Here is a 1,153,433-nt window from a genome sequence, read left to right as displayed (position 1 = left end):
TGTGCCGGGGAGAGCTGCGGGCTCTCGGTGAGATGCCAAGCCAGCGCTGGGCATGGTGGAGGCAGCTGACCCAGGCCAGATGTGCCGGTTTTATCGCCCTGTAGACAGACCCTCTGGGCCACCAGCCTTGCCAGACCCAAGTGTTCAGAAGCCATGAGTCAGGCCCCCCAAAATCATGAGATTTAAAAACAAAAAACAAAACAAAATTCCAAGCCAAAGAAAATATTTGGTGCCATCCCGTCCAGCACCTCCTATCGCAGGCAACCCTTTCATTTGCCTCCTGGTTTCCGAGCCTTCAGGGTGCACCCTGGTCACGTTTGTGTCTGCAACCAGGAAGGCTAGAAATGGTCACCTTTTGCCAAGGTTCTCCCGAGAGCTGCAGGAGCTGGGCTTTAGGAGAAAACACCATCCGTGGGGAACCTCGGCAACACTGCGCTGACCGTACAAGCACAAAGGAAAGGGCTTTATCCCGGCGGGGGGCCCTCCTGGGCACCCTCAGAACCCTCTGGCCACAGGCTGCCCAGCACCTAGCAGGAGGGGCTCAGCCCCTGGAGGGACAGAGACTCCCTAAATGAATTTGACCAGCAGCAGTTCCAGCAGCATGGATGGAGCCCACAACTGGTGCAGCCCGGTTAACCGGATTTCTGAGCATACGCAAAGAGGAGGAATCCCAGGAAAGCGTGCCCTCCTTCCTGCAACAAGACGACAGGATGGTGCAGAGGGGAAGGATCACAGCACCAGCCGCAGGGCCAGCTGGCCAGCTAGGTGGTCTAGATTAGTGTGCTGAACCAGGGCTAGATCTGAGACAGCCCATGCCGCACAGCCCCAGGTAATGGCAATGGTTTACACCGTGATCAACAGCGTCCCAGCTGGCTGGTCAAGGAACAGCCATTCTCTATCAAGAAGCCAGGGCCAATCCTCTTGGGCTGTAAGCATGATGCTAATGTGGAGACACCAACAGCCCTGGGTTTGTGGGAGGGGGGGGGAGGAACTGGCTTTGAAAGTCCTATAGGTGGAAATTAAGGCTGACACACAGAGCTAATTAGATCCCGTCTCTGTGGCAAGTCATTTCCACTAAGCACATCATGCGCTGGGCTCTGAGGAGTCTAAATATCTGCAAAGCGTGGGCTGGCTCCAGAGTGGGACTGGATTGACCAGGGATGTTCAGATCTTTACAGTTATCAGAACGGCCCAAATTTCTTTCATGCACAAACACTGAGCAAATAGAAGATCATTTAAAATAGATTACGGAGTGCGTCGTGGGGATTGCCTGGCATGTTTGCATTTCACCTGACACGCAAATCCCTTCATTAGCTGGGCCAACCCGGCAAATTTACTTTTTAGGACACAATTCAGGAAAGCATTTCAGGCTGGCACTTATGCACGTGCTTCAGTGCTGCCCAAATTGGGGTGGATTTAAGCATGCGCTCTTCAGAATCAGGGCCACAAATGAAGGTTATTTACTACAGTTCGAGAGGACTCTGAACATTCACACTTTCGGGGTAATGCGCTGTCTGGCAGTGCTTCGTGGTAGAAGCTTCTCCAAGCAGTCTGCTAGCAAGCATGGTTTCCCCCTCGCCGACCTTGACAGTTTGGAGAGAGGGGCTAGACAAGTGGGCTGGACACCACATCCTCCATCACCTCAGTTCCTTCCAACTGCTGCGCCAATTGAATCTGGAGTTTTTTCCTCAATTGATATGATCTTTGATAGCTTAGAGTTGTTCCAAGTATTTAGTTTAGTCGACGGTAATTTTAAGCATGGCAATACATGTAGATAGTTTGTAGCGTCGGGTCCATGTAATGGCGGAACTGAAGAAAAAGAAGCCGGGTTTAAGAGGATCACATTAGGTGCCCTAAATGCCAGGGAGTACATTCCAAATGGCCAGTGACTTCTTTCAGAGACTAGCTCTCCCTTCACTTGCCAGGAGTCTTGCAAACAGAACAATGAATAACTGATTTTTTGGTGACGAGTTTCAGAGGGGTAGCCGTGTTAGTCTGTTTCAGAAAATCAGCGAGGAGTCTTGTGGCACCTTAAAGGTCAACAAATGTATCAAATGCATTTGTCTAATCCATTTGTTAGTCTTTAAGGTGCCACAAGACTCCTCATTGATTTTTTGGTTCATTGGCATTTTTAAATGTGGGGCGGGGGGAGAGAAGAGAGATCATTTTAGTCCAGGCTGAAAATGAAGAGTTTTGAGATGTTCCCCACATACAGTCAGCCGGGTGGTGGTTAGTTACACACATCAGACAGTGTTGGTTCTATTCGCTTGTCATGCGGCTGACAGCCCGCAACTAACAAACCAGTGGGAAATGCCGGTCATACAATTCCACAAGCAGACAGAAATCCATCTCTGGTGAAAGGTTTGAGCTGAAAATTCTCTTTTCACACACACTTACATGTGTGAGGTTCAAGAGCGCAAACAATCCCGGAGAGTGACCACAAAAGGGTCACGGACATGGTAGAACTGAAACCGGCTTTTGAACAGGATTGAATAGTCACAGATGCTACTTTCCACCACTAGCCACTGGGAGCCTAAACACAAAGCTGGGTCAACTCCCTCCTTGTTTCACTTGTATTATGGTAGTACCTAGCGCAGGGGTGGGCAAACTTTTTGGCCCGAGGGCCATATCAGGGTTCCAAAACTGTATGGAGGGCCAGGTAGGGAAGGCTGTGCCTTCCCAAACAGCCTGGCCCCCGCCCCCTATCCACTTCCTCCCACTTCCTGCCCCCGACTGCCCCACTCAGAAGCCCCGACCCATCGAACCCCCTGGCTCCTTATTCCGGACCGCCCCCTCCTGGGACCACCCACCGCTAACCACCTCCTGGAACCCCTGCCTCCTATCCAACCCCCCCTGTGCCCTGACTGCCCTGCCCCCTATCCACACCCCCACACCTCTGACAGGCCCCTGGGACTCCCCTGCCTATCCAACCCCCCCCTTTCCCTGACCACCCTCCCCCGAACCTCCACCCCCATCACTCCCTGTCCCCTGACTGCTCCCCAGGAGCCCCTGCTGCTTATCCAACGCCCCCGCTCCCCTCCCCCTTACCATGCCACTCAGAGCAGCAGGACTGGCAGCTATGCCTCCTGGCCAGAGCCAGCTCCGCCAGACTTCGCAGCCCCGCCACCCAGAGCGAGCTGCAGGGGAGGGGCTGGGTGCTACCCTCCCCCGCTGGGAGCTCAAGGGTTGGGCAGAATGGTCCCACGGGCCGTTTTTGAGTTTGCCCACCTCTGACCTAGCGGCCCCTTGCTGGGCTGACTGCCGTATGAACGCACAGTAAGAGCTGTTCCCAGCCCCCAAGAGCTTACAGCATAAAGAGAAGAGAGCAAGAGGGGAGGGGAAACTGAGGCACAGAGAGGGGCAGTGACTTGCTCGAGGTCACTCTGAAGCTCAGTGGTAGAGCTGGAAACATAACCAAAGTCTGCTGAAACATGGTCCAGTGCCCTAACCACTAGCCCAAACTGCCTCCCATTAGTTACTGGATAAGTTTTCTATAACAGTCACCCTGACTAATGTTTAAACACTGAGGGATCTCCTGATCCCCCTCGGTCAGCCATCTGTCTGCACCTGTACAAAGAGAATGCAAAGTGGATCAAATGGGGCACGAGCCTCAGCACTGCGGCATTCACACCCTGCACACGACTGCAAAGCTGTTTGCACCGAACGCGCCTTGTGAGGCAGCTTTCGAGAACGAACGCACGTGGGTCACTAATGTCACTGGGACGTGTACGTGACGACGCTGTACATGAAGTTATGTTCAAGTGTTAAAAGGTGATTAACCAGGCAAGTCGGGGGCAGTTGACAACAGATTTTCTCCAAAGAAGAGAGAGGCCAAGACCTCAGACCAAGTGTGGCCAAACCCACCAGGCTATTCATTTGTACTGGAGGTTGCAGGCAGAAGTCATTTGCATTGTAAAAAAATCACCAGCAGAGGGGAAGATAACATGGAGTCTACACCAGCCAGCTGGCCTCCACACCCAGTGGGGGAAAGGCATTGCAGAAGAACATTTCAGAGGTTCATTGGACAATAAAGCGATGGGGAGCAAACCCTGAAGTTATCCTTCACCTGAGGAGACAAGGGAAACCAGCACTGTGGACTCAAGGTGGGGGGGGGGGGGGGCACATGTGGTCTGAACATTAGCCAGCTATTGCTAAGAAGGGAAGATTGGTGAGGAAACTGCCTTGTACCAAGGCTGTAGCTTGTTAGGTCAGGTCTGAGTCATTAGAAAGCACATTTCTACTTGTGTTTGTTTGTAGCTATTTCTATCTTTATTCCTTCCACCTGGAACACTTACCCTATAGCCTTTAGTTAATAAACTTGTATGTTTACATGAACCCAACTCAGTGCTGCGATTGAAGGGAAGGGGATGTGTTTACCCCAGTTAAGCTAATCAGCTGTAATGTGCTGACTCTTTAAAAGAGCAACAAATTTAATCTCTTCTACAACTGTCCAGCGCTAGGGGCTATGCATTGCAGAGAAACATCTCTGGGGAGCGTGGGGGCTGGAGTTCATGGATTGTTACTTGCCAGGTGAGGTTTGGGCTGGTAGAGGCTTGAGGAATTGGCAGGGGAGGAAGACAAGGTGGTGAGGTAAGGAGCTGACTCACCAGCAAAGCTCAGGTTTGCAGAGGCAGAGACAACACTGGGGCTCCCAGCTCTGAGCATCCCCAGCAGAGTGTTACAAGGCAGACAACCCCTCCTCAAGCACACACCTGCAGCACAACAAATAACCCTGCCTCAGTTTCCCCTCATTTGCCCACAAGAAAAGAGCACGGCCGCTCTCAGAACTTGTCTGCATAATGAGTTTGCAGCGCTGGGGTGCGAATCGAGCCCACTCTAGTCTGCCCTGGACTCACTGTCCACATGGAAACAGCCGACTCATTAATGCACTTGGCTCCAGGCCTGTTTCAGAGAGGACTACAGTGTACAGCAGATTCAGATCCCAGCAGGCTTCAAGTTAGTCATTCATGTAGACAAGCCCAAAACATCCAGTCAAAGTCCCCCTGCTGGGCAGAAGTTATTCACATGAAACAATCCACAGAACCCTCGTGATAAAAACCATTCTCCCCAAAATGGTACCCGGCAGCTTTCCATCCCCTCTCCCGGAGCACATTTCCAGCTCCCCCAACCAAGGGCCCATCTGCAGACTAGCCCCCATCTTTTTACCCTTTTCCAGGACTCCTCCTGAGCGCTCCCAATCTCACCCACCCCATTTCTCCAGGAGCCCCAAGTCAGGTCTCCCACAAGAGGGCTCCAGGCAGTGCCCCATTCACCCAGCGCTGGGACTCCAACTTCTGCACCTGGAATCCCCACTCCAGCAGCAAGCCTCTTATATGGGGCTCAGCTGCTTCCCACAACCAGGCTGGTTCCTTCCCTTCTTCCTTGAGGCCTCCGCACAAGCTCAACTCACCCAGCTCTAGCCAGTCCTCACCAACAGCTCTCTGGTCCCACTCTCCTCTGGATCCCAACAGGGCAGCTCACACCTACCCATCTGTGTCTCTCAGGCAGCTCTCACTTGCCCCCTTTCCTGACTATCAATGACCTCCCCCCTTGAGAGGGCCCAGGTGTTCTCTCTTATCCCTATTGCGAGGCAGTGACGAGCGGCAGGTGCACTGGGCCCTGCTCCCCCTTAAAGGGGCCAGTCCCTCTGGCCCAGGCTGTCCTTTGTAGTGACCACTGCAAGGGGCAAGGCAGTGGGGATCAGACCCAGGGAGTCCTGAAACGAACAAAGCCTGTCCCCATAGCCGTCTCTAATGCAGAGCAGAGTCCCGCAGACAGTGCACCATGGGCCGCCCTGCTCAGATACATGTGCTCAGGCTCCAGGCCAGGTGCTGAAAAGTGTCCCAGGCTGGGGGCAGATCTGCACGGAGCTGGAGGTGTGATTTCCAGCCAGGGAGTCCCATCCACCCTGGCTAGCACTCATGGAGCTTGTGTGGTGAACGGAGAGAGCAGCCCTTGCGGGGGGGTGGCATGAGGGGCTAGCCACTGCGAGTACCCGAGATGCTGGGTACGTACTCAGGGCAGCCACCACGGCTACACGGCCACTTCTAGTCAGCTGGCACAGGGACGCCTCCTGGAGCTGGAAATTCCACCGCCGGCCCCAAGGGTAGCTGTACCCCGTGTGTGTGTGTGTGTGTGTGTGTGCGCTGTCGGTGGGTGTTCCCGTCTCCGTGGGTGTGTCCTGTAACACACTGTTTCAGACTCTCTGTATGCATCTCCTTCAAAGGTGGATTTTCCAATCTGTGTATGCATGTGTGCGTGTCCCGTAGGTGGGTGTTTCAGCCTGTCTGTGTGTGTGTGGTGTGTGTGTGTGTGTGCTTCTCCCCACAGGTGGTGTTTCAATCGGTACGTGTGTGCGTGCCCTAGGTGGGTGTTTCAGGCTGTGTGTGTGTGTGTGTGTCCGTGTCCCGTAGGTGGGTGTTTCAGGCTCTGTGTGTGTGTGTGTGTGTGTGTGCCGTAGGTGGGTGTTTCAGGCTCTGTGTGTGTGTGTGTGTGTGCCGTAGGTGGGTGTTTCAGCCTGTGTGTGTGTGTGTGTGTGCTTCTCCCCACAGGTGGTGTTTCAATCGGTACGTGTGTGTGTGCCCTAGGTGGGTGTTTCAGGCTGTGTGTGTGTGTGTGCGCGCGCCGTAGGTGGGTGTTTCAGGCTGTGTGTGTATGTGTGTGTGTGTGTGTGTGCCCTAGGTGGGTGTTTCAGGCTGTCTCTGTGTGTGTGTGTGTGTGTGTGTGTGCCGTAGGTGGGTGTTTCAGGCTGTGTGTGTGTGTGTGTGTGTGTGCCGTAGGTGGGTGTTTCAGGCTGTGTGTGTGTGTGTGTGTGTGTGTGTGTGCCGTAGGTGGGTGTTTCAGGCTGTGTGTGTGTGTGTGTGTGCCGTAGGTGGGTGTTTCAGGCTGTCTGTGTGTGTGTGTGTGTGTGTGTGTGCCATAGGTGGGTGTTTCAGGCTGTCTGTGTGTGTGTTTAAAACACCACCTGTGGGGAGAATCAGTGTGTGTGTAGGTGGGTGTTTCAGGCCGTGCGGGTGGGTGTTTCAGCCTCGCTGCCCCGTCAGTGTGTGTTTGCCTGGGACGGCCAGACCCCCCCCCGCCCCCCCAGTGCAAGCCACCCTGCGCTGGGGGAATGGGCGGCCGCAGTGACTCGTGGAGATGGAGACGGTTACCATGGAGAGCGGCAGCCTATGGCAACGAGCTGGGGAGAGGAGAGGCAGCCGCCCAATGGGAGAAGAGCAAATAACGAAACAAAGCTGGGCAGCAGGTTGGTGGGAACTGGCATGTTCTCTCCTGGCACAGTGAGAGCTAAACCAGCAGAGCCCCCTCCCCCAGAGCCTGCTCCTGACAGACAGGCGAGAGATGCTGGACTGTACCCGGTCCACGGCTTCTGTGCCACACATGGGGGGGCACCCAGAGCTTCACCACCATAACAGGGAATTCAGAGTCTCCTGCTCCCCAGGCACCACCATCCAGTGGAGAATCTCCATTTGCTCAGGAGCAAAAGGCCTGTGGAACTCACTGCCACAGGATGTTACTGAGGAAAAAAATGGCGTAGGATCCACTAGCTATAGAAACAGTAAGATCTGCCTTTACAGTAGCTAGGATGAAAAATGGCAAGGAATGCTCTTTGTGCAATGGGACGTACGCCAACTACTCAGTGTGGCCTATTGGGGACCGCACTGAACTGGGGCTCAGGAGACCTGGCTTCTATCCCCAGCTCTGGCCTGCTGCATGGCCTTTGGGCAAGTTTCCGGGCCTCAGTTTCCCCATATGTTAAATGCAGATAATGATACTGACCTCCCTTGTAAAGCACTTTGAGGTCTCCTGATGAAAAGTGCTACGGATGAGCTAGGTGCTCCATGTGTTACTCACTGCCTGAGGCTAGGAAGATGAATGAACGAATGACCTGTTAGTGACCATTCCCTCAGATGGCGTTTTCTGGCCACTGTCCGAGACCAGGTGCCAGCCTAGAGGGCCCTGTGGTCCGATCCAGTGCAGGGCCTATGACAGGCCGTTATTCCTCTAGCTGAAGTGAGAGAGGCGGGAGGTGAAGAGGTTAGACCCTGCTAACGTCCCCCGGGGAGGCTATTACGCTGGCCAAGTGACCCCTAAATAGCGATCGTCTCTGGGAGTGACAACACAGCATAGTCCTGTTCCCGCTCTGCCTGTGCTCACTGCGCCTTTGTGTTCCCCGCCAGCCCTTCACGTTGGCCTCCCCTCGTGCCACAAAGCTGGACTTCCATAGGCGCTCAGCACCCACCGTGCACCCACCAGGCTGGGCCCTTTGGACATTTCCAACCCCTGTCTCCCTCTGCCCCTCCAGTCTGTACCCCCTTTTCCCTCTCCTCTGTGCCCCATCATGCCTTTGCTAGCCCGGGGCTCCCCACTCTAATCCGTATCTGCCATCATGGCCCCCACTCCAGCTCACCCATTCGCACCCCGTTCCCCTTCCTCTCTGCCTGCTGCTCCCTCCCTCTCCCCTTTCTGCCCCCGGGGGGGGGAGGGGCCTCAAAAGCGCATCTCCCGCACCAACAGAAGTTGGCCCAATAAAAGATATTCCCTCACCCATCTTCTCCGCCCAGGATTCAGTACTCACGTGGACTCCATGGGTAAGGCGAATGGGCCGCGGGAGGGGATCTCACCAAGCTTCGAACCCTGTCACAACACAGGCCAGGCGGCCAGCCACAAGGCCAGAATTACACACACAAACCTGCCCATTTGGGGCTGGGAAGGGCTCCATCCTCCAGGCAGCTCCAGGGCTTTAAGACGCAGCAGTAGCCGCAGGGTTTGTTCCCACCCGGCAATGTTCTCTGGTAGCTCACGTCAAAAAGCGCGGCTGCATTCATGCTCGTGACACCCGCCTCAGCCCTCGCATTGCACCGACCTGCGCTCTTCTGGGCCACAATGGAGCCAAGGAATGAGTGTGTGTGTGGGGGGGGGGTAAGTGAGTGAGTGAGTGGGGGCGTCTGAAGGAATGTATAATAGTGAACAAATGTGTGCAAATGAATAGTAGTGAATGAAGGTAAGTGTGTGAATGTGGGTAATGGGTGAGTGTGAATCAGCCTAAAAGTGGTGGGGGGTGTGTGCACGAATGAGCGTGAGTGAATAAGAATGGGAGTGTGTAACAGCCAATGAGTGTGAGTGAATGAGTGAGTTAATGAGTGTGTCATGGGGCACGGGTGTGAAAGGCTTACTATGGAACAGTGAACATGTGTGTAAAGGAGTGGGAATGAGCAAATGTGTGTGAGTGAATGACTATGTGACACAGCACGCGTGAGAGTCTGTGCGTTAATAAAAGCCTATGTGTGAAGGACTGTGTATGGACGCGTGTGCGCGTGAACGATTGTGCAGCATCGCTGCGAGTGTAGAAGCCGCACGATCAGCTGAGTAATCACCAGCTGGGGCTGGACCTAGAGACCGTTGGGCAAGGACGGGGGTGTCTCCTGGCACCTCAGAACAGCCCTGAGAAGACTCTGCAGGGACTCGCGGGCAAAGGGACAGTCCCCAGGAAATCTTCTTGGGCGGCAGGCTAGCAGGGACCGATTTCAGGCTGGTTTTAGAGCCGGCAGGGAGGGAGTTTCTGAGGTAGGCCCGCCACCTGTTTAGCAGGGGGTGTGTGCGACTGTGTAGGGTGACCAGACAGCAAGGGTGAAAAATCAGGACGGGGGTGGGGGGTAATAAGCACCTATATAAGACAAAGCCCCCCCAAAATCGGGACTGTCCCTATACAGTCGGGACATCTGGTCACCCTAGACTGTGGCTCTTTGCTGGAAGGGAACAGCTGGGTAGGATGGAGGAAGCAGCCCCGGGCCAGAGAAGAAACAGCTGAAAGCTGGCGAGAAGGGCAGATGTTGTCTTTGAATGCTTCAGGACTGCACTGCGGCTGGTGAGCGGCAGGTTGAGGCGTACAATTAGCTGGCTGGCTGCTAAGCAACGTGGGCTGCAAATTGGCATCTGGCTGAGCGCCATGCTTGTGGCTGGCAGACAACCAAGGCAATAGTCCCTGAGCCCCGTGCTACTGGGAGAGAAGAAACCTCAAGAAAGAACCAAAGTCAAGTCACTGTGCGAGAGAGAGTGGGCAGCGCGTACGTCTCTCATCTGGGACGATCTGCAGCAAATCTGAGAATGAAATAGCTACCGGGCTTGTGCTTTGAAATGTGAGGGCTTGACTGTCCCATGTCGGGGGAGCACTGCTCTTGGAGGGGAGGGGGGAGGACGCCGCTGTGGGGTAGGTGAGCTCTGTTCACTCCATCCCTTTGGAGCAGTTTTCCATCGGCAAATGCCGTTTCATCAGAATCAAAACGTTTTGCAGGAACATGTCAAACCCAACAAAGTTTTTGAGAGGGAAAAGTCAAAACGATTTGTTTCAAATTTCTCATTTTGATGAGATAAAAACCTTTTGACTTTCTCATTTTGACTTCGAATTATTTGTATCAAAATGTAATATGATATTACACGTAGCTATATATTTTACAATAATATTACTAATACCCAGCTCCTATCTAGCACTTTCCATCAGTAGATTTCACAGTGCTTTATGAAGGAGGTGGGTATAATTATCCCCATTTTATAGATGGGGAAACTGAGGCACAGAACAACACAACAGCAGAGCTGGACCCAGAATCCACGTCCCCTGAGTCCCAGCCCCATGCCCTCTCCATATTACATTATATTGTTTGGATATTATTGAAATGAAATATTTTTGAGGGTTCCAAATGGAAAGTTTGTGGAATTTCGGTTCTGCAAGAAAGTCTGACATTTTGTTCGGATTCGGAATGAAAACACATTTCAAAATGTCCTATGGAAAGCCCATTCTCTACCCAGGGGCTGTATTGCCCAGTGCATTCTCTGCATGCTCTGCCCATAGGCCCAGCCTTGTCATGCCAGGGAGCACCCCAAGGCCAACCATATCCTCAGGTCCATCCACTGTGCACAGGGATCTGCTTTTCTAACAGAAATTCCCTCCCCTCCCACCTCTCCCACTGAGGGCTGAAGCATGAGGGATTGCTGGCCACAGGGTGTACCACACTGCTGCATCCTGTAATTGCTCCTGCTCACTCGGCATTTTCCTGGCTGCCTGAGACAGAGGGTAAAAGGGGACGCGGTGGCTGCCTCTGAGAGGCTGGGCAGGTATTTCCCTGCAGTGCTGAGCAAGATGGGGGAAGGTCACTAGTGTCACGAATTGGGCTAGGCTCAGCTTAGTGCCTGCTTGTTGCTAGGTAGGAACCCGCCGCCTCTCATGCTTGTCTCATTGTTTCCTTGTGCTCTCCCGTTTGTCTCAGATTGGCAACTCTTTGGGGCAGAGGCTGTCTCTTGGTTCTGTGTTTAGACAGCCCCTAGCACCAGGGGGCCCTAGGCCAGGTCTGGAGCTGCCAGGCTCTGCTGCCGTACAACTAAATAACAATACTAATTAATGCCACTTACTCCTGGGTCCTGGCCAACCTGTTCTGCAGGGCTCAGAGCACCTCGGGCTCATGCCTGGGTCATAGACTTCAGGCTCAGCTGTGGCATTGGGGTTCCTACTGCTGAATGGGGCACCAGGCAGCGGGATGAGGGGGGGGAGCCCTCCCTGGTGCCCACAGGCCTGTTTCTGTGGTCCCAGCCAGCAGATCGTATTCAGAGGCCCCCAGCCTGGGTCTGTCATGGCACATGACTCCTCGGGACATCACGAAGCATTCAAGCCCCACAGAAACAGGGAAACTGGGAAGTCTCTGAAGCTCGGGACGCGCTTCCTTAGCTAGGGGAAGTATGTAACCCGCACACCTCCTGGGTGTGGTGTTCTCTCCCATCTAGTGGCACCCAGACCACTTAGAGAGAGAGAGAGATAAAATGAGTCAGTTCATGCAGTAGAGGCTCATGCACTGAGCTCCAGCGGTCCCAGGCTCAATCCCACCTGCCGACGACCGGGGTCTGTCGGCGTTACACCAGCTCTCACGATTTCACCATGTGGCTTGCGAGAGTTGGTTAGTTTCCTAAGCCCCAGCTCCTGGAGTCCTGTGATTATGTGGGAATCTCAGCTTTCATTAAAAAACGGTCTCCTGGTTGCAGAGAAAGGCTCGTGAATGTGAAGTCTAAAGGCAGGGAAAACCCAGAAGGCCAATAAAAGAACCCCATAGTTATTATTATTATTATTTATTATTTACAATCTCATGATTCTTAAGTAGATCTCTTGATCTGGGGGGCCTGAGCCATGATTTCTGAACACCCGGGCTTGGCCGCAGTTCATCAACACTGGTCACTGATTCAGATCCTTGCGGCGTGCTAGTGAGTTGCGACAGGCGCTGGTCTTTGTTCACCTACGCAGAAGTGCTGCCATAGTGCAACCACGAGCGCAAATTAGCAAGCAGCAGCTCTAGCAAATGCTCCAGGCAGCTAGGAACCCTCCGCGCGCGCCCCATCAGCCTGTGTTAACACCCAAGGAAGATGACAAGGCTTGTGCTATTGTTATAATTACTGAAAATTGCCACTGTGGGAGTTTCTTATTCAGCCATAAATCCCATTGAAATATTTAGACAGCTTAACTACAAACAGCTTCGCAGCTGGTGTAAATCCATCGCAGCCAACGGAAAGACCTGATTTTTATACCAGCTGAGGATCTGGCCCAGTTTTTTGGTTGGGTTTGTTTGGTTTTTGCTGTACACCTTCTGAAGAGATGGTGACAACTTCCACTGGCCAATGCAGCTACCCAGATGGCAGTAAGGGCAGTATTTGACCCAGGAATATCAAATCAATCAGAGCTGGGATTAGAACTCAGGAGCTCCTAGTCCCCAGGCCTGTGCTCAGTCCACTGTGTGAGAACACCTCCCTCTTAGGTGGCACTTTCCAGCACTAGATCTCAAAGCGCTTTCCGAAGGAGAGGTCAGTCTCATTATTCCTATTGTACAGATGGGGAAACTGAGGCACAGGGAAGGTGAAATGATTTTCCCAAGGTCACCCAGCAGGTCAGTGGCAGAGCTGGGAATAGACTCTAGGTCTTCCGAATCCCAGTCCACTGCTCCACCCACCAGGCCACACTGCCTCCCGTGGGGATTAATATGCTGGCCATCAGGTAACCAGACCTCATTCTTAAAGCTGTTGGGCATGATAGCCTCCTTCCATTCAGGCTAAAAGAGCGACCAAATAAATGCCCCCTTTGTTCAGTGAAAGCTGGAAAAAACACTGCCCAAGGACTAGCCCCCATGCAAGCCTGGGCATTTGCTGCATCGTGTGGTACAAGATATTTCCTGGGGGGTCTAATAACAAACACAGGCCAGGGAGAGATTTGATTGCAGCTGTGTGTGAGAGAGACAGAGAAGCAACAGAAACACCGCAGTGGCAGAGAAAGCAGCAAGGAAGCTCCAGAGGCAGCACAGAAACACGGGAGCCACGGCACTGAAAAAAAAGTCTAGAGAGCGAGCTTTTGGGCAGAGAGCTGGCTGAAAGAGGGTTGGAACCATGAGCAACAACACTGCCTCCTGCTTGACTCCTCCTGCGTTCAGAGAAACGGGACTTTGGCCATTCTTTGTAAACAAACAGGACTGCACCAAAGACACCTGATTCTATCATCAAGTTCTCCTCTCAGTGGAAGCAACCCACACGACCCTGAAAATTGGCTAACTGTTAGGGCCAAAAGGTGTGTATAAAATCCCCAGTGAGCTTTTCTGTTGCAACAACTGAGTCCCAGCTGGATCAAACCAAACCCACCAGGAACTAGTGAGAAGTTCCAACCTCTCTGTGTCTGTATTTCTAAGATGATATCCCCATACTACCTACCACAAGGATGCAGAAGGCACCACTTGTTATCCTATTAGGGCCTGATCCAAAATCCATTGAAGACAAGTCAGTGGAAAGACTGCCTTTATCTCTATGGCCTTTGACTCAGCCCCAGAACAGCCACAGTCCCTGCTTGAGATGGGCCTGAAATCAACCCCCTTCCCCATCCGAACCCCATGGAACTGTGCGTCTGTTTGGCTCTGGGCCTGGATCGACACCTTGCAGCTTGTTCCAGGAGTATTCCATCGCTGTATATAGGGAAGTAAGGCACCAGGAGATGGTATTCAAGAATATGCTGCATATTTCTGGGGTTCTGTCAGATCGATAAGGTTAGTGAGCTGCCGGAGTAAATCTACACAGCAAATTCCCCCCCATGGCAGCCAGTCTCTGTGCCCCGACATGCAGTCTTGGGCTCATGCTGCCACGCTAAACGTAGCCATGTGGACGTTCCGGGACAGGGTCTAAAACACAGCTGCCCACCCTGGGTGTCAGACCTGTGCTGGTCGGATTTTTGTGTGTAGGGGGGGAATTCTCTACCCTGGCCAGCTAAATGGCTACTGTCTCTCCTGGGACGGGGCTCTCCCTGCTTTCTGAGGCTTGGACACCTGACTCCAGGAGAGGGCCACAGCTGAGAATCCCGAGTGCAGGCAGGCGCCTCCCCCTGGTCTGTCAGTCAGGCACCAAAGGCCATGATCAGTGGGAGTTAGGTGCCTAAACCCCTTTGTGAATCTGGGCCTTCAGCCCTGCCCCGTTCCTCTGTGTTTCACTCCTTCCGGCACAGGCCTGCCTCCCAGGGGGATAAATACACTCGAGATGGTGAGACGCCCCAATACCCCAGGAATGGAGGCCAGACAAAGTAGGGAACAGAAATGGACAAAGGGCCGAGGCCCATCATTGGTCCCTGCCCTGGACTCTTTGCATTCACGCTGCCCTTAAATCAACGTTCAGTCCATGGCGTGAGTGTCCCCACGCCCACCCAGCATACACACCCTGCTGCCACCTGAATGCAAGGCAGCCTCTTGCCTACCAGCATAGCAGCTGCTTCTCTGCAACCTGGAGCAGCCAGGGCCCCTCTCTCCCCTATGCAGGAAGGAGATTAATGAGGTCTAGGCACGCTGTTTGCTGACAGCCCCTTCTGCTGGGAGAGCTTTCGAATCCCTCAGGGGAAACATGCCAGCGTTTGCCTGTCTCCTGCCTCGAGCCTCTTTGCTTTATGGTTCTTTTAGGTCCCTGGATTCTCCCTTGTTCCTTTGCTGCCTACTACTTCTCTAGGCTCATTAACCAGCTCTTAGCAAGTCCTCGGCTGCTTCCACCCGCAGTCAGGGATGCAGAAGTCCAGACCCAGATTGCTAAAGGCAGCTTGCAGGGACTGAGCCCCAGTTCCTCCAGGCTTGCTGCTCCAGTTGCTTTATTATCTCTTCTTGGGCACTGGCGAAAGCTCCCCTCTCAAGCCAGGCTTCGGGCAGTAACCCAGTGTCCTACGCTGGGGCTCCATGCGCCAGGTCTGCTCGTTTGAGAGCGCTACCCCATCTGGGTGGGGTTCGCCCCAGCCTGACAAGCCCCGCGGGTGCAGAAGCTGGGGGTTGATCGTGACACCGGAGGGCTCAAAGGCAGCAAATATCTCCAGCTCCAGGGCATCCCCTTGCAGATTGGTGGATGCAGAGCTAGTGAAATGGGTCCCATTTCAGCAGCGTTACTCTCACCTCCGCTAGAGCTGGGCAGAATTTGGGGCTGAATTGTTTATTCGCAGAACAACGTGGTTTGGAGTCGACCAAACTTAGCTGCGAATTCAGTTTGGACAAAAGTAGGGGACATCTTTTTGGAAAAGTCAAAATGTTTCCACTTTTCATTCTGGAACATTTCATTTGGGGGTTTCAGTAGATTTGTTTAAAATAGACAAACTGTAGGTAAAAAACACCCCCAAACAAAATGATTCATTTGACCAGAAATGACTTTTTTTCATTTCAGTGAGGAAAAAACTGAAAAACTCCATTTCGGCTCAGCCCAAAACAAAACGTCTGGGGGAGTTGTCAGCTTGGCCACTGACCCGAGAAATCAGTTCCTCCCTCAACTCCCCTCTTTGCTCTCTGTCTTGTGCCCAAAGCCCAGAGACACCCTTCCTCTAGGGCTGCAGGCTGGGGAAAAAAACCCTGCAACAAGGGTCTGTCTCTGCCACCTTGTCCAGTGAGACTGCCCAACCAGTCAAGAGCCCTGAGTTTATTTCAGGCCTTTTCAACTTCCCAACAGTTGCGCATGACAACAGGTCAACCCACCACGAGGACACTGTGAACTGATGCAATGACCCAGGACAACTGCTAACGGGGCTTTCTGATTGCTACGAAGCTGTGGTCTTACTTCTCATTCCCGTTCCATTGCCAAGACAGCGATTAAATCTGAGCAGCATTGCTGTAGGAAGCTCTGAAGGCGAGTGAGAGAGATGGTTATGTATGGGGATAGATAGTGAGCTTGGTCAGGAGTCTGTAAAGGGGTGCACACATCTGATTCCACTTTGCTTTCCATTGCCAGCAGAACCCTTCGTGGAGCCGGAACAGGGAGTGAAGCTAGGAATTGGCATGGGTGGAGGCTGACAGGGTTGAATTATTGAGACACAAGCAGGGAATGGACTTAAAAACATCAGCAAACCTCCATGTCAGTAACCGGCTAGGCATCTATATCTCCCCCTGCTCGCTTCATTTGCAGCTTGGATCCCAGCCTTTGTCTGGTTTTTGTGTTCACTACAGAGCAGGGAGTGCATCGGGAATCCCCTGGTGCACCACCGTCTAAGTAATGACCAACAATCCCAATGAACAATAACTTCACTGAAACCGCTCGCTGGCTCCAGGCGGCTGGCTCAGAGAACTGGCACGGGAAGGCAGAGCTCTTTATCTCTGCTTTCCCCAGCTTGAATTCCACCCAGCTTAACAGCTGCTGAGGGCGGGGGTATTACAAGCACCTAAGGGACTTAGGCACCCAACTTCCCTGACAGCTGGTTCCATCGGATGCCACTTTGGTGGTCCATGTCCAGGCCTAGCAGACGGCTCTTGGACAAGCCCCGGCTGGAGTGTTTGTTGACAGTCTCAAGAGGACCAGGTGGGCCAGGGACACCACCTGTGTCCCTGGTGGACAGAGGTCTCCATTCCCACTGCACTCTGACACAGTGTGACAAAACTTGCATCACTTCTGCTATTCTGCATCAGCAGAATTCTCCTGCCCTCATCCCCTGGCACCCGACTCCATAATCACCACAAGGACGACGGCTGGTTTCTGGGTCCTGTCTGGTGGGGTGCAGCCAGCAGTGGATGATAACAAGGCAAGCTCTAGGTGTGCTCTCTCCTAGCTGAGACAGACTCTCCAAAATCTCCTGCTGTTGAGCGGGGCAAAGAACATGGGTCAGTCATTCGCATGCGCACAGTTGGAGGTTGTTTTGGCTTTTTTCTGAATTTGAACTTTCGTCGACACTTTCTGAATTTTGGGCCGTTCGCCACGCACCAGTGAAAACCGCTGACAGCAATGTCGTCCCCCGGGTCTCCTCTTCGTCCAGCCAAAATGCTGACAACTCTGTCATTGAACGTTTGGAATTAAACCCTGTTGATGTTCTAATCTCCGGCAGTGGGGTGGAGGAGAATCCATTGGTATGAAATCAGGTCCTAGAGATCACAGTGATGGGCAGAGAGAGAATTTTACAAAGCAAGAAAGAACAAATGAAGAAACATTGGGAATCCCAGGCAGGCTGGCATCTGCTGTTTAGAGAAGATGGATGTCCTTGTAACAGCTACTCAGAAGGTCTTTGTCAAGTCCCCAGGCTTCCTAGGGACCTGGGGCAAGTCACAGGCTCTCTGCACCAGAGTTTCTCCTCTGTAAAATGGGGCTAAGAACCATTCCTTTGTAAGCTCTTTGGGTAGGGACTGTCGCTAGGTGTGTGTGGAGCACCTAGAACGGTGGGGCCTGGATCTCAGCTGGGGCCTCTAGGTGCTACATAGCCTATTGGAGGTAATTACATGGCCCCTGTCACCCTAGCACCCTAGTGCCTCACATTCCCCAGTATCTTTATCCTGGGAGGCAGGGTGGGGCCGGTATCCCCATTTCACAGGTGCAGAACTGAGGTCCAGGTCAGTACTTTGCCCCAGGTCATGCAGGAAGCCTGTGGGCAGAGCAGGGACTTGACCCCAGGTCTCCCAAGCCCCAGAAGGATCACTGTAGGGCTCTCAGTCCTCTCCCTACAATACCCCAGCTAATCAGAGCAGAGCATTGCATCTCTTCATCGACAGAATGGCCTCTCTGTCTGGCTTTCCACCGAGATTTGCTTCTCAGAGCTGACCCGCTCCCCAAAGGCCCTAGGCTCCGGGGCGTGTTCCCTCTGTCCCCAGTCTCCTTCCCCACAGCTTGCTGCCCTTGCAGCTGCCAACCCACTTGCTGTGCCTGCATCCGGGCGCTGGGCGACTCTCCCCAGAGGAAAGCCTGAGCGGGAGCGGGGTCACGCAGGGGTGGTTTCAGCCTGCTTCCCCGCTGAGCAGAGATGCTCCCAGGGACCAGAAGGCAGGGCAGGCGAGGCTGGTACAGGTGTCAGCTCCTTACGGATGCTCCTGTCTCTCTCTGCCCCTTCCTCCTGCCTCCGTTCCCTGGCTGTCACGCTGATCTGTGCTCTACAACCGGGCAAACCCACCCGCTGCCCTCCATCCCTTTCGCAGACTGCACTGCAGTGCCTGGCCTGGCAGCTCCGGCAGTAATTACGGCCCAAGGGAGGCGGATAGAATAAATGAATCCAGCCCCTTGGCAATGCAGTTACCCTGCTTATCCCTTCCCTGTGCTAATCAGTGAGCTCCAGGCGGGCAGGGACCTACCCCAGCCCAGGAGACACAGAGCTCATTGCAGGACCAGACTTTCCCGGCCATCAGTGCACATTAAGGGGGAAGAGGGGAAGGGCTTTGTTCCCCAGAATCCTCTCGGAAAGGGAGTCATGGTCAATGAGACAGGGCCGTGTGAGGTCGCCACTGTGCAAAGTGCTACCCGTCTAACAGCTGTTCGGGACAGCCGGGAATCAGAGCTTGGGTCTGATTGTTCTGACCATTAATATGAGCCCTGGATAATCACCCGTGCAGGGCCGGTGCGCGGCAGAGAAATGAACTGCCCAGGCCCTCTGCCCCACCTGACCGGCGATGCTGCCTCAGGCCGCCTGATGGGGAAACCCAGGGAGGGTGGCCGGGGGAGCAGCGGACAAGGATCGCAAAGGCGTGACTGCGAGGTTCATTCGGTGGCTCTGCACACGTCTCGGGGCGGGGCGCGTTTGGATCAGCTGGGCTCGGAAAAGAACGGAGGTCAGGCCAGAGCTCAGCACGGCCCGTGAAAAGCTGGCCCTACAGAAATGCCTACCATGGAGAGAGAATAGCATGTAAACTAGGCACAGAGCTAGATCCGAGAGAGGGGTAGCAGTGGAGACAGATATTTTCAAACCTTCCCCTGGGGATCCCCCCCACCTCCAGCGCCGCCCCCCCTCCCCCCGAGGCTCTTTCTCTCCCAGCCTGTAAAGTACTCCAAGCTTCTCCAGCTCTTTGAGAGTCACACACGCACCCCACCTCCCCCTCCCTGGCAGCCTGCCTGGCCCAGCTGGTCTCCTTGGCAGTCCCCCTATGGCTACTGGGCTGTTTTGTTCCCATTCACACTGGGCAGCCGGCTCCCATCACGCCGGAGGGAATTAGCGCCAGGGCCCAGGGGTAGCCTCAGATCCACTCCTTCCACTGGCCGTGTACATTTACTTCCCTCTCCTCTCCAAGCCAGCCCTCAGGGACCCTTTTTCTTTCCAAGCACTAAACACGGCCTCCTCTCTCTCCCCCTGCATTGCAGTACCCGTCTGGATCATGCTGTGCTGAACAAAGCCTCAGCGCGAAAGCCTGCTTGGCAAAATGGAGACGCTCTCGAGTCCCTTCCTCGTTTCGGAAGATCAGGGCCGCGTCAGGCTGTTGGCCAGGAGGGCTGAACCCTGCAGCTCTGCCCGCAGCTGCCAGATCCCCACGGAACAACCCCTCCACCCCCCAGGGTCAGATCCCCACTGACCGCACCCCCACCTGCGGCAGGGTCCCCGCAGAACCTGCCCCTGCTGCTGCAGGGACCCCACAGAAGGTAGCTGCTGCAAAGGGGTGCAGGAATGGGGTTTCATTGCTTAGCAGGGCTTCTTGGACCTCTCTCCCAGCTGGGGGTGCTGCATCCAACCTCTCTCATGGCTGGGGGAGATTCCTGGATCCGAGATCACTGCTGGGGGTGGGGGTTATGCCCCAGTGGGTTCAAAGTGAGCCAAAGAGCTGTGGGAAACGGGGGCCCCCAGGGTCAGTGGTACCAGGAGCACAAAAAGGGTGGTTGACCCACCTCACCCTGAGCAGCTCCTGGGCCTGAGGAGAGAGACTGGGAATTTCGGGGTGACCTAAGGAGGGACCATGAGGTTTGCACTGTCCCCCGTTCTTACAGGGGGCTGGGGAAGAGTGTGTGACCCCAGCGGAGGCTCTGGGCCCATGAGTGCCCAGTTCTAGACGGGCGTCTTGGTGCGGGGATTCCTCACCTCCATATGTTCTGCTTTTTCCCCAGGGCACAGCGATGTGATTGGATTCAATTAATTGGCAGAGGGATTGTTCAGACAGCTGCAGCTAACCTCCCCTCAGGCACTGGCAGCAGGCGCTGCAGTCTTGCTGACTAAAAGTGTCATAACACCAGTGGATAACAGCCTAGTACTGCTGCCAGTTCAGGGAGCTGCCCTGTAGCTCAAGCGGTAGAGGCCAGAGCTTAAGGGTCAGGGTTATATCCTTGGTGATGACCTGGAGTGAAGGGGGTTTTACAAAGCAGCCGCCCAGATGGAGAGTGGGGTTGAACTCCGGTAGGCCTCAGACCCTGCAGTACTGCCCGAGGGAGGTTGTACCACACTGCATTCCCCTTCCAGTGGTGGGCCAACCTAGGATAAGAACCTACTACTGCTACTGGTGATTTTAGTCAAGTGGTAGAGGTCAAGGACCCAGGTTCTCTCCAACCTAGAGCAGGGGTCGTTACAGGAAGCCCTGCGGACAGGGGGTTCAATGTTCTTGGCATGTTCTACCACGACAGGTGCTTTGTGCCTCGAGGTGCCCTGAGCACCCAACAGCAGCCAGGTGGGTCAGTCAGACAAACAAGGGGCCTGGTTCTCAGGTTCTCCATCCCTGTGCTTGGGGCAGGGGTGGAGACTTTAAGGTGGCTTTATACTCAGCCCCGGTGTAAGATAGAGCAGCCTCAAGGCTATTCCCGCTGTGGGTCCTGAGAAGCATAGTGCAGTGCCAACCATACCAGCAATCTGCCTGCTGCTCCAGGGCGTGGGAGCAAGGCTGGTGCTGAGCCCTCATGCCAGGCAGGGAGGACCCTGTGCAGGGGGTATGCTCAGAGCAGCCGTTTCCACCCACTTCATGCCAAGAGCGCACACAAGGTATGTCTATGCTGCACTGTCAACCCGGGTCCGTGGGACCTGGGCTTGCAGACTCATTTCCAAGCCTGCATTGGTGCGTCCACACTTCACTGTGAACCCGAGTTTGCAAATCACCCAGCTCGGGGCAACCCTAAACCCCTGACTACCAGACACAGGGAGTAGAATCGGGGTGGATAATCCATAACTGTCCTGTTCTGTGCACCCCCTGGGAAGTTCTGGAACGGCCCACTGCCGGACACAGGACCCTGGGCACAACGGACCATGGTCTGACCCAGTACGGCAGCTCTTATGGACCCGGATCTCAGAGCCGTGCTAAGGCATCCGTACTGCACTACGCAGACTTTCTCACTCAGATCTGTGGCTTGAGCTGCGTCCACACTACACACTAACCTGGCTTGGACCCGAGTCACAGCAGGACTTGGGCTCGGCCTCACCCCTCTGGGTGGGTCCTAGGCCCTGGGTACTTGCTGACCCGAGTCAGACTGATTTGTGTGTGGACGGCAGGGGGACTTGGGCTCAAACCTCAGTCTGAGCCGGACTTTACCATGCAGTGTAGATCTACTCAAAGGGGGCCCGAGTGTAACAAACCCAGACCTGGTGTCTACTAACTATCAGACAGGGGAGATCAGCAACGCTGGCCTGTCTCCCAATCTATCGGCATCGTATAATAACGCTGGGAACAGCATAGCTGCTGGCTGGGCAGGGCAGACCAGAGGGCAAAGGGGCAGCTCCGTGGGCTCTGTCCTGCAATATGACCCAGCCCCGACCTGGGGGAAGGCACCTAGGGCCTGTTCCCATTGAAGTCAATAGCAAAACTCCTCTGACGATCAAGGCTTCCAGTTGCCTTGGCTCGCACAAGCATGTCACACATGCTGCGATGTGCTTCAGATCAGGGCACAGGTCCTGGGCAGCCCCCAGGTGAGAACAGGTCCGAAACCCAGACGCACAGGGCGGTGCTGCAAACCGCAGCGAGTCACCCGCCGAGCGACGGGCCGGATTTCCAAAGCAGCTCAGGCGGGGAGGCTCCAGAGGAGCCTTGGGGACCCAGATCCCATCTGAAAACCAAGCCGATAGTGCCTGGCGCCGCAGTAGCCGGGCGCTGTCTGTGGGGGTGGGGCGGGACTGCCCCAGAGGCAGGGGAATACCCCCTGCCCTCCCCGATGGCCCCTTTCACCGGTGGGAGCGCCCTCCCTTAGAGATCTCTGCTGCAGGTATCGCTGGGGGATGTTGAAGCAACAGGGGGGGAATCCTGGCCCCGTCCAAGTCAAGGGGAGTTTGTCCATTGACTTCAAAGGAATCAGGATTTCACCCCCTGGTGCTGGGCACAAGCAGCTCTGCCCCGCTGCAGCGCACTGCAGTGGGACCTGTCCCCCAGGCACTGACCCACCCCCAGCTGGGGCAGCGAGCCGGGCTGGAAACCCCACTGACCTCAGGAAGGGTTTGCGTGTGGCCAGGATGGGGACCAGGGAAGAGCACTGCAAGCCCAAAAGTAGTATTCCTTCCCCTCCCCAAAAGACAGGTGATAAAGGCGTCAGTCTAACTAAGGGGCAGATTTCCCCAAGGGAAAATGGCCCAGCAGCTCCCAGGGTGACACTGACAGGCACGTTTGCCAAAAGCGCTCAGCGCCCAACATGCTCTTTTGAACATCTGGCCCCTAACTATGAGCCTGCATGGGCCAGCCCTGCTGGGAATTCTGCTGTCCACCTGTCTTAGCCCCCCCATCCCTGCGGTACCTGAGCAGCCCAGAATCTCCAGCCCAGCCCCGGGAGGTAGAGAAATGCTGCTATCCTCCCTTGGCAGATGGGGAACCGAAACGCGCAGCGGCTAAGTGACCGGCCTACGGCCTCACAGACAGTCAGTGGCAGAGCATACGTTTGACCCTAGGCTTCACGAGTCTGGGCCACCCTTCCTAGCTGCTCTAACTTGTCTCAGACCAGCCCCCTCTGCAATGTGCATCTCTCTGCTTGGAGGTAGCATCCGTCTGGTTGTTGCTCACAGCAGGCTGGCAAGATCCCCCGGCCTGGCTATTAGCCCGGTGAAATGGGATGCCTTTGTTCCAGCTCGGCTCTCTGCAGAACATCCGGCCCCTTGGGCATCAAGCAAAGTGGTTACGGACGCTAAGTAACTGCAGCACTGAGCAGACGAAGTCACAACGTTCAGACACATTAACCCTGAGGGCGCCCCCTGTTGAAAGAGGCGGGGAGAATTGGGGCAACGTATGTCTCCAGCGCCTTGTTTCAGCCCCTTCTACCAGAGCAGAGAGCAAATTCAGCAGCTGAAGTGGGTCCACAATGAGGCACGCGTCATTCCCCAAGGATGGGCCAGCAAAGAGAAGAAGCAGGCGGCATCTGTGGGGAGGCAATGCACGGAGGGTCAGTTCGGAAGCTCAGTCTGGGGCGGGTTCAGCCGAGTTATGCACCAGAGGCTCAGCTGATGGAGCTGCCCTCACAGTCATATTCACGGCAGACATGGCTTGAGCCTCCCCTTGGCAGTTGGAGCAGTATTGACACCTACCTGGTGGGGAAACTGAGGCACGGAGCGGTTACATGACTTGGCCTCGGCCCCGGAAGGATTCAGTGCCCAAGATGGAGTTAGCCCTCAGGAACGCCTGGCTCCCAGGGCGGTGCGCAGACTCCCATTAGCCTGCGTCTCTCCCGCTAGATCACGCCGCTCAGATACGCACCGCACAGAGCAGAGCGGGTACGAGGCGCGAGTCAGGGAGGGCACTGGGACAAGAAAATGGCCATCGGGGGTGGTCCTGGCGTGGAGCGGGAAGGAGAAGCCATCGGCATAGGGCTGAGAGGGAAATGGAAGTAGGAGCAACTGAATGAAATCCAGAGGTTAGATGCAGAGGGGGTTATGGCTTTAGTTTGGGTCACTGCAGTCTGTGACTGGGGGTGGGACCCACACGCGGTGGCGATGGGAAATGGTATAACAGCAGCAGGGGGCTCCTGCGATCTCTGGGGCAAAGATGTGCCTGTGTCACCCTTTCCCCCACTTCCTGGCCCCCTTTCTCTGCGAGTGCCTCCCCCGTTCCCACAGGTCAGCAAAGACCAATCTTAGTTTTGGTGTTCTACACTTCCCCCGCCCCGCCCATCTGAGGAGCCCCACTCGCTTTGCAATCATTATTAGTTAACTAACCCTTATGACACCCACGCGACATGGGTCTTGCAGGTGGTGAAACTGAGGCACAGAGGCTAACATTTTCAAAGGGGACTTTAGGCACCTCAATACCTTTACAAACCTGGCCATTAGGCACTCGTAAGCCAAGGAGATTTAGTCACCTACACTGCTTAGGCTCAGCTCTTCTTGGAATTTAATTCAAGGCAGGTTAGGGGCCTAAATGTTTTTGATGCACTGGACCACAGACGCTTTTGAAAACATCTGGATTAGCTATGCCACATGCAGACAAGGCCTAAGGGACTGGCCCAGGGACATACAGGAAGCCAGTGACTAGAGCACCAGGGTGCCATTTGGGATGGTGATAGATGGATGCCATGGCTGCTGGAGTCACCATCCCATTTAATAAAGGCCACCCAGCTGCCATCAGCTGGGCACAGACAGGTACGAGGCCGGGCCCTGAAGTCCTTACTCAGGCATGATTCCCATTGGGACCCATGGGACCAAGTAGAAACTAAGTGAGGAATTCAGGGTTTGGCCTAGCAGCCCTTCCCCACTCTGTGCCTCAGTGTTCCCATCTGTACAATGGGGATAGTGATACTGACCTTTGTAAACCACATAGAAATCTACTGTTGAAATGACTGGGGTAACTTTGTACCCCAAGCCCTTTGGGTGCCAGTGGCATGCCTGGTGTACTGCATCTTGGAGGCAAGCAGCATAGTGTTGGGGGAAGGGGTAGCTCAGTGGTTTGAGCACTGGCCTGCTAAACCCAGGGTTGTGAGTTCAATCCTTGAGGGGGCCATTTAGGGATGTGGGGCAAAAATTGGGGATTGGTCCTGCTTTGATCAGGGGGTTGGACTAGATGACCTCCTGAGGGTCCCTTCCACCCCTGATAGTCTATGATTCTATGAGGTGCTGCAGCAGTTAGGCCTTGTAGGAGCCAGCCCTGGTGGGTCCCAGTTCCCTGCCCGGCGGTTCCCCCATAAGTCCTACACGGACCTGGCCATCACAACCTGCTCCGCACGCGGCTCGAGCCATAATTCCTGGGGCTTCTCTCTGGCTCCCTGAAGCCATGAGGCTCAGTCCCAAACTGAGCCCAGACCTTTCTCCTTACGTCTAGGGGCAAACCTTCGCAGCCACCGGCCAGGCAGCTGTAGGGGCCCCAGAGCTAACAGGAGAGGCCACCTGGGGCGGTACGGAGGAATCCCCCCTCTCCATCCCCACGGAGCTCCTCCAAACAGGGTGGGGAAGGCCCGCGGGGCTTTGCCTAGGCGAGGTAGCCACTCCTCACCCTGGAGACAGCACGGAGCCCCCAGCTCTGGATTTCTACAGCCACCTCAACAGATCTCCAGCAGCCCCGGTGCTGGGCCCATCCTCGCCCATTCCTCCAGCTCCCTGTTGTCCGAAGCCTTTCATATTTCGACATGCAGAGACAGGTGACGAACTCTCCCACCCCGCCCCGCCCTGGCATTCCTCATTCTCTTTCTGAAGGGTTTCCCCTGTCGGAGGCACTTCCTACCCCTGCTTTGTGACCTCAGAGGCGGGATCGGCATCTCTCTCCCAGGGATGAGCCTTTCCTTCTCCCCCCTCCCCCTCCGCAAATCAATTTGCTCTGCCAAGACTTCCGACGAAGGGGCTGATTAATGTCAGCTCTGATTGGGTAGGGGGGCTATGGCCCGCTCTCTGCTCGGAAACGGGCTCGGTCTGTGCTCGCCTGCGATGGGGATGGACGGCGAAGTGCAAATACTCATAGGAGACGATGCTTTGTGTCTGCACAGAGACACAAGCTCGGGGTGACACAGCAGATGCCCTTTTCGTTTCGTGCTTAAGGATAATAAATGGAATGAGATGACTCAGGGATGGGACCATACGCATCCGGGGCAGGGGGAGGAATAGATCCAGAAAGGTGTGAGCTGGGAGATTTGTATAATGTAGGTATTGATTGGGAAAAACGAGCCTAAAGAAAGGGCGGGATGCTCGTCCATCGCTGAAGGCCCCGGTGCATTAGACACTATGCAGATGTCAGAGCCGGGCAGGGCAGAGGTGGGTTGTTCCCCACTAAACTGCTTGTTTCCTGGGTGCTGAAGACCAGCCAGGACCTGACCCACGTGTAGAACGGGGATGCCCAGGAGCTGCTGTTCGCAATCTCATGCCATGAGGCTGCATGAAGGAAGCACTCGGATGCCTGGTCAACTGAACAGAGGCAAAGAGACCTATTGATGATCAAGCCGTCTCAGAAAGAGACTTGCCTGTAGCAAAGCGGTGGGGGGCTTATGCTGTAAGAGCAAGGCCCAGCACTGACCCTGCTGTTGCTGACGGTTCCAAATGACCATAGTACGCAGCCTCCCGGCCATCAGGAAGTCCCATGGAGCCAAGCGGCGGGGCTCAGAGACTGGGGGATGTTCTGGCCTGCGTTCCCCTGGGCAGGAATTCCCCACTGTGCCGGCAATCTGCAGTGGGAAGGAAGGGAACGCTGGGCATCTGGCTGGTGAATCTTGTCCACATGCTCAGGGTTCAGCTGATCACCATATTTGGGGTCGGGAAGGAATTTTCCTCCAGGGCAGATTGGAAGAGGCCCTGGGGGTTTTTCGCCTTCCTCCGTAGCATGGGGCACGGGTCCCTTGCTGGAGGATTCTCTGCGCCTTGAAGTCTTTAAACCACAATTTGAGGACTTCAATAGCTCAGACATAGGTGAGAGGTTTATTGCAGGAGTGGGTGGGTGAGATTCGGTGGCCTGCGTTGTGCAGGAGGTCAGACTAGATGATCATAATGGTCCCTTCTGACCTTAATATCTATGAGTCTAAATCCAAAGATACCCATAGAAACGGTCTCCAGGCTAAACTGAAACCAGAGAAAAGGGCATCGCACCTCCAAAGCAGTTACTACAGGGGTGAGTGCCCTGCAAAGGAGGAAACGTCTGGCCCAAAGCATTCGGGGATGGCAGACGCAGGGAAGGCAAAGAATGAACTAGGCTGAGGGGGGTGTCCTAGCGGCTCTCTGACTGGTTACAGGGCAGCAGATTAGAGCATAGGCGGGAATGAATTTTGTGCCGTTTATTTACCCACCACCCTGGGGATGGCGGCACAGAAACGCTACCGAGTGTTTGCTTGTAAGCGCTCCTGAGATTGGAAGTTCTGGGGGGCAAGGACCATCTTTTTGTTCCGAGCACCGTACAGCGCCTGGCACAACGGGTCCTGGCCCCTGGCTGGGGCATCTACAATCGCTGCCAACATGCAGGCTAATCTGTCACTGCTCAGCTCGAGTGGCCGGGGGGGCGGGAATTGCCCCACTCCCCACCCATCCCCCGGCCACCCCCCTCTATCCCACTCGCTGGAAAGGCTGGAGGCTGAGGAGTCACATAAAGGGCTTTACGCTGGGGACGAATCGATATTGGGCGAGTCACCGGGACTTCACGTTACCCCTAATTGCCGGGATGAGTGGATGCCGTTACGGGGATGCCGGGAACGGGATAGCAGAAGTTCAGCTGGAGCTCGGTTTCATCACAGATCAGCCACCTCAGCACCGGCAGGTACTTGGGGGCTCCCCGTGCTAGGCAAGGGGAAGTGGAAGACCCCGATACAGTGCAGGGCTGCTGAGGGCCAGAGCCACCTTGGGCAATCCCACAATGCTTTGCCAGGCCCTTTAGTTCCCCGGCAGCGCTCTGCTGCAGGACACCTTGGTTGGGCTTGCAGGGGAACAGATGCTGGGCCCCACGGCCCCTGGGCACCCCAGTTGATTTGCGCTACTCCAGATGCGTAATGCAGCCCTGAGCCCGGCGTAACGGGTGGCTGCAGGAATCCTCTTGCCTAGCAGCTCCAATGCCACCCCCCCTTCCCAGTGCTGGCACAGGGGCGCCCCAGGGACGTGGGGGCATGGCCAAGGCATCCTCACCCCCTGCCGATTCCCAGCTATTGTTCTAGACAGATCCCCTGCAGCGCTGCCTGTCCCAGCCCCGCCCTGCTTGGCTTCTCCCCGCAGCCCTGCCATGGGGATTGCGAGGGAGACCCCCAAGTCTCCTTACTGCTGCCTTCCGCAGCGCCTGCACTGGGGAATCGTCACCTGGGTGGATGGGAGGCTTTTAGGCTCCCTTAACGTGGCTCTGGCCCTTTAACCCAGCACCAAGGGGTCAAAGCAGGAGGCAGGCAGTTCCCCACATTCCCATTATCAGGGCTCTCCCCGCTGACAGCACACGCCGTCTAGTCAGTTACATCAGTGCACCCAGCCATGCAACCTGCTTCGATTGCTGCCAATGAAAATAAGGGCACCAGGGGAGATGGAACACAACTAAGGAGAGGACGACGTCGTATCCATACCGTGGGCGGGTCTCGTTTCCCGTCGTTGGCGCCACCGGCTGCTTCGTTAGCTAACGGCACTAAGTAGGGGAAAGGAAGGAGACGGGTTGGGAAGGTAACAGTTTCTTACAGTCACTTCGTCTCTCTGGCCTTCGCTCACCATCTGGGACCAGGAGATACTGATCCTTCCTTTTTCCTACCTGCCGTCTTGTCTGTTTAGACTCTTTGGACCAGGAACTGTCCCTTGCTATATGTATGTACAGCACCTAGTGCACTGGGGGCCTGATCTCAGCCAGGGCTTCCATGTCCTACAATCAGCACCAGCTGCGCTGAACGGTACAAGCGCCGTGCGCAGATCAGGCCACTGTACGCACGAGGAGAGTGCTCAGATGCGTCAAGGTGCCACCCACCGAAAACAAAAAAGCAAAGCCTCGTGCACCACGGGAATAAGGGGACGAACGCACAGCCCGAGGAACAGCAAGTCAACCCACCCTGAGACAATAACGCTGATGAGGAACATAATACCGTCCCCTTCTCTCAGGCAGGTTTTGTACGGCTGTAACCTGCTCAGGGTGTGATGTCCAATGGATATACCAAAGCAGTCCCTAGTGTGGGCACCGTTACACTGGTATAAAAGGTGTAGCTTATTCCCCTTTCCATCCTTGGAATCGCTATCCCACTATAAGTACCCACATCACTACCCAGCCCAGTTACCAGTAGAGACAAGGCCTGAGACACAGAGACTGGAACCGCCCCGGTCCTTGAAGGGGTAAGTGGCTACCGATGACTGCAGGGATTTGCCAGGTGGCCGGGGAGGGTGGCTGTAAGGTTTATTTTACAGGCTCCCCACTTAGGGCGACCCCCTTGGTTGGGGGGAAATAAGCACAGGCCGGGTGACAGACAAGGGCCAATGCTTTGTTTTAAGGGAAACGCCAATTCCCTTTGCAGACGGTGGATTTCCCCCCCATGCATACGACCTTATTGTAGGCGTCAGTTTCACGCTTAAAATGGTACCTCTCGGTCTGAATACATCGCCCCGCGCGGGACAGGTGCCCACCCTAAGGGAGAAGAGCGATGGAATAAGGAGCTGCTGGGCATCCCGTCCCCACGCCAGACGGCTGGGGAGCGTGAGCCCCGGTTTAATTTCCAGCCCCTCTCCGAGAGCATCGCCTTCCTGCAATGTTGGATGCCACAGCAGAGCGGCTATGGGAAAAGGGGTCGTTTCGTTTGGGCTGGGAATCCCGCCTGAGCGAGGCCAAGGCGGCCAAACCGGCACGCCGCGTCTGGAGGGGCTGCCGGGGGCGGCGGGACGCCAGGCCCCCTGCCCAGCGAACGGCCTGGAACTGAGCTCTCCAGGCTGGGGCCCCACAGACCCAAGCCGCAGCACGGGGAGGGTGAGTCAGCCAGCAGCGCTGGGGAGGCCATGCGGGGAGGCCAGCTGGGCTCCCGCAGCGGAGCTGAAGAAGGTGAAGGGACTTGAAGAAAATGACCCTTGGGGGAAGTGGCCCCTCTGAGACAATATCCCCAAAGTTTGCTGATTCTGAATCAGTAGAAAGGTCAGGCTGCAAGGGTCCTTGAGAGGTCATCGAGTCCAGCCCCCTGCTCCGAGGCAGGACCACGTCCTTCACGTCCCGAGGGGCCGCTAAGTTACTGGCCACATGCCTTTTCGGGAGCACGCCCGTAACGTGTCCGCCCTTAAGGTGCAAAGCCCTCCCCATGCCTGCCTCATGCAGCCCTGGGCTTTACTTTTTCAGACTTTTTCTGGCATCCTCACTCCTATCGCACAGCCCCTTACTCTGTAGGTCGCTGCACTGCCCTAGTCACCATGGGGCCAGAGGAGCTGGGGACTTCCACCCCTAATAGTCTATAAAGAGACCTCAGGAGGTCATCTAGTCCAATCCCCTGCTCAAAGCAGGACCTACACCAACTAAATCACTTTCCTTTCCTGATGGCGGGTATTTTGTATGGTGCTTTACTCTCAAAGGTGCCCAGGGGCCCAACGCGGTGATAAGGAACTGGACAGAATAGTCAGCGCGCGGAAGAGTGGCAAACTCAGCCCCTTCGAGGAGAGGCGAAGGCGAATGCCACAGGCACTTCCAGTACCTGGGTTTGTTTCTGACCCAAGCACCGTTATCGAGCAGTTTGGAAACACGCTTTGGCCACCATAGCTGACGTGTCTGTTGTCTGAAGGGAATCGAGAAACAGGCTGCACCGTCAGCCATCGGTCCCCTGGTTTTGGCAGCGCCTGGAGTCTCCAGCCCCACGGTGCTGGGCGTGGGGCTCAGGCTACAACGAAGCGCCCAGCAGGGGCAGGTCAGCGCTCTAGCTTTGACTGAATCCGCGCGCTAAGAACAGCAGGGTAGCTAGCACACGGCACACGCCACGCTGCCCACTTGGGGGACTCTTGAGCCGCTGCCCAGGAGGGGCAGCTAGGATTGCACGCAGGCGGGTTGCCCTGCTCACTGCAGCTCCGTTCCTCTTTTTAGCCTGCTAGCTTGATCGAAAGTAGCGCGGGTGTATCGACCGGAGCCGGAAATGACACCGCCGGCTGTGGCATGGACACAACTGTTACGAGAGAGTCCCTGCCCCAAGGAGCTTACAGCTGAAATAGAAAAGACAGAGGGCAGGCGGGGACATAGGGAATTGCCCTAGGTCACAGGGAGAGCCAGGACTTGAACCCAGGACTCCTGGTTCCCACCACTTGGGCCCTAGCCAGTGGCGCATACTAGGATATCTACATTTTGAATGGTGTCCCTATGGGGAACCAGCCCCGGGACTCACTCCAGAGCCAATGCAAGTTTCATGGTTAAAGCACAACACACTCCCCAGTGACACAAGTCAAGGGGTCTCAGAACCACCATCATCCCGCACCACTACTGCCCCAAGGGCTCCACCCCAGCACCCCCTTCATTTGGGACAGGCCCAGTTATTTGCTCCCTGGTAAAATGGGGATACTGATGCAGACTTCCTCTGTAAAGTGCTTTGAGATCTACTGCTGAACGAGCCTAGGGGCTTTTGTTGTTATTGTGAATTTGGAGAGGAAGGGGGCTGTGCAAAGCCACGGATGAGATTAGCACATACAGGATCGGGGGCAGGAACGGTCATTGCTCTAGTGTGTGTGTCCCCAGTGCGAAACAGATCAAAGAAAAGACAGGGGATAAGAAAGAATCATATCATAGAATACCAGGGTTGGAAGGGACCTCAGGAGGTCATCTAGTCCAACCCCCTGCTCAAAGCAGGACCAATCCCCAATTTTTGCCCCAGATCCCTAAATGGCCCCCTCAAGGATTAAACTCATAACCCTGGGTTTAGCAGGCCAATGCTCAAACCACTGAGCTATCCCCTGCCCCAAGAGATAATGAGAACCAAGCAGAGAGACACAGATTCACAGCACGAGAGAGACACACACAGAGAGAGAATTGGGAGGACAGATCCAGAGAGCAAGACATGAAGAGAACTGCAGAGACAGAGACAGACACACACACACAGGCAGGAAAAGGGAGAGAGACCAGAGATCAGAGCCATTGCAGTGGATTCAGTGTGAGGCAGGGAGCCGCATGCAGGATCCATTTAGATCCAGGGGTCTGTATGCGGCCCCCAAGCAAGGTAAAGCAATCGGCGGTCCGGCGTAGGACGAGTGGGACGCAGATGAAAGCGCAAAGTGATGGTGTCTCCCCACCCCCCAAAGGCGAGGTAGATTTTTGAAGGGGACCATGGGCAGAGAGAACCCACGCAGACCGCAGCAGGGCCTGGCACAGATCTGGAGCCCCGCAGCCAACTCGCTGCCCCTGGTTCCCTGCTGGTCTGCGCCCGGCCCGCTCCTTTCCAGCCGTGCCCGGCGGGTGTGCGACGGGAGCCGTTCGCACACGCTCTGCAGAGGCCTACACGATGCCAGCAGAGAACCAGCCCTCTCGGCCAGCTCAGCCTTCCCCACTTCCCCCACCGTCTGCTCCCCTGCCCGGCTGCAGGGTGGGGAGCCCGCTGCACTGCGGGGGATTGCTCTGAAGATGGCAGCATTGCTGAGCGGACACCGGGCTGTCACAGGCACATGGGCAGCGGCTCCAAAGGGGAGGGGAGGCTGCTGCTGGGCGTTTCTAGGAGCCTGGCGGCTGTAAAAAGCTCCCGCCAGCTTGAATTGTGGCCGGGAGCCTGTGACCGCAGCTAGGGCTAGTCCAGAGAGAGCTGTGGTCCAGCCACAGCCCTTAGGCCACTTGCCCAGCTTCCCCCTTGCCTGAGGTTTCTCGCTGTGTGGTCAGGCTGTAACCCGCCCCCGCCTTGCAGGCAAGTTCTTACCCCCAGAAGAGATTCTGCAAGCAAGGGAGGATCATCCGTTACCCTGCCACAGCGCCAGAAACCCAAGGCTTGCCAAGGCGGAGTCGTACCATCGTCCCCCTTTTAAAGAAGGGGAAACCGAGGCACAGAGTCACTCGGCGAGTCCAAAGCCAGAAAGGACCACTGTGATCCTCTAGTCTGAGCACAGACCAGAGCACTGCCCCAAGATCATGCCTAGAGCAGAGATTTTACCAAACCAGCCCATCTCGATTTAAAACCGTCAGTGATGGAGAATCCACCTCAACCCTCGGTAGGTTGTTCCACTGGTTAATCACTCTCACCATTAACTGCACTTTATTTCCAGTCTGAATTTGTCTAGTTTCAAATTCCAGCCATTGGATTGTGTTAGACTTTTCTCTGCTAGACTGAAGAGCCCATTATTCAATATTTGTTCCCCACGTACATACTTGCAGACTAATCAAGTCAGCCCTTAACTGTCTCTTTGGTAAGCTAAACAGACTGATTAAAGGATTAGAAAACCTGCCTTTCAGGGAGAGACTCCAGGAGCTCATTCGTGTGGCTCTTCTCTGACCCCTCGGCAATTCAACATCCCTCATGAATTGTGGGCCCCAGATCCAGACACAGGAGTCCAGCAGCGGTCACCCCAGTGCCAAGTAGAGAGGTGAACTACCCTCTCTGCTCCTTCTCCACATTCCCCGTTGATGCATCCAAGGATGGCATTAGCTCTTTTGGCCACAGCGTCCCACCGGGAGCTCCTGCTCAGCTGATTATCCCCCATGGCCCCCATATCTTGTTCAGAGTTGCTGTTTCCCAGGATAGCGCCCCCCATCCTTTGGCCAACACCCTTTCTTCCTAGCGGTCGACATTTAGCCCTATTGCTTGTGTACAGCTTAGCAAAGGGAGCTGGCATCAGTGACCTGCCCGCTTCCATATTGATCAAAACGGGGATCTGGGTTGGCCAACGTCACCCCCGGGAAGTCAGTGGCAAGGCTAGGAATGCTGGCTATTGGATGCCACAGCCCCCCCCCCCCCTCGCTCTAACCACTAGACCACATTACCTTCCAGAGCGCTAAGGGAGGCCTCACCCCTCTCCTGCTCTCCCTACTTGTCCACACTGACTCCACTGAAGCCAGAGCCAGGTTTGCTCCTCTCGCATCTGCACGGTGCTGGGGCGTGATAGCCAGAAGCAAACAACAAAGTTTCCTGGGTGTGGAGCCTGACCAGCTCTCGGCGTAAAGGACCCCGAGCGAAGAGCTAGAGCTGCCCTTCCTGAGAGACACGGGCAAAGGTGGGAGCAATGGAGCCCCTGGTGTCTCACTGAGCTAACCTGGCCCTTTTCTCATCTCCTCTCGTCTTACTCCCCTCCTTTGCACCACCCATGTTCTCAGCAGCTGGAGGGACTGACAGGGCAGACACAGGACCCCCTGGTGTTGATCAGGACAGGCATAACTCTGATCCCCCACCCGTGGTCTGCCGGGGTGGGGGCACCATGCAGCTGCTGGCAGGGGCCCTACACTGCTCTTGCACTGGGGGAATCCTCCCTCTGTCTTTCATGGCCCCATATGCTGCCCGGGCAGCATGCGCGGGCCAGGAAGGGCTCCGCAGTACGCCACGGGCTCTCCCTTGTGTGCACTGATTGTCTGCGGCCGGCAGAGCCCTGGAGTCGCTCTCTCCAGCAGATGGCCATGGTGCCAGGCCATCCCTGCTGGAACAAACGGCATTACTGCCGGGGGCAGCAGCTCCGAGCTGGGCCGAGGAAGGGAAATAAAGGGGTAAGCGGTCAGTCTGGGGCGGGCGAGGGCTCCCTGGGGCCTGGCTTTATGACCCACCACCTGGGGGATTCCCTGGGGAAAGGACTGGGGAAACAGCAAGAGGGTGCCCACTTCGGGCAACAGTGGGGAAGCACCTGCCAAACCACAAGGGCTGCCCCTAAGCGGGAACATGGATTGATCTCATCTTACCTCCCCGGCACAGGCCGGGGCTGGGCTTCCCCCCACCTGGATTCCTGTTGCAAGCTAGTGCCTAGCTCCGCAGCAGGTGCTTACTGACACTGGGCTTGGGAAGTGCGCGTTCCCCACCGCCATCAAGCCCTTCCCTACCAGGGCAGGGGAGATCACACTTCTCTGAGCTCCAAGCCTTCCCCCTTGCTCCCGCCTCTCTCTGAACTGCTTCCAGCTGAGTCACTCGGCCAATTAGTTCATCACTTAGGACTCAAGCCAGTACCTCCTCAATGCTTCCAAAGTGCCCAGAGTGGTGAGTGGGCTCTGTCCCGCTCCCTCAGTCCGTACAGACAGAGCGTGACTGGCCCATGAGGCCCCTGGTAAGGGCCAAGCCCGGGCGAGATCCTGCGAAGATGGGAGACGCGGTGAAGATGAGGCAGTAGCAGGAGCTGTGCTAGGGTGGACAGGGGGCCAGGCTGCCACGCAGTGGGCTAGCGTGCCTCCAAAGTGGCTTTAAGTGGGCAACCGGAGCGGGCCTGGGTGGTCACCCCTGGCAAAGAGAGCTGCGAGCAGGTTGTGCAGCATAACACAATGTGTCATATGGGGGGGGAGGGCAGTCTTAGCATGGACTGGCCACGAAAGCTGAGGGGCAAAATCTAATCTAGATTGTCCAGCCCCATATGCTCCACTACGTCTCTTAGTCTATAAGGTGCCACAGGACTCTCTGCCGTTTTACAGCCCCATATGTGGCTGTCTAGGATCTGATCCAAAGCCCATGGGAGCTCACTGGGCTTTGGCCAGGCCGACAGCTAGCCAGTTATCCCTAATCAGTAGCCACCTCCTTCCTTTGGCCTCTCTCCGGCTGGACCTGGCCGCTCCGTCAGCAGAGTCACGGTCAGTCAGCGACCGCACTCAGCCCTGCGGCGGTTTAGCGCCGGTGTGCCCCAGCCTGCGGCACGCTCCACGGTGCAGCCCCACGGCTGGGATCACTGTCGAGCCTGGAGCCAGGCCCATTTCCACCAGCTGGCCGACGATTCGCGCCGCAGGCCCAAGGGGACGAGCGTCTCCGGCTGGGCGAAGGCTCTGGGCACGGAAAGCAAGCCGCTCTCGGTTAACACCCCTCGACACAGCTGGCCAGAGTGCAGCAAATGCGTGGGAGGGCTGGGTGCAGGAGGGGAGGAAGGCAAATAGCACCGAGGTGACTCAACCCTTCTGCAGCTTGCATGTAGCAGCAAGTCCTGCTTTGTGCGCCTCTAGGAGCACTGGGAGCGGGGAATTCCCCGCCCTCCCTGCAAACTCAGGCCTCAGCTCCTCCCTTGCCCACCACCAGCGGTCCAGAAACCTGGCCCCCAGCCCGACCTAATGGCCACATCTGGGGAAAGCCTCCTGAGAGGAGCACACCCTGTTTGGAAGCTGGACCCTGCCAAGCCCTCGGGTAGCCCTTGCCCCTGGGTCATCTGCTGGGGGAAACAGGGTGCGGGGCTGGTTTTCAGAAGGGCTCAGCAAAAAGGTTTGGGCCCACGTTGGGTGCTGAGCTCTGTTGAACCCCAGCGGTGGCCCCATGTGATCACGGGTGGGTTCCTTGGGGCTCCCAAGCCCCCTGCAGACCCTATTCAGCTGGAAGAGCAAGGCAGGGGTACAGCAGGAACCTGCTTTTCCACACACGGCTTTTCATGAGGGCGGGGGGGGGGGGGGAGATTGAAGGCGCTGCTAGGCGCGCACAGTTCTGGGATGTTTAAAGACATTCTGGGAAGGAGGCGAGAAGCAGAGAATGCAGGGGCTGGAAGAGGAGTCCGACTCAGAGCATTTCAGCAAGACGGGAGGAATTCCTGCTGGTTGAGCTCAGTCGTTGATTCCACAGTCAAGGAAAACCTTGAAATGGTCCGTTCAGCTCTTGGTGCGATTGGAATGGGGATTTGCTACAAAAGCAGCCGTCTGAAGAAGCTGGGATCCTGCTAGGACAGCTGCTTTCAAAGAGCTTCCAGACTTAGGGCCAATGCAGAGACCAATCAAAAGCAAAGAAATTCAGAGTTAAACCTGACCTGGACTAGAGGTTGAAGGAATCTCATACAGGCACCTGTGCTTAGCTAGGGCCCCTGCTTCTCAGTATTTGTTTTATGAGGACGAGGGCTCTTTATGGTGCTGATAAGGGCCAAGGTTATCTTGAACTGAGCAAAGAAGCTGCATGACTGATTAACTAGCTCATCTTAAGTGATCACTCTCCTTACAGTGTGCATGATAAACACCCATTTTTTCATGTTCTGTGTGTATATAAATCTCCCCACTGTATTTACCACTGAACGTATCCGATGAAGTGGGCTGTAGCTCATGAAAGCTTATGCTCAAATAAATTGGTTAGTCTCTAAGGTGCCACAAGTCCTCCTTTTCTTTTTGCGAATACAGACTAACACGGCTGCTACTTTGAAACCTAGATTAGATAGAGACTCACCAGCCTTTGACACAGGCTTGGGAAGTCAAGATCACAATTTCGTTATTTCTCTCCCCTAAACAATGGGGAAAAATCAGTTTCTATCAGTTCTAACTCTTCAACCAAATACGAAGACAGCCAGATCTGACAGGGTGCTACTCCTCATGGATTCTTACATGCGTCATGCTAATCTTCAAGTCTTCATCCTCATACTCAAACAAAGGAGCATCAAATAGCTAAAATGGTCAGGAACAGAGACCATTTTTGAGCTATTTAAGCTAAGCAAAGTCTGCTTATAGGAATAATAGACTCTTATTTAGTGGGTCATTTCAAAATGGGTGTTGACATGAATGATGGATAAAGATGTGCTAAGAATGATCATGTATTTGTATCACAGTAGCATGCAGGATCCCCTGGAGTCATGGACCAGGACCCAGTTGTGCTAAGTGTGGTACAAACTGAGAACAAGACGACAATCCCTGCCCCCTGGAATTATTTTGGGGAAGTTCTGTGGTCTGTGTTATAGACTAGATGATCACAACAGTTGCTTTTGGCCAGGGAATCGACTCATTTAAAGTATATTTGATAACCAGTAAGACTTGAAACGAAAGCCAAATGTTATTTAACAAATGCTGAGCTCCCCTGCTTGGCAGTCAGTCGAAGAGCAAACATGACTATTTGTCATGTCCCAGTGGGAAACTGACACTCAGAGCTGACCAGTGTTGATGTCACACGGAGCGGCACCTTGTTCGGTTTGTCTCGCTTCCCGTTCTGGTGGCTGGGGGGGGGGGGACGACGGGGACGGGACGAATACTCAGCAGATCTCCGGATCGAGCACTTGCACAGAGGAAGTACCCAAGAATGTCGACACCGCAAACATGTGGCGTTCCGGGGTTGCGGGTAGTTTATTTCGCAAGCCCCCATTCTCCAAGGCTTTGGCTGTTGAAGCCGAGCACCAGCCACCCAGCTTGCACCATCCAGCTGCAATGGCCCAGCACAACGGACTGAGGGGCAGGGCTATGGGAGCGGTCTGAGGTTGAACCGTTCCTTAGCTTTAGCTGGGGGTGGCTCTCGTTGGGTTACAGCCGGTTCTCGGCCCCGATTCAGCAAAGCACTGCAGCACGCGCTTCGGTCCCATTAACTTCAGCGGAAGGGAAGCGTGCGTGTAAATGCTTTGCTGAGTCAGGGCCCAAGTCAGTGCAGGATGGAGCCCTCAAGCGCCCGGTTGTCTCTCCAGGGATTGACTAGCATACCTCGCAGGCTGGTCACATCTTCCCTCCTGACCCTGACCCCATCTAGGGTGACCAGACAGCAAGTGTGAGAAATCAGGACGGGGAGGGGTGGGTAATAGGAGCCTATATAAGAAAAAGACCCCAAAATTGGGACTCTCCCTAAAAAAATCGGGGCATCTGGTCACCCTAACCCAGACATGGGCAAACTACAGCCCGTGGGACAGTCCTGCCTGGCCCTTGAGCTCCTGGCCAGGGAGGCTAGCCCCCCTCCCCCGCAGCCTCAGCTCACCACACCGCCAGCGCTCTGGGCAGGCCATGTGGCTGCAAGCTCCTGTTCCTCTGAGCGGCATGATAAGGGGGTGGGGAGCGCGGGGTTGGATAAGAAGCAGGGGGTTCTAGGGGGCAGTCAGGGGGGTTGGATAGGGGGTGGGGTCTAGGGTGGTGGTGGTGGTTCGGGGCAGGGGGCCCCAGGAAGGGGTGGTTAGGGGACAAGGAGCAGGGGGGGTTGGACGGGTGGGAGGGAGCCTTAGCTGGGGGGAATCACCAGAGCTCCACGGAAGTCACCAGCCAAGGATCTGGCCCTGGAGCGTTTGCGTGCACAAGTAGGTGAAAAGGGAAAGTAACCCACATTTCAGGCAGAAACCATCATCTGGCCCTATCTGCTTTTCTTCTTTTGGGGCAGGGGAACCCCATAAACAAATGCACAAGGCAGCACCAGCTTCTTGTATAGACATCAAGGGACCTCATTTCATGGGCTAGGCGGTTATCCAGAAACCGTTAAAAGGTGCCAGCAGCTCGAGAAAGATTTAGGCACTTAGATATTTGCGCAGGTTCAACCCAACAGAGCTCTGCAGACAGGGAGCCCCGACTGCATCTCCCGGTCACCTCCCGCGTAGCTGCTGGGTGGAGGTCAGGTGGTTCTGCAGAGCCCGTATTTGTTGTATGGCCGGTACCCTCTTCGGCACGGAGCTCAGTGGCAGGGCGAAGGAGGCAACCCAGGCATGCATGGTAGGCGGTTCAAGGGAAGGAGGGTTTTTAGATACCACACACGCACCGTCACAGCCAGCAACTGGAAAAGTGGAAAAATCTGGGGCTGGGAGCTAAGAACGAGGTTGCTGTTGAATGCATGTCGCTATTTATTTACACAATGTGTTTTCGCACTAGAACGGTTCTTGCTCCACCCCCACTCCTCTGGGACCTCTATATTCGTGGAAGTCACGGTGAGTAAACCTGGAAAGGAAGGGCAGCCGCTTTCCCTCTGCCCCAGGAGCCTGTGTAACAAGGCTTTTAATGCATGTGGGGGGCGGGGGAGAGAGAGGAGATGGGGGGACGAGACAACTGCAGAGCAAGATCATTAAGGCTACAAGGTTCTTTCTTTCCCCTCTGAGCTCAGGCCCAAGAGCACAGGCCATCTGGCTTTTGACCTAAGCCAGGAGTTGAAGGTAGAATTTTAAGGGGAAAAAATACGACTATTAACCCACAGCATGACCCGACAACTGAGCATGGATGCTTGGAGGAACAAAGTGTTAATAACTACACATAAAAACACATCAAGTCAAAGAGGAGGAAATCTATACAACAGGGCTAAGGATTCCCCCACCCCCCGTTTAAATAAGGGTGAGCCCTCCATCTTCTTTTTGAACTTAGATCAGGACACATGCTTACTTTTCTTAGAAGCGGGAGGGGCTTCCCAGCTGCTTGTGCTGTGACAAGCAAGTGGGAGGCAGCATTTGCCTGAAGATAAAGCAGGCTACCACCTCTGGAGGAAGCAGCAGCTGCTACCTGTGAAGCAGGGTGTTGGGAAGTTAGGGTAGAAAGAACAGCTGTGCACTCATGACACTTGGGCAGGGGGAGAAGTGAACAGAAAGCTAGCTAATCCAGATCAGCTGGCCTTACTGAGTGCCAGGTAGGGCCCCTCCTCCACACTCTTATTTCCTTCCTGCTCTTGTCAAAAGGAATGAGGCTCTGTCCTTATCACGGAGGTAGGACAGACCCCTACCCCCCATCAGGAGAGCAGCACAGAGACCAGGGCTAAAACACATTCCAGGCACCCACAAGTCTGTTGCTTTCTGCTCCCAACCCTGTATCTGAGTGGGGATTGGAGGGACGGCTACCAGATGTGCTTGGTAGTGCTGGCACTTCTCCTACCATCCACCCCCCAAGGCAGATTAGGAGCTGCTGACAGAGCAGCCATCTTGGTTTAAAGAGCCTCCCACTTGCTTCCTGGAAAGGAGTCTGGAGTGAGTCTTACTAGCTGTACTACATCACCCCCCTCCCACCAGTGAGACCAAGATTGGAATTGCTCTCACACACACACCCTTTTACATAGGGTGTGATTTCAAGAATAGCAGCCACAATCTTAAAACCCATCTGCACAGAGAGACTTTAACCAAAGCATTGTTCCATCAGAGGGCAGAATCCTCCTTGCACACAGAATCCACCTTACGAGAGCGACTCTCCTGGCATTAAATGAAGTATGGAAAGGTGAACGGCAAGAGCAAACTCCTGTTGACATTGATCAGGGTGCCTACACAGCACAAAGGATGCACAAAACGCTGGTGGTTGGCTTTGGACAGTCCCTGACAAAGAGGGAGAGTAACCAATCTACAGAAGACTCAAGCTCCCGCTCCGGTTCCATTTTGGAAGGATCACTAGCTACAGTGGGACTTCATGGTAGCCACAGTGGCTAACAAAACCTATGCCAGCACAGCCCTCTGGTGTAGATGCAGGATATGCTGACAAGAGTTTTTCTGCCCCCATTGTACCACCACCTCCCAAAACGAGGTTAACTATGCCAGATGCCCTCTGCGGTGGCTTAGTGGCATCTACACTGGAGGCTTTTCCAGCATAGCTATGTCACCTGGGTTGTTTGAATTTTTCCACACTCCTAGCCCACACAGCTATCCTGGCAAAACATGGACCAGACCTGGACACCTGAAACACCCACAACCTTCCCCAATCTCCCTACCGCCACCAATTCTTGGATTAGGACCAGCATTTGCAGATTGCCAGCATGGCTAAACTCCTCGCACACTAGTAGTGGGTTTCAAACCCAATTCTTGAAGCAATTCCTTCTCCCTTGAATAACCCTACACCCGCAATCCTGGTCTTGTGGGGGGTCCACCTCTGTGAAGCAAGGGGCCGGTGCTTAAGTCACCATGGAAACAGATGGCTCTATACAAAAGTGTTCAAACAGCTGACCAGTACTCGGGCAGTCAGCTAAGACTCTGAAAACAGGCTAGCTCGTGGCACTTTGGCTCTGGACTACATCTAGGTGACATGGCACTTTTCTACACTGAAGTTGTCAAATTGAATGAACATTGATAGGATAGGGGAAGCCTGTTTAGAAACCCAAATTCCAAGGCACTTGCTCTTCCAAATGTATTCTGCCAAGCTCAGCTAGTACATGGAGTTGTATATTCTAGAGCTGCCTTTTTAAAAAAAAATATTCCCTTGCTTGCCGTTTGAGGCTACTGTTTACTTCCAGACCTTAAAATAGTAGTCAAATGAACACTGGCCATACTGCCAACTAATTTGTGATGCTCAGATGAAATCGGCTGAAAGTAGAATTTGTTAGTCCAAAAGGCGTCCTGAGAAACTATTGATCTGATAGAAACAAGCCATTACAACAGCAAACGTTCTACTATTTGTGGACATCTACATCTTAATATCCTCCTACTTCCACACAGCAAGTGGTCACTACAGAAGTGCTGGTTACCACAGCTGTATCCAAGACACTTATCTTCAATATACCAATGTTTTCATCTCATGGTAGTTTGAATTGTCTTATTCCAGCTGAACGTGTCTTTACCGTCCATAGAAAAGCAAAAATCAAACCGAACCCTCAACTTGATCTCTGGCCATCAGATCTTATACCAAAACTGTCCCTGTTTTCAGACACCCGGTATCTTTCTGAAACCAGGGTTTCATGGGGACTGGTGTACCTGGCTCTGAACTGCAGTGAAAAAAAAGATTTGCATGGGTCTCGGGTCTTAGACATCTTCAGTCACGTTGCTGTATTCTCCAGAGGATACAGTTAGGTATCTTCTAAACAGACACTGCAGATCCCTAGGTAACGTTTGATGGAAAGTATAATTTGGCCAGACTGCTTCTTTGTGAGGTTTCAGCCCACCTTCACATCAAGACTCACATTAATGTTCCCTGTTCTATTTATATGAACTGCTCACATTTGCCCAGAAATTTCAAGGTGGCTATAAGCACTTTCTGTACTTGAAAGTCTGTGTAAGGCTCTCAGACTGTCAGATGCAACGTTCAGCTTTATTTAAGAGCCCATCACGTCAGAGCAGCTTCTAAACCATTTGCTTTGCTGATACTAAAGATGAGTATCTTTGGCTACTCCACATCTCTAGTGATCTGCTTTAAGTGACGTGTCTGAACTACTCAACTAATCCCTTGTTGCACAATGTACCCAATCTTTCTTCCACGCCCCAGAACAGGTGCATTAGAAACTGGTACCTGTCAGACGATTAAATGGCCAAGGTGAGAGTAAATACCAAGTTCCCCAGTAGACACAAGGAGGGTGAGGAAATAGTTTAATTGGACCAACTTTGTTATACAGAGCTGTGTAAGCTTGCAAGCTTACCTCTTTCACCAACAGAAGCTGGTCCAATAAAAGATTCTTTCACCCACTTTCTCCTCTAATATCCTGGGACCAAGACAGCTACAACACTGCAAACAAGTTCCCCAGTACACAGTTTAAAAAAAAATCAACTGGACAGTGAAGTTCTCATCCCAGCGGAGCCAAAGAACAAAAGAAATTCAAACACATAATGCAATACAATTAACTAGCACTTTCATCAGATCTGTAAGTTTATTTGCTCAATGTACGACGGCTACATAATGACTCACATTCATGATATTCCATCACTGAGGAAAACTGCTAAGAATGGTCCGTGAGTGAAATAATTCCTTACAGAAACACGGAGTTGGAAAAATAATCACTGATTAGACCTTAAAAATAGTTCACTGCATAACATGACAAAAAGCACAAACAAAGGCTCATTCAAAGAACATAGTAATTGTTCTCCTACACTGTAATAGTTATAATTTCACCATGACATACACCAGACATTAAGATTAAGCTAACACTGGTGTTTCTTTTGCTTTTCCTTTTTTTAAAACAAAATCATATATAATTGCATGTCACTATAGCAACATCCAGAACAGATCAGTTTCTTACGATACTATTTGGTAGAGCAAACTTTACCCCCAAAAGAAAAAAAAAATTAAAAAAATTAAAAAAAAAATTTTAAGACTAGTTTGTCATAGGAATACATAACATCTACAGTATAAGTTAATAAATGTCAAGCTACTGTATAGAAATACGACACTAGCATGCACAATATTGTATCAATAGAGTAATGGAGCAGTAATCATTTCACTGGAGAGACAGTATCATAGGCAAGTGCATTTCTTAAAAAAATGAAAGAAACCATTCAAGCTGCTTAAAAATCAAGTCCCCGTCCCCATCCCCGCTCCATTTTTTAGCCCTCTTGTGCGATCTTTCCTGCATACATTTTCTAAAGCAGCAAGAGCAAAAGCGGAAATAAAAAATAGGTTTTGTAATTCCAGTAAATCACTTTCAAATTATACAGGCAGGGACAACACTGCTCACTGGACATGAAGTGAAATTAAGTTAAGAAGCCTAAATAAATCTTCCAGTCCATGGCATTTACTGCAGGTTTCTGTCAGTTACCTAAGCTGCAAGCCTCTTCCTATTGATCTTTCCAGTAGGGATCATTAATCAGGCTATTTTAAGTTTACAGAGGTGGGCTTCATTTGAAGTCACTTTGTGTAAACGTTGTGATGTTGCATATAGTACATTCATTTAAAACATATGTGCACACGGTCATTTCTAGTGAGCATATCTTTGCATGATTTCCATTGTAAATTCCATTAAAAAAAGCTTTGACAATATAATTGCAAAGTCACTCTTGGTTATGAATTTTAGTTACATTTTGGTCATTCCTCTTAACCTACTTTCTTAAAGATGACTTCTTATCTTTGCTGTCAAATCACGGAAAAAAGCTCTTTAAGTCCAATAAAGCCAGACTCTGTATCCAACCGTACAATAAAACTGATTGTACTGTATATGCAACACCAAGATGCTCTGTTTACAGACTGACTACCGAACAGGACAATGAAAGCCTGTTTTAATAGGACATTCATGAGTGCAGTTTCCTTCTACTGCGTAGTTTTAGTTAAAAATCTACGAAGTTCAGCAATCTGCAAAATCAGAAGGAAATGGCAGTGAACTTCCAACAATCGTGTTAAAAAAAAATCTTTACGCAGATGGGGGTAAATATTACCTGGTAAGCTTTATTTTTTCCCAGCCAAATCAAACAGACCTGGAAAACAGGTATTTTAAAAGAGAACTAATTTACAGGGCTCCCGAGAGTTGATAGAAATGTTTATGATTGTAGCTCTTCCTTTGTGGATTTCTCTACCAAATGAACTTCTAAACTCCTGAGGTTTCACTCATCATACCACAAGCTTCCCCAGGAGAATGAACACCAAGCTGCCATGAAGACAAAACAAGGAGTCTGGGCGCTACAGAGATCTGCTGACAAACCTCATGGTACAGTGGGAGAAAGTCAGGGAAAAGTGAAATGGCAGTGTAATCCCTGAGGAAGGAGCTGTGGCACCTTAAATCAGGATGGTCTTTGAAATAACAGTACATGACATACAGACCTGAATTCTTTTTATCTAGTGGCGTTTTAGTTTAACATTTCCCCCCTTTCTAATTAAGTTCTTAATCCTTTTGCTGTGGACTCAGTTTAAACAGCCGCTTGCCAAGCATCTGTTAATTTGTTGATCAAAAACTAGAGCAGCTTTGATGTTCCTCAGGCAGTCTTCTGGCCTTGGGAGACAAAGGATAGCCAAGCCAGTCCACAGGGGACTGGATAAGGATGGCAAGCCAAGAGAGTTAGCAAAAGAAAATGTACAATGGCTTGATGTCACATATGGCTGTCATGTAGAAATACTGTAAATCGTAATTTAGTGTTAATACTGTAAGCTACCCTAATAAACACCTTAACGAAAAGTTAAATGGCCTAAATCCTGGGGCTTTCAAAGCCCTGAATTGTGAGTCTTCTCAGTCTGGGATTGTAAGCTATGCCATGTCCCCCTGGAGATGCACTGCGACATGGTCAACCTACGGCACTTGAACGGAGACACATGCACATAAGCCTTACTGGAACCACAGAACTTCATTTTTTAACGTGAGGGCCATTTCATACAAGTTATTTCATCTTAAAACCCTTTTATTTCTAGCAATAAAGTTAAATTAAAGACAGCTCCACTTGTATTAATAATCTACAGAACAGTCCATATGCCAGTGTGAGGCTGCCATTCCATACCCAGCACAGGCAGCCTGACTTTCCACTAGTGGTGTTTTGGCAAAAACGTCAAAGAGGCAATCAAAGACAGGTCGTGGGGGCCTCCCTGGGAAGGTTACCCTTCCCCTCCCCTCCCCCACCCCGACCCCCCCCACTTGTGGGAAAAAAATAAAGACTGCAGTAGTAGCATCAGCGTGCGGCTGCCAGTCCATTTGGGGGTCTAATTGTTGCCTTCTCCACCATCGTCATCTTGCTGATCGCTTGTCCAGAGCGTTAGGTTGTCACGGAGGAGCTGCATGATGAGCGTGGAGTCTTTGTAGGAGTCCTCGTTGAGGGTGTCCAGCTCAGCAATGGCATCATCAAAAGCCGTCTTGGCCAGGTGGCACGCCTGCTCGGGCGCATTCTGGATCTCATAGTAGAAAACTGAGTAGTTAAGTGCCAGACCAAGCCTAATGGGATGAGTTGGTTGCATGTGCTCCTTGCTGATCTCATGAGCTTCGCTATAGGCTTTCTCCGAAGACTCCACCACCGTTGCCCTCTTCTCTCCTGTGGCCACCTCAGCCAGGTAACGATAATAGTCCCCTTTCATCTTCAGGTAAAAGACCTTACTCTCATACTGTGTCTCGCTGCAGTTCTTGATCAGATAGTTGTCTAGCAGGCTCAGCACATCTTGGCATACAGCTTCCAACTCCTTCTCTATTTTCTCCCGGTAGGCCCGTACCATTTCTATCTTCTTTTCATTGCCATCAGCAGAGGTCTTCTGCTCAATGCTACTAATTACTCGCCAGGAAGAGCGCCGTGCCCCCACTACATTCTTATAGGCTACAGACAACAGGTTCCTTTCTTCATTGGACAGTGGCTCGTTCAGCTCTGTGACCTGCATTGAGAAGGGAGAGAGAGAAAAAAGGATTGGATTAAATTACACTGTATTTAATCCCATCTCTACCTCATACGTTCTGCTGTTCTCGCCTGCTACCTCTAGAAGAGTGGCCTGAACAAGGTGCTAGTTGATAAGTTTCCAGTTCATTTTACTTCGGATATCAGAAGTTACATCCCACAGATGGAGCAGGGTTTGAAGAGGGGCAGAGGGGAAGGATTGCAAATTCTGCAAGCTTTCAAACACAGCCGGGAAGCAATTTGTTATGTACCATCAACATAGATACTAGGTTAAAGCTATGCAGCTTTACCCAAAACTTATCTATGTCAAAATTTCATCACTTTTCTAGCATTTTTCCAGTTAGGAAAAGATGGTACTTAAGTTATGCCTTGATAGACACCAACTGGGTGGATGTCAGGCCTCAATAAGAAGCAGAAGAGGTGAAAGTAAGAGCTACAGCAAAACGTGAAGAGATGCTCGTACTCCTAGGACAGTGAGTAAACTAGCTGAATAAGATGAATTAAAGCTATAAAACGAGATAATGAATGTTGATTTTTTCAGTTTTCTGAGAGGCTGGGTGTCTGCTTTTGAGATGTCCAGAGACTTCGGCAAACTGAGTTTAGACAGATTTCTTCAAAACATCCATTACATCTTTGATCTCTGTGACGAGTCAAAATGGTATCACATGGTAGCAGTATGCTATCTTTTTCCTACACAGGAGATAGTCTTCACTGGTTGTAAGGAGAGTTTAGGTGTACAAACCTCCCGACATCATGATACATACACCACTAAAAGATTAATTGCCACAGCAATGGGATGGCTTCGGGGAATAGTAAGGAAACGTGGAACTACTCTGCTATCAGACTGCCCGTTTACATCCAGCCAAGATTATAATCTTCAATCATTACCAAATCAATCTTATGGCTGTTAAGTGTCATATCTGAGCCTGACACCTCATTCCAGTTCCCAACGGAACAGTGCCTACATTATCAAAGCTACCACACTGTCACTAGTTACCACCCTCGAGGGTTTCAGCAGCGAGGGAAGTGCTTGAATGTTACAGAAACTCCCTCTTACTTACAGGCAACACGTCCAGGCTAACACAAGGATGTTCAGCAGAACAGTCAGCACAGGCAACTGCAACACGAACAGTCTCCATGGCTGCAGGCATAGCACCTTTCACAAGTAACATTTACTAAGCTAGCAAATGTAACTGCGTTGGGTAGTCGTGGCAGTTAGGCTGATCCCTGTAGCAGCTCTCAGCACGGTACGCCAATAAGCATCCACCTTTCAATCTATGTAGCTACTTGAAGCAGTTGCTGGCAGACGTGGAGAATGAACATGATTTACACCACTAATTCAAGATTACGTGTGCCCAGACAACCCCATTTGGTCACGGGAGATATGATCTGTTTCAGCAAACAAAATAGCATTCATTCTTACTGAATCAATATGCAGGGGAAAGCTGTGTAAAATGCTGTAATCATAAAAAATCCTGTTAGTAAACCCAAACCACCTTCCTCCTGCTGCCCCCCAAACTAAGCATTTCATATAGAAATTCAAAGCATCCAAATAATGTCTGCTTTCAACAACACTTCAGAAAGTCAGACTGAGGCCACCTTCACACCCAAAGTTTCGTTTCATAGAGACGATAAACACCTTAAGGTATACAGCGATTGTACTAACTCTGGCCTTTCTAGCCACGTAAGCCACAAAAATAACTTGAAAATGAGGATCACTGTAGCACTAGCCCAACCCCAGACTAGGACCCCCTTGTGCTAGACACCGTACTAACAAGACAATCCCTGCCCCAAACCTCTTTCAATCTAAGTGATTCCCAATTAGCCAAAATTAGTACACTAAGGGCAATCATTTCTATTCTGCATTAAGATTCACTTCTACTATAAGCTCAGAGCTCTGCATTTGTATATGTCCCTATCTTCAAGCCTTTTACAATCAGGTAGTGTAGTTATAGCACTTAATATCCCCACACTAACTTTTGCCTTTTGCTTGTACCTGACACATGCATGAAGGCAAGTTCATACTGTTCTGCAATGTATCTCCGATACCCCATTCATACTGTTCACATATACTAACTTAGCCTCTGCAGAAGTCTTGCATTTGGAGTTCTAAAGCCCAGTCCTTGATCCAAATAAAATACCGTAGAGTAGGTTAGAAAGGAACAAGAATGGCATCTTTGTAGAGCAGAGTTAAGATTTTTTGGATGCATTTCCCTACTCGCAGGCACTTGTTTCTCCGTTAGTTTGTAACTTTTCTGATTTTCTAGTTTGTATTTTATAACTAACGTGCTGTTACGTGGTTTATACACTTTAAATGACAGACGTACTCTCAGCCTTACCACTGCCTATTGTTTTAAGGGTCACACTGCTAGTGTGTTACAATAACTTGTTAGAACAGAAAGTACTCCCAGGACATAAAAAAAAAGATTTCTAGTAGGAAGTACTTACCTGCCTGCAGCATTAATGTTCACTTACAATTGTGAAATACTGTATTTATCTTTATTACAGAATTCCGTGTGATGTGATGTGATCTTACAGGACATTTAATCAGTCACAGAATGTTTAAAACATGAATACTAGAACTGCACCATTGCACTGTCAGCAGAGTGCTCAGAGAAATTCCCAAATGAACTCCATACGCAAGTTGTGACAGGCATTTGAAAGGAAGGTTTGTAACTTGCCAAGTGGAATTAACTGAAGTTGTCAGTATAGGTTGTCAGCATGTATTTACTATAACTAAATCTATAATTCCTGAACTCTGTCGCATTCACTTGTCACGCTTTATCACAAAATAAACTTGTACTACTGATAACTGGGGTTTTTTTTTTTTTTTAAATATGAAAAGTGAAACTGGCAATTCTCAAGCTACTAGGAAATTTCCATCTTTTATGATTTCTAGCAGACATTTATTTATTTTGTAGGCAGATGTAGCAAATTTATTATTATACTGGCTTTCCTTGAGCCTGTGCTAATAGGATACTAGTCAAGATGAATTTCAATAGAACTCAAGGTCTGAACAATAAAGTTTGCAAAGCACACAAAAACTGGGGGAATAGTAAATAATTAAGAGGACAGGTCACTGATTCAGAGCAATCCGGATCATTTAGTAAACTGGATGCCAGCAAACAGTGTGTTTTAATATGGCTAAATGTAAACATCTAGAAACAAAAGAATGTAGATCACACTTACAGAATGGGGGATGCTATCCTGGGAAGCAACGACTGAAAAATATATGGTGGTCCTAGTGGATAATCAGCTGAACATGAGCTCCCAAAATGACACTGTGGCCAAAAGAGCTAATGTGATCTTGGGAAGCATGAACACCAAAATCCCAAGTAGGAGTAGAGGGGTTATTTTACTTCTGTATTTGGCACTAGTGTGACTGCTGCTGAAATTCTGGGTCCAGTTCTGGTGCCCACGATTCAAGAAGGATGTTCAAGAAAGGTTCAGAGAACGATTAAAGGATTAGAATATATGCCCTATAGGGACAGGCTCAAAGCATTCAACATATTGAGTTTCACAAAAAAAAAAAAAACACACATGGTCAAGGATTGATTCAAGTATCATAATGGCAAACAAATATTTAATAGAGAGCTCTTCAATCTAGCAGAGAAAGGTAAAAAATGATCCAATAGCTGGAAATTGAAGCTAGATAAATTCAGACGGGGAAATAAGTGCAATTTCTTAACAGTGAGAGTAATTAACCAGTGGAACAATTTACCCAGGGTTGGAGTGGACTGCATTCTTCATCACTGACAATTTTTAAATCAAGGATTGAATATTTTTTTTCTTCAAGATCTGCTCTAGGAATTATTTTGGGGAAGCTCTTGGCCTGTGTTCTAGAGGTCAGACTAGCTGATCACCATGGTCTCTTCTGGCCTTGGAATCTACGAATAAGATTCAAGACACTTAACTTAGGGCTGGACAGAAAAGACATGTCTGGTGTTTCACTCCTTGTAATTTAAAATCTCACTAGACCAGGGTGAGAGCTGGCTAGTAACAAATCGCACAGATCATGTTCCAAATTCTTTTCCAAGAGATTTTTCTTTTGTTTCATGAATCAGAGTTCAGACAGTCTTAACTCCCTCACATAAACAACTGAAACCATGAAATCCTGAGTGTACATCTACATGACAGTGTGGCATAGCTGTGGATACGCCGCTGTAGTGTAGATGTTTCCTACACCGACAGAAGGGGATTTTCCATCCATGTAGGTAATCCACTTTTCCAAGAGGCAGTGACTAAGTTGGTAGAAGAATCCTTCTGTTGACCTGGCCACGTGTACACCAGAGGTTAGGTTGACCAAGCTAGGGTGCTCAGGGTACAAAATTCACAGTCTTGAGCAACGTAGCTTGGTCAGCCTATGTTTTAGGTGTAGACCAGGTCTGAGAATAGGAGGCAATGACTATCTGGGGAAGTTTAGAATAGCAGGATAATATCTATACATCACAGATGTGAAAACAATAGCTCCCCCATTTTCTAATGAAAGGGCCGACAGCTGAAAGTTTGTGCCATAGCCTTATGATCCAAAGGACGTGAATTTGAGTTGGCCCATTTTAAAAATACAGTGTTAATTAACCAGGACTATATTAGCACTGGCTTATAGGCATTTGGATAGTATTCACATCTCAGTGTCAAGGTTCCAGGCAAATCAATGCTTTCATGGTATGTGCAGATCTAACAAATGTGTGTCTAAATTTTGCACAGTTAAAAATTCTTTTGGACTCCAACAGAAGTTAATCACTAGAAGCTTAACTGAGCTTCCACTGAAGTTCAAGAACCTTGTAACAACTTTAGCTTCACTGACAGTTTTAGAAAGCTTTCAAGCACAGGACTCATTTCTCTTTCTCTTCTGCATTTTTACTGTTACGCAACAAGCCCGGCCCCCTTTGCTGTTCCTGTATATGGCATTTTCAGAGTGAGTAAGGAATGAGACCAGGGATCAGGGCTTTAGGGTCAGGTAACAAATGCCACTGGTACCTAAGCTTATTCACAACACCCCCTCGATGGAAGGTGCAATATTTTGCTTCATTTAAATTTAAATTTCTAGCTCTGTATTTACTTGATGTGTTACCACAGGTATAAACCTACAGTAAACAGCAAATATCAAACCCTACACATGGCAGATCAGACAGCACAGGTGCCAGCACAGGTGATCTGGAAGGGAAAAATCTACTCTTTTGCCCAAGGGGAGTTATTGAGATCAGTCATTCTATATATAAAAAAAGGAGAAAAATCCATAAGTGGTAGTGTAGATACGGCTTTAAGTTTCTGATTTTTTATGAAGTCATTTTACCCTGAAAACCAAGTACTACATTTCTACAGGCTTGTCTACACAGATTTTCACCATAATAACTTGTTGGATTGTAATTCCATAACAAAAGGGTTGTTTAAGTGTAAGTGTAGACACCAATTTTAGTTTAAGGATGTCCTTTATCAGTTAAACCTGAGTCTTTACCAACTTCAGCTACATCAAAATAAGGTGTTCTTAAACTACAATTAGAATGTCCACACAGATCTACACCAAAACAAAAGGTGCAAATAGCACCAAAATAACTACATCAATTTCAACTCTGTATAGGCCAGCCCTGTGACTGGGAGCTAGTGAAACGAAATAGGAGTCTCATGAGCAAAAGCTGAGAAATCCAGAGGCAATTTGTAGTCAGGCTGCTGAAAATGTTTCGTTTTGTTAATGCCTATTGAAGTCAAGTCACCAATATTGCAGATAAATGCGGTCTATTGTGGGATAAAGAGGTTAAAATCTTTAACAAATGCTCCAAGACGAGCTCATGAAAAGCCAAGACCAAATAAATTATATTTATGTTTTGGGCTCTCTTTATGTTCCATGAAGGAGCATGAGAAGACAAGCCCTATTTTTAGAGTCCATCGCAGGCCACCTTTAAGAATTTCTTGATACCAGCATCAGGCACAGTAATTTATAAAAAGAAAAGGAGTACTTGTGGCACCTTAGAGACTAACCAATTTATTTGAGCATGAGCTTTCGTGAGCTACAGCTCACTTCATCAGATGCATACCGTGGAAACTGCAGCAGACTTTATATACACACAGAGAATATGAAACAATACCTCCTCCCACCCCACTGTCCTGCTGGTAACAGCTTATCTAAAGGACAGTGGGGTGGGAGGAGGTATTGTTTCATATTCTCTGTGTATATATAAAGTCTGCTGCAGTTTCCACGGTATGCATCCGATGAAGTGAGCTGTAGCTCACGAAAGCTCATGCTCAAATAAATTGGTTAGTCTCTAAGGTGCCACAAGTACTCCTTTTCTTTTTGCGAATACAGACTAACACGGCTGTTACTCTGAAACCAGTAATTTATAAGTGACAATTGCTAGTAGCACTGAAACAATTTCTGCTCCCAAGATGCAAAGAGCCAACTTCTAAACACATTTCTTACCATAACAAAATTTGTTTGTACAAGATGGAAGCATTCTAGACCAGGGTAGTTTTAGAGTTGGAGGGCTAAAATTTGTTTGATAGAAGAATTTGAATTGTTAAGTGTGCACACAACTCTTGTATGCAGTGTTGTTGTACCTGTGCTTGGTCACAGGATACTAGAGACACAAGGTGTAGGGGAGGTAATATCTTTTACTGGACATACAACTCTTGACAAGCACAAGTCTAAAACACTAAGGGCTTGTCTACACAGGCACTTTACAGCGCTGCAACTGTCTTGCTCAGGGGTGTGAAAAAACACCCCCCTGAGCGCTGCACGTTTCAGCGCTGTAACCTGCCAGTGTAGACAGCGCACCAGCGCCGGGAGCCGGAGTCCCAGAGCTACCAGCTACTCCCCTCCTGGAGATGGGTTTTTTAGAGTGCTGGGAGAGCTCTCTCCCGCGACTACACAAGCTCGAGTGCTGGGAGGCCTCTGGCAGACTTCAGGGGCCTCAAGTGTCACATTACCCAGAAGTTACCTACTACAGGACAGGCCCAACAAAGAAAATAACAGAATGCCACTAGCCGTCACCTCTCCAACACATCATCAAGGATCTACAACCTATCCTGAAGGACGACCCATCACTCTCACAGATCTTGGGAGACAGGCCAGTTCTTGCTTACAGACAGCCCCCCAACCTGAAGCAAAATACTCACCAGCAACCACACACCACACAACAAAAACACTAACCCAGGAACCTAACCTTGCAACAAAGCCCATTGACAACTGTGTCCACATATCTATTCAGGGGACACCATCATAGGGCCTCATCACATCAGCCACACTATCAGAGGCTTGTTCACCTGCACATCTACCAATGTGATATATGCCATCATGTGCCAGCAATGCCCTTCTACCATATATATCGGCCAAACCAGACAGTCTGTACATAAAAGAATGAACGGTCACAAATCAGACGTCAAGAATTATAACATTCAGAAACCAGTCGGAGAACACTCCAATCTCTGGTCACTCAATTACAGACCTAAAAGAGGCAATTCTTCAACAAAAAAACTTCAAAAACAGACTCCAACGAGAGACTGCTGAATTGGAATTAATTTGCAAACTGGACACCATTAACTTAGGCTAGAATAAAGACTGGGAGTGGATGTGTCATTACACAAAGTAAAACTATTTCCCCATGTTTATTTTTCCCCCCTACAATTCCTCACACATTGTCAACTGCTGGAAATGGCCTGCCTTGATTATCACTACAAAAGAGTTTTTCTCTCTCCTGCTGGTAATAGCTCACCTTACCTGATCACTCTCTTTAGTGTGTATGGTAACATCCACTGTTTCATGTTCTCGGTGTATATAAAATCTCCCCATTGTATTTTCCACTGCATGCATCCGATGAAGTGAGCTGTAGCCTCACAAAAGCTTATGCTCCAATAAATTTGTTAGTCTCTAAGGTGCCACAAGTACTCCTTTTCTTTTTACATTACAGTTACCAGCTCAGATGTGAGGTGAAGCTCCTAACAGAGAGGCAGAGACAACCTCACCTTGCAGTCCTATGAGGTCAGCTTTCTGGTTCTCCAAAAGATTAAGTCCTCCCAGAAGCCATCATATAAAGTATCAAGTAAACTACTTCTAAACCTTGTCCCAGTTTGACACGGGGCTAATCACAAACATGAAGTCATACGTAATTTTATTAGACTTTGTTGGCTCTGATCTCCCTTAACATTCACTGAATATCCTTCCCCTGGTCAGAGGGCTGCTGATATAAATCTTCTGGAGTGTTTGTAGTCTTAGGACTTGAGATTGCCACCTGCTCAAGCCCCATGCCAAGTTCTCTTTAAAAATGTTTCTTCCCTGTTGCTGTATGGGACCTCTACAAAAACAAGGGAAACTGACCACATAGAGCACTAGCAAATGCCCCAAAATAAACTAAAAACGCTGAAAGAACAGAATCTAGTCTTGGGATGTTTATACTTTATGCATTTTTTTAGCCTTCTCGCTACAGGTAACTATCTTGTTGCCAAAAAACTTTTGTTAGTTCATGTAATCAGATGTGGAAAGCTATTTGACTTGAAACATGACAAGTCGGACATCACAATACGAACAAACTGGAAGAATAGGTAGTCTTTGCACATATATATTTTAAATCCATATACTGAACAGATTTGTATTTTACCCTCCATCCCTTTCACAATCTTGTACCATGGAGTCTAAAAAAACTTCCTTCAATAAGAACCTGCCAAGGTATTTAAACCTGCTCAATTTTTCACATGATCTAGATTTTTGGTTCATAGATTCATAGAATATCAGGGTTGGAAGGGACCTCAGGAGGTCATTTAGTCCAACACCCTGCTCAAAGCAGGGCCAACGCCAACTAAATCATCCCAGCCAGGGCTTTGTCAAGCCGGGCCTTAAAAACCTCTAAGGATGGAGATTCCACCGCCTCCCTAGGTAACCCATTCCAGTGCTTCACCACCCTCCTAGTGAAACAGTGTTTCCTAATATCCAACCTAGACCTCCCCCACTGCAACTTGAGACCACTGCTCCTTGTTCTGTCAGCTGCCATCACTTTGAACAGCTGAGCTCCATCCTCTTTGGAATCCTCCTTCAGGTAGTTGAAGGCTGCTATCAAATCCCCCCTCACTCTTCTCTTCTGCAGATTAAATAACCTCAAGTTCCCTCAGCCTCTCCTCATAAATCATGTGTCCCAGCCCCCTAATCATTTTCCTTGCCCTCTGCTGGACTCTCTCCAATTTGTCCACATCCTTTCTGAAGTGTGGGGCCCAAAACTGGGCACAGTACTCCAGATGTGGCCTCACCAGTGCTAAAGAGGGGAATAATCACTTCCCTCAATCTGCTGGCAATGCTCCTACTAATGCAGCCCAATATGCCATTAGCCTTCTTGGCAACAAGGGCACACTGCTGACTCCTATCCAGCTTCTCGTGCACTGTGATCCCCAGGTCCTTTTCTGCAGAACTGCCACTTAGCCGGTCGGTCCCCAGCCTGTAGCAGTGCATGGGTTTCTTCCGTCCTAAGTGCAGGACTCTGCCCTTGTCCTTGCTGAACCTCAGATTTCTTTTGGCCCAATCCTCCAATTTGTCTAGGTCACTCTGGACCCTATCTCTACCCTCCAGCGTATCTACCTCTCCTCCCAGCTTTGTGTCATTCGTGAACTTGCTGAAGGTGCAATCCATCCCATCATCCAAATCATTAATGAAGATGCTGAACAAAACCGGCTCCAGGACCAATGCCTGGGGCACGCCGCTTGATACCGGCTGTCAACTAGCCATCGAGCTGTTGATCACTACCTGCTAAGCCGGACAATCTAGCCGGCTTTCTATTCACCTTATAGTCCATTCATCCAATCCACACTTTAACTTGCTAGCAAGAATACAGTGGGAGACCATAACAAAAGCTTTGCTAAAGTCAAGGTATATCACGTCCACCGCTTTCCCCATATCCTACAGAGCCAGTTATCTCATCATAGAAGGCAATCAGGTTGGTCAGGCATGACTTACCCTTGGGTGAATCCATGTTGGCTGTTCCTGATCACCTTCGTCTCCTCCAAGTGCTTCTACCATCTTCAAATGATTGTCCACCTAACAGTAAATATTGCTGATGGCTAACATGAGTAAAGTTGTCCTAAAGAGCTTTCATCCTAAAAAAAAGCTAAGTGGATCTATTTGTACCTTGTTTTGTAGTCTTAAAAGTTATGAGGAAGTTTTCCCTACCTCCCTGTCCATTAGTTTTCCCCAGAAGTTCTTCTACCTTAGTACAACTGGGTTTTAGTTCCTTCCTGCCATCTGATGGAGACAGAACTAAATCTAATCATATCATTCCCAGTATCACTCAAGTCTCCACTAGCTGTCTACAGAAGGTGGATTATCTGTACACTTGTCTGCTAGCTGGAAAGGAAGAGAAGGGCTCAGTTATTCATTCTCAGATATGGCTACCATGAAGCACATGCCTGCGTCGCATTTCTACCCTTTATGCAACAGCAGCTCTAGAGCATTTAGGGCATGTCTTCACTGACAACGTTAAAGCACTGCTGCGGCAACGCTTTAATGTGGCTTGTGTAGTCGCGGTGCAGCGCTGGGAGAGAGCTCTCCAAACCCTCTTAAAAAAAAAAACACCTTCACGAGGCGAGTAGCTACCAGGGCTGGGAACACAGCTCCCAGCACTGACGCAATGTCTATACTGACAATTTACAGAGCTGAAACTTGCAGTGCTTGGGGGCGGGGGGGTGAGTTTCATATCCCTGAGCAAGAAATAGACAAGCCCTTAGTCTCATTACAAGCTAACCAGCGCTTAGTTTGTGATAGGGCTGAGCCGCAGCACCTCAAGGCTTGCTGCATCAGTTATGAATGTAAAAAAGTTGCTTGAAAGCACCTCTTTCATGCCAAATTAGGCACTGAAGCTAACTCATCCTTCCACCTGAACCTAGGTACAGTAGGGAACTATCCTGCAGTAGCAGGAAATAGACCAGATGATCTAAAGCTTTTTTTATCATTAGTTTCTATGAACGTGTAGTGAAGTCTAATGCTGATGGGAAAGAGACCACCACATTATGATTTCACTGCACTATCACCAAGAAGCAGAGCTTAAAAAAGTGTTCTCATTTAAAAGGAAACCAGTATTCTTCTCAATTCTGAGAAGTGGGTTTTAGAGAGGTTCTCTTCCTTTTTTGTCCTAGTTATAAAGGATTCCCTTTAATTGAACTCGAGTCCAAGTCCAGAGACAGACTTTAATGTCCTCAGGTTTGTGGTACCTCACAGCATAGGGATCTACTGAGTTGCAAGAAGAAACACTGGGGTTTGATTAGAACAATTTCTTCCTCATCATAAAAGTGGGTGGGACCACCACTGACTAACGTCCTGAAACATAGCAAAGTAAGATACAAAGCAAGATCATGATCACTGTATTTTTTGGAGTAATTGCTGAAAAATGTGCTTTTAAATGTAATACCAAAAAGAAATCTGGCCTCTTGTCCTAATTCTCCGTCATTTTTAAGTGGTCAAGCCAGATACAAGCAGGACACAACAGATTTAAGAACATGGAAGTTAGCCAATTTTGAAGTTAATTGTAAGAGTTTTCTTGCTCCAGGGCAGAATGATTTAAATCACTGATTTTAATCATGATTTAAATCAGCAAGCAGGAAAACTTGATTTAAATAATCAATTTTAACCAAGTTTTGCATTTGCACTTGTTATTTTCCTAAAAGAAGTGGATTCTCATTGGTTGATGGACACTAAAACCACAAGTTGCACTAAATATAGCTTCTATCCTAAATTCAGTGCTTTTTGCTAACCTGTATACACTGTAACATATTTAAGCAATTATATAGTTTGACTATTTTATTATGTTAGAAAATGGTTAATGCATTTCCTAATTAGTAGATTTACTTGTGATCTGGATGAAATTTGAAGAGTATTAATAGAAACTGTCAATTGTTTTTGTGCATTTTTAGTTAAACACAAATGTGCTGGATATATACAGAAGATTATGAACACGTCTGGCGTTTAACACTAACTGATTTATTAAACAAAGGAAGTACTGTCTGTAGTTAATTTAACTGATGTTTGTAGTCACCATGTCTTTCAAGATTTTAGAACAAGTATCTCTTTATTCTCATATTTGGTCTTTTTTTATTATTCATAAATTGGAAGATGAAAACAAGCTTTCCTGCATTTTCAACCACCAATTGATTTCTTACCTTTGAATTAAATTATTGACTTGAATTAGTTAAATAAACTGAAATGAAGAAAATATTCTCTGAATCTTCAGAAGCTACTGCTGTCAAAAGCTGGTTAGCACTTCAACAAACTCCGGTTCCAGGTGCTTAGCCAGTGACTTCCACCAGTTCAGTGGTCTGATTTTTTTTTTTTTTTTTTTTAAATAAAGTTTGGCAAACATCTACTGCTTGATTTTTCTGAATTTAAGTTACATGCTTTTAATATATTGTGATAACCTATGCTAAAGCCTAAAGTTACTACTGTACATCTTTTAAAAAAAATATTAAGTTTTTAATCCACCCTGTCTAGCATTAAGATATTAGCACTTTCCCTGTCTACCCTCATGCCCAATTCTAACATTTGGGAAATGGTCCTTAAAAGGTTAATGAACAGTAGCACTCTCCTCTGGAGCTTGAAAAGTTTAGACATCTAAGGCCATGTCTACACTACATGGACTATAGCAGCATAGTTACAGCACAGCTACACTGGCATAATCCTGTAGTGTGGACAAAGCCTACAGAGACAAAAGGGGTTTTCTGTTGCTGTAGAAACACTGGCTCCCCAGGCAATAGCTAGGTCAGTGGAAGCATGGAGGTGTCCCTAAACCTGTGACTGGGTGTCCCTAAACCTGTGACTGCTAGAAGCTGGGATTGGCCAACAGGTGATGAATCACTCAATCAACTGCCCCGTCCTATTCACTCCCTCTGAAGCATCTGGCACCAGCCACTGTCTGAAGACAGAATACTGATCTAGATGGACCATTGATCTGGCCCACATGGCTGTTCTTCTGCATTCTCTCATTGACCTAGCTATGTTTGCACTGGGGGTTAGGTCGACATAGCTAAGGTGCTCAGGGATGTGGATTTTTTACACCACAGCTATGCTGACCTAAGTTTTCAGTGTAGACCAGGCCTAAGCTGGAGGCAAGTATGACAGTTTATCGCAGTAGAGTGCAAGGACAGCAACCTGGTGATAAGCTCAACGCAGGAATCCTGATCATCCACCTTCCTCTTCCCATTTCAGAACTTTACTTCTGGCTCGTAGGTGCCAGGTAAATTTGAAGCTGCTTTGGTTTACTGGGACTATTTCCATCTTCATTTCCCTCCAGCCCACTCTGCTCATCTCCCTTTCTCCATTCCTGGCATTTGACACTTTCTGCTTTGTTACTGTGCTATCTATAACATCCCCAGCTTTGCCACAGCAGGATGGAACAAGGGCAACTCCTGTAAGTTTGCCTCAGTTGTTCCTGCTTGGAAAAATCACTGCTATTCCTGCAATTGACAAGTGACTGCTGCAGAATGAAATGGGAGAAATCTCCCCCATGCACATAGCAGCTCCCTGCAGCTACACATTAATCTCTTAACCATGTTCCATTCTTACGTCCAGGCCTTGTCAAGCAGCCTCTCCACTGGCTAATCAAGGCAGGGCTTTGAAGATTAGCTTAAAATGTAAGTTAAGCTATATAATTGTTTCAATAAAAACTGAGTCAGATGTTTGTTCAACATATGAACTATGAGTAGCTTTACAAGCATGAACAACAAAAGTTTGAAAATATTTTACTAGGTTAACTAATAGGTTCTTTAAAAAGCTAGTTTCTTAGGGGGAAGAGCACATTCCCATCTCCTATGGGATAGGAGTTTGTCTCAGGTTCTGAGTACTAGATGTACTTTATTCTACTATGACTACTACAGGGAAATGTGCAAACTACATGCTGAAAAGGAAGATGTACTGCAGCTCTTGGATTTCTGTTTTGCAACCACAGGACATTATCAAGACAAAACAGACTACAATTTCAAGTTTGAAACACGTTAGCAATCGTCTGACTTAATAAACTTCCAATCATACCTGTATTTAAGTTTAGACTAGATCCTGAAGATCCAGAAGAGATGAGTCTTGTGTTGCCATTGTTTTAATGCTTTAGACCAAGCATTAAATCTAATTCTTAACACTAAAGACAGTAGTACAGAGGAAATCAAGGTGAAATAACTCTGCTTAAGTGCAGTTGTGCTTTATCAATATGTAAAAATATCTATAACTGACAAATTTTAGTAGACTGAATATGGCACTAGAGCAGTGATTTTTAAATTTTTTCTACCGCATACCCCCATCTGAGATAGGGTCAAAATATACCTATGATTAGATTGCCAAGTCTTACTAAATAAAATGCGTTGTCCGCCATTACAGGATTTTTCTTCCATACTCCCTGCCGAGAGCTCGGGTACCCCAGTTTGAAAACCACTGTACAAGAGCAATTCTTGCTCCCACAACAGCTCTGCCACTGATTTACTGCCTGCCATGGGCAAGTCACTTAGCTTTTTAATCTTAGCTGAACACCTATGAGGTGTTCTACCTCACAGGAGAACATAAGTATTTGTTCAGCACTTTAAAACACAGCAGAATATACATACTGCACTTAACACATTTGACAATTCCTACTCATTAGCAACTAGATTCTTGTCCTCTGCTCTATTAAACATGACAAGTCCATGCACCGTCATCATGACTTGCAAAGATGCCGGACAGCAGAGACCAGCAACACTTCTAGGGCATCAACTGTATCTGGTATTACCTGAAAGGGAGTGCTAGTCTGGTTCCTCCCACCTTTCAAGAAAGGGGATTCATGGTTTAAGGCATTCAGATTAACAGTTTTAGAGGCGGGTAAGTTTTTGGCTTAGATTAGGACAGGATCCCTTTTAAATCCAGCCTTTACTGATCTCAGTGTTTCATTATCGTAATTCTTGCTCTTACACACACACCCTGACTAGTCTGGCATAAAGTAGTTGCAGAAACCCGCTCCACACTCAAGTAGGCACAAATTGTAACTATGAGCCCTTTCATAATTTGCACTTTGAGCACCTTAGAAAGAAACAATGTATGCCTCGCCTGCCACCTACTTCATATCGTGCTCCTGCACAGTAGTGTTTTTGGGGCTGTGCCTGCAGCAGCTTGCAATCACGTAGGATTGAATGTGGATTTTACTCAAACCCTGCTGCAGTCATCCTCAGAACCCCCACTCCTGATTCTTCACTGCCTTACACCTACGATACTCATTTACATCTGTGCAGAGTGGTTGTAAAATGCTATTGTGACGCATGACCAGAAAGGGTTAAGCATCCTTCAGGATGAAGGACTCAAATTCAACCCTTAAAAACACAGGAAGATAATGTTTGTGTTTTTGTGTATTTACATATATATTGGTAAAGGTCAATAATATAATCAAACAGTCCCTGTATCCTGTTAATTCAGAGATCAAGTGAACTGTAAACACAGGAAACCACTGTATTCATCTCTCTGAAGTGTATAGCAAATCATCCACAAATGGTGGAAAAACAGGCAATTGTATTAATCTGTGTGAATAATCACCAGGTGATGCTTAGGAAATGAGGGCCTATTGTTCACTGAGGGACTCCAACCTGTCAAAGGCGGCCTGAATTGTATAAAAGATGTTTGGGTCCCAATCCTTTTTATCTCAGATCTGCTTAAGCTTCATCAGGGGAAGTCTAAGTTGCAAGATTGAGATCCCAGTTAAACTGGAACATCCTGAATAAGATATTGGACACTGGACTATGACCTATGGACTAAATTCTAAAAACTCTTTGCAACTACAAAGCTCCCCATCTAGGCTATGAACCTGAACCTCAAGAATTGAGCCCATGTCTGTCTGTATAGTGATCTTTTAGCCATACTCTTTTCTTTTAATAAATTTTAGTTTAGTTAAGAATTGGCTGTAAGCGTGTATTTGAGTAAGATCTGGAATATTCATTAACCTGGGAGGTGATGTGTCTGATCCTTTGGGATTGGTAGAACCTTTTCTTTTATAAAATGAAAAGGATTTTCAGTAATCTTCATCATTCTTGACTTGGGTATCTGGGTGAAGGCCTGAGGTTGGGTTTCCTTAAGGGAACTGTGTTGGCAACCAGTGAAGCAATAAAGAAGCTCTTTTGTGGTGGCTTGGTAAATTTAAGTATTGGAATATCCACAGGCTTTGGGGATTGTCTGCCCCATTCTTTGCAGTTCACCCTAATTGAGTGACCTCAGCTGGCTCCCCTAGGACCCTGGTCACAACTATCAAATCAGAATGGTTCAAACTTGCTTAGCACAGGTGCAAACAGATTACACATTATGCTCGCTGTTTTAGGGTACGTCTACAGTACGAAATTTTGAAATTATTCTAGTCGAATTTTCAGAAGCACTTTTATTCATTCAGTCGTGTCCCCACTAAAGCGCGTGAATTCGGTGGAGTGCTTCCACAGTACAGAGGCTAGCATCAAATGTCAGAGCAGTGCACTGTGGGTAGCTATCCCACAGTTCCCACCGCCCACTGGAATTCTGGGTTAAGCACCCAGTGCATGATGGGGCTAAAACATTCTCACGAGTGTTTCTGGATGTGTGTCGTCAGTCGCTCCTCCCGCCGTGAAAGCTATGGCAGACAATCGTTTCGCACCTTTTTGGCGTGCGGACGTCCCGCTGCTTTCAGCAGACGGTGCAGTACAGTGCACCGCTTCTCTTCTTGTACTATGAATCCACCTTGCATTTCCTCTAGTCTTATCTACTCTCTCTCTTTTCCTCATCGACTGCTTCCGTTGCGAACTCTGCTCGGCCATCACAAACCGATCAGCACAGCTTCTGCTACCAACTCTGCTCTCCCGCTCTTGCCCCACTACTGAGCTTCTCCATGTTGTCTGTTCTGGGCTCCCGCCTCTGTGAAAGCTACAGAAGACAACCATTTTCCACCTTTTTTCGGCTACTGTGAACTGAACAGCACCTCTTCCGCTGCCACTCTGCTTTCCTACCTTTCGTGCCCTTTTTCCAGGATTACCCGTGCAGGTGCCATAGCGTGGCAAGCATGGAGCCCGCTCAGATCTCCATTGCGGTTTTGACCATTGTAAATACCTCGCGCGTTATCCAGCAGTATATGCAGTACCTGCACAACCAGGCGAGGAAGGGACGACAGCGCAATTACAATAGTGATGAGGACAGGGACACAGATGTTCCTTGAAGCACTGCATGTGGCAATTGGGAGATCATGGTGGCGTTGGGCCAGGTTCATGCCGTGGAATGTTGATTCTGGGCCTGGGAAACAAGCACAGACTGGTGGGACCACATAGCGTTGCAGATATGGGATGATTCCCAGTGGCTGCGAAAATTTCGTATGTGTAGGGCTACTTTCATGGAACTTTGAGACTTGCTGTCCCCTGCCCTGAAGCGCAAAAAGACACCAAAATGAGAGCAGCCCTCACAGTTGAGAAGTGAGTGGCCATAGCCCTGTGGAAGCTTGTAACGCCCGACAGCTACTGGTCAGTCTGGAATCAGTTTGGAGTGGGCAAATCTACAGTGGGGGCTGCTGTGCTGCAAGTAGCCAATGCAATCACTGAGCTGCTGCCAACCAGGATAGCGACTCCGGGAAATGTGCAGACCACTGGGGATGGCTTTAACGCGCTGGGGTTCCCTAACTGCGGCGGAGCAATAGACAGAACGCATATCCCTATCTTGGCCCCGGAACACCAGGGCAGCCAGTACGTAAACTGCAAGGGGTACTTTTCCATGGTGCTGCAAGCACTGGTGGATCACAAGGGACGTTTCACCGACAAACATGGGATGGCCAGGAAAGGTGCATGACGCTCTCATCTTCAGGAACTCTGGTCTGTTTGAACAGCTGCAGGAAAGGACTTACTTCCCAGACCAGAAAATTACTGTTGGGGATGTTGAAATGCCTATAGTTAACCTTGGGGACCCAGCCTACTCCTTAATGCCGTGGTTCATGAAGCCGTACACAGGCACCCTGGACAGTAGTAAGGAGCAGTTCAACTATAAGCTGAGCAAGTGCAGAATGGTGGTAGAATGTGCTTTTGAACGTTTGAAAGCACGCTGGCGCAGTTTACTGACTTGGTTAGATCTCAGCACAACGAATATTCTAACTGTAATTGCTGCCTCTTTTGTGCTCCACAATATCTGTGAAAGTAAGGGGGAGACATTTATGGTGGGGTGGGAGGTTGAGGCAACTTGCCTGGCAGCCAGTTTCACACAGCCAGACAACAGGGCTATTAGAAGAGTGCAGCAGGGTGCACTGTGCATCAGAGAAGCTCTGAAAGCCAGTTTGATGACTGGCCAGGGTATGGTGTGATATATATATATATATATATATATATATAAAAAGGAAATAAAGTCACATTTGTTAAAAAACATTCTTTATTATTCGTTTCACAACACATTGAGAGAAATCAGAAGGTAGACTGGGGAAGGGGGGGGTGCTGGGGAAGGGAAGGACAAGTCCAGAAACCAAACCAAAATTTCGGATATGCCAGCTTTCTGCTGCTTGTGCAATCCTCTGGGGGTTGAGTGTGTGGGTCCTCAGTCTCCCCCCCAACCCCATGTTCTTGGGCGTCTGGGTAAGGAGGCTATGGAACTTGGGGAGGAAGGAGGGCAGTTATACAGGGGCTGCAGCGGCAGTCTGTGGTCTTGCTGCCTTTCCCGCATTAGATCCACCATACAGCAGAGTATATTAGTTTGCTCCCCCATGAGCTTGACCATAGCATCCTGCCTGCTCTCATCATGTGCGTCCCTCCTCTCTTTGTGTTCATTTAACGCTTCACGGGACTCCACAATTGTTTGCCTCCATGCATTCAGCTGGGCCCTATCAGTGAGGGAGGACTGCATGAACTAGGCGAACATGTCGTCCCGAGTTCATTTTTTTCACCTTCTAATATGGACCAGCCTGTGGGACGGAGTAGATAGGGGCCATGTTGAAACACTTGCACCTGCGGGAGGAGAAAAAGTGGGTAGTATTTTAAAAGATACATTTGGGAGAACAAAGGGGACACTTTCTCAGTGAAACATGCAATTCATAGTACACAGCACATGTTTCTTCTGTACAAGGTTGCATTTTGCTTCTTATACTGAAGTGCCTGCCACTTTGGTGTGAGTAAGCCATCACACGCAGCCAGGCAACAGAATTCAGCTTGCAGGCAGCCATGGCAAGCCCTAGGGGCCCGCGGGGTTCTGCTTCTTCCGCATTCATTTCAATGCTTTCAAACTGCCAGGCCCCCTTTCCCATAGCAAGCAATGCCTGGTGGGTTTGCCATATAAAAGGAGGGCCTGCAGGTTCTCTGGGATGATCACTTCACACAACACCACCATCCCCCACACACCTCCCCCCCATGTGGCTCTGAGCTGGGATGAGCCCTTTAAACTAAACGCGAACAGCCCAGCACGGCTGGGGTTCCCCGCACGCCTCCAATCAGGGTCTCACTCACCAGAAGTGCCTTCAGCAGGGTCATGGTCCGGGAGCCCACATTGGGAGTGGGGGGGAAGCTATTGAGTCCAGCATTAAGAATTAGTTCCTGGCTGGGGGGGAAACGGATTCCCCACTTGCCACCTGTGCACTGTCCTCTTCATCCTCCAATAACTCATCCTCCTCGCTCCGTGCAACTCCCCCCTTGCAGGTGTCCATGGACAGTGGTGGCGTCACCCCCCATAATTGCATGCAGCTCACGGTAGAAGAGGCATATACGGGCCTGTGACCCAGAGTGCCCGTTTGCCTCCCTGGCTTTTTGGAGCATTTGCCTGAGCTCCTTGATTTTTGTACAACACTGCTCTGTGTCCCTGGAGTAGCCTCCTTCCATCATGGCTCTGGAAACTTTAGCATACATATTTGCATTTCTTTTTTTGGAACGTAGTTCTGCCATAACAGATTCATCTCCCCCAACATTAAATGAGATCCAGTACTTCCCATTTGGACCATGCTGGAGCTAGTCTGGGAATCCAGGACTGTGGGGTCTCTTGTTATGGTGGACTCTGCATGGTCGCCTGTGATGGTGGACTATGCTGATGGTGACCAAACAGGAAATGAAATTGAGAAGTTCCTGGGGCTTTTACTGCCTACCTGGCTAGTGCATCAGAGTTGAGAGTGTTGTCCAGAGCGGTCACAAGGGAGCACTCTGGGATAGATCCGGAGGCCAATAACATCAAATTGTGTCCACAGTACCTGTAACCCGGAACTGCGATCTCGATTTTAGCACTACTCCACTTGCTGAGGTGGAGTACAGAAATCAGATTAAAGAGCCCTTTAAATCGAAAAATCGGTTTGGTCATGTGGACGGAATCAGTTTTATTTTAAATTAACTCGGCTAATTCCAAAATAACTGTGTACTGTAGACCAGGCCTTAGAAATGCTTAAGTGGAATTCATTTACTCTTGAAGTCAATCCTCTGATATCTGATCTACGCCCACTACTTGGCACAGGATTGTAGAGATCCCAAGGTTTACACTCTTCCAATGGCCATTTTATCAGCACCAACGTATGGAGAGTCTTGCATAACCATTCTTCCGGATATCATGCCAGTGTTCATTTAGCTCTGCATTTTTTCCTGCAGGTTAGCCTTATTTTACACGAAGAGAGGAATAGATGAACCCTTGCTTCTGAGTGGAATCTCTCTCATGTTTCTGTACTGCTTAAAAGAGTGGGCCTGGACAACTGAGGATCCCCTTTGGTCCCTTGTTCAAATCAAGTTACCTGTGACCAAGTTCATCAATTCAGCACCAATGACACTAAGTTCTCAGTATATAATGCTACAGTCCTCCTTAAGTTACATACATGAAGAGCTCTGTGCAGCTCAAAAGCTTGTATTGGACCAACTTCTGTTGGTGAAAGACAAGGTATTACCTCACCCACCTTGTCTCTCTGTAATACAGTACATCTAAGGCAACAGACTTTGGTTAAACACTGAGCTAGCATGCACTTAAGAATCCAGATCCACAACACCAGGACCATGCATGCCACATTTTGTCACCTTCGGTATCATGGGTTGCTTGTGTGCATTTTATTTTTTTGCAGCGAAAGATGTAGTTTGAAACTTGGAGAAAGTTCACCCTGTGCACTTAGTTTAGTGAGGTAGTTAATTTAACCTGCATAGCATCCAACATTTTCTGGTTGTTACACTAAGTTTGTCTGTTTAAATTGGTCATAAAAAGGAACTTCATTTAGAGATAAGCAAAAAGAGTGTTACAGTACTTTAGATTGACATTTTATTGTAATAGGCAAATAAGAATTGAGTTTTATCTTGTAGACTTGTGCTGCAGATGTGTAGATACTTTCAAACTCTAATATTACAGTGGCATAAATGCTGTGAACAGATGTTGCCAGAATTTACTTGGTCTGCATTTTTAGTTTTAACTATTCGTTCTGGAGTTGATCCTTCTGGCTTAAACAAAAAGCCAAGTTAGCTAAACCTTCACTGATGTAGCCACTTGACTGCATCCTCAAATTTTTTTTTTTTTAACTCCAAAAAGGTCTTTCCTCAAAGATTTGATGCTCTCTGCTAGTCACCAACACGACAGAGCCCTTGAAAAACGAGATGAAAACATGGCTCTACTAAAGTCAATTGCAAAACTCTGTCTTCCACAGGGTGAAATCCTGGCTCCACCAAAGTCAATAGGAGTTTTGCCATTTGCCATTAGTTTTAGTGGAGCCAGGGTTTCACCCTATGGATCAGATTCCAGCTGACACAGACAAAGCAACGACTTCAGCAGCTTGTATTACTTTACTTCAACTTAGAATCTGGCCCTGAATTTTCAGCCGCGGCTGACATTTAAGCGTTAGCCCATTCTAGTGGTACAGTCTACTTAAAGTAGTTTCCATGCCCATGTCAAACATGCAGCACTATTGTAGCTGTCCCAAAATTACCCATCAACTACAGACAGTTCAAGAAAGCACTTCCAGATACTCCAGAACCACTACTGTCCAAATGGTGAAGCATCTGCCAGTGAGACCGATCCCTAACCTAGTAGTCTAGAGGCTTGCTATCGCCTACTAAAAGCCAAATCAAAGAAATACCTCCATGCGAAATGGCTGGGTGGCAGGTGCTTTGGTGAAATTCAGCCACTATACACAACTGGAGAGGATGCAAACAGGAATACCATGAAGGCAAGATAAATTAATGTGGGGCTACAGGCAAGTGGAGACTTTTTGTACTATTAAAGTTCTGCATTCAAAATAAATAGCTGAAAACATTTGAGGGAGGAGAGAACATAACACAGGTTTATGTTTTTTGGGGTTTCTTAACTGGTTTATTTTTAGCAATTTCAAGTTTTATGTAGATGTTCAAAAAATGAGGGTTTGAGACTGAGTTCAAACAGCACTGCATTAAAGCATACTAGGGAACCATTAGTGTGCAGGAGTTGGTCTATGCAGACCAATACATACACGTGTTAGCGTGCTTTAGACATCACATCCCAGTCCACATTACTGCGCCATGTAGACAAGCCCCTTAAACATTTCTGGTGTTTATTCGATAAATACCAATTTCATTTTTTATATCATGGCGTTCTATTGGTTAAAACTAAAATCAGAAGTCCTAAACATAACCCACGAGGCACCCACATTAAAGCAATTATACGTACTTCATGTCTCCTTAACACGACTTTTTCTTGTAGCCAGGCACTGTAGCTGCCATTCTTAAGTGACCCAGAATGAAAAATTGTACAACCACTACACTATTGATAAATACTTTGGTTTAATACTTGAAATATCTCTACGTAGTGAGAGGACATGGAAACAAACTTGCTTTTGGTAAACAACTAGCTGAGCACATTTACGGATCCAGACTAAGTGTAGTATAACACCTGGAAATTTAACCCCATCCCTGCTGCGCTGTCTCTGCCTCCTCACTCTGGCAATTTTCTTCTGTATCTCTGCAGCTGCCTCTGCCATCAGCTGTTCCACAGAGGAGTTTCTCTTTAGCCACGCTGCCAACACCATGCCTTCAGCTGCATGAGGTCACTGTCCTATTCCCAGCCTTGCATCACTTGTGACAGCAGGTTGTAGCTTTACCCAATAGAGAGTTGAGAGAATTAATTGCACATACAAGCTGTGCGTTCTCAGTGTTCAGAAGTCAAGAGTTGGGCTCTCTGGTTAATGAGACCTTGTGAGTTTCAATTCATATGAGATAGTTTTAATATACAGTGAACTAAGCCTCAGAAGGATTAACAGCTGAATAGCTGAAAGTTAGCAGGGATTTTTTTTTTAAATGACAGTCATTTTATTCATTTTTTCTGACTCCTTCAGATTAGTCTCAGGATTGGATGCTTTGCTGTTCGCACGAAACATCCTAGTATGTACTGGCAACTGTATCAAAAATATCTATTGATCCTCACTCAGAAAAAGAGCTCAGGGAATCTTAGAAGTACCCCATTAAGCTTCCATATTTGTAGTCATCAGGGCATAGGCCCTAACACTACAGCTACTAAAAGGCAACGCTTCCACCTACACTAGGGCAACTCCACTATACTATCCAGTAAAAGGCAGTGGTACTTAAGCGTTATGGGAGGTTGCAAAGACAAGTGAAACATCAAGAAAAGAACTGCACAGTCCACATTTTTAAAAGCCTGAAGGAGCCACAGAACGTTGAAAAACCAACTTACTTTCTGCCTCAACTCTACCCCAACGCAGACTTCCCATTCAAGCACTTCAGTGATGACATCAGATCAGTACAAGTACATGCAATGACTCGTTATGCAGCTGTTGGGCAATAACCCTGAAGACACTCAGTGAAATCCCTACTTGTGTATAGTTATCCAGTTTCCCCCAAAAGAAACCTTTTTACCTTTAAGGCTTTTTACTAACGTCAACCAGCAGTTTAGAGACTGCCACACTAAGACCACTCTTGTTGCTTCTAAACAATAACTCAGTATAAATGTGTAAGAAGTCATTTGATACAATTAATTTTGCATACCATTGGGTACACTTACCATCCAGGAAGGGAATACAGAAACAACGAGGGAGGTGAATGCTAATTAGTTTTGGACTGGAAAGAAGTTAAGAGACTGAATTTCTTCAGCAAGAATAAGCCAGTGTGTTGTGGGGAAGGCACTCCTTGATAAACAGTTCCTTGCATATTCACTTTTCAGCTGGTTTGTGTCCCAAATGCAAATTTATGAAATTCATCCATCCCATGCTCTGGGCATTCATTCACTGTTCCGAGCATGGAGAGGGGGTCATGCATATGCTCTTCCCCATGCTTTATAACACAGCATTCAATATTAACAGCAGCGAAGTGGAAGCGGCATGTGTGCACAGACAGGAAGGAGGTGGAGTGGACCAGAGATTCTGTAGTAGTGTTCTTCAGGCCACCCAACTCTCCCTTAAACAAGGACTGAAAATTTTATTTAAGCAAGACTTAAAAAATCCCATTTAAGGGGTCCTCTCAGAACCCTGGCTCATCCAAACAAGCCAATGTTTTTAAAAAAGTAAATGGATAGTATTCCTTTTGGATACTGAGTAGCCACCGTGGACAGTTCTTGGAGACAAAGGTGACCAGCTTCCAACTCTTTCAAGACAAAAGAGGGAAAAGGATGTCCATTTAAACATTAAAACTGAATGCTAAGATTCTGGCAAAAGAGAATGGCCAAAGCCTGGTGACCACAGAACAGATGACCTAAAGGTCCACACCAATCACCATGTTAAGATTAAGAAAAGGAGTACTTGTGGCACCTTAGAGACTAACCAATTTATTTGAGCATGAGCTACAGCTCACGAAAGCTCATGCTCAAATAAATTGGTTAGTCTCTAAGGTGCCACAAGTACTCCTTTTCTTTTTGCGAATACAGACTAACACGGCTGTTCCTCTGAAACATGTTAAGATTGACTCTGGAAAGATGTGACAGCCACAATCAGGTTTGAAACACCCTGAAACCATAACAAGAGCAGAGGTAAAGCAGAAATGCCATTCTTAATTTCAATTGTCTTTAAGCATCACATCAAGTTATGCATTACACACAGGAGTTTGTCCCCTCCAATATTAACAAGTCTTACAATGGGTTCCTTCCTTTTTTGGAAAGATGGCCACCAGCTGAAAGCAATGTACCCTCAGTTACAGAGCCCCTGGCTGCCAGAGATGCAAGAAACCTTGGCTCGCCAGAATCAAGCAAGAGATTAATCACTTAGTCAACAACCTCACATGGGTTTAAAGGGGTTTTGTTTGGAATCTCTAACACTTTTATGTTAGGTTTCCAATCCACTGTCTGGTATGAAAGCTTTCACAAGCTTCTCGCCTTCTTGGGGGGGAGAAGAGGGAGTCAGAGAGAGAGAGAGAGAGAATGAATCTAAGTGGCAAAGGAAATACCATTTCATATGGACTGGAATGAAATACTTGGAACAACATTAAGTTCCAAAGAACAGGCGACCTCAAGTTCATGTGAGCCAGCAAAGTATGGTATAATTGCTGAACCCTTGTTACTTTCTGAAAGCATCATGGGTACACTAACTACTCAAAATGTCAAACCAAGAAACTCAAGCACGCTCATGCTAACACCACAATACTTTTTTTTTTTTTAAAATAGTGTTCGCTTAATAACCATGGAAATTTAGTATGTCAGCTGCTCTTCCATGACAAGTCACCGGGACCAGATGGCATTCATCCAGAAGTTCTGAAAGAACTCAAATGTGAAATTGCAGAACTATTAACTATGGTTTGTAACCTGTCCTTTAAATCAGCTACTGTACCCAATGACTGGAAGATAACTAATGTAATGCCAATATTTAAGAAGGGCTCTAGAGGTGATCCGGGCAATTACAGACCGGTATGTCTGACGTCATTAGATAAATTAGTTGAGCATTAGGGCAAATTAGTTGAGATAATAGTAAAGAATAAAATTGTCAGACACATAGAAGAACAAATTGTTGCACAAAAGTCAACACGGTTTCTGAAAAGGGAGATCGTGTCTTACTAATCTATTAGAGTTCTTTGAGGGGGGTCAAACAAACATGTGGACAAGGTGGATCCAGTGGACACAGTGTACTTAGATTTCCAGAAAGCCTTTGACAAGGTCCCTCACCAAAGGCTCTAACGTAAATTAAGTTGTCATGGGATAAGAGGGAAGATCCTTTCATGGATTGAGAACTGGTTAAAAGACAGGGAACAAAGGGCAGGAATAAATGGTAAATTTTCAGAATGGAGAGTGGTGTTCCCCAAGGGTCAAATCCTATTCAACTTATTCATAAATGATCTGGAGAAAGGGGTAAACAGTGAGGTGGCAAAGTTTGCAGATGATACTAAACTGCTCAAGATAGTTAAGACCAAAGCAGACTGTGAAGAACTTCAAAAAGATCTCACAAAACTAAGTGATTGGGCAACAAAATGGCAAATGAAATTGAATGTGGATAAATGTAAAGTAATGCACATTGGAAAAAATAACCCCAACTACACATACAACATGATGGGGGCTAATTTAGCTACAACTAATCAGGAGAAAGATCTTGGAGTCATCGTGGATAGTTCTCTGAAGACATCCACGCAGTGTGCAGCGGCAGTCAAAAAAGCAAACGGGATGTTAGGAATCATTAAAAAAGGGATAGAGAGTAAGACCGAGAATATCTTATTGCCTTTATATAAATCCATGGCACGCCCACATCTTGAATACTGCGTACAGATGTGGTCCCCTCATCTCAAAAAAAGATATACTGGCATTAGAAAAGGTTCAGAAAAGGGCAACTAAAATGACTAGGGGTTTGGAATGGGTCCCATATGAGGAGAGATTAAAAAGGCTAGGACTTTTCAGTTTGGAAAAGAGGAGACTAAGGGGGGATAGGATAGAGGTCTATAAAATCATGAGTGATGTGGAGAAAGTGAATAAGGAAAAGTTATTTACTTGTTCCCATAATATAAGAACTAGGGTCCACCAAATGAAATTAATGGGCAGCAGGTTTAAAACAAATAAAAGGAAGTTGTTCTTCATTCAGCGCACAGTCAACCTGTGGAACTCCTTGCCTGAGGAGGTTGTGAAGGCTAGGACTAGAACAGGGTTTAAAAGAGAACTGGATACATTCATGGAGGTTAAGTCTATTAATGACTATTAGGCAGGATGGGTAAGGAATGGTGTCCCAACCTCTGTTTGTCAGAGGGTGGAGATGGATGGCAGGAGAGAGATCACTAGATCATTACCTGTTAGGTTCACTCCCTCTGGGGCACCTGGCATTGGCCGCTGTCGGTAGACAGGATACGGGGCTGGATGGACCTTTAGTCTGACCCAAGTATGGCCGTTCTTATGACCCATTCAGAGGTGAACTATATCTAAGGCTGGTTATTATGGCACATGGGAAAAAGTCTGACTAGTATTACCATACTAATCAGTTTTTAGTGACAGAGGAAGAATCATGGCACATTTTAATTAGTATGAAGCTGCTTGTAAAAAGAACTGAACATGCTTAAAGTAGTATAAATTAAGAACCCTTATACTCCACTGCACCGGCTACAGCGAGCCTAATTTGTCAATATTCACAGAGGCTTGCTCAGCTGGCCTTCTTCTGAAGGGATCTGCATATAGAAGAGGGTAGCTTTCTTTGTTATGAACTCATGACCACGACCAATAGCCTTACTTAGGATGACATGACAGCCCATGGAACCTCGTTCCACCTGCTGAAGCCCAACAGTTGTACATGTGCCTTTAACTGTTAATCCCGGACACTTACTAAAGCTAAAGACTAGAAATCAAGAGCACCCCCACATGACAGGAAGCTAACAGTGACTAACAGATACTTCCTCTTATTCTTTTCTTTTTGAAAATCTGAGTACTTTACACTTGAGAATATTACCTGTTCTACCCAAACCCCAAGTAAACTCAACAAGGAATGCTGCCTGATTTATGTAAACAGAGAATCATTAAGATACCAAGTTTAAAAACTAATTGACAGTTTTAGTCGTTTCCCCATAGTCTTTATGGAAGTATATTCCTTGAAGGCAGAACAAAAGATCCATGGCAGTGATGAGGTGTCTCACTATATCAGACCTTGATTTAAGAACCACAAAAGAAAATCAGAATACTTAGCTTTTGGCTACCAATATCCACTGGGTTTATGATCAAACTGCAGAAAGTTCTAGTTTGTTTGAAATTTTGCACTGCATTTTCTCAGATACTGGTTTAAATTCATTGCCGCCAACTCCCTCCTGCGCCTGTTCACTCTCTAAAGTCATTTTATTGCCTTGAGAGAATTCGTTTGTGCTTTATGAAGCACATCAAGTCCTTGGATAAATATCAGGTCTTGAAAACCTTTTGTCCATAGCAAGTAACAGACCTCCAGCTCATGAGTTGGAGAGCAGCAGCAGCTTGAAGCAAACATGATCTTGGTCAGTTTCACTGCTTCCCAACCAAACAGCCCTAAAGTTGAGCCACCTAATTAATTTCACTCCACTGCTCCTTGTCACTTCAAGAAAAAGATCTCAGCAAGAGGAGTCTCTCCACTTCTCTATCCAGTGCACCAAATAGCAGAAGAATGGATTTTTTACTGATGCTGAGGAAATACATTGTGAGAATTACAAATGACTAAACAGAAGACTCCCTCAATATTGCTATTTTTTGTTCAAAAATGCTGTTAGACTGCATTAACAGCAGTGGTGAAACTGACCAGGATTGAACCATTTTCACTCTTCCACATCTAGGAAAGCTTTGAGTGGCAGTAGAGAGAAGGGATCTGAAGACATCCAAAAATGCATGGGTAGGGAGGAAGAGACATGAAAGTCCAGGTAAAGGAGTATTCTGAAGAGAAGCAAAGCAGAAAGACAAAGAAGGCTGTAAGATTCCCCCTAGTGTGACCTAGTATGAAAAATGCAAATGTTTGTTTATTATTGTCATTGTATGCAACGTCTAGTGGGGAGATATGATTAAATGTTAAATTCTGGGACCCAATGTGCCAGACAAGAATGAACATTTGAGTGGGTTTCCCAGGACATACTTGGGAGGAGGTAAATGCAAGTTCCCACCTTCAGACCCAACCTTTTGAAGCTATGCTTGAGGAGAAATCCATTGTGTACGGATTACATGTTCCCAGGGATCCAAGATTGAAGGCCCAAACTGTATAAAGGAAGGACTCTGATTCACGATGGGTTTCTGTTCTGAGCAAAAGGTGTTATGAACTTGTAACAAGAGGAAAATCCTCTATGTGGGGTTGAAGGATTGACTCCTACCAGAGTCCTTGTGGGACAATCTCTGGTAAGATTAGCATGCATGTAGGTTCTTTATTGTTTTACTATGTTTTCTCTGTAATGCTTTCACCTTAAGAATAAACATGCTTGCTTAGAAAGAGCTGTGTGGTACCTTATAGCTATGGGCAATTATGCTGTTTATAGCCTCTGAGGTGAAAGCAAAGCCGATCTGCTTACATGGTCTGACTTGCTCGGGTACTTGCAGTGCAGGAAGGCAACTGTGCAGCATGAAAAACCCTCAGCCAGCTGCAAGAGACGTGTCTTCGCCAAAGAGGCAACAACTTTGGAAGACAGAAGCCTAAGAGAAAGATTCCTAGTCCCAGCAGCTGAGCCCAAGATAAACTGGATGCTTTCCCTTATCCTGCCTGACACCACCTAGGCCCTACCACAAGCAGGGTCTACAAACATGCTAGCAACATGAGGAGCAGCTTTCCTGCGCTTAGAGTGGTGTACAGTAGGTCCCTCAGCAGGGTTCTGGACGTTAACCTGAATGCCTCCCCCTTCAATTTTGATAACTTCTCTTGTAGGCATCATCCACAGTGCCTGTTTTGTGGCTAGTGAAACCAGGTTGGCCAAAAGCCAAGGGGCAAAATGGAGTCCTCAGTTTAAGCCAGATAAGACAAACCAACAGCAGCAAAGGTGTCAAATAATGCATGTTTCAAGATAGCATGAAGACTCAATAGGATGTGCTTTAGTGGTCCATTGGCAGGGAGTTTTCAGTTTAACGGTCTGTGTGGAAGTACGGTGTTAAGGTTGCATAAGGAATTCTGTGATCAATTTAGATTGCTGTTTCTATAGCTGTTTGTAGGACTGAGTGTTTGATAGTACATTTTTCCTTGATTTGCATTTAGCAACCTCTGTTATAACTTCACTGTTCTGGAATATGCACCAATGTGCCACCAGTATGCCAGTCAAAACTACGGCAAGGACAAAAAGGGTCTGATGGGTAGGGAAGGGAGAGCAGCATCCAGCTGACCTGTGACAGGCTCTAAGGAGAATGAGCCAACTCAGATCCACCTATGGATAGTTAATTGCCTAAACAGCTGGGCAGCGAATCATAGAACATCACAGTTGGAAGGGACCTCAGGAGGTCATCTAGTCCAACCCCCTGCTCAAAGCAGGACTGATCCCCAATTTTTGCCCCACATCCCTAAATGGCCCCCTCAAGGATTGAACTCACAAACCTGGGTTTAGTAGGCCAGTGCTCAAACCACTGAGCTATCCCCTTATGAGAACTCAGTCTAGCCCCAGAGCAGAGAGGTTCCTCCTCAGGGGAGCTAGTCAGGAAACTACTCGCCACAGTGTCTCCCTGGAGAACAGAGCAACAGGTCCAGAAAGAAGGTGCTCCCAAGACAAGGGACCAAAGCAGTCCAGGAGAATGAAGTGGGTGTGGAACCCCGAGGAGCTACTAGGGAGTTGCTCAGCAAAACACACTGGTAGGGGAAGACTGGCATGTGGCTGAATGCCTAGCAGAAACCCAAGCTCCAGGCAGGGAATCCACCCTAAGAGTGATCAAGGTTGGTGCACTGTCATTGGAGTAACTGAGTAAAGCTTTTGGTTGTTGTGTTGTCATTTTCCATTAAGTAAGATGACCTTCTAAAGAGAGCACTTTAATACTGGAAAGCCTGCTTGGACTTGTTTATACCCAGATGAAAGAAAACAGAGGCAGGGTTCACCTGCGGCCTGCACCTGACTGCGGGGGGTACATTGGGGTGCCCTCCACATCTTTACAGGGTCCATACACCAAGAAGTGATTTTATATGCATGTCATGGTGAAGCTTGTTGCAGTGATCTGCAAGAGTCTCCAGTTCTTGTAAACCAGCCATCCTTAACTGGCAGGGTGATTTGATGCAGCAAGTCCCAAGAGTAATGCTACGCTCACCTTGACAGAGCCTCCTCACTCTTGCACCCAGTCACCACCAACAGCGCCTGACTACCTGCGGAGTCTCCTTTATCTAAGGCAACATTGTCTACATCTAGCCCTGCCTTGCTATGCTGCAATGTTATTCAGGTTCAAAATCTATGAACTCTATCATAACCACTTATTGTTTTATAATATTACTGTTAGCTGAGCTACTTGTACTGAAGTGCTGCTGAGTATGGCAGCCAGGTACAGTCTTCAAAGTCAAACCCAGTGTGTTTCTTCCGTCTTGCAAATAAATCTGTAGGTTTTCCCAAGATGTACATATTAAATAACTAAAGTCAGGGGAGTTCTGCTGGGAGGTAAGCAAGTGTAGAAGACTCCAGGCTTTGGCTGCTGAAGACGATGGCCAGTTTAAGATCTTGTATTTTTATGTAGAGAGATTTCCTGCCCCCATTTTATTTATGCAGTGGTGTGTGGTTACCTATTCTGTGAAATAAGCTGTTAGTACACCTGGAAAAGGATTTGAACATGGGCAAAAATCAAAGTGTCAACTAGCCACACAGTACGCAGCTTTGAACAAAGTACTTAAGGCAGACAAGCAACAGAGTAGCTATGTTTGCTGAGGCAAACATCTTGGTAGACCCTAGGACTCCAATGCTAAAAGTCTGTCTCTACCTGAGCTATGAGTCAGGCTTTCAAGCAGACTTGTAACACAACCACATCATCTGTGGACTGGGCACAGAGAAGATCACTACTAACCCATGGGTTGTATTTACCTATTTTAATGTTATAAAAATATAGACTAACCCTCAAGAACCCAATGCCCTGCTACAGACTAGGGACCGAATGGCTAGGCAGCAGTTCTGCGGAAAAGGACCTAGGGGTTACAGTGGACGAGAAGCTGGATATGAGTCAACAGCGTGCCCTTGTTGCCAAGAAGGCCAATGGCATTTTGGGATGTATACATAGGGGCATTGCCAGCAGATCGAGGGACGTGATCGTTCCCCTCTGTTCAACATTGGTGAGGCCTCACCTGGAGTACTGTGTCCAGTTTTGGGCCCCACACTACAAGAAGGATGTGGAAAAATTGGAAAACTTCCAGCGGAGGGCAACAAAAATGATTAGGGGACTGGAATACATGACTTATGAGGAGAGGCTGAGGGAACTGGGATCGTTTAGTCTGCAGAAGAGAAGAATGAGGGGGGATTTGACAGCTGCTTTCAACTACCTGAAAGGGGGTTCCAAAGAGGATGGATCTAGACTGTTCTCAGTGCTAGCTGATGAGAGAACAAGGAGTAGTGGTCTCAAGTTGCAGTGGGGAAGGTTTAGGTTGGATATTAGGAAACACTGTTTCACTAGGAGGGTGGTGAAGCACTGGAATGGGTTACCTAGGGAGGCGGTGGAATCTCCATCCTTAGAGGTTTTTAAGGCCCGGCTTGACAAAGCCCTGGCTGGGATGATTTAGTTGGCGCTGGCCCTGCTTTGAGCAGGGTGTTGGACTAAATGACCTCCTGAGGTCCCTTCCAACCCTGATATTCTATGATTCAATGACAGTAGGATGGTCTGTGGCTCTATTGGGCTACCTTGCTTCTTTTTGTAGGTCTTTGCTACATACCTGCTTTTTTCCATATTACAACTTATTCCAACTGTCTGAGCAAAACCAAGTACCACCTACATGAGTGTTATTGCCTACAACTTGAGGGAATTACATGATAACAAATTAGCAGATCCTGTCTAGATATAGAATTTTTTTTTCATGTCAGTCTACCATCAGTATTACGAATGTAAGTGCACAAAAAACAGGAAGTGAAAGAGGCTATAATTACGGCATATCTTTCCACACGCAGATTCCACCAACATGTCTCTCAATTCCTGCAGCTGCATAAAATAGGTCGCCAAACATTCAGAAAGTGATTTTTCTTCATTTTTAGCTAGTTCAGTAAAATTATGCTCCACGTAGTTCAGGCTGCAGCCCAATTTGCCATAGCATCCAATACTGGAGTTCCATAAAGACTTAGGTAGCTCTGCCATAGCATTTAGGGTCAGTGTACCAGGACCCCTTTTGTGGCTGCACTGAAATCATGCAAGGCAACAGCAGGAAAAGATGGGACCAGAAATTCAAACAGTTCCTATTTCGCCTCATGTTTTATCTTCTAAAGCCACTTCCCCTCTGAATTCCCTACTTCTCATTGTGCTCCCCTCCAAGGTGTGGCTAAAATCACCTCCTGCATTCTTTCACTTCCCTTGAGTTTGGTGAAGCCAAAAAGATTTAAAAATTAGTCACCCTCACAGTCCAGGTTCTGCACAGCTCCATTCCAGAGTACATATTGGCTCTAGGTTTCTCCTTCCCCATGCCTACCAATTTACTCCTGCCTAGTCATTCCACACTTAGTATGTTTTTTCCATTTTGACCCTTAAGACTGGAACAGCCTCTATGATATTAGTCAACTACTCTTCCATATCCCTTTCTAGTATTTTTGTTCTTCCGTGAGGCCTTCCGATAAGCCAAACACTTGTTGCACAATTAAAATTTGAGCTCTTCAGGACCAATGAGAAACTTGGAAATTATTCACTCAAGCAGAGTACAGCAGGTACATAGGTACAAACCTCTCCCCAAGAACAATTTGTACTTCATGTTTACTGATGTCCTACCCACACACTGTGGTCTACTAGTGTTATGTTCTTGATCCAGCAGCAATTGTAAGCTCCAAGCAGCAGTAATCTCTAGTATTTATCTACTTGTATAATGCTGCATGTACAGTTATAGTACTATAGATTACTACTAGACTATCACACTATAGCCTAGTATTCTATTATGTAATACAGACATTTAGATACCTGGAATCAAGTAACCAGGGAGTCATCAGCGAACAAGAGACATTTGCTGAAAACTTTTAAAGCCATCCCTAAATCCATTCTTTTTATCAACTGTGTGTGTGTGGTTTTAGACACAGCTTAATGATTTCCTGTAACAATAATATTTTGGACACCTGCTTTAAGAGAAACATTCATATAGGGTTTATTAGTTTCCCCAAACTTTCCATCCCCTGAAAAGTCTATTGCTGGATTCATTAATTTAGTAAGTGAAGACAAATAAATTTCTCTTAATGTAACAAATATGAAGGTGATTCAGTATTAAAATGGCATAACTGAATTTCCTGGGAGATTAAAAATGTTATCGGAGACAAGAAGTGACTGAAGCTAGACAGAACCAGGGAGATAGTTTGGACTGCTCTTATTACATGCTGCATAAATGCAGTCCCTATAAAAATTTTGCTCACAGAACCCTGAAGAATACAAAGACCACAGTCCTGAAGCCTTAAAATGCTTCCAAACACTGTCCTTCAAAAGTGAGTTTCTTACAGATAGTCAGTGTTCACTGAAAGACACTCCCATCTGGCAGGACAGGTGGAATGATCAGGCTGAAAACTGTAGTATAGATGTACCCACCGAAAAGCAGACAATTCCCCAAGCATCACATGACTTGGATGGTTGGAAGGACTCCACCTCAGAAAAGCCTGCAAAGGCGTCACCACTCCATTACACCTAATGGGTATTGATCGATCCATCATGGCATAAGCAGCTATACAAGAGTAAGCTTTAAGGTAAGTTAGGTTAGCCTCCTAGAGGCCCAATTCAGACAAAAAAAGCTCATTCCACTTAAGGCACTGACAGGGTTCCTAAGTGCCCATACTGATGATCTGTTCCAAGTCTTAGTAGCCTACTCAGGGAGAACAACCAACCTTCTCTAGCTGGCTTTTTAGAAATCAAGCTATAAATTGACATTATGACAGACTGAATAGTTAGAAGAATACAGAGACTACTCCAAAGAGAGACCGATCAAGAGCCTTATAAGAATATAGTTTTATCCTGATCCTCCATGGCAAATGCAACACAGTATACTCCATTTTACTGGGACATCTCAATAAGCCTAATGAGCTCAAAGACTAAATAGTATTACTAACCTGCTTAAACAGAATCACTAATAAGTTCTGTTTGCATATGCCCTAAGTGCATCAATGGGTTAAATGGTTTTAGCAAGTTAAAAATCCTGCTTTTAATAAAGATGGTTCCTACTAGAAAGTCAAGTGTTGAAACACTGAATAATAAGATGACTGCATTTTCATTCAGTACATTTTTTCTATTTTAAGTCTTTTCAGAAGGCTTCAAGAGTACAGAAGAACTCTACTGTATCAAACTGATTCTGAACCCCTTAATAGAATGACTGCATTTAAGAACTCCCAAAAGGATGTGTTGGGCTCATTTAATTAGGTAACTGGAAGCTGCATCACATACAGTCATTAAGTTACTGATGACCATTCAAAAACTGAATTGTCATTTTAAAAAGGCAATTATACTTCAAGTATCTGTTGTTCACTCTTAGCTATTGCTCTCTACTTAAAGAGTTTCCGCTAACAGAAGAGCCACTGCAAATATTTAACGTCTTATCATAAAACTGCTTTGTACAACAGGAAGCAAATATGAAATTTTGATGTAATAAAGCTCGTTATTTGCCTGTCAGGAAGTGATAGGCACCAACTGTGGAAGGACAACTGAAAAAGACTTAATAGTAGTTTTCTGCAGGCAATATCAATCCAGTTGGATCACTGTACTATTACATTTCAGCATTACCTTGAATATATGCAATTTGCATCCTCTTTGCTACCACCTGGGTGCATTGCAGCTTCTTTCACTGAGAAACATCAATGTGTTGCTACGGAAATGAGCGTGAGGTCACAAGCCTCCTGCACAACTGGAGTTGGGGGATGGGATGGGACAAATACCAGGCAAAACTAAATGTGACATCCACTGATGGAATTGAGCTCAAATTTAAGCAGTACTCTACAAGTATTGTAAGAACAAAGCTCCTCTTTTTGTTTGAGGAAGTAAGAGGCTTTAGCACAAACAGTCCCTAGTGTGAATCAGTTTCTAATGGCTGAACTGCATCAACTGGAGATGCAGCATTATTCCAGATTGCTGTTTCAGTGATGGTCAATAAAAGATTCACCCTCTCCTTGATTAAATGAGAATTTTTCTTTTAAATCTAGAACTGGTGTACGTGTGCTAGCCAAGTTTTTGCAGGAATGGAAATATTGCAATAAGGCTACTCCTTGTTATGTCCTCAGCCATATTACACTCTGCTTTGAAATAGTAATAGATACATTACCCATATAAAATAAGGTTTAATACTTGCACTCATAGCAAGCAGCTGCCCTGAACTGATAACTGAAGCCATCAGTACAGAGACAGAACTGTATACAATTCATATTGCAGTAGAGAGGATCATCAGATATTAGAATCCCTGAGTACTGTCAAGCTATTATCTTATTCTGATTTTTCTATATTTCATTTGATATATCTCCTCCTTTCCCATTCTCAGTCAGGTTTTGACAACTCTGTCTATTTGAAAAATTGAAGACTATTGACAAAATGGTGCAATATAGGCACAGAGAGCTGCATCCTAGACAGACTGCGACATTCCAAGATCAGCATTCACTTTTCTTCAGCAAGGGAGGACACCCCAGCTTCTCTTAAAGGCTCAGACCTGACTAACAAGGCAAATATAAAGAACAGTTTTCCCCTTTAAAGCAACCCCTCCCTCCCTCCACCCAGTCTAGCCTCTCTGCAATATGACAAATGCAGAATCTTCTGGAATGACTTGATACTACCTCCCACGATTGCTTTGTTTGCAAGATCAGATCAGAGTGATTTCTTACTTATCGATTTCCAAATGATGTCTGCATTTATTAATAAGGGACATTAAGTATCACAAATCAGATCAGTCTGATAAACGCAGTCTCTTTATTTTAAGAGTGTAAAACGAAAATAAGGCTAAATCCATAAATCTTGAAACAAATGTAATAAAAATAAACTTAAACTCAGATCATTGAAGAGACAGGTATACGCTCTTCCCAAATACAGGACAGAAGACATGAAAAAGGGATGCATTAGAGAAACTGAGAGATGTTTAACAGCTACAGGGAAAGCCATGCATAAAAGTCCCTCAGTGTGATTATTTATAAATTACACACACAATCGTGAATTCCCCTGAGCAGCACCGCGACCTCTAAGAAAGCAATTTAAATGGAGCAGTGAGATCGGGTGCTAGAGACAACGTACACGTCAATCTCTAAGATGAGGTTTTTATAGGTAGGATCCAAAGATCTCAGGTTCCAGAAGAAGGCTCCCTGAGACCTGCCAGGAGAAGCAGGGTAAGGGAGGTGGCAGAGGATGGAGGTGGATGTGTGTAGTGGGGGGGGGGGGGGGCGCAGACGAGCTGAGTTAATGGGAAAAGCTGGCAGGGAGCGGCACCGCCCAGACACAAGGCAGGGCGAGAAAGGGGGAAAAGCGACCCGCGCCGGCACAGCCCCCGGGCTCCTCGGACCCCGCTGGGGAAGCCACAGCCCTCCGACCCGCCCTCCGCACCCCCACGGGACGGAATAGCTTCGCCATCAGCCACCCCCCCAGGAGCAAGGCGTGGAGGTCTCCCTCTCCGAGGCATGCCCCCCGCTGCCCCACGACACCCCCAGCCCCGCAGACCAAACCCCGAAAACAGGGAGGGAGGGAGGGCGGGCGGGCAAGCGACCCCCCCCGGCCCGGGAAGGGGTAAAAGGGGTAAAAGCCCCGCCCAGAAAGGGGGGTGGGGGGTAGAAGGGAAGAGCAAAGGGGGGCACAAGCCTGGCAGGCCACTTGTGGGGGGGAGAACCCCGTTAGCGGGGGACCCCCCCCCAAAGCACGACCCACGCTCAGCCCTCGGGGCAGCCCCCGGCCCGGGGGCGCCCCGCCCGGGGAGGGGGGGGACCGCAGCCCCAGGGGGAAGGCGGGGGCGGCCCCGCACCCAGGGGTGCGCGCCCCGCGGGGGGAGGGGAGGCAGGACTCACGTTCTTCATGGCGGCCGCCATGTCATCGTAGCGCTCGGCTTGCTCGGCCAGCCGGGCTTTCTGCACCAGCTGCTCGCGGTCCACCATCTTCCCGGGCGGGGGCTGGGCTCGCGGGCGGCGCGGCGCGGCGGGAGAGGCGGCGGCGGGGCAGCTCCGGCTGAGGCGGCTCCGGCTCCGGCTCCGGCTCCGGCGGCGGCGGCTGCACACCCGGCTGCTGTGCGCGCGCCGCCCGCGACCAGGACAACCCCGCTGCGGCCACGCCCCCTGCACGCGCGCCTCGCTCCGGCGCCGCCCCCCACCCCCGCCCCGGTCTCTCCCGCGCTGGGCATTGTGGGGGTTGTAGTTCTCTCCCCGCCCCCGCCTTCGCGGGCCTCAGCCTGAGCCTGCAGCGCAAGACGCCATTTCCCAGCGCACCCCGCTCAGGGGCGCATTGGAGGAGTGGGAGGCCCCCCCGCCCCCAAACGCTCACAGCCTCTCGCTCTCTTTCTCCTCACAGTGGCACCCCCAGGCTGTGGGGCTCGGCGGCGGGGCCCGAGCGCTGACTCACCGGCTGCAGCCGCTCCCCCCACAGCCCGGGGCTCAGGGACCCCAGCAGCCCCCACGCGGGGTAACCCGCCACCGCCTCCAGGGAGATGGGCCCGGCTTAGGGTTGCCAACTTTCCGACCGGACACAACCGAACACCCTTGCCCCGCCCCTTCTCCGAGGCCCCGCCCCCCTCGCTCTCCCCCACCCTCACGCGCTGGCCGGCCATGAGAGTTGGGCGCCTGGCTGATGTGGGACCTCTCCCGGTCCTAACGTGTGGGTGCTTCCTGCCAGGAGACTGTCCCGTAATCACGCTTACATCTGGCGTGGCGGGATTGTCAAAGAAGCCCATGGGAGCCAGCCGCTAAACCCCACTGAAAATCAATGGTTGTTGAGCACCTAAGTCCCTTCGGCACCTTTGAAAATCCCCAGTTGTCTGTAGGCCTCAAAAAGCACCATTGCCCCCCGCTGTAGAGCAAGGGAAGATGAGGCGCAAAGAGTTGCGTGCGTTGCAGGTTTTGGGTGCCCATCTTGAAACGTGTAGGGCCTCGTTTTCAGAGGGGTGCAGCGCACGCAGCTCCTGTTAACTTCATCGCTCAGCACCTCCGCAAATCAGGCCGGGGGCGTTTCCAATTGGGCAGCCAAAACCAGAGGCCTCTCAAATGAGTGGACACTTTCAAAAGTTCAGGCCTACGTGACTTGTCCGCTGTCACTCAGTTGACAAAGCCAAGTTTGAAACCCGTCTCCTCACTTCCATGCCACACCATATTGGGATATTATAACTATGGCTACGGACCATCCAACGTTGCCATTACAGGGAAGAAATGCTGACTAGTTGTTCTGCCAGGAGGGTTGGAGTTTATACCTGGCTCTACCACTGTCTTCCTGGGTGACCTTGAGCAAGTCACTTAACATTTCTGTGACTCCCAGAGTTGCCATCTCTGATGATTTTGTCATGAGTCTCGCCATATGTGGTGTTCTTCTTTATGCCCCAAATCCTACAGAAAAGTGGGAATTTCAGCCGGCATTCAAAAAAAAGAGTTTCTATCTCTCATGGTTGCAGAGAAAAGCTTGAAAAAATGATCAGAGTATCTCCTAAAGGCCCCAAAACAGAATGCAAACAAAAGGAACCCCAATCTCACAATTTTTAAGGTGATCTCATGATTCTGGGGGCCGGTCTTGTGGGCCTCTGGGCCTGGCAATACTTGATTTGCTATAGTAAAGGAGGATTGGGAGGCTCAATTAATGCCCGTGAAGTGCTTTGAGATCCTTGGATGAAAAGTAAACTGTTACAGAAGTGTAAAGTATCATTGTAATTTGGCAATTTGTCCCACAGTGCTAAAAAGCAACATCATGATGTTTGTATTACCATATGATGACATGATGTTGCTGAGTCAACTTGTTGCTGGCAATCCTAACTGGGCTTCCCTCAGACTGATCAGCAAGCTACAATGGCTGCAGAATATAGCACCTTGCACGCTCCTCAGGGACTCGGTTGCATCTGCCTCCCATGAATTACATGATTACTGCTATTCCAAAAGCCACAAGTCAAAGTCTTCATACTTGCATATAAAGCCCTTCATAGACTAGGCCCTCTCAGTATTTGAGTGATCATGTCTTACTCTATATCCCTGCCAGGAAGGGCTGGTCAGTTGGCCAGGTCTGCTCATAGACCCTAATCCAGAGCCAGGGTTTCACCCCATTTATAGTTCTATATAAACATATACTGCTAGGTATTCATAAATGGACAAGAGGGGGAAATTACTGCCCCGTGTTGTATATGAATGATTATTATTAGTATTATTTATTTGTATTACAGTAAGACCTAGGAGCCCTAGTCATAGACTGGGACCCCATTGTGCTAGATGCTGTACAAACAGAGATGCGCTATAACAAGCCCCTTCGTTTTCAGTTTAAACCCATTTTTACCAAAAAATATCCTGGGCTTTACAAATAGTATTATTCGCTTTTTTCCGATGTTCACCCTACTTTTGTATCATTCAAATATCTAAAAAACAACTTGTTTTATTAGGAAAATACAATACATTGCGTGAGATATATGTAGTACGATAATACATTAGCTGGTGTGTGTATGCAAAGCAGCCTGTTGAAGGAAGGCTAGGTATTAGTCTAAAAGATACACACAATAAACAAACAGGTGCACACACAAGCTCTGAAGTGCGTGCGCATCTGAACGTAGTGATGACTCGCATGCACATCACGTACACATTTCAAGCTGTTAGCAGATAATGGTTTAAAGATCTCAACGACTAAAATGGGAAGAAAATGAAAATCTGTACCAGAATACATTCAAAAGTATCTGAAAGCTTTGAAAAAGCAAAAACAGGAGAAAATGATGGAGCTGAGTGGATGCGCCGCAGATGATGTGGCCCAATTATTAAATGTCAATATTTATAGGTTAATAGATCTGAGTCTACAACAGAAAACTGTTTATTCAAGCGAAAAGTTTTATTTGGAGATTAGCGATACATTGTTTTCTTAAATTCTGAGGTAGCATTGTGTTTTGAGTTCTCTGTTAATTCTGCAGCAAACCACATTGAATTCCATTCACCAAAGCATTAATCTACTGAATCAATTTTCCTCTGTCCTTCTGTCCACCAAAATAAACCCCGATATTTACCAAGACAAATTATTAAGAGTTTTTTGTCCTGATTTTCACCTGATTTTGTTGGTGTGGTAATAAACGCCGATACATTCTCAGGAAAAATAAATTAAAAACCAACACCAAAGGGCCCTCAGTGTGACGGAAGATGGGGCAGGGCTCCTCTTCCCTTGCTACACACCTGTGCAGGGTGTTTTCTTACTGATGTCTTGAGCACTTAGACCAGCATGTTCACAAATGGCTACTGAGTTTGGGTGTCAATGAAAATGTTGGCCTTAAGCACTGAGGGATGGATTCAAAGCCCACTGAAGTCCATGGAGAGACTCCATTAGGCTTCAGAGTAACAGTCGTGTTAGTCTGTATTCGCAAAAAGAAAAGGAGTACTTGTGGCACCCTAGAGACTAACCAATTTATTTGAGCATAAGCTTTCGTGAGCTACAGCTCACTTCATCGGATGCACCTTAGGCTTCAGTGGGCTTTGGATTAGGCCCTAGAAGAGGTCAGTCTAGCTAATGTACCAACTGACACTGCAGCCCCTGCCCCCAAAGCTATTAAAAGCTATTAAAATAATTCAAAAGCATCCAAATGCACGGCTTCGTTAATTCCTGCAGCCTGGGAGACGAGGTCGTCTCTTCCAAGCCCACCCTGAGCTGTAGGCTGCTGACACCCACAGTCCTGGGCTATTGTTTACATTTACAATGTCCTTTAGCTACAGAATAGCAATTGATTAGTCTTTTACAAAGCCTTGTGTATTCTTTCCTATAATAAGGTTTTAGAGCAGTGGTTTTCAACCTTTTTCATTTGTGGACCCCCCAAAAAAAATTTCAGTTGGCAGTGAATGGGACTACATGCAGAAGTAGAGTCATGCGTAAATGTTGGAGGATTGAGGCCATAGGTAGATTTGAGTTTTATTATTTATTATAATAATAATAATAAGCAGAGATGTCTACATATATTAACATAAAGATAAATCCCAGCCGTCTATGTCTGCAGTCAGTTTCCCAGCGACACTGTGGGTAGAAATGGGGCTGGAGGAAGGATTTGAAAGCGGACAGGACAGCAGCTTCATGAACAGGCATAAATTGCTCTAGCTCCACCAATTTACGCTACCTGTGGATCTGTCCCATCTTGTGCAAACATCGACTTATTCAGGCCATAGCATGAAAGTGATAAACAAACCACGTTGCAGAGAAATTAAGTCCTCATAGAAAATATTTCAGCTCAGATTGTACTATTTATATTGTAAACCCTTCAGGGCAGGGAACTTGTTTGAATATGTCTCTAGCACACTCTATAATTAATCCTGATAACACCATTGGTAGGTGGATACAGAAATAGCCTTCATCTTATTTTACAGATAGGGAAACTGAGGCAGAGAAGTTAAGTGGTTCTATGAAGGCTACATTGAAAATGGCCAGAGGTGGGATTAGAACTCAGGACTGCCTGGTGACCAGCTCACAAGACCAGACAACTTCCCAGCAATTTGTTCATAAAGGTTTTAACTTGGAGGAAGCTCTGGAAGCTGGTCAATGAACATTCATCTCCAGATTCCACCCCATGACACAGATACAACCCCAATGCCTTGAGGCTGCATGAAGAATAGTTGAGAACAGAGAATGGCCAGTGAAGTCAAGGCTGATGGTTGTTCTGAATGAATGCCTTGGTACAGAAAGTTACAAATAACCAGAAGACTTGCAAGATTCCAATGTATATTCAGTAGATCCCCCCGAAAGGCCTAATAACCCTGATTCTGCCCACACTATTAAAATAACTCAAAAGCATCCAAATGCACGGCTTCGTTAATTCCTGCGGCCTGGGAGACGAGGTCGTCTCTTCACATTTTCTCCCCTCTCATGTTGCTTGTGGTAAATGGCTTGTGACATATTACGGGAATATTCTCAACCTGCTTTGACATGGAGGCTTGTTTTGATTGGCTGCTTAATATTCTGATAGGTTATCCGGAGATAATCACCCCTTAACTTCAGCAGCGACAAGAGATTCATGCTGATGCTTTGATTCCCCTAGTACCCTGCAATTCCTTCATGCTGGGCAAAAAAAACCCAACAATCCTGCTCCAGGCACTGTATGGCTGTTACTCCCTCACTCTGTGTGTATGTGGGCGTGTGTTTGTGTGTGTGAGCGAGAGAGTTGTTGGGGATGGCACTTTGGAACAATCTCCTGCACAACCAGCAGAGGATCTTCAGTTCTTCTGTGGCAACAGCCTCACGGGAAGCCCTGCAAAAGGTGCGTATGTGCCTCTATCTCTAAATTTGCTGGTACCTCAATGTTACGTCTGTTGCCACAAGGCCTGGCCACCCGACTTGGGGACCAGGACCCCACTCTGCTCCAGTTTGCTAAAACCACAGAACCAACAGAAGCATTCTGCCCCAAACAGTTTACAAGCTAATGCCCTGAGCAGAGCTAACGCCTTCTGTTTTGCCCACTGCCGCAACGCAGTCTCTCATTGAAGCATCTCGGTGGCAGTTCTTGGGCCTGAGAAATAGGAACATTCAGGAATGCAGGAGCGTAAGGGGACCACTGTTTACTGGCCATTGACCCAGACTTTTGCAGCTAGAGTTCAAAGGTGGCTTCAGGATTCTGCATCCCAACAGGCGGAAAGTTGGAAGCCTGAGAAACGGTCCATTAACAGAAAAGATGGGAGGCGAGTGAAGGACTCCAGAGCCCCTGCGGGTCTGAGGTGGTGTCGCTCTCCCTTTTCGTAGGGGGCAGAGTGTCCGGAATGGCTTCTGGAGACCCCAGCAGTAACTTCTCCCTAGTCGTAGATTCCGAAGCCAGAAGGGACCACTGTGACCATCTTGTCTGGCCTCCTGTATAACAGCCCAGAGAACTGCCCCCAAAATTCCTTTAGGGCAGATCCTTTAGGAAAATGTGTACCCACTGATGAGCTGTTTCATGTACACCCTACTCCTTTCTGAAGGTGGGTTAGCACATCTGGCCTCTGTGTGCCAAATTCCACCAGGAATTCCAAGGGACTGTGCCATCCCCGGCTCTTCAGGCTGGATGTTGAGGGAGAGCTGGCTATAGCTTCCCCCTTGTTGGCCCCCCCATCACCCACTTGCTGAAGATGGTAAAGCCAGCGACAATGCAGCACCACGCGCGATGTGAGTTGAGGGAAGGTAATCAGCAAGGGAGTGAAAAATGGCAAGCTGATTCTAATCTCAGATGGGCAGCCCCATGGACGTGCAAAGAATCACGTGGTTTATATGGTAATGACCAGCACTGCCCTATAATACAAAGTCAGTGGCAGAATCAGAGAGGATCCAGATAACTTCATAGGGTCAGACACACGCAGAGAGTAAAATTCACTCCTGTGAAGGAGGCCCCTTACACACCTGTAGCCCTTTGATTAATGAGGGTTGCAAAATGCACAAGTTACTAATAACAGATTCTTTACTCAGGCAGCTCCATAAGAAATATAATAGGAATTGAGACTGGTGAGACACCCAGTGAGACATGGAGACTTTGTTTAGTGCAAACAACTATAAGTGAATAAAGTATAAATGAATAAGATAAATGCAACAGAACGATCCCATGTATTGTTAGTTCTCCCAAACCTTGTGGAGACCATTAGAAGTGAAGAAGAAGAGGAAGTGGAGAACATCTTAAGCGGGATGTGACAGGCCAGGCTTCTGCCATTAAGTCATTTCAATGTGCCCACCAGAGGTTGGACTTGCACGTTATTTTATACCCCGTCCTATACACCTGCACGTGTCCGGTGGCCATATGTAGATTAAGTCTCAACCCCCTGCCCATGTATGGTAGTCCAGGGGCCCATGATTAGGGTTCCGAGTGCTTACACAAGCGATTTGCATCAATGCATTTATAACATGCTAAAGCAGTTAACCTCATGGTTACATCTACCAAAACTCCATTAGAAATATGTTGGTTTTGTTCTTTTTGTGGTTGACTTTTGCAGGGGGGAGGGATCGCTCTGTGGTTTGAGCATTGGCCTGCTAAACCCAGGGTTGTGAGTTCAATCCTTGAGGGCGCCATTTAGGGATCTGGGGCAAAAATGGGGGATTGGTCTTGCTTTGAGCAATCCCAATTGGACTAGACGATTTCTTGAGGTCCCTTCCACCCCTGATATTCTGTGATTTATCACAAGATATTTATTGCTAAATCCTGTGACCCTAGCACTCTTAAGCTCACTGCTTCCTCCTGGGCCCTGCTAGGCCTCCAGCATATTGCAAAGCCTACTGTTACATTTTATTCTTCCCTACTTGTATCACAGCTTTAATATCAACATCTTTAAGCACCCTAGCTTCCCTCTCAAATATAATTTAACACAAGCATAAACCTTCCAAGATCAGGTCAAGGTCAACAGGGCTGTCTCTGCAGCCTTGTCTTTCGGGACGGTTGCCCTGGACACAGTAAGAAAAGTACAGGAATTGTGTTTTCAGGGTTGTTCCAAGGTGCTCCTGTTCCACTTCTCCTGCCTTCTTGCCAACCCACCTGGTGACCCATCAGGTTCCCTACCTGTCCCCATTCCAATTTCAAAGGACTTTCCCTATGTCCATCTTAAATGTCAGCAGCCTTCCGTTCTCTGGCATTTCCCAGAATCCTTTGCACCACTTACCAGGCATCTCATGATGGGGTGCTGTAGGAGGTCACTACTGGACTCACTAGCGCTAAACGTCTGTGGGCTGCAAACATTACAAGAGAGTTTGATAACTGGGCTCCTTGGGCAACCATGCTGGGTACTCCAGGAACAGGCCTTTAACACAACCGTCTCTGCAAATGCCCAGATACATTAGCAAGCCGATGGTATTTAGTTATCAAAAACTCTTATCTCCTCACACCAGCTCCAGGGGGTCGGCAGTACGGGTTTCCCAAGAGGCTGAAACACTAATTAATTTGCTCGGAGCATCATCTCATTAGCAGATTTTGGAACATTAAGTCCCATGTTGAGGACAGATTTCCTATCTAATCTATCTGCCAGTGTCTGATCTATCTGCTTAGCTATCTCCAGGATCTATTTACTGTATCTAATCCATCTGCATGCGCTTCCTATCTTTCTAGGTATTTATACCCTGCTCATGATTGTGGGTTTTGATCTCCTCATGGGGGAACTTTTCCAGGCAGTGCATCCTCAAAAGACATTTTATGGACACATTTACAAAAAATTCACCAGGAATGATAAATCTGAAAAACCCGGAATGCCATAGAACGGAGTAACATAAACGGTACAATACTGGGGTTATGACCGTTGTGAGACTTCCCAACAGGACAAGCTGTGTGTTGCAACCTCTTTAATCCTCCTGGTCCGTTCCAAAGCAATGTGACAGTGCTTAGCTATCTCCAGGATCTATTTACTGTATCTAATCCACCTGCATGCGCTTCCTATCTTTCTAGGTATTTATACCCTGCTCATGATTGTGGTGCAGCCAGGGAATGTTGCATCCCGGCACCACAACGTTGTGAGGAGACATTGCAAACACAATGGCATTTTTTGCAGCTTCCCCCAAAGTGATTTTGGGATTGTTGCTTGAGGGAAGTGGGCACGACCCCAGCCAGACAGGACAATCCTGGAAATACTCCAGTCTTGTGCTGCAGAGTGGAAACGGATCACCGGCATGAGGAGGAACTTGCCGTCTCGCCACATGGACAGCATGCAAACTGGCATGTTATGTGAGGGTGCCAATCTGCTTGCGATGTGCATTGATCATTGCAGGGAGGCAGGATACCAGATTCGACAGACAGGTGATTCGAGCCGGGCTGGAAAAACTTGAATTGGTGTGGACATTAGGCTTCTTAATGACACCACGCCCTTGTATCGTGATTGATCCACAATAGCAGGGGGCCTCTTGGCTTCGGATAACAGCAGCCCTCACCGTGAGCTGTTACAGTGGCGGTCTGTGACATGGGACGCTGAAACATTTTACTCTGATCCAAGCTTCACACAGGAGCCAGAACAGAAATGATACTCTGCATGTACACCGTGCCGTTCCTCCAAGGCCTTCCAAAGCTGGGTGGGTATTATCCCTACTTTACAAGTGAGGGAAACCGAGGCACAGAGACGTGACGTGATTTTTCCAAGGAGTCAGTGGCACAGCTGAGATTCCTGATTCACAGTCCCCGGCCGTTGCCGTTAGCCAGCTTTATCTCCCACCCTTATTCCTGTTGTTGCCTCCATCCATACACAAGGCACATGCCAGGCTGGGGTGATACCCCGCTAATTGACTTCGTAGAGCTCATGCTCTGAACTCCCCCAAGCTCAACAGTAATACAGCTGCTGCTACCGCAGCACAGAACTGCACGGCGGTGGGAGAGCTGAGGGCAAGTGAGAAAAGGCATCATCTGCTTGGCTTGCAGCACCTACAGAGCACAGGGCAATAGCATTGAGCTGGCTCCATTTCAAAGGCGACAAAGGGGATGGAGAAAATGGGCACCTCGCTCTCTTCCCATCCTGCTCTGGGCTTGCTCCAAAGCCCACTGAAGGCAAAAGAAAGAGTCCCCTTGGTTTCAGGCTCTTCTGGTGACCTGACCCCCCAAAGTGATCTGTTTCTTTCAGATGACTGGGGCAGGTGGGTGAAGGGATAGCTCAGTGGTTTGAGCATTGGCCTGCTAAACCCAGGGTTGTGAGTTCAATCCTTGAGAGGGCCATTTAGGGCTCTGGGGCAAAAATTGGGGATTGGTCCTGCTTTGAGCAGGGGGTTGGATTAGATGACCTCCTGAGGTCCCCTTCCAACCCTGATATTCTATGATTCCTAATGAAATGCAGAGACTCGCCCCCTTGAGGTCGCAGGTCGATGATGAGTGCAAATCGTTGCACCAAAAGGCGGCTTATGAGAAGTGTGTCGGGTGGGATCTGGGTTCACCTCCTTGCACTCAGCGATTTGCATCATGACCATCGGCCTTTATGATGGACGAGCACTGTCTCAACGGAGAGGACTGAACTTGCATGGGGACAGGTCTGCTCTCCCAGCTCTAGCTTTGGCCTCTCTCTTTGGAAAAGGGGAAGGCCTGGGGCTGTGAAAGGGGAGGAGGTGGGGTCGTGTAGATAAACTGACCCCTTCCATTTCGGCTGCTTCTGAGATTCAACCCCCCCACTCCCGGTTTGGTTTGGGTCCGTCTCAGTAAAGATTCCGGGCTCGATGCTTCACTCTGTTACTCCAGGTAGGCACTGGTGTAACTTCACAGAAATCAGGCCCGAAACAGGAGTCACAGGCCATTGCTGTGCATGGTGGATGCACTGAATGCAGAAAGGAAAAAGGCTCCAGAAAGCATCCCTCAAAGTAGGGGCTGCTGTCCTCACCGGAGACAAGAGCTGATTGAGAGGGCAGGGGAAGATGAAAACACCAGACAACAGTTGTCAGGGATTGCATTGGAACAGCCCACTTGTTTGTAGATTAATCGTGCTTTGCCCTGGTATGGGGCCTTTCATCTGAGGATTTCAAAGCACTTCACAAGCATAAATGAATGCAGGCTCCCTGCCTGCCCCCTGAGGTATTTATCATTATCGCCATTTTATAGAGAGGGCAAGTGCTTGCTCCAAAGTCACACAGCAGGAGGCAGAACGCTGCAGTCCTCATTCCCAGGCCCATCTTCTGACCACTAGCCTCTTCCCTCCCACCGGGAATCTGCCTCACTCCCACAGTTTGACCCAGTCAGATTGACCAGATTGTTGGCTCGAGTGTTCTAATCTGCAGCTGGATCGAGTTAATGACAGTGGTTTTCTGCTGAATGCTAACGTTAGAGTCGCTCCGCTGGGGTATACAGGCCTTGCGTGGCTGAAAAATAGCACGTGCCCCCTTTCACTGTTGGAGCAACCAACTCGAAAGAAAGAAAAAGAAAGAAAGAAAATAGGATTTTTTTAGTTCCATCCCTCTTCTGCAGCTGTTTCTGGTTCAGATTGCTCATTAGAGGGGAGCACTTTGAAGTGAGTCACAGGGGGGGGGAAGGGGGCGTACAGTGCAGAGATAGGGACAGCAGAGTTCAGCAGCTGACACACAGGCAGAGAAGGGGGATGGGGCAAGGCAGAGCTCAAAGACACTAATGCTGTCATGACTGCTTTGCATCCTTTGATTTGGGTCTGTGCCGGCAGGAGCAGGCGGGGGCTGGGGGGGAAGGATTCTTTTGTGCTGAATCTATCGTTGTGACTCGGCGGCTCTTCCATTCCTGGGAGGGGAAGGGGGACAAAGCCTGCATTGAAGGAGATGTAAGAGGTGTAGCCCCTTTTCTTCATGTGTGCTTGGAATCAAAAGGAATTATGCAAAACTCTCAAGGGGAGAGTAGGCCCCCTAAGCATCTGAGAGCAACCCACTAAAGCAAGAGACATTCGCACTGAAAGGTGAAATGGGGTAATTAGCTGTCATGTCTTGGAAAGCCTAATACTGTATTTACTAACAAAGACCCCACTGCTGCAATCAGATCCACATGAGCAGACCCCTGCGCCCATCCAGAGCCCTGTTGGGATTCTGATCAGGGCCTGCCAATGGAGATCTGACTGCAGGCTCGGGGCCTGAAAAAGGAATGCAGCTATCAAGAGGAAGCCCTGCCCGAGGGATATTACATGCTGGGAAAGGAGGTGTCAGAAATACCCATATATGTTACTAACTGCAGCTCTGAAGCACTGACTCATCCCATTCTGGGGTGGTTTTGTACTGCTTTGTATTGAAACTTCTAGGCATCTTGGGTGAAATTCACCTCTGTCTGTTCCACTCAGGAGGCAGGAATTGGCTTTAAGCCACCTTTGTGCTCACTGCATGCTGGCGCTGTTGGGACCGCCTGTCCTAGACACTGGGAAGCAGAAAGCAGCTGTTGTATATTCACCTCCTCTCTTGTCCACAACACTACGGGCTAGCAGCAAGGCTGGTGTGGAAGCCTGGTGCAAGATCTACCTGGGGTGGGTTTGCCCCCGGTGCAAGGAGTATCCTCAGGAAGCTGCTTTCACCTCCTTGAAAATCCCTGTAGGCCACAAGTGTGGGGTTAAGGGACTGTCTGTAAGTGAGGATCCGCCCCTCTTGGTTCTGAACTTCCCCAGGCGGATCCCTACATGCAAACCAACAGACAAGCCTGCGCCTTCCCCAGCGAGAGTTTGCAGCTTCCGCAGTTGGGGGAAATAATCATCTTTTGGCTTTTAAACAGGGCATATTTGCTCTGTAAGTCACCTCAAGAGACTAAATATAGACCCTCCTCTGACGGCATGTTACAGAGACACTTCTCCGCACACGACAGTGCTGCAGCCGTCTGGGATTTCATGGTTGTCTAGTGCAAAGAGGTCTGAGATGAAAATGCTCCGGCCATTCCCATCCCAAAGCCAAATATGGGCCCAACACCCCAGATGGCCACCTGGAATGGATGAGCCTTTCAGAGCCTGGTCAACAGAAACACCGCAGAATTAGAGCTTTAAACTCAGGTCTGAGTTCTCAGATAAACCCAGGCCCCTCTATGCCCACTACTCCGTGGAGGCAGAGGGCCAGCTGGCAATCAGGGAGCCCTGGCTCCTGATACGAACCTACCCCGGCTCCACCAGGCACGGTGCTGAGGAATTACCTCATTCACCAGAGCTAGGCCCAGCCCCACTTCCCTCCTGGCTGTATGATGGGGATAATGTCGATGTACCTGCCTCTTGGTGGGTGCCAAGGGTAAGATAGTGCATATCTGTACAGTGCGTGGAGCCACAGTGGCTGATTCAAAACATATCGAAAGCCATGCAGAGATGCCCCGTGACTTCCTGGGCTTTGTATCAGGCCTCAGAGGGCTATAGCCTGCTACGACACCGCCATGTTTGCCGGCCCTCCATATTCTGGGCTGCGGCCTGTCAAAAAATAGGGCACTCAGGGGCTGTTCTCCTTCACAGCAGCCTCCTGAGGGCTGCCTATGTTAAGTTATGTCTGTGCCAGGAAAATTCTGCCCCCGCCAGCTACCAAGCTTTTAGCTGTGGCCAACAGCATCCTGTCTCCCTTTGAATTGGTTTCAGCCTCCTCCTTTGTGTTCTGAACTGGGCACTGCTAAACAGCTGCCACGTCCCACCCCAGAGGTGGCTGCATTACAGTGGCGTGGGAAGTGACCTCTGCGTACAATCTGCAGAACATCTTCAGATCCTTTTGGGATGGAGAGCACTGCCTAACTGTAAGGTATTTTGAATCACAGTAATTAACGAGTTAATGACAAAAAGGAAACAAGGAGAGAAGGGTTGTGGGAGGGATCATGCACTGGGTCCGTGGAGCTCATTTCTAAGTCCCACAGAGACATTTCAACAGCTGCTCACTGAAACCTTTGCCCAGCTCTTCTCCGCTGAACTCTACCTGGGGAGGTAAAGTCTTGTGGACACGGGAACATTTTGTTGGTATAACCTAAGGTAATTATACAGATATATTCCCTCATTCCCTCTTACTCTGCTGTAAGAGTGTCCTCACAATGAGTTATACCTGTATTACTGTAAAACTTGCCCTTGTAGACAAGGCCTAAATCTGGGGGAAAGATAAAAACACAAATTGAACCTTGGCACCCAGTTCTCTACCGATTTGCACGTTGGGTCTTGGGTAGTCACCACAACTGTGCACTGTCAGTGTGAAACGCTGCCATTCTGACCGGGCAGCACCTCACGCTCCCTTTGCACCGAGATAAGTGGTGACATGAGGATAGGAGCAGGATCTTAGGGCCAAAGTCTCAGCTGACATAATGCCATTGACTGCAGTCGAGTGACCCCAGGAGAGAATTTGGCCCAAACTCCCAACTTCCATAACTTTCCCCCTGGGGCAAGGCTGAGAGAGAGAACGAGCCACATATGACATACGTTAGTCATGTTCATAGAATCCTAGAATATCAGGGTTGGAAGGGACCTCAGGAGGTCATCTCGTCCAGCCCCCTGCTCAAAATGTTGCTTGACTGGAAGGGCTGCAGAGACGAGGGTGCCCAGGGAGGCATCGGAACCTGAATAAAAGAGCTGACAATTGGTGCCTGCATCCATCCGAGACCAGGAATAGCCTGCATGTCCTCTTTCAAGTTGACTTCCAATTGCCTGAATGTTAGGCAGACAGCGCTGCGGTTTCAGTCTTTAGGAAGAACCAGGTCTCTGCCAATCCCACCCATCTGGAAATCCTCCCTAGATAGGGGGCTAAAGAGCACAGCAGGGAAAGCACTAGAAAAGAGAGGCGAAAGGACAGTCTTGCAGCAACCTCTGGGGGCTCGAAGAGGGATCTCCCACCTCTTAACATCTAGACTTCCATGACTACTGGCATGGGCCAGTGCATAGAGGACTGGGAGACCGGGGTGTTATCCCCAGCCCGGCTGTATGAGCCTGGACAAGTCACTGCCCCTCTGTCTCCCATCCCACGCTGTCTCTAGGCTGCAAGCGCTTTAGAGATGTGTGTTTGTGGAGCACCCCCTTAAATAGGGCCCTGATCTTGGTTGTACCTCTAGGTTCTATTGTCAACCAACCAACCCTGACGTCGCTGAGCTACACACGCCTCGGTGACTCCCACTCTCTTATGGGCCCCACTGGAGTACACTCATGCCCCTACCTTGGGGCTCAGCTTCCCACCCCCTGACCCCAACACACAACACACAGTGGGGGTGGGGCTGGCCTAGGGCTCCCTTACACTGGGCCATTCCCAGCCCTGGTAAGGTCCCTTCTGGCTCCAGGGCGTGGAATGGGAAATCAGCTCCCTTGGCCAAGGAGGGAGGTGCCTGGGATCCCTTTGCTTTCTTGCTCTTGTTCTGTTAGCAGGCTGGGGTGTGGGGGATACCCCAACAGGTTCCCCAGTCACCCAGCATCGCGAGCAGCAATCCTGGTTGGTCTAGCCCCAACTGGACACAGCATGGCAGCTCAGCAGGGCAGTGGCGAGGTCACTGTGGTTCGCTCTCTCCTTCCCTCGCCCCTCTCTTTTCCAGCCTCGAGCTGCCGCAGCCTGGGAGCACTCTGATTCTTTGAGGATGAGCAGTGGAAGACCCAAGTTGAGACCTCTGAGAATTCATTACACCCCAGATACCTGGCTACATCCATACACCTACTTCCTCCTCCCCCTTCCTCAATGCCTGGGGCTCTAGTGTATTGGAGCTGGGCACATGTAGGTCAAGTTCCCCCCGGGCAGCCCCAGGAGCACCATACGCTGTATGAATCAGAGCTCAGCCTGCCCCGTGCGGCTGGCTTTCCAGCCAACCCTGCAGCCCCATCTCTAATTAAAACGTTGAACACCTTGTAAATTACATAGCAACATGCGTTGGCAGATGACTTGGCAGTAACAAAGGGGGAGAAAAGCAATAAAGAGGAGGGAGAGAAATACATTTTTTTAACGTTCCCCCGCAGCGACCTCTGGGGAAGGTGGGGAGGAATCTAGACCCAGGGCGGTCTTTATACTATGGGGATGATCATTCTGGGAAACGTTCTGCCATCTGTTCTTCTAGATAATTATACCACGCCCATCAAGGAGCATCTGAATGGCTGAGTGCTCAGCTAGGCCAGGGAGGAGAGTGGTATACTGAGAGAGACATGGATACGTATGAGGAGAGGTAGATAACAGAGAGAGCCTTAAAAATCGATGTTATTCCATGCCTAGTTACATAGCTTGGAAGACAGACACAACCCCGTTTTGTATTTACCATAGCTCCTTTCCTCTGATCCCCTCAGAGCATCTTGTGGATAATTCACTCAACTCCCCAGTTCCCCCATGCTATAGGGAAATATCCCTACAGAGAGACAGAGACTGTCCCAGGCCATGCAGTGAGTCAGCGGCAGAGCCATGTCACCCTTACAGTGGCGGAGTTACAGAAAAGAGACTAGATTTCAGGGGACAGCTGGAGTAGAACCCAGGAGTCCTGGCTGCCAGTTCCTTGGAGCTGGACTTCTACTGTCTGCTGACCCCCAAGCAGCACTCAGCCAATAACTAGCCAGTGTATAATGACATAGCAATTGCCTGGCCCATAACTCCGTTCTGTAATTGTGCACATCAGCTGCTAGGTTACCACAGGGGCTGGGGATCGGCTGTTTAACAAGAAGCGGAGGGCAACGTGATTCAGAGACAAGGAACAAATCACTGCGCTTCACTCACACCCAGAATGGGGCCAGGCGTCCCGGGAGGCAAACGTGTGCCCCCCTTCCCCGTCCCCATGTGCTGAGGCGATACAGACTGCTCTGGGAAATGCCACAGGGAGAAGCCACGGGATCTGGAGTGCAGCTTCCGATAGTAAGGGCTATCCCCAGCTGGCCTGCAGTCGGCACTGGGGGGTCTGGCCCAGTCAGCCTTAGGAGAGGCAGAGGACTTTAGAGATGGAGCTGGGAGAAGGATAGTTAGGTCATCAGAAGGCCCCTCTGTTCCTCCTGGCAGGACCCTGGCCTCAGCCCAGCCATGCAGTCAGGCACAGGCTGCTGGCAGGCTTTCCCTTTAAGGGATGAGACTGTGAAGAAACTCCGACCCCCCTAACTGCGGGGGCTGGTCCCCGTCACAATCAGCCGCCTGCAGCCTACACCACGCCCCTCCGGGAGGCAAAGCCAAGAGAGATGAGGCAGCCGCTGCTGTGACTAGACAGAGCAGGGTGGCTGAGGCCCTGATCCGCCTTGAAGTGAAATGCCCCCCTCAGCTTCCCCCACGTCTGCATCCCTTGCACGGAGCCCCCTGGACTGGAAAGCCAGCTCCCTCCCAGCAATATCCCCAACATCACACGCTCAGCATCCTCCATACAGGGCGTAGGCTGATCGCCTCGGGCTGCCAGTCCCTAGGGCATGGCAAACACCTGTCTGAGATGCTGGGCTGGGCTGCTGGCTGGGGGGCATTTCCTCCAAACACAGGCCTTCCCTTGTGCCTCGATACTAAGGAGACGGGCGCTTTACAAAAGCAATTAGATAGGTAGATAGACAGATAGATGCTGGGTGTGTATGAGGATAGATAGATAGATAGATAGATAGATAGATAGATAGATAGATAGATAGATGCTGGGTGTGTCTGGGGATAGATAGATAGATAGATAGATAGATAGATAGATAGATAGATAGATAGATAGATAGATAATGCTGGGTGTGTCTGGGGATAGATAGATAGATAGATAGATAGATAGATAGATAGATAGATAGATAGATAGATAGATGCTGGGTGTGTATGGGGATAGATAGATAGATAGATAGATAGATAGATAGATAGATAGATAGATAGATAGATGCTGGGTGTGTCTGGGGATAGATAGATAGATAGATAGATAGATAGATAGATAGATAGATAGATAGATAGATGCTGGGTGTGTCTGGGGATAGATAGACAGATAGATGCTGGGTGTGTCTGGGGATAGATAGATAGACAGATAGATGCTGGGTGTGTCTGGGGATAGATAGATAGATAGATGCTGGGTGTGTCTGGGGATAGATAGACAGATAGATGCTGGGTGTGTCTGGGGATGGATAGATAGATAGATAGATAGATAGATAGATAGATAGATAGATAGATAGATAGATAGATAGATGCTGGGTGTGTCTGGGGATAGATAGACAGATAGATGCTGGGTGTGTCTGGGGATAGATAGACAGATAGATGCTGGGTGTGTCTGGGGATAGATAGATAGACAGATAGATGCTGGGTGTGTCTGGGGATAGATAGATAGACAGATAGATGCTGGGTGTGTCTGGGGATAGATAGACAGATAGATGCTGGGTGTGTCTGGGGATAGATAGATAGACAGATAGATGCTGGGTGTGTCTGGGGATAGATAGACAGATAGATGCTGAGTGTGTCTGGGGATAGATAGACAGATAGATGCTGGGTGTGTCTGGGGATAGATAGACAGATAGATGCTGGGTGTGTCTGGGGATAGATAGACAGATAGATTAGATCACTGTTACAGTCAGAGCAGTGCAAAGCAATGGAGCAGCCGCCCCGTTAACAATCCCAGGCAAGCCGTCCCCAGCACAAGCCCCAGCTCCGCATGTCCCCCCTGCAGCACGTGACTTCTCGAGGGCTCTGGAAAGCGCGCTCCCGGTGGCCCCCCACGCCGAGGGAGCTTTAATAATTAAGCAGGCGAGCCAGGGCCCAGACGTCAGCTCTTATTTAAGGAGCTGATCTAAATACCGCATAGGCAGCACTTCAAGCATGTCTAAAAAAAGGCTCCGGACGCCTTGCTCCCTCCAGAAGCAGCCTCCTGCGCTCTGCGAGGCTGGCAGGCGGTGCAGCACCAGCCAGGGCCATGACAAGGCAATTGGCGTCAGCCAGTGGGCCGGGGTGGGAGCAGGGCTGGGCGCGGGCTGGCTGGGGAGGACGTTCCCATGGGAGGTACCGGGGAGTGCAGAGGATGCTGCACCCTCTTCACCCTCCTGCACCCCAGCCAATCCCGTCCCCATCCTCTCATCCACCGTGGCCCAGGGAGGGTGGGAGGTGGACAGTGGCATTTGGAGAGGAAAGCCCCAGGGGGTACACAAAGGCATTACCTCTCCTCTGCTCCACCTGCAATCTCGCATCCTGCCCTTCCTCTATGGGGGTCAGGCCCCCAAGCCATCCTCACCCTGACGCCCAGGCCAGGGTGTGAAAAGGACCAATGCCCTCTGCTGGCAAAGCTCCCTCCCGCCATTCTCCCCAAAGACCCGGCACCAGCACGAGCGGGCATGCAGCAGAAGCTCCCGCCGCGAGCAAGGCCACCCTCCGCTGGGCGGAGACAGGGCTACTGCGCACCCGCTGGGAGCCCTGAGCCTGCAAGAGCCGCTGCTTCGAAGCAACACTGGGGACCAGGGCAGAGCGGACGCTCTGAGTAGGGCCCAGTTTCAGCGTGAGGCAGCATAAGCCCAGCAGCACCCGGAATTCACAAGGGGGCGGCCAGCTCCTCTTTCCCAGACGCAGCCCCGTGAAGTAGTCCTGTTACCAGGGGATAATCCTCTGGTCAAGTACAAGCCAACGGATCCATCCTCCAGCAGGGTGCTACCAGCCCCTCCAATCCCTCCGGCCACTGAAACATCGCTTCCTCCTCCCACACGAGCACAGTTGCTTACACTTAAATAAATCACCCTCTGGGGGCTCTGTGGGAAGCGTCTGGCCTTCTCTCCGTAGCCCCCAGACATCCCCATTAACATCTTTCTTCTCCTCCCACCAGTGGATGCCACGTTACACCACTAAAGTCACAAGACATTATGCTGCTTATCTGATGGATTCTCTGCTCTCCCCATGTCACCAGGCCAACCTTCCCAAAGCCTCAGTCACTAACCCAGTCCCACAAAGCCCCTGGCTCAGTCACTAGACCAGTCCCACAAAGCCCCTGACTCAGTCACTACCCAGTCCCACAAGGCCCCTGGCTCAGTCACTAACCCAGTCCCACAAGGCCCCTGGCTCAGTCACTAGACCAGTCCCACAAGGCCCCTGGCTCAGTCACTAGACCAGTCCCACAAAGCCCCTGGCTCAGTCACTAGACCAGTCCCACAAAGCCCCTGGCTCAGTCACTAACCCAGTCCCATAAGGCCCCTGGCTCAGTCACTAGACCAGTCCCACAAAGCCCCTGGCTCAGTCACTAACCCAGTCCCACAAAGCCCCTGGCTCAGTCACTGGACCAGTCCCACAAGGCCCCTGGCTCAGTCACTAGACCAGTCCCACAAGGCCCCTGGCTCAGTCACTAGACCAGTCCCACAAAGCCCCTGGCTCAGTCACTAACCCAGTCCCACAAGGCCCCTGGCTCAGTCACTAGACCAGTCCCACAAAGCCCCTGGCTCAGTCACTAACCCAGTCCCATAAGGCCCCTGGCTCAGTCACTAGACCAGTCCCACAAAGCCCCTGGCTCAGTCACTAACCCAGTCCCACAAAGCCCCTGGCTCAGTCACTGGACCAGTCCCACAAAGCCCCTGGCTCAGTCACTAGACCAGTCCCACAAAGCCCCTGGCTCAGTCACTAGACCAGTCCCACAAAGCCCCTGGCTCAGTCACTAGACCAGTCCCACAAAGCCCCTGGCTCAGTCACTAACCCAGTCCCATAAGGCCCCTGGCTCAGTCACTAGACCAGTCCCACAAAGCCCCTGGCTCAGTCACTAACCCAGTCCCACAAGGCCCCTGGCTCAGTCACTAGACCAGTCCCACAAAGCCCCTGACTCAGTCACTAACCCAGTCCCACAAAGCCCCTGGCTCAGTCACTAACCCAGTCCCACAAGACCCCTGGCTCAGTCACTAGACCAGTCCCACAAGGCCCCAGACTCGGCCTCAGGGTAAGCTTTGTTGCCTCCCTTTGCTAATATTTCCCAATCAGCCAGAACTCATTTTAACTAAATCCTTTTTTAAAATTCACATAACCATTTCCCTAACAGGACCTGTGTTCTGCATGCCTCGGTGAGGCCCCACTCGCTCCCCTCTTCTGGGGACTCAAGGCCCCTCCAGCCAGCCGGCGTTACAGCCTCAAAGCCCCGAGGTGTCTTTATACAGTCAGGGTTGGTCTCAGCACTGTGATGACGGATCTTGTCTCCGGAACAGCCTGCAGCCTTCTAGCCTTATCAGAAACATGAGCGTCGCATGTAACCCCCGTGGATCCAACCCCGGGGCACCACAGCACTTGGCTGCTTGTGCCTAGCCGCGTTCATTAGCACAGAAGGAGATGGGGTGTGGAGGGGGGGGAAGCAGAGAGATTTTTCAGCCAGGCTCAGTGTAGAGTTCTGCACAGCTAGTCGCTGGATTCAATCAAAAGCACTTGGTAAGTTATTATTTACAGCCCTGTCCACATCATAACTATCAGCCACGTCCACTGGCTAAATCAACACTAAATCAACATGGAACACGCCGAATAGCCGGTGAATCTTCCTCATGCCCCATGCTGGCGGCCCCATCTGGCACATGCGCTGCGTCCTGGACGTGGTCAGACCTGGGCCAGATCCTCAGCCGGTGTAAATCAGTGTCGCTCCAGTAAAGGCAACAGAGCTATGCCCATGGCCTCTGGGCGTTTTGTTACATGGCATGGTGCCCCTCCTCATGCCACTGTAACTGGAGATCAGCTCCTCCCTCCTGCCACAACGCTGCCTGGTTAGATATCCCATAGTGCACTTGCTCAGGCAAGGGTCGGTGCCTCGCCCCAAGGGAGCTTTATTTCCTCTGTGTAACGAATACCAGGGGGCTTACCTGGCTGGGGGACCCGGAAACTGCAGGCAGGTTTAAAATGTTAGGATCCTTATTTCCTAGGCATAACATAGACACCGCTGTCTGGACAACCATGACCTCCCCGGTGCCCCTTCTTCAGAGAAGCCTGGTCGGACCAGGAGATCACAGCCCTGCTGGCTGGCTGGAGTCAAGAGAACAGGCAGATCCATTTGAACCTTAACATATAAAATGCCAGGCGTGTCCATGGCTGTCTGATCACTGTGCTGACAGCAGGATGCCGCAAACGCCTTGTGACTGATGGGGTCACAGTAGATCTCCAGCAGCTGATGGACAGTGCGTCCATATTCCCTGGAGCTGGGCGAGGTTCTCGTGGACACACTGGGAAGTCCAGCCTTGGTGGAGGGTCTCCGTGATCCCTTGAGCAGCCCCGCAGCACAGTGGCCCAGTTTCCCCGGGGCCGTGAGCTCATGAGCATGCCCTGAGAAGTCACAGCTGGCAGCTACGGACACCAGCGCTAGCCTGTGAAACTGCCCCTAGTGCTGCGGGGCTGACTTTGAAATCCTTGCCTGCTTGGCTCCAGGCAGGGCATGGCCCAGTGAGACCTGAGGGCTCAAGGGGAATTTAAGTTGTGCCAGGGCCGTGTGCTAGCTGTCTGCATCCCTAACGAATTACTCCCATCGTGGAGATTCTTCCACCCACAGAAAGCCAGCCTGCAGGGCATGTTGATGATGGCACCACCATTCTAGATGGAATGGGGTACAAAGCAACAGGGCGTCAAACCTGCCACTGCAGGGAAATCTCAGGAGTGTGTTGCAAGTCCTATTCATCCAGTGCAACGCAAAACCTCTCAGGCTGCAGTGAGATTTCCAGCCTGCTGTGTAAGGGGTTAAGCAAGACTCACCCAGGTCTGCAATGCAAACCCACAGGCTGCAATGAAATGCCAGGGCTGCTTTGCAAGTCATACTAAGTTAGGACTGCAATGCAACCCCGGCACTGCAGTGCAAACCGAGACCGCAGAGCCGTTCCAGGGCTACCCCTGTAAATCATACAAACCTGAGCCCATCGGAGCAAACCTGCCATATGGGAACTGCAGGGAAATGGCTGAACTATAAAGGAATCAAAGGAGAGCTGTCTTCCATTAGAGTCTCCTCTGCTTTTCAGCTTGAGCACAGCCCAGAGGGAAAGTAATAGCTCTTCCAAATATGGTATTCAACTCACATAATTGCCCAGATTCTTCCTCGCCTAACTTCACTGGCTGCAGAGCTGAATTTGCCCCACTAGTTGCCACAAGCAGTTGCCAGCCTGCCCCCCTACTACAGGAATGCAATGCAAAGCCAAGACTGCAGTTCTAGTGGTCCCGTTCCTAAGGGACCAGTCCCTTCAGATCATCTCCTGCCAGGGCTCACAGCTCAATGAGAATCAAGAGAGCGTGGAGCCCAGCAGGAGGAGCACAGCACTTTGCAGGATTGCGGCCCAAAGGCGCAGGCCCGGGTGACTGCACTGCAGAAGGTACTTGAGAATGCTTCACTGCGGCTCCCTGAAAGCAGCTGCCTTAGTTCCCCACGCTGACCCTGGAAATAAGATCAGTGTCAAAACAGAGGTTCAGGCCAGAGTTTCTCCTCGCTCTCAGGCTCTGAGCCACTTGCCTACAGTGGTGGATTAGAACCAGATTAAGCAGATCAACCAGAGTCTTAACCCCACGTCGCAGAGGGATTTCTGGTTACCTGGGTACGGAGGAAACAGGCAGCCAGGTATCTAGGAAAAGAGGCGTGTTTCCCAGTGTACATTCCTGGCAGTGCCCGCTTCCCCACAATGGGGATGCTACATTTTTGGTCAACCCAGGTCACATTTAGCCACTGGATTCCACTGGGGCCTTTGTGAAACTGATCAGAAGTTCGGGAATGAGATACTCCAACAGGCAATGAGGGCAGCTTCTTAGTCCTCTGTCAACCCTGAGTGGGAGCCAGGTTCTCCTTTCACTCTGGCCCCTGGAGCCATTTAGCGATAGGGATTATGGAGTTAGACCAAAGCGTGTTCCACATTATACCAAAATGTCGGTACAAACGAACTGGAATCTGGACTTTAGTTCCTGTGTTGTTTGCTTCTGCTCCTGGAAAGAAAGAAAGAAAGAAAGAAAGAAAGAAAGAAAGAAAGAAAGAAAGAAAGAAAGAAAGAAAGAAAAAGAAATTTGCAATATTTTGGCACAGGTGTTGCATTTTTTGGGAGGTGTGGCACTTTTACAGCTGACTAATAAGTCCTCGAGCAATAACACTTTGTACCAGAGAAAGAACCTTCGTCAACCGTTGTTCCTCGGTGACTATCAAGTCCCATATTAGCAGACGTAATAGAGACTGCCTCTGGCCCATCAGAGGGCACGGGGTGGGGTCCACAACTCAAATCCCACATCCAGATCCATATATTCCAATGTTCAGGGGTGTTTGAGTCCCGGCTCAGGCCCAACTTTAACTTAAACCTTCAGGTGATGTGCCCTATATACATTTGGTGCCCAAATATAATGATGAGGGGGTAGGTAGGCAGACAGGTAGGCGGGCAGATAGATAGATAGATAGATAGACACTGCTTCTCATGATGTGTTATAAATAAATCCCTTAGTCTCCCTTTCCCACTCCTATATGAGTTGCTGATGCCCTGCAACAAAACCCATTAGCAAGGATCTTGTCTGAAGAGCCTCTGAGCCCTGTCCAGCCTTTGATTCTTTGCACACCTCTCCCTGCCCCGTCCTGATTGAGATAATTCATTGCCAACCTTTGCCTTGGGTCTCTGCAGAAGTGATCATTCATGCACGACTGGCACAACGCCAGATGAGTGTAAGCGACACGGACCATCCGGAGAGTTGGAGACACAGCCTCCTGAGCTCTTCCTCCAAGACGTTACCCCGCAGGGACTTGGAACAGGAGCTGGGAGGATACCGTGACCACTATAGCCTGCATCTGAGCTCCACAGCCATCCTCAACTGTGATCTTTGCCAACTTGGTTAAACCCAGGTGTGGACAGGGAAAGGGCTCTTCTGAGATTCATTTGGCATTGGAAAAGGAGATGGGAATGGTAAATTTTTCATGAAACAGACTGTCCTGAAGATGAAAAGTGCTGGACTGGCGGCTCCACGGCCTTGTCTGCACACAAAAGTTGCACCAGCTTAGGAACCGATTTAGTTAAATCCATGCAGTTTCCTAGTATGTGTGGACATGGAGAAAGCCCCACAGTCACAAAGAACTTCCTCCTCCTGGACTGACAGACTGCCATCTTGCAGCCCTGGAGTGTGAAGTCCTCTTCTCCATCTGTCCAGCACTGTCTATCCTGGGCCACTGTCCCTTCCCACAGGAGACTGATGTGTCCTTTTAGCCTTCCTGCAACCGACCTTACGTCTGGAGACCGCAGATCTCCAGTCTTCATGCCCTGATGTCTCTGCTGAGGCTGCCGACTAAGGGAGAGAGTTGTCCTGCTGGCTGCCGTATTTGGTGGCTCTTCTACAAACGTCTCACCGGACATGGCACCCTCAGGGTGGCCAGGTGTCTAGTTTTTGACCAGAAAGTCCGGTCGAAAAGGGGACCTGACAGGATCCAGTCAGATCTACTGACCGGACATCCAACCTCTAGTTTCTGCAGCAGGGGGAAGCACTGGGTCATCAACCTGCTAGTCCCTACTCAGACAGGGCTGCCTCCTACTGGCATTGAGTGGCTGCAACTCTCAGTCCCCGGCTCTGCAGGCGAGTCTCTCCCAACCCAGGCGGGGGGGGGGGAGGGGGCAGAGAGGAGCAAATGGGGGCAGGGCCTCAGGGGAAGAGGCGAGACAGGGGTGGGGACTTGGGGGAAGGGACAGGGCGGGGGAGGTTCTGGCACTCCCGTTGGAGTATCCAGTTTTTAAATACGACAAAGTTGGCCACCCTAGGCACTCACGAGGCTGCTGTCAGCGTCCGGAGCGTGAGCTGAGAAACCACGCCCAGCAAAATATTGCCATGGTGGAGTCAATCCATAAGCCCCAGGGAGGACGAGGTGGTGCCCCCCAGCTCCCCCCTGTCCACCACCTCACATGCTAAGGCCTACGAATAGCTTGCAGGGTGATGTTCCTCAGGGGCGCTCGACTCCTTCGCCCTCCATCACAGAAGGAAGCCCTGGGAAACCTGGGGCCTGATCTGCAGCCCACTGAAGTCAATGGGAGTCTTCCCGATACCGTCCCAGATCTGTGGGCATCTGGCCCCGCATCCCCGGGTAGCAGGGCTGCAGATTGTAGCAGCAGGGCAAAGACATGAGGGGTGGCTCCTGGCGGCAGGGAAAGGTCAGCAGGGCCCCGAACGCTGCAGCCTTTCCAACCCAGGACACGCAAAACTGGCTTTTCAATCCCTCAGCCACATAAAAGGCAGTGGGGGGTGGGGTGGGGTGTTTGGCTGCAGATTTTGGCTCCAGGCCCTGCTAGGAAGACAGGTCAGCTACAAACTCCAGACCTAGTTTGAGAGTGCAACCCCCTCCTCCAAAGTTAAGGGGCTCTTGCGCCCCGAGTTTAGTTTGGGGCCCACGGAGGAACCAGGGGTGACCTCAAATGATAAAGAGGCGGTTGTTTATAGGATGCTGTGTGCTGAATACATGGCAAGGGGGGGGTACGGAGGTAGCAGGGGAGATGGAAGCACGCCAGCCCCGTCAGCTCCCCCCGCCCCTGCTGGGCACATCACCAGCTCCTTACTGAACACTGCCTGGCGGAAGCCACCAGCTCACTTAAAGCTGCCCCGTGAGTGGATTGATTTCTAATGGCTCCATTTCATCTTGGCTCAGAGTCATTCCTTGTCTTTATAGCCCTGCATTACTCTGCCTGGCTGGCGCTGGCAGGAGACCCCCCCGGGTCCCCCCACCCCTTCAGCTGCTGCAGGGGAGGCGGAGGACCCCCTCTGCAGACTGCAACACCTCTCCCCTCATCCCCTCCAATCAGCCAGCTCTGCAGATGGACCTAGCAAGAAGGAGCCAGTGAGCAGAAAGCACCGGGGCTGCAAGGAATAATCAGCAATCTCATTAGTTTTCATTAGGGGCAGTCAGCATGGTGCGGCTCAGCCAGTCCGGCTGCTGGAGTCTTGCTGGAATATGGCTCTGCAGAGTGACTCAGCAGCAGATGCAGCCTGGAGCCACTGATCTGTTCCTGGAGGGTTGGGACAGCCTCCCTGCCTTCTCCAAGGGCAGGGCACCCCCTATTCCCGCTGCTGCGTGTCATGGGAGACCTACTCCCAGCCACGCCGGAAAGTCTCCTTCCAGAAGGGATCTGCATTCTAGCTCGGCTGCTGGTCAGAAGGAATCCCAGTGCACTCAGTAAAAACACACCAGGCAATGAGCACGTGTGCACACATAGGTTCTGCTTGCCAGGCAGTCATATTAAAAAGCTGGCCTAGTGGTTACAGCAGTGGATTGGGAGTAAGGGCATCTGGGGTCTAGCCCCAGCTCTGCCACTAATGCACTGCGTGAACTGGGGTAAGTCTCTGTGCCTCCGTCTCCCGCGGTGTAAAACTGCCTCTTGCGGAAGATTCCTTTCGCGCGAAGGAAGATGTTCTCTATTTCGATGGTAAGCTCGTCGGGTCAGGGGCTGTCTTTTACTGTGTGTCTATGCCTCGTCTAGCACCATGGGGCCCTGATCTCAGCTGGTGCTACTGCAATGCAAATAATTACGAGTAACACGCTCCTCAGGGAGACCAGAACCATGAGCCACTGTGTTATCTCTGCTTAGCAAGGGAGAGCTTTACTGGAGCTTATCATAGAATCATAGACTATCAGGGTTGGAAGGGGCCTCAGGAGGTCATCTAGTCCAACCCCCTGCTCAAAGCAGGACCAATCCCCAAGTTTTGCCCCAGATCCCCAAATGGCCCCCTAAAGGATTGAACTCACAACCCTGGGTTTAGCAAGCCAATGCTCAAACCACTGAGCTATCCCTCCCCCCTGTATGATAGCCCCCTGTCACACCAGTCTGTCTGCCTCACCAGCAAACTCCTCCAGGTTCTGCTGGTCTAAACCTGGCCTTGCAGGTAACAGCCAGGTCCGGCGTTCCCCTTTTATGGGGACTTTATGTTTATTCTTTCTTGTTATTACTCCCCCAAAGTCATTTTCATCTGCACATGGCCACTCTGCATGCAAGGAGGAGCGTAACATTACTAATGATGGATACCGGAGTTTGGGTTTTGCAACTCTCAGTTTTACCCAGGCCAGCCCAGTGCAGGGAGGGGGGAGACGCATACTTTCAGTTTTGTCCTATGTCCCTTTATCGCTGCGGCCGCTCTTGGATTTCAGCAGGTGGGTCTTGTTTTCCTGCGCAGTGTGGATGAACCAGTCTGGGTAATTTGAGTGGTGCTGCAGAGACCAGGCTCCTTCGGGGTCGATTCAAGCAGTTGATGGTCCAGTTCACAAGTCAGCACACCGAGCCTGAGGCAAGCGCCTGTATATAGCCCCTGCGCCATATCGGTGTCGTGTCCCCCGGTTGGTGTGAGCACCTCTGACGCATGCTGCATGCCTGCCCTGAGGCAAGATGGACTCTAGTCCGGCTGCTGCTCGTCACTGAGACTCAAAATAAGCAAACGCCAGCCCCAGATCACAGCAAATGGCCCATGTGGTGCCCTCAAGCTGCAGGATCAGCCCTGGTCTCTGACCGCTCGGCAGCCCCAAAATCCAGCTCTGCCTGGGGGAAACCCCTGCTCCAGGAAGTAGATTGTTAGGATCAGCTCAGGGGTCCCACACATGGCTCTGGAGGGGTCAGAGGAGGAAACAAACAATTGCGTGTCCAATTCTCTTGGGGGGAGAAGGGAAAACTCTGCCCTCCCTTACACCACTGATTCCCTGCTGTCTCCCAGGGTCTTTCACTGGGGTAACAGAGGGCAGACATGGGTTTAAGTGGGGGCAGGATTTGGCCCTGCAGTTGGAAAGCACATACTTCTGGGGATGACCCGTGAGCTAGAGTAGCATAGGGCTTGTCCTCTCCTAGCTGGATCGACTCGGCAGTGGAAACAGTAAGACCGTGTGTTTGGCACCGTCCCCGAGAGTCGAGAGCCGATCTGACTCCCAATGTGCACTGGGGCCTGATGCTCAGCCCCTTCGTTCTTGCACTTGGGGCAGGAGGAAGGGGAAGCAAAGGCAGCTTTTACACATCTTTGCGCTTCCCATATTCTGGAGCAGCCAGGACCCAGTGTAAATTTGAGCAGCCTCAGGGCTGTGGTAATTCGTGCCCCAATCCCTATGCCCTATATGGGCCCTGACAAGCAGTGCACTCTGCCCCCTCCCTGCCCCTGACGTGGTCCCGACACTCCGGGCTGGGAGCTCCAGCTCTGCACCAGTCTGGGGGGGCAGCTGGGACTTGCAAGGCCCCTTTTGTCACCAGAGTGACCTGAGGCCCAGGCCCCGGGAGTGGATCTGCTAAGTGAGGAGGTGCCATTGTACGTGGCCACTTTTGACTAGGCTTCTCTGGCTCTGACCATGGGCAGCCTGGGCCAGCAGCCAGCGCAAGACAGGAGGGGCAGATGCTTTGTGTGGGACCATGGCCTGCCTGGGATGATTTCCTCTCCTGCCCCGACCTCTCTGCCCACCTCCCTTTCGGAAAGCGACGCTCCCCCCAGCGTCCGGCCCTGTGGCTCTAGTGGGGTGTGAGAGGAACCGGTCGCAGCCATTAAAGGACCAGCGCCTTGCTCTGCTCCTTGGGCACCGACAGCAGCTGCGGCTCTGACCCACCAGGAAGTCAGGGGGTTTTAAGGACCTCCACCACCCGGAGAGCAGGGAGGCAGGCCGGAGGCTCGCCGAGGGGGCCCTGAGGCAGAAGCAGGGAGGTGCTGCTCCACTCGCCTGGCCCCCAGGAACAAAAGTGGCATGTAGTGGACACACACAAACCCCGGCTCCCTCCATGGGGCTGCCCTGTGTGGGGCCAGAAGGAGAGTGGGACAGATCCCCTAAGCAGGAGACGCCACGCCCCAGCAACCCCACCCCACTGCACGTCCCCATCAGAAACAACAAAGGATGAAACCAAACTGGGCCCAGGAAAGCCCTGGCCCTGTGGGGGTGAGGGCCCCTTCCCCTGAGGGTGAGGGGAGAGGGAAGTGCCCCTCCCCTGCCCCAGCAAGGGGCCGGGGTCCTAGTGCGAGGCTGTTTGCCTGACCGTAGTTTCAGGGATGGGGTGAACTGGCACCTAGCACTTCCTGGGAGCAGGCTTTGGCCCCCTGGGCCACTGGCCTGGGGTCTGTGCCCTGCACTGACATGCATCCCAGCAGCCCCCTGCAGCCCCTAGCCAGGTCCCTGCCCATGGTGCGAGGCATTGTACACACACGCTCAGAGGCAGTCCCTGCCCCAAAGAGCTTACAGTCTAAAGAGCCCAGGCAGACAACGGCCAGGAGAGGAAGTGACTTCTGCATTGACACTCCCAGGTTAGCAGCCGAGCCAGCTACCGAGCCCCAGTCCCCTCCAACCCAGCCCAGCGCCGTGGCTTTCTACCACTCAGCTCTCAGGGGCCAAGTCTCCAGGACACAATGGCCCCACTCAATAGGGCCAGGAGCCTGACTGAGCCCCCCGGACCAAATCCATCCAAGGTGCAGCAGCACAGGAAAGAAGGGGTGTCTCTGGCCCTTCCGGGGCAGACCCTACCCCCGTGCTCGCTCCGAGCAGCCCAGGGCAGCAGCAGCATGGGCCCTTTAAATCGGTCAGCTGGGGCTGGCCTGGCTTTAAATTGCTCTTCAAAGTTCACCTGCCCAGGGGAGATTTTGCTCATTAAAGAGGTTTCCCGGCTTCCTTTGCAGGGGACTCGGGGCTAGGCAGGCTGCGCTGCACGCAGGAGCCTTCTGCCTAGCCCCAGCGTGGGCCGGCTCCCACCCTTCTCTGCTAACGCCCCCTCCAGCAGCCTATCTGGAGAACGGCCTGGCCCATTCCCTGCTCTGCTGAGTCTGCTAACAAGGGGCCTCACTGGGTGACTCTGATTTTTAAGTGGACCCCTGGGAGCTGGGCGGCGCTCACCTGCCTGTGTCAGGCAGCACAACAAACAGCTGTCCCATGGAGCGGTATTCAGCCAGCAAGAGCTCTGCTTGATCCCCTTCCAGCTCGCCCCGGGCATCACCACCAGAGCTTCCCAGGGCCCTGCCCGGACTCTCTGGCTGGGAAGCTCAGCCCTTAAAGGCACAGTGCCCCCTACCACTACATGGTGCCAGCTTTCAGTCATGGCTGGCCCAGGCTGGATCTGGACTGGTGACCGGGAAGTGACAGGCCCGCTGCTCCTTGATTTCGAAGCTGGAATGAGAACGTTTGGGCTGTGCTCTGGCTCAGACAGAGGTCTGGGGCCCCAGCTAGTGCCACTGGAATCAATGGCACTGCACTGATTGACACTAGCTGAGGATCTGTCCCAGGGGGGTTTCCATTTGAGGGGGTAACTTTGCTGGTATTCACACATTTGTGTCTCCTAGGAGAACCTCAGGGGTGTCTCCTTTCCTCCCTGTCTCCTGTCTCCCACCATCCCAGGCCTTGCCACAGCAACCACCTTCCCAGCCACCAAGGGCTAGAACTCCAGAGCTCATGGGGTCTCCTCAGTCAGCCAAGGCGAGCGCTGGGGCATGATCCCAGGGACTGGGCTAGCTATGCTCTGGTGCCTTGGCCCTAGGAATGGGGTGACATCATTACTCAGTGCAAACCCCTGGCAGAGGGGGGAGTCCCCTTTACCTTCCCCTGGGGCAGCAGCCAGGATCCCATGCCACTGCTGTCAAGTCCCACCATGCAGGAGACGGGGAAAGGCATGACACCCGGTCCTCTTCCTGCCTGGTATGCTGATCTAAAGGCTGATGAGATCCAAGGGCTCATCTTGCAGCTCCCCGGCCCCTGCCCCACTCCGCAGCATTTTGGTGTTGGCCTTGCAGGTGCTCAGCACCCTGGGGATGAGTGTGGCATGAAAACCTAGACCCAGGAGATGGTGCCCCAGCCTCTCCATTCCCAGAATGACTCCACGAGCTCCCAGCTCCCTCCTTAAGCAGAACAACATCTTCCAGCCAGCAGGGCAAGTGTGGGTGTGGATCGCCTTCCCAAGCTGCCACGGGGCTGCTCCTGGTTCATCCGGCACAGGAGCAGGTGCCCTGCCGCAGGGGGTATCCGTGTTGCACACACTCCCCCATCCTCCTCCAAGGAGAGAGGCGGAAACTCCAGCATGGCAGCTGGCCGCCATCTGCCTCCCCTCAGGGGAGTCCCCGCTCAACACTCAACTTCCCGAGGCGGGTGCCACCCTCATCTTTATTTAGACCAGAGCCAAGCCCGACTGAAAACCCGGATCCAAACACCCCCGGATTCTGGAGCCTCCGCCGGCCGGATCCAGAAGTACAGCCACCGTTTTGCCACTTGAGCCGATCTCTCATGATGGGCCCACAATAGCTGCCGTCAGCGTTACCTCGAGTTCTCTGTGCTGAGTGAACCCCCCTTGAGCCTCTAGCTCGAGTGCGGTGCAGAATAATACCAGAGCAGCACTGAGCCATGATGTTAGCCGTGGGCTCACTTGAGCTGTAGCCTAAAACTCATTGTGGACCAATCAATGCAAGATCAAAGCACCCTCACACTTGAATGACGGGGTTTTGTGTGTGGGCAGGACCTGAGTTAGGGCCAACACTCACGTTAACTCTGCAATGAGGACAAGGTTAAAGTCACAATGCGGATTCTGTTTAAAGCTGGTCGAAACAGAACCAGGGGCTGGCTTGGCCTTTACAAACCCTTCAGAGTGGGACTTAGCCAGGACTAAGGACAGTTCAAATGCGGGGCCCATTTTAATGGAACTAGAGCTGAATAGGAAATTGTTTTCCCATCCCACAAGAAGTTTTGCAATTTCTGAAATTTGTTCCTGTCCCAAATCAGGGCGAAAAGTCGAAATCTCGAAAATTTTTGTGGGCCGAAAATCGGAAACACATTCAGCGTGGGTCAGTTGAAACATTTGCGTGTCAATAATTTTGAAACATTTCCTTTTGATTTTGACCCTTATAATTTTTCCTATTTGCATTTGTTTTTTTACTGTAAGTTAACTTGAATTGCAAAACGAAACCTGGAATGTTTTGTTTCAACATCTTGGCCACGTCGAAACTCTCGTTCCAAATTTTTTTGAAATGCAAAATTCATCCAGACTAACCCCTTCCCGCTAACGGTGTTAGTCAGGACAAATCAGTATTTTCCAGTGGAAAAAAACATTTTGCCACAAAAATTCCCAGCCAGAAACCCCTAATCTGAACCCCTAACGTTTATCTGGGCGGGGCAGTGGACTGATTTTGTCCTAGAAGATACTAACCAAGAAAAACAGCCTTGAGATGACTCCATCAGAGCGCACCACGGAGGTGAAACAGAATCACTTCTACGTGAAGGCACCTCGCCAGCTGGCGAACCCCTCCCCGCCCCCCTCCGGAACTCCCATAGACACAGGTTCAGGACCCTGTGAGGAACGTGGACTGAGATGAAACACACATCACTTGTGGTGCTGTGAGTTAATGGCGTTCATGCCCCCTGTAAATAAAAATGACTGCAGTGCAGGCTGACAAGTTGGCTGCAATAAGGATTACACTATTGCTCGGAGACCCACAGGGGACTCGCCCCAGTCACAGGGGAGAAAAGAAGGATAGATGGAAAACGTTGCCAATGTGGGATATTTACCCGTCTCAGCTGGAGTCCTCGGAACCTCGAGGACAAGGGGAGGCACAAATCTTTGTGCCGCAAGGGTTATTGGCTTCCGGCAAAACCCTGCCAAAGCGATGGGGCGAAACTACAGAGCGCGTCAAACCCGCCCAGGCTTTGCTCCTTGCGTTGTTCACTGCCTTGCCAGTTCAGTCATTGCTTTGGTGACGGCACGGTTCCTGAAATAGCTCCTCGTCACTTAACTAGGGCTATGGAATGGAGAGCCAGAGAGGAAGGATGGTTTTATGTTTAAAAACCTGGGGCCAGGAGTGCAGGTCCCAGCTCCGCCACAGACTCTCAGCGTGACCTTGGGCATGTCACTTGGGGGCTGATTTTCAAAAGAGCTCAGCCTGCGGGGATTGAAAATTCCAGCCCTGCTCTCTCATAGTTCCCTGTCTGTCAAAGGGGGATCATAACCCTGCTCCTCTGCCGGGGCCCAGTGAGACCCTATAGGCTCGTTATTCTCATGAGAAGGCCTGCTGGATCTGGGCGATCTCAGTCATCTCCGGCTCAGGCATGGGGAGAAATGGCATTGGCAGAGCAGTTGGAGAAACCCAGGCTGCTGGCGCTGCCCATAATGATGATGGCTGGAGCTCGCTGGGGCTGCGCTTCCCTCTGGTGCCCTCTCTAGGGCGACCAGGAGGAAAGTCTTGATCGCAGTACCGATGTGGGCAGCCATGGTGGGCCCGATCCTGAGCGCCATCAGGCACCAGCAGCTCCCACTAACACCAGTGGGTGCCCAGCACCTCTGAAAAATCAGCCCTTGTATTTACAAAAAGAAAAGGAGTACTTGTGGCACCTTAGAGACTAACCAATTTATTTGAGCATGAGCTTTCGTGAGCTACAGCTCACTTCATCGGATGCATACCGTGGAAACTGCAGCAGACTTTATATATACACAGAGAATATGAAACAATACCTCCTCCCACCCCACTGTCCTGCTGGTAATAGCTTATCTAAAGTGATCATCAGGTGGGCCATTTCCAGCACAAATCCAGGTTTTCTCACCCTCCACCCCCCCACACAAATTCACTCTCCTGCTGGTGCTAGCCCATCCAAAGTGACAACTCTTTACATAATCAAGTCGGGCTATTTCCTGCACAAATCCAGGTTTTCTCACATCCCCCCCACCCCCATACACACACAAACTCACTCTCCTGCTGGTAATAGCTCATCCAAACTGCTATTTGGTATTGGTATTTGCTATTTGGTAATGAGCTATTACCAGCAGGAGAGTGAGTTTGTGTGTGTATGGGGGTGGGGGGGATGTGAGAAAACCTGGATTTGTGCAGGAAATAGCCCGACTTGATTATGTAAAGAGTTGTCACTTTGGATGGGCTAGCACCAGCAGGAGAGTGAATTTGTGTGGGGGGGTGGAGGGTGAGAAAACCTGGATTTGTGCTGGAAATGGCCCACCTGATGATCACTTTAGATAAGCTATTACCAGCAGGACAGTGGGGTGGGAGGAGGTATTGTTTCATATTCTCTGTGTATATATAAAGTCTGCTGCAGTTTCCACGGTATGCATCCGATGAAGTGAGCTGTAGCTCACGAAAGCTCATGCTCAAATAAATTGGTTAGTCTCTAAGGTGCCACAAGTCCTCCTTTTCTTTTTGCGAATACAGACTAACACGGCTGTTACTCTGAAACCCTTGTATTTAGGTGCCCAACTTTAGACTGCCAAGCGGGGGGAGGGGGAGGCTTTAGCTGGCGGCCCCCAGCACTGCTCACCTCAGGTGGGTGAGAATTGTTATGAGATGGGGAAACTGAGGCAGAGAAAAGGGAAGGAGCCAGAGGCAGCTCTAGGATGGGAACCCAGGTCGGCTGCTCTACGCACAGATAACGCTGCCTCTTGTAAGCAGCTGGACTTGCAGGGAACATCAAGATGTGTAAGAAGTGCTCGGTGCACCCTCTGTCACATCTGGAGTGAAAGGGTCCAAACATTGCAACATGTGACCTCATCGTCCCCAGGCAGAAGAGCGGGCAGGTCCATATCCAAACAGGGAAACTGAGGCACAGAAGGGTTTGATGACTTGGGCCCAGGAACAGGCAAATGCACAGGAACAGGGCGGTTGCTTCCAGCTGTACAACTGCTTGTGCATTGAGTGACTCATCCCAGCTCCAGCGCTGGGCTGCTCAGGTTACAGGCAGCGCGTCTGATGGCCTTAAAGGGGCACATCATCATGACACTGCCGGCTAGGCTGCTCCCTTCCCCCAGCCTCAGACCTACTCGGAGCTGGGTCAGAACCGCAACAAAAGAGCCAGCCCCTGCACTTTGGAGCCTGATAATAAATCAATACGTCATAAGACACGGATCAGAGCTGGGCAACTGTGGGTCATGTCTGCAATGGGGCAGGCTGCCCCCCCTATCCCCAAAATATACCCACACTCCCCCCACATTGGGGGACTGAACCCCCTTACAAGACACCAGCCCTCTGTGTGGGAGGATGCCTGTTTAAGGGCCTGGGCCCTAGCCCGTTTGAAGTCAGTAGAAAGACTCCCATGGATTGCAGTGGGCTTTGGATCGGGCCTTTAAGGCAGACCCCACTTGGAGCAGTCCTCTGTACCTTGATACCCCTGGCAGCTGCCAAGCCAGTCCCCACCCAACCAGGCACCCACGGCCTGGGCTTATCTTTTCCCTCCCGCTTTGGGTTGGTTGACGCAGCGCGCCGTGGCGAGCTCTACCCTGACCCACGACTGGAAGCAAAGGCCATTCTCAGCCCAGGCCAGGTCCTGCCAACAGGGCTCTCTCAGGGTGCTGGCCGGGCGCCCGGGCTGGCTGGGGCTGGGGGCACGTCTGAGACACGGCTCAGCAGATCCGCAGTCCCTGCAAAGCAGGGGCAATGGCTCAGCAGTGCTCGCCAGCGGCCTCTGCGCTAGGCGGCACTGCCCGTTTGGCACAAAGCTGGGGCCGATTGTCTCTTTTACCGAAGCCGGATTAAGGTTGGAGGAGCAAAGATCCTGAACCGCTCCCCACACGGTCCCATTCTGAGCACAGGGACTGCTCCCTGCTAGTCGTGAGGGCCTCAGTCACCCCCCAAAGGACACCCCACCCCCATTAGGCTGCACTGGTCTCAGTGGGGGGCGCACCCGCACACACACACCTGCTTGCATGCTGGGTTACCCCGAGGCACATGTGATTCCTGCTCTGGGCCACTCAGAGCTGGCATTAGGAACGGGAGGGGGGATTTCCCAGTCCCTCGGGCTCTCCTCTTCCATCCCAGTCTCCCCATGGCTAGGCACTGCTCCCCGGGACTTCGGCAGCCGCAGAGCCCATAGCTGCAGACTAATTTAAGGGCAAGGCCTGCCGGTTTGAGGCAGGGAGCCGTGGATCCAGGACTCCCCAGCGCCCGCTGTAAGCTAGTGTAATGAAACAAGGACCCTGCCTTTCAGCTGTGGATACAGCACAGAGCCTGCCCTGAGGGCCAGCTGGATCCAGAGCTCCGGCCTTCCCTAGTTGGGGGGAGCCGAGCCCTGGCACCAGAATTCCGACAGCTCTTCTACTCCTGACCTCCAGGACAAGCGGTGGGACGGACCCAGAACCCCAACTCCTACTCCCAGCTGGGATCCAGAACCTGGGTTTATGGGCTTGATTCTAGGTCAGAGCCAAAGCCAGAAGCGGCCAGGTTTTCTGGACGCCGTTCGGAAGCAGCCTGGCATGGTGGGAATCTCTTGAGAATGATGGATCGCACAAGGCTCTCACCCCTTGAATCTGCAATCACCTGAGAACAGCTGGGAACACAGGAATCATCAGACCTGGGGCCAGAGTCCTGTCTCTGACGATGGCAGCACCAGATGCCCTGAGGAAGGTGTAAGAACCCCCCAGTAGCAGATGCAGGGCAATCTGCCCCCCACATTAGGTCTAAGGCCTGGTCTATAATAGTCAGAGATTGGTTCAGCCCTGGGAAAAGCAGGTTTAAGACCCCTTCCAGAATTTCTGTTTTCATTAATTACAATCACTCAGGACACTCTTGTCCAGGTTGGGAGGTTTCACCTCTTGTGAATCTTGCTCGAACCTCAAGCCGCTGCTGATCTAAATTGAATCCAGATCCTGGGCCTGTCTCTGTCACACAGCAGCCCCTGGGTGCCTCCATGTTGGGAAACCCACCCACTGAGTGTCCCAAATGTGCCCCTTGGACGCCACAGATCTGGGACCCCTTCAAGCTAGCACTGGGCTTGAACCAAACTGGCCACGCTCAGCCGCTGCCCATGGGAAGATTTGCTTCCAGAGCTGAACGTTGCAGGTCAGGCTCCTCTGATCCAAGGAGAGAGGGATGGGCGAGGCCGGAGCTGGACACCGCCCAGACTTACCCACGTTTGGCCAGGATCAAAAATCACCTTGATTTTTCCCCACCTCTCCTGGAAAATGCTCTCTGTCCCCTTTAAGCAAGGCTTGCCAGTCTGGCCCACTGGCCGGGCGCTACCCTGGCACTCAGGGAACTTGTGGGCTCGTCCCAGCTCTGCCCCTGACACATGAACTAGGGTGAGCGACTTGCATTTTCCGTGCCCCCGTTTCCCGCTCCGAGGGGAGGCTGATGCTGCCGCGGTGCCGGGGCGATGTGTTCTCTAAGGGCCAGGGGCCAGATTTTTTAAAGGTGTCTAATCCGGCCCCACGTCTTATTATCCCAGAATTCAGTGAAATCAAATTCAAGCCCCGCCCCTTTCCCTTGCTGTCTTGGGTTCTTTCAGCCTGGCTTAATAATTGCCTTCCCTGTTAATAGCCCCTCACCCGGGCACAGACTCATCCCTTATTCCTCAGAGGCCATAAATCCAAACCCAAGCTTGCCTGGGCTTTATGAAATATTTATTCTCTCCATCCTGCGCCACCGTCTCCCGTTCAGAGGGGACAAAGGGAACCGCTCGATGCTATTGATCTGTGTAGAATTGCAGTGGCTCTGGGCAAGAGCTGGGGAAAGCAAAGGGAAAAAAAAAAGCTTACAGTGGCCAATACAAAAGGGCCCATCTGGCGCGCGCTTGTTCCCTGGGCATTTGATTAGATGCAGCCGTCGCCCACAGACGGGGCGACTTCCTTCGTCCGTGCACAGGCCATGAGATCGGGAGCCTTAGCTGTGCTCTTCCGGTCGCTTGGCACATGGGAAATAAGCAGCCAGGAGCTCAAAGCTGCCTGCCTCGACCCTGTAGCGTGGTGGCCGCCTCCAGAATCCCCCTGTCGTTCCCCACTCCGGAGCCGGGTCCACTCTCGCCCTTGCCTGGAGCCGTGGCTAGAAAGAGCATCTAGCTAGTGTGGAAGGGCCAGCCAGATCCAAAGGTGGGAAACACTGGGACTCAGGCTTTTGGCCCGAGTTCTTCTCTAACATTGCCACATTAGGGCCCAGTATGGTCTTACTAGGAAGCCATCCCTGGCTCTGGAGGGTAATCTGGAGCCAAAGGAAACTCAGTTTCTCCAGCCTAGGTTCTGCAGAAGGACATCCGCCCGGATGCATTGTGCTTTGCAGGGCAGCTGCAGTGCACTGGGCCCAGAAGCCAGAGACCAAGGTCAGACAGAGGGAGGGGACTGGGTCTCCCCACCTTCAAGCTAAAGGGAGTGAGTTGTATCTGACAGGTGCAGAATACGACCCCAGAAAGGCACAAGACACCCCCCTACGGGCCTGAGATGGGAGGGGACAGGTGCTCTGATGCTACCCTTGGACCTGATTCACTAGAGCATGGTGGGACACCGTATGCAGTGTGACACATGGCACCTATGCACAGTGGGGTAAGATACTCCCAGGGATTTAGGCACCATAAATGCAGAGAGACCCTCAGGGGGGACTTTAATACTGCCTGAGCAGGTTAGGCACCAATGCCCCGTTGGAATCCAGGGGGCCAGGTACCTTCAAAACTCCTACCAGGCCTCTCTTTAGGCTCCTAAATCCCTTTGACAATTCTGGCTCTATGTGACTGGAGATCTGGGGGCGTTTGAAACCCGCCTGGTGCGAGGCAGTGGAGAGCCAGACCCTGGCGTTTGCTCTGCTGCCCTCTCTCCAGCAGGACACAGAGGGCTAGAATATCCATAGAACGGTAGGACTGGGAGGGTCCGCAAGAGGTCACGTGCACTGAGGCAGGATTAATAGATAAATAATCGCTAGCTCTTCTATAAGTGCTTTTCATCAGCAGATCTCCTAGAGCTTTACAAGGAGGTCATTGTTTTTATCCCATCGTACAGCTGGGGAAACTGAGGCACAGTGAGGGTCAGTGACTTGCCCAGAGTCACTGGCAGAGCCACGAACAGAACCCGCGGTTCCTGAGTCCCAGTCCAGTGCCCTAACCACTAGGCCACACCACAATCATAGCTGTCCCGATGCAAATGGATCCCTGCTCAGCTCAGATAGTCCCGTGGGGGGTGGGGAAAGCAGCCCAGGATGGCCCAGTGGTTAGGGCACTAGCTTAGGACTAGAGAGATGAAAGGTCAGTTCCCTGCTCGGTCACAGACTCCTGGTGTGACCCTGGGCAAGTCACTTGTCTCTCCGTACCTCGGTTCCCCATCTGTGCAGTGGGGATTGCAGCCCTGCCTTGCTGGGAGTGCACAGGGAGGGGGGTGATGTAAGTGTCCCAGAGACAAGCCAAAGCCTACCCCGGGGGTTTGCTTAGGGACCCCTGCAGGTCCCCCATCCTGAGCGAAGTAAAGCCCTGGGAGGAGACCCTGGATCCTGGCTCACAGAGCCCAGGTCCTTTGCCCACTCTGGCTCCTCCTTCCTTGCTGACGGAGCAGAGCCTGCTGCAGGCAGCCAGTGCTCCGCTGCTTCCACCCGTTCCTCTCCTCCCGGCTCTCAGGAATCCCTCTCCTCCTGCAAGGCTGCTGCAGGGAGGCTGGCAGTGCCAGGCTCCGAGCCCTAGCTCTCTTTCTCAAGTCACTCACTCTCCAAGGGGGCGTGATGTGCCTTTGGTAATGGGGGGTGTACCATATCCCCCAAGGACTAATGGGCAGTTACCCGGGGAGCCCAGGGTAAGGACATTATACCACATCCGCGGGCTCCATCTTCCATGACAAATCAACCCCTGCCACGGGCATCCTGCAGGCCCCAGGGCTGCTCCCCTGATCTCTCCGGCAGGTTGCGGTGGCGCTGGGAGTATCCTCAGCTCCCATCCCTTTCCTTCCTCTCTTTTCCCAGCAAGCCATCTCTGCCACCACTGCGGCATCCATCTGCCCTTCCAGGTAGGACAGGATGGCTGGTGGGGATGGGATGGTCCCGGAGCAGCAGTCCAAGGCTGGCAGGTTACCCAGCCAATCAGTAGCCAGCCAAAGAATGGGTCTGGACGTTTTACCCACACGAGGGGGGACCCTGGGGTAAATGGGAGGGAGGGAGTCTAGTGGCTAGAGCCGGGAGGCAGGATTTTGGGGGTCTACGTCTAACTCAGCCCCATTTCTCAGGTGGAGAAACTGAGGCACCGAAGCTCTTTGATCACGCTGCAAGTCAGGGGCAAACAAACCCCTCCCAGGGGTGTTGCGAGGGGGCCATTCATTGTAAAGCGCTGTGAGCTCCTCAAAGGAACCGGGCTCTTGAAATGGCAAGCGTGAGCCTCGCAACAGATGCTGGAGCAGCAAATCAGGAGCCACACCGAGCAGGCCTTCATCAAGCCCCCCCTCCTTTGCCAGAGGCATTAGCCGGCAGCTAACGGCTGGGATCCGTCTGGTGACAGCACCTCGCCACTCAGGCGGTGACAGATCTAAACGAGGGAGCATCTCACCATTTCCAGCTTGCTTGGCTGATGGTGGAGAATGTCTGGGATGGCTTGCTTGCTGGCATGTGATGCTAACCGAAGCACTCAGAGAGGCAGAGAGAAGCCAGTGAGAAACCCTGGTTTTATCCTGGGTTCAACAGGCCAGAGGTCCTGGCACACCATGCACGACACAACATAGGGGCCAGATGCTTGGTTGGTGTAACTCAAAGTTACTCTCCTGACCTCAGTGGAGTTGCACTGATATACATCAGCTGAGGATCTAGCTCTAAAAATATAAAAAATCCAACAGCTATGGTTTGATCATGTCTTCCAGGCAACTAGAGCACAGAAAACCTCAGCCCATACTTCTGATATGCGACACCGGTGTAAATCAGGAGCAGCTTCCTTGACTTCAATGAAATTACTTTGAATTTGCACCCTCTGGGGCAGCCTGTAACCACAGTGACTGTTCAGAATCCATTTGCCACTGAGGGACTGACTGCAACCAGCTGAGCTGTGATTCACAGAGCAATGAGTACGCTGGTTCTCAGCACACTTCAAAAGGGCTTTTATTTATTCACCCAAAAAATGTATAAGAAAAGTGGAAAACCCAGAACATGCACACTCAGTTATTAACAAAGGAATTATACCGAGAATTGAGAGGCCCGGGATTGCCCGCGTCGTAATTAAGCAAGCTCCTCCCTTTCCGTCTGCCAAATAATAGTATTTCTCTGGCCTCCCAGCTGGGGAAATGACAAAGGGTTAATGACAAACTTCGAGGATCCCAGCAGGGTTCCAGGATTCTTCGCCAGGATCCAAGAATGCAAACAGAGCTTCCTTGCGAAATACCCAAGACCGAATGGGGCTACACGGGCGTCTTGGCTGACAGGTGGAGCCACCCAAGTGGGTCCAAGAAACGCACCAGTTCAGCTCCACGTTTCTTTTCACCAATCCCCAGGAGCCAATTCAGCAGTCAGGTCTGTGCTGGGCACAGAGAGTCCCACTGACTTCCAGGGGGCTCTATGCAGCAAACCCGAATGGATCGGATTCTGGAGCGGGGCCTAGATTTCTAATGCACATGGGCCTGCAAATGGATCATCCAGGGGCAGTTTCACAAACCCCCTTTTGATAAGCAGGTCAGGAGCTTTGCCCATGGATCAGTTCTGGGCCATTGCAGGGTGGTGGGTCATTCTGATGGGAACACGTGGCCACAGGGACCTGGACTGAGACCTGCTGCCAAACATATCTCCCGTAGATCCACCAGCCACCATCCAATTCCAACAGGATGCGGGGCAAGATTTTCAGAGGCTCCTATGGGACTTACAAGGCTAAGTCCGTTTTCAAAAATGACTTAGGAACTTAGCTCCATTGGCTTTTCATGGGATTTCGGGCCAGATTTTAAGATGCAGAAGCATTTAGCAGGATTTTTGGCGGGAGGCATATCTCAGTGGTTTGAGCATTGGCCTGCTAAACCCGGGATTGTGAGTTCAATCCTTGAGGGGGCCATTTAGGGATCTGGGGCAAAAATGGGGGATTGGTCCTGCTCTGAGAAGGGGGTTGGACTAGATGACCTCCTGAGGTCCTTTCCACCCCTGAGATTCTATGATTTTCTAAAACACCTGCCCGCCTAATTGTCATTGAGAACTACATATTTAAGTGCCTAAACACCCTAGGGCCCAGATCCTCAACCGTGTTTAGGCTCCTAAATCCACCTAAACCAATGGGAATTAGGCACCTAAATACATCTGAGGATCTGGTTCTACGTCACTTCTGAGAAGGGGACACAGGCACATTGAAAACGTGACCCTTGGTCACTATCACCGTGGGCTGGATGAGAGCTGGCCACCTGGACATAGCTAATATCTGAGCTCCAGCGACTCTGCAGAATAGCCTGATCCAGCTCCCCGTGACTCTCCACAGAGTCTAGCAATGCTAGATTGGCACCAAAGTTCTCTGCCTTCTCCATGGGCTCTGCCGTTTCTCCCAGAGAGACTCTGCGAGGCAGCGGTGTTCCTTCTTGCTTTTCTTCCGTTCTGGGGTTTTTCTTGGGACAAAAACTTCCCCTGCCAGAGAGTTTGCAAAGATGCCCATGAGTGGCTGGAGCTCTGCTCTGTGCATCGTGGATAATGTTCAAGTAGGCATTTGCCAGTGCCCCCTAGAGAAATCTCCACGGAGGGTGGGGAAGGGCCTGGCAGCGAGAATAGGGCTTCCATGCCCATTACAGACGTGCTATATACAGCGATGTACAGGCCACGTGGGGGTTCATCTCCCACAGACATCGGTGCCGTGGGCGCACCAGCAAGCCGGCCCGCACCACGCCACGTGCCGCTGGCATCTGGAATTCCCCGCAGTTTGGGCCAGCGTCAGTCTGAAAGAGAAACAGCCAACGTCAGCTGGCAGCCAGGGCTTTTCATCCGGCTGATCGGCCAAAGGACAACTCAGGGCAGATCCTGGGGCCTGACTCCTCTTAACCAAACCGCTTTCCCCTGGCGCCTCACTCCAGTAAGCTGAGCCAGCTTTAGCGACAGGCCGGGGGCACCACGACCAGGTGGCTCTTTTCGCTTTAGGCTCGATGTAGAGCTGCTGGCCTTTGAACAGCTCCCGGGGGGGCACTCCTGCTCCGCTACCAGGAGAGTCGGGCTCGTTCTCGTTGGGACGGGTGTCTGGGCTCCGGGGTTGCCCTCACCTCCTACGACGGGCCACTGTCCTTTAATCAGCAAAGGCCCGGTCTGCCCTGACTATAGACACGTTACTGCCCTGGGCTTCGGTGGGGCACGGTAGGGGAAGCAGAGAGGCACGCAAGGGGATCGACCCGCCCCCCCCCCCCCCCCGGACTCACCCGGGCGTCTCTGGGCGGCCGTGGGCACAGAGCCGGTCATAGCAGCCCGCAGAGGGCACCAGCGTCTTCCGAGTGGTCACAGTTATGCACGTTCCAGCGGATGTGGGAGCAGTGCAGCAGGGAGGGCTCGTCACCTTTGCACTTGAGGTTGTCGAGGAAGATGTAGCCGGTGCCTGGGCCGTAGCGCGCCTCCCCCCAGGCAGCCCGGGCGCCCCCGCAGCCCAGCTGCCGGCACACCACCGCGACGTCCCTGAGGTCCCAGGCGTCGTCGCACACGGTCCCCCACTGGGACAGGTAGAGCATCTCCAGGCGGCCCTCGCAGCGGTGGCTGCCGTTCACCAGGCGCAGGGATCCTGCGGGGGGATGGGACCGCACAGGGTGAGGGGAGCCGGGGCAGCCGGAGGCCCTGCCCATCAGAACCCTGCACCCCACCCCTCAACCAGCTGCCCTCCGCCTTCCTCCTGGGGACGCTCAGCAGCCCTCCGATCCCGGCAGGACGGACGCACGACTGCTCCTTAATGGGGCGAATAGGAATGAATTGTTTTCCTTGATTCCCCTGGGAAGACGGGGAGTGAATCCACCCATCCAAGCCACCGGCACTGGGCACTCAAAGCAGCTTCCAGCCTAGAACCTGCGAGCAGTTGGTGGTCCCCCACTGCGCCCCGGGACGCAGGCAGCTGCTGCCCCAGTACAGGCAGGTGCTCAGAGGAGAGAGCCAATGAGGGAGCCAACACAGGGTCCCGCGAATCCAGACTCCCCCTCCTGTGGCTCACTTTGCCCTGGGAGCGAGGGGCCAGCGGTGGAAGCAGCACGAGTGCCTCCGTATTAGCAGTTCAGTGGAGACGAGAGAGCACGGGGTCCAGAACAGGGGAGCAGGCCGCAGGACCCCAGAGCAGCATGGGCCAAAGCATCTGACTGAGAAGCAAGAAAGCCTGCGTTCTCTTCCCGGCTCGGCCTGGCTGCATGGCCCATGCCACGTTACCCAGTGTCACTCAGCTTAACCCCATCTATCTCACTGGGATAGACAGAGGCTACAGTAAAGGTGCTTTGAGATCCACCGATGACAGATGCCGTGGGAGGGAGTCAACCGTACACTGCCTGCTACCCCTGTGCTGCGGTATCACTTCTGATCAACGTTTCAGCCAACGCCACGGGCGGTGTCATAGACTCAAACTCGTAGGACTGGAAGGGACCTTGAGAGGTCTTCTAGTCCAATCCCCACCTGGACCAGGCATTATCTAGACCAACCCTCATCTGCCTTCATTTCTGGCTTCTCTGTCAAACCCGAGGGGGTTTCTCTGGGAGGAGACCTATGGCTGCCTGAAGATGGTTTGGGGGGGCGCTGCTGGCCCCATGGGGTACCTACCGTCCTTGGGACGAGTTGTGGCTGAGGTCGTGGTGGCAAAAGCATCTTCTCTGAAATGGTCTTCAGACTCGTCCACACCTGCTCCAGCGAAGGATGGATGAAAAGAACAATGATCAGCCATCTCTGGTCTCCAGCTCAGGGGTGGATGTCATGGAGCATGAGTGGCTGGGCTGGAGCTAGGTAGACCCAGACAGCTAGGCGGGGAGAGGAGACGCACTGCAGATTGCTGACGTGTGGTGCGTTTAGGAAGCAGAGGAAGGGCAAACGTCCCCTGAAAGCAGGCACTGAAATTCACAGGGGAGGCTGAAGGCCTTATCTATCGGTTACGTGTAACAATAGCATCCCATTCCCCAGTGGGTGTCACTCCGCAAACAGGGACCGGCTTCAAACCCAGGGACTGGGCCAAAACTAGCACCTCAGACCTGAACCCTCTGAAGTTCTGGGAGCTTGGATTCGAATCCCTGCATCTGAACCTGGCTCTAAGGTTTCAGTTCTGGGGGAATCCAGAAGCAGGAGGGGCCTTTCTGGTCGTGTCTGAAATTCCCCCAGGGTCTCATGGGATTCCCACCAAGAGCATCTGATTCCAATTCCAGTTTCAACCTGAACTAAACCCCAAGCCCCAGACTAAATACGATATGATCCCTGTGTGGCCCATCTCCCGCTCGAGCGGCTGGAATCCAGGTTCCCAGTTCAGACGGCCCACCCAGGGAGGCTGCAGGAACTCGGATGGCACTCCCTGGGACCCATTAATTCCGCCCCGAGGCATGCTGAGGCCGGCAGCTCGTGGCATGACCTAGGCCCAGCTTCCCTCCCCAGGGGCGGTCCCAGATCTGGCTAGCTTTGGAGGGAGGTGCACAGGATGGAGCTTGCAGCCACGTGTGCCGCTTGGGGCGGGGCAGGCGTGCCGCGTGGAGCACGCACGCGTGTCTCACCTCTGCAGATGACGCCGGCGTCCTCATGGTGCCCACAGTTGTGCTGCCCCCAGCCCAGATGGAAGCAATTCGCCAGGTCGGCCTCCCGGCCGGCGCAATCCACATTATCCAGAAGGATCCGCCCCGTGCCGTAACCAAAATACCCCAGGACGGTGGCCGCAACTGCCACCCCGCAGCCCATCTGCCGGCAGACCACCTGGGCGTTGGTGAAATCCCAGTCGTCGTCACACACCGTGCCCCAGGCGCCGCGGTACAGAACCTCCACCCGGCCCTGGCAGCTGCTGTTCCCATTCGCCAGCCTGATGCTGGCACCTGTTGGCCAGACCCGGAGAGCAAAGGTGACGTGGAAGGCCAGAAAGTTGAGAGATGCTGGTTGATGCTGGCGGTGGGGATGGATGCAGTCAGGTGCCCCGTGCAGCCCGGGGCTCTTCAAAGTGCTCTGCGGCAGCTGCCCTCATCTTTGATACGAGGTGGGGCCCAGGGAGACGACAGGTCCCCGCACACCGTGCTCCCGTTTAGGCTCAAGATAGAGCATGCCATTGCTGGGACTCGTAGTTTCTACCGGCTACTGGCCCAACATGCTCCCTGTGGTTGGGCAGGGGCTGAGTTAATACCGCAGGGCTTTCATTCCAGCCTTGGCAGCCCAGTGCAGGCGTGCCGTGTGGCTGCCTTGGCTTTGTGGGGAATCTCTGAACGCACCCTGGGCTGCCCGGAGCCAACGCCCGCCTGCGGGGAACGCGCACACTTACTTCTCTTGCCCACGGCCAGAAGGGCCGCTGTGATCACTTCAGTCTCCGGCGAGGGCTGATCTCTGGCATCCGTGACTGCAAGGACAAGCAGCGGCATTAGGAGGGTGGGAGTTCAGGGGAAATCCTGCTCCCGGGCTGTTCTCCGTTGACGGGGCACAAGGGCAGCACCCTCGCCCATGGTAGCAGCATGCACCATGGAACCTCATGCCCAAAGGATACAGGATCTGATGGACTCCTAGGCACAAGGGTGAAATTCACCGCTGGACTGATGGCCAGCATGAGAAGCAGGCCCCTTTCGACCCGATGGGGGGCAGTTCTTTTTGCAAGGCATCACCCTATGCGTTGAAGCAGGACCTTGGTGAATTTCACCCACAAGCGCCTCATTCCCTGGCATCACAACCACCTCGGGATGCCCCTGTAGCAACAAAATCAGAGCACAGTGCCCCCGGGGAGAGCAACATCATGGCATGTTGTGCAGCAAGCACCCGACTAGCAGGCTTTCAGGGATCTGGAGACGTTTGTTTGCAGCTCCTGTGATCCTGATGCTGGGCCCCAGGAAGGATCCCACCCAGTGCTGTGGATCGAGTGAAGCCCAGCATGACCTGAGCAATACTCCAGACTGGGCTGAATTCTTGGCAGCCCAGCCGTGTCTCTAGGTCACCCAGCGTCTCTACTGATGACTCCAAAGGAGAAGGGGAGGAGAAAGCCCTGGACAGGGGATCTGAGCCCTGCTTCCCCAGTACGGGTGTCTGGACCAGGAAGGATAGCGAGCTGGTTCGGATCCCAGCTGTGTCCTCCCCAGGACAATGTTATGGGGTAGCTGCTCTGATCAATGCACTAGCCTTGGACCTGTAGGTCTCCTCACGCATCATCCATCCAGAGAGCCTCCAGATGCGGGAACGGGCAGCGTTGGCCTTACCTGTGGCACTGTCGGTGAATGACTCTCCGTAGTCCCGGCCAGCCGAGGTGGTGAATGGTGCCACCGTTGAAATCCGCAGCCCTGCGGAGACACAGGTAGGGGCAGAGGCCACATGACCAGCGGCCGTAGCTTTGTTTGCACTGAGTCATTTCAAGAGGATGGGCAGCCAGAAGGGAGCCCATCCAGAGAACGGAGACATGCGTCCATCGTTCTACACTCCTCCAGCCGCTCTCAGCAGCTCCTAGGTCAGACACTGGCCGGTGCCTTGGGAACATGTGTTCGGAGCGTAGTGTCCTGCTAAATGCACCTAGGTAACCCACGGGTTGGGATCAGTGTGTGTTCTACAAGGGATTGGAAGGATTTAATTTTTTATCGGTAAACGTCAGCAAACCTGCATTTCCCCGGACATGCCCACACACTGCTGCACAAATATTTCCATCAATAATAATCAAAGCGTACAGACTGGGAACGTACAGGTTGAACTTCTCTAATCCGGCACTCCCTGGTCCGGCAACATCCGTGGTCCGGCATAGGCGCCGACTCTGTGGGTGCTCTGGGGCTGGAGCATCCCGGGGTGGGGAATGAGTGGGTGCGGAGCATCCACTGGTGCCAAGCTCCCCCCTCTGCCCCCCTCCCCCCGCGCCTCTCGGCACTGGCGGCCCCGCGTTTACCGACTCCGACTCCTCCCTCCCAGCGCTTCCAGAGTGACGCAAACAGCTGATTCGCCCGTTCAAGCTCTGGGAGGGAGGGGGAGGACCTGGGGCCGGCGGCTGGGACCGGGGGCCGGCATCGGAGCCCCCAGGCGGGGTGCCACACTGAGGGCAAAGCCTGGGGGTGCTGCAGCACTCCCTGCATCTCTACTTCCCACGCCTATGGAGGCCCGCTGACACTCTGCACTGACCTCCCGTGGTTCGGCAAATTCTCTGGTTCGGCACCGGTCCGGTCCCGAGGGTGCCGGACCAGAGAGATTCAACCTGTACAAAAAATGCCAGTTCAGGACTTACTAGAGTTTGATTTAAGGCTATTTCCTTTGTATATTTTGACCTGTGATATTGACAATTTGTGTTCGAAGGGTTACAAAGCTTTTAACCTTTGGAATCTCCACCTCTTCTGTCATTAAACAATCATCCGGCCCCCCCTATTGGCCGACCCCAGCAATTTCCCACAACCGTGAGCATTCAGATGGATCCAAATTTTTAAAAAAATGCTTAAAAGCCATCGTTTGGGGCAAATTTCCATAAATACAAATGTAAAAATAAACATCAATATTATGAGTCAATATTGTAAAAGAAAAAGTTGAATTCTGTCAGGCCCCGTTATCCAGATCCCCAGTTGGGGAGGGGGGGGCTCCAGGCTGGGGGAAGGGGGTTGAGGTGCGGGGGAAGGGGAGGAGGGCTCCAGCTGAGAGTGCAGGCTTTGGGCTGGGGCCAAGGGGATCAGAATGTGGGAGAGGGCTCAGAGCTGGGGCAGAGGATTAGGGTGCGGAAGGGGGTTTGGGGTGCGGGCTCCGGGCAGCGCTTAGTTCAGGCAGCTCCCGGGAAGCTATCAGCATGTCTCTCCAGCTCCTAGGTGGAGGGGCGGCCAGGTGGCTCCACGCGCTGCCTCAGACCGCAGATGCCACCCCCGCAGCTCCCATTGGCTGTGGTTCCCGGTCAATGGAAGCTGCGGAGCCAGCGCTCGGGGTGGGGGCAGCACGCAGAGTCCCCGTGGCCGCCCCACTGGTTAGGAGCTGCAGAGACATGGTGGCAGCTTCCCGCTGGTGCTGCAGCCAACTGGTCTTTTTGCGACCCAGCCAGCGGTGCTGACCGGAGCCGCCAGGGTCCCTTTTTGACTGGATGTTCCGGTCAAAAACCAGATGCCTGGCATCTCTAATATTGTAGCACCTGACCGAGCTTGGCAGTGATGGTGGCTAGGCCCAGGTACAGTGCATCGCTCACACCACAGCACTCCAGTCCATTCTGCCTAGCCGTGTCGCCCCACCCAGCGGGCCAGGACCAAGACCCCCTCTCTTGCCTTGCCGCCAATCTGACTATCACTAGCATCTCCCCTAGAGGTTTGGTTCTCCCAGCTGGGCCTCACCCACTCTGTGGACCCACTGCCCCCATTCAGAACAGCCCCCACCCCTGTACAAGCCGTCCCACCAAGGCTCTCCGGGCCAGCATTTCCATCTCCCCGGCTTCCAGGACAATGGCTAGATAGGCAAGAAAGGAACAGCCTGAGAAAATTGCTCATTTTGCGCGCATCAGCCTCTTTGTTAGTTAATCGCTGGGAAGCGAAAGTGACGGCACTTAGAGCTCCAGTCATTAGCTGCGATAATGAGGGAATTCAAGGGGATTATTAACATTATAAATGGTAATCAACAGAGATACATAATTGAAAGAGGGGAAGAGAAAGGGAGACCGGGGATGGCTGAGTGCCCAGCCGCTGACAGCCAATCACTCCACTTCCTGACCAAGGCAGCTTGCTTTCCACCAGAGCCAGGAAATCGCAGGCAACCAGAGTCATTTCCCTTGCAAATTGCTGCTCAGACTAGTCCCAGCCTCTCTCCATTGTGTTTTATCCATCTCCTGGGTTTCAGCCTAGCAGGTAATGAGGAAGGATGGTCCAGTGGCTAGTCCCCTAGGCCTTGTGAGCCCTACTTTCAAGTCCCTGCTCTGCCACAGACTCCCTGTGTGACCTTGGGCAAGTCACTTAGCCTCTCTGTGCCTTAGTTTCCCATCTGTGTAATGGGGATAACAGCCCTGCACTGCCTCTCCAGGGTGCTCTGGGGTATATTAGACATTATATGGCCACCGGATCCTGTGGCATTGGGGGCCATTTAAGTAACTTAGGGCACGTCTACACTACAAAATTAAGTCACCTAACTTACGTTGCCATACAGCCACCACAGTAATTACATCGTTTGTGCATCTACACTTTCCTCCTTGTGTTGGTCGTGCGCAGCCTCACCAGGAGCGCTTGCACCAACTGCATCAACCTTGTCTCTACACCACTCAGGGAGGTGGAGTTATTAAGTTGGGGTAGCGGGCGAGTTACAGCAGCAGGAGTGAAATTTTAGTGTAGACACCGACATAGATCTGCCTTGTGTGGACCTAACTCTGTAGTGTAGATCTGGGCTTAGCTAAATAGGGGACACCTTGGGGAGACCCACAAGGAGCTCTTCCAGGCGTGCCCGTCCCAACGGTGCATTTAGGGCATGCTCACTGTGGAGAGCCATCTGCGTTTCATTCCCTTTGAGGAGGGTCAAAATAATGTTGGGCCTGGGTGATTTGGGTTCCCTGGGGTGGTTTGGGGTTCAAACCCATCTGCAGAGCTTTGTGGCTTGAGCCTTCTCTGTCCAACTGTCAAGAGATTTGCCCCCCTTTTCCCTGCATACATTCAGCTCTCCATTTTCGGCAAGGCTGAGCAGGTTTGCAGCCACTCAGCTTTCCTCCTGGTTGGACCCTCCTGCCCTGCAACCCCCTGCGCCCTTCTCTGCATTTGTCCCCGACCCTTGGTCACCAGAACCGCCCATGGGAGCCCTAAGCAGCCTCACTGGCCAGCTGTCATTGCCTTCAGTGGCAGAGCTCTGGTTGGTTTCGGGACTGAGCCATTAGACTCAGCACAGGGGGGCATTATCAGCACCCTGGCTCCGGGTCATGTTATGGCAACATCTCATTTCCTTTCCGGTGGCTGCTACACACCAGTACTCCTGGGGGAATTCTGCGCCAAAAAATAAAATATTCTGTGCACAATATTTTAAAATTCTGCATATTTTATTTGTCAAAATAATGCAGTATAATCACTCTGGTTTCAATTCTTGCAGTAATTTATTTAAACTACAGTACAATGGATGGAGAAAGGGAGTGGGGAGCATTGGAGGAAATCCTCAAGCCCCCTTGCCTAATAATAACATAGCTCGGTTTGACAGTTTATTTCTAGTTATTAGTCAACAAATATATGCAGCCATATGCTCAGGGTTACATCATAGAATCATAGAATCATAGAATATAAGGGTTGGAAGGGACCCCAGAAGGTCATCTAGTCCAACCCCCTTCTCGAAGCAGGACCAATTCCCAGTTAAATCATCCCAGCCAGGGCTTTGTCAAGCCTGACCTTAAAAACCTCTAAGGAAGGAGATTCTACCACCTCCCTAGGTAACGCATTCCAGTGTTTCACCACCCTCTTAGTGAAAAAGTTTTTCCTAATATCCAATCTAAACCTCCCCCACTGCAGCTTGAGACCATTACTCCTCGTTCTGTCATCTGCTACCATTGAGAACAGTCTAGAGCCATCCTCTTTGGAACCCCCTTTCAGGTAGTTGAAAGCAGCTATCAAATCCCCCCTCATTCTTCTCTTCTGCAGGCTAAACAATCCCATCTCCCTCAGCCTCTCCTCATAACTCATGTGTTCCAGACCCCTAATCATTTTTGTTGCCCTTCGCTGGACTCTCTCCAATTTATCCACATCCTTCTTGAAGTGTGGGGCCCAAAACTGGACACAGTACTCCAGATGAGGCCTCACCAATGTCGAATAGAGGGGAACAATCACGTCCCTCGATCTGCTCGCTATGCCCCTACTTATACATCCCAAAATGCCATTGGCCTTCTTGGCAACAAGGGCACACTGCTGACTCATATCCAGCTTCTCGTCCACTGTCACCCCTAGGTCCTTTTCCGCAGAACTGCTGCCTAGCCATTCGGTCCCTAGTCTGTAGCTGTGCATTGGGTTCTTCCGTCCTAAGTGCAGGACCCTGCACTTATCCTTATCATATGCAACTGAAGAGCAAGTGAGGGCTGGGAAATCAAACTCACAATTTATACTGGCTACTGACCATCTCCAGAAAGGTCAGTAGCAGACAGTTAATGGAGCACATTGTGATAGGAAATTTTTTCAGTCCAAAAATGTAGACCAGTTCTAATCACTAAAGCACCATAAGCATTTATAAGGCCACACTGTCCTTTACACCCCTCTGGCAATGTAAAGGAGCCTTAAAACTTTTATAACTGTTTTACACTCCTGGGAGAATTCACAAAGACAATGGGAACAGTTCACTAAGCAGGCAGGCTGCTACATTCTGCTCTGCCTGAGGGGACAGAGCCTGCCCCATGCCTACCTCCTCAGAAACACCCTGAAGTCTTGCCCCTCCACGTCAAGCATGCTGCAACAACAAGTGAGAGTGTCTCTCACTCACACAACTGCCGAGCCCCCCTCTCCCTTCGGTGGTGATTTATGTCTCTACCAGCTGCTCCAGGCACCCGAACCAACCTGATTGCGCTGCCGGGGAGGAGTGTGTGACCGCTCTTGCGGCTTCCCTTTGCTTCTCTGTCAGGAGTCATTTTTCTGCATGGAAGCAAAGAAATCTGCAGGGACATGAATTCTGTGCACGCGCAGTGATGCAGAATTCCTCCAGGAGTAACACCAGACTCCAACTTCTCTGGCGTTATGATCCCGACTCCCTATCCCCCATTAGTCACTTGTAGTTCTGTTCCATTCAGCCTAATAATCCTTCCGCTGCCAGGACTATCCTCCCCAGGGCTAGCCCTGCACCCTTCCCATTCATCTCCATTTGCCACCTCTCTGCCCAGCTCCAAAGGCTATTCGACTTCCTGCAGTCCCGGGCTTGCCACAAAACTGCTCCTCCCCCTGGATTGGCATCATCGGATTTAGATCCCATGTCTCTGCGTTTAGTGCAGATATGGGCACCTGCGGACAGCCCCTTCCCCCAGGAGCCTCCAGTCTACAAGGGAGAAAGGGGCGTGACGGGAACATTGAGTTTGAAGACGTCGGCATGGATTCACTGCTGGGTTCTGGGGCTTTGAAATGTTTCTCTGATCAAGATTGGACAGAGCAAGCGAGGCTGTGGGTCCGAGCGGAAAGAGAGCTGCAGAGAGACTACGACTAATAACAGAGGGCCCCCCTGGCACAATGCCGCATCACTGAACATGGACTGCCCGTAGCGCTCACAACAGAGCTGTGCATGGTGCGAGCCGGCAGCAGAGGGATTGGGCACGCTACTTCAGCAACCTCTCATCCTAGGGGCAGGGCTGAAGTCAACGCAGAGGTTGGAGCTCCCTCAGGACAGACCATAGGGGGCTGCTGGCAGGGTGATCGAGGGGGGCCCTGGGCTCGGGCTGCCACTGCCTGGATGCGTTAGCTTTCTGCACACACTGCAAAATGGTTCCAAACCAGCATCCGGGGACCAGCATCCCTGATCTATGGGGACGTTTGGATCTGGATCAATGTTCAACCCATCTCATCCGCACCCTCTCCTTTTTGCACCTGCAAATGGGACCGGCGCAGCTGGTGCTGTGGAAAGAGAACTCTGTGTGCGCAATGTGGAGAAGGGGGCAGCTTTTGTTTTCACGCCAGTAGCGGCTTGCACAGACACCATTGGGGGTGCCGATGCACGTGCCCGTGCGAATGGAAGCCACGGTTAAAATACACGTCCCGGCAAAATTTTGCTCCAATGCGTCATGATGGTAGGAAGCAGAGTAGGATTGTTTAGCACAGCCCTGAGCAGCAGCAGTGACTGGGGATGTAACCCATGGCGTGGTGTGTGCTACTCACTCCTCTCCATATCCGATTTACTGCAGCCCTGTCGGCTTCCCCCCATGGGCCTGGATCTACCTGTAGAGACTCAGGCATTCTGCTCTGGAGGGCTGGACTCGATGCTGGCCAAGGAGGCAGCCATCGCATTGGTCAAGGCTTACCCAGGGCTCGCACTGCCATGGCTCAGACGCTTGTGTTGAGCTGCCTCTGGATGGGGGAGGACGGTAATCCTCCAATCAGCCTGGCCCCCTCTGCACCCAATCCACACGGGCCGCGGCTTGCGCCTCGGTTCCATCCCTGGCGGGTCAGCCAAGATGGCGGCCGTTTCCACGAGGCTTTGCTCCCTTACCTGTGCAGATGACCCCCGCGTCCTCGTGGTGCCCGCAGTTGTGGATCCCCCAGCCCAGGCTGTAGCAGGCCGCGAGGCGGGGCTCGCTGCCCTCGCAGTTCACGTTGTCCAGCAGGATGTGCCCCGTGCCGTAGCCGAAGTAGGCATTGCTCTTGTGCGCCACTGCGCGGCCGCAGCCCGCCTGCCTGCACACCACGCTGGCGTCGCTCATGCCCCAGTCGTCGTCGCACACCGTGCCCCAGGTCCCTCGGTAGAATATCTCCACCCGGCCCCGGCAGGGGTCGGCGCCGCTCACCAGCCGGATGCTGCCGTCGCCTGCACAAGGGCAGCCGGGGTTAGCGTCAGGGCTCTCCCCGGGGCGGGCAGAGCACCGAGCGGGATCCCGCGGGAGTGACGGGAGCAGGCCGTGCAGGGATGGGGAGCAGCAAGCCAGACGTGAGTTTGCACGTGACGGGAGCAGGCCGTGCAGGGATGGGGAGCAGCAAGCCAGACATGAGTTTGCACGTGACGTGAGCAGGCCGTGCAGGGATGGGGAGCAGCAAGCCAGACGTGAGTTTGCACGTGACGGGAGCAGGCCGTGCAGGGGTGGGGAGCAGCAAGCCAGACGTGAGTTTGCACGTGGCAGCAAAAGCAGCCCATGGAGTTGGGACGTCCCGTCCCCAAACTGGGAGACCTGCTCTGTACAGCCACTGCTCTGAGCTGCACTGCTGCAATGCAGGGACCTCAATAACCCACTGGGGTCATCCTTGGCCTTGGTCTCACCCGTCTCTTCTGCTCTCCGGGGGGGAGCTGGCCCAAGCCTGGGGGTGAGGTATGGGGAGAGTCTGCATGCACTGCTTGCGTGGCCTGGCCTGGCCTCTGGCGGAAAGACGCCAGCCAATAAGGGCTTCGAAGGGTGAGTAGGAGGCAGGGAGGGAATCTGATGAGTGAGAAGCCAATCTCCGACGTGCTTACTCTTCCCGTTGGGCAGCGTGGCTGCGGTGGTTCTGGTCGCTGGTCCTTTGCTTGCCTGGGTTGGGGAGAGCTCTGAAAAGAGAGCCAGAGGCAGGCTGGGCGTCAGTGTGGCTTTACTAATTTTCCTTTCCCACGCGCCCTGTAATAAATACACCCGCTGGATACGCAGCCCCAGCATCCAGAGCCCAGGGGAGGGCAGCGATGGTCACCCACACAGACGCACCGGCTAGAAAACTGGCAAATATCAGGAGACTCACGATCAACCTGCAAGAGCCGGCAACGCTGAGCAAAGAACCCGAATTCTAATCCTGGCTCTGACCCAGATCACTCTTGAGGGAGTCACCTCACCTCTCTGCCTCGCATTGCCCCGAGGGAAACTGAGGACAATGACACTCAATCCTGCTGCTGGGGATTGGTCCCTGTTTGCAAAGCGATGCAGAGGAGCTAAGTGCTGTTCAGACCCGTGTGGGATGCTGAGTGCTAGAGGGAAGGGTCAGTTTTTCCTTGCAGGCCAGGCTAGCTGGAGGGCTGGTTACTCGTTATTAGCAGACTCACATCTGTGTCTCTGAGCTCAGTCTGGGCACGAGGGAGGAGCCTCGGACAGGGCAACGTCACCCCATCACTGCATTCACCAGCCAGCAGGGTAACATATTGCTCTGGGTCAAAAGCCGGCCCTGCCCACTGGGACCCCCCTCCCAGCGCACCCCGGGAATTCTTTCACACGGCGCCAGGCCTCTGCCTCCCTCTCATCAGCATCCCGGCTATGAACAGCGACGGACAAACCTCCAACGGCCTGAGCAGAGCAGTTCAGCCTGGAGACTCAGCAGCAGGATCAAACTGCCAGAACCTCCTCCAGAGATCTCCTCCCCAAAAGCCGGCCTGAGCTCGCCTCCCCGACCAGCTCCTCCCACTCCCCTTCACAGCTGCATCCTGAGACTCATCACCCCTTCCCCTCCAGGTCAGCCCCCTTTCTCCAGTCAAGGCTGGACACCTTCCCTAATCAATCAGTCCCTGGCTCCTTCCTGTTGATCCCCAGCCTCTTAGGAGTGGATTAGCCACAAATCCACTGTCTTTCTGCTAGGCCTAGGCCGGCATCTGTCTGCAAATCTGGCCCAGCTCCAGGCATCTGCCCCCATCACCCTGACTAGGTCTGAGAGGGGAGCCCCTGGTCTGTGAGTGATTGGGAATAAAAAACCAGGCCCCGCAGAGAAAAACTAGACCTTCATAGAATCATAGAATCATAGAATCTCAGGGTTGGAAGGGACCCCTGAAGGTCATCTAGTCCAACCCCCTGCTCGAAGCAGGACCAATTCCCAGTTAAATCATCCCAGCCAGGGCTTTGTCAAGCCTGACCTTAAAAACCTCTAAGGAAGGAGATTCTACCACCTCCCTAGGTAACGCATTCCAGTGTTTCACCACCCTCTTAGTGAAAAAGTTTTTCCTAATATCCAATCTAAACCTCCCCCACTGCAACTTGAGACCATTACTCCTCGTTCTGTCATCTGCTACCATTGAGAACAGTCTAGAGCCATCCTCTCTGGAACCCCCTTTCAGGTAGTTGAAAGCAGCTATCAAATGCCCCCTCATTCTTCTCTTCTGCAGGCTAAACAATCCCAGCTCCCTCAGCCTCTCCTCATAACTCATGTGTTCTAGACCCCTAATCATTTTTGTTGCCCTTCGCTGGACTCTCTCCAATTTATCCACATCCTTCTTGTAGTGTGGGGCCCAAAACTGGACACAGTACTCCAGATGAGGCCTCACCAATGTCGAATAGAGGGGGACGATCACGTCCCTCGATCTGCTCGCTATGCCCCTACTTCTACATCCCAAAATGCCATTGGCCTTCTTGGCAGCAAGGGCACACTGCTGACTCATATCCAGCTTCTCGTCCACTGTCACCCCTAGGTCCTTTTCCGCAGAACTGCTGCCTAGCCATTTGGTCCCTAGTCTGTAGCGGTGCATTGGATTCTTCCATCCTAAGTGCAGGACCCTGCACTTATCCTTATTGAACCTCATCAGATTTCTTTTGGCCCAATCCTCCAATTTGTCTAGGTCCTTCTGTATCCTATCCCTCCCCTCCAGCGTATCTACCACTCCTCCCAGTTTAGTATCATCCGCAAATTTGCTGAGAGTGCAATCCACACCATCCTCCAGATCATTTATGAAGATATTGAACAAAACCGGCCCCAGGACCGACCCCTGGGGCACTCCACTTGATATCGGCTGCCAACTAGACATGGAGCCATTGATCACTACCCGTTGAGCCCGACAATCTAGCCAGCTTTCTACCCACCTTATAGTGCATTCATCCAGCCCATACTTCCTTAACTTGCTGACAAGAATACTGTGGGAGACCGTGTCAAAAGCTTTGCTAAAGTCAAGAAACAATACATCCACTGCTTTCCCTTCATCCACAGAACCAGTAATCTCATCATAAAAGGCGATTAGATTAGTCAGGCATGACCTTCCCTTGGTGAATCCATGCTGGCTGTTCCTGATCACTTTCCTCTCATGCAAGTGCATCAGGATTGATTCTTTGAGGACCTTACTGGGTCTGTGATCCTTTCAGTCAGAGCTAGCTTGTGTAGATCTACACGCACTGTCCCGACTGCAGTGTATCATAGGATCAGAGAATATCAGGGTTGGAAGGGACCTCAGGAGGTCATCTAGTCCAACCCCCTGCTCAAAGCAGGACCGATCCCCAACTAAATCATCCCAGCCAGGGCTTTGTCAAGCCTGACCTTAAAAACCTCAAAGGAAGGAGATTCCACCCCCTCCCTAGGTAACCTATTCCAGTGCTTCACCACCCTCCTAGTGAAAAAGTGTTTCCTAATATCCAACCTAAACCTTCCCCACTGCAACTTGAGACCATTGCTCCTTGTTCTGTCCTCTGCTACCACCGAGAACAGCGCAGACAGTGCGGAGCTAGCTTTGATCTAGCTCGAGCCACTAACGCTCGCCGCGAAGCTGCTCCTGCACAGACGGACAAGGCTGCCCGAGACCCAGGGTGCGTCCTCGAAGGGGCGGCTGACACTGCTATGGTTCCTGGAGCCAGCTAGATCCAAACTAGTGCAGGTACATCTGCACGCTCCACAGTTGCCTCTGGCTGCAGTACAGACCTACCCTAAGGGGGGGGATCACAGAGATGGCAGATGGGAATGGGGAGCCATGGGCCAGGACAGAGTGAGAGCAAAGGGTAGGGCAGAAAGGGAAAGCCAGGCCCTGGTGCTGCTCAGTTCCGGTCCCTAGCTCAGGTGGTTGGTGGATGCGGGTGCAAGCAGCTGGCCCATCCCTAGTGATGGGCCCAGACTCTGAGCCCCAGCAGCCCAGCCCTGCAGCACCGTCTCCTCCGAGAGCCCAGCGCCGGGCACGGGGGCCCTGGTGAGGAAGCCACGGTGACCTCCGACCGGAAGTCCCATTAGTCCATCACAAGAGGGACATGAGACAAGGGGGCTGCTGGGCCCTGCCTGGTGGGTCTGGAATCTCCTTCCTTAGAGGTTTTTAAGGCCCGGCTTGACAAAGCCCTGGCTGGGATGATTTAGTTGGGGACTGGTCCTGCTTTGAGCAGAGGGTGGGACTCAGTGACCTCCTGAGGTCTCTTCCAGTCCGGATCTTCTGCGGTGAGGCATCAGTCGCGTAACCCCATCGCTGCCCCTGCCCCCGCCATAGGATGGAACCAATCCTTTTTACCGTTACACGTGACAGCCACATCCTCATAGTGGTAACAGTTGTGGATTCCCCAGCCGCGGCTCCCACACTCGCTCAGGGCCACCTCCCCGCCTTGGCAGTCCACGTTGTCCAGGAAGATGGGCCCCCTCCCGTGGCCAAAGGTCAGGGTGGCTGGCATGGCGAGGGCATGGCCGCAGCCCAGCTGGTGGCACACCACGTTGGCGTCCACTAGGTCCCAGTCGTCGTCACACACCGTGCCCCACGAGCCGTTGTAGAGGATCTCCACGCGCCCCTGGCACTGGTTGCGCCCATTGACCAGCCGCACCTCTGCGAGGAGGAAGGTCACAGTGAGATGAGTAACCAGGCAACGGGCTAGCCCTAATTAGGTAATGAATGCACCACGACCCTCACCAGGGGTCATCAGCAGGGTTTGAACCTATGACCTTCTGCACCAAATCCCAGACTGCTACCACTTAAGCAAAAGGAGTAGCTCCATTAGTTGATACCAGTAGTAGGCTGCTGTCTTGCTGGCATTTGCTTTGATTCTGGTGAGTGGGTTTCTATTTGTTTGTGGGAAGCAAAGGGTCAGGAATACATCTCTGCACCAGACACATTCACTCGGCCATCTTGAAAGCTCTTGCTGGGTTAGGGAATCGTCCAATGAAAGAAGAGAAATGGTATCATGTGACGTGGGTGACCCGTCACCTGGAGCAGGTAACAAATTGCTAATACTCACAGCAAACCAATCCATGGATAATTCCTAGACTGAAATCAGCCACACATAAATGATCTCTCAAATAATTAGAAATAGAACACGCGTCTGTATAAATGCCTTGCCGAATCAGTCGGTCACTCACTAGAGCTATGGACACCCACTTCTATGGCACTGCCCATCAGAGATGGCACAGAAGAAGGCCAGGGAGCTGCAAAATTCCCCTATTGCTTCCAGTAATAAGTAGAGCCGGTCAGGAAAAAGTTATTTTGCCTCCACAAAAAGTTTCGTCCAAATTTTCCTTTTAAACCCATTTGGTTTTTTCAAAGCAAAAACTCAAAATCTCATCACCATTCCCCCGCCCTGCCGCCAATATATTCCCCATTTTTCGGGTCCAAAACTCTTCGTCCAAGAGCAGTTCTAATAAGATCTCACCTGGGAATGACAATGGAGCAGAATCAGAGGCGTTGCCTGAAATGGAGAAGGAAAAGGATCAAGCATCGTTGGTGTGCCAGGAGAACACAGATAGGAAAGGCTTACTGGATAAGGGATATCAGAACAGACCCATATCATCTTACCAAGCAGCATGAGTGCTAAGAGGGATGACTTAGTACATTAAGCATCAGGTATAACACACATCCCAGTCCCAGCAGGGCCTTTCACACTTCTCAGTTTATAGGGTGTTCCCTTCCATGCACAGTAATGGGGGTGCAAATGAGTTACTGAGGACAGAATTTGCCCCTCGGGATCTTTGTTACCGCTGTTGAGGTCTGTGGTTTGTCACAGATTAAAGGGGAAACAGTTCTGGAGTCCTTGTTAGCTTACTGGCCACAGTTCACTCATCACACTCAAGTCCACATGACTTCTCAGAGGCTTCTACCTAAGGGGAGTTTTGTTTTGTTGTTCCATGCAGCTCTCTTTGCACTAGCAAATTCGACTGCATTCGCAGAACCGTCTTTGCTGTGGTGGCATCTGGACCCTGGAGGTCCGTGGAACGAGGAAGCAGTTGGGGGAACTGAGCAAGCAACTAGCAGTTGGTGAAATTGTCAGGGCCAAGGGGTTATCCCAGCCACTGGAGCTTGCTTGGTTATTCAGAGCAGGATGAAATTCACCCCCACGCAGAGACCCGGCACAAAACCCTGTGCATCACTCAAGCCCTAAAAATAGCGGGTCCGAAGGACTGATGCAAAGGCATTGAGCTAGGCCTGTGCGTGTAGGGGTGAATTTCTCCCCCCAGCGAGGCCGGTCACAGACTGCTGCAATACTGAACTCCATGATCTGTGCTTTGACCGCTCCTGCCTGAGACAACTGAGAGGAGTTAAGTCTCCAAACATCTGAGCACATGAAGTTTCCGCTTACCTGTCTCTTCCCTTTTCCACACAGATCTGAGGTCTGGGAGAGGGGAAAGGAGAGAGCAGGAGAGAGAAAAAAGTTGGTTTAAAAAGAAAAACTCCCACAAAAAGACAGATCTTTGTTATCTTCACTATTTTAGCAATGGGGAAACTGAGGCACAGAGCAAGGGCTGTGAGTTGCCCACTGTCATGCTGCGAGTCAGCGTCTCAGAGATAGAACACAGCTCTCCTGATTCCTAGCCATGTGCTTTAACCACTAGGATACAACGCCGTCCAGGGGTGCTGGGAGTCAGTTTCCTAATGTTGGTGTAGGGAGATCCTTAGACAAAAGGCGATGGAGAAGTGCCAAGGACTATCATTAGCAGGTTAAATGAAACAAAACTGTTCTTCTGGCTCACACTCGAGAGTTACCAGCTTTCAGACAGAAAGACCCTTTTATAGCTGGGTATAATATTGTCATGCTTTTTTCCCCAACATGGTCACACTACTAACAGCCTGTTTTATAAAAATGAAGGGGGACAGCAGTGGGGCCGAGTGGCCAAAGGCCTGAGACACAGGAGACCTGGGTTCTATTCCCGCCTCTCGCCTGCTGGGTGACCTTGGCCAAGTCACTGTGCCTCAGTTTCCCATTTCTACAAGGGAGATGATGATCCTGAACTCCTTGGTAAAGAGCTTTAAGATCTACTGATGAAAAGTGCTGTAAAGAGCTAAGTATTATTATTTACTTGGTACCATTTTTAAAAAACACAACAAAGTCAACAGTCTTTACAAGCTCTCTGTCTGTCTATATGCACAGAGCACTTCGCCCACAGCTGAGAGGCAGCTACCTCTGGGGCAGAAGGTGGCAGCCTCTAAACCACAACAGAACAGGAGAGAAGTTATCCCCTGGAAACCACTGAGGAGTTGGGAGGAATCCCTGGAATTTGGCACTTGGGTTAACGCGCTGACTCGGGTGGAAAGTGGCAGTGGCTCCTTGGTGAGCACAAGCATCAGCTTCTCATCTCATCTGAAAGAGAGACCCTCTATCACCACCACCGGGGTATCAGTCCAGCCCCGACGCGGAAGGGGACATGTAGTCAACGAGAAAGGATTTTGGTGGGGCCAGGCGTTCATTCAATAGGAGGGGTGCTTCCTACTGATTCACCAGCATCACTTCCCCACAGCATCTTGACTTTACTGAAGATGGCTTAGATCTTTGGGGGATCCAAAGAGTGGAAAATGCTCGGTAAGGACAAATGTGCTGTAATATTGGCATGGGAGGGAAGTTTGGTTTCATTATTTGGTACATTGTGATTGATATGAGAGCAAATCTGTAACTGGCACTCAGAGACTACAGTGATGAGCGTGATAGAAGAACCTGTATAAAGTAGAAAAGAACTGTGATATTTTCTGTTCCTGAATGTGCACAAAAAAGTGACTAGAAAGGGGTACATATCTAAATGTGATTAAGACTTGGTGAAAAGTCCATGACGCTTTCACACAGCTCTAAAATGTGGGTTAGCTTGCTGAGGTGGGAGGAACCACAATGGAATTATGAACAGAGCACAGAAACCATGCAAACCATGGCTGGGATGATTTCGTTGGGGATTGGTCCTGCTCTGAGCAGGGGGTTGGAATAGATGACCTCCTGAGGTCCCTTCCAACCCTGATAGCCCAAGGAATCATAGACTATCTCCTCTCCTGGTACATACAGAACCTGAGTATACCTACCGTAGAGCAGCTCCTGAACTCGCATCCACTCCTGGTGTGCCATAATCCATCCCTCTGCCTGGCCACAGTCAGGTCATGGATACTGCGCTCAAAATTGCCGTATAGACCTCCCTGCTCAGGCTGGAGCTGGGGATCTGGGACCCAACCCCCCCGGGTATCATATCCCGAGCTCCAGTCTGAATAGGAACAACTACACAGCTGTTTCTAGCACCATAGCGTGAGCTGTGCGAGCCCAAGTCTGTAGACCCGGGCTCCGAGACTGGCTGCTGCGGGTATGTTTTTGCTGCAGCAGCTCCATGAAATTTATCATCGGTCTTTTTTTCCCCAGGGAAAAAAATAAATAAATAAAAATGCAGATTCAGTGACTCCAAAACGTTTGGCAAATTCGCCTTGGTTTGGCTGAGTTGCTCAGCTCAGGGAAAACAAACCAAAAAAGACTCCCTCTTCCGACATTTTTGAAGAACCACATTGTGATTCAAAAGCACTTTTTCCTGCCCTCTTTCCTTCAATTTTATTAAAAAATGCAAAAAAAAAAAAAAAGCTGAACATTAAAACAATTCAGTGTAATTTGACCGCAAACTATTCACACACACACACACACACTTTTCAGCTTGCTGAAAATTTCAAAAAAGTTTATTGTCAAGCCCCCCTGAGATCATTTTTCTCCAGACGGGCCAGCGAATCACAAAATCAGTTATTCACCCAGCTCCTGTCCTAACACCTGCTAGCGGCGCGCGCTGGGTCGCAGAAGAGCCCCCACCCCCCCGCTGGCACGGGGGAGCTGTTGTGGCTCGCCTTTACCAGCAGAACAGGAGCTCCAGACGGTTTGATCAACGCTGGGAAGAACAGCTGTGTGCCCAGCTACTGAGGAGGGGAGCATGTACTCTGCTTCCTCCTAGCTCCACCTCGGAGCGACCGACTGAAAAAGTGCCAATCAAGGCTCGTCCGAGCTATCCCCATCTGAATGGGTGAGGAGTGGAAGCTAACCTGGCCGTCCAGCTGCAGTGACAGACGGAGGCAATGATCGCTTATGCGGCACGTGCAGTTATACACACAGCTCTAGAAGGGTGGCTGAGAAAGGCCTGAGTAACGATAGAGCAGATGCCCTAGGGCGCTCAGGCTGTGTCACGGCTGGGCCAGTGCGGGCTTTACCATGCACAGGCATCCAGCCTGACAGCGGTAACAATGCCGCTCGAATGTGAAGCCGCCGGAGCGATGAATGCAGCAGGCCTTCCTAGCTGGGGAACGCTGAACTTTCCTCCACCCCCAGGGGGCTTGATTCCCCATGGCCCTCCTATACCCGGTGTCCTCACTCACGCCAGCGTGAACGGTCACCGTGCTGAGCCGCTAGCTCTCTACAGCCCCTTTGTGCTGGCATCAATGACCACACGAGGTGCAGGACAAAGGGAATCGGGCCCATGATCAGTACCGGGCAACAGCCCAGTGCAGCCACCCAGGGGATGCCGGTCCCCTTAAGAAGGAACGCTCAAGAGCAGGACTGGCCACAGGTTACCAACACATGGCCAGATTCTGCCGTGTCCAGGCATTTACACCAGCAAAGTGATGTAAAATGCTCCCACTGATCTAGCTGCACGTTACGTTGCACTGGTGCAAATGACTGCACAAGGACTCGGGCTACAGTGTCTCCTGAAAAAGGAACCAAACAGAGTATCTGGCAGAGGGGGCTGGTCACATTGGAGATCTGCTCTCCTATCTGCCGCAGCTCCTCAGCAGAGACCGTCTGGCTGAGTGCCGGAGAGGAGAAGATGCACATTTAAAAAAAAAACCAAAAAACCATTTACACTAGGTGTAGCTGGAGACAGAGGGGAGAAGCGAGTGGGGAAATCACAGGCAAGAATCCCATTCCAGTAACTGATCCTTTCTGGGAAACTGGAACCAAAGTGCCTCCCTTCTCAGCTTGTGTTATCCCCATAGGCCGTGTAGTTGGATCCCTGTGGATCAGAAAGAGCAGGTGCTGCAGAAGGGAGGGGCAGCTCATTGGTTTTCCTAATTAAACAGAAGGCTTTTCATAGCTTTTCGGTGATTTAGTGGGGTTGGTCCTGCTTTGAGCAGGGGGTTGGACTAGATGACCTTCTGGGGTCCCTTCCAAGCCTGTGATCCTATGAACCAGGCAGCACGAGCTGGCAAACAACACATGGGAAGTGCATTTGCTTGGAACGCCTGTCCCATCTTCCGGCTCCACACGCAGGACTAGCTCCTCAGCTGGTGCCAGTCGGGGCTGTTCTCTCGAAGGCAGGGCAGCAATGACAAATGACACGAGCTCAGAAGCGGGCTCACCGCTTGCCAGGCTTGTGCCGCGTCACCAGTTACTGCCATCCCAGTCTGAGTCATGCAAAACCTGGCACTTCCCTTAAAGCCCCAACTCCTGGCAAAGGGGTCGCACTACGTCCGGGCAGGTCGGCACTTAAAATGCTGCACGGGAGCAGCTGTGCCCGTGTAGCCCTTCAGTGAAGACGCTCCTACACCGACGGGAGAGCGCTCTCCCGCCGACGCAGTTAATCCACCTCCCCGAGAGGCGGTAGCGAGGCCAGTGGGAGAAGCGCCCCCATCGACTTAGCGCTGTCCACACGGGAGGTTACGGTCGGTACAATGACGTCACTCGGGGGGGGGGGGGGGGGTTCACACCCCTGAGCGACGCAGGTCTGTAGTGTAGACCTGGCCTAAGTGTCTGAGCCCCAGTTCTAAGCCATCTTCGACAGCCCTAGCAAGTGTGAAAAATCGGGACGGGGTGGGGGACAATAGGCCCCTATATAAAACAAAGCCTCAAATATCGGGACCGTTCCTTTAAAATGGAGACATCTGGTCACCCTAATCTAACCAGGGATAGCCGGCCACACAGAAAGGCAGGAAAACTCCCTCAGACCTCAGCCAGCTGGACGTTAGCAAGGGCTCCCCAGGAGACCCCGCTCCTGGCTGCCAGGGGTTTTAACCCCCCCAACCAGTCTCTCCTCAGCCACGTCTCCGTGCGCTTAGCCAGACGGGCACCCGATTCTCCTGGGCCTCACGCCTGTGCCCAATGCGGGTGAGAAAGCGACCGCTCAGCATGGTGGTGCAACGCCCCCACAAGAGGCCAGGGGTGGGGCAGGCCAGGGGCATGGAGCTCTCTACACCCGGTCGCTGGACACCTCGCCCCCAGGGAGCACAGATCCCCGAGATATACAGTGCAATGGTGACACCCAGTGGCTCGGACAGTCAGAGGCTGCGATGCCAGGCCTGGTCTTCCTTCTGCTTTGCACCTTGGGGAGCCTTTTGCACCCCCAAAAGGCAGGCTGGGCCCAATTCTGAACCGCACCAGGGCCTCTCTGGCCGCAGGAAGGGGCTGGACCGCATGAGGCTCCTCCCGGCTGGGAACTCCCCCAGCCTAGGGGGTGCGCCATGTGCCAGGAGGATGGCGTGGGTGGCCCTACACCGTCCCCTCCCAGACACCTGCAGAGGAGAGAGGGCGTGGCTGGAGCGGTCTCTGCTCTGGCTATGAGAAGCGGGTAAGGCTGGCACCTCCCCATTGGGCTGCATCTGCCCTTAGTGGCTCCACAGCCAGGGGGGCAGGGGGCCCTCCCTGGGTTCCCCACTCCATGGAGCTACTCAAACCCCAGCCTGTTACTTGGGATGGACACTGGGTCCCCAGAACCAGCTCTGAGCGGATACGCCAAGGGAGGCGGCTTCCCACTGGCCTCCCTGCCGTCCCCAGCACAGGCTGCTGAGTGCAAACCAAAGAGAGGGACCCAAACTGGGACACGGGATCGGATCGCCCACAACCTTTGGGGCCGCTCGGCTCCAGGTCCAGACTTGAGTGTCATGGCTTGGCCCTCTCTCTTTAAAGTGTCTGGCCCAGAACCCCCACCCTAAGCGTGCCCTGAACTCGGGGGACAGCCTGACGCAGCACAGAGTTCTTGGGCCCCTCAGCGCTTGCCAGAGACCACCGCCCGCGGCCTCTCCCTTGCAAGTGCCCTACAGGTGAGTGGCACGGAATGGCGCTGCGTACTTCTCTCACAAAATCTGAGCACTGAATTGTTTCGCACGGGCCACAATCCATTTACAGGTTTCAGAGTAGCTGCCGTGTTAGTCTGTATTCGCAAAAAGAAAAGGAGGACTTGTGGCCCCTTAGAGACTATCAAATTTATTTGAGCATAAGCTTCTGTGAGCTACAGCTCACTTCATCGGATGCATTCACTGGAAAATACAGTGGGGAGATTTATATACACAGAGAACATGAAACAATGGGTGTTACCATACACACTGTAACGAGAATGATCAGGTGAGGTGAGCTATTACCAGCAGGAGAGCGGGGGGGCGGGGAGAGAGAGGGGGAACCTTTTGTAGTGATAATCAAGGTGGGCCATTTCCAGCTGTTGACAAGAACGTCTGAGGACCAGTGGGGGGTGGAGGGGAATAAACAAGGGGAAATAGTTTTACTTTGTGCAATGACCCATCCACTCCCAGTCTCTATTCAAGCCTAAGTTAATTGTATCCAGTTTGCAAATTAATTCCAGTTCAGCAGTCTCTCGTTGGAGTCTGTTTTTGAAGTTTTTTTGTTGAAGAATTGCAACTTTTAGGTCTGTAATCGAGTGACCAAAGAGCTTGAAGTGTTCTCCGACTGGTTTTTGAATGTTATAATTCTTGACATCTGATTTGTGTCCATTTATTCTTTTACGTAGAGACTGTCCAGTTTGGCCAATGTACGTGGTAGAGGGGCATTGCTGGCACATGATGGCATATATCACATTGGTAGATGTGCAGGTGAACGAGCCTCTGATAGTGTGGCTGATGTGATTAGGCCCTATGACGGTGTCCCCTGAATAGATATGTGGACACAGTTGGCAACGGGCTTTGTTGCAAGGATAGGTTCCTAGGTTAGTGGTTCTGTTGTGTGGTATGTAGTTGCTGGTGAGTATTTGCTTCAGGTTGGGGGGCTGTCTGTAGGCAAGGACTGGCCTGTCTCCCAAGATCTGTGAGAGTGATGGGTTGTCCTTCAGGATAGGTTGTAGATCCTTGATGATGCGTTGGAGAGGTTTTTGTTGGGGGCTGAAGGTGGTGGCTAGTGCCGTTCTGTTATTTTCTTTGTTGGGCCTGCCCTGTAGTAGGTGACTTCTGGGTACTCTTCTGGCTCTGTCAATCTGTTTCTTCACTTCAGGTCACCGTGTCTATTTCCCGGCATTCTTGAATTGGTCCAAAAACCTTTATTTCCAGCAGAAAGCTCACCATTGATCAGCTCGGATGAATGGGCGCGTCTAATGCCAACTCCAGAGAAACCCCAGACCTGAAAGTTAGATCCCCACCCCCCTGCCCCATCTTTCAGGATAACAATTCCCAATAAATAAAACCTGCCTTTGAGTGAAAGAATCCAAAGACTGAAAGCGAAGGTTAAGGGGGCGACGATCACAATCTCTACGTACCTAGATGGGGAACAAATAGTTGGTAACGGACTCTTCAGTCGAGCAGACAATGGAAGTTGAACCTGGACAAATTCAGACTGGAAAGGAGGCTTACCTGTGTAACAGCGGGTGTAACTAAGCATTGGAACACTCTACTAACGGTTTCCATCACTGGCAATTTTTAAACCCAGATTGGCTTGTTCCCTAATGATTTCACAGCAGTTCTCTGGCCTGGGTTATACAGGAGGGCAGCAGATGATCACAGAAGTCCCTTCTGGCCTGAGAATCTATGCAAATCCCTGTCTTAGTCACAGAACATGAACGCGTGATCAGGGTCTCTCTTCTACGTCGTCCCTTTGCCTTCTTTTCTCTACCTTATCCCTCCTCCCGCCTCTAACCCGCCTGATCCTGCTCTTTCGAGGCCGGCCCTTCTCCCATAAGCAGAGCAGAGCCAGAGCTGTCAGTTCAGTGTAAGCATGATGTCCTGTAACTCATGCACCAGATGCCGTGGCCATGAAGAGAATAATTTAAAGGTGACTCTCATGGCATGAAACAAACTGGGCCACTGCCCTTTTGGGCATCTTGAGGATGACAAATATGGCTTCAGAGGGTTCTAAGTCAGCCACAAAAAATTCAGCTTTTATCCACCTTGGAGGACTCTATAGGCCACAGGAGAGCCTGTGAACAGACAGGATCATTGTAAGTATTATTTATTACTCAGCACCTAGAGGCCTAAACGAAAGTGAGGCCCTATTGTGCTAGGCGCTGTACATACCCATAGTAAGAGATACTCCCTGCCCCAGAGTTTACAATCTAACTAGACAAGGCAGGCTAAAGGTATAGAGAGATTCATTGATTGAGCTCAGGGACGGGGGCAGGGGGTTAGTTTTCCAGGGCTCTGCACCCACAGCTGGGGCCAGTTTCAAAAGAGCTCAGCTCCCCACTTGGGCACCGAAATAAAGGCCAGGTTTTCAGAGGGGCTCAGCTCTGAGCAGCTTACAGTGGGAAATGTAGGGGCCAGGTTGTCCAAAGACCTCAGCATCCAATCCATGGAGCCCTTCTGAAAATCTGCTCCTTGGTGACTTGCTCCAGGTCACGCAGAGAGTCCGGGGCAGAGCCAGGAACTGAACCCAGATCACCTGAGTCCCAGGCTACCGAATGAATCCCAAGGCCCTTCTCCCACCATGCCCAGCAAACGTCTCCCAAAAGGCAGCGAGGACACAGATACCTGCCCCCCAGTGCAGTGCGCCGGGCAGACACAAGCATCGCCACATGTGTGAACGGAAGCAGCAAAGCGTGGGCACTCCCCACCAAAACAATTCTTCCAGCCGCACTAAGATGACAAATCTTAAACCAGTGCAACTTGTGCATGTAGGCAAACCCTAAGAGACAGCGTTAAGAGTCAAGAAGCTGGATCCAGGCCTTGCCACCAGCTGGAACAAAGGCCACGGACAGAAATCGGGAGCACACCAAGCTAGAAGTGGTTTACTTGAAGGAGTTGCCAGGTTCACACTACTTCCACCCACGTGCCCAGAAGGGACAGGCGAGTTCTCCCACAATACACTGGGAAAGGATTCACAGGGCAGCTCGGTGTACTGCAATTCTGGGAACAACGGGATGGGCGGTAATGATTCAGCAACTCCAGCCTGATCGCTCAGTATCACTGATCTCCCCCATGCTGGGCTGACTCAAGAGAACTGACTCAACTTTAGATCACTTGAGTAAACCCCACAGTGAGGGAAAGCATTTTGAGTCAGATTGTTTAAAACTGTTTTGCATTTCTTTTTGCTGACACCTATTTAACTCCAAAGCCTAAAACACACTTGATACAAAGGACATCTTTAGTAAAGTTTCATATCCCTGCCCCTTTCATTAAGGTGCAAGAACTTGCAACATTCATCTGAGATGCCCAATCGACTTTCAGCAAAACCAGAAGACCCCCCAGACTTGACATTTCTGGTATTTCTATGTTTAAAAGAAAACAGGAAAAAATGGTATTTTGGAAAGCCAATCTTCCAGATAGAGAAACCTGAAAAATTTTCAGTGGAACATTTTCCCTAAGAAAATGTCCTTTTGTCAGAATCTAAATGTTTTGCAGACAAGTACCAATTGACAACATTTTTGCCAGAAATATTTCAAACCGACTCACAATCAGAATGGAGTTTTTTGTTTCAACGTTCTCATTTGGTTTCATTTCAACTTTGCCGCTTTATTTAGCCATTTACATGAGATGACAAAATATTAATGTGAATAATATATATTTGACGTTATGTTTCAAAATGAATTATTTTGACATTCTCAAAACAGAATGAAAAGGAGGACTTATGGCACCTTAGAGACTCACAAATTAGTCTCTAAGGTGCCACAAGTCCTCCTTTTCTTTTTGCGAATACAGACGAACACGGCCGCTACTCTGAAACCTGTCAAAACAAAATGATTCAATAAGGTTGTTTTGATGCTTCCAAACTGACATTTTTTTAGTATTTCTGTTCCCACAATACTTCTAAATTTTGACTTTTTCTCCCAATTTGGGATGAAAGCAAATGTTAAAATGTTTTCATTTCCTGTGGGATGGAAATTCCATTTTCCAACGAGTTCTACTTCCAGGTTTCCTTTATCCATCTTAGCAAAGCGAAAAAGGGAACAGAACCAGTGGAAATAAAATCCATCAAATAACCTAGCACCAGATTCCCATCTCAGTTACACCAGGGCAGGCAACGAGGCCCTGGTGCAATACGCCTACATAGACACTCATTTCCAGATGCTGCTTCTGCAATAGTGTACCTTGGAGAACAAATCGCCCTTTGTTATCCACTTAGCCAAGTCTCATTCACAAAAAGAAATGAATGAAACACTAGAGGGCAGCGCGTGCTCTTCCTGGTTTAAGGTTACAAAGTTCCTGTCTCAAATTCTCCCTGGGGAAATCTGTGATTTATTCCAAATTCCATGCAATTTATTGGGGAGGGAGGAGGATTGCGGGAAAGATAGTTACCAGTGTAGTATAAGCACATCAGTGAGAAGTGGATTGCCCGCCGTCAGCCAAGCTTTCCCCATGGAAGGGCTGAGAGGTGCCAGCCTGCAGCTCCTCACTCCAGACCAGAGCAAGCATGCTTCCAAGCATGCATCAAAGCAGAGCACTCATTTTCAAAGGCTCTCCCCGTAGGCCAACAAGGACGACACGCTCACTCGCTGATGTTCAGTCTGCATTAGCCTTGCCAGGGCCACCAGTGTGTCGGCTTCCATTCCAGACCCCAACCCAGTTGCTGAAAAGCTTTAGACTCGAGCCAGTTCCGAGTGAGGTGGAGGCATGAAAGCTGGGAGTTTTCAAAGAACCTACGGGAGTGAAGTGCTGAAATCTAACAGAAATGCAGTGACAGCGGGGTGCCTCAAAGATCTGCTCGGGGAATTATTTGGGGAAAGTTCTGTGCTACACAGGAAGTCAGACTAGACAGTCACAGTGGTCCTTTCTGGCCATTGAATTGATAACTAGAGTAACGAGAATTCCCAGTCAGTGGGAAGTTCCAAAAAAACTGTGTTCTGAATGGGAACAAAATGCTGACATTTCGAAAATTTCCCGCAGAACAAACATTCCCCCAAAAGATCCAGAGCCACCGAAAAGCTTTGTTACACGAATGTTGAAATCTTTTGTTTCCAGTGTCAACGCATTTTGGTTTGACTTTTATAGGATATTAAAATGTTAATGATAGATTATATTTAATATCCTATAAAAGTCAAAACAAAGTATTACCGTATGGAAAGGTCCCTGAAATCAGCATGCTCCGATGCAATGTGTCCATTTCAGTGAAATCGCCTTTGTAGACAGACGACTCTTCCATCAAAACTTTGCAACCAGCTCTGGTGCCAAACTCCTAACCTGCTGTGACAATCCCGGGGCTACCTGGGAAGTTAGACTGGTACAGGAGACTAGTATAGCTCTCTGGGTGGACACTCCTGTTCCCAAAGAAGAATGGCTTTTCCCAGTTTAGCTTAAACCTCTTCCAAATTGGGATAAGCTAAACAAAACAAAACAAAACAAAAAAGGCACTCACATCAAAATAAGAACATCCGTATAGGGAATACCACTGCTAAATCAATATAAATTCACAGTATAGCTTTCCTGTGTAGACAAGGCCTTAGTGTTTAGACTGTGCCCAACATTGTGGTATCTGAGCTGGGTTCAGGTGGCACATTTCAGATCTGAATTTTATCTCCTCCCTGCAGAGGCTGGGGCTGTAGGCTGCTGGCCTCTCCCCCTAGCCCAGAAAGTCTTATCAATCCCTTCCTTCAGAGCACGGTCTATTCTTCAAACACAACAGTTCAACGTTAGGCTATGTATAAATCTGGTTGTTCCCCCAATTCAGGTCTTCTGCTAAGGCCTTTCCGCTTGTATCTGTGTTCATGTCCCAGTCTCCTCCCTGCAGCTTCTCTTTATAGCTGAGCCACTGGGTGGCTTTTATAATCACTGGATCAAACTCAGCTGGGAAGCAGCTGATCAGTCACAGGTGAGGCTGGACCCAACTCCCCTTAAAGGGCCAGACACCATGTGACAGGAAGTGTTTGGAACTTAGTTCTGGCCCAGCTGTAACCAAAACCTCTCTTCATCAGTGGTAAAATTCACCCCCTTTACAGAGGAGCCAGCAGATATAAGGCCTAGGCCCCACTTAGGTCCCACTTGAACCCTTACAAGGTGCCTACAGCTACTGTAGCCCTCTGCCTGGGGCTGAATTTTTATTTTACCCCCTGTGAGTTTTTTATGTTTTTTGGGGGGGGGGTGGGATTCAAACCCCCTAACTCCATGGGGGGAGAATCCCATGTGAACTCAAGCCACAGAAAGTCTCCATGTGCCACAGTGAATGGAAACAGGCACATTTCATGCAGCTCTGGTTAATGCGCCCTGTGAGGCTGGCAAGCAAATACTAAAAAGCGGAGAAATGAAGAAGAAATACAGGGAGCCCCATGGTTCCTGCTGTATTCACTGCAATGCTGGGGGGCCCAATCTCAGCCCTGCTGGAGCTGGTGGGGAAGCTCCAGTTGACTTTAGTGGCATGAGCTCAAACCCTTTCAGACCTTGTCTACACAGGGGCATTTTCCCGCCACCAGACTAACTCCAGTGCAGCTCACCGGGTGCTAGCAACAATGTAAACCAGGGGATGGTGTTTTTCTCGCCCTGCCCGTGAGCTCCTCCACCACATGAGCTTCAGGAGAACCCCATTATCGGCTGGATGGGGATGAGAGGTGTGTTATAAAGAGAGGTAAGTCTCATTAGCCTCACTTTGCAATTGGAGAGACTGAGGCCTGGTCACGCACCAAGTCAATGGCAAAGCCGTGAATAGGATCCACGTGTCCTGACTCCCTGTTCAGTGCCCTTCTCCTCTGTGGGTCAGCCAATACACACACACACACACACACACACTACAGGGTAATGACTGGGGTTTACACAGGAGCAATATCCCCTGGAACAAACGAGCATCCGGCTCGGCAGAGAATCATCTCACTCAGAGATGATGCAATCTAGGTAACTTTCCCTCTGGGGCTGAGCCAGGATTGTTCCCTGTAATGTGTATGTAGGGCTTGCCTGGAGCAAGGGTGCTAAGTGCAGATCTGCTTGAGGGCTTTGGGTGTCCTGATTTGGGGCCTCTCCCGTCTGGCCAATTTCCCAAGCTTCACCCCCATTTCTTTACAAGAGCAGCACCCACCCTGCCGATCTCCCTCCACAGAGGTTTCAGTGGCGTGTCCCCGCAGGTTCCAGTCATCGGGGCTTTGCCCCTCCTATTGCTGTTGACTTTCAGGCTTGTAGGGCCCCTACATCTCGGTGATGGCAAAGGCAAGTTTTGATCGTCTCCATTACGAGGCCAGCAAGTGCTGCGGCAAGACGGCTGAGTCAGTCAGCATGGTACTGAGTACCTAGCGAAGAAACTGACCGGCTTCAGGTGACTCTTTCACCAAAACACACCGACTAGCCGGGCACTAAAGAAGGCTGCCATGAACATCAGCCAGTTCTGCTGGCAGGCTTCAAACAACTCAGGTTTCATTGTTAGGATTCTTCAGGGCATTGTTTCCTACCCAAACCGATACTCCCTCAGAGAATTCAAACCTCAGGGCCCAGTCCTGCATTCCTTGGGAATTTGGCCAAGCAAGGACCACAGCAGCTGGTACCAAGTTCATGCACAAGAGAACCTGCTTCCCCATCTCCCCAAGAGCGCCAGCTGAGAGCAGTGAGTTTCAATAAACAGCTGACCCTGAGATTTCACCCTCTGCACATCTTTCAAGGCTCTCTGCCCTGTTTAAAAAGAGCCCTTAGCATTAGAAGCCAAAGACTGATTGGTGTCCATGGTGATAATTGGGCCTACAAATGTACCCTCATTGTGAGCTCCCCAGTACAGAGTGTGTGAAAGTTCATAAGCTGTCCCCAGACCCTATAACAACGAATGCTGACGGGAGAAGGTGCAAAAGCGAGACGGACTGAGTTAGCCGAAAGCAAAGAGCCTCCTTCCATAACTCAAGGACCATGTTAATATCATGCCTGGTAAGCAAGGGAAGTGAGGGACCAGAAGTGAATGGACCAAAATTGGTGAACCAAACAAGGAAGTGACTCCACCCACCCCCTTTGTGGGTCCTCAGAAAGAGCCTTTGGGGCAACAGGCTGGCTACCACCATGCTGGCTGACCAAAGGACGAGAGACGGGGAAGGAGGGAGCGTCACCATCTTGGCTGCCACCCCCACCGTCTCCTGGGACCCCAGGATCCAGCATGACGCCACTGTGCCCTTGTCGCCCTGATCCTGAGAGATGTCCTGACCAGACCGGGCCAGAGAGACTCCGGTAACGTCGCCGCCTCCATGGGCTCTGGCTACATCCTGACCACAGCCTGGGACGTGAGACTTTGTCTCCTCCCACCCCTAGACTGGCACTGGGCCTATACCGTCTCCTAGTCCACACTCACAAAGCAGGTGGATGAGCACTTGGAACCCACGCCCCTCCTGCGTGTGGTGTTCTGTCCCACGTAGTGGCACCAAGACCACTTAGAGAGAGATGCATGTGTTTGCTCTGTAGCCTTAGCTTAGGGGCACATGAGAGGCTCAAGCATTTAGCTCCACAGGTCCCAGGTTCGATCCCACCCACCGACGACCGGAGTCTGTCAGTGTTACACGCTGTTCACAGGACTTGTGCGGAAGAGAAGCTTAGGCCTGTATGGGTTCACTAGGGGAAAGGGTGTTCTCTACTCCTGGTGCCTAACACGAGGAAAACCCTAGTGAAACCAAGGCAGGGTGTAGTTTTCACTTGTGTTAGTGTAACCCACACACCGTCTGGGTGTGGAGGTGTGTGGGTTACATTAGTAGGTCGAGATAAAGATGGTGGGAGAGTCTAGCGTTCACCTTGGCCTGCTAATCCATGTTAAAACTACAGCTGCCTTGTCTTCACTGGGATTTTACCTCACGTCAGTTACCACGGGATAGCAAACACCTTTCTCCCTAGCGAAGGCAAGGCCTGTGTGTTTGCCCAGGGCCCCCATCCTGAAGAGGGCCCCTGTCAAAGGGATAACAATGGTACTAACTGAGCCAGGACACCAGGCAATTCCACTGATATTCAGGAGAGTGCCGCCGGAGAGGAGTCAGACTGGGCTCTTGTGGGGCCCCACCGAGCTGCACCTTCCCTCCAGGGGCTGGAAGGAGCTTAGGTGTGCAGGGCTGGAGGGCAATCAGCACTTTGTCCCTCTATTGTCCTCCCCGCCCCCAGCCTCCCCCACATCAGCTGGCGGTTTCCAAGCTGCCTAAGGGATTTAGATGCTCAGTCCCCATTGACATTAATGGCAATTGAGCATCCAACCCTGCTAGGCATCTGGAAAGTCCCTTTTCTTCTCTCTTTTCACTGGCCCCGTCCAATCACCCCCATTCCTCACCGCCCTCCACCTCTGCTGGGAGGAAGGCAGCCTCTGTTCCCTCAGCCAGCCCAGTCATGATCGCGCCCCACGGGGCATGGAAGTCACAGGCACTGTGTGTGGGGGTGGGGAGCCAAGCACTGGCTAGGGGAGCCCTCACATTTCACAGAGTCATAGGTTCCGAGCCCAGAAGCAACCAGTGTGGCCATCTAGTCTGATCATCCCGTGTAGAACTTCCCTGGAACCATTCCTGTTTACCCTTTGAAAAACATCCCATTCTGATTTAAAAATGGGAACCCACACAACCCTTGGTAAGTGGTTAGAGCATTGGCCTGCTAAACCCAGGGTTGTGAGTTCAATCCTTGAGTGGGCCATTTAGGGATCTGGGGCAAAAATTGGGGCTCGGTCCTGCTTTGAGCAGGGGGTTGGACTAGATGACCTCCTGAGGTCCCTTCCAACCCTGATAGTCTGTGAGTCTATGATTCTAAGTTGGTCCAATGGTTAATCATGCTCTCAGTTAGATATGTCCACCTTATTTTCAGTCTGAATTTGTCAAGCGTCAACTACCAGTATTAAAGCAAGGAACCCTTCCCTGGTCAGTGCTCGTTGTGAGTGTCAGGGAAGAGGCTGGCACAGCAGCTTGGAATGGCCAAAGAAGAATTGCAAAGAGGCTGGCAGGAGATGGAGGTGGTAGAAAATCGCCATGCTCAAAACCCTGGCACATCTGCATATAACAAGGTTAGGAGCTGTTTGATCAGCAATAGCCCTTCCTATGGTTACCACCACGGCTGGTCAGAACGTGTTCAGAAAAAGGGGGTTTCGATAGCAAAGGCCATTTTTGCCTAAAATCAAAAGGGTTAGAAACATTTGTCAATGTCAACGCGCTTTTATTTTGAAAAAGCCTAAATGCAACATTTTAAGAACATCGAACTGTCCCCGTTTTGGAATGGACTATTTCGCCTTTTCATTTCCAAATGACCTTTCAAACACAAAATGAATTGTTTTGCCTATAAAAGTGAAAAGCAAAAAAAAGTTCAAAAGGGTTGAAATCGGTACGAGCCGTTTTGATTTTCCCAAACCAAAATGGCTTCGATTGGCCCCAAATGAAGAGTTTTCGGGAATTTCATTTTGCAGGAAATGCAGAAAAGGTTTCTTTTTGTTCCATTTCAGAATGGAAGAAAATTACAGAAATTACAGAATTTCCCATGACAAGAAAAAGCCAATTCCCTGCTAGCTCTGATTAGTAGCTGACTCGGGCCACTGCATTTGCCATCCCAAATATCATTCATGAGACTGGGGCTTGGTTTGGAAAATGTCCTGGACCGGCAGCATCCTTCATGTGCCTGCAGTTATTTGCAGACACAGTTAACGTCACGTGGACCGGCCTGACTGTGCCCAGAGATCAAGGAAACCTGTTGTCTGAGTGACACCGATTAAGCCTTGAAATAATGGCAGGGGATCTGCGCCCACAATTTGCGGGTGTCAAAAGGAAGACATCTGCGAAACTCACCCCTGCTCCGACGCCAGCACAAAGTGCTATTTAAGGCCCTCTGGGCTTCACTGTGACTTATGCGATGCACAGACCTATGTGTTGCCAACCTTCCAGGATTGTCCTGGCGTCTCCAGGAATTAAAGATTAATCTCTAATGAAAGATTATGGCATGTGATGAAACCTCCAGGAATACATCCAGCCAAAATTGGCAACCCTACCTTCAGCTGACTCTCTGCCCAGGGATAAATACCAAGGCTTTACAGAGCACTTTTCATCAGGAAATCTTAAAGCTTTTTACAAGGGAGAGCAGGATCATTATCCCCATTTTATGGAAGGGGAAACTGATGCACAGAGCAGGCTAGTGAGTAACTTACTCAGGGTCACCCAGCAGGCCAGTGGCAAAGCTGGGACTAGAACCCAGTCTCCAGAGTCCCTCTTCAGCACTCTTCCCATTAGGCAATGCTTCCTGCCAACTCTGGCCTGTGGCAATTGTGTTCAGAAGCTGGAGTGACTCTCACGTGCATGGTTTGGAACCAGCCTTCATTTTTGCTGCTCCCAAGGAGCTCCGCACACCCATGCGGGGGACCGACCAATCAGCCGGCGCACCTGTACCGGACACAGCGCTGGTGGCTAGAGGTTCCCCATGTGGAGGGAGAGATTTACCTCGATCCAGCTGATCCTGGAAGTGCCCTGTCCTGGGATCAGCTCCCTAACTGTGGAAAAAGTTCTCACCCTGGCTGCACCCCGTGCAACGAAAGAGCTCACCGCTCGGGCCGAGGAAGAGGAGCAGTGCTGCTGGAAGCAGGAAGGCAGGGAATACCCAGAGGCCCGGCCTCCACACTCTGTGCTCGGTAGCTGGGCGGGGACCAATTCTCATTGCTGCTTTGCACTTGTCAGCTGGATGGTCGTCCGGTTGCCTCTCACGGAAGCAGATGCGAAGCCACACCTGGAAAGTTCAGAGACAAGCATTCGTGATTATTCATTGTTACTATTTCTGTCGTGCCTGGGAGCCGCCGTCATGGTCCAGGACCTGTTGTGCAAGGCCAGGAAACGGACCAATAAAATAATAATAATCTTACATTTATACAGAACTTTATATCCTGCAGGACACAAAACCTACATACAGGAATCATTTTGCCTAGCTCTGAAATGCAGTCACCTCTGGGGTGGAACCCGGCAGCTGTTGAACAGCAAAGAAGAACAGCTTAGGAGAGGAAGTGAGGAATACTGTACCCAGGTGACACTGCAGGGGGAATCTGAGCAGGCCGAACGTAACAGCCTCCAGTGAAGTTTCCCTCACTCCCTTGCTGTGGCCGAGATGCGCCAATGAAATTTTTTATGACCATATGTGGGTGGGACCTTACATCTCACCGGAAAGACAGCGGCCCACCCCGTGCTGGGACGTTGGTTCTGTTATCACCAACCTTTCTCCTGCAGCCCCTTGCGTTTCTCTTGGGAATCTCCCATCCAAGTACTGAGCAGCCTGGACGCTGCTGGGCTCCTGGCATAGGACTAGCATACCCAAGGCGGAATGGCGACTGCATGAGATGTAGCCAAATGTCAGCTAGTGCGTCCTACAGCATGGACGGCCCAGACTGTCCCCCAGCGATCTGTGCACGGAGGGATCTCCTCCCCCATGTAGATCTAGTTGAATGTGGGCTCAGCTATCTGGGCAGCGCATTCCCCGGGTCTCTGTGTGATCCAGTGACCGGGCTGGGGAGTGGGTGGGATATGCCCCAGGGTGGCTATAGGAAGTTCTGGGTGAACCACATCAGGGGGATCCACCTTGACTCTCCTGGCCCCATGGAAATTAGTCAAAAAAGGTAATCCAGCCCCAGGTTCCCCACCCCACCCCCCGTATGGAGCATCCACAGCCTGGAGCCAGCTATCCCAGCAACAGGACTCCAGAGGAGCACCTTGCGAGGTGCTCCTGTGCTGGTGGCCCAGGCCTCTCCAATTCCCAGGCCTGGGGTTGGGCCCTACAGCCTTTTCTATGGGGAGCATCAGGACAGCATGCTTGGGGTATGTGTAGGGGGGGTCCTTTCAGAGATCTCTTCACCCCAGCCCTCTTCCATGGGTTCTTCCACAGGGCAGGCTGACCTGGGCCAGCATCGGTCATTTTTTTGTGCACACTCCACTCAATAAAATAACTGGCCAGGGAATCCTCAGATACTTACAGGTATCCAGGGGTCCTGCCTCAGCACAGGGCCGGACTAGCTGACCTCTCATGGTCCCTTCCAGCCCTGCATTTCTATGCGTCCCTGACATTCCACCTCCTTGGCCCTTCTACCTTCTAGGCCCAGCTTGGCTCTCGCTCCCACCAGCATATGGGCCTGACCCAGACCCCACTGAAGTCAATGGGAGTCTTTCCATTGACTCCAGTGGACTATGGGTCAGGCCTTAAGGCAGTAACTGACTGACGTCAATACAGTTGTGCTTGCATGAGAGAATCAAAGCCCACAGCATTCAGCCTCTGGGAGGGCACTCAACAGTGGATTGTACAGGCAAATTCCCTAGGTCTGTGGGCTGTGTGCTGGGGAGGTCATTGAATTATGGGAATATGGGACTGGAAGGGACCTTCAGGGGATCATCCAGTCCACACCCCCCCCCCCCCACTTCCCAATTCTGAGGACATCATCCCTGACGGGTGTTTGTCGAACCTGTCCTTAGAAACCTCCTAGGATGGGGATTCCCCCATCCTCCTTGGAAGCCTTTGCCAGAGCGTAACTACCCTGAGAGTGATTAAGTTCTTCCTAATATCTACCTTCAATCTCCCTTGGTACAGATTAAGCCCATTGCATCTTGTCCTCCCTTCAGTGGACATGGAGAACAATTGATCGCCGTCCTCTTCAGAACAGCAAGTAACGTGTGTGAAGACCGTCATAAGCATCCCCCTCAGTCTCCTTTTCTCAAGACTAAAAATGCTTCGTTCTGTCAGTCTTTCCTCATTGGCCAGGTTTATTAACCCTTCCCTTATGTTTATTGCTCTCCTCTGAATTCTCTTCAATTTGTCCACATCTGGCTTAAAGTGCGGCACCCAAAACTGGACACGATTCTCTCGCCGAGCTCTCATCCAGCACCAGGCAGGGCGGGACAATTACCTCCTGTGTCTTACCTACAAAACTCCTGTTCATACCCCCCCAGAATCATTCCCTCTTTCACCACTGCTTCACATTGCTGGCGCCTATTCATTTGTGGGATTCGCTAGCACCCCCAGACCCTTTCCAGCAGGATTACCGCCTAGCCAGTTAGTCCCCGTTCTGAGTTTGAGTTTTCCTTCCTCGGTGTAGCACTTTGCACTTGTCTTTGCTGAATTTCAGCCTGTTGATGTCCAATTCGCCAATTTGTCAAGGCCGTTTTAATACTGCCTTCCAAAGTGCTTGCAACCCCTCCCAGCTCAGCCTTGTCCGCGAACGTTCTGAGGGCTGAGAGGTGGCGGGGGTGGGGAGGTTGAGCTATCCCCTCCCACACCAATCTGTGGCCTCTACTGCAGTGCCTGTTGTTATGGGGGTCTTTCCCCCACCTTCCCCTCTTAGGGTGCGGCTACAGTGCAGTCGGAGGTGCGATTGCAACACAGGTAGGCCTACCCAGACTAGCACAGCTCAAAACAGCAGTGTAGATGCAGTGGTGTGGTTTCAACAACGCGAGTATCTAGCCAGGGTCCCGGGTGGGCTCATACAGCCCACGTGAAGCCCAGGCCACCACCCCAGGTCCATTGCATCCACTCCAGGAGCTTTCACAGCTGCGGAGATCGGGTCAGATTTGCCACTTAGTGAAGCTAGAGCAGGGGAAATCTGCAGCCACCCCCTCAGAAACGTGGACATGAAGTGCAGCTGGATAAAGGGGACTCTGACCGAGAACACCCTGTTTTGCAAAGAACTCCCCCTTTACCGTCAGGCTCTTGACGTGGAAAGGAACATACAGATATAGATGCCCAAGCTGGACCAACATCTAAGGAGCTTTCAGTAACAATGTCAAAAGCCGAGGCATGCTCATAAGTTTGAATCTCCTGAGTTTGCCCGTGTTGCAGGACAGTGCCCGCTTTGTACCCTGCAGGCAGAGTTTGGTGGGTATATAAGCCCTGCCTCTACATTTTCAGAGGGCATCAGTGGACGAATTCACTGGGCCCTGCATGGAAAGTCTTGGATTGGGTACCTGCTCCCCTTGAGAGCAGACATTAACACATTCCCCCATCTACAGCCATTTGGGCCCTCTGACCTCCTCTCGCACAGGCTCCCAGATGCCATGCACCGTGTAACCTGCCACACCTCAGCACACGGCTACAATATGCAGCTTTCCCCTGCCAGTGGCGGCCCATGGAGATAACCCGGAAAGGTGAGGACACAGCCTGAACTCTGACGCGTTTGGCTGGGAGACGTCTGAACTCCCCCCGCAAGACCAACATGCTTGTCTCCTTGTCAAACACAACTGCAGTGGCGACTGGCATTCGGCTTGAGGACCATCTTCACACAAGCTGCCTCCCCAGAGAGACTCACAGCTCCCACTTTATTCTCCTGGCCCAAAGATTTGGAAGGGGCTCCCTGAGGCCCGGCCTCCCTCCCCATGATGGGCTCTAATCTACACCATGCTTACAGTGTACTGATCTTATCTTGCTTTATGAGGCACAAGGCCCAATTCACTGACTTTCAGTGGAGTGCCATCCATCTAAGGCACTTATGTTGCCGCATCACTGTAATACCTGAGCACCATCTTTAATGTATTTCTCCACACACCATCCCCGCACGGCAGGGCACTGTTATTATCCCCATTGCACACCTGGGGAGAAGAGGCTCAAAGAGGCTAAGTGACTTACCCAAGGTCACACCAGGAGTCTGTGTCATAGCAAGGACTTGAACCTGGGTCTCCCAACGCCCAGACTAGTCCCCTACCCACCATTTTATTACATCGAAGCCATCAGCAAAGATCATGGCTGCTGGGGCCACATGCCTTTAGATGTCAAAGACCATCCTATTTGGGCCATCAAAGACCACTTCTCGGAAGGGGACAAGCCCCCATGAAAAGTGTGAGGTAACAATGGGGAAAAGTGAGCCCACCTGGATACAGTATCAATCAACCTGACTCTTCACTCACAACTCACGCTCAAACCTTCCTTCCCATTTCCATGCTTCCTGGCTTGGAGGGGCCGGAAGAGCAGCCCAGAAATACCGCAAGACAGGCCTATCCAGTGAGGGCTTGTGACCCAGCCAGAAGTGACCAGCCCCAAACATCTCCCCAGGAAACCAAACTGGGTGAAATCACGAACCCGATGGAGTGAAGAGGGGTTCAGAAAAGCTTCAAATGAGCAACCGAGCTTCCAACCCGACTTTGCTCCTTACAAGTTAAAGATCGATTCAGAAACACCCACCCAAACCTGAATTCCATTCGCTGCCTTGGAAAGACGCCCCGACGTGATACAACCAAAGCCTGGTTTATGTGGGTCATAGGCGACCTCCCAGACAGGCGCTGCGTTTGCACTGTAGAACTAAAGACCCTGGAGACCTACAGACAACAGAGCGAGCGCTTTAGACCGAGCGGCACGACGGAGCAAGCGCCGTCATGCGGATCTATAGAAAACGGAGCGAGCGCTGTAACGTACGGGGTGTGCCGCCGTGGAGAATTCCCGACGTCCTGCGCTCTCCTTGCTCGTATGCTGCTCGCCGAGCTCGCAGCGGGGACCCGCCAGCAGACAAACGGCTCCGTTATGAAGGGATGAAAAATAATCTTGTCCCCACTGGTGTGTTTTTCAATACTCCATTCATCCCTAATGTGCCAAGGCTCCATTCCGAATAATGGCGCCTTTTGTCCTGCCCGGCCCGCCCCGCCCTCAAGCCTAGACTGGCTGAAAGAGGGCAGATGAGGCTCTCCTGGGCCAGCGGCACATACCTGTTCCCTACCAAGGGAGGACGTGTGGCCAGGCTGAAAGGAAACCATCCCAGCCTTCCCTCAACAAGCACAGCTCCCAGTGCCATCTGCCCTTCCCCGTCTGCTTTAATGCAGTCAGACGGGGGAGGTGGAGCAGTCTTTCCTAATCGCCTTCGCTACGAATGATCATCATCGGTGACTTTTGTGAAAGAGCCGGAGAGCGATGGACAGCCCCTGGCAGGGGCACCAGCCGGTTTTAACTATTAAAATGCCACCCTCCGCTTACCAGACTGCAGTGGCAACACCCAGCCTGTACTGTGTTGCTTGTGTGTGTCAAGTGCCCGGCAGCAATTCACTTAATGGATCCCGGCTCCCAATCCTCCTCCGGCACCAGCCTCTTCAGCTCTCAGCCCCCGATTCAGGATTACAACCACTTTTCTTTAAACCCCAGGGGAAACCCCTTCATGAATCCCCATTGATCGAAAATTAGCTTTAATCCAGTACTGGTTATCACAACCCTGCAACAAGCACCCTTTCCATCCAGGAGGCTTTCTGAGCCCAATGTGTTATAGAACCATCTTTAAAAAACTGGCATGTATTCTACACCCAGAGTTGATATATTGCTCACAACCTATGCCCTCACCGAAATACTGGACAGGGCATCTGGAGTAACCTACATGCAAAGCAACATTGATATCGCACAGGGCATAGAAAGTCCCTACACTGTCGTTCCACAAATTCATAAATCTGATATCAAACAAATGGTGCTTTAAAACAGCTCATTTAAAAATCCTGCCTTCGGCGTGAATTGGAAATGCATTGGATAGAGAAATGAGCCTGTCTTTCATTGTTCTAGGGTTGGATCCATCTCTCTTCGTAGCCATGTCTCCTCTCTAAACTATTTAAACACGCTCATTAAAAAGTAAACTCTTTCCAGCTCCATTTCCCTGCCCAAGTGCTATGGATGGGTAATGATCACACTGATAAACATAAAAAGGGAGTGCCATAAAAATCACGTACCTGCTTGGTATTTTCTTTCCAGTGCAGTGATGGTTCTATAAAATCCCACAAATAAATCTCTTCTTTTGAAATAAAGAAAAGAGCTGGCTAGTTAACGAAAGGAATAAAAATAAATAAATACAGAAGTCACTCCCTGCCTCCCCCCCCCCCCGGCACCAGGAAACCAGGAGGAAAGGAAGGAAACTTTGGGGAGAATTTTTTTTTGCAAATGAAAGGGGAAAAAAGTAGGAAGAGGGAAAAAATGTTTCACCCGGCAACCAACGAGCTCCAATCTGTCGTCGCGTTCACCTTTCGGGAATGGAAGTTGCTGCTGTTGGATGTGAAGTTGACTTAAAGCGCTATGGTGTGGAAACAGCCCTGCATTTACAGGATCACGTCCTGGGGTGGGTTTTCTCAAGAGGGAAAGAAGAAGAAAGAGAGAAAGAGGGGGAAAGGGACATGTTTAAAGAGACATGGTGGGGTGGGGAATGACTCGGGTTTCAGGCAGGCAGGCAAGAGATACCCTCTTATGTTGGGTTCTAGCTCTGCTGATGAAAAGTGGAGGCTGATTTAGCATCTTGGAGGAGGGGAGACCACATACTGAAGGCATTTCTATTTGTATTTTTTCTTCTCCTACAAAATGCCTCCACTGGTAGTCTGCGCTAACCGTTCTGCTAGCTACATGCACGTCGGCCAGATCCCTCGGGATGGCCAGCGGCTGTGATGCACCAGCAGGGAAGGGGTCGCAGAGTCTGATGACCCCTTGGTTAGTGGGCACAGCATATGCAGGATTGCCAGCTGACAGCCTTGCACTCCTCGGAGTCCAGCCCATTTACACCGGGTAAAAGGGACAGAGCAGGCGTGAAGGAGCCCTAAACTCCTGCGTTCCAGCTGGGGGAGGATTCTCCTGGTGCAGGAACTGTGGAAGACAGGTTGTCCTCCAAGGAGCCCCTTGTAAGCTCTGCCACAATGGTTGTGCCAGGGGTGAGGATGGGGGCTACAGAGGCATGAGGAGGATATGGCTACACTGCACAGCCCGGAGGAGATTCTGGGCAGCACTGCGGCCCATACAGCAGCCTAGGGAGGCTGCTGCCTTCTGAGCTGTCTAAGGCCTGGTCTACACTAAAGAGTTTACACTAAAGAGTTAGGTTCATGCATATTTAAAACCTGCACGCCTGAGCAATGCAGTTAAGCCGACCTCGCCCCTGGCGTAGACGGTGCTAGACTTCTTCCATCGGCCTATTTACCGCCTCTCGGGGAGTTGGATTACCTATGCCAATGGCAGAACTGCTCTTGTCTCTGTAGGGAGCGGCTACGCTGAACACTGCATCGCTGTCGCGTTTCCAGTGTAGACAAGCCTGAAGTTACACGGGGGGGCCCTACAGCCTCCTGAACAGCCCAGCATCAGGAGGGCACAATGGTGACTTGACACCAATGGTGATTCTCCTCTTCTGCCCATAGTTCTGCGCTACGCTTCATCCCCCCTGGCTACTAAGCAGGGGGCAGTCGAATTCCTTGGGTGACTGGTTTTCATTTGGCTGCACCAAGTCAGGCATATTCGGCGTGTGCATTGAAGTGTTACACCCTTTCCCCATCCACCTCCATTCCACTGCACGCTACACTTCCGCTTTTTCTCCTTAAATAATAATCGAGGGCCAACTTGCGGAATTAGGAGAATGGGCAGGAGTCTAAACCTGTTTCACTCAAGCGCAAAGGGGCCAGAAAAAGGTGCAAGTGGAGTGTATAGGAACTGGGTAGTATCCCTTTAAGTGGCGCGTGAGTCCTCTCGTGGCGCTCACTGTGTTCTGTTGAGGAAGCCACCCCAGCAGCAGGGCTCTATGTAGCTAGGCCTTGTATGTTTGTTGAAAGTTCGGAAACATGGTTATTTGGAACCCTGCTGTGGTTTCCTCATGTTCTGAATGGTGTCTAAAGAGCAAAGACACAACAGGGAGGAATCCATGATTTCACCCTTACCCCGTTGGCTGGGGTTCTTGCTATGTCCCTCTCTCGTTGCCCTTCAGTGTGCACCTTACAATAGCTTAGACTTCCCTGAACTCAGGCACACCCATGTACGCACATGTCACTTACATGTCACCCTCTGCGGCTGAAGTATTGTTCCCCACTGAGCATCTTCCAAACCGGTAGATAACAGTGAGTGGAATCACTTCCCCTTGACATGCAGCCCATCCAAGCCTCCTGGCTTTAAACCGCTTTTGGAAACCAGTCTGGTTGAAAAATTTCTGCCTAAACTGGTTTTGGACAGAAAATTGGGATTTCGGTTAAATGGTTTTGTGTGTGTGTGCGTATGAAAAGTGTCTGCCTTCCATGGAAAAATTAGATTTTTAATTTAGAAAAAAAAATGCCTGAAAACCAAAATATTTCCTTTTGGAAATGGTGCCACTGTGCCCAGGGGAGTTGTAGTTCAGAGTGCCTCATGCTGCCATTCTCCTCTATGGGGTGGGATACCCAGCCAGACTACATCTCCCATGATGCACCCACCCAGTGACTCACATGATGCATCACTCATGCTCTCCCAGAGGGGACACCGTGGTGCATCATGGGTGATGTAGTCTAACCAGGGAGCCCAGCCTATACAGGAAAATGGCAGTATGAGGCACTGTGACAGAATTGCCAAATCAAAGTGTTTCAGTTTTCAGCTGAAATTTGCTAGTATTCAAATTTAAAAAAAAAAAAAAATCCATAAATCCCCTGCATTTTCCAACCAGTTCTACTGAAAACCCATTTATTTCCCAGAGCATTTGCCGGTGGAGTCATGTTTGGGCCGCTTCTTTAACGGGGCCAGTGTGCTTATTTTTCATTTTCTATATAATCTTTGAATTCCTACAGCACTTCCTGAGCACCTTGCTGGGGTGGGAGATGGGGCACGGGCCAGAGAAAATGCTTTACAAATAACACTGTTGTGATTGTGTTACAGATAATGGGTCATGTCCAGTCCTGCCCACGTATCTGTGCAATGTGCAAGGATCACGTATGGATGATGCCAACACACGAAACGTGTGTCCTGCATGGAAGGTGTCCTCAGCCAAGCATGCTCCTGCCACCAACGCTCCAATGACTGATCCCTACGCGCCTTGTACTTTTGTCAGCGTGAGCTGGTACAGAAGAACGACTCCCATTGACTGCACTGAGAGATGCGCTGCTTTACACCAGGGCTGAATTTGGTCTAGTCTTGTCAAGAAGCCAAAGGGCCAAATCCTGAGCAGTGAGGAAGGTGGGATTGGATGTTCTGAGAAAGATGCAGAATATCTGAAGTACCTGCTCTGTGCACACTCTGAAATACGGATCCTTAGAGGACAGGAGAGGACCAAGATCTGGGGGATGTTATGAACCCAAACTGACCAGTATCTAACTAGCAAATCTTGAATACAGACTGTGAACACAGGGTCTGCTCCTAGTCCCATTGCAGTCTATGGGGATTTTGCCACTGTCTTCAATGACACAGGAGCCATCCCCTTAGAGTTCTCTCTTTAAACTCCTTTGTTTTGTTTTCAAGCCAGGATCCGAATACAAGTGTCACTAATCGCACTGTTAACCATCTGTTATGACTTTAATCTCTGGACTCAGTAATTAGCAATTAGGCATTTAACGTCTCCTTTCCAGTAACGTCGGAGTTTTAATTAGGCAGCTCGCACATGCAAGAGCATTGCATTTAAAGTCTAGTTTGCCTCAGCTTTGCTACACTTCTGGCCATCCTGGCCTTTTGCTGGGGGCGTCAGGACTATAAATAGTCTACATCAAAACTGGATCAAGATCTAAATCCCAAGTTTGAACACCCCACACCCAATCTCCTTAAGTCCAGAATTCAGGGATCAGACCAGCAGCCTGAAGAAGCCCTGGGCACTACACTATTGATCATATAAACTCTCAGGGGGAATTTCATGATGAATCAAGACTGTACCACTTCTAATCGCTTTACTTCCATGGTGTTGGTGCCACCTTGCTTGGCAGTGCCAGGCCCTGCACCAAAGCGGGTCTGGGGACCAGAGAACACCCCCACCCCGATCCTTGCACTGTCAGGGGAGCATGATCAGCAGCCACGTCAGCAACACTATGGATGCCAGGTGGGACAAATGTATTCTGTTTGCTGAACTAGAGAAAGACCCTCACTTGCTAGAACCTGCTGTCTAGGGAATCACCAGGACTCTGCTAATATTCAGGGAGCTCACACAGCAAGAGAAGTCTCCGGCCTGGCCAGGATTCTGCCGACTGATCAAGTCCGTTCTCAAATCCAGCACAGCAGACAAGGGAATGGAGCACCTCGCTGTTCCCTCTGGAAGCTCCAGCAGACCACTCCCCTAGTGGTGTGAGCAGGACCCAGGGCTGCTGTCTTGAGGGGTCTTCTACAGGGGCAGTCACCACAATGAGGGGAGAGGAGCAGGAGAGAGCATGCTCTGGAACTGCTGCAAAGCTACCAGGACATATCATGGTGCTTTATAGCTAGGGGACAGTGCAATGTAAAGAGCCAGGCCGGTTTTTGCTGAGGCGGGAGGATACAGGGCAGAGGCATGGTTCAGGTCTTTAGCTAGTGAGGCAGGTGGCCACACCAAAAGCCACCCGCACTGCTGGCAAGGATCACGGGGAACAAACACCTACAGGTCCCCGTGGAGTTACAAGCTCAGGAACCAGTCAGAACCACTAAGACTGGGGAGGGGGACACTTTCACTTACCCAGATGGACCGGGCACTGGCTGCTGGCGTTCCCACTGCAGCAGGCCGGATCTGCTGCCCAGGCGACACTAATCCCAGAGGGTGTCCCGGGGACTTAGGATCTGAATCTGGGTTGTGGTTCTTTGCCACTGGTTAGCACAGTGGATGGTCCATCGCCATATGGAGTAAAGGACTGCCACGTTCTTTGAGCTCCTTTTTCGCTTGGGATCATTTTCCAGTCCCTTTAACCCCATCTTTTCGTTTCTGTCCCTTTCGCTTTTCCTGCCTGGAAAGAGAAGGCCCACTTCTCCTTTCACCTGCATTCATGTGAGAGCAGGATCAGGGCCAGAGCTAGTTATTCTGCCTCTGGACAGCGACACTCCACCCAGACAGCCAAACTCAGTCCTTCTTAAGTCCCCTTTGGCAGCTGCTGCGGATTCCCTAGTGTAGGACAATCCTCAGCTGGCACAGGGCATGTTCTAGGAGTGGTCAGGACAAGGGTGTAGCACGATACACTGTGGCAATCCTGGCTAGCCGAATAGCTCCTTAGGAACCATTATCTCCTGGTGCAAGTTAGAGCAGCCCCAAGACTGCTCTAATTTGTGCCAGGAACTGATGTGTCTCCCAGCAGCTCCAAGATGGAGGAGAAGGGAGCAGAAAGGCAGTGGGGAGCCATCAATGCCCGTCCCCCATTCACATTTACCAAGCACTGCACAGGTGCAGCTGAGGGGGCTTTTATTTGATTTTTGTGAATGGATTGATCCATTTCCATTTTTTACATGTTTTCAGAAACTTGTGTGCTCTCGTAAATGCTGAAGGAAGGACAAGGGCAGAGGAGAGAAAGGCTGGAGCAGCAGCTGACATGCCCATGAAATGCTGCTGGCAGACAGCTGCACTAAGAAGCATCTCAGTCAGAGGTGCCCATCCCCGTCCTAAACAAAATCACCTTTGTTTGTCCCTGGTAATCTGCTTCCTGCTGCAGAAGCCACCCTGGCCAGGGGAGAAAGAGCAGCCCAAGGACGCCTTGTTGAAAAGGGGCTGCCTGGAGGGGACTCCGGGGAGTGCCAAGCGAGCTGTGCTACCTACCCACATGGCTGCCAGCCTCTGATCTCGGGTGGGAGCGTAGAAACCGCACACCACGGGCTGGAAGGGGGCAGGGAGCAGCCCGGGTCCCTTCCCACCTGCCAGGCTGGGGATCATTCAAAGAGGCACCAGGACCCCCCAGGGGAGGCTCCTCGACACAGGGGGCATTCTGGGGACCCTCCGGCAGCCCTTCGATTCGGCAGGGCGGGGACAGCCCCACAGGTGCTGCCGCAGCGGAGTGCGAGTTCGAGCCGCCCCTAAAGCGGCTCCAGCCTGCGCCGGCAGCCGAGCCAGCCCCTGGCAGGGCCAGCCTAGGGGAGGGGTGCAGCCTCCCATCTCGGACACCTCAGCACAGACCTGCATTCATCCGTATCTATCTCGGTACCTCCACGGCCCCCCATCGCTGAGCACCGACAGAAGGTCTGTCGTTTAAAAGCCCCATTTCAGCGGAGATCAGGGCGGGTGAAGATCCAAGCTGCTGCCCCTTGCCCATCTCTGCCCTAGCAGCCGGGCAGGATTCCAAGTTAACTCCCGAGGGCACTAGGGGGATGGAGCTACTGCCATACCAACTGGTGCAGGGGGATGCCCAGGGGGAGTGCCCAGGCCCCACTGCTTTTGCCCCTGTGCAGCCTGCCATGACGGCAGGACTAGCTGCAGCTCTGGCCTCTCTCTGTTCTCTGAGAGCACCGCATCAGGTATCATCATGCCTTTACTTCTCCATTCTCAGACTGGGCTACGGCACCCTGGGGACTGACTGTTCTGACCCAGCAGGTCCAGTCTGGGTTTGGCCGCTGCTGGTTTTCCGTTCGGGACGAACAGGAGCAGACAGCCTTCTGGAAACCGGAGTGTCGTTGGTTTTAACCCTCGGAACAAAGCATTTAGAGGAAAAGAATTTTAAAACAACAGTCTGCTGATTCTACACACCTCTGTCTTACCGAGAAGCTTCCCATCCCCTGCTGGCAACCCTCACGTTCAGACACCCCAGCAGGTCCTGTGTGTCAAGACCTGACCAACTCCCCCTCCGAGAGAGCGTGTTCCTTTCCAAACTGCTCCAGCCTTTTGATCGAGTGGGTCCCAGGCCTTGGCTCTGCCCATTAAAACCAGTTCTGCAAGCTGGATGGAACCCAGAGACAGACTCTTCACAGCATCTACTGCAGGCGTTGTCTCTCTCTTCCCAACCTGGAGGGGGAGCCGCAAAGTGGCTTGCCACAGGCTGGCTGGCCCTTGAAGGGGACCTGGGCTGAGCCTCACCTGTGATGGATCAGTTACCTCCCAGCTGAGGCTGCTCGGCTAGGGATAGGGGATTATCAAAGCCAGAGGGGGTCAGGTGGGGAGAGAGCTCTGGTAGGTCGGGGGAAGGCCTGAAAGGTGGAACTTGTGTTACCAGTTTTACATGCAAGAAATAAAGCTGAAGCCCTAATAGCCTGAACTAGACTCTGGGGTGGGGTCACTCCTTCCCCAGCTGGGCAGACAGGCCTGCAGGACTTATCTTGAGCCACTCTGTGTCCTTCATGCTTGTTTTCCTTACAGGCCTCTATTCAACTGGGATTAATATTACTGCCATGCCTAGACCCCTCTATTCAAACAGAAAATATCCCCAATACCAGGTCAGCCTCCAGCATGAATTATTACAGAGCTGATGTCAGGTACTTCACACCCCCTTAGTGTCATGGCTGGGGCACAAAGGGAGGCTGATGAGCCTGGGGTGAACCTTCCCTCTGAATTCCCCGCCCCCGGTGGTCAACACCGCTCTCATTTCAGTTCCTGGGGAAAACACTGGCAGTGGGTCTCTTAGCTCAGGCAAAAAGAAAAGGAGGACTTGTGGCACCTTAGAGACTAACAAATTTATTTGAGCATAAGCTTTTGTGAGCTACAGCTCACTTCATCGGATGCATTCAGTGGAAAATACAGTGGGGAGATTGATATACACAGAGAACATGAAACAATGGGTGTTACCATACACACTGTAACGAGAATGGATTTTTTACCTTCAGTCCTTTTGGTATGATGTCCATCTGTTTGCATTTGGAAAGGAAGATGATGTCTGTCTGTATCTGTACGAGTTTTTTCATGAAGTTGATAGATTTCCACTCCATACGGCTAAATTCAGTGCCTTGCATAATGACAGGTTTCAGAGTAGCAGCGTGTTAGTCTGTATCTGCAAAAAGAAAAGGGGGACTTGTAGCACCTTAGAGACTAACCAATTTATTTGAGCATAAGCTTTCGTGAGCTACAGCTCACTTCATCCATTCTCGTTAGAGTGTGTATGGTAACACCCATTGTTTCATGTTCTCTGTGTATTTAAATCTCCCCACTGTATTTTCCACTGAATGCATCCGATGAAGTGAGCTGTAGCTCACGAAAGCTGATGCTCAAATAAATGTGTTAGTCTCTAAGGTGCCACAAGTCCTCCTTTTCTTTTAGCTCAGGCAGTTTAAGATCCAGTTCAATCCCGGAAGCCACCGACCCACCAAGGCACATGGGTTAAGAAGTTACAGCCCGTACGTTCCCACCTGCAGCATGTGCTAGGCAGTGATGTGGGCGGCTGCTTTCCAAGGTGTACCGACCAAGCTGTCTCTTGGAAGTCAACGCATAGCTGGCACTGCTCTGTTCCCCTTCCACCCCCACGTGGATCCCGCCCAAGTGAAGCATGAGGGCTGCAAACTCAGCTCCCCTGAAGCAAAACCAGGAAAAGGCCCTGTATTCCATTTGGTCTAACGATAACACCCTGTCCTGCCCTCGCCCACCCCTAGAATCTGCCCTGCTCTGCTAACTACTTTTGTGGGGGGTTGTTTTTTAGCAGCGGGGCAGAGCTCTGTATACTAGGTGGCACCAGTTTTCAGGGGGAATCCGAAAGCGCTCCAGCAGGAGTTAGTTTAGGAAGAGGTTGAACCTGAGCTCCACTCCGAGTTGTTCCCAGCCCTGGCTCCAAATGAGACTGCCAGGCTGCCTGCTCCTGGGACATTAAAGCAACAAGCAAAGCATGCATGGGGCAAGCTCAGCAACATCTGCCTTTAGCCGACCATGGAGCAGCAAACGAACAACAAATGAAAACAACAGGGGTGAGGAAACAACCTAGGGAAAAGCAGTTGTGAACTAGAGTGTCACTCCAGAACCACCAGCCAGCCCAGGAGAGCTAGAGCACAAGAGGAAATTTACCCCAGTTGAGGATCTGCCCTAAAATGCTTAGCTCTAAGATCTTTCCACCCATACATCTCCAAGAACTGTACAAAGGTGGGGAAACTGAGGCACAGAAGACCTGGGTTCTATTCTTAGCTCGGCCATTGGCTTGATATGTGACTTTGGCCCAGCCACTTATGCCACAGTAGTCAAATTATGGGATACTTATTTGGAATATCTGTGTTTTTAGGCACCCAACATGACACCCTGGGTAGCTTCTTAGTGGCACCGAGCCCCTGCAACTCCCACTGACTTCAGCTGGAGTTGTTGGGGCAGGGGGAGGGCTCAGCATCTCTGAAAATCAGGCCCTGGGTGTCTCACGTTCAGCACCCGCAATCCAGGGCCATTTCTGAAATATTTATCCTCGGTGACTCAGCCATCGATTTAACAGCAGAGCCAGGAAGAGAAGCCAAGAGGGCTGCAGGCTGGCATCTTGCCCACCACAGCACAACAGCCACTTCCTAGGGACAGAGATGTAGCCTTTCTCCAGTAGCAAAAGCATCAGCTGGTTCCGGGGGGGCCAGAAGACAAGACCACATCTTAGCAAAGCCATGATCCATCTACTCCACTGTTCTGTCTCTGAGTAGCACCAGATGCGTCAGGGGAAGTACAAATCTAATGACCTGCCTGCAGGGGAAGTTTCTTCCTAACTCCTATCACTTCGGACTTGTTTGCATGGGAAGTTATGCCCAAATCAGGTAGGGTGTGAATTTAAAGTCCTTTTGCTATCCCGGTCAATATCCTTATACAGACAGGCCCTGTGTGATTCGTTTCCTCCCTGAAGTATCAACCTAACCCCCATCACTTAGCAGAGCTTGAAGCATGAGGGTTTATATACCTTAGTACAGGTCCTTGGTTCAAAAACACGTGGGAGGTGGTCATCATGGAGAAGTTAACTCAGCCCCTATGGTCCTGCTGCAAGAAAAGAACCAAGGCGAGGACAAATCTTGAGCTAGCCGGTTCCTGTCTACTGACTGTGCTAACAACAGACTCTCCCACGCTGGGTGTTCTCAGTCTGTGCTTTGGCAGGGTGATTTGGATAGCTGGGTATGTGCGTATGGGGTATCGGGAAGCGTCCACCCACGGAGCAGCGTGGGAGGGAATGCGGAGTTGTGCTGGCCCTAGGAATGTGACATGCAACAAGGGAGTCTCTGCAGCCCACATCCTCGAAGGTGTTTAGGCACCTGACGCCCGTGAAATCAATGGGAGTGAGGTGCGGATCTGGGCCCCTGTATCCGGCATGGCTCTGTGCCAATGCTGCCAGAGATTGGGCCCCATCGTGCTGGGTGCTGTACGTACACATAGTGCTAGACAGTCCCTGCTCCCAAAGAGTTCCCCATCTAAACATCCAAAGGCAATCCCAAACCAGCATTCATCTCTCTCAGCTACCTCTTAGCAGACTGGAAGGCTGGCCTTGTGGTTAAAGCCCTCAACTCAGACTCAGCAGCTCTGTGTGCAGCCCCCAGCGTTGCTGCAAACCTCCCATATGGCCTGGGACAAATCACTTACCCTCTTTGGCCTGGATTGTCAAAGGCATTTAGGCTCCCAACCCCCAGCGATTTCACTGCCTCAGTTTCCCAGCTGTAAAACAAGGATGAAAATCCTGTCTTGTCAATGTAGAGGCTCAGCTCTTCAAGGCAGAGGCTGTCTCTTATTGTGTTTGTACAGCACCCAGCACAATGGAGACTCGATCTCGTCTGGGGCCTCTCTGTGCTTCTCTAATACAAAGGTGTTGTTAGACTCTTGTGCTTCAATACAGCATTGCTGGCTATTTTACCTTGACACTTTATGCCCAGGAGTCAATGAAGATGTCTCATGTAAACACCACTGAGCTCTCTGATAGGGCTCTGGTAGCAAGATCACGTCTCCGCAGCACACAGAAAGGAGCCCTGTTTGTACAAAAGCAGATCTCACCCTACTTGCACACCCGTTCTGCTGACGACCAAATGCAGAACTTGTTTTCTGGATACGCAACATAACTTCTTCATCTGTTAAAGGGCGGTTCAGGAAGACCCTTTCTAAGGTTTGTAAATGTGGCCCTTGTGTGTAGAGCCATATCTTTACAGCTGTTTGGGTTGACAATCTGAACACTTGGGCTCTGGTTAGTGCAACCTGTCTTTGGAATGCAAATTGTCCGGCCAAAGTTCAGAGGGAGATGCAAAGTGAGACATCACATTCTTATCTGCAAGGCGTGCCGTCAGCAGGCAGCAAGTTGAGGATTATCACCAATGAGCTTCCAGGATCTTTGTGGATGCACACAAACGTAATAGACTGGAGTTTGTCCAAGGAGAACCTTATCTTTACGACCAGGGTGGATCACAAATTGCTTCATCAGACAGCTTTGAAGAACAGTCTGATGATTTAGCAACAACCACATGTATGATGTCGGAGTCATCTGGTACCATTCCATCCATCCATGTCTTCACCGAGTGGTCAGATAGTGTTCCCTGGGCATCTCCAGAGCCTCCAGAAACAGGGCCCAGATTCTCACCTCAGTTACACTGTGCGAACTCATGGCAACTATTCAAGCTGATTGAACCTGGCCCAAGGACAGTTGATCATAACCAAGTCTTTGGTCGGGTCTCCTGTTTTGTTCCTTGGGCTGTTCTGGAAATTGTGGAACCATAGATATATCCCAGGGTAGGTCCTCAGCTGGCGTGAATTGTCATAGCTCCGGTGGTTCCAATGAGGCTCCTCTAACAGTCCTGCTGCATCGTGATAGAAAACCGCATTAACCCTGGGAGGTCACAGTGGATGATATTGTCTCCTATCAGATAGAGAACTCTCACCAATATTTGACATGCTGTCTACAGTTTTAAAAAGATACCTCTTTAATACCAGTCACGTTTTGAGCCCTTTCCCTTAAGCCCGTCCCTTGTAATGGTGTCTACTTCTAGTGGTCCTGTTTCTTGGTCCCAGATCGTAGAATCATAGAATATCAGGGTTGGAAGGGACCTCAGGGGGTCATCTAGTCCAACCCCCTGCTCAAAGCAAGACCTATCCCCAACTAAATCATCCCAGCCAGGGCTTTGTCAAGCCTGAGCTTAAAAACCTCAAAGGAAGGAGATTCCACCACCTCCCTAGGTAACCCATTCCAGTGTTTCACCACCCTCCTAGTGAAATAGTGTTTCCTAATTTCCAACCTAAACCTCCCCCACTTCAACTTGAGACCATTGCTCCTTGTTCTGTCATCTGCCACCACTGAGAACAGCCGAGCTCCATCCTCTTTGGAACCCCCTTTCAGGTAGTTGAAAGCAGCTATCAAATCCCCCCTCGTTCTTCTCTTCTGCAGCCTAAACAATCCCAGTTCCCTCAGCCTCTCCTCATAAGTCATGTGTTCCAGTCCCCTAATCATTTTTGTTGCCCTCCGCTGGACGCTTTCCAATTTTTCCACATCCTTCTTGTAGTGTGGAGCCCAAAACTGGACACAGTACTCCAGATGAGGCCTCACCAATGTCGAATAGAGGGGAACGATCACGTCCCTCGATCTGCTGGCAATGCCCCTACTTATACAGCCCAAAATGCTGTTAGCCTTCTTGGCAACAACGGCACACTGTTGACTCCTATCCAGCTTCTCATCCACTGTAACCCCTAGGTCCTTTTCTGCAGAACTGCTGCCTAGCCATTCGGTCCCTAGTCTGTAGTGGTACATGGGATTCTTCTGTCCTAAGTGCAGGACTCCACTTGTCCTTGTTGAACCTCATCAGATTTCTTTTGGCCCAATCCTCTAATTTGTCTAGGGCCCTCTGTATCCTACCTCTACCCTCCAGCGTATCTACCTCTCCTCTGAGTTTAGTTTCATCTGCAAACTTGCTGAGGGTGCAATCCACATCATCCTCCAGATCATTAATGAAGATATTGAACAAGACCGGCCCCAGGACCGACCCTTGGGGCACTCCGCTTGATACCGGCTGCCAACTAGACAGGGAGCCATTGATCACTACCCATTGAGCCCGACAATCTAGCCAGCTTTCTATCCACCTTATAGTCCATTCATCCAGCCCATACTTCTTTAACTTGCTGGCAAAAATACTGTGGGAGACCGTGTCAAAACCTTTGCTAAAGTGAAGGAATAACACGTCCACTGCTTTCCCCTCATCCACAGAGCCAGTTATCTCGTCATAGAAGGCAATTAGGTTAGTCAGGCATAACTTGCCCTTGGTGAATCCATGCTGACTGTTCCTGATCACTTTCCTCTCCTCTAAATGCTTCAGAATTGATTCCTTGAGGACCTGCTCCATGATTTTTCCAGGGACTGAGGTGAGGCTGACTGGCCTGTAGTTCCCAGGATCCTCTTTCTTCCCTTTTTCAAAGATGGGCACTACATTAGCCTTTTTCCAGTCGTCCGGGACTTCCCCCGATCGCCATGAGTTTTCAAGGATAGTGGCCAATGGCTCTGCAATCACATCCGCCAACTCCTTTAGCACTCTCCGATGCAGCGCATCTGGCCCCATGGACTTCTGCTCATCTAGCTTTTCTAAATAGTCCCAAACCACTTCTTTCTCCACAGAGGGCTGGTCACCTCCTCCCCATGCTGTGCTGCCCAGTGCAGCAGTCTGGGAGCTGACCTTGTTCATGAAGACAGAGGCAAAAAAAGCATTGAGTACATTAGCTTTTTCCACATCCTCTGTCACTAGGTTGCCTCCCTCATTCATTAAGGGGCCCACACTTTCCTTGACTTTCTTCTTGTTGCTAACATACCTGAAGAAACCCTTCTTGTTATTCTTAACAGCTCTTGCTAGCTGCACCTCCAGGTGTGATTTGGCCTTCCTGATTTCACCCCTGCATGCCCGAGCAATATTTTTATACTCCTCCCTGGTCATTTGTCCAATCTTCCACTTCTTGTAAGCTTCTTTTTTGTGTTTAAGATCAGCAAGGATTTCACTGTTAAGCCAAGCTGGTCACCTGCCATATTTACTATTCTTTCTACACATCGGGATGGTTTGTTCCTGTAACCTCAATAAGGATTCTTTAAAATACAGCCAGCTCTCCTGGACTCTTTCCCCCGTCATGTTATTCTCCCAGGGGATCCTGCCCATCAGTTCCCTGAGGGAGTCAAAGTCTGCTTTTCAGGGTCCGTATTCTGCTGCTCTCCTTTCTTCCTTGTGTCAGGATCCTGAATTCGACCCTCTCATGGTCACTGCCTCCCAGGTTCCCATCCACTTTTGCTTCCCTGCTAATTCTTCCCGGTTTGTGAGCAGCAGATATTGCAGGGATATGAAGTTAGTCCGGTAGATCTCAACAGACATTCATTCCATTGGGCCCTGTACTCAAATTGTATTTGATGGTGTGGCTTTGCTAACAACTTGAGTAAGTAGAAGGTCGGTTGAGGACATTGACTGTTGTTCCACATCACCAAGTGGCTACAGTAATACATTTAGGACCAGCAGCCAGCAAAACGTTCATACGACTGACACGATGGATGAAGACGTTGTCTTTACGAAATCCACTTTGACATGAAGAGGAGCACTCCTCCTTGAAGGACCAAAACCAGCTTTGAGTGCATCACACAACTTCTTTGTTGGTCTGACTCAGGCCTGGTCTACGCTAGGAAATTAGGTTGGCAAACTCCATCGCTGAGGGGTGTGAAAAATCCATAGCCCAGAGTGACGCAGTTAAACTGACTTAACCCCTGGTGTAGCCTGCACCGACGGTAGAGTCTTCACCAAACCTCGACAGAGGTACTGCTGTAGCATGTTAAGTGTAGACAAGCCCTCAAGGTCTTCTAATAGCCCAGCCAATGTACCTTTAGTCTGATCTTTCACAGCCCTGCACCCAGATCTGCTAATATCGCTCCATCTGTAACATCACCCAGGTCTTTTTAGTCCAGAACCCCCCTCACCTAGCTCTGGCAATGCACCTCAATGCTGACCCTCTTCTTCCAGTCACACCCAACTATCCTCAACACACAGCTCAGCCAGTGCACCTCAGGTTTGACTGAGAGCCTCCTTATTGTTCCAGCTCTGCCCGATGCAGCCTCTTGAAGCCTGCACAATAATACTGTAGTATGAATCTGAACCTGTACCCTGTGCGGTGTTTATACAGCCCCCCCCCCCACGCTACCCATACCTGGAATACTGTGTGCAGTTCTGGTCACCCCATCTCCAGAAAGATGTATTAGAATTGGAAAAGATACAGAGAAGGGCAACAAAAATGATTAGGGGGATGGAACGGCTTCTGTATGAGGAGAGATTAATAAGACCGGAACAGTTCAGCTTAGAAAAGAGACTACTAAGGGGGGAGATAATGGTCTATAAAATCATGAATGGTGTGGAGAAAGTTAATAGGGAAGCGTGATTTATTCCTTTACATAACATTAGAACCACAGGTCACCCACTGAAATTAATAAGCAGGAGGTTTAGAAAAAACATAAGGAAGTATTTCTTCACACAACGCACAGTCAACCTGTGGAACTCATTGCCAGGGGATGTTGTGAAGGCCAAAAGTAAAACTGGGTTCAAAAAAAGAATTAGTTAATTTCATGGACAGGTCCATCAGTGGCTATTAGCCTAGATGGTCAGATGTAACCCCATGCTCTGGCTAAGCCTCTGACTGCCAGAAGCTGGGACTGGATGACAGGGGATGGATGTCCTGTTCTGTTCATTCCCTCTGTAGCATCTGGCACTGGCCAACGTCAGAGACAGGACACTGAGCTAGATGGACCATTGATCGGACCCAGTATGGCCGTTCTTATGTTCTTTATCTCGCAAACTTTTCCAAATGTTTTGTAAACTTGCAGACACATGTGCACGCTTGGTGAATCTGTAAAACATTTAAAACCTCCTCCCCTGTTCCTGAGATCAGAATCTCACCCTCACTAATTCCAAAGAAAAGAGAAACCAAAGCAGTTCAAAAACATAGAAGAAAGCTGGAGCTATAAATCAATTGCTAAGCAACAGCACTGGTATCTCTCCGGTCACATGCAAGAAGAAGATTTCAGCAAAAGGCATCATAATAAAAACTACCAAAGACTCAGAAGGGGGAAAGAGCAAAGTCATGTTGTCCACTGCTCCCCCTACCCGTGCAGGACTGTTCCCTGCAAAATACTTTGTTTAGTCTTTTATAGCTGACCCTGAATTTTGCAGGGGAGAAAACTAACACACTCCACCCCCTATGCTTTTCCAATTTTTCCTTTCGAGACACAAATCTTTTTCTCTCTTTGCAGCTGTTGTTTTTAAGGCAGAGAACATAAAGGTTCTTTAATCTTCCAGGTGATTCTCTTGCTTTGTGCTGCTTCCATAATCCTGCCTTTATCACCCACAGGCAAAAATGTAACGATTCATGTTCATCAGATATGGGTGTTGGAGCTGCCTCTGGTTCTCATTCAGTCCTATTAAGCCTGTTTGATGTCAGGGAGCTAAGGAGCTAAGCAGTGCAGAAAATTTAACAGAGATTTCAGATTAATCTGCATAAGTAAATCTTCTGTAAAACACCAAGTTACTGATGACTGATTACAATTTTTTTTAAACTAGATTTTCTGTGCTGGAAGCCCCAGATCATAAAATACCCATCTTTAATCCCATTCTCCAGCCTCGCTAGCTGTCTCTGTAACCGGTTGTTTTTGTCAGGCCTTGATAATACAATAGAATCTGATAACATTTTGTATAGCAGCTTTTATCCAACCTCTCTCTGAAAATGCAGTAGGACAGATGTTATTTCCCTCTCCTTGTGCCAGTAAGAGATGAAGAGAAGAGAAGAGACTCAAAGAAGATTTGAAACAAGATGGTTAGAGCAGCTGGGAGGCTACGAGTCTTGCAATATTTGTGGTGTTTCTTAAAGCCCCAGCACCCAGAGTCACGTGATTATGTGAGACTCTCAGCTGTCATTTCAATCAAAAGTGAGTGGCTAGGCTTTCTGGGTGCAGAGAAAAGCTTGAAAGTGGGACCAGCGTGTGACCTGAAGGCAAAAAAAAAGTCTCATGGTTTTTAAGCCAAATTTATGATTTGGGGGCAGGGGCGGGGGGTTGGTTCATGGCTTTGGAGCAGCTGGGGTCAGTGACACTGTGCACCTGCCTGTCCCAAGCACAGGAAGGGGTGGCTGAGAACTGGGTCCTGCTTTCATAAGGCAGCAGCTGGGACGGAGTGGCCACGTGCACTCGCCTGAGAGGGGCTTTGAACCGCCTCCCACCTGGGCTGGGATGGGTCTCTCAGCAAACTCCCCGTACACGTGGGTTCCAAGGAGGATCAGGCCAATGAATTGGGGGGGGACATTTGCTGGGGGGGGGGTTTCAAAGGCCCAGAAAGTGCCTGTTGGGCTGGGGGAGCCCCAGTGAGGCCCCAAAGAAACGAGAGGGGGAGGTTGGGCGTGGCACATTAAGTCCCCAAAGCTGTGGCAGTAGGAGAAGTTGGGGGACCCCCCCCAAAAGACCCCAAAACTGGAAGAGAGATGGGCTGGGGGAGCCCCAATAAAATCCCCAAAACTGGGGGAGGCTGGGGGAGCCCCCAAAACTGGGGGGTGGGCTGGAGTGGGGGAGCCCCCCCAAAAGCCCCCAAAGCGGTGGCGGGGCGGGACGGGACGGGACTGGAGGAGTCCCCCTCCTCCCCCGAGCCCCGGGCGGGTGGCTGCTGCTGAGGCTGGGGCAGGGCGAGCTAGAGGCGGGGGGTGGGGGAAGGCCGATGGCCGCTCCGTACTACAAGTCCCAGGGTGCCCCGCGCGGGGGGCGCATGCGCGTTGGGCGCTCTGTCTCGGCTGCGAGGGAAGGCGCTGCCCCCAGCAGCTCTCGCTGCCTCCTGCCCAGCGCTGGCCGGAGCGGAGCGGCGCCCGGAGTGACGGTGAGGGGCGCCCCGGGCCTCTGAACGGCGCGGGTCGCGGGAGATGCCTGGGGGCAGAAGGGGGGTACCTGGGGGTCTGACCTCTGGGGGGGGAGTCTGGCCCCTGGAGGGGGGGCCAGGCAAGAGGGCGGGGGGGGAGTCTGGCCCCTGGAGGGGGAGGGGGGGCCAGGCAAGAGGGCGGGGGGGGGAGTCTGGCCCCTGGAGGGGGAGGGGGGGCCAGGCAAGAGGGCGGGGGGGGGAGTCTGGCCCCTGGAGGGGGAGGGGGGGCCAGGCAAGAGGGCGGGGGGGGGAGTCTGGCCCCTGGAGGGGGAGGGGGGGCCAGGCAAGAGGGCGGGGGGGGGAGTCTGGCCCCTGGAGGGGGAGGGGGGGCCAGGCAAGAGGGCGGGGGGGGGAGTCTGGCCCCTGGAGGGGGAGGGGGGCCAGGCAAGAGGGCGGGGGGGGGAGTCTGGCCCCTGGAGGGGGAGGGGGGGCCAGGCAAGAGGGCGGGGGGGGGAGTCTGGCCCCTGGAGGGGGAGGGGGGGCCAGGCAAGAGGGCGGGGGGGGGAGTCTGGCCCCTGGAGGGGGAGGGGGGGCCAGGCAAGAGGGCGGGGGGGGAGTCTGGCCCCTGGAGGGGGAGGGGGGGCCAGGCAAGAGGGCGGGGGGGGGAGTCTGGCCCCCGGAGGGGGGGGGAGGCCAGGCAGGAGGGTGGTGGGAGAGTCTGGCCCCCGGAGGGGGGGGAGGCCAGGCAGGAGGGTGGGGTGGGGGGGGAGAGTCTGGCCCCCGGAGGCCAGGGTGGGGGGGGGAGTCTGGCCCCTGGAGGGGGAGAAACCAGGCAGGAGGGTGGGGGGGGAGTCTGGCCCCTGGAGGGGGGGGAGGCCAGGCAGGAGGGTGGGGGGGGGAGTCTGGCCCCTGGAGGGGGGGGAGGCCAGGCAGGAGGGTGGGGGGGGGGAGTCTGGCCCCTGGAGGGGGGGGAGGCCAGGCAGGAGGGCTGGGGGGGCGTGATGGTGGGGTCCAGTCACTGTGAGAATCAGAGGGCAGTGTTGTGGGATGGGGGTCTAACTCTGAGGTCTGATCACTGTGGGGTATCTCTGGGAGGGCAGGGAGGTGATGGGTGGAGTAACTTGAGGTTCCCTTGGTGATTTGGGTGGAGGTAACTGATCCCTTCATTTCTTCCTTTCTCTAGGGAGAAGTGTGTCTCTGCGAGTCAGGGGATTTGTCTGTGCCTGGTGCTGGAACTTCTCCTCAGGTTTGGGCACGTCTCATTACTCTGGGTGGGCACTTAAAGCCTCTGTGTGTTCTGGAGATTTTACTCCCACTTTACTATTCAGTCCTCTCTCTTCCCCCGCCCCATCACCCCATCCGCTTGGATCTGACAGGCCTTCTCCAGCTCCAGGGACATAAAGCCCTTGTGCCCAGCCTACTCTATTACCCCTCTCTATCCCCCTCCCTAGAGGGCTGTGGGTGTCTACCACCTTCAGCCTCCTCCAGCGTGCACACCCAGCTTTGCAAACAATCTGTCAGTTTGTTCCCCCTTGCCAAGCATGCACCTCCCATTCAACATCACTCCTTTCATTTTCGATATCGACTGTCTCCACTCAAATACGACCCTGGTCTCTTGCAGGTGCTAATGGCAGACACCCCCTAAAATGCAAGGGGAGACTTAGTCCACTCAGTTCATTCCCAGATAACTATATGCTGAGAATTTAAAGTGGCACCAATTAAAGCTAGTTACTTTTAAAAGAATGAGTAAAACAGTTTCAGATCTCACACCTGCCTAAGTCCTCCTGCCAAAGTGCGTGGGTTTAAAATCACATGTTCTTATTTTTTAAAATGTTTCTCCCTCCTTCCCCCATTGCTGTGTGCAAAACCTCCACACACAACAGGGGAAACTGACTAGAGTGGCAACCGTGAAACTGACTATGCGCAAGGTGCTGTCAGTGTCGAAGCTGTAAAAACAGAGAGATGCTTTGTCCTGATTATAGCTGCACCCGTGCAAACCCCATGGATGGGCAAAGCTGTACAATGTGAGCTCGTACAGTGTATCATTGCTTGGAGCTGGGGTAAGCTGCACTGATGAATGGAGCTAAGGCTTGCGTCTCTTTCATCCTTCTACTATAGTAACATTTGGCCAGTCCATGCCCAGAAATTCCACTGGCTGAACTAAATCAGTGCATCTCCATTGCACGCTAACTCACAATCAGCTCCTCCTAAGCTGATGTCCATGTTGCGAGGCGGATATGAGTTTAGCTTGCAAAGGGTTTGTGCCGACTTAACTAAATCTGTTTAGAAACCCGTTTGGTTCAATCAGAGCAATTTGTGGTAGCCCAGCCTTTATTTGTTCCTTGGGAAAGCACTTTCAGACAGATGCCAGTTTTTAAAGTGATGGTGACCCTTTAAGATAGCAATTTATTTTCATTCTCAAAAGTTATGAAATGTCTAGGACCTAAAGATTTTTTTAAATCTTGCATCTTTTAAAGCAATTTGCTTTGATATTTGGAAGGAAGTTCTGTGGGAGCTGCCTTTTACAGAAATGAGATTAATTTTGACTTGGGGTTAACTTTTCAAGTGCTAAAGGCCCATTTTCACTTAGTTTCAATGAGATCTAGGGCACGTAGGGTACATCTACCCAGCAAGCAGGATCCTGCTGCAGCTCTGAAGACCCCACTCCCTAAGCTTCAGATACCGAACATCTACACACTATTTTTAGTGCTGTAGCGTGAGCCCAAGTCTGTAGACCCAGGCTCTGAGTCTCACTGCCGTGGGATCCTGCTTGCTGTGTAGACATGCCCTAAATGCCCAGGTGACTTTTGAAAATGTTACCCTTGTCTTAACTGTAGGACTTTTCTTCCTCAGGGTCTGATCCTGCAAATGCTACCAGTATTCCCATGGGGACACCGTGCCTGGTACTGTTTACTGGATGAGGCCCTTGGTCCTGCTCCTGCATTTGGACCCACAAGGGTCCAGTTGTAGGTTCTGGACTTTAGACTGTCAGTTGTTCCTGGCAGGCAATATCTGTGGTATTATGTGGCTGCCCATTGCTATAGTATCTGAGGATTGTGAGCCTCACAACACCCTGTGCTATTCCTGTGTTACCGCTGAGAAACAGAAGCAGAGGGTGACTTTCCCAGAGTCATACATGAAGTCTGTGGTAGAGAAGGGAATTGAACCCACATTTCCAGATTCCTAGGGTGGCGTCCTAACCACCAGACCACTCTTCCTCCCTAACTGGGCCTTTTATATGGATCGACCATATAAATAGTCATTTCTGAGTTTGATTCTTTAAAAGGACACTGACCACTTCTTCATAATATTTCTAGTCAGAATTCCTGACCCATGTTACGAAGAGCACTTGGTTTACTAAAATTGAACTAGTGTTGAAAATCTAATTTTCTTTTTGCTGTTCTTGCTGATTGTTTATAGTGATTCTCTTAGCCTGGGCAAATAAATATTTGCTGAGATAATATAAGCCAAAAAGTGGAAACTTCCGTTTTGCTTTCAGGCTCTCAGTGGAAAACCCCACCCCCAAGAGAATGTGTGCTTAAAAGCAACTGTTTCTCGTTTTGCATTTGAACAGCACCCTAAAATATCTGTGTAAAACCCTTTTCCACTGGAGTGAAAAGAAATGAATGGATGCATGTCTGTTGGGTTTGGTATAAACGTGTTTATACAGAATCTGAAGTGCTGGCCAGCTTTGAGTTGACATTGTTTCTTTAGTGCAAACCTTCCTGATGAAGGGTCTGATCCTGGGAGGTGCTGAGTGCTTTCAGCTCCCCTTGGCTTCGGTAGTAGTGGAGAGAATTTAGAATTTTGCAGGCTGATCTCTGGACTGGTATGATCTGAGGGGAGCGCTCTGTATTAAGTACGTCTCCACTATGAGCTAGGGGCGTGATTCCCCTGCTCATGTACGCACACTGAAACCCATGAGTGTGTACTCAGCTTTGGCTCCGCTGCTGCTCTCTGTGCTTACGTGGCTAGTAATACTCGTGATAGTTCTTACTGAACAGTGCAAGTATGAGTGTGACAGGTTCCCCCCAGGGTGCCACCTGGAACTGGGGTACCATTGAGCCCTCTGACTCACCAGCCTGGGCTCCCTCTCACACTGTGCTACTGTGAGAAGCTGCAGACCCGCTCCCAGTCCTACACTTCCACCAGCAAACACATAGATCGGGACACACCCAGCTGCAGTTACACACAGGCTGACCATGAACCAACAATGGAGAAGCTACAGCCAAAATAACCACCAGCTTCCCAACTTAGGACCCCAGAGCTGTACCATCCTGCCCTGGTCAAAACCCTGACCAGTATGAATTTATTATCCAGTTCGCCTCCCCCTCAATGTGGAGAGGAAATGCCCCTGCCCCTTGAGCTAAGATTCCCAAGCACTTTATTCAAATTCACTGGTTTAGATGAAAACATAAAATAAGTTTATTAATTACAAAAAAATAGATTTTCCGTGATTATAAGTGTTAGCAAACAGATCCTAGCAGATTACCTAGTCAATAAAAAAACCGCAAACTAAGCCTAAAATACCAGAAAGGTAGGATATGAATTAACAAATTCTCACCCTGGCTGACGATACCAGCAGGCTTGCAGATTGTCAAGCCACAAGCTGCACTTGCTTTGCATCTTGGGATTCCCACCCCTGTTCCAAGTCCTTTTCTTTAGGAGATTCTCTTAGGTCTTCAGTTGTGGGGGAGTGAAGAACAACCAATGAGGTCGCTCCCTGCCTTATGTAGCTTTAGCATATGGCAGGAACCCGATGTCCCAAACTCGGTTTGTGGAAAAACACCTTGATTATCATACACATTGTGAAGAGAGTGGTCACTTTGGATGGGCTATTACCAGCAGGAGAGTGAGTTTGTGGGGCGGAGGGTGAGAAAACCTGGATTTGTGCTGGAAATGGCCCAACTTGATGATCACTTTAGATAAGCTATTACCAGCAGGACAGTGGGGTGGGAGGAGGTATTGTTTCATGGTCTCTGTGTGTATATAAGGTCTACTGCAGTTTCCACAGTATGCATCCGATGAAGTGAGCTGTAGCTCACGAAAGCTCATGCTCAAATAAATTGGTTAGTCTCTAAGGTGCCACAAGTCCCCCTTTTCTTTTTGGAAAAACACTGGTATCCAAGATGGAGTTCCGTGTCATGTGACCTGATCACATGCCTTTGCATACTTTGCTGAGTTATAGCAGCCATTTCTTAGGCCTTGTCTACACTGGCGAAAAAACACCCCCCCCGAGCGCTGCACGTTTCAGCGCTGTAACATGCCAGTGTAGACCGTGCACCAGCGCCGGGAGCTGCGTTCCCAGCCCTGGTAGCTACGCCCCTCGTGGAGGTGGGGGGGTTTTTAGAGTGCTGGGAGAGCTGTCTTCCAGCGCTGTGCCGTGACTACCCAAGCCACAGGGCAGCGCTTTAACGTGGCCAGTGGAGACATTCCCTTACAGGCTCACCAGGTTGGGGAGAAGCTGCTCCTAAGGCTTATTGTTTTTCCTAATGGCCCATTACCCTGAATAGGCTCTTCACAGCCCCCTATCTAGACTGGAAGCACTTTGCCCAGTGGGTGTCACCCAGGTGTGACTACATGTGAAATACAGATACATAGTCAATATTCATAACTTCAGATACCAAAATGATAATGCATACAAATAACATAATCATATTCAACAAAATCGTAACCTTTCCAATGACACCTCATACAAAATGCATCATAATTATGCCATAATCATACAATTATATCACTATGAAGAGTATGGGGTGCAGTGTCCCAATGGGCACATGAATAAGGGACGCAAACCCCAGCTCGCAATGTGTGTAGCCTTAGTGTCTCTTGATCTTGGTTGAGGCCTCTGCTGTAAATACTAACGATTCATTCTGATAGTGAAAAGGCTCTGGAGCCGGAAAGTTAGTCCGATGACCTTGAATCAGGTTGCCATCTTAATTTTTTAATGGTTGTGAAAGCACTAGGATTGCACAGGGTGGCGAACAAGCGTACAGTTCAGCTCTCTCTTATATCAGGCTGTCTGATTTCCTTCTCTACGTTCACACTGCATTTGCTCGTAGTACTTTTTCTAGTATCCAGGTGGGTTTGCATTTCTACCTCGAAAACGCCCTTTGATATTTTGTCAGCCTGAGATCAGCTCTGTAAAGGAACCTTGTGGGGAGCGAATTATCGATGGACGATTGTAAATGCCCAGTGGTATTTATGCAAGTGGATATGAGCAATGCATATTCATCTCTTCTGATGCATCCACACTTGTGGCATGCCGTGTCTCGTTAAAGCCCCCTTGTGTCTCCCTGAGCTTCGGACTGGCGTGTGCCGTGGTGGAAGATAGTGTTATCTGATGTGATTTTAAAGGACACGGTGGCTCACCTGCCAGTGGGAGTTGAGCTTCAAACTCCTCTTGGAGCATGTTAGAATCCAGCTGCCAGAGCAAAGAGGGCAGCCACCTATTTTGATTCCTCCATTGTAATGGGTACTGGAGCCTGTTACCTGGCATAGTTCCACTCCTGGTTCTATTTGTCTGTTGTGCTAGGCACTGGACAGAAACAATAAGGAACTTATAGTCTAAACAGACAAAGGGTGGGATGGGAAACAGAGGCACAGTGCGGTAATGAGTTGGTCAAGCTCACACTGGAGGTCAGTGTCAGAGCTGGGAACAGAACCCAGGTCTCCTGATTCCTAGGCCAGACCTATGGTCATTACTCTCCCATGAATCCCAGGTCAAGTTTGGGGTACAGGCCATACCATTTCCCTGAACCCCAGAGTCGGGGTTGGATACTCTTCTGCAAGATATACTGTAGCCCACAGAGAAGTTAAGGGTTTGATGCAAAAATCACTGGGTGGGGGTCCCTGGCCTGTGTTATGCAGGAGGTCAAACCTGGTGATCAGAATTCTGGCCTTAAACTCTATGAATAAAACTGATATGATCCTAGTAAATTTCACCTGGCTGCTCCAGGTGGGATCAGGCTGGGCCGGATTTGGCCTACAGTGCCCAGGAACAGCGCAGGTACCTGAGATTTCTCTACAGCTGTGAGACTCGTGTTTCTTTCCAAGTATCTCCAGCGACACCCACAGAGAGACCGGAACAATGGATGATGGTCATAGTAGTGCCTCTGTTGCTCCTGTAAATTCACAGGGAAATGAAACTAAAATTTCATTTGATTCGCTGTGGGGCTTGGCAAGCACCATGCAGTGCAGCGGGGCTGTTAGTTTGATCTTCCCTTTGGGGTTTCCGAATTGCACGGGGTATGGGCTGCCTGCAATCCTGTAACAAACGCGCCCTCCTGATGCTGAGTCGTCACCCAGTTGGAGACCCCTGGCTTAGTGTAGCCTGCACGCCTAGGAATCTTTTAATTCAAATATAATCCATTCACCGTGATGATATGTAGTCGCTTGTTTGCGGACCTCGCGTTTCCTAAGTGTGGTGTCAATGATCCTTGCAAATCTTTTCTGGGCATTGTCCTGTTCGAATAGCATGCTGAAAAGCCCTGTGCTTGAAAAGAATCCCACTCTGTCAGCCCTAGAAAACTGCCTACATCCACAGCACAGATCTAAGGCTCCCTGGCCTTTTCTTTTCCGCTTGTGAGGCAGGCTACATTGTCGTTGAGTTTTATTAGCACCGATGAGTTCAATCCAGAAATTTTAAAGCGACATTGTCAGCTGGATTGTAGAGCCAAAGTTCAGATTTTTATGTATTTAAAAAGGCTTTTACACAACTGAATAGTTGTTGGGGTTTCCCCCCCCCTCCAACTTCTGTTTTAAATTTCAGTGGAAACAGACTTTTGGCTTGAACGTTGCCTGGTAGTGCCGTGAACCCAGCTCTGCTGCTCTCTGCTAGGGCTTGAGAAGCAGGAAGTGACTGTGAAGGAGAAAGAAACAAAAACTTTCCAAACTACTTTTGTTGTCAGAGTCCTCAGTCCTGCAGTCAAATCCAGGTGGGTGGATCCTTACATGAGGCTCTGCCCCAGGGGCAGAGATCCACCCGTGCAGGTCTGATTGCTGGATGGGAGCCCAAGTTAATAATCAAGTAGCATAAATGGTGAAAAATAAACTAGAAACTTACAATCTAAAGTGCTGTTAACAACAGGGGAGAAGATATTTTTTAAAACTAAAAGCAAAGTTATTCTGCTGTGAGATTTAGCACTGACATGTAGCTACTACATCTGGGCCTGCAGATCTCTGAAGAGCTGGACCACTGTATTTAGTAGCTGACACAGTAGACACGTGGGGTCATGGGAGATCTGGGGTAGATATGCTGGTACAGGACCACAGCCATATTCTTCACTGTTCCTAGACTCTACAGGTAAGTGATGCAAATGCAGTGGATGTTAGATATGAGAGATCAGCAACCAGACTGAGAAGTTTGTAAAGTCCTTATCACAATGTACCTCAAACTGTTTCCATCTTACACGCAATAACGGTAGATATGCAAGGGGTGAGGATCGCAGTTCAGGGTGTCAAGTATCAGGGGGTAGCTGTGTTTGTCTGTATCCACACACAAAACGAGGAGTCCAGTGGCACCTTAAAGATTAACAGATTTATTTGGGCATAAGCTTTCGTGGGTAAAAAACCACACTTCTTCAGATGCATGGAGTGAAAATTACAGATGCAGGCATTATATAATGACATGTGAAGAGAAGGGAGTTACCTCACAAGTGGAGAGCCAGTGTTGACAGGGCCAATTCATGCGAGTTTTTTGTTCAGGGTTTGGGTGACCTTAACTTTGGATTTCCAGGCTTTTAAAATGTGTGTGTCACTGTTTGGCGTGGGAGGGGAGTGATGGATTGAGATGAGGTTGGATGTTTTATTTAATGAAAACAAAAATCAAACATCATTTTTCTCTTAGGTATCACCTACCCCGATACTCTTCAATAACGAATAGAAACATACAGCCTTAACTTCAAGTTGCCAAAGTGCTTTGCCCAAGACATGGAACTTGCGTTTGTTGTTTCACAATCCTTGCAAACAGCTGTAGTCTAGAATTCCATTTAGATGCATAAACTGGGAAGCCCTCGCCCCTTTAGAGTGTCAGTTTTCTGATCCAGGAAATAGTATCAGTTACCTACTGGGCAGTGAATTTTCATTTACACGGAACTCACTTGCAGCCAATCAGGATGTCCTGGTTTGCATATTTAGTGCTGATTGGCAGCTGCAGCTCCTTGAGTTAGCTAAGCATTGTTGACCCCCAAGGAGGTAGACAGTAGACCGTTTGTTATGTGACTCTTTTCAGCCAATCATGACCCAGGATTTCGTTGGCCAGTAGGTAAGGAGGATGTCTACCCCCATCTGGGTTTTGAGGCTGTAGTGCTTTGGGGGAAAGCTACCACGTAAGGAGAAAGCATTAATAGATGTATATCTGCTGTGATCTTTTTTTTTTTTCCTTCTGCTGCTGCTATATTTTAACAGGAGCACAAGCCAATTGTGTGACCCCTCCAAAACAGAGCGCGCCTCCCCCTGATGGCCTGCTTTGCTGATAGTTATCCAGGCCACTGTATATATTTGGAAAGGCCAGGAGCCCTTTATGTACAGCTGTCCCTTTCCCAGTGGGGCGCAGAGTACCCCCTGCTTGCAAACATTGGCACCAGATGGGATAGAAAACTCCACAGCAGAGCTCTGAACTGAGATGATCCAAGCTGAGCTCAGCAATGCTGAGCAGCAGTGTGTGAAATCCAACGTAAAAATAACGCACGAGGCAGGTGTTGAGATTTTGCACCTGGGGTTTGTTGAAGTGACTTGTAATTCCAAGCTGTAAAATAACCACTCCTGGGGAATTGTGAGGGTGCTAAGTGACAGCAGCAAATGTCTCGAATTTTTTTTTTTTTTTTTTTTTTTGTTAATCAAATGATCTGTGGGGGGTCTCGTTTGCTACTGGTGGCTTGTAAGCCTGGGGGCGTTGGGTAGAACTGCACAGGATGACTCATTCGCTATAGTTTTCTTTAAAATGCATCGCTCTCCTCTTGAGAACGCAGCCATCTGGGTGTCTCTGCTTTATTCCATATGGATGAGTTGGAAATAACCAACCACAGGAGCCGCCCCCGAGGGGTGGGTGCTGCGCCCACAGGAGCCTGGCTGCCCTAGATGCCAAAGGGCCCCGTACACCAGTGGAGGCTCCGTTGCTACCTGCATCTCCCCAGGCTCGTGCTTCTGATTGTGATGGACAAAACCTTCCAGCCGACTGATGGCTGCTCTGTTGGTTAAGTTGTGCCCTGCTCTTGAGCTCTCCAGGGCCCATGGCATTTTAGAAGGCTGTTAGCAGACCGTGTGATACACAGATTAACCCTTTGACTGCGGCATTGGGGGAAGGGTAGCGATTGGTTTTTGGTTGTGTGCGTACAGATCCTGGCTAATCGGGGCCTGATCCCAGATCAGGGCCTCTAGATCTATTGCAATACCCATAATGAATAACACTGGAAATCCTGGGTTCCTGTAATGCCCCATGTTGGCCTACTTGTCAGTGCTGACATCATGTGCTTGGGGGTCTAACACTGAGAGTCTTTGCCCCCAAAAGCTTACGCTGTCCGTTTGATTGTAACCCCCCCAACGTTGGCAGCAGGATTCAGGCCTGGGTAGGACCCCAATCTACATTTAACCCGCTGGGTTTGACATTGATTCGCTTCTGAGTTGCATGCTTGAAGTGTTCAGCGAGTTCACCTCCCAATTGTCTTTCATGGAGAAATGCATATGCTTCCTCCCCCCGGGTTTGTAGACTTTGCTGCCTACCTGCTGGATTGCCTGCTGTCAGCTCAGGGTTGTCATTCTTAATTAACTCTGTATGTCTTGTGTCTCTCTCTCTTTGCAGGCCTGACGTACGCCCTTGAAGGGGATGGTTTGAAGGTCGGTGGACATCGTGCTCTGGCTCGGCTCACTTTCAGACCTTGGAAAATGGCAGCCGCGCTGGGTGCCGGAAGCGGTTCTGCTGGGCCACCTGGGCTCCCCAATTCCGTGCCAGGGCATGTGGCCCTGCCCGCAGTGGCAGTATGGGAATGGCAGGACGAGTTCGGCAGGTGGAGGCCATACAGAGGGAGCGTATGCAGCTTTATTGAACAGGCTCTCCAGGCCCCTGCACAGAAGGGGAGACGATCAGGACCGGGGCTGGCCAGCAGCAGTATCCCGCTGGGGCAGGCAGACGCCATGCTCGCCCCTTATGTCATCGACATACCAAGCCTGGTGCAGTTCCGACAGGACACAGGTAAGAAACCTCTTTCCTGGCTAATTTTACATGTGCTTAAATGCTTTGCAAGATTGCGGCCTGAGAACCGTATGCCTTCTTCCACCCCCCCGCACATCCCTTCAGGGAAGTTGCATAAAAAGGCCTTTTTGTGATTAAAACACTCCTGTTTGATTCCCTGGTCCCACTCCTCCCCGGCTGCAGCACCAGCTGCTCTGGCTTGGCCTGGTGCCCTGTGAACGCTGCTGAGCTAATGCCTGCAATCCCCACAGAATGACGTAGGGCAGTGCTAGAACACTGCCCCTTCAGATTGACTTTCCTTTCCCACTTTTTTTTCCCCTTTGTTCCAGGGAGGAGGGAGGTTGGCTTTTGAGGGTAAAGTACAGGATTAGTTGCCGGGAAATCTGGGTTCTGTTCCCGCCTTTGCTCCTGACTCACTGCACAACCCAAGGAGGTCTCTCAGGCCAACAGTTTAGTGTCCATTACATCTGGATGATCACCTTTAGTGCCTAGGGGCTGACTTTCTTTTCCCCTGGAAGTAGTGAGCACCTATAACTTCGATCGGGTTTTTGTGTGCTCATCACCTCTGGAAAATCAGGCCTGGGTGTGTCAAAGTGGACACCCAACATTAGTCCCTGCTTCTGAAAGCACAAGCCTATCCGTGCCTCAGTTTACCCATCTGTAAAAATGGAGCTAAGTCCTGCCTCCCGAGAAGTGGCAAGGCTTGGTTCACTCTGAGGGCCTTAGAGAAGGGCAGAAATGTTCAGGTTTCTTGAATATAGTAAATCAGTTGGGTTCGCAGAGCGTGAGGGGCGATAAGATGAATCCTAAATGACAGGCCTATAAGCAAGGATGGACATGTTCCCCGCTCATATTCCTACTTTCTTGCTCTAATGTTAGGGTAAGTAGCACACAGCTGGGCTGGGCACCGCTCTGGAAAGTACCTGGAGCTTTGAAACCTGGCTAGGAAGGTGACCCAAGTGAGAGACTTCATCAGCAAGATGTATGTGTTTGGGAGTGTCTGTCATTGGCACAGCCCCAGTAGCTCTGAATATTCTTTAGGCACCCAGCAGCCTTGTTTGGTTGGGGCTCATAATGCTCTGAAACTGCTGTGGAGATCACCAAGCAGGCACCAGGACTGCCTCTTTCCATAATGCTAAGTGACCAAGCTGTGCATAGAACCCAGGAGTCCTAACTCTCAGGCCTTGCTCTCCCCAGTAGCCAATGGTCCCCTCTCTCTAGGCCCCCATTTATTTTCAGAAAGGGTCCCTTTTCTGACACGGCTACAGCAGCATGATTGAATCAGTAACAGTGATGGGCTTTGTCCCAGCTACGTGATGAGTTAAAATGGTCTCAGCACTCAGCAGTGGATCTGGTTCTTAGTGTAGGTGGAATCTTGTGAGCAGCTGGGGTGTAGGACCACCTAGGGAGCACCATTCTCTCCTAATGGCCAAACTGTGAATGGATTATCCTCCCACAGGAGAGGGGCAATCTCTCTGAAAGCAACTACCGATGCTCTATATTATCTTGCTTCTCTCTAGTCCCTTTCACTGGAAAAGATTCCACAGCGCTTCACAGATTGCATTCATGCAGGGACTGCTGAAATGCAGCCAGCTCTGGGGTGGAGGGAGGTGGAATGAACGTTTTGGCAAAGGACCCTGGGGGTCAAACCGCTGCTCTTATGAAACTATAACAGAATCTTTAATGTCGGGGCTGCTGACTCAGGTTTGAGGATCTTGTCTGAAAGTCCCCTCCCCGTGAATGCATGGGGCTCAGTAAATGGATCTTGAAGGGAGGATGGGCCGAGATGGCCTGGCTGGGATTTGGATCTGTGGCTGCAGGGACCGCAGATTCGTTGCTCACCCCATGAAGCTACCTGTTCAGTTTGCATTTCAGTATGATCCTTTAAAACGCTCTTGTTCCCACTATCTTCCCCCCCCCCCAGCTTCTGGTGGGGCAGTTATGTTCAAAGCTCCCCGGCTTTGAGCAAGGCTCCCCGCCTTTAGACATGAACGTTGTGTAAATGATCAGCCAGCTGACCTTTGTAATGTGCTAGAGGTAAAATAAACTCCGCAGGAAACGTTCCTATGAAAATCGTTAAACAGAACGAAAAAGAGCCCATTGCATTCTCCCCGCTGCTATTCAACAGACAAGCAGGCTCTTCAAAGGAAGCTGGGAAGAATAACAGGAAGCCAGTGTTAACAGGTCTAACATCCCCATAGAAAGGGAGCGACAGCTGCAAAGGCGGCTCTCAAGCGCTGGATTAGGAACGAATCTCAGCTGCTGGTCTGCGCAGTGTAGCCAGAAGTAAATATCAGGCAGCTTCAGGAACTGTCCTAAAGCTACCCTGTCTGTGTGGCCAAGATAAGAACAGCCAATGCCCTGCCCCCGGGTATCCCAGAGCAGTACCACCTCACACTGTGTGTTGAGTCCCAAAAGCCACCTCTTCCCACAGCTGGGGGCTGGCGGGTGCTGCGGTTCCATGCGCTGAAAGCCCTTGTGCTGCATTTATCCTGCAGTCTGCTAGGATGTAGGATGTCACTGCTGGCTTTGAACGCTAGCCCCCAGCTGAGCATCGGTCTCCCACCTTCGTTTTCCCACAGCGCCCATGGTACAGACTCTCTGGGGGGCTGCGTTAGCTCCCGGGGTGAGGTTTGCTCTGCCTCTCAAGGCTGCGATCTCATCCCCATTGCTCCCCCCAACAAATTCCTTCTCCTATGTGTCTTGCTGTGCATCCGGGGGTGCTGTAAGAGAACATCCCCCTCCTTCACTTCGTTTTCACCTCTGAAGCAGTGATCTGTAACTTCCTAAGCCCCCAGGGCCACAGAATCAATTTCCGTAATACGCTAGAGGACCACAAAACAGCTGTCATGTGAGATACTGAGGTCCTATTACTTGGAGATAGTGCTTTAAAGTAATCATGAAACTCTTTTTTTCATATGGACACATGTAATGGAGTATGTGAGGGGCAGTGTTGTCCAGTGGTCGAGTGAGGACTCCTGGATTCTTTTCCTGTCTAGTCCTGTCATTGACTCGCCTTGGGCAAGTCACTTTGACACCATGCCTTAGTTTCCCCATCATAACGTGGGTACCTCACAGGGTCATGAGGCTTAAGGTTTGCAGAGCATCTGGGCATCCATGGATGACAGGTTCTTGTAAGTCAGGGAGGTCCCCACCCCGCTCTCCCTGCAGCACTCGCAATAGATTATGCTCCATAATCACTTCCTTTATTTTTAACTTATGTAATGAAACCCTGAGGCAGGACTGCACTTACAAACCTAAGCCTTCACTTGAGCCATCTGTTCCTTGGGATGTTCCCTGACCCGCCTGTCCCTTCCTTCTGGCTCTTTTACCTTGAAGGAATTCTCAACCTATTATGCGTTGGAGTTGGCGTTAATGACACCCTCCTTATCTGGTTGCCAGAGTGAGTCACTAGAATAGCTCTGCACCTCTGCAAAGGGTCTTGAAGTCAGACACCTGCAAGTCAGATCCCTACAGCCCAACACTGGTCCCAAAGCGAGCAAAATATGATTAGCCAAACGCATTATACCGGAATCCGAACCAAACCTACAGACACCCAGGAGCAATGTAGAAAGAGGCTGACTTTAGGGGAGTTCCCATGAGACTAAAATGTTCAAATTCATCTAAGTGACTTGGGAAAACGGGACTGAGGAGCCTAAGTGACATAGGCACTTAGGAGGCATTGAAAGTCATTGGGACCGAGGCTCCGACGTGCCTGAGTCACTTAGGCTTGTGAGCCACTTCGGTGCTTTTGAACGTTTTCCCCTGGTGCTTCTCCCTGTACAAGCTCTGTGGCTGCTGAAAAGCCTTCCTCTGTGAATGTGAAGGTTTGCTCATGCCTCCCTGTTCCCCCCCTTACGCGTGCGTCCCCAAAGACACTAGCACCATGGAGGAGCAGCGCTCTGAGGGCCCCTGGGCTGGTTCAGCCACTGCTGGGGGAAGCCTTTTTTGCTGACTTTTAATTTCCCCTTTTATTGGTTGGTTTCTATCCTCCTTGAGCAGGTTTTAATAAAAATAACCAGGGGAAATGTGCTTCTCAGGTCACTTTGCGGCTGGGAAGCAGAGCCTTTGATATGTGAGCAGGCTTTAGCTCCCACTGGTCTAGAATAACCCTTGAACCAGCAACTCCACTGTGGTTTTGTTCCCCTTCCCTCTGGTATGAACAGCTGCTCTCTAGACTTCCCAAACTGCTTTCCCAGGTTTGCCTCTGCCTTTCCTTCAGACTGTTGCACACACGTGTGTATGTGTGGGTGCGGTACCTGGCAAAGTGGCCATTTCAAAGCATCTTCTAGGATTGTTCAATCTCTGAAAGACCCACATCTACTAAGCCACCAGACCTGGGTGGTTGGCCCTTTGGTGGTCACTTCAAAAACGTTCCACTGTCCCTTTTGCTTGTGATTTCCTACAGTGCCCTAAGGAAGTGGATGCCAGATTCCCATGGGAAGTCAAAGGGAGTTGAGTTCTTGACTCCCATAAGCACTTTCAGAAATCTTGCCCCAGGGTGCCACTTCTCCATAGTTACAGCGTTGCTATGTTTTTTGTGGCTTTGACTGATGTCCAGTGTCTGTTTCTCTTGAACCAGGAACCATGCGATCCGTCCGCAGACACCTCTTCGCTCAAGACTCTGCGGCCGGGCAGGGCATCGTGTGGGAGTGGCAGAATGACGAAGGTGGGTGGTCTCCATACGAGATGAAGATCTGTGTGTTCCTGGAGCAAGCCTTCACGCATGGCCTTCAGCATGTAGACCTGAGCTCCTTGGGCTACAACTATGACATTGATTTTGTATCGCTGGTCCAGGCCAACAAGACCTCCAGGTTCCGACGAGGTATTCAGAGGCGCATGGACACCCCGTATCCAGTGACCCCGGCCTCGGGGCCCCTTCACATGGCAGTGGCTTGTTCTTGTCAACAGTGCTTGTTGAATAGTGGAACTGGCCCTGTCACCACGCGCTATCGGCACTCCATGATAAACCTCCCCAGTTCATCGGCTGTGCCGCAGGTTTCCAGTCGGACAGCTGCACTAAGCTCTTCTGGGCTTGGCTTTGTGCCCTATAACAAACCGACCTTGTCTGGAGCCAGGTCAACGCCGAGACTCAATACACAGAGTGCATGGGCGCTGCCTCAGTCCGTGGGAGCCGGAGGCCCAAGCCCAGGACTGTCAGCGTCTAATGGAGTCAGGTACAGAAACTGATTGTGTTTAGGGCCTTTGAGAGAGCATAGTCTAACCTGCTAGAGTTTGCCATGTAGCGGGCATTTGAATCCAGACCCATATAGCCATGGTTGGATGTGATAAAGAAAAGAAAAAATTGGAGTTTGTGCCCTGTCTGGCAGCTTTGTGATGGATAAAGATGGCCTGGAACGAGGCTACTGCATTCTCCTTCCCTCTTGTTTTTTCACATCAGAAATCCAGGCCAGATCTTCTCTAGAAGTCTCTATGGGCCCTTGGAGAACTTGGTAGGATTCTGATGTGGCACGTTCCAGGAAGGGAGAGGTGGTGAATGGAAGGGACAGGGTTTTATTCAGGCAGTTTAAAACTGAGTTAACACGAAAGCCCCCTGAAAACAGCCAGCTGTAAAAGAGTCGTGTTCAGAACCCCGTCCCTTCACCGAAGGGCCGAGAGTGCTCATGACACGCGTCTGAGACCGCCAGTAAGTCATCCAGGAAAGTCCCTCCTTGATAGCTCTAAGTGTAGTTTTTATGAACCAAAAGTCCTTCCCGGACTTTTTAATCAGCACAAAGAATTTAAAAAAAAAAAAAAAAAATGAGAAAAGGATAAATCCAATGATATTTTTCTTGTGCTGCTCACCTTTGAAGGCACTGAGCCAGATTCATCTCTGGTGTATCTGAGGTCCGGGGAGTGATGCTGCTGACGAATTTGACCCATTATATTCGACAGAGCTTCCAGCTTCATAAGGTTAAATGCTGAGGTCTGCCTGGATAATCAGAGACGCAGTTTGTTCTCCATGTGCTCTGATGCCTGAGTAAGGCTAAGATTTTGTCGCGGAGGTCACGGAATCCATGACTTCGAGACCTCGGTGACATTTTCCACTTCAGCCCTGGGCAGCATGGCTGGAGGTGTCAGCTGGCAGGGGCCCCGCAGCTCCCAGCCGCTGCGGGTAGTGGGGAGACCCTGCAGCTCCGAATGAATGCAGGCAGCAGGGAGCGCCCTTTCTGCAGCTCCCAGCCACCACCGGTGGTGGGATGGGGGCTTGCAACAGGGGGGCCCTCTGCTGCTCCTAGCTGTCTGGGGCGGCAGGGGAGACCCCGCAGCTGGCAGCGGCATCAGGGGGGACCCAGAAACCCCAGCGGTCATGGGTACTTGGCCCTCCTCACTTCCCTTTTCATAGAATCGTAGAATATCAGGGTTGGAAGGGACCTCAAGAGGTCATCTAGTCCAACCCCCTGCTCAAAGCAGGACCAATCCCCAACTAAATCATCCCAGCCACGGCTTTGTCAAGCCTGACCTTAAAAACCTCTAAGGGTGGAGATTCCACCACCTCCCTAGGTAACGCATTCCAGTGTTTCACCACCCTCCTTGTGAAAAAGTTTTTCCTAATATCCAACCTAGACCTCCCCCACAGCAACTTGAGACCATTGCTCCTTGTTCTGTCATCAGCTACCACTGAGAACAGCCTAGATCCATCCTCTTTGGATCCACCTTTCAGGTAATTGAAAGCAGCTATCGAATCCCCGCTTATTCTTCTCTTCCACAGACTAAACAATCCCAGTTCCCTCAGCCTCTTCTCATAAATCCTGTATTCCAGTCCCCTAATCTTTTTTGTTGCCCTCTCCTGGACTCTTTTTCCAATTTTTCCACATCCTTCTTGTAGTGTGGGGCCCAAAACTGGACGCAGTACTCCAGATGAGGCCTCACCAATGTCGAATAGAGGGGAACAATCCTGGCAATGCCCCTACTTATACAGCCCAAAATGCCATTGGTCTTCTTGGCAACAAGGGCACGCTGTTGACTCCTATCCAGCTTCTCGTCCACTGTAACCCCTAGGTCCTTTTCTGCAGAACTGCTGCCGAGCCGCTCGGTCCCTAGTCTGTAGCGGTGCATGGGATTCTTCCGTCCTAAGGGCAGAGTCATAGTTATTTCTAATAAAAGTCAGGAACAGGTCACGTGGATTTTTGGTCATTGCCGGTGACCTCTCTGTGACTTTTACTAAAAAATAATCATGACAGAATCTTAGCCTTTGCCATGAGCAGCGTCTGTCTGACGTGGTAGGACTGGAAGCACAGCAAAAACGTCACTTTTTGAAAAAACGATCGGAGGCTCGCCTCGTGAAGGCTGGCTGCTTGGGGCTTCTGTTTTCTCCCCTTTCCACTGAGGTCACTCACTGGTGGGGGCTTATGGACAGCTCCCGAATGTTTTCAAGGGAGTAGCCTAGGTGGAACAGAAGTGTTACGCTTGGTTCCGTGTCCTTTCAAAGGATTTGGCCTCACTGGATTCTGCTTGGCCCCTGCAGTCCTCCCCATTGTACAGAGTTCTGTTCATGCGACAGCCACCACTCACTTGGCTGTTCCCTTGCACAGGTGAGACAGGTTTCCATCTTGTGGTGAAAGTGGGCTCTTAACTATGTCTCCTGAACGGGGCTACAGCCTGGCAAAGGGAACCGTGTGGGGGACATGTTTGGTTCCTGCCTACGCTACAAGATGCGTGTTTCAATGAGTGTTGCGGCTATGCTGGAGACGGGGCGACTGTGTTGTAACGGGGTGCAGAGGTGGGTGCAGGAGTTCTTATCGATCATTTCACATTGTTCTGCCTTTAACAGCTGCCCCATTTCTGTGTCATGGTGTCACATTTCTGGGAGCGGCTCAGCTGCTGTGTTCATACCCGTTTCCCAGGAAAGCAAGGAAGCTGAGCGTGCTCTCTCTGCTGTTTATCTGTTAAGGGAGGGACGAGACTCCAGTGTGTACCTGACCTGATAAATGTCTGTAAACTGCCAAGTGCGCACCTCTCAGCCCTGTTCTCTGCTTGCTTCCTCTCTGGGTTGTAGTGTGACACGGACCTTTTGTGCCACATGCCATGTTTGCTCCCTCCCAGCAGCAGAAGTGTCAGCCAGACTCACTTTCACAAGTGGAACAAGCGGATGTCCTCCTTTCTTCAAAACCGTTCCGGCCTGCATAGGGGTCTTTCCCTTTACAAATAGTCACAAGGGTAGCAGCAGTAAGAGGTGGATTGTTAGTTGGAATGCACCTTTCATTCAAAGCGCTCAAAGTGTTTTGCAAACAGAGAAGAGCTGAGACCGCAAATCCCTCCCGTCCTGGAGGTAGATATACATTCCAGTTTACAAATTGGGGAAACTGAGGCACAGGTGGGCCTTCCCCAGGGTCACACAGCGAGTCAGTCACAAGAGTCAGGAATACACTCTAGGGGTTTATCGACACTTTAAAATAATAATAATAATAATAATAAAAGCCTGCAGTAGCGAGATTCAGCTCGGAGCCGGAGTTGTCTATTGGGCTAAAAATAGCAGGTTGGAGTTGGAGCCCAGGCTCTGAAACCCAGTGAGCAGGGTGGGTCTCCGAGCCCAGGCTCCAGTCCAAGCTTGAATATCTACAATGATATTCTTAGCTCTGCAAGCCCTAGTCAGTGGATCCAGGCTCTGAGACTGTACCACCAGGTGTGTGTGTTGTTTTGGGGCTGGGGTGGTTGTTTGGTTTTTTTTGCAGTGTAGACAAACCCTGAGACTCACTGGCTGGGGTGTGTTTTTGCAGTGTACAGGTACTCCAGATCTCCTGACTATTGTTGCACTTGTATGTAGCTTGTGTGGTGCCTTTGTGCTTCATGATACTTCAGCTCCTCCACCCATCAACAAATAATGTCTCCCGTCCTCTCAAGCTACAGAACAAATAAGGAAGCATTGAAAGTGGGAATGATTCCCTAATTCTCTACACAAAGCTATTCCTGATGGACAATCAAATTGAGTTGAAAGGAAAACTCCAGTGTAATGTGATCACTGCATCAAACTGCAGAGCTCAGTTGATCAATAAATAATGTTTCTTTAAAGTCTCCAAGGTGTAATTAACACTCCTAAAAAGGAGTACTTGTGGCACCTTAGAGACTAACAAGTTTATTTGAGCATAAGCTTTCGTGAGCTACAGCTCACTTCATCGGATGCATCCGATGAAGTGAACTGTAGCTCACGAAAGCTTATGCTCAAATAAATTTGTTAGTCTCTAAGGTGCCACAAGTCCCCCTTTTCTTTTTGCCGGTACAGACTAACCCGGCTGCTACTCTGAAACTTAACACTCCTAGAGGAAGCTGCTGTCTCAGCAACCTTGTGGTGCAAAATCAGATTGAGAGAATTCATGTCCCATTGGAAAGCATTAGGAAGTCAGGGGGCTCATTTCCAGCTGAATCTTGGAAGTGTTCTCGTTTCTCTGTGCTTTCTAAAGAGCTGAATTTTCTCAGTCCTACTATGCATCATTTGGCTGGGCCTCAGGCGGGGAAGCACGGTATGGTATCACGTGCACTCCCCCAGTAGTGGAGAGGATGGCTGGATAGCAATCCCAAAATAATGGCAGGCAGCGATTTCTGAAAACTGTTTCGGAAATTAAACTGTTATCTGTCCAGCTGTTTTGGGCATTGTCCAGAAACCTCTGCAGGTTTGCCATTTACAAATTGTCATTTATCTATATGTAAAAAATAGAATTGTTGGTTATACAAAAGACCATGGTTTGTACGCTTTGCTGCAAGGACTGCCTCAGTTCATAGGCGAGTTTGTTACCGTTGCATTCCATCTCTCCGCACTGCTTGCTTTCTGCGCAATAAAACTGAAGAAACCTGCTTGGCCTGCCTGATTAGTCGGTTTCAGATACTTGAAAGGTGCAGTCTGCACGGTCTGACGATCACAATGCCAGGACCCAGGCAATGACTCCAAAGGGTTCTCTTTGGCTCTCTGGCTGCTTTCTTCCTCTCTCCGCAACTCCCCTGCCCCCAGGAAAATGCAAAGAACTCCTTTGGAACTGGGTTGGAAGTCAAGAGACTTTGGGTCTTTTCCCAGTTCTGCCATTGAGTTTCTGTGTGGCCTTGGGAAGTCACCTCACCACACTGTGCCTCGGTTTCCTCATTTTCCAGATGAGGATAATGTTGACCTTCCTCTGTAAAATGCTTGAAGATATATAAATGAAAAGCACTAAATATTGTTGGCTCTTAGATCTGTGCTTTAAAAAGGAAATTACCAAAACTAGGACTAATGGAAATGTTTTTGTGACTATTTTTTGTCTGATTTCCAGTGACGACAATTCCCTGTTGTGGATTTTAACCTCACCTAGCAGCGTTTACAAAGCTGGTTGTGGACAGGACACGTGATTTATCTATGGGCCTGATCCTGCAAAGTATTACTCATGTAGCTGTTACCCATGTGAGTGGCCTCATGGAAAGAAAGTGGGAGAACTTCATGTCCAGTGAAAGTTTGCCGGAGCCCATGTGTTTGTAAAGTGCTGCATACATTTACAGAGCTATGTGTGTTTCACTGTAATAACCCAGACACTGGAACATCGTGTGTGTGCAGGAGAATCTGACCATGAACCTGCTAGTTCACTGTACTAGTTTAATTGTCCAGGTTGATCCAGTGTAAAAATATAAACAACATGAAGGTTGAGTAATCTATAGGACTTTTAAAGTGCTTTGTATTGTTAATACAAGAGGATGGTAGTAAGAGGGATTTGAATGTTTTTTCAAATTATTTTGAGCCTCGGTGTCCTGATTTTAAAAAGAAACATTTACTCTGATTTCTAATATTGCAGTATTATATTTTACATTCAGATGAGACATTTACAGATGAAGCCCTGTCTGAACATTAAATATCTCTAGCATTTTGCATAAGAGGAAAAGATTCTTCCTGTCCCAAATTCCCCTTTTGTTTCCAAACTACTCCACAGTGCTCTAGGCTATTGGCCTAGCTGGCTGCTGGCTTTCCTCCCCAGAGGTGGCTACATTTCAGTGGTGCATTTATATTTATATGTAGTTTGCGAAGTGCATGCTGATCCTTGGGGAAGGAGGCTTTAGCAATGAACAGATAGGCACTGCAGACATCACCTGAAGACAGACCTTCCCTAAGACTAAGTTAGGTACTAGGTGGTGTGAGCTCTTTGTGGGGTAAGGGCTGCCGTGAAATCAAGCAGGGGGAATAACTGATTCCAGATCATCCTCAATTCTGCAACCTCTGTGGATTTGTGCAAGCAGAAGACAGGCATTCCTCTGGAAGAATACAACCCCTCTCATGTGTCTCCTGGGCTACTGTTTCCTATACTAAACACACAGCCAGTTTGGAAACACTGGTTCACAAACAGAACCAAACTGTTCTGTCATCTCAGGTGTATTAAGGGATGCTCAGATTAGCTAGCTCCTAACTGATATGCTTTGTCACTGATGCTGGACTGGATTGATTCTTAATCCACACCGAGCAGCATAGTACCAGAGTGCCCTAAGAGCCATTGCATTTCCTTCTCTTTCCCATGTGGACTAAGATTTTGGGCAGTTTTCAGTTGGGCCCTGGTTAGGATTTGGACTGTGAGTCCCACATTCCTGGAGGGCCAAAGGGCTGTGAGCTGTTAGTGTATTGAAGGTGGCTTTGGAGATGGGTGCCCATCGGTGAAGTAATGAAACTTGCTGACTTTACTTGCAGACAGTGTGGTGCCCACTACATTCACAATAATCTGTGGCCCATTAAGCCTTTCAGAGGCTGCAGAGGGGTTAGTTGATCAGGCATCTGCTGGGAACAATGCAACACCACAGGGAATGTGGCTTATTCTCTCAGGGTGATTGGAGGGGTGTGGGAGAGACTAGACACACCTGCAAAATATGAGGCAGGAGTGGTCCTACCTGCAGACTATGAAATCTGCCTTTGTGGTTTGACCCTCCTGCCTGCTTGCTCAATTTCTGATCACTGTCTGGCTGTTAAAGATTCAATGCATCGAGCAGGAGAGAGCCACTTGACATTGCTGTGCGGAGATCGTCAGACTCACTTTCTGTGGGACTGGAACTTGGTGTGGAGGGTGAGAGTTTTGTTGGCTGCCTTCACCTTGTGAGCTTCTGGCTGTGGAGGTTTCTGCCTTAGCTGTGGAGTGGGTTTGTTTGTTTTTGGGCGGAGGGGGTGGGGGAACAGTATCTAATATTAGCCTGTATCCTAGCCGTACCCTTGTCATTTGTTTCCTGTGCACTCCATGTGAAATTCACTTGAAAAGCTATTCCTTTATTTGATGCTGGCAGATGTCTGTCAGTAGAGCTGGGGGAGACTTTAGGGAGGGTCCAGAGACTGTGCTCTTACACTCCTCCCCCCATCAGTGCAACATTGGAGGAGCAAGCTGAAACCCTGTGAATCAGGAAAGGATGGGCAGTGCAAATCTTTGTGTCAGATGTTGATTCTGGATGCCTTGTGGCCTCCTCCTGACTCTGGATTTTAAATCTCTGGGAGTTTTCTTGTATTCTCTCTTCCCCTCCCGCTTCTGACCCTACACACACGAATTCAAAAGGAAGAGGGACAGTGAGGGTAATTTTGGCCTTAAGTAGCAGCAACTATAGAAGGCAGGCTGTTAAAGGGACAATTTCACCCCTAGCAGACAGCCCTGGATGACTTCTCCCTTTCTTTCCACATGATGGACTTGAGTCGGAAGTCCAGTTAATTATTCCTGTCCGGGGTTCTTTTCTCCGGCTTGTGAAATTCCATTTTCCAACAGAAAATATTCTAATACCCATGCATTAGAGGAAACCTGAGCAGCCGACTCTCACAATGTGTTTCATTTTACTTCTAGCTGTGACATTCCTGGGTTACTTTATACACTAGATTCCCCCCCTCTCCCCTTTTCCCTCCTCAGCTAGGGTTTGTTTCTACAAAACGTTTCTTCTTTTCTTCCCTCACAGTCCATATGCCTCTCCTCCTTTGTCGTTTGTACATTTCAGGGAAATGTTAGTGTTTGTGGCTGATTCAGTGTCAGTGAAAATGAGACTAATTACCCTGGCAAGAGCTGGGTGTCTGTGTGAGCTTCCAACACAGAGGTCTGCTGATGCATCTCCGTTGTGACGTACCCTTGCCAGTTTTGTAGTCCGCGCTCAGAGGCCCGACCATTCTGATGACAGTTCTGAGTCTGGGTTTTGTGACCCTGACCTGTGTGTGCAAGGGGCAGTGAAAAGTTTGAGGTCTCCAGAGCAACCACCCAATGAACAGCTTTGCCCTCCTTTCCTCTCTGGGTATTTCCTGTCCAAAGACTTGTCTACACGGGGAGGGGAGCCCTCGGCAAAGTTAATGCGAGCGAACGAAAGTGTGAATTTAAAGTGGATGAGTTAAATCACATTAAACCCCTGTGTGGATGCTCATATTCAGAATTAAAGTGGCGTAGTTCAGTGTAGCTTTAATTGAATGTAACTGAATTGAGGAATAGGCAGAGCTGCAACCATGTGTCACCCCTGGAGGATATCTAGGTCTGAAACACAATTATAATGTGAATTTCTCTCTACACTGGCAAGAACATGCCATGTTATAATATGGTTTGAATATGAGGTCTGCACTTTTGCAGGAGCAGTTGGCATCGAGCAATGAAATGCATTAATTTTACATTTATCCTAGGCAGTGCAGGTGGGGTTCAACAAAGTTTTTCAAAGGTAGATTAAATTCCTGATTCCCTTGAGTCTTTGATAGATCAAGGTAATTACAGAGAGGAGCAGGAAACAGTGTGGCCCAATAGGTAGGGCACTGGATTGGAACTCAAGAGACGGGGGGGGGGGGGTGTGTTTCCATTCTTGGCCCTGCCACTACCCTGCTGGGTTGCCTTTGGGAGTCATTTCACTTCTCTGTGCCTTATTTTCCCATCTGTAACATGGGGGTGGGGATGCCGACCTTCTTTTGCAAAGCACTTTGAACCTCTGCAGCTGAAACATCGCTCTGTAAGAATGGTGTATTTTATTATTCCCACTGCCAGCTGGATGTGTAGCAGAGAGAAACTACAATACAGTCAGTGCCTTCCAACTGCTGGTGCCGTGAGCCTGTTGTGAGCTTAGGTGCTTTCTGAAGATAACACCAGGAATGGGAAAGGGTGTATTTCAAAGTGATGGGAGCCGCAGCGTAATAATGCTCTTTGCATCACTCTGGTTAATTACAGAGAAGAATAAATCGCTGAAGTTTGGTAAGAAGTGTCCTTGGCGTAATAAAAGACGATCTAACACTGCTGCAGGAAGCTGCTCGACAATGTAATAATTATAAAGTGGAACAAAGTAATCCCTGGTGTAACTCCATTAATGTGGCTGAAATTAAACCAAGGGTAGCTCTGGCCCCAAATGTTGAGTTCAGCAGCATGTGGTAGCAGGAGGCTTTCATAGCTGTAAGCTAGTTTCTGTGTTTAAAATCAAAGGGGGGTGAGTTTACAGTGGTTTGACATACACAGTATTTGCAGATTATGGGTGTGGTGCTGAATAGTGACTTTACTGGAAGTGGGTAGATGCTCGATCCTGACAAATGCTGAACGCTATGTGAGAAGCAGCAGGGCCTAGTGGCTAGGGCAAGACGGAGGGAATCAGTAGGGCTGGGTTCTATTCCTGCTCTGCAACTTTCTCTCTTTCCCCTCCCACCGATTCACCTGTCTTGTCTGTAGACAAGGAGGTAAATTCTTTAGGGCAGGGACTTTCTCACTGTATGTGTATAGCACAGTGGAGCCCTGATCTCAGCTGAGATACAAAGAGTAACAAACCACTTTCTGTTGTTTCCCATTTTGTTTAAAAAAAAACAAACAAAAAACCTAAAGAAATCTAGCTAAGTGTGATGTTAATTCTGTGAAGTGGGAGTCCTGAATTTTCATCATACCCAGCCATGTGGCCTCACATGAGCAGGTGACTTTATTCCTGCTGTTGCTCAGGATTAACTGCTCACAGTCCATGGGTGCAGCTGGGAGGTTTGATTCACTCAAGCTAGCCTGCCAAGAGCAGCTAGTCTTGGACTAGCCACCTGTGCTCAGACCCAGGGGGCTGGGCAGGCCTTGCCTTGGGCAGAGATCCATGCCCCTGTTTTCAGGGCACTAGCTTGAGCGCAGCTAGTGTGAGTCTGTCTACTCGGGCCTATGTCATGTCCCCATTATAGCCAAGCTAAATTATTGCAGTGAATCCTTCCTGTTTTGTGCCACAGTAAAAACAGTTCTGCAGCTGACCTCCTGAGGTCCCTTCCAATCCTGAGATTCGATGATCATAGCTGTTCAGGCTTCTGCTTGACGGGCCTCCACCATCACTCTACAAGCAGCTGTTTGTTCAGGCAGGTGGTGCAAAATGATCATGCATCTGCCAAACATAAGAGAACTATTGTACTTGAAAGGCCTTGGAGGTGTTTGACTTTGGGGTTTTAATCCAAGCTTTAAGCTTTACCGTTCCCCAGCCTGGCACTGTTTTGGTTAGAAACATGTGGGTCAAATCCCAGTGGAGCGTAGACATGGCCTACGCCAACAGGAGGGGTTCTCCCATCGGCGTCGGTAATCTACCCCCTGAGAGGTGGATAGCTTTAGCACTGTCCATATGGGGATTTAGGTCAGTTTAATTATCCTTCAGAGGGGTATTGCTACGTACTGCTTCCCTAATGCTCTTTAGGGAAGTGTCTGTGTCCTGAGCATTAGCAAGGGGCTGCCTCAGCGAGGGGAGTGGGCCCACATTTCCCCCCTCCCTGGGAACGTGCCCTGCTTCACAAAGGTGCGGTGAGGATAGCTGCGTTAAAGGCAGGGAGGGGCTCCACTTCTGTGGTGACGGGGGCTGCAGTACTTTGACTGGATAGAGGGTGATACAAACCCCGAGCATTAGGCGTGTTAGTGGGAGTTGCCCAACTTTTGCATGTAGTCTTTTGCCCAGAGTCATTTCCACTCGGGTGTCATGGAAGTAAAATCCACTCTGTCCTAAACAGGCAATTGCAGACCTTTCCATTAAGAAATGGATGTTAAAGACAGTCTGATTTCTTCCCCAGTGTTTCTGTCCCTGCAAGGAAGGAGGTACAGCCGTGTTGTCATGTCTGTGTTTTTCTCTTTGAGCAGGTGTGTGTGTGTGGCAGATGCTTTACTTGGTCAGAACTACTTAGTTTAGGTCAAACCAAGTCAGCTCTTCTTGTGCCAAGGTAGACAGAGGGGCTGTAAAATAAGGGCTCTTAAAACAAAGATGCTGCTGAAATAACATTGAGTAATCTCATGCCAAGGCCTCTCTTTCTCGTGCAGCTTCAGACAAGCGTCTGGAAAGTCTGGTGAGCCATATCGGTGTGCGGGCATCTGTCGGAGACATGGACCGAGGGAAATACTGCTCCGTGGGCTTGACTGTGTCAGCAGATGAGAGGAGTTTTTGAGGGGTGTTTCCTGCCCAAAAAAATGACTTCTGCTGTAGCTCCATTTATGGGAGCAATGGCTGCTACCAGCAGGATCTGTTCCCAGCAGATCCATCCCGCTCCCCTTTGCCCCACTCCTTAACATCTTGTGTAGCCAAATGACAAAAGGCTCCCAATTCATTTCACTGCACCCCGTCAGCTTGGTCAGCTGGCTTGCCCTGTGGTTCTCAGATCTAGGGTCAATCTTTGGTGAGTGGCTCACTGGCACCTTTTTTGCATACACAAAGCTTTATACCCAGGACTGTGGCTTTGAATATACCCGCAAAACCATGTGGTGAGGAGTCTACCCCGCAACAGGACCCATCACTTCCCTCCATTTCACCAGGCTTGGGTCTGTGACCCTAAGAGAGAAAATACATACTAGGCACAGGAGATGCGTTCTTCCCGCTGTGAAATCCCAAGGTCACTTGTCGTTTCACGAGGGCCCTGACTCCTGCAGTGGTTGAGCAGTATGAGAAACATCCGTGCCTACTCTTGCAAAGCATGGTTTGTCTAGGCTCCCGGCTTGTCGTTGTGGGCGTCCAGCACACGATTTGAGCACAGATTACCCAATGTGCCACCCTTCTGTATACCGTAGCAGTGACAGAAAACCTCGATATATTTGTTCCAGTTGAGGGATTTTGCTTCTGCTTTGCAGGGGGTAGTGGTGCTTTCACCAGTTTAGCTACTCGGTGGATACCTGGTATCTGCATTACTTGATCTCTCCTTAGCTGGCAAAAAGGGGACATGCAGTTCACCCCCAGTGCCCACGAATGCAGGGCAGTAAAAACACCCGAGCCCTGCTACTCTTGAGCTTCCAGTGTTGTTCCCACCACTGAAGTTGCACTTACGAGGAATTACACACGAGGCACCTCTGCTGCTCTCTCTCATCTGCAGAGGCCTCTCTGGAGCTTTTTAGTACTCTTGCAGACGGGGAGGAGAGCTATGCCGTTCTTGTGTCATTCCCTGAAGACGCACCTTGTAAGAGAGCCTCACTTATCCACCCACCTTCCCTGCAGAGCCAAGGAGTTGGTTGTATTCTTTAATGTTTTCTGCCGTTCACAAGAAGGACAAAAAGGGAAGTGATAGCACTAGAGTCTGCAACTCTCCACTCAGCACGAGGGACGAACTGGGCTAGCGTGTGTGTGTGTGTGTGTGTGTGTAATGATATGGAGACGCAGTGAAGCGGGAGATAACTCCAGCCAGAATAGCGAAGCTGGGGGGATTTCCAGCCGTCATGTGCTGGGATCACGGACCCAAAGCTTAGAACTTGAGAGAACAGATCTTCTGGGTGGGACGTCACTCTGTCCTGTGCGGTGTTCGGGAGGAAGGAGGTGAGCCGTTTTGGTTCAGGGTTGTCAGCTCGGTGACATTGGCAGAGCGATCCTCAAATTCGCCCTTGTTCATTGAGCCTTGAAAACGTTTGTATTCCGTGTTTGGAGCATGAGACGCTTCTTCGCTGTGGCTCTTCTCCTGAGAGACGACCAGGGAGGCGGGTTGTGGTGGGGGGGTGGGGGAAGAGATTGGGCAAGAGAGGAAAGGGAGGAAAAAAAAACACCAAGACGACGTACTGCTGGGAAGAGGCCAAATCAGAAGAGAAACGTCGTGAAGAATGAAATGGATTTTAGGGTCTAATCCAAGCCCTTTGCAATCCCTGGGGGCCTTTCCAGGGACTTCGGTGGGCTTTGGATCACGCCCTTAGAGAGAGCAGTGAAGTGATGTGTCATTTGAAAAGATTGAGAAATTCTGGACAGCTTAGTGTGAGCGGGGAAAACCCAGTCACTGAAATAACCGGATGGGGAAACACCACGAGGCAGTATTCTGTAGGGCCAGAAGAAAACATTATAATCCTTTCCTCTGACCACCCCCAAAACTCAGGCTATAGCACCTTCACCAGCGGATTCCTGCATCGAGCCCCTGCCCCCGCGTCTCCAGGCGTGTGCGGGAGGAGGAAAAATGGGGGGAGAAAACAGGAAAGTGGGTCTTGAAAGTGATTTTAATAGAGAACCTGCTTTGTGCAGTATTTGGAATCTGATTTTTAATGGCAATCGATCCGATTTCTTTTGGCCTAGAAACAGAAGCTTCTCTTGGTATGTGGGGAGAGGGGGGATCGGTCCGTCCGTCCCAGAGCCCCTAGACCTCTTTAATGATCTGAGCCCAAGGAGCCTGTGGCCTTTGTGTTTTGTAAATGTGGTGCTGCTGCTTCTTTTGCCCTAATATCCTGTGCAAAATTGCCCCTCCCCTCCATTGTGCTGTGTGCTTGTCTGTTGCTTTCTTCCCTCCACCCCAGAGATGGCTGCGTTTCAGTAGTTTGTGATTCCCTGTCGGGCTCTCTTGAGGTGACAGGCACTGTGTAAACACTATTATTGCTCTCTTACATTGCGTGAACCGGGGTTGACTGACTCTCTCATTGAGGCAGAGCATGGCCGCCTGTCCTCCTTGGTTAATACTCCGACCTAGACTGAAGTGGTCTCACAACCCCAGTACCTGAAACATCAGAGCTGGATGTTCCCTTTACATTTATATGGGCCTTGTCTACATGGGATGCTTCCACACAGCAAGCCAGGGTATGAATCTACTGGGTTATAGCGGGGACTACATGGCCAGCTAGCGTGCTGTAGGTTCACACCCTGGTTTGCTGTCCGTGTAGACAAGCCCTTGGTCTCCTTTCCCCACTCCATGTAACCCGAACCCTCTCGCTGTGACCTCTTGTCTCTGTGTGTTTTCAATCTGCTGCCCTCGCTCTCCTTACTAATCCTCGTCGTCAGCAGAACACTCTTCTGTGGCCCATGCCCAGGTATTCCAAATTCACCTTAGTATGAAATTCCATCTTCTTGCCACTGGACGGACACACACACGGACACACACACACTCTCTCTCTCTCTCTCTCTAAATTCCTAAAGGAACTAGGCTGGGATTTCCAAATGGGGTGACAGACTCAAGGGAAATTGGACATCTAACATCTTTAGGTCCTTGGACCTCCCATTGCTTTCCCATTCCCATAACCCAGTGCAGTCCAGTGGATAGGGCCCTTGAGCTAGATTCACACCAGACTTCTGCTGTGACTTTCACCTCCCTGTGCTTCATTTTTCCCCATCTGTAAAATGGTGCTCACCTCCATTGTAAAGTGCTTTGAGATCTGCTGCTGAAAGTCACTATATAAGAGGAGGTTGTATTATTATTATGCAGTGAGATTGCTTTTCTTTTCACTAGCATCGAGAACCATTGCAGCAAGTCACCGGGAGGGTCTAATGCCTTTCTGCCTTTGCTGTATCTCCAGTTGTACTGTGGTACGTACTAGAGAGAAACCTGAATTCTGCAGTGATTGACTTTGTTAGGTACAATGGGAAAATATACCTAACACAAGCACAGTACTCTCCGTGGCCGCTGGACAGAACACCACGTGCTGCTGAATTGCCCCATCTTGTCTGTCATCCATGCAGTGATGTTAAACTTTTTGTTTAGTTGTGTTGTTTTTTTTTCTCCCCAGTGTCCAAAATCTGCCGGTTGAGATGCCCAAGCCCAGCAAAGTGAACCAAGCTTTGGCAGGTAATGACTCCTCCTCAATTATTTGTTTTCTCCCTAGGTTTTTTTCCTTTCCTTTGTAACTTGCTTCCTTACTTAGCCTCTAATAAGAATCTAGAGGGCCCTGTCATGCAGCCAGGGCCTGGCACAGAATAGAGAATAAAGCTAGTGTGTTTGAAAATGTTTAGAAAGTGCACACACCAGCAGCTGGTTGGCTTTTCTCAACCACGTTGCAATAAGTACCTACTTGGCTTTGTATTGCTGTCCTTGCTTTGGTAATAGGGTGGGAACAGTCCCACCCTTGTCTTTCTACAATGCCACAGTGTGTAGACTTGTTACCTATAAGGGCAAAGGCTGACAGAGAGAGGGAGTCAAGCATCTGGAACTTGGTTAGCAATTCTGTAGATGAAGCATGAGTTCTCCTGTAACTGCGGGAGTAAGTAGGAGGAGCTTATGTTTGTCGCTGAAGTCTGCAGCTCTGACTCTGAATACTCCCAGGGAGCAGATCTGTTAGGGAAGGAGGAATCCATTTTTACATAGTTGCTTTTCAGAGTAGAATTGCTCCCTGCGACTCTAAATGGCGTTGTCTGGATAATGATCCCACACCCGTGTGGTTTGCAGTGTAAGCACCGCTAGTCTGCGTCCCAGAGGGTGGAACGCTTGCTGGTATGTTTGCCCCCTCTTAATTCAGCTAGTGCACAGCAACTGGAATTCTAGTTTGGGAGCATCTTCTGAAACTGGAGGTTCTGCTGATCACACGATGTCTTCTGCTTACTAATGCAATCCATGCACTTTAACAATAGCACTGCCCTGGGACAGAACTGCCACGAGGCCCATATGGTGGTGTCCGATGACGCCCTCGCATGGCAGGACATCTTTGAGTACATAACAGCACACCCCCCACTCCCATCCTTTGTATTCTGTCTGCTTGGACTGTAAGCTCTTTGAGTGGTTGAGCTTGAGGCGAATGCTCCACAACCTGGGCGTGTCTGTCCTCCAGCGCTGGGGCCGTGTTTGTCGTCATCTCCATGTCTCATACAGCTAGATAGCACCTCGTGCTCTGTTGGTGCTGTCCAGTTAGTCGTAGCGATTAAGTATTGGAAATCATCTAAATGTTCAGCCAAGCATCCGATCCCTCCATCGGCTAGAAATTCTCAAACCTACTTAATGGACATGAGACACTGGGCCGGACTCAGACCTGGTGTAAATGGCTGACCTCAGTTGAGTTTCACCTTTTATACGTGCTCTGAATTTGGTTCGTTACTATATGCAGTGACATGTCAAATGGACCCATTCTCTAGACACTGTTACAAAGGAGAGTATTTCTAGAAAACCGCTGGGTTAACCATATAGAGCCAGATTTAACAAAGCACGTGCTGCAAGGTATTGCTGGATCGGAGCTATGTTAATAACCAGCTGCTGGTATGTTCCGTATACGGGTCATCTGTTCTCAGTTTGGAAGAGGCAATTGGACTTGATGCTTTAATAGAGAAGAACTCCAGGAGGTAACTGGTACCAGCATTTTATCACCACCTTTGTTTAAAAAGCCACTTTTGCAATCAATTCTTCTATTCTTGTTGGAGGCAGGGGGTACAGGAATGAGAATTTTAAAACTTTCAAAATCTCTTTAACTTAAAAATGAGGCCAAGGTCTGTGAGATCACATGTACAGCAGCTGACAAGACACACACTGCACTACAGGAGTCCAGAAATGCTCCGACTAGGGCATGATCAGTGGGCAAATGCTAGCTTCTAAAAGGCAAACACTCTTCTTGTTTAGACCTGAATCTTTACAGGGCCTGGCTTTGACTGGAGCGGAGGGTGGTAATCTTTAACGGAAGCACCATGCTGCCTTTTGTTCAGTGTGGCAGCCTTTAAAAGGTCTGAGAAGGCTACAGCAGTACACAGTTTTTCTTTTTCAGCAGAAAATCCTTATTCGAACGTGACTGCAAAAGAAGTCACAGGGGAAAGGTGTGGGTAGCTTAACTAGTGTGTGTAAGGAAAGGAAGTGCCTGGGAACATCTATGAAGAGCAGCAGGCAGTGGAGTTCTGGGGACAAGAATACTGAATTTCATCACGGCTTTACTTGACGCGGCCTTTAATTGGTGACCTCTCCTTCCCATCTTATTGGGCTACTGTGTCTTTGGTAACTTTAGGATCTCTCTTTGGAAACTGGAAAAGCCTCCGTTGATCTTGATTCCCCAACTTTTCATGCTTCAGATGACTTAATAAGGCAAAGATCCCCTCCTTGGACACATTCTGAGCTCCGCTGCACGGTTCTCAAACTAGTTTGTTCTGTGGATCGGCTGTGCAGGTCGCTGGAGAACCATAGAGCCAGGGGAGAACCTCACAGGGGCAGTTCAGTGATGGTCTGTACTACCAATCTTAATAGTCTGCTTATCATTGGCTGTGCAGAGAGTGGCCCTTCTGGGGTGAAAAAGGCAGGCCCAAAACTAAGCCTAGCCAGGTGCTGTAGGGTAATAAATCTATTGCTATGCTGGATTATCTCTCATTTGGTCCATTCATTAGGAAACTAGTTATATTCTGGGACGAATGGACTGATGTCTCAGGAGCTTTGGGTAGCAGTCAGATATGCTCCTCCACGTGTTTGAAACGGGCCTTGTAACTAAAAGAAACACCATACTAAAAGTACACTTTGGGGTTCTTTGTATTTACCTTCTGGTTTTTGATACGTTAAGGGGTACATGGCCCCTGGTTTCCAGCTTTAAATCTCCATAACCATGAAGGTCAGGAATTATCTTTTTTTAAAATGCAAGCTGAGATTCTCATGTATTCACATGATTCCAGGGGCTGAGGCTTTGGGGAAAAAAAAACCCTCAATATCACAAGACCCGCGATGAACATTGTGAGAGTTGGCAATACTGCGTAGGATCTCCATTGCTATTCAAAGCAAAGTTCTGGCCCCGTGCAAGTCTTGACTCTAAAGTACATTTGAACAAAAACTGGCAGCTGGACAAAGTGACATGTTAGAGCTTGCTCACATATCCAGCCTGTGTACACACAACCTGCTACCCCTGTCCCATCCTCAATCCTTGCAAAGCACACAACAGTAAGAATTTCTTTGAATGGGAGACCACTTAGATCCTTGATTGCTGTGATCATTGCCATGGCAAGACTAACCTGGTTTACAACACATGTGTAGTTTGTATGCACAAACAGCATGCTAAAATCTGCACTGAGCTGCAGGTAGATTTTCAAATTCCAACACAGATTCAGTAACAGCAGCCAAATTCTCGGCGGGAGTCAGTGGAGTTACATCAGTAGAGAATTTGTCTCTCCTGCAGTGTGGAAGGTGTCAACAAGCCCTAATGTTGCCTGGCTAACCCACTGAGTAGCTCTGAAAACACAGACCCGTAGTGTTCCTAGATAAAAGCTTAGTCCTCATTTGTTGTTCTCTTACCGTAGCAAATCTGCATTCCTTAAAGAGCTATTGCCGGCCACTAGCCAACTTTAAGGAAAACGTAGCTTAAATCATGACATCCTCGTGTGCTGTTTCTTCTGTTTCATCCCCATGGAGATCATCGTGGAAATAGAAAGAGTCAGAACGATCTTTGAGCCTTGTAATATATGCCCTGGTTCTAAGGTGCTGAGCACATGCCTATAAATACTTGTCATTAGTGGATACAAAAGTAATTGGCTCCTTCATCTTGTGAAACTGATGCCAAGAGCCCTCGTGATGAGACAGCGTTAACGGTGTCACTGGGTTGGTCTGTGTTACAATCAGAGGGCTGCTCAGGTAGGCGAACTTGCATGCGCTTTAATCTGCCCAGCACAGCTAAAAATATCCAGGAGCCCACCGCGACATGGACTTGAGCATGAGCTAGGAATGTGGTTACGTACCCTGGGTTCCAGGTGAGCTGGTACAGCCTGGGCTGCTGCTATTTTTAACTGTGCAAGCTAAATTTAAGCTAGCGTGGGTATGTCTACCCAACCTGCAGTCACCCCTCCGATGGCAGTGTGGACGTACCCAGTGATTTCTGGGTGCTGAAGAGGAGTCAAGCATGATAAGCCACAGTTTCAACAGCAAAGCTGGCTTATGTGCGTAACGAAGCATCACAAGTGATTTTTGCCATCAGGCTTCCCAAGGGTTGATTGCTGAGTACTGAGATTTCCTGTGTTACGTTAGACGCTTAAGGGAAAAACAGCTGTTGGCTATGCAAATGATTCAAATGTAAGGGAGCCCAGCCAGTGATGCACCAAGTGACTAGGCTCTTGCTCAGTGATTCCTTGGTTTCAGGAAGGATGTGCTTTGTTACTGTTGCACGCTTCGTTTTGTGCTGCGTTTGATTCCCCTGCCATGTGTTGTCCCCAAAGACAACAGAAAGTAGAGGAAGGGGACAGCCCAGTAGTTCACCTCGTCCATCTTCCTGCCTTCTTGCTAGATGCTCAGAGGAAGAATCTCTCGTGATGGCATGTGAGCATTGCTGTCTGTGGTTTCACCTCCTGACGTGCTGGGTGGGTATAAAGTTCATGTAATACGTTTCTATTTTATTTATGATGATTCATCACCTCCAATACGCGTTGTTAGTATATTGCCCCAGATGCACACTGGGATCAATATTGCTCTGGTAAAGCTTAGCTAATGAAACTGATATATTCTATGGCCTGTGTTCTACAGGAGGTCAGACTAGAGTATCATAATGGTCCCTTGTGGCCGTAAAAATCTGTTAACTCAGTTTTTCAGATGCACAGTTCTGCAGCTCCTGTGCTTTCTAATGGCATAGGCACAATATTTCAGTGACATCCTCTAGAGCAGTTAAGCTTAGATCATTAATTAACTTTTCAGTTAGATATCAGTTGTATACATTTGAAGATCATCCTGTGTAGCACTTTGACCAGGTTCAAAGTTCCTTACACACTTTAGCTGATTGATTAACATAATCAAATTGTCCAGTAAAGATGACAGTTAAGAGGAGCTTTACCGTTTCTCCTTCTGTGGCAAGCTGAAGAATAGTGTTTACATCCCTGCCTGATCAGAAACTTGTAGGCTGATTTAGTATTTATTAGAAGCAATTTTGCCTAGGGGCTAGAACACAGGACTGGGGCTCAAAAGACCTGGATTCTAGTCCTGGCTCTGCCACTGGCCTGCAGGGTAGCCATGGACAAGTCACTTCCCCACTCCTTGCCTCAGTTTCCCCATCTGTAAAATGGGGATAATGATACTGATCTCCTTTATGAAGTGCTTTGAGATCTACAGATGAAAAGCTCTGTATTGAGAGCTAGGTATAATTACCATAGCACCTAGGACCCTAGTTATGGATCAGGATCCCATTGCGCTAGGCACTGTACAAACACAGAACAAAGAGGTTGTAAGCTCTTTGGGGGAGTGACTATCTAAATATGACTAGAGGCAAATGGATTCAGACCAGCAGGGATGTACAGGAAAACAATGAGATGCTCTTGGTGACAGGCAGTGGACTCAGCACTCCAGCGGTTGTCAAGTGTAGGCTTCATGGCAAAGGGGAGTTTTGAGGAGGGATTTGAAGTAGGCTAATGAGGTAGCTTTGCAGATGTTTACAGGGAGCTCCTCCCAAGAGCCAGGGGCAGCATGGGAGACAGCATGAAGGTGCTTGTTTGGAGATGTAATCAGTAGATCCCTGGGTACTACAGAGAACAAAATATCTTGTCTCCTTCTGAATACGAAAGTGTATTATTCCAAGGGCTAATATTCCAGCATGGATTTATGAATCTTCCTGCCTTAGTGCCATTTTGACAGTCTAGACAGGCACAAAACACTTTAGTTTTTGCAGCCAAAATTCTTAATAAATGTGGTAAAGCAAATTGTCACTCTTGAATGGTGGTCTGACTCCAGACTCGGCTGGTCTAAACCCACCAATGCTAGGGATGAATTTATTCGCCCTTCAGCCAAAGAAAAGAATGGAACCTAAGTGCAGCCGGTCAATAATAGCATGATTACAATGGCTGAGGTTAAGAAGGCTGGAATAAAAATGATCCACATGTTCTCCATTAATGAAAAGAAGGCCGTGTTCCATTGCTGTGGAAATCTTAGGATATTGCAAAAGGATGTAAGGTCTAGTCCTGCTTAGTGCATCCTGGAAATTGATGAGTACCCTCAGCTTGCCCTGGAAATCGAGGGTGCACAGCAGTCTTGCAGGAACCAGGGTTTTAGTCCAGGATTAAAAAGAAATTTAGATTCTGACTGGCATTTTTCATTGGTACACTTATGGGCCTGATTCTTAGCTTTGTGTAAACTGACATAGCTCTGACTTTGGCAGAGCTACCTTGATTTCTAACAGCTGAGAACCTAGCTCCGGTATCATTACCAGGACAATAGGTTAGTAGCTCAATGTTTTCACCCACTAAAAATCAAGACTCTCTCTTTACCAACACCGCACAGCTGCTGGGGGCTCTCTGCTGCTGCTTAAGGTGTGTGTGTCGTGGTGTGACAGTCCACCCCGGTGGACGCTGTTTGGAGATCAGGAGAACTGGCCTCTAGCACTGAGCGTGGCAGAGGCGGTTGGCTGATGAGGAGGCAGGTAGCTTCCGTTTTCACGTGTCTCTTGATAGTAAGAGTGACGTGAAAGGAAACCCAGATATTGACATTCGTCAGAGATTGAATTCAAAAATAATGTTTCATGTCTGTTGGAGTGTAGCTTATCCATGTACTGTGTGTCTAGATCTCTTTGACAGAACTTCATTAATCTCCTAAAATCCTCTCCCTCCTCTCTCATCTATCCTTTTTTCCTCTTTTATTTTTCTCTCATTTCCCTCTTTCAATCTTCCATTTAAAAGGGGTTTCCTTATTTCTTACATCAACTCTGTTTTAGTCTGACATGCAGTTCTAAAATGCCCATCACCATAATACTTGCCTGTCAGTAACAATTTGTGATAGCTTTTGCAATGCTGTAGAAAGGATACAAATATCAGGCCCAGTTCTTCACTGCCTTGCATCTCTGGTAGTCACTTGTTAGAGAGGAAGGATGGTTTTGTTGTTAAGATGATGGACTGTGGCTTGCGAGATCTCTGTTTAATTCCCAGCTCTGCCATAGGTGTTGCAGGTGACCTTGGGCAAGTCACTTAATCTCTGTGCCCACTTCCCCATCTGTAAAATGAGGTTAATAATCTTTTCTGTCTCCCACCTTCCATGCGCTTTGGATCAGACCCTAAGGTTGTCGGGTCTTAGAGTCAGGGGCTGTCTGTAGCTGTATAAAGAAGGAGCTGTAGGAGTTACTGTAACGTGTTGTAAAGTAATGTGTTGTACAGAATGCAGTCAGCGCTGAGTGGAGAATGCTTATTGGATAGCATTTCGCCCTGACTTTGCACAGGGGCGTTTGGCTATGTAAAATCCATAGATGCTCTTAGTGAGTTATATATTTTAGACCGAGCTGATAGTGTCCCCTATATTTAAGGTTTCTTGAGACGTCCCCTGATAATACCCTGTTTTCAGTTTTTTCTAGTTTGTGTGCGTGTACATGGTATTTTATTGTACTAATTAAAGAATGATTTCATTTTGTGCATCTTTTATGCTGCCTTTCCCTCCCCAGCCAAACAAGGGTTTGAAAAACAAAATACTTAAAATATCAGCTAACAGAGTTGTGAGCTATTGGTTACTAACACTCCCCATGTAGGGGGAACCCTAAGAACAGGGAAATATACACATCGCTACATCTTGTGTACTTCCTTGGTGGGTAATTCTTGCTAAATGTTGACCACTGTCGAGCTGCATTTAAAAGGGATTTTCTAAATATCCTGGTGTCTCTCAGGGTAGAATACTTCTCTGTTGGGGAATGAGGCAGACAGGAGGTTCCTTGAATATGTAAGCATTAGGGCAGTTTTATTACATTAGATTGTGTTACAATCCTGTAATGTAATGTAACTGGCCTGTATTTCAATAGTGAATGTTGCAGTATTAGATCAATCGAGTCAACCCCGAAGTTCTGTCTGCCAATTTTCCCTTTAGGGAACAGGTGTCCTTTTAAGAGGAATAATTAACGTTAAGAAACCGAATTCAACAAATTTGTTGTGGGACTGTGCTGTCCTGTGGCTTTGATTAGCAAAGCACCGAAGAGATCCGGCTGAAGTCAATGGGGCTGCCGTAATGCTTGAAGCTAAGCATGTGCTTAGGTGTTTTAATGAATCTGGGTCAATGTGCAAACATGTCCCAGGCTGTATGATGCCTAGAACATGACACTGAGCCCAATTCTGCTGTTACACTGGTGTGAATCCAGTGTAACTCCATTGAAACCAGTTGAGCCACTTCCAAATTTACACCAGCATAGGGCCCTCAGTCTCAGCCCCAAGGAGTTTACAATCTAAGGAACAGATCTGGAAAGCAATGAGCCTCTTAATGTGGAGTCAAGAGTACTCACCACCTTGCAGAGCTGAGCCTTAAATAGAGACACTTACCGTCTAAATAGCAGAATCCTAAGTCTATGCTAATTCATAGACTCCAAGTCCGAGGTGAAGACGGGGCTTCTGTTAAAGCAGCGGCTTCAGGTAGCATTTATCAGATTCATGAACATATTCTTCCGCTTTAATTTACCATCCAAGCTGTTCCTCCTCTGGATTCTCCAGTTTCTTTCCTTGCACTGAAATCAAACTGAATCACCTTTCCCATTTATTTGCTTTACAAATATTTTATGTTCTTTGAATCAAGGGGTTTTTTATTTTCTTTGAAAAATTTATTCCTTTTTTTTTCTTTAAATAAATTTATTTCCCCCTTGTTTCCTTCCTGCATGTTGATCTCGTGTCCCCTGTAGGCATGACGGCTATGCTGATGTCAGCCACTGGACTTCCCGTGCGTCTGACCTGTGCGCCGCAACCTGCCAGCACCCGTAGAGCCACTAAAAAACACAGCTCAGTTAAGGAAGGGAGGAAAGTGTCCAAGAAAGGTAGATGGTGCTCAAACTCTCTGGTATTTGCTTCAATCTCCTTCTCTTTATCTCTGCACTCACTCTTCATTTCCCCCCCCCTTGGCCTGCCTTTCTAAATTGACGTGATTGGTGCACTCATTCCATAAAGAGGAGCAGGGCTCTTTCCCTTGCTCTAAATGCTCCTTGCCACAGCGGAAAATAAGATTGTAAAAATAGACCATGCCTCTAACTAACCCAGTCCCTTTCAACCAGTAATTAGCATATTGAATAACCCAGCAGCCAGACACTTAGTTCAGACTTTTCCCACTGGGATCCTCTATCCCTGGCAGCTCGGGCTTGCCGGGCACTCTGAAAGTCAATTATTGTCATCTATTATTTGTATTACAGTAGCAGCAAGGAGAGTCATGGCCCAGGACCCAGTGTGCTGGGGGTCCCTTACTGACCAGGGAGCTAGTGAGTTCCAGAGTTGTGGGGCCGTGGTGGAATACATCATTCAGCTGCTCTCCAGTGGGTCTTCTGCTTGGGTGGCCCTGCCGGTCATCCCTGAGCACAGGGAAAGAGGTGTCTGTCAGACAAGTCAGTCCCTGGCCATTTAGGGCTTTGCAGGATGAAATGTGTTAAACCCACTTCCTACAGCTCAGCATTGGGTTGAACCGGTGGAACGGGGCCTGTTGCATGTTGGTTTCCGGTATCTCTACCCAGAATGACAGCAATAGCCCCTTCTGGGTCCCTGTTGCAAGGCTTAGTCATCTCCACAGTGGTTTCTCCACTTCCTGCTCTTCCCTGGGTCCAAGCCATGCAGCCTCAGCTTTGCGGAGCCCCTTGTTTCACAAGCCACAGGCCGGGTTGGGAGAGCCGGGCCTGCGTGTTTGTGTGCGCCAGCCCAGCCCCATACTCTACCATGGGGAAAGGCCAACGGCAGAGCTAAGGTGGAAATCTGGGTTAGTGCATCCTGGCACTATTGTGCTGACTCTGCTCGCCAGCCCAGCCACAGAGCCACTGGGATAGTTTCCCTTCCCAGCCCAAGCTAAGCCGCTTGCCCTGGGTGAAGCTGCTGGGCCCAGCTTTCTGCCCGAAGAGGGCACTTGGCGCAGACCTACGCTACCAAACAGAACGGGTTGGGTACCCAAAGCTGCAGCCCGAGCTGCCCAGCCTCAAGCTAGCAGGAAGTGTCGTGGGGATGGGCCACTTCTGCCCGGCCATGCCTCCCAGCAGAGTGCCCCCCCCCCCATTCTGCACTTTGGGCTGTTTGCAAATGAGGGTGAGGGGCTGAGAGAGGCAACCCAGAAGGTTTAAGCAGCATAGACTCCTAGAAATGTCAGACTGGAGGGGACCTGGTAGGTCATCTAGGCCAGCCCCCTGTGCTGAGGCAGGACCAAGTACACCTAGACCTTCCCTGACAGGTGTTTGTCCAACCATGTGCCACTGGTGACCCCCTCCTACCTGGAAACCCAAATGGGGTCCCTGAAGGGGAAGAGGGAGAAGGTTTTATGAATAGGTTTGGGGGGCGGGGAAAGATACTGGAGATCTTGGCAGGCAATGGAGGGAAGGAGGAAGTGGGTTGCAGGGGGTGGGGAGAGAAAGGTGAAGATCAGGGGACCCTAGAGGGAGGACTAGAGAGGCAGATGGAATGAGCATACACCACCATAGGAGGAGAGCAGTTCTGGGGGAGTAATAAAAGGAGGGGGAACAGAAGAGAAGGGAAAAGGGGGAGAGAGACCAGGCTGCGAAGCAGAAGAGGCGAGGAAGGAAAGGATGGTGAGCAAGAAGTTGGGGACACCAGACTTCGGCAAGCGCAGGAGGAACAAGAGAGAAGGTGAGGTGGAGAAGAGACAGTGTGTGGAAATGGAAAGCAGTGCCAAAGGGCCAAGCTGGGTGAAGAGCTCGCTAAGCGGCACCAGCTGACCTGGCGGTACGGGTATTGAGCTCCTGGCATTAATTATTACAGAACGTGTGAGATTGAAACGGGTGCCTGGCACTTCTCACCCACGTAGAGAAAGGGGTGCCTGTACCAATGTGATCTAATGGGGGGGGGGGGGGGGAGATGCCCTCAAAGTGACTGAGAACCAGATCCTCACAGGTATTTAGGCACCGAATTGATTTCAGTGGGGGGCGAAGTTCCTGTGTGGATCTGGGCCCACAAGCTTATATCGGGCTCCCTGGCTACCAGGTTTACTCTGAATTATTCTGCTGCAGTTCGAGCTGCATTAAAGGCCCAGGAGGGGCAAGTCACAGCAGGGGTGGATGGGCACTTCCCAGAAGAATGCAGCCAGAGGAATTGAATGGGGAGTGAGGGTGTTTGGCCTGCTGGGAGCCAGGGAGCAGCGCGAAGGACCAGGGCAGAGCACCGGGCGGCGCTGGAACAGGCCGAGCACAATGGACGGGTGTGGCGGGTGTAACGGGAGACTAGGTCTAGACTCCCAATGGGTGTAAATGGTCATAGCCCCACTGACTTCAATGGAGCTGTTCTCCTTTACCCTAACTGAGGATCTGCCCTTAGACAGATCCTCCTAGCTCAGCCCAAGTGTAAGTTCTGTGGGGCAGCGACTGTAGGTTTGTACAGCGCCTAGCACAACGGGAGCCTCTAAGCACCATCGCACTATTGTGAAGCAGGAACTCGGTGGACGTTGCGCTGCAGGACAGGAGGGTTGGTAATGGGGCCAGGACAGTGGGCTGGAGCCAGCACTGTGCTGGACTCGGAAAGGGCCCAGGAGTTTCAAGGTGATGGGGAATGAGCCAGGAAGCCAACTGAGGAAGGGGGAAGAGGGTGTCAGTCCCCGGGAGAATGGAGGGGTCAGTGTCCATGATGGGTGTCATGTCACCCTCCTGCCTAATCCATTAGCCCTTCTCCTTCAGTCTGATCCAGCTGGAGCATTGTGTGTGTTGCCCTGTCACCCCCCAGAAGCCACCTTTGATAGGGCGTTTAGCTCTCCCCTGGCTGAGATCTCTTTTGTACTGATGTTTCCCAAGCTGCCAGCCTCACGTGCAGCTTAGAGCTGTTAGCTTCCCTGAGCCCAAATATGGAGCAGTGCTTCCCGCAGCCCTGCCTTGGGCCCAAATGTGAGAGTCACTGAATGAGTTTAGCATTTCCAGCCGGCAGGGGAATAGCTGGGGGCTTTCTGACATTGCATGGAGCTGGCCCTAGACTACACACGCTCAGCTGAATCCTCCTGTCCCAGTCTGCCTGCTGGGACTTGCCAATTGCCTGCCAGCCGGGCTGTGGGAACTCACGTCACTGCCCGCCGGGTAACTCACGTGGACCGACCCTCCTCAGGGTACCAGTACCATCTATCTGCTGAAGGAAATGCACGCTTTTCTTCCAGCCTCTTGTTGAAGCAAAGAGAGTGAGGGGTGGTACCACATCCCTTCTGACAATTGGGCATGGCCTGAGGGGAGCTGAGCAGCTGGCACCGAAAGGATCCAGCCCATTGGTTTTTTTCATTGTTATTTGAGCAGCTCGTGCATGGACATACTTCCCTAGCCAGGCCTTCTCCAGCACAGATGTCCCATATTAATACACAATGGTTGGGTGTCTCCCCCCTAGAAGAGGAGAATGACTTATTCCATCAACCGTTTTGTCTGCTCATTGAGGTTCGTTTGCTTTATGTGTTGTAGGCCCAACCCTGCGAGGTTCTGAGCATTCAGCTCCCTGGGAGTAAAGGGTGCTCAGCACCTCCAAGGATCAGGCTCTCTAAAGTCTTATGTCCCTGCTAGTATTAAAGGTGTCTGTCCCTGCTGGAGATCCTTAGCCATTACTGCCAGGAAAATAAACAAGGGCTACCTGAAGGGTGTTTTTCATTTTAATTATTCTTTTGCCCAGTCGTTCTTTGTAGACCTGGTAGCTGTAAAGATCAGACATGGCAGTTTTATCCCTTTGGTCCTGTTGTGCTCCATAAGTTGTTGTATCGCAAACACACACATTCTTATGTCCCAGCGAGATTTGTAAACCGATGCATCCTTGCTTGAAAGCATCACTGAACCGTGTAAATATTTCTGCTCTCGCTGTTCAGGCCCCTAGAGGCGTGGCAGGGGGATGCTTCCTGCACCTAACCGGCAGTCCCGTCTAGCGTCCTCGAACCCGGGAGGCTGAACGGTGTCAGTTTCTCCGATGGCCGGTTTTAAGTCCCACATCAGCCACCCCAAATGCCTGGGGTGTTGCAGTTTGTTCCCATAGCAGCACGACAGGATTTCACAGCTGATTGCATGGAGCGTTTTAATGAAGAGAGCCTGTCTGTGTACCAGCAGTTCCAAGCTACCTGCTGCTTAAAAGAAAGAGCTAAAGAAACCCAAACCGGATTATGCTGTTCTTCTGCAAATGCCTGGCCTGTATTGACTGAGGAAGATAATTAGTAGATGCCCTGTTGTTCTCTCAGTTCTGTCGGTGATTTTCTGGTATCGATGAATCATACAGCTAGTGCATTTCAAGTTGCCTCTGCGTTTCTACCTTACATAAAATAGGAAACACACCATTTTCACCTTGGCATAAAGCTACTGCACTAATTCTGCAAGAGAATTACAATCCAACAATGCAAGGGGGAAAGTAATACAGCGCGTACCTCTAGATTAGATCCACCCCAACCCTTCTTGTTCCCGGCTGTCTTGGAACCAACCAGCTCGGTTGGCTCAATGGAGAAAACCGGAGCAGTAGCCCAACTAGGGTAAATGAAAGGGAATGCTCGTCCTTCCCTGGGGGGAGAGACCAGAGGATGCAGCCAAGGTGACGGTCAAGTACAGCACGACCAAAACGTCTCGTATCACCAGGCTCTCTAGCTAGTCCTCAGCCATAGCTTCCCTGCTTGTCCCCCTTCCGCTGAGGTGGTTTTTTGGGGGGGGCAGGAGCAGGGTGGGGTTGCACTATTTCTGTGCCTCGTGTTCCCAGGTGCTAGCCTTGTTTCCATGGGGGCTTGGCTAATCTGACGCCATCGTCGTGGTCCAGCAACTCACCCACGCTAGCCCTCAGGCGGACGTAAGCGTTTGCATGTTGTCCTTCCTGTTGTTCTGTGGAGGGCAGAAAGCTGCAGAACGTGGCAGTGGTGAACTAAAGGAAAGCGTACCTCCGTCTGAACTTGATGCATTTCACACTCACGCCACAGGAAAGAGCTGAATGGGGGTGGGGGGTGGGGTCAAAACTCCTCCTTAAAGAGACAGACCACCCTGTTACAGTGGGGATGGGTTGCTCCACCAGGTGCTGTTCCCCAAGAGTCCAATGCCTCATTGGTCTTGTAGACTGGGGGTTCTCAAACTGGGGCTTGGGACCCCTCAGGGGGTCGCAAGGTTATTACATGGGGGGTCGCGAGCTGTCAGCCTCCACCCCAAACCCCGCTTTGCCTCCAGCATTTATGATGGTATTAAATATATTTAAAAGTGTTTTAATATATAAGGGGGGTCGCACTCAGAGGCTTGCTATGTGAAAGGGGTCACCAGTACAAAAGTCTGAGAACTGCTGTTCTAACCTCTCCCGATTGCCTCAAGGGAGGTCCTTCCTCTGAGGTCACTAGAGACACAGGATTAGCAAGAGGAAAATAAAATAAAAACTCCACTCAAGGAATCATCCATGCCGACTGCCCGAAAGCCTGGGCAACACTTCAAGAAACTTCAGGATCCCTCTAGGCACAGCTGGGTTATTCGGAGGAGGGCGAGTCTACACTAGAAACACGACGTCAGCACAGCCGTAGTGCTGCTCAGTATAATAAATCCATGGGGTGGGTGTCGGCAGGAGAAGCTCTTCTGCCCCTATAGCACTGTCCACACCTGTACTTAGGTCGGTGTAAGTGACATCATGCAGGGAGGTGGCTTATTCACACCCGAGTGATGCCAGTTATGCCGCCATGAGTGTGGGCAAGCCCTTAGTGTAAAGCTTTGATCTCTGGCTTCAAAAACAGGAGAAAGCTGTGCAAAAATATTTGGGGCGGGAGGGGGGGATCGCTTTCCCTAACTTTAATTAGAAAGAACGTCTCCGTGTTTGGCATGTGTTGTGTGTGAAACAATAGCTGCTGCAAACCATATGGCTCCTTTTAATCGCCAGAAGGAGGTGTGTTCTTGCTGTAAGCCTCCAAAACACAGCTGCTCAATGTTATCTGTGGAAAGACCTCCTCTTAATAAACCTCCTGCTATCTCCAGAAAATGGGCAGTGCTAGGAAAATAACGTATCCTCATGCCTGTAAAGGAAGGAGCAGTGAACCTTTCTTCCCTTCCCAAATGATCAATAAAGCAACAATGACCGGGGGGTGACAGACAACGTTATTCGAGTATGCTGTAATATTTTTCAACCCAGTGTTGACTCCAAAGAGCTATGGAAGAGTGTTTAATGTTAGATGAACCAGGGCGGGGGTAGATTTCAAGAAGATTTGGACAGAGGCCCCCGAAGCAAATATCCTTAAGGTCCAGATCGGGGTAGTACAAGGTGGTGCATCTCTTGAATCAGATGTGGTTGTTCTCAGCTTGTGTCTTGACCTCTTGGTAGGTATCATAACTACTTAGGTCTCTGCTTTTAGCTCTCTTTCCAAATTCCCAAATGCTCAGCACCCACTGTTGGGGCCAAATTTTCAAAAGAGCTGAGCAGCTGGCATGCATGAGGCACATTACTATCTCTTGGAGAATCTGGTCACCTACAGTGGTGCCTATATGGGTCCAGAGATCTTTGAAAAACTGTCTCCAACTGCCCTGAAACCATTGCTCTAGCTTTGCAGGCAGCTTCTTAGGGCTTGACAGGGTTCTTGTAGCTTCTCGTGGGAATTACTGGCATAATACTAATGGATGGGGATATTGGGCCAAAATCTGGTGCCTCTTTGGTAGAAAAATAGCCAGTCGTCTAGTGAATGAATCCATCCTGCTCAAAGCAGGAGACCGAACCTATGGGGGGCCCCTTACTCTCAAACACTCCCCTGTTGGCACCTTCCCTTTGGTGCTGTGGCTTGGCGCAGTATGTCAGTTCCAGAGGGGATTGCATAGGGTGACCCAAGCCGCTCCACCCCATGGACACTAGGTTACATCCTGTCAAATTATGACGCCTTTTTACCTACCAATTCCTGCAGGGCCCTCTGCTGTGGATATAGGTCTGTGCAGCGTTGAGGCCAGCAAAATCCTTGCTTTCCTCCATCGGTGTAGTGCTTAGCAGAGATGCAAAGCAAAAAGCCAGCGGGAGGCTACGAATTCAGCTGGTGTCATTTGTAGCAACAGGTGTCAGAGGGTCAGCAGCATGGGAATGTGTGATCATTTTATACCCCAGGTTCAGAGGAGTCACCGTAGGAACTAGCCTCTAGTTTGTGAGATGGCAGAACCATCAGTATTCTGAGGCGGGTGTCCCAGCCGCTGTAACCAGCAAGACACATCCTAGCTTTCGAAGTCTCTGCATGACCCCATTGTCCTAGCCCCGCTCTGTGGCATTCCTGTCTTCATTTTAACAGAGAGCTTGGATTCTTCTGGGCAGAGAATCTCTCCTTATTTGCTCTGTAAAACCCCACGCTCCTGTGTGGTGCTCCATAAATCCTTCGGGAGAACCCAGGGTTTATGCACCTGGGCAGCGGAAGGTTTGAGCAAGGAGCGTCCTCAGTATTTCTGCACATGGGTGAATCTCGCAAACAGCTTTTGTTCGTTTTGTGCTGTAGAAATGGTGTTATGGTGGCTCCTAAGCAGAACTCGCTGCTGGCGTGACTCCAGCCATCTGTTTCCCTCTGCCCTTTTGCCGACTCCTCCGTGTCGGCCTCCTTTCCCTCTCCAGCTCCCAGCCCAGAGGACAAGAAGAATCTTAAAAAGGAACAGCCCAGAAGGAACCACTCCAGGGTGAGGTATCTGGTGCCTGACCCCCCAGTCAGAGCTCAAGGTCCCAGCCACGGGCCTGAGGCTGGGGTTGACGTGCTATCAGACTGGGCCACCTTGGAAGAAGTGGGTGGTGTTGAGCATCGCCTGCAGCCATGCATGTAGCTAATCTGCTGCTCAGGGCTCAGACCGTGCTCTCCGGCCATAGATCTCAAAGCGCTTCACAAGCCTGCGGGCCGGTTGTCTGCCTCCAGGCTGGTCCGGACCCTGCAGAGCAGGCTTATTTCCCTGCAAGAAAAACTGGAGCCTCTGTCTTTGCAGCAACCGCCGGAGAGATTGACAGCCCTGCGCGGCTGGTCCCACCTGCTAGCCATGCATGAAACCAAGTCCCCTCCTCACCAACTCCAGCCCTCTGCATTCCACAGCTGTTAGGCTAAAGTGGCAGTTGCCTTCTAGGAACATCCTCCCACCCACCACCCCCTACCCCCTGGGGATCTTCTGGCAGGGTAAGTGCTGGGCAGGGCGAGCTGGGACCCCCCTCTTCACGCTGTGACTGGCAGAGGGGACTGACTGCACACGCCCTCGCGAGCGCTGCCTCTGCTCCGGGTCTCCCCCTTCTGGCGCCAGAGGGAGTCGGCCTGTTCCGGATGCAGGTGCTGCCCCTGCGAATGGAGGAGTGGGGGATTGCTTGGAAACACGCCTCGACCCACGCAGGGTCACTCAACCTTCCCACTCCCGCCGGCTGGTACCAAGCAGCTGGAACACCCCCAGCATCTCCCCGGGGCAGAAGCTGAGATTTTCCGGCTCCTTGAGGGCCCACAGGCCTCCCTTTGGCGCCGAGAGTCTAGACTCCATCATGTCCCTGGGGTTAGACCCGTCCAGATGTGCAGGGGGATGTTTTTGACAGCCTGGCTGGGCAGAGTGCCTTCCCCTTCCCATAAATCCTGCCTTAGCCCTGGCGAGGCATCGATTTGGCTGGGGGAGGAACCCAAGTCTACAGCCATCAAATAAGCTGCTGGGTAAGATTTTCACAGCGCTCCTGGTGCCTGGAGCCCAGTACCCCCGATCGCTATCGCCTCTGGCTGCACTGGACGAGCGCATGGCTATGAAGGTTCAGAGGGCAGCAGGATCACAGGCAAGGCTGCAGTCTCGCTCTCACATTTGATGGGAACTAGAAAGTAAAGGGGAGTCTCAGCTTCCATAGAGGAGAGTATGCCCTCTCTAGGACGGAAGGAACACAAGCCGCTGGATCTAATCTCAGCCGGTTGGAAAGAGAGACCTGAAGATGCACACTCTGCTTTACCAGTCCGTTGGGTGTGCGGTAGATCCTCTCTCGGACCCCTTCTGAATGCTCAGGGCTCACACTTGCTGTGCATGCCACCCCACCTACGGTTAAAGGGCTGGAGCTCAGGCCCACCGGAAGAGCCAAGCAAAGGCATGGCCCTTCCCTAAAGAACTGAGCTATAGTGGAGAAGACTGAGAAACATCAGGGCCTCATCCTTGCCTACATCTCTTCCCCTCTGTCTCATCTCTCTTTCCATGCTCTGTCCCAGGAAACGGCCAGAAGGATAAACCTCACAGTCCACCAACACTTGGGGTCAGGACCGTCCTGCACAAGAATATCCAGACCCTGGGGTTCAGAATAGTAATCCTTCATACTGAGAGAGCCTTTCAGCCCGGAGAGCCCAAAGGTCCGCGGGAAGGGGGAAGAGTTAGGGACTCGTAGAGAATGAGCTAGGAACTTGCCCAGAGTCCCACCGATGAGGCTGTGTTGGAGCTGGGAATAGGCTCCAGGTCTCCAGAGCCCAGGTCTGTACCCTAAGGATAACTTTTGTTGGCTTCATTTGAAGGATGTGTATTCGCCCCTCTCCACCTAGCCAAGTTTTTGGCAGCTGGTCACTTGTATCCCCCACCTTTGGGTTGGTGTCTTTAGGAGCTTCATGAAGATCCTGATTGCCCAACTAAATGAGGAAGGAACACATCTTTCTTCTACCCACCCAACCCTCCCTGAGCCAGTCCAGCCCCTGGCTCCCCTCAGCAAGGCTGAATACAAGAGTGGCATTATCCATTAAGACAAGGACAGTGTTTCAATTCTCTCACACACTCCTTTCCCCTCTCAGAGTAGCCCTGGTCTGCTCCCTAGGACACACTCCTCCCTATAATCTCCCATGGCTCCTCCCCAATCAGGGATGGCCTCTCCCACAGGTGAATCTTCTTCCTCTTAATAGCTCCCTCAAAGGGTGGTGCAAACAGCTTCCTTTCTGAAATTGGGTCTAGCTTTGCTCTATCGGGGGCAGAGCCTTCTTTCAAAAGGGCTCCTTACCACAGGCAGGCTTCTGGTGAGGAGCCTCTGAGCTATTTGTAGTGTCTGTTTTACAGGCTCCTGATGCAGTCTCAGGTATGGACCTGCCTACAGGGGGGATCTTGGTATCAGCGTGTGCTGCTGTGTGTTTCTGGTTTCTCTGGGCCCAGCTGATAGGTGTTAGTCCCTGGAGCTGCTTTTGTCAGTTGGGACCTTTGAGGGTTCTGTGGGGTGTCTCAGCCTTCTAGGAGCGTGAGCTTTAGCCCGGCCACCTTAGCTTCCCTATCTGGTCATTGTGTCTTGGCTTGTGGAGACAGACCGTTATACCCACAGCTGGAGGGGGGATTCCTGGGGTTCCCCAGTTCTTGTGGCTGTGCAAAACCCCTACTTCCTGTCCTGGGACTGTCTGTGTTCCCCTGGAGAGGGAAGCAAAGTTTGTCAAGGTCTAATATGGGGATGAGCCCAGAAACTGCCCAGCTAGATTGCATCTGTCCTGGCCGAGCAGAGACGCTAAGCATCTTCGCCAGACCCTTTAAGCCATTATCTGAGTGCAGCCCTTGGGAACAGCATCCTGCCACCTCCTACTGTTCAGAAAGTAATGGCAAACTAAGGCAGGGCCCCTGCCATCTGCTCAGTCCCAGGCTGGCCCTGGCCATCATGGTTTTCTGGGCCCGAGCCTACCTGTCAGGTCAGTCAGGAACCTCCCCCGTCCCCCTGAGCATTCCACTTCAGGGAATCTGATGACTAGGAGCGTGAGGATGGGATTTCTTGGCACAGGCCCGAGTCCTGGTCCCCAATCCCTTCTTGTGTCTCACAGTGTGCAGTAGGGTTTCCTTAAGAGCTTATTCCTTGATGCCCAAAGTTATGGGCTTGCTGCAGTTATCACTGGGCGAGGTTCTCCATTCTGTGCTCTTCAGGAGGTCAGACTAGAGGGTCATCATGGCCCCTTCTGGCCTTTAAAATCTAGGAATCTCTCTTCCAGATATTCGCTAGAAACTCTTTGTTGCTAACATAACTCTGCTGCAGTTGAGGTGTGGGGGGGTCACTTGTCTTGATGTGGCTGGTTTTCCTGCAGCTACAGGCCTTGGGCTGTATCTTTGTCCCTTTGATATTCGTGGGAGTTTAGCCATTGACTACAATGCAAGTCAGAATTAGCCCTCAGAAAGTAGCCTTTCAATAGTTTTTTCTTAATCCAGGAAGGCAGGTGCAATGGAATCATTACCCGGTGATCTTTCTTACCAGACAAGGTAGCTTTTCATCTCCCCTCTGACTGTCCAGCAGGGTTATTCATTCACGCTTTCTTATTAAGCAGTATGTAGCCTTGAATCTGGCCATGTCTTCTGGGCAAAAGCTGGCTGTCGAGTGCCCCTGGAATTCTGTGTGACCCAAAACCAGTTCTTCAAGAACTGAAAAGACCAATTCGTCTGATATCCGGAGCGAAGGGCAGCAGAGGTCCCAACTGACAAACCTGAGGCAGCAGAACTCTTGCCCACTTGATCAAGGAATACTTCGCATAAAAGTGGATGGTCCTTTCTATCTGCTTCCTAAAACTGCTTTCTAGTCTGAAAAGTGACTGCATGAATGGTACCCATCCGACCCAATCCCTGTGTAATCACAACTGCTCTCTTCAGTGACCAAAATAAGTTGTAACTCCTATGTTTTCCTGTTAGCATTTTTGGGCTGTTGGAGAGAGTGCTGGAACCTAGTCTGGCCTGTTCATCGGTGGTAGAGTTGTTTATTGAGCTGCCTTTAGAGATCCAGCTCTTGGCCACACCTTAGCCTAAGAGCCTGCATCCCGCTCCATAGCGGTGGGGTTAACAGGGGGTGGAATTGGAAGAAGACAGGGTCACCCAGGTGGAACAGCCCAAATGAGCTTTCACTCTTGGGGGCCCTGCAGGAGGCGCACAGGGCGTGTTTGCGGTGCTTAGGGAAATGCCTTTTGGAGTGGTAAACTGAGGAAACCTGACCTGAGAGCCAGCGAATGTAGATTTCCCTCCCAGAGTCCTCTTCCAGAGCAGTTTTGCCCTTCCAGGGACACTGAGAGCAGGGCGTCCTCCTGGGTGGAGAAGCCTGGAGCGTCAGCCACTGAAACTCCTCCTTGTGGTAGGCCCTGAGTTCCTCACTGCAAGCTGCCTTTGCCCCAGCCTGTGGGCCCCGCTAGCTTTGTTGGCCGGGATGGAGGAAGAGGAGAAGGGGCAAGGAAGAATTACTTACTGGTAATAGCATTTGTCATGGCACTCCTCTTCCCCCACCCTACGCCGCCCCCCCTCCCCGGCCCCTCTCTCGTCCGTAGGTCTGTTGGGCTTTACAGTAGGGCTGAGTGGGGAGGGAGTGGTCGAGGGCTCTAGACCAGCCGAGTGATTAGTCCTCTCTTTTGCCCTCTGCTAGGTGGAGTCATAACATCGATTGTGCAAATGTTTCCCTTTGCAGGCTGGTGGAAGAGCCTGATCGCGTCTATGATGGACACAGTTACTGGTAAGGAGCTTTGGCGCCCTGCCGTCGGGTTGCATGGCACCTGGTGACAGTGCGAGAGGCACCGGCCCATTTCCCCTGGCTTGTGTGACCCGTCACAGGTTCTTGGCTCCCAGCTGTGTGGCGGGGGCTTCCTGAGCACCTCCGTCCCACAAGGAGCCAATCCCAGCCTAACCCGTTGAGGAGGCAAGTGAGCTGCTTAATGGAGCCCCCTTGTCCTTTATGACCCCCTGAGTGATGCATCGCAGGGTCAAATGGTCTTCTAGAGCAGTTGAACCCCTGAGCTGCCCACTCCCATTGCATTTCAGTGGGGACTGGGCATGGATGCCCCGAGGCCCCTCTGCCAAACCCAGCCCCAGCATTCTGCTGCCATTCAGCAGGCAGCTCACGGGGTGGTCTGCAAAATGCCACCTGAGCTTTGGGGCATGTTTGGGGTGGAGGGGGAGGTTCATCCCATCTCCTGGGGTCAAAGGGAGGAGTTCATTCTCTTCCTACACATGGGCTGGATCAGGGACCCTTCCCCCTCCGACTTGGGATTCTTCCTCCTTCTCCCCATGTTTCAGGGCAGGGGTGGGGGAGCCTCCAGGGGGCTTTTCACCTGTGGGAAAGAGTGTGGTGAAATGCTGGTCGGGAGCGCCTGGCCCCACAGCCCATGCTGGGGATGGCAAGAAGCTGGTCTTTGATCGCTGTTTGATGCCCTACCTGATACGGGCTAGAAGTCTCCATTCAGAGCCTCGTGGACCAGTGCCCACCATTGTGGTACATGTTCTCTGCCGTGTAGGTGAGCTCAGTGGAGAGTGCTGTACCTTCCCAACCCCAGGGGTGGTCCTAGACCAGAGTCCGGGTATGTTGGTGGGTGGGAAGGGAGGGATACCCTGGGGTACCAGCAGGGAGGAAATCCATTCCTGTGCTGAAGGGCAAGCCCTGGGACTGCAGTGGGGCATAAGTGCTTGGGGAGAACTCAGATGAATATAAGGATTTCAGGCCCTGATCCTCAAAGGTACCTAGGCACAACTTGCATGGAATCAGTGGGATGCCTCAATACCTTTGTGGACCTGGGCCTCTGCCCAGTTAATAATTCTGGAGACTTACATTCATTTTATTAAGAAACCAGCTTATTTTTAGAAACCCCAGTGACTTGCATTCTATGGGAGGTACCAGCCAGGATCAGCCGTGAGACGTTCCCAAGAAAGGCCCTTTCCGAGGAAGGGTTTGCTTTCCTGCTAGGAATGCAATATCCAGTAATGACGCTTATTGCACTCTTGTGCTCCTTCGTGGCATAAGGAGAACACCCTGACGACTGCTGGATCTGACCATAGTTGTGTCTTCACTTAAGATTTTTCCCTGGCTCTCTGATGTGAGAGCACTAGTGCGTATAGATAACGGTTTTCAGACTAATTATGTCCTATCTATATAGTATGTATCCATGTGCTGCTTTTTTTTTTTTTTTAATGATGTCGGCTACCTGACCCTCTTCCACCATTGCGGTGTGTATGGTCCTTGAGCCTGGTTCTGAGACCCAGTGCAGCAAAATACTGGTATTTGAAAGGAGCCAATGGTCACCTGCAGTATGTGAGGAGGGGGCACAGCCCAGCAAAGTATCAGAAGACTAGAGAGGATCCTGAGGTCTGCTTCAGATTGACGGAGCATTTGCAGCTCCCGCTGACGTCCGATGGAGCGGTGGCTGTTCGCCCCGTGCAGCGGGAGCTTTTACAACCCGATTCTTTATCTACTTGGCTTTTACTGGGTGACGTTTTCTGGCCTGTGTGTTGCAGGAAATCTGACTCTGTGAGCACTAGTCCCTTTTTGGGGGCCTTAAAATCGACACATTTCCTGCACCCCGTCGCATCTGAGCACCAGAGTAGTGTTAACCATTCAGAATGGCCCCTGCTGGACTAACTTGCTCCAACTCTAACCTGTAACCTTTTTCCTCGGCAGGCTGGCCTGCCACTGCTTTGCTTTCCTCCCTCCTTTGCCTCCTCTCGCTCACGTTGTACCTCCTGGAATCTTTATTTCCCTATGGGCTTTTTTTTTTTTCTTCCCTCCCTTTCTTCAGTGACCCCAAGCGAGCCCGAGCAGGTGGTGAGGAAATACTTGGAAGAGCTGAGAGGAGCCCCTGCTGACGAGGTGAGTGTGAGGAATCAAAGGAGTCTCTGACAACAGCGTTTTCCCCCAAAGAGGGGAAGAATGGAAGGAACGAAAGCAGTTGTGGGCTGGATAAGAGGCCTGCCTTACTTCATACTAGGCAAGGCTCATGTGAAACCTATGCAGCTCTTTAGACTGTTAGCCAGATCCTCCACAGGTCTCTTCACTGACACAATGCTCACCAGCTGGCCCTACACAGATGACTTCCCAGTGGACCCCGTTAATGGTCTTGTCAACACTAGGTGAAAAGGCCTTGTATCTGCAAGGCCTCTCATGCATTGTTAGGTACAGTGTGAGAGCTCCAGGGTCCCTGTTCCTACCAAGATAGCTACCCTGGGACACCACTGCTCTCTACCTTTCTGTTGTGTGTGTCAACTGAAACGTCTCCAGACTCCAATGCAGCCAGAGTTTGAAGCAGCCCTAACTTCCCTGTATGTTAGGAAGCACCCAAACGAATGGGAGGCAGTGGTGGATGCTGACTTGGGATCTAAGAGTGGTAGAAGTGCCCCCAAAAGGCTGGGACCTTTATTTAGAGGGTCCCGTGTGCAGACTCGAATGCTTGGAGGAGACAGCTGCAATGTGACCTCTCAGCAGAATATTTGCATCTCAAATGCACGTTGCCCGCAGAGATCTCACGGGGAAAACTGCCTTGCTCAGCAGCTAACAAAATGAACTGCAGTGCCCCTGAGTCCTCTTTGGCTCCAGGAGCTCTGAGGAGGGATACATACTGCTACTTGAGATAGGAAGTTATACAAAGCTGCCGCCTTATTTAGCCTAATACTCAAGTGCAAAGAGGTTTGGCCTCTTTTAATCTATAAAAGAGTGGGCTGCTCATGGACAGAGACCAGACTAGCAAACCCCGCTCCCAGAATGGGCTGGCTCAGCTTCCCAGGTCTCTCTCATCCCGTAGCTACGAAAACCTTCTCGTCCCACCACCTCCACCTTTCACCAAAAACTCCAGGGTATAAACTTCCTGTGCAAGCCCCTCTTGGGCTGCGCACTCATTGGTCGCTGGCCTCTATCCCAAAGGTTAGGATTTCAGGTTAGGATTATGTGTAGGACTTTGGGATCCTTCAGGATGGGAGGTGTTGTAAAAATACTTTTTTAAAAAAAATTTGATTATAGATTGATTATAGGCCTCTAGAGATCACACTGATAGACAAGTCAAATAAAGTAGAAGAATCAGTGTTTTCCCAATAGGTAAAAGCTGCGGGAGGGAGGGGGGCAGAAACTTCCTCAGACTTCAAAGGGGTTTTTTAATGCCACTGTAGACTAATTTCTAAATAGTCTCTCTGGCAAGCTGATGCATCATCAACAAGACTAATGTTCGCTGCAGCCCGATGCTGGCGGTAAATGGCGTCTCTTCTTGCTCTGTTTCAAGGACTGTATGATCTGTATGGAAAAGCTGGCATCGCCTTCTGGCTACAGCGATGCCTGTGAGGGCAAGACAATCAAGCCGGAAGCGGTGGGGCAACTGACCAAATGCCAGCACGCTTTCCACCTGCTCTGTGTGCTGGCCATGTACGCCAATGGAAACCAGGTACTGCACCACCCCGGGCCAGTTACCTACAAGACCTAGCACAGTGGGGTCCCGATCCATGAGTAGGGCCCAGGATGGCAGTACGGATACTAGTGCTAGTGTCCTCACTACTGTTGTGAAATCCCTCTGATGGTGACCCTTCTCACCCACAGGATGGCAGCCTGCAGTGCCCCTCCTGTAAAACCATCTATGGCGAAAAGACTGGCACTCAGCCAAAAGGGAAGATGGAGGTTTCGACTTTCACTCAATCCCTTCCCGGCCACCAGGACTGCGGGACAATACAGATCGTGTACTCCATTAGCAGGGGGATTCAGGTACGTAGGCAGCTGTAAGCCCCTTGGGGCAGCGACTGTCTCAGGTTCTGTCTGTACAGCACCCAGCCCAAGGAGGCCCTGCTCCATGGCTGAGATACCTAGGTTCTGTCGTCGTGCGCCTAATAAATACAATGAACTAAAGCTCGTCTCTGCCGTGGTGGAGCATTGAATCTGAGGCGTGTGGAACCCGCGTCACAATTCTTGTAAGCACCAGCCATGGTAACGCACCGGTGTGTCCCTCTTCCCTCATGCAGTTGGTAATGGCCAAAGGGATCGGACTGGGCACCAAAGGATTAGACGGCTTCAGAGCCTTACGGACCCCAAGGAGGGAGGAGGAGAGAGATTGAAGCTAGAGGAGCAAATGGGGATAGACTGGACATGAGTAAGCTTAGGGTGGAAATTGGGAGGTTTCGAACCATCGGAGGAGTGAGGTTCTGGAACCGCCTCCCCGTAGGATTAGTGGAAGCAAGAAACGGAACTAATTAAGCTTGATCTTGATAAGTTTCTGCCTGGGATTATGTGATGGGGTTGCCTGTGATGGCAGGGGACTAGCCTCTGACCCAGGAGGTCCCTTCTACTCCTATGTCCTTAATTCCTCTTACGCTGACCCAATTCTTTGGGTTTATCTAATGGAAGATCCCATGGGATCTGGGTGCCCTACGTTTTTGTTTTTTTTTTTTCCAAAGAGCTTGTTAACACACTTGTAAATCCATCATCTATCTACGAATGACCTCTGTGCTCTCTGCTGTGTGAGCATTCGAGTCATAGCCCTGCAGTTAAGAATGCACTGACAAAATGGCTGCCGAGGCTGATTTCATCACTCGGACTCCATAATGGTCTGTTGAGAGACTATGCCTTGTGGTGGCGGCTGAGCCTGGGTGACATGTGGCACTTGTGTAGCCATGAACCATTTTTCCCTGTCTTGCGTCCTGCCCAAAGCAGCAGTGTTGGGCTTTTTTTTACCTTGAAAAGGGAGACGCACCAGGGATTCCCTGAAGTCCACCGCAGACTTCCCCATTGCTGCTAATGTAACATGGAAGGTGCCCAGATGTTACGTTGACAATAGGAAAAACTCTCAATGGAAGGATGTTGAGAAGAGATTAACCCTTCTCTCACAGATGGGGAAACTGAGGCATGGCTTGCCCAAGGTCACATAACTGAGCAATTAACGAAGCTTGGGCTGGACCCAGGTCTCCCAGGTGGTCAGCCCTGCTTACAGTCGTAGCAGGCCCCAGGCTGCCTCTCTATTTTGGACTTAATTCCCCCCCCCCCCCCCCCCAAAATGGATCTCCAGGCAAAGCCTTTTCCTCCCCCAGCTGCCTTTCACCTTATTTAGCCATTAATGTCTGTGCAAAATAGCCTTTCTGGCCACCTTGCACTGGGGTGACTGCTCTGCCAAGGGTCATGCTGGGGAGAATTGATCCCTCTGTGTTCTGCACAGACTTCAAGTGGCTCAGTTTGTAAACCAGACCTGGCCGAGCTGCAATGCTTGGATGCAGATCCTTAGGGCTCGTCTACAGAGGTCCCTAATGCAGACTACAGGGGCGTGATCTCTAGAGCATGTTAGCTGGTCCTTGCAGATGCTGCTGGTGTGCACTAAAAGCTATGTTAGATCACATTCGGGAACTTTTTGGCGCACGTCAGCGGGGTCTGCATGGACTAATGCCAACACATTAGCATGCATTAGAAATCACACTCCCGGGATCCTACAGCATGTAGCCAAGCCCCTATTTCTCCCAAAGCAGCGGTGTGTTGAGATCAAATTGGCCCAAGTATCCTGGTATGTCAGGGAGACTCCCGTTTCCAACCCAAATAACTCCAGCCCTGATTTCATAATTCTATCTCCTGCATGGAAACTGCCATCCCCAGAGTCCACCCCTCTCTCGCTGTGAGCCCGATGTGTGGCTGGTGCCCAGATTCCGGGGAATGTAGTTGGCCTCGGCTCTGCCAGCGGGAGTGCTGGAGCGGTGCGGCTGGCCGGTCGGCGGCCAAGGGCAGGGTGGGCGGGGGGATAGGGTAGATTTGAAGTGCAGGGCCAAGATGGCAGGGTAGCATAAGGCAGAGGCAGGTGGAGATGGAGGACAGGCACTGGTCAGTATGTCAAGGAGGGGTTCCTGCCCCATTCTCCTCCAAGCCTAGGAAGAGGGTGGATGTGGGGGAACAGCCCCATTCATCCCAGAACTCAGAGCAGCAAGGGAGATTTGGGGGATGGGGAGGGGGTTATACCCCATTTTCCCCAAGTCTGGGGGGGGTGCAACAGGAGGGGGATCGAGGAGGGAGTAATGTTGTGTGTCTCCCCACCCTCCCCCCGGACTTGGGGCAGCCGGGAGAGGGCAGGTCTACACAGTTCTGTTCTCCTGCTGTTGGAAGAATCAGTCAGTGCCGTCAGCCTGTGAAAGGAGCCCTCGTCGGTACAGAGTTGATGGACTGCCTTTATCTGTTGCAGGGGCCGGAGCACCCCAATCCAGGGATGCCATACACAGCCAGAGGCTTTCCCCGGTACTGTTACCTTCCTGATAACGAGAAGGGCAGAAAGGTAATGAAAGTCCTGATCCAAGTGGTGACTTCACCAGTAACCGGCACTTGGCCTGAGTCTGGCCTTTTTCCAGTGGGGCTGAATGGACTTACTTCAAGTCTTACAAGAGCCCCGCACTCACTCCCAGTCTGGGCAGTAACTGAATTAATGCGGTGGTTCTTAGGTTCGCAAACCACAAGTGACTTGCGATCTTGGTCCGTGGCTGGTGCCTCCTCTGCCTGGAGCACGTGCACCTCCTGCCTGATTGTAGGAGGCGTGAAGTGTTTTCTGCAAGGGGCTGAGTGCTTGGACTTCCACTGAGTTAAGCGGGTGCTGGCACTCAGTACCTGGCAGGGTGGGTCCCTTTGGTAACTGCAAGGACAGTTGGGTAAAGGGAGCAGTTTGATAAGGGAGGCCGTGGAATCTCCACGTCTCCTTGATTAATACCCTGTTTTTGGAGGAGGGGAAATGCACGGGAAGCCATCAGTGCTAGCTTGTACCCATACCGGAGATGGACTAGGAGCATCCCTTCCAACCCAAATGGCCAGGGTTCCCTCCTGGGACTGCAGGGCTCCAGTGAGTTAGATTTTAACCGGCTATTTCTCTGGAGAAATCTGCCCCATGGAGTTCATCCAGACACTGTCTCCTCTGCGGGTAACCGTTAAGGATTGACGTGTGTCTAGAAATGGACGGGGTATTGCATAGATCCAGAGGGAGCAGGGCTTGCATCTTCTGCCCCTCTGGGAGGGAAGGAAGTCGGCCTGCTGGTGCTGCAGGTCATTCATAGTGAGACTTACCCACCTTACAGAGTGCTTTGAGATCCTCAGACGAAAGGGATTAAGTGTCATCTCTATTCCCCCCCCATCCCTCCCCCCGCATTGTACAGCCAGGAAACTCTGGACCAGAGAGGGGAAGTGATCTGCGCCAGCTAGGTCAGGAATAGAGCCCAGGGCTCCTGACTCTCAGCCTGGTACCCTGACCACTAGACCATGCTGCCTTCACTCCTTGGGCAGCGCTCTCACCATGTGGCCATAGAACATGGGAAAGGAGGGAACTGCGGGGAGGGGGAGCCGCCCCTGGACTTGAGTCCAACCAGGAATGGCGATGGAGCGGGAGGACAGAGTGAACCAGCCTGGAACAGAGCTCGCTCAACCCACTCCCAGCTGGACGGGTCGCACAGAGCCCCAAGCTGCCCAAGACGCTTTGCTCTCTAATGGAGCTGTCGCCTTTGCCATCTCTAGGTCCTGGATCTATTGAGGGTGGCCTGGAAGAGACGCCTAATCTTCACCGTGGGCACTTCCAGCACAACCGGTGAGAGCAACACGGTGGTGTGGAACGAGATTCACCACAAGACGGAGATGGACACCAATCTCAGCGGCCACGGCTACCCCGACCCCAACTACCTGGACAATGTGCTGGCAGAGCTGGCAGCTCAGGGTGTCACCGAGGCCTGCTTGAGACAGTGACTTGCGTCACGTCTGTGCAACGCACGGCAAATGCCTACTCAAGCCTCTGGAGGGCGGCTAGTGCACTTATTCCTGTTGCCTTAAGGTCCTGTCTCTAATCACTTGTCATGTTCTGAGCAATAACACTGTATTTGGGAGTCACGTGGTCTGTACAGTCTGGTTTCTGGAGAGCAGGTTATTTTTGTATAAGCCAAGGGTCCTGATCTTGGTGTCTCAGGCATGACACCGGAGCACTCCTTCAGCCAGGGCATGCTTAGAATGTGCTCCCAAGGTGGCTGATCAACTCGCTTCTCTGTGTACTTTTGCAGCACTCGGGCGGTCCCAGCCCTGCTCCTGTGCTGCGTAAAGGGACGTCTTGCTGGCTCTGGATCAGCAACGAATGGCCAGAAATGTCCGTACTCCTCTGGCTAACACCCCGAAGCTCTGCTCAGCTGAGTGCATCCTCCCCCTTACCCCCGTCCCCGGGTAGCTGATTTAATACATATGCCTTTGTGCTGTGCTCCTAATAAATGCTGCGTTGCTCTGGAGAGTTGTCATTCGCCTTGAAGGAATCTCTTGTGTCTGATGCTTTCGTTTTTTGGTCTGATACCTGGTCCTTCGCTGGAGTTTGGCTAATGCTTTAGAGAGCCAGGCCTCGTGTTCTTCTGCTAAAGATGGTGGTGGCTGCCCGTCCTGCCGCAACAGGGCTTTTCCCATCAGCTGCGAGCCAGTGTGCTATGGATACAGCAGAAGCAATCCCTGCAAGGGGGAAGGACAGGTCCTGGAGTCCGTGGACGGGCTCAAGGGTCCCTCCTAATCAATGGAACTTCCCTTTCATGGTGCTGTTGCCTAATGAGGAGCGGCGAGGTTGTCTGCTGCATGATGCAGGCTGTCCCTTTCCTGGTCGAGGCTTTGCAAATAGTGCCCCAGGCCTCGAGGAAGGAGAGGGGCCTGTCATTCCCCGGCAGCAGAGTCTAGGAGCAGAGGTCAATTTCCCCCCCCCCCCCCCCCCCCCGGCTCTGTGTACAGATCTGTGCTGCCCCACAGCATTACAGAGCTGTCCAACGGGAGCGGAGAACCAGCAGCAGCAGTCCCCAGGTGAGACAAGGTAGCACGTGACCACCAGAAAACCTCTCCCCAACTGCAGCTTCTGGCTGAACAAAGCCAGAGGCCGTCCCCCCCACCCTGCACGAAGAACATAGCAGGCTCTAAAATGGGGTAGGAAGGGAGGTATGAGGCTAAACGCAGCTGGAGCCTTCGGGGAGTGATGCAGTGCCCTGAACACTAGCTTGAAGTGACTTGGCCCATCACACTAGGTGAATCACTCAACAGTGATCAAAAGAAGGGAAGTGGAGGCGCCTAGTGGGGATTACTAAGGCATACTTGGCTGTAGTTAGCCCTACCAGCGTCCTCCCTTTCATTCCTCCCCGGCCCTGTTGCTGGAGTTGAAGTGTTAATTGAGGAGTAAGTGTCTTCCCTTCCAGGCAGGAGTGAGTTAGCAAGGCTAAGCTCTGGTCTACGCAACAGATCGACGCAAGGCAGCTTACATTAACCTAACTCTGTCTACACTAAAATGTCACTCGCCCCCTTAATAACTCCACCTCCCCGAGAGGCGTAGAGACCAGGTCGACGCAGGGTCCGTGTGGACACCGCCTTGCTTCCGTTGACTGTTGCTAGCTTTCAGAAGCCATCCCACATAGACAGTTCCATCGGTGCAAGGACGCGCACGGCCAACACGAGGGGCGAAGTGTGGATGCCCACCAGTGCTGTAATTACTGCGGTGGCTGTATGCCAATGTAAGTTAGGTCGACTTAATTCGGTCGTGTAGACATGCCGTATGTCTACACTTCAACTGCTACCCGATGCTGTACTTAACCCCCCCTCCCCCAGAAGCAGTGACTGGAAGAATTCTGTCTCCACTGGGGGTTAGTTTGGCAGAGGGGCAGCTCCCATGGTGTGGATTTTTCACACACAGCTAGGCCGCTGTAAGTTTTCAGTGTAGACCAGCCCTTAGGCCCAAAGCACGAATTGTGTCTCATGTAACCCAGGGGCTCAGGGTCTTGTCGAGAACGAAAGGCCACATCTGTGCAGCTGGTGGCCATCAACCCTGTCTCTGCAGTTCCCTAAGCACTATGGGAATCATTTGTCTGAGGTTAGCACCTGTAGGGGTGCCCAGGTCTTAAGTGTAGCAGGCTCCTAGAGGAACCATTCGGACAAGCACAGGAAAATGCAGCCGTTCGAATTGTTTCTTCAACCCCAAAAATCCCCGAATGCCCTGAAGAGAGCTGGAGCGCTTCCTCGCTCTTCATCATCCAAGCAAGCTAGTGTCCTAACATGGACGCTCCTTCCCTCTCGGCCCTTAGCCCTGCCGCAGCGGAGAAGACTCCAGTTACGATGAAGCCTCCTCTGGGACGTTCACCCAAGAAGAGTAATAAAGCTGCAGCAAATTAAGCCTGCTCTGGGACCAGCCCCTGGTGTTTCCTTTTCCTTGAAACTGTGTGGGCACTGGCGATGTTCTTACACAGTGTGGGCCTTCAGAATGGCTCCCAGCCTAGCAGGCTGCCTGGCATTGCTCTCTCTGGTGCTGTGAGAAGTAGATCTGAGATTGGGCATTAAATCAAGTGTAAACAAGTCTGATTTCTCACTTGTAGGGGGCTGGGCTGGTGCTTGTCCAAGCCGCTGAGTCATGAATCCATTGGAGACATCGATCCAATACTTCATGCGCCTGGAAGAAGCAGTGGGAGGCTCAGTAATATACACACTGGGTGGCTTTTGGGGAGCTGGGTTGAGTTCAGACCATGCCTGTTACTGACCTAAAGTTACTGCCTCATATCTGGGTGGGATCCTGTGCACGGCCTCATCCACGCCCAAAAGTTGCACCAATTTGACTAAATTGGTTTAGAAACCAATGTGACTAAATCCAGGCCACCCCCCAGTGCGGATGGCCTGGCCCAGATATTCAAAGATATTTAGGTGCCTCATTCCCATTGCCATCAATGGGGTTAGGTGTCTGTCTACCTCTGGGCCATTGGTCTTAGCTCAGTTTGAATTTCAGCAGAGACCAGTTTGGAGGAATGTGGCGAAAGAACACCAGGGAGAGAGAAGCAGCAAACCAGCAATGGACTGGTGGCTAAAGGTAAACCAGTGCCAGGCACCAGGGTGGCCCATTTTGGTATAAACACGCCGGGGGAGTTTTAAAAGGTCAGTGCAAGGGAACAAGGAACTAACCAAGCAGCAAGTTCACCAAAGGTTGCGTGTGTTATTCCAACCTCTTGTCCCGTAGCGGCATCGGGATGCAGCCAAGCGAGGGCTGGCGTACATCCTCTGAGCGCAGCAGGCCCTGTGCAGCTCCCGGCAATTGTTTGAAGACATGGTGCGGGAGTGGAGGGGGCGGGGGACAATAAACTCTTTGCTCTGTGTTTGTACAGGACCTAGCACCGTGGGGGTCCTGCTGCACGACTGGGCCTCCTCACTGCTACCGCAATGCAACTGCCGTCTCCTCCCAGAGGATGGCTCCTAGACCCCATGAGAGTTGGGGATAGGCCCGGGGCAGCTCAGCTCAGAGGTGATCCAGCTCTTAACCTGTTTCCCCCTGGCTTGGCTAGTACCCGACACCTGCAGACATGGCTGTGCTTACCCTGCAGCGTGTGAGTGATCCCTGACAGGAGAGGGGGTGAGATGGACCACCGGTCTGAGCCAGGTACGGGATGACTCCGGAGCTCAGCTGAGCACGTGCGTAAGTGATTGCGCACATCCTGCCTCGGTACTGGGTGAGAGAACCCCCGTTAACCCTTAGAGCCCTGCCCGGTCCTGGGGTGTCTTGCACCATCACCACTGTATTATGAGGGTGCTGCTGGGGGGAAGGGAAAGGATTTGTGGGGGGAAGAGGGAATGATCGCTGGAGGCAGCCCTGTTCCTCCTTCCTGGCTCCCTGCCCTGATCTGGGGATCAGCGTGGGACGGGCATAGCAGAGATGAAACCAGCCTTATTCCCAAGCACACGCCACGCTCCGTGCTGGAGAGATCGCTGGCGGCAGAGATGGGGGCCAGGGGGTGACTTGGTGGTGGGGCTCCTGAAGGTGCTCACAGGGGTAACGGGGCAGCTGCTAGGGGCCGCGTCAAGGGAGGAGAGGGACAGGCGTCCGTTCTGCTCCTGTTCCACCACAGAGCTCGGACAAGTCTGCTGAGATGGGCTAAGGCCAGGGTAGAATCTTTCTCAAGGGTCTGAAGTCCCGAGCTGGAAGAGGGAGGAGGAACAGAACAGCAGGGGCCTGTCCCGATCCACCGAGGACAGTGACGCTATGTGGCATTTCTCCCCTGTAGATCTCAAAGAGCCGACAGAGGAGGGCACTAATGTCCTCTCCACTTTACGGCTGGGGAAACTGAGGCATGAAGCAACTTGCCCACAGCCGCAGAGCAGGACTGTGGCCACAGGGGAATAGCACCCAGCACGCTAAAGAACGGAAACTGAGGCAGAGTTCGTCCAGCCGCAGCAGCTCCGTGCAAGATGACGATCCCCGTAGATGATGCTTTCTTGACACACCGGGTTGTGAGACCAGCTGGGTAAATAATTACCGTGGGGACGGCATCTTGCCCTTCCAAGCGTGCTCAGGGGATATTGTGCATGAATGAGACCGTATTTAGCGTGTGTGGAACAGCCTGGGGGCTTTCCCCCACCCGCTCAGCGTGGGGCTGGGCTCCACGGGACATGGTGCAGCCAGACGCTAGATGACCAGCACTTGGCTGCAGGGTGTGGAGGTCAAACCACCGAGGGCTGCATGCCCGGCCCAGCTGGCCCAAGCCCTGTCTAGAATGGCGGAGGGTGGGAGGAGCCCATGTGAAAGGCTCAGGGGCTGTTTAACCCCGAGCTGAGCACTGACGCTGCAGCAGTCTTTGCCCAAAGGGCTGAACACGCACGAACGGAGCTGCTCCGGCGGGAGGAAGGGTGGGTTTGCGGTTAAAGCCCAGTACCGGGCAATCAGCAGCCGTGGCTGCTCTCCCCAGCCCTGCCCCGCCCCGGATTTGCTGGGAGGTCTTTGGGCAAATCGCTGCTTATCCTGGGGCTTCAGTTTCCCCTGTCTGTAAAACGGGGATCCTGCCCTGCCGCCGAGTGGAGATGAGGACGGCCAGGCACTGGTGTAATGCCGGGTCTGAGCTGGGGAGCCCAACACGGGGGAGATTAACTCCGACAGCATAGGTCTGAGCAGGAGGGCGGCAAAGCAGAGGAACCCCTCCAATGCTGCAGTACCTGTCTGAGCTGGAAAGCAGACGCATGGCCAGAGGGAGAAGGGAGAAGCTCTTGTAATGCGGCAGGACAGGCCTGACCGAAACCCCCCCCCATTGTCTTTTGTCTGGCCCTAGCAGAGTCCCTCTTTCTCACACCCACCCCCTGCATTTCTTTCACCCTGGGCTTCCTCCTTCGCAAATCCCTCGCGTGGTCTTTGAACGGCACAAGTGGGGTTTAGTGTCAGGAGCGGTTCGGCAGGTCGCACCTGCGGCTCTCGCTGGGAATGGGGCTAGAGCCCTAGAGGCCTTATGATGCGGGTTACAATGGAGCGGAACCGGCGGAGGGGAGATTTTGTTTCTTTAACGCCGGCGGTGACTCATGTTTGTTTGTTATTTGTGTATCAGCAGCACTTAAGGCCCCAGCCCCGTTGGGCCACGTGCTGTACAGACCCAGAACAGAAGACAGTCTCTGACCTGAGGCGCATACAGTCTAAAAGACCAGCCAGAGCCCTGCTGGCCGCAGTGTTCTGAAGTGGAGGGATCTGAGCCTTGGGCAGTGAGGGGCGAATTTATAACCGCACGTGCAGTATTTTCAAATACAATGCGATCTCCTCCTACAGCCACGGCAGCCTTTCCGAGCACTGAGCACCCAGATCCCACCCGAGGGTGCAAGCGGCGGCTTGAATTCAATAAGAACTGACCCCAAACCTTCCCTGCAAAGCCAGGGGAGACAGATGAAAGCAGGGAATGATGTAAGTCACTAGCAGGGTGCATTAACAGGCCTGGATGGGGGCCCAGGAGTGGAGTAGCTCCACGGGCAGGGAAAGGGGGGTTGGAAGCCTGTACAGCTTGCAGGTGGACTAAGCCGGTGCTGTGAGCCCTTTGGCGTGAGCCTGGGACTAGCTGGATGGGCTGTGCGGTAAAGAATGCAGAGAATCCAGGTTCTCTCCAATTGTCTATAGTGCGTAGGCCAGGGACGATGGTTTGTTTGTTATTAGCTGGGGCCTGACCCTGTAAATAAGTCAGCGAAGCCTCTGAACTGCGCTCACTGGTTCCAGGGACTCCTTCAACCAGTGACTCATGGTGGCACACAGATGTATCACCTGGCAAATGCGGGCCACCCCCTAATGCCAGCAAGCCCACCAGCAGAACTCCCCCGGCCTTGACTGGGAGGACCTCTTGGCATCAGGACACTGTGCTGCTGAGTCCCACCGAGGTCCGCAGGGCTCCACGCCAGAGCATCCTTCTGCCGTGCTGTAATGACGTGGTCACTCAGTGCAGCCGTTCGGCAGGCCCTAGCTGTGCCCCCAACCAGGCTGTGTACAAACCACAGGTCTTTGTTGTTTCCTATGGGTAACGTTGGGAAGAATCAGATCTAACAAACATCTCTTGTGATCACCTTGCTGCGTAGCTCTGCCTGGCTGCCCCCGCCCTGTTAGTGCTCGGAGGGACGGAGGGGATCTTGGCTGTTGGCGGTTACGGTTGTGACTGTGAATGCGAGAGCCCAGCATGTACAAAGAATGATAGAAGATCAGGGCTGAAAGAGACCTCAGGAGGTCATCTGGTCCAACCCCCTGCTCAAAGCAGGACCAACCCCAACTAAATCATCCCAGCCAGGGCTTTGTCAATCCAGGCCTTAAACAGGTCTAAGGAAGGAGATTCCACCACCTCCCTAGGGAACCCATTCCAGTGCTTCACCACCCTCCTAGTGAAATAGTGTTTCCTAATATCCAACCTAGACCTCCCCCACTGCAACTCGAGACCATTGCTCCTTGTTCTGTCATCTGCTACCACCATCCTCTTTGGAACCCCCCTTCAGGTAGATGAGGGCTGCTATCAAACGTTTCTAGGTGGACGCCAGCCCGTGGTCTGAGACTGGAGCTAACCCAGCAGCCATTACTATAGCGAGCGGACGGGACCCAGCGTTCTGTTATGAAAACAGCTGTTCATAGACAGCCAGTGTAGGAGCTGTAGCCCGAGAGCTGGCCTCATACACACTGCATGGGTCTGTGAGCCTATGTGCTCCTCCTGGGCCTACGGTAACAGGAATCCCAGTTACCCCTAGCTCCCAAATGGAGATAAGGGGCCAGATGATCACTTGGTGTAAATCAGCAAATTGAAGCTATGCTGATTTTCACTTTCCTCCTGCATGGAGTCCCACGGCTTGTTTGTGATAATCGCATCAAGCTCTTAGCTAGCACTTTTCATCAATAGAGCTCAAAGCACCTTCCAAAGGCGGGCAGTAGCATTAGCCCCATTTTACAGAGGAAGTCAACAGGGGGCAGAGCCCATTGCAAATTGGGTCCCGTAACGAGGAACAGCAAAGAACGTGGTCCGGTTTGTATGCTGGAGGCAAATCTAATGGGAAGAAAGGTGAATTTGGGGGGCAAAAAATGGAAACCCACCTGAGATCTTAAAGTTGCTTATGGGAATTAAGGACTGCGTGGTTTAGCTTGTTGAGATTACGTTTCAATGGAAATAGAGAAGTGTCAAGATATCTGGCTTTGCTGTCTGGAAACCTGCCGTCTATACTGAGTGCATTCGTGTCTTGCTGTCCTTATTGCAGGTGCAATGTGTGGCTGTACAATGCATCTGTCCGGGTTATGCACACAAGGGGCAAGGCTTGGGTTCAAGCCACTGTAGTTATTGAATGAATAGTGCCAGGACGGGGCCTTATAAAGAGAGGATCAGATACTGGTTCATTTGGCCCCATAAATCTCTCTCTGTGACAAAAATGCTCCCCAAAAAACCCACCCCAAATATTTGGGATTAAACAAGTGGCCCCAATTTATACATCTAGGGGGAAACCCTGGCCCCACTGAAGTCAGTGGCAAAATTCCAAAAGATCTCTGTGGGGCAGGATTTCAGCCAGAGTGTCCGATTCTCCTTAGGTAACATTTTTATGTCATTGGAAAAACACACACACACACACGCGCGATTTACTGTCCCATCACTGAAAATGCAGTCCGGCCCAGAGAGCTTCCTTTGCCTGGTGATTTGTACAATCCTCTCTCCTAATTACCCTTGAAACAGATCCACCTGTCTCTAGGTAATAACCTCGATGCCGGAACTGGGGACAGGGGCCCTCTCACTTTGCAGGAAGACAGCGTTCTGGAGGAGTTATTTCTGCGCTCTCTGGAATGGCAGGAATGCCATGTGAAAGCTGTGGGGGAGGCGTGTTTCCAGCCCCACAGGCCCAGAAGGAGAGGGAGAAGATAGGAATTAGCATGTTGCCGAGGCATGCACAATACAGCTCTGTAGCTCATAAGGCAGCACAGTTCAGTGAGTAAAGGCACCACCTAGGCAGCAGGAAGCTCTGCTACTTGCTCACTGTGCGACCTTGGGCAAGTCACGGGGGCCGAAGTTTTCAAAAGTGACCTTGAAACGTAGCTGCCTCCAATTTTGGGTCCCAGTGTGGGACACATAAAGGGCCTGGCTTGCAGAGGTGCCCACTCAAAGCCACAAGGCTCAAATACTGAGCCACTCAGAATCAGAGCCCACTTTGGGAATGTCAGCTGTGTAGGGCACTGTGCCTCAGTTTCCCCATCTATAAAATGGGCATAATGCTGTTGCTCCATCTGTGTAAAACACTGTGAAATGCCTGACTGAAGAGCTCTCTCCATCCACTAATCACCCCTGTTCTGTTTATAATCAGAGGCCTGGGGCGTAACGCTCGGAGCCGGAGTTGAACCGGCCCCTGTGCGGGTCTGGGTCAATCCTCGCTAGAGATTAACCCAAATCGAACAGGCTGAAGCTGGAGTGGGTTCAGGACAGGTGGCCTGGCAGCCCAGATTTTGGACTGGGACTCGAGATGCGCGTTCAAGGTCGAGCTCTGCCGCACATGGGCGCTGACGTTCACGGCCCCGCAATGGGCCAGGGGTTCAAAGAGCCCCACTCCCCTGCAGGCACCTAACAAGGGGGCAGATGTCGGAAAGATCTCAGCAGCCGATGGGCTGAAAATCTGGCCCAGGGGTGGGTGCTGAGCCCCTCTGACCATGCTGGGCCTTCACCTCCCTGTGTCTCCATCAGTAATGCCCTCCTACCGCCGAGGGTCATTTAAAGGGACGGGTGCTATGAAAACACAGCTGAACCCCCCTCAACATCAGGGCTCTTAAGACCAGAAGGGGCCATTGTGATACTCCTGCAGCGCAAAGGCCAGGGAACCTCATCTAGGCATCCTTGCCTGGAGCTCAGCCTCTTGCCTTCCCTGTGCATGGGGTTCGGATCCAGGCCCCTGGAGAGTAACAATGGCACCCTGGGAGTCAGGCTCCCAGCTGAGGGCCAGGTGGAGCAAGGCAACGCACACGGGGTCCAAGGAAACCCGGCCCCGGGGACGTTCATTCCACTCTTGCAAGCCTGACTGGGGAACGGCCGCTTGTCTTGGGCTCTCTCTACCCCGGCCACTTTCATGACCAGCCTTTGGGGCCCTGGAGCTTTGCTGAAGAACCAGCCTGACTTGTTTGCTATCTGGGAGCTGGGGGGGCGGAGGGCACAGCAGAGACCCTGGGGGCAGGGACATATCTTAACTGGGGGGGGGAGAGGGGAGATCTTTCCTCTCTGCCGTCCTCTTCACACTAGTGCACAGGACAGAGAGCGAGGCACTGGGGCCCTCGCTGCCCTGCTCCAGGTCAGGCCAAGACACAGACAGAGAACCCATGCCGTCCACTGCTGCAATGGGGCTGCTGCTGCTGCTGACTGGGATCAGCGCGGGCAGGGTCCTAGGTGAATCTTTTGACTATTACAGGGGATAGTGGTCTGGTGGTACTGCCTGCTGGGGAGGGGCAGAGCTATGGGGTGGGTGGGCAGAGAAGGGGAAGCGATGGGGTGGGTGGGTGGGGAGGGATGCTATGAAGTGAATGGGCAGAGAAGGGGAAGCTATGGGGTGGAAGGGTGGGGAGGGACGCTATGGGATGGTTGGGAAGGGAGAGGGAAGCTATGGGATGGATGGGCAGAGACGGGAGCGCGATGGGTGGATGAAGGGAGAGGGGTGGATGAAGGGAGAGGGAAGCTATGGGGTGGAAGGGTGGGGAGGGACGCTATGGGGTGGAGAGAGGAAGGGAGAAGCTGTGGGGTTGAAGGGTCTTGTCCCCTAAATACTTAGCAGAGAGAGAGAATCTGGGGGGACCTTTTCTTCCCCAGAAGGTCTTTGCCAGGGGGATCCAACCCCCCCCCCCCCCACCGCCCCGCATATATTGGGAGCTGTTAAACCCCTGCTCAGACTGGTGTTGGGAAGCAGTTTGGGGAGGCCCTTGGGAGGCCCCCTTGACCTCCAGGGCGTTTGGAGTGATCAGATATGGGGCGAGTTCATTAGCTCCCGTTTGGGGCAGTTACCCGCTGGGGAAGGCAGCCCCGGCTTCAGGATGGAGCTGGGCTGGCTTCCACCAGGGCTTTCCCTTGGCGAGAGGGAGCGGGGGCCTTGTCCCAGACTCGGTCCCTCAGCATAGCCTGGGCAGGAGGTGGGTCTCTGTTGCTTGGATGGGGATACAGAGCCTTGCACCTCAGGCATGTGGCTTCTGAGCCAGCCCATTGTGGGAACGACTGACAGCGACTGCCTCGGGCGGGCGGCGATTTGGTGCCATGCTGGCTTGCCCTTTGTGCTCAGCCTCAGCAGAGAGGCCACGGGGCACATGATCCCAGAAGCTGGTGCTGCCCACCTCGTGCCAGAGCAGGTGAGCTCCGTGGGGCAGGGACAGTCCACGAGCGGGGCTCCCCGGTGCTACCACACCAACCGCACCCCCAGGGGATCTGGGGAGCAGGCTGCCAGCCCAGCGTGGAGGTCCTAGGCCCGGAGGCCGCAGCGTGCTGAGCTCATCAGCAGGGACGGCGCTCCCGGCGAGGGTTTGTGTTTGCCCAGCAGGGCACAGTGACCCGCTGGTGGTGGTAATTGTGTTGCTGCATCATGACGTGGCTGGATTTGATCTCGCACCATGTCGGGGCGACACGGCCCCCCGGGGCAGGCAGGCTGCTGCATCGGTACGGACATCACACGACGTCACCAGCTGCCGTGCCCACGGCCACGGGGACTCCTGTGCCTTGCAGGGTGGCCAGCCGGCCGCCGGGACCCACCCTGTCCGTTCAGCTCAGCAGCACACCCGGCGGGCCCCCCAGTTCTCCCCAACACGGGCTGCTCTAATTTCATGTGGGTGGGGGGGAACTTTGCTCAGCTACACTAGTGTGAATCTGGCTTGACTCCGGATTCCCACGGGTCTAACGGACTGAGTTTAGCTGGTCTGCAGGAAGCTATTTCCAGTGGGGGGCATCCATCACCTTGGATGCTGAGGGCCAGATCCTCAGCTGGTGTAAATCAGGGTCGCTCCATGGAAGTCAATGGAGCAATGCCCGTTTACCCCTGTAGCCCAATGACGCCAACTGAGGATCAGGCCCCAAATGCCAGTAGGGTCCATTTCAGTGAATCCGGCTTGTGATCAGAGGCCCGGGTTTGTGCCCAGAAGCACGAAGTCTTAGATCCCTCAGCATTAAGTAGGATAACGCTGGATCTTCTTGTGATCCGGAGCCACGTCCAATCCCTTTGTGAGTCGTGCTAAGGGACACGCTAGGGTACTGGTTGTGCACGACTGAGCCTTTCTCATCTCGGTCACGGATTCGGGTCCGCTCCAGGTCAGCAGAGAACTCAGCTGCTAAGATCCAGCGGCCCGCTGGTGACTTGTGTGAAATGGGCACAACGACTGGAACCATTAGCGAGTGCCCTGGTGGGTGGTCTCTGTTTGGAGACCCCAGGCCAACTTTGGTTCTGTTACACCGCTTCAAAGCGTTGGCGTATTTGGGTGGTTGTGTCCCAGGCATGGATCAAGGCCCCCACGGTGCTAGGAGCTGTACATACTTGCAACCAAGTGTTGGCCCCTGCCACAAAGAGGTGCCAGTCGGAGTGGGAGAGGAGAGACCAGGGGGTGCAGCAAACCAGGGGAACCCAGTGGAACCGAGCCCATCCTGGTCAGCAGGGTAAGCAGCTGTCACAGCTCACCGGCTGCCTATGCACTCATTTGAGCGGTGTTACTCCAGATTTATGCTCAGAATCCGGCTCAGAATGGTGGAATCTCCATCCTTAGAGGTTTTTAAGGGCCGGCTTGACAAAGCCCTGGCTGGGATGATTTAGTTGGGGATTGGTCCTGCTTTGAGCAGGGGGTTTGACTAGATGACCTCCTGAGGTCCCTTCCAACCCTGATCTTCTATGATTCTATGAATGCTCACTCTATGACCACAGCTGCCGTGGGCCCATCAGCCCGGTGACAATGCTGGGGAACACCTACATTCAGAGGGAAATGAGAAGCATTGGGTTCCCCACCCCTCTCTCTGCTGGGCCCCGTGTCCGCCTCACTTTGTGTGTTCCCCTTTATGTTTCTCCAGAGACTGTCCCCTACACGCCCCAGATCACTGCCAAGTCGCTGGAAGGGAAGCTCACCGCTACCACCTTCACACTGGACCAGCCCATCTGCATCTTCGATCAGTACGTGAACGGCACCGATGACATCTGGCTCGTCGTTGCCTTCACTAACGGTACGTGTGGCTCCAGACCCCGCCAGGCACCTTTCCCTGCGCCTACAACAGCCTTTGCCAGCCCCAATATGGCACTGTCTGAGGAGGAAGTTCACAGCCGCCTCTATTCCCCTTCTGGCTTTTCCTTCCTCCCTCGCTTGAGAGATTGTAGGGCTGTGTGCCCTCTCTAAGGGGCACCAATTTGCAGCTACCCTGGGTTACCCCCTGCCCTAGTAAAGGCAACGGGGTCAGAGTACAGCACTAGGAGGCCTGTGGTTTAGTCCTGGCTCTGCAACTGTCTCACTCTGTGGCCTTGAGCTAGTCACGGAGGCTCAAATTTTCAAAAGCAACCTCTGAACTTGGCTGCCTCAATTCCTTGAGGCCTGAGCTAGCGAGAAGCTAAATAAGATCCTCTGTCCAGGCCAGATTCAGGCAGGGTGGAAAGCGGCCATCCAAATGAGCTGCACTATGCCCAGCCAAGCAGGAGAGGAGCCCGAGGACACCAAAATGTAAATGAGTTCAGAGAAATACGTGTTTGCATGACATTTTAGGCTGGGCTCTAGAGATTCCTAGGAATGTGGGGTTTGCCACACCGGATCAGGCCGCCCCCTGGTCCTTCAGGTTTGGCATCTTGCCTCCAGCTGCGGCTTCAGGAGAACACCTGCTCCCTCGTACACCTAGCCAATTGCACAATGCTGTGAATGGAGCAAAAATACCCCTGCAGCCCTCACCTTATGCCCTGGAGCGTGACTTTGGATTGCTCATATCTGAGCGTGGGGTTCGCTTTACCCAGCCCTTTGAAAAAATCCTGCCGCAGATCAAGAAGCTAACGACCTGCCATGGTTCCTAGGGGAGCAAGAATCCTCTGGATTCCTAACCCAGCCAGCCTGGCAGTGATCTCACGTTCATTACCCACTGCCCCATTTCCATGGAGGGCATAGCTGTGCTGGCTCTGTGGAAAAACCGCTCGCCCTGTGCCAATGCAGCCCCCAGTGTAGACACAGCTAGGCTGACGGAAGAGTGCTCTGCAATGTAGACAGTCTTGCGGCCCCCGCTCCATTCCCCAGCACTGGGAAATCATGAACATCCTGTGCATTTCAGCCCAGCAGCGTGTCTCGCTGCCACCGATTCGCAGCTTTCGCCCATGCACCATGCCCGCGGCGACGCACCGCTCTCTGTCCCGGCGTGGCAGCACCCTCGCTGGGACCCGCAGGCTTTGGGCACAAGGTTGTCGCAGCCCACGGCCTGGCGATGCGCCATCCACGGGCCACTCTCGCGATTTTGCTTCCTCGTGTGCACAGGGCAGAATCATTGCCTCACAGCAGGAGAGTGCCCACCCGTGGGCCATCCCTCCTGCTTATGTTCACACGGGGACACGTACACTTAGGCCCTGCGGCACTGTGGCACGACAGCCAGTAATGCAGCAGCTGGGCTGAACACGGCCCCCCGCCCCCCACCCACCGAGGAGGAGGGTCAAATGTAGGGAAGGACTTCCCTGCAGAGTTAACTCAGGTGATCAGCCCCTGGAGCCGAGCTCCTGGGCTAGCCTCACCCAGGTGTCAACAGCCCTGCCGCAAAGTAACTTCAGGGGGCCCGTCCCATGGTTCGTAGCGCTGCAGTGAGCTGAGCGGTGAATTGGGGAGAGCAGGTCTGTCCTCCTGGGCACACGGGGTGAATCGGGGGAAGGCAGCACAGTGATCAGCACTGGCATGGTTCAGCCGGTGTCCCCGCTGGAAAATGGACAGGTGGCTAGCCTGAGGGAAAGCCTCCCTTGGGTCTGAGCCTGTCCCCCCTACTGGGTCAGTTAGTCGGGTTGAAAACGCCACTCAGTTCGGGTGAGAGGGTTTGGTATGTGGACAGGAAGAGGGCTGGGGGCAGCCCAGGAGTACAAGCCAGAGTTAGCTCTGCAGTGAAGCCAGATCCCTGGTCAGGTCACAAGCCCTAACATTGCTCTAGCTAATGGAGATCCTATGTTGGCCCAAGGAGTAGCAGCTTGTGCTTTCAGGGCAGATCAACCCAAGCTCCATCCTTACTCACAGTCACAGGGGGAGGCTGAGTTTGCTCAAGCAATGACCTTAGCAGTCAGGGGTCTGCCCTGGAACAATCCCCATTCCGAACCTGTGCCTTTCTATACTTACGGGGTTTGGGGTGCAGGTTTTTCCAATGTATTTAGGGGCTTTTCTAGGCTCCCTGTCTCCACAGCATCTGTGCCACTCAGCACCAATGGATTTTGCTTCCCAGCACATCTGTGACATAAGGAAAGATTTACAGGTGGGGAAACTGAGGCACTGTGGGATTAAATGACTTGCCCAGGGTCAGCCTTGGAGTCAGTGGCAGAGCTAGGAATGGACCGACCATCTCCCAAGTCAAGTACCTTGACCACCAGCCCAGTCTTCCCGCCTAATCCGGGAACGCCCTCTTCTCTTTCATCCACAGCCACATCCCATTTCAAAAATCCAACCTCCAAGATCCAAATCCCTCCCTACCAGAAGCTATCGACTGCTCTCCATTACATGACGCTGAAGAATTCCATTGCCTTCTACCCGTGTGCTGAAAACAGGGCCGCTAGCGTGCTCCGGGTTGGCAGTGACACCTCCTGCAAAGATGACCGCAGCCTGGAGTACTGCAACGGACCCCTGCCTCATCCTGGGCCTTACAGGTACGACAGTCTGAGCCCAGGCATCCCTGCAGGTCGGGGCCTGACTGCCCTCTCCCTCACACAGCGGAAATCAGGAGTAACTCCCAGGCAGACAGCGGACTCACGCGGATGGCGGCAGGAGGAGGCTCAGCCCCGTATAGTTAGAGATTAGAGGTTTATTATCACCTGTATTTGCAGTAGCCCCTAGGAACCACTGTCCTGAACCAGGGCCCCACTGTGCAAGGCGCTGTACAGACACAGCATAGACAGATGGTCCCTGTCCCAAAGAGATTCCTGATAACAAATTTAACCTCTTTAATATTAACTCCCCCTGTCCCTCCATTCCCACCCTCTCTGGCTTTCTGTCTCCTCGGATCCATGCAGCACCCGTTGCAACCTTCGAAGCTTGCTCTTTCCCAGTCTAGAACTCACTCGCGCACAGAATCCAGCACATGCATTTGCTAAGGAGGCTCCCGGTTCTTTTTAACCCACTCTCTGCAGCTGGGTTGGCTGCGGTGCAAGGAAGTTTAAGGAGCCTGCTAGATCCTGGCTCCCGGATCACAGGGCTGAGTCTTCCACCTCTTTCCACTCCAGTCCCTCAGTTGCCTTTTGTAATTAACTGGCTCTTTAACGATGAGTGCCCCAATGTGTTCATTTCTGCCGTTCTCGCAGTCCTGATGCAAGAGTCACCTGCTCTTCTTCACCTGCCGCTCAGAAAACCAGTATTCCTTCTCTCTTCTCACTGTTCTTCCACTCTCTCTCTTTCTCCCCTTATTTCTGAAGCGTTACTCCCCAGCCCCTGTCTTAAGACACCAGCTAACTCCTGAGCACGGCGGGCAGAGCGGTTTGCAGATATCTAATCCCACATGGTGCCGGGAAAAGGGGCACCACCAGGGAAGCAACCAGAGAAGACCCCTGTGCTGGCTACCTGAGCGGAGAATTGGGTTAGATTCTGCCTTTAGTTTACATCCTTCCGGCCCGTTGATTTTAGCAGGGTTGTGCAGGTGTGTCTCAGGGCAGGATCTCACCCAGGAAATTTGCTGGCACCAGGGGGCTTTGCGTTTTGGAGGTTTCTACATACACAGAAAGATACAGAACAAACCTCTACGTCAGAACTGAAGTTCCTCGGGCTGTCTGAGGACAGGTTACTTGCAGTATAACGTTCAGCCACTAGATGTCTCCCTGTGCTCCATACACTTGCAGGCAGGGCGTGGTGCCTGGTAAACAAGGGTAACCAGGCTGGAATTTGAGCTGCGTGGCAACCTGTTTGTGTCTCTAGTCAGTAGCTGTTTTCTTTAACAAATACCTCCTGCTTAAGGAGGACTTTGATTCCATAGACCGTGACTAAGGTTAAGATTTTGTCACTGTTATTTTTAGTAAATGTCATGGCCAGTCACAGGCAATAAACAAAAATTCACTGGAGCCAAAAGGCAGGGAAGAGAGGGCTGGGGGCAGGGGGGTGGAAATGACAGCTGGACCCTGGGGGTAGGGGGCTAAGAGCCCGAGCCCCTCCCCAGGGGGCAGGGGGACTGACAGCCCCAGCTCCACCCCTACTGCTGACAGCTGAAGTCATGGAGGTCCAGTAAAGTCACAGAATCTGTGACCTCCGTAACTAAATCGTATCCTTAACCACAACAGTCCGAGTGTCTCTCTTAGCATACACTGCTCCTGCCGACGACTGTCGTACCTAGGTCCTGATATACCAAAGGCTGATAATACTGAACATCTGACATCTGCTTTGGGGGTCTTTAATCTAGCGGAGAAACTAAGAATAAGATCCACTGTCTGGGGGCTGAGACTCAACAAATTCAGGAATAAGGCATAAGTTTTTAATAGTGAAGCTAATTAGCCACTGGACCAACCGACTTTGAGACCCAGGGTAGTCTCCACCTCCTGAAGTCTCTAAGGCCAGAGCGGATGGCTTTCTAACAAGGACGCTATGGGACAAGTGGGAATTATGGGCTCAACCCAGGCATGAGTGGGGGAGGTTCTGCAGGAGGTCCGGCTACATGATCAGAATGGGCCCTTCCAGCCTTGAATAACTAGGGCTTGGGGTAAAGGTGATGGCAAGGAGAAAGAGCCAGATCCTCTACTGGTGTAATTCACCATAGTGCCATTGGATTCAGTAGAGCTGCAGCGAGATGTACCAGCAGAGGGTCCAAGAGATTGGTGTCTTGGGCCAGCTATCTGGAAACAGCCTGTGGACAGACAAACCCAGTATTTGTCAATGACAAGCTGGGTCAGTTTTGCTCTCCAAGCATGATAGGTCTCGGTGGCTTTGTCGTTTGCAGCTGCATCCCTGATGCTCCAACGTGGGCTGGGCTGGAGCCCTGCCAAATTTCCCTGACCTTCTCTCTCCTTTTGTCGCCCCCTCTTTCAGAGTGAAATTCCTCATCCTGGATACCAATGGGTCCAAGGCAGAGACAAGATGGTCCCAACAAATTATGCTGAAGCAAGGTAACCCTGGAAGAACAGGGAAGGGGCTTCTTGCATTGTAAGCATCTTGGGGGAGGGTTCTTGTCTCCTTTAAGCCCACTCTCAAGGCAACAAATAGGGACTTGGGTTCCTGACTCACCCTCTGCACGCTTCTTAGGGCTTGTTAGACAGGATGGTACATACCAGCCAGAGCTGGCAGTTCCCAGGGTGTCTCCTTGCAGGCCCCCTGTCCCTCCCTGCTCAGAGATACTCCTGAGTTGTCGTTAATTGGGCCCACCTGGTCTAGTTGCCAGGGTGAGTCAGTAGAACAGCGTTGCACCTCCCTCCCTGCTGGATCCCTTCAGTCCCCACCACCATCCCCGGCACCTCCCAGCCCGTCCCCTCCGGCTCCCTGCCCGCAGTGAAAGCTTCCCCGGCCGTGTGCCCCAGGTCGCAAGGCGCGCTCCATCGACACCTGGCCTGGGAGGCGCAGCGGTACCATGGTCGTCATCACTTCCATCCTCTCCAGCTTCATCGGCATCCTGGTGATCTTGTTCCTCTGCACGGTCGCCTACGAGTGGTGAGTGCCGAAGCCTGGAGGGAAGCGCAGCCCGGTGCAGCCTTGAAGCAGAGACTGGCTCGACCTGGAGGGGGCAGGGGCGGGAATCTGTGAGCCCAGGCTGGTGGGAACGCTCTGGATCTGCTTTCTTTGGGGAATGGCGAGTGAGCTGCCCTCCCCACCTGGCACTCACGAAGCACCGACCCTCTCTGCTCAGCACCCTGGGATCAGAGGGCAGCAGCTCGGGTGGGGCCCGCAGCACTGGGCCCCCCCCCACAGGGCGCCCCCCCAGCAGCCACTGGCGCTGCAGGAGGATTGGGTGCTGTGTCCGCGGAGCTGCCTGCGTGGTCCGTGGTGCTCACCAGCTGCCTGTTTGTGGCTTGTTTACAGCTTTAAGCTTTGGCGTCGAGAGGAGCCCGCGGTCCCGGAGGAGCCACGCGTCGGGTCCTTCAGAGAGAGGCAGTATGATACCCACCACATCCCCCCGTCGCAGGCTCCAGCCCAGCCCCACAGCGACGTGCCCCGGCCTCACTCGCCGGCCGCCTCCCCATAGGAGCCCAGAGCTTCCCGCAGGCCATCGTCCTGGGCTCAGCAGTCAGCCCACGGGCACCCCCAGAAGCCTCGCATCCCATTTATACACTCCGTGCCCTCCCCATCACGCACCCTGCTGCACGGTGTCCCCTGTAAACCCCGGACCCCAGCGTCCCCATCACGCACCCTGCTGCCCAGCATCCCCTATATACCCTCGATCCCAGCATCCCCTATGCTCCCCAACTCCCAGCATCCCCATCACGCACCCTGCTGCCCGGCGTCCCCTATATACCCTCGATCCCAGCATCCCCTATGCTCCCCAACCCCCAGTGTCCCCATCACACACGCTGCTGCCTGGTGTCCCCTATATACCCTGGGCCCCAGTGTCCCCTTTGCTCCCCAACCCCCAGCATCCCCATCACGCCCCATGCCCCAGCATCCCCATCACACGTCCTGCTGCCCAGCGTTCCCTCCGCGCCCCAAACCCCAGCATCCCTGTCAGACGCCCCAGGCCCCAGCCTCCCACACGCTCACCCTGGTGCTCTAGGATCACCAGCTCTGGGAGAGGAGAGGCTCCATGCTCCCCATCTGGGGTATCCAGCCTGGCCTGACCGGCCGTGCTGCTTCCCACTTCCCTGGGACTGACTTTACAGGACACAGAGCAACAGCTGGGGAAGAAGGGGAGTAAACAAGCCACGTCCTCTGCTCCTGCCAGTCAAAGGGTCCTGTCTGTTAACTCCAATAGGCAGGTGCATGGGGCTGGGCACTGGTGACACTCAGGGCATCTCGGTCGTTTGTTTCTCGCAGGCTTTATTCACCTCCTGGAACTGTTTATGAAGCCAGAAACAAAGACTTTGAGAAACAAAGACTATCCCCCCCCGGCTAATGGGTCCCGTGCTTTGATCCCGTTTCTTTACCCCCAGTGTAGGGAATAGGACCCGTCTGTCCTATCAGCAGGAATGTGATGGAGGTGTTCCCGGCCCGCCGGCACTGCAGATGTGGCTCCAGGTTCACGTGGGTGCAGGGCCGGGCCCCGAGCCACGCTCCTCCTGAGCGCTGGGGACGTTTGGGCCCGGATCTAGAGCAGGGATCCTGTCAAAGAGAAGCAAATTCCAGCCAGGGGTGTAGCCGGCTGATTGGCACCTGAACACACAATGACCCCTCGGCACCCCGCCCTCCCCACCGCCTGCCGTTGACGCAGGAGCCTTGGGGCTAGAATGACAGCCCTGCCCTGGCCGGGCCCACGGGAGCATTGGCGCACCTGTGCTGGGAGGCCGGAGCCCAGGGGTCTGTGCACAACGCCTGCTGACCGCAGCGTGGCTCAGGGCTCTGGAGTGGCCGGGAGGGAGGCGCCTCATCTCTGACGGGGGGGCCCCTTTCTGACGTCTGCAGCCCTGCAACAGAGCCAGCCCCGGGCCCCCTCGGCCAAGCAAGTGCTGAGGAAAGAGGTCAAGCCAACCCCCACCTGGCCTTCCCAGATCTCTGCCTGGAGTCTGAGAGTCCAGCCCCGCAGGGCCCCGGCCAGGCCCCAGGGGGGGAGCAGGGACTCCACCCAACACCCATGGAAGCCACTGGGCTTGGAGCAGGCCCCCAGCTCAGCCGGCTGCCGGATGGAGTGGCCCCTCCAGGCGATGGAGCAGCCCAGCAGCGGTGCGGCGTTAGGTGCTTTCCCCTATAGCCCCTAGAACTTGTTTCAAGGACCAGGGCCCAATCCCTCTCCCTTCCCCTCCCCCATTGGAAGCCATCCTCAGGGACCAGCCGGCCGGCCGGTGTGAGAGGTTCAGCTTCTGTGGTTCTTGTATATACTGCTGGGGGCAGGTGGGTTTCTCTTTTCAACTCATCGGTGCCCGGCCAAGTAAACTGCAGTTTGCATTTTTGAACCGCTGCCTCGCTGTCCTCCTTTGCGCCCTCGGCAGCGGTTGCAGTCCGGGGACTCCCAGCCCTTGGGCCACAGGAGGGAGCTGTACGACAGAACAGCTGACGGGACGCCACAGGCCCACAGAGGGTCCACGCAGCTCGCGTCCCAGCCTTGCCGGGCTTTGCTCACCAGCCCCACCATAGCCCCTCGGGCATGCCAGGCAGCACACCCTGCCATCTTGTGGCTGACCCATGTAACTGCAAGTAAACGTATCACGATGCCTTGTCATGCTGTTGCATTTATGTGGCGCCTTTCATGCAAAGGGACGGTGCAGCGGGCGTTTACTGGGGCCCAGCGTGCCCAGGTACACCAGGACCGTGCCTGCTGCCCCTCAGCCACTGCCAGGCATGAAGTCCTGGCCCCGATCTGCAAGGAAGGGGGTATTGTCGTGGACAGGAATGGGGCAGTGTGCCTTTTCGAGTGTCTGCTGGGGTGGAAGCCACCGGCCCCTAACACAGCAGCAGTGGGGGCGGGTGTCCCGAGGCCTTGTACGTTTGTAGCTAGTACCTAGTTAGTAACGCACTGATCTGGGGACGTCCGGGCCCATGGGGTTTCCTCAAAATCGTATACGTTCGAGGGAAATCGGTGTGGCCTAGCAGCTCGAGCACAGGTCTGGGCCTCAGCAGAGCTGGGATCTCCTCCCTTGGGCAAATCACTTTATCTTGGTCCCCCCCTCGGTACAACCGGGGTAACAGTGCTGCCCTCCCTCACAAAGTGCTTTCAGATCTGCTGCTGGCCAGAGCTGGATGGCATTAGTAGTAGTGTGGCAAGAGCAGATGAGGGGTTTGTGGGGCTCTGGGCCAGAGTGAGGGCCCCACCCCTTCCACATGCAGTCCCCGCCTCCCCGCCCAGCGCTCCTGCTGGAGAGCGGGGTCAGGGCGTGGGGGCTTCCCCCGCTCCCCAGCGGGTGGATGGAGCGGGACAAGCCCCTATGCCCCAAACCCACTCCCCGGCAGGAGCGCTGGGTGGGTCGGGGTGCCCCGATTGCCTGGGCTAATCCGCCACTGGGCAAGAGCAATAACACATCAAGCGTCTCATCCACAGGAACTCAGTGTTATTCAATGGCCTTTTCCCCGCAGGGCAGAGGGCATGGAACAGCTGCATGGCCCTTACAGCAATGCCTTCACCTCTGCTTTCCTCTTGGGCGATGTCCCTGAGCTTCTGAGCCTCTTGACTCTGCTGGTCAGGCCCTGGCACAAACACCTCCCCGTCCATTAAAACCATTAATGCTGGGGAGGGGCAGGAAGGCATGGGGCAGGGAAGGGGAGATGAGATGGGAGTGGAGGGGAAGGAAGGGAGTGTGAAAGGGGAGGGCAGAGGGGGAGACCAGCTCTGATGTTGTGAGGGCCAGACGGGGTTGGAGACGAGCGCTGCTGCAGATTAGAGAGTGGAAGGAATTGTAATCATGCCAGGTGTGCCCCAGAGAGCAGCAGGAGGGTGGGGAGCGGGCGGCAGGGGGAGCGGCAGCTCAGCAGGATTCTGTGCAGCACGTCCGGGGCGGGGGAGGAGCTCTTGGAAAAGAACAATCCTGCCGGCTGCCGCCTGGGGCAGCCCATGGGGCGGTCGGGGAGTGGCATGCGGCACGAGCACGGGGCAGAGTGGGAGGCAGCAGTGGGCAGAGCATGGGGACTGGAGGGCAGGAGACAGGGAGTCATGGCTCCCTCTGGCCCTTCCCCTCTGTTTTCCCATCAGTAAACCAGGTCAGTGACCCCGGCCTCATGCGAGCAGTAACTTCTGTTTTCTTCCTGAGCTGCGGAAACCAGGGAGGGGGCTGCCCGTCCTGTGAGCAGAGGCTCCCTGGGGCTGGGGAGTCGCTCCCTGGGCCTGGGGTGTGATCATGTCACGAGTGGGGCTTACCCAGGCTCGGAGAAATTCTTCAGCTTCTTACACACACAGCCATGCACAGACACACACACACACAATGCATGGACACACTCAAACCCGTACATACATCAAACCCATGCACATACATACATTCGCATCTGGCCTGTAGCCCTAAACAGCAATCCTCTAATAAACCCAGCTATCCTGGGCCAGCAGCCCCCATATTGACCCTACGCCCCCTCTCTCCCTCCCTCCCCGAGTGTATATCTCTAGTTGCTTTCTGCTCTTCCGACCGTTAGTCGGTGACCAGTTACTCAGCTCCGAGAACTAAGCAACCAGGTGCACCATGCCACTAGCCACAGGGGTAGGCCAGAGCAGAATTCAATCTGCATTTCTTTATCATGTCAGCAGACAAGCTCAATGTTTATTTTCAAGCATTTTTTTCAACATTGATCGATTCAAATTTTCCCAGTTGCAGGAAATTAGGGGACAGGGATCAGGCAACGGGAAGCGTGGTCCAGACAATAATTATTTAATGGCTGTAGCCGCTGAGATGCTAAAGCTTTTATAACCCTTAAAACACAAAAAGAAAAGGAGTACTTGTGGCACCTTAGAGACTAACAAATTTGTTTGAGCATAAGCTTTCGGGGGCTACAGCTCACTTCATCGGCTGCATCGGTCCGCATCACTTGTGGAAAGAGACAACGTCAACGGCCTTAACCCGAGCTCCAATAAGGTCTCCAGCAGCGGGTGTCTTACTGGGCCTGGCTGTACGTTTCCATTAGTAGCACCGGAAACCTTTTCTCCTCCGTTTGCGTGTGCGCCTGTGGCAAAATCGATGTTGACCAATACAAACCTGATCCTTCCCAGGGCTGGATAACTGCTCCAGTCCTGTGAGCCCAGGGGGAGGTGCTGCTTCCCCCCATCCCTAGCCTGGAGTGTAGCAGAGATGGGAGCAGCCACAGGGCTCCCCTCCCAGGGGTGCGAGAGCAGGGTCCGGTGCTGTTACATGCCGGCGCCTAAGTAGCCCTGCCCCACCATGGTATGACAGCAGATGAGTCAGGCCCTGTTGGAGCGGCCCAGCCCACCGCGGACAGGTGCACTCATGGTCAGGTGTGTCCCTCACCGCTCCAGCACTGTGTGGGTTCGCCAGGGGCTGGGAAGGGAGACGCCTGTCAGCTTTGCTCACGCGCTCAGTGACCCGAGCAGGGGAATGCACAGGGAAGGAGGCAACGACCACACCCACCTTGTCTCATTGTGTTCAGTGCTAATGCCTTTTACTGGATCAGCTTCTGCGGGTGAGAGGGACCAGCTGTGGTGCTTACACTGAGCTCTTCTTCACGGCCACCCTGAGCTAAAGGCAGGGGCTGCTCGTATGAGCTGGGATGGTCACAGGCTCAGATCCCCTGTGGCTGAAGCACCGAGCGGGACCCCCAACACGCACTCAGCAGTGGGTCACGCAAGCACTGGGAGCGCGGGTGGAGCGTGTGACAAAGTGGGAATGTTTTCTTTGAATACTGTGTGGGTGCCTCAGTTTCCCTTGTGCCTTTCTTAAGTATCTAGGGGCTGGAATAAGGGGGCGTGATTGTTGCAGAGCAGAGGGCCAATGTGATGCTGTCTGCACAGAGAATGGCCGACACCCTGTCTCCTGGCAACTGATGGCCTGGGCCCCTCCCCTGCAAGGTGCGAGCTGAAGGTGTTGGAGAACAAAGAGATCAGGTGGCCCCCGGCCCGGGAAAGGGACAAAGGCTGGAGAAGGAGCCAGGGGGTGTGGCTGGGGGGAGACTGCTGGAGGGGGTCAATTTGAAGCTGGCTAGGGAAATGGAAGGAGGTCCAGATGGGGATCTGGGCTCCCTACCCTCCCCTCCGCCCCCCAAGATGGACCTGACTGAGGGGTCCTGTTTCCTATATCTACAAGCTCTGTTTTGGACTGTGTTCCTGTCATCTAATACACCTTCTGTTTTACTGGCTGGCTGAAAGTCAAAGGTGAATTGCAGGAAGTGAAGGGGTACAGGGCCCTGACTCCCCCACACTCCGTGACAGAGCGTGAGGGGTCTTATTTCATCACAGTGATAACTGCTGGTTAATACCGGCGTTCCTGTGGCTGAAAGCTGGTCCCAGGCTCGGGGACCTCCCCCATGTTTTCTGTACAGTCAGCGTATCGCTTCGGTTACGTGAACAGCGAGGGGATGCTGACCGGGACCGCTGTGCCCTAGAAACCGTGCTGGGAATCTGACGAAAACAGGCTTTGGTACCAGATTCCCAGCTCGGCCAACGAGACCCTAGGAACTTCCTTCCTCCTGGTTAGCCGGAGGCACCTGGAGGAAAACGGTTCCTTACGCGTGACCCGACGGGTCTGAAGCTTTGGGTGCAGATCTGGCCCGGCTCGTCTCTCACCCGGCCAGATCGTAAGCTCCAGTCCCTGCCACTTAGGAAAGGAGCACCCTAGCCATTAGCCGCCATCCTCGCCAGCCACAGGCTGGGCTGATCAGGCTTGTCAGTTACAGTCTTCTCCTCCCACAGGTGTCTGGCACCCAGGGTTTGTTTTCACACACACACATACCCCGCCTGCTGCAGAGGGGTGGGCCTGGCACAGATCCAGGCTGTTTTCTTCTGAATCCCTCCGCCACGGGCAGGGAGTTTTCTGACTCCGCTCCTGGTGAGGTCAATTACAAAGGACTGGACTGCAGGGGCTTATCACTGGGCCACCAGTTTGGCCCTCCGCTATAGGGTGACCAGCCCCTTTAAGAGGTAATGGGTCCAGCCCCACCTGCCCCTCACTCAGCGCTCCTCCCCAGGTGGGGCACATCATCACAGCGAGGGCCTGTGGCTAAATCACGCTCAGGCCGAGTGATGTAAAAGAAGCCTGCAGCAAGCCAGAGGGAGAGAGGGTGAGCAGACAGGGGGCTGCCTGGAGGGGAAGGAGAGAATTCAAAGGGGGACCAGCTCAGAGACGCTGATAAAGGGCTGCAGCCTGCCTCTGAGAACGAGGACCACACCCAGAGAGGCACATAGGCCCAGAGGGAGGGCTTCGGGACCCCGACCCGAGAAGGGAGACCATGCCGAGAGAGGCATACAGGCTGGAAGGGAGGGTTGTGGGACCCCTGACCACATCCAGAGAGGCACACAGTCCCAGAGGGAGGGCTGCGGGACCCCTGAATTCAGGGGGAGTTCAAGGGGCTAAAGACGAATTGATCTATTTAGCGACTGAGGAATTCACAGGGGGAATCTCAGGTTAAAGCCGTCTGGCCTGGGAGTGGCTTCTTACAAGAACCAGACCAGGGGGAGCAGAGGGCAGCAGCTGTGCACAAGGGGCGTCCGGAGGGAGCGTTGCCTGTCACAACTTCCAAGTGCCTTCAAGGCAGTGGGAACTGGGGGACTCAGCACCTTATCCTCAGGACGTACCGTATGTCCGTAGGAACAGGAGCCCTCTGCACTGAGAGCATTCTGCCTGGGCCCTGCTGGGCAGCTGGGAGACTCCAGCACCTCTCTGAGCCTTAGGTGGAGACATCTCCAAAGGTCTTCCAGCGTCCTGCCTCCGACAGTCACCAGCAGCAGCTGCTTCAGAGGGATACGCAAGAAACCCTGCAACTACAGGGCAACCTGCCACCATCATGCAAACGGTAGCCCCTCAATTCTGCTCGGCATTCAATATAATAAGAGCAGAGGAATTAAGAGGTGCAGACATAGCGGGATCGAATCTGCTCTCACTTGCCCAGTTCTATGCCGGTGCAGTGGATTTACCCAGGGTAAGGAGGATCCGAATCGGGTTCTGTGCGCAGCTGCTCGCCAGCCTGGTTGACCCAGCGATGTCGCTCAGAGGGTGAAAAACCCACACCCGAGCGCTGGAGTTAAGCCGACCTAACCCCTGGTGTAGACAGGGCTAGGTTGATGGAAGAATTCTTCCATTGACCTAGCTACTGCCCCTCGGGAAGAGGGAGTACCTACACCAAGGGCAGGCAGTGTTTACACTGAAGTGCCTCAGTTATACCAGATTAAATCTGGAGTAACTGCACTGAGGGGAGAGAAGTTACTTCACATATGTGCCCGTGTCACAGAGATCAGAATCTGGCCATATGTGTTTGCAGCTGAGGCTTGATCTGGGCTGCAGCACTGATGAGCTGGGGGGTGTGGGCTCTTGCACCATGGTCGGGGGAGATTGTTTGGAAGGGCAGAGAGGAGGCTGGTGCTAATAACTGGTAAGAAGGGAGAGAGACATGCTGGGGCAAGCCATCTTGAGTACTCCCTGGGTTTGCCTGTGCATGTGGCTATGACACTGGCCTGGTGTTAAAGGGCGAGCCAGGCTCCGATCTCTGTATGCTGTGTTAGATCGGTGCCCCCAGGCAGCTGGCCCAGGGAGGGCGATACAGGACAGATCTCTCCAGCGATGCCCAGCTCAGCACCCGTCCCTGGTGCTGCCAAGCCCAGTGCGCACTCATGCACAGCAAACGCTCCCCAGGAAACTGGCCCGACCTGTTTGCTGTCAGCTCTCGGAGGAGAAGAGAAGAATGCAGGTGTCCAGGAGAGAGGAGGGTACAGGCGGGACCCACAGGGGCCGGGACACAGAGACCATTCAGCCAGTGATCCTCTCGGCATTACCGCGCCGCCAAGAGCCCCGCTCCACCACCTGCCGCCAGGATGTCCCTCCTGCTGGCACTACTCCTGCTGGCCACCACCACCTGCACCGCGAGAGGCCAAGGTGAGTCTTGGGGATGCTGCCTGGTGCCGCAGTCTGGCGAGGAGGGCGACGCAGGGGAGCTCTGGGGGGACTGAATACTGGGGCTGGGGGCAATGGAGCTGGGAACGCCTCAGAACCGGCGTTGGAGCTATTTGCAGAATATGGTGCTAGTGTGAACACAATCAAGACCACAGAGCGTCAGGCACCCACGGGTGCTTCAATACACATCCGTGTGAGGCTCAAAGTTCTGCCGTATCGGAAGCAAATAGCCCCCTGGCTGGGGAGGTGGGATGGGGGTTTCTGCGGGGGAGAGCAGGTCTAGGGTGACCAGATGTCCCAATTTTATAGGGACGGTCCTGATATTCGGGGCTTTGTCTTACATAGTTGCCTATTAACCCCACCCCATCCCGATTTTGTCTGGTCAACCTTCAGTGCGTTCTCCCTGCTCATTAATGATAAGGTCATGACCCCCAGCACTGGTCACGGCCAAAACTCTGTGATTAACCCTCCCCACATGCCCAGAGGTGGCTGGTTCTATCCCCATTTTACTGATGGGGAATCTGACGCCAAGAGGGAAAGGGACTCGCCCAAGGTCACACAGCTTGATCTAGCTCCCTCTCTGGGTGTGTGCATGGCCCCCGCCCTGCAGTACGTGTGCCCCTCCTGAGCTCAGGCGTCCTGCCTCCCAGGCCCCCAGCATCAGCAGTGAGGTGCTAGGTGCTGTACAAACACCAGACAAAAAGATGGTCCCAGCCCCAGAGTTTACAATCTAAGTAACTGAGCTTGATAGTCTTTTCCCTTGCATCAGCGGAATGCCACCAGCTTCATTGCAGTTACTGCTGAGGGGGCATATATATATAAAATTGTACTGTCCCAAGCTCCACCCACAAGCCAAGCTCCACCTACTAACAGTGCCAAATGAGACCCCCCCCTCCCAGTAGGATGCTCGTGTTTTCATTAGGCTTCAGAGTGAACAGCCCCTTGGAATTAATAGAGACAGTCTGCATCTCTCTCAGAGCCACTGTTTCAGGCTGATGGCAAACTCAGGCCTGGGCAACCCAAGTTGCACCAATTCCACTCAAGTGGTTTCTAAATTGCCTTGTTTCCAAATGAAGCTATATCAATAGTCACTCTTCATCCCGTTTAAGAGGAATGGCAGTGTTTTAATTCACCTGATTTAGAAACCCCTCTAGCTGCAGTTTGTGTGTGTGTAGCCCAGGCCTTGGGCAGACATCAGTGCATCACTGTATGTCTGGGTCACAACTGGAAGGTTTTATTTGAAACTGGAGGGCCTGGAGACTTCGTTTGCTTTTTTTTTTTTAAGGAAAATTTTAGATGGCAGAGCACATATTGCAGCCACCATGGGAAAGTCATAATTACACCTTCCCCTCATCTGGCACTTTGCATCCCTAGATCCCAAAGCGCTTTACAGAGGAGTTCAGTGTCCTCAGCCCCATTTTGCAGATGGGGAAAGTGAGGCACAGAGGGTGGAAGTGACTTGCCCAAGGTCACCCAGCAGGTCAGAGCTGGGAATAGAACCCAGCTGTCCTCCGTTCCAGCGCTCTGCTCACTAGGTGATGCTCTCTCCCACTCGCTGTCATCCGCTTGCCTTCCCAATTCAGCAGCAGCAGCCCGAGTTTCAGAGACATAGATTCATAGATTCATAGATATTTAGGCCAGAAGGGACCATTATGATCATCTAGTCTGACCTCCTGCACAATGCAGGCCACAGAATTTCACCCACCACTCCTAAAAAAGACCTCACACCTATATCTGTGCTATTGAAGTCCTCAAATTGTAGTTTGAAGACCTCAAGGAGCAGAGAATCCTCCAGCAAGTGACCCGTGCCCCATGCAACATCTCGAGGTTTGCTCCTGCGTTTCTGCAGCTGCATTTCTGCCCCCACAGTGACCGGCCAGCTCAGAGCAGAAGGTAAGTGGCTGTCTACCAGCCTGCCTGACTCATGGTCTCTCTCCTTGGCTTTCTGCAGTCCTCACCATTGACTATGAGCCTGCAATCACTCTCCTGGCGCTGGAAGGGAACATCACTTCTTCCACCTTCGTCCTGGAGCAGCCCCGCTGTGTCTTCAACCAGACTGTTAGCGACACTGATGAGATCTGGTTGGTGGTTTCCCTCAGTCGCGGTAGGTGTCATTCCCGCACACGGGCTGCGCTTGGCTCAGCAGAAGGGCTCTGTGATTGCAGGGGCTACTGACGTGGCCCCAGGGCTTTGTATTGAGTGTACACTGCGTATCAGGCCGTTGCAGAGCCCCCACTCCACAGCTCGGCCGAGGCGCTGGGAAACCTGCTTGCCCTGGAGCCCTGACTGGCTGGCGATGGGCAGAGAGGCGAAACGGGCCTCTCCACCCTGCCCCGCACAGCCCTTGTTGGCTAGAGATCCTGCCTGTGCTCCTGCAGCCAGCTCCCCTCTGCTTGGAGACTGGGGATGTCCCTGGAGAAGGGACCGCGCAGGCTGCAGGGGAAGGCATGTGCTGGCCTGCAGGGATGCAGAAGGCCCAGACAGAGCCAGGTGGGTGGGGCACAGGCCCACAGAGCTGCCTGTGGCGTGTTCCCTGTGACCCTGCGCTGCATGGAAAAATCAGCCCCTCCCTAAGGGCAAACAGTGCCTTGATCCAGGGGTGAGGCACCAAGGTGGCTGGAGGCGCAGTCAAGACTCTGGCAGGAAGGAGGGCTCCTTTTTGGCCTCTGACTGCTCTCAGCGACGACACTAAGGTTCTGCCCAGGCTGGGGCAGATCTGTGCGTTGGAGCCATTCCCTGCCAGAGCCAGTAGCTTCAGAACAGGCACTTAATTGTGCAATAGCATCAAGCTGGGAGAACAGGTGCTTTCTCTCCATGTGTCACCCTCGTTAGAGTCCCTACTGGTGCCAATTTTTGCCCCAGCCTTACTGGGCTCTCTGCCTCAATAATTTCCTGTGGCAATGAGTTCCACAGATAAATTATGTTGTGTAAAAAAGAAAATGTCCTTTCCATGCAATAAGTGTGCCAGTCTCAGGGCTGGATGGCTCAGGGGGTTAGACTGAGGCTTTTGCCTTATACCCACTGGGCCAAGTCCAGCCAAGGTGGGAAGTGGCTGAAAGTCCTTGCCACCTGGCTAGATGTAGAGTGGCCTATAGGGTGGGATGGCCCATGAATCTGGGCCAGGCTGGGAACAGGGGCTCCTCTCCTGCTGCCACTCCTCCAACCCTTTGGAGCCCAGTTTGATCTGTATTGTTTCCGTAACTCTGGAGAGAGTCCATTGGTGCCAGAAGAAGTCTTCTCTAGCTTATGCAGGTGTCACTCCTCCCACTGTTGTAAATCAGGACTAAAACGTTTCACTTGCTTTTCACCGTTGTCCCTGCAGCGATATCCAGTTTCACCAGACCCACCTCCCTGCAAAGCCTCCCTGCCTTCCAGCAGTTCCCAGAGAATCCCAATTACATGACCATGGGCACCTCCTCCTTAAACTACCCATGTGAAAAGAGCTCGGGCCAGATCACGGTGCTGCGCGTCGGGAACGAAACCGGGTGTGTTTTGGACACATCAAGACCAGATTGCAATGGCCCCCTGCCTGGCCCAGGGCCCTACAGGTGAGCAGCAATGGCTGGGCTGTCGTGTTCATGTGCTAATCCCCGGGCAGCACAAGAGATCTAGGTACGCTTCATCCTGCCTCAGAACCAGGGGTGGCCTGGATGTGACCCCTTGCGGTCCCTTCCAGCCCCACAATTGACCCATCCCCAGTCCACAAGGCTTGTTACCCTGTCAGTGTGGGGTGACGCGGTAGATGTGGTATATCTTGACTTTAGTAAGGCTTTTGATACTGTCTCGCATGATCTTCTCGTAAACTAGGGAAATGCAACCTAGATAGAGCTACTGTAAGGTGGGTGCAAAACAGGTTGGAAAACTGTTCCCAGAGAGTAGTTATCAGTGGTTCACAGTCATGCTGGAAGGGCATAATGAGTGGGGTCCTGCAGGGATCAGTTCTGGGTCTGTTCAATATCTTCATCAGTGATTTAGGTAATGGCATAGAGAGTACACTTATAAAGTTTGTGGACAATACCAAGCTGGGAGGGGTTGCAAGTGCTTTGGAGGATAGGATTAAAATTCAAAATGAGCAGGACAAACTGGAGAAATGGTCTGAAGTAAATAGGATGAAATTCAATAAGGACAAATGCAAAGTAGTCCACTTAGGCAGGAACAATTAGTTGCACACATGCAAAATGGGAAATGACTGCCAAGGAAGGAGTACTGGGGAAAGGGATCTGGGGATCATAGTGGATCACAAGCTAAATATGAGTCAACAGTGTAACACTGTTGCAAAAAAGTGAACATCATTCTGGGATGTGTTGTGAGCAAGACACCAGAAGTAATTCGTCTGCTCTGCTCCATGCTGATTAGGCCTCAACTGGAGTGTTGTGTCCAGTTTTGGGGGGGCCACTTTTCAGGAAAGATGGGGACAAATTGGAGAGAGTCCAGAGAAAAGCAACAAAAATGATGAAAGTTCTAGAAAACATGACCTATGAGGGAAGATTGGAAAAAAACTGGGTTTGTTTAGTCTGGAGAAGAGAAGACTGAGAGGGGACATGATAGAGGAGGGAGAAAAATTGTTCTTCTTAACCTCTGAGGATAGGACAAGAAGCAATGGGCTTACATTGCTGCAAGGGTGGATTAGGTTGGACATTAGGAAAAACTTCCTAACTCTCTCAGGGTGGTGAAGCACTGGAATAACTTGCCTAGGAAGGTTGTGGAATCTCCACCGTTGGAGATTTACAAGAGCAGGTTAGACAAACACCTGTCAGGGATGGTCTAGATAATACTTAGTCCTGCCTTGAGTGCAGGGGACTGGACTTAAACGACCTCTTGAGGTCCCTTCCAGTCCTATGACTCCTGTACTGGAGTGAAATCTCGTAGAACCTCCCCCTCTGCACAGAGCCAGCCCAGAGCCCATCTGTCACTTCGGTGCTATTTGGAGGGCATCCGTGGTGCTTAGACCTCCCAAATTTCATGTCTGCCACTGTGTGCTCCTGTTTGTTTACCTTTTAGGCCCATTGTGTTCCCAAGGCATTCCTTGATCTACCTCTCCTCGTTGCCCACAGGGATGGCTGATCCTCATGGGGTACAGGGGCAGATCTGGAGCTGGTGCAAACTGGGGTAACCCTAGTGACTCCGAGAGAGCGATGCCAGTTTGTGCCAGCTAAGAATCAGGCCTGTTGAGCTCAGTCCCCCGCCCCCATCTCTTGATTTTTGCATGCTTGGGATTGGCACTGCTGGGAACAGAACCTGCCACAGGCTCACCCCTTCCCTCTCCTCAGCTGCTTCCTGTGCCCCCTTGTTACCTTGAGCCCCCAGCCTGTGCATTTCCATGTCCTCTTCCCTTTTCTCTCTTCCCAGAGTGAAGTTCCTTGCAATGAGTCCTGCAACTGGCCCCAAGGCCGAGACAAAATGGTCAGCCCCGATCACGCTGAAAACAGGTAACTGACCGTACAGCCAGGGTTCTGAGTGCCCCAGGCCTGCAGTGAAAGGAGAGGGTCGCGCCGCATGTGGCCGAGACGGTGAAGCATTAGCAGGCCCCGGTGGGAGGCGTGTTTGGCCCCGGCAATCGGCCATGCCAGAGAGGTTTTGTGGGAAGCGGGTGGAGTGGGACGGACACACGAGACGAGGAGGGGCGTCTGGAGGGAGGGAAGAATGGTGCCTTGGAACTTGGGAGAGCTGGGTTCCGTTCCTAGCTCTGCCACAGGCTCCATGTGTGACCGCGGGCAAGTCACTCAGCCTCTCCGAGCCCCAGTCCCCACCTGAACTCTGGGGATAATCGTCCTGCCCTGCCGCACAGGGGTGTGGTGAGTATCAGGGGCTGAGACGCAGCTGTGAGCGGGGCCGCAGAAGAGTCTAAATGGCTAGAATGGGACATGTCTGCGTTCATCTCTATGGCCCTGGCTCAGTGACTTATAATGCCCCTCTTGTATAGGGCTTTTCCCCAGCAGATCTCAAAGCCCTGCACAAAGGAAGCTAGTGTCATTCTCCGTATTCTACAGATGGGGAAACTGAGGCACAGGGAGGTGAAATGACTTGCCTAAGGTCACCCAACAGGTCAGTGACAGAGCTGGGACGAGAACTCTCCTGAGTCTGTCCTGTGCTTTAGCCACTAGGCCACCCTGCCTCCTTCTTAACTTTAAGCACGACTGGTCCCATGACACCCACTCCATTAGGGGAGTTATTCATGCGCTTGGAGTTAAGCGCATCAGGGTCTCCCCCTCCTGCCCAGGGGGGTCCCTGCCACTGACTGTTTCCCCTCCCCCCCACTCTCTTTTCCAGGGAAGGACCCTGCCCCCATTGACACCTGGCCCAGAAGGCACAGCGCTGGTATGATTGTCATCACCACCATCCTCTCCATCCTCCTGGCCATCCTGCTGGCCTGCTTTATCACCGCGCTGGTCTATGGATGGTGAGCTCCACATCCGGGGGGGAGGATGGGCAGGGCCTGGGTGCTGATCAGAACCGTGAGAGGCCTCCCTTCCCCTCTCTGTCACACCCAATCCTTCCCCTAGCCCCCTCCAGCCCTATGCTCTCATAGCAGGAGAAGGTCACCAGCTGGGACCCTCCCTGTCGTAGATGCTGGAACTAGGGGTGCTGCCCCCCCTCCCCGGGTTTGAAGCAGTAATAACAACCCAAGTGCATGGTTTCCGCCTTCAGCACCCACACTGCAAACCTTGTCCCAGCACACCCGCTCCCTGTGCGGGTAGGGGAGCAGCTGAACCAACGGAGGAGGGTACCTGAACAGGTGAGCTTCTGCAGAATGAGCTCGGCCAGGGACAGGTTTGACTTTCCAGCCCTTTTCTAAGCAGGTGCTTCTCTGGACTCGGCCCATCAGGCATCTGCCGGGCAACGCCTTGTGTCTTGGGCTCTTAGGTTCTCTCTCTACTGTAATCACAGGGTGCGATTGCAGTTTGAGCTCCCGTACCTGAGCCTGCTTGGATACCGCTGCCACGGCCTCGGCACGGGCTAGTCCTGCCAGGAATTATCCAGGGCTCCCGTCAGGTTCGCACACCCTGCGCTGAACCTTGGGCTGCTGAGGCATTGCCTCTCCAGGACCTGAGCTAACTCCGTTAAAGCTGGCTGGGGTGAATCACCCCCTGGGACTGCAGGCTAGATGCACCCCGGGCCGGGGAGATGAGTCTGCCGTGGTTAGCACAGCCAGTGTGGATCTGATTTCAGCACGCCTGGCTCTGGACCCACAGCTCATTAATTCCTCTCCTGCCCCAGAATAGTGCAGGCTGCGGTGGCCTGGGAGAGGTACCATGTCTTGGCTCGGATGTTAAAACCAGGTGTTCTCATGAAGATTCAAACCTGGACTGAATTCACTGTAAGGGGAGAAGCCGCATGCAGCCTGTGAAGGTCGTCCCATGTGCTGTGCTTATTCACCTGTGCGGAGATACCCCATACCTCCCCCTGATTTACCCTGAGCCCCAGTCCTTGGGGTCAGCAAAGGAGCCCAGCCCAGTGAGGGGGAACTGGAGATAAGTGGAAGGGTGGGCGGGGGAGAGAAACTGACTTGTACCGGAGTCGCAGCAGTGGGCAGAGATCTCACTGTATCTGACCCACTGGCTTAGGTTCGCCCTGCCCCACTCCCTAGAGCACCCTTTGTGGAGCCCCTCGCTCTGCCCTGATCCACTGTCCACCCTTCTTTCAGCAGTTTGGACCTTTCCGAGCGCGCGGAGATAATGGGCAAGCAGGACTCGGTGACAGTGAAGCGATACAACACCCACCATATCTACGACCAGCCTGCTTCCAAGAACTGAGGCCCTCCAGCGAGACAGCCACCCCCTGCCGCAACCCTGTTCCATCAGCCGGGAGCTCCTCGGCTTCCTCCCCGGCAAAGCCTGTGTGCGCTGTGAACAGCGCCGGGAGAGGACGGGACCCAGGGCAGTGAGCTCCAAATACTCCAGTCCCAAGCTGCAGATTCGGAACCAGGTCCTCCTCCTAGTTCTGAGCCTCCGATCACCCCTGACCTCCCCGGGGTTGGGGGGGATTTGACGTTGGCGTCCGTCGCTTGGGCGCTCCTGAGGGGGTTGGTTTGTCCCTGCGATGTGGTGATGTTTCCAGGGTCCGGGCTATCCCCTCTGCTCCGAGTGGGTCAGGGTGATGGTGATTCCTCCTGGACTGCAGTACTGCAGAGCCAGGCCCGGTGGGACCCTTCCTGGCTGGAGGATGCTGGGTCTGAGGATTCCCGCCCCCCCCCCCCCCCCAACACACACACACACACACACACCTCACTCTAACGTACCCAGCCTGACGGCTCCATGCACAGACAGGAGCAGTCACCATCCCTCCAACCTTGACCCACTGGACATGGACCCCCTTCAGATCCCTAAACCCCACCCCTTCCCGAGCTGGAGAGGTCACTGCTGAGTGTCCGGCCGCTCTCCCAAGACTTAGCCCTGTGTCGAGAACCCAGTAGCCTGGGACCAGGATTATTTCTAAGCGTGGGTCTCTGGCTGCAGAGGGCTCATCCTCGGGATAGAGCGCCACTCCTAATCCCCAGCCGGCCACATTCCCTGGCTGCCCCGATGTCTGCTGGGGGCCACGTCCGTGCCACTAATTTTGGTGCACCATTTCCCATCAGAGACCGCTAGCCCGCCTGGCCTGGGTATGGTCCTGTGTGATCAGACAGAAACTCAACCCAGACAATAAGGATCCCCTTGCAGAGCTGTAGGCAGATCCCACTCCAGCCAGGCATGGAAATCCAGACCGGGAGATAACACAGGCTCCCACAGGTGAGGTGCATTAACTCCCCCAATTAAGTTGTTAGCAATAAAGTGGGGAGGCTTCCCCTGGTTGCTGAGCCTCTGGGAATAACGGAGAAGCTGGACTGGATTCCCATGTGCTGTGGGAATGGATTCTGCCTGCAGTTTGTAGGATCCTCAGCAAGCTACCTTAACCCCCACTTTAAAAGGATTTGGGGATGGGGGTGGTTCAAAGGAACCTCAGGAAGTTAGCTGCCCTGCACCTACCTTGGAATTCCACTGCGTCTCGGGCCCCTCACTCCTCTCTGTGCTTTCGGAAATCCCAGCCAGTGTTCCCAGGGAGGCAGAGGCCAGGCCCGTGCAGCAGGGACATTCACCATTTTCTTTTTCAAATGAACAATTAAAACGGATTGTCACGAAGACAAGTTTCACTGTGAGTCGTTGCTCATTGAATGCAATCAGCCTCAGAGCCAGCTCAGCCCACTCCTGCTACCCCCCCCCCCCCCCCCCGCTTTCTGCTCAGCACAGAGCTGGACGGATGGAGTACGCAATAGACAATGCCCTGCCTCAAAGAACCGGGGTGTGTGTGTGTGTGGGGATTTTGAAGGCACGTTTGAGAGTTAGCTGTCCTCCTCTGGCTGCTGAACTGTCCTGGGAGCCTTAGAACATCTGCCCCGAGATGTCACCCGGACTAATACAGGACATGGCACAGCCGATCCGCTGCAAAAAGGTTCGGGGGTAGGCAGGGGAGGAGAGCTGCGCGGGACCAGTGCTGAACAATTTCGTTTGAACCAACCCCACCGAGCTGATCTCCTCCTCTGTGACGGGGCGGTATCGTTACCCCAATTCTACAGGGAGCGCGAGCCAGCCGGCACACGCGTAACCCGTGCGAATTCAGCACGGCTCTTTGTCCCCCTGTAGTGGCTAGACTGCACGTAACAATTCATGCCCCTGCCTTAGCGCAGCAGAGGCTCCTGTTCTAGATCTCCTGGGTTCAAGCCCCACTGACGCCCTGCCTAGGGGTGTCGTTACAAGGGCTGACCCATACGGGGATGGGAACTGTGGTGGAGCTTGAGACAAGCGTCCCTGGCTACAAGGAAAGCATCGTGAGTGCAGGGGTAGGGTTCCAGGTGACGCTTGTCTGTGCACGGAGTGGCAGCTTTTCTGATGTACGGTTTTAGCATCGTGTTGGGGGTTTCATCCTGCAGGGGAAGGTCACAAGTTCGGCGTCTGATTCATGGTGAAAACAATCCGTTCCTCTGAGGCAGAAAAGCTGCACCGAATGTGACTCCTCCGGAAGTTGTTTCACGGGGTACCTATAAATAGCAGAGCTGGCCAAAGAGATTCAGGGGGAAAATCTTCATCAGAAAACTGGGTTTAATCAAAAAATGAATCACGCTTTAATTTTTTTTCCAATATTTCAAACCAAAATCGTATTTTTTACCACCCCAATGTTTTCCTACTCGTGTTTCTTTTTTTCTCCCACTTCCCTGCAGTTTCCCAGCTGGCAAAATTTGTGAGAGAGTAACACGGCAGGAGATAACCTACGGTCTGGTACACAGAAAAAATTTGGAAGGGCTTTTCTCACGTTTTCTCACACATTCTTACTCTTTCCCAAATTTTGCCAGTTGGAAAACAATACAAAGTTGTGGAAAGTGGCTTTATTCCATTTCCTCACACCTTTTCCCCTCCTTTCTCTAGTAGATAAAATGTGCCCACGGAACCTTAACCCAGCCCCCTTGTGCATATGCAGTCTGATCCAGCTGTTCATTGCATATTCATAGGCTATTTTTCCCCCCACGAGGCACATTCCTGGCCCCAGGCTGACCCCCCTGCCAAATTTCAAGCCCCTGGAAGGTTCTAGAGCTTCTCACTGAAATTGTTTCAAGACTTTTCCACCAGGGGAGAACAACGTTCTTGGAAATGGCGGAACGGTTTTTGCTGAATCTTTCCGACACCAGGCGAAAGTTTGGCAAAGTTATAAGCCACTGAAAACAGGGTTTTATAAGGGCCACGGCAGGCGACTTTAACAAGAGGGGTCATTACCAGCTCTGCCTAGACGTCTTCGCTTGTCTAATGATGCCTGTTTTTATTAGGGTGCCCAGTGGCATTCATCAGCTTCCTGAGGAAGGCGGGTGGATGCACTTCTGTGCTGAGCTTTCCTGCTCGGAGTGGTTCATGGCCCAGCAGGCTGAGCTTCCCCGGTGCAAACACGCCCTTTCTCCTTTCCAGGCTTCTGACGAAGTTGGCCGCTAGATGGGGGAGTTATGCAGGTTTTGGTGCCTGATAGTGACTGATATTGGCCACTTTGCTTCACAGTAACCCTATAGCTCTGGGTCTGTCTGCAGAGAACTCCCCCCACCCCCCCACCCCCATGCAACTTATCGTAATCAATAAATGCACAAGCCGAACAGATCCCCATGAGCATGAAGAGCAAGGGGTTAAAATCTACAGGCCCTGTGGTTACAGGCCCCAGGCTAGCTGTGGGCCCTGCAGAGCTTTCTTGGTCCCCTTGGAGGGAAGGCTGTGTGGACAGAAGGGTGTGAAGAGGTTTTTTTAGTCCCAAAGTCCAGAGCCGTAGGGCACAATGCACAAATCAAAGGCTGCCGATGCCCAGATGCCATGGTGATGGGCAGCTGTAACTGCCAAGCCAATTCTCCACCAGCATCCCAGTATCTCTTCTCCACCAGAGGGCATCTCTGTCACCCATTCACTGAACGGCACAAGGGACTTCAGGTGGATTTGCTCTCCCATCCTTTCCCTGATGTTTCCCATCTGCACTCTATGGTGTAGCCAGCGCTCCCGCAGCACGGACCCACCTTGCCCTCAGGTTCCGCTGCAGGCCGATTGGGGTGGGGAGTGGGGTTAACCTCCCAGATGCGTCTGCTGGTTCTGCCACGTGCTGCCAGGGAGAGTCAGCTAAAGCCAGGCTCTGTGGCCAGTGAGCGGAGCTGAGAAGGGAGCTTGGCTCGCTGGGCTCCCAGGCCAGTGCCCTGTCCGCTAGACCACACTGCCTCTGTATGCAACTGTTTATTAACATCACTTGTACTGCGGTAGTGCCTGGCAGCCCCAGGCATGGGTGAGGGCCCCCTGGCGCTAGGTGCTGTACAAACACAGCGCAAAGAGACAGCCCCTCTTCCAATGGCCCAGGCCCGTGTCTATCATTTATAGTAGGGGACTGACGCCCATGTCATCTGGCGTGTTGCCGGGCTGTGATTGGGCTTCAGCAGGTGGAGAGGTGGGTCCTTTGCTGATCATTTGAACCAATCGGTGGCAGCAGGTGTGGAAAAGGAGGCGGGACGTTCCCAGGTGTAAGGTAGCGGACGGGGGGGGGGGCTGGTAAAGAGAAGGGGCTCTAGGCAATGAGGCAGGCGCTACTGGGAAGAGCCGAGCAACGTTTCCGCCCCAGACTGAAGAGGGAGGTGATTAGCTCCTGCCCCACCCCCACACGCAGAGACCAGCCATGCCCCGTGAGCCAAAGCCCCTCGTTTTCAAGCAATGTATTTCATTCTTTACCAATGAGTACGGTAATTGAACAGCACTGCAGACCACGCCAGGGAGCCTATAAGAGCCAGCCAGGATTTGTCATCAGGGCAAAACTGATCAGCCGGGTTGGAGGGGTGGGTCGAGGAGGGTCCCCTGCAGGTGTGTTATAAGCTGCTGCTGGAGATGGGGTGCTAGAAATGGGAGGCCTGCGGCCTGAGCTGGTGTGGGAGGTGAACCAGGTAGGGGAATTCATGGTTTGGGCCAGCGTGGCTGCAGGTAGAGCGCCTGGGGCAGCAGGTACCCCAGTGTGGTGGGGGGTTCTGGCGCGGCGGGGGACCCAGGCTCTACGTGGGTCACTGTTCTGATCGGCGTTCTGGAACGTGCCTTGCTGCGAGGACTCTGCCTCCCTGCTGCAGGGGCCGGTCCGTCCCCTCCCACGCTGGGATGGGAGACCGAGCAGCTTAGCGGAGCGGGCTCCTCATTCGGCGCGGACACTGGCAGCATCTGCGCGAGGGGTGAGTCCCGGCGGGCGGCAATCAGCACTCGCTCCCAGGCGGCAGGCCCTCAGATTGGCGCTATTCAGTCTTCTCAGAGGTGGGGCCCGTGCGGGGGCTGGCCGGAGGGGGGGGCGGAGGGTGGTCTCCGGAGGAGCCCGTAGGCCGCTCCAGCCCTGGAAACAGCTGCGAGGCGATAAATCTCCAATGGTTCGCTAGGGGCTTTGAAACAAACGCATCAAGGCTGGAGGGGCCAGGAACCCAAAGCTGCCGAGTGCAACCTGCAGAGAGGCCCATGCTGATACCTCTGCTCTGCTGATGCCGGGCCTATAACGCAGGGGAATGAGGGAAAACAAAGAGATCGAACCCAGCCAAATCCCAGCCGTGAGCATTTCGTGGCACTCAGAACCTGGTCACAGTCCGGCCACATGGAGAAGGCTCTGCCCAGCAGTCCCATGGGACTGAAAAGCTGGGGCCATATCGGGGTATAACCCCGCTGTATCTGCAAGGGTCTCCCTAGCACAGCAGAGGGTAGATGGATTCTGCAGGGCCCAGCTGTGGCGACATGGCACCAGTGCGATGACAAATGGGGCTACCCCGCATCCCCCATCCCTGCAGTGCAACATCTGCTGAGTGTGGGGGGGCATGCTAGCCAGCCGCAGCCCCAGGTCCTAAACACAGGTGACTTGCAAAGACTTTGCCCCAACCCCGGTCTGGATCCCTCTCCAGCTGTCCCCATCTGTTTGGCCAGTCACTCTTGGCTGACCAGGTTTAGAAACGGCACCGGTCCCAGCCGGACTCCTTTGAGGTGGCGAAGAGGCCGTTCCAAGTGCTGCCCTCGTTGGACGTGCATCTCCCTAATACACACACCCTGGGACCTTTTAGGGCACCGTGGATGGGGTCCTGGGTGTGGGAGCTTTGCAATTGCTCTGTGGCTCGCGGGGTAGAAGGCGGCTTGGAAGCTAGATGGAAATCGCTCATTTCAGCAGCAGCGTGGGCCGTACAATCTACCAGCACACCAGCCATAGATCACGCCGAAGCATGGAGGGCCGGGGGGAGAGATAGAGCCATGTCAAAGCAGCAGGAGCAGTATCCAAGCAGCAAAGGCTACGGCCTCTGAGGTCGTAAAAGGGGAGTGGGGAATGTCAGAGCAGACACGGGGCATTCAGCCGGCCCAGTAAATCACAGCCTTTTTTCACTCTGCCAGAGTATGCTGCCTTTAAAATGCCCTGGTTACCTCCGTGAGTGATCAGCCCCTGGACCGACTGTTGTCCTCCGGCTTAGAGAGGCATCATTGTCAGAGTGAAGGAGACAACCTGGCTAAGCAGAAAGGGGACGTGGGGAAACCCAGCCAGCTGGGGAACCGGGGAGGACAGCTCATCACCCCGCTTTAAGCCACCCACCTCTCCGAAGTGGCTGGCTGGAGCTCTGGCCAAGTCCATGGTAAGTCAATGCTTTACTGGGGTCATGGGGACGCTCGCTCAGTGGCAGGTGGGCACGCTGCACCGGAAGCTGCTCTCTGTGCACGCTGCAGGGAAACAAGTATGGACAACGGCAGGCTAGATCCTGAACCCTGGGTAGCTTTTCCCCCTGCCGGGAAGGGAGAATGGAGGCCTGTGGAAGGAGGAGTAAGCAAACAGAATGGAGGCTGCACCTTAAGGGAAACTCCTTCAGGTGGAATCTGGGGGCCAGGATTTCACCCCTGTGTTAATGGTGCTGTCCGGGTCCGTTGTGGATAGCTGGGTGAGGAGATGCTAGTGAACATGTCAGTGCCAATGGCCAGGAGCACGGCATTACGGCTACAGATTAGCCTCTGCTCTGGTCTCCAGAAGGGAGAGCTGGAACCTGCTGCTGGAGCTGAGAAAGGGGCATTGCCTTGCAGGTCGAGTAAGGGGCTGGAAGCCCTGGTGCTCAGTCGCCTTGAACAAGTCAATTAACCCTCTCTGTTCCTCAGTTTCCTCAATGGGGCCAATAATGCCTGGCTCGCTGGGGGTGGGGGTGGAGGTCTTTCATGCCAGTAAGGAGCTTAGCTAGATGTGCCAAGCTGTATTATTGTAAGGCCAGTGGGGGGGGGAGAGCTTCCTTGCCTCTCCTTTCCACGGTCCATCTGACAAGGGGCCAAGCGCTCCCTGATCAGCGGGGGACATCTCCTCGGCACCCTGCAGGACCGAGCCTTCCAGGCTGGAGAGCAGGAGGACAGTAAAGCAGGAGCCACATGGCAGATTTCCTTATTCCCCTTTGCCGTAGGGTCAAGTGCCAAGCGCTCGGCCCCCCACAGCTAGGACCGGATTTCCCCCCAGAGCCCAATGCCTGATGCTCTCTTGGGAATCTGGCCCATGAAGTAAATGGGCCATTCCCAGGCCAGCTCTCCCAGCCAAAGCTATAAGTGGGGTAAATCAGGGTGTTACAATGGAAACTAGTTACCCCCTGCACTACTTCCTCTCCATAATGCCCCTCTGAACTCTCCGCGTCCATTGGATGGGGCAAAAAGCAGCTGGGAATGTCACAAAAACCACGTTCCACTGCTCCCGGCCTCTGCTCCAACGCGTGGACGTGTGTTTCATTAACACAGCAGCCCCTCTGTCCCTGGGTTTTTTTCTCCTACTCTCCCCTGCAACTTGAGCTGCTTGAAAATGGAAAATAATTCTCTCTCTAGACATTTAATTGGTACTCCCCCAAACCTCAGAGGTCCTGCTGGGGAGCTCCGGTCACATTGGGTTGGTTCCGGCACTTTGGAACAATCAGAGTGCAGGATGTCCCCTGAAAATCCATCCGAGGGGGCAGGGCTTTGAGCACAGCCGGGGCTGCGGAGGGTGTATGCAGTGCGTGTGTAACCCACGGGGGAAGAGCTACCGGTCCCCACTGTGCCGATCCACAGAGGACATGAGTTGTTAAAGCCTCACCCAGCTGTAACTCCTCCTGTAAGCGCACCTGCTTTGGAGGGCCCTGGGTCAGACCCTAGTCGTACCTGCTAAGACGGTGAAACCCAGTGAGTGAAGCACAAGCTACGTACCTCGCTCACACAGCCTCAGTCTAGGAACTTGGTATCCAGCTGGTCTCGCAATCCCCACTAATAACACTGGCCCGGATCTCAGCGGGCGTTAACTGGCGCCGTCCCAGGGAAGTCAGCAGAGCTGTGCTGATACAGACCAAAGAGGGACATGGCCCCGTCTTTCTTGTTATAAATTCAAGGGTGAATTTCAGGCAGGTGCTGTAAGTAGAACAGGGGCGGGGAGATTGATCACCATGCTCCCCCTTCTAGGCACAGACGGATGCCTGTGTCTGTGTGCAGGCCGCAGAGATAAGCTCTCCTGGCCCCCGGGGGGGTGGTGCGGAGATAGGGCATGAGTGATGGGGCCCCTCCGAGGAGCTGAAGCATCGCACAAAGGGAGCGAGGAAGGATGGCACAAAAGCTGCAGGACTTGATTTGCCGGCCTGTCTGGGCACCATAGTGTGTACACAGCCGGTTAGGAGAGGACAATAGATGAAAGGAAACCACCAAAGGCTGCAGAGAGACAAAAGGGCAGGAGGCTGGAACTGGCTAACAGCAAGGGAGGAGGAGGGGAGTGACTGCTGGAGGAAGCATTGTCTAGTGGTTAAAGCCCAGGGCTGGGCTGCAGGAGGTCTGGGTTCTAGTTCAGCAGACGTGCTGTGAAACCTTGGATTGTTAGCGGGTGCCTAGAAACCCCGCCCTAAGGAGCGAGGTGGCTTACCCACGCTGGGCTGGGCGATTGGAAGGCTCTGTTGACTTGAACGGAGCCATGCCCATTTACCCCAGCTGAGGATCTCTGGCCAGCTAAGTGACTTGCCCTGGGTCATGCAGAAAGTCTGTGGCAGAGCAGGGACTGCCCCCCGGTCTCTCCAGTTGCAGGCTAGCACCCTGCACCAGCCTTCCCCGAGCCTGACACCCGCCTACGGGGGCGGGAACCCTACTCACGCTTCCATCTGTCTTTCTAACTTAGCAGGGAACTAACAGAAGAGCCTGAGGACCAACCCCAGAGACCGCGCCTTGAGCAACACTCGACTCCCCCTCCATCCGCCTGCCACAGCCAGAGCGCCCCGAGCCAGCTAGGCCACCCCTCGTCATATGGCCAGCGCTGACCGCGGCACCCACAGGCAGCTGCTTCCTTGTGTCTCTGCTTGGCAATGATCCGAATCAAAGGGGGTCCCGGACTGGTCGCCAGGCTCCTGCGGGAGGCTCAGAGAGCTCTGGCTTACTTCTTAGTGATGTACACTCTCCTGCTGGGCGGGCTGCTGGGCGCTGGGTTGATAGTACAATACCTGGCACTGCGGTGAGCGCAGACGCCGCCCCAGGCCCGCCCTGGGTCCCAGGAGACCTGGGCCCTCGTCCTGGCTCTGCCGGTGACCGTGGACAAGTCACGTCCTTGCTCGGTGCCTCGGTGTCCCCACCTGTACCAAGGAGACAATGCTGCTGGCCTCCGGTGCGAAGTGCTTCGAGATCTACTGAGGAAAAGCACTGGAGCAGAGCTAGCTCTTGTGAGGATACAGGGAAGGATCAAAGCCATCTCACAAGCCCCGTGGATTTTAAAAGCATGGGTAATCCACACCTACGCAGCATGGTCCCCTTTTGTGGGGCCGCGGCCACCCGCAGAGAGGCTGAGGAACGCGCTGCAGCCTTCGCGAACGGCAGTGCCTCTTTTAGCTCAGGCTCATGCTTTAAGATCCCAAGGTTCCAGGTTCAATCCCACTCCCCCCAGCGGCATGGTGTAACACATTCAGCTACCCGTGTGCCGAAAGGGTGCTCCCCTGCCGGGGGAAGTGGGGGCGCCCTGTGAAGATGCATAATGGACCCTCAGCAGTGGGTTACACACCCAGCACAGTGGGGCCCCGATCTTAGCTGGAATGTCTGTGTGTGCAATAGGCTAATAATAATCCTGTTGACCATGGAAGTCGGTTGGTTGTATTTGCCAAAGCTGTGTCAGCATATAGAACGTTATGTGTGATTAGCTCCTGTCCTGCAAAGCCAGAGGGGGGTGGAGGGGGGCAAAAAGTGGGAGACACAGTGGAGCATACAGACCTATAAAAATCGAGGGCGGAACTACCCCCGGGCCTCCTAGCAAATGATGCCCCTGAGGGCAGTTGCCCCACCTTGTATCCAGGCTGTGCGTGACGCTGCTTTCCGTTTAATGCTGGCATTTCCGGGGACCCAGGGCGGGGTGTGGAGAGGGAGAGATACAGCCTGTCGGACAAAGGTTACGATGTGATCACTTCTCTCCTCCATCCCTCGCCATGCGTCCGCCCCTCACCCCCACTCGTGGCCCTTCCTTGTTTCAGCGGGTGGAAGAAAACACTCCTTTGAAAGCTGTTCCTAAGCGGCGGGGGACATGGGGGGGACTAGCCCTTGCTCCCTGCTAATTGCAGTGCTGGCTCCGGGCACGTTATGAAAACGCACAGTCGTTAGGCTGGTTCCCGCCATGCCCGCAGGGGCGGGGCGGGTAATGCTCTCTCACTGTGAGATGGCCTAGGTTCAAAAGCCGCCCCCTCTTGTTCCTTCCCGCTGCCTTTCTACAGCTGTTTCCGCCTCCCTTTTTGCAACACGCGTTCTCGGCTCTCAGCATGGCCCCGTCACAAAAGAATGAAGCCCACTGCTCCTGCGGGTTGCTCCCCTTCCCATGCGGGCTGGGAGGGGCAGCCCTGGAAAACGCAGGCCTCTTTATCCAAAGAGCTGGTGCAGGCCAGCTGCAACCCCCATCCTGCCCCGTGACATGGGACCGCCCCGAGCGGAGGGAGCTTTCTCCGCCAGCCTCTCTAGTGAGGCCACCATGCATGGGCTCCAGGCGTAGCAGTTGCTTTGATCCCCCGAAGTCCTGAGCCCACGTGGGATGCTCCGCAGAGCATGTAAAGTTGGGCTCAAGGGTGAATGGAAGCCCTCCCTTCCTGAGCGAGAGGAGGGCAGGCATGGCCAAGGCGGCGCTGCACCATCCCCAGCGTGCCTCTGTGCCACGCACGCCAGCCCCTGGGCAGCAGCGAGAGCTGGGTCTGTGGCACCCTCCCCCCCCCGGCCGGCTCACGCCCTTCTCCCTCGGGCTGATACGTGCAACATCCTGGACCTGCAGAGCGCAGGATCGAACCCATACCCCCACAGGCTGCCCGCTCTTGGCTGGGGATCTCGGCCCCTCCCGTTTGGTTACGATAGATTTGTATGATGGTGGCACAGAAACAACCCGGCCAGGCTCTGCACGGACACAGAGTGACAGTCCCTGCCCTGGAGAGCTGATGGTCTAAGTAGGCAACGGGAGAGTCTTGGTCACGAGTCTGCCCAGTCTGCCTTCATCCCAGTTATCTAGAGGGGAAAGGTTCTCTCTGAGCCTGATCCAAAGCCCGCTGAAGTGGAGGGAAAGACACCCCTTGGCTCCAATGAGCATTGGATCAGACCCCATCCCATCCTCTGAGCCATCTGCTCCCTCTCACCTGCTTTTCTAAACTGTGGGACCGGACAGCAAAAACAACTGCAAAAATAGCCCCGTGGTCCTGCATGTCTCCATTCGCCCCATCGCTCCCGCACCCTATCCCGTTGCTAATACGGTCTGCGCTGCGGAACCATTGCTGCCAAACGGAGAATGGGGCAGTCTCTGCTGAGTGCAGAGGCAGCATTGCCTAGTGGCTAGGGCAGTAGATGGCAACTAAAGAGACCTGTATTCCTGACTCTGCCACTGACCTGCTCGGTGACCTTGGTCAAGTCATTCCCCCTCTCTGTGGCCCTGTTTTGCTTCCCACCTGCTGGCTGTCTTGTCTATTTGGATTAGAAGTGCTTCAGGACAGGGAAAGTCTCTTGCTATGTGCCTGGGCCTTGCCAAGTACCATGGGGCCCTGATCGTGGTCAGGACTTCTAAGTGCTAAAAAGAGCTAATAAAAATACCGTACCGGCGGCAGCCTCAGCCAGACGGGCTGGCTGCAGGACCTGTCTGCTATGAGGCAGGAGGGACACAGCTTGATGGTCAGGGCGGGAGAGTCAGCATGGCGCAATGGCTCGCGCGCTCCCCGGGATCTGCCTCCATGGGCTCCCCCTGAGTCCCTCAATGGGTGCGGTACACGCCAAGCCCTGCCTCAGAGACAGGTGCCGGACTCCAGGCTGCAGGGAGGCATCTGTCTCCGCTAGCAAGCCACAAAGGGGACCCAGCCACATGGCTTAGATGTCTGTGGGAAGGAACCAGGCCTCTGCCTCACCCCACACCAAGTGGCAGGAGTAGGCGCCTGCCTTATAAGCTTTAGCCCAGTGGTAAGCACACTCGCCGGGGAAACTCGGCTCTGATTCCCCCCTGCCTGCCAGAAGGGGGACGATGGGTTTGAAGGGGGGGATCTGCCAACCCTCTGGCAAGTGCTCTAACTACTGGGCTATGGGGTATCCTGTTGGAGGGGGGGGCTCCCCTAGTTTCTCTGTTGAAGCAGTTCCACTGTAGCTAAATAACAAACCAGGGACTTTAGCCAGGGCCTCCCCCACCAGTGTCTGAGCCCCACAGCGACAGTCACTCTCTCTGACCCAATGACTGCAAGTATTTAGCCGCTGGGCCAGTCGGAGAGCAGCAGGGGTCCTGTGGATCACAACGGAGCCAAAACTGGGCACCTAAACCTGAATCCGGGGTGCTAAATCCGGGGCTTAGGTGCCTAATTGCCTGTGTGGATCTGGGCCTTTCCCACAATGGGCCTCTGTTTCCTCTCCCCCACCCCGGTCTAGAAACTCCTCAGGGCAAGGACTAGGATAACGGGCACTGGGCTCAGCCAGGGCCTCTGGGTGTTGCCCTGATGCACAGAAAAGGTTAAAATGAGGCACCCTGGGCAGGTCTGGCAGTTAATAAAAGCATCCTGCAGCCTGGTGCCCCCCCCCCCATGACACGACACAGCCGCAGCTGGAAGGGTGATGGGGGTAATTGCATTGGTCTCAGTGGACGGTGATTTATACCAGCTGAGGATCGAGCCCAGGTTGCATTGCAGCCTGATTAGCAGCCTCCGGGCAGGGCTCCCCAGCGTTCCCCCTCTTGCTCTCAGCCTGCCTCGGACTCCTTTGCAGCCAGCGAGCCCACATAACATGGGAGAAGGAGCCGCACACGCTGACGTCCGAACAAACCGACCTTTCCCACAGCTTGATCAGAGCTCACTCCACTCGCGCCTCTCCCACCTCTGGCCTGCTGCATGCCACTGCTGGGGCTCTGAAATGCACAGCCCACCACAGCAGGAGAGGAGCGACCGCGACTTCCAACTCCACGGGACGACAACTGGATCAGTCCTCCACAGGTAAGCAATCAGTCGAGGAACTGTGTTGCACGGGGACGGTTGTGCACTGGGCTCGTGCGGGAAACACGTTCTGTGCAATGAGCTGCAGGTGCCCATTAAACCGGCCAAGCCACTCACCAGAGAAGGTAGCCAGGCCCAGGAGCGAATGACCCTTGGCGCCAGAATAACCCGTATAAATAGCACTACGGCATTCTCCAGTCACGGCCCAGCCACCGTTCACAATAGCGGTTCTGACACACCGACACAGGTCACGCCCCATGCTGCTGTCAATGCCGGAGATGACCGGAGCGGGTAGGAGCCCCACGGGGCGAGGTGCTGCACAAACCTAGGAAGGGACCGTCCGTGCCCCTAAAAAGACAAGCCAGACACAGGAAGGATCATTCTCCCCATTTTGCAGACAGGGGATCTGAGGCCAAGAGCGGTTATGGGCCAGATTTTCAAAGCGCCTAGAGATGCAGATAGGATTTTCCAAAAGCAGACGGCACCTAAGTATGTTTGAAAGCCTGGCCCGGAGGACTGTGCCCATTCAGACAGGAATGCTGAGGCAAAGATAGGCCTCAAAGCCAGGCCCTTGAGCCACAGGCTACTGTCTCTACCACACAGCCACCCATCCGTTCCTAGTGTGGCTCTAGATCTTCTCCTTCAGAGAGGGTATTCTCACATCCCCTGCAGGAGGGCTGAGGCCCTTTGCAGGAAAACGTGAGCACTGTCTCAGGTGCTAGGGCTCTGCGGCTGCCCCCTAATTAGCTGTACAAATGCTACACTCCAACTCCCGACTCGAGGTAAGTGTTTTGCCTGGCGCCCGCCCCAGCTTCCCTAGTCTAGATAGAATTGGGTGACCAGACGTCCCGATAAAATCAGGACTGTCCCGATTTTTCGGTCTTTGTCCCACGTACCGACCGATGCACGGTTGGGGCACCATTTGTCCCGATATTGCGGCTTTGGCCGCTCCGGTGGGGTTTTTTTGGGTTTTTTTTTTTTTTGCTTCCCCCAGGTGTCCCGATTATTTTCTCTGTTTAATCTGGTCACGCTAAGATAGAACCCAGCGTCCATGGGGCCTTCCTTGAACCGGCTGCCTTCCGCTGGCTGCGTGCAATCCCAGCCCAGGGTTTTAGCCCCAGGTGCTGATGCACGTTGGGCTGGCAGCCTTATCCCCGGCTCAGCTGGCATCCGAGTGAGGCACCATCTCATGGAGAGGCAGCCGTGTGCTCTGCAAATCAGAGGCAGTTTCAGTTTAGTGCCTGGGGAAGCGAAGCTCAATCTGTCCTGAAATCCTGTGCGGGATGAGTCACAAGGCTGGGAACCCACTGCAGGGAGCTTTCCTGAGCCGACTTACTGAGATGCTCCTTCTGGCTAGAGGAGATGGGGCTTCGCACAGACAGGGCCCTGGACTCTTCACAAGAAGCCCACCGGCTGGGAGAGCAGCTCTGGTGGGGAAGGTGTCCTGGGGGGAGGCGCACAATTTAATGGTACACATGGCAGCCTGGATGCTCCCCAAAGGGGTGGCGTTCCCCAAGCCAGGGGCTTTCTTCCAGAAAGGTCACCGCTCAGAGAAGGAAATGGCAGGAACAAAGGGAACCATTAGTCTCCTCTCCAGCTGCTAATGAGCTGTCGTCCCAGCCCTGACGGAATTAATGGTCTCTGTTATCTCCGCTCTGCAGCCTGGCGCCTGCTTTGTGATGCCAACCTGCAGAGAGAGAGAGAAAGATCAGAAAGGAAACAATGCCCATGTCTTGTACAACAGGCTGTTCCCCACCTCCCCTGCATGATCGCTACCTGAAACTGTCTGCAAAGCTTTAGCAGCTGCCCTGTGGAGCTAATCCAGGTGGGCGGGGGAAGAGGAGTTCTGCCATTAGGTTTAGAGAGTTTGGAAGCCAGGTGCAATTCTAATCAATTTGGGATATAATACAGGCCCAGAGGAGGTGTCAGCAGAGTATTTCTGTTCTGCGCAGCTTGGGGACAGGACAAGCCTGCCGGGAATGGGCAGTTTTGCCCCACCACAACCATGCCCACACGTCCATGCTGCTTACCAGGCTTTGGATCCAGAGAGCTACTTGTCCAGAGCAGGTAGCCCTGCCTGTGACCTTGTCTCCAGTGATGCAGGATTGGGAGTACAGGAATGGAGGTTGTTCGTAACTCTGAAATGTTCATATCTCTGAACGAAACGTTCTGGTTGTTCTTTCAAACGGTCACAAACGAACCTTGACTTCACACAGCTTTGAAATTTTACTATGCAGAAGAAAAGTGGTGCTTTCCCTTTATTTATTTATGTTTAGTAGTCTAGGTTTAGCACAATACTGTACTGTTCTGTCTTTCATTTTGGGCGTGGGTGTGTCTGCTGCTGTCAGATTGCTTTCGGTTCCAAATGAGGTGGGCGGATGATGGGTCAGTTCATAACTCTGGTCTTCGTACCTCTGAGGCTCGACAGTAGCTAGTATTGGGTGGAAGAGCGCCAAGGAAAGCCCAGGGTGCCACCAGGAACTTCAGAATTCTGGTGGATTTTTCTGAAATTGCTGTGTAAGGGAATTCGCTGGGGTCTGTGGGCTCCACCCTCATCCCTCCCAGAGCAGAGACAATGGAGAGTCGTTAACCGGCGCGGAGAACATCCTCATGTTGCCGCATTCCATCAGGCTGCCATTACTATTAAAGGCCACAGAGCTGTGGGGTGGGGAGCCACCCGGAGCCACGGCCAGACCACTTAGAAGCAGCAGGTTGCAGGGCTGCTGAGGTTTGGCCCAGCTTCCCCTCCAACAGGATGGGAGGCCAGGCCAATCTGAGTGACTGGCCAGGGGGTCGCAGCTCTGCTCAGGTTCCCCTTAAATGGGGCTCCAAAGCCCCTGGTTATTTATTCTTTGCATTACCATGAGCCCAGATCCTCAAAGTATTTAGGCACCTCCTATTGAGAGCAATGGGAGTCGTGCACTTAAATACCTCTGAGGATCTGGGGCCTAGTCCCGGACCAGCACACTGTATCACAGCATCCTGGCTCAGTGTTCTGTCCTGCCACCCTTGCATTACGTCTATTGTATGTTGCAGTGTTCCATTACGTTGCCATTGCATCGCACCAAGCGCTGGGTGAGTAACAGGGGTTTTGGTTCACTGGCTAGTCCAAGAAATTTTTAAAAATATATCATTTTGGGTCGACCCGAAACAAATAGGTTTTTGAGATTTCCGACAAACTAAGAAGTCGAAAAATGTTTTGAATGGAGCGTTTCTTAAACTTCTTACAGTGTTAAAAACCAAAATTGAATGCAAGTTTGACTCATGGAGGGGTTTTGAATCCTGCTGGTGAAAGAGAAGCTTTCAAGCTCCACAGAAGGCACGTGGGACATGCGCAGGTCTACACTTAAACCGCTGCAGCTTCACCGCTCTAGTGCTGCCATGTAGACACTACCATGCTGATGGGAGGGGGCGTCTCCTGTTGGCGTAGGAGGCCATCCCCCTGCCCGAGAGGCAGTAGCTAGGACGAAGTCTTCTGTTGACCTAGCCCAGTCTACAACAGGGTTAGTTCAGGATAGCTACGGTCTCTCAGGGTGTGGCTTTTTCACTCCCCTGAGAGACTTAGCTCAGCCAACGTAAGCCCTGGTCTACGCTTCAGATTTACTTTGGTATAACTACATCCCATACCAGCAGGAGAGTGAGTTTGTGTGTGTGGTTTTTGGAAAAGGGGGGGGGGAGTGAGAAAACCTGGATTTGTGCTGGAAATGGCCCACCTTGATTATCATACACATTGTAAGGAGAGTGATCACTTTAGATAAGCTATTACCAACAGGAGAGTGGGTTTGTGGGGACGGGGGGGGCAGAAAACCTGGATTTGTGCTGGAAATGTCCCAACTTGATTATCATACACATTGTAAGGAGAGTGATCACTTTAGATAAGCTATTACCAGCAGGAGAGTGGGGTGGGAGGAGGTATTGTTTCATGGTCTCTGTGTATATAATGTCTTCTGCAGTTTCCACAGTATGCATCCGATGAAGTGAGCTGTAGCTCATGAAAGCTTATGCTCAAATAAATTGGTTAGTCCCTAAGGTGCCACAAGTCCTCCTTTTCTTTTTACATCCCATTAACTGCTCTCTCCGGTCAGTTTACAGCGGCCTCATTAAAGCGACACAGCAGCACAGCGGCACCGGTGCAGCCGTGCTGATGCAGCGTCTACAGCGTGGACCTGTCCCCAGTTCTCCGTGTAGACCAGCCCTTGGCGTGTCAGAGCTAAATACAAGGTGGACGAGATTGTTTCATATCAGTAGTTAACGCACGGAAGAGGCCATTCAAGATGAAGTGGTCTGTTAGCACCCGTGCAATCTCAGGACAAAACCAGGGGTTAGTGGGTTACAGAGTGTTGTAATAACCCATAAATCCAGTGCCTTTAGACCGTGATTTTTTAGTGTCTAGCAGAGTTAGGAATCTAAGTTCCCAGGCTCGTCTTTGCGGACTGTTTTGGTGTTGACAAATCACCATTTTTTGCTGGAAAAATTTGATTTGGCCAAAACGTTTCTCCCAGCTCCAACTGTATCCTGATATCCTCCTGCTGTGGTGTTATACCATGTGCAGTGAAGGAAAATATTTTCCCCCTGCTGTTAGGGGGCTTATTCCTTCACCCTCTCACTTCCCTGGTCCTTCTCACATGAACAGAGAGCAACAATACCCGAGTCCAAAGGTGCAAACAATTCCATGTTTATTGGGGTGACCTTCCAGCAAGCTTAAATCCAAGTTCCTTTTTCCTTATTTTCGAATCCCAACTTACTTCCTGTTTGCCCCTAATTTATATAGTAATATTTTTAGCTATACCTTAACCAGTCATTTTATTGAAATTTACCTAACCTATCCTAACATATTGTAACGTGATTCGCTAACCAATTATATCCCACCCACCTTAATTAGTTTACACACAGCAAAATTAATTATACAGCAGACAGGAACAATCACAGAACCAGACAGAGACCATGCCAATAAACAATAACAAAGCGGGAACTATAATGACAAAACAATACAGAAGTGAGGATTTTACAACAACATCTATAAAGACATAAGGGTTTCCCAGTCTATTGATAAGTGAGTTCTTACCAAACAGAAAACGATCAAACTAAATTTCCGTTTACATCTTTTAGGCTCTTCCCTTTCTCTGGAGGTGATAGCTCAGATCACCTTTCTAACGGCCCCTTATTTCTTACGGCCGTATTTCAGTATGACTGGTTCGGAATGTGAGGATGTGATCGTATGTTTTCCAGGTTCCGGCTGCCCCTGCTGCTTAGCCAGAGGCCTTAGCCTAAGAACAGGGCCTCAGACTGTCACAGGGAGAGAAGGACCTTACACCAGCAGACAGTGATTTTGATTCTTTCTTTTACACCTCTATAACTAGCTAAGTGATAAGAATACACCTAAATTCTTAGAGTATAGGCCTTTACAGACAGGCCTGAATATCTATATCCTAACACCTGCGTTGACTCGTCCCACGGGGCAGAGCACGAAAACTAGCAAGTCTGCCCTGCACCGAAATGGTGCTGGGGACCAGCTACAAAGGGGTTACGTTCTCCTGGTCTTCGTGAACAGACGGGCACAAAGGGACATGACTCAGACTGCCTGACATTTCATTTTTAAAGACCTAGAGTAGAGAGCAATTTTTTTTCCCCTAGTACAAAATAACCCTGTTCTAATAACAACTATTAAACCACATCCTGCATTGAAGGCTATATTCTCCCCTCCTGTGCACGTTAAGATGGTGACATTAAGCAGCAGAGAAGCAGCATTGTCTAGCGGTTAGAACCCAGCGTGGTGTGTCAGGATTCAGCAGTTTCCAACCCTACCCACAATCACAGAGCAAGGCAAGTCACTCAACTGCAGTGCCCTCCGGGGAGGTTTCAGCAATCAATGAAAGTGCCTGGAGCTTAGAGCGAAGACCCAAGAGAGATGCTAGGTTTTCTCAGGAGAGCTGCTAGGGGCCCTGCAGGAGCCATGCGAAATATTTTCCGTGAAACCAAACCCAGATCCTCCTCGTTCCAGGTACGGTCGCGAACTCTGAGGGCAGCTGAAATTCATTGAAAGGCTCGCAAGCCTGAGTTGATTTATATAGGGTTACCGTATTTGAACATTCAAAAAAAGAGGGGGGGGGGCAGTGGATTTGTTCACGCCCCTCGCCCCCAACGCCACCCCTTCCCCGCCCCCATTCCAAACCCTTCCCCAAAGTCCCCACCCCAACTCCACCCCCTCCCTGTCCCATTGGACCCCTTCCCCAAATCCCCGCCCCAGCCCAGCCTCCTCCCCTGAGTGCGTCGCATTCCCCCTCCTCCCCCTCCCTCCCACCCGGGCGAAACAGCTGTTTCACGGCACAAGTGCTGGGAGCTAGGGGGAAAAAGCAGGCATTCTCTCGAGTGATCGGCATTCACTTTCTTTCTCAAATGATCACCATTCACTCTCTTTCTTGAATGATCAACTCTTCTTTGGGGAAAAATAATGGGAAAATCCCAGATGTTTTTAGATATTTAAAAATTCCTCCCAGACGGCGATTTACAAACCAAAAAGCTGGACATGTCTGGGAAAATATGGATGTATGGTAACCCTAGATTTACGGCTCTCCATCAAAACCATGTGGAATCAACTGAGTGCAATTTGGTTAGAAAACTGAACCCTTATAGCTGGAGCGGTAGAGCCTTATGCTGGTGGTTTGGAAGTGCTGGGGCTCCATCCTCACCCTATGCAGAGCTGGTGATGGATATGTGGTTGCCCCCTTAATTTGCAGGTGCTAGCCTGGTAATGGTACAATTAACAGGCCCTGTCCTAAGGAGCTTTCCACGTGAAGGCCTATGCTTGTGAGCTGGTACTGGTTTGAGAAGCAGGAGGGATGGCTGTGTTAATGGCTGTGGAGTGCAGGGGCAGCGGTGAGAGCTGGGTTTTAACTTGCAGCGGAAGTGGGATCTCTAAGGAAAGGGTGGGGTGAGCAGGTGGGTGGGGAGGTGAATTAGGCTTTGTCTTTACTGAAGTTTCAAGCACCATGCTTGACAGTAGCTATCAGGGTCCCCTGGGGCTGGGAGCTGTACAGACAAAGATATAGAGACAGCCCTTGCCCTGGAGAGCTTATAGTCTAAAGATGAGACAATAGGTGGATACAACGGACTGTGAGTTGGGGGAAACCATGAGGGAACCATGCAGACAGTGCTGATCAGCATGGGAAACAACCGTCCCTGCTCACCTGCCCCTTCAGCACTGTCAGGCAGATGTGGATTCACAGCTGGATAAACTAGGCCAGGACAGGTGACAGTTGTCTACGCTAGGGGTTTGCATCAGTGCAGGTGCCCCTGGGGCTGAAATCCCAATGCAGATGAGGCCTTAGGCTTGTCTACATGGGGGGAGTTATTCTGGAATAGCTAATCCTGACGGACGCCACGTCTGGATGCTCTGAATCTAGAATCAGAGCGCCTTATTCCAAATTAGCTTATCCCCTTGGACTGAGGTAGTTTGGAATAAAGATCTCATTCCTCGGAACAGCCACACATGGAATTAATCAGGAAGAGTCAATCTGCCTCAAATTCGTACCCTAATGCACAGCCATGCCCTGCGATCTGCAAGAGAGGAATGCCTTGCTCACGGCCAACCCTTCCTGTGCCAGCAAAGGGGATCAAGGAGTCTGCTCATGGGATAGCCTTTTTCCCCATGGTGGACCATCGTTCGCTGGTGGGAAATGGACCCAGGCTCCCCCCAAGGGCTACAGAACAGCCAGAAGGTTTATGAAGCAAAGAAACTGGTGCAAACGGTGGTGAAGGGCTTGTAAAGTCCAGGTCAGCCCAGAGTGATCGTTAAGGGCCCTCCTGAGTACGCTGGCTGCTGGGCACACTGCGGCCCCTGCCCCGCTGGCAGGGCTGTCCTCCAGCCGGATCCCCAGCTGGCGGGCAGCGTTCTGGCCCCGTGAGGTCATTGCATTGTTTGTTTCAGTGGCAGCTGCCCATGCAAACAGGCTGCTGTCGCTCGGGTGTTTGTTATGACATGGGTTTGAGGGGAAGCCACCTCTTCAGTGACAGCATTGGCAGTGCTGGGAATAAAGCAGCGGGGGCTTTGGGAGGTGGGTGGGGGTGGGGGAGGGGGAGGGGAGGCGCTTCCCCTTCGCTCCCCCTCCTGTTTGCAGGTCTCCCAACTCCCAGCCCAGTGCTCCATCCACTAGACCATGCTGCCACCCAATACGGCTCCGACATGCGAGGCGTTTGGATGCACTCCCCAAAAGCAGCATTTCCTCCCCAGTGTTCGACTTTCCTGGGACACTGGCTGTATTTCCTCCTCCAGCCCCAGGAAGCGCTGATCTCCCAACTCCGCTCTTACCTCCCCGCAGGGAGTGTCACCGTGCGAAGGGCGACGGCTGACCACCATCCAGGTGCACGACGACTCTTAGCCGTAAGGAGCCAAATCACCTTCGGTGCTTGTTTGATCCAGGGGCCCTGTCTGATCTGTGGGGCCTGAGTGTTGTTCAGCAGAGGGAACAGGATTGAAATGTCCCATCTGTGTCTCCCCCCCACACCTCCCCCGACCCCAGGTGAAACCCTCTTCAGATCTCCCCCTTAGATGGACCTTTCCTGCCCATGTCACCAGGCTCCGAGACTGAGCAGCCTTCTGGCTAACGGTCCCCTGTTTATAGTCGCTCATCTTCACTTGCCGAGAGTGGGGCTAAAAATAGACAGCAACGCTGCTGAAAATAAACCGGAATGAGCAGCTCTCTCCTGGGGCTGCTGCCTCCCCGCCTGGCTCCGATGCATTTCAGCACCGTCCCTCGCGCGGTGGGGGGACTCCATTGTTACGCGCGGCTACGAGCCATTCACTACACCTGCCGCAGCTTACGGAGGGCAGGTCGCGCAGGCCAAGCCGGCCCGTTCAGGGGGCTGGGGCTCTGCTGCACCCTGTGCCTGGCTCAGCCCACCTCCCCAGGTGAAGGGCCATATGTCCTGCTGGGGTCACATTGGAGAAAGTTGCTGAAGTCCTTCCTGGGTGGGGCATGTGATTCTGATTTCCCTTTTAAAGGTCAGAAGTCTGGCTGCAGGGCTCTGGGACACTCCGCTCTCTTCCTCACGGAGACTTATTCTTTCTTGGTTGCCTTAATCTGAAATAACTTCCCGCCTGGCCCAGGAGGGCAAGTTGAATGGAAGTTGTATATGGAAGACGAGATGCAAGCTGGGGAAAGCGCCCCAGGATTTTTTTCTTTCCCTTGAGCTTTTTGCCTGAGGTGGCCCTGGACCCGTCTGAGTTCTGGGGGGAGTTCTGACTGGGGCGCTGGTTCTGGAAAACGATCGCTGTGGAAGGGGCAAGCCCTGGGAACACTGAAGCCACGTTCTCCTACACGCCGATCTCGTCCAACCCTGCATCTCAGATGGCTCACTGTAGCAGGCGTCATTGAAATGCTAGACACTGAACTGCACCCCATCAGCTGCGTGGAGGGGCCCAGCTGTAACGAGCTGCCCCTCTGCCAAGTAGTAGCAGATCTGGGGGCTCTGCAAGTTGAGGACGGGAATCAGCGATTTGCTTTATTTACATTTCCATACAGCAGCCCTGGCCCAGAGAGTCTCACAAATGGCACCGAGGCAATCCCCTTTCATAGCTCTCAGCTCAACCATCCCTGGCTGGTTCCCAGGGAGCAGGCCTGCCCTCTCTAGGGAGGGAACTTTTAAAACCAGGACTGGCTGTTTTTTCTAAGAGACCTGCTCTCGGAATTATTTGGGGGAAGGCCAACGGCCTGTGTTCTCCGGGAGGTCAGACCAGATGATCACAATGGGCCCTTCTGGCTTGAAAACCTATGAAAAATACAGGCAGGCAGCAAAGTTTTCTGCTGTTTGCAACAGCTTCCCACACCAAGATCCGCATCACAAAACTAATACAAGCATATCATCAAAGACTGAGCATTGCTCACATGTGGCCATCCGTTGACTCCTGCCATAACAACGCTTTGCACCATCCCTCCATAAATTGCAAAGTGTAGGTCAGGGTTATTCCAGTGGAAACGGAGGCACTGAGAAATGACGTGTCCTGCCCGAAGAGGGAGAGTTAGTCAGCTGCAGAACCAGGTTTAAAACCCCGATTTCCTGCTTGCCAGTTTTGTTCTCACCCCCCTGCCTTGCTCTGCCTTGGCATGTCTAAATGCACACACAACATGAACAGCACACGTTGAAATTGGCCAGATTAGCCCGGTCCTTCAGTGCCCATACGCCTGTAGATCCTGCTGCAGGCCGTCACTTTGACTCTGGATCCCAAACATTCACTTAAAAGAAGCTGCTCAAATGAATAAAACCAGTGAACAGGAGACTGTGATTTAAAAATAATACGCCCCCAGCCCCCCCACAATAAACCTGTTTGTTTGCTGGTACCCTTCCCAATGCAGAAGGCTTCACTCTGCGGCTAGCGCAGCCTGGCAGAGCCCATCAGGTGATTTCTTTCTCACCTTCATGTGTGTAATCCCTAGGATGAAGGGGGTGGGGGGGGAATCTGGGGGCTGATCCTATCAAGGGGAATTAAAGAAAAGTGGCTCGTGTCGAACGCACGTTCTAGCAGATTGGGGAACGTGCTTCACTGCAATACCAATTCTCCAATAGCCCGATGTCCTGTAATTTGATGGTGAACTTCTCTGCGCCGAACGTAAAGGGTTAAACAGGGCCAGGCTATCTGCTTCCTTCCCAGGCATGGAAGAAGCCTCGTCTTAGAAGCGCCATGCAATGACCAGGCATAACTGCAGTTTCTCCAAGCTCTTGCAGGGGTGCATAGCAGCTCCCAGGAAGAAGGGGCCAGGGAGGAGGTGGGGCATGGCCTGGCCATTTCCCCTCTCTCCCCGCTGGCAGGGTGCAGAGCGTGTGTCCTGAGGCATGGTGCAATGAGTGTGGGTCGCCCACGCCCACTCACTGGGGTGCGCTGTCTCTCTTGAGTGTGGTTGGGCCCCAGAGGTTGATTAACTTTGGCTCTGAGTTGGCCATTCTAGCTCAAGGAGTCAAGGCTCTGTGTGTTCAGACCCAAGGGCCCATGTTCAATCCCCACTACCAGCAACCCCCACAGGGTCATGCTATGACCTGGGGTCGGCACCACCATGTTGCGATGGACACTTGACAAAATGACTGTACTTAGTGATGGACATTGGACGGGGGGGGGGGCAGTTATGTCATTCAGTCATTCAATTTTTTGAAAAATTACCACAGACCTCAACATTTTTACCATGGGCACTTGTGTCCGTGTACGGACACATTGCTGACCCCTGGCTGTGACACACACTCCCTTTGGGTGCCTGAAAGCTCCCGAAAGAGATGTGACTCCTTGAAGGACACTCCTCCCCAGAGTTACTGCAGAGGTGGGACAGCTCCCCACTAGGGAGCTCAAGTGTGGCCTAGTGGCTAAGAGTCACACCTGAGCCCACACTGTAACTGTGTATATATACACACGCTAGCCACTAAAGTCAGGGACCAGATTAGCAGAGACAGGACTCTATCAAAAGATTCACTCTGTTTGCCATGCACAAGGAGCCAGGCCTGCAACTTCAGTCTTAGAAAAGGGAAAAACAATCACAACAAAAACCAACCAAATCTACATCTACATCTGCATCTCCATAAGACAGTGAGAGCACAGTGTGTGAGATTCTTTGCCTGACAGCCATGTTGAGTTCACTCACAGCGCCATCCCCACAGCAGACAGGCAAGGAAACCCCTTACAGGCGACAGCATCATAGCACGTCCTTTTACACTCACACAGCCAGGTGGTCGAACACAGTTATACTGGAGTCTTGGCCATGCTTTCAAGTGCTCACTCAGCTGGTGAAGGCCCTGGAGTGGGATTCGGGAGACGTGGTTTCCTGACTCCGCCACAGGCTTACCATGGGACCCTGGGCAAGTCACTGGTCTAGGAGGTCCCCTGCAGTCCTATGTTCCCTTTCCATGACTCGGAAATGACAGGGGGGCTGTGAGGAAAATAGTCATGTCTGGGAGGTGCGCAGATACTGTGGGGATGGGGCCACAGAAATGATAGATTAAGGGAATGGGCTGCTAACTGTATCTTAGAGCACTGGTAGGTTTTGCTGTGTCATGTGGTTATAGCTGATTGTTACATAGATGTGGAGCCTCTTGTGAACACTGGTAAAAATAACATTTGGGCAGTGTCGAATGCATGGATGGCTGTGGCTGGATCCTCAACAGACACAAAAGGGACACCTCTATACCTCTAATGATATAGCCCATCTGGAATATTGTTCCCCTTTTGACCCGAGCAGCTAGTCAAAAATGTGGGGGTCCAGTAGGTTGTTCCAGTTAGGAGGAGAAATTCGTGATAGTCAGTTAGTTCTTTGTAAATAAACAAACTGCATCAAAAGAATGTACAAAGTCCCGTGTCTCTGAGCCCAGAAAGACTCAAATAACAGATAACAAATAAGCGGAGATTTTCCACTTGTCCCAGCTCCTGGAGTCATGTGATTCTAAGAAACACATGATATGATAAAATAAAATCATGATAAAATTGTGAGCATTGGCAATGCTCTGACAGAGCAACCACGTAATGGATTCAGTGTGTGCGTCAGAAGGCCTAAACTCTATCTGTCTCATGTTTCTCTCTAACCTACTTCCTCTGAGACACCTGCCCGGTCCAACAGATGGCGCTAGACCACACTACCATTGGCACTTCTCACAGAGGCCTTTTTGCACCTGCTTTCCATATCCTGTTGTTCCATATGGTCTCCACTCAGCAACGCGCCATGAACAGCGGCACCTTGTTTCACTTCTCAAAGAGGAACAAGCCTGAAGACATGGACCTCTCTGTCCTTGTGGTGCCGGGTGTATCTATCTTCATGCAACACTAGCAAATTAAATACCAGATGGTGTCAAGCAGGAGGCTTGAATTTTGGCAGAGGAAAACAGCCAGGCCTCCTGTTCTCTGGCTGCTGCCATTTTGTCTGCTCAGATTGCAGTACTCTATGAAAGCTAGGCTGCGACTCAAAATTTTGTGGCACGTTATTAGTCCTGGGGCTGCGGTGTACTGGAATATATGAATGCCCCCAAGTAGCTCAGGCTGTTGTAAGGCTTCCACAGGATCTAGCAGGAGCTGTCTTCTCTTTGCCCAGGGCTCTTGCTGACTTTCCCTTGTTATTGTTTATGCGTAATGACTATCATCATTATTCCTATTATCTGGGTAATTTGTCTAACACCCCCTTACGTAACGTACAAAGTGAAGCTAATCTGCATTCAGAACAGATCCACTAGAATACGTTTCTCAGAAACCATTGGCCTCGGCGTCTAGCAATCGGCGAGGAATAGATTCATCGTTTGAATTACAGTAGCGCTAAGAGGCCACAGCTGCGCTAAGGGCTGTACGTACACATAGCATTGCACTATCCATCATAGAGAGAGGCCCTGTCTTGAAGAGTTTACAGTCTAAATAGACAAAGGGCTAGAGGGGGGAAAGCGTAGACACATTGAGGGGAAGTGACTGCCCAAAGTCGCACAGCAGGACAATGACAGAATCAGGACTAGAACTCAGGTTTCCAAGCTAGCATCCTAGCCACTGGCCAACACCACCTCTCCAGAGCACATGCCTAGTCCAGCTAACCCTATAGCATATCTCTGGTACTGGATGCTTCATAGGAAGGTGATCTACCCTAGTGCACCAAGATATTTGGGAATACTCCAGTAGGTACTATATAAAGCAAAGCATTTTCTTGCAAGGATCTTGCAATGGATTAGTATTCAACTAATCGATTGCAATGGATTAGTATTCGACTCTTGTGATAGATGTACACACCGGTTCAATGATTTCTCCAAGCTCACTGAGCAGTCAGTGGCCAACTGAGGATTAGAACCCAGGAGTCCTGAGACGGAATGCAGAATTGGTGCGTGTGGCTGGGTGACTGAAGAATAAAGCAATTTTCCAGTAGATGAAGGCAGGGGGGGAAAGAAATAATACCAACTCATCTTATCGCCTTGGCTTCCAAGGTAAGGAGGAGGTCACATTAAAACAAGCCAACCCATCAGCGATAGCAAAATCTGAGAAGGGACGAAGGGAACAAACCGCTGTGGTCCTTACTACTGTCCCCGTATAGTGCTGCCAATGCATGCCATTCATTCACCGCAGCCCAATGCCATTTACTGGGCATGTTCCGAGAGACAGACCAGCTTGTGACGGATCCCCTGCGCGAGGTCACCCACACCAAACAGTGCAGGGGTCGTGCCAGAAATTAGATCTTGTTCCCCAGGGGAAGAAGAGTACTAAATAAATGAACCAAAGATAATCTCGCCGGCAACACATGGCCTTTTTCTCGTTCGAAACGGTGCTTCCTTTCTGAGCCATCTTCTGTCAGTTCATTCAGTGAAGTACATGTTTCACTTGGAAAGCGGCTTAGGGGAGCTCAAGTGGGTTGAGCACCCAGTCACATGGCTTGAAATAGAAATCGCTTGTTTGGTGTGGGCCCCGCTGTGGCAGGTGATGTTCCTTCCCCAAAGGGCCAGAAGGGCTCCCGGTCACAGGCAAAGCATCAGGTGTTTTTAGAGCAGAAAGCTGAGTGTGCCTGGAGGAATCAACCTTCTGGTTCGGTGCTGCTTCGTGACCAGGGAGTATCGCATACTGGCAGAAGACGTCCAACTGAGTCAGCAAACTAGGAAGGGCCAAGTCATCATGACACTGAGATCAGGAGCAAAGCCAAATTTACTACAGATCCAGGTAAAATGGCCTTCAACGCCTAATAAACAGATAGGGCCACACACGAGGGGTTCAGGCCCCATACGCTAGGGAGGAGTGTGTTTCATTGAAGGCAATGTTACGTTTAGGAAGTGGTTGTTATGTTTCCCAGAGAATGGAGGCTGGATGTGCCTTCAGGAGGCCCCAGGTGAGGTGGAGATGCCTCTCAAAGCACTGTGATGACTTTGAATATCTTCTCCAGGCTGTTCTAGGCCAGCAAGTGGGAGGTTTGCCCCATGGCATGTGGGATAAGGCAAAGGAGAAAGGGTTCCAATCGGCTTCTTTGTGCATTCAGAATCCCCCGATGACGGATCAGGCAACTGGCTAGCTGTGCTGGTCAAATCATGATTGAGAAACTTTCCCGCGAATAGCCATTGAGATCTTATGGTCATGAGGTCAGTACAGATACCTAGATGCGTCATATCAACAGTGACTAGCGAAATCTCCTGGCTGACGCATGGGATGAGCTAGGCTTTACCCAAGCCAGCTTTTCGTGGGCAAAGCAAACCTTCGAGTGAGGACAGCAGAACTGCGGGTGGAGTTGTTTAAAGAAACTGATGGATTCGCTTTGTACCCAGTGAAAAAGCGCTGGGCTAGCAGGGAAACCCTCGCAAGTGTAAATGGCGGTCTCCAAGAGCCAGACCACTAGGAGAATGGGAGCCCAGTGCCACAGCAAGCACCGAGCCCTTGATCTTTGCTTTGTGGATTTTATGAACAAATCATTGAGATTTTAGTGCATTTTCTCCCATTTGTGGTTGGTGCGAGTGAGGGGCATTATGACTACAAATGCATATTTTAAAAAAATAAAAATTTCCCCGCTGGAACTAAATGCTGTTCTGCAAACACGGTGACGCCTTTCCCCATGATGGCTAAACCCAGGAGCCCTGGCTCTAGAAACAGGAAGCTATTGCTTCACCTGAAATGCCAGCTCCATTAGCTCAGAGGCAGTAGAAGACTCGTAAACTTCTGTAGGGGGCCTAGCCACTAGGGGGAGACAAAGTGGCACCCTGCATCCCCCCTCCACGTTAAGAGTCTCCGCTTTTCCCATATGGAAATCTGTCATCGGTCTCTGCAGAAAAGAATAAAGAAACAAAGGCCAGATTCCCAGCTGGAGTAAAGAGGCAGAGCGCCAGTTAAGTCAATGGCATGCTGCGGATTGACACCAGCTGACCAGCTGATCCTGTCTGTCTTATGGGTTCTGCTAAAGTGAAGCAGCACAGAGGGTGGGTCCACAAATCCAGGCCCCCAGATCCAAAGGGTGCCCCCAGAGTCCAACATCATCCTGTGTCATGAAGAAGGATGGCCCTGTGATGGGGAGTGCTCCCCACCCTGGCAAGAGCTGAATTGGGCCAGGTGGGCCCAATCAATTAATTAGACTGCAAACAGGGGGAGCTTTAGGCTGGAGGCAGCTAATTAGAGAGACACTCACCTTTGCGGGACAGGCGGGGCTTCTACAAAAGACAGGAAATTGGAAGCAGAGGGGGCAAGCAGAGAACCAAGTTGCCTAAAGACAGGTTTCAGAGTAACAGCCGTGTTAGTCTGTATTTGCAAAAAGAAAAGGAGGACTTGTGGCACCTTAGAGACTAACCAATTTATTTGAGCATAAGCTTTCGTGAGCTACAGCTCACTTCATCGGATGCATACTGTGGAAACTGCAGAAGACATTATATACACAGAGACCATGAAACAATACCTCCTCCCACCCCACTCTCCTGCTGGTAATAGCTTATCTAAAGTGATCATCAAGTTGGGCCATTTCCAGCACAAATCCAGGTTTTCTCACCCTCCGCCCCCCCCCCACACAAACTCACTCTCCTGCTGGTAACAGCCCATCCAAAACGACCACTCTCCCCACAATAAGAAAAGGAGTACTTGTGGCGCCTTAGAGACTAACCAATTTATTTGAGCATGAGCTTTCGAAAGCTTATGCTCAAATAAATTGGTTAGTCTCTAAGGTGCCACAAGTCCTCCTTTTCTTTTTGTGAATACAAACTAACACGGCTGTTACTCTGAAATCTCCCCACAATGTGCACGATAATCAAGGTGGGCCATTTCCAGCACAAATCCAGGTCTTTTCACCCCCCACCCCCCACCCCACACACACACACAAACTCACTCTCCTGCTGGTAATAGCTCATCCAAACTGACCACTCTCCTTACAATGTGTATGATAATCAAGGTGGGCCATTTCCAGCATAAATCTAAGTTTAACCAGAACGTCTGGGGGGGGGGGAGGAAAAAACAAGGGGAAATAAGCTACCTTGTATAATGACTTAGCCACTCCCAGTCTCTATTTAAGCCTAAATTAATAGTATCCAATTTGCAAATGAATTCCAATTCAGCAGTTTCTCGCTGGAATCTGGATTTGAAGTTTTTTTGTTTTAAGATAGCGACCTTCATGTCTGTAATTGCGTGACCAGAGAGATTGAAGTGTTCTCCGACTGGTTTATGAATGTTATAATTCTTGACATCTGATTTGTGTCCATTTATTCTTTTACATAGAGACTGTCCAGTTTGACCAATGTACATGGCAGAGGGGCATTGCTGGCACATGATGGCATATATCACATTGGTGGAAGTGCAGGTGAACGAGCCTCTGATAGTGTGGCTGATGTTATTAGGCCCTGTGATGGTGTCCTCTGAATAGATATGTGGGCACAGTTGGCAACGGGCTTTGTTGCAAGGATAGGTTCCTGGGTTAGTGGTTCTGTTGTGTGGTATGTGGTTGTTGGTGAGTATTTGCTTCAGGTTGCGGGGCTGTCTGTAGGCAAGGACTGACCTGTCTCCCAAGATTTGTGAGAGTGTTGGGTCATCCTTCAGGATAGGTTGTAGATCCTTAATAATGCGTTGGAGGGGTTTTAGTTGGGGGCTGAAGGTGACGGCTAGTGGCGTTCTGTTATTTTCTTTGTTAGGCCTGTCCTGTAGTAGGTGACTTCTGGGAACTCTTCTGGCTCTATCAATCTGTTTCTTCACTTCCGCAGGTGGGTATTGTAGTTGTAAGAATGCTTGATAGAGATCTTGTAGGTGTTTGTCTCTGTCTGAGGGGTTGGAGCAAATGCGGTTGTATCGCAGAGCTTGGGTGTAGACGATGGATCGTGTGGTGTGGTCAGGGTGAAAGCTGGAGGCATGTAGGTAGGAATAGCGGTCAGTAGGTTTCCGGTATAGGGTGGTGTTTATGTGACCATTGTTTATTAGCACTGTAGTGTCCAGGAAGTGGATCTCTTGTGTGGACTGGACCAGGCTGAGGTTGATGGTGGGATGGAAATTGTTGAAATCATGGTGGAATTCCTCAAGGGCTTCTTTTCCATGGGTCCAGATGATGAAGATGTCATCAATATTGTGCAAGTAGAGTAGGGGCATTAGGGGACAAGAGCTGAGGAAGCATTGTTCTAAATCAGCCATAAAAATGTTGGCATACTGTGGGGCCATGCGGGTACCCATAGCAGTGCCACTGATTTGAAGGTATACATTGTCCCCAAACGTGAAATAGTTATGAGTGAGGACAAAGTCACAAATTTCAGCCACCAGGTTAGTCGTGACATTATCGGGGATAGTGTTCTTGACGGCTTGTAGTCCATCTTTGTGTGGAATGTTGGTGTAGAGGGCTTCTACATCCATAGTGGCCAGGAGGGTGTTATCAGGAAGATCACCGATGGATTGTAGTTTCCTCAGGAAGTCAGTGGTGTCTCGAAGGTATCTGGGAGTGCTGGTAGCGTAGGGCCTGAGGAGGGAGTCTACATGAGGGGTGAGAAAACCTGGATTTGTGCTGGAAATGGCCCACCTTGATTATCATACACATTGTAAAGAGAGTGGTCACTTTGGATGGGCTATTACCAGCAGGAGAGTGAGTTTGTGTGTGGGGGGGGGGGGGGGCGGAGGGTGAGAAAACCTGGATTTGTGCTGGAAATGGCCCAACTTGATTATCATACACATTGTAAGGAGAGTGATCACTTTAGATAAGCTAAAAGAAAAGGAGTACTTGTGGCACCTTAGAGACTAACCAATTTATTTGAGCATGAGCTTTCGTGAGCCACAGCTCACTTCATCAGATGTTTACCGTGGAAACTGCAGCAGACTTTATATACACACAGAAATCATGAAACAATACCTCCTCCCACCCCACTGTCCTGCTGGTAATAGCTTATCTAAAGTGATCAACAGGTGGGCCATTTCCAGCACAAATCCAGGTTTTCTCACCCTCCACCCCCCCACACAAATTCACTCTCCTGCTGGTGCTAGCCCATCCAAAGTGACAACTCTTTACATAATCAAGTCGGGCTATTTCCTGCATAGATCAAGGTTTTCTCACATCCCCCCCACCCCCATACACACACAAACTCACTCTCCTGCTGGTAATAGCTCATCTAAACTGACCACTCTCCAGGTTTAAATCCAAGTTAAACCAGAACATCTGGGAGGGGGGGGGTAGGAAAAAACAAGAGGAAACAGGCTACCTTGCATAATGACTTAGCCACTCCCAGTCTCTATTTAAGCCTAAATTAATAGTATCCAATTTGCAAATGAATTCCAATTCAGCAGTTTCTCGCTGGAGTCTGGATTTGAAGTTTTTTTGTTTTAAGATAGCGACCTTCATGTCTGTGATTGCGTGACCAGAGAGATTGAAGTGTTCTCCGACTGGTTTATGAATGTTATAATTCTTGACATCTGATTTGTGTCCATTTATTCTTTTACGTAGAGACTGTCCAGTTTGACCAATGTACATGGCAGAGGGGCATTGCTGGCACATGATGGCATATATCACATTGGTGGATGTGCAGGTGAATGAGCCTCTGATAGTGTGGCTGATGTTATTAGGCCCTGTGATGGTGTCCCCTGAATAGATATGTGGGCACAATTGGCAACGGGCTTTGTTGCAAGGATAAGTTCCTGGGTTAGTGGTTCTGTTGTGTGGTATGTGGTTGTTGGTGAGTATTTGCTTCAGGTTGCGGGGCTGTCTGTAGGCAAGGACTGGCCTGTCTCCCAAGACTTGTGAGAGTGTTGGGTCATCCTTTAGGATAGGTTGTAGATCCTTAATAATGCGTTGGAGGGGTTTTAGTTGGGGGCTGAAGGTGACCGCTAGTGGCGTTCTGTTATTTTCTTTGTTAGGCCTGTCCTGTAGTAGGTAACTTCTGGGAACTCTTCTGGCTCTATCAATCTGTTTCTTTACTTCTGCAGGTGGGTATTGTAGTTGTAAGAAAGCTTGACAGAGATCTTGTAGGTGTTTGTCTCTGTCTGAGGGGTTGGAGCAAATGCGGTTGTATCGCAGAGCTTGGCTGTAGACGATGGATCGTTAGATAAGCTATTACCAGCAGGAGAGTGGGGTGGGAGGAGGTATTGTTTCATGGTCTCTGTATATATAATGTCTTCTGCAGTTTCCACAGTATGCATCTGATGAAGTGAGCTGTAGCTCACGAAAGCTTATGCTCAAATAAATTGGTTAGTCTCTAAGGTGCCACAAGTACTCCTCTTCAAGTTGCCTAAAGTTATTCCCTGGGAGGAGGAAGCGAGGAGTGGCACTGTGAGGGGAAGGCCGGGAGGTATGGAAGCAGCTCAGGGAAAGGCAGCAAGGTGCAAGGACCCTGTGTAGAGGATCTCTGAGCTAGCACCTGGAGTAGCGGGTGGGCCCGGGCTGCCCTGCCAGCCCCAGCAGGAGTGGCACTGTGAGGCAGTGAAGCGGGAGACTGCTGGAGAGCAGGAACCTTGTTGCACTCCCCCCGGGAAGGGGAAGCCTGATAGTGACCTGGCCGGAGGGCTGAGTCACGAAGAAGACAGCTGGGGCTCCTGAGAGCAAGAGAGGGGCTGCAGAGGAGAAACTGGGGTGTAACCGCTGAAAGGGGCGTCGGCCTGGACCGAGCTAATCCCCAGAACAGCCAGGAGGTGGCATCATCCAGCAGTGAGTAGAACAAACCCATCCCAGGTCCCCAAACCAAGATCTGGGATCCCCATGCTCCAAAACACTAAGCCTGTTCAGATCCAGGAGCCACACTGGACATGGATGCAGCTTCACCTGTGCAGTTTCAGGCCGTCCCTGGTGGGGGTAGAAATGCGTCGGCAAGAGGCATCATCCTCCCGGACTCGCCAGCACCCCGTCAGCAGCCAGAGTCTGAGAGCGAATGGGGGCCGCGGCACAGTGGGCGAGGGAGATGGGGGGCTGCTCGCCCCCAGCCTCCCAAGGTCATGAAACACCCCGGCAGCTGCTCTTCTGCCGCTGGCCGTTGCTCTCTGCAGTGCACGCTTTACATTCGGGGGGGCTGCACTGGAAGGAGGCTGCCATTCAAACCTGCCTTTAGAAGCAGCAGTCTGGGGAGGGGGGCTCGGCTTCATGACAGCTCAGAAAGCTGCTCTCAATAGAGGGCTCCTGCCGGGGCTGTTAATTCAGGGCTGCTGTATCCTGCAATTACATGAAGAACAGCTTCCCTTCTTTCTTTTGAAGCCAGTCACATGAAATTGCCGCAGGAATCAGGCTGCTGCCAACTTAATGGCTCTTGAGGCAGGGCTGGGTCGTGGGTGCACTTTGCCGGCTTGGTTTGTACAGAGACCATGCAGCTGACGACACCGGCTATTATGTGTAATGGATTCCATGGGGCGAGGGCCCCCCCGGGGGCGAGGAGAATGGAGTGGGGGAGGCAGGAGCCCATTGGGGAGCCGTGTTAAATGGCTTACCGATCATAGGCAAGGTCTTGGCGCTCGGTTCCCTGCTCTACAAGCTAGCCTTGCAGTGTGGCTTGCATGGCCCAGCCAATGCACGCAATAGGATTCCTCCTTCCCATCCCGTCCTTTCTTTGCTCTTCGTTAGTTAACTGGGAACTAGGCGCAGGAGGGACCAGTGGCCGGCCATGAGCATGCATTGTGACCCTTGGCTGGCGCCTGGGCCGGGTTATCCAACCCGCTTCCCTTTGTGTTTTTCCTTGTTGGGGTTTTTCTTCCAAATGGTCCAACGGGGGAGAGTTCCTTCTCGCAGGGCACCTGCCAGGGCTCGGGGCTCCCCCAGGCAGGTGTCTTTGAAATGTCCCCACGTCTCTGGGGGTCTGGAAGCTCTCCGTGCCCAGGCCCTGTTCACGCTCCCCGTGAATTCACTGGGGGCGGGACTGGACCTATAGGCAGCCAGGAGAGGGCGGCACTGAGACCAGCCTTAAGGGCTTGGTTCTGATGATGGAAAGCAGGAGTAATGCCATTGATGCTAACCCCCACCTCCCACCGCGCAGCCCTCTCTCCTGAGCTCAGTGTGCTTTCAACCCAGGCTAGCATGGCTGCGGGGCTGGTTTAAACCCTGGGTTCCTCTGGTAACCCGCCCACTTTGCAGTGAGGATGCTGGCTAAACCACACCAGTCCCGAGAGTCCTCCAGAGGGACCGATGAGTTCTCCCACAACTCACTGGGAAAGAATCTCAGCCCCCCAGAGTCCTGTCGACAGCTGGAGAGCGCAGCAGTCGCTGGGGTCGGGCTTTGCACACCCTGGGGAGGCTAACCCGGTGCCCGTCAGCAGAGTTAACTCTGCGGTGAAGAGAGACCTTTTAACAAGCTCAGGTGACTCCTGACAACGATCTCCGCGTCAAGCCGGTGACATATGTAAACAGCTGATGCCTTTGCAGCGCCGTGGCTTCTAGCGAAGGCTGGCATGTGCCTTTTCGGCGCGCTCTCTTCATGATGCGTTTCGGACTGTTAAGTCACGGTGCATATGCTTGCCTGCCCTCATCAGCTCAACAAAATCTGGCTCGCGCCTGTGCTCTGTATTTACTGGGAAGTCTTCCAAATTCACATAATGATCCCAATTAAAACTCCTCTTCTTTTTTTTTCAGTCACAGAAATACGGTCTGGCACGCTGGGCTAAGTCTGTGTATCCTATCGTCTGTCTATGTCGGCTCCATTCTCTGTGTTATCGGAGCTGTGCGTCAGTGAGGTTGCAGGGATGTAACTGACAGATTAATTCAGCCCCATAAATGCAGCCACCCAGGCAGGATCTGGCTGGGTGTTTAACCTGGGGTTAGTGAAAAGGGGCTGGGGCAGTTTATCCTCGTCTTTCCTTGCACCCCTGGCCAGCAACTGGTGGTGGTTCTAGGGCAGACTAGGCCACATTGATTTATCATCATTTATTCCCTGTAGGACCGGGACATCCAGACGCCTCCTCTGAGATCACAGCACAGATTTCCTTCCCTCTCTCTGCATTTTCTCCCTCTTGTTGCTTTACCAGCCACCAGCTCAGCTCAGCTTGTTGCGTGCATTGGCTGCAGCCCGTGGTAACAGGAGAGATGCTGCACTGGAAAGTGGCATAAACCTTGTGCTTGGAGGCAGCATGACCTCCCCGGGTTTAACCTTGGGCAGGAACAAGGCGTGCTCTGTGACCTGATTAGAAGGCTCAGCATGCAGCTGTGCAAGGGAGAGGTGTTTGGTAAACAGGTCTGGCTGATGACTTCCGTTCCTGAGAAGGTGGGGAGCCCAGCGCCCTTCGTCTGTGATTCTGACCATTGTACGGAGGTCGGGTTAAACCGGCAATAAAATCAAGCATGGAAAAATCTACTGGGGGTCATTTCCAGAGGCTTCTACTGCGTCTTCCCTCCAGCTGAGATTTTCAAAGCCCTCAGAGTGATATGGGGCCCCCATCTCCACCAAATGTAATGGCAACCAAGCCTCCAAATCAGTTAGAAAAAATGGAGACAGATTTCATCCTCCCAGCCCAGTTGGACTCCTGGCACAAAGAACCCACTTGGGTTTCCAGGCAGAGGGCATGCTGGCTGCCAGGCAGGTTCTCAGCCAGCCTCTGAGCTGCCCTATCATATCAGCCAGCCAATGAGCCAGCTCCATTAGGAGGGCATAGGCCAAGTACCTGCAACAGGCTCCAGGATTGGCTGGCCGTGACGCGGGGTAGTTCATAAAAGAGCTAGGACAGGTAGAAGAGGGGCTTGTCTTGTTCCCTTCTTCACTGCAGACTCAAGGCTTTTCATTTCATGCTATCCTCCCACTCTCATCTAGTACGTTTCATCCATAAATCTCAAAATGCTTTACCACTGAGGGGGAGTCTTATCATCCCACTTGTAAGATGGGGAAACTGAGGCACAGAGAGGGAGCCATGGCGTGCCCAAGGTCATGCCGCAAGCCAGTAGGAAGAAGAGAACACAGGTCTTCTAAGGCTTAGTCTAATGTTCACTGCTCTAGACCACAGTCCCCCAAGGTACCCGCTTGCTACAGTAGCTCAGGCCAGGGAACCATCTTGGCTCTTAGCCTGTCTCGGACAGTGGCCAGCACCAGATGCAGAAACTCTGCAGTTGGCAGCAATGAAATAACCTGCCCCTGGGGAAAGTTTCATCCTGACCTCCTTTAGTTAGAGGTTGCCTTGTCCTTTGACTCTCTGTGGTGTAAATCAGGAGTGACTCCATGTCAGGCAGTCAGATTCTTTGCTGTCCTGCACCTTGTACAATCATTTACACCAACGCAACGTGACTTCAGACTTGATCTGATCTGGCAGCATTTTACACCCGTGTTGCATGGGTGTGCATGACCACACATAGTGCAGGGCTCTGGCAAATAAGGGGGTTTGTTGACAATCCCCCATCCCAAGCCTGTGCAGGTTGGACCCTGCTTTGGCTGTGGTGAGATCAAATCTCAAGACGTTATCGCTGCAGGAAAAACATGTAGCTTTATACAGCATTGGCACTTTTCAAAGAGCCGGGGAGGGGAGCACTGAAATGGAGTCGGGTTACATTTGTTTTCTCTCTTAGGTCTTGTCTACATGGGGAAATTAACTGGTATAATCATACTGCCGTAGCTAGAGCAGCGTAACTCCCTGCGTGGATGCCTTTATTCCGGAATAGGAGTGCCTGTTTCCAATTCAGCACATACTGCTGCCAAAGCTACATACCCAGAGTTAGATTAGTAATGTTTGGAAAAAATTCCAGGAGTTTTGGAAGGGATCTAAACCCTCATGTTTCAGGCCGTGCACTAACTAATGGAGGTCAGGAAGAAACTTGCCCCGGAGGGGCAGGTTACCCAATAACTGCCTGCTGCAGGGTTTCTTGCAGCTGGTACTGGTCACTGTCAGTGATAGGATATTAGTCTAGATGAACCGCTGCATCTATCCTGTTATAGGTACCTACATGGCCCCCAGTACCGTGGTATCTGAGCTCCTCATAATCTTTACTGTATTTATCCTCACAACTGCCCTTTAGAGTAGGGAAGGGCTGCTCCTGGCATTTCTCAGATGGGGAGCTGAGGTACAGAAATACTTAGCCCCTGACCCTCACAGTGACTAAGTGACTTGACCAAGGTCATAGAAGAAGTCTGTGGTTGTGGGGAATTGGACCCTGGTCTCCGGCTAGTGCTTCAAACGCCAAAGCGTCTTTCCTCTCCAGCCCCAGTCCCATGGAGCTGAGGGGCCGAACTCGTGCCGTAGGGGATGGACCTTTCCTATGGCATGGGTGAGACCTACAGCAAGTTCTGGGATGGGGCTCGGGGTTAAACCAGCTCTGCTGGCCCCCTCCGGCCAGCGGGCAGGATCCTTGCCAGCTGCCGGTTTGTTGCGGCTGGGGGGGCCTACAATTCCCCTTTGCCATGTCAGCTGCCAAATGGAAAGGAGTGAAATGAAAACAAAGTAAACACAGAGCAGGACGGCGGTGACAGTCTTGGCAGTGTGGCCCTCTCTGAGCCGTAGGAAAAATACACCACAATGAGCTGTTCTCACCAATGCAAACATCCTCGACGGGGGGGGGACGACGGCTTTTCCCTCCTGACCTTTCTCGCTTCCTTATTTCACAAAAGCTCTCTTGTTATGCCACCGATTTACCCTGTGGATTATATTGCCGCCTTACCACACACAGACTGGATAACCAGCGCATTCTCCATTCGCGAGTCGCTCTGTCTGAGCCTCTAACCCAGAGCAGCCTCTGACCCCAGCCTGGCCCTGCCATTCCTGCCCAGGTCTTTATCCTTCTGCCTTTCACTAGCTCCTCCGCTGGTGTAAATCGGCATTGCTCCAGTGGTTCCCCTGGTTCTGTGGGGGAAAAGGCAATGGTGGGAGAGTGATGCTGAGGATCTGGTCCCAGGTGCTTTGTCCTTCCTTGAATCCAGTTCTTGGGTCAGAGCCAAATCCTGCATCAAACCATCCTTCTCCCGCATTTTTATGTTTTGCTCACTTGGGCATTTGTTTCCAGCCGTTGCTCTAAGATAGACCTTGGCCATTTCTTCTGGCCTCCATGCGGCGTCTTGCATCACCAGCTAGCATTCATGGAATAGCAGGGTTGGAAGGCACCTCAGGAGGTCATCTAGTCTGACCCCCTGCTCAAAGCAGGACCAAGCCCCAATGTTTGCCCCAGATTCCTAAATGGCCCCCTCAGGGATTGAACTCACAACCCTGGGTTTAGCAGGCCAGTGCTCCAACCACTGAGCTACCCCTCCCCCCGTTCAAAGAGGGGTGCAGGTAGCAGTGGCTTTACTCTGTTTTTTTGAATGTGAATTTAGTTCTGGTGAAAGCTGGTGAATTGACACCCCTAATTTGGGGTGTCCCAGTTTGAGGTACCCTGATTACTCAGGGGTGCTGAGCACCCACAGCTCCCCCCGGCATCTGTTGTGGGTGCTCCACACCTCTGAACATCAGGTCCTGCATGCCTGGGGCACCCATGATTAGAAGCCACTTAGGAAAATGTGAGCCTTAGCCGCTCCGTGCCTCAGTTTCCCCCTCTGTAAAATGAGGCTGGGGAAAACTGGGCCAAGGGCAGATATGGGGCAGCTTAATTCATTAGTGTTTCTGAAGCACTTTGAGGGAGCAGGGGGCTAGGTGGGGATGCTACAGAAATGCAAAGCATGATTGGTTAAAGTGGAGGTTTCAGATTAGGGCTGCTAATGATGGTAGTTTCTAGCTCAGGTTTCCTTGTGATGCAATATCACTAGGGAGAGGATGGAAGAGAAGGGGTGTTTCCTTTGGTAAATATTTACCACCCAAGCTCTCACCCTTTCGAGAAATAGTGGCTCCAAACAGCTCGCAAAACCCCTCTATAAAAAGCAAGTTAATCATTTTCATGAATTGCTTAGGCGGATTAACCCCGAACAGCTGGAAATGTCACACCAAAGGTGGGCGTGTGGTTACAGGGCCAGACCCCCTGCTGCCGTAAATAGCTCTGTTGGCCTCAATGGAGCTATGCTGATTTACACCAGTGGAGAACTTGGCCCATTGTGTAATCAGCAGAGTGAAGGATTCAGGTCAAACCATTTCCCCTTGAAAAAAAGCAGAGGTCTCATTCCCATGGGGGTTGGGTTCCCCAACACGCCTCTGAAATACATTATCATCCTCTCCAGAGGCTGGATTAGATCGAGAATAAAGGCAGCAGGCGCCTAATCCTGCCATCACTCACGTTGGTGTAAATCGGGAGTAACCCCCTTTGAAGTCAGTGGATTAACGTGATGTCAAACAGCAGCCAGCGAGAAGGGATTCGGGCCCAAGCGCTCCAATGCCTTTTGTCTCATTGCTGATAGCTTGCACTTTACTGCGTGTTCTTTGCAGCCATAATTAGGGGCTCTGGGAACAGATGGTGAAGGCTTAGTTAAAAGTATTATGTCCATAAACATAACCCTGCTTTGTGATTGCTCACTGCCCACGGCAGTTTGGTGAGTGTACAAAGGCCTGCGATTTTTATATCGCTTACCCCATAACACCTAGCTCACTTCACCGCTGGCGCTCAAAGCACTTGACAAATGAGGGCGACAGCCATCTGCCCTGTTTTACAGAGGAGGGAAACTGAGGCACGAAGAGAGCGAAGGTCACCCTGTAGGCTGGGAAGACACTGATGCTCTGCGCTGAAAAAGCAGGGAGGTTGGGTTTGGATAGTGAGGCCGGAGCACTAGATGGCTCAGAGGGCTGCCTTTAAGGCCAGAGGCTCAGCTGGTGTAAACAGACTTCATTGACTTCCATGCTGAGGAGCTGGCACAAGGTCTGGGTTCGTGAGCTGAACCCCAGCCAGGTTGGGAACAGCCGTCCGTTATTTCCCGCTGATCGGGGCTTGGTAGGGGTTGTGGTCCCTTCCTTAGCAGACAGGTCTCCAGGTCACAGAGCCACAGTTGTGGCGGGAAAACTCAGCAGACAGGCTGGAGATTCAATCAGGTCCCAGGGACTGGACAGGGGTCGGTTCCACGGGACGGAAGCGGGGTGGTGGAGCCCTGTTTTGCTGCTCTCCCAGCTACGTCTGTCCTGTGGAGTGAGGGTCTCAGTCTCTAGGGACTGGCAGCACTGACTTACGCCCATAATACAATGGGCAGGGCTTGTTGGCCTTTCTCTGCTCCTGGAACCGTTCTTCTCAGAACTGCATGGGCAACGGGAGAAGCTACCCCCTTCTTGAGCCCAATAACCGGCCTATGGGCCAGTGGCTCCCAGGCCCGGAAACCAGTTCTTTCCGAAGCGCCAAGCAGCGCTCCCGGCTTTCGGTGTGCTCCCCTGCTGTGGTTCTAGCTGAGCCGTGAGTGGCGTTCCCTGCCACCCACCACGCTCATCGGGAACTCAGAGCAGGTTCCCCCGTTAAATCCCTGTGATTAAGCGGCGGCGTTGGAAGAGCTGAACATGCCGCCTTGTTTTGACTCACCATGTATTTTAGGCTACAACATCTATGGTGTGCGTGGCTTCTTGAGTGCGGTGTCTCACTCTTCACTTCCTGGCACTGTCTCTCTGGATGATTAACGCTGTTGTAGATCATCACACACACACACACCCACACCCTATTTTTATTTATTTTCATTCCCAGATTCCCCCTTCCTTCGCTTCTCTATGCCTTGCCCCTAGTGAGTATCAGGGCCCCTCATGTGTCTACTCATTGAGCCGAATCATGCCCCCATTTACACCAGTGTAATCACACTCCCTTCAGTGCTGTTGCTTGGGTGTAAAACGAAGGGCCGAGTTACGGGGTGTGGCTGTGTGATCATTGCCCCTTACCTGCCTCTCCGAGACAGAAGACTGTAACACTGATTATAAAAGTCACATGAATCTGTGCTGGCTTCACTGATCGTTACAAGAGTTTCCCTTCCTGGTTTTGAGGGCAATAACCCTAAAATATTGCCTGAGGGATGTGAGCAATTGCAAAAAAAGAAGGTGTATGTTCAGCATGGTCTTTTGCAAGGCTGGTGACTTTTCTGGCCCTTGACCAGTGTTTTACACAGCTGTTGCCTCGGGTGAAATGATCAGTACATCTTCGTTATGTTTTATTTCTGTATTACATTAGCACCTGGGGGTCCCCCACAGACCTAGGGGCCCATGTATGTTAGGTGCTGTACGTACAATTAGTAAGAGACAGTCCCTGCCCTGAAGGGCTGACAAATTAATCAGAGAAAGGGACTATTCTCCTGTTTTAAACAGAGGCAACGAGGCAGGGAGAGACTGACCAGATGGATCATGAGATCATCTAGTCTGAGGTTATGTCACGGGCCGCCCCAGTGCAAAGTCACACAGTGAGTCTGTGGCAGAAGTGGGAACAAAACCAAGATCTCCAGGGTTCCCAGGCCAGCGACTTATCGATCAGATCAGTCTTCCTCTTGCATCTCACTTCTCTAGGGCTGAAAAGAGAAGTGTGGGTGTGCAGCATCGGCTGTCTCGCTGCTCGAAAGGGTCTGAGCACGTGCAATGACCTCATTGCATGATTTTGGGGACCTAGTGTTGACCTGCAATTTTTTTTTTTCCAGGCAACAGTGCAAAGGTGTCTTAGGTCATGTGATGCTGTCTGGCACCACTGGAATCTCGTCTCCTCCTCCCTCCCCGGTAACTGGATCGCCGGCTAGCGACTCCCAGTAATGATACAGGTGCTGAGAGAGAGGCCTAACCAAGCTTCCTCTGTTACTTCCCACACCCCTGCTGCAGCTCTGAGCGGGGCCAGTGAGCTTGTTTTATGCTCCCCCTGCAGGGAAGTCAGCGCAGGCAGGCAGAGCCGGGCACAGCAGCGGCCAGCCAGCCTCCTGCCACAACAGCCGCTGGTACGAGAAAGCTGGTCATGCTGCCTCTAATGTACAGGCTGCAGCCCTGGCCATGCCCTTCTGCCCAAGACATGCCCCCTGTATCGGAGTTTTGGGGGACAGCACAGAGCTGACTGGGGAGGCCTCCTGCAAAAGGGGTTTTCCATGGGGTGGGACTTGATGAAGGCTTTGATGCTCCACAGCATCTAAGTTACAGGACAAGCTTGGCTAGCTCAGTTGGTACAGCCTCAGCCTTTTAATCTGAGGGTCCAGGGTTCGAGTCCCTAGTCAGGCAAACGTTAGCTTGGAGAGGTGTGAACCGCCTTAACCCTTTTACCGCTGATCCTTTCAGCAATGACATCCCAGCTGTGGGGGGAACTGGAAGCAATGCATGGCCAACTCCCCCTGTTCCAACCTGAGCGCTGCTGGTTGAACGTGCTCCAAGCACGTTTTATTGTTTTATTGTTTTATTGCTTGCCAGGGGCCTGGTCCTGCATTCTTTGAGATTCCCAGGAACTTGCAGTTGGAGTGCCAGCAGCACCAGGAATGCAGGATCAGGGTCAGTGTTTGCAATGGGGATCAGACTGCGGAGAAGACTCCCCGTCTGTGCATACCAGAGACTGTTTGTTTTATTTTCCCCCCTCTCTTTTGGATCTTGGCCACTCGCTCTCTGCAGGGACTGGCTGGCGTCTCACACTGGGCATGGGAACCTGGCTTCACTGGGAGATTTGTGTGCTATGAAAAATGACGTTTACCCAGAGCAGCAGCTTAAAACCTCCTCTCCCTCTCTACTCCCGATTTGCAAGAGTAGCTCCACTGGTCAGCAGGCATGAACCTCCTTGCTCGTGGGGGTGCAAACCAAAGATAACTCCTCTGAGCTCAGTGGGCCCAACTCTCCTCTCTTACACCAGCGTAGCCCAGTTGACTGCCATGAAGCTAATCCCGATTTACAGCAGTGCAAGGGTGCTCAGAATCGCGTCCAGCGTCTGTACTGTTTACCAGTGGCAGAGACCTCCAACCAGAGAGCACCAGGGGCAGGTTAACTATTACGTGACCAGTGAGCAGCTGCTCTTTCTCCTGTTGTGTTCCTTTGAAGTGAGCTGGGATTGCTGGGAAGGGCATTACTGGGGAAGGGGACTGAAGTGGATCCCAAGCTCTGGTGTGGAGCTCAGTGAGTGTTTCTCTCACCGCCTTCCATATTGCTAGAAAATCCCTTTCCTAATGACCAGCTGGTTAATGATGGCCCTGGTTAATGTCAGCTTTGGACAGGATTATGCTAATAAAGAGGGGGGTTTAACGTTAGACAGAGGCTTGTTTAGTTTGGTTTATACGAGCTTTGACATGTCTGTTGCTCTGTCTAGCATCAATAAATATATGTATTCCCCATTGGCCCTGCAATCACAACACTCAACTCTGCAGCCCCCTGTGGATGTCAGGGCCTTGTTTCCAGGCCTCTTTCCTCTTCCTGCTGCTCTCTCTAACTAACCTTCCCTTTCAGAACTGGTGCTTCCTTACTCAGGATCTGTTGCTGGTTCTGGTCACATCGCTAGTAAGTCCCATTGATCTCCACAAACACTAATCTAACCCTGTATTTCAAGATCTAGTATCCTGATACGTGTCAGCTGCATGTTTCGGTCATTCAGTGTGTTGTTAGGTTTCAGAGTTAACAGTCCATCTCCATGATGAATGGGTGCAGTTCATGCTTCTCAGAGCTGTTGATCCTGAAGTAATCCTATAGGTCAATATGGCTTGTGTCCTCTGTACCTTCTCCATAGAGGATGTGGGGCTTTCACAGGGCCTGATTTGAGACCCTGGCTCTTTAGCCCTACTAGCTCTGCAGGTCCCCAGTCCAATCACCAGTGTCGCCAAGCTGCTGGCCGTCACATAAGCGCTCTGCAGACTCAGGCAGACAGTCCCTGCACTGGTTGCATTCAGGGCCAACCTTTTCAGGGGTTTCTTCCCGCCCCTAAAGGCTAGAGATGTATTATGATGAAAGCTGAGATTCCGGAGCACGATTCTGCAGCAGGCCCTGAGACTGGCCTAACCTCCCTTGCTCTGTCACTTCCCCTACCCCCGCAGCTCTGAGCAGGGGCACTGCCCGGCTAAGCTCAGCTCCACTGGCCCTTGGCTTGTCAATAACAACCAGTAGATCAGAAGAGTAATTGGCCTTTTCACAGGGGCCCTCCATTAGCGAGGAGGGGATGGAATCCCCCACTGCACCGAGTGTTTGCTGTCTCTAGACCTAGGCCCTCATTCAAGCAAGGCACTTAAGAACATGCCTAACTTCAGACATGTGAATGCGTTGCTTTGGCGCTCACCTTCAGCCAGGCTCTTTGGTCAGTGGAGGGATGTGGTCACCGTTCCATGGGCCACGTTCTCCCCCCTCCGCCCCATCCCCTCTGCACTGCAGAACGGAGGGAGCTGCTGCGGAGCACAGAGCTTGGCACGAAGGGGGGTGTCGTGTAAGAGCTGGACCCAGCATAAGCAGTCCCTGTCCAAGTGGGAGGACGACGGGAGATCACCAGGATCCCCTGCTCCCCACTGACCTGCCTGCCTCCTTGCAGATGCCATGGCTTGCAGATGCTTTCTTTTCTTTCTCCCCAAAGCAGGGCCTATCCATGCCATGAAGCTCCTCCTGCCCCACCACACTGCTGCAGGACAGAACCCCTTAGAAGCCTACAAGTGACACCCCTAAGAGTTGCAGCAGCATGGCCTGGTGGCTTGGGTACGTAGCTAAAAAGCAGGAGACCTTGGTTCTATTCCCAGCTCAGCTGTGTGACCTTGTGTCAGTCACGTCTCTCTGTGCCTTAGTTTTCTATCCGTTAAATAGAATATAGTGCTTCCTTGGCAGATTTAAAAGCCCATTAATGTCTTCAACCCCAGAACTCCCCTGTGAGGCAGGGTAACTCCATTATCTGCATTGTACAGGCTGGCTACAGAGATACTAAGTGACTTGCCAAGGGTCATGCAGGAAGCTGGTAGCAGAGCAGGGTACTAAACCCAGATCTTCTGCATACTAGGTTAATGTCCTAACCATGGGACTGCGCTTCCCCTGCTTTGTCAAGCACTTTGAGAGCTATGGAAGAAAAGTGCTACAGGCTTATTTGTAGTGAAGAGCCTAGGTCCCCAGGTAAGCAAGGCACCTAATGACATGCCTAACTTCAAGCGTGTGAATACTCCCATTGACTCGTGCTGAGAGTTAGGAGCACTTGTTAAATTGGGCCCCTAGTTTAGCAAAGAAACCTGGTGGCTCTTGGAGGCATTAGTGGGGGGCATGTGTATGTCTCACCCTGGTGTAAATCAGGAGGAACTCCACTGAAGTCCATAGTTATAGTGATCAGAGGTCAGAATTTAGGGCCCCTCCAAATTCATCAGGCAAAGGCATCTGTTCCAGTCTCCTGAAACTGGATCCCGGCTCAGCCTTCCTTTGCAGAGGCTGATCTGTTAATAAAATGCCATACGGCTTAGTCTGGAGAGGAAGTCAACTCTCTCCTAATCCTGGATCCCGCTCGTGGGTGTTACATCTGGGCAACTTGGATTTCTGAATTAAAAAACTAACAATAAAGCTTGTAAGGCCAACATCAGCCGTGCCATAAACAGCAGAGTAAGTTACATATCGAGTATAACCTGGTCAGAGTGCTAAAGTAATGAGCTGGCGTGGCTTTGTGCAAATTGAGTGTGACAGGCAGGAGAATCAATCTGCAGGAGGATGTAAGGTAAAGCAAACTCCCTTCACCCTCCCACCCCCACATGTGCTCCCACACCCATTTACAACAGCAGAACTCCATTGACTTCAGTGGAATTTTTACAGGCTGCATGTGACATCGGACTCAAACCCTGAATTCCTGCCTGTTTTTCTTTTTTCCAAGAATGAAGATGAAGGGAAACAAATGGGAGGGAATAATGGGAAGAGAGAGAGAAAACAGTGTGGGTAGCTGGAATAGAGCAGTGTGTGTGGGAGAGATAATACTTTGCATTTCAGCTGCTGCTCTCATCCACACATCTCAAGGTAGTTTTCCCTTTCTTTAAACGAGAAGCCCAAGACCCAGAAAAATTGAGTTACCCAAGTTCCTGCAGCTGGGTAGCCAGGAATAGAATGCCGGAGTCCTGATGCTCTGTTCTGATCACTAGACCACACGGCCTTTCAATTAGCTAATGCTCCACTGACTGGCACAAGGTAGGAAAAGGGCCTGAAATGAGACAGAAAATAAATAGCGCAGGGACATTAGGTGTTAATACCCTGCGATTCTACAATGTCCAAGAATTTCATAGCTCTTTATAAACCTTGATGTGTCCCACTTTTTTTTTATAAAGGATTAATAAATTGCTAGATGGTTTAATAAATGGTGAATTGGTTGTTATAAAGGCCAATAGGTTGCTTATATCACCATCTAGAACACCTTCTGCTAATGGGCTAATAACCATCTCTAGCCTTTGTTGCCCATGTCTGTAACATGCTTAGAACATCTGGTCACATCTCAGTATAAAACAGGATCCATCAATGAATTAAGCCACATGAGGAATTTGTTTCCTGAACCTATACAGCATCAGGCTACAGTTTGCTCTCCCTTTTCCTCAATGAAAATCTGAAGTAACTCCTTTGAAGTAAGTCCATGTTTACAATAGTGTAGCTAAGAGCAGAGTTTGGCCTATATTCATAGACTTTAAGGTCAGAAGGCACCATCACCATCTAGTCTGATCTCCTGCACGTTGCAAGCCGCAGAACCTCACCCAATCACTCCTATAATAGACCCCTAACCTCTGGCTGAGCTACTGACTCCTCAAATCATGGTTCAAAGACTTCAGGTTACAGAGAATCCACATATATTTACACTAGTTGTGTAATTCAGTCTCTGAGGTAAATAATTTACCGTACTTTGATTTTGAGGTAACGCCCAGTGTGGGGGAGAGGGCTCCGAAATGAGGGACATCCCGTTTACTGTTGAACAGAGCACAGGTAGGGTAGGAGATTGGTCAAGAAGAAAACGGACTTCCCAATTCTGCAGCCTGTATTCGCTTGGGTAACCCATATCAGTCCTAGTGTCTCCATTGATGTAAATGGGCTAAATCATTACTCAGGCAAAACTTTCCTTGGAGAATTGTGTGAGCGGCTCAGGGTTTGGCCCAAATGTTTTACTCATCTGGATAAGGATTACTCCTGGGAGTAAAGTTTGCAGGTTCAGGTGTCTGGTTTATCGCTTGCCTGATTCTGTTCCCTCTTATATCAGCTGCTGCTGGCTTGCACGAGACACAGTCCCAGAGACTAGGACTGAGTGCACCAAGAAGCACACAGTCCAGTTTGTTTCTGGAGCACGGTGGTGTTTGCTCCAAGCACTCAAAGTTAGGGCTGGCTGCGGGGGTGCACTGAAAGGAAGGATCCCACACAAGGTTCAGCAGATTTCCATGTATGGAAAGGTGTGTTTATTTTATCTTGGTCAGTTGCTTCTGGTCAATTGTATCCAGAGTTATTTAGGGTCCCTTAAGTTGTGTATGAGACTGATGGGATGAGTAGGGGACTCATGGTGGAGGGTTATTTTTTGGGATGTGGATGGGAAGTTAGAAATGATTCTTTCTATTGTAGTTAATTAGTGGCTAGATCTTCAGAAGATCTAAAAGAGGCTTTAAACCAGCTGAGGACCTGGCCCTCTATGTCAATTGTGATAGATTATTGAAATAGAGACCCCCAACTCCCCTTTCCACTGAGGGAGATCCAAATCTGACTTGCCCCAGCGTAACTCTTTGGACTGCCCTGGAGCAGCACGTGAGTCCCTTCATTGTAAGTGAAAAGAGCGTTAGGCTCTTAGCCTTAATATAATCTTGTTTTAACCAATGGTATTTTTTTTCTTTGAGTTGAGGAGCATTGATAACTTTGCTGGTCAGTATTAAAAGTTTTGTTCGTGTATTTTTCTTTTCTCGTGTGATCAGTAGGTTTTATTGGGATTCATCGGGTGATACACAAAACTTTTGTTAATTACAGGCTTAGATTGTAAATTCCCTGGGCCAGGGATCATCTCTTTGCTCTGGGTTTTGTACAGCACCTCGCACAATGGGGTGCTGGTCTATGACTGGACTTCTTGTTGCTACTGCTGCAATACAGATAACAATGGAATGGGATCTCTGTATGTTTCTCTAACGTTAGTGTCTGGTTCTCTGCATTCAGTAAGTCTTCAGCCCACTTGACTGTATTTAACCCATCTTCTCCCTGTGTTTTCATGCTCATTTGTATTCTAGTTTGCAGGCAACACCCGATTTAACTCAGTGCAGGGCTTGGAAACCTTGGGTACTCATCTGCTTAACAATGTTGCTAATAAATCAGGGTCTGAGCTCCCTCGCCGTGTATTATTCGGTGAGTGTGTCTACTGGTTTAGGTCTCTGCCCCATGTTTACAGTCCAATGTTTGAAGGTGCCAGAGGGCGGACCCTCAGCCTTGAGCCTCCTACTGTTTCCACTGTACTAGGGTGACCAGACAGCAAGTGTGAAAAATCTGGACAAGGGGTGTGGTGTAATAGGAGCCTATATAGGAGAAAGACCCCAAAATCGGGACATCTGGTCACCCTACACTGCACACCCATGTAAATGGGGAGTAACTCCACGGAAGACAATGGAGTTACCCCGGTGTGAAATTGGAGGAGGATTGGTTTCAGAGTAGCTGCCGTGTTAGTCTGTATCCGCAAAAAGAAAAGGCGTACTTGTGGCACCTTAGAGACTAACCAATTTATTAGAGCATGAGCTTTCGTGAGCTACAGCTCACTTCATGGGACGCATGAAGGAGGATTGGGAGTGCGGGCTGCCTGGGGGAGCCAGATTGTGCCCTTGCAAAAGCATCACATGGAGAAGCAGCAGCTGTGGCTGATTCACCGACATGACTATCACCGGAGTCGCTCTTAGCCCAGGGGCGCGTTAACCAGCTCAGACAATCGGGTGTCACACTCCGCCGCCTCGCTTTAGAGCAACGCCCCAGAGGGGGTGCATTACCGAGCGCACACCGAGCAAGCAGGCGGGTCACTCTCTCGCCAACAGCCAATCCCCGCTGGAGCTGCCCGCCTGACCACGCCCCCTCCCTCCCTCCCTTTTCTGATAGGCCAGCGAGCTGCCGGTGACGCAGCTCCCCACACATGGGTGAATGGAAGCGTGAGCCGCCCAGCTGGGCTGGTCTCCTCTCCCAGTCCCCAGCGTCCTGCGGCCGGGCCAGGCTCGGGAGCCCGAGCGGGACCTGCCATGGCCAAGAGGAGCTCGCTGTTCATACGGATCGTGGAAGGGAAGAACCTGCCAGCTAAGGACATGTAAGTAACAGTGCTTCTCCCCCCAGCCCCGCGTGTGTGAGAGAGAGATTCTCCCCCCAGCCCCGCGCGTGTGTGTGTGTGTGTGATTCTCCCCCCAGCCCGGTGTGTGTGTGTGGGGGGGGGGTGCACAGGCATCGTGGGGGTGATTTGCAGGGGGGCTGGCACAACTCGTAGAAGGGGGCTGCTGAGAACTATTGAGCCAACCTGTAAACCCTGGATATGATGGAAACCACTTCAAGCCAGGGAGTGCAGCACCCCCCCACACACTCTAGTTCCAGCGCCCATGGGGGGGTTGTGTTGGTTCTAGTTTGCAGATTAGTGGTGGCCCATGAAACGCAGGGAGGATAGAGATCGTTGTGAGGCAAGGAAAAAAGATCTCCCTGCCCCACAGGACTGGCATGTTCAACCCCAAACAGCAAGCATGTCCAAAGTATTATCCCTTCCCTCCCCCACTGCCAATTATCCACATGACTGTCACCCCCAGCCACCCCCCCACCCCGTGCAGGCCTGTCCATAGAGTGATTGCTCCTGCCCCATGCCCAGGGTTATTGTTACTCCGATACAACCCCTATTGTAGGCAGGCTTTGAGGGATCTCCTCCGCACCCCTCACTCCCAGTGTAGTTCTTGCATGTGAACCCTCACGCCCCTCCCCAGTGGGGGGGATGTTCTCTCAACACAACCCCCCACGCCTTACAGGGTTAGTCTCCCAACACACCTACTCATGCTTTCTTCCCAAGTGAGGTCTAGGGTTATTCCCGAACACACGCACCCTCTCCCGATGTAGGCATGCTTGAGGAGTTATTTCCCAATATATGCCATGTGCCTTTCCGATGCATGCATGGTTTTTTAGGATTATCAGCCAATACACATGTACTTCTCAGAGTATGCCGGTTCTAGCTCTGGAAAGTTGGTACAATGCAGTGTCCCAGCACCTGCCTGTTCTTCACGTTGCTTCTCTTTTACAGACACTGGACTGTAACCAAAAGAGGTTGATTTATTTATTTGCTTCCTGATTTATTCTTTCTTTCCATCCTGTGTGGCCTTTTCTTGGGGAAGAGAAGTGGCTACATGTTGCTTTTTTCTGGGCAGGAGGAAGCAGCTACATGAGTGATGGAAAAGGGTTAGTAAATGAAATAGACAAGATTTTGCTGCTTACCATATGGAGGCATTTGTAACCAGGTTCCCAGTGTAAATCCTGAATTGCTCGGCTCAGCTAGGACAGCCATCTCCGGAGGCTGTCAGTGTTAAGGAATCAGACTTCGGGTTGGTGGGGCTGAAGGGCTGCCAAAAAAAAAATAAAAAAATCCTAACAATCGTCATGGAAAAAGAATAGACATAAATAAGGAAAGAAATGTGACTTTTGAGTGTTTTACAGGCCTGATTCTGAAATGAGGTTTACGTCAGTGCAATAATGCCACACTCCTGATTTGCCTGAGTGTGAATGAGAGGAGAATTAGACATTACAGAAAACTGAGGGTGAAATAACATTTTTAAAAATGCGTTGCCCATAGACTGCATTTGCAGGGAACAGGGCCTGGACAAGCTCTGATTTCACCAGCATGGCTGTGTGATCTAGTGGGTAGGGCATTTGCTGGAGAAACAAGAGACCTGGGTTCCATTCCCAGCTCTATCATGGGACTGTTGGGTGACCCTGCACAAGTTACTTCCCCTCTGTAAAATGAGGTTAATTATCTTTATCTGCCTATGTTAAAGTGCCTTGAGATCTGGGGCTGAAAAACCCTGGATTAGGGATTGTTGTTCTTCTGTCTTTAATTTGGCCAGCCAAACACTGCTCAGGTTTATACTCCACAGAGCTGTCCACGCAGCCCCTAAAGTGGGTGGTGAGGCTGCACAGGGGAGGTGGAGGAGCCTGGATAGCCTAGTGATGGGGCCATGTCAGTACCTTGGGTGTAAGCGAGAGCTAATCCAGGAGGAACCCTGCTGAAGTCAATGGACCTTACTTACCCCTGGGTGAGATCAGAATCTGGCCCAACCTGCTTTAACTTGGAGGGAGGCAAAAGATGCGTCATGGGATGGGTGGCCAGACTGATCCGAGTCTGTCTCGCTCCAGTGCGTCCTGCAGCAGCGCGTTCTCCTTGCGACTCCAGTGCCCTGGGCTCCAAAGCCCAGGATCCCAACCCTTCACCTTGGATCGGATCATGGTTCCCGATGCTTTCGGTGACATTACTGGGTTTCGGGTTTTGTGTTTTGGTTTTTTTTAATTGCTCTTCTGATTAAATCCATTGACTCCATACATCAGATCCTCAGCCGGCGTAAACCATCATAGGGTCACGGAGCGATGCTGCTTTATACCTGCCCAGGATCTTGCCCATTATAGTTGTGGATGTCTGTGAGTGGTGCCCCTGCTCTGATGTAAATCTGGAGTAACTCCATTTGTTCCAGCTGAGTTACTCTGGATTTACAGCAGGATTTGGCTCTGATCCTTGCTCCCAGCTTTCACTCGATGGGCCATATCTTCAGCTGGCCTAAATCAGCACAGACGCTGCTGACAAGTCCTGGGGACGGTTCTTACTTGTGCCTGCTGAAGATCTGGCCCCACACCTGTAACAGACCTGTAAACAGACCTGAAGCCCCAGCTGCATGTACAAACCTGCAGCTCCAGGGTGACTGATCTGCGAGGTTGCTGATCGCCACAGCTGAGCCTGCGGTGTCCAATTCGGCCCACGGGGCGCCCTGACATTTTAGGCAGCCTATTCATTAATATATTAATGGGTTTGCCTTCTCAGATACCTGGAATGAAATTCACTCCCCAGGCAGCAGGGAGAGAGCCGTGCCTTGGCTTGTCTCCAGCTCCGGGTTGGCTTCTCTGGCCCTCTTTGTGTTTGTCTTCGGTCTGTGTTAGTCAGGGCTTTGAGGAGCCACTGATGGGGCCATGAATCCCAAGGGTTCAAGGCCCTGGACTGCTCTTTGGGGAGTCTGAGCTAGTGACGTCCTGTATCCGTGGAAATAGACGGGAAAGAAGCTCTGAACTTGCCACTTCTCCTGGATTTGCCTTTCGGTGGCCCTGGGGTTGTTCTGCCCAGCCTGTAATCACTTCTGAGGTGGTAAAAAGTCTTAGGGCCTGATTTTTCCTTTCCTTTTTACCAGCTTTACTCCAGTGTAACTCCACCAAATTCAGTGGATTTACTGCAGATTGACACCAGCGTAAACACGAGGTGATTCAGGCCCTGTAGGGATAAATCCTGCTCTGGGTGACACTGTTGTAAATCCAGGATAACTCTGTTTCAATAAATGGATCATTCTGTATTTACGCCAGAGTAGCCAAGGGCAGAATTTGGCCTACAACATGTAGCTCGGGATGGATCCAATGCAGGGGTAGCTTATGGAAACTCAGCCATAAGTGCACCTGATTCGCCTCTGGCACTGCCATACCACCAGAGACGTGAGCTATTTACCCTGTATGAAGCGGGTGTGAGATATGAATCAGACCCAGTCAGTGCATGGATCCAGCTTCTGCAAGAATCTGAACAAACCCAAGTACCTCCTGTTCAAGAGATGCTTAAATGTGGCCCCAAATTTTAGCCTCATCTTTAACAATGGGAAAAAGTCCTGTTCAAGTACAAATCTGCCCTGGCAGTGTTTGCAGCCTAGACTTGGCTGCATTGAGAACTTGAAACTGACTAAACCAGAGGGAAACAGACTTCTTTGATTTCTCCCCTCTACCCCCGCCATGGTCTGAGCCAAGGGGGAGAGTGGTGTTTTTGTTTTTTTGTTTTTTGTTTGTTTTTTTTGCTCAGAGAGCCATGAACAGTATCAAGTGAGCTGGGTTTTGGACACTCCCTTTCAATAATCTAAAGTCATGTTAGGAACATGGGGATAGAAATGGGTTTCTGTATGTGTAATATGTTTATAGGGAAATCACCACCACATGCTGTCCTGTGTACCAGGCATGTCATCAGTGCAACATCAGCTCAGTTTACATCCAGGTTTCCAAACACCGCCCCTATCTTTGGGTGCTTCGCTTGAATCTCCTTCTGTGGGCCCTGTTAAAAATCCACAACTCCTGTTGACTTCGCTGTTTGGCGTGTATCTGGCAACTGAAATAAGGTTTTTTCCAAGGAGGGCTGGGTCCAGGGCCTGGTGGCGGGTGGACCATTCTGGGAAGAGTGACTCCACTTGCCAGCTGGCAAGGGCTGGGCTCCCGGCTGGCTGCCTTACAGGGATTGGGTTTCTTACCTTCAGCAGTTTCTGGGTGCTTACCAGAAAGGCACCTCTCAAGAAGCTATTTCTAGACTGCCTGTAATAACATGCTGCGTCCGTGCGAATGGTTCCTCCCACCCCTGGGGAAATGTTAAGCGTCCTTCTCCCAAGCAGTCAAGCTGCCGATTGTTTATTGTTTAATTGTGGGTGATTCAGTGGCATTTGATAGTGGGGGACTCCTAGCAACCAGAAATAGCGCGGACAGGTGTTGTGTGAGCTTCACCCCCCCCCCCTTCAGTTCAGTTCTATTGTGAGCTGCAACGCCCCCCTTTGTTAACCTAATGCTGGGCCCCTCCCCACAATGCACCTCAGTCTTGACTTGCAGCATGTCTCTTCCAGTTCAGTACAGGTTCCCTACTATCATCAGCTGGGATGTGGACTGTCACTCCTTCTGGTTGGAGTAGGAGCCAAAGTCAGGAATCCAGTAACCAAAGCCAAGGGGTTGGGGACTCGGGGCCAGAGTCAGGAATGCAGTAACCAGGGCCAAAGGATCAGAGCTGGACTCGGGAACCAAAGCCAGGGGTTAGAGATGGAGTCAGGAAGCCAGTAGGCAAGCAGGACTGGCAGGAAAGGAGCAAGGCAGGATGGGGGCTGGAGCAAAGCAAGGAGAAGGGTAGGCACAGCAGAGATCTGCTGCGGGCAGAGATCTGGTGAATAGCCAGAGCTCAGTTAGAGCTGTTGTACTTAACAGCAGGCTTGCTGGCTTCCTCGGCCAGTCAGGCAGAGTGGTCATCAGACTCCACTGCGCTCACAGGCGGCCCGGTGATCGGCCAAGTGCAGCTGCAAGGCCTCATGCCTGACACCCTACACGGCTCTGCCAGTGAACCACGGTCCTGGCTGGCCGCATCTCCTGCTTTCCTAGGCTGTATCATGCCTGGGGTATCTCCTCTGCAGCCAGTGGAACTGCACCAGGGACTGATCTGTTGGGTTTGCGTTGCGGACGAACGGGGACCACGTTGAGCCACCGTACGTATTTTGCTTCTGACCAGCTCCTTGGTTTGGAACCTTTGGCAAGGAACGGCCATTGCACTAATCCAGCGCGCTAACTCCGGTAGGCTGGTGGCTGTGACCCTGACCCCTACCACTCCCCGTTCTGGGGACCTCGATGGAAGGTCGTGCACAGAGCATTCAGCGGCACAGCAAAAGCGTCCAAAATGGAACAGGCTCGTGCCAGCTGGGCAGTTTAAATGGTTCCTAGCTAGCCCTGGTACGGCCACAGATTTACATGGAGGTCAGAGCAGCAGGGCGTGGGGAGAGGGATGTGACTAATTCTTAGGTGTCTCCAAGCAGCTCATTCCTAGGGGATTAGGGGCCCCCTGGAAGCTTCACCTGGAGCAGTAGTTGAATTCCTGCGGCCGTTTTGTTGATTGTGATATTTCCACCACTCTGCCTTCCTGCTGTACCTGCTCCTTGTTCCTGGTGGAGGATGGGACATGAAAGCAGGCTGCAAGTCACTTCACCTTTATAGACCGTGCTTGTACATCTGATCCAGAGAGGTGGAATATCCCTGCTGAATCCCAAGGAGATGGCCTCTGCAGGAGGGGTCATGGGTTATTTCTATGGACAGATGTCCTAGCAGGTTCATCCTGATGCCTTCAGGTACAGTCTTGCCTAAAGTTTTTACCCTCCTGCTTAGCTAGCACAAATATAAACACCAATATTAGAGTCTCATCTGAACAAAGGCCGTTTCTGTCTGCTGGAGTTACCCAAGCTACTGGAATACAGTCATAGCCCTTGGAGCTCGCTGCACCTTCCGGCTGAAGGTCTCGGAGTGCTTTACAAACATGAATGCGCTAAGTCTCACCATCTCCTGAGGAGGCAGATATCCCCACCCTCGTAGAGATGGGGAAACTGAGGCACAGAGTTCAGGAATGAATTGCACAAGGCTATGGAGCAAGTAGCAGAGCTGAGAAAGGAACCCAGGTCTTCTGTCTCGGGTGTACTTGCCGCTAGACAATGCGGCCTCTTACCTTTCCTGCTGAGGACCCATGACTCTTAAATGATCTCACCCTCCACGGACACCAGAGACCATCTGTGTATGTCTTTCAGCAGGTGACTCAAGACACCTTGGCTGGGCTCTCCAAAAGAAGAGTTAGGTGCCCAACTCCCTTAGGCCCCATTGAAAATCCCAGAGATTAGATTAGTTTTTAGACTGCTGTTGTCAGTGTGCAGTTGCGCTGTGGGGTGAGAGGCAGTGCAGGGTATGTGCATGTGGGTGGATCTTGTGGCTATTTCTGTTTCTGTCTCTATCCCAGCTTAAATATCGGTCTGTTAGACAAGGCTTGCAAAACGGCGGGGGAGATGGTTGTCTAGAAAGTGGAAAAACCCGTTTTACTTGCCTATCTTCATGGAGAAGGTGGGCAAGCAGATTCTGTGTCTTGGCTAGTACATTTTAATGATGATTTTGCCAAGTTGGATTAGTTTCTGTCCGTCTTCATGTGCAAGGAACTGTGTGAGAGCTCTTACTTACTACTTTTTGATTTATTTAACTTTCACTTTTTTTCTTTTGTGTGTGGATTTTTTCGATCAAAAGTCTAGATCTTGTCCCCACCCCCATCTTTCCGGAAGGCACTGGCTATGTGTATGTACGCTAGGGGGAACGGTGTCTCTTTGCTACATGTTAATTGACACATTATAAAATCTCAGTGTAGACAGGGCAAGTTGTAGTTTTAACTTAGGTTAACAGGCTGAAACAAACCCTGTTAACATGACAACTTGCGCTCTCTCCACTAGGATTTGGTAAGTACTGGCTAAGGCATTCAAAAGACTTCTTTTTCCTTGTGTAGACATGCTCCTAGTGAAGACATGGGAGTCCCTGGGGGTACACTGTAACAGGCCGGTCTGCTTCTTTCCAGGCCAGGATGCCTGGGACCAGTCAGTCCTGTTCACTTAACCCTGTCCCGCTACCCCTATGCAAGATGTGGGCCTTGGAAGGAGGAGGAAGTGAGGAAGGAGTTTCTGGGGTAAGGCTGCCAGAATTCTCTGGGGGATGGTGGACATGCAGGCTAGAGCAGCTGAGGAGAAAAGCTGAGGGGGGGAAGTCTCCTGTGATTAGCCCTGAGGAGCGAGGGCCCAGCGGTTGAGGGCTAGCTGGGGAGGACAGAAGTGAGGCTTCTCAGCAAGGAGGCAAGAAGCTGAGAGCTAGGAACTGGCTGAGGACTCTGGCCTGCCCAAGGCCCTTGAGAGGAGGGTAGACCTGACCCCATGGCTGGGTAGACTGGAGCCCAGACTCTGGCTGTCAGTCAGTGGGACAGCAGGCTGCAGTCCTCCTGCTGGCTCCTCCACAGCTTTCTAGTGAGGTTCTGGCTGCATTTCCCGCCACATCGCCTCAGATTTGCACATGCTACCCATGGCCCCCACAAAGTCGCAAAACCTCCCCATCAACTTCCTCCTCACACTGGCCAAGAGAGCAGTCCACAAGAACAGCAGGAGGAGGAAGTTGGATGGGAGGCTTGCTCTGTGGCTATGGAATCTGCTTCCGGTTCCTCATATCAGGCAGAGTCTGGCTGGGCAGGCGGTGTCCACTGGCTCCTTGGACTCCTTTGAGGAACTGTGCGGGCTGTGTGGGGTTCTCTGCTCGGTGAGCCCCTCTGGATCCCTTGACCCACACTCCTGTTTTCTTGTGATTTATTTTTTATTTGGTCCCACGGCCATAACCATTGGCCAACTGGGCTTTGTGGTTCCTCCCCATGGGTTGAAGAGGATGGGTCTAGGCCCACCCATCCAAGGACCCACAGTAAGTAGACTGGGACAGGCCTTTGCTGCTGGGAGCCACCTGTAAGCGAGGGGGCTGAAGGCTGAGCCCTATGGGGCTGGAGACTCTTGTCTGGATATTGCTTGAGGACTTGGACTAAGGGACGCTGTATCCCAAGACTGTCCGGCCAAGCCACTTTAAAGCATTCAAGTTGCCTCTATGGCCAAAGTAGGCCGAAGCTCATCATGGGATAACTGAGGAGGAAACGCCGTGATGCCAGGTCTCACCAGGCGGGGGCACCCCGGGATGGTGGGTTTTGTAACGTGTCTCCCCTGCAAGCAAAAGGAGTCCAGGAAGGCCTATCCATGTTTGCTAAAACAGGGAAGACCAGATTTGACATTGCCAAGGTAAAACACACCTAGAAAGCCCCCTTTAGGCCTTCTACATCCATCACAAAGAGAAGGCAGAGCTTCAGTTTCATGTCCCTTGGCAGGTCCTAACTCCTGCCTCTGCTCTCTTTAACCTTGCTTTTAGTTCTGTTTTCTTGGTAAGTCTGGGGCCTATGGGGCCTTATAAAGAAAACATGACACTATTATTCTTCAGGACTGCTCCTTTGTCCTGTTAAGCAGCCATCCTCCTGGCAGTCAGGAAAACACCAGCATCCTTCGAGTTAATGGTGGGAAAACCATCAATGCAAAAGCAGCCTCTGCCACTTTTTTAGTGGTGCTTTGATTTCCAGCCTCAGCCAGAAGTCCTGGGTCATTTAGCTTTGGCAATGATTAACAAACCTCCCAGAACGGGAAGTTTCCAGCACCGCAAGCTATGCACACCACTCAACCTTGGCATTTCATTATAAAACTGTCAGCCTCCCCTGAGGATCTATGGCTTCCCATAAACAATGGGACATTGAAGCCTGCTGGAAAGAATCATAGCACCTCTTGTGCTACCTTGTTCTGCTGCAGCCTTTTTAAAGGATTGCTTTACTCCGTTCAGATGAAATGCCTGTTGAACCAGGATCTTTCTAACGTGCTTATATGGCCCCTACACCGACGGAAGGGTTTTTCCCATTGCTGTAGGTAAACCGTCTCTCCTAGCAGTGGTAGCTAAGGGTTAACGTGACATAGTACCCTGTAGTTCATGCCAGCAGTGTCCATGCAGGGCAGTTAGAGTGCACCTCTTTGGTGCTCTCTGCAATTCATACCTCCGAACTTCACGCTGTGACACAGTGTAGACAGAGCCTGGGTCAAGAGGAGACTTTTCCGTCAACTTAATCACATCTACACTGGGGGTTAGGTTGGAATTTTTCACACCCTAAGCACCGTAGCGTAAGGCCATGACTTGCCTAAGGTTACACAGGGAGTTGAACCCAGGTCTCTGGCTAGCACCATAACCACTGACCCATCCTTCCTCTCCTCCATTCTCTGGAGCAGTGAACCGAATGGTTCTGTCGGATTCATTAGTTGTTGGTGCTGGCCGAGAAATATTGGAAAAGTTGGAAAATGCCATTGGGCTGAAATCAGAATGAGCATGTTGATCTTGACACAACTTTCAATGGAAAAAATTTCAAAATGGTGTGCCAATGAAATGGAGGCTTTGATTTCCATGTTCTTGTTTCGGCTTTGATATTAATATATTATTTTAATATTTTAATTATATTTATTACAATTGTTTCACAGCTGTGAAACAAAACGTTTGATAAGGTTCTTTCTGAAGATTTTCTACTTGGAATTTGTTTTTGTGCCCCCCCCAAAAAGGACTTTTTATACCAATTCAAGACAGGAGTGGTAGAAACGCCCTAAAGGGAAGCGGGAGGGTCTGAGGGTGCCCAAACCATGGCCCCACCCTTGCGGTGCCCCGAGGCCCCACCCTCACACCACCCCTTTCCCCAAAACCCTGCCTTTGCACTGCTGCTTTCCCCTGGGGCCCTGTCCCCTGCTCACCCCTCTCCCCCTGTTGCTTGCCCTTACAGCTGGTAAAAAGTGGAAAGACCATAGTCCTCCTGTTCTGGTGCCCCTGATTCAAGATGAAAACACAATTTGAAAGGTTGGAATTTCCTGTGGGGATGGAAATCCCATTTTCTGGCCACCTCTACTAATTGCGCTGGATGTATCGGAGATTGTCTGAGTTGGTTCATTACTTTTAGGGAAGAAGCAGGTGCCTATTGCATAGGCAGTGTAGTGTTTTGGGAGCAGGGTGTGGTGGTTAAAGCTTTGATCTGGGCATTGGCAGCTTCATGCTGTGAATTTGGCTTCGAGCAGCTCATCTGATCTGTGAAACGGGGTTAATATCACCTGCGTCGTAAGAGTGGGGGAGGAGCATTGTGAGGCTTCATTGGTACAGCTGTCACATGACAGTCATGTCTAATGTTAAGCAAGGAAACAGCCCACATCTCTGCGAACGATGTGAAGTGGTCAGCTCATTCTAAACCACTGTGCAGTCAAGTGATTGCATGTCCCCAGTGCTGCGTTTGTACCCGTGCATCCTAGGACTTCCAGAGCACCAGCTACAGAATGGAGGTAGGTGAGCTTGGCCACCTACAACACCTCTGGCTTCTCAGTGGTGGGGGGAAACATTGTAGATGGTGCCAGTCCTGACCTAAAGACTTTGCGTCAGGCATTGCAACTAGAATTTACCTACCAGCCCTTGTGAAGATACTGGGCTGTAGCGAGTGGATGTCAAGGCACTGCCCAGGCCTTGCAAAGCCTAGAGTGAGATGGTTGCAGAAGGTGGTTCTGTAGGTAACGTGACCCGGTCATGCTCTGTCGTGGGATGGAAGGTAGGGCAGGCTGATCAGCTCAGTGTGCTGCGATTGGTGGGAATGGTCTAAAACGTTTATAAAGGGAGTAGGTGCCGGGCGATGGCCGTTTACAAGGAAATCATTCCATCCAGGCCTCAGTTTGCAGTCCTCCAAACCCTGGGAGGTTCGTCATGTCCCTGGGCTCCTGAGATGGGACTGAGTCCATCTAAGCTGCCTGTAGTGTGTTTGGGTTTTTTTCCATGCTTGAGTAGAGCAGCTAGGCTAGAAATGCTGAAGACAGGAGGCAGCGTTTGATCTGTGGGTTAGCTCCCGGGACTGAGAGTCAGCAGTCCTGGGTTCTAGCCTGGGCTCTGCCACTGGCGGTAGGCAGGCAGCTTAATTTTATTATTTGTACTGCAGTAGCACCAGGATCCCATTGTGCGAGGCGTTGCACTAACACAAGTCGCTTAACCACGCCATCTCAGACCTTAGTGTTTGGGGCCTATCACACTTCTAAAACCCTGTGAAATGGGGGTGATACTGACCTCTCTCCCAGCTGGGTTATGAGGCCTGGATGAGGTATGTAAAGCACTTGGAGATCCTTGGATGGAGAAGGTACCATAGAAATGCAGCATATACCTACTGTGAGGTGGATTTAGAAACCTTTTGGGAGGTTTGTTTTAACCATGATCACTTGAGCTTCAGTCCCCCAGAGGAATTGTCAATGGTGCAGGATCAAACTGGACACCATCAGATTAGGCCTGAATAAAGACTGGGACTGGTTGGGTCATTACGGAACCTAATTTCCCCCTACTGAGACTCTCACCTTCTTGTCAACTGTCTCATGGGCCATTCTCATTACCACTTCAAAAGCTTTATTTTCCTCCCTTGGTATCCTGCTGTCAATTGAGTTGTCTCACTAGACTGACCTCACACTTTTCATGTATTCATACTTGCTCCTTTATTTTCCACTCCATGCATCTGATGAAGTGGGTTCTAGCCTACAAAAGTGTGGCACCTTGAGGCTAACATTTATTTGGGCATACAAGGACTGCTCGTGGTTTTTGTTGATCTAGGAACAGACACTTAAGTGATATAAATTGGTACAGCCCCATTGGCCTCCATAAAGCTACGATGGTTTACACCAGCTAGGAGCTGGTCCTTACTTTACGAACTCCAGGTTAGATATTAACGATCCACAGACTAGTTTGCCCACATCTGATATTCCCTGTGTGTATTCCCTACGTACTTCATAGTTTGTCTAAGGCAGGAAATGCTGTCAGCAGCAGCATATATTTAACAGAATTTGAGCCACTGATTTCATTTTGTATAAAAACATCTTCTGTATTTTCCACAGTATGCATCCGATGAAGTGAGCTGTAGCTCATGAAAGCTTATGCTCAAATAAATTGGTGAGTCTCTAAGGTGCCACAAGTACTCCTTTTCTTTTTGCGAATACAGACTAACACGGCTGTTACTCTGAAACCTGATTTCATTTTAAAACCTGTCCTGACTGCAGTTCTAGCTCATTGAAATGCTGGGAGAAACGCGTTCTTAGCAACCTGAAATTACTTCCAGCAAAACACACACATTTAAATGATCAGCTCCCCATAAAATGAAATTGTTAATGTGTTGTCAAATAATAACATAGAATGTAAGTGAGGCAGGAGCAGAGAAAATGGAGCAGGTAACAGGACAAAAAGAAGTGCTCTTTGAAATAAATAAGGTCAGTTATTTATCTGTGAGGCCAGCTTTGGGAAGAATATGGGCATTGCCAGACTGGTCCATCTAGTCCAGTAACCTGTCTCTGACATTGGCCAGCACCAGATGCTTCAGAGGAAGGTGTAAGGAAGAGGTCCACAGTAGCAGATGTGGGAAAATCCATCCCCATGATAGGTCTTGTCTTGGTCTAATAGAGATCTTCAGAATTATTGTTTTTACTTATGCATAATATATTCTCCATACTAATAGTCAATCCCTTTCTGAATCTTGTGACAGTCTAGGCCTCAATGATTTCATGTGGCAGTGAGTTCCACAGTTTAATCATTTCATTATCACTTTTTTGGGTTTCCTACCTTTAGATTTCATTGGGTGCTCCCATGTTATGAGGCTGAGAGAACAGAAATTCCTGATCTGTTTTTCTCTAGCCCATTCCTGTTGGAGAAGAGAGGAAAAGAAACAGTTCAGTTAAGTCTTTTGTCCTCTCTACCCCTTTCCTCTGAAGATCCCAAAGCACTTTACAAACATTAAGGGGTCAGTTTTCAAACCTGGGTGTCCAAATTTATGCATCTAAACCCATATTTTGCCACCTAGATACTAGTTTGGGGCCCATGAGTGGTTTCTAAAGTGGCACGTAGGTACCCAAGCCACAGGTGCCTCTGTACCGATTTAGGTGCTGCGACTTCAGGCAAGGCATTGACAATTGAGCCTTGCTGACTTCAGCCCCCCGCCCCCCTGTGAGATGGGCATGAAGCACCGAACATGCTAAACAGACGGGGAAAGGAAACCACAGTAAGACTAAAGGCATGTCTTCCCATCGCTGCTCTAGGACCAGCCCAGCTCAGTGGCACGGGCGCGAGTGATGGCGTAGATAGCTCTCTCCCTTTAGCCCCATCATACAGGACTCAAAATGGCTGCCAGAACCGGCAAGCTGTCTGCCTTTGGGCTTCCACCATGGCTACTGCCAGACCAGTCCCGCTGAACTGATGTGAGTTCCTGTAGCGCTCTGACTACTAGTCTCCCCCCGGCCCCACCACACACATTCCTCCTCCTCTTCCCCACCCCCAAATGGCAGCTCTTGCTATTCTGGGGAGTAGGTTTGTGGCAGACAGCACCTGAGAGCAGAAAACTGAAGCCAACATAAAAGCAGAGGCCCCAGCGCTGCCTGCGGTTTTGCAGCCATGCAACGAATGTTTGTTTTAGCCTATCAGCCGCTTAACGCTCCTTGGCAGAATTAACCTTTCCGCTGGCCGGGGGCATTGTTGCTCCGGCTGCAAATCATTAAGACAGTTCTGCAGAATGCTGTGTTTGGGTCCCGCCGTCCCCTTTCCTTCCTTTGATTGGAAAGCTTCATCGAAACAGCGAATGTGCCGAAGAGGCTGCATTTGCTACTGGCCTGCTTTACACCTGCTCCAGGCCGCAAGCCGGCATAGCAGTGCTGCGTAGCAGTGGGAGGGGATTTCCTCGGCCACTGTGTCTCCTCGCCCCATCTCCCCTCAAAGCAGGACCTGACTCTGACCTCTAGCCTCCCTTTGGGTGTCCATGTCCAGCACACACGGACACATGGTTCTTTCCACCTGGTTTCTCCCTGCCCAGACCCCGTGATAGGCCTGATCCAAAGCCCATTGAAGTTGATGAGCTTTGGGTCAGGCCCACAGCATATGCCTCTTCTATCCGGTGACCATCACCGTGGTATCTGGGCACCTGCGCTGGTTTCCCCCAAACTCTTCCCCTCCTTGGCTATGCTACACCCTTATGGGAATCTCTTCCACATGGCAGTGATGGTGGGAGCGGTGTGGCACCAGCCTCTTTGCCACCTTGTCTAGATCTGCTCCCCTCTCCAGTTGGTCAGCGGAGAGGCAGCCTGCAGGAGAGTCTAGTGTGGTGGGGGGGGGGCAGGGGGGAAATGTAGCTGTCTGGTGGAGGCCAGAAGGAGGTGCTATTGTGCTTGCAACACAAGGGTGCCCTTTGAGAAGCTGGGGAGTAGCGGGGCCCTAGCGTACTCCACACCCACTCGACGGGGACCACAGATGCTGTGCAGGAGGATTGCACGTCCCCGGAGCTCACAGAGTAGGATCAATTCCGGATGAAATATAGCAGCCTGGAATAGCTGCTCCACCTCTCCTGGGTCCTCAGGGCCTTGCCTGAGTGGTGGCTCCCTTTGTTTTAACAGCAAGTAACATTGGAGATCCTCTTCTCCCTGGAGAGCTGCCAGGGCAGACCCCCCTCGCCAGAGCTGCTGAAAGGAGAAGTAAAGGTCTCTGTCGCTAGCAGGAAGCACTGCTTTTCGCAGGCTGCAGGAGCTTGGCGTAGCCGTGGTCTGGTTAGCGTTGCCTTCCCTGGGGTGCCGCGAAGAGCTGTTGGCCCTGGTTACCCTGAAACTAGAATCTGCATCCGCACCTCTTTAAAGAGCCCTGTTTTGAACACCGTCCCCTGGCAGCACCAACTCCCTTTGCAATTCCAGGCCGGACGGAGTCTGAGTTGTGCTGAGAAACCTAGAGGACTGTCTTGAGATCACCAAGGCTGAACTGAATTCTACTTAACCCAGAGCTGGGAGGAATCCAGCGTTAGCCCATGGATCTGCAGCGCGTCGCCAAAGACCCCGTTTGGCAGGGTTTGCATAAGGCCATCTGAGGGCTTTGCCACAGAGCAGGCTGGATGCAGAATCTGCCTGGAATTCCCCACATGGTTCGAGGCCAGCAGGGAAGTCTTCCAGAATAACTTCTGGATATGCTTGTGCAATGAAACCCCACCAGCCCTGGGCCAAATACAGCTTGGATGAGATCCCCAGCTCCATTGATCAGAGGGGCCCATGCAGCTGTCAAATGGGAGTGACTTTCATTCAGTCCTGATCTGGGCCATCTGTGAGCCAGCTGCCAAGGCATGAAAGGTCTCCTCTCCTCTTCTGCTTCCTCTGAGCTAGGCAGCCTTTGTTTGTGGGCTGGTATGTTCATGTCATGTCCTTTTTCCTAATGAAGATCATCTAGTCCTAAGCAAATTGTTTTGACCTGGAGATCTGCAGCACAGTTGTGCTAAGAATCTGCCTGAAATCTCTGCCCTCGAAGCCACAGAGCTAGAGAAGCACTATTAGAGCTTGGCGGGCTATTTTCCCCGCCTCCGTGCTGATATGTTGAGTGGGAATTCTGGCCATGATGCAAACCTTGGAGGGCACTGACCAGTGGATCCTAACCTTGCTGGTTTTCTGGCAGCTGCTCTCGCTGGTCAGTGCTCTCCTTTTTCCCTTTGTGTTCTGTGCCTTAAAGATCTTGAGTCCGCATGCCAGAAGGATCTAATCTATTGCTTGACCTAGAAGTTGCTGTCAGGCCAGCACCACCTAACTCCAGAAGTTTGGGTTGTCAGGTCCGCACCAGAGTGCTTCCCTGGCTGGGAATTAATCCCCCAAACCATTGGGTGGCCCACTGGGACTTCGGGACATAAGGCGGTCCCTCCTCTAGGACATGCACAAAGCCCATCCCTAGGGAGCTAGGGGAGTTTCTGTGGCCGTTAGGAATGTGTTGAGAGTAGCTGGATGGGCTACATCCCCATGCTACAGGACCCATATAGCAGTCTGATAGCGCTGGTTATGATGGGGGGTAGTGCTGGGCCTCCTGGAGTTCTCAGGACACCAATGTTGGAACAAGATAAAGTCAAGGAAATATCCTAAATCTTAACCTCCCCATGCAGTTTGCCCAGTGGGGGAAGGACCCGGTGGGTGGCATTCTCTGAGCCCCCCAGAACTTGGCGGACCGGGGCTAGGTCCAACTGGGCTGGAGTTGGCTCTGTCTCCTTTTTGCTGCCTTGTTGCTTGCTGCAGGAAGCAGCTGCATCTCTGGCAGCCCTGAGTCACTCTGGCCATCCGGTTGCAAACAGCCAGTGCCTGATGGGGGAAGTTGGACACACTCAGCTCCAATGATAGAGAGGGGGGTTTTCCTCCCCTGTTTTGGAAAAAAGAGAACTTCTTGGCAGCCAAAAGGACTGAGAGATTCCCAGCCAGGCACCTCTCTGTTTACAAGGAAGCCAGTGTCTGAGATTTATTTCCTTAGCGCTTGGAGCCTGACCATCCCCCAGCCTGGATCCGTTCTTATTTATGTTCAGTCCAGATGCTGTCAGGTAACAGTTCTTGCATAGATGTCTAAGGCCACAATGTCCCTTTGGACCAGGTAGTCTGACCTACACAGGCCAGAGTTTTTCACCTAGTACCTTGTGTTTGACTAAAGCCTCCAGAATGGCACCAGCCTTGATTTGGAGAATCCACTGCTTACTTCCCTGGGCTTACAGGACTCTTTGGCTCGTTTTATTCCCTAGTGAGATTAGGGTGCCAACAATTGGTGCCTAGCTGACATGCCTGCTCCATTTGGGTCTCCGAGAAATAGCCTGTCTGACCTGCTCCTATTAGTTTGTTTGTTTGCATCGCAGTAGGACCTAGATCCCCCTGCTAAAATCAGGTCTAGAAGAGCTGTTCTGGAGCTGGGAAGGGTGGGAACAGCAGGGAAGGCAGTAAATGGATTTTACCTCCCGCTGTCCCAAAAAAGAGCTGATCCTTGCTGTGCGATTGTATCGGCCCAGTACTGCCAACTGTGTGCATTCAAAAACCATGAGTCAGGCCTCGAAAAAGTCACAAGATTGGCTTAAAAACCATGAGATTAAAAAACCCCACAGAAACCAATAAACGGTCTCATCCCCTGACACAACATGCCTCTGGAAGCCTGCTGCTAGTGCTCTAAGGGTACGTCTACACTGCAAAATCTACCACCCAGCAGTGAATCTCAGAGCTCGGGTCTACAGGCTAACACTTCGGTGCTAAAGACAGGCAGGTAGACGATCCCGCATGGGCTGGAGCTTGGGCTCTGAGACATTCCCCCTCCCTTACCCCTGCCAGGGTTCAGAACCCAAACTCCAGCCCGAGGGGAAACGTCTACACTGACCTTTTAAAAGAAGCCGTAGCATGAGTCCAAGTCTGTAGACCTGGACTCTGAGACGTGCTGCCACGGTGTTATTTTGCAGGACAGCAGTACCCTTAGACAAGTGAACCGTGACTTGCATAGGAGGGAAAGGCCATTGGGACTGAAGAATGAAAGTTGGGTGCCTTCTTTCCCTTGTAGCGACTCTGGTTAGAAATTCCCTGGTCTGTGCTAACAAGGACACTTTGTGTTTGTTTTGCAGCACGGGCAGCAGTGACCCTTACTGCATCGTGAAAATCGACAATGAGGCTATCATCAGGTAACTGACCCATCCGCTTGGGCACTCTAGTGCTCGTTTGTGTGGTCTTGCGCTCTCTCAGTTGGTGTAAATCGGCTTAGCTCTTCTGACTTCAATGAAGCTAGGCCAATTTAAACCGCTAAGGATCTGGGGTCCTGGTTTGGCTTTTTTTGTTGTATTTTTTCCCTTGAAGTGCTCCCTGGAGCAAACTTTTATTTCTTCTGTATCTCTAGCATGTGTGTTCCATGTGATCATCTTGTATATTCCGAAACTTGAAAAACCAGCGCGAGACTAATCCCGAGCTCCGGGCAGCTTGGCGCAGTTTAGAACATTTGCCATATATAAAAAAAGTTTGCTGTGGTTTGAGGATGTTAGGAGCCAGAGATCAGAGAGACGTTTCCTTTCCATGCGAAATGCCCGTCGGGGATGTTATGAATTTTTCCTCCTTCTGATTAGAGATTAATGTCATGTTGATTTTGGAACAGCTGGTAGAACTGTCGACTGCCCCGCCCCCACCCTTTTTAAAAGTTGTAAATTTAATTTGATTTTTCAACCCATCCCCTCCCCAAGCTGGCTCTGTAAACAAGAAGAAGCTATCAGAAAAGCTATTTCCCGTCTCCTGTTTTGTCTCCTATCCTCTTCAGCAATGGCTGCTTTTTTATTCTCCTGTGCTCGGAGCAGAGTGGACATGAACGTGAGGTTTTGTTTCCCAGCATCTCAGGATCAGTGCGGGAAGCCGGCACGAAAGGCTGAAATGTGCTTTTCAAGTGTGGTCGCTAACTGGCATGATAGAATGCTAGTGTAGACTGGACAGGTTTAATGCATGCTAGCTGGTTGAACTTAACTCTGTCTTGGCTCCCCACTGGGATCAGACCAGCTAACCCGTATTAGAGCTACAGCTTACCCTGTCTGTACGAGGAGTTTAGTATGTGTTAGCTATCACGTTTTTAAAAGGCACTTTTACTAGTGTAGACAGGAGGACTCAGGAGGCTGCTGTTAATAGGCAAGCACAAATCCTTTTGCTATGAGGTCGCTGATCTGAATCCCCAGCCCCAGGTTAGTAGTGTCTGAAAGCTGTTGGCATCGGAGCGTGGTTTAGGACAGGAAGTGAGACAGAAGGTCATCTCCTGGTGGGTCTCAAATCCTTTTGCTATGAGGTCGCTGATCTGAATCTGCAGCCCTCTCCTAGTGGTTCTCAAATTTTTCCATACTGTGATTGCAATGGAGAAGCTTCAGGATCCTCCCCCCACACTTCCTGCCCGCAAGCTCATCTAACGATAAAGAAAGAGAGGCTCGGCATACGCTACTAAAACCTGATTTTGATCCCCAGGTTGAGAGCCCTTAGTGTATCCAAATGAAAGTTCAGGGGGAACGGAGGGAGAATGGAGTCTAGCTAGGACACACTACTATGGAGAAGTGCCCTGGGTCCCTGAGGCTATGTCTACACTGCAGTATAAGCCCAGGGTTCGAACACAGGCTCAAGTCTAACCCCCTTCCATCTACACACAAATCGTACTAACCCAGGACTCAGACCCAGGATCCCTCGGGGGTGGAGGGGCTGAACCTGAATCAAGCCAGGACCCAGATTTCAAGCCCTGTTGTTTTGCAGTGTAGATGCAGCCTCACTGGACTCATGCTCTGGGAGTTCACCAAAAGTATCCCATGGGCCAACTTTCTTTGTCCTCTGGACAGTCAAGTTTTCCCACACTGCACCATGAACAGAGAGCTGGATTGGCCACCTTTTGGGGAGGGCACTAGGAAGTCTGGGAGATGGGTGGCTGGACTCAGGCCTGCATAATGCAGTGTAGATACTGGAGTGCCAGGTTGGGACCCAGGTTCGACAGTTCCAAACCTGAGGTTACAACTGAGTGTAGACACTCAAACCTCAGGTTAACAAACTTCGGGTCTGCTAACTCGAGTTCTGCTAACCCTGGGCTGACACTGCAGGGTAGACAGACCCTCAATGACCATGAATGGTCAGGAGAGCTTGGTAGAACACCTCACCTGGGGTTTGGTTGCATGGGGAAGCTAATATCTTGCCGTCCCTATACGAGCACTTAGGCACGACTGCAATGTCTACGGCAGAAGACCTCCGGTAGGTGTATAGATGAGATATGTATCAATGAGGAGCGGATGGCTGTTTGGGACAAAGGTACCCACTCTCCTGGTAATGACTTGTGGTTAAAGGGACCCTCTTCCCTCCAGGACAGCCACGGTCTGGAAGACGCTATCCCCATTCTGGGGGGAGGAATACGAGGTCCATCTGCCACCCACCTTCCACTGCATCGCCTTCTATGTGATGGATGAAGATGCACTCAGGTATGGTGTAGACATCTCTCCAGCTCTTCTCCTCACTCCCACCAGTGCAGCTCCTCTGGCTTCAGAGGAGTTTGTCCAGGGTGAGATTTTAGCCTTGGGCTATATCCGTGGCAGATCTCTGACACTAGTATTGTTGTTTATTTGTAGGATGGTAGCAGCAGGAGGCCTCCACTGTGCTAGACCCTGTACTTACCACCCCTGCCCTAAATAGCTTACACTCCAAACAGACAAGGCCAAAGAAGTGCTATTACCCCTTCATTAACAGATGGGAAACTGAGGCACAGAGTGATCAAGTGACTTGCCCAAGGTCACACAGGGACTCAGTGACCGATCAGGTCATTGAACCTCCCAAGGTATTTGCAGTGCCTTAGCCACAAGACCATCTTCAACTGCAAGGGACTAGGGAAGAGAAATGACGGATCTGTGTTTGACTTGGTGGGTTCTGCTGACCCACTGACCCCCTCTGCAAAGGATGGGTGGAAAAGATGCAAATAAAATTGAAGCCAGGAGAGGCTGACTCCAGAACAAGGGCTGCTCTTGAAGGGGAAACTCCCCTGAGTCATTTGCAAACTCAGCTGGCATGGGCAGCCACAGCAGGGAAGCGCATGAGTGCCCAGAGGAGATGCAGGCTGGGCTCGCTGCAGTAGTGCCTGGATCTGTGAGAGATGGGCAGTCCTGAATGGCAAAGCATGTAAAACAGGGCAGTTCCACAGCAGTGATATCTGGGCTGGGCTAAGAACTACCAGCTGCCTCGGGGCCAGATCCTCATCTCGTTGACCTCGGTGGAGGGAACGTGCATCAGGGCTGTCCCACAAATTGAGGGGCTTCTTGTGAACCCCCTGCTTTCAGCTGCCTAGGAATGAAAACATCCCTACTCTAGCAGGGTCAGTAGGAATTTGAGGCCTTCCCTGTCTTTGGCTAAGGAGCGTAGGAAGCACCTTGTTCCCGAGAGGGGCATGGAATGCGTCTGGCTCTTGGCCTGCCGGCTGTGAAGGAGGTGAGGGGTTTTCCCTCAGCCGGGGAGCTGCCCGATGCCTTCTGCTGGCAACGCAGATGGAGACCCAGCCATGTGGGAAGGTCTCTGCCTCCCCTGGGGATCAGTCAGCTGAACTGCTCACTTAGCTGCCTGCAGAGCATTTCAAATAATCCTGGTCAGCTGGAGAGGGGCTGAACAACCGCCTAGCCTGGAGGGGCTGGAACAATGTGATGGGGTCACTGCAGGGTTCTCTCTCCCTGAATGTCAGGAGGACAGAGGGCCAAACCCCCCTGCAAGCTGCACACAGGTAATTGAGGGCACAGATGCTGGTCCAGCGTCAGATGACAAGGGCTGGCTGTTCGGTGTGGCAATGGGAGCACTGGTTAACACATGGGAGAGGAAACTCCAGATGAGCAGTTACCCCACGGTCATGGAAGAGGAAATCCGTTGTCAGCTTGATGCACAAGAGTGAGCAAGCAAGTGGGAATGGAAGAGGACAAGCCATTCAAACCTAGAGGGTGCAGATTTGGACTGTCAGCCCAGTGGGGCCTGCCTTTGTGTGTGAACACCCATGGAATTTGCTAAATGTATGTAACTCTTTTTGTGGGAATTTTTATTTCTCACAACAAATGATTCAGGGCAAGAATGGCACCTCGCACCTGCCCACAACCCTATGATAACAAACCAGCTGGCCTGATCTACTTACTCCGCAATACCAGAGCAATGTGCAAAGTCCACCATTCCCATGCAATCCTCCCATAATAAAATGGGGTGGCCTGGCCTTGTCAGCGCCCTGCAATACCAAACCAACGCGTGAGCCCCAGCACTCCTGAGCAACCCTACGGTAACACAACGGTGTATGCAGTGCCAGCAGCCACACAATAGCAAACCCAGCTTGTGCAGCACTCTCGCTCCCCGGTGACCCTACAATAACACATGTGTTGTGCACGCAGCAAAGGGGAAGAATAATTTCAACAGGCATGTTTCCAATTAGTGGCCTCTCTCAAGCAGCTTGTTGGAAGCCTCTGGCAGGATTGAGGGAGGTGGAGGGCTCCAGTGGATAGAACGCTGGACTGGGTCTCTGCTCTGTCACTGGGTGCGCTTGGGCAAGTCTTGTCCCCTCTCAGTGCCTCAGTTTCCCCATCCCCGCAGCAGCGCTGATGCCATCTTGCCAGCCTCTAGTCACTGCTGTGGTGCAGTGCTGGTGTGTGCACCATTGGGGTTTTGGGGAGCGGTGGAGCCCCAGCACACAGAGCATCGCAAGCAGATATGGGTCAGGAAGCTTAGTCAAGCTAACCTGGCAAGGAATGCTCCTCCGCCCACGCGAGGAGCCGGGAAGCAGCAAGAAGCAGGGCTTTGTAAACAGGAGGGCGGGGGGGGGCGGGAAGCAGCACTTGCCCAGGTGACAGGCTGGGCTGATTGCCCAGCAGCGTCTCTCTGAAACTGATCCCAAGAGGCTAAGGGGGGCTCCCAGGGAGCTGCAGAGTTCCCAGATCTCTCTGGAGCGGGCTCTTTAAGGGGGAAATGGCATTGCGCATTAATGAGCCAAGGAGGCTGCACCCTGAGCAGGCTGGTAAGGGAGGCAGCCTGGCCTGGCGGAGCACAGTGATGGGACTCGGGAAACCCAGGTTCTGTTCCCAGCTCTGCTGTTGGGTGACCTTGGCCAAGTCACGTCCCTTCTCTGTGCCTCAGTTTCCCCACCTGCGCAATGGTGATAATGCTACTGACCTGCTCTGTAAAGCTCTGAGAACTGCTGATGGAAAGTGCTTTTGGGAACTAGGTTGGCTGGGATGACCAGGGCTTGGGTTTGAGGCCAAAGCAGGGGTATAGCCCCAATTCAGGACTGCGTGTAAGTACATGTTTGTGTCCAAGTGAAGTCACTGGGACTTAATCACCGGCTTAGCTACTGCCCTAACTAGGACTGTGGGTTGGGGTGGGTTATGTCAAAATCTTGTCCGTGTCTGAACCAGAAAGCGAGTTAGCAAGTTAGAACCATGGGGTCAGGCTCCAACCTGGGGATTTGAATCGGATGTCTGCAGGGGTTTGGCATGTCGAGATTTTACATTGGCTCGGCCCCTACACTGCGAGGTGCTTTGTTTTGTTTCCCCAGCCGTGATGATGTTATCGGGAAAGTCTGTGTCACACGGGACGTGCTGACTGAGCATCCGAAGGGTAAGGCCGATTCTCACTCCAGCTGAGTCGGTTTCTATGTATAGCTGTGCATGCCGCCAGACACGAATCAGCACGGTCCCTTTCCCCGGGGGCACCGAGCTGACGCTGGGAAGCGGCTTAGAGAGCTGCTTCAGGGGAGTTGCACCAGTGGAAACGAAAGCAAGGCTTGACCCCACAGCTGATAGCAGTCATGAGCCAGCCAGAATTTCTCTTGCGGCTTCTCCCCTGCTGTTTACGCAGCCCCGTCAAAAGCGACCACCTTGCCTGGTTGCATCTAAGAATGTAGAATTGAACCCTCAAGCACTAGTGCCCTGCTACTGCACCGGGCACTGTGCAGACCCCCCCCGTGCATGATGCCTCGGAAAACTTGGGTGTGGCAAATGCAATGGCATTTGATTTGGAGTTTGGGCTGTCACTCGTTCCAGTCCCCCTGTGAATCCGTGCAGTCCGTGTCCTAGCGTAGTCTCCAAGCCATGTGCTGCCATGTTCGGTGACTAATGAACGCTGCATGCAAACCCTCCGTCTGCAAGACGCTGCCCCAGATCGGTGCAGCCTGGGTCCCAATGCGCCATCTCCCTGCAACACACTAGCATTGTGTTTTGTTGGTGAGTGTAATCTCTGTCCCCTGCTGTGCCTTTGCTGGGACTCTGAGAGGACGCGCTAAGGCAGAGGTGGGCAAACTACGGGCCACATCCGGCCCGCGGGACTGTCCTGCCGGGCCCCTGGGCTCCCGGCCCCATCCCTGCTGTCCCCCCTTCCCCCTCAGCCTCAGATACTGCCACAGCTCTGGTCCTCCACTCCTGCCAGGCAGTGTGGCTGGCTCTGGCCGGGGGCGGGGCTGCGAGCTCCTACTGGGCATGGTAAGAGGGTGGGTGGGGTTGGGCAAGGGGATCCCAGGGGGCAGTCAGGGGAGGTTCTGGGGGGGGCAGTCAGGGGACTGGGAACAGAGGGGGTTGGATGGGGGGGTTCCCAGGGGGCAGGGGTGTGGATAGGGAGCAGGGGTGGGGGGCTTGGATGGGTCTGGGGTTCTGAGGGGGGCAGTCAGGGGGCAGGAAGTGGGAGGGGCGGATAGGGGGTGGGGGCCAGGCTGTTTGGGGAGGCAGAGTCTACCCTGCCCTCCATATGGTTTTGCAGCCCCGATGTGGCCCTCGGGCCAAAGTTTGCCCACCCCTGCGCTAAGGGCTAGTTTGCAGCACAGGAGCATAGCTGCTCATTCCAGCAGGCTCCCATCGCTCCCTCTGTGCAGAGAGCGCCCCCCGTTCTGAGCTCTGCCGAGCTGCAAGTTGCCACGGCCCCGGGGTGGTGGGCCAGCCCTCCCTGCAAACTGGAGCCATCCCGTACTCCTGGCGATTCGGCCCGTGTTCTAGCTAGTGGCTGGATCGAAGGGGTGAACTAGCTGCAAACTAGTTAAGAGGGAGCAGAGAGCGAGTTCCGATAAGCCCCCCTGTATTGCAAATCCTTCTTGCCAGGAGGAAACAATCTCCCACCTATATCAGGGATGAGTCATGCAGGTCTCTGGCTGCCTCAGTCCCCCCATCCTTGAGTAGGCAGCTCACGTCCTCTGCTTACTCTTGCCCAGCTGAGCCAGCCGCTAGACAAGGGCAGCGAATGCTGCGTGGGTGGAGGAGGCGGGGAGGGGGAACTCTGCGCTGGCCTCCCTCCTGCATGTGTCTGTCTGGGCAGCTGGGTCCAGCCCAGAGGAGGCTGCAAAAGGGAAGGAAGCTGCCCTATGGGGGGGTCTGTCCACATTTGTGGGGACTTGGGAACTCTCTGGCTCTTTTGGACGCCAGAGAGGCTAAAGATCCAGGTAAAGGGTCCTGCACCACCCCACTGCCCCTAGCAGTGAGAGGCTTTGGGTGGTTCAGGGGATTGGTAACGGGGTACCGTGCCTTTCCCCGCTAGGCTGCCAGCTTGGGCCTGGTCTGAGACCAGAGGTGACTGAATGTCATTACCCTTTGATACCTCGCCTGCAAACTGAGGTGCTAGCCTGGTTCTTCTGGGACAGGGTCTGCGTGGCACATGCCACCAGCCACTGCTCACGGTAACGGGCACCTGTGTCGGCAGTGGGAAAGCTGGGGTCTGAGCAGGCTTGCAGACCCAGATCTCCTCTCCTTCCAGGTTAGGCGCCAGGCTCGTTGGTGGGAAGGGCTCTGCAGAGAGATGACTTTGGGCTCTAAGCCTGGTACCTTTTGCCAGCATTAAATTCAATGTCAGTCTGTGTCTTGGGGGAGTAGTGTGAGCCGACTGTGTGACACTGTGATGGGTCCGTGGTTTGGGCACTAGCCTAGTGAGGCCTTGTGAGACTCAAGGTCAAGTTCGTGCTCTGCTACAGACTTTGAGTGACCCTGGGCAAGTCACTTAGCTCTTAGCCTCAGTTCCCCAGTTGTACCATGGGGATGACAGCCCCACCAGCCCTGCCTCCCAGGGGTGTTGGGAGGAGAAATGCATTAAAACTTGTGAAGCGCTTTGAGATCTCCTGATGGAAAGCCCTACATAAGAGCAAGGTATTATTATTATTTATTATTATTAATTTCCTGTGTGGAAAACGGGCCTGACCAGACAAACCCGTGGCAGGGAGGCACACACAGCCTTCTCTACCAGCTGTTCTCTCTGTCTAGGCTACAGTGGCTGGCTGAACCTGGCCGAAATCGATCCCGACGAGGAGGTGCAGGGGGAAATCCACCTCCAGATCGAGATCCTGGGCAGCGACGTGGCAAGGAAGCTGCGCTGCAGGGTGTTTGAAGCCAGGTAAGGGGGTGGAGCAAGGCAGAGACAGGCCTGCAGGGAGGAAGCTGCTAATGCCCCTTTGCTCTCCAGGAAGAGTCCAAAGAAGAGCAATGAAACTGATCAGGGTCCTGGAAAGGAGGAGGGGTTTAAAACCTCAGGGCAGTGCAATGTACCGGTAAGGCTCTAAAGGGGCGGGGGCTGTCACAGAGGGGTGTGTGTGTGGTAATAAGCAATATATACCAGGTCGCTGGGACTCTTTCTTTTACCCTTGCTCATAAAATGAGAAGAAAGGGACGTCCAGTGATGTTACGAGGAAGGCAGTGTGATCTAGTGGCTGGAACACTGGCCTGGGTTCTAGTCCCACCTTTGCCACTGGCCTGCTGGATGAGCTTGAGCAAGTCACTTCTCCTCCCTATGCCTCAGTTTCCCCATCTGTAAAGTGGAGCTAAGTATACTGACCTCCTTTGTAAAGCGCCTTGAGCTCTGCTGATGAACAGTGCTATATAGGAGCTAAGTATTATTGCTACCTGGGGTATAATTAGCCTGTGGAACTCATTACCACAGGATGTCACTGAGACCAAGAGCTTAACAGGATTTGGAAAAGGATCAGACGTTTATCTGGATATTGAGAAAATTAAATTAAAAAGGATCAGACTCCTCCTGCTTCAGGCCATAGATCAACCACTAGGTGCCTGGGGCTGGGAAGAAACGTCCCCCTGGGGCCGGATTATTCCATTCTGGGGTCTCTTGTCCCTGCCTCTGCAACGACTGCTGCGGGCCCCAGTTGGGGACAAGACGCTGGGCAAGATGGACCCTGTGTCTGCTGCATCCTGGCCGTCCTTGTGTGCACAGCACCCGCAGCGCACGGTCTGATGCAACTGGCAGAACAGCAGGAGCTAGACTGAAAAGGCGTTTGGCCTGCCTGCCTCTAATGAGGGGTTAATCTTCCCTGTGGCTCCGGCTGGACGCCCAGCTGAGCTCCCTCCACCACAGGGCTCCCTGTTAAATGAGTCCCAAGACCCCAGCTGCTACAAACGTGACAGGCTGTGTGAGAATCTGGTGCAGGTGGGGGCTACCGGTGGGCAACTGCTGACCCCAAGGATGGGCCTCTCCTTCCTCCGTTCAGCCTCTGCGTAACCATTTCCTCCCCTGGGGCCTGCGCCTCGAGAGCCCCTGGGCTGCGCTCCTGGAGACCGCTTCATGTCTGGCCCCGGCTCTGCCGTGGGGCTGTGAGGACTGGGGCCTGCAGGCAGTGCCAGGCTGGCGCGGGGGCCTTCCTGCTGCAGCGTGGGCAAGACTGTGCCAGCTGCTGCCGGGTATTTGCTCCAGGTACCAGCCTCCCCAGGCATTAGCCATCTGCCTCCCGAGTCGGGGCTCTGTGACCCACGAAGGCTGCGCAGATGGGAAGCCAGCGTTTTGTTTGGGCAGAGCGCCCTTGAGGCGGCTCTCTCTCGTCCGCCCCCTCAGAGCAGCCAAGCGGCCCAGCCTGCGCTCTCAGCCAGGCGCAGCGGGGAGGAGAAGCCCCTGGGGAGCTGCAGGGAATCCGCTTCCCCAAGCCCGCAAGCTGCCTGGAGTTCCCTTCCCTGTGACTCACCAGGATTCCCCCTCCCTCTCCTGACCTTTCCGCTGGCTCTGGGGGGAGTACCCTGCACTCCCGCAATGACCAGCAGTCCATCTAATGGCCAGGAGGCTTGTTCCAAGGGCTACGTGGGGAGGGAACAGCAGGGCACCTACAGGAGAGATTCGGACACAATTCCCTCCTGGGGTTTGCTGGGCCCCATGGAGCGAATATTCACTGTCTTCAGCCCTGCTCTGAGCCAGACTGCCTGTGGGCAGGGATCCTTGCAACTGAGCAGCCCACAACGGGAGGCGTGTGTTGTCCAAGTGACATTGCAGGGGGAGTTTAGGGAGGAATCTGGTCAGGATCCTGGGGTTTCTCTTCCCAGGGGATTCTAATGAGCACGCGTGCTCAGGGCCTCTCTCCTCTGAAAGGCAGCACGTCCTATGTGAGACGTGACCCCCGGGCCATTGGTTCAGTATGCAGTGATTCATATACTCCGTCACCAAGCGCAAATCCCTGCAGCAGCCTGGAGTGTACCCACCCAGGTACTCAGCAGCATTCTGTAGCTGTGGGGTATTATTCCTCTATTAACGAACAATAAGGAATTAATATTCATACCGTGGTAGTACCCAGAGGCCCTGATATCAACCGCAGCCCCTAGGTGTGGGTCTAGTCCCTCTTTGGTGGGGCAGGAGGAGAGAAGGCAGCCCCTTTCTTTGGTCTGTTGGCATCTCCAATCACTGAACTGCATCATCAAGGAGTCTGCTGGGTCTGTTGGTTGCCCCGTTACTGTTTTACGCTTCATTATTTTCCATGTCTGCTTAACAGGCCACCCCACCCACCCCCGGGCACTTCCCCCAGCAGCAGGGAGCTGGGAGGAGGGAAGTGACGAGTGCAAATTCTAGGGGTGAGTGCCAGAACCTGCGACTCCCTGTGAAACAAACGAGCCCCTTGTGTGACTCGCTCTGGGAAACGCCTCATTGGCCAACCCTGCATGTGGCTTTGACGCTTCAGATTTTCCCTTTGCACACGTAAGCCTGGCAGCAGAGGGTGGCTTTTCCTGGCTAGCAGTCAGCGACACTCCATGCATGCTGATGGAGCCTGTCGCCTGGCTCCAACCCGCCCTGTGTATTCTGGAAAGGGAGCACTTGAAACACGTTAGGCTCTTTAATTCCCTAATTAAAGAGGATGAGTCTGGTTTGGGTGTCTGGCTATTTTTAGCTTCAGTCCCTCACAATGTAAACTGGCGTCACTCTGCTCCTTCTGGGGAGCTCTGCTGAGGGTGTTGATTTGCGCTAGCTGAGGACCCAGCCCGTATGAGTCAGAGAGAGGACTGCGTGGGAATGCGTCTTCCCCACTAGTCTCTTTGTACCTGCCAGTTCTCTAAGGCAAATAATACGGCATCCTTACTAAAATGCCCTGGAGCCCTGTGCACATCAACCCCAGTTAAAAGCATCATCCCACAGGGATCTCTGCCATTTGAATTCTGAACAGCGGGATCGGCTGAGCTCTGTCTTGTTAATAAAGGATAGTGTAGGTGATCAGAAGTGCTTTGACGCAACCATGGATGTGTTTAGATCCCAGGGAACAACTTGGAGCGTAGGAGGCAGAGTGGACTCGGCTGTAATGAAATGAATATGAAGGGGGTGTCGTGGGGGGGGGTCGGACGCGTGCACACACGATGTGCTCTGCCATTGAGACTTTGCTTTCGTTCTTTCTTGGCCTGTCATTCTTTATTTTAAGCCATCCAGACTAAAAATACACCGTTGCTCTTGGCCTACGGAAGGCCATAAGCATTTTATTCCCAGTTCATCAATACCCCGTGAACAACGTGAACTTTGCCATAGAAAACCTATGTCAGTGGAAGTAATCTCTTGGGCGAGTTTAAAGCAGGCGGGAATTCTCTTGCTAAAGAGAGAGGGTAATAAACTGGGCTGGTTGGTTGTTTTTTCAAAACCATGAGGGTTCAATTGAACTGCTCTGAAAAGATATGGGGGATGCCACCTGTGGAAATAACTTGTGTGTCTAGCTACAGCGAGACTTAGTTGGAGCGGTGCTTGAATTTTTACTTGGTAAGAAATGACTGGTGGAGGGGCTGGTTGGGGGGGGGTGGGGGAGAATAAGGGCACTTTAGGGAATGGGGCCGGCATGTGTCTCTTCATCGGTTATAAGGCCAGAAGGGATACTAGTAGAAATATTTCATCAGACAATTCTACTGCAGATTTTGCTGGAATCTGATCAATTTCATGCCTTCTTCCAACACATCTGTGTAAGCAGCTGGGTTGCATCTGCAGAGACAAAGCACACATGCAGTCAGCAAAGGGTTTGCCTCTTGGGAGGGTGTCTCTAACCAGAGATCAGACCAAGTTACCGTAAGCAACAAAAGAGTGAGAACGCTGCCTCATGCCTGGAGTTGGGCACGTTCCTGAAAATAGCGTGTATTCATTATATCAATCGGTAGTGTGTGCTTATCTGAAATGTATCCCACCTGGTCACGCTACGTTGAAAAGGCTAGAGCAGAAGTAGAGGGGGCTCGGAGACTGGCAACAAGAATGATTAAAGGCCTGGAAAAGAGGGGGGAGACAGGACTGCTTACCTGAGAGAGGCGACATGCTGAAATAATGAATGGTAGAGAGAAGGTAGATCAGGGCCCTTCTGTTCACTCTGTCTTGTAAGTACAGGGAATGTCGCTGACAGACACACACGAAGAAATAAGTGTTTACCCACCATGCAATTGGCCCATTGAACTCATTGCCACAAGATGTCACTGAGGCCAAGAGCTTAGAAGGATCGCGAAAAGAATTGGCCATATATATGAATAATGAGAAGGTCCAGGGTTACAATAGCGAGGATGGGGAAAAGGTGGGAAGGAATGTAAACTCTCGTTCTTCCAGTGAGCCTCTGACTCATGGGTGTTAGAAAGATGATTCCTCTGAAGCAGCTGATGCTGGCCACTACCAGAGATGGGCTATTGGACCAGTGTAGCAATTTCCATGACCCTGAGAGGGCAGCTTGACCTTCCCAAAAGAGTTCTCTCCCATCTTCCCCCAAGTTCCGCTGTTGTTGGCTTTTCCCTGAGCGCTCATACAAAGAGTGGGGGACGCTGAGCTGGAGTTAGCCCTTGTTTACCAAGAAACAGCTGGCACCCCAGGACATCACACCGCTGGCTGCTTTCAGTGGCCAGTCTGGATCACCCAGTGCTCTCAAACCTGCACCTGTCAATGGCCCTACCCCCCACCCAAGGGATACTGGGACAGTGTTTCTTGCTCATGCCACAGCCCTGTGTGACATGTACAGGAGCTCTGTGGAAGCAGCTGGTACCCCATGAGGTATCAAGTTATTGCCCTTATCTCCTAGCCCTGACTGGGCCACATGGCAGATCCCTCCCTCCATCCATGACTCCCCTACCTTCCCATCAACATTCACACCAGTTACGGACATGCAGCTTGTTCCCCTTCTTTCCCCTGCAGATGGGCTTCCTTCCTCTGTCCCTGTAGGCATGCAGCAGCCAGGAGTAATGTAGGAGGGAACACGCATTTGAAAGCAGCTTTGGTTAGGTAGCAGATTCTTTTATGGTGCTCACCATGAACTGGCCCCCGTTCTTTTGTGCTTTCGGTAGGAAAAGGGAGGATCTTGCAGGTTCCCCTAAAGCTGCTGGTAGCTCAAGCAGAGCTTAGGTCAGTGGCAGTTCCAAAAAAAACCCCTTTTTTATTTGACCCACAACAAAAACATTTTTTTTTAAATTTCCAACAAAAATGAAACATTTCATTTAGATTTTGAGCTTTTTTAAAAAAATTCTTATTTTTTACGTTGGCTTCAATAAAACTGAAGGAAATTTTCTAACAAAAAGGTCACTTTGAAACGTCCAAATGAGCCCTGTCCGAATTGAGTTTGGTTCTGGGCCAACCATGATTGGCGAAACGTTTCGGTCGACCTTCATCTACATTTTGCACTGACTCGTTTCCATTGAAAAAGATTGCCAGCTCTAGTCAGAAGCTCTTTTGTGCTAAGGCCCTTCTGATTCCTCCTCTCTCTGCAGAGATTTGGCTCGGAAAGACCGGAATGGCGCTTCCGATCCCTTCGTCAGAGTTCGCTACAACAGCAAGACCCAGGAGAGCTCGGTGAGTCGAGAGAGCAGCTTGGGGTGTTGATCCCATTGTGGGGACAGGGAGGAGAGCAGCCTGTGCTAGAAACTCCCTCTGCCTTTCCCTTCCCCAAGGGGAGACCCAGGGATGCAGTCAGCCGCATGGGTCATGTTTGTAGCACAGCACCCTTCACAGACACAGCATCCAAGGTTACTCTTGGATGGATCAGTTAGCACTGAAAGTTACATGTGAGCATCACTGGGACCAGAGCCCTGGGAGCCTCGTTCTGTGCAGAGGTTGTGTTGGTGCTAACGGGATGGCTCGGGGCGGTATACGTCAGGCCAGAGTTTGGCCCTGGTCGTGTTCAGGACTCCAGGAGGAAAGCCGCTCGGGTGTGGCGCTATGAGCCATTTCAGTGACGTTATTTCAGGTAGAAGACGAACTGCCTCAGGATTTCCTCTCGGGATGGGCCTGAGCCAGACTCCTGAGGTCTGAACAACCCCAGGCTTTGGGGGGGGATTGGCACCCCCAATCGAAATGTTGTAGCATGGCCCCATTTCTAGTGCCCTGTTGGACTCCTGTCATTGCCAGCCTTGCAGCTCAGCTCTGGTGGCACTGTCTGTATCCGACCTAGGCCTCTTTGCAGTGACCTAGTACGGGAGTATAAACTTCATTCCAGACATGGGCATAGCCTCTCAGTCCAGGTCAGCACCTCCGGTTTAGCAGAGTGGGGACTGTCAGAACGGTACTATCTGATCACGGGGAAGTAGTTATGCCCATCTGGGGAAGGGATCCAGGTGCCCTCTAGATGTACGGCAGGAGGGTAAATGCAAGGGACGGGGAAGAGCAGCTGAAGCTAAATGAAGAACCAATGGCGGTAAACTGACCCTGAAAAAACGGAGGCTGGAAATTAGAAGGTTTCTGACCATGAGAGGAGCGAGGCTCTGGAATCCAACAAGAATAGTGGGGACAAGAAACCTACCTGGTTTTAAGGTGGAGCTTGATAAATTTAGGAGTGGGATTGTATGGGCTTGCCTGCAATAGCCGCGTGCTACGCTCCATGACCCAGGAGGTCCCTGCCCGTCCTGTTCCTGGATGGCAAACGATGCATAGGAACTGTTTTCCTGTGAGAAGAAGTCAGCAGACTGAGAGATCTGCTGATGCTGGGAATGGAAATGTAGGTAGTTTAGACCTAAAGTTTAGCTTCTGTACAGTTGGGGTTTTTTTTTTTTTAAAGAAAAAGTTTTACCAGAGCCGATAGGAATCGAAATGATTGCCCAGTTACAAAGCACAAAGGCATCAGTACTGACCACCACAAACGTCCCCTCAAAAATCACGAGATTGGCTTAAAGAAAGGAAATTGGGTTCTTTTTATTTGCCTTGGGTGTTTTGAACCTTTGGGTCACGTTTTCGCCATTGTGAGCTAGAAACTTACTTTTATAAAAGGAAAGCTGTGATTTCTCCCCCCCCCCCATAATCACATGACTCTAGGAGCTGGGGCTTTCAGTGAAACGTGACCTGTGACAAGACTCCCTATGAAATCACAAGAGTTAGTAACACTGTGTCATGGCAACACGGGGCTGTGAGGAGCGGGGGTTAACAATTGTGTTTGGGATCTAAACCAGCTGTAGTGCATGAGAATCAACGGCCTGAATTCTCAGTGACACTAAGTCCACATTATACCACTCTAGGAGGGAAGAGGCCTTCCGGTGGTCTTAAATGTAAATGTGTATGCATTTGAGTGCCCCTTTAGATTGTCAGAACCATTTTATAACCGGCTGCCCCAAACCCCTAGGCTTTCACCACTCCTCAGCTCTGAGGTGCTGGAGATCTGGCTCTGGCGACTGTGGCTTGAGGCCATCTCTGCAAATGCAGGGCCTGATATTCCCTGTCCTGTGCCTTGCGTGGTCACTCACGCTGTGCAAAGTGGGCGTGAGGTGCTTTGCACTGATGCAGACGACCAGGCAAGGTGCATAGCCGCAGTGAATCAGGTCAAGAATCAAGGCCAGGAAGAATAATCTAAGGGCTGTTAGTGACACAGGTAAGAACACTCTCTTTATTTTTAAAAAACCAAAAAACCAAAAAAAAAATTTTTTTCCTTTAATTTGCTTGGTGACTCGGTGAGATGCTGTTCCCTTGTCCTGAGCTGCTTAGTGGAGCATGACAGATCCCGCTGGGGAGGGTGATGAAAGCTGTACTGTTTTGCCTTGCCCAAAGGTGGTCAAGAAATCCTGCTACCCCCGCTGGAACGAGACCTTTGAGTTTGACCTGGACAAGTCGGCCACAGAGAAGCTCTGCATTGAGGTGTGGGACTGGGATCTCGTCAGCAGGAACGACTTCCTGGGGAAGGTGAGGGGCGACCGCCAGCTGATCAGAGCCACCTCCATTGGCCTGGTTCTTATACAGTCAGTAGGATTAATATTTAATAAGCTTCATGGATCAGACACGGGGCTGTGAGTCAGACACCTTGAGGGTCTGGTTCCAGCTCCACCACTGACTCTCTCTGTAGCCTTGGTAAACCCTGTTGCCGCCCCGTGCCTCAGTTTCTCCCATCTTTGAAATGGAGGCAGGATGGCCCAGTGCTCAGGGCACTAGTCTGGGACTCAGGAGACCTGGAATGAATTCTCAGCTCTGCCACAGCCTTCCTGTGTGGCCTTGAGCAAGTCCCGTAGCCGTTGTGTGCCTAATCTGTGCCAGGGGATGACAGCACCGCCCTGCCTCGCAGGATCAATGCATTAAAGATGGGGAGGGGCTCAGGAACTTCCCATCACTGTAAAATCAAAGAGTGAGAATTAGATGCTTAGGTGGAAACACCTAAGTTAGGATGAAATAATTCTGCCTTCCTTTGTACAGTGCTGCCAGCCCCTCGGGGAAGTCAGGTAGAAGGTTAAGTATTTTCATTATTTTTATCCAAACCACTGAAGTTCCAGGGCACGCTGGGAGTTCAGATAGAAGCGTCTGGTTCTGGGCCATCTCTAGGCTAACCGCAAGCATCCTGAGCATGGCCTAGCGGAGGAAGGGGGCGTTCAGGATTCAGAACTGCACCAGGAGTCAGTTCCCACCTTTGCCACAGCCTTCATGTGGGACTTCGGGTGGGTCACCCAATCTCTCTGGGTCTCAGCTCCCCATCTGTGAAATCCTTTCTCTCACCCTGTGTCTCTCTCTTGTCTGTTACGCTGTAAGCGCCTTGGAGAAGGGACTCTCTCTCATTCTGTGCATGGACAGCGCCTAGCACCCTGGGGGCCCTGATCTCAGTTGCTGCCTCCTAGGTGGTGGTGTAATATGTGCAGTTGGCCATGGGAACGAGCGAACTGTGAGAGAAGTAGCTGGTGAGACTCGTTGGAACTATTCCAGAAGTGATCCGCTAGCGAAAGTGCCCTGTGGTAACCCAGTCAGGGAGAGGGTTACGTTTTCCTTGCCAGCTTTCTCCTCCTGCGTTCTTCCTAGGTGGTGTTTAATATCCAGGGGTCACAGACCGTTCAGCAAGAGGAAGGATGGTTCAGGCTGAGGCCAGATAAATCCAAGCCCAGAGTGGATGAGTGAGTCCGTCTTATCCAGTTACGTTTTCATGCCATAAAACGCAGAGAGAATGCCAGGGGATTCAGCAGGGGGTGCTGTCCCTCCTAGGCAGTGCTGACCCCGCCGTTCCTGGGGCTTGCAAGGCAGGCGACGCGGTAGGGGGCGCTCTCCCCTCTGCGTCTGTATTTCTGTGCCAGCCTTTCCAAAGGGACGCCCGCCCGTGGTGTTTCTGCACACCACGATCGGGTGGGTGTCCTCGTGGGTCCTGGTACATGTGGTATCTCATAGGAACATAAGAACGGCCCTACTGGGTCAGACCAAAGATCCATCTAGCCCAGTATCCTGTCTTCCGACAGTGGCCAGTGCCAGGTGCCCCAGAGGGAATGAACAGAACAGGTCATCACCAGGTGATCCATCCCCTGTCGCTCATTCTCGGCTTCTGGCTTCTCTCCACGCTTTGGTTCTGTGCTTCATCCATTTCAGAGGCAACCTGGGCTCCCTGCAGCTGCAGGTGAGGGTTCGAGATGAGACAGTGCTGCCAGGCAGTTACTACCAGCCTCTGGTCCAGCTGCTGTGCCAAGAAGTAAAAGCGGGGCCCAAGGTGAGCTGGCTGCACCACACCGTCTCACACAGGACAGAGCTGGGCGGCTGCTCAGCTGGGCACATGGCTAATATTTCCTGGCATCACCCCTGTTCAAAACAGGAATTCAAAGTCCTAGAGTTTTAAGGTCATTCTGATCATCTAGTAAGAGCTCCCGGTCAGCCACCCTGCAGGCCGCAAGTGGCTCCTGTGACTCGCAATGAGCTAGGTTGGTAGTGACCAAAATATCATTCCCTGCTGATGATCAGCTCATTTCAGGCCATCAGCCAATTACCATTCGACATCTGCTCAAGGCCCCCATCAATTCTTCTCATGCCGTGACCGACATCCCAGACATAGCCCCGCTAGACTGATTAACCATCATCTGTTTGTATTGTGATAGCACCTAGGAGCCAGAGTCCCAGCCCAGGACCCCGTTGTGCTAGGTGCTGTACAAACAGAGATGGCCCCAGCCCTAAGCAGCCTACAGTCTAAGTAAGGCGTTTTGGTGCGGCTGCATGGGGGAAGCCAGTATAATCCACACTGAGCGAGTGCGGTCTTTGTCTCTGTCCAGTGGCTGGCACCACATAAGAGGGTAGCAGTCTACTACAGCTGGCAGCTAAGGGAGTCACTCCTGTAGCTCACGTGGCAGAGGCTTGTGCTTTTATCACTGATGATGCAGGGTTTCGAACCCCACTGTCAGCCCAAGCGGGGTTGGTTACCCCAGTTCTGCCAATGCGTAGGCTGTACTCGCTCTGTAGACAAAGGACTTCAGCCTCCAGAGCTGCCAGCTGCCAAGAAAACTCCCCAGAACCCAGTGTGCCCTGCCGAGGGGAAAGGCCTTATCCTGCCTGCCTCTTCCACTCACTGCAGCCCCTGCTTCTCTTCCCAGCAGGATGGGAAGCTTCATTTAATCACCCTGATCGATGAAACTACAACGGCGGAGTGCAGACAGGAAGTGGCCATCAACCTCGTCAAGCTCTTCCTAGGCCAAGGCTTGGCCAAAGAGTTCCTGGATCTCCTCTTCAAGCTGGAGCTGGATAAAACGGGTGAGGCACGAGGATATGGGGAGGAGCCTGTTATTACACTAGCAACAAGTGACCCAGCTACAGTCTAGCGGATAGAGCCCTGGACTGGGTTCTATTCCTGGCTCTGCTGGGTGGCCTTGAATAAGTCACTTCCCCGCTTTCTGCCTCAGTTACCCCACCTGTAAAGTGGGATAATGCTATCAACCTTCTTTGGAACGTGATTTGAGATCTACTGATAGGTGGTGGTCTGGGGATGTAAAACTAGCAGGAATTCACAAACCATTTTCCCCCTGTCACTTACTTGTCCTCTTTCGCACCCGGTGAGTCCATTAAACAACACAAGTGTTTCTAGTTAAGGGGCAGCCTGTTCCATGTGTACGGGATAGACGAGTGTCCCGAAAGCCAGGTGCATGTCCTACAGCTGCTCTGTGCTGTGAGCCCGGTTCTCCTCTCGCTTACTCTGATGTGAATCCGGTGCAGTGCGACCGCGGTTACAAGGTTCTCTGGAGGCTGGTTGGTTTACCTGGCTCTGAGTATGTAAGTAGGGAACACAAAGAGCGCCATCTACTGGCAAGTAAGAAAATGGGACATTGTTCGTAAGCAAGATAAAGTCTGGTGCAAGTGGCTGCTGAAACCCCAGCTCTGAACAAGTTTAACTGCGCTAGCGAGAAAGGAGAATCTGTCCAAGGGGCATCTGTGGCCGCTGTCCCTGGAGGATCTCAGCACCTCCGCATCCTTAATGGAGTCAACCTCACAGCAGCCCTGGGCGGCAGGGCAGGACTCTTCTCCCTCTTGTACAAAGGGGGACCTGGAGCACAAAGAGACTAAGTGACTTGCCCCAGGTAATGCAGGAAGCCTGTGGCAGAGCAGAAGAATTGAGCCCCAGTCTCCCATACCCTGGGCTCCTGCTCTAAGCACTGGGCCATTCTTCCTCTCAGAAGCAGGGGGTGGTGCCCAGAGATCATCAGACTGTCTTTGCCCTTCCCCAGCCAACCCCTTCTCCCCCCATCATCCCCTAAGTCTGTCACAAACACAGTAACGTTTGATTTCAAACCCACAATGTCCCTGCAGGCTTGGGATGAATCAGGGTCAGCTGCCCCGGCCCATGTGAGTTTTGTCTGTCAACCTCCAAACAGCTGATGATGCAGAGAGGTCACAGACAAGGGGCTGGATGGCTCTGGAGTCTGCTAATGGCACTGAATTCTAAAACAGGCCAAACCCCCTGGAACTGGCTAACCCCCCACTTCGGGGGTGTTCTGATCTGGAGGCAGGCTTCAGGAAGAGCTCTCTTCTCCTAGTGACCAGGGCTAATGTCTGCTGGCCAGGATGGAGCTACAAAGCTTGACAAAACCGTGGCTGGGATGATTTAGTTGGGGATTGGCCCTGCTTTGAGCAGGGGGTTGGACTAGATGACCTCCTGAGGTCCCTTCCAACCCTGATATTCTATGATTCTACTCAAAGGGGGGAGTCACAAGGGAGGCAGTACCACATGTGGAATTGTCACCCCTTGATTAAAAACGTTGCTTTGGGAGACGTGGGTCCAAGTATCTAAGTGGGGCTGATCACCAAAAGCCTGGAGGGTTGGTTCAGCTCAGCACTTGAGGCTGAACATTAGTGAGAATTAGGTGTCAGGATTGCTTATGAGAGTCACCCCCATTCCCATTGGGCCTGCAGGGCTGGGCTGGAAGTGCCAGGAGATCCTGCCATGATGGGAATGCTTAGAAACGGCAACGGGAATGATGATAAAATAATTGAGGGGGGACCTGAATTTTTCCAAGGCCCCCAAAGGATCAGTTCAGGTTCGACTTGAGCTCCAAAGTGAAGCTTTGGGTTGTTTTTCTTATTTTATCCAAGCACATTCAGGCTGGCCTGCAAGACACGCCCTTAGCATGCAATACGCACCAGGGAAATTCTGCTCCAAGTGACCAAAGCCGGGGGCTCTGGCTCCTCAGGTCTCTCATGGGTGACGCTCTCATTTTTCAGATGAGCCAAACACGTTATTCCGGAGCAACTCCCTGGCCTCGAAGTCGATGGAATCCTTTCTGAAGGTGCTGCCCCGTGCTCAGCCCGCCGCATGTTATACCCTGGAGTGTGTTATCAGTCTTGTAGTAACCACGAATGCCAGGCAGGGAGGTGACCACATAGATAATCGAGTCTGGCCCCCCTTTAGTTGCCGGCTTGAAACCCGCTCCACAACTCACCGCTAGAGCTGGGGCTGAGCTGAAACCCTGTGACTGTGCGGAGTTTGGATCCAGATCTTTACTCTGCAGCCCACCATTATCTCTGTAACGGGCCAGGACAAACACCCAGCTCTGGCACCAACGAACTGGGAGGAGACCAGGGCCTTGGATCCCTGTAGCTGGAGTCCATCTGTAAAGTTAGATCCCCCATACCCTCCGCCCCATCCTCCGTGAGATAGTGGGGTGGCCCCTGAGACTTTCATTGGCCAAAGGGCTGCAGTGGGGGAGAGATCCGGACACGCGGTGTGGATCCAGCTTTGCCCTTCAGATGCAGGACTGGGCCCGTCTCCTGATGGCTGTACATGCTGAGGGGGAGAGAGAGCGTGTGTGTGTCTGTGTGTGCGAGCTGCACACTTCTCTGCCTGCCTCACTGGCCGCCTCTCCTTAGGTGGCAGGGATGCAGTATTTGCACAACGTCCTGGGGCCAACAGTGAATCGAGTCTTTGATGAGAAGAAGTACATCGAGTTGGATCCCAGCAAGGTGGAGATTAAAGAGGTCGGGTAAGCGGCAGTGCCCGGCGTCGGGCAGCCCCCGGGGCAGGGGACGAGAGTGGCAGAAACCAGGAGCCATGTTCTGGCTCCGACACCGAGGAATGTGGCGCTGACGTGTAGGCTGCTACCCCTGACTGCCCTGGTGCCAGCCACCCTGCCCTAAATTCACACTGCTGCTGGAGCTGACAGTGCTCCCTGAACGTAGGGGATGCGTGAGGCTGGATGCTCCTCTCCCCTGGCTGTAACTCCCATGAAGACCTGACGCAAGTGAGATCAGGCCCACGATCTTTAGGAGCCAGAGTCTCTGGGTATGTCTACACCGCAAACAAAACCCCACGGCAGTGAGTCTGAGCCCAGGTCAGCTGACTCGGGCTCATGGGGCTTGCGCTGTGGGGCTAAAAGAGCAGTGCAGACATTCAGGCCCAGGCTGGAGCCTGGGCGCTGAGACCCTCCCCCCTTGCTGGGTTTCAGAGCCCGGGCTCCCACCCGAGCCTGAATATTGACACAGCTATTCAGCGTGAGGCCAAGTCAGCTGACCTGGGGGTGGGGGGTTTGCTGTGTAGATGTACCCTAAGGGGCCAGCTGGTGTCGTGTGGCATCACTCCATTGACGTCAATGGATCTACACTGACTGACACCAGCTGAGGATCAGGCCCTAGATTCTGTGTGGATCACAAACCTGCCTAACGTTCCCCCTCCAAACAGAGCGTTCTCCTAAAGCCTGTAACTCCCTGGCTGCAAATCTCTCTCTCTACTCTGGGCCCCTGGAGGGGGCCAGTAAAGGAATCCCAGGGCTAGAGAGGAGCCCAAACCAAACCTCCGGCTCACTCCTGACTTTGTTCTCAGGCCTGTCTCTAAACAGAGCCACACCAATGCCAGGGGATTGGCTGATGACTTAGGAAGAAGGGAGCTAACTCACCCGGCGATGGTCCAGCTAGTTCAGCGTCCTGTATCCCACATCACGCTGCGCTAGACTCTTCAGGAGCAATCCTTCCTGACCCCAGCCGGTGGCCAGCATGTGTCCTGAAGCATGTGGATTGGCAGCCCCGCACCGCAGCTGTGTGGCTGCAGAGACCACTCATGCTTACGCACACGGTCTCCCCCAGTGTGCGTTCCTGACTGTGTCCCTGCGGCTCGCCCGGCAGGTGCTCCGGGCTCCATCGGATCCAGACGGAGAGCGAGGTGATCCAGCAGAGCACCCAGCACCTGCAGTCCTACCTGACCGACCTGCTCATCTCCATCGCCAAGTCAGTGAGGACGTGTCCTGCCACCGTCCGCGCCACCTTCAGGCAGCTCTTCAAGCGGGTCGAGGAGCACTTCCCGGAGAACAAACACAAGGTTGGTTGCCAGGCCCTCCCCATCCCTTTCTGTCACTGGCCCAGAGGGAGGCCAGCCCAACACAGAGACCGTGACTCTCCCCGGGGGACCTGGCTGTCCCGTGCTGTGGCTGGCTTCCAACAGGCATTGGCTGAGAGGCTGTAGAACAACTTAACCCACCAGGCAGCAGCTGCCCAGAGCCTGCTGCTCAGACACAGCAGTGATGGGAGGGGGGTGGCCTTGGCTGGAAATCGCAGCCTTGTTTGAGTCTGGACCTGCTCCAGTGCAGGGCCCGCTGAGGTGGGAGCTGCAAGGAGCAGCACTGTGGTTCAGTGGGGGGCGCTCTTCCCTCTGGGCAATTAATGAAGCAATGGTGGCCTGCAGGGCTGGTCAGAAATTAAACTGCTCTGTGACGGAAAATGGGGTTTTCGGCTAAATACAACCAATAGTGGGGAAGAATCCTGCAGTCAACTTAAACTGCAAACAGCTGGCATGTTTGTTCCACCCCAGAGGTGGCTGCATTATAGTGGCAGGAGAATATGCTCTATATTTGCTAAAGCACTTTGATGCTGCTGGCCCAAGGAGGCTTGGGGGGCCTGATTCTGATTGTGCTTACACAGAGATTAGCTGACAGACACATACCATCCCCCTGGGAGGCCTAAGTTGCTGCTATTGGTATTTAATGAGCGGTTTCCTTCTCTGTCTCCCTGCCGACACCCCTCCCTGACCACTCTCCTCCTGCAGAACGTGAAGTTCATTGCCGTCACCAGCTTCCTCTGCCTCCGCTTCTTCTCTCCTGCCATCATGTCCCCCAAGCTCTTCCACCTGCGGGAGAAGCATGCAGATGCCCGCACCAGTCGGACCCTGCTGCTCCTAGCCAAGGTAAGTCCCATGTTGCCCCAGGCTGCGCTTCATTTGGTGTAGGGGGGGTGTCTGTGTCCATAAGGGACCCTGCCAGCACTTCCCAATGCAGCATTTCCAATCGGCTAAGCCAAGGGGCTGGCATGGGAGCACAGGCAATATTGCACTGCCTGCTGACCCAGTGTGTCATGCTCCCCTTGGGTGGGAGGCGGCAGTGGGGTCAGCTAGCCTTCCTGCAGCTCTCTGAGTGAGGCCAGGACATTTGGGGGACTCCAAGCAGCAGTGGGCTGCATCAGCCACTCACACAGCCAGAGAGAACCACAGAGTCTGCTTGTGTCCAGCTGCCCATTTCTCTACAGCAGGGGACTGAGAATCAGGACTCCTGGGTTCTATTCCTGCCCTGATGTCAGGCAGAGTGTAACTGCCCCAGCTTTGCCCGGAGCACACAGCTGTGGGCAGCTCGGGTGGCGTGCTGTGATCCTTCCCTCTCGTTTGGTGCCAGGCTATCCAGACTGTGGGGAACATGGACGCTGCGGCGAGCCGGGCCAAGGAAGGCTGGATGGCCCCTCTGCAGCCCACCATCCAGCAGAGCATCTCCCAGATGAAGGAGTTTATCACCAAGCTCATAGACCTCGAGGAGAAGGAAGGTGAATGGATCTGCTGGAACCAGTTGGTCTAAGGACCCCGCACCGCGCTCCATTTGGCTTGGGGGGATTCGCCGTCACTGGTGTGGCTTTGGGCTGAATCCCTCTTCTAAAAGCATAGCAGCTTCTGGCCCCCACAAGTAGAACGCTGGGACTCTGTCTCTGCTTAGCCTAGATGGATAGAGCCAGGTAGATCAGACTGGGATCAATGAAGTAGCCTGTGTCACAGGTCAGGGGACCTGTATTCCTGCTCCATGGTTCAGCAAAGACACCCACTTTTAGGCTTTGGGCCCCAGCCACCCCCTTTCTTGGATGGGACCCACATCTCATGCCCACCTGAGTCAGGTTTCCCCAGGCGATACAGTCCCCTGCCTATGCTGTGATAACCCCAGCAAGCCAGGCTGTTTAAAAGGTCAATGTCTGCACTTTGTTTCCCCTCCAGAGGCTAGGACAGGAGAATTTCCCATGGGGATCAGGTACCACACAGCCCTTTCTAAGCACACACGCTGGTCTTCAGGTGACAGCCTGAAAACCAATAAAAATAACCTACACGTGTACTAATACAGTTACCTGAGATGGGCTCCAGCAAGGGGCGATCAGTCTGGCCGGCGATGGGTCCTTCGCACTGCCCCCAGGCGGTTTTCTGTGGTTGCGAGTCATGGCGGCCTCTGCTCGGAACACACATGTAGGTTAGCCTTTCCTCTATACAGCTGGGGCCTTTGGCTCATACAAGAGTGAACCACAGACGCAACCTCTCCCCTCAGGGTGGGGCTGCAGAAGATTGGGGCTTTGCATAACCAGAGGGGGGTACGTTGGGGCACGCGCCCGCACACTCACTCTCTCCCTGGGCAACCCACTTAATTGTTTGTCCCCAGAGTTCATTCTTGTCTGGCTCATTGTTTCAAAGGCTCCCTGGGAGTGCAGAACACTCCCCCGGGTTCACACTGGTCCCGTCTGCCCCAAGGCATTACGTACAATCCCACAGCGATACATAAACTGTGCATTCTTAATACAATGGACTCCACTCCCAAGAAGGATTTCCAGGGACAGTGCAGGAAATGGCCATCTTTGTCGCAGGCGGCCCCGCCTGCAGGCGGTGTGCTCCAGCGGACAGGGCACCACCTTGGGAAGGAGACTTGCGTGCTTGTCCCGGCCGTGCTGCGTGCCCTGGTTGTGAAATGTGAATCGCTCTGGGAGACTCTGCTCTGAGGTGCTTTGAGGTCTGCAGCTGACCGGGGGCTAAGTGGCAGCTGTCTGGTTCTGAGGGCGTCCCTGTTGCTTGCAGAGGTGGACCAGCCGAAGGCGCAGACGCTGGTTGTGAAGGAGGGGCCTTTATTCATCCACAAGAGCAAAGGCAAAGGGCCGCTGCTCTCCTCCTTTAAGAAACTCTACTTCTCGTTAACTAGTGAGGCCCTCAGCTTTGCCAAGACACCCAACTCCAAGGTAAGGGGGACGCACCCTGCCATTAGCGGGGAGTGGTTTGCAGCCTGGATGGGCCCAGCTCAGGGAGGCAGCTGCTGGTCCCACGTCTTCGGTTGGGCTGCACTGATCGTGGAAGAGAAGTGGCTGTGGGGCCTCAGGTGGACACTCTGCTTTGCCTGGACCAGGCGGACAGATGGAAGCTGCTTCCCTGCTCAACCCCCATCCCAGCCTTTGCTGCCAGGGTCGCCATGAGCCCCCTGGGAGCACTGTGCTCTAGGGGATATTCAAGGCAGGGCACATTCCCCCTGACACATGGCAGTGACACGGGGCAAAGACTCTGCTCACACTGCTGGGACTGAGAGCTGGGTTTGTACCTCCATTTGCCCATCTGTGACGTGGAGCTGAACTGCTGGCTTCTGGGGGTGGTGTTGAGAATTCAGGAACATGTACAAAGCGCCAGGGGTGGGTGAACTGGTCAGGGGGGAGAGAACTAGCCAGAGCCACCCCCCCAGGGCCTTGAAGGCTTTTCCTGCCCATCCAGTCAAGATCTGAAAGGCAGAATGGGCCGCTTGGATCACCTGGTCCGACCTGCAGAGCATGGGCCAGAGAAGCACGGTCAACGGTTCTGCAGTGCAGGAGATCCACTGGTGTCAGGATCTGGTTGCATTGTCTCTAGAGTCTGGGGTGGGGGGGGGTCAGCATGGAGCCAGCCTCCGACTGAGCTTTCTCCTGTGAAGCCCCCTCTAAGGGGGGCATGGCCTCTCCCTGGGCGAGCTCAGATCTCCTGGGCTCTGCTGTGGGGCCTGCTCTGCTGGGCTGGACCCCACCCCTTCTCCCCTCCTGACATTTCCATGGCTCCTGCCCACCCCTTCATTTCAGAAAAGCTCCTTCATCACCCTGTCCAACATCCGGGCGGCTGAGAAGGTGGAGGAGAAAAGCTTTGGCAGCTCCCACGTGATGCAGATCATCTATACTGACGAGGCGGGGCAGTTGGAGATGGCCTATCTGCAGTGCAAGGTGGGATGGTCACCCAGGCCAGGGGGGTGTCTGTTCACAGATCGAGTGATGGCGCTCAGCCCACAACTCACAGAGGAAGAGGATGTGCAGCAGACTGCTGCAGTCTGAACGGAGACTGGAACTCATGGGCCTGGCCGTGGGTGTCAGGAGTCGTCCCCCTTCCCTGACAGCGCAGCGGGCCTGGGGGTCAGGACTCCTGGGTTCTATGCCCGCAGGCTGGCCACACAGCTCAAGTGAGAGGCTGAGAACATGTGAGCAGCAGTGCGGAGAGCGACGCAGCCAGTCAGTCCTAGGGGCCAGAAGAGGCTCTTATGCTGGGCGGTGAGGGCGGAAGCTTTGTTTGCCTCGTGAGGCCGGCTGTTTCGGGGAGGAGGCTCCCCGGGAAAGACTAGTGCCATGTATGGCTGTCACGCCACAGATGGGGCCCTTTGCTTTGCTCCCAGGCAGGTGCGCTATTGTGCTGGGCAATGCCGATGGGCTGCAGGCCAAGTGATGCTGGGGGCTGTGAGTGGGGACCCTCCAGTCACTCAGTGGCTGGTGTTGCAGGGACATAGGGCAGCCCCCGCTGTGTGTGTCTGTTTCAGTGTGTCAATGAGCTGAACCAGTGGCTCTCGGCCCTGAGGAAAGTCTGCGGGAACAACACCGAGATGCTATGCTCCTATCACCCGGGAGTGTTCAAAGGAGACAAATGGACCTGCTGCCACCAAAAGGATAAAACCGGTAATGTGCTTGCCTGACCCCCTGCCAGCAAGGGGAAGGCGAGGGAGTCCGGGGATGAGAGCAGAGAGGCATGGCTCTTGGGTGGATTGTAGGCCTGTAGTTCTGCCATTGCCTCATTGTGTGACCTTGGGCAAGTCACCTGACCTCTCTGTGCCTTCGGGCCCCATCTGTGAGGTGCATGCCTGGGTGTAAAGCGGGTGTCTATGCTACAGGTGGGTGGGTGTTATGGGTTCCTCTCTCTGCCTGACCCACAGAGGCTGTGACTGGTACAGCCCAAACTAGGGACGTGTGGGTCGTCTGCTCGTGCTTTTAGCTGTGGAGCTCCCCGGTTGTCTGCCAATAGGGCTTGGAGCCCCTTGGCTCAGGGCTTCTCTAGGCTTACGAGGCCGCACCGGTGCAGCTGCGTCGCTGTAGTGAAGACGCTCCTGCGAGAGCATCTCCCGTCAGCATAGGTGCTCCACCTCCCCGAGAGGCGGTAGGAGAAGCCGTCCCGTCGACTACACTGGGAGTTCGGTTGGATGGGTGACCACGCTATACCGACATGAGTTTGTAGTGCAGGCCACAGCTCAGGTGCAGGAGTATTGTTCCTGTCCCCCTGGGCACGGAACTGTGTTCATTTGCTTTATTGATGTCTTGGGAACGCCCGGACACTCCCTCCTCCAGGGAAGCCAGAGCAGGGGGAGGGCAGGGAAGTCGCAGAATGCCTGCGGGAGTGTAGTTAAACTCGTGGGCTCTTACATCCACTAGAGGGCACCACTCCGATACCAACAGGTGGCCTTTGCCAGCCCACCTCAAATTAACCATCTGTGTCCTGGCTGCTGTCGTCTAGGTTTGGGATGTGATAAAACCCGGCACGGAGTCACCCTGCAGGAATGGAATGACCCCCTGGATCCAGATCTAGAGTCTCAGTTAATTTTTAGACACCTGTTTGGAGTGAGGGAATTAATGAGGTGAGTCATTTGATTTGTGCGGCATGACTGGGGCTGTTTCCCTCTAGGAGTTTGCACGCAGGGATCATCTTTGGGCCCTGTAAGCATGAAACAAGTCTCGCACACTGTCTTCTTACTCGCGGGGGACCATCTCTGTGGCCCCAAGGAGGGAGGGGGCCAATCAGCACAGTGAGTTGTGTCCCAGGGGCCAACACTCTGCCCCTGGCAATCTGCCTAAGGCCCAGGGCTCTGCTCTATTTCAAAGGTCTGGCTGGAACTGGCCTGGAGTTTGTACCTGTCTGTGCACATGTCCCAGGCGTTCTGACTGAAGCCAGGGTGAGGGAGATACCCCAGGGCCCCCCTCTACACTGGTCTGCAGCCTTGGGATCCTGTGCAGAAAGAGATGAGTCATTAGTGACTAGCCTAGAAATTGGAGATTGGAATCCCTGTTAGGTCCCATCTCGCCCATCCTCAGGCCAGGATTGTTCCCTTCAGTTTATTTACCAGTGCTCTGTCCATTCTAGTTTAAATGCCCCAAGCGATGGGGCTTTCACTGTTTCCCTTGGGAGGTTCTTCCATTATCTTAAGGAACTCACTGTGCGGGAACTCCTTCTGAAACTCACCCTCAGTGTTCCCTTTCTGACTGTCCCTGTCCACACCCTGTATCACCCTGAACAGTTCCTCCTTCCTGAGCATCCACTGGGGCTCCATCCCAGAGAAGAAAGTGTGGGTGAGCAGAGGGATGGACATATACATGAGGCTGGGATGGCTGCTCAAAGGTGTTTAGAAGAAGCCACCATGTGTCAGAGTTAGCCAAGGGGAGCAGACACATACATCTTAAACTTGCAAAGTCCTGACCATCTCATGAGATGCCGATTGTCTTCAACTCCTGTTATCGGTGGCATTGTGCAGGATTGAAACTTCTGGCCTCTTGGCTTTCAATATGGTGGGGCTAATCAGTTAATTGTGGATTACACCTGAAAACCCATTATTGTTTCATCTTTCTCCCTTAAGGGAAAAGTACCTGGAGATTTTGACGGAGAAAAATGAAAATGTTCTTCTGAGCCAAAGTGGAGGTATTGTTTTGTTTGATTAATCTTTCCAAGGTACCCATCACTACCACCTGGGCATGTGCTGAGATTTCGCAATACATCTAATAACCGGCACTCTTCTCCCTTTTCCCAGACAATGCCACATTACCTTGTAATAGTTCCCTGTCCTCGCCATCAACCATGGCTATCAAAATTTTCAACCAGCCCTAGCTATCATCCTCCGCTGCTGGAAGCGGGCTCAAATTTCTGGGTGGTGCTGTCTCTTCTGGTGATCCTTGGGGCTGGTAGTGTTGTCAGCAGCTGCTGTGCAAGCATCAGTCCAATTCTTTTTGGTTCCTTGCACCTCCACAGACCCCAAAAACGTGGATGGACCCACGAGGCTATTCCAGGTGCTGCAGGACCTCGAAGACGCCCATCACACAGCCCTCTTCAGCTCAGGCACCCTAACTGATCGGGACAGAAACTGCCTCCTGGAGCTGCAGACGTGACTCCTGGAGTGAGCCACTCCATCGGGGTGATGCCACTGCCTCTCGCTGTGCTCACCCGGTCTCTCTGCATCCATCAGAGCTGCCAACACCAGACATCTTTGCAACAGGAACTCCCTCGACACCGTGTGCTCTCACACATATTGCCCTGCTGCTCAAAAAGCCAAGCCATGAACTTCTGCTAGCTTAGTGTGTCTCCATTAGTGAGTAACTGGTCAATGACCCTCTTGTGCTTTCACTAGTCCCCAGAGCGGGATGTGTGGCCTGTGCTCCATCCAGAAGGTACCACAGAAGCTTTCACATCTCACCTCTGCCAGGGTTGCACTAGGGAGTCTCTCCACTATTATTTTTACCTTTCAGTCAAGATCCAGCTGTTTTGTCAAGCCTGATCTGATGTGAAATCGTAATTCCTCAATGCAATCTTATAGCTGAGCTGCTTCAGCCTGGGTTTGTCTCACCAGGGTCAAAATGACTCTGTGGTGCACTGAAGCCAGTTGTAATGTACAGGCTGATGCATCCACAGCAAAGGAGGGGAAATTTGCTAATGCAGGGGACTGGGAGCCAGGTGGCCTAGATTCCATTTGCTCTTCTGCCACTGACCCACAGTGTGAGCTGCGGCAAGTCCTTTGACCCTGCTGTGTTCCTCAGTTTTCCTATCTCTGAAATAGGGATGATGATGAGGCTTCCCCTTTTTGTTAAAGTGCTTTGCGACCTTCTGATGAAAGGCGCAATGGTGGTGCAGAGTATTAGGTAACTGGAGGTGCTGGCTGCCACCTGGAATTTCTAACCAGTGTCACTGAGCTGCACATCCATATGTCTCACTGGGTTGTAGCCGTGGTAAAGGAATGCAGGTTCAGCTTATTGAATGAACATGGACAAGGCAGCACCTTAGACCCCATTGCATGGTACGTGGTTACCGCTGGCTGCTCAGGGACTATTCCACACCTTGAGGAAGAAGAGTTGGGGAAGTGGTTCATTAGAGCAGGTGATTCTGAGCCAGGACTCCTGCTTCTATTCCCATCTCCCCCCACCCTAGGTAAATTGCTGCTTTTTTAGAAGCACTTGGCATCCACCTGCAAGAGTCAGTGCGAGCTGCAGAGGTTCAGCACCTCTGAAAGCCAGGGCCTTGACCTTTGTGTCTGTTTTTTCTGATCTGTAATTGTGGATAACATTTATTAGGCTAAACTAAGTTCTCTATTGCAGATTTTCACTCCCTATGCCTATCTCTCAGGGGTCTTGTAAAGCCTACTTACCTGTCAAGTGGGTCTTGATCCCAGGAAATGCAAAACCCTATCTATATAATGGCTTCCTGTCTGAAAAGTGCTTTCACATCCCTGGCGAAAGGTGCTGTAGAAATGCAGACTGGCCACTACCACCTGACCCACGTTTCAGGCCCAGATAAACTGATGCTCTGAAACTATTGAGCCGGTGGCCTGGCTCCTACTCGGTGTCCTGCACTAACTAAAGCGCTGGTTACAAACAGTCTGGTTCATGGCCATTTGGGTGTCAGAACAGTGCACCTGCTGGATCACGTGGCCCCTCCATTGAATGGACGGATAATGCCCCAGGTTCGACCTGCTGTTCCGTGTACTGTTATCATTTTAAAAAAGGAAAGGAGTACGCGTGGCTGCTGCTGCTCTGACACCTCTTATCATTTAGCGCAGCACAGGGCCTCAACCCGCTCCAGCAGCATGGTGGAGGGACCCAACTGACCAGCCCCTGGCCGCGGAACATGTGTCCCTTTGGGCAGGGGCTGGGGTGTTCATGGCAGAGGAGGCTTAGCCCTCAGTCGGTGTAGATGGCCTAAGGAAACAGACTCCAGAGGAGACCGGTGCCGAAGGGAGTAACCACGGCCTCTGCCTTCCCGGCCGCTGTCCAGAACCGAGGCTGGAGCAATAGCTGTGTAGGGGGATGCACAATAAACCCCTCTTCTATCATGAGGCCCGGGCTTTGCTTTTCCTTCCCTGCCAGCATCTCCCGCGTGAGCAAACGCCAGTGGGGTGAGCGCAGGGGGGGGGAGGGGCTGCCCCGGGCAGAGCCCGCCGTGGCCTCGGCTCCTGCTGGCGGCTCCGGCCCGGGGCGGGGGCGGGGGCCCCTTGGCGGCGTTGCCATCAGTCGCGACGTGCCGTGGCTGCGTCACGCAGGGCCCGCCCGGAGCGGGTGCGCGTCCCGCGAGGCGCGCGGCTGCCCCCGGCGACGGCGCTGGTGACGCTGGTGGGGGCGGTGCCCCGGCCGTTGGTGTTGCCATGGGTGACGCTGGTGGGCGTTGCCACGGCGTCACAGCGGGGGGGGGGTGCTGACGATAGTGTTTCTGTGGCTGAGGGCGGGGCCCCGGGGCCAGGCCGAGCGGCCATTTCTCCTCGCGGGCGGCCCGGGGCGCGGGCGCCGCCGCCGCGTAGTGCCCCGGAAGCGGAAGTAGCGGGGCCCTGGGCGCTCCCGGAAGCGGAAGCTGAGCTCGGCGCTGCTGGAAGCTGAGCTCGTTACCGCCGCAGGATGAACGCCCCGCCGGCCTTCGAGTCCTTCCTGCTCTTCGAGGGGGAGAAGAAGTGAGTGCGGGGGACGGGGCCCAGCCGCTGTGAGGGCCCGAGTTCGATCCCCCCGAGCCGGGCAGCGTCAGACACCCCTCCCCCGTCCGCTTCCAACCCCCCGAGCCCGGCAGCGCCAGACACACCCTCCCGGGGCCCCCTTCGACCCCCCCTCCCGGCCCCCTTCCAACCCCCCGAGCCGGGCAGCGCCAGACGCCCCCCCCTTGCCCCTTCCAACCCCCCCCCCGCCCCCTTCCAACCCCCCGAGCCGGGCAGCGCCAGACACACACCCCGCCCCCTTCCGCACCCCCCCCCGAGCCCGGCAGCGCCAGACACCCCCCCCGGGGCCCCCTTCGACCCCCCTTCCCGGCCCCCTTCCGCCCCCCCCCCCAGCCGGGCAGCGCCAGACACACCCCCCGCCCCCTTCCAACCCCCCGAGCCGGGCAGCGCCAGACACACACCCCCCGGGGTCCCCTTCGACCCCCCCTCCCGGCCCCCTTCCAACCACCCGAGCCGGGCAGCGCCAGACGCCCCCCCGCTTGCCCCTTCCAACCCCACCACACCCCCTTCCAACCCCCCGAGCCCGGCAGCGCCAGACACACCCCCCGCCCCCTTCCAACCCCCCGAGCCCGGCAGCGCCAGACACACACCCCCGGGGCCCCCTTCAACCCCCCCTCCCGGCCCCCTTCCAACCCCCCGAGCCGGGCAGCGCCAGACACACACCCCGCCCCCTTCCGCCCCCCCCCCGAGCCGGGCAGCGCCAAACGCCCCCCCCTTGCCTCTTCCAACCCCACCACGCCCCCTTCCGCCCCTACGAGCCGGGCAGCGTCAGACGCCCCCCCCCCGGGGCCCCCTTCCAACCCCCCGAGCTGGGCAGCGCCAGACACCGGTCCCCCGGGGCCCCCTTCCAACCCCTAGAGCCGGGAAGCCCCAGCCACCCGCCCCCCCAGGGCCCCCTTCCGCCTCTCCCCGCCCCCCCCACCCAGCTGGCCAGCGCCAGCCCCCGGGGCCCCCTTCCAACCCCTAGAGCCGGGGCAGCGCCAGACGCCGGCCCCCCTTCCAGCCCCCCGAGCGGGCCCGGCCCGCCCTTGGCGCGGGGGCTGCTTTGCGGGGACCCCGGCCGCTGCCAGGCTCTGCCGGCGGGGGGGGGCGACTCCTGCCCCTCTGCTCAGCCGCGCTCTGTGGCGTGGCCGCCCCGCGGCCCGTCCGCTGCCCCCTCCAGAGTCCGGCCTCCCTGTGCGGGGGCGGGGGGAGCCGAAAACCACCTCGAGCCAGTTGTGCCAAGGGAGCTGCTGGCCCCATCAAGCGGGGCTGGGGCAGTGCTGGGGAATTAGCCCCTTTCATAAAACGGAGCGCCCAGCTGGGTCCAAGATCCTACTGGCCCCTTACCGATGGTTTGCTGGCCAGCCGGGGGGATGCCTTGTGGGATCACACAGGGGTCTGGGGCAAATCAACATTTTCATTAACGACTTGAACAATGCAGTGAAGAATAGGTTGATAAAGTGGGGATGACACCAAGCTGGGAGCACTTTGGAGGACAGGATTAGAACTAAAAATGACCTTGAGAAATTAGAGGACTGATCTGAACTCAACAAGATCAAAGAACTGCATTTAGGAAGGAAAAATCAAATGCATTAATACAAAATGGGGAATAATGTCTAGTACTGCAGAAATGGATATCGGTGAGCTGTAGCTCATGAAAGCTTATGTTCAAATAAATTTGTTAGTCTCTAAAGTGCCACAAGTCCTCCTTTTCTTTTTGGGATTATAGTGGATCACAAATTGAATATGAATCAGCAGTGTGACGCTATTGCACAGAAGAAAATATCATTCTAGGGTGTTTTTACAAGAGTGTTGTAAGACACAGGAGGTAATCTGCCCACTCTACTTGCTACTGGTGAGGCCTCGGCTGGAGTGTTATGTCTACTTTTGGGTACTACACTTTCAGAAAGATGTGAACCAACTAGAAAGAATGCTCAGCAGAGCAACAGAAATAATAAGAGGGTTAGGAAATGTGACCGATGAGAGAAGGTTGAAAGAATTGGGCATATTTAGTCCGGAAAAGAGAAGGGTGGGAAAGACCTGACCAGTCTTCAAATATGTAAAAGGTGTGTTAGGACCAGAGAACAACTGATCTCCAATGCCTACTAAAGGCTGGGGTGTGTGTGTGTGTGTGTGTGAGTAATTGCAACAAAGGAGGTTTAGCTTAGATAGTAAGAAAAACTTTCCAACCCTAAGACTAGTTCTGCACTGGAACATGTTACCTAGGGAAGTTGTGGAATACCCATCATGGAAGGTTTTTAAGAACGTTTAGCAAATACTTGTCAGGGTTGGTCTAGGATTACCTAATCCTCCCTCAGCGCAGGGGCTGAACTAGACCAGGGATTGGACTAGACCAGGGATTGCAGACCCCCTGAAACCGCTTGTGGACTCCTGCTTCAGACTGCTGGACTAGATGAGCTCTAGAGGTTCCTTCTATCCCTACATTTCTATTATTGTAAAATCTCAACAATTGGCAGAGGGACTTTTAATTAGGTGGCAGACCATATATATATTTCCAGTTTAGAGATGTTTCATTGGGTGTACACAGTCCTAGGACATGCAGTCAAAAACAAGTATGTCCCAATCAAGTCCTTTCATTTCAGACACCTGCTCTGTTCTGCCTTAACGTTTCGTACATATGGCTATGTTTTCGCAGCTGCAAAATGACAATCCGTGAGACACAGTGTCTGAGTCGTGCATTTGTTGCATGTTGCACCTTTTACCTAGTCTCTGAGTTGCATAATGAGTCAAAGTTATGGGTTAAGTGAGAAACTTTCAGAAATACAAATGGATTAAAGATGGGGGGGGAAATTGACAAGCTAAATCTTCTAAAAAAAAAAAAAAGATCTGAATTATTAAAGGCAGCGTCTCCTCAATAGACAATTTGGCAAACAGCTCTAAAGTATAGAACGTTTTTGCATTTACAGTATTCATTGTGAAGTGACATTTAGAAGCTATAATTTAAAAAATGGTGCAGTTTTGGGGTTGACGAATTATTCTGTAATTCACCCACAGAGCTTTTCAAATTATCTGCTAAATTACCTTTTTATTAGTGCACTGTGCAGAGTAACTTTGGGTACATTAAAAAAATTCTCCCTTGCCAATAACCATATACAGCTACAGCTGTGTGGGATGCAATTGCTATAACAGTAATTCTTAAAGAAGTAAACCGGGCTCTGAAATTCATTTGTTTTCTTCTGTCTCTGTTGTGCTGCATTTGCAATGCTGTAGGGATGACATGAATTATGTAAGGATCATTATGATCCTATATTGACTTCATAACTTTGTCCAAAACAGGTACAAAAGGCTCAATCTGGTGGGACTCTCAAGATAACTGTGTTTGACTGAAAGCACAGACTGGTTTGGTTTGATGTTCGATAACATCACTTGCTTTAACACTAGTATTTTTCTTTTACTCAGAATCACAATTAATAAGGATACAAAAGTACCAAACGCCTGTTTGTTTACAATCAACAAGGAAGACCACACGCTTGGAAATATCATCAAGTCGTAAGTAAAACCAATTCCTGTTGCACAGGGTTAGAAGTAAAGTTCTAATGGGGATGCAGTAGCTTAGGTTTAGCTGGGAAGATTGCCAAGGTGACTCTAACCATAAACACTGGATAACTAGCAACCAGTCAGTTTCAATAGCATGTTTGGGTGATGTCTGCAGGCCTAGTTGTGGTAGTTAGGAATGTGAAATTATGTTCATTGACACCCACTTCTCATTGTGGCCCTTTTTACCACCACGTGTAAAACGTTGAGCTAGGGGTTCAGTTCCTCTGCTTGTGTGCACATGCTGGTGCGAGCTCCTGGCGTGAGCAGGAACAGCAGCATGGCTGCAGCGGACCCCCTCACCCCCCGTTTTCAGGCAGGTTTGTACTTCTGCCGCTATGAGGGCTAGCAAGACTGTGTGTACATGAGCATGTGAATCATACCTCTAGCATGGGGGTGGGCAAACTGACGGCCACATCTGGCCCACGGGATCATCCTGCCCAGCCCTTGAGCTCCCGGCCCCTCCCCTGCTGTTCCCCCTCCACTGCAGTTGTGCTCCTGCATGGCTTGCGCCCGCCCACCTCCCAGGCTTTCCAATAAGCCTGTCCTGCTGCTCGGAGTGGCATGGTAAGGGGGCAGGGAGCAGTTGGATGGGGGGTGGTTAGGATGTGTCAGGGGGCAGGAAGTGGGTGGGGGCCAGGCTATTTGGGGGGCACAGCCTTCCCTACCCAGCCCTCCATATGGTTTTGCAACTCTGATGTGGCCCTCGGGCCAAAAAGTTTGCCCACCCCTGCTCTAGGGCATAGCGTGAGCAGATACCCAAAAGTTAGAGGCTAAGGTTGGTTCTTTGTAATGTGGTAAGATGTCTCCCCCCAGGTGAAACTGGCAGTGACCTTGGGGGGGCGTTTCTTCGTCCTTTTTTTTTCTTTCCCTCCTCCTTTTCAGTATGTGGGTGCGGGTTGCTTGCCTAAATTATCTGGTTATATCTCACTTGATCATTTCCCTGCTGTTACTGAGCCTGATGCATCTTGGTCTCTGCCTGTGGCACATAATAGTCTAGTCTTCTGTGGGCTGTAATACATTGGTCTAACTTTGGTTGCTGGGTGGTGGTATTGGCCTGTGATATACAGGAGGTCAGAGTAGATGATCTGGGGAGCCCCTCGGGCCTTAAAATATGATTCTCAATCTGGGTGGCAAAGGTGCAAATGCCTGTTTTTCTTCAAATTACAAATTAGCATTGTAGCAGAACACAGTGATTCTAGTGAAGCAAGAAACTCTTAATTTAACAGTGTAGGAAATTCAAGAATCTCCAGGGCTGAACCAGGTTGACTTCACACAGTTGGACATGGCAGGGGCTAATCCATTCGTAGCTGGTGATGCAGTAGGTCTTTTGCTTAAGTCCCTTCTGTAATTTATGAACTCAGAACAGCAGCATGTGGCCTCCAGTGGTAGGAGTAAATAGTGCTGCCTTTAAACTTGGGCTCTCTGCATCAGATTATTGAAGTATGCTTTTGATAGCTCTTCTGCATGGACTTTGCTGAAAGTGATTCTAAGTTATACCCTGGTGCTTTGTTCACATGACCACCACTGCTCGGTGCTTGTCAAGCATTTCCCATTATCCCTGCTGTTCCAGTCCTGGACCTCTAAGGTAGGAACGGTCAATGCTGCCAAAATGTGCAGTGGCTTTATGAAATGCGTGTACTGCATCTTATTAGGATAAGATAAATCTTGCTCTCAAGCTGAGATGGGCATAGACATAACATTTCCTCTAGCCCTCTGGAAAAATTCTCCAAGGATTGAATTAGTCTGTTAGAAAGATGTGATCTATGGCAGACCCAACTTCATGCTTTGGGATCTTACAGAAATTTTGCAGGTAACTGTTTAAGTCATCCGTCTTGTATCCTCTAAATGCTTTCCCCCTTCCCATTTCAGGCAATTACTGAAAGACCCTCAGGTGTTGTTTGCAGGATACAAGGTCCCACATCCTCTGGAACATAAAATCATCATTCGAGTTCAGACCACTCCTGATTACAGTCCCCAGGAAGCTTTCACCAATGCTATCACGGACCTGATCAGTGAACTCTCCCTTCTGGAGGAGAGATTCAGGGTAAAGTATCACTAATGTGGGGAAAAGTTACTGAAACTGTGACCTGGTTTACAAATGGCAGTTAACCTTACAGCTGTTGCTTTCGTATGAAAAATGTAACTTATGATCAGCCCAATTCAGCTCTGAATACCCATGTGTAAATTCCATTAAGCTGGAGCAGAATTTGGCTGTTTTACCACAGGACGACACTTGAGATTTTGTTCATTTTCTCACACACCTTGTCTCTCTAGGTGTCTAGCATTTGCTTTCTCTCCCTTTTCACAAGCATTTAAGTGTGAAAGCCTGTTGTCTGGAACAGCTTACTTGAAAAATTCTGCCTTTGAAATCTTTCCCATGCCAAGAACTCTTTCACTTATGTGCCCTTCTGTAATTACTCCATTCCTTGCTGTACAGTGTCTATTTAACCTCTAAAATTGTTTGAGATACCATTGGTCTGAAAAACATTTCAGACTAAAGCTATATTGAGTCCTAGCCGTGACTTGTTTTAACATAACTGCTTTATTCTTTGAGATCTCAAAGATTAGTTGCTGTGGTTGACACACAGGAAACCCTTTGAAACTTACCCTCTTTTCATGTAAATGCCTTCCAGTAATGAATAGAAGGTAAGGGACCTGTATAAATATGCATTCTCCGTCGGAACATGACTTGGGTTAAAATAAATCTAATTCAATATTTTTTAATCTCAGTTTTGCTCAAATTATTGGTCTTCAAACCCCATTTAGAGAGGAAATAAATGAGATCACTTTCTGGTTCAGAATTCCTTTAGTGATCTATTTCTTGTGTTTTACAGGTTGCTATCAAAGATAAACAAGAAGGAATTGAATAGAAACAGGAAGCTTCAAGTGGACTATTTTTTTTTACCTGGAGTGTGTTATAAATAAGTTTTGTTTTCATTATAGTGGATGTGACTCCACTTCATTGAACAAGTTCTTTAAAATAATCCTTAAACTTTTTCAGTAAGAATTCATGTCTCTAATAACAGTGGCCCTAAATTCACTTATTTTTAATTAGTTTGCCCAGAGAAAGCAGTATTTTGATTTCTGTACAGGATAAATTATTTGCAGGTAGGATGGTAATTGTATCAGTTGAGCTATTAAAGTTTTTTCAAAGCTGTGTGTGAGACATCCACAATCTATCATTTACTGTCACACAGAGGTAAGACCCTATGAAACTTAACAGCTGGGTAGTTCTCCACTTTATTTTGTAGTGTGGAGCATGTTAAAGTGACTGCTTTTTCACCATGCAGTATTGGGCTTAGTAGCTGTACTTCCAGAACAAGATTAACTGGTGGCTAATATATTCTTGTACCACTGCTGACCCTCCTACATCTGTAGCAGCATTCCCTCCCATCCCCAGAAGTCATCTCTTCACTACCAAGTTAACAGGTATTACATTTTATTAAGTATCATTTCTATAAAACAAATACACAAAATTGTGAAAACTCACAGTAAAAGAAAGTGGGTATTGTCAATGACAGGATGTGGGCCAAGTCCCTTTGCGTTCTCTCTTGCATGATAAGGGCTGGTTTAGAAAACTTCATGGTTACTCTTGGAAACAATCACTAATACTGCACTATTTCAAAACATCACAGGAATGAAGTTTTCCATAAAGAACAAGCTATGTTTTCTTCCATACAGCTGCTATATTTACACCAGTTAAAGCAATAAGGTAAGTAAAAGTAGGGTCTGTCACCACATTGTTTATTAAGACTTCAGTCAGCAGCTCCCCATTTGCTCGAAGCTCTGGCCACTCAAGAATCTAGCAAGAGAACAGATTTAGCTCAGAAAAGCTTATACAAAGTAAGTCTTGGTTGGGGTTTACCTCTGTTTAGAAAGGAAAGGTAATGTACAGTCTGTGCAAAGCCCAAGTCTTCACTGGGGGAGGGTATATAATCTTACCACAACTGGTTAGGGTTGTGGAGTAGTTATTGGCTAACAGCATGCAACATCAGTAGCCTAGAAGAGTCACCTACAAAAACTACATGCTGACAATTAGGGCCTCAGTCATTGGGAGTATACAACTCCGATCTAGGACAGTAAATCCTTCATACAGTATTATTAGGCAATTGGAGATGTTTATCCACGCAGATTTTCAAGAAAAAATTAGATGGTTGCCTCTCAAGTTAGCTAAAATCTCTCTTCTTCCAACAATGTGTACCAAAACCTGAGTTAAGACAGTAAGTAATGCAGAGAGAGCCCTGTTAGAGGGGGGAGAGATCATCTAGTTTTCAGAGCTGGTGGTGAAAAAATTAACTATTTGCACTGAAAGGCTTCTCACCTGCTATCCAACTGCACCAAGAGCTTGGAAAAAGCAGATTTACCACACATTTTGGTTCCCTGCTAACTCTTAACAGCCCCTTTTAGAATCAAATTGAATTTTAAAAGAGCCATCTGAGATATTTAAGGTGCTGTTTAGCATATGGAAGTAACAACTTTAAGTAATTTGTCTTATGCCTCCTGTTTGCACAGCCTCACTGATGGGGAATATAGTTCAATATAAAAGGCCAAGGCCTACCTGCGTGGGAGCTATTCTGTTCTCTGAGCGTTTTCCCTTGGAGGCCCTCCAGGCTGAAGAGTGCTTGCTGAGATTGTACATCCACACACTTCCCTTTTCATCGCCACAGAACACATACTCTGCTGCTGCAAGAGCAAAGGAACCAGTGCAGGGTTGAGATTTCTGATGGCCAAGACCAAAAACTTCTCACCCCTCTGCTGGTGGCACAGAGCCCAGTATAATGTCACCTTCCAGATGAAATGTATCCCATTCTTAATTGCTGCAGAGTGTTAAGTAAACCAGCCTTACAAAATTCAACTCTAATCATTTGTTGTATCATACTAAGGAGGTGCTGAGTGGACTTTGGGCTCAAGCTTGTGTGTTTTTATGTCTATTTTGGCTGAAATAAAGTCGTTAACATTAGTCTTGCATTGCTAGTGTCCTCAGTTGGGTGCCTCCAGCAGACAGCTCTTTCTCCTTTCAAAGTGCTGCACTAGGAGGGGAAAGTATGTGGATTATTTTAAGATTCAGGTTCCTCCCAGAAATTTGTCACTATGAAGAGTGCTGGGGGGAATTTCTACCACCAGTTTGAAATGCAGCACAAATTCTAATATGCTGTCCACCTGTGAGCACCCCTCTGAGGTAGATATTAACATTTTACAGAGGCAGCAAGGTCGGATATAAAATCCTTACCCTGCCCAAGGAATCAGGTAAGTAAAGCAGAAATGGCAAGATCTATTAAAAGAACAACTTGTACCTTTCACGTCCTTCCCCAATAGTAGCTTCTTGAGTCCAGTCCAGCCTTCTGCATTGTTAGCTATAAAAGTGGGCTTACCTGGACAGGTGCTGAGAGTAAGGTAGGGCAGGTCTGTTGTTGACCACTCCAGTTCCGCTAGAATAAGTGCAGGTCGTGTTCTCTGACAGGATTTCCCCTGTGCCTCAAATGACTGGCTCCAGCTCCATAAGTATATAGACCCTGTCTTAGAACTCTTAGAAACTGGAGGAGAGAGAGAAAACAAACAGCGTATTAGGAATGAATGTCCTAAAATATTCAGACACATTTTAAATACTGCCTTTCTGACAGTAACATGCTCACCATTAGTGGTGATAGCTGAGGGACCTTTCTAGCCACACTTGCCTTAAGCAGATTGATAGTGTGAGGCTAAAGGAAGAATTAAACTTGATTTCCCACCCAGAGTAGTTTAAAGCAGCACCCAAGGACTCTGGAGCTAGTGGGGCCTGGGATGCTGCTGGCTACTAAAAAGGATTGTCTACACTGAGAAGTTAGTGCACAGCAAGGTAGGGTGTGAATTTACTGCTCTAACTCCCTGTATGGACAATCTTACTGTGCACTAAAAGTGCCCCAGGCCGCGTAGCTTTAAAATGCACAGTTACTTAGTGTGAGCGTCCACACAGGGAGTTTAGTGTGTGGTAAGTTCACACCCCAGCTTACTGTGCGGACAGGTCCATAGAGCCAAACCCTGCCACATTTCAGGGTGGGAGTTAGGGTCCCTGAACCAAGAAAGCATTTTCTCCAGTTCCATTCAACACGCAAAGCAAGTACAAGCCATCTGCCTGGAATGACTAGAGGGGGAAAAGCTCCTCCTTATATTAGGAATATAACATTTCACAGTATGTAGTTCCAGCCCAAACATCATAAAACCTGCTAAAATGTTCACAGCCACAGCTGTGGTACACAATTAAAGTTGTTTCAGTCTTCCTGAGACCAGGTGAGCATGACTTACTTCCTACACCCCACGTAACTGTTTATGGCAATCTGCCTCCAACTAAGAGGCAACTATCCGAGTTCATACCTACCCACAACATCCTTGTTCAAAAAGGCCAATCCATCCACTCTGTGGGAAGCTGTCTCTTCTCCCTCATCATTAGGAAACTGGAACGCCACTTCAAAAGGCCTGATGAAAAATTGGAAGTTAAACAGGGGTCAGCTACCGAATGAACAATCATCATCTCCAAGTGACCTGTTAAACTAGTCAGTGATGGAAATATAGTCTGTCACCAAGCCCTTCTCAGTGCCTAGGCAGGATCATTCCCTAATGCTAGCTAGTTTTAGATGTGCCAAGAAACAGGCTTCCTGTTATGCTGTGATAATCAGGTGCTGACACTCCAGGGAGAACAGAAGGTTTTAAACGCCCAACAATGAGCAGCTGAAGCGACTGATTGATAGTACAATAATACAGTATGCAAAGTGTCTTGAGTGAGGTCTTTTATGAAAGCCCGTAATGTGCAGAACTTGATGGTTTTTACGAGAGACGTATACATACCTGCACTACAATGTCAGCTACATCTCCCAGCAGGGAGGGGCACCTCCCAAGCCAGGTATTTTCAAGAAACTGGCTCCAAGTAATGACCCACTGTCCAGTCAGGAAGAGACAACGGGTGAAGCATTCGAGTTAATGGAAAGCCATCCAGCCAACCCAGCTGTCAAGTTTACATGCTGAGTAAACATGAGTCATCCTGGACTAAGAGGGGGGGAAAAAGGGGAGGGGAGTCTTTTAAAAGTAAACTTGTGTCTGAGGGTATTTTTTAAATCTGGAAACTGAGGGACAGCCTTGAGGCAGGAAGCTGTCTGTGAAACCTGGATCCCCCTAGAGCTACGGGGTACTGGGGGAACCTGTTCAAAGGCAAAACATAAATTGTTTTAGGAAAGGGACATTATTTAATGTGGAAGTGGAAAGCCTGAGGTTAAGTCTTTGTTATTTGGCTCTGTTTGCTTTCCCTTAACTATTTCATCTCTGAATCTGTGGTTTTTCTAGTAAATGAACTTTTTGTCTATTTTTATCCCAAACAGGTCTCTGTTGTGCTAGGAATGTGGGTGCCAAAGTGAATTGATAACGGGGCTGGTTTCATGCCTTTGGAGTGACAAACCAGAGGGGAGCACTTCGAGTGTCTGCTAGTTAGGGAGGGCAGATCTGGGAAGACTCAGGGCTGTTGGTGTCACCCTCTGAAGAGTAACTAGCCTGGTGAGAGCCAGGTGAAACCTTGTGCTTTGGGGCTTCAGGGATCTGAGCATCATACATGCTAAATAACTGCTCTCTATACCCCTTGCTGGGGTCCACCATCTTGTAAGAGCTGGGGAATTATATCCACAGATTAATAGGTTTTCCTCATCTCAGCCTTCTATAATCAAAATCCCAAAGCCCTCAGAACACTTATGGTTGTGGAAAGTGAATTTGTGTCCCAGGCCCATGGTTCTTACCTGCTCTTCTGTGGCTTGTCCAGTCTAATATCCCAAGCAAAGCAACCTTCTTCACAACCAGCCAGGAGGAACTGATCTGGGCAGGATGGGACCAGGGCAATCCGTAATGGAATAGAGGCAACTTCCAGCACCATTAGTTGGCTGGCAAATAAAACAGACATTTAGTCCAACTTCCTGTAACAGTTGCTTCTCGGGAGAATTTAACTGAGTGCAGCTTGTTTCTGAACACTTACCTTGCTTTGAAGTTGTAGTCACAGTCCGGAACCCCAATATCCCAGAGGCCAATTCTTTTGTCATAGGATGCAGCTGTGGGGAACAAAAAATGGTACCAGGTAGTTACAGACCATTACTTGCCATCTTTTCTTTTTGCTCCACTTAAAAATTCCCCCTGGATCACATGCCATGACATTGCACGGCTGTGTCATGTGTGAGGCCATTAACACAGTATCAGCCATATGGGCTTTGGTCCAGCTAACAAAGCAGTCAAGCCATTAAAAACATATGGTTTGGAATATTTTTTTAAATTTGGGAAAGGAAAACCCTCTCGTGTGTGAATTTACTGCTGGTGAAGAGTGCTAGCTCTGGGGCCCTTCATCCACAGCGCAAGCTTCCCCCATACCAAATCTGTCTTCTCAAGGGAGCACGTCGAAGGGTGAAAGGGAAGTTTGTTTTCCAGGCCTCTGAGAAGGCCAATAAGAGCATCAATTAGTGCCAGTTCCAGGCAGTGTTGTTTTGGTTACTTGTCCCAATGGATTGTGACCCACCAGTTCATTCCACATAGGTTATTAATCGTTATAGAACCTCCCACTGTGGACGCTAGGCACCAAGTACAAAAGATTTTAAAATCTTCTTTGGCACTGAGAGCTACGTGGTACATTTCCAATAGATTATTCAGAAAATAACTCAGACCCCAGCCAAATGACTGCCCTCAAACTGCCACTACCTGGCCACCAGACAGTCCTTTAGGGAACTACTGTTAACCCCTGCAAAAAACCCCCCACAACTCTACAAACTAAAATGGCCCTTCCTCCATTCCATGTCCCTATGGTCCAACTCAGAACAATTCTCCAGGTGAAAGTCCCCCTCAGGTACCCTATCTGATTATCATTCTCAGCTATCTACTGAGCTGGCTAGGCTCTTGTTTTTAAATTCTTGAGCGTACTTTTGAGACATGTCCATTAGTTTTGGATGCTTCCAGAAGTTGGGCACCCAGAACTGGAGGATTCCAATGTTAGCGGATGCTTCTGAAAGTTTAGGCCTTCATGATTCACGTGGCACTGACAGAAGGTATGGAATGCGAAAAAAAGAAGGGTTGATTTAGGTGGTGATTGATCCTGCTTTGAGTAGGGGGTGGGACTAGATGACCTCCCGAGGTCCCTTCCAACCCTGATATTCTAGGATTCATTACTGGACAAACAATACAACGGTAACTTGTAACCCAATGGTTATTACTGGCTGCTCACTGAGCACCACTCTCTCTACCCAGGCAAAACTCTCCTCGATGTCAGGATCTGACCCTGAATAAAGTCATTTGTAAGAGTGAGTAAAATCAGAGGTCGCTAAATTTATTTAACAAGTAAAGGCACAAACGTCATTGATCTGAAGAAATCAAGCAGCCCAGGGTAAGCGCACTCATTTGACATGGGGACTGAGTCACAACTTCTGACCCACAAGATGCACAAGACCCCCTGGTCTGACTCTCCTTACTCCTTGGCATGGAAATGGTTGGGGTTTTATGTGGTCTCTGTGTGATGGCCGGCCTCACGGGCAAGACACTGTGGACCTCTAGAGCCAAAAGCCAGAGCTGCTACCACTGGAGCGAAAGTCTCAAGGCTCTATAGCTGAAGGCTGTAACAACTCATGTCAAGGTTCCTTCCCCACGCTGAACTCTAGAGTACAGATGTGGAGACCTGCATGAAAGACCCCCTAAGCTTATTCTTACCAGCTTAAAAAATTCCCCAAGGTACAAACTTTGCCTTGTCCTTGAACCCTATGCTGCCACCACCAAGCGTGTTAAACAAAGAACAGGCAAAGAGCCCACTTGGAGACGTTTTCCCCCAAAATATCCCCCCAAACCCTACACCCCCTTTCCTGGGGAAGGCTTGATAAAAATCCTCACCAATTTGTACAGGTGAACACAGACCCAAACCCTTGGATCTTAAGAACAATGAAAAATCTATCAGCTTCTTTAATTCAGAAGAATTAAAGAAAAGGTAAAAGAATCACCTCTGTAAAATCAGGATGGTAAATACCTTACAGGGTAATCAGATTCAAAACATAGAGAATCCCTCTAGGCAAAACCTTAAGTTACAAAAAGACACAAAAACAGGAATATACATTCCATCCAGCACAGCTTATTTACCAGCCATTAAACAAAAGGAAATCTAACGTATTTCTAGCTAGATTACTTACTAACTAACAGAACTTCTGAGACTGCATTCCTGATCTGTTCCTGGCAAAAGCATCACATAGACAGACAGACCCTTTGCTGCCGCCGCCGCCCCCCCCGGCTCCCGATTTGAAAGTTTCTTGTCTCCTCATTGGTCATTTTGGTCAGGTGCCAGCGAGGTTATCTTAGCTTCTTAACCCTTTACAGGTGAAAGGGTTTTGCCTCTGGCCAGAAGGGATTTTATAGCACTGTATCCGGAAAGGTGGTTACCCTTCCCTTTATTTTTATGACAACTCATATCCTCTGTGGCTAGACACTGAGGGGAAACTTGTACCACACACCTCAGTGAGGTACATGTGCTCCATGTGCGTTTCAACACTCCTCCACATCAATTCCTACCTACCAATACCTGCTCCAACACTAATGACCACAAAATGCTTCTTTATTTGGAAGCAAGGCCTTTTCCCCGCTACTAGAGAAATCCAGAACTGGAGACTTACTAAAGAGGTGTGTCTCACAGGTTGGGCTGAAGCAGGCTGTAGCAATGGGCTTTTTGTGAGCCTTTATCTCTCCGTAGCAGAAATCAGCCGATACATGAATCAGCTTTACAATTCCTCTTCTTCCGGCTGCGGCCAGGATATTATGTTTTTTTTTCCGACCGTCATTAGTTACCATGGTCAGAGTTGTCCATGCAACGGTGAAGAACTCCTAGGACAGAGAGAGGTGAGAATTTGTGAAACTAACACAGGAAGATGGCTGTGAGGTCACAGATTAGATAGCAATCTAGGGAACTAGTGAGAAGCCGCATTTTGAAATGACATAAATATTCAATCAGGGGCCATACATGTCAGACCAAACTTAAAGGGAAGAAACAAACTGCAAAAGCAGGGCATGGATCCTTCTACGCTGTGAAGCAGATTCAGCAGCCTACAAGTGGAGTCGCTAAGTTTTAGCCCGTATTATTATTTTCCGGATCCTCAAATGACATTTTCCATCTGTACCCATCATTTTAAAACCTGTCACAACATAAGAACCCAAACCAAAGGTCCATCCAGTCCAGTATCCTGTCTGCCGACAGTGGCCAATGCCAGATGCTCCAGAGGGAGTGAACCTAACAAGTGATGATCTAGAGATCTCTCTCCTGTCCACCCTTCTAACAGGCTGTTTTAACACTGTACTCACGCTCCTACCTCCGCAGGCACTTTATACTTTTTCAGCACTATTCCAGTCTCGCAGTCGATAAGACAAACAGATTCCCCTCCACAGGTGGCCATAGTTCTGGAGGTGCTCACTACAGGGTCTGAAAGATGAAAAGAACTGGTAAGAAATGCCGGGGCTTGTAGTTAGATCTCTGCTGATTATACTAATCATAATCACCTCTCTGTTACCCCAGGCTCCCACTGTCTGTGCGGTACTGGAACTATCCTGTGGCCTGGCATCTCTAGGGAGGTTAACTTGACGCAAAATTCACACACACAAACTAGAAAAGAATCCTCATTTATTTTATAGTCAAAAATATAAGTAGGTAGCAGTGGAAACTACTGCTTGAAAGTGGAGGGGTCTAACACATGAGTCAGTTGGGCATCATACCCACCAGACCCTTCGCCAAAGGGTTTGTGGAGCCATTCTGTGAAGCTGGCCAACTGCAAAGTGCTCTCCAGGTGCCTTCGAACAAACTCACCTTTCCTCGTCCCAGAATCCAATGGCGGCTCGAAGGCACAGGACCAGAGCTGCGTTTTAAAATCCTCCCGGCTGTTGCCTTTACTGTGACACTGAAGAAAGTGCAATGGCTCCAAACTGATAACTTCCTGCAATAAACCTTGCAGTTAGAAAACATGAGCGGGTAACAGGAATAGAAGATCAGAAGCCTTCTACTCCAAGGGCTTGTTTAAACAGGACACCAGTGACTAGATCAAGAGGCAGATGGATCTTAGGTGTTTACATAGCCCTAGTAACTGCAGCTAGGAGTTGAAATACAGTGTAAAAAAAAGGGCAGAATACTTTCTATAAAAGGGATCGGCTCTTTCATACATAGGTCTCAGCTGCTTGTACTGGTGTGTTATACACCTAGTCAGCATCTCAACCTTTGGGAGGTCTGCACCAGATTCTGAAGAGGATCAGACTAGAGGCTGCATTCTATCCCCCTCCTGTGGGGTGTCCCATGGCCTCCGACCCAGTGCTAACCCTCTTTCTCACCGGGCTTCTCTACTTTCCAAATCCTTAACAGTGTCTGGACATGAAGTGTTCCAGGCAGCAAGGCATTCCCTTAGGTAGCCTGGCTATAGTCTATTAGGGTTTTGAAGACAAGGGCTCCGATGTTGCACTATATCCAAGTTGGGCGGAAAGGTGACTTTATGCCACAATTATGCTCCCCTGATCCTGGGACTGGCTGAGAAATGGGCCAGTTCCTGCTGTATGTTAGAGCAGTTTCAGGGCTGCTTTAATTTATTTCCAGATGTTTATGGCACCAAGGGGTTGCTCTGCTAGGCAGGGATCAGTGGGGCACAGACACAATCCAGCTTTGCCTCCTTCCTCCCAGGGAGGCTTCCTACACCAGGAAGAGGGGTTGCATCAGAACACCCCATAGTGAGAGAGTCCTCCCTTGTTCAGCTAAGCCAGCACAGCTCGCTGCAGCTGCTTGCTGGTGCTTCAGTGCAAGGGGAGACTGAAGTAACACGAAGCAGTGGGCAGTGTCCTCTGTACACGAACTATCCAAAAACCATTTAGCATTCTTCAAGCAAGGCTCTGCCTCACAAAATGCTTTTCGCTCATTTACGTGACAAATCCACCAACTCTACGGTAACTTTAGAAAAAGAAATTCCAACAAGCTGGTGACTTTACACAGCTGGCACTGGGATTTCTTCCCCCTTGCTGCCTTTCCTCCACATGCCTGGGAGCCGAGCACATACACTGATCCCAAATCTGGAATGAATCAGTGTCACAGATTCATAGAGTTTAAGGCCAGAAGGGACCAGCAGATCATCTAGTCTGACCACGGCTATAACACAGACCATTACATTTTACCCCATATTGAGCCCAATAACTTGAGTTAAACCAAAGCAGTTCAACTGATTAAGTGGGATATACCCAAATGATCCCAGCACCATGCTGCAGAGGAAGGTGAAAAAACCAAGCTCCGTGCCCATCTGGCAGGGTAGATAAAAATCAATTATTAAAAAAAAAAAAAAAAAAGATTTTTTAAAATTTAAATGCAATCCAGATTTTTTTTTTAAATAAACTTCTTTAAAATTAAATTTGAAATTGACAATCTATGTTAAGGCCTCAACTTATTATACTCTATTAAAATAATTTAAATACAAAAATTAGTATTTGCTGCCAAATTTTAAAGAAATTCACACCCCTGAACAGGCTAAAATAGCTAAAAAGTACAAATGCAAAACACAGTTACAACAGATGATTTAAATCAAGGTTTCCTGCCTGCCAATTTAAATGAGGGTTAAAATTGCAACCCCCCTTGCAATCTGACCAGGGGGAAAATCCCTTCCCAGCCCCAAATCTGGTGATCAGTTTGACTCTGAGCATGTGAGCAAGGCACAGCAGCCAAGCATCTAGGAAAGAGGATTTTCTGTACCACTTCAGAGCGTTGGGCCACCCCATCCAGTGTCCCATCTCCAGCTGTGGCCAAACCCTCATGCTCCAGAGAAAGGCAATCCCCACCCCCGAATACATACGCTCAACTGTGCACCAGGGAAAGCTGCGTGAGTTGTTAAGATGCCTTGAAAGAGCAGAACCTTCCCATCCCCCTATCTGAATGTGGATCCTCTCTGTATGCCCAAGAGGCCAAAAACCAACCCCAAAGGAGAATGATCAATGTACCTTGTCTTCCAGGTTCTTGACAGGGGTTATGGTCAGAACCCTTTTGTCCTGATCCTGGCTTTTCTGCTCCTCCGTCAACTGGCTAGATCTTCTGTGGCTTTGTCCTTTCGGAGGCTGTTCTCCGTTCCTGTGAGTCTCTTCGGCCACCTTTGCCTGTTGGTTCGATGCTCTTGGTCTATCAGGAGTTGGGTCATCCTGTGAATGGCTGGACTTTCTGGGACTAAGCACTACTTCCTCATCAGTGTTATACTGGGACCGTGGCCTTTTGCTCGCAGATCCCGCTATTGAGTGATTCCCTCTTCTCTTGCTGTGGATTAATGTGACCTACAAGACACACTGGCAATGTACTGGGTTGTTTCCTTCCCCAGCCAGCATGCAGACAGCTTGTAATTCAGAGAAAGTCTTTACCCCAAAACTGATTCCCTTAAATGCCCATAGAGACTGGGCTCCTAAATCAGACAGATCCACATCTGAACAGCTCGTACAGGCCAGCGAGCTACAGATGACCAACGAACAGCATACAGAAAGGGCCTGATTCTCCTCTCACTTGCTTCACCTGTGTCACTCTGCTGACTCCAAGGGAGTCACTTTGGATTCACACGAAGATAAGGAACAGGAGAATTGTGCCTACAGAGCTTAACGCCAAGTCAAAGAAGCCAAGTGCAGTGATGGGGCAGCCCCAAAACAACCCCAACATCTTGGGCATGTGCCACCTTAGTTAAATTCATTAAAAATATCTTTTCCCCAAAGAACAGTGGAACAAGCAGGACATTATCCAGCCAATATTCTGGCTCTCCTATGAAAGTCAGAGTCTTGTGATTTAGGATACTAACCCTGCCTTCACATTCCTGGGAAAGCTTAAAGCTGGCACCAGATGAAGGTGAGACTACTTGCAAGGTTTTTTAAGAAGAGGCGCTGCCTGAGTTACAGAAAGGTAAGTTCTGTATGCAACTGATGAGTATTGTTGAATTTGTAAGAAAAGCAATTAAAAAAAAAGTTAACAAAACCAACCCCTGACCTCACAGTTTCAATTAGGATTTCAATTAGGATTTCTGAAAGCCAGCATGCAGCTGCTGCATATCATCCCAGAGGTGGCTGCATTTCAGTGGTGGGTGAAGCAATCCCTGTATTCACGGAGAGGCAGCCAGGAGACCTGGATTCTACTCCTGTTTCTGCCACTGACCTGCTGTGCCTCTATTCCCCCTTTGTTTAGGTTGTAAGCTCTTCGGAGCATGGACAGTCTCTCACTATATACATATACATCACCAATCCCGAAGGGGCCTTGATCTCAGGCTGGAGCCTTTAAGGCACTACCCGAATACAAATAATTAACAGCAGCAGCATTAATTTTGTAGAGGACTTTAAGATCCTTCTGGATGAAAGTAAAAACTTAGATGGAATGAGCTGTCTTTACTTTCCTGATGAAGTTACAACTGGATCTGCTAAGATCTCCTGGCTGGGGAATCCTTAGTAGAGGATGCTACTTCCATGCAGGTTTGCTAGAGCAAGATCATAACGCTGACCTCAATGCAATGTGTAAAACCTAACTGGAAGCAGTTGTGCATGGACCCTACTCTTTAATGCAGTATTCTTTTTAAAAAACCAAGAAGGTCTGATCTAGAAGAATCCCCTGGAGAATCCTTACCTGCGCAATATCATCGTCTCCCACCTCTCTGGGGTTTTCTGTCGTCTCCTCATCATCATCCTCCATCCTTTCTTGTGTTTCAGGATGTGTGTTCTCTTCCTGTCCCTGCATGGATGCCAGCAACTCCTCCGCAATCATTTTCACCTAGCATTGCAAGGACATTTTTAAAAGGCATCACTTAATGGAGGACAAAGAACAAGAACATCCTGACTCAACTATGCAACTACACTTTGTAATAGGGGAGGATGTTTTTGCTTCCGTTAGATATTTTGTGTGCACTTACTAGCTGGTGGAAGGACCCTGGGCTGACAGGCGGGGAGACTCAAGCCCTCTCTTTAGTCACAGAATTTGTCCAGGATGGGAAGCAGCAGTGCAAGATGCACCATGCTGCCACCCTCCTGTGCCTCATTCCTGATCTGGAGGGACCACTGCTAGGAGGTTGGAATTTAGCCTCATTCAGTGTATGGCCTCTCTGCTGAGGCTGCTAGCAACCAGGGTCAAAGACAGCTCTTTTCAGAGTCAGAGAAAGGAGCAGGTGCTTGGCAATACAGTGAGCCCGGAAGAAATACTGGTGACACAATGAAAAGATAGCCAATTGAAACCAGTTATTAGCCAAAGACCAGTGCATCGAAGCAACAATTCAACTCATTGACCAAGTGGAGCCCCTGGATACCGTGAATGGCAAGTGACAGCTACTGGTGACCTGGGAGATCAAAGTGCGCAGGCAGAAATGAGAGATTAGGGTGAATTTTTCTGCATCAGCACAGCAGAGTTCTGCAACATATGGTGAAATACAAGCCTGTTTGATTGCAATCTTAACCTCCACATAGGACTTCTGCCTATACTGGTTTTGTTTTACTGGGTATGTCTGTGCCACGTGGACCAGGCACCCCACTCTGTTACTGATGCCAATGGGGTCATCTGAGGAAGGAATGCAAAAGCAATAAAGCTAGACAAAGAACAGACGGAAGTCCAGGGCACATGCAGATAAAATACTCAAACAAAAGGGTATATTTTCCTCCGGCGATAATGCACACAGCTGCCATTAGCTTTAATGGGAGCTGTGCAAAATGAGCAGTGACTACACAGTGGTTGCCATTAAAATCATTTGCCACTTGCAAGGACTACCGTATTTCTAATACTTAATTACTATGAGTACCTTAACTACTGGTGAGTAGAAAACAAAGACAGTAAAGACCATCACTCCATCCGGAATGGAATTTATTGCTGGCTCTTGTATAACAGCCACAGCTAATTAGCAAAGAAAACCAAAGACTGATACTGTCATTTGCAGGAGCCCCCCTTACCGGAAATCTTTAGAGCAGTTTAACCTTATGGGTCCACAAAACAAAGCTGCCGAATCCTGGCGTCAGGCAGCTCAGAAAGCTCAGACACTTACCCTCCATCGGGTAAATTCACCGAGGGAGCTGGGTCCATATATGACGTGGGTTTGTGCAGACTTCAGAAACTTTTTCCTGATGAACATCACATGCTCGGCTGAATACTTCTCAGGGAGTTGGCTTCGGAAGTGCCTCTCCCAGTGAGCTGTGACCTAGGCAGAGAGATCTGGTTCACTGAACTGGATGCTTCATGGAAATCAGAAGGCTCCCTACTCAAACTGCTCCAGAAATGGCCAACCCCCAGGCCCAGACACTGTTCTGTTTGAAATTTACGTGATCAGGTGCTTGTATAGGATCTCAGCTCATTTGGGAAGGGGAGGAGGATTTGTTAACACATTTTGCATTTGTGTTTTAACTTTAAAGAACACGTTATGTGTTAAAAAGAGGCACCCTGGAAGCATCTGCAAATAAATTATATATTTACATAGTATCTTTACTCATGGGACACTTGTATTTTTAGGTCTGATTGTGTAAGCAAATAGTTTTTAAGTGAGGTGACACAAGACCAATCACACTACTGAAAGGGGTACATTAGTCTGGAAAGACTGAGAACCACATACTTACGGGTTGTTGCAGTAAGCCCAGAAAAGCTGAAGGCCCCTGACACACATCTCAGCCAATCCCATTTACTACGGGCTGCAAGGGTATCTAATGTAGGGCTATCAAATCCCCCCTGCACAAAGGGGAATTCCAGGTGGGAAGATCTGTCAGGTTTGCAGCCCTTATACACCAGCAGAGCTGCTATACAGGTGTTGCTGAGAATCCCAGCATCAGGGGCCATGTCTTGTAGTGCTGAGCATGCTGGTTTAAACTGGGGGCAGTGGATGGTCACAAAGGCTGGGTGGAGTGAGTATAAGGAGATTAACGAAAACTAGGAGAGCAATCATGAATTGGTTTCAAAGAACAGGAGGCCAGTGAAGAGGACTCTGAAGTATTTACAAGGACTGTTCACACTCCAGATGAAACTGTGCTATCGTATTTAAACACGCCTGCTGCCAGCATAGTTTCAATGGCAAAGTGGACGACAGGGTCTGAGATGTTAACCTCATTATTGCATTGTATCTACTGTAGAGCCTCTGAGTTACGAACTGACCAGTCAACCACACATCTCATTTGTAACCGTAAGTATGCAATCAGGCAGCAGCAGAAACCCCCAAAAAAGCAAATACAGTACTGTGTTAAATGTAAAATACTAAAACAATAAAGGGAAAGTTAAAAAAAAAAAAGATTTGACAAAGTGCTTGTTTCATTTAAATTAAGATGGTTAAAAGCAGAATTGTCTTCTGCATAGTTAAGTTTCAAACCAATATTAAGTCAATGTTCAGTTGTAAACTTTTGAAAGAACTAAAACATTTTGTTGAGAGTTACGAACAACCTACATTCCCGAGACACTTGTAACTCTGAGGTTCTACTGTAAGTCTAAGCTATTTCTTAGGCATGCATGTGGAAACATTACACATCTTACCTTGTTGGTCAGCTCTCGGCTGTTGACAACTCTCACATGATTAGCTAATTTGGTTACATCCTTGCCATTGAGTAGCCGAAGATTTTGTAAAAGAAACATGACCTTATAGTCATCATTGGTCTAGAAAACAGATAGAAGTTTGAGTTATGGTAACACGTGTATGATATTTCCTTGAACAAATAATCAGTTTGTTTTTAAATTACAAATCCACTAGGAGGGAATTGAATACATTTATTCCACAATGGGCACTTAAAATAATTTAGCACCATACAAGACTTCCCGATCAAATATACTCCATTTACAAGTACAAGTTTTTTCCTGATTGCCAGCCCTGAAAACTTAACCTGGGGTCTGAAAGTCAAGTCGGGCTCCTTCCTGTTCATACATCACCAGGACTAAAATCTCTGCCAGTAGCTACACCAGAGAGTTGTGCAGGTAGGATAGCTGGCAGAATTTGCTTCGGTATGTAGAACTCAGTTAACTCTTCTGTTGATGACCTCCCTTGCTCTCCCACAGCTGTAGCAAGTCTGCAGTGTTATGTGGAGTACAAAGTAGCAAAAGGGCTTTTGTGGTCTCCAAGATCCCTTTCACACCTAGCACTTCCAATGCGCTTTCCATCTTCAAAGCGTTGCATAGAGCAGTGATGTTAGAGCACCCTGAACAAGCAGCCCTAGGTGGGAAGTTTCCTGTAGCTGGCCTAATGACTAGAGCACTGGTCTGGGACACGGGAGACCTGGCTCTGCCACTGGCATGCTGGGTGACCCTGTGCCCTCTGTGTGCATCAGTTTCCTCGTCTGTACGATAGAGATAATGCTACTGGACCTCCTTTGTAAAGCACTTTGAGATCTACTGTTCAAGAGTGCTACATAAGGTACTATTATTATTTACGTTCCAGTCAATAAACTGCTGATCACATAAGGATGGAAAGCATATCACTCACTGTCAGGTAGACATTGTTTTCATAGTTTAGCTCCTCCAGCAGCGGGAACTGCTTCAGGACAGTCACATCTTCCAGTTGGTTGTTACTGCAGTTTAGGACACGCAGGTCTGGCAGGCTTAGATTAGCAGGTAGTTTGTCCAACAGATTATCAGAGAGATCAAGATTTTGCAGATGTCTCAGACGGGAAAACAACCGTGGGTCCAAGTCTCCGGTCTTTAACTGCAGCTTGGATAAGCTGAAACAAAAACAAAAACAAAACATGCTGTCTCCGGTTCCCCAAAGGTAAGGACAAAGGTGGACACATCTGACTTTTAATGGACATCAAGTTTCATTCTGCTGCACTTCTCACTCAGGCAAAACTTGCTGAGTAAATCTCGCTGACCCTACATTAACTTTTGAATGTAGTGCTGCATGTTTCAAGCACAAATCTGAAGGCGGCAAGGAGAGAGCTGTTAAGCGTAACCACAAGTGTGGTGGGTGAACAGTAACCATTGCTAACACCTACAGGCAAAACCTGCACCTGTTACTTACTGAGAAAACACAGCCATTTGTGACACTCCCAATTCACTGAAAATAAACAGTGGAATGACTGTATCTTAATTGCCAGGCCATGCAGTCAGTGGCTCACTACAAAACAAGTTATTGTTCCTATGAAAACTATTCCCTATCCTATTGTGATAACAATTATAACTAGCCATTTTGATGCATCTCTGTTGCTGAATTCTTTGAGTTCACATCTTTCAGAGTCCACACTTGACTTCCGGAACACTATTTCCAAAAGCGAAATAACATAGCCGAGTTATTTTCTCATCAGACTGTCTCTCTTGTATCCATTTACATCACATACATGACGGCCAGACGCACAGGATACACTATATAATTAATGCACCTCAAAGCACTTCCCTCTCTAACCACTAAATCATCTTGCCTGGGATCAGCCCCTGAGCAGTTTTCAAACAACTGACTAACTTTCAGAAAAATAAATGATGTTTTACTTTCAATAAATAAAATAAAATAAAGCAAACAAATAAATAAAAGCATGCTGTAAAAGGATTCCAATGTGGAATTCCACCTACAAGCCCTAGAACAAACAGAAGTTTAAGGAAGTTGTGACCAATTGGTCCTAAAAAAAAAACAACCAGGTGATTCATCCCATTGGAGAAATGGGAAATTCTCTTTCTAAGGGGACAGAGGACCTTTACCACCTGACATATCATGAGAATTGAGGTCAGACTGGTCTGGTTAAACCTTTACATTACAGTCCAGATTCTGATCCCCTTACTCACAGCAAGTAGCACCTTACTCCTTGAGTGGTTCCCATAAAAGACAATGGAGGAAAGTGCTATTTAATGTAAGGAGATCAGAAGTCAGCCCTCCTTAAACAGTTCTCCAGTAAAATACATGGCATATGCAGAATTGATATGGTGGCAAAGATCTTGCAACTGCAGATAATATGACTATCTTATTCTTGCCTTTTCAACCCTACAGTGCTGGTAAAGCCCTGGTACCTATCACACTATCAAGTATTCCATATTTTATAACATATGTGTGTTATTTCTAGGGCTGTCAATTAATCACAGTTAGCTCACGTGATTAACTCAAACATATTAATTGTGATTAATTGCACAGTTAAACAATAGAATACCAATTGAAGTTTATTAAATATTTTGGATCTTTTTCTACATCGTAACTGAAATCAAAGCATATATTATTCTTGATTACAAATATTTCTACTGTGAAAGATAAAAGAAATAGTCTTTTTCAATTCACCTCATACAAGTACTGTAGTGCAATCTCTGTGACGTGAAAGTGCAACTTACAAATGTAGACCTTTTTTGTTACATAACTTCACTCAAAAACAAAACAATGTAAAACTTCAGAGCCTACAAGTCCACTCAGTCCTACTTCTTGTTCAGGCAATCGCTAAGACAAACAAATTTGTTTACATTTACAGGAGATAATGCTGCCCTCTTCTTATTTACAATGTCACCAGAAAGTGAGAACAGGAATTTGCACGGCACTTTTGTAGCCGGCATTGTAAACTATTTACGTGCCAGATATGCTAAACATTCGTATGCGCCTTCATGCTTCAGCAACCATTCCAGAAGACATGTTTCCATGCTGATGGCGCTTGTTAAAAGAATAATGCATTAATTAAGTTTGTGACTGAACTCCTTGGGGGAGAGTTTTATGTTCCCTGCTCTGATTTACACAGATTCTGCTGTATATTTCATGTTATAGCCGTCTTGGATGATGATCCAGCACATGTTGTTCATTTTAAGAACATTTTCACTGCAGATTTGACAAAAAGCAAAGAAGGTACCAACGTGAGATTTTGAAAAATAGCTACAGCGCTCGACCCAAGGTTTAAGAATCTGAAGCGCCTTCCAAACTCTGAGAGGGACGAGGTGTGGAGCAGGCTTTCAAAAGTCTTAAAAGAGCAACACTCCAATGAGCAAACTACAGAGCCTGAACCAACAAAAAAGAAAATCAACCTTCTGCTGGTGGCATCTGACTCAGATGATGAAAATGAACATGAGTTGGTCCGCACTGCTTTGGATTGTTATTGATCAGAACCTGTCATCAGCATGGACATACGTCCGCTGGAATGGTGGTTGAAACATGAAGGGTCTTATTAATCTTTAGTGCATCTGGCACGTAAATATCTTGCAACGCTGGCTACAACAGTGCCATGAGAACGCCTGTTCTCATTTTCAAGTGGCATTGTAAACAAGAAGCGGGCAGCATTATCTCCTGCAAATGTAAACAAACTTGTTTGTCTGAGTGATTGGCTGAACAAGAAATAAGACTGAGTGGACTTGCAGGCTCTAAAGTTTTACATTGTTTTATTTTTGAATGCAGTTATTTTCTGTACATAATTCTAAATTTGCAAGTTCAATTTTCATGATAAAGAGACAGCACTAAAGTACTAGTATTAGGTGAATTGAAAAATACTAATTTTTTTTGTTTTTTTACAGTGCAAATACTTGTAATAAACAATAAATATAAAGTGAGCACTGTACCCTTTGTATTCTGTTTTGTAATTGAAATCAATGTACTTGAAAATGTAGAAAACATCCAAAAATATTTAAATAAATGGTATGCTATTATTAACAGTGCGATTAATCATGATTAATTTTTTTTAATCGCTTGACAGCCCTAGTTATTTTATATTCCAATAACACTATTTAAAGAAGGAAAAAAAGGGGGGTATAGCCCAGGTTGGATTCAACTGGAATTTGACGAGAGTCTGGTTTGCACTTACTTCAAAGTCTCAATCTTTCGTAGCCTAGTAGATCTTGGAACCGCTCTTTCCAAAAGAAGCTCTGTAGTAACTTTTGACATTTTTAATTTCCGCCCCTTTCCTGGAAGCACAAAGCCGTCAGCCGTAGACTGTCTTCTTGGAACCTTCCTGGTGAAAGAAACTGGAATTAGGGGGAATCCTTTAAAACTGTGTCCCAGAAAGAAAAAAAAGTTATGGTGCAACTACCCCGTTGATAAAGCTGGCATCACTGGGTGATATTAGTAACCCAGCCTTGCAAAACAACCAATTTCCACTTCACCTGCCCTGACTGCAATAATGATAATAAAAACACTAGTGATATTTTACTCACCCATTAAAAGAAGTCACTCATTACAGGCGAGTTGTACCCTAGATTGTAAGCTGTTTGGTACAGGGACCACATTTTAGTTCTGTGTTTGTACAGCACCTAGCACAAAAGGGCCCAGTCCATGACTAGGACTCTTAGACGCTACCGCAATGCAAATAATAAACAATACCTGCCTACTGCAAGGTTTCTTCCTCTGACGCAAGTGTTACTGCCCACTGGATAAGATACTGGACTACAGAGACCACTAGCTGGATCCAGTCTGGCAATTCCTGAATTCCTAAAATTTTGCAAACCTGGACTAACTAGCTGATTCCCCTATTCAAAGGGAGAGAAGGTACAAATGATAATGTCCATCACCTTTGATGGGCACTGATTTCTCACAGGGGAAAGAAATGTTAATAGCAATATTGTAGGTTATTAGGAAACACATTGCTGTGGAAAGGGGAAATGACACATATTCTGTTATTTAAAAATACTATGCCCAGTGCCAGAACAGCCTTATGGAACTGCTGTTGGGGATACTGGGCCTTGGTTTAGCTTTCTTTCCAGCCCTAGTCCTAAAAGGAGTACAAAAAAAGCTATTAGGCCATGATCATGACCTGCCTTCTAGTCCCATTGTTGGAACAGAGATTAGGCTGCAAGTTGATAAGAGTATGTGGGCCCTGAGCAGTCACTTGTCTTGCTAAAGAAGACTTGCTACAGTCAGCTGTAAGGTCTGTTTGGGACCAACACCGTTGCATTGTTTCTTTTGTTTAAATAAAGGCTTTGCAGGCTCAACAGCAGGGAGACTCTCATTTCAAATAATAATTTTCCCATTTTATCCAAGAAATAAAAGCATTAAACCTGACAATTTCATCAGTGACCATTTATGGCCTGATCCAGCAAGCTGCAGAACCCCCTTCATCTCCCAGGGCAGTCAGTGGGAGTTGAGTTCCAGGATCAGACCCCTACATACTGATATATTCAAGCCTCCCATAAACCCCCACGTCAATTATAAGAGTCCAAACAGTTACGAGCTAAAATCAGTGCAGGCACAGCTGAGTTATGAGCCATGTCACCATGTTAGAAACTCTGCTGATGTCTCAGACACAGCTGTGTCACACCGTCATGGGCCACATTATGGGTGACACTAGGGCCATACCATGGACCATCTCACATATAGGGGCTCTGTCACCACTGAGTTACAGAGCAGATTATAGTGACTGTATTACAGACTTTGCCATCACATTACAGGCCACGTCACAGCCACGTTTCACACAGCCACGTTCTGGACTAGCACCCACGCAGGGACACATCCTTGGCCTATTCTGGCTCAAAGGTGCCAACACTATGTCATGACTCAAATCACCATGTTCTAGGCCAGTTCTGCATCAGAGCTGTGTCACTGTGTAATGGACTGCATCGCTGTGTTCCAAGTTGCTTCTGGATCAGAACAGCGATAAGGGCTGCATCACCAAATTCTCCTCCAGTCCTGGCTCAGCAACACATCACCGTTATGGATTAGGTCACTACACTATCACAGTATCGCCGTGTCCACATTGCCATATTCTGGCTCAAGGCTGTGTAGCCACATTATGGGCCATGTGGCTATGACCATGTCATGGTGTTCTGGTCCGGTTTTGGCTTAGGGTTGCTTTGCCACGTTACATGGCTGCCTGGCCATGACTGTTGCTGTGTTCTGGTCTGGTTCTGGCTCAGGGCTGTATTGCGTTAGTATGTTACAGGCCACGTCTGAGTGGCTGTGTTGCCATGTTATGGGTTGCATGGCTGTGACCATGTAACTGCGTTCTGGTCCAGTTCCAACAAGGTTTGTGTTGCCATGTTGTTGATCATGTTGCTGTGACCAAGTTGGGGTGTTCCGGTTCAGTTCTAGCACAGGGTTGCGTTGCCGTGCTATGGGTTGTATGGCTATGTTCCAATCCAGGTCTGGATCCGGATTGCGTTGCCATGTTAAGGTTCATGTGGTTGTGGCTGAGCCACCGTTTCAATCCAGTTCTGGCATAGGGTTGTGTTGCCATGTCACGCAGCTGTGACCGGGTCGCCGTGGTCTGGTCTGGCCCAGTTCCAGCGTGGGATTGTGCTGTTATGTTATGGGTCATGTGGCTGTGACCCGGTCACCCTGCCCAGGTCAGTTCCAACTCAGGATTACATTGCTGTGTTTTGTCATGTTGCTGTGTCCTGGTCCAGCTCCAGCGAGATGTGGCATTGCCATGTTCTGGGCCATAAGGCCGTGTCTGAATCGGCACGTTCTGGTCCAGTTACGGTGCCGTGTTCTGAGACGGACCGCTGAGTCCAGATCGCTGTGATCTGCTCCAGTTGCAGAGCGGGGCACGTCACCACATTATGTGTTAACACGGCTGTGACTGTGTTGTGTTCTGGTCCAGTCCAGTTCCCGGGTGGGTCTGGGGGTGCAGAGCCTCCATGGGCACGTCCCCATGTACCAGCTCAGTCCTGACTCAGAGCCCTGCCCGAAGCATGGAGGGCTGCCAAAAACCCCATGTTCTAGGCCAGCCCAGGCTCACAGCCCTACCTGCGATGTGGGGGGGACGGGAAGGGGGAGAGCCCCCGTGTCCCCGGGCGGCCCTGGCTCCGGGCCAGGCCTGCGATGTTGGGATGGGGTCAACCCCCCCAATGTCTCATGCCAACCCTGCCTGTGTGTTGGGGGTGGGGATGGGGGTCAACCCCCCACCCCCGTGTGCCAGGCCGGCCCTGGCTCCGGGCCAGGCCTGCGATGTTGGGATGGGGTCAACCCCCCCAATGTCTCATGCCAACCCTGCCTGCGTGTTGGGGGTGGGGATAGGGGTCAACCCCCCACCCCCGTGTGCCAGGCCGGCCCTGGCTCCGGGCCAGGCCTGCGATGTTGGGGGGAGGGAGCCCCCGTGTCCCAGGCCGGCCCTGCCCGAGCTGGAGTTGGGCAGAGCCGGGCCCTGGCCCCAGGCGCCGAGCGGCGGCTAAGGCCGGAAATGGGGGAGGACTACAACTCCCAGCACCCCCCGCGGCCGAGCGTGGTCCGCTAGCTTGGCCGGCGGTCCCGGAGACTGCTGGGAAAGCGAGTTCCGCGTAGGGGCGGACGGAGCGGCTCTGGGCCTGCCGGAGCCGGGCCGGGGAGCCCTGGTGTCCCTCCCCCCGCCGCGGGTCCCCTCCCCCCGCCCCGCCACTCGCTCACCTGCCGCCGGGGCCGCGCGCGGGCCGCGCTGGGCCCTGCCGCCGCTGCGGAGCCGGGAGCGCAGAGCCCGGCGGGCGGCGATCCGGGGCCGGGCGGGGCCTGCCCCGCGGGATGGAGGCGCGGGGAGGCGGCGGCGGCGGCGGGGGCGCGGGGCCCGCCTGCGGCTGCAAGGGGATCCGCTCCTGCCTGCTCTGCGAGGGGCCCGCGCTGGCCGCTCCGCCCCCGCAGGTAGCGGGGGGAGGGGCCGGGAGGGGGCAGCGGGGGGGACAGAGGGGCGCTGGTGGGGAGACAATGGAAGGGGCAAGTGCAGAATGGGGGGGTAGTGGGGGGGTAGTGGGGTGGGGGGTTTAGAGGCGGTGTAGTAGGGTGACCAGATGTCCCCATTTTATATATTTGGGGATTATCTTATATAGACTCCTAGTGCCCCCCCCCACACACACACACACACACTTCACACTTGCTGTCTGGTCACCCCACCGTGTGGACAGGCCCAGAGATTGCCTTCTTGCAGCCTCGTGGAGCCCAAGGCCTCTTGCCCCCTTGCTGCCCCAGGGGAACAGAGAGCAGCAGAGGGGTCTGTTGTCTGCCTCCCCCTACCTGGAAGGGTTTTGCATTCCCCCCCTTCCTTAGAGGGAGAGGCTAAGGGGTGCGTGGGGGAGTATCTGTTAAATCAGCAGCTTCCAGTCCCCTGCCCTCCTCTGCTCCTACCCGTAGAGGAAACCGCACAAGAACAGCCCCTGCCCTTGGCATTTCCAGGGCATAGGGTGATGGTATTGGAGATAGCTTCAGGCAACACCCAGGCCTGGGGAGCATGACATTGATCTCTACCTGATTAGGAGTGATGCTAAGGAGCTTCAGAGGGCATCTCCTCTAGCCAGAGCAGTCCATGTTGCTTCAACAGAGGGGGCACCATCAAGCCTGATCTGGATCACTTCCTGTTTAGGCCTGTGTCAAATGGATCGAAAAAGACTTGTTAGTCATACAATTGGAGCACCCCGGTTGACCAACCCACACCCAGGAGTCAGTTGCTTACATCTCACCTAGAGGCAGAAAAGACATACAAAATAGTTATTAGGGCAGCCCAGTGGCTAGTGCACTGGACAGTGGATCCATTTTTAAAGCATAGGATTCTGTTCCTTGAACCAGCAGCATTGGTAGAGGTGCCTCTGGTTTTGTAGGGAATCCAGCACTCTTTGCCCCAGTGAAATTGGTTGCAACCTGGAGCACTGAGGGATGGGAGAGAGGCAATAATCCCTCAAATATACGGTGTGTTTTAAGAATGCACAGCTTGTTATTTTTCCTCCAGTGATGTCTTGTACTATAGATGTCACTATTAAAGAAAGACAGCACTTATTAACCTGCATTGCAAAGATGCAACTATAAAATTTTTCATGAAGACAAACAGTATAACTGGTTAACTCTACCGCAGTCTTATGCGTACATTACCGGTTGCAATGCTATAACAACAGACATCATGGCAGTGTCTTATTGTGCTGTGTCCTTTTTTATTTCCGCAGGAAAAGGGTAACTTCACTTACTGTCCAGCAGCAGGTTTAGCTGTAGGAAATGAATGCTCAGAGTTTGCTGGCTGGGCATTTCCATTTCCAGGAGTATTCTTGCTGGAGGAGTTTATAAATCAAGACGAGGAATCTGAGATGGTTCAGCTGATGGATCAAGATGACTGGAAACTATCGCAGTCTGGCCGAAGGAAGCAGGTCCGATTCCAGAAATATGCTTATTTCTAACTCCCTCTGGGGAAGGAGATTATTTCTTCAGTTAATAAAAATCATGCTTTAGGTTTAATGTTTTCATTAAATTGATTCTTTCTGAAATAACAAAAACATAATTGTATTTGAAATTAGCCAGGATGGGCAGGGGTGGTGTCCCTAGCCTCTGTTTGCCAGAAGCAGGGAATGGGCGACAGGGGATGGATCACTTAATGATTCCCTGTTCTGGTCATTTCCTCTGGGGCACCTAGCACTGGCCACTGTCGGAAGACAGGATACTGGGCTAGATGGACCTTTGGTCTGACCCAGTATGGCCGTTCTTATGTTCTCTCAAGAGTGCATTTGTGATTGTTATAATGAATCATACTTGATAGTGCACATTCAAATACAACCTCATACCACATCAGTGTCCATAAACAGGAAAACCGAATACAAGATTATATGACTTTCATGGGGTCATATTATCAGAATTTGACTTGCACCAGTAAGTTACTGGTAAAGATGGGAATAGAACCCAAGAGACCCAGGGCTTCTCAGTTTGTCCAGAGGGTAGTGCCTCCCTAGAAAAGCATGCCCAAGATTTTTATTTAACATCATCTGGTTTTCCTTTTCAACAGGACTATGGGCCCAAAGTGAACTTTAAGAAAAAGAAGCTGAAAGCTGGTGGTTTCATTGGCTTGCCCAGTTTTAGCCAGGAGATTGTGCAGCGAATGAAAGCTCATTCTATGCTAGAGGATTTCTTTCCTGTTGAGCAATGTAACCTGGACTATCTACCTGAAAGAGGTTCTGCCATTGACCCACACTTTGATGACTGGTGGCTTTGGGGGGAGCGACTGGTTAGTTTAAACGTGCTCTCAAAAACTGTGTTGTCCATGTCCTGTGATTCAGAAGAGAGTCTCCAGTTATTTGCCACTCACAGTCAGGGAAGTGGGGCATCAAATCACTCTGCCTCACCTCAAGCTTCTCAGAACCATAAATCAAACAACCTTTCTCCCACATCAGCATGTGAAAATTTGGACAGCTGGGATATTGACCACTCATCTCCCACAAGACTTATTCCATACAAAGAAGTTACTGTAGACATTCTCTTACCTAGGAGATCCCTGATTGTGCTGTATGGAGATGCACGCTATAAGTGGAAACACGCAATTTACCGCAAGCACATTGAGCATCGCCGGATCTGTGTGACCTTCAGGGAGCTGTCTGCAGAGTTCACTTTGGGAGGAAAGCAGGAAAAACTGGGTAAAGAGCTCCTGGAAATAGCCCTGACATTTCAAGGAAAACCAGTGTGAACATCAGAGGGAGAAAACTGGAATTATGAGTTGTTTGGATATTTGAAAATTAAAGTGTAAAAATTCTGAAATTTATCTCTGTCTTATTTGGAGATTGTTTAAGGGCCATTCTTGGACCAAATTATACAAAATATAAAAGCTAGATCTCATGGAAATGTTACAACATTGCAGCAGATTGAAGGTGCTTGGTTGTTTTTAAAATAAGCCTTCCCTGGCAGTATCACAATCCAAAACATTGTAGTGTTAGCTGCTGGATGAAAATCAGAAACTGGCTATTGTACTTTTGTCCTTACTGTAATTTACTGCAAAGACGTGAACAAACCACTTTAAAATAATCACTTGAAGCTAAGGTGTAAATCAGGAAGGAAACTTGGTTTGTAAGTGACTTTCAATTTGACAGTCTGTATAGTCTAAACATTATTGTAAGTTGATTTATGTTTATTTTGATGTTTCAAATTACTGCAAGCAGAAAAGTGTCTTGTTCTTTAAGCTTTTTTGATCATTTTAGTGCCTTGACTTTTCTTTAGGGCTCTATTTTAAGAATGCAGGTGCTCTGCCTAAACTAATAGTGAATGAAAAATAAATGTCCCTTCCTATGGGACAGAATGTTTCACACTATCATTCTAGGAACCAGTCACTAACCTTCTGATTCAAATTCAGTCCAAGCAATGGAGCAGATTCCAAACTACTGGTCAAGGCTCAGTTCTGAGATATTGCTTTTAGAGCTGCACTGTTCCTTAGGGACATAACTATCTTCTTGTTTGCATCAGCTAGTTCCTTTAAAAGGCCAGCTCTCCAGGGGAGGAGCATAAGTAAGGATCTACCCATAGATAATACTATATATATAAAATACAGAGAACTAATTACAGTAATTTTCCCTTTACTGAAAATATTAACTGTGACACTGAGAATTAATCATATATATAGTGTATGACCTACATCTTGTGGGATTTCAGAGTGTCAGAGCAACATTTGCAGTGGAAGGTTTTCAAAGACAACTCAGACATCTTCAGTATCTGAACTCTAAGTAGGCTGTGTTCTTTTCTGAGCATCTGTAACCTCTGAACCCTGCCATTCATTCACAGTAATAAAGTATGTTTTTAAGAATAAGCAGAGAGGCAGACTACAGCACGAGTCCTTTCCTGTAACTTCCAGCAGAAAGGCTCAGGTTTGTGTCACTCCAGGTAGGAGATTTGAGAAGTCAGCTGTGGCAGAAACTAGTTTCTTCATGTTGTAAATCTTAGGCTTCAGTCACTTATATTTAAAAAAAAAATCTACTCACTACAAACAATTGACACAAATAAAGGATTGAGTTATCGGATATTTTAATCACATTGAGTTTTATATACACAAACACAGGTCTGTTCATAGTTGCAGACAAAATGAACCAGTTTCAGTTTAGTCAAATATTTAAATGCAAATGCACAAATAGCAACATATTAATTCTTACATTGATTAGCAAGTGTTAAATGTACATAGTGTCACACCCATGACTCCCGCATAAGCTTCAAAACCATGAGCAGCATTCAGATTTTCTAACAGCAAAGCGTTCGCTTCACACAGTTAAAGCGTTCCCTCTCTCTGCAGGAAACAACATACTGTGATCACAGATTGTCAGAAGGGAAGATCTGTCACCGCAGGACAATCCTTTGCACCTGATACTACCGTAGAAATGCAACCTGCATGAGACTTGTTCACTACAGCCACATGTCATTTCTTTTAAAACAAACAAAAAAACCCACCATTCCTCCCATAGGCTACAACCTTTTTGGTCCAATCAGAAAGCAGGATTGCGTGTGTAACTTGTGCTCTTAAGCTAAAGGCCCCCCCCCCCCACTTTTTTGAGTAAATGTACGAGTTCATACTAACCTCTCCTGTACAGCTAGCACCTACGTCCTACTGCTCAATTGTATAGCGTGCTCTATCACAAGATGAGTCTTGGGGTGCTCCTAACTCCATCTCAATTCAGTGCATATCCAATTGATTGGAAGGTAGGTAGTGGCAGCATCCTGGAGCTCTGTACAATGGTACAGTTAGTTAGGAAGCCTAGAGTACCACAGTTGTATATGTAACAATACTTTTGATCCATGGTCCTAAATTATCCCGTTGCTGTTAGCATTTAGCCTCTGCAGTAATATGCTCTAAGCTTACTAAGCGACAGTAGACAGAGTATTTAAATTAGTGTTTGGTCCTTATATTTCAGTCATTAAACATTCTTCCTTTAACTTATGCTCTGTGCTCTCACTCCACTGCTAAAATACTACATATGCCCGTTTTAATCTCAAGGTATGATACCAGATGGTTTCATGGAGAACATAACTCCATAAAAAGAAGATAAATTGTAGTGCATATTTTGGCTCACACTGTGCTGTGTGTTTATTGGCTGTGTTTTCAGCCCTGTACAGTCTAAATGAAGACAGTTCCTGCCCCGAGGAAAACAGACTAGAGAGACTCAGTATGAACTAATTTTTTAAAAATGTATGTTATACTCTGAACTATAAACTAAAGGGTTTTATGCTATGTATTGAGAGAGGCTGATGTTTAATTTGGTCACTGTTTGCTTCTTGCTGCATCTTAGCGCATACTTTTCCTAGGTAAACATTGACATGAGCACCTGTTTAAGGAGCTCCTGAATGCAATACTTGTAAACCTGCCATTTCATGCTGCTGTGGCATCAGGGACACACATGGTGGCTCTGTTTTCGTTTGTGAAAACCATACGCATGTTCTCTACTGAAAAGGCAGAATGGCAGCATTGTAAAGACATTAATAGTTGTTTTGGATGATCAGGTATTGTGGAGATCTGTGGTAAGTATAAAGAGGATTTTAATCTGTAACTAGTAGATGCTAAGAAGAGTTTTGGGCTTCTTTGCTAATGCAGTTAATGTAATACATTTAAACTATTAAAGTTCAATGCAACAGTACCTCCTATCAGAGCAATATATTTTCTTAACCTAGATTAGTGCTTGTAAACACATTCCAAGAACAGGGTCCTTCTCGAAAATCAAAATCATCAAGTTGACTTGCATCCTGTACATTTTATAAAGGGGGAGCCTAACATATTTGGCCAAATTAATTAAATTAGGTCAACATCCTAATGTACTATTATATATTTTTTTTGTCCATACAGAACACTGGATGACTCAGTCTAGCCTTCAAAAATATAGTCTTAAACAGCATGACAGTGTAAAAACCACTATACTTTAGAAAATGTTTATCCAGTTTCACATAGGATGGGTTCTTATTATTCACATATCTAAATACAGTCTAGGATATATATTTTTTTTCCCCATAAAATACTCCATGCATAGATAAAGCAAGACTTCAACAGGAACTAGGTGGAACCCCCCCCCCCACCGACTTCAAAAGTTTTCTCCTGGCACTTAAATGATTCAACATTTTGTTCTCGATATCAGTTGTTAGAATCAAAGCAAAGGTGAGCTTTGAATTGTATGTACAGATATTAATGTAGATGTTTGATATATTCAGATGGTTATCAAATGATTTAGAGTATTAACTTTGAAGTGGACACAAAGGAGATTGATGGTGAGAAGTTAATTAAAAAATAAATGGGCTGGCCTGATTGTGCTGGCACTTGGGGATCCAAGTGGTTTCTTTGTTTCCCAGGCTGAAAGGAATGGGAGGGGAGGGGCTTATGGCAGTGGTACAAAGCTTGGAGGATGGGGAAGGTATGAAATGGGGAACGCTGAGGGCATGAGAATTTAAAAACCAGAAAGTAGGAGAGAGGGGGAGAGAAGAGAATGGATGTCCTGAAATACAAAACAAAAATAGTGGACAAACAGCTTAGGGTCCAGTCCTGCAATTTACATTGCATGGCAGACTACTGCGCTTTCATGGAGCCCTAGAGACGTCAATAGGGCTTCAAATGGACACAGCATCCATCTGTGTGTTGTAAATTGCAGGATCAGCTCCTAAGGATACGCTGCTGAAGTCACAAAGTCAAGCATATTAACTCTGTGGTGGTGTGCATTCTACCTTCCCACATATTAATACTGTATATTGTAAAATGCATGCCATACCTTAATTCATCCACGGTGTTTAAGGCATCTTAATCATAGGAACATAGGAATTAATAGACTGGATCAGACTTGAGGTCCATCTGTATCCTGTCTCTGTCAGAACCTTCACCAGATACCTCAGAGGAAGATGCCAGAACCCCATAGTAGGCAGATGTGGTCTGCCCCCATGCAAGTCTCATCCAAATCCCCACTAGTCAGATTGGCTCCAACCTTACATCTGGAGTTTTTATCCCTTCCAAAACTCTGTTTGTATCTTGATTATGATTTTAAGTGAGCAGCCTTAGGCTCCAACCCTTCAAGTACTTACAGATGAGTTCAGTGGGCATACTCATGTGCTTAAAGATATTCAAATGTTTGCAAGATCCAAACCTTGACGCTGCATTACTGTGGTCTGGTGCCTTTCCTTTCCTTTTACGACAAATAATTTGTATTTGTCTTTTATTATTATTATTGTGATGCAGTCTAAATGGGAAGATGACCGTTTACAATATGGTCACCACTGTTGCAAAATTGTAATAAATCTCATACAAAGTATGCCTTGTAAGGGATCATTTAAAAAGTCAGGATTTGCTGAAACTCATTGTCCTGTTTGCACGTATCATCATTGTAAATGAAGTTATCAAATGTTGATATATATTTGTAACTCAAAGTTGTTGTGAGCTTGAGAATCATCCATAGGTTAACTCTTCAGGAATAACAAAGAAGCTGTAAACAAGGGTAAAGACACCTCAGACAGCATGTATCCAGAAAGGGGCAAGCAAAGATTTGAAATTCATATGAGGAACTGAGGGCAAAGCACTTATGCCATGGAGCCACTTGACCCCTTGAGACAGCCAGGATTTTTCCAGCCAAAAGGGTCAAGATATAAAAAGGGGAGAACAAAGGCTCCTGGCCACCTCTTTCCTACCCCATCTCTGGACGGTGAATTCTGACCAGAGAAGTTTTAAACAACAGGACTGAGGTCCCAAAGCTATTTGGGCAACCCAGAGAGACTTATAGGAAACTAGCAGATTTAACATCCCTGCTAACATTTTGGCCTACATTCTCTGATCCAACAGTACTATGTTTTACCTGTCTTAACCTTTTAATAACTCATTTCTTTTCTTAGTTAATAAATCCTTAGTTAGTTTACTAAGGATTGGCTGCAGAGTTGCTTTTCATGTAAGGTCCTGCACATCCATTGACCTGGGTAGAACCTAATGTGTGGTGTTTTTTGGTTTTAATAACCTTACATCACAGAAGTCCAGTTTGTCTGGGTGGTAATAAGGGGCTGGAATGCCTACAGGAATTGTTTGTGGCTGCATGGTAAAATTAGTATAATGATCCAGGAGTATATTTTATTACTGGTTCAGTAAAATCTAGTGGTAGAATATACCACCAGTTGGGGCATATCTGTCCTGAGTTTGGCATTTTTAGCTGTGACCCACTCCAGGCACAATGACAATTATTTGTTTATTTAAGTCTTGTGTTATGGATGCTATTTGTCCCTTCACATAACACAAGAACCAGGGGTCACCCGATGAAATTAATAGGCAGCAGGTTTAAAACAAACAAAAGGAAGTAGTTCTTCAAACAATGCACAGTCAAACTGTGGAACTCACTGCCAGGGGATGTGGTGAAGGCCAAAAGTATAACTGGTTTAAAAAAAGATACACATTCACTGAGGATAGATCCATCAATGGCTATTAGCCAAGATGGTCAGGGATGCAACCCCATGCTCCGGATGTCCCTAAGCCTCCAATTGCCAGAAGCTGGGAATGGATGACGGGATGCGATAATTGCCCTGTTCTATTCATTCCCTCTGAAGCATCTGGCACTGGCCTCTGTCATAAGACAGGATACTGAGCTAGGGCTGACCCTGTGTTGTCATTCTTATCTTAATTTTCTATGTAGTGTTAATTTAGCTTTGAAGACCATACCTATTTCAGTACGGGAGAGGAGAGAATTCTCACCTTTATGGCTGCCACTGTTTGGGCTGGAAACGCTTTTCTTACCGTTCACACTGCAATTGCACCAAAAGTCAGAGGCACTCTAAAATCATGGGCTTCTGGATTTTCTGCACCTGCACTTTTCACCTTTTCCTTGCAGCAAAATCCTCCACTGACACATTTACAGTCCCAGCGCCAGCTGATGTCCCTGTCTGGGCCCTCCGCTATCAGGGAGAATTTCAGTGATGTTGAAGTGGGAGGGAGTTTCAACAGGCGCTACTAAATTCTTAGCAGATGCTGCATGAGCATACTCAGATGTGATTTTCCCCTTAATTGGGGTTTCAATGTCTCATCTCTTTGCTCCTCAAAAGAGAGGCGCACACGCACACTCAGGGAGGGTTCGTGTCCCGGGCAAGTGTCAGATTCCAGCCATTTTTTCCTGTAGCTATGTTCAAAAATAGTTTGCTTAGAACCCCGACGTGTGACCACCACAGTGCATCGGGCCATTTTTTAAAATTAAACCCACAATTTTTCTTTTTACCCTGCTTTCAGTAAGACACCGCTAAGTGGATTTTGCGAATCTTTCCAAAAAGTCCCCATCAGAGAGAGCCAAAGCACATCTTATCGTATCTTAACCTGCTTAGCAATCCTAACTGCGTCAGGTACTTGCAAAGAAACAACTGAGGAGATGAAGACAAAGTCCACTGTCCCTTTAAGAGCTTTTCCCTATTATGATCCCCAAATCTTTGGTCTGGACTACTGTTCTGTCATACATAAGCCAGCTTTGGCCTTAGACTTATTATTTCTTATTATCTAGCGTAAACTTCATTTCCCTAGGAAAGATCCAGATTCTTGAAGTCTGCTCGCATTTCCCCCCCTCCTATCTGGAGACAGTAACTATTTAAATGTGCATATTCTTATATCCAACTCATAACTTAAGTGAAAGGTCTCAAGCTACAACACAGATGTATAACACCTTACAAGGAAGTTCTGTCCAGCAGGCAAAATAACAGTTGCTTCATGGTTTTGGCCAACTTTCTATCCAATACATTATTTACCTCTTGTCACAGTGTGAACTGGGCCTTTAAAAAGATCTGAAGCCCCAGCTCCCTCTTGCCCATGCCTAGTTTCCTCCCAAATCAGGTAACTGCAGACTGTAGCAAGGTGTGTTTGGAAGAAGGTGGTTTTAAGGGAGTATGCTGAACCACTCTGCAGCAAGTGATCAAACTCTCCTGTGTGGTCTCCAAAAGCAGCCAGGTATGAATGGAAAATGTCCTACAATGGCTCAGGTCTTTCCTCTCAGACTGAACCCAATGGATTGTCAGGAATAACTGCTTCCAGCCCCCTCACACCAGGGGTCCCACCAGGCTTAGCTCTTTTTCCCCTCTTTTTCGATGTGTGTGAAGCTTTTGGGAGAGCTAGTGAGATAGCGTGGGCTGAAGTGCCAGCAGTACATGGATGACACCGAGCTGTACATCTTCCTTCCATCAACTGAACACCACAGTCTCCAAGCTTTCTGACTGCCTTTCTGATTCTGGATAAGGTTGAAGGAATGCTAGCATGAGGAAGAAAGTAGAGGAGAATTCCTTGAAGCATTACAATCCCATCTATCAAATTGCCAGACATCTAGGCTGGACTATTACAATTCTCTGTATCTAGTAAGGAAGACCCATTCCCAGAGGAAACTCTGCATAGTCTAGGATGTGGTACCCAAGTCCTCAGCAACACAGGTCACAGTTATACGTTACCCAGATACAAATCTGAGGAACTGTCATTAGAGGTGATTCTGGAACAACCTGATGAACTAAGCAGTAATAAGTCACCAAGACCAGATGGTATTCACCCAAGAGTTCTGAAGGAACTCAAATGTGAAATTGCAGAAGTACTAACTGCGGTATGTAAACTATCACTTAAATCAGCTTCTGTACCAGATGACTCAGTGGTTTGAGCATTGGCCTGCTAAATCCAGGGTTGCGAGTTCAATCCTTGAGGGGGCCATTTAGGGATCTGGGGCAAAAATTGGGAATTGGTCCTGCTTTGAGCAGGGGGTTGGACTAGATGACCTCCTGAGGTCCCTTCCAACCTTGATATTCTATGATTCTATGACTGGAGGACAGCTAAGGTGACACCCATTTTTAAAAAAGGCTCCAGAGGTGATCCCAGCAATTACAGGCTGGTAAGTCTAACTTCAGTACCAGGCAAACCGGTTGAAACTATAGTAAACAGAATTATCAGACACATAGATAAACAAGATTTGTTGGGGGAAGAGTCAACATAGTTTTTGTAAAGGGAAATCATGCCTCATCAACTAGAATTCTTTGAGGGAGTCAACAAGCACGTGGACAAGGGTGATCCAGTAGATATAGCCTACTTAGATTTTCAAGAAGCCTTTGACAACGTCCCTCACCAAATGTTCTTAACCAAAGTAAGCTATCATGGGATAAAAGGAAAGGTCCTCATGGATCAGTAAATAGTTAAAAGATAGGAAACAATTATAATAAATAAATGGCCAATTTTCAGAATGTAGAGAGGTAAATAGTGGTGGCCCCCAGAGATCTGTACTGGGACCAGTCCTATTCAACATATTTATAAATGATCTGGAAAAAGGGGTAAACAGTGAAGTAGCAAAATGTGCAGATAGTACAAAACTACTCAAGATAGTTAAGTCCAAAGCAGACTGCGAAGAGTTACAAAGGGATCTCACAAAACTAGGTGATGGGGCAACAAAATGGCAGATGAAATTCAATGTTGACTAATGCAAAGTAATGCACATTGGAAAACATAATCTCAACTATACATAGAAAATGATGGGGTCTAAATTAGCTGTTACCACTCCAGAAAGATCTTGGAGTCATTGTGGATAGTTCTCATTTTGGATAGTTCTCTCTCATTCGATTCATTCATGGAGGATAGATCCATCAATGGCTATTAGCCAGGACAGGCAGGATGGTATCCCTAGCTTCTGTTTGCCAGAAGCTGGGAATGGACAACAGGGGATGGATCACTTGATCACCTGCTCTGTTCATTCCCTCTGAAGCACCTGGCATTGGCTATGGTCAGAAGACAAGATACTGGGCTAGATGGACCTTTGGTCTGACCCAGTATGGCCGTTCTTATCCCAACACACTGCTTTCTGCACTGGCTTCCCAATGAAGATAGTCCAGTTCAAAGTCACAGTCCTGATTTTCAAAGCCCTACACAGAACTGGTCCCAAACCCCTGAGTCCACATATCTCCCTCTGTGACAAGGGCCTCCCAGCCACCATATTTTCATGGGAACAATGATACTGTTGATCAATAGGTGTAGGTTTGTAACTATGGGAGACAGGGTCTGGACTAAGAATATGGAACTCATTTCCAGAAGAAAATCAGAACAGCCACTAACCTCAGTGTATTCAGAGCCAAGTGTGAAGCCCATCTCTTCCCTCAGGCTTTCCCACAATAGTGCCCTTGTTCTCAAATTCATTCTTTTCAGAAATACTCTAAGCTTGGTACGTGGTGGCAGTGAAAGAGAGGAGAGAGGGAGATCACTCATCTTTTTAAGTAATAAGAGGTGCCCTGACACTATGAAGAGGAGTGGTCTTATAAGTACTAGGTAGGTAGCTTCCTTCCCTCAGCAGAGGAGACAGACCTGAGAAGAGCAGCAGCTGGTTGGGAAGGCTCAACAGGGATGGCTTGGGCTGGGGCCTGCATGGTTCCCTGCTAAAAGGGAGCCAAGGAAGGAACTGCCTAAGAAGACTCAGAAGATGACCTGGGGAAGAACAGTCATCGGGGGGCTGCAGGGAGACCACTGGTGGCTCCCTGCGGCAGAGAATCAGAAGCAGAGCCCATGAAGGGCTCAGCAGAAGACTGCAGGGAGAAAGCCTGAACAGAGATAGATCTAAGCAGAACGTGGCCCTGGGAATCATGAAGCAAGCAGTTGGGAGCTGAAGACAAATGGTTGCTCTACAGTATAGGGGGGTCCCAGGTGTGAAAACTGGAATAGAGGGACAATAGCAACGAGAGGCAGTGGGGGAAAATGCAGTAAACAGAAGACAACAACTGGTAAATTTAGACAACTGAGAACGTAATGGAAGGAGAGGCACTTACAAGCTTCACTACTGATAATCCTGTTCGTGTGAAGACAAGCAGCAGCTGCTGGATTTTGGCATAGTGGCTCAGACACGCACAGCTGGCCAAAATAGTGCTCAACTCCAGGAAGCCTTAGCAAAAGTCTAATTAAAACAAGCTCATGCTGCTTCAGACATTGCTTGGGAAATGGCCGAGTTTCACCATGCTGCCAAACACCCTTTTTTAGATCAGCTACAATTTCTGTAGCGGTGGCTGACACCATATGCAACCTTTAAGGAACAGATGCCAGTGAGTCGATATGCAAGAGTGGTGGCGAGGAAGACACATTAGAGGAAGACGAAGAGACACAGGAGAAAGAGAAAAGGAACCACTACGCTTTGGGCAGGAGCTGGAAAGAAGCCATAGCAAGAAGCTGATGAGAGGGTATAGGAATGCCTGGCTGTCATGGACCCCTGCAGCCAAGCAGTAAAAGGACTATAGATGCAAGGGAAAGGATTAATGCCCGCCCACACACACACACACACTGGGCAGGGCTGTGGCCTAAAGAGGGCAAAAGGCACAATCTTGCTTGGTGGTGTTTTGACTTTATTTGCCATGGCAGAGGATTATTTGATATGGCTGGAGGGCCAAATCATCCTACTGGCCTGCAGGAGACAGCCTCTAGTGAAGGGGTTCTCAACCTTTTTCATTCTGAGGCCTCCCACCTCCAACATGTTATAAAAACTCCATGGCCCACTTATGCCACAACTGGTTTTCTGCATATAAAAGGCCGGACCAGAATTAGGAGGTAGCAAGCAGGGCAACTGCCTAGGGCCCTGCACCACAGTGGGCCTTATTAAGCTAAGTTGCTCAGGCTTCAGCTTCAGCCCCGGGTGGCAGGGCTCAGGGCATTGGGGCTTTTGCTTTCTGTCCTGGACTCCAGCAAGTCTAATTGGTGGCCCTCCTTAAACCTGATCGCGGCCCTCAGGTTTGGCGGCCCTCCTCAAACCTGATCGTGGCCCCCCAGGGGGCACCGGACCCCTGGTTGAGAACCACTGCTCTAGTGGACAAACTTAGACACAACCTGAGGCCTGGTATACACCAAAAACTTAAGTCAACCTAGCTACTTCACTTAGGGTTGTGAAAAATTTCATGTCACTATATTTGAAACTCTGATTTTCATTACTGTGATCTTGATCTGGTTGACATGTCAATACTAATTTTTACTGTGGTGAGATGGGACAGAATTCAACCCTAATATCCTAGCCAACCTCCAAATCAGGGAATTATACTCTTCTTCCTTAAACTATCCCAGCAATTTCAACTGCAATCAGTATTAAAGTTCCATCCTAAAACTTGCATAGGGTATCTGTGCAATGTCAAATAGTGGCTACATTTCTATAACGGAAGAAGAGATTACTGTGTGACATTCAAAACCCGTTGGGGTCCTTAGGATAGAGGTGCTACATATAAGGAAGCACAGTAGCATTTGGTATGGAGGGTCACTGAAATTACATTCAGGAGCTTTAGCAGGAATTTTAAAACTAATCCCTTCCAGAAACAAGGTCCTTATATTGTGTATTTGGAAAGCAGTAGGTAGTCCTGTGTAAACATGGCCCGTGTTGATGAGGGTGAGAATAACTGATGAAAAAACAGACGAGTGCTAACCCGCTTGCCCAGGAATGACTGAATTAAAATGAAGAAAAAGGATTAGATTTGGCTTCCCAGGAACTTGTCAGAGAGAGAAAGAGAGAGAGAGAGATTTAAAGATACATTCTCATCTTGCTGCACTCATTTCACACACACTCCATGCTGGGAATCTGATACTTAGTACACGGACATATTTCCTAAATACCACTGGTTAAAGGGAAGGGATTAAATAGAACATCACAAACTTCTTCAATTATTTTAGAACTATTCAAGAACTGGCAGAAATTGTAAAACTATTATCGAATGCAAGGGAATAGGGCCTGAAATGAGCACTGGCAGCATCCTGCAGATTACTGAGTGTGATGAGACAGGACAGGACAATTTTGCTTAAATATTTTTACATATTTCTGTAGCTGAAATAAGTGTTACTTTTCCTTTAAAAATTAAAATCAAGCTACTGATTGCAGAAGAATATTTTGCCTCCCCATGAAGTAGTTATAAATAAAGTCACAACTAATTACACTTTCACCCAGAAAGATACTACAGTGCTTTACAAGTTTCACTCACGAAGCTACATAAGCACAAACAAGAATCACCTCCTCCACTGCTGAAATACAGCCAATAAGTGAAATGTGATGGTACTTTACCTGCACGCAGCTTTCCCTTTGGAATGGCAAAGGCTGGACGCAGCTCACCCCAAACGCAAAAATGCAGCTCCATGTGCCACAAGGGGTATGTGGTGTTTGAGAAAATGCAAGAGGCTTTCTTCCCTAAGGGGTAAGAATGCTGAGAGCTCTCAGGCACAACTAGCACAAAGAACAAGGGAAAAGCACGGGATCTGGACGCCGAGCCCTATGTGGCAAACCAAGCCAGCAAAACACGAATTATTCTGGTATATACAGAGCAAATGAAGAAAACACAGTGACAGATTTCAGCGGTGTGCTATCTTTCCTCACCCCTTTAAATCTGCTTTTCTAGTCCTTCGAAATTCTATGCCAGGCCTTTTTAAATTCCCAGTTAGTTTCCTGCTTTAACAATGTCTTTGTTGTTAAAATGAAAATACCTGTAAGCCTTCCCTGGACACACAAACTTTCATGATCAGTAACATTAGAAGATCTTGGTGTGCATTCATTGGAAAAGAATGGACACTACTGAAGCAGGCAAAACAGAGCTTCCCAGCCTCCTGCCAGTCTGAAATTCTCTCCCCCCTGTTCTAAAGCAGGGTTAGGTACTAGCAAGAGAGGATAGCAAAAGGAGGACATATGTACTAAGACTGCTGATTTCTAACATCTTGCATCATTCTAGGGACCTGTTTCTGTAACACCCATTCTATAATAAAGATGACAAACACCCCATGTTCGGCAGTGCTTTCAGAATGTCCTCAGATTTGTACTAGATAGCACTATTTATCACCTCAACCCTGGAAACAATCTTTGTCAGTTTGCTGCTGCACAACCAGCAAGGGAGCCCTGGCACTTAAAAATAACCTAAACAAACAGGTCCTACAAAATAAGTGGCTTTTTTTTTTGAAGTATCAAGTAATTTCACTCTTGGCAAAAGAAGGTTGCATTGTTAAAATAGAACACTTTGGAAATCACCCTCCAGAACATAATGTTAAAGTAGATAAAGTTTTGGGCTTTAACTGTGTGGCAGTATCAACTTAAGTACACAATTGTGTAGGACCAGAAATAGGCCAGAGACCCCATTAGTTTGGGGAAGAACTAGAACCCATTGCCCTATAAATCAGGCAATTCGCATTTTAGATTGTTAGACCCCCATATAATCCATCATTGGTTTTGGTTGCTCCTGTTAGCAAAATGTTTATTTTGCTCTTAGCCTCAGCAAAATGATTTGCTTTGAAACAGATCCCTGTTCCTCTGTCACACTACCTGCAACCCTCTGTCATGTCCATCTAATTGCACTTTCAGTTTGTGAAGCTCTTCAATCTCCCGGTTATGTCGCTCCGTTTTGTGCCGCACCAGAGAACGGTAGAAGTGAATGGTGAAGACAACAAAAATCAGACCCACTGGAACCATGATGATGGTGGAGACCAGGGCTGCTTGCCAGCCCACATGGCCACTGGGCTTTTGCATGACAGCAGTCTCGTTTTTCATAATGGAGTCAACAGGCAGAAATTTTATCCAGCACAGAAGCACCACCTCAGCAAGGAAAAGGAGGATTCCTAAGACTGTGGAGAAACCCCAGGCCAGCTCTATGTAGACGTGCATGCGTTCATGTGGGGATTCACTGATGGAGTTCAGGTTGTGTATGTTACTCACCGCTTCCACGTTAGGTAGTATACAGGTGCTGATGAGAAGGGCGAAGAGATGAACTGCTACCAGCACTGTTGTGCAGGCACTGAACGCAATCAGCAGCATTTGGGGGTACTTATACTGCATCTCTAGTTGCACCTCAACCATGGCAACCTGGGGGGGGAAAAAAAAAAAAAAAGATGGTCAGTTTCTAGAATTCCCATATTTCACTTTTCAAGGCTCCAGTTCAGGAAAGCATCATTATTCAGAGTGCTTAAGCACATGCTTAAGTGCTTTCCTGAATTGGGGCTTAAATGGATTATTTCTTTTTTCTGAAGGTGCATGAACAGTCTGTATCTTTCCCCTTCTCAAGACTTGCACACAAAGTTACATCCAAGCCCACAGGAAATTATTTCAACATTGCAGGGGTTTTTTTTTTAAGCAAACTTTCCCTTAAACTGTGACCCATATGAACAGCATCAAACAAAATGGGGCTAGGACTGATGCTGTGAGGCAAGATGTTGTCACTTTGGATGGGCTATCACCAGCAGGAGAGTGAATTTGTGTGGGGGGGTGGAGGGTGAGAAAACCTGGATTTGTGCTGGAAATGGCCCACCTGATGATCACTTTAGATAAGCTATTACCAGCAGGACAGTGGGGTGGGAGGAGGTATTTTTTCATATTCTCTGTGTATAAATAAAGTCTGCTGCAGTTTCCACGGTATGCATCCGATGAAGTGAGCTGTAGCTCATGAAAGCTCATGCTCAAATAAATTGGTTAGTCTCTAAGGTGCCACAAGTACTCCTTTTCTTTTTGCGAATACAGACTAACACGGCTGTTACTCTGAAACCTGTCAAGATGTTGATGGTAACTCTAAACATAAATGTGTTACTGTCAGGCACATGGCTGTGCAGCCTCTGCAAATAGTCAGGCCAACAGATCTACAGGAGGGGGAAAAAAACTGGACAATTTGGAAAAAAACCCACCTCAGAGCAATTTGACAACAAGCCAAGAAGTCTGAGTGCAGAAGCAGCTGTTAGCTCAGCCAGGAAAATGATTAAGGGGATTTCTGAAGATCCTCCTTCTTAAAGTGAATGTAGTGCTTCTGAGAAGTGCTAGACTGAGAGCACAGGGACTGGAAGCCCTCTGTTTGCAGTGGTCACAGGACAGGTGCAGTGACAATGCAGACCTTCCCTACCTGCCCTGACAACATGCCTCAAACTAGACCTAGAGGGACTATACCTACAGGAAAAAGAGGAGCTGTCTTCCTGCCTATTCTGTCTTTGGCTTCTCTGCTAAGACAGCCAATAAGAGCACCAACTAGTGATGATGGTTTGTGTGATGGGATGCCTGCCCAATAGGAATGGGACCCAGACCCAGCAGCTCGTTTCACACAGATCATTAAACAGCCATCAGCTGGTAACAATTTTCAGCCACTACTGATCTGTGTTGAATTGGAAGCAGAAACAGAATGCTGAAAAGAGCTGAATCCTAGTCCCATACTACAGTACCTTGGACTTATGTATATTTAAATATGTAAATAAAGTACGACTTTGGAATACATTTTACTTCCTTCAATAGCCAGATTGTTGCCTCTCTTACGACAGAGTACACAGCCTGTTTAATAAGTATTTGCCTTCCAAATTATTGCAGCAGAAATAAATTGGCTGCAAATGATACCAGGGTCGTTAACTGGGATGCCCGATTCTATCAGTTGGAGAAAAATTAGTAACAAATTTGCACAAATTAAAGGAATCCCTATATTCTGAAAGTTAGGTTTATGAAGAAAACATATTGCAAGTAATACCCAAGACCAGAGATCCCACTTCTTTGAATGTAATCACACGTCATCCAAAATGAAAGTCATTTTGGTCTATTTTCTTTTCATTTTAAAAAAAATATACGCAAACCACCAGAGCTCCTTGGAGTCAGCTCTGAAGTTCTCAACAGCTGCACTGAAAAAAAATCCAACAGGAGCAAGAATCCTTCTGAGACAGATCCAATAGCATGAAGTGAAGTGGATAATTTTAGCAGACATCTAAACACCTTGCGAATATGCCATGAATAGAAGTCAGCTGGTTTATACTGTATATTTGCTAAGAACTTCCCATTGCTGTTTGTGTTCAGTGAGTTTAGAAGTAGTGTTTTGTTTTTAAAGTGACCACTGTGATTTCCGACCCTGCAAACGGATCTAAGTGGGTAGACCCTAAGCCCAAGAGCAGTTCCGTGGACTTCAGTGACACTCCACGGGGACATAGAAGGTCCATTTGCCTAGATCAAGTTGCAGAATGCATTAGAGTTAGGATAGTGACACTGTTTTTAATACAAAATGCTCTCTCTAAAGACATACAACAATTTTGCTAAATACTACTAAAAGGAAGCAGATTTTACCTATAGATTCTAATAGGGCCTAATAGTAAAATTCTTGTAAGGAAAACAGAAAGGAGCATAAACTCTGGCAAGTCACATGCAAAAGTACAGGCAAGCAAAATATATTTTAAAATAAAATAAGACAGGCCATGAAAGAATTTGAAGGGCAACTACCTAAAGACACAAAAACTAACAGCGAAAAAAAATGTTTAAGTACATCAGAAGGAGGAAGCCTGCCAAGCAGTCAGTGGGGCACTGGACGATGGAGGTACTAAAGGAGCACTGAAGGAAGACATGACTATTGCAGAGAAGTTAAATTAATTCTTTGCATCAGTCTTCACTACAGCAGATGTGTGGGAGATTCCCATACCTGAGCCAGTCCTTCAAAGTGACAAATCTGAGATGCTGTCCCAGACTGACCTGTCAGCAAAGGTGGTTTTGGAACAAATTGATAAATTAGTCACCAGGACCAGATGGTATTCACCCAAGTATTCACCTCAAAAATATGTATTAGAATTGGAAAAAATACAAAGAAGGGCAACAAAAATGATGAGGGGTATGGAACACCTTCCATACGCGGAGAAATTAAAAGATGGGGACTGTGAGTCTTAGAAAAGAGACAACTAGGAAGGGCTAGGATAGACATCTATAAAATCTTGAATGGTGTGGAGAAAGTCAATAGAGAAGCAAGGGTGCTGGGACAATTTCTATAGTGGAGGTGCTGAAAGCAGAAACCACATATTTGGTTGTTATTACTACTTCAAGATAAGGGGTGCTGCTGCACCCCCAGCATCAGCACCCCGTAGAAAAGTATAATTCACCCTATCACATAGCAAGAACTAGGTGTCACCCAATGAAATTAATAGGCAGCAGCTTTAAAACAAATAAAAAGAAGTACTTCTTCACACAATGCACAGTCCACTAGTGGAACTCATTGCCAGGGGACATTATACTTTTGGACTTCATAACTGGGTTCAAAAGAGAATGAGATAAGTTCATGGAGGATAAGTCAATCAATGGCTATCAGCCAAGAGGGCCAGGGATGCAACCCCAGGCTCTGGGTGTCCCTAAACGTCTGACAGATGCTGGGGACAACAGGGGCTGGATCACTCGATATATTCCCTGTCCATTCATTCCCTCTGAAGCACCTGATACTGGCCACTGTCAGAAGACAGGATACTGGGCTAGACCCAGTACAGCCGTTCTTATGTTCTAATAACCAACTTATTAACTATTGATTTTTACACTCAGAGCCATCCCTTGGGTAGGGCAAATCGGGCAACTGCTCCGGGCCCCGCGCTTTGGGGGACCCCACGGGCCGGTGCGGTTGGCCGGCACAGTTGATCCCGGAAGACATAGGCATGGGAACTAGAGGTGAGGGCAGGGCTGCAGCACCCCCAGGCTCCCAGCTGCCGCCCCGCACGACCTGGGCCTCAGCTGCCACCCTACGCAACCAGGACTCTGAGGCCACCCTGCACGACTGGGGCTTTGCAAGTCCCCGGCCTCGGCAGGAGCCCTGAGCCACCCTGGCACTATGGCCAACAATAGCCCTGAGGTAGGCGCTGGCAACTGTCAGCAGAAGCAGGCAACTCAGCACCAGGCCGGATCCATCCCAGCCGCCAATGCAGAGTGGGGCCCCCAAGCCCGCAGGGCCTGATTTGTCCCAGGCCCCGCACCACCCTAGGGATGGCCCTGGCTACACTGCAGACTTCTACCAGCATATCTCTGTCAGTAAGGGAATACACCTCTTCACACATGACTGACAGAGCTATGCTATCAGAAGTTCTTAGCACAAACACAACTATACTGTGCTTTTTGCAGCATAGCTTGTTTCGCTTGTGGGAGTGGTTTTTCTATACAGGTACAAGTACAGTTTTGCCAGTATAATCTGTGTCCACATTAGACGTGCTTGGCTGGTAATAGTATACTGCTATTCCTATGCTGGCAAAGCGTGCCTACTGTAGACAGGGCCTAACATCAAGAAAGCTGCTATGCTGGAGGATCGAACAAAAATACATTGGATCAGGGATCTGCAACTTTTTCCAGTTAGAAGTTTCCATCTGCTACTTCAGAATACAAAAGAAGTTACAACCAGACATATAGTAGAACCTTGATTTTATGAACACCAATCTTATGAACCACCAACTATACGAAGCATTTTTCCTGACCCTGTAAGGGTGGGGAGGAAATTAAAAAAAAAAAAGAACCCACACATAACAAAAGTGATGTCAATGAAGAACAAGTTGACATTCCTTCATATTCTGATGCCTTTAATGCATTGGAAAGGGCTTTGCAGTGGTTTGAAGGACCAGAAGAAAGGGATGCAGTACACCAAACTGCAGCTTATGTACAACTTATTTGTTGTACAACTTATCTATCGTAATTTTGAGATGTTCAGTTTATGAACTTTCATTTTATGAACTCCTCAATCCCCATTTAGTCTGTCAAATAGAGGTTCTACTGTACATTACTATATTTTGTGAATACACATACTATACCCAAAAAGAAAAAATATTGGCAGGGAGGGGGTGAACCACAAAAAGACAAAAGGAAATATAACCCCCACTCCTTCCCCCCACACCCAGAAAAATCCCCTGCAACCCAGAGAAAAAATTGTCAGTGTTTAAACTAAAAAATTACAAGCAAACCAAACATTTTCTATGGATCTTGTTTCTCTCTCTCTTCACTCCTGAAATCCCTTCATACCCCCCTCACTCACACAACACTCCTCTTTACATGGACATATGAAAAGAACAAGCCCCCACGAACCAAAAAAGCCCTAATACCAGGTCTGCATTTTCTTGAGCAGTGTTTATTCCTCCACCTCCTTACTACCACACATATCTGCTGTGCATGCATACGGATAGGAGTTTTAATTCCGTCCACCAATGAGTGAGATCCAGAGGTTAGATAAGGGGGAGGTTCATCACTTCATCATCTTATGCAAGTGTTCTGTTTATGCCAAAGACTCTTGCTGGCTGCCAGTTACTAACAGGTCAGCCGATACTTTGGGGCATGGGTTTTGGGGCTCCCTGAGACTATTTCTAGGTAGCGGATATCACAGCACTGCAACAAGTGTCTTGAGAGAGCTGCTCTCTGTGTTAAAACTTTTCAACAGCAGCCAAACAAAAATGCACACACTCAGATTCCTTACCACCTAATAAGGAAATGATGGAATGTCCTGCTCTATGTACAGAAAACAACCCCTATTAACAGAGGAAGGTTTTACACAACTCAACATTTCACAATCCAGCAACTAGAAAAATATACCATAGCAAATCCAGAGAGCAAAGCAGACGTTCTGCTGGAAGCTTTGAGCTTGGCTCGGCTCAGATACAGTTTTCTCCATGCGAGAGCCTGAACAGAGTGATGATTTGAAGTGACCAATTCCAGATAGCTACGTCGGACCCAGTCCCGATAATCCATGCCCTTTGTGCCAGGTTCAGAGCCGCAAGCAGGAGTGGCAGGATCCGCCGGGACATTTAACTCGGAACTCATGATGAAAGCAATGCTAGAGAAATAAAATATTTTCACATCAGGATAGCAGTAACAGAAAGAACAAGTATGAACTATTGCACAGGAGAAGGCAATCCCAGAGACTGGTTTATTAGCCTGATTTGTATAAGACATATGGATAGGAATGCAGTAAAAAGCTGCATTAAAAAAAGTACCCTCGGGAGATAGATGTAAACTAGATTGCATGACATATAGAGCATCTCTACTCCCTGCTCATCTGTAACTGCTGTGAATGCCTATGGGAGTTACAAGGGGAAAGACTACATAAGTAAGACCATGAACTACTTTCAGCATGAGCTCAGGATGGGCTGGTGACAGATGAACTTTGTATCTCTAGGCTGCGGCCAGTTTGCATTTCAACTTTAAACCCTTGCTTAATTCTGCCCCTCCCTCTCCATCCTTGTTTGCTTGTTTGAAAAAATAAGGGCAACCATCTTAAATCTAAATCTTGCTTGTTCTTTCTACTTTGTTTCCAAAGTGACACAGTTTAATTCCATGCTGCATCATGGGTGTGTCTCAAAAGCTTCTTATTAAAGCACTACTGTACTATCGGCTACTGTACTCAGTGTGTCAATTTTAATTATTTTCTAAATTGAACCATTTTCAATTAAATCACCCTGAAAGAGATGGCAATTTCCTGCAGTATCTTTGAAAAACCTTACTGAATTAAATTTAAGTAGCTTTGGAGTTCATTGTATCAAAGGCAAATGTTATGTATTAATGTGGCTGGGATTGTATGTAGTATCCTTAGGGGGGAAGATGGGATTTGAACCTGAGAAGTTTTATGAACTTCAAAGGACTATTTTGAACAATGGGCCAGACAAAAATGGACTTTTGAACAAACTGGGGAATCTCTAGGGCAGGGGTTCTCAAACTGGAGGTCGGGACCCCTCAGGGGATCGCAAGGTTATTACATGGGGGGGGGGGTCGCGAGCTGTCAGCCTCCACCCCAAACCCCGCTTTGCCTCAAGCATTTATAATGGTGTTAAATATATTTTAAAAGTGTTTTTAATTTATTAGGGGGTCGCACTCAGGGGCTTGCTATGTGAAAGGGGTCACCAGTACAAAAGTTTGAGAACCACTGCTCTAGGGGGAGGCAAATGCAAATTCCCACTTCCAGTTTTGCAAAAGTCCAGCCTTTTGAAGCTACACCCTGAAGGAAGGACCATCGTCTCCTGATTACCTGTCCTGGAGTCACAAGGTCAAAGGCCCAAGCTGTATAAAGGAAAGACTAACCTATTCTGAGCTAAGGCTTGTATGGACTTGTAACCACAGAAAATCCCCTGTGCGGGTTTTGAAGGACTGACTCCTACCAAAGTCCTTGCTGGAGTTTGGGGAGGAGGTGGGGGTTGTAGGCTCTGGTGTATAAGCTTATTAGCATGTGTGTAGGTTCTTTTGTTGTTTTAATATGCTTTCACTGTAATGCCTACACCTTAAGAATAAATGTGCTTGCTTACAAATAGCTGCGTGGTAACATAACTGCTGACAGTTAAGTTGGTCATAAGCCTTCGAAGAGAAAGTAAAGTACAGATGTGGGCCTGTTTAGGAAGTCTGGTTTGCTGAGAATACCACAATGCAGGCAGGGAACCGTGCAGCCTGGGGAAAACCCCAGTCACATGGGAAAGGCAACAAAAATGATTAGGGGTCTGGAACACATGAGTTATGAGGAGAGGCTGAGGGAGCTGGGATTGTTTAGCCTGCAGAAGAGAAGAATGAGGGGGGATTTGATAGCTGCTTTCAACTACCTGAAAGGGGGTTCCAAAGAGGATGGCTCTAGACTGTTCTCAATGCTATCAGATGACAGAACGAGGAGTAATGGTCTCAAGCTGCAGTGGGGGAGGTTTAGATTGGATATTAGGAAAAACTTTTTCACTAAGAGGGTGGTGAAACACTGGAATGCGTTACCTAGGGAGGTGGTAGAATCTCCTTCCTTAGAGGTTTTTAAGGTCAGGCTTGACAAAGCCCTGGCTGGGATGATTTAACTGGGAATTGGTCCTGCTTCGAGCAGGGGGTTGGACTAGATGACCTTCTGGGGTCCCTTCCAACCCTTATATTCTATGATTCTATGAAAGGGAAGTGGGTCTCTACTCAAGAGAGGTAACAAGTGGGAGCTGGAAGCCTAAAAATGGGTCCCACTACTGGACCATAGAGGGAGAATACAGGTGCAGTTGCCCTGAACTGTAACAATCACATCACGGATCACAATTCATTTTACATGGGTTCAGCTTCGTCCCCTCAGTTGAGATTGCAAAAATACAAAAGGAGCTGAATGGCATATAATGTAATGCAATTGAACTGGCTGGCACCTTGAAAGGGACAGCTGTGCATTTCCTAACCCACTCACCCCATTCCATGCTTAACAGCCAACATTTGTGACCAATATTTGTGCTTCTTTACATCCATCAGCCTCGCTTAGGGAAGGAAAAGACGTGACTCTTAAGGGGAAAATCAATCAGGTTTTACTTCTGAACTATGTAGTTTCATAAATGTGCAAACATCATCAGATTCAACCAACTGTATGAAAACCAAGTTAAATCAACAAGACTATTTCAACTGACCACATACAACACTGGCCATGACCCAGATATCACCTCCATTAAAACTATGAGTTAACCTTATTGTTATTTAAAAGGCAACCTCTTGGGTTATGATCACAGTGTTACTCATGGACATATAGTAGAATTTAACCGAGCAGGGTTTGTGAACTCTGGCACAAGTTTGAAACTCATATCCTAATTAGGAGGCTTTAGATAAACAACAGAGACCTTGATCCTGCAATCAATCCTTGTACCAACAAGACTGCCACTGACCTCAATGAGAAGAGCACACATGAGCTCTGCAGAACTGGACCACATCAGCATTTTAATGCTATGAATATTTATACGTATCTAGAAGGAACCGGTGCACGTACAAGAACACGCATGACGTGGTGCTAATTCATCTCAGTACCACACTTCAAGATCAAAAGCACCTTGCCTTTAGTTTGGCACAAGGTACTTTTTATTCATACCCATGCAGTACAAATGGAGACTACAAACATAACTAATAAACCAGTATTTCCCCCAGGGTTTCAAGCAGTGATGGAGGTAAATGTCACTCAAGTGCCAACACTATGTAGAAACCGTCTTCGTTCCATATACTATTTTAAAAGGGATGTTACTTCTATATGCCATGGTGAACCAGCAATAGAGTAAGTTGCTGTGGCAAACAAGGGAAAGTTGCTCATCAGCAATTTCTACTATTTTGCAGATACATGACAGAGGATTCTCACTCTGGAGTCTTGTGCTCTGCAAATTCTTTCAGATTTTGGCCCTCTGACACAGTAATAGTTAGAGTGCACGACCCTCCTCCTGGTCAGCTTGTACCAGCAGCTACAGCCTCCGGCCTTGGGGTATTCAGACTCAGTCTCTGACCTGTGTGGGAAGCAAGACCTCCCAATTTATTCCCATTCAGAAATCAAATAAAATGTCTATAAAAACCGGAACAAAATGACACCACCTCAAAAACATTCCTGCAAACAAAGAAGGAAAAGGAGGCTCCGGCATGATATTTTCAAGAAGCAGATTCACAGGTGAATAATCTTCCCTTTTCAAAAAAATACCATTAGTACAGGATTGTGACTCTGAGTGCAAGTCGCTGGACAGATATCCTAAAATAAATGTGAACAACACTGCAACAAGCAAAATAAGAAATGGCCAATGCCAGATAAGCAACAAAAAAGTTGGTGGGAGCACCTCTGCTGACTGCAGTGGGAAATGACTGGATGGTTCTGAGGGCTGAGACAGGAGACCCAGAAGGAGATTCCTCTATGGATGGTGTCTTTAACAGAACAGTTTTACTGCACCGTAATCACTGGCCAGGCATCTGAGTAGAGAGGCCGAATTATTCAAGGAATCCTGGTCTCCCGCCTTGCAATATGACAGGGGCAGGACCACCAGCTGTTGCCTCTCATAGACTGGAAAAGAAATGGAAGTTAGGGCAGATGTGGAAGAGCACTATTATCAAGGCAGCGTAGTAGTGCTCTCCAAAGTCTATTCACCAGCACTATGTCACGCCGAGTTTTGGACCAAGTGACAAGACAGCCACAATTCCATAAGGAGACTCTTCCACAGTCTAATAGTCCAGGGGTTCTCAATCTTTTTCTTTCTGAGGCCCCTCCCAACAGGATATAAAAACTCCACAGCCCACCTGTGCCACAGCTGTGTTTTTCTGCATATAGAAGTCAGGGCTGGCATTAAGGAGTAGCAAACAGGGCAACTGCCTGGGGCTCCACACCACCGGAGGCCCCCATGAAGCTACATTGCTCAGGCTTCAGCTTCAACCCTGGATGATAGGGCCCCGGGCTTCAGACTCATGCAGCGGGGCTTCAGCTTTCTGCTCTGGACCCCAGCGAGTCTAATGCTGGCCCTGCTTGGCGGCCCCCCTGAAGCCTGCTCGCGGCCCCACAGGGGGCCCCGGACCCCTGGTTGAGAACCACCGTAATAGTCAAACTGGGCCAAGGGAGAGAGAGTAGGTGAGGTTATACCTTTTATTGGACCAATAAAAGATATTCCCTCACCTACCTTGTCTCTTTCATGTCCTAGAACCGACAGGTCCAGACAACACTGGGAACACAGGGGGCTACGTTCGTTCCTGGGGTAGCTTTTCTGACTTTAGTGGAGTTACAACAGAGATGCACTTGTCCCGGCTACATTTCAGGCCAGCACGCCGCGTGGAAGATGGAAAGCTTTTTGCCGGTGCCGGTTAATGCTGTTTTTGATCTCACTCTGTCTCATCACCGGCCCCCACAGCAGCAAATATGGCAGGGAAAGCCTCTGCCGTGCCTCCGATCTCAGCGGCCTACAACACAATTTTACACGCACGCCCAGGGGCTTTCGCAGCCAAGGCAGGAGGAGGAGGAGGAGGAGGAGACCCCACCACCCCGGCCGGCGGGTGCGTGTCCCTCTCGCATCTCACCGCCGCCGCGCCACCAGCGGCCTCGGCACAGGGCTCCAGGGGGCCGCGCTCAGCCTCCCGACGCCGGCGTGGCTCCATCCCCGGGGCGGGGATTTCAGGACCCTGGCCTGGTTCCGCCCCCGGCCCCAAGACCGGCGTGGGCCCGGCCCCGGCGCTGGGCCGGGGGGGGGGCGCCGCACCCCCCGGCTTGAAGCGGTTTCCACCACACGCCGGGTTGGCAGTTTGGGTCAGTGGCTCTCAGCAGCCCCCCCCCCCGCGGTACACACCGCTCCAGCCGGGGCCGGGGCTTGGCCTAGCCCCCCCCCCCATGGCACTGGGACCCGAAGGGGGGCTACAGCCACAGGCCCAGCCCCCGTGACAAGGCGGGGGGGGCCGAGACACCGGCGCCCTCCTCAGCCCGGGCCCCCCCCCGGGGCCGTGCCCGCGGCTCCCTGCCACTGGCGGCAGAGCAGGCGCGGCAGCCCGGGGGGGGCCCATAGCCCGCGCGCCCCCTCCCCCCGGGGGGGCCCGTCACTCACGCGCCGCGGCGGGGGCCGTGCCCGGGCGGGTCCGCTCAGCCCCGCCGACCGCGCCGGAGCCGCCGCCAACGAGCCCGAGCCGCCGCCGCCGCTGCCAAGGCAACGCCGGACCCCCGCCGCCACGTGACCCGGGGAGTCCCGCACCACGTGACCGGAGCCGCCCAGCTCCAGACGGGGTGGGGGCGCGATGGGCGGGGCCTGCGGCTCACCCCCCTCCCACGCATGAGGATGGCAGGGGGAGTCCGGGGCTCAGCCCCATAGAGGGGGCCGGGAGAGTCTAGGGTTTTCTCTCTGGTGGGGGGCAGGAGGAGTCTGGGGCTCATCCCACAGGGGGGCCAGGGGGAGTCTGGGGCTCACCCCCATAGAGGGAGCTGGGGAGAGTCTGGGGCTCACCCCCATAGAGGGGGCCAAGGGAATCTGGGGTTTTCTCTCGGGGGGCCAGGGGGAGTCTGGGGCTCACCCCCATAGAGGGGGCTGGGGAGAGTCTGGGGCTCACCCCCATAGAGGGGGCCAAGGGAATCTGGGGTTTTCTCTCGGGGGCCAGGGGAGAGTCTGGGGCTCACCCCCATAGAGGGGGCCAAGGGAATCTGGGGCTCACCCCCATAGAGGGGGCTGGGGAGAGTCTGGGGCTCACCCCCATAGAGGGGGCCCAGGGAATCTGGGGTTTTCTCTCGAGGGGCCAGGGGGAGTCTGGGGGCTCACCCCACAGGGGGGCAGGAGTGGATGGGGCAGGAAGTGTGCAGAGGGTCCCCCCTACCCTGCAGTGCTGGCCCTGGGTGCCACAGCTGCCACACACGCTGGGGTACCTCTCTGCTAGGGGATTGTGTAACACCCGCGCTCCCAGAGCCAGGAAGGGGACTGCAGGGTTGGCGCTATTCATCCCCACTCTCCAGGGAAATCCCAACAAGTAGGCAATCTCCCCAACCTTGCAAGGGGCAGACACCCTCGCCCCCCAGGGCCCAGCACCCTGCAGGCATAGCCCCTTGCCTGCAGAGCACTACAGGGGTGAGAACGGAGTGGCCCCACACGGCCAGGCCCATACCCTGTGTGTTTTACAAGGATCAGATCGAGAAGTGCACTGGGCTGCTGCAGCGCCATGCTATATACAAGCACAGATAGAGCCAATGACCCAGGAGCAACCAAGCGGATAATCATGTTTGCAGGGCCTACAATCGTTGAAGGAGGCTTTTTTGAAGATCAAAAGACACAAATCTGTTGCATCAAAATTTCATCACAAGCCTATTCTGACGTAACCACTATTCTTTGCACCGAGGCCAAGAGGGACTCAATAGAATGGAAAAAACCACCCCGGTTGCTTTATTGTAGAATAAATAATTATGCACCCCAGCAATCATCCCTCTGCCTTACAAAACATCCCTTTTTGTCCTGCTGAGATGAACTCAGAAAGGCAGTAACCTCCACCTTCGGCTGCAGTACAGGAAAGTATCCCTTTGTACATCAGAAACAAAGGCAGAGCACGGCGCCCTGGGTTGCACCTTCTCTCTACAGACTCTGCTGGAAATCGTGTAGGAGGGAGCAGGGATGGGGATTGTGTTGCAGGGAAGAGGCAGGAGTAGTTCTTTACTTAAAAAGGAGATGCAGGAAAATTCACATTCCATACCAGAAGTTACCAGGAAAAAGTAGCACAATGGGGCAGCTTGACCCCCAAAGTCAAAGTCATATTTTCTTTGGGGGGGAGGGGGGGGAGAGAAGAAAAAACACACAGCAAAAGCCAATTAAAGGGATAGCACCAATCCAAATAATTCCTAGCCCTACAATAATATAAATATGTATTTTAATTTACTTTTCACCATTTAGCTTGAATTTTTACATTCATTCAAGGTGAGATGCTGAAAGTTGCTCAGTTTTACCATTGTAGCCTTTATTTTACAAATCCTCATTTGAGACTGCCTTGGACTAGAAATCCAGAGAGCTGGGTTTCTGCCACCGATTTTTCACAGGACCCAGAACAAGCCACTTCCCCTGCTGTACTTCAGTTTTCCTTTCTGTATGAGGAGGATAACAATACTAATTTTCCTTTATACGATCACCACAGCAGACTGTGCTCTTAGCGTTCAGGGGGCAGACATACTGCATAGATACTTACTGTACAATGTCTGTGTCCTGTAAGAGACACCCTTGAAACATATCCCTAAAGCAGCTTATACAGTTCCTTGCAGGATTTCTTGCAACACACACCAAACATAGCTTGAAATGGCACACACACACATTCAGCTCTCCAAAAGACTGCCAGCGATGGAGACAGCAGGACACATTTCATCTTCAGTCGTGCATCTTCAGTCCTTTGAGTTTCACACACATGCTTAAATGTTCTTAGAAGGAGATGTGTGCATACACAATTCACTATAGGCCATTAAGGGAATCATAAGGTGACAGAACCAGTCGGCATAGCTTGAATGCAGTTGAACCCTAATGTAGTGGGATAGACACAAGTCCATCTTCACCATTCAGACAGAAGTTCTCAGGTGTCACACATGCCTTTAATTAATGAAAAACCCCGTTCATTTCATTCAGCCCAGCAACATGACAGCTCAGAAGAGAAGCAATGCCTCAGGGTACAGTTATTCATGAGACTCATACTCCTCTCCTCCCTTTCCCCACATACAGTGTGGGAAATAACCTATGTTTTACCTGTCACCTACAAATCATCCTAGTGTGGAAATTTTGCCCACCCTCCTGCCTGCTTGGAGCAAGCAGAAGGCACAGCGTCCTACCTCATGTCTGTACCAAGATCCCTGGGGAAATGCCACTGATCATAGCACACTAAACGCTTCAACAACTATGTGGGCGAAAGCAATTACTAAGCTCTCGCATGAGCTCACAGGAAAAGGAAAAAAGATAAACACACCGTCACCTGTGGGTGAAAAAACCTTTCAGTCCTCATCCACAAAGGAAATCTGCACAACGCCTTCAAAGGACAAGCCTTGGAATTTAAATAACTTTCAGGCAGCAACATCAGATGCTGAGGGCTGATCTAATAGTCTCCCTTTCTTTTAAGGTTATTTTAAGATAACTCAGCATCAGCAAAGGCTTGAGGGGAAAAAAAAATAGCTCTTGGACTAAAAGCATTCAAAAAATGACCAGCACTTCCAAGTTAAAAAGAAATAAAAGTTGTTTTCTTCAATCCAAGGTGCAGGCAATGGACACAATAATGGGTTTTGTTTTAGTTTAACTGGTCAGTGCAGATGGAAGGTGCTACATTGACAGCTCCTGAAACCTAAAGTCCGCTCTCCACATAACGGCACAGTTCAAGCAGTGGCAGGACAAGCTGCTCTGCTAGTGTGGGTCAACCCTGAGGCTGCACAGCGCTGGGCCTTTTTGCCGAGACCGCCCCCAGGACAGTCTATAAGAGAAGGATGTGTGTACCCCAGGACTGCAAAATATTTAACACAGCAACACAAGGTTCAAAGCAGGACAGAAAAAGACGCTGCTCCCCCTTAAGAGATGACTGGCTCTGTAGTGTTTACAGACCTACTTTCTTTTGGAAAAATTAGAAGAAAAAGTTCCTCCTCTCAGAAAATTAAAGGCACAGTATACACAGCAACTCCCTACACTCTCAACTCTGTTATTTCCATGTTAAGCGTCAGTATCACTACTGATCTCTTTGTCCCTTAATCCAAACATGGCTGGGATGGCCCAGCATTGCCACATAGTGTTAAGTATTTCTCCTTTACCGTAACTCTAGATTTCCTGGAATTTCACACGCTTCCCCCCCCACCTCCATGAAACAAAGTATTGTTCATGCACTTTAAAAACTCCTCAGTCTAGCTTTAAAATCAGCAAGCAAGAGGTTCTTGTATTAGTTAAATCACATTCAAATAAGAGCAGACAGGAAATCAGACATTCCCTTTTTATTACTAGAAAAATTTAAAAGAAAGTAATAGGGCACATCTGAGCAATAAAAAAAAGGGTTCCTCTGTTTAAATACCTCTCACACCCGTCTAGCAACAGAAACCGACTTATTTGGGTTAGAGACGGGCCCAATACAAAACCCCAAATTGAAAACACTCACAGTGTGGGGAAGTTTAGGCCCAGACCAATCTTTACTTCAGGCTAAATTATGCCCTCAGAGTCATACATCCCATTCCTATTGATTTCAATGAATGTTGTGTACACAGCCTTCAGGATAGACTCTGCCCTAAACGTTGATGGATATGTTTTAGATCTCAGCCAGAAAACACTTTGGGCCATGCTAGAAAGAACTCTAGGGTAACGCAGGCTTGTGGCTGTCTCGTTAGAGCAACCTTATAGCAGACTGCACAGCAGTTATACAAGCAGTTATGAAAATACTCTTATTTGGCAGCCTTCTACCAAAAGCCTTTGGGACTCAGATGTGAAGGTCACACCTCCACTGTCAAGCAGGTACAATATATGCTAATGGGTTCTGTCCAGCTGAGATGAAAGCTTCTGTGTTCCTGAACATAAAGTAATGAACGTTGTTTCCAGCTGCCACTGCATTATCATCATCTTCCCATCACAAAGCTGGGTTCTTCTACATCCTCCTCCTTCTCTTCCTCCTCCTTAGTATCCTCATCTTCTTCCTCACTGGTCTGTTGCTCTTGAGACTGGTCGGACTCTAAAAGGGTAAAGAGAACATGTTGATTACCTGTAACAAGGCTTCCACGCCAATGTATTAAACAGTAGGTTAACCTCAGAAATTAGAAGAGAAAAAGTTTATTAGGTTACCCACCTTGTCCAATCCTAAAGGGTCATTGCAGGATTGCTCTCTACCGTGTATTTACCAACACTTGGTCCAGTTAAATTTTAAAGGCCCCATGGGACAGGCTTCCAAGTGAAATGATAGGTGCACCCGAAAAATCTCACTGTCAGGAATACTCCCTCACCCACCTGCAGCTACATCTTCTTAATTGTATCCCATTGCTCCTAATTACTAGCACTCCTCGTACCACTAGGTAATGCCCGTTCAAGATCACAGCTATTATAACTATGCTGGGATCTGCAACAGATTGACACGTTTGGCCTTGCTTAGGAGTATGCTGAGCTCTTTGGGGGTATGCGTTGCAAACCAGGTTCATGAAAAAGCATCCCAAGTTTCAATCTGTTGGAGAAGGACCAGACCTGGGACCATTTAGAACCCCAATGATGACCTTTGGTTGGATAAAATAGGGGGAGGGATAGCTCAGTGGTTTGAGCATTTGCCTGCTAAATCCAGGGTTGTGAGTTCAATCCTTGGGGGGCCATTTAAGGATCTGGGGCAAAAACTGGGGACTGATCCTGCTTTGAGCAGGGGGTTGGACTAGATGGCCTTCCGAGGTCCCTTTCAACCCTGATATTCTAGGATTATGATTCTATGACCCTTGATCCAAAAATCCCTCCTATCACCCCTCTCCAGCTCCTGCACCTGAATTGGTTTAGGACACAACAGTACTCATCCCAAGCGCCAACCCTTGCACACAGCATTTATTTTTTTAGTAGTTTGATACCACCAACTGGTGAAGCTGTGTAATGCCACTTGATATTAGGCACCATACTTTATTTTAAAAAAACCAAAGTGAAGGCGACAGTAGTTGGATTCACAGTCCTGGAGACTGAAGTCCTATTTATTCAGAGAACAAGCTTCCCTACCCAATCCAACCAATAAGCTTCCACTTTGCTTTGGAAGGGCACTCTCTAGAAGACAGAGGGGAGCGTGATCTTTGCTGAGGCTTCCAAGATGGCTGCCCGTTAGAGCCAACTGTGATGCTAGTTCAGACCAATAACCTAGATGTGAAAGACTCCTCATCACATCACCAGTCCCTGATGCAGCAAATTCCACCCTCACCAGTACATAATTTTAGTTAAATATGACACTAGTCAAAATAAAGACACTGAAATTTACATTCCCCTCAAGATCAAGCTCCACAACAAAGTAACGAACTGAGTTCAAAGGGACCAAATCCACCTGTAATGTCACTTCAGAGGAAGTACGCCAAGGATTGACCCTCTGATTTAATAGGTCACAGGCTGGCAAATGTCAGGTTCAAACAGATGTGTTCTTTAAAAGCAGAAATATTCACACATCTAGCAAACCTGTCAGCATAGCTACAGCCCTCAAAGACTTCCTGTGGAATCATAATTCAAAGCCACAAAGTGCAGTTATTTCTAAGAAAAGAAAGTCATAGTGCTCTCGCTAGGGCTACCTAGTCAGCAAGTGTTGGATTCTCAAATCAGTGATCTTGATCTTACTAAAATACCTAATTTTCCAGATTTAAACAGAAGAACTATAGAATTTTGGATGTTTCTTTCTATATGTGGAACACAGATGGTACTGAATAGACCACTCTTTTATATGCAGTACCTACCATAAGTCAGTTTCTGGCTGGCCACACAGTATGAAGTTTTTTCCTCAGTGTGGTTCTAATTTTTCTGTCCTGTCCTCAATGCACAAGACTATTTTCATGTAGTCCGATTCCTTTTAAAAAATGCCTTTTGTAAAATGCTCTAATTCTCCAAGTTCTCGGTTTGACTGAGCCAAAACATTTGCAACAGCATCACCGGAGGAAAACACCAACGTTTGCTGCAGTTAAGGAGCAAATGGAACCAGTTGGTAGGTCTGCGATATTCTGAATGAAGGGTAACATTTTCAGAAGCACCTAAGGATATGTCCACATTGCAGCAGGGAGGCTGCTTCCCAGCCCGGACAGACAGACGCGCTAGTTCTGCTCAAGTTAGCACACTACAAATAGCGGTGTGGACATTGCAGCGTGGGCCGCGTACACGCCCGCTCAACCCTCTTGGTCTGTACTGTGGTGGGGGAGTCTGTGCCGCTCTGTCCACATAGCTACTGCTACTCCACTAGCTGGAGCAGAGCTAGCGTGTCTGTCTCCCCCAGCTGCTGCATGGACATATCCCACGTGATTTACAGCTTAGCCCCCTCCTAAGTGAATTTCAATGGGGATTTTGAAAATTATACTGAAATTTCAAGTTTAACAGCTTAGCTTGTCCTCCATCACACAGGCACAAACTGCAGGCTCAGCAGTGGGAAAAAAATAAAATAAAATAAAAAAGTCAGCTATTGCCCTTGTATTGGAGAGCAGAACTGAGCCCCCAAAAAGGGGAAAACTCTATTCCACTGACCTTCTTGCTGCTTCTTTTGCCCAAGTTTACTTTTCTTAGCCAGCAGTTTCTTCTCTTTTAACTTTTGGCTGTAAAACAAGAAAACACACTTGAGTGTGCAAATTCCAGCATTTCGATCTCGTGGCACATTTTAATGTGTTAGACGATACGCTGCTGTCAGGTTTGAAACTTGGCCTTTAAAAGCCAAGTTCAGGTCAAATCTGGCCTCAAATTTCCGCTTAGTGAGAGTGAAGTTTGACAAAACAAGACCAACAGAAATGTTCCCAAGTGATTTTTATTCCAACTTAAAACTTTGTTTTTTAGCCATTTCCCGGACTTGCAACCCACATGCTAGTAAAGGAGAACCTGAAAATGGAACAGACACAAAACAAAAATGAACGTGACTCATCTATTTTCATTATCCAAGATAAAAAGCCCAAAAAGCGAACAGAATGGCAAAGTCAGTTTGTTAAAAGCCGAACATTTAAAAAAAAAAAAAAAAGTGTTAAATTTTTTATATACAAGTTTTTAACTTGAAATCATCTCTCTAACTACACTGACCTATTACAAACTCATCTCCCCAGCAGCATGCTTCAGCTCTACCCTAAAGGCAGCACCTCTAGGCGTAGGAGGGAATTTCAGTCTCCAGAGCTCATTCTCTCCTTGGCCCTTATGTCAAGAATGCTGACAAGGGACCAGTAAGAGTCAAGGGTGACAAGGCTGTTTGTGATGTGGATACTTGTGCAGATACATTAACTGAGACCAGCAACTGATTTCACAGGCCTTTCAACAGCTGGTAGCACCTTTCAGGCACTAGAAAACTGAACACTGGCCTCCAGTGGTAGTGAATAGAAGCTGCAGGGGCTCAACACCTCTGAAAATTCAGTCCTCTAGGTTGCCAGGATGTTTTAAAAAGACACTGTACTAAACAAAAATTGCAGACTTCACATGCCTCCATCATTCCGATACAATTCCTGGAGCACGCTTGTTAACAGGAATTTGTGTGTGTCAATCTCATACATGCTGATGGATGGCAGTCAGTTATAATGTGGTTTTAAATATTTCACATTAACCAGTGGTTCCATATATTTGGTATAAAGAAAAGGAGTACTTGTGGCACCTTAGAGACTAACCAATTTATTCGAGCATAAGCTTTTGTGAGCTACAGCTCACTTCATCGGATACATACTGTGCAAAATACAGAAGATGTTTTTATACACACAGACCATGAAAAAAAATGGGTGTTTATCACTACAAAAGGTTTTCTCTCCCCCCACCCCACTCTCCTGCTGGTAATATCTTATCTAGTACTCCTTTTCTTTTTGCGAATACAGACTAACACGGCTGTTACTCTGAAACCATATATTTGGTATATTTTCAGAGCTAAATTCAATACTGGTATAAGAGAGCACACACAGTACTGCTGACTTAAATAGTCAACTAACGTAGTAAATCTGATCTGCAGTCTTTCTGAGCATCCACATGAAACAAGGAGCTGGATAAATCATGATGATTTATACGGAACGCTGATCTACAAAGTTGTCGGCTTTTTCCCTGCAGGCTCGTACCCCTGCAAATACTCAAGATGCACAGTTGTTTTCTGAACTTAAAGTTCTTGGCGCCAAGTGCTACAGACACTCACTTAAGAAACTTTTAATGGCCACACTTTTGAAACTGATCTCTGTAGCCAGACATCTGAGCTGAAAGATCTGGACAGCGGAAGACAGCATTTAGTCAAAGTATGTAGCTACAGGCAGGACATAAAGCATTTAGAGTTTCTATGTTCTGTCTCCTGGGAACAGTTTGCTCTCACCGCTTCCTTCTGCGTTTTGCTGTCTGCTCCTCTGCAATCATCTTATTCTTCTCCAGTTTCTTCTGGTATTCCTCATCCAGTTTTTGCTGCAATGGACCAGATGACATTTTGGTTACAATCTAAACAAAATGTGATTATATAAATTATACTTCAATGTAGGGAGAAGTCTCTTAGCAGACACACTGGAAAGATTTGCCAGCAGGTTTGGTGTGGGTGCCTTTTTATATTTAAAAATGTGTATCGATGAGAAAAATGTTCTTTATAAAATTTAACAGCCAAATTCCAAGATCCTTAACTGAGAGGGGAAGGGGAAAGGGGAGGGGGTGGGGACCTAATCAACATCAATTGCAGCAAGAACCTGAGGATTCGGTCCTAGAAAATTATATAGCAAAAAAATGAGGGAACAACATGGAAGACATCAGCAGCAACATACGAATCAACTGACTTTGAAAGATGTGCTGAAAGGGGAAATCAACTGAAGGACAAAGATCCATGGGACAGCAGTGCTAATGCATCCCTGGTCCAGGCCTTAAGAGCAAGCCCAGGAGCGTGCAGTTTTTGATTCCTGACTTTATAGAAGTACTTGTTTTGATGCTGTCCTTGTAAGTCGAGGGCTGCTAACCAAGGAAGCATAACCAATGCTGCTCACTTTGTTGGCTGGGAAGAATCTACTCATGTTTCTATTGATTTTTAAAGCATTTTAAAGTCATAACTGGGAATGGGGGCACAAGCACTCTGGCTTAGTCCACCTCCAGCAGGGTCCCCCACTACAGAGAGAGGATGGCATGGTCTGATGCAAAGAGCCAGATGTGTTATTGCTGGTTTTCCACACATATCCCATATTAGGAAAAACAGCCACCTTGAAGTTCATCTGATTTCACACTCTTAGAAAAAGAGTGCAATGAACACTGAGTAATCAGACAACTGACCGCAATAAGGGGCCTGCTTACCTTCTCAGCCATGGCATCCATGAAATCCTGCCTCTGGTACTCTCGCCGACGAAGATGTCGGTACACATGGAATTCCCCACTGCCGGCTCCGGCGCTAGAACCTGCCAATGGCACAAGGATCATTAGATAGTCTGCTACTCTTAGTATTGTATGTGACGTTTCACTCCATATTCTTTATGAAAATATGCTTATGATATGAATAGGACATAACCGAGATGTACTTTATACAAGATGGCTCATGTAAGATATCATTGGAAAGGTTATAATTTACTGAATGTGATTATCCAATTTGTATGCCTATGTCATTTCTGTATCTGAAGTTAGGAATATTGACTACGTATCTGTATTTCAACTATGCTACTTTGGGCGATGCCCACTGCTAACATTTCAGGTACAACAAATTTGAAAAGTCAGACGGGGCTGATGACCCACCAGCAAGGACAATGGACTGTGAAAAGGCTTGGCCTTCCTGCGGACATACTGTGATACTACAGAGTCAGGTGGTCTTGTCACCGGATACTAAACATTACCTGGGATTTCTTGTAACTTCCCACTGGAAGGGAAGGGGGGGGGGGGTCAAGTTTGGGTAACAAAGGACTCCCACCTTATGTAAATCCTATTTAAGGGTGGGGAGGAAGGCAAATGTGGCTCCTCCTCTCCATGGCCTGTCTGCCCAAGACGAGGGACTGCTAAAGCCACCTGAAGGGAAGGGGGGGCGGGGGGGGGGGAGCAGACAGACAGGGGTCCAGTCTGAAAAGGACTATAACTGGAACTGTGAATCGCAGTAACTTTGCAACCTGCCTAAAACAACATTTAGGGTGAGAATTTATATTTTGTAACCTGTTTCTTAAGTATATTGAGCTTAGCTTGCGTACTTTGGTTTATTTGCTCAGTAATCTGCTTTGTTCTATATCTCTTATATTCACTTAAAATTCACCTTTTGTAGTTAATACGCTTATTTCTTGTTTATAATATAACCCAGTTTAGGTAATTTCTAACCGGGGTGGGGAGGAAGAAGTTGAGCATATTTCCTTCCAGACTGAGGGCAGGGTTGAACTTCATAAAACCTTTGGGTTTGTGCCCCTTAAAGGGAGCGGGCACCAGAGTGTTGGGGCAAGCCCCTAAGGCTGACTCTTTCCAGAGCGGATCTCTATCTCTCTGTGCATCTGGGTGTGGCCCTACCTGTGTGCTTGGCTGGAAGAGGCTTGTGAGCCTAGCCCAGCAAGGCCGGGTAAAGGGGACCCAGGCTGGCAGAATAGGCTGACTCAGTGGCACCCCAGCACATCAGGCGACACCCCAAAGGGCCCAAAACATGTCACACTGTATACATAGCACCTCCTAAGGGAAGGTCAGAGTAAGATTCACCTAAATTCTGCCCCTTTAAGCACTGACATCTGCAGAGGAGATCAAAGGGAATGGCCCAGGGTGCAGCAGCAGAGTCCACTGAGCTCTGAAAGGACTCAGCAGCCCTGGGGCTTGTGTTTGGAGACTGAGTTTAACAAAACTCCAGTTGTAAAAATGTCCCTGGTCTAAGACGCTCCCAAATGGATGCCTATGGGATACAACTGACTGAGGGATTGTAGGAAGTAAAGACCATCACAAGTTGGTAACTGCATATCTTTATCATCGATTTTTATCCAGCCAAGGTCAACACGGTTTGAAAGCCAGAGTGAGCTATGAGACACCCAGTGGCTCAGTCCAGTTTCTGTTGGTCAGCAGCCCACATCACAAAACCATCACCTCCATTAATTCATTCACTAGACCTCTTGCCATCAGTCTCAGCCGAATGGGCCATGGAGACTCACTCATCTCCCACCCTGTTTCACGTAATGGTAGGTTGACTGGGCATCTTGTCCTGCTATGCTCACACAGACCAGTCCCTCCCCCCCGCCACCCTCCTTTTCCAAATACAGGTCTTATACAAAGTCAGGAAGGTAGAGCAAATACAGTGGTAATGAAGCCTTTGTAGTCTACTCACCACACATCTTTTATGGCAATAATGGTATTATAGTTATAATTGGCTCCCCCCTGCATTTTCTTTTAAAGTGATCCTTGGAGTTCCCTCTTTCTGGCATCAACCTGCTCCCGGACTCTCACTGCAGGGTCGGTCCCTTCCCTTTGATTGCTAAACCACCTCTTTAAGGCCTCAATTCAGCAAAGTACTTAACAGAGACACGGTCCCAAAACAGGTCTGAATTAGTATCTCCGAAGCACTTTGAGATCCTAGAGGAGGACAGAGTTACTACTTACTATTGATACAGCAGCACCTTGCCTTTACCCACACAGTCAGAAGTGCACCCTCCTTTCTGGGGAGGCTTAGGTGCTGTTCACATTTCACTCTGAAAATAAACAGCCACAACATAGACTAATAAAAAGAACTTGGAAAAATGTGACCAAAAGCATGTCCCTGGCTGCTTTTCTTAACAAAGGTAGACAGCAGAAGAGCTCTCTCCCCTGTCTTTATTACACATTCATCTAGGATTAGGCCATTCGATCAAAAAACTGAAGAATAGTGCCCTTACCCATAACATCTCTCACAAATTCCGGGGGAGGGCGTGGTGCCCATTCATTTAGTTTTTCAGGAATTGGAACAGTCTTATCCTACAATAAGAAACAAGCCAACCATCAATATCTCCTCTGGGCAGAGAGTGACGGTTTAATGCATTAACGAAAGCTGATACACGCCCAATGGTGGAATCTCTCCATGTCAGCACAGACCTTAGTGGAAGCAGAACCGTGCTAGCTCTTCTCCCCCAGCAGAAGAATTGGGGATCAGTGGCCCCAGGGGACAGGAGTCAGGGTGTACCCCCAGAATGGGAACTGGAGGTCAGTGCCAGCCACCCCCCCCACAAACATACTGAATTTGGGATTTCCTCCCAACAAACACAAAGGAGGGTTACGGTGTCTACCCAAGACAGGGCATGGGAGAACCAGTTCCCCCCCAGGCGGGGAGGGGGGGGGGAGGAGGAGAATCAGGATGCCCCAATCACAGAGGTATGGGGGAATCAGTCTGCCGGGGAGGAGGGACTGAGGTGCCTCCAGCCAAGGGGTATAGGGGATCAGTCCTGGGTGGGGTGGGGGGGGGTTGATCCAGGCCTCCAGCACAAGGAGAGAGGTTGTTCCTGCTGGGGACCCAGTCCCAGGGAGTCGGTTTGGGCCCCCACCACAGGGAGCAACTTCAGTTTGGGGAAAAGGATTGGGATGGTCCTGGGCAGCAAGGGGGAATTAGTTCCCAGAGGTGGGATCAGGATGCCCCAGGACAGAGATGGTGGGGGCAGTACCAGGTGGAACCAGTCCTGTGGGAGAGGGGTGTGGTCCAAGCCACCCAGCAGAGGGAGGAGGGTCAGGGAAAGGGAGTTTGGTTCAGGAGAGGAGGGCTGGGGTACCCCGGGCAGGGGGAAAGGGGGGAAAGAATCAGTCTGGGCTCGGTGCAGTGGGTCAGTCCGGGGGCCAGGCCAGAAGACTCGGTCGCGGCGGGTCAGCTGGGGGGGCTGGTCAGGTCAGGGGCTGGGATGGGGATCAGTCCAGGGGGCTGGGAGGGGGGCGGGTCAGTCCGGGGTCGGGCAGGGGCCAGGCCAGGTCAGTGGGGAGCGGGTCAGTCTAGGAGGCCGGGGCCGGGCCAGGCTGGGGGGGGGGGGGGCAGCTCAAGCCGAGGGGGCCGGGAGGGAGGCTCAGGCCGGGCCGGGGCCAGGGCGTGGCGGCTCAGGCCGGGGGTCCGGGGCCAAGAGGGAGGGTCAGGCCGGGGCGGGTCAGTGGGGGCCGGGGGGCCGGGCTGGGGCCGGGGCGGGTCAGTGGGGGCCGGGGCGGGTCAGGCCGGGGGACCGGGAGGGAGGCTCAGGCCGGGGGACCGGGAGGGAGGCTCAGGCCGGGGCGGGTAAGTGGGGACCGGCTCAGGCCGGGGGGCGAGGTCAGGCCGGGGGGCGGGTAAGGAAGGGAGGGTCGGCCCGGGCCGGGAGGCGAGATTAGGCCGGGGCCGTCGGAGGTCCGGGCCGGGGCCGCGAGGGAGGGTCAGGACGGGGCGGGTCAGTGGGGGCCGGGGCAGTTCAGGCTGCCGGTCCGGGCCGGGAGGGAGGGTCAGTGGGGGCCGGCTCAAGCCGGGGGGCGAGGTCAGGCCGGGGCCGGGTAAGGAAGGGAGGGCCGGGCCGGGGGACGAGGTCGGGGGGCGAGGTCGGGAGAGAGGGTCGGGCCGGGGGGCGAGGTCAGGCCGGGGCCGGGTAAGGGAGGGAGGGTCGGGCCGAGGCCGGGGGGCGAGGTCGGGGTCGGGCCGGGGGGGTCGGGCCGGGCCGAGGCCGGGGGCCGGGGTCGGGCCGGGCAGGGAGGGCCGGGGGCTCGGCGCGGCTCACCGGGTTCTTCATGAGCCGCTCCAGCCGCAGCCGCTGCTCCTCGGCCGCGCTCCGGGGGATGACCAGCGGCTGCGGCTCCTTGCGGGGCCGGGGCGGCCGCGGGGCCGAGGGCGCCGCCATCTGCGGCCTCTGCCGGCAGCGCTGGGCCCGCCCGGCCCCCGCTGATGACGTCCCGGCGGCGACGGGCCGCGGCTCAGGAGCCGAGCCGAGCCGAGCCGAGCCCCGGGCGGGCGGCGGAGCTCTCCTCGCCGCTCAGAGCCGGGGGCCCGCCCGGGCTCTCGTAGGGCCGCCTGCGGGCTCCGGCTCGCCCCCGGGGCCGCGGTGTTTACACACCGGCGCTACAGCGCTGTAGCGTGGACAGTGTAGACGCAGCCCCCAGGCAGCTAATCCCAGAGCTGAGCCATTCTCATAGACCCAGCACCAGCAGGGTTAGAGCAGGCCCGTCCCTGCCACTCGCAGCCCTTTAAGCCATGTCTGGACGCTCAACTGTTCAGCTGGCTCAGAGCCAGTCTAGCCCCCGTGGTCTAAACAACACAATTGTTTAAATGCTGGGACCCTGTCTACAGCTTAGTTCTCACCCTTGCTACCCTCATACAACCTCACCTGTATTGGCAAGGGCAGGGAATGGCAGTAGACACAGCGGAAGAAAGTAAAGAAATACACACATCATGTAAAGTACATGACGGTCTACAGCTGCATTATTATTCGTGCTGTAGGGTGCTTTTTCTTTTTGCTGAGGTTTTGCAAAGCACTGGAGTTTTAATAATGATGATCCTCAGTCATAGAGCACCCTTCACGTCCAAAGCACCTTCCAGATATTATCTCGTTAACCCTCTACAGGGTAAGTAGGATTACCCCCATTGCTCAGCTCTAAGGCACAGAACGTTTACGTGACTTGCCCAAACCTACAACAGGATATGGGGCAGAGCTGGGATTACAACTCAGTTGTTCTTAAGCCCCAGTCCTGTGTTCTAGCTACTAGATCAAACTTCTGACTCTCTTGCTTTCAAAGCTGAGTTTGTTTGATTGGTTTTTATTGTAGCCCAAACAGAGTAACCTTCTACTCTCCTCAAGCAGCAATGCTGACCTGAGTTTTGTCCCCGGAGTCCTGCAAGACATGCCAGAGACAAGTGGCCTCCGTTTACAAAGTAGGTCACATTCTGACTGTGTTTTGTGGCTGCTTGCGGTTGTGCACATCCACTTTGCAGAGGCTCCGGGCTGCAATTCAGTGCGTTTTGCACCAGCATACCTGCCCGTGCCAAATTTCTACCTCGGTGACAATGGAAGCGAGACCGTACTTCCTAGCACCTCCCTGTATTGCTGCTTGCACCATCTGTTCGTGTCACTTCAGTAATTAACTAGCGCTCCATGCGACACATCACAGGCTTTTGTGCACAAACAGTGATAGATGACGGTGGCTTGAGGGAAGCTGCTTCCAAGAACATAGGCAATCTGTATGGGAAAGAAGGCACTGAGGTAGCTCACTGCGTCTGAGCCTGCACCATGCACATCCCCTTTCACAGCCTTTGAAGGCACAAGGCTTTTACCAACAGGGAGATTATAAACCTGAGCAACATTTAGCCACTGCAACAGCTGGAAGTCAAGAACCGGGAGTCAGTGCAGAGCCCGGCTGGGACATAAGCTTCGTTTGCAAGCCAAATTCCTTGTCAGTCCGCTGTGTGCTACAGAAATGGCATGACATTCACTCAGGCTGGGTGCATGCCAAAATTAGCTACTAGAGGTCAGGTGCAATGGAAGAGGGGAACATGCCTTTTTGTATTTTACACCAAGATTGGCAGAAGCTGCAGAATCTGGATCCAGATCTCAGATGGCCTAAAGGTGCAAGGGATGTGCAGGGGGAGAGCTTTGGGTCAGCTCTATAAATTTAAGGACCGTTTACAAAATCTGGATCTACTATTGAACCCCTCCAAAAAAGACAGAGGATGTGGAGCTGGCTTTCTGGTTCAGCCCCCTCTATGTTTACACCTTTTTAAACAAAAGTAGCACCTTTTTAGCTCCTCTGAGGCTGATCTAGAGATCACAAAAAGAAAAGGAGTACTTGTGGCACCTTAGAGACTAACCAATTTATTTGAGCATGAGCTTTCGTGAGCTACAGCTTTTATGAGTTGTGTTGGTCTTACAAAACTGATTTTAAAAAGAACGGTGTGAATTTAGTGCGGGCAGAGTTCCTAAATGGCTGACCACACCAGAGCTTGAAGTCTTGACAGCCACAGTCCAGGCAGGAGCAAGTTAACCTGCCCCCAGCTGACTGCCCAGCATGTTGCTGAGGCAGTCCTGTCTCCATGGCTCGGTCAGCCCTTGGGCCTTCAGCTAAGACTGCCAGAAAATGGGCCAGTTAGTGCCAGTTGGGATGGTGGCTCCCGTGATGTGGACACCTGTCCACTGAACAGAAACCAGCTCATTTCCTACAAGCCATGGAATAGTCCGTGGTCCATTTTCAGTCACAAGCAGCCTGGAGATGAAAGTGCTATATACAGTATCATTACTAATCCACTGACACCCAGCCAGTCCCTCTGCATCGCTTGATAGGTGGATGCTCACCGGCCAGTCCAATTGCCCTACGATGCCCTGTTCCTTCATCACTGCAGCTGCAACTTCTACAAAGCTGTAAGTCCAAGATAAACATTTCAATATTGGGAACTACTGCCTGGCTGTCAGCTCATGGTTCTGGGGGCGCTATCCCCTAATGAAGAAAGGTGGAATGTCAACTGGGAGTGTAGAAATAGCTACAAACATGGACCTGGCTAGCTTGTTTGTGTAGATAGTCCAAACTGTGGTTTCCACCTGTAACAACGTACGACCACAAAAAAAATCACAGCCACTTTGCTGGTCATCTAAAGGAGCCCATATATGCAGTATGTGGAAAGAGCAGTGAGCACGGTGTGCCCACAAACCACACGTCCCTAGGAAATTGCCCTAGAGCCAACAGTGCAGTTGGTCCTTGCTTGTTATTTTTAAGATACTCGTTGGAGGCAAGACCATTGTCAGGGTTGTGCAAAAATAGCAAATATTCTTTTGTGAAATTAAAAAAAAAACCCACATAATGACTCACAGCTTTGTGGTGGGGCCTTGATCAGTTCCAGAATTGTGCTGACTGCAGCCTGACAGGTTTTACATCAGAACAGGAAAACATTTGCATGTTTTAACAGGGAAAAAAAACCCACAACCCTGCTCTTGGTCTAAACAAATGTTTGCATTTGGGAGGCACTTTCTTGAAAATGGGAGCATTCTTGAAAGAAACTGAGTTTGTTATCGCTCTGACATGCTCCTGCATTTGGATGGGGAGGTGGGGCAGAAAGGTCCATTTTTGATATTTGAGCTTTGCAATATCTAAGTGAATGAAATGTGAAAACCTTTGATTTTGAGGGTTCTCAGGTTAATTGTAAATCAGTCTCTGCCCTAATAATCACACACACTACAGCACTTCCGATTTCATCCAGCCGAGGGCAGTGGGGCTCATACAAATAAACCAGTACGCTACGCTATCACTGGCTTGTCTCTTACATTTTTCTACTCCCAGATCTCTCTGTTCCTTACAAATGGACAGAGGTGTCCTTCTCTCAGCTTCCCAGGAATCCTGTAAGAGGACAGAACATTATTTTCCAGCACCGACCATTCATTCATTCCTGCTGCAGGAGGTTCCAGTTCACCAACACACCAGGGCATGAATAACTTACTAATACGCAAGAGCACACAATGTAATGGTCCCTGGTGCTTGCCTTAGGGATCCAGCAGTATGAGCTTCCTAGCGCCAAGGATTCCATCCTGCTTTTCCTGAGAGTGTTATTGCTTTACCAGCTGTCTGGGCCTTGACTGAGGAGCTACCCAGAACTGGCCACGGTCCTGTCTGTACTGAAAATGTGGGGTTTTTAATCAACCCAATCACCTGACTTGTTCACAAGAAACAGGGCTGAGCAGCTTTCTTCTGAGACGTACCCAGGTGTCAGCCGGGCTTGGGCCGCGGCCCTCATCGCGCTGCCTAACTGTGCTTGTGCCAGGGCATTCTGGGAAAATCCAGACAGTGCCTCAGCAGCGGGGAGAACGTCGGCGCCAGAGGAGATAGCTGCCAGTAGCACCTAGGGCAGAGCGTTCAGAGATCCTATGGCCGAAAGAGCGGGAGGACCTACCAAGGGGGAACCCGTTACACAGCCAAAGCTGTGTGCTGAACTGGTTGCAAGGAGAGCACGTGTCAACGTAGGCCTCTGGCAAGGGAGATGTGGTCAGGAATGCTAACGGAGTGTGAATGATGATAGAATCCTCTGCCGGTTTGACCACGCTGAATTTACCGGTGACCCATGTGACAAAGACAGCAATGGAGCAGGGGGCTGGCTGAGGTTAGCAGCTCACAAAACACCTCCAAAAACAGGCTACCACGAGCAGGAAGCAGCTCAGATCCATGGCACAGAAGCTTCACCGTTGGCACAGCTCCATGGACCACTTTGAAGTGCTTTGGTGCCCAACAGTGCTCCAGCCACTGCCATTTGAGGCCACTGTCAGTGCTGCATGTGAAAGAGGAAGAAGAGTCTTGTGGTTAAGGCCCCAGCTGGGGAGCCACAAGACCTGGGTTCTATTCCCAATTCTGTTTATTCCCTTTGTGACCTTGGGCACGTCATGATCGCTCGGTGCATCAGCTTTCCCAGCTGTTAAACAGCCAAAAGGTACTTCCTTCCCACCCTGTGTAGGCTGGAAGCTCTTTGGGACAAGGACCATCTCTTGCTCTATGTCTGTACAGCCCCAAGCATAATGCAGCCCATATCTCAGTTGGGACTTCTTACCAAACTGTAAGTCGTGTATATGATGGAAACCATTTCGAGCCAGGAATGCTGCCGCACCCCTAGTTACAGCACCTACGTACACACTCGGAGAAGCTAATATGGCAGCCAGCACTCTTATAGCAAATCCAGGGAAGCCCCTATAATCACTTTCAATGCAGTGTCTTGGTTCAAGTGGTTTTATTTCAAAACTGGAACTCAATTTTCCCATTTGTTTTACAAGTTGCTTAAATAAATGTGGTTATTCTACAGAACATTACACTTCTCCCTACTTCCCCCTATTTACAAATCAACATATTTGCTTGTAGATCATTTGCTACCCCCTTTCCTGCCTACCCCACCCCCAAGGCAGAATGGGAACGAGCAGCCAGCTGGGGAAGGGCTCCGAGGCAATGCGTTGCCTCTGTCTGATCAGCTCGCCGAGTCTTTCTGGAGAAGGAGAATGGCAGCAACCGTTCAATATCTGGATGCTCCCCGTCAGCTCCTTGGGTGTGCAAACAGAGCAGGTCCATTTCAAACTCGCTACCGAAGAAAACCCTGCCTTTCTTTGCAGCACAGGGTGCCCCCTGTTTGTATATTGCACGGGCTCCTCTGTATGTGACCCCCCCCGTCTAGGCTGGGCTGCTGCAGCAGGCAAATGAAAAACCCAAACTAAATCGAACCCCTCCCGCTGTCCCTTCCAGATCATTTGAAAGCAGAAGTGGCTGTAAGCATCGGGGGATGGGCAGCCAAAGGCTCCCCTCCCCTCCCCTAATGCTGCTTTAGGAGCACAACTCGTAAGCAGGTGGTGCAGAAGGCTGGCCCAGAAGACCCATTATTTGCCTTTGCAAGTAGCGGTGAAGGGAGGAGAGGGGAAAGCTGGGAGGGGGGGAAGATGAGGACACGTTTTGCTGGCTCAGGAAAGAAGCCACCACAGAAATGCCAAAGGAACCCTTAAGTGGGACTCAAGGCCTTGTCTACACACACAAGTTGTGCTGTTTTAACAACACCTGCAGTGTCCTCCCTAGGGTGGACTCTGTTAGACTGGCAGACAGATGCTTACACCATATAACTTCTTCCCATATGGGAAGGGCAGTAATATATAGTGTTATAAGGCACCTTTAATAATAACTAGCTCTTATATGGGGCTTTTCATCAGTAGATCTCAAAGCACTTTACAAAGGAGAGGTCGGTCTCATTATGCCAATTTTACAGATGAGGAAACTGAGGCACAGAGAAGGGAAGTGACTTGCCGAAGGTCACCCAGCAGGCCAATAGTAGAGCTGGGAACAGAACCCAGGTCTGCTAAGTCCCAGTCCAGTGCTCAATCCATTTTGCCACACATGCACACTAGAGGTGTACGGGTGTAACAATTTCAGTTCAAATAAAAATGCACACCCCAGGCCCCAGCCCACCCACTGACATAATTATATCAGTACTAAATTGGTGTGTAGACCTGGCCCTCTGCCCAGGGGGAGTTTCATCCAGCCATGAGTACAAATTTTTTGTTTTAAATTAAAACCAAAAGCATACCAGCCAAACACTTCAGTTATTTTGTCTATGAACACAGTAGGAAACAGCACTCTCTTTTCTTCAGCTCACTCTTCTTCAGCAGTTAGGTTTAATAGGCCATAGTTTCAAAAGTAGCCCCTGATTTTCAGTGCCTTAATTTTGGGGAGCCCAACCAAGCAGCGGAAATTTTCACTGACTTCCAACAGAGTAGAGAGGGCCTGGCCCTCCTGAAAATGAGGTTCCCTAGGCATCTCCAGCTGGGGACCCAACCACTGCAGCACCCAAAAAAATAAAAGTGACCACTTGAAAATTTGGGCCAATGTCATACTTTAAAAGCTCAGTCTCTAGGGGATGGAACTGATTGAATTTGCCATGTTAGCCAAAAGGTGCATTTGCAATCTTGTTCCTCTTAGCACTGGCAATAGAATGTGCAAGGGTTAGCCATGATTGGGATTCAACCAGGAACTTTCATGTTGGTGTATGTGTGTGTCAGAGAGAGAGAGAGAGAGCATGCACGTGAAAGAGAGAGAATATGCATCAGACACACATGTGCACGTTACCGAGAAGCCATTGACAAACTGGGGGAAGTTCAGAGAACATAAACACAAATGATCAGGGCCTGGGGAGATGGATTTAGAAGAAAATACTAACAGAACTCCACAGATACAAGCTGGCTAAGAGATGACATAGGCAGGAGGATTTTATTCTACCCCTCAAGCAGCTGTAGGATTTTAAAAACCAAGAAGGAAAAGGAATGATTTAGGGTGGGGCCCCTGGCTACAACTAGGAGTAACAGGATAAAATGAAAAAAGGGAAAATATGGGTTGGCTATCAGGAAAAACTTTCCGACAGTCAGATGCAGTAGGCTGTGGAATAATCTCCCCTGGGGAATGGCGGAAGCCCCCTAGTTTGGCACTCAAGTGGACAACCCCTCCCCCCTAAATTTCCTGCAGCGAGCAATCTTGTAATAGCAATGGAGAGGGACCAGATAGTCTGATAGGTCTTTTCCATCCCTGACTGGTGTGTGTGTGTGGGCACGTTCTCTTTGCTAGCAACAAAACTACCTTGGTGAGATTTGTCATGTACAAGGTCACCTCAAAACGTTACACACAAAGACGCTTGCAGTGTCTTGTTTGCAGAACTCAAGGTAATTATCCCTGAAGGGAAGTAACCATTTGAGGTGTCCTTGACTACGTTCCAACACTGGCAACATCTCGTCCTTTCCATCTAGGAAATGCCAGGAGATGCTTTCACTGTTGCACAGCTAAGGGAAAAGCAATATAAATCAAAGCCATGGATTCCTGTTCCAGGAGAACCACTGCATGTTACCAGACCCAAGCGGGAAGTGGAAAGTCCCAATCCGACTGCAGACAATGGAGAGACCAGCAGGAGAGTATTTGTAGGAGTTAAGGGAACCGACCACAAGCTGATAATGGCAGAGACCGGGTACTGCTGACCCCAGAACAGATCCCTTAATGGCACTGGTGTCTTTGGCCTTCTGAGCTCAGAGCATGAGCCAGATCTAGGGAGCGGTGAATGTGTTTGGTTGGGACATCCCCAACACGGTTGCCAGGCTGGTGGAGTTGCTCATCGTTCAAACCATTCTCCGAGGTGCAAGGGGGACAAAGGACAGCCCAGGTCCATTGCTGGTGATGGATGGAGTTGGCGACTTTTGACTGGTACCAGTGAATCGGATGCTGAGGTGAGGGGCACGCCAGAGAGTTGACAAGAGAGTGGGGACAGCCCATGGCTTTGGGCCATGGCGATACGTAAACATCCACGGGGGCGGTCAGAGATCAGAGCCAGGGCTCATCAGCAATGGCACGAGCATCTCCATGAGCCACGGCTGCATTGGTAGGCAAGGACACCCCACACAGAGGGCTGGCCTCCACCCTGTGACTCCTCAGTAGAAAGAATACTGGTTCTCAACCGCCCTGGTCCTGCTGCGCGAGCCGTCGCTCTCGTGGTAGTCCTCCACGCTAATGCTGGGTGACTCCAGCAGGCGCTCAGTACTGTTGCTGCGGCTCCGGGCACTGAGGGTCCCCTCCATTCGGTGGTACAGAGGGTGGCCGGTTGAGGAGGAAGAGGCGACAGCCCCCTCCCCAGGCGATGCGGGCTGGAAAGGGCCTGGCACAAAGCTGGAGAAGTAGGGTTGGGATGGGAGGTCGCTCCTGCAGCTGGGCTGTTGGGAGGCAACAGCTGGGGCAGGGCTGGCATCTGCAAGGTGAAACACAAAAGAGTCACGTGCCCGGAGAAGGCACGAGGGCGAATGTTTTACAAGCTGTTCGGTGCTGGACTGGCAGCCACAGAGAGAGGAGTTCTCCGTCCCCAGGGCACATACAGCACAGGGATGCTTGCCCCGCACAGCCCTGCCAATAAGCTTTGCACTCACATGAAACCTGTCATCAGAGAGTCTCATGTGCTTTACACAGGTGAGTGTCATTAGCCCCAAGTGACAGGTGGGGAAACTGAGGCACCCATGGGGTAGGTGGAGGGGGTCTTGTCCAAGGTCACCCAGCAAGTCAGTGACCGTCAGGACTTCAGATCTGCTGCAGATCTTCCAACTCCTAGACTCTAGGTGGCGTGATCTCTCCTAACCTCAACCAGTTGAAATATGGAGCCAGGTCCTGGGAGTGGCCATGCATGCGAGGAAGGGCAGAGTGGTACTGGGATGGGCTGCTCTATCAACTAAGGTGCTAGCTCATTGTCTTTGTCCATCTCACAGCGCTTTGCAGACTCCGGCTCGACCTCACAGCGCCCAGGCTAGGCAAGGAAGCAGGCGGGATCACCAGAGACACGGCGGGCAAGTCACTACATGAAGTCAGCGGGCGAGCTGAGAAAGACATCAGGTCTCCCGAATCCCACTCCAGCACTTTAACCGTGGCTCCTCGCTGCAGATCCCCCAGTGGTTCAGACTCCAGTGCTCGGATGCCAGGAGCTACATCCTGTCCCTCCCAGCCTCTCCCACTGACCCGAACGAATCTGCTCTCAGTTAATTTGGGTCTTGGCCAATATGGAGACAGCCACCCTCTCAGTCTGCTGCGTGAAGCCACGCAACCCACATTGCCTGCAGGGGGTGAGCGCAGGTATGCGCCCTTCCTTGCAGGCCTCCGAGGGCAAAGGGGTGTCTCCTGCCCAGCCAGGGGTGGCTCCTTCTCCCCAAGCACAGTGGCACAGTCCCTCCGCTCTCATGGCGATGCCCCAGTCTGCCCCAGATACAGCTGGGACAGCACCGGGCTGCGTAGGCCTCACCTCGGAAGCCCTGTGCATTGCTAACACAGCAGAGGATTGAGACGCTCGTGCAGCTGAAATGCCTCCAAGGGGAAAGGGGAGCACAAAAATCGATGGGGCCAAGAGGCGAGGGGGAGGGAGGGCAGAAAGCACCAGCGCTGTGACTTTGCCCCTTCTATCTCCAACTGCACAAGCGCTCTGTGGGTCTGGATGGGACGTGCGGCCTATCACCCCCCTCTCCTCAATCAGCCCTAGATGGGGATCTGGAACAAGATCAGGCCCATCACGTTTGGATCATCTTGAGCAGATCCCCCTTCACTGCAGTAGCGGGGTGTGGGGAGGCCAGCAGCTGGTGGCAGCACGTCCCCATCAGAGGGATTGAGGGGTGTGGGTAACAGCCCAGAGGCACGGGGACGCTGCACAGATCTGGTGGCTCCCCAGAAAACCAGGCAGGTCTTGGGGGAAAACCAAAGTCCTTGGGGGACTGGACTCCCTGCCACTTCCTATGCAGACAGAAGGAAGCCTGTCTCCCTGGGGAAGAACTGGGAGACAACACTGAGCCCCATATTAAGGCTATGTAGGGGAGCACTGACCTCTGTATCATGTTACGGCCCCCATTGCTCATTTGAGGAGTGGGTTTTAAATGCATCCACCCTTCCACCCTATGCCAGTTTGGAGGCAGCTCAGCCCCAAACGAGAACATCCCCTCCGGACAAGAGGTGCTCAGGGCCCTCGCCCTGTTCAGCCCCTCAAGATCTGATCAGACGCATGGACACAGGTAATCAAATCCTTCCCACAAGGTCCCGCCTAATTGCATCTCGAGTGATTTCACTCTCCCTGCCTCATCAAGTATGTGCAACAGGCCACTCAGCACATCCCTTATCACCGGAGCAGAAAATACACACACTGGCCCCCAGCATGCTCTTCCTACAGCTCATGGAGATGGAGATGGATACACACACAGAGCTCCTTTAGATTTTTTTATATATGAAGGCAGCACCTCTAGTGGTTAGAGCAGAACACTGGACATCTGTAAGGCCAGGTACATGGTTGTCAGCCGGGACTGAACCTTGGACCTCTGGATGCGAAAGCCCGCACCACTTCTGCCTGAGCTAAAAGGAGCTGGATCTGCTAGCCAGGGCTGTAGCAGGCTCAACCTCTATATATGTCCGGGCCATCACTAGAAGGGGCACATCCACATCCAGGATGCTGGGTTTCTATTCTAATCCCTTGCTGTGTGACCCTGAGCAAGTCATAATCTCGCTGACCCTCACTTTGTCTCTCTGTAAAATGGGATAATAGACACAGACCCACTTTCATACCATGCTTTGAGATCCCTGGATGAGAGATACCAGACATTATGTTGTGGAAGTTCTCTCTGGAAATCCACCCCAGCCCATATCAAAGGGCGCCAGCCTGTAAAGCCAGCTTGGTCCTTCTAGCCAGGGAATCTTGGACACCACCATTCCTGAGCTGGCTGCTGGTCAGAAGAACTCAAGGGCTAAGTGAAGTGCTCCTAGCCCCACTCCCCAAGGGTCAGCATAGGGGCAACACCTTAGAATAAGCAGGACAGCTTTTGGGAAATGGTACTGGAGGAGAAAACACGAGAGAGTCTATTTCTTTTGGATGTTTGCAGGGAACTTGGTGCAAGCACGTTTCTCTTGGAGACGGCCCTGACCCCAAGTCCTAGGATCACATCCGGATATGAGCTCTGACCCATCTCCAGCTCTCCTCACTCATCTCCTGTGCAGGATCACGAGGGATGCTGTGCTAGCCGGGTGACCTACCAGAGAAGGGGCCCTGCGCCACAACGTAGCTGCGGAGAGTGATGTCAGCTGAGCCGCCGGACTCCAGGGGGATGGGGTGGGTGTGGAAGTGCCGCAACATATCGAAGATGGTCTGGAACCAGAGGTGCTGCACATGGCACTGGCCGTTCTCGTTCAGGGATAGCCGGAGGTGCTGCAAGAGAGGGGCGCAGTGAAGCAGATGGGCCGAAGGGCAAGTCCACAGCTGCCGTGGATACTGACCCAAGTGTTATTTGTGCCACAGACCGTGCACATGGCTTGGTTCCTTCATGTGCTGGGTAGAGCGTTTACAGCTCCCCCAATCCAAAGGCTACTGGTTATCTACAAACAAAATTGTTTTTTCCGCTTCGCTAGCAATTTGGCTCAAAACAGGAAGATCTCACGTTTCAGAGCTGATTGAAACTGATTGGCTGCCAAGCAACAGTTGCTATGACCCATTCAGAAAGCGTCTGGTCAGGGAAGCTGGCCTTTTGGGTTACCAGCAGCATGAAACAGAAGTGTTCTTTGAGAAGAGGGGGAAATAAAAAGGAAAGCACCTTTACCAAAGAACACTGGAATAGAGGCTGCACAAAGAGAACACCCAGCAGAGAGCTTCTGCTCTGGGACCTTTCACTGACACTCACCCAGCTGCATGCAAGTTAAAGTGCAACCGACTTGTAATGCAAGACATTTGCTGGGAAATCAAAGGCTAGTTCCCACTTTCTGCAGTGGAGTGGCCTGTTAAAATGTTCTAGTTTCACCCCTATGGGGCAGTATTCCTTATAAACACTGCACATTTAAATGCCTTTTCTAAGTTGCAAGTCCCTCCTGTGAAGCGTGAGGTTCCTCTGCGCAGCTCCTACCAAACTCGGGGGGGTGGGAGGGGTGTTTATTAGTAAACAATTAGGTTCTAAAAATAAAACAAAAATGTGTATGCAACAAGAGCTTCCTTTCTTGGGTCCTGACCCTGAGAGGTGCTGAGCACGCACAATGTTCCCTGAAACCAGTTGGAAGAGAGTGCTCAGCATCACTCAGGATCAGGCCTGCCATGACTTGCCAAGGCTAACACTTGCCAGGGGGACATCCCCTTCAGCCCTGCAGAGTTGAGAGTGCTCAGAGCCCCCTGAGCCCTAACCCATTTCAGGAATGTGTCCCTTTCCCCGTCACCCCAACCCAGGGCTTAGCAGGGTGGCTGCTGGAACAAGCACCCCCCTGCCATGTCTAATAAGAGAGAGGATTTGCATTCAGCTCTGCCACTGAAACCTCACAGGTTTCTACTTCACTGAACCCCCTCAGACTTCATCCACAGCACCATTCAGGCGAGTGCCTTTCGCTTTCACGCACCAGGCCAGGAACCTGTGCAGCCAGCCCCAAAGGGCTAATAGATCTCTCCATGGGAAATTACCTAGCGGCGTCACCAAGGGGAGAACTGATGCCTCTTCGCTAGAACGTGGACACTTGCAAGAGTTATTGCTACCATACCGAGCCACTCAGGCTGTCCCAGCATTGAGGGCCATCGATGCCAAGCAGAAACAGAAACAGAATAGGAATAAAAGGGAGGCTTTTAATCCAGTGATCTCAAAGCACCTTAGAAAGGGAGCCAAGTATCAGCCCAGTTTTGCAGAGGAGCTGGGCAGAAAGGGGTTGAGTAAGCTGCCCATGGTCACTCAGTAAGTCAGTGGCGGAGTCGGGAATAGTCTGCAGATCTCCAGAGTTGTCCCCTGACAGAGTCGCATAGTCCGTGCTTAACCTGGGGCACGTGAGTCATACACCGCATAAAAAGGGGTCTGTGTTAGACACACACACAAAAACAGCCAGCAAGAACAAACAGGCTTTATATTTAAAAAAAAAACAAAAAAACAGGCCTTGCTCTGATCTTCCTATTGTGCTGTTCCTGGCAGGCTGGCACTGGGATAAGGAGCTGCCAGCATTGTTTCTTTTAAAGCCTTCCTGCCTTAGCAGAGCAGCAAGCGCTGTCAAATCTGCGAGATGCATTTCGGTGGCTCAGCATTTCCACTCCCCCAGCTTCATGTTCGGAGCAGCCAGACTGAGAGCCCTAGATAGCGGCTGCATTTCTCTTGGGTGGGGGGGCCAGGGGTGGGAAGGCGGTTAACGCTCGCTTGGGAGCCGAGCCCGGAGACTAAACTGCGTGGGCTATTGGCAAAGTGGGTGGTTTGGGGTCCCCTTGGGCATTTTATTCTCTATTCATTAGAGCTGGTCTGGCAGGGCCCCCTCTGGCAGCATCTTAAGCCTACAGGAAGCTTTCACTTCCTCCGACACGCTAATCCTCCAGGGCTGCTCTCAGTCCTCTCCCTGCACCGAGCAGCTCATTCACTCTCCTCTAGCAGCCTTGCTTCCCACTGGCTCCCTGGGCTGCTCTAGGTGGCTAACATCCAGCTTCCTTTAGAGCCCCCCAGGCTTCTTTCACAAGGGGTTTGGTAGCCCCAGTGTCCTGGCTACATTCCAATTCTGGTAACCACCTGACAATCCCTTCCTCGCTTTCGACTGGATCCAAGACCCTCACATCGCTCTCTGGGGACGTCTTCACTGCAGCTAGAGGTAGACATACGCGCACTAACTTTGATCAGGCTGTGTAGCTGGGGCAGCGCAGGTGGCAGGAGGGGCTAGCCACCCTGAGTACCACCCCGTCTGAGACCTAGGCCCGTACTCAGGCCATTGGCCCACCCTGCAGGTACATTGCTACTTTTAGCATGCTAGCTCAAACAAAGCTAGCACATGTATATCGACTCAATGTACCCTCCGTACTAACCTGTAGCTCAGTATTTCTGTGCCCTGTTAAAAGGGGTCAGCGTTCCACCCCAGAGAGAGCTGCATTTCAGTGATGGTGAGCTAATCCCTGTTCATGACATAGATCTTCATCTTGCTTTCAGTACAAGGGTGTCACTTCCACTGAAATCAATGGGAGCTTTGCCTAGAGAATCTGGGGGCAAAACTGATCTGTAGTGTTGTAGCCCAGTAGACCGGGCACTGGACTGGGACTCATGACACCTGGGCTCTATTCCCAACTCTGCCATTGGCCTGCTGGGGGACATGAGGGAAGTCATGTCCCGCCCTGTGCCTCAGTTTCCCCACCCATAAAAAGGAGATGATGATACTGACTTCCTCTGTAAAGTGCTTTGAGATCTAACAATGAAGAGAGTGACTAGTAGTAGTTTGTGGAGTGCTTCCAATTCTGGTAACCACCTGACCATCCAGACCTCTGGATGAAAGGCCACACATAAACGTTAGCTCTTTTCATTCCCTCTTATGCAGCACAGAACTAAAGAGATGGAGAACCACTGTCCTAATTTGTTATGCAGCATGGCCGTGTGTTTTAAACAGCTGCAAAGGTGGCCACATTTCAGCCACAGGTGGAATGGATCTTTGTACATCATTCTGGGATGAAAGGCGCTTTCAAGGGTTGGAGGATTATTCATGTTTGGGGATCTCGGCAATCCCAAAAAAGCCCAGTCAATAATGACACTTCCGAGCATCTTTTTAGAAGTCAGCAGAGCTATCCTGCTTCCGAGCCCCACTGTAATCAGACAGGTAGGCCAGAGACAGGCCCCCGTCCTGCTTCCTGCTCGCTACATATTGGACTGACGCTGAGAGGTGGAAAGACAAACGAGGGATAGCATCAGAGAACGGTGGGTGAGTGCGGCTAGTGCAGTTCTAAAACCATTTAAATAACAAGCATCACAATGGCACTTGCCTTTGCTTTCCCCTGGAAGTTAAAAGTCAGCACATATTCGCCTGGTCGAGTTTCACTCTGCCGAATGACAAACAGACCGTGACTCCTGGCCCCACCGAAGAGCACCAGCTGGGCGGCTTTGATCCGTGACAGCGTCCCGTGGAACCAGGGGAAATCTGAGAGGTTGATCTCCGCTTCTGTCTCGCTTTCCTCCCCTGTACAGTTGGAAAGGGGTAAAAGAAAGGCAGTTTAGAGAGGGAAATGGTTGTCTTTCAAAAGGGACGGCAGCAACAGTGAATAGACCGCAGGGCTCTGGCAGAGGACGTTCTGGCTATTCCAGAAGGATCAGGATCAGGATCATATGCTGGGAAGATGACGTCTGAGTCAAATACAGAGGATTGTGTTGTAAATGTGCACCTGTAGCTAAGCAGGCTGGCTACTGGGTGCTCCTCTCAATTCCACTGAAAGAGTGGCCAGGCACGGCAGAAAAAGGGTTTCTATATTAAACCAATGGGCTCTTCTGGCTGGGAGCAGCGGGGCAAGGTTAGAACGGAGTGCACTCGTCCCTCCCTGCCTGCCTATACAACCTCCCCATCAGCTTTATTCCTGGGTGCACACCTCCTCCCTTTTTGCCACTGGGCACACCCACCCTATGTATGGGCACCTCATGTACACACCTGTCCCCATGAACACCCCTTTAATTCCCCACCTCCACCCTTCCCCCTCACACCCTTCTCTCTAATCAGAATGCAGCAGTTCTGCTCAGGATTTGCTCAAGAGACCCACGTTGCATTGCAATGGGATTTTCCCCTTTTCTTCTATCAGTTGTGTCACATACAGCAAATCAGTTGGAAGGTGGCCAACGTGGCTACCTCCCTTCCCACCCCCCCCCACCCCCCCGGAGCCTTGCAGGTACCTGCTAAATGACTGCTAGTGGCTGGTGACTCCACGGTCTGCAGGAAGTTTTCCAGTGGTACATGGGCCAGGTGTTCCCCCAAGGAGTCCCTGGCCCTGCCATGCGGGGGTGAGATGACAGTGGCAGCGGTCGGGGTGGTGGTGTGGGTGGCAAGCACAGAACATCTGTCTGGAGTCCTGTGCACACCTGAAAGGAAGGCAAGCTTTAACGGCTTAAAGCTCAGAGTTTCTCTGCGAATCAACCCACAAGCACCTGTCACGGACCAACAAGATCGGTGCTACACCCTCAACTTTGGAGCAGTCTCTTCGGGGAACCCTTCAATGGGCCAGACCCACAAAGGGTCTCACTCCTCCTTCAGGGCAGGCCATGCAGCCTCCCAAGACTGAACCTCGGGGGCTCCAACACTCCTGCTTCACGCCGCGAGATCTGCTCAGCGAGTCCAACTGAGATCGACACCTGGTAGAGACCTGTCCACCCACCAGGGATTCATGCACCTCACCACGTATTTACGGGGACACTCAGGCAGTGTTGTCAACACAGGTGGGTTTATTAGTCACCTGGAGCACAGCGGAGGAAGTCCTTAGGTTAGCGCAGAGGAATGAGGGTTAAAGCATAGCCTGGTCTGGCTAGCCCAGAGCCCCAGCCAAGCTGTAAAACTCCATTTTCCGGCTCTGTCTCTCGCAATCTGCCTTCCTTAGCCCGTTCCCAGGTGAAAGAGCTCCCTGCTTACTCCAGAAGCCAACACTTTATCCCCCCACCTCACACCTTCCAGCCCTTTGTTCTCAGGCTGGGGTCTTTGCTCAGGGTCCCTGCTGACAGGTGCGGGAACTGCATCTCCCTCTGGGTTGCTGCATACTGGGTCAATGTCTGGTTGACTGGGTTTTCCATTGATACAGGCTTGATTTGTCTCTTGCTATAGTGTCACCTTGGCCAGTTCTTTTCAGGGACACATTCAGGCTCAGGCAGCTAGGCAAAACACACGCACACACTCTAGGTCACTTAGCCTGCCCTCAGAGACAGCTTGGGCCTTTCCCCACCCTCACTGGGTAGCCATGCAAAATATAAGGGAAACTGAGGCAAACAGAGGATTCATAAAAATGTTATAGAAAATCCCCACGTTGTCAACACCACATTCAGTAATAACGGACGTGGTGTATTGTCCTCTATACGATCTGCTCCTACTAGAGAGAGAAAGGGAGACAGTTGGCTGGGTTAGTTTGTAGGGTTAGTTAGTTGGTCACCCTAGAGACTGCAGTCTTCCATTTACCCAGAGAATGGGTCCAGACCAGCAGAGCCACTTTAATCCTTCCCCACATCACCCTGACAACATGCTACTCCCCTGCCCCAGAAGAACAACCGCGAGAAGTAAGAGAGGGTAGTTCAGTCTCAGACAGGCCATTCACTGTGCAGCTGCTCTGCTGTGACTAGTGACAGTGGTGCCAGGATGCCTCAGTAGGAGCTGGACAGAGACCCAAAACTCATCTCACACTCAGCAATGAAGTTTTGGTCAACAGAAATGGGGCAGATTTGAAACAGAAGCCAGAGTCTCCATGTGCTGGTCTCAGTCCCCCATTTCTTTAGGGATAGGCAGCAAGGGAAGGCTGCTGGGGTCAGGCTAGGATCAGCTTGATTTAGTTTGGGATTGTCCTGCTTTGAGCAGGAGGTTGGACTAGATGACCTCCTGAGGTCCCTTCCAACCCTGATATTCTATGATCAGCTGCTGGCTACAGGGCACATGAAAGCGAGTCAGAACGGCCAGATACTTGGCCTGCATCCCTCGCCTGTCAGATCAGGGTGGCTGCATCATGAACAAGAACAGATCCCAAAGGAGAGCGGAGTTGCTCCCACATTTTATGATCTTTTCTTTTGTTGTCAGCTGCATTCTCGCCTTGAAACCCAACCCAACACCACAAGATGCCAAACATCTGAACCCAACGTTTCTGGTGATTTTCTCCGGGTGCCCTTACCATCGGCCAGAAATTCACAGCTGCAGGAGGGTACCCTGCCTGGCAGGCAGGCTCCCTGCACACAGGAGGAAAGTTCAATATCATCTCCGCTGTCCCTGCAAGGAAAAAACAGAGCAGATGGTCATGTGCAGGCTGTCACTCTCTGCAGGCACAAGCCTCACCGGGGATGGGGTGAGCGGGGAAGAATTTCCACTCTCAGGTAGGAACCATGGTTCATTTGACTAATCTTATAATTCTGGGTAAATTCAAGCTCCATGCACTCAGTTGGGTGCTCTGGATCACATTTCTAGTGTCTGTAGAGGGGAGGGATAGCTCAGTGGTTTGAGCATTGGCCTGCTAAACCCAGGGTTGTGAGTTCAATCCTTGAGGGGGCCATTTAGGGATCTGGGGCAAAAATTGGGGATTGGCCCTGCTTTGAGCAGGGGGTTGGACTAGATGACCTCCTGAGGTCCCTTCCAACCCTGATATTCTATGATTCTATGATTCTATGTACCATGAAACAACGGGCCCCAGCTCTGCCAGATGGCTGCAGTACCCTGCTTGCCAGTCCCTGGGATGCAGGCCAAGCTCCCATGCTGGCCAATCATGGCGGCGACTCGGAGGCCATTTGGGTCAGAAACAGAGTTCAAAGAAAGCATCTGGGATCGAATGGATGGGGGAAGGTAGGGGAAGCAGAGCAGGCAGGAGAGATGAAAGCAGGCCAACTCCAGAGGTGGAGGACACCCATCTAGAGATGGAGGAGCCAATGTTTAGCATCGGGGGTGGAGTGGGAGCAAGACAGGCCTGGTGGACCTTGAGACAAGATCTCTTGGGGTGACGGCAACAGCCAGTCCAACAGCGGGAAGTTTGACCAAATGACCCCCTATGGGAGCAATGCCTGTGCACATCCCTGACCATCAGCTGACTCCCCCTGTCAGTCATAGCTGTGCCCGCCCCTTTAGCCTGACGCCACTGTCATGCAAAAAGCCACGCTCTCTTGAAATCCTATATTTAGCCTGGACGCTCCCGATTGCCCCATTGTGGTGAGATACGCACACCGGTCTCCGTTAGTCTTGGAGCAACAGCCTCTAGCTGAACCAGGAGGACACGTGCTAGCAGGCAGCTCAGGAAGCGGTTTGTGTTGGCGGTAAGTGTTTGGGAGGGAGCAGCTGAATTATTTAGTAAGCAGTGAATGAATCAGCAGTCGGAGTCGCTCAACTGCAACCCTTAAAAAAGAAACCACCTCTGCAGAAAATGCGTTGACAGGGCACTGACGAGGTTTCCGATTCAAACCCTTGGCAAGCACGGCACTCACAAGATGAATGAAAATTCACTCTTGGTGCTCACCAGGCGTGTCCATGTCTTAAATATCTCAGAGTGCTCTACAAACACGGGCCCTGATGTTGCAAATACTTATCCCCGTGGTGGTTAGCTCTGAGCCCACAAAGGGTCCACAAAGGGCTGCAGGGCTGCTCAAGTGCTGGAAGTTAAGCACATGCATGCCCGTTTGCTGGATCAGGGCCCTTACTCCATTGCATATGGGGAGAGAGCCGCACAGAGATGTCAAGCTGCTTGCTCAGAGTCACAGAACATGGCAGCAGCAGAGCCAGAGGTCCTGGCTCCCATCCATTGCCTTAGCCCCTGGATAACACTCTTTACAAGCTGCAGGGCAGTGACCAAAGTGCATTAATGTGGTCCTCTAGACTCCAGAAAGCCCTTTGACACCAAAACCCTTGACTGTTCTGTGGGCTGGGTGCTCTCAGCTGAGGGCTGCCGGATGCTCTTTCTAGCAAAGCAGAACGTGTACAATGTGCTCCCGAGACGGGGAGTCAATAAAAACCAACAGACCCCACCTTTCGCAGTTCCTCTCTTCACATCTGAGCCACCAGGGGATTTTTTCCTCCCCTGTGAACAGCTTAGTATTTCAGACATGTTTGGAATTAGAATGGAGCCTTATGCCGCGGAAAGGCAGCTAAAGCCAAAGCAAATAAGTCTATTTGCTACTGTGAGATGTTTGTTAAGGTATTTTAACCTTTTCCATGATCTCTTGAGGAGTCAAACCCTCCCCTCCCCCCCAAACCCTCAGTGAGACGAAGACAATCTTCTACAGCATCTTGCAACCTAACGGATACCATACCAAGCTGGTTGTAGGCTGCACACATAGGAATCACTGCCTGTCAGTGAAACCCAACCGCCTCTGGGGAGGAACGCAGCAGCTGTCTAAACCGTAGCACTCCACAACAGCGTAGGAGAGGATGTGAAGACAAACGCTGTATCCAATTGCAACTGCAGGCAGAACGAGACTGTAACCCACTGGTTAGTGTGTGCAAGACATCCAGGATTCCAGTCACAGATAAGCCCCCACTTATGTGATGGCCACTATATTAGTGGACACACTGGGGATTTAAACTAGGAACTCCAGAGCTACAGACATGGGCTGGTTCAGCTAGAGGGACAAACCTCTGTAGCTGCTGGCTGTAACAGGCTCAGATCCCCTGCGGCTCAGGCACCGAGCGGGACCCCAACACACACTCAGCAGTGGGTCACGCAAGCACTGGGAGTGTTTGGGGCCTTGCTTCGTCACAGAGATGATGGCTGGTTAGTACCAGGGTTTCTCTTCCAGTCAGCTGTGTCTGAACGCTGTTCCCAGTCTGCCGGGGCAGTAGATTGGTTGGTCACACAATGACTAACGCTAGCCAACCTTTTATGAACAAATTTTGTTGTTGAAAAATGGGCTTTTAAAAAAAAAAAAAAAAGCATTTTTGGGTGAAAAAAATCATTGACTTTTTTCATTTTTCTTTCTCTCTATCTGAGCACCTCACCATCTTTATAATGGATTTATCCTCACAACACGTCTGTGAGGTGAAGCAGTGTTGTTATCCCCATGTTACAAATGGGGAACTGAGGTACTAAGAGACTAAAGGACTTTCCCTGGGTCACACAGAATGTTTGTAGCAGAGCAGGGACGGACTCTAGCTCTCTTGGGCCCAGGCGGTGCTCAAACCCCTGGATAATCCTTCCTCTTCTGAGGTAAAGAGGTGCTTTTTGAAACAGGGAGGGCAGCTTCCTCAAGTGAGCCTTACCCGGGGTCTATGCAGTCCTGGATATCTGCCACCCAGGAATGTTTCTGGAGGGAGTCAATGGTTTCCAGAATATACTCAGCACCATTCTCCACCTAGATGGGGAGAAAAGGGTGGTGGGGGAGAAAAAGACGCAGTCAATTTACAATTCCTTTACCTGTTTAAAATAGACTCTTCCTCACTTTGCCACCCACCCCAGAGATGTGAAAGGAGAGGAGAAATAAACTGCATAGCCTCTGTTTAACAATCAGACTGGATCGTGGAGTTAAGTAAATGCTCGTATCACACCTTCACCCACCACTGTAATGCAGCCACCGCTCTGGAGCATGGGCAGCTGTTAAATACCTCACAGCACATCAGTTCGAAATGGGAAGTGAAGGAGCATATCGTGTCCAAAAGAAATTATGATATGGGATGAAAGGGGATATTTTCAGGCATTTGACTGTAACTACCTAAATTGGAATTAGACAGAACTCTGGGGCGAACATCCCTACTTCTGTGAAATGTGCCATGGGATTTTTAATGGACATGACTTCAGTGTAAAGGCTCATCTGAAAAAGACAGCCTAATCCCAACACCACAATACCCCCTAACTCCATGCTGGAACATTAGCTCAACACTGACTCAAAGGAAAAAGCCCACTTACTGATCAACCAGCCTCACTTCCTGCAGTACCCCAGGCTTTCTTTGAAGGTCTCTCTTCCACATACTGACCAGGCCCAACTCTGTTTGTTTTACCACATTGGATGCCACAGCCAGAGGCAGTATGGCCAACCCCAAGTGTGCAAAAAATCACAAGTCAGAATTAGCAATGCCATCCCCAGCAGATATGCCAAGGATAAGCCGGTGATTACTCCATTCCTGTGATTTACCTCACAGTAAGTGAAACTGATACCTAAACTTTAAAAGAAATAACACAAAATATGCCTGGAAGATTTGGGGATTCTTAAATCGTTTGAACAAATGGAAAGGAAACAAAACACAGTGTTTAGATATCTTGCAAGGCACTATTTTTCTTCACAGTGAAAAGAAATGTAAGCATACAAAAGGGAGTGCTCAGTTAAAGGGTGTATAAATACATTTTGGCTGAAAGGAGAGACAAATTGCAGAGCCAATTTACAATAGAGGTCCTCTGAACTAGGGGGAAGGTTTTCCATCCACAACTATCTGCATTTCCTCTTCCCTCCATCATAAACCCACTGTTGAATACAACTGACACAATTACTCCACACATCAAACGCACGTGGGAAGCTGAGAGTGGAAGCCTGCTGCTCTGGCTCAAAAGCTACAGACCTCCTCCACCTGAGGAGAGCTCCAATAGCCAGAAGAGGTAATAGGTCCCTTATCTTTGCTGGGGGTTCAGCCACTACATCAGTCACTTCCACACTTCTTCAGGGGGGCTGGAACAATTTGTAGAGTGGGGTGCTGAGAGCCATTGAACCAAACTGTAAACCCTGTTTATAATGGAAACAACTTCAAGCCAGGGGGTGCTGGAGCACCCCCGGCACCCATAGTTCCGGCACCTATGTGCCTCTTCCCAAAAGACATCTTTGCAGTGCATCATCTGGGTCCAGCTGAATTCCCCACACCCTTTCCCCACACTCGCTAATTCTTTAGGCAGAAGAGGTTTGTGGGAAGAGAGCAGTGTGTAAAGGGGGAGAAGGTGGCTCTGGGACTTTTCAGAGAGTCATTTAGTGGTCAGCACCCCTTTTAAACACTTCCCCTCCCTGAGGAGACAGAGAGCAGGATCTCAACAAGCAATTATGGGCTTTGAAACTAACAAACCAAATAAACCCTTAGGGGAAACAGGGACTGAAGCAAAGGGGAGAGCCGTTATTGTTAGGGAATTATTGGGAAAATTTAGGAGAGGAAAGAAGGTGCATTAATCCAGCTGCTATCCCAGGACACGATTCCACCTCACCCATCACCTGCCTTGCTCGCTCTGGAAAGAGAAAGTGTGAGGAACAACCTCCCCCTCCTCCCCCCCCCCCCCCACACAGCAGAACACCAAATACAAAGTTTTGTGCCTCACAAAGCCCCTTTGTCCTCATTGAAAAGGAGTGTGGGTGAAGTTTGCATAAGTTCGACTTGCCAAGGAACCACCATCCAAGGGAAAGAACCATTTCTATGGAAACCTCTGTGTGCCACGGGGCATCTAGTCAATTCAAAGCGCTTTCTTAAAGGCCTGGTAGGCAGCAGGAAGTGAAGTGCCAGGCTTTTAAATCAAACTATGGTAAAGACAAAGCAATACCATTCTACAGGCAGTTTTCCCCTTGACGTTTATGATTGTGAGAGCTTTAAACAGGCTCATCCACACAGGCAAACTGGCCTCTGAACTCTTCCTTTGAAAATATGCTTTAGGCAAACAATGGGGAAGAGGAGTGATTTAAGCAGCAATGGGATGGGGAGGGGGTGTTCTTGACTTTCATAGTGGAAGTGATGAGCACACCAGGTATCTAATAAACTCAGATGCAAGCACAAGGCTAGTGGCAGTCAGAGGAGACCGGCACTGGACCATATGTTCTTTCTCCTGCGAGGCTGTTCAAATATCACGTTAGCCCAGTATGATTTGCTGCAAGGAAGGCAAGATCTAGGGTAAAATTCTGCATGCAAACATCAGTATTTACATTAAGTGTATATAATGGGAATCACTGCAAGCCAGCCCCCCGGCTCAGCACCTCTGCATCTCTTCCCAAAAGACATCTTTGCACACGTGCACCATCTGGGTCCAGCTGAATCCCCACACACTTTCCCCACACTCGCTTAGACAAAAGAGGTTTGTGGGAAGACAGCAGTATGTAAAGTGGGGGAAGGTTCTGGCTCTTGGGCTTTCCAGGGAGTCGTTTAGTGGTCAGCGGCATGCCAATAATGTGGAATACAGACGAAAATAAGTGCAAAACTCAACTCAGCCTTAAAACTATGCAGCTGCAACTGGCACTTCCCTAATAAATGAAATGCAACAGCCATCAGGTCACCAAGCTGGTCCCGATGTCAGACAAGGAGCTAGGATTGGGGCCTGCTTTGCTCATGTGCTTGGATTCTCTCCTCATACCCCCGTTTCTGGTTTCTGTAGCTCCGATGGAGATAAATTTAAGACAGCAGCCATGGAATAGAGGCTCCGGTGGAGGTTGATTCAGAGATGAGCACCCCCTACTGAGTCACCCTCAGTGCTTGCTGCAACACAGTGCCTCCTGGCATCCCACTGGGAGCTTAGGTTGGGATCTGCCTCAGTCAGTGCCAACAGTAATAAGGCATTGCCCTAGCTTCTCATGCCCCTGATCCCCAATTGCTTTGCTAGGAGAGGGAGCATTAGCGTCCTCCTTTTAAACAACAAAGGCACAAGGAAGGGAAACAACTTGTCTCAGGTTATACCCTACACCCAGGGCAGAGAAGGGAGCAGAACCCAGGTCTTCAGCCTTAACCCACTAGACAAAGCTGCACCAGCTTGTGGGTTTGAACTGGGACCAAAAGCAAAGGGACCAAGATATCCTGAAAGTGCCTGATCTTGTGACCGTCCTCTTCTAATTCTGGGGACTGGTGTAGGTTGGAGAGTTCAGACAGGCAGCTGGATACCTGGATGCTCACAAACACATAGTGCTGGCCCAGCCCTGGAACGGATGCTGGTGCACTGGAAACATCAGGCTATTTTCACTCACGTATGCACGGTAACCTCCTGGCTGTAGCCGTAAGCGTTTCTGATCCGGCTCAATGGGGAGCGATAGTCCATTAACACAAACATCCCATAGAGAGCACCTGATGTGAAGTGGCAGCCACATTAGTCCGAGTGAAGCACTCTCTCTTTTTTATTTAAAAAAAAATTTAATTTTAACTCAGCATTCATTGCGTGCTTTTGCGCGGCGGCCCCAGATGAGCCAGATTCTAGGAGCTCTGTGTTCTGGGGGCAGGAGAGGGAGGGGGAACCTGGATGGCTGGGAATGAAACTCAGCCACAAAAAGGCAGAGCTCAGCTCCGGCTCGGGGGGGAGCCGCCTCCCAGCTCAGCAGGCAGCATAGACATTTTCCACCCCTTCTGCTTAGGCCCAGTGGGACGAAATCCCCATTTGTAGGGAGAGTTTGTTAGCAGCAGCTGCCACCAGCATGCTGTACGGGATCGCATAGCGAGCTAATTAATTGTATTTTATGGAAAACTCTTCTCTGGGGTCTCTATAGCGAGAGAGGGAGACAGACTTTTAATATCTGCTCTCCCCCAGACTCCCATCTGCTATGTGTGATTCCTCATCCCTAGAGGCTGTACAGCTTCCAATGCAAGTGAGGCTCCCACAGATCAAACAGCATCTGCCAGCCCCTTATTGATAAAACCGTCACTCCACTCTAGTGGCCTAGAACAGCAGCATTTACATACCAGGGAGCAGCTCCCCAGGAGAGGAAGCATGACTAGATCCCCCCTTGGGGACGGTCTCTGAGTGTGGATGGATTCCCCCTTTGCCAGCCAAACAGGGCTGTCTACCTAACAAATCCTTTTTTAAAAAGGGGAGAGCCTCTTCTGTAATCTCGCGATTTGGAGAGGTGCCCAGAAGGCAACCAAAGACCAAATGCAGCCTCTAAGAGGGAGAGGACAAAGCAGACAATCTTTTAGTGTACTGTTTGTCTAGAGGCCCCATTGTTCCAGGCACCATCCAAACACATAGGGAGAGAAAGTCCCTCAAAGAGATTACAGACAAGGCAGACAAAAGGTGGGAAGGGAAACAAATCAGAGGGGAATTAACTTGCCCAAGGTCACAGTGCCAGAAGTAAAATTCAGGGCTCCAGAGTGAGTTTTACTGCTGGTTAGGACAAGAAGCAAGCAATTGCTGTTCACCTACAGGGGGCTAAAAGAATGGAAAACCCTACGTGATCATTCAAGTGCACCTATCAGCTAGTGCGGGAAGATAAGTATAGGAGCAGACCTGAGGGGAGCACTTAGTTAATTGTTGGGGAATTGTAAAGTGTAGTCCAACACAGAAAAGTAACTATGCAAAAATGGCACCAAGACAGATCACTTGCATATTTAATCTGCAATCTTCAGGCTTCACTGTAAAATATTAATTCTCTTAGCTCTGCAAAATCCTCACAGCTCCAAGGGAGTAAGCAGGATTCTATTCTGATCCATGCATCGTCAACAGAATTGTTGCCCAAATTCCGGCCACAGAATCTTTGTTGCTAGAAACGGCTATTGTTACAGTGACCAAAACAGCAAGCTGGGAACTTTCTGATAAGGCAGAAAGAGCCCAGCTTAACTGGCAGATCCCAGGGTGAGGAGATGTGCATAGGGAAAATGCATCATTCTCCTTGTAAACTGAGCAGATTTGCTCCAGAAGCCAGAGAGAGAGAGAGAGAGAGAATCATACATACATGCCATTGTTATAGTCATTTTCCAGAGCAAGACAGCCCTAAGGAGTCTGGCAGTACACCAGACCTCCCCCAGCCAAAGAGAGTGGAATCTGGCCCTGATTCGGAGCCTGGGCCCTCGGAACAGAGATTTAACACCATCACCATCTTGTCTCTCTGGAATACCTTCCACTGAAAAACACCCGTGAACCAAGCCTCATGACAGCACTGCACTCGCTAAGTAATGCCACCGGTTAGCTGCCACACAGTGCTGCAGAAGGTTACCAAGCGGGGGCAGGGTTTGCCTCAGGGACAGACCTCACGAGTGACTGCTTGGGGCCACTGTGTTTAAGGGTATGTCTACACTGCACACTAAGACTGGATTCTGACTCAGATTTGAGCCAAGGCCTGCTTCTGTCCAGACACAAATCAGTCTGACTCAGGTCAGCAAGCACTCAGCACCCAGGTGGTCCTCTGATCCTGCTAGCAGGGAAGGGAAAGGAGGGCAGGAAGGGGGTCAGAGCCCGAGTCCCTGCTGTGACTCGGGTCCAAGCCTTGCCATTTTACAGTGTGGTCGCAGCTCAAGCCGCAGAGCCAAGTCAGAAGGTCTGCACGGTGTAGCATGGAAGCGTTAGCATGGCTGGGAGACCCAGATCCCGCCAATGTAAACCCAGGTTTATAATGAAGCATGAACACTCAGGTGTGGACCCAAGTCCCACAGGCAAGGGATTAGTGCGCTGTGTAGACATATCTTAAGAATCTCCACAGTCCAGCACTGTTATCAGTTCATCTGCCCCTTCCACAGTCCATAAAGATGGCTGTGGAGGAGGAGCAGCAAGACAAACGCAAGAGGGCAGTTGAATGTTAATATTATACGTGTATGCTACGTTCGGGGTGGATTAAAGCATTAGAGGATCTTCAGGCAAACAGCTGGCAGTGGCCTGGTGCATAGCTGGTTGGTGCCAGCCTTCTGCAGGGAAGAGAATACATGCCATGGATGCAAAGTTCCCTTCCTCCCTCAGTCACCTCACCATGTGACGGGAGGGAAGGGCACAGGCACCAGATCTGTGCAGTCACTGACTGCTGGGGAGTTGGGAGGAGAAGCCCAGAGCTTTGGTGGGTTCAGTACAGTCTCAAGGCATCCAGGGTGCCTTATTAGCCAAGCAGCCTTACCTTCAACACAAAGGTGTTGTCTTTGTCCGGCATCTCCAAAGGCATGGTTGTCCGGACCTCAATGATGGCCGAGAGTGGGATGCTGACCTTAGGTTTGGAAACCTGGAAGAAATAAAAGGAATGAACAGTGCCTGTAGAACAGAAGTTCTCCCAATGGGCGATACAGCCCAGCTCACAGCAAGGCAAGCTCCCTCTCCAGTCTGTGCAGTTATTAAAAAAAAAAAAAAAACAATTTCCCTCATGCGCCTGATAACTCCAAGATCTTTTAATTAAGCCAAGAGACGCCCCGGTGGAAGATAGGAGAGTTAGCGTATTTCACTGCCAACCCGCTTGCTTATTTCAGTGCCTGCTGACATTCCAGCTCTGCCGACTACATTAATGTCTCTGGGGTTTTTTTTTTAATCTCTCTCTCTTTATTAAGATGCGCTGGGAGGAAATAATGCTATCTGATCAAGGAAATATTTAGCATGCACAAAAGGCAAGGGGAGGCAGAGCCAGGAAAGGGCAGACGGATGGGGGATGTGCCAGTTTATCTGGAAGAGAGAGAGGCATTTCAGTAGGTAAGTGAAGACACATCTGCTTTGTCTATTGTAGGGAATTTTGACAAAAAGTTTCCCACTGGGGTTGCCACCGGTTCAGCTGTACCAGTAAGAGCTTTAGTGTGGATGCAGCTTTTCAACACAGCGTGCCAGAGCCTCGACTGCACTAGGGTTGAGACCCTCCACTGCTGTCAACTGAGTTACCCTGATTCACCCCAACAAGAGGTTCCCGCCCCAGGGTACCCCCTGAAACAGCTGAACTTGCTGCAGCAGCAGTGGGAATCTGCTGCTAAAATTCTTTCATGTAGACGCAGTCACATCTTTCCTCACACCCATCCCCAGCAGCAGACTCCAGAGATGCGTTTACAAACCTCAGCAAGGCCAGTTTGTCCATGGGGGGAAGAGGGTGATTGGCAATTGAAGCTGTACATTTGTAGATACTCCAGATGTGCTAGGCTCTGTACAAATACAAAAGGCAGCACAGTCCCAGCCCCAAAGACTTTATAATCTAATCTCTCCATGCCTCTGTGTCCTTACCTGTAGAGTGGGGATAAAAATTTACACCAGTTCTACACCAGGAGTGCTTTGCATGTAGCTGTACTGGAATACTACGCTGGCAAAGCACTCCTGGTGTGGCTGTAACTTACACGGCCAAAGCTGCACTTTTGCTGGTCTTGCTTATTCCAGCCCCCTAGAGTAAAACAAGCTATACTGTATTTCTCCTCCATTTCCTGTTGTACAGCGCTATGTCCCAGTGTACTGTTGGGCAGCTCATGTGTTCCACCCCAGAAGCAGCTGTTTCCTATGTCTATAAAGAGCTCCGTGATGAAGGCTCTTTACTAAGCAGTGGAAGACACTTTCAAAGTGAACCTTCTCCTCCTGTCCCCATCACTGGAAGCCAAAGGCAAGAACAAGCGATTTCAGAGGCATAAATGCTGCTCTCTTTGGGCAATGGGATGGTCTCTATACACCGCTGCAGCCCTGGTAACAGACATGCAACCTGATGCATGCTAAGCACTTTGCACACTTAAGGGCAAGATAAATAATAAGCTGCTGGGTATCTCAGCTCCAGATTTGTGGTGTCTCCTTTTTAATAGGGAGAGGGAGCATGTATAAGGGTTAAGAGCAGACAATACGGTCAGGACTCCTGCGTTCTGTTCCCAGCTCTCCCAGTGATGCGCTGTCTGGCCTTGAACAAGTGACTTGACTGTGCCTCAGTTTCCTCCATCTCCTAAATACTTACCTTCCCCTCACAGGTGTATTATGGTTGGTTGTTGCCCTCCACCCTCGAGGTGGTTGAATTTCCACAGTGCTGTATGCTGAAGACAATTCAGTCCTGCTTCCACTGAAGTCTATTTCAAAGCTCCCAGTTCCCCTGTGGTACGGGAGTGGGCCTCAAGTCTGACTGTGCAAACACTTGCTACTGAGTGTAGTACTTACTCCCATGAAACCAATGGATGTGCGGCTACTAGTAAACATTATAACTGGTAGCAAGTGTTTGCAGGATTGGGCCCTAAATATATACAACTCTTCGGAATGAAAGGTCCTATATAAACGCAACATGATTATTAGTAAAAGCTTGTCTAGTAGCACATTTGAGCAACAATCCCCAGATTTCTAGTAAATTGGCCCCTAGAATTATTACAGTTAGGGATTTGGAAGCAAGAGTTTCTCTTAACTAGACAGACAGACTGGCTAATCCTCCCTCAAGCTGTGCACTTGAATTCAAAGCAAGCATCTAGAAAAGGAATAGAAAGGCAACATAATCATCAGAAAACATGAGTTATCCCAAGTGCCTCCAGACCCTAGACGACAGAAACAGGCTCACAATGCGCATAATGCCACAGGTTTCAGAGTAGCAGCCGTGTTAGTCTGTATCCGCAAAAAGAACAGGAGTACTTGTGGCACCTTAGAGACTAACAAATTTATTTGTGCATAAGCTTTCATAAGCTACAAGTACTCCTTTTCTTCATAATGCCACAGGTTACTAATGAAGGGTTCTGTTCTCATTTTGTAAATCAGTGTTGCTGTGAAACAGGAACCAAGAGCTGCCTTTCCCTTCCCCTAAGATTTCGTTTAGCTGGGCCTGGGAGGTTCTGACCAAGTTACTGTCACTGCAAGACTCCAAATGAATGAAGGACCCTGATCTTTAGAAGTGCTGAGCACCCATAGAGCCAAGGACCACTGCACCAGCTCAGCGTCTCCCATAAACTGTCCTCTAATGCTTGTTTTGAAGCAATGAATTTGCAGAAGCTGCTGGGCTGGGGTTTTTTAAATTTTTGACCAGAGGCGGATCAGAAAAAGAGGAAGCAGCTGTTTAAAGGGAAGAAAATATGACACGAGCTCTGAGGGGTGGAAGGAAGAAGAGACTTGCTCTGACTCTTCTCAGGAACAGCAGACAAAAGAGCCAACAGAGGGAGTCTTCACCGAGTTCCCAGCCCTGCAAAAACACTGGCACATGTGAGTAGTCCCACAGAAGTCAATAAGACTCCCCAGGTCAGTAAAGTTACTCCCTGCTTAAGTGCTTGCAGGATCAGGCCCTACGCCTGAGCTGCGGTTTTAGGGCTTGCTCAGAGACTCATCACAGGAATAAATGGGGGCAGGCAATGGAGGTTTTTGTACTTTGAATCACCATCAAAACCGCTAGTATAACACCAAAAAGTAAGATGGACTGCTGCCAGGTACTTGAAGCACATTTAATTTCCCTTCATGTTTTCAATCACTGTTGCTTTGGGAAAATATACACACACCTAACTTTGTCAGAAAGTACAATATCCACGGGAGAGGGTTCTTTCTTTCTTTCTTTCTTTCTTTCTTTCTTTCTTTCTTTCTTTCTTTCTTTTTAAATGAAAACCCAGTTAGCCCCTATTTTTGTAGGACCCCCACAAAAACAAAGTAGTGTGCTCTTGTGCACTCTCAGAAGCAAAAGTTTAAGTTCTCATCCCACAAATGTACAAGAAAGCGAGGTTAACGCATCAGTGCCTCTCAAAGGGTTTGTTGGGAGTGGAAATACAGGAACATTTGACAAATGAAGACGATAGATATCATTAGGGAAAGAAATTTAAGCAAAAGTTTTCAGAAGGGTATAACGATAACAATAAAAGACAAGACTGTTTTCATAAAAAGCACTTAAAAGAGGTCCTTTTAACATTGATTTTTTTAAAAGGGGAGATAAAAACAAACCTGAAAAAATACCTATTTCCAGCTATAATATTGCTTAACAGCAGTTACTGCTCCAGCTAACCCTATGGCTGTATCAATCTGTGCATAGACTCACAAGCACTGCTCCCAGATGAGCCAATGCCAGCTATGCATCTTTCATGCCCTAACTGCTAGTGCAGAAAGAGACTCTGGGGCAGAGGGTAGGGAGCTGGGGATGGGGAGGAAGGTAATGCAGTTAAAATTAAATAAATAAATAAACAAACAAACCAACCCGCTCACTCGGTCTCCAGTTCTCTAGGGGACATTAGAAAGGTTAGAAGTCAGTGAATGGAAACCAGATATTTCACATGTTTGATGACACCCAGAATTCAGACACTATAAATGGTTTCACCCTAATGGCTTTTCCATGTGTTCTGATCCGGTATCTACATGGGGGTTTTTCCTCCAGCTCCATTTCAGGTTAATACACTGTGAGGAACAGTTTATATTGGACTCAAATATCTTCCTAAAGGGTGTATATTTCTCTCGCAACACACACACACACATACACACACAATTTTTATTGAATGTAAACATTCCTCTGCCAAGTTGTAAGCCCAAGTACAACAAGAGTAAGGACCTGATTTGCAGTCCATTTCAGATCAGTGGCTTTGAATCAGGGACTTAGTGTAGAAAATGACTCGTGAACGGGATTAGCCCTGTTCCACTGTGGAAGATGAATGAAACACAAAAACCAACAACATAAATGGCACAAAGTAAATTATCTATATTTAGTAACCTCAGATTTAATTAGTAATGACTACCTCATCTGCATAATTTATCTACTTGGAAGCATTAGTTAATGTTTCTACAGTGCTTTGAAGAGAAAAAGTGCAACGTGCATGCCAAGTAAAATTAATGTATCTCCACAGGTAAGAACTTAATTTTAAATGCAGGGTATGCTTTTTTTTCATCTCAGCAGGAAGGGTGGTCCAGCAGCCGGGGCACTAGCCTGAGACTTGAGACACCCAAGGTCAATTCCCTGCTCTTTCATGGTCTCCTTGTGTGACCTTGGGCAAGACACTTAGCCTCTCCCACGCCTCAGTTTCCCATCTGTACAATGGAGGATAATTGCACTTCCCAGCCTTACAGGGGTGCTGTGAGGGTATACACATTAAAGACAGCGAGGGGCCCAGATACTGTAATGGTGGGGACCATATGGGGCCATTCCATAATGAGGATCATTCAGTCTCTGTGTTTCAGTGTCCCCAACTCTAAAGTTGGGATAATAATTCTCTGCCACATGTTTGTGAGATGCTCAGGTACTTGACAGTAAAGAGGGACATGCAGGTAGGTAGATAGATAGATATTAAATTGCATAATGAATCTACAGTAGTTGGTTCCTTTTTCCGAAGCTTTCTTTAGGACCCTGTGGAAGGAAAAGAGTGCAGGGAAGAAAGAGATAAATAAATAAATGTTCAGGAAGGTAAGTAACTGAGAAGATCATTTGGGAAGGTGTGCTACGAAAGAGGAAACAGGAACAATATTTACTATATGGGCTAGAATGCTCCTGGCAGAGGACACTGAAGTCTTTCTTCTCTCTCATTGAAATGTTATTGGGGGGTGTGGGGTGTGGGTGTGAGAGCAAGCCTAAATGCCAGAGAAAGATTCATCACCTTACATTTCTTTAGCTCCATTCATCCCACTGGATGCAACAGCACTTTACAGACTTACCCACTGCTCCACAAACTACACACAAGAACCACTTCATCCACCTCTGAACGCAGCCAGTGCTGGAATGAAACACTGCAGCTGTTTAACAGCGCACAGGAACACGGCACACTTTTCCGGCTGAAAACTCCCCGGCAGTTAGGTAAGCAGAACAGAAAGTTGGATTTGCTTAGGACATTGGAGGCAGCATAATTATTGCTGCAAAGTGCCCTGGACCGTTAGTAATCAAATGTGTTTAGGACCTTGGCTTTGCTTCTCACCTGAAAGAGAGCGCCTCCAGCAGCAGTCTCTTAAAGCCGTCCTGGGGTATTGAGCCAGCACTGATTCAGGGGTGAGGGAGGAAGGAGTGCCACCTACCGACTTATCACTACCTGCCTGACCTGTGGGACCCTTACAAGTCTCCAATGGCCAAGGCAGCTACTGGCTATGTGCTGAAACTCTCTCTCTTCAGGATGTCGTCACTGACAATTGCCCATGGAAGCTGGGCTTGATTAGGCAAAACTAGGGAAGGTTTGGACTGGATTCCATTTAATCAAAGCCACCAAATTTCTCAGATAAAGATGTCTGAGCATACCTCAAAGGATCACAGTAGAGAAGCTACAGAAAAGGCTGAAGCAGCTACTCAGTTCTACACCCCTCACAACGTTCCCAATGTGGTTTCCTATGCATGAGCAGAGGTTCAATTTTGATTAAACTAAAAAACGGTCAGGAATTGAGGTTCCAATTTTAGCCCATCTCTAGGCGAAATCTACTATGCTGAGGGCAGGATGGGCAGGAAAGGGGGCATGGCTGGAGTTCTTTATCCCCTGTCACAGTTACCTAGCGGTACAGAGAAACCGAACCTGTCAAAAACATGGGTGTGGGGTTCACAAGTTGCCTTCCTATCTGGAGGTGGGAAGGGCTAGTCCTGGCTCTGTACTGTGTACGTCTGAAGCGTGAGTGACAGTGCTAATGGGCCGAGAGAACTCAAGACTGCTCAGGCCCATCACAATCTATTTTTACATCCCTGACATCCAGTTGGTGACTGGTCAGTGCAGCTCAGTGAGCAGCACCTGACAGAACCCTCATTAGCCTCGCAGCTAACGAACAGGGAGATGTGGAGATGTTTCCGCAGCAGAAATGAAAGGTTAGAGGAGGTTCCTATACGTTGCAGGTTAACAGCTACTAGAAAGCAGTTCACTGGTGTATTGGGACAGCTCCTGGCTTCAGTCTCCTGCCAGGTGAACACCGGGATCCGAGTTCGCCCAAACGCCGGGCTGACTAACAGACTGCCCACATGGCTGATACAAGAGAAGAAATAGCAAGAGGATAGAAAGCTAGAGCGAGTCACGGACGCTTTGTTCCTAACACATAAGAGCGCAAATTACAGGGCCCTCTTGGTACCTGATCGACAGAGGATACGAGGCTTTTACACCCCAGATTGTAGCACTGGCTCTTTAGCTCAAGAAAGAACAGCTCATGCTTTTAGCTCTGGACGTCCCAGGCTCAATCTTCAATGTCAGCCAAGATGGCAGTGATCACAACAGCAAAGATGACATGTCTGGGCTCATCACCACCAGAAAAAGAAAAAATACTGCATTATATTTTTCGCATGATAGCACCAGGAATAACTCAGCTTGCTCTTGCCAGTGTAGACAGGAACCAATCCACATTACGGAGTCATGTTACACCCCTGTAACAGGATTACCAGTCTGATCCCCATCTACATGAGGCAACAAAAGCCAAGCTTTAAGCGTGGCTGATTGGGGTACAAATCATGTGTATTACATGAATCCCAAGACAGGGTCACTAGGCGGGTGCAGATGGATGCCTTCAGTGCTTCTTGCTATTTGAAATCAGGCCCTGTCCCTAAAATCCAGACAAAGTAGCACTCAAACAGGAATGATTGAGTCCCTGAGGGACTGGATGGCTTGGGGAGGGGAACTGGTAAGGAAGCTGGTGACAGAGCAATTGGGGCCAGGTCACCCAACTCCCAGGCTAGAACCCTAACTACTAGGCCATCCTTTCTTAGTGATGGATTTGGGAAGCGTCACTATCAAAAAAGGCTCGCTGACAGCCTCAGTAGCTGTGCCTGCCTCAACTGGCCCTTTTGCTTTCAGTCTTAACTTAGAGGCCAGTGACTGAACAGATTAACATTAGGAAAAACTTCCTAACAGTCAGGGTGGTGAAGCACTGGAATAAATCACCTAGGGAGGTTGTGGGTCTCCATCATTGGAGATTTTTAAGAGGAGGTTAGACAAACACCTGTCAGGGACGGTCTAGATAATACTTAGTCCTGCCTTGAGCGCAGGGGACTGGACTAGAGGACCTCTTGAGGTCCCTTCCAGTTCTATGATTCTATGATTGGGGATACTAAATTCCTCTTTCACCCCTAGGATGTGGATCGTCCAGTTCTGGGGTGAGACACATTGGTAGTGGGAAAAAACCCCTCCAATCCCTATTCAAATCTAGTTCAAAGACCTATAAGATAGATAACGAACTAGGAGCACTGGGCATCAGGAAGTCTGAGCGGACAGTAACACTGTTTGTCAGAAACTTCGTGGAGAGTTTGGCACAGACAAAATAAGCAAAACCACTGAATTATACTTCATCCCATAGAGTGGATTAAGACCAGGAGGTGGAGGATTAAACTAGACCATCTGAAACAATAGAGGAGCAACACCCATCACCGGGAAGCAGTACACCAGCCCAGCAGAGAGCTGTAAAACTGCCACGGCCATCTGGAGCTCTGATGAAGCGCAGCTTGGAGACGTGTCAGCTGGGATCTATGGCTTCTCGGGGCGAGGAGCGTCACATCTATAAACTCTGCAGCCTGCAGCCAAGCAAGTCAATATAGATAGGAAGCTCAGCCATGAAGAGCCTACAAGACCTACCTTTGGTGGCACATAAAACTCCAGCAGGAACCTCTCCCCCTCCATCTTAACAGCCTTCCTGAGCATCAGCCGACATTTCTGCCACTGAGAGCTACCCACGCAGTTCGTGTCATCCGCCACCATGTAGCGGAGGGTGCCCTCCCTCTGAATATCCACCAGTTCCACCTTGGAAGACTGGACTTTTGACAGCCGCAGCTTGTGAGTCCATCTCTCCCTCGTGTCATTGTGTTCCTTGATCACAGAGGGACAGTGCTCTCTCTCTGACCTCCTGCCTCCCTGCATGGCCTCCACACCTGGCTCCGGAGAGGACTTCCTGTGCCACATCTCCTTCATGCCATCCACCACACACAGGCTCATATTCCTCAAGGAGAAACCTTTCTTGAATTTCGGCTTGGAAGTAGCATGGACAGAGACGTCCTCTGAACTCCGAGAGTGGCCGTAGGAAGAAACTTTATGAGCCTGAGCCTGCTGGGACTGGCTCAGATATCGGCTGGAATTCACAGGGTTGTCCATGCTGTCCAGGGATTCTGTGGAGGTCTCCTCTTTCCTCTGGAGGATGTCTCGGCCGTAAGGCATGTGGCAGTTCTGTAGCCCCACAAAGGGCACTATGTTGTACGTGGCTGGGGAGTCGGACACGAACACTCTACTGACCTCCAAGCTGAAGATGTCCAAGAAATTGGCAGCAAAGTGATGGGAGAAGGAGGTTTCAGCCCCCGGGGTATCGTAATGGGGGTTCTCCCTCAGGAACTGGCAGAACTTCTGAGCAAAGTCCACCGCAGCAGCCTGGGCATGGAGCTCACAGAATTCCCTCCAGTCGGGAAGCTGGGAGGAAGACTCTTGGCAAAGGGCATCACCATTCATGACTGTCCCATTCCACCTGCCAGCAAACTGCAAAGGCAAATCAAAGAGAAGGTTAATGACAGTTCAGATAAGGAATTCCAAACACAAACACACACACACACACCACTGCAGAACTATCCATGACCAAGGGAATCCACAAGAAAAACAAGGACAATTGATGGTATGTTAACGTTTTAAACAGCTGCAGTCACACATTCCACCATGTCTAAAAAGCATGCAAAACTATGGTTAGTGCAACCTTATTTCTGCCTCTATGATCACATCACTTCAGACTCTAGCCCTAAGATGTTCCATGTCTTAAGACCACTGACTAATGGCTATGATCCCCAAGGATCCCACGGGGCTTTGCAGGGTGGTGGGATAGTGGGAATCAGGTTCTAGAACATTGGTATCTTAGTTAGCACATCCTGTTTCACATCTGGGTGCTCTCATCAGCATTTTCACAGCTAAGATACCAATATGAACACCCAAAATACGGAACTGGATGCCTTAAATTAGAGGCCTACAGTTGAAAACCAGGCCTTGTATATATCATCTGCACCATGATGACCTCACTCACTACTGAAACGCATCCACCTCTGGAGCAGAACATATCCACCATTTAACAGCAAATTACAACACTTCCCTTCAGGGCAGAAAGAGAAGAATACTGTGTCCAACTGAAGCTACAAGAGAGACTTTTTTGGTAAGCAAAATGTAAATACCAAATACAAATTTGGCTAGGACACAATGATCAACAGTCTAGTCTTTTAAAAGAAGAGTGCTACCATTCCGCAATGACAGATGGTGCTCTCAGCATCATGACTGGGACAGAGACAAGTACGGACTCAGAAGGAAGAGTGTCGTCTACAGAATCACCAACATCGCTTCCTGTGGTGCAAAGTTTTTCCATAGACGTGTCTTATCAGCACGCGAACCCAGACCCTGCCCTGTGTATCGTATGAGAGCAGACAGAGTCCCAGCCAGGTGCAGCAGGGCTAGGCAGACACCACCAACCACATGGGGGAAAAGAAAAAATCACAAAATAGCTGCTTGGAGTTCAGAGGAATAAGTCAAAGTTAGGGCATACATAGAGAGCTAGCTATGCACAACCTGCCTCCGGAGCCACACAGTGAACGAGGAAACAGGAAATTCCATCCATTCAGAGTTCTATTCTATTTTTTTACACTATCGTACGAGTGCCTTCCAGTAGTGCTTTCAGTAACACGGCCACACACCTGTCACACGTTTGTTCTCTTATCTTCTCCCCAGAGGGAGAAGTGCATGGAGTGGAGTGCCTTATTTTGGGAGAGCTCTCCTGCAATGCTGTTAATCCCTGCTCCTTGGAAAAGAAAGTATTTCGGGAGATGGCATCTTTTACAGATGGAGTCAGTGGACGACGACAGGAGCTGGGAGGGTCTCATCCAAGTGACAAGGGAAACCCCACATCGGTTAATTCAGGCACAGCTGCAAAAGCATAAAAAGCCAGCCTTTGCTTTCACTTCTGTGCTGGAATAAGTTAAAGGACTCTGCTGACATAACCAGCCTCTGCTATTGCTGAAGCTGGAGGTGGAGTGATACCAATCCACGTGCATGGCCTGCCGCCTGCGGGAGTCATTCATCTTCTCAGGAGCACACCTGGACCTGATATGCCCCACTAAGTATTAAATCCTAGCTGGAAATGACCATGCTCGTCTGCTCCTGAAGTTACACCAAGCACTGAGAGGGGCTGCTGTAGTGGTTTCAGTTCCCTCACACGCTCACCCTCTCATCTTGGATTGGGTGTCAAGGGGGCAATACCGTGAGCAAGGTTAGAGCAATTAACATGAAGAATTGCTCATAGGGCCAGCAAATGAATCCAGCTAACGGACCATTGTAACTGCCTTTTGCAGCCATCCATCATGTATCTAACTACACAGATCCCTCCTGTTGCGAGATATGACCTGACTTGCATAACCCATCAACACTGCACAAATGTACAACCCCATCTGTTTTTATCTGTAGTACAGTAGATTCATAGACTTTAAGGTCAGAAAGGACCATCGTGATCATCCAGTCTGATCTCCTGCCCATTGCAGGTCACAGAACTTCATCCACTCCTGAAATAGACCCCTAACCTCTGGCTGAGTTACTGCAGTCCTCAAATCATGGTTTAAAGACTAGAGGCCCTAGCTGAGATCACCAGCCCCAGCATGCCGGGCGCTATACATACCCAATCCCCAAAGAGCTCACACACTAAACAGACAAGACAGATAAAGGATGGGAAGGGAAACAAGTGTGCAGCTCACACTTCATTGCTGGGTTCATTAAGCCAGGAGCTCTCTAACTTTTGGCAGACCGTACCTTAAAAGGAAGAGCGTGTGCCTCCAGATTGGCCTCCCCTCCCATTCAGGATCCTGCCGTCCCGCCTCCTCTCCCATTCACAATTGCCTGACAGCTCTGATGTAGCTACTCGCAGAGGCTGCCATTGAAGAATAGCATCAGGAAAGGATGTGATATTTTTAGCTGCTGTTCAGTGCAATTCAGCAGCTGAAGCGAGGAGGAGCCAGCCAGCCCTATATGGTCAGCAGGTTCGATGCAAACTGCCAGCACTTGTTTTGTTGAACTCTACTCTACAGGCCAGTGCTGGTCAAGAACCTCAGGGTCAGGTCACTGTCTGTCTGCAGGTGGGACTAGAGGGGACTGGTCCTTACCACATACGCTCCAGTGCCTGGGCAGCTCACCCCGGTTTCTAGCTCTGCCCTGGGGAAAGCATTTCACAAGCTAATAAGCTGAATCGCCTGGTGAGGAGAAAAAAGAAAAAAAAAAGTAAAACACATCTGTTTTGTCCTCAGTGCCACCCCATTACTCACACTTTCTGCGAAGGCACATTTATAGCAAATAAAGGTTAATAAATGCTGAAGAGGTGTTCTATAGTGTTATGGGCATGAGGAGTTCATCCTAGTGACAGAGGATGTGGAAAAAGCTAATGTACTCAATGCTTTTTTTTGCCTCTGTCTTCATGAACAAGGTCAGCTCCCAGATTGCTGCACTGGGCAGCAGAGCATGGGGAGGAGGTGACCAGCCCTCTGTGGAGAAAGAAGTGGTTCGGGACTATTTAGAAAAGCTGGAAGAGCACAAGTCCATGGGGCCGGATGCGCTGCATCCGAGAGTGCTAAAGGAGTTGGCAGATGTGATTGCAGAGCCATTGGCCGTTATCTTTGAAAACTCATGGTGACCGGGGGAGGTCCTGGACGACTGGGAAAAGGCTAATGTAGTGCCCCTCTTTATAAAAGGGAAGCAGGAGGATCCTGGGAACTACAGGCCAGTCAGCCTCACCTCAGTCCCTGGAAAAATCATGGAGCAGGTCCTCAAGGAATCAATTCTGAAGCACTTAGAGGAGAGGAAAGTGATCAGGAACAGTCAGCATGGATTCACCAAGGGCAAGTTGTGCCTGACTAATCTAATTGCCTTCTATGATGAGATAACTGGCTCTGTGGATGAGGGGAAAGTGGTGGACGTGTTGTTCCTTGACTTTAGCAAAGCTTTTGACACCGTCTCCCACAGTATTCTTGCCAGCAAGTTAAAGAAATATGGGCTGGATAAATGGACTATAAGGTGGATAGAAAGTTGGCTAGATTGTCGGGCTCAACAGGTAGTGATCAATGGCTCCCTGTCTAGTTGGCAGCTGGTATCAAGTGGAGTGCCCCAAGGGTCGGTCCTCAGGCCAGTTTTGTTCAATATCTTCATAAATGATCTGGAGGATGGTGTGGATTGCACCCTCAGCAAGTTTGCAGATGACACTAAACTGAGAAGAGAGGTAGATATGCTGGAGGGTAGGGATAGGATATAGAGGGTCCTAGACAAATTAGAGGATTGGGCCAAAAGAAATCTGATGAGGTTCAACAAGGACAAGTGCAGAGTCCTGCACTTAGGACGGAAGAATCCCATGCACCGCTACAGACTAGGGACCGAATGGCTTGGCAGCAGTTCTGCAGAAAAGGACCTAAGGGTTACAGTGGACGAGACGCTGGATATGAGTCAACAGTGTGCCCTTGTTGCCAAGAAGGCCAATGGCATTTTGGGATGTATATGTAGGGGCATTGCCAGCAGATCGAGGGACGTGATCGTTCCCCTCTATTCGACACTGGTGAGGCCTCATCTGGAGTACTGTGTCCAGTTTTGGGCCCCACACTACAAGAAGGATGTGGAAAAATTGGAAAGAGTCCAGCGGAGGGCAACAAAAATGATTAGGGGACTGGAACACATGACTTCTGAGGAGAGGCTGAGGGAACTGGGATTGTTTAGTCTGCGGAAGAGAAGAATGAGGGGGGATCTGATAGCTGCTTTCAACTACCTGAAAGGGGGTTCCAAAGAGGATGGCTCTAGACTGTTCTCAGTGGTAGCAGATGACAGAACAAGGAGTAGTGGTCTCAAGTTACAGTGGGGGAGGTTTAGGTTGGATTTAGGAAAAACTTTTTCACTACGAGGGTAGTGAAACACTGGAATGCGTTACCCAGGGAGGTGGTGGAATCTCCTTCCTTAGATATTTTTAAGGTCAGGCTTGACAAAGCCCTGGCTGGGATGATTTAGTTGGGGATTGGTCCTGCTTTGAGCAGGGGGTTGGACTAGATGACCTCCTAAGGTCCCTTCCAACCCTGATATTCTATGATTCTATAGGTGGTTGTAAGCAGAGCAGTAGAAGGTATAACCATGGCTTACAGCCCTCTATAATAAGGACACTACTGGACTCTAACAGTTGCTTAGCCATTTATTGGAACATCTATGGATGATTCTTAACCTTTTAAACGCTCTGGCCACACATCCACGGAGTAGAAAGTGTGATCGCTTTTATTTACTGTTGCTTGGACCACAGAGGCTGGGTGGAAAACAGTGAACTTGAAAGTAAAACCACTTTCCCCAGGGGAAGTGCAGGGTCCTTTCGAAATCCCTTGTGGGACCAAGTCTGGAGCAGAGACAGAAGCTCATGAGCGTCAGCCTCTGAACATGCTTCTGCTTGGGCCAGAGACAACCTTCCAAGCCGACACAGGAAGAGGAAAGGCAGAAAGCCCAGCGACGTGGTCTAGATAAGATGAGCAGAGAAAAGCAACGTGTTTTGGGCTGGGCTTCCAGGTTTATACATTGATGAGCAGAGCTGCCAATGCCAGAGTTGGACTAGCTCTTGCTGATATGGTGCTGAAGATTAACACACAGGCTCGGGAGTCAGGATTGCAGGGTTCTCTTTCCCTACCCTGACACAGGCTCATGATGTGATCTTGGGCAAGTCACTTATCCTTTCTGTGTCTTGGTTTCCTTATCTATCTACCTACCTATCTAAAATGAGGGTGAAACCTCACAGGCATGGTGTGGCCAGATCTAGCTTGTTAGTGTTTGTAAGGTAAAGAGATCACATCTGTTCCTATGATTACGGATAAAGGAGCCAATTCTGTGTGAGCCCTGGGTTGGACACACCCAATGAAGCCAGGGAGAGACCCTTATAATCACAGGCTTGACCAAGATTATAAATCCAGCTCACTCCCCGTGAGTATCAATGGAGCGCAAGGTGCAGAGGGGAACCCAGGGATATTAATAATGCTTTGATGGGAAACCAAGCCAGCAGGAGCTGAGTGGGGAGGGCAGGGGAGTCTGATGCTGATCGTTATTGATGGCAGGGATGGACTGCGTCAAGGGCAGGGAATGTCACACAGATCAAATCGGGAATGCAGAGTCCACCCAGCCCCTGACAGCCAAGCAGCAGGATTAGATAGATTTCGAGGCGCTTGCTGCCTGAACTCATTGGTAGGGAAGCCAAAAATAATCATCATCACCCCTCTGGATGCAATTTGGGGCAAGCGACTGCCCCTGCTTCCAAAGAGCAACACCCTCGGTGGAAAGAGAGCCATGCTCATTTGTTAAGCCAGCCTAGCAATTAATTAAGGTCACACCTGGGCTAATAATTTCTCACCTATTGGGCAAGGGATTCAGAGCCATTAAGTGCTGCTCTGGAGCTGCGTGGCTGGCGTTCAGAGAATTCCTTTTTGTTACGGGGAAGCCTTGCCTCTCACTCATCTTCATCAGTGTCAGGATCTATGGCAGGGCAGCATTCCAGGAAGGAGCTGCAGCTCCTGGGTGAATGGAACGGGGAGGGAGACCAGATTCTACTGCAAACGTACATGTGCCCCGAGTAAAGCAACTGACAAGTAGCCCATTCTGCAGGTGCATTCACGGTTCTGCAGCTGTGCAAAGCTTGCCCACAGCTGAGGAGGCCTTCATTTGACTGCTAGCTGTCTAAAGGCAGATTTTTGGCATTGAGGAATAAAGTGAGACACCCCTTTTGACATAAACCCTCCCTCCCAACAAACTAGGCATGCAATATCTCCCTACCCATAACTAGCCATCGCCATGCATGGGTACAAGTCTGTGTGGATACATGGGTACCCTCAGTCCGAGAAAGAATGAATGGACTCTCAGCTTTACAAGTCTGGAAATCACACATACACACACACCCCTACTTTGTACTAACAGCAGGGTCTGAAAACTGTTTTACATAGATTAACCTTCACATTCACAGAGGAAGGAGCATTTAGACTATATTGGGGGAAGGGAAGGGAAATCCCTTTCTGACCCCTGCAGGTGTCTGGCTGAAACCATGTGGTGGGTTTGGGGATGGGAGGTGAGTTTCTCTCTCACATGAAGTGGTCTGCAATATGAAAGGACTGGAGAACCCCTTCTTGAGGCCACGTTCATTTAGAATGTAGATGAAAGAGAGACTGAAGCAGTGCTAACAGTGGATAAATATTTAATGGTGACCCCACCACCACCACCTAGCCCCCAAGAGCGGAGCAGCCACCATACAGAAAAGAGAGCAAAGGAAGGAGCCAATAGCAGCTCAGCGGTTATCCCAGGTGGATTATAAAAAATTATTCCATGTATTTAAGATTCTCTAACAAGTCAAGTGAACCAGGCGAGAAGTGAATTATTCATTGGCTTGGCTCAGTTTTCAGCATTGTTTGGTCTTGGAGGGAGCAGACACTGGAGTAAATTTATAGACCGAGATGCTTCAGGATGTTGCACCTGTCTAGTGGGCTGCTAGGATGCCTGTTGTCACCCTGGAATCTGCATTCACACTTTGTAAAGCTCTACATAGGACGCAGAGCTCATTGCTGAGCAACAGAGTGACTGGGTTCGTTCACCACTGCGGCGCCTCCTGCTGGCTGTCCTGGAAATTAGCTCTGTTTGCCAGTGCGCCCTCTTCTGGTGCTGTCTTGCCACCATCACTTCTGCTCCAGGACCCACGTCACTCCAAGGACTGTGGCAGCCTCTTCGGGACACAGCCCTCCAGCTATGCTACACTCCATGTTCCCCCCCTTCCAGGAAAACGTACCACAGTCCGACAGTCCAGCTACTTCCTCAGGGGCGAGTGGGGGTGAGAGGGGACCTGGGCCTGCCCGCTACTCCAGGTCTCAGCTTTGAGATCTTCCAAAAGAAGGCACTATACAGGTGTGTCCTATTGCTTCATAGAGAAAGGATTTTGGTCTGTAGTCCCATCAGACTGGCACGTTTCCCTCAGCACTATTATTCATATGAAGCGAGTCTATCTTCTTTTATTCATCCGAGAAGAATGGGAGATTTGATCACCACAGTATCTCAGATACGGCGGGAGTCTCGCTAGGCCCCGGACACACTGCCAGCCCACAGGCAGCGGGAAGAGCGCTGCAGGTGGGTGAAAAGTCCAGCAGCTACCGCCCCTCTGCTAACATCCCGAGAACAGCCAGTGCAGAGTGCTCCAACAAGCATGCATGTGAGGCTATTAATATTTCACCCTCACAGCACCACACTGGGCTCGGAGAGGAGTTTTGTCAACAGAACACAGCTCACAGTGGCAGGGCGAGAGCGGGGCTGGCTAGAAACTCAGCATCGATTGCCGGGAACGCTATTGATTTTTTAAGTTGCTGACAAGTTTGGAAGAAGTTCCATTCACTAGAATAGCAACTTCCCACAGACAGTGGGTAAAGGCGAAGGAGGTCAGCAGTAATACCTTCTGTTTTCAGGAAGCAATAAATACAACAGCCTTTTATCGCCTCCGTTATACAATCCCACTCTCTCTGCCCCCGGGAGATCCAAGTGCCAGATGGATGAATTAGAGAGAAAGGGGAAAGGTATAAAGGATTTTATTTAACGTTATCTACACAGTGCCCAGGAAATGCCTTGAAGGCAGACCCAGCGCCTGTTGATGGAGCCACTGAAGTGGAACTGCCGAGCAGAAACCTGCCTAAACGCAAGCTTCCAAGAAATCCCTGGAACTGGTGCGCTGGACCCAGCCATCTCTGGAGTTGGGCAAGGATTGCTAGGGTGGGAGAGGTGAAATGGGTTTTGCAGAACTAGAGATGACTCTGAACCAGAACTAGCTCAAACGCCCCCTCAACTTTGAGGAAGGCTGGATCCAAATGTAGCAACTCAAGCCCATCTTGAAGCAATGTCCAACACAAGTGCAATTTAGATCTGGATCCCATTTTATCAGCCTCCATCTGCCTTCCCTTGAGGCTTGTGGTGGACTTAAGAAAAACGGTTCTGGTTTAGGGCAATTTTTTCCCGGAGAACAAATTCCTCAGTTTAGCCACAAAAGAGGCAGAGTCCCAGGATCGACCATGAAGGCTTCCCATGCACCACACGGCTGATCGGTCTCAGCTGTCCTGGAGGGACCCCACCTAGTGGCAAGAGGTAAATTCAGTCTCCACCGTCCTGTCAGTCCTCACCCTCTCTGCAGCATTTGCTGACATGGCACCAATTAGTGCAGACTATGATAACGATTTGTGCGATGGGTGCAACTACCCTCACACTGACTATCGCAGAGCCATCAAGTGGCAACGACGTGCTGTGTAGAAAGGCCAAGACAAACCGGCCTTCCTTAGCCCTGGTCCAGTCAGGAAGGTCTTAGCTTTCTGTGCAATTACGCTTCCAGGCAACTGCTGCAGATGGAAAAGAAAAAAGACGAGCAAGAGAAATCATGGGGAATGCCTCAATATACAAATGCGATGCTCTTCCACCAGTGCCCAGTTCATTGGCTGCTCATCTGACAATTAGCTGCACCCTTCCCCCAACCCCTTTGGAAGGGGAGTGAGAGGTTGGGAAAGCAGGAGGAGAACAATAAAAACCTTCTACTAATTATTCAGAGATTAACTTCCATTAACGTGTCTGTTATCCTGTTTGTTTCTTACACTAGCTGGGGAGAAAACACACCAGGATGTGGACTAATGACAATAAAAGGGTTACTTGTTTGTATGTAAAATTACTTAGGTCATTTTGAACACCAGAAAGAGCATGGCCTTAGGCAGATTTTATTCATGATGGGACATTTATTTTTAGTAACTAAAGAAAATATTTACAGTTCTGGAGTATGAGACAGCTACTTGGGCATGTTGGGATCATGTTGGGATCATTTTGGGATCATTTATTTCCTAGTCCTGGATGTTTGGGGGCTTGCCATCATTAGCAAATGGGATAGAAAATTGCTCACTCAGAAGTTACTTTAATCGGGATTCTAAATGGGAATTAGGTACCTAATTCAGAGTGACACCTAATTCCTGTAGGCACCTTTGAAAATTCCCACCCCAGACTCAAGGCCAGTGCGGCGGGCAGGAGGGAAAAAAAATAAAGTGTTTCCTCCTAAGAGCCTAGTTTAGTTTATTGCTTTGGGTTATTTCACCTCTGCCTTACATCCTGGGAAACATGGTCTTGTCAGAGGCCATAAATTCCATTTGTTTTATGATTATGACCATGCAAAAGTATTATTGATTTTTCATAAAGCCACTAAGGAGCCCCATCTGAAAGTTCCCAACACGATTCACCTGCAGGATTTACTGATCTTGTATCCGACTTGGTAACGTGGCCGTATTCTTTATAGGGCTTATTTTAGCTTGGGTTCCAAGGAAAACCTGATCCGAAGTAGCACTACTTGTTAAGATATTATTTATCCCCTGTTCCCAAGATGTTCTACAGGTCTTTCATACCAAAGCCAGGATTTTAGTGTCAGCCCATTAATTTCTCGGGCTGGATTTCTGTCATGTCTTTTGTTCCATTTTTGTATCCACGACTTTTTGAAACTACACAAAAGTTACAACAACAGAAGATGCATGACCCACCAGAGTACAGTCTGCATAAAATTTAATAGCACCAAGACATTTGGTTTCACACCTTGCGTGCTATGGAATTTTAATCTGAATTTTCCAATAAACGTGATATCTCCCCTCTTTATAGACAGTCCTGAACCGAGACCCTCAGACTCCCTATTTGGTACCATTACTTGGCCCCATGTTTGTATCTTTCTTCCTCCGTCACTGGTGTGGAGAAGGGCTGACAGCTCAACTATTCCTTGTCAGGTTGATTCTCCATCAGCTAGATCCAGGCTGTGCGACCAGGTTACAAATTGCAAGAGCTCTTTTCCCACCTTAACCACGGAAGGAGCTTTGTCCAATTTCTGACCCGTTCTTTACTTCGCCATCCCCTGGCTGACAGCTGAAGACAGGTCTTCTTGACGGATGATTGTCACTTAGCTGACTGACTCTGGATCCATGAACAGATCGCTAAGCAGCCAGAACCTCACAGGGGGAATGATCCATCCATGCCTCAAGCAAGTTGAGGAACTGAGTGCTACATGCTATCCACGGGAACCAGTACAGATCACCGGCACTCCAGAAAACCTCAAGACCAGGGGAACAGCAGCACTGATCAGACATCCATTTGGTTGCACCTTCTATTGACGGATCCTAAAATCCACACAGATGGAAGAGACCAAGTAGATTATTCAGCCCATCCCTGGGATTCTTTCCTACAATGCATTTCCCAAGGCTCAACCCAGTTCTGAGAGACATCAACCACTTTCCCAGGGAAAGTCTAGCCGAGCTCAGCTCTAGGAAGTACGCTTCCTAATATTCAATCTGTATGATTGTCTCGTTACTTCTAGATATACCCACATTAAAGAATTAGGTTTCTCTGCATAGTGCTTGCACAAATACCTGTAAGTGGTGTTCGTAGCTAAACCCCTTTTCTTCCCCGACGGCTGCCATCTTGGCCAACGCACCAAGGACCAAACCAGAGGCACCTCCAGAGCTAAAAGCAGGAGCTGCCATTGCTTGCGCTACAGAACTGAGGCTCCCAAGGCGGCACTGTAACGGATTCCTATCCTCTGTGGATTGGGCACGGGGATTTGTAGTACACATTTAGCAGTGGGTTACAACATACCCACTCAGCTTTATATAGATGAAGAGGTGGAGAGCAGCCTATTGCACAGTGAAGATGGTTGGAAGAGAATCTGCTGAAAGTGCTACTTAGACAGGACTTTGGTGCAAAGCAGAACTACCTGGTTCTATACACTATCCCCATCTCCACCGTACCAGGACACCCGATGTTGATTCAGGATGTTCACACCGAATTGGAGAGCAAAGAATGAAGCAAGAGCATAGAAATAATTTCTGAGAACTGAGTATCTTAACAGTGATGTGGGAAAAGGACTAGAACAATAAACACATCCTTGCATCCACAAGGCAGATGGTGAGAAACACCACAAGAGGACTGTGGTCAATCAAGGAACTTGACTTTGGGATAAAAAAAAAAAAGCGGTTTAGTCTGGATTTACCAGCATCAATGAGCCCAGGGCCAAGAAGCAAAATGCTGACATTTCTGATGTGAGTAGCTCTTTAAAGTGCTCCCTTGCAGTGACTGGGAAAGGGCCTGGAGCCTACTGAGCAGCTGCACTGAATAATGTTAAGCAGGGTGCTAAGCAGCACGGAGGGAGAGAAATGCAAAAAACGTGAAGGAGCAGATTGGGTGGCTCCCACAGCCAGGCAAGGCTTGCAGTGCGGCCGGAGTGCTGGGGAACGGAAAGATAACAAGCCAGCTAATTGATGCGAATGTAGATAGCTTCAGCAGATGGTGCTTACAGCCAAGCCACCTCGGTCTTGTGTTCCTGACCTGGTCACACACAGACTGTTCCACGAGGTCAGTGCTCCTCAGGAAGGGCTATGACATAGAAGGACAGTGGGCTTCAAAAGTCATGGGTTAGCTCTCTTTGGAGGAAGATCGGTTTGTTAATTCATTCTACAGGGGGCTCTGGGTTCCCCCTATTTTTTTTACTGCCCCTTCTCCCCAAATGAGCTTCCATCCATGCCCTGCTGGGCTCCCCTGAGCCCACTAGGGAGGGGCAACTTGAAAAATGACATGCGGTGTTTCTTCCAGGGGCTAAGGGCATTAGCTGTGCAGCACAACGAGCCTCAGGGCCAGCATTGTATCCCCCATGTGGTGGGCAGAGACAGCTTTGCAGGTAGCCAGCTTTGAATATTGAGGTCAATGAGATAGTCCACCACAGAAGTGCAGCCACTTCTGGGTTGGTGCGCAGTAGCCATTCTGTGCCAGCAGTATCTGTGCAATCATCAAGGCTTGCTTTATGATTGGCAGGTATCCAAAGCAACCTAAGGTGATTCTGGTAAGGGAGGAGAGACAGAAAAGCCAGGAGACCTCCTCCTATCACCATCCAGTCCTTTGGCTGCAAGGAGAGGTACGGTCCAGTTCATTAATAGCAAGTTTCCTGCAGGACTACAGAAGCGCAAGGCATCCTAGCTGCTAACGGTTTTGCCCTGGCAGCTGGAGTGCAGCACTTTCCCCTCCTTCTGAGCACTGCTAGGAAAAAGAACTCAGGAACAGAAGAATCCACATTAGCTGTCATATGCTCAGTGAGCAAGAGCCAAGTGGCTCCTCTTAAAAAGCAGGTTCAATGCTCAGGTCCAGAATCCAGTTTCTTAAGCATTCTCACGGCCCAATGAAACGGTTCCATCGCCCCATCTCTCTGCCAGCTTCGCCGGGCTGGGATAGTTCTACAGGCACCACCCACCCCATGCTGGTCTCCTGAGGACCAGAAGCGGTGAAACATCTGCAGGCAACTTGGAAAATGGGCCAGTTTCATTAAATTTCACCGACATTTCATGGCATACCCCGCTCAGAGAGAGTCTGTGTTTCCAGTGAAAGAAGATTATTAATAAACAGCCAGCAGATTAAGTGACCAGTTATTAACCATTGACCAAAGGAACTACACAGTGCAAGGGACACCATGTGAGATTCAGACCGGGAGTAAGTACCACTGATTTCAACGGCCCCTCACCCACTTACGCCAGGTCTGCAAATGGAGTGGTGTGTTTAAAAGCAGGAACTCTGAGCAGCACTATTGTCCCGGAAAACAACGATTGTGTGTGTGAGACCCCACAGCACTGGCCATTTTGCACCAACACTCCCAGACCTATACGCATGTGGCCCTAATCCCATTAGCCTGAATTTCCTACTCAAACAGAAACTGCTGGTTACCAAAAGCACAACAACATTGCTCTAGAATCTCAGATGGTTCCTACTGATCCCTACATGCTGGTTAAGTGGGGCTGTATTGTATATCTATCAGAGACCCTTAGGTATTCTGTTCAGACCCCTATTAAGCCAATGGCACCGCTCTTGCTCTCAGTAGAGGAGCCTGCATTGCACTAATTGGCTAAGGATGGATAGACTGTACTCCCCGAGCCATATCAACAGAGCTGCAATCAGAGACCGCTGTGAGGAGTTAGGCACTTTGCCTCTGCACTTCTCCCATGCCCAAGGTCCTCCAGAAGCATAAAAGTCAGGCCAGGCATTGAACTCACATCTCTGCAGCTGCCCAAGCAGAAAGCTGCAGGGAGAAACGGTCTGGTCTTAGAATCCTGATCAAAAAAGAAAGCAGGGTTTCTGATTCCATCCTTCTCAGCAGGAGGTTTGCTCCGCTTGGCTAGAGTCCGAACTCCTGAAACAAGTGAGGGGTTTGTGGGTAACCACTAAGTACCGAGTGCTTCAGAACAGGCAGATGAGAGGATGGGGGCTCTTGAGCCACCTTAGAATCTGGGTTTACAGCACACAAACCAAAATTAAATAATTTGATTGGTCTGATACTGCAGACACAGGAATACTTGCCAAAAAGAAAGCCAAACCTTGTTAAGGAACTGGGTGGTTATAGCTAGATGCAGACTATGGGCCAATCCCGCTCCCCCATTGCAGTCCATGGCAGAAGTCCCACTAACCTAGAGAGGGTAGGAGCAAACACTAAACATTTGGTATCAGCCTTCCAGGAAGAGAAAACAGGAAGGTAGGCTGTTGGCCAATCCCCCATGCAGTGGAGCAGGAGAGGAGGCTAGAAAGATAACAGATGTCAGAGATCCCTTTTGCCTGTGCCGTGTGCCTACTTTCCAGGTGAGAGTCTGTGAGCCCCAACTCTCGCAGAAAAAGGAATAATCCGAGCGTTCTGGCCATCATGCCCTCTGACAATCAACAGGGTTGTACATCCCAGGCTAGGTGCGAACACACTTTTCTGCCTGCCTAGACAGCCATCTCAACTCCAGGACCTTGCTCTCCAGGCCTGTCTATACCACAGCAACTATCACATTGCAGAATCCAACACCGCCACAAGTGTCCCCCGGACAAGGCTCAGTCTCTCTTTATACCATAGGATAGATAGCAAGAAGCTGAACCTCATCGGTCACAAATGATGCAAGTCTGACGGTTTTGAGGCGTGGGCTTAAGAGATATGCACAAGTGGCCGCGAGGGAGCGTGTTTAGGCACAATTCTGTCCCATTCCATTTAGGAGAGACCCAGATTGAAAGCTGGTGGGTGCTGCAATTCACGACTGCTGTGCTCCAGCAGAAGTGGGTCTCACTCTTTCAAAAATCTTGGCTTCACTGAAGTTAATGGCAAAACTCCAATTGTCTTCAGTGGAGCCAGGATTTTCCCAAGTGTCAGTATGTACAGGAGGGAAGGCTGCCCAGTTATCTGAACTCCCTACCACCATTTCTGGCCATTATCATCACACGCCGGTTTTGATTTGGGAGAATCTCATTCGCCCAAATACTGCGGTGGTGGTGGTGGTGTTTTCAGAGCGGCATCTGCACATTCCCCCAAGGGACATTGTAAAAGCAGCAGAGAGAGCAAAACTGGTGTGTTACTGGGGCAGCTGACTCTTATCCCGCTTATCCATCCATCGCTGAGCGGAGAGTTTAATGCCTTGGAGCTCAAGAGCAGCTACTTCGCCTCAACTCTAAGATTCCCAGGAAGAATAATTTTCCCTTCAGAGCCACCCTCAGCACAAACAAGGGGGACAGGGAACAGGAGGGCCACAGGCAAGGAAGCTAGGCTTGTGGGGAAGGGAAGGGACTAAACCTGACTCCCCTCTCAGCCCACGTTCTCCGTTTGTCTGGGCTCGGGGAGCAATCATCCCTGTCACACGCTTTGCCACAGACCATGCGCAGGTCCCAGATCTGGCACTAGGGATCTACAACCAGCAGACGCCCAGAGCACAGGGGCAGCAGTGATAAACCACTCAGACAGGGAGATGTGGGAAGGGGTACTGGGGCAGGCGAGGGAGACTGCAGATATTGGTACCCCATCGGCAGTGCTTGCATTTAGTTGCTCTGGCTCCTATCAGTGCCTCACTGGAGGGGAGGAAGGGGCAAAAGGTGCCGAGGGAAGATTGGAAGGGAGAACCAAACTAAGGACTCAATTTGCAGAGGCACTGAGCATCCACAGCTACAGTTCAACAGGAGCAGCAGATGCTCAGATCTCTGAAAACAAGGTCCTCAGCATTAACAGCATCAAAAGCTTCTTCTTAACGCACTCCCCACCCTTTGACAGCTTCTCCTGCCAAAGGGAATCCCCTGCCCATGCAGTAGGGTTGCCAACCCTTCAAGATTGTCCTGGAGGCTCCAGGAATTAAAGATTCATCTCTAATTAAATATTATGTCATGTGAGGACACCTCCAGGAACACGTCCAACCAAAATTGGCAACCCTGTCATGCAGAGAGCGCCAGGCCTCCAGCGACTGCACTTGCAATAGATGGACTCTGCTTTTCGCACCCCGCTTTCCACCCACCAATTCATTGCCAGCTACAAAAGATAAATCTGATGATGGTTGGGTTTTTTTATGCAGATCCAGAAGAATTCCTGCCTAACACCCCGGGAGTTATGCCAGTGCCTCCCGACTCACTGTACAAGCAGGGCGGGTTGAAGGAGCGAGGGCAGCTCCTGAGGGAAATTCTCCCTTGTTAGCTCAGGTCACGTGGCCTCGCAGGGAGCCTTTGGGAAGTAACGGAACTGGAGCCCCGAGTAACTGGAGCCCTGAGCCCCGCAGCCCTAAAGGACAGAGGCTTAGAAGAATAGAGAAACAGGGACAGCGGAAGTGCGGAGAGACAGAGACATGGGAAACCAGAACTGAGTGTGCCTGGCTGGAGCTGCCTTATCTTATTGCTCCGATCCTCATGGCACGTTTCCTCCCCAGCGGGCCAGATCCGAGCAACTTCCTTGGGAGGGAGGTGTCTCTTCTCTGGGGGCAGAAGGAGGACAGGAGGTTTCACCAGTTTCTACCCCTGCTTACTGTCCAGTCAATGGGAAGTTGTATACATGTTATCAGAGAACGGCCACCTATACATTAAAAAATAGGGGACCAGGTGTATCGTTAAAGTGACGGCACCTCCACTCACCGTGCTCCGTTCACAGTGCAGAAATCAGAGGGTATGTCAGTGTCTGCCCCTCTGCACAATTATTACTTGAAACTGGACTCTCATCAAATGCTTTTGGGTCCTCAGTCCATAGAGGATGTGGGGCAATAGGCAACAAACATGGGATGTCCCTTAAAGCACAGGTTGGGTGGTCACCCTACAGACAAGGGAGATGAGGACTGGACCCTACATTTTTATTATACTGCGTTATAAAAGAATAGGTCTTCGTCGACCCTCGGGAGTTTTGCACGGATGGATCTGCACCAGTATAAAAGCATGGGTACGATATGAAGCAAAACTCGTGCCATGGTGACTTAAGGCAGGGCTCATTTACTGGGCATTATCAGCAAGGTAGCACCGCTTCCCACTCTAAAGCAAGGCATCCAAATTGTTTGGGGTTCCAGGGCTTGCACAAGCCCCTCTGATGTCACTGATACCCAGCAACTTGGGGCAGGGCGGGTCAGATCATCCTTGTCACCGCCCCCACCCTGAAGCTGCCCCAGCTACCAGGGAATGGCAGGCCAGGCTGGAATGGCAGCTCCCTCCCTTGGCCTCCACTGCGGCTCCCAGAGGTCTGAGAGGCCATCTTTGAGAGAGGCAGGGCAGCCGTCCCTCACACCCAGCCACACAATGACTGGTGGGGAGCGGGCAACCAGGCCAGAGCTTCGCTGGTGTAGCAGCATGGGAGCCCTTTAAGAGGGGCAGAGGCCCATGAAACTATCCCAGATGGTGGAGATGGGCAGGAGCTGCACCTGCGTCCTAGGTAGCTGCCTCGAAGGCCTACCCTGCGAGCTTCACCCACCACACACACAAGCCCCACATCAAGGTCAAGCAGCTCGGTGACATAACGAAGGCCAACACGTGTGGAAGAAGCGAGTTACTCTGCTCCCCCAAGCCATGGCCCTCTACAAAACCCAGCGCATTCGGCCACAGACGTTCCCCTGCTTTCGTCCTCTTGCTCACCCCCCGGCGACAACGTTTCCCCTCACCCATCGGCCCAGGAAGGGGACGGAGCTAAGTGACAATTCCTACAGGCCAAAACCTGCCAGCCAGCGCGCGGCACAGAGAACTGGAAGCGACATCAAGCCAAGCTCCAACAACTCAGAGAGAAACGCCAGGCTTCAAAAACATCCCTGATGAGAGAGATTTCAAAACTCTCCCCGAAACGCACACCCGGCAAATTCCTTTCATCAGCATGGGGCTGACAGGCTTTAAGAGGCCCTTTTATAAAAGTGAAGCTTCAGTGAGACACCCAGGCAGGTCTGAGGGAATGGAGAAGAGAATTATTAATAACACTTTGCACTTCCATAGCCCCCTTTCATGCAAGGAATCCCAAAGCACTCCACAAAAATGAAGGCATCGAGGCATAGAAGGGCCCTGCGTTTTTGGAGCCAGAGCATAAGGGAGACAGACAAGAGGTGACTTGTCCTGTAGTTGGGGCTGTAGCCGAGGGGTGCCACCCAGCCAGGCTTTACCCGGACAGTCCGGTTTTTGCCTTCTGTGTCCAGGTGACATTTAGGGTTGTCAGGTGCCTGGCTCTCAACAGGAAAGTCTGGTCGAAAAGGTGACCCAGCAACCCTAAATGGCGCCCGAACCAAAAGTCCGGTTATTACAGGGTTAGGTGAGGCATCAGGTCATAAATCCGCACCAGCCCCTGCTCAGCTAGGGCCACCTCCTACCTGCAGGCAGGCTCCTTGCGACAATCCAGCAAGCAATGGGGGTCGGGGGGAGAGGAGAAAGTGACAAGGGCAGGACCTTGGGGGTGGAACAGGCAGAGAAGGGGGCGGGGCTCAGAGAAGGGGTGGAGCCTCAGGGGAAGGGGGCGGGGCATCAGGTATCCAGTTCCAGCAATTAGAAAGGTGGCAACCCTACTCTAGCCTGAGACGTGGGAAACCCAGGTACAATCCCCTGCTCCACCACAGACTTCCTCTGTGACCTGGGCAAGTCACTTAACTTCTTTGTGCCCCAGTTCCCCATCTGTAAAAACAGGGATAACAGCACAGCCCTCCTCACAGGGGTGTTGTGAGGATAAATAGTAGTATCTGAGCACCTCACAATCGTTAATGGGGGCCCTATAAAAACCTCAGATCCTCTATAATTACATACGTAGGGGAAAGATATGACAGGAGAAGGCTCTTTAATCTAGCAGACAAAGGTCTATGGGGGAGGGATAACTCAGTGGTTGGAGCACTGGCCTGCTAAACCCAGGGTTCTGAGTTCAATCCTTGAGGGGGCCATTTAGGGATCTGGGGCAAAAACTGGGGACTGGTCCTGCTTTGAGCAGGGGGTTGGACTAGATGACCTCCTGAGGTCCCTTCCAACCCTGATATTCTAAGGTACAGGGGTTGGGAGTTAAAGTCAGCACACTGCAAAATGAAAATACAATGCAATTTAAAAAAAAACAAAACTCAAGGTGATTAACTATTGGAACAGTTTCCCAAGAGAGGTGGTAAATTCTCCATCACTTGGCATCTTTAAATCTAGACGGGACATCTTTATCAACAATACACTCTAGCTCACCCACAAATTTGTGGGCTCGGTACAGGAATTGTGGGATGAAGTTCTCTAGAGTGTTGTTATTCAGGAGGGCAAATGATCACACCACTATCTTCTGGCCTTCAAAATCTATGAATTCTCTCTGACCATGGGATGTAGAGCAACAGTTGTGAAGTATTGGTGGCCCTGGATTTATTGCAACAGTCTCCTAACCAACCGGCAGAGATGTAGCAGGAGGATGGAGTACACAAACACAGAATATTAGCCAAATAAAGCCATAACCTCAGAAGGGAATTCGTGTTTTAGAAGAAAAGCGATTGCTGGGGACAGGTCAAGCTGAAATCCCGCTTTTGCAATTGCAAAGCCAGTGTCAGCTGCCTGTAGTAATGTTATAAAAATCCCTCCTGATAAGCTCTGATGTGGTCCTATGTACACCAGGGATGCATGTCAACAGAGACAAATGACAAGAACAGAAAGTCTATTTAAGCTACCGACCTCAAGAAGAAATGAAATTAATGCCGTCAGTGAAAATGCACAGAGTGAGAGCATGCGTAACATCAGGGGTCAAGAAGGAGCAAGGAATAGTTACAAATTCAGCAAGATTCATTGAACCAGACAACTAAATGAGGATAGAACTAAGGTGTAGCTAACATCCAGTGATCCACTATTGACACAGATTCTCAGCTTGAGAGACTACAGCGTATAGTCATCATGGCACCTAGCCCACAAATTTTATATGAAAGAAAAAATAAGAAACAGAAACAAAACAAAACCATCCCCTAAACAATTAGCTATCAATGGGATTTAGAAAGAGCCCACTCAAAAGTGGTGAGTGACATTTATGTAGTGCCCTTCCTTCCAACGGATCCTGAAGTTATTTACAAACTCCTTTGTACACACTGGATTCATTTCACCCAGCACAGACGTGCAGCCAGCTCTGGACTGGAATATGTAAGCTCTTCAACAGTGCATAAAATTACACAACAGTTTAGAACGGGAAGTGAAGAAGAGCAGTGCCTCCAACTGAAACTGCGAAGGTGAGGAAATTTACGAAACCGAATTGCACAAATCAGAATTTGGCCAGGATGCTACGCCGCTCACAGAAACCGCCACGGGATCTTTAATGACCACAAGTGGACAAGACTTCTGGTTCTGGAGGTACCCTTCTTTTGCTTAAGGCATATAGCCACATTATTCTTTTACCACCATGCTGTGGGGTTGGTTCAGTACCAATTCAGAGAAGAGCAATCAGTATCACTTCCCGCAGTAACTGTTTTCCTTGGAGGTAGTTCAGCTCTGTCTGGCACGCAAGAGCTAACAAATCACACCAGCAACAGCATGATGGCTGCAGCACAACAAGGGATACCCAACCATCATGGTTTGGATGCGATTGCAAAGTTTTATTCAAAGAATGCAACTCCCAACCCACAGCTAGGGCCTGGCTAACAAATAAGGATCCACGAAGCTGTGAGACCTCAGGCACTGGCCAGAGAAGACTGATACAAATCAGAATTCGAGGGATCCATCCTTGAGATAACAAGTCACCCATCAGCTCCCTGAATGTTACGAGAAGAGTCCTTTGGATTGCCAGGCAGGCACCAGCTCGTCAGTGCAATAGTGTCACACTGTAGAGTTCGTGTACTCTGCAGACATTTCACATCTGCTCAGAGAGGAGGAAAGATCCCAGAACACTCACAGCTGTGCAGCACATCTCCAGGCTGCAAAACCCTTGCCTGGGCCACAACCAGCGGAGATCAGGCCCAGCTTGCTGCAAAGGTGACATGCCCGGTGTCTGTGGAAAGGCAAGTGCTGCCCTCTGGGACCCACCCGCTGGGTGGAGGCACTTTGCTGGCAGCTTTTGAGAGAGTTGTGTTGTAACCCTCCATGGCTGCACACAGACAGCCACTGAAGATGTACACGGGGATTGGAAGAATACGATTCATTCCCAGAGACACAGTCCTGCCTGGTGAGCTGGGAGCAGGTCCATCGGCACACGTAGCAGAGGGAACCAACACACACTCTACCCAGCAGCATGTAAGTGCGCACACCCACCAGCGGTGTCTAACCTTTCACACCCAAAATTATTTCAAAGAGGTCAAGGGGCCACAATGAATACTTTGGAGTAGGTTCTCTGGCTCATAGAATATCAGGGTTGGAAGGGACCTCAGGAGGTCATCTAGTCCAATCCCCTGCTCAAAGCAGGACCAATCCCCAATTTTTGGCCCAGATCCCTAAATGGCCCCCTCAGAGATTGAACTCACAACCCTGGGTTTAGCAGGCCAATGCTCAAACCACTGAGCTATCCCTCCTCCCTCTGCTCCATCTCCACCACTAAGGCCAGTGCGAAGGGAGCAGACGCCATGCACAGATCCCTGCTGGGTATTCCTCCATGGTGTAGAGCAGTAGTTCTCAAAGTAGGGCCACCGCTCCAGGCCAATGGGGGCTGCAGGAAGGGCGACCAGCACATCCCTCGGCCCACACCGCTTCCCGCAGCCCCCATTGGCCTGGAGCGGTGAACCACAGCCAGTGGGAGCCGTGATCGGCCGAACCTGTGGACGTGGCAGGTTAACAAACCAGCCCGGCCCGGCAGGGGCTTTCTCTGAACAAGCAGCAGCTCTAGTTTGAGAACCACTGGTGTAGAGTCCCCAGTGGGAGCAGAGCCCGGGCATTTGCCCCTTTGCTTCCCTCCTTGCCATCCATGGTGCAGGGGGAACGTCGGGGTGCAGAAGGCGTGTTGAGGTAGCGGCTGGTGCATGCTGTGCTCCAGCTACTCCCCCCGGTGGCCCTGGGTCTCTTGGGAGCCAGAACCAGCTGGCTCGAGTTGCAGCAGCCCCCCATTTGGGGTCAGAGAATCGGGGAGCCGCAACTGGCTATAGGTTCGCAGTGTTTGCTCCTTCCGTTCGTTGGGTGGCTGTGTGGGGGGAGGGGAACAGTCCTTTGCTAGGGTCCCACAGCCCCGCAGGGAAGCAGGCAATGGAGCTGCCCGAGGGACCCTCCTCCATCTGCTGCAATGCAGCAGGCGGCCAGCAGGGACGCTGCTCAGCAGCTGCAGCAGGGAAGGGACCCTGCTCCGCATGCTCCCAGAGCTGCTCGAAGCAACGCTCCTACCTTCGCCCCATAGCAGTGGGTCGCACACAGCCCCCCCACCCCCCCCACACACACACAGGCCACAATTTAGAGCCTCAAGGGCCAGAAGTGGCCGCAGCTTGGATACCCCGGACGTACACATGTCTGCCCCAGATCTGGCAGGGGACTCCCACCGCCAGCGCAGTTGGGAAAAGGGGCACAAAAGAAAGAGGCAGAACAAGAGGAACAGAAATGGCCCAGTCCCAAGAGCACCTCCCACCTCCACCCCTCACGTCTCAGCTACAGTGCAGAAGCAGCGAGGGAGAGCCAAGCTGGCAGCCGGGTCTCCATGGTTCTTAATGCCGTAGAAAGAAACTCACTGCCTTTTTATTATTAAGCCGCACTCTGGTCGCTTCGCAGCACACAGAGCAACTAGTGTTAGCAGCAGAGAGCTGTGTCAGGGCCCCCTTTTGTCTCAGAGTTCTAACTGAGAACCACGTTGGTCTCTCAGACCAGCCTGCTCTGCCCCTTTTGTGAGTTTTCCCATCCCTGGCGCTCTACAGGCCTGTCAGCTTCCCGACCTGACAGACTGGCCTGGGGGATTGCAGTGCTGCTGAGGTATCCAAGCGGAACTATCAACCTGGCTCCACCAGAACATACGGCATGCAAATCCCAATGGCAAAGGAAGAGCGGTGCTCAGGCGGGAGGGATTTAATTAGATCAGGGGCACCCCTGCTCTGCAGGAGCCTGGCTGGGAGGCTGGTGGGAGGAATGCCTCAAGTTTGCACCATCAGGGTGGAAGTGCCAGAAGAACGGCCTCTTCTGGTGTTTCAGGACTTACTCTTTGTACGGCAGGCATACCGACAAGCCCCAGCCACCCACAGGATCCATGCTGCTACGCGCGATAAAACACAGAACAAAAAGAGGGTTCCTGCCCCAAAGAGCTCACAATCGAAGTATAAAGACAAGAGACAATAGAAGGGTATGTGAAACGGAGCACAAGGAACAAGGAGAGACTTTTAGCCAGCATGATAGGCACCAATCTCAGCGCTGTCTCCCTTTTCGTAGGCAGGATGGCAGAGGAGAGTTTTAAGGAGGGATTTGAAGGAGAACAGTGAGGCAGGACTGGATACTGATCCCGGACTGATGATGAATAAATGAATTCTTTGTATTACAGTAGCACCCAAAGGGCCCTACCACGTTCGGCCAATTGTGCTGGGCATTGGTACAATCAGCTAGGGGCTGCGACCACGCTGGAGCTGGAAGATGCAATTCCCATCCGACGGAAGCACACCTGCACCAGCTCTGATTGAGCTAGCATGCTGCAAAACAGAAAGGCAGCATTGCAGTGCGAGCAGTAGAAGGCGCTAGGCCCCCCCTCCCCGGTATATGCCTGGGGTCTCAGATGGGATCATACATGGGCCCCCCACTTGTGCTGCCGCATCTACACTGTTAGGCCTCTAGCTCAATCAAAGCTAACACAGGTCTGTCTCCTCGAGTTGGAAATCACATCTCCAGCTCCACATGCAGACTGACCCCATGACAGGCGGTCCCTACTCTCAGAGACTTCACAATATAACTAAACTAGACAAAGGCTAAGAGAAAGAGAGGACTGTTATTGAGGGAAACTGAGGCACAGAGAGACAAAGCAAATTGCCCAAGGACACGCAAGGACTCTGGCAAAGCTGGGAACTGAACCCAATGCTCTCGAGTCCCAGTACAGTGCCTTAGCCATGACTTGAGCTCCTAGGCTCAATGATAATAACCATCCAAATTTTCCGGTCACAAGTTCCACTGCCCCCATTTACCTTCTCCACCCACTGTGATGGGAATAGAGGAGCCTGGTCTTTTGTTTAATGAAGATCTATAGGATATAAATAGGCATAGTCAGACTGGATGTCTGTTTCCTCTCCCATCCAAGTCAAGCTTCATGCCCCTGTTTTACAGTCTGTCCCACTGAAATATTCATTGAGGAACATTTTGCCCTCCAATTTAATGGTCAAGCTACCTTCCCCGAACCAATCACCTGCTAAATGCAGGCTTTGACTCACTGCCCAGACTCACTAAAGGGCCCTCCTGTCATTTGGAGCTTAGAAAACATTTGTCCAGAGAGAAAAGGCTTCTCAGTTCTTATCCGCTGCCCTATTAGGAATTCTTCCAGCTGTAGAGTAAGCAAGTTTAGCTTTTAGAACAGATGCCCCAAAACCACTAAACAGCCGCCCCACTCCAAGTGAGAGGAAGGAGATCAAAACCAGAGTGTGCTGCTCACCTTTTAATAAAGGTCTCCCTCCCCGCACCCGCGTCTCCAAATGGACTTCGGCACTTGCAGAAGCGAGACTCGTTGTCTGGCCTTCAGCATAATGCAAACCACAGAGTCAAGCACAGCAAGGTTTCAACTTGCTCTTCCATTAGATGAATGGCAGCTCCACAGAGGGGAGGAAAAATGCAGTCATGTGAATGAATCATTAATAAAAATATTATAAATCCGGCTTTGGAAAGGCTTTCTTGGTAAGTTTCTTGATTCAGAACAGTGCCTGAGTGCATCCTGTTCTATCAAGGTTATGTAGCCAGAGACCTCGCAGCTAAGATCAGCGGGCCAGATCCTGCTGTCAGTTACACGAGTTTTAATCCACAGCAACTCCAATGAACATCTCTAAGAGCAGACTGTGGCCCCATGTGTGACTGTTTGAGATAAGGAGGCCCCCAGTGCTGCTGATCGGGTGGAAGCAGCAGGGGATGGGGTTTAAGAGGAGGGCTATCAAAGATGCCTAGGAGATTTGGGCACCAAATCCCTTATCAGTAGTAAATAACAACCCTATTTCTTATCTAGCACCCAAAACACTTCACAATCTTTAATGTATTTTTCCTCCCAAGACCCCTGTGAGATAGGGCAGCGGTATTATCCCTACACGGATGGGCAACTGAGGCACAGAGAGACTAAGTGACTTGCTAAATGACTTATGGTGGCCTTGAAACATCTCAGGCTAAAACTTGAGATGCTCGTCTGCTCAGCATCCGAAGGCAATGGGACTAAGAACTGCAGCACGGGTCTGAAAAAAGATGTGCTGGTCAAATACCTCCCTGCTGTGTGAGCTGGAGAAATGAGGCCAGCAAACTTGAGCAGGAGAAAGAAAAGCAGGGATGTTGCAAAACCTCATGCTTTGGGTGGTGAATATTCAAATTGCTGCTAACTATCTTAGGTACCTCTGTGGCCCCCCATCAGGATAATATCTGAGTGCCTCACAAGCTTTAGTGTATTTATCACAACACCCCTGAGAGGCAGGGCAGTGCCAGATAACTTTACAGATGGGGAACAGAGGCACAGAGAGGCTAAGTGACTTGCCCATGATCAGCACAGGAAGTCTGTGGCTGAGAAGGAACCAAACCAGGTCTCCCGAGTCCCACTCCAGTGTTCTATCCACTAGGCCACATTCACAACTCTGCAGAACATTTCGCTACTCACCACCTCCCCCACCCCAACACACACACCAGCCTAGCAGAAACTCCCTAGTTGTAGGCGCTCAGTTGTTTGATGCAGACAGTATGCAATGCTGCACCCAGTGGAAAATGGTGCTCTGGCTCTCTTCAAGCCTTGATATGAGAGGATGGTCTGTCTGCGGAGATCAAGGCGGAAGATGGGCAAATAAGAATTTCAACTGATATAGTTCTTTCCACCTACGGGTCTCAAAGCCCTTTATGAATGCAGGTCAGTGCCACTCTATGCCTTTTATAAATGGGGAAACTGAGGCACAGAGAAGTGAAGGGACTTGCAGAATTAGAACCCTGGGCTCCACATTCCAGCCCTGCATAGCTAGTGGCATGTGTCTTTTCTATTACTGTCTAGGTGAACGCTTTTGAATTTCACCGATTGTCCAAGATGGGTTCATAGAGCACTGAAAGAACATCTGTTAAGCTCATGATAAGAAAACTTTGAAGCATGGCAGAAGTCTACTGTTCCAAGAACCTCATAGAGAGGGAGAATCTTCTAATTATAGATCATGAGAACAGCTAATCTTGCATCTGTCCCCATAAATAACAGGCATATGGTCCATTACAACAAGCCTTGTAATCTCTGGTCTTTAAACACTTCTCTTTAAAGTTGTGATCAGCCAAAAGCTCTTGGGTGAACTCCAGACACCTCTGCCTTGGTGACCTGCCACTCAACACAGACATTTTAAAATTATGCAACTCACAGAAATGCAGCTCTCTCCCTCGCCTACTAGCATTTCTGGGAGTAATGATAATTGTGATGAACTACTCCCTCTCCTCCCCTCCCCTCCTGCTGCTCACACAGAGCAAAGAGCCAGTGCAAATCACATCCACGCCGTGTGCTGCTTTGTCCTCAGCCACACATAGTGGTTGATGAGCCTTGGCTGACAGAGGTACATCTTTTAGCTCAGGTCATAGAGGCTGATGCTTTCAGAGCCAGAGGTCCCATGTTCAATCCCCACCTACACAGTTAAGCGGTGGCCCGCTGCACCGGCGGACTGGACACTCAGGTTGGCAGAGCACATCAGTCCCTGCCTCTCTCCCAAGTGAAGGACATTCTAGAAGAGAAGGACAAACACCTAAGCCATCCAAACGGGCAAGCTGATGGCCTCCTACCTTTGAGTGAAGCGGCTGTGTCTGCCGCCTGACGCAACCTCCAGTGAACAGCAGCAAGGGAGCGTGAACTTGACACCTAGGGGGTTATCCCACAGACAGGAGAGCTCATGAATGCCTGTCTCACTGCAAGTCGGTTGCATGAGGAAGATGCGCTAATGGCCAGAACCAGCATGGCGCGTCCCTGAAGCCTGCAGGTGTCCCATATTGGGACTCCTTTAGGTGACGTCCCGCAACTGGATCAATCACAAGCTAGCTGTGCCGGGCTGGAATTTGGAGCTTACAAAGCCCATGGTGGGTGGGCAGCACCCACTCAGGTAACGGGTCTCCACAGCATGATTTATGATATAGTGCAGCCAAAGGGCACAGACCTTAAGCATGTTCTCAAGGCCTTTTAAGGAGCATGCCAGAACACTTACATTGCGATGTAAAATAAAAGGGCCTCAATAGGACTGGGACATAGACTGTGCTTTACATGCGGTATGTATTACTGTTAATTTGCTGCCATTCATCTTCACCACAAAAGCTTTGAACAGTTCAGCCTGCATCATCATCTCTTCCCTTCACCTACTCTAAATCTTTTACCCCTCTGTAACCTTCTCTTTTACCACCCTACCCTCCTGGGGGCAACCTCTTCTCCGGCAAACATTCTCCCAACACCACCTCTCCCACCGAGGCCAAGCCCTGCGAGATTCTCACACCCCCCTCCCTGATCACAGCAGCACTCATGTACCCTGTGGCTGATGTATGTTTGAGCAGGACCGTAGAGTCCTTGGGGCAGGGACCATGTTGGGTTATTTGTTTCTAAGGTTCTAATCACACTACTGGCCCTTTGCAGTATGCAGTATTGCAGTATGCGATGGACAGAATTTCACTATACGGGGCAGGCGTTTCTGAATTATTAGGTTGTGAAGGAAACTCATTTCCCACTGCAGCCTCCAGAGCAGCTGCCCTGGTACTTTAGAACCACATGCTTGATGGATCAGTGTGCATGAAAGAAGAGGTCCCGCATTGCTGCTCAAGATGAAGGAGCAGCCACACTGCCTATCAGTGGAATGTGGCATTCAGATCTCCAAGACATCACGGTCTCAGGTTGCCAAAGCCTCAAAAGGCCTTCAGAGACTGAACAGTCAAAGTAAAGTTTGCCTTCATATGGAAGCTTTTAAAATAAAGAGGACTGCGAGGACTGCGAGTTAGGAGGGATTCTTGGCAAAATATGATCTCATCCTTCCCCTTACACACAACGCTTTGCTTATGCACATAGGCACAGCAACAACTCTAAACAAGCAGTTATCCAAAGTTTCACAGTGAGGCCCAATTCCGCATCCCCTGAAATCAACTGTAAAGCACCCACTGATTTCAGTGCTGCAAAATCAAGCATTTGGGGCCCAATCCTGCAGAGAAGCTGCACAGTTCAGTAGGTAGGAAGATCAGCGTTGTTCCAAGCTCTGCGGCTGACTTGAATAAGAGTTCTGTGTTGCTCAAAAGCATTTCTCTTGCACCAACAGAAGATGGCCGATGAAAGATATTCCCTCACCCATCTTGTCTCACGAATTTGTGGCATGTACTTGGACAAGTCACTTCCCTTCTCTGAGCCTCCATTTCCTCTCCCACTTTTTGGCTGGCTGGTCTGTTTAGATTATAAGCCCTTGAAGGCCAGGAACGTCTCTCACTATATGAATGTACAGTGCCTGGCACAGTGGGGCCCTGATTTCTGTTCAGGCCCCTACGCAATATTGGAATACAAACAATAATAATAAACCCACCGTGCATGAAGCTTTCATTGATTGTAGTCAATAGCACTTCGATCAATTTCCACTATTTGTGCTCCAGGCTTGCTGTCAGGACATGGGACAGTCTCTTAGCAAAACCTGATGTTTTATACATTCTTGTCACTACTAAGATTAAATGGAGATTTTCATCTCACAGGGCTTTTTCCTTCCAAAAGTTCATCCCAGTGACATTTTCTGTCTTATGTTTTACTCCCTGTGCTAACAGCTGTTTGAGGAGAAAACTGGTGAATAGACAAGATCTGTAGACTTTTCTGATTATGGTGTAACAGATCAGGAAAAGAGAATAAAGAGCAACACATGGAATTCCTTCCTGTATGCACAGAGCTGAGTTCACAGTCAGCCAATATGCAATTATCTGGACAAGTGTACAAGCAACCTAAAGGAGCCCAATGATTTTCAGCTGGTAGCATGGGGTGTCAGGGGGTTTGAACCCAGGACTCTCATCTTGGCACTTGCTATGTGCTTTGTAGTTTTGGATCAGAAGTGAAAACTATTTCACAGATTCCGATTACAAAGCCAGAAGGAACCACTGTGATGATTTTGTCTGACCGTCTCTATAACACAGGCCATAGGACTTCCCCAAATGAATTCTGGTTTGAACTATAGCAAATCTTTTCTTGTGTACTTCATTATGGGGGGGGGGGGGGGGAATCCAAATAGTTTTTTTTTTAAAACCCTGCTGTTCCATTGTCACACATAATAAACATGGGATTTAGGATGTTGGGGTACAATTACATGAGTTTGTGTTAATTTTTTAAATTGCAGATGTCACTGCAATTCCCAGCTTGCATCATTAACGTTATCTGCAGGCAGATCGGAGACAAACTGCCATCTAACAACATCTGAGCTGGGGAAATTTAATTCTAGGCAGCATGTTAGCAATAAATGTAGAAATCCCAGCTAATTACTTCAGTGGTGTATTAAGCAAAACACCTTGTAGAAATTCCGATGATCTTCAATAACCTCCCCAAACAGATCTCTTGTTAAAGTGATTTCTATAATCCCTGGTAATGGCTTTAACCTCAACTGCTCCCCTCCTACTCTGTTTCCCTAGCCAGTACCACATTATACAATACATTCAATGTACAACAGTGCAAAATATGCAGAGAGGGACTTCCAGCTAAGACAGTCTAGCCCAGCTCCTGCTGGCTCAGCCGGGACAGATTCCCATTTGGCCCACACAGTAACGTTTCTTACTTCCAACAGCAAGGACCCTAGTTAGAGTCTTGGCTGCAGGTTACGTGTGAGATGGCGGTGGGGCAGGCTTGCTGGTAAGCACTGTTCCCAGGATTCTGAGGCAGGCTCAAGTGAAATGATGGAGGGGCCTCTAGCTTAACAAGGCTCCAACAATCCCCAATCCCCAAACAAGGCCCCAACAATCCACGTCACTAAACCAAGTTCTTGGGATCTTTTAGACCAAGCAGCTAGAGCACAAAAATGCTTAGGCTTGGACTTTGCTCACACTGTGGCCTGCCTCTCCTCTCTTCCATTTCAGGAGGGACTGGGTGGCTGAGCAGGTTTGCCTCCTGGTCAGCAGACCAAGTGCAGCCTGCTTGCTACCGGTAAGCAGATGGTACTGGCGGCTGTTCAGCAGCCTGTGTGAAGCAAGTGTACTGGACTCAGCGCAGTCACAGGTGTCTTTGTCCCACGAGCTATGATTACATTGACACTCTCAGGAGAGAGGCCACAAATTGAATGGAGCATGGAGACAGAACCTCCCCTTCATGGCCCAGGTGCTCTCTACAGGGCAGAGGGGACTATCCTGGAGTTTCTCAGCTGTTTGGCCTGCAGTGCATAAGAGAAGAATGCAAGAGAGTTTGCTAGGGTCTCAGCCTCAGCCCAGCAGTGGAGGAAGACTCCTCCCTGCCCTAAATTCTAGACACTGGAGAGACTGGGAAACAAAGTTCAAGCCCACGCTTGTCTATGTCCTTCCTGTGCAACCCTGTAGTCTTCCCTGAGATCCAGCTGACTGCACAGTTGAGCACAAGTCTCCGCTTGAATGGAGTAAGTGCAGTTCACCCTCATTGCAGATCTGTTAACAGATCTGCAGACAGACAATCAATATACAAGAGAGAGAAATGAGCCCAGCAAGGAGACACTGTTTCCACCTCCTCCCATAAAGGAGAGAAAGCCATTCACACCACCCCAGAAAGCATCCCTTTCACTTAGCCCTCCACAGCTGCCATTTTCCTCCAGTACAGAAGGGCTGGCTGGAGCATTCCTTTGGAACTCAAAAGTCACACTTTTAGATTGAAGGAGTTTTACAGAGGATATTTCCAGATCTGCAGGTACAGCACAAGTAAAATGCAGCTGCCTCTGGAGTGGACAGCATGCTGCACAGTAGTTAGGAGGAGGGAAAAGGTGAAGACAAGAATTCTGGGTAGACTCCTACTCTCCCCATCAGTGCCAGGGTCAAGTATAAAGCAGAGAGGTCCCTACCTATCTTGGATATTTATAATGCACCCAGAGTAATTGGTTTTTAAATTCTTATTTGACAGACACAAAATACATTTCCTGGAACACTTTAAAAAAAGATGAAAGGTTTAACTGATCCTGCTGAGATTTGAACCTGTGGTTCTAGGGAGTCTAAGAATTTCATACCGGACGCAGATACCACTAAACCTTCCCCTCTAAGCTAATCGTACTGACCTTCCACTTTTCATAATTCTGGAAGAAAGAGGCAAAACACCCAACCAACCAGAGCTGGACCATATCATCAGAGTTATCATTCCTAGCATTTCACTTCTATTCCCAGTGTCCATGTAGACTATATTTTATTGGAGCAATGGTATCTGAAATACAACCTGCGGTCTGAGACATTAAGGAGCAGAGGGCAGCTAGAAAGCACAGCAAACAGCTGAAGATGCAGTTGGTACACCCAGGCTGCAGAGACTGCATACATCAAAGGTTGGCGTTTGAGGGTTTTCCCACCAGAAGCTTGGATCTCACTCTTCTTCAGAAACTGGCACTTGATGGACAGTTCCCAGGTGGCAAAAGAGAGAACAGTGACAGCAGAGGTGTGTGTGCAGGCCTCTTTAAACTTAAATTCTGACCACCTTTGGGATTCTCCAACATCCTCTTACAGGGTTTCCTCATTTCCTTCACATAAGTGAAAACAAAAAACTCTGACCTCATTTTCTCTCTCAGAGCTCAACTCACAGAGCTAGACCAGCAGCTAGCTCCTGATGATATGGATCAGTATTGGAACCATACTAAGGAAAGCGGAGACCAGAGCTGCAATTTGGACCATCGGAGAAGAAACTATGTGCATTAGAAGGTTGACAATCCCACTCTCCATTACACAAGAACATAGATCCTGTATCTACCCAGCATGTGAATGAGGCAAAAATGGGGATATGAATAAGTAGCTCCAAGTTCTAGACATATGTATTAACGAAACAGATGGGAGAGGACTGCTGATAGAATCAGCGTGGGCATGTGACCTTTGTCCATCACTGCGATGGAGAAGAACCACCAATGAAGCCAGCAGAATCTCTGTGCCATTTCCCAGGCAAAAGCCAGATGGAATGGGGTCAAGGAACACAGAGGACTTGAGTTGGTACCAACTTCCTCAATAACCTGACCCAAAAAGGAAGCATTAGACAGGATGCTATCTGGGAAGTTTGTCAGCATCAAGAAATGGTTGATAGCAACTGTTTGATACAAGAGGGACCCCAGAGACCAAGGAATGGCAGGAAATTGGAGTGGTCTTAGCAGAGGGAAGCAGATGGGACATACACACACATATACAGAAGACCCCAAGAGATGAGGTAATGAGGCCAAAAAAGGAGGGAGAGCAGAAAGAAGACAAGTTGGGGGAACTGTAACAGAAAAATCATCACAATTCCAAACCTAGAGAAAAATCTTGAACATGAGCAACTAGAGAGAAGGAGGGCAACATGTTTTAAAACAAAAGCCATTGCAAGTTATCTCAAAACACACTTTCACAGCAGATTCAGCAGCACAGGGAATGAGCATCAGCTCCAAAGGAAGTTATTACAGGACGGACCACGCTGGCACTAACTAACTAAGTAAATACAGAGTTAGCTTTCATTAGCTAACTGAGACAGAGAGTGAAGTAAAGGGGAAAACCCAAGGAGAAAGGCAGCCCTTGACATACAGTACAAATTAGCAGACACGCAAATGCATTGGTTTCCAATTAATAGTGAGATATGCCAGACATCCTACAGTTAGAGACAGGAAAGGAGTAAGTGACTTAAATAAAAGTAAGTTGGTTAACGGACATATCTGGGTGCGAGGCAGCGTTATATCAAAACACCATGCGTGCTGCTGAGCAGCACGCAGGACTATTCACTACATACAGATGTGAAAGACAAGAGACAATACAAGCCTGAAAATACCAAAGGAGAGGGGCTCGGATTTTCAGGAGAGTGGCATAGGAGCACATGACCCACTGATTTTCAGTGGAACTAGTTCTCCTACGTCATTCAGATGCTTTTGATACTCTACCTAAGGAACATAAGAAGCTGTGACATGTACTAGAACAAACATTCGCTTTTTGTGGATAAGATAAAGGTTGCTATATGCAAGGATTTTGAGCAGTAATGGAGAGGGTAGTTTAGAGGCGTTTGGAATGATCTTAATGATCAGCTCCTGAAGTTCATTCATCCTCCCATAACATGGTCTCAATAAGGATCCATTTCAAACCCCTAAAGCATGGGTCTATTGTATTCCAGTCCAACTTGTTACAAAACAGCATCAGCAGAAACTGGAGATAAACAGAACTGCCACAAAGTCCCGGCGCTGCCCAAAGGCATGGGTCTGATTCTCTCACTTACACAATGCAAATCAGGAGCAATTTCCCTAAAATCAGCAGTTACACCAGTGCAAAATCAGGACAAGAAAGAGGAGAATCAGGCCCATTGACTGCAAGGGGAGTTGCAGGTGCTCCATATTTCTCAGGATCAGGCCCACAGGAGGGAAAACAACTTGCTAAAAGGGAAATGCAAATCTCTCCAAAGAAGAGAGCCCTGTGAGCAATAGGGAAACCCATGAGGCCCTAGAAAACTGTACTTAAAGGGCTAAGCATGTTTTTTGTATATTAATTAACACACACACACACACACATACACACACACACCTTGAACCTGCAAAGTACGAAGCACCCATTCATTTCCCTGGTAAGTGGAGATGCCCTGCACCTTGCAAGCTCAGGCCCTAAATAAGGAAAGAGAAATACCACCAACCTCTTTTATTTACCAATAATAAAAGTCTGCCAAGCAATCACACAAGTTACACCTCTCTTCACATCCTACTAGCCCAAAAATTCATACCTGTTGTCTGAGGTCCCCAGCCTGGACCTTGAGACCCCAGGCAGCTCTGAAGACTGCTGGAAGTTCAGACCCCATGCATTTTACCTGATCAAATATTTAAACGAAACAAATCTACCTACATACAATGCCACAGTTGCATCATTACAGACCTAGTTTACAGCCACTCAGGGCTGTCATCGAGATTTAGTGTCTCTTAAAAAAAAAAAAGGGAGAGAGAGAAAGAGAGTGAGTAGCTAGAGATGTGGAATTGCCAACAAGCAAGAAGGACAGCCGTCCATCCACAGCTGTCAAGACAGACAGCAGAATCAAGCCAGGAGCCCGCTGCTGTATGGTTTATCCTTGCTCTGTAACCCTTTCCTCCACTTAAAGCAGCCAGGTAGACACCTGAGCATAACCTCCAGCAGGATCCGGGGCGGGGAGTCCTTGTCATTTGTCTCATAAGGGACACGACAACAACCACCAGCTAAACGGTAACCTCAATCGATCATGCAGCAATAGGTGAGGGGGGTCGGTGGGACACTGCGATACAGTACCAGGATTCCCCCTCCCTCAGCCCTGCCCCGTTCTCAAAGCACAGACCCGAAGCAATGCAAGCGTGGCCCCCAATAGAAACCTTTCATTAAATCGCCAGCAGGGCTCCATTGATAGGAACAATCCTTCCCAGCGGCTTCAGCGAATGCCCGCTGCCCCAGAGCCACGGGGGCTCGGAGTAGCCTCCCCCCGCATTTGGGTCCCTGGAGTAACAAGGGCGCTCCACGGTCGGCAGAAGGCGAGGTGGGCAGTGATTTGCAAGGAGGTGGAGGGATCCCCCCCGCTGGTTATTTGCTGGGGGGGGGGGGGGGGGAGGAGGAGGAACAGCAGCACGGCAAGGGGACGGGGGGCTCCGTTCTCCTCGCTCCAAGCAGCGGACGCCCCCCGCAGACCAGCCTCCCCCCAAATCCTAGCCACGGCACCGCGCGAGCCCTGGGGAGAGAGGCGGCGGCTGGCGGCTCGGTTGCGAGCCCCGGCCGGCGGGGCGGGGGAGGCACTTACTGGGCTCGGAGGCTCATTGCACGGGAGCGGGGCTGGTGGCTTCTCCCGGGCGCTGGCGGCGGCGGCGGCGGCGGCGGGGGGACCCCACGGGCGGGCCCGGCTCCTGTGGATGCGGGCGGAGACAGATGCCGGGCAGCCCCTGCGCGCCGCAACTGGAGCGCGGCGGCCGGCCCGGCCCCCTGCTCCTCCCACTGCCCGGCGGGGCGTAAAGGGCCCCGGCGCTGGGGCGGCTGGGCCAGTCGGCGCCCGGCGCTGCAGCCCGGGCGGGACCCCGAACCGAGCGGGAGCTGCCGGGCGCCCGGGACCGTAGCCCCGCGCGGGCCCCGGACCCGCTCCTGAAGCGGGCGGGCGCGGCCAGCGTGCAGCGACGAACACCCTGGTGCTGCCGGTCTCAAGCCTTTTCTGCCCCCGGGTCCTGGAGCTGACCCAGGTGCTGCGTGGACACCGGCTTCAGGAGGGAGCCGATCCCCGGCTTCTTGGCGGGATGAGACGGGGGTGGCGGGGAGGGCAGAGAAGGGGGCACTGGCTGCTGCCCCCTCAGAAGTCTGCTGGATTTTGGTCATAACTAAAACGGGCCGCCCCAGAGGCCTGTGTACCCCGAGAGGACCTCGGCGTGGACAGTATGTTCTCAACACAAACCAGCCAATGTTTCCAGCACTTACTGATCGATATTTCTGATGACTCCATGAGGCATCAAAGAAACCAGATCCACTTCTCCTGGTCACCAAGAGGTGGGCAAAACACTGCAGCTACATGAAGGGGGCAGTGTATTTATGTGTGCAATGACCAGTGACCTCTCTAGGTCAGTGTTTTTTGGTGGGGGCCCTTGTAATTCACATTTGCTGCTCTAGCTCCATTTTTATATGGCCCCTCCCAAATATTTATCCTCACTATGTCCCTGTTAGGTCCCCATTTTGAAGATGAGGAACAGAGAGATTAAGGCCCAGACCCTCAAATGTACTTAGGCACCTAACTCCCATTGGTAAGCTGGGTCTAAATGACCTTGGGCAAGTCATATAGGAAGGTTGGGGGTCAGTTCCTGGCTCTGCCAGGAGTCCCAGTTTGGTGCCCTGACCACTAGCCCATCCTTCCTCTCTGCTCATGGGCTGCTCAGTCAAGGAGACTGGCTGTGTAAGTAAAGCTTATTCCTGAGCATAAGGGTTTATGGGGCAAGACCTAAGGATGGTAAAGCACCTTTCAGCTGAGGATGATCATTACAGAAGAGAGACCAGGCACATGGGGTAATATCTTTCATTGGACCAACTTGTGTTGGTGAAAGAGCCACTTTTGAGCTATGCAGGGCTCTTGGTTAGGTCTGGGTTCACCCACCTTGTGTCTCTAATATCCTGGGACCATCAGGGCTACAACACCACTTTTACCTAAGAGATATTCAAGGTGGTGTTGTATGGAGAGTGTGGTGACTAAGTGGAATGGGGCTTTCAGTTAAAGTCAAAGAGTATTCAGTAAAGGTTGATGACTACAGGTAATTTAAGTTAAGTGGTTGTCATTTTTGTGTTTGGGAGTAGCTAGACTCAGGGAATTTTCCATTCGTTGTTTTCTCACTCTTCCGTCACCAACCAACATTGACTGCCATTGCGTGTCTGCATGGTGATGTACTTTTCTCTCCCAAACATCGTCATCGTTTAGGCCCAGATTCACAAGGTATCTTGGCTCCTAGCTTCCGTTGAAGGCAGTGGAAGTTAGGAGTCAAAATAATTACCTGGGTGGATCTGGGCCATAACTCTTATGCTTTATAGCAACGTACAAACTAACTCACTGAGCTTCACAACACTCCTATGAGGTGAAGAAATAGTATCCTCATTCTACAGATGGAGAAACTCAGGCACCAAGAAGCAAAATGATTCACCCCAGACCACACTCTCAATTACTGGAATTAGAATTTAGGAATTTCTTTAATCTGTACTTCCTCTGCAAACTACGCTGCTTGCACCAAACAGTCCAAGACACAATGGGCCTATATCCTGATTCAGGTCCTACAAGATATTATAACCCTGAGTCATCTGTAATGATCTTTTTAAAATTCTGTTGCAGACTGGGGGTATGGAGGGGTGGTTACGATGTCTGAATCTTGCTATTCACTTGCCCCTATGTTACATCATGTGTCTTCAGCCTTCATCCTTTTTGCCATTAATGATTATTAGTCATAGCCATAATTAATATATTTGAATGTGCAAATAAAGAAATAATGCCCTGATCCTGCAGTGAGATGTGTGTACAGAGACCATTGCAGCTGCAAGAAACCCCGTTGGACAAAGTGGGGTTGTGTACCTTTCATTTTAAACACTGAGGTCTATGTTCATGAATACTAAGTATTCTCACCAAAAGGCCTGTTACCAGGTCAGCATATGGTATGATCCCACACCAAACATTTCTGCATAGCGGATAAGTTAGTAGAGCACATGTCTGAAGTTTCAGCAGGGCATCGTTATCCCCTTAAGGGCAGTCAGCTGTGTACCCAGGTGTGCAATCAGTAGTGCCCAGAAGAGAGCAGTAGCACGTTCAGCTTTTAGCTTCTCTGAACTGACCATGGCAGAGTTTATTGTGGTTTTCTTGGAAATAACCACTTGTGTTGAGCTTGGAAAGGGATCTTCTGGGATTTGTTGTTCTTCTCTGCATCTGTAAAGTAGGAGCAGTACCCCAGGAGAGGTTTTGGGGGAGGGCACCATGTGCCCCTTCTGCAGCTCATCACTTGTAAGGTGAAAGGGATATCTTGCCTCACGAAGTCTACGGATGGATAATATTAATCCTTGAAGAGCCAAAGGAATTTGACTTCACGTAGACACCCTCAGGTATGTAGCCTGAGCCATAAGCTGACTGAGAACTGATCTGCTGCCCCTTGTAAAGCCTTCTGGATCCTGTTTCTGGTTGGAGATTGCTTTTTAAACAAGGAACTGAGGTTAGCACAAGGACCGTAGAGCTAAAGTTGTCTCCTGTGCTTGCCATGTTCTGAGGGATTTGGCTTCCCTCTTATACAGAGTTATAAGTTTCTCTCTGCAGGAACTAGATCATACTTAGTCCTGCCATGGGTGCAGGGGACTGGACTAGATGACTCTCAAGGTCCCTTCCAGTCTTATGATTCTGTAACTCCAAGATAAGCCCTGTATTTTTGTTTCACAGGCTTTAAACATCTTGTTTTGGGAAGGGGGGGAGGGAATAAGAAAACAGCTTCAATTTCTGTCCTCCAGGAATTGAAACCCTCTTGGAAGATGAGGGCCAAAACTTTGAGAAGTGTCTGCTGCCTTTCACATGCTCAGCTTGAGCCCCCTTGGTGCTGAAGATCCATCGCTCCACCCAAAGTCAATGGGAACTGGGCACACTCAGCACCTCTGAAAAGGGACACACACACACACACACGAAGCACAAACGCTACAACCCACGCATGCCCCTTAATGTCTTTGCCCTGCCCTTAGGGGAGAATCCTTGGCTATCAGGGGTGGAAGGGACCTCAGGAGGGCATCTCATCCAACCCCCTGCTCAAAGCAGGGCCAATCCCCAATTTTTGCCCCAGATCCCTAAATGGCCCCCTCAAGGATTGAACTTACATCCCTGGGTTTAACAGGCCAATGCTCCAGCCACTGAGCTATCCCTCCGCTATATATTGCTCTACTGCAGTGTGAGAATAACTGGCAAGCTGCTGCCTGTGTGTGGCTTGTGACTGGTATTGAGAAGCCTGCACAGCTGGAGCCCAGGACACCAGATTTACAAGATCTATGTAAATCAGTATAGCGCCATCGACTTCAGTGGCATTAGGCTGATGAAAACCCGGAGCCTCTGCTGCTGGACACTGGCTGAAGGACTGTCCCAACATGTGCCCTTCTCCCACCCCCCTCCACCCCGCCCAGCTGCCCTCTCCACGTGACTCGTGTGAAGGGAAAGCTCAGCAATAGCATAGCTTTATTCTAGAGCAATAAAGACAAGTTTTTGTCACGGATATTTTTAGTAAAAGTCATGGACAGGTCACGTGCAATAAACAAAAATCCATGGAAGCCTGTGACCTGTCCCTGACAAAAGGGGTAGGCAGGTTCAGCCACCGCTGCTGGTTGGCCTCCCGGGTCCCCCACCGCTGCAGTGTGTGGGAGCTGTGGGGTCCCACTGCCCATGGGGCTCAGCTGCTGCCGGGTACTCTCACCCCCAGGGCAGCTGGGAGCTGCAGGGGCCGCCGGCTGCGGCTGGGCAGCTGCAGGGTCCCCTCCACCACTAAGGGGGGAGCTGCGAGGGTGGGGCTGGCTTGGCGCTCCAGCCCTGGGGCAGAAAATATCAGAGAGGTCGATGGAAGTCATGGATTCACGCCACTTCAGGGCAGTAATATACTTTCCTCACAGGAGTGTTTTGATGCCTAATTAATGTTTGTCAGGAGCATGGAGATACATGCCTGAATGTGTTTGTGGCAAAATCAGGCTACTTTGGAGTAAGCACAATATCTGTGGCATTTCCTTCTGGCCCCTTTGCTTGGGCCATTGACTCTCCCCCAAAAAAGCATCTTCCCCCATTCATGTACATTTAAATATTTAAAGAAAATATTAGACAATTGATAGCCTCTTAGTCTGAGATTTCATTACGGGTTTCATTGCACTTGGTATTTATTGCCTTGGGAGTGCTGGGGTCTGCTACATTTGGTGGTAACTGTAAGGAGATAATGCTTTAGCCCTGTTGTTCACACAGGAGATCAACTGGCGCTAAACAAAGGTTTGACAAGTTATCACTGGTGTAGCTAGCCTCATGTTCCATCCTGCAGGGGGAGATTTCAGCACCAAATTAATCCCCATCCTGATAACTAGAGCAGTGGTATCTTTGAAAGGTCGTGCAGGGTGAGCACTGCCTGTCCTTCTTTGAAACTGATACACCAGGGGTTCTCAGCCTGGGGTATCACAAACCAGTGTCAAAGGGTCCTGACTGTAGTAATCTGCATAGAACTTGGAGGAAAGAGTTTGGAGGAGGAACCAGGAAGCTAGTCTGTGTGCACATGGCTGGAATACTACCTGCAAAGAGCTGGTTTAGTTTTAGAAACATGGAGTCCTCAACCTCTGCTACATGAAACAATGACCACTCTGCTCTTCCCATATTGCTAAGTGGGATTGAGTTGGGGGGATCCCAGCTAGATGTGAAAGTGGCTTCAGGGGTGGATAGTGCAGGATCGAACCCTACCTGTTTGCATACTGCTGTGGAAAGAATCCCTTTTCAGCTGGATGACTGCACGGAGGTCAGGGATGCGTCTTATGTTCTAAGCCATCCGCATTTTGGGCTGTCCCAATTTTCACATGTACACTAAGCCCAAGTGTCATCTTTATAGTACCCTAGATATGCCACAATGTGGATTAATTGAAATTCTGGTCATGGTGAATATATTTATGTGCCACTCTAGGCCCACTTACTGAGGGCCTGATCCCAAGTCATGGAGGTCACTGGAAGTCCTATTGACTTCCAATTGTCATATGAACCCTTTACCAGAACTCTCTTCATAGTCTCAATCTGTAAAGGCTTCTGCACAGTGCTATTCACTTCAAATTCTGCTTTTGTCCCCATGGGATCCTATTACCATAAGAACTTTTAAAAATCCCCAGCTTTTATTAAACATCACTCGAGAGCAAACATGGCTTTTTTTTTAAAGCTTAAAGTAAATGCCCTGAATAAAGAATATGCAGTGTTGTTGTAACCGCATTGGTAGCGGGATATTAGAGAGACAGGCTGGGTGAGGTAATAGCTTTTGTTGGACCAACTGCTGTATTTAGCTGTGACACTGTGAGTACATTTCCCAGATCTGAAGACGAGCTCTGTGTAAGCGTGAAAGTTTCTCTCTCTCACCTACAGAGGTTGGTCCTCACCCACCTTGTCTCTCTGAATAAGGAGAGCAGTTCTGATTTGGCAGATAGCTCGGTGGCTGCCATATGCTAGCGAACTCTGAGCTCGCACTCCGAAGAGTTGTTAAAAGGGGCTTACTTGCTTACTAGAGGGATGGTTCTGCTGGGATAATATGCATGCTTCTCTCGTACCTTGACTTCACAGACATCGTGACTTGTGCCTCACAACATCCTGGTGAGGTCTGCAGTCAGCTGTTCTCACTTCTCAGATGGACAAGTCAAGGCACAGGAAGTTTGGACAGGAGGGAGTGGTAGAGTTGGGTAGAGAATGATCATTCCAGTTCAAGGAGATTTTTGAGATCTGGTTTTGTTCCAGTTCCTAACAAAACCCCCAAATTACAAAATTTTCCTAAATGGAATTACCATTCTCTGCCTAGCCCTGCTGGGAGCCCTGTCTCCAGGGCATGGCACCTGGTGGGCTACTCTGTGGTTGCGGATACTGTGCCCTGGGCTGATGAAGAACTGGGAGCCAGGGCCACCGGCGGGTGAGCCGGCAGGAAACCAGGCAGGTTTCAAAACTTGTCTGGCAGGTAGGGTTCCATCAGACACCTGCCTGGCTTCTGGCAGAACTTTCTCAAAATGAACACAATCCTGCAGTGTTGTTGTTTTTTTTTTTTTTTAATTTTGCTAATTCAGCAAATTCTGTTTCATTTTTTTTTTCCTGATCACGAGAGTGAGTGGTCAGCTGAGAGCTTGTGTAAGGAACTGAGGAAGAGGAAATTTTTAAAGTCAGTGTTTGGCTGTATCAAGATCCCCGAGAGCCCAGTGGCTTGTGCATGCCAAGGGAGCAGAGAAGGGAAGCCCCCCCACTGTCTCCTTTAGAAGGGATAAGGGTTGCCCCAGGTGCTCAAATGCTAGTTGTGTCAGGGGCATGACTAAGTCAGGAGGTGCAGGTTAAGGTGCAGAAACATCAGTCCCTACAATCTGTGCTCCCTGAAAACTGACTACATGCAGGAAAGGGACTCACCTGCCCACGGGCTGAGCTGTCCGCTAGAGAGAACTGGGACTTGCTGAAGACTTGCTTAGGGGGTGAGGAAAGTTGTGGGGGAAGAGGTGGGCAGGATTGGGGCGCAGGTTTCAGAGTGGGGCTGAAATGGGTGTGACCTTCTTGGAGAGAAGTTGTTATACAGCACCCAACAAAACTGGGGCTGTACATCATAAGACAACCAGAAGAAAGCAGTTGTCAGGCTGAGGCAATGAAGACTCGGAAAGGGGCTCCCTTACCCTCTCTTAACAGGGTCTGTGAACCTTAGGGGGTGGGGTGGGATGACTTCACTGAGGTGCCACCTCACCTCATTCCCCCAGCGATGAACTCGAGAGGCCAGTACCTAGGAGTGGAGCCCTCTCTCTGCTAGTCAGGGTCAGCATTGTGCTCTGTGTGCTTTCCAAGAACCCTCAGGGACTCCGCTGGCACTGTTCTTAACCTCATGCTTGATCTTTTGTCTCTCTCCAGGAATTGTGAATTGCTTTTCGGCTCCAGAGGCTGCTCTCCGGGAAGGCGTCGGGGTGTAAGAGTGTGATCTGGTAAGTGGCTTTCGATAAGGATCGTTAAACACTACAAAACTAAGACACAGAGCCCTGTTGATAAGTGTAAGGGCCTTTCTCTTCCTGGCCACGAATACTGCTGGTTTTGGGATTAATATGGAGGAGTTTTTGAGGACTGAGATTACTGATCATCGGGAGACGAGTCCACCTGATAACAGGTGACCACGAGGCTTTGCTGGAGGGCTGGCAGATCAAAATGGCTTTGATAATGGGAGTGACATAGCTTTATGGAAGTGCGTATACCTCAAAAGTTTCTCCACTGAAATGTTTGGATTGAGAGGCAGTGTGGTCTAGTGGATAGGCCACTGGACTGGGACTCAGGAGCCTTGGATTGTACTTCTGGCTCTGCCACTGATTTGTTGTGTGATTTTTGGGCAAGTCACTTCCCTTTGTTTACCCTCTGACTTTTTGTCTTTCCATTTAGACTGAAAACTCTTCAGGGCAGGTACAAACTATGTGGATGCTATGCTCCGGTGGTGGCCCAATCTTGATTGGGGCCTTTTGAGGTCTAGGCACTGCTGGAATACAGATAAAAATGAGCTATTTACTCTAGGTTCTACTGGCTTCGATTTGTGCACCTATTTAGGTTTCTAGATTGGAGCAGCTGTCATTCTCAGCTGTTTTGGTAAGTTTGTTTAGTTTGCTATTTAGAGGGGTTTATATACATGTTTTGCTTCTCATAGTTCCACCAGCTTTTCGCTGTACTTTCTATGTCATTTTGTGGAGTCTGTTAGAGAAAAGTTTATTAGGATCCAGTTGCATGGTCACTGTAGATAATCCATCAGTTAAGCACATTGGGCTGATCCCATGGAGCCTTTTTCACTCTCTGTAGGGCAGGCGTCGATTCATATTCTCGGGTACGTAGGAGAAAGGGGACGTCCACAGAGGGATGCTGTATTTTGGTTTAAATGCTGCTTCTCATGCCAGTAATAATCACGTGCAATTCTAGAGGGGAAGCATGGCCTTGTGGTTAAGACATGGGACTGGGGCAGACTTCTTGCGTGACCTTGGGCATGTCCCTTCATCACTGTGTCTCATGTCCTCCTCTGTAAAATGCAGATCAGAATCCTTTCTTTCTCACACCCTTTTGCTATCTTGCCTATTTCAACTGTAAGCCCTTCACGGCAGGGATTGTCTTACTATATGTACGTATAGTGCCTAGTGCAAGCAAACTTGGTTGCAGTCTCCAGATGCTACTGTAATATAAACGATAATCTATCTTCCTCCCTAAAGACTCTACTAGAACTAGTCAAACAATTTCCATCCAAGAGTCGTTGACAGAAAATGGTTATTTTGTTGATGTGGAAACTTCCAGGGGAAATGTCCTGTTTTTGCCAATAAATACATAAAATAAATATTGTGACAAACCGGTTTTTCTTATGCTTGGAAATTGCTGCGGGGGTGTGGTCGTGGAGAACTAGTTTTCTGCTCAGCTCTACTAGATGTGTTTGGCTGACTTCTACCCTTGTGGTTTTGGGTGGTAGTTGGTGGGTTGTTTTTTTTTTTTTTTTTTTTTTTAAATCCCTGGTTTCGCTTCTTCAGCTTAGAACAAGATTTTTGTATAAAGCAACTGACAACCTATCTGTTGACCTTCCCCTCTGTGGTGTTGCTTGCTGTACTAGATCTAACTTCTATAGTAACCCCTGATAGGCAAAAATATATATAATTTTAAACTATTTGGTAAAGCGCCATACATCCCTCTGGTACCGTATTTAAAAACACCAAACAAACCTAGTAACTACCAAAGCTTACAAAAGTCCTTTCCAAGCACAGCTGTAAAATCACTGTCAGACCTTTGAAAAATCATGTTACCGAGAGCCTAAAAATGGATTTAAGGACCTAATTTTAGGTATCTGCATTTGGCCAGAGTGTATGCAAATCAGTAACGTGGAGTGGTCAGTTTAACTTTTTCCCATAAGTTTTTTCCTCATAATTTCATTAGGAACTATGTTCACAGTAGAAGGATACAGTTCACAAGTCCCTCCCCTCCCAAAGTGTTGTAAAGCATTTGTCTAAAAGTAAAATGCTAAGGGCCACGCTTGAATAGCAATAAGCTGTTTTGGGGACCCAATCCAAAGCCCAGTGGAGTCAATGCAAAGCTTCCCGTTGTCTGCAGCGGGCTTTGGTTCCAGTGCTTGGTGCACATCACTTGTGATGAAGATGTTGTGGGCCTGCTCTTCCTTTTGCACTGTTTTTATAACTCCACTGGTTGCAATGAAGAGTTACTCCTGATTGACCCCGGTATGAGGTCAGGATCAGGCCCTCCTTCATACTTGGGTATCATGGCTCCTACAAAGCACACACCAACAGCGGTCTACAGAACGTCCCTAGTGTAGCAATAAATCACTATCCTGGATTCATAGCTAAACCCTTTAAAGGAATAAACTTGTAAGTAGAGCAAAGTGTAACATGTTGAAACACAGCCTTCTGTTAAATGGTCATTGAATAAACCTAATATCTGCTTACTTCTGCCAATTCTAATTATAGAGCTAATTTTTGTCTTCTTAAAAAAAAAATACCCTAAAAACCTCTATAAGGAATACACTTCGTGCAGCAAGCCTATGGAAGAAGCGGTGGCTGGACTTTCACTTTGAGCTTGGTGTGCACGTGAAATCTTTTGCCTAAAAGCATCTGTGGGCCCAGACAACCCCAACAGTGGCAGCATTTCCAGTATGTGCTGCGGCTTTGGTGATGCTCTGGTCACCACAAAGTTGTGGCTTTATTTTATTCTTCCCTTGGAGTTGGGCTGGTATTTTGTCTCTCTCTTTATTCCTCCCCCCCCCCTTCTCATTTAATGAAAGAGACACTGAGGCTGGGTCCGAACTCGAGAGAACTTCTACCTTCCCTGCGTGAATAACTTCAGAAGAGCTGTTGACTGAAGCTTCAGGAGAGAAGCTGAAGCAGAAGGAAGAATTTGTGTACTTGGGAAGTACACTTAGGGTATATTAGCACTGAAATAAAACACCCATGGCTGATTCAGGTCTGAAGACTTGAGCTCTGGCTGTGGGGCTATGAAATTGCAGTGCAGACATTCGAGCTTGGGCTGGAGCCCGGGTTCTGAGACCCTCCCCTCTCATGGGGTCCCAGAGCCTGACCATCAGTCTGAACCTGAATGTCTGCACTGCAATTTTATAGCCCTGCAAACCCAAGTCAGTTGACATGGGTCAGAAGTGGGTGTTTAGTTACAGAGAAGACATACCCTAAGTGCTACTGGAGAGAGATCTGGAGAATTGAAAAGAATAACCCAGGGTGCATGGGCGGGAGTGGAAAAAGGTGGCAGGAGTATTGTGGGACCAGCAATTAAGTAAAACTGCAAGGACAAGTGTATGCTGCATGTGTTCGTCCCTGCCTGCTATATGGTTTGGAAATGGTGGGTCTTACGGAGCTAGCAAAAAAAAAATAACATACTGAGAAGAATGGCAGGCAAGCGGAGGGTAGATGGAGTATGCCCAGACGTTAGGGGGAAGATGAACTTGGGATTCTGTGACAGACAGGCCAGAGAGCACATGTTTTAGGTGGTCTGGGCATAAGAATGGGAAAAGAACGACCAACAAAGAAAACATTGGCGGAAGAGGATAGCAAGAAAGGATGTGGACGACAGAGGACACGATGGAAAGACTGTCAAGAGAAATCCTGAAGAGAAAAGGACTGGAACTCCAAGACTTACAAACCCATACGATGGACCAGATGGAGTGGCGAAGATTCATGGCCATCTCCGACCCCGTGTAAATGGGAAAAGGAGTCATGAAGTGAGACTTTGGCTTGGTCTGAACTTAGAGTTTTAACAGGCATAATTATGTTGGTAGGATTGTGAGTTTTTTTGGTTTTTTTAAGAAACATACATATTTTTGCCAACCTACTTATGCCAGTAAAAGCCCCAGCATAGAATTATACTAGCCTAGTTTTTTGCTTCCCTGAGCTGGCAAAGTTAACCTAGCAAAACTTTTAAGTGTAGACAAGGGCTAAGAAACACGGTAACATCACTTGTCTCAGGGTACGGCTACGCTGCAGTCAGAGGTGTGGTTGCACTTTAGGTAGGCACACCCATGCTAGCGTTCTTCTAGCTAGCATAGCGAAGACCCTGGGGCAGGGCCCGGGTGCGGGCTAGCAACATGAGTACGTGCCTAGGGTTCTGGGAGGGCTTGTACAGCCCATGCTTGAAGTTGTGCAGCTGGCATCTTCACTGCTGCTTATCCCTGAACTAGCTAGACTAAAGCAAGCACAGTTATGTCTCCATGAGCTGCAATCACCCCTCTGATCTCAGGGTAGCCTTACCTTAGGTTAGTGGGAAAGGAACCCTAATGCTACCACTCCAGTGGGAGCTTGTTGGCTTTAAACACCCAAAGAGGAAAGATGGTCTTCGTGGTAAGGCCATTCTGGAAATCTGGATTTAATTTTCAGCCTTGCTACAGACACCCCATGTGATTTGTTTTTGGACAAGTCACTTAATCGCTCACTGCCTCAGTTTCCTGTCTGTAAAAAGGCAACATGATCCCACCCTTTGTCTTGTCTATTTAGATTGTAAGGAATTTGGAGCAGAGAATATTTTACTATGTGTCTATGCAGCATCAAGCACAATGGTGCCCTGATCTTGGCTGGAGGTCTTTGGGCACTACTAGAATAAAAATAGGGTAGTAGGTGTTTAATGTAATTGGGTGTGTCATGGGGAGACGTATCTGATCCATATTGGGATGGGTACAAGCTAAATGAGTACTAAAGGAGAGGTTTCAGAGTAGCAGCCGTTAGTCTGCATTCGCAAAAAGAAAAGGAGGACTTGTGGCACATTAGAGACAAACAAATTTATTTGAGCATGAGCTTTCGTGAGCTACAGCTCACTTCATCGGATGCATTCAGTGGAAAATACAGTGGGGAGATTTATATACATAGAGAACATGAAACAATGGGTGTTACCATACACACTGTAACCAGAGTGATCAGGTAAGGTGAGCTATTACCAGCAGGAGAGCGGGGCGGGGTGGGAACCTTTTGTAGTGATAATCAAGGTGGGCCATTTCCATCAGTTGACAAGAACGTCTGAGGAACAGTGGAGGGTGGGGGGGAATAAACAAGGAGAAATAGTTTTACTTTGTGTAATGACACATCCACTCTCAGTCTCTATTCAGGCCTAAGTTAATTGTATCCAGTTTGCAAATTAATTCCAATTCAGCAGTCTCTCGTTGGAGTCTGTTTTTGAAGTCTTTTTGTTGTAATATTGCGACTTTTAGGTCTGTAATCGAGTGACCAGAGAGATTGAAGTGTTCTCTGACTGGTTTATGAATGTTATAATTCTTGACATCTGATTTGTGTCCATTTATTCTTTTACGTAGAGACTGTCCAGTTTGACCAATGTACATGGCAGAGAGGCATTGCTGGCACATGATGGCATATATCACGTTGGTAGATGTGCAGGTGAACGAGCCTCTGATAGTGTGGCTGATGTGATTAGACCCTATGACGGTGTCCCCTGAATAGATATGTGGACACAGTTGGCAACGGGCTTTGTTGCAAGGATAGGTTCCTGGGTTAGTGGTTCAGTTGTGTGGTGTGTGGTTGCTGGTGAGTATTTGCTTCAGGTTGGAGGGCTGTCTGTAAGCAAGGACTGGCCTGTCTCCCAAGATCTGTGAGAGTGTGGGTCGTCCTTCAGGATAGGTTGTAGATCCTTGATGATGCGTTGGAGAGGTTTTAGTTGGGGGCTGAAGGTGATGGCTAGTGCCATTCTGTTATTATCTTTGTTGGGCCTGTCCTGTAGTAGGTGACTTCTGGGAACTCTTCTGGCTCTGTCAATCTGTTTCTTCACTTCAGCAGGTGGGTATTGTAGTTGTAAGAATGCTTGATAGAGATCTTGTAGGTGTTTGTCTCTGTCTGAGGGGTTGGAGCAAATGCAGTTGTATCATAGAGCTTAGGCTGTAGACAATGGATCTTATGGTGTGGTCTGGGTGAAAGCTGGAGGCATGTAGGTAGGAATAGCGGTCAGTAGGTTTCCGGTATAGGGTGGTGTTTATGTGACCATCGCTTATTAGCACCATAGTGTCCAGGAAGTGGATCTCTTGTGTGGACTGGTCCAGGCTGAGGTTGATGGTGGGATGGAAATTGTTGACATCATGGTGGAATTCCTCAAGGGCTTCTTTTCCATGGGTCCAGATGATGAAGATGTCATCAATGTAGCGCAAGTAGAGTAGGGGCATTAGGAGACGAGAGCTGAGGAAGCGTTGTTCTAAATCAGCCATAAAAATGTTGGCATACTGTGGGGCCATGCGGGTACCCATAGCAGTGCCGCTGATTTGAAGGTATACATTGTCCCCAGATGTAAAATAGTTATGGGTAAGGACAAAGTCACAAAGTTCAGCCACCAGGTTAGCCGTGACATTATCGGGGATAGTGTTCTTGACGGCTTGTAGTCCATCTTTGTGTGGAATGTTGGTGTAGAGGGCTTCTACATCCATAGTGGCCAGGAGGGTGTTTTCAGGAAGATTACCGATGGATTGTAGTTTCCATCTCCGTTTGTGTAGAATAGGAAAAGCTTCCCAGCATGAAAGTACTGCTGTTCGCTAGTGACTAGTTTTGGGGGAACACTTGTGCTATATATTCAGAGTGTAAATCGGTTTCCATCCTAATTAACTGTCTTAGCACCAGGACTGGACTAAAATGAGAGGAGGCATCAAGCAGGCTCCATCCTTTTGTTGTTGTTTATCTCTCTCTGAGTCTTGGCCTCTCCCTGGGTGGGCTACCTGTTAAACCAGTGGCTCTCAACCTTTCCAGGCTACTGTACTCCTTTCCGGTGTCTGATTTGTCTGGCATACCCCTAAGTTTCACCTCCCTTGCTTACAAAATCAGACCTAAAAATACAAAAGTGTCACAGCACGCTAGTACGGAAAAATTGCAAACTCTCGTTTTTACCATATAATTATAAAATAAATCAATATAAATATAAAATAAATGGAATATAAATATTGTTCTTACATTTCAGTGTAGAGTATATCGAGCAGTCTAAAAAAGTCATTGTCTGTCTGACATTTTAGTTTGTACTGACTTTGCTAGTGCTTTTTATGTAGCCTGTTGTAAAACTAGGCAAATACCTAGATGAGTTGATGTACCCCCTTGAACACCTCTGCGAACCCCCAGGGGTACGCTGCTTGAGAACCATTATGTTAAACTATAAGGTGACACAGGGAGGGCTCAACGACAAAGTGGTCTCTAACTTTGACTGCTTGTTCAGGTACCTGTGGCCTGATTTCCAGTGGTGCTGAGCCCACTCAAATAGCCACATCCAAACCCTTTGCAAGTTTGGGCCTGCCTGACCGTAGAAACAATAATAATGCTTTAATCCATACTGCTAGAGAACCTGGAGTCTTAAGAGCTTAAAACAGTTTTAAAATGTTAATTAAGCCTCAAACCCCCATGTGAGGTTGGTGAATATTACCCACACCTTACAGACGGAGAAACTGAGTCACACGGGTGAAGCAATTTGCTCATGGTCACCCAGGATGTGAATGGCTGAGTAAATGGATCCTTGGATTCCTGGCTCTGTTATACACACTCCCTTTAAATCAAAAATCTACACTTCTCCTGCTTTTTTTAAGCCAGTAGAAATATGTTTAACTGTGTAACGGTGGGCTCCCATACCGATGCAATTACAAAGGAGGTTGTTTGTCAGCAAACTTAGGTGCTCAGAAATTCCAATTGTAATCTTATTTTCAGAATCATTTCATGGTTTAGACATGGTAAGATATACTGCATATGTGATCTTTCAGGACGGCAAGTCAGGCAAATAGATGCAGTTTTTCCTCTTGGAGTAATGAAAATGGTGGTTACAGTAGCAAATTGTCCAGGAATAGTCCCACGTGTTCTTTCTCCTCTCAAATAAACCAAGCGACTGTATCTCAACCCGTGTGCTGTGGAAACCTGTCATAGGCAGGTGGGGAATAATCAGATATGGCAATTTACTCGCTGGATATAAAACTTAGTAGTAATTGATTTTTCCAGAGCATCTCAAACACATGGATCAGTGTTTTCACAGAATTAAAGAGTATAGGAACTGAATGATAGCCAATATCTGTCTATAAGGAACCTCCTTTCAAGTGCTGAAGATTCTATACATCAAAGAAATGTAAAAGACCACAGGCTAACCTCAGTTGTAAACCAGAAGGGTGGCTGTAATGATATGGTAGAAAAGATCAACCAGAAGGCCTTTTCCTCATAGGTAACCAGACTGAGGTTTCTGTTACAATCAGAAAGTAACCAGAAAAAAATCTCTCCTGCATAATGTCCGTTGATCCCTGGGTGCAGAGCATGTCCCTTTCAAATGCATCCTTCTCTTCTCCCAAGAAAACTGCAAAAAATGTCTCGCCTAAATTGGGGAGCAAGTGGGGAAATCGGCAGGTGGCCTATCATGGCAAAAGAGGTGAAGTGGGGAGCTGGTTTGGATCCAGCCATCAAACATGCGCACAAAGGATAATCCAGGCTCATGCCACACACCAGTCCAGTGAGATAATTGGGGTTTCCAGACAACTATGGAGAGTAAATTGAAGGCCAATGCAAAGCAACTGGCAGACAAGCTAATGTCCCAGGACAGGGAGGAACGGGGGGCAAGGACAGAATCAACAGGACTTACAAGTAAAGCTGAGTGAATAAGTGGATTTTTCGGTTCAGCCATCCTATCCCCCTCAAAACAAAACTGAAATTGTTTTTGTGGGGGTGGGGAGTTGGCAAGACAAAACACCAAAAAAAAAAAAATTATTTGGGTCAAACAATGTTTTGAATGTTGAATAAAAATGGACATTTTTGAGGTTTGAGTTTTTTTACCAAAATTATTTGTTGAAGTCACCACTTGTGACTGAAAGGAAACATTCCAACCTAGAAACTGGTTGTGATGGGAACCAGTCTACTGCCAGCAATGGTAACAAGAGAGACGAGGCTGCTCCAGAGACTGGAATACTTACAGGAATCTGTATGGTAGGGGGCTGAACGCCGGCTAGTCATCCATAGACCTGATGGTAAAGGCCATGCCACACAGGGCCATACAGCAAGAGCCTGATCTAACACCCACCGAAGCCTTTCCATCAATCTAAATAGGTTTTGGATCAGGCCCTAAAATTGTGATTTATGGATCATTATCAGCTCCCACAACCTTTAGCACGCACTTCTCAATGCCTATAGAAAAGAATGTGGAGCGAGGAGCCCCCTGTCCGAGGGAGAAGCATTTAAGAAACAAATATGATGAATTGAAGAGGGCAGGTCTTGAGAACAAGGTGAGCTGGCAGCAGCTCCTGTGATCATTGTGAATAAAAAGCTGTTTAATTCTTAATCAGCTCTGCAGACTTCTGTTGCAGCCTGACACAAGCCAGAGTGGTCTGAGCAGGCTACATCCTGCTCAGAGGGCAGCTGAGTTTGTGGTGTTCTCTCCACAGCAGTGATTGCCCAAACTTCACCTGCATGTGTGAAAAAGGCCCATTGAAATTGTGTGTGTGTGTGGGGGGGGATGTAATCCCCGATCATCTTGCAGTATAAAAAATTAATTCCCCCTCCTTTTTCCCCCCCCAAACACCTGCCGTTCAGTTCCCCTGCTGTGCCCCAGATCCTCCATGTTTTAACACCTGTTAGGGAGTGTATTGTGTGACCTTAGGGTGTCGGCTCCAGCTGTGAAGAAAGCAGACACTGATATTTCTGACTGACGCGGGGGAAGAGTCTGGCCTCCCTGGCTGCACTGGTTTCTACACTGATCAGTGGGAGGATTTGCTCCCAACCCTTCTCAGCACTCTTGTTCTATACTGATGCCCAAGTGAATGCTGATCAATTGGATGCGGGGCCGGGGGAGGTGAGAGGGGCTCTCACTTGGGGATCAATAGAGTCTTATGATCAATCAAGTGACTTTGAGAGTTTCCATCTCACCTTTATTGTAATCCGGTGAGTGAACTAGGTGCTCTCAAGGGAGAATCTCTCCTACCGACCTCTGTTAGACAGGATGTTGTTATTCTCCCGCCGAGCCCCACTGAAAATACCAGCCTGAGAGTTTTCCTACACCGGGAGCTTTGTCAGGAGAGCGAGGGTGGTGCAGTGGTTAGGGTGCTAACCGGGGACTTGAGACCTGGGTTCAATTCCTTGCTCCCCCACTTGGGGCAAGTCTCTTGGGTTATGTCTACACAGCCTGCTGTAGCAGTGAGCCTCCTGCACTGGATAGAGCTGTATAGGTCACAGAATCCTAGACTATCAGGATTGGAAGGGACCTCAGGAGGTCATCTAGTCCCACCCCCTGCTCAAAGCAGGACCAATCCCCAGTTTTTGGCCCAGATCCCTAAATGGCCCCCTCAAGGATTGAACTCTCAACCCTGGGTTTAGCAGGCCAGTGCTCCAACCACTGAGCTCTCCCTCCCCGCCTGAGATGATGTGGCTCAGCCTGGTGCTCTGGCTTAAAAGAGCCACTGCCTGCACAGCTCTTTTGAGCATGGCAGTGGGAGCCCAAGTCTGTCGACCCAGGCTTGGAGGGTCACTGCTGCTGGCTGTGTAGACGTTCTCTCTGTCTCTCCCTCTCTCTGCCTCAGTTCCCCATCTGTGCAAGGGGATATTAGCACGGCCCTACTTCCAGGGGGTGTGGAAGGATAAACACACTGACTGGCACGAGAGAGGGGCCATAAGTACTTTACAGAAAGAAATCCTTGAGGGCAGCCAAGATCAAAAAGCACCTAGGTAAGTGAGAGAATGGGCAAAACTGGCCCCCTTTGTATTTTACTGGCAGGGGTAGCTTGTTTCATAGAGTTTAAGACCAGATGGGACCCGTAGATCATCCTAGTCTGACCTCCTGTATGGCACAGAACCTAAGTGCCACCTAGGTAACACTGTAGTGAGACTCACATTAGACCCAAGCATTTCAGTCCTCGGGAAACGAAACCATTGTGTGCCACAGGGAGAGGCGAAGACCACCAATGCTTGAGCCCCCTGCAATGGCAGGGAATTAATTAGACAAGATATGTCCAGATGACCCCAGGTGGTGATCTGTGCCCCATGCTGTAGAAGAAGGCGAACCATCCCCCCATCACTCCGTAGTCCCTGTCCATCTGACCTGGGGGTTCAACTCCTTCCTGACCCCAAAATCTGGCCATCAGTTTCACCCTGAGCATGTGAGCAAGACCCACCAGCTGGGCTTCTCTGCATCACCCCAAAGCACTGGGCCACCCCATCCACTGTCCCATCTCCTGCTGTGGCCAGTCTCTGCAGGAGATTTCCCCAACACTCAGCTGAATGACTCAGTGGTGCAAACATCCAACTGGTGACACCTAAGCTTTCTTGGAAACAGAGGTTCAAATCCCAGCAGGTTCAGGACAGAGCTTTGTCCTTCCAAGGTGGATAGATGGAGCAAATTGTTGTCTATTGAATAGGGGGGCCTTTTAATTAAAAAGAAAAAACAATCCAGATCTGCTGTGTGTGGGAAATAGAGCATCTCTGAGAAGCAGCAATCCTTAATGGGAACTTCGGGCCTGAGGTGCCTGTATTTCTAATTTGTAAAACTGGAATATACAGTCAACACCATCTCTTCTCCCTCAGGTACTGGAGGATAAGGTTTTGCACAGGTGTTTGAATCAAAATCTCCCCCGCACATGCACACATGCTGTCACAGAGGTTGGTCTCTGCCTTTCTAGCCCACGAAAGCTTATGCCCAAATAAATTTGTCTCTAAGGTGCCACAAGGACTCCTCGTTGTTTTTGCTGATACAGACTAACACGGCTACCCCTCTGAAACCTGTCACCATGCAGAGTTTGGGATTCTTCAGGATGGAAGGTGTGACATTAATCTGACATGTTATAAGGGATGCATATTTAAAGGTCTGATCCTGAGCTTTTCCCGCCTTCTTTAGTCTCAGCAAATGAGATCCAATGAAATGGTCCTTGACTAAAGAATCCACTACAGCCCTCCATTCTGTCAGTGTTTCCTTACTTTAATAAACCTAGGCAGAGAAATTGCCCAACCTACTCCTTGGGCAGCTTCTGCCTTCAAGTGTCTCTTCCCCCATTTAGATGACACGGGCCAGTTTGGTGTTTCAGTGGCTCTTCTGAGCTACAGAAGTCAGCAGCTGGTGTTGTGGTAACCTGCAGCAAGTTCTCTCAGTCAATGATTTCCTTTTTCCTCTTAGATAAACATTAGTGGGCTGTTACCTGTAGGGTGACCAGATAGCAAGTGTGAAAAATTGGGAGGGGGGTAGTAGGCACCTATATAAGAAAAAGCCCCAAATATCAGAACTTGTTCCTATAAAATTGGGATATCTGGTCAACCTAGTTAACTGTAATCTCACTTGCTGTCCCCAAAAACTCATCTCCTTGGCACTGTTCTTCACAGTTAGTCATGCTTAAGGGAACATTGCTGATGCTTCATCTCTCTGGACTTCAATCAGGTAGCGATGGCCTCTTTTACATATCTCACCAAGAGGCAAATCCATTTAAATCTGCTTCATGCATCTCAAAGAGGGGAAAATGGTGCAAGGCTCCACTCTAATTCTCAGATCACTTTCCCATCAGACACCCTATCTTAGATTATAGGAGGCATGATGTTCACACTGTCCTCTACAAATAACTGGGGGGGGGGGGATGGATAGATTTGCAGATCTAACACAGATCTTTGTGGTCCTAGCTCTGCCCTGACTCACTGAGTAACCTTGGGCTGGTGACTTCATCTCTCTGTGGCTGTTTGCCCCATCTGTAAACTGGGAATGATAATTATCAACCTCCAGGGATGAGGTGGCTCAGTTTGTTAACCCTTAGGTGATCAGAAATGCTCAAGCAGAGTATTCTTTGTTAAGGCAAGGCCCCTGCCCCAAGTGACTGATTAAGGAAGATGGACAAACACGCCCATAATGATTGGACCAAACACCTAATGCAAAGGGGCGGAGATGTGAGAGGGGCAGAGAACCATGCAACAAGGCTGAATGTAGGAGATGGCTGGGTGTGCGGGAAGTGGGAGGCAGTTCTAAGCATAGAAATGAGCAGGGAAGAAGTCATGCAGGTGAGAGGAGGATGAAAGAAAAGGGGTGGGAGGAGGAGGAGGAGAGATAGTAAGAACAGAGGTGGAGACAGCTATGCAGTGTCCTGAAGGTTAGTAGATCTAAGCTACTGAAGGGGTTTGAGGGCTTGGCAAGAAGTAGCTGAGATGGGAGGAGAGGGCTAGCCTACGCTTTTCCTTACACATCAGGTTACTGGACCATCGCTGTTCCATTCAGTTAAGTGTGTTTGCTCACTGCACTGTGGCAGATGCTAGAGAACAGAATGTGATGCCCGGACTCAGTACTTCTGCAGAGCCTTACCGCTGAGGCTGTCTGAGAGTTTGGCACCTGCTAAGCTCTACAGTCACCCTGTGTGGGCTATTCTGGGTTCACTTGACCCCCAACCGTGGAGCACTGCAGGCATCTGTGTCTTTGATCACAGCAATACTTCACAACAGTTGAGGACAGGAAGTGAAGACTACCACACTCAATGAAACTGCAAGAGGGAAGTTAGGGAGGCGGAATGTGACTGCAGGAGTTGGATATTTTATGCCCATAGCGCACTCACAAATTAAAACCAAAACATAAAATACTCATGTTGAAAGGTTGTAATGTAAACACTATTTTATTTTGCAGAATTTAGAACCCTATCACACAAGAACCCAAAACCAGAGAGTGACAAAGCAGGCTGCTCCTTAAAACAGAGAGGCACTCCTTTGCTCCAGGTTGCTCTCTGCAAAGTGACTTGGATCACACATGCTTCCCTGGAGAGCCTCACGGACTGCAAGCAGGACCAGGAAACCGTTTACAAATTAAAGTGATAGCTTGTAATTTTAACCCAGTTTTTCCCATACACCACTCATTGGACTTGGCAATTTTTGCAAGAGTAGCGGTGTTAAGAGTTCTCTAATGAACTCAGCTGTCACGTCCTTGCCCAGGCAGGGGAATTGGTTTGTTACTGGCACAGAGGAAAGTGCCTCATTCTGCAACACCTTGATTATCTCTGGAGGTTTCTCACCCAAGCAGGGACTCAGTCTAAGGTTGTTTAGCTTGTATGATGTGACCAGGCCACAGCACAAGTGGGAAAAGGCAGCTGCTGGAAACTGTGCTCCCTTATAGGATACAACTGGCCAATGACTTTGTTCTGATGTTGTATAATGCTTCTAACTTGTGTTGCACTGGCTGATTGTGGTGTCAGTTAGGGTCCAATCCTGCAAGTCCTTCACATGCAGCTTTCCTACATGAGCCCTGTTGCAGAAGGGCTTGCAGGCTTGTGCTTTTTGGTATCCTGCACCAGACTGGCAGGCAGAGTTTCTGGGGAAGAGCCAAATGTTTCCACGCGTGCATCTGTTAAATCCCCCTCGTCTCTCTCCTTGTTCACCTCTGGATTCAGTTACCTTGCTCCAGACACAGCGACTTAAACCGTCCAAAGAAGGGCAGCCCGCTCTTGAAGGCCACTTGTAATACACTGGCTTAGTGTGCTTGATTGTCTCCCTCTAGTGGCTGGGCCCAGAAACTATAGCAGCCTGCTACTTACGCCCATATCGAGGAGGTCTCCTTTATTCAAGTGGTGGAAACCTCTGCTTTTTGATGCAGAAGGACCTGGGTTTGATCCCTGCTGATTACCATATCCGCATCCCATGCTGTGCACACCTTAACTGGGCCCATTGTCCTCCATGTCCAGCCAGTTACATTAGACCCCTGCTCCCTCCTGATCCCCATAACAGTTTGTGCCTGATGACCTTGGCTGTGAACTAGCTGGGCTCCTATCCGTTTAAATCCAACCACTGGCATTCCCTTAGTGACAAGGCTTTATTTTTAAAATGCTCTTTCTGTAGTATCAGGTGTTTGTTTGTTTTTTTAAATCCATTAAATATTAAACAAAACCATATTTGCCTTGACTAGGAGCCGCTTTTAAAAACACCGTCTATTCCAAAAATCCCAGATCCCCCCCCTAGTTTTGAAAGCTTCTTCCACCTCTTCTACATCCCCAGGCCCTGGGGAGGCAGTAAAATGCAGCTAGAAGTGGAAAGGCCTTGTGTGCAAAATGCCTCTAAAATGAATCTGTGTGACTAACAATAGAAACTGTGACATTTCTGAACTCCATAACCTTTAGTGACTTCTGAGTGTGGCAAGGAGCTCTGTAACATCATCTGCACAGAAAGCCCAAGAGCGTCTTGATTGTGGCCCCGTGCACTGATTGTAAGAAGGTACACCACTGTTGCAGCCTCCACTCCAGGGGAGTGGAGACATTTGATGCAGCCCCAAAAGTTGGACCTGTGTGAGGGCTGTACCAGCTGAGTTTGTCTCCTCCCCCGTGAGCTCTGCTGTATTGGAGGGGCCATGAAACCCAGTTCTCAGAGTGCTTAATACAGAGCCAGGAGGGGCTGGGCCAGCCAGGAGACGCACTCGTTCATTATTGCTTCCCAAGCAGCCTTTGCCAGCAGGGACCCAATTAAGACTTGAGGAAACTTAAAGGTGTAATCCCTCAGCAGAGCCCCTGGGGGGAACTCGGCAGCAATAATGCTAGCTGCCCTTCCCCCACTGGTGAATTTCCACCTCACTCCCATCAGTGGGGTAGAGCGGCTTGGGGGCGGGGAGGGGATTGCCAGAGGTCACAGACAGAGCCAAAGTGAAAAATTGAGCTGGATTGCGGATGCACTGTCCTATCAAAGCTGCTGCTCCCAGGTGATGATAGGAACTCCATCCACCCACCGACCCACACTAAGTGCTGCCTCCCCAGGCATTTAGAGCTGATGGAAGCCCTTTGCTGATGGAAGCCCTTTCACAGGTCCTGCAAAACTTAGAAAGGATGCTTATGTAACGCTGACAGACCCCGGTCGTCAGCGGGCGGGATCAAACCGGGGAACTCTGGAGCTTAGTGCATGAGCCTCTACCACATGAGCTAAAAGCCAACTGGCTGTTTGCTAACGCTGTAGAGCAGACTCCTTTAACTCTCTCTGTAAGTGGTCTCGTTGCCACTAGATGGGACAGAACACCACACCCAGGAGGTGTGTGGGTTACACTTACATATTCCTGAGGACCACTGCCAGCTGTTCACATGTATACAGAGAGAGCAGGTGCTAGTAACAGCAGGTATCATTTGCAACCCCCTGCGCCAACAGGGGTGGGCTTGGCCCACTAACATGTATGCGTGTGTGTGTGGTGCACCTTTCTCTACCACTGATTTCTCAAGTTTGTGGTGTGGGGGAGGGATCCGTCTCTAGTAGGATTCTAGCACAGCTGGAACCAGAAGATGCTGTTAAAACTTCCAAGATGCCTCTTTTCAATATTATAGAGTCTCTAAAGGCTCCTAGCTGGAAGGGCCAACATCCCTAGGTCTGATTTTTTCTTGTGTTTGGAAAACGGCAAGATTCCTTTTCCCAGGCAGGCTGCTGCGTACTGCTGCTCCCTAGAAAGCCAGCCAAAGATAAATATGCCCAACCTGTGGGCTGACACTATTAGGAAGTGGTTTCCATAGCAACAGCCACCTGAAAGGCCTCAGATCTTAGGCGATACATCTATAGCTGTAATAGAATAGACATGATTGGTTGCACAAATCTCTGTGTCTAGCTGGTGTAGATGGATGGAAGCAGAGGAACTCATTGCTTTGTTATCTGCAGCATTCTCAAGCAAGTGCCAGACCCCATTGGGTCGTATTGGAGGTGGTGCAGACATGCCCTAGATGGCCCTCATTCACTGTAGGGACATGAATTCCTATATACTGGCAGAGCCCTGGATCCATATCCCTCCTTACTTGCAGAAAACTTTCTGTTCTGTAGGAGAGCTCCACGGTACCTGTGACAGTCTCGTTTTCCGGGACAGCTGGCATTTTAAGGCTCCTGAGCTGTGTGTTGGCTCTTTACCACCAGCTGTCTCAACTGCAAAGCTGCATTGTTCTAAATGTTCCTTACCCCCAGCGGATGACTTAAAGGCAGGACACAGCATCCAGGCCTCAGGGTTGCAATGTAGCAGGGGTTCTCTGAGCACGAGGTAGCAAGCTGCCTGGCTGACTAGTGCTGGGGCAGCAGCAGGTGAAGGGACTTGGTAAGGTTAGGGTGGACTCAAGATTCCCCAATTTCCTTTTACTGCATTGTGACATGAATCAAAGGCCCAGCAGTGGCAGGGAGTTGTGGGGCTCAGGTTCGGTCAGCTGGCTGCCTGCAAAGCTAGGGGGAATTAAAGGAGCAAAATTTTTATGGACCTTAATCTACTCCTATAGGTGCACAAGAAAAGCAACACCACCACACACTCTGGTTCTTACTGACCGATTCTTGTAGGAGGCATTGTATTTGTCACCTGTACCGAGTGACTGCTTGGGCTGTGTGGTTTTCGTGAGGAGGGGGAGCACAGAGGATAGTTTTGCCACTTGGTGCTGCCATAATTTCTTGCGCATCCAACTTTGCTATGCTGCAGTGGCTTCTAAGACTGGAAAAAGTAAAATAATTACAGTAATTGGCCCCCAGTAAAATAATTTTTTACCAGTAATTTTTCATGAAAATGGTGCAATGTCAGCCTAGATCAGACTATTTGTGAAATAGAAAAACGAGCAATTCCGCAGCTGTCCATCTCCCATCTTTTTGATTGACACCTTCAGTCTCTGCACATTCCCCAGTTCAGTGTCCGCCCTTTCGCTTGAGCTCCTCTTTATCGCTAGGAAGGATCTGATTGAGAATGTGAAAGTGAAGTCTATAGACTGGACCAAAGCACAACTTAAGTTGTTCCCCAGTGGTACCAGTAATGCCTAGGAGAGCTCGTTCATCTACAGCAGGTGCTTTGTCTGATGGTTCTTGTAACAGTGGGTGGAGAGTTGCATTTTTCCCTTCTGATAAAGGCAGATTCCAGAACCTTGCCTCACTGAGCATCCCCTCAAACTGCATTACCACCTCACCCATACAGGTTAGGCTAGAGCAGTGGGCTGGGTGGGGAGAGCAGTCTGATCCTTGTCCAAACTCTTACACCTGGGAGTAATTCTGTTCTCAGTTGGAGGGAAGACAAAGCCACATCCTAGGACCAGAGTCTTGAGGGCTTACTGGCCCAAGTCAAACAGATTTGTGCTTGGATGGAAGGGGGGTTTGGGCTTGAAACGGAGTCTGAGCCTGGGCTTACATTGCAGTATAGACGTACCCTCAGCGGAAAGTGCCACAACTATGGAATACAAACAGCAGAAATCAGGAATCTCTGTCAGCACCTCATTCAGGCTCCCTATAAGACATTAAAGACGGTCTAGTGGATAGAACACTGGTCTGGGACTCGGGAGATGGGGGTTCACAGATTTCTGATCTTGGAGAAGTCACCTTATCTATCCGGTGACTCCGTTCCCCATCTGTAAAATGGGACAGCATTTCCCTACCTCAAATGCATGTTGAGGATAAAAACTCATTAATGATCATGAGATGCTATGGTAATGAGAGACATCTAAGTATGTGGACCAATGGTGTTTTGACTTAGACTTTATAACAGGCACCTTGTTATGTGCGGGACCTTCAGAATTTCATCCTAGCAAACTGGTCCAGTGTCCAGGTTAACGGTGGAAATGCTGCTAGAGATCCCAGAGTTGTGGTCATTCAGGGTCAGATCACATAGCTTTTTCCTCCCCTCCCTTTACATTTAAGCACATTTCCACCCACACTCCAGCAGGTCTCCCCAAGCCATGACAGACATCCATTATATGACTCTGCTCCCTCTCGTTCCCAAGGAAGTCCAGGACACAAGTGGACGTGCACTGGCTTTATGGTAGGCAGAAGACCAGGAATGGGGAGACCTGAGTTCTATTCCCCTGTGTGCCACTGACGGGCTGTGTGATTTTGGGAAAGGCCTACTAGCCTAAGTAAAATGGCTTGGGCATGCTGGCCACTGTCAGAGGCAGGATACTGGACTGCATGGCCTCCATATCGAATATAGTTTGGCAATTCCTCTGTGGTGTCCAAGAGCTCATCTGAATTAGGCTTTCACTGCTGGGGGAGAAATAGTGATGAGCCCAAAACTCTAGCTGTGGCAGGCTGAGAGGATAAAGTAGATACCACCTCCCTGGTTATTTTTAACCCATCGGCCAACAGCCTGTAGGTGACTCGTCCCTGTGCTACGTTCAGTGACAGTCATTCTGGGTAACAGGCAATGTCAGATGAGTTCACAGTCAGCGATGCTTTATTGGGGCGAGGGTTCTGGCTGACTGTAGGTAAAGCCAGTGTAGCCTGGCGGGAAACAGGAACTCGCCTGTGAGTGGCAGGCTGGCACTTCCTGACTCTGCTGCCCTTGCACAGCGAGGGAGCGTCTTTGGGGTTTCAATAGAGGTCTGCTTCCTCCTTGAAGGAGATCTCCTCCCTGTGGCAAGTCTAGACGCTAGCTCGCTAGTCTTGGGCAAAGGGCGAGTTGTGGTGCTCAGGTTCATTTTGGTGTTACTTGGCAGCCCCCAGCTAAGGCCATGTTCTAGGATTCTCAAGCTCCAACTTCTCAACCGCCCCCCATGATGGCAACCTTCTACTTCGTTAACTACGTGTTACCAGGACAACTTAATGTGCAAGATCAACCCTGTCTCTGACACTTGTCTTAATGTTCAGTGCTAACAGCAATAAGTTCATAACAGCAACATGAATGTGATGGCGACACAGTTAAAGGCATCCGATGAAGTGAGCTGTAGCTCACGAAAGCTTTTGCTCAAATAAATTGGTTAGTCTCTAAGGTGCCACAAGTCCTCCTGTTCTTTTTGCGGATACAGACTAACACGGCTGCTACTCTGAAACTCAACAGTTAAACGGGTTGCTGCTAAAATCAATAAAGCTCCGACTGTGTTAAATCGATTTGCCCGGATAGAGGGTACACTCAAAACTGCCGGGCCCTCTCGTGGCTGTCCAGGGCGTAGCAGGCTCTCACCTCGCACCCTCTGCCGGCAGCTGCTCCCACCCTGTGGTGGTCTGTGTCATCTTGCGTCTTGGCCTCCGGTCCAGTCACACATTAGTCCCACCACTTCTGGAGTACCAGAAAGTCCAACAGAGAGTCCAGCATCTTTACAAAAGGTCTTCACGGGGCCCAGAGTTGGGCCTGGTCTCCACACCATCCTCTCAGGGCTTTCAGTTGTCTCAGGGGCCTTCCCCAGTGGCCCTCCCACTGCAATGGGCTCCAATTCAGGGGCCCAATAACCAGCAGCCAAGGTTTGCTCCATCCAATTCCCTGCTGCTGCCTCTCTGGACGACTTCCTCCCGTAGCCTGTCAGCAGGTCTCTCCTGCTGCCTAAGTTCACCCTTCTTTCTGGGCCAGGACTCACAGGGATCTCCCCTGGAATCCCTCAGTAAAACTTAAACCAACTTCTTCCCTCCTTAGGCTTAGCCTTTCATCCCTCTGAGATTCCTCTACTGAAAGCCTCCCCTCTTTGGAAGTCCAGATCCTGTCTTTTTATCAGCGCCCCACCTGAACCAGAGCCTGCTCCATGTCTTCCCTGCCAGCCCTCTCTACTTAGGAGAGGAGCTCAGGGCCAACTTTCCCCCAGGCTTCCTCCTTGACCATACCAGTCTCTGTAGCCCAGTGCTTAATTTGTAATGAAAGAGGTGCCGGGGCTCAAGCAATTTTTTTACATTCATAGTGGATTCAGCCAGCCTAGAGGTGCCAGGGCTCAGTCCTCGCAAAAGTTAAACTCTGCTGTAGCCCAAGAGAGGAGCTGCAGCATTTCCCCCTCTCTCATGGAGCCTCCTTCTAATCTGAGCTTCCTCTCTTTATAGTCACTGCCCAGCTCCTTCCCCAGCTGGGCTTCATCTTTAATTAAGCCTGGACCACCCTCCAGGAGCAGCCAGGTGGGCTAATTGGCCTCTCAGGCCCACATTAACCCTTTCAGAGCTTGGAGGGGTAGAAACCATTCAAACCCCTCCCTCCTCTCCCCCAGCCAAACACAGACGGACATGGAAGAGACAGGAGAAGAGGGGAAAAGGAAAGAAAGATGGTGATTATGGCCAGGTTTGGTTGTAGAGTGGTTAAGTTAGGCCAACTGTGGCACCCTCTGTTGGGCAGGAGCACCCTTGTCCATGGACACTCCATCAGGATGGAGGTTGGTTCAGTTTGACCGACAAAGTTTCCTTCTCTCTCTGGGGCAGCATGATATGGGCCAGCAGAGACCACCTCTAGGAGGGTTTGTTGTGAAAGCCCAAGAGACACTAGGACCTGAGCCTTGCTTGGCTAAATGCCCTTTAGACCCACTACCTGGAGTGGGGAGAAGGGACAGAAACCAACACACAGGGTTTTTCAATTCCTCTCTCTCTCCTTCCCCAAGCCCCTCAGGGTTTGTAACTCTCTTTCACCGTACTCTGCCATCGGCCCTCAAGGCATCTATGGAAGATTTCAGGAGTCCTCTGACTCAAAAGTCTGTCAGATATCCGGGCCTTGAGTTGTCTGGAAAATGTCTATATTATGTAGAATCCAGGCACACCATACCGGTGACCCTTCTGCACCTATCAGCAGCAGCCCTAGTTCCCAAAACAAGTCCGTCTCAGCCAGACTCCAGTCAAGGAAATAGTTTTCCCATAATTCCAAGGAAATTGTCCATAGTCCTCAAGCCATCCTGGTGTCTCTGCTAAAGGCAGATGGCGCTGGCAGATAGTTTCCATTGTTACAACAGTGTTACCCTCTTTCCCCCCTTCCCTCTTCGCTTTAATTCCTATTTCTAATGTAATTTTTCTACTCCTTAAGGTGTCAGGCTGCTTAAGCAAACTAGACAGCCTTATGGGTATGTCTACACTACACACTAATCCTGGGTCTTGACTCAGGTTTGAGCCCAAGCCCTCCTTCCATTCATACACAAATCTGCCTGGCTTGGGTCAGCAAGCACGCAGGTCCTAGGACCTTACTGGGGGATGGGTTGAAGCCTGAGTCTTGTTGTGACTTGGGTCCACGCCCTGTCATTTGCAGTGTGGATGCAGGTCAAGCCACAGCACCAAGTCAGAAGATCTCTGTAGCACAGTGTGGATGCATCAGCAGGGCTGTGAGACTCAGTCCAGCAACTGTAAACCAAAGTTTCCAATCCAGAGTGGATGCTAAAGCATGGGCTTGGCAATGCCAAGTCCACAAACCTCAGTCCTACAGACCGAGGTTTACAATGCAGTGTAGACATACCGTAAATGGCCTCTCATCTCTTGGGCTTAGACAGAGTCAACGGATAACCTTTTACACAAATCGCAGCACATCACTCCTCAAGTTCTGAGTGGGAGGTTTAATTTAGGGAGAACTAGCTTGGAAAGTGCTTCCCATACTTTGTCCCCCGGGGTTATTTCCCCACAGCTTGCTGTACTGACCCCATAGAAAGGATTAGAATAGTTGAAAAACAGGAAAGCAATTTTTCCAAAAATGTCAGTCACAAAAAAGGTTCAAAATTAAAAATTTTTTGTCTAACTTTTGCCAAAAGTGGAAATCATTATTGATATTTTTGGTGTACTGGGAAATAGATGCTGTCTCATGGAAATGTTTTGTTACCAAAATCCAGTTCCTATCATTTCCAAAACTTTAATTGAAAACATCACAGAAAATTTGGCCTAAAATGGAAAATTTTGATACTGTAACTTTTTGGAAAATGTCATCGTTTGTATAAAGGGAAACAAGTTCTTGTGTGAAAAAGCATGACCAGGTTAGAACTAGTACATGCTAAACTAGTGTCAAGCTATCATTTCAACAGGCCAGACGGGCCTTCTTCTGTATCTGCTATTGGACCCCAGTTATCCTGCTGGGCAAAATTGGTTTCTAAAGCCATGTCTTGTCTGTTGAGCCTCAGAGCACCAAAATCTGAACACTATCACGCCTAAGCATGTAATGAATACTGTACTGTGGGGTGAGGTGTAATACAAGTACTTAGATAGGCCAGGCGATGCTCGCTTCAAGAAGGAGAAGCCTGTCGGTTGTGTTTATCCCAAATGGAACTGGCAGTGCTGCAGTTGTGACAAACTGTGTGGTGGTTTGTGAAGCGGAGATCTCCGCTAACTGATGCTAAACTTAAGGGATGCGTGAAACAGGGCCAGTTTGAACACAAGGGAGGTAAAAGGCTAGTTTAGCCTTGCGCGACTAAATCACATACCCTTCCTTCACTGAGGCTCTGAGTCTGCAATGCACCAAAGTCCCGTTGATGTCAACACGTGCTTTGCTGAATCAGGACCCTAGTGAATTCCTGAGACACAGCTGAGTTTCATTTGCACATGGTATTCCTGGCTTCCTGTCTTAAACCCTTGTAGAGAGTCACTGGCTCGGTAAAACAGCTGCCTCATTACTCTCCGGGGTCACCAGCATCTCAGCAGCAGAGGGAGTTGCTGTGTATGTGTATCCTTCAGGCTGGAAGTTAGTGGTAGTTAGTTTGATTTCTGTCAGTCTTCTTCCATGCTCCTCAGGCCGAGCAAGTGCTGTGCCCTGTGAGAAGCAAGCACTCGCTCTTGCTCGGTAGCACTCCCCTCTGAAGGGAGCAGGAGGAGGAGGGTTCAGTCTGTCAGAAGATCAGGTTGAAGGGTTGGAAATCTGTAGGGCGGGCCAATGTGCTGGTGCATTCTCCGTTCCTACTGGGATGACTCGTGGCTGGAGCGCACCACGCCTCTACGGAGCCGGTAGCAATCTGGGGGCACCGCGGCGCAGAGGCAAGGGCTGAAAATGCTTCTGTTGCTGGGCCCGATAGCTGCCAGCGCTGGTGGGTCCCAGTAACAAGTCTAAAGTGGAAGGGCATTCCATGTGGGCAGGCAGGAAAAGGACTGGCTGCAAACACCCAAGGTGCAGCGGCTTAAGTGTTACAGCTCAGAGTGGGCAATAGCAGGTCTTATCTGGGCCCTTGTGGGGGATTGGGGGGGCAGTCCATTCAAGGGTTAGGGTTCTCCAGGCCTAGGGTACGCTCTCCCGTCCCGTCCTGTATTCAAAGCAGATAGGAACCTGTGGGTTTCCAGGGCAGGATCTTTTAGTGGTGTATCTTTCCTTGGGGGCTCTCTGCAATGGCTCCCTGCCCATTCTCTGCTGCTTCCCCACCTAGATCTGCTGCATACTGCAATATCCGACACTCGCACCCTGTTTCACACACACTTCCCCATCTCCTGCTGAAGCCTGCCCTGTCCCCATCTCCTGGGGCGTTCTCCCAGCATCTGGCTTCCCTGTTGCTCCTGGCTTGCCGTGCCCCGGCTGCCCTGCCAGGTCACTTCCTGGATCAGGGTCTTCCCAGAGTTTCTGATCCTTCAACCCCACCCAAGGAAGGGGATGTGCAGTGGGGAGGGGGTTGATGGGAATAGTCGTTCCCTGCTGAGCAAAGCCATCACCTTGGTTAAGTTTGATCACCCTCCCCAGCGTGCACTGTCTCATCACTGCCTCTGGACATTACCTTCCTCCTCTCCTTAGAGCCAGTGGAGATTTTGTCTTCTCTAAACTGCCAGGCACTTTGCTCCTAGGAAGGGAATTTGCAAAGCAAAATTGCTCTAGGCTGAAACGGAGGGACTATGTGGATATTCGAGTGCTATGGCACCAAGCTCCCATCTCCAATCCCATCTCCAATCTGCACCCACCCACCCTGCCTCTGCCCTCCAGCCCTCGGAAGTTTAGGAGCCTTTTGTCTTACAGCAGAATCAATGCAGAGGTTGAAGAATCCCACTGAGAGATCCGGAAAAGGGCGAGCATTGATGTTTCTCTAATTAAAAGGTCGCTCGCAAATCATGGTTGCAGCCTCTCTTAGCAGTACTAATGGATGGGGGGCGGTGGCGAGATGCACATGTAGAAAGAGAGAATTCGCAACAACCCCATCAGGGAAACAGTAGCTGAGTAACTAGCTGCCAATCAATGCCTGTGTTTTCCTGAATGATTCCCCCAGCTGATTTTCTTTTTCCAGTTGCACTCCAGCAACAGGGGAGGCCTGTAATAAACGAGGACAACTTCTCCATTCACGGCTAATGGGGCTGCTGCTGCACAAGTAAGAGAACAGGACGAGGCCTTGGCAGTGATGGCTCCCCAAGGCACAGCTTGTCTGATTTGTTTAAAAGCTGCAGGGGGAGAAAAGCCGCTCATTGCTAAGAGCATTTCCAAGGGTCTGAGCTGGACTCTTGCGTCACTGAGTTAAAGCAAGAATAAGCCACCAAAAATCCATCTAAAGACTGTTTAAAGCTGAGCAGTTCTCGATTTTCATGGGGGGTTGTGAAACACTGGTGATACAGCACGCAAATCTAGTTCCTCAGCCCGGCATTGGGAGAGAAGAGAAAGAGAGATTTTTTTTCCCCCTGTGGTGTTGAGCGACCACCACTTCTGCAAACCACAGCATAGGTGTCTCCAGATGGGCATCCAAAATTGGTGGCGACTTGGGAGAAGAACATGGCCTTAACTTCAGAATTGTATAACCTCAGTCTCTGTAAATCCACACATAGGTGGGGGGAAGGATGCTTATGCATGGGGTAGTACTTTGGAAGTCTGAGATCTGCAGATGGAGCATGCAGTACTAGAAGGGCAAAATAATGCTATATAAATTGCATTGTTAGATTTTGCAATCTACGGGTGATTTAGGCCAGCTTTTTCGAAGAGCTCTGCATGTTGGGTGCTGAGCTCTTTTTGAACCTCTTGTCCCAGTTTATGGGTGCTGAGTACCTGTAAATATGGCCCTTGGAGGCTATCCTAATGAGGCCAAAGATTCTGTTCTCACCTTGCTGAGGGATTTGGGTCCCTTGCATGGTCCCAGTTAATGTAGCTGGCACACTCTCTCCATAACAAAAATTTCTTTTGTTCTTTGCTGGCTGGCGAGAATTTCCCGGGACCATCTCTTCTGTTTTTTATGTTGCACTAAAATATTTATTTCCAACATGGCGAATTGCACACCTGCAATTTCCATTGGTCCAATCCCAAGCCGTCACTTCACAGCCCTCTCTTTTCTTTAGATGTTTTAATGACACTGGCTCCTCTCACGATGATGGCTGCCCCATTCACTCACGTTGCTTTGGGCTAGGCTGCAGCCCTCCACTCAGCAAGAATGGCGGTTGCCACGATCTGTATTTTAGGGAAGCTTCCGCTATATTGTTAATCTTTATGATCTGTTATAAAGTATAGGATTAAGCAATGAAATGATGATTTTTCGCATAACCCCTCATTAAATTTTCATTCTATAAGCTCTTGGCAACATGTTCAAACCTGGCTGCCTTGGATCTTAAATCCATGTTTAGGCACTTAAAAATAAAATCAGCCTCACTCTTAAAAGGTGCTGAGCAAACAAAAAATCCTCCCTACTTCAGTGGGAGTCACAAATGTTCAGGGCCTTTTCATAATCAGGCCGCTTTCATTTAGGTGCCTAACTATGGATTTAGGAGCCAAGGCAGCCAGGTTTGAGCATGTTGGCCAGTGCCTTTAGCTGAACCACTGAGGGCTGTGAATCCATTGGGCCTCCTACAGGAAACATGACCAGGCCTGATGGGAGACCTCAAGCAAATCTAGGGTGGTGCAGAATGTGGTATATTTAGGGTTGTAAAGGGTGTTCTTCCTTAACAATTAGTACTGGACTAATGCCACAGCATGTCTGGGAAGCAGGGAGGTTGTGCTGCTGGAGATGTTGCCAGGCATGGCAACTTAGAACGTGTGGCTTGACTTTATTGAGGGTAATTACAGCTGCCACCTAAAATGCCCCGAGGACTGTGTTTCCCATTGGATGTGGCACCCTTCTCCCCCAGCCCTCAACTGCTGTGATGCACAGTGTCAAACAGCTGGTGCATTTCGGTGGTGGGTGAGGCGATCCCCATGTATTCTATTGTGCCATTGGGATACTTTTGAGGTCAAAGGTCCTATATACCCAAATCCTTATTTAGGGTCCCCAGGTGGAGGGAACTCTAGGACCCAGCACTGTGCACGTTTCTAGGTGTAAAACTGCACACGATAAGATTGGGCTCTTGTGGCTGCATCCTAGAGAACAGCCACAGAGCTTGGCAGCTTCTGAGTAAAGGAATTGATCAGCAATGGGTATGTGGTTACAGTGAAGGATTATGAATTGGGTGTGGGGAGGGTGCACGGGGCTTGTATATTTTTATGCTTTGCTCTGTGCCCGTATGGACCAGTGTTTACATAACTGAGGGTTGGCATAGCCACATCACCTCTGTGGGGGCCTTAGTACTTACTTAAAATATGAAAAGGGAAATTCTGGGGTAACTCGCAAACCTACCTTTACATGTGAGCCGCTGAAATGCTCTCTCAGGTCTGCAGCCAGGTGGACACAATAGCTCAGAGAGGTGTGAACTGCCCCATTCATCTCTGTGTGGTTTTAACTCTGGAACTTAACCTTGTCCATTGACATGGTAGCACAACCTATTACCCAGCTGTCGTTAGGAACAGAAACAAAAAGAAAAGGAGGACTTGTGGCACCTTAGAGACTAACAAATTTATCTGAGCATAAGGTTTCGTGAGCTACAGCTCACTTCATCCGATGCATCCAATGAAGTGAGCTGAAGCTCACGAAAGCTCATGCTCAAATAAATTGGTGAGTCTCTAAGGTGCCACAAGTCCTCCTTTTCTTTTTGCGAATACAGACTAACACGGCTGCTACTCTGAAACCAATGATAATAGGGTTAGTCTTGGAAGAGGGGGACCTGGGAGGCTGTGGAAGCAGACTGGCTGTGTTAGGTGGTATTTATCCCTACCTGTCCTTGGTGGGGTGTGCGTGGAAGTAATGGGGCAGTTGAGGGGTTGCCCAACCATTGTCTCCCAACCACCCAGGAAAATGAAACACAAAACTTAATCTTCACACAGTGTCATAAAACTTTGGGAAACCATTTGTCCGCTGCACCCAGCTGATTGCGGGCAGCTTCTGCAAGGTGCTGAGCACCCTTCCCCACTGGGTGCTGAATCCTTTGCAGTGTCAGGTGCTGGTGAAGGTCCTTTTGCATTGAGCGAAACTGGCCCTTGCGTTCACCAGGCCGTCGCACCCTGCCATGGCTCCGGTCACCCTAACTGTTTTTTCCAAGCAGCAGGAGTGTTTACAGGAACAGAAGAGCCGGAGTTTCCGCATTGTTTCTCGTTTACTTTTAACTGCCTTAATGAGAACAGATTTTGGGGGGGGGAGGGAGGTAAATATTTCTCCACTTCCTCTCTGAGCTGGAAAAGTCTGTGAGGCCCATCTCCAGGGAAACACCGTAAATAACACTGCGAAAACTTGTTCCATATGCTGCAGTAGCTTTCAGCTCTTTCTTGCCATCAGATGTCAAACACAATAGCTATTACCAGCCAGCACCTCCCAAGAGAGCAGTGCTGGGGTCTTTATGTAGGGAGATGACTGCAGGGTGTCAAAGGGATCTGCTTGCTGACTGGAGTGCTAGCTGATTTCCTCTCACTCCCCTCCAAATTGCTGTGTTTTGTGAATAACCTCCCAAAATGACAAATGGCAATGAATCTCTCTTATGGTGATATCTCCCAGGTGTCTAATCCTGCTGACGGGCATAGTGCAAGGCCCACAGAAAACATCAAAGCTGAATACAGAGCCTAAAAACTGGACAGTGATGTACATTGAGGTAGCCAAATCTAAGACTTCAGTCCCTGAAGTTCCCCACTGCAGCTGCTCAGGATTGGTGCTGCAGTCTCTGCCAACCTCGAAATCCTTTGACCTGGTGCTCAGCATCAGAGCTATTTGCTATTGCATACACTGGCTGACTGACTTTACGTCTCAGTCCTACATCTGATTTGACTTTCTTTGCTCAATTTATTAGAGACCTAGGGTGCATTCTATATTGCCAACAGCCCAAATGGATCTCTTTAAAATTGGCCCCACTCTGCAAATCTGGATCCTATCATACTGGGTAAGCTATGGGGATCTTCCATTAATTAAGCAAAACAGCTTTCATGATAAGCAGTTTAGAGGTACTAGCAACCAAAATTGTCAAAGACACTCTCACTCCCCCAGTGCATGGGGAATTCTGTGCTATCCATTAGAGCTGGTTGAATTTTTTTTTGGTCAAAACAGTTTTCTGTTGGAAAATGCCATTTCGATTAAACAGTTTTTTTTTTCTTCTTGAAATCACACAGAATTTGCTGAAGTTTTGTTTTTGAAAAAAAAGTTGGAAAAAAAAAACAAATTTGAAAATGTCAGATTGTCCATTGTCGACATTTGAGGAATGGAATGTCGGATTTAATTTTTTGTTTCAAAACAACTTCATTCAGAAATTTATTTTATGGGAAAAAATTAAATGGTTGAGATGGAAACATTTAAAATTGATCAATTTTTAAAAATCCAAATGAAACTTTTTTCAGAATTTCACTGTGTGAAAATTTTCCTTCCCCCTCTAGGACGTCTCCATTTTTCATGAGATGGAGAATCCATTTTCCAGCCTGCTCAGTTATCCATTTCTCTCATTAACCAGGGCTCTGACACAAGGGTGTATTAGTCCTGAGATTATCCCATCATTCAGCCTCACAGAGCCTTGGTAAATGTGGGAGCACAGGGTAACGGTAGCAGACACAGTTGCTGGATTTACTAATATGACTTTCGGAAGAGCCAAGTCTCTATTCGCCTGGAAGAGTCGAATTTTCCATCTACTGACCAAGCGTTGCAGGAAAGGGTAATGGAAGCAGCGGGTTGTCTCGCCTTGTCTCTCTGTCCCAGTGGAAGAGCCCTGTGGCAGGTCTGAAATGGCTTTACACCAAACCTATAGGAGCGAGTCAGCTGCCTGTCTTTCACTGCTGTGGGGCCAAAGGGTTTTTTAATCTCTGGTTTTGGCACAATGGGGTTGTCTGTGTGATCTGTGACTGCGTTGGTTAAAGCAGCGCCCACTGCTAGCCTGCATGGCGGAGGGGTGGGGACCCACCTCGCAGGAGTCAAGAGGATGTTGAAAACTCAGTCCCACCGAGGTAGGGTGTCTGGCCAAACTATGCACCTAAAGCCTCCTCACCAGAATTTCTCTCTCTGTTGGGTCCCTAGTTGTTGCCTCACAAACACACACCAGCAATTCAAGCAATTCTGCTGCTGGGCTTTATTCATTCCACCCCCTTTTCCTGGCCCCACGTCCTGCAGGCTTTTCATGGCCTTTCCTGGGCACAGCCCACAGTTATCCCCAAAGAGTCAATCCAAAATGCTGCCCTCCCGTTATGGGATAACCATAGTCTTCTCAGGGGTCACATAACTGCCCCTCCATGTGTCCCCCTGGCCCCTCTGCACTTCACCACTGGTTAGAGCTTGGGTCTCTGCCCTCCCAGGGTCAGCCTTCACTCTGGCGGGGTTTATGGTACCTTCCTGCCTACTCCAGGCTTACAGTCTTCCTACGGGGCCTTGTGCTGCTTCCTCCAGCTACAGCTTATGGTAGAGCCTTTCTCCAGGCCCTTCGCCCAGCTCACTCCAAGCTGCCTTTTAACTCCCTATGGGTTCCCTCCTACCTGAGTTCTCCACTCTGTTTATGGAGTCATCTCTGATCCTCACCTGCAGCTGGGGTCAGTCATTATCATTAAGTCTCCCTATCACATTCAGCTGGGGGGACAGCTGCCAGATCACAGGCAAGGCTGAGCCCAACCTGTCGCTCCCTTATTCCTCCCCCCCCCCATACTTCCTCCCAAATTGTGCTGAAAATGGTTATCCCAGGGGTGTAGGCATGGTGACCAGAATTCAGCTCCCATTAGATCTAGGGGTAGTGTGTCCAGAACATAGATTTGGAGCCGTGATCCTGGTTGGTGCATTTAGATGCTACTGTAATAGAAATCCTACTGTTACGGCAGGTGACTGTAGCTTGACCTGTGGGACAGAGACTTATAAGTTCTTTTTCTTAGCATGTGAACAAATTTTCTGTCTTTGTATTTTTGCTAAGTTTGTTAAGGAGTGGTCCTTTGGGAGAAGCTGTATCAGACAGCAGAGTTTATTCTCTGCTTTATTCTCAGTAGTTGGAGGCAATTCTAATATTAATCATAGAATCTTAGGGTTGGAAGGGACCTCAGGAGGTCATTGTCAACCCCCCCCCCCCAAATCACGAGATTAATTTAATAATTGTGGGGTGTTGTTTTTTTACATGGCTTTTAAATTTGTTTTCTCAGTACAGAGTATTTTCCTGAAAACCAGGCAATAGTGGTGGGGCTGAGATTTCTGGAAGAGGGGAGTGCTTTCATGCTGTTTAACAGGAGTAGGTCTTTATCCACTGTGTGGGTCCTGCCACTAGAGGGCAACATAATTAGCTCATATGCACAAAGCTGGTACCATACAATAGACTGCACATTGATAGGGATATCCGACCATGTCTACTTCAGCAGGACTCAGTGCTGGCAATGGCCAGGGGACAAGAGTGTTTAGCACTTGATGTGAAATGCGGCTCCGTTTCCTTGTGTCGTCCTGCGACAGCTGGGTGCATGAATCGTCAACACACAACCTGTTTCTTATTCAGTAGCTAATGAGCCTCTTCCTTTCCCAGTGCTTTCCATTCTAACCCTATACTCCTCTGGGTACATCAGGAGGATGCTAAAGTTTTTGTTCTCAAAATACCTAGACCCAATTACTCCTGCAGAACATGCCTGGAATCATTCAGCTTTTAAAAGGCACAGAAACCGGCAATAAACTAAGACCAAGGCTAAGCTTTTAGGGGTGATCACTCTGAGTTGTTAGATTCTGCGGGCGCATGACGACTTTGCGTAGCATCAACAGCCTGCTAGGGGCTTTATGCACAGATAAAGTGACAAGGACCATGCCCCGAGAGAGCTTAGAATGAGCAAGTTAAACACATGAATGGTTATTCCCCCCAGAATTCTTTTTTTTTTTTTTTAAGTAAGACCAGGCATAAAAAACTTGAGCTCAAAAGAAGAGGGGTTATAGTGTTGTCTGAAAGTTATGAGTAAACCAAGGGGTAGGTTATAAACAATCTCTCTGGCAAGCTTTACTAGAGACAGAATAATCAAAAGGGCTTAGCACCTGTATATATACCTGTATATATACCTGAGCTCTTTTGAGTATCTGCCCCTGATTGTGGGTGCTGAAAATCTATCCCTGAATTCTCTTGGAAATTTGTTCCTGTTATAACCATGGGCCAAATTCTGCTAACCTTGGAGTTGAGTAGTCCCATTGATTTTACATGCCATAGTATATAATGATGTCAGTGGGACGGCTCATGGAATAAGGCAGTACTGAGCATGAGTAAGGGGTGGCAGGATGGTTTAGTGGTGAGGGCACTAGCCTACAACTTGAGGGGTGTGGGTTCAAGTCCCAGCTCTGCCACAGACTTCCTGTATGACCTTGGGTCAGCCATTTAGCACCTCCGTGCCTCAATTCCCAGTCTGTACAATGGGGATAATAGACTTGCCCTACATCACAGAGAGGTTGAGAGATAAACATATGAGAGACTGTGAGGCACTCAGATACTATGGTGACAGGTATATAAGTGCCTAAGACTTATGAAGAGCTATATGCTGGGGGTGGGCTATGGGGTTGAAGGAATTGTTCAGCTCAGGTCAGTTAGGAGTGCAATGAATATAGCGCCAAATTTATTTTACAAGAACAATTAATAGATTATAAACCCAGAAGTGATCGTTCAGTCTGACCTCCTGCATAACACAGGGCAGAGAACTTCCCCAGAATAATACCTGTTTGGACTAGAACAGATCTTAAAAGAAAAAAAATTCAATTTTGATGTAAACATTGCCATTCTTACACAATCTGCATTCATTTAACTGTCTAGCAGCTCTAAAATGTTTGTGTGAAGTATTATCCAGCGCAGGCTCACTCACCCTAATGAGGAGAACAATAGAATAATTGTATAATTAAACAACGACAACAAAACAAAACAGCATTAGGACAAATAGTACTTATTTTTATTCCACTTGAATTCAGCCTGAATTAGTTACAATTTTCCCAAGATAGTTATTAAGGAAATTGCAGAGAATTTACAAAAATCTGTTAATGATTTTCCTCCGCATTCATTGCCAAAAGCTTTAATAATGAAAACTGCTGTTTGTTCCAGAAACCCCAGATAAAGTATAGTAGGAAACCAGACCCCCAGCAGCCATTATGTAATACTGTGTGTTGGATAACACCTTTTCTAAAGAGATACTCCCAGACCTGGAAAATTCTGCAACAGGCCTATCCTCTTTGTGCAGATACATAGATTTTGAGGCCAGAAAGGACAATTGTGGACCATCCTCTAGTCTGACGACCTGCGTCACACAGGGCAGAGACTTTCACCCAGCAATCTCTTCATCATAGAATCATAGACTATCAGGGTTGGAAGGGACCTTAGGAGGTCATCTAGTCCAACCCCCTGCTCAAAGCAGGACCAATCCCCAACAAAATCAACTAAATCATGCGCAATAACTTGTGGTTGTACTTTTAAGACACGTGTTCTTAGTAGCATAAGAATGGCCAGCATGAATGTTGGCAGAGCAGAACACCAGTATGACCATTTAGTACAACTTGAACAAATGTCACTATTGAAGAGTGTAACTCTTTGTTGGGTAGTCATCCACAACTGCTAAACAAGAGAGGGAATAGGATGCTGGAATACAAGGTGTGTAATGACTACACTGTTATCCTCCACGGGCTGTTCACTGACCTATCTGAAAGTGTTATTTACTCCTTCCCATAACACAAGAACTAGGAGTCACCAAATGAAATTAATAGGCAGCAGGTTTAAAACAAAAGGAAGTATTTCTTCAGACAATGCACAGTCAATCTGTGGAACTCCTTGCCAGAGGATGTTGTGAAGGCCAAGACTATAACAGGGTTCAAAAAAGAACTAGATAAATTCATGGAGGATAGGTCCGTCAATGGCTATTAGCCAGGACGGGCATGGATGGCGTCCCTAGCCTCTGTTTGCCAGAAGCTGGGACTGGACAACAGGGGATGGATCACTTGATGATGACCTGTTCTGGTCATTCCCTCTGGAGCACCTGGCATTGGCCACTGTCAGAAGACAGGATATTGGGCTAGATGGACCTTTGGTCTGACCCCGTATGGCCATTCTTATGTTCTTAAGTGCATTGGAAAGTCTCGGTCTAGATCCTAGATGTCTGCCATGCACCAACCACAGCTGCGTTAGCACTTGCTTCCCTGTGCTCTCCTGTGTCTATCTGTAAACACCTGCTGTCTTATATTTAGATTGCAAACTCTATGAACCAGGGACCATTTTATTTTCCTCTGTGTATGTACAGCGCTTAGCACAGTGGGGTCCTGGTCTGCAACTGGGGCTTCTAGGTGCTACCACAGTACTTACGAATACTAGCACTAACTGGCCCTTGTAGTCAATGGGACTACTCACCTAGGTAGAGTGACTCATCATGAGTGCTGATCGCACAGCCGCTGAACTCACATTAGCACCAGGCAACCAAAGTGAACAGCATTACATTTTGAATATGGTCTCACGTGCCATAGAACGGACACCTAGCCGCCTCGTGGCTGCATGCTCTTGCTCTTTGTGCGGGCAAGTAGCTAACCAGAGAGCTGCTTTAACACCACTGCATAGCTGACAAGCAAATACATGAGTCTTGGATGCAGTGGACAGCTCAGGGATAACCCAGGTACAACAGAGTCTCCGATATGAAAAGCGCCTTTGAATTCATTCAGAAACTTTGTCCATATGTAGTGCTGTTCACACATTGACTGACCCGCACAACACTGTCTGAAGTAGGTAGGTTGGTACTTGTAGCTCATTTCAGTGACCCAGAGAGGTGCAGTGACTTACTTGCATTAGAACTCAGGACTTCCTCCCTCCCAGCACTCTCCTAGGCTCGTGGTTCTCAACCAGGGGTGCAGGGCTCCCTGGAGGGCCACGAGCAGGTTTCAGGGTGGCCCTCAAGCAGGGCCAGTGTTGGACTCGCTGGGGCCCAGGGCAGAAAGCCGAAGCCCCCTTGCATGGGGCTGAAGCAGGAGCCTGAGCAGCTTAGCTTCGCAGTGCCCCCTGTGGCATGGGCACCCAGGCAATAGCCCTCCTTGCTACCCCCTAACACTGGCCCTGGCTTTTACATGCAGAAGAACAATTGTTGTGGCACAGGTGGGCCATGGAGTTTTTAATAGCATGTCGGGGCGGGGGGGCTCAGAAAGGAAAAGATTGAGAACCCCTGCTCTAGGCCACGCTGCTTCCATGATAAGTGAGGCGGGGCAGCCCTCCCCGTGTCAGGCGGGGCACGCCAGAGGGAGGGGCTTGGGATCAGAGCTTCTAGGGGAGAGTGAATTTTCTTACCCTTGTACCCAGGCTAAACACAATTGCTCCCGGCTGGGGCTGGGGCTGGGGCTGAAAGAGCCAGTTTAACGCTGCCCCGTCAGGACTTTGGTCCTGCTGCAGGCCCTGCACTTCTGCGGACTTCCCCGAGGAGTGGCTGATTTGTGCATCAGAGGAGCTGAGTGCCCCCCCAACACGAGTGGGCAGTGAGGGACCTGTAAAGGACAGGCGAGGCTAGGCAACGTGCTTCGGGGACGCCAGGAGCGCAGCTAGAGCCGGCGTTCAGGCCTCATGTGGCCTTGCTTCTGGGTGCATTGTTTCCATGGTTACAGATTGGCTTGCAGCCAAAGGAAGCCGAAGCGCTAGGATAGAAGTGCATCGTTCCAACAGAATACGAGTTCTGTGCTGAGGCTGTCCTCACACTCGGGGACTGGCACAGCCTTCCTCCTCCATGTTCAGTCCTGCAACTGGACCCGCCTAGCACGGTTACATTTGTTCTCTCCTCCTGGATTGCTTGCCAAGGTTTACATGCAGGGCCTCTAAATTGCATTTGCTCATGTCTTTGTTCGTCGCCCCCAGGTTTGTTTGGTTTTGTTTTTTTTGTCAGCAGCAGCTGTAACTACTTTACTATTGATCTCTCTGGGTAGATTCATTCATGTAGATTAACAACAGCAAAGGTCTAAACACTGCCCCTGCAGGGCCCCACTTAATACTTCCCCTCTGCTTTGACCGGATCCACTGTGGTTTAATTTTTAATGGTCTCTTTATCTAAGCCAGTGCAGTACTCCTACGCAGTCCATGCAGGTTCTAGCAGAAGCAGGAGACTGGTTGCTCATATCCAGCTCGAGCAAAGACTTTATGAAAACACGGTAAGTTCTGCTCAGTGTACCTTCCATATTGGCAAGAAGCCTCAAGAACAAACATCCACCTGATTTGTAGAGTGGTACAGCTCAGAGTCCCAGCCGAGATCTGAGACCCATTGTGCCAGGCACTGTACGTACACAGTATTATTTAATATATGCATTGTGGTAGCTCCCAGCAGTCCCCATCGCTGACCAGGATCCCATTGTGCTAGGTGGTATACAAACCCAGAACAAAGAGACAGTCCCTGCCCCAAGGAATTTACAATCAAAGTAGAAGACAATCGATGACGACAGACAGACAGACGGAGGAGTACAAAGAAACAATGAGACAATATCTGTCAGTCTGATCGGCTGTGGTCTCAGCATACTAGCAGGCTGACTATTGTCAAGAATTGAGGAGGGTTTGGAAGGAGGGATAATTGGTTAGTTTTGCTGATCCTGCCAAGGTGGGAGACAGCACGAAGGGGCTTATTAGAAAATTGAACAAGTGTGCGATGGAGGCCAGCACCATGGGCCGATCAGAGGCAAGGATGGACATCTCAATAGCGAAGAAGTTAGGATGTGTAGGGTGAGATGGACCGTGCAGGGCCTTGAAAGTGAAGACAAGCAGCTTATGCATGATGCCACAGAGAAGCGGGAACTGGTGGAGGGATGACATGGTCAAACCTGCAGGCCGGGAGAATGCAATAGTCTGAATGGAGATGAGGGGGCAAGATTGGATTAGTCAAGGCCAGAAAGCAGAGAGTAGGATGTTGCAGTAATCAAGGCACAAGACAATAAGAGCTTGGATGTGGATGGATAGGAAAGGTCGTATTTTATGTTCTTCAGAAAGAATCTGCCAGATTTGATCACAGCTTGGATGCGAGGACCCAGAGAGAGGTCCGAGTCGAAGATGACACCCAGGTTCTGGGCCTGAGCGATAGGCAGGATGGTGGTGGCGCCCAGTGATTGATAAAGGAGGTAGCAGGGAGGGTTTTGGAGGGGAGATTAGGAGCTTTGTACGTACACACACACACTCACTCTCTCTGTGGTGGAACTTGGAATTAAATGTAGATCTCCTGAGTCCCAGCCCAGTGCTTTAACCACAAGTCCATCCTTTCTGATACAGTGTCATCTAGAAGCATACATATGGTCTAGCTAGTAGTCACTAACCAGAAACCCTCAGTTCCTCCAATCATTGGAAACCGCATAGCATTTGCTTATATAAAGTTGCTCATCAGTTCTGACATCTCTCTGTAGCTGTTTTTGGGGGGGAGAACCAGGGCAATTATCACGATCTCAGACCCACGAATTTTAACTGGAAAACGGTTCTAATTCTCTAGCATTAAAGCAACCGTTTTAGAGACTATTTTTTAGAGCTTATGGGAATTGTGCTTAAACTGCAGCAGCACGGTGTTTGGTCTTGAGGACGACAGAATAAGGGACTTGGATATAGGAACGTACGGGGCTGATGACTTGAACTGGAGCAAACATTTTTGGTGGGGGAGGGGAATTGAAAATATTGTTTGGCAATTTGTGTTCCTTGCATTCAAACTGTCCTGTCACTTTAAAATCAAAAGCGCTGTAAAGTGTGGATTCCCAGAGCTAACAGCACCATCCATTTAAAAAGAAATGGAAAAGATGATAGTTCACAGATCTGGAGGCCGTTATCTCTGACATCCTGTGTTACACAGGCCATAGAATTTCCCCTCAGAACTCCTGCATCAAACCCATCATTTCCGGTTGAGCTTCAGTGTGTCTTTTAGAAAGAAGTCCAGTCTTGATTTAAGGACTTTGTGTGATGGAGAATCCATCACGTCCTCAGGTAAGATGTTACAATGATTAATTACCTTGAAGGTTTAAAAAAAAAAAAAAAAGTGTGTGCCTTATTTTTTACTCTGAATTTGACTGGCTTCCAGCCACTGGGATCTTTTTATCTGCTAGATCAGAAATCATCTTCCTGTTTAGGTTACTCCATAGACTGTGTTCAATTCCCATCTCAATTTTCTCTTGGATAAACTAACTAAACTGGGCTTCTGTACACTCTCATTGTAAGGCAGGTTTTCTAGACATCAACACATGCCTGTCGCTCTTCTCTGACCCTTTCCAGTTTAACATCCCACTTTCCAAGATGCTTAAGGAGGAAATAGCTTGCCCCCACACTGGCACTCAGATGTGCTGAGATTCCATTACGATAGTTACGTAGCATGGGAGCACCTGCAGGATGATCAGGCATCTTGCAGACACATGTCTTCAAAAGGGTACGGCGATAGACATGCTGTAAGAATCTAGGAGGTGCAAAATATGTGGCACAGAGCATGTTGGACAGGAGCAGGCCTTAAATGTTCAAAAGCTTCTCAAAACAGCTTGAATTAATTAACATCTCTAAATTGCTTTGAGATCCTTGGCTGGAAAGAGCTAGAGCTATGTAAAGTGTCCTTCTGCACGCAGAATAAGCAGGGCACCTGGATGTTCTCACAGCAACGTTAACTTCATCACAAGTTAAAAAAGTATGGGCTGGAGGAATGAACTATAAGGTGGATAGAAAGCTGGCTAGATTGTCGGGCTCAACGGGTCGTGATCAATGGCTCCATGTGTAGTTGGCAGCCGGTATCAAGTGGAGTGCCCCAAGGGTTGGTCTTGGGGCTGGTTTTGTTCAATATCTTCATCAATGATCTGGAGGATGGCGTGGACTGCACCCTCAGCAAGTTTGCAGATGACACTAATCTGGGAGGAGAGGTAGATACGCTGGAGGGTAGGGATAGGATGCAGAGGGACCTAGACAAATTGGAGGATTGGGCCAAAAGAAATCTGATGAGGTTCAACAAGGACAAGTGGAGTCCTGCACTTAGGACAGAAGAATCCCATGCACCGCTACAGACTAGGGACCGAATGGCTCGGCAGCAGTTCTGCAGAAAAGGACCTAGGGGTTATAGTGGACGAGAAGCTGGATATGAGTCAACAGCGTGCCCTTGTTGCCAAGAAGGCCAATGGCATTGTGGGATGTATATGTAGGGGCATTGCCAGCAGATCGAGGGACATGATTGTTCCCCTCTATTTGACATTGGTGAGGCCTCATCTGGAGTACTGTGTCCAGTTTTGGGCCCCACACTACAAGAAAGATGTGAAAAAATTGGAAAGCGTCCAGCAGAGGGCAACAAAAATGATTAGGGGACTGGAACACATGACTTCTGAGGAGAGGCTGAGGAAACTGGGATTGTTTAGTCTGCGGAAGAGAAGAATGAGGGGGGATTTGATAGCTGCTTTCAACTACCTAAAAGGGAGTTCCAAAGAGGATGGATCTAGGTTGTTCTCAGTGGTAGCTGATGACAGAACAAGGAGTGATGGTCTCAAGTTGCAGTGGGGGAGGTTTAGGTTGGATATTAGGAAAAACTTTTTCAATAGGAGGGTGGTGAAACACTGGAATGCATTACCTAGGGAAGTGGTGGAATCTCCTTCCTTAGTTATTTTTAAGGTCAGGCTTGACAAAGCCCTGGCTGGGATGATTTAGTTGGGGATTGGTCCTGCTTTGAGCAGGGGGTTGGACTAGATGACCTCCTGAGGTCCCTTCCAGCCCTGATATTCTATGATCACTATGCACATCTGGGCCAAGACTGTCAAAGCGTCCAGTGACACTGGGTGCCTCTATTTCTTGGTGCTTAGCTTGGGACCCCTTTCCAGCAGGTGGTGTGGTGTTCCTTCCCCTCTGTTTCTACTTCTGGAGGTGAAGGTTGGGCCAGAGTGGGCATTGCCCATCGGTGCTGGCCTACAGAAGATTGCTTCTGCCTATAGCTTATCCTGGAAACAGTTAGTGCACGGTTTTTACATTATAAACATCGGAGTCTTGAAAGAGTTTGTCCAAGAAAGATACAAGGGACCGTCTTTTTGTTTGGTGTTTGTACAGCACCTAGCACAATGGGGTGCTGGTCCATGAATGGGGTGCCTCGGTGCTACTGCACTACTTTATTATTTGTATCTGAGAAAAACCTAAAAAGAGAACAAGTTTGGTGGACAATGTTATATCCTTTATTTCTCAGCAACTAACAGTTGGGAGGACTGCAGAATGCCACATGGGTTATGATTGTGGCTACTTAGCTGTTGTCCTGAGAACTGTGTTAGCTTTAAAATTGTGACCATTTGTAACTATGAATAAAAGGGGGAAAAAAGGACCTAGGCCCTCTCCAAAATGCCAGGCGCATGTTTCCTTGGTAAAGGTCACAAATTCTTCATGAATACTGACCCAACTGCCATTGCTATGAATCCCCCCCTTGTAAACCACAAGTTCCAAAATCATGTATCTGGTTCCTCTGGGACTTGAGTCACTCCTATTTACCCTGGGCAGCTTGTTTATCTGGTGTGTTTCATAGTTTACTAAACATACCCTGATCCTAGAATAAACTGGAAGGGTGAGTACATCTCTCCTGGCATTGGCTGTACCTATATTTATGTTTCTGAAGTGCCTTTCCTGGTATGCCGTCAATACCGGAGTCACTGTGACATCCTGTATTAAAAGCAGTGTGCTGGTTTCATTCAGCTGTATTTGAATCCGATTGATCTCACTCGCCCATTTATAGTGCATGGGAAAACACTTCTATGTCTCAGAGGGGTAGCCGTGTTAGCTGTAGCAGTAAAAACAAGGAGGAGTCCTTGTGGCACCTTAGAGACTAACAAATGTGTTTGGTCATAAGCTTTCGCGGGCTATAACCCACTTCATCAGATGCATGGAATGGAAAATACAGTAAGCAGGTATAAATATGTAGTACATGAAAAGATGGGAGTTGCCTTATCAAGTGCAGGGTCAGTGCTAACGAGGCCAATTCAGTCAGGGTGGATGTGGGCCATTCCCAACAGTTGTCAAGAAGGTGTGAGTATCAACAGAGGAGAAATTATTTTTTGTAGTGACCCAGCCACTCCCAGTCTTTATTCAGGCCTAATTTGATGGTGTCAAGTTCGCAAATTAATTCCAGTTCTGCAGTTTCTCGTTGGAGTCTGGTTTTGAAGGTTTTTTTTGTTGAAGAATGGTGACTTTTAAGTCTGTTATTGAGTGTCCAGGGAGATTGAAGTGTTCTCCTACTGGTTTTTGAATGTTACAATTCTTGATGTCTGATTTGTGTCCATTTATTGTTTTACGTAGAGACTGTCCAGTTTGGCCAATGTACGTGGTAGAGGGGCATTGCTGGCACATGATGGCATATATCACATTGGTAGATGTGCAGGTGAACGAGCCTCTGATAGTGTGGTTGATGTGATTAGGCCCTATGATGGTGTCCCCTGAATAGATATGTGGACACAGTTGGCAACGGGCTTTGTTGCAAGGATAGGTTCCTGGGTTAGTGGTTCTGTTGTGTGGTTGTTGGTGAGTATTTGCTTCAGGTTGGGGGGCTGTCTGTAAGCAAGGACTGGCCTGTCTACCAAGATCTGTGAGAGTGATGGGTCGTCTTTCAGAATAGGTTGTAGATCCTTGATGATGCGTTGGAGAGGTTTTAGTTGGGGGCTGAAGGTGATGGCTAGTGGCGTTCTGTTACTTTCTTTGTTGGGCCTGTCTTGTAGTAGGTGACTTCTGGGTACGCTTCTGGCTCTGTCAATCTGTTTCTTCACTTCAGCAGGTGGGTATTGTAGTTTTAAGAACTATCAGGCATTCTATGTCTGCCTGCTAGTGGCTATGGAAACCCATTTAGATTGAGAACCAACCAGTGAGAGGTGCCTTGTAGGCTGGCTTTTAGAGAGAGCTTGGTGGTTTGTTTTGTTTAATAGCACTGCCCTGATTGTCCCTACCTATTGTGATATGGTTTGTTTGTATCTCACAGCTACTAAATGTGAACATTGCCATAAGTTTCTACACTGTTCCTCTTTGCACTCACTCTGCAACTCCCTCTTGAGTCTGCAGCCACTGGTTCGTCACTGAATCTCTCTCTGGAATAATGGCATCATGCTAGATCTGCTTACACTTCTCTAGCCAATGCTTCATCTACAAACTTGTCTCCCTCCCCGCACTGCTGTAATGACTGTGGTTCATGGAGCACTTTGCATTGCATCTATGAGAATGACCGTCGCTCTGTGTAAAATTTCTTTTAATAGGGTTCTCTCTTTAGTCAGAGAGTAGAGCCAGGTTTGAATGTAAATGGGATTTTAATAATGAAACTTAGGGCTCGTGACAGATGTGTGCTGGACAGAACCGGTGATAGAAGGTCCATGCGTCCCCAGAAAACATACAGCAAGGAATGCTCTGACGTCTCTATCCTGCCTGGATCTGGAAGAACCACCTCTAAGGGTGAGAAGAGCACCTAGTCCTGGCCATGAACACCTGCCCATTTAGGAATTGGACTGAAAGCAGTGGCTTATTTCACCCAGAGACTGGCCATCTCCTGGGCAGTGATTTTTAGCCACTTCTGCTTGAGGCCAAACCTTAACTAGTGACCGAGATCTGAACACCCCTTGTATCCTAGGAGGCATCCAGGCCCCCCGGTAGAATTTTGTGACCGGAGGAAAGAGACACAGGTTAAATGGGTATAAAAGTGTGGGTTTTCCTTTGTTTTCCTGAATGTATGTCAATACTGATTACAATTGTTTGCCATAATCAAATTTAAAAGACTGAGAGAGAGCAAATTGCTGCAGAAACTCTTTTCTTTCAAGGCACTTAATGACCAAATGCTCTTCCAAATTAAATTAGCAAAAATTAACCCTTGGGACTGTGCCCACACACACACGCTGTCTCTCAAGCAGCCATTGTTTGAGCCTGTGAGCCAAAAATAACTGTTCTTAGGGATAATAGTCAGTGGCCTGAAAAGAACATTGGGAGCCAGGAAGTTCTGAGTTCCAGTAGTTGGTAGCTCACTTTTGACGATGAGAGAAAGAAATATCACTTCTCTAGTAGGGCAAGTAGCTCAAATCCTGAAGATGGTCTTAGGAGCTTTCCCAATGTTAAGGTCATTAAATGGTCTGGTGTAAGAGCTTAAGGAGATATCTGTGGTTCTTTCAGTGGTTTCCTATTTAATATGTGAAGTAAACAGTTCACTGAAAGTCAGTCAAGCTGTGTCCTTTCATTCTGTCAAAATCTGCTTGGCACAAATCAGCAAAATTTTGGAGTTTGCTTTCTGGATGTAGCATAGTTGATGGATTAGTGCATGTGATGATGACACACGACGTTCCAGAAGATGCTGTAGAGAATCGTCCTCCATGGGAAGAGGATTAGACTAGATGAGCTGGAGAAAAAAACCTGAAACCTCATTTGTGGGTAGCATGGGATAAAAACCCAATATGATTAACCTTCAGTTCTCCACTTCATGGTAATTGGGAAATGAACTCCTTGCCCAATCTGAAAACAAACAATGGGAAAAGCCCAATTTGTTGTCATTCGTAGCTTACCGTTCAGTGAGCAACTGAAGTTTAAATTACTGGTTTGGTAACGGGACGCGATTTCAGAGAGAGGAAGAGACATTGAGAGGGAAATGAATTGTAAGGGTATGAGTGTCTGTGGCGAGAAGTGATAAAGGTAGACAGTTTTTATGGGCTACCATAAGAACTCTTGAAGAAGAGCCCCAGAGAAATAGGCACGTATTTTTCATGAGGGTGATTTACTGTGTGACCTTGGGGTTGTCATTTATGCCTCTATGCCTCAGTTGCCATATCTGTAAAATGGGACGAATAGTTCACAAAGGGGATGGTGAGCCTTTGCCAATTACTTGTTAAGTGCTCCAAGCTCCTCTGGTAGGTGGGGCTAACAACTGGAAACTCACAATCCGCAGTTGAAGTGTGACGTGTGCATATAAGTGCAACCACTTTGCATGTGTGATTGGGGAAATGGTCTGTCACTAGTTTCTGGTGCAGGATGGAAGCTGACCTTCAAGCCAGCCTGCTTCTGGCTCTTCTTTGTGGTTGGTTAAGGCTAATGAACCGTCGGTGGCAAAAGCTAAGCAGAGTGGATGTGAAATCTGGAGACGCAGAGTGTTCAGTGCCCAGAGGCGTCTGATCCAGTTGTCTGTCTCCATCAGGGAGGATGGAAAGGGGTGGGTGAGTGCGGCCTGGCAAGACTGATTGTCCTTGAGGCTGGGAAGCAGATGAGATCGGGGCTCTGGCCACCACTTCTGTGTTATGGCTGAGTTAGACTCAGCCCAGTACTAAAGTTCCTGAAGACTGTGCTGCCGAGTGACACATTTGTCCCCTCGCACATCTGCATCTGAGTAACGTCATTGCAGAGCCGTGCCTCTTTCATGTAAGAGGAGGGGATAAGCCCTGTGCAATCTGAATAGCCCTTGACTCACTTCAGTTTTACTGTAAGTGAGAACAAACTCTGGCCACTTGATTGTTCCCAGAAAATCTGACTTAGGGCAAGAACAGTGACAGCAGAGCAGTTAATGGACCAATCTAGATGGGATAGGAAGGGTATGGAGACTTATACATCCCACATCCTCAGCTTGCTCACCAGCTATGCTGTACCAGGGATAACCAGGCCCACTCTGTTTTTACCTGGGCAGTGTTGCCCAGTGGATGGAGTACTGAACTGGGACTCAGGAGATCTGGGTTTTATTCCTGGCTCTTCCCTGGGCCTGCTGGGTGATCTTGGCCTAGTCCCTTTTGCCTTTGTGGCTTGGCTTCCCTGTTGGTTAAACGGGAATAATGATCCTGACCGCCTTTGTAAAATGCTTTGAGATCTATGGAACAAAGGGATTACTACCTGGTATCGAGTCCAAACCCTGCAATTTCCCCTCCAACGTTGCATACTTTTGTCCTGAGGGCTGGTGCGTGTGCAATGTAAGAACTGGAAACAACCAGAATAGGTATCTTGAGCTGGGATTTCCTTTTGGCTGTCCTTTGCTGGGGAGAGGGCAGCATGCAACCTCCCTCGTCCTTCATGTCTTTACATGCCTGTGTGCAGCGTAGAGGGAAAGACTGTCCTGCGCCTGGGTCCAGTCTCAGCCAGCAGAACCTTGGCTGAGCCTGAACTGACGTTTGGGTAGCAGCTGACAGGTTTGCTCACAGCCCAGGTTTGTCTTTGGGGCAGGGAGCGTCTCCCTGCTCAGTTGTGTACCGCACTGGCAGCGTGGGGTCCTGGCCCATGTTAGAGGCTGTTAGGTGCTACAATAATACAAATAATAAATATTAATCATTTGTCATGGGTCTAGTCATTCCCTGCTATCATGGCCCTGCCACTTTGCTGGTGCAGTCACAAGGTTGGAGATGCTAATATGTACGATAGGTCCAAAGGCTGGCTGGGGGAATCCGTTGAACTTTCCTGAGCTGTCTTAGAGACTGAACTGAGGCCCAGGGGGATGAGAGACATGAAGGGGGCATCTCTGGAGGCAGAACCAAGCTTTCCCTGCCTGGCCGTTCTCACCATGTGACATATAATTCGGTGAGACAACTTTTTTCCCCGGCTCTTTGCTACTCTGCAATGGCATCTGTCTTGCTAATCAAGTAAATAAACCCTGGCCTGAATGAATGCTCTTTTCCTTTGGAGAAGGGGCCACAAGCAGTGACAGCATGTGCAGCATATAATTCTCTGAACATCATTTGAAGGGGTGCTCTCCCAGCAGGTCTCCACATGGCACCAGCCACTGAGCAGCTTTGAAACCCATAAGCATCTGATACTCACTGAAACCTTGCCTGGGTCTCTGGTAAAGAGTCCTCCTGAATTCAGGCTAGCCTTACCCTTGATAATTAATGATTTTTGGCTTGCATGGTTAGAGCTTTAGGAGGCCGCAGTTCTCTCTCTCGTACAGAAACAGCAAAGTTCTCTAGCTGCAGCAAAGGGGCTGGTGCTGCTTGAAATAACGAATTATTTTTGTAGATCAAGTCTGTTGCAAGATTCCTTTGCTGCATGCCTGTCAGAAAGGAGAAGCGCTACTTCCAGCACCCACCCTGGAGCTCTTCACTCCGTTCCATTGAAAGGCCGGGAGCCCTGGAGTGATGTGTGTTTAAGCCAGTGGAGTAAGAGTTACAGGAAATTACCAAGTGGATGAAGAGCGGTTTTGGTTCTTTGTAAGCCTCCATTTTAGAGCTAGCTACTACAATTACCACTGCCCTCTTGTATGCCTGGAATACAGTGACCAAGAAGCCAGCGAGCCTGTGGATAGGGAGACTTCTGTAGAAACAACTTCCGAAGACACACACGCTCTTCCTTCCTTCAGCCCCTGAGGCTTTTGCCGTGCACTGCCTCTGGGGCAGGTGAAAGATGAGCGGATGGGGAAGGGGGGGTCTTTGCAACATAACAGGTAACCCACAATGGGACGTAAGTGGGCTGTTGGTGCACACCTCAGAGGTGCTTGAAGGCTGATGGCAGAGAAGTCACCGATGGATGACAAATGGATGCCTCTCCCTGGCTTATTAGAATGGCATGTTGCTTTCCTTATGGAGGGCTGGAGATTTATGTAATGTATCGTTCGGTGATGCAAAGTAGCTCCCAACAGAAGGCTGAGAGAGAAGAGTAGGGAAAGGAGTATCAACATGGGGGGCTGGGTTCTGTTCTCTAACAGCCGTGTGAAGGCAGCGTCACTGACTTTACATCAGTGTAGCAGAATTACTTCTGCCGGTGGAACTTCCAAAGAAAAATGACACTTCTTTCAGCAGGAACTGTGCACTGCTGCTGTCGAGAGCTGGTTTACAGCTCCTAGGTCAGTTGCTTAGCTTAAAAGGCTTGGGGGGTGGGGGCTGGTAAAGGTAGAGGGGATACGAAGGAAGGAGACATGGGGCTGGCAGGTGTTCACTTTCCTCCCCTTTCCTTTGAGCCCCTGTGGGTGTTGGAAGCACTGTCTTGTAGGTCTGAGGTGCAGCCTCTAAAACAAAACCCCACTGAGAAGAAAACAGGGTTAGAAGCTGATGATCACAAGTCAAACTCTAGTCTCATGCAGGAGGCTAAGATTTTGTCACCTGATATTCTTAGTAAAAGTCACGGGCAATAAAGGAAAATTAACGGAAGCCAATGACCTGCCCCTGACTTTTACTAAAAATATCCATGATAAAGATGCAGGGTGGCGGGGAGCTCCAGCCCCCTACCCCTCCACCACCTGCAGCTGGGGCTGCAGTGTCCCCCTGCCCTCCGTGGCGTGGGGAGCTGCAAAATTCCCTGTGACTGGCAGCGGCAGCCGGGGATCCCCCCTGCCACCCACAGCGGCTGGGAGTTTGGGGACCTTATTGTCTTAGGCGGCAGGGGTACCTCACAGCGGGAGGCTGCGGGACCCTGCAGCACCCAGGGCGGAAGTCACGGATTCCGTGAATAAATCCTAGCCTTACTCATGATCATCCCATCAAACATTTCCCTTTTCAGCTCCGCCTGTGACGACTCATTCAGCACAAAGAGGCCGTGGGAATGTATTTGTATGGGGAGGTGACCAAAATAGGCTGCAAGACACAATAGGAGGAGAACTGGGAGCAAACAATTCCATCTGAAACTGGCTATTTTATTAGCCCTTGGAATGCAACAGGTAAAAAAGGTCACTCTACTCATTTGTAAGAAGCCTGCCCGCCTCTGGACCTGTGCAGAGAGCCAGTGTCTCTCCCTCCTTGTTCCCTTTTAATCCCCATCAGATAACACTGTCTAAAGTGCCACAACAAGATGTGAGTGTTCCTGCCATCCCCAGAGAGCTGGAGGCTGCCCATGTTCATTTGATACAAATACATGAGGAGATGTGCATGTAAATGGCTGAAGTGTAAAATCGGTGCTTGGTCATGGATGAAAGGAAAATTAGAGGGAAAATCACCACCAAAATTAAGAAAAGCAAATAGAACTGGTTTGAGGGTGTTTTTTTAATTAAAAAAAATAATCCTTGACCCCTCAAACCTGTCTGAAGGTCTTGTTTTAAAATATAAACACAATAGTTTCTCATTCCCCACAGGAACCACTGTTAGCAATGGCCAGGGAATGAAACCAACACAGAGACTGCTGGTTTGAGTTCAGCCTGACCATCTGCATGACAGGAGGAACCAGAACAGCATTCGGGCTTGAATCTTGTGAGGGGCAGAGCCTACTCATCCCTGGGCACTGAGGGTATTCAGCAATGGTCCTACCCCCTCCGTAGTAGAGTATTTTCTCCTTCCTATTTATACCTAGCAAAGAATATTTCATCTCAACTGCAGGTGGCCCTGATCCTCACACAGCAGGGACCAAAGCTGCCTTACAGGGCTGGAGATGCTGCTCCTTCCGACTGTGCAAGACCTCAAACAGTTACTTTAGCTGTCGGATTGGATTTCTAAAACTAGCTGCAAATTTTGTCCTCCTGTAGCTGGGAATTGAACTGGGATGCTTCTTGCTTGTAAAAAACAGAACCACAAAGGCAAATCAGTCTTGATGCATGTCTAGGTTTATTTGATCACGTCTTGCATAGCTCAATAATATCTATTTTAAATCATTTATGGAAGATTACATGTGCCAATTTCTAAGCATGTTTTGCAATTCTAATACACGCAATACAGCATCTAAATAAAGTAAGTCTGACTTTCCCTATGAAACCTAAAAGAAACTAGCCTAGCAAATGTCCCATTCTTACCAAGATTGCTCTTTTAGCAAGGACAGCAAAACACCTATTTATTCCGTATATAAAGATCATTATCTTTTTGGATGTGAAAAGCACCCGTAACTTGCTCTGGTCTTTGAGAGCTCACGTCTACTTTACGTTCCCAATCTTGCAAGGGCCGAGCCCCATTTGCTGCCCCTGAAATCAATGCGAGTTGGAAGGTGCTCTGCACCACACGTAATCAGGCCCTGAGAGAGATGGGGCATAATCTTTCGAAAGCTGGAGAGATTGTCCTTTCAGATAAAGTTGCCTTCCTCTTAAAAATGCTGATAAACATTACTTTGAAGCAGCAGCACAGACCTGAGCTGGATACAAATCTATGGAAAATTGGCTGTGTTTTGATCACAATCTCTGAGACGCAAGACTTATCACTGAGTTATTCAAAGAGAGGAAATAGTGACAACAAACAAAATGCTGCAGCTTCATAAGAAGCAACGGCCTGTTCAGTTTAGAGAGTCCCGTTCATTTTAACAAACACACCAATACTTCGGCCCCGTCTATTTTTATTTTATTTTTGTGCTGCTGTAGCTCTCAGTGTAGTTGCGAAGGGGGTAAATCCCCAGTAGAGTCACTGCAATGTAAAACAGGATTTACACTAGTAATTTACTGGTGCACATCCCATTTTCCACCATTACACTGCTACAAATCCCTCATCTAGCCACATTGTTATCACATCCAGGGCAGATTTCTCTCCCCTAGACAAGCCCTGAGTCTTCTTGAACCTCTCTGTATAGACAGGGGCTGATTGGTCCTTGTGTATTATCATCTTCATTGCAATTAGTATTTTACTGTTTTCTACAGGCTGAGCAACTATAAATAGATCTTCATTGCTCATGGCATATGGAAAGTCTTATCACTGATTGCGTATTCTATTTATACAACCACACTTACTAACACATGCGTGTGGTTTGCTATGCAATATTAACCATAAGGCAACAACAGTCTTGTGGCCTAGAATGGGGATTTTAACTGAGCAAGAATGGACCGTACTATTAACTATAGAGTAAGGGCCTGATCTGGCATGCTACTGAGTACTTTCAGTGATCACTGCAGTCAATAGAAGTAGAAGGTGCTCAGCACCTTGCAGGAACGTGGAATCCTAGTAGGAATTTACAAGCTCTATATAAATCAGCTTACCAAGTATTTTCTTTCCCCCAACTAAATCAATGACTTTTATTAGCAGAGCAGTCACATTTCCCCCCAAATAACCCACGGTCAACAATTAACTCATTCAAGCTGAAAAGTAGCCCAGAAGGGTCAGACACTTACCCACCAGGCTGCAATGCAAGCAAGTTTGCCCATCAGACATCTTGCACTGTGCTAACACATCCTTTGCAGCAAAGCAGAAACATTTCTATTATCCGAGAGTGCCCACTGCACTTCCAATGAGCTCCATGCTTATTAGCCACACTTCCCTCACGCCAATTAAATCCTAAACATCGAGTCCATTTCAAGTGTAAGTCAGTCTCCAGTTCAATAATGCCAATAGAAAAGCCTGTCAGCTTTTACTCGACAGCACTCTCAGAGGCCTCAAGAAATGCACATTAGATTACATACAGAGCTGAACAAGATCTTAATTCAATAAGAAATACAGTGTTTTCCTGTCTCTGGATGACTGACCTCACAAAGGGTAAGACAATTTATTGTAGGCTCTTGCAACAAGCCATTTCAAAGTCCAGTAAAATCTGTAGTCTTTGATCACTCAAGAATTTGCTAGAGCATGAACAAATTTTTTAAATACAAGGCCATTGTAAAAGCCACTAATGTCAAGGGGTCAGTTTTCCCTATTTCATGGGAGGTTTAGCCAGGCTAGTGTGTTGGACTTTGAAGAGGTTACGAGGTGGTGCTTACATCAAAGTAGGGTCCCACCCTGTTCCCCAGCCCTCAAAAGCTACATGAAGATGTTAGCTTTCAACAGAACAGTTCCCTACCTCCTACAGGTTTGTAAAGCAAATCTAAATGAAATGAGGATGAACTCTCCCCAAGTTACTTTGGAGATTCCTAAAGCTTCAGACACCATCACCCAAGGGAATACACAGAATTTCTACGATTCCAGATGGAATCTGCTTCCTTACACTTATGTTTTGCAAAACGACACTCCATCATTGCTGCTTCTAACCTACAAGTGTCAGAGTGGGGAAGGGATCACTGCTTCTCCATCTTACAAAGCACAAAGGTAATCTTAGAAGGTTCAAGTCAAGCAGCTGTCTGTGCACAATGGTCACAGCAGGGACAGAAAACATGGGAACAAGTGCGGCCAAATGCTACTGATGGAATTAACAATCCCTGGGGATGTGAAGAGCCTCGATTCCAGCCTTCACTGCCACATATCGCCATTGTCTCCATTCTCATGGAACTTGTGCAAGTGATCAGCATACCTGAAAAGAACAAGTTAAATAATGAATCAGCACAAGTTCCACGGCAAGACCCAATACACACTGAAATCAGTATGAAGCCAGACTGCCCTTCCAACAACACCTATCATAATCAGGACCATAGTCTCGCTCACACCACCAGGAAATCCCTATGAGTTAGTCAGAGCAGCTGAAAACAAATCATGGGACCTGATCTGGATGTCTTTACTCACATCTGGAGCAACTGATTGTTGTTTTGTTTTGCTAGCCATTCTGAAAAAATTGGGGGAAAAAAACCCATTTTGGGTTGACCCCAAATGAAATTTTTTTGGCAAACTGGAAAAAAGCTTATTTCAGTTTAAAATGTTTCATTCGACTCAAAACAATGTTGTGTTTAATTTTTTTTTTGAATACTGAAAAAATGGAAGGTACATTTTGAAACAAAGTAGTTTAAAAATAGCACATTTTTATTTTGTGGGGATTTTTAACCAGAACCATTTGGTGGATTAGACACAATTTCCCCATGTTTCAGTTAATCTGAATCTACATTTTTCAGTGGAAAAAAAGTTGTGGCTGAAAATCTTCACCAAGCTTTATTCCACCCTCATTTACGCGAGAGGATTACTTGTGCACATGGATGTTGCAGGATTAGGCCCTCAGCTTCTGAAAATATTGGTCTCCAAATTAATCGATCTCTCAGGTATTTGTCATTCTGCAGCTAATTTCAAAACTGGTGTTCTGCTCCATAAGCCGGTGTAGATATGGTACAGCAGGCTTCCATATTTATTGTCTTAAAGGTTTGCAGTTCTAATGAGTAAAACAGTCCCTCCAGCAAGCTGAGCCTGTATTGTTTTATTCTTGTGCATCTTCACCAGCAAAATGTCCTCCTCACCAAATTAAGGCTTAGGTTACATCTCTAAAATCCTATTAGCGATTGCTGATAAAGGTGTCATGATTAGAACTTAATAATTCTATTGGTTCACAAGAAGGAACAAAATTCAGCTCGCTCTGTCTGAACTGGTTTTGCCTTTGCAGGGCTATTAAGAGTCAACCTTTACTTCCGATACTAAAGATAGTAGATAAGACTCTTAAAAGTAGTCACAGGGAACTAACTGATGTGCTGAAATAAGGTGCTGTTTTTCAGAACAGAACTGCACTTTAATGCGACCGTGTGTTTAGAAAGTGATTGCAAGCCCAAATGTTCCTTTGATTAAATCAAAGTTGCTCCTCTTCTCAAGACAGTAACTGTTTTGAAATCTGGATTGTACTGAATTGTTCTGTTTTCATACATACTTCTTGGCACAGTAAGCAGTGCAGTCCCTTCCCACGCTCTCACTCCAAGCAGTTTTGTAGAGTACCTGGGAAATAAGAAATGCTGTTAACTGTTTCCCATTGCAATGAGATGCCCCCTGTATTTACTTTCTGCTCAGTAAATTAGTGCAGCTGTGACCAGCATCTCACTTCTCTTAGCATAAGCCACCAACCAGACTTTGATGACCAACCCCCTGTGATGCTGTATTGCTTTACATAACCACAGGGTCTGATTCATCCATGTCTGTTAGAGAAATGTTTGCTACAGCTGTCTGCCCCAGTCAATCAAACGCACACAATAAGGGGCTGGGTAGAATAGTAAGTGCATGCTTTGGATGCACGTGTCTCTTGGTTTTTCATAGCCATAAACTATGTATGTTCTCGTGCGGGGGTGGGCAGTGTACGGCCGGAGGGCTGCATCCAGCCCTCCAGATGTTTTAATCCAGGCCTCGAGCTCCCACCAGGGAGCAGGGTCCAGGGCTTGCCCTGCTCTGCATGGCTCCTGGAAGCAGCAGCATGTCCCCCCTCAAGCTCCTGTGCGTAGGAGCAGCCAGGGGGCTCTGTACGCTGCCACCAACCCAAGTGCCGCCCCCACAGCTTCCATTGGCCAGGAACCACAGCAATGGAAGCTACAGGGGCGGTGCCTGTGGACAGGGCAGTGCACAGAGCTGCCTGGCCACGCTTCCGCGTAGGAGCCAGAGCGGGAACATGCCACTGCTTCTGGGAGCTGCTTGAGGTAAGCATTGCCCGGAGCCTGCCCCAGCCCTGATGCCCCTCCTGCCCTCTGAACCAGTTTGGTCTCATCCCGAAGCACCCTCCTGCACCCCCAACCCCACCCCGGAGCCCTCACCCCCACTTTCATGAGCATTCATAGCCTGCCATATAGTTTCCATACCCAGATCTGGCCCTCAGGCCAAAAAGTTTGCCCGCCCCTGTTCCAGTGGGTGGATTTCAATGTGGTCAAGAATATGAAATTTTTCAATACATGATTAAAGAGCACATTAAGGAAGAGCTGTGTGGTTGGAACACAGTTGTGAACTACCACCACTACTAAGAGATTTAAATATACTACATGATTACATATGAGGGTTAATTTTTAGAAAATAAAACTGAACCAGAAGCTTCAATTTCCCCTCCCTTGAGTTTTAGGACTTTTGCCTACCAAATTTGGATTAGTTTTGCACGCTGTAATTTGCAACCTGTAATGTGCAGAGGGTCTCTGCAAACAGAGCAACGTAAAGGGGAGGAAATAAGACTACAGGAATGGGAAGGTCTAAAATCCATGAATGGAGATAAACTGGAGAGTTAGCAGAAGAAGAGGCTACAGGGCTGTCCAGGTCCATTGATGCAGTGTGAAATTAACAATAGGGAGACAGCATGGCCCAGCAGGTCGGGAACTGGACTGGGAGTCAGGAGTCCTGGACTCTGATTCTGTCTCTGCCATGGACTTGTTTTGAGACCACTAGCTAATAACTTATCTTTACCGAGCCTCGTTTCCCCTCATCTATAAAACCAGAATATTGTACCTTGCCCGTCTTTGTAGTGTGTTCTAAAATCCATGAATGAAAAGTGATTTTCACTATAGCACTCACAGAGCCATAGAAGTGTATGCAGTGCCTTTCACTGAACCAATGGGTAAGCTGCTAAAGAGCAGTTCTCAAGCTAAATCAATGATGCCTTTTGTGTCAATAAGAAGGGCTCTATTCCTTTTTGCCCTTCTTTAAACTTGTCGACAGAAGTAATGTGCAAATGGCAGGCCTCTCCAGAGACCTGATTTTCAGCTGCGCTGAGCACCCACAAATCCAGCTGAAGTCAATAGGAGCTTAGGTTACTCAGTACCTCTGAAAATAGCTATCCCTCCGTCTAAGTGCCGTCTCCTGAAATGTTTAGCTTGTTGGCGTGTAGGTCTAGATACATCCTCGCTTCCATTAATGAAGAGGAGGGCGGTAGTATGGTGGCCTCTGTTGTACATCTCACTGGTCTGTTGACCATCTTTGATATTACACATATAATAAGTGTGGAGTGGAGAAATGATTTAAATAAAACTTTACAATCAACTTCACCGAAAAGCACAATGGGGCTGCAAATGCAGGCAGAAGACCTCCACATCTGCTGCCGAAGCTGATGTGCTAATGCCTTCGTGACTTGTAAGAAGGTATTATCCTGTCACCGGGGAAATGCTCTAATTCCACAAATACCATTCAGCAGGCCTCCAAATTAGGGTTAATTGAAATTCACAAAAGGGAGAAGAAAGAAAAGATTTGTGGAAAGGAAGCCAGATGGAGGGAGGTGAAGGCCTCTGTTTCTAGATTAAGAGGAAAGACATTTCTCAGATGGTAGAAGTGGATCAGACAGAATCATCCAGCCCATTGTTAAGTGTCTGCAGTTGGAGCCTGATCCAAAGGCCATTGGTGTCAATGGCTTTGCAGCTCTGGCCTTGTGATGTTTAGACAGAATGAGATTATTCCATCCATGCAATTCCTATGCCTAATAGTTTCCGGTTACATTTTAAACGTTAATGAAGCTTAACTTGGTATTTCTTTGCTTTTTTCCCCCCAAGATGACTGCAGGTTGGCTTTATTCTGACAAAATCTGGGTAGAAACATTCGTTTGTCTTTCATCTTGTCTCATTTAATCATTGATAAGTTTTCCCTCCCATGACAGATAAACGCCCCAGAAATTCTGTAAATAAAACTTTAAACCAGGATAGACTGAAAAGCCCAATGCCACTACAAATATAGGCTGGAGACCTGGGCATCTGCTGCTGATACTTCCTATGCAACTCAGAAGCACGATCCTGCCACTGGCGAAATGCTGTAATTCCAGAAATACCATTCAGCAGGCCTCCACATTAGGGGGAATTGAAATTCACAAAATGGGGGAAAAGACAGCTGTGAACACAGCCCTGAGCACAAGGGAACTGCCAGATTGAGGCCGCCTTTATCTATCTGGTCTGAGTGGGCAGCCATCCAACTCCACTGGATCATATTGGGACTTTCCATCCATACCCTGCAAACTGACCCTCACAGGAGGCTGCCTATGCCGAGCCCCATTAAAGTCAACAGGGCTTCCGGCTTGGATCTGATCACAGGACTGGGGCCATACTGACTGGGAAAGGAAAATCCACAGTTTGCAGCTTCCTGCCTTTGGAAATACAGATCAGCCAGAAGACATTGGGGGGTTGTTGTGGAAAAATCACTGGATCAGGGCACAGCTGCATTAAAAAAGGCAAAATAAGTCCAAGGTCCAAAAGACTGTAGCGAGCACATCAGTATCACTTCTTTGCAGTTATGCAGTGAGGGCCAGAATTCCAAATAGCCACAGCTAAGACACTGCGTGTTGGCTGCTTGCTGCTCGCGAAGCAGCCGAGAATTGCCTTGGTCCAAAACACAACAGCATACAATGACAACACTGTCGTGTTTGCTAGTACTGGGGAATACCGTGTGAGCGGCTTTCATAGGGGCTAAAGCAACACAGCTACTAGACAGGGACACCTTTATGGGATATTTCTAGAGACCGGTAACTTTTCTATAGAAGTTTTAAACCAACCTATGGAAGTCTATAGCCAGGATATAATTCTCTGTTAAACCCGATAGGATTATCTAAATTTTAAATTGTCTACAGAAAGGAGATCATGGTCTATTCACCTGTATAGGACTTTTACAATTCTACAGGATTTTAAACCCAGGTTGTTTTTAACACTATTAAGTTCTATAGGACTTTTCCCACAATGGAATTGGAGATTATTCCCTCTGGAAGAGGAGACATTGCAGTGACCTAATTAAGACTTTTAACATTATGAAAGGGAGAGATGTGTGAGAGTGTATTTACACTGGTAAATGTTTAGAAACTAAAAGTATCGACGCTAGGGGAATGTAGGACTCACTAGCAGAACTATGTCCTGCAGAGTGTAAGGCAAAGATGGTACTGTAGTAAATTGCCAAGAAAGGCAAAGCAGAGACTAACTGAGCTCAAGAACCATCTCCATTTGTTTCTGAAGAGATTAAGGGGGCGTGATGAGAAAGCAGGAAGATGAGATCACAGTGAGCCAAACATAGACCAGCATGTTGGGTCACAGGGACATTTCTTATTTCTAAAATTTCTTACACTCTGAACTTCATGTTGAATGACTAGATTAATAAAAGCCTTTAAAACCCTGGTGAGTGGATGGATTGCCCTAATGCTGTCAAGTTGTAGGAACTCCCAAGGACTCCTGCATTTAAATCGGGCTAAATCCTATGCAACTATCTGAAAGCAGAGAAGTAAGAGACTAGCATGTCAACAAAATGTGTATGTTGCCTACACTGCGCTAAAAACCCTGCAGCACTGAGTCTCAGAGCCCGAGTCACTCGATTCAGGCTTGCAGGGCTCAAGCTGCAGGGCTCAGAATTGCAGTGTAAACATTTGGGCCTGGGCTGGGGCCCAGGCTTCTGCCCGAGCCTGAACATCTGCAGTGCAATGTTTAGCCTGAACCCGCTGATCCAGGCCAGCCCCAGGTCTTTTATTGCAGTGTAGAGGTACCTCACAGATGAAGTGAGCTGTAGCTCACGAAAGCTTATGCTCTAATAAATTGGTTAGTCTCTAAGGTGCCACAAGTCCTCCTTTTCTTTTCACAGACAATGCGGCCTCACAGCTAGATCAGGGAAAGGTATCAAGAGACACCTGAGTTCTAGTCCCAGGCCTGCCACTTACCCACCGTGACCCTGGGGGAGTCACTTCCCACCTCGGTGCCTCTGTCTCCCCATCTCCTTGGGTGCATTGTGCTATGTGTCTTTTGGTGCACGGATGCAAGAGCTATCACACACTTACTTGGAAGAGGCAAGAGTACGTCTCCTGGTTTAAAATGAAAAGCTGAGCACTTTATGGGGTATTTTCCGGCCATGATTGTAAGCAGTCATCAGTTCCCCTTTTAGACTTAAACACTTACCAGGAAGACCAGGCAATGCAGCAAGAGGGTGTAGAAAAACGCAACAGTGCGAGCTGCCTTGCTGGACAGGATCAGCCGCCCCTACAGCAAGATCAGAACGAGAAACAGATTCAGCCCAGTTAAAGCAAAATTACTTTGGCCACATTATTTTTATTGTTACATTAACCGCTAGAGGGGCGCCAGCTGAGCTCAGGACCCCAACGTGGTAAGAGCAGAACACACACAGCAGGAGACAGTCCCTGCCCTACAGAGCTTCCAGTCTAAATGGACAAGACAGACAAGTGGGGGGAGAAAGGAAGGATTCTGATTCCCATTTTACAGATGGGGAAGCGAGGCATCAGGAGAGAGCAAGTCACTTGCCCAGGGTCACACAGGGTCTGTGGTGGAGCAGGCATCTGAACTAGGTCTGAGCCACTGGAACCCTGAGAGGAGGCATGTTCCGTTCCAGGCCAGCCAGAATACCGTATATTTGTTTAAAGTTGTTTACTTTTAAAAACTTTCTTGCATGTTTCAGAGGTAACCAATTCTTTGTACCTGGACAAGGAAGATCATTCTCCTGATTGCCTCATTCTGTTTCTCACTCTGGCCCACTTCATTCCCCTCTCTCCGTAAATCCAAGCAGCCTTACCAAACCTGTAAACAGTGCGTTAAACCTGTGTGCTCAGAGTACATTAAACAAGGTTTCATTTTGTGGCTTTATACCCCAGGCAGCATGCGCCACACACCTGCTCAGACAGACAAAACAGAACCTGGAAGGTATGATTAACGGGTCAGTCCTGCAAGGTGCTGAGTTCTCTGGCCCCAGCAGGCTCAGGGTTTTGGCAGCAATGGGTAGGTCTGCACACCAAGTCTCCGAGTCTCAGAACCCTGGTCAACTGATTCAGGCTGCAGGGCTAAAGAGCGTAGTGTAGATGTTTGGGATCAGGCTCTGAAACCCTGCAAGAGGGAAGAGGCTCAGAGCCCCGGCTCCAGCCCAAATCCCAACCTCTACACTGCTACTTTTAGCCTTGCAAGCCTGAGTCATCCAATTTGGGCTCCGAGACTCGCTGCTGAAGGTTTTTTTATTGCTGTGTAGATGTACCCAATGAAACTACTCATATGGAGAAAGTTAAGCAAGTGCGTAAGGGCTTTGCTAGATAGAGATGAGTGCTCAGAGCCTTGCGAGTTTAAGCCCTGCCCACATACTCCAGCTGCTGTATAGCTAATGGAGGTGATGATTTCAGGGGGCTTTCACATCCTGACATCTGCAGTAGCAAAGCTCGGATCCGAACACTCTGGGGAAGTTTGCATCTGGATCCAGCAGCTCAGACACGTCTCTAAGGAGGTTTGCATAGCTCAGCCTAGACACAGTATTTGCATTTACACAAACTTCCCAGCCCCTTTGCGCCTTCCTTCTCCTGGGTTCAGGGATGTGAATTTATTCTATGTTGTTAATTAGCAGCAGCAATGAGAAGAAAAAATTACAGGCAAAATAACTGTTCCTGGCTGAAACGTGCTCTTTACATAGCAAGTGCCAGACTAGACCATCTAGATCGGTGTCCTCTCTGACAGAGATCAGCAGAGCCTTGGACCCAAAGGAAGGGAGAACCAGTGCAGCGGGCATGAGGCTGTGGAAGGAGCAGACTGTGGGAAAGCGTGCTCAGTCCATGTACAACTGTAGCATAGACACGGTTTGGAACCAAGAGCAGGGCTCTGCGAACTGGCTACACGGATCCCCTGACTAAATACCTAGCATATCTGGAGAGGGCAGTAGGGGGAATGGGGTAGTGGGCAGGGAGCCTGGTGCTTTGAAGTCCTCACAGTCCCTGTGTTGACTTGGGCTGTGCCCAATGAGGGAAGCCCTTGGCCCTCATACTGAAGAAAAACACAAGCCATTAGGAGTTCAGGATGCCCCAAGAGGCCCCTCCTGTCTTTACCAAAGGACCGGGTTGGTTTTTCCCCAGTTAATAGTTTGTTTCCCCTGTTTTCTGATGTTTCACAGTTAGTCCCTGAGCTGCTGACTGGTGGGCATGTGGGTAGGCATTTCTCACCTGGGGCCCTCAGAGACGTCCCTCTGCTGCACACTGGTGAGCAGCATTCAAGATGAGCTCACTGTACCAGGTTTTTGCGGGGTAACTAACACTCACCTTTTCCCATCCCAGGTTGTGAACTATGGTCCTGTGCAGCCCCCACCTGAGCCTTTTCAAGGTAAGCGACCGATAATGACATTCATACACATTAGATACTTTACATGAAATCTGTGCTGGGGAGCTATCCCTGGAGACTGTCCCCTCTGTGTATCTCCAGGATGGGCATCTACACTGCCCTGCTAAAATGCCTCAACTTCGACCCAGCAGGCTCATTGGTAGAGATGAAAGGGAGATTCAGCCTTCATGGCCATTGAATCCTGGCCAGGATGTCATTACAAATTGTGATATGCACACCTGTTCTTACAAGAACTGTGTTGCCATCAAACTGCTCATTTTGGAGAGCAGCAGCAAACAACTGTCAGGTGTTAATGATGTTCAGTCACTACTGACCTGGGTCAAATCTGAGCTGGTGACTAAAATGGGAAAATCTCCATAGCCTGCTCCTCTGGGACATTCAGGATGCCAGGGAAAACCTAAAACCCCTATCATCATCCAGGATGGAATTGTTTTACAAACATGGGGTCAGAATTTATCTCTGCTTTAACAGTAGAGACAAATTCTGGACAAAAGTAAATTCTCATTTAAGCCCCCAAAATTCTATCAGGGGATTTCACAGGATGGAATTAAAGAAACAAAACCCACAACCAAACCAATTCGTTGCTGATGTCCTTTCAGCTACTCAAGGCAATGGAGATCACTACTGAAACAAACAAGATTATGTTCTTAAATATCCAGAGGAATAACTCCCTTAAGTCCGCTTTTTGTAAATGAGTTGTATCGATTCACTGAGGCGCTAGCATTACACCTTATCCATATTCATGTTGGCATTTGCTTGGATTTTATGTGAATGGTGCAAAGACTGTTTTGCTTGTAATACAGTATATTTTTGTACTGTAGCCAACAATCCCAGATGTTTAACCCCTTTCATGCTGGACTATCAACGCATTACAACATTCAACCCAGTGCCTGAGGCTGCTAACATCACAAACTCAAATTTAAGTCAAATCTTGGGAAAAGCAAGATTTAAATTTGAACTTGGACAACACATTTGTTCAGGGAGGGCAGTGGGAGTTTTGCTATTGATGTCTAAAGTAGCAGGATCTGGCTCAGAGAGTAAGGTTGATAGCGACAGCAAGAGATGTCACCCAGGGGCCAGTCACATGGCAGTAAGGCACCAGTTCTCTGCCCTCCGTTTCCCCCAAGGAGGCTCCACCTCAGGCCCCTTTGATTTGGAACAGCCCTATGTTCTTCTCACTAACTCTAGCTGATGTTAAAAAGAGCTACATGCACATACCCACTGAACAGGAGCCCGTTCCCTCTCCACGTGCTGCATCCTACAAGCCAAATGAAATAGATCTGTTCTGATGGACATAACTGCCCGGCTCGCAAAGTATCCAGGAGCTCGATGCGTTCTGACTGCTGAAACCAAACACACCCAGGCTGCGCTGTGCGGGGTTTCAGCCGCTAGAATGGAAATACACACCTTGCGTTGAGTTGTGAAGCACCTTCCAGCCCACTCTGCCAGCTCCACACCTCCTCCCACTGCGTCGCAGAGATGTTACTATTCCAGACACATTCATCCGGTGGCCTCTGCTCGATACCCAGAGAGGGTTTTTATAGCTCTCTTTGAGGGAAGAAGCAGGATGGGGAGGGAGGATTATCTGCCAGCAGGTTTAGTTTTGCAAGGAAGCTTGAATAACGAAGAGGCCACCAGATGGCTAGTGATACCAGCTGAAAAGTCAGTTGGCAACCATATCAGATCCATCTCTGTGCAAATCAACAACTGCTGGGTGGTGTAAGAACGCAGAGTTAGGACAGCAAATTGGCAATTTCTGGGCCAAATGCTAAAGATCCCAAGGGTCTGGGCTAACACCATTGGAAATACAAAATAATCTTAATCTGTTTGATATTTCTCAAAGGTCACTCCAGCCACCCAGGCATTACACTCTGGATCCCAACAGCAATCGGATCCTGTACCCTATGGTACTGTGCCCAGTTACCTCTGCAGCTCTAGTTTAGAGCCTACCTTAATTAGTAAAATCCCAAATCCAGTCGCAGGTGCTTGTCTACACTTGTGCTCCCTAACCAGTGAGAATTTTGTTGTCAAATTCCCAGTTTAGACAAGACTTATCCGTGTTACGGGGGAAGGCCATCACGAGAATTCATTTTCCTCTTGACTCCATCGGCTGGCAGGAGGAGACCGCACCTGCTGAGAGTGCTAGGATACCTCCACCTTGCAGAACCACTGCTTTTCTTTCTTTAGGAACAAATGTGCTTAAAACTTGTTATTTAGCAGGAAACCTGTATAACCAAAGCTGCTCTACCCAGCGTGAGTGTTAGTGAAGAGCAGAACTGGGCTATGAGGCATCACACTGGATAGAATTCTGCTTATCTGCATTTTAGAAGCATCATGCTCTGGAATTCATTTTCCCCTCCTCATTGTTCTCCCCTGTTCACTCTTCTCATATCTCACCTTTAACCCCTCCCCCCTTGGATTTAGCCTCAGGCAAAGGCTAAATCACCTTCCCCTTTCCTCCCTGTAATTAGTTTACAAGAATGCTTATGTCCATTATTACCCCTTTGAAATTACAGCTTCCTTTACCCGCTGGTCTCCTCCTGCCACACTGTGCCTTGCACTCTGCATACGCAACTATGCCAAGCATTTGCTCATTATTTAGTCTCTCATTGTAAAGCATTGAGAGGCACTTTGTGTGAAGGATGCTAGATAAAAAGTAAATTAAACTGAATTATTGGGCTCTCCAACAGAGTTAGAGAGATTAGACGCAGAGCAATGACCAGTGCAACTCAGGTTCAGGATCACCCTGAATCATTTGGAAAGGAGAAGTGTCAGTGGCACTTTAAACATGTTCTACAAACAGCAGTAAAGCCAGAGAGCTGGGGATTTACTGCACTGTACAGGCTTTGTAGTCTCTCTCACTTCATCCGGGATACAGACTAACCCATGGATGTTCTAGTGGAGTCAGCCGGTGGGAAATCATGAGATTATTTTCAGACAAACTGTCCTTGAAGTCCATGGGAATTTTGCCCAAGAAAGCAGCTCAGGAGGTGGTCCCCAGAGACAGAGTTCAAACAATATTCAGGTACTATCACCGCCTCTTTAGAAAGAGATTTAGTGGAAAAGTTTGTGAGGGACTCACGTAGCCCTGAGAAGATGCAGCATCAATCTTAATCCCTACCGATAGCATGCCATCTAATTGAGAGGTGGGATCAGGTCTGGATTTCTGACACCAAACAGCCCAAAAGTCCAGGTATGGGGGATAGTGGAGATTCTGCTCAGAGGTGTCAGACTCTGGGCTCAGGCTAAGAAACTGGAGTTTGGATTTTGAAATCCCATAAAGTTTGGGTGTTGAGATTTGGGATTCCAGTCCTGGCTCCTCTCCAGTAGTGACAATGCCCTTACGTTTGCATTTTTGCTTTCAACACACAGCATAAACCAACGTGTCTATTTTATGGTTCTAATAACATTCTTAATGTGGCTTTATATGGTGTTGGTTTTCTCTTTTCCAGTCATTGATTTTTCTTCTGACCATGATTAACGTATTTACTGGTGCCCAATTGCACTTTTTATGCATTTCCTCTAGATAAGGAAGTTACTTGCCTTGTTGTAACTGGAGATGTGTGGTCCCCATTTCTAGTCCACTGTGGGGTCCGCATGCAGTCTGTGCACCTGAGACCAGAGAATTTTTGCAAGCTGTGTCCACTGGTCCCTGGCTCTGCTTGTCCTCCGTGCTGAGGGTATAAGGGGCAGTGCATACCAGTTCCTTCTCTTCTGTGAATCCAGTCATGATCCAAAGCGGAGGGGAACAAGGGCAAGTAGTGGAATACAGATATCAAATCATCATAACCATCATCAGATCTGCATAGTCTACTGAGGATCATTGGGCCAGCCAGAGTCACCATGGTTGATGGCATTGCACCAGGCATCACGTAGCGAATTTCCTAGATCTAGATCAATCCTGCAAACCCATGAATCTCTAGGGCAGTCCTGTGCATGCAGAGCCGTCCCTTGGGTTCGGCAAATTGGGGCAACTGCTCTTGGCCCCGTGATTTGGATGGCCCCATGGGCCGGTGTGATTGGCTGGTACGGTCAGTCCTGGAAGTGATGGATTTGTCACATCTGCTCCGGGTCCCGCACCCCCCGTAGGGGCGGCCCTGAGTGCGTGGCTCCAGGTCGGGTTACAGTGTGCACCCCTTTGCACATTTATTGAGAGATTGGGAGCATGGTGTGCTGGTGTGTCTTTGTCCATCCTGGGAAAGTGGTCAAAGAGCATGCAAAGTTGCGGCTGAATATAATGAGCAACTGAAGGAGGGCCAGATGTCTGCGAGATTGTGGCCTTTTACACAAAGTCAAACCACTTTATGTGCAAGATTTGGCGCTGATAGCATATGGAATGCCTCTAGCCACTGCAAGTCTATCAATAAGAGGCGCCAAGTTTCTGACTGGTATAGCAATACAGGTAGTACACAGGTTTGATAGATCCTGAACTTTGTCTCAGGGCAAAGATGGTTTTGCATCCATTAGTGAGATATGGGTTTCATGCAGGAAGGTGGTAAGACCTAGTTATTGGAGGATGTCCAGTGTATGACTGTTTGAACTTTGCTTACAGCCTACTTAGATGAACTCATCAACACTCTCCATGGTACTCAACCCCACCTGCACCAGGGGTTCTGGTGGCCTAACTCTGATATTCTGGACCTTTGTCTTCTGCCATGAGACATTCAACCCCATAGTGCAGTCAGTGTCTTGCAGACCTTGGAGGGCAGGGCTGATATTCTCGGTCTTCTGCACAAGCAAGGCGGCATCGTAAGCATAGTGAGCACTTCTTGACCAACCTTTATTTCGATGTACGGAGCAGCAAGTCCTAATATCCAGTAGATAGCTCGACAGACTAGTGTTGGGGCAAGAATGCATCCCAGCTGCACACCTGAGGTTGTGTAGGAATGTGGCGAAACCCATGAACCAACGTGCACAGTCACACTGGTACCGGTGTGAAGATTTAGCAGAATATCTGGAACACCAGCTCCTTTCAGTGCGAGCCAAAGTGCTGACCCATCAATCAAAAGCTGCTTTGACATCAATATATGCCACATGAAGAGAGCGGTTGATTCTCAGTGCAGCTCAGCCAGAAGCCGGAGAATAAGGACAGTATCCATGGTCGATACTCCAACAGTGAAACTTGTTTGCTGTGGATGATGATGTCTGTTAAGGAGCAGCTGCATCCTACCAAGCAGAACGTGAGCAAAGACTTTTCCAGGGATCAATAACAATGAGATCAGCCTGTAGTTGCCACACTCAGTGCGAGATCCTTTGCCCTTGTACAGGGCCACTCTCATGCCAGCTTTCCATTCTGCTGGCACTCTGCCTGATGCCCACACTTCTAAGAATAGTTGATGCATGCTGATGCTGCCTGGTTCGAGGACACTTCTGAGCAGCTCACGGGGAATATGATAATTGCGTCTGGGCTCAAAAAGCATCCCATTACGTTGTGGTGGCGTATGCTGCCTTAGGGTTTGTCTGCACGAACAGTTCCTGTTTCAAAGTGGTGCAGCTCAAAGTGCAGGAGGGAACTTCTAGTGCACAGTAGCATGGTGCATACAGACTATTAGTGAGCTGCCGGTAGTGAGAGTTCAATTTACACCCCTGCTTGCCTCCTCCTGTTTGTATAAAAGAGCCCTTAGTGAGTGAGATGACAACTAGTGGCTAGTCCCCACAACTATAACAGCCTGCTACTTACTTACAGTTAAAGGGATTCCCTGTTTAGCTCACGTGGTAGGAGCAATGCTGACAATCCCCATTTCTGGCTGTTGTGTCTGTAAATATGCAGCTGCAGTTTGTTAGAAATACATAAAGCCGGCCATGGGAATGAGTTTTGGCACCTGCAGGAATCCCAGGTAAAAATGCTCTACTTTTAGGTAGAGATTTGGAAAGCCACAAGGGATTTAGGCACACAGCTCCCAATAGTTTTCATGGGAATGGTCTCCAAATCCCCTAAATCAGCTTTGTAAATCTTAGCCTCATAACCAGCCCCTGTAATCTTTCTTTTGTGTCAGTCTCTAAGTACAGTATAACCTTGCCACATTAGTTACTGCAGCTGTTCTCTTTGCATCTCTGAAGCGCTGAGGTAACATACAAGCCAACTACACATTTAGCAAATCCTGCCCCTCAAACAGAGTTAAAGGCACAATGGAACCAGACAATCTATTGCCCCAGAACAGAGTAGCAGCCGTGTTAGTCTGTATTCGCAAAAAGAACAGGAGGACTTGTGGCACCTTAGAGACTAACCAATTTATTTGAGCATAAGCTTTCGTGAGCTACAGCATCCGATGAAGTGAGCTGTAGCTCACAAAAACTTATGCTCAAATAAATTGAGCCACTGAACACAGACCAGTCCCCTCTATTAAAGAAAAACGGTGCCCGGTAGGTGCAGACCTGCATTGCAGGCAGTGTGGAGTGGCAAATGCCCCAGCGCCGGTTCCAAGCAATAGTGTCAGGGAGACGCAACGCCTCCCAGAGAGCACAGTTGTACCACCTTGTACTAGGTTGTAAAGCCCCTCAGTGGCAGGCCAGTTCTGCTCACTCAAGTACATGGGCAAGGGCTATGACCTCACCTTTTCCCACCCAGCAAGGCACAGTCAACCTACACAAGGATCAGCCCGAATCTGGCCTGGTAGGCATAAAACAGCTGTTGCATCTGCAAACGAGAGCTGGCGCTGCACATGCCATTGCACACCCAATCTTTTGGGAACCAGGCCCTCTGCTCGGTTTCCTCCTGTGTCACACGAGGTTAACACTCAGGAGTGTTACATGCATGCAACAGGACAGGGTATTCTGAAGCCAAGGCTATGTTTTTGCTGCCAGAAAGGGGTGTTTGTACAGCAAGACAGCTAACACAGGTGAGTCATCTCGCCATAAAATCCTAGTGGAGACAGGACAAAAGTAGTTTTTACCTTGATGTGGCTCGATGAGGTCAACAACGTGCCCCCTCATGGAGCTGAACTCGCCTACTTACAGCAAGGTAAAAACCACTTTGCCTTGAGCATGAGGATTTTACAGCGAGACAGCTGGCTCCCGTTAGCCATGTTGCTGTAAAAGCAACGCTGTTTCTGGCAGTGAAGTCATGGCCTTCAAGCGACTGGCGATTGTCAGATGCTTTTGGCTCCTCAGCTGGAAGCTGCTCTAACAGGTGACATATTACAGTGCTTGTAATGTCAGGGAATGACTGATCACAGGGCAAGGAGCCGGGGGAAATTATCCCCCCCCCAGCAGCACGTCTGTAGAAAGCATCTGTGCTGGAGCCAGAGTTCGTGTGTATAGGGGTGGGGGTGGGAACTTCCTGCTGACTTACTGTGGATGAAGGAGACTTGGAAGTTTTTCAGCTCAGGAATATCACGCATGTCAAGTCTTCTCTTGTTTTGCCATAGGACAAGAGAACGGGTAGGAGCTTTCTTAGCCCTTAACTGATGGCGGGGGCAGGTGGGCAGTTGAATCTCTCCTTCCTAGCATATGAGCTCACTAGATGCTGACAAAAACAAAGGCCTGGATCCTGCTTTTGTCCCCCCGGCCCTGCAGATCAAGGGGCCCTAAGTCAGATTCAAGACGACCCTCCTTGTATAGGGGCGTCATCAATGGTACAGAGCTGGTGTAGGCATAGTGGCTCCTCGGCTGCCACTATTCCCCACCCCTGCTGTGGTTGGCGGAAGGCGTGTGACCAAGGAAAAGAGGGTGTGACTAAGGTGTCCAGATGCGCTGCTGATCCCCAGCTGCCCTTGCATCCCCTTTAGGGCTGTTGGTTGCTGGTGCAATTTAGAGCAGCAGGAGGGATGCACTAACTTACAGTGGGGGACCAGTCGGGCTCACTGAGACCCAGGACCAGGGGAGTATAAAAGGAGGCTTTAAAGCCAACTTCACCGCTCTTGCCAAGGCATGCTGTGTGCTTCTCAGCTGCAGAGGAGAATCTGGGCCTAAGACTTTTAAACAGTGCCTAAAAATCTCTTCCCCTCTCAATTATTCCAGTTTCACTTCCTTGGTACTTGGGATTTCCCCCTTCTAGTAAGTGTCCAGTTGTCCTGAGTCTTCCAGGAAAAGCAGGGTAACAAAGAACTGAAGAGCAGAAAACAAGCAGATTTTTAAAACAACCACTGAGGCCTCCATAATCCATTATACAGCAGCAGAAAGGAGACATCTTCCCTGTACACTCCCCCGGCAACACATCACCTTTTGTGCACTACACACCACCTTCTGCAAGTCACCTTTAACTGATGTCAAGGGAAAAAGCCAAACTGTTCTAAAAGAACATTCTCTTAAATGAAAGCTAATGCAAGCTAACCATCTGCCCCCCTCCTACCCCGATTCAGGACACCATGTCATGTGAGTCATGTGGCCATGGGCTGGATCTGAGCTTTGCCCCCTCAGCCATTCTGGAATCCAGTCAGCTGTGATGCAAACACCCTGATGAAGGGACAACAAGAGAGGAAACATTTGTCCTTATCTCCTCTTCTGAAGTGGAACCATTTGCAAAGACTCAGTAGGAGAGTTAAGAGTGGAAGAAGCGACTGTCTGTCCTTATTAACTCGTGAGGTCCAAGTGGTGTCAACAAAACATACATAAAATGATCCACTCTGAGCACACTGAGCTGGGACCCAGTGCTCAAGGGCTCAGAAAACAGGGAGGTGGGCAGAGCGTATTTGACGTGAGATAAATGTTTATAACCAGAAGAAAATGTACTTGGCTGCTACTTTTCAGAGGTCCATTTGCTAAGAGTGAAAGTATTTGTGCTTAAAAAAATAGTTTCCTTCACAGCTCATCTTCCCATGCAAGAACTGGCTGCAGAGAAGTCCTAGTTCTGTATCTGGGACATCAGCCTGTTGCCATTGTGTCTGAAACTAGGATGTCACAAGTACAGCATGATTTGTAGCTCTGCCACAGGATCAGAGGGGGGCAATGCTGACTTGAATGGCAATCAGCAAACCCAGAAAGGAAAATTCTGTGAAGGATCTGAAAGTGTGCAACCCTGTACACAGGAGTGTGTGAGGTTTGGCAATTTCTGAAGAAGGAAGGTCCTTGTTGAAAGCAAAGAGACCAGCAAATTCTTTGGCATGAGGAGAGCAACAAACGGAGACAGAGAATTATGTACTGTAGGTGACCTGCCAGCACTTACCATACTGAGGGTAGCTTTATCCCAAGGACTGAGGCTCAGATATTTCCTCTGGCGTTCCTGAAAGTAAATGGCACAAGAGGTTTCATTTGGGGCTAGAAGTGCTCATTTTAGGTTTGGAGAAATATAGGGGAGGCTTGTTGCATGCCAAAAAACCAAGCAGCACTTCCTACCTCTCATGGAAGGGAGGGATGTAAGTGGTAGGCCAAGATTAACTGCCCTCTACTCCCAAATCTACCCCTCTCCAATGTTCTTACTCTAGTGGTTTGATGTCCAGATGTCAGCTACTACCTGCCTCTTCACAAAAGGTCCAGAAGGGTCAAAGGGTTTCTTTCCACCTTGTTACTGTGATTATTTATTGCTCAATTTTCCCAGTCAGTATTACTCTGCTGCCGTTGGCATTTGGGCCATGCAGCTGTAGAGCAGAGAGATAGTCTCAATACACATCTGGGAGCCTGGAGCTACTGCGTTATCACCCTGACTCCTTCAATGGTCAGGCCCAAGGCTCAACCTCTGCTTCAGTTTTCCCATCTGTAAAATGGGGATAAATACCACCTGCCTTCCTGCCGGGGTGCTGGGAGGGAGGAATATGGAAAGGACTTTTTAAGATTAAAACAGCAGGATGAACAGTGACCCTGCATGAACTGACAGTTTCTGGTTGTACAGAGAGACTGAGTGAGCACAAGGCAATTTCTTCCATACCCCATGGTCAGCAATGCTCTGGGTGTGGAATCCCAGTCCCCAGCCTGCTCCCAAGCATCCCAGTGGACAGAATGCTCCATCCAGCTGGAGAACAGGAGAGGTTTTGGCTGGCTTTGGGCAGCAAGCTAAATGCAAGACTGAATTCTAGAGAATGGGCCAAACTCAGGGGTGGTGTGTGTAACCCATCAGATGCAAGTGGCTAAGTCATGCAATTCACGCTGGTCTTCCATTCAGAGTGTTTGCAGGAGAGATGCAGCCTATAGCATTTGGGGATTTTGTCTGGCGTAAAATTCAGCACTGGAGTGAGAAGGCTCAACTCCTACTGGAGCCAAGGGGGCTGTGCTTCCTACAGCGGAACGGAACTGGGCCCCCAGGAGGCTTGGGGATGGTCTAAGTACACGGTGAAGTGCATGAGGGTGGCTAGATTTATCTTACACCCTCTTGTTAGCTGCTGTTCTAGCTACACCCCCTTGATGGTAGGTTACTCTTGTTTTGCATCCAGTAGCTTGGTCCAAGTTACACACAGCATCTAACACCCACCCTGCTTCATCAGTGCTGAAACTGGCTTGGGAACCCCCACAACAGGTCCATGTGCTTACTCCAAGCTGTATTTGGCCCTGGGATTGTGAAATAATTCCCTCCCCTCCCTCACAACCCCCCCCCCCCCCCAAACCAAAGAACTCCTTCAGTCTAAGAAGTTTGGGGGTGGTGAGGGTTATGTGTGTGAAAACTTTTGCTTGAATGGAAAAATGCCATTTTAAATGTCTCTCTATAGTGGACCCAATAGAGCAACACCCTGTTTTCTAACTGCCTGGTTCATCACCCTGGAAGGCATTTCCCTCACTGATAGGCCCAGACCAGACAGCTGGGAACAGAGACAGGCCTGGGTAAGGAAGCCTGCTCCATGGTTGTTGCGGCTAGCCAGGGGCCTCTTCCCTTCCCATGCACCAAGACGTCTCTTCCACCAGCACAGGCTGGGCGAGAACATTACAGCAGCCACCAAACATACAGCAGTGCCCCTTTGTCATGCTTAGGCTACGGATCAATAGAGGATGGGAGACAAAGCTGTGATCCAGCTTCAGGGAGTTTACTAGGGGAGCACCACCCCCACCCACCCACTTTTCCCCAAAGCCATTCTGTGACTAAGGGCTGTCTATGGTTATGAATTGGAATGAGCCTTTCAAAGCCCTGGTGTTGCTCTTCAGCTACCAGCTTCAAAAGAGCACCACATGAGAAGACGTGTAGGCCCATGCCCTGAGCTGCCCACGAAGTGCTATGGGACATGCGTGTCCTGTGCACGCCAGTCCCCTGGAACGGAGCTACCCACTGTTAACTCTTGGGGGGGAGGCAAGGAGAGGTGGAGTCTGGAGGGAACATGAAGAGTGAGAGAGCGTGAGAGAGACACCCCCCCCACACACACTCTTAACTAAGATACTAAATGTCAAAATATTCTGGTGTGCTAATCATTTAGGACCCAATCTAATGAGGTGCTCAGTGCGCCCAACCCTCGTGGTCTTCATGGGGAGGGCAACTCAGCCCCTTGCCAGACTTGGCCCTCGGGAGCAGAGAACCCCTCTGGCTTTCCATACCTTCCTGCTGAAAGAGGAGAAGGGGTCCAGGCGCTCTTCGTACTGGGTGGAGTAGCGGAGCTCCGTGTCGTCACTGCTACCACCCTACAGGAATCAAACAAGAAGTTAGCTTCCTTCGCCTCTGCTGACAGCTGGGCTGGGCGGCACAAGAGTTACTCTCTGCGCCATCCTTTCCTGGGAGCAGATGGCTCCCTGCAGCACCATTCACCCACTGGAGATCTCCAGTTCTGGGGTGAGCCATGGACTCTACATTCATTCCCAAGCAATGGGGAAGCAGAAGACATAGCCAGGCAACGTTCTTTGCTCACCCTAATTAATTTTTGTAATTAAAAGGGGCACCTTAATTAATTAAGGGCATTCCGCCAAGTTTCTGCCCTTTGCACACACGCCCGCACACATTGGGGCTGGAGAGCTCAAAAGAGACTATCACTCTGAGAAGGTTTTAAGTGGATTCAGCATCCTACCCCATAAATGCATGGTTCATTCCTTTAGGCAGAACCACAGGAATTGGATGCTGGGATGGAACACTGAGCCACTGCAGAGCAGATTCTGCATTTGGTGGTCGTTCTAGCAATAGTTATATTGGGACACTGACACCTCAAAGGGCTTGAGTGATCTTATCCCCACTTTACCAACGAGGAAACCAAGGCACGGAGACATCAAGTGACTTGCCCAAGGTTATGCAGAGAGGACTTGATTCTCCCCTGCCTTGCCCCCGGTGATAGTCACTGACCCCAGTGCAGAGTGGGTGTAAAATGCTTCCTACTCAGGAGCACAACTCTTTGCACAGGTAGGAGTGACTAGGCAATGGGGAATCAAGACTAGAATCCAAGTCTCCCAACTCCAAGCCCCACTCCCATCACCCCAGACAATCCCAGCTCAACTGCACATATGGTGGTAGTCTGTGCAAGTCTGTGCACAGGGTAAAAACTCAGTCCTATGGCAGAGTTGATCAGTGCTCCAAAGTTGGTCTTGCACACTCAAGCAAAGCAGAAAAGGCCATTTAAACAAAACCTTTTAATTTAACCAGAAGTTTTGTATTTCCTTTGCTCCTGTTTTAGGTAAATAACAGCTTCATATTACACCGCCCACCTCCTCAGCTGCATGATCAAACAACAAAGTCAGAATTATCTGTTTGCAACACCACAGAATGTTCTTGCCATGGAATGCTTAGGATGTCACAACTCCAGCATAATATCCCTGACAGATCAGGTGAGAGAGGGAGAGGGGCTCAGAGGGATGAAAACACTATTTAAACACACATCTATTAGCAGACAAAAGGGCAAGGGAAATTGTGAAAACCCCCTGAAAGGGGGTGAGAGATGTAGATCTTATTTAAGCAAGTTATGTTCTCAGGTAAGCTACATCCTGATCTCAAGTTTCTCCCAGTATGGAAGTTCCCATTTCATAACCTTATAGCCAGCTCTGGATTAAACTAACAATGAGCACTTCTTGAAAGCCCTATGTGAGGCTACAAGTCTGCAAACTGTGTTCCAACTTATTAAAATATCATCCAGATTCCAAGCCCACTTACTGATTCCTCCCCAAATTCCTTGACAACATTGGATGTACTCGGGTAAAACAATGACCTCCTCCAAAGCGTTTTAGCTCATACAAACAGTGCATAGTGTGGACACAGAGTCAGTACAATGCATTGGATCTCATGGCATGTCTGAATGGATAATAATTTCCAAGAATTGGTATGTGCAGATTTACTGATTTGGTGCTAACTTTTCATGCTTGGGTCCCATTTGCTGCTCTTGCTTTTGGATTTTCCCACTTGTTTCTTTGCCACTGGGGGTTTAAGTAGGCTTAAAACACAGCAACTAAAAAATGTAGAATCCCCTAGGGTGCTGGAGTTTGGTGCTCTGTCAACTTGTTCTATTTATGCATTGGTGTCTTATGATTCCATATCTGCCTGCCTCAAGCTTTAATTATGAGGGTGCATCATATTTACAATGCTGCTGTTAGCCAGCTGTCCCCTATTTTTCCATATCTGCAATGTCTTTGTCATCATCACGATTTTAAAATTATGATGTTGACCTTTAAGATGTCTTTCAAGTCTCATTACTACATGTTCCTTGTTGTTCTGCCCAATCATCCAGCCATGATCTTGTGGTTCCTTCTCAGCAGGGTAAATCCCAAGTTGAATAAACTTTAGTGAATATGCCCCTATTCTCTGGAATATGATACAAAGGCCACTGCATCTCAGAGTCCTTGGCTTAGATTAGGTCCCAGTTTAGGGCTCATGCATTCATTATATGCATGCCTTATTTTATGGTCTTTGATTATTATTTTTAACCAGTCACATGTCTCATTAGGTTCTCTATGTTGTCACCCTCCATGGTGGTTTGCTGTACATGATACAGTGCTCCTTGTACAATGAGGATGATATTCTGGTGTAGTAAATACAGAGATGCACTCTTCCATTTTAATAGGAAAAGTAAACATAACAGCATAAGGCCCAACCCAGTTCGTCCCTTATGAGAAGAAGAAGAGATGCCCACGGTTAGGTCTTTAATATATATAGAACCTTCCTCAGAAGGATCCCAAAGAAATCTAAAGATATTGATCTATAAAATGGATTCAGTTCACCCACTACTGAAATGCAGCCACCTCTGGGGTGAAACACAGCATCTGTAGCACAGCAGAGACCATCACCACCCAGCAGGTCAGGACAGGAAGCGGATTTTTAGGACAGCTTTCCTACAGTGTATCTAGTTTCATTTTAGAGCTATCACATAAGGTTTGGACATAACTGGACATTGCAGCTTGAAGACACAGGTACAATGAAAAGCTCTTCAAATGTGAGCTTACGCAGTTTTCTTAACAGTTGTGAGAGGGTCTCTTTGACCACTGGCATGGAGGGAGATTTCTGCGTATTAAAATCCCACCTGTGTGCCAAGGGAGAAAGTCCTCACACATCAGACATTCTAGCAAGCAAAAAGGAGGGGAGATGATGGTTGAATATTGCTTGAGCAGCGATGTTGGAGTATTGTGTGGCCGTGTACACCTTTACGCATTTGTTTTATGTTTGTGTATTACTGAGAGGCTTATTCTCTCTTGTTACGTGCTTTAGCCTCTCCACTTTTGAGTATGACAGACCCACAGGATTGCTGGTACATTCTGTACTAGGAAAGGTCAGTGGCTAGCACCTTGGGAAGGAGAGGAGCTCTCCCTGCTGGCCAGAAGGGGTTCAGTAAGAGGCACTACAGAGTTTCTAGTTCAGGATAGCAGGAGAGGGGTGATTCTCTCTCTGTCTGTCACCCGTCATTACTTGCAATTGCACATGAAGAACGGAAATCAGTTGCCACTCTGACGTAGCGTGCAGGGGAAAGTGCAGAAAACTGGTGACTAATGCACAGGGAACAAAGCCTTTTGTCACGAACTGTAATCTCAGAGGTCGCCACTCCACAGTTCCGGAGATCAGTGAGTTGAATGAGCATATTGTTCTGTGATAGGGAACACGTGCCACATAAATCTCTTTGTTAAATTCCTCAGTACAACTCTTACATGCGGTGGGACGCAAGAGTGAGTCACTTTTTGACACCGGCTGAATTATTTCTCAGACTCTGAATAATTTCAGGAGTTATTTGTTTTAACTCCTTGGTGCCAGGCCAGTCAGGAGCAACTATGACCCTGCAGGTGGAGAACAAGTGTGTGAACACCAAAGCATATTGCATTGGCACCTTCTGGCAGGAAAGGCCAACTCTTGGCCTCAGAGGGTAGCTCCATTAGTGAGATGTTTAAAACCAGACCTTAGCAATTATACAGGAGGGAGATGGGGTGTGTGTGTTTGTGACCTAAGGTGTAGAGGACAATCCTGAAGCAGCAGGGAGATGGCCCAAGTGGCCTGATATTGTAGATCTTTTCCATCTCCAATTTGTATGATTCTGAGTCTTGCATGTAGGATTTATAGGGGCAACTTTCTATCAAGCTACTCCACACAAAAAGGATAAGGTGACCTACAGATAGTATTATGGCATTATATAGGTGTCCCCAATCATGGAAAGTTTGGACTACCCAAAGCCTAGGAACTGGACAGCCAGGATAGGCAATTACTGTGGTCTGATGGTGGTTTTAGGCATCGGTTAAGCAGGTTTGAGTGAAAAGATTCAGTGTCATCCTAACCGACTTAGTCCTTTGCAAATGAACAAAGACAGTTACATGTATTTTCCAGTTCCCCAGTATGTGCAGTGGATCTCCCAGAATGGGGAAGCATTAGCCTCCAAGGGACAACAGCTGAGATGGAGACAGGCTCTGCACTCACCCGGCCAGGGTAGCTCTGAAGGAACTTGATCTTTTCATATAGCTTGATATTATCAGCTCTCATGTTGTCCAGTTCACTTTGGAGAGCCTGCATTGTGTGCTGCATCATGCGGTTCTCCTGCAACACACAGAACAAATGATCCTAGCTGGGGGCCCAGGGTTTGCAGATTCTTTGGGAAGGGAAATGGTGACCTAACTTGTCCTGTGGCAGAAATAAAACCCCTTCCCAAGCACTGTGTAAGTTGCTGGGCTGAGGACAGCAGAGACAAAGAACAGATACAATCAGCAAAGGGTTTACCTCAAAGGAGGGTCCCTCCAACCACAGATCAAAATGAATGACTGTAAACAAAAATAGGGAGAGAGAACTACTCTAGCTTGGGGTTCAACACAGTCCTAATGGACTTCAACCCTAAGAAGTGCAATAACTGCCCAGAAATGCATGGCTGGGAGTGTCTTTTTACCATAATATTAATCCCTAGCTCTTATGTAGCACTTGTCATCAGTAGATCTCCAAGTGTTTTACAAAGGAGGTCAGTATCATTATCCCCGTTCTACAGATGGGGAAACTGTGGCAGAGAGGGGCTGTGACTTGCCCAAGGTCACCCAGCAGACCAGTGGCAGAGACAGGGATAGAACCCAGGTCCAGCATTCCAAAGTCAGGTCTTTGTAAGCAGCCTAACATACCGCTTCTAATTCTTGGTTCCTTGTACGGAAGCGTTCCCTCTGACTAGAGATGATGGACAGCAGGGAATCCATCTGCCCCTCAGGAAGTGGAGTGCTGGGAGATGATTGAGGATAACCTAGGAAGCAGAGCTAACCGTGAGAGACCATCCTCAGTCAGCAGACATTCAAGGAAGATAAATAACACATGGCACTTCTATGGCACCCTCCACCGGAGGGTTCAAAGGACTTCACTGATGGCTATTTAATGCAGCTGGATGGAAAAACTTAGACAAAACATTTTTTTCTCTCAGAATTCGCCAATTCACTGAAATTGAAATGTTTTGCAGAGATTGTTCAATTTTTACAAAATTCCTTTGGAAACTGGCAGGGTTCCAATAAAAACCTGCCCAGTTTCCTATCAGCTGCCCTGCCCCAGTCCCCAGCAGCCCCGGCTCTCAGGCTCCTAGGGTGCCCTGCTCCTGGGAAGCCCCCCAGGCAGACCTGGAGCCGGGACTCCCAGTAGAGCTGGGTGGAGAATGGTAATTCCATTTCCCGGAGAACTTTGAATATTTTTTTTCCATTGCAAATTGAAATGAAACCAAATTTTGAACATTAAAAATCCTCTGGGAAAGGGAATTACTGTTCCCTGCCCAGCTCTAGTAATTAATCAAAACTTAACTCTCCCCAGGCAGTAGGTGTTATTATCCCTATTGTCTGGGGCCAACTAATCTCTACACACCTTAGGGGGAAATGTTCCCCAAGGCAACCCCATTGGCCCTGTTAGGAGAGAAGGCACTGTCACTTGCCCGCAGCACCTGCTCACAACGTGCTGGTTCCCAGCAATCCCTGGCTGGGCTGGTCACACTCCCTATCCAGTGAATCTTTCCCACTTTCTGGGCTGCACTGACTCCCCTCCTGGGGCAGGTTTTGCAGTAGTGGAGACACTGGCAAAGGTCTCTTCAGCCCCTTCTCTGTCCCTTTCCAAAGCCTGTGAAATGGTGCCAATCACTTTATTTTTTTCACCATAGCCTAACAAAGTGCCTCTGTTTCATCGCTCTTCAAAAATTCATTGGTTGCTTGCTGGGCTAAAACAATTGTTTATTTCCTACGCCGGGGACTGGGAACTGCATCATGAAGCTGCCTGGAACATGCCTGGCTGTGACTGGGGTCAGAACTCTCATGAGTACGTAACCCCACTGGATGGCTGTCCCCGCCACTGGCCTTGTGAATGCGGTCAGGCATCTCTAGGGGTTTACACAGGACAGCAGAAGATAAATATGTCCTAGAAGGCAGCGAAGTCTACACAGTGGAGCTATTCATAGCAGCAGGATGGGTGGCTTCAGGTTGTTTTTGCTTGGTGGAACCGTTGCCATGAAATTGTTTATCATTCTACTTAAAAACCTTTCTAAACAAAAAGGAAAGGAAAGGAAACGGGTTCTTTTCCAGTGGAGCCAACAGTCATCATTTATTTGATTCATTTTCTCCCACAGCCCTTGCAGCGAACAGCAAATGTAAAGGAAACATTTAGCTCTCTGGCTCTGGAGGGGATTCGCTGTGGAATGATCAAATGTGGAAGCGCGGGGGATTTTAGTTTCAGTCTGAATTCTACGGGTATGTGAAAGGAACAGTGGAGCGGCTACAGGGGGAAGCTGATCTGCTGTATTGTCTAGGGCTGTACTTTAGGGAGAAAATATCAGAAGAAGCAACAGTCAGCGACTCTGCACAGTGAAAACCAAGCAAGCAAGTATTCTTGGTTAAACCCCTTCCCAAGACTGTCAGCATTTGTTCTTCAACAAGACAAATCTGCTACAATAAATTAGTGACAGGGTGGGAATGAACCTCTGCATGCAGGTGAATCTCTTCTGCAGCAAAAGGATGGCGGAACTTGCTGAGGAACAATGGCTAACAAGGGTTGATTTTGAGAGATGATCTCCCAGAAGCTAACAGGAGATGGAGGTGCTCAACACTCCTGAAAACCAGGCCCAAGGAGAGTTTAATAAAATGTCCATGCCTACTTCGGAATGAATGGCTGTTATGTTGCACACCATGGCCACCTTGAGCGTCAGGATAGAATGGATTCTTCAGCTCTGAAAGCACAGGTCCTGACCGTTAAGGTAACGGAGAATCCCCACCAGCTGTCTGCAGTAGAGTGCCTCAGCAAACCTCAGCACACCCTTCAACTGGATCTCCCATAACACAGCTGCTTCCCTTGCATGGTTAACTTACTACTTACAAATGCGACCCAGTTAGGTACTCAGCAAGTTCAGTGTCTGGTGTATGGACTCCATAGATAGTATGTAAAGCCCCAGTGTCTGTGCTGAACTCCCTGGAACACACAGCTACCAAACAGCAAAGCACGACCTGGACTCAGTCCAGGCTCTTACCATAAAAGAGGGCTGTAGCTTCCTTAATGGGGTCTGGAATCGTCTCTAGACTGTGAACAGCAGCACCCTGGGTGGAGAAATCAGATGTGAATAGGAACTCTTAGTGTAGGTGAGGAGCACAGGTCTGAAGGTGAGGAAGCCCCACACCCGATCAGAGCAATAGTTCATCAAACGCATTCTCCTGTCCCACTTGTGGCCCATACCAGGTTCTTTGGTGGTGGTTTTAAGATTATGCTTTCCCATATTCTGGGAACGAGGGCTACACATTATGAAATTCGTGGGCTGAACTGTGGAAATGACAATGGTCAAAGTTCTGATATCCTGCCCCAGGGACATTTTCATTGCATTGACTCCGGTTGGCTGTACCCAGTGCTTCAGTCCAGCCAGCAGCATGAAGTTTCAACCCACCTAAAAGGCCTGAATATAAATGTGCAAAGAAGCAGAATGCAGGCAGACTCTGAAACAACAGACGCCAGAAGCATCTGAGAGAGCTCAGGGAGAACTGGAGTCTGGGGTGAGGAAAACATCAGAATGGAAATCAGGAGAGCAAACATGGCTCTAACGTGTCAAGCCCAATAAGGGTGGGCCGAACAAGGAAAAAGGCACCTCTGTCCAAATCTCAAACCTGAACCTTTTCTTAATGTTAGGATAAATTTTGGTTTAAATTCCTCCTTTCTGTTTTCCCAACAGGCTTCCCCATCATTGCTGAAATCCTTCTCAGAAGGTTTGCCAACCCCTCCACGGTCCTCGTGGTGGCCCTCAACTCTTGTGAGGAATGGGAACACTCTAGAGTTGGGCATAAGGAGGCAGAGATGAATTCTGGGGCCTAGGGAAACTAGAGCAGGAAATATTTTTATAGATCAGTTAACTCAGCAGAGAGAATGAAGAACTGAGAGCCTAGCTTGGAGTAGCACAGAGGTTTTTAAGGATGATGGGAGTGGGATGATGGAGAAGATTTTGAGGGATGTACGGTATCTGGAATAGTAGAAGGGGAAGGAGAAGGGCTAGAAGGCAGAGAAGTGGGGGAGAGGAAAAGGAACTGAATGCAAATAAAGCTTTTGTAATCAATGGGTCAGCAACTGGAAGGAAACCTTTGGAATTACCTCAGCATCAGGGCGATGCATCGAAGACATGGACTGGATAGTGCTGAGGTCACGCTCCAGGTTGGTGATGAGCTCTTTCTGATCAGCAACAGTAGAAACGGCTTCAGTGAACTGGATCTGCAGCTCAGCACAGCGTGCTGAAAAACAAAGCCAGCGAAACTAGTTGGTCAGCGTGGAGGGCCTCGACCTAACTCTCTTTTCATCCCACCCAGCTCCCCTTTGGTCTGATGCATGCAGCATCTGCTGCTCTAGAAGAAATATGCAAATTCAGCTGCCTAACATGGTGTCAGGAGCCTCCTCAGGTAACCAGGTTTCATCCTGGGGCTGTACTCTACCACACCTGACACAGCTTTCGACCGAGTGCTGCAGATAGAATAATCTGTTCCTGTGAACTGACCATCCCTGTACATTCATTTCATTGATCTGATTTCAGATTATCTACTCCCATGTGTTGCCTGATTCTCTGTCATTGTTATTTCTGAAGGGTACAGAAAGTTCTGTAGCTTTCTGAATGGCCAGCACTCTCCTCCACCTCTCTCATTTCAAAAAACAGACCATGCTGTGGGGAAGAAGGAAGGTTTTACATCATGAGACCCAGAACCCTAAATGATGTACTAGCAACCCTGTTGCATTGTCCTGTTAGTCCCTTTGGATTCTACAGGCTTATGAGGGAGGAACCTACCCATACAGATCCTTCGGGTGCCGGTGCCGTGTAAACGATTGATAACAGTGCTGCCGAATAGCTTTCTGCAGAGGTTCCCAATGCATGCTACACACCCAGCCACAACCACACGCTGGGCACAATGAACTGGGGCAACGCAGCCTTGTTTTGGTCTTGCACAGTGGCCATCTGAGTTCAGTTATGAATGGCAGGGGCTATAAAAGGCATTTAGCCTAAGAGCTGCACAACATCCCATTTGCAAGAGCCAGGGCTTGTGCATTATATCTGGGGCTCTGGAACTCAATACAGTGGAAGCTCAGCAAAATAATAACTTCCTGCATGTGCTCAGGACTGTCTGCTCTCACGTGAGAATTTCTGTCAGTATTGCTCAAGTAGCTTATTCCACTGGCAAAACACATTAAGGGCTTAATTTAGGCTAAGTAGACAGGCTCCTCCACTGTAATGCATGGAACCTGATCAGAACTTCCGCACAGTTCCGGAGGAGGGTTTGGATGTGGCATTCTGGTTCAGACCCATCCCTATTATGTGTCTAAGATGAAAATGTTTTTGAGATTCCTGAGCAAAACAAACAAAATCACCCACATGCAGTTCTGAAAGTGAGGCTGTGAAAATGGCACAGTGGGGCTTCGCGTTTTTGATCTCTCAGTGTTTCCAGATCAAATGCGCTCAGTTCACAAGTAACAACAAAACTTAGCCAGGGATTTGAGAGTCAGGCTAGGGTCTTTCTTACTGACTGTAACCAGTTAAAGCAGCTGCAGGTTAAATGGTTGCCCTGTGTCAAGCCTGGAAAACAACACTGTGTACAGGGGGTTTCCACACGTGTCACCGATTGGAACTTGCCAACCAATTCTGCTGATGTACACAAGCTCCCCATTTCTGTGCTGGGCTGGCTCTGCAGGGCTGCCAGGAATAAGCAGCAATAAAAGCTTATTTTCGTTCCTAAAGTTAGTTGACCAAGCAGATCTGACTGGTACACAAAGCCAGTAAGTAAGAGTCAATAGTAAGAATGTGCCAATTTTAGGATGTTTTCTGAATAAAATCACACCTTAAAACATGACAAGCATTTTTCTATGCAAGAAACAATCTCCAGGTGACCAAAACTAGGAACTCAGAATGAAAGTCCCTGTTCATCACTAATGTCATAGCTATATACATCTCTACACACACAGAGAATATCATTAAATCAATGCGTCTTCAATTTACTAAGAAAGAATTAGGGCCTGCTGCACTACAAATGAATTTCTCTTTTGATACGATCATGTACCTACCACTTATGGACTCCATCTATGTCTCTTGGTATTAGGAAAATCCAGCTCTCTAGCTGTTTAAGCTTAGTAAAAAACAATATACTAGAGGTATAGAATCATAGAAGATTAGGGTTGGAAGAGACCTCAGGAGGTCACCTAGTCCAACCCCCTGCTCAAAGCAGGACCAATCCCCAACTAAATCATCCCAGCCAGGGCTTTGTCAAGCTGGGCCTTAAAATCTTCTAAGGAAGGAGATTCCACCACCTCCCTAGGGAACCCATTCCAGTGCTTCACCACCCTCCTAGTGAAATAGTCTGTAACGTGCCACAAGTACTCCTTTTTTTCCCCTAGTGAAACAGTGTTTCCTAATGTCCAACCTAGACCTCCCCCACTGTAACTTGAGACCATTACTCCTTGTTCTGTCATCTGCCACCACTGAGAACAGCCGAGCACCATCCTCTTTGGAATCCCCCTTCAGGTAGTTGAAGGCTGCTATCAAATCCCCCCTCACTCTTCTCTTCTGCAGACTAAACAAGCCCAGTTCCCTCAGCCTCCCCTCGTAAGTGGTGTGCCCCAGCCCACTGATCATTTTCATTGCCCTCCGCTGGACTCCCTCCCATTTGTCCACATCCTTTCTGTAGGGAGGGGCCCAAAACTGGACACAATACTCCAGATGTGTCCTCACCAATGCCGAATAGAGGGGAATGATCACTTCCCTTGATCTGCTGGCAGTGCTCCTACTAATGCAGCCCAATATGCCATTGGCCTTCTTGGCAACAAGGGCACACTGCTGACTCATATCCAGCTTCTTGTCCAATGTAATCCCCAGGTCCTTTTCTACAGAACTGCTGCTTAGCCAGTCGGTCCCCAACCTGTAGCGGTGCATGGGATTCTTCCTTCCTAAGTGCAGGACTCTGCACTTGTCCTTGTTGAACCTCATCAGATTTCTTTTAGCCCAATCCTCCAATTTGTCCAGGTCACTCTGGACCCTATCCCTACCCTCCAGCATATCTACCTCTCTCCCCAGCTTAGTATCATCCGTGAACTTGCTAAGAGTGCAATCCATCCCATCATCCAGATCATTAATAAAGATGTTGAACAAAACTGGCCCCAGAACCGACCCCTGGGTCACTCTGCTCGATACCAGCTGCCAACTAGACATCGAGCTGTTGATCACTACCCATTGAGCCTGACAATCTAGCCAGCTTTCTATCTACCTTATAGTCCATTCATCCAATCCACATTTCTTTAACTTGCTGGCAAGAATACTGTAGGAGACCTTATAAAAAACTCTGCTAAGGTATACAGATTTGAATCCTGCAGTTTTCATACAGGCAAAACTTTCATTAGCCTCAGTGAAGGCTATAGGATCAAGCCCACAGGATATGAATTTTCAGCTGGGTGAAAGCTTAATTAACAGCTGGTAGAGTCCCTCACTGATGATGCACCTAATAATTAGTTGTGTTTTTTTTTAAAGAAGGAAAAAAGATGAGAAACTAACTATTAACGAACTAAAACTTAAATGTCACTAATTAATTCTAACTATTCCTAATTATTTTTCCTAGGTTCTCATTGACACTGCTACAGTGCTCTGTCTCAGGCCAAGGATGGTTGAGAAGGAACTGAGGGTGTCGGATCTTGTGCACGTTAGATGAGGCACCAACGGTGCTGCGAGATGATCACTGTGCGCGTGTGACCCAGACAGACACTGCTACCGAAAATCTCTGATCAATGGCACTGGGACCCCCGCAGGAGGACACATCTCGAAGAATCTCAGCAACTGCACAGGGTGAGTAACCATCTCTTGCCTAAAATTCCAAACAGCTGGGAGGAAAAATGCTCATTTATCAAAAGTTGGATAGTAAGAGATGCTTAGATTCCAAGTGAAGAAGCTGTGCTTGGAAAGCCAGGGCAGACTCTTAGAGGTCCTTAAGCACCTCTTTGCAGTCATCCAGGTGTCATTTTGAGTCATGCAAAGCATTTACAGCAAAAGCCCAAATCGCATGCAAACCTCTGCTGGTTTGGAGCTTCACTACAAACCTGAAACGAAGTCTTGAAAGGTTGGCTGTGGTTTGGGACCCTTTAGCTTGAGTCTGGGCTGATGTAGATTCCCCGTTGAAACCATGCAGGGTATGTGCTTTTGACATAAAACCAGGTGAAATCTGCTGGGTTTGACTGTGTCTTACAGTGAGATTTTGAGCTTGTTAGAATCTGCAACTTATGAAAGTTCAGACTTGCTAGTGCCACACTATTCCCACAAAGCCCAGTGATCCAGAATGGCAGAATTCCCTGCACTCCTACTGCTTACCAATCATCATGGCCTGGATTTTTTTTAAAAAACCTGCAGTTCAAAGATAATTTATCAGCATAAACAAAGATGACAAAAGATTAGAGCACAAGACTGGGAATTAGGAGACCTAGCTCCTAGCCTAAGCTCTGAAACTAACTCACTTCCTGGGCTTGGAGGTCCCTTTCCTTTTCTGCATGATTGTATTCCTCATCTGTGAAATGCCAACAGTGCTTTCCCTACCCCCCAGAGGTATTGTGAGGAAGAATGGCGTGTGAATCAGAGAGATCATTTCACACAAGCTGCTGTATTAGTGCCAACTATTATTATTGACCGTCTCAAACGCTACTTACACAGCAGGTGGCTGCAGAAGATCGGAGCATATTTACAGGGACAAATAGATATGTATGGCAGGCACAATCCAGTTATTTCTTTTTGCTGCATCTATGTTCGAAATCCATGACACAACACTCCAGCGTTTTAGGGCAGGGGCTGAGAACTTTTATATATAAAGATACAGTATAAATGATCAGCAAACAGCAGTATCTGTACAGTTGTAATAGAACTACAGCCCCCTAGAGGGTGCTGTTTCTTAAGAAATGTGAGAGGGTTACTCTCTACTCTTCAGAGTGCTTGCACTTGGGAGAGCCCTGGAATTCACTACTGTATATTCAAAGGAATATTTCCAGATACAAAATATTTGGAAACAACAAAACCTCTTCCCTAAAAAAAAATATTAGGGCCCAATTCTGCAGTATGCTCAGCACCATTTAATGTCCACTGGCCCCAATCCTGTACCCACAGATGTCAGTGGCAAAGCAGCCATTAACCCCAACAGAAGCAGGACTGGCCCCATTGATATGAGTGCAGGTAGAAGCGCTCTGCACCTTGCAAGATTGGCCTGTAGAGGATGGCAAGTCCAGGGAAAGGGAAATGTTTCCTTTAATCTTAATCCTGTGCATGGGGAAATGTAGCACTCATAAAGCAATCCATTATAGCACTGATTAGAGAGGGTGGTAGAGGGAGGAAGAACACAGAGAGCTGGAAGTTTGCTAGAGGTTTCACTGGGTACTGTGTGCTTGTAGCCTCTTGGGGAAAGTGTCAGAAAGGGACTACAAAGTTTTGCTAAGCCTGTCATGGAATGAAGAGAGATGGCCATGGAGGGCTCAGAGACAGGGGCCCTCAAATGGGGATGGGTCGGACAATCAGCTAAATGTCTAGGTGCCAGTTGAACCTTGGATTTGCCAACTGTTAATTCAGACTCAAGAACTAAATTAGTTTAATACATTTGAGGAATCTTTACTTGGACACATTCAGCGGCAGTATAAAAGCATCAAAGTAAGAGGGATGAGAAATGAATCAACATTATTTTGCACTTGTACAGCATCTTTTATCTGGGGATCTCAAAGTGTGTTACCGTGTGGGTCAGTATCATTATCGCCATTTTATGGATGGGGAAACTGAGGCACAACAGTGCCCAATGAAACACAGTGAATCAGCAGCAGAACTGGAAACAGAAGCCAGATCTCCTAACTCCCACTTTCCAGCTCAGACCACAAGACAATATTGCCTGCCCAGCTAGAAAAAATTCAAAACATCCTTTTGTTCATTTTCCAGTGGCTTAGGGGACCCTGTCAGTACAAGTACATGCCTCAAAGTTTACATGCAAAGGAAACATTAATTTTGCATTTTATTTTTTGGGCCAGTGGGATTTTTTGATGTACAAAAGAGCCCCGAAAAGATATTTTTCCCCCTCTGCTTGTTTCCAAATCTTGGAAACATCAAGAATATTGAACTTTTGACTTCCATGTTTTTAGGCAGACCAGAGGACTCGAATGGAAGCTCTCTCAATCCTTATCGGAACTTTCCTTCTAAATATTCTTCAGATGCTTGAGTCAAATTTTTAGTTTTTTTAATAAGGAAAGTACCCACCCCCGCCCTCAACTGGCTGAATTTTAAATGGAGTGAAAAAGGGTTCTCTCAGTTGCTCAGGTTTCACTCCTTGGTACTGGCCATGTCATAATTCTACTGATTCTCCAGTCATCCACAGAGTGTCTTCCAGGAAAACAGTAGTCACAGCTTGAGTTTCTAATGTAAAAGACAACGAAAATTAGAACAATCCACACTTCCTCTTAATAGGCCTCTTTTCAGGCTTCAAATATCATCACTAAAAATAAAAAAGAGGCACAACCCCCTTTTTGTGTCTATGCAGGTCATCTTTAACTTCACACAGTACATATAATAACCTGTGTTAATGGGTTAGAATGCCTATGTCTTAAGCTTTCAGCTAGAGCAAAAGAACACCCATGTTTTATTTTCGGTATGTTGCCACATTTAACAGAACTCACTGTAACCCTTCAGGCTCTCATATGCATTGAACCAGTTTAAGATAAGTGAGCTTTCATTGACTGTTCAACTTCAAGTGAACATACTGCAAGAGATAATGGCACAAATAAGCTAAAGTCCTGGGAAAACTAGAATTCTCAACTGTACTGTTCATTCTCAAGTTTGGTGGCCTCTAGCATACTTGACAGGTACAACTCAGTCTGAATTACTAGGGCTCTCAGTACTTCCAGCACTTTGTTAAGGGTGGTGATGAACTGAAACAACTGGACAATCTTATGCACTCAACCAGCAACCTAAACAAAATATCAACACCTCCTGAAACCTGTCATTCTCTATGTTAGTGCTGTCTGGAGCAAGAATGGTCTTTACCTGTCGACTCAGCCTGACAAGGATGAAATATTATGTAGCTGGAAATAGAATATTACTGAAAAATCTTGTACTTTCCTGGGAGGATCTGAAGAGGCAAAAGATAGAGATTTGAAGCTGTTATTGTTTATGAGAAGGTAGCTTGAGACGGAGGCATATTATCAGATTCTAGATTGACTGGGTACCTTTGTTTTCCATATCCACCAGCTTTGCACTCCATTTGCCCATTACAATGGCTGTTAGGAAAAATTCTAGCTCAAAGCCTTCAATTTTCTTCTGACTTGTTGATTGTGCCATACTTACTTTAAAAAAAGATATGCAAATTTACAAAATGGCTTTGAAATAAAAACTAACAAGAGGCTGGCTGAAACGAATTCTGCAGATTTCGAAGGTCCTGAGCTTTGGTGTGTATGAAATCCTAATAAGAATTTTGCTGGTTGTGCCCATCTCTAAAGGTAACATTTGAACCTCTGTCTAAATCTAGGTTTCAGGGAACAGCCGTGTTAGTCTGTATTCACAAAAAGAAAAGGAGTACTTGTGGCACCTTAGAGACTAACCAATTTATTTGAGCATGAGCTTTCGTGAGCTACAGCTCACTTCATCAGATGCATACCGTGGAAACTGCAGCAGACTTTATATACACACAGAGAATATGAAACAATACCTCCTCCCACCCCACTGTCCTGCTGGTAATAGCTTATCTAAAGTGATCAACAGGTGGGCCATTTCCAGCACAAATCCAGGTTTTCTCACCCTCCACCCCCCCACACAAATTCACTCTCCTGCTGGTGCTAGCCCATCCAAAGTGACAACTCTTTACATAATCAAGTCGGGCTATTTCCTGCATAGATCCAGGTTTTCTCACATCCCCCCCACCCCCATACACACACAAACTCACTCTCCTGCTGGTAATAGCTCATCTAAACTGACCACTCTCCAAGTTTAAATCCAAGTTAAACCAGAACATCTGGGGGGGGGGGGGGGTAGGAAAAAACAAGAGGAAACAGGCTACCTTGCATAATGACTTAGCCACTCCCAGTCTCTATTTAAGCCTAAATTAATAGTATCCAATTTGCAAATGAATTCCAATTCAGCAGTTTCTCGCTGGAGTCTGGATTTGAAGTTTTTTTGTTTTAAGATAGCGACCTTCATGTCTGTGATTGCGTGACCAGAGAGATTGAAGTGTTCTCCGACTGGTTTATGAATGTTATAATTCTTGACATCTGATTTGTGTCCATTTATTCTTTTACGTAGAGACTGTCCAGTTTGACCAATGTACATGGCAGAGGGGCATTGCTGGCACATGATGGCATATATCACATTGGTGGATGTGCAGGTGAACGAGCCTCTGATAGTGTGGCTGATGTTATTAGGCCCTGTGATGGTGTCCCCTGAATAGATATGTGGGCACAATTGGCAACGGGCTTTGTTGCAAGGATAAGTTCCTGGGTTAGTGGTTCTGTTGTGTGGTATGTGGTTGTTGGTGAGTATTTGCTTCAGGTTGGGGGGCTGTCTGTAGGCAAGGACTGACCTGTCTCCCAAGACTTGTGAGAGTGTTGGGTCATCCTTTAGGATAGGTTGTAGATCCTTAATAATGCGTTGGAGGGGTTTTAGTTGGGGGCTGAAGGTGACCGCTAGTGGCGTTCTGTTATTTTCTTTGTTAGGCCTGTCCTGTAGTAGGTAACTTCTGGGAACTCTTCTGGCTCTATCAATCTGTTTCTTTACTTCTGCAGGTGGGTATTGTAGTTGTAAGAAAGCTTGACAGAGATCTTGTAGGTGTTTGTCTCTGTCTGAGGGGTTGGAGCAAATGCGGTTGTATCGCAGAGCTTGGCTGTAGACGATGGATCGTGTGGTGTGGTCAGGGTGAAAGCTGGAGGCATGCAGGTAGGAATAGCGGTCAGTAGGTTTCCGGTATAGGGTGGTGTTTATGTGGCCATTGTTTATTAGCACTGTAGTGTCCAGGAAGTGGATCTCTTGTGTGGACTGGACCAGGCTGAGGTTGGTGGTGGGATGGAAATTGTTGAAATCATGGTGGAATTCCTCAAGGGCTTCTTTTCCATGGGTCCAGATGAGGAAGATGTCATCAATATAGCGCAAGTAGAGTAGGGGCTTTAGGGGACGAGAGCTGAGGAAGCGTTGTTCTAAATCAGCCATAAAAATGTTGGCATACTGTGGGGCCATGCGGGTACCCATAGCAGTGCCGCTGATCTGAAGGTATACATTGTCCCCAAATGTGAAATAGTTATGGGTAAGGACAAAGTCAAAGTTCAGACACCAGGTTAGTCGTGACATTATCGGGGATAGTGTTCTTGACGGCTTGTAGTCCATCTTTGTGTGGAATGTTGGTGTAGAGGGCTTCTACATCCATAGTGGCCAGGATGGTGTTATCAGGAAGATCACCGATGGATTGAAGTTTCCTCAGGAAGTCAGTGGTGTCTCGAAGGTAGCTGGGAGTGCTGGTAGCGTAGAGCCTGAGGAGGGAGTCTACATAGCCAGACAATCCTGCTGTCAGGGTGCCAATGCCTGAGATGATGGGGCGCCCAGGATTTCCAGGTTTATGGATCTTGGGTAGTAGACAGAATATCCCAGGTCGGGGTTCCAGGGGTGTGTCTGTGCGGATTTGATCTTGTGCTTTTTCAGGAAGTTTCTTGAGCAAATGCTGTAGTTGCTTTTGGTAACTCTCAGTGGGATCATAGGGTAATGGCTTGTAGAAACTCGTGTTGGAGAGCTGCCGAGCAGCCTCTTGTTCATATTCCAACCTTACCTACTACAGGACAGGCCTAACAAAGAAAATACAGAACGCCACTAGCGGTCACCTTCAGCCCCCAACTAAAACCTCTCCAACGCATTATTAAGGATCTACAACCTATCCTAAAGGATGACCCAACACTCTCACAAGTCTTGGGAGACAGGCCAGTCCTTGCCTACAGACAGCCCCGCAACCTGAAGCAAATACTCACCAACAACCACATACCACACAACAGAACCACTAACCCAGGAACTTATCCTTGCAACAAAGCCCGTTGCCAATTGTGCCCACATATCTATTCAGGGGACACCATCACAGGGCCTAATAACATCAGCCACACTATCAGAGGCTCGTTCACCTGCACATCCACCAATGTGATATATGCCATCATGTGCCAGCAATGCCCCTCTGCCATGTACATTGGTCAAACTGGACAGTCTCTACGTAAAAGAATAAATGGACACAAATCAGATGTCAAGAATTATAACATTCATAAACCAGTCGGAGAACACTTCAATCTCTCTGGTCACGCAATCACAGACATGAAGGTCGCTATCTTAAAACAAAAAAACTTCAAATCCAGACTCCAGCGAGAAACTGCTGAATTGGAATTCATTTGCAAATTGGATACTATTAATTTAGGCTTAAATAGAGACTGGGAGTGGCTAAGTCATTATGCAAGGTAGCCTGTTTCCTCTTGTTTTTTCCTACCCCCCCCCCCCAGATGTTCTGGTTTAACTTGGATTTAAACTTGGAGAGTGGTCAGTTTAGATGAGCTATTACCAGCAGGAGAGTGAGTTTGTGTGTGTATGGGGGTGGGGGGGATGTGAGAAAACCTGGATCTATGCAGGAAATAGCCCGACTTGATTATGTAAAGAGTTGTCACTTTGGATGGGCTAGCACCAGCAGGAGAGTGAATTTGTGTGGGGGGGTGGAGGGTGAGAAAACCTGGATTTGTGCTGGAAATGGCCCACCTGTTGATCACTTTAGATAAGCTATTACCAGCAGGACAGTGGGGTGGGAGGAGGTATTGTTTCATATTCTCTGTGTGTATATAAAGTCTGCTGCAGTTTCCACGGTATACATCTGATGAAGTGAGCTGTAGCTCACGAAAGCTCATGCTCAAATAAATTGGTTAGTCTCTAAGGTGCCACAAGTACTCCTTTTCTTTTTGTCTAAATCTAGTAATTTCAACAAAACAGTTTTGAATGCATCGTTGCATGATTTTACTAGAAGAGCTAGAAATCACATTAAAGTTCTCAAAGACAGACATCTTGCATAATTGCAACAGAATGATCTTGCCACATGCTTCTTTTCTCATTTGATTTAAGCTATTCTGCTGTGTAAATGATATGAAAACTGAGGAGCAACAAGGAGCCCTACCTAAACTGTTCACAATACTGGCAGCATTCATGAGATAAGCCGTAACTGGCAGTGGGTACCATTGCCAAGACAAATCCTGTTTGCTTATCTTTTCTAATTCCACCAGCACTGTATTGGAATTCTGCGCCAGCAGGGAGGTGGGAAGGTAATTTAATTTGTCTGACTTTCTGTCGTGGGTGGCACTGGGATTCCTCTAACTAGTATGCCAGGGGCTGGGGATTGACATTTGTACAATGCTGGAATTCTGATCCACCGCAGTAAAGACAAAACCGTCTTTAACATCCTTTGTTGCCTGAGAAGGCTGACAGGAATATGAGCCTGGCAAAGAATATCCTTTTGGTTTAGAGAAAAGACAACTCATCTCAGGCATATGGGCACTCAGCGTTGTATATCCTGAAACTGGGGTTTCTATACAAGCTGACATAAGCACAGCAAGATTCCCAGACTGCTGAGTGATGCATGCCCATGTGTGAGATGAGAATTGAGCCCTAAATCCTTGCAAGATAACTAGTTTAAGGTGATCTCAATTGTAGTTGAGATATATTGCCACTATTGATTCTAACTGGGCTATAAACGCTGTCCTCCATGTACGTCTTTTGTTCTATTAAACCTGAATCTTGTCACCTGGATTTTAGCAAAACCACCACTGTCACGGGAATAAGAGCTAAATTGGGGCTTCCATCTGGTAAATGAATTCTTCTATTGGGTAATTGCCTATGGGGTGATGTTTACAAGAGTCCCTGGAGGTCAGGAAGCAATTTAAATGACACACTTCAGTCAGATGAGAACTGGCATGCATGTGAAATGTCAATCCATTTCCCTAGTGTGCAATCCCCTCTGACTTGAAAAGAGCTAGTTGGGGGATGCTGAGGCTGGGTGAGCATGTTTCAGGTGGTGGAGGAGATGGCCCAGTTGGAGAACTGGGTCATAGAAATTAGTGATGGAAAACGCCTCTTAAATAATCAGACAGCTTGCATGAGGATAAAAGGTCAGAAGCCATTATGGTTAGGAGCTTAGTGAAAACACAAAAGGCTGAGGGAAAAGTTTTCATGAAATGCACACAATTGAAAACTGGAATCCAGCATCTGAAAAAGGAAATAACTAAGGGGCAAGTGGCCATGTGCAAATATGCCTCCCAGAAACTGAGGGCACAAAGAATCTTCCTGATTTAGGAAAGGAAAGGTGTCAAATCATAACGAACGAAAGCCTCTGTCCCCTTGATTTCTTTGGTATGAGATCTTAGAACCATTTCTGAGTTACTCAAATTATGGACTGATCCAACTCCCATTGACAACAATGGGAGTTGGAGCAAGTCTCTTGTAAGGACTGGATCATTTAGGAAGAAGACTCTTATGACAGGGATTATTGAAAAGGATCATTTAATGAGCAGAAGGGCTGACCTGGCAGACTGGAGTGAATAAAGGCATCTCCTGACCAGAGAGTACTGAAAAGGAAAATGCTAGCGCTGAGTGCTCTTCAGTGAACCATCCAAACTACTGTCTGATGGACAGCATCATACGTGAAGGCATATGCAGGCCTTCTGGGTCTTAAAAGGGTTTTGCTGTCCACTTGAAAAGATTAGGGCTGACCACACTAACATCCAAAGGAAGAGAACACAGATTGTACGAAAAGGTTGACTGTAATAGGTTTAGACCAATCATGAATGTTCTGGCTAAGTTTGATAGCAACTTGCACTGAATTATTTGCCCACCCTTTTCACTTGTGAGAGTATCGTCAATTTTAGAATTGAACAGTTTTTCTCCTTAAACTGAAGGTTAAAATTCTTGTCTTTAATATCAAGAAAAAAAAAATACTGACAGCCTGAGCCTCCGATGGCACTTCAACCATGGTAGTTAAGAATCCAGCAGATGTACACACACATCAGAAGCATGTTCATAATAAAGAAACCCTGACAGTTCTCAGAGTGATAAGAACTTCAAGACATGGAAATAATCCTAGTGACTGGACTCTCTTGGCAAATCATGTGCAGCATCTGTTTCCACAGATGGAGGAAACTGAGATGCCACAGCAATTTAGTTTGAGATTATATGGCTTGACAAATGAAGAGGGAAGCTTTATGATTCCACTAGTTGATAGCTTGTTTTCTAAATGTCCTGGACACCCTGGATTTAGATAACTCTGTAGAAAACAAGAACAGCAGTGATTTGCCAGGCTAGAAGAGACTTTTTTTTTTAAAAAAAAACAACCACCCTATCTTTATCCTCTTAGAAGTGGACAGACAGAATGGAAGTGCACTGAAACACAGATGGCTTGGAGGTTCTAAGATTACTTTATTGACTGGAAGGAAGATGCTTTTACAGAGATTACGACTTGCAATGCCCCTATTTGATAGGTCAATACTATCCCAACTTGAAGGATGGGGAAACTGAGACATGGAGTCTGTGATTTACCCAAGGTCAAAGCTAGTCTGTGACAGCCAGGGCTGGAACCCAGGCACTGAAGCAGCAAGTCAGGACACCTTCTGGTACCTCAACATTCTTAGCTTATTGATCATCTTTTCTTTTTTCTCTCCCCCTAGTTAGGACTGATTTGTTGTGAATAGTTATTTAGAAGCAGTTAAGGTGATATGTATATTTGTCTGCATAGGAAAGTACATTCTAATCTCTTTTGGAATATCTGTTCCAGGAGCTGCCTTTGCAGCCCAATGAGATTAATCTCCTGCTGCAATGTTAGAGCCCAGAAAGAAAATCACGTTTACATATTGCTCTTTTTGTGGAGGCAAGATATTGATGTCTGACCTCCCTAACCAACACCTCAGATGCTTTGGTGAAGGGCACTTGCCCAGTAGATGTTCCCCCTGTCTGAAATTCACTGCTGGGGTCCACAAGTATTAGGAGTCATAGCTCTAATCCTTGTTGATGGGAGAGCTTCCAAACTGGCATATCAGTTAGAGCTAGTTTCAGGCTCTTTGTTGAGTTGGGGTACATCAATGCATTTTGAGAGGGTCTGGAGAGTTCTCTGTCAGCATTCAGCAATGGAAGAAAGAAAGGAGAGATGGCACCCTCATCCCCTAGTGCCCTGCTTCTCTTCTAATAGATACAGAGATCATGGTTGAACCTACATCTGAGAGGTAACTGTTTGGTGCAGGAAGTTCAGTGTTTGGGTCAGCAGTCTTGGAGACATGATTGGAGTGCTGATAATGCTGTAGTCTCCTTTTTCTGCCTTGCATCAGATCCACACTAAAATTGGAACGACACAGAGAAGATTAGCATGGTCCATGCGCAAGGATGACACGCAAATTCGTGAAGCATTCCATATTTAAAAAAAAACAAACAAAAAAACAAATCTCCAGTGAGATCAGTCTTTTCTGCCTATCAAAGTACCAGTTAGTACCTGCCTCACTGAAGTTTAAATTATGCCATTAGTAAAGGACATTCCTGTTGACGAGGTTATAGAGGTCAGAATCCAAAACAACTTGTATTTTCTCATAGAAGATGATATAACAGAAGCATCATCACTCCTGCCAAAATAGTCTCATCAGGAGTGTAGAGATATTTGACTTTGAAAAAATAATCAATTATTTGAGGAGGGGCCAAATATTGTCACTCTGCTTTCCATAAAGTTGATGAGATGAAGGCTGGTGTCTTCCATAAAATACTGAACCATGCCTCACAGGCCTTCATTAACAAAGACAGCCACTCTGCACGGATGACTGTTCCAGGTGTCAGACAAACTGACCTTTGTCTTGAGCAGTGCAAAGTTCAAACTACTTCAAGTTCTTCTTCTTTAATAGTGTCTGAAGGAGGCATGGCCAGTCAGATCTCAGATCACCACCCTAGGCGACAAATATGCCCAGAAGATAGAGCTAGGCTGGAAGTCAGATTAGTCAGTCACTTTACAGATGAGTAGCAATCAAGCTGTGTTTATTTATTACATCTGTACCTGGCACAAGACCATTCCTAGAGCATCTCACCTTCTTCAGTTTAAAAAGGGGGCAAAAAAAGATAGCAGCTGAGGGTCAGAAAGTTGTGAAAAGCATTCTCTAAAAGCTCCCTGTAACGCTCAGGCACATCTGCCCAATCTGTAGCTCAGCTGTAACAATTAGAAAAGTCTCCTGGCTGAAGTGCACTGGTCTCTCTGCAGACCTTCAGAATATAGCATAAATCTTTCCAAAGGGTTCTGGTTCAGTGCACAGGTGCACCCCAAAAGAGGAAACTGATTATGGCAACACTCAAAGAACTCTGGAATCAGCTGGCATTTGACACACGTCATGCCTTTCCCACTGGAATCCATAAAAATTGTGTGTTGGGGGAGGGAGGAAAAAGGAGAAAGGAGCCCAGAGACAGCCAATGGTAACATCTGCTGACACATTTATGCATCAAGAAAAGACCTCATCTTCAAACCATGGACGTCTGATTCTTCTGCCCCAGATGAGTAAGCAAATTCATTCAAGTCTAAATGAGTAAAAGGACCAATCTGGAAGGAATAAATTATTGCCACTTTTTCCTTTTATTTCAGAGAGCCACTAGAAGGGGATGAATTTTCTTAATCACTTGGATCAGAAAAGACAGAGGTCCATGACTATTTTAAGATGGAATGGCTTTCCTATGTACATTACTATGTCTCTAGAACTTAAAAGTGGGAGAATGGGCCAGGTACAGTATTGTCTTACAGTCTCAGAATAAGAGAATACCCTATTCAGGACAATTATCAGGTCTATGCACAAAAGCAAAGAAATGCAGAGAGCTCATAGATGCTCTTCCCTTTCTTCCTGCAAAGTGTGCCTCTCACACCAAGATCAGGTCAGAAAGGTGGAATATGACAATGTTAGGTTTCAGAGTAGCAGCCGTGTTAGTCTATATCCGCAAAAAGAAAAGGAGTACTTGTGGCACCTTAGAGACTAACAAATTTATTTGAGCAAAAGCTTTCGTGAGCTACAGCTCACTTCATCAAAAAGCTTTTGCTCAAATAAATTTGTTAGTCTCTAAGGTGCCACAAGAACTCCTTTTCTTTTTATGACAATGTTGATGTCCCTGTCACTGCTCACTGCAACAAGAGGCTGCTTTGTGGCATCTGAGACCAAATACCCCATTGTCTTTTGCCTGAAAAGTTCAAGATACATTTAAGCTTCTGCCCTTCCTGTCCAACTTGCAATGAACCATTAGTTATTTTTTCACGTTTACTATACTGGAAATGAAAGTTAAAAGGTCACTTGCACTGTTCATACAAACAATGCAAACTGGGGGCAAGAGAAAAAAGAATCATGGCTGGTGATCTGATCTGATCTTCAGTAGCATCTGCCTGTCTGACTAGCTGGAAAAGATTATCACACCCATCTAGAGTAGCAGGATTATCAGAAGGAAATAACTTTTTATCTTGGCTAAACAACACACTCATTACAATAAATTAACGTCCTTTATACAGTCTCTCTTGCAGCCAGTTTCTTGTCAATGCACTTGGAAATATCTCCAAGGTAGTCACTGCAAAATTAGAGCCGACTAATCAAGTAAGCTACCAAAATTCACTATGACAGTAGCTTACATTATACATATTCAGTGCGCAGCACTCGAAAGCTTATGTAATGGAAAGGAACTAACAAGACAAGGACCAAATTTACACAATTAGCACAGCTCCATTGACTTAAATAGAACTATGCTTATTTATGCTGAAAAACTGGCCTAATGTATGTTGAGTTCAAAAGATTTAAAAACAAAAACTCACATTGGTATACATTGGCATCGAAGTACTGCAGTACTGACCACACGTACAGTACAGGATTGAGATTTCATAAACATCTGAGAGGGGCTCACATCCGCAAGACTCAGTGGCTGTCATTTAAAAGTCAACCTTTACTTACAGATTCCACAGTTACTGGTTGTTTCCTTTTCCAGCTATCAGGGGAAATGCTGATATCCGAGACACCATGCAGTAAAGAATCCTGACTTTTTTTTAAAAAATGACACCTGCTGTAACTATGGAATTTGGAACCCTAAAAAGGATGGGTGATTTAGGGGTTCCCCCCCCCCGAAACCAGGAACTTAGTGTTAATCAATGGAATTCACTCTGTAAGGCAGGAAATTCTCTCATGAAGGAGGATTTTTAAAGGATCATACATGGGTAACTAATAAGTTCAAGAAAACCATCATAATTTCCTCGTAGCATCTCTTCCAGCTTGTAGCAATAAAGAAATAACTGTTTAATACAGTAAAATAATGTTCTAATGTAAACAGTTTGTTCATCACCTTTATTACAACAAAAAGAAATAATAGAGAATGAAGAAAATGTTAGATACTAGAAACAAACTTTCTCCTGATAAAAACAGTAAAGGCTTGTCTGCTTGACACTACAATTTCCATTGTAAAATCTCAGGGCATCATCAAAGCATCTGACACTAGAAGAAGCCATTTAAAATGAAAACAACAATGGCATATAGGAATGCTGTAGTAGCAAGCACTAAGGGCCTGTTGGCATTAACACTCCACGCCTCTCTTTTTGGAGACAGGTGTCTCGGCTTTCCCATAACACTTCAGATTAAGATCTGGGATGCACATAGGATGCATATTTCTTTCTTGTAACTCCATAAAATAGCAGGTTGCACACCTCTCAGCTTTCTGAGACTTGCTCCTAACTAATGCAGAACCCCACCGTTTTAGGTGATTTTCTTCAACTGCAAAGAGTTCAGAAGGACTTGGGCCAAAGAGCATAATTTGATTTTACAGCAGGAAAATGTTTCCATGCTACACTGAAAAAGAAACCCCAATTCCTCAGTGTAGGTTCAGATGCAATTGTCTGTTTTTGAAAATGGTACACTTCTCTTGCATAATTACATGTACATTTCCAGTATATTTGGTGTTAACATAACCTAGTACGCCTGAAAGCATGCACAGTTATAAATATATACAGAAGATGAACTAGCAGAGTGAGACTGCTTTTAAAGCATAGGTACTTTAACATTAAAATGACTGAGGTAACATTACACGAGACAATCCTATTATACTCCTAGAAATCAACAGTTTGATCAGTCATTACATATTATTAAAATTTCTATTTAAAACTATAATTTTTACATCTTACTAAACAAACTGTCACAGACATGTCATAGGTAAAGAAATGCAGTTACAGAATAATGAAAGTTAAATAAAATGTATTGAACATTATTAATACTGTATTTCGATAAATGTCCTCTCCTGAGATAATAAATATAAGCAAAGCCAGAGACGGCAAAGATACAGAATGAACAAGCTTTTCATTTTGAACTTCAATAGTTATTTTGCTAATGTAATTTAGCGGACTATAAACCTATAGGATGAATTTCTGGAACAGCCTGAAGGGATGGAAAAAGCTGGTTAATATCTATACAACTTCATACCACCAAATATTGCTCAACAATGTGGGACAGTACAGTGCAAAATCTACAGTTTTAGCTCTTTAAAATTCCTCCTCTCATGCAGTGTGAACTCCATTGAATAATCAATAGTTACTGAAAAAAGAGATATATACTCTCTTATTGCAGGACTGGAAAAATGTTAAAGAGACAGGCCTATACACGGATACTGAGGAGGAGACATTATATGGTTAGGTCCCAGTCCTGCAATAATTTCAGTGACCTCAAAGTCACAATTTAAAGAATACATCACAACAGGACTGGTAAAAGAGTATGAAACAAACATGCATTACAACTGAATCTGAAGACATTTCAAGCTACAGATTTCTACTGTTTTTTCAAAAAGAATTTCATTGTTGAATCTAAATAACTACTTTAATACCAAATTTTCAATTCTAAACTTGCAGGAAGCACTCAATATACTTACAGGAAAAAACAGCCTGCTAACATTTTAAGGCACGACAAGAGAAAACAATTTTCTTTATGAATATCCATTAAAAATACAGTCAAATACAAGCCAAATATTGGCCAAAGTTCTGCCACATCTATATTTTTGAATGGTAAGCACTTCTGATCACAAGTCACTGGTAACCTCAACAATCGATGATTTTACAAAAAAATCTAACATGCTATTTTGGTCCTCATCTCTCTCCTCAAGTTCAGAACGTAACCAGTCTTTGCTGCCTAAGTATCCAATCCTACTCCCACTGAAATGGGAATCTTTATACTGAATTTAATGGGAGATAGCCATTTAAAGTACTTAAGATACTGAAAACGGATTCTTCAGCGAAATCAAGATACAAAGCTAGAAAGTCAATTACCAACAAAAAAAACCCCCAAACCCTTACTGATTAGCAAAATGATCAAAACCACCAATGTAAATGTTTGCTGCTTTGACCGTCAGATCTCAACTCTCACCTTAATAAAGACAACCCACACATTATTGTGTTTGTATAAAAGATATTTACTTCAATTATCACACCTAGGGTGCTAGTGAATAATAATAATAATACATCATGTGAGTTTCATACAGTGATATTGCTTCTCCATATCATATAGGGACCGTTGTACAGTGCTGAGAACAAACATTATATGGCTAACCAAACAAAGACAGAAGAAACAATGCCATTCTGCTGACGGAGGGAGTACTTCCCTGCTATTGCCAGCCACATAAACTTTTACTTTTATGTTTAAACAAATACCAAGAAATAAAATGTTACAAAAGATGAGTCACAGCAACACAACGTGGGCTTCTCAAAGCTACTTGTACAAAAAAAATGACACTTTTTTGGTCAATTGGTTCTTTGTGAGGATTTTTTTTTAAATTTGTGATTGTGAACATAACAAACAAGCTCTAAAAATGTCTAAGACTTAGTGCGTTACAGAAAAAATATAAAATACTGCTAAAAATGTAAGACACCACAATACACGGGGGTAAAACTGAGCTTATTATTTAAAAACAAAAAAGTTCTCAGGAAAAAGTACACCACTTTATCTGTCTGAGTTCATCTTGTGCTGTGTTAGTAGTCAGGGCATTCATTTCAAAAGTCTGCCCATTATCATGGCAAGTAGTTATTGCACAAATGCAAAGAGTTAATTTCTTAATAAAAATGAAAAGGGACATGAGGGAAACAATTTTAAAAAACAAAAGCACCCCCACTCCCAAACAAGTTAGTCTCAATTTACTTTGGATTTAACGTCCAAATTCACACACTTGACATTCTTGGAGCATTTACAGAGAGTGGGACAGACAGTGCCTGTCTTCTTAAAATGAACAGCAGAAAACAGCTTTCAACACAGAAATGCATAGACTATTCTGATAGAAATGAAAACCTTTAGCAGAAATTACCTAATAGTTTAATGTAGGGCCTTTTTCCCCCTCTGCTAGAAGGAGAATGTCACGGCATTGGGAAAAATGTTATTTCTGAAAAATTAATCTGATGTTCTTAGTGGGATGTCCTCAAAACAAAAAAAACAAAAGGCAAAGTGCAAGTTTGCTTCCAATCCACAGAAGAGGTGATGCGCCATGCAACAATCACAGCTCCTTACATCTTTGCCTTCTGTAAGGCTCTTTTTTGCTGGGCCAGTGCTGGTTCAGTGCTTACTGATGGCCCTTGACATTGTCCCCCAAGCAGACACATTCCCCTCTCATATAAACAGGGCTATTTCTAAAGCAACATTTCAGTTGTTGTTTAAGCAGCTCTCTCTCTCGCTCTCTCTCTCTCGAACTGTTACCTACCCACAGAATGCTTGTCTTAATGTGTTTCTACATTGCAAAGAAACCAAACAACTCTGTCAGCACAGATACAAATTTACAACTAGTATTTTCATATTTCATACCAGGAAAAGTTGTTGCTGCACAAGATTGTTTTGACCAACTTCATGTGTAAGAAAAAATAGTTATGAATGCAGAAATCAAAACACGTGCCAACAAAGACGAACATCGTAGGAACCCAGTCTCTCTTGTTTTAAAGTAATACTCTTGAGCAGTTTGCAATGTACCTTGACAAAGGGATATTGCATCTTCATGAAATCTTAACAGAGGCTCTAGGAGGCTTAGGGTATTTTTTGTCTCTCTTTATATCGGAGTCTCTTCCCTCACAACTGAGTCTTTTTAATCTCAATACTAAATGGTTTTTAATATTTAAATACAAATATTTAGTAGACATTTATACAGAGTCCTTTTTAAGTGGATTACTCCAGAAAACACAACATATTGATGTGGGTATTGATCAGTCAAGTACATGCCAACCCATCCAATTCCCAGAATAGGTCAATTTTTCTAAACAGAACAGAATAGAATGAGTTTGGTGTGCTGGACCATCTATGTCCATGTAAGCAATAAAAAGTGATATGTATACTTCTGTTGTGTATATATAAAAATCTCTGAAAGGCATTTTAAAGTAATCTCACTAGAAATAGGAAAGACCAGAATTTTGTTTTGTTCTAATGATGAAAAACTTTTATATAATTAGACATATGTTGCTGTGTAAAGAGCGAGTTTTAGAAATAAACAAAGGCTAGCTAGTACTGACTGAGGAGGTAGGAGTGTGATGTAGAGGACAAAAACCCTATTCTTCACTAGTCCCAGTTAGACTGGAATGACCTTATGGCGTATCACCATTTGAAGATGATATGGCTAAGGAAGTTGAAATGAACACGTTATGTGCATATTTTAAAGTTATGTAAGAACATGGTAAAAGTTAGCCATAGCTGGAGATCACATGGGTGCTTGACCAATCAAGTTTTTTAAATGCTCACTGAGAGACCATTAGTATGATTTTTGAGAGACTCTTGTTATGAGTGTAAGAGACATTGTTGCACAATGGTGGACTATTTATTCCAAAATTTCATCATGCAAATATAACCACTGTGAATATACTCTTCAGTCACCTGAATCCTCCTAGAGTAAAGCTTACATTTGCCTACATTGGGTGTACAGGGTGTTAGCTCCTAAATATAAAACTAGAACTTCTATTGCACAAAGCTTTAAATGCACGGTAGTATTGAGTGCTCTTTATCAAAGGGACCAGTAACCCAGGGCTACGGAAATGTGCCTTGACTGGTCTTTTTTTCAGAAATAAAAAGTAGGCTTTTGCGTGTGCTGAGGTCTAGGTCACTGTGTGCTAGGTCACTCTCGAGGAAGAGATGAGGAGAGAAGGCACCGTATCTTTCTGATTGCAGGGAGTTTGATAAATAGCACGTTTTATGAAAGACGTACAGGCTAAACACTGCTAGGAAATTGTGTGATAATATTGCTTAAACTAAAAACATTTCAAAATAATCTAAAAACATCCCCCCGCAAAGAACAAACAAACAGGAAATCTGTGACCTTCTTCATTCCCAGGGAGGATGAAAAAGGAATGGAAGCCTCTTATGGAGGGGAAAGTGGGGAGAGACAAAACCCACCCGACAGCACAATATAGTCGTGTTGCTTATTCTTCACCTGCCCTCCTTTAAGCTAGTTAACACTTACTGTATATATTATACTCGCTATTCAGAGGTAACTAGGTGCTTTGGAAACACTTTTTTTTTTAAAGCTAATTAATTTACACACAAATAATACATTAAAATAGCAGTAAGGGTCTAATGGAAACTAACAAAAGCCAGAGAAATGCAGAGTGAACCCTGACTAAGTACCAGTCTTATAACACATGGAGATCTATTTTTTTTTTAGTCCCACATATGTAGGATTGGATTTATAAAGCCAGTTAAATGCTTAGTTTTTTAAAAATATATTGCTCCTTCAAAGTAATCAAAGTCCTGTGAGGAACTTACAATATGCAATTTCAATTAGATACACCTCAGGAGTAGAATTTTCAGCCTGCAGGGGCACCAGAGGTGAACTGCTGGTTTTGTCACTTGGTTTAGTTTACTGAAAAATTCTTCCTTTTTTAAAACCTACCAATATACAGAGTTTGCAAAATAAAAATCATTTTTGTAAAGGAGGGAACGCTGCTCCCTTTAACTGACCATACTGTATGTAGGCATAACAGCTCATATTGTACATGTAAGAGTGCTTAGTGCATGAGGTTCCCGATAGCCATTTCAGAGCAAAATTTATTTACACAGTTACAGGGTGAGTTTAGGACGTGATTTCATCTTTAGTTCTAAATTATCTAGCTTTTGTACATTTCAGCCAGACCCTTGACATTACTTTTGTGTATTCTAAATGTGAACTTTTTATTTTTCATGTTAATTAAACCTGCATGGCCAAACAATCTGATCCCTCAAAAGCCTGCAGTCACTTTCTTGCAACGTGGATTTAGCCTAGCAAGTGGGAAAATGGCACTCTATGCATTAATATACACATTAGCATGTAAATAACATTTTTAAACCTGCCATCCACCCATGCCCCAAAGCATATAATTTACCTGATAGACTATAGCAATTCCTTACTGAGCCACTAAGGCCTAAATTGTAAATATGCTACATATTTAGGAACTTTTCCAAACAGGAATAGTGTAAGTATACATGTTTAAAAACTTTAAAAAATGCATATTATTGACCCGCACAGCTAGAAGGTGATAACACAATTAACATATTATTATTGTTACCAATAGAAAGATTGTGCTGTTGCAAACATTACCACAAAATTACACAGTAACTATGCAAAGAACTCCTGTCACCATTACTTCAGGAAATTCTTGGGATTCTTCTCCACTTTCTGTGGATCTTTGGATGAGTACTTTACTTGGTAGTACAAATATCTCCAAAAATAAAATGAACAGCCATAGATATGCCTCTGATGGATGGAGTGGGGGAAGTGGGGCAGCAGTTAGTATTTATGGTAGTTTCCTAATATGACTGTTTGTCATTTAACTTTTATATGGTCAGGGCTCACTTGACTGTTTCAGTTTAATAGAGAAACTGAACTGATACAGCAAAGTCACCAGATTTAGTAATAGAAAGAGCTCTAGATTGCGCTCTTGGACACGCATTATTTTGACTAAAGTCAATGAGAGTTGCATGCTTGTATGATGGCAAAACTTGTCCTTTGGCAAACATCGGTCAAAAAATAAAAGATTAAATAAGCAGAGTATAATTTTAAAGTAGATATTGTTTCTTCTACACATTTTTGTGCCTGAACATGCTCATGAATGGTGATGAACTGACAACCCTGGTGACTCAAGTCCATTTTTTACCCACACAACAGGTTCAGCAGTGCACGCTTTCCCCTCTCCGTCAGCGTGCCTTGGGCCTGACATAGAAGGGGCGAGAAGGGTGTTTAGTCTCCATGGCCAATCAATTCTTGGCCTTTACAGAGGATGCTAATAAGGGTACCAATTAGTAAAAAGTTGTGTGGTTAATTTTTGGGACGTGAACACTTCTCTACGAGGAACTGACCTGAGACCAAATAATTTATTTCACATATGCCAAAGAACAAGGTGAAACTCATCACTGTGCTGAGGGTCATCGCAAAACCATCACAAAAGCACCACTTAAGATACATTTTCAGGGCTTAACTGGGTTTTTAAGGACTACAGGAGCCTATAGTTGACCCTCCCCAAAGGAGGGTCTTTTAATCATTGTAATTAATAGGATATGGCATATTGCATTACACACAAAATTTAGCAGCTCAGATACTGGGGTGATAAAGGCCATAAAAGTAAGTACCTGGATACGTATGGTAACAATGGATTTATTTTTCTTAAAGTCTATTGTTACATATATTTAATACATGGTTTATTCAATATTAACTATATTAAAGCCATAAAAATGAATAGGGAAGGAAAAAACAATTTTTGATGAATAATACATACCAAACTCTTATATAGTACTTTTCATCCATAGATCTCAAAGCACTTTACAAAAGAGGTCAGTATCACGATCCCCATTTTACTGATGGGGAAACTGAGGCACAGAGAGGCAGTGACTTGGCCATGGTCACCCCAATGACGGAGCCAAGAATGGAACCCTGCTCTCACAGGCTCATGTTTATTTTCATTATTTAAAGTAATTTGGAGTTATATTTTAAGTTGTTTGGTACTTTTTGAAAATCTTGTATTTATACAGAATTTTTTACAGGCTCTTTAATTTAAAACTGTTTGATTATATGTATGACATGGAGGAAAACATGTTAGTGCTTGGCTAGAGGGACCACAGAAAGTGCCATGGAAACTGGAAAGCCTAGCATAATAGTAAATTAAACTGAATGCTGTGTTTTACACTTGTTATGTCTGTATAAGTTAACTGTGGGAGATCAGATATAAGCAGCCTGTCTTGTTAGGGGCTGAACAAATAATGAAGTCAAAGGAAAGACTTTCCATTGACTTCAATGGACATAAGATTAGGCCTTAGACCAAGTGACACCTCTTGTTCCTCTCTCTCTCTCTCTCTCTCTTACGATCTCCATGAAATCCTCAGAATTAGAACCTATGGAACTCAAGTACCGTATATGGAGTGATTTTAAGATCCAGTATACATAGAGATATACCTGGGCTGTAATATAAGCAAGAGAGATGATTTAAAGAACTCACTTGCTTAAAAGAAAAGCAAAGATAGAAAAGAGAAGGAACAAATGGACCCTCCATCTGCATGTCAAAAATCTTTATGAATGTATTTATTTATTGTATTTGCAATGAATCACTTTGCTACATAACACTGTTGATTTCTTAGCAACCCCGCTAAAGGCATTAGTCCGTATTACTAATGACATTTCAGTTTAAATGAGGAAGCTGTTTTGGATTTAAGTGCAAAAATGCATCTGAAACCAATTACTTTTTTGGTATTTTTATAATTTAAATATGGTCAAAATGTTTTTCCATTTCTAAACTACCAAGTTCTTGCCAAGAGCAATTTTTTTCATTTTATAGCAGAGTTCTAAAACCCTTGAAATTAGGGATTTTAAGATGGAAACTCTGACAGACCCTGGACTGCAGCATTGCTAGTGGGGACTGCTATTTTTTTTTTTATCATATTTATCACATTATTCTGTCAGATTTTCCCCTCACTCTAATTTATTTAAATTAATCAGCATTATAATTTCACTTGAGCTAACACTGGGATGACGCACTTTTCCTCTAGATCGCTGTTTTCACTTTTAAAAGATAGCAAAATGGTAATATTTTAAAATAATGAGGACTAGAGAATATTGCATAGAATTCTGTAGTGTTCATTAACCCCTTCTCTGTAGCGTCCCCACATGAAGGTTACGTTAAAAATTAATGCAAAAACCTCTTAGCTAATGAGAAAGGCATGCGATTTTTACTTTCAGAGATATCTTATTCTAGTAAAGAGCTTATTATTAAACAGCTCATTTGACAGATGATATGGATAGAACACACCAATGCAAGGCTCCTTAAGGAGTGACTCTACCCACAAAGTCTATTTATAAATTTTGCAGGAGTGCAAGCTAAACTAAAATGATTGAGTTCCATGGCATTCAATAGCTATTCTAACAAAAGAAAAAGGGTTTTGTTATCAGTAAGAAAATCTTGTGATTCCATGGATAAAGGAAATCGTATTTATAAAAATGGAACAATTATAATCAACAGGCATGCTTCATCCGCTCTCCATTAACACAATAATAAAAGAGACCATCACACTTAGTTAAATCTCAGTATTGTCCTCTCCTTTTTGCACTACCCATCCAGAGATAAAAATGACAGAATTTTACCTGCAGTATAAAAATATTGGTTAAAACAGCCTGAGGCCTATCCCTCCATTGCTTTAGAGAAAGTCTGAACTGTAAACAGAAACAAAGGTTTTTAAAAAATGCTTTTAAAGAACATAAAAATGGAAACAGTCTGCAGAAAACCTGTAATGCTAGAGACATATATGCATGTTCATCTATCTGGAAAAGTACTAAACAGCATGCCTTCAGCAAGTGCTCGCTTTTCAGTCTTTTTAACTCTATAAAACAACTATGCATAGAGAACAGCCCCACATGTTGAACATGCAGCACCTTATACAACCTTTCACCTTTGTTACTCTCAACTAATCAATGACTGAAAAGCATTGAAGAGTCCAACTCTTTTTACATTACTTCTCCAGTAGCTTTTTATCAAGTAATGAAGACTAGGAGTGTAATACTAATTTTCCTAACAACATTAATTTCAAACATACTTCATTAGCATGAAGAAATATAGCTAAAAATCATTCACCACAGATGCAATTTAACCCTTTTTCAACCAGGGAGGTCTTGCCAATTTGGAAAACTAGTAAGGAAAAAAATCTCCAAACAGGAGAGTAAGGTAAGGTATCTGACAAAGAACTGTAACGTGATTCCTAATTGGAAGTCTGGAGTCATCCCAATGGCATTCTAATAGTTATACATACTTTTTACCTATGACATTATGCATGAAATGACAAAAGGAACTAAAGCATTAATAAAGTGCCAAAATATAGGGAATACCAAGAGCATTTTATCTGACTAATTTTATAATAAATACTGATGACAACCCTTGGCAGAATGGGGTGACTTATGAATGCTGTCTTCATTCAACAAAATTCTATGCATTGTAAGTGGTATAATGGAGTTTACAATTAACTGTTAGTGTTATAAAGGAAACACATCCTCTACAAGACAGCTACAAATACGCTTTTTGAAAACTGACATAGCATTAACAAAAATAAGCAGACACTTTTCAGTATTTGGCTCCTCTAATGTAATTAGCAGAAACCTGAAAACTACAAAACGAAAGAACAAAAAGGATACTTTTGAAGGCACTTAAGTATTGCTTATCAAGAAGAGAGATTAACCCTTAATGCTGCATTTGGGTTCATGCTGTAAATAAAATTTTGCTTTCAGTGACAGCTCTCAGTAAGCATTATTGAATGCAATAAAGACACACACTTATTCCACAACAGGTCTGGGGACCTTAATTAAGCAAAATAATAAATAGAAAAAAAAAAAAACACCCTACAAGCAAGCAAAATTTAACCACTTGACTGCATCAAGCACCCAGATCTCAACCTGATAGAAACAGAGGGTGGCAACGCATGGCAAATATATTGTTCTAAAGTAAACAAAGGAAACTGATTAAGTTAGAATGTAAGAAAATATCAAGAAAATATAAGAAAATTAGAAGTTCTGTCTCTTGGCTGAACTGAAGATGTTTATATTTTGTTATTACTCATGTTCAGGTACATATATTTGAATGGAACACACATTCATAAACAGAGTTGTATTTTATAAATCAAATCAAAACATTTGCTTGTAAGGAGACACTGTGGTGAACAGAAGATTTCTAATGGTAATGTTTTGATTTACCATGTCGTTTGCTGGAAGTTTTCTCAGCCAAACTTTATGTCCCTATAAAGAAGTCACAGTGATTCTAGATGGTGCGATCACATGTTCCAAATTTTGTCTTCGCTCACCACAGAAAGGGCCAGTTGCTGTCTCTGTTTATCAAATTTGAGTTGTGCACCACAAGCTAAATCTCTGGTTACCCAAGCAGGTAATTTGAAATGACTGTAACAGTAAAAACAGTTAAATAAATCTCTGCCTTTCAGCCTCCTAGAGCCTTCTTTTCGTGTTCATGAAAAGGCTATTTTTTTTTTTGAAGTGTAGTGACTCTTAATTTGTGAAAACTTGAACTAAGTGCTGCTGTTGCACATTGAGACTGTAAATGAAATACATAATTTCTAAAACATCATGCAAGAAATGTGGGTTCACATCGTACAGTCAAAGTCCTACTAGTTAATTAATACAAGCACACTGAGGTGTAATATTGGGAGCATACCTTTAAAATTGGAACTCCTCTCCCCACCCCCCAAAATCAAAAAAGTAATATTAATTAAACTTAAAAAGTAATGAATGCACCATTAAAGTGTCATCAAAAGATGCTGACCTAAGACAAAGGTTTCAATGATACACAATACGGTCAAAAAGTCTTCAATCAATAATATACAGTATGACAACTACATCTTGTAAATTATACCCAATACTGCCGGCAGTCTATCCCTCTAAAGAATATTTGCCCCCTTTCATCCCTTCCTAACAATCAGATAATAAAATACAGCACCTATAAATAAGCAAAAAAAAAATATATATATATATACCGAAATCATCTATTGTTAGTTTTAAAGATATGGCAATAAAGGAGTCTAAATTAGCAAACTTGTAGAAGCCATAACTGATAAAACAGCTTATTGAAAAAAGGTGGCAGTAATGCACTCTATGTGTGCACAAGTACATAAGAAAATACACAGACGTATAAAATTGCACGCACACACTCACGCACACACATCCTTCCACACACCTCTATGCTCACGCATATACATATAGACAACAGGAGGAGTCAGAGACAAGTGAGAATTTGATTTGTACTTTGATCAAAAGTTTTACGCTGTGCATAAAATAATCTGAAGGGCGGAATAGTCTGGACTGGGATTCAAGAGCATGAATATTTTGGTTTGGAGTTTGGGCTATTTACATCTTGGTCACAGCCCATCTGATACCTGCAACGTATTCTTTTTCTACACAAACAAACTTCCCACAAACTAAAACATTTAAATCAGTGCTTGTGGTGGGAAGAGAGTCAGTAAATGGCTACCTACTGGAGGAAGACATCTCTTCATCTGAGGCAGGCCCAATTCCTTCTTCGTGGTGTGTGACATCTGTTACACATGTAAATGAAACTTTAACTGATTTCAGGTTAGTTGTATGCTACAGGTTGTAAAATATGTCCCCAGAGCTGCAGGCTGAAATGTTACTGGCCAACTTTTTTCATTTCTCTTTCTTTAACAAAAAGGTACTAGATATACCACAATTCAAATGAAATGATCAAGTACATGCTATTCTAAGTTGTCTCCTAAACCTCCTGGATATGAGGTCTGATCAGCGTGCTCTGTGGTTAGAGGTTAAAAAGCAGATTATAAAATACCTAGATTCAGATTTTTTTTTGTCCTGATTTGGCCTAAAATGGAGTGTATTAAACAAATTCTGGTCTGCAAAAGACCAGAATCAGTTAAAGCTATGAAACAATGTGCACTACGTGTCAATATTCTATTTCACTTACAAGAAAACACTAAGTCAGCTACCACAAATTAAGATATTTTCCTGATGTGACTTTTTTTGTTTTGTTAAAAAATATGTGGAGTAAATGTGTTTTTTTTTTTAATTCAAAGTTTCAAACAACACGATTCTTTTCTTTTCTTGAAAATATTTAGGAATCCAAACTAGTGTGTTTAGAGTCGGTTGACTGTGCAATCTCTTAGTGGCAACTGAACAGCTACAAAAAACTTTTTATTTTTCCTTTTTGAAAAATCTCCCCTTTTTTCCTGGTTTAAGAAGATAATAGTGTATTATCGCTCTGTAGCCATTAGATGGCAGATAAAAAGCCCCCTTTAAATATGTGGGTTTGATTTTTTTTTTTATGTTTTTGTTTTTTTAAAGCCCACACCAAAGAGGAGGGCACAAGGCAAAGCTGTATGAGTTATTCCAGAAATTGTGGAAATCACTTAGGGCATTAATAAAAACACTTCAGGGTACAAAAAAGCTTGACCACACATTTCAGTTTTCTTCCTTGAAAACACAAACATAAATTGGGCTTAACGCTCCTTTTGTTTTCTATATGCACCTTGGCCTATGGCGTTTTTGCCCTGTGGCCTGCAGGGCGGTAAGTGCGCAACACAATAAAACCAGTAGAGGTCCAGTTTAACTTTCCCAGCTCTCTAGAGTTGGGTGAGTTTAATCTCAAAACTCCCATTCGACGGGCTCTTCTCGACTAGCGGCCTTCTCTAAACGGTGTATTATGTTGTTCAAGTTTGCTGCTTTCTTTTTCCTCAAGGTGTTGTCCCGCGTGTTCTTGGACCTTGCTGCCTCGGAAAAGCTGAATAAACTCTGAATAGAGTTGGCTTTCTGTGAGCCTGCAGCCAATGTGGAACTTGTACTTGGCACACTCAACATTTTCTCGGAACTTTCTTTTGACTTGAAGGAGCTCTCCCCTGTAAGGACTGAGGTGGAGGCAGCTGAGGTAGAGGCATCCTCTTCTGTAGCAGAGTTTGGCATTGTCTCCAGAGTTTCTCCTGAACTTTGAGACCCTGGCGGAGAACTCTGACGTGGTGCTTTGAGCCTACCCTCATCATCAGTATCCTCCAGGCTCTCCATTCCCAAATGGAAAGACTCTGTTTTCTCTGATGTTCTGGCATCTTGTGGTACCTCTTCCCCCGCTTCAAAAGCCAACTCTGCTTGCCCTCCCTGAGACTTTGTGGTTGCATTGCTGTACTCGTCCGCCTCCAGACCACTTTGCTTTCCTTCAGGTGGGCCTTCTGTGTCCACACCATCACAACTGTCTCCCTCAGAGCTGTGAACCGCCCTGCTGCTTCTGGCTGAAGGAGAGTCACTTGATCCAGCCTGGCTCTGACTTCCTGCTTGGATTTCTTCAATGAACAGCTCTCGACGGATGCGAGATCTAGAAGACACGATAACAGAACGATAAATTTGGTGCTAGCCATTCATAATCATAGACCACAGTAATATGGTCCAACTTACAAAGTCCATATCCATATAGAAACTCTCCCAAAGTGCAACAGGAAGAGAAAGGGGATGTCTGGATCTGGGTTTTGATTTGCACCCCATTTTTACTTTGGGTAATACTCACAACATGCCAAAATTTAAGAGATTTAAAGAGAAGTTGATCCAATAAAAGATATTACCTCACTCACTTTGTCTCTCTAATATCCTGGAACCAACACGGCTACACCACCACTGCATATATAATTGTTGTAAATCTGATTCCTTCCGACTGTTCAGTTCAATAATTACCTCACACTCTATGCAAAGAGTGTAAATTTAACTTTCGTACAGGTAACAGAATTGTTCTAGAATGACAGTGTGTTAAATCATAAATAGACTTTCTAGTTTAGTTAAAACAATACTTGTTGCTGTTAGAATATAGATATTCAGGCCAGTCTGCAAAGGCCTGTACTTTAAGAATTTAGGTGTATTCTTATCACTTGGCTAGTTCTAGAGGTATAAAAGAAAGAATCAAAATCACTGTCTGCTGGTGTAAGGGCCTTCTCTTACTGTGACAGTCTGGGCCCTGTTCTTAGGCTAAGGCCTTTGGCTAAGCAGCAGAGGCAGCCATAAGCTGGGAAGTGAACAGTCACATCCTCACATTCCAACCTAGTCACATTGAAATAAGGTGCTATTGGGCTGTTAGGCACTATCAGGACAGAATTGTATTCTTATCACCTCCAGAGAAAGGGAAGTGCCTAGAAAATGTAAAAGGAAACTTAGTTTGATAGCATCCTGTCTGGCAAGAACTCACTTATCAATAGCTGGGATGTGAAATCCTCACTTCTATATTGTCTTGTCATTATAGTTCCCACTTTGCTATTGTTTGTCTGTATAATCTCTGTCTGGTTCTGTGATTGTTCCTGTCTGCTATATAATTAATTTTGCTGGGTGTAAACTAATTAAGGTGGTGGGATATAATTGGTTACATAATCATGTTACAATATGTTAGGATTGGTTAGTTAAATTTCAGGAAAATGATTGGTTAAGGTATAGCTAAGCAGAACTCAAGTTTTACTATATAATCTGTAGTCAAGGAGGAAGTAGGTGGGTGTGGGTGAGGGAAATGGGAGCAGGGAATGGGGGTAAGAAAATTGGAATCATGTTTTGCTAAAGGGGAAATGGGAACAGGGAATGGGAATAAGGAAGTTGGAATCATGTTTGGCTAAGGGTAGGAATGGGAACAGGGACACAGGTGTAAGGCTCTGTGGTGTCAGAGCTGGGAAGGAGGATACTAAGGAAGGAAACTGGAATCATGCTTGCTGGAAGTTCACCCCAATAAACATCGAATTGTTTGCACCTTTGGAATTCGGGTATTGTTGCTCTCTGTTCATGCGAGAAGGACCAGGGAAGTAAGTGGGTGAAGGAATAAGCCCCCTAACAGTTGCTTTAGGAGAACTTCAGTCCAAGTTACGCACATGCTGACATTTCCAATTTTACAGGGTCATACGTGGTTTATAAAGGGGATCAAGAGACAAGCTCAAAAAGATCTCCCATTCTCACTGGAATCTCACTTCTGAGAGCATGAAGCTTCAAAGGGTTCCTGAAGAACCTAAAAAGATTCCTCTCTGATGAGGGCCCAAGAATTCAGAAGGGATTTTTTTAATATATAATTAGAGGGGAAACAATTTATAAACACCAATAACATTTTGATTTCTACTCCTAAAAATTAGCCATGACTTTGCCTAAAATTAAACAAAAACCAGAAAAAATAATTATTACAAACAGGAAACCCTGATCAAAAGTAAGAATATACTTCTGAATTGACTTTAGGGCAGTGCAGCTTTCTGACTGGTTTTCAGTCTATGAGCCCAATGTGACTTCTGCCTTATTTTTTATTTATAAATTTAATTTCAGAACATTAATAGTCACATGACAGGCAGTGCACTTCTAGGGAATTAATGCACTCCACATATGGGTAAAAGTTACCTAATGTTCAACTTTGTGCTTCCTACAACATGAAGTGTGTAAAAATCACCCAGCAACGTACATGTCATTTTATTTGAGCCTCTCATAAGGAGTTTCCCAATGTCCTGGATCACACAGGGAAATGAAATCATGGGTGGCCTGGGATTTTACTTAGCCTTGATAACGAAATCAATTATATAATCGTAATTCGACTGTGATTAATATAATTGTTTATGACCTCTGTACATTATACTGCAAGATACGCCCCATGTTCCTATATAACAAGAAGAAAGAACCTTAGCGCAGGAATAGTGTAGACACAGTAACAATTTAGAGAAAACTTTGTCAAAAAGAAAAATACCACTGGTTTTAATGAAGCGCTGCCTTGTCTTTCAAGTCACAGATGAAAAACCCTCTTCATGTTTGTGGCAAGTTTTCAATAGAAACTTAAATTTCTCGCAGGAACTAATGTACACTGGGAAGAACACAGACTAGCAACAGAACACCGCTGGAATGTCTGCTTTGTGTTTGAAGCTAATGACTTTATTGACTTGCTTCAGAGACAGTACAGTACTTCGGCAGTAATTGCTGACATGGCTTTTTTCAGGACCGGGGACCACAGGTACTAATATTAATTTGCTATTAACATTACATCTATGCATTTTATGTTTATTACTAGGCTTTATTTACTTCTTATAAATCTCCCTTTATAGGCAGTGATCCAAAGCACACTGCTCCTGCGGTGCTCACTGAGTCAGGAGAAGGAAACGGATAACTTCGTGTCTGCCCACCTAAGAAATGTCATTTAAAATACCACAGTTCCACTTAAGAAAGTGAATCACAGCATGCTCATTGAACATTTGGCCACAGCTCTGTTTAGTATGGGCTTGTTTGATGGATGTGTAAATCCCTGGAATTGATCCCCAACACACTAGGTCTGGAAGTCAATAAAGCACTAAATTAACTAGGAGACAAAGTCTGTACAATAAACAGGAACTGGTGCCAGCAGCTAGGAAATTCTGGACAGAAAGTACCTATCAGTGGAAGTTGAATACCACTAAATCAACCACACCCTGAAGACATTCTTCAGTGTTATTCAAAATATGAGGCTATCCTGGGGATTGTGCTTGAGTTCATTGTACATGTCTTTGCACAATTTCCAGGATCATACATAGACATTTAATATAGTGATGTTTCCCACAACTTTTATAAATTAAGTTGAATGGAGTTTAATAATTTAATAGCACTGGACTGGAATTTAAGAGAACAGGGTTTAATTGTTACCTCTACCAAAGGCTCTCTAGATGACCTTGAACAAGAATTAAACACTTAATCCCTGTGCCTCAATTTCCCATTTGTAAAATGGGGTTAATACTACTTCCTTTCTTCCACCCTTTGACTGTCCTACTATTTAGAATGTAAGTCGTTTGAGGCAGGGACCGTCTCTTAACATGTATTTGTTACCGCTTCTAACACAATGGGGTTCCAATATGAAAAGGGGCCTCTGGAAGCTTCTGTAATGCAAAAAAATACACTCAGATGTATATTATTCTTATATATGTGCTGAGTCTTGAGCTCTGGAAACAAACAAAAAGGTTTAGATGTGCTTGTGGATACAATGAAATCTTTTCTGAATATTTATATTTCAAAGCGAAATTCTCTCTCTCAGGTATTTCCACAGTGCCTCTTGCTGTGACACATACGTGCCAACACACATTCTTTACACAAAGATGGATGTGAGGGCATATTCTAATGCAGCAACAGTTTGTGAAACGTATGGCATTAGCCATATACCCAAAGTATAAGCACTGCAGTAACAAGATTCCTGAGGCCCCGAATCCATGACATTATGGACATTAAGAAAAAGGTATCAAATTCAAGAGGAACAGTACACTACGGCTTGTAATGGGACAGACAGCAGTTGTACCAAAATAAGTTGTATGGGAGATATAAAACCCACAATGCAAGCTAAAATTGAAAATGGGCTCTTGACGCCTTTAAAGTACGACAAACAACACATTCTTATCTCTCAAGATTCCTTATAGTTAGAAAGGGAACCCTCTTCAGTTCCATGAATTCATTTCTTGTACCACCTTATATATATTAATAAATAATAAAAATAATAATGATACCTCACATTTATAGAGCACCTTTATGCTGAGGCTCTAGAATCACTTCACAGACATTATTTAAAGTTCACATTATTAATTGTTAATATTCTTATTTTTCAGATGGTGAAACTGAGTCACAAAATAGTAGTCCATAGCTTGATTTTCAGAGGTGCTGAGCACTCAAAAAATCCCACTGACTTCGATCAGGCCATAAATGACTTGCTCACGATCACACAACAAATCAGTAGTGCTGGGACTAGAACCTGAATTCCCGATTCCATGCCCTGTATTCCAACCATTAGAGTATGTTGCTGCCTCGGTTGTACATATTTTACTTTGTCTATAACAGCAGGAGTATTCTGAATTAATGTATAGCTTGGTGTGGCTAAATGTGCTGATCGATCATGACTTGTCGTGCTTTCTCACAATGTGCCTAACAGAAGACCTCATGATAATGAGGAAAATAACACATGTCACCAGATTACTCTCATTCATCTGTATAAGTGAGAACAGCACATTTTGCTGTCAGGCTGAAGGGAACATATTTACACAGGCATTACACTCCAACTTGTGTATAATTGCTATAAGTGAGAAAGGGAATAGTTGTCTGTATATGCAGAACTTTAAACTAAGATGCAGTATTTGCAGCGCACACAAATCAAATTGAAGTACAAGTCAATATGACAGAGTAGAAATGTTACCACCTACTGGTGACTATATTTGTTATTTTCCCTCAACTACTACTGTGTGTTCTATTTCTTAGCTCTGTCATTAACAAGGAGTCTTTTTCTGTGTCCATAGTGGCCTCGGAAGTGGCAGAGAGGAGCTTAGAGGGAGAAATCTTTTAAAATGTGAATTGTTTGTTCAGGTTTCTTAAAATATCTTCTGATAATCAGGGACTCTTGGTTCAGAAAGCAAGGGACTGAGGCTTGTATGTTTTCTTCTACCCCTCAAATTATAACGGTTATATTGATCAGTGCCAATTTCTGGGACAAAACTGTGTTAAAATTATGAGGATTCCTGATCAATTCCCTTCAGACAGAAACTGAGTGTGTTTATCCAATTCCTTCTACTTCTCATATGCTGGTCAAGCACTGAGTCTTTAGTAATCAGAAACTACTCAACGCACCCAACTTGTGGTTCCTTTTAATGGAAAAAAGGGATTAAACTGAGACTCCAATCTCATTTTATTTCAGGGTGACTCTTGGCATCAAGGATTTATCATAATAGTGTAATAAATTTGCAGTCACCTCAGATATCATGATTGTCACTAAGCCGCACACCATGGCCATTTGGAACTTCCTGGAGACGGAACACATTCTCCTGGTCCCAAATCACAGGTCTCTATATCTTGAGCTAAAGGAAAATTTCCTTTAATTTTCAGCACTGTAAGAACTGTTCTCTTGTCATAGGTCCGATTCCATCCAATATAGGGCAGTAGTACACACACTATTATAAATATCCCACGACTGTGGACCCTTTTAGTTTAAAGTCCAACTCTGACGTATCAAATCAAAATGCAGGATTTCACACAGACAAGAACTATTTATTAAGTCAATATGTGGGTATTTTTATTCCCCAGGAATTATTTTAAAACTGGCATATACTGTTTGCACTATCATTACTACTATAAACTCCTTGCTAATGAGACAATCCCTTCTGTATCACTGCCCAGCACTAGTTAAGGCAGACAGAAATAAACAGCCTTTTATGGCTAGAGTATATACTGTACTCACTGGAGATGCTGTGTGGGACATGTACTGTACCTGTAATTGTGGAACCAGTTGATCACTGTGCTGGTTTTCAAGTTGAGCTGTGTAGCAAGTTCCTCAATTGTTTTTGGCGATGGGTATGGCTTTTGCTGATATGCTCGTTTTAGAGCTTCTTTCTCTTCTGGTGCCAGCACTACTCGTGGTTTCTTTAGCTGATGCTGTGGCTGTGGGCTGGCTCCCTGGCTATAGTCTATTCCAACTGAAGAGGGCTCACAAGGTTGACTGTCACTAACTGAGCTGTGCCGTCGTTTCATGTAGGCTGAAAGAGAAATACAGAATCATGTAAATATAAAGTCACCAAATATAAGAACTGCAGAGTAAATGCAAAGATCCCAAATTGTGAGCTCGGGGGGTGTGCATGCTGGGAAGGAAGGAACAGGAAATGAATTCTGGCGTGGATCCGAAAGAGACTGCAAGAGAAGGTAGAGGTGGCAGGGAAGAGAGCACAAACTAACCATAAACCTTTCTAAGTTTCCCACCCCATTGGTGAATATGTGAGACAAATAATGGACATAAGAAGTTAAGTGTGGCGCATAGTTCTAATGTTACTCAACAAAAGTCTGAGTATTTTATGAGTATGACATTTTAACATATACATTCAGTTAGGACACTTACGCTGCATTGCAACTGAAATATTCTGTGCTTCTTGGTATTTAAAGCTTCCTACTGGATTATACTTAAACTACAGTAGCTGATAAAAGCTGAAATCACAACCATGTTCCAACACCAGATGGCACTTGGAACCTGTGGAATCCTGACAATTTTGCCTCAGCCCTAAGGAACAGTTCAGAGGTTTGTTGCTTATTCCTACAGATCTAGTCTTAGATGCATACACTGGAAACAAGTTATAAAAAAGAAAAACAACCGACAGCCCCTTCCTTTAAGCAAGATTCTTTACAATACAATTTGATGGGTACTACTGCTGTGAGCAGTTAGCTCATTTAGGTCAGTGATGGGAATCTGAGCAACTCCATTAGGCTCCTTCATCCTCCTGGGGTGAGGTGGTGATGGACCATCCTGTTAAGTTCATTGAGAAAAGAGATTTGGCTAATGATGTCATTGCCTTGATTGACTTGCACTGGGTGGAGGGAGATGGGATCAGAGTCATGCAAGAGCATTGTCGAGGAGGCCATTCCCTTGCAGTGAGAACAAAGCACTTCCAGATTAACTTGATCAATACAATGTTGCAGTGGCCTGATAAATATCTTTTAAATTATATTTATATATAAAAATCGTTTGGAGCACAGACTCATGCCATAGAGATTTGGAAGCTAGGGAAGTAGGTCACCTGAGCCACCAACAAAGTCTTTCATGAAATGAATTTTTTTACCATAGGTTTTATCTTCAGGAATAGGATGCATAGATGATGATAAAAAAAAATACAAAAGACTTTTACATGAACAGAAACAGGCCACCTTGAGCTACAACTCAAGTTTTCTGGGTATAGAGCTCACCCTCCTTATAGTACCAGGGAGCTGGTTTAATAGAGTACCCTTCTGTTCCTCTGCAGGACTGCCTGGGCCTTTAGTCTCCAGCTCTGCTTTGTCATTTCACCATCTACGCTGGTGGTGGATCTAGTGGGACTGTTACACACTGTCACAGGAGTATCCAAGTGAATTCTGAACATAGTGTTTAACCTTCCTGGGTACCTGAACTGCCTGCATTTTATTTTTCCTGAATATGTCGTCTTGCCTGTTGGATCACTGGTATGGAACAGAATGTAAGAACCTCATTATCCATCACTCTGCCGTGTCATATATAGTCCTGCACCCATTTAAGAAAGTTAGTTGTATTTGTAGCCATGTCAGTCCTAGGATATTGGAGAGACAAGATGGGTGAGGTAATATCTTTTACCGGACCAACTTCTGTTGGTGAGAGAGACAAGCTTTCGAGCCACACAAAGCTCTTCTTCGGGACCTGAGAGTGGCTCAAAAGCTTGTCTCCCTCACCAACAGAAGTTGATCCAATAAAAGATATGGTCTCCCTCACCCACATTGTTTATATAAGAAAGTTATTTTTAAAGGTTATTCCAATCAACCAAAGCTATATAGGATGTTTCAACCAGTGGGGAAAATGGGAAGCAGTTAGTGGTAAACAACATATGGGGCCCTACCTCTGCAGCCCCTGAGGTGCAGCTAAATGCTACAACTTGTAATGCTGGCAATTAATATGACGAAAATGATATCTTAAATTTATAAAAGGTCTTTGGAGTCTTTTGAGATTAAAGTGTTTTACAAACTTCTACTGATACACAAACTAGACACAGGGCTCCCTTCATTCACCACTGTAACAGTCAAAACAAGGGCGAAGAATGGTATGTGCTCATTAGAGCACTGCAACACTGCCCAGTAATTTAGGAGACAACATGAAGGAGAACAGCACATCTAATTAAAAATGTAAAAAATTTGTGCTATATCCAACTGAAGCTGCCAGAATTTGGTCAGGTCACTGGGCTTAACATCCTCCTCTTATTCAAAAAGATCTTTAATGAGTGGTCAGAATCTCTTATCTCACAGCCAAAAGATGGCACCTCCAGCAACACAGAGTTTTCAATCTTCATTCTGGGACAAGAGCTCAGGCCAAACTCAAGAGGATGAGCACCACTTCCTGGAGAACTAGACTTTCCTGGGAGGTGTTCCATCCAAGTGCAGACCTGCCCAAACTCTCAGTGCTGTCACTATTAAGCAAGAACTGCTAAAGTCTGTATCTTTCATGAGACTGGAATAAAGAAACAATGATGACTTACAGGGAACCCGACTGCAAAAAAACCACAACATCCACCAGTTGATATTTTTTCATCCAGATCAGGTTATTTGACCATCGCTCCACTGGTTCAAGGTCACATATTATGCCATCTGTCAGTGTGCTGAACCAGATTACTAGCTATGTGCTCTGTGTGAAGCACTCTAGATGCTTTAAAGATGATTTGAAAATATTATTTTAAACAATCTTTGAATATACACAACATCAGGGGAGATTTCAGCACATTTTCAAATAAAGAGAGACTCAAATCAAAAGGCAAGTTACAAACATCCCTGAGTTTTGGAGGAATTTGGTTTTGGATACAGTTTTGAACTTTTCCATTAGCCACTACTTCATAATGACCAAACTCACTTCCTAAATCCAGTCCTTGGGAAGGTTTGGACTTGGATCCTTGGTGTTGGGCCCAGTTCTGTTTGAGGATTTTACCCCCTTTTTCATTGTTGTTGTTGTAGACCCAGCATTGCCATGTTCCCTTGGCAAGTCTTCCCAGCATGCAGTAGGCTGGAAGTGGCACACCCACCACCCAACAGCACTAGAGGCCTGCCGACTAGGGTAAAACAGAGCCCTTTTTAAATAGAATTCTTATCCTACCTGGTACTGAACAAGCTTATTACAAACGAAATGAGGAGGAAATATAGAGAATTAACATTTCTCCCGTCAGGAGGCTTCAGCACTATTCACTGGGGAGTGCAATGTTTCCAGCAGCATCCACAGTGGGGTGCCATATGCCGTAGAAGCTAATTATTCAGAGTAAGGTAAGTGGGGGGAAGGAGTCTGATCTTGGTGGGTCTGAAGACTCCTCCTAAAAGTTAATTTAACATACGGTAGAAATCTGCTGAACTGTTTATATAGGGTTTTCATAGCATACGTTTCAAGCTCATGGGGGGGGGGGGGGGGTGAGAAGATGGTAAAGGTGAGATGAGCATAACTGTCAATTTATTCCTCTAATAAAATGTGGCAGAGGAGTAATTGGTAGTAATGTTTCACTGGCAAGAGAAACCACTGCAATGTTATTTCACTGACATTACCTGAATGGAAAGGTACATTGTTGATGTGGTTCCAGGGTAATCTAAATGGTTGAACAACAGGACACTTAGCTGCAAGAGAGAACTCACTCCCAGAGTGAGCTGCAAGAGTGAGCTCACTCCCAGTGCTCTGCTACCAGGACAGCACTTACACAGTTCAGGAGCTCCGCTGAGGCCCTCAAACAATTTACACCGTATCTTTACTCAGGCACAGGTTCCTTCCCACAGCATATGTATTGCATGGGACTTCAATAAAAATACGGTGCAGAAACTCGTTTCCGAAGGAGGCTGTCAGTGTTACTTTTTCATTATTTTTTATTTTGTTTTATTCAACATTGTATAGGATGATCTCTTAAGAATGTTAAAAATCTAGTTATTTGGCCCATTTATTTTTGCTCTGTTTCTAATGCAGCAGAAGCCATCTCAGCTCCCTTTAGTTTACAGTGCTAAGTGGGAAATCTGAGAGGATTCTGCTCCCAGTGGAAGACCTCATGCAATTTCTGAGGAGATATTGCATTGTGGTACTACCAGAAGTTACTGTAGCAAAGATTTGTTTCTCTTATTCACTTTCAACAGGAGACTACGAGCTCTCCTGTAAGCCCCCTTAACTGCAATTTTCAGTATAACCACAAAAATTCTTCATGACATGTTAGTGTTACTGTGAAATCAGTCAACAGTAGCACTTTAATGCAGAGGTGCACTATCATCATCCAGGATAACTAGCCGGAATGTACACAATTCTGCACTCAGCTAACTGCTGCTAGGAGTCAGCATCTGGAGCTTCTGTGTTGTAGAATTATGTGATCATACTAAAAGGTGTTAAGTATCAGAGGGGTAGCTGTGTTAGACTGTATCCACAAAAATGACAAGGAGTCTGGTGGCACCTTAAAGACTAACAGATTTATTTGGGCATAAGCTTTTGTGGGTTTTTTATGCTCAAATAAATCTGTTAGTCTTTAAGGTGCCACCGGACTCCTCGTCGTTTTTATACTAAAAAATGGCTATTTCTGTAATTGCTATTTCTCAGCAATGGATTCAAAATAAAGAGAAGGATCTGAAATTCACAGGACATGTTCCACAATAAAATTGTAGGTAACTATTTAGAGGCCTAATAGATAAATGTTTTTGATCTAAGCAGATGAGGGGAGTTCATTTGAACAAAACCAGAAACACAAACCATACTAAATTAAATGATACAAATGCATCTCACAGAATCATTTTAAATCACTACATTTATCTTTCCTCCTAGTGATCTCCAGTGTTAGACCAGCAAGAAGTTCCCTCAGGAATCACTGCTTACTCCCTCCATCCCAACGTCTGTGGCTGGGTGTGGTCCTAGTAATGAAAATCCTGAGCCAGTTCCCATTCTCACATTTCTCATTTGGTAAGGCAAGTTATCACTGATGCATTAGGGTAGTAGTAATTAATTCTACAGTGAATCTAGCAATGGCTTCCTGACACTGGGAATTCAGGGTGGGTTCTTTTTCCCTGGAGATATATAAAAAAAGCAAAGCTAGCATCAAGTCTGGCAAACAGAAAGATGCTGTGAAGCCCTTTCCATACCCTTCAATAATGCTGGATCAATATGACCTATATAATACTCATGGATAATTTAAAAAAAAAAAGTCCCATTTGAAATAATAAAAAATATGCATCAGCAATCTGCTGCAAATTACCTTTTTTCTCCATTCGCTTCATATCCATCAATTTCTCCACATTGTTGGGATCATTTAGCCACAGCTGCATGCGGACAAAGGGCTCCCGTCCCTTCAAACTCAATTTGTGCCAGGGCTTTGGGCGAGCCAGAAGGTCTGAGACTGAGCCTTGCGTTAGCCCTAGGATTGTCTCCCCAAACAAACGCTGACCTAATAAGAAATCAAAACTGAAAGGTATTCATTCAGCTAAGAGGCAAAACTAAACTAAAAAGACAGAAGAAAACAATGCAAAAGAAAGGCTAGAAGGTGGAAGGGGACCAAATTCTCTGAAGGAGTAGCAGAGCTCTGGTATATATAATCACTGTCAATTATTCTTACTTCAGACTTGCCTGAAAACCCAACAGAAATAAAAGGAAGAATAATAGTTCTTCCCCCATTAAAGTTGGAAATTAGTTTTTGTTTAGTTCTGGCAAGCAGGGGAGCTCAACACCTTTTGGGATCAGGATCTTATAATGGACATAATGTGCAAAAGTAAAAAGTAATAAGATTTTAAAAAGTCAATCAAGCTTGTAACTAAGCAGTCAACTCCAGCAAGACTACTACAGCTACGTAGGTTTTATGAGGGAAGGTTAAGATACTACAGACAATTCAATCAGTGAAACAAATGTGAATACTGTACACACCTCTCCTGTTCAGCAACATTCATGCTAGTGTCTTCACAGACACATGCAAATACTTCCCATTTTAGATTGTTTTTACTACTATTGTACATGTGCTTTAGCAATTGCAGGTAGGTACAGTTTACGAAATGTAACAAACATGTATGTTTGTAACTTTTATGTAGTACTTGCTCTCAATAATTCTGTATTTAAGCCGTGTTTCAAATGCTATGCTCTAGCATGGTAGCAATTTGTATGTATTTTGGAATATACATACTTTGTATGTACATATAGTTATTGTTCCATTTATATGCTTAAGATTTAACTTTGCAGTAATTACAGAAAAAGTCCACAGCACTCAAAACCAGGCCAGTTTATTTTCTAACAACCTTCACTGGATGCTTTTCTTGAGCAAAATTGTCCTGATATGCAATAGCTTTTGCTACAAAAGAGAAGCCTGCAGTCATCTGAGTCAAATCCTGATTTCTGATAGTATTTTAACTATTGTATATTGTAAAGATAATCTGAAAAGCTTTTTACCTGCTAAGACTTGGCCTCAGAGTCCTGTGTCTGCCCCCCAACAGAGTATTTTCCTTCACTTGCTCTAGGTATAAGGGGGCCAGTGGTAGTCTTGGGCCTATATGACCTAAGCACTTGAAAAATTTCTCACTGGCTCCCTTCTTTAGTTTCCTGATTTATTTGGGGGAAGAGGGAGTTGTGGTGGGGACTCCTGAGGCATCCAAATGAAGGGGCAGATGGGCAAGGATTCAACTGAAGCTTGAGGGAGTTGTAATAAGAGGCAACCAGAAAAGGGTGTGGTCATGAGTATATAGAGATGGGTAGAGTTGCCAAGCATGTGGTATTTGCCCGGTTGAAAATGGACACTGGCGGGTCTGGTCAGCTCTTAAAAGTCCAGTCAGCAGTGCAGCGGGGCCCGGGGCTAAGGCAGGCTCCTTACCTGCCCTACCTCTGCGTTGCCCACAGAAGCACCCGCCAGATCCCTGCAACCCATAGGCGCTGGGTGGGCCAGGGACTGGGAGGCTCCACATGATGCCCTGGCCCCCAGCGCTGGCTCCACAGCTCCCATTGGCCAGGAACCACGACCAATGGAGCTACAGGGGCGGTGCCTGTGGGTGCAAAGGCAGTGTGCACCACGCAGAACTGCTTGGCCGCCCATGCACCTAGAGGCTGCAGGGACCTGGCGGCTGCTTCCTCGGAGCCACGGTAAGAGCCGCCGGGATCCTGCACCCTCTCCGACATCCCAACCTCCTGCCCCAGCATGGAGTCCCCTCATGCACCCCAATCCCTTCATCCTTGGCCCCATCCCAGAGCCCTCACCCCCTTCCAATCCGCTGCCCCAGCCCAGAGCCCCCTCCTGTACCCCAAACTCTTCATCCCCAGCCCCACCCCAGAGCCCACACCCCATCCAGAGCGCACACACCCTCCGACATTCCGAACCCCTTGGCTCCAGCCTGGGGCCCCCTCGTGCATCCCAAACCCCTCATCCCTGGCTGCACCCCAGAACCCACACCCGGAGGCCCCTCCCCCCGCATCCCAACCCCCTGCTAGCCCAGAGCCCCCTTCTTTACCCCAAACCCCTCATCCCCGGCCGCATCCCAGAGCCCACACCCCAGCCAGAGCACACCCCCCCCTGCACCCTGAACCCCTCGACCCCAGCCCAGAGCCCTCTCCTGCACCCCAAAACCCTCACCCTCAGGCCTCCCCAGCCCAGAGCTCATACCCCTCCTGCACCCCAAACCCATGACCCAGACCGGTGAAAGTGAGTGAGGGTGGGGAGATGGAGTGAGCAGGGCTGCAGTAAAGGGGTGGGGCAGGCGTGTTCAGTTTTGTGTGATTAGAAAGTTGGCAACCCCAAGCTGGGGAAGGAGAACCCAACATGGAGTAAGCTGGAAATGGCCTGTGTGTGCACGTTACTTTGTGTGGAGTCCAATATTACCTAAAGTTGTCCCTCTTCTTGGTTCTTACTGGGGAAATACAGAACCCTATACTCATATTTTGGCAAGTAAGTAAAAGAAGAAGTGATTTTCAACTACATTGTTTTAAAATACATTCATTTTTCATTTTGTACCTATTCATAGACAGGTAAACCCTGATTACGCGAAATTCTAAAAAATCTGACTAAATGCCAGTTTTGGTTCATCTGCATTCCAGAGTATATCTGTACCCTGGTACAGAGTGGGGATCTTTTGAAATGAACCCTCATCTATTTATCTTTAAAACTCTTAAAATCTTTTCAATTGTCTTTGTAACTAAACAACATTCCCTTAGTATGTCCAGCAATCTTTAAATATATATGAAAATTTAGGGGATACTGCAAATATCACATTAATGTTACATAGACGGCAAAAGCAAAACTGAAATGTTTTTATTCCGCTGTGTTTATTCTATTTCCCTAAGTACAACCAGAAGGGATCAAATACCTGGTTTGAAAGACTGTCAAGCTAATGGGAATCAGATTATAAATCACTACGGGTAGGGAGCAGGTGTATCACACGCCATATACTCAAACAGCCATTGAGGAGTTGTATTTTTTTTTAAATATAGATTTCAGAGAATTTGCAAAACCCATGCCATTTAATTTGCCCCATCTTTACTGCCAGTCGGTAGCCACAAGAGTTAGCTTTTGTATCTAGTGACCTATGTTTGTTGTGATTGTTATGGAAAATTCTTTATGGTATTTTGGCACTTTCTGCAACCCCCCCAAATTTAGGGCTTTTTGTTACATTTTCTCCCCTCTGTGACAATGTGATGTGCTGCCTCAGTTGGAAAATCTTTATTGTGCTACAAACATCTCACTGCTGGCAGTGAGAGTATTGGCTGCTAGAATTGTTACTAGAGTCTGAATCCAAGAAGGCCCATGAGGGAAGACCCTCCAAATACAATCCAATTTAATGAGTCATGTGACCCAAACCAGTTTCACTCTAATGCCCTCTTTAGTGGCTAACGGTTTTTGAACTACTGAGCCACTAGGAATTGGCTGAGACAGGTTCATGTGGCCCTGTGGCCTCAAACAGAAGCCTCAGCACTGAGTAAATCTGGCACTCCAGCACACTGAGGGCAAAAGGAGACATTTAAACTTGTTCCACACCTAATGCAGAGTTTGGGGCACATTTCCTGGCTCTTCTGCTGCTTTTTAGGCTTGTCAGCCACACTGTAGGAAAACAAAAATCATGGGGAAAAAAAAAAGACTAAGTAAAAATGGCATCAAAATAAATGTAAACAAAAATACTTTTCAAACTCTCTCTGGAACACCAGAGGAGGAACAGTACCCAATAGCATTCTGAACAAAAAACGAAGGGCCTGATCCTACAAACCCTTACAACCATGTGTAGAGTTTACTACTGTGAGTAGCTCCATGGAGACAGGTTTCAGAGTAGCAGCCGTGTTAGTCTGTATCCGCAAAAAGAAAAGGAGGACTTGTGGCACCTTAGAGACTAAATACATTTGTTAGTCTCTAAGGTGCCACAAGTCCTCCTTTTCTTTTAGCTCCATAGAGTAAGCACTCTGGGTCTGACCATACAACATAAGCACGTGAGAAGTTCCCTCAAGTTCAATGGGACTTGCTTTCATGTATGACTTTTTGTAGAGGATTTGCCTAGAATTTTTTTTAAATGAATGTGAGTGACACTAAAAAAAAAAAAAAAGGAATAAAACGGGTCTTACTTTAGTCTAAGATGGCAGCCCCTGTTATTCTGCAACTGACTGAAAAAGGGTCATATAATCCTGTTTTCTAAAATACAGTAGACTTAGCAGAAGCTGGGTATAATAATGCTTGTAAGTGGTTATAATAAATGAGACAGTCTGAACTGTTTAAGCTCCTAGAGAAAGGTTGGCCTTTGGATTGAAAAAGGGATGAGTACAGGGAAGGAGTGACCTCCTCATCAATCTCTTTTTAAACTCATAGGACAATAGTTTTCTCTAAACTTCAACTCCAAGAGAGGCCTCAATATCTAGATCCCCAACTACACCCTTTCAGTTTGAAATGAGTAGCCTCCTCACACTTATACTAAGCATTCTTGCCTCATGGTAGATGCTGGCTGCATAAAGTGACATAAATCAGAAGTAACATTTGTGTACGAGTGGTGCTACAATACTCTGCCCTTCTCTACTGCCTTCCATCCAAGGACTTCAAAGTGCTTCACAAACATAAATGCATTAAATCTCCCAATACCTTGTGAGGAAAGAAAGTATTAGACACATAGGAGGAGTTACTGACATACAGGGGTCACAGACTAAGCCAGTGGCAGAGTTGGGAGTAGAACCCAGATCTCTTTGGCTCCCTTTTCTGTACCTTAGCCAACGCATCACATTTCCCTTGACAGCACTGTATATGATCAAACACATCAGCAGTGCATCCATCTGATAATTCCATCCTGAACCAGAAAACTGCTCTGCAGACAAGGGCAGCATTAGCTTTTGTAGGCCCTATGTGAGGTAACAATTAAACGGCCCCATCCACTTCCACATACTACCCTCTTGTGTCTGGATTCTCCCTCTCCACTTCTACCACATCCAGGACATCCCTCCTTAACTCCCATCTGCCTGTGATGCTCCTCCTCTTCCAACCCTTTCCCTCACCTATTTGCAAAACTCTAGGGCCCCTGGTTACCATCTCTACATGGACGGGGAAACCAAAAGCTGGAGGTGAAGTACAACTTCTCAAGTGGAGAACTGAACAGCATAGAAATGTTGATGTTTGAAGAGCCAAAAGGACTCTTGTTTCTTGACTTTAGCAAAGCTTTTGACATGGTCTCCCACAGTATTCTTGTCAGCAAGTTAAAGAAGTATGGGCTGGATGAATGCACTATAAGTTGGGTTGAAAGTTGGCTAGATTGTGGGGCTGAACGGGTAGCGATCAATGGCTCCATGTCTAGTTGGCAGCCGGTATCAAGTGGAGTGCCCCAAGGGTCGGTCCTGGGGCCGGTTTTGTTCAATATCTTCATAAACGATCTGGAGGATGGTGTGGATTGCACTCTCAGCAAATTTGCAGATGATACTAAACTGGGAGGAGTGGTAGATATGCTGGAGGGCAGGGATAGGATACAGAGGGACCTAGACAAATTGGAGGATTGGGCCAAAAGAAATCTGATGAGGTTCAATAAGGATAAGTGCAGAGTCCTGCACTTAGGACGGAAGAACCCAATGCACCGTTACAGACTAGGGACCGAATGGTTAGGCAGCAGTTCTGCGGAAAAGGACCTAGGGGTGACAGTGGACAAGAAGCTGGATATGAGTCAGCAGTGTGCCCTTGTTGTCAAGAAAGCCAATGGCATTTTGGGTTGTATAAGTAGGGGCATTGCCAGCAGATCGAGGGATGTGATCGTTCCCCTCTATTCGACATTGGTGAGGTCTCATCTGGAGTACTGTGTCCAGTTTTGGGCCCCACACTACAAGAAGGATGTAGATAAACTGGAGAGAGTCCAGCGAAGGGCAACAAAAATGATTAGGGGTCTGGAACACATGACTTATGAGGAGAGGCTGAGGGAACAGGGATTGTTTAGTCTGCAGAAGAGAAGAATGAGGGGGGATTTGATAGCTGCTTTCAACTACCTGAAAGGGGGTTCCAAAGAGGATGGTTCTAGACTATTCTCAGTGGTAGAAGAGGACAGGACAAGGAGTAATGGTCTCAAGTTGCAGTGGGGGAGGTTTAGGTTGGATATTAGGAAAAACTTTTTCACTAGGAGGGTGGTGAAACACTGGAATGGGTTACCTAGGGAGGTGGTAGAATCTCCTTCCTTAAAAGTTTTTAAAGTCAGGCTTGACAAAGCCCTGGCTGGGATGATTGAATTGGGGATTGGTCCTGCTTTGACCAGGGGGTTGGACTAGATGACCTCCTGAGGTCCCTTCCAACCCTGATATTCTATGATTCTATGACTCAGATGACTGTGGACAGGGAACTGGGGATGGTATTCTGCTTAGTGGGCCAGGTTTACATGTACATGATGTAGAAGAGTGACAGAGTTATGATTTTTTGTTTGGAAGTAGGTATTTAAAATCTGGAAGACATTCTTTATCGGATTAGAACAATTTCAAAACAGATTACATTTTAGACCTAAACAGTTTGATACAGTCCCTTTAACATTCTTTCTAGTGACACATTACTTTAAAAAAAGCATTAATACTTTGTTTTATTTCATTAAAGACATTAGAACAAAGCAACTTACCAAGGTTGTTGTCTGTTAACACCTCTTTAACCCTCTTTGTAATGCCATATGTGTCCAATTCAGGAGAGACAGCAACCAGTTCTTGAATGCTAAGTGCTGAATGTCCCGAGAGAGGCAAAGGTGTTGTCGACTGGGATTCAGGAACAGGTGGCTCACTTGATTCTTGAGGTTTGCCATCTTTACTTGTCTCTATAGCAGGACAGGGTTGCTGTACCAATTCAGTCAGACTCTTCACTGATTCACTGGAACTCATAGGAGACTCAGGAGCAGGACTGCAACTGGCAGAGGTCTTTGGAGTGCTTTCTGTAATTAAAAAAGGAGAAAAACTGACTACAGCATAATTATCTTGCAATCAAAGCATTACAACTACCTTCCTTCTCGTTTATAGTCTACATATTTTAACAAATGCCCAGGTATGCAAAAAGTACACCAAAGCCCTAAAATGCTGTTTTTAAGGGCTAGGGTACTGAAAGGTTTCATTTTAAAACTATGCTATTTTGTAATTTTACTATTTGATTAATCTCTGTTTTCTCAGAGAGACAAGATACATAAGTGCAACAGAAAAATAACACAAATAATTAATTAACATTCAATATTGTGGAGGGCTGCAAGAAACTCACTTGGCTATAAGATTTCTAGGTATTGTTTTCTCTGTCATTTTCTTACAAAATATTTTGATGCGTCAATTATTATAGAGGAATATACTTCACAAATAAACATGGTGTTTGAATGCAATCACAATAAAATGGGGGTATTCAAGGCAATAAAAGCTTTTACCATATTGTATTTAGGGAAGTCTTCCCAACACATTCACAGAAACTGCTCTCTCAACCAAAGTAAATGAATTTTTTAAATAGTTTATGCAAAAGAGAGAGACATAAAAGGAGAGCAAGTTCTATATACATCTTTAAGGCAATAAGAATCCTACAAATATTATTTCTTCTTTCTGCTCACCCCCAAGTCGTCATACAATAGAATATAAAACCCAGCAAATGTTATTTTTGTATCAGGAACAGCAAAGGAATTGTACTGTAAATTTGCCCCGATTCAACCATGCGAGGGACCAATCTGGCAGATCATCCATCTTGTTCACTGTACACTGTCAGGGATGGCATGAATTCCCTACATGATAAACAGATTTCTTCTCAGGTCTGTGTCCTTTAACCCACATCAAGGTCAAAATTATGGATGCCTGGCTAATAAACTGCACAGCAATGGTTCAAGTTCCTTCTAATTTTGTCGCTTGTGCCAGCTTAAACAAATCTTACCAAATAACTAGAGCAGCTGCAAATTTCCTATGCAATTCTACATACATGCACTGCAAACCACACATATACAGTACAGTAAAAACCAAAACACCTCACAGAGGACTAAACAAAAGCATTCACCAGTGTCTATTTTTTCAGCCTGTTACTGCAGACATCAAAGGTAAAACAACATATTTCTCTCCTATCACTAAAATGTGGTATGTTGCAGACAGAGTGGATTAGTTACATTTTTTTTTTAAACATATCAACAGCCTCCTGGGATTTTGTTTTTAAGAGCAACCAACCTTTTTATTTACTCAAAAAGGTAAGAATATCTGAATCTGATTTTGGAATGCAACACAAAGGAAAACAACGGGTCTATTCTAGGAGCACTCAGTGTATTGTGATTTCAAACTATGTATTATACACACATTAGATAAACAAACAAAATACACTCTACATTCATTCTTGTGAATTTCCCTTAATTTAAAAGCATTTTCAAAATCAGACATTTTTAAGAAGCTAGAAATTAATTCCTCAAGAAAATGAAATCACAAAGCAGATATTCTTTGTTACTCTATGTAGAAAACTCTTTTGTTTTTAAAAAGGATTTTAAAGTAGAAGTTGCTAACAAAAGAAAGGGAAAAAATCTAATTTAACAATTGTTGACCTCCTAATCTGCAGTCATTTCATGTGTTTTATGATATAATTTGTGATGCCCATGTCTCTTGACTCCCTGGCAGGAAAAAAACAAAATTCAGGGACACCTGAGAAATAGCAGATTAAGGATTCCAAAAAAAACAGCAGTTGCAAAGGGCTAATGAAAACAATATAGTAAAATAATGTTTCTTTGATACATCATCTGCTTCTCACATCCCAAATTTGAGTGAGAAATACTACTGAAATATGAGTGATCAAATTGATTAAGTTTGTATAATAAACATGTATATGCAAGTGTTTATACACATATTTATGTTTAGAAAGAGGGACCGTACTACTGGTTGGGGGGTAACAGATTTTATTATCATGAGTTGGGGTGATCACATCATTCAAATGGCAAAGCCCAGGGCCCCCAGTTAATGACTACGGCACCTTAATAAGTCCAGATAAAAGCTTTATTATACCAAAGAGGTTATGCATGTTATTTAAAGGGCATCTATGCAGTATTGTGAGTTAGAAAGAGCTTCCATGATGTTCTCTCTTCCACTAAGTCCACTGTTTTGAGGGCAGATATTTCAACGTGGAAAAACACTGCTCCCTTGACTTTAGCCATAGCATCTGGTTGAAATTCAAGGGGGTTGTTGTGTGGTTTGTAGGGATCTCTCTTGTTTCTCGTCTTGGGAAGGATTTTTATAATATCTAAAACAGGAATAACTTTTGTATTCACATCCCTTCTAAGATCATCATTACACTATATGCTGAGAAAAATAACGAAAGGTTGAAGGATCAGGTACATAGCATATATATTTATTTTGTAAAGCTCTCAGATATATTGGGTGTGAAAGATGTAATACTTAAAAGGGATAAAATAGTCATACCTAATATAATTATATATAGAACGCAAAAAACTAGTGTTAGTGCAACATTAAGGATGAGAAATCAAGTACTCTAAACCTGGAGTCTGACTGCGCAGGGTTGTGTCAGCTGCAGGGGTGCTGGAACAATTTGTACAGTGGGGGTGCTGAGAGACATTGAACCAAACTGTAAACCCTGCATATGATGGAAACCATTCTAGCCAGGGGGTGCAGCAGCACACCTAGTTCCAGGACCTATGGTCAGCTGAGCAGTATGTTTCCAACAAGCCTGCCTTCTTGTTCTGTAGAATATAATGTTTTACATAATCCCGCACATTCACCCCCCCAAAATTGTCTATCCTTATATGGCTGCTTTCAAATGTGAATTGAATATAATGAGTGAAGTGATGTCGGCTAAATGTGCAGACAACCGGAATCATTTGAGAAGTGTGATCAGACCCTCTTCATCACTGAAGCCTACAGATGACAGTTGAGATGTCGACATTGTTAACCATCTTACAGCTGATCAAAACAGCCAAGAAGAGAGAGAAACGATCACATTACAATGGTCTGCAAAGTTAATCTGGGTCGCATCTGATGCAGCTGGAGCGTGGCTTGTGGACAAAGCTTGGGAGGGTCCCACTATTCTCCTTGCATATAAACTGTTCGTAAGTTAGGAAATTCCAAAAGTTAAGGTTTCTACTGCAACCAGGAGTGTGGGATAAGAACAAAATAAAGCTAAATAAAGGAATGAATGTAAAATAAGTCAACATTGCCCATCTGCTTTCTATTTTTGTTTTCTTTCTTAAATGTGAAATATATTATTTTTATAACATAAAAAATTGAAAGCTATCCAATATGGTTGTGTTAATGCTGCAGAAAAATACCTACATTTTGGAATTTCCTGACCAGTGATAGTTTGATTGCTCAATCTTAATGCTGATATTTATATTTAATTCCTTTGATTTAAGAGAAAAAAAAACTGCAAAATTGCATTCCACTCTGAACTGAGAGAACACGACTTGACTCTGGTTGAGCACACTGCAAAGCTGGCTGAGAACAATACATCAACCTCCTCATTATTACATGAACCACAGATTTATGTTCTGTGGTTGTGCATTCCCTATTGCAGTGGATGAAGCCATAACAAGCTTAAAAGTGGGTATTTTTCAATCCAACCTCCTCTGTGCATTCCTTCCACTTTTTCTCATCACCAAAACACCACAGAGTCTGAAGCACTGCTCAGAGCTCTTGCTTTCGTTTGTCAGTTTTGGTTGTACATTCTACTGGACCTAGTAATGGATTTTTCTGTTCTTCTGCTGGATTTTCTGACCCTAGGCAAGTCAGTCTGCCATTTTTCTGTACAGAACTCTACCACATTCTCCCATCCTAAGGTGATAACAGTTCTGAAAAGCTTATTTAATATATTTCCTCCAGTGTGGGAGTCACTATCTTCTGGAATTTGAATGTGATACTTAAGTTGGTGGAACAATCATTTAAAAGCCACTGCCAGGATATGCCTGGCCTCCCCCTTGTTGAAAAATCATCACTGGTGGTGATTTTATCAGCTTGGATAGTCTCAGATATTACCACAGCAGTGTTCTATAAGGAAATAGTAGCATTATACCCATGTTCTAAAGTCTTATCAAAGTGAGTCTCTGATTTCCATATAAAAAAAAATCAACAATAAGTTTTTCCCCCCAAAGCCCATTCATAACCAAGAAAGACTAGGCTTCTTCAAAAGTGAAGAGGGCACTTTGTTCCTATCTATACAGAAATAAGTCATTTTCCAAAACCTCTAGATTGCTGGAAACTCATGAAGATAATACTAGGGAGCAATCAATTGCCACTCAGATTGTCTAATTCAGTAGTTTTCAACCAGGGGTCCACAGACTATGTCTAAGATTTCCAAAGAGGTTCGCACCTCCATTAGAAATTTGTTAAGGGTCTGCACATGAAGAAAAGGTTGAAAATCACTTGTCTAAATGAATTAGACGATGTATAAACTCTTGCTATGATTGAGTGACAATTTCGGTACTAATGTGTTGAGTGCATTCCACCAGATCCAAGACAGCCACTACTGCATGTCTCTGAAATGTCATACCTTTATATAGTATTACTCTACGGATTGAGTCTGCTTGTTCATCACCTAAAGTGGGGAACGAAAGGGGCAATGCTTGGAAATGAAAACAACAGCCACTTACAAAGAACCACCACAGCTAGTACAGATGACTGCTATGTCGAATCACATTATTCTTCCCCACAGTTTCAGAGTATTACAATGGATTCTGATTTAGTGGAAGGAACTGAGTGTCAGGTGGATCTGCACTGGGCACACGTACACAGAGATATAACGTCCAATGGACACTCCCAACAATAATGCCCTGAGCATCAGCACCAAATGCATACATTCTTCATGGAGAGTGTTATATGAGATATCAATTATTATCATGAATGATTAGAAGATATTACAGCCAAACTTTGATTACTTGAATCTCAATTAACTAAACTAAACTTCCCACTCCTCCAAAGATCAGATGCACCACATTAAAATGGAAGTGGATGATTGGGGAGCCAGCCCAGCAAGCTCTGAAGTTTCTCCAGAGTCCTTAAAACCTGCAGGTTCAGCAGGACTTCAGGGCGTAAGTCTCACTTCAGGTAAAAGGACAAGTGGACCTGAATCTTACTTTCACAGCTTTTACATGGGTCTAACTTCACTGAATTCAACTGACTTATTCTGGATTTACAGTGATGTAAGATAAGAATCAGACCTGAACTCACCCCCACTCAGTCTGAAAATTGTGGGCATGCTTGAAATTTACGTAAAACTGGGGTTCTCTTGTACATGCTCAAAGGAAAGATTTCCCTTTTTCTTCATGTGGACTATGCAGGGGATTATATCCTACAATTACAGGAGGATGGTTGGGATAATCTGTCAGATTTGTGATGTATCTTATTTTGATTCTTTCAACTGCAAGTAGCTTTTACAGCAGCACCTCCTCAACTGTGCACTAACACTGCCCAGATCTACAGAAGATAGCCAGCAGGAGGTTCATCCTGGAGAGAAACAACAGATACTGGTGTTCAGAGGCTTGCAGGTAGTGATTGACTTGACTAGTTACAAACTCTTTAGAACAGCATGGACTTGAACATGATCGAGACAATAGGCATGGAAGTATCCCCGCCAAAAGAGGTAAATGGATGAGTGTGCAGTATTAAAATACTAGGTGATGGATGCAACCTTGTCAATCCCAGAAGGATGACAGCCTAGAAGGTGACATATCCTGGTAGGATGTCTACAGCATGGTTTCTTAAGCAGAACTGTTTGTATTTCTTCCGAGGACTATGGATCCCAGGAAGCTACGCTCTCATTTCTACAGGCTTGGCAGCAAGTGGTTTCCTTCCCTTTTGTCCTTTTGCCAAGACAATGTAATCCAAAGCCTTTTGGTAGGACAAGAGCGATCTGGACCAAATCCATCCGAGTTCTCAGAGCAAATTAAAAATTTACTGTGTTGAGACTTTTTCTGTGGCACATTTGACTTCCAGAAAGAAGTACTCAGTCCTATATTAGCTCAACAATAATGGAGTGAATATACGGTTGAATGTGTGTTACTGCCAAAAGGTACAAAATATAGAGATGTTGGGGAAAGACCATCTGAAACATAGAAGGTATTCAGGGGCCTCTAACAGGATTAAGAAAAGTATTATATTCTGAAGGCAGCACGCAGACAACAGCTGCCTTAAGTTTTAGGCAGAAGTGGATTGAAAAAGCAGATCCACTATAATTTTCAGAGACAAATCTCTGCAGTTTATCCAATCCACTATTTAAATTTCAGCACACAGCCCTCTATATACAGTAATAACCTAAATTCCATTTAGTGTTCATTTGAGCAGTCAGGATAAAGTCATTTCTTATTATCTCCCCACTGTGTAAAAAACAGCTTGAAGGTAGGCAGTCAGCAAGCATTTTCACCAAAAAGTAATTATTGTAAGTGACATTTTTACTGCTGGCATGCCATAAGGCGAACTGTGCATTTGGAAGGACAAGTTGCTGGAACAAAATGACAGGGTACTCTGTGACATTCTGACAATAACCCAAACATTATTTAGCTGGCGATTGGCTTGATGCACCACTTTTCATAAAGTCCATAGCTAAGGCTTCCGGTCCATACCAAACAAGTCATATTCAAGTTACTTATAAATGAATATCAGAACAACAACATAGGACATGTAGTAGTGAGAGGATACAACAATCTGGTTATTTTTTCTATAGCAAATTATTATAGAAGAGGAAGACAGATAAACATCAACAAAGGATTCTCTTACCACCTCCCAGAAGAGCATTTGATATCTGAGAGCCTGTTTTTACCCACAGATGAGTTGATGGGCAATAAACAGATTTGGATAGGTTGCCCAAGATCAAAGTGGCACATACTGAGACTGGATTAGCTCCTAGTTTTTCCTAATTATTAGTTTGTACAATATCTCCATTTTAAAGATTAAAAACCAGAGTATATTGGGCCTACTCTCGCTGATGTATCTTTAGGGCCTTATCCATTTCCAAGTAAAGTCAACTGCAATACTCCCACTGAGTTATGCATTCAGTTTTCTGGCATCTGAAAATTTCATGCAGAATTTGGTCTCCATTTTTCTACACTGTGATTTTAACTCCTGCACAGGAATTTATGTTTTCACAAAGTAATGAGCTTTTTGTGCACCAGTGGTGAAATGAAACACAAATTTGATCTACGTGAGTAATAAATCAGCTAAGCATTTGTGGCACAATACTACAATAAAGCCCTCTTATGACTAATTAATAGTACTGATTTATGAACATTGAATATTTTCTCAGAGGTAGTGTTTTAATGGATTTATTTTCAACGAGTGAACCTTGCCTATTCACAATTTGCACATTAATATGGCTTATGAAAATAAGCCACCTCTCCAGAGCCTAAATGTGTGAGACAGACACATACAATAATGTAAAGCAAGTATGTATATAAATTCATGGTAGTGAATGCCAGCTATTGTTAAGATTATAGATTTCCCTGGATGATTCTTGTGTGGTGGTTGTAGTGTTTATAACTGAATAAATAAATAAGAATGTTAGAACTGAAAAAAACTCTTAGGTCTGAAACTTTCCAGACTTGGTCTTGCCTCAGAGGTGAATTTTCGTGGGTGACAGAAAAAATCTGAAAAAAATCCCTTCTGCGTCAAACATTTGTGTGTTTTTGAAAGAAAAAAAATCAATTTAATTCCTTGAACCAATAATTCAAAAATTACATAATGAAAACAAAAAAGCCTAGGCTGGTCACCTGGCTACTACTTCGTCGTCTTTACATTCTGAGAAAAAAATGAAAAACAAAGGCCCCTGCCCTGCAAATACTCATGCTCATGAATGTGTCTAAGGTTACACATGTGCAGAAATGTTTGCAGAATTAGGGCCAAAGGTTGTGACCACTTGAATAAAGTTACTTCTGAGCATTGGCAAGGGATTATACGATCTCGCCACAATTTTATGCTGCATTTTCCACAATGTTATGCTCGTTCCACGCTTACATTTATATATAAATTTTCAGCTGTGGGCACCTGAAATATGTAGCAAAACTAGATGGAGTTCAGAAAAGAGCAACCAAAATGGCAACTGAAGGGCCTGACATAGGGTGGGCTTTCAAAAGTCCTTGAGAGAGTTAGGTACCCAACTCCCATTGGCTTTTAATGGGAGCTGGGCATCTAACTTGATTAGATACTTTTGAAAATTCAACCCATAGTGCCCAATATTACTACAAATTACGTCCCTTCAGAACGATGTTTGCTAGCAGTGGTGCAGTTCACAGCAGTGGTAAAGGCCCTAGTGTAGATCAGGCGCAGGCAGTTTTAAATATAGTATTTCAAGAGCAGAGAAGAAAACGTCACTTCCTTAGTCTCTACCATACCATCTCTATCGATATAGAGTCCCAAACTGCCTTAATTTATAATGTGATAGAGTGGCAAAGATGTCAATTAGGCCAGTGCTCAGTCGAAATGAATGCTTTTATCATTGTCTAGCAGTGGTACTGGCAACCAGTGAGAAAAGTTCAAGTTTATGTCTAGACTGCCCCACAGTTCAGACTACGCAGTGTGCATACAGGTGCTTCGCAGTTACTCCCTGTGTGAATGCTGCAGGTGCAAATGAAAAGGTGCCAAGTTTGTATTAATGTAGTCTGTTTAAAGAGGACGAGGTTAATGTGAGCTACGTACCTTTTATAGAGTAGCAGCCGTTTTAGTCTATATCTGCAAGAAGAACAGAAGTACTTGTGGCACCTTAGAGACTAACAAATTTATTAGAGCATAAGCTTTCGTGGGCTACAGCCCACTTCATCGGATGCACAGAATGGAACATATAGTAAGAAGATACACACACACACATACAGAGAAGGTGGAAGTTGCCATACAAACTGTAAGAGGCTAATTAATTAAGATGAGCTATTATCAGCAGAAGAAAAAAAACTTTTGTAGTGATAATCAAGATGGCCCATTTAGACAGTTGACAAGAAGGTCTGAGGATACTTAACATAGGGAAATAGATTCAATATGTGTAATGACCCAGCCACTCCCAGTCTCTAGTCAAACCCAAGTTAATGGTATCTAGTTTGCATATTAATTCAAGCTCAGCAGTTTCTCGTTGGAGTCTGTTTTTGAAGCTTTTCTGTTGCAGAATTGCCACCCTTAAGTCTTTCACTGAGCAGCCAGAGAGGTTGAAGTGTTCTCCTACCGGTTTTTGAATGTTATGATTCCTGATGTCAGATTTGTATGCATTTATTCTTTTGCATAGAGACTGTCCGGTTTGGCCAATGTACATGGCAGAGGGGCATTGCTGGCACATGATGACATATCACACTGGTAGATGTGCAGGTGAACGAGCCCTTGATGGCATGCCTAATGTGATTAGGTCCTATGATGGTGTCACTTGAATAAATATGTGGACAGAGTTGGCATCAGGCTATGTTGCAAGGATAGGTTCCTGGGTTAGTGTTTTTGTTGTGTGGTTGCTGGAGAGTATTTGCTTCAGGTTGGGGGGGTCTGTCTGCAAGCGAGGACTGGCCTGTCTCCCAAGATCTGTGAGAGTGATGGGTCGTCCTTCAGGATAGGTTGTAGATCCTTGATGATGTATTGGAGAGGTTTTAGTTGGGGGCTGACGGTGATGGCTAGTGGCGTTCTGTTATTTTCTTTGTTGGGCCTGTCCTGTAAGAGGTGACTTCTGGGTACTCTTCTGGCTCTGTCAATCTGTTTTTTCACTTCAGCAGGTGGGTACTGTACTTTTAGGAATGCTTGATAGAGATCTTGTAGGTGTTTGTCTCTGCCTGAGGGATTGGAGCAAATGCAGTTGTATCTTAGAGCTTGGTTGTAGACAATGGATCGTGTGGTGTGTCCTGGATGGAAGCTGGAGGCATGTAGGTAAGTATAGTGGTCATTAGGTTTCCGGTGTAGGGTGGTGTTTATGTGACCATCTCTTATTAGCACAGTAGTGTCCAGGAAATGGACCGCTTGTGTGGAGTGGTCTAGGCTGAGGTTGATGGTGGGATGGAAATTGGTTGAAATCATGGTGGAATTCCTCAAGAGTTCTTTTCCATGGGTCCAGATGATGAAGATGACATCAATGTAGCGCAAGTAGAGTAGGGGCGTTAGGTACCCGCATGGCCCCACAGTATGCCAAGAATAACGCTTCCTTAGCTCTCATCCCCCAACGCCCCTACTCTACTAGTCAGTAAAAGACTTAAGGGTGGCAATTTTGCAACAGAAAAGCTTCAAAAACAGACTCCAACGAGAAACTGCTGAGCTTGAATTAATATGCAAACTAGATACCATTAACTTGGGTTTGGATAGAGACTGGGACTGGCTGGGTCGTTACACATATTGAATCTATTTCCCCATGTTAAGTATCCTCACACCTTCTTGTCAACTGTCTAAATGGGCCATCTTGATTATCACTACAAAAGTGTTTTTCTCCTGCTGATAATAGCTCATCTTAATTAATTACCCTCTTACAGTTTGTATGGCAACTTCCACCTTCTCTGTATGTGTATTTTATATATCTTCTTACTATATGTTCCATTCTGTGCATCTGATGAAGTGGGTTGTAGCCCACAAAAGCTTATGCTCTAATAAATTTGTTAGTCTCTAAGGTGCCACAAGTCCTCCTGTTCTTTTTAGGTACTTTTTAGTTCATGCCCACAGGATCCACAGGGGGAGTTGGTATGCACTGCTATTCACTTACAGATAGCTTATCTAATTGGCTAAAGAATGCTTTATTCACCCTCTGACTTTAAACCAAATTTATAACCCAATGGAAGCATACTAGGCTCCAAACAGGATTTGTGTCCACATGCAGCGTGGATAATAGTTTGTTAGCAACTACAGCCGTTAACAGTGTTTCATCCTTACCAGGGCCTAGGCTGACACACAGTTGCCTTCTTGTGTAACTGGTTCTTCAAAGTATTTTGCTTTGGGGGCTATCCTGTGCTACTAGTTTGGCTGGTCGTCTGTTTCTCAAGCCCTCTGTGGGTGTGTCTTCTAGGCCATCTATGCACTATGGTGTAGCTGCCCAGGTGCTCCCTGATACAAAGAGGTGCTGATACAAAGAGTTCTGCAGCACAGTAAGAATTAATATGCAAACATGGCTATGAGGGAAGAGATACTGCACTATTGATATAAACCAAAACATACAATATGTAACAAGTTAAGAGGACTGGGCAGTGTTGAGGGGTCCTAAAGAGAATATCTGTATTCACCAATAATGGGTAGTGTGAACATCAAGGATGTAGAGAATTACAATATTTAAGCTTCTATTAAGGGTATAACTAGATGTAATGGGACAAAATTAAGAAAAGAGAAATTTAGGCTACCAGGAAAAGCTTCTTGGCAGTGCTATTAGCCTGTGGAATTAGATAGCACTTTTTAAAAAAAGACTGGACAAAACTCCAAAAGATATGGTTTAAGGAACACTCTTGAACTGGTCCAGGGATGGACTAGATGATCATTACATTAATGCACTTTTTGAAAAACAAGGAAGAAAACCAGGGGCTTGTGTTAGCATATAGACAATCACAGTTTTTAGAACCACAGCTGAGATAATTTTAGAAGATTATTTTTAAGTTAAATCAAATTTTAATTTATATAATTAACACTCGCATCCTGGCAGGTTTTTAAGACACCATTGTACACCACCAAGCCCTCTTTAAAAACCTGATTTTTCTGTGTTGCCATAGCTCACTACTTCTTCAGAAATCCATATTGATTTAAGAATACAGTAACTGTTAAAAAAATTATCTTCAGTAACCTTATTACTAAAGCAGCTTGTGTGTAGGAACAGTTTTATTAATGAGTTCCTGAAGATTAAACAAGTATCTGTCATTAAAAACATCCTACCAAGATGCCAGAAACAAAACTTGTGTTTAAATTGCCTTATTGTAAGCAAAAATTTATCATTATATGACAATTTTTCACAGATTCAATGCTTCTAAGAGGTCCTAACTTCGTTATTATTGTAACATCTTTGCTGATGCTCCAGTCAGTTAGAGACTAGAGCTCATCATGCTATCACCATCATATTCGTTTGGTCCTCTCTCCACCTCAAGCTTCTTAACAAACTTAGATAGAGTATGCAGGTACTTCTATGAACGTGTTCAGTGTCTTAACCTCATTTGCCCCTGGATATACAGCTTAAACCAGGTGCAACAGCATACATATGTCCAGTGTACATCCTGTTCTGTACTGAAGAATATTCCCCCCTCACTAAACAATGTGGACATTCATTTGCTAGGGGCAAGATACTTGAGGGGTTAATATCTGGATTCTTTTTCTCATAAGAAAGGCCAAACCATCACCAGTCATATATGTTGGTATAGCAGATTGCTCTTCATCTTAACAGAAAGCAGCTGAATGGATTGTCCCTGCGTGTTACTGTACTAAATGCAAAACCGTTCTGGAGGAGTACTGGCTAAAGTACTGAAAGAAAATGCCATTTAGATTATACGCAACATTATAAAAGCTATTAAGGTATATTATTTTACACATCCTCATAATCTCTCCATACTGCTTTACTTAATTTGTGATAAAATTGTTGAGAAAGGGTACTTAATGTAGGACAGTCAGTAAAAGTAATTTATCATCTTCCCGCTTCGGTGCTCATGTTATCAGCGAACTCATTTTCTGCATTCATCATGCAATCAACCTATTATTTGCATATTAATCAGGCAGTGGACCATGAAAGAGCTGCATCCCAGCCAAATGCTGCACTATCTCAGGAGGAACACTCAGTAATTATCATACATCAGTGTTATGATGTGGTAATTGATTATAACATCTTTCTGTTGCCCCTGGGGAGTCCCACTGCTAACCCAGCTTCAGCCATTCTGTGCAGTTTTCTCTCTGACAATTAGAGAAACCATTGCTGTCCTTTTACTAGATTTTTTTTACCTTTACAATAAGCAGTTTTAGAGCATTTCCAAGTTACCTTTAAAACAAAAACAAAAAACCTTCACAAGAAAAGTAACTGTCTCAAAACAGGAGATTAAAACACAATTGTGTTCATTCCTGCTCATCCTCTCTCTGTCAAGGTCTTATGGATTTTTAGGTGCTGATCTTGCTTGCATAATACCAGTAAACAAAATAAAATGTTGAAACTTCACTAGATTGTAATTGTAAAGTTCGTGCAAAGGACAGTTTAGCTGCTTTATTTAGGTGCCAAATGACAGGCTAATTTTGGTCCTCTTGTAAAGGACAAATGAAACATCTACTAGTTCCAACTTACTCTATATTTCGGATATAAGTTCCAAAAGAGAAAAGGAGAAAAACAAATGTAAAACAAAACTGAAGTTACACTAAGACTAAAGAAATTACCTGTTCATCTGTGTGAAAATATGGAGAGTGGGAGGGGGCAGCTTCCATCACCTTTACACATCCCAATATTTCCTTAGAAAGCAAAGGTATTAAGGAGGGTGCTGTGGTGGAAGAAGTATCTGGGAGGTGGATCTGATGAAGCTTTTTAGGAGACAGGAGCAGCTAGGGTATGTTTTATAATGTTAGGATAGGGGAAGGAGAAGTGGAAGTAACAAATTGCAAAGCTAATTTTTTTTTTTTTAAAGGAGTATTTGTATCACCGTCCTAGTGTCTGACGTGAGATGCGCAGACTACTGATGTCCAAAGGAATTTTGCTGGTGCTCTGCATTTCTCAGGATCATGCCTTTAAAATACTATCAAATGGTGCTTAGGTTATTCTGGATGTAGAATACACTTCTTAAAGAGGGACACAGGGTTTCAAATACTATTTTTTTTTAAGAAACAAATTTCCTTAAATTTATTATTAGTACCACCTTTGATCATTAAAACTGTAAGAATTTTAAATATCAAATTCACTTTATTTATATTCTTTGTTTAATTTTTGCATTTCACTCAGCTCGAACAATGAAAATAGACCAGTCAGTTTCAGTTTTCTTTATACATGATTTCTAGTCTATTTAACTTTCTGGTTCCCACACAGTAGCATTATATTTCAACATTTGGTCTGTAGGGGAATGTTGACCTAGAAAAGAAATGGTTTCCATCAGAATTAAAATAATCATAGGAACAATCTTCTGGATGACTTTACAAATTTTAAAAAATCTCAAATATCTATCAAATTAGATTCGACACATACATCTTTTCTTTTCTTCCTCTGCACTGAAACAAAAGGGACAGCCACAAGGTAACTTGGAGGATACTTAATTTTCCAGTAATTTTCAGTTTTCTCTTCTTGGAAATGATTTTACATATTTATCAATCAAACACACAGCTCCTTATAATCTAAACCTGATTTAATTATAATCTGGTTTATAATCTGTTACTTTCCACCACAGAATGTTTACTTCATGTTAAGACTAGTTCCTGGGAAACATACCTGCCTTAGAGCTGTATCCTCCTTATGGATTGGAAGCAATGACCTGTACATTTGGAGCATATACTTTCTATTCAATAACTCAGGAAGGAAACAGTCCATCTGTTTTATGCAGTCAAAGCAAGGTAATTCTCACCCACCTCAACAGTATTTTACTAAACTGCCAAGCAACCTAAAGTTGTAGTTTGCCTGTATCCATTACCATAGCCAAGGGGATGAAATAGATTAATACCCTCTTTCCCCCCCGATAAGCACTCTTATGTGACCAATCCCAGAAGCCAAACCCTTGTAGCTTCCTATGAAGAGACATGTGCCTCACTTCCCTTCAAGCAACCAAAAACCCAACATGACTCCTCGCCAGCAGACAAACCCTCCCATCACTGAGAGACAAATGCCTTATCCCTAGTGATAAGTACCCTTCCTGACCTCTTTTGCAGCTGCCAAGCCCTCCAGACTCCCTCTCAATATAGAGGAAGGTGCCTGACCCTTCTTCTCAGCTGCCAAACCCTCCAGAGCCCTATCTCCCCCCTCCCCAAGCTGTCAGACCTTTGGACACCACAACACAAATACTAAGGCATCCTTTATGTCAAAACTGCTTGCTGATTTAGGGTCAGTTACTCTTACATTCTGGTTTCCAAATTTTAGATCATTCTTTCATACCCAGCTCCTCCTGGAGCTAGCAGCTGGCTGTAGGATCCACTGACTGTTTGTAAAGAGGGAGGGTCAGAGAATCGGGCTCTCTTATCACAGAGGGAAGATCCCCTCCAAAAAAAGGGAGGGATGGGGAAAAACATACATGAATGATTAAGAATATAAAGAAATTGAGAGAAATGAGTGTTTGTAGTCTATCATATTTAACAGACCAGATCTTCACTCTGAACTAAGCTTGGAAAGAATATGTACCAAGGAGGTCACATGGTTTGCTTGATCATACTTTTGATCTAATGAATTATAGCAAACTATTCCAGAAGCAAAGTTTTCATCAACAATTTTGGACTATTGCAATCCCTTAAATAAAGAACTGTAAGCACTATGCTGATCTAGAAAAATCTCAGTGCACTGACATTGTGCTAATTGGTACTTTTCCATAACTGCCTGACAAAAACAGCAGTGGTAACAGTACAACTAATTAAACTTTTCATCTTCAAACTTTATACATATTCACTAATTAATTATGAGAAGCATCCTGTGAAGTAGGTATTATCTCAATTTTTACAAATGGAGAAACTGAGGCAGAGAGCTGTTATGACTTGCCCAAGTTTACTGAGGGAATCAGTGACAGACAAGTTCTAGAATGCCTGAGTTCCTGGCTCCCAGTCTTGTGCTCAGACCATAGGACAGTTGATTTATGGAGTCCACACAGCCTGACCAAAAAAAGAAAAAATATAGGTTGCAATGGATTGTTTGCAGTTCTTCTAAAAATGAAGATATAAACCCACATTCACTATTTAAAATAAATTAAGATCAGCTTCAGGGTATTGCACGAGTTCCCTTTCCTCCATTTAAATAGGGAAAGAGTGTTGTCACCAAGTTACTACATTACATCTACAATGAATCTTTCCTTATAATGTTGGTGCTCATAATTACAGATTTTATAATGCCAAACACACTTTTATACCTGTAAGGTAAGGACCACAGTGAGGAGGGAATTGTGTTGCAGAAGTTTTGATCATTGTTTACCTAGTGTATGTGGACTCAAAATAAAAATGAGTGGGAAAGGGTTTTAACAGGTGAAATTCTAGGTTAACATGCATAAAAAAAGATCAACACTTGTATGATAAAGACATCTCTTATGCTAAAGGGTCTTTGAAAAAGAATAGCAGGTAGAGTTTCAATAAAATCAATTATTTACTAAGCATCAATAATACACACACACAGAGCGATAGGCACGCAAAACAGATTGTGACTAAAAGAAGAATTCTAGAAAAGAAACAAATTAAACTAATGTTCTAGCAATGCTGTCCATGTTATATTAAGAGTCAACTTTAATTCCAACTTTGCACTGCATTTCAAGATCCCAATAAAGTGCATTGGATAGTGATTCTCCTCGCTTTATTGATACTAGAAAAGTTACCAGGAACGTTGTCACGGTCCAAATTATCAGGGAAATAGCACAGAATTTAATCATACACATTAGACAGACTATAGCAGCTGCCCTTGTGAGGTGCCAGTTGAAATCAACACAGCTTGAAATCAACACAAACTGGGGCCAATTACTTTAGAGCTGCAAACTCAGTATGCACAAATGATGTGGAAACTTAACCAATTTGCCTATTAAAATTACATTTTAGAGTTAGCACAAGAGGCTTGAGTCTGTTGAGTTATCCATACACTCTGAGGAACTAACTAAAAAATTCTATTCTGATCTGGCTCACACTGATAAGAGATGGCATTTATATTTTTATTACCCTCTTTAACCAAAGTTTAAAATAAGTAATTGAATTTAACCTACTTGTGTAAGGAATTCACGCCTGCTATTCTGAAACCTGTCATTAGTCTTATGACTCTTACGTCAAGAGATCCCCCTTTCTTCTCCATTTTATTGGCCATAAAGTCATATTCATCAGAACCATTTCAAACCATAAACAACTTTGTTAACCGAGAATGCATTCTCACAGAACCCAGTATCTCTTGCTACAAGGAGATATTAGCCTGTTTCACAGATAAAAAAATCCAAATTTGGAATGGACTCAGGAGCAGAGGAACTGATGTCCATGTACATTAGCACATGGGTCTAACTATAGATGTTCTCAATAGATTGGTCTGAGCTACCTACTGGAACACCTCCTATAACAGTTGTGCTCCTCTGGAACTATAAAGACATGCACAATAAAGGTAAGAATCATGAGAAAGGGCACAGAGTTTTTTTCATGTCCCGCTTGAGGCTATCAAACTCCTTTCCTCAAGAAATCAGAATCTCACTACTTCCAGAACAAAAGAGTAACACTCATATCTTTGCCTTAGTTTTCCCACAACAGTAATTAGAACAAGACCGTAAACAATATCTAATAACTCTGTTGCTGCGTAATAGGGAGATTGACCCAATCCACAATTAACTACCTGTTAGCCTTTGTTATTGAAAGATAACACAGTGATGAGCATGGTATGAATAGAGATAGACAGATGAGATATTTGGCTTTCCTGTCATTCTGCAATGCAAGAACTATCATCAGATCTGGAGTAAACTTTGTACTCGTCTTTGGATTTTTCCATACTTCTTTCCTAAGGGATGATAAAGATTAATCATCCCTTGTTGTTACAATTTTTTTTATTTTGAAAGGAAAGGTTTTATGTAATATTTCAGTAGATCTAAATACAGTAAATCTTTGGTTTTTAAATCACTAGGTGATACTCAATTATCTCAAGCAAGATTTTGATTTAAAAAACAAGCTTTGATTAGCTCCCCATTTTATGCAGCTATAATCCTTTCTTCAATTCCCATGAGCATTACTTCTGCTAAACAGCATGAAGTTAGGAATGATGGATGATACCCAGAAAGGAAGACAAACAAAAGGGAAATTCAAAATCCCCTGAGATCACCCGCAGCTGTACTGACAAACGAAGATTTCCACATTAGGTCATACGAAGACCCTAACAGAAACACATACCAAAAAGACATGCAAATCTTTAATGTAGTATATGGACACTATATGACCTTCACAAAGGATAAATACAGAAGTGAATTAAAAATTCAACATTCTTGGGAATATCAAGATAATCACCAGAATTGGTACATAAGACCATGGTATCTTTAGTTGGTAAAGTTTTACAGACACTCAGTAAAGAAAGCAATCCAAATAAAACCAATACAGGAGCTACATACAATACAAGTGTTCAAAACACTCAACCATATACACGTCCTAATATTTATTGCAACTCTCTAATACTAATCTATCTTTGACCAACAAAAATGCACCTAAATAAGGGCCAAATTCATTAAGAAAAAGAAGAAACATGCTGATGCAGTTGGGTGACATTAATTCTGAATTTTTTTTCCATATGATTTGGTCCATGTTGTTGACACATACCTCATTAAAAAGACAGATTTACCCAAAGGCAAAGGTAGAAAGATACATTAAGAAAATGTTAGAAATAACATACTGAATTTCTTTTTCACCACTGGAAGTATAGATACAATTTGCGTGTAAAATGCATTCAGCAGAACTTGTGCAAGGATCTTCTGATTACTAGACTGATGCTTAAAGCTCACAGACACAGAATACAGAAGAGTATCCGATTATATTTTGGTATCAGAGGCTATTCTTGCAAATACTTAAATGTGTTAAAGGTTTGGACCCTTTTTTGTTTATTTATCATATACAAACATGTAGATTTATGATCTTATATCATACAGAAAAGTCCTGAATGTTAAAAAAAAGTTACATTCTCCTTGATTTTTTCTTTAGATATGTCTTGCCTTCATTGGTTTTGCTGGAAAACTCCTTGAAGGACAATCAAATTAGAGTTGGAGCATTTACAGCCCTCAAGTAGAGGGGTGGGATACTGAATCTTTCACAAACACAGCTTTTCTACCAACTGTTTGTCACGCATTTGAATTAAAATATAGGAGGCAACAAAAACGATCAGATTACCCTTCTCCTCTCAACTGATCATGCTTTACTCTCTTGTTATCTGTGATGTGATAAGCCTATTAGTTCTACAAATATAAAAGGGAAAACAAGAAATGAACTTCTAATTCTAAAAATAAACAATTTTATTCATGTGTTTATTTTTAATCATAAAAAGAAAGCCATGGACACAATCCCATCTTTTTCCTTATTTGCAGGTCACCTTTAAGGCAAGAATAAAGGGTGGTAATCAATAATATGCTCCAATCAGGTAATAAAAACTTAGCACTTTGCAAAATATTAGCTCAAGGACTGTAACTGACAGACTAGGTGGGGATGTGTAGCAGTGGAGCAGAACCTCACACTAACTCATCTAAACTTCCTGAAGGAAATAACCGTTAGCTACTAGCTATCCTCCTGGGAACCCATGAGTTGATCAGACTGCAATACTGTAGGTCAGTATTTCAACCCTTTCTTAATTACTGTTAGGGACCAGAAAAATTATTAATAATAAAAATATAGCCTTTTCCCCTTCCCTCCCATTTGAAACCCTACTATTTTTAAATGACCTATTAAATGTATTATTTATGATATTTTCTATGTTTTCTTAAGTGTTTATATATATTTTTAAATTAGAATTGTGACTTGTGTCAGATGAATGCTACAGAAAAGTAGATATTGCATACTTTCATGAGCAGCAGTGTAAAAATGCCTCAGGAAATTTACGTTCTTTAAATACTTGTAAGTAACAATAGCTCTGTGATTGCAAAGACTGTTCCTCATTTTATTCATGAAGATTTTATTTTCATGGTTGATTTTAACTCTGACATTTTGCCTGTATTCAGTCCATTTTCATCTAACTCCTGGGGAAAGTTTAGAGAATTTCTCAATATGAGAAATAAATAAGTTTTGAACCACAACTGAGGGTGAAAAAATATATCAACAAATAAGGCAGTTAAGGTATGTAGGTCATATTACAAATGAAACGCTTCTGTTTTACAACCTAATACATCTCACTGTAAGAGTCTCATAGTAAGGGAAATGGTGGAAACCCTGTTATTTAGGGCATTTTACCTAAACTGGACAAATTATCAGCAAAAGGTACTGTGTTACAACTGCAAGGAGATGGACAAGATAACCTAACAGGTCCTTCCTTTCCATTCTGAACTCCTGTAATTCTCTCATTTATAGCACCTGATCATCTTGAAACCACAGAATACAATTATTTCTCTAGCCTGGATACAGTATAAATGGCTTACATCAGTTAACTGTATAACTGGCTACATAGTGTGCGTGGGTAGAATTTGGTATCAAGCAGCAGGAACACAGCTGGTTTATACTTGGGCTCCCTACTGTAATGGTCATCCTCAGAAACATCTTTAAGCAATTCACTTGCATTTTTCACACATCTCTGTTATGTTTTAGTGAAGGGATGGGAGAGTGAGTTGCATATTTAGCAATCTTCCTCAACTTTAAATTAGAAAGCTGGTTTAAAACCATAGCTGAGGGTGAAAAAAATATACCAACAAATAAGGCAGCTGAGGTATGTAGATCATATTACAAATGAAACGCTTATGTTTTACAGCCACTGTTACTTCTCAAATTGATATACTATGGTAAAAAAAAAAAATACAGTGTGAATGATCTCAGATCACAATCTTCCAGCCGAATGTATTCTGTTAAATGCTTGCATTTTCAAGATCTGCCATAGCAACACAGAGGGATGAGGAGTTAACTGTTAATAAAAAACCCTTAAGGTGCTCCTGCATGCTATAACAACAAAACACAAGAATCCTTTGGGCATCAAGGCAGCAGAAACAGAATAAAATGTAGTGAATTACTTTACAGCAAATCATTTGAAGCCAGTTGATTACCTGAGCTTGCACATCCCTGCTGTAGGGAATCCTGCAGTGATGTCACCGAGAGGAGGACTAAGTAAGAGAGAACAGTAAAATCAGGGAACAATAAAGGAGACTCCCAATCCACCAAACAAGGCAATAACTCCAATTCTAAATAGATTTAACAATTAGTCAAATGTTGATCTCAGTTACAACCAAGTGAAGGCAAAATCTGCCTTGGAATTACTAAAAACAACCACTAGATATTTGATACTTCTAAACAGTATAATAAAAACAATGGTAAAAAACAGAATTAGAACCACCACTTCCCTCTTTAAAAACTTAATTCTTTTATCTGGTTACATGGATCAAAATTCTTCAGAGAACTTTAGAAACAAGTAATTCCTATTAAAATGTGACTGAATTTAACTTTCACATTTTTCTAGTCATTTATCCAAAGTTGCTTGATTTATATGCTGTATTTATTCATAAACTCCATTATCTTAATTGGTAACTCATCATCTCCTGCTTACGACTTAAGCAGAAAACTAATCCTTCTGTGTAAAATCCCAGTGAGTCCCTTAACAACAGGTTGTGAAGTTGAGGTGGGCAATTCTACTTACACAAATGGCAGAGCTAACTTAAGAAAAAACTCTCGCTTACTGCAATTTAAAAATAATTCCTCTCCTTCAATGCCAACAACATAGTGGAATTTTAATTACCTTGTCCTTGTTGCTGTCCTTGTGCAGGCAGGACACACTGACCCAGCTCACCATTCAACCAGAGTTGCATGCGAATAAATGGTTCTCTGCCTTTTTGCGTCAATTTACTCCATGGCTTTGGCCTGGAGAGCATGTCACTGACACTCCCTTGAGATAGGCCCAACACCTGAAATGAAGCAACCAAGAATGGCATATTAGCACATTTTATTTCGGGGTGGGTAACTTCTGTGATATACTTCCTACCAGCATGTTGCTAATGTCACATGTATATTAATCATTAACCAGAAAGCACATGGGGAGCCTTCAGTTACAAATGCACATTTTATAAGTAAATGGAAATGTGTGTGTGTAAATATTGAGTTCAGGAAGGAGTATGTGTTCTTCCTACAGGAGAAAACACCTACAAGAGCACAGGGAGCTGCATAACACACTGTATAATGTAATGTCATCAGTTCTAACTGGAGAATCAGAGACCTGGTCCTAGCAGGTAAATAAAAACAGGAAACGATTTTCATGTATTTTGTTTTAAAATAAACATACCTGAAACTTTCAAATTTACCCATCAATTGTGCTAATCACTTAAATCTTTAACAGCTTCATTTTGTACACGTTAGCTCATCTTTAACAATGAACTGCAACTCTACACAATAGTTTAAGAGAGGAAGTGTAGACAATTAAAACTATAGGAGGAATGTAGATAGGCAGAATGTAATTAGCTGACCTGGAATTCAGCCAGGACACTTGAGTTTAACATCCATTGTTTTAGGAAAGCTCCATGGAATATCTAATGACCCCAAGTGGTCAAGCTCTTAGTTTTACAACCTATTTGAAACATGGTACTTGTAGTAGCATAATGTACCTAGTATCCTGCTGGGACATAGATTCAGTACCAAATCAGAAGGAATAGTGCCACCTGCTGCATCACCAACACCACTTCTTGTAGCTTTAGATGTTCCCTTGGTGGTCTTCCATCCAAGTAATGACCCAACCTGACTCTGCTGAGCTATGAGATCTGAGACCATTAGAACTCTGAGTGTTGTAGCTTCAGAATCCTACATTATACAAGACGTATATGCATCACCAAGGGCTCACTTAAAAAAAGATACTAATGCTAACTGGGAGGCTGGATACTTAAGGGCTAAGCAATGACTATATAAAGAATTCTTAACTAAAAATATAAGACTGAAGAGCAGAGAGAGTTCCAAATCCCCTTATATTATTTTTAAATATTAAATAAGAAATTTCAGGTTTCCGGAGTCCCTTAACCTTCACTTACAAAAATCTGTTGCAAGGATATTACTCAAATAGTCCATGAGTTCACTTTAGCGCAGTGGTCCCCAAACTTTTCAGGGTCACCCCCCCTTATCCAGTCCACACACCCCAGTTCCCCCAGGAGCCAGAGCCGCAGCTCTGGGGGGTGGTTAAGACTGGGGCTGCAGCTGGGGGGGCAGGAGGAGGATCTGGAGCCAGGAATGGAGCCAAGGCCAGGGGCCAAGGTTGGGGCTGTGGCAATGGGCTGAGGCTGCCCCACAGTTTGGGGACCACTGCATTAGTGTCTCAATATATGTTCCAACTTAAAATGAACGTAGTTGAGGAGTGTGACAGATATTACAACCACATGCAATATTGTTGGGGTCCATTTGTTTTAAACGAATAGTTTATATATATGACTGTGTTCTGCTTCACGGGACAGGGCTACCACAGCTCCTCCAGGAATTCGATCAGCCAGATTGTCATTTTCCCCTCCCCACCACCCCAATAGGTAAGTAAAGTCTCCTGGGGAAGCTTGCACATAATAGCTGAAACTAGATTCCCCAGAGACCAACAGACAAAGAAAGAACTTTTTGATAAATAGCCTGAGTTTAAACTGACTCAGGACCTTCTGTCTACGTGTGGGAGGGCAATCTTTGTGGAAGGGTTAGCAGGGACAGACCTACTAAGCCCTCATAAGACTGATGGGTGACCTCTGGTTAGTACATAGGAACTTTTACTGTTTTAGTATGTTTTTTTTTTCTGTATTGCTTGCATCTTAAGAATAAATGTGCTTGATTATAAAGAGCTGTGTAGTAACTTGTAACTACAGGCAATTATATATATGTTCATAACCTTTACAGAGAAAGGAAAGTGGAGACCCTGGCCTGTTTAGGTAGCCTGGCTTGCTGAGAATATTACAGCGAAGTACGGGAACTGTGTCCAAGAGGTGATGATTGGGAGCCAGAAACTGTTAAGTGGGTGTTCTTGGTGGACCACAGAGGGGGAATACACATGCAGTTGCCCTGAACTGTGAAAAGAAGAAATTAGGTTTGTGTTCGTACTGTAAGCTATTGAAGAAGCTTTACGTATAGAAGTTAGAAGCTAGAAAATCTGTGCAATGTCATAAGACACGACTCATACCTTTCACTTGTAAATGTATTTTGTAACTATTGAATGAAAAAGAAATGTTGTGCCTTTATGTGGCAGATTCCCATCCCCATGCATAACAATATAGCACTACATGTTTAAAGTGTTAGTGTAATGAAAAATCAGTTCTTTACCTTTTCCCCAAAGATCCTTTGGCAGATGCCATTCTTTGCTAGCTTTTCTTTGACCTGACGAGTTAGTTCTATTGTATCCACTTCCTGGTACATGTAAATCTCATACTGCTCAGGTGTCAATGGAGGAACTGAGGGTTTGGATGGCTTTGATATAGGTACAATAGGAGAGGAAGGAAGGGGGCTATTTTGTGGTGTCTCACTGCGGCTTGCCCCAGTAACGCTCAATTCAGAGCTCTGGGAATATGGAGATTCAGCATTTGGCCACTCCTTCCAGTATTCTGAAGAGGATGGTCCTTGGAGTTGGCTACGATCTGACCTTGTCTGGTTGCTGACCTTTTCTTTTCCACTGCTGGCTTCCTCGACCTTTGTATCTTCAGAAAGAGTGGTATTTCTTCTGTCATGCTGAACGGTGTTCCACCAATGGTCCTTCCAAACACTACTACGTCCCAATTCATTTTTAACATGCCTCAGCACACCCTGTGCAGAATCAGTTATTCCATGAAGCTCTAAAACTGGTGTTTCTTGGTGCTCCTTTTTTAGCCCAGAGAGGTTCTGCAATGCAGATATATTAGAATCCATGACAGCTGAATGTTTCTTCAGTGACAAGGCCAGTGGAGAATAACTGGAAACTGATGACATTGCAGGTGTAGATATTAGTTTTGGGGACAAGATGGAAATGTCGGCTTGAGACAAAGGTGTTGTTTTTAAGGCAGGTTCAAGGGCAGCCTGCTGTGCTTCCATTTCACGTCGGGCTTGTTGCAGAATGGATCGAATGGCCTCATCAGAATTGCCACTGCTAGATGCAGAAGGTGGCTGAGCCGGCTCAGCTGTGAAAACAAACCAAAGATGAAATGTAACACTTTTTATATAATATACACATTCTTCTAACATCAGTGTCACTGTAAATCTTTCCCAACAAACCTGTGAGGGAATAGACGGTCTGCAGTACATTTTTACATATATAAAATCTTATTTTCTCTAATCAAAGAAGATAATTTTCAAGAGTTATGCCCTGGAAAATATTTGCAGCCACACATGTGCACACACACACACAAACTGCATATGTATAACTGATATGCGTTGCAAACATTTCCGAATATATAGCTTTGAAAAACTGGCCCTATTTCCCTCTCCCCTCCCCTGCAAAACGTATACTTCCCCAAAAGTGACATTAACACTTCATGGTCCCAGCTACATTTACTTAAGCATTTGGTTCTCTATCTCCTCCAAATGAATCATGCACAAATAAAGTCCAGGTCATCCAGCTGCACTGCTAGTGTCCTGTTACAACAAAAATAATCTGGTATGGTTAATCCTTCTACTACCCAAAACAGAACTGGAAATTTGAAAACTCAAGGACTTTTACAACAAATTTAATTCCTTTCTTTCCCTGACTACTCAGCTTTCTCTCTCTCTTTTTCCAAACCACTGAATGAAATGTCACTAAAAAGAACACGATTATTCAACAGCTTTCAAAAATAAGCGTGATGTCCAGTCATAGTGGTCTGCATTGCCAAGCAGAAGCTCTAGGAAGAACTCTTGATCTCTACCCTGTATAGAGCCAATGGGCATCAAAGAAGAGACACAGAGTCCAACTGAAGGGTTTTAGTGGTGAATCAGTGCTGATATGGCCTTCTTCAGCCAACGTATGCAGCAGCAGAGGTTGAAATTCCAGAGGAGAGTCCAGTGTACTCTTCTGCAGGGTCAGGAGATTTGGTAGGGTGGTCCTGCATTTGGATTTATAGCAGTCTCCACTGAGACCTGAGTTGAAGATGAATTCCAAGGCTTAAAAATCCCATTATGGAGGTTGGGCAATGTGATGCACCTGATCTGACTAAAGGAGCTGTGCACTTCAAGAAGCGGCCATAAATGAAAATAAATAGGGTTAATATAATTATGATATTATCCTATAATAATACTGTGAGTCAGCTATGCATGTTTTCATTCTGCTACCCTCTGTCCCTTCTCCTTCATGCCCCACAAAATAAATCAGAAATAAGGACAAGGGAAAAAAGTTAACAGGGATGCCTCTTTTGCTTTAGCTAACTATTTCTCTCATAGGAAGTTTTAGGCTTAATTAATTAATGTCTGCAAAGCACTTTGAGATCCTCATATGAAGTGTGTTGCAGAAGAATATAGTAATTAATCTGTTTTAAATTACTGTATCTATTCCACATTTAGACACCTAATAACTTGTTCTGTTTATTAAAAACATCTTTCCATTACTCCTGCAGATATTTTTTGCCATGTGATTTGTTTTAATTTCAAAGCTGAATATCCAAAGTAATAAACCAACATTTATTTATAAAATTAAATTTAATGCAAAGCACTTTCTAGTGCAGTGCCAACTCCTTAAGTGGATATACAGAATTGGAGAATTAGGTAGAAAGTTTTGATAGCTGTCAAATGCATGGAAAATTACACAGTGGGAAGATAACCTGGACATGTGCATTGGAAAAGGAAACACTGTTTGAACTGGCATGACCATTTTGAAGCGCATTTTTAAAATCAGAAAATGGAAAGCAAATAAGCTCCAAGGAACAATTTACACCATGAAATAAAGCCCTGTAAAAGTCAGATTCAGGAATGATTGTGTTATAATCCCAATTCATGAGAAATATAGTGTGGTGAGAACATACTAATTAAGGATTAGCTCATGACTGGCCCCAACACAGGCATGCAGGGGAGTAAAATGGATTAAATTATCAACTATGGTGGGTCTTTTGCTGTTTGGTCAGATGTGGGGAAAAGAAGGGCAAGGCAGGAGCAGGAGAGGAATTGTGACCTTCCTTAGATATTTTTAAGGTCAGGCTTGACAAAGCCCTGGCTGGGATGATTTAGTTTGGGATTGGTCCTGCTTTGAGCAGGGGGCTGGACTAGATGACCTCCTGAGTCCCTTCCAACCCTGATATTCTATGATTCTATGACTTTTTCTAAAGGTTCTATCTAGCACTAAGGATATAAAGGGTTTCAGAGTAACAGCCGTGTTAGTCTGTATTCGCAAAAAAAAAAGGAGTACTTGTGGCACCTTAGAGACTAACCAATTTATTTGAGCATAAGCTTTCATGAGCTACAGCTCAGTGAGCTGTAGCTCATGAAAGCTTATGCTCAAATAAATTGGTTAGTCTCTAAGGTGCCACAAGTACTCCTTTTATTTTTAAGGATATAAAGTAAAACTTAATATATATTATGTACATGAACCCCTCCTCACTCCAAAGAAACAGCTCTGCAAAAATATGTTCAAGATTTTAAGAACATAATTAACCAGAAAGCTCATGATAATTGTTTTAATTAAATTCTGAAGTAAAAGGAACAAGAGACAAAGTGAGCCTGTACCTGTTTTCTGTACTTGCAGCTCCCTTTTGGCTTGTTCTAGAATGGATTTGATGGCTTCATCAGAGCCAGTCTCTGTGGTTCGGATTCTTGTGGTGATGTTACCTGAAGAGTAGAAGGAAACTAAGGACGTTAAGCAATCTTTTTAGCAAACACCGAGTGTAACGCCTGCAATTCATTCCGAGAACAGTTTGCAGAGGTGCTTGTAAGCACTCATTGGGAGGATTTTAAGATTTATTGACCTTCACTAGTACTGGAAACTCCATTCTTTTCAAGAAATTTCCTCTGCTTGAAAATACACGGTATATTACCATTCAGCAGCAGCTACGGGATAACTTTAATATATAAATAGTAGAAGAATCAGTAGGTCATAGAATCAGTAGGTCATGTACTCAGTGTCAAGTACTACACAAATTGTACTATCCAGCAGGAATTTAAAAAAAATCTTGAGTCTATTCCCTTCTTCGGGGGAGCTAAAAATGTGATGGCATGAACCACTTATAAAATATCACATTAGCTGGTTTGACCCTGTATGAGATCTGAGTACACTGTACATTTTATTCCAGATTGGAATCTAAAACAGAGAACATTGGATATAAGAACGCAATATTTATTCTAGTTTATTTTACCTCTCCAGGTTGTCAAAACAATAGGAGAAATACATTTTTAAGTGTTGATAACCCTTAAGATATTCCCCAACAATAAAAGGCTTATTTCTTGTTTTTAAAGCAAAGAAAGACAGAAAGAAAATTCCTAATGATTTTGAAGATTACTTCTGTTGAGTGCATTTTTCATCATGTAGTAATGCTCTATAAATGATCTACATATATCACTAACAGGGCCCACATAATTTTCGACCAGAAACAAAACAAATATTTTAGGGTTGGTTTTCTTTTTTATTTTGCCATCTTGCTAAAAGCAAAATTCTGTCATTGGTCTGAAACAAGGCAAAAAAGTTGATACTTAAATAGCAGCTCCTACTTCTTCAATTAGTAGTTTACTGATCTGATCTTCAATGAAAGCTTTGTCCAGGCTTTTTCACATATTATGCTAAGGTAAGTTCTACACCATTTCAAGAGCAACTTGTAGTGTATTTGTCAACATGTAATCAAAATCCTAGGAGCAGAACAGTACCCGTAGTACGGATGAAATACTTTTACCTATTTGTGAAGGAATTACTTAATATTGGGTAACTTTCTTGCTTGGAAGCCACAAGGAAGACAGCCAAACAGTATCTCAGTAGTTTTAATTATTTGTAATGCCACTTCTATCACTTATCTCTTTTTATATACATACATATTTGGATGGGGTATGGAGGCAGTATCCAAAACATGTTAAGTTAGTATGGTAGTGGTGGAATTAGAAAAAGTGAAGTGTTCTTGTAACCCATGGTTTGTTTTATACTTACTGTTTTTCCATCAGATTCCAGGCCAGAATCAAACTGCACAGCTTTAAGGAAACGCACAGCTAGAGCACACTCCATTTTCTAGATATTAACTGCAAAGAAAAACACCTGCCTGTGACGTACCTTCAGACCCATTTCTTCGTTTCGGTACTTCCTGAAATAGTCTGTTCAGGTTCTGGCCTGGATTCTCTGTTGAAAAACAAGTTTGGTAAGAATAAAACAATCAGGGGATGATTGTGCTGACATCATGGGCTGTGTGACATGAAAAGATAGCTGCCTATCACTAAATACAAGGGTTCAAGCTTCTCCTAAACCCTTTGAGTCTTTGTCCAAGCATTAGAGGAGCAGGCTACTTTGAAAGAAGTAAGGCTGACTGATTTGTTAATAAAAATTACATCTATATACAGAATAGAAGTTAGATAGATATAAATAAATGTCTAAAGATGAGTAGATAAACCTCCCAAGTATAATCATCAAAGGGAAGAACAAATTATAAATGTAATGACGTTCGTTTTCATTTAAACAACATCTGTGGAAATGCTGCCTATTCTTTCAACTATTTCTAGGTTTTTAACAGCTTTCTTTTCATTTTCTTAAATGCAAGCTTTAGTGTTTATTTAAAATTAATCACACTGACATGAAAGTGAATGTTACTTCTTAAGATTTTCTACATAAATAAGCAAAGCTGCTTTAAAATCTGGGTTAATTTTTTTTGTGAAACTAATGATCTTATGCATCACCCATATAATTTTTTCAAGACACACAGGAAAAATTGCCACCAGAGTTACTAAGGGCACAATAAACATATGTTCTCTGCAAATAATCCCTACTATAATTTTGGAGGTAGATGTGGTGGCTGATGTTCTTGAGAGCTACTTTTCACTCAATGTTTCATTCCAATATCAGGCTATTCTCAATTAAGACAGGCTTTAATATACCAGCTCTTCACTCTTTCCAACAAAAATCAATCCAGTCCAGAGTATAAAGAAAATCTCTGCTTCTCAGTGTCAAACATACTATACTGTGTAACTGCTGGAAAACAATGTAGTTGAAAATTAGATTTAGAAAAGTTATGTTTTGTAGAGCATACGTTCCTGCACCGTAGCTCTGTAAAACAGTAAGGTGAAAAACAATTCTGTTGCACAAACGGCCTAGCAGGAGAAAAGTTTTCACTGGTTTGCATATTCATAGTCCAAGAGACCAAAGTTTAAATCAGTTAGTAAACAGAACTTACCTCTTTGTCTACCCTGGATGCTGCGTAGCGCCAGGATGTTCTGCTCATCTGAGAGGAACTGCTTCATCTTGTGAAATGGCTCCTTGCCTCTCACAGTCAGTTTATTCCATGGCTTTGGCCGGGCTAGTATCTCGCTCACAGACCCTTGTGACAGTCCCAAGACATAATGTCCAAATATCCGCTGTCCAATATTGTGCTTGATCAATTGCTCTTTCACCTGACGTGCAATTTCTGCTGTGTCTATCTCCTCGCCTTCGGAGATGCTCCCAGCGCTTTCTGACTGGCTGGGAGATGGGGCCATGCCATTAACATCCGGACTTTGCTGTAATGGACTTTGGGAAGATATGGAGTTTGTGCTGTAAGGACCTGTTGAAAAAATCATGCTTGTGCTTCCTGCTTCCTGCATTGCCTTGGAGTAGAAGGACTGCATTAGCTGTCGCTGGAGGAGAGAGTTTAGTGCAAATTTTCCTGTGGAGGCCAGGGGTAAGCTGGGGCTTGCCAAGGATGAGCTGAAAAAGTCTTGACTTAAACCCGTTGGTGAGAACTGGTGTGTACCATTAGTATTGGAAGCCTGCTCCCCTGTGTTGCGGAGCAACTGAGAAGAAGGGGAGGCCGGCAAGGTTGCAGGACGCTGACTCTCAGGCTGGTCTTTCCCTTTTCTCCTGGCTGACCCTACAAGGAAGGTCAAACATAATGCATTATGGGGGATTAAAAAGGGAAAAACCAAGATAAAATGCAAAGTTTGCCCCACAAAAGGGAAAAAGTGCAGTTTTTACAAGGGCCAATGAGGTGGTGGTTTGTTTTTTATTAATTTAAATTTTAATATGCCAAACAAGGCCCCCAAAACAAACAACATGCATTTCATGTTTGCACCTTTCTTGTATGTTGCAGCCTGGAGAATCCCCCTTACAAACTCTAAAACTAAAACAATTACATGAAGTGCAGTTATACAATTAATATAAAGTCAATTACAAACAGCAAGTTTCTTTAGCGTCTCTTATTCAAGACATTACTCAGTGGATTTGGCTGAACCTAATGCAGCAAACATTTACATTTTGGAACAAATCAATTTAATTAAAGAAATCACGTTTAAGTGGATGCAACAAAGATTGCTCAGTTAAAGTCATATACATTTCAGAATGTAGGAAACCCCAGTGCCAATGACAACTTTTAATTGTACCAGCAGCAAAAACCATAAGCATTAAAGTTTCTGGAAATTCCATGACTCCACCATTTAAAAAGTTTGCACAGAAAATGTAAAATACCCACATTAGGAAAGCTAATAAAGACACAGCTATTTCAGTATTTGTTTTTTAAACTGATCTGATCATGAAAATATCTAAGCATATTAGATAGGAGGATTATTGTATTCTACATGCAAACACTTGGCTTTACATTTGTGTGTGTTGGGGGGGAGGGGACAGAGCTTTTTGCGCCACTGCTGAATTTGTTACCGAAACTGAAACCAGCCTTGAATGCTACCATTTGGTACATCCTACAATGCCTCTCTTTTCTAACCTTCAGAGCAGCTCTCAGGTCTTTAAGTCTTTATTCTATTATCCAGCCCATACAATGGCAAAATCAAACATTATTCAAGGTCCTTGTTGTCCATTAATCTTTCTGTCACACACTAGCTTGGACTCTCTCATCTCACATTCACTCTCCTTTTCCCCCCAGATAGTAAAGTATCACAGCAGAAAATCACAACCTACCGCTCAGGTCACTATTAGTGATACGCAGTGTGGCGTTCTCAGACTGCAATGAGCGATTTTTCTCCAGCAGCAACACCTCCAGTGGTTTGGATGCATCCTAAAGACAGTCAAAACATGAGGTTTGCTTCCAGGTTAGCCATGAAGGTATTAAACAATTTAAGAAGGTCATTCAACTATTGTGAAAGAATTCAGGAGGAGGAAGAAAGCACTTGCCTTTGCTATGACTGACGCTGTAGAATTCATCGTGTATATATGTATGTGAATGTTCAGATTCCTATACATGCTACTCAACAGCTATGCTGCCTAATTTTCAATGTAAATCACTCATCAACTCGGTGTTTGTTTGTTTAAGTGTTCTGTTAATCATTTTGTTACTATTACCTACTTTTTTATTTGTCTTTAAATTGTGCTGGTATCGTTTCCAATGAAAAACTAAAAAGCTGTTTTAATTGAAGAAGTATTAGTTAAGATTATATTTCTTCTTCCTGGACCACTCCAGTACACTGGCATTATATACTTCCTTGAAATGCTGTGTGTTTCAGTGCAAACAGACCATATGATCATAAATTAAATCAGTTACAAAAAGTGGCCATTTACCTTCCACTAAATATCTAACCCTTGATCATTAAAAAGTAATCCTTTTTACACGTGGTATATTGATATTCAGTTTGGATTTCAGAAGCAGGAATCCAATTCATAACCTTTGATCTTAAGTGAGATTAATATACTAGAGTATTAGAAGTTTCTACTCCTTTCTCACTGTTCTCAGCTTGTTTTCTTTTGTGAATGGTATAGCCAAGCCTTTTCAATATTTAAAAATTACTGAACAAGGTTTTCAGCCGATTATTAGTTCAATAAATATCCAAGTTTCAATTTAATTGTGTGCCAATGCAGCATCTTAAAAAGACTCAGTTTTATAATATTCAGGTTATTCACTCAAACACCACCTGTAATGTCATTCTTTGCCCTTGACCACTTGAAGGAAATGTAATTAACAGGCAAAAAATGTTCAATTCAGCTTTAAAAGAAGAGGCTTGAGAAGCCAATGATCAACTTGTGTACCACAATATTTTATGGACACTTAAGAGCCTGTAGTTTACAGATCAACAGGAAATTGTTCGTGCTTGCCCTAGATAACACAAAAATAATATTCACTAACTGAACTGGAGAAAGGATTAAGAAAACAAAAGTAGATTCAGTACCTGTGCACCAGAGCCCTCAGAGGGTGCAAATTCCACGGACTTCAGTATACTGTAAAGGGTGAAAAAATGAGTTATTTTCTATTTCTTCCTTTCATAACAGTTCCACTAATGAGCATTTAACATTATAATTTCCTACTCTCCAGGAACACTATAAGTGAGAACTTTAACAACTTTCCTTGCAGTAATATAATCTGATAATGAATACAGAAAAACTATTCCAACTAGTTATTGGATAAGAAAATTTTCTCAAGCGTCATCTAATTCATTCTATATACAATCCCACCAGGCCAGTTTAGAGCATAAACTTAAAGGTTAATAAGGATATAACATTTTAAGCTGTCAGAAACAATATAAATTTATCTGTGAAGCTTGAAGGGAATGAGAAACTTATAACAAAGCAACAAAACAGGGGATATCACCATAACAGTTCTAATACTGTATATAAAATACACCAGCTTGCATATAAAAATATGCACAAATTATTTTTCTGACCAATGCACTACAGCCTAAAAGGCAGTTCTTCATTTTAATAACCTTCCATTCTACAGCATGGGGAAGACTGATTGTTCAGTATTTCTTAAGATACATGAAAGAGCCAGACATAAAACTTATAGAGCACTTTTTATGTATAAAGCATATTAGAAATATTTAATCTTCAGAAGAGCTGTGTGAGGTAGTTCAGAATAAGCACTATCATTTTACAGAAGGGGAATCTAAGTCACAGAAAGGTTAGGCGAATATTTGAAGATGTATCCACTGATTCTGGGTGCCACATTAACACAATCAGAGTCTGGAAATCAGGCTATAGGTGTCTAAAGTTGGGGACACAGAGTCAGAGGCGCCCAAAATTAGTGGACACTTTTGAAAATGTTGGTTTTAGTGAATTATGCAACTACAGAGGGTCTTCCTCTACCACTCCGAATTATAGGAGCGTTTGCACCTCCTGCATTAGAAGTTGCTCATGAGAAGGGTCACTGAAGAGGGACGGGAAAGGTGAGTGGAAAGGCGGGAGGGAACAGAATTGGAGAGAACATCCCAATTCTACCATGCTCAAGACCCATTGGCCTGACGTGATATGTGCCCAGGCATGGTAGAAATGGGACAGATGATTCACAAAGGGAGCGGAAGGATCCGGGATCTGAACTGGTGCGCTGCCCCCCAGGCGCACCTTCAAAAGTTTGGCTTGGAGGCTGAGGGCTGCTTCACTGAGCCTTGGCCCTGGTTAGAGGAGGACTGAGAGGACCTCCGTCTGTTACTCCTGTCCCGCTTCCTGCAGCTTAAATTGCTTCCTTTAGGGGGCTGGCAAATGAAGCCTCAAGGACTTCAGAGTTGCCCGCGAGTCTTTCAGGCTATGGAGCCTAGTGTCTGTTTGCTCCGAGAAGAGCTCTAAATAGTCAAAAGGCAAATCCTGAATAGTCCATTGGACCTCATGCAGGAGTCCCAACACTTGAAGCCATGAGCTCCTTCTCATGGCTGTCACAGTTGCCACAGTATTGGTTGCTGAGTTCAGCGAATCTAGGGAGGCCTGTAAGAAGGTCCTCGTGATGACCTTGCCTTCCTCCAGGACAGGAGCAAACTCCAAACGGGAGTCTGCCGGCAGCAGTTCCTGAAACTTGGACAGTATGTTCTAGGAATTAAAGCTATAGCAGCTAAGGACTGCCTGCTGCTTGGCAATGCAAAGCTGGAGCCCCTGGTAGAATGCACCTTCCTACTGAAGAGATCCAGCTTCTTCACCTCCTTGGACTTAGGAGTCAGCCCCGGTTGTCCCTGCCTTTCCTTTTGGTTGGCAGCCTCCAGCACCAGAGTGCCCAGGCAGAGAATAAGTAAACAGATACTCATACACTTTGGAGGCCACAAAATATTTCCTCTCCACCCCTTTCGCTGTGGGGGAAGAGAGGCAGGCATTTGCCACAATGCCTTAGTGGTGTTATGGATAGTCTTAATGAGGAACAAAGCCACCCTCGAGGGATCTTCAGGGACCAGAATGTCAACCATAGGGTCGGTCTCCTCCAACACCTCCTCTGTCTGTATGCTCAAATTTTGAGCCACCCTCTTGAGCAACTCTTGATGTGCGCTCTTGTCCCTGACAGGCAGTGGTGGAAGTACCCAACATCATTTCATCCAGGGAAGATGACGGTCAGGAAGACCTGGTGCCCCCGTGGGCATCTTCCTCTTGTTCACAGATCCTCTTGTGCCAAAATGCCCTGTGCAGTGCCAGGAGTGGTGCTGGTTTCCAGGCCTGTGCACATCTCGATACCAGCTCTGGTGCCAGGTCACACAGTGGCCTCAGTGCCAGCCTGCATGCCCATCTCCTGCCCTGGCACAGGTTTCCAGACTACAGATGTCAATGATGATGGGACCCATGTCTCCAAACTCACTGACAAGACATACCCCGCTGGTGCCTCCTCACTCCACCACCTTAGTGGGAAAGCGACCTCTGTCTGTCTTCTTTCTCTAGTGCGGCACCAGTGAATGGGAGAGGTGCTGGACACTCGCATCAGAGGAGGTCTTAGGTGGCGGGGAATGGCGGTGCCGAGGGTCCCTGGAGCCTGAGTCCTTTCTTGGTGCTGCGGCCTCTCTTACCGATGCTGGTGCACTTCGCACCGAAGTGCTGGCCCTGGGGTCGGACGCCACCCGTGCTGGCTTTGGACAAAGGGCCGACTCCATGACAAATAGTTTCAGCCTAAAGTCCCTCTCCTTTTTGGTCCTTGGGCAGAAGTCTCTGCAGCTCTTACACTTGTCCGTTTGATGGGCTTCCCCCAAGCACTTCAGACAGGAGTCATGTGGATCTCCCTTTGGCATAGGCTTCAGACAGGACCTGCACGGTTTGAAACCCTGGGACCACGGCATGCCCCGGTCCCCGGGATGGGAAACGTGGTTGGGAGGGGGAACCCCCAACTGAAATGTACCGAAATCTAACTAAACTGCTTGAACTAACACACACTACGTTTTTTTAACTATTTACAGGTAAAATGAGAAAAAAGTCCACTAGGGGATCGCTTGCTGTTAGCAAGAGAGAAGCTGCTCCAACGACCGTCACTAGCGGTAAGAAGGAACTGAAGAGGCAGCGCCATGAAGGTGTGACTCCAGGGGGCTCCATGGCCGACCCGATGGGTACCACTAGGGGGTAAACCTTCCAGTGAATGTGCATGCGGCACGAGCACACCTACTTGGAATCGACATGAGCAATCTCTCGAAGATGAACAATTGTACTGGGCTCTGAATGCAATTTGAGCCAAAACTGTACTTCCTTGCTTTTTGTGGTTTTGAGTTATTCTTGATTGTTCCAAGAACACAGATTTTTGGCTTCATTTAACAAGCATTGTTAATCTACGGTTTGTGAAGAAATTATGTAAGCATTTAACACTTACTTTAATTCTTTCTTAACCTCTTCATAGTCAGCCTGTGTTTTCAGTTTTTCTTCCAGTTGCTTAAAAAAAAAGAAAAGAAAAGAGAAATGTAATTATTTGGATGCGGGGGAGAGGTAAACTTTCAAAATAGTCTTTAAATTATTTCTTTGATACAGCAAAGAGTGTATGAGTCAGGAGTTACTACTGTTACCTAATTTACATATAATAGAAAACAAACTATACATAATTACATTAAACCAAATTATTGTCGATGCGCTTTTCCTTGTTTACAGAGCGCCAAGCATTGTACAACTGACAATTGGTTTGTAACTGTACTGCATTACACAAACGTTAAAATTTTCACAAAGCTATTAAAGTAAAAAACAAGAGTAGTATTTTGGAATATGCTGTACTGCTACTGTATAGTCTTGTCTACAAGAAGAAAAGAGTTCAAGAAGCTATTGACCAGAATGCCTTAGGCTTGCAACACTTATTCAATGCCTTGTGTCCAAACAAAACAGCTTGTAGCAAGTGGTTTTACAAGCATTACTTATTGAAATAACTAATATGATTATACACTGAAGAGGAACCAATAAGACTGCACCACTGAGACTTGCTGAGCAGATCTTTTGCTCAAGTCTGGCTAATCTTTTGCAATCTTAATGGTTTGTCTTCAGTGCTGAGAAGAGGCCACAAGCACTGACCCTCCTTACACAACCCATAATGCAATGTCACACATGTGAACATTACCCAAAATCCCCTGTTCTCAACATCAGTGCTCAGCACTGTAGGATAAATGCTCCAGGAATCCTAAACTGTAGTGTTATGATTTTTGCCAACTATGCTGATGCCACATTACTGGTCGACACTGTACAAACAAAGAACAAAAAAAGATAGTCCCTGCCCCAAAAGAGCTTACAATCGAAACAGTTTCCTTCCTTAGTACAGACACAGCCTAGCTACACAAGAGAACAACAAGAGAATTTCTTGGGCTTACAACTTCCACAGACAAGTTGGGGTTGGTTCTGCTTTACTTGACTGGCTTAATTTTTGTTCAGCTCATTGATCCAAAATGATAATAGGTATCTGAAGAAAGAATACACACACTCCTCCCCCTGCAACATTGACAGCAGCAGCGCATTTCTGAAGCATGACACAATCAAAGTCAATATATTTACAGCAACAAAGTATAAGGTGGCATGAGATAAACATGTGCCAACTTTTTATGCATTGAAAATTTCTGATGGTAACATCTGCACAGAATCCAAAATCTCACTGAATGTCAAACTACTTTCACTGAAGAAAAATCTAGAGTAACAAGAAAAGGCATGAAACAAGCTTAACAAGTAAAACAATAAAGAGAAACATAACAGAGGGAAAGGGACAGAAATGACCAACCTGACGCAGCAACAAATGAAACAGGAAACAATCTTACAACACTAGCTAGGTATAAATGCCTCAACAGATTAGACAGCAAATAACCTGAGTACTTGGATAGCCCTGCTGACTTCAATTAGACTTCTTCAGAGGGTAAAGATAGCAAAGCTGGGTCTTATTAGACAAAACTTTATCTTGTAACTTTTTAGAATAGGGCAAACATATCAGGTAGAAAGACTGACTGAAGGAAAGAACTGCCAACCCAGTAATGAACTCATCATCATCACTGGTTCTCATGCCTACTATCAAAGAAACTAAACAAAAGTAGTCATATTTTCCATTTGACTCAATCTGCCCTTTTTTCTTCAACCACACAAATTTATGTGCATTACTAAGAAAAATCTCCAAGCCCTGAAAGGATACAAGGATAATTTAGACAATCTAGTAAAATATTTGCATTTGCGTCCAGTTACAGAACTTTTTCTTCTGAAACTCCAACATGGCTGGAATTTACCCCTTTTTCTTATAATCCACACTTTCCCCGTAGCTCCTACCAGGCATTTCTGTGGTCATTTCAGCCCTTCCTGGCATGTCAATTACTGTAATCTCTGTTTGCAAGATTTGGAAATTCTCTGCAAAACAGGAAATGGCCATCTGGTTCATCATGTTGCCCCTATCTTCCTGTTTTTTGATATCAGACTCTTCAATCCTCACTTGTATTTCTTAGACTAATTTACTTCAAATGTTCTCTCTTAGAATGTATTACATAGATATTTCTGTGTACCTGAAATAATTCTGCCAATTTCCTCTTTTTACTCCTTGTTTCCACATTGGAAAATTATGACAGTTTGATCAATTTTGCTACAATGGATTCAACGGAAGCGTTAATGAAAAAGAAATTATCCCATCCAATTAAAAAAACCCAGAGTCAAGTAGCAGGAGATGCTATTATGCCAGCTACCCATCAAGCAACATGTTCTAATGAATCATCATCACAGTGAATTCCAGGAAAGCAGAGCGAATTTTAACTTGTGGAACTCACAGCTGGAAAGATATTAATGAAGTGAGTAGCTTTTTACGAAGTTAAAAGAACCTTAGACAGGAAAATGAATAACCTCTATAGTTATTCTAGTTATGTGAAAAATAGTAAGAGCTATTGGGATTAAGACAAAACTTCCATGTGGCGTATTATGGCACATTTTGGAGCTTTCCTCTGAAGTAGCCAACAATAGCCATTAATCAAAGGAAGGATACTCTAACTAGTAGGACTAGAAGGATACCGGATTTTGTTCTTGTATAGCAATAACTATGCGTGAGTTTTTAACCCCTCTAACATAGCCATGCTGCCCTAAGGAAAACTTCAAAGGATATCCTGCACATTTTAAACAGGCTCTGTATAGAATGCCACCTCTTTACAAAAGTGTTGCACATTTGTGTAATCCTGATGTCCAAGATCATGCCAGTGACACTTCAGTTCCGTGAGCTTTCTGTAAAGCCAGATACAGCAACTCATAGGTGTAACCAACTGTTCAAGTTATAGCTTGACACTGTGGAAAGTGGCCTTAGTGCACCAGAGAATCTGGCTCAACATTTACAAACCAGACCTAGTCACTAGCACTGAAGCAGGGAGATGTAAATGAGCCAGCCAGCCCCTGAGGCTCGAGAAGGGATTCAGCTTTCAACCTTTCTAGGTGTTCTAAAAAGCCCTGCCAGTGTGTCTACTGAGAGGGCTACTGAATCAGAACATCCCACTTTGGCCATGTCTCTTTGCCAGCCATTTCTAACAACTTTGTTGATCCTTCTACAGCCAACACCCACTATCTGATACATTCATGTGATTTAAAACCTGGGGTGCATTACAATCCATCCTTCTTTTGATACTAGCTCTCAGATCCACAAACTTTGTGTTATTATATGACATACAGTGACAATCGAAAAGTAGACGACTGCCAAGTTACTCTGGCTTTAAGTACTGCAACAGAAAGCCATGTAATGGAGTGAATTAAAAATAGTAACACTAATAACAAGCTGGTTATTGCATTAGTTACTACTGTAGGGATATGCTAAGTAGGAAGGCCTTTTAGGGATACTTACCAAATACAAGATAACTAACATTACTTCCACTTGTAAGCCTGCCTTAATGTTACATGCAGTTTCATACAGTTATATTTCAGGAGGTTTTAAGTATAGATATGTGATTGTTATCATTGGCCAAAGCAACAAAACATTATCTACAGCTTTTGTTTTTGATGTGAAGATGTCTCCCTTAGAGCCTCAAACATACAGATCAATCTTATAACAGGATGGCAACACAGGAAGAGAGTAATATTGAAACAACTAAAATCCTTTGAACACTACAATAAAGCACATAGCAGGAGTGGCCAAACTTACTGGCCCTCCGAGCTGCATACGACAATCTTCAGAGCGCCGGAGCACACCTGCCAGGAGCCAGGGTTTCAGCCCAACTCCTGCTGAAGCTCCAAGCTCTGGCATGTGCACCTTGCAGGGCTGAAGCCCTGAGACCCTCCTCTCTGCTGGACAGAAGTTCCTACAACCCACCCCATTGCAAGGCAGAGGTCCCGAGCTCCCTCCACCCACTCTGATAGGTGGAGAATGGGGGCAGGGGGCAAAGGAGGTTTGCAAGCCACACTTTAATGGTAAAAGAGTCGCATGTGGCTCATGAGCCACAGTTTGGCCACCCCTGGCATACAGCCATTGTTCCCAAGGGGAAAACCCCATAATTAATATGGAGATCGCTGCCAAGGAAATTTTGCACTTTATACTTTTTAATAAACAATACAATCTGTATGTAATTAGACCATTTAGGTATTTGGCATCTCCCCAGCCAATCATTATTGTAAAACCGTATTAGTGTGGTAATTGTCTCAAACAACACTGGAAACCGCACAGAGCAAAGAACAATAAAAGGTTCAAACTGTGAAACAATCTGAAGGAACTAATCTCTTGTTCTAAATATCAACCTGGTTAATTCAGACAAAATAAAATGTGTTTTAATGTCCCCCAAAGTCTAAAAATACTCCAGTCAGAAGGATACAAATGTGCTGGTGGCAGTGAAAAATATTTCTACAAAGTAGCTTAGAAAACGTCATCTTATCAAGAAATCAACTTGCATTTATTATACAAAAGAACATACAAATACCAAGTGTCAGAGTGCCCACTAGATTGTACCTTTTCCTAAAATATTTTAAAAATAATAATTAAATTATTATTAAATAAATAATTAAAACTGCTCTCTTTTGTTAGACTTGCATAGGATATGTTAGAGGGGTTAATAGTTAAATAATGCAATCTAAAAGATAGTTAGTTATCACTTAAAATCAAAGAGCACACACACAAATAGTCAATTAACCTAGGTCATTTGGTGCCAGGGAGACAGGATCTCTTGGCTAACTAGGGCTACTACATTTTTGCTGGATAGTGGGGAAGTTCTGACTCCAACTGACAAGGGGTTAAGACAGTTACAGTCAGAAAAGTCTTGATACTAGTGGACAGATTCTGATGATTACATCAGATGAAGATAACGAAGCAATAATTTTGAAAGACACTGGAAGTATTGCTGAATTGTTTCATTAAACCACACAGTATTAAAGAATTCCCCCAAGATATGGATAAAGAACACTACTTTCATCTGTAAAACTGATTCATTTTTTGTGAAGGCGACCATTAAAATCTTAGCTATTTTAGAAGCACATGCTTTATAATCAAAATTTAAGGTCTACAAAACACTATTTTGACACGGTTCTGTGTAGAACAGAGTTCAGATCTCAGCTTTACTAGCATCAAAGAAAAGACAGGTAAATTACATAATAATAATAACAATAATAATGTCACAGATAGGGACAAAATGGCACAAACATGATAAATCAGATAGAATCAAGGTATCAAAAATCATCACTGAGAACCAAAATATTAGCTTTAGCTGAACAAACCTGTGAGAATAGATATGAAGATTACTGAAATGAAAGTCAGAGTTGCTCTGTCACCAGCTCTGATAAAGGACCAATCTTAGTCCCACTAAAGTTAATGGCAAAACTCTTACTGACCTTGATCAGAGCATGATCCAATTGTAACGGTGTAAGTTAAACACGTGGGTTCAAGCTATTTTGTCTAAAAAGCTTTATGAAAAGATTCGCAATAGCGGAATAGCCAGAGAAAATGTATCCCTCAAGAACAGCCCAGTTCCTTCGTCTCTCCACAGAAGTGATGCAAAAACAATGACAGATTGGCAGAGACTGATACCATCTTTACTGCTACCGGCAACAAGCGAGACCTGGTAGATTTTTATTTCCTCTACTGAACTTTCATGACAATTTTGCAAGGATGTCTTAGAACATACAGCAAGTGTACTGAGTTGAAGAATTTAAATTCCATCCCTAAAATACATTTTTCCACATAAACTAAACTACAACACAATAGAGCCTGTACCCTCTGAAGAATGTCAGATTTAGAACAATGTGTCAAGGTTTGCAAACGAGAGCCGAGGCAATTTGATATAGTACAGGGGCAAACTTTTTGGCTCAAGGGCCAAATCTCGGTGGGGAAATTGTATGCAGGGCCATGAAGCAGGGGGTTGAGGTGCGGGAGGGAGTGCGGGGTGCGGGAGAGGCTCAGGGCAAGGGGTTGGGGAGCAGGAGAGGTGCGGCAGGAGACTCAGGTCAGGGGGAGCTCAAGGCAGGGGGTTGCGGTGCAGGAGGGGTTCAGGGTGTGGGCTCCAGCTGGCACCACTTACCTCGAGTAGCTCTGGGGTGGCAGCGGCACGCAGCAGGGCTAAGGCAGGCTCCCTGCCTGCCCTGGCCCTGTGCCGCTCCCGGAAGTGGCCAGCAGGTCCGCAGCGGCTCCTGGGAGTGAGGTGGGGCACACAGCTCTGCCGCACGCTGCCCTCGCTTGTGGGTACCACCCCCGAAGCTCCCATTGGCCATGGTTCCCTATTCCCGGCCAATGGGAGCTAATGGGGGCAGCACAGAGCTCTCTGTGCCCCTCTCCCCCCGCCCTCCCGGGGCCACAACAACACGGTGCTGGCTGCTTCCGGGAGCGGCATGGGGCCAGGGCAGGCAGGGAGCTTGTTTTAGCCCCGCTGTGTCATGGGGCTGGCAATCTCGTGGGCCAGATTAAAAGCCCTGATGGGTTGCATCCAGCCCGTGGGCTGTAGTTTGCCCTCCCCTGATATAGCAGGGCTAGAGAAACTTACACAGTAACTGCCTAAACCATGGCTGGCTTAAGTTGGCGCTATCAGCCTCTGACTTTCAGGAATGCTAAAACTAGAAATCTTTAACAAAATAGCTAAATTAACTTCATTTACTATTTACAGCTTATAGCTGGTAGAACAATGAAAGAGACAGAAGGTAGAGGAAACTGATTCAAAACAGATGTCAGGAAAACATTTCTCATGCTTACTGACAGATCAGAAATGTGTGGAATGGTGCACAAAGACAGACAGTGGAAACAAAAGAAAATGGGGTCATTCAAGAAACACTTAGATATACCATCCTTGTGGTTTTCAGGAAAGTGCTACTGACTGATATACAGAAGGCCCAGGACTGGGATACTAGCTACAAATTAGGTACTATCTTGGGGAAAACAGACAAAAATTAAAAATATGCTCTAATAAAGTTAAAAAGCTTCCTTTCAATCCTCATGCTTTCTTGTGTCTGTGCATCCAAAGAAGGCAAGTCCCTTTTCCAATGGGAGAAAAAAACCTGGTTGGGTGCATTTACAGGTTGACTGCTGAATGACAGATGTCCCTGACAAAACTGTGATACTGAATGAAGGCATGGCTGAGAGAGTTTTAAGTCCTGACAGGATTTGTTGTGTGATTTTTGGTTTGGTTATTTTTCAGACATATACATGGTTTTTCAATTATCCTAATTACAGTAATTTTACTGTTCTATGAAAAAATATTATTCAGAAAGAATCTGCACTAAAAATAACAATACATATAAAATCTGAACTTAAAATAGAACTGGAAACAGGCAGAGTGAGTTCAACAACAACAAAAAGTCATTAATTAAAACAAACCCCACAAAATGTCAACAAAACTACATTCTGAAGAAATGACTAACTCAACACAAGGAAAAAATAGTTATTAACTTTCTGTAACTGTTGTTCTTACAGATGTGTTGCACAAGTCCATTCCACTCTAGCTGTGTGCACACCTCAAGCAAAGTTGCTAGAAATTTTCCCCTCAGTGGTACCCGACTGAGCACCTCAAGCACCCTCTGCTTCCACGTGCTGATCGCACCAATGTAAAGTGTCAACCCAACCTGGGGCCCCTTCAGTTCCCTCTGATGTAGAGGGGCAAAAGGATGGTTTGTGGAATGGACATGGGCAATGCATCTTAAAGAACAATAGTTATGGAACGTTAATAGCATCTTTTTCTTTGAGTGACTGCACATGTGCATTCCACTCTAGATGACTCACATGCAGTTGAATGGGTGGAAGGATCGGAGTTCATGGACACGCAGAACAACTTGGTCAAAATTGGCATAATCTCTAGAATGCTGAGTGATGGCATAATAGGAGGAGAACGTGTGCACCAATGACCAGGTCGCTGCTTTACAACTGTACTGAAAAGGGATCTGTGCTAAGAATGCTTGAGACTCTGTTGAACGAGCAGTCAGGACAGCTGGCAGTGAAACACCGGCCTGACTGTAACAAGTGTGAATACGTGAAGTAATCCAGGACGAAACTGTCTGTGAAGAGATTGGGACACCTTTTCATCCTGTCAGCCACACTGCGAATAGTTGGGTGAACACTCAGAATGGTTTAGTTCTTTTTAGGTAGAATGCTAGGGCTCGTCTAACATCCAATAAGTGAAGACATTGTTCATTCCTATTTGCATGTGGCTTTGGGTAGAAGACAGGTAAGTAGATTGCCTGATTGCTATGAAATTGTGAAACCACTTTTGGGAGGAAATGGGTGAGGACGTAAATATATATTCTCTTTAAAGAAGAATGCGTAGAGAGGCTCTGATGAGAGGGCAGGGAGCTCCGACACCCTTCTGACCAAAGTGATACCTACTAAGATTTTTCCAGGAGAGGTATAATAAGGAGCACATTGTCAAAGGTTCAAACGGTGTTCCCATAAGCTTTGAACAAGTTCAGGTTCCAGAGAGGAATGAGCTCTCTTACTTGAGGGTATAACCTTTCTAGGCCTTTTAGGAATCGGACAGACATGTCATTTGAAAAAACAGACCGGTTATCTACCCTGGGGTGAAAAGCGGATATTGCTGCATGGTGAACCTTGATAAAGGAGATTGCTAAGCCTTGCTGTTTTAGGTGCAATAGATACTCGAGTATGTCTTGTATGGATGAACACATGGGCGAGACTCCACAGTGGGATACTCAAACAGAGAGCCATTTCTACTTTGAGAGGTAAGTAGCTCTGGTGGAAGGCTTTCTACTACCTAGTAGGACCTGATGAACTTGCTCCAAGCAAGGTTGCTCTCTGGGATTTAGCCATGGAGCCTCCAGGCTGTTAGATGAAGGGAGCTCAGGTTCAGGTGGAGCATCCAACTGTGGTCCTGGGAAATCAGGTCCAGGTGCAATGGATTGGACTTGCCACTGAGAAATCTAGAAGAATGGGAGAACAACAGTTGGTGAGCCCATGCTGGGGCTATCAGAATAACATGGTCCCAGTCCTGCTTGATCTTTTGCATCACTCTGCATGAGCGAAAAAGGGGAAGACGTATAGTAAAGATGTTCCGTCCAAGGTAGTAGAAAGGCGTCCATGATAGAATCTGCACTGTGTCCGCATAGGGAGCAGAACTGGTGAGACTTCCTCTTGTACCTGTTCACAAACAGGTCTGTCCGGGAAGTCCCCCATTGCTGGTAAATGTCTCTTGCCACATCTGGGCAAAGGGACCACTTGTGGTGACTGGAGAAAGACCTGCTGAGGCAATCTGCCAAGTCCTTTTGTGTTCCCAGATAGTAAGAGGACTCGAAGTTGGTTGAGTGGGCTATGCGAAACTCCCATAGCTGCACTGCTTCTTGACAAAGGAGGGAAAAGCAAGCTCCTCCTTGCCTGTTGAAGTAAAACATGGCTGTAGTGTTGTCCATGGAGAACAGCCAAGTTTCTGCCCATAATGTGAGGCAGAAAGGCCTGACAGGCCAGGAAAACCCGCTCTGAGTTCTCTGACATTGATGTGAAGAGAAAGTTCCACCGCAGACCAGCAGCAGATTTTTTCTGAGGGGCCCCTGGTGAGCTCCCCATCCTACTGCTAGCACATCTGAGACCAAGGACATTGACGGTTAAGGTTGTATAAAGGGAACGCCCGCACAACCATGAGCGGGTCCAACCACCAACTGAGAGAGATGAGGTACCATGAGTACAGTGTCCAAATGGTGGTGGTTTGGCGAGGCCAGCCACATCTGGAAGAGTCTGAGGCACGTTGCGTGTTGTACCACATGTGAAAATGAGGCCACATGACTTAAAAGTCTCATACAATTTGGGCTGTTGTGATTAGATGGCCTTTAAGGTGTGTTATCAGGGATCCAACTGAATGAAAACACCCTTCTGGGAGGAAGGCCCTGGCCTGAGTACAGTTGAACGCCACCCCAGTGAACTCTAACCTGTGCACTGGAGCAAGGGCAGACTTTTCTGTATTTATTAGAAGGCCTAGGGTGAGTTGGACACCACCTGAGCCTTGGATTGGCCCTTGACTAGCCAGTCATCTAGACAGGGGTGCAGGTCTACCCATAACCTCCTATGGAAAGCTGCCACTACTGCCATGCCTATTGTGAACACCCATGAATCCGCAGACAGACTAAATGGGAGGACCGTGAATTGGTCGTGTGAGTGGTTCACTATAAATCAGAGGAAACATATGTGTCCTTGGTATATTGATATATAAAAATAGGCGTTTCTTAAATCTAGGGCAGCGTACCAATCCCCAGGATCCAGGGAGAGGATAATGGATATCAGGGTGACCATGGGGAACTTTATTTTCTAGAGATAGTTGATGAGCTTCTGGAGCTCTAAAATGGGTCTGAAACCTCCTTTGGCTTTTGGGATTAGGAAATAACGGGAGTAGAACCCCTTCCCTCTTAAATTCCGTGGAACCTCTTCCACACTTCCCACATGAAGGAGAAGCTGAACCTTCTGAACCAGAAGTTCTTTGTGAGAGGCGTCGTGAAGAGGGTCAGGGAGGGGTAGAAATAAACTGGAACGCGTGCTCAACACTCAATGGTCCATGGTGATATAGGACCACATACTGAAAAGTATGAAAGTCGGCTTTCATAGAATCATAGAATATCAGGGTTGGAAGGGACCTCAGGAGGTCATCTAGTCCAACCCCCTGCTCAAAGCTGGACCAATCCCCAACTAAATCATCCCAGCCACGGCTTTGTCAAGCCTGACCTTAAAAATATCTAAAGAAGGAGATTCCACCACCTCCCTAGGTAACACATTCCAGTGTTTCACCACCCTCCTAGTGAAAAAATTTTTCCTAACATCCAACCTAAACCTCCCCCACTGCAACTTAAGACCACTACTCCTTGTTCTGTCACCAGCTACCACTGAGAATAGTCTAGATCCATCCTCTTTGGAACCCCCTTTCAGGTAGTTGAAAGCAGCTACCAAATCCCCCCTCAACCTTCTCTTCCGCAAACTAAACAATCCCAGTTCCCTCAGCCTCTCCTCATAAGTCATGTGTTCCAGTCCCCTAATCATTTTTGTTGCCCTCTGCTGGACTCTCTCCAATTTTTCCACATCCTTCTTCTAGTGTGGGGCCCAAAACTGGACACAATACTCCATATGAGGCCTCACCAATGTTGAATAGAGGGGAACGGTCACGTCCCTCGATCTGCTGGCAATGCCCCTACATATTCATCCCAAAATGCCATTGGCCTTCTTGGCAACAAGGGCACACTGTTGACTCATATCCAGCTTCTTGTCCACTGTAACCCCTAGGTCCTTTTCTGCAGAACTGCTGCCGAGCCATTCGGTCCCTAGTCTGATTCTTCTGTCCTAAGTGCAGGACTCTGCAAATGTCCTTGTTGAACCTCATCAGATTTCTTTTGGCCCAATCCTCTAATTTGTCTAAGGCCCTCTGCATCCTATCCCTACCCTCTAGGGTATCTACCGCTCCTCCCAGTTTAGTGTCATCTGCAAACTTGCTGAGGGTGCAATCCACACCATCCTCCAGATCATTTATGAAGATACTGAACAAAACAGGCCCCAGGACCAACCCTTGGGGCACTCCACTTGATACCGGCTGCCAACTAGACATGGAGCCATTGATCACTACCCGTTGAGCCCGACAATCTAGCCAACTTTCTATCCACCTTATAGTCCATTCATCCAGCCCATACTTCTTTAACTTGCTGGCAAGAATACTGTGGGAGACCGTGTCAAAAACTTTGCTAAAGTCAAGGAACAACATGTCCACCGCTTTCCCCTCATCCACAGAGCCAGTTATCTCATCATAGAAGCCAATTAGATTAGTCAGGCATGACTTGCCCTTGGTGAATCCATGCTGACTGTTCCTGATCACTTTCCTCTCCTCTAAGTGCTTCAGAATTGATTCCTTGAGGACCTGCTCCATGATTTTTCCAGGGATTGAGGTGAGGCTGACTGGCCTGTAGTTCCCAGGATCATCCTGCTTCCCTTTTTTAAAGATGGGCACTACATTAGCCTTTTTCCAGTCATCCGAGACTTCCCCCGATCGCCATGAGTTTTCAAAGATAATGGCCAATGGCTCTGCAATCACATCCGCCAACTCCTTTAGCACTTTCGGATGCAGCGCATCCGGCCCTATGGACTTGTGCTCATCCAGCTTTTCTAAATAGTCCCGAACCACTTCTTTCTCCACAAAGGGCTGGTCACCTCCTCCCCATGCTGTGTTGCCCAGTGCAGCAGTCTGGGATCTGACCTTGTTTGTGAAGACAGAGGCAAAAAAGGCATTGAGTACATTAGCTTTTTCCACATCCTCTGTCACTAGGTTGCCTCCCTCATTCAGTAAGGGGCCCACACTTTCCTCAACTTTCTTCTTGATGCTAACATACCTGAAGAAACCCTTCTTGTTACTCTTAACATCTCTTGCTAGCTGCAACTCCAGATGTGATTTGGCCTTCTTGATTTCACTCCTGCATGCCCGAGCAATATTTTTATACTCTTCCCTGGTCATTTGTCCAATCTTCCACTTCTTGTAAGCTTCTTTTTTGTGTTTAAGATCAGCAAGGATTTCACTGTTAAGCGAAGCTGGTTGCCTGCCATATTTACTATTCTTTCTACACATCGGGATGGTTTGTCCCTGTAACCTCAATAAGGATTCTTTAAAATACAGCCAGCTCTCCTGGACTCCTTTCCCCCTCAAGTTATTCTCCCAGGGGATCCTGGGCATCAGTTCCTGGAGGGAGTCGAAGTCTGCTTTTCTGAAGTCCAGGGTCCGTATTCTGCTGCTCTCCTTTCTTCCCTGTGTCAGGATCCTGAACTTGACCATCTCATGGTCACTGCCTCCCAGGTTCCCATCCACTTTTGCTTCTCTGACTAATTCTTCCCAGTTTGTGAGCAGCAGGTCAAGAAGAGCTCTGCCCCTAGTTGGTTCCTCCAGCACTTGCACCAGGAAATTGTCCCCTACACTTTCCAAAAACTTCCTGGATTGTCTGTGCACTGCTGTATTGCTCTCCCAGCAGATATCAGGGTGATTGAAGTCTCCCATGAGAACCAGGGCCTGTGATCTAGTAACTTCTGTGAGTTGCCAGAAGAAAGCCTCGTCCACCTCATCCCCCTGGTCCGGTGGTCTATAGCAGACTCCCACCACTACATCACCCTTGTTGCTCACACTTCTAAACTTAATCCAGAGACACTCAGGTTTTTCTGCAGTTTCATACTTGAGCTCTGAGCAGTCATATTGCTCCCTTACATACAGTGAAACTCCCCCACCTTTTCTGCCCTGCCTGTCCTTCCTCAACAGTTTATATCCATCCATGACAGTACTCCAGTCATGTGAGTTATCCCACCAAGTCACTGTTATTCCAATCACATCATAATTCCTTGACTGTGCCAGGACTTCCAGTTCTCCCTGCTTGTTTCCCAGGCTTCTTGCATTTGTGTATAGGCACTTGAGGTAACTCGCTGACCGGTCCCTCTTCCTCAGTATGAGGCAGGAGCCCTGCCCTCTCGTGCGCTCCTGCTCCCTCCCGGTATCCCACTTCCCCCAGGGCTTTAGTCTCCTTCCCCTGCTGAACCTAGTTTAAAGCCCTCCTCACTAGGTTAGCCAGCTTGCTTGCGAAGATGCTCTTCTCTCTCTTAGTTAGGTGGAGCCCATCTCTGCCTAGCACTCCTCCTTCTTGGAACACCATCCCATGGTCAAAGAATCCAAAGCCTTCTCTTCGACACCACCTGCGTAGCCATTCGTTGACTTCCACGATTCGACGGTCTCTTCCCAGGCCTTTTCCTTCCACGGGGAGGATGGACGAGAAGACCACTTGCACCTCAAACTCCTTTATCCTTCTTCCCAGAGCCACATAGTCTGCAATGATCCGCTCAAGGTCATTCTTGGCAGTATCATTGGTGCCCACATGGAGAAGCAGGAAGGGGTAGCGATTTCAAATAAAGGAGAAACAGGATCTGGAAAAATTAGAAAACATCCAGCGGAGGGCAACAAAAATGATTAGGGGACTGGAACACATGACTTATGAGGAGAGGCTGAGGGAACTGGGATTGTTTAGTCTGCGGAAGAGAAGAATGAGGGGAAATTTGATAGCTTCTTTCAACTACCTGAAAGGGGGTTCCAAAGAGGATGGATCTAGACTGTTCTCAGTGGTAGCAGATGACAGAACAAGGAGTAATGGTCTTAAGTTGCAGTGGGGGAGGTTAAGGTTTGATATTAGGAAAAAAAATTTTCACTAGGAGGGTGGTGAAACACTGGAATGCATTACCTAGGGAGGTGGTGGAATCTCCTTCCTTAGAAGTTTTTAAGTTCAGGCTTGACAAAGCCCTGGCTGGGATGATTTAGTTGGGGATTGGTCCTGCTTTGAGCAGGTGGTTGGATTAGATGACCTCCTGAGGTCCCTTCCAACCCTGATATTCTATGATTCTATGATCTGGTATCATGGGAACTGGTACAGAGTCCTTGAGTGTCCCATCGAAACACCAGCTTAGAACCCCTTGGATGTCTCAGGGTGGGGGTGGGGAGGCATTGACACTGAGGTAGAAGACGGTGGTGGCCTACACCTAAAACCCCTTCTCTGCGGATCCTGACTGGCAGCTGGGGCAGAGAACCAGATGGGCTGTTGAAGTCTGTAGTACTTCCTTGAAGGAGCTGGTATGTACAATGCCAGAGACTTAAGGATCATCCTGGAGTCTTTTAGACTATGAAACTTCACATCAGTCTGATCTCAAAAGTGCGAAGTTCCTTCAAAAGGTAGGTCCTGACGGGTTTGCTGAACCTCCTGTGGGAGTCCTGAGAACTGTAGCCACGAACTCCTGCACATGGTCACTGCCGAAGTCAGAGACCTGACTGCAGAGTCAACTGCATCCAAAACAACTTGCAACCTCGCCACTGATTTTCGCTCATCCACCAGTGAAGAGAACCCTTGCCTAGCATCTTGTGGGAGCAAGTCCTTGAATTTCTGTATGGAGTCCCACATATTAAAATCATACCTTCCCAGCAGTGTCTGCTGGTTTGAAATTCTGAGTTGTAACTCCCCAGTAGGATAACCTTTCCGACTGAACACATCTAATGTCTTTGAGTCTTTTGATTTTGGGGCTGCACCCTGATGACCCTGCCTTTTTCTCCCATTAGCAGCAGCTAGCACCAGGGATTCCTGGGAGGAGAGGAATGGATGCACAGGAACTCATAACCCCGGCAGGAGCAAAGTATTTTTGTTCAGCCCTTTCTGACAAAGGGAATGGGACGTGGAGATCTGCCACAAGGTCTTAACAAGGTCCATAATGGCCTCATCGACAGGCAGGGCTATTTCTGAGGGGCCCGTAGCAGCTAAAATGTCAACCAGGCTATTGGAGGACTCTTTCACTTCCTTCACCTGTATGCCCAGACTTAAGACCACCCTCTTCAACAAGACTGGTGCCATGATGAAGATGCCTTCACTGAGGACAGCATAGCCAGCTTCCCTTTTGATGGTAGCAAAGGGCATGGTACTGAACAATGACAGGATCCAGTGGGTTCCCTCCTGTCCACAGGCACCGATAACACCAACTCTTGAACTGCCAGTGATACTGGTATCTGACTGCAGCAAACGCCTCTGGTGTGGTCATGCTGTGCAGCAGATGTAGACAGCTCTTCTGGTACCGGATTGGATGGTGCCTACATAGGCACCAAAGTGAACGGTGCCAACTTTTGTGGTACCGAGGCAGAGGAGTGCTTGGTTTAGATTGCACTCTAATCTGATTCCCATGCCTGGCTGTCTTTGGTGCCAGGGATCGCCTCTTCTTGACTGTCTCTGTCTTGTGCCCTTTCCTTGGCACTAGGGATGGTGATCGGTGCCAGGACTTTGGTACGATAGAAGGAGTACTCCTTACTGACACTGAGGCATTCAGTGCAGAATCCAATTGGCTTGGCTGAAATGGAGGTCTCAGTGCTGCCTCCATGAGCAAAAATTTTAGCCTGGCCTCCCGGTCCTCCTCCTCCAAAGCTTAAAGTCCCTACAGATCTGGCAATGGTCCCCCTCGTGAGCTTCTTCCAGGCACTTCAGGCAGCTTGAGTGCAGGTCACTCAGCAGCATAGCCTTGTTGCAGGAGGCACACGGCTTAAAGCCCTGTGACCAAGGCATGCCTCGGAACCGGGGAACAGATAAAACTCCACTAAAACACTAAGTTACAGAACTTCACTAAAATTAGCTATAAGTGACTAAAAACTGACTACAACTAACTATATACATAAAGAAAAAGACCACTGAGAGAGCTTCTAAAAGTAAGTATAGCAGTTCCAGTGACTGTCACAGGCAGTAAGAAGGAATTGAGGGGCCGCGGGTTTGGCTGGATGCTTTATACCAGCGCTACCAAAGTGTGGCAGCAGAGGGCGCTCAAGCTGCCCGACAGGTACCACTGACGGAAAAAATTGCAGTGACTGTGCTCGGGCATGGACACACCTAGAGTTGAATGTACATGTGCAATCACTTGAACACACTGTGCCACTCACAACTACAATGGATGATGGAATCTGCACTAGTGAACTAGTGCATGTTTACCTAAGAGTCCTACTCTGAATAAGGAATGAGCAAACTGTGCTGAATGCACAACTGATCCTTACTTTAAGTGTGCTGTTCTTGGCAGTCAGCTGCTGCTCCAGCTGTGATATCTGGCTGGTGGAGTTCTCACGAAGTTTGGTGAGGCTGCCTTGGAGTCTCTGGACATCTTCTACGAGCTGGGCAATTTCACGTTCTTTTGCAGCCAGTTCCACCTCCAAGCTAGATCGCGTCAGCACCTCTATGGCCTGCTCCTAATGTGAAAGAAATAACATTATACCATATCAATACAGGCAACGTGCTCAAACAGGAGGCAGTTTGGTCAGGACCAAGCATGGAACTGGAAGTCAGAAACTCCTGATAGAGAGAACAGATTTAGCTACACCACATGGGTGTTGGGAAGACCCAGGAGTTAATATCTACATGGTGCTTTGAAGATACAAAATGCTCTATTTAACATTATTGAATATTATTAATAATAGTACTTCTGGTAATGAAATCTTGTGCTTTAAAAATAATCAGATAGTATGCCATTTCAGAAGAATGGGGGGGAAATGTTTGACCTATAAATTACAATCTGGGTCAGACCAATGGTCCATCTAGCCCAGTAACCTGTCTTCTCACAGTGGCCAATGCCAGGTGCTTCAGAGGGAATGAACAAAACAGGCAAACATTCCCTGTTATCCACTCCCAGTTTCTGGCAATAGCCATTGATGGGCCCATCATCCATGAACTTATCTAATTCTTTTTAGACCCCCCCCCCCCCACTATAGTTTTGGCCTTCACAGCATCCCCCCCGGCAATGAGTTCCACAGGCTAACTGTGCGTTGTGTGAAGAAGTACTTTCTTTTGTTTGTTTTAAACTTTCCTCCTATTAATTTCATTGGGTGACCTCTGGTTCTTGTGTTATTTGAAGGAGTAAATAACATTTCCTTATTCACTTTCTCTGTTTCGCTCACGATTTTATAGACCTCTATCATATCCCCCCTTAGCTGTCTCTTTTCCAAACTCAGTAATCCCAATCTTTTTAATCTCTTCTCATATGGAAGATGTTCCATATCCTTAATCATTTTTGTTGCCCTTCTCCGTACCTTTCCCAATTCTAATATATATTTCTTGAGATGGGGTCATCAGAATTGCCCATAGCATTCAAGGTTTGGGCATACCATGGCACATCCCCATTATTGTGGCTTCCTAGATGCCAATAGCTCCCAGGACAGTGAGGCAGGAACTAGGAGGGAGAAAGAGCTATGTTTTATCTTTTTCACCTAAGTTTTATGGGACCAGATAGGGCCTGGGTAAAGTAGACTTGCACCCCTGACCCCACCCCATTCAATCTCAACTTCTTCCCCAGAAAACAGACCATATAGAGAGGTCAAGTATTGTGCTGTGGAAGCAGCTTCCATGCAGAATTGGAGCAAATCCTTGTGCAGAAGGGATACTGCATGTTTAGATCTAGGGAGCATGATCTAGCCCAATACTTGGTGCTTATATAGCAATCTTCATTCAGAGGCTGCTAAGCACCTTTACAAACTTTAAGGAATAGATCTCACAATATGCTGAGGTAGGTAAGTACTCCTTTTACTAATGGATGAAGTGGGCCACCCATACGGCGAGCGACATTCCAAAGCTCACACCATGAGTCAGTGGCGAAAACCCAATCCATAAATGTTGACACCTAGTCCCTCTTGTTACAACAAATGACACTGCCAGATACTGGATACCTATGTATTTTCCAGAATAGAAATAACTAAGTGCCTTTTCCATATCTTCCCAAACACTTAGCTTGATTTCCAGCGTCTACATACTAGTGTCGTATCTCATACAGAAAGGTAGAAATCTGAACAGCAGTTAATAATGCCCTCCTATTACAGTGAATTATACTTTTTATCTTGAAAAAACCCTCTAATTTGCTTGCATGAAACATCATAAATTGTGTAACTGTCTACTGCATATCTCTATTGAGATCAGAACACAAGTTTGAAATAAGACAGATAATAATCATTTTCATCCTGCAGTAGTTGTCATATTAAATACGAATGAGGTGCAAAAGTAGTATTGAACACAAGAAAAACCTAATGCTAAAATAAAAAGGCTAGAATATAAACTGGGAAGAGACCGGTAATTCAAAGTTAAGGCTAATATTTTGACTTTTTATTTATGCTGTTAGGCCTTGATTCTGGTCTAGTTAACTTCAGTGAGAATATCACTGGGCACTTAAAACAGTCTTTAGGCTTTTTGGTTTGTGACACAACTGTACCAAAAAGTACTTTTAAGGCAACTATGTATTCTTCTGTCTGATATCGAGCAGTGAATGTATTTGGTTCAAAATAAAAAAGTAGCATATCAGGAATAATTTTTGTTAAATTAGTCAGTTGCAATCAGAGCCAGTTTTCCATTTTTTTAAGGTAACCACCACCTACTATTCATCTGGATAGGCTAAACTCAAAAGGAATTTTCCTTTCAAATATGACAGGTTTCAGATCATGGTTATTAATCCAGAAAAATTCTGAGGAATGTAATACTATGTGCCTGGAAGGTCGAACAGGCAAAGGGATAGTGTAAACAATCTCCAAAAACAAAACAAGTACACCTATTTCATTTTAAAATACTTTAGGAAGACCCAAAAAAACAAAAAGTCAATACAAATAAGAAAGAGAACACATAATATATCAGTTTGTTAACTTTTTCCTATTTCCTTATGAACTAATTTATCATAGCAGAAGGAGATATTCAGTGAAAAAGATACCACATAGTCTGAAACGTTATTTTTAAACTTTCTTCTAGAACTATATTCTAAGAACAATATGACACTAGGTAATGCTCCGATAGGCCACTAGTACAATTCTTTGTTGGTTGAAATCACTTGGCCTACCCTACAGCCTCATGCCTCACTATGTACCCAACGCATGTGTTAATAACCTATTAATGCAAGCCCTGTTGTATGGCATTGCTCAATTTATTTTTCTGCTGTCGCAGCGTCTATCAACTCGAAAGAATCTTTGATAGCTGCTGCTATCTGTCTGGACTCCCTGAGCAGTTGCTGAATGAGTGCTGCCCAGCTCATACTAGCATCCAAAGAGCAGATGGGATTTCCACTCCTGTCCCCCGTCTTCGACTGCCTCCAATCTCAGTGAATAGCTTGTCCAACAAAAATGTAACCAACTTTCAATTTCCAGGAACACAATTCTGTTTCAGCTAAAATATTAGTCCAAACAGATATTTTAACTGTGAGCATAAATTGAAAGAGCTGGACTGCAGGAATGTCAGAAACCTGTAAGAGTAGGTAAATATTTTCTCACCACATCAGGTGCCTTCTGGATCTGTGTAGCAAGCTGGAGAGATTTGTTAGCTGACGAGAGCTGCTCCCTTAAGGTTTCTGCCTCTCTCTGAGCCACCTCTGCCCTCTGAAGGAAATGAAAAGGGGTGAAAAGAGAAAGTACATTCAGTTTAACAACTGACAATTATTACAAGAACATTCATCAATTCATGCCTGACTGACTATAATTGATTTTCCTAAACACTGAACCTAATAAATGTTAGGAAAAATACATAGAATGTGATGGATTTTTATTTTAAACAGTACAAGGAGGAAATAATTGAGCGATTATGACAGTAATTTAACGCTAGGAGCAAGGAATCCCCTGCTGATACTAATGCTGTGGCCCACTGAATTTCCCAGACTGAATAAATACAAGTGGAAATGGAGACTTTTTATTCAATTTCTTTCTATTCTTCTACACCAAGCAGATTTTATTGCAGGATTCCTCATGGGAATAATTCTCACGGAAAACACTGAATTAAAAGACATTCTGGCTATTCTCCCTAAAATATACAAATGCTTTGGGTTATCTTTCCTCAGCAATTATTTGCCAAAAAGTGAATTGTGAAGTTTTGTCCATTTCAGATGTTCTATTTATGTAACAATGTTTAACCCCTCCAAAGCCAACAACTTTGTATAAATCAGATACCAGCTACCGACAATTTCAGCAATATCTGATAAGCTTTTGGGGGGCAGGGACTTTTTGTTCTTTTTGTTCTGTTTGTACAGTGCACAATGGGGTCCTAACCATGATTGGGGCTCCCAGGAACTACTGCAATATAAATAATAATTAAAAAGATTAAAAAACCCATAGGTTTCAGGGGAAAGAATGTTCATACAGGAGTTTGGGTGGCAATTGGTGGATCACAGGTGACTTCAGAGAGCATGTGGGAGAAAAAGTGCTTTCTACCACCTGTTCTCAAGTTCCAATTAAGAAAAACAGCACAAAAATCTAATTATTTTTTACAGCACACCCCTCTTTTGGATTATTAGAAGTAAAAATTATTCTTATCCACCCTAATTATTACCTGCTCCATCCGGTCCCACCAATTAAAATATCACTCCTCTTCCAGTACAAATCAACTACAATCATCTTTTATGCCCACTGCTCAGACCATATTGCTCCTTTTTCTGAATCCCTGAGCTGGTTCAGTCCTGCCTCCAGATGAAGCACATGATACTAACAATCACTCTAAAGACTGTGCAATGCTGCCCCTATCTACACTGCAAATCTTGTCTGTTATCCAACTTGTCCCCTTTACTATGCCAATGATGTGCTCCCTTTATTTTCTTCTCCCACTCTCACCTTCATGCTTTCTTCTACACATCCCTTTACACCTGGAACGATCCTCCTATTTCTGTGAAACATACTCCCTCCCCTCATCAATAAATCCTTCCTGCAAGGTCCACAAACTAACAAAAACAAAGCCTATATCCTTTTTCTTGGTGTCACCTGTATTTTTTGTCTGATCATTGTCTGACTTTCAAATTATAAGTGACACTGAGCAGCAAATGTGTTTTAATTCAGATCTCATTCAGCATACTATCAGGAATTAAATATGTAATTTGTGATACTTTCTTGCAACATTTTGATGATTTTGCATAGGTTTCACAATAGTTGTTGAGAACAAATGTGGAATTGTACAAGTTCTAATAACTAGTACGAGACACTTAATCAGCGTACCATATGTGTGATGCATGAAAAGATGCCTGAAGCAGTCTTTTTCTGGTAATACTATTCCTCACTAAAGGGAAACTAAACTGGTTTCCATAGGTGGATAAAGTTGGGAGGGAAAACTGGATTAGCAAGTCTTATTGGGATAATTTATTTTCTCTCATTTACATTAGATGAATGTGAGAAAATATCAGAGGGGTAGCCATGTTAGTCTGTATCCACAAAAACAATGAGGAGTCCAGTGGCACCTTAAAGACAAGCAGATTTATTTAGGCATAAGCTTTCATGAGTAAAAAACCCCACTTCTTCAGATGCATGGAGTGAAAATTTCAGATACAGCCATAGATATATTGGCACATGAAGAGAAGGGAGTTACCTTACAAGTGGAGAATCAATGTTGACAAGGCCAATTCAGTCAGGGTGGATGTGGGCCACTCCCAATAATTGATGAGGTGGTGTCAATACCAAGAGAGGGAAAATTGCTTTTGTAGTGAACCAGCCACTCCCAGTCACTATTCAAGCCCAAATTAATAGCGTCAAGTTTGCAAATAAATTGTAGCTCTGCAGTTTCTCTTTGAAGTCTGTTTTTGAAATTTTTTTTTGTCGAAGGATGTCTACTTTTAAATCTGTTATTGAATGTCCAGGGAGATTGAAGTGTTCTCCTACGGGCTTTTGTATGTTACCATTCCTGATGTCTGATTTGTGTCCATTTTTACATAGAGAAGAATAAATAAATAAAAAGAAATTAAATAAATAATAAAAGTTTCCCTCTTTTGGTATTGACACCTCCTCATCAATTATTGGGGTGGCCCACATCCACCCTGACTGAACTGGCCTTCTCAACACTGGTTCTCCACTTGTAAGGTAACTCCCTTCTCTTCATGTGCCAATATATCTATGGCTGTATCTGTAATTTTCACTCCATGCATCTGAAGAAGTGGGGTTTTTTACTCATGAAAGCTTATGCCTAAATAAATCCGCTTGTCTTTAAGGTGCCACTGGACTCCTCATTGTTTTTGAGAGAAAATATTTATCCAATAATTGCTAAATAGCTACTGCAAAACAGAACAAGTTACTACACTGTGTTGTTACTACATCTAGTGTTGTATAAGTAATGGGTTTTGCACCCTTAAGCAATTCTGCTGATGGCTTCCATTCATAACAGCATTGTTTTGAGAATCTATTCACTCTGCATGCAAATAAACCACAGAGGATATTTCTAATAGATATTACATCTGCATATACTGTAAGCTGTCAGCTGCCCTTCCTTCCCACATAGTTTCCCTAGCCAATTTAGCACATCTGTTGTAATCTTGTGAATAATAAATATTAAACAAGATTTCATACTATGCATTGCTATGAAAGAAATCAACAAACTTCAGACAACTCTGATTGGAAAATATGGAAAAATATGTTTTTTGTTTTTAAGACTATATGCTCTTCAGGGTAATGACTGTGGATGCCTCAGCATTTGAAAAGCACTTAGTAAACTTCTGGGTGCTCCTGCAATATAAATAATAAACTTACCATACAAAAAACTGTGGAAAAAGAACGTTAAGGTTGCAAAATCAAACACTCAAAAGTTGGAAATGCCACAATAAGGCTTCCTGTGCAATCTTAGTTGACCTCCCCTTGTGCATACGCATTATGATACAATCTTCAGTTGCATGATCACGCGCTCCCCCCGCCCGCCCCCCAAAGGACTCATGCCTGAATCAGTGCACAGAAGGCATGGTGCTCAACAACTAAGCAATTATTCAATATTTTATTTTATCCTTGTTGTTCAATGATTAGCCCTGTTACTTATTTACTGCTCAGTATTCAAAGTCTGCTCTGAATAGTTATTCATTTCCTCATAGGTTTTTCTATGGCTTTTGTCACTATAATATCTGAATGCTTCACAAAAGTAATGTATTTTCACTCATCCCCTGAAAGAGGAATGGGTATTATCCCAATTTTATACATGGACAACTGAGGCACACAGAAATTAAAGTAAAAATTATTCACTAATTTTTGGTGCTCAATTTTGGACAACTAGAACCTGATTCTTCAGTTTACTTTACATTCCATAGCACAGGGGTGGCCAACCTGTGGCTCCGGAGCCACATGCAGCTTTTCAGAAGTTAATATGCGGCTCCTTGTACAGGCACCAATTCCAGGGCTGGAGCTACAGGTGCCAACTTTCCAATATGCCAGGGTCTGCTCACTGCTCAACCCCTGCCCCTGCCCCCACTCCACCCCTTCCTGCCCCCTCCCCTAAGCCTGCAGTGCCCTCGCTCCTTCCCCACCACCCCCGAGACTCCTGGACGCCACGAAACAGCTGATCGGGGGGGGGGGGGGTGCAGGGAGGGAGAGGGAGGCACTGATCAGTGGGGCTGCCGGGGGGCAGGAGGCGCTGGGAGCAAGGGGAGGGGCTGATGGGGCTGCTGATGTATTACTGTGGCTCTTTGGCAATGTACATTGGCCACCCCTGCTATTGCACATTGTAGGTTCATAGGACAGTTCCCACTGACTTCAGCTGCAGCGATGAGTACTCAACACTTCCGCAAATTAGACTTGAGGGTCTCAAGGTGGACATCAGGAAATGAGGAACACACAATTAGTGGCCATCTATGACAAGTTTGGCTTAAATGATTTGCCCACCACCACACTTCTCCTCTGGTAGAGGTTTGGATAAAATCCAGTTCTCTAGGGGAGCATTCAACTGTCTTAACTACCTTTCTCTTCCTGCAGTCCCCTGCCTCATTCACTATAAACCTTCCAACTTCTGCCACAAACGAAGCATGGGTCCTGCAGTCAATGGCCTCCTTCATTACACAACCCTGATTTCTCCATAGAACACAATCCTGTCCTCTGAATAAGGCACTTGTCCTGTGGAAAAGGGGAATATGTCCCAGTCTTCTACCCACCTTGACTCCCAGTCCCTGTTTCCTTGTCCATCCAACCCAGTCTTTCCCTCCCTTCGTTGCTAGCTTCCATTTCCAGTCTCCAATCACAGTTTGCTCCATGCTTCCCCGACGCCAGCAGGGGGAACATCGAGAGCAAAGGAGAGTCTCTCTGCTATCAGTTCCGGTGCCCAGCACCAAAGCAGCCTATATCAACCAGAAGCAGAAATTGCAAGGAAAGTCCTGCTCAGCCTGCATCCCCAAGTTGGAGAGTACTCAGTATTGACAGAATCAGAGAATTTAGTTGCCAAACTATAACAAGTCTCAACTGAGGATGTACAAACTGAGATTTCTCAGAGGCTTAAACAGACCAAACTTGGAAATTTTTTTGCCACAGGAACAACAGATTGCACATCCTTGATACAAAGGACACCTGCCTTTGCCAAGCTTCAGGTCCCAGCTCCGAAGCATGGAGGCAGTAGAGCTTCTTACCAAAACAGTTACAAGAATTTTAACATGGGAAAAACATTTTCCCATATCTCATTCTCAGAAATGGCTGTGCAGTTTTTGCTGAAAGTTAGGGGACAAAAATCAGCCTGAGCCAAATACCCAGCCTGGGAAACTTCTGTCCAAACTGTTAAGTGTTTGGCAAAGTTCAAAACACGGCGTCTTTTAATGAGAAGTGTCAGTTAAGTCAGTATAGATATCACTAACAGCTCTGCCTATACTAATTTAATCTACAGTAATAGATAGCTGTGCCTATTCGTGCTCAAGTGCCTGGCTTCTTTCATAAATATCTTAAATAAAAGACTGCCCACACCATCAGAAATGAGCAGTGGAAGTCCGTCACACTGCTAACATTGAGAAAGACCATCCTCATTCTCCATGCATCCAATGAAACTGTATTTTTGGATACTTCAGTCATGAATCTTCTCTGTTCCATGTAGCTAATATTTTAGCACAGAATTCTCTCATTTCCTTTACTATAATATGTAAATACCATACTGCTTAGTAGTGAAGCCAATTAATAGGTCATGATCATTTGCCATGTGCATTTCATTTTTTAAAAAATGTGTGCAATGTACTTAGTGTAACTTATTTTTGTAGCGCTTCATGACAGGATAAAGATCATGAATGGAGTATAATGTTAATTTGATCAAAGACCAGAGATATGATTGGAAAAATGGGATACTTTATTTAAAGATGTTTCCCCTCAGAGTTCTATCAGTTAAATTGTCCTTTCTTATATACATACAACACGTAGCAAACACTACTACAAACACTAAAGTGTAATGCATATTACCAGGAGTAGCTCTGTTGAAACTAATAGATCTAGTTATGGCCTGCTAGGGTCTGCAGTATAGGGCCCTCTGTTTGTAGACCATCCCACAGCAGCCATGTTCTTTTCGAGCATCTAGTTGACTAAGGCATATGAGTGGAATATGCTTCATTTTCCCCCCTAACTTTTCAACCATTTTGAAGCCTTAGTCTGCATCAAGTTTCACAGAAAAGGAGAGAGAGTTATCAGAAAATCAGTGACATGAAAAACTCTCCAGGGCTTTGGCACCTATTTTTGCAGCATTGGAGAATTATATAAACAACATCAAACAGAAGAGCTTGGGTTGTCTTCAGTCTCGTCTTCAGGCTATTCAATTTTCCTTTTCTCACTGAAACACTGCCAGGTAAATGTGCTTCCAGTTGGAAGCCGAGCTTTTACAGGAGACTCCTAGACATCTATGAAAATAATATTAAACATACTTTGCAATTAGATAGCACTTTCCATGCAACAATCTCAACACACACTTTTCTTCTTCTGTGGATTCTCTGTTACTGGAGGTTTGCATCTATGGTAGCGCATTCTCTACAATCTTCTGCTAATCCCGTTGTGGATAAATAGTCTTTTTGATCTACCCAGGATACCACACTGTCCATCCAATATCATCTTTCTCTGCCTTGTGTTCTTCTGTCAGTAATTTTCCTTTGCAGTGAATGAAAACATGCACTGCCCACTGAGCGCCTTAAAATGTGCCCTGAAAATCCAATCTTTCTTTTCATAAGATCTCTGACTAGTGTTTGCTGACCAATAATTTTCTGTTGGTTAGATATTTTCAGAATTCTTCTATAACATTATAATTTGAAGTACTGTAGCCCTGGTTTACACTACAAATTTATGTTGGCAGAACTATGCTGCTCAGGATTTTCTATACCCCTTAGCAATGTAGTTATACTGACCTAATCCCTGGTGTAGACAGCACCATGTCGATGGGAGGACGTCTCCACTGCAGAACTATAAGTACAGACAACCCTGTCATTTCTTATTCCTGAGTGTCTGAATGTCCACGTTTCACAGCTATAATTTAACACTTTATAAGTTTTTAAGAGTCAGAATTTAGTCTTCAGCATTATGTCCCTTCTCTTTACAATTTACATGCTGCACTTTACAAAGGTGACTTTCATCATTTCTCTTTTACAGATGGTGAAATTGAGGCACAGGATCAAATGACTGGTGCAAATACCACCAGACCTCATCAGATGGTGTAAACCAGTGGTACCCAACTTTATTACATGGGAGGGCCAGATAAACCTAGGCACAATCTCGTGTGGGCCACATTCTACATATTTTAATAAGATTTAAAGTCTCCTGTAATGATTTACCTTTTAAGTTCAGCTTGTTTTGTATGTATTTAGATAGGTTGTTTCTATGTGTAGTATTGTCTATTTACACACTCATGTAAACTAAAATTATGTAAACACGATGATAAAACACTAATGAATTAGCCGTTACTATACTGTGTTGAAGGAGGCCGCAGGCCTTATGAAATGCTCTGATGGGCCATGATGGGCTGTAGGTTGGGCACCCTGGTGTAAATGATTTACGTTAGCTGCGGATCTAGCCATAGTGAGTTGAAGAGTCAGAAACAGAATCCAGATATTCTAATGTTAGCTGCATCAGCCTTGGTGCAGATGAAAGAATCGTGCTGAGTTAACAATACTATCTTCATGGTGAATAAAAACAGGAACACGTTGTCATCATTGTGGTTGCTACCATCAGTTGTGGAACAAATTTTTTTTTGTCCGATATCCATCCTTTGCATATATGCTGTTGTCAGTGTTGTTAACTGAACAAGGAGAAATATCACTCCATATATTGGTCTGATACATGCATATTTCCTAGCAATTGTGCTTAGTTGGAAATATAAATCAAGACAATTTTCCAGCATGATCTGTTAGAGCTAGAAGGAGATTATACTCAATTAAAAAAACAGAAAACTGTTTCTGCCAAAATAATTTCATTTTCCTTATGCTTCTAGGAAAAGAAAAATTTTGTTTTTGCTTATACTTGCTATAGCAGACACAGTGGTTTTTACGTTTTAGTATTCTTTTGTTTCAACTATTTTTAATCATTAATTCTTCCTCTACTGATCTTAAAATCCAACACCACAATTCATTGAACGCATAGCACTAATGCAGTCTAAATCCTTTAACAAACTGCTATGTAATTCACCCGACACTCTGAAAAGAACATTTCCTCTTTTCTTGTTCCATTATGACAGAACTTTCTATAATCTGCAATTATTTCTACCCTACAAAACACACAAATGCGTGAAGGACGAATTCAGGAACTCTATCAGCATCATGAGGAGAAACAGGGAGACCAATGAAAACATGCTGACCTTCCAAAGATACAACATAGCATAACATACTGTACAATAAAATATCTAAATTATATATTTCCGGTGTCTTCTGGATGCATTCTGTAGGGGAAATAGTTTCTTATATTCTCCTGTCTCTTGCTTCACAGGAAACACTGTAAACATGACATTTCTCAATCTGAGCTTTTTTTTTTTTTTTAATCATGTTTGATTCTTCAAGGCATTACACTGATATTATGTCAATGCCAATCAACTGGCACTTCCCTAATTTAGGTGTCCCTTTCTCATTTCTACAGGGGGAACACACTTTCAAACATCTTTACCAAGGAAGGCTAAATTGTACCAGTTCACAACACACTTATTTTGTTTTTTTTTTAATTTGGATACCCAATATTTGGTCATATAGATCTGCAAACTTTGGTAATGTGAAACCACAGGCGGATAAACTCAAGGGTCATCCGCAGCAGCTTGGAGTCAATACCAGTACCATCTTTTTCTTAAACATTCCATGAGAATTTCTGCTCTTACACCACAATGAATTATTGTTTTCAACAGAGGCCTCAATTCTCATGGTCTACTGTCAGGCAACCCCAAGGATGCTGGGGAAAACAACAGCAGTAGAAGGAGAATTCATCTGCAAGAGTTTGTCATCACCCAATATTTGTGACTTGTTGCCACATACATTTATGGAGGGATGGAGAAAGAGGATGAGAGGCCTTCCACTGGCTGGCTGATGTACCAAGCAGAGCCAACAATAAATATTTATTTATAAAAAACATACATGCACCTGTGTTGCGTGTACACACTAACTATTATACATCCAGAAAAGTACAGTACAACCTTACAAATTTCATAGAAAAAAAATTCATCATAGTCTGTGAATCAAACAATAAGAATTCATATCCCAAATCCCAAACTATGCTAAATTCATTTATTTGCCAAGTAAAGGCAATTTGTTTTAATTAATTATCATACTTCACAGCATGTCAGCAAATATGCAGTCACTGATGGTGTAAAATGAAACCTCAATAAAATGAGATTCCTCACTACAGCTCTATTAATTAAATCCTTACGGAAATGTCTGTAAAACATCTAGATTTTTTTGGTGAGAAACACTGGGTTTGTGGATTAGCAAACTGAAAAGCAGCAAAGTTCTGCTGTATTCAGATATACTTCCATTCTGCTCCTCTATTGACACCAATTAAAGTGTTCAGAAATAGAGCCTTAAGGTTTAACAGAGAAGCAAAAAATGAGATACATGCTCAGCTGACAGTTCTTTTGTTATCCTGCAACAGAAATGGTAGCGTTTTACTACAAAGGCAAATGCAGCAGGTCTCAATAGAATTCTTAAAAAGAAAAGGAGTACTTGTGGCACCTTAGAGACTAACCAATTTATTTGAGCATGAGCTTTCGTGAGCTACAGCTCACTTCATCAGATGCATACCGTGGAAACTGCAGCAGACTTTATATACACACAGAGAATATGAAACAATACCTCCTCCCACCCCACTGTCCTGCTGGTAATAGCTTATCTAAAGTGATCATCAGGTTGGGCCATTTCCAGCACAAATCCAGGTTTTCTCACCCTCCACCACCCCACACAAATTCACTCTCCTGCTGGTGATAGCCCATCCAAAGTGACAACTCTTTACACAATGTGCATAATAATCAAGTTGGGCCATTTCCTGCACAAAATCTGACTCTAAACCAAGCGTTAAAATAAAGTTACATTTTAATGAACTATTAAGTTGTTCCCCCCAACAGAACCCTCGATACAGCAGCCAACTTTACTTATTGCTCCATCTTGTCTTTTTTACACTGGTTTATCCCTCTCACTACTCTAATACTTTGCTTCATTCTTCATTATCACTATCTTTCGGCTTTTTCAGCATTGTTCCTCCATTTCAGGTCTGTGGTATCATTCACTGTTTATCAAACTACCCCTATAAAACTTTATACTCTAACTGTAGAACCCTGTCTCTATACAATATCCTTGGCAAGCCCTATTCCAGTCAAAAAGGCTCAAAAGGCTTGTCTTCACTGCAACAGGCAACGTAAGTTAGTACACTTGAGTTACCCCACTCCAGCTAGCCTAGCTTGAGTGCAGTGAAAGTGTCTGCTCTATAAAACATTCAAACTACATAACATGATTTGATTAGCAGGACAGAGTGAGAGGATTAGCATCCGATGAGTTGTTGGAAGCTCAAGCTGCTGGAAACTCACTCCATTACTAGCTCCAGCATCAGTAGCACTTGAGATTCAACTCACACCTTGATGCTCAAACTTAAAGCACTATTTAACTCGAGTTTAGAGATTTTTGTGTGTGCACAGGAGTTGGGTAAAACTTGAATTATACCTGGAGCTAATAATGCTGTGAAGAGACATCCTAATTCTATGGTCACTGCCCTCTTTTTAAAGTATAACATACTCCTCTGACCTCAATGTATGAAGTCTGCTCTTGCCTTACCAGTAGTTTTTCTTTTCCCAAATTTTCCAAACACAAATCACTAACTTCAGTGTAATGCATTTATAAAGGGTCTACAATCCCTTCTGGGAGTTGATGAGGGCACTGGGAGCACAACCAATAGCACACTCCCCCTACCCCTGAGAATGCCCACCGCATGAATAGAATTGAAGTTTCATCTGATCGGAAGGTTGAAGAGAAAGTGTATTGGGACTGAGAAGTTGGAGGAAGTGAAAGAATCACAGAGCAACTGCACAACTGGCTTCTTGAGATCAGAAGGCAACACTATATTCTGCTTCAAAAACTCTAGAAGTTTTAACTTGCTGAGTTTTCAGAGCACTTTTTTCAGTGGGAGGGGTGAACCTGGCCCTAAGCAAATGAGAATGTACTCTTTGAATATCCTAAAGGTTAAATGAAGAGCAGATTCCCTTCCAACACCTGAGATCATGGATCTATGTTACTTCTACAAAGTGAAATACATCATCAGTTGCAACAGAGAAGGTAACAGCATTTCTCACTTGGCTGTAAAAGTTGTAGGTATGTCATTAAATAAAGCAAGAAAAGTACAGGGTTCTGAATTCAGGATTTGACAGCTAAGAGAAAAAGGAAACAATTTTCAAACATAAAAAATATGTGTTTGAAAATGAAAATATATTTACTATTTTAAGGGGAAAAATTCTGTTAATGATGTTTTTAATACCAAGACTTTGCTGTTCTTTGAATACATTTTCTGAACTACATTTCAGTTTGGACAATTCAAATATATTCTTTGTATACAGCAGCGGTCACTCAAACTGTGACGAGTGTCCCCCTAGAGGGGTACACAGAAACATTCTGGGGGGAGGGTGGTATCGGGGGAGGGCCTGGTCCAGCCCCAATGGGGGGCAGGGAGGGAGCATCAGCTAAGCAGCTGCCCCCCCCGCCAACAGCTCTGCCTCTCCCCCTCCCCCTCCCCTGCAGCTCTGCTCCACACCCCCAATCTGGCCCTGGCCCCGACTGAGGGAGACTTAAAGGAACTAGATTGTCAAAGGGCAAGTGTTTAGCAGTTTCTAATAAACATTCCCATTTTAATGTCTCTCATGCTGAGCACCCAAACACTGAGGCACACAAAATCACTAGTCACTTTTTGACAATTTAAGCCTGAGAGTTTATCTATTGGCTTTCATCTATTTGATCAGGTTTGGAGTGTGGTGATCAGTTGTTGCTCATTATTTTTAACAGGAGCTGATTTGCCTAATATGGTGTATTACAGATTCATTGCTGTGAATAAACTGCTTGAATTCCCAAGTAGTCAACTAGAACAAAAGAGAGATAAGGTGGATGAGGTAATATCTTTTATTGGACCAACTTCTGTCAGTGAGAAAAACAACAGAAGTTGGTACAACTAAAAGAGATTATCTTCCCCACTTTGTCTCTCGAATATCCTGGGACCAACACAGCTACACCACTACTGGAAAAACAACAGAGGTACATCTTGGATTAAGCTAGTCACCATCTATGGGCATGTCCCGTGTTGTGGCAAACACTGAAGCATTTAAAAAACAAAATGGGCTTAAAAAGCTAAAAAAGTAAATTTGCTTGTAAATAGCATCCATTACCATATATATTACTATCCATTACTCTCTCTATATATATATATATATAAATGGATAGTAATATATATGGTATTGGATATATATATATATAGATATATATCTATATAGCAGAAATAGAGACATTACAGAGTTTCCCTCACTATATTTGCGGCTCGCACAGCCATACAAAGTAATAAGCTTGGACTGGTAAACATGGATAGGACACGAGACCACCAGAGAAAGGAACATTCCACAAGATAAATATCAAAATCAATGGAAGTTTTTAAAATTTTATGAGTAAAACTTGTTTTAAAATCCTACCTGATTTGCTCGTTCAAGGTCCGTCATGATCATCTCAATTTCATCAGCCCTGGAAAAAGAAAGAGCATAAGCACTGTTACTATATGGTGAAGAAGAGTCTCTAGGCTGTGTGTTTTCAGTCTATTGTGCAATTTTTAACATTCATATAGAAAAATACCAGATTGAAATAATATTTTAAAAGGCTACAGTTAAGTCTGAAAGACCAAACTTTTGACCTATTAGTTCTATTTTGGATCTCACTTGTGCATACAGGTATGTACTTCCCTCTTACCCACTGTGCATGTAAGATCGTGAAAAAGAATTATGTTATCAATTTGCTGCTTTAGGATCACTACCATTATACATTTTATCTAAAAATACTTGGCTTGCAAACTTTAAGAAGTAAAACAAAACAATTTTACAGTACTTAGCACAGATTACTCAAAAGGTGAGATTTTTGGCCTCTGAATCATGAAAAAATTAAAAATACTGAAAAAAGATTAAGGTTGAAGGTGCTTCAGTTCTGCTGGGGTGTCTAAATATAATAGCATTCTCCAAACATCTGGCCATTTTACATTCTGTCCTGGAAGTGCTGCAATAGCTGGGCAAAGTGAAGGAAGTAAATAGAAAAGTTTCAAATTTACATCTGAATTTCCTAATTTTATGTTTTTGACCATATTTTAACATTTATAGCAATTTTCCTCTTTTTAAAATTTCATTCAAAATTTTCAAGAAATGAGACACCAGGAAGTTTAAAAAAAAATTAAATATAGATTTAAAGTATCAGACAGTATTGTTAGTTTAGAGTGAGGCCCGTAATACATTTTACAAAAATTGGTAAGTCTGTTAAAGGGTTACAGAAATATTAGTAGTTAAGGAAAAGCAGTCCAATCAAACAATTCATATACATGTACTGAGTGCTGGCTATCTTAGACAACTAGCTTTACACACGCAAACTCTTGCCCCTGCATGGAACCCCACTGATTTCCATGGGACTCTGTCCACTTGGATGCAGTTTTAGGATCAGAGCCCTACAGGATGAGGATAAAAGTGGTCTCTATTTTATGCAAACATCTTTTTGGGGAGGTGGGGGTGGGGGGAGGTGTCCTGGTAACAGGATATCATCAGTGAAGGCTTTTAGACTCTGGGATTTCCTCCTTCTGCTGGTGCAAAACAGTCGCCATTTGTTTTCCTGCGGGCATGCAGTAAGGCCCATTTATTCGCTTGGGTCTGTGCTAGGAGAGGGGTTGCAATAATGCAATTGTTTTAAACTGTATCCCTTACTTCTAATATTCACAGGAGCGCCAAGAATTGCCTTTTGAGGTCTCCTTTGGATAATATAGAAAACAGACCAACATGTGTTTTGTGGTGCAATCTTTTCTCTTTTGGCATGAGCTGATGAACTGTTATACTGGGAAGAAGACATGTGCAAGATGTTCTGAATTACTAATATGCATTATTTACTAGGCTATATATTTTCTCTTGGCACAAACATAGTTCCAAGTGATTAGGTACCAATGACATGATGAACTTGGAGAGGTTATATGAGCTTGTGATTACTTTTATCCTTTATGCCAGTTTTGAAACAGAAATCTTTTTTTAGCATCAAGCCTGAAAAGTCTGTTCCCACTGCTAAACCTACATTAAAATGAAACTATTTTTAGAAAGGGATTTTCATATGGAAAACAGTGTCTCTTAACAAGATAAGTACCAGAACATTCAAATGATCAAATCAGACATCTCCAGTGATGTATCAGGTGGAAGAGGTCAAGTTAAAGCACTGAAGAAACTGTTGTTTTATCTCACTTGAGAAAAAAAAATCTTTTTGGCTCTTAAAAGAAAACTTCAGTGTAATAAAAGAGATTTTTATTATTATAATTGTCATTCATTTCAAGCCAACAAGATTTCTGGCTCCAAACATAAGTAGAAGAAGACAGTCTCTGCCTGCAAGATTACACTCTAATATAGACAGACGTAACAGTTCAGACACATACAGAGCATGAAATGCCGGTATGAGTTGGAGGTGGCGTAAAAGTCCAGCACCGGTCATTTCTTAAAGACTTTTTTGAAGAAATGTATTTTAAGGAGGAGGGAAAGGTTGTCTGGTACATGGGAACAGGGAGAATATTCCAAACACAAGGAACATTGTGAGAGGGGGATACAAAACAGGGAGGCAGGAGACACGCTTGGGACAAGAAAAGGGAGCAGAAGTAGAAAGAAGGGAAAACAGAGATGTAAGCTGGAGCTGAATGCAGTGCCTGACAGGTGAAGACAAGGTGCTTGAACTTTTTTAGGACAATCACTGTATCTAATTACAAAGAAGTATAAATCCCAGTATTTTAAAGCAATAGCATATTTGGGACAGAATTTAAGAGACCTAACATAGCACTGTTGGGGACAGTCACGTACAAAAGGCTAAACAAGGCCGCAGGACTCTAAAAATAGCGATTCAAGTTCTGTAATCTCACTGATTACAGTGGGAAGTGTCCACCTGTATCTAAGGGCACCTTTATTGGTATATTCAGCTATATACCACCTGACTAATTTTGAGATGTACTTCTTTCACACAGATATTTGTCCTATCTTGCTTTTCTACTTCGTAATACTTCTGTATAAATCTAATAAAAAGATGCAAACTTCCCAACAACTTCAAAATAAACATCTCTAGTGTAGCAATCTGAACACCCAGTGAGGCAGTGCTGTAACCACAAATATTATCTTTAAGGACAGTAATGAATTAAATTACTGTATGCTCTTTCCAAGCATTTCCAAGAGCAAGTGTCAACAGCATTCAGAAAAACCTTCAAAAGGATTCATTCTTTTCATTTTAAAAGCTCAACTACCACATCAATAGCTGGCATTCCGACAGTGTAAAATCACTTATTTCTGAAAGTCTCTAATAGCTATGTACATTGTTTTCTCAGCAACAGTATTTAATATAAAAAAAATTCAAGTTCTCTCACCTTTTTATGAGCTTATAAAAACAAGCTTTCATTTATTTATTACTTACAAGACACTATGTAATGCTCAGCCTTCAAGGCAGTGGATAATTCCATTTTGGTCTAGAAAATAGCTCACTGAATCAGAATCACAAAGGTCATTCCAGTGCACACTCTGTATGGGCTAGTTTCTGCCACGTTTGCTCACTTTGAGTAAACTCTTTCAACAGTTCCATTTATTTCAGTAGAACTGTTCAACAAGCACCGTACTACTCAACCAACCTAATGGGGGCAGAATCGGGTCCTATCGGTTTTAACTTAAAATCTGATAAACTTAAAAGAATATGATCAAGTTTAAATAACCATAAAAACTATGAATTGATCATAATCCTGGATCTGCAGATGGCTTCACACAGCTCTAAGAGAGGTGTGAACTGCCCTATTTATCTCAATGGGCTGTGAACTCTGTAAAAGAAAAACTATTTAACATCAACATTATTAGTTATTTCACTGCTGACCATTTTAGAAGAAACATCCAACTCATGTGTGATCCTGGGATAAACAACTGCCTCACTCACCCTTCTACTGTCCCTAAATCTAGAGCGCACTGAAAATGAAAATGTGGATCAGAATACAACCAATCTAATCAATCTTTTATGTCAATTTAATATTGACATAAAAAGGCAGGGATTACTGCTTTATCCATTGTTGTATTGAGTCTTCTGACAGCAGCCAATGCCAGGTGCTTCAGAGGGAATGAACAGAACAGGTAATCATCAAGTGATCCATCCCCTGTCATCCAGTCCCAGCTTCTGGCAAACTGAGGCTAGGGATACCATCCCTGCCCATCCTGGCTAATAGCCATTGATGGACCTATCCTCCAGGAACTTATCTAGTTCTTTTTTGAACCCTATTATAGTCTTGGCCTTCACAACATCCTCTGGCAAGGAGTTCCACATGCTGACTGTGCGGTGTGTGAAAAAACACTTTCTTTTGTTTGTTTTAAACCTGCTGCCTATTAATTTCATTTGGTGACCCCTAGCTCACGTGTTATGAGAAAGAGTAAATAACACTTCCTTATTTACTTTCTTCACAGCAGTCATGCTTTTATACACCTCTATCATATTCCCCCTTAGTCACCTCTTTTCCAAGCTGAAAAAGTCCCAGTCTTATTAATCTCTCTTCATACAGAAGACATTCCATACCCCTAATCATTTTTGTTGCCCTTTTTTGAACCCTTTCCAATTCCTATATATCTTTTTTGAGATGGGGCGACCACATCTGCATGCAGTATTCAAGGTGTGAGCCTACTATGGGTTTATATAGAGACAGTATGATATTTTCTGTCTTATCTATCCCTTTCTTGATGATTCCCAACATTCTGTTCATTTTTTTGACTGCTGCTGCACATTGAGAGAATGTTTTCAGAGAATTATCCATGACTCGAAGATCTCTTTCTGGAGTGGTAACAGCTAATTTAGATCCCATCATTTTATATGTATAGTTAGGATTATGTTTTCTAGTGTCCATTACTTTGCATTTATCAACATTTAATTTCATCTGACAATTTGTTGCCCAGTCACCCAGTTTTGTGAGATCCTTCTGTAGCTCTTCACTGTATGCTTGGGATTTAACTATCTTGAGTAGTTTTCTATCATCTGCAAATTTTTGCCATCTCACTGTTTACCCCTTTTTTCCAGATCATTTATGAATATGTTGAATAAGACTGGTCCCAGTACAGACACCTTGGGGACACCACAGAATCACAGAATATCAGTGTTGGAAGGGACCTGAGGAGGTCATCTAGTCCAACCCCCTGCTCAAAGCTGGACCAATCCCCAACTAAACCATCCCAGCCACGGCTTTGTCAAGCCTGACCTTAAAAACTTCTAAGGAAGAAGATTCCACCACCTCCCTAGGTAACACATTCCAGTGTTTCACCACCTTCCTAGTGAAAAAGTTTTTCCTAATATCCAACCTAAACCTCCCCCATTGTAACTTGAGACTATTACTCCTTGTTCTGTCATCTGCTACCACTGAGAACAGTTGAGATCCATCCTCTTTGGAACCCCCTTTCAGGTAGTTGAAAGCACCTATCAAATCCCCCCTCAACCGTCTCTTCCGCAAACTAAACAATCCCAGTTACCTCAGCCTCTCCTCATAAGTCATGTGTTCCAGTCCCCTAATCATTTTTGTTACCCTCCGCTGGACTCTTTCCATTTTTTCCACATCCTTTTTCTAGTGTGGGGCCCAAAACTGGACACAGTATTCCAGATGAGGCCTCACCATTGTCAAATAGAGGGGAACGATCACATCCCTCGATCTGCTGGCAAAGCCCCTACTTATACATCCCAAAATGCCATTGTCCTTCTTGGCAACAAGGGTATACTGTTGACTCATATCCAGCTTCTCGTTCACTGTAACCCCTAGGTCCTTTTCTGCAGAACTGCTGCCGAGCAATCCACACCATCCTCCAGATCATTTATGAAGATATTGAACAAAACAGGCCCCAGAATCCACCCTTCCAGCACTCCACTTGATACCGGCTGCCAACTAGACATGGAGCCATTGATCACTACCCGTTGAGCCCAACAATCTAGCCAACTTTCTACCCACCTTATAGTCCATATTTCTTTAACTTGCTGGCTAGAATACTGTGGGAGACCGTGTCAAAAGCTTTGCTAAAGTCAAGGAACAACACGTCCACCGCTTTCCCCTCATCCACAGAGCCAGTTATCTCATCATAGAAGCCAATTAGATTAGTCAGGCATGACTTGCCCTTGGTGAATCCATGCTGACTGTTCCTGATCACTTTCCTCTCCTCTAAGTGCTTCAGAATTGATTCCTTGAGGACCTGCTCCATGATTTTTCCAGGGACTGAGGTGAGGCTGACTGGTCTGTAGTTCCCAGGATCATCCTGCTTCCCTTTTTTAAAGATGGGCACTACATTAGCCTTTTTCCAGTCGTCCGGGACTTCCCCCGATCGCCATGAGTTTTCAAAGATAATGGTCAATGGCTCTGCAGTCACATCCGCCAACTCCTTTAGCACTCTCAGATGCAGCGCATCCGGCCCCATGGACTTGTGCTCGTCTAGCTTTACTAAATAGTCCCAAAACACTTCTTTCTCCACAGAGGGCTGGTCACCTCCTCCCCATGCTGTGTTGCCCAGTGCAGCAGTCTGGGAGCTGACCTTGTTCGTGAAGACAGAGGCAAAAAAAGCATTGAGTACATTAGCTTTTTCCACATCCTCTGTCACTAGGTTGCCTCCCTCATTCAGTAAGGGGCCCACACTTTCCTTGACTTTCTTCTTGTTGCTAACATACCTGAAGAAACCCTTCTTGTTACTCTTAACATCTCTTGCTAGCTGCACCTCCAGGTGTGATTTGGCCTTCCTGATTTCACTCCTGCATGCCCGAGCAATATTTTTATACTCTTCCCTGGTCATTTGTCCAATCTTCCATTTCTTGTAAGCTTCTTTTTTGTGTTTAAGATCAGCAAGGATTTCACTGTTAAGCCAAGCTGGTCGCCTGCCATATTTACTATTTTCTACACATCGGGATGGTTTGTTCCTGTAACCTCAATAAGGATTCTTTAAAATACAGCCAGCTCTCCTGGACTCCTTTCCCCCTCATGTTATTCTCCCACTATTTATCTTTCTCCATTCTGAAAATGGACCATTTATTCCTACCCTGTGTTTCCTATCTTTTAACCGTTATCAATCCATGAGAGGACCTTCCCTCTCATCCCATGACAGCTTATTTTGCTTAAGAGGCTTTTAGTGACGGATCTTGTCCAAGGTTTTCTGCCCCATGGCAGTCAAGATGGAGCCCAGAGCCTTGCGGAGTCTGTAGACTGCAGGTCTGCCAGCAGAACCCTACAGCAGCTTTGATGAACGCACCTCAGGGTGCGGCTGATCTTGGAGCAGCTGCATACCCAGTGTCTCAGATGGGCTCGTACTCGGGCAACCAGCCCCTCCCGCTACACTCTACTTTTAGTACGTGAACTCACATGGGTGTGCCTCCTCCTCCTTGAGCAGAGATTTGCACCTCCGCTGGCAGCGCAGATGGACCAGCTGTAACTGGCCCCAGGCCACCCCATCCTAACTGCTGGACCAGACTTGGAGTTTGTGCTGGAGCAGCTACATCAGCTGCTGAAAGAGGAGCTAGTCCCTGTCCTTGGCAGCTGGTAGCTAGGGCTGGAGAGGGCTCCTGGAGGGTCCCATGAAGGCTGCAGCTCCCCCAGGTCTGCCTTTCCCAGCATGCTCTCCTTGCCCCTAAGGTACAGTATATCCACTGGATCCCCCTTCTCCACATGCTTGTTGACCCCCTTAAAGAATTCTAGTAGATTCCTGAGGCATGATTTCCCTTTACAAAAACCATGTTGACTTTTCTCCAATAAATGATGTTCATCTATGTGTCTGACAACTCTTGAGCCCGTAAAGTGAGGGTATAAAAGGTAGAGCAGCCCCCAATTGCCTCAACTTCTTCACTAACAAATCCAGGTAAGGACTCCATAACACTGGGAAGGAGGACAAGTTGAGAGAGCCATAGGGACAAAAGCATCTTGAATAACCCCAGTTACTGTAAAGTAAGTAACCTCTCTAAGCATTTGCCCACTGAGAGTAGCTAGAAGTTATCCCACAAGGACATGGGTGACTGGAGTCCCTATCTAAATGACTGTAGAACAGCCCTGCTAAGTTGTGCATCTGATCTAAAAGCTGAGCCAATGGTCTGAACTCCTGGTAGTTGTTCTACAGATTTCAAGAATAGGGACTCTCTTAAACAAGTTACTCACATTGAATGTCAACTAACCTGAGAGGGAATGGATAGTTTATTCAAAGAGCAGGACATTTTAATGCAGCTTATAACCCATTTGGACACACTTTTTGAGGTAACAGACTTAGATTTATAAAAGACCATGAAAAGCTGAGATGATTGCAGAAAGGCTTTGTCCTGGAAAGGTAAAAGGAAAAAAGACATAGCCCTAAGAATATCTAGTGTGTGGAGCATGGATTCTTCAACAGCGTAATGAGTATTTAGGAAAAAATACCAGTAGGTGAATAAATTGGTTTATAGGAAAATCAAGCAATTTTTGGTAGAAATTTCAGATGAGCTGTGAGAGTTACTTGGTCCTTGTGAAATATTGTATTCGGCTGTTCAACCATTAAAGCTTGATTTTTGTCCCCTCTACAAGCCAAGAGGATGGGGACTGAGATGACCATTTTATCAGGAGGGGGATACATAGACTGAGAAGGAGAGTCTTTCAAAATGGCAAGTATCCCATTCAAGTCCCAGATAGGGAATGGCTCCCTCATTGGTAGAAACACATTAATCATGTTTTTAGAAAATTTAGAAACAGTGGGATGGGGAAAAAATTGGATGATCGTCAACAGGTGGATAGTATGCTGATACAGGGGCTAAATGGACTCCAACCAAGCTAACCAAAAGCCACACATTCTAATGACAATAGGTAGCCCAAAACAGAAGAAGCCAAGAGTTGAACATGATTCTGAATAGACTACAAAGGGAAGACCTCTTGCAGAGATGATGAATGGGATCTATTCATAAAATAAAGTCAGCAAGAGTCTATGCTGTTAAATGCATGGACTGAGTCTGGGGGCAGCATCAGGCCTTGGCTCTGTCAGATGATGTCCAGTAGGTTCAAAAAGAGGAAGAGGGGGACTGATCAACTGATGCATTAGATAGGAATACCAGAACTGACATGCCCAGGCTGCAGCTATCAATATCACCTGAGTCTTGTCCTGGAATGCCTTCATTAGAACCCTTGGAATTAAGGAACTAAAGGAGGGTTGTGGGGGAGACAAACCAGGTTATTTTAGCAGCAGAGTGGAAATGTGTCTCAGAAATCTCACGCTTACTCCCGCCCAGGAGCAGTCCCATGGCAGTGAGAAGGAAAGGAGTGGCAGCGGGGCTGTTCTGCCTTTTATACCCTAGCTGTAAGGGATGCGAGGATGTACAGGGTACATGCACAGCCCCACCAGACAATGATGGTTAAAAGACTCCAGGTTCTCTCACACACACTGGGATCTGCATGGACAAATGTTCAAAGAACTGAAGTGTTAAATGACTGCTCAGCAATGCACCACAATTCACCCCTCATTTACATAACCATCACATTAAAGCTGTATAGCATTAATCATTAAAACAGATCTCAGACAATAAATCTACTGTTTCCAACTATAAATTGAGAGGGTTTCTTACATCATCATCTTTCGCTAATTTAATAATGCTGCAGAATTTAAATACCGGCAACTTTCCTTCTCCCTCATTTAAACACAAAGCATATCAAAATTATAGAATTACTCTTGGCTTGGCCATGAGCAGCCCAATATAGTGTCAATTTTCTATGTGCAATAAAGCAACAGCATGTAAAAAGCTACTAAAATGCAAGTCATACTCAAGCATGTGAGCCACAGAGAAATCAAAGACTGCCTGCAACTGTCATTCAAGGCTCAGTCATCTTCATACAGGAAAAATGAAACATCTGTGCCCCAGAAAATTAAGTTATATATTGCATAATTCATTTGGTGTCTGCCATTGGAGCCAATTTATTGTTCCAGTGATAAACATGTTTGATTATTTTTGTTTTGTTTTCCATCGCCTCAGTGGTCTTCCTGTTTATCTAACCATCCTACAACACATAACAATGTAGATAGCAATTATAAAAAACAGGGTTATAGTCTGCTGGTAAGATGTGGGAAATCATCAGTCTTGTTAAACACATTAACATGGCACCAGTATTAAATATTATAGCCAATGAAATTTTATTCCGTTTGATTCTTTTGGGTCCATTCTATAGTTATATCTGAAAGTGCTGTCATTGCGTCCTAAGCATACAAGCATCAGCAACTGACCACCTTTTTATTCTCTGGTTGCTTCCCCCTCATCTGATTTAAGTACTTCAATATCTCCTATATTAACTCCTCCCCTTGTCAGTATACTCATCATCTCACCTCTGCTTTGAAACACATTACTTACTCCTTTACAAGAAGTTTCCATTCATCCTTGGTAACCTGAGCTATTCACTCCCTCACACCCCATTAACAGGATATATGTGTTCTGTATGTACATATACACAATAGATTAGCTTATGATTATCCTAGCTGTACAGCCACTGACGAGTTTCTTGCAGAACAGAATGCTATGACCAGCCAGAGTGCCAGCCAAAAAGCATATCTTTCCCCATGAGTCAGGGAGCGGAGAAACTGCTCTCTTTGTAGAAAACAATGAAGATTTCTTTTTAATTGCAGTACTGGGTTTCTAGATAGCACTAGTTGATAAATTTCATATACAATACTATAAGCAAATTCCCACCACTGATAGGGATCTTGCTTCAGGATCATAGAGATAGAAAGGGTTTATCAGATTGAGATCATCTATCTTGTAAATATAGGATACAGTCTTCCAGTAGGATGACATATCCGGTTACACTGATACCATATTGTATTGACTAAGGTGATTTACCAAGTAATTGTCCAAGATAACTTTAGCTTTATTACATTCATAACACCTTCTTACATAAGGTGACATAAACCAATTTATTTTGGGACATCACATTTCCTGACTGCCTGTTTGATTTTGTTTTTTTATAATAAATATGTATTTTGGTTAAAAAGTACAGTGAAATAGAAATGCCAATAAAACTCATAGAAGAAACCTTTGGAGTTAAGAGATTCCTTTGAAAAAAAACTATTTAAAATTCATTTCAATAAAAAATACCCAAAAAAGGATTAATCAAATTTAGTAACTAGTAAATATTTACAGATAAGGCAGTTTACAAGTATTGAAGGCAAGGTTTAAAAACTTATCCAGTCTGTAGGACTTTGCACTGTTAAAAGTTTAACTTTGCACAAGTTAAAAATGACACTCTTCTTAAAATCTTTTCCAGTTCAAAACATGAGATAAAACAGTTTCGGGTTCTACACCTATCAATTCCCAATTTCTAACTGTTTTTCATTCCCAGGTTCCAGTAAGAAAAATCTGTACAAACAAGACAAGAAACTGACTGGCTACAGAAGAGAGGAGAGTGACTAACTATCCAAAAATGTTGTCAAATGCACAAAATACACAAATTGAAAGAATTAAGAAAAATTACTTTCTCTAATATTTCAGTTACAGTAATCTTAACTATTCCTTGTAACAATAGTAGGTAAAAAAATATCCAGGTGGAAAGGCTGCTCTTTCAAAATACAGTTATGTTAGACAGTATTATTTGACTAAAAACATGAATCATATTTTAAAATTAAAGTAGCTATATTCCCAGGAATTAGCAATCTTATTGTAATGATTACATTTCTGTAAATTGATTTTATTTATTGTCAGTTGCTCTAGATGTCAATTCATTTACTATAACTTCCTGCTTAGAATTTACATCACTTTTGAAAAATTTACAAAAATTGTCTTTTGCTTGGTCAATATAGACTTGACCGAGCAAACATTTTGCTGGCTCAGGGTCAAACGGATCCAAGTACCTTGCTGGATTGATTGTTATGTCTTTAATATACAGTGACAAATTATTAAACTCCCATTGCCTCTAATGGGGCCAGGATTTCCCCCAGGATGTTCTGATCATGTATGGGGTTAGAAAATTTTTGGCAGAACATAGTGAATCCTATTTAAACAGTAACTTATTTGCTGATACCAAAGGCTGGATATAGAGGTATTTTGCATAGAGGTAATAATTTTATCATCCATAAGTGTAAGAATAAATGTGTTCATTTTGTGCTATGAATGGACAAATGTAAAATTGCTCTTCTGTGGAATTCCAACACATTGCCTGAAGTGAGACCTAGAACAGCTGAAATGGCATGTTTACTTTTGCTTTAAAAATATACAAAGCATAAAAATATCCATTGATGTGGCAACCCTTAACTGATTTGTAATTTGAGCAAGTTATTTTATCACCATTTCTTCAAACTTATAAAAAAAATGGAGGATATTGGTTTGGGGAAACATAGTGCTTAGAATAATTTTACTTATTTTTATTGAGTCATAATAGATCAGTTATCCAAAATAAGTGACTTTAATTGGAAATGTTAAATACCACTCATTTTACTGAAACACCAAGAACATGTAAAGGACAAGAAGTAACAGTTATAAAATCTTTGATAGTTAGTTGATAAGCAACAGTTGTTACAAATTAAGGCTGTGATCTTATTCACATACTTAACTTCGCACACTGTTAATAATCACATTAAAGTCATTGGGACTCCTTGAGGACATAAAGCTAAACACATATATAAATCTGCAGAATCAGGGCCTAAGGTACGTTCGGCAGAAGAACGTCAATATTCTCAAATATTATAATCTCAGTATGAATTCTCTTTCCTCCTCAGGACTGGTCTACTCTGAAAAGTTATATTGGCTTAGCTAGATCTCAGGTGTGTGAAAATCCCACCCAAGCGACACAGGTAAGACAACCTGACTCCTGGTGTAGATGGCACTAGGATGACAGAATCCTTCCATCAACCTAGCTACTGCCTCTTGGGAGGTGGATTACCTACAGTGATGGGAAAGCCCTTCTGTTGCTGTAGTCAGTGTCTACATTGAAGCACTACAGGAGCACAGTTGCACTGTTGCAGCGTTTGAAGTATAGACGTAGCCTTAATTAAATGAATGTCCGTGTCTAATATTTCTGTACATTTTGTTTTCTTTAATATAAAAATAACTGTAGAAAAAACAAACTACACATGATTTTTTACTATAGCAACAGAGTGGATTAAAAAAATCTACCTTTAGAAACGGATTTTCAGTGGTACTGAGCACTGACATCTCCCATTAGCGGCAACGGAGTTGTGGGAGCTCAGTATTTCTGAAAATCAAGCTCCTTGTAACTTCATTAAATCTGCATATTCTTTATTCTGCATCCTTGTTCTTTAAAAAAAATGACAAAATATGTTTTTCTTCCCCTAAGATCAAACCATAATCAGTGAAACAGATTTAATCATTCACCTCTGTGCAAGTTTGATAATGGGTGCCCAGTGTACCAATACCAAAAAACAATCTTATATACATGTGTCACTCCTTGTGATGAATGCTACTTTTCCAGTGGCTTAAGCACATATTAGAGTAACCATAAAAATTAATGAAAAAAGGCCCCACTTTTACCAAAATTCTCTGAAAAGACTTGCTCTCCAAATTGTTGTCAGGCTTATTCTGGCAGTCATGTGCCTTAGCCCACCCAGCCTCACTTTGGGTAATTCGTACTGTAGGGTACTGTAGAATATGGGATATACTGCCTGAATGACTTATTTGCATGGAACAAGATAAAAATGACCAGCAGTTTGCAATTTGGATACTTTTTCTCAACCATGTTGCTTATATACCTTTTCAGACAGACTCACTAACAGGTACTCAGAAATCATGTTGACTAAGAAAGGGAAGGGAAGAGATGGGTTTGGATTTTTACTGACCAATGTGTTATACTGACTCTTATACTTTTTTCTCCCGACTAAGACACACCCGTACATTTCCCCCCCATTGTCATATGCTTGTCACTGTTCAGTAATAGTACCCATACAGCAATGCAACTCATCTGTTTTTCTAAAAAAAATTATATCGAATAAATAAAAGCACATAATAAACAACAAATATAAAAAAAATAATGGAAAACCATAAAAAGGCAAATATAAGCTCAGCAGCAACGTAAAACAGTCGAGTGGGAGAGCTGCATTTGGAGAATACTTCCAACACTCTTGGCTTTGGCGGTGACTTTGCGTTGTAGAGGTAAAATACTTGTTTTCTGCTGGAAGGATAATGGATGCTCAAGCAAGTGCTTCCTGGTGGCTGACTACCAAAATAGTATTGGCACTGGTCTCAGAGAAACATGGTTGGGTGCCCTCCCAGCTAAGAGATGGGCACAGCAAAAGCACAAACCAAGACTGAACACTTGATTTTTCTTTTTTGTTGTACTGTTGAGGGTGTTTTATCTGTCTAATATATTGGCCGCGCCTGTGCTGGATACTTATTTAGGCCTGTTGCTTTATTTGTATAATTTTGTTCACTGAATTCTGTTAAAACACCCAGAAGATTTGGGGCATGTTAAGCTCAGAAATTCAAATAATTATCTATATAACAATATAACTATGGCTGCCTGTATGTCTATCTCCCCTTCCAAATCTTACTCTCTTCTGAAGGGAAACAGAATTTTATGTCAAATTATAATTGTACTGTATTACAGTTCTGAGGTGGGGTTCAGGCTATCGACAATATAAATCACACTGAACAGGAGAGGAGGAGAGGGAGAAGGGGACAATGACTAGGAAAAGGAAAAGAAATTGAGCAGAGAAAAGGAGGCAAAAAAGAAGAGAAGGAGATGAAGAGGAAGCACAAAGAAGGAGAAAGGAAAAAGGTAGCTATCACAATCTCACCACCAGCTACCAGCTTGTTATTATTAAAGAAGATTCATATGATGTAGAGAGGAATCTGGTGGCCCTTGAGTGAAAAGAATGAGGACCCATAAAACCACTTGGATTTGCCTCAGACAGATGCTGAGCACAGAAAAGGGGAGCTCAGTATATGGCTGCTCTTAGGCATTCTTTTCTCCAACCCTTAGACTTACATGGGCCAGGTCCTCACCTATTATAAATAAGAATAGCTCCATTGAATTCTTTACAGCAGCCAATTTATACCAGCTGAGGATCTAGCTAACATGAGTTTAGCTTCTGGTTCTTTAAAAAAAAGAACAACAACAACAAAAATGACGACACTGACAATGTAATAGCAGTGAATTCATGTAACCAAGAAGAGTCAACACTTTTCCTCCTAAAGTTTCCAGACATTGGAGGATTATGTGAGTGTCACAGGCATACATAATAGCTGTATATATGAAAACTATTTATTCCAAAATAATCCTCCCTTACAGGCAATACTAGGTCCTATTGCAAGCTCTCCCTGGGGTGATAATGCTATTTTTTCCAATTTAACCTTTTCCAATTTTATTTTCAGGAACACATTTCAGATTCTCTAGTTCTCTTTCCACAGTTGTTTAACCTTTAAAATACTGTAACAGCAAAATAGCTGCAGGCTGAACTGTAGACTGCTGTTGTAAACTGCAATATGGAACCTTTTGATTACTTTTTTGTACCAGTTAATACAAATAGGTTCAGCACTCCAGTGAACTGGAGATCCAGTTGTAAATTGCATTCTATCCTGTGATAACTTTGCAAAGGTTTCTACTAAGTCAAAATAAGGTGATGTCAGAATCTTTTTCATTGAATGCAGATTACATTTTCTAAATATAAAAACTCTTGCAGGGAGAGAAGGGAAATGGGATGATACAGATTTGTTTACAGGATTTGGGTGGTGGTGGGGTTCGAAACACTTGAAATGTGTGTTCTGACGTTAGTAGCAATTAAGTCTTAAGGCGAGAAAACAGATATTTGGATTATTAACAGGCAAATGAGGATCCACATGTGCAGTTCTTTGTGTCCAGGCCAAGCACCATTCATCAGATGAGATTCTATCTGTGTATGCAGGAGGATCTGCCTATGCAGAATCAACTACAGGATCAGGTCTAAGGTTGTTTCTTGAGAGGGAGACTGTCTTTATTTGTGTCTTGCACATTGCCTAGGACATAAACATGCTTAATAGAGTCATCTTAATATTAACAATATTAAGTAATAGTAATTAGGATTTCTTATGTTGCTTGAAGGTGAAGGTACGGTAGCTTCAAGCATCATAAAAGTAGTAAAATGAGGGATTTCCTCACCCTAGAGTGCAATACTATTCTATAATGACTCAACTAAACCCTTATCTATAGGACGTACCCGCAGGTGGATATACTGATAGCAAGTTAAGAGGTCATTTGCAAGAATGGATCCACTGCTCTTTTTGTAAAGGAATTAATTAAATGAAACATGGTTCCAACTACAGTATATCCTGTCTTTCCTCTTTGGATTTTCCCCACACTAAGCTCCTTTTATGGGGCTAAGTAGTAAATCAGTAATTCAGCCATTCCTTCTTTGCTGTTGAAGTGTTATACAAACAGAGAAGATGAGGTCAGACTTGCTGGCCCCTTTAACTGTGTACAATTCTTTCCAGGGACCTCGTTGTTTTCACTTGCAAGTGTAAAGCAGTTGGGGACGTCTCAAGGAATGTCATTTATCTAACCCAAAAGCTAAACTGTGTAACAAAAAAGGTATCTGTGTTTTAGATCCAAAATAAGACTATACCTAGTGCTCACCATTTAAAAGCTAGTATTTATGCATAAATCCCACTCAGTGCTATGCACGATACGTGGTATTTCCTACTTTAAATACAGTAACTGTAGTAAAGGGGTGGGGAGCAATAATTGCCTCTTCCAGGGAGGATGAAGAAATATTTGTTTGAGGCACTGTCACCTTATCAGCTCTTCTTTCTTGCTCCTTTGGTTGGTATGATGTGGGGGGATGGATAGGACAGGAGAGTGCAGTCTCTGAATGCTCAATCTGAGAGCTAGGTGCCTTGGAGAACTGCAACAGTAGTCTGCCCTAGCATCCCAAAGTGGCCATTAGGGAGGGCTTTAAGGAAAGGAGGGAGGCACCAGTGCTGGTCATATCAAAGGGGATGAGGAACAGCTCAAGGTGGAAGCAACCTTAAAGAGAAGGCTCCAGAGGAGTCAGGCTTCGGTTGATAATCGAAGTAACGGTGGATACAAATCTGCATTTCTGTGACAATGGAGCTATCTCCGTGGAAACCTAATGAGTCTGGGTAGTAGAAACCTGCAATACCAAGGGTGGTATGGTCTGTGCCAGTACTGGTTGACTGATGGATCTGGTTACCATAGGTAGCAATGAGGAAATGGAGGACACAGTCGGTACCTTCTTCTTTAGTGCAGAGTCTTTGGAATCCCTAGCATCTTGATGGTGCTTAGATTTTACGGAGGTATGCTCTGGTACCAAATGCAGGGTTTTATGGGGTTTAGATGTACTCAGGGGTTTAGCTATAGAGGGACTCTTGGTATCAAGGCCACATGAAGCCTCAGTAGCACACTGCATGGGGTGCAAGGTCTCGAGTACGGAAGGTCTTTTAAGACCAGCTTCTTTCTGAGGAGATTTGGAGCTCCTCTTGATAGAAGATTTGGCGTTGTCACCTGCAGATCTGTCTCACAAAAATCTGGAAGGCGATCAAGCTGCAGAAGTGGATGCGTGCTGTAGTCACTTGAATACTGAACAGAGGGGTACCTGGGACTGGGTCTGACACAGGTCAGAGGGAGCTTTCCATGAGGAGTCGTTGAAGCTTTATCTCTGTCTGTCCTAAAACAACTCTTGAATCTGCGCAGATCTTGCCTTTGGATAGCACATGGATGCTTGAACCCTGGGGATTTAGTCGTGCCTCAAGGAGCTCCTTCAAGGAAGGAAATTTCCACTGGGAAAGGCAGGCAGGAGGAGGAAGAAACTAAAAGCCTCTAGAAAAAAAATCCAATAAAAACTACAATAACAATTAAAACTAATCTATTAGTACTAATTAATTAAACTAAAGATTAAGTACACTATAAAGTACAAACAGGGTACCTACATACATAAGGCGGCACCAATAGATGCTCCATCTTAGGCCGAGGCAGTTGAGAAAAAACTGAAGATGGTTCATACATCATAGCCCAGTATACCCTCCGTACAAAACATAAGGATAGGAAGGATGCATGTGTGGAGTGAATGGGCTGTGCTACCAAAAATCTCCAATGACAGCAAAAGAGGTGCACATACTCTTGAAGTGGAGAGCCCATAGGAACATTACTTGTAGAAGGTTTCAGAGTAACAGCCGTGTTAGTCTGTATTCGCAAAAAGAAAAGGAGTACTTGTGGCACCTTAGAGACTAACCAATTTATTTGAGCATAAGCTTTCGTGAACTACAGCTCACTTCATCGGATGCATACTATGGAAAGTGTAGAAGATCTTTCCATAGTGTGCATCCGATGAAGTGAGCTGTAGCTCACGAAAGCTTATGCTCAAATAAATTGGTTAGTCTCTAAGGTGCCACAAGTCCTCCTTTTCTTTTTACTTGAAGAAGAGAACTTTTACAAGAAAAACTAGAGAAAAGAGCAAGGTTTCACAATCATTCAGGGTCATCACACAAAGTCTGAACTCCTGAGTCAGAACTCCTTGTCCATCCAACTTTTCTCACTCCTGATTTGATCAGCTTCAGTCTGCCAGTTACATGTCACAGCATCAGTGAAGATGACAGTGACAGAATTAATCAATGATCTCCATCAGGAAAACAAATAAGTTATCTGTATCACAACTAAAATGTATTTTTGATCTATAACATTAACTTCTACTACTTTGCCAGGAAATTAGATTATTTCATCACAGTACAGACAGAGGGAGATCTTATGCAGCCAAAAATAGCTCAAATTGCTGTTTAGTGGCTTCTACCTTTCAGTCAAGCAGACGGAAAGTATAGCTATTATCTGCAGTAAGTCCGGATACAGAAGTGGTTTCCTACTGAGTTAACCTGGCTCAACATACTACAGTAGTGTAATATATATTTAAAATTATATAAAACGATGAAGGCATGTTCTCAGGAAAGGGACTAGAAGGCTACAACTTGGCTTGAATTAATGTCCCGAAGTGTTTCTTCCCTCTTAGTTCGAAGAATCACAGAAATCTATGGCACGAAGGGACTTGAGAAGCCATCAAGTCCAGCCTCTGTGCTGAGGCAGGACCAAATAAACCTAGACCATCCCTGACAGGTGTTAGTCCAATCAACACTCCTGTTAATATACTCCATAATTACATTAGCCTTTTTTGCAGCTGTACCATGTTGTTGATTCATATTCAGTTTGTGATCCACTATAACCTCTAGATCCTTTTCAGCAGTACTACAACCTAGCCAGTTGTTCCCCTTTTGCAGCTGTGCATTTGATTTGTCCTTCTGAAGTGAAGTACTTTGCACTTGTCTTTACTGAATTTAATCTTACTGAATTCAGACCAATGCTTCAATTTGTCAAAGACATTTTGAATTTTAATTCTCTCCTTCGAAGTGCTTGCAGCCCCTCCCAGTTTTGTATCACCTACAAATGTTATATGCAAACTCTCCACTCCACTATCCAAGTCATTAATGAAAATATTAAATAGTACCAGACCTAGGACTGACCCCTGCAGGATGCTATTAGATATGTTTTCCCAGTTTAACAACAAACCACTGATAACTACTCTTTCAATGGTCTTTCAACCAGCACCTACCTTACTGTAATTTCATCTCGACCGCATTTCCCTTGTTTCCTTATGAGAATGTCATGTGGGACTGTGAGCCTTACTAAAATCAAGATATATCACATCTACTGTTTCCCCACTAACTGCTAGGCCAGGTACTCTGTCAAAGGAGGAGATTAGGCTGGTTTGGCATAATTTAGTCTTGCAAATCCATGCAGGCTATTCCTTATAACCCTATTACCCTCTAGGCAGAGCTGTCCCTTGGGCATGGCGAATCGGGGTCAATAAGTTCATGAGGAGGTGGGCAGGAAGGTGAGGCAGGAAGGCAAGTGGGGTGAGGAGGTGAATGGGGAGGTGAGTGGCAGATGGAAGGGTGGTGAGGAGGCAGGCGAGCAGGTGGGAGGGGGTGAGGAGCAGCCACCAGCAGCCTCCCCCTCCCTCTCAGGGTCTATCACCTGCCACAGATCAGATGTTTCACAGCATCAGGAGACTGGAAGGGGGTGGGGTGGGGTGGGGGGGAGCACCCTCCAGTAGATTAGAAACTCAGTGCCTATGTCCCGGCCCCTCTCCCCCACCAATGGACGGCCCTGCCTCTAGGTGATTACAAATTAATTGTTCAACAATTTGTTTCAGTATGAAAAAGGAAAGAATGTAAGCCCCAACTAAAGCTGATACATTTGAAGACCTAGAAAATTAAGCCAGCTCTGTCTGACTAGAGTGTAGCCAGAGCAGAAACATGCAGCACCACAGCTAAGAGGCCTCTACTAGTCCTCAGAGTTAACAATATCCTACAGGGAAAAGAACCATGAGTCCACAAATATAGTCTTGGCAGTTGACAAGTACTACAGAGCGTAAACTGGCAGCATTATCAGTCATTCCTCCCAATGAATACTGGATAGTGGAGGGAAACAGTGATGAACTTTCTATCCATCACCATCCTTAGCATCAGTTAACTTTATTGCACAGGAGAATCCAGAAGCAATAGGGCATTAGGAAAGCAATGATTAAACCAAGGACTGATTTATGCCATGAAACAAATTTTAGGGTGAAAGAATGAGAAGGGGAGTATCTTTTTCTTGTTCCCTGAACAGGCTACTGGACAGTAGTGGTAACAGCAAACTCTTCGGTGGCCACTGAATAGTATTGGTGACAGCAGACTCAGGTGGTTTTGGATACTTGAAGCAATGACTAAGAATTTGTCAATCAGGGCCTGAATCAGGTTTCTGGAGCTGGTTCACTGAGTTAGGATGCTGCAGTGAAGGTTGCTCACAGTTTAACAGAGACCTCGAGACACCTGAAAACAAAAGTCATGCAGGATGGTGATCAACTTTGCATGCACACGGAATGCACATCTTGAATCCTGGAATGCTCAAAGATGGGACATTCCTGTTCAGTTCCCTTGTGTGTCTAACATTTAAAAACATAGAATAATCTTTACATTATTACACAAAATAAGAAGATAAGAAAACAGGTAAGATACAGATAAGAAAACAATACAACTTCAAGGCTACATAGTTGCCTCAGAAAGCCCTCAAATGTCTGGAAAATGCAACTGACAATAGATGGCATTTGGCCTAATTTTTAAAAATGGATAATTATAGTCCATTCTAATTGTTAATGATATGTTACTCAAGGTTAAGTACTGTAAATGACTAATAAACGAGAAAAACATGTTTGCAGGTGTCTTCAAAAGAGAGCCCATAAGAGTAGATGGTGAAGGAAGCAACATCCCTTGCAAGAAAGGGCAGCTGTTGTGTAAAATATGCTGAAAGGAATATGATCTTGAGCAAAGCTGTGTGTGATGTTATTTGTGTGGTTGGCAACAGGAAAACTATGAAACTATGTGTCAGTTTGCCAAGGTGCTGAAAGACCAATGGTGTGTAAATGGGGAACTCCAAATACATTTATGGCTAGATCATAAAAGTTATCATGTCACTACAATTGTTCAGGGAACAAGAAAAAGATACCTTGGGTGATAAATAGGGTTTTTTTTCTTCTAATCTTGTATTAAAAGGTTTCCCTAGGCTGTACTTCCAATATTTTGATAAAAAACAGAAATATGTTATGACCTAGTTTTGGTTCCATTTTAACATAGCTGGTCATGTGCAAAGTGAGATTATTGGAAAATTAGCTAATTACCAACAAATTGAAATAATTAGCCTAGCAAAAATCATACAAAATTTTCTTTTGCTGTAAGTACCTTTACATGCATTGTGTGTGCACACGCTATTTTCTCATTAAAGAACACTGTGATGATATCCAAAATACGATTTATGCTAATATGTTTAATTTTTTTTTCCATTTTCAGCTGTATTTGTGCTTATCATACCTTAGTGAGGTTTGTTTGGTTTTGTTGTGTCTTTAAGGTTGGGGGAAGTTTCTAGTCCATCACTTGAGGATTAAATCAGTAAATAATTAATAAAAGGACCCACAGCTTCAGTGTACATCTGAAAAGAGCAATCCTGCACAAATGCACTATTGTATATAGTGTATGTAGAGCTTTTTAAAATGTCAGGCCAATATCAAGGGCCATAGATTTTCCCCTTACCAAAAAGAAGTTTTACAGTCTTAAAATAAGTTCATTTTATAATAGTGGTAACATTGGTATACAGCCACAATTTTCATCCATAGATCTCAAAGAGACTTACAAAGATTGGTGGCTATTTTTTGAAGATGGGAAAACCGAGGCACAGAGTAAGTATTATGCCCAAGGCAACACAGCAGGTCAGATAGCAGAAGTGAGACCAGAATCTAGGTCACCCAATTCCTGACATGGTACTCAATTTTTTCAACTGTACTGTCATTTCTTATAATGGTATCAGACTTCCAAAATGGGAAATGACTGCCTAGGAAGGAGTACTGCAGAAAGCGATCTGGGAGTCACAGTGGATCACAAACTAAATATGACCTCAACAGTGTAACACCATTGCAAAAAAAAAAGCAAACACCATTCTGGGATGTATTCGTAGGAGTGTTGTAAGCAAGACGTTAGAAGTAATTCTTCCGCTCTACTCCGCATTGATTAGGCCTCAGGTGGAGTATTGTGTCCAGTTCTGGGTGCCACATTTCAGGAAAGATGTGGACAAATTGGAGAAAGTCCAGAGAAGAGCAACAAAAATGACTACAGATCTAGAAAACATGACCTATGAGGAAAGATTGAAGAAAATTAGGTTTATTTATTCTGGAGAAAAGAGACAACTGAGAGGGGACATAACAGTTTTTGAGTACATAAAAGTTTGTTACAAGGAGGAGAGAGAAAAATTGTTCTCCTTAACCTCTGAGGATAGGACAAGAGGCAATGGGCTTAAATTGCAGCAAGAGCAGTTGAGGCTGGACATTAGGAAAAACTTCTTAATTGTCAGGGTGGTTAAGCACTGAAATAAACTGCCTAGGAAGATTGTGGAATTTCCATCACTGGAGAGTTTTGAAAGCAGGTTAGACAAACACCAGTTAGGGATGGTCTAGATAATACTTAGTCCTGTCATGAGTGCAGAGGACTGGACCAGATGACCCCTCAAGGTCCTTTCAGTTCTATGATGTACTGTATAGGTCTCAGCTTTAAACTATCTGTCTAGCATCTTTTTAACAAACTTTTACATTGTACCCAGATGCACTGTCTGAATCTGACTCCTCCTGGATCTGTACTACTGTGTCAGGTAAGTGTGCAGTACTTGAGAAGATAACATAAGAGGAGCTGTTGGAAAACCTCTCTTGATACAGAGAAATACACAATCAGCACTTTTTCCAGAGTAATTAATGAACTCTTCGCATGAAAATAACTCCTTTTCCCCAAAACTGGTCTTCAGCAAATTAGTATTTATTTATTTGTGATGTTATTCAAATAAAATTAACTCATTTGCACTTCACTGCACAGAAGTTAGCTATATTGTAGCATTTGCAGGTTAAAAACAGACATCTTTGTTCTATCTGAGTGCCTATCTGAACACTTGGTTGAGAAAGGGTGCACACTGCAAACATGACAGGCCCATGTTCTCTCTGGGTCTGAAGTGAGTGAGAACACTGCTATAATTTCCTCGTTCAAACATGCCCAAATGGAGACTATCACTTATCTTCCTGAACAAATAGCATCGCAAGTCACTCCTGCCTGCCTAGGGTCAGGAGTTCCAGAGTGCTAATAGGGTTGCCAGGTGCCCAGTTTTCGACCGGACTTTCCAGTCGAAAAGAGGACCTGACAGCATCCAGTCAGATCTACTGACCAGACACCCAAAGTCCAGTTACTGTGAGCACCAGCTCCACCCCTTACTCAGCTGGGGCTGCCTCCTACCTTTGTCTAGAAGCTGCAGCTCCCATCCTGGCTTCGCAGGCAAGTCCTTCCTGACCCAGGCAGGTGGAAGGAGTGGACAGGGACAGGACCTCAGGGGAAGAGGTGGGGCTACTGAACAGTGCATTAATGCTTAGTGGGAGGAGCTCTAGATGGCCTATTACTACAGAGGGAACTGACAGGGAACAAGTCACTAATAGGAGTAGAATTCTGGTCTCCAGTTTTCTTGGTAAATGTTACGCTATTGAGCTAAAAGGAGTTGCTCTGCGAGCTCAGGCCTACGATAGATTTACACTTCCTATTATAGAGAAGAGGCAAAACATTCTGTTGAACTATGTCTTTTAAGTCCTATATTTACATTGAGTTTCCATATGGTGTTTTTGCTGATGAATGCAATTTTTTTTTGTGTGCGAGACTAAAACCATAAATCAGACCATGGTGAGACACGGCATTCACTAAAAGATGTGAAATGTCAGTCCTAAAGACTATAGTTTTAACTAAACTGCATGCATTCTCTGGACAAGATTTTGTAGCTCCATCATCCCAAACGTGACTTTGGTCACCTCTTGTTTTTTCAAAGTCATCCGTGTAGTTGTCTTCTAGGGATTTCACAATACTCTGAAAACAAACAGGCAGATACTGCAAAGTGCCTTGACTTCACTGGAAGTTTAGGACTCTCAGAATCTCAGAGATGCTGTATTTATTTCACTTGTTGAAATTTTCAGATAACGGGAATCACCAAGGCTTAGCATTTTTCAAAATCAGACCACTCTAATTAGTTGCCTAAACATTGATGTAGATGCCTAATTTGAAGTGACTAGGTTTGAAAACATTTGCCTGTTAGAATGTCCTAACACTGAACTACTGCACTAACTGAGAGGAGAGGGTACATCAGCCAGTTATCCTCCCACAACAGTAAGTGCAGCTTCCTGCCTCTTAAAGGTGCCAAGAGAAGGCTAAGGGGTGACATGATTACAGACTGTAAGTACATATGTGGGGAGCAAATATTTAACAATGGGCTCTTCAGTCTAGCAGAGAAAGACATAATAGGATCCAATGGCTGGAAGCTGAAGCTAGACAAACTCAGAGTGGAAATAAGGTGTAAATTTTGAAAAGGGACAGTAATTAAGCATTGGAACAACTTAACATAAGAACAGCAGACCAAAGGTCCATCTAGCCCGGTATCCGGTCTTCTGACAATGGCCAGTGGCAGGTGCTTCAGAGGGAATGAACGGAACAGGTCATCACCAAGTGATCCATCCCCAATGGCCCATTCCCAGCTTCTGCAAATAGAGGCTAGGGACACCACCCCTGCCCATCCTGGCTAATAGCTAAGTCTGCATGTTTGTCACAGAGGTCACGGATTCTGTGACTTTCCGTGACCTCTGCAGCGGCTCATGTGGCTGAGCAGCTCAGGCAGCCCCTGGGCCAGTTGCACCAGCTGTTGCTGGAGCACTCTCAGGCTCCCTCACCCCCCAGCACCAGGAGTTTGGGGTGGGGGAGGCGGCCTGAGGGCTGGGGTGGCACTTACCTGGAGGGGGTTCCCTAGAAGGGCAACAGGAACTCCCATCCCTCAGCTCCTAGCTCCACATGCTGCCTCCGCCAATGGGAGCTGCAGAACCAGGGCTTGGGAAGGAGCGGAGACAGCACATGGAGCTAGGAGCTAGATGTTGCCGCTTCCCAGGAGTCGGGTAGGGAACCTGCCTCAGCCCCACCAAACCCTCCACCCCCGAGCACCCACAACACACACATCCCAGCTGCACCCCTGGTGCTGCCCCTTCGCCCCCCCCCCCCCCAAGTTTTAGTCAGGGGTATACAGTAAGAGACATGGACAAGTCACAGGCTGTGAATGTTGGTTTACTGTCCATGACTTTTACTAAAATACCCATAACTAAAACAGCCTTACTAATAGCCATTGATGGACCTATCCTTCATGAATTTACCTAATTCTTTTTTGAACCCTGTTATAGTCTTGGCCTTCACAACATCCTCTGGCGAAGAGTTCCACAGGTTGACCGTGCATTGTGTGAAGAAATACTTCCTTTTGTTTGTTTTAAACCTCGTATTAATTTCATTTTGTGACCCCTAGTTCATAGAATCATAGAATATAAGGGTTGGAAGGGACCCCAGAAGGTCATCTAGTCCAACCCCCTGCTCGAAGCAGGACCAATTCCCAGTTAAATCATCCCAGCCAGGGCTTTGTCAAGCCTGACCTTAAAAACCTCTAAGGAAAGAGATTCTACCACCTCCCTAGGTAACGCATTCCAGTGTATGCGTTCTTGTGTTATGACAAGAAGTAAACACATCTTTATTTACTTTCTCCACCCGAGTCATGATTTTGTAGACCTCAATTATATCCCACCTTAGTCATCTCTTTCCAAGCTGAAAGTTCCAGTCTTATTAACCTCTCCTCATATGGAAGCTGTTCCATACCCCTAATAATTTTTGCTGCCATTTTCTGAACCTTTTCCAATTCCAATATATCTTTTTTGAGATGGGGCAACCACATCTGCACTCAGTATTCAAGATGTGGGTGTACCATGGATATATATAAAAGAAATATATAGAGGCAAACTTACCCATGATCGCGGTGGATTCTCAATCACTGACAATTTTAAAATCAAGATTGGATGTTTTTCTAAAAGACATGTTCTGGGAATTATTTTAGGGAAGTTATATGGCCTGTGTTATACAGGAGGTCAGACTAGGTGATCACAGTGTGCCTTCTGTTCTCAGAATCCATAAATGACTACAATCTCTATGCCAGCAGAATAATAATATTCTACCTCTATAGCACTATCCCATAATGTAAGGAAGGATTATACTCATTTTACACACGGAGAAACCAAGTCAAAAAGTATTTAAGTCACAAAGCAACCTTCTGTCAGTGCTAGGAATACAACACAGATCTCTGAATTGCCAGGACAGTGCATTAAACACACAACTTTCAATCCTCTAAGAACAAGATCTTAAACTTCATACCAAAATGTGCTATTATTTTTGTAGAAGTAAAGTCAGATGTAACACATGACTGGAACTACTGAATGAAATGAGGGGATTTCTCTACTTGTAAAGCCAAATCAGAAGTCCTTGCTCTTGCAAGACTTCCATTGAAATATCATAGGAGTTTTTCATAAGTAAAGAGGACAATCTTGGGCCCACAGTGAGTAAGACATACTGCTTAAAGGCCAACATCTGGAATAAGCGAAGATCCTGACATATGATTTAAAAGTGTAAATGTACTTCTGTGGTATCAGTTGACAACAACTTGCATGTCTTGTTCACAAGGCTGAAGACAAATTGGTTTAACATCACTAGAGTATAAACCCTTTTCTAATAGCATGTCTACACTACAAACTTAAGTCAAATTATGTTAAGCCGACTTACAGTCACCTTGATAATTACTGTGGTGATTCATGTCCACACTGCTCTCCCTTCTGTTGCTGGTGAGCATTCTCACGAGGAGCGCTTTCACCAATTTAAGAGGGGGGCTTAGAGCCCAGTTCCGCACAGCTCCCCACCAGGAGCCAGGCAGCCCCCCAGGCTCTCAGCTCTCCACCAGGAGCAGGGCAACCGCCTGGGCTCCCAATGGGGAGACTCAGTGCAATCAGGTTCCCAGTGGGGAGCCAGGACTCCAAGCAGCATAGAGTCATAGAAGATTAGGGTTGGAAGAGACCTCAGGAGGTCATCTAGTCCAACCCCCTGCTCAAAGCAGGACCAACCCCAACTAAATCATCCCAGCCAGGGCTTTGTCAAGCCTTAAAAACCAATAAGGATGGAGATTACTCCACCTCCCTAGGTAACCCATTCCAGTGCTGCACCACCCTCATACTGTAACAAACATTAAAAGATCCCTGTAATCAGAAACAGAAAAAGAGGCCCAGGTATGAATTATAGATCAGCATTTTAGAAATCAAATTCAAAATTATTCTGATACCTTTTTGAGCACATTATTTGAAACCTTCCTCTAACACACTATGTTAATCTACAGGGAAATTAACAGATCTACTTTTGGTAATTGAGGGGTTAATTCTGACTGATGTAGAATGCCCCTAGTCTGTGCTCTGTTCATCAGAGCATTAAATCTGAAAGCTCAAGAGAGTAGTGCAGCCGTGCTGCAAGGGCTATGTTATAAAGTTCTGCATTAAAAATTCATATTGCAGGCTTGCCACAATACTCTGCTAGAGCTGAAAGGAGAGCTGCCGGGGAAATATTAGACACCCCACTGTCTTTCTGGCAATTGGAGACATTCCTCAACAAACAGCACCTCAGGAAGGGAATGAAAGGGCAAACAAACCGTGAAACAAATCAATGAGTTCAATTATCTCTCTCTCGGAAAGGAAACTTTTCATTTTTAAGGCTGTTTTGTGAAATCTTTTAACGATGGCCCTGAACAAAGATCCTGAGCACTCTGGCTGCAGAGCCAGCTGTTTGGCATAGCATTTCATTTGTTTTACATAAGACAGAGATTCCCATACACACATAGTGAAAGGCAAAGCAGGGTATAGTTGTCTCTCTGCAGCATGACTCCAGTTTCCTTTACATCATCAGCCATGTGGGATAACACTGTATAAACTGTTCCCATTTTCACAGAAGTGTCTCCAATAAAGACTGAATTTAGATCTAATAAGACAGTTAGTTACTCTATGGTTACACAGTCGCATGAGTTGTTTAAAACTTTACAAAGACATTAGCACTGTGTAACAAATACATATAACAGACTTGAAAAAACTGTAGCAAATAAATTCTTAACCATTGCTTGTTATTTAACATATTAAACTCCAAGGCCAGCTACAATGCCTAAAACAAAAATTAAACAAAAATAATTTCAGAACAAGTATAGGGCTTGCTGATGTGCAAAGAGGACTGAAGAGAAGCTGGCATAGTCAGCATTTTGTAACACCAGTCTTCATTGCTCAAAATCATGAAATTAGAAAATTCTGGCTGATCAGATGTTGCAAACTACTGAGCAAAAGGATTATTTTAAAGGGCTACTGTCAACACAAACCATATTTTGTTAATTTGTTTATTCAAAACTGTTGTTACCACCACCTTTAATTAAATTTCACTTGTAAGTTTAGTTAGCATTCACACTGAGCTTTGAGAAGTGCTATGTAAGTGAAAGAGGCGGACAGCTGGAGAGACAGAGGTATGGACTTTACCTACTGATCTGACTTCTGATCCCAGCTCTAACTCCCTTCTGTGGACCTAGTCAACAGCTATGTTCCTCAGTTCCCAATCTATAAAATAGAGATAACTGTCACAGCAGCTAGGCAATGAATTAATATTTGTAAAGATCTTTCTTTGGAGAGTCATGCTAGATAAATATAAAAGATTATTATTAGATTTGCAGGCTTGTAAATAAACTCTTCCCTCCCAAACACCAAGACATAACTAAAATTGATTACTGGTTCAATTGATTACTGGTTGAATTTGTTATTCAAAAGGATGATTTTTTAAAAATATACTTTGATAAATATTTAATTTTTTTAGAAATTTCACCAACTTTGAGGTTTAATTTCATAATGATATTTTTTGTGAAACAAATAAAACTCCTACCCCACATGATGTATTTGTCTCTTCATTTAAATATGTAACAGATAAGCGGGTATGCAAACAAAATACTTCTTGGCTCACCCCAAGTGACATGTCCCTGTGACCCATTAGAAGTTTCTGAATGAGATAAAACAGGCTACTCCCTGACCTGAAGCTTTATTTCTGTGCCAAGTACTGCCATGTGTTTTACCCCCACTCTTCTCAATTCTGCAACTGCTCCTTGAATAAGGAACTGGGTTGGGTGGGCTAAACTACTACAAATGACACAGTAATTTTTGGGTCACTCCATGTGACACATCCCTGTGACCATTAGACCACTCGGAAGGAGCTGGGACATACCACTTCCTAACCTGCTGAATATCTGCAGGCAACACAATCCCCCTTATCACTAACTAGAACATTGCCCATCCCTCCTTCACCCAGACAGGTGCAGACCGATTGTCTCTGGGCATGCATGAACACTCACTCCCCAGAGACATGTTTCCACAAGAGCGATTCCCTTGCTGCTGCGATTGGGTTGCAAACACCTGAAGGATGGGTTAAAACTAAAGTAGCACTGGCATTTTGTAAAGCAGTAAAATTTGGGGGACTACAGAAGTTTATAGTGCCCCTTAAAAATTGGTTATACATGGGTGAGATGGGGAAATTAATGATGTCAAAAGTTTTAAACTCCTAAATCAGGCTGAAGCTTTCATCTGTAAATCATCAAAACATCTGTAGAATTTACTTTCTCTGGCCCTGATCAAGTCCCTGAAGTCAACAGGAGCAGTGAGTATATTCAGCAACTCTCAATTTCAGACCCTATATAGGTAGGGTTATAGTGTAATACTTTGAAAGTTACAGTACAAAACCAGCATTTTGCACAAGAACTCTTTTTACTAACTGCGTAAGAGATCCAGGCTAGTTTTTATGGTCAGAGGATGTAGGATATCTTGGACCCTGTATCAAAATGTAAACAGAGTGAAGGGATTAGGTACATTTATGGTCACAACTAATGACACACTGAAAAAAAAAAAAAAAAGACCAGTGAGGAAGCAGCATATTGGTATCTAATGAAACTTTAAAAGCTTTGTGCCAGATACATAGCTATTGACAGATAACAAGGAGTTCTCTATAAATAAAAAATAAAACCAAAATGGAAACGTGTGATGAATTTGCGAAGTGGGATGAAGCACTCCAGTGTCTGCATATAACCAGGATGGTCCTCCAACACTCATGCAAAATGTGTGAGTTTCCAAAAAGTGAAAGAAAATAAAGAGAACAGTGACACCATGTGTTTTCAGGGCTCTGGATTTTGTAATTCGCAATTCACAACCCTTAAAGGTCACAGAACAGGGAAGTTTTTTTTTACTTGTTTCCCATTTTTGAACAGCCACCTTTTCCAGTTAAACGAGGAAGCATGGCACACACAAGATCTACTCATTTGTTTGCCCACATGATCATCATGTAGGGCCTCACAGGGGGAGAGTCCGGGCCGGGTCCGACGCCAGATGCAGCGATTTCTCCATAAGAAGAAATTTAAACCAAATGTCCCAGTCTTTTCTGGCCCGGGCCATCAAGTTGTGGCAGTGGGAACATTTGTGTGGCATGTGTCCCTCTCTCATACAGCGAATAAAGGTGCAGGTGGCCATCTGTTACCAGGAAGGTGGCTCTGCAAGAGATGCACCTTCTAAACCCAGGAGATACGGGCATAAGGGTGAGGGACAATGCTTCCCAGTCGGGAAGGGCAGGAAGTGGGGAAATGAAAACCTAAGCTATGGAATAACTCTAAAGGTAAAGCTAAAACAAAAAAAGAGCAAAGACTTCCAGTTTGTTTTTTTTCAATAGAGGAAAGGAGCAGCAGCAGAAGAAACTAACAGGTAAGGCACCAGTGATGGAACAGGAGATGTGGGCTCTGCTGCAGATTCCGTCCTAGACCAAAGGTGGTAGAGAAGGAATTGGGGGGGGGGGAGAGGCGGTCTGACACACACACATCCATCTGAAGACCTCTATATAATGTCAGGATAAAGAAAATGAACCAGGATAACAACCAGGGTGTGCTTGAATGTCTGATTTTTTTTTAAAACTGCTAAAAACACACTGCCTTTTACATTATACCAGAAAATAGAACTGATTATTTTCAACAGAGATATTTAAGAAACTCTTGCAAGAGTTAGCTCAGGTCTACACTATCAAAAGAGTACATACATCAAACTAGCTACAAGAATTTAACGGAGTCCAAACAGCTTGACTTCAATAGTAACTTTCAAATATTATGTTTTCTTTATTTAGATTTATCAAAAATGCACACACTGTAGATTTTTAAAAATTCAGAAAACTTTTGTCCCATTATGTTATCTCCTGCTACACCTTCCTCACATTTCAAGACTCCAGCCAGGAGCAGACTTGTTGGCATTATGCATGTCACTTCATCTCTGTGGGCCTCAATTTCCCCATTCAAAAGCAGAGGCTAATGACAACATTTATACCAAGTTCTCAGAGTGCTTTATAAAGGTGGGTTCAAATTCAGTAGTAATACTGTAATCCAGAGAAGAACTCCATTACAGGCAGCAAATAGCCTTGTAATGTTTCACTGGCCTAACTGGAAGCGGTAAGTTTAGAACAAAGATCTTGAAAAAAAGACCAGTTTGTACTTTCAGCCCAATTTCACAGAACCAGGAGGTTTGATCAACTGCAGAAATGTCTGACCAGAACCTCCAAAATATTTTCACCCATCACTAGTGTTTGGTGCATTAAGCACATCATCATCAATTAGGTCTTGTAAACCCTTTTAAGTTTTGCATGAAGCATGGTTTAAACCTTTCATAAATCTCTCTCTCTCAAATTCCAGAAACCATTTAGAGTTCAGTCAGATTTAGTGCAATTGTGTTCTTTTTTCTTTAAATTCTTCCCTTTAGGACTGTATGGTCTTATCTATGCTAGCCTCTTCCTCTCTTTCATTTCCTCACATTACTATCACGGTTGAGGTTGCACCAGTTATGGCGACTAGGAAATTTTATGGCAAAAAGGCTAGAGCATACATAGCTTATGGAACTCTATCTCCTGTTTTTAGGGAAATCATTTTACCTAGAATAATAGTTCCAGAGACATGCATTAGAAGTTAATGACTCAGCAGAAGGACAGGATGTAGGAAACTTTAAGACCTTAAAGGTACAGCAAATAGAAACTATTTCATGCCACATACAACACAGCCATACTAATCACAGTGTTTGAGGAGAAGCAACATTTAAGAACATCTATCAAAATAATTACGTAATGCTGGAGCAAGACTTCTGTTTTTTTAATTCAGTCTGGCCTCTAGCACCAACAAACTGGAAAATGGCAAATATTTGAGAAGTGAAATATCAGTACAACCCTGGTACTTCAAGGAGAAAGATTCCTTTTTTAAAAAAAGTGTGTAAAACTAAATACTAAGGGCCAAATTCTGTTTTCATTGTAAATTAGGAACCCCTCTGCCAAAAAGTCAACAAAGCTAATCTGGCTTCACACCAGCGTAAATGAGAGAATGTTGCCCCTATTATATAATATTTGAACCCCAGTCCATTAATACCACATTGGGAAAGGATAATTCACAAGGACGGAAAGTGGAAAAATATTGCTGCTTTCTGTCTAAGGGCCCAGTCTTGCAATCTTTACCTATACGTAAAGGCTCTACTGCTTTATCCTCCTTCAGATTTATTCTTAAGACTCCCATCTGCCAGGATGCCTGCATAACACTGCCAGTTAATGATTGCTAGGCAATGGGTGAGCTACAGTACACACAGCTAGTGAACATGGAAAACGTACTTGTACTAAAAATACTTTGTCCTCCCTCTCCTATGCCTCTCTACTTATTTACTGGCTTCATTCACTTGTTGTAAGTTGTCATTAACTTACACGTTAAGCTTGTTAGGGCTGAGACATTTGCACAGCGCCTACCCATCATCCAGATCATTAATAAAGATGTTGAACAAAACCGACCCCAAGACCGACCCCTGAGGCACTCCGCTTGATACCGGCTGCCAACTAGACATCGAGCCGTTTATCACTACCCATTGAGCCTGACGATCTAGCCAGCTTTCTATCCACCTTATCGTCCATTCATCCAATCCATACTTTTTTAACTTGCTGGCAAGAATACTGTGTGAGACCGTACCAAAAGCTTTGCTAAAGTTAAGATATATCACATCCACTGCTTTCCCCATATCCAAAGAGCCAATTATCTCATCACAGAAGGCAATCAGGTTGGTCAAGCACGACTTGCCCTTGGTGAATCCATGTTGACTGTTCCTGATGACCTTCCTCTCTCCTTCAAGTGCTTCAAAATGGTTTCCTTGAGGACCTGCTCCATGATTTTTCCAGGGACTGAGGCGAGGCTGACTGGTCTGTAGTTCCCCCGGTTCTCCTTCTTCCCTTTTTAAAAGATGGGCACTACATTTGCCATTTTCCAATCGTCTGGAATCTCCCCCAATTGCCATGAATTTTCAAAGATAATGGCCAATGGCTCTGTAATCACATCAGCCAATTCCCTCAAGCACCCTCGGATGCATTAGATCTGGACTTGTGCATGTCCAGATTTTCTAAATAGTCCTTAACCTGTTCTTTCACCACTGCGGGCTGCTCACCTCCTCCCCATACTGTATTGCCCACTATCACTAGAAGTATTTAGAGTAACAGCCATGTTAGTCTGTATTCGCAAAAAGAAAAGGAGTACTTGTGGCACCTTAGAGACTAACCAATTTATTTGAGCATAAGCTTTCGTTAGCTACAGCTCACTTCATCGGATGCATCTGATGAAGTGAGCTGTAGCTCAAGAAAGCTTATGCTCAAATAAATTGGTTAGTCTCTAAGGTGCCACAAGTACTCCTTTTCTCTTTTAGAAGTATTTACTTTAAGTCTGTCCCTGATATAAATGTTAAAACCTTCTTCTTTATTGAATTTTCAGTAAACATTCCCTCTTTCAGATTATTACAAAATCTAAAGGTCCTAAGAAAAGTCACATAGACAAGGAGCATGGCTGTATAGTTGATGTGACTTTCTCTCCCTAATTTGTTTTATTTTATTTTTAATGGAAGTTTCCTATTGTAGGAACAGGTACAGTATCTAAAATCCTCATAAGACTATTTAGAATTTACCAGGAGTGTGGTATTTCAGTGATATTTTCTTTCATCAAAGGCACCTCAACCCACATGTTAACAGTAATGTAGCACACACAGCAGGCTTGTTACAATTGAAGGTCCTTTCCCAGTTAGAATTCACTTATGTTGTGGGGGAATGGGTGTAAGAGCAAAGAGATGGCTCTGGAGTTCACTTAAAACTGAATTCCAGCACTTTGGCTGACAGCATTAACAACTCGGTTAGGAATCTGAAACACTTGTTCGAGTGTGCAGCACCAAAAGAGAAGTGAAAGAGGATATGAGCAGAATGTGTGTTCTGGAGAAAACACAAGAAAATACATGTAGAGCATTTCTTGTCCTACACAGACAAACAAACAGTCTGTTTTCACTAGGAAAAAAGCTTTTTTTAAATTTGACAGGAACTCAAGATCCAAGTTTGCTTTTTCTGTTCCAGCTTTGATAGAATCTCCAGATCAAACTCATTAGTGTTGGTTAAATCCAGGTTTGCTGACAGAAACGTGTGAGACCGCAAACAAAATCAGTATTAGGCTTCAAGAGAGGATGTGCCTCTTTAATTGAAAAAGGCAGAGCAATCATTCATTTATTTAACCCAGACATGATTATAATCTGAAAACCTTGAAATCCTCTTACACAACTGTTTTGGCAAGCCTCTCTGTGTTCCAACAAATATTAAACTGTGCTTGCCATTTGTCTAAGGAATCTTGCATTAATAAACATGAAGAAGAACACTTTTACCTCCCACACTCAATGACAGAAGAAAACAAAGACCAGCTGTATTCATCAATGGATCCTTGTTCTGTGCATAAAGGCTAATTACATTTTACTTCAAGCCTACACATGGAAAACTTTACTGCTGCCATCTTGTCAAATTCAGCTTCTGATATTCCAGCTGCCACACTGCAATGACTGTACATCAAACTTCTTTTTGTCATTAACACCTTCAGTGCCCTAGACATGAGACATTTGTCCATTAAAAGGGCCCAGGAGAGGGGTGCTCAGATGACAAGCCTCCCAGAAGAAGAATATTAAGTGGTCTACCTGCTCATTAGTAAGAAGGGGAAATCTTTATGCAACACATGACAAAAGGGGCTAATACTATTAAAGATTTTAATTTCACAAACTGATCTCATTCTAAGCTGCACTGCTAGCAAATGGTCAAGAACATGGTTTGGGTTGCACTTAGCTTTGCACATACCACATTGTACTACAAAATTTAGAAAACCACCGAAAGATAAAACAAGCAATTTTTACACATTAAATTTCAGCTTCATAATGATTCTAAACAGTTGCTGTAGAAAAATCCAAGCCTGTTATGCTGAGATACCTAAAGTTTTAACTTATCCTGCTGTGCTTTTCTTTTTTTTTTTTTATAATATGCAGATACCTTTGACATTTCAAACAATTACCAGTGATCTCTGCATTCCACAATTGAAAGTCATACAACCAGTATTAACTTAAACCACCGAGCTATCCCTTTTTAGGCCAAAATAATTTTAAATATTTAATTCCCCTTTCACCCTTTTTGCTGTTTGTTTACTTTTCCAGTTTCTCTCAACTTGGACAATGAAAATACACTACCTAGTTTAACCTTCATTTATACTCAGTTCCCCTTTCATGTTTTCATGGATTTTCAGGTTGCAAAGTTTGGGTTGCAAACACTGAAGGAGATTGTTTTACAAAACTATTTACACAGGAAATAAAAAACAATCATAAGAACATTTCTGTTGATGTCAGATTAAACTAAGGTTTTAGAAAAGCAAACTTATATAGAGGACAAAATACATGCCAGAATGTCCATTACAGGATTCAGCTATATGACTACTATATTCTTGACTCAGGCTGCAAAATCATTGCATAACAGAACATAATGAAAATATTATCTGATGTGCTATTTATTGCTTCTACTTAATTGTATATATAACCAGCAAGGATCATAGGCGAGACCAACTCCAAATATTCTATATTTATAAAAATCTCAGAAGGAGCAAAATACACCAGATAGTCTATCTAATAGTTTAGAGTAAAATTTTTGCCCACCTTAAGATAATTACAGTGGAAGGAAATCCCACTTTTTGAAAATAAATCCACCATTCTGCCAGTGAAATATTTATATTAAAAAACACAAGAATTTACATGTTTATGTTTGTACAGCACCTAATACATGTGTCCTCATCCATGACTGAGGATCGTAGAATCCACTCTAACAGAAATTTTTAACAACAGAGCTAGTATCAATGATACCAGCCCATAGAAAAGGATATGCAAAATCTATGTTAATTTCTAGCCCCATTAGAGAAACAGGTTTCAGAGTAGCAGCCGTGTTAGATTGGGAGTGGGTGTGTCATTACACAAAGCAAAACTATTTCCCCATGTTTATTTCCCGGCCCTCCCCGCCCTGTTCCTCACACGTTCTTGTCAACTGCTGGAAATGACCCACCTTGATTATCACTACAAAAGGTTTTTCCCCACCGCTCTCCTGCTGGTAACAGCTCACCTTACCTGATCACTCTCCTTACAGTGTGCATGGTAACACCCATTGTTTCATGTTCTCTATGTATATAAATCTCCCCACTGTATTTTCCACTGCATGCATCCGATGAAGTGAGCTGTAGCTCACGAAAGCTTATGCTCAAATATATCTGTTAGTCTCTAAGGTGCCACAAGTACTCCTTTTCTTTTTATTAGAGAAACAGTTATCAGTGTGTATCAGTTGGAAAAGAATGCAACCAGTAAGAAAATAAAATAGATCCAAGTTCTGAATAAGGCATTTCAAACAACTAAAATATGCAAATTAGCAAAAATTTAATTAATAGAGTCCATATAAGAAGGGGATAAAAATTGTTTCTATAGTAAACACTGAACCTTAACAATTAAGGACCCAGTCACAAGTTTCAAGCACTGTAGCTCCCAAGGATCTCAATGGGGATTAAGGATCCCCAGAATTTGCAAGATTAGTCTCTAAAGATCTAACTTCGATGCAGATTTGGACACAACTGAAGAATGGATGCCAGCAGGCCTCTACTACAGACTGATCTCTACCCACCAACATCTTATGGGCAAAACCTTGATCACCACATTCCTCTTATTACTAAGGACTAGAGATTATGGCAATATGCTATGGCTCAGTGTAAGGGGTAATGTTTTGTTGCCCTGGAGAAGCACAGGAGGCAGACTGTGACTTGGGGAGTCAATCTTCTTCATGGTCTCCCTACTGCTCCACGGAGGGAATAAACTGTCCAAAGTTACATGAGCGGAAAGTGATCAGGAACAGTCAGCATGGATTCACCAAGGGAAGGTCATGCCTGACTAATCTAATCGCCTTCTATGATGAGATTACTGGTTCTGTGGATGAAGGGAAAGCAGTGGATGTATTGTTTCTTGACTTTAGCAAAGCTTTTGACACGGTCTCCCACAGTATTCTTGTCAGCAAGTTAAAGAAGTATGGGCTGGATGAATGCACTATAAAGTGGGTAGAAAGTTGGCTAGATTGTCGGGCTCAACGGGTAGTGATCAATGGCTCCATGTCTAGTTGGCAGCCGGTGTCAAGTGGAGTGCCCCAGGGGTCGGTCCTGGGGTCGGTTTTGTTCAATATCTTCATAAATGATCTGGAGGATGGTGTGGATTGCACTCTCAGCAAATTTGCGGCTGATACTAAACTGGGAGGAGTGGTAGATACGCTGGAGGGCAGGGATAGGATACAGAGGGACCTAGACAAATTGGAGGATTGGGCCAAAAGAAATCTGATGAGGTTCAACAAGGATAAGTGCAGGGTCTTGCACTTAGGACGGAAGAACCCAATGCACAACTACAGACCAGGGACCGAATGGCTAGGCAGCAGTTCTGCAGAAAAGGACCTAGGGGTGACAGTGGACGAGAAGCTGGATATGAGTCAGCAGTGTGCCCTTGTTGCCAAGAAGGCCAATGGCATTTTGGGATGTATAAGTAGGGGCATAGCGAGCAGATCGAGGGACGTGATTGTCCCCCTCTATTCGACATTGGTGAGGCCTCATCTGGAGTACTGTGTCCAGTTTTGGGCCCCACACTACAAGAAGGATGTGGAGAAATTGGAGAGAGTCCAGCGAAGGGCACCAAAAATGATTAGGGGTCTGGAACACATGACTTATGAGGAGAGGCTGAGGGAACTGGGATTGTTTAGTCTGCAGAAGAGAAGAATGAGGGGGGATTTGATAGCTGCTTTCAACTACCTGAGAGGTGGTTCCAGAGAGGATGGTTCTAGACTATTCTCAGTGGTAGAAGGGGACAGGACAAGGAGTAATGGTCTCAAGTTGCAGTGGGGGAGGTTTAGGTTGGATATTAGGAAAAACTTTGTCACTAGGAGGGTGGTGAAACACTGGAATGCGTTACCTAGGGAGGTGGTAGAATCTCCTTCCTTAGAAGTTTTTAAGGTCAGGCATGACAAGCCCTGGCTGGGATGATTTAATTGGGGATTGGTCCTGCTTTGAGCAGGGGGTTGGACTAGATGACCTCCTGAGGTCCCTTCCAACCCTGATATTCTATGATTCTATGAAGTCCTTATGCAACACAGTATATGTTCCTCTAGCACGCTGGTTCGCTAGTTGGGACAGAACCAAGGCTCCACCCACTCTCCGCCCTGTTGCACCACCCTCCTACCTTGCCCAGCCAAGACAGGAGAAGAACTAGCGACTCTGCGGAAAACACACTAGTGTAATCAGTCTCTATACAGGATATTCAATTATGCCAATGTTTTCCTACTTATTTCTACTCCAAAACCACCTCCATCTCACCCTTCTTTCCAGTTATAATGTGCAAAATTAGGAAGGTGGGGTACTAAAGGAAGATATGTAAGAAGAAAATGGTGAAATCTTACTTTGCAGTAGTTTCTTCATCATATTTTGTTTTCAGGTCAAATAATTCTGTCCGAGTTTTTTCCAAGGCTAGAAGTCATAAAACATTGAAACGTTACTGGTACTGTAATAGACCAGTACTTTGTGCAATATAAAAAGGCTACTCAATTTTTTATCCCACTATAAACTGTTTCCTGTCCAAAAATCATCTTGCATTAAGGATTCTACCTGACCAAATAAATAATGACTTAGATGATGAAAAGGTTTTAAGAATTAGTTTTTCTGTATTTTTTAATCTGTTTCTTTTGAATTGTAAAAGTTTCTAGTTACCATTCTGCTTAATGTAGCTAGACATTATTCGTTTCACATTGCTCCTTCAATTAAAATGTTTATTCCATTCAGTTCAAATTTAAATGTCAAATGGAGTCAAATTTAAATGTCTTGTGTTCACAGGGAAAAAGAAACCCAATGGGCACTACCTTAGATGGACTGGCAAACATAACTGTGCAAGGATGAATAGCAAAGTAAATAGCAGATTGCTTGATGGGAAGCAGAAATATGGTTCACATTGAATTCCAATCATTATATATAGCACAGATTAGGGGTGTATGAGATCAGAGCATAATACAATGTGGAAAGGCAAACATGGATGTAGTCAGCAGCTCTGTGGCCTGTTTTAGTTGCAGGAACATTCCAATGACATAGCTAGTATACTATATAGGTTTTATCCACTACATCCACCAGTAGTTGGCTATAGCACACGTGTGCATTTATTTTGTAGATACGCAGAGTTTAAGGCCAGAAGGAACCATTAAATCATCTAGATTGATCTGGCCCAGGCCACTAAATTTCTCCCAGTTACCTCTATACTGAGCCCAATAATTTGGATTAGACAATGGCATTTCAGTCTTCAGGAGACAAAACTGCTGTGTGCCACAGGCAGAGAACAGGGGAGAGATCAAGATGCCACAAATACCTGAGGACCCTGGGCTAAGAGCCCAACAAAATCTTAGATTTGCAGGGCAATTTTTAAGCACTGCTGGATCTTCCCCGAGTCCTAACGTAGACTTGCAAGATCTGATTCAAGCTCAGTCCTGATTCCCTTTCATTGTATTTATCCCACCACCAGCCTGGCCATAGGTACAGATCACAACAGCAATGCCAAACCTGTTTGTAAAGCTTGAACTTTGTGTTCGGCCTCCTCCAGCTTCGAGGCTGTCGACATCTGTGTTTCTTGCAACTTTCTAAAAAAGAAAAAAGGAGAGATGAAAATGGAGCTGGTGATCTTGTATACCAGCTTAATTGTATTTTGCAATTTTGAGAGAGACAGAGATTAACCAGCTCAACTGTAATGAGGCAAATGACACCACCATGTATACTACAAGATACCACAATGGGAACCATAAGCCATATCTCACTGGAATGCTGTACATATTTTGGAGTCCCAGTTATTAAAATTTTAACAGTGTAGCTACTTTAAAATGTAAGCCATGAACATAATTCAAGAGTTGACTGCTATCTAAATGATATCTTTAGTGGAAGGTTTTCCGTAGCATAATTTGTTTTGGAAATGTCACACTTATTAAGAAAATTGTCACCACGCACCCACTGTTGAACAAAGTTAGTACAAGAAGAATGATACATTTCCATTTTTCTGTCATAATGAAGGAATTTGTTGCTATAAATGATATCCTCAATAGATCTGACAGCTGTTTCATCATAATTGCAATGGATTCTAAATGCAACAACAGTATTAACTACCCTCTAAAAAAAACTATGCACACTTCAAAACAAATATTACATTGTTATTTCCTATATAACACGATCAGACCTTTCAAAATGCTCACATTTCTTATGTCCATAAGCAACGTTACCTTGTTTGTGTCAGTTACAGCACACGCTTTCATGTCACTTGCCCATACAGTCACCAGACTCTTCGCTAAAGGCCAGACTTATAAAGCCTATACTAGGCATAGAGTTGCTGTGACATGCTTCTGGAGACTTTTATCTATTCTGCAGATTTTAAAATAGTGATGATAGAGCGTAAAGCGCCCAGCATCCTAAACATCTCCCTGGGGAACATGTTTAAAAAAATCCTATTCAGACAAAATCAACCAAAACTTTCTAACTGTCACAGATCTTGAGTATTATTTTGTATGTTTACATATTCTCTGACACAGTAATTTTAAACCAGACAATACATTTTCTTTTCTATCAAACTTGTTAACAAGTATCTCTGGCAAGAAACTCAGGTCAAAGTTTGTTTTTTTCCCTCCATATTAAACTATATAATTTTAGGTTGTGTTTTGTAGTCAAAAAGCACCTCTTTAACACACACACTTCCTGTAATTTACCTTCCACTGAACTGTCATTACATACATACATAAAAATAAAATATATGTATGTATGTATGAATGTATGTAAACAAACTGGATTTGATAGAAACAAGAAACGTTGATTCTATTATACAACAAAAAGTAACTATAAAATGCTGATTTTAAAAAGTATCTCCCAGTTCACATGTAGCTTCATCCCGCTCCTACCTTAATCTAAATGATCAATCCAACCACCCACACAAACAGCCTAGGAAAATGGTAAGCCTTGAAGTATGTACTGAAGGTTTGCAGACCCAGGCACTGTTGGACTAAGGGAGGAGTACCTGAGTTGAGGGTTCATTACTGTAAAACAACCTGTTAGCACTCCCCTTCTATAATGTACAGTCTAACTTCCCTGACAGCTGATCTAAATTATAGAAAAGGTTTTTAGCATTCCATTTTGCTAGCTTTGGAAAAATCAGAAATGTTTCCAAGTTTGCTTTAAAAAAAATCAATAATTAAGTGAGAAATTAATTACATATTATTTTGACATATAGGAGCATGCAAACTCTTTTCAAAATTAAGTTCTGAGTGAGAGCCACAGAGCTCTGACTCACTGCCAGATTCCTGTTACCATGCAAGTAGGTAACCATATTGTTGGGTACAATATTTCCTCTTAAAATGTTCTGTGTTGAACTGATGTACAATTGTACTGTGACACAAAAGACTGACTGAATTACACTGTCAGCTAATGGAGAAAGATTGGCGTCACAAAGGACAATCCAACTAATGAAGAATAAAAGTAGGTTTGCACTCTTTTGAAAGTAACACCCCAAATACATCAGAGGAGTGAATCATAGAATATCAGGGTTGGAAGGGACCTCAGGAGGTCATGTAGTCTGACCCCCTGCTCAAAGCAGGACCGACTAAATCATCCCAGCTAGAGCTTTGTCAAGCCTGACCTTAAAAACTCTAAGGAAGGAGATTCCACCATCTCCCTAGGTAACGCATTCCACTGCTGGCGAGCCATTCGGTCCCTAGTCTGTAGAGGTGCATGGGATTCTTCTGTCCTAAGTGCAGGACTCTGCAAATGTCCTTGTTGAACCTCATCAGATTTCTTTTGGCCCAATCCTCCAATTTGTCTAGGTCCCTCTGTATCCTATCCCTACCCTCCAGTGTATCTACCACTCCTCCCAGTTTAGTGTCATCTGCAAACTTGCTGAGAGTGCAATCCACACCATCTTCCCGATCATTAATGAAGACATTGAACAAGAATATGTCCTTGTTTCACTTATACACTTGCACAATTGTCTTTCTGTGTAAAGTTGAGCATCAAATGATTCTGTCTCAAACACATAAATCACTAGAATGATTCAATGTATGAGCTGTCTCAATGAACTGAAGGAAGGACCCTGTTTGGGAAGATTAAGCAGAAAATGATGATTTCCTTCCCTCCATACAACACCTACACACACAAACACTCACCTCTCCTTCTCTGCAAAGTCATTTTGTAATTTTTGTTCTTTTTCAAGGGCTATATTCTCTGCTTGGTTCTTCAGGGTCTGTTCATATTCTCTGATTTTCTCTTTAAGCGCTTTTATTGTAACCTCTACAAAAAAACAATGAGGCAAAGAATGAGTTTACACAGCTCCATGTGGCTACAAGAATACAAGGCTCTCTTTACCCTGTAGGCTCAGTGTGCTTTAAAATTTAGCTCTTCAACTCTGACACAAAATCAATGGATACGAGTCCCTTTAGAGACCTTTTACTCCCTAAATGTTAAATTGAACTTTAAACGTTTAGGTTGAGAAGGATCAATGGATTTTGCTGGGAAGCAGAGCTACGGTTTCTATAACATGACTGAAAAAAAATCAATTGTAAAATATAATATCACCTTATTAACTAGTCTCAAATTAGCTCTCTGCTGAGTGGAGATAAATAAAGTCCCACAGTGGGTTTAAGTATGAATTTACACAAATAGTTCATTCATATTACTGTGCTCATGTAAAAAGAAGCAATTTTAATATGGCTCTTGTACAGATTCAGTCTTTCATTAATTGAACACACACCAGCTTCACAACTTATGAAAAATATGGCAGTTAGGATTTAACTGCTGTGTTAACACATATATCAAATTTAATAGACAAACTGGAATCCTTAATATTTTTGTTACAGTAACTGACATTGTCACTGAGACTCTCACTCCACCCACATAGAAGGGCAGAATTCTTTATGCCTTAAGGCTTACAATAGGAAAGCAAGACACGGACCAAGACTGGTGTGCTTTGCAACAAAAAGGGAGTCTGGAAAGGAACCATATTTAGACAAGACTCATAAGCTGGCAATACTTTGATGCTGCCAAGGAGAGATGTAGCAGTTCAAGAAGTGATATTATTAGCAATATTGGTGAAAGGAGAAAAATACTACCAGGTGCAAAAAAACTGTCCATAAACAAATTGGAAAGACAAATGCCACTATAAAAATTAAAGCCTTCAGGTTGAAATTGGATCTAACTTATACCATGTAAAATTAGGTTAATGGAATTTTATTATAAGACCAGAATAAGTGAGATTAGAATCTTGGTGTAGGGAGCACAGAGGGAAAAGTCAGAGCCATTGTGACCAACTAATAGAGAAGAATTGAAATAACAAATGCACATAACCAACCACTGGCTTTTGACTAAATATGACAGTCTAAAATTTTTTAGACATTTAAAAAAAATCATCAATCATTAAATCATGTCATTGCCTGGTGTCCCTTTTTACCATATTGATCAATTGTATTCTTGAAAATCCAAGGGAAAATTCTTCCTTCAGACCTGCAAAGTAGATCTGAACATTGATATTTTCTTGGATGTGCAGAGTTGGTATTTGCCATTTGGACAGGAGAGAATTTTACCCTAAATATTTTCATCACTAAAATGTAAGAAAACAAAATGAACTAAGTAATATAGAGAACTTAATTCAGCACTGGAACGAGTAAGTGCAATTCCACTAAGGACCATGAGAGCTGTCCCTGCTTGCACCCTCAGACCCTGACTCATTCAAAGTTACATAGATATGAAGTACCCCCAGTAAAGGGTCATGATTTAGGCTCAAACCCCGTTCACAGCTATGCTCACTTGAGTAGTTCCAGTGAAGTCAATGGAATTACTCCACTCCAGGAAGCAAGCACCTTATTTGTAATCTGTGCTGGCTAAAGCTCAACAAGCAATTACAGAAATACCACTTCTGGGGGATGGCACTTACAGGAACAAGAAAGTTTTGAGAGGGAGTTCTCCAGGTTAAGGAGGAGAGTTTACATTATCCTTGGGTGAGTTTCTCAGTTTGTTTTTGTCTGCTTGCTTGCCATGTGCTTGGTAGATTGACAAATATAGTGTGGTCTGTTTTGGGGGCTGTGTGCTGAGCCAAGCAGCCTGCTACACTAGGCTGACAGCTTACTAATGAGCCTCAAGCATGCTATCCTCTGAACCCTAACCCCTTTAAAATCCCTTGACAAGGAGGCAGGGCTAACTCAGGGCTAACCCCCCCCCCCTCAAAAAAAAACAAACCCTCCAAACTAAACAAAAACAAAACACACAAACAAAAAAGCCCTACAAGAGTAAAAATAATGCAGGCAGAAATCCAAGAGCAGATTAGGGGCTATCTACTTTATCACACTGAATGTAACATGTTCAATTATCTGCCTTGTGGGCAGGTGGCATGTGTGTGCATGCACTGCAAGCAGCTCTTGGCCCCCACAGACACAATACAGGCACTGGAGGCCAGAGTGGCTGAACTGAAAGAGCTAAGGAAACAGAGGAACATAGACAAGACTTTTAGGCACAGAACAGAGTGGTCCCAACCCCAATCTGACAGCCTCTGTACTGTTAAAGAGGATGAAAATCTCAGGTAAGGAGCGCATAAGGCTGGAGCAGAAGGAAACAATCCTATTGTTGAGACCCTCCTTCCAGATTATGTAATGGGATCCTCTCACACTGAGGCTATCCCTCCAGGACAGGGAACAGTTATTAGAAAGAGACAGGTAATAGTGATGGGGATTTGATTATCAGAAGAGAAGGTTACTCACCTTGTGCAATAACTGAGGTTCTTCGAGATGGTTGTCCCTGTGGGTGCTCCACTTTACGTGTCTTGACGCACTGCGCTTGTAGTTGGAGATTTGTGATAGCAGTGCCTGGTTGGGCCGCGCATGCGCTGTTGCAATCTTGCGCCGTTCTGAGCGGTGACAGTGGTGCACAACCAACCATTCCTCAATTCCTTCTCTACCTCAGAGAATCGATTTTAAACTCCAAAGTAGAGGGGGTGATGCATGGAGTGAAAATTATGGTAATTTTCTGGTAATATGGTAATAATTATGGTAATTTTCGCTCCATGCATTTGAAGAAGTGGGTTTTTTACCCACGAAAGCTTATGCCCAAATAAATCTGTTAGTCTTCAAGGTGCCACCAGATTCCTAGTTGTTTTTGTGGATAAAGACTAACATGGCTACCCCTCTGATACTAACGAACCCTAATCTATCTAACAAGAAAGAGTGGGTGCCGCTGATCGGTCTGACTCAGTCTAAAGGTGGTAGAGAAGGAACTGAGGGATGGCTGCGCAATGCTATGTAACAGATTGGAATGGTGCAAGAAAGCAACAGCTATGCGCAGCCATTAGGGGAAATCAACCTAGTTAGCATATGTGACTCCATTTTGGGTTTCCTCTCGGCCATTAACTAGAAGCGAGCACATCACGTACCAAGGAAGGAAGGATCCTTCAAGGTGGACTGCTGGACAGTTTCAAGATAAGGGAAACAAACCTGGAGACAGGAACCAGCTGACATGCCTGAAATAGTTGCCACTTCAGCTTTTTTGCATGGGGAAGGTGGCTGCAGGGGATTGGTAATAGATAAGGAGAAGGCCTGTTTATTGGTTTAGGCCCCCCGAGGCACACAGGCAGGATGTTTTGCCAACAGTATATAATCTTGGTGTAACCTGTAATCGGGGTCCTGTTCTGCTTAACAGAGCGGTACCACGCTCGAGCGTAATAAACCTACAAACTTTGAGATACGCTGCAGTTTGTCTTTATTTGGTTGCATCAGCCTAGAAACGAACTGTACGTGTCCTAACTGGAATAATTCATAACACAGCCCAACCGGTCACTGCTACCACAAATCTCCAATTACAAGCATAGGGCATCAAGACACCAAAAGTGGAGCACCCACAGGGACACTCCTCAAAGAAGAAATATAGATAGCTGGGTTTGTGATGACCAGAAGAACCTCATACTAAATTGCCTGTCAGGTGCAAAGGCTGTGGATCTCACGAGACATCTAGACAGATGTATGTGCAGTGCTGGGTAGTAGCTAATGGTTGTGGTTTATGTAGGTATCAGTGACACAAGGAAAGACAGGCGAGAGATCCCAGAGGCCAAATTTAGGCTGCTAGGCAAGGGATTAAAGTCCAGGACCTCTGAAGTGCTTTCAGTTCCATGTGCAGGGCCAGAAAGAGAGGTAGAACTGCAAGGTCTCAATTCACGGATGAGATGACAGTGTAAGGAGGAGGGTTGTTGGATTATTACAATCTGGGGAACCTTTTGGGAAAGGAGGATCCTATATAGGAAGGACAGGCTCCATGTAAACCAAAATCAGTGAATCAGTCTGGTTCACTGGAGATTTTCAAAAGGAGACTGGACAGCCATCTGTCTTGGATGGTTTAGACACAACAAATCATGCATCTTGGCAGGGGGTTAGACTGGATGACCCTTGCAGTCCCTTCTAACCCTAAGGTTCTATGATTCTAAGTAAAATTAAAAAGTTCTAGAGGATTTTTTAAAACAAAGGGCTGGGGAAAAGCTGACAGATATGGAGAAGCACATGGTTCGGGCAGAGACATCCCTTAGGGATGAATTTATTAATGGGAGAACTCTATATCCTAGTAAACAGGATACAAAAGAAGTTGGTAAGTACAGGTAGGTGCTAGTGAGGAACAGTCAAACACAAAAGAGTCCCATTTAAATACAACACCTAAAGGCAAGCAACTGAATATTAACAAAATGTACAAGTGCTTTTTATAAGATGGGTGTACCAGAGTGCCTGGTATTAATCAAGGATAATGATATAATAGGCATTGTGGGAACTTGGTGGCATGAGGATAATCAATGGGACAAAATAATCCCATGGTACAAAATATATAGGAATGACAGAGAAGGTCATGCTGGTCGGGGAGTGGCACTATATGTGAAAGAAAGCATAGAGTCAAATAAAAGTGAAAACTTTAAATGAATCAAACTGTACCATAAAATCTTTATTGATAGAAATTCCGTGCTTGAACAATAAGAGTATAGCAGTAGGACTATACTACCAACCACCTGACCAGAATGGTGACACCAACTGTGAAATGCTCAGGGAGATGAGAGGTTGAAAAAGCAAATGCAGCAATAATAATGGAGGATTTCAAGTATCCTCAAATTGATTGGGTATGTGTCTCCTCAGGGAGGGATGCAGAGAGAAAATTCTAGACACCACTGATGCGGCCTGTAGAACCCACAAAAGGGAGAGGAAATTCCTGATTTAGTCCTAAATGGATCACAGGATCCCAGTCTAAGAGGTAAATAGAGATGAGACGCTCCGTAATAGCAACCACAATGTAATTAAATATAACATCCTTGTAAGGGGCAAAATTCCAAAAGAAACCCATCACAGCAGCACTTCACCTCAAAAAGGGGAAGTACATAAAAATGAGGAAGCTAGTTAAACAGAAATTAAGGAATAGTCACAAGGTGAAATGCCTGCCAACTGCATGGAGACTGAAAACAGCAAAATAGAGGCTCAAACTAAATGCATATCTCAAATGCCACAATGGCTAACCAATAGAGTAAAAGAGGCAGTTAGAGGCAAAAAGACATCCTTTAAAAATTGGAATTCTAATCCTAATGAGGAATATAGAAAGAAGCAATCAAGTGTAAAAGTACAGGAAGGCAGGCCGAGAAAGAATCTGAAGATCAACTAAGCTAAGGACACAAAAACTAACAGCAAAAAATGTTTAAGTACATCAGAAAAAGGAACCCTACCGAACAGTCAGTGGGACCACCTGATAACTGACGTGCTAAAGGAGCAATCAAGGAAGACAAAGCCATTGTGGAGAAGCTAAATGAATTCTTTGCATCCGACTTCACTGCAGAGGATGTGGGGGAGATCCCCATACCCGAGTCATTCTTTTTAGGTGACAAAACTGAGGAACTGTCCCAGACAGAAGTGACAACAGAGGTGGTTTTGGAACAAATTGATATATGAAACAGTAATAAGGCACCAGGACTAGATAGTATTCACCCAAGAATCCTGAATAAGCCTCTATACCAGATGACTGGAAGATAGCTAATGTAATGCCTATTTTTAAAAAAGGATCCAGAGAAGATCCTGCCCATTACAGGCTAGTAGGTACCAGGTAAATTTGTTGAAACTATAATAAAGAATAAATGTATCAGATAATAGATAAATATATGATATGTTGGGAAGAGTCAACAAGCATGTGAACAAGGGTGATCCATTCAATATAGTGTTGTTGGACTTTCAGAAAGCCTTTGACAAGGTCCCACACCAAAGGCTCTCAAGCAAAGTGGGCAGTCATGGGATAAGAGAGAAGATCCTCTAATGGATCACTAACTGATTAAAAGATAGGAAACAAAGGCAGGTAGGAATAAACAGTCAGTTTTCACAAGAGAGAGAGTTCCCCAAGGATCTGTATTGGGACCTGTGCTGTTCAACATATTCATAAATGAACTTTAAAAGGGGGTGAACAGTGAGGTGACAAAACTGGCACACTTTACAAAATTACTCAAATTAGTTAAGTACAAAGCTGATTGCGAACAGTTACAAATGGCTCTCACTAAACTAAGGGACTGGATGACAAAATGGTAGATGAAATTCAGTGTTGATATATGCAAGTAATGCATATTGGAAAACATAATTCCAACTATACATACAAAAGAATGGGGTCTAAATTAGCTGTTACCACTTAAGAAAAATCTTGGAGTCATTGTGGATAGTTCTCTGAAAACATCCACTCAATGTGCAGCAGCAGTCAAAAAAGTTAACAGAATGTTAGAAACCATTACGAAAGGGATAAATAAGATGACAGAAAATACCATAATGCCACTATATAAGTCCAACAATACTGTGTGCAGTTCTGGTCACCCCATCTCAAAAACAGATCACAGAATCATAGAAGATTAGGGTTGGAAGAGACCTCAGGAGGTCATCTAGTCCAACCCCCTGCTCAAAGCAGGACCAACCCCAACTAAATCATCCCAGCCAGGGCTTTGTCAAGCCAGGCCTTAAAGACCTCTAAGGATGGAGATTCCACCACCTCCCTAGGTAACCCATATTAGAGTTGGACTAAGGGGGGACATGAGAGAGGTCTATAAAATCATGAATGGTATGGAGAATGTGAATAGGGAAGTGTTATTTACCCCTTCACATAACACAAGAACTAGAGGTCACCAGATGAAATTAATAGGCAGCACATTTAAAACAAAGAAAAGGCAGTACCATTTCATACAATGCACAGTTAACCTGTGGAACTCATTGCAATGGGATTTTGTGAAGGCCAAAAGTATAAATGGCTTCAAAAAAGATCCATCAATGGCTATTATAGCCAAGAAGGTCAGGGATGCAATCCCATGCTCCAAGTATCCCTAAACCTCCAACTGACAGAAACCATCAGGCACAGACCACTGTCAGAGACAGGATACTGGGCTAGACAGACCAGTACGGCCATTCTTATGTTTTTAACTTCATTTAAGGCCACGTACAACCCATCTATGGAAAGAAATCAAAACACCCTTAACTACTAACAGTACTCTGTAGGTCATTCCTAACACATTCAAACCATTTCAATTTAAATACAGCATAGAACTGCAATTCCAGAATGAAAACACTGATCAAAGATGATTTGGTACATGAATGAAATAAATGTATATGGCATAAAAAAGCCACACATAATAAATGCAAATTTTGTAGTTGCATTAGAGTGCCCGGACCTGCAAGGTGCTGACTTCCCTCAGCTCCCATTGGTTTCAAGATCACAAGCTCTTCATGACATGTCCTTCTACATGTTTGCATAACATTTAGCATAATGGGCCTTGATCCTGACTGAAGTACTTAAGTGCTACGCCTGTCAAAATAAATAAATCAATAAAAAGCAAACAACCGGAGTTGATGGTTCTTTACACTTTCCAAGATCAGGTCCCAAGCTCCTAAACAAAGGTGGTCAAAGTGCATGACCAATAGAGTGCCACAAAGTGAACTGTGGTTGTGTCTCTACTTTTATCTAAGTAGCGCAACTGCCAAGGGTAGAGCTCCCAGTACGCAATGTTACATCTATTGCAGTCCAGTCTGAAGACCTGGATGCTGAGGGACCTGCAGTCTCAATGGACCACTCCCTTCATATTAAAGAGAGAGGTGGCTGTAACATGCATCTTTTGCTGCAATTTAGGTTCAGCATATTGTGCCCCAGTAAACTGTCAATGAGACTTCTAGCTGGGCAATGTTTGGATCCCCAAGTCTTACATGATAAACAAAGCCTACTCTCCCATGTGGTAGAACTATTTGCTGCTAGTGTAACTCAGAATTGGATATTTACAAGGAAACCACAAGTTGTGTGTAAAGGGAAATAGGTTTTTACAGTGAGCATATTTTGTTTCCTGGTGCAGGAAGCATGTTTTCTGAAAGGCAAGAAAGCTTGGGTATTTTCAGAGACAGCAGGTTTTTGCACCTTAGATAATGGTCTTTTCATGTACCGTGGTCACCTTAAAAAACTTGCCAACTGCCTTAAAAAATGAAACATTACCTTGGTATTTGCACTATTATCTGGGCATTCCCTGTAGTAATTATTTAGAATTCTGCAAGTACCGAGGTAACTTTACTAATTTATCTGAGGAAAAATTGAGCAGAGTAGATGTACTTTTTAAAAAAACAAAACAAAGTTCTTAATATATAGTGGATTAAAAAAAATACTTGTTTGGCCTTAGACCAGTCTTACTATAATCTCAGTATTTAATGACTGCTATGTAACTTCAGTATGGTAGCTGGATCACTACTAGGTAGTGCTGAAGGCAACAACAGAATGCTTAAAAGAAGAATGTCCAGCTATCACATGATACTATAGGAAAAGTTCTAAAGGAAATCCTATTGGTCCAGTCAAAGTAAAATAGTCATATGCAGACATGCAAATTTCGAAGTGGCTATAAGCATGCAATAGTCTTCCTTTATTAAATACCAATATATCTGCGCACACTAATTTTATGAAATACAATTAGGGCTAATCCTAATATTCTTCAAACAGTCAGAATTACAATCTGAGAGAAAGAGTGCAATTTTTTCCACCTACCTTGATTTTTCACTTCAGCAAATTCCTTGTTGTATTCCTCTAGAGTTTCCCTAAGTTTCTGGTTCTCTGTTTCAATATCATGCATGCGCTGGACTTTCAGCTGAAGCTGCTGTCCTAGATCCAGAGCTGGAACTGGATCTAAATAATAAAAAGACAACAGCAACACCGCTATAGCTTTAGTAGCTCAGAATCCTGAAATTCTTTGTGGAGGAATTCTCCTTCTTCCTTAGTTAAAATGACATTCTAAAGGTCAAATGCAGTGTTGTTGTAGTAAAGCCTAGGTCTTATTTACTTTCCTCTACTTTCCCACGTGTTTTTTTAAAATGATATACAATTCTTTATATTTAGGCTCTCCCTTATTTTCTAAATGATGAATAGTATCTTTTTAAAGTGACTGAAAGTATTTTGACAGCATCTTTAAAATGACACAGACTAACGAGGCATGAAAAGTCTCGAGATCCAATCTATTTTTATGAAAAAGACATTAATGTACAAGATGTTTTGTTGTTCTTTTGTTGAGTAAAAGCAACAAAAATTATATTAAATACCTCCCCTTTCAAAGAACCATACTTTTGAACAAGCTTGTACCATTACCATAAGGCCCTCAGCCATAAGGCACAAACAAGTACAGCTGTGGGGATCTGTGAAAGATCTGTTATTTGATATCAGAATCTCTTGCGTGAATATGATTACAAACCTTTGGCTCATTTTCTATCATAGTGACATTTACTAGTAAACAACTGATGCGAATGCTAATAAAATTTAATTCTGCTAACTGGAGATTTTATGGTACTTATTCTCTATTTTTCTTACCCAATAAATTAAATACAAATTTGAAACACTTTATATGTTCTCCTATTGTCAATTCTATCAATTTCTATTCAGCTAAAAACACTGTTACAATACACCTGCCATGTATGGATAGAGAATTTATTCTGGGATCTCAGCTTCCCAGTCAGTGTTGGAAAATGCTGGAGTCCAATGGACTTATAAAAAATTATTGAATGCATTTCTCTTATGGGCGCCAGCATAACTTGTGAAATGGCTGCAAAGATTTAGTCTCCTGTTGAGGAATGCTAAACACTAAACTCAGTGGATCAACAACAGTATATATTATGGAGTTCACTTAATTTTCAAACACCGTAGTCATTAATTTTTCAGACCACCCTCAGTCTCTGGAAACATAATAAGTCTATTGTACCTCTGTTAACACATTAAGCATGAGCCTGTGTGTTTTTCAATATGCTAGCGTTGTTTCACAGTTTATAAAAGAACAGTGCTGGGTTATGTTGAACTCAGAGACATCGTAAGTAGTATACTGCATTTTGTTATTTAGTTTCTCAACAGCTTATGACATACCTTCTTCATAATATAAAATCTAGGCTGCTTGTCATCTATTCTCTGTACATACATTCATAGTTTATGACTACATAGATTTTTCATTTGGTTTTAGGCCAAATACTTTTCATTATTATTATCTCTATTAAAATATTTGTAATAAATCAAATTTAAAATGTTATTGTGGCAGGTACAGGGGGTCTGGGTAAGGAATTATACATAAAGTTGAAGTTATAGCAGCACTGAGAAGTCCCTACAATATTTATACACAGTCCAGTTAAGGTGCAGGCTGTCACAACATGAACCTCCTCCCATGCAGCCAAAACAACCATTACCTAGAATGACCATTTTGTCACATTTCTTCAGCCCAGTGTTTCTCCAGCAAAGCCCGTCCAGCACTTTGGACTACTAATCATAAAGAAAGACTGGATGGTGTCAGCCTATTTGAAATTTAGGGCTATAATACAAACTTAAAAATATAGCAAGTGAGGACCTAAAACTATCTGTGATACTTCTATAAAATACTATTAACATTTGTGCTAACAGGCCTAAAATACCATGGCCAATACAAACTGTATTTATAAGAACCAGTGTTCGTACACTGCCTTCTATCCCCATGATTTTTAAAAACATTTTTAGTACATTCGTTTTAAAAACCCAGGATACGCACAAGACGCTGTAACAATGCGGAGGCCGGTGGCACCTTACAGACTAACAGATTTATTTGGGCGTAAGCTTTCATTTTCACTCCATGCATCTGAAGAAGTGGGTATTTACCCACGAAAGCTTACACCCAAATAAATCTGTAAGTCTTTAAGGTGCCACCGGACTGCTCGTTGTTTTTGTGGATACAGACTAACACGGCTACCCCTCTGATAGTTGGCACCATACAAGACGCTGTCTGCTCCAAATAAACAATGCTTTTCTAGACTGAAATTAGGAAGGAATTCAAAGACGTATAAAAATAACACATGCATTATAAAGTGAATAATGACTAACCCTTTAGTCAAATTTTCAATCCCTGTAAAGCATTATACTGTAAATAAAAATTCATGCAACCTCATAATTATTCATCAGGACATGTATATTTAATTTAGCTCTATTAAAGGTTAATGCTAAAGTAGCAAACAGTCACAGAAGGACCAAAATGTAAAAACCGTCTCCCATGCATTAACTTTCAAACTTTACTATAGCTTAGTTGACCAACTAAAAGCCTGCAGCCTTAGAATATTGTTTTGGGATTCGTAAAAGGCATTGCCGAAGTACCTCTTAGGCTTAATTTATAAATGAAACTAATTACTGCATGACAACATAATGACTATGACTTGCTTTGGCTAGAGAGTCAAACAATTAATTTATGTATCTCAAACCCCAACATGCATTTTAAACTTTAGAAATCACAGCTTTTTGGTCTTCTTAATTATCTCCAACACCATTTAAACTTCACACAGGTATTACTGTTTTCAATGTAAGCACCGCAATCTGAAATCTTTGATGTTATATTTTCCTTCTTGATTGGTGTGAGGGGTTTTTTTTGGGGGGGAAAAACAACCAGAACTTGCACATATAAAAGGCTGTCTTTTTATGTTACACAGATTTCATATAATTTAACAGGAGGTCATTGACATTTGAAGGAACTGAAATGAAATGGTGATAGCGTACAGAAAGCAGCAAAGACAAGGTTCCAAATAAGGGAGTGCTTTTTCTCTAACCCCCAGTACAGCAAAACCTTGCTAATCGACACTAGTAACTGAAAGACTCACTGTAAATGACAATTTTGCAAGCTAGAGATTAAGTCCCAAATCAAGAGTCTGGTGCCCCGCCTGGACACAGAGCTGACAAGAAGGCGGGGAAAGAGAGGAAATGCTAAAATTGTTAGTATACAAAAATGCCTACAAATCATTACCATCTGGCATTAGTTAGGTGAAAGGTGAGTTGAGATACCTGCTTTTATGCTAAACCTTTCATTTTATTATGACCTCATCTTCCAACTCCCCATACCCGTTTTTTTCTGTCTAATCCACCTGTTGCATCCTAACACCAAGACAGAAACTCATCTTTATTTCTATTTGTTTAGTGACTAGCATAATGAGGCCCTGATCCTTGACTGAGCGTCAGACATAGTACCATAATAGAAATACTAAATAATAGTCAAAACTATTCTATGCCACTCAAGCCCTGAGGATGGATTAGTGTCCACAGAACTCACCCTTCCCCTAACCTTTCCATGTGCTGCCTTCTCAGTGCTGCTTCACAAGAAGCTCACTCTGAGCAGGTCTCCCAGGCCACACACATGGCAGACCTGTGTGAATGCGCAGGTGTGCAGCTACAAATGAGGCTCTGGTCAAGAAGGAGGGGGCTGGATATGCCTCTGAATGAACAAAGACATGCAAAAAGCAACTGTGTTAACTTTGGACAAATGCAGTGTCGTTTTCCTGGCAGATAATACTTCACAGTGTACTAGTTAATGCACACTCTGTTTTTGTTTTTTTTTTTAAAACAAAATACACTAGTCAAATTAATATAAGGCCTTACTAAGAGGATCTGCTGTTAAACCACTTCTGAGAGGGGAAAGAACACCAATTTTTTGGTGGAGTTTATAAATGTGTGGACGAGCCAGGTTCTATTGTGCATATTTTAAGAGCAGGGTTTTAAAGTAAAAGAAGGGTGGATCTCAATGAAACAATGCACTGCATTACCAGCCTGATGTAACATTTCAGCAATAGCCATAACATTTTAACGCTTAGACCAAATGTAAACTCTGCCATAGTACCACAAAGTAAAACTGGACTATCACTGAACAGATGAATTTCCAAACTGAGTTTTCTTCAAAAACAATTCTCCATGTATTGTACAAGCTGGAAAAAAAACACAGATCTTAATAATTCAATATAACTGTTTACACAAAGAGCACTGTGGGTAATGTTGCCCTCCCCTGTCATTAGGCAGAAGATGAATGCACCCCCTTGTGAGTGCTGTTCATGCAATGACATCACGCTCCTGCATGCGTTACTTTTCGCCAGTGCACTCTAGGCTAATGTAATCATACGATTATATAATTAACCCAGCTGTCTCATTAAGAAAATCAACTGGAATTCAGGGCATAATTAGTCATACAGCAATTAGCATGCTGATGAGCAACTGATGAAAAGCTGTCTAGATATTGAATATGCTGGGACCACCTTATTTATTTAAAAAGGAAAAGAAAAAAGCACCTCAGCAGAAAAAAAAATAAGATCAATTTTAAGAAGTTAATCTTTAAAAATATTTCTGATAGTACCTGTTTGAAAAGATAGAGAAGTGAAAAAAATAGTGAAATTATTTCTAAATCATGTGAACAGACTTCAGAAGCAAAAATCAATTGTGCCCTATATTATGTAGTTCGTCCCTATTTTAAAAAAAATAATTATTCCATCTGCAAACTAATACAAGACAAAGAGACTAATACAAAGCCAGACTGGAAAGGTAAATCCTATCAACTAAGAGGGAAAAACTGTCACTGTTTAAATTTACAATTCACACAGTATTGACCAACCCTTAACTATCCCTGATACTATTAAAAAAAATTGAGGACATTTGCATGGCTTGAGGTTTCTTTATAGAAACTGCTTTACCAAGCCTTGAATTAAATGTGAGAAGTGATGATTACTTGATTGCTCAGCAAACATAGTGTCCTAGCCATTTCTGGTATACAGCCACATTGTTTCTTATATTTAAAAGATTTTGTAGGTGGCTAATTGGTGTTATGGAAAATGGGAACTCCTAACCACAGAAGGCAGGAGTTATGAAGTGCTCCCTAGACTCAACCATAGGGACTGATTCCTGTTTTGCCAACGGGAGAGAATTGGAATGTATGGAATGGAGTATGTTCAACAGGATCAGGACAATGTTCTCTGTGAATTTTAAGTCTCCACACAAAGCTTTCACATCAGCATGACTGTGGACTTAAAATTTCTGCAACAGTAACGTGCTAAAACACAGGTCACTATAAATTTCAGATGTGTCTACATATGTTGTAGGATTTAACTTTGTGCCACAGTGGTAGTGTTAAAATATCCACACTTGCACCATTTCTAACAGTAACTAGTAATGTAATACCTGCATTGAAATGTACAGGAGAAATGAGTGGATTACCAATATGTTGCTAGGACAGGAAAGATGCAAATCATAAACCTTTAAAACTAATCATAAGCCTCTAATTTCAGAGTTTACTGGTGCACTTGTTCAGTGACATACAGAAAAAAGGGTACACCACTCCATACTTAAGAACAGAAAATCAGGTTTCCCATTTTATTTGGTTTAGTAATGAAAATCTGAACCACCTTATAAAAACTTGTTCACCTGATATTTTAGATATGGAGCTTTTGACGTGATTTTTCAGAACAAAAGTCTGGTCTCTCTCACCCCTGCTTCATCCTCATTACAGGCCTATAACATTGACAACAGTAAGACAGCAAGTTATGAAACACTGCCAGAACTAGTGGCAATTAATATTTTATATAATTGGTAATGTGTTTCCTAAGGTTTGGATCTAAAAATAATACATCCAATGCACTGCAATTCTTTCAACGAGACTATTTGTGTTGCCTAAACTATGTCTTAAGTGATGTTTTTTTAGCAATTGTTCTCAAGAAACTCCCACACAAAATGACAAGCAGTGAAAGAAAATTCCTAAATGTGAGTTTTTTAAATGTACAATTACAATTAAACGTACAAAAAACCACAACGAAGCCAGTTCACAAGTTCTGCTGTGTCACACTGTCATCACCACAAAGCAAAATGAGTTTTTAAATATATTGTTTTTTTCCCCCCAAGCCTCATCTTTGCAACAAACATTTGTGGTGGAGGCACTCCTTAGGAATACTGTCTCTGGGTTAGTAAAGGCATGGCAATGAGTTGTACAAGGTCTTGATGGAGTAAATGCAAATGATTTCTTGGGAGATCACACGTGAAAATAATCTGAAAACATGTTTTAGAAAAATAATAATTACATTGTGGCTTTTGAATATTCAAATACCTCACAGCATACTTAATTAATTCATTAATTATTCCCCTGAAAATTCAGGGATAAATTGAAATAGCCTAGAGAGACTGAGGCAAAGATTCCATGCAATAAACTGCAGCTCTCCTCCTCTTCCCCTGTGACTCCACTAGCCTAAGGGACAGAAGAGTTATTGCCCTAATTCCATTTTGAAACAAAGCCCATCATCGCCTCACCCCCACCTCCCCCCATTTTATATAGAACATGAAAAGGCTGTGCTTTAAAACCAAGAATTATACATATCATCTGGTTTTTCCAATGGGCTGAATTATCCCTTATTTTTCCAATTTTACAAAGTGGAGCATTCCCGCCTGACCCCCAAACACACATCACCCATTTAGATTAAAACAATAGGACACCGCATAAAAACAAAAAACAAAACACTACAGCAGGGAATTTAAGGTGTCCACAAACAGTGAAGGGAATGACAGGTTTCAGAATAGCAGCCGTGTTAGTCTGTATCCGCAAAAAGAAAAGGAGTACTTGTGGCACCTTAGAGACTAACAAATTTATTTGAACATAAGCTTTCGTGAGCTACAGCATGCATCCAATGAAGTGAGCTGTAGTTCACAAAAGCTTATGCTCAAAGCTTATGCTCAAATAAATATCTCAAAGGTGCCACAAGTATTCCTTTTCTTTTTAGTGAAGGGAATGTTAGTCTTCATTATCAAAAAATAGTACAAGCCTAAATTCTGCAGGCATCTGAAGGCTTTAGAGCAGTGATACTCAGACCTTAATGGTTCAAGAGCCAAATTAGCAATCAACATTACCCAAAAGAGCCACAGTAGAGTGAATTCATAGTTTCATTTACTGTTATATATATAATTTTCACAGCAAAATGACTGACCAAGTATTCTACAATTGGTTAACAACATAGTAAAATATCCCGGTTAATAATTAAATCACATGGCGTTTTAATATCATGTACTGCAAAAAGCCCTAGGAGACGTATTAAAGAGCCACTTGCTGCTCCTGAGCCTCAATCTGAGTATCACTGCTTTAAAGGCAAAAGAAACATGATTCTGCTGCTTGGACAGAAGGTCAGATATAGGATGTGGCACACTGAGAGACTGTTTCTCATGGAGCATCATAGAGCACTTCTCCTGTAGCAGCACTCTCCACAGCTTGCAGGAAGAGTGAAGTGTTGTGTGATGGGATGTGGCCAGTTGAACCATAATTGTGTGTATCCTTTAAGCCATAAATTGGTTCCTCGATACCATGGCTATTGTTTAAAATCTACCTTATCTACCAAACCTAGAATGGCTAGAGCTTCTACTGCCGCACTGGCTGCAAAGGTGCTCCAGGCCTGCCCTGACTTGAGAAGCAGCATTTCTTTTTTTGCACTAATGTCCATACCGCTCCAACAGAGTTTCAGTTAGCTGGGTGCATGATTTGCCCCTTAAGTTACATTCGTGTCCTTCTCTTTCAAAGAAGCTACAAAAATAAAGCTTCCCACAATTTTTAAACATAAAAGTCAGATCTCCATAATTATAAATAAAATAATATTTCACAAAATTTATGAATACAATACGGCATCAGACAAAGAACCTAATAATTCACAGGAGGAACAACCACAATTCAGAATGCTCCAGTTCAATTTCTAATATTCCAGTAGGGTTGCCAACTTTCTACTCGCACAAAACTGAACACCCTTGCCCCGCCCCCTGCCCGTCCCTCCTTTGTGCCCCGTCTCTGGGGCCCCGCCTCCTGCTCACTCCATCCCCATTCCATCTGTTGCTCCCTCTCCCCACCCTCATCCACTTGTTCATTTTCACCAGGCTGGGGCAGGGGGTTGGGGTGCGGGAGTGGGTGAGGGCTCTGGGATGGGGCCAGGGATGAGGGGTTTGGGGTACAGAAGGCGGCTCCAGGCTGAGAGGGTGGGGGGTGGAGCAGAGGGGTTCAGAGTATGGGAGGGGGCTCTGGACTGAGGCAGGGGGTTGGGGTGCAGGCTCTGGGGAACGGGTTCTGGGGTGGGGCCTGAAATGAGGGGTTCTTGGTGCGAGGCAGTGAGGGCTCTGGCTGGTGGTGCAGACTGGGGGGGGGCTGGGAATGAGGGGTTTGGGGTGCAGGAGGGGGATCAGGGCTGGGGCAGGTGGTTGGGGCATGGGAAGCAGGCTTACCTCAGGCAGCTCCCACCAAGCGGACTTTTAACAGCCCGGTTAGTGGTGCTGATCAGAGCTGCCAGGGTCCTGGCGTTCTGGTCGAAAACCGGACACGTGGCAACCCTATATTCCAGTAACATCTGAGGAAGTCTGAATTTACTACTTGCAGCCTAAGATCAATACAATGTTACAGAAAAGCACTCAAACTCTAAGACTAATTTCTCCTATTCTGAAACTATAATAAAAAAATTTGTAGTTCGTTTACCCTCAACCTTTCTTCCCCTGAAAAGCATTCAGAATATGTTTTGATAAAAAGCTCGGGCCTTATTTTACTTCAGTCTCACACTGGAGGGAAGAGGGTCACTATCCTCATCTGTCCTTTCACAAGTAGAATCAAGAATCCTACATCTTGCACTCTGAACTCTAGCATTGCCTGCAGCATTGGACACCCTGATAGGGGTAGTAGCGGGCAGGCTTGGGGGTTGGGGCAGAGCTGTAGCAACAGTCCCTGGAGCAGCATCTTTCAAAGGGTGCTGCAGCTTTTACTCCCACCTGAACCTTCACACTGCCCCCAGGAATATTCTGTCTCTTCCCCTAAGGCACAATCTTCCAGCCATTGCCAACATCTACCTGCACCTTCTCTCTAAGCCTCCAAACCTCCACCATACCTAATGTGTCAGTTCCTGATAAATATGCAATAGAGTTCTTAAAGTGCACGCTTTAGGGATATTTTCCCTATATTATTTCAGCTTTTAGAAAGCTACGATACTTATCCCAATTATTAATTCAATAAGAAAAAAAGAGAAAAATATGTCAACTGGTATTAAAGTCAGCAAAAAGATGGTCCAAGTCCAAGCCATATATTCAGGTAACAGAAAGAGCTGTAACTAGTGTGAGTTCAGTTTCCAAACATGTGGACACTGAAGTGGGTCTTTTAATGATCATGACTGGTCAGGACTTTGTGTCTCACCTAAAAGACAGTACTTCCAGCACCAACAGTGTCTCCGAACACCATGCATTGGTCCAATACAGATACTGGGTGAGATTTTATGCTGCACCTGTAAGAGGCACATCACAATACTTGTAGCCCAGAGGGAGAGGGCTAAGGCAGCCTTAAACCACCTTTGCACCCTCCCAATCCTACGATGATCCAATGGGTAAAGCAGCCTCCAGAAAGCTGCTCTGAAAGGTGTTACGACAGCCTCCCGGGGCTCCCTCTTGGGACGCAGCGCTACTCCTATGTACGGTGGCCCTGCATCCCTAATGCAACCCTCCCAATCCCAGCTCTGCCTTCTCCCCATCCCCTAAACCAGTGCTTGCAAGGGGGTCTATGGAAGGCAGCCTTATAGCTATCTTCCATAATACTTGTGCTGGGGAAATTCTCTCCGAGACAGAACTGGGGGTTTCAGAGTCCCTTTATTCTGCTCCAGCCCTTTTACCTGGCATAAAGCAGCTGGAACAGCAGCAAGGATTTCGCCCTCAATGGGGAGGAACCACCTACTGAATCACTCGACCTACTTCCCAAGACTGTGTTCATTTACTACCAGTCACTCATCCAAGTATTAGCCAGGCCTAATCCTGCCTAGTTTATTAGATGTTGAACATTTAAAAAGTCATGCCCTTTCTGACGCAGGGAAGAAAGGTAAGCAGCAGGATACGGACCCTGGACTTCAGGAAAGCAGACTTCGACTCCCTCAGGGAACGGATGGCCAGGATCCCCTGGGGGACTAACTTGAAGGGGAAAGGAGTCCAGGAGAGCTGGCTGTATTTCAAGGAATCCCTGTTGAGGTTACAGGGACAAACCATCCCAATGAGTCGAAAGAATAGTAAATATGGCAGGCGACCAGCTTGGCTTAATGGTGAAATCCTAGCGGATCTTAAACATAAAAAAGAGGCTTACAAGAAGTGGAAGGTTGGACATATGACCAGGGAAGAGTATAAAAATATTGCTCGGGCATGTAGGAATGATATCAGGAGGGCCAAATCGCACCTAGAGCTGCAGCTAGCGAGAGATGTCAAGAGTAACAAGAAGGGTTTCTTCAGGTATGTTGGCAACAAGAAGAAAGCCAAGGAAAGTGTGGGCCCCTTACTGAATGAGGGAGGCAACCTAGTGACAGAGGATGTGGAAAAAGCTAATGTACTCAATGCTTTTTTTGCCTCTGTTTTCACTAACAAGGTCAGCTCCCAGACTGCTGCGCTGGGCATCGCAAAATGGGGAAGAGATGGCCAGCCCTCTGTGGAGATAGAGGTGGTTAGGGACTATTTAGAAAAGCTGGACGTGCACAAGTCCATGGGGCCGGACGAGTTGCATCCGAGAGTGCTGAAGGAATTGGCGGCTGTGATTGCAGAGCCATTGGCCATTATCTTTGAAAACTCGTGGCGAACGGGGGAAGTCCCGGATGACTGGAAAAAGGCTAATGTAGTGCCAATCTTTAAAAAAGGGAAGAAGGAGGATCCTGGGAACTACAGGCCAGTCAGCCTCACCTCAGTCCCTGGAAAAATCATGGAGCAGGTCCTCAAAGAATCAATCCTGAAGCACTTGCATGAGAGGAAAGTGATCAGGAACAGCCAGCATGGATTCACCAAGGGAAGGTCATGCCTGACTAATCTAATCGCCTTCTATGATGAGATTACTGGTTCTGTGGATGAAGGGAAAGCAGTGGATGTATTGTTTCTTGACTTTAGCAAAGCTTTTGACACGGTCTCCCACAGTATTCTTGTCAGCAAGTTAAAGAAGTATGGGCTGGATGAATGCACTATAAGGTGGGTAGAAAGCTGGCTAGATTGTCGGGCTCAACGGGTAGTGATCAATGGCTCCATGTCTAGTTGGCAGCCGGTATCAAGTGGAGTGACCCAAGAGTCGGTCCTGGGGCCGGTTTTGTTCAATATCTTCATAAATGATCTGGAGGATGGTGTGGATTGCACTCTCAGCAAATTTGTGGATGATACTAAACTGGGAGGAGTGGTAGATACGCTGGAGGGGAGGGATAGGATACAGAAGGACCTAGACAAATTGGAGGATTGGGCCAAAAGAAATCTGATGAGGTTCAATAAGGATAAGTGCAGGGTCCTGCACTTAGGACGGAAGAACCCAATGCACAGCTACAGACTAGGGACCGAATGGCTAGGCAGCAGTTCTGCGGAAAAGGACCTAGGGGTGACAGTGGACGAGAAGCTGGATATGAGTCAGCAGTGTGCCCTTGTTGCCAAGAAGGCCAATGGCATTTTGGGATGTATAAGTAGGGGCATAGCGAGCAGATCGAGGGACGTGATCGTTCCCCTCTATTCGACATTGGTGAGGCCTCATCTGGAGTACTGTGTCCAGTTTTGGGCCCCACACTTCAAGAAGGATGTGGAGAAATTGGAGAGAGTCCAGCGAAGGGCAACAAAAATGATTAGGGGTCTGGAACACATGACTTATGAGGAGAGGCTGAGGGAACTGGGATTGTTTAGTCTGCAGAAGAGAAGAATGAGGGGGGATTTGATAGCTGCTTTCAACTACCTGAGAGGTGGTTCCAGAGAGGATGGTTCTAGACTATTCTCAGTGGTAGAAGGGGACAGGACAAGGAGTAATGGTCTCAAGTTGCAGTGGGGGAGGTTTAGATTGGATATTAGGAAAAACTTTTTCACTAAGAGGGTGGTGAAACACTGGAATGCGTTACCTAGGGAGGTGGTAGAATCTCCTTCCTTAGAGGTTTTTAAGGTCAGGCTTGACAAAGCCCTGGCTGGGATGATTTAACTGGGAATTGGTCCTGCTTCGAGCAGGGGGTTGGACTAGATGACCTTCTGGGGTCCCTTCCAACCCTTATATTCTATGATTCTATGATCTATGATTCTCTGTTTAGCTCTAGCAGAACTCTGTTCTGCACCTGCTCTTTATACAGTTTTGCCAAATGATTGAAGATCAACCCAATTAGAAGCATTTAGAATGTACTAACTTTTTCAAACATATTTTAGTGTCCCATTTAAGAATCTTTGTAACTTGCTCACTTGGGACCTGATTCACTCTCACTCTCATCTCTTCACCCTTTTTTAAAATGTACATACAACTGATATTACTTTATAAGCACAAAGGGCAGTATGCTTATGTTATAAATAAGCAAGTTCCATGGCTCTCTGACCATTTTGGTAAGTAAATTGGTGTATACACTCTCCTGTTTGTCTGAGTTATCATGAATCTTGTATCTCTCGTTTAATATTATACATTGTACTTGGGAAGAAACAAATAACCAAACAAAACAAATTCCTACTTCCCAACATTTATCACCCCCGGTGTAAGTGAAGGATTACTTTTTGGTGTCCTTTTCTGAAAAGCACGAAATGAAGGTAATAGGCTGAAACCTCCACTTCGTAAGACAAACTGTCTTGTAACACCTTTAAGTAGCTGTTGAAGCCTTTATCAGATTACAAAAGCAGCCTGGATCTCTTCTTCCCCTTCCCTCCTCCTTTGTCCTGTTCCCTTGTTCCCATTAATTCATCCCATCCTTCCTTTTCTCTTACCTCACCTCTGACCTCATAAGATTTAAACAAAAACATTTTTTAAATGAACCTTTAAGTTGTATCCCTTTCTCCCTCCCCACAAGCCCCGTTTGCCTATCTTTCTAGATTGTAAACTCTTGGGGGCAGAACTTCCTACATGTTCAGAGCATAGCACATTCTTGGACCTACCATGATATAAACAAATAAAGCATTTGAAATGGTGACCTACATGAAAGAAGTTCTCTCTAGCCAATTATAAATTCTCCAGACTCCAACATATCTGAAATTCTTAACATACAATATTGCAGTGCTGGAACTCTGTCAAAGAAAGTTAGCTTAGTTTTATCTTTAATACCCTTGACAGAGTTGTTAATATATAAAAATAAATAATAAACAAATGAGAATCATGGTATTAAGAGCTCTTTAAGAAAAAGTAGATTTTCGTTTCTGGGCATGGAAATAATTCCCTTTTGTTTATTATTGATTACTTCTTACTGGTTACTTGATTAATTTTATACCATCTATTGCCAGTACTTGAATAGTGTAACTTACAGAAGAAAGCATTATGCCAGATAGCGTTCGCAGGATTGAATCATAATCACGTATGAACAAAATACTTATGTAATTCTTTATGTGGAAGGCCCTCCCTCAACTGATCCATAAGTCCATCTTCTCCTTCAAATTTCTCCTCAAGGCCTACTCCCAATGTGGCACATATAAAAGAAGTCAGCTAATTTATGATGGCTAGATGTAAGGGTTGATAGTTGGCCCCTTAGCAATCTGCAACTGTAATATTTCATGCAAATATACGTAAGAAATTTGCATGTATTTTATTATCCTCTCCCTCCATCCTTTTTATTCCACTTGTCTTTTTTAGACTGTAAACTCTTCAGGACAGGGACCTGTCATCAGCACACTGGAGCCCTTGTCACAGAGCAGGTTTGTGAGTGCATTAGTAGTTCAAATATTAAATGCTATTCAAATATGTTTTATTCTCTAGTTTTGTGAACTCAGCTGTTGGCATAATGCATTGACGTTAGTAGGAAGACAAGAAAACCTCCCTAATATCTTCTGTTTTCTAAGGGGGAGGGGAAAAAAAGAATGAAGGGGAAAAAAACTAGTATTTCAAAATAACTTCCACCATTGGCACAGTTCTGACAATTCACATGATAGGAATAAATTTATATTAACTCTGTTCTATAAAAAGAAGTTAAATTAGAAAAGAATTTTTTATTTAAAAAAAAATGTTTTGGTCCCCAACAAAACATACAGTATATTTTTGGTTTCAGAGTAGCAGCCATGTTAGTCTGTATTCACAAAAAGAAAAGGAGTACTAGTGGCACCTTAGAGACTAACAAATGTATTTGAGCATAAGCTTTCGTGAGCTACAGCTCACTTCATCGGATGCATTCAGTGGAAAATACAGTGAGGAGATTTGTATACACACAGAACATGAAAAAATGGGTGTAATGAGAGCGCGGGGTGGGGGTGGGGTGGACGACACCTTTTGTAGTGATAATCAAGGTGGGCCATTTCCAGCAGTTAACAGAAACGTCTGAGCAGCAGTGGTACGTGGGGGAAATAAACATGGGGAAATAGTTTTACTTTGTGTAATGACACATCCACTCCCAGTCTCTATTCAGGCCTAAGTTAATTGTATCCAGTTTGCAAATTAATTCCAATTCAGCAGTCTCTCGTTGGAGTCTGTTTTTGAAGTCTTTTTGTTGTAATATTGCGACTTTTAGGTCTGTAATCGAGTGACCAGAGAGATTGAAGTGTTCTCTGACTGGTTTATGAATGTTACAATTCTTGACATCTGATTTGTGTCCATTTATTCTTTTACGTAGAGACTGTCCAGTTTGATCAATGTACATGGCAGAGAGGCATTGCTGGCACATGATGGCATATATCTCGTTGGTAGATGTGCAGGTGAACGAGCCTCTGATAGTGTGGCTGATGTGATTAGGCCCTATGACGGTGTCCCCTGAATAGATATGTGGACACAGTTGGCAACGGGTTTTGTTGCAAGAATAGGTTCCTGGGTTAGTGGTTCTGTTGTGTGGTTGCTGGTGAGTATTTGCTTCAGGTTGGGGGGCTGTCTGTAGGCAAGGACTGGCCTGTCTCCCAAGATTTGTGAGAGTGATGTGTCGTCCTTCAGGATAGGTTGTAGATCCTTGATGATGTGTTGGAGAGGTTTTAGTTGGGGGCTGAAGGTGATGGCTAGTGGCATTCTATTATTTTCTTTGTTGGGCCTGTCCTGTAGGAGGTGACGTCTGGGTACTCTTCTGGCTCTGTCAATTTGTTTCTTCACTTCAGCAGGTGGGTATTGTAGTTGTAAGAATGCTTGATAGAGATCTTGTAGGTGTTTGTCTCTGTCTGAGGGGTTGGAGCAAATGCGGTTGTATCGTAGAGCTTCGCTGTAGACGATGGATCGTGTGGTGTGGTCTGGGTGAAAGCTGGAGGCATGTAGGTAGGAATAGCGGTCAGTAGTTTTCCGGAATAGGGTGGTGTTTATGTGACCATCGCTTATTAGCACCGTAGTGCCCAGGTAGTGGATCTCTTGTGTGGACTGGACCAGGCTGAGGTTGATGGTGGGATGGAAATTGTTGAAATCATGGTGGAATTCCTCAAGGGCTTCTTTTCTATGGGTCCAGATGATGAAGATGTCATCAATGTAGCACAAGTAGAGTAGGGGCATTAGGGGACGAGAGCTGAGGAAGTGTTGTTCTAAGTCAGCCATAAAAATGTTGGCATACTGTGGGGCCATGCGGGTACCCATAGCAGTGCCGCTGATTTGAAGGTATACATTGTCCCCAAATGTGAAATAGTTATGGGTGAGGATATTTTTGAACAATTAAAGCAACATAAATGTACACAAAACATACTCAAGGTATACTTTATGGGATTTAACTTTAAGAATGATGCTTTTTTAGTACACACAGGTTGATGGGGTACTTGAATAGTAATATAAATAGGTGGGAAAGGGCATAGCTATCCTTTATATGAGCAAACCATTCTATTCATAAGGGCAATTATGCAGATAAAAATGTCACTTTTTTCCCAAATTCTTTACAGATGAGTCCAAGTGAAAATTTGCTATACAAGTCAGTAAAGAAAGTCCTCAAACTTAGCTGAATCCATGAAGGATCACATCTGGTGTTTCAGTATGGATATATTTTATGAGTAAAATTAAAATAGTAGCTGTTTTTAATTATACAAAGTATGTACGTTATTACTGAACAGAGATATATATGCTTTCTTCAAGACCCATAAAACCACCTGCTGGGATTTAGACAGGTGCAATTTTTAATATGGTACTATAAAGAATACTTAATTTCTGATAAAACTGTACCCTGGTCATATAACAGTGATGTGTGATACTAAATAGCCACTCTGCAGAATTCCAACCTTCGTTCCATGCTGCATCTCTGCAGGATCATAGCATTATCAGAATGGCATAGGTTAGTATGCACATCGGAAAAAAATCATAGCTACATTCTGAAACTGAGAATATGAGTAAATATTTGAGACATCAGACAGAAGTGGTAGGTCACATATGTAGTGCTAAACACAAGCAAAACACCACACGCCTGACAAAGGTATGCTGATATCATTTAGAGAGAGAAAGGCAATCCATAAACATAGAAGACCATGAAAGATGGGAAAAAACATGAAAGACTAGCACAAAATGATGGCATTATCAGTATCAGCACTGTAAGCAGCATATCTACACGAAGACATCTGGGAAAGTACACAGGTGCTTCACCTTTTCACCCTGATGGACTAGATTTAATTTTCATTAAATGGTTTGTGGAAAATAAGTGCTTGCATACCTGTATATAGCCATAAAGGGATATATTGGGTTTATTCTCAATTTTTAAAATTTTTGTTCCACCACAGGCAGGGATCTAACAGAAGTCTTTCCATTCACCACGCAATCTCATTTAAAAGGTGAACACCAAGCAGGCTCTTCCTTCCACGAGCAGGGGTGCTGGAACTATGAGTGTGGCATTATCCCCTGGCTTGAAGTGGCTTCCATCACATACAGAGTTAATAGTTTTCTTCAATGGCTTTCAGCACCCCCACTATAAAACTTGTTCCAATGCCACTGTCCATGAGGCATGATTTCTGGAGATTTAACTGAGGGGGGAAACCCTGCAGTTATTACCAGCCCCACAGATTCCACTGTGTTCTAACCTAGCCATCTTAAATTTTCCTGTGATGGTAAGAATCGCAAAATTAAAAAAAAAAAAAAAAAAACCTGACTGGCATACAAAATACAACGTGTATATGTAACAGGTGGGCAACGAAAGACCGCGGAGTGTGAAAGACTGCATGTATAACGCTTGGGCTAACGAAGGAAAAGAAGAAGTCTTTTACTCACAACGAGGTACTATAGAAATCTCTCTCGTAAGTAAGGATCCCCGAACAGGAGAGTCATATTTTTATAAAAAGAAAAGGAGTACTTGTAGCACCTTAGAGACTAACAAGTTTATATGAACATAAGCTTTCGTGAGCTACAGCTCACTTCATCGGATGCATTCAGATGAAGTGAGCTGTAGCTCACGAAAGCGTATGTTCATATAAACTTGTTAGTCTCTAAGGTGCCACAAGTACGCCTTTTCTTTTTGCGAATACAGACTAACACGGCTGCTACTCTGAAACCATATATTTTTATGTTCCACATGAAATTTTCAATTTGACTTTACGCCTTTTGGATCTTGCACCTATGATAATGTGTGTTCTACTGAAAATATCTTCTACTGTGCAGGAGTGGGATGAGTGTGCATCTTCTACTGCTCTCTTCTTTCTATGTAACCAATCAGTGCTGAAAATGGACCATGAGAAATCAGGTTCACTTGTTTGACAAATTATGGCTTAGAGGACAACATAGCAGGCTGCCATATGCCTCTTGCATGGGACACTTAAGTATAGGCCTTCTTGGAGAAATCTATTACCTTTCTGAGCCACAGGGCAAGTGCAGTAAACTGTGACTTATCTACAAAAGGGTGAGGACACAGAGTAGGAAACAAGTAAATGAATAAAAACTCACAAGCCATATTTGAACAACCTAACTGGATAAGCTACTGCCTGGGGAACGGCAGGCCCCCTTAGATGGGCAGAATGAATATGGACGAGTCCATGATATGTTATCTATATATTCATTGTATTGCACCCAGCACAAAGGGGCCCTTGCCTCTATGCACTTCTGTAATACAAATGATAATAATTTTAATTATAATGCTCTGTCTGGGGAATTAAGTGATGAATACTTAATGATGAAACAAGCTGTAAATAAAAAATTGAGAATTGTATTACTGTTAGAAATTTGCAATGAATACATGATTGTCTAACTTGTCACTTGTCCATGACCATGCAGACAATGATGGAGCTGGAAAGAATACCCAGGACTCTGACTCCCAGCCATCTTATCTGAACATGACAGCAAAAATAAAAAATCTCCAACCAATCTAATGCACCTATTTACCATACAAAACTATACCCTCTCTCAAATTGTAAGTAGAGAAAAAAAAAATCTTAAAATTTGGGCTGCCCCAGGAATAAAGGAAACTTCCAATCTGATACTATACATGAACAGCCTTTACTTAATAATTAGGTACAGACTTAATTTTAATAAAATTGAAGCTTGACAGAGTTTAGTTTGTCAATATCCAAAATGCTTTTCCTGTTCACAACTACTTAGCAGCAGTGATAGAGACTGAGCTCTGAAAACAAACTGAAAGGTTTGTGTTTGCCTGGAGATGCGCAGAGTTGCTCTTTTCTCTGCACTTTAAACGGAGCTACGACATTAATTTATTTGGTTTGCATCATTAAGATAAAGTTTCAGATAGTCTCTCTCGAAAGGCTGTGAATTTATTTAACAAACCATTAACATTCAGAACAGGTTTAAGAATCATATGGTACTACAACAATTAAATATAAAATGATTCTTACAATACTTAACATGTGAACTCAATGAACTGTTTTAAGAGGAGCCATGAATGCGCCTAAGTTAGGGTTCTTTCCATTAGAAACAATGTCATAGTACATCAATTTGAGAATAAAACCACTACTCAAATATAACTTAGCAAAGGCAAAAGAAGAAGAAGGAATTCCCAATAGCATCTGGAACTACTGAGACCATTTGCTTTTCAGAGTAGGATAATAATTTGCTTACCTGGAACATCAATTAATCTCTTATAGACATTCAAGAAGGCTGCCTCTGCTTCTTTGCTTCTTTTACCTAATGCATCAATCTAAAAAGGGTGAGGGAAAAGAAAGCTTTAGACTTGTTCAAGAAAAACAAAGACACATGCACAGCAATGGCACCATATACATAAATGAATAAATGTATCAACAGTATCAATTTAGTTCAAATGTAAAATGGGAACCTGAGTTCTCGATATACATATTGGGAAGTACTAGGGGGAATCAGCTGTATAATATGATTTTTTCTATGTGATTGTACTAAATATACTAAAAGACCAATTCTAACACAACAGTAAACATCCATATTTTATGCCCAATACCATCTATTTTAGTTCTTTGGCATTATATATATATATATATATATATATATATATATATATATATATAAATATAAATATATTTGGGACACAGGTTTTCCATGAATAATTTAATTTGTTTGCCACTAACTGAAGCCTAGCTATACTACAGCATCATACACAGGCAAGGTTTGTCTCTCTGCTGGTCCCTTTCCACCTTTTTCGGCAACATGTGCAGAGCTTTGTATTTCTATCAGGTCTCCTGGCAAGTCATGAGACATTTTTCCTGGAACACTGCTATACCAAAGACTAAGCAGTCATGGATCTCCCACATACAAAGGAGTTCTCCTGTAAAGATCAGACATATTTCCATTTAAATTCTGAATATCCTTCCTTTTGTGACCTTAAATTACACTAGTAGGGGCAGATGCTGCCCATAGACATGTATGTGGAACTCCTCCTGAAGATAAGAGGAGCTGTGCATCCACCTGTGAGGGCAAAATTTACCCAATACTGTTTACTATAGTTTTTCTCAGTGATTTCATTCCCAAAATAAAAGGAAGGGTAACAACTCTGAGAATGCACTAAATATTCCTTGGGTGAAGAATATGATTTTTTTTTTAAAGTTCCTAGTGCATTGGATTAGATAACAAAACATTTATAATTATTAAAGGTTGACCAAGCACTGTTTTTATACACTCCAGTGCAGAAGGAGACAAAGAGGGAAAACAGGAAAGTCTTTGGCAAAGTTTTCTAATAGTATACTGAGGTCTCAGTTAGTACTCGAAGGATGGATATTATAGTACCCATATTTTTAATAAAACTCAAGGAAGGATCTGGATATCTAAGCCTCATTTCAACTAAAGAGAAACAATTGATAAGGGATAACACTATGAAACATTTGAAAGATGTGTACGTCAACATGAACTACAAAAAGGAAGGTCCTGTCTAAAAAATGTCCTTGAATTCTTTAACCACGTTACTGATTTGGTAGATAAGGCTGAAACAATGGAGATAGTTTACTGTATCCATGTTTCAGGAAAGTATCTGATACTCTACTACATGAGCGTTTGACTTGCAGAATAAGAAAGTATCCTACAAGCAACCTATTGAAATGGATTCTAAACTGGCTTTGGCACAGGAAACACAGGGTGCCAGTGAAAGGAAACAGCTCAGGGAGGAGAGAGATAAGGAAGGGGGTGCTGCAGGGTCAGACCTGGTGCCATATCTGTTTACTTTATATGAAAATGACTTTGTAAAGGGAAGGATTTTGAAAAGCCTAGAACTATAGATGGGTAACATAATGGAGGAAATTAGACATTGTGCACAGGAACAGAGCACACAAATTCCAAATGACTTGTATAAATTAGTCTTATGGACTAATAACTGACTTGTAGAGATTATAAAGACGTTAAGGCAACAAAACTAGGAGACACGGACAATTGTAAAAACTACTGAACAGCACAATACGGTATATAAACCAAGAAAAGACTTGGGGGAAGGGGTCCAGGAGGAAAATAAGGACACTAAAAGCATCTGCACAATGCTTGGAAGCAGTAACACAATCTTGGGATACACAGAGAAAGGTTGTAGAGAGAGAAGTTATTTTGACACAATTCAAGGCTGCATGTAGAAAAATGAGCCAAATTCTGATCTCACTTGCACCCAGGAAAATATGGAGTAACTCAATTGACTTCAGTGGAGTTGCACCTAATTAACACAGATGTAATGGATGTCGGAACCTAGACCACTTTGTGCGATTCCTGTTAGCTTAGAAAATCAAGGGTATTGGTGAAATTGAAAGCAAGCAGCAGAGGGCAAAATGATTGCAGATTTGGGGAGCAGATATAAATTCTGAAGAAAGATTGGCTATGCTTGGCTTTTACAGTTTACTAAAAAAGGTTATGGAAAAACAGTGCAATCTCACAGGGCATGAGACACACTGGAAAGCAAGGAATAGATGGTTGTGAATAAGTTGTTTATTAATTCAAACACAAGAAACCACAAATGGGATGATGTTCATGAGGGAATGAGCACATAAGTATTTCAGTTAGAACATCTTTCACATAAAGAATATCTGGAAACTGGAATTTGGAACAAATTGCCAAAGCCTGAAAAACATAAGATGGTATAAATCAATGCTTGAGAGAACTAAACAATATTTTTGAAGTAGAGAGAATAGATACGGGAGCCACTAGCTAGCTTTTTGAGATTCAGATGAAGAGGTATATCCTGGATATATAAATGAAAGCTCTGAAAGGACATATGTACCATATGTTGTACTTCTGGATCTCATTGTTCCTATACACACTTTTATCTCCATTTGCAACCTTTCTACATCGTACAGATCTAAAGTATAACTATTAAACCCTATTAACATTAGAGAACTGATAATATACTTGGGGGGGGGGGAAATCATTCACCCTTTCTATCAAAGCAACAGCATTCCAGTTGATTGAGACACCTTTTCTATGAAACACTTGAATGGATTTATTTTCATATCAGAAGTTTTTCTTTTCTAAAAAATGACACATACTTATTTTCTGTTTAAACAATATAAAGTGTATCATTGAGTTACCAACACCTGGTTATAAACTGATTAATATTAAGTATAAAATAGCAAAGTTCAAATGACGTACACCACGTGGATCAAAGATGGCAAGCAGTTTTGTAATTGACAGTAATGCTCTTGACTCTTTCAAGTCCTAAATCCAGAATTGAGATTGCAAATAGTTAGACTAAGACACCAGAATTTCCATTCACCTTATTTCATTTTAGGACTCTTTGGACAGTTTGACAAATTATCAGTCTGTCTGACTGTGTTTATTGTGAGCACCTTAGCACATTTTATAACCAACACAAAACTAGAATAAAGCACATTTGTTTTCACCTGGATTAAAAAATACGTAGGGACACTGCTTCTGAATACACAGAGGTAGGGAGTGTAAACTAGACAATACTTAGTCCTGCCATGAGTGCAGGGGATTGGACTAGATTACCTCTCGAGGTCCTTTCCAATCCTACGATTCTATGTAATAGGGAAAGACAAATCACCAAAACATATGGTAGTTTCAATGACACAAAGAAGAAGAGTACAAAAAAGGACCAGAGACATAGGAAAAACAAAGCCCTAAAGTAACACGGAAATAAATATACTTGTACAGTTCACACAACACATTTAAAGTCAAGGTGGTGTTGCCTCAGGAGTCAATGACGACCAGTTGGGACTGGAGTAAGTTAGAACTGTGTTAGCTATGTCATAAAAAAAACTCTGGCTGTGGAATTTTGTAAGCTCTGAAAAGTTTAGGGAGCCATGTGAAATTAGGGAGCCAACTTCTGAGATCAGCTCAGCTGTGAACCTTAACTTATCTAAACCAAGCACATTAAGTCTTTTCTCACTAGAAAGAAACAACAGTGACCCCTATACTCCCCACCCCCATAAGCATATGTTCACTTTTAAGTTTTGGCATACTATTTGTCTTGATAATACCACTGGAGCTATATTGAGATAACAGAAATAAGACACTACTAGTGTGTTAGCAATCCTCCCTCCTTAGCATACTGTTCATCTTTAAAATACCAATGGAGCTATATGGAGATAACAGAAATAAGAAACTAGTGAGCAATCCTCCTCCTGTCCACCTTATTTTCCAAGGTCAAGCTCTTTCATGAGTTGTTGAATAGAGCACAAAGTTCAGCCCACAGACAGAAGAAATCATTTCCATAATTATCTGTTTACTAGACCAGTGACAGGTTTCAGAGTAGCAGCAGTGTTAGTCTGTATCTGCAAAAGAAAAGGAGTACTTGTGGCACCTTAGAGACTAACCAATTTATTTGAGCATAAGCTTTTGTGAGCTTACTTCATCAGATGCATGAGAGACCAATGAGACTCCTTAATCTGTTCCCAACCCTCAATCGCCAGTGTGATGGCTGAATTACTGGCATACCACCATACTAGCTTGGACAGCCTAATTTAAATACACTGGGTCAGATACTGATCTCTGTTACATCTAGGTAACGCCAATGAAATCACTCAACTTATCTCTGGATTTACCCACATGTAACAAAGATCAGAAACTGGCCACGAGTTTAGTGAGCACTGTCCAAGACTAGGAAGATTAAATACAAATTTACATTAGAACTAACTCCCACTGCCTGAGTTACAACTGACCCATGTCTAGTTAAATTCAAACAGAGATAGGTAAAACCCATCACTTTGATTTGTAATCCTTAACTCTTTATGCTTTGAGGAAGTTCAATACTAATTGAAAGTCTGAGACTGTACTGCTCCACAAATCCCCTAAATTCAGTGTTCTGATCTGAAAGGAGTGGACTGCACAGGAGAACAGGCTATAAGGAAATACATAGGTTTCAGAGTAACAGCCATGTTAGTCTGTATTCGCAAAAAGAAAAGGAGTACTTGTGGCACCTTAGAGACTAACCAATTTATTTGAGCATAAGCTTTCGTGAGCTACAGCTCACTTCATCGGATGCATACTGTGGAAAGTGTAGAGTATGTATGCATCCGATGAAGTGAGCTGTAGCTCACGAAAGCTTATGCTCAAATAAATTGGTTAGTCTCTAAGATGCCACAAGTACTCCTGTTCTTTTTAGGAAATAAACACTTTCTCATACAGTACAGTCGCAGACCGAACATTGCACTGCTACATTTTAGAATCTAAAGGTACAGCACAGAGAATGCTTTTAGTGGGGAAGTTGGGATTTCCAGCTGCCAATGCATCTTTCACTGACACTTAACAAGAGCTGTGGTTGTGATGACATGATCAATGGGTAAAAACTCTGGATGCAGAATGAGAAAGAGGCACATGGCAATGATAGCCATGGAGGAGCTAAAGGATCCGAGACTTTTCAACATGGATCACAGTTAGATCACTGCATATATATTTTTTTGCAATTCAATATTCCAAATATAGCTCATCAGGGAAGGGATCATATTGTCGTCCGTGCCTTGTATTTCAATGACCATGTCAGTGCTTTAATAATTATAGTAATATTAGCAGTACATAAAATATGTCAGACATGCATAACCTGTGTGGAGATTTAATAGGGATTTTCTAGTCCTGATCCCTTTACATTTCACCACTGGATGTACATTTGCGATATTCATCCTCACAAACCCTCCAATACTCTCCAAGGAATAAATATCCTTTTATTATACTGTACCCAACCTGCAACTAATTTACCATCTTAAAATAAATGACTCGTATATCCAATTAACTTTTCAAAGACTAATTATAGAAATAAGTTAACTATTTGAGCTTTACATTTAATAGATTCCTGACAAATATAGATCATCACGTGATTAAGGTTGCATACACCTGAACAAAAGCGAATCCCTTTATTGGTCCCATTTTTCCTGTTGCAGAGGTCTCTATATACAGGACAACCTGGGTACAACCGACTGAGTTAAGGGGGTGCATGCATGCGCGCACACACAGACTCAACTAGGAATTTCTTTACTCTTTTTATTTTGCAAAACAAAATTAGCTCTTTTTAATGTAGTTTGAATTTAATTTCTTTGGAGTTTGAAAGTGCCATTAAGAATAGGAAAAGATGGTCACCATGCTTTTCACTTTGTTAAACCATACCATAATTCTTGAAGAAACCACCCGGAAATCAAACAGTGGTGCCAGTAAGTATTATAAACACTAAACAATGATGCAATTCATTCTCTGGAGCAATTTCAAAAGAGTGAGTCCTGTTTTTCATCTAAAGCATTAGCATGTCGGTTTCAAAGGAGATACATCCTAACAGCTATGCAATACACAGTGCATGCTAGAGACCACTTACTGTACAGGTACAGTATCTTTTCTAAGGTTAAAAACTTGCCTTTTTTAATGCTAACAGTGATATCTACATCATGAACCAATGGGCTGAGAATTTTTTTTTTTTTAAATTAGAAACTCAGGTGACAGAACACAAAGCAAAAAAACTGTTTTGTTTGATTTTTTGCATAAATTAAACACATTTTAAAAGGATTTTAATGACATTTAAGAAAAAGCTTGTGTATCTGCTTGCAGCATACGGTATATTTTTAGCTGAGCGATAGATAGATAGATAGAAAAAAACAAAAATGGGGGTTTATCATGCAAACAATGGAAACCTGTGAACACAGTTGCTCTAATGTAGTGCACAGGTATGCCACCTTCTGAGTAATACAGTCCTAGGGACATGTACACCAGTTACATTTACCCACACATTATGCCAGATAGCTCTTGATCAAACTGTAAAAACAACAGGAGCAGATTAAAGATAAGATTAGATAAAACAGATTAGCGATTATTTTTGAAAACTCATGGAAGATGGGAGAGATTCCAGAGGACTGGAACACCACTACTGCTATACTGCTAGTGTGAGCGAGTTAACTAACTCAGGTATGCCTGCACATGCCGCAAATGTGCCTTCCAAGTGCTGTGTAAACACACCCAGAGACAATGAAATGCACATGTACAGCAAAACTAAAGGCTTTTAAAGAGCCAAAGTGTTTCCAGGCAGTCGGCTGTCACAGGGCTTGTCTACACTTGAAACGCTGCAGAGCTACAGTTGCATCGCTGTAGTGCTTCAATGTAGACACTCAATACAGCAACAGGAGGTGTTCTTCCACTGGCATAGTTAATCCACCTCCCCAAGAGGTGGTAGCTAGGTCGATGGAAGAATTCTTCCATCAACCTAGTGCTGTCTACATCAGGGGTTAGGTCAGCTGAACTCCAGCGCTCAGGCGTGTGGATTTTTCACATCCCTGAGTGACGTAGCTGGGTCGACTTAACTTTTGAGTGCAGATCTAGCTATAGTAACTGGGTGGCCCAATGACACATGCTGTGGTCACTGCACCAGAGCCAGTGCTTAACTTATGCCGGCACTTCCCAGGGCTGAGCCCCAGCACCTCTAGGCTTGGCACCTCCTGCCTCAAGCTGGTACATACACTACTCAGAGCCCCAGCACCTTCCCATGATCCTCGAAGGGTGACAGGGGCACTGCGTGGCAAAAAAGGGGAGTGGAGCTAAGGTCCATGTGAGGGGGCCTGGAACAGCAAAAGGTATGAACAACGGGTGATGGAATGAATGTTGGAGCAGTGCTAGAGCAATGAAGGGAAGATGGGGATGAAAAGGAGGGGGTCCGATGTGCAGTAGGGAATGTCAGGGGGCTTCAGCTCTGTCGCCCAAAACCCGCCACATCATTCACTCCATGTTTGTCTCGCACTTCAAAAAACACCCTCAATGACTCCACATCACGCCCTGCATTGTACCTGCATTCCCTCCCCAGCTCCTCAACCTGCAGGTCCCATTCCAACAACTGCCTCTTCATGGGGAGGAGGGAGATGACAAGATGCTGTAGAGGCAGTGAAGGGACTAACATGCAGCTAGTGCATTCTGTGGTTGAAGTAATCGTTGTCAAAAAGCCCGAGGCAGAGAGTTGGCCTTTGGTACATGTGGATGCTGAGATATTTAAAAAAAAAAAAAAAAAAAAACACAAGGAAATTAAAACACACTCAGCTACACTCAAACTGCTGAAAATAGGAAATCCAAGAAGTTAAGGAATACGCCACCCCTGCAACACTACCTTACCTTGAGCAAAACCTGACATGCCTACACACACACATACTAAAATTCTACAGATGCTACAGAACACTCAGGGAACAGGGTATATGAGCATTGCACAACAAAGCCTAACATCTTATCTTTGTTATAGCAAGGCTCAGGTTGAGGTCAGGCATCGCAAAAAGGAGCTACCTACACCTGGCCTACACTCCAACTCTGAGCTAATCCATTCAAATCAACTTAGAATTCAGTGTTCTGAGGGGCACCAAGCACCACCAGGCAATCTCAACTCTCAGGGCTTGTCTACACCATGTAGCTTTTAGCAACAAGGCTGTGTCAACACATCCTTGTCGCTAAAATTCAGCGTGTGTAAAACGCTCTTTGTCAGCACTTCTGTCGACAAAAAACCTCCAGCCATGCCAGTGGTGTTAGTTTTGTCATCTGGAGAGCGTTCACACTGCCACTTGTGTCAGCAAAACTTGTGTCTTTCACCAGGGGCGGGGACACGACTACTTTTTTAAGTACCTGTGAAAGACAAAAGTTTGTCTACAACTTTGCAGTGTAGACATACCCTTAATAAAGCTTTGGGACATTTAACCTGTACAAAAACTGTATGTACCTTCAAACTAAGGACTAGTCTACAAACAGAAATGATGCCTTTGAAAGGTGCAAATTGCCCAATTCTTCTCTATAGAGGTGTTAATTCTAAAGTCTGGTGACAACGTAATGTCAGTTAACTATTTCACCACTAACCATTTAAATAGAAACTTTCATTTAGTCTGGGATGGGGGCAGTATATAGAAGGGAAGTTATAGAAGAGAGTGGTGTTATGGACAGATCTTGAGAAGAGTGCCAATATTTTTGTTCCCTGTCTGAGCCCAGGGCAGGAAGATGGATGAGATGCCTTCTCCAGCTCTACTTTCTAACACAGATATACTTAAAAATGGAAACACACATGGGAAGAGAATATTTATGTATAAAATGAAAATATGCCTTAAGGCACTGCCCCAAATTGGCAGCAGCATGGAGTCTGACCACCACCAGTAGGCGCTCTTAGAGGCACTGCATTGGGCCAGATTCTCCCACTGCAGGATATGAGTAACTTCCATTGATTTCAGTGGAACTTGCTCACAACTTGCAAGGGGGGAAAGAATAAGTCCCATTGTAATTTGGGGTGGAAGAGAATGCCAGTGGCATGTGTAGGGGGTAAAACAGACGTGGGGAAGCTAGTCACACCCTTCCCTTGTGTGCTGGTGTTGAACATAATCTGACCTGTACAAACTATGAACTACTCTGCTAAAGTTAATTGTTTTGAATATAATATTTCTCTTCTCTCAAAGGCATATTCTCTATCCGCTCCATGTGTATAACTCTTATTGATGTTAATTGATGTCCTGCATTCTCATCAAGAAGAGAGCATACCCCTTTCCAGATGTCTAAATATGTTTAAATCCCCTTCCTGAGGGAAGACTTTGCCTAAATTGCAACAAGCCTAGCCAAAATTGATCATTTACACATTTGTACAAACCAAAGAAACCAAACCTAACCGCACCATTGTTGTTCCAAGCTGCTCAGTGTGTTTTCTTTCGCAGTTTAGGATCATAACACAAGATTAAAATAAAGTGTGTGAAACCTTTTTCTGTGTTCATGTTAAAGAAAGAAAAACTCCACTGACAGCTGCTGAGAGAATGTTAAAGATAACAATTATGTAGTGGAAATATTAGATTTGCTCCACATTGTCTGTTGCATACAATTGTTCAATAGGACTTTTATTGAAAAGCTGCAAAGCTTTGGGCCTAAATCAACGAGATGAAAGCTCTGAATTTTGATGTATGCTGTTGACTTCCACAACACAGAGCAATTTGTAATAGCTTTGCCTCGCTGTTGTTTTCAAAGCTCCTGCTACATCACAAGCATTTATTTCTGACCACAAAATTACATTTATTCAACAGAAAGCAGCTCAGGGTCTTTAAGAGGTTAACTTCTGGAGTGGCTGGCTGCTCTCCATCCTCTGTACTAGCATCAGTGCTAATGCAACAGCACACAACAGCACCCAGGCTAGCCATGATTAATAGACTGCTGAATACGCTGCTTTCCACATACACACACTTTTCATTCCCCTGCTTCCATAGATCATGGACTTATCCTCAAAATATCTGACTGAAATTGAATTTGGCTTCTCTCTAAACCATTCATTTCCTATGTTATGCAAGGTTATATCCTTTTCTGCATGAGCAGAACCAAACCAGCTGCAGCTTTTGAGAAGAAAATGTGTTTTCAATTATGAAGTTGGCCTGAATATTGAACCATAGTTCTACTGCTATTCTAATTGAGCCATCATGGAGTGAATTTACAGGAAAAATCATATTAATCAGGTTTGTAAATTTAACAAAAAGAAATTTAAACAGAAAATATTGATATTAGCCAAAGAATATTCCTATAAAATGTCTGCATATAGAAAATTATTAAATTACTCTACTGACCAAATCAATAGCTTAAAGAGCAATTCAGCTAAGTACTGAGTCAGTGTGCTCTCATCAGAATGGTAATACACCTAAAACTACTTATCTTGAAAGAAGAAAACTAGATATGGCAGTCACAGAAGATCACAGTCTACTCTTTCAGAGTATTTGCCTGAAAGGATGCTCCAAATTAGGGATTACTGTGTTTCTGTTGGATAGTTCTGCTATGCCACATGAAAAGAATGGTAATAACCCCAGGAAATCCTTTCTGAGCCTTAATATCTACTTGATGACATCACAAATATGGATTCAGACATTAAATTTCCACAAAGCAAATTTATTTCTATAACAGAAAGCATAGCCTAAGAATATAAAGCTTTATATTTAGGATTTCATGTGCAAGTGTTTATCTGCTTATATAAACATGATAACCCATTGCAACCTACTAGGTATTATGTGCACAGAATGTTTATTCAGATGATAACTAGAGGGTGTTTCCTTTCTAAGTTGGAAAAAGAATTACAATCGGATAATAAAATACTCTGGCCATTATTTATTCATTCTGGCTTTTATTTAGCCGAGGATACAGTGATTGAAGAGTTAACTTCAAGTAGACTGTCCATTCCCAAATAAGTCAGGAAGTGTAAAACTGTTTTGTAATATTTTTGCACTTTAGTTTGATATATTGTTTTTTCATCCATGAATATTTTAAAACCCTGCAAAACTATTCTGTATCTAAAAGGGGAAAATGATATTTACCTGACCCCTAAAAGGCCCTTTTACTTGGGCTCTGTGGAGCATTCAGCACATAAGCTTGTAATAAGCTATTCAATAAGACTAACACTTGCAAACCAACTGTAGATAGTTGAATTATGACTTGACAGAAACCAGGCTAATGTTTTTTTATTTACTGAAATAATTTCATATTAAGGCTGATACACTGTTTTCTAAGAAACACCATGGTTGAGAGTCATCCATTCTATGTTTATATATAGTTGACATTATGAGGGTAGTATTGCTGGAGATAAAAGGAGTTTCTAAGGCCTGTCTTAGAGAGATTCACACCACTGTGGACTACATAGATGCAGTTACAACAGACATGCTGCACTAATATCAAATGAGGTTTATACTAGCATGTCTTACTCTGGTAATTTACCAGAGCAAGTTAAACCGGTACAATCTGTGATTTACATCAGTGCAGCCAGTCTACAGCAGAGATTTGCTTTGCTGCAACACTGATATATTTATATAAATGCAAATTTCTCTAAAATAGATCGGACATGTCGGGAGAATCTTCTTTAAAATGTAGCAGGATCAGGGTTTATGACACTGTATTTCAAGGAATCCCTGTTGAGGTTACAGGGACAAACCATCCCGATGTGTCGAAAGAATAGTAAATATGGCAGGCGACCAGCTTGGCTTAACGGTGAAATCCTAGCGGATCTTAAACATAAAAAAGAAGCTTACAAGAAGTGGAAAGTTGGACATATGACCAGGGAAGAGTATAAAAATATTGCTCGGGCATGTAGGAATGAAATCAGGAGGGCCAAATCGCACCTGGAGCTGCAGCTAGAGAGAGATGTCAAGAGTAACAAGAAGGGTTTCTTCAGGTATGTTGGCAACAAGAAGAAAGCCAAGGAAAGTGTGGGCCCCTTAATGAATGAGGGAGGCAACCTAGTGACAGAGGATGTGGAAAAAGCTAATGTACTCAATGCTTTTTTTGCCTCTGTCTTCACGAACCAGGTCAGCTCCCAGACTGCTGCGCTGGGCATCACAACATGGGGAATAGATGGCCAGCCCTCTGTGGAGAAAGAGGTGGTTAGGGACTATTTAGAAAAGCTGGACGTGCACAAGTCCATGGGGCCGGACAAGTTGCATCCGAGAGTGCTAAAGGAACTGGCAGCTGTGATTGCAGAGCCATTGGCCATTATCTTTGAAAACTCGTGGCGAACGGGGGAAGTCCCGGATGACTGGAAAAAGGCTAATGTAGTGCCAATCTTTAAAAAAGGGAAGAAGGAGGATCCTGGGAACTACAGGCCAGTCAGCCTCACTTCAGTCCCCGGAAAAATCATGGAGCAGGTCCTCAAGGAATCAATCCTGAAGCACTTACATGAGAGGAAAGTGATCAGGAACAGCCAGCATGGATTCACCAAGAGAAGGTCATGCCTGACTAATCTAATCGCCTTCTAAGATGAGATTACTGGTTCTGTGGATGAAGGGAAAGCAGTGGATGTATTGTTTCTTGACTTTAGCAAAGCTTTTGACACGGTCTCCCACAGTATTCTTGTCAGCAAGTTAAAGAAGTATGGGCTGGATGAATGCACTATAAGGTGGGTAGAAAGTTGGCTAGATTGTCGGGCTCAACGGGTAGTAATCAATGGCTCCATGTCTAGTTGGCAGCCGGTGTCAAGTGGAGTGCCCCAGGGGCTGGGGCAATATCTTCATAAATGATCTGGAGGATGGTGTGGATTGCACTCTCAGCAAATTTGCGAATGATACTAAACTGGGAGGAGTGGTAGATACGCTGGAGGGCAGGGATAGGATACAGAGGGACCTAGACAAATTGGAGGATTGGGCCAAAAGAAACCTGATGAGGTTCAATAAGGATAAGTGCAGGGTCCTGCACTTAGGACGGAAGAACCCAATGCACAGCTACAGACTAGGGACCGAATGGCTAGGCAGCAGTTCTGCAGAAAAGGACCTAGGGGTGACAGTGGACAGTGAAGCTGGATTTGAGTCAGCAGTGTGCCCTTGTTGCCAAGAAGGCCAATGGCATTTTGGGATGTATAAGTAGGGGCATAGCAAGCAGATCGAGGGACGTGATCGTCCCCCTCTATTCGACATTGGTGAGGCCTCATCTGGAGTACTGTGTCCAGTTTTGGGCCCCACACTACAAGAAGGATGTGGAGAAATTGGAGAGAGTCCAGCGAAGGGCAACAAAAATGATTAGGGGTCTGGAACACATGACTTATGAGGAGAGGCTGAGAGAACTGGGATTGTTTAGTTTGCAGAAGAGAAGAATGAGGGGGGATTTGATAGCTGCTTTCAACTACCTGAGTGGTGGTTCCAGAGAGGATGGTTCTAGACTATTCTCAGTGGTAGAAGGGGACAGGACAAGGAGTAATGGTCTCAAGTTGCAGTGGGGGAGGTTTAGGTTGGATATTAGGAAAAAAACTTTGTCACTAGGAGGGTGGTGAAACACTGGAATGCGTTACCTAGGGAGGTGGTAGAATCTCCTTCCTTAGAAGTTTTTAAGGTCAGGCTTGACAAAGTCCTGGCTGGGATGATTTAATTGGGGATTGGTCCTGCTTTGAGCAGGGGGTTGGACTAGATGACCTCCTGAGGTCCCTTCCAACCCTGATATTCTATGACACATACTTGAGCATGCAGCATTCCATTCATTAGAGAAAAGTAGTACACATACGTAGACTTCTGTCAATATAACAAGATGGAAACCAAAGTGAAAGAGCTTTATAGAGCATTACAGGTCATATAAAGCAATTTTAATGTGCAAGTTCCCATTGTCAAACTGACTTACACGGGTCATTCTTTTTCTCACATGTTGCTATTATATAAGGAACTTCATCTGATAAATTTTTATAATTGTGCTTGGGAAATTAAGTAGTTAAAAAAACATACTGCTTCCAAGTAAAGAAATTACTGCTTGTTTGAGGTACATATTCAGCAGAACGTGCAAGGAATCAGAAATATAACCCTCATCAAAAATTGTATGAGTGTGCACTTAATTCCCTATGCAGATTGCTGAAAATATACTCCTAAATTTCTCCGTGCTCTGATGGGAACTTCAACAGTAAAATAATCATCTTGCAGTTTATTACACATTTAGCAAGTGTAACCCATGCCTGCTGGGTGTGGTACCCTGTCCCTCTTTAGTGCCACCTAGACCACCGAGCCACATACGGCTCTTCAGAAGTTAATATGCAGCTCCTTGTGTAGGCACAGAGTCTGGGGCTGGAGCGACAGGCGCCAACTTTCCAATGTGCCGGGGGTTGGGGGGGGGGAGAACAGCTCGCTCACTGCTCAACCCCTGGCACTGCCACAGGCCCTGCCCCCACTCCACCCCTTCCCACCCCCTCCTCTGAGCCTGCCCTGTCCTCGCTCCTCTTCTCCCCCACCCCACGCTTCCTGCATGCCACAAAACAGCTGATCAGGAAGCGCAGGGAGGGAGGGAGTGGGAGACACTGATTGGCGGGGCTGCCGGTGGGCAGGAGGCGCTGGGAGCGGGGGGGAAGCTGGTGGGGGTCTGTTGACATATTACTGTGGCTCTTTCGCAATGTACATTGGTAAATTCTGGCTCCTTCTCAGGCTCAGGTTGGCCACTCCGACCTAGATGTTAATGAGTCTGCTACAACCAGGGGGCTTTTTGCTCATGCAGTAGATGCTCATACACTAAGCTTCAGAGGTCCCAAGTTTGATCCCGCCCACCAACAACCCAGGTCTGTCGGCATTACGAAGTGTGGGCTCATCCCAGCTCATCCACTGGGAAGTCTCGAAAGCTCAGAATGGGCTTCCTCAAATAAGGGAAGAATATAACCTATGCCTGCTAGGTTAGTGAGTCTGCTACAGCCTTAACTAAAAGCCACATGGCTTTTAGCTCACCACGTTTTAGACCACCTAGATGTTAATGAGTCTGCTACAGCCACGTGGCTTTTAGCTCATGCAGCAGATGCTCATACACTAAGCTTCAGAGGTCCTAGGTTTGATCCCGCCCACCAACAACCAGGGTCTATCGGAATTACACAAGTACAAAATTTTGCAGCCGTGGGACATTCTTTGGGGTAAGAGATCTACAACTCATAATAAGGTATGAGGTTACAGCCACTACTTACTGCGTCTGATGCACTCATTTCTTTTTTTTTTTTTTTTTAAAGGGGTCTGTGTTTCATGTAGTTGAAAGCCGCTATCAAATCCCCCCTCACGCTTCTCTTCTGCAGACTAAATAATCCCACCTGTAGCTCTCCCACCTGGACACAGCGGGCACAAACTAAAAGCTATCTAGTTCACATTAACTTTTTAGTCCTGTTTAAAGGCCACTCTGGCCAGATCTACAGACCTTAGGTCGGTATAACTATATCACTCAGAGGTATGAAAAATCCACACCCCAAGCAATGCAATTATACTGACCTAACATCCAGTGTAGACAGCACTATGTCGACAGGAGTGCTTCTCCCATCAACATAGCTACCGCCTCTCACTGAGGTTGATTAACTACACTGAGGGGAGAAGCTCTCCCGTCTTCTCTGAAGCACTGGTGCAGCTGCACCACTGCGGAGTTTTAAGTGTAGACCGGCCCTAATTTAAAGTGAACTAGGCACCTTTTAGTTCACGCCCACAGCATCCACACAGGGGAATTACAGCACAGCACACCAGTGAGCACTGCAATTCACACCATTGTAGTCCAAACTGCAGGGCTGTGAAGACATAGCCTTAGAGCACATTACTTTTTAAAGTGTTACAGCCTGATCCAAAGGCCATTAAAATCAATGCAAAAATTCCTCTCTGGCCTAACCACTGTTTGGGAAAACACCACCTGCAATAAGTGCTTCATTGTCAGCCACAGTCAAAACGTACAACTCTGCAGCAGGTTGCAGCCTCCTTTCCCATAAGAAAGGACCTCATGCATCAAAATAATTACAGGTTGACTTTTTGAAATTATGACTATTCTAAAGAGAAAAATGTCTATGGGAACAGAAGTAGTAGCAACGGTTTTAGAACTTTCTGTAATTTTTTTCTTTCAAATACCACCTATAAACATTATGGTCCAAAGAGCTTTTTAGAGTCTAATGTTGGTACATATTTTATATATCGTTTTCCCTCTTCAATGTAAGCCTATATATATTTTATACATGCACATTATTTAATATACATTAACATTTACATTATATTTAGAATCTAAATGGTTTAGGACCTACCCTAGATACAGAGTCTCTTTCCACTATGTCACAGCTGAGATCAGCAGGAGGACCTGACCTGGAGCCCCACTGTTATAAACGAAAGGGGGCTGCCAGCAGTGTTCTCTGTGAGGGCCACTCCCTCCTCCAGGCTTTGAAACTGGCTCTGGACCTTAATCCATAATAGCATGAACCTCAAAGCACATTGTAAAGCTCATCTTTTTTTCCCAGGCATTTGAAAATGAGGTGGAAGGATTGTAATGGTGGGCACTGTTGGATGTGGTGAAAGATTTCAGTTTTTAAGTTACCTGGTACACTGGTGGTAGGTTATCTTCCATTGTACTGCAGCACTTAGGGTATTTGTAAATGTTTTTAGGTTATGTCAAGGACTCCTTAAACAGGTGTCTTTTTTAAGCATTTGTATAAGCCAAAATATATTCCTTTTTCATATACATAAACACAAACATACATGGACCCTACTCCTGCAAACTGCTCCATGCTTATAGCAGAGCTCTTGGTCCACACAGCCCCATTGAATGGCTACATCACTCCAGACTGAAGTAAACGTAGGCAATCAGAAGTGACAAGATAAACAAAAGCATAGTCTCTTACCTCCCCCTGGAAACTCTTCAATAATGGAGCTACCTGTTTGCGCAGGTCCTGCAAGACAAAAGCAAAGGGATTCCATCAGGAAACAGCCATTTTTAAAAAGAAAGTATATAAAGAATAATTTTGATCAGAAGAAAAAGTGATTATTAAATATTTAGAATGGAGCAGCACATTGTCAATTTTTTTTCTAATTTTTTGAATACTGATTTGAATATTGATTTTGAAGCTTGATTGTATTTTATGGCAATTTTTGTTTAATCAGAGGTCAGCTAGAATTCATTCTGAACAGGATTGTGTTTCCAATGTAATAGTTTCCAGTTTGGTACACACTTATAATTGTTGCAAATGATGATAACTGGTTAAAGGCGGTGGTAATGTTGGGCAGACAGTGAACTCTTTTAGTCTTATAAGTCCATTGGAACAGTGAAGTGAATAATGTGATCTGAAGTAAATTTGTGTGTCCACCTGAAAAGCATTCTAACTACAGCCCTGAATTTAAGTCAAAGTCTCCTTTTGACATGTGTGAATTTGCATTAATGGGAGTTGCACTCAAAAGGAGGAAAGGCCATCAGGAGCCATAGAGTTGCCAACCATCCAGGATTGGTCTAGAGCCTCCCGGAATCAGCACTGATCTCCCGGTGACTATCGCAAGCAATCCAGGAGATTTTAATAGGACATTTTCAGAAAATGACATTACATCATGTTGGGGGGGGGGGGGAAGAGAATCTCCTGGAAAAGCTTCAGACAGAGTTGGCAACCCTAAGGGGCCACCACCTTAACCAAGGACAGTTTGGCTTCGCCCCTATTGAAAGAGGGAACTTTTGTAAAAGGCTGCTGTAATTCCAGTGCCTTTGAGAACAATGAGAAATAGTAGCCATTTTGAAAGTGGGAATTCTTTGTGGTTCTTCTACAGAGAATTCAGGATTTGTTAGCCCCTGCTAAAGAAGAGTCTTTCAGTTATGAAGTATGATGGCAACAAATGGCCATTAATCCTTAAAAAAAAAATTAAGAAGGCTTCAGATGTAACCTACACATACTACATGGGAAATCTGAAAAGTCTATTACTTCACCATCAAGATGGTGAAAAAAAACATAGTACAGTGGTCTGATAGTACTAAATTTCTTAAAGGACCTTCTTTTAAACTAATTTTAATTCTAATTAACAGATGTACTTATAAATTCTGAAAATTCATTCTATGCCCAAAAAGTAAGTGCTGTAACTGGGGAGAATATTCTGTAGATTCTTCAAGTGGTTAAATCCCTATTTGAAGTGCAAAAGTCAACTGTGGAACCATATGCAGCACTTGTATAGTTTATATACTTGTAAATATATCTAAAATAGAGACTACACACAACAACAGGGAGGTGCTGCATTAAGATTTTATTGGTATGACTTATGGATTGGCAACATTACAAGTGGTAAAGCCATGAGCTGCACAAATCATCCCAAACAAGTGTCACTGAAACTTTATACCACCTCATACAACCATGCCATACATGTTTTAATACAAAAAGCTGTTTTTCAACCTTTCTAAAAATTGGCTAATTTTTGTACCCTTCCATCTGTAAAATCAGAGTCCCCTAGTTATAATGAATATCAAAGTCAGAAAAACTTTGAAAAATCATCTTTTTAAAAACAAATTTAAATGGCACAATTTCAAGGTTCAATATCTTAGAGACTTCTAGAAAACTTGGTCCTCTTAGAAAGCCAGGAATTTTGTCTTACCAGTGGTAAAAAGCCTTTTCTTTGAACCCCGAACTTAATTTTGCCCACCCTGGTTCTTACATGAGTGTAATTTCTTGAAGGAAATGGAAACAATTTTCTGGCAGATTAATTTTTTTTTTAATGGCAGTTGTTTGAAGCCATTTCATATTCCAATTCTCTGAAGCTGTTTCAGAGGGTTTGTATATCAGAAGTCCTAACTGGGATGAATTAGTGCCCAGAATGCAGGTGAAGGTGTCAAAGACAAATGATTAGTTGAAGAACTATGTTGTAAGTATAATTTATCACACATTCTTTCAATTTCAATGCATGGCTTTGCACTGTATCATATGACTATCACCTTACAGTACACATCCATCTCATGATAAGAATACCGTGGTAGCCATATAAAACTCTTTAGCACCCAAAAAAAACACTGATTAGAACACTGATAGTTCAGTCCAAAGAGGACTGTGAAGAGGTAACAAAAGTAACTCAGGAAACTGGGTGAACAGGAAACACAATGGCAGATGAAATTCAATGTTGATAAATGCAAAGTAATGCGCAGTGGAAGCATAATCCCAACTATACATACAAAATGGTGGGATCTAAATTAGCTGTTACCACCCAAGAAAGAGATCTTGGAGTAATTGTGGATAGTTCTCTGAAAACATCTGCTCAATGTGCAGCAGCAGTCAAAAAAGCTAACAATGTTAGGAACCATTACGAAAGGGACAGGTAATAAGACAGAAAATATCAAAATGCCACAATAGAAATTCACAGTATACCCACACCTTGAATACTGCATGCAGTTCTGGCCACCCCGTTTCAAAAAAGATATATTGGAATTGGAAAAGATACAGAGATGGGCTGCAAAATGATTACAGACATGGAAAAACTTCCATACAAGGAGAGATTAAAAAGACTGGGACTCTTTAGTTTAGAAAAGAGGTGTATAAGGGGAGTAGGGATATGGTAAGTCTATAAAATCATGAATGGTGTGGAGAAAGTAAGGAAGGAAGTGTTTACTCCTTCACATAACACAAGAACCAGAGGTCACCCAATCAAATTAAAAGGCAGAAGGTTTAAAACAAACACAAGGAAGTACTTCTTCACACAACACATAGTCAACCTGTGAAACTTGCTGGTAGGGAGGGGGGGGCAAACTTTTTGGCCCGAGGGCCACATCAGGATTGTGAAACAGTATGGAGGGCCAGGTAGGGAAGGCTGTGCCTCCCCAAACAGCCTGAATGATTTATTACATCACAACACAAAAACAGCAGACATTTAAATAGGTCAGAATTTAAAGTATCAAAGCAGTGATAAATACTTCAGGCTAACAAAGCTTCTATTTTAAAGAGCAAAAAGCTTCATCTCAAAGTATAGCATAAGGTCCAAATGAAACCCTGGTGTAACTAATAGTATCGTAACATAGTAATGTTACACCAATTCTGAATTTGACTGAGTCATTTTAAAAATGACCTGTGAAATTTGAGTAATTGTTTACAATTCCAGTTAAACAGATTGCAATTTCTAAGCCTACAGTCAAATATATTTACAACTTGAAACATGGCTCTCCATTCACCCACCTCCAAGTTCTAACATCAGACTTCCAAATGCATCCTCCAAGTAGGCAAAATATTAACAAGCAGGATTACATGACATGGTGGCAGAAATACTTGTGCCACGTTTATTCTACAGCGTCCACCATTAGTAAAACTATGTTTACAAAATTTCCTGGGGTAGATGCATCCTATGAGTGTATACGACATTCCCTTTATGGGTTCTGACATTCAAAGTGATTCAGCCAATCCTCTATTAGAGGGTGCTATTGAATTGGGGACCAATTATAGTCAGTCTTTGGGTTTGCTGGAGTGGTGATCACTTAATACAGGATATTGAAACATGTAAGAGGCTTTGATACCTTGGAATGGTAGCTAAGGGCAATAAAGGTGTGGCACTTAACACTCTACATCTTATCTCCTTTCATGTAACAATAAACTTTGAGAAGAATGACCCAAAAAAAAAAATCTTATATTCTGCTCCAGTATTTTAAAAACACCCAAAATAAGTGCACCTTTGAAAAGAATGGTAAGTAAACTGAACTGAGTATCACACACCAGAAGAAATGACTATGCATTTTCACCTGCTCGTTATTTTTGCAAATTGTTTTAGTTTGGTCTAGTAGTTTTATAAGTGCTTACTAGGCTAACTGGCATTAAAACTTCAGACATCTCACAAAAGAGAGAGGAAGTAAAAATAAAACCACAAAAGTAGTCAGAACTACGTTTGCCCCGAGTCACCAGCTAAATCACTCCTGCTAGATTTATTTTTGGCAGTTTGAGAAATTACTTACCAGACTATGGCTCCAAATATTATACTAATGTCAGATATAATTCTACCTTCTCTGCCCTAAACTGGACAAAAATAAGGACGCTCAATTCTGACCCATAGGAACCGGTTATGTTGGTTAGCAAGGACACGATATGATTTATTATCCTTTTAAAATGTAGTGGCCTTTACTGTCTGGGCTGTGATCAAAATAAGAGCTGCAACCAAATCCAGCCCTCACACACAGCTCTGTAGCATATCACTGTGATTCAACACTACAGCTAGAAAGGGTACATTCAACTGAACATTAGAACAAATGATAATTTGTCAACACAAATGCATCAAAGACTGTACTCAATTGCTCCTATACGATCAAATTAGAAGCATATTTTTCCTTGCCATCTAAATGTGCTCTCTCTGTGGATGATTTATCAGGACACTGCCTTTTTCAGAAAGCTCCTCTATCAGAGACGAACTCAGCACCCCAAAAAAGTATGAATTAGTATGTTGTAGCGCTATCAAGACCAAATCTGTACAACACTGAAGGCCAATATGGTATCTCTTCTCTTTAAAGTAAGAAGAAACAAACAGTTTTACATTTTGATAAAAGAGCTACACAATGAAATCTGAATCCCAATAATTTTTTTTAACTCCTTTTTCACTGGCATTAAAAATAACCCTTCAGACAATGAAGCAACAGTAAACCTAGGATACAAAATTGGACACCAAATTTGTCTTTTTGATATCCAGATTGTATTACTTATCTATTACCATCTTCATATATTGCACTGGTGTATGCAGATATACCAGCTCAGGATAGGCTAGCAACACTGCACTTTTAATTTACTTTATCTCTGAAGCTACACAGGACCTTTTGCTTTCTCTTAGGCTTTGTCTACACTACACAGCTTTGTCGCTAGAAGTCAGACAGCGTAATTGCTGTTTGTTGGCACTTTTGCCAACAAAATACTTCCACCCCCTACAAGCGGGGTTCACGCTGTCAACAGGACAGCACTCCTGCCAACAACAAGCCATTTACACTGCCACTTGCCACAGCAAAACTTGTTTTTGGGGGGATGGGGGAGGAAGACTTTAAGCACCTGTGAATGACAAGGTAGTGTAGACAGGCCCTTGGACTACTTGATCTCATTTACGTCCAAAAAGTTCGTCTCTAAAATGCCACAACAAAAGCCCTGTGACCCTGGTTTGGTAAAGTGGTTTTACAACATTGTCTTGACCTGTACAGCTTTATCATCCACAAAAGTACTGTATCCATTTGAGGGGGGAAGACGGGGGGGACACAAGCACTAGGGCAGGGAAAGTGTTCCACCCGTTACCTATGGTGCCGCATTTTCTATGATCTGTCCTCTAGATTATCTATTCTAGGTGCATGTTGGCTGGTGAATGTCAGTTTCTGGCGGAGAAATCATAATGAGAAGCAGCCCAGTTGTATCAGCATCAGTGACATCATTAGTTCAGCTGTCACATTCTATTTTGGAGCTGGCTCATCACAAGAAGATGCTAAGGCTTTTCTGCCATCTTACCCTTTTGCATTTCCTTCCTTGTTAGTTCCTTATTACATGTAGCCTAACAACTGGCCCTACACTGAAAATTGGTAAGGCTGAAAATTATGACTCCAGATGCTTTCCTATGAGACTTAAAAACAAAAAGTAGAATACTTTGGGGGGGGGAGGGGGGGGGAGGTATTTGTTAGCTCAATCCACATTACCACTTAAAGGGGACAGCCAGTAGCAAACCTCTCTTCTAGCCAAAAAGTATTTGTATACAGCATACTGTTTATTTCTTTAGAATGGGAAAATATTTCCCAGGAGAGAATTGCACGCGCTTGGGCCACACATCTATTATCTCAATATATGATTGAAACTCTATTTTATTTGCATACAGCTAAAAAAATAACCCAGTAACCAAGCACAAAGCATTTGATGAGGAAAGTCATACTCAACTTTGGAGGTGTGTTGCTTACATGCTTTAAGGCCCCAAACTGTATCTCAAAGTTTACAGGCAACATGGAAATTGACAAGTTAAATCTGAATGCTGTCGCTTCTAGTTAGAGTTCCGCTGGCCACCTTACAAATATCTGGCATGCGTATATGCTTCACCCAGTTAGAGGCAAAATTAACTACTAAATGGTGGTCATCTGAAGTTTGACTAATAACCATAAATAACACATAGGCAGAGATTACAGTATTTTATTACTTGTTTCCAGTTGTGCCCACAGATAAGTCTTCTGTGAATGAATACAAAGCCAGTATACCTTCCCCCTCACAGGTAAACAATTTTGAAAAAAAATATTAATGGAAACATCTACGCCTTTTTTTTGTGTAATAAACTTCACTGGAATCAGTTTAGCCCTTCAAATTGAAACCCTAGTTGCATACACAAGCAGATATTGCAGAGGAGCTGAGACAAGGTATTTATTTCCTAAAATAAGGCACGTTAAAAATCATATGATCAAACAAATCTGTTGCTCAATTTATGGTATGATTTAATGAGATGTAAAGCTTCTTGTTGCTTAAGGCTGCTAAAACCTTTACTTGGTATCTAATCATTAGAGAATGATTCATGTTGCTATCAATTTAATATGATACTTTTGGTCATTTTAACAGATGAGAACACATTAACACTCCAGCTTCTCCTCTGTACAAAAAAAATCATTTAAAATTACATTTTATAGGTAAGTTTCTACCTATCATACTGATAAATAAATAATCTTGATTTACAGTAGCAGAATGTATACCACACTTCTTTCAAAAAGATTTCAGTTCACATATCTCGTGAAAATTCCATTAGCTTTAATTATTTATTAGCAGAAGAATTAGATTACTGTTCTTGACCTATTTTTTCAGAATATGGGTCCACCAGCAGTGAAAGTATATTCTATTTGTGAAAAGGCTGATTTACTGGGGATTCCAGTTTAAAAGTATGAACTATCCCCAAAACAAAGAAATTAGAATGTTGTACCCCACCATAGAATCTTCTATGCAGTAGGCAGAATTCTCACTCTGAGTTCCAATATTATTAAACATAAAAGGTTTCTTTTATGAAAAAGATGGATGTTCAGTCATCTAGGTCCTAATCCTGCAAAGCTTTAGTTATGTGAGTAACCCTAGAAGAAGGTGGAGGAAAAGATCAAGTCTCTAGAAGGGAGGTTCAGCTTTCTTAGTAGCATCATGCCCATTTTCATCAAACCCTGCAAAAGAGCGCTCAAGCAGGTTATGGGGCCTCTGTGTGGATTGTCCGTGAGTCTGCAGAGTTTCTGGGCAGACCCAAAGGTCTAATCAGTAGATATGGGGGAGAGAAGCAAGACCTTGCACCCCTCCCAGCAGAAAAACATGAGGGGAATCTCTGTAAGGAGATCTTTGCAGAGATTTCCTGCTGAAACCACCTCCAGTATTTGTTTTTCTCTTTTGTTTTATTTACCATGAGCATGTGTGATCTGGCCCATTGACTTCAATGGAACTACTCAGGAGAGTCAGACTTTGAAGGATCTTATAATTTCTTCCAATTTAGAAACTTGTAAGCTTTTTATTTCTTTTTCTTCTGTACCTATGCAGTAATGTGCAAACACTTACTGATTACCTTCAAAATTGTTTACAGCATGAACTGTGCAACAGAAGCACCGTGGTATCCACTTATGTCAAAGCAATTTTTTTATATCACTTTACAGGTCAATTTAGCCAGCTACACATTTTAGAAACATGTTAAAAACCTTATGGTCACTTATAACACAGACAGTTAACATTGGACAAAAATGACATGAACAGAAACAATTATGAAACTTTGAACTGTTGTTGCCAACAAAACAAATTCATTCAAACAAAGGAGAAACTACCAAAAATATCAAATGACAATCTTTACAAGGGGCTAACATCTATAGCCTGATAATTTTATTTTCTTCAACGTTAAAGATGAGAATTATTTTCTTATGAAGTTCATTTTCAAAATTACAATAAAGTTGCTTTTTCCATCTCCTCACTTGTTGTTAACCTTATCTGTTACATTTTTATTTTCCCAAAGCTCAGTGAGAAAGAACAGATCACCACTGAATGGGAAAGTTGGACATATTTTCAAACAACTGAATTGATTTTAAAACCTATGGATTAACTCTTGTGCTAACAGGGGGTTTCCCTTGCAAATACTTTGTCTTGCTTTACTGCTAATTATCGTGGCACTAAACTACCTCCAGAAGGTGACAAGTGACACTGAATATATGGCTCCACAGATAGAAACCTTCTAACGGGAATAATTTTATGTACATATCCAAGGTCAACAGAGTTACACATCATGTCTAACAATCAACATTCTTTCAGAAACCCTAACAGGTCTAACAGAAGGTATAATCTATGATCATAAACACAAAGCTGCATTTTTGGCGGTTTGAGGCAAAGTGTAAAATTAGTCAATAGTACAGGGTCTTGAGATGTCTTGAAGGGAGCCGTTCTTATGCTAATGGTAGGACAACCATGCTTCCCAGAAAATCAGGAACGTCCTAATTTTCAGATCTTGTCCCATTATCCCTGTTGGATTTTTAAAAAGGGCATTTTCTCCCAGTTTTCATTAACACCTGCAGATTCTGGCTATCTGAAGGTGCATAACTGAGCTAATGAAACTGAAGACAGATGAGGTGCAAATATGTGCAACCAAACGACTACTCCCAACTTTGTCAAATATTGCTACCCTTCCTTTCTTTATCCCCATGAGATCTCCCCACTCAGTTGCCAAAGCCCTTCTGTGAGTATGTCCCTGACACCTTACCAAAACCATGGCCTCCTGTATGATTTCCTTCTTCACCTGCTACAGTTCTCAAATTTTCCATTTTGAAACTTTGTCCACCCTACTTACAGAAGGAGAAAGTTCAAAATACTTCACTCATTATTCAGAATTAGAGCTTGTATAACAAAAAACTCTGTTCAGTGCAGCATTTGGAACTTTTACAATGTAATTATCACCATGCTTTTTAAACAAAAAACAAAAAACAGAAGAATATACAATGGGCCTAATCAGATCCTGATGCATTCATCTTGCAGAAAATGCATTTAGGTCTAACAGCCCACCATAAGAGACTACAAACCAGTGTCAATCCTGGTTTAAAGGCAGACTTAGACTTACTTTAAAAAAGAAAAGTGTACTACATAAAGAGACAGTTCAGAAAAATAATTTTGCCTGCAATTTTCTGTATTCTGCCTGCTAGTAATGGTGTTTTGTGTTTGAATCAGAGTGCTCCCTAATTTGTCACTCAGTCTCCCCCTCCCTCATCTCCCACAGTAAAATAAGAATCCTGTGATATGTGGTGCAAAGGAAATGTAGACAAAGGATTTGGACTTCCTTGTAAACTCAAGTAGAAGGTAGATGTGCTGAGAAGGCCTGTTCAAAAGCCCACCGAAGTCAGTGGAAGCCTTTCCATTTCTTTCAACAGGCTGCAGTTCTGGCCATAAGAGAAGCTATTGTTTCTCTTATGAAAGAGAAATAGCTGGCCAAGAAAACTATGAAAAAAATCACCTTAAAAGATTAATAAGTTTGTATGTCAATTTGGTATAGCTGAATATTTTCTGTAAAGTTAATGTCCTAATTTAGTAGCATTTTAATTTGTCAGAAGGGCAATTTTACTGTTTTAATATTAAAACAAAAGGGCCAACTTTTAGTCTCCAAGATCCATACACACAACTTCATATTTCAGAGAACTTTTGTGCACAAGGATGACAGAGGAAGTTGCAGATTTTACTGTTTGGTTTTTCCATACTTGGATCTGACTATGGATAGATTTTTCAAAGTCATGTTCAGTGACTGTGAACAAATACATGTGTGAGTCAACTCCCGCCTCCGCAAACCATGTGTCTAAATATAGGTCCATTTACTCATTTGTGTGGTTGTAATGGGCCATATTCTGGCTCTCTAATAACCAAGTTGTCTAATTATCTCTTTACTGGCTAAAACGTTCATGAGTCCTCACAGTATTTGTTCCTTCCTCACATAATATTAGTCAGAATCTTGATCTGAAATGGTCAGGGTCAGAACAGCATAACTAACCAAAAAGTGCAAAGCATTTTTCCTTAGAACACATCTCAAACATTGAGAAAAGGTCTGAACATTATCGCTATTTTAGACAACTTCACGTGGACTGATTGAGGTGTTTATATCACAAAACCACTGTCACACCTAGCATCCTGAATAGCATTACTAAAAGAAAATGTATTCAAAGCAAAAACCTTACATAGCTTCATATTTGTATAAAGTTATGATCTGTGGAAATTTGACACTTACCCGTATACCAGTTTTAAAAGTTAATGCATTAGGATGTTTTACACATATGTATTGTTAACAGAGAATACGTGCATTTATCTAATGAATGGTTCAAACAAACCATATTAAATCCATTTGTTAAGGAGTCTCTGCATAAAATGTTCATGACAGAATGTGGTACTGCAGGAACACCTAACTGGACAAACAGGTTATGGTGCCATCGCTATGAATGAGGCACTGGGCATACAAAAACTTTACGTGTCCCAATAATATATTCCTATTAATTCTTTAAATATTTTAAGAGCTATTACAAATTTCACAATAAAAAAAATCTTAAATTGTGTGACACTGATTCTAAGGCCAAAAGGAGCCACCACTTGACCTCCTGTATAGCACAGGCCACCAACAGCACCCGCACAATAAACCCAACAACTGGAATTAGACCAAAGTATTGCAGCACATAGGAGACTAGACTATTATGTGCCATATGCAGAGAATAGGGGGGATTGAGGTGCACTGGTGCCTGAAGCCCCCGCAAGGGCAGGGAAATGATTGAGATATGCCCAGATAAACCTGGCAAGTGACCCCCACCCACACACGACAGAGGAAGGTGAAAAAACTGCCAATTTGATCGAAGGGAAAATTCCTTACAACCCTATATATGGTAATCAGTTAGACCAGGGGTTCTCAAACTGGGGGCCGGGACCCCTCAGGGGGTCACGATGTTGTTACATGGAGGGTCATGAACTGTCAGCCTCCACTCCAAACCCCGCTTTGCCTCCTGCATTTATAATGGTGTTAAATGTATTAAAAAGTGTTTTTAATTTATAATGGGGGGGGGGGGGGTCGCACTCAGAGACTTGCTATGTGAAAGGGGTCACCAGTACAAAAGTTTGAGAACCATTAAGTTAGACCCTCAACATATGAGCAAGAACCAGCCAGCCAACCACCAGAGAGAGAGAGAATGAATATGCATGGTGCCAACTCAAAGCCCAGGCCCTCCCCATCCTATGTCCCATCTCCAACCAGGGCCATCCCTGATGCTTCAGAGGAAGGAGAAAATAAATACATTTTTTTTTAAAAATCATCATCATCTTGATACTTCCAAACCATTCTTCCCCATTCCCCAATCCCTCCCAGCCTTGGTTATAGCCATTTGTTTCCTTACGGAGAGTGGTTCCTCTATGGGAAAAACCCCAATTTAATTTTTAAAAAAATAGGAAACGTGTGGTATAGCTATAATACAAATTTTCATATTAAATTATATTTGATAGAACAGATTAAATGATTGTCAAATAAGTATGTAGTGCATATGTGCAGTAACTGTCAAATTTTTCAGGGGATCAGCGTTTCAACTTCACTAATTTCAATGGAGAGAGCAGTATAGTGGACTCTGGCAAGGTCTGAGGTTAGTAAAGGGAACTTCAACATTAAAAACGGTACTTTAACATTAAAAGAGGCACCCAGATTTCACTACAAAGTGTCTCATTGTAATAGGTTAGTGAACCAAGTCTATCCACTGTAACACATTACAGTTTCCCATATGCTTAAGAGCAATTACCATTTAAATGCAGGTTTCAGAGTAACAGCCGTGTTAGTCTGTATTCGCAAAAAGAAAAGGAGTACTTGTGGCACCTTAGAGACTAACCAATTTGTTAGTCTCTAAGGTGCCACAAGTACTCCTTTTCATTTAAATGCAGTCAAGCTAGTACCACAATATTTCCAAGAAGGTGACAAACCAACAAAAAGAGACTCGTACATCAAAAGTCAATACACGAATTAATCTAATGTTACCTTAGTCCAGGGGTTCTCAGGACACAATCTGGTGGCCTCAGAATGCTGGTGGCCGTTCTCACACTTTTTCCTAAAATGCTTAATTAGCTTTAGGAAAGTCAAATAAATATGCACACACACATGTCCAAATCATTGTAATTTATTTCAGAGGAACAGCCGTGTTAGTCTGTATTCGCAAAAAGAAAAGGAGTACTTGTGGCACCTTAGAGACTAACCAATTTATTTGAGCATGAGCTTTCGTGAGCCACAGCTGTGAGGTGTGGCTCACGAAAGCTCATGCTCAAATAAATTGGTTAGTCTCTAAGGTGCCACAAGTACTCCTTTTCTTTTTGTAATTTATTTGTTGCTAGTTAGTAAGTCTGTTGGAAAAAGTGATATTTACATTCATATAAGTATCACTTTTCGCAGCAGACTTACTCAGCCCTGGCAAGCCTGGGGACAAATTAAGCCCTGGAGGGAAGGTATGGGGAGATGGAGGTGAGGGGGGTTGGAGCCCGAAGTTCTGCTGCAAGAGCCCGAAGCCTCACAGCTGGAGGATGGGACCCAGGCCAAAGCCGTGTGGCTGGAGCCTGGGGCCTGCCGCCAGAGCCTGGGGCTGGAGCCTGAAGCCCCGTGTCCAGAGCCTGCCGCCCCGCCACCCCAGGGCTAAAGCCCAAAGCTTGAGCCCCACCACTCCAGGAAAAGTGGGGAACTCGCTGGCTGCTTGCTCCTCCAGCATTGTGCCCCAGGTGACTCCAGAGGGGCAGAGCCCAATCCCTGCTGATGGCTCCAGCAACCAACACCAAGGCGGTGCATCCAGGAGCAATGGGGAGGAGGAGGGAGAGCTACTTTTCCCTGCTCCCCGTCACAGCCCAGAAAACTACAGCTGCAAGAAAGGCCCAATGGCCGCATTTGAGAAATGCTGCCTTAGTCAGTGCACCCACTAATACGAGCCCAAAGTTTGATGAGCTGAATTTTTATCTTTCTGTTGACCTAAATCACAAATACGGTATAGATCTTCTGATGTTGTTCTAGCAATTGATTAACTTGTGAGGTTGTTCTTCTATTTTATAATTAGAATTTTTGCCAGAAAAATCTAAAGTGTGACAATTGATCTGCCCCTGCTCCCACCAAAATCAGTGGAAACAGGCTCAGGCCCATAGTGCGTATGCTCTGGTGGAAACTGGTACAACAGATATAAAGGAATCAATTAAGGAGGAGTCAGAGCAAACTCAATACAACAGTTATTCAATACTCTTTCCCCCACCAAACAAAGTGTATCTCATGAATTCAACTCTAAGAAGTTTCTAACAGCAGCACCTTCTCACAACTGTAATATGTAGTCTCCACTGGGACTAATTCCCAAATTTATAAGACTGAACTGTGAACTGTTCCAATATATTGTAGGAGAAAGAGACAGACCAGGAAAAGAAACCAACTGGATTGAAGTAAAGAAAAAAGCCCAGACATTTTACTGTCTCTGTGCTCACTTTTTTCCCTATCACTGAAAGCATTCAAGCGTAGCAGTGAATCACAATGCACTAAATAAGATTAAAATGAGATACTTGTGTATGAATATATCAACAGCATGAGTACTGGCTGCTCTTTTACTAATATAGAAGGGAGAGGTAACAAATTGCACTTAAAGAAAAACAGTTTTATTGTTACAAAAATTCTGTTTTGTATAGGAGACTGATCACTTAGAAAGTCACTGTTTTGACAATGGCAAAATAAATTACTTGTGTTTTCTGGGGAATTCTATTGGCATCCAAATTCTCTGAAACTGTTACCAACTGCAAGGCCTTCATAATGCACTGTATTTCCTCCTCCCCCCTTTCCTTGTGAGCACACGCAATAAACAGTTGTTCCTATGGGCTGCAGCTATTCAGGAACTTAATGCAGTTTAACAAATTCCCTATCTCTCGGCTGAAGCTGTTGGCTCTGACAGATGAATCAGAGAAGTCCATAAATGTCTTGAGGATTTGTGTATGACCATATATAGCAAGTACAGATCAAGTTATCTACAATCATTTTAACCTAAGCTTCAGACTTCTTACCTTATTCCTATCTTCATGGCAAACATCCTTGATCCACAATACAGGTAAAATGGATATAAAGCTGTCAACCACTCATCTGAAATGTATTTTCCTATTCTTTATGATCCATTATTGTAAAAATTATATATACAGTTACTTGACTTAAATAAAGGTATACTTAACTGGAAATGAAGCTATTTAAATGCTTTCGGCTCCTCAGAGAAAAATCAGCAATATATTGTGATTTAACCAAAAAACTCCTGTTGTGGAAAACATGTATTATAAAATGTGTATCCCATTTCCAATGCGCTGCAGCTCTTAAACAGAGGAATAGGACCCCTACTGCTTACTTAAAAAAAAAAATCAAACATCACAGTATGTCATTCAAGTATCATACAAAGCAGTAAAAAAGTGGAATCAGCGGTAAATTCAAATAGACCAACACAGTGCCCTTAACTCTGACCACTTGGGGACCAGCATTCTGCACATGGACTTATCAAGGAATTCCTACAATGTCCAGGGCCTCAGATGAATCCATACACATTCTGTGTTGCAATTCAATATCTATCTATCGCTTTTCATACCTTTTTTATTTTTACCTATTGTTACACCCCGATACAGTCACATTTCTAATATACAGCACAGAAAAGAATATTTAGCTGAGTATGCATCACTATGGGCACCTAAGAGCAAATACGAAGTGGAGAAAAAACTGACTCCCTTGAGTGAAGTGCTTCAAACAAACAATATGAGAGATCTCAGGTACCACGAAGCTCAAGATAGCATGGCTCTATAAGGGAGCTCCTCAAATCCACACACACTCACCAGTCACTCTGCACTTACTCAGCCTGTTGTTGAACCACTCCTTGCTGCTGTCAAGGTGCTCCCGTGTATGGCTTCATAAGCAACGTCATTACGGTATTGGCAGGGTCTCCCAGGATCACAATGGGCATTTCGACTTCCCCTATGGGTCTTCTGGTCCGGGAAGAAAGTCCCTGCTTGCAGCTTCCTGAACAGGCCAGTGTTTCGAAAGATGCGTGCGTCATGCACCTTTCTGGACCAGGCTGCATTAATGTCTGTGAAACATCCATGGTGATCCACAAGCACCTGGAGAACCACTGAGAAATACCCCTTCCAATTAATGTACTCGATGGCCTGGTGCTAGAATTGGAATGTGTGTGCCATCTATCACCCCTCCGCAGTTAGGGAAGCCCATTTGTACAAAGCCATACATGATGTCTCTCACATTGTTCAGAGTCACAGACTTTTGGAGCACGATGCAATTAATGGCCCTACACACTTCCATCACCATGAGTCCAACGGTCAACTTTCCCATTCCAAAGTGGTTAGCAACCAATCAATAGCAGTCTGGAGTAGCCAGCTTCTACAGTGCAATCTCCACATGCTTCTCCAATGACAAGGCAGCTCTAATTCTCATGTCCTTGCACGGCAGGGCTGGGATGAGCTCACCACACAGTCCCATGAATATGGCTTTCCTCATCCAAAAGTTCTGCAGCCACTGCTCATCATCCCAGACGTGCATGACGACATGATCCCACCACTCAGTGCTCGTTTCTGAGATGTGAAGCAATGCATCACGGGGCACTGGGACAGGACCCAGGATGCCCTGTGACCACCTCCACATTCCCACAACTCTTAGTGGCAGAAGAGGAAGAGATGCTCTGTGGGATAGCTGCCCAGAGTGCCCTGCTCCGAATACCGCTGCAAGTGCCGCAAGCATGAACACGCTATTGCGCAGCCAGCTGACAGTGTGAACACACAACAGCGGTTTCCCTTTAGCGCTCTCTGAGCAGCGCTGTAACCTCCGGTGATGTGATTCTGACAGTGTAGACATACCCTTAGACTGGCTACGACACTCACTCTCTCCTCTTGCTTTGTACAAGCTTTGGGGTTTGTTGTTGTTTTATAAATCAATTGTTTATAAAACAATTTTGAAATAATTTCTTTTCATTAGAAGAGAAATAATTCTGATGCTATATGTTAGCTGCTTTAGAGCAAATTCATTACCTGCTTTAACAATGTGTTTTGTCCTTCACTGTATCACTGAGAGAGTCTTCCTATTCTCTCAGTCTACTTTAGTTATTTTATACCTCTTACATAATTAAAGATGTTATGTTCTCGTTTAGAAGATTTGCAAGACAGAAAATCCACCACAAGTAAAACATCCATAAACTGGGGTCGTGCTAAGATATCTCATAGCTCCTAGGTAACAGATTTGGCTGATGAACTATTTGTTCATCGTCTTCAGTCATTTCTGGCAGCAATTCTTCATATTATCCAGAATGGTACTTGAACTGTACTCTGGCAATTTTGTTTCATGTGAAATTCCATAATGACTGGTTAATACAGCCACTAATCCAATGCTTGATAACTGTTACACTCTGCTTCTGAAAAACTGCTTAGTACAATTAATGCAGGCTCCTTTAGACTGGAAGCAAGGAACCACATTCTGTTCTTCAGCCCAGTGATTCACTTGGCCTATTTCAAACTGGAAATTGTGATATTCCTTCAGTGGTCAATATGACTGCTTCAAAAACAAGTTAACCAGATGCACGCTAAAGGTATTTGCCTCAAGTTCTTGTAACTGGATACTTGGCTTTGATTGCCAGTGTAAGATTCTTCTGTCTTAATGGGCTGAAGGGATAGTTGCTTTAAGTTTCAGTTATCTTCTGTATATTTCTACCTTTCCTGGCAGTCTCTCTCTCTCTCATCATAATAGGTCTATCAGAGGCACCCCAATGCTATCTTAAAGAATCCTTATTGAGGTTACAGGAACAAAACTATCTCGATGTGTAGAAAGAATAGTAAATATGGCAGGCGACCAGCTTGGCTTAACAGTGAAATCCTTGCTGATCTCGAACACAAAAAAGAAGCTTACAAGAAGTGGAAGATTGGACAAATGACCAGGGAGGAGTATAAAAATATTGCTCAGGCATGCAGGAGTGAAATCAGGAAGGCCTGATTCACAAATCACATCTGGAGTTGTAGCTAGCAGGAGATGTTAAGAGTAACAAGAAGGGTTTCTTCAGGTATGTTAGCAAAAAGAAGAAAGACAACGAAAATGTGGGCCCCTTACTGAATGAGGCAACATAGTGACAGAGGATGTGGAAAAAGCCAATGTACTCAATGCTTTCTTTGCCTCTGTCTTCACGAACAAGGTCAGCTGCCAGACTGCTGCACTGGGCAGCACAGCATGGAGAGGAGGTGACCAGCCCTCTGTGGAGAAAGAAGTGGTTCGGGACTATTTAGAAAAGCTAGACGAGCACAAGTCCATGGGGCCGGATGCGCTGCATCCAAGAGTGCTAAAGGAATTGGTGGATGTGATTGCAGAGCCACTGGCCGTTATCTTTGAAAATTCATGGTGATCGGGGGAGGTCCTGGACAACTGGAAAAAGGCTAATGTAGTACCCATCTTTAAAAAAGGGAAGGAGGAGGATCCGGGGAACTACAAGCCAGTCAGCCTCACCTCAGTCCCTGGAAAAAATCATGGAGCAGGTCCTCGAGGAATCAAATCTGAAACACTCGGAGGAGAGGAAAGTGATCAGGAACAGTCAGCATGGATTCACCAAGGGCAAGTCATGCCTGACTAATCTAACTGGCTTCTATGACAAGATAACTGGCTCTGTGGATGAGGGGAAAGCGGTGGACGTGTTATTCCTTGACTTTAGCAAAGCCTTTGATACGGGCTCCCACAGTATTCTTGCCAGCAAGTTAAAGAAGTACGGGCTGGATGAATGGACTATAAAGTGGATAGAAAGTTGGCTAGATTGTCGGGGTCAATGGGTACTGATCAATGGCTCTATGTCTAGTTGGCAGCCGGTATCAAGTGGAGTGCCCCAAGGGTTGGTCCTCGGGCCGGTTTTGTTCAATATCTTAATTAACGATCTGGAGGATGGCATGGATTGCACCCTCAGCAAGTTTGCAGATGACACTAAACTGGGAGGAGCGGTAGATATGCTTGAGGGTAAGGAAGGATATAGAGGGACTTAGACAAGTTAGAGGATTGGGCCAAAAGAAATCTGATGAGGTTCAACAAGGACAAGTGCAGAGTCCTGCACTTTGGACGGAAGAATCCAATGCACCGCTACAAACTAGGGACGGAATGGCTAGGCAGCAGTTCTGCAGAAAAGGACCTAGGGGTTACAGTGGATGAGAAGCTGGATAGCAGTCAACAGCATGCCCTTGTTGCCAAGAAGGGCAATGGCATTTTGGGATGTATAAGTAGGGGCATTGCCAGCAGATCAAGGGATCAGATCATTCCCCTCTATTCGACATTTATGAGGCCTCATCTGGAGTACTGTGTCCGGTTTTGGGCCCTACACTACAAGAAGGATGTGGAAAAACTGGAAAGCGTTCAGCAGAGGGCAACAAAAATGATTAGGGGACTGGAACACATGACTTATGAGGAGAGGCTGAGGGAACCGGGATTGTTTAGTCTGCAAAAGAGAAGGATGAGGGGAGATCTGATAGCTGCTTTCAACTACCTGAAAGGGGGTTCCAAAGAGGATGGCTCTAGACTGTTCTCAGTGATACCAGATGACAGAACAAGGAGTAATGGTCTCAAGTTGCAGTGGGGGAGATTTAGGTTGGATATTAGGAAAAGCTTTTTCACTAGGAGCGTGGTAATGCACTAGAATGAGTTACCTAGGGAGATGGTGGAATCACCTGCCTTTGAGGTTTTTAAGGTCAGGTTTGACAAAGCCCTGGCTGGGATGATTTAGTTGGGGATCGGTCCTGCTTTGAGCAGGGGGTTGGACAAGATGACCTCCTGAGGTCCCTTCCAACCCTGATATTCTATGATTCTATCTTAAACTGAACTTTAACTTTGCCTTTGGACTTCAAGATGCACATAGCTATTATTGAAAGAAGTTATGAAATTCCAATCACAGGGATACCCAATGGTAATAAATTATAGGAGATGTGGACAACAGGGAGAGAAGGATCCTAATCTTGTCAGGTTAACTGGAAAGAGATAGGATTATTACACATAGCAAAAGAAAACTATAGTTTTTATGAGATTAGCTATATTTTTTCCACTGCCCCCAAAAAGAAAAGAGATAAAGGAATTCCTATGTGAGAATTATGTGGCTTCAGTTCGGTTTCTCAGTAATACTGATGATTACAAACAGGCATTTGGATCTACTATATAAAAGTATAAGGCTGCACACATGGATACATAATTACTGTTTATCTTTTAGAAAACAATAAATAGCAGCACTTTGGTATTCGGTATAGCGGCTTTTATCTGAGTATCTCAAATAAAATTTATAAATCTATTAAACCTCACAACTTTCACCTAGGAACATATTGTTATATAGCTTTATTATTTACAAACTATATCCATTTATAAAAGGAGAAACAGAATCAGGAAGCATAAAAGTTAACTGAAGAGAATGAGCCAGGACCAAAAAACTTCACTTTGGAACTCTGAGAAATCTGGTTACTTTTTCCTAAATACCACAATGGGTAAGCCTTTATACACCATAAAGCAAGATTCACAACCAACCTATTGATGATACGAATAGGTAATTGGTAACATAATAGGTTAATAATAGGTAATTGCCTTGGTGACCATGAGATGGTTTTCAATCCTTGGTAAGAATATGTGGCAAACTGTAGCATATGAAGATATTTTACCAAAACCTTCCAGCTTCAGTATATGACAGTTTTTAGTGTCTGGGCTGATTATTAACTTTGTCCCCTATTTCCAGTCCAACAAGGTGATAAAATACCCAAATATAAAAGCCTAAAATGTATAGTATTAGAGTTATAAAATTTGATTTGTACTCTGCTAAATTTCTTCCTCTAAAGTGAAGAGATGGCAAAAGTTAAAAGAGAAGGCTCGAGTTGAGAACAGATATTACTTACACTGGCTGCTGATACAGCATGACTGATATAAATTGGTATCAAAACATTTCTTCTTTCCCCACCCCCTTTCCACCCAAAAAGGGTTATCTATCAAAATCCTGATATTTGTGAGAGTATTTCTTAGACCCAAAGTTACGTATAAAATTTTCCTAAAAGCTTATATCTTGGACTATATCTCCCTAACATTTCTGAACTAACTAATGTTGGATAAATCTCGATGACTGCCATTGGACAACAAAAAACAAATTATGATAAAGATGCTAAGCACTCTCTCATGTGGGCAATCACAAGGTTGAACACTAGCATTCCATTGTATATTTCATCATAAACAATTAAGAGCAGATAGACTTATTTTATGATTTATACTCCCATTAACTGTTTACTGTGCTCTCTTTACTGGTATTTTTTCATAGTGAAATCGTAACAGAAGAACGGTAAACTAGTTTGTTCAACAACAACAAAAAACTGAGTTTGGACTTTCATCTTCTCTGATCAGATAAAAAAAAGTGAGTTGATTACCTTTTTTTAATATTTAAAAATGCCTCTAATAAGCTAACAAAGCTGTAATTAAGTAGTTTGCCAATTGGTCTGGAAAGGATTATCTTCTACTAGAAAATTAAGATGGATATTGGATACACCAGGCTCTAGGGGCTATGATCACTTTTGTAAAGCACTCAGACATGAAAAGATAGGAAAAATCAAATTGTATCCACATTAGATCTACATGAGTGGACGGATATTTTAAAGTATACGCATGGGAATGCTACTTCATACAACTTGACAATGATACACAATTCAAGATCTATTGCGGTTCTAGGTGACACCAGATAAACTTCACAAATTTCAGATTTCTTGGTCAGTAGAATGCTGGCAAGCATACGACCAAAAAGTAATTTTACTTCTATATTTGTCCATAGCCAACTAATGGTTTACAATACTTTCTGGAACAATATTGCCAACCTTCTTTCAACCAATCAGATAATCTACTACTCCATGATTCCAAACAATGCTCAGACTCACCTGCACTCCACTATGAAAATGATAAGCACTACAGAAATTAGTTTGGCATTTGAGTAGCTTCTTCACTCCTTTTTTCCCCTCCAGATTAATCTTTGCATTTCACCTCAAAAGTCGGTTTGCAGAAAAGCAAGAAAGTCTCAAGTTTTAAGTAACTGTAAACATAGGGCCTGATTCTCCCCTGCCTTACACTTAACTTGCATGGATGTAAATTCCTACATATGGCACAAGGTGGTGTAAAATATTACCCCTAGTATGCTTCAGTGGATAATTCTGACTTGGTAGCACTTTACATCCACTTTGCCAGATGTAAATAACTACAGGGGATAAAGCAATGAATTGGGATCTTAAAATTTCTATATAACCAAAAAGGAATTCTTAATTCTATCCAGAGTATTTATATCTTATATTTTTAGGCAACATACAGTGGTAATACATATTTCCTTTTAAGATACCATGTAATATGTAACTTGGCAGTTAACTCACGTGACCTATGCACTTTGTTAAATATTAAAGGGTCTGAGTATATTCTACCTTAATACAATAAAACCTTTTTTATATTTTTTGCCATTACATACAGATACGTTTGCAAAACACCTATGCGATCAGCACACAGATAGATTGTTAGAAGACTCATCACCTAAGGCCTTGCCTACAATGGAAAGTTGTACTACTCTAATGATACTTATATAGTTAACGTGGTACAACCTCCCTAGCGTGTACACAGTTATATTGGAACAAAGGTGCATTATGCCAGCACAGCTATTGCCATATTCCCATAAGGCGCCTTTATCTCAGTATAACTGCATCCAAACTAGGCCTTGTATTAGTATAATGATATCAGTAAAAAATGCACATCACTAACTGACACAGTTATACTTGTACACCATTCAAGTGTAGACCATGCTTTTAGTCCTTTGTGATATTTGTGAAACTTAAGCTATCTGACTCCATCCCCACAGAGTTTCACCTCTCCCTGAAACCATGTCAGTATGGGTTATCTATAGAAGTTTTCTCCTTGACACCATCACGATAAAAGAATCACCTGAACAGACTCCATCAAACATCTTCAACAGCTATTCTAGAATTTGAACAGTCCTTCACATACAAGAGTGATTGAAATAATTCAGCTGTGCAGCTATTCATCAAAGCAGACAATGCTGTTTAAGATGCAGATATCAACATTTTAGAATATCTGAAATAACATTTTCAGTGCTGTTCTTGAAGACATTACATCTATAAGAAGCGTGGAAATATGTTTCAATGACATTATCAAACAAGAGAAGCATAAACATGTGGCAGCTACTATCTGAAAAGAGAAAATATAATTCAATTACAGCCAACATGCTTTTTGAATAGTCCAGAAGGTGAAAAAGTAATGCTTAAGGAAAAGACACATTGTCACAGTAGCAAACAGAGACCCTTTTAGTCCCTCTGGAGCAGTGGTGGGCAACCTGTGGCCTGCAGGCCACACGCAGCCATTTGGGGTAATCCGCTGGTGGGCCGCCAGACAGTTTGTTTACATTTGCACGGCTGCCTGCAGCTCCCAGTGGCCATGGTTCACTGTTCCTGGCCAATGCGAGCTGCGGGAAGCAGCAGTCAGCACATCCCTGCAGCCCGCACTGCTTCCCGCAGCTCCCATTGGCCGGGAACGACGAACCACGCACAGTCTGTCAGGGTAATCCGCTGACGGGCTGCCAGACAGTTTGTTTATATTTGCACAGCCGCCCGCAGCTCCCAGTGCTCGCGGTTCGTCGTTCCTGTGGTAGCTGTGCAAATGTAAGCAAACTGCCCGGCGACCCACCAGCAGATTACCCTGGTGGGCCACGTGTGGCCCGGAGGCTGCCCACCACTGCTCTAGAGTGCATCAGTGCATCTTGCTATGAGTGAAACAACATGGTGCCAACCACACACACTGGAACTTTGGGCTGCAATCCCCATTTCCCAGTCATGTTAATGCAACAGGCCCAACTACACTGGGCACCTGGAAGTCCTTTCACTCCAAAGACCTGTGTGACCAGTGAGCTGATCAAAGCAATTCAAAAACAGCAACTTCAAAACAAAGTATTATTTATTCATTCCCCCAAAGGTACAAAGCACATAAAACAAAGGGTAGAAACAATAAAAAGCCTATACGGATGGGGCTTATTGACACCTTAATCTTTCCTTGACAGTTTTTGTAAACTTCCCTCAGCCCAGCTAACACCCAGTACTCGCAGGAAGAACAGCTGCGCTTGCAGGATATGCGTCCTGTCTCTGAGCATCTCCTTGCCAGCCTGTCAGCTCTTGAGGATACTTCCTGGGCAATCTCTGGCCCTCACTCAATCCCCTCTCTTTTCTTGGCCTCAGTTTCTTCTAAGGTTTAGTGTCCTCCTTTAGATCCTAGGTTTAGCTTTGAGAAGAGTAAACTGTTCTTAGCCTGGTTGAAGCCAGGTAGCAAGTAATTTCCCAGTAAACAGCTTCTTCACTGTTTCCTCAAGGATTTTTATCTGTGTAATTGTTCAAGATGAATTACTTGCTATGGAGTTAGATCAAAAAGGAGTTATTAAAAGAACCAAGCATGGAAGGCAAAAAAAAAAAAAAAAAAAAAAACCACAAAAAGGTGTTACCCATATTCACATTAAAAAAAGAAAAAAAAAAAAAAGACATTCCCCAGTTCCCCCCCCACCACACACACACACCTACACACACCTTTAAGTACCTTTTTATGTCTGGTTAAAATACAGATACTTTATGTTGTGATAGTGATAAGTACTCATCAGGAATTAATTTCCTCAAAGTTACTGCTCATGTTTTTATGTAAACTAGTATTGCATTATAAATCATTCTATTTACACTAACTAATGAGGACTAGCTCTTTTCATGTGGGTAGGAGACAATCAAGTTAAGAAACTCGATTAATAGGTACTTTCTGAAGACTACTTCAAATCAAGAATAATGAACAGCTTTCTCCTTCTCTTAGCTATTTTAGATACAATACTTAGGTACCTTAGAAATACCTACTTGCCAGACAACAACAACAAGATAGCATAGGAGATGTCCAAAAGGGCAATGGTATCTTGGTCTCTAACTTCCTGGTGTACGTGTGTGAGGGATTTCTGTGTTTACCTAGTTATTTTTCTTTCATCTCTACTGATTTTCATCTCTTCTTGATTTTACACTAATAAGAAAGGTGACAAACAAATCACAGAATCAAAGAACTGGAAGAGGAGGTCATCTAGTCCAGTCCCCTGCACTCAAGGCAGGACTAAGTATTATGTAGACCATCCTGAGAGGTGTTTGTCCAACCTGCTCTTAAAAAATCCCCAATGATGGAGATTCCACAACCTCCCTAGGCAATTTATGATGAAATCTTGGACTCCATTGACTTCAACAGGGCCAAGATATCCAACTGAGAAGAATAAAAGAGTCAAGAGTCACAGTTTGGTTTTTGGGTGGACTTGAGGAGTTACCATCATCACCATGATGTTCCCATTATGCCTCTAGCATTTAGGGCAGTAATGAAGCTCCTCCACTCCTGTCTGTTTCTGGGAAGTCTTTCAATGGTTCCTCAGACGTGCCCCAGGTTTTTCAACTCTGCTTCCACAGCTCTTCACCATGTTGTTTTCTGGCGGCCTCGTTTTCGCTTGCCTTCAAGTGTCTAGCTTATTGCTACTCTGGTGATGGAATCAGTTTCCATCCAAAGCACATGGCCAATCCATCTCCAATGCCTTCTGGCAATGATAGTGCTTATATCCCCTTAGCTGCATTGTGAATAGATCTTGGCTTGAGATTGATCTGGGCAAAAAGATACGGAGGATTTTTCTGAGGCAGGCTGTATGGAATGCAGACAGTTTGGACATGTCATATTTTCTCATTCCCCAGCATTCTGCACTATAAAGTAATGTTGAAAGTACGCAGCTCTGATAAATCTTGGTTTTGGTTTTGTATTTTGATGATTTCCAGACTGTATGTAAGATCCTGAAGGTGTTCCTGGCTTTTTTGATTTTGTTCCGGATGTCCTGGCTTGTTCCACTGTCCTGGCTGACGGTGCTGCCCAAGTAGTGAATGTTTCTATATTGGTGAGATCATCATCCTCTATCTGTACTGGTGAAGGTGAGGCAGTATTAAAGGTCATGATATCTGTCTTACTGAGGTTGATTTTCAGTCCAATTTGCTGGCTGAATGCATTGAGTCAAGTTGTTTTCTTCTTGTATATGGTGTTGGGTATGTGATAGGAGAGTGAGATCATCTGCGAAGTCTTGGTCTTCAAGGGGTGGGAAGGGTGTCCATTTCTTGCCTCTTGGCAGGTCTTCTGTTGTACGCTGCATTACCCAGTTGATGGTAATGCTGAAGAGGATTGCAGACATGACACACCCCGATGTACTCCTGTTTTGACTTCAAAACTGAACTCACTGTGAATGCTATCAAAAGCCTTCTTAAAGTCTATGAAATTTATGTAGAGTTGCAATTGCCATTCTATGCCTTGTTCTATTATGTTTCGTAAAGTGAAGATCTGGTCTGTGTATCCACGCCCTTTCCAAAAACCAGCTTGCTCTTTTCAGAGTTACCAACATCCACCCTTAAATCTAATAATTTTAAAACTTTTGCCTTTTCTAGCAGTAAACCTATAACAATTTTTTTCAGATGTGAAAACGTTTATGTGAATGCTTAATATTTTCCATCCATGTCCCAAAATATTTCATTTTTCCAGGCACCTCTCCATTTTCAGGTTCCAACGATGAATTCAAGAACAAAAATAGCACAAAGGCTCATACCAAAATACTTCAAGCCTGATCAGATGCAAAAAGATAACATGTTTGAGAGATTTCCAGTACAACTCTGACAATCCAACAGATTCATGTGAGCATTTAAAGTTGAATAGGCCCACCACATGGCCCTTCCCTACTCCTAAAGTATTTAATATCCTTACAAGAAAGGTGCACTTTTTCCCTTAATGTGCCTAATGCACTTAGAACATTGAAAGCATTTCATTTTTAAAATGACATCAATTTTAATTTTGAAAGGGATCTATAAATTATCAATGGCTTCTCTTCCATGTCATTTGGCTTCTAAAGAATGTCAATTCTTGTCCTTAGGCTGGCAAAACTTGTCAGCTTCAAGAAACACAGTGCACTCATGCCAAGCACACTCATGACATACACATATATATTAAAGCAGTATTTAGAGACATTTTTACAAAATAAACTTTAGAGAAATCCCATTCTAATACAACCACAATGTTAAGTAAAAAGACTACTTCTGGTGCTATAATCCCATGGTTTTAACAAGTTAGGAAACGATGTGGAGATGGATGGTCCTGGATGCCTCTTACATACATACACCACACTGTTCCCAGTCCCAGGATGAATGTGTTCAAGTGAACAGGTATTTTCCAGGAGGTGGAGCTGGATATAAGAGAAAACTGGTACTCCAGAACAAGGGGGGGGGGGTAACTTAAGAAACTTCAATCTGCATGCACAGCAGGCCAAAATTACTGGTTCACCTTAAGAAGGTGGAAAACCTTGCCACGGGTCCCTCTTTGGACATGGTAGAATGAACTCACATTCAGAGGCCTGAAGTACTCAGACACTCAGAGATCAAAAGAATTTTAAAACAGCAAAATATTTTTTTTAAAACACTGCTAATTTAAAGATGAATGTAGCCATTTTAGAACACAATTACATACACGCAACATCGACTCACAAAAAGTTGGTCATCTGCACAAATGGTTTGCAGAGCACATTTTGAACAGTTACTTTACAATGGATAGCAAATGTTACGTTTGGAGTAATAATTATCAAGTGACTGATTTTCACAGTGCTGAGCATATGCAGTTTCCATTAACTTCAAATGGGATGATGAGTGCTCAGCATTTCTGAAGAATCAGGCCAAAGCCTAAAGGCAAATTAAAAAACTGAAAAGTGAGTTTCCTAAGAGCTTAGCTGGCACGCACATGGAAAAGGGGGAAGTTATAAGTTCCCAACAGGTGTTAAGTAACAAAATAACTAAATCAGAACTCTTAAGGCTTATAAATCAGGACTGTAGGAAGAGGAACCCTGAAAATTAGCATGCTTATCCAAACCCCTGTGACCTGCAAAATCAAGTTGTAAATTTTACAAGAGCAAGCTCTCTCACAAGATTTTTATCATAACCAGTTTCATCCCCAAAACAAGAAAAATATTTTCCCATAACACATCAAAACCACAGAACAAATTCTGTTCTAAAACTGTGTAAAGGTGGGGTGTTCTTTGTTGGGGGAAGGGGGTAAGGAGGGAAAGATGGCAAGGGGAGGAAGAAATGGAGGATTGCCTTATTTTATACAAACTAGTTTGTCAAGTTCTAAGTGAAATGCTCTTATACCTTTGTAACCACACTACCTTTGTCTGAGATCCTCAGCAGATTTAACAAACTAAGCAGCTTTAGTCTACATCAGTACTTGGATGGGAAACCACCAAGAAAAGCCGAGATAAATACAAGAAATGGTACTTGAAATTCATTAGGAGTCACTCTTCCTCTCAGTCAATACTCAACCAACTGCTCAGAATTGCAATAGTAAGTACTGTACTATTGGAGAGGGTCTCTCATATAAAACACAAGCTCAAAGACCTCTTACGGTCATCAATTGAGAATTGGGATTTATATGCAATTTCTAAAAAAAGCAGTCTAAATTCAAAAGTGCTCAATTTGGATAATTAATGATATTACTTACCTACCCAAGCCATATGAAAGACAACGACGATGACTTACTACTTAGACTGGGAATTGGTCCTGCTTCGAGCAGGGGGTTGGACTAGATGACCTTCTGGGGTCCCTTCCAACCCTGATATTCTATGATTCTATGATTCTTAATATAGACCACCAGTTACTAGGATACAATAAAAAAATGTGATGTAACCTTCCCCACACCTTTCATTCAGCCAAATTCCAACTCTGGCAATCACACTCTGCCTACCTAAATTCCCCTTGCAATTGCAAATGGAGATGGTATTCTATACTTCCTACTTTCAAATGTTGCACGGTGGTGTTGTATATTGTTAACATTTATTTCGCTGGGGTCAGGGTTGTCTCTGTCTCTCTCTCACACACACACACTTTACCTTTTTGGGGGGCAGGAAAGTGGGTAACTAATGTTTTAATACTCTTCCAGATGCATAGATAACTTGTTGCACCTTTCACCATCCCGAGCACTTTTTAATCCCCTTTTTAATCCCACCTAGGCAGCACAAAACAAACAACTATAATTTTTGTTTTAAAGCCCGGTATGCTGCCATCAACATGAAAAGGGGATTAAGTTTTTGAATTGGAACAAAATCAGACAAGTTATTCAGGTGGTTCTTTTTGTGGCCCTCCAGATACTGCAACTGTCCTGACTTACAGCCTAGATGATCATGATCACCACACAACATAATTGGAGTTTACACAGACTGACTCACTGAATTCAAAGCTACATTTCAAGAAAGTTTAATCTTGAAGCAATCACTGCAACAAGTGCTCCTGCTCCAGATGAACATATCATAAACTGTCACTGAATCTTCTTGCACAATTTATCACACCATAGCAAAACAGAAGCCACCTCTCCCAGATGCTGTAATTGTGATGCACTAGATGCTGAAATGCTGTTTTCTGAGTATAAACATAAATCAAAGAAAAATCTGCTGTATTAAGTCTACTAGCTCCCAGAGAATTGGGATATATATGTAATTTCTAAAACAAGCAGTCAAAGTTCAAAAGTGCTCAATTCGGATACTTAGATTGCCACAGGTGATACTGCAATTGTATTAGAAAGAAATCCAAAAATGCAAAGGAGGAATGCTGTGCTTAGTTCCAATGCAGAGATAGGTTATAGACAAGCACACTATGAACACAGTAGGAACCTCTTTCTCTTTTTAATAACAATTAATAAATTACCTTGCATGATGAGGGCAATGTGACAACAGATAGGGCTGCTCCCATGATTCAGTTTGAAATGGGGATCTGTTATCCTAGTAAGCAGAAGAATACATCATTCCTACTCAACACCAAGAAGCACTTTGAACAACTTAAAAGAAGGAAGCCTGGTGGAGTTAGGAAACTAGTAGCATGCTTTCTACACACAAGTCTCTTAACTATGGTCTTACAAACTGCCTTTGTCACATGTTCTGTGCTAAGCAGCAAATCATCTTCATTTTGTGCAATATAAAAGGCCTGAAAAGCTGCAAAACTGCTGTGGTTCTGCTTTGGAGCTGGTGAGAAAACCAAAGAGAGGTCCACACAGTGAACACGTAGCTGAGCAGTATTTTGTGATGTATTGTTCAGCAGTGGCAAAGAGGAGGGATTGAGAGCTGGGAGCATTGCAAGTGGATCCTGAACTAGGAATGTTCACTGATAAAGATTACATATAGTAAGTCAAACTCTATTATAGCCAGAAGGCTTCTGTTCTTCCCAAACCTCTTGCAGGTACCTAATACAAAGTATATTTACTCAAGTTTTGCAGAGGATGTGAATTTGGTCCTAAAGAGGAAGTCTTCAGTCACACAGCTAATGAAATGCACTTCAAAGCTATATTGCAATGATAAATCTGGGAGTTTTAAAATTACATTCTTATATGTTAATTTCTTTACCTAAAAGAAACGCAGAGGGACTCTGAAAGTGCTAGTTTAACATAGGATCAACTTCCTTGCAACAAACAACTACATATTCTTCTGTGAAATCAATTCCCTTCGCCTATTCAGTGATCCATCATTATGCACAGAATACTTCCAAAATCAAAATTCTTCCACAGCATCCAGCCTTATAATAGGGTTGCCAGGTGTCCAGTTTTCAACCGGAACACCCGGTCGAAAGGAGACCCTGGCAGCTCCAGTGGCCATTAAAAGTCCAGTCAGCGGCGCAGCAAGGCTAAGGCAGGCTCTCTGCCTGCCGTGGCTCTGCACACCTCCCGGAAGATGCAGCAAGTCTCCCCTCCAGTTTCTACGCATAGGGGCAGCCAGGGGGCTCCGCAGGCTGCCCCCACCCCAAGCACCAGCTATGCAGCTCCCATTACCCCCAGCCGGAGCCCTCACCCACCCCCAACGCCCCAACTCCCTGCCCCAGACCTGATCGCCCTCCTGCCCTTCAAACCCCTTGGACACAGCCCAGAGCACCCTCCTATACCCCAAACTCCCTAGACTCACCCCAGAGTCTGCACCCCCATTGAGAGCCCTCAGCCCCCCCCCACATTCCAACCCTCTTCCCCAGCTCAGAGCCCCCTCCTGCACCCCAAACCCCTCATCCCCAGCCCGGAGCCCCTTCCTGCACCGCAAACCCCTCATCCCCAGTCCCACCCCAGAGCTCACACTCCCAGATGGAGCCCTCAACCCCCCTGCACCCCAAATCCCTGCTCCAGCCCAGTGCCCCCTCCCCTACCCTGAACCCCTCATTTCTGGCCCCACCCCCAGCCCAGAGCCCATACCCCCTCCTACACCCTAACCCACAGCCCCTTCTGATACTCCAAACCCCTCGACTCCACCCCCCAGCCCGGAGCCCCCTCCTTCACCCCAAATCCTTTATCCCTAGCCCCACCCCCAGAGCCTGCACCTCCAGCTGGAGTCCGCTCCCGCATCCCAACCCACTGCCTAGTCCCAATGAAAATGAGCAAGTGAGTGAGAGTGGGGAGAGCGAGTGATGGGGAGGGCACCTCAGATGTGGCAGGGCAGGGCTAGGGTGTTCACTTTTGTGCAAGTAAAAAGTTGTCAACCCTACCTTATAAACAGACTGATCCTAAAACTTGGATGGCCAGTGTTTTTAAAAAAAAAAAAAAAAAAAAAAAATCCCACACAACCAAACTATAAATTCCAACAGAAAGGCTTTCAAGAGTATTTAGGAATTCTACAAGTAAAAATGATATTTATGAGAATAACTGAACTGGATAGAAGCTAAACTAGAACTGACTGACTTGCACCATTGTGCTGTTCTAGTTATCTTTCTGAAGAATGAGCCTTTGGCACTCTGGAAGTTCGTACTGGAGAGTCAATTTCCTGTTCCCATCAAGACTGCTAAGTAAATCTTCTGCATGTTTGATTCAACTTATATTTAAGTGTCTTTTTAGCCATGAACACAAAAACAGACAGATAATGATTTGGATCACTTTGTGCTGCATTAACTGATTGCTTATAGTCTGATTGCAAAGCTAAGGATACTGTAGACAGTTTGGCAAAGCTGTATTTTAAACACTAAATAATAAAACTTCTTTTCAAGGGATCATCATTCAGGCATTACAATTTGCAACATTCAGAGATTCTGCATTTTCCATAATTAATCATTTTGTTCTAAGTTTTCTTGACATAACATACATTAAGATATATCAGCTGTTCGAGATGAAAATAACTAGGGAGAAAAAATAACTCCATATGATGTTAGCGGTTTTTCAAATTCCCACATTGTAACAGAAGATGGACAATAAACCTTATTCACCTTTCTTTCCTCCATTACTGCATCTTTTCATCCACCCACATTGTGGCTAGCCTTTCTTGAATCTTTTAAAGTTTAGAAATTCAGCCTCTTCTTTTAAGCTCTTTTCACACATTATTTTTGAGCTTACATCATCAGCATACTATTTAGCTGTGTAAAGCACTCTCTTTATTGCTCCTATTTGTTTGTTTTATGGTTACACATAATCTCAAACATGGAACAGGGCCCTATCGTACTAACCTTTGCCCCGAAAGCTGACAGTGAAGCTATTAGACAGGATGTGACAAGCGGACAAAGCAGACAAATGAAGCCGGGGAAGTCTGAGGATGATGTAACAAAATGAACCAAGGTTAGCAGAAAAAGAATTGAGATTGTCAGTCTCAAGGGTCATGTGATATTTGTATATAGTATCTTTTATTTGTTATTTCATATACAGTATGGAATCAGTTTACTCTCCCTTCATTCTAATGTGCATCTAATTTCACCTTCAGAAAGAGGAATGGAATAACCAAAATTTAAAATATTTTTGGGTTTTCTATTGTTTCATTCTGACTTTACAAATAATTTAGTTTCAATTATAAATATCTCATTTATATATTAATACGGCCTTAACCTATCTTTTAGCAGACTTGAGACATCACAAATTAATTTTAATGGAAATATAACAATTTTCTCATTTGCTTTTGAAATCCCAACAAGATTTTGCATAAACAACTCTAACATAATATCAGTCCACAAGGTCATTTTTGAACTTGTTTTTATACTTCACAACCAAAAATACTTCCAGTGTAAACTGTTAACTGAAGCCCTGACAAGTTTTATTATAAATATTCCTAGCTTTAAAGAGAAATTTGAATACATTCACTTAGCATGTGTTCAAGACCCAGTTTAGGTCTGACAGCTTCAGATTATGCCTCATTTATATGGAGCAGTGATCAAACTCATTAATATGTGAAAGAACCAAAGCAGCAAAGGATTGTGAATCACATAACGTTAGCAGAAGTTGTCTAGTAACATGAATAGCTTATAAGGATTTACGGAAGGGTGATAGTTTTCATGGTCTCGTGCCAAGGTTTCTAAAATAGATGAACAAACAGTGAGTAGCTTGGAGCAGCAGCTCTTATAAGAGGCTGACGTAGTGTCATTAGCCCTCACTGCAAAGTCAGTGAGGCACACAGCACTGTTATGTCACTAGGTCTGAAATTCATTCTATACAAAGACCTCCACTGCATTGAGCACCAAAGAGGAACCATTTAATTTGTCCAAAATTCATCCCATATGTAAAAAGTGTTCAGGGTCCTTCTGCTTAGACCAAGTGAATGATTTGACAAGACAGGTGAGGTGGTTCAGAACATTTCCCTCATCTCTTGTATTGTCAAATGTTGCTGGAATGCAAGAGCATCTGTGACAGTATTTTAGATAGCCCAAAAATTTAGCAAGCATTTCCACAGAGTAAAATCAAATCCCACTATGAAGTCTTTATTTAAGATTCACTTTTATCTTTGCTAACACAACCTGTGCACATACAATCATCCTAGACGATAATCTGCTATACATTGCTGTAAATCTATTATTCCATTTATTTTAAAACATTATAATGATACTATAGGTAAGCACATAACAAAGTAGTGACAGAAAAATGGTTTTGGAAACATGACTACTACTTCCTTTGATTGATACGGCTGCCTAGTACCTATGGATTTCTCTATATGGCGCCAGACTCCAGCCTCTGGGGCTGTGAATTGTAGAAAGTTCTATGTACCTTTCAGTTTACACTAGCAGGGTCTATATGGGGCAGTCAGAAAACCTTTTAGACTGCTCTACAATTCACAGCCCTGTAGTCTTGACAGCCCTGCCACACAGACAAGCCCTACAACTCATTACGTACATATGCAGAGCAGCATATTTGTTTTAGTTTATTCTGTGCTTGTGCGAGTTTCTAGACTGACAGACATGGAGCGTTCATTTCCTCCATCCAGAACAGGTATAGCACAGATGTGCCTGAAGCCCCACATAGAAGGATAAGCTTTGAGTGTGAGGGGGTTGTTCACGCTCAGTACCAGTTCTGATTTTTACTTATGAAAATTGCTTAACAGAATTGACCGTTAGTAGCAATGGAGATGGCAGTTGATTTGATGTGAATATTTTTCTGGAACTAGACTGCAACCACTGGTTGCACTATTAAATGCAGATTAGATTTGAACCACTGACCTAGAGGTAAGAGACTCCATATCTCATTGCCCATCCCCTCCATCCGGACAACCCACAAAAAATCTGTGTTTGTTGCTGTTCAAGTAACAGTGAAAAAGCATTAACTAAAGCCAACTGATTCAGACATAAAAACAAGCATGAATATTTTGGTTCTAAAGGAAAGAGGTATTACTGAAAATAGGTTTATTAGGCCCAGAATGCTGGGCCTAATAAATTGCATGCTGCAATTCTGCTACCATGATGCAGGTTACATGTAAATTAAGCTTAGTTTCATTTTTCTTTTCAAAACTCAGTGGATACAATCTGCTAGGAATTGGCCCTAGGCAGCCTTTATTAAACAACATGGTTGATGCATGTTAAAATGGCTTTTACACAATGCTCTTATCCTTTTTTGACCTTTGCTTTCTTGTCAATGGCTAAACTTAGTTCCAGTGTCTAAGTTCCAGTGTTCTTCGTTCTTTATCTGCATTAGTAGTAATAGAAAGCCAGACAAATTGCAGCAATGTGCCATTTCCTGACATGAAACCAAAAGGGAAAAACAGTGGGGGCCAGGAATCCTGATACATTTCTTCTCACTGCTTTGAGCATGAGCCATTTAGCAGAGCAACCAGAAGGATTATGGTAAGTAACCTTTAGTTAACCAAGTTGATTTTTTTTAAAACATCTCAATCTCTGATGTAGTTTAAGTTTTTCCCTATGAAATTGTGCTTTAACACTGAACATCTTATTAAAAGAAACTTGATTTTTCCTATTACATTCTTGCCTAAAAAGATGCTTTACAACTACAAAAGAATCTCACTAATACAGACTCTGGTAAACTGCACACAAATGCTGGTGTTTTCCTATCTTTCAGAAAAGATTTGACAGCAGATGTTATGAGGCATCACATTAAGAATACTTCATTGCTTTTATGAAACGTATTATTAGTATACAGTTAAGTACCAAACAATGGACAAAATAACTGAAATCCAGATTTATTTATATCAAAAGTTTACAGAAAATACAAAATCAGTCAGTGATGAGTGACTTAGTGGGGAATGCCCTCTCAGGCCAGCATGCACAAAGCATTTCAGAAGGTTTTGTTACTCCAGGGTTGATATAACTAGAGTCTTTATGTACATTATCTACTGCAAGATATTTACATGAAATAAAGCATCCATTTATTTTGAACACTTAAAAAAATGCAACAAGATAAATTTTTTTGGTGTTTCCAGGATGAAACGTAAGATCTTAAAGAAGTCCTGGTAAAATAAGAAGTTGTGGAAATTTACTTGAAAAGGGAAATGTACCATTTGATCATTAATATTAATAAATAATAAGTAGAAGAAGCAGTATTATGGTAGTGCCTAGGAGCCCCCGTCTTGGACCAGGAACCATCAGGCTAAGCACTGTATAAACACAGAACAAGAAAAAGCCTGCGGTAAGAGCAGCACAGAAATAATGACCACCCCAAATAGGTGGCATTTAAATCTGCTCTTAATCCAGACAACACATACTGTTTTTGGTATAGGATCTTTGTCATCACGGCAATTACTTTGTTTGCTAGAGAAATCATCATATCAAAGTATAATTTTCTTATATAGATTATAGGACAGTCAAGCGATTAAAAAGATTAATCGTGATTAATTGTGCTGTTAAACAATAATAGAATACCATTTATTTAAATATTTGGGATGTTTTCTACATTTTCAAATATATTGACTTCAATTATAACACACAAAACAGAGTGTATAGTGATCACTTTATTTTTTATTACAAATATTTGCACTGTAAGAAACAAAAGCAATAGTATTTTTCTATTCACCTAATACAAGTAATGTAGTGCCATCTCTTTATCATGAAAGTTTAACTTACCAATGTAGAATTTTTACAAAAAATACCTGCATTCAAAAATAAAACAATGTAAAACTTTAGAGCCTATGCATCCACTCAGTCCTACTTCAGCCAATCACTCAGACAAACAAGTTTGGTTACAATTTGCACAAGATAATGCTGCCCGCTTCTTGTTTACAATGTCACCTGAAAGTGAGAACAGACGCATGGCACTGTTGTAGCTGGTGTTGCAAGATATTTACATGCCAGATGCACTAAAGATTTATATGTCTCTTCATGCTTCAACCACCATTCCAGAGGACATGCATCCATGCTGATGATGGGTTCTGCTTGATAATGATCCAAAGCAGTGTGGACTGACGCATGTTATTTTCATCATCTGAGTCAGATACCACCAGCAGAAGGCTGATTTTCCTTTTTGGTGGTTCGGGTTCTGTAGTTTCCGCATCTGAGTGTCGCTTTTTTATGGCTTCTGAAAGCATGCTCCATACCTTGTCCCTCTCAGATTTTGGACAGCATTTCAGATTCTTAAACCTTGGGTTGAGTGCTGTAGCTACTTTTAGAAATCTCACATTGGTACATTTTTGCATTTTGTCAAATCTGCTATGGAAGTGTTCTTAAAACAAACAATATGTGCTGGGTCATCATCCGAGACGGCTATAACAAGAATTATATGGCAGAATGCGGGTAAAACAGAATAGGAGACATACAATTCTCCCCGAAGAAGTTCAGTCACAAATTTAATTAACGCATTATTCTTTTAACAAGCGTCATCAGCATGGAAGCATGTCTTCTGAAATGGTGGCTGAAGCATGAAAGGGCATAAGAACGTTTAGCATATCTGGCACAAAAGCACAAATACCTGTTCTCACTTTCAGATGAGATTGTAAATAAGAAGCAGACAGCAATATCTCCTGTAAATGTAAACAAACTTGTTTGTCTTAGCAATTGGCTGATCAAGAAGTCGGACTGAGTGGACTTGTAGGCTCTAAAGTTTAACATTGTTTTGTTTTTGAGTGCAGTTATGTAACAACAACAAAAATCTACATTTGTCAGTTACACTTTCACAATAAAGAGATTTCACTACAGTACTTGTATGAGGTGAACTAAAAATACTATTTTCATCATTCTGTGCAAATATTTGTGATAAAGATAATATAAAGTGAGCACTGTACACTTTGTATGCTGTGTTGTAATAGAAATCAATATATTTGAAAACGTAGAAAAACATCCAAAAATATTTAATAAATTTCAATTGGTATTCTATTGTTTAACAGTGTGCTTAATCGCAATTAATTTTTTGAGTTAATCGCATGAGTTAACTGCGATTAATCGACAGCCCTAATAGATTACCAAACTCTCCACTAATCATCCCATGTTACTTCCTGCAATCTTGATACACAACATACTAAAAATCCATAAATAAAAAACTACATTTACCCGTTCATTTAATTTGAATCCAAACTTCGATAAATCCCAAGAGACCATGAACTAATAGTGTAGCATTACATATTCATTTAGAAATACAAGATCATGTTACCACAATGAAACTCCTGCCATTGTTTCAGAGCTTTTCTCTTTAACCTAACTTCATACGTACTTCATTTATTCCCCCCCCCCCCCCCCCCGCACCACCAATTTTTTCCATAAGTTTTCATTTTGCACACGATCATGGAAGAAAAATACTGAGAATGTTTTGCACACATTTTAGACTCGCTGAATAGCTAAAAGTCTTCTGTGGTAATACTTCTTATTTGTCCATACTAAGTTTCAATAGAACCATTTTAGTTGCAGCTTTCATATCTTTATCACACCTGAAAAAATAGGTCATGTTTCCTATAGCATTTACTTTGTATTCTAAAGAGTCAGGAAGCCCTACTGCAAAAAGTGTTCTTGTGTGCTGGCTGCACCTCTCTTTGGTCTGACTCAGTGATTGCTCGGCACTGAAGGTGAAAGGATCTGAAAGCCAATTCTATATACTATATACACACAGCAATTTGTTACTGTGAAAACCCATCTGTTTCTCGGTATTACAATCCTCAGAGGGCAAATTATAGCTAGCGTTCAACATAAAACATCAATTTAAACCATCAACTATTCATAATTCCAATTCTTTATTGGAAACCAAGGACATAAATGTCAGGGAATAGAGCAATATTTCTTTTATTAACTGTTCCATTCATCTGGCTATTAAATAAAACCAGGACCCTAATAAATAGCATTAGCCTTTGTACTGACAGCCACCCCAAATAGCACTATAATTCTCAGATGTTTTAAAAACTAAAAATGCATTATTTTAAAAATTAAAGCTATAGTAGAAAAATACAATAAAATTAGGACTAAAAGCATTTTTAACACATTTTAAAAGGTGCTTGCAGTTGCTTGAGAATAGTTTAACATTTTGAAGACACACTATTGAGCAAATAAGAAAACCTCACTTTATATAAAGGTTTTCTGTCAGCCAACTACCTCCAGATATTTCCAACTACCGCCAGATATTTTTCTGCTAATATTTAGATTACTAAAGAACAGAAAAGCATCCACTATTGATGCTTGCTTAACTGTTGCCAAATGGGGTTGTTCTCTTAATCCCCTGCTTCTAGCTCAGATGCCTCTTAAAAGGAAAAGTAGGATTGAAAAAAAAGAGCGCGACACTGATAGTCACTGGGACGGTTCCTTTACTAAATACAAAAATGCCTATTCATGTTGACAGCTATGGAATATTTATGCTGTTTGGGGTTTAAGAGTTACACAGAGAAATACAGAAATCTAACTGTGAGTGGGACAGAGTACCTATTAGAGATCCAAATGCAAATCTTTTCTTCGCCCAAATTGACAAATAAAAAAAAAAAAGTCAGACCTTTTTTGTTTGCAGCTTTCATGCTTTATAGGGGCACAATCCTGAACTCCTAACTCACACAAAGCTCCCTGCTGAAGTCAATATGAAATTTGCCCAAATCAGAGGTTCAAACTTCAGCTCCATGTGATTAAATAAAAGACTATCTGTAGAGATTCACACACATGAAATGGAAAGAAGCATTTTATAAACCAGATAAGCAGCCCTAAAGAGTCCATAAATTCACCATTAAAGCTCACATAATTATCTATTACTTCTCCTTAAGAATAACTCCCCTGCCTTTAAAAGTAGCAGCATGGGGTCTTTAGCCACACTGTTATGGGTAGAAGGAAGCACAACGGTAATCAAAACAATGATTACTATCATATTCATTTAGATGCAGAAAGAGAAATTAATACAAAAATATTCACTCAGAAGGAAAAAGGTAAGAGATTAACTTTTTCCCTATGGGCATCAGAAACTTAACCTCAAAAACCAAGAATTACTTGTACATTTTCTACATCCCCTTTGGAACACATTTGTTTCTCTTTCTGCATTTAAATGAATTTGATAGTAATCACTGTTTTGATTGCTCTTCCTTCCACCCGTAATGGTGTTCTTAAGGACCCCATGCTGGTAATTTTAAAGGCAGGGGAGGCTGGGGAGCTATTCTGAAGGAGTAATGGACAATTACATGAGTGTAAGTAGCGACTCCGTGGATTCTTTAAGGCCACTAATCTGTTTTACACAACATTTTTTCAATTTCATATGTGGTACTCTCTGCAAATAGTCTTGTATATCTCAACCTCTTTCTTGGACAAAACTCACACTGGTTTCAACAGAAGTAAGGAGGAGTTCAGGGTCATGTCTACATTAGGACAAAGTGTTTTTCAATACATTCGCTAACAAGGTTTTACTAACCCTGGGTTAAAATCCTAGCATAGACAAGGAAATTTGTAGCTTTAACATGTTCATTGTTGAGGAAAACCCTATGCTCATAATATTCACCTTAATTCATGCCATTACAAACCTTCCTGCTCTCCACTCCCCCCACCCTTGTTAGCTGTAGTCTTCTTCAGGCACACATTTCCTCAACGCTTCCTTCAGTCACTGACTGTTCCCCCCATCTTTCTTCATCTCCTCTTCACTGACTTCTAGCCCCGATTCATACACACCCTTTCTAGCTACTCTCTCCTCATCCCTCTTTTTAGTTTCACACCTTACTAGCTGCTCCCCATGTATCCCCATCTCAAAGACAGCCCCAATCACTGGCCTTGGGCCATAGCAAGTGGCAGCTGAGCTTTCCCCACCTTGTGCATAAGGTGGCTTCTAAATACTTGCTGCCTGCTTTCTACCGCTTCCAGATTAACAGTAGTAGGCATACTTCTTGGGTGGAGATAGAAATTTGGAAATTCTGCTGTTCTACTTTTCCACACCCCTCAGCAGTCCTGTCCCATCTTGCTCCTTTTTCTTCTCTTCCTCCCAAAGCCAATCCCAGGTAGCAGCAGGAGGGAAGCCCTTGAAGCCTCACTCTGATTCCTTTTTCTGTTGTACCCCCAAGCTCGCAGGATCTGTGAGAGGTGACAGTTACACTCCCAAAGATTTGCCAGTCCCCCTACCACACTGTTAAACCAAGATATCAGTTATAGGTTTACGGGTATTTCTCTTTTGAACCATCAGGACAAGAAAATGAAATCTGCATGTTACTGGAAAGCTAGGATACCTCTGCTCATAAGTGCTTCTATCTCTGAAATACGTTAATACTGCTTATCTAATTCCTTATCAAGCTGCACAAGGACTTGCGCCCTTTGCTGCAGGTATCAAGTAGCTGAATAATATTTCATGAACTGTCAGGATTTCTGTTTAATTAAAATAAGTGCACGGTTATTTAAAAACAAAGTTTTAACCAATGCATATGCAGTACTAGGATTAGTAAAATGGTCAATTGACCGATCAAATAATGTCAGCTGATCACCTATTTGATCATAGACAAATACTGCCAAATATTCCAGCAAAAATACCCTGATGTAGTCAGTGTCCTACCCTTTTGACTGCATCCCGGTGCCTCTCTTTCATTTTGTGAACTTCATTTCAGTGTGTTTCACATTTTTCTAAATTAGTTAAAATAATGCAGTTAAGTAATTTGTTTTTCACAATTAGGCTTAAGTATCTACCTAAGGCTAAGCAATAAAGTCTTAGTTTGTTACTGTTCTAATAAATTAGTGCTTTAAATATCTGACCGTTTTTGACATTATTTGACAATATTTCACCAGATCAATTATTTTTGGATTGGTCCAATACCCAACTCTATACAAAACCTCCTACACAGTTACAATTTGTTATAATTACAGTGGAAGAGGTATTTCCAATCTAAGGTCCCTTTTTCCAAAGGAATTTTAGTAGTTTGTGCAAAAGACTGGAAGTCTGGAGCCCTGAGTTTTATTCCTGAGTACCATCTACTCACTTTATGATGATGAACAAGTCACTTAACTTCTGTGCCTCAGTTTCTTCACATGTAAGACGAAGACTATGCCCAACCTGTAAAATGGTGATAATTCCTGCCAAATGTTCCCTTGCAAAGTGCTTAAAGATGCTTGGAAAAAAGTCATTATTTCCCCAAAAATTATCTTTGAGCTGAAATTTGTAATGCTTGTTCTCACCCTACGATGAATTTTTTTTGCAAGTTGGAAGAAAATCCATTCACTCGTTTTAAAGTTATCTGTGGGCTCTCTCGCTTTTGGTGGGGTTTTTGTTTTTTTTTCCATTTTGGGCCTGTTTGTAAATTGGGGAAGGTGATCTGAAACTATTTTCTCTCAACTATTTCAAACATGATTTGAACTTAAAACTTCAAGCTTCTCAAATAAAGTTAAGAAGTACTTGTGGCACCTTAGAGGCTAACAAATTTATTTGAGTATAAGCTTTCGTGAGCTACAATTCACTTTATTGGATGCATTGAAAAGCTTATGCTCACGAAAGCTTATGCTGAAATAAATTTGTTAGTCTCTAAGGTGCCACAAGTACTCCTTTTCTTTTTGCGGATACAGACTAACACGGCTACTACTCTGAAACCTGTCAAATAAAGTTGTCAAGGAAGAATGTGCACTTTGGACGGTATGAAGAAATGGTTAAGGAATACAGAAGTTTGCCTTCCCTACTGATTAAAGCATGTACAAATTTCAATTACATGCAAGCATGAGCAGGTGTGTAACTGGATACCCTAAGAGATCTTCATCTTAAACTCCACAGGATCTAGCCAATCAGTCAATCTCCAACGTAACTCCCTCCTGTAACTCTCCCCCTCATCAAATTCCATCACCATCCTTCAAGAGGTTGAGCATTCTAGCTGCCTATTTGCTGAGACCCAACGGCCCTCAATTTCAAATTGTGTGTGGTTTGCAGGATTCAGTGTACAATGCGGCATAGAAATCCACAGCATGGAAAATTTGAAATCACTGTTTAAACAGAATAGATAGCAGTCCATTCAAGTGTAACTGAATTTAACTGTGCTGTCAAATAAATGTACTTGGCACATCTTTTTCTTAATAAGGAAACAATGCAAACAAATTTTATTATTAACTAGAGCAAGTAAGAGATAATATATATATCACATACATACACAAAGTCAGGTGCAAAGATGGCAGGGCTGAGGTTACGACATACACACATCTTTGAATTCTCTGAATTGCCTCTATCTAAAATCTCTACCATAACATGACATTAACAGCATTTTTGCATTTAATAAAACTGTCATTAGTAGATTGGGAAGCAGCAGTTTCTTTACCCACCAAGAAAAATAAATGACATCATTTAAAGGTATGTGGTACTTTCAGCATGTTCCACTAAGCATATGAAACATGAAATTACAGAAGAGCAACTGCTCTGCATAGTTAAGACCAGCTTTCTGTTTAAAGCTCAACTCTATGTGCTCTAAAATCTATGTGGTTACTCAGATTGCCTCAGGGGGTTGTGGCATTCTGATTGTAATCAGAATTTGACCAAAGGGTTCCCGAGATACAGCACACAGGAAAACAGCTTTTCTTAAAGTTGAGAAAAAAGAAAAGGAGTACTTGTGGCACCTTAGAGACTAACAAATGTATTTCAGCATAAGCTTTCGTGAGCTACAGCTCACTTCATCGGATGCATTCAGTGGAAAATACAGTGGGGAGATTTATATACACAGAGAACATGAAACAATGGTTGTTACCATACACACTGTAACGAGAGGGGGGGGAGGGGAACATTTGTAGTGATAATCAAGGTGGGCCATTTCCAGCAGTTGACAAGAACGTCTTGGGGGGGGAAGAGGGGGGGAGATAAACATGGGGAAATAGTTTTACTTTGTGTAATGACCCATCCACTCCCAGTCTTTATTCAAGCCTAAATTAATCGTATTCAGTTGGCAAATTAATTCCAATTCAGCAATCTCTCCTTGGAGTCTGTTTTTGAAGATTTTTTTTTTTTTTGTTGAAGAATTGCCACTTTTAGGTTTGTAATGGAGCGACCAAAGAGATGGAAGTGTTCTCCGACTAGTTTTGGAATGTTATAATTCTTGACGTCTGATTTGTGTCCATTCTTTTAAGTAGAGACTGTCCAGTTTGGCCAATGTACATGGCGGAGGGGCACCACTGGCACATGATGGATACAATTAACTTAGGCTTGAATAAAGACTGGGAGTGGATGGGTCATTACACTAAATGAAACGATTTCCCCATGTTTATCCCCCCTATCTCCCCCCCATTCCTCAGACATTCTTGTCAACTGCTGGAAATGGCCCACCTTGATTATCACTACAAAAGGTGTTTCTCTCCCCCCCGGTAATAACTCAACTTACCTGATCACTCTCGTTACAGTGTGTACGAGAACACCCATTGTTTCATGTTCTCTGTGTATATAAATCTCCGTACTGTATTTTCCACTGAATGCATCCGATAAGTGAGCTGTAGCTCACGAAAGCTTTTGCTCAAATAAATTTGTGTCTCTAAGGTGCCACAAGTACGATACAGACTAACACAGCTGCTACTCTGAAACCTGTCATTAAAGTTGAGAGATATTGTCAACCTATTCTTGCTCACAGAGATCAAACCAGGGCTCAGAGATCACACCAAAGTCTCAAATACTCGAGAGTTACTCCAACAGAGTGCATGGCACCCACCAGCCCTTTGGGTAAAACCAAATTAAAACATTATTTCTCCACTTAGGTAATCCAGAAGGCTCAAAGAGAACTGAATAATTCTAGAGACAACTCCAGTACAGCTCTTACATACAAGATCATTTACAATTTTGGATACTTTTCAATTGTGCAAGAAAATCATATCCACATACATTTCAGCATTGTCTGAAGAGGGCTGGCTCATTGTATTCCTGTACAATAAGCAGCACAATCTCTAAGTTAAATTCTCTCACTTCCTAAATGATGCCTTCAAACACAGACTCCAGAAGGCAAGACCTCTTCAACTATTCCTGACAAAAGAATCACACTCAGAATTTTATAGTTTAGAGCAATCTATTCCAAAGCCCTAAACCCTTTATTGTGAAATCATTTCTCACAACTGTGTTCTTGTGAGCCACTGGGCACCTTTTCACAATAGTATAAAACACACACTCTGATACACTCCCAGATCGTTATAAGGAAGTTCATTGCTTCTACAGCTTCAGAAAATGCCAGGTGGCTTCTCACCTCACACTAGTGCTAATCAAAGATAGTGGTTGTGATATTTATAACAAGCATAAATAAGTTGCCTATCAAAGCAGAATCCTTTCTCAAAAGAGAGGAATGACCACATTGTCAGTTCCTAGATAAATATGTTAGACTTTTTCCATTGGTTACTATTCCCACAGCTGACTGCAACAATACATGAAAGCATTGTCCAAAAAAAAAAAAAAAAAAAAAAGTGTCCACAAAATCTTCAGTTTTAAATATAATTTACAGGGGCTTTTCCCCCCCCATATTAATCAACCTTTCTGTGACTGCATTTCAGGAGGGGAGAGATAGCTCAGTGGTTTGAGCATTGGCCTGCTAAACCCAGGGTTGTGAATTCAATCCTTGAGGGGGCCAGTTAAGGATCCAGGGCAAAAATTGGGGATTGGTCCTGCTTTGAGCAGGGAGTTGGACTAGATGACCTCCTGAGGTCCCTTCCAACCCCGATATTCTATGAGTCTATTCTATGATTCAAGGCCTGTATACGCAACAGCTGGTACTGCTTCTGGACATAAAACTAAGGTGCCAACCACGAAAGCTCATGCTCAAATAAATTGGTTAGTCTCTAAGGTGCCACAAGTACTCCTTTTCTTTTTGCTGTTTTTTTCTTGTTAACTACATGAGACACTCAAGGCTGTCTCAAATGCTGAAATACCAAATAAAGGTAGTTTTCTGGTCTTATAATGAGAATTTAAAATACACATGCCTCTTTACCATTAAAGGCAAAGAATATGTACATTTAGAAGACTACCAAAAGATTTAAAAGTACAAGACAAAAACATTAATAAAACCTTACCGTAACATAGCTGCTTTGATACTGAAGAGTCCAAAATTGTTTTACAGACTATACACAGAAAACACTGCACTTATCACTGAAATGCAGCCCCCTCTTAGCGGGAACAGGGGAGATGTTTGACAGCCCACAGCAACTCAAACACAGTAATTTATACACTGGATACAGAACAGAGGGTCAATAAAAACCATTCATGACAATAAGCTTTCGTGAGTTACAGCTCACTTCATCGGATGCATTCAGCCACTGAATGCATCTGATGAAGTGAGCTGTAGCTCACGAAAGCTTATGCTCAAATAAATTTGTTAGTCTCTAAGGTGCCACAAGTCCTCCTTTTCTTTTGCGAATACAGACTAACACGGCTGCTACTCGGAAACCTGTCACTCATGACAATGAGATCAATTCAACCATGAAATAATGGAAGCCCCCTTCGCTTGGGAGATTAGAAAAACGTACAACCACCATCACTCTGCCAACGCACAAATGTTATAAGACCTAAGATGATCTAGTCTATCTCTAAATTCTATGACCTGAAATTGAACATATGAAGTGCCAAATATCTTGAATGACCACAGGTGGTCAGGATCACTTATGTCTTTCATTTGAAAGAAATCACTTCTAGTAGCACAACAAATCCGTACCAAATCAGAAAATATGCCACTACCTTTGAGTCACTGAGATTTTTTTTGGCAATCTCCTTTAATCAAAATAGTGATTAGACCTAATCTTTCTTAGAACTTGTCTACACAGCCCTGCAATTTGGACTATGGGAGTGTGAACAGTAATACAGTGCAGCAGTTTGGTGAGCAACTCCCCCATATGAGCACTGCAGGCACCTAGTTTGCATTAACGTAGTTCTTGTCTAACAGGACTACGTTAACACAAACTAGGTACCTTTTAGATTGAACCTGCAGCATCCACACACGAGAATTACAGCACAACGCTTTGGTGTGCACAGCTATTCACACACCATACTTCAAACTGTGTGTGTACACATAACCTTAGTGTGTGACATATGATATCATCACAGTGTACAAAATATTCCATGTTATTAGAGTATATTTGTAGGCATGGAAAAATTCCTCGACATGGTAACTGAAGTAGCCTATACATAACATTTTCAAAAGCACCTAAGTGATTCTGAAAATGAGGCTTCGGCACATGTGAACGTTTTACCCCTCATCCATCATTTATTTTAACAAGTTAAATCCTATGCAGAGTTGCTGCCCCAAGAGATGCCAGCTACATACAAAGAAAGGACAGATGTGTCATCTACTATTCATGGTCCAAGAATTCTGGGTTCTGATCCTACCTCTGACACAGACGCATCTTGGAGTCATCATGGATAGTTCTCTGAAAACATCTACTCAATGTGTAGGTTTCAGAGTAGCAGCCATGTTAGTCTATATTCGCATGCATCCGATGAAGTGAGCTGTAGCTCACGAAAGCTTATGCTCAAATTTGTTAGTCTCTAAGGTGCCACAAGTACTCCTTTTCTTTTCAATCAATGTGTAGTGGCATTAAAAAAACCTAACAGAATGTTAGGCACTATTAGGAAAGGGACAGGTAATAAGACAGATAAGATCATAATGCCACTCTGGAAATCCATGGTAAACCCACACTTTGAATACTGCTTGTAGTTCTGGTTGCCCCATCTCAAAAAAGATATTAGAATTGGAAAAGGTACAAAGACAGGCAACAAAAGTGGTTAGGGATATGGAACAGCTTCCATATGAGGAGAGATTGAAAAGATAGTAACAGTTCAACTTAGAAAAGAGATGACGGGGGGCGGTCTAAAGTGAATAGTAAGTGTTATTTACCCCTTCACATAACACAAGAACCAGAAGTCACCCCATGAAATAAATAGGCAGCAGATTTAAAACAAATAGAAGGAAGAATTTATTCACACAACACAGTCAGCCTGTGGAACTCATTGCTGGGGATATTGTGAAAGCCAAAAGTATAAGCAGATTCAAAGAAGAATTAGATAAGTTCATGAAGGATAGGCCCATCAATGGCTATTAGCCAAGATGGTCACGAACACAACCCCATGCTCCAGGTGTCCCTAAACCTCTGACTGCCAGAAGCTGGGACCGGACAACAGGGGATGGATCACTTGGTAATTGCTAGGGAGATCATGTTTTTTAAACTAAAAACAGAACAGTTTGCGGCTCACCCGAGCCGCCCCCTCCCATCCCTATGTGCCACCTGGGATTGGGGCTGACCCACTGAGCCTGCGCCACCTGAGGGGGTGGGGGTTCAGCTCTGAAGGCAGTGTTACCCACCTGTAGCAAATTTCTCTGGTGCTGCTGGCGGCCAGCGCGATCTTCAGCTGAACCCCAGGCAGCAGCTGCCGCTCTCAAATTTGCCTTGCAGCCAGGACAAATGCCCAGTTTTGGTGAAAAAGTATGGACTGCTGGGACAGAGCTGAAAAAGGGGACTGTCCTGGCCAAAACAGGACAGATCTGTGGTCACCCTAGTAATTGCTCTGGTCATTCCTTCTGAAGCATTTGGCATTGGCCACTGTTGGAAGACAAAACGCTAGGCTAGATGGACATATGGCCATTTTTATGTTCACTCTACGATTTTGGTCAAGCAACCTAATTTCTCTGTTTCCAACTTCCCATTTGTAAATAGAGAGTAGCACTTAACAAGACAATTGTGAGGTGTAGCTTATTTCTAAATCATTCCAATTCTAAAATGAGGGGGTATTATAAAATTTCAAAAGTATTATTATTATATGCATATAATGAAGGTTTTAAAGATGAAATATGCTCTATAAATGGAAGATGGGATAATTAGACAAAATATCACTACATAACAATTTTAATACAGAATGAGCCACGTTCTGTTTTGACTTACCCTGTGTGCAAGCCTGGTCTTCCCCTAGTCTCCTCCTCCAAATATTTTTAGTACATTTTTTAAAAAAATCAAGGCTGATTTGTCATTAAAAAATTATATATATATATATATATATATATATATATCCATCCCTAAAAGCCATAGCAAACCAGAAATCTGTTTAGTGACCTTTTGTTTTTGATTATAATAGCCTTTTTGCAATCATATTTACATTTACACTGCAGTACTCAAAATGAAAAGGAGTACTTGTGGCACCTTAGAGGCTAACAAATTTATTTGAGCATAAGCTTTCGTGAGCTACAGCTCACTTCATCGGATGCATTCAGTGGGAAATACAGTGGGGAGATCTATATACATAGAGAACATGAAACAATGGGTGTTACCATACACACTGTAAGGAGAGTGATCACTTAAGATGATCTATTACGAGCAGAGGGTAATGGGGGGGACGAGACCCTTTTGTAGTGATAATCAAGGTGGGCCATTTCCAGCAGTTGACATGAAAGTCTGAGGAACAGTGGGGGGTGGGTGGGAAGGGAAATAAACATGGGGAAATAGTTTTACTTTGCGTAATGACCCATCCACTCCCAGTCTCTATTCAAGTACTCAAAATGTTATTTCCAGAGAAGATGAACTGCAGCTAAGAAAGATTAAAATGGAGAAATCAATACTTTTGTCTAATCAGGTCTTTAGACTTATCTAATTGTTTTTGGCTAATCTTTCTATATATAGTGATTTTTAACTATCACTAGAAAATATACTTGTTCTAAGCCATGTAATGTCACAAGTTTCTTACATACTACATTTCATAATTAAATAGTAGGAAGGTATTTCAGAAAGAGAATTAGGAACAAATACCAATAAAAATTATTCATCTCATGAAATTATCCTGGAAACGACAGCCTTTTGCAAATTAAGACCGAAAAAGGCGACACTTAAATACAAACTTATCCACTGATAATGCAACAGTCCATCTGCCTTTAATTAGCTAAATCAGATATGGATTTCAGTTTTTATTTCCAAGTACTATTATTTTAAGGGTTTTTTTTAAACCTGATAATATTTGGCTGGCCAAAAGGATAGCTGCTAGCAAAACAGGCTGCTCTTAAATGAGCCACATTGCCATATTGATGGGGGGGAAATCACTGCATTGACTCAAAGACTAGCACTCTGTATAACTAGAAAAATCAAAGTTCTGAAAATGTTAGTAGACAAAGCAATCTGGGATCCAGTGAGAAGGGGATAAGGCTAATAAATTGCCCTGTGATCAAGATGGAAAAGTATAGTATTAGTATAGGTAACTACTTAGATGCTACAATTTGCTTTTTAAATGATTGTTTTAAGAACTCTATAATAAAAATGTAAGCGATAACAGAAGGGGTATTGTAGCTATTAAAAGCTTATTAAAACTCTGCTTTTGCTAGTTCTTAGCTAAAAAACAATGGCAGGATTAACAGGAAACTATTGCAAAATTAATCTCATTAATGCCATAAAAATAATGAAGTGTATAGGTAGCCATACTTAAAAGAACCACAAGGTACACGGAACTTGTATGTGATGAAATACTAACGAGGAGAACATTTTTCCTATTAATTAAATAGTGAAAACAGGAACCTCCCAAAAATCTAGCAGAAACAAACAAGGAAGGGGGGAAAAATGTACTACTTCTAAAAATACAAAACTAATTACAACACCCTCCAACCTCCACATAAATCAGCATTCTCTGTTCAGATGGTTTGCTGCACATGACCACAGTTTTCTGAAAACAGTGTTTCTCCAAGATCTTTTTAGTTAGGTTTTCTTTGAGATTTGATATCAAATCTCACTCTAGGGCAAGAGTCATTTTTTTACAACAATCATTTCACCTACAATATTTTATTTTATCATGTCTGCTGGCTCCTCACACACTGAGGTATGTCTATAATCACTAATTCTGTACATCAATAATATTCTAAATTAGAAGAGTGCAGATAAAGGGTTGGCTTTTTCCCCCCCTTTCCCCTTCTTATCAGTGTGCCATGCCAGTGGGAGCTTCTAACCGCTTTCTAAAATTGGCATTAATATTTGGAAGATTCAGGCAATAAGCTTCTTTTTTGGGGAGGGGGGTGTTTTGTTTGGTTAAAAAATACACTTCAGAGCATTTCCAAAGAAAAATATTTATATTGTACAGAGGAAGCAATTTGTTTTTAAATATCAAATGTGCTTCCTCATCATAGTATGGAAGAGATGTACTATCTTAAGTTAAAAAGATCATTTGCTATGTAGAGTATTTACGTGATAGTCTCCAAAGTAACACGGATTTTAATGGTAGCTCTTGTAGAAATGACTTCACTCTAACTATCACTCTTTGTATGACTCTCAGTTCTGATACATAAATCAGTGAGAGTGCCCAGGACCACCTTGCCTTATGAACACATGCCAGAGCAACAGTTATATTAATAATGCAATCAACATATCAACTTCAGCCTTTAGCTCTTCTTACTTTTTCACCCACCATTCAGAGACTATTAACAACTATTCCTGCAACTGCAGCTCAAACACAAAGCCAAGGTCCACACAGAGTTATCTGTCAGGCTTTTCAACCCCAACATATGAAGACTAAATCAAGGTACAGTACATCTCCAGAGCTGTATATCTGTGCACTGGAGTCAATACTAATCTCATATTTCTAAATCCTGCTTGTTCACAGCTTAGCAGTGTTTTGTAAACACTTCAGGCTGTGCCTCTGAGTAACAGAGAGCGTCTCTCCCAGGTTATTCCTGGAGCTACCCAACTGTAACAATCTATTTGCTAAACCTAAATGACTGCTTTCCCTCCCCATCGAACTATCAAACCTCTGCTTAAAAAAAAAAAAAGAGTGAGAAAAACAAATTTTACCACATAGTTCTTACTACTAGTGAAGTTTTCTAAGAACTACCCACATCCAGTCTAAACAAAACTTTCTGAATGTCTAATTCTAAAATACAGTGGTTTAAAAGTCAACCGCAGTTGAACAACAAAAAGGCAGAAAATGGAGAGTCTTGTGATTAAAGTACAAGTCTGGGAATTTTAGACCCAGCTCTGCCACTAACTTCTTGTGTGACCCTGGACAAATCACTTAACCTCTCGGTACCTCTGTCTTTTCAAATGTAAAGTGTATATAATGAAAATACGTACTCCAAAGTGGTTCTCTGGAACTAAATTAGTGTTTGTAAAGTGCTTTAGATCCTTGGATGGAAGATACTGCAGAAGAGCAAAGTACTAAAATAGAATTATTTTCATTAAAATAATACACAAGTTATTCAACTTTACTAATAAGTATTTCTACAGATAGTTGTCACTCATTAACCAAAATAACTTTGAAAATATCATCACTTATTTATATCACTATAAGAAAACCACACACTTATATTGTGTAATACACAATCACAACCTAACAGAGCATAGATTCCCAAGCAACACTGAAACCAAGTGAAAGTGAAAACAGGTTGAGAGAAAGCAATGTTTTAAAAATTACTGACATTCCAAATCATTACCATCTCACCACCCCGTCACTATGAAGTACGGCTATTTCACTAAGGGTGTGACATTCCTTGCTGTTCTTAGAACACCATATAGCATGGGAGAAGGGATATTCCACTACATCAGTTCAATCACTGATGTTCTAGCCTGTAAAATAAAATAAAAACACAAATGGCTCCTTCACGGCTAACTAAATTGAAGACCCATTTGGAAAAATAGCTGTTGACACCGTTGATCTCAAGGTGCCACAAGCAGCCCTGCCACAAGCAGCAGGTGTAAAGCCAAAAAACCCTCGGCGCTGAAAATATATTTACTGTACAAAGTAGATCAGAATACAGAAATCTACATGAGTTACATAAACATACATACATAAGACAGATGACTGCATTCCAAGAGGCCAATGAATGAAGTTGTCGCAGGACAAACTGGCCTGGTACTCTCTTAGCCACCTTTCTGAAGGCATTCTTGAGAACAGAGGCAGTTGATAGCATGAAAAATGTCAGGTAATGAAACCTACACCATGACTGGTTCTGACTAATAGGAGGTCACTGGAGAAACTACAAGTACAGCCTTGAATTAAGGAGAGGCAGCTCTCTTAAAACTAAATGAAAACAACTTCCAGTACCTGTGTTGTAATCTTATCCTGGAAATCAGGTCATCAGCCTATGCTGCTGTTTAGTGAAGGATCACTAAGAGGTAGGATCAAAATAGAACCTCATTTTTGCAGTGGGAGTTGAACCAAAATATTATTCCCTAGAATATTGTTATACAATGGTTCAAAAAGGCTACTACTAGCAGAAACATCAAGGAATGTGTTCAAGTAAATACGGACAGAGGAAAAGCCTCCTGGCCAAAAGGCACATAAATTAAGCCGTTTCAAAAGCTCAGAAATATAATTCAGAGCACCTGCCATCTTTTGCATCAATTGTTTATATTAAAGAAGGTCAGAACAGTTTTTATAATGGAATGTATTGAGCAACCTAATTATAGAGGCCACATCACCTCCCCTTATAAACTGAGTTACTAATGACCAATATCTACCAATGGACGCAAAGTGCTGAACTGAAATACTTCTTACCCAATGATCTAATCTTTTAAGCTAATTCTTAAGGGAGATACAATGGAATATAGTACTTACACAAATCAGATTATTAGTATGTGACAATCATGAATTCAATACAGAAGTAAAGAAAATCTAAACTAATATTAGCAAACTTCCGGAATAGTGTAGTGCAAAAGCTTGGCAGGATCTTCAGGACCTTGATGATAGAAATAATTACCCCCATCACACTCTTTACCTACACAAAGGATCTTTCAGAAAAGATTAACAATATTTGGCATTTACCCTGGTTTGAGAATATCAAAGCCTATAATGCAACATGCTCTACAAAACCTGAAATCAGAGGAAAAACAGCAGAAAGACAACTAGATCATTGTCCTATCCCTCATTAGAATCAGACTCTGATGTATGGAGTCCCTGAGATGAACATGTTCAGGAGAAATCAGAGAAATGGGAGATTCCACTATGAATCTAAGGCCTACTATCAACATTAGGATGGACACCAAAATCACAAAATGGTCTAATGGCAGAAGAAGATTTTTAAAGAACGAACAGGTTTGTGACATTGTCCAACTATTTTATTCAAGTGATTCACATTAAACCTAGGTTCTTGGAAGACATTCATTGTATTCTGACCCAATACTAATTACTGTCTTTTGTTATTTGAAAAAGGGTGGGAAGTAGTAGTAGATTCCTCTTTAGTCTATGCTAAATTATAGAGAAAAAAAGTATAAACTTAGGTCTACTGTATTTCCTTTGACTCATTGCTATTACAAATCATTTTAGAAAATTCTCAACTAATTCTCTTTACCATAGTAATTTTATGTAGTCAAAATAATAGAATAAATATCACAAAATAAAATAGTATAAAAATGGCAATTTTCCCATGGGAAATTGGGCTTGCCATTTCAAATTAACAAAAACTGTGAAGTGGGCATTACTGACAATGTGAATATAGTAATTGGGGTTGATTTCTTGGCACTTTGCTGAATCTGGCTGACTAGTGTCTTGCAAGTTAATTATAGTTCTCTTAACAAAGTGGGGACATTTAGCAATGTTGCAGGGATAAGACTGATCATACAAGTCTCCAGCAAAGCAACATTGTTATGTTATAACTAGAGACTGGGCAAAGCAAATCACTACTACTGCTCAACTTGTTACTAAATGGCCATAAGGAACATGCAGAACAAGGTAGTTAGTAGCTGATTATTACATGGAGAACATTCAAGAAAAAGAACATGCCCTTTAGTATTATAACTAGTTATATGACATACCATAGCCTATCTTCAATCAGAATTTTGAGCTAAAGCCATTATAGAAAAATGTTAATTTAAATATTGCATGACAAGTGAAATGCTCTGGAATTTCTTCATCTTTGTTCCTGTTTTGTTGATTCTGTGTATATACACTATTGATTCAGTGTGTCTCATAATACGGTTATGGATTGCAATCAGTAGTTTTGTAGCGGTCACATTGTTGACCTTTGTGGGGGAGGACAACCAGGTATCACTCCCAAATGTTCCCCAAAGATAGCTGCAAAGTGTTAGTGCACTCTTGGAAGATGCTTGCCTTCCAGCCTCAAAGTCAATGGCACGTTTAAATGTGTTAAAATGGAACTGACCCCGAATAGGAGATCACCTTCATCAAAGAACAAGGTGCCCACAAACATAAGAACTTGGAGGAATAAATGTACTGTGTCCACTCATGATAATGACTTCAAATAGGGAACCTGAAGCAGAAGCAGATGAACTCACAAGAAACAAGGGTGCAAATATAATGCAAAATGTCTTTCATAGCAAGTATAATGGAAAGAGGAAAAACCTAGAAAAATTATTACATTAAACCTTCCACCATTATTCTCAACATCTACATGTTTTCTTGCACTGCTATCAGATATATATTTGTCTGAGTAATAGTCATTGACCAGAGATGGATCAAAACGGTGACCATTTAACTGGTTTCTCTTTCCCTACCATCCTGAAAGGGTTCAGGAAAGATGGGCACTGAAGCAAACCCAAAGCCACTCTAGTTTTGCAGATCTTTATTTGCTTAGTAATATTTTGATTTGGAGGAAGAACAATCCATGATTTAATATGTAGCACTCACAATAGTCTTAAAACAGTGATGAGGTACAGTAGAATAGTGGCAAAATATTCCTACTGATGCATATCATAGTAGTTCAAGCAAAAGAAAGGAATGAAAATGTCACATATTTCTAACACAGTTCATCAGATCCATCTCCAAATGGAATATATACGATAACTGCAAACAGTATACCTTGTTTAACATGCCAGGATTATGCTTCTAGGCTTCAAAATAATCTTTAAGACCAGGGTTCACACTGGAATTTCTACATTTAAGATCTCTGGTAAATGATGGCAATTTAAGTCTCTTGTCCCTCCCCAGTTTCCCACAAAATGGAAATAAGTACAAACATTTATTTATTTTAAAAACACATTTCAAATCTCCCACAAGCTTTATGAAAGCACAAAAAACCAATCGCACGCAGAATACATTTTTCAAATCAGAGTAACATCAACTTTTTTAAATTATTGCCTATCTTTACAAGTTTGTGTAGGCCAAAATACCCATTTCATAGAATCATAGAAGATTAGGGTTAGAAGAGACATCAGGAGGTCATCTAGTCAAACCTCCTTCTCAAAGCAGGACCAACCCCAACTAAATCATTCCAGCCAGGGCTTTATCAAGCTGAACCTTAAAAACCTATAAGGATGGAGATTCCACCACTTCCCAAGGTAACCCATTTCAGTGCTAGTCACCCTCCTAGTGAAATAGTTTTTCCTAATATCCAACTTAGACCTCCCCCATTGCTCCTTGTTCTGTCATCTGCTACCACTGAGAACAACCTAGGTCCATCCTCTTTGGAACCCCGCCCCCTTCAGGTAGTTGAAGGTTGCTATCAAATCCCCCCTCACTCTTCTCTTCTGCAGACTAAATAAGCCCAGTTCCCTCAGTCTCTCCTCATAAGCCATATGCCCCAGCCCCCTAATCATTTTTGTTGTCCAATTTGTCCACATCCTTTCTGTAGTGGGGGTCCCAAAACTGGACACAATATTCCAGATGTGGCCTCACCAGTGCCGAATAGAGGGGAATAACAACTTCCCTTGATCTGTTGGCAATGCTCCTACTAATGCAGCCCAATATGCCGTTAGCCTGCTTAGTAACAAGGGTGCACCGTTGACTCATATTCAGCTTCTCGTCCAATGTAATCCCCAGGTCCTTTTCTGCCGAACTGCCGCTTAGCCAGTCGGTCCCCAGCCTTTAGCAGTGCGTGGGATTCTTCCGTCCTAAGTGCAGGACTCTGCATTTGTCCTTGCTGAACCTCATCAGATTTCTTTTGGCCCAATCCATCAATTTCGTCGAGGTCACTCTGGACCCTATCCCTACCCTCCAGTGTATCTACCTCTCCCCCCAGCTTAGTGTCATCCGTGAACTTGCTAAGGGTGCAATCTAGCCCATCATCCAGATCATTAATAAAGATGTTGAGCTAAGGGTGCAATCTAGCCCATCATCCAGATCATTAATAAAGATGTTGAACAAAACCAGCCCCAGGACCGACCACTGAGGCACTCCGCTTGATACCGGCTGCCAACTAGACATCGAGCTGTTGATCACTACCTGTTGAGCCCGACGATCTAGCCAGCTTTCTCTCCACCTTATAGTCCATTCATCCAATCCATACTACTACAACTTGGTGGCAAGAATACTGTGGGAGACTTATCAAAAACTCTGCTAAAGTCAAGGTATATCACATCCACTGCTTTCCCCATATCCACAGAGCCAGTTATTTCATCACTAGAAGGCAATCAGATTGGTCAGGCATGACCTGCCCTTGGTGAATCCATGTTGACTCTTCCTTATCACCTTCCTCTCCTCCAAGTGCTTCAAAATGGATTCCTTGAGGACCTGCTCCATGATTTTTCTGGGGACTGCGGTGAGACTGACAGGTCTGTAGTTCCCCAAATTCTCCTTCTTCCCTTTTTAAAAGATGGGCACTACATTTGCCTTTTTCCAATCGTCCGGGACTTCCCCTGATCACCACGAGTTTTCAAAGATAATGGCCAATGGCTCTGCAATCACACCAGCCAACTTGGACACATTGCATCCAGCCCCATGGACTTGTGCATGTCCAGCTTTTCTAAATAGTTCTTAACCTGTTCTTTCATCACTGAGGGCTGCTCACCTCCTCCCCATTCTGTGCTGCCCAGTGCAGCAGTTGAGAGCTGACCTTGTCTGTGAAGACCGAAGCAAAAAAAGCACTGACTACTTCCGCATTTTCCACATTATCTGTCACAAGATTGCCTCCACCATTGAGTAAGGGTCCCACACTTTCGCTGACCTTCTTCTTGCTGCTAACATACCTGTAGAAACCCTTCTTGTTACCCTTCACATCCCTTGCTAGCTACAACTCCAACTGTGCTTTGGCCTTCCTGATTATGTTTTTTATGTATGCAACATCCTATCACCTACTTTACAGCTCTCAATACCTTTTCTAGTATAGCCTGTAGCATCTGCCCCTTCATAATCAACAGTGAAAAGAATAAAGAAACAAGATGGGTGAGGTAATCTTTTATTGGACCAAATTCTGTTGGTGAGAAAGCTTCCCTCTCTCACCAACAGAATAAAAGTTATTACCTCACCCAGCTTCTCTCTCTAATATCCTGGGACCAACACAGCTACAACTACGCTGCATATAATAGTGAAAAGAATACACTTATATTATATATAAAATATGACAACCCATGAAAATTTACTGATAATGTACATATGCATATTTTAGTTAAATTGTCCCTATAATACTTAATTTCTGTAAGTTAAGCTTATTTCTTCTTAGATGATAGAATTCTTACATATGTTGGGTATTCAAGTTGTCTGACCATAAAAGTTTTAACTAATACTTGTAAAACACTCTGTAGATAGAGAATAAAGTATTGTTACAAAAGGCAACTGTGAAGGTAGAAAGTTATACTGCTTTTACCATTGATTTAAGTTATTTTAAAAGGCACAGTGTCAAGTTTTAGACCTCAGTATGTCCCTTCAGTTAATTCTTCTGTTAATAAGCTGAGTACAGTATAAGCCATACTTACATTTTTGTTTGTGTTCCCCCACTCCCTTCTCTTCCCTTAACAAATAATATAAACAGGTCTATTTAAACACACCTATTTAATCTACAGCTTTAATGGCACTGGATTTGGTAAAACAAATAGCCATATATATCCCTATTAAAACACCTTCTGAGCCTTCTGGGACGAGATTCAAGATTATAGATATGTTTTTAGAGTACTAATAGTACTTATAATCTTTGGATCCGAGAATTCAAGTTAAGGAGTGGCCATTTTCCATTCTGGGAATTTTCCAGTATCAGTCAAGGTACTCCATCCTGTTAGATTTGGGAGTTGTCATTTCTTTCTTAGTCATCCTACTATGGGAAGTCTCCAACAAGAGATCCAAATCTACAAGTCCCTGTTTCTAAAAAGATAAGTGTCATGATATTATGATCCGAGCATCCTTTTTGCCCCCCCCCCTACCCACTGGCAGAAAGGAAATATTAACCTTTCCCTCTAATAAAAGTCACAACAATTCCCAGAAATAAGACTCAATAATAGAATTAAATACCTTTCTCTTATTATGACTGAAAAATGTTAAGCTTAGTTGATAAATTTACCTAAAGGTCTTTCTACTCATTCTTTTCTCAGGCAAGTATCACATTCAACTCAGTGAGAGTTCTCATTGCATAAATGCTGAGTAAAAAGTGAGTAAGGACTTAAATGAAGGAAAGAAGAAATAAAATGGAGTCCCAAATATATTTCATTAAATAGTTAGGTTATGTTTTACTGAACTTTTGAAGTTAACCTTTCATGTTTGGGATCTGCCAATGTGAGAGAAAATGTATGTGTTTTACTAATGGATGCTTCAAATCAACTCTGTCCAAAATTTTAAGTGAATGAATTAAAAGCCAGATCATTTCAAAGGCTTTCTTTTTTGACTAGTTAAGATAATAACTCTATGTCTATTATCCTAACTAGTCAACAAATATAGCCTTTGAAATGTTCTAGGTTTTAATTCATTCAGTTATTACGTTCTGATCTCTGGCATGAAATTAAAAAGACTAGGTTGAAAAAATATCAAAGCATGGAACATTCGGGTTCATAAATATCACATATGGACAACAGATAAATTAGACAAAACCATCCTCAAGACTGGATTATCAGAACAAATTACCAATTTGCATTTTCCATAAGCAAGACAGTCAGCACCTCGACAAAATTAGCCTGAATTATTAGGTTCCATAAAAATATTTTATTTCTCAAAAGCAGATACTTGGCAACAAGATTTTTATAGCATCATTTTATATTATTTAGATTTTCATTCCTATTTTTAAGATCCTGCAAGGAAGGAAAGCAAACACCACTTATGAAAGAGTCATTCAACTGATTCCAAAGTTTTAATTATGCAGGTAGCTAGTACAAAAGCCCAGGTTGGGACTTGTTAGCCATTTTCTTCCTTAAATCATCATGCCTATGAAAGGGAAAATAGTAAAGATAATATCTCTAAAGTGTATAAAAACTATTAAGGTTTAGGAACCTGGTGGCTACTAAAATCTGTAGATGCTGTCACAGTCAGCACTCAGCCTACAGCCATGACTGAAACTGACAACAAAGAGCTTTAGCTGCCACTTTCACAGAACTGAACGAATAAAAAATAGAAGCAGCCAATTAAATCACCTCTTTCCATAAAATCCTAAAGTTTTACTTTAGAATTTTTTCCACTGATTTTATGTTCTCATTAAAAAAAAAAATCAATCAATAATACAGTACTTAGCACTTACATAGCGGTTTAGGCTGTATCTTCAATTAGTTAATGGTTTTTCAACACTTTGAAGGGGGTGGGCAACAACTGCCAGTGCACTTTAAGAAGTGATGTAAATTTTTAAGCTTATATTTTTAAAAATAAGCCCCCAAAATTTATAAATGCTGTGACACACAATTAGACAATGACACATGCATGAATATGTGTCTCAATACACCCAGAAGCATACAGATAGCAAATATAATAGCGCATCTTGCCATGCGTTTTAAAGTAAACTGGATGCATCAGAAAATCACAGTCAGCTACCATTAAAGAAATGGTAACTCATTGTTGATCAAGAAGTTTCCTTTTAGGATTACGACAAGACCATAAACAAATTTTCTTAACTGTAAGTATTATGAGATAAACAGAAGGAAACTGAAAACAGCTACACAACGTTTTTACCAAGTGGGGATTTCAAAATCCACATGAAACTGTATTACCATATGCCTTTAATGCTCTCATGCACCTCTGCCCACTAATTCATCTCCACCAGGACTACTTCCAACATTTCAAAAGCTTTCTATAGAAAGGAAAGAAAGGAAGGAAAGAAGGTGGTGTTCTTTCCCCTCTACCAAAAGCAACACAAGTAATTCTCCTTTATCTCCCAGTTCCAAAATTACACTGGTCCAAGGTACAGCACAGGACCAGTGAGAGGCTTAAGAGGCCAATGCTGTGCAGCACAACATACAAATCTAGACATGCTTGCTTTGTCCAATTACAGAGTAACTGATAAGAAACAGGTTATTTACTAATAATTTTTGATCTTCAAGAGTTGCCACTGTGCGTTTGTTCACACTTGTCAGTATTCAGCACCTCGAGCCCTGAGCTATAGAACTGTAAAGAAAAATCCTGTCTAATGAAGGGTGCAGCATGCCCTTGCACTTACAATGTCATCAGGCCCATCTATTTAAGAGTGAGCACCCACCCAGTCACCTACCTTTCCCCAAAATACCAAGAACTCCAAAGCAGAGGGGAAGGCAGATGAATGCTGAAAAAACTCTCGAAGAACAGTTACTACTAAGTAACACCTCTTTTTTTCTTAAAGGGCCTCTATACGTTCCCACTTTTGGGAAACTACCAAGCAGTGCCCTCTGTAAGAGGATGGCAAGTTAACTTACTACAGGGGGGGTGGGCAAACTTTTTGGGTGCAAAACTATATAGAGAGCCAGGTAGGGAAGGCTGTGCCCTCCAAACAGTCTGGCCCCCACTCCCTATTTGCCCCCTCCCACTTCCCATCCCCTGACTGCCCCAAACTGCCTGCCCCCTGCACCCCCCGGGATTCCACCCCCTATCCAAGCCCCCCTGCTCCCTGTAACCTGACTGCCCCAACCTATCCACACCCCCGCCCCCGACAGGCCCCCCGGGACCTATCCAACCTCCCTCCCTGACCACCCCAGAACCTCCGCCCCATCCAACCACCCCCTGCTCCCTGTCTCCTGACCGTCTCCCCCTCCCCGCCCCGGGAACCCCCGCCCCTAACCGCCTCCTGCTCCCTGACTGCCCCCCAGGACCCACTACCCAACCCTTTCATGGCCACACGCATGCCACCACAACCCCCTTACCATGCCGCTCAGAGAGGCAGGAGCTCGCAGCCCCGCTGCCCACTCAGCAGCATGGCTGCGTGGGAGAGGGGACAGAGGGAGGGGCCAGGGGCAGGAGCTCAGGGGCCAGAGCTCAGGGGCCAGGCAGGACATCCCACGGGCTGTAGTTTGCCCCCACCTCTGGACTATATGTATTGTAAGTATGTATGATAAGAAATGTGGAGGTGGTAGGGTGATAAAAGAAAGTCATCGATAACAAAATTGTGATGGGGAGCTAAAATTAACCTTCAGGGAAACTACTACTAGACAATGTGACTTAAAATGCAAAAAAATACCTTAAAGCTACAGGGACAGCCACTCGTGATGGGGTTAACTCTTTACTTTTCACTCAACACAAACAGTGTCCATTTTAGTCTGTAGCACTTCAAGGCAAAGTTCCTCCTGGACCGTAACAGTACTGCTTGAACTCTTTCTGTGTAAAAAGAAAAGGAGTACTTGTGGCACCTTAGAGACTAACCAATTTATCTGAGCATGAGCTTTCGTGAGCTACAGCTCACTTCATCGGATGCATCCGATGAAGTGAGCTGTAGCTCACGAAAGCTCATGCTCAAATAAATTGGTTAGTCTCTAAGGTACCACAAGTACTCCTTTTCTTTTTGCGAATACAGACTAACATGGCTGTTACTCTGAATCCTTCTGTGTAGTTAGTAGACTATCCTCTACAGAGAGAGAAAAAGTATCTCTGGATTCAGATGAAGAATTCTCCCTCATTGCTGAGAGGAGGTCTAGCCACATAGAAAGACAAACGGGTACTTATCTGGTTACCTGAAGAAGATCTGTGTACCAATCCTGCTGAGGCAATATTGGTATGATCAGTATGAGATTAGCTCTGTCCTCTGATCTTCCTTATGATGGCTATTAAGCAAATGGGAGGGAACTGACTACTCCAATCCAGCAGAAACACATCTGATAAATATTTCTTATCCTTGTGAGCCCTGGTGCAGCACCAATTATATTTGGTATCTGACTAGATGTAAACAGGTCTATCTGTGATTGACCCCACCTAAGCCATAGTGAGGATATCACCGAACAATTTAGTCATAAGACTTCCTGCTGAATACATCTGCCTGCATGTTCTCCTCCTCATGCTAGGTGTACTGCAAGCAGGTGAATGTGATGGTGAATACACCAAAGCCATAGTTTCTTTGATTCCATGGATTTAATTTATTATTAATTATTATTATTATTATTAAACCAGTGATCTGATAAGAAGAGACAGCTTTTCAAGTCTTTACAACAGCTTGAGCTGAAGAGATCAGGGAGCCCAATCTGAAAAAATAATAATTTGAAACAAATCTGAGAATTAGAAGTGGTAGTTCTTTTGTGGATTCTCCATGGCAGGTAAATTTAGTAGGCTACTTTAATTTTAAATCATTTTATCTCCTGGCAATGTCCTGTGCATTGGATCTGACAGTAAAGTGATTGACGTTTTTACAGCTACATCTCAGTCTCCCAATTTTATAATCTGAGTGTTTGAATCTGCTGCCACAACTCTGAGAACAGAGATCAGAAGCTTATCAAAGCAGCATCTATTTCAAAGACAAGCAGAACCATTTCTCTCATTCCTTCAATACCTAAAATCCCTGAAAAAAGTAAATGAGTAAACCACAATACAGGTGTGAAGGAAACCTCTGCATCTTCCATAAGTCTGTTACTTTTATTAAGTTAAGAGATCTGTTTTGGTTTAACACATGTAAAATATATTTTTTAAGCAGACAGACAATCTTTTAAACAAGTGAGCTTAATTTATTTTTTCCTGCTATGAAAGCACATTCTTTTAACTATTTTATTACTTTATCAAGAATTAATTTAAAAAGCCACTTCAATTAGTTACCTGATTTGTTGTTCCAAAGTGACTTCTCTTGCCTAGCTAGGTGCCCTTTCATTTCCTCTATTGCAGTCTTTATTTTAACTTCATGGATGAATCCAGTATGCTTTAGGCAGTTACATGCTTTGTTTACAATAGGGTAGTATGTTCTAAGGGTTTATTACGTTCAGAATGGGATTTACTGAAGGGCTGTACTGTGCTACTGTACACCCAAGATTGTCAAATTTATTTAAATTAGGTTGAATTTCAATTTTCACATGACTGATATAGTTACTGAGTTCACTGTCACGTACAAGGTCTTTCCCCTCTCCCCTTTCATGATTAGGTCATCTGTCTGAGTTTATTTGGTAATGGAGCTTGCTTATGTAGTATACCAGCTGTTAAGTAGTATGAAATATCCCCTCAGAGGAGACTGATATGATGAAAGAAGAATGGTAGGAGGGAGACATCTCATCAAAACAAACACAGTAGTTTAACTCCTATTGTTCTTAACCCCTCCTTTTTAACTGGAAATCTTGTCTGTTGATAGCGGAGTTTAAGAATACATTAATTGTAGTACTTACCCTCGGTGCCTACTTGTACTGTACAGTCTTAGCATGAAACAAAGATGAGTGGGCCTCAATTGTCCCTCCTATAATTTTTACAGGGAGTGTAAAATCGCTTAGGGGCACAAGCATCTTCAATTGCCTCCTAGCCATCAGAAACTCTCCCTACTCACCACCACCCTCCGCATAAGACTTCCACCCCCTTTCATCTTTTCTCTATTTGAAGAAAAACATTTTTTGCTGTCTCTCATCCCTAGTCCTTTGACCACTATGGATGTATCACATCAAGGGGCATCACAGATAACTGTCTCTAAGAGTATGTCTTCACTGCAAGAAAAAAAAAAGTTTGTTCTTAACCCAGGCTGGCAGTGAAGATACATCAACTCTACTTTTAATGTGGGTTAGTTCAATCCCAAGTTCCCCTATAGGCTTTAACTCAAGCTGCTAATCAGAGTCAAAAAACCAAACTGCCATATCTTCACTGCTATTTTAACTCAAAATTAGCTAAGAATTAACTTTTTTTTTTTTTAAAGCAGTGAAGACATTTTAAGTCCTTTCAAGCCTAAGCACAGGTTAATGAAAAAAAGTTCTGCAAAGCTCACACATGAACACAAGTCAGTGGGTAAGATTTTAAACACTTACGTGGCTTAGGAATCATTAAAGGGACAGAGAATAAAACTGAGAATATCTTATTGCCCTTATATAAATCCATGGTACGCCCACATCTTGAATACTGTGTACAGATATGGTCTCCTCATCTCAAAAAAAGATATACTGGCATTAGAAAAGGTTCAGAGAAGGGCAACTAAAATGATTAGGGGTTTGAAACGGGTCCCATATGAGGAGAGATTAAAGAGGCTAGGACTTTTCAGCTTGGAAAAAAGGAGACTAAGGGGGGATATGATAGAGGTATATAAAATCATGAGTGGTGTGGAGAAAGTGAATAAGGAAAAGTTATTTACTTGTTCCCATAATACAAGAACTAGGGGCCACCAAATTAAATTAATGGGCAGCAGGTTTAAAACAAATAAAAGGAAGTTTTTCACACAGCGCACAGTCAACCTGTGGAACTCCTTGCCTGAGGAGGTTGTGAAGGCTAGGACTAGAACAGGGTTTAAAAAAAAGAGAACTGGATACATTCATGGAGGTTAAGTCCATTAATGGCTATTAGCCAGGATGGGTAAGGAATGATGTCCCTAGCCTCTGTTTGTCAGAGGGTGGAGCTGGATGGCAGGAGAGAGATCACTTGATCATTACCTGTTAGGTTCACTCCTTTGGGGCACCTGGCATTGGCCACTGTTGGCAGACAGGTTACTGGGCTGGATGGCCCTTTGGTCTGACCCAGTATGGCCATTCTTATGGTCTTAGGCTCCTACGTCCCATTTTCAAAAGTGACTTAGGGACTTACTGAAAGTCAGTAAGACTTGGGCATGTCTACAGTACAAGCAAAGGTGTGAGTGTAGTATAGGTAGGCACATACAGGTATCAATAGTAGTGACGATACGGAGACACGGGTCTCAGTGATGGTTAGCAACCCACGTAAGAGCCAGGGTTCCCGGCAGCTAACCTGAATACAAGCCCGTACCACCACATCTTTATTATGATTGTCACCTTTGCTAGCTAGATTAAAGTTAGCACAGGTATACCGATCCATACGACAAGCAAAATTTCACTTGCAGTATCGACATACCTATATAGACTCCTAAGTGCTCAAATCATTTTTGAAAATGGGACTCCAGAGCCTAAATGATTTAGGAGCTTTTGGAAGTTCTCATTACCATCGTTTGCTAAACACAACGGTTTAAAGTGTGCTTTTTAAGAGTTTTCTGTTTTTAAAAAAACCCTCCCTCTTAAAAAGATGGAGATCATTTGAGAACACTCATTCAGCATACAATCAAAAACTATTTTCTCTTCTTTGTCTTTATCATTTTGTTCATTAAGATTTTTTCATCCAGATAGCGCACATAACCAGGATGCAATTAACTTAAGGTTGATTTTTCTGTTAGGCCACATTCAACAATATGCTCAACAGTGAGGATCACTGTGTCAAACAAAAGGAGTACTTGTGGCACCTTAGAGACTAACCAATTTATTTGAGCATGAGCTTTCGTGAGCTACAGCTCACTTCATCAGATGCATACCGTGGAAACTGCAGCAGACTTTATAAGACACAGCTCATTGCAGGATCAGAACCTTATATACTGTAACACGTAGATAATGTTAAAATTACTTTTCTACCTCTCAAGGATTTTAAGAGGCTTGTCTGCAAAACACCGAGATCTACGGATGAATCTTACCATACAAGTCAGCCGGAAGAAAGTATTTTGTCCAAATAGTTCTGAATTAACAGATTCCACAGAGCTTTTGAAAACACTGAATATTAGAGAAAACACTTTTAAATCTGCTACAAAATCAAAAATGCAAGTAAATTCAAGTGATTGTTTTCAGTCTGTCCTTAGTCAACAAAATTGTTCTTACACTGTGTACTGTGCCTATGTTTCATATGTATGCTGCTGTGGGTTAAAGACAGACATCAATGTTAATATTTAACTCCCTTGTTTTTGATAACCTATCATCATTCTTTGAATTTCTTTTGAAAAAGTACATTTCATTCTATTTCACATTACTTCAGCAACTCTGGGCTTCCAGATAATTATTTAAAAATACACACACAGCATTTATCTGACAGTCAAGAGTGACAAACTTTGGCCATTCTAGATCACTGGCTACAAAACATTTAAAAATAAAACAAGATAATTCACCTGACAGACAGCAGCTTCAATAGAAGCCATTTCAGTTTATTGGGTAAATATGTAGTTAGGCTAGAACAAGCTCCTGTGGAGGGTTATAAAACAACTACCTTAATATATATATTTACTCAAGAGACAGCATCCTTCCAGTCTTTTGAGAAAGTGGTATGTCTTTTAAGCTATTTAAATAAGTGTCTACAAGAGAGAACTGAGGCATTTTTCCTACTAATTGATTTAACATTAACGAAATAAAGCTTTATAACTTTTTAAAGGCACAATTATTTACCCAGTAGGAAACCTATTTAGAAAACACACAAAAATCTTTATGAAATGTAATTACAGTGCATCTTAACTAGCCAATTTAATATCTTGGATAGTTTTTTCCATTTACAAAACAATTAAAGCAGCGAGACAATACTGTGAACTAGCCTGCACAATTTTTATTTGTATATAGCAAAGTCAGAGTATCAAGGGAAAACATCATCCAACAATTTAATTTTATAATGTGTGCATAATAAACTCAGCTCTTACCCATCCCAAATCTCCAGTTTGGTATTATAAGCAATACACTAAAATTAAACAACACATATTGGGCCAGATTTTCCAAGTTAGGCCTGCACACCAGAGTGCATACATTGGCAAGTGTTTAACTTCTGCACATAAATACCCAATGTGAGCACTTAGGCGCAGATCCAGAAAAGCATTTAAGCACATGATTAACTTTAAGCATACAAGTAGTCCCATAGAAGTCAGGTGATTGGGACCACAAGTCAGGTATTTATATGAGCACATGACTGTCCATACACACAGGAATACATGATTTGCACATACCCATTGGATATTTATTTGCTTAAGCAGTTAGACACTTGCAATTACACACATCTAGAATCTGACCCCATATTTATTCCAAAAGATTAGTAAGGTGCTACAACATACTAAAATAACTTCTCAGAAAAGTCAATAAATGTGTATGTGCATGTTGAGCATACACATAACTGCGTTTGCAGTAGTAAAACTGGGAATACGGCTGTGTCAGTGCCTCAAAACTTCTAAAACCACAATTTTATGATCTTAAGTAAGGACAAGACTTGCAATCATGAGAGGCAGATGTGTGCCTCAGATGGGACTCGTCAGTTTAGAAGGAAGATGGAAGTTACAACAGCAGTAATTTGACTAAGTTAACTATTGTATACATTTAATTATTCTATTTTCGAGTATTTTTTGGACTTTATAAAAAAATTGTGTTTTGTTTTGCTTGCTTGTTTTATTCTTTGGGTGAATTTGTTCAGAAATAGGCCATGCACATAGTAGGGTCCAGATACTGATTATTATATTGAACTCTTGCTTGCATCCTGCCTTGATAAGGGTTTGAATATTTAAAAAAAACCACCACCACCACCTGAATATGTAACAAACCAATAAAAACACTTAACTTTAACTGCAGTAGCATGAATTTGCCATGACCATGAAGAGTAGTTCTTGTGTTCTTTCAGGAACTGTCATATAACAAAATAATATGCCTAACGCCCAAGTTCCCTCTAAGCTCTGCGGCCACGTGGCCGTGCAGCTGGCTATCAAGGGCTGTGCAGATGGGAAGAGGTGCCTCTCCCCCGGCCTTGGAGCTGTCCCCCCCGGGCTGCTGTGGCAAGTCCTCTGTCCTCACCACAGTCCCAGGGTAGCCTGCACCTCAAACCCCTCATCCTCAGCCCCAGCCCAGAGCCCTCACCCCGCACACTCTAACCCTCAGCCCCAGTCCTGAGCCCCCTCTCAAACCCCTCATCCCCAGCCCCACCCCAGAGTCCATACCCCCAGCCGGTCCCCTCACCTCCCCGCATCCCAATCCTCTGCCCTAGTCCTGAGCCCCCTCCCACACTCCGAACCCGATCCCTACCCCCACCACACATCACCTCCATATTAGTACACATAACAAAACTCATTCCACACATGGATGTAAAAAATTAGAGGGAACATTGCCTACCACTTTCTTAAATCTAAGATGGTGCTTAATTGAAGAGTATTTAATGCTAAGTTTCTGCTGGGAAAGAGATCCAGAACTGAAGTGAGCTAATTTTCATGATTAAGAAAATATATATATTTCCACATTTAATTACAGACAGTAACAAAAGCTCAGTAATAAAAATAAAGTTCCACAGAATCCCTGGAATTGTGTCTGCCAACTAAAACACCTACTACTACGAACTTAGTAATGGGTCATGCAAACATAAATTACAAGGCCAGACATTTTAAAAGGAAAAAAAGTTGATTTATTGTCACATTGGAGACACAGCAGAATGGAAGGGCAATTTCGTTTTTCCATGTATTCATCAACACTGCAGATGTGTTAATGCAAAAAGAATTCTAAAATAAAAATTACTCTCAACTCCTCTAATTCTCATGTGTCATTTAATTTACTTAAAAATGGTTACCAATGGGCTTGTTTCTTACAAGTGAGACATATACAAACGATGATCTGTGGAAACAGATACTTATGCACAGCTCAGCTACAAATAAATTTCCTTCCAAACATTCAGCTTCTCCACATTTCATCCAAAAATGATAATTATGAAAAAAATTCCTGAAATGAATTCACTTGTTTTAAACAGAGAGACAAATGAAAACTGCAAAATTGTGATACCTAGCCTATCATTCATTATGTTTGTTTACTATATTCAAGTAAAAATATGATCATAGCTGCTCCTAGTTTAGCAGATGTGACTTTTTCACATATCTGTTGTTAGAAGAAACACAATTTCTTCTTTCCAGTAACCATTAAGAGTTGTTCATGACAGACAATGTGATAAGTTTAATGAGAACAACATGTTCTTTTAATTAAATTTTAAACTATTGCACCTGTATGACCCTGAGGTGGTCCCACCGGATGAAATGAAGTAGATTTATAACATGTTTGTTCTCAAACTAAGAAGAAAAGTACGTACAATCAGAAGTTTAATTATCTATTCTACTTTCACTCACACACTGGAGGTGAGACTAGGCCTCTTGCTGTGTCTGTGTGTTTGTGAGCAGGCGTGCATGCGCAACAGAGAGAGAAGTTGCGTTTTGAAAGTCAGGCCAATATTTTAGGAGCCTCAATATGAATTTAGGAACTTGATTTTCCCCTTAAATATGGCATTGGATAGAGGTAGTGTCATGTCTCAATCACATCATTCCTTTTTCCCCCGCACAAGCCACACCTTTACTCAATCTTGGAAGCATTAGAGGTCTTCTGGAAGGTGCTGACTGCCTTGCAAAATCAGGTTATTCGCTTTCAAGATCTGGCTGTGAAAATGTATTCCTCTTAAATCTTCCCTTTTCCCACCCCAACTGTTCATCCTGGCCAGGATACAAAAGTTCATCAATTAAAAGGCGAAGAAAAAGTATAACTGTCTCAAACCCTCACAAGAGAAGTAGTTTTTGAAAAAAAAATTCATTTCATTGTTCAGTGATAAGAATAATCGACGAACACCTTCAATACTCACCTTCACCCTTAAATGTTTATTTATTTGTACATTCCTCTGTAAACCACAGTAAGTCAATAAAACTATCGCACCATTCTACTTGACCTCAGTGGAAAATGCAAACCCTTCTACTGATACTAATGGAGATGTCACGGATATCACTAAAAGTGCATTCCTTAACTGTCAAAAGTTTACATTTAACCAGAAAAAAGGTTTTAAAAGAATAAATACAAATTATGAAGTATGAAGGATTCCAGAGTGATTAATTGCCTGAAGTTCCTTAAAATGTTGTCGATGATATCTGAGCTGCCCCTTTCTTTAGAGGCTTATAACTTCTGGACAAACAATCACCCGCATTTTCAGTCTTAGAGGAAGGTTTTTCGGGTGTAAGCATTTTGAAGAAAAGTGATCAAAGGATTTTTTTTAAAAGGTGAAGAAAGCAGAAGGGAAAGGTCTACATATTTAAGATATTCTGAGTTAATCGCAGAAAAATATGTTTCAAATGATACTTTTCTATCTAGTAACCTATAACCCAGACTAATCTCTTCTGCAATTAAAATTAAAAGGAGTTCTTTTGCTAGAATACAAAGCTACATGCACATGCCATTGAACACGTACATAGTGAATTTAGGCATTCTATGCCCCATTGCAATCTATACAAATACTGATCTCCGACACAAATATTCAGTATGAAAATGTCCTCTCAAATTCTATTAAATCCAAAGGTATTTCTTGAATCAGGTCTGCATCCCAATATCCTTCTCCTGACCACCTTTGCTATCATTTCATCTTTGTTGGGAAAAATGTGATCACTTTCTTCTGGAAGAGAAACCACTGCTGGAGGTGGACTGAGTTTAGTGAATCGGATATATTATGCTAATGAACAAATTGACAATGTATATGCAAAAAATATCAGGACTACATTGCTAAAATCCCTTCCAAAATTAAAAGTGATACCGTGAAGCCTGAAAAACTGAGCAGATGCAAAGAAATAAGAATAAGACTTAAGTATGTTAGAAAATATGTTATTGGCTATTGTAAAGAATATGCCATTCTTCCAATATACTGGAGAGTACAACATGACACAGGAGTCAATGCTGGAATTAAGTAATGTGCCGTAAATAAAAGGAGAAACTTTGGTTACCATAGAATCTGGCTTAGCTTCCTCTAGGTACCAAGAGCATATTTTGTATTTTTTATTTATTTCTTTTAATATCTTCTATGAGTTATATAATGTGGGGAAGATTAATATGCATGGGAAAAACTGAGGTTGTCTTAATGGGAGTGCGACTGTGAATGTAACATATGCTGTACTGTTTGACTCCTTCAATTGCAATAAAGTAAAAAAAGCAAAAGATCTTTGTCTAAGCAAACTCACAACTATTTGTAATTTTGTCTTATTAATAAGTATCCTAAACACCTGTGAACTTTATATCTAAACAATAGTATTTTATATTGTTTAAGAACCCTTGAATAAAGGACCTCCGCTAGAAGATATTTTTTCTTCTAGTGCCACCAAACCTGTTAATTAATATTTTAAGACATACATCTACATGCTAACTTTCTGAAAATAGTTTCAGAGAGCTAACATACTCAATCACACAGCTTCTGTAAAAGAGTCCATAAGACAAATTCAGTAACAAAAATTAAAACAGTAATGACATTTAAAAGCATGACTAAATGATCTAGTGTACACCTACAGTAGTAAGACACAGTTATTCGGTAGTAGAGGTATCCATTATACTTTAAAACAGGGGTAGTCTATTTTTTGTCGGGGTTCAAACTTTTTGGTCAAGGTATAGTCAAGGTCCAGACTCCAAAGAAAATAATAATGGATAAGAAGAAGTAAATAAAAAAGTTTTGAGGTCCGTTCAAAAGCATCTGGTGGTCTAGATTCAGGCCACGGTCTGCTTATTGACTACCCCTGCCTTCTATCTTTTTATTCCTTAACAGGAAACAGTAAAGTTTTAAAGTGATAAGAGAGACCCACAAGATTAAAAAAATACTCCATGACTAATAATATTCAAACCCTCTACTAAACTTACATATCTATAGAAGTTTTTAACTCTGGTGGAAAAGGGAAGAGAGATTTAAAGCAAGCGTCTTTCTCCCTCTTCTCCCTTTCCTCATGTATTTAAAAAAAAATTAAAAGATTTTTGTTTTAGTTCAGTTTGACCATCTTTGACTGTGGAGACTGGGTAACTCAACTAAGTAATCTCGAAAAGCAACAATTTAGTAATTTTTATTTTTAATTTTAAAATATTTTGAATCCTTGACACGTAGCTGTGCAAAGATTTTTAAAAAACAAATTCCATATGATGCTTTTTTAGACAGATCAGCTTGGTCCACAACCATATGACTAAAACAAGTTTTTCCTTCATAACAAAAAAAATCATAGTACAGATTCTTCCTTCATTTACACTCACAGCATCAGCAGGACTGCACAGGTCCAAAGTAGAATTTAGGCTGCATCTGTGGCTCAATTAACAAACGCAACACTGAAATTGCAGATTTTACTCAGGTGAATAACAACCACCAACCAGGATGGTGCAGAGTTGATCAAATTAAGCAGCTTCCATTAAAACAAAAAAGAGTAATACTAAAAAGAGCTTTTCTAAGACTTTACAAAAGCAAAAACAACAACCAGATATATCTTATGTATTCCTAAAATCCTGACTGAATATTGCAATGTACTTTCCAAGGGCAACTACATTTCCACCCATAGAATTTCCATTTATTTAGAAGAGAAATGAGGTCAGCAGGTGGCCATGACAATCAGTGTTAAGGTGTTCTGTTCATGTGCTCATTTATTTAGTCTCCTGGCTACTTCTAATATCCTATTTCGCAAACCATTTTGAAGCTGTTTACTCTGAAAATGTACCTATGCTAGCTGTGCTCAATGGCTCCCCTGTATACTTCCATATCCCTGTGATCTGATCTTTAATCAGCTTTATAAATATACAGATGTCAATTTTGGCATTAAAAGGTAATCCTGACCTTCTAAATCTTACTGATGGAGCACATATGCAACCTGGAAACAGGTAAAGGCCACAATGAGGAATCAGTGCTTCAACTGATCCTTAGAAGAGACCAGGGATCAAAGTAAGCAAGCAAGCAGAAAGCACTAAAGAATGAGACGGTAAGCTCCTTCATACGGTAAATTCCTTTATGCCAAATCTCACACTGATTCTGCATGACTCACAAAGTCACACCACAAAACGTTATCTGACACTATTTTCAGCTGGTCTGCTCCTCATCTTTCTTTCCCTCTCGTTTTGCTACTTTTTTGTGTCAGATAAATATAGGAACTTCAGAATAGCTAATAAAAAAAAAAGGTCTCAAGCATAATATCTTAGTTACAACAGAAATCCATATTAATAAAATCATTTTAATCTTAAATACAAACCTAGAAAAAAAAATCTCGTCTTCTCTTATAAATTAAATTTCTGTCAAAGACGAAATCATGCAACGTTGTGGTCCACGAATATAGCTATCCAAACCACTACCACCAAAGCTAACTTTCATTGTCAAGTAGAATAAAGAGCCCAATAAACTACAAAAAGGTTTTTACAGATGTCCAATGGTAATTTGAACTGACATTTTTTCTGATTTTAAATTATCCAAATTTACCCCATTCAGAAAGTAAATCAATCCAAGACTATCTATCGAAGGCCCCATGGTCTTACCTCATAATGCTCTAAATAAAGCAAACCCCACCTCCCAAATAAAAGGAATTAAGTCTCTTTTCAAATTGGAAAAATCATAGTCAGCTCTGGCCCTAAAATAGCTACTACACCTTACATTAACTTCTGTACCAATTCCCATCCCCGCTGCAGAGAATCTGATATCAACTACTAAGATGGGAGGGAAACAAAAAAAATGTGGCCTTTCATCCCAAAGGATTCTAAAATGCTTTACTATAGTTAGGACTATAGTTAGAGGATTAGCCAGCCCCAATACCAAAGTCCAGACATATCTGTGATGGAAGACAAAAGCTATTAATGGTACATAGTAATATTGTAAAATGGCTTAAGATTGATACAGTATTCTTCACGTACTAACAGAAACTGCAACGAAAACATGAAATTCCTTACTCTGAAACGCCACCCTGCTTTGATCCAACAAAATCTGGATTTGCTAATCTTCTGGGCATAAGGCAAGGCATATTCTCTTTTCCAGGGATTTAATAAGGGTAGGTAGGGAGGCGAAGAGATGAATGGGCTGAATGAGGTTAATTTTATTGGCTCTTTTTTCTTGGGAGTCTAACATTTACTACTTATAGATAAAGGCTTGGCTCATCTATTTATTTATATCTAATTGTATTTTGGAATTTCTTCTATTTTTCTACATTTTTTAAACTTACTGTGAAGCACCTAGAGCACTGGATAGGGTTTTCATAAGTTAAATAAATGTAAGTAGGCAGAATGTAATTACCTAACATAGGAATTTGGACAGGAACTAGGGCAGCCTAATGACCACCATCAGGAAATCCCCTGGTGTCATGCCAAAAATTACTAATCAGTACGATTGGGACTATTTAGAAAGGATATGATTAAGAGGATATATAATACAGCTAGACAAAAAAATGAATATTAGAATAAATAGCATCTGAATTACCTTCTCTATTAATACTTAAATTGTAAACTCTTTAGGGCAGAGACTGGCTTTTGTTTTGTTTGTTTTGTATTTGTACAGCACCTAGCAAAATGAGGTCCAGGTCAATGACTGTGGCTCCTACAGACTAGGACAACATAAATAATAAAACAACACTGAACAAGGGACATTCCATGATTGTGACACTCAATGCCACAAGGTAACTTTGTGGCCAAGAACCTTGTAGGGTTAAAAATACAATTAGACATTTATATAGATGAGAACATCCTTAGTTACATTACATTGGAAAAATATTTTTTCCTTAAGAGATAAACCTCTATGCTTCAGGGTATAAGCCAACCACCCACAGATGTGAGTTATGAAGAAACTTTTGCTATGGGAAGGTTATGCTTTAACTGGTAACTAAGGGGTTTCATGCACCATTCCTAGTTACATCATCCTTTTCCTAAATCAATGGGTACTGACCACTGTCTGATACATGGATTAGAATCAGACCAGTGATCTGATCTGGCATGACAATTCATATGATTTTGCATATAATAATTTATATATTTCAGCTCTATGATTAGATAGCCAAACCTCTGAACCTTCGACCTCCTTAGCTGTTGCTCACAACGGAATACAAATAAGTAGTGGTTGACAACTCCCTAGTTGCATCCATGGAATGCAGACATAATATAGTGAAAATATATTACCTTTCTATCAGAGTTGATAATTTACATGGTACATAAAAGGAAGATGCAATAGGGTATCTGGTACATCTTTTAAAGCTTCACCTAGATTCTCCTCCCCGTCTACTCTCCTGAAATAGAAGTGTTAGTATGCTAAGTTTCACTGACAGTTTAGCAGAACGGGCCCTCTGCCACAGGGCTCTTCTAAACACTAGATTACTTACAACAGACTTTGAGGAGAGTTTAAGGGCATCTTGGACAGCATCGGGCAGGGAGCTGGGCGGCAAGTGACACCTACTAATCTGTGGTGAGGGAAAGGGATCATGTAATACACAATGCCACTGCAGCATTGACTGTGCTGCATACTTAATCGGAAGGAGACAGAAAGCTGAACTCAAACAATCTCAGTTGGGAAGGGTAGATTTATTTGCAGGTCAGGAAAACCTTGTTCATCTTGGAAGATATTCTGTACATAAGCTGCTTTTTAAAAAAAAACAACTGTTGTTATCGACAACAATATATTTGGAGTTTCGGCTACCAAGAAAGATTAAAGAGGGAATTCCAAGCAAACAGTCCTTGTACTTCCCTGGTGTATGTCTCAGGGATGGTTTCACTGCCTTGGATAGGTTTTGTAACAAGGACTCAGAATTGCAGTTTTGGCTAAAAGCCTGCCCAAATAATTATCTTCCCCTTCTAGTTGTCTCCCAACCTCCAAAGGCTTTGGTTCCTCAAGATTTATCCAAGGACTATTCTTCCTACTCAGAATGCTATGCTCTGGAGAGACTAAAATGTCCTTTTCCTGTGTTTTTTCTGTCAGATATCTATTTCCTAAGGCTGACTACAATTTCTCTCAAAGAGCCAAGGTTATTGCACAGGGTGAGTAACCTCTTCTTCGAGCAGCATCCCTACGGGTGCGCCACTCTTAGTGAATCCCAAGCAGTGTCCATCACAGAAGAGAGAAGTAGTTACCCACCTTGTGCAGTTAAAGATGGTTCTTCAAGATTTGTCCCCCATGGGTGCTCCACTGTAGGTGTGTCTCCGTCTCTGCACTGCTGATCAAAGGACTTTGGTAGCAGTGTAAGTTGGGCCTGCACGTGCACTGTCTTACCTTGTGCTGTCCACAAGGCTAGCCAGAGCATGCGGGCTAACTGTCCTCAGTTCCTTCTCTACCACAGGGTCATAACAAGAACTCTGAAGTAGAGGGGAGGACAGTGGGTTTTGAAGCATCCATAGGGACACACATCTTGAAGAACCACTGTTACTGAACAAGGAGAGTAACAACTTCTTCGAGTAGTGTCCCTATGGGTGCTCCACTTCAGGTGACTCAGAGCAGTTTCCCTTTTAGAGGTTTGGGACTTCGGGACTTCGGAGTCGCATCAGTTACAGATGACAGTACTGTTGAGCCAAAGATGTCCCATCCCCATCCTGGAGTAGTAGCATGGACACTTCTTGTTCTGGTAAGTGGTGAACAGGTCTAAGGACGGTGTTCCCCATCATGTGAAGAGGTCATGGAGTACTGACAGCTGCATCTCCCACTCGTGATCATGCAGGAATTTGCGACTGAGGCTGTCCACTATCGAGCTCTGAACGCCCGGGAGGTAGGCCGCAGACAAAATGACGTTATGAGAGATGCACCAGTTCCATAATGACAGGTTTCAGAGTAACAGCCGTGTTAGTCTGTATTCGCAAAAAGGAGTACTTGTGGCACCTTAGAGACTAACCAATTTATTTGAGCATAAGCTTTCAGTGAGCTGTAGCTCACGAAAGCTTATGCTCAAATAAATTGGTTAGTCTTTAAGGTGCCACAAGTACTCCTTTTCTTTTTACCAGTTCCATAGTCTCATTGCCTCCACTGCCCCCTCCCCAATGGCTGATGCAGTACATGCAGGCTATGCTGTCTGTTCGGATCTTTGTACGTGATCCTGCTATCAGCAGGAGGAAATGGGCGCAGGCGTTTCTGACCGCTCTGAGTTTGAGGAGATTGATGTGTAGAGATATCCCTATAGGTGACAATTTGCCTTGCATCAGGAGGATGTTTAAATGCACGCCAGTCAGTATTAGAGATCTGGTGGTGGTAAGGAGCAAGGATGGTGATATCTGTGAGAAGGGGATTCCTTTGCATGCACTGGTTGGGTCCTTTTCCAGTCTAAGCAGTTTTCATCCCGGTAGGTAGTGACAGGGGTTTGTCCAACCTGTCCCTGTGCGGTTTGTAAACCTAACTGAACCATAGTTGGAGCCATCACATGTGGAGTCTGGCGTGTGGTATCACTGCCATGCGTGCCACCATATGTCCCAATAGTTGAGAGCAGAGTCTGGCTGGTATTTGGGCAATGCGTTGAGCTGTGTCTATGAGCGAGACCAGGAATAGGAAACTGTAGTGAGGTAGGAAGGCTTTGGCCTGTAAAGCGTCTAGGTCGGCCCCTATGAATTCTAGGTGTTGCACTGGTGTGAGGGTTGACTTCTGGATGTTGATCTGTAAGCCCAGTTCTGTAAACAAGTGTATCATAGTGTCGATGGCTCTACGAGCCTCTTGGAGCGATCAGGCTCTGAGGAGACTATCTATCCATACCTGGATGGATATTATCCCTTGCAAGCATAAATGAGCAGCTACCACGGAGAGAACTTTGGAAAACACTTTCAGGGCTGATGAGAGTCCAAAGGGAAGGACTCTGTATTGGTAATGGTAATGTCCCAGAGTGAATCTGAGAAATCGACCGTGAGCTGGTAGGATCGAAATGTGAAAGTAGGTGTCCTGTAGGTTGAGGGCCAAAAAACAGTTTCCCTGTTCCAGTGATGGAATGATCATCTAGAAGGTGACCATCTTGAACTTCTGAGCTTTGACAAACTTGTTGAGAGCTCTGAGACCCAGTATGGGTCTCCAAACTCCCTTTCTTTTGGTTATTAGGAAGTAACAAGAGTAGAATCCTTTGCCTCATAGATGATGAGGTACTGGTTGTATGGCTCCTAATTGGAGGAGCTGATCTATCTCATGAGAGTCCACTACGACAGGAGAAGGGTCCCTGAAGAGGAGTAGGGACAGGTATTGTGGAGGGGGTAGAGAAATGAAGTGGATGGAGTAGCCAGATTGGATGAGCTTTAAGACCCATCTGTCCAACATTATGCGTTCCCAGGCACTGCAGAACCCTGCCAAACGGTGATCAAATGGGTGCATAATCACAGTCAGTCAGTTGCAGGGAGTGGTCTTGCAGTTCCTCAATCTGCCCACCAAATGAGGTGCTTAGAGGCAGGGGGCTGGGTCAAACATTGTGGCTCCCCAATGGCTTGCGCTTCAGGTATTTCTCCTTTTTTCTTTGCAGCTCATAATGGTGCTATGATGGGAATTGAGTTGCATACAGCCTGTATTGGGACTGCAGGACTAAAGCGTCTCTTTTGTCCCGGTGTACAGATTCCCAGCGACCTGAGGGTGGCCCTGGAATCCTTCAAGGTATGGAGGGAGGCATCTATCTTCTCAGCAAAGAGCTTTTAACCCTTGAAGAGGAGGTCTTCTACTGTGGTCTGCACCTACTTTGGGAATCCCAACAAGTGGAGCCATGACTCTCGCCTCATCACCACAGCTGTAGAGATGGATCTAGCTCTCGTGTCAGCAGTGTCGGGGATTGATGGTAGCAATATTTTTGCCATTAGTTGTCCCTCCTGAATGATGACAGTTTATCAATAAAGTCATTCAGCTTATTGCAGTTTGTGTAATTGTATTTTGCCATGAACGCCTGATAGCTGACAATGTGGAATTGTAAGGTTGCCGAGGAATATGCGCTTCCAACGCCCCCACCCCAATCAAAGGGCCTTGCCCTGGAATGGTGTTGTCACAGGATTTCACGGCATCCACCACAATGGAATTGGGTGATGGGTCGGAGAAAAGGAACTCTGATTCCTTTGTGGGGACATAATATTGCTTCTCCTCACACTTGCATATTGGGGCAACAGATGACAAGGTTTGCCACACTGTTTTAGCCAGGTCTAAGATGGCTTCATTAACTGGAAGGGTGATCTTCAAGGATGATAAAGAGTAGAGGATATCAAGGAGCTGCTGGTGTGTGTCCCTGACCTCCCTCCAGTGGTATGTGGAGGGTATCCGCTACTCTTTTCACCAGCTCCTCGATAAATCAGAAGTTATCTGCCATGGACGGTGGTGAAGGCATATCTGCTTCGTCTAGGGTGAAGCCGCTGGACGAAGCTTGAAGCTCGCAAAGCAGGTAGTTTTGCCACCCCAGGGTCCCAGTATGGCCATTGTGGTGGCATAGGGCCTGGTAGAGATGCTCATGGGTGGCACTCCCGCACCCTCTCCTATGGAGCTTGGGAGGAGTACTGTGAGATCTCAATCTGGCTCACTATCTGACCCCTCAACTTGACAATGGAGAGGCATGGCATGATTGCAGGAATATCCCCTGTGCCCAGCAAAGGCTCAGTGCCGTGATGTCGGTACCGAGGGGTTGAGACTCGGGTGCCTCCGTCATGCAGTGGTCCCTTGATCAGTGGAATTCCTCCAGTACTGATTGTTCCTGTGGCGGTGCTGGGGGAGGTGGAGACCTCATCTGTGCCGGGTGGGCTACTGTCACTGGTGGTACCGAGGTGGGTGGGAGAAGAGGAATTCAGAGTCCTTGGTAGGGATACCCTCTTACAAGTGGGTTTCACTGTAGAGAGGGTTTGCCAGATGGTCCTAGTGGATTCCAACAGAGCCTCATTAATAGGGAGGGCAATTCTAGATGGTACGTCAGAGTGCAGAATCTCCAAGAGCTTGTGTTGGGGTTCTCTGATCTCCTCTAGGGGTATCTTCAGGGAGACTGCCACCTGCTTAACGAAGTCCTGGAACTGTCAAAAATCATCAGCCACCAATGGTGAAGGAAAAATCAAGGCTTCATCTGGTGAAGAGGACAAGGTGGTAGTTTGAGGCATTGCTTCTTTGTCCACCCTGGTATCCTGCTCCTCAAATGTTTCCTCCTGTTGCTGGTGGGGGGAGAGAAGCTTGTGTCTCCTTATCATCCCTATAGGATAGGGTCTGGGCCCTAGAGAATTACCAGCAATAGACTGCCCAGAGATCCCAATATGGCCATTTAGAATCATAGAATATCAGGGTTGGAAGAGATCTCAGGAGGTCATCTAGTCCAACCCCCTGCTCAAAGCAGGGCCAACACCAACTAAATCATCCCAGCCAGGCCCATACATATGATGGGATGGAATCCAGGGTTACTCTCACCAGGATTGATAAGGTCCTGGAGCATCTTCCCTGTCCCTTTGGGAGACAGTTAGTGTAAGGTATAATTGGAGAACCTTGCACTGAAATGGAAGCAGCACAGGGGAAATCATCAACAACATCCTCCTCTTCTTCAAATGAAGGAGCTCCCAGAGGAAAGGGTGGGTGGAGAGTGTGACGGTACTGGGGATGCAAAAGGATCCCGCTACCAAGAGGTTCTCTATACAGAAATATGCTTGGTACCGGTCAGCAACGGAGACTCTGGATCAGAAGCCATCACCAAGTCTCTCTGGTATCTGAAGTCCTGCAGTACCAACAGATGTTTTAGTACCCGAGTGTTTGTCCTTCTCAGATTATACCAGAGGCATAAGGCACTTCAAGGCTGCAACAATGAGGCTGGAGGCTTACGTGGTACCGTGACACTTGGTCAGAGCATTGAGAGAGGAGTTAGAGTTGATGGTACTGATCTTCTATGTTTGGTGCCATCCCTAGACAATGATGCAGGGTCTTCCTAGAGCCCTGTTTTCTCACATCCCCTGTACCGAACGAGTGTTTCCCCTCTATTGTACCAAGCCTCAAAGACCTCTGAGGAGACTGGAGACCAAGGTCTTTTTGAGGGAGAAGCCCCAAGAAGGAACTAGATCTGGTTTTCTGAGAGGATTTGAAGGAAGGCTCTGAGGATTTCTATTTCTTAGGAAAATGTTGCACCGAGGTGGAAGTGGGGGTAGAAATTCCTGAAGACTGATGGCCAGGAGGGTCCCAACCTGGTTCCAAAGGAGATCAAGTTTGATGAAGTAGACTATGAAATTCCTGTTCGGAAGCAGAGAAGACTGAAAAGGAGACATCATAGCAATAGAGGAAAGAGAGAAAAGGAACTCTATACAAGCTCACAGAAGAATATGATCTGGCAGTGACAAAGAGAGATGAGCCCAAGCTGTAAAAGTTGGAACAGATCCAAGCTTCCCCAAATATTGAGGATGATCTAAATCACTGTTTTGGATCTAATCCATCTCTATTTCTGAAGACAAGGAAAACATTAGTGAACAAAAGGCTACAGTATTGTGTTTTTATTAAAAAAAATTATTTATTAAAAAAATCTTAAATTCTGCCTCTATATGATTTACATATTAAAAACTATTCACTTACCTGTATGTCTTGCTTATCTACTGCAGAAGCAAGCCACAGACTTGAAAAACGGAGTGGGAAAACAATGCCTCTATAAGAATGCCGGGCTTTCCTCTGAGTATGAGCAGCCAGACAATCTACTAAAAGTTTACTGAGACACCTTGCTTCTGCTTGATAAAAATACAGTTGTCAGTGTGTGAAGTAATTTGCCAGGGACAGTTCTCCAAATAAGCCAACAAACCGACAAATGCAGAAAGTCATTTTTGCATTCTGGGGAATTTGAGGTTTTATTCTTCATAGCAAGGTGAGAAAAACATAAAATTCGCAGAATGCACATATAAATCCTCCATCAACTTCCAGACACTTTACTTATTTGAGAAATCAGCCTTTGAAAAGATGTTCATCCCCTCTGCCTCACACCTTCTCCTGTACCCTCCATGACTCAGACTTCTCCCCCTCCATAGCTTTGCCCGCTTCTGCCCACTAATGTATTACTTTCTTTTGCCCCAATGCTGAGCATTGGCCTGGATCCGTTCCCATTGAAGTCAATGGTAAAACTTCATTTGACTTCAGTGGAAACAGATGGGCCAATGCAGAGCACAGCTTGATTTATATTTAAGGAGTTAAAAGGCCAGGGTCTACATGCATGTAGAGTGATAAAGTTTGGATTACACAGAAAAAAAGATTTTTGCAATGTCTCTGAGTTTTAGATTATGAAATGTAAACAAGTCGTTTATGAAGTACCGTGTTCAAGTTTAGATCCCAAAAAATTCAATTCATATTTCAACAATCATAGAACACTTAAGCAGTCTTAACAAAGAGTCCTCATACATATATCAGTAACAATTAAGGTGGTGAATTAAGCAACACACTAAAGAAAATCCTTGAATCACATTCATCCAATCTAGTTTTTTTATATTATATATTTACTTACAAGTACTTGTAAAAATATATTACATCAAGAAAGTCAAATGACTGTGAAGTAGCTTTTCACATTACCTCTGGAGTGTTTTTCTTGAACTCACGACTTTGCTCAATAAGCTTTTTTCTAGACTGCTCGCTTTCATCTTGTCGGTTAGCCAATACCGTTGCTGTCGCATCAAGCTCTCTCTGTCAAGAAAAGGAACAGCGAGATTGTAATTGCTCTTAGTTGAAGAGAAGGTCATTTACTCCAGATAAATAAAAATATAAGCCTTTATACCGACTCCTCAAGAATTTCCAGAACAAAGATACCAACCTCCAGAAATTACTTCCCTTGAATGTAATTAAACACTAAGTGCCATAGAATTTAAATTCTGTCCTGAAACCAAAAGTGACCGTTGTTTGCACGTGGGAAAATCAAATAGATATTTTCTCAAACACATTTAGGGTTATATAATAGTAAGGTAATATAGTAAGATACCAGAAGCAAAACTAATGCAACATATACCTCACAATAATCCCCAAATCAAACTAATGTAGTATGTCTACTCAGGACCATCGCTACCCATACACAAAGTACGCAGCTGCGTAGGGCACCAGGAAATTTGGGGCATCAAATTTCCTGCTGCCCTGCTCAGCTGTGTGCTGCTACAGCCCCTGCCCCACCTCTTCCCCATGGCCCCCGCCCCAGTCCTGCCCCCATCCCGTCCCTGTTCTGCCCCTTCCCCAAAGCCCCTGCCCTGCTCCGCCCCCATCCCACCCCTACTCTGCCCCTTCCCCAAAGCCCCTGCCCTGCTCTGCCTCTGCCCCCACCCCCACAAGGACCGCAGCAGGACCGGGCCTGCACTCACCGGCAGTGGTAAGTGCAGTGATGCGTCCCCTGCCGCGCCACTGTTGAGTGCTGGGGTGTGGTTCCCTCCCCCTACCCCCCAAGCCAGCCTCCCCCTGCCCCCTGTGGAGGCCTGGGGACCCACACACACCCCCTACAGGGGGGGGAGGCTGCATAGGGCTCCAGAATAGCTAGAGACAGTCCTATGTCTACTTCAAGTCCAAGTCCGTTCCATTTTTAAATGGCTTACATCACCTGTTTCGTTTGCTGACTTTGGAAGCACTCTCTGTCTTAGTTATTCTGAGTGAAAAAGCTATGTCTGAATAACTGAAGTACAAGTTCTTCCTCAACATCAACCGATGATGGCTTTACTTCAAAGTTATTTTTAAGATCACAAACTGCTCACTGGGATCATTATTTTCTTCTCCATACAAAATTTTTAAAATTAGGGGACATCCCTCAATAAGAGACTTCCTTCTGTTCTAAAGATCAAATGATCTTTTCCTCAGTCTCTGCTTCATATTGGAACTTGACCCCCTGACGTTATCAATAACTGTAGTTATCCCTTTGCTGATTGTTTTGTCACCAGAACACCACACAATATCCTTCATCTGTCGTCATACTTTATGAATGCCAGAATAACTTCCACCAATTTATTGTAAACAGAACTACCAATACAGCCGTAACATTACTGCCAAGCTTTGCCCAAATGATTTCAACATACTATCCACCATCACATCTTTCTTCTGTATTCAACACCATACTTCAAATTAAACCATGCTGCATTGCATGGGTCACTTATCAGCATATAAGCCAACACTATTCAAATCATTCTGCATCACTCTGCTTGCTTTTGCAATATTTAAATGTTATATTTAGAATATTAACTTTCCCACTCAGATACGTGGAACATTTTCACTTAAGTCAACAGGCGCTATATCCATGCATTTATGGAGAGAATTTGGCACTATATTTTCTTTACTTTTAATTGATTTTCTTTCATTTTGACTTGCTAAAGTGAGGCATAATGCAGACAGGTTCTGGACCATCTTCTCCGCATAACTCTGCCAATAAACCTTGGTCCTGGCCTAAAGAACCCCTGCTATTCTCCAGGGCAGAAATTGCCAATCCTAGGAAACTGAATGAAAGATTTAGATATAAACAAATATCAATTAAAAAAAAATCAGATTGACACAACCAGATGAAAAATATAAGGCCAAGATTTTAGCTCTTGAGCCTCTTTCTAGGCATTTTGTGAAAGAAATCTGCATTAAAATTATTGGTTCTCTCATGTGTAAATCCTGCCACTTTTCTGTTACTTCTAGGCTCAAACTAATTTAACAAATCTGAAGCATAGACTGGGTTGACATGCACATATTTTACATGATTCTGTAAGTTCAACGGGGTTGGGGGGGAGAAGAGGACGGGGTCTGAGGTTTTTCTGTTGCAGCACCCAACTCAGAAGGATGTAAGTGTTTTTTTCTTAATTTTCACTTCCTCACAAAGAGATATCTTAAGTTTCTTATTATTACATATAGACCATAGTTAATTTAATCCTAAAAAATATGATATATCTGAACTAGGAACCATCCTGGAGATAGTGATCCAAATATCCACATAACACTTTAAAAAAAAAACAAAACACCAAACAACCACCATTGCTCAATATTTCTGACTTTAAGGAAAATGTTAAGGCAATATGTCCAACAGATTTTGGTTTGAAATTCTATAATATACAGTATATGAAATCTATTGCAGAAAAGTGGAAAATACTTAACAGTTGGATAAGCCACATTTGAAATTCATCCTAGTTAATTTTATGCAAGACAAAAGAGCAACAGAAACCAATGTGGTTAGACTTTACAATAAAGAGCAATAAGGGCTAAACAGAAGGCTTTTCAAAAATATAAATAAAATCTGGTAAGGACAACGATTTGGAAATCTATATTTTAGAAATAAGGAGAAGTTAAAAGCAAGAAGAAAAACTGATGACACTGGAGAGAATTGCAGTAGATAAAATATCAAGCAAATGCTGTCTACTAAGTAGTATTAGTAATAAATTAGAAAAAGAATAGAGAAGTAGCAGATTTGTCAATACAGTTTTTTGCTTCCAATTTTAGAGAAGAGGAACAAAGTGACGAACTGCTTCAGACAAAGATCTTATTTTGCACTATGAGAGTAGAGGAGTTAGACAGTAGCTTAGACGCTCCTTCTGGCCTGTTTGCTTTCTGCCAGTCTACTGGTATAAAGCAGATTTTAAGGCAGCTGATCCAGCCTCTTGAGAATTTCCTCTGCACAGAGGAATCCCTTGGTGGTGAGAAACCAGTACCCATGCTATGCCACCCTTCAACATACAGGGCATGCCCAGGAAAAAAGGAGAATGGCAGAGATGAGAGACTATGTATCAATACTCCCAAGCTGCTGAAATGACAGCTTGACACAGTGGACAGAAAGTGTAATATCCTGGTCCAGTGTCTATGAGTAACAATAGAAAGCGCTATGAATAGTTTAAAGAAAAGGAGTACTTGCGGCACCTTAGAGACTAACCAATTTATTTGAGCATAAGCTTTCGTGAGCTACAGCTTACTTCATCGGATGCATACTGTGGAAAATACAGAAGATGTTTTTATACACACAGACCATGAAAAAATGGGTGTTTATCACTACAAAAGGTTTTCTCTCCCCCACCCCACTCTCCTGCTGGTAATAGCTTATCTAAAGTGATCACTCTCCTTACAACGTGTATGATAATCAAGGTGGGCCATTTCCAGCACAAAACCAGGGTTTAACAAGAACGTCTGAGGAACTGGGGGGGGGGGGGGGGGGGAAGGGGAATAAACAAGGGGAAATAGGTTACTTTTTATAATGAATCAACCATTCCCAGTCTCTGTTCAAGCCTAAGTTAATTGTATCCAATTTGCAAATTAATTCCAATTCAGCAGTCTCTCGTTGGAGTCTATTTTCGAAGTTTTTTTGTTGAAGGATAGTCACTTTGAGATCAGAGATCGAGTGACCAGAGAGATTGAAGTGTTCTCCGACTGGTTTATGAATGTTATAATTCTTGACATCTGACTTGTGTCCATTTATTTTTTTACGTAGAGACTGTCCAGTTTGCCCAATGTACATGGCAGAGGGGCATTGCTGGCACATGATGGCATATATCACATTGGTAGATGTGCAGGTGAACGAGCCTCTGATAGTGTGGCTGATGTTATTAGGCCCTGTGATGGTGTCCCCTGAATAGATATGTGGAATAGATACATACACATTGTAAGGAGAGTGATCACTTTAGATTAGCTATTACCAGCAGGAGAGTGGGGTGGGGGGAGAGAAAACCTTTTGTAGTGATAAAACACCCATTTTTTCATGGTCTGTGTGTATAAAAACATCCTCTGTATTTTCCACAGTATGCATCCGATGAAGTGAGCTGTAGCTCACGAAAGCTTATGCTCAAATAAATTGGTTAGTCTCTAAGGTGCCACAAGTACTCCTTTTCTTTCTGCGAACACAGACTAACACGGCTGTTACTCTGAAACCTGTCATGAATAGTTTAGACACTCATACAATCAAAGTATCCAGTCCTCTAGCTAAAAAAGTTGTAGAAGAATAGAAATTAATGAAATCTTAAAGAGACATTGTCAAGGTTGGCAAGCCCGAAACTTGAACCATCTTAATTTGTTCTTCATTTCTTGATCATAACTATTTAGACATCAGGGCTGCAAAGTCCATTTATTGGAAAAACTAGTTGTGCGCTAGGTGCAACAATACAATAATTACGGAAGATTTTCCCACATTTGTGGCATACACAGGAATGTCTCAGGAGAGGCTGGGCTTATTGCAAAATTCAATACTATACACTGAATTATTCTTGTAAGAGACTGATACCACATGGATAAACTTGTGATCCCAAAACCTTCTGGGTAAGACAAATTTGTGGCCCACCAGCCACAATAGGTTCTAAGTAACCAATAAAAGGAGATTTAAGATTACAAAGAGAAAAATATTGGAGGTTCCATTAAAATTACAGGATGCCAATCTCTCAGACCAAATATTCTTTTGTTGTCTAACAATTCCCCACAACTTTGAAACCTAAAATTGTCAAGATTAATAGCAACAGAAACCAAACCATAAAGGTGTTATACTGGGGACAAGTCTGTGCAGGGGATTCAGAGCCCATCACCTCCAGGTTCACTAATTCAAATCTGGCTACTAAACTTTTAGTCAAGGGTATCCAAAATGTAGCACTGTTCAACGGCCTATGCAAAATGAGTTGGAGTCTCAGGACACATTTTCATTCGAGAAACGAGGTCAGAGACATGGAGCTAAACTAATTCCACCCCATGGTTGGTCACACCAAGTTAGGGCAGATTGGAGAGGTAATATGGGGTGTTTTCTATTACCCATTCTACACTTGTTTTGTGGTTAGCTAAATGACCATCCTCTCCAGAGCTGTCCATGAACCTTTCACCAACATTACATTCACTTTTGAAATGGGGGAACACAAGGAAAAGAAAGCATTATACTCTTAAATGTAAGCCTTGTTAAAAAGGAATCCTCAAATACCAACATCAAATATTTCTTTTATGCTCTATCAGAAATACATCACACAAACTACACAAGGTTAATTTGGTATTCACTGTAACATTAAACAAATTCATGATGAATTTGTTTGGTATTAATGTGACAATTATGAAGTTCCACTAGAATATCATTGTATTAGGCTTTAATATTTTTTCCTTTAATTTTTATTTAACATGTTAAAAACAGAGAAAGCAACGGTATATTCCCTTGGTACTCAAAGCGTGCCGGCCAGTTGCAGCCCTCACTGACCCGCTAGAACACGGAGCAGATCATACACACTCATTGGCACGCGCGCAAACAAAAATCCCCTTTTCTAATAAAGGACTGCAACCAGTATTTCTAGCTCCCTGCCCAGAAGCACTATGTGCGAGCACCTGACTGCTCTGTCTGGGAAGAGAGTTCTCAGAAAGGGAACGCTACCTATGTATTCAGAACACTGCAAGAGGACTCCCCAGCCCACCCACAGTTAAACATTTCCAGAGAAGGATGAAAGAAGCTGAGAACTTCAAGCAGAGAAGACCGTGCATTACCAAGAATCTCCAATCTGCTTCTCTCCCAGCTCCTTCCCTTCCCCCTAGCAGTGAGTGAAACAGGAGGGTGGAAGGGAGAAGTTAGAGGAAAGAATCTATGGTGAGAATGTGCATAGATACTAGATTTGGTGGAGACCGGAGAGAGATAACAGGTGGGTGGGGAGGATGTATGAAGAACAATTTAATTTTGGGCACTGCAGGAGAGATAAGGGAAGGAGAATCAGAACCTGCATCTCTAAAAAGAAGTCCTGAAAAGGAGTTGCACCTGATTAAGGGAAACTGAAAAAGAAAATGTTTCTTACAGCAGCTAAGATATCTGCATTATATGTTTGACATGTTTCTGCAGCCTACTAACTATGCCAGCAGAAATATACTGACCGCTTGCTGATAAGATGTGGGGAGAAGAGAGAGAATAAGGTTTAAACTATGACAGTTCTCACCAGTCCTGCAACAGGAGACAAGTGTGGGGGAGTCTATTACACTGTGAAGAATAAAATATTTTAGATTAGCTAAAAAAAACTGCTTTGTATGTTTGACATGGTTCTCCAGGCATGCAGCAAAATAGTGAAGGGAAACACACAATTTGCAATTTCATCCAAAAGACATCTTGATAGAAAAAACAGTTACCTTCTCATGACTCCTGTTCTTTGAGATGTGTTGTTCATGTCCATTCCAATCAGGTGTGTGAGCGCACCACGTGCACGACACCCGAAAGATTTTTCCCCTAGCAGCATCCATAGGGTTGGCCTGGGCGCCCCCTGGCGTCGCTCCTTCATGGCACCCTATATAGGGCCCTGCTGACCCAACCCGACCTGCCCTCAGTTCCAGTTGACAGAGGGGCAGGAGGGTGGGCATTGGAATGGACATGAACAACACATCTCAAAGAACAACAGTTAAGAGAAGGTGAGTAATCGTTTTTTCTTCGAGCATTTGTTCATGTCAATTCCAATCAGGTGACCCAAAGCCCAAGTTCAGGAGGTGGGGTTGGAGTCATCCACTAATTGGAGCACTGGTCTTCCAAAGGCCGCAACATCTCTGGCCTGCTGGGTGATTCCGTAGTAAAAGTGTGTACGGAGGTCCAGGTCGCTGCTCTGCCGATTTCCTGGGTGGGAACCTGGGCCAGGAATGCTGTTGAGGCCTGAACCCTGACTGAGTGCGCAGTGATCAAAGGAGCAGGCACCCCTGCCAGATTCACGGATGCAGGACGTGACCACGTCAAAATCCATTAAGAGGAGAAAGGAAGACCTTTCATTCAATCCATCACTGCCACGAATAACTGTACAGACTTTCAGAACGGCTTCGTTCTCTCAATGTACAAGGCTAGCGCTCTGCAGACATCCCATGAGTGAAGCCTCCGCTCCCTGCTGCTCGAGTACGACTTAGGGTAGAATACAGGGAGGAAGATGTTAGTGCCCTGAGCTCAGACACCCTCCTAGCTGAGGTTATCGCTACCAGAAACACCATCTTATATGAGAGAGAGAGCAGGGAGCACGTTGCCAAAGGCTCAAATGGTGGCCCCATGAGTCTGGATAGGACCAAACTGAGGTCCGAAGCCGGGACAGGCTGTCAGACCTGTGGGTATAGCCTGTCGAGACCTTTAAGGACATGGCTGACCAACGGGTTGGCAAAGACTGAGCGTTCCTCTGCGCCTCAGTGGAAGGCAGAGATGGCAGCCAAGTGAACCCTTACGGATGACACAGACAGTCCCTGATGCTTGAGGTGGAGAAGATAGTCCAGTAGAAGTGGCACTGAGGCAAGCATCGGGGATGGAAGGTGCTGTGCTGACCAGATTGAAAATCTCTTCCACTTGGCAAGGCAGGTAGCTCTCGTGGAAGGTTTCCTGCTGCCAAGGAGAACTAGTCTTACTTGATCAGAGCAAGAAAGCTCCACTGGGTTCAGCCATGGAGCTTCCACGCTGTGAAGTGGAGTGACTAAAGGTTTGGATGTTAGAGACAGCTGTGATCCTGAGTTAGTAAGACCGGGAAGAACAGCAAGGTGACTGGAGCTTCCACGGACATTTCCAGGAAAGACGTGTTCCAGTGCTGGCAGGGCCAAGCTGGAGCTATCAATATCACTGTAGCTTCTTCCCTCCGTATCTTGAGGAGCACCTTGTAAATGAGAGGGATGGGCAGGAACGTGTAGAGGAGATGGCCTCCCCATGGGAGGAGGAAAGTGTTCACAATGGAGCCTGGGCTGTGATTCAGGAAGGAGCAAAACTGCTGACACTTCCTGTGGTGTCATGTGGCAAACAGGTCCATCTGGAGAAAGCCCCACTGATGGAAGATTGAGTTCATGACGTCCAGACGAAGGGACCACTGGTGGCCATGGAACGACCTGCTGAGATAATCCGCCAACTCATTCTGTACTCCAGGAAGGTACGATGCTTGCAGGTGTATCGAGTGCTCTACACAGAAGTCCCACAGCATGAGGGCTTCCTGGCACAGGGGAGAGGAGTGTGCACCCCTGTTTGTTGATATAAAACATCGCCGTGGTGTTGTGTGTCATGACTGATGCACATCTCCCTGTTAGGTGGGCTCAGAAAATCTGACATGCCAGGCGTGCCGCTCTCAGCTCTCGGATATTGATGTGCAGAGCAAGAGCCGCCTGAGACCAGAGGCCATGTGTTCTGAGGTAACCCAAATGTGCCTCCCCAGCCCAAGTCTGACGCATCTGTCACTAGCGAGAGGGATGGCTGATGGGTGGTGAAGGGGACCCCACCACATACTACCTGCGGGTCGAGCCACCACAGGATGGAGTTGAGTACCAGGTGAGGCAGAGATACAATCCTGTCCAAACTGTCCCGGGCTGGCCGATACACTGACACTAGTCATGACTGAAAAGGTTGAAGTCTGAGTATGGCATGCTGTACTACATGTGTTCAAGCAGCCATGTGTCCTAGAAGTTTCAGGCAGTTCCATGCTGTGGTCGTGGGGAACCGCCTAAGACCTCGAGTGACACTGTCAAGGGCTCAAAATCTCACTTCGGGAAGGAATGTCCTGGCCCGTGTCGAGTCCAGTGCCGTCCCTACAAATTCCATCCTCTGCACCAGGGACAGCTTTGATTTCCCCTCGTTCAATAGCAGGCCCAGTTCAACGAAAGACACTCTTATGAAGGCGACTTGCATCTCTACTTGAGCCCTGGATCGACCCTGGATCAGCCAGTCATCAAGGTACAGGAACACCTGTACCAGTCACCTGTGCAGGAACGCAGCCACAACTGCCACACACTTAGTGAATACTCGAGGTGCCGCTGACAGGCCGAACTGTGAACTCATAGTGGGCGTTGTTCATCACAAACCTGAGGTATTTTCTGTGGGACAGAGTTATCGCTATGTGAAAGTAGGTGTCCTTCAATTCAAGGGTGGCATACCAGTCTCCTGGATCCAGTGAGGGGATGATGGAGGCCAAAGAAAACCATATGGAATTTGAGTTTCTTCACAAACGTATTGAGATCTCATAGATCTTGGATGGGCCTATTATTTGCTGACACCAAACAGGGAATTTAAACTTTAACTGCAACAAGTATTGTACTTCATACACTGCTTTTGGATGGTAAGAAAAGAATTTACGCAGTACCCAAAGCATAAAGCAAAGGGAGAATACACACAAAAGAGCAACAATGTAGCTCAATTTTACATCAATGAGACGTAGTACTCACCCTTTAAAAAAAAAAAGCCGTTTTGGCATCTGACTCCCACGTTGACACCAGCTCAAAGAAGCCAGTGCCACAAACAGAGAGGCAACTCATCAACAGATCTAGAAACAGGAGCACAAATCCAGCAGCTCTTCCAAAGGAGCCAGTGACAGCAGCAGCAAAATACTGATAGAGATGCAGAGGAGACAGCAATGGGTCCATTAGTACTTGGGGAAAGAGCACTGTGATAGTCCCTATAGTTCCAACTGTTCCTGCTTTTGGATCGGCACCTTGGGTCCCAAACTCTCAGAGGCTGTTCTTGTGTCGGTAAGGATAAGGGAGCCAGAGGACTCAATAGGTTTGACTTACAAGCTTCTTTTCTTGTTTAGTAAAACTAGGACAGTTCACATGACCAGTTCTTAATCTGACATAGCTGTAAAATGCTAGTGAGGGTCTACGCTAGCACGGTCACCGTTGGCAGCTGGCAGTGGAGCTGCACTGGTAGTAAAATTTCAAAAAAGTATTCAACATAAGCAAGGCAGGATTCATTTCCAGAGTTATTAACAAGAATTCACTTTTGTCCATCCCCACCGCCCCCCAACCCCACCTTTTACTGCAATCTGTTGCAAAAGCGGTAGAAGCTAACTTGTAAGTAACTACTTCCACATACACCTCTACCCCAATATAACACAAATTCAGATATAACATGGTAAAGCAGCGCTCGAGTGGCGGGGGGAGGAGGAGGTGTGCTGCGCACTCCAGCAGATCAGCGCGTCTGGCTCCGACATGCTGCTCTGAGTGGCATGTTAAGGGTGCCGGGCCGGGCCCGAGGGGTTGGATAAGGGACAGAGGGTCTTGGGAGGCAGTCTGGGGACGGGGGGGTTGGATAGTTCGGAGGTTCTGGGGGAAGGGCGGTCAGGGGATGGGGGTTGGATGGGTCAGAGGTTCTGAGGGGTCAGTCAGGGGGCGGGAAGTGACTATTAATAACAGAAATGTTCAAGGCCAAAGCAAGTTTGATGTAACGCAGTTTCACCTATTACGCAGTAAGATTTTTTGGCTCCCGAGGACCGCTTTATATCAGGGTAGAGGTGTACTGTTATTTTGCTTTGCATAGTCCTCTGATCCAATGGTTCAGGTGTGAATTAAGATTCAGCAGAGAAGCTGAGTTCAAGGTTTGTGTGTTAGGAATACACAATCAGACATAGCAACAATACAGTCTCTACTGCTTCCCCATAGCCTTTCATCTACTATCTCCATGAAGTCACCAACAGCAGTGCTCACAATCCTTTGCCATGCATGTCTAGGACAGCCTCTAGCATTCTCCCATTTTATCCTGCATTTCCTCAAATCCTTGGAACCACTGAGTTTTCATCATGCCTAGATTATACCTCTCAGAACTCCTTCTCCTTGTCAGTCTCTACTCACATCCAATTGTCACCACAACTCCACTCATAACAGATCTAATGCCACACGGCTACAGAGGCCACAAGCCACCAGGGTCTTGTTCACCTCATTGTTGTCCCAGCATAAATGAATTAGTTTCCTTTAACTATTTAGCAATCTAGGAATCACTTGGAACATTTTGCTAAAATACTGGTTGAATTAAGTGCTCATTGCATCTATGCCTCTGCTTTTCTGCCAGCATTTCTTCAAAGAATTTTATTTTTAAATTTCTTTTTAAGAAGTTTGTCTGTACTGGAGCCCATTCATGCAGTGAAGCCAACACACACTATTCTCTCTCAGCCACACTTGACCCCCACCCCATTTCGTTTATATGCACAGCAACTAAGGTCTCTGTCATTGCATTTTATTTCACTTCATTTCAACAGAAACATATGTCCATGAAGAAATGGTAGTTTGGTTCTCATTTTCTGTAACAAATCACATCAATTCTTCAAGTCCAACCTAAACCATGACAACTCCTGTGACTGTCAGGACTTATGGCTCAACTGATTTCCCACACATTAAATAACTGCCTCTTTCCCCTAAAAAGTGAATGTTGAAAGCCTCCACAGCAGCAGCAATATGTAGCCAACTTAACACCAGAGGTTTAAATCAAGGGGGAAAAGTCCCAACAGGAAACTTAAAGGTCCTGAAAACTATGAGATTTCACTCCCACTTTATTTAGCACTTACAAAATAAACAAAATATTTAGCAGTTCTACAGTGCTAAAACCTTTGTTTCCCTACCCCTGTTTTTTATATATATATATATACACACACACAAACAAAACAAACAAACAAAAACAAACAAACCGACACCCAGACAGTTTAAGTGATTTGCTCAAGGCTGCACAGCAAGTAGTAGCTAGAAACTTGGATTAGAACAAAGGAAATTCCTGATTCTTAGCCCCATACTCAATTCACTAATCCATACTACTTCTACCTGAGAACTTGCTACATGATAGCGTGTAACCAAGTAATCACACACTAGATGTGGTTAATCACTTGGAAAGAAAAAACCCCACACACACCCCTGGAACCCCGACCTGGGATATTCTATCTACTACCCAAGATCCATAAACCTGGAAATCCTGGGCACCCCATCATCTCAGGCATTGGCACCCTGACAGCAGGATTGTCTGGCTATGTAGACTCCCTCCTCGGGCCCTACGCTACCAGCACTCCCAGCTACCTTCGAGACACCACTGACTTCCTGAGGAAACTTCAATCCATCGGTGATCTTCCTGATAACACCATCCTGGCTACTATGGATGTAGAAGCCCTCTACACCAACATTCCACACAAAGATGGACTACAAGCCATCAAGAACACTATCCCCGATAATGTCACGGCTAACCTGGTTGCTGAACTTTGTGACTTTGTCCTTACCCATAACTATTTCACATTTGGGGACAATGTATACCTTCAGATCAGCGGCACTGCTATGGGTACCCGCATGGCCCCACAGTATGCCGACATTTTTATGGCTGATTTAGAACAACGCTTCCTCAGCTCTCGTCCCCTAAAGCCCCTACTCTACTTGCGCTATATTGATGACATCTTCATCATCTGGACCCATGGAGAAAAGAAGCCCTTGAGGAATTCCACCATGATTTCAACAATTTCCATCCCACCACCAACCTCAGCCTGGTCCAGTCCACACAAGAGATCCACTTCCTGGACACTACAGTGCTAATAAACAATGGCCACATAAACACCACCCTATACCGGAAACCTACTGACCGCTATTCCTACCTGCATGCCTCCAGCTTTCACCCTGACCACACCACACGATCCATCGTCTACAGCCAAGCTCTGCGATACAACCGCATTTGCTCCAACCCCTCAGACAGACACAAACACCTACAAGATCTCTGTCAAGCTTTCTTACAACTACAATACCCACCTGCAGAAGTAAAGAAACAGATTGATAGAGCCAGAAGAGTTCCCAGAAGTTACCTACTACAGGACAGGCCTAACAAAGAAAATAACAGAACGCCACTAGCGGTCACCTTCAGCCCCCAACTAAAACCCCTCCAACGCATTATTAAGGATCTACAACCTATCCTAAAGGATGACCCAACACTCTCACAAGTCTTGGGAGACAGGCCAGTCCTTGCCTACAGACAGCCCCGCAACCTGAAGCAAATACTCACCAACAACCACATACCACACAACAGAACCACTAACCCAGGAACTTATCCTTGCAACAAAGCCCGTTGCCAATTGTGCCCACATATCTATTCAGGGGACACCATCACAGGGCCTAATAACATCAGCCACACTATCAGAGGCTCGTTCACCTGCACATCCACCAATGTGATATATGCCATCATGTGCCAGCAATGCCCCTCTGCCATGTACATTGGTCAAACTGGACAGTCTCTACGTAAAAGAATAAATGGACACAAATCAGATGTCAAGAATTATAACATTCATAAACCAGTCGGAGAACACTTCAATCTCTCTGGTCACGCAATCACAGACATGAAGGTCGCTATCTTAAAACAAAAAAACTTCAAATCCAGACTCCAGCGAGAAACTGCTGAATTGGAATTCATTTGCAAATTGGATACTATTAATTTAGGCTTAAATAGAGACTGGGAGTGACTAAGTCATTATGCAAGGTAGCCTGTTTCCTCTTGTTTTTTCCTACCGCCCCCCCCCCCCCCCCAGATGTTCTGGTTTAACTTGGATTTAAACTTGGAGAGTGGTCAGTTTAGATGAGCTATTACCAGCAGGAGAGTGAGTTTGTGTGTGTATGGGGGTGAGGGGGATGTGAGAAAAACTGGATTTATGCAGGAAATAGCCCGACTTGATTATGTAAAGAGTTGTCACTTTGGATGGGCTAGCACCAGCAGGAGAGTGAATTTGTGTGGGGGGGTGGGGGGTGAGAAAACCTGGATTTGTGCTGGAAATGGCCCACCTGATGATCACTTTAGATAAGCTATTACCAGCAGGACAGTGGGGTGGGAGGAGGTATTGTTTCATATTCTCTGTGTATATATAAAGTCTGCTGCAGTTTCCACGGTATACATCTGATGAAGTGAGCTGTAGCTCACGAAAGCTCATGCTCAAATAAATTGGTTAGTCTCTAAGGTGCCACAAGTACTCCTTTTCTTTTTGCGAATACAGACTAACACGGCTGTTACTCTGAAACCTGTCAATTTAAAAGTTGTCACTCTCATAGTAACTGATGGCAAATCAAATCACATCTCTTTCTGCCAAATAATAGGCAACCGTCAACCCACTGGATCGTGGCGAAGGCTGCCCTAGACCTACCATTCCCCCTTTATACCACTGAGACAGAGTCCAACGAATCCAGATGCTCAGTTGTATGGTTGTATCTTCTGCCAGAGAGCAACAGATGAGAACTGCTGCAGACTGCCTAACACCTCAGTAAGGACATATTTCTGCCAGGGTGATGCTCCTTAGCCTTACTTCAAATGAGGAATACCCACAAGGCAGTGGGGGCTTGAGTTTTAAGCCTATACTTGCCTTATTCTGAAGGTTGCAACACTGGTATTTTATAGGAGCTATCCCGCCATGAGTAGCCCCAGTATATTCACACCAGGCCCTCCAGTCAGATGCAGTTTACGGTCATACCCAGAACCATGCCAAATAAAAATAAATAAAATAGGAGAATCAACAGACCCCTGAGGTCCCTTCTAACCCTGTAATTCTAAAACCAACTGCTAGGTGTCAACTAAGGTTTTGTTCAGCCAAGTTGCACAAAATAAGCTGTACAGTATCTGCCTGACATACTGATCATACTAAGCTGATCAATAGTTGACCAGTTTGAAAAGCAAGATATTATAATTAGGGCTCTGTGTCTGTCATGGAGGTAACGGATTCCATGACTTTCTGCAACCTCTGCAGCAGCTGGTGTAGTTGGCTCTTGCTTGCACCGGCCACTGTTTAGGCAGCCCCAAGCAGCTGGCCCCGGGGACCACCCAAGCATGGACCTGTGCGGTTGGCCCCAGGGACTGTCTGAGCAGTGGCCCCAGGAGCAACAGTGCGAGTTGGTGCCACTGGCCTCGATGGTCCCCAGCTTCCAACCCCATAGTAGCGGCTCCCCAAGAGCAGCGCCCCTCCCCACCCCCCAGCTAAGATTTAATCAAGGGTATATACAACAAGTCATGGACAGGTCATGGGCCGTGAATTTCTGTTTATTGCCCAGGACCTGTCAATGACTTTTTGCTAAAAATACCTGTGATTAAATTAATTATGATCATAACAGCATCTATCCTAATAATTAAATTGTTCCTCTTCTAAGGGGTCACTGTGTCAGTATAGAATATAACAGAACAATGACTATAATCATTGCATATTTGATTCCACATGAGACACTTTCTCTTTTGTCCTTCTTCCTGTGAGTACAAGATGGCATCACTCAGGAAGCAGCACGGTCACATGGGCAGGGCATTGCTAATGACTGCTAGCATCATGCAATGATCACAGAAATAGGCACTGAAAAAAAAAAACAAGCCCTCTTTTGACAACTACAGATTATGAATTTTTGATCAGTGCATAACACGCATCCAAATCAGCTCAGCTGAAAGAAAATTTCAATGAATAAGAATTTAATACGGTTTTATGCTTTTATATTTTGGAACAGTCAATCAATTTAACTGAGTTAATATACTATGCTGTCATTATTTAGAACTTGCTCTCAGCCAGGTGGCATAGCAGCACTGCTCTCAGGTGAGAGTTTTATTTACATTTTATAATATTCCTTCACTAAATTCTGATAGTGTTTTATTTGCTGTTAATATCTGGAAATGTGGATTCTGGGCACCAGTGGGTTACATTAAATAATTCATAGGGCCTCAGCTCAAAGTAAAACGTAACCTTCAAGGCATGGGTTAAAATTAAAAAAAAAATGTTCAAGCCTTTAAATGATGTAACAGAACTTAGCTAAGAGAAGTATTTAGTTACTCCTCTTCTCCAACCTAAGCTTTACTAATAAATGAGGTATAACCATGCTGTGAGCAAAACCCATACTACAACACAGACCAGGATTTATAACTCACTATGCATTTTGCTATGAGTAAGTCAATACACACAAACACAGAATCTTGTTTCAATCACAATTCCGAGTGTTCAGAACTTCCAAAAAATATCCATATGCATTTCTTTAAATTAAAAGCTCATTTGCAGACATTAATGTATGTAATTTCGAAAACATTAATGCAAATCCATAGCACATTAAACTCCCAACTGGAACACCCAAATTTCACAATTAACTTGCCTTGGATAAAGAAGAGAACTTCACTTCTTCTTTGGAAGACAGTTATCATGGGACTGTGCATGAAGGAGAACAGCCATCTGGCCTTAAAGTTGTCATCACAACCATTACCACTGTCCACTGACATCCAAAGGAGATTATGACTAATAAAACTGCACCTATTAAAAACTTCTTTCCTGAAAATATCCTGTGCCCAACAGATAATACAAATAAGTATCTGAAAAAGAAACCTAAAAGAAATGTTTCTCTAATTACATTCCAATAAAGTAACTCCTCTGGGAGAAGAAAAAAAGACTAGGGAATTCTGAATTTGATCTGACATGTCACATTATCTTTCATTTCCCCCTACTATGCCGAAGTATTGTAGAAACATCATAGTAGATCACAGTGTGTGGTCTTCTTATATATATCACAGCACATATGGTTTGGAAGGATGGAGCTGGAGTTTTAACTTGGAATTTCCTTGTTTTTGTTAGTTTAAAAACATTAAAGATGGACTTGCACATTCGGGGAAATTTGCAAATATATCTTACTTTAAAATTCGATCAAGTTACCCTCTAATAATTTTAACAGATTTCCCTTGCCACTTTTACAAGTTACTAAAAGATGTGTTTAAATACTGGTTAGTCATCTCTTTTCCTGAAGTCAAGTCATATGGCTGGATTCCTGATATACCCGATATAACAGGCTGATGTCAAATGCAGGGTGATGAGTTCATTGCAGGACTCTGCAGAGTAAACTGGATAGTGAGCTTGTATTCACAAACACAAATATCTACAACAACAGTGAGAGCAGAAGAAAATTACTGGCAAATTATAATCGCTCTTCATATAAATAGTTTAAGCTGGAGGGGTTTTTTGGCAGGGTGTTTTCAGAGAGGGTCCTTGACTCTGAAATTTGCTTCCTCCTTTGGACTGATAGAGCCAGAGTTTGTTGACTTTGGGGGCATGCTGCAAGGCTTAGACAGACATTTTCCCAGGCTTGGAAAAGGGGGATGATTGTTGATATCAATCCAGTTTGTATTTATTTTTGTAACATTGTTTGTATGTTAAATTATTTAGAAATTAAAATAACTATAGAAATAACTATGATATAAACAAGCAAGCATTTTCCTTATTCAGGTTTTAGCCTACTTAAAGTCTCTCTTAAAACAAAAAGCCTCTCTTAGACCTATTCGTGTTCATATCCAAACCCGTAAGAATGAACAAGTTATATGACAATATATTCCTTTGGAACATTAACAATATATGCCTACCAATACTGGGTGTTATGAATTTTAGACAAATTGTCAGATTTTGAAACCTTTGGGAGATTTTTGCAGTCCTCTAAGCACCAGTTTATATTGACCTAAAACTGAAATACATCTGTTGGAATACAGAGTGCAGTTTCTAATTAAGTGTTCCCAAAAACAATGTGGATATTTTGTTTAGCTCATTTTGTGTGACATGAAACAGAAAAAAGTTTAGTACATGTGCATTCACACAGAGACAAGCCCTATGGTCACAATGTGCATATCATTAGAGTATATTAAGAATAATAGGCAGCAAATATTATGGAGCTTTGAAAGCTAATACAGAGCCAGAGTTTGCATATTCTGTTTAGGGTTCTTAATATAGATTGACAGTTTAGCATGCAATTCACTAAACACTTGTTAATGTACATTAGCAATAATATTGATTACATAATAAGAAATTCTGATGAAGGCAATGCCCAAAGTTCTCTTAAAATTCAGGACAACTTGGCATATTAGTGTATTCATTACTGTACAGCATTTTTAACATTAAAATAAAAACATACTTTAGAATTTCTCTCACTCTACACCCTGTCCACTCTGGGAGCAGCACTGAATTAGATGTAACAGCTGTAGAAAGCCCAGTTCTGCTCCATAGTAAAAATATGGCTAAACAACAACTTTCAACTCTTCAAACATCTTAATTCAAGAATGTCAACTTTTACTGCAATGAATAGCAGTGGAACTATATAAACCACACTAAAAGGAGATTTGTAATCAAAACAACAGATTTAACTACAGTGACACTGTCAACCCTACTATAATAGTCACTGAAAAGTCCAAAATTTTGGCCACCAAAGACATTATATTTCAGTATCTTGCACTTACAGCATTAAAAACAATTCTGCAAAGACAGTATGTTTACAATCTTTCAGTAAAGAATGCAGCTGTCTCAATCAATGCAGATTGTCTGCTAATTAGTTCAGTTTCACAAGCGGATGGAACAAATTACTTCATCCCTTCCCCCTCACACATAGCAAAAGATATTCTATCAGATGCAGGTTTTTAGTGGTAGCCGTGTTAGTCTGTATCAGCAAAAACGAGGAGTCCTTGTGGCATCTAACAAATTTATTTGGGCATAAGCTTTCATGGGCTAAAATCCACTTCATCAGACGCCTGGAGTGGAAAATACAGTAGGAAGATAGAGAGAGAGTACATGAAAAGATGGGGTCACCTACAGTACAGTGATTTTTGCTTTAGTGGTGATAGTCGGGAGAGCAAGTTGCCCCTCTATTAAAGATCCTTTTTGTTTTTCATTCCTTGAAAGGCACTGTGCCAAACAGTGATTTCCAAACAAGGAAGTTGGATTGAAATCTCTTTGGAGACAAACAGCACCACTTTTATGGGTTTTCTGCTGGGTGACCTAGGTCACTGGTTCTCAATCAGGGGCACATGTACCCCTCGGGGTACATCAACTCATCTAGATATTTGCTTAGTTTTACAACAGGCTAGCGAAGTCAGTACAAACTAAAATTTCATACAGACAATGACTTGTTTATACTGCTCTATATACACCATACACTGAAATGTAATTACAATATTTATATTCCTATTTGATTTTATAATTATATGGTAAAAATGAGAAAGTAAGCAATTTTCAGTAATAGCGTGCTCTGACACTTGTATTTTTATGTCTGATTTTGTAAGCAAGTAGTTTTTAAGTGAGGTGAAACTTGGGGGAACACAAGATAAATCAGACTCCTGAAAGTTTGGAAAGGTTTAGAGCCACTGACCTAGGTGAAGGGAAAGATGTAATTTTCCTGGATTGTATGTAATGGGTACCAAATTCACACAATACCATCCATCCCATTTTGAATACAGATACATTTCTTTTGTGGAAATTTCATTTCCATGACTTAGAGCCAGCATTTCAGGATTGATAGTTTAAGAGTACATGATTAAACCAATCACAAAGGAAAAATAAAAAGCAAAGAAGGAAACATTTTCCCATATGCTTTTTGGGATCCTCTTTTTTCCTAATTGAGATATTCCATAGATATTAAAAAGGAAAATAAAAAAGCTAAAGCCAACCTCAAGGGCATTCAACATTTCAACCTCTTCTTGCAATAAAGAGGATGATTGAACCTTGAGAGAAGGCATGTCAGAAAAAACACAGAGTAAGGGGAACTTACCCAAAACTCTTCAGCCAAAAGCAGCATCCAAAGGTTTGACCCATGTGAACAGTGCAATTTTCAGTTGATCACTCTGAAACCAATATCATCTTCTCTCCCCCTTATGCACTTTCTGAGGCCTCACATTGACTATTAATGACTAGATTACTCCTTACCATCTGTCCTATGAGACTCCCTGTCCTTGAGCGCACATCCTCCTCTCCTATCCCAGGTCTGGAGACCTCCCCCCCCCCTAAAAAACAAAAAACAATAGATGAGAGTCTATTTTAAAATGTCCATTATTCAGTTGGAAGTTGTGGACAGGCAGAAGGCCTTTGGATGCTAGGAACAAGTGTGCCCTTGTGGAGAGCAATCAGAACGGAGCTCCATAAAGTCTGAAGCCTAGTGGTATAAAAGTTAGACCAGAATGCCCATAAGTTTAAAATGGAATCAGCTGTAAATTAAATCAATGAGAAAACTCTTAGTCCACACACAAATATGCATGCAGAGTTACTAAATATCTTGATTTAGGAGTTTTTTCTTCCACCCACCTTACTTTAGGATCCTCCTTGAATATAAAGGAAAAACATCCTATCTGAAGAACACCTAGGGATTTTTAAGGATGAGATGCTGCTGGCATGACTTGAGTTTTATGGCATCCTGCACACCACAGCTTTCTGCAGTGAGTGGAACTCTCATGTGATTTTTGACTCTCTACGATCATAGCAATTTATATAAACATGACTCCTCTTATGTAAAGGTATCTAAGCAAAACTAAAGGTGCCAAAGTTACTTTTAAAATATTTTAGGCTCTTTGTAATCTTTGCTGCTGTTCAGAGAATCCAACATTCAATATAAAAAAAGTATATGAGTTTAGTTCTTTTGAGTGTGAAGACAGTCTTTCAAATGTGCAGCTACACTGTAAAGAAAGCTGTGCAGAAAGCTCTGTAGCTACACAGTGTGTCCACAGAAATGGTGTGAACTTTTCAAAGACAGGAATCAAATAGAACATTCAGCTGAAACCTAATATTTTTAAAAACTAGTTCTAATTCTGTTAAGTGATACTCATGCCACTCTGCAATGAATCTGCATGAGAGTGAAAACAGAATCTGTCCTACTATTTTTTATGTTCAGGCCTCTTTCCTCCTTCTCCCTGCTCCTTCCAGTTTATACAGAATGAGCTCTCCCTTGGTCCACCCGCTACCCAAGTATAGCTTTCATTCCACACTATCTAGACCAGAATAAGAACAGTGGTCTCCATCCTTGTTATTTTTGACACATACTAGATCATGCCTTACCCTCCAGCTTGAAGGATGAGCAGTTGGCTCCATTGTTTAAATGATACATAAATGACCAAGCAGAACATACCGCAGCAAGTGCTGCGCTTTACTACTGAACATTTAGATGTTATTGCTGCAATATCCAGCCACTTCCTAGGCCTTAGGAATCTGGACCCAGCCTTTTACACCCCAGGGAATCTTCACCAAAGTTCATACTTGAACTTGCGCTGTTCACTTGGCTCCCTGATGATGTAATGTTTGAATAACATCTTTTCCCACATCAGGATTGAGGCCCAGTAGTAGGACAATGTGAGAAAGCTTGTACTGCTGCTGACTTGCTCTACTTGTGCAGTGACTAAAGGGAGAACTTCAGACTTCAGTGCAATCAAGCTAACACGTCTCAGGAGAATTCATAAATATTAAGGTCAGAAGGGACCACTATGGTCATCTAGTCTGTCCTCCTGCACAACGCAGGCCACAGAATCTCACCCACCCACTCCTGCGAAAAACTTCTCACCTACGTCTGAGCTATTGAAGTCCTCAAATCATGATTTAAAGACTTCAAGGAGCAGAGAATCCTCCAGCAAGTGACCCATGCCCCATACTACAGCGGAAGGCAAAAAACCTCCAGGGCCTCTTCCAATCTGCCCTGGAAGAAAATTCCTTCCCGACCCCAAATATGGCGATCAGCTAAACCCTGAGCATATGGGCAAGATTCACCAGCCAGATACCCAGGAAAGAATTCTCTGTAGTAATTCAGATCCCACCCCATCTAACATCCCATCACAGGCCATTGGGCCTATTTACCATGAACATTTAAGGATCAATTAATTGCCAAAATCATGTTATCCCATCATACAACCTCCTCCATAAACTTATCGCATTTAATCTTAAAGCCAGATAGGTCTTTTGCCCCCATTGCTTCCCTTGGAAGGCTATTCCAAAACTTCACGCCTCTGAATTAAATTCACTCTAGAACAAAATAATTTAAAAAGATGAATTATTGCATTAAAAGTTATTTGAGGTACAGCAGCAAGCTTAGCATTATTTATAAACCCTCAGAACTGCAGTATTTTCAACGATATTTCAAATTACTAAAGACTTGGTTAAATATGAATGAATCTTAAATTTAAAAAGTACAAGATTTAAAGAGCGTTCAGAATTCTGCAGAGTTTGGATGAAATATAAAAAGAACTTGCCAAACTTCTCCCAACTTCTGTCAACTTGCTGTCTACTGCGCAGTGCGTGTCACTGCATAGAAGTTCTATTGCAGCATATACTTTAAATATATAAAATACTGTGGAAAAAAGATCCAATGCTCTCCATTATGGGATCTGTTTACTTTGTAATGGCACCACTGCTGTTAACTTACAAAACTCATATATAAACGTTGACATCTTTGATTTGGTTTCTCTGTCTCCTCCCGCACTTTGTAGGTTGTCAAGGTTTTTAGGCCTGATTGTGTTTATACTGTTTGCTCTGTGTAAGGGTGATTCTACCCTAGGAGCTTTCCAGTGTTACAAGTTATGCTTCAGAGAAGCACAATTCCTTCCCTGCTTCCCCCTTGCCCAGGAAGAGGAGTGGGAGGGTTCAATCAATAGCAAATTAATATTGGGATTACTAGCCTCACATCCCCCCCGGAACCAGCTTAAGTGCACTGGTCAGTGCACAAGAGGTAGAGCCACAGCTCAACCCACTCCTCACCTGCCTGCTCAAGGGGAGTGTAATAGGCACTTAATACCTGCTTCCCCTCTCCATAAGCAACTGGCCACAAGGTGGGAAGGCTATGAAGGCACATGCTGGGAAAGGCTTCCCTCCTCCTTACCTCTCTATGTTGAAGTGTAGATCAGAATAAAATCTGACCCTTAGCTGAAAATTCCTTTGGGCAAGGACCAAATCTGCTTCTGTATTTGTACTGTGCCTATGCATAATGGGCCCAATTCTGTTTAAGAAACCATCACGAGGTATCCTCACCATGGTCAGCCAAAATGAAGTGACAAAATTCCACTCAGATTCACCAGCATGTACTCCCACTCACCATGCCTCGGAGAAAAGCACAGCAATATCTAGTGTTGAGTCCATTATGTAGAATAAGTCTGAACCATCTAGGTTAGTGAACCTGAGGTAATACTCCACCACTTATTTACTGTATCTCCAAAGCATTTCAGATTCTAAGCTGAATATATTTCACACAGTACCAAAACTTTTAAATATCCACAGGAAGATTTCATTTTTATAGGCAATAAACATTAAATCTAAAGGACTGGAACATAAAAAGTGTTTTAATATCATATAAATCACCTTTCCCTAGACAGAATAAATCTTTGAAGGTTTTAAGGACTGCAATATAAATTTTATGGCAAATTATCTACATAGAAATTATCTGCATGAGATGCACTTTCACTTCCCTTGCTCATTTACATAGTGCTGACACTCTTTTCAATCAAAACATCCAATCCAATTTGGAAAGTCCAAAACACAATGCATAGGAATACTAGCTAAATGCTGAACACCTCCCGCCTTACATGATGTGGATTCTTCTAAATGCCATTCTCTTTATCAATACTGAACTTTACTTTGCAGAGGTAACATAGCTAACATATGAAACTAAGGCTCAAAAAAACAAAAACAAAAACACTTCCTGGTTTTACCTCTCATAGGCTATACTGCTAACTCTAGTAACAATACAGAGCTTGTTTTAGTCAATTAATAATCAGCCTCATAAAACAATCATCAAAAGATAGAAACAAATGCACTGAAAGCCCCTTCTTCCGAAAGAATAGCCAATACTCTTCCACTTTTCTAAACTAGATGATACTCCTTGAGTAATTGCCAGTAGGGTTGTTGGCAGAGGCACATCAGAGTCAGGACTCCTGAGTTAGATTCTCAAATTTGGAACTTATGGAGAGCAAGTCACTTACAGCCACATTTTCTGAAATGGGGCCTAGTTTTTAGTATCTCAGATTTTAGCCTGTAATTATGGTTGGCCACACAGACACGCCAGATATTCAGAGGTGCTAAGCACTCACAGCCCTTGTTGACTACAGATGAGAGGGAGGGGGTTGTTAGCACTTCTGAAAATTAGATTTCAAGGTATCTCAAATTGGGTACTAGTGGTCATTTCTGAAAGTTCTCATCATAGCTGCTCTGTGGCTGTCTCCTCATTTGTAAAATGGAAATACTGACATCAATTTTTATTGATTCATCTCTGTAAAGCATTTCAAGATCCTCAGTGAGTAGGTGCAATATGACTGCAGTGCAGTGTTATTATATTCGCAAAAAGAATAGGAGTACTTGCGGCACCTTAGAGACTAAAATATATTTGAGCATAAGCTTTCGTGAGCTACAGCTCACTTCATCGGATGCTCAAATAAATTTGTTAGTCTCTAAGGTGCCACAAGTACTCCTTTTCTTTTTGCGAATACAGACTAACACGGCTGCTACTCTGAAACCTGTTATTATATTGTATATTTTTCTGTTGCTTTGGGGGAAATTTTGCAAGGTGCCGAGTGACCTCAATTTATTGCCTTGTAGGAGGTGCTCAGTACCTCAGAGATTCCCTCCCTTTATGGAGAGTATAGCAAAAATTAGACAGCAACAAGCACTAAAATACCTAAAAAAAAAAAATGTAAGCGTCAGGAATACAAAAAGGCTTTTAAAATATTTCCACTGTATATTTTCATCATCATCAAAAAACTTTCACATTATTAACTAAACTAAGGCAGAGGTAAGACAAAAACAAATTTCCAAGTAATGAAATTAGTTGTCAATCTTCTTCTTAAGCTTCCATTACTTGTTTTAAAAGTTTTTGTAGATAATCAAGTTTTATCAAGCAATTTCTTCATGACCTCCTCTCTTCCTCTCCCCCTGCCCCTTCAACCAATTATTGCAATAGTGAGATTTAAAAAGTGACCATCTGTGCACACAGATTATGGAAGCACGTGCACAAAGCTTTAAGTCAGACGTGCCCGAGAAGTTGTGGAGTTCTATTAAACTCTCTTACTGTAAAACCAATCTGTTGAGGAAAGAAAAACTATGATGAATCCTCATGGCCAAAAAAAAAAGTTCTAGGGTAATTTGCAAAACACTTGTTTTTGGATAGGATAAGTTATTTATTTCCATTTAATGAAGCAGTAAAATGCAGGTTTAAGACCTTTTAACTTAACCTTTCACAAGCTTCTATTACTTGTCATGAACTGTCTTTTAATCTAGAGACAGACTGTTATCATTGAGTGTTGAAATGCCAGGTTATTCCTGATACATATCTCTCTCTCTCCCCCCCTGCTTCAGACTTGTACAATCCACAGAAACTATTATGGGCATTAATTACCGCTACACCAGTGGATCTCAACCTGTGGCCCAATCAGCACAGAGCTGATATAGTATATATATTGTGTGGATGAGGCCCATATAACACAGCAAGCTGCATATGCGGCCCAATGGTAAACAGGTTGAGAACCACTGCCCTAAACAGTAAGGCCAAAAATTATCACTGTGCCAAGAAATGCTTTAACAAAACGGAGACAGAAAAGGAAAACAGGCTTTTTAGATTGTGCATTATATACTTTTCTATGTAGATTTTAATCACTGAAAATGTGAACAGTGACTAAGAAGTATTATTGCTCTCAAACATCTTCCACCTCCAATCTGCTGCTACCCCATTGTCTGCTAACGACTGGGGCAATATGTAGTCCACCTACTGTACCAAGGAAAACGACACAAGTTTGCAGCCCTCCCTCCCCCATAGTCTTGTGTGGTTTTTTTATAGTGTTTGAAGTCTGAACATATCTTTAACAGGTTAGACCATTGAAATTTTAGAACTAAGTGATTAAACATAAAAAGAAAAGGAGTACTTGTGGCACCTTGAGACTAATTTCAGAGTAGCAGCCATGGCATCCGATGAAGTGAGCTGTAGCTCACGAAAGCTAATGCTCAAATAAATTGGTTAGTCTCCAAGGTGCCACAAGTGCTCCTTTTCTTTTTGCGAATACAGACTAACACGGCTGCTACTCTGAAACCTGATTAAACATAGTTGCTTGATGCTAGGTTTAGTTCAAAGGAGACTGGAGGCTACTGTGCCCAACTCACTAAGCAAGAAAATGACATGTATAACATAAGGATGAATATGAAGGAAAAAAATGAAAGGTGGGAATTTTTCTGAATAAGAAAGTCAGAGTCAAACAGATGTATTTTTCCCTAACAGATCTCCGAAAAATATTGCGTCCTTAACTCAGAGCAGCCCAACTATTGCACTTTATAGGACGCTGATCTATGAATCAGCAGATTATAAACTCCCAGACTAGACATCCATCCCAGCCTGCAGTCATTCCATCATTCACAGCAGATGCTCCCACTGAAAAGTCTAAACAAGAAAATAAAGAGTAACGGGGGGTTGGTGGGGAAAGTAGCCACCATGCAACCAGTAAACAGAGGAATTCAAATGGGAAGGAGAGGGAAAGAGCCAGTTATGAATGTATTTCTTGCCAACAATGCCTGCTTCTTTTGAGGCTGGGATGGCATTTCCAAGAAAACTATCCTTGAATTAGATTAAGTTTCTGGTACATTCCTCTTAAAAAAAAACAAAGGAGGGAGAGAAGCTGGGTAAATGAGCCAAAACTAGATGGGAGCCTGTCAACAGCTACCCACTGAAGGTTTGGCCCTAAAATCCAGCAAAGTTAAAAAGGATGCTTGTAAATGGAACCTGCTCATGGCAGCCATTTAGTTTAATTTAATTCCATTACCTCCATGTTCAATCTACAACCACATTACCTCTGAAAAAGCAGCAAGTTAGCCTAGAACACATGTTGAGAGGAAGATAAAAGTTTACTTCTAACACACTGAAGGTCCTTTGTGGAAAAGTATGTAATCCAAAGCCTACATGAGAAGGCCTTCCAAGGTGATACTAACAAGTCCCTGGCACTTACTGTCAGACTGAAGTGAGTCCAGAAAACTATAATCAGAAGCCTCAGATTCATCTGTAAAACAAACTCCTTTGTTTCTGGATACAGGTCAGCTCTAGAGTCAGGGGTTAAATCTGAAAGTCAATCAAGGGCTGCTCTGGCTACGAAAAACAGAACACATGGCAACACCTATATGGACATGTAAAAAAAGTCATGCATTTTCATAGAAGACCATCTCAAGAGACACTGGCTTCCACTGGAAGCTTCATTTGAGGAAGATCTAGCCAGGATTCTGATGAATCTGATGAAGTGAGCTGTAGCTCACGAAAGCTCATGCTCAAATAAATTGGTTAGTCTCTAAGGTGCCACAAGAACTCCTTTTCTTTTTCCAGGATTCCCAATTATTCCTGGGCAACATTTAAGTCTTGTTTAGCTTGGCTAGAAATGCAAGTCTATCAATCCTTCCACCACATGATGTATAGGGAGCAGACTATTTTATTGTCCATTTCAAACAACTGCAATAAATCTTCCCCAGATATACTGGTGGAAGAGGAAAAAACAAAAACATCTTCATTTTTCAAAAAGAAAAGGAGTACTAGTGGCACCTTAGAGAAAGCTTATGCTCAAATAAATTGGTTAGTCTCTAAGGTGCCACTAGTACTCCTTTTCTTTTTGCGAATACAGACTAACACGGCTTAGGACCACAAGAAAGAGCAAGAGGTCTACCAAAAAGACTTCAACTCAAGTGCCCCAAATATTTCCACAATCACAACCAACACTATCCTCTGCCATGTTTTAAAACAACTAGTTGGTCTGCCTTGCTCTCTTACACCTTTCCTGCACAAATTTTCCTCCCAGCAGTTCCCCCTTTCATGTTTGCCATCTTATCTAGAAACTTATCTCCAGTTTCAGATGGCTCTCACACCATGCCGCACCTTATAATTGTTTGTGAACAGAGCAATAATCACCTTCAATCTACCTTGTCTATATAACCAAGTGGATAGATTCCTCTTTGAAGTGTTAGTTTTACACCTACAGTAGGTCTAGACTGATTGAAACCCCTTAGGCTTCCTTAGTAGTAAAATTTCTTTCCAATTTCTTTCATGGGAACTATCTTTAAGTGATCTATTCTCATTAAGATATCACTATTACAGAATACTCTACGATCCTTGATAAAGAAAGAAATATTGGTTTTGTTCTGGTTAAACTGAAAATTTTTATTGCATTATCTCAGCTCAATTATTTATAGAAGGCACTGGTTGTTGGCCTTTTCACATCATTTTTACTGAAACAAGAATAAGCTTAAAATAAGGGAAGTTTACATATAAAAATTATATGAATTTCTATAGCATCTGGAAGATTGAGACACAACAGCAGATACAGAAAATAGACAGTTATCAAAAATGTAAAGAAATTAAAGATTTGCTATTTTCAATACACTTGGTCACGTTAACTGAAATGTACCAATTCTCCACTAAGTATCCTTTTTGATACTGTTGTAAGCTATTTCTATAGAAATAACATATTCCAAGATTTAAAGGGCAGGCCCCAGGGTTCTCATTATTTCATGCAGAGAATTTTGAAGCAGTTACAAATGAAAATCCTCTTCTGTCTCTGTTGCCGTCAAAGGAACTTTAACTCTGGCTGACAAATGGGTCTTCCCCCTTCTTATTTTTAAATGAATCCCACTGTCTTTCTGGATGCAGAACATGAGTGCAGCAAACAATGTCTGAGGCTAGCATTCCTGAATAGATGGAATCTGTCATTTTTGGTTGCATGTATAAATTGAGAACTGGAGCTCATCACTTCACATTAAACATACATAAGTTGGTTTGCTTATTGTCACTAATTACTGTGATCTTTGCATATATTTGATATTGTTTTGGTATAAAAATATGGTAATTTTTTTTTTGTCAGAGACCAAAGTTGAAACCATTAGCAACAATTGTATAATCTGTGTTCTAACACAGCACAGGCTAATCACTTGAACGGACAGAGTTTGCTGTACATGAAGGAAATGAAAGTCTTGGACATCCAGTATCATCAGACCACTTGCTCAAATTGCCACTTCCTTCCATTTTTAATAAAAGCAGTTTATAAATGTATGTCTGGCATCTTTCCTAGAGAAAAAGTTACAGTAGTTATCTTTCCATGCTCCCTATTCACCCTTCCCTTGTCCCATCCCCAACCTTACTTTCCTATTTTTTCAATACCCATTTTTTCATGTTCTCTGTGTATACATATCTTCCTACTGTATTTTCCACTGCACGCATCTGATGAAGTGGGTTTTAGCCCACAAAAGCTTATGCTCAAATAAATTTGTTAGTCTCTAAGGTGCCACAAGTACTCCTGTTCTTTTTCCTATTAGAGAAAGAGAAACTGGCTGGTGACCAATGTTTGCATGTTCTAGCTCCATTTCTGTAGTAGTTTGATTTCAAAAAGTACTGCTGTTATTGGTTACCTCCATATATGGATGCCCAATTTGAGACATCTGGGAAAGGTTCAAATTTCAGAAGGTAAGTGATCAGCACTTTCTGAAAGTCAGACCTTTTTCAATATGCTTCAGGTTGACATACAACAAACAAGGCACCAGAATCACTGGTCACTTTTGAAAATTTAGATCAATGATTTTGTAGGTTTTGATCAAGAGTTATTGAATTAAAATTAATCTCACCTTTGAACAGTTCAGGTTTTGTTTTCTTTCCAATACAGTAATACTGGATACATTAACACTCTTTCAATAGAATAAAATTGCTTAATAACCAAATCCTCATCAAAATTAATTAGTAATTGATTTGGTGTTACTGAACTTCAGGGAAGACTATTTTCAGAGTAACAGCCGTGTTAGTCTGTATTCGCAAAAAGAAAAGGAGTACTTGTGGCACCTTAGAGACTAACCAATTTATTTGAGCATAAGCTTTCGTGAGCTACAGACTATGCAACTTAAAACACCAGAACAAAAGAGAATGTCTGCTTACGTGCTGTGTCTAGTGTTTTTAATTACAAATCCATCTCCATTTGTATAAAACACAGTATTGTCTCTTTAAGTAATACTGAAGTTAAAATAAAAAAAGCTTAAACTTACCTAAATGCATTGCAGCTGCCATTTTACAAGGCTCAGAGGAAAGTAGGCCGTGTCTTATCTGCTTTTGCACTATTCCTGCCATACCCCTCCCATACTTCTTAGCAGAACACATTCCACAATTGCTGCCCTGACTGGGAGCATGGGGAGAAGAGAAAACATGTATCTTGCTGTTTGTACACAAACCTAGTGAGGTCAGATGAGATTCAAGCTCAAGCAGCAGGAAAGAGGTTTTCAATGTGGATAAGGAGAGACACAGCAGCTGTCAGAGGTGCAGAACTAGCCTGCTGAGAAGGCGAAGTGCATAGCAGAAGATAAGACACCCTCAACTTTGAACTAAATCCTGCAAGATAGTAACTGCTACATAAGATCAGAGCTTTTCACAGCAAAGATGAAATTTACATACATAAAGCCTTAAAGAATATATCATTACAATTCAAAAAGCAAATATTAGCTGATACACATTTATCCATACTGCCTCTGTCAGAAAAGGTTGCAGTTTTCGTCAATTACCACTCCTCCTGATCTTCCATGGAGGAAACATTAATAATCTACCTAGGTTTCAGAGCAGCAGCTGTGTTAGTCTGTATCCGCAAAAAGAAAAGGAGTACTTGTGGCACCTTAGAGACTAACCAATTTATTTTTATAATCTACCTAGTGTCCCTATCCAATACATTCAAGAAACTAAATGCAAATGTAGTCTCTATACCTAAAAAAAAAAAAGAAAACACACAGTTCTTTAATGCCTCATGCTTCATACACTAGTGTAAAAGTGTGTTAAGTTTAAACTATAGAGGATTTATTTTAAAAAGGGCAAAAGGAAAGTTGGGAAACCTGTTTATATTTTGTCTTTACACACAATCTTGTGTGTTAGCAAGCCAGCAATAGTAATGAAAGTGACTTGTCACAAACAGCTCAGGGCTGCCAGCAATGAAAATTAATGGGAAGGCGAGGATTTTCTTTTGATGCTGGAAAGACTCCAGTAAAAACTGGTTTGTACATGGGAACATGGTGTCAAACTAAAAGAGAATCAGCTTGTCTGACTTGTGGTTTTCTTGACAACATTCATCTTCTTTTGGCCTGATACAGAGCAATTAGTGCTTGTCAGCTGAATCATGTGTTATTAGGATCATTCAGGCACTTTTTAATTATGGTTTGCTAAACAGTCAGTAAATGAGATCTCAAGTAACTAACTTTCCACTTCCTTTTCAGAGGACTCTAGACTGCCTCTTCTTCTATTGCCTTTTTAAAAGAAAGATTGGTTATTTCCACATACAGATATCTAGAACACTCTTCCACCAAACCAAGGATTAAATGTTGTAGCCTAAAATCTTATTTCCATCTTTTTATCAGACATCTTCTGAGTAACTACAATTCTAAGGTGCCACAAGTCCTCCTTTTCTTTTTACGGATACAAACTAACACGGCTGCTACTCTGAAACCTACAATTATTTTTAAAACCTTCTATATAAACATGGTAAATCACTTCATATGCAAAGAAGTATTTTAAAAGTGTTCAAAGAGCTGCCTCATAAGTTTGTAATGCCACAGTATTCTCAAGACTAACAAATCTTCCTATTTTACCCTCCCCTCCACCAGTACATTTTTAAAATTTTCATAGATGTCATTTATGAGACTGTTCCTTGGTTTTATCTAAAATTCCTCCCCATCTAAAACAGTTCCTTATCACTATTTTTCCACTGAAATGAAAGCTAAAACCAAGAATGAAGAGAGACTGTAATTGAAGTTTCTTCTATGGGTATGGCTACCCTACAAGCACTCCAGCAGCATAGCTGCAGCACCGCAGCTACACCGCTGTAACATAGACACTTCCGACAGCAATAGAAGGGGTTCTGCATTGCTGTAGTAAATCCACCCTCTCACGAGGCAGTAGCTAGGTGATGGAAGAACTCTTCCATAGACCGGGTGGTATCTATACTGAGGCTTAGGTCAGTTTAACTACGTCTCTCTGGGTGTGAATTTTTCATACCCTTGAGCAACATGGCTAGGTCAATCTAAGTTTTAGGTGTAGATCAGGTCCAATACTACAGATTTAAAAAAGTAAATAAATAAAACTATTCTTAAGTCTTAAGCAGAGGTGACCAAGATACCTTTTTGGTCTTAAATTTGGGTTCCGAACGCTTTGTTTAGAATTATTCTATTACTTCATCCATTTTTGAGGTCTCTCCATTTCTTCACCAGGGGATTTTTCAGATTTCCATATTGGTGTTTCCTCCTAGGGTTGCCAACCCTCTAGGATTGGCCTGGAGCCTCCAGGAATTAAAGATTAATCTTTAATTAAAGATTAGGTCATGTGATTAAATCTCCAGGAACACATCCAACCAAAACTGGCCACCCTATTTCCTCCTCCCTGCAAACATTGGCCAGCATAACTTGCAAACTATTCTTGATATACCATCTGCTCCTTCACAAGGCCAGTCAGAGGCTTGTGAAGCATTAGGGATGGCGAAATGAAGGTCCCATTCAAAAAATACCCACTGATATCTGTGGGAGCCCATGAACCACTTCATTTTTAGTTATAAATTGTGCTTCTCCACTGCGAATGCAAAAGTAGCAGCTTCAAAAGGAATACATATTTCAGAATGTTTCATAACAGATGGAGTAAATATTTAACATGCACATCAATTTTAGCAGACTTCAAAAAGTCACTCCTAAAATGAATGCTGTTCAAGGATCTATTTATCAATTCCCAGGAGTGTATCTAGTGAAGGATCCTTGAAAATTTCTCTTTTTAGGAAGACTCTAAGTTTTGCAGCAGCAACAAGAGAATGGAACAAATAGTCACATGAAAACCATGTCTATCACTAGCACCTTATTTAACAGGAAAAAGTCTACATGAGTAAAAGCAGGAAACGTTTTAGGAACAGGGGCGAGACAAAGTCAGTTCCCTACAACTGAAGTTAATGACACTCTTTTAATAAACTTTTTGCTGTAAATTAGAAAGTCAATTAAGTGCACGAAGGTCAAGGATTTTGCATACTTAAATTTACAGTAAACAAAAAAGGAAAATAGTTTTCTGGAGGGATTTTAATTAAATAATTTGGTGTGCTTTCATTTTGCTTGTTTCAGTATATTGTTCTTGCATTCCATTAGGAAGAATCTTTCCAGACTACCACTCTGGAATATTGTGAGGAATTAAGGGAACTCATCACCTCTGACATAGTCCCAGATCATCATCATTTGCAGTTTCATTAAATATTATAGCAATATAATGGTTGAAAAAGGCAACACTTACCAAAAAGTTGATTTCATTTAAGTAATGTTATGACAATTTAGAAACTAACAGAATACTATAAAATGATATCAGGCCACACCAGCACTATTTTCTTATAAAACACCTTATTTGCTGCTCACATCTATTAAACTGAGAGAATGGAATTATAATTTGCAACTCTGATGATTCCTTCCCCCCCCCATGCCCAAAGTCCTAATGTAGATAATATTCCTAATGTAGAAATCATATTTCCAAGATATTTATAAAGTTTTGAACAGACTATGCAGGTAATGGGAGCCATTTTGTTCTGTATTCAGTATCCCAAAGTAACAAATTCCTTCTGTAATCTGATGTTCCAATCCAGCTGCTCCGTCTCTATCTTTAACATGTTCCTTTTTTATGGGTGATAGGACACACCTTGAATAAATACCATTTGAATGGTTTTGGGATGTGTATCGGAATTTTGTACTGGATTGTGAGAGATGAGTACTTCCTGAAAAGTGCCGCACACTCTCAACTCTCCATGAAATAACTGGGAGCTAAAGGCCTTTGTAGGAAACATTCAGCATTTTACAGGATTCGACCTTTTGTTTGCACTGAATACCACCTATACCGCAAACAGAGATAGCTTAAGTAATTTAGGACCATGGTAAACATAAGTAGAAAGAAACTGCACAAAGAAAAGCTGTTTTCTAAAATTAAAATAAAACTATAATAATACAAATTTGTATCTGAATACTCAAGCATAAAATCTGGAAGTCACACCTACTGCCCAGACAGCCACGAACATGCACTCAAACAACTTGGTGTTTGAAATAAGAGCCTATGGTCTGGTCTACACTATAGACCTTTATCAGTATAACTACGTTGCTCAGGGCTGTGAAAAATCCACATCCCTGAACGATGTAGTTATACCGACTTAACCCCCCATCCTCTGGAGTAGACAGCGCTACGTCAGTAGGAGGGCTTCTCCTATCGACATAGCTACAGCCTTTTGGAGAAGCAGATTGACTCAGATGGCAGGAGAGCTCTCCGCTGTTGGCTTAGAGTGCCTTCATTAAAGTACTACAGCACCAAAGATGCAGCATTTTAAGTGTAGACCTGCCTTAAGCGATTAAAGGAACCTACAACTTGCAAACAGAAAGCCAAGAGTTCAGTTATTATAGGTAGTTTTTGGATCAAATTATTCTGCTTGTTACTCCAGGGCTAAACAACAAATACGCACTATCATCAGTTTAAAACCATGCTCACGAGCCAAGCATTCTTTAGTACAAAAGATGAGGTTTCTCTTATAATAAAAACAATCATAGTCTAAAGACATGGTATTATTGCAACAGTGACTAGAGAACTTCAGAGAATGTTGGCACCTGCATCCTTTCAGTTTCAATAACCAAGTACTTTCAGGAAGCCAGATTTCTAAGGGTATGTCTACACTACGGAATAAGGTCGAATTTATAGAAGTCGGTTTTTTAGAAATCGGTTTTATAAATTCGAGTGTGTGTGTCCCCACAGTAAATGCTCTAAGTGCATTAAGTGCATTAACTCGGCGGAGCGCTTCCACAGTACCGAGGCAAGCGTCGACTTCCGGAGCGTTGCACTGTGGGTAGCTATCCCACAGTTCCCGCAGTCTCCGCTGCCCATTGGAATTCTGGGTTGAGATCCCAATGCCTGATGGGGCTAAAACATTGTCGCGGGTGGTTCTGGGTACATATCGTCAGCCTCCCGTTCCCTCCCTCCCCCCGTGAAAGCAAGGGCAGACAATCATTTCGCGCCTTTTTTCCTGAGTTACCTGTGCAGACGCCATACCATGGCAAGCATGGAGCCCGCTCAGGTAACCGTCACCCTATGTCTCCTGGGTGCTGGCAGACGCGGTACGGCATTGCTACACAGTAGCAGCAACCCCTTGCCTTGTGGCAGCAGACGGTACAGTACGACTGGTAGCCGTCATCGTCATGTCTGAGGTGCTCCTGGTCGCCTCTGTGAGGTCGATCAGGAGCGCCTGGGCAGACATGGGCACAGGGACTAAATTTGGAGTGACTTGACCAGGTCATTCTCTTTAGTCCTGCAGTCAGTCCTATTGAACCGTCTTATGGTGAGCGGGCAGGCGATACGGACTGCTAGCAGTCGTGCTGTACCATCTTCTGCCGAGCAGTCATGAGATGTGGATGGCATGCAGTCCGTCTGCTGCCAGCCAAAGATGTAAAAGATAGATGGAGTGGGTCAAAACAAGAAATAGACCAGATTTGTTTTGTACTCATTTGCTTCCCCCCCCTCCCCTGTCTAGGGGACTCATTCTTCTAGATCACACTGCAGTCAAGGTGCAGCGAGGTAAATCTAGCCATGTATCAATCAGAGGCCAGGCTAACCTTCTTGCTCCAATAAGGACAATAACTTAGGTGCACCATTTCTTATTGGAACCCTCTGTGAAGTCCTGCCTGAAATACTCCTTGATGTAAAGCCACCCCCTTTGTTGATTTTAGCTCCCTGAAGCCAACCCTGTAAGCGCCCCTCCCAGCGTCAGAGCAATGGCAAACAATCGGGCATCTGAGAGTGCTGTCCAGAGCAGTCACAATGGAGCGCTCTGATGGGGCTAAAACATTGTCGCGGGTGGTTCTGGGTACGTGTCGTCAGGCCCCCGTTCCCTCCCTCCCTCCGTGAAAGCAAGGGCAGACAATCATTTCGCGCCTTTTTTCCTGAGTTACCTGTGCAGACGCCATACCACAGCAAGCATGGAGCCCGCTCAGGTAACCGTCACCCTATGTCTCCTGGGTGCTGGCAGACGCGGTACGGCTTTGCTGCACAGTAGCAGCAACCCCTTGCCTTCTGGCAGCAGACGGTGCAATACGACTGGTAGTCGTCCTCATCGTGTCCGAGGTGCTCCTGGCCGCGTCGGCTGGGAGCGCCTGGGCAGACATGGGCGCAGGGACTAAATTTGGAGTGACTTGACCAGGTCATTCTCTTTAGTCCTGCAGTCAGTCCTATTGAACCATCTTATGGTGAGCAGGCAGGCGATACGGACTGCTAGCAGTCGTACTGTACCATCTTCTGCCAGGCAGGCAAGAGATGAGGATTGCTAGCAGTCGTATTGCACCATCTTCTGCCAGGCAGGCAAGAGATGGGGATGGCTAGCAGGCGTACTGTACCATCTTCTGCCAAGCAGCCATGAGATGTGGATGGCATGCAGTCCTTCTGCACCGTCTGCTGCCAGCCAAAGATGTAAAAGATAGATGGAGTGGGTCAAAACAAGAAATAGACCAGATTTGTTTTGTACTCATTTGCCTCCTCCCCTGTCTAGGGGACTCATTCCTCTAGGTCACACTGCAGTCACTCACAGAGAAGGTGCAGCGAGGTAAATCTAGCCATGTATCAATCAGAGGCCAGGCTAACCTCCTTGTTCCAATAACAACGATAACTTAGGTGCACCATTTCTTATTGGAACCCTCCGTGCAGTCCTGCCTGAAATACTCCTTGATGTACAGGCACCCCCTTTGTTGATTTTAGCTCCCTGAAGCCAACCCTGTAAGCCGTGTCGTCAGTCGCCCCTCCCTCCGTCAGAGCAACGGCAGACAATCGTTCCGCGCCTTTTTTCTGTGCGGACGCCATACCACGGCAAGCATGGAGCCCGCTCAGCTCACTTTGGCAATTAGGAGCACATTAACCACCACACGCATTATTCAGCAGTATATGCAGCACCAGAACCTGGCAACGCGATACCGGGCGAGGAGGCGACGTCAGCGCGGTCCCGTGAGTGATCAGGACATGGACACAGATTTCTCTGAAAGCATGGGCCCTGCCAATGCATGCATCATGGTGCTAATGGGGCAGGTTCATGCTGTGGAACGCCGATTCTGGGCTCGGGAAACAAGCACAGACTGGTGGGACCGCATAGTGTTGCAGGTCTGGGACGATTCCCAGTGGCTACGAAACTTTCGCATGCGTAAGGGCACTTTCATGGAACTTTGTGACTTGCTTTCCCCTGTCCTGAAGCGCATGAATACCAAGATGAGAGCAGCCCTCACAGTTGAGAAGCGAGTGGCGATAGCCCTGTGGAAGCTTGCAACGCCAGACAGCTACCGGTCAGTTGGGAATCAATTTGGAGTGGGCAAATCTACTGTGGGGGCTGCTGTGATGCAAGTAGCCCACGCAATCAAAGATCTGCTGATATCAAGGGTAGTGACCCTGGGAAATGTGCAGGTCATAGTGGATGGCTTTGCTGCAATGGGATTCCCTAACTGTGGTGGGGCTATAGATGGAACCCATATCCCTATCTTGGCACCGGAGCACCAAGCCGCCGAGTACATAAACCGCAAGGGGTACTTTTCAATAGTGCTGCAAGCTCTGGTGGATCACAAGGGACGTTTCACCAACATCAACGTGGGATGGCCGGGAAAGGTGCATGATGCTCGCATCTTCAGGAACTCTGGTCTGTTTCAAAAGCTGCAGGAAGGGACTTTATTCCCAGACCAGAAAATAACTGTTGGGGATGTTGAAATGCCTATATGTATCCTTGGGGACCCAGCCTACCCCTTAATGCCATGGCTCATGAAGCCGTACACAGGCAGCCTGGACAGTGGTCAGGAGCTGTTCAACTACAGGCTGAGCAAGTGCAGAATGGTGGTAGAATGTGCATTTGGACGTTTAAAGGCGCGCTGGCGCAGTTTATTGACTCGCTTAGACCTCAGCGAAACCAATATTCCCACTGTTATTACTGCTTGCTGTGTGCTCCACAATATCTGTGAGAGTAAGGGGGAGACGTTTATGGCGGGGTGGGAGGTTGAGGCAAATCGCCTGGCTGCTGGTTACGCGCAGCCAGACACCAGGGCGGTTAGAAGAGCACAGGAGGGCGCGGTACGCATCAGAGAAGCTTTGAAAAACAGTTTCATGACTGGCCAGGCTACGGTGTAAAAGTTCTGTTTGTTTCTCCTTGATGAACCCCCCCGCCCCTTGGTTCACTCTACTTCCCTGTAAGCTAACCACCCTCCCCTCCTCCCTTTAATCATTGCTTGCAGAGCCAATAAAGTCATTGCTGCTTCACAGTCATGCATTCGTTATTCATTCATCACACAAATAGGGGGATGACTACCAAGGTATCCCAGGAGGGGTGGTGGAGGAGGGAAGGAAAATGCCACACAGCACTTTAAGCACAGCACTTTAAAAGTTTACAACTTTAAAATTTATTGAATGACAGCCTTCTTTTTTTTGGGCAATCCTCTGTGGGGGAGTGGCTGGTTGGCCGGAGGCCTCCCCACCGTGTTCTTGGGCGTCTGGGTGTGGAGGCTATGGAACTTGGGGAGGAGGGCGGTTGGTTACAGAGGGGCTGCAGTGGCAGTCTGTGCTCCAGCTGCCTTTGCTGCAGCTCAACCATACACTGGAGCATACTGGTTTGGTCCTGCAGCAGCCTCAGCATTGAATCCTGCCTCCTCTCATCACGCTGCCGCCACCTTTGAGCTTCAGCCCTGTCTTCAGCCCGCCACTTACTCTCTTCAGCCCGCCACTTACTCTCTTCAGCCCTCCACCTCTCCTCCCGGTCATTTTGTGCTTTCCTGCACTCTGACATTATTTGCCTCCACGCATTCGTCTGTGCTCTGTCAGTGTGGGAGGACAGCATGAGCTCGGAGAACATTTCATCGCGAGTGCGTTTTTTTTTCTTTCTAAGCTTCACTAGCCTCTGGGAAGGAGAAGATCCTGTGATCATTGAAACACATGCAGCTGGTGGAGAAAAAAAAAGGGACAGCGGTATTTAAAAAGACACATTTTATAAAACAGTGGCTACACTCTTTCAGGGTAAACCTTGAAAGTTAACATTACATACATAGCACATGTGCTTTCGTTACAAGGTCGCATTTTGCCTCCTCCCACCGCGTGAACGGATTTTGGTTGAATGCCAGCAAACATACACTGCAATGCTTTGTTCTACAGTGATTCCCCAGTACGTGTTGCTGGCCTGGAGTGGTAAAGTGTCCTACCATGAAGGACGAAATAAGGCTGCCCTCCCCAGAAACCTTTTGCAAAGGCAGAACCGCAAATGCCAGGGCAAAGTAATCCTTTCACATGCTTGCTTTTAAACCATGTATAGCATTTTAAAAGGTACACTCACCAGAGGTCCCTTCTCCGCCTGCTGAGTCCAGGAGGCAGCCTTGGGTGGGTTCGGGGGGTACTGGCTCCAGGTCTAGGGTGAGAAACAGTTCCTGGCTGTCGGGAAAACCGGTTTCTCCGCTTGCTTGCTGTGAGCTATCTACAACCTCCTCCTCATCATCTTCTTCGTCCCCAAAACCTACTTCTGTATTGCCTCCATCTCCATTGAAGGAGTCAAACAACACGGCTGGGGTAGTGGTGGCTGAACCCCCTAAAATGGCATGCAGCTCATCATAGAAGCGGCATGTTTGGGGCTCTGACCCAGAGCGGCCGTTCGCCTCTCTGGTTTTCTGGTAGGCTTGCCTCAGCTCCTTCAGTTTCACGCGGCACTGCTTCGGGTCCCTGTTATGGCCTCTGTCCTTCATGCCCTGGGAGATTTTCAGAAAGGTTTTGGCATTTCGAAAACTGGAACGGAGTTCTGATAGCACGGATTCCTCTCCCCAAACAGCGATCAGATCCCGTACCTCCCGTTCAGTCCATGCTGGAGCTCTTTTGCGATTCTGGGACTCCATCATGGTCACCTCTGCTGATGAGCTCTGCATGGTCACCTGCAGCTTGCCACGCTGGCCAAACAGGAAATGAGATTCAAAAGTTCGCGGTTCTTTTCCTGTCTACCTGGCCAGTGCATCTGAGTTGAGAGCGCTGTCCAGAGCGGTCAGAATGGAGCACTCTGGGATAGCTCCCGGAGGCCAATACCATCGAATTGTGTCCACAGTACCCCAAATTCGAGCCGGCAAGGTCGATTTAAGCGCTAATCCACTTGTCAGGGGTGGAGTAAGGAAATCGATTTTAAGAGCCCTTTAAGTCGAAATAAAGGGCTTCATTGTGTGGACGGGTGCAGGTTTAAATCGATTTAACGCTGCTAAATTCGATCTAAAGTCCTAGTGTAGACCAGGGCTAAAGCTGTTAAACTTGCAGGTTTCTTTTCCAACCCCTATGCTAGCAACCTACTGCCCAACTGGGTCCACAGCCCAAGGAGTAAAAACCTCAAGTTCGCTGAAATGCTGTTCAGTATCACCACCCTGTTGCACAGGATATATATATTTTAAAAATCCAGTGGTGAATTTTGATTATATACACACCACTGCCATTAATTTTAAAGTTATAAGCACATTTTGCAGTCATGGTGGCTTTGCTACCAGTGAAATATACACAAGTATAACAATTCTTATTAAAAAAACAAGTTTCCCATAAACTCTCCATCTGCTAGATTTCCTGCTCAAGGCCCAAGCCCCTTCTTTTAGTGTCTTTACTAACAACTTTTAAATTTACATAAAGTGAATTAGCTAATGTGAAATATTTTAAACTCCTTTCGCAAAACCACCCTCCCCATACACCAAAGCAACGTAGCACTTGTTGCCATTCTTATACTAGCTATTTCTAATTCCCTTACATCAACAACTCAAAAACTTCACTCATTTCCAGTACAAAATTATTCTGTCTACCATATCTGCAGTTCTGCCATCCAGCTAGTGAATACCCACAATCTTCTTTACCATTTTGGTATATTTTTTTCTTTCCTGTATCCATTTTCTACAATATTTAGGAATATTCATACCTCACTCTATTACCTTCATCTTTTTACAGATAATTCACTGGTGTTGATTTAATCCAAAAGAACCATCAGTCAAATCAGTTTACATTGTTTTCTTAAATGTTTGCAAAAAACTAGAGCACGCCACTTAGATTAGATAATGTTGCTCAGGCAGTGACTCAAGGGCAGCCACCCTGCTGCTCATTTAGGAGATAAAAATACACACTCTGTTAGCAGATTTCTCACCACTGCACTACACAATTATTGAGTGAATTTGAAAAGCAATCATTAAAGAACTGGTACTTTCTTTACACTCCATAGGGTCAATACAGTTACATTCACTTTTTTTCCCCTTCAACTATACATTATTTAATTCTAACACAAAAGAAAAAGGTTTATCTTTCAAAATTTTCCCAAAGTTTACATAATTACATCCAAGTCAGGATACTGCCAATAAACATTTTGATTTAAAAGAAAAGGTTGACTTTATAGGTCTTGATTTTATTCTGGACCCATTTCTGGCTGTACTTTGACTCACAACTGCATCAAAATATTTTTATTCACAAGAGAAACAAATCACTATTAAAGCTTCAGATATTACTTCTATTGTTTTCATCATATTAATTATACAGCAGTCTGTTTTAAGGAATTAAAAGTGAAACAAAAAAAGAAAACCAAAATAAAGAAAATAAGGTAAACATAACAAATAGAGTAGAGAAAAAAAAAATCTCTTTAGCTTATCACTGACTACAGACAAAATACTGCAAAGCATAGTTTCCCCTATTAGAGAGTCTTACACACCACAAAAAGAAAAGGAGGACTTGTGGCACCTTAGAGACTAACCAATTTATTTGAGCATAAGCTTTCGTGAGCTACAGCTCACTTCATCGGATGCATACTGTGGAAAGTGTAGAAGATCTTTTATACACACAAAGCATGAAAAAATACCTCCCCCCACCCCACTCTCCTGCTGGCAATAGCTTATCTAAAGTGATCACTCTCCTTACAATGTGTATGATAATCAAGGTGGGCTATTTCCAGCACAAATCCAGGGGTTAACAAGAACGTGGGGGGGGTGGGGGGGTTGTTAGGAAAAAACAAGGGGAAATAGGCTTGAATAGAGACTGGGAGTGGCTAAGTCATTATGCAAGGTAACCTAAGTTAATTGTATCCAATTTGCAAATGAATTCCAATTCAACAGTTTCTCGCTGGAGTCTGGATTTGAAGTTTTTTTTGTTGAAGAATTGCAACTTTCATGTCTGTAATCGCGTGACCAGAGAGATTGAAGTGTTCTCCGACTGGTTTATGAATGTTATAATTCTTGACATCTGATTTGTGTCCATTTATTCTTTTACGTAGAGACTGTCCAGTTTGACCAATGTACATGGCAGAGGGGCATTGCTGGCACATGATGGCATATATCACCTGATCAACATCCTCTACAGCAAACAGAGAAAGATTAAGAATGAGCTCTCAAAAATGGATACTCTCATAAAAAAACAACCTTCCACACAAACTTCCTTGTGTCTGGACTTCACTAAAACTAGACAAGCCATTTACAACACAAACTTTGCTTCTCTACAAAAGAAAAAGGACACTCAACTTTCTAAACTACTACATGCCACAAGGGGCCACAGCAATGGTTCCCTCAACCCACCCAGCAATATTGTTATCCTATCCAACTATACTCTCAGCCCAGCAGAAGCAGCTGTCCTATCTCGAGGCCTCTCCTTCTGCCCCTCCACCCCCACGAACATGATACAGTTCTGTGGCGACCTAGAATCCTATTTTCGACGTCTCCGACTCAAGGAATATTTCCAACATACCTCTGAACAACACACTAATCCACAGAGACCTCCCTACCAACACTACAAAAAGAAGGATTCTAGGTGGACTCCTCCTGAAGGTCGAGACAGCAGACTGGATTTCTACATAGAGTGCTTCCACTGACATGCACGGGCTGAAATTGTGGAAAAGCAGCATCACTTGCCCCATAACCTCAGCCATGCCGAACACAATGCCATCCACAGCCTCAGAAACAACTCTGACATCATAATCAAAAAGGCTGACAAAGGAGGTGCCGTTGTCATCATGAATAGGTCGGAATATGAACAAGAGGTTGCTCGGCAGCTCTCCAACACCACTTTCTACAAGCCATTACCCTCTGATCCCACTGAGAGTTACCAAAAGAAACTACAGCATTTGCTCAAGAAACTCCCTGAAAAAGCACAAGATCAAATCCACACAGACACACCCCTGAAACCCAGACCTGGGATATTCTATCTACTACCCAAGATCCATAAACCTGGAAATCCTGGGCGCCCCATCATCTCAGGTATTGGCACCCTGACAGCAAGATTGTCTGGCTATGTAGACTCCCTCCTCAGGCCCTACGCTACCAGCACTCCCAGCTACCTTCGAGACACCACTGACTTCCTGAGGAAACTACAATCCATCGGTGATCTTCCTGACAACACCATCCTGGCCACTATGGATGTAGAACCCTCTACACCAACATTCCACACAAAGATGGATTACAAGCCGTCAAGAACACTATCCCCGATAATGTCACGGCTAACCTGGTGGCTGAACTTTGTGACTTTGTCCTTACCCATAACTATTTTACATTTGGGGACAATGTATACCTTCAGATCAGCGGCACTGCTATGGGTACCCGCATGGCCCCACAGTATGCCAACATTTTTATGGCTGACTTAGAACAACGCTTCCTCAGCTCTCGTCCCCTAACGCCCCTACTCTACTTGCGCTATATTGATGACATCTTCATCATCTGGACCCATGGAAAAGAAGCCCTTGAGGAATTCCACCATGATTTCAACAATTTCCATCCCACCATCAACCTCAGCCTGGTCCAGTCCACACAAGAGATCCACTTCCTGGACACTACAGTGCTCATAAACGATGGTCACATAAACACCACCCTATATCGGAAACCTACTGACCGCTATTCCTACCTACACGCCTCCAGATTTCATCCTGACCACACCACACGATCCATCGTCTACAGCCAAGCTCTGTGATACAACCGCATTTGCTCAAACCCCTCAGACAGACACAAACACCTACAAGAGCTCTATCAAGCATTCTTACAACTACAATACCCACCTGCGGAAGTGAAGAAACAGATTGATACAGCCAGAAGAGTTCCCAGAAGTCACCTACTACAGGACAGGCCTAACAAAGAAAATAACAGAACACCACTAGCCATCACCTTCAGCCCCCAACTAAAACCCCTCCAACGCATTATTAAGGATCTACAACCTATCCTGAAGGATGACCCAACACTCTCACAAATCCCGGGAGACAGGCCAGTCCTTGCCTACAGACAGCCCCCCAACCTGAAGCAAATCCTCACCAGCAACTACATACCACACAACAGAACCACTAACCCAGAAACCGATCCTTGCAACAAAGCCCGTTGCCAACTGTGCCCACATATCTATTCAGGAGACACCATCACAGGGCCTAATAACATCAGCCACACTATCAGAGGCTTGTTCACCTGCACATCCACCAATGTGATATATGCCATCATGTGCCAGCAATGCCCCTCTGCCATATACATTGGGCAAACTGGACAGTCTCTACATAAAAGAATAAATGGACACAAATCAGATGTCAAGAATTATAACATTCATAAACCAGTCGGAGAACACTTCAATCTCTCTGGTCACGCGATTACAGACATGAAAGTTGTGATATTACAACAAAAAAACTTCAAATCCAGACTCCAGCGAGAAACTGTTGAATTGGAATTCATTTGCAAATTGGATACAATTAACTTAGGCTTGAATAGAGACTGTGAGTGGCTAAATCATTATGCAAGGTAACCTATTTCCCCTTGTTTTTTCCTAACTCCCCCGCCCCCCTCAGACGTTCTTGTTAAACCCTGGATTTGTGCTGGAAATGGCCCACCTTGATTATCGTACACATTGTAAGGAGAGTGGTCACTTTAGATAAGCTACTGCCAGCAGGAGAGTGGGGTGGGGGGGAGGTATTTTTTCATGCTTTGTGCATATAAAAGATCTTCTACACTTTCCACAGTATGCATCCGATGAAGTGAGCTGTAGCTCACGAAAGCTTATGCTCAAATAAATTGGTTAGTCTCTAAGGTGCCACAAGTACTCCTTTTCTTTCTGCGAACACAGACTAACACGGCTGTTACTCTGAAACGTTACACACCACAGTATTGGGGAGAAACTTATTTAAGGATAAGAAAATGTAGCCGTAAAACCACAAAGACCATCATGCTGAATAGGGGGCAGGTTCAAAACCTGAAGTTTTGTGAACAAGTTATATGGCACACACAGGCCGTTTTAAGTCAAACTAGATACTTGAATAACTGAATAGAAAGCGGATTGCTAAGGAAGTAGTATTACATGGGAACCTTTACAGGATCCACAAAATATGGTCTCAAAGGTCAGATGCATAAACATGCAAAAGCATCAAACAGTTCTGTGTCTTGACAAAGGTAACAGTAAACCACCAAAATGTGAGCAACCGTCAGCTGTGAATGTCTGCACAGAGACAAACAGTGCTTTGTAAAGTTCTAATAGCCATTATTCTAGTCTGAAGGATTAGTACTTATTTAACAGTAAATTAAAAAAAATTAAAATCAAAATGAAAACCTCTGTATTCCTAGTCCTCAGGAAATATTTATACTACAGGGGTAAAAGGGCATCTTTCAACATGCAATTTTTTTATAGTTTCTCAGGACAAACAAGTTTGATAGAGCCAACTTCTGGTAGGCACTCACTCACCTTATTTATTTAGGAAAAGAGAGATCTGATTTCCTTCCCATCCTCCCCTCCAGAAGAGGACAGGGAAAGATCGAAGGACTGGCATGATAAAATAAATTGGCACATCCAGTCCTCAAAAAGAGGAAAACAACAATAGCATATTCCGCCGCCATCCACCTTTTCTTCAACTGGCTACAATGAGAAGTAGGAATATGAAATACACAGACACACCCTCCCAATTTGAGCTCTGCTGCACACAAGATTTTATTTACAATGATAATCAAGAACTGTGATAGCTGAAAACAAACTCCTTGGTTAGATAGGCATCCACACTCAGCTCTGTTGCCCTACATTAACATTCCCTTTAAACTACTAAATCACACTTAATTCTTTTAAATCTTGAAATTCTAAACACACACAATCCCCTCAAGTTTAAAAGAAAAGAAGCTAGGTAAACACCATCCATTCAAGTATTTATTTCCTAACCACTTAGAATTATCTGATTTTAAACTGACCCCAGAAGACAAGTGCACACACAAGAGAGGCTTCAGAAAAAAATATATACTATACTATACTGCTAGAAACTCAAGCAATCAAGAACAGATTGAAGATCTTAAACTCAGAGGTGGAGCAAGCTATGAAATGATCAAACTGAATTTATCTGTTAGAAAGAAAAGAGAAACTTTTATGAAAATGCAGGTAAGGAGTGCTATATGGCATCAGGAGCAAACACTTCTCTTCTAAACATCTCTCCTCAAACAATACTTATTTCCCTGTTGGACTGCAAGGATTATAACCTGATTTTCAGGGTTTCTGAGTACATCTAGCTCCCACTGACTTCAGGGGAGCTGCAGGTGCCCAAAATCTCTGAAAAAAAAAAATCAAGCCATTAGTTTCTTGACTTTGTACTCACTATGAAAGCAGACCTTTCTAAAGAAATCTGGGTTAATTCAGCTTTATTCATTGAGCTTCAACAACCCTGGAGGCTATAATTTTTCTGTCTCTACATCTCTGGACCTTGCATTGCAAGTTACTTTGCCACCAAAACTGAAAGTAAATCTACTAAAGTTGTGGGAGAAATTTCTTCCATTTTCAGCTATCTGAAAATACCAACTGACTGAAAGCAGAGGCATCTATCTGCAACTTTGAAAACACTGGCTCATCCACTGACTAAAAGATGGCATTTTATTCAGCAGGAATAGATTACCTCAGAACTTATTCTGTAGTATTACAACACAGAAATTAACTCTCCTAGGTTTACAAAGGAAATGTTTCTATAAGAAGATCTAATTGTAGATGGTGAGCAGGCAGTAAGGAGAGGCATGGAGGGTTGGTCATTGCAGTTGTTGATTTGGGAGAACTTGTCAACAGTTTACAGATATTAGGCAACAATCAGGCAGATTTTGAACTTAAATCTGAAAGTGACAGAAGAATGGCAGAGGAAGGCACGAAAACTGCTGCAGAGAGCTACTGCAGCAACAATAAAGGATCAATCTGACAAAAAGGAGGAAGCACAGGACTAACAAGAGGCCAGAACTGACCTAGAAAAAGAGCAAGGAGGGAGACAGAAGGAAGTGCCACAGAAATAGGTGGAGATGTGGGCTTTAATGACTTCAGTAATGAAGAAAGTTACTTTGTAGTGATAAAGAGGATTCTGGGGAGACAGTGGAGACCTCCAAGGATAGGAGTGATAGGATAACCTCTCTGTGTATGGACAAATAGGGCTGCAGTGTTCTGAAAAGAATGGATTTTAGATGAATGGACCGTTCACATGAAGAGAAGAATGGAGACTTTCAAAGACTAAATATGAAAGTCTAAAATGACCCAACCACCATTAGTTGTTTCCAGTTGAGGAACCAGTATTTTCCTTAGTTAAAAGGTGGGGGGGAGTCACTAGTGACATTTTTTTCCTGAAAAAAGGAAAGGCCTTCACTTTTTAACAAACAATCATTATTCGAAAACAGATGAGCATTAGATAAGTAAAACAGCAAATTAAAGACAAAATTGCACAACTGTAAAACAATCTTATTACATGGTGTTTAAAAAGAGAAAGCTAAAATGTTAGCACATACATAATAATTGCTCTGAAACCTTGGCTCAATGTATTTTCCTCAGTTGTCCAGGAGTGGTTTAAGCTGCACAGAGTTCAGATTCATTAAAGTATTTTTTAAGTTTTGTCAGAATTTGACTATTCCTAACTTAGAAAGAGAGACTGCAGGGTAGATGCTGCACCAAAGTAACACCAAAAGTTGAAATTTATTTATTTTTTTTTTTTGGTAAGTGCTACAAAAATCCAAAAACGCATTTTGGGAACTGCCAGGCACCTGTTGAATACAAAGCCAAATTGATGAGCCTGCCTTACAGTTTCAAAACCGATGAGCATTTGTTCAAGAATTGTTGCAACACCCAGCATTTTATGTCTATCATTAGAACTGTACAGCACCTTTTTATATATATAAAGTGTCTAGCACACTACTCTGCTAATCAAGGTGAATCAACTCTTGGGCATTAATGCTATGATGGTATCATACATTTGTGCTGTTCTAAAGAATCATTAGATTTCTTATACAAAATGCATGTATCGGGCAAATCTATGAGCAGATGGGACCACAGTCCCACTTTATAAGATGGTTCTCTACACTTTATAAAAGCCTTTTTATGGGCAAGTTGAGGATAAAAGCTCCACCATGTGGGAAAAGCTTAGCACAAATCCAGGTGAATAGAAATGGTACTTAGTGAAGGATCTACAGCAATTATCCATAGTGCAAATATATGCAACAGCACAGCCATTAAGATACCTGTGTACTCCCATAAAATCTGTCTACGTTTCTTGTAGGTCAAACGCCACAGACCACTCTGTCATTTTTAAATATACAATTACTATCAGTATATGCCAGGACATTGTTAATACTTTTCAATTATGTAACTAGCTAGCCTAAAGTATTTCCTATGCATTTTGATATAGTGAAAGAATAACTTTTTCCAGGACCATGAATAATGCACTAATACTCCATACAGTATGACTGAGAACAGTGAATAATTACTAAAAGGAATGGATGTGTGTTTCAGTGAGGATACAGGCTGCCAAAAAAAACATATTATGGCTGTAAAGGAAAATAGTGTCTGTAATTTTAAACCCTGTCCACTTTAGCAGTTCAACAACTTTTTAATCCTTCACCCAAACACCAAAGTAGTAATGCACAGCAACAATTGCAGGATCTTGTGCAAAAATAAAAATAAAAAGTTTTATAATGTATTACTCAACAAGATAAAATGGTATTGGTGAAACATTGGTTTTTTAAAGCCCAACCTTGCTATACTGTACAAGCCGTATTGTATTAATTCTCAGCATGCATTTTAAAATATTCCTATGGGATTATTTGCAGTACCCTCATTTTCACAAGTGGGGGGGCGGTGGGGAAGCATCAAGCATGCCCTCAGTAGCACTACAAACTGTCACAGCAAGTTTCTTGAAAGGAAAGAATAAGGAAAATTTGTTGCATTAGACAGACACCCTGGACACTATAGGAGCCTAAAACAAGATATAGTGCCAAGATTTTCAGCACCAAGGACCCATTCCCTGGAAATCAGACTCCTTCAGGATGGGCACCTATATATTGAAGCACCCTAAATAAACAAACAGTCACTTTTAAAAATGTTAGGCTCCCAACCAAGTGGGCTGATTTTTATCAGTTGAACATCCAGCAATATCAGCTGAAGTCACTGCGTCCTGGATTCTCACTACTTTTGAAAAATCAGCCCCTTTCATCTTTATGTGAAAAAAAAATTATTTTTTTTTTTTTTTAAAAAGATCCCAGAGTTTCACATCCACTTAACTACTTGGCTCTAGTCAAATTTATCTCCATTTATCTGAATTTAGGTTAATTCTGTCTTTCGTCATTATTGAGACAATCTTTTATCGGACAACTGCTGGTAAGAGAAGCTTTTCTGTTGGTAAGGGAAGCTTTTGATCTTACACAGAGCTCTTCTTCAGGTCTTTAGCTCACCTTCCTTTTCTGGGACCAACATGCTACAACCCTGCATAATTCATCATTACAGTTCACGGTCATTGCTAAACTGGTCCGCTGGCAAACACACCCAACTGAGCACAACCTTATTGAATATTACCAAGTTTAAAATATTAAGGATGCAGTAGCCAAGCTTTATTTCAGAAAAGAACTGAAAATTTTGTAATTTTTAACAGCCATGAGAGTCAATATTTCTGAAGACAAACAATCTTTCTATTTTAAGAATTGTTAATTTTAAAATTCTCATGAACTGAAACCAATTTCACATTAATCCTATGCAAACCTCTTTTGGACAATTTGTTAAAAGACATATGCCTGCTTTTAGAGTCACGTTACCTCCTACTTTATCTCAGGTTTCAACTACCTCTGAAAGAAAAGGAGTACTTGTGGCACCTTAGACACTATCTAATTTATTTGAGCATAAGCTTTCGTGAGCTAGAGATGAAGTGAGCTGTAGCTCATGAAAGCTTATGCTCAAATAAATTAGTCTCTAAGGTGCCACAAGTCCTCCTTTTCTTTTTGCGAATACAGACCAACACGGCTGCTACTCTGAAAACTACCTCTGACTGGCCCAAATTGAATGCTGGCACATGTGGACTCGACAGACTTTATAGGAGTTGCCTCCGTTTAACCTAGAGCTGAATCTGGCCCTATTTTCTAGGTGCAGTTGATTCTTTGACCAGGACATTTTTAAGTCTGTGTTCAATTTTAGTTTCATATTTCCTTGTGTGTTAAACAAATCTCCTGTCAGCTCATTTTCAAGTCACTGTTTTGACAGTGTTTTGTGAAAAAAAAAACGAACAGTGTTTTAGAACATCTCACCTACTACAGAAGTTGTTGGAATACTTTACCACCTTTATGACCAGTGATGTTATGTATCACTTTACTCTTGGGACACTAACAGATTGTAAACACCTCTCCTTTGATAAGGGGGGGGGGGGATCTCCACCCATCCTATGACATTTAATAGTCTGACCACCACCAAAAGTGCCCAACCTTCCTTTTCTAAACAAGACAGAGTTCTCTATTTTCTTTAACTATCTGTAGGATGCAATATGTAGAATGTATATTTTAGGTGTTGGGACATGTGAAAAGAAGCATGCTTGCCTGGCAAGGAAGGAGAACAGCCAGGTAAAAAGGTGAGCCTGAAATCCGCAAGTAAACAACTGGGTCAGCAATCCAAACACGTAAACAACTGAGTAAGCAAACTAATCTTAGTGCTCGGCAGAAAAAGTATTTCTACAGTATACAATGAATAACTTTGTAAGAGTATTTAAGGCAAGCACCTGAATGTGGGGGCATGCTTGCATTTAACCCTATGCTGTGCCCTGTTTCAGTGGACTGATCACTGACTGAAGTAGCTAATAAATACTATACTTCTTCAGCTCAAGAGTGTCTGTGAACCCATGCGTTCTGGGTGGCAGGAAAGAACCCATCAACATTATCCAGGAGGGGCAGGATCAGAGTTACCTGTGGCAGCCTTGATTGCTCTCAGTCCTTTTGTGGCAACTCGTGTGAATAGGCCAAATTCTTGGAAGCAGAACATTACATTTCTGGCCCTCTTCTAGGCTTGTTTTTCTTGCTTGGCTATAAGACTATCCCAGATACTAGTAATCCTGTCTGTGAAGTAAGAGGTCAATTCCTCCCAAGCTTCTGCAAGCTACAAGTTGAGAGGAAGCAGCCTAGATTTACGACTATTACTGGTCCAGAAAAATTAGCCACCTTTTTAGCTGACAGTATCATGGACTCCCTCTAGTCAGACTTCAGACCATGGTAGGGTACTGAGGCAGCACTTGTTACTCTGGTGGACAATGTGCTCTTGTCCATAGAGAGAAACTACTTCTATACTCTCACTGCTGAACCTCTGCGCAACATATGAAACCCCTATCAGCAAACATTTCTGTCCCACCTCCAAGAAACTACAGAGGTGAGCTGAAATACACCCAATGGCTCAGATTCTTCTCATACTGAGCCCAAAGGGTCATTATGGACAATAGTTACTTAATCTCTAAAGCCCTCATCTGCAAAGCCCACAAGACTCAATCCTCTCCCCCATATTACTCAACAATTATATGAAACTGCTGGAAGAACCAATAAGACAATGTAAGCTTAAGTACCAACAGCACAGATGACATTACATACTTTAAATGTAAACAGCACTGAGAGTAAACAAACAAGGAAGGGTGCAGGGAAAGGGGTACATGAGAGGTTAAGGGAAGCAAGGGTTGCATAAGAGCTGGAGTGCCCCCCCAACCCACTGATACTACCATCTTATTTTCTCTGTTGCACTCATCAAGCCCCATCCTATGCTGTATTAGGAGTAAAAATAATTAAGCTGATCCACGCAAAAATGGATAAATTGGTTTGTAGACAGACTACATAATAGTTAGAGAGAGGGGATCTAGTTCATATGATGATATTGGCAAGCATGAATGTCTCAAAATAGAGAGAGGGAACAGGAATTTAACTAGTAATCATGATAGAAATAATTTACAGTCCCTTACCCAAAGACTCAGTTTATGTCTACACTACCGCGGTAAGTCGACCTACGCTTCCAGCTATGTGAATAATGTTGCTGGAGTCAACATACCTTAGATCAAGTTACCATGGGGTCGACACCGTGGGGGGTCGATGGGAGAAAATCTCCCATCAACTTACCTTACTCTTCTCATCGGGCGTAGAGTACAGGGATTGACTGGAGAGCGATCTGCTGTCAATTTGGCGGGTCTTTACTAGACCCACTCAATCAACCACCAGTGGATCGATCTCAGAGTGTTGATCCCGGCTGTAGTGTAGACTTGCCCTCAGTTCCCATTCCTTGCCTCCTTGCAACTTCTAGCACAGGGCTTAGTGAAATTATTAAAATACCTATCCTTGTTATTGCTCTTATAGCAAAAGAGCCAAGCAACAGTAATGTGTATGGCACATGAAGGACTTCAAAATCCTTCATTTTCAGTTGTTTTATGAAAACTGCAAGCACACTTTTCACACACTGATTCCTTCTAACTGATGTCATAACACCTTCCATATAATATTATGCAAAACAGCATACCCACATCTATTCTGAAGAACAGTGTCTCCAGCTGTGAATCCTATTTTAAGGACATTCTTGTGAAATGTTCCTAGCATTTGGGAAAATGTTTAGTAAAAATTTAGCAACTGTTTAGATCCCAAAATAAGGGACATTTACTAAAGCATTAGTGAAATGTTTAAAAAGGCATTTACTAAGAATCAACTGCTTACACAAAAAAGCCAAGACTGTTTGAGCGAAATGCTAAAATCTGCTGAATAATATAAATTAAGCAATTTAAATTGATGAGTCTATTTCATGTCTTGAAAAAGGCATTACCAACAGTACAGTATTACCTAACACTAGGATAGGACAGTGATCCAGAACTGAATACAAAAGAATGCTACTTACTGAAGTCACTTACCCCACTTCCTGTTTATTACAGATCTGACAACTATAGTAGAATCTCAGAGTAACAAACACCCAGAGGTTGTTCTAACTCTGAAATGTTTGCAACTCTAAAAAAATATTATGGTTGTTCTTTCAAAAGTTTACAACTGAACATTGACTTAATACAGCTTTGAAACTTTACTATGCAGAAGAAAAATGCTGCTTTCCCTTTTTTTAGTAGTTTACATTTGACAGAGCTGTACTGTATTTTTTTAAATCCCCCCTCTCCCCACCCTCCTTCTGCTGCTGCTGGATTGTGTACTTCCAGTTCCAAATGAGGTGTATGGTTGACTGGTCAGTTCGTAACTCTGGTGCTCGTAACTCGGAGATTCTACTGTAAATACTGACTACACTGGTCACGCTTAACTTGCCAGACCTCAGATGTTCCCAGGACAAGGTGGTAATCTACAAACAGTAATTGTAGGTTTCAGAGTAGCAGCCATGTTAGCCTGTATTCGCAAAAAGAAAAGGAGTACTTGTGGCACCTTAGAGAGACTAACAAATTTATTTGAGCATAAGCTTTCGTGAGCTACAGCTCACTTCATCGGATGCATTACATCACAGTAATTGTGATGGTCTACAATAGCTACAGCCTCAAGACACAGAGTAGTAGGGCATATTTTATTTATGCTCCATGCTTATAGAACTTATTTCCTGTCACTGTTCAATCGGTCTCAGCATTTAAAATTAAGTTGAAAAGATTCACTAGTGTTCACAAATTTACTAGCACTTTTAAATATTCCTAAATTAACATTAATTGTATTGTGAAGCACTAAAATTGAATATATTTTGCTATAGTAACTCTCTGGTCAAAAGTGACCTATTTAGGAACCATCTCAACACTTCTTTGCACAGAACAAACACATTGGTGGCATAAGGCTTGGAAAGAAGTAAAGATATCATGAATGAAGAGGGAGAGATGACCAACTATGCGTGATGGGATTAGGAATGAGCCACTTACCCATTTCAGAGCCAAGACTGTTTACTCTTGCCCATGCAATGAACTGTGTTACAATCAACTACTTGTAACTCCTGTATCTTGTACTCCTACAGCAATGCTGTACAGAGGACTGATGTTATCCTATCATGTTTCTATTTCAGTGGTTCTCAAACTTTTGTACTGGTGACCCCTTTCACATAGCAAGCCTCTGAGTGTGACCCCCCTAATAAATTAAAAACACTTTTTTATATATTTAACACCATTATAAATGCTGGAGACAAGGCGGGGTTTGGGGTGGAGGCTGACAGCTCACGACCCCCCAGGTAATAACCTCGCAACCCCCGAGGGGTCCCGACGCCCAGTTTCAGAACCCCTGTTCTATTTACTCCCTGGACTACTAACATGCAACTGATGTCATATGCCTGTATGCAACAGAAATAATCCTCAACCTAGGACTGTCTGCTGGCAACCGATCAACAGACTGATGTATACGGAACACAAACTACCCAAGCCTTGAGCCAGACCCCATTAATGCAACTATCATCCTTTACTCTGGGATAGGGCATTATTTCAACTATAGATATATCACTGACAGCTGCGAGGCCTGAATTTCAGTGACCATATTCATTTGGTTTTAGACCAATGTTAAAACGTAGACCCCATAAAATAAGTTATTTCCTATATAGTGAAAGTGAGTGATCTTCAAACACCTGGGTGGAAATTATCTTTGTATCTTAAGTCTAATAAATGCTGCTACTGTACCGACATGCAGAACATTCAACCTTGTGTTAAACAGTAGCCCCCAGCTGACTGAAACTCTGCAGACGGTGGTGACATAAGCCAATTTAAGTCATTCTAAATGTTGTCTTATACACTGAATACTGCATAATTTTTCTTTTTTTTAAAAGGATGATTTTGGATGGTACCAAGTATAACGAGAAGTAATGGGATGAAATTAAGGAACAGAAATTTTCCACAAGCATTACTGAAAAGCAGTATTTGCCACACTACTGCATTTGACTTTACATTTGTATTATGATATTCCCTTTACTTAAAACCTCTCGATATCCCTGCTACACAGCTAAGGGGTTATATCAGAATCACTTGTTTGAACATAGTTATGAATGATCAAATTAAATGACTGCATCCTTCACATGAGGTCACCCAACTCAATGCATCAAGTCATCTAAATTGGAATTTCACAACTGTGTTCAAACACATACAGATTCTGTAGTGCAGACCAGTCGGCAGAGGATATTGTGCCATTTACCAAATCATAAATGCCACTTTCTGAAGCATATGTATTCTTTCAAGGTCTCCCATCCATGTTTTGAACTGGTGCTAATCTTGCTTTTCCTGCAAGATTAGCTGGCTCACAATACTAAACAGTGTGCAGACCAAACTACTAGGTCTCCGTCATCTCTAATTTCTATTGTTAAGGTTAAAATTTTAACACAGAGATTTTTATTAAAAATCACAGGCAGGACGCAAGCAATAAACAATAAATCACAGAAGCCCCAGCCCTGCTGCGGGGGGCTGACTGTCCAAGCCAGAGACCCGCTACTGCAGGAGGCTGAAGCTGAAGCCAGAAATCATGGAGGTCTATTAAAGTCATGGAATCCGTGACCTCCGTGACAAAATCATATCCTTCTCTATTGTTCAACAATACCATCTCACTCTAGGAAAATGTGATTTTCTCTTTGAAGAGTAGCATACATTTCCAAGACTTACAACACCAGAAATAGAGTGCTTGGGGATAAAGGTGCTCAGATGGCGACAACTAACCAAGGTGTTCTGACACTGCAGGTCCCAGAGCTCCACTACTTTTGTTTACATATTAAAATAGGGAGCAAAAGTACAAAATTTCTCACCTTTTTCTTGGTTTATGGTTATGAGAGAACAATATTTCTCCCTCCCCGCCCCCAAACCAGCCATGCCCCAGCTGTACTGATCACTTTGGTTCGGCAGCCTTGGTGGCCTGCACTATACAGCAGCTTCACTGACTTGAGCACGAAACAGCTGTTTGGTAGCTCTCCCACACACAGACTGACAAAACTGAACAACATACTACCAAGATCACATCCATGAAGAACCTAATCCTACAGTCCTTGCACGAACAGGGCTCCCTTTCAAGACAACGGGAGCTCTGCATAAATAAGGAAGCACAGGACTGGTACCAAAGTTTAGGAACAAATATGTGATGCCAGAAACTGTTAAAACAATATTCAGGTGCTGCTGAATTAATAAATCAGCAAGCTGTTCCTAAACGTTAACATAAAATTTAACAGAAACAATCTTCCACTCCTTCGCAAACATTATATGTAAACTGTGCTGGTTAATAAAAGAAAACATCGTCTAGAGGGTAAAGAACCAGTCTTTTGAGTCAGGGCTCCTGTGTTCTATTTTCAACTCTGCCACACACCTGCTGTGTAATTTTGAGTAACAATCTCCCTGGTACCTCATATTTCCTTCATCTATAAAATGAGGACAGTGAAAGTTTCTTACTTCATGTGCATTGTTTACAAGACTTAGTGTTTTTTAGAGTCTCTGATAAAGGAGCTAACAAAGAGCATTATTACCCTACCAATAAAATATATTTTCATACTGTAATACTAATGCATGTACTGAATAATTCTCTTTAGAATCCTGTTTTCAAAACCTGACATTTTATGGGTTTACCAAGGCGGCTAGTTATCATAAACATGATTACAATAAAGCAATAAAGCCTGACAGGAAGTACATTTCTAAGCCATTACAGCAAGTGTTTTTAAAGCCTGAGGCTGAAGATGAAGCCAGAGTGACTTCAGAACACCTCAAAGTGCAAGAATCAACCTCAAATGCCATGCTTAGAGTACTTTACTGTTCATATGAAATTTACATAAAAAATAAGCAGAACCACATGGGCATTAAGAGTCTGACATCACTGACAGCCAATTAAAAAATTCAAATTTCCACCAGAATTCCAAAACCATTTAGGTTCACAGAAACAAAAGCTGGAAAAGACCTATCAGATTATATACTGGATCAACACTACACTGGATTTTAACAAAAATCAGTTCGTAAAAATTCAGTATCACTGAGCACCAAGGTGCAAGAGCCTTTATATAGTGAACTACAGAGAACCCCTAAAGGAGGGGAGAGTCTATATATACATGCAAGACTTAAATTTTAAAAGATTTTAGCCCCTTGAGGATTTCTAGGTTTTAAAAAAGAATTTTTTTCCTCAATTTAAATAATATTTTCCCTGCAGAGATTATTCTGAACTTTCTCCATCACAATCTGAGCACAACTAAAGGAAGAGTGTCAGAGGTTTAGAAAGTTTAGGCAGCAATAAGGAAATATTTTGATTTAATAGGCTACACTCATCCCTGGTGTAAGAGATCCTAGAAGATTTATCTACATTATGGAATCAGAAGTAGATATTTAGGGGAAGTTTGCTTGCCATTGCCAGTGCAGCATGTAATTTTGCAAAGCATTTGCCTATTATCAGCATTATATGCCAATAGACAAGTACAAAAAAGAATGCCGGCTCCTCCACACACTTGACACAAAAGCATTCTGCCGAGCCCTCCTTCAGGTTCTCTCTCACACGAAGACCTTAGAGCTATGGGACATCTGCCAGGGAAACAACTTAAACCAGAAGAACATGAACATGTACTAACCTAAACTTACATGTTCTTTCTTCCCGATTCCTTCTGCCTCCCCCCCTCCTCCCATCTCTCAATTTACTTTATTTTCTCTCTCTCTCACTCTCCCTCCTCCTCGTCTCAATTTGTGGACTTTTTTTTGTTTAAAATGTTCTCTCTCTCTGAAAAATGAATGCTCTTCCCTTCTATTATTTGGCAAGTCTGGGCCACACTCTGTTTCCCCCCAGGCCCCACCTCCCCCAACCTGGCTGTCCACTTCCTAGTGCATGTGATCAATTATGTGATTTCCAGGGTTTGGGGGCGGGAGGGGGAGGGTTGCATGACAGTAGGTGTTACCCCAAGAAAAGGATGGTACATGCATGCACACGCACCCGTGCCCCACACACAAGGCTTTATAAACATTTTTAGTTTAAAAGCACTCCAGGGGATTTTCTCAGACTGTTTTTTGTTTGCTTGTTTCGTTTTTATTATAACAGGATAATTGACATAAAGGGAATGTTAAAAATAAAATGTGAACTGAACATTTTTCAACTATTGATATGTTTAAACATATCAAGGAAAAAAATACTATTCTGAACTTGAAAAATCCACATCATTTATAAGCATAAAACTGTAGGAAAAGTAGCCACAACAAACACACAAAAGCAGGTTTCTGCAGTTCCTCTCATCATTGAACTGTTCTTCAGAGTCAGTGTCAGACACCAACTCTGATGTTTGACAAAAAAAGGGATACGGCAGATTGCCCAGCAGCCGCATCATGTGCTGCCAAGTGAGAAATACAAGCTTCGAAACAGACGCAAGATCCCAGCCAGGACAGCAAGGCTAGAAGCATAATAGAAGTGACATAACTAACTATGCAGTGGAGAGAGGGGACGCCATAGCATGGAACAACACTTCTGCAGTGCATGCAGAGGAGGTACCTTCAGTACTAAGGAGAGGGAAATTAATTATAATTGGGAGAAACTGAAGGGGGGAAAAAAGAGTTAATCATTAGAATTACCAAATCTGCTTACATTTCATTACTGCTGAGTGTCAAATTGATTAACTGCATAAAGATCTTCACTATCTGAATTTGAACCAACTTCCAACTGTCAAATTTTTATACTTTTATAGAACTTTTTCTACAAAACATCCCCCCAAAAAGTAAATTACTTTCAGTGTTCTAAGTGGCAGAGTACCAAAATTCTTTAACCAACCTGAAAACAGTGTGTGCAGTGCATTCAATATGAAGGATGTTAAATCTTGACTTGAGTCTAGCAATTTAGGATCCCATCAACACCCAGAAAATGTCAAGTGTAAACTCTTCAGGACAGAAACTGCCTTATGTGTTTGTACTGTATCAAAACACAACAGGGCCCAAGATACTAACAATAATATGGGTATGTCAATACGCAATTTGTCTTGAGAATATGAAATAAAAATCAATTAAAAAAAGACAATTTATAAGCATCTCTATCAATATTTTCCTCCAGAGAACAAGCTTCAGACAGCAAAAAAACGAAAAACAAATTTGCTGCAAATGTAACCACAAGGGGACAAGTAAACAAGGGAAATTGTGGGAATACAGTTTAGAATGAAATAACACTCAAATGCCCGGGATCACCCATGACAAATAAAATGTGATCTAGTGTTCAAGCTCTGCATTTATATTCGTCCATGTTACCTTTGCCATTCTTCGGTATCAGTAGCATATGTTGATGTTAAAGGAACATATAAAGGAGATCCTTTTCCTTCTACTCCTGCTATCAAAGTGTGATTAGAATGATATGGATGAGGCTCCTTTACCAGGCAAGAAATGCAATTTTGGAATCCAAAAGGCGTCATAGCAGTTGAGTGTTGCTGGGAGTTGGATAATTGGAGTAAAAAGGGTCCTATTGTGCTGGGTGGTATACACAGATCTACATAGGCTAGGTCTACATTAGCACTTTTGTCCGTAAAACTTATGTCGCTTGGGGCAGGGAGAAACACACACACACACACACACCTGTGACCAACATAAATTACATCAACAGAAGTGCCAGTGTGGACAGTGTTCCCACCAACACAGCTATTACTAGTCATAGGGGGGTGATTTAATTATGCCAACAGGAGAGCTCTCTCCCGTCAGCATAGAGCGGCTACACAGGAGACCTTAGAGCAGCACAGCTGTACCACTGTCAGGTCTCTAATGTAGACACAGCCTTCAGGGCAGGAATCTTTTTCACTAAGAGTTTACAACTAACCAGACAAGTAGACAGAGAGAGCAGGAAAAGAAAGTGAGACAGAGAAAGGTGAACTGTCTTGATCCAGGTCACACAGCAGATCAGTTTGAGAGCTGAGGTTCAAGTTCCAGTCCAGCACCCTATTCATTGGGCAACACTGCCCCATTTGTATTTAATAAACTACCTCAGATTATTTGAGAAGTGGAAGAATTATAAAATCTAGACTTTACCCACACAATTTAGCACATAAATGGAAAAAAATGTTTTATTGATTTTATGCCCTTCACTTAGCTTTACAATTAAACTACATTGCTCCGTTGTGTCAGTTTCACATCCAGAATTAGCACAGGAGATGTAATGTTTGGATTACAAACACTATATGGGATTGATTACATTTTTTAAAAGGTTTGGGTTTTAAGTCACAAAAAAAAATTTTTTTTAAGTAAATTCTATAAATTTTGTCTTGAAAGAAAGCCTAAATGTGGAGTATAAACAGCTTTTTATTCAGAGGGGAGACTGGAGGGGAGGTTATATCATTTTGTGTCAACACTAAAGTATAACATTTGATATTTTTGTTATGATCAACCTATAAAACCTGTCAACTGCACTCAGTTTAACAGGACTCTAATTATGTTTAACTAGAATATATTTAACATCTTATAGCACAAAACTACTGAGGACATCTGGTTCAGCAATTGGCAAAGCAGTCTGAGAAACAAGATGTGCGCACTGTAATAAAAGAACCACCCCTTTTGTTCTTTTAAAAGAACAAATAAAAGAATCAGTTTCCCCACTACACACCTTCTCACTTTTTTCCTCCACCTAAAAATTCCACCTGTGTTTTTATACAGCAGTGCTTTCTACCTCAAGCCATCTACAGGTTCAAAATGATGCAGCTAAGAGAGGGAAAGTTGCTTTATAGTACCACAGGGAAGATCAGATGGCTTTTAAGACCTTTTTCCATCAGGAGGTAACCCAAATGGCACAGAGGAACTCCTAATTCAATCACTCTGTTAGGTTTTTTTGAGTCTCCTTTCCCCAAATCACCTACAGCCAGCCATGTCTAGGAAACTTTTGGGGGGAAACGGCCCCAGTCCTAAACTGGGTGCAGCTGCAGCAATAGTAGCACTGGTAAGAGCCTCGTACAGACAAGCTCTACCCACTTCCCAGGTTTGTAACTGCCATGCTAATTAAAAAATGCAGATTTAACTAACACCATGGTGAAAACTCCAGCCTCAGGTGATCTGAAGTCCTCCCGCTGAAAGCAGTACGGTTAGGTTGACAAGAACTAGCAATCCTGCCCAGTCTAGAAGCTGAGTGGTTGTGTGTGCATGAGCATGTGTACCAGTGAGAGAAAGGGGGAAAAGAGCACCCTGTAAAAATGTTTTCCACAATGACAGCCTTGGTCACAAAATCTTTCCCATAGGCTTGGCTGCCTGCAAGGTGATATTGTGCGACATACCTAAGGGCTGTGCAAAGAGGAGGGTGCCTGAAACACAAGAACCTGCTACAGCGACCTGTATTGTGCAGACATGTTCCCCCTTTGATCTCTTCTCCTTGAAAGCACAACAGATCTTCCCTGACAGATTAATCGGATGTGTCTGCCATGGACAGGCACAAACCAAGAATTCAAAGACCTGGTTAAAAATCCAGCTAAGATTACTATTTGTCTTTATTTTCACTTAGCTAATAGATGGAAATTAGAAATAGCCTATCTGTGTGGATCAGTTATAACTGAGGTGCAAAATAATTTCAAAAAAATATATCAAGGTCAATTAAGACATATTTCCTTAATTGTCTATAGTCAAGAATCTCCCTTGAAGCCTTTAGGTAAGACATAAAACAAAAACTACTTTTGAAAGCTCCTATGGCACCTTTTGTAAGTATACAGGTAACCCCTGTGTTCTAGGAAAATTCCACTTTGTGAAATTAAGTTCTGTCTCCTGAAAATTCCACCTACAATTTCAACTGAATATGATCCTCACTTCCTCTGCTGACCGGTTGGGTAGCGACATACTCTTCTGTAAAACAGCTTCCACATTTCAGAGTAGAACTGACTTATATTTCAATGACTGATTAGATAAAGCAATTCCTGCATGCATAATATGAAAAGTGCTTCAGGATCCTTCAGCATGGAAATCCCTATATAAAAATGCAAAATATATTAAGTATCACAGGGGTAGCCGTGTTAGTCTGTATCCACAAAAACAACGAGGAGTCTGGTGGCACCTTAAAGAATAACAGATTTATTTGGGCATAAGTTTTTGTGGGTAAAACCCCACTTCTTCAGATGCATGGAGTGAAAATTACAGATACAGGCACAGATATATTGGCACATGAAGAGAAGAGAGTTTATGCCTGTAACTTTCTTCTCTTCATGTGCCAGTATATCTATGCCTGTATCTGTAATTTTCACACCATGCATCTGAAGTGGGGGTTTTTTACCCAGGAAAGCTTATGCCCAAAAAAAGATATATTAATTTATCCCTTGCATCTTAAAAAGCCAACTAAAACATGATGGTGTACTAAATACGGTCACATTGGGGATAAGATTTTAAAGTGTACTAGTACTGGTTTCAGGAAACAGAAAAAGGAATTGTTACAGCTCTTTCACAACAGATCTTCAGGGTGGTAAAGGATGACCTAATTCAACACAAAGATCAGAAGAGCTTTATTGGGTCTCCAAATTAGTGTGACTGACAGTTGAACAAACAGGAAGTGTCAAAACTTAAGTCACCATTCAAACAATAAATTCACAAATGAATAAAAGTTAGTTCCCAGTCCAAAAAAAAAAAAAAAACCCTTACAAAAGGATTACTATCAAGCATCAAACTCTAAACAAGCTGTGGATTCAAAATTTGATGCGATTTGTAATTAACCTCATAATTTGCTGGGGAACGAATTACAACAAACAAATAGGGTGTAAAAGCACTAAGGTATCAGGTTACATTTTGCTAGGACTAATACAGGAGCAAATAAAAATACTTAGAGCAAAAACACTCTAAAACAATTAAAGCAATTTTCTTCCAAGACATGCTTGCTTTCTTACCAGCTCAGTTAAATGTATCTATACAATAATCACAGTTCACATGTACAATCAAAAATGAGAATATATAACTATTTCTGGATTTCAATACCTCTGCAGTTACCATCACATCTGAAAGACAGACTATAATATTTTAATGTACCCCCACCTTTTACTGTGAAGGATCCCAAAGAGCTTCACAGATTACACTGTCATCCCCCACTCACACCACTGAAATGCAGCAACTTTTGGTGTGAGAAGGCCACAACAAAATGAGACAGAGCACGCTGTTCAATAGTATGGAAAGGTGACATCGAACGACAAAGTGTAATTTGCTCAAGTCTTAAAAATTAGTCAATGCAGTGTTTTTAAATTTAATATTGAGATAGATGCTTTAACTTAAAGATAGCGTAAACAGCTCTAGAGCTTTGTGACTACACTTCAGTATTTACATGTCTTGACTTTCCAAGATTTCTAGAACAATTTTAACCACCAGGTGTTTTTTTTTTTTTAATCCCATTTGATGTAGGTTTTCAGTTTCAATTTTAGACTTCAAACCCTATTTACAGGGCAGAAAATCCCAGATAGTGACATAAGTAAAACTTTATTAAGCATGCTGTAAGACATGACACGAGACATTAAAGGAGAGCCAACTGTTCTGAGAATATGCCAGAACATCTCTTAACTAGTACTTGATTTTATTTCACTATCTGGAACACACACATTGACCACAACATACTCTTGAGAGAAGTTTTAATCCCTTTTTTTTTTTTTTAAATTTAAAGTTCTAAGCATCAGGGAGAGTGAGGGCTTTAGAAGGGTTGCTAGAAACAAATGAATATCAAAGGATAGGAGACAGAGTGTGGTAGCCGTACAATAGAATTTGTCAGTCAGAGGACCAAGTGACGAGGGTTTCTACACATTCCAAACCTTGATAGCAAGGCTTTTTCCTTGGCGTGCACAGAGAGAAATGAACAGTGTTTTATACATGGGAATCAACAGCGTATGTTTCTAGAGCAATTTTACATGATTCGCATGCCAATCTAAAATAGATGAGGAAACAATACCCGATCCTATTTGGTGCAGAGAGCCTGAGGGAGAGCACTCAATACCTTGCAGTATTAAGCCTCATGTTCCCATAAGTGTAGATCCAGTATGAGCGTACACAGGGTCTAAAGGACATTTCTTAAGGTATGCCTACACTGGAAACTTCAAAGTGGTGCCATGGGAACGCTCCCGCGACAGTGCAAGTGTTGTCACATGCGAGCACTGGGAGAGAGCTCTCCCAGAGTTCCTGTTAATCCACCTCCATGAGGGGATTAGCGCTCAGAGCCTGTCTACACTAGCGCTTGCAGCAAGTCTGAGCACTTTAATTCAGGGGGGATGATTTTTCACACCCCTGAGCCAGCAAGTTAGAACGCTATAAAATGTAAGGGTAGACATACCCTTATACATTGATTTATTCTCTGAATGTTCTTCCATATCAGCCCAGATACATGGCATTTACATCCTCATACAATGGTGGAGACAAGAAAATACTATCCTCCTTCAGTATCGCTCACCCTATACACAGGAGAGTATTAAATCAGATTTCAGTGAGGAGATTTTCCTGGTAACAAACAATTGTTTTGGAGATTATTCGAGTAGAAAATATGTTCACCTAAACAAATGAGCGGGCAATCATGGACAGTAAATGATAGATTAACTGAAGATGCCACATTAGCCAGCCACCCCTCTCCAGTATTCTGAGAATTTCAGGAGCAGAACCCAATGTCAGAAAAAATGTGGGTGAGCCTACTTTAAAAAAAACCCTGAAGTTTATAGCAATCACTTCCTGAAAGTGACATAGAACAACTGACAATGCTGAAAGTGAATATATTCAGAACTCTGATTTGTTTTTAAGACATATTGTACAATTTTTGTGATCACACAAAACCAGAGATTATGGTTCTAGGCCTGTAAGCAACTCTATATACAGGGAACTGCCCACATTAAAAACAAGACTGGGACCCAACTCTAAGCAGTCTAGGCAAAAATCTAACATTACTGGCTCCTTGTTTTTAAGAATACTTAATGTTATCCCAATGCCACAGATTAATAGCAGAAGAGCTATTTTCATAGCAGACATGCCAAACCCAGCATTTATTTCAATGCTATCAACATGGAAAAAAAAAATCAAGCAACATAAAAATAGGTAAGTATTTTGCTGACAAAATTAAAGCTAAAGCAAGAGCGTCTTTCAGATGACAGACAAATGGTACTTTATTTATATCTGAAAATAAAACATCTATTCATTTAAATACAGTAGAATCCTTTTTATGCAGGGCTCCATTATCCAGCTCTCCATATTAACCAAACTAGGCAGCATGGCTCCACTGCCCTGGGCTGACAGCCCTGAGCCCCGCTGCCCAGAGTTGACAGCCGGAGGTACAAAGCGGATAGAAAGCTCTTTGCCCATTCTTCTGGTTATCTAAATTTTTGATTATCCGACCTGGCTCCAGTTAGATCAGATAAATGGGATTCCATTCTAACTTGATTCTAAAGTTACTTTGACATGCACGCATGTCAACTTAAACAGTGAAAAATAAATTAATTGTTGATAAACAGACAAACTGTAAGTTTTAAATTTATTGAGCTGTTCTGGTGACATTTATTGTCCCATGCTAAACAAACAAAAGAGAAGTTTAAGTTTTGCAGGAACATGGGATAAAGTAACATGCTTAGAAGGGACCAGATAACTCAGTGGGACAGCTACTGAATGAACAGAGAGTTCAAAAAACTGGATTTTATTCCCATCTCTGCCTTGAACTCTTGACAAAGGGCAAATCTTTCTATCACAGATTCAATAAACTGCTCAGAATACTCAAGTGCTTAAAGTTAGGCACATGCTTGAGTACTTTGTTGGATCAGGGCCTTTGCTCTGTAAAATGGGGACACTCCCCCACCTTTGTAAAATCCACTGAAAAAGTGACAGGTGAGAAGTCCTATATACGATAACTGCAAAGTATAACTGTTTGGGGAATTGATAATAGGAGAAAGCACCTTTTCACCAGTCTAATGTTTAAACATTATCACCTAATAACTATTCAGTCAATTGACTAGACAAAATGATTTCAGAGTGGTAGCCATGTTACTCTGTATCAGGAAAAAAACAAAAAACAAACAAACAAGTACTTGTGGCACCTTAGAGACTAATAAATTTATTTGGGCATAAGCTTTCGTGGGCTAAAACCCACTTCATCAGATGCAAGCAGTGGAAAATACAGGAGGAAGATACACACACACAAAATGGGTTTTGCCATACCAACTGTAACGAGACCGATTAATTAAGGTGGGCTATTATCAGCAGGAGAAAAAAAACCTTTTGTAGTGATAATCAAGATGGCCCATTTCAAACAGTTGATAAGACGGTGTGCGTAACGGTGGGGGGCGGGGTTAGAATGGGGAAATAGTTTACACTTTGTGTAATGACCCATCCACTCCCAGTCTTTATTCAAGCCTAATTGAACGGTGTCCAGTTTGCAAATTAATTCCAATTCTGCAGTTTCTCATTGGAGTCTGTTTTGAATGTCCAGTCACTTCACCTGAAGGTATACAAATGTGAAATAGCTGTGGGTGAGGACAAAGTCACAAAGTTCAGCCACCAGGTTTGCCGTGACATTATTGGGGATACAGTTCCTGACGGCTTGTAGTCTATCTTTCTGTGGAATGTTGGTGTAGAGGGCTTCTACATCCATAGTGGCCAGGATGGTGTTTTCTGGAAGATCACCAATGGACTGTAGTTTCCTCAGGAAGCCAGTGGTGTCTCGAAGATAGCTAGAAGTGCTGCTAGCGTAGGGCCTGAGGACAGAGTCTAGATAGCCAGACAATCCTGTGTGAGTGTGCCAATGCCTGAGATGATGGGGCGTCCAGGATTTCCAGGTTTATGTATCTTGGGTAGCAGACAGAATACCCCAGGTCATGGTTCTACTAACCCAGAAACCTATCCTTGCAACAAAGCCCGTAGCCAACTTTGTCCACATATCTATTCAAGGGACACCATCAGAGGACCTAATCACATCAGCCACACCACAGAGAGGCTCATTCACCTGCACATCTACAAACGTGATATATGCCATCATGTGCCAACAATGCCGCTCTGCCATGTACATTGGCCAAATGGGACAATCTCTACGCAAAAAAATAAATGGACACAAATCAGACATCAAGAATTATAACATTTAAAAACCAGTCGGAGAACACTTCAACTTCCCTGGTCACTCAATTTCAGACCTAAAAGTCGCAATTCTCCAACAAAAAAACTTCAAAAACAGACTCCAATGAGAAACTGCAGAATTGGAATTAATTTGCAAACTGAACACCATTCAATTAGGCTTGAATAAGGACTGGGAGTGGATGTGTCATTACACAAAGTAAAAACTATTTCCCCATTCTAATTCCCCCTCCCCCACCATTACGCACACAATCTTGTCAACTGTTTGAAATGGGCCATCTTGATTATCACTACAAAAGGTTTTTTTCCCTCCTGCTGATAATAGCCCACCTTAATTAATCGGTCTCGTTACAGTTGGTATGGCAAAACCCATTTTGTGTGTGTGTGTCTGTCTGTCTTCCTCCTGTATTTTCCACTGCTTGCATCCGATGAAGTGGGTTTTAGCCCACAAAAGCTTGTGCCCAAATAAATTTATTAGTCTCTAAGGTGCCACAAGTACTCCTCGTTTTTCTTTAGATGAAATAAGTTGACAGTCAACCCAAATTTTTGACAGCAGAGATAGGTTATCTAAATCACATTCTACAGCCTTGTTACCAGTCTTGCCAGAGAGAGAGTATGGATATTTGGATTACAATAAGCGAACACTAAGAAAGGGATGAAGGGGGCTGTGAAAAAGCTTCAGCCTACCATATCAAACTTGTTCTGCAAACAAAGGACTTCAGTATCCAGCCATTAATCTAACACATTTCACATATGACCTTATAAGTGTACCACTGCCTTCTGCCAGATGGAGTATCAGACCTGCTTGAGTGTTGCAGTCTACAATCATTACAACCAGTAACAGCTGGCTTGGATAGAAACCCTACAAACTACAGATAGCTAAACTGGTAGAAGTTTGTCTGTTTTTAGAATGCAGAGCTGTTTGAGTCACATTACCTATGCATGCAGTTAGCTGCCTGCAGTTTCAAGTGGTGCAACCACAAACTGTTGCATACTAAATTCATCTTTTACATCACTGCAGACTTATGTTGTATGTTTTGGGTGTGCTATCTACAATTCATGGAAAAAAATCTAAAGAAAAACTTGATACACCAGACATCCTGCTCTCATATTACAAGCAACACTGAGTCGCATACTTTATGACTATATGCTTTTAAATAAAAGAGCATGTATATGACATTGTGTCATCTTCAGTGTTGATATCAAAACTTTATAACTAATTGCTAGCAAAAAATTTCTTACGGGGATTTGGTACCATTAAAATTTTACTACGATATACATAATAACTCAAGACTTTGCCACCTCCTAGTTACTTTAATAGACTTACTCCTACTTCTTTTTCATGATCCCGTATAATGCTAGCAATAAGCTGAAAAATATCTGTATTTTAAGAATACACTGTCATTTGCTGGGCTGTTTTTTCTGTTTAAAAATGTAAGTTAATCCTGGAGAAAGGTGTCTCACAGCCCTGAAAACTAAAGCCCTATTTATCCACACAAGTACAGAAGTAAACAGTGCCAATAAAGAATACCTAGCTATAACACAGAACCTTTCATCCATAGATGTCAAAGTGCTTCACAAAGGAGGGTCAGTATCATTATCCGTATTTCATAGATAGGGAAATAAATGCAGAGAGGTGAAGTGAAGTACCTATGGTCACACAGGAGGTCAGTTGCAGAGTCAACCACCACCAAGAAGAGGACAAACCCTCAACTCATTTCACAAAGTTATTACCATGCTGATAGCAGAAAAATTAAGGCTATGCTTACACTACAGCCCATGTTGGCAAAGCGTTTGTCGCTCAGGGGTCTGAATATTCCACCCCTCAAGCAACATAAATTATACCGGCATAAGCGCTCATGTGCACAGAGTTATATCAGTTGGAGAGCTTCTCCCACAGACAGCTTATGCTGCTTGCGGAGGTGATTTTTTTATGCTGACAGGAGAGTTCTCTCCCATCAGCATAGAACGTCTTCACCAGACACATTGCAGCAACACAGCTATACTGGTACAGCTGCAGCACTGTATGTATAGACATGACCTCAGTTATTACCTATTTAGGCTGAATTTGAGCCAGTGAGATAGAGCTGAAAGACACCATGTGGTACTGTCTGTTCCCAAATCATTAGTTCCAAAATATGATTTGTTGACACTTTGTGCAATATTAGTGACCTGCTACTTTAAAGAAAATTATAGATTTATCTGACCAATTTGTAGTCCATATCTAAGTATCATTATACCAGTGTACATATCTGTACCTTTTTGATAAACACTCTCAAATACCTAATAGTGGGGAAAGAGGTGCCAGAAATAAACATTTTTCTAGATATCAAAAAGGGAACAGCTTCTAATTGCACTTCACTCTATCCACACCTCTAAGCTTTTGCTTTAAATGTTAGGTATATTAAGAAGCCAAGATACCTTAATAAGATGAGGCCTTTCTCTTTACAATATATAAACTTTTTTTAAGACACTAAATCAGAGGCAAACACTTTAAAGTTTCACTTTTTGTTTAATAAAATGGGAGTGGGGAGAATGTTTTAACTACGAACAAAAAATTAAACACTGAATGACATTTTGTATGACAAGTATCAAAAATTGTTAGCATGAACACTAACCTTAATACTAGAGACTAATCAGTCAATCTACCATGGGTACTTCTAAGTCATGCTATCATGTTGGTATCTGAGATGGGACCTTTCCAGCAAGGTCCAACAGCAGTAGCTTGGTGGTAATTCCAGCCCACCACTCCAAACCGCACATCCAATGCAGCTTGTAAATACAGTGTAGTATTGTACCTGGACATCCACCGGGAGACCTTCTCATACTTCCCAGGTGCACTGCTTAGTATGCATCAGCGACTATGGTGCTGGGGACAAGGGCATCATCTCAACTTTCTCTATCATTCACCATGTTCTCCCACCCATCAAAATCTGGAGTCTTGCTTTTCCCCGTTTGCTTCACCTGTCCTTACTTTCTACATGATTATGCCTTTTGTCTTCTGTTGGGCAATAACCACAAACTGAAACTGACCACTTCTCAAACTTCATAACCTGACACCAGGAGCAGGAAGAGTAATGTAGGCTCCATCTATACTAACAAAATTAGCGTTGAGGGATCTAGTTGTACCATGGTACTATCTTTCTACATAGCGCGAACTGTGTGTTAAAATGTGTGAAGACCAGGGCATGATTATAAACACACACAAGAGCAAGCCATGTTTTAACAATATTGTAACTTGTTCCCTAGCACAGTTGTTTTCATAATACTCCAACTACATAACAAGAATCAGGTCAGTTGCACAATGCTGCTGCTGCAGCACTCTTACCAGTGAAACTGTCCCATTTGGAGCAGGAGAGTACTTTTTCCCATGGTTTATTTACAAAATGCCCACACCTGTTATCACATTCTGGAAGCACTGAATATGTGTAATTTGCATATTTAGTTTATATATTTTAAAAAAAAAAAAACCTTGCAGATTTGACCAGTGTATTTTAAATTAACCAAATGTAATCCAACAAATGGATTTTAAAGTTATCTTTAAAAAGCAACAAGAAATTGAGAGGCTCTACTACAATAAAGAAGGCAAAAAGATAAAGGTGGGAAATGCAGGGCCAATAGCGATCAAACTAAAGCACCTACAAGGGAAAAGTTGAGGTTGCGCTTTTTCCTCCTCCTCTTCCTCAAGTGGGTAGACATTGATAAAAGAGAGGAAGACCGCTCCACACCCCAGGCCCACCACAGCAAAACAATTTCTAGTCAAACAATGATGTGATGAATCTCACATATGGTTAAGGCCTACACACTTTAAGAACTAAGCTCTTCAAAGGACTACCTCTATTCATACTACACCTAGCAAACTGGGTCCCCAATCCCAATCAGGGTGTCTGGGCACCAACATTTACAAAAGCATGTCCATTTAAAATTACCCAACATATAAAAAAAGCAAAGGGCTAGTTAGAATTAGGCATAGTGCAGGGCATGTACCGTTCCAACTTCCCCTATGCAACTGAAAACATACTTCAATTATAACAAAACCTTATTAACCCAGCCCTACACCAAGAGTGTTTAGTTTTCCCAAGCGACTGAGGCACCAGAGTTGCAATTCAGGCACATAACAATTAAGGATCTTAGTTTAAAAGTAGCCAGACTTCAAAACTAGGCCTTCTAAGGTGCACTGGCTTTTTACAGATTTATCGTGTCACCTTCCTTCTTTTACTTTAAAATACTTATACTAAAAAAAATGTAGTATATTCTGCTAAATCACAATACAGAACTGACCAATGGCATATAAAACATACAGCTCGAGATATCCAAGACCCTAGTCATTAGCAACACCAATGAATACTTGTTGATCTAACATAAATTCTGCAAGTTGCACTTGTTTTCTACCAAATCCAAATATTATTTAAGAATGGGAAGTTAAAGGGTTACTTTCAGATAGTTTATACTGGTAAATAGAGAATAACCTAAACACTGGGCCTAAACTAACAATATTTATGAAAATGTAATGTCAATACAGATATTTAGTTCGTTAGTTTCAAATTCAGAATACACATTTATTTGGATTTAGACGTTCTTCCATAGGGTGTGCAATCCAAAATACTATAATACAAAATACTTATGAGTAATATCCAGGAAGTAAAACAAACTAAAAAAAAAAAAAAAAGCGAAAATGACTAGTCCATTTTCATTGTTTCTCCTCTCTGGTGGGACAATAAGTAAACAAATAGTACATATGCTTCAAACTAAATGAGATTTTTCTTTTAATTATTAAATTTTCATTATGGGTTTTAATAATGTATCGAACAATATCAAATTAATAAAGGAGTCCAGTCTTCTCATCTTTTTTGTCAAGTTCAGGTCTCTCACCAACATCTAAGATCCTGCACAAGTCTTTCTCTGTGTATGTGTCTGTTCTTGTTTCCTAGTCCTTCTGTCCTCTGCCAAACTTCCATTCAGCTTTTGTCCCCCCAACCTCGTGATTTCTTCCATGCTGCCACTGCACTTGGAACTCTCTCCATCTTCCTCTGCACCAAAAATAAACCCTCCCTTCCTTCAATCACTCCTTAGCACTTCAAACACTCTGTAATTCACCCACTTTTTCATGAAGTGTGTGTAGGACAGTCCACCACAAAATAAATAACTCAGAATCTTAAAGTGGTACATTCAGGTTAACACTTATCTAGTCATCAAGTGTTTGCGCCCAGATTGTATCATCTGGTTTTGGAAGCAAGCTCTTCAGAAAATGGACCACAACTACAGTTTCAAACTTCAGCGCCTGAATAAAAAGGGCCTGATGTCAGTGGGAGCTTGCAAGTGCTCATCAGCTTTAAAAAAAAAATTTTTTTTTTTTTTTTACTTTTATTTAGATGTTTAAGTATACATTTAGGTGCCCAAACATGAAGATTTTGGCCCATGTCTTCCTCTAGATCCTATAAAGAAGCTGCCTTTACATTCATCCTCAGTTTGTTCAGACTGAGCCCTTAACTTCATACATTCATTCCACAAGAATTTGCCTCTTACATTAACAAAAACAAACTGGCACATTCATCCTTTGTATTATTTCCCGGACAGTTAACTGCGTGTTTTATTAAGAACGGTGATTTAAGAGTCATCTCGTACAAATATGATGAAGATACCTTTTTTCCTTCCACTGGCTACTCAACTGATAATTACTGCAAAGATGAACAAAATTAATTAACTACATGTCAACTAAATGGAAACCCAAGCCAAGGGCTGAAAGTTGTAGAATCTGCTTTGATGTTGCATCATTTACATTATTACATTAAAATTTAATTGAGGTACAGAGAACAATGTTTAAAAGTGCATCTCCAAAAACAAATCAGTCTAGCAACAGAAAGTTCCCTGAGCAGACAGGGATCAGAGTTGGGGGTCCAAGCTTTGAACTGCATGCAGTTCAGAACATAAGGTATTCACACTGGAGAAACAAGAAAGGCACATATCATAGCACTCTCTAGTGTTCCTCTCCAACTGGCAGTAGGAAGAGTATCAAGTTCCAGAGGGAACTGCATGTAACAGCCTTCCTTACCACAATAAAAGGTAAACTCCCGGAGGTTCCCTTTCTTTACCGAATGGAATAGATTAGCAACTGGAACCTGGAATGCTGTAGGACAAACATCTGAATCAAATTTATCAGCAGATTTTGCAAATTTACACTAAATTTACAATATTGTATGTTAGAAGCAAACATCCTGGAACACTTTATTGGGAGTGTTACACAAAGTATGCAGTACCTCCATACTTATTGTTCATAGAGATGGGGAGATTGAGCATGCTCATTTTCCATTTATATACAAATACATTTTCAACTATGGTTTATCATTGTTTTTTTCATTTATTATTTATCTTTCACTCATGCCCAAAGGCTCAGATCAGAATCTGGCCCCTGGACAAACACAAAGGAAAACCTGGTACTTGCCCTGAAGAGGGCCGAATTAGAAATCATTTCACTCTAAGGGAAAAAAGAAAAAAGAAAAAAACAGAGTAGATACATTTAAGAAAGTAAATTTCACATTTAAATTTGATTGAAAATACCCATAATAGTAACAATAGAAGCTTGACTTCCTAGTAAATCTTGCTAGATAGCGTGTAGTTTCCACTATTGATGCTGATGAAGTCATCTGCAGATATACAAGAAGGTATGTTGAGGTAACCGGAAATCTAGCCAAGTCATTAAGCTGTATGAGCGGGCAAAAACAGCAAGCCAAAAGGAAAAAGTTTCCAACTCTTCCCAACATCCCATTTCCACTTGCCATAAGGCAACCTCAATTCAATTTCTTCTTAATAAAAGATTATGGCTGCTGCAACACTAAGTTGCTTTTTAAACAATCTTTCCCTTTCAACAACATTCCTTTCCCTAAAAGAAGTTTAGTGCTTAACCAGCCTACTTTTAAGTTACATAGCAGCTAGTAAATAATTGCCTTTGTCTACCACAGTTTAAATCTGTAATTCACCCCTTTTGTAATAATTGTTACTTATTTGCTATATTAATATATAAGGGCCAGTAATGTAGCCCTTGCTATGGAAATTCCCAATACAATCAAAGGGGAAAAGGAATACAGAATCAGATCCACATAATATATGCATTTGTTATCCAGTTCTAAACTCTGATAAACACTTTTGTGCATGTGCCACAGTTTTTTAACTCCTCGTCCAACTGACCTCAAATCTGGAGGAAAAATGTTTAGCTCAACCATAAATTAATTCTACTTATTTTGTGGTTGAAATTCTTTTGTTTGTGGATTTGGGGAACGAGGAGAGAAAAGGGGATGCCCCCCCAAAAAAGGGGGGGAGCCTTACAATGGAATGTCAGTTATAACTATGGATCATCTACTACTGCTCCATAATTACTCCACGAGGGCCAAATCCTCAGCTCATCAGACAGGCTGAATGGCTGGTCTGCATGTTGTGCCTTTTTTCCTGTTATAGGGAGGTGAGGTATTTGCCATAGCCCCCAAACAATAGAGACAATAAGCTTTCACTCCTTGGCAAACAGCAGCTGGTATTGACACATCCCATCTCTTTCCCCCCCCCCCCCCCCCACCCTCCATGGTGAACTCCAGCAGGAAGATTCAACAAAGAAGAATTTTGTGAGATAGAAAGAGAGAAGATCCCCTACATCACATCCCCAAATTCTGCTTCTCACCCTGAAACAGAACCACAATGCTTTTATTAAATCAAGTACCTCCATGGTCATGCAGAAGTGGATGGAATCTAGTTATAAACCTTGGAGCATCTTCTCTTGACACATGCATAATTCCCATCACTGACAATATAGCAAGGAGATGTTCCCTCACCCCACCTTCAGGACAGAAGCTATAAATCCCACTGTGACTTGGGAAAAGAAAATTATCTCTAGATCCACTTTTGATTTAACAGAGATAAAGTGGACAGCTATAAGCAAAGAGTCTTGTGTTTTGGTACAATCAGGTTCAGCTACAGGATGCCAACAATCCCACTTGCTTCCGATTAGACACTAGAAGTGCTTCAGGATTTAAACTCTATTCATTACTATTTAGAAATCAGCTTTTCTTTTGTGAATGGGCCTACCTTTAAACAATCAATGGCAGCAAACAGATAATGCTCCCGGTTTACCCTAACCATATGCTGCAAATACCTTTGCACAAGACAAAAGTATATGGACAAGATCTGGCTTTAAGTTTAAATTCCCTGGTTTGTTAGTGCAAGCCAAGCAGATTTATTTAAAAAGTTTTGTGCATGCATGCGCATTTTTTAAAAAAAATAAAATACACCTCTGGTTTGAAAAGCGACACCTGATCGTATTGAGTTTCTATGTTTATCTTAATGTTTCCACATCAAATTTATTCAGTTTACAAATAATCTCTACTTTTTCTGTTTGTCAGATCTCAGGTTGAGTTTGCAGGACTATCAAGCTGGGTTCATTCTTGCCCTCATATTTCATTACTGAAGTAATAAAGATACTGCAGGACAAGTTATACCCTTTGTTACATCTATTCAAGCCTATTAGCCGTGCAGCTTAAGGAGGATTTTATGCTATAGCCACAGGAGCGTAACACATTGTTTGACGGGCAAGTTTATTTATAATCCATCAAGATTATAAATAAACTAAGAACAAGACTTCAAGTAGGGTCAGACTCTTCCATTGTAACCTTTATCCTGCTGTAAGTGAAGATGACTAAGATCACCTGACTATTTTCATACCAGGAGTTGTAGCTGCAACTCTTCAGAGCAACAGTACAGCACTCCACCAAGCATTCATCCAGATATTTATTCCATGCTCATCACAATGATAGCCAAGTGCTTCCAAAGATCTGTCTGCACAACACGCTGATTTATTTGGCAGCAGCTGTCAAATATGGTTCCTCCCTCAATCATGGTTAAACCAATTTGGCAAGTGATGTACAGGTCATGCCAAACCATTCGACAGCAGCTGTCAAATATGGTTCCTCCCTCACTCATAGAATCACAGAAGATTAGGGTTGGAAGAGACCACAGGAGGTCACCTAGTCCATGGTTAAACCCAGTTTGGCAAGTGGTCCAAAGGTGCTGCCAAACCATTTTCAACACCTGATTCAGGAAGCATGACTGGCCTCTACTAGGAAAAAGGGTTGAACTTGGTGCCTGGCTGAACCATTTTAAACAATTTCAACAGCAAGTAGAGTGAGGGCTTGTGTTTGACACCTGTCAAACCTTACAGTTTCTGTTTCCAACATATTCAAGTTGTAAGACAGACTTTTATTGTTAAGTCCAAGCTTTCTTGGATGATTTAGGCCGCCTTCAAGTGCTGAAGTCTCTCCGCTGAGAAGCAAAAGTAATTTAGTGAAAGGAGAAATGAACAACACAAAAAAGTCAGAGCAAGTAGTGTTCTTGGCTGTGTGTTTTAATTAACACAGATACAATCTTGACTGCAGTATTTAAACGCCCACTGCTTTATGTTACAGTGCAGGTGAGGTTTACTAACAGTAAACATGGCTCCCCTAACAATTGAGAAGGGGTGGTTACCAGTAGATAGTAGTGTGCCTGTTTTTGTCCCTCATTTCCATCAACAGAGTCCCACTTGACCACCTTACAAGTTTCCCAGTGAAAAGGTGGGTGGAGCGATAGTTTGGAACGGATGCAGCCTTGTAGCTGGTTTCAAACTACAGTCAGAGCTGGAAAAGTTCTACTTGACAGAGCACAGGTGGGACTGGGGTACTTGTAAGATGCATGAATCTCCCACTTGAGTGAGGCAATGAAAGTGCAGACAGGACAAAATTTGATTTATGCAGTTCCACAGTTGGTTGAACACCCCACTACAAACGCCAGAAAAGCTCCTTGTACAAAAAATACTGTAATACTGAAACTGTCATTCCCCCCCCCCCCCCCCCAGCCCAAACAGAGAGTCACAAAGAGGTATTGTTTTATCCTCAGGATGAAGTAATTTATTCCTTCCCCATCATGCAGCTTGGGGAGGTGGAGGAGAAATAAAGATATCTGAAATCAAAAAACAGTTCTTTGCATGAGTAAATGTTTGTCTGAATGGACTCTCCACCTCTCTAGTTACTCCAAAACTCTCTGTGGCCAGAAATTGCACAAAGTTTATTACATACAGATTCCTCAGTGATTTAGCTAATGGATGCACAACCTAGGTCCATACAGTTCACATATATGTATGCATAAAGTTATCAAGTAAGTGGTAACGAAGGCTTTGGTGCTCAAAATATAAACTCCAACTCATTATTACCAGAATGCTTCAAAGAGAAGCCTAGCACTGCTAAATTCAGCTCATCACATTTAGTCTACCATACACAAGATTAAAGTTTACACGTTAATTCCTGTGCATACTGTAAAACCTGTTGTGGAGTATTAAATTATAGGAAAAGTGAGTTATTTTTACTAAAAACAGAATAGACCAATCTCTCAAAATGCCATTTGGCTGTGTTCATTACATTCTAGAATTTAATTTACATGATAGCACTTTAGAGTAATAAGCTTTAATCAATAAACATTTGTTGAAGCTTTATTTTCTTTAGAAAATGTATTTTAGATGCCTTTCTACAGTGTTAAGTTTAACACTAAGAAAAATCACACTAAGAGTGCTGAGTTTCCAATTCTAGGGAAGTACAATTGCACATATACATATGCAAAAGCAAGCATTTACAATTAAGGTTGTCAGACCTTGTTTAAATACATATTAATCTAAACCATTGTATTTGATACAATCCTGCATCTGGCTCTCATTTTCTGTATTCCTGTAGGTATTCTGGGTCACTATTAAGAATCCTTTCAAGTTAGAAAAGTTCAGCCAAATCTACCTTAATCCAAAGTCTTTAAAAAACAGAATTAAAACAAGAAGTTACTTTCTAGCCACCCCTAATCCATCTGAAAGTCAGAGGACACCAGCCACTCACTAGAGATAATACTTCGAAAAACGGAAAGTGCCTAAAGCTGTTCATACATTAACTAATTAACCCTCTCAACAGCCCCTAAAGGCAGATCATTATCCCCGCACAGCCCCTTAAGGCAGCTTGTTTTAGTCCCATATTCTTATACTTTTATTTCCCCAACATAAACCTATCCTGACAGCATCCTCTCACCTTTAACTTGACTGCAGCTATGCCAAACATCAATGTAACATATTTCCGGCTCCTTTCAGGCTGCCTGCGCTCTAAGCTCCCACATGGGCACTTGCTGAATACAGACTCCTCAGTGGGGGTGAGGGGTGGGTAGCAAAAGCTTTCTAGCCAATTTATTTAAACTCCACGCGTTTCGGGATTTAAAGAGGCAGGCCACAATTTTCCTGCACCAATCAACTACAGTACGATAAAGCTACATGTTGCAGTGCTGTTAATCGGCAGGGAAATCTCCGACTAATCGCTCCCCCCCCCCCGTATACATGAGCTATTATATTAAGTAGTGGGTCTTGAATCTCATCAAGGCATACACCCAAAAGATAAAGGAAAGCTGCATAGCCAGTACTTTTCCTTGAAAGGACAGGATTCCAAAGCGCTATGAGCAGCCGCGTTAAAACTGCAACACTCAACGCATGTGTCAGGTCCTAGACAGAAGGGAGACGCTGTTCAAGCCGTGTGGTTACAGCGGGAGGAAATGCCCGTCAGCCCCAGAAACACACACGGAGATAAGCTCAGAATATACCCCCCTTCACACACACAGGACGTCTCCCCGACACACTTCCCACTCCCCAGAAGTTCAACCCTCCGAAGCCGGCAGGAGCTAACTTCCATCAGACTCTTCGCTCCCCCTTCCACCCCCGGCATGGAAACCAGGGCTCTGCATACGCCACAATATGTACAAGGCTGTCTGCTTCCACCCCAGCCAATGCCCCGCTGAGCCGCCAGTGCCAGCTCAAGCCCCCGCAGGACCCAGAGCCCCAGCAAGAATCGCACCTTAGACTCCCCAGGGCCGGCCAGCAGGAGCCGGACCGCGCAGCCCCCTCCCCCAATACAGCCACCCCTTGGGCCAGCCGGAGCCCAACCAGGACCCAGCCCGCTGAGCTTCCTCCTTTTCAACCTCCGGGCCAGCCGGACCCAAGCCCCAGCAGGACCCGGACCTGCGCGCCGCTCCCCACTGCTATTCCCGAGCGCCAGCAGGCCCCGGAGCTCAGCTTCCCCCTGCCAGCCCGAGCCGGACCCCACGCCACATCACCCCCATGCCAACCCCCGCAGGCCAGCACAGCTCTCTTCGCACGTCCCGAACCCGCCAGCAAATTCAAACCCACCCGGGGAGGAGGAGGAGGAGGAAGGTCCAGCCATGGATGCCGAGATGTAAACAAACCCGGGGCAGGCAGGGGGGCTCGGGGACCCTAGGGAAGGCTGGCCGGACTCTCCCTGCTGGGGGGAGCCCTGGGAAGGGAGGGCGAGCGGGGGAGGGGGGGAATCTGGCCGGCCACCCCCCGCACTGGGGTCCCCTGCCCCGGCTGTGGGGGGAGCCGGCCGGGGGAAGAGGCTGTCTGAGCGGCGGCGGGGAAGGCGAGTGGCTCGGGCTGCTTTAAAAGCGCCGAGCGCTGGCACCACAGCGCCCCCAGCCCCAGCCGCTCAGAGGCTGCAGCCTGCGCCCGGCCGGCTGCCTGCGCCCCACACAAAGTCCCAGCACTCAATAAACTTTCCCCGGCTCCCAGAAATAAAGGGGACCGGGGTCTGCCCCCCGCCCGGCCGCCCTCTGCCCCGCACGGCCCCGCCGGGGGGCTGGCCCGGGACCGGGCGAGCGGCGGCTCCGGCGGCGGCGGCTCCGGCGCCATCTTGGGCTGATCGATGAATTGAACAAAGAGGATCAATTTCTGATAAAGCCAGTTATCAATGGGGAGAGCGGGGCCGGGCCGCGCGGGGGGCTCCCCCTGGGCGGCGCGGGCCGGGGGGCCGGGCCGGGGAGCGGCGGGGGGGCCCGGCGGCGCGGCCCGGCCGGCGGGGCGAGCGGAGAAGCCTGACCTGCAGCTGCTGTAAATCAAAGCGCTTCCAATATTGAAACATCGATCCCACATTGGCCGCCATCTTGAGACATATTGAGACAGAGTGAGCGGCTGATAGAGAGAGAGGGGCTGGAGTTCAGGAGCCGGGAGGGAGGGGGAGGGAGGGAGCCAGCCGGGCGGGGGGGGGGGGGGTGGAGGGGGAGGGAGGCGGGCAGGGAGCGCCCAAATCCCGGCCTGGAGCCCGAGCCCGGCCCGGAACACGGACTCGCAGCCATTGCACAGAGATACAGCGAGATGCTTCCCTCTCACCGGGGCACAAGCGCAGCAGCCAATGCGCTCGCCTCCATCCAGCCGCCGCACAGGGAAGAGATCTAGCACACAGGGCAGGGCGATCAGGCACGGAAGACCCACGACCATCCGGAGCAAATGTAAGGAGCCTCCTAAGTGCAACAGAGATTTATATTAGGCAAGGAGACAGCCTACTTGAAACACCCAAAACATCCCGAACAACCCCAGGCTCCAGAGCACCGCAGACAATGAATCTAGACCGGGGACAAGCTGGAAAAGCACCCCGAAGAAATCCAAGATTCCAAAGTACAGAAAATATTTGCAGCAGTAGAGGAGGGAATCTAGCGGAAAAAATATCCCCAAACATCCAGAATAAATAGAAGGAGTAGACGAAAAAATGCATATTAAACAAAGCTACAATGTGGGGAGCCAGTTAAAAACAACCGCCTAGAGTACAGAAAGTATTTATATCATACAAGGATGCAACCTATATAAATACCCACAATATCCAGAACATACAAGGCTTTACAGTACAAGGGAGATGTGTGCTAAACAAGGATGCAATCTAGAAGAACTCCTCAAACATTCAAAAAACATCCAGAACATAAACAAAATAAATATTTTTACTCTGTAAGGATACATCAACTGAAATACAAAAAACATTAACTCTTTTATACATATAATTTCCAACTCGGTTTAGCCTGATTGCTTGCTTTTTTCGTTTTCAAAGTGTTGTTGATGTATCCTGTTTTATGTTTCCAACTATAAGCAAACAAATGTATGAACAGCAATAATAATACATTAAATGTATGCATTATGTCAAATTTGTAAAAAAAAAAAAATTAAAACCGTTAGCTCTATGCATTTCCTTGGTACAATTTTCAGTTGTGATAGAATCAGCTTGTATGTTTTCATTCCCCTTCAATCCAAATGTTGTACCATGTGTATAGTGCATGGAAGCCTGAAAATAAAACTGACTAGAAATAAAGGTGAAACTGACTAGTGTATTTTTATTGTCCAAGCTGAGAGAAGCTAAATAAACAGCATGACTGAGAAATAATTCAATTTTTAAAATTATTTCAGTTTTAATAATCCAATTGAAATTTGAAACACAGTTTCAGGAATTTGGGGGCCATCCTGAAAAGATTTACCTGTATAGTACCTTAACTCATATAAGTAGTCCCACTGAAGTAAATTGAAAGATTCCCATGGACATCAATAGCCTTTGGATCAGGCCCTGTGGGTAATTTTTATTTTTTAAATAATACATATATTAATAAATAATTGATTGCATGTGATTATTTATTTATGATAGTCCTCACTTTGTGGCAGATGCTTCTGAAATAGACGGTGAAGATGCTCCCTGTTTCAAGGAGCATACAATCTAAAGTCAGACAAGTAGACAGAGGTTAGGGGAAGACGAAGAACAGTATATAACCTACAAAAAGAAAAGGAGGACTTGTGGCACCTAAGAGACTAACAAATTTATTTGAGCATAAGCTTTCATGAGCTACAGCTCACTTCATCCGATGAAGTGAGCTGTAGCTCACGAAAGCTTATGCTCAAATAAATTTGTTAGTCTCTAAGGTGTCACAAGTCCTCCTTTTCTTTTTGTGGATACAGACTAACACAGCTACTACTCTGTAACCTACAAAAGCGAACTTGATTCACTGTAACCAGCTTAGTAAAAGTGGGTCTTTAAGAGGAATTTGCCTAAATGTGGACAGGCAGTTATTCACATTCTGAAGAGCCTTTGCAGGATCAGAGCCTTACATAGAGGGCCTTTATTCACATGAGTTGTGTTATTGACCACTGACCTCAGTTGGACTACTCATATGAAAGTCTGCAAGATCAGACCTATAGCTTGCACCCTTAAGTGTACTGTCATGTGGACAGAACGTCCATGGAGGCAGAGACTAAGAAGACACAAGAACTTTTTTGCAGTAAACAAAATAACTTTTTTCTATGAAAGGAAACATTTTTTCCTTGTTATTGTTTTAAACTACAGCCCATTTTACCAATTTTGTCTGTTTACAAAACAAATTATTTTAGAGACATTCCTCCTTTATACAAATAAGAATTATCTCTTTATTTCTTTAGTGTAAAATAAACAATCACAGGGCCTGAATCTGTTCCAACTGAATTTAATAGCAAAACTTCTGTTGACTTCAATGCATACAGAATCAGGCCCATAATTTACACACACACAAATAATCAAATTATACTATTTTTGTAATACATATAATCAATGTTTAGGTCATGATTTATTTGTCCCAAACATTTCAATGTGAAGGGACGGGGGAGAGTAAATTCGCTGCTAAATACACATGTATACAGAGCACAAACTTGTAGTCTTTTTGGTGCCAAAGTTTCCATTGTCTGCAGTGGGAATTTTGAGCATTCTCGGAATGGAGGAGCCCATAATTAGTTAAAACTAAACTTATAGCTGTGAAAAATCTATCTTTTTGATATGTGTGGGCCTACAAAGGGACTAGATATATACATACATATATGTGTGTATAATTTTTTTATAATTAAACAGCCTATTGAAAAATATATTTGATCTCTTTTAAGTGAATTTAGTACTCACTAAAGATACTAGATTGGCAGTACTGGAAAATGAAGTCTTCAGTTTATATGGCACAGACAACAGCAGAGCAAATTTCTACAAATTATCCACCAATGGGTCTTAGTCCTGTTCTGGAGAGACACTGTTATTTCACACTCCATCTCCATTCACACGTTGGCCTTTCTGTGGAAATTGCTGCTTACAAGGATATTAACTGTGAGGGTGGTTTTTATGCTATGGATATGTAATGACCAACAGCTACATACATACAGACACTAAAATTGTTAGTTGTCTCTACTAGGAATAGGACTAATAACATGTGGTTATGAAAATGTCAGGCCTCCACCTTGTGATCTGAATAGGTAGCTCCACCAGTGTAAGCCCCCAACATTCCCTGGACTGCAGAATTCACAGCAGGCAGCCAGCCTATGCAGTTGCAGACAGTTAAGCTTGTTTTGAGAAGGATGCCTCTTTTGCTTGCTAAAGTAGCCACGTTTTTGGCTGCCCAATCCCTTTCCTGGGACAGTGTTTGTGATTTTACCCAACTTGACTATTATACTTGACAGTTAGTCTCTTTGAGATTATATTAGGAGAGGGATTGAGTATGCAAAGTCCCCCTTGATATATCAGATGGATGCTGGGTTCCTCCCTGGCTGACAACAGCCAAGGAGAGAGATACTGGTCACGCTGTGCAGTCCAAGGAATCTGAAATGGGAGTTGAATATTGGCAAGGGGAAGAAGAAAGAACTCTTCCCCCCAAGTTGTCCTCTCCAAACTCTCACTTCCCCATCAAGTCCCACAAGTTACCGTGTTTATTTTCAACTGAAAGAGGCTAGGATGCTCACCCTCACCCTTTCACCACCGTCTCTGCCAGTCAGTTCCCACTCCAGGCAGCTGTAAAGAGAAATGTCAAAGAATCCTGCAATGCTGGGTAGGTATGCCCAATTTTTATTTTGAACTGACTAGGTAAAATGTACAGGGATGTAAAAACCAAGGATGACAAATTAGGTTAGTGTTTTAGATTTGGGTCATACAGTCTCAATATAATAAACTATGTAGTAATACCCCAGTTTGGAAAAATATGTATCTGACCCGAGTCATTTTCTGGAAACACATCTGGTTAAAATTCAAGGTTTTAAATTGAATAATATTTTAGAAATACATTTGGTAAGTATTAAATTACTGTGCTATATCTGGAAATATATATTATACTAATGTGTTAAACAGAGATTTACATCTATCAAGAAATATGAATGATTGTCATTTGTGGATAACAAATGAATCCTGATATAAATAACATTTTATTCTACTTTTTAACTTTATTGTAAGCTTTTTGCAAGAGTCACATCTTGTCACATTACTGTCAGTTAAAAATAAAAACTTTATGACTAGGTGTCAGTGCATCTAGTATACCATTTGAGTAGGAATAAGCTGTAGAGCTTGACCCTGTGAAATGCTGAGAGACTTCAGCTCTAGTAGAAGACAATGGGCCTGACCTGTAACTCCTATTGACTTCAGTGGGAGTTGAGGGCACCCTTTATCACACAGGATCAGGCCTATAACAACTAAAACTAACCTTTGGCCTGTTAGTAAATATGAATTTTTTATTATTCTTTTTGTATACTAAACTCTCGTAATTCCCTGGCCAAAAATTGCAGAATTCTTGCTGTATTGGCCAAAGGGTGTCTGAAATAGTGCTTTGTTTTAAACTAAGCTATATTGTTGGTAATAGGTCTGTATTTAATTATCCACTCTGCTTCTTACCCTGACCTTCCTGACCTAATCCAGATGCCCAGGAAGGACTACTAATAACTAACAAAGGATGCTTGTTTTCATAAATGCTCACTGTAATTGATAAGATAGTAGTAATTGATAAAGTGAACAGGGTACATTTATTATAACAGATATATTCTATAATCAAGGTAACAGCAAATCATTGAGCAATATATTGATTAATGTCTTAAGTCACTGAATGTTAATTATGGCCACAGATGGTCTCAGTCGTGATAAACTAGTTACAGATGTCATGGGCTTATTAATTAGATAGGTTGAGACTTTTCAAAATAAGATCAAAGTATGGGAAATAAAGATTTAGTGAGTCCAACCCTGGGAAAGAAAGATTTAAAGGGATTTTCTTTATTCTGTACCAGTGTATAAGGGAGGAGTTTTGGGGAGTTACTTAGAAGTGAAGTGAGCTGCCCACACTTCGCCAGTCTCAGATTAGTAATGTATGGTTTTCCTTTCTGTATAGTGCTGTATTAAGTATTGATTGATTGTCTTACATAAATAAAACTTCAGCTGAGTTGTTTATTTAACGTAATGTCTTATTAAATCTAAACTTGTAACAAACCTGATCTTGCATTCCTTACCCAAAACATAATAATCCTTACATTACCACCCACATAATGTTGCCCATTTCAATGGGGTTACTCTTGTGAATAAAGGTTGCAGGATCAAACCCCTTATTTGTCATTCTATGTAACATTAATACCCAGGAAATCTTGCTGGACAGCTCTGTCCTCTTAGGGTATGTCTACACAGCAGTTAGACACCCATGGTTGGCCTGTGCCAGCTGATTCAGGCTAAGGGGCTCAGGCTAAGGAGCTGTTTAATTGCAGGCTTAACATTCAGGCTTGGGCTGCAGCCTCAGGTCTTGGACCCTCCCACCCTCACAGGGTCCTAGAGCCCAGGCTCCAGCCCAAGCCTGAACATCTACACTTTAATTTAACAGACCCCTAGCCCTGCAAGCCCATGTCAGCTGGCCTGGACCAGCCTTGGGTTTTTAATTGCAATGTAGACATACTTTTAATGCTCTATCCTTTTAGGCACTGAACCTGTGAGGTACTGAGCTCCTCTTGTGGGGTACTGAGCACCCTTAGCTCTCATTAAGGCCCCTGGGAGTTGAGGGTGCTCAGTACTTTGCTGAAATATACCAGTATAGCTTGTTTAAAAAGAAACTTTTAAAACTCCTCTATATACTGAAAAAATGGCACATACTTGACTCCCCAAAGGATGGCTCCAGACAGTATCAGACCTTGTAGTAATACATCCTGAAGCATCATAGCTTAAAGGGTCCAGTGAATGGGAACTAAAAAAACAAATATTTTAAAAGGTTATATTTTAGCTGTGTAAGTGCTGACTGCCTTTAGCATTCAGTACATATAATACTGACCAAGTACAACATTCCCATGGATATTAGAAGTTCATTTTTAATGACATTGATCACTAATAATATTTAATGAATGTTAAGTGTATGCAGTATTTTTACCAATTTATTATACTGTTTTCTTTTTAATTTTTCTACATAGAAATGTACAGGACCAGTTTTGGCAACTGAAAAGTCTCTCATTAAGATTTGTTTATCTTATCCATGTCAATAGCATATCACTAATATAATTTTTTTAGTTAATACATTTGCTATATAATTGCCACTGGACTATCAATGGCATTGGGTCTGATTATCTCCCCACCTGGTTGCTCAGAATGCTGGGGATCAAAGCATCTGAACTCTAAAGGCCCCAAACCTTTCAAAGAATGAGGAGCCAATGTGGAAGCTCTTCCTTATGAACAATGACCTTATCCAATCAAGACTCCATCTTGAGTTAAGTTACTTCTCTTAGATCGGTTTTTCACTCTCTTTTTCAGCCCCTCTGTCTTTCCTCCTGGTTCTGTGGGGTGTTTGTTTGTTTGTTTGTTCATTTGTTTGTTTTCCTTCCATTCCCTATCTTTTTTTTTCTTTATCTTGTTCATCATAGGTCTTCTAACACACTTTCCCTGGATCTCTGTTTCCCTGTGTCTTCCACTCTCTTCCCAGTTTAGCTGCTGCTGTCACTGCACTTTTTTCAGACCCATTGTTCTTCCCCCCCCTCTGTGCAACCCCAACTTGCACTCCCAAGTGCTATGAAATTTCTGGTTCCAAAATGCCATGTCATCCTGTTTGCTTTTAAATATGAGTAGAGAGGAAAATAATTTTGCTTCATCAGCCTTTGTTACAATATGCCCATGGTTTGCTCAGATACCATGGTGATGTTGCCAGATAGATAGATAGATTCACTTTATATCATTGGGGGATTTTGTCTGAGTAAAGATTCAAGGATCAAGCCCCATATTTGTCTTTCAGAGTCAACAAAGCATTTTTCCCCCAATTGTGCCTAACCTGAAGTCAAAGGACCAAATTCTGCACTGATTTACATGCTGTGTATTCCCTCTGAAGTCAGTGGTGTTGCACAGAGTATGTCACCATAGAATTTGGCCAATGAGGCTACATTTGTAACATCATAGCATAGCAAGACAGTACACATGATCTAAACATGAGCTTGTGACTTCATTACAAATGCCCATACTGGTTTGCAGGAGAGAAGAGAGAAAACAATTCTACAGAAGCAGAAGAAATTGAGCCATTTAAAAGCAAAGCATATTTGGGTGGGTGGGTGGATGGGTTGGTTGTTTTTGTTTGCGCAAGTTTACTCCAGTCCTTATATAACAAATGTTAGCATTAGTAACTCTCACACATAACGCACAACATTTTTTATATGTTAGCTTATCTTACAGGAAGAAAAATATATGATTACTTTTAGTGAGATTCTCTGTCATTTACAATATAGTCTATTAAAAAACCCAACTAGACTACATTAACGTGCATTATAATATTGATTCAATCTTTCAAAGGAAGTATGAGTTTCCAACATTTCTGACAAATAACTGCTTTCCTGAATAGTGCATTTTATATAGATGCATGGACATGTTTTGGATGATACATAATTATTACCATAATCATAGAGAATCAGAGAAAATAGAGATGAGAAAGACCTGTAAAGTTATCTGCTCCATCTCTTTGGCATTGTTTCTAATGAATGCACATCAGAGTCATGTTCTGTCTAATTTAACTTTATAAAAACTCCCCCCACTTTATCTCCTCCTGTTAAACTTTGGAGAGGTATTACAGCTCTCATTCTTTTGGCCAGGAATATAGTATACTTCCATTTACCCAAAACTCTATTATCCGAACCTCTGCATTATCCAAATCTCTTCTTTGTCCTCCATGTATCTCATACAGGGAGACAAGGAAGGGGTTCAAATAATGCAGAGGCTTAGATAATAGAACAGAGACACCCCCCTACTCCCTCAGCCAGAACAGCTAGGAGCAGGAGCCCCGGCCATGTGGGATGCCACCCAGTGGCTGAATGGTGCCTGCCTTCTCGATTATCTGAACTCCCGATTATCCCAATAAAATCCTTGTCCCCCATCCTACAGTATTTGGACAATTGGGAGTCTACTGTATTTGAATGCAGCCTATATTTGAATGCTCAATGCCCTTCTTCAGCTGGTTGAGAGTCAATCCCTCTCCTATTTAACACTGAAGATTTTGTACTGAGTAAAAATAACTCAGCACTGGAGCTCCCCCCCCTCCCCTGCATACTTGTATCCTGGGGTTGGTGTGGTACAATCTTTCCATTCTACCTATCTGTCAAGATGGGGTTTTTTTAAACCTGAATATTTATCTTGTCCTTCCTCAGGGGACTGGAGGCTGATCTCCCATCTCCTCCTAGCTGGGTTTCTAACTCTGTTTCTCTTCCTTGGCCCCTCACTCTCAATTTCCCACTGTTTGGTGGTTTCTGGTTTGTTTTGGCTTTTTTTGCTCCCTTCCCCCTTCTTTACTCACCCTCACATATCCATCGTTGTTCTTCCCATGCATTTTCCTTGGCTCCTTATTTACACCCCCTCCTGGCCTGTTCCCTGTCTCTTCCATTTCCTCCCCCCTCACAGACTCCTTACTGCTGTCCCTGCCCTTCCTTCAGCCTTCTCCGCCTCCCCGTTCCCTCCAACTGTCACGCCTAACTGCCACGGAACCTTCCGGTCCCACCGTTCCACGGAGCCCTGGGGACGGTGACGCTCAAACTGGCCCTTCTAACTCGAAGTGCTTGTGATGTTTACATTCTCACTTCTTGAGCAGGCTCTACCAAGCATAAGGAGGGTGGTCTAGTGGTTAGGGGCACTTCCGTGTTTTCTTTTGTTTTTCAAGAGACCGGGGTTCAGTTCTTGCCTCAGCCACAGAACAGCTGTGTGATGCTGGGCAAGTGGTTTAATCTCCCATGTGCCTTAGTTCCCCATCTACAAAATGCTTCCTAACCTCATGGGGGTGTTGTGAAGATAAAATCCATTAGTGATTGTGAGGCACTATAATAATGAGGTCCAAGTAAGAAACAAACCAGAAGAACTCAAGGAGAGGACGGAAATCAGACGTGTATATATAATTAGTTCAAAATACACTTCCTCCACCCATAACTTTTAACTATCTGCACTTTTGGCCAGGGCCTGAAAAGTGAGTGATTATAAAAATCCCCATTATCTTGGGAGGGAAAACAGAAAATGTTTATTAGATTTAAACAATAGACATCAATTCAACCCTTCATGCCCCATCAGAGCAGAGAGAGAATAACCAGGAGTTCCTTCTCCTTCTAGCTGGGTTTCTCACTCCCTTTCTTTCTTGGCCCCTTGTTTTCTCTCCCCTTGTTCTATTGCTTTCTCCTTTCACTCTCTTTCTTTTTCTTTCTTTGCCTCCTGTCATAATTCTTCTCACACACTTTCCCTGGCTTCCTATTAACGTCCCCTCTCTGCTTTTCTCCTACCTCTTTCCTCCCATCTCTCTTAGGGGTGTCCCTGCTGCTGTCACTGCCCCCAGAATCCTCCTCCTCTCCCCAGCTCCAGCTTTCAGTCAGTCCCAAGTGCTCTGGATCACATGCCATCCCCTGCCTGTTAAAGGGCACTTGTATCATTCTGCTCACTGTTAAAAAGCAGGAGTCAAAGGGGTAAGATTTTCACTCCTGTGTCTTTGTTAAAATGCACCTTAGGTGCCTAGATACCACAAGACAGATGCCCTGATTCTCCTCTCACATTGGTATACAATAAAAGTGACTGCACTGAAGTTGATGGGCTATCCTGGGGCTAACCTGGTATATACAAGAGGGAGTAAAGCAATACATAGATTAGATACCCTGATTCTCCTCTGATATAGATGTCAAACAATGGTAACTTCACTGATATTAATCGAGTTACACTGATGTAAAACTGATTCGAGAGGAGAATCCAGCAGCTAGAGACAGAGTGAGTAAAGTAATAGCCAGCTGGAGAGAGGAAGACACTGAAGAGAAAGGCATGTCATATACTGCCTTTGCATGGGTGTCATGATGTTGGCATCAAACTTTGACTGTGATATACAATCTAGATGCCACAAAATGCTATAACCTTTACTTTTGCCACCTAATAACTTTAGCATGATCTGATGATGATCAGCACAAGAACTGCATGATAGTTGGCCCTGTTGTAATACATGACATTTAGGATATCTGCAATGATCCCTCCTGAAATAATCGATCAGATTTATTTTTGGGACCTGGGCCTTCCTTCAGAAACACAGCTGTGATTCAGATTACATTATCAGTAGTTGTTGAGTTTTGATGCAGATGAAACAACAATTCCAGCTGAATATATAAAGGAAGGAACTAGGCACATTGAGGAGTATTCGTGAGTGCACTGCATCCACTTTATGCTTGCAGAGCTGGTGAGTGGTCCACAGAAAATACTCTAGTGCAGAAAGCCTCCCCTTTGGAAGTCCGTTCTGCAAGAGGCATTCTGGGGAGGTAGGAAAGGGTCTGAGGAAGCATGGTGGAGCATTCCTATTTTCCTGTATTCTCAGGTGCCCATAGAAGCTTTGTAACCAGGGTCCCTTAAATCCTAAGGGACTTAAGCACATGGCGAAAGTTACACATGCCTAAAATTAAGCCTGTGTACTTGAGCCCTGCTTCAGCAGTCCAGCCATAAGTCCCATTTTAAAGTGAAGGTTATAGAAAAACTAGAATAATAAAACAGCAAGAAAAAGAAATGTTCAAGGGCAGAAAAGCTGGAGGAAACAAATATCATTTGACTGTGAAGTGTTTATATATGCAATTTGTGAACTCGTATGAAACCAATAACTTTGTATTTTTCAGACTGTAGCTGTCATGCAGGCATGAAACAATTCCTTTGTTTATCCTTTTCAAGGTTTTTTTTGGTGAGGAGAACACATTGCAGTTTAGATACTTATGTTAGCCTTTTATTTATTTTAAACAGCTTATTGTTCTGTTGCTTATCCTTGATTGGCGTTTTTTGTGTGCACTCTAAAATGGAAACTTTGCTTACAGGTGATTGATAACATTTTACTGGCTTATGATTTCAGTAAGAGTTCATTTTAAACTTTGCTCTTATCACTTGAACATATGTGATTTATTTATAGGCTCTGATCCTGCTTTTCCTCACTCTTACACCAACATAAATTAGGAAGACTCACATCAAAATCAATGTAAATCCAGTATAATAGAGTGAATGTCACGCTCCATGTATATATTAGATTGTATATGATCCAATTGGATTCTTCACGTTATTGGGATAATATTTTTCAGATCTAATGCCAAGCTGTTAACTAAATGAAAACCAATAAGGAACCAATCCTGAAGTTCTTAGGCAAAAAATCCCATTGAAGTTAATAGTAGTTTTGTCTGAATCAGGACTGCAAAATTGGACCTCGAGTCATAATCCCAAATCAGACAAAGCAACATATTTTAGATCTGCCTGAGTTGGAGTCCTGTAGCTCCATGAGATATTTGAGAGATTGAGTGAGAAGATGGTAACAGTGAAATATGTCAATTCTGATGAGATCACAAGAGCCAGGCTTGGTGATACCAACAGAAGCTAGAAATGTTTATATAAACTTTGTTCATAGTTGTCCTGCACTTTGTTTTATATACTGTAGTTCATGGATCACACAAGAGTTTAAGAAGAAAAGGATTCATATTAATTTCATACATAAAATGTTTTTTATGAAATATATGAAATGCTTTTCTTTTTTATATGAACCCAATAAAACATTGATCATAAAACGCTGCCCTTCTGCTTCTGTATTTTCAATTTCTACTGGGGCTTTTGTATTTAAATTTTGACTTTAAGACCGTTATGGGATACGATTATGAGACAGATTTAATTTGTGAAGACTGTCATCTCAATTCTTCTTTTGTTCACACTAGTATAAATCAAGACTAACTCTGTTGAAATCAGAGGGGTTACACACTGGTGTAAAATCAAACCATTAGGCCAGATTCTTAATAGGCGTAAATGGCTGCAGCTCCATTGACATCTGTGTAATTATGCCCTTTTACACCAGCTGGGGATCTGGCCCATTGATTACACAAGGGACTAATTTTGCCCATTGTGTTAAACTATTTCCCGATGTTTTGCATTACGAGTTCTTCTCCATGTTGCCAAATTCTTCTCTCCATTCACAGTATGGCTCTTTGTTACATATTGTGCACAAACTCAGTGCAGAGACCTTCCATTGAGTTCAGCTGGAGTTCCACACGTGGAGTGTTGAGTATACAACAAAAATCTTAAGCATGGATCAGAGAGGAACACTTTGCCAACAGCCGCAAGGAATTATTTCAGCAGCTACAGATTGCCAAGACACAAGGGCATTCTTTCCATGGCCCTTCCTCCCTACCATACGCCTTGGGCAGGCTGTAGGGAGGGGTATGGCATAGAAGGAAGTATGGTGGCCCTACACTATTCAAGGCTCTCTCTGTGCTGGTGTGATTCTTCTATAGCTGGCTGTAGGACAGCAAGTGGAGATTAGCTAAATTCTTAAGGCATGTTTCTATGCTCATTTACACAGAGTTTACCCTGTGTAATGCCACTGAATTCAGTTGTATTACTCCTGATTCATACTGGAACAAGAGGAAAAGCAAGCCTCAAGCCCAAATTTGCATATGAAATGAAGAAAGTTGTAGATGCAAGCAAGATTTTTTTATCTAATTATGCAACAAATCTTGAAGCTGAAATTTACATACTTCTTGATTCATGAAATTATGAGCAGCTGCTATTTTGCTACAGTCTTATATTGAAAAGGCAGCATAGAAAAGAACAGACACATTAGGCAAACTCCATCTGCCCCTCATGTCTATCACTTTCCTTCACTCTCTCCTTCACCAAACAGGATAAAACGGCATCATCAGATTTCTTGGTTTGCCAGGGACAGTCCCTGAATTTATGTAGCTGTCATCCAAGATGGGATTTTTGTTTTTAAACCAATTTCTCAACATAGTATCCTGTTCTCCCTTGAAATGTTCAAAGGTTTTCAAAGAATATCCCAGAACACAACAGATCTTCAAGTAGAGAATAATCTTGCACAAAACTAATAGATCTTTGGAGATGCCTGAAACTCTTCAGACATTTCCTTTTAGGAGTTTTAAGAATCCTGAAAAAGAATGATTTAGGTTAATAATGACCTCCTCTGATTTTTTAAAATTTTATTGTTTGATATTATTATTCTAAATATTGGAGAGGAAGGTTGATTTTTTTTTCCTGGTTAAAACACAGGATGAGGAGTCAGGAGAACTGATTTCTATTCCCTGCTCTGGCAAAGACTCATTGTGCATCTTCAGCCTACAGCCAAGCCCACCATGCTGGATAAAAAAGGGTGCTTTAAGCCCTTTGGGCCAGGGACCATCCCTTTGTTATATTTTTGTACTGTGCCTCTAATACAATAGGGTCAGAGTCTTTGTACATAGCCTATACCCTCACTATGCAATAATATAAGTAATAATGCATTTCATCATGATTTTAAAATATTCAGCATCTTGTCAATTAAAAGATGGAAACTCAGAATTTCAAAACTGTTTAATACCTGGTTAAGCAGCAGGTTCCCTAGGAAATGTCCCATTAAAGTAGCCATCCTTATTAAGCATGTCCCAATTAAGCAGTGTTTATTTTATGGTAGGTTCCAGGCCTCAAGACAGAATAATTTTCAGTTCCTAAAGGGAGAAAAATCAGTCAAGGAAATTACATCTTTTAGAAAGGCTTAAAATGATACAAAATGATAAGAGCCCCAAACTGAAAAATTAAGGTTTCAGAGTAGCAGCCGTGTTAGTCTGTATCCGCAAAAAAAAAGGAGGACTTGTGGCACCTTAGAGACTAACAAATTTATTTGAGTATAAGCTTTCCTGAGCTACAGCTCACTTTGAAAGCTTATGCTCAAATAAATTTGTTAATCTCTAAGGTGCCACAAGTCCTCCTTTTCTTTTTGTGAAAAATTAAGGTAACTCTACATCCTTCATTCATGCTGCAATGAGGATTTGATGCAATGGTGGTTTTCTGTTTTTTGAGTTAAGAAATTAGCCTACACCCTAGAAATAAATTTCTTGGCTTTGATTTCATTGTGTCATAACTTAATGGTTTATGACTTACAAGTCATAAAAGCTACACAAGTTAGCTATCATGGAAAAGACATAGGGGATAATCATGTCTGTACTCAGAAAGAATAATGATCTTGTGGTTAAGACAGTGGACTGGGACTCAGGAGATCTAGGGTCAATTTCCAGCTCTAGTGCAGACTTTCCTGTGTGACTTTGGGTAAGTCACACACAGCCAGTGTTTTAAAGGTATTGAAATCAATGGGAGTTAGGAACCTAAATACCTTGAATTTCTCTGCTCTGAATTCAGTAAAGTGTTTAAGCACATAGAATCATAGAAATGGAGGGCTGGAAGGGACCTCAATAGGTTATCCCGTCCATTCCCCCTATGTGGAGGCAGGATTAAATATACCTAGGCCATCCCTGATGGGTGTTGTTATAACTTGTTAAAAACTTCCAAAGGACTGGTGCCTGTACAAAGCAGTAATGGGCCACCCAAAAGGATCCTACAAATGATCCATATATCTCTACTCAGAAAGAAGCTTCTCTGTACCTAAAGATGAAATAAAATCTGGGAGATGCGCATTTTGAGCTGTGCTGTACTGCAAATCAATTGTGCTTCTTTTCCTTGGCCAAGCTAAGTACTAACTCGCAATCTCTGATATTCAGAAACTCCATTCGAACAGAATGAGGGTATTTCCTTATCTCCTCGTTTCTGGGTTTTGCCCAGAGCTATAATGAGCTCTTTCTGTAATAACAAAAGGAGAGAAACAAATGGGTGAGGTAATATCTTTTGTTGGACCGACTTCTGTTGGTAAAAGAGACAAGTTTTCAAGCTTACACAGAGCTCTTCTAAAAGGAAGATCTATACTACAAGTCTACACTGGCACAGTGGAGAAAGGTTTGGGTTTGTTCTTATTTATATGCATGAATGACAATCCCAGCTCCAAACACCCCCAAAATTCAGTTTCTGGCATCTCCAAAGATCTATTAGTTTTGTGCAAGAATATTCTCTACTTGAAGATCTGTTGTGTTCAGGGGAGTTCAGAGACAGATTCTGATTCACACTTTTGGGAAGTGGATCCACACCTGAACTTTGTGTCTCAGGGCTGTCTCTGATAACCTGAATTAAGGTAATTCGTAATTAAGTAGCTGTACTTGCTTAACACTGAATAAATGTTGTGTCAGCATTTCCAATGTGCAACCTTCTTTTGTCAGGAATTTAGAACTTGGCCATGACTTCCAGAAGCTGGTGCATCCAAAGTTGTACATGAATGTTTGATTGGGTCCCAATGCAGAAAGAAAAGCACAATATTGTACCTGCATAGAAACTTATATGCATTCTTCTGGCTCTGACACAAGTCAACTACCAGGCACTTTGATACATCCCAACCCTTCAACATGTATTTTTCTAGCTCTCCTCATTATCTGAGCTCTCATTCAGATGCTCTCAGCACAGATGCCTTCCTCATCAGCTCTGCATTAAAACATACAGTAAGTGAAATTCTGCCATATGTTAATACATATGTTTCAGTTTCAATAAACATTCGGTGCATTTTTTTCTAGGAATAGGAATCAGAGTTTATACCATTATTTTTGCTTTCTATTCAAATATACCAGTAGTTTTAAGTAAGCTGTAATTAAATCAAAGTTAGCTGACTGCAGTGTAACCTGTCACACAGATGGAAACACATATTGATAGTTAATGGTTCAGCATTTACCTGTTTTTGCTCCAATTACCTGTTTTTGGGGTTGGTGGAGTCAAATTGTCAGAGACTCCCCGTGATGTTGTAAAATGATGGAGAGGCAAAGAGCCCAGAGAACAGGTGTAACTAGGATTTTCACTTTGTCCCCACCTCAAATTTTCCCATCTGGCATATTACCATGTGATGATGTCAGCGTACTGAGAAAGAGGACACAGATGGGATTGCTTTCTCCTTTACTGAACTCTGTGATCTGGCCATAAATTGTGAATATCGAGTGCCCATGGTATATTTCTGGAGAAGGCTCTGTCCATTTTTCACAAGTGTGCCGATTTATTCCGCCTGAGAAACTGGTCCAGTAACAGAAAAATACTCTGGGATGGAAGGAGGAGGCAGTGCAGTCCACCTATGGTTCCAGCATTTGAACCCCATCAATAAAACAGACTAATATTCTTTTCTTAGACCTTTAAAAAGGGATTGTATATGTGACTACAATGCTGACTTTTCCTCTCAATTTTGGCTTGGGATTCTTTTGCTGAGACTGGCATCTCCTCCTTCCTTCAGAAGTCAGCATGGTTTTGGCAGACTCCTCATTGACTGCCAGTGCCATGATACCAATAATATACCAGTATTGAGAAACTTCTTTTGCTTTCACTGTGGAAAAGTGAATTGGCTCTTACATGCCTGGATTTGTTCAGTTACACATGTTGTGAACATTTTAAAAAAAGCACAAGACTTTTTTTTTTTATTGTTGGTTCATTTTTCATAAAATGTCTCAGGCATCTGAGAAATAAATAATCTTCCACTTACAATGGGCATAAATTCCCAAGAGACCTAAGGGTGCTGGCATGTATGTGCCAAGCCTTGATCTCCTCCAGGGGGATTAATATGTATATATTGCCTGTAATTATAGGTTGATAATTATATAATTCACAGTCATCATTTGTGAATGACTGGGCAAGCTGGCAATGTGGAAGGGCGGCACCATATCATAAGCTAATAAAAAAAGTAATTATTTCTTTCTGTTCTTGCTTTTGCCTTCCCAGTCAGATTGGGACATTGTGCAATAATTAGAGATGGGTGAGCCTCAAAACATTTGGAGGTTCCGATTAGGTGAGATAAGTATCACAATGTTTGGATGTCTAGTCAGGGCTCAGCTGAACTGCTTTAAGTCTGGAAATTGAGGGCTGCTGTGAGAACAAGGTGTGAGAGCTCTCAGGGCACCCAGGACAGTGAATCACCTTGTTGCCCCCTACTTTCAGCATGAGGTAGTCTTGTTTGTGCTTGGCTGGATGTCAGCTTCCTAGCACCACCAGTTTTTCAGCCACTCAAGCACTCTCCTTGGGGCTATGCCAACCCTGTCTTTTCCTTGCAGATTAACAAGAGGCCCACCCAGTCCAATGTCCCTTTGAATTGTACTACTGTGATATCCAGGCCCAACATTGGCTACTCACAGAAATTCCAGATCCTCTACTCTCAAAGGAGCCATGTACCCCAGTTTTACCTTAAACCACTACTCCTGTAAGCCACACAGCACTTGTGAGCATTTACAATAAAAAAGGAGGTTTATTTAAGTGAGAATAAAGATTTAACAAGAAATGAGAGAAAATGATGGAAACAACTGGTTACAACACAAAACAAAATAATAAAATATGAACCTAGGTTTACCCTTGTCAATAGTTACCTTTCCTATACAATAAAGTAGGTTTCCCCCTACATAAGTTCAGTCTGTTAGAGAGGTGTCTGTTTTTTCCACAAGAAATAGGATCCAAATATTCATGAAAGCCTGCCCTGCTGTTCAAGGAATTTCCTCAGTGAATGGATATGAGTGTTTTCCCCTACACTCTGTTATACTGAAACAGACTTTTGTCTTTATTCATAGCCAGGGTGATCTCCTGCCTGGTATAATGGTCTTTTTCACCTCCAAGTGGTTTTGATCCCATGCAATTGTCCTTGATGGTTTTCCATTGACTGTTCTGGGATGTGGCCAGGGCAGACAACAGAACCTTGCATTGTCAGGCTAGCTGACTAGGAAGGGGTGATAACTCCCGCTTGCTTGAATGAGCCATCACTGAGATGTATTACCCCTTGTGACTAATCTCCAAGTTCATAAATCGTACTTTCAATATAAATACATTATTCCTTAAATATTACCTGTACATACATCTTGCAGTGATTATCAATCCTGACAAGTTATGAGCTTCTGTAGCTATCTTACAGTATATTTATCCATAAAGAGTAATATATGACATGTGTTTGGTGGTTGGAGCTAAGATAAAGTGTAAGTAGTCTCTCAGCCTATTAAAGGTTGTGATCAACTGTCTTGATGTGTTTGGTCTTTTGGCCCCGAGATGAAAATCTTGTCTGTGTGTCTTGGACCATAAAGTACAAACATTATTTTCTAAGTTTGTCAGGTCTGAGGTGAGTATTGGTAGCAACAAACAGAGGACCCTTTGCCAAGGATCCTGTGTGTCACATAAAGTCCCACCTAAGACTTTCAAAACTAGTCTGAGCTGGGTCAGAAATGTTACAAGAATAGCCTTTTTCATGGTATTTCTTTTATTTCCCAAGTGTCAAGCTGTCCAAAGTGGCTCATGACTATGAGTGCCATGGTGTCATGAAATCTAGAATTAGATTTCACCAACCTAGTATCAAGTGTGAACTCCTGAAGCACTCCCACAGCTTTAACAGGGAGTCACAGGCAGTCCTCCTGGGTACTCCGGTCTATCTTGCCACCTAAGCAAGCCTGCCTTTGTGACAGATGGTCCCTTACACCAAAAATCACAACAATATAGAGGTTACTCCCAGTCCCAAAGGACCAATCATTTACCCCAGATAAATAGTACCTTAGATCTCTCACCAAAGATGATGTTTGTAGCCAATGCTATAGTAAACTAACTGAAGATTTATTAACTAAGAAAAAGACATGGGAGTTATTTACAAGGTTAAAGCAGGTAATATACACACACAAATGAGTTACAGTCTTAAGTATCAAAAAGTAATAGAAGCTGCTGTCATTGCAAGCTCTATATGTTCTTTATGGCTAACCAAAGCTAAGCAGCTTGAGGATTCCTTACTTATGCTTAGAAATTTTGTCATCTCCAAATTCCAAGCAGCACAGTGATACTGATCCTTCAGGTCAGAGATTTTTATTCCCTTCCCCCAGAGTTCAAACTGTGATGGGACAAGGGTTTGTACACATCCCCTCTTCACGGGTGTGGAGGGGGCAATCAACAAAGTTTATTGTCCACTGATGTTCCACAATGGTTTGCCTGGTGTCTATAGGCCTTTTTTTGTGGGGCAGGAGATGATACCTCTTGCGATAAACTAGAATTTCACATGTGATAATGCTTCTCTCCTGACTAAGGGATTTTCAAGTTTCATAGCAAACAATTTTATAGTTACAAAGCAAACACTTAAATATTACCTTATAACATGAAATACAGATTTTATAAGTGTGATTATCACATGCAGCAACTCACAAGCATTTAATGAAGTCCAAAAACTAAACACATTCTTATAAACTTAACATCTATTTTAACAATGCTAACACACACGTGAGCCAGACTGGATTCCTGCTATGCGTTTTTCAGTGCTCATAAGGCCTAGGGGCCCTGGCATGAGCTGACACTGGTCTGCCAGCGTCATACCAGGTTACTGGGAGCTTGAATCTAAGCACTAAGGCTCAATTTGAGCTTTATAGAACACATTTTTGCTGTGAGTGCAATACACCTCCGTGCAGAGGCCCAGAACATGGCTTATGCACTACTTTAAGTCCCACTTAAGTCTCATTGTTTCCTTGTGCTCTCCTTCTTTTTGTATCCATCTGTCATATTTTGTTTTATATTTAGACTGTAAGAGGGACTGTCTTTGTTCTATGATTGTGCAGTGCCTAGCACAATGGGGGACTGGTCCATGACTAGGGCACCTAGGCACTACTGCAATATAAATAAAATTAATTAATTAATAATAATAATAATATCTTACATAAGATATAAAGATAAGATGAAACCTAAAAAGCCTTTTTTAAAAATTATTATTATTATAAAGTTCACAAAGGCTCCATTTTCTTTTCAAGATGCTGAGCTCTCTGGCCCTAATCAAGCAAAGTATTTAAGCACTTGCTTAACTTTGAAGTCAGAGGGAACACTCACATGCGTAAGTGTTTCACTGGATTGAGGACAATGCTCAGCAGTTTGTAGGATTGAGCCTAAAGCACGTAATCCAGAAATGAACAAATCCAGGCATGTGGGAGCCAATTTAATTGAGCACAGTAAAAGCACAGAAGTTTCTCAATACTGGTAAATTATTGGTAGCAAGGCATTGGCAGTCAATAAAAAGCTTGCAGAAACCATGCTAATTTCTTAAGGGAGGAAAATATGTCAGTCTTGGCACAAGAATCCCAAGCCACGACTAAGAGAAAAAGCTTGCTTTGTAGTGACACATACAATCCCTTTTAAAGGTCCCTTTGTAGTGACACATACAATCCCTTTTGAAACGTATTTGTCTTCTGATGGAGTTCAATTGCTGGTACTATAAATGGGGCACCTTGCCTTCTCCACTGAGTCCAACATTCCACCGTGTTTATGTTTATAAAGCAGGGAATCCAGAAGGCAAAACTGCAGAGCTGTTTTTCTTTGTTAAATGAATAAGATTTAAGTAGAACCTTAAGTGGTAGATAGGCCTTCTGCATAGGGATGAATAGCATCCTATAGATCATTCACATAGTATCAATCTCCTAAAGTCCTTTCCAGAACAAACCAAACCACTGTAAAAACTGGGGTGGGTTGTTTGGGCCTGGCATTCCTTGTGCTTTTACAAAGTTCTGGTGAGTTACAGAAAGATCTTCCTAGTACTTTACAACCAGTACTTCCGATCCTGCACAAACCCCGCAAATTATGCAATTAAATAATGGCTCAGTCCTGCAAGGTGCTGAGCATTCTGACCCCCCATTCAGCAAAGCACTAAAGCATAACCTTGATTTAGGCATGTCAGTAGTTCCATCAGTTTCAATGGGACTGCTCACATGTGTAAAGATAAACATGTGCCAAGTGCTTTGTTGGATCAGGGCTGGAGTGCTCAGCACCTGGCAGGATCAAGCTGGTAGGCCCCAGTTCAGGAATATAATTAATCACATGCTTAACTTCAAAGGGATTTAAGCATGTGCTTAAAATTAGGCACGGGCTTAAGTAAATCCTGGAAAGGGATGCTTTCCTGAATCAGGGTTGTAATGTGCAGACATTATGGCTCCTCATAAAAGGTTATCATTCTTTTCACACGGAAGTTTGAATGAAGGCTGGGATTTTGTTTTAGTTTTGAGTGAAGGTTCAGGCAGAGTCTTGTTCAATCTGTCACCTGATCACTTAAGATCAAGCTCTTGGCCCAAGGTTTTCTGACAAAGCCTTTTCCAATAATTTCAAAAGATCATCTGCTCCATGACCAATTTGCCTTGCTGCTTCTGAAATAGGACCACCTCTATATTTTTGCTAGATCAGGAGTTCTCAGCCTGGCAATCCCAAACTTGTCAGAGGGTTATGCCACTCTGCTCTTCTCATACAGCTAGCTTGGACTACGTGGGTGTCCCAATATTGAAAAAGGGGTCCTGGTATGGAAAAGGTTGAGAAGCACTATTCTAGACTAGGCACATGGTAGCACCCAGTACAGTTAAAACTACAAAGCAGTTTCCGTTATATTTTCAGTCCCCCACTTCTGAAAAAAATTACTTTTTGCAGTGAAAATGTCCATGTTTGGGTCTAGATCAGGGGTGGCCAAACTTACAGATCCTCTGAGAATCTTCAGAAGTTCAAGAGCTGGGATGTGCCTGCAAGGACTCGGTGCTTCAGCCCTGCAGGGAGGGGGGGCTTGGGGCTTCAGCCCTGCAGTAGGCACTGCCTGGGGTCGGGGCTTCAGCCCTGTGGGGAGGGCTAGTCCCACCCCACCCCACCCCACCGCATGGCAGAGGCCCTGAGCTCCCCATCCCCGCAGTCTGGTAGGCAAAGAATGTGGGGGGGTCTGGGTTCTGCAAGACACAATTTAAATGTAAAAGAGCTGCATGCAGCTAACAAGTCACAGTTTGGCCACCCATGGTCTAGATCAAAAAAATCGGTTTGTGTTTGTGAGTGCATGTAAAAATGGAATAAAATTCCCCCAGCAATTTCCAAGTATTGCAAGAGTTAAATAAATACACCTTTTCTGTTTTTGTTTAAATATTACCACACTTTCCCCCACCACACAGATAACTCAATTCAAATATTGCAGAATTCTGACACCTGATACTTGGCAAATAAACAGTCCTCACTGAGGGCTATGTCCATAGCCCCACTAGGGAAAAAAATCCTGGCTGGATAACATTAAAGCTTTGAATGACTGAAAATTGACACATCAGAAGATTTCAGTGTTTCAGAAAAGTCTGAGTATCTACATTCACAGACAGGTGCACTGTGTATGCATGGAATTTCTGTTGCTGCACCTTCTAAATGGACAATTTTCTGTGCATGTCAATAAGCACAAGTTGGCCCAAAGGACTTAAAGCAGCTTAAGTGCACACTTATCACAATATGTTACTAGCTGTTAAAGATCCTGATTCAGCAAAGCATTAAGCATATGCGTAGTACTCCCCCCGAAGTCAATAGGACTATTCATATACTTACTGTTAATTACTTGCTTAAGAACTTTGCTGAATCAGGGTCCACGTATTTATGCTTCTGTAAAATGGCTTTTGCTTTCCTTTACTTTTAAGGTGGTACAAAAGATAATGTCAGGTAAAGGTATTTATGAATAATATTTTGCACTTCTATAATGCTTTCCAGCTGAGAATCCCAAAGTGCTTTACAGACATTCATGAATTTTGCCACAAAACAGCCCTGTTAGACAGGTGAGGAATTATCTGCATTTAACAGATGGGTAAACTGAAGCATGAACTGATTAAGGCAAAATTTTCAGAAGGGCCCCCTAAATTTGAGTGCCTCTGTTTTCGCGTCCTCAGGATGACACAGCTGTAGCCTGATCTTTCAACGGTGCTGACCATCCTCAGCTCCAAGGAAGGGCAGTAGTCAGTGGAGATTTACTCTAGTGTAATTCTCAGCAAAACTCCCATAGTCAGCAAAAGTCAGGAAATGCTAACATCAAGGTGATCTGGATGATGGGATGGATTGCACCCTCAGCAAGTTCGCAGATGACACTAAGCTGGAGGGAGAGGTAGATACGCTAGAGGGTAGGGATAGGGTCCAGAGTGACCTAGACAAATTGGAGGATTGGGCCAAAAGAAATCTGATGAGGTTCAACAAGGACAAGTGCAGAGTCCTGTACTTAGGACGGAAGAACCCAATGCACTGCTACAGGCTGGGGACCAACTGGCTAAGCGGCAGTTCTGCAGAAAAGGACCTGAGGATTACAGTGGACGAGAAGCTGGATATGAGTCAGCAGTGTGCCCTTGTTGCCAAGAAGGCTAACGGCATTTTGGGCTGTATTAGTAGGAGTATTGCCAGCAGATCGAGGGAAGTGATTATTCCCCTCTATTCGGCACTGGTGAGGCCACACCTGGAGTACTGTGTCCAGTTTTGATCCCCACCTGTACAGAAGGGATGTGGACAAATTGGGGAGAGTCCAGCGGAGGGCAACAAAAATGATTAAGGGGCTGGGGCACATGACTTACGAGGAGAGGCTGAGGGAACTGGGGTTATTTAGTCTGCAATTTGATAGCAGCCTTCAACTACCTGAAGGGGGGTTCCAAAGAGGATGGATCTAGGCTGTTCCCAGGGGTGGCCGATGACAGAACAAGGAGCAGTGGTCTCAAGTTGCAGTCGAGGAGGTCTAGGTTGGATATCAGGAAACACTATTTCACTAGGAGGGTGGTGAAGCACTGGAATGGGTTACCTAGGGAGGTGGTAGAATCTCCTTCCTTAGAAGTTTTTAAGGCCCAGCGTGACAAAGCCCTGGCTGGGATGATTTAGTTGGTGTTGGTCCTGCTTTGAGTAGGGGATTGAACTAGATGACCTCCTGAGGTCTCTTCCAACCCTTATATTCTATGAAAGTCTACCCTGAAGAAGGTGCTATGTGGAAATTCCAGCACAGTGGGTTTGCTTCTTGGGCATATTGAGCATCAAATGTGCTGAGTTTAGAAACAAAAATAAGTTTTTGACTGCTTTTACAGAGCAAGTGCAGCTCTGAGAGACTGATCTGGATTCTATTCCATCTTGTACCTCATCAACAGGATTATTAGTATGTTCCAAACAGTTCATACGTGTGCCACCCCACCAAGGGCAATGAGACTATACAGATGTCAGCGTGGCCCTGTTTGAAACTGAAATCTTTTGTTTCTGGGAACAAGGCAAAGAGGAAAAGAACCCAGGCTGACTTTCAGATCTCCAGTTCAGTTCATAGGGTTGGTGATCAGACAAATAAACAGTTTTTTACTTATCAAGTGTGCAAATTGGATATGGAATAATTGAAAGACAATAATATATAACTACACAATGCTATCTTTGCAGTCAATTTCCAGAGGGGAACTGAACTTCATAGTTCCAAGAGCAGCATTAACTCAGCTGCACCAAAAATATATAGTATTTTGTATTGATTTTCCAGTTAAACATGTAGCTTAAGATATTAATATTTATTTTTATTATATATATCAGAAAACAGTGGTTTTAAAACTGCAGGTCACGACCCAGTACTGGGTCGCAGAATGTAAGGCACTGTGTCACCACCGACCGGGCCGTTAAAAGTCCTGTCAGTGGTGCTGCCCAGCTAAGGCAAGCTAGTCCCTACCTGTTCTGACACTGCGCTGTGCCCTGGAAGTGCCAGCAGCAGGTCCGGCTCCTAGGCGGTGGGGCCACGGGGCTCCATGTGCTGCCCCTGCCCTGAGCACCAGCTCTGCACTCCCATTGGCTGGGAACTTGCAGGGTACAGCACGGTCCATGGAAGCCTGCCTTAGCACTTCCGCTGCACTGCTGACCGGGAGCTGCCCAAGGTAAACCCGTGCCCCAATCCCCTGCCCTAGCCCTGAGGCCCCCCCCACCCAGAGCCCCTTCCTGCACCCAAACCCCTCATCCCTGGCCCCACCCCACAGCTTGCACCCCCAGCCCTGAGCTCTGACCCCCTCCCGCACCTCAACCCTCTGCCCCAGCCCTAAGCCCCTCCCACACCCCAAACCCCTCATCCCCAGCTCCGTTGGGTCGTGGGCATCAACAATTTTCTTCAACTAGGTTGCCAGAAAAAAAGTTTGAAAACCACCATCATGAAACATACAGGAAGTGAAAGGCAGCTGAGTTAATGCTGCTACTGGAACTTTAAGTTCTGCATTGCCTGATTTTTGCTGACTTTAACTGGAGACCATTAGATTAGGAATAATATATTAGCACAGGTTTTAGTGGAAAACATAGTCTTAAATGTCACACCAGCTTCAGCCACTCTTGCTAATCATAGGTCTTGATGTGATTCTTTAGCTGAAAGACAGATCCTTTAGCCTACCTAAGATCGCAGCCTCTGTAATTTGAATAATTTTCATAATAATCATGAGCAGTACACTTTACCACTTAAAGACAAAAGCTGATTATAATGCAGATTTGTCTATATTACCTTAAACATTAAGGATCCGATTCATTTTCCACTGGAGTCAATGGAAAGACTCTCACAGACTTCCGTGGGAACTCGATCAGGCCCTATGGGCCAATTTCATCCCTGATGTAATGCATCCGATGAAGTGAGCTGTAGCTCACGAAAGGTTATGCTCAAATAAATTTGTTAGTCTCTAAGGTGCCACAAGTCCTCCTTTTCTTTTGACTTCAATAGAGTATACTAGGGTTTCATTTGGTTTAAAGAATATATATCCAAACCCCTGTCAAACCCCTCTGCAGATGGTGAGCCATTCTGTTAATAATTTAGGCCCAATTCAGCAAAGTATTTAAGAAGTTGACCAAAATACCCAGGAAAATCTATTTCTGGCACTGTGATTGCCCTTATAGTGATGCAGGTTCATCCTGAGTTTCAGAATAACTCTGCTCAGAAAAAACATGTCATTCACGGTCAGTCCACAAGTCTTCCAGACCCCTACCTGAAACCTTTCTGCTCTCGTTTAGTGGTTTTCATTCTGTTCATTTCATAATACTCACCAGTAAAATCGCTTACATTTATCATAATTAATTTTTTTCTGGCAAGTTCAGACCCTGGTAAAAATAGATTTAAATTCACCTGACTTTTGTGTCGTATTTGCTGCAAGCTCAACTCCCACTTTTCAATTTGCTGCGAGCAAACACCCCTCGTTTTCCAGCGAACCCTCCTGACTTCGCCATTATTGTAGTGCTCAGTAGCCATTTCACCCAATTAACTTCAATCCAGTCTGGCAAAAATTTTACTCATCCACTTATCTCTGGCATATAAATTGTTTTATGATGAATTAGTAAAATAATTGAGTAAATTTTGAGTAAAGTAACTAAGTGACCTGGGAGCCTACATCTCATTTTCAAAAGTGACTTAGGCACTTTAGGAGCCCGAGACTATGTTTACACTGAACTGCAGTGTGGGCTGTGGGGGGTGTGAATTGCAGACATGAATTTAAAAGTACGTTAACAAGAATGAGGTACCTTTATATTCATGTCAGCAGCATCCACAAGGGACAATTAGATAGCAACACTTTGGTGTGCTTTGCAACTCAGACCCCCGAAGTCCACACTGAGGCGCAGTGTAGACACATCTGAAGTCTTTCTATGAGACTTATGCTGCCAAGCGTCTAAGCAATTTTTTAAAAATGGGACTTAGGTGCTGTTGAAAATGTTACCCTTTGTGCCTCAGCTTGTAAACTGTGATGACAGTTTTGCAAGACTGCTTTCATTTTACCAGCTATGGTTGGGGTTATGTGAGCACTTCTTCCATGAATGTAGGAGCTTAAAATTGGCTACCAACGTTTCTTCTGCTGATTAAAAGGCGTGCCAGGGATCACAATAATACACTCCTTCTGGCTGCTACAGGAGCACCACTGATAACCTCTAAAGAGAGCCTTGTCCAATTTATCTGAGCTGGTGAGCGTCATATCCCAGATTACTGGGAGTGCCTCATATCAAAGCACTGAGAGGATCACAATGGTGAGGTTCATAACTGTGAGTCTTATTGATCATATCTGTGCTACACGGGTATCCACAGAGCACTCCCTAACCTCCCAAAATTCCGGCTCAGTGTGCCCTGGGCTCAGGGTAAAATCTAGGAAGAATTCTCTGGAGGCAGTCTCTTCTTTGGCTGATGCAAACTACTGGGGAGAATCTCCAAAAGGGACACAAAATCTTAATACTGAATGAAAGGAGAATAAAGGAATAACATAAGAACATAAGAATGGCCCTACTGGGTCAGACCAAAGCTCCATCTAGCCCAGTATCCTATCTTCCAACAGTGGCCAATGCCAGGTGCCCCAGAGGGAATGAACAGAACAGGTAATCATCAAGTGATCCATCCCATGTCACTCATTCCCAGCTTCTGGCAAACAGAGGCTAGGGACACCATTCCTTCCCATCCTGGCTAATAGCCATTGATGGACCTATCCCCCATGAATTTATCGAGTTCTTTTTTGAACGCTGTTATGATCTTGGCCTTCACAACATCCTCTGGCAAGGAGTTCCACAGGTTGACTGTGTGTTGTATGAAAAAATACTTTCTTTTGTTTGTTTTAAACCTGCTGCCTATTAATTTCATTTGGTGACCCCTAATTCTTGTGTTATGAGAAGTAGTAAACAACACTTCCTTATCTACTTTCTCTACACCAGTCATGATTTTATAGACCTCAATCATATCTCCCCTTAGCTGTCTCTTTTCCAAGCTGAAAAGTCCCAAAATAGTTGGGGTGGGTGACTTAATGACAGCCTACACATTGTTGATTAAAACTGAATTTTGACATACAAAAACGTGAACGCCTTTAAAATGGTATCATCCCATTTTATATCTTCTCTCCCTCCCTCCCATATAATTGTAAACAGCTTTGATTTCAAAGAGAAAACCAGGCAATTATTTTATAATGAGAGGTGTGGTCTAGTGATCTGAGCAGCAGAATGGCAGCCAAGAACCCCTGGAGTTCTAATCCTGGCTCTGACACTGACACCCGCGTGGCCTTGGACACATCATGATGGGCTCCACTGTCATCTGGTCCTGTATGAGTGCACAAGGTGGGGAAGATGACCCTTGGCCTGAGGATTCCTGCCTCTTCTCAATACAATTGCTCCTGTCTCTTTGAGTTGTCTGATTTCTTATCCTTGATTAATACTAACACTGACAAAATTCTCATCCCTGGGGATTTTAATTGGAAGGTTGATTCCCTTTTCTTCTTAGATTTCCCATCATTTTGAGCTTCCTTGGGGTCCCAGCCAGGCGCTCAATCCCCCTCTTCACATGGTCTTGATCTGAGTTTGCTTGGGGCTTGGCTTTTTCTAATTTGAATATTAGGCATCTTGCCATTTCAGATGACAGATCACCTCTTTGATGTCTCTAATGATGATGGAGAGGGGGCAGTGAAACCAGGACCTCATGGAGCCATGATAAATTCACCCTCCATAAAGATATTAAGGATCCAGTAAGACCTCTCTTGTATTTTGCAGCATATTGGATCACGGTCTAAATTCTGCACCAGCCAGATTGGTTCCATGGGGCTCTGTTGCAAGGGAAGATTGCACATTTCAGTATGTGTGTGACTGTGGAAGAAGTAGGGAGGTAGAGACAAAGATACCGTGTGGGAGTTTTGATTCTTGGAAATAGTTATCTTGCAAATCGAAAGAGCTTAGAAGGCTTCACTAAAAAAAATTCTCAGTGGAGAGGACACAATTTCTTCACCTAATACATCTCTCCCTTGGCTGTGACTTGCTGCCATGAAGATGCATAATAATAATGGCTAGCACTACTTCGGTGCTTTACAAACATTATCTAATTGAACCTCACAACTCCATTCTGAGACAGGTAAGTTTTAAGATTGGTTTTACAGATGGGAAACTGACACAGAGAGAGAGATTAAAGGTATTGTTTTCAAAAGCAGGTAAGTGACTTAGGAGTGCACTGACTTTCAACAGGACTTGTACTCCTAAGTCACTTAGGCACATTTGAAAATCCCACCACAAGTGATTTGCCTGAGTAAATCAGTGGCAAAGCCAGGAACAGGATTCTGGAGTTTCTGACTCTGAGGCCTAAACTCAGTCCATGGCTGCCTTTTGGCTGCCATTTGTGTTTCTGGTAAAAGCCTCTGGAGGAAAGGTGAGCTTACAAAACATCTTGTTAACCAAGACAATTGAAAGGGACAAGGGGACAATTGCACTAATTAGTGCTGAGTCCACATACAAAGCATCCTTTGCAAGCAGTGGCCTGGTACTGTCCCTGTATTGCACCTGGCACAGCAAACCCAAGGAACCATTGTGCAATTCTTCTTATTTGTATTGTAGTAGCAGCCAGAGCCCCCAACCAGGATCAAGGCTGTTATACTGGGTGCTATACAAATGTATATCCCTGCCCGGAGGATCTTGAAGTCTTGTAAGCAAATCTTAAAGATATTTTCTTAATGTAAATTTAGTGCTGACTTGACAGCCTTGGAGACTGAATTTCTCTATTTATCTGCCAAACAGGCACGGCACGAGTTTCAACAGTGCTAGCTTCCCACACAACACCCTGTTAATAAGCTTGACACACAGTGATCTTCTCCTGAGCAGAAAGGTTATCTTAGCCCCCTGCCCATTCAGTCCTTGATCTTTCTACTAAAGCTGCCAGCCAGTACCAGTGATGGTTATGGTGACATGAATACTGATCAACTGGACCAAAACCTATTGCCTCATTTCACACAGTCCTCTTAACAGCCATTAAAAAGGAACAAGTTTTATTCATTACAAACCAGGGTTAGATTTGAACTGTTGACCTCCAGCAGAAAGTCTCTGTATCCCACTACAGGTTAGAGAACTTTAAGAAGAAAAGGAGTAAAACATGAACTGAATTACTTTGTAACACCCAACATACCGTGGGAGTATCAGCTGAACAGGCAGTTAACATCTGCAAGATCTTTGACATTCATTTTTGCTGTAAACTCTGGTTGATGGAATAAAACTGGAGACTGTAAGCCACTACTCACTCTCAATTACATCCACACTAATAGAAAGCAGTGTGGTCTAGTGGATAGAAACGCACCTAGGAGTCTGACAAAGGCTCACTGTGTGATGTCAGACAAATCGCTTCCCGTCTCTGTGCCTCTGTTTTCCCATCCGTAAAATGGATATACAGTACAGTATTGATATTTACCTTCCTTTGTAAAGTGCCTTGAGATCTATGGCTAAAATGAACCATATAAATATAATTACTCAAGGCATCTGGAAACAGAGCTTGTTCCAGTGATTGTTTATTCACAGAATATTTTCCATGGACAATTTATTATCCACCCTTTCACCCTCTCAACAGTTAAGGCACATTCAGAAACCAGCTTTAAATCAGAAGTGGAACTAATGTGATGTCCTGTCATAAGAAGAAATGAGCTGGGGGAAGTGGCTTGGCAGCTGGAATGCAGTAGTGATGGGAGGGGTAGAGGGGCTATGAATAGTTGCCTAAGACTATTCCTTTTCCATTTTATGTCCCCTTGCCCATCATCTTTTCAGATTCTTCCCAGTAGGTCTATGCTTATTGCTCCACAGGTCATGGATACTGGGTGAGCCACGCCTTACACCCTTTTTTGTCCCTCTCCCGTTCACTGTTAGTGGACAGGTTTTCTATTTCCTCCTTTTTTTGGTTGGAACCACATGGTCCTACCACTCTTAGATTGGCTCTCTGGCCTACAGCCCTTCTATTCCACAACAGGCCACCTGGGTTTGGCACCTGTAAGCCCTTCTAGGGTGGCAAAGAGATCCCTCAGTTGGGCTAAGTGGGTGATTGTTTTCTGACAACATGTGATGCAATTCCACTCATTTGCACGATCTCTTTTGCTTGACTCATGTGTTTGTCATTGGTTTGGATGGACTGTGGTCTATGAGGGAGTCTGGGATAGTAAGTTGAGTGAGGCCATACAGGAAATCAATGCTGCAGGCAACCTTATCTTCCTAACAGCTGGCTTCTGAGTGTGCTGTTGTTTGGATTCACTTACCAGTGCTGAGGTCATATGTATTTTGGTGATTCACACCATAATTTACAGATCGTCAGAGCTTTTCAGTACAAAATCTGTTTTCAAGTGGTCTTCACACTGTGGAAATCACGTACAACCATGCTGTTATGAAAGGGACTGTTCCATCAATCCGTGATGTTCTGAAAAATCCATAGTCCCCTACATCTTCATGGCTGTCAGTATGCTTCACACCAGGGCCACTGGGAAATGCACGAATAGTCCAAGAATAGAACTCAGATCTTCTTATTCTGAATGCATCATTCCTTATCATCTGAGGCAAAGGAGAATCTTGTAGCTGTTGGCAGCATAGAACCTATGACACAAAGTTGAGCAGTTCTGATTCCATCCACAGAGGGCTTGTGTGTGTAAACAGTTCATTACACTATAATACAAAATCAATGTGAGTTATCCAGGTCAAAACTGCTTTCACAGACAATCTTCAACTCATGTTACGGAAGGTGGTGTAAAATCAGCATGAACTCAATGACAGGGACTTATACAATTTTGTGGGACTACACTAAACTGACAAACCCTACATAACTGGGCAATTGATCCTGACAAAAGCTTGCAGTAAAAGCCTCACATGGGGGGAAAGCTAGTTGTGTGTACGCCAGGAGACACAAAGACAGAAGTTGATTTGCTTTATGGCGGATGTGATTGCAGAGCCATTGGCCATTATCTTTGAAAACTCATGGCGATTGGGGGAAGTCCCGGACGACTGGAAAAAGGCTAATGTAGTGCCCATCTTTAAAAAAGGGAAGAAGGAGGATCCTGGAAATTACAGGCCAGTCAGCCTCACCTCAGTCCCTGGAAAAATCATGGAGCAGGTCCTCAAGGAATCAATTCTGAAGCACTTAGAGGAGAGGAAAGTGATCAGGAACAGTCAGCATGGATTCACCAAGGGCAAGTCATGCCTGACTAATCTAATTGCCTTCTATGACGAGATAACTGGTTCTGTGGATGAAGGGAAAGCAGTGGACGTGTAGTTCCTTGACTTTAGCAAAGCTTTTGACACTGTCTCCCACAGTATTCTTGCCAGCAAGTTAAAGAAATATGGGCTGGATGAATGGACTATAAGGTGGATAGAAAGCTGGCTAGATTGTCGGGCTCAACGGGTAGTGATCGACGGCTCCACATCTAGTTGGCAGCCGGTATCAAGTGGAGTGCCCCAAGAGTTGGTCCTGGGGCCGGTTTTGTTCAATATCTTCATAAATGATCTGGAGGATGGTGTGGATTGCACCCTCAGCAAGTTTGCAGATGACACTAAACTAGGAGGAGAGGTAGATACGCTGGAGGGTAGGGATAGGATTCAGAGGTACCTAGACAAATTGGAGGATTGGGCCAAAAGAAATCTGATGAGGTTCAACAAGGACAAGTGCAGAGTCCTGCACTTAGGATGGAAGAATCCAATGCACCGCTACAGACTAGGGACCGAATGGCTCGGCAGCAGTTCTGCGGAAAAGGACCTAGGGGTTACAGTGGACGAGAAGCTGGATATGAGTCAACAGTGTGCCCTTGTTGCCAAGAAAGCCAATGTCATTTTGGACTGTATAAGTAGGGGCATTGCCAGCAGATCGAGGGACGTGATTGTTCCCCTCTATTCGACACTGGTGAGGCCTCATCTGGAGTACTGTGTCCAGTTTTGGGCCCCACACTACAAGAAGGATGTGGAAAAATTGGAAAGAGTCCAGCGGAAGGAAACAAAAATGATTAGGGGACTGGAACACATGACTTATGAGGAGAGGCTGAGGGAACTGGGAATGTTAGTCTATGGAAGAGAAGAATGAGGGGGGATTTGATAGCTGCTTTCAACTACCTGAAAGGGGGGTTCCAAAGAGGATGGCTCTAGACTGTTCTCAGTGGTAGCAGATGACAGAACAAGGAGTAATGGTCTCAAGTTGCAGTGGGGGAGATTTAGGTTGGATATTAGGAAAAACTTTTTCACTAGGAGGGTGGTGAAACACTGGAATGCGTTACCTAGGGAGGTGGTGGAATCTCATTCCTTAGAAGTTTTTAAGGTCAGGCTTGACAAAGCCCTGGCTGGGATGATTTAGTTGGGGATCGGTCCTGCTTTGAGCAGGGGGTTAGACTAGATGACCTCCTGAGGTCCCTTCCAACCCTGATATTCTATGATTCTATTCTATCAAGCTAATGGTCTACTTCACAGGTCTTACATTTTCTACTTTCTTCCTCTTTTCCAATGAAGACACAATGTTTATTTACACAAGGATACCACCAGAGTCACTGATAGAATCAGATACTGACAGAGAAATGTTTTTCTTTCTTGATGTTCTTTTGTTGCTGGAAGATTTATTCTTGCCACTAAGACTTTTATATGAAATGATATTTTGTTATAAATGCTATCATCTTGTATTGTAATTATTATTTTGTTTTATCCTACCCACACAGAAAATTGTTTGCATTATATTCCATCAAGGATACATTTTAAGTTAGCTCTGCTATTCATGAATAATGTAAATTGACAAGAACTATTATGGAGGAGAATTGACAAAGAAGCTGAAAGTTAAATGATTTCCTTTCTCTCTATGGCCAAGTGACATCTACCTGTAAGTACGTTTGATTTTAACACAATTGGATGAGTCTCTTCCATGCTGGATTGGGACTGAGGTAGCTGGAGGAGTTCAGACAAAGAGTGGGCACTGAGAAATGCCCTCACCAGACCTTTCTAGGGAGGGCTCTTTCTGCATGACAGCATATCAGAATGTTTTCTTTTTAGTCCTTGCATCAGTCTGTCAAACTCTTTCCTTGTTTCTATATCTATAATCCAAATAGATCTAACAATGCTCCTTATAGCTGTCCAGCAATATAATACATAGCACTTGTCATATGCAGACCTCACAGCCCTTTAGAAAAGAGGGGTTAGTGTTCCTATCCCAATCTTACAGACCTTCAACAGGTGTAAATCAGAGCAGTTCCATTTGCAGAATTGGACATTCACTGATCGTCATCATCATCAGCCTTCTTTTCCCCCTTCCTGCAACCCCCGACATTCCCCAGATTATTGCATGGGGGAGGGTCAGGATTTGCAGTCACCCTTGGACACAGCCAGTAATAAACACACAGAGGAACAGACATCTGTGTGCAGGATGGCTCCTGCCTCTGTGAATGAAGAGGTTCCCTTCTCCATGGATATCCTGGATCTGAAGGGTTGGGACACCTCACCTCCTACTGTCTATATAGCCCCCACAATCTTCTCACCTTTGCAGGAATGCTTTGGGGCAAACTGTCAGGACAGCCTCACAGGTTTCTCCCTTCTCTGTCCCTAAGTTTCTCCACAGGATGGGGACAGGATCTGGCTCGATAAGAAAATGAGCCATTCCACTGTGATATTGTTACATATTGTGGGAGATTAGCTTTTGCATTCCCTGCTGCCTCTGATTCTGCTATGACTGAGAACTCCAGGGTGCACATACACCATTATTATGTTGCCAGGCTCTCAATGCCTTTATATATATCATGCATGGGTTTTTAAAGTTTGCTGGGGAGCACTGATGCCAGCTGAGAACACCTACTTGCTTCTGGTTATTTTTGCTACAATTTTATAAGAGGCACAAGGACAATCAAAAATGGAACAACTGAGCTGCCAGGTGCTGTGGAATTCCCCAGGGCTGTCTCAGAATGCTAAGACAGGCTGGTGAATCGTTTTATTGTTGTGAAAATAAACAGATCCTCACCTAATGTTCATTGCTGTAGCTCTGCTCATGAGAGCAAGGATGGTCCAGTGGCTGGTGCCCTAGGTTCCTGGGTTCAGGATCTCTACTCAGCCACAAACATCCTATGTGACCTTGGACAAATCACTTAGCCTCTCTGTGCCTTAGTTCTCCCCTAACTCACAGGGGTGTTGTGACGATAAAGACAATAAACATTATGAGGTGCTCAGATACTAGAGTAATATGGGTCGCATAAGAGATGATATCTGCTCATCAAGGGGAGTGGGGAATAAGGGCTTGAGAAATTGGCCAGATGGGCCTTCCCATGAGATGATTGAACAGAGGAGTAGGGACCATGAGACATGCCCACATCTTCTTCTGAAGTCAATGAGAATGTGTCTACACAACAGCTGGGAGCAAGCCTCCCAGCCTAGATAGGTGGACTTGCACTAGTGTACTAAAAATAGTCGTGGGGATATTGCCATTCAGTCTCTTCTGCCACAACACCCACACAGCTATTTTTAGCACGCTAGCTCAAGCCCTGCTAGTGTGAGTCTATCTACCCGGGCTGCGAGGCTTGCTCCCAGCTGCAGTGCAGACATTCCCAATGTGAATACTAGGTGCTCAGCTCTGTCCAGGATCAGTCATTACAGCTGGGGAATATGTGAGAAACTGTCATGGAGCTCAGAGACAATGGTGAAGGGCACCCTAGAAATATCTAAGACTAGCTAACAATAATAAAATACTACTATTAATACTCAGCTCTTGTATCAACATAAGATCAGCATCAGCATCCTCATTGCACAGATGGGGAACTTAAGGCACAGAAAGATGAAGTTACTTGCCCAGTGTTACCCAGCGGAGAAAGAGCAGAACTGGGAATAGAAACCAGGTCTCCTGAGTCCTAATACATACATACATAAGAAAGAAAGAAAGAAAGAAAGAAAGAAAGAAAGAAAGAAAGAAATTTGGTTCACCAAATTTAGAACTCATTCTAAAATCCAATGAAGTGAGCTGTAGCTCACGAAAGCTTATGCTCTAATAAATTTGTTAGTCTCTAAGGTGCCACAAGTACTCCTGTTCTTTTTGCGGATATAGACTAACATGGCTGCTACTCTGAAATCTTAAACAGGAATCTTTGGCCCTAACTCTGTTCTCTGCTACTGAGAACAAACCCCATTGAACTTAATGAGGCTAGGGAAAAAGGAGCAGCTCTCTCCCATGTGCCAGACGTCAGGTATTTGTTTCTTCCTTTGTGGTAGTAACCCATCTCCAGTGGAGGTCTGTGCTAGTGGCCCTGCTGTGGTTTCACCTTGTGCGCTGGGGGAACTCCAGTTGTCCTGTGTCTTTGATGTTGCTAGGCCCTTTTCCTTTTTCTAGGGCAGTTCAGGAGGTCATGACCACATCTGCTCAGGTTGGTTCCGCCGTAAATTAATTTACCCTGCCACATCAAAGGAGGGACTGAGAAAGCTGTCGCATTTCCTCACCACAGATTTTTATCTTTGCTCCCTCGTTCACCTAACAACACAGGCACCTCCCACCTGAACAACCAGCAGAGAGAGAGAGAGAGATTGAAATGATAATTAATAGCCGCCCTTGAGGGCTCCTGACACTGGGGTCTCTGGATGCTGAGCCTTATACCCACTTCTGGAAGACCTGGCCACAACCAATTTCTTCCTTATTCCCCCAGCAAGTTATTTGTTTTTCTCTTTAGACAAATCACAGGCCACAGAATGACAAATAGCAGCTACAGCTCTGCACTTAATTGTGTTTAATTTCAATTAATCAGTGCAACCTGTCTTCCTTCCCAGACCCTAGCTCCATTAAACCAATGCCATAGACCTTGAAGGACAAAACCCAGTCAAGCGCACATATGCTTTAGGAGCCAGAGTTCATGACCTTTTTTCCCTTTGTGGTTAGTTCTATAGATGAGCCTCAGTTGTGAAGTTTGGGCCCAGAATTAGATCTAAATCAGAACTTCCTCGGTGTCTGGGCTGCTGGAATTTGGTGGCCATCTTTAGCCTGTTCTGGGATAGGCCTAAGTTTGGCCTCTAGATCTGCATCCAAACATCCCCAGGGTTTCTCAGGGATGGGGTTGGGTGTCTTGGTTCTGATCCAGTGTCCTGGTTCAGGCTTATCTCTAGCTAATTCCCAGTTCATTTATTTGTAATTTTGGAAAAGATGAGAAATTCTTTAAGTGCGACTGGACTCTTTATTCACTGAATTATAAATAAATGAACCCTGGTCAATTAAAGATAAATTGCCCTTGTTTTGAATCCTCTTTGCGTTCCACAAAGAGCTCCCTCCCATCCTGCTGCTGATGTGCTCATTAGAGACAAGTATCAGGAGAAGGAGCATTTTCAAACTCCATCTCTTCCACCCAGTCCTCCTGGCTTCATGTCCTGATGCTCTCTCCCTGGGCTCATTTAACCTCTTCCTTTTCCTCTTAGAGTCCCTTCACTGGATCATTCTGCATAAAGTTCATGCTCCTCATCCTGTATTCTAACATTATGCACAGCTCTGCTCTTCTCCCATCTCCTCTTCCGTTGCTCCCCATTTTGCCCCCTGTGCCCCCTTTGTCACCTTGGGGCTCCTTTTGTCTACTCGTCTCATTTTCACCTCTGGGGCCTTTCTCATGCTTCTCTATGTGGGACACATTTTCAAGGGCTCAGCTCCCATTAAGCACCTAAATAAGTGGTCAGATTTTCAAAAGTGCTCAGCACACTGGGTGCTTATCTCTTGAAAATCTGTCTGACAGATATTGCAATTTCCTGCAACATCTTTGTGAGATCTGACTGTATTCAGTTGATGTACCATTGTAGGCCAGAGATGTTTTGTAATTCCATGGGGTAGTGTGACCACAGCCTTCCTGGAACTAAGAACAGCCAGAGAGTGGTTAAACAAATTCATTCAGGTTGTAACACCTCTAGAGAGGTACCACCACCTGCAAATGCTTGCACATACTGGTTCTAACTGGATTCTCCAGAGACCAAGAGACAAAGAAAGGTCTTTTGCATAAAGAGCCTGAGTTTCAAACTGACTGAGAGCCTCCTTCTCATTGAGCAAATGGACAGGACCTTCTGTACAAGGGGACCCCCAATCCTTAGCGAAGGGTTGGAAGGCCTGACACCAGCCAGAGACTCTGTTGGAGTTGGGGGTTTGATCTCTCATAATTTGCATGACTGTAGGTTCTTTTATTGTTTTTAATACATTTTCTCTGTAATGCTTTCAACTTAAGAATAAACGTGCTTGCTTAGAGAGAGCTGTGTGGTACCTTATAGCTGTGGGCAATTATGCTATTTATAGCCTCTGAAGAGAAAACAGAGAAGGCCAGCTTAGACAGTCTGGCTTGCTGGGGAGCTCACAGTGTAGGCAGGGAACTGTGCAGCCTATGAAAACCCCACTCAGGAGGGAGAGAGACATGGGTCTCCACCCAAGAGAGAGAATGGCTGGAGAGCCAGAAACATGCTGGACCCTGGAGGGGGAACACAGGTACAGTTGCCCTGCACTGTGATACTGTCCCCTAAATGCTTGTTACAAACTCTATCTTCCCATGGCCACGTGTCCTCACTCTCCTCTTTCAAAACCCTCTTTGCTCACCTTCGTTTTCATCACTGGCTTCCATTCCTGTGCTCTTTGCTCCTCTCCTCCTGCCCGGCCTGAGGCTCAGTCAAAAATACCAAAACTTATGAGGTTTGTTTACTACATAATAATATTTATAACTTGCTTTAACTCTCATTCTTCCTTTCCTCATCTCCTGTCTGCTAGCTACATGTGCTCAGTATATCTAAGTAAAGCAATGGTATCCATTTGCACAGATTCTTATAGCTGTGTGGGGGTCCTACTGACTTAAATGGGAATCCTTATTGGTGGAGGGGGTCTGTAGAAGTGTGTCACCTTTTCAGGATTAGATTGTTAGCTTTTTGGGGCAGGGATCAGGGGTAAAATCCAGGCTTCACTGAAGTCAATGGGAATTTTGCTCTTGACTTCAGTGGGGTCAAGATGTCACCCCATGCCTTTTTTTGATCTCTGAAAAGGGCTATTTAACGTTGTATCACGATATAAAAGTCTACCACAAAGTTGGCTATGGACTAAACTTGATTTATTTTCATGAGATACACTGTTCTGATGGTAACTTCTAGCTTCATGACACAAGCATGTGGGACAAGGGCAAAGAGATGTTACCATGGTAAGACAAGGGTGGAAGCAGAAAGCTGGGAGAAATTCAAAGCTTTCATTTCACAGCAACCTCATGAAAAAAAGTCTCCGTTTCAGCTGATGTGATCCCTCCCCTTTAAATTCAGCTCTGGGAAAACGTTAGAGGAAATTTAGGGCAGGGACCATTTTTTTTTTTTTTTTGTCATCTGTACAGTCCCTAGCACAATGGGGACCTAGTCCATGACAAGGGTAGCTAGTGCAACTGCAGTACACTAAATAAATTAATTAAATAAATGACTCATTAAGTACGGTTTTCATACATTTCTGACATGAAGCTGCACCACATGGCACGCGAGTTATTAAACCGGGACTACGACCCAGCATTCCTGGTTCCCAGTGCACTGAGCTCGCCACATTTCTTCCTCATTAGCTCTGCATCAAATATTTCTGAGACAACTGTCTCCTCCCCACCTTCTTATCTTACTTGATCTAAATACCGAGGGCCAATTTGCTGGAAAATGGGCCAGCTCTTCAGTGCATCACAAAATGTGATGGGCACAAATGCTTTTGGAGTAGTTTTTCATTCATTATGAAGAGGACCCAACCCTCTGAGAGGCTGATGACTGTGTGGTCCTATGAACCCTCCTCTCTCATTGACTTTAGCAGGAGTCAAAGAAGCTGAGAACAGTGTGTAGGGTTTCCAAAACTGGGGTCTAGGAAATATCTGTCAGAAAAGCTGCAGAAACTGAGAAATATGCTACTTTATAGATTAAATCCTGATGGCCTTATCTGTCTTTGTCAGAGCTGGCCAGGACTTGGGAATGCTTTTCTGTGACTATTGGTTCAAATAGTTAAACTGGTTCACTTTGCCTGTGTTTGTGGTGCTTTGGTGGTCTATTACCACAAATAGTATAGTGAAAGAGTTGCCTAGCAGGAATGTTATTATTATTAATTATATTATTATTATTTGTATTATGGTAGTGTCTAGTGGCCCTAACTGAAATAGAGCCCCATTGTGCTAGGTGCTGTACAAAGATGAGTTTGTTTCTGCCACTGACTGTGTGTGTGATCTTCCCCTCTTTCTGCCTTTGTTTCCCCTCTCCCTCTTTGTCTGTCTTATCTATTTAGATTGTAAACTCTCTGACTGGGTCTTCACTAAAGAACTGATTTGAGTTATCAACACTTGAGCTACTCCTTTTGAGTTAGCTTAGCTTGAGAGAGTGCAGTCACACTGTGAAATCACACCAGATCTGTTGTTTCAGAGTGGTAGCCATGTTAGTCTGTATCAGCAAAAACAACGAGGAGTCCTTGTGGCACCTTAGAGACTAACAAATTTATTTGGGCAGAAGCTTTCGTGGGCTAAAACCCACTTCATCAGATGCATGGAATGGAACATACAGTAGGGATGTATAAATACACAGCATATGAAAAGATGGGAGTTACCTTACCAAGTGGGGGGAGGGGGGCAGTGCTAACAAGTTTCAGAGGAACAGCCGTGTTAGTCTGTATTCGCAAAAAGAAACTGACCGCTATTCCTACCTGCATGCCTCCAGCTTTCACCCTGACCACACCACACGATCCATCGTCTACAGCCAAGCTCTGCGATACAACCGCATTTGCTCCAACCCCTCAGACAGAGACAAACACCTACAAGATCTCTGTCAAGCTTTCTTACAACTACAATACCCACCTGCAGAAGTAAAGAAACAGATTGATAGAGCCAGAAGAGTTCCCAGAAGTTACCTACTACAGGACAGGCCTAACAAAGAAAATAACAGAACGCCACTAGCGGTCACCTTCAGCCCCCAACTAAAACCCCTCCAACGCATTATTAAGGATCTACAACCTATCCTAAAGGATGACCCAACACTCTCACAAGTCTTGGGAGACAGGCCAGTCCTTGCCTACAGACAGCCCCGCAATCTGAAGCAAATACTCACCAACAACCACATACCACACAACAGAACCACTAACCCAGGAACTTATCCTTGCAACAAAGCCCGTTGCCAATTGTGCCCACATATCTATTCAGGGGACACCATCACAGGGCCTAATAACATCAGCCACACTATCAGAGGCTCGTTCACCTGCACATCCACCAATGTGATATATGCCATCATGTGCCAGCAATGCCCCTCTGCCATGTACATTGGTCAAACTGGACAGTCTCTACGTAAAAGAATAAATGGACACAAATCAGATGTCAAGAATTATAACATTCATAAACCAGTCGGAGAACACTTCAATCTCTCTGGTCACGCAATCACAGACATGAAGGTCGCTATCTTAAAACAAAAAAACTTCAAATCCAGACTCCAGCGAGAAACTGCTGAATTGGAATTCATTTGCAAATTGGATACTATTAATTTAGGCTTAAATAGAGACTGGGAGTGGCTAAGTCATTATGCAAGGTAGCCTGTTTCCTCTTGTTTTTTCCTACCCCCCCCCCCCCCCCCAGATGTTCTGGTTTAACTTGGATTTAAACTTGGAGAGTGGTCAGTTTAGATGAGCTATTAGCAGCAGGAGAGTGAGTTTGTGTGTGTATGGGGGTGGGGGGGATGTGAGAAAACCTGGATCTATGCAGGAAATAGCCCGACTTGACTATGTAAAGAGTTGTCACTTTGGATGGGCTAGCACCAGCAGGAGAGTGAATTTGTGTGGGGGGGTGGAGGGTGAGAAAACCTGGATTTGTGCTGGAAATGGCCCACCTGTTGATGACTTTAGATAAGCTATTACCAGCAGGACAGTGGGGTGGGAGGAGGTATTGTTTCATATTCTCTGTGTGTATATAAAGTCTGCTGCAGTTTCCACGGTAAACATCTGATGAAGTGAGCTGTAGCTCACGAAAGCTCATGCTCAAATAAATTGGTTAGTCTCTAAGGTGCCACAAGTACTCCTTTTCTTAGTGCTAACAAGCCAATTCAATTAAGGTGGAAGTGAGCTATTGTCAACAGTTGACAAGAAGGGGTGGAAATCACTTTTATAGTGCTAATGAGGCCAATGTAAACAAGGTGGCCCATTTAAAACAGTTGACAAGAAGGTGTGAGTATCAGCAGGGGGAAATTAGTTTTTGTAGTGACCCATCCAGTTCCAGTCTTCATTCAGGCCTAATTTGATGGTGTCCAGTTTGCTAATTAATTCCAGTTCTGCAATTTCTCACTGGCACTACACTCACTCGTGTGCAGCTGTAAGACTTCTGGGGGCAGATCCCATGATTCTTAGTAAGATGAGTCACTCTATGAATTATTTCCCAGGAAATTGTTGGAGAAATTGTCTGTCTCCTCTGGGCACAAGGAGGGAAATTGCAGCAAGGAATTGGAGGACAATTTAGTTGGTGTGGGTCCTGCTTTGAGCAGGGGATTGGACTAGATGACCTCCTGAGGTCCCTTCCAACCCTAATCTTCTATGATTCTATGACAAGCAGCACTTGAGTGTCACTAACCTGCATCCACACTACTGACTGGTCATGTTAGCAGCTGATGAGTTATGTTATTTTAAGCTTTAGCCTGTACCCTGACATGGGCCAGCCAACTTGAGTTAAAGCACTGCCACACTCGAGTTAAGGGTTTTTGTGTGTGGATGGGACTTGAGTTGGGGTAACACTTGAGTTATAGTGGGTATGTCTACACAGCAAAGAAAAACCCATGGCTGGCCTGTGCCACCCGACTTGGGCTCGCCTGGCTAAGGCTGGGGGCTATTTCATTGCTGTGTAGACTTCCAGACTCAGGCTGGAGCCAGGGGTCTGGGATCCTCCCATTTCACAGGGGAAGTGCAATGTACTACTGCATGTAACAGCCCCAGAGCCCAAGCCCTGCGAGCCCAAGTCAGCTGGCACAGACCAGCTATGGGGGGTCCAGTTTCTGTGCAGACAGACTCAGTGAGAGTTAACTTTGCAGTGCAAACAAGCCCTTTGGGGCCAGGGCTATCTTACACTACATGTATTTCCAGTACCTAGCACAATGGAACCTGATCTCATTTGGGCCCTCTAGCTGTTACCTTAATGCAAATAACTACTCCCACTGATTGCCTCGTTGTTACATTGTTTTGTGTAACTGACTGCCCTTTTCATCCACAGGCCAAAGTAGGATTATTGGAGACTGCCAGTTCAAGTACAGAATTGTTTTGCTCAGCACTTTAACTATAATCAACCCATCCCTTTAGAAAGGCCTTTAGCGTCCACTGTAGATGTTCCTTTCATCTCGGCTTTTTTTAAATTGGTGCTCCTTAAATCATGGAAATAACTTGGCAAAGAGGCCAAATTACAAAAAACAACAGTTGAGAACACAGGTAAATGCACATAATAGCTCTTCAGAGGAGAGGAATGAATGTAATCAAGTGAAAGCTCAGAACACCAAAAAGTAAACATGGGGTCATCAGCATGCTTCTTTCACTTATCCCTCAGCTGCACTTCATAGATCCAGGCTTCCTTTTGCTGTGCTGTTATCACGCTTTCCTTTTGCTGTGATTTATTAACTGTGGAACTGTCAAATTATGAAAGAGAGGTTCTAGAAATACTTATTAATGTTTGAGAAATTCATTTCACACTTGAATACTTTTTCTAACACTCACTAATGTCCCTCATTTTGGTCATATGGGTCTACAGGGCAAGAAAACAAGGTCTCTTATTATATATTTAGCATGTGGAGATGAAGGATGAAAAGCTAATAGAAAACACTCTGCAGCAACCGTATGCATTTGGCCCCTGTGTTGCTGCACATGGTGTGTGGGTGTGGACATACGCAGGGCAGTGTCTGTATATTCAGTGACACACCATTTCAGTTTTCTTTCAATCATTATTAAGAGAGCGCTTTTAATCCCCTCTGAGAAGCTTGCACATAAAATTCCTTTCCTTACCAATTTTGTCCTTCCCCATTTGGCAAACACTGATCTTTCCCGTGTATTGCTAATAGGGCTTGTAATTCCAAAGGCATTTCTGTTTATTACCCTGTTAGTGTACATGAATCAGCAGGGATGTCAGTACAGCTATGGGAAATAGGGGTCATTCTTGTGCTCCTGCTGCTTGCTTTGTGCCAGCAGAATGGAAATACCTTAGGCCCTACATAAATAACAGTGGCTATTTTGTTTCAAATATTTCATTTCTTCAGAGCAATGTATTGAAACAAAAACAATAAATACACACCCCTTCTTAGATTTGGAGAATATTCCCTAGTAGAGTACGATAATTAATGCTGGTTAAAATCTTTCCAATGGAATGTTTTTCCACTCGAAAATGCAATTTTGTCAAAAATCAAACTTTCCATGGGAAGATGTCACTTTTGATGAAACTCTGTTTAGAAAAAGAAAAATTGAAACCAAGTTTCCATTTCAACCTTATTAGAAGGGAACCTTTCAATCTGTCATTTCAAAATGACTTGGTCTCAGGATAAATTATTATGTTATACATTGTAATGTAGTATATAACATTTAAAAAGTCTGAATCAGAACTTTGACCCAAATTGATTTTTTTTTTTCAAAAATTTCATTTAGTTGGACATTTCAATGTTTTTGTTTCAACGTTTCAAAATGTTGCAATTTTCCACAGAATGAAAATTCGGAGTTTCCACCAGCGCCAATGATAAATGTATAAATTAAGTGTAATATTAGACCTAAGCAACTCAGGAGTGTCCTATTACCCCACCCTGCCTACTGAGACACCATCTAATAGGAAATGGCTGCAATACCTCGAGCTTTCCTACCAACAATTTCAACCGTTGCTTAAGAAACCCTCACTGGGGACTGCAGCTCTGAAGAGAGGCTTCTGCTTTAATGTGTGAACACTCAACTTTGGTGACTCCTTAGAAATTCAGCAGTGGTGCTGCTGGCATTGTACTGATGTTTTCCTACAGCAATAGTAACCCCAGCTCTCCTTCCTTAGGCTAACCTGATTTGTACATTATCAGGGGGGTAGCCGTGTTCGTCTGTATCCACAAAAACAACAAGGAGTCCGGTGGCACCTTAAAGACTGACAGATTTATTTGGAGTAAGCTTTCGTGGATAAAAAACCCACTTCTTCAGATGCATGGAGCGAAAATTACAGATACAAGCATAAATATACAGGCACATAAAGAGAAGGGAGTTATTTTACAAGTGGAGAATCAGTGATGACAAGGCCAATTCAGTCAGGGTGGATGTGGGCCACTCCCAATAATTGATGAGTGGGTGTCAATACCGAGAGGGGGGAAATTGCTTTTGCAGTGAGCCAGCCACTCCCAGTCCCTATTCAAGCCCAAATTAATGGTGTTAAGTTTGCAAATGCAGAGCTACAAGAAGTGGGTGTTTTACCCACGAAAGCTTATGCCCAAATAAATCTGTCAGTCTTCAAGGTGCCACCACACTGCTCGGTGTTTCTGATCTGTACCGTAGTATTCTCCTCCTGCTGCTTTACCACTGCTGCTTACAACAGCAAATTTTTTTTGCAGGCAAATCTTTCAACCTAGCACTGAGCAAGCAGTAATTTTTGCAAAAGGAGAATTTGTACTGTGAAGCTATATTGTTCCACGGTAAGCAATTTACTGCACTGTGTAGTCAGGAATCTACTGCCGCCATGAGTTGAGGGGAGCAAACGATGCCTCATACAGTGCACAGGTGGCTAATATAAGTTTTGGACTCCTATAAATAGGGAGTAAGTGGAAAAAGTACCGCCCTTTGTAGCACTCCAGTTTTCCGAAGATGTCAGGAATAGGGTGTGCTCAGGGAGGAAAGCAGCAGGAGTGGCCCTGCAGGAGTCCCAGGGAAAGGTGAAGGGGTGACTTGATTACAGCCTGTAAGTATCTATATAGAAAACAAATATTTAACAATGTGCTCTTCGACCTAGCAGAGAAATGTATAACATGCTCTAATGGTTGAGAGTTGAAGCTAGACAAATTCAGACTGGAAATAAGCTGTAAATTTGTAATGGTGAGAGCAATTAACCGTTGGAACAATTTATCAAAGGTTATGGTAGAGTCTCCATCACTGACAATTTTTAAATCAAGATAGGATATTTTTCTACAAGTCTGCTCTACGAATTATTTTGGGGAAGTTCTATGACCTGTGTTGTACAGGAGGTCAGACTAGATGATCACAATGATTCCTTCTGACCTTGGAATTTATTAATCTTTTCCTTACATACCATGGAAAGTGTCTCAATTCCAGACTCAGATCATCCTCAAGGAAGGCCAGGATGGGGATAGACTGGGTTGTTTACCTTGTTTTGTTATTCACCCAGAATGAGGGAGCAGAGCAACAGTTAATACAGCAATCCAAACCTTTGCTGGCCCGCACTTTGGCTACAGCTATGTCCCACGCAGCTCCATAACATCTGAAGGAAACATTTCAAGAGTCCATGTGCTAAATTGCATGTGTACTGTGCACATGCCTGAATTGTGCACACAAGTGCCAATGCATGCAAACCCTACTGGTGTTCGGTACACAGTTTGTATGTGTGCAATTTAGCATGAGCACTGTTGAAAGTTTGGCCCTGAGTGACCATTCTCCTGCTTCTCCTTGCGACTGTTGTTGTCTGTAAGGTTTTCTGCCTGCAGTCGAGAACACCTATGGGGTCTGAAGGTGCTACCGCAGCATTTAGCTAAGCGCTACGTCTTCCTTATGTGGAACATTCACCCTTACTAAAACCACACACACTGGTTATTACGCACATTGCAAATTGGCCTGGATTTGTTAGGTGCCATTTACATTTTCATGTTTTGGAGCAATTTATTTGTACATTTTTATTTAAACTCCACAAGGGAGGACTGGGGTCATGCAAATTAACAATTTGTTCCTTACAAATGTATATGTCTAGTGCCCAGTAGCCAAGGATCTGAAAGCACTTAACAAATATTAACGAATTATGCCTTGTGAAATGGCTTGTTATGTTCCCTGTTTTACAGGTGCAGAAACTGAACCACAGAGGGCCCTGGGAGTAGGGCCAGAGTTTTCCACAGGGCTCAGTATCCACAACTGAATCCAGATTTTCAAAAGAGCTTGGCACATTGGGTGCTCAGCTCTTTAAAAAATCTGGCCACCCCTGTCACAGTGGGAACTGCTGGGTGTTGGTCATTTTTGACAATCTACCCTTTATTTAGGTGCATAAATGTGAGATGAACTCTTTTAAAAATTTGAGCCTAACTGTGGATATTGAACTATTGAAAATTGGTCCCTTAGGGGTCTTTTGGCCCCCACATTATGTTTCCATGCACAAAAAGCAACATATTTACTTTCACTCTAGAAGGACTTTATTTTAAAATAAGGAAAGTCAACAGGAAGAGCAAAAGTAAAGTTTCCATGGATGTGTGTGACTCCTCTGTAACAGACAGCAAAAACTCTGCGAACAAAGTGCATTGTTGTCTTGCTGAATGTAATGCCACCTGAACCATGGAAGGAGATTGAGTGTTTCAAGGGCCTGATGGATTTCAGATTTATTAGACACAGGGGATAGGTCTACACTGCAGTGTAAAGCCAGCATTGATAAAACTCAAGTTAGCAGACCCTGGGTTTGTTAACCTAGGGCTTGAGTGTCTCCACTCTTTTGTAATCCAAAGTTTGGAATTTGTTGAACCCTGGGTCCCAACCCGGGGTTCCAGTTCCTACACTGTATTACGTGGGACTGAGTCCAGCCACCATATCCAAAACTTCCTAGCACCCTCCCAAACTGTGGCTTCTTTAGCCCTTTGTTCGTGGTGCTGTTGGGGAAAACTTGACTGTCCATAGGACAAAGAAAGTCAGCCCGTGAGACTGTGGGATACGTTTGGTAAACTCACAGAGCAAGAGTTCAGTTGGGCTGGGTGTATGCTGCAAAGCAATAGGGCTTGAACCCAGGGTCCTGTCTTGACTCAGGCTGGGCCCCTCCACCTCCATGGGGTCCTGGGACCCTGGGTCCAAGTGATTTGCCTGTAAACAGAAAGGGGTTTACGCCTGAGCTTGAGTTCAAACCCTAGGTTTACACTATAGTGTAGACACACACTAGGATTTCCCACCGCCTTTCTTGTCTATAAGAACACAGTGTGGAAGATGATAAAGGGCAGGAACACGGGGAGCAGACTTTGTAGCCCTTAACATTAAAAAGACCTCTTCTGAATTGTGAAAATGTCTTTGCATGAAAAACTAGCTTCATTGTAAATGTTACGCTATTCTGTAAACTTCTCCCTTGGAAGAGGCATTTCACTGCTGCTGACACAGCTATGGATGTGTGACAAATGCAACTTATTTCTTAGATGAAGAAAAACATAATTACAAAGCACAGATGGAGTATTTATGCTGTAAGATAATACACATGTAACTGTAAATAATGAGGGTGAGATGTGATATTTCAGCTTTAGTTTCATTACTCATGATCTATGCAGCTTTCAAGATAGATTTGTTATACCACCACATTCCAGTATATGTTTTCCCTCCCTTAACCTTCTCTGTCTTCTCTAGCACATACATTCTATACAGTCTTGGCAATTTTCTCAGTGGTAACACAAACACACTGTATAATCTACACAGAACTGGCATCTTTTTCAAAGGGCATATTCATGATCCATTTTATGACGTTACCAAGGCTGAAAAAAATCTTGGGGTATTGGGATATAATTTCAAATACTTTTTTGGAATGTTTCCTATTCAGAGAAGAGCTCCAAGGTGCAACTCTAATGAAAGGCTGCTTTATTCTAGTGTTACAGGATTGTTCTCTTGAACTGCTTGGACACGACTCACAACAACAACGGTCTGCTCCCATGATACAGAGCTTTGTTTCAGTGTCTACATGTTCAGTTGTGACATGGAATAACTGAAGTCTGAAATTAATAGCTCTAATATATTAGAATCAGCATGAAAATACATACAACAAGATTACTGTTCAATGAAACTGAACTAATGGTTAATACACAAGCAAAGAAATAAATGAGTGCCAAACTTCTATTTTTGACTTTGTACTCATTCAAAATATCTGAAAGGGATATACGTGGGTGGGAGAGAAAAATCATGCATGGACACCCAACAAAACAAATGAGACAGTGTGAGCTAGTGGTTAGAGCAGTGGTTCTCAACACATGGCCCAATCAGCACACAGCTGCCACCCATGTGCCCTCCTCAGGGCCATACAGGTAGTATATATATATTGTGTGGATGGGGCCCATATAACACATAGAGGGCTGCATATGCGGCCCGCAATGGTAAATAGGTTGAGAACCACTGGGTTAGAGGACTGGAGTGGCAGTCCAGATTCCTGAATTCTCTGCCAGGCTCTGCTGTATGGGAAGATTTTGGCAAACCAGTAAAGTGCCTGAATCACTATTGCTTATTGCTAACAGTAGCCAAGTCAGTGGGCCGTACTGAACCCTTTTTGCTAAAAATAGCCAAGTCAGCAGGCCGTAAATTGGCCATGCAGCAACCCTAGCTTAACCAAGGCAGGAGGGAAGGGGGTTTTGGGTGCCACAGAAAGGGTGGCTTGACCCCATATCCTTCCTGCTAAGAATGTTGAAATTCCTGATATATGTATTTTAGAAAAACAGGAAGCTTGTCTATACGTGCCCTCAGGAATGTGTCTGTCAGGGCCTCAAGACATGCACACTCTGAAAAAACACATCTGGTTAATTGATGATCAGAAGGAAACCTCTTGTGTGACCTTTAAAAACCACTTGTTTAGCGAGTTTCCTTTAAGTGACATGTAATTGTATTACTAATGTATAAATAAGGGGAAAAAGTTTGTGGTAGTTAGACTCTCCAGAAGGGACTCTTCAGGGACTCTCCCTCTGGACGCATCTTGTGGTCCCCACCGGCAGACGGAAGACTGGTCCCCGGAAGACTGTCGCTGTGCCACTCGAGAGCCACACTCAGCTTCAGTAATTATTGAGGATTGGGGGTGTTTTACGAACCTGTTGCAGACATGTGTAAGTGCTTGAGACTAAGTAAAGTTTACCTTTAAGTGAAAGCACTCTTGTGTTGTCCTGTTTGCGCCAGACATCTATCGGTCGGACGGCCGTGTCTCCCTGGATTTATTTCCTGACACCACCTCGCACAGAGTAAAAGTTACCAAGAGCTTTGGGTTGAGTGAACCGCAGGTAACGCCGCCACTGGCCCATCTTGCCTCAGTTTGCCAGTGTATAAAAGAGGGATGATTCTTTCTTTCCTTACCTTGTCAGAGAGTGTTGTGATGTCTGTAAAACTTCTTAGGCCCTCAGACAGCACCTAAGTGAAAAATGCTAGCATTAGTCAATATAAGAAATTCTCCTTACAGGCTATATTTATCCAAAGATCCCTTCCCTTTTGAAACACCTTCCCTCTGATGCGCACCCCAGATAGCTGTGCCTGTTTTACCTGAAGGATGAGATGAAGATCCCTTTATTGTGGAAGCAAAATATCTTCCTGTTCATATAGCTCCGGGAGAGAAGTTATGTTAACTCTCAAACTTCTTCAAGTGATTTCCAGGAGACTTTGCAGGGCCCAAAGCCCACTTGCCTTAGTCAAGGGAACAGTCCCATTAAAGTCAGGAGGACAGTTTGAGCCATTGAGGGGCACAGAAGGATCAGGCCCCACTTGATGAAAACTGAGGTAAAACTGAGATAAAACACTAATGTAATTTGCGTTGGACCATTCTCAGTTAGAATGTCAAGTTTTTTAATGTGTATTACCTAGTCTCCTTTCCTCTCCACCCAGTTTTACTTTGACCCACAATTATTGGTGGAAGTGGGCCTGTCCCAGAGGGCCATTAGTCCTTCTCAAGAGGCCTTCCAAGGAGAGCCCAAAATCATGGCAGGGGCAGGGAGGAAGGTCTCCTTGTAATAATACCTCTCTCCACCTCTGTGAAACATTTACACTGATTCACTGTGTGCAAAAATCACCCCTTATGCATCTATGGGAATTATTTTCAGAGCTGGTTCAAGCAAGTGTGGGGCTATTTGAATGGGCTTTTCAGCAGCAATGGCCAATAACTTGCATGTGATCTTCTCCCTTCCTGTCCTACTCCATGATCTACTGGATGGGCTGGGGTGGAAGGGATCAGTCCTGCAGAGAGGTGTATAGGTGATTGGTCACGAACTAGGGTATGTGCATTTGTCTAGGGACTTAGGGCAACAGGGGATGGAAGCTAGTATTAACCTGGAGGAAGGGGAGCCTGCAATGTGCCTCTAACCAGAGCCAAGACAAGTGTTGAGATGTCTGGATTCCTTAAGGGCCTCAAACTCACTGCAGGGCTCCTGGTCAGTACAAGAAAATGCTCTCTCTAAAACATACAACACAGGAGCATGAGAAGTAAACTTCCCACTAGCATCCTAATCTGTGCAAGCTAGGGTGGAGGAAACTGCTGTAGATCTGGCAGAACTGTCTGACGCTGCCCCTTCTACTCTTCCATCATGCATAGAGCTGGAGTTTGCCTGGGGGAGCACCATGGCAACTTGGCCGGCTGAGAACCCTGCTCTTAAATCTGAACTGAAAAGCTATAGAATGAAAGAAAGAACTAGTCAAGGTGCCAGATTAATAACTTCATTTTTTTAAGTTAGTGACAGAAGCATTCTGAATTCTGCAGGGCAGGAAGGGTCTCCATTGTACGGATGCCCCATGCTCTACTATAGCAAATACTCACAGTAGAAGAAGTTCACTGGGAAGAGACCTACAGAAGGTTTCTGCACCATTTCATCCTCAGTTAAGCATGCACAGGCATCTACCCAGGAAGAACATGGGGATTACACTACTGGTCAGCCACAGAAAGTCTCCCAAGTATGAAAAAAGAAAACAGGGATCTGCTTTTCTTGTGGAAACACTATCAACATGCATAAGGGCTATGGACCAAGGTCCACATACTGCAAACACATATACACGTGCTTAATGTTTATACATGTGAAGAGTTCCACTGAACTCAGTGGGATTGGGGCCATTGTTAGCTGTGTGGGAAACCCCCAAGTTTACATTTGTCCAAATGCATAACCCCAACAGATATATTAAAAAGAGCCTGTGGCAGAGTAGCCGAGCCAGTATACACTGGTTAATCTGTTCAGGCTATTATCACTGTAAAGAGCTGTGATCAGATTTCAATCTACTGCTGAATCGCCGACTGAATTTAGCTCTCACCTCTAGTAACTCCTCCCCAAATCTCTACAAAAAGTGCAGTTCAGGGCCCACTGGAAAAGGAGAGACTAAAGGAAGGGTCCCTTTCTCATTGTTACTGCTGCTTCCAGGTTTTGTGATATGTTATTTAAAGCTAATAAAACCAGCTGTTCCTGCAAACTCTACTCCTCTAGAAAAGGTAAGTGGGATAAAGGCATCTTAAAACACCAGGTAATGCAAGTAAATTTTAGACACTGAAGGTCTGTAGGCACTCGAAGATCATGGTGGAAATGTGCAGTGTGCACTCCTTATTTGCCACGTAACATCTAACTTTTTTCAGTTTAGTCCTGGTGAAAGGGGCCTGATTGCCAACTCGGGAGAATGAAATTCTTTATCCCCAGGACATGTCCTGCTCAATAACATTTATACTGTGGTAGTGTCTAAAGATAACAACCAGGCTGGGTACCCATTGTGCTAGGTGCTGTATAGACACATAATAAATGACAGTCCCTGCCCCAAAGACCTTACAGTCTAAAGGGGGCAGTACAAGCTTCCCCCATACTGTCCCACCAGTATGATGCAATGCTGCTCTGAAAGAATGACTTCTAAGGCAAAGAGGGTATTTCAGTCTGTGGCCTTTTCACTCCCTGATATCTCTGTAGGGCAAGGTTTAGGGAAGGCCATATCAATGCTACCTAAGATAGCTCAGTTTTAGAACGGACTCCAGGCTGTGTATCAGCTGGGAGAGCTTGGGTGGAGGGGAGGGAACCTGCTCCTTTAAGAGTGCCCTCCCATCCCAGCCCGTTGGAGCAGCAGCACCAGCAGATGGGGCAGGAAGTTGTTGCACCAATGCATCTGTGCCCTGGATGCCACTCCCTCATCCAGACAAAGCTCACAGAGTCTGCCCCTTGAAGGGCACCTTCCCTGCTGGGTAGAAACAGCCTAAGACACCAGAGCATGAAGAGCTGGCCCCACCATCCGTGGCATAACACTATGATTATTTACCCAATAGAAACACACCAACTCACTTCCCATGGGGCACTGAGCAGCCATCAGATGATAATACGTTTCGGTCAATGGCCTGGATTTGAACTGATGCCTAGAGGTGAAAAGATCTGTATTCCATTACCAGTCTCCCGAACCATCCAGTGTCCCCAGGGTTAAATATTTTTAGCAACAGCTTGTTTACATGTCAAATTTATCAATGAGCTTCTGGGGCACAGTCACTATGTAGCTGTGTCAGAGGCTGGCCAGCAAGCTTTCTCCGTGCACTGAGCTAAAGCTTTCTGAAGGGCTTGTCAGATATATTCTTTCTTCCGTGTCACAAGAGCAAGACTAATTTCAAAGAAACAGTCTTTATTTCTACTTAAAACTGCTAAGGAAAATATCCAGCGCTGTCTTTCTTCTTGTCATTTGTTCGACAAGTGTCTCATAAAACAAATCGAGAGGTTTAAATTTCCTGAGACGAAAATCAATAAGAGGATAAAGTAAAGAATAGGAGGAAGTCAGCAGACTGAGATTTATTTCCCTTGAAATATTTTTCAATGGATTTACTAATAAATCTAAAGTGGCTGGTGCAGCCACCTTTGATATGCAATATCCCCTTTACTTAGATGAAAGTTGCACATGAAAAGGAGCCTTAAGGATTGATTTTTACAAAGGTGTTAGTCAGCAAAGCCCCTTGCTTTAAATGTATCCTTAGCATGTGCTTCAGGTTGAAATTGGGGGTGGGGGATTCTGTTTGTGTGGCAGGATTTTTCACTGAATTCCCCTCCTTCCCTTGCACTTTATGGTAGCAACTAGAGGGCCCAATTGAGATCCAGGCCCCATTGTGTTGGGCACTGTATATACATGTAATAAGAGACAGTCTCGGCCCCAAGGACTTCCCATACAAATAGTTCTAACTATAGCAAAATCCTCGGTAGTCCAAGACAAGCAGTGGAGATTACTGCCAAGGTGCAACCTTTGGTTGTCCTGTAGAGTTTCAGGCTGCACCATATGGACGAATGTTGAGCAAACACAGGATGGAGGCATCTGGGAGTGAAGTCTGGGAAGGCTGCAATAAATGGAGAGGGCTTTGGGAAATCCAGCATGACAGGCACATTTCCTAGAGTGATGGGAGACTTGTTAGAACTTAATGTAAACAGGTGTGTTGAGACAGATAGTGTAGATAGGTGTCATCCCACGGTGCCCCCTCACGGCCTGGGGTGGTCCTGTGGGCACCCTGCCTCAGTTTTCCTCTGAGTCCCAAAATAATTCACATATACCCAGAGTCTTTAAAACAATATTACACCTCTCTTAGGGGACTAATATATTTAGATGACTGGCTTGGAGCCTCTCTTTGACTCCCTGTCAAGTCATTTAATCAGTCTCTTAATCCTTCCCAAGTGAGTTTAATAAGCCCAAATGCCTGTCTGTGTTTGTCTGGGAGAGAAGGGAGCCTTGCCCCACCCACTCTACAAGGCTTCTGGTTCCGAGGCCTTAAATGGCCTGTGATCTGGGTACTTTCCCCCTCCCAGAGAGTGACTGTTCCCTGAGACCAACTCTCTCTCCATCTGACTGCTTCAAGGCCCTCATCCACTTTCCCGGGACACATGGAACGGGGCAATTATCTCTTTTGGCCTTAAAGGGACAATATCCCATTACAAGTAGAGAGTTGGAGGGACGCGTAGTGGAATAGGTAGATAGAGGGGGGAAATGTTAAAGCAGTCCAGAGAGGCCTGGATGCCAGTAAGAGTTGGGTTGCTGCAATATATGGGCTAGGCTCAGTGCAAGAAGGAATATTATCATAGACGATGGTAACAATGGTTGGTCACTTTGACATGCTCACTTAGCAATGAAAGGCTGCGTCCCTTTACCAAGACCCTGAAATGTCCAGTCCTCCTGGCCGGATGTACCTAAACATTTTGATCGTTACAATAGCCCAGTAGATGAAGAGGAAGCTATAATGAGCCCTTGGTTGGGTAATATTAATGGTTTCCTCTGATTGGCACACAATGACGGATGTCTGTGTGTACGGAGCCGGTAGCTGGTGTGTGCTTACGTGCGCTTACGCACCGGGAGGGGTTCCAGACTTGCCATGGCTGGCTGTTCTATTTCAAAGGCAACAAACAGCCTTGGACAGATCTTCAGTGTCAAATGGGCAACCTGCCAGAAGCTAGCTGATATCTTATTATCCCTTCCTCTTAAATCAGTCTCGTGTTGCAGGAACGATTTCTCTGAACTACATTTCAGACATGGATACACCTAATCATTTCAATTTATCGAATCTGATGTTAGGCAAAATATCAAGAAATCAGAATATATCATTGAGATGGCCATATTAATCTCTTTATATGAATTGGATGGTCTCAAAGGAGACAAATGATTAGCTCCAGAAATTGGTATCTCTGTACTCTGAGTTGATTATTACTGATATTATTTTTCTTAATTGTCTGTATTCTGGCTATATCACCCACTTATCACTGGAGATTGGCAGCACCAGCATATTTAGGACACCTAACACTTTCCATTTAAAAATTCTTGCTACCGTTATTGTGGAGAGCTTTAATACCTCCCTGGCTCGCAGCAGGACTTGGAAATGGAAATGAAGCCGTAGTCCTGTGGAACAAAAATCGTATGTGATCAGGTAGTTAAGGACATAAAGCATATGCATGAGGGGGCTGAATTAAGGTTGCATGGGCAACCTTAATTCTGGCAATCCCACAGGGCTTAATTGTGCAACCTAAATAACTGGGGGGTTTATGTAATATAAAGGATGATAATATGAGTGGATATTTCACACACACACACACACACACACACAGTTTACACCCTCATCAATGAAAGGAGAGAAAAATAATACTTGCCTATATCACAGAGCTATACTTAATGGGTGAAGCAGTCCTGGCTGTACAGAAATCAATGGGAGCTTTGCCATTCACTTTAATGGGGCCAGAATTTCACCCAATATTTCTAGCATGGTATATAAATGATGACCATATTTTATCCAGCCACCCATGTACCCAACACTTTGCAAGTATTCAGTTCAGCTCTGCAAGATGGGAAAGTATTACCCCCATTTCACTGAGGAGGAAGCAGAAAATTGCCAAAAGCCATCAAGCAAGTCAGTATTAGAGTCAGAATTAGGACTCAGGGATACAATGCCTACTGGGGCCAAAAAGCGTCCAGCAGACTTTTATGATCACAGCTGGTCAGGGCGTCAGCTTCACTTCTCATCCAGAACGCGGCACTTCCAGCAGAACTCACATGGCTCTTGGTTCAGTAATGACTTCAAGGGAAGAGCATCGCCCTCTGAAGCATCCACACCACTGAATGTCCCATCCTGGGTTTTCATTGGAAGATTCCCTATCCATGTCCAGACCCTACTTGGCTCAAGCTCAAAGCCAGAGGTAGCTGAAAGACCTACCAGTGAAGTGATTTATCCTCACAGGACCTTGATACTTTTGGAGTTTTTTCTTCAGGAGATGCAGACACTGGCCGACTCAAACCCCAGTCATCTTTCTTCTCCACACAGTTCCCTGCTTATAAAATGCAAACATGGGCCTTGTTTCCAGTGTGGCTTTTCTAGATTTGTGTGGGACACAAACAAACGCCATTGCATGGAGAGACATGACAAAATGCTGCAAAGAGGAGACAGATATTAACTATCCTGCTCTATTAGGATTCTAAGCTTTACTGTAATCCTACCCAATTAAATAATATACTCAGGATTCACTCCGCATTGCCCTCGACCAGACCTTCAAGCTGGGGCTAGGAGAAGCAGACCACCTCTTTTCCCAGAGCAGAGAGCAATCCTGGATAAAAGTCAGTTTAATCAAGAGAAAGAAGTAAAACAAAAATAGATCTTTTCCATAAACAAAGCTGCTTTCCATTAACTAACGTAAACAGGCAGATGCATTAAGAGATCATGCCATCCAGGCCCTGGAAATAGGAACAGCAAAACTTATTTCCGAGAGTTCTACTGAAGGTGCAAGGATGGCTTGGGACTTACAAACTGCTTTACCCAAGGACAGCGTGAGCCAGAATTGCCTAACTCACACCTTGTGTTGCATCCACTAACTTGTTTTTATGCATTCAAATCAAGTACCTGTACATGTTTGCTTGTGCAATGTGGGTTTTTACAGCATACCTCATTTGTTTTGCAAACAATTTAAGGCCCCAGTTTTGAAAGTTTGGCTCAGATGTGGATCTGGCTGCATAGTGATTAATACAGCCTTCCAGGAACTCTAGTGCCATGATTTACTGGCTGAGAGAAGAGTAGATCGGCTGAGGACCAAGCAAGTGTTGCTTTTAAAAGTTCACCAATTAAATTAAAATGCCATTGCCCCAGGAACTATAGGAGAAGAGATGAAACGAGAGAAGGTAAGAGAAAAGAAGAAAGCAGCTTCTTAGTTATGTCCTGGAGACTCTCTCTGCCTACCCTGCATCAAGCAACTGGGATAAAGCTAGGTTTTTTGGAGCCTGATCCTCTTCTTTTGCTCACCTGTCCTAAATCCATAACTCAAGTCTCTCACAGTAAGTGAAATCCACGCCTCTGCAGCACAAAGCCCATGTACTTTTTAAGCCATCGAAGTAGGGCTTAAGTAGTTGAATGAGGCATACGCCTTGTACTTGCCTACATGGGGGTGAATTTCACCCTATTATATGTCTTCTGTATCAGCTTAGATGGAGATACTTTGAGCTGTATTTCACAACACAGTTAATACAGGTGCCATAACACTTTCCATATGTAACATGCCCACCGGCAATCTCTCAATCCCTTTCTCTCTACAGCACCTAGCTATCTATTACCCAATCACTGTATCATCTGACAAATAGATACCACAAGCCAAGTTCTGCACATATTTACATGGCTCTACACAGGGAGTCATTTCACTGAAGCCAATAGAATTACATGTGTAAAGTGGGTGTAAAAGAGATGAGTGAAGCTCCGCCTCTCTTCTCAGGATATGACTATAAAGTTGAAGTGGTGCAATGCTCTTGTAATCAGTTTAAAAAACATGTGTCATTAAGTTGGTACAAAGAATGGCTTACTGCTGTTTAGCTTAGTCAACAAGGACTTTAAGATGTGTGGCCAGTGGATTGTGCACTGGACTAGGACCCAGGACACCTGGGTTCTATTCCTGGCTCTGACACTAACCTGCCATTTAACGTTGGACAAAGAAAGGGCCCCCTGTCTGTGCCTCAGTTTCCCCATCTGTGAAACAACACTAATGATACTGACCTCCTTTGTCAAGTGGTTGAGAGGCAAGAGAGAGGTATTGTTGTTAAGGAAAGTTTGGCATTTGGATGCAGCCTAGATAAATACCTAGTATTTGAATGTTGCTTCCTTAAACTATTTAAACATCCTCTGTCTGGAAACCAGGTTAAAAATCGAATGAGAACATGAGGATTTCTGTTTTTTCCTGCTTCCTCTTGGGCCAGAAGAGCCTTTTGCACAAGGATTTTCACACCTGGGCCCAGCTAGCACCTGGGAGGTCAGAGCTGTGTGCAAATACAAAATAATTTAAAAACCGATCTTCCCCACCCTTTTTTCATTCTCAGAGGACCATTCATTTCAGGCTGAGTTTGAGATCTGGGGTAATATTGTACCTGATCTAGCTTTGCTCATCTGTACTGAGAGCCATTCCCTCCCTGCCCTGCCCCTCTTAGAAATCACTATTTGGCTGGAATTATTTTAGCTGAAACTGTCCCCTGGGGTATGCCCTCTCCTTTCTCTTTCTCTTCCCTTCCTTTGTCATTCTTCAGTTCCCATTAAGAACAAGTCAGTGACTCATAATGATGCATTTCCAGAGCTCCTCCACTACAGAGGATTCCTTGGTGCTTGATCTTTGCCACTAAGACACACACAATTCTGTGGCCTGTTTCAAAGCCAAAGGAAACTCTACAAACCAGTGATTCTCTGTTTCCCTCAGGAACAAAACTGGAGCAGTGTGGCTGCTGTCTAAAGGCGTGTAGATCAGCCTTAAACTGCTGACCTGTTCAACATTTCTAGGACCCTTTGAACTGGGGCTCTTTGAAGTGGAGGCTGTAACAAACTAGTGTATAATAAGGTGGAACCCCATGCAGGGAAAAGGGGAGGCATCATAGGTTGATGGAAGCTTTTGAAAAGCACAGAATGCTATTAAAAGCTGAGAGGGACTCTGGAGAGGGATAGAAGTAAATCTCCTTTTCCAGGAGAGAAAAAAAAAATGTAACCCTGAATTGTCACAATCTAACCTTTGGTAGTTAGAGCTGTGATCACGTACAAAGGCACGATCTGGAGCCAAATTTGCCCAGAGTTTCAGGGTGCTTGGATCGGGGGGAGGGGGGAGAGGGTTGGTGGGGTTGGTTTTGGCCCATCTCTGCTCAAATTAAGACTCACCATTAGAAACATTTCTCAGCTAATAACTCCTGTCACCCTCCTGTACTGATTAATTACTAGGGATGGCAGAACCGGTTTGCGTAACAGCAATTATCAATTGTGTCAAGACTTTTTATCTTCAAAGCCCTTTACAGACTCAAACTAATTAATCCTTAAACCAACCTTGTGAGGTAGGTGGGTAAGTATCATAAACTCTCTGGTCTGTTTCCCCATCTGTAAAATGGGGTAAAAGTAATTTGCCTAAGGCCACAAAGGGAGTCAGTGTCAGAGCTGGGAATCCAGGAGCAGCCAGTGCCCACTCACCACCAGGCCACACATCTCTAATAGGAACAAAACTTAACCTTCCTCCAAACCTTGAACCTAAAGGCACACAAACCTTTCGGTGAGAGGGTTGAAGAAGTCTGGTTAATTCTTTCCTTAGAATGCAGTTCTAATATGAAAAGTGACTATGTAATAATGGTAACTTCTTTGCCAAAAGAGTTGTTCCCCTATGTATTGCAGGTAGAACTGGGCAACAATATTCAGCCAAAACTTTTTTCCAGCAAATAAAATGAAGATTCGGTGGCAACAAAATGTTTTGCCAATTCATGTCGATTTTACTGAATTCTTCGCTCACGGGAAAGGAATTCTGAAAAAATTGAAATGTTTTGTTTTGGCATTTTCAAAAGGAAACATTTTGATTTTTCATTCAAAGTGATTTTTCATTTTGAAAGTTCCCTTAATTTTATTTAGAAAACCCTCAAAACAACTGAAAAATACTCAGAATAAAAAAAATGCTTCCAGTCCAAACTCCAGCCCCCACTTTTCAATTGGCTCAACATAGAAAAATGTGTTGTTGGTTTCACACACACACACCCGCAGCAATTTTTTGGCATCACCCACTCCTGTTAGCCCTACAGGATCAGCACATCTCAGAGCTGGATTCTCTTCCTCCTTGTTTCTCAACATCAGAACTGTTTACTAAACTCCCGTCAGCTACCCCTGTGTAAACATATTGACAGCCATGGAGCTGCGCAGATGTCACCGAGGACCCAGTCTGACCCACAGGACCTCATTCCTGGTGATTGGGTATGAGATGGAAAGGCCCCAGCTTGACTCTCAGGGCCTGATTCTCTGTTGTGCTCAGCTGCTGAGCAAAGCAGAGTTGGGGGCTGTCAGCAAGCCAGTTACAGCTGCCTGGTTTACTGTGCCCCAGCTCAGGCGCAGGCTACAGCAGCCTGGGAATGCTATAAAGTGCTCCAGCTGGCTGCAGCTCCTAAGGGACTATCTGCCTGCTAGAGTGCACTGGACACTGGCCATTCCCCTTCAACATGTCCTCTGCACCAGGAGGGGTGTAGGAGCTAGCTATGCCACTTGGGGACTCCACCATCCTGGGTATCCCCAGTAGGAAAACTGAGGACAGTCTCCAGCATTAGGCCTAGGCAGTGGTTGAGTTTGCAGGGCTGGCAGTTAGGGAAAACAAGACAAAACAAAACTCAACTCCTCTCTCCACTAAGCTGTGGAGATTTGCTCTGGAATCAAGACACAATTGACATGATATCCTCCACAATGCCACTTTTACAAAGTCTCTTCTCAGAGTAGAATTGCACTTGTGGGACCAGAGTTTTGAAAGAGCTCAGGGTCAGGTTTTTGAGTGTGCAGTGCCCACAGTTGGGATCAGGTCTTCCCCAAGAGCTCAGCTCCCATTTAGGCACCAAGATAAGGGCCAGGTTTTCAAATGCACAGATGCTGCAGTGGAAGGCAGGTTTTCTAACATGCATTCACTGTGATCAGCTCTTCTGAAAATACAGACACTTATTCTGGTGCCTAAATGGGAACGTAGCTGCTTTGCAAATCTGCCTCTGATAGTGGGTGAGGAGACCTTCTGAAAGTTCTGCCACTCTTGTACTTTCTTGTTGAGAGAGGTATTGGGAGCGGCAGTTCCAGAACAACTTTAAGAAGGCTATCTTCACATGCCTGATAACCCAGGAAATACGGGGAATCTCACAAGACAGCCTGTCCATTTTACTGTTATTTATTATTTGAATTACAGTAGCACCTAGGGATTCCAGCCGTGGAGCAAAGCCCCTGGTGTAAGCACTGTACAAACGCGTAAGGAACAGGTGCTCTCTGCTCTGATGAGCTTACAGTCTGCATACAAGACAAGAGACAAAAGGTTTATGCAAAAAAGTGAGCACAATGAAACTGAGACAAAATTCTTGTGAGCATCTCCAGTAATGTTTCCACAGCAGAACAGAACAGTTAAAGATAAGTGAAGATGCTTACACCTTAGCTCAGCGGTGGGCAAACTTTTTGGCCCGAGGGCCACATCGGGGAATAGAAATTGTATGGCGGGCCATGAATGCTCACACAATTGGGGTTGGGGTGTGGGAGGGGCTGCGGGCTCTGGGGTGGGGCTGGGGATGAGGAGTTTGGGGAAAAGGAGGGTGCTCTAGGCTGGGACCAAGGGGTTCGGCGGGCAGGAGGAGGATCAGTGCTGGGGCAGGGGTGTGGGAAGGGGTGCAGGTTCCGACTGGGGGTGTGGGCTCTGGGGTGGGGGTGAGGATGAGAGGTTTGGGGTGCAGGAGGGTGCTCCGAGCTGGGATCGAGGGATTTGGAGAGTAAGGGGGATCAGGGCTGGGGTAGGGGGCTGGGGCAGGGGGAGAGGCCCAGGGGGTACAGGCTCTGAGTGGTGCTTACCTCAAGCAGCTCCTGGAAGCAGTGGCATGTCCCTTCTCTGGCTCCTACGCGGAGGCACAGCCAGGCGGCTCTGCTCACTGCCCCGTCCACAGCCCCTGCCCCTGCAGCTCCCATTGGAGTGCGTAGGAGCTAAAGCCAAGCCCTGGCCAGAGCGCTGGAGCGTGGCCGAGCTGCATGGTGCGGCCCCCAACCCAGCACCCTGGCCGGAGCGAGGCCAAACCGTGTGGTGCAGCCCCTGACCCAGCACCCCGGTTGGAGCGCTGGAGCAGGGCTGAGCCTCATGGTGCGACTCGTGGGCCAGCTTAAAACAGCTTGTGGGTCGGGCTGTAGTTTGCCTACTCCTGCCTTAGCTGAACCATTTTAAATCTTTTGAAATTGGCCCATAACAATTAACTACTCCTTTAACTGGACAAGATGATTCACAGCTACAGATGCTGTCTCAAAGCTCAGGCTCTAAGCAAATTTACTGTAACTAGTGGTGGCTGGCTTGCAAAAAGCTTGGCATTCAGGTTCGATTGAGATAACCAACCCTCTTACCCCCCCGCACCAGCTCTAAAAGTCTGGAGGCTTAGAGACATCATCATCTAGCAGGGATTGACACTTGGGAATGGGAGACATGAGATCTGGGTTTTCTTCCTGCTTCTGGTTCAGTGAGTTCTTGAGCAAGTAACTTTCCCTCTCTGTGCCTCAGTTTCCCCATTTGTAAGATAGGGTTAATGATCCTGACCTGTCTTTTAGCTAGAGGGCTGTGAAGCTTAGCTCATTAATATTTGTAAAGCGATCTATGAGAATGAATCAGAGCCCATTGCCTGGATATGATACCTATTAACTTCAGTGGGCTTTGCATTGGGCCCTAGATGTTTAGACAGAGAGTGCTATGAAAGTACAAAGTGTTAATTACTGTTATTAATTATGTCTGATCTGGATTACTCCTCCCTATTTAATGTCTACTCTGCATTTCTGAAGCACCTTTCATCTCAGGATCTCAATGTACTTTACCAACACTAATGAATTCAATCCTGCCATACCTCTGAAAGAGTAACCGGGCTGATAGATTAACATAGCCGGAAGGAGGAAATTGCAGAGTCATGGCCTTCTGCAGCAGCTGAAGCCACAACTGCCTGCAAGACACAGAACAACAAAATGTGACTTCCTGGTGCAGTCCCCCAGCCTCGCCTAAACTGTGGGGGGAGAGAGAGAGAGAGAGAGAATTCATAGGGAGGGAAGGCAACACAAAGGAACAAGTGATTTGTGCCAGTCTACAGACCAGAAGCACCAGAGAAAGGTTGAAGTTCCTCATGTCACCCAAGAGTGCCCCCTTGCGGCTGACCAAGGTCCTGAAGGGGATGTGTAGTGCTCTTCAAGGCAGTAGCTACAATCGTGGGGGAGTGTATCTTGAGGCCGTGGGTAGGAGGAAATAGTAGCAAGGCCCTTAGCATCTATTGAGAAGATATAAGACTCTTCCTGGAAAAGGGAGAGAGTCAAGGATGAGAATGAAAAGAAAATGGAATCGCGCTTGTTCTCGGACTAGAGCTTCTTGTTTTCTGGACTCTTGACTGATAGTAGAAAGCCTCCCCTGCGTTTGCTGGCTGCGCTGGCGAAAAGCCCTACGTGCAACACAAAAGCTAGTGCTCCAGGGAGCACCTTGACGGGGCTTGGACTACTGTGCCTGCTGGTGCCCTGCGACTCCACGGAACATGGTGTGCCAGGCCGGGGCATGGCTAAGTCCTCAGCTGGCTCATGCACACACACTCTGTCCCATTTTGGAGCAGCAGAAATGGGCACTAGGCAGGGCTTCTCTCATCCATCTTGGGCTGAGCCCTCCTGCCGTCTGTTGGCAAGACCTTAGGTGTGACTAGTACCACTCAGCTGCCCAATCCCAGTGCATGGCTGCTGTATGAAGGAACATTTCACCCTCTTATTAATCACCTCTTGTCTACAACTGCTGTACCCCAGGGCCCCGGCTGCTTCCTGCTGATCTCACTTCCTTAGTGATGTCTCATTCAGACTGCAAGTTTTCCAGGACAAGGACCGTGCCTCTTTTATGTTTGTAAAATGCCTAGCATACTTGAGGCATTAAATAATAACGCAGTGTAACATTAGTCACTCACATTACAACAACAGCGCACAAAATCCCATACTATTCCCAGAGCACGTATGTCCACATATGCAATTACAAATAACTATATTTGATAGATGAACTGAAGGGCTATTATACTTGCCAAGATGGAAGTCCAGACCCTAGGCTGAGATTTCTATTTCCCCTACTTCTGTTGTGGATATTGCTAAACCTCAAAAGCAGCACAGCATGGTCATCCCCTACCCTGTACCTGGAGCTAGAGATGTTAGCAGTCAGAGGGCATGCAGAACCCTGAGGGCTAGAACTCTGGTCCCAGCAGCTACGTGAAGGAGGAACTGATTTTAAGCTATTTTGTTTTGAAAGGTAGTTAGCTCACACTTAAGTCTGTGTCATAAACGGTTTGCGATTTCAGTCAGGGATTTTTGGGGGAGGAAGGAGGTTTATTTTGAACAGCATTTAGTCTACTTGTAAATATAGGTTATTTTTTTAAAGAAGGAAAGGAGAAAACAAATCAAGCTCTAAAAGGCACTGGGTCAGTCTTAACTGGTTTAAATTGACTTGAAAAAAAAAAGATTGAGCAAGGATCATCCAGGGGGTTCGACACGAATATAAGATTTAGAAGATGAAGGTTCAAATCCCCACTCTATTACAGACTTCCTGTGGGGCCTCTGGTAATTCTCTTTGTGTCACAGTTGCCCCAACTTTAACACAGGGATAACTGCACTTTGCTACCTCAGAGGGTACAGTAAAGATTGTGAGATACTCAGATTCTACAGTGATGAGGCTATATAAGTGCCTAAGATAGATCAAAACTGAGGTTCTGGCAGACTTATTAGCAGCTTATTTATTATTTGTATATTTTTAGCAGGGTTTCATTGACTAGACTAGCCACAGAGATCTGTCAATTAATGTATAATGAACTGAGTGTGTCTGCCCCACTGCCCTCTACAGGATGGAGTCAGAACTGTTCAACTGTGTATCATAGAACCTACATGCATCCGACCAAGTGGGTATTCACCCACGAAAGCTTATGCGCCAATACGTCTGTTAGTTTATAAGGTGCCACAGGACTCTTTGCCGCTTTTACAGATCTGGACTAACGTGGTTACCCCTCTGATACCATCTAACAAAGTGTCTCCTATAGCTGAAGAAGCAATGCCCTGTGCTGTTTGGAGCAGAACGCTGATCTCACTGTGAAGTTGTGCGTGGCCACATGGTACAGCATAGCAACGAATAAGCCATAGATACTCTGGTTTTAATATATTCATAATACCTTTTGAAAGCATTGTTTTAAATATTGCCTATATCCAGATATAGCAGTGACCAGTACTTAGAGCCCTCTTGCAAGCTGCCCTGCAATAGGATCAGGGAACACTTAGTTATATTGCTTTCAGAAAGTGATGACAGGTAAAAAACTTTGTTCCTGGAGTGTTGGCTGGCATGGAAGTCTCTGCAAATATGCAATTTTCATGCTGCAGCTGGACTCTAGTGACCTGACAGGTGCTAATGCAATGCAACTGGAACCTTTAATTATTCTGGTGACTAATAGGAAACCTTTCAAAAGGGTCTAGAAGAAAGAGCCTCAATCTTTGCTGAGAGTTCCAAAATGAGAACAGACAAATGGCAAGCCTGAGCAGAGACTTGGCTCCCAAAGGAGCAGAAGCTGAGAGATGGATGGTTTCTCTTTCCTTTGACAATTAGCTTGTCATGTGTGATAAGCAGAGAGGGAGAGAGAGAGAGAATAATATGCTGGGCCTGTTATTGGCTCAAACTCATTGGTACCTAAACTTGTTCTGCATCTCACCAGTAACTGGATAAACCTGCTGATTAAATGAAAAGATTTCCATCAGCTCTGTGTGCGTATGTGTGTGTGTGTGAGACAGAGAAAAAGAGACAGAGAGCTACTTACCACCTGGTAAATTAACAGAGACCGTCAGACCTTAATATACCCCACCTGATAGAATTATTCAGACTTTTTTTAAAAAAAAACCTTTTTACAACAGTGCTCAGGTTGAAAACAACTAACCTAGACTGCCTATACTTTGTGCTTGGTTACTGGCTGGTTGTCACACTGATCTTGAACTACACCCATTCATCTTCACCAGCAATGGGTAGAAAGGGAAACAGAGGTGAAGTGACTTATGTACTGTCACTGAGTACTGTCACAAATACAACCAAGTTCTCCTAACTTATGGTCCAAAGCCCTGTCCATTAGCTCACACTGCCTCTTCAGAAAAGGCCTAGAAAAATACAGTGTTTGAAACTGTTACACAAGAATGTCAGAGAATCACAGATTTCCAGGCCAGAAGCGACGACTATGACCATCTAGTTTAACGTCCTGCATAACAATATTTCATCCAGCAGTTCGTGCATCAAGTCGTGGAGGAATTAGGTACCCGCTAAGTTGCTGGAGGAGAAGCAACAAGGTCTATGAAAACACTGGAGGACCTGAGGGGACTCTAAGGGTACATCTACATTTAAAAGAAAAACCCCCACAGCCTTTAAGTCTCAGAGCCCAGATCTATAGACTTGGGCTTACGCTATGGTGCTAAAAATATCTGTGTAGACATTCCTGCTTGGGCTAGAGCTCGGGCTCTGAAACCTGCCTGGGGGGATGGGTCTCACAGCCCAAATGGGAATGGCTACACGACTATATTTAGTGTCACAGTATAAGCTTGGCAAGCCCGAGTCTGTAGATCCAGGCTTGGAGACTCATTGTGTTTGGGGGTTGTTTTTTTTTGCAGTGTAGATGTATGTGAATGGGAAGGATGGAGCACGCTAGGGTAGGCGTAGAAGAGTTCTAACAGCAACATTAACTTAGTGCCACTGTACGTGTTGTAAAGTATGTATGTGCATTATTGCCCTCTACTGCATGGAATCTGAACAGCTCAATTGTGCTGTGTCATATGCCCCAACAAAGACGCTGATGTGTTATGGGCCTTTTGAAGTAGAAGGACTTGAGTTCTATTTCCTACTGCCTCCATGAAAGCCTGTGTGGCCACAGGTCTGTTTGAAGAATTACTCATTTCTATTCCTGCTTTTCTGGTTAGATGTGTATAGTAATATATAATGGTTGGTCGTAAAACATGCACCCATAACTAAGCAGGACGGGCAATCCAACTGAGTTAATGTTGAAGAAATGACGAGGATATTTTAAAAAATCAAGTGATATTGTTGGTGACTCTTCTCATGGATGTGGTGAAAGAAGTGTGACTTTAGGTGAGGTTTTAAAGAAGGTGGCTGCTTGGTGGACTAGCAGAGGGTCTTTCATACCCAGGTGGCAACTTGGTAAAAGCACAGAAATGGCTACTGGGGAAGCAGACCATTGGTGGAGAGGAGGGGGTGATAAGAGATTAAAGGGCTGATTCAGATCTCCTTTGCACTGATCTCAGATTTACACCACTGTAACAAAAATTGGAGTTTTGCCCGAAGAGAGAGATTACTGCTGGGGTAATTCTGCACCACTGTGTGCATGCAGAATTCATGTTCCCTGCAGATTTCTTTGCTTCCCGGCAGAAAAATTACTTTCTGGCAGGGAAGCGAAGGGAAGCTGCAAGAGCAGTCATGCACCACTCCCTAGCAGCGCAGGTACATCGTTTCAGGCACCCGGAGCAGCTGACAGAGATGTAAATCACCGCTGAGCTGGGGACACCCCTGGCACTGGCTCCTACCCTGAGTCAGGATCAGCTGCTAGTCGCAGCTGGGCTGGAGGCAGGAGAGGATGGAACTTCCTCTTTCCCTGCAAGGAGTGGCTGGGGCTGTGTCAGACCCAACTCCAGAAACCTCCTCCAGCTGCAGGATGCTCAGCATCCTACCCTGCTACCTCCCCCTATCGCTCCTCAGCTGTGGGGGGAGGGGTCACTGTATGGGAAGCTGCTTCCCCATCTGCCCAACCCTCATGCATCCGGACCTCCCAGACACAGACACCCCCGCCAAGCCTCACCCCATACACCCAGAATCTCCCTAGCACTCTATACTCAAACCCCACCCCACTAAATCTCAACTCCTGCATCTGGAGCCCCCTGCACCCATACCCCCTGCCTCCAGACTCCCACCAAGCTTCCTGCACTCAAAACCACCATCCTGATGAGCCCCACCCCCAACACCATCCTGAGCCCCAACATCCAGACCCCCACACCACTGACTCCCAACTGGTTGCACCTAGACCCTCACCCCACCACGTCCCACTCCCCCAGCATCCAGACCCTCCCCATGCTGAGACCCCACATCCAGACACCTCCACTGAGGCCCAACCACCTTCACCTGAAAGCCTCTGCAGTGTCCCCTTACCCTTGCACCTGAAACCCCCCCATCCCCCAAACGAGCCTCTGTGCATCCAGATTCCCCCACATGTAGACCCCCCACTGAGCTGCCTGTTCCCAGATTGTCCCACAAAGAATCCTCTCAGCCCTCATTGAGCCCCCCTCACACTTGGATCCTGCCTGGTTGAGCCTGCCTGCCCCATACCTGGTGTGCCTGGCGCAGGGCCCCAGGGTGTTTCTGGCCCAGGTCTTGTGCTGTGTCAGGGTTGGGTGCAGCCTCACCACTGAGTCTGTTTCCCAGGTGTGGGGGTGCTGCAGGGTGATCTCCCACCTTTGTGCAAACAGGGGCCTGTGCTCCCCACTGCCATGCTGGAGTCTCTGCATTTATTTATTGACAAATAAAACTTGCAGAATTTTAAAATATTGTGCACAGAATTTTTAATGTTTTGGCACAGAATGCCTTCAGGAGTAAGAGATGTAGGCATTAATCATGATGGGATGGGTTTTTTAATATACATTTCCTATATAGAGAATGCCTTTGTCTAAGGAGCATTCATTCTCTGTTCAATAATGTTTAGACTTTCCACTTCTTTTTAATAGCTAGGTCTGAAGTTAGTTTACAAGAGGAATCACAGCTGATCAAGTATGCAGAAGGAACAAACTTGTAAATCTGTTCCTGGAACTGCATAAGCCTGCTTTGTGATCCTTGTTCCCTTCAGTCCTCTCACCTTGTTTACAGGAATCACTTTGACTGCTTTCTAGAGCTTCCCCAGCCATCACGAAGCATCTGAAGGAGAGTGGGGGAGATTCCTTAGTGTGTGGCAGTTAAGGCAGTGGCTGTTATATTGATAGCAGTAAATGAGACAGTGAGAATACAATGAGAATTTTAAATGCTAGAGTGACTGCATTGCCAAGACCAAAAGAGACTTCTTGTCAATGGTTTACTGAGCAGGAAGGACATGAACTGGGGGAGGAGCAGGTTGTTTGAATGGGAATCACTGGGTATCTGCTTAACAAGTTAATTTAGGTATTCCTGTGTGTCTGCTTTTAAAAATCACAATACAATTTGATTTAGACCCTTGTTTACATGCTGTTCCAGCAGCAAGCAATAGCAGACCTACATCCAAAGTGACAGCATACCAAGAAGCCTTCCCTAAAGTGAGACCCTCTCAAAGGATCACTCAACTTCTCTGTTCCCTGCCTTCAGGAGAACTGTTATTTACTGTTGGTATTGTGGCAGAATAACCCACTGGTGAGTGTTACAAGGTCCCCTCTGTGCCACAGAAGCTATGAGCCTGTTACAGCTCTAGGTACCTAAACTGTCCCTTTAGCTACAGCAGCCCACTTATTTTTTTAAAGCTCTGCAGATCACTGATTCAATCACCACCGTGTTGGCCAAGATGGCAGCCATCACAAAACACCTCAAGTCCCTAATGAGGTATTAGGCCCCATTATATGAAGCACTGTACACACCTCAAATGAAAAGGTGCTCTTTGCCTCAAAGAATTCATAACATAAGGCCTTATGTACATGGCAAGTTGCACTGGTTTACCTTCAAATCAACATAAAAACAATTTTATACTGGTACAGATAAAGTCAGCCTAAAAATGGATACAAGACAGACAAATCACATTAAGAGTGCCCACTTCAGTTTAACTTAGTTGGTTTAAGAGTCACTTATTTAGTGAAACTGTTAGAACTCTGACTATAGATAAAGCCCAAGTAAATTGTGAGACGTATGGGTGGGTGATAACCATTTATTCCCCTCAATTCAAGCACTACTCAGAAAGGAAAGTGTAACCCACCACAAGGGCTGGGCCCGAGGCCCTCACTCAGTTTTTACTCAAGGAAATTTCAATAGGAATTTTGCCCAATTCAAGATGTAAGCAGTTCCACTCACCACCATAACACCTGCTAGTATCGGGTCATGGCACAGCATGGGTCCCATCCCTAGTACCCTCTGGTGACTGCTTCTTTGGCCCCAAGATGGCCTGTCTGTTTACATCTTCCATGACCCAGCCCTCTGATAAGGTTGCCTTTCAGTTCATTCCTCTTCCAAGGACAACTAAGGCATCAAAATAAACATCCAAAAAAGGGATCCTTCTGCCAGGCATGGGGTATGTTGAAGTTCCATGCTCTACAGCTCTACTCTCAAGTACTCCTTAGATGGTACACTACCTCCAAGGGCTCTTTGCAGGTAGGCCCTTCTCCTAAGCAGGTTTCCCCACTGTATTCCCCTGCCCTGGGGACTCCAGCAGCTGCACCCAGAACCCTCCCTACTTATTAGAGGTCCTCTCTCAGAAGCCTAGCCTACTCCCTGTAGCTCTCCCTTGCCTGCCTCCATCAAACTCTTCCCCAAGAACAGGTGCTCCTTTCTCCTAGGTCTTGTCCGCCTCTCTCTTTATGTAACCCTCCCTGACCCTTTCACAGCTGGGGTCACTAATGGTCATTAAGCCACTTGATCAGAAGCAGTTGGGGGATAACTGCTATGTCACAGGCAAGGCTGAACCCAACTCCCCTTGAGGGGCCAGCCAGCCTATGACAGAAGACAAAGTAACTCCAGTGTAATGACTTAATAATTTATTCCCAAACGAACAAACACACATGTAGGAGTGTAAGTGTAAGCATCTTTCTCAGCAACCACACAACTCAGGTATGAAGCAAACCTAGGAGAATGTCAGAGAACTTTCGCCTTCAGTCATCCATGAGTTGAGCAAGTTTCATTCCTTCACTGATTTTTAGATTGGATCACAAAAAGGTTGGTATGTCTTTCTTTGCATATTTCAGCAGTTTAGCAATGAGAAAGGCCATAATTTCACTAGAAGTTCAAGAGAGAAGGGGGCATATTACTAGGGACTAGAAAGCCTATCACTTCAACTACATGCTGTCAGCCATAAGTTATGTCTATTAAATTGGGAGCAAATTCCTCTACACTAGGAGCAAAAGTTAAAAAAAAACCCAGCCACCATCATATATTTATCTAGCTCTATTGTCTGTTGTATTTCTTTTATAAAAAAAAAATACTGTAGTACTTTCCAGTCGTCTTCTTCTTTCTTTTGTATGTTTTGGGTAGGTAGCAACAACTACAAATGTATATCTAAGTTTGATAGCCACCACACTGCCACAGCAGTGAGCTGGTGAATGTCCTTCAGGCCCACAGCAAAAGAATGCTGGGGACACTCAGATAGGATGTGCTCTATCGTTTGTGCCTGGTGACTACAGTCGCATACAGGTGTTTGCCTCATTTTCCATTTAGTCTGTATCTCCTGTGAGAAGGCCTGATGCAATTCAATCTGCACCAGTCTTTCCAACATAAATCAAAACCTGGTGGTTCCTTAACAGGATCAATGATTAACTGTTTTGAGTGGTCGAAGTGCTCTGTGTGACTCTCCATTGAGCCTCAGCATCAAAGTTGAGTGTAAGAATCTTGATATAGTTCCATAGAGGGTTGCGGGTTTTTAATCTTGTCTTTGGTGGGTTCTGTGGGTTATGGTGCAGTGGATCCTTGTATTTGCATTGACATGATTAAGAAAGTGAGATGTCTGAGCAGCTTTTCTAATCCGTGGATGGTGGATGTACGATAGGACCAGGAGCCAGTCAACTGGAATAGATTTGAGCGTCCCCAACACTATGTGCATGGCATTATTGAGTTGAGCATCAAAAAGTTTAGTGTGACTGCTATGAGACCACACTGGGGCACAATATTCAGCTGAAGAATATACCAAGGCAATTGTTGTGGTTTGTAAGGTCCATGGACTAGAGCCCCATGATGTTCCGGCCAATTTTCAGATAAGCGCGACACAAGACCTGAACTTATCGTGGGTGTTCTTGAGGTGCTGTCGAAAGGTCAAACTCCAGTCCAGTGTAATGCCAAGATACTTGGATTAACTTCATGGCTGACACTCTCACTGCAGAACTGCACATTAAGTTTGGTATTAGCCATTTTATTGTTCAGATGAAAAGCAGTTAGCATGGGTTTTTTTGTATTAGGCCTAAATTTCCAGCATTGGAAATAATCAGCTATTGTGGTAAGATCATGGGTTAGGGTGCAGCTGATGGTATGGAGGCTTGTATGCTGAACAGCTAGGGCAATATCATCCACATACATGAATTTCCTTGACTCCGTCATTGGTATATCCGTGGTGTATAGATTAAAAAGTATTGGGGCCAGGACAGAGCCCTGAGGGAAGCCCAAGTTGAGAGTTCTTGATCTACTGATCTGGCCATTAAGGTGTACCTTAAAAGGTCCCCAGTCATTGCCACCAAGAGACAGATCATTCGCCAGCAGTGAGTGATGCAGGAGACCTTGAGGAGGAGGCTCTGTCTCCAGACAATGGTCTCTTTCCACCTTTCCAGGCATGCTGAATTCAAGGACTCAGGCAGTGCACTGGGTTTATCTGGGTTGCTGCTCTTTTCATAATTCCGTCAGGGGAGACTCTGATTCTTTTGTCCAGCAGGGGGGTGAAAGCCTTGTGGTGACCATGCGGGATGTAGCGGTTGATTTTAGGATGTTTGTAAAATGACCAAAGTTTCTAGGTATGGGTTCGAGCCATGGGATCTGAGGTTATGTTTCTGAAGTGTAGATGGGCCAGTCAGCCTTGCGGAAATTCCAACATGGCTTTGGCACAGACTGCAGAAGAAGCACTTCCAGACCAATCTGGAGGATGATTGGGTGATGTTGACTATGCAGGAAGTAACTCAGGATGGTTCTTGTTGTGGACAGTGGGACACCTGGACTATTATGGGTCACAAAACACAGGTCAGGGTTGTGATCTGTTGTCCACCTCACAGACCGAAAAGATCCAGATTGCTTCAGATCATAGAGCAGGTGGAGATCTTCAAGGGAGGCCCATTTTGTGATCTGCTCCCCAGCTGTGTCATTTGAGCAGCATCCCCAATCTTTGTGATGGCTGTTAAAGTCACCTATGTAGATGGCCGGATGAGGAAGGGAAGATGGGATCAGGCCACATGATGTGAGGTGGCTTGTATATGTATATGTATATGATATTACTATAATGATGTCCCTAATTCTAACCATGTTGATCTCTCTTCCACTGGTCGATGATTCTTTCAAAACTTCCACATCCTCTAATCCATTTCGCATGTACACTGCTAGCCCATGTTTTGGATGCTTGACAGCAGCGATTCTGGAATAGCCATAGATTTCATGTCTGGCAGCTTTATCTTCTTCTTTCACATGTGTTTCTTGGAGGGCCACATTGTCAATGTGATGGTCTTTGAGGGTCCTTGAGAGGTAATCTGCTTTTTCCCTGGAAACATCCCTTCTACATTAAGTTGGTATATTCAGAAGACTGGCCCAACTGTTCTTTTTTGGTCCTGGAAGGGATTGTTTGAGGAAGTATAATTGTTGCTACATTCACTGGGAGGTCGGTAAAACGACGTCCAGTGGCCAATTGACGACATTGGTATTTGCACAAAACAGAGCACAAAAAACACCAGCACTTAACAGAAGCACCATGTGAAGGTTATGGTCTTGCTCCTGTACTTTCCAGTAATGCTCCCAAACACTGTAGTATCTCTTTGGTAAACTGGAGTATTCTGGATTCTTACTGTAGGACACTAGTACAATTTTACATACAGTTCCCACTATTCCCTTGCGTGGCTCACAGGACCAAATGCAGCTACCCCCAGTTCTTACCCAAACAGAACTCTCACTTACTGTGGTTGGAAGTCTGCCCAAATAAGGACAGCAGGCCTTAGTCCACAGTGAGGGTAAAATTCATCCCTAGGTGGAGGCCCCAATGCCGATGTATTGCTTAAGCCATATCACCAACCCCAAGAGTGCAGAAATCACGAGTCATGAGATTATCATCATTACAAATATAAAATATTGTATTTTTATTGGTGTTCTGTTTTTTCAAACCCAGATCCAAAAGTATTTAGGCACCTACACTCCCATTGGTATTTCCAGTGGGAGTTAGATGCCTCAGTTTTTAGAGTCATATTTTCAAGCTTTATTCTATAACCACAAGGGCTAGAAATTGACTTTTTTTAAATACAAGCTCACACGCAGCTAATCATGCAACTCCAGAAGCTGGGGCATGTCTCTCACTGCTGTGTTTGCGCAAGCTATCAACTGGAGTACAAGGCCATAATCATAAGGGATAGCATAAAGCAGAGTAAGTAGTGTTGCCAACTCATGATATTTCTTGGTTTTCTTAAAGCCCCAGCTATGCGAGTGATGTGAATATATGAGAACCTCAGCTTTCCTTTAAAAAATTGTAAGTTTCTACCTTCATGATTGCAGAGAAATGCTTGAAAATGTGACCTAAATATCCCCCTCCAAGACTCAAAAAGCAGAAAGCAAATAAATGGAACCCAAAATGTATGTTTTAAATCTCATGACTTTTAAGCCAATCTCTTGATTTTTTGGGGGCTTGACTCATGATTTTTGAATGCTTGGGGTTGATAATACAGGTAAGCTAGGTGTAACCACTGCAGGACAGGTCCCGACAGCTCCTTAACAAGTCATGTACTAGCTCTCATTCCCTTTGTACTCCCTTTTGTTCGGTGTGTTTAATTAATTAATTTTACATGTTCTTTCGCCTGTCATTTTTTTTAAATACTTGCGATTCAGCAAGGCAATAAAAATCCTTTTATATGAAAATTGGAAGATGAAAACTAGTGTAATGAGCTTGCCATTTCCTTCAGTTCTGGTAACTTGGGTGTGATCTGATGATATAGATGATTCATAAGGGAAAATTATAGACTTATGCAGGTGTGTACAAGTGCCTGGGTGGGGTTTAGGCAAACAGGGAATTTTATATGGTAATAAACATGGGCACGTGGTGTAAAATCCTCACAGCCCTTTAAAAAAATTGATAGGAACAAATAGATCAAAGCTGCGTTTTTTCTGGTCAAGGAGAAAGTCACCACTTTGCTGTGACTTTGGACGAGGCTGAAAAGATGGGGGTGGGTAACCATGCGGTATTGTCTATCTGCAAACAGGTGGAAGTGTCATCCCGCTCCTAACACAGCAGCAAAACAATGGGCTGTTATTGCCCAAATTCACCCGTTTCTTAAGGTTTGCCTTTATTCTCGATGTAAAGCAGGGCTGTACTCAAACACTTTGTGCCAGATCTTCAAAGGGATTGAGGCTCTTCACTTCCATTGAAATGAAATCAATAGAAGTGAGGAGCCTCAATATCTTTGAGGATCTGGGCCTTAGCTCCTTCACCCCAAGCTTCCTCCTGAATAGGGTGTTCTTAGGGTTGCCTCCTGTCCCTCCCTTTTGGCTCAGAGAGGGACTCTCAGCCTTCTTATGTTCCTGAAAGGAGCTAAAAGGATTCATCTGGTCTGACTATCAAAGATGAGTTAGTTGTGCTCCTCTAAAGAGTACCCTAAAGTCTGACACTGGGTCCTAATGTCATACAATGAAAGTCAGGAGGCTGCAGATGGAAAAATCTGGGTTGCAATGCAAAGCAAACAAAACGTGTATCTACTAACACTGATTGTACAGGACTTGCCTCTTGCCCCCTCGGCATTTTCTGCTCACGATATCACTGGCTTCTTTGCCAACTTTCCCACAGCCTTGCCACACTGTTTGTCCTTCTGCTCTGCAGCCCCTGCTGCTCCGGGCAGCCTCCCTATGCCTGTGACTCACTGCCTCTCTTGACTTCAAAGCTCATCTGAAAAAACCAGTGCCAGCAACTCAGGTGGTATAACTCCAGGGAAGTCTGTGGAGATAAGCAAAATCCTTGGAGGACCTGGGCCACATTTTCTCCTTTGTCCTTATAACTTACTTCCTCTCTCCCTCTGCTGTTTGTTATCATTCAGCTCGGTATGACATTTGAGAAGTAAGACTCTGAGCCTGCCATTGGAACCCTGCATGTGTGGGGGGCCACCAAGGTCAATCCAATCCCAGAACTGGGACATAAGGTTGTCTTGCACCAGGAGAGGGGAGGCAGAGCCCTATTCCCCAGTCTGTTGGCTGACCGGGAAGGGGCTAACCCTTCTGCCTAGGTGCAGCCTCAGCAACTAACAATTGTAGACACATGCAAGGAAGGGTCGCATGACTGAACAGCATCAGCTGATTAATGGCCAAGCTCTGAGTTCAGTGGATAAAGAGGCCTGTAGGGAGCAGGATAGTTCTTGTGTATCAGGACTAGGTGGGTGGCTGGAAGCATCTCCACAGTGGGACAGGAAGAAGGCCCAGGAAATGGCCAGAGGGGTGCAGCTTTATTTGAAAGTGGTTTGTGGTTTTGACAATAGACAAACTTTTATAAAACTCATGCAGTTCCAGATGATTCCCTTCTGAAAGTTGCCATGGCAGATGTTACATGTCCAATAGCAGACAGATCTGCTCGTAACATGTGGTTAGGAAAGAAAAAACTGAGTCAAAGGAGCTGAAATACTAGCCTTGTTTACAGGACTTTCTCCTGATGAAAGATCCCAGCACTGAACATTTACAGTACCTGCCATTGCAGGAGGAAGCGTTTAGAAAGGCACCACTTTGAATTCCCTTAGATGTGACAATAAGATGGTGGGTGCGTATTTCACCTCACAGGAGGACCTGTAACTCAATTAAAGCAATGGGTCTGAAACATGATCTGCAGGCGCTTATGTAAGATAATTAGGAAGTTTTGATTGATGCTGATCACTCGTTTCATTTTACTCTTCTTTAAAGTGGATCTACAGAGAGGGGAAAGAACTGAGGGGAAATCCTGTGTCTGGAGGAGGCCTGACACAACTACTCTGCTCAGAGAGAACTGGGGATTTGACAGGGCTTCAGGGGCCCTGGCTCTATGATACCATTGGAAGTCTTGAGGTAGAGCTCACTAGGACTTGTGAAGCCCTGCTTTGAAGGTGATTGGGGAAGCCTGGAGGAGGGCCAAAAGCATATGAAGCACTCTGAGCTCTGGTGAAAAGATTGTTTGTTTTTTTTTTGAATGTCTGGTCACCACTGGAAGTGTGGGGGTGTCTTGAGTCTCCAGACAAATGATCATTTAGAAGCACTGGACTTGGCCTATCCAGGACTAGGAGACTGAAGTGTCAGGAGCTGCTGGAGGAGATTCAGCAAAAGTTAAGCACATATGGAAGTGCTTAGCTGAACTGGAGTCCTTATTTACCCCAAAACCTTGTTTTGGAGAGATTTCTGATCTCAGACTGTATATGATTGAGAAAGACCCGGTATGGAAATAGGGAGCCTTCAAAGGCACATTAGCAGGAGCTCAGGAAATGGGCCTCTCACTGAGAAAGAAATGTACTAAGAGTGGAAAGAAAGTCCTGTGGGTGGTGGGGGAGGATAGAGCGTGAAAGGCCAGGGATATAAGTCTCCAGGTCAGTGCTACTGATGAAGGAATCATGCACTCACACCCTGAGGAGCCTTATCTGGGTTCAGATTCTGAAACCGCACAAAGTTCAGGCCCATCTCCAACATATATACAGACTTGTGGGTGCTAATCCAAACTGAACCCGAGGCTCACGCATCTCCGCTACAGAAATTCACAGAAAGCACAATGACAAATAAAGGACTTTGTCCATGCAATGTGCTGTACAAAAAAGCACTAGGGTGGGAGAGGACCATTTATTAAAATCATGTGTGTCTCCTTCAGTGGGGCTCATGTTGAGAATTTTTGTAGATGCCTGTAATCCTTCCCATAATAGCAACAGCACGTGAGCTAGAGGCTTCTGAGACAGACTGCAGGGCCACTTGGAGTATCAAGAGGAGGGTAACATTTGGTGACGAGAGGTGGCTACTGCTGGGATAACCGATGGCTTTTTTTGGCTCAGAAAGCAAAGGAAACCAAAGTGAAGGAAAATTTCCTTGTATGTGTGTGTTGGAGCTAAAAGGGACTGGAATAAAGGATCACACAGAACAGGTTGTAGGAATGAGAGACGATCCCAGGGCAGCCTGAGGCCTGCATCCCAGAATCCTGGTACACCTGGAAAAGGAAAGAAAAGAACCTGTGCAACTTGGCCCTGGCAACAGAAGTGTCATGGACCAGAGTGAGAAGTCATAACCTGATGCTCTTTCTTAACAGGACATCTCTGAAAGACTGCAGTGTGACCAATGCGAGGGGAGCAATTCAAGAGTTCCTGGATAAGAACCAGGACAGGTACAGACTGGTCATGGACAGTCGGTGTGGATTTATACAGAGAGCACCATGCTTAACTAATCCAATTAATTCCCTCAAGGATGTGACAATGAGAGCTGACAGGAGCAGAGCAGCACATATAATTTACTTGGACTTTGAGAAGGCTGTCCACATAAAGGAGGAGTATATCCTGTTAGCGAGTTCAGGAAAAGCACAGTGAAATTCTCAACTGGATCCTGACATGGGCTTAGCAATTGAGGTCAAACAGCAGGGCGATAGACAGACATTGGCTGAGTGAGAGGGCGGTGACAAGTAAAATGCCATAGGCATCCAATCTTGTTTGCACTTGAGATCAGAAGAAGCAGCATGTGGAAAGGGTTAGGCATTTGCAAGTGAGACAAACCCCCTGATCGTATGAAAACTGTCTGTAGGTCTGGGGGTTAGTTTCATAGATTCATAGCTCATCGGGCCAGAAGAGACCATGGTGATCTCGTCTGACCACATCATAATTGTCATAAGGGCCAGACTGTGCTATCTTTACTCCCCCGAATACTCCACCAATAGAGCACCAAAATCAATGTACAGCAAGGTACTACTGAGTATGAGTAAAGGCGGCTGCATGTGGCCGTAAGGCAGTTGTGCCCAAAGTATGGGCTATGGGCCAATGATTGTGGCTCACATAGGCTGGGAACTGTTATCTCTGTAGGCAGAGTGTCCTCGGATCAAAGTGGAAGAGCACAGGCTGGGGGCTCTGGGGGCTTCTTACCAAAGAGAGAAGGTGGCTGCACTTTGCTCCATTCTATATAAACTGGGTCCACCCCAGGCTTTTGATAAGAAGCCAATGGAGCCATCAGTTTGGTAACCTCTAGCAGCTGGTCAGATATTCACAGCACTAGCCCCTTCCTGATGCAAGGAAAGATCTGGGCACGGAGCAAGTGGTAACACTAAGAAACAAAATCTCTATCCTCTCACTACCAGCTCAGCACAAATCCAGCCCATCAGAGTGAGGAGCAAAGCACACCATGTCCCCACCCCATCCAGAAAAGAAAATCAGAATGCCGCACTTTCTCTCTGTAAATAACTAGCAATTCCAGAGGAAATGGGTCCCAGATTTCCCTATGAATTGGGGCCTTAAGTTCTGACATAGGGAGCTATTTATGGAGGAAATGCTAATCGAGTTGGGTTGTGCTTTTCCCCAAAATTGTTTATGCTCAGTCTGGGTCTGTGCAGGAGACCTAAAGGGAACTATGTGTTGCACCCAGGTGCTGCAGTGGGTGGGCAGGTTTAGGTGAGCACAGTTTTGCATGCAGAAGTAAACAAAGAAGGACAAACATCTCTCTGGCTCATAAGAGGGACGGATCATATGGTCACCAGCTGGGGCTGATGGATGGATCTGTGGACTAAAATAGCTGGAGTTGTGCTTTGCTTCCACAACAGCAGCAAAAGACGGTGACACGGAGGAAATTGATGCCAACTGTCCACTCTTCTGATTCTTCTTAGCTGTGCAAGTGTGGATGTTTTAAAAAGAGAGAACCAGTAAAAGATTAACATAAAGGACCTAATTCTCCTCTCTCAGATGTGTAGAAGAGGAGTTACTCCACTAAAATCAGTGGAGTTACACTGGTGTAAATCAGATGCAAGAAGAATCAGGCCCTGTATTCTGTGCTGAAATTCCCTCATGTTTCCTTTCCTAGAATATACAAAAAACATTAAAGAGCCGGTTGGGGAGGCTGGTGTGGAGCAGCAGATTTTAACCTATTGCCTTTGGCGATCAGGGGCAGACCATCAGCTGGTGTAAGCTGGTATAGCTCCACTGAGATTTGGGAGGTTTGCAAGTTTACACCAGTTGAGGATCTGCGCTCTGAGTTCAGTTCTGGTCAGTTCATACAAGTGTTAACCATCGTGGAAGCGGTAGCCTCTTCTTAGTCTCCATGGGTCCATAGAATTTGGCATAACTGGCACTTCCGGGTTACATGCTGAAATTAAAACGGAGTACTGATGTCATCCTATACCTCTGCTTTATTCCAGGGACTTCTAGTCAACAGTAAGCTGGAAGCATGGGGTCCGCAATAAATAAGTGTGCTCTGGTTCTGTCTGCTAATGGCCAAGATATCCCACATCACCACATGACGTCCAAGAGCGGCCCAGGGCTGGAACAGCAGGCTTGCTGGAGTTGAGAAGTAAGAGACACTAGCAGACCTGCATGGCAGTTGATGTTACATCAGATGTGCTGCAGGTGTTCACTCAAGTGCATTGGCAAGGCTGCATGTGTGGAAGCTGCGCATGCTATTCCTGGCTCCAGGCAGAGCGATTGGTCCCTTATGAGATTCACGTACGTGTGAAATAAGAAAGCTGGGCATGGCCAGGAATTGTAACTTCCCGTTTCAAAAGCTGTAGAACACAGGGAGCTCTGCACAGTTGCCACGTGTACTTTTTTCAGCACCCATGTCTCTTTGAAGAGCTCTCTGGTGGGGTGAACAAAACCGTTTCCTTCTGTATCTCCCAAAACCAACAGCAGTGCTGGCATCTAGACCCCGCACATGCAGCAGGAGGAGCAGAACACAGGCCCTTTGGGCTTTCAAGACACAGTCCTCTCCCACTCGAGCTAAAGAAGAGCATCAGTTTAGCATGCTACCATTGGGTAGCCCTTCCATTGTCTGGCTTGTTACTATTACATTGTAAATTCTCTAGGGCAGGGACTGTCTCTCACTATGTGTGTAGGCGTATTCAGCACAGCCGGGCTCATTCTTGCAGGGGCCTCATTATACCACAGTATAAATAATAAAAAAAAACCTGACTACACCTTCAAGATGTAGCGTTTCCTGGAATATTGTTGGGGTGCAAAGAGGTACATTGTGTTGCCCCACGTGACTGCCAGCCTTGTCTGTGAATTAGAGACACCCTCACTCCACCACTCTGTGTTCAGAGGAGGTCAGAAAATCTTCCCTGGGGAAGGAGTATTTGTGACCTCTCGAAGACAGGGTCTATATCTATCTAATGGTTAGAGAAAAAGACAAGGATTCAGGACTCTTGGCTTCTTTTCCCAGCTCTGCCCTGTCTCACTGTATGACTGTGCAGAAGTCATTTAATTGTTCTGTGCCTCAGTTTTCCCCACCTTGATACTTCCCTGCCTCACAGCGGCACAATGAGGCTTTTATACATTAGTGTCTATAACGGGCTTTGATCTTTTCAGGTGAAAGGTACTATTGAGGAACAAAGGATTATTAATAGGTCACATTCACTGCTGCTGACTTGACTTCAAAAGAATTACTCTAGGGATAAATCCTGGCTCACTCTTTTCACTGGTAACTCTTGAGGGAAATATTCAAAGGGGGTAACATTTCAAAAAGGTGCCTAAGTCACTTGGGTGCCTGGTTGAATTTTTACCCATAAGTCTCTTTAATACAGTAGGTAGAAGACATGTGCAGCATTTTCTCCACCTGAAGACCACAAGATTCTCTTGCACAGCGTTCACAGATCTTTGCTACATCTAGAGCCATCGTTTGACATGGGGGCTTTATTGAGCATGTTACAAAAATCTAGAGAATGGGGTCTCTCCCCTCTTCTGTTCCAGAGACTGGCTGAATCATTATAGTCTCTTGTTGCTGCACCCCTTTTCTTTTCTTCTTCTTCTATTTTATGGTGAAACAGACTTGACTGAATCTATAGCTCCTTTATGCTCCAGTTTATGCCTTTAAACTAACCACCTGGTTCCTCTCCCAGCTGGGACTCTTCTTTAATTAAGTCTGGCCCACCCTCCAGGTGCAGCCAGCTAACCTAATTGGCCTGTCAGGCCCACGTTAACCCTGTCAGAGGTGGTGTGGGGTATTCATGCCATCCCAGCTCCTCAGCGACCCATCTCACTTCTTAGAAATTTTATTTCTTGGGTCTTGGCATGCTGAAAGCACAGCTCACTGGACAGACCTATCAGACAGCAGAATGACAGCAGGGGCAATTCACTACTTGTTCTCCTGTAACAGCCTGGGGCCTTGCTTTTGCTTGGAATCCTGTAAACTGTAAGGCTGACCTTGTCTAGTCAGATTTCCTGCCTCCACCAACTGCAAGGGGACATCCACCCCTGTCCAGGTTTGGAGCAAACAAGTGGTCCTGATGGGCTAAGTAGCTGAGAGTTATAATTTTTTCATTATAGGGCGCTGGGGCGTTAGCTTGTTCCTAGTGAGCAAAGAGTTAAATTGCAAAGGTGCGCACAGGGCTGTGTATGGCTGTATGGGGATGTGGGGAATATATCCAGGGAAATGTGGGCTCTATGCCCAGAATTTCCACAATGGGGGAGTTTCTCCATATGCTTCTGGGTTATTTTACTTTCTTGTCATAAACTCTGGCTGTCAAGGAAAAGACCTTGTTGACTCAGACTAACTTTTTTCTGACGAATTATCCCACCACCTTACAATCTGGAAGGCCAAGAGTTTCCCTTATATGAAGATTTACACAGCCAGTGCCTTGAGCCTTCAGTCAGGAGATGCATGTGAGTTTTCTCCTATTGACCTGTGAAACAAACAGTTCATGGGTTATACTCAAGGCAGAGATAGACGCAAACTAGAGCACTGGATCTGGAACTCCACCCTCCCCTGCTGAATGCTAGGGAAATTTGGGGTCTGGATCCAAACTTTGCAGCTATCCCCTTTCTCTCTAAGAAACCAAATTGGAACACTGAATCCAAAACAGAAGAGCTTTGGAGGAATCTTTTCAGATCTGATTCCAAATCCCAATTTTATGATTCAAGTCCATCTCTAGTTAAAAGTAGGGATGAGATGGCCAAAGGACGATTGCTGATATTTCCAGTGAAATTCAGAATTTCTATGAGACTATACATAGCATACAACTTATTTGTCTCACATGATCTGATTTACTCTTATAGATTCATAGACTTTAAGGTCAGAAGGCACCATCATGATCATCTAGACTGACCTCCTGCACATTGCAGGCCACAGAACCTCACCCACTACTGAAATAGACCCCTAGACTCTGGCTCAGTTACCAAAGTCCTCAAATCATGGTTTAAAGACTTCAAGAGACAGAATTCACCTCTTGAGCAATCCATAACCATCCAGATGTTGCTGTGGTAGCATTCGTTGTTATTGATCTTGCAAGGATTCTGCCTCCCTGTCATTAATTATGCTAATGAGATCTGGGGGTTGACTCAGAGACTCCATCATAATGTCAGCCTGTCAGTATATGTCTTGAAGATTGGGCATGTTTATTGCAGATGTTTAGGAGAGGAGGATCCACATTTTCCCCTGCCTGTGTGGGAAATATAGGGGGAATCAAAGTAACACACAAAGTAACAACAAGCAGCTGTCCTTGCTGTATTTGAAGCTTTGTGACAAAAGGATTGACATTTCCATGAGACAAGGAGCTCTCCCTGCAGCCTCATATGGGCAAAATGATGTTCCGTTTCATACATTCTTTTCCCAAGTACAAAATGAATTAACTCACAAAAGAATAGCTCATTCCTCTGTGCTGGCATCCCGTCCGGTATGTTGATAACTTTCCAGCGTTGATGTGTGTATTAGTCACCCTTGCTGGTTCATTGCTGATCTGAAAGACAGAGGTTAAATAATTGCGAAAGCAAGGTTGATGTCATCATGGTGTCTGATTGAAGCTGGTACTTGGGAACCATCAGGAGAGATGTGTTTGCTTTGCTTTTGCTGAGGAAAGGGTCACACTGAGTTAGGGTTCTCAACCTTTTCTCAGAAGTGCAGCCCGATGCAAAATGTCTGTGTGACTGAGTCACCTCTTCCTCCCCAAACTGCACAAAATGGACTGCACAAAGACTTGAGCTGCTGTATGCTAGATTGGATGCGACTTCCCTTCTGCATTGCTTTTTAATCATCTTTCTCTCTGCTTTGCCCTATTCCTTTATGTGTATAGGGCCCGGGACTATTCTATGTATAGGGCTTCTGATTTTACATTTTAATCTATAAACAGCAGTAATACACCCCATTTAAAAAAATCAGTTTATCCAATAAACGCCAGAAATAGTTACTTGTATTTAAGGGCTTGTCTACATGGAGCAATAATGCAGACTACAGGGGTATGATTTCTCAAGTGAACTAACATGCTGCTTATTAAATGGTCTGTGTAGAACCTGCTGGTGGGCACTAAAGTTTCCCCAGTGCACTTTAACATACTGTACTGCTGTTTGAAACAGTACCTACATTAACGAATACTTGGGAACATTACAAAGAGAATACTCATTACAGTATATACTATTGTAAAGAGAAATGTATATAATATTCCAGTACAAAGAGGCCCCCAAGCCCTGATTTTTAATCAGCTACATAAAACTCAAAAATTGCTAAAACTAAAACCTGAAAAATTAAATTAATAACCCTCCCACAAAAGAGAAGCCCTACTTATGTGCTATACATATGACTATACATGTGAACTGCATGTGCCTGTTCTATGTACTCTAAGGTGTATATATGTGGGTGTCCAGGCCTGTTTTATGTACTATACTGTCTATATAACTATATGTGTATTGTATAGGCCTATCTTATATATCGCATGTCTGTGCTATGCTTCTTTGTGGATTGGAGGGGTTCTTTATGCAAAGAACACAACATAGAAAGATGTCTGGATATGAGATTAGGAGAAGGAATTGTGTGTAGCTATGTTTGTGTGCCTGGTCTGTATGTATCTAAGACATATGTTCCATATACAGATGTGCCTGCTTTGTATAGAAGTATCTTCCTATGGTGTTTGGGTTATACTCAGCTCTGGCATAAGATAGTGCAATTCCAGTGAAATCCAGTTTACCCAGTGCTGAATCTGGCTGTTTATGTACATATACCTCTCCTTTTCTGGCTTGTACTCTTTCCTATGGATGCCCCCGTCTCTGCGTTGTGTTTGCCTGGTTTCATGTCTAACCCCGGTCTTGCTCACACCATATTATGGCTTCATACTCCCTTTGGGAGCATATGGGAACTACTGATACAGAAGCAAAATTTCCATGCTGTGCATGCAGGAGGCGAGAGTTATTTGTAGCTGTGATTACTTTTCTGAACATACCGCACCTGGTAGGCACTGCTGTGGAAACCGCCAGTGCTCATAATTCAGAGCTATACAGCACTGTGCCCTCTGCAGCCGCAGCATTCCCACTGATATCAGGTGGGACTGTGCACGCAGCCTAATCTAGCATATACCCCTCACAGTGCTAGTTTGCCTCTTCACGCAGAGCTGGGTTCTCACAGGTCAGAGCAAAACTGGGCCACCTTGGAGGGAAAATTCTTCCTTTCTAAGCTCACACTCTGACCTCTCTAATGAATGCAATGTGCACAGGTTTTTACCCTCTTTTGATTATCTAGACTCTCAAAAGCTGCAAGTGAATTTGATTAACTGGGGATATGCAATTATTAGTAAAGGGCGCTGTTCCCTCTTAGCTGCGCACGTGTGTGCGTGCATGCAGATCCTAAACCCCGCGCACACGGTGAAACACCGTGCACACAAACATTTCCACAGAAGCACAACAATTTGCGCAGAAGAAATTTTTTGCGCACATGGCCTGTCAGAAATTAGCGGGAACACTGGTAAAGGGTGAAGCTGTGTGTGGGTTAGTGTGAATACCTGAGAGAAAAACCGACCACCACAAAGCTGCTTCGGAGATGGAAAGACAATTGGCTGGTTGATTACTAGAGAGGAGTCCAAACCAAAGCTCTGGGTCTGAACACTGGGGAAGTTTGAATCCAGAACTCTGAACTGAGGCACCGTGCGGCTGAGAGGAAAAGCTTTGTTCTCTGATGCTTCATTTCAAAGTGGCACAGCTTTCACACTAAAGCAGGAAAGCTGTATGGCCAAGAAGATCCAATAGCTTCCTTACATCACATAGTCTTGTAACATCATGACATCATGCAGCTCCTGAAGCTGTTCCAAGACCCCAGAGCAATTGCATCATTGTCTATGGGACTTGTGTCAGTCTCTGAGGCTAGTTTAGTTCTGGCAGAGTTTAAATTTCATTGAGTATCAGCCACACTGGGTTTAATAATATTACTCCTTAGGTCTCATATGGCACAGCCAGCTTCCCCCCCAGACATTCTCTATATGTCAGGAGCTGTAAAGAGGGGTTGTTTCTAGAGCCATTATGTTGGTTCTGCACCATCCAAGGAAGCTCCTGGCACAGGGGGGGAATCCTCTGGTGGCCATAGCCACTTGTTTTAAGGCCCTGTTGTTCCCCCAGAATGGTGTAAAGAGGCCATAACACAATAGAGAATTGGGCCTTTAGTTCTGATCCCTAATCTAGGTCCTCACTCCCCAGGGGTTAGGAGTTCAATGGAGGCTAGCTACTGAAGGACTCCTTCTCCAGCAGTTGACTTGGTTCAGCAGTGACTCCCTTCGGTTATTTATGAGATGCACAGACTGCTCCAAAGGGAGAGTCATTCAATCTTCCATCATGCAAGGATGATTTATTGTGATGTGGGACTTCGCAGTTGCAGATGAAACTTCAGTAATAAAACCTGAAACAAAGGGAATTGCTTCTGGCTTTGCTACGGTTCCTGAATCTTTCAGCAACCCCAAAGCTGAGTCTTGAGCAGTTTCAGGGCTGAGTTTTGAGCATGCCCAGAGCTGAGTTTTAAGCCAACCTGATCAAATTGATGGCTTTAGGTGTTTTATTCTGGTTTTGATCCCTGAGCAGGTAAAAATCAGTGGGTATTAATCATACAAACAAACTGTGCAACCCTCTGTGAATCAAAACCACTGCATTTGAAACCGCTCTAGCCAGGAGCGGAGAGGTGTAAAATGGGGGGAAATGTGCTGATCTTAAAAGCTTTGAGAGATGCAGAGAAACCTCTTGAGGGGGAAAGTCATCATTACATTATGTGAGTAATCTGTTGTGATTTTCTCTGATGTGAAGTAGAGTAAAAGGTGATGGGAATTTTTTTCTGTTTAATTTATTGAAGTTTTGAATGACTCTTGTTTTGCCTTAACAAATGTGCTGGTAGCTGTTTTACACAAAGACAAAGCATTCACTGAACTAAAAGGAGTTTCTGAGATCTCTGTTTTCCTGCTTCTACAGCTGTTCCCTCACCTGACCCATACAGTGGAAGTCAAGGTTTTAGTTAATTGTATCCATGCCATTTCTGATATTAGAGACACCAAAGACATTCCCATTGGCTAGTGATGATAAAGCTGCCAAGGACTGTAGATTCATCCAAAAGTTTCTGCTGGATTGAAGTGTATCCAAATTCCTCCGAGTCTTTTTCCATCTAAAACTGGCCTGGGAACCTTACGAGAAGATGTTTGCTCATCATGAGACTTTCAGTACCTCCTGATATGGGCTAGGTTGGAAATACCATGACCAAAGCTCCTCTCAGAGCCTTTCTCCTGTCGGGGCAGGCACTGGGGCAAAAGAGCTGGGCACTAGTTAAAAAAAAAAAAAAAGTTTGTTGAACTTTAGGAACTTTTAAAGAGGGTTGGTTCCATCTGAGCTGGGTTGAAAGCCAGCTGCGGAAGTGACCTTTGTCTTTGTGTTTATTACAAACCTGAAACACGCGTCACATTGAGTGATATCAGCTAAAGTATGATCTAGGTGGGGTGTGAGAACTGAGCACGCTTGGACCAAGCCCTGAATGGACTCAAGCTAAGTTCCAGTGAGCCTTGGCTGAGTTGTGTTTTGAATGCAAATCAGGTGACTCTTCGCATGTGGCCAAGTTAGTTTTGACTTTGGGGGTTTTTTTAAACCTGAAACTAAGCAGCTTTGAAGTGTGTGAACCAAAACCAGATAAAGACTCCCAGGAAGCTATGTGAACTGAAACCATTAGGTTTCTCCCTGTACTTATTTGTTGTGTTTTGAGTTTGGGGCAAAGGTGCAGCCCAGCTGTAACAGCAGTGCTCCTCCCTACTCTTATCCATTTTTCCTTTTTTGGGCAGGTCTCCTGAAACAGACTGGGGCTGGGATCACTCTGTTCCAGGTTCTGCCTGTTCCATTTCCTTAGCAGACACACAGTGCATTAGAGGTGTCTGTTGGGCGTAAAGAAATGAGCTGACTGGCACTTTAGCATTCTCCCTGTGTGGGAGCATCTAAGGAGTCAGACACTTAATTATTACTAACATTCTAACTGGAGTGTGTGTGTGTGAGCACTTGCTGTTTGGATCTGGATTCATTGGGAATCCACGCTGGATGTTTTCAAGTCATACTCTCCCGCACTGGGTCAAGCATAGACAGAGTCTGTATCTTACTTTTGGTATCTCTTAACCTTCAGTCTCCTCCAGTTGCAAAGACCAAAACAGACTAAGCGCAAGAAAAAGAGTAACAGAATATTAAGGAAACATTAACAGGAAACGAACATCTTGTTAAAGCTCTGTAGATAAGAACCACAAGAATCATTCCTTTTATGTAATGCCTGCAGTACAACATGTTCTGTACGCCTTAGCTGGAATTCCATGCTGGCCTGCGGGGAAGGCCTTAGCTTTTAATGTGAAGCACTAGGTGTTTAAATCAAGAACATTTTTCCACAGTGTGAAATTATGTCAGGTGACTGCTGAAAGCTTGGGTTTATGATGGGCTTGCCAAAGTAGTTTCTTTGTTAGAGGCTTGCCACCTAGTGCTTAAGTCTGGAACTGCTGTTATCTTTATTTGAGCCACAACTAAAGGACTTTAGTCAAGGGTGGGAAAGCAACTTTTTAAACGTTTGTCTAACAAAAGCAGCAGTTGCATGGCATATGCAAAATGGAGGGACTCAAGACTGCTCTTGGAGGCTAGGATTCTGATGGGCACTTTAGCTTTTGCAAAGCATCATGTGCTATTAGGGCATAACTATACTGCAGCTAGAAGGAGGCTTCCTGGGAGGTGGGGAGGGGGCGGGGGGGGGGGCTGTTAGACATACCTGCTAGCATGCTAAAAACAGCATGTGCAGTGGCTCAGGCTAGCCGCCTGCATGCAAACACAGGAGGACCCCCAGGGTCCATTCTCAGGTGACTAGCCCAGGCCCCACCAGTGCTATCATTGGCTACGCTGCTATTTTTAGTGCACTAATTGGAGCAGAGCTGGCATCTATCTGTCCACCCAAGCTGGGACGCAGGCTCCCAGCTGCAGTGTGGATGTATCTTTGTGGCACAGACATTTTGATGCTTTAAAATATATCTGTATATCTATAGATCAGCCCTGATTGTCATTTATGCTAAAGCCCCTTTACACCACTCTGTCAGGGTAAGGAGCCTCAAAGAGAATGGAAGTATAATTTACACCACTGTGGTGTAAAAGAGTTGAAGTGCGAATAAGAATCGGGTCCGTGGCATGCACAGATCATCTTGATACTCTGATAATTGCAAGGTAAGGAACAAATCACAAGTCAAACTCGCACCTGGATTCAACATGAAAAGATTGGCAGATTGACAGTTTTCTTGCGGGGGGAGGGGGAAAATGAATGTGTGTGTCCATTCCAATGTATTTGGAACATTCCCCTTTGGGGCAGTTATAATAAAACCAGAAGTAAATTAAGTTTCTCATATCTGCATTCAATTTAGCATGAAGAGGAAAGCCAGTTTTTAATATGTTAACTAATAACATAGTCCTGGATTCTGCCACCATTACTCACGTTATGAAGAGTACCTTACTCTGCACGTAGTCCCACTGATTGAGCGTAAAGAGCTACTCAGCCTGAGTGATGGTGGCAAAATCTGGCCCCTAGTTATTCCATTAATAGACAGGTTTCTGCTTTGGCATTGGTAATCCTGTCCCTGGATACCTATGACTTCAATAATCACTTGAGCCCAAATCCTGAAAGGTGCTGAGCAGCTGCAATTCCCATTGAAATCAGGGACTGTTGAATGTGTTCATCATCAATCTGGATTTGACCCTTCATGTTTATTTAACACGCAATAGCCTCCTTATTGAAACCTAAGAGTCATGCTGATGATCCACCCTACAGTGAATAGGATGTTAGTAATCACTTGGTATTTATTTAACAGGCAATTGCTGCCTTATGGGAAGGAGTCAGTTTACTTAGGTCCAATTTGCTATGAATATACTTTGTAATGGTTATTTAATAGAGTCAAAACAGGAGTGTTATCTAGTGGTTAAAGCTGGGATTGGGAAACTAGTTCTTGAGTTCAATATCCTCCTCTGCCACTGATTTATTGTGGGTTCTGGGGCAAGTCACTTAACCTCGATGTGCCTCCATTTATCCCCTTGTAATACTGGTATAATGCATAGGTGGCGGTAAAATTTAAATAATATTTTAAAAGCATCCCCCCTCCTCTTGTAAGGAGCTACACAAGTTATTCAGTAACTCTCCTGCTGAAGTAAATGAAATATATTTAGATCTTTATATAGAGAAATAGAGAGATTAATGTGTTTTAGGCCAGCAAAAAAACCTCCCTAGCTAAGCCGGGCTAGACTAACACCTCTGTCCACGCACGTGCTTCAGGAAATGCCAGGGTTTCCCTTTGCTACGAAGTGAAAAGTTGATCTCTCTTTCAAATACATCTACTGAAGGAGCCTGAACTGCCCTAGTATTGATTGCACTGGCCAATTGACCAGGCATTTAGGAATACAGTATCTACAATCTAGTCTGGGCTTTGTTTTTATTTTAGTGTCAGGCTCGGACTTTCTTGTCCGGTTCCCCCTCCCACCTGGCCTTATGAAATGTAAAGTGCTTCAGAAAGAGGACTGGGTTTGTAATAAGTTACTCTAATTGGATTTTTTCCCCCACTATTGGTATGCACAGCTTATCTTTAAATGATTTACTGATGTATTGCAAGCCCTGTTCATTTGACTTCCTTGCTGCACTCTTTGCCTGTGGATTCTTCTAACGATTCCAGCAAACTATTCTTTATTGCGTGCACAGTATACATATGCAACAAACATCCCAAACGGAAAGCTGGAGAGACATTGCTGTTTTGGCAGCATTGGGGCCCAGTCCTGCAAGGTGCTAGGTCTTATGCACAAAAGACCTCTCCTCCCACAGACCTTGATGGAAGATGAGCACACCCAGCTCCTTGCAGGATTAGAGCACAACCTCCCGCAAGGAAGGAAAAGGGGAGTCTGTTCTGGGTCCCCCCCCCCGCCCCGATTGTTGAGCCACTCTGATGTGAATTTATGTGTGTAATCATCTGTGTTGTAATTGGCAGCCTGGCATATGAGTCACTAACCAAATTAACTGAAGTTTCCTTCAGGGAAAAATGTAATCAGTTACTACATTCGGATACATTGTGGCAAATTAACTCTTACCATTTTTAGGGGATGGCAAGGTAATGGGCTGAGTATTTCCTTCTAGGAGAAACAAATGGTAATCGGGGTTGGGGAGGGTAGAGCAACAGTCTCCCTTAATTTGCAGACGGCCATCTTGCTAACAGAACCCTTGAAAGGATCATTTGCACTTAGCCTAAGCATTTGAAAGTCATAATGACCTTGCCTGAAAAATCATGACATTTTCAAAGATTATAAAATATGGGTCCTTTTTATTTGCATGTGGGATTTAAGCCTTCAAGGTCCCCACTTTCAAGCTTATGTTTGCAGGCTAGAAACTTTCCTTTTAAAAATTAAAGCTGAAATTCTCACATAATCACATGACTCCAGGAACTGAGACTTTAAGAAAAACAAATATTGTAGGGCTTGGCAACACTAACCATTTAATTGCAGCCCTGCATTTTTTCCCTCCTTCTCTCTTCTCCTAGTTTAGGTGTAGGGGACCCAATTCAGCCCTCCTCTTCAACAGGAGAGGAAAGATGGTCCAGTGGTTAGGATGCTAGCTGGAGACTTGGATTCAAGTCTCTCCTCTACCACAGACTCCGTATGATCTTGGATAAGTCACACTATCTGTGCCTTAGTTTTCCATCTGTAACATGGGGGTTATAGCATGGCCCTGCCTCATATGGGGTAGGGTTGTGAGGATAAATTGCTCAGATACTATGGTGAGGACCCAGAGGAGTATCTTAAGTAGGCAGATGGTCTGTGCCCTTCACATACTATTGTCACAGGAGTCTCACATCCCAAAAGTTTCGGTAGTCAGGATGGGTGGAAGGAATCCATCCTCCAATAATAAACCAACAAGGCCCATGCAGCATTTAAGCTCTCAGAGCCCATAGGCATTGTGTTGTCCTTTACATAGGAGTGAATTGCAGCCACTCAAAGGAGGAATGGCTGGGAAATTGATAGCTCCCCATCTTCAGGGACAGTTTGTCCCCAGCTCTGGATGTCAGTATTAAGTACCAACAGTGTGCTTTGCTGCTGTTCAGCACACAGAGGAAGATGTGGGGGGCCTGCTTGGAGGAGGTTACTCTAATGGACAAAATATAGAATTGACACCAAAGCACTTGTTGAGCAGAGAAAAGACAAACTGCAGAACTCATGGCCCATTCCTGCACCCACTAAAGTGTATCAGCTGGCACCTTGCAACTTAATAGTATACGTAATGGCAGCCTTCAAAGTCCTTCCAAAAAGGACTAAACTTTTTTTCCCTTGACGCTCCCTCGATAAATATTGTACAAGCTGCTTTAGCACCCTTCTGGTATTGATTATTTTTATGGCCCTTTGACTTTTAACTATATTAATATTTCCCTTTTTCTTTTAAAAACTAGATCCATCTATTGCCCTGATTGGAAGAATGCAAAATTCAATTTATCTCACAGAGCACCTAAAACTAATTCAGGCAGAAAGATGGTGGGGGGAGATTTAGAACCTGACTGGAAGCTTTAGACTGGAATCATTTGTCATTTTGCTTCACGGAGCCAAGCAGTGAAGGTTTTATAGTGTGAGGCTTTGGAGTGATAGAGCTGCGTGTGATTTCATACTGCTGTGTCAGGACTTCCTTTCCGAGGCCTTCATAAACTTCTCATGTGAATTCACTTCTTCTTCAGTCAGTGCAGGAGGGAGTTGTGCGGGACACAATCCTGTGTTCCTTCATGTTTTAGTGTGGGATGCACCCTGTGCAGAGGACCAGTGCAAGGGCTATGCACCACTGAAGTCCCGTTAACAGGTTTAACTGTATACAAACATGCATCTAACAAGTTGACACAACATCACTGTTGCCTAAATCAGTTTTACAGAAAAGTAACCAAAATGTTACTGCCAGACAATAGAGATGGAAACATTTTGTGAGCTCAGGACTAAACTAATGGCTGGATGCCCGTGAAGTTACAACAGGAATGAATTCCTGTGTGACATGTGATGGGCTGTCTCTTTGAGGGAGTTGGGGGTAGCCTCTGCTAAAGTTGGTAGAAACTTTCCAAAGGAATATGGTTGTTGTTTTTTTTTTTCCGTTGGAATATTCTGTTTTGTAGAAATCAAAGCTTTCTGCTGGAACATGTTGATTTTGACAAAATTTTTGTTGCAAAAAACTTGGAAAAAACCCAGTGTTTTGACCTTACTGGAATGGAACATTGTGAGTTTTGGTTGGTTGTTTCTGAAATGACTTTGTTTTGAAATGTGTTATGCTATATTAATGTATAATATTAAACAAAGTCAGAATCAGAACAAAATGCTTCAGTTGCCCCCCAATTTTTGTTTTAAATTGTTTTGTGGGAAATTAAGAAAAATTATTTCAGTTCAGAATGAAAACAAATGTTCAAATCTCAACATTTCCCCAGGGATGGAAATTATTTTTTCTACCTGCTTTAGCCCCAACCTGAGATTAACCAGCTGCTTCCAGCTTCTGAGATAAAAGGCCAACAAACAGCTCAGTTAGTGGGGTGAGCTGCAGGGAGTAGGGAGGCGGCTGGTCAAAGAAAAGACCTCCAAGGAGGCTTGTGCAGGAGGTCAGACTTAGATGATCATAATGGTCCCTTCTGACCTTAATATCTATGAGCTCAGTGGAAGACCTGGCTGGGATATCTGCTATGCAGGCAGCAGCAGAAGCCCTTGCAGGCAGAGAGGCCTTGGAAGGGGTTAGTGGGCAGGAGCTGATTTAGTTTATGTCGAACTGTGTTTGAACAATAAATGTGTCCCTAGGAAAAGGGAAGGAAATACTGATATTGGTGGAAGCTTTGTTAGTGCACCTGGCTTTTTAAAATGTTTTTTTTTTTTTGCCCACTTTTATCCTTAGCTTAAACATAGGCCATGAGCTGCCTGATTAGTAATAAATACATAAAATGGAAGTGTTATTGCCTACATCTGAGACTTCCTTGTGATGTTTCACTCCATATTCTTCCTGAAAATATGCTTATGATATGAATATGACGACGGAGAGGTACTTTATGCAAGATGGGTCTTGTAAGAGATCATTGGAAAGGTTATAACTTACTGAATGTGAATATCCAATGTGTATGCCTGTATCATTTCAGTATCTGAAGTTAGTAATAGTGACTATGTATCTGTATTTCAACTATGCTACTTTGGGCGACGCCCACTGCTAACACATCAGCTACAACAATGGAAAAGCCAGACGGGGCGGATGGCCCATCAGCGAGGACAATGGACTGTGAAAAGGCTTCCCCTTCCTGCGGACTGCTCCACACCGCCACTGACTCATGGACACTGTGATCCTACAGAGTCAGGTGGTCTTGTCACCTAGTACTAAGGACTTGTCTACACTGGCACTTTACAGCGCTGCAACTTTCTCGCTCAGGGGTTTGAAAAGCTTCAGTGCGGTAACGTGCGAGTATAGACCGCGCACCAGTGCTGGGAGCCGGGCTCCCAACCCTGGTAGCTACGCCCCTCATGGAGGTGGGTTTTCTAGAGCACAGCGCTCTGCCGCGACTACCCAGCCACGTTAAAGCACTGCTGCACTGCCAGTGAAGAGGTGCCCTAAACGTTACCGTGGACTTCTTGTAACTTTCCATTGGAAGGGGGGGTCAGGTTTGGGAAACAAAGTATTCCTGCCTGATGTAAATCCTATTTAAGGGTGAGGAGGAAGGCAAATGGGTCTCCTCCTCCTCTCCATGGCCTGTCTGTCCCAAAAAGAAAGACTGCTAAAGCCACCTGAAGGGGAGGCAATGGAGGACTCCAGGCTGAGACAGAGGTCCAGTCTGAAAAGGAACACAATGAACTCTGAATCACAGAAACTTTGCAAGCTGCCTAAAATAACATTTAGGGTGAGAATTTACATTTTGTAACCTGTTTCTTAAGTATATTGAGCTTAGCTTGTGTACTTTGGTTTGGTACTTTGGACAGTAATCTGCTTTGTTCTGTCTGTTATCTCTCATATCCACTTAAAATTCACCTTTTGTAGTTAATAAACTTATTTCTTGTTTATAATATAATCCAGTTTATGTAATTTCTAACTGGGGGCAAGAAGTTGTGCATATCTCCCTCCACATTGAGGGGGAGCAAATTTCATAAAATCTTTGGGTTTGTACCCCTTAAAGGGAGTGGGCACCAGAGTGCTGGAGCAAGCCCCTAAGGCTGATCTCTGTCTCTCTGTGCAGCTGGCTGTGACCCTGCCTGTGTGCTTGGCTGGAAGAGGCTTGTGAGCCTAGCCCAGCAAGGCCAAGTAAAGGGGACCCAGCTGGCAGAATAGGCTTCAGTGGCACCCCAAAAGGCCCAAACCTGCCACACTCCTCTCTCTCTCCCAGGAAGCCCCTCCTACCTCCCTACTCTTCAGCTGTAGTAATGAGTCAGTAAAACACACTTAGTTTCCATAGTGTGGACATATCTTATGGTAGCATAGCTGGGTCACTATAGGTATGTCAGCATAACCCATAGAGTAGATGCAGCGGATGTATCCATGGAAGGGTTTTTTCCACGAGCACCACTACCTCTGCGAACAGTAACTTTGTCAAAGAAAGCATTTGTCTGTCGACATAGCTGGGTTTACACTTGGTGTTAGGTTGGCATAGCTGTGTTGGTAAGGCCACTGTATCTATGTCAACCTAATTTATGTCTAGACCCAGCAGCATTGCTCCATGCTGATAGCGTGGAGTGTTTTGGGCAAAGAATGCCAGCTTGTCACACACCCCAGAGGCTGAAATATGCTCCCTTAAAATATTTGTTTGGACAATACTGGACAATAAAAACCATAAGTCTGTTTGTGGTTCTGTTCCTGAACAGAAAAACAGGCCAGGATGGTTTTGTGGTTGATGCCCTAGGCTGGGACTCAAGAGATCTGTTCAGCTCCTAGCTCTGCAACAGGCTCCCTGCAAGACACATGGGACCCAATTCTCTATTGCCCTTCATCGTATGTACTTATTTACTGCTGTGTAAAATGCTACCATTCTGCACAGCCATAAATGACTATACAATGTGCAGGGCAGTGGAAAAGTCCAGCCTGTAATCTCCCTGTGCCTCAGTTTCCCACGTGTGAAATGTGGGTAATGATGCTGTACTTTCTTTCACCTTTGGTCGGTCATCTCTTTGGCGCTGTAGCACTGATGTAGAGACTGTCGCTCACTAGATGCATATACAGTGCCAAGCACCAGGGGTACCTGGTGAGATTCTGTACCTATTGGTACAGCCACTGAAATTTTGTATTCCACCTTTGCAGTTCACCTGTAGGTGTAGATCTTATTGTATTTCTGTTTAATTATGGAAGCCTGGGAAATAGCCAATGTCTTTTGTGTTTACTTGCTGGGCAGGCTGTGAATCAGTACATTCTCCAAGCATTCAGTGCTTCTTCAACTTAAGTTATGGTTTTATATGAATAATATATGCAGCCAGTCAATGCTTGGGAAACTACATTCTTTTTCCTTCTGAAATATTTATGGAGTTGACTGCCTACTTACTACCCTGTCACTTTCAAGACCAGGACTCTAGGAGGAAGGCAGTGTTGCCTTCAAAACATTGGTTAGAGGTTCGGAGGTGCAGACCTGTTCCTCCAAGAGATTCAGGAAAGCTGCCTTTTTATCCATAGGTTTGTCGAGGTTTTTAAAATGGATTTTGTGCTGTTGAAAGGTGTTGTATAGACTGGTAGGAGACTGAAACCCTGTGTAGCTGCACAGTATTGGTACAACATAGGCAGCAGTTGTGGGGCAGGTTTGCTCTACATTTGACCTAACCAAATGAACTATCTCCAGGATGGAGTAGGGAGGAGAAAGTTATTCTACAGGGCCTATTCAGTCTTGGTCCTTTCTGCTGAGCCGGATAATGAGACTAAGAAACTATATGTAGCAAGTAATTTATTTAATACATTTACCTCTTATTTGGGATTTTCACTGATGAGTATGTAATCAAAGTTATCAGAATGTTTTCTTTAAGCATATTTTAGCTTATGGGTTGCTATGGCTATTCATTCATCGTGAAATTAGTCCCAATGTATACATCACTTAAGTTGAAGTGGGATTTAAGACACACAGACTTTGTGCTCTGTACCTGGTCAAATTTCAGTCTCAGGGTTTGCTATTTGGGGTGCATGATTGGTCACGTTTGTCCTATTGCATTGTTCTGCTTCCTGATTGGAGCACAGAAACCTTCATAGAAGGAAGGGATTCCAGAACTGGGGGCAGATTTTCACAGGTTTCACATGTTGGGTACTGAGTTCTTTTGAAAACCTGCCTATAAGTATTGCAATGGGGCCTGATGGGTGCTGAGCACTTGGGGGAATCTGGCCCTTATTTCAGTGCCTAAGAGGGAGCTGAACCATTTTGAAAATATGGCCCGAGCTGGGTTCTGAGCATTTTAATTCTGGCCCTGAGTCTTTTGAAAAACTGGTCCAATCTGCCCTTTTAAATTTAATTTTAAACATTAGCAAATAGTAATGGACAGTTTTCTTTTGCCCAGCTCTGTCCTCTATAAACTGGACTGACACCCCCAACTCATTTTGCACAGGACAACGAATAGCCATCACTGTCTCTATCTAGCCAGGTGGCCTAAGACTAGATGACCCAGAAGTGAAAGGGTGTCAGTCCTTTGAATCATCAGTCTAAATGGGGTACTGTCATGTCAAGACAGCTATTAGCCATCACAACAGTAGCTTTCATTGTCCATACTGAAACCTTCTAAGTAAAATAAAAGTTGTCTATTGTCATTTCTAAACATTATGTTCCATTTGGTTTTAAATAGACTACTCTTTTTTCTGACCCCCAAATTTTCCCACAAAATTTTACTTTTTGATTAAACCCCATTTTCTGATGGTAAAAAAGTTTGATTCAAAAAATTTTTAACCAGCCCTAACAATGTGGATAGTGAACTCATATTCAAGTAAAGCCTTTATACTACATCATTACGTATTCTCTGTCTACATGTACATTCACATAAATATTCAATAGTTACATTGATATTTATTTTTATAGATGTATAATTTTATGCCATTATCCCACTTGTTTTTTCCACTGCTAATGGCTTCAGTACAAGACTCTTGGTACATGTTCAACTAACAAATAGTGATAAATAAGATATGCTGATGTAGAGATTATTATACATAAATCATTGAAAAATGCTCTTTTTGGAGAAGGGAATCACAAAAGGAGTCATTGACCTGAATAAGAGCTTCTCAGCTATCCTCCAGAGGATTGCCATTTCTGATACATGTTAGCACTTGCTAACAGTTGTAATTTATTAATCTTGTTCCTTCTTTTTGTCTGCTACTTGCATATTTATTCTTTATTGTAATCAAGAGTAGTATTGTCTTATAGGGGTGTAACCAGGAGCCCTTTAGGAGTAATCTTATGAGCATTAATCCCCAGTAAAAATTATTTGAAGGACAAAACAAAAAAAACATATAGGCCACTAACACAAAATAGATGCAGACAGCCTTTTACTTTCCATTATTAAATTTTAATTATTTTAAAGGGAAGGGTAACGTTTGCATCCTTTGTGCTTATCTAAGGATAACCGGTGGTAATCCTCTCAGACACATCAGCAATAACACGCTTTTTAAAGCAATAGTATTGGGGGCCAGATCCTCAGCTCATGCAAACTGGCATAGCTCCATTTATGTAAATGAAATCCATGAAGTCAGTGGCGCTATGCTGATTGATATAAGCCAGGGATCTGGCCCAATAACAATACGATGTGCATATGAACAGAATTGTATGGTATAGTTCTGCCATTCATATTCTGAAGTTCCTAATGTGCATGTAGGAGAATATGACTGGCAGATAAACGAACCTACCCTTCCTTCTAGAATAGACTGAGTCAACATTACATCCCCATGTGATGTAGCATGGGGGACTGGTCATTCTGCCCCACAATGTAAGGTTTCATTTTATTTTTCTTTATGGAGTAATGGTAAAACACTTTGTCCTTCTCTAGCACCTTTCAGCTGAGAATCTCATAACAGTTTGCTAACATTAATGAATTATTATCCACACAGATATGTACACTGAGTCATAGACAAGTTGAGGATCAGATTTTAAAAAAGAGCTCCACCCCCATTTAGACACCAAAGTAATCTGGCAGATTTTGAGAAGAACTCTGTTTTCCCATAGGGCATGTTGGTTGCTGAACACTTTTTAAAACAAAAACAAAAACACACTTTCCCCTAGGTGTCTAAATGGGAGCTGAGCTCTTCAGCCAATCTGGCCCAGTTGGGTGTACTGAGCACTTGCAAGTCTGGCCCTAAGTGACTTGCTCAAAGCCTCACAGAACAGAACCCAAGAGCCCTGATTCCCAATCTGCTCTAAACATCACAGGTGAAAACCTAGCCCCATTGAAGTCTATGGAAAAACTCTCATTGACTTCAATATTTCTGGGATTTCACCCCACATTCCACAACATTTTCTTGTTGTGATGGCAAAACTTTCAGCCTTATCTTCTAGAGCTGATCGCTTTGTGGAAAGTGTAGAAAATTAAGGGATGACTCATCCCCAAACCTTCCCCCTCCTTCTCTTTCTCCTTCTTTCAGTATTCTGTGTTAGTATTTATTCTATGCTATATATAGTGTGAAGGACTGACTTTATACCCTGTTTGCTTTAGGCCATACCATCTTCACTTGCATGCACGCAGCACATTACTTTCAATAATTAAAAATAGAAAGAACTCATCATTATTTTGATACTAAACAATAACTTTACATCAGGTTGAAGTGATGGATAAACCAGTTCTCCAGTAGGCAGGTTAGTTACCATAGCAAAGAGACCACCTGATTCTAGTTGTATGAAGGCATCTGTCTTGTCCTATCCCCGTCAGATTATCTCAGAGGCTAGGAATGGAAAGATATGAAATTATAAGCTAAGTGACAAAAGCACATAAAAGCTAAAATGACAGATGACTTATTTTTTGCAATGTGGCCCAGAGCCATATCTGTTAAAGAGCTGTGTTACAGTTAAAGGTGACTAAATAAAGTAATAATAATAATTAGTATAAACAGTCAGAGCCCTTAGTACACTAGTGGGTGCTATAGAAAGCCCTAAGTTAGATAGATATTGTGCCTATGATATCTGACCAACAGACTAAGGGCTTGGTCCTGCAAAAAGACTGAGCCACAAGGAAGTCAATGAGGCTACTCACATCCTTTCAATCCATAGGTCTTCTCATTTCAAGGAGGTTAAAGAGCTGCTGTTCTTGGCAGGGAATTGCAAAAAGCCTTTTCTTCATTTAAATAGTGCATTCAGCTGTAACTTGCACTGAGTGCAGTTCTGAAATACCGGTAATCTTTATTTAGAAGATGTTTTCTTAACTACCTATTGAGCACTTGGAGCCTCCTATGTTCCTAATCCTTCTGCTTTGCACCAAACACAAAATTAATCTCTTAAATACACGAGCCAATACCACAAGAAATAAAGGACCGATAAAGGAACTCTGTAGAAGGCTTTATTACCATTAGAAACTTATAATAGCTGAAGGCAATATTGCCTAGTACATAGAGCATCTGACTAGGACTCAGGACATCTGAGTGCTATTTCCACCTCTGCCACTGGCCTGCTGGGTAACCTTGGGCAAATCACTTCCCCTCTCTGTGCCTCAGTTTCCCGATCTGTAAAAAAAAAAGTTTCCCCATCTTTTGTATAGCTCTTAGGGCATTTCATCCATAGATCTCAAAGAGCTAGCTGTTGTTACCATTATTATTATTAATAATAATAAAGTAATAGGGAAAATAACTTTAAAGTTGGAAGCAATTTCTCTCCTCCATGCCATTTACTTTCTGGGGCTTCTCAGGGCTGGGCGGGACTGAAAAGGTAGGTTGAACTAGCTGTGTTGCTCAGGGGTGTGAAAAATCCACACCCCTGAGCATCATAGTTAAACTAACCTAACTGACAACTTAGACAGCTCTAGGTCAGTGGAAGAATTCTTCCATCAGCCTAGCTACCACCACTCAGGGAGGTGAATTAACTACCGTCATGGGAGAACACCTCCTGGTGCTGTAGTGAGTGTGTACACTGAAATGCTACAGTTGTCTGTGCCACTGTAGTGTTCTAAGTGTACACATAGCCTTAGAGTTTGAGCTAGATGGATTAGTGCTGCTTATGGCTTCTGAAAGTGGTGATAGTTGCTAACAATAGTGCAGCTGATCCTTCTGCTTCTACCTGGACTGGATATCATCATCAGGACTTTTACCTAGAAGCCCCAATCCCCTTGTAAAAGGCACTATGCAAACACATCACAAGAGATAAATACCAGACTATTTACAATCTAATGAGACAGGACAGACAAATGGCGGGAAGGAAATGGAAACATGGGAAGTGATATGCCCAAGGTCGCACAGCAGATCACTGGCAGACACCCTATGCGTTAAATGGAGAGGATCTAATATTAAACAACCCCCCTCCTTCAAACATGCACAATTACCATCACCACTTGTTTCCAGCTGACCTTCATTTAGACATTAGTAATGGGAGGGTTTTTTTTGTTTTTGTTCTTAGACACGAATGATAACAGACCACCATCAGTTTTCACAGGCATATCGAGCAACCAATAAATCAGGCAAAACAGCAGCTGATTCAGAGACATTTTCCTGCCATTTGGGTTTCCTGAAATTGTCCACCTGGACCAAGATACAGGATGTGAGAATTAACTGTTTAAAAAAAAAAAAAAAAGCCTTTGCAAATATAATAGGTTACAACGCTCCAGTTCCACACTCTACCATCCACAAGGAAACCTGCTTGAGAGATTCACTTTAGCAAAGTTACAAACTTTGACTGGGGAACTTAAATCAAGTTGGAAGGACTCTCTCTAACCCAAATATTGCATGGTTATCACTGCCCTAAGCACAAAAACTGGCCACTCTCATTTTTGCTGCTGTATGAGTGGTCTCCAAGGTTATCCACAGCTCTTTCTGACTTTGTACAGAACAAAGAGGATAATACCCATGCCAGCTATGCCAACTCATGGAATGAACAGCTGAAGAGAGCCTATAAAATTGCTATGATGAACAGCTACTACATGGAAAGCTTATTGCAAGAAGAGAGCTCCAAGCAGTGTTTTGTGCCCAGGAAACAGTTGAGGTACAAAAATCTATCCAGACATGGTCAGATGGGGAACATGTTAGAAGGGTACATTTTATATTGTAGAAGAGGGAAGAGGAAAGGGTCTTGTATATAAGAGGAAACCCAAAGGAAGAATTTGTACAAATCAAGTATTTCACTGGAATCTTATCTAATTCCTGTGATTGCCTTCCAACTCAGAGGTAAACTGGAATACCATCCCAAAGAGATTAGAGGCAGAGAGACAATAGTAGGCTGAGGAGTCAGAAGAAGATTGTAGCTGGACACAGGGTACAGCAATTAGAAGAGTATCCTGAAAAAACCCAATGATAGTTGCCCCTAGAGATGACTGAGATTTGTTTTATGATAGCACCCAGAGGCCTCAACCAATATCAGAGTCCCATTGTGCTATGCAAGGCGTAGACTTAGTAAGGGATGATCCCTGCCCCAAAGAGTTTACAGTCTAAAAAAGAAAAGACAGAGTGGGAGAAAGGAAGTATTGTTATCCCCCATTTTACAGATAGGAAACTGAGGCACACAGATTACATGAGTTGCTCAAGGCCACAGAGGATGTCTGTGGCAGAGGCAGCAGATGAACTTCATTTCCTGGTTCCCAGTGCAATTCCCTAACCACAAAGCCATCCTTTCTCTTCAGAGAACTTCCTGCCATTGCTCCAGACCAAAGGGATAACAGCTAGTTCAGTCTTCTATAAATCTACTTCAGTCTCTCTAGCACTATCAGTGATGTTATTAGAAATAATGGGCCAGATAAAAAATGGACAGTTATGGGCAGATACCATCCCTTGTTTCGATTGAACACTCACAATCCACGAGGGGACCAAGGGAAGCCCTGATTTACATCCATTTAAGACAGCCACACTATCAGCCTCAGTGATTCTAATGCCACAATGATGAGGGACCTCGATAGCTCTAAGAAGGACTCAACAGTGCAGGTAGAGAGCAATACTGTAACACCAATCCCAGGTCTTCCACACAAGGTAGTAGTCCTAAAGAAATTCTACTGTGTGGTATGTAGTGGGGGTAGACTGGTAAGATAAGTCTTCTTAAAGATCAGAGTGGTAATAATTTTCCTCTCATTCCAGTGTAAAGCACTATGGTCAATAGAGTCACACTGGTGTAAAACTGGTATAAATGAGAGGCGAATCAGCCCCCTATTTCTAGATGATAGCAGATCGAAGCCCATTCAAAATTTGGCAGGACCCAGGCTCTGGAAGACATTGTCACAGATTGTTTTGTCCTGTTGGAGATGCTTCTTAATTAAAACCCATAATAGTTGCGTTATATATACAATGTCTAGGCTCTTCACCACTTCCTAGAGGCAGGAAAAGTATCCAAGGAGCTAAAGAGAGAGAATATATGAGTTGAGTGAATCTTTAGCTCCGGGCTTCTTTGGAATACTGGCAAGATACTTTTGACCTGTTATTGGTGACACTGATCAGTCAACACTCTGAGAGCCTTATTGCTAAAGCCTGGGGCTTGTCTGACTTTATTTGACACCACAAGGAATCCAACTGTTAAAGGTCAGTGCATTAGATCAATACTAATTGAACTGCAGGCCAACAATTCGTCAGTAAAACGCTGCCATGTGGTGAGATGTTTTTCCCATCCTGTAGTTGTCACTGTTGTGAATTTATCTTTCTGGACCCCTTATCCATTTTCCCTGTGACAGCTGCAACCCTCCTATATCTGCCAGCAGGCTTAGACTGTGACATGATTGTCTGGCTTTGTCCCCACTCACCACAAACCCACAAAAGCACCTCTTCTTTGTTCTCTAAGCATTTTGGCAGGCCACGTGCTGCATGGCAAGACTCTGGATGCCGTGAGGCTATCACTAGCTGAGTGATAAACAGATGTCCAGGAGAAAACTGAACCTTGGCCAAAACCCCCTAATAGGGGAAAAATCTAAAAAATGTTCCCACGTGATGGTCTCCAACTTTTGAACAGAAGCATTAGAAAAATGCAGGAGAGACCTTCCTCCTGGTGTTAAGTGGCTACAGAGCTCAATGCTTCTGGTTAGCCTGTCTGCAGGCAACAGATTTTCTGTTGAAATATACATGGCAATTAACATGGCCTGAACTGCATATGGGCTGATCTGAAGTCTACAGTGTTATGGGTGTGATCACCCATAGGGGTGTGTGTGTGTGTGTTTGTGAGAAAGAGAAATACCGAGTAAGGTTGTAAAAAATACATTACTGACTTAGGAGCCTAAATCCCATTTGAAAAAGAGACTTAGGCACTTAGATGCTAAATCGCTTTGATTTTAGTGTGATTTAAACATATGGGAGCCTAAGTCTCTTCTGAAAATAGATCCTAGGTTCCTAAATCACTCTGTGCTTTTGAAAATGTTACCCACAAAGTGTTTGTTCTGGATTATGGCCCTACTTACGCACGTAAATAAGTGATTTTTAAAGATGCGGCCTATCCACAGATTCCTTTGAAGTCACCATGATCTGTGGATGCTCAGCACCTCTGAAAAATCAGAATATTTATTTAGATGCCTGACTTTAGATCCCGCATCTGAAAATGTTTGCCTTTGCTTTTGACTTTTGAGATTGGTGAGGCTGATTAAACAAAATGAATGAGCATAAAGAAGTAAAATGTGGCAGGGGATTAAAAAGCAGGGAGATGAAGAAAGATTGTGGCAAAGAGATTAAAAGGCACCTTTTCGATGGGGTGTTTTTCCTTGTGCCAGTTCTGCTTTAACATTGGCCTTGCTTCCTTTGAGGAATTGCACTGAGAAAACTGCATCATGACTCTTCCATATGCCTGTATTTTGTAAGAGTGATGTATCCATTTGTAAAAAGCAGGTTAAAGGTTTGTGTGGGCAATTGTCACCTGACTTCTGAAATCCCAGGGCTGGCATCTAGGGCTGGGAGGAATGAGTCATTTAGAAATTACAGTGTGTTTACTTTCTCTGTCCCCTGCCTCCCCCCGGAACTGTTCTCATGCTAAATCTGATGAGTTCCTGTTTCTTGAGTTCTTGCTCAAAACTTGGACCAGACAATTCTTAGGTATATTTTTATAGTGCAAACAGCATTTCTGTGTTGGAAATTATGTCTCCTGGCTGCAGCTCCTTACCCTCAAACTTCTTTAGCACTGCAGAATGTGCAACATTTAACTTGGGAGGTTTGAATAGCCTACTACTTGGATCCCATAAGTTAAAAAGGGTCAGCCCACACCTTCAAGGAAAACACAGATGCTAGCCTGCAGGAAGTAGTGTTGGTGATTCGGTAGGTGGCTCCCTTTCCTTAGAGTCAGGACTGAACCCACTTTCTCGTGTCCCAGAAAGTATGGTGCTATCTTTCAAAGGGTGGCGCAGGAGGTAAAAGTAAGGTCTATTTTATTTATTTGTATTGATAAGGACAAGAAGAAAGCACCTCGCCCCGGGATTCAGGCACTTTTGACACAATATTAAAAATACATTAAAAAAAAAAAACTACCAGCTTCCTCAAAACCAGAAAACCACCAATTTAAGAGCTCAGTCAAAGGCTATCCTATCATGCTCACAACACCACCCCTTTTCACCACCCTTTATCCCTCCCTAGAAGCCTGGGGGAAAAGATGGGTCCAGCAGGGTGCCCTGGAGGTGTAAAGATGGTGCTGGGGAATTAATTCCAATTGCCTTGTAGAGAAAGCTCCTCTCTCTCATACTCAGGTGGCCCCAGCTTGACTGCCCGTGTATCAGTAGGGCAAAGGCGCTAAGACAGGCCCCAAGACATTGTGGGCTTTGCAGGTATAGCCAACGCCTAGAACTCCACCTGGAATCCCTGCTTCTCTCACAGCAGTGTCATAAGATTAAAAAATCTTTGACGCCATTGGTTAGATTCAGCCTGAGACTTCCATGGGCTTGCCCTTCCCTCCCTGGCACTGACTGGGTGGCTTTTTTCTTTGCTGCGACGCCATGGTTTGGCGCTGCGGTTGCTGTAGGCCCCTCTGCTGTGAGTGAAAACCTCTCCTGAGCTGGGCGAAGTAGGGGGTTTCTCTAGGGAAAACATGCAGCATGTGGCTTGACTCCTCCCCCACACGCTGTCTAGCTGGTCTCACCCTGTGCCCACACGCCGCTCTGGTCCTGAGGTGGTCGGTCTTCCTGTGAGGTGGCCCTCCAGTCAGGTATCTTTTAGTCCTATGCCTTCCAGGGAAAACCAAGTCCAACAGGCCAATGGTCTGGCAGCATCACACCAGAGCTTTGGCCAAGCCTCAGGCTTTGTAGGCCTACCAGTCTTTGGTCTGGGGTCTTCATACCTTCCTCTCCATGGGCCAATAGGAAAACTGAGGCCCACCCTCTAGTTTAGGGTCCAGCTCAGTACAAAGCAGATAAGGGCCACTTGTTCAGACCCTTTGCTGTATCTTTGGGCTGCTTCCTACCATGGCCTGCCGCTAGGCCTTGCTCGCCCTCTTCCCCAGCTTACTCTTCTGCAGAGCCCAAAACCAAAGGGGAGCCAGACTAGTTATGAGGAGCAAAAAGGTTCTGCACCAGGCCTACCTGCCCCAATGAGGTTCTGACGCTTTGAAGTTTCTGGGCTTTCCTTCCAGGCAGTCTCTGGCCCCAGCCAGACCTTCCTTCACAGGGCTAGCTTAAGATGTCTGCTCCCTCTCCCAGTAAGCCACTGCTGAGTGGGACTTTTCCACTGTTCTCTCCTCCCTCTAGGCTTGACACTTCACACAGGTACAATGGGGTGGGGCTAATTGGGCCCACAGCCTGTCATTAACCTTTCCTGGTCCGTGTGGGGGCTGTATAGCCCACCACAATTCCTTTCCCACCTGTGCACGCCACCGTTTTGCTTTCCCTAACCTTGCTCCCTGCGGCTCCACCCCCACTCCGACCCTTCCCCGGAGGCCCTGTCCTCGTCCCTTCCCGCCTCCCGCTCCGACCCTTCCCTGGAGGCCCTGTCCTCGTCCCTTCCCGCCTCCTGCTCCGACCCTTCCCCGAGGCCCTGCCCTCCCTCTGCCTCTGCACACCCCACACCATCCCCTTGCCTGAGGCCCTGCCCTCATCCCTTCTCCCCCCTGCTCTGCCCCCTCCCCGAGGCCTTGCCCTCGTCCCTTCCCGCCTCCTGCTCTGACCCCTCCCCCGAGGCCCTGCCCTCGCTCCGCCTCTTCACACCCCTGCTCCGCTCCCTGCCCCAAAGCCGCCCGCCCGCCCCTCGTTGCTCTCTGTGGCGGTGGATGGGGGAGGGAGCAGAGCAGGGGTGGGTGGCTGGTGGGTGCTGAGCCCTCCCTATTTTTTTTCTGTGGGTGTTTGAGCCACGGAATTGGTGCCTATGCCTTTGTGGACTTCTCGAAGTCTGTGGTGGTTCTCCCTTTTTGGGATAAAAACTGTGCTTGACATATGATTTTTGTTCTGGATTTCTTAGATTGTACATATTTACCTTTACAAATGGGTTAGGTTGATTTATTTCAGGATTGGGGTTTTTTGCGTGGGCGGGGGTTAACATTTTGGGGGGCTTGATGGGGTTTTAAGTTAGAAAGTGGGTGTTAGTATTCAGAGGAACAGCCGTGTTAGTCTGTATTCGCAAAAAGAAAAGGAGTACTGGTGGCACCTTAGAGACTAACCAATTCATTTGAGCATGAGCTTTCGTGAGCTACAGCTCACTTCATCAGATGTATACCGTGGAAACTGCAGCAGACTTTATATACACACAGAGAATATGAAACAATACCTCCTCCCACCCCACTGTCCTGCTGGTAATAGCTTATCTAAAGTGATCAACAGGTGGGCCATTTCCAGCACAAATCCAGGGTTTCTCACCCTCCACCCCCCCACACAAATTCACTCTCCTGCTGGTGCTAGCCCATCCAAAGTGACAACTCTTTACATAATCAAGTCGGGCTATTTCCTGCATAGATCCAGGTTTTCTCACATCCCCCCCACCCCCATACACACACAAACTCACTCTCCTGATGGTAATAGCTCATCTAAACTGACCACTCTCCAAGTTTAAATCCAAGTTAAACCAGAACATCTGGGGGGGGGGGGGTAGGAAAAAACAAGAGGAAACAGGCTACCTTGCATAATGACTTAGCCACTCCCAGTCTCTATTTAAGCCTAAATTAATAGTATCCAATTTGCAAATGAATTCCAATTCAGCAGTTTCTCGCTGGAGTCTGGATTTGAAGTTTTTTTGTTTTAAGATAGCGACCTTCATGTCTGTGATTGCGTGACCAGAGAGATTGAAGTGTTCTCCGACTGGTTTATGAATGTTATAATTCTTGACATCTGATTTGTGTCCATTTATTCTTTTACGTAGAGACTGTCCAGTTTGACCAATGTACATGGCAGAGGGGCATTGCTGGCACATGATGGCATATATCACATTGGTGGATGTGCAGGTGAACGAGCCTCTGATAGTGTGGCTGATGTTATTAGGCCCTGTGATGGTGTCCCCTGAATAGATATGTGGGCACAATTGGCAACGGGCTTTGTTGCAAGGATAAGTTCCTGGGTTAGTGGTTCTGTTGTGTGGTATGTGGTTGTTGGTGAGTATTTGCTTCAGGTTGCGGGGCTGTCTGTAGGCAAGGACTGGCCTGTCTCCCAAGACTTGTGAGAGTGTTGGGTCATCCTTTAGGATAGGTTGTAGATCCTTAATAATGCGTTGGAGGGGTTTTAGTTGGGGGCTGAAGGTGACCGCTAGTGGCGTTCTGTTATTTTCTTTGTTAGGCCTGTCCTGTAGTAGGTAACTTCTGGGAACTCTTCTGGCTCTATCAATCTGTTTCTTTACTTCTGCAGGTGGGTATTGTAGTTGTAAGAAAGCTTGACAGAGATCTTGTAGGTGTTTGTCTCTGTCTGAGGGGTTGGAGCAAATGCGGTTGTATCGCAGAGCTTGGCTGTAGACGATGGATCGTGTGGTGTGGTCAGGGTGAAAGCTGGAGGCATGCAGGTAGGAATAGCGGTCAGTAGGTTTCCGGTATAGAGTGGTGTTTATGTGGCCATTGTTTATTAGCACTGTAGTGTCCAGGAAGTGGATCTCTTGTGTGGACTGGACCAGGCTGAGGTTGGTGGTGGGATGGAAATTGTTGAAATCATGGTGGAATTCCTCAAGGGTTTCTTTTCCATGGGTCCAGATGATGAAGATGTCATCAATATAGCGCAAGTAGAGTAGGGGCTTTAGGGGACGAGAGCTGAGGAAGCGTTGTTCTAAATCAGCCATAAAAATGTTGGCATACTGTGGGGCCATGCGGGTACCCATAGCAGTGCCGCTGATCTGAAGGTATACATTGTCCCCACCGGAAACCTACTGACCGCTATTCCTACCTGCATGCCTCCAGCTTTCACCCTGACCACACCACACGATCCATCGTCTACAGCCAAGCTCTGCGATACAACCGCATTTGCTCCAACCCCTCAGACAGAGACAAACACCTACAAGATCTCTGTCAAGCTTTCTTACAACTACAATACCCACCTGCAGAAGTAAAGAAACAGATTGATAGAGCCAGAAGAGTTCCCAGAAGTTACCTACTACAGGACAGGCCTAACAAAGAAAATAACAGAACGCCACTAGCGGTCACCTTCAGCCCCCAACTAAAACCCCTCCAACGCATTATTAAGGATCTACAACCTATCCTAAAGGATGACCCAACACTCTCACAAGTCTTGGGAGACAGGCCAGTCCTTGCCTACAGACAGCCCCGCAACCTGAAGCAAATACTCACCAACAACCACATACCACACAACAGAACCACTAACCCAGGAACTTATCCTTGCAACAAAGCCCGTTGCCAATTGTGCCCACATATCTATTCAGGGGACACCATCACAGGGCCTAATAACATCAGCCACACTATCAGAGGCTCGTTCACCTGCACATCCACCAATGTGATATATGCCATCATGTGCCAGCAATGCCCCTCTGCCATGTACATTGGTCAAACTGGACAGTCTCTATGTAAAAGAATAAATGGACACAAATCAGATGTCAAGAATTATAACATTCATAAACCAGTCGGAGAACACTTCAATCTCTCTGGTCACGCAATCACAGACATGAAGGTCGCTATCTTAAAACAAAAAAACTTCAAATCCAGACTCCAGCGAGAAACTGCTGAATTGGAATTCATTTGCAAATTGGATACTATTAATTTAGGCTTAAATAGAGACTGGGAGTGGCTAAGTCATTATGCAAGGTAGCCTGTTTCCTCTTGTTTTTTCCTACCCCCCCCCCCCCCCAGATGTTCTGGTTTAACTTGGATTTAAACTTGGAGAGTGGTCAGTTTAGATGAGCTATTACCAGCAGGAGAGTGAGTTTGTGTGTGTATGGGGGTGGGGGGGATGTGAGAAAACCTGGATCTATGCAGGAAATAGCCCGACTTGATTATGTAAAGAGTTGTCACTTTGGATGGGCTAGCACCAGCAGGAGAGTGAATTTGTGTGGGGGGGTGGAGGGTGAGAAACCCTGGATTTGTGCTGGAAATGGCCCACCTGTTGATCACTTTAGATAAGCTATTACCAGCAGGACAGTGGGGTGGGAGGAGGTATTGTTTCATATTCTCTGTGTGTATATAAAGTCTGCTGCAGTTTCCACGGTATACATCTGATGAAGTGAGCTGTAGCTCACGAAAGCTCATGCTCAAATGAATTGGTTAGTCTCTAAGGTGCCACCAGTACTCCTTTTCTTTTTGGTGTTAGTATTGTGAGTGTCATTTTTGTGGTTGACAGGCCTTTATCTCTGTGGGCGCAAACCACCTCTTTGAATCCCCTAACTTTTCAGAAGTGGGGTTTTGGTTCAGTCCATTGTAGAGTTGGACAGTGATTTAGATCAGATCTGGATTTTGACCTCTCCCCAACACGAGCTGGGTGGTGGTCAAATGTGAAGTTTTGGTTCAGGCTCAAATCTGCTGCAATTACCTTTTGTAGTTGCAGGGAGATGTGTTTTTTTTCTTCAGTGTTTGTCTCAAAATTGTTGTGTAGTGTGTCTGTACACTGTACAACAGTTACAATATTTCACGCATAGATGCTGGGGTTTCAGTGATGTTTGAAGTGATATCTGTGTGTATCCTAGTGTTTGTAAAGTGCTTTAGGATGACAGACCCAATGGACTAGATTCTGCCACCTTTACTAATATTAGTAGTACCCTTCCTCTAGAATTGTGCCATTATTATTTCCCACGTGTGGTGTTAGTCATAAGAATGTAAGAACGACCATACTGGGTCAGACCAAAGGTCCATCTAGCCCAGTATCCTGTCTTCCGACAGTGGCCAGTGCCAGATCTTTAGAGAGAGCGAACAAAAAAGGGCAATTTATTGAGTGATGACAGGGCAATTTGTTGAGTGTCGTCCAGACCCAGCTTCTGGCAGTCAGAGTTCTAGGGACACCTGGAGCATGGGGTCGCATCCCTGACCATCTTGTCTAATAGCCATTGATGGACTTATCCTCCATGAACTTGTCTAATTCTTTTTTGAACCCTGTCATACTTTTGGCCTTCACAACATCCCCTGGCAATGAGTTCCACAGGTTGACTGTGCATTGTGTGAAGAAATACTTCCTTATTTTATTTTAAACTTGCTGCCTATTAATTTCATTGGGCAACCCTTGGTTCTTGTGTGATGTGAAGGGGTAAAGAACACTTTCCTATTCACAGTCTTCACACCAGTCATGATTTTATAGACCTCCCTCATATTCCCCCTTCGCCATCTCTTTTCTAAATTGAACAGTCCCTGCCTCTTTAATCTCTCCTTGTATGGAAGCTGTTCCATTCCCCTCATCATTTTTGTTTCCTTTCTCTGTACTTTTTTTAAAGTGGGGGTGACCAGAATTGCAAGTCATATTTCAGGTGTGAGCATACCATGTATTTATATAATGGCATAATGATATTTTCTGTCTTATTATCTATCCCATTCCTAATAGTTCCTAGCACCCTGTTCGCTTTTTTGACAGCTGCTGCACATTGAGCAGATATTTTCAGAGAACTATTCACTGTGACTCCAAGATCTTTCTTGAGTGGTAACAGCTAATTTAGACCCCATCATTTTGTATGTACAGTTGGGATTATGTTTTCCAATGTGTGTTACTTTGCATTTATCAACATTGAATTTCATCTGCTATTTTTGTTGCCTAGTGTCACCCAGTTTAGTGAGATCCTTTTATAACTCTTCACAGTCAGCTTTGGACTTAAGTATCTTGAGTGTTTTTTATCATCTGCAAACTTTGCCACCTCACTGTTTACAGCTTTTCCTAAATCATTTATGAATATGTTGAACACCACTGATCTGAGTACAGACCCTTGGGGGACCCCACTATTTACCCCTCCACTGTGAAAACTGACCATTTCTTCCTACTCTTTGTTTCCTATTTTTTAATTAGTTACTGATTCATGAGAAGACCTTCCCTTTTATCTTATGATTGCTTACTTTGTTTAAGAGCCTTTGGTGAGGGACTTTGTCAAAGGCTTTCAGAAAAAGTCCAAGTACACTATATCCAATGGAGCACCCTTGTCCACATGTTTGTTGACCCCCCTCAAAGAATTTTAATAGATTAGTAAGGCAAGATTTCCCTTCAAAAAACATGTTCCCCAACATATTGTGTTCATCTAAGTGTCTGATAATTCTGTTCTTTACTATAGTTTCAACCAGTTTGCCTGGTACTGAAGTTAGGCTTATCAGCCTGTAATTGCCAGGGTTGCCTCTGGAGCTTTTTGGAAAATTGGTTTTACATTAGCTATCCTCCAGTGGTCTGGTACAGAGGCTGACTTAAGCAATAGGTTACCTTCCACAGTTAGTAGTTCTGCAATTTCATCATTGAGTTCCTTCAGAACCTTTTGGGAAAATACCATCTGGCCCTTGTGACTTGTTACTGTATCAATTTGTTTCAAAACCTCCTCTATTGATACCTCAATCTGGGACAGTTCCTCCGATTTGTCATCTAAAAAGAATGGCTAAACCACGGGAATCTCCCTCACATCCTCTGCAATGAATACCAATGCAAAGAATTAACTTAACTTCTCTGCAACAGCCTTGTCTTCCTTGCATGCTCCTTTAGCATGTTGATCATCCAATGGCCCCACTGATTGTTTGGCAGGCTTCCTGCTTCTGATGTACTTAAACTTCTTTTTTTTTTCCTTTTTTTTTTTTTTTGCTGTTGGTTTTTGTGTCGTTTGCAGCTCTTCAAATTCCTTTTTTGGCGTACCTAATTATACTTTTACACTTGATTTGCCAGAGTTTATGCACCTTTCTATTTTCCTCAATCAGATTTGACTTCCAATTTTTAAAGGATGCCTTTTTGTGTCTAACCTCCTCTTTTACTCTGTTTAGCCGTGGTGGCATTTTTTGGTCCTTTTACTGTTTCATTTGGTTGTACATTTTCTTAAAGCCTCTATTACAGTGTTTTTAAAAAGTTTTCATGCAGCTTACAGGCATTTCATTGTTGTGACTGCTACTTTTAATTTTTGTTTAACTAGCTTCCTCATTTTTGTGAAGTTTCCCTTTTTGGAGTTAAATGCTACTGTGGTAGGTTTCTTTGGTGGTTCCCCCTGTAAAGATGGTACATTTAATTACATTCTAGTTGCTATTACCAAGTGGTTCAGCTATATTCACCTCTTGGACCAGAGCCTGTGCACCACTTAGGACTAAATCAAGAATTGTCTCTCCCATTGTGGGTTCTAAGCCTAGTGGCTCCAAGAAGCAGTCATTAATGGTGTCTCAGAATTTTATATTTGCATCCATAGGTGCTGACTCCATTGGTGCTCCTGGTCTGGAGCACCAACAGGGAAAAACTGATGGGTGCAGAGCGCCCAACGGCAGCCCCCCATCAGATTCTGCCTACACTCCCCCCGCACCCGGTGCCTCCTGCCTGCCAGCGGCCCCACGGATCAGTGCCTCACCACTCCCTCCCAGCACCTCCCACCTGCCACGAACAACTGTTTCGCGGTGAGCAGGGAGGCTGGGAGGGAGGGGGGAAGGAGCGGGGATGCGGCGTGCTTGGGGGAGGGGGCAGAACTAGGTGAGGATGGAGCGGGGACAGGAAGAGGCAGAGCTGGCTTTGGGTGAAGGGGTGCAGTGGGGGTAGGGCCTGGGGCCGAGCTGGGGGTCAAGCAGCCCCCGGCAGTTTGAAAAGCTGGCATCTGTGTTTGCATCTCATCCGGAGGTGATATGTACCCATTCAATATGGGAATAGCTAAAATCCCCCATTATTACTGAGTGTTCTGGTTTTTTTTTAGCCTGTCTGATATCCCTGAATGTTTCACAATTGCCATCAACATCCTGGTCAGATAGTCGGTAGTATATTCCTATTGCTATACTCTTCTTATTCAAGCATGGAATTTCTGTCCATAGAGATTCTGTGGTACATTCATTTAAGATTTTTTACTAAATTTGACTCTGTACTTTCCTTCACATATAGTGCCACTCCCCCACTAGCATAATCAACTCTATCATTCCTGTATATTTTGTACATTGATATTACTTTTTTGATTATCATTGATTGATTATCATTGTTCCACCAAGTTTCTGTGATGCCTACTATATCAATATTCTCACTGTAATACCAGACACTTAAGTTAGACATCTTAGTATCTAGTATTTAGTAGACATCTTAATATTTAGACTTCTAGCATTTGTATAGAAGCATTTATAAATTTTGTCAATATTTAGTTGTCCGCCTTCATGTGGCGTAATTGAATGGGATTCTTTTTTGTTTGCTGTTTCTCTTCTGTTCCTACTTGTACTTTATCAACTTCCATCCTCTCCTGTTTATGGTATATAGAGAATCCCCTTTAATAAATCCTCCCCTAAAGGATGTCTCTGTCTAAACTGTGTGCTGCTCCGTACCTGTCAACTTTCCCCCAGCCCTTAGTTTAAAAACTCTTCTATGACCTTTTTAATTTTACATGCTGGCAATCTGGTTCTGTTTTGGTTTAAGTGAAGCCCATCCTTCCTGGGTAGGCTCCTCCATTCCCAGATGGTTCCCCAGTTCCTAATAAGCCTAAATCCCTCCTCTGAACACTATTGTCTCATCTCATTGTCTATTTATCATGGCCTTGATTCTGGAAAGACCGTTCAAGACCATGTTTAATTACAAGCTGTAAGCACATTGGGTGGGTTTTCAAGTGCTCAGAATTGGCCTAGATGCCCCCACTAAAGTCAATGGAATTTTACCATGCATATGATGGGAGCAAAGTTAAGTCTGTGCTGAGAACTTTTGAAAATCCCATCCATTTAAGTCAATGGGGCTTAAGCACATGCTTAAAGTAAGGTACCAGCTTAACTTCTGTTCCTGACTAAGAATGGACTTAAGCACACGCTTAAGTGCTTTTTTGAATTGGGACCCTGGTGATTTAGTGGAATGTTGTCACCGATTCAGTCAACTGAGTACAAATTAACAATTTATTGGTCATTATGGACATAGCTTTTAAATGAATCTGCTCTTGGCTGCTGGAGCTAGCCTGCACTTTCCTTTTGATAGTTCCTTTTGATTATATGTTTTGCCCCTTGTAATCAGACCTTGTTGCTTATTTTTGGAGGACTCGAATTTGTATATTTCATGTTATTTTGGCATTTCCATGACAGTCTTACTGAGCTCACAGGTAATATGCACTTCCTGACATTTCCTTCTTTTGAGGTCATCAAAAACAATTTTAGATTTATAAATAAAAATGTCCTAATGGATCTAATATTTGAGTGGGTCTGTCTGCTGCCTGGCTTTTTAGTGTTTACACCAGGCGTCTTATGCCATCAAGGAACCAAACCATGAATAAATTTAACAGATTTTGTTTTAATTATCCCCCAAAGAGTTAGAAATGGAAAATACTATCAGAAACATTTTACAGTGCATAAAATATTAGAATGTTTACAAAGCCACTGCACAGCATTACAGAATGACAATAAAATATTCACTTACATGCAAAAGTAGATTTTACAGGGTCCCTCTGAAAACAATCTTTGCATTGACCAGTCTTAAGCTTTGATCATGCAAGCACTTGTGCAAATACATGAGTGGTGCTGTTGAAGTCAGTGTGACCATTCAGGGGCTTAGCATTAAGCACATGTGTAAAAGTTTGCAGGATCGGGGCCTTAAACTGTATATATCCCCAAAAGCTTCAATTCCATAAACTGGTTGCAGCTGGGGATAGGGGATAAAATTGATCTTCAAGATTGGTGTAATTATTGTAGCACATATATTGGCAAACTGGATTCTCCAGTGTGCAACATTTTATTTCAGAGTAACAGCCGTGTTAGTCTGTATTCACAAAAAGAAAAGGAGGACTTGTGGCACCTTAGAGTCTAACCAATTTATCTGAGCATAAGCTTTCCTGAGCTACAGCTCACTTCATCGGATGCATACTGTGGAAACTGCAGAAGACATTATATACACAGAGACCATGAAACAATACCTCCTCCCACCCCACTCTCCTGCTGGTAATAGCTTATTTAAAGTGATCACTCTCCTTACAATGTGTATGATAATCAAGCTGGGCCATTTCCAGCACAAATCCAGGTTTTCTCACCCTCCAACCCCCCCCCCCCCAACAAACTCACTCTCCTGCTGGTAATAGCCCATCCAAAGTGACCACTCTCTTTACAATGCGTATGATAATCAAGTTGGGCCATTTCCAGCACAAATCCAGGTTTTCTCACCCCCCCCCTTTTTTTTTTTCAAAAAACCACACACACAAACTCACTCTCCTGCTGGTAATAGCTTATCCAAAGTGACCACTCTCCTTACAATGTGTATGAAAATCAAGGTGGGCCATTTCCAGCACAAATCCAGGTTTTCTCACCCCCCCACCAAACACACACACACACAAACTCACTCTCCTGCTGGTAATAGCTCATCCAAAGTCATGGATAATGGCTTGTAGAAAGTGGTGTTGGAGAGCTGCCGAGCAGCCTCTTGTTCATATTCCGACCTATTCATGATGACAACAGCACCTCCTTTGTCAGCCTTTTTGATTATGATGTCAGATTTGTTTCTGAGACTCTGGACGGCATTGTGTTCTGCACGGCTGAGGTTATGGGGCAAGTGATGCTGCTTTTCCACAATTTCAGCCCGTGCACGTCGGCGGAAGCACTCTATGTAGAAGTTCAGTCTGCTGTTTCGACCTTCAGGAGGAGTCCACCTAGAATCCTTCTTTTTGTAATGTTGGTAGGGAGGCCTCTGTGGATTAGTATGTCGTTCAGAGGTATTTTGGAAATATTCCTTGAGTCGGAGACGTCGAAAATAGGATTCTAGGTCACCACAGAACTGTATAGTCATTACCCTATGATCCCACTGAGAGTTGCCAAAAGCAACTACAGCATTTGCTCAAGAAACTTCCTGAAAAAGCACAAGATCAAATCCTCACAGACACACCCCTGGAACCCCGACCTGGGATATTCTATCTACTACCCAAGATCCATAAACCTGGAAATCCTGGGCGCCCCATTATCTCAGGCATTGGCACCCTGACAGCAGGATTGTCTGGCTATGTAGACTCCCTCCTCAGGCCCTACGCTACCAGCACTCCCAGCTACCTTCGAGACACCACTGACTTCCTGAGGAAACTACAATCCATCGGTGATCTTCCTGATAACACCATCCTGGCCACTATGGATGTAGAAGCCCTCTACACCAACATTCCACACAAAGATGGACTACAAGCCATCAAGAACACTATCCCTGATAATGTCACGGCTAACCTGGTGGCTGAACTTTGTGACTTTGTCCTTACCCATAACTATTTCACATTTGGGGACTATGTATACCTTCAGATCAGCAGCACTGCTATGGGTACCCGCATGGCCCCACAGTATGCCAACATTTTTATGGCTGGTTTCGAACAACGCTTCCTCAGCTCTCGTCCCCTAACGCCCCTACTCTACCTGAGCTATATTGATGACATCTTCATCATCTGGACCCATGGAAAAGAAGCCCTTGAGGAATTTCACCATGATTTCAACAATTTCCATCCCACCATCAACCTCAGCCTGGTCCAGTCCACACAAGAGATCCACTTCCTGGACACTACAGTGCTAATAAACAATGGTCACATAAACACCACCCTATACCGGAAACCTACTGACCGCTATTCCTACCTACATGCCTCCAGATTTCACCCTGACCACACCACACGATCCATCGTCTACAGCCAAGCTCTGCGATACAACCACATTTGCTCCAACCCCTCAGACAGAGACAAACACCTACAAGATCTCTATCAAGCATTCTTACAACTACAATACCCACCTGCGGAAGTGAAGAAACAGACTGATAGAGCCAGAAGAGTTCCCAGAAGTCACCTACTACAGGACAGGCCTAACAAAGAAAATAACAGAACGCCACTAGCCGTCACCTTCAGCCCCCAACTAAAACCCTCCAACGCATTATTAAGGATCTACAACCTATCCTGAAGGATGACCCAACACTCTCACAAATCTTGGGAGACAGGCCAGTCCTTGCCTACAGACAGCCCCGCAACCTGAAGCAAATACTCACCAACAACCACATACCACACAACAGAACCACTAACCCAGGAACCTATCCTTGCAACAAAGCCCATTGCCAACTGTGCCCACATATCTATTCAGGGGACACCCCATCACAGGGCCTAATAACATCAGCCACACTATCAGAGGCTCGTTCACCTGCACATCCACCAATGTGATATATGCCATCATGTGCCAGCAATGCCCCTCTGCCATGTACATTGGTCAAACTGGACAGTATCTATGTAAAAGAATAAATGGACATAAATCAGATGTCAAGAATTATAACATTCATAAACCAGTCGGAGAACACTTCAATCTCTCTGGTCACGCAATTACAGACATGAAGGTCGCTATCTTACAACAAAAAAAACTTCAAATCCAGACTCCAGCGAGAAACTGCTGAATTGGAATTCATTTGCAAATTGTATACTATTAATTTAGGCTTAAATAGAGACTGGGAGTGGCTAAGTCATTATACAAAGTAGCCTATTTCCCCTTGTTTTTTCCTACCCCCCCCCCCCCAGACGTTCTGGTGAAACTTGGATTTATGCTGGAAATGGCCCACCTTGATTATCATACACATTGTAAGGAGTGTGGTCAGTTTGGATGAGCTATTACCAGCAGGAGAGTGAGTTTGTGTGTGTGGGGGGGGGGGGGGGGGAAGAAAACCTGGATTTGTGCTGGAAATGGCCCACCTTGATTATCATGCACATTGTAGGGAGAGTGGTCACTTTGGATGAGCTATTACCAGTAGGAGAGTGAGTTTGTGTGTGTATGGGGGGGGGATGAGAAAACCTGGATTTGTGCTGGAAATGGCCCACCTTGATTATCATGCACATTGTAGGGAGAGTGGTCACTTTGGATAAGCTATTACCAGCAGGAGAGTGAGTTTGTGTGTGTTTGTTTTGGGGGGAGGGGTGAGAAAACCTGGATTCGTGCTGGAAATGGCCCACCTTGATTTTCATACACATTGTAAGGAGAGTGGTCACTTTGGATAAGCTATTACCAGCAGGAGAGTGAGTTTGTGTGTGTGGTTTTTTGAAAAAAAAAAAAAGGGGGGGGGGTGAGAAAACCTGGATTTGTGCTGGAAATGGCCCAGCTTGATTATCATATGCATTGTAAAGAGAGTGGTCACTTTGGATGGGCTATTACCAGCAGGAGAGTGAGTTTGTGTGTGGGGGGGCAGAGGGTGAGAAAACCTGGATTTGTGCTGGAAATGGCCCAACTTGATTATCATACACATTGTAAGGAGAGTGATCACTTTAGATAAGCTATTACCAGCAGGAGAGTGGGGTGGGAGGAGGTATTGTTTCATGGTCTCTGTGTATATAATGTCTTCTGCAGTTTCCATAGTATGCATCCGATGAAGTGAGCTGTAGCTCATGAAAGCTTATGCTCAAATAAATTGGTTAGTCTCTAAGGTGCCACAAGTACTCCTTTTCTTTTTGCAACATTTTATTGTACTTTTTAGATCCTCTAAAGGATGCTGGTTTCTTATTATGAGTTATTCTTTGCCACATCTGCTTTTTCTTCTGTATCCAAACTGCCATAAGAGTTCTTAGTCTGTGAAATAACAATGATAATACATATGCATTTATAGACACAATTTTTCTAAAGATTTCAAACCTCTTACAGACAATAGCACCTCTCATTTATAGATCTCAAAGCACTTTATACATCTGGATAAGGATAGTTATCTCCATTTGAGATGGAAAAACTAAGAAATAAAGAGGTGAAGTACTTGCCCATGGCTACTGAAAATCCAAAAAAAATTTGGATTAGGTCAGTTAGAATGTTTCATTTAGATAATTTTGAAATATTTAAACCTTTTAACCTATATATTTTTTTAAAAAATAAACAAATTAATGTAAAATTTGGAACAAAAAGATGTTTTGAATCTAAAAAGGAACTTTTTCATTGAGAAAATGTTGACAATTTTTGACATTTTTGACAATTTTGAAATGTTTTGCATTTTTTTAAAAAATGGGAAATTCATTGAAACCAACCTTTTCCCGTGAACAGTTTAACTTTTGACTAATCAGCATTTTCAAATGAAAAAACCTTTAATAGAAAAATTCCCAACTAGTAAATTCTGGCCTCATATTGCCCGACTCTAGTCATCTGGTATGAACTGGGCTTACAAAAGGTTAATACCCCTGTCACATGATAGCAATCAGTGTTCACTGACTCTAAAGGCTCCTAATACAACAAATATTAGTTATTGAAGTCTTACAAAACTCGCATGAAACAGATTATTATTATACCCACTGTACAACTGAGACATAGTGGTGAAATGACAAATGAGACGTTGGTAGAACAGGGAATAAAACCCAGTAATCCTGACTCCAAGTCTGTGTGCTTTAGACATTAGACCATACTTAGTAGCAAAAACAATGTCTGACAGTAAAATATTATGAATATTACCTTTGGAAACACCTTCAAAAATGGCAATCAATTCTTCTGTGAGGTCACTCATAACCCAAAATTAATACAGGTGCTGGTAGGAGAGGGAAAGAAATGAGAGAGACTTTAAAATGTATCTCTTACATTCAAGTTGTAAGAAAAAAGGGTAGAGGTCCAATTACTTTCCTACCCTTGGGATCTCCGTATTGTTTTTAGCAGTGTGGATGCCCTAATGGCAAACTCCACACACAGACTGGGATATGTTCTCATCTTGCTCCATGGGACACGTCTGTAATACTCATTAACATCAACGGGAGTTAGGAAGAGCATAAATCTTTGCTCACTTTGGAATATATACCCGATGTACACCGTACCACATCAGCTGCTGACTGAAGAGAAAGAGGAATTCCAGCACCTACAAACTGTACTTGAGAGTTCCTAGACTAAACAGTCAATCCAGCCAAAAAAATCAGGGATGAATTTCTACTCCAGACGGAGGTTCAGAAACTCCAGCTGTGATACAGAGCATACCCCATAGGCAGATTTTGATTCACACAGGAAGTCCATAAAATCCCTAGGAATCCCAAGTCAGCTAGTCAAAATCTCCAGTTCCATGAGAAATTCTAAAGAAGAGATAAACAATATACATTTTGTAACTCTACACTGTGGTACAACTAAAGAATAATATTACACTTTGCACATAAATAGAGAGAAATACAAAAGCCAAGTAGCAGTAACTATACTATGGCTGACTTACAATTTGTGATTTCTTTGGCATTGAACCTAATGAAAAATCACTGTGATTTCCAACTACAAATATTTCTGGAACCACCAGACTTGCTCCCAAGTGTACATTAAATTAAGTGAATGCTCACAACCTGTATAAAGCCCCAGAGGGAAAACTCAGATCAGAAAATTAACATTAGTCTTAGGAAGTCACTAGGAACTATTCAAGTTGCAGTCATAAATTGCAATAAGGAAGGAATATAAGGGCTTTTTCTCTCTGCCTGTCCAGTGTGCAGGTGTTATATACTGTATTAGGTTAGAATCTCCGCAATAAGTAAAGTAGGTGGTTGCCCTTAAATGTTGCTGTTACCTAAGGTGAATTAATGACATTTCCACAGTATGTGCCATGATCCATCCTGTACAAACTGCAGAGAAGTACTGGAAATACTGCAAATATTGAGGTAATGTAAACCAGTTATCTAAGGCAAAGCTGGAAAGTTATCTAAGTTAGTTATCACTATTAGTATCTGCTATATAGAATATGGGCCAAAACTGAAATGCCTAAATGTAGACACCTAAATCCATATTTAGGTACCTAAACAACCGTGGCTAAATTTTCAAAGCTGAGGAGCACCTGTCCGCTCCCTTTGACTTTAACAGGAGTTGTGATTGCGAGCACCTTTGAAAATCAGGTCATTGTTGTTTACTTAAATATGGGTTTAGGTGCCTAATTGTAAGCACCTAAGTTTGAAAATTTTGGTTTTGGTATATAGTATAGAAATACTAAGGTCTCCTCCACACAATATTTGTTTCTATGGTTAATAAGAGAGGATGGGCTATCTGGTTCATATAAGTTAGAAACCTGTACTGAACTGTTGCTTAGAGCTTGAACAGAACCAAACCTGAACTTTTATTGCAATTTTAAAGAAAAAAATTACCTTTTTTTTTTATTTCTCAGTTTGAGTTTTGAAAATTAAAATATCACAAGGAAAGCTTGTTCTTTGACATAGGCATTAAAAAGGCAGCCTTTATCAGGAGATATCACACCATTGTATTGGCAATACCACTGTATTTTCCTTTATTTAAAATGGGAAATAATGAGTGGATCCTGCTCCTGTTGAAGTCATTGGGAGCTTTGCCATTGACTTCAGTGGGTGCTGGATCGGGCTATTATGCAGAGCATGTGTCCATGAATGTTTGCAATGAATGTTGTAACTACTGGCAATTGTTGACTTTTCAGTGGTGACTTCTATATTTCTGACCAAACCCAGGAAGCATGGGAACTCCCACAGGAAATTGTGTTCCACTGGGTTTTCCAGCCCAATGACTAGACCAAACTTTTGGAATCTCATCCACAATGAATTGAGCTACTCAACCTTATGGGATTCACCCTCTGCTAATTATAAGGAGGGAAGTTATATCCCAAGTTCCTGAAATCAAGGCATGGAGGCTCTATAGAGAAACATAGCGCTTTTTAAATCATCCCCAATGTAATTTGTAAAGATCTGTCACAGCAAGTAATGACTTCAATGTAACCTGTGAGATGGGATAAGGGCAGGCTCTGAGAACATAGGAATTGTCATACCAGCTCAGAATAGGTTTCAGAGGAACAGCCGTGTTAGTCTGTATTCGCAAAAAGAAAAGGAGTACTTGTGGCACCTTAGAGACTAACCAATTTATTTGAGCATGAGCTTTCGTGAGCTACAGCTCACTTCATCAGATGTTTACCGTGGAAACTGCAGCAGACTTTATATACACACAGAGAATATGAAACAATACCTCCTCCCACCCCACTGTCCTGCTGGTAATAGCTTATCTAAAGTGATCAACAGGTGGGCCATTTCCAGCACAAATCCAGGTTTTCTCACCCTCCACCCCCCACACAAATTCACTCTCCTGCTGGTGCTAGCCCATCCAAAGTGACAACTCTTTGCATAATCAAGTCGGGCTATTTCCTGCATAGATCAAGGTTTTCTCACATCCCCCCCACCCGCATACACACACAAACTCACTCTCCTGCTGGTAATAGCTCATCTAAACTGACCACTCTCCAAGTTTAAATCCAAGTTAAACCAGAACATCTGGGGGGGGGGGGTAGGAAAAAACAAGAGGAAACAGGCTACCTTGCATAATGACTTAGCCACTCCCAGTCTCTATTTAAGCCTAAATTAATAGTATCCAATTTGCAAATGAATTCCAATTCAGCAGTTTCTCGCTGGAGTCTGGATTTGAAGTTTTTTTGTTTTAAGATAGCGACCTTCATGTCTGTGATTGCGTGACCAGAGAGATTGAAGTGTTCTCCGACTGGTTTATGAATGTTATAATTCTTGACATCTGATTTGTGTCCATTTATTCTTTTACGTAGAGACTGTCCAGTTTGACCAATGTACATGGCAGAGGGGCATTGCTGGCACATGATGGCATATATCACATTGGTGGATGTGCAGGTGAACGAGCCTCTGATAGTGTGGCTGATGTTATTAGGCCCTGTGATGGTGTCCCCTGAATAGATATGTGGGCACAATTGGCAACGGGCTTTGTTGCAAGGATAAGTTCCTGGGTTAGTGGTTCTGTTGTGTGGTATGTGGTTGTTGGTGAGTATTTGCTTCAGGTTGCGGGGCTGTCTGTAGGCAAGGACTGGCCTGTCTCCCAAGACTTGTGAGAGTGTTGGGTCATCCTTTAGGATAGGTTGTAGATCCTTAATAATGCGTTGGAGGGGTTTTAGTTGGGGGCTGAAGGTGACCGCTAGTGGCGTTCTGTTATTTTCTTTGTTAGGCCTGTCCTGTAGTAGGTAACTTCTGGGAACTCTTCTGGCTCTATCAATCTGTTTCTTTACTTCTGCAGGTGGGTATTGTAGTTGTAAGAAAGCTTGACAGAGATCTTGTAGGTGTTTGTCTCTGTCTGAGGGGTTGGAGCAAATGCGGTTGTATCGCAGAGCTTGGCTGTAGACGATGGATCGTGTGGTGTGGTCAGGGTGAAAGCTGGAGGCATGCAGGTAGGAATAGCGGTCAGTAGGTTTCCAGTATAGGGTGGTGTTTATGTGGCCATTGTTTATTAGCACTGTAGTGTCCAGGAAGTGGATCTCTTGTGTGGACTGGACCAGGCTGAGGTTGGTGGTGGGATGGAAATTGTTGAAGTCGTGGTGGAATTCCTCAAGGGCTTCTTTTCCATGGGTCCAGATGATGAAGATGTCATCAATATAGCGCAAGTAGAGTAGGGGCTTTAGGGGACGAGAGCTGAGGAAGCGTTGTTCTAAATCAGCCATAAAAATGTTGGCATACTGTGGGGCCATGCGGGTACCCATAGCAGTGCCGCTGATCTGAAGGTATACATTGTCCCCAAATGTGAAATAGTTATGGGTAAGGACAAAGTCACAAAGTTCAGCCACCAGGTTAGCCGTGACATTATCGGGGATAGTGTTCTTGACGGCTTGTAGTCCATCTTTGTGTGGAATGTTGGTGTAGAGGGCTTCTACATCCATAGTAGCCAGGATGGTGTTATCAGGAAGATCACCGATGGATTGAAGTTTCCTCAGGAAGTCAGTGGTGTCTCGAAGGTAGCTGGGAGTGCTGGTAGCGTAGGGCCTGAGGAGGGAGTCTACATAGCCAGACAATCCTGCTGTCAGGGTGCCAATGCCTGAGATGATGGGGCGCCCAGGATTTCCAGGTTTATGGAATTTACCAGCAGGACAGTGGGGTGGGAGGAGGTATTGTTTCATATTCTCTGTGTGTATATAAAGTCTGCTGCAGTTTCCACGGTAAACATCTGATGAAGTGAGCTGTAGCTCACGAAAGCTCATGCTCAAATAAATTGGTTAGTCTCAGCTCAGAATAGTGCTTCATCTACTCCAATAATTTGTATGTGACAATGGACAGCGCCAGATGCTTCAGATGACTGTTGAAGAGAAATCTCTCTCTCTCCCTGTGACTATGACCTCCCTTGACAAGTACCTTACACTGAAACAATGAAACTGACCATCAACAGAAGAGGGCGTCCTGGCCACAGGAAGCAGTCCCTTTCCTGGAACTGGACCAAGACTGTAGAAACAAGAGATGAAATAATTGGTTATGGTTCGGAGAGAGCATTTTTATTTAAACATATAGATTCTCCAATCCACTTATCTTTCCTCTCAGCAAGTGCGCACATCCCTGTACACTGGGTTCAGTGCAGGCTCACGGGGACACTTTTTGCAGGAGCACTTTGTTGAAATTGGAATGACATTGTCCAGTTATGAAGAACCACACCGATGATGGTTCATGGCCCAGTGGTGTGGAACCTTTGCAGGATGGCAAGATGGTCTCATGAGGAGAGAACAACATGGTATTACTGCCTCTTTCCTTCATCCCACAGTTTAGAAGCTACTTGTTTTCTTCTTCTCTGCTTTGCTTTTATATCTGTTGTATTCTTTTCAACACATCTGAGCTGGTGACCGCTGATGGGACAAGTCCCTGAGTTGCCCCAGCATTTACACCAACCAAACACTCACCGTGGAGTGGGTCATGTTCTAAACTTGTCTGCTGTGGGTATTTACTTTGGTGGCATGACCTGGTACCCTGTAGTAATGTATTTTTTCCCCTCTCAGTCCAATGTTAACACCACGATAAGCTTTCCTGTATTTCTGCTTTGATCATATAGAATGTAACATATAGTTCCGGTAACACAGTAGCACTTAATGTAGATGAAATAACCATAAGCCCTCTTAGAAGCTGGGTTTAAAAAGGGAAACCAGTGTAATCAGATCCCTCTAGCTGGACAGCAGTCTGACAAGGGTATTTGGCAACCAGTCAATCTCTATTGTTATTAGATGAAACAAAGCCTGTGTTCTTTAGTCCTTGACCTTAGCTGCAGCCACATTCTCTTAATCAGACCTTAATTTAACACCTAACATGGTCACAGAAGGGATTAGTCACAGGCTGCCTGTTTAAGTACACATGGCTGATATCATCTAAACTAATATAACCGCATTGCTGTGTGCTGGGGGGTGGATGGGAATTGCCTTGTAAATCACAGAGAAGAACAACCTGCAACATAATAAAATAGCAACATGCCATTTAAGGTTTGCAGCCTTCAATATTTAAAAAAATCACCATCTCCCTTTCTCTGTTTTGGGGAGTTGGCAGGTAACGGTGCAATTTTTTTCAGGGAGAACTGGCATCTTTGTCAAGTTCTGTTTGTCTATGCTGCTTCTCCTGTGATTTGGGTATTTTTAACTTCTCAGTGAGGGACTCCTAATTCCATTCCACCCTCATGGGTCTCAGTGCTGCATTACAGCTTCCAGACAGATCTACACCACTACTTTCCCAGTTTTCATAGCAGGAGCAATCGTATAAAAGTTTGTAGCATTTATTCAGAAAATATTTCATGACAAGGTTTTCATGTTTTGTGTCTGGCAATTTTGTGCTCAGTTCTTTGCAGAATTACACAAGATTTCTTTAAACATTGAAATATGAACATTCACATTTTAGCATGGTTCAGTACAAAATTTGATCTTCTGAATGAATCTGTGAAATTTTGAAAAATATGAGTTTTTCAATCAGAAAGGGGATTATTTGATGGCCATTTTTTCACTCCAAAATCAACTTATTTTCAAGCAACAAACAAACAAGCAAACAAATAAAACCTCATGGTATTTTGCTGTTTTTTAAAAAATTCACAACTTCTTCATGAAATCCCAGTGAAACACAAAAAACCCAAATTCCGAGCTTTGTGGATTTTCTTGGAGTATTTTGCACAACCTTAACTGGAAGTTATATCCAGATGTCTGCTCATAATCCTTAACCTCACCAACAATGAGGAGGCTCAAACTGTGATTAAGTGATGGGCAAAGCAATTAAAAAGACCATAAACAACAACAACAATAATAATAGAAATAAATAATAAGGAAGCAGTGTGGACTAGTAGATAGGGACTCAGGAGAGGAGGGATAGCTCAGTGGTTTGATCATTGGCCTGCTAAACCCAGGGTTGTGAGTTCAATCCTTGAGGGGGCCATTTGGGATCTGGGGCAAAAATTGGGGATTGGTCCTGCTTTGAGCAGGGGGTTGGACTAGATGACCTCCTGAGGTCCCTTCCAACCCTGATATTCTGTGATTTTATGAGACATAGATTCAATTCCCAGCTCTGACACAGGTTTGCTGGGTGACCTGGGGCAAGTCACATCCCCTCCCTGTGCCTCAGTTTCCCCAGCAGCAAAAATGGAGATAATGATACTGACCTCCTTTGTAAAGGGCTGTGAGAGCCACAAATGAAAAGTGCTGTAGAAGAGATAGTGGTAATTATTATTTGTCCAAAACTTGAACCAAACTCTAAAGCACTATTGAAGGGCATTTACCCTTCTTTGCACTTCTTGTGGCTTGTCTACACGTTGTGTTAGTTTGCATTAGAGGAGTGCAAATTCTAGTGTGTACTAGTATGTTGTGTGCTAACTGGCTCGTGGGAACCCTGGTGGCATGCACTAAAAATTCCCTAGTGTAATGTAGTCCTATTTCAAATAGTACTACCTTAAAGCACATTGGGGTACTTTCAGTGAGCACCAGAAGAGCATCCTGAGCCAGTTAGTGCATGACATGCTAGTGCAGACTAGAATTTATACCTGTTTAGTGCAGACTAACACACTGTGTAGACAACCCCTTGATTTTAGTCTGGGAAGTGAAAGTATCACTACAAAATCTTTTTTGTGGTATTTTCAACCTGGCCAGAACCAGAAGGTATGGAAAACCATTATGAAATTTCTAATCACATGTCCAGCCCATTGAGATCTGGGTAAACCTGTCTGAACCAGACAGCTGGAAGTTCAGCCAATGCTAATGGTCCAAATCCTGCAAGGTGCTTGGCACCTACTGTGAGGTGCTGAGCTCTCTGAATTCCCCATGAACTCAATATGGAACCTGAGGGAGCTCATGTTCTGCAGAACTGTGTAGGAAATACACAAAGATTCAGGGTGACATTCCGGCCGCATTCTTGTGAAAAACTTGGTGGTTTTGTGGCTTGGTGACTGTGAACCTTTTTGGTTTCTCTCCACTTGTATTCAGACCTGCTGGGGTTCGTTTTTAATGCCTGATTCTCTGCTGACCCTATATAGTCATTTAGACACAGAAAGTCAAGTGTGGTATGCTTCCATTCTGACTTGAGAGCATCTTACACCCATTTTGCGCAGGTGTAAATGACTGTGCAAGTTATAAGTCAACACAGAATCAAGCCTTGAGCGTTTCAGGTTCAGATAAATCCCTCATCTTAAAGCAAAACTCATTCAAATCCCCCACATTTTTGTTCTGAATAAAACCATAAATTCCTCTATGGAACTTGAAACTCAGTCCTTGTATATACCCAGAATTGTACCAACTAAAGGTTTACCAACTAAAATTTGTACCCAGATTTGTATCAACTAATGATATTTTTTTAAACGTATTTAGTTAAACCTGTGCAAACCCCATGTAGACATTCTTATTTCAGTTTAAGAGTGACTTGTATTGGTTTGGTGCAGGTTGCTAGAGAGGAAGGATAGTCTAGTGCAGGGGTAATCCTATTGGTAAAAGTCACACTCCTATCTGACATAGATATGCCAATACAAAAAACTGTGTGTAGACCAGACCTTAAAGTGCAAGAAAAATATTGACACCTCAGGTTTTAAAATGATTTAAATTCTACTGGTACAGCTTTCTTGTGTAGATAAGCCCTTAGGCTTGCCTACATATGTCTACATGTGTCTACACTACATGTCTGCGCATGGATTTATTCCAGAAAGAATAATTATTGCTGGATAACTTCTCAAGAGGACATTCTTCATCTTATTCCAGAATAAGGGAGTCCACATGTGGCTATATTTGGGAAGAGTTATGGCATTTTAAATTTACAACCTCCCTTAATTCAAATTAACTTTTGTGTGTTGATAAGCCCTTAGTCCCAGACTCCCTTGAAATTTGCCTGGGGCTTGCTGAAAGGCCTTTGTTAACTTATTTAGATTTTATAGCACCAATCTTATACTCTAGGAGTTTCACAGTAATTAAAATGATAGATTTCAACAGAATTTATGGTTTGCAAGTAATTGCCCCAAATCCTGCAGTAGCATTATTGTAAGCATTAGGCATTGGGTCATTACAGTAGAATACTGTCATGGTTTTTTTTTTAAAGGGTTCACAAATCCTGATGGACGATTTAGTGCACCTAGCTCAAGTCTGACGTAAGTGTACCTGGTCCAAAACCTGCTGAGATTTCAGAAACTCCCAACACAGCAAGGTTTGGTCTGGTTTCAGTTTTTGTTATGATTGGAAGTTTTGCACAGCTCTAGTTATGCTAGTGCAAACACCGTTGATCTGAAGGAATGTAGATTATCCTGCAGAAATGTCAAGGTCTGCCATTAAGACATCTCTCTCACACCTCCCCACAAGCACTCTGCATTACAGTGAGCACCGTTACTGCAGTGATATGTAGTAAGTAATACAGCACCAGAGAGAGCACAATTGTGCTGATGTATTCCAGTAACATGGTGTTAACGTGCCATTGGCTTTCTATATTTCAGCACCACGGCAGCACTCCCCACTAGTGCAATAGTACAGGCAGAGGGGTTCCTGCTTCACGAAAACACAGCGAACCAGCTTACATGCTGGTATTGTACACTGGGCCAGTTGGGTAAAATCACCACATGCATCTTGCCTAGTGACTTAACGCTAAGACTTGAATCCAGATTTTTTACTTCCATTAGCTGTGGATCAGACCCTGTCAGTAGTCTCATTCATTTCAATGGGACTACTTAGCCATAGTGTGTAAAGTTAAGTACTTGTATGTCTTTGCAGAATCAAAACCTTGAATATTGACTGATCCCCTGCACTTCGGGTGAGCTGAAGTGGGCCAGGTTCTCAACTGGTGTAAGCTGATCTAGCTCCCTTGCTTGCAATGGCCCTATGTTGATTTACACCAGCTATGGATCTGGCTCCATATTTTCAAATTACCCTGTCATGGATACATGGCAAACTGACACATCAGAGACAAATGAGGGAAAAGGATGTGCTTATAAAATACTGCAGTGGTGCTCAACCTTTTACATACTGGGACCCCGTCTCTATCTGGGCCTCCCATCCCATCTAGCAATACGGGAAGGGCACGGTCACTGCATGCCCTGAGGCCTGCTTGCAACCACCATGGGATTCACAGATTTTGTTCTATTGGACTTTACTGTTAGGCCACTCGGCCTATGCTCACAATGCAATGTCTTAAGTACTCATACCCCTTAAGAAGATATGCCACTATACAGCCCAGTGACCTGGCTTTATACCTAAAAATGGATTAGAAATAAGAGATGAGCGATGAGATGGAACCACCAAATTCATATCCAAATGCCCATCCACCTCCAGGGTTCCCCAAGACTCAGATCAAGGTTTTTAATCAGACTCATCTCTAATTTTCAATAAAACTGGACTGGATCTGATAATTTCTGTCGGAAACGCTCCTGATATAGCACCATAGCTTGAGGGTGTTCTGAATAGAAGCTTCCATAAAGTCAGTGGGAGTATACACATGTGAATTCTTGGCCGGATATGGTCCATAGCTTTAGGGATCTGCGGGATGGGAAATACTCTCTTAATTAGAGAGTAAATTCACTAGGACCCAGATTTTTGAAAATGGCAAGTTGAGGTGCACGTGCAGAAAATATGCCTGTAAATACACTTGTGTATTATGGTGAGATTGCATATCCATATAAGGGAATTGCACATGAAAGTGTGTAGTCATCCAAGTGGCTGCTGCATGTCCATTATCTGATTGGCACACGTGAGCGCTGCAAGGGTGAAATTCTCCCCTGTGCAGAGGATCAGCGCAAGTCCCGTGTATCATTTAAGACTTTGCATAGGCCTTATTCTGGGTCTCTGCACGGGGGGAATTTGACCTTAACTGCACATGAAAATGCAGAGACACACATTTTTGCCTTTCACAATTGGGTCTTTCTGCCTTTTCAAAAAATTCAACCCTGGATGTCATGTTAATAAGCGCATCTGGAAGCGGGTCATCTGGTCGTGAATTCCAGCCTCACCTATGAACCCTAGAGGGGATATTTTGGAGAAGGCAGTTTGTTGCCATTCCTAGGCTGGTTTGTATTATAGCTTCATCCAAGAGCAGTGTTGCACCTACTGACTGAGCTGGCCTGGAAGTGGCAAACGAGAGCCAAGTTTAAGAGGAAAATGAGAAGACTGAGCAGAGCAGGGGGAGAGTCATCTCAGCATTAATTGCTTTGTTATAGAGAGCAAAAATTGTAACTAATCACGACATGGTTGTGCTGCTAAAGCATTTGAAAGCTCCCCTTCCCCAGATGAGCCATATGGAGGCTGGAAATGTAAATATAATTTGTAACGCAGAGCAGCATTTTATTACCAGCTTTTAAGAGGCACAGGGCGCCTGTAACCCTCAATATGAAATTTCTGTTGGCTAGAAATACATTCAGCTCAGTGTTTTGTTTTTATGCCCCCTGTGGCACCAGTATGAGAAAGATAACATGTAACCTGCAAAATGTCGCTCGCTCACTCACTCAATGCTGAGGATAGAATTGGCTGGCGGATGAGGTTTTCATAGTTGTACTACTGGCTTCCTCACATTGTGCACTGGAGGGGAAAGCAAACCTACCCTGGGCTAAATCAGGGATGCCGAGTGCCTTCTGAGCAACTGTAGCTCCCAGTGGAGTCAGTGGGAAAAGCGGGAGTTTAGCACCTCTCTGAATTTGATGCTTAGTTTCAGTAACTCAATAGGCAGATACTAGGCTGTCCTGATATCATTTATTGTTGTTATTTGTATTTTCAGTAGCACCCAGTCACGGACCAGGACCCCATGGTGCTAGGTGCTGTACAAACACAGAGCAAAATAATAAACCCTGCCCCAAAGAGCTGACAATATAAGACAAAATGACAGATGGATACAGATGGAGGAGGGCATGCCATTTATGGCTGTTAAATATGGTGGAGTCGTAGAAGGTGTCGTAATGATTTCTCATTTATAGCTTGATCCTGCAAGGTGCTAAGCGCTCTGGCTCCATCCAACAAGCCATTTGAGCACATGCTTAACTTAAGCCCGTGAGCGGCCCTGTTTCAGGTCGAACGCTTCACTTTTAGGACACTGGCCAGTATGGAGGTTTCAAGTTTCCTTTAGAGAGGTGGAAGCCTGCAGGGGGCACTGTGATAAGGAATTGGGAAGGGCTGTCACCAAAGAAGGCATGGCTGGCTTTGGATTCATGGGTAGAGATTGTCCCACTCCATCTCTCCCAGGCTGGAAATAAGTCCCCTCTTCACCCTGTCCTGCTTCTAAGACTTGCTCCCTTTCCATTCCTCAACCTGTTTCTGCTGCCAGTCCTATGGCTTCCCAATGCAGGGAAGCAGCAGGAGGAGAGTTGCAGGCAAAAATGGCACAGAGCCCACAGTAACTCTGTGCTCGGAGACTAGCCATTGAAGGAGGTCAGATGGGGAGAGACCAGGAGGTTCTCCACCCTCTGGCTAAGAGAACAGCTATTGATTCATTCTCTACAGGTCATGGGAGGTATAGAGAGGTTGGGGAAAGGGAAAGGCAGGGAGGGAGGTGGGACTAGAGCAACAAGGGAAAGAAAGCTGGAGAGAGACTGGAGACAAGTGACTTCATCCTTAGGGTGGTAGGGTGAAGTATTCCCCCCGGCAGGATTCCTGGGCCTTGTCTCAAGTCTCAGTAGGATAACACACAGGGGCAGAGTGGGCATAAGAAGGCAAGGGGGAAATGGAGAGGGTGGGTTAGGCATCAGGGATCAGGAGTGTAATTTGGTCAAAGAATTCACACCTCTATTAGAATTATTGTTATTATTTATTCTTTGTATTGTGATAGTGCCTAAAGGGCTTCCCTGCTGAAGAAATCGGGAAGGTATCGATTGCATGATGTGGTAGCAGAACATCTACCACAGGATCTGCCATTTCAACGACTGAGACACTCATTCAGCAACTCCCAGAGAGCCAGGTCAGGTTAATTTGTAGGTTATAGTAATAGCCATGCAGACAGCTCAATAAGCCATCAGTTTAATCAGAAACCACTTCTGTCTGTATTGAGCTGGAGCCTCTTACGTTCCTTTGCTTTGGGGTTTGGTGCCTAAGATCATTTGCAATAAGTGTGTCAACCTCGTACATTGGATTTCTCACAGGAAGGTGGCTAAGAGGAAGGATATGCTTCTGTCCCTGGTCTTACTGTTCTCCATTCCTCATTGTTGTTGCTGTTGCATGTTTCTTTTACATCCAGCGTACGTGCAATGCCAAATGATTCTTCTGAGTGGTGCCCTGCAATATTTGAATCAACCTTCATCTCTCATTTTGGGCTGGGCCAGATTGTGTCCTGGCTATGCTCAGGTGCAGGGGAGTTCATTGACCCAATGGGGCAGCTGCCTCAGAGGGAGGATTCACCCTGGGTGTCAGGGGACAACATATGATAGATATGTGCCATCCTTTCCTGTGGTTCCCTCACAGGGGAGCAATGTTAATCTCCATAAGAGTCACAACAGTGGAGATTGTCCAGGACTTGCACTGAATCAGCATGTCCTCTGGGTACTCTGACTCCAACCCATTTACCTGGGCCTATAGCCACCTAGTAGATTGGGAATTGTGAGCAGATTGCTCCCACCCCACTTTGCGCTTCCTGCTTCTGGGCCCTGCATCCACTGAAGAGAGCTCTGAGAGTGACATTTGATTCTCATGCACAGGTTCACCCCGCTGAATTCAGAGGATTTCAGTTTTACCAGCTCTCATGATTTCATTGTGAGTCTTGTGAGTCTCACGCTCCAAAATAAAAGGAAGATTCTAGCTCTCAGGGTTGCAGAGAAAAACTTGAACATATGAACAGTAAAGGCTTAAAATCAAGAAGCTGAAAAAACATTTTTTTTAAATTCTCATGTGTGTTTAGACCACCTTGTGATTTTTTGGGGGGCTGACATGATATTTGAATGACTGGCATTGGCCATGCTGGGGTTTATATGAATGTTGTGTTTGAATTGGCCCTTGGGTGCCTGGTTCAGCAGGCTCCCAGGTTATCCATGGGACTTTGTGGGCACCTCTCAATATGTCTGGATGGGCTGCATACATACATAGCGCCTCTCTTTTCAAGCTTGTGGAATGCAGACTAGGTGAGCTAACTGACTTGCGTGCCTGGCACATCACAATGATATACTCCATCCAACAGAATGTCAGGCTAGTTTTGCGGGGTCCTAGATTAAAAAAAGAAGCTTGATTAACTCTCAGCTCAGCATGAAGTGTGCCAAGGCTAGCAGTTTCTGAGCAAAGACCTTCAGTGGTGACTCAGGGCCCCGTTTCAAGAGGTTGGAAGTTGAGAAGAGCTCAGTGAGCTCAGAAGAGCTCAGTGCCTAGCAGGATTGGGCCCTCCGTCATGTCTCACACCTGTAAGAAGCAATGTCCTCCTGTATCACAGCTGAGCTGCCCCAGTCTTGTAAAATGCATTCTCACCCCGTCCCTCTACGATACATCTCACAGACAGGCCCTGGGCTCAGATACAAGGCCTCAATGTCTAGTGCTATCATCTACAGAAAAACAAGCGCTATTGAGCCAGATTCTGATCTCTCATGCCCCAGCAAATCCTGAGTCACTCTACTAATTCCATGAGGTTATTCTGGATTTACACTTGTGTGACAAGAGCTCAGAATCTGGCCCATTGCTTCTGTGTCATGCTCCTTATGCTTGTCCTGCTATTTAAAGGCTAGGAGGTGAGTGTGGTTGCCTCTTTAGTACAAACAGGAGGGTTTGCTTTTGTTGCTCCCATAATGATGTGTGAGAAGAGTGCCTAAGGATGGAATTAGGGGTGGGTGGCATTTCCAAAGGAAACGGCAAAATTTCTTTGTGGTTCCCAGATTTTACAGCTACTGTGCTGATGGAATAACCACCCTGTTACTGTGTCCTACTGACAGTATCTGGAAACCAGTCTCAGGTTGGTAAACCAGGGGTCTCCAACCAAGCGGACTAGTATAACTAGCTTTTGTCACTGGACTTGGTTGGTGGATTGCCACTCACTTAGCACAGTCCCTATTGCAAACATCCTTATGACCACGCAGCCCCAAATCTGCGCTGGGCCCTGTTGTGCTATTATTGCCTACCCCACATTTAGTTGCATGTTTGCTCTAGCCCGCAATGGAACAGAAGCCACTCCAAACCTCAGTCTCATGTGATCCACACATTCTGGGATTCATCTACAATTAAACCACAAAATGCATGGCATGAGTTTAGTCACTGGGTCTATATTCCTATATTATTTTTTGTAAACAAATTTTTTTTGTGGCCCTAGATTTTTGCAGCCCTGGCTCTCTGACAGAAGAGGTATAAATGCAAGCACAGCTGAGGTCTTAGCCTGGTGAGTTGATACTGTTTTCCCGAAAAAGTTAGAAGCCACCATGCTGCATGTATTCCAAACTTTTCAGAAATGGTATATGTGCACAAACAGAAATTGTAAATAGATTAGATTAATTTAGAGAAATACCTTTTAATCTAGCAGACAAAGGCACAACAAGATCCAATGACTAGAAGGTGCAGATTTTTGACAGTTAGGGCAATTAACCGCTGCTACAGCTTACCAAGTAATGTGGTAGATTCTCCATCCCTTGAGGGCTTTAAATCTAGTTTGGATGGCTTTCGAAACTATGCTCTAGCTCAAACACAAGGTATGGGCTTGGTGCAGGAATTACTATCGGAGATTCTGTGGCATGTATTATGCAGGAGGTGAAGCTAGATGATCATAATGGTCCCTTCAGGCCCTTAATTCTATGACTATGACTCTACAAAACCCAGTAGACTCCATTGTAATCCATCAACTAGTCTCTTAGTTTTTATTGGTCTTTCTTGGTTTCTACTGGGGGAATAGTAGGCTAAGGGACCAATAAACCAATGAATCCCTTGTTCCATTCCAGACATAGTCACCTGCTTGAACTAGTAAGGAACCACATGAAAATATTCAACCAGGAATTTGTATGAAGGTAGATACTTGCATTACCTTAGCTCTCCTCCACTCTGCGTATGCCTTATGGTACAGCCCTTACACATTTGCCATATATTTATTTTCTACACCCTTTGGCATGTTCTTTGGGTCTGTTGAGTGGAGAACAAAGCAGGGTTGTGTAGTGAATTGGTTTGGGGTCCTGCTTTGCTTGCAGTTGTATGAGGTGGTATGAAATGAGCTGGTATCTGTTTCATTCACTGTGGAGGTTGGCTAGTGTGTGGTGTAGGGACGGGTCTATGGGAGAGGAAGAATGTTTTTTTGGGGTTATGGCACTGGGGTAGGACCTATTCCTGCCTCTGTCCCAGAGTTCCTTTGTGATCTTCAGCAAGACACTTCTTCTGTGCCTGAGTTCCCCATCTGTAACATGGAGACAGCCATGCTCCTTGACCTCATAGGTGTGTTGTGAAGATAACTTCATTATTGTTCTTGAGCAGCTCAGATACTATGGAAATTAGTGCAATACAAGAGCCTATAAAGATAGGGGGGGCAAATCTTTACTCAGACAATGATTTGGATGGTGTGCAGTAAATGAGGCATGGGACCATACACTAGACGTTGATTATAAAAAGAAATAGTGGACAGCTGCTTTGTTTGCTGAGCACCATCCTGTGCACTGAATGAGGCTGGGTCCTGCAGAAAAAAGACTGTAAAGCGTACCCCCAACCACGCAGACTTAAGGGTGCAGGAGCTAGGCATCCAATGCAGTGAGCTGTAGCTCATGAAAGCTTATGATCAAATAAATTGGTTAGTCTCTAAGGTGCCACAAGTACTCCTTGTTCTTTTTGCGAATACAGACTAACACGGCTGCTACTCTGAAACCAGTACTATTATAATTTCCTGACTTTTGACTGCTTCACTTTCCAGCTTTGATGTTCTTTTAATGTCATTTTATTTGTAAGGAATAAATATCTAGGGCCTGATTTGCCCTAATATAAATCCTGAGTAACCCAGTGAACTCAGGGAGTTACATGAACAGGAAACTGAGCAAGAGGGGAATCAGACTTCAGTCTACAAACTATCCATCAGAATTCCACCCAAATGCCCAGTGTCTGACGCGTAGGTGGGTATCAGATGAAATACAAAACAATGACAACAGTGCATTCTTCTATGGTCACATCACAGTATGTCACTCTTGTCAGGTTGAGTTACATTAGTCTGCTTTTCATTATGTTATGTTATGCCACTTGACACAGTGCAACACACTGTAAGTAACATAAAATGACCTCCTGGTATAAAAAAGAACACAGTTTTTGTCAGATTGGATAGTGGCTATAAATTCTCAGAGAGAGAAAGGTCCATTTCATTGCACTGAACATCAGCTGCACAGAACTTAAATTAAAACTGCAGAAACCCAGCTGCTTTGGCTGTTTCCAAATAGGTCTACACATCCCTGCTCAATAGAAGAAGAGAAGCGAATTCTCAGTGGAACTCATAGTTGTTAAATGTATTAAAAAGCTCGCAGTGGTATCTGTAATAGCTCTTTCTTTGGTGTCGGCAGTCCCAGTTACAGTACATGTAAGATTAACATCACTGAGACTCATTGCTAGTCTTTGAAATTTAGTAATCAGATCAAGAGTCACCAATGGGTTTTCTGAGCTTCAGTGTGTAATTTTAGCAGGGGGTTAATCAGCTGCCAACAGCTGAAGAAGGAGGAGGAGGAAAAGGGGGCCATCTTGTCTCTGAAAGGAAAGAGAGACCCTAATTAATTTAAGCTAATTGAGGAAGAGTAGATGGCTCAGGGGAAGTCAGTGTCTTTCACTTCTCGTTTGAAATTCCAGCTCTGGTTGGCAGTGGTGACTAAGGAATTAGCAATTGTTGGCTTAGGTGAAATGAGTCCGTGTTCTCCGGGCATGGCTGTACAAAGGGATAGTGCACAGCAAGCTGCCATGTAAATGTACAGCGCTCTGGCATGCTGCGCACTAAGTTGTCTCGCGGACACTGCTACCTCACACAAAAAGTTCCATGGTGCGCTTTGACCTTTGGAACCTTTAGTGCACAGTAGTAGGGTCCACATGGTGAGTTAGCACGTGGCACACTAGAGTATTGTACATTTACACCTTAGGTTGCTGCGCACTAGCTCTCCATATAGACAAGCCCTCAGTCTGGTTCCTCCTAGCAAGGGGTTTAAAGATGGTCCAGTTGTTAGAACACTAGCCTGGGACCTAGGAGACTTGGGTTCAATTCCTTGCTCTGCCTCAGATGTCCTGTGTGACCTAGGGCAAAGCATGTAGCATCCTTGTGCCTCAGTTTCCCATCTGTAAACTGGGGATACTTCACAGAGCATATTGTGAGGTGCTCAGACTCTACAGCGATGGGTAACCATATAGTTACTAAAGATAGCAAGATCATGCCACCAGATAATGGCAGTAACTCACCCCTCTTCAGAGAATCAACATGCAGCTCATTTAAGCCTGAACTTGAGGTGATGCATAGGACTTTCTGTACAAGGCTAAATTTCCCCCATAGGGACCAAGGTCTGACTGGTGCATGAAGACTAAAATTCTCTCTTGCTAGAGCTGGTCCTACCAGTTCAGGGTTGAGGTGCATTAGAAGGGCAAAATGTTGTAAGGAAGCCCACATCACTGAATGTGCCTTGGGTTCTATAGATCAAGGAGGGAAGGTTTCAGTTTTCAGATTTGTTGATCTCAAAATTTCTTTCACATGCACATATTTTCTATATAGCACATACAGTTTTAGTGTTATTTCTATTCATGCTGAGGGCCCAGAGAACTGGGAAAGGGCTCTGGCTTCCATTCTGCCTCCCAGATCACCAAAAAGGATTGCTGGCTAACTTCTAGTTACTTGATCTGTGCGGGTGGTGATGGTATCAGAAGCAAAAAAGGACCAAGGTTATGAGATTCTAGTGATGAGTTGACAGAGTGGCATTGTCAGCCAAAGACATTTGATATGGTCTCACTGAGAGGGAATGAACATGGAAGCCCATTTTAAAGGACATTTTTAAGAGCATGACCACACTTCAGGGAAGGGGGGGGTGGTTTTGTGGAAAGAGGAAGCATTATCTAGTGGTTAGAGAGGCGGGGAGCTGGAACAATGTGTAGAGTGGGGGTCCTGAGAGCCATTGAACCAAAGTGTAAACCCTGTATATAATGGAAACCCCTTCAAGCCAGGGGGTGCTGCAGCACACCCCGCATCCCTAGTTCCAGCGCCGATGTAGAGAGGACACTGCATCAGAACTCCTGAATTTTGCCACTGACTCATCATATGACTTTGGAGAAGTCACCTGATTTCCCTCTGCATGAATTTCTGCATTTGTAAATTGAATGGAAACTTCCTTCTTTCCAGGTTGTCTTCCCTTAGAGGCCGGTGTGAAGTGCTGTGTATTCTGATTTATTATACTATTGAGCGTTAAAGCATTGAAGAGCTAAACAGTTACAGTTTTTGAACTGTACCCTGGAAACCTGCTGAGACCCCCATCCTGCAGACAGATTCAAGTAGTTACTTGCATGCAAGGGTCTACCTACATGAATCATCTTGCAGCATCAGAGGCTGTGTTATTAAACATGAGACAGTCTGGCAAGAATTTTGAAGATTGTAAGGAAAATCATTACCTTGGTAGCACATCAAACCATCCTTAAGGACAAGGAGACATGGGGACTTTACAACAGAAGAATGTCTGCCAGAATGGATCACCAGAGAACTCCTGTTATTATTTTATTTTCTAATAAATCAAACCTGCCCCTGTGACAATCTGACTCTCTAAAGGAGTGTCCTGTTCTGATGAGCCACATGAGGGGAAAAATACAAAGAAGGAGAAAGACAGATCAAAAAAGGGCAATACAAAGGGCCCTAGAGGCAGACTTAAGTTTGGTATTTAATTTTTCAGGTACAATACTCACTTAGCATCAATTATCTTTGTTTTTTTTTTTTTTTCCAAAGGAAATTGCCTTCTGAATCAGCCAGCTCTCTAATTACCAGATTGAACGCTTGAAATTTTTAGGGCAATTAAATTCAAGCCTTCCTTTTTCAGACCTCATGTTATCCCCCTCTTCTCCCTCCCCTTTCCAGTCTGGAGCCTTTCTCTAATTTGGAGGCAGTTGCAAGAGGCAAGCAAACCTTTAAAGCCAAGACGTATGTCTCTCCGAATTCCTCTGTGGATTTATTTTATAGACGAAGCAGAGAGGAACCTGGTGAGCTTGTGCTCTCACTACACACATGTAACAAACATAATGCAGGGTGGGTTTTAGTCTAATGTGTCTTTTTTATTTAAAAAACCCTGAAAAACTGGCTTGAAAGAATTAATTAAATGTAGAAACTCTCATGAAAAATCAAAGATCAATGCAGGAAAAATAAGCAATATAGAAAGAAACCTGAAGATCAACATAGTAAGCAATGTCACAAATTGATGATGATGATAATAATAAATAAATAATAATACATCATAACACCCTAAAAATCACAATAAAATAAAATACAAACAATTCTGGTCATGCAAGTGCTAACAAGTACACACAACGGTTAAATGGCAAAGGCAAATATTCCTGCAAAAGAGATCAAAATAGGCAGGGTGAAATCCTGACTACTGAAGTCAAGGGCAAAACTGCCAGTGTATCATTATTGTTATGATTAAGGCCAAGCTCAGGCCTGGCAAAGCACTTAAGCATGTGCTTAACTTAAGTACATGAGCAATTACACTGACTTCAGTAGGACTGCTCACTGCCTAATGTTAAGCACATGCTTAACTGCTTTGCCGGATGGGGGCCTAAATCAGTGGGTGACATGTTGAATAAAAAGAGCCTTTATCTCATCAACCACAGTAAACTTTTGAAATCCTATTAGTTTATCCTCAAATGCCTTATTCTGAATTTTCAGTTGAATGAACTCAGTCTACAGTACGGACACCGGACTGCTGTCTACCAAGCAGCTGCAGGGGTATGGACTGCATGGGTCTGATTCTACATTGGGTTTACACTGGTGTAACTTCACTCAAGTCAGGATAATGCATGCTGTCCTAAATTCGGAGTTGCAACCAGGACAATTTCACTAAAGCCAATGGAATTATAATTATTTATTATGTTTTTAATTATTCATTACTTTACTTATTGTTCGTTGCTCATTGTTGCTTAGTTATCACTGTAGCTGTTCACAGTACTTTAAACACAACAGCTGAAGAGCTTGCCATCAAAGTTAAGATACAAACAGCAGGTGGATCACGCAGCAAAGGGTTGGACACTGGGAAGGACAAAGGACTCGATTCAGCAAAGTACATAAGCATACACCTAACTTTAGGTTTGTCTGACTTCAGTTTGCTTAAACACCTTGTTGAACCAGGGCCAATGGGATTGCATTATACAGCTACTTGGGAGACTAACGCACATGACTAAAAAGCATGGTTTTAAAAAAATGCATTTTCTACTTTATCCTAGGCATTTATATTGTTTCCATTATTGTGGTATCTGGTATATGAAGCTGCACTATGTAAACCTTCTTGAAGAAGTGAGTTGTGAGAAGAGATGTAAAGGAAGGGAGACTATAGAACACAGGATCAACAAGTAGGTTCCAAGCATAGGAATCATTGTTAAATGGATCACAGCGGTGAATTTGTCCCCATTCTTTGTATATTTCACTGCTCTTTAGTCTAGGTTCTGCTCTAATACAGAACGGGAAACATGAAGTATTTTCATATATACATACCAGATTTTCAGGTAGTGGCAACAGTTGTACCTCATTGACTTGAATAAAATTATACCAATTTACACGAACTGAGGATCTGACCCATTTTAACAGAGTCAAAAATAATTGACGAGTTGTTGGATTGAACTTGTTTGTGTGTGTGCAATGAGAGATGTACTCAATCATAGTTTGACACTGGGCTTTTGGCATTTACAGATACATGTGTCACCTCTAATGAAAGTATTATATCTCTGGATTTGTCTAAACAGATACTTCTAGATACTACATGTAAGCTCTTTGTGACAGGGGCCATCTTTTGTTTAGTGTCTGTACAGCATCTAGCACAATGGAGCCCTGGACAATGGCTGGGGCTCCTAAGCACTACAATAAATAAAGAGAACAATTAATAATAAAAATAGTTTTTTGTGCGGGGATCTATATGGAAATGATAATGGAAATCTCTGTGAAATCGCTAGAATCATTTTCCATGAATGGAGATTGTAGCTAATGTGTCAGACTCTGCTCTCAGTTACATTGATGTAAATCCAGAGTAACTCCACTGAAATCCTTTGATTTACTCTGGATTTTCACTAATATAAAAGAAAGCAGAATTTGGCTCTATGTATTTTTTGAATTTCTAGCCTCACTGGATTTATAGTAACCTTCAATAGCCAGAAGATAATTTTTTCCTTAAAATTATTTTATTTTATTTTTATTTGTGTTGTTGCAGCACCAAGAGGCCCCCAGTCATGGACTGGGGACCCATTGTGCCACGCACTGTACAGAACATGAGATACATTTTGTACTTTTGTTTCCTGCTTTCTAACAATTTGTGCATTTCAGTTAAACAAAGCAGTGAATCTACAACAAGGCCCCTGAGATAAACCAGGGAAGTCCTGGCACAACATTATATTTAGCCTGCTACCTGTGCCTAGCGTTCCATGCTTTGAAGTTCATGCATTGCCATCGATTCACACTAGCTGAGGATCTGGCCCATGGATGCCTTTATTTGCACTGGTGGAAGTAATAGGAAAATCACAACGGTTGCCATCCTTCAGTAAAATGATCTTCGAGTGTTTACCCCAATTACTGTTGTATCTGCAGGGAGCCTCATTGACCTTACTGGGGGTCTGGGCAGGGGCAGCAGCCTGCCATGTGCTACACATGGCAGGACCGAGGTCTCAATTTAAACAAATGTAAGTTAAATATAAATAATGATTAATAATGGGGTTTAACTATACAGGGTTGTCCATGTCATGCAAAAGGTAAGTTTCCTATAGACTGGTTACTTTCCCACTCTCAAATGGGCCACACATAGAGCATCAGATAACTGCCACAATGGTGTTCGGGTTGATGACACGGTTGGGCTGTGGCTGGCGTTCTTTGTCCTGTGGGTATCACTAGGAAGGGCTGTGATGTTTCAGTTCCAGCCCCTCTCTCTAGTTCTGAGCAGACTTGATGGCCACAAATCACTGCTAGTTTCTTCTCCGAGACTCTCAAGGAGTCTCAGGGCTTCCCTCTTTCCAGGAAGCCTTGACAATTTACAATCCTTTTTAGTGAGTGCTTATATTCACTGTTTAGAAGCACATGGGAAGCCCCTTCAGCTCTGGCTGATTGCAAGGTCTGTACAATTGTATCCCAACTGCCTATCTACTTATCTGCTGCAGTATTTATGTGAAAGCAAAAGCCCTGCGTGGAACAGATGCTTGGAATGGTATTGGGATCCAATTACTGCACTTTTCCAATCTTACATCTATTGTCTAAACTTGGAGCAGGCATATTTTTACTCCTCGGTGACAGTATATAAAGGAACAATTGGCATTGTGTATGCTGGCTGGCTAGTTGGCACAGAAGGGGCAGAAGGAACAGCAACACCATGGTAGGAGTTATTCTTTCTTTCTTTCTTTCTTTCTTTCTTTCTTTCTTTCTTTCTTTCTTTCTTTCTTTCTTTCTTTCTTTCTTTCTTTCCATAGCTACTTTAACAGGAGCAATGATAATAACAATGTCAGATCTCATTCTTAAAGAGAATCACACTCAGACTGAGGAGATAGCCAGCACTGGGGACACTGGATGAGCTGTGACTTTCAGAGCACCCTTTTGCACTCTATTAATAAATGTGCTTGGTCTGGAGACAGTCAGAGTAAACTCTTGCCCATGCAGCATGGATTCACCAGCGGGGGGAAATAGCTTGCTGGGAGTCTCTTTTCCAACCTAGTCTCACCTTGGGTGCTTCACTGGGGCAGCAACTAATGTAGCTAGCAGTGCTGAGTAGCCCGAAGATAAATAATCTGCTGCGGCCGAGGCAGATTTGTGACTATGTTGTCATTGACACATGGAAGAAGAGGCAAGGAGCACTACAGAGATTGTAGTCTCCATAGCCTACTCCCTGCCCTCCCAGCCCCACTTGGGGCATCCTGCCCTGTGCTGGCAGGATGGCTCCGGGACCTGCTGCATGGCTACCTCTGCACTATTGTCCCAGCCTATGTGGTTCCAAAGAGCAAGGGCAGAATTTCAGCCCAAGATGGAATCTGTGTAGCTGGCTCTGCGCTTGCCTTCTGCAATTTCACTGGAATTATTAAAACATCATTAATCAAGTGCTGGAGCGCTAGATGTTTCCCTATCTGCACAGGAGGGAAAGGAATACTGTGCCTTTAATTATTTGCTTTCAGCTCTTTTTCTTTATTTTCCTCCTTCTCTTGCCTCCTTTCAGGCTCCCTCAGTGTAGCATTTCCCCCTGGCACCTGTGACTGCTATCTGGAGCCTATTGACACCAGAGTCCTGTGTTTGAACACCCTTGTTGAAGCATGGTTCAAACCTGGCTCCCTTTAAGCAGGAGATGAATGTGGCCCAACCACTGTTCTGAACAGGACCAAACCACAATCAAAACAATTTCTAAAAACCATGTTCAAGACCAGGTTGTAACATCAGCTTGCACATAGTGAAAATGGTTTGGCCCTGTACACGCCAGCAACCAAACCATGTTCACTACTGGTTTAGAGGAGAGTGTATTTGTCCCGATTTTCTAGCTGGGACCTCAGATATATAGACTACACTTTAATGGATTTCTCTAGAACCTAAGCCAACCATTTATCTGGTGGCATGTGTTGGGTCTTGACTTTTTCTTTTTCACCCCTTTAGGTGTCTTTCTCTCCCTCCCTCTCATTCTGATGAACTAACTCCTTTCCCAAAATGTTCTCTGCCTTTTGGAATAATTATTCCAAGACTATCTGTGGCCAAACTGGCCAATGCTGTGGATCTCAGAATGTGGCAAAACATGTCCCCAAAGCCTCATTGCTACTGAAGATTGTCCGTGATGTGTCTTTTCACTGTGCCTTTTGCTCTGGGAAACCATCTTCTGAGGCACCTTACAATTCATGGACACATGAAACAGATTTAAAATTGAAAGAAAAAATTGTCTTAATGAAAGAAAGCTGAGAATATCTTTACATAAGGAAGAGATCATTTTTTATTAATCAGAGGGAAATGTATATGTAATTATGCAAGATGCAGTCTGTGAGGAGGGTTTTTCCCCCTTTATGATGTCTTAAGGGATTTATAAATATTACAGAGGTTTTATAGCATCATAATATTTCAGATGTTCAGTAAAGCTACTTTCAAAGGATTAGTGCAGACAAAGCAACACAGTAAAAAATAATTAGAAGTCAGCCAGTGCTACTAGATTCTGACATACAGGATTGAAGAGAATGAGAATGGCAGGGTTCAGGGAGATAATTTTTCTAAGAAGCAGACCACACAAGTGTTACAGGATGGAATTCTGAGAACTGTGTGTCTGTAGGTCCCAGTTAATACCAGGGAATTTTCAGTCAAGTTGGATCTGTGATGTCTCTATATGTGAGCGAGAGAGACCTTTTACATATTCCAACAACATTCCTGCGTTCGTTCAGCTCGGTGACACTTTGTAGCGAATTGTGTGTGCCGAAGGGAATCATATACCCAAAAATAGATCGCATTCTGATGAAATGTGTTTTGCAGCTTGCTAGACTGCCTAGAATGTACCACCTGTACTAAAAAATATTGACCGCAATAGAGCCAGGTCGATTTACACCAGCTGGGGATCTGGCCCGTGGCTTTCCTTTGGAAGTGTGTGTGTAGGTGTAGGGGACTTTGTGTTGGAGGGGGTGAGCTGTTCATTTCTGTGTGCTTGAGAGGAGGCTGTTTATGTGTATACTTGCCAGAGGAGAAAAGGTATTGTGTGCTTATGTAGCGCAAGGGGACAGAGGAGATTTGGGGGCACAGGGTTTGAACAGGCTGTCGTGGAGACAGCGGGGTGGGTGTGGGTGTGTGTGTGATGGAAGCCAGGGGACTCTGTGTGTGTGTGTGTGTGTGTGTGTTTATGAAAGAGAGAGTGTGATAGCTACAGTAAGGGATTTTGTAGGGAACAGGACAGATTGTTTGTTGGTGTGATGTGTGGGGGATGGAGTTCAAGGGATATAGAAGGGATCATGGAGGGAGTCAGGGACTGTGTGTAAGATGTGTGTGGGGATGTGAGAGGAGGGATTTGTTTGTGAGCGTAGAGGGGGTGATGAAAAGATCCTGTGTTTCTCTGCTCTGATAGTTCAGGTTTTTATTTGAGTTCTCAGAGCCTGTTGTGTGGCCTGCTTGAAATGCGAATTGTGGCTCTCAGAGCAGCTTGTGCTGCTTACTCCTCTAGAATAGATCATTCCTTGCAAGACCTGCATTTTGATGGGTTGTGTGTGGCTCACCTGCCACTGAGAGGATCCAGATTGTGTGAAATGGACGGGCCAAGTCTACACTACAAAATTACATTGACCTAACTTACGTTGGCATACAGCCACCGCAGTTATTAAGTTGCTTGTGTGTGTAGGTCACCTTTAAAGCAGCAGAAGAAATTCTTTGCCTGTAGACACAGACACACACCCTCTCCCGCCCACCCCCCAACCCCCCCTCCCCCGATCCCTGTTCTTACCTTGCACCCAGAGAGGCGGAGGTGACACTGACTTACTGTTTCTGTCTGTCTTTGTCAGTGCACTAACCTTGTTCTCTCAGACTCCCAGGCCCTACCAGACAGGAGAAATGTAAAGAATCTCGGTGAAGGAAACCCAGAACACAGCAAGCGCTGGGCTAGCCAGAGCTGTCTCATGGTCAGGGTTTTTCATATTCTGGTTTTATTTAAAGCATCTAAAAATTATCAAAAAGATCCTTAGAAACGCAAGCCAGCTGAGAGAGCACTAGCACGGGTGATATAATCCAGCGATGTGTGATGGCTCTGAGGTTCCCTTTGAAAAGGAACTGTTGTCCTCTTCACACTGGGGTGATAAATACACCCAGACTGGAAGTGTATCAGACATGTTCAGGCATCCCAACATTCTTCCAGGCTCTTTTCTGTCAGAGGCCTTGGAATCTCAGCTTGGGGAACCTGCACCTCCTCATAGCTCTTAACATTCGTATCTAACACTTTTCAGCAGTAGATCTCAAAGCACTTAGCAAAGTTATTATTAGCCACATTGTACAAATGGGGAAACTGAGGCACGAGGTGGCAAAGTGATTTGCTAAAGGCCATGAAGTAAACCACGGATATATCCAAGAATAAAAATGAGGTGTTCTGCTTCCCCGTCTGCTGCCCTGCTCACTGTTCTGTGAGGTAAAACAAAGATATTAGATTGTTTTGGAGTGATAAGCCTCAGACAAAATCCTGGCTTAATCACTGCAGAACTGTGGGGAGTTTTTGATCCAAGCGCAAACTCTGCAGCTCAGACGCATTTCTGCTCTCTTTTATTTGCCTTTTGGGTTTCACTTACACCACCAACAAGGTGAAGTCTCATCTACTGCCGTTAGCCCCTCAGCCTGCCTCATGTTCCCATTCTCCCACGATTGAGTCAAGCTGCTCTGTGAATATGGATCTCCTGGTAATTCAACACACACCACCCATAAGCAAGGATTTGGGAGGCTGGATAGCCCAGTGGACTGATGATAATCTTTTGAGCCCTAGATCCAACAGTTTGAATTTGGAACCAGTGATGGAAAGGTACTGCCATCTGACAGCTGCTTGGTGGCCTCTGTGACATGATTTGGTGGTCTCAGTCTGATTCCACGGGTAACCACATCATAAAAGGTGTTAACTGGAACCCATACTTGGACTTTAAGCAGAAAAATTAAAGACAGAATGGTCAATATTGGCAGTGAACAATCCTTTATCAACCCTGGAGGGGTCAGGATTGAAGTCTATTAACAAATCATTGATGTGGTGGGGTTAAGGGTTTGAATTTTCCCGGTACAGTACTTGTTCTGTGGATAAATAGGCTTCAGTCTCTATGGGCTTTAACACTCTTTTTTTAAAAAAGTGAGCTGATTTTTCTTTGTATTGGCAATGTGCCACATCTCTGGGTTTCACCACATCATTTCATAAAACTGCAACTCCTGCTTAAAGACCCTACTGTGTATGCACTCTGAGCTGTCTATATAGACAACTCACCAAAATTAGCCAGGGAGTACCCGTTGCATGGTGTAATCAGGCCTCGCCCTGGGAGGAGTAGGAGTAGGATTCTAGCCCTTTTCATTGTGGTGTTAACCTTCAGAAAGTAAATTGATTATTAGGGAGGAAAATTTATCAGGGTGAATAAAAAAAATCATACATGGTCTGAGCAACCGGGCTGCCCTTATTTGCAGCAAAAAAAAGCTAGTGATGGCTCACAAATTGCCCTTTCAGATGGATCAGCTAAGTTTGAGGAGCCCTTATGAAGCCATCCTCCTGACCCTCCCCCAGAATCTAAGGCCAGCCCTGCAGGTACTGCTTACATTGTGAAGTCATTTGCCCCTAGAGGGGTATCAGTGTACTCAATGGGCTAACATCTGTTCTCTTTTTACCTTGGGGAATGAATACACTGTTCATAAGTGGGGTTGTCCCTAGATTTCCATTTTAACTAGAAATGCTGAAAATGTCCACCAGGCACCTCAAATTGTGTGAAATGCTGCCCATTTTGGCTCAAACCCACACTCATTCCGTGTGAGGAGGAGGAAGGAATCTGTTTATTTTCCAAAATCAATATTTCTACATTAATTAAACATTCCATTTGTTCACATATCTTTCCACGTCTTGGGTGGCATTTTGTCTTTGTTTTTCTTCCCAGCAAATACATTTTCTCATGCATTTCCCATAGTACAGAAGTTTGTGTTCCAGAAGATAGGTACAATGTGTGTACGTGTGTGGAGTATATACCATAACATGAGATTCTCACCAGGATGGCTGAATGCTGAAATCTGCATGGCAAGTTAAGTTGACCGGACACTATATATTTCCAGCAGTGCTAGATGGAAAAATGTCTTTGACCAGCTCTCAGTCCCAGGATCTCATCTGAATCTTGGCAGATTTTGGTGAGAGGAGAAATTTGCCTTCTGTTCTATACAGCATAGTCCAAACAGAACAGAATTTTTCTTTGTTTTCTATTACTTAAGGGGCAGACAGGACTATAATACAAATGGGGTTAAGGATGGGTCCACTGGTTAGTACTAACCTACTGCTCAGGAGGCCCAGGTTCAGCTCTCTGCTTTGCCACAGATTCCCTGTGGGTCTGTCTACACAGCAAAAAACCCTATGGTAGTGAGTCTCAGAACTTGTGTCTACAGATTTGGGCATGTACTAAAAGTAGGTGTTCTAAGTTGGGCTCTGAACCTACTGGGCTTCAGAGCCTGAGCATCGACTGGGCTATTTTTAGCTTGAGTCTGCTGACTTGGACTCGCTGATGAGGTTTTTTTCCCTGTGTAGACATACCCTCAACCTTGGGCAAGACATGTGGGCCCAGATCCGCAAAGGTATTTAGGTATTGAAATCAATGGAAGTTAGGCCCCTAAATACCTTTGAGGATTTGGGCCTTTGGCTCCATCTTTAAAATGGGGATAATAGTACTGACCTGCCTCACTGCGATGTTGTGAGGACAAATGCATTAAAGATGGTGAGGCGCACAGATACTGTAGTCGTGGTGGCCATGCAAGTACTGAAGGGAGCGAATGTAATGTCTGATTACACGTCAGCTGGCTCTCTTTTGCTGGAACAGAACTTAGGGCGTGTGCTTTCCTCTGAACATAGACAGTGTTTGTACCTTGGAAGGATCTGTCCACTCAGTACTGCATGTTTTCATTTCACAGCTCCATATTAGAGGCCTTATAGGGTCTGTCTTCACTGCAGCTGGGAGCGAGCCAGGCTTGAGAGCCTGAGCTCCAGCCCATGCCACAATGTCCACGCTGTTACTTCTAGTGTGCTCACTCGAGCCTCGCTAACGAAAGTCTGTCTACCCAGACTGGAAGGCTCGCTACCAGCTGCAGTGTAGACAGACCCATATAGGGCTTAATTTTGAGCCTGGCTGCCTGGCCATTCAGGGGAGTAAAGTAAAATAAGGAGCTTCCTCACTCCCCAATGCAAGCTACTTGCATTGCCAGAGCCGGCAGGGAAGGGGGAGGGAGCAGCTGCTGGTGGGGTGCTATCAGATGTTGCGGGGGAGAGGTCAGAGTCTTAGCTTCTTCCACCCCTAACCAGCCAGCCAGCATAACTCAGCCAGCACTGAGAGGAAAGTAATCAGCACTAGCAAATGGGCTGGCAGAGACCACTGCCCCCAAGAAGCAAGGAGGAAGCAAAGACCAGCTTGTGGCTCTCCAAGTCTGGTTCCTGCACTGCTCCTGGGGCAACGTAACCATGTACTGCCTCTTACTCAGGCTGGATTATCAGGTTACAATCCAGGCCACAGAAAGCCACTGGCGACAAAACTCCTTGGTAAAAATGCACCCTGTGTTCTGTAACCAAACAGCATTTTTCTGTGTTTATATATTTGTTGCACAACTAAGTACTGAATCAAACGTTGGAGAAAATATAACCAAATAGAACCCTCTCATGCTACTTGTGCATGCATATTTCCTTCCATTATAAGTGTGGTTGTCTTACCTGGTGTTCCAAGTGTTATTTATTACCTACCTGATCTCTTTATTTCTTTTATAGTCTCCAAAAAAGGCAAAGAAGAAGACAGAAGGAGGTGGTTCCAATGTATTCTCCATGTTCGATCAAACCCAGATTCAGGAGTTTAAAGAGGTGGGCCAACTTTGTTATCCTGTATGGCTATGTTATACATCTCCCATCACTGCCTAGGATTAGTTTGCAGTCGTTACTTTGTTCATCTGCTTTAATAGAATACACAGTTGTTTTCTGAATCATCTTAGTGGTTTGGCTGATAACTCATTTTGCTTGTTCACTTTTATGAATTTTTCTTTCTTTCTTTCTTGACTCAAGATCTAGGTATTACACGTTATTTAAAAACCTACAAAGCTCAATACAAAAAAAAATTATTATACAATTCACTCAGAAAATCACATGCTTAAGGCTATTTACATTCAAGACATCATTTAAGCATATGCTTATCTTTAAGCATGTGTTTCAATGCTGGGATACTTTCCTGAACTGGGGCTTTAATTAATGGATAGTTCCGTAATACCCACCTTTCTCTAACAACTAGGGTGACCAGACAGCAAGTGTGAAAAATCGGCATAGCGGGTGGGGGCTAATAGGAGCCTATATAAGAAAAAGACCCAAAAATCAGGACTGTCCATATAAAATCTGGACATCTGGTCACCCTACTAACAACCCAACCCCCAAACCAGAAACCAAATTCCACGAAACCCTCAACCTACCTCTTCCCAAATGCCCACAAAAATAAGGACTTTACAGTAATGCACATAAGGTTAACTAATTCAGGCTCCTGCAGTTCAAGAAGAGTCTGGGTTAACTATGTATTGTTGATTTCTTGATCAGTTACCTGTGTAGAGTCAAAACTAATGACTTGGGTATAAGAGCTGAATGAATAATTAATGATGGATAATTTACTTGATGTATTTAGGCTATTTTCCTTCTTCTGGAATGTCCATGAGCACATCAGAGTTTCCTCAGATTTGTCATTTTAAATTATTCATTGCTTCCGCCATGACTTTTGTTAATTTGTATATTGACTGCAAGTTGTTTTGTATGTTCATTCTTTGAGCTGTATTGATTAGCTCTGGATGGTCAGATAAGATGTATCCTATCATGTCTGTTCCCCGAGTGAACAAAAGCACTTCCAGAGTGACTCTTGGGGTGTGTGAATATATACAATTCATTTTCATACACGTGGCTTTAAAATTCACTTTCCATGAGGATTCACGTTATTGAAGCTCAGTGTTATGAACGACCATTGGAACCCACACAAGAGATTGTGAACATGACCAAAGAAAATTCATCGAAACTGTTGATCTTTTCTGTGGAATTAACAGTAAGTGTTCAGCACTACTTAACCAGCTTTTATCAGCAACATAATCAATGCCCCATTTTCTTTCTTAAAGGGTTGCAATCTAAAACCCAACTGCACAAACTAGAGCTGGTCAAAAATGCCAATTTTTGTGTGAAGTATTTTAAATGATTGTTTAAAAATATTTCTTGCAGAAGTTTAGTTTTACTTTTCCCTATTCAAACTCAAAACCTAAAACCATTTTTGGTAAGTTTTCAGTTTCTGGTGGAAAAACTGGGGAATTTTGACTAAAATTAAAAATTAAAGTCATTTTTCACCAAAAAGAGTCTCACACCCTTCCCCCAAATTTCAGCCAACTTTATACACTTATGGCCTGATCCGAAGCCCATTAAAATCAATGAAAAGAGTCCTGTTGGCTATAATCAGCTCAGAAGATTATTCAGTGGAACTATTCACGTGCTTCAGATTGGGCACATTCTCAATTACTTTCCTGAATCAGGGACTAGCACTGAGTTTAGTACAGACCATTATGAGTTAGTCCTGCTGAGTCAACAGTGTGCCCTTGTTGCCAAGAAGGCAAATGGGGCTGTATAAGTAGGGGCATTGCCAGCGGATCGGGGGACGTGATCGTTCCCCTCTATTCGTCATTGGTGAGGCCTCATCTGGAATCCTGTGTCCAGTTTTGGGCCCCACACTACAAGAAGGATGTGGAAAAATTGGAGAGAGTCCAGTGGAGGGCAACAAAAATGATCAGGGGGCTGGAGCACATGACCTATGAAGAGAAGCTGAGGGAACTGGGATTATTTAGTCTGCAGAAGAGAAGAGTGAGGGGGGATTTGATAGCTGCTTTCAACTACCTAAAAGGGGGTTCCAAAGTGGGTGGATCTAAACTGTTCTCGGGTACCAGATGATAGAACAAGGAGTAATGGTCTCAAGCTACAGTGGGGGAGGTTTAGGTTGGATATTAGTAAAAACTTTTTCACTTTTTCACTTTTTACACAGAGCTGTAGACTACAAATCTATACAGATTATGGTCGGCAGATAGAGTGAGCTAGCTATATGTACCTGTGGATGTTACCTCTCATTATAGTTAATGTATATCCATAAACAAGAGGACATCAGAGCTGGTAAAAGATACAGTACCATGGAAATGGGCACAAAAGATAGGTAGAGAGATAGAGACAAGGTGGGTAAGGCAATGTCTTTTACTGAACCGACTTCTGTTGGTGGAAGGGACAAGCTTTTGAGCTTCACAGAGCTCTCTTCAGGTCTAGGGAAGGAAACCAGAGTGTTGGAGCTAAATACAAGTTGGGACAAATAGTTAAGGATAAGGAGTTAACACGTGGTGGGAGACCACTTAAAATGAAGTGGGCAATTCAGGGGTAGAGTATTAAGCATAAGGGTTTACACATGCTGTAGGAGACTACTTATAATGAAGTGAGGAATTCAGGGTAAGCAGGCAATGGATGTGTTACAAATTGTTGTAATGAGCCTTAAAACCAGTGTCTCTGAGTCTATGGTTTTGAGTGTCTAGCAAAGTTATGAATTTAAGCTCCCAGGCTTGCTTTTTGAAGGGTTGTGCAGGTTTCCTTTGAGGATGAGTACCAAGAGGTCAGATCTGGAGCGATTGCTTCATGAAAAGTGTTCACCCAGGGGTGAAATGGTGTTTTGTCTTTTATCATTTTAATGTGGAAGTTCATTTGAGAGTGCAGTGATTGTCTGGTTTTACCCACATAGTCGTTGTTGGGGCATTTGATGCCCTGGATGAGATACATCACATGTTCATGCCTATATAGGCATGTAGAACACATGAACCTTGAAAGGTGTGTTTTGGGAGATGTTGATCATTGTAGCAGTGGAGATATGTCTGTAGGTTTTGCATCTGTTGTTCTGGCAGGGTGTGGTACCACTTTGAGTTGGTGGATCCTGGTCTGTGGGGAGCTTGCTTCTGATGATCAGCTTGGTGAGACTGGGGCATCATCTGAAGGCCAGAAGAAGGGGTTTGGGAAAAATTTATTTCAGGATGTGAGCCCCGTCCAACATATGATTGTAATTGTTTGATAATACCTCATATATGTTCCAGTCTGGGGTGGTAAGGTGACAACTAGGGGTGTGCAGTCAATGTTTTTCTTCCCCCCCTGGATTGAAGCATGTTCTCCCAGGGTATTTGGGTGTCTCTTTCCATGATATGATCTACTTCACTGGCAGACTGTCCTTGTTTAGTGAAGGCTGTTTTAAGTGTGTTTAGGTGTGTATCCCAGACTTCCTGTTCAGAGCAAATTCTGTGGTATCTGAGTGCCTTGGTGTGGACAACAGATTGTTTTGTTTTAGAGTAGCAGCCGTGTTAGTCTGTATTCACAAAAAGAAAAGGAGTACTTGTGGCACCTTAGAGACTTACAAAGTTATTTGAGCATAAGCTTTCGTGACCAGAGACACTGGTTTTAAGGCTCATTACAACAATTTGTAACACACCCATTGCCTGCTTACCCTGAATTCCTCACTTCATTATAAGTAGTCTCCTACAGCATGTGTAAACCCTTATGCTTAATACTCTACCCCTGAATTGCCCACTTCATTTTAAGTGGTCTCCCACCACGTGTTAACTCCTTATCCTTAACTATTTGTCCCAACTTGTATTTAGCTCCAACACTCTGGTTTCCTTCCCCAGACCTGAAGAGAGCTCTGTGAAGCTCAAAAGCTTGTCCCTTCCACCAACAGAAGTCGGTTCAGTAAAAGACATTGCCTCACCCACCTTGTCTCTATCTTTCTACCTATCTTTTGTGCCCATTTCCATGGTACTGTATCTTTTACCAGCTCTGATATCCTCTTGTTTATGGATATACATTGACTATAATGAGAGGTAACATCCACAGGTACATATAGCTAGCTCACTCTATCTGCCGACCATAATTTGTATAGATTTGTAGTCTACAGCTCTCTGAGGTGCAGCCCCTTCCATGATTCTGTTTTATCATCAGATCTCCATGCAATCTCACCTCAATTTCTCATAAAACCTCAACATTCAAGCTCCAGTGTGCCTCTGTGATCATTTACAGCAGTGTACATTCACAATCATTGATTCCTATGCCGCACAACCATCCAACGATAAGTTTAAATCTACTTCCCCTGAGTTATTTTCACTCCTCTTGCAGGGCTGACTGTGTAGAACAAGTAGAACAGAAGAAATGTGAATAGAACAGCTCTACACACACACACACACACACACACACACACACACACACACACACACACAGAAGAGAGGCAATAGATGATATAAATACTACGTGTGCTTCTTGACAAGTGGCATTTAAAGTAACATGATCATTGTGATGGTGAACAGTCCTTCTGTACCTGGAAATAGGTGCACAAATAAGGCAGTTCTCATGCACTAACAGAACAATAATGTGTTCTGGTTTGTAACTCTGCAAAGAACGGTTATATTTATAAGCTGTAGCTCACGAAAGCTTATGCTCAAATAAATTAGTTAGTCTCTAAGGTGCCACAAGTACTCCTTTTCTAGATGGTTTTGTGTGTCTGGTGTGCATTTGTGGAGATAAGTGTGGTGATCTGTGGGTTTCTTGGGTCTTTTGTAGGGTTCCGTTGCTGAAGCTAGTCATGATGTCCAGGAAGTTGGTGGTGTGGAGTGTTCTAGAATGAGTTTGATGGATGGGTTGTTGAAGTTATGGTGGAAATGAAAACATCCTTGATGTATGTCAGGCATATCATTGGTTTGCAGTGCATTTTTCCTAAAATTCTTCTTTGAGGTGGCCCATGAAGAGGTTGGCATATTGGGGAGCCATCTTAGCACCCATGGCTGTTCCCATAGCTTGGACAATGTGTTTGTTGTTAAGTGTGACGCTGTTGTGAGCGAAGATGAAATCAATGAGTTTGGTGATGCATTTAGAGGGATATGTGAGTGTTGTACATTATCCCGTAAGCATTTGAGGCAGGCAGCAATGCCATCATGGTAAGGGATGTAGGTGTAGAAGGAGGTGACATCAGTGGTGGCAAGGATGGTGTTCTTGAGGAGGTGTTAATGTGGCGTTTCTGGAGAAAGTTGGTAGTGTCTTGGGGGAAGCTGGCCTGTTGTGTGCTGAGTGATTTGAGGATGTTTTCTCTGAGTACTGAGTTTCCTCCAGTAAGAGTGCTGTAGCCAGATATTATGAGTCTGCCTGAATTCCCTTGATTGTGTATCTTTGGGAAGCAAGTAGAAGGTCCCTGGGATGGGTGGATGGATGGATGGATAGATAGAGAGATGGATAGATAGATAGATAAATACCACTTTCAGAGATATTATTGGTTCTTCCAATGTTGCCATTGTAAGCTCAGGAAAATATCTCTCAAATCATTAAAATCTTTCAAAATATAAGAAAATTTTAAATTATGACCTTTGTGTGTATGTAGGTAGGTAGGTAGGCAGATTGGTATATTTAATGATGAATGGAGAAGAGGTTAAAGTTCCAAAATTGTGTGTTGGCTAAAAACTACAAAACAACAAGTGTATTTTCTGCAAACTATCAAGAATTGCTTGACAGGAGATATTTTAGGTCAATCATTCAGGGAACAATTAGACCACAGCCTGAAGGACCACAGTGTGTTGGAAAGGGCAACAAGCCTGGGTCGAATAAATAACACATCAAAGTCGAGATTTCTGAGTTTTCTTCCTTCACTTTTGTGTTTTTATTTCCTCTATGAGACTTTCCTGTTAGCCCCCACAGAACTTTGATTTTAACTCAGTATCAGTTTGTGATGGCCACTGTTGTTAATTGTCTTACAGCTTGTTCTAGGTTCACAGGGCAATGTGATATAGGCAGGGGTACACAACCCATGTAACAGCCTCTGTGGCAGCTGTGACTAGAGCTTCCCTAATCCAAGCTTTCACGGGTTAAAGCCTGAATGGCTGGATCTGACAGCACTGGCATAGACCCAACTAGATGCTGCTCCGAGTGTTAATTTAGTAAGAAGAAGTTTGGGTGGGTTTAATTAAATCTCTTGCCAAGATACATTAACGTGTTGAAAGTAAGTAATGCAAAATAACGCTGTACGTTGTGGATTAATAAAGGAAAGATAAATATTCCCCTTTCTAACACAAATATAATACCACATTGATGAGTATCAGGATTTACAATGGGCCATCAAGAGGCAATGGTAACATAATGCCCCTTTTCTCTTAATAGGCTTTTACCATCATGGATCAGAATAGAGATGGCTTCATTGACAAAGCAGACCTGAGAGATACATTTGCCGCACTAGGTGAGTGAACAAATAAATAAATAAATAAAAGTACTCTAAATGCAATTTAAATTTCAAGCGCATATGAAAGGATTATATTAAAATTAGAGCTGGATGAGTCATAAAATATGCATGAGGCTCAGAGAGCCAAAGGGAAAACCTGCCAAACCTGCTCAATTTGATCCTTCTCCTCTATGGCTGGTAGCTGCTATCTTGGCTGTCTATCTCTAGCAGGGAAGTTTACTGAGCAGCCCCTTTCAAAGGCTAAATGAGGGCCATTCTGGGATTCGTTGGCGGGTGATAGAGAGTGGTGCAGCTGACATCCTCTCCTAAGAGACTGATCCCTCCCCATCAACCCTTTCATAATTAGCCCACCCAAGTAGGGGTCCGTGCCAGGCATTTCTGATTTGCCTTTTTATCCGGGCTTCTTGAGCTGCACCTTTTTCATCTAAGAGTCCTGTAAATATCTACCAATTAATGTTTCTGTCATGGACCAGCCGCCATCCTTCCCACGCCAACGTGGGAACTTCATGTGAAGGTCTGTTCCTCTGTGCCCTGACCTAGATTGGAATGTGTGTGTCATGAGGTTAAGAAATGCCTTTTTCAAGTCATAAGTCTAGAGCTCATTTAACACCTTACAACATCGGGCCTTCCCATGCAGTGGAAGGTCAAAAGGCTCATAAACCCAAACCTGGAGATACATCCCTTTTGCAGCATTTGAGGCTTGAACAGCAATGTAGGTGTCTGGGCTTTTGCCATCTGGATATTATCAAGAGGAGTTAATGATTAAAATCCACAGTGCTCCCTGTGGTGGAATCAGACTTCAGTAGAGTCCATACTGCAGCTACCCAAATCTTTATAGTGATAGTGAGGAAATTGCCAACTGTAACTAATGTTACTCTGGAATGTTCATTTCCTAGGGCCAGTTTCTGATACCCTTAATTCATGCCAGATAGCATCTCACCCTTCAGCTAGGCCCACTGAAATCAATGGGACTGCACACTTAGCAAGGTACAACTCAATTTGAGCAGGGCTATCAGAATCTCAACTCTAGTCAAGGTCCTGCAGGGAAGAAAGGGAACAAACAGGGTTACCCAAGTCATCTGTCCATTCTTATAATGATTCCATCATCACAAAACCATCTCATGTCGGGTGACTGTGTACTAGGACGAGGGCTGAAATTCTGGATTTCACCCATGGGGAAAGAGAATCAGTTTCTTCAGAAATGGTTCCCCATGTTGGCTATTATTGCCCCCATATCTATTACTTTCCCCTCCCATTCCTTCTTTTGCCTTTTTATCCTGTAGCCAACTCCTTCAGTTTGTTTTATGATAGTGACTTTTTGAATGACATCTACCTGAAGTTGGGAATGGGTGACCAGAGATGGGTCACTGGATGATGACCTGCTCTGTTCATTCCCTCTGAAGCACCTGGCGTTGGCCACTGTCAGAAGACAGGATACTGGGCTAGATGGATCATTGGTCTGACCCAATATGGCTGGTTTTATGTTCTTATGTCTTACCACATCATTAACACTGTTCTGCTGAGCCCAGACCACGAATGTGGGAAGGGGGTAGTGTGGAATCACTTCTTGAAATAAAATGATTATTTATTATGAAAAATTATCTCTGCTACTACAGGTCGTTTGAATGTCAAGAATGAAGAGCTAGAAGCCATGGTGCAGGAAGCTCCAGGTGCCATTAACTTCACTATTTTCCTGACTATGTTTGGTGAAAAACTGAAAGGTATGTACCATTGGTGGGTTAGAGAGGTATCTATCAGTGTACTTATATTTTTTGTTGTAATACGTCAGCACCTCACAAACATCGATCTATGCATCTTGAAAACACCCCTGTGAGGTAGGGAGGAATTGTCTCCATTTTGCAAACAGGGAATTAGGGCACAGAGAGACTAAGTGACATGCCCTAGGACACACAGGGAATCTGTGGCAGAGCTGAGAACTGACTCTTGATAGAGTGCCTTAGCCACATGGCCATTCTTCATTTTTCCTGCAGGTTGGAGACAGATGACCCAACCTTGGTGTGATTCATATCAATGGGAGTTTTGCTATTGACTTCAGTGTGACCAAGATTTGGCCCAGACACTGCTGATTAGTGGGCAAAGTGAACTGATTTAATCTCAGTTGACTTCACTAGAGTTATAACAGAGGGGAATTTGGCCCAATGTCATGTAAAATACAGAGATTTCTGCCACAGATACTAGATTCTAACCAGAAGCCAGTAATTTAGTTCAATTTTTTGCATTGTACATGGCCAAGAATTGCAGAAGAAAGATCCCAGTGGCTAAGATGCACCTCCAATCATCTTCTCAATAAATATTAATGAGGAGAGAAAGCTTTGGCCTTTGCATCAAGGTAATTCTGTTCTATTCTGTTCTGTTCAGGTTCTTGTACCACCTTCATCCCCTTACAATCTGAACACCTTCCGAAGTCCATTAAGTGTTATAGCTAGTGTTTGCTGTCTCTCTCTTTCCTCCCATTTCCTCTCAAGGGGGAATATTATGTTGGGATTTGAAAAAATAACAACATATTTTTGAATTATTTATTTCATGTTTGCTGTGTTGTGTGTCTATATTATTGAAGTCAAGGTCAAAGAAGTGCTCCTTGTTCTTGGAACAGAAAGTGGTAAGGTTTGGGGTGGACTTGAACTTAATATGAGTTAGGTCAGTAGAACCAGTAATATCTCTTAAAGTTTATCTGATCTCTCGTTCTCTCTCTAATCTGCCCATCACAGTGGCATGTGCATCTTTATTTATTTAAGACAAACCCTTAGACCCTTAGGATATGTCAGCCCTGCAATCACAGGACATGATTGCAACTCGTGTAGACATACCCTAGCTAGTTTTAATCTGGCTAGTTTGGGTACTGGAGCGGTGAAGCCATGGCTGTACAAGTCTGGTATTCTGGGTAATTACTTGTGGGGCTAGCCTGCACCAAACTGCCATAGCTAGCTACATTAAAGCTAGTTCAGGTATATCATCACGCACCTGGTGATTACAACGTCGGCATACCCTCAGAAGGTAACACTCTGCCTCCTTCACAGTGCTCTAGCTGGAATCTGCTGGATATCTTGATTCACCCTTCTGGAGTGCACTAGTGCAGACTCCTGCCTATTCGTAATGTCCATGATCACACACTGCTTGGCAAGGTGCCTCTTTTCCTTTCTGTCCTTTGCCTCTCACAATTGCTGAAGCCTGGTGGGATTCCAGCCCTGCCAACTGTGTGGCATGAAAACAGAGACAGCACAGGAAGGTAAATGGGTGAAGCGTACCCCTCTTGTCCACAGGTTTCCTGTTGGCTATTAGCAGGAGAGCTTTTTTTTCTTCTTCTTCTTTCCATTTGTCAAAGGGAAAATCACAGCTGTGCTTGTCATGCCCTTCTGGTTGGGTTTGTCATGCAAAATAAGGAGAGCGAAAAGACTGCACATTCCCAATCAAAACTAATTGGGATGAAGAGTCTTTGTAGTACAATTATAAAGGGAGAATGGGCTGGAGGAAGTGGATATGGCAATTTTGCAACACTTTTTATTATCTAAGTACCACTCAGAGAGTTTGGTGAAAGGTGCTTTCTAAGTAAAATTTGTTGTGCTGTAATTGATTTCTGTCATAAAAGGGGAGCTGGGATTTTTGAGACAAGCTTTAGCTTTGTATATTGATATTATGATGCCAGATGAACAGCTAACAAAACTCAGTTTATGTTAATGCCAACCACATGGAGCTGTTTCTACAGGGATTTGGAATAATGCAATTTGTACAGAAAACAGAGATGCCTCACATCAAAGAAACCACTTTATTTACTAGCTAATCAATAAAGAATGCCTGCTGCACTGCTTCTCTTCAAAGCTGAAGTCCAAGGATATGACAGAGTAGAAAATGTGAAACGCACTAAGAGGAAAAAAATCCCCCACGCAGAGGTGACTGCTTAAAAGGCAACCCCCTCCTCCGAGCTGGGATAAGTTTCACTGCATGGGACAATCGAAACATTAAATACCAACACTCACTGCATTGAACGCATAGCCACTGCGGTTTGAAATTAGTGTCCAGAATTTTGCAGAAGAATACTCATGGCCGGTGGTACAAAGGCCTAGAAAGAAGTCCTCTAGTTTATGGATCATTGACCAAACTGTTATGGGCCACCCTGTCAGTTCAGCTACTGCACAGCCATGTGCTAAATATCCTTGTGAAACCTTGAGCAAGAAAGAAACTTCTTGGGGAGTGGTCAGGGAGTGTGGATTGATAGACAGAGCAAAGAACTGGGAGTCAGAGCTCCTGGGTTCTGTCTCTGTTACATTGCATGACATAATGGCATTGCTACATTGAGAGCACATTTTCCTATTATAATTACGCTTCAAAGACTCACCATTCCAATTAATTTAAATGATCTGTGTGGCTCAGTTTACTTGTTGGAACATTGGATTTTGTACTACTGTTGTTAATGGTTATTTGTATTATGGTACCACCCACAAGCCCAAACCAATATTGTCCTCAGAACTGTAGAGACACATAGTAAGAGAGTCCCTGTTCCCAAGAGCTTACAGTCTAAATAGAAGAGACAGACCCAGGGTGGGAGAAAGGAAGGAGTATTATTTCTGTTTTATGGACACAGTGAGTTTGAATGACCTGCCCAAGGTCAAGCAGAAAGGCTGATCTGAGAAGAGGAGCCACGTCCCCTGAGTCCCAACCTAGTGCATTAGCCAAAAGACCGTCTCTTTTCTCCAACTAATACTTATCTGCTTCCCAGGCCTGTCAGTGAGGGTTATATGGTGCTTTGAGATCCTCAGATGGAAACACAATACAGAACATAAGGACAATTCACTATTGTACATTGATCATCCTGTTTCCATTGCATTTCATTGACACTTTGTTTTGGTGACGAGCCCCATTTCCTTTGGCGAGGAAAATAACCTCTCCTCTATATAGTGGAGAACAAGTAACATCAAAAAGTGTTTTTACAAGGAACGTACAGTACAAGATTAAAGGAAGCCAGCCAGGGAAACAGTTTGTTATATTTTCATTTCTGAAAGCTGCTAATCCTCTGGGTACTGATATTGGAGACCAGTTCCTGGAAGTTTTCTCTCCTGCAGACACAGAATAGATATGAGTTATTATTTTTAAGCTTCTGAACACTGAACTATTCACCTTTATTGTTTATCTGACATGATAAATGCTGCAGACTTAAGAAACCTTTGTCTTCAAACCCACGACTGCTGGGTTCTCCATTTTGCTCCATTTTCAGATGAATGCAATTATATAGCAAATATTAGACAGCCATACAAACATACACACACACACAGAGACATCTACATTATATTTCATTTTCTTTTAGGCACGGACCCAGAAGAGACCATTCTGAATGCTTTTAAGATTTTCGACCCAGAAGGAAAAGGCCACATAAAGGCAGACTAGTAAGTTTATTTATAATCCTTAAAAAAAATAAGTGCACTGCTTAAAGGGGCAGTTTAAAGGATGTACATTCTACAGTATTCTAAGAGGCAGATGAGCTGGCAGGCAGAAAAGCATGTAGCTTTGTAAACTACAGTCAAAAGACTAGACAGTTGTATAAATGTCCTTGTATCCCCCCAAAAAGAGATGTTATTGTCTTTAGACATTGCAAGAGGCAGCGGAAATGTAATCACATGCATGCCATTAGATAGCCTCTTTTCAAGGTTTGGATATAAATCAACACACGACCCATTCTTTATAGATCAACTCCATATGTAAAATGAAAATGAGTGTCTGGTGCAGAACGCTCAAAGAGGGCTTGACTTGAAGGGGAAGCCTAGTCCTCTTTTAAAAATAGAGCAATCAGCTTAATTAATACAGGGAGACGGCTTTGGAGAAAGGATCTTCCCTTGTTAAATGTTTAGCATTTGAGCCCTCTACTCCTAGATGATTATTTTCTCTAGCTTTCCAGATCACCAGTGGACATTGTGGAAGCCCCATCATTAATTATTACCAGTAGTAGTATTTATTATTTTAAATACAGCTCCCCAACTGTGCTTATATAAAGATGTGAGGCCCAATTTTTATTTACATACAATAGGCCTCTCTACACCAATCTGGCAGTGTAAAGGAGCTTGAATGTGGGTATTAAGTGGCATAAAGGGGCCTTAATATAAATGAGAATCAGGCCCAAGAGATAAATTATTTGAAGGAGGGCAAATAGCTAAGGAACTCTGACCTATGAGTTCAGTGGGACTGCTCACATGGTTGAAGTTGGACGTGCTTAAATACCTTGCGAATAAGGGTCTAATTACTTATGCTACAACAGCCAGTTTTGGGGCCTTTCACAATGTCCATTTTGTAAATGATACTAATTAGGAAGCCATGAGTTATAAAATGATGACACATCAAGGGGTTCTGTCAAGACTGTGATAACGTGAGTGAACCTCCAGCCATCTGTGCTGCTTTCAGACTCCCTGATGTGTATGTGTAGCCTGAAGCAGAGTATTCGTGGACTGTGTTTGGTGTAACTGATGGATAGTGCAAGAAAATTAAAAAAAAATAAATTAGTGTACAATGTCTTCTTTATTTACTGTTATTCATTTCTCTTACACTTGAGTCCCCAATCAGTATCAGAGCCTCATTGTGCTTCGTACTGTACAAACAGAGAGTAAGGGCATTTCGTTTTGCAGCAAGCTGGGGTGTGAATCTCCCCTAAACTTGCCTGCCACAGTCTACTGTCCCGGTTCACTCAGCTGATGCACGACAGTTTGTTAATGTGCTTTGATCTAGTCATGTTTCAAAGAGGACTAGATCAAAATGCATAAATGAATTGTTAGTACACATCAGCGGGATCCATGCAGACAGTTAGTCAATGGCAGGCTAGCACCCCCAGCTTGCCACGAACTAAGTGTTCATGGAGATGAGCCCTAAGAAACAACCCTTTCCCTAAAGAGTCTACAACCCAATTTAATCAAGTGGGTGTAGCTAACAATTGGAAGGAACTGGAGGTAAGAGCCCTCCTGTTTGTTTTTAGGCTAATATTATCCAGACAGTTTGGGTTAGAGCTCCTTCCTGGGCAGTGGGAGTGGGACACCTGAAGTGACTCAACATATCAGAGTACAGTTTATCCTATTGCTTAGTAGGCCATATCACATGGTAGTGAAATCACAACCTTGAAATACGATCTTCTGATGGCATCAGAACCATAAAATGTTATTTTTCCCACCACCATCTTTAGCAACATATTGTATACCAAATATGCTGCTCCCCTTCCTATGCCTGAGCCTGCAGTCTTTGCACACGCCAAGGTCCAAATGAAGCCTCTTAAAGTCTGGGGCAAATTAGCAATTAGGAATGACTCCAAAAGTGAAGAAGAGAGCATGATACTTTTTTTTTCCTTGACGGAGAAGGTCACCCTCCCCACTTCCTCTGCACAGCTAACATTAGACAATGGTTTTAGTTCATCACCACAACAGAGCATAATGTTTACTTATTAGACCCGAGGGTAATGTTGATCATTACAGAACAAACCATTAAATCAATTCCATAAATGTCTTTGAGGTTTAACTTCTATTCATATGCTTCCAAATTTTAGACATTTGAAGGTTTTGCAATCGTTTTTACAGTGGCTCACCCAACCCTTTCAATACGACAGTTAATATCTTAATAAATAATACTCCTCCATATTAAAAACAGTGGGATGGCTCGCCCAAACTCAGTCACATAGAGCTTTCAATCAGAACTTATTTTTTAGGTTCATATCGTTAACATCCTTCTGGAGATTTTTATGTCTCTTCCCGCTGCATGTTTTCACGTCTTGTCTGGAAATGACTCACTCAGTCCATCCGATGGCAACTGGGATGGACTTTTCTAACCTTTCCAAAAGCTCCAGGAGTTTGTAACAGACTTCCAATTTCCATGACAAACTTTGTTTCTCCACATCGTTTTACCACACACAAACTCCCTCTTATACAACGACCTCAAAAACAGAAAATATTTTGGGCCAGATTCACAGCTGGTGTAAACTGGCATAGCTTTTGGAAAGGTTAGATGACTCAGTCCCAATTCTCATTGATTGAACTGAGTCTGGTCAATGTCAGCCACTTCTAATAATGAAGTCAATGAAGCTATGTTGACTTGCACCAACTCAGGAGCTGGCTCTTTCAGTTTCAATGTTTTCTGGCCCTTTGGAGACTCGACTGGATAGGACTGAATTGGGGATGTTTTCCCATGATCTAGACCAGTGCTTACATGAACCCATATAGCTTTTTGCAAGACTGCATTGCGTGATGGGCTCCTCCCGTTAAAAAGCAACTTGCCCCATGGATTTCAAAGGTAATTTTCTAAAATTATTTGGAAATCAAAGGAACAACCAAAATATTTTAAATATTAGAACCAGTCAATATTAGCCAGAACAGATATAATCTCATGTGCCACATCAAGGCAAATGGGCACTGACTGGTTTCTGTAAAGTCACCACAAGGCTTTGATTTTTTTTTAATTTTTTTTTTTTGAGAAAAAAATACTATGCAAAAAAAAAAAAAGTACATAGCTTCTAGTTTTGGAAATTGTGAGTGTTCGTTTCCCTGTAAAATAAATAATGGAAAATGTGCATAGGTCCTTAACTCAGTCCTCCTTACTTGTGAGAATGCCAAGGGTGGCCGGGCTATGCATCAGAAGATTATAATTAGACATTCTTTTTTTCTTTCCAAAAACACTCTAATCCTGTGAACAGAGGACACATCGCACCCAGCTCTCTTCCTAATTCAAGCCTGTATGAGATGGAAGTTTATTTGGGATCCCTAAAACACAACAAGTAGTTTTAAGTGCTTCTTCCCATTCACCAAGCTGCTTGGTGTATCCAGCACCCTCCTATTTATGTTTTTCTACTGCTATTTTTTATAGGGTGCAAATATCCAATTTATCAATGTGTTTCCATGAGAACTATCTTGCTGGCTTTTAATTACTGGCAGCAGCAGATCATGTGATAATTACATTGCAAAAGCAATGGTCATGTAACAAATGGTCTGGTTAAGAAGACAAAAATTATTAGTGACAAGGAAAGTCTTTATATGACTTTGCTAAATAAAGACCGTGGGAAAAGAATACAGGAAATTTACTGTAACGTAACTAGAGCTGTATTAAAATATAGAGCTGTGTGGAAAATATTTTCCAGAAATTTTGCGTGGATATTTTCACTATTTTGTTCCTCAGGCGCCATTGGTAATCCAGAAATTTCATTTCTCACAAAAAGAAAAGGAGTACTTGTGGCACCTTAGAGACTAACCAATTTATTTGAGCATAAGCTTTCGTGAGCTACAGCTCACTTCATCGGACGTAGCTCATGAAAGCTTATGCTCAAATAAATTGGTTAGTCTCTGAGATGCCACAAGTACTCCTTTTTTTTTTTTTTTTTGCGAATACAGACTAACACGGCTGTTACTCTGAAATTTCTCACAAAATGGCACCTTTCCAGCAAGAACATAACAACAACAATATGCACATTCAGAAGTATATATATTGTATGCAAATTGACTTCTGTTAGGGGGCTTATTCCTTCACTCGCTTACTTCCCTGGTCCTTCTCGTATGAACAGAGAGCAACGATACCCGAAGTCCAAAGGTGCAAACAATTCCATGTTTATTGGGGTGAACTTCCAGCAAGCATGATTCCAGTTTCCTTCCTTAGTGTCCCCCTTCCCAGCTCTGACATCACAGAGCCTTACACCTGTGTCCTTGTTCCCATTCCCGCCCTTAGCAAAACATGATTCCAATTTCCCCACCCCCATTCCCTGTTCCCATTTCCCCCCCTTAACAAAACATGATTCCAGTTCCCCACCCCCATTCCCTGTTCCCATTTCCCCCACCCACACACTTCCTGATTGACTGCAGACTATATAGTAAAACTTGAGTTCTGCTTAGCTATACCTTAACCAATCATTTTCCTGAAATTTAACTAACCAATCCTAAAATTGGTTAAATTGTAACATGATTATGTCACCAATTATATCTCACCACCTTAATTAGAAGTTTCAGAGGAACAGCCGTGTTAGTCTGTATTCGCAAAAAGAAAAGGAGTACTTGTGGCACCTTAGAGACTAACCAATTTATTTGATCATGAGCTTTCGTGAGCTACAGCTCACTTCATCAGATGTATACCTCTGATGAAGTGAGCTGTAGCTCACGAAAGCTCATGATCAAATAAATTGGTTAGTCTCTAAGGTGCCACAAGTACTCCTTTTCTTTTCACCTTAATTAGTTTACACCTAGCAAAATTAATTATACAGCAGACAGGAACAATCACAGAACCAGACAGAGATTATGCAAACCATTGCAAAGTGGGAACTATAATGACAAAACAATACAGAAGTGAGGATTTCACATCCCAGCTATTGATAAGTGAGTTCTTGCCAGACAGGATGCTATCAAACTAAGTTTCCTTTTACATCTTCTAGGCACTTCCCTTTCTCTGGAGCACATAGGCATTATCAGGACAGGATTGTATTCCTAACAGCCCAATAGCACCTTATTTCAGTGTGACTAGGTTGGAATGTGAGGATGTGACCGGTCGCTTCCCAGCTTATGGCTGCCTCTGCTGCTTAGCCAAAGACCTTAGCCTAAGAACAGGACCTCAGGCTGTCACAGTACGAGAAGGATCTTACACCGGCAGACAGTGATTTTGATTCTTTCTGTTATACCTCTATAACTAGCTAAGTGATAAGAATACACCTAAATTCTTCGAGTATAGGCCTTTACAGACAGGCCTGAATATCTATATCCTAACAACTTCTATCATAAAGAAATTCTGATTTTTGTATTATTCATTGGCACTTTTCATTTCACAAGAGTTCTATTTTCAGAAGACGCACCCATGACATTGCACAGGGCTATTTTTTATGCATTTCAAAATCAGTTCCATTTTCAAAAATGTAAAACTGAAATGGAAATTGTTGGATTCAATTCTTGTTTCAAATTCTCCACACATATCTAACTGTGACCCACTGTCACCAATTTATAATCTATTTCCTCTAGATTTAGGTCTATATCTATTTCCTCTAGGACTTTCTGAGAGTGCACAAGTATCCTTTGGTAACAACAACAATAAAGACACGCCTTTAATTTGCGCTCTAATAATTGAATAAAGGATGCGGAAAGGTTGAAAGGAAAAGTGATCTTGGCTTATCTACACACTAAGTTGTACCATTTTAACTATACTAGTATAGTTAAAGTAATACTACTCCACCTAGAGTGGACACGGGTTCTTTATACTGGTACAGCTATTCCTGCACTGGAGGGGAATAAGCTATACCAGTATAAGGTACGGTTATACTGGTATAACTGCATCTACACTAGGGGTTGTAGTGGTTTAACTATTGGGCTTAATATAGGGGTAAATGAGTGAAATTTAATGGCCCGTGATACACAAGATGTCAAACGAGATGATTTAAGGCCCCCTTCTGGCTTAGAACTCTATGAATCTGAGAATTTCAATAAAAAAATCACACCCCATTTGACATGTATACTAGTACAGAAACAATGCGTAGGCCAGCTAAGGTTCTGGCCCAGAGTATTTCGCTCTTTGATGTCATTGCATAGGAGGGAGTTTGTGTGTGGTATAAGGTCTGTGTTAAAGTTCAATAGTTCAAGATTAAAAAGAAAAGGAGTACTTGTAGCACCTTAGAGACTAACCAATTTATTTGAGCATGAGCTTTCGTGAGCTACAGCTCACTTCATCAGATGTATACCGTGGAAACTGCAGCAGACTTTATATATACACAGAGAATGGGAGGAGGTATTGTTTCATATTCTCTGTGTATATATAAAGTCTGCTGCAGTTTCCACGGTATACATCTGATGAAGTGAGCTGTAGCTCACGAAAGCTCATGCTCAAATAAATTGGTTAGTCTCTAAGGTGCTACAAGTACTCCTTTTCTTTTTGCGAATACAGACTAACACGGCTGTTACTCTGAAACAGTTCAAGATTAAGATACTTTACCTTGAAATACAGCAGTTCACAATCTCCTCTGGGAATGAGTGGTTGCAAAAAAAAAAAAAAAAAGGATACTCATGGTGATTTGGAATAGCTGCTGGAGTTCTTTCAAATCTTCTTTCTCATGTCCTCTTTCTCATTTCATGCTCTGTTTCTTTCATCCTTAGACGTCACAAAAATGCTCTTTTTTTCAGTTTTGCTAAGTTACACACATTTTTAAACAGCTAGCATGAAAACCACCATGTTAGGGTAAGATAAGCATTGAAAATGGCTATATTACAAATATAATAACTGGAAACAATCTTAAAATGTTACAAAGCAAAATAACTTGGCAGAACCATGTGGTGACATTGATGGGGAAAGGCTCTTGGAACCAAGATATCACAGTAAATCTCTTACAATATCTTTCGAGGATTAGCAGCTCTAATTTATGCAGTCACACACATTTTCAGAAAGCAGCTTGCAATCTGAGATGTGATCTGCAGTTATCTTCCTTTAACCAGGTAATTTCATTTTATTTGAACAGCATCAAAGAAATGCTTATGACACAGGCAGACCGATTCACTCAAGAAGAGGTAAGGACCTTTTACCTTCTTTGAAATACGAGTATCTCTCTAGCTGCTATTCAGCAATGGGCATTTGCCCTTCTTTTGCCTTATGAATTCAGCTCATGTCAAGATTGATACAGAGATCCATGCTAGCTCTGGTAATTAGGAACTATACAAAAAACCTCCCCTAAGTTATTTCATGGCTAAATCAGCATCACATACAAAAAGCATTCCTCAGATTTCCATGGAGATGTAAAACTGACCTATAGTCAGCTGTTCTGTTCTGCAGTGAGCTAGGCAATGAAGTTCTGTTGGGTGTGGGCTGGAACATTGATCTGGGCTGCATTTTTGTGGGAATTATCTTGTTTGGAATCTTGTTGGATTCCTGAACTAATCTATCAAAAGTTCTTCTTTGTGTGGGACTTAGCCTGGGTTCTGCCAGCTGAGAGGCAGGGCTCTGAGAGGAGGTTCAAACTAGAGTCTGTTAGTTGAGGGGCTAGACTGGAGTACTGAATGGAATTCTATTGGGTGAGGGGCTAGCTTGGATGATGATGAGATTTCTTTTAATTAGAAGGCTGTATTGGGTTCCAATGGGAGTGGGTTAACTAGGTCAGCTGTGTTGTGATTCCTGTTCCAATAACCATTGAAGGCAATGGAGGATTTTCCATTGTGGGCTATGGACCAGGCTTCAGAGAAGCTGAACTGGGTTGGAATTCATATGGAGATTGTGTACCCTGGGTTGCGAGCACCTTGCTAAAACCTGCCCACAGCATGAGGAAGCATGCCTGCCAGGGGTCAACTCTCTGCTTCTCCCAGCCAAAGGCAACGCAAGCGCTCCCCTTGCGGGCACCGCTGACCCTGATTCAGGTTAGCAGTAGACACACACCAACCCCTGACTCCTCCAAGCATCCCTCTGAAGTGCCCAGCCCCCATTCCACTGAAGGGTCACAGAACTCTTAGTTTGGCTCCTCTGAAAGGAATAGCTCATCCCAGCTCACTAGTTACACCTTAGAACACAGCTTCACTTAACACACAGGACTTAGATTTGTTTACAGAGAAAACGAATATAAGTTTATTTAGCAAAGAATAGAGATTCATGTGAAGCAAACTAAAATATTGGAAACAAATGGTGATACAGAAAATAAAATCATAGCACACCTTCTAGAGCCTACACTCAACTAACAAGATGCCCTCTTATCTAATATGGTCCTACTTTCTCCTAAGTCCTTCCCAGAGCATTTTCCCACCAGGATGGCCGAGACTCTTCTTTCATGAGCCCATCCCTGCTGGCAACTTGTCTCCCTTTCCTGAAGATAAGTGGGGGTTCATCTGCATCCAAGTTATAGTTCCAAAAGTTCATCGTTTTGTCTCCTACACAGAATAACCCTTGCTGCTTTTGTTTTTTCCTGCAGCCCTCCCCAATCAATTTGCTTGGACTGTAAACAGGCATCTATTGTGAACCATACAATGCTTAGTTTGCACATGACCAGTCAGAGAGAGAGAAGCAGCTCTTGCCCCCTGCCTGACAGGGTCTGTAGATCACCTTTTGGTGTTCTGCCCTAACTTGCCCAGACCTAGAGAACAGGTATATAAACATAACTCCCCACATATTTTCCATATGTACATCCCACAATGATTATGATGACCAGCGTGACACAGGCTTTCAGCAGACACTTTATATGGCACATTTTGGCCAACTCGCATGGGGATCCCAGACCCAGGGGATTTCTGTAACCGTTATGCACCTTTGTACCCTCTGCCAGTTGGCACAAAGAATTCCCTGGGTCACAGAGATCAGTACAAGTTCCTGTCCTACCGTCCTGCATTTGTAATGCTTATTTCCTGTTTGTTTTGCAGATCAGCCAGATGTTTGCTGCTTTCCCTCCAGATGTCTCCGGTAATCTTGACTATAAGAACCTTTGTTATGTTATCACCCATGGTGAGGAGAAGGACTAAGAGGAGATGAGCGTCTCCTCTGAAGAGATCTTATGCTGCATTATTTCCCAGTGCTTTTGTATGGGGGACAGAGAGCTTAGCATTCAGCGTGCTGAAACCATATGGTCATCAGAACAGAACCAATAAAACAATTGAAATTAGATTAAAGTTATGCTTCTGTTTTTAGAAAAGCTGAAAATACCAATTTTGTTAGTTTTGCCCATCCCCTTTTTTCCCATCAGTGGTTTGAAGTGGAATTTTCTTGACGAACTGGTACTTTCATGATTTATTGACCGTTCTAATGTTCACCAGATGGTCCACTGGGCAGTGCAGTGTTGCTTAACCTTTTGTCTTTTATACATGAGTGCCACAAACTCATTGAGAAATGCTCTAGCTTATTGCATTGGGAAGAGCATTTTGTAAATAGAATTCTGTTCCATTTCACAGCCCCTTACAATGAAAGTGTAAATAAAAAAAATAAGTTTTTGTCTTCTGTCTTAGTGATGTGGTCAGTTTCATAAATCACTTGACTTGTTTGCCGTCATGCAATAAAACAGAAATTGTAGAATTATCCTAGTTTATTAATAACAGAATTGCAGCACTTTTAAGTAGACGCTATTGGAAACAACTGAGGGATGACCTTCCACCCTTAGAAACACCTTTGTTATAGGGGGAGGAAATTGTTCCTGGGTCAATCATACAAGCAATCAGGGTAGATAAATTATTCACCAGTTTCTAGTTTCATCACAATCTTTCTATAAGGAGAGTTTAGGGGGTAGAACCGCAGAGTAATGAATGAGATTGCTTTGCTTTGGTATAACTGAGAGCAAAATTTGGCACTTTATGGTACACACCCAAATCCTCCACCCATCTGTGTAACTTGATTGGGCATTGAGGAAC

The 1,153,433-nt window shown here is 45.9% G+C and overlaps 14 protein-coding genes, 2 long non-coding RNA genes and 2 other non-coding genes across 38 annotated transcripts; 10 read left to right on the top strand and 8 right to left on the bottom strand.

The window, feature by feature from the left end:
- Positions 1-43,289: 43,289 nt before the first annotated feature.
- Positions 43,290-84,785, bottom strand: YWHAG (tyrosine 3-monooxygenase/tryptophan 5-monooxygenase activation protein gamma). The gene is made up of 2 exons (XM_048824478.2): positions 84,599-84,785; positions 43,290-46,712 (listed from the first exon to the last, which is right to left on the bottom strand). Exons 1-2 carry the CDS (start codon positions 84,683-84,685, stop codon positions 46,056-46,058), a joined length of 744 nt encoding a protein of 247 aa, XP_048680435.1. The 5' UTR covers positions 84,686-84,785; the 3' UTR covers positions 43,290-46,055.
- Positions 84,786-125,694: 40,909 nt separating this feature from the next.
- Positions 125,695-188,672, bottom strand: SSC4D (scavenger receptor cysteine rich family member with 4 domains). Its single transcript, XM_075120915.1, has 15 exons — positions 188,645-188,672; positions 186,330-186,517; positions 167,505-167,639; positions 162,674-162,854; positions 145,444-145,476; positions 144,520-144,555; positions 143,394-143,699; positions 139,704-139,775; positions 138,750-139,064; positions 131,870-131,950; positions 130,951-131,025; positions 130,202-130,513; positions 129,270-129,347; positions 127,904-128,256; positions 125,695-127,432 (listed from the first exon to the last, which is right to left on the bottom strand). Exons 1-14 carry the CDS (start codon positions 188,670-188,672, stop codon positions 127,940-127,942), a joined length of 2,157 nt encoding a protein of 718 aa, XP_074977016.1. The 3' UTR covers positions 125,695-127,432; positions 127,904-127,939.
- DTX2 (deltex E3 ubiquitin ligase 2) lies at positions 186,367-247,382 on the top strand. Of its 5 annotated transcripts, XM_048823849.2 has the most exons (12): positions 186,367-186,470; positions 187,633-187,695; positions 197,248-197,637; positions 202,220-202,814; positions 217,455-217,513; positions 226,230-226,361; positions 238,792-238,878; positions 240,932-241,002; positions 242,402-242,560; positions 242,713-242,874; positions 245,321-245,410; positions 246,631-247,382. In XM_048823849.2, the coding sequence occupies exons 3-12, from the start codon at positions 197,331-197,333 to the stop codon at positions 246,853-246,855; spliced, it is 1,887 nt and encodes a 628-aa protein (XP_048679806.1). In that variant the 5' UTR covers positions 186,367-186,470; positions 187,633-187,695; positions 197,248-197,330; the 3' UTR covers positions 246,856-247,382. The 5 variants fall into 5 exon arrangements, with proteins under 5 accessions (XP_048679806.1, XP_048679809.1, XP_048679808.1 ...); XM_048823852.2 differs by lacking the exon at positions 226,230-226,361 and having other exon boundaries at positions 238,834-238,878; XM_048823851.2 differs by lacking the exon at positions 226,230-226,361.
- Positions 247,383-256,643: 9,261 nt separating this feature from the next.
- On the top strand, positions 256,644-267,842 carry LOC125623869 (uroplakin-3b). Its single transcript, XM_048823854.2, has 6 exons — positions 256,644-256,781; positions 259,425-259,574; positions 261,990-262,212; positions 264,572-264,648; positions 265,057-265,186; positions 265,556-267,842. The coding sequence occupies exons 1-6, from the start codon at positions 256,715-256,717 to the stop codon at positions 265,716-265,718; spliced, it is 810 nt and encodes a 269-aa protein (XP_048679811.1). The 5' UTR covers positions 256,644-256,714; the 3' UTR covers positions 265,719-267,842.
- A 5,991-nt stretch (positions 267,843-273,833) lies between these two features.
- LOC125623917 (uroplakin-3b) lies at positions 273,834-283,279 on the top strand. Of its 2 annotated transcripts, none has more exons than XM_048824053.2 (6): positions 273,834-274,137; positions 276,107-276,259; positions 277,478-277,703; positions 279,505-279,584; positions 280,426-280,555; positions 281,804-283,279. In XM_048824053.2, exons 1-6 carry the CDS (start codon positions 274,077-274,079, stop codon positions 281,907-281,909), a joined length of 756 nt encoding a protein of 251 aa, XP_048680010.1. In that variant the 5' UTR covers positions 273,834-274,076; the 3' UTR covers positions 281,910-283,279. The 2 variants fall into 2 exon arrangements, with proteins under 2 accessions (XP_048680010.1, XP_048680009.1); XM_048824052.2 differs by having other exon boundaries at positions 281,801-283,279.
- Positions 283,280-324,898: 41,619 nt separating this feature from the next.
- On the top strand, positions 324,899-324,971 carry TRNAK-UUU (transfer RNA lysine (anticodon UUU)). The gene has a single exon. It is a non-coding gene; the product is annotated as a tRNA-Lys (tRNA).
- A 6,815-nt stretch (positions 324,972-331,786) lies between these two features.
- Positions 331,787-381,615, top strand: LOC125624107 (ras GTPase-activating protein 4). 2 transcript variants are annotated; one of them, XM_048824454.2, is made up of 21 exons: positions 331,787-331,959; positions 349,495-349,551; positions 351,736-351,849; positions 354,936-354,997; positions 357,616-357,745; positions 363,325-363,406; positions 365,588-365,719; positions 366,818-366,909; positions 367,373-367,490; positions 368,365-368,518; positions 370,481-370,545; positions 371,126-371,238; positions 372,374-372,566; positions 373,290-373,427; positions 373,909-374,053; positions 375,336-375,493; positions 376,352-376,489; positions 377,074-377,209; positions 378,039-378,159; positions 379,153-379,214; positions 379,542-381,615. In XM_048824454.2, the coding sequence occupies exons 1-21, from the start codon at positions 331,895-331,897 to the stop codon at positions 379,676-379,678; spliced, it is 2,412 nt and encodes an 803-aa protein (XP_048680411.1). In that variant the 5' UTR covers positions 331,787-331,894; the 3' UTR covers positions 379,679-381,615. The 2 variants fall into 2 exon arrangements, with proteins under 2 accessions (XP_048680411.1, XP_048680410.1); XM_048824453.2 differs by having other exon boundaries at positions 368,362-368,518.
- Positions 381,616-382,036: 421 nt separating this feature from the next.
- On the top strand, positions 382,037-390,760 carry POLR2J (RNA polymerase II subunit J). The gene is made up of 6 exons (XM_048824464.2): positions 382,037-382,221; positions 385,663-385,752; positions 387,670-387,844; positions 388,635-389,229; positions 389,436-389,512; positions 390,313-390,760. Exons 1-4 carry the CDS (start codon positions 382,169-382,171, stop codon positions 388,668-388,670), a joined length of 354 nt encoding a protein of 117 aa, XP_048680421.1. The 5' UTR covers positions 382,037-382,168; the 3' UTR covers positions 388,671-389,229; positions 389,436-389,512; positions 390,313-390,760.
- Positions 389,223-413,685, bottom strand: LRWD1 (leucine rich repeats and WD repeat domain containing 1). Of its 3 annotated transcripts, XM_048824458.2 has the most exons (17): positions 413,549-413,685; positions 412,839-412,955; positions 408,499-408,645; positions 405,234-405,468; positions 404,294-404,413; positions 402,828-402,980; positions 401,429-401,572; positions 399,784-400,107; positions 397,628-397,754; positions 397,137-397,246; positions 396,447-396,654; positions 393,791-393,863; positions 393,558-393,698; positions 392,156-392,253; positions 391,173-391,334; positions 390,359-390,483; positions 389,223-389,602 (listed from the first exon to the last, which is right to left on the bottom strand). In XM_048824458.2, exons 3-17 carry the CDS (start codon positions 408,576-408,578, stop codon positions 389,462-389,464), a joined length of 2,241 nt encoding a protein of 746 aa, XP_048680415.1. In that variant the 5' UTR covers positions 408,579-408,645; positions 412,839-412,955; positions 413,549-413,685; the 3' UTR covers positions 389,223-389,461. The 3 variants fall into 3 exon arrangements, with proteins under 3 accessions (XP_048680415.1, XP_048680414.1, XP_048680413.1); XM_048824457.2 differs by lacking the exons at positions 412,839-412,955; positions 413,549-413,685 and adding an exon at positions 412,011-412,094; XM_048824456.2 differs by lacking the exons at positions 412,839-412,955; positions 413,549-413,685 and adding an exon at positions 410,193-410,230.
- On the top strand, positions 412,104-415,100 carry ALKBH4 (alkB homolog 4, lysine demethylase). The gene is made up of 3 exons (XM_048824459.2): positions 412,104-412,238; positions 413,528-413,725; positions 414,355-415,100. The coding sequence occupies exons 1-3, from the start codon at positions 412,122-412,124 to the stop codon at positions 415,027-415,029; spliced, it is 990 nt and encodes a 329-aa protein (XP_048680416.2). The 5' UTR covers positions 412,104-412,121; the 3' UTR covers positions 415,030-415,100.
- A 1,237-nt stretch (positions 415,101-416,337) lies between these two features.
- ORAI2 (ORAI calcium release-activated calcium modulator 2) lies at positions 416,338-440,393 on the bottom strand. 4 transcript variants are annotated; one of them, XM_075120746.1, is made up of 4 exons: positions 440,308-440,359; positions 438,568-438,788; positions 434,588-434,828; positions 416,338-429,121 (listed from the first exon to the last, which is right to left on the bottom strand). In XM_075120746.1, the coding sequence occupies exons 3-4, from the start codon at positions 434,813-434,815 to the stop codon at positions 428,576-428,578; spliced, it is 774 nt and encodes a 257-aa protein (XP_074976847.1). In that variant the 5' UTR covers positions 434,816-434,828; positions 438,568-438,788; positions 440,308-440,359; the 3' UTR covers positions 416,338-428,575. The 4 variants fall into 4 exon arrangements, with proteins under 4 accessions (XP_074976847.1, XP_048680419.1, XP_048680418.1 ...); XM_048824462.2 differs by lacking the exon at positions 438,568-438,788 and having other exon boundaries at positions 440,308-440,393; XM_048824461.2 differs by lacking the exon at positions 440,308-440,359 and having other exon boundaries at positions 438,568-439,912.
- A 3,771-nt stretch (positions 440,394-444,164) lies between these two features.
- On the bottom strand, positions 444,165-454,654 carry PRKRIP1 (PRKR interacting protein 1). The gene is made up of 6 exons (XM_048824342.2): positions 454,491-454,654; positions 452,670-452,748; positions 450,148-450,248; positions 449,198-449,283; positions 447,406-447,473; positions 444,165-444,904 (listed from the first exon to the last, which is right to left on the bottom strand). Exons 1-6 carry the CDS (start codon positions 454,608-454,610, stop codon positions 444,792-444,794), a joined length of 567 nt encoding a protein of 188 aa, XP_048680299.1. The 5' UTR covers positions 454,611-454,654; the 3' UTR covers positions 444,165-444,791.
- Positions 454,655-459,446: 4,792 nt separating this feature from the next.
- SH2B2 (SH2B adaptor protein 2) lies at positions 459,447-526,021 on the bottom strand. 2 transcript variants are annotated; one of them, XM_048824340.2, is made up of 9 exons: positions 525,866-526,021; positions 490,207-491,094; positions 481,923-482,024; positions 475,426-475,517; positions 472,364-472,458; positions 470,397-470,582; positions 469,502-469,695; positions 465,793-465,964; positions 459,447-462,991 (listed from the first exon to the last, which is right to left on the bottom strand). In XM_048824340.2, the coding sequence occupies exons 2-9, from the start codon at positions 491,065-491,067 to the stop codon at positions 462,678-462,680; spliced, it is 2,016 nt and encodes a 671-aa protein (XP_048680297.2). In that variant the 5' UTR covers positions 491,068-491,094; positions 525,866-526,021; the 3' UTR covers positions 459,447-462,677. The 2 variants fall into 2 exon arrangements, with proteins under 2 accessions (XP_048680297.2, XP_048680298.2); XM_048824341.2 differs by lacking the exon at positions 525,866-526,021 and adding an exon at positions 525,447-525,539.
- On the top strand, positions 525,527-644,964 carry LOC125624055 (uncharacterized). 2 transcript variants are annotated; one of them, XR_007353194.2, is made up of 5 exons: positions 525,527-525,607; positions 533,198-533,268; positions 592,414-592,459; positions 615,782-616,005; positions 642,929-644,964. It is a non-coding gene; the product is annotated as an uncharacterized LOC125624055 (long non-coding RNA). The 2 variants fall into 2 exon arrangements; XR_007353193.2 differs by lacking the exon at positions 525,527-525,607 and adding an exon at positions 526,131-526,596.
- Positions 581,450-980,281, bottom strand: CUX1 (cut like homeobox 1). 6 transcript variants are annotated; one of them, XM_075120956.1, is made up of 25 exons: positions 980,129-980,281; positions 900,173-900,283; positions 818,290-818,337; positions 801,417-801,495; positions 782,279-782,416; positions 773,398-773,521; positions 770,765-770,841; positions 769,621-769,687; positions 730,746-730,794; positions 718,154-718,258; positions 714,917-715,105; positions 698,329-698,387; positions 694,958-695,006; positions 693,756-693,852; positions 692,044-692,715; positions 690,933-690,998; positions 689,408-689,509; positions 686,072-686,898; positions 683,538-683,703; positions 682,852-682,908; positions 661,735-662,037; positions 658,659-658,721; positions 654,912-655,100; positions 649,442-649,706; positions 631,633-643,552 (listed from the first exon to the last, which is right to left on the bottom strand). In XM_075120956.1, exons 1-25 carry the CDS (start codon positions 980,189-980,191, stop codon positions 642,835-642,837), a joined length of 4,683 nt encoding a protein of 1,560 aa, XP_074977057.1. In that variant the 5' UTR covers positions 980,192-980,281; the 3' UTR covers positions 631,633-642,834. The 6 variants fall into 6 exon arrangements, with proteins under 6 accessions (XP_048680296.1, XP_074977057.1, XP_074977059.1 ...); XM_075120958.1 differs by lacking the exon at positions 980,129-980,281 and adding an exon at positions 978,281-978,404; XM_048824335.2 differs by lacking the exon at positions 658,659-658,721.
- On the top strand, positions 626,525-626,630 carry LOC125624163 (U6 spliceosomal RNA). Its single transcript, XR_007353222.1, has one exon. It is a non-coding gene; the product is annotated as a U6 spliceosomal RNA (small nuclear RNA).
- Positions 980,282-1,061,779: 81,498 nt separating the features above from the next.
- Positions 1,061,780-1,127,860, bottom strand: LOC142069485 (uncharacterized). Of its 3 annotated transcripts, none has more exons than XR_012665334.1 (5): positions 1,127,571-1,127,860; positions 1,105,980-1,106,041; positions 1,101,300-1,101,372; positions 1,063,722-1,063,823; positions 1,061,780-1,062,770 (listed from the first exon to the last, which is right to left on the bottom strand). It is a non-coding gene; the product is annotated as an uncharacterized LOC142069485 (long non-coding RNA). The 3 variants fall into 3 exon arrangements; XR_012665336.1 differs by lacking the exon at positions 1,061,780-1,062,770 and adding an exon at positions 1,063,229-1,063,526; XR_012665335.1 differs by lacking the exons at positions 1,061,780-1,062,770; positions 1,063,722-1,063,823 and adding an exon at positions 1,100,292-1,100,438.
- On the top strand, positions 1,124,348-1,153,026 carry MYL10 (myosin light chain 10). The gene is made up of 7 exons (XM_048824269.2): positions 1,124,348-1,124,501; positions 1,131,591-1,131,680; positions 1,138,044-1,138,119; positions 1,139,739-1,139,843; positions 1,143,443-1,143,521; positions 1,150,577-1,150,625; positions 1,152,456-1,153,026. Exons 1-7 carry the CDS (start codon positions 1,124,499-1,124,501, stop codon positions 1,152,552-1,152,554), a joined length of 501 nt encoding a protein of 166 aa, XP_048680226.1. The 5' UTR covers positions 1,124,348-1,124,498; the 3' UTR covers positions 1,152,555-1,153,026.
- The last annotated feature ends 407 nt before the right edge of the window (positions 1,153,027-1,153,433 follow it).

Source organism: Caretta caretta, chromosome 17, assembly GCF_965140235.1.
Source record: "Caretta caretta isolate rCarCar2 chromosome 17, rCarCar1.hap1, whole genome shotgun sequence".
Taxonomy (NCBI): Eukaryota; Metazoa; Chordata; order Testudines; family Cheloniidae; genus Caretta; species Caretta caretta.
This window is presented reverse-complemented; position numbering and strand designations above follow the sequence as displayed.

What these genes read in the sequence shown, in the direction of transcription:
- SH2B2 (XM_048824340.2), bottom strand. Translation starts at nt 491,067, where the DNA reads ATGAATGGTGATGCCCTTTGCCAAGAGTCTTCCTCCCAGCTTCCCGAC. An exon ending in CAGGACTGCATAGACCCCGG is followed by an intron (nt 472,459 to 475,425) that starts GTAAGGCTCACT and finishes TTTTCCTTGCAG; the next exon opens with GGACAGCGGAGATGATATTG. An exon ending in CTGTGAATTTCTGGCCGATG is followed by an intron (nt 470,583 to 472,363) that starts GTAAGGGCACCC and finishes CCTTCCTTTCAG; the next exon opens with GTGTGCACAGGACTCCAGAC.
- POLR2J (XM_048824464.2), top strand. Translation starts at nt 382,169, where the DNA reads ATGAACGCCCCGCCGGCCTTCGAGTCCTTCCTGCTCTTCGAGGGGGAG. An exon ending in CTTGGAAATATCATCAAGTC is followed by an intron (nt 385,753 to 387,669) that starts GTAAGTAAAACC and finishes TTCCCATTTCAG; the next exon opens with GCAATTACTGAAAGACCCTC. An exon ending in TTCTGGAGGAGAGATTCAGG is followed by an intron (nt 387,845 to 388,634) that starts GTAAAGTATCAC and finishes TGTGTTTTACAG; the next exon opens with GTTGCTATCAAAGATAAACA.
- YWHAG (XM_048824478.2), bottom strand. Translation starts at nt 84,685, where the DNA reads ATGGTGGACCGCGAGCAGCTGGTGCAGAAAGCCCGGCTGGCCGAGCAA. An exon ending in TGGCGGCCGCCATGAAGAAC is followed by an intron (nt 46,713 to 84,598) that starts GTGAGTCCTGCC and finishes TTCTCAATGCAG; the next exon opens with GTCACAGAGCTGAACGAGCC.
- LRWD1 (XM_048824456.2), bottom strand. Translation starts at nt 410,215, where the DNA reads ATGCAGAACTGGCCTAGAACATG. An exon ending in TACTCTCAGCACCTGTCCAG is followed by an intron (nt 390,484 to 391,172) that starts GTAAGCCCACTT and finishes TTGCTCTTGCAG; the next exon opens with CAGCAGAGTATGTGTTCTGT. An exon ending in ACAGAATAGCTCCCACGCAG is followed by an intron (nt 389,603 to 390,358) that starts GTAGGCCTTGGC and finishes TTCTCTTGCTAG; the next exon opens with ATTCTTGAGTGGCCAGAGCT.
- SSC4D (XM_075120915.1), bottom strand. Translation starts at nt 188,672, where the DNA reads ATGGACATCAGCTTAGGAGGAGCTGATT. An exon ending in TCTCCACGGCGGCACACCCC is followed by an intron (nt 162,855 to 167,504) that starts GTACGTTACAGC and finishes TGAACTTTCCAG; the next exon opens with GTGTGGCTTCGCATCTGCTT. An exon ending in TCTGGCCGTGGGCAAGAGAA is followed by an intron (nt 130,514 to 130,950) that starts GTAAGTGTGCGC and finishes TCTGGCCAACAG; the next exon opens with GTGCCAGCATCAGGCTGGCG.
- LOC125624107 (XM_048824453.2), top strand. Translation starts at nt 331,895, where the DNA reads ATGGCCAAGAGGAGCTCGCTGTTCATACGGATCGTGGAAGGGAAGAAC. An exon ending in AACCTGCCAGCTAAGGACAT is followed by an intron (nt 331,960 to 349,494) that starts GTAAGTAACAGT and finishes TTTGTTTTGCAG; the next exon opens with CACGGGCAGCAGTGACCCTT. An exon ending in GCAAGACCCAGGAGAGCTCG is followed by an intron (nt 363,407 to 365,587) that starts GTGAGTCGAGAG and finishes CCTTGCCCAAAG; the next exon opens with GTGGTCAAGAAATCCTGCTA.
- ALKBH4 (XM_048824459.2), top strand. Translation starts at nt 412,122, where the DNA reads ATGGAGGCGCGGGGAGGCGGCGGCGGCGGCGGGGGCGCGGGGCCCGCC. An exon ending in TGGCCGCTCCGCCCCCGCAG is followed by an intron (nt 412,239 to 413,527) that starts GTAGCGGGGGGA and finishes TTATTTCCGCAG; the next exon opens with GAAAAGGGTAACTTCACTTA. An exon ending in AGTCTGGCCGAAGGAAGCAG is followed by an intron (nt 413,726 to 414,354) that starts GTCCGATTCCAG and finishes CCTTTTCAACAG; the next exon opens with GACTATGGGCCCAAAGTGAA.
- MYL10 (XM_048824269.2), top strand. An exon ending in AGATTCAGGAGTTTAAAGAG is followed by an intron (nt 1,131,681 to 1,138,043) that starts GTGGGCCAACTT and finishes TTCTCTTAATAG; the next exon opens with GCTTTTACCATCATGGATCA. An exon ending in GTTTGGTGAAAAACTGAAAG is followed by an intron (nt 1,139,844 to 1,143,442) that starts GTATGTACCATT and finishes ATTTTCTTTTAG; the next exon opens with GCACGGACCCAGAAGAGACC.
- LOC125623917 (XM_048824052.2), top strand. Translation starts at nt 274,077, where the DNA reads ATGTCCCTCCTGCTGGCACTACTCCTGCTGGCCACCACCACCTGCACC. An exon ending in GGTGGTTTCCCTCAGTCGCG is followed by an intron (nt 276,260 to 277,477) that starts GTAGGTGTCATT and finishes TTGTCCCTGCAG; the next exon opens with CGATATCCAGTTTCACCAGA. An exon ending in ACCGCGCTGGTCTATGGATG is followed by an intron (nt 280,556 to 281,800) that starts GTGAGCTCCACA and finishes CCCTTCTTTCAG; the next exon opens with CAGTTTGGACCTTTCCGAGC.
- CUX1 (XM_075120956.1), bottom strand. Translation starts at nt 980,191, where the DNA reads ATGGCGGCCAATGTGGGATCGATGTTTCAATATTGGAAGCGCTTTGAT. An exon ending in AGTTCAAGCTTTACAAACAG is followed by an intron (nt 769,688 to 770,764) that starts GTTTGGCATTGC and finishes TATGACTTCTAG; the next exon opens with CCTTGGAAAAAACTCGGACA. An exon ending in GTTAACAGACAACAACCTTG is followed by an intron (nt 658,722 to 661,734) that starts GTAAGTTGCTTT and finishes GTTTTCCTACAG; the next exon opens with TGTGGCTGACAAGCCTAAAA.
- LOC125623869 (XM_048823854.2), top strand. Translation starts at nt 256,715, where the DNA reads ATGCCGTCCACTGCTGCAATGGGGCTGCTGCTGCTGCTGACTGGGATC. An exon ending in ACAAATTATGCTGAAGCAAG is followed by an intron (nt 264,649 to 265,056) that starts GTAACCCTGGAA and finishes CGTGTGCCCCAG; the next exon opens with GTCGCAAGGCGCGCTCCATC. An exon ending in TGCACGGTCGCCTACGAGTG is followed by an intron (nt 265,187 to 265,555) that starts GTGAGTGCCGAA and finishes GCTTGTTTACAG; the next exon opens with CTTTAAGCTTTGGCGTCGAG.
- PRKRIP1 (XM_048824342.2), bottom strand. Translation starts at nt 454,610, where the DNA reads ATGGCGGCGCCCTCGGCCCCGCGGCCGCCCCGGCCCCGCAAGGAGCCG. An exon ending in TGGATGCCATGGCTGAGAAG is followed by an intron (nt 449,284 to 450,147) that starts GTAAGCAGGCCC and finishes GGTCCATTGCAG; the next exon opens with CAAAAACTGGATGAGGAATA. An exon ending in GCAAAACGCAGAAGGAAGCG is followed by an intron (nt 447,474 to 449,197) that starts GTGAGAGCAAAC and finishes CTTGTTTTACAG; the next exon opens with CCAAAAGTTAAAAGAGAAGA.
- DTX2 (XM_048823849.2), top strand. Translation starts at nt 197,331, where the DNA reads ATGGCAGCCGCGCTGGGTGCCGGAAGCGGTTCTGCTGGGCCACCTGGG. An exon ending in GCAGTTCCGACAGGACACAG is followed by an intron (nt 197,638 to 202,219) that starts GTAAGAAACCTC and finishes CTCTTGAACCAG; the next exon opens with GAACCATGCGATCCGTCCGC. An exon ending in CCATTAGCAGGGGGATTCAG is followed by an intron (nt 242,875 to 245,320) that starts GTACGTAGGCAG and finishes TATCTGTTGCAG; the next exon opens with GGGCCGGAGCACCCCAATCC.
- ORAI2 (XM_048824462.2), bottom strand. Translation starts at nt 434,815, where the DNA reads ATGAGTTCCGAGTTAAATGTCCCGGCGGATCCTGCCACTCCTGCTTGC. An exon ending in TGCTCTCTGGATTTGCTATG is followed by an intron (nt 429,122 to 434,587) that starts GTATATTTTTCT and finishes TTCCCCCCCCAG; the next exon opens with GTTGCCATGGTTGAGGTGCA.